This window comes from Manis pentadactyla, chromosome 1 (genome assembly GCF_030020395.1).
Source record: "Manis pentadactyla isolate mManPen7 chromosome 1, mManPen7.hap1, whole genome shotgun sequence".
Taxonomy (NCBI): domain Eukaryota; kingdom Metazoa; phylum Chordata; class Mammalia; order Pholidota; family Manidae; genus Manis; species Manis pentadactyla.
The window spans coordinates 154425247-155472546 of record NC_080019.1 but is presented as its reverse complement, the minus strand read 5'-3'; the positions used below and the strand labels follow the sequence as shown (position 1 = coordinate 155472546).

Here is a 1047300-nt window from a genome sequence, read left to right as displayed (position 1 = left end):
CCCCCAAATTGTATCTTCAGATACCTCATAATCTGGATCTGTCCCTGAGTGCCAACTATGTGTTAGGTGCATGCTCATTCTTAGAGCTACAATGATGAGCAAGACCAGGTACTTTCCCTCAGTGAGTAAATGGGGCAAATAGATGAGCAAAAAGAGTTTGACAGGGGAAATCTTTCTATAGGTATGTGTGTGTGTGTGTGTGTGTGTGTATAAATATATATGTATATAAATATAAATATATATATATATATATATATAAATACATATATATATATAGTACCCCTATTTTAGTAAAGAAGGTTCCAAGACGGCTCACAGAGGAGGTAACTGTCAGTATGTTCTTTTGTCTGCCTCCTGTGACCACTTTGACTTCCACAAAAAGACTGCAATTCAACAGCTTATTTGATACATGAGAAAAGTTCTAGTTCACCTTACTCTAACTCCCAAAGCATAAGCCCTCTTCCAAAGTATGAGAATAACCCGACAGTGCTGATTCTGGAAGCATTTAAAGAAGGATGCAAGCGTATCAATGCTAAACTTTTTGTTTATAGAAGTTCACCAGAGGCAGAAACTTGTTTGTATTTTAGAGCAGATTATCTACTATGTGGCAGGTGGCCCAGGAATATTAAGACAGCTGTCAACATCAAGGAAAGCATCAGCCCATGAAAAGCAAGCAGATGGATTGGGATGTTTCACTAGCTGCCTCCCAGAATAATAGCTGTGCCTGGCCAAATGAGGCAAGGCCATGCCCAGGGCAGCAAAAAGCTATTACTGATGCAAGTGCTCAGTGAGTTGCTGGCGGGGGGCGAATACAGTCTCCTCCCCTCTCCTTTGTTTGTACAGCTCAAGTTTTCATTAAGAACCATCACAGCAAATAAGAAAGGGAGAAACATGGTGATAGCATTTCTCATTCTGTTACATTTTGAATATCATGGGTTGTAACATGGAAAAATGCCTCAGTCTTGCCACTTCAATGAGAGCAGATGGTGAAATTTTTAAGTAATTGGTTATTCAGATTTCTATGGGATGAATGAAGTTTCATTGTATTTTTTGCCTGGTTTTTATTTCCAGAATATGCAAATATTGAGATCTTTTAAACATGTCTTTTAATGCTTAAATTAAGGTGTGCTAGTCTGACCTAAATTACATTTACTTTTTTTCCCTTGATAATTACAAAGAGAAATGAATTCTCTATAAAAATACAAAATTAACAATATTTATTTCTCAAGCAGTGTAAAATGTGTTAATATTAAACCACTGTATTCTAAAAAGTGCATAGATAGAAGGATTTCTTTGGCAAATACAGATTATATGATATAATATTAACAACAGTTCAGTTTAATGTATCTTTTGCTTGAATCAAATGCTATCTAAAACAAAGTCATATGTAAGACTTTTTTTATTAAGGTATCATTGATATACAATCTTATGAAGGTTTTTACATGTACCCATATTATCAAATGCCCCCCACCACTCCATTGCAGTCACTGTCCATCAGTGTAGTAAGATGCTGCAGAGTCACTACTTGTCTTCTCTGGGCTATACTGCCTTCTCCATGACCCCCCTACATTATGTGTACTAATCATAATGCCCTTTAATCCCCTTCTCCCTCCATCCCCACCCACCCTTCCCACCTCATTCCCTTTAGTAACCGCTAGTCTCTTCTTGGAGTCTGTGAGTCTGCTGCTGTTTTGTTCCGTCAGTTTTGCTTTGTTATACTCCACAAATGAGTGAAATCATTTGGTACTTGTCTTTCTCTGCCTGGCTTATTTCACTAAGCATAACACTCTCTAGCTCCATCCATGTTGTTGCAAATGGCAGGATTTGTTTTCTTCTTATGGCTGAATAATATTCCATTATGTATATTTACCACATCTTTATCCATTTACTGATGGACACTGGGGTTGCTTACATATCTTGGCTATTGTAAATAATGCTGTGATAAACAGGGGTTCATATGTCTTTTGAATCAGGGATCTTGTTATCTTCAGGTAAATTGTAGGACATTAACTAATGCAGCTTCATAAGCATTACACACATAACTCAGAATAATAATTTACTATTGTATGGAAAATGCAGTTCCTATATTCTGTTTTCCCAAAATATTTCTTCTGAGTACATAGGCTATTCACTGTATTGTGTATATCTGACATACGATTTAAGTGGATCTCTTCTGTAAAGAACACTTATTTATAAATTTCTGGACTGCATTACATTATATTAGTGGTCATGGTGAATTAATTTTATTAGGGCTTCATGAAACAAAGCTTTAAAGTAAAAAGATAATGGCTTTTGATTGGCTTGCCTTTTTTTTAAATTTTGAAGTTTTAGCACAATCATGTCCCAGAATCCTGAGTTCTCTTACTATGAACACATTGTTCCCAGTTTGACTTGTTGCAAACAGTTTAAAAACAAGGCATAGAAGCAGCTGTTATTGTAAGCCAATGTTTTGATTAGAGAGGGAAAGCAGCTGGAGTGACACATACTGGTCATATAGGATGAACGATTGTTTTCACATGGGGACTTTACCTAACCTAAAATTGAGATTAGCCTTATTCTCTTACATTTATTTTCTTTGTATGGGATGGAATAGAAATCTATTCACTTTGCTTATAATCTGTGATGAAGTACTAAACACAGTACTGAATATAATCTTCAGTATTAAGTTTATCCATTATGAAACAATATCATTAAAAGACTTCCAAAAATTTCATTAAAAAATATTGCTAAGTGTGGTAACAAAATTTTCACATGGAGCTTATAAAACCAAGTGTTACCTTAGAGGATTAATTTTGATTTTTTAGAAATATAGCAAGTACCTTTCTTAATGACCCCACTTTCATTCTGAAGGATTTGTAAAAATTCACTAAACTGTGGATTACCTGGTTTTGCAAATAATGAACAAAAGCACCCTATATCAAATATTTTCATCAGTCTGTTCTAGCAACTGAACTGCTCCCTCACTTCAACTTTTCATAGGTAAAAAGAAAAAGGAGTAACTTATGAAAAGAGATAAGACAGAAGTTACAATAGCAATATTTTGACTCAAATATCAAAATGAAAGGATCATTCTCATAACTGGTTTCATATTAACAACCCTTAAGTTTCATTCACTTCTGTATTTCTTATATTTTATTTTTCTTTCTTTCACCTCCCCAGATAAGCACTTTTAGGTAGGCCACTATAAGTCATTGGTTTTCTTCTGATACAGGTAAATATATTAACATTACTACTTTGAATTATCAAGTCTAAGAAGACAATAAGTAAATTGTTTTTATGAACCTCACAGTTGATATTAAGTAACTAAAAAAATAATTCTACTTCCATCTAGTTCAGTAAGAATTCCACTTCAAATGAACAACCAGGTACACGATTAAGTGAAGGAGCTGGCCATGCCGCAGAATAGAATTCATCTCTATGAAAACTATCGACTACATGCAGCCTGAGGGAAACGGAAATTAACTTAATTGTTTAAAATTCTGCCATTTCATTCCAGTTCTTCCTACCTCTAAAGGACAGTCTATATGTATACTTGGTCTCTGTAGCTAAAAACACAATCTAAGTTAGAAAAAATATTGTATCTTTAAGTAAAATTTAGCAGGTGGCTATGGACAAAACTCTAACAGGTCAGGAAGGTAGTCAGAAAACTTAAAATTTTTTTACATATTTAATGAAAAGTGCATTCAGTATACATTTCAGAAATACCAAACAAGACAAGAAAATGAAACATTCTGAAATAAAAATATAGATAGAATCTAAAGCTCACGGCCTAGTAGTATTCATCCTCTAGTGTTAGCTACTTCAAACTTTTAATAAAGTTGGTGGGAGAGATATATATTAAATAAAACCACACACACATAAAACAAACCAATATCTCATCTACAGAGTTATTTTATAGCCTTCCATCACTCAATAACCACTTCAAATACTTCCAGGCCCTGTGTTCAGTGACTGGAATACATATACTGATCTACCCTCAAGAAGCTCAGTCTCAGAATGAAACAGAGCTAAGGAACACTTACAGGACACACACAAATTACAGGACTCTATGATAAATATGACCAGTGCAAAATAGGTACCAAAGGAAAGTGCCTCACTATCACTTGGGCAGCTGTACTTGAGGTCACGGATAGATTTCACAAATCACAGCTCCAGAAGCATGGATCAGAAAGTCCTGCAACCACAACCAGTTAAAATACCTATTGAAATGGATTTATATTAGAAATATCACACTAATCAAAAAGCAGTATCAAGACCCAGTAGGAACACAAACAATACTGAGCCAACAATAGACACATCATTAATATCTGTTGCCTGGCTTGGTAAATATATTGCATAAATGGGTACTACTACATTGTGAATCACCAAATCCTATGTGTGACATAAGGATATGCAATGGCTTTGGTATGTTAATATGAAACTACCTTTCAGTGAACTTACAAACCTCTAAGTGAACTCTTTGCTACATTCTTTAAAGTAATTGCATAATTAAAAAGTAAATGACAATGATAAAGTATGAGAAATATTCAGGTGGAGAAACTGCTGCACTGGTCCTAATTCGACCTACATAATCTGAGTTGACAGCTGCCAGTTACTGACCAAGACAGGTTAGACCAGTAAATCATGCTGGAGAAGTCTTACTACTGACCAAATATCTAATTTAGGACCAATATCAAGTCTATACAAGAATCAGATATTTTGACATCTGTTTGACATTCTTATATAAATTGCCATTTTCACTGCTATTACCTTGAATTCATTCAATTTAAAGTTGGCAGGTTGATATCATTATTATGATGAAATCTGGAAAGTCACCTGGTTCATCTTTGTGATTAGTGGGTAGTGTTACTTTCCCCTAAAAATTGGAAGTATTGTATTTCCTAATATTATATTTACAAATTTCAAGAACTCTGTAACTCATGTAAGTACATTCACATTTTCATATAATTGTTGCAATTATAACATATTCAGGCAGTTTATTTTTATATGAGTGATACAATTTCAGACTTTTGAAAAAAATAGATTACTCATCTAGTATATTCCATTCTGGTTATTCTTATGTAAAATGCCATTTTTTTATATTACAATTTCATATAAAATTATTTTTACCTAAAGATAATTTTTATTTCTCATTATTTCATAATGAGAAATAGCAAGAATAGTACAAAGACCTTCTTCCATTTGCTGAACTATTTAAGTGTTGTCAAAATGATGTCTTATCAACCCTAATTTGATGTAACTTATAAACATGACCATTCTCCTAAAATCCTAGCCATAATATAACCCAGAAAAATCAATAAATTAATGTAAATGTATCCTATCAACTTATCCTCAGACCCAATTCACTTTTCGCCAGTTGTCTCATTAATGTCTTTCATAGCAAAGTGATCCACTGTAGAATCATGTAGCACATTTGGTTGGCACGGCTCTTTAGTTTCCTTCATTCTGGAAAAGTTCCTCAGTCTTACCTTTCATGACTGTGACACCTTTGAATGTTACAGGACAGTTTCTGTGGGTTTCTTTTTCGGGGGTGTGTTGGGGGAATGGGATGGGAACACATCCCTCCATTTGGGTATGTCTGGCTTTTCCTTATGGTTAGATTCAGGCTATGCATGTTTGGCAAAAACACCAAAAAAGTAATGTTATGTTCTTGTGACTGGTGGTACATTTCAATGTCTCATTATGGATGTTTACTTGGATCACTTTTAACCATTTTAATTTATTAAATATAAATTAAGCATATCTAACATTTTTAAAGTTTTAAGGAGACATTTTAACATATCTCTGCATTTTTAAACAGATGCTCTAGGGATTACAATATACATCCTTAATTAACAGCGTTTACTAGAATTAATATTGTATCACTTCATGTGAATGTAGAAGTTTTGCAGTTGTTTGGGTTCTTTATGATTCTCCCCATCAGTTTTACTGTAGTTCCATATGTCATTTGTATTACATCTACATATATTATAAACCCCATAAGTTATATTTTTGCTTTAAAAAAGCCCATGTACTTTAAGGGTATTAAGGAAAGAATATTATATTGACCCAAATATTTACCTTTCATTGGTTTTTCACTGTTTCCTGAAAATTAGTTTCTCTTTAATACTATTTACGTTCAGCCTGAAGCACATTTCTTTTTTTTTCTTTTTTTTTTGGTAGATAATTATTTTTTATTGAAGGGTAGTTGACACACAGTATTACATTACATTAGTTTCAGGTGTACAACATAGTGATTCAACATTTATATACATGATACTTCCAGGTACCAGCTATCAACATACCAAGCTGTTACAATATCTTGACTATATTCCTTATGCTATACATTACATCCTGGTTACTTATTTATTTTACCATTGGAAGTGTGTACTTTTTTTTTTTTTTTGTGAGGGCATCTCTCATATTTATTGATCAAATGGTTGTTAACCACAATAAAATTCTGTATAGGGGAGTCAATGCTCAAAGCACAATCATTAATCCACCCCAAGCCTAATCTTGGTCAGTCTCCAATCTTCTGAGGCATAACAAACAAGTTCTTACATGGAGAACAAATTCTTACATAGTGAATAAGTTACATAGTGAACAGTACAAGGGCAGTCATCACAGAAACTTTCGGTTTTGCTCATGCATTATGAACTATAAACAGTCAGTTCAAATATGAATACTCATTTGATTTTTATACTTGATTTATATGTGGATACCACATTTCTCTCTTTATTATTATTATTTTTAATAAAATGCTGAAGTGGTAGGTAGATACAAGATAAAGGTAGAAAACATAGTTTAGTGTTGTAAGAGAGCAAATGTAGATGATCAGGTGTGTGCCTGTAGACTATGTGTTAATCCAAGCTAGACCAGGGCAATAAAACATCCATGTATGCAGAAGATTTCTCTCAGAACAGTGGGGGTGAGGTTCTAAGCCTCACCTCTGTTGATCCCCAATTTCTCACCTGATGACACCCCTGCGACTGTGCCTGTCTTAGGTTGTTCCTCCCTTGAGGAATCTTACCCGTCTCTGGCTAACCAGTCATCTTCCGGGGCCATACAGGGAAATGTAAAGTTGGTAAGTGAGAGAGAAGCCTTATTGTTTAAAATGGTTAGCTTTTTATTTCTTTGCATATTTATGCCCTGTAGCTTCTATGCCAGGCATTTGTCTTGAGGTATCTTTACCACTTGGAAGAAATATGATACTCGATAAATTTGATATGAGGCACGAATTTTATTTAAGGGTTGTAATTAGGAAGGAAGAAGAAAAGCTATAGAAGTAGCAGATGGAAGAAAACATGGGAAGATTGATTATTTCTTTGACATATCTTCTTGTAGAGTAACTTCAGCATGTATAGGTTTTAAGCTACTACTTAAATTGCGCACACACATTAACATAATAGGAGTATAGTTACATAACCAAAGCATATCTGTAATTACCAGCCATCTCCAGTGAAACCAAGAAAACCAGTTAGGCACCTTAGGCATTTGTGAAAACTTATCTATGATATGGTGGATATTGTCCAACTGAACTTGAACAGTCTGAGAGAAATCAGACAAATTAAAACAACCCATTCCTGGGGAATGTTCACATCCCTTATGTTCTTTTAACAGTAAATAGTCTGTAGTTGTAAGATTTTGGAGCGCTACAATTTGCACTTCTCCTAATTCTTGGTTGAGTTCCGAGAGTATAGATCCAGTCAAATTTGTTGTTTTACTGTATGCACAGGCCAGCTTAGATATCTCCTTCCTCATTCCCATGGCAAGTCCAGGAACTGGTGGGATGAGTGCATCTACAGCTGTAGCTGCGCATGGATCCTTGTTGGGGTTTTTTGATGATCATCTTCTGGCATGAGTCTTCCAGAGAGTGCTGATGTTGGAAGTTCTTTTTCATATCGTATCTTAGTTCATTTTTGGGTTAACACAATTAGGCTTTGATCCTCTGTATAAACACAAACAGACCCTTTGCCTACACTTTTATATGTCCTTTATACCCTTGTGTAGAACTCATTGGAGGTTACCACACAGGAACTGCCCTTTTTTTTTTTTGGTACCACTAATCTACACTTACATGATGAATATTATGTTTACTAGGCTCTCCCCTATACCAGGTCCCCCCTATAAACCCCTTTACAGTCACTGTCCATCAGCATAGCAAAATGTTGTAGAATCACTACTTGCCTTCTCTATGTTGTACAGCCCTCCCTTTTCTCCTAAACCCCATGCATGCTAATCTTAATACTCCCCTACTTCTCACCCCCCTTATCCCTCCCTAATCACCCATCCTCCCCAGTCCCTTTCCCTTTGGTACCTGTTAGTCCATTCTTGAGTTCTGTGATTCTGCTGCTGCTTTGTTCCTTCAGTTTTTCCTTTGTTCTTATATTCCACAGATAAGTGAAATCATTTGGTATTTCTCTTACTCCGCTTGGCTTGTTCACTGAGCATAATGCCCTACAGCTCCATCCATGTTGCTGCAAATGGTAGGATTTGCCATTTTCTTATGGCTGAGTAGTATTCCACTGTGCATATGTACCACATCTTCTTTATCCATTCATCTATCGATGGACATTTAGGTTTCTTCCAATTCTTGGCTATGTAAATAGTGCTGCGATAAACATAGGGGTGCACTGATCTTTCTCATACTTGATTGCTGCATTCTTAGGGTAAATTTCTAGGAGTGCAATTCCTGGGTCAAATGGTAAGTCTGTTTGGAGCATTTTGATGTACCTCCATACTGCTTTCCACAATGGCTGAACTAATTTACATTCCCACCAGCAGTGTAGGAGGGTTCCCCTTTCTCCACAGCCTTGCCAACATTTGTTGTTGTTTGTCTTTTGGATGGCAGCCATCCTTACTGGTGTGAGGTGATACCTCATTGTAGTTTTAATTTGCATTTCTCTGATAATTAGCGATGTGGAGCATCTTTTCATGTGTCTGTTGGCCATCTGTATTTCTTTTTTGGAGAACTGTCTGTTCAGTTCCTCTGCCCATTTTTTAATTGAGTTATTTGTTTTTTGCTTGTTGAGGCATGTGAGCTCTTTATATATTCTGGACATCAAGCCTTTATCAGATGTGTCATTTTCAAATATATTCTCCCATACTGTTGGGTTCCTTTTTGTTCTATTGATGGTGTCTTTTGCTGTACAGAAGCTTTTCAGCTTAATATAGTCCCACTTACTCATTTTTGCTGTTGTTTTCCTTGCCCGGGGAGATATGTTCAAGAAGAGGTCACTCATGTTTATGTCTAAGAGGTTTTTGCCTATGTTTTCTTCCAAGAGTTTAATGGTTTCATGACTTATATTCAGGTCTTTGATCCATTTTGAGTTTACTTTTGTATATGGGGTTAGACAATGGTCCAGTTTCATTCTCCTACATGTAACTGTCCAGTTTTGCCAGCACCATCTGTTGAAGAGACTGTCATTTTGCCATTGTATGTCCATGGCTACTTTATCAAATATTAATTGACCATATATGTCTGGGTTAATGTCTGGATTCTCTAGTCTGTTCCATTGTTCTGTGCCTCTGCTCTTGTGCCAGTACCAAATTGTCTTGATTACTATGGCTTTATAGTAGAGCTTGAAGTTGGGGAGTGAGATCCCCCCTACTTTATTCTTCTTTCTCAGGATTGCTTTGGCTATTCGGGGTCTTTGGTGTTTCCATATGAATTTTTGAATTATTTGTTCCAGTTCATTGAAGAATGTTGCTGGTAGTTTCATAGGGATTGCATCAAATCTGTATATTGCTTTGGGCAGGATGGCCATTTTGACGATATTAATTCTTCCTAGCCACGAGCATGGGATGCGTTTCCATCTGTTAGTGTCCCCTTTAATTTCTCTTAAGAGTGACTTGTAGTTTTCACAGTATAAGTCTTTCACTTCTTTGGTTAGGTTTATTCCTAGGTATTTTATTTTGTTTGATGCAATTGTGAATGGAGTTGTTTTCCTGATTTCTCTTTCTGTTGGTTCATTGTTAGTGTGTAGGAAAGCCACAGATTTCTGTGTGTTGATTTTGTATCCTGCAACTGTGCTGTATTCCGATATCAGTTCTAGTAGTTTTGGGGTGGAGTCTTTAGGGTTTTTTATGTACAGTATCATGTCATCTGCAAATAGTGACAGTTTAACTTCTTCTTTACCAATCTGGATTCCTTGTATTTCTTTGTTTTGTCTGATTGCCGTGGCTAGGACCTCCAGTACTATGTTAAATAACAGTGGAGAGAGTGGGCATCCCTGTCTAGTTCCCAATCTCAGAGGAAATGCATTCAGCTTCTCGCTGTTCAATACAATGTTGGCTGTGAGTTTATCATAGATGGCCTTTATTATGTTGAGGTACTTGCCCTCTATTCTCATTTTGCTGAGAGGTTTTATCATGAATGGATATTGAACTTTGTCAAATGCTTTTTCAGCATCTATGGAGATGATCATGTGGTTTTTGTCTTTCTTTTTGTTGATGTGGTGGATGATGTTGATGGACTTTCAAATGTTGTACCATCCTTGCATCCCTGGGATGAATCCCACTTGGTCATGGTGTATGATTCTTTTGATGTATTTTTGAATTCGGTTTGGTAATATTTTGTTGAGCAATTTTGCATCTACGTTCATCAGGGATATTGGTCTGTAGTTTTCTTTTTTGGTGGGGTCTTTGCCTGGTTTTTGTATTAGGGTGATGTTAGCTTCATAGAATGAGTTTGGGAGTAGCCCCTCCTCCTCTATTTTTTGGAAAACTTTAAGGAGAATGGGTATTATTTCTTCCCTGTATGTCTGATAAAATTCCGAGATAAATCCATCTGGCCCGGGGGTTTTGTTCTTTGGTAGTTTTTTGATTACCGCTTCGATTTCATTGCTGGTAATTGGTCTGTTTAGATTTTCTGTTTCTTTCTGGGTCAGTCTTGGAAGGTTGTATTCTTCTAGGAAGTTGTCCATTTCTCCTAGGTTTCCCAGCTTGTTAGCATATAGGTTTTCATAGTATTCTCCAATAATTCTTTGCATTTCCGTGGGGTCCGTCGTGATTTTTCCTTTCTCGTTTCTGATACTGTTGATTTGTGTTGACTCTCTTTTCTTCTTAATAAGTCTGGCTAGAGGCTTATCTATTTTGTTTATTTTCTCGAAGAACCAGCTCTTGGTTTCATTGATTTTTGCTATTGTTTTATTCTTCTCAATTTTATTTATTTCTTCTCTGATCTTTATTATGTCCCTCCTTCTGCTGACCTTAGGCCTCATTTGTTCTTCTTTTTCCTATTTCGATAATTGTGACATTAGACCATTCATTTGGGATTGCTCTTCCTTTTTTAAATATGCTTGGATTGCTATATACTTTCCTCTTAAGACTGCTTTTGCTGTGTCCCACAGAAGTTGGGGCTTAATGTTGTTGTTGTCATTTGTTTCCATATATTGCTGGATCTCCATTTTGATTTGGTCATTGATCCATTGATTATTTAGGAGCATGTTGTTTTGCCTCCATGTGATTGTGAGCCTTTTTGCTTTCTTTGAACAGTTTATTTCTAGTTTAATGCCTTTGTGGTCTGAAAAGTTGGTTGGTAGGGTTTCAATCTTTTGGAATTTACTGAGGGTCTTTTTGTGTCCTAGTATGTGGTCTATTCTGGAGAATGTTCCATGTGCACTTGAGAAGAATGTGTATCCTGTTGCTTTTGGATGTAGAGTTCTGGAGATGTCTATTAGGTCCATCTGTTCTAGTGTGTTGTTCAGTGCCTCTGTGTCCTTACTTATTTTCTGTCTGGTGGATCTGTCCTCTGGAGTGAGTGGTGTGTTGAAGTCTCCTAGAATGAATGCATTGCATTCTATTTCCTCCTTTAGTTCTGTTAATATTTGTTTCAAATATGTTGGTGTTCCTGTGTTGGGTGCATATAGATTTATAATGGTTATATCCTCTTGATGGACTGAGCCCTTTATCATTATGTAATGTCCTTCTTTGTCTTTTGTTACTTTCTTTATTTTGAAGTCTGTTTTGTCTGATACCAGAAGTGCAACACCTGCTTTCTTCTCTCTGTTGTTTGCTTGAAATATCTTTTTCCATCCCTTGACTTTAAGTCTGTGCATGTCTTTGGGTTTGAGGTGAGTCTCTTGTAAGCAGCATATGGATGGATCTTGCTTTTTTATCCATTCTATTACTCTGTGTCTTTTGATTGGTGCATTCAGCCCATTAACATTTAGGGTGATTATTGAAAGATATGTACTTATTCCCATTGCAGGCTTTAAGTTCTTGGTAACCAAAGGTTCAAGGTTAGCCTCTTAGTATCTTACTGCCTAACTTAGCTCGCTTATTGAGCTGTTATATACACTGTCTGGAGATTCTTTTCTTCTCTCTCTTCTTATTCCTCCTCCTCGATTCTTCATATGTTGGGTGTTTTCTGCTGTGCTCTTTCTAGGAGTGCTCCCATCTAGAGCAGTCCCTGTAAGATGTCCTGTAGAGGTGTTTTGTGGATAGCAAATTCCCTCAGCTTTTGTTTGTCTGGGAATTGTTTAATCCCACCGTCATATCTGAATGATAGTCGTACTGGATACAGTATCCTTGGTTCAAGGCCCTTCTGTTTCATTGTATTAAATATATCATGCCATTCTCTTCTGGCCTGTAGGGTTTCTGTCGAGAAGTCTGATGTTATCCTGATGGGTTTTCCTTTATAGGTGACCTTTTTCTCTCTAGCTGCCTTTAAAACTCTTTCCTTGTCCTTGATCTTTGCCATTTTAATTATTATGTGTGTTCGTGTTGTCCTCCTTGGATCCTTTCTGTTGGGGGTTCTGTGTATTTCCGTGGTCTGTTCGATTATTTCCTCCCCCAGTTTGGGGAAGTTTTCAGCAATTATTTCTTCTAAGATACTTTCCATCTTTTTTCCTCTCTCTTCTTCTTCTGGAACTCCTATAATATGGATATTGTTCCTTTTGGATTGGTCACACAGTTCTCTTAATATTGTTTCATTCCTGGAGATCCTTTTGTCTCTCTCTATGTCAGCTTCTATGCGTTCCTGTTCTCTGGCTTCAATTCCATCAATGGCCTCTTGCATCTTATCCATTCTGCTTATAAACCCTTCCAGAGTTTGTTTCATTTCTGTGATCTCCTTTCTGGCATCTGTGATCTCCCTCCGGACTTCATTCCATTTCTCTTGCCTATTTCTCTGCATCTCTGTCAGCATGTTTATGATTCTTATTTTGAATTCTTTTTCAGGAAGACTGGTTAGGTCTGTCTCCTTCTCTGGTGTCTCTGTGATCTTTGTCTGCCTGTAGCTTTGCCTTTTCATGGTGATAGGAATAGTTTGCAGAGCTGGGACGAGTGACAGCTGGAAGAACTTCCCTTCTTGTTGGCTTGTGGCTCTCCTCTCCTGGGAGAACAGTGACCTCTAGTGGCTTGTGCTGCGCAGCTGCGTGCAGGCAGGGTTTCTGCTTCCTGCCTGGCTGCTATGGAGTTTATCTCTGCTGTTGCTGTGGGTGTGGCTTAGCTCGGGCAGCTACTCCAAAATGGTGGAGTCGCATTGGAGCAGGAGCGGCTGGGAGGCTATGTATCTCCGTAAGGGGCCTCCCTGCTCCTTGCAGCCCAGGGGTTAGGGTGCCCAGAGATCCCCAGATTCCTTACCTCTGGATTAAGTGTCCCGCCCTGCCCCTTTAAGACTTCCAAAAAGCACCCGCCAAAACAAAACAACGACCACCAAAAAAAAAAAAAAATTTTAATTAAAAAAAAATTTTTTTAATTAAAAAAAAAAAAAAAAAGGTGGCTGCTCCTTTTTCTTTATTCTCCTGCGCCAGCCTCAGGCATCTGCTTACTGGTCTTGCTGCCCTGTTTCCCTAGTATTGGTGTCCCTATCCCTTTAAGACTTCCAAAAAGTGCTCGCCAAAACAAAACAGCAAAAAAAAAAAAAAAAAGTGGTCACTCGCTTTTCTGGTGTTCTCCGGCGCCAGGCCTCCGGTGCCTGCTCACTGTTCTTGCTGCCCCTGTTTACCTAGTATTGGGGTCCCTATCCCTTTAAGTCTTCCAAAAAGCGCTCGCCAAAACAAAACAGCAAAAAAAAAAAAAAAAAAATTGGTCGCTCGCTTTTCTTTTGTCCTCCAGCACCCGGCCTCCAGTGCCCGCTCACTGTTCTTGCTGCCCTGTTTTCCTAGTATCGAGCGCCCTGCACTCTGGCCCGGATGGCTGGGGCTGGGTGTTCGGCAGCCCTGGGCTCCGTCTCCCTCCCGCTCTGCCTGCTCTTCTCCCGCCGGGAGCTGGGGGGATGGGCGCTCGGCTCCCGCGGGGCCGGGGCTTGTATCTTACCCCCTTCGCGAGGCGCTGGGTTCTCTCAGGTGCGGATGTGGTCTGGATATTGTCCTGTGTCCTCTGGTCTTTATTCTAGGAAGGGTTGTCTTTGTTATATTTTCATAGATATATGTGCTTTTGGGAGGAGATTTCCACTGCTCTACTCATGCCGCCATCTTCCACCCCCTCTGAAGCACATTTCTTATAGGAGTACTGATTTGCTGCTGAAAATTTTTTATTAGTGTTCTATCTTAGAATTCTGATCAGTATTTGTTTTTCTTTCAACACTTTAAAGATGTTGTACTACGGTTTTCTGGCATGTTATTTCTGATAAGAAGTCCACAATGGTTTGTATTATTGTTACTCTGTGTATAAAATTGATCTTCACACCCCTGGATATTTCCAACATCTTTGGGAGAGTTTCTTTGGTTTCCAGCAATTTTCTATGATAAACCTAGGGTGTTTTTTTTTTTCTGTTTGTTTGGTTCTATCAATTTTATTGGGGTTTGCCAAGCTTTTTGAAAACTGTAAATTTTTTCTTTCATTCAATTTGAGAATATTCAGCCATTTCTTCAAAAATTTATTCTGCCTATTCTCTTTCTTCTCTTTGTGGGATCCCAATTACATTTATGAAAAATTTTTTAATATTATCCCACAGGATTCTATATCTTCAAGTTCAGTGTTTATTTCCTCTTTCATTTTCATTCTACTATTACATCTATGCAGTGATTTAACATCAGACATTGTATTTTTCAGTTGTAGAATTTAATTTCTTTTAATATTTTCATTTTTCTTCTGAAGATTCTTATCTTTTAATTTATTGTAAGCATGTTTTCCTTTACTCCACTGAGCTAAGTTATACCTGCCTTAAAGTCCTTATCTGATCACTGCATTGTGTCATCTCATTGTTGGCCTCAGTTATGTTTCCTTGAAAATGGCTCACAGTTTTCTGGTTCTTCATATGTCAAGTAATTTTGGGTTGTCTCTTAGATATTTTTAATGTTATAGTCTGGAGACTGTGTATTCTATTACATAATTACAAAGAGTGTTGCCATTTTTGTCTTACAGGCATATTAAATTGGTTAAACTCACAAACAGCAAACTTGGCTTTGCCCATTGTGGGCATCAGATCAAATCTCAGTTAATTATTTTAGCCTTAGCTAAAAGCTTCTTTGAATATGCCCTGTTTGTTTATGGTTTGGGGCTCAGCCAGAGACTTGGAAAAGTTTATATTTATAATTTTAGCCTCCCATTCTCTGGATCTTCCCTTTATCGCATGTTCCTCCTTTCACTTTACAATGTCTTTGGTTGTCCCATGCTTGGTACTTTTATTCTTCAGGCCAAAATTATGGCAGGTTTTCTGTCAGAGTTGTTATAAAGTCTTTGTCTGATAACTCCAACATCTGTGTTACATTGACATTGGCATCAGCTGCTTTCCTTCTCCCACCTGAGTTTTTCCTGTTTTTTGTATACTTAGTAATTTTGGACTATATGCTGAGCATTTTGAATATTGTTATGAGAGTCTGAGTCTTATTTAAATTATACAGAGATTGTTGATAATTTTATTTCAGCAGGCATTCAATATGGTTGGGTTCTGGACAGAAGTTCCAACTAGCTGTGTGGGAGTTATAGTTTGATGTTATTTGTGTTTTCAAACACCTTTCCAGTCGTATTCAGATCTAGCCTATGTGTGTGTCACCCATTGGTCAGTTTTGGATTTGGGCTATACTCCATCTATAGTTCACTCCTCAAAGTATGTACACAACTTAGACTGAGACCCACACTGAGGGTAATGCTAAAAGTCTATGAACAAATAACTTCAAGGGGTGGTTTGCCAATCTCCTCCCTTTCCTTATCTCCCCCAGGATATAGCTTGGGCTCCTCATAAAGCATTGCCGAGGTCAGGAGGTTTTGTGATATTACTATATTAGGTAATAAAGTTACAGAAAAGGAGAATGAAGCAGGTAAGGAGAGAAAGGCACTACAAGGTCTTGCTGAGCTGGCCTCTGCTATGTATGACTAATTGTTAGACTCAGAGGAATCATCCTGGAAGCTATATATAGTGTCTCAAGACTGTTCATGATTGATGGGAAACACAGAAAGAGGGAAGAATTCATTCACTGGTTCTTGTCTCCTACTGGTCAAGGGTTCCCCTTCTTATATATGTATTAGAATGGTAGTGGTGGGAACATGGGAGCAAAATCAGTAAGCTCCAAAACAGGAATGAAAGATGTAGAGAACTGTCAAGTTGCTCCTACACAGAGTTGGCCAGACCCTTCAAGCAATGGTTGCTGAAACAAGAGGTGGTAAGCCCGAGAAAATCTGAAATTGCTCATTCAGTAATACAAAATAACACTAAAGAAAGTCATCAATCACAAGTGAAAACAGCAAGAGAAGGGACAGAGAAGAACTACAAAAGCAAACAGAAAAAACAATATGGCAATAAGTACATACCTATCAGTAAATGTAAATGGACTAAATACTCCAATCAAAAGACATAGGGTGACTGATTAAAAAAGACCCATCTCTATGCTGCCTTAAAAGCTTACTTCAGACCTAAAGACTGAAACTAAAGACAAAAAAAGATATTCCACACAAATGGAAATGAAAAAGAAATGGGGTAGCATTACTTACATCAGACAAAATAGACTTGAAGACAAAGACTGTAGCAAGAGACAAATAAGAACATAATGTAATGATAAAGGGGTAAATCCAGCAAGAAGATAAAACAACTGCAAATATCTATGCATCCAACAAAGAACTTACATATATACATCAAATATTAACAGACATAAATGGATAAATTGACAGTAATGAAATAATAGAAGGGAACAATAACACCCCACTTATGGATAGAATATCTAGACAGAAAATCAGTAAGCAAGCAATGGCTTTGAATGACACATTAGACCAGATGGACTTAACATATATATAAAACATTCCATCCCAAGACAGCAGAATACACATTCTTTTCAAGTGCACATGGAATATTCTCCAGGATAGATCACATATAAGGTCATAAAACAAGTCTCAATAAATGTAAGAGGACTGAAATATCAAGCAACAGTATGAAACTGGAAATCAATTAAAAGAAAAAAAATTTGCAAAAACACCAACATATGGAGGCTAAAGAACATGTTATTAGGCAACCAATGGGAAACTGAAGAAATAATACTTGGAAACTAATAAAAATAGAAACACACTGGTTCAAAATCTGTAGGATGCAACAAAAGGAGTTCTAAGAGAGAACTTAATTATAATACAGGCCTACTTGAAGAAATAAGAAAAATCTGAAACAATCTAATCTTACCTAAAGGAATTAGAAAAAGAACAAAGAAAACCCAAAGATAGTAGAAGGAAAGAGATAATAAAGATCCAAATGGAAATAAATGAACTAGAGACAAAAAACAAACAAACAAACCAAAAAGCAATAGATAAATTGAACTAAGAGATGGTTCTTTGAAAAGATAAAATTGACAAACCTTTAACTAGACTCATCAAGAAAAATACAGAGAAGGCTCAAATAAAATCAGAAATGAAAGTTACAAACAACACCACAGAAATATAAATGTTTACAAGGAATTACCATGAAAAATTATATGCCAATAATTGGACAACTTAGAAGAAATGGATAAATTCCTAGAAACATGCAATCTTCCAAGACTAAGCCAGGAGGAAATAGAAAATCTCAACAGACCAATTGCTAGTAATGAAATTTCATCAGTAGTCAAAAAACTCCCAGCAAAGTCTAAAACCAGACGGCTTCACAGGAGAATGCTACAAAACATTTAAAGAAGAGTTACTACCTATCCTACTCAAACAATTCCAAAAACTTGAAGAGGAAGGAAAGCTTCTAAATTCACTCTAGGAGGTCAGCATCACCCTGGTACCAAAAACAGACAAAGATACTAAAAGCAAAAAGAAAATTACGGACCAATATTCCTGAGGAACATGGATGCAAAATCCTCAACCAAGTATTAGCAAACTGAATTGAAAAATACAAGATCATTCATCACAATCAAGTAGGATTTATTCCAGGGATGCAAAGATGTCTCAATATCCATAAATCAATCAATGTTATATATACCACATTAACAAAAGTTATTAAAAACCATATTATCATCATCCATAAATGCAGAAAAAGTATTTGACAAAAATCTACATCCACTCATGATACTATCAAAAAGGTATAGAAGGAACACACCTCTTTTAGGTCTCAGTTGTCTTGTCTATAAAACAAACAATAGAAACTACCATGTAAGGTTATTGTGAGGATTAAATGATACAAAATCCTGTATATTAATTACACTGAGTGTAAGATAGAGCGTGAATGTGAAATTGGCTTTAACTCCAGCATTAATGATTATATTTAATAGATGGAAGCATAAACCTATTTCAGTAATATTTTACTATAACATGGTATTTCATAAAATACTTGTTTTTTAAATTCTCTGGGAGAAAATGGGGGGTGGGCAAAGAAAGAAAAGGAGAGATACAGATAGATACTGATTTCTGGGCCTAGTTCTTTATAGATATATGTGATTTCACCAATCACATGGACAAGTTTAGAACAGAGGTATAACCATGAAATGTTTGTAATTAAGAAAATATTTTAAGCTATAGTTGCTACTTGTGGTCACTTAAAATGCATATCCTCAAATTGATTATAAATGTTTCCATATTTTATTATATTTCATGACTATCAATGCTAGTTATCATTTACCTCAAAATATGAATTTTTCCAAAAGTCTCTGGGTAATCTGGAATTCTAAGCCAGCTGCTTGGGGATAATCTGTGTGTGTGTGAATATACTTTAAAATATTAAAATGTCTGATGTTTCAGAAGCTGCCACATCTGTTGCCACCCATTTGAAGAAAAGGAAGGAGAAAGACTTCAGAAGGCCAAGACATCAATCTTACAGAGGATTCAATCTCAAAGAACATCTCTTTTGAGGCATTTGTATCTAATTTTTCAAAATTATTTTATTTGGTTATCATTAATCTACAATTACATGAAGAACATTATGTTTACTAGGCTCTCCCCTACCCCAAGTCCCCACCACAAACCCCAGTACAGTCACTGTCCATCAGCATAGTAAGATGTAGAATCACTACTTGTCTTCTCTGTGTTGCAAAGCTCACCCCTTCCCCCCCATTATACATGCTAACCATAATACCCCCTTTCTTCTTCCCCACCCTTATCCCTTCCTACCCTCCCATTCTCTCCAGTCTCTTTCCCTTTGGTAACTGTTAGTCCATTCTTGGGTTCTGTGATTCTGTTGCTGTTTGGTCCTTCAGTTTTTCTTTTGTTCTTATACTCCATAGATGAGTGAAATCATTTGGTATTTGTCTTTCTCCGCTTGGCTTATTTCACTGAGCATAATACCCTCTAACTCCATCCATGTTGTTGCAAATGGTAGGATTTGTTTTCTTCTTATGGCTGAATAATATTCCATTGTGTATATGTAACACATCTTCTTTATCCATTCATCTACTGATGGACATTTAGGTTGCTTCCATTTCTTGGCTATTGTAAATAGTGCTGCGATAAACATACGGGTGCATCTGTCTTTTTCAAACTGGAGTGCTGCATCCTTAGGGTAAATTCCTAGAAGTGGAATTCCTGGGTCAAATGGTATTTCTATTTTGAGCATTTTGAGGAACCTCCCTATTGCTTTCCACAATGGTTGAACTAATTTACATTCCCACCAGCAGTGTAGGAGGGTTCCCCTTTCTCCACAACCTCACCAACATTTGTTGTTGTTTGACTTTTGGATGGTAGCCATCCTTACTGGTGTGAGGTGATATCTCATTGTGGTTTTAATTTGCATTTCTCTGATAACTAGCGATGTGGAGCATCTTTTCATGTGTCTGTTGGCCATCTGAATTTCTTCTTTGGAGAACTGTCTGTTCAGCTCCTCTGCCCATTTTTTAATTGGATTATTTGCTTTTTGTTTGTTGAGGTGCATGAGCTCTTTATATATTTTGTATGTCAAGCCTTTATTGGATCTGTCATTTACGAATATATTCTCCCACACTGTAGGGTACCTTTGTGTTCTATTGATGGTGTCCTTTGCTGTACAGAAGCTTTTCAGCTTGATATAGTCCCACTGGTTCATTTTTGCTGTTGTTTTCCTTGCCCAGGGAGATATGATCATGAAGAAGTCACTCATGTTTATGTCCAAGAGATTTTTACCTATGTTTTTTTCTAAGAGTTTTATGGTTTCATGACTTACATTCAGGTCTTTAGTCCATTTTGAATTTACTTTTGTGTATGGGGTTAGACAGTGATCCAGTTTCATTCTCTTACATGTAGCTGTCCAGTTTTGCCAGCACCATCTGTTGAAGAGACTGTCATTTCCCCATTGTATGTCCATGGCCCCTTTATCGAATATTAGTTGACCATATATGTTTGGGTTAATGTCTGGAGTCTCTAATCTGTTCCACTGGTCTGTGGCTCTGTTCTTGTGCCAGTACCAAATTGTCTTGATTACTATACTTTGTAGTAGAGCTTGAAGTTGGGGAGTGAGATCTTCCCCCCCAGTTTATTATTCTTTCTCAGGATTGCTTTGGCTATTTGGGGTCTTTGGTGTTTCCATTTTAATTTTTGAACTATTTGTTCCAGTTTGTTGAAGAATGTTGTTGGTAATTTGATAGGGATTGCATCAAATCTGTATATTGCTTTGGGCAGGATGGCCATTTTGACGATATTAATTCTTCCTAGCCAAGAGCATGGGATGAGTTTCCATTTGTTAGTGTCCTCTTTAACTTCTCTTAAGAGTGTCTTATGGTTTTCAGGGTGTAGGTCTTTCACTTCTTTGGTTAGGTTTATTCCTAGGTGTTTTATTCTTTTTGATGCAATTGTGAATGGAATTGTTTTCCTGATTTCTCTTTCTATTGGCTCATTGTTAGGGTATAGGAAAGCCACAGATTTCTGTGTGTTAATTTTGTATCCTGCAACTTTGCTGTATTCCGATATCAGTTCTAGTAGTTTTGAAGTGGAGTCTTTAGGGTTTTTTATGTACAATATCATGTCATCTGTAAATAGTGAGAGTTTAACTTCTGCTTTATGAATCTGGATTCCTTGTATTTCTTTGTTTTGTCGAATTGCTGTGGCTAGGACCTCCAGTACTGTGTTAAATAACAGTGGGGAGAGTGGGCTTCTCTGTCTTGTTCCTGATCTCAGAGGAAGAGCTTTAAGCTTCTCACTGTTCAGTATGATGTTGGCTGTGGGTTTATCGTATATGGTCTTTATTATGTTGAGGTACTTGCCCTGAATACCCATTTTGCTGAGAGTTTTGATCATGAATGGATGTTGAATTTTGTCAAATGCTTTTTCAGCATCTATGGAGATGATCATGTGGTTTTTGTCTTTTTTTTGTTTATGTGGTAGATGATGTTGATGGATTTTTGAATGTTGTACCATCCTTGCATCCCTGGGATGAATCCTACTTGGTCATGGTGTATGTTCCTTTTGATATATTTTTGAATTCGGTTTGCTAATATTTTATTGAGTATTTTTGCATCTACGTTCATCAGGGATATTGGTCTGTAATTTTCTTTTTTGGTGGGGTCTTTGCCTGGTTTTGGTATTCGGGTGATGTTGGCTTCATAGAATGAGTTTGGGAGTATTCCCTCCTCTTCTATTTTTTGGAAAACTCTAAGGAGAATGGGTATTATATCTTTTCTGTATGTCTGATAAAATTCCGAGGTAAATCCATCTGGCCCGGATGTTTTTTTCTTGGGTAGTTTTTTGATTACCGCTTCAATTTCTTTGCTGGGAATTGGTTTGTTTAGATTTTGTGTTTCTTCCTTGGTCAGTTTTGGAAGGTTGTATTTTTCTAGGAAGTTGTCCATTTCTTCTAGGTTTTCCAGCTTGTTAGCATATAGGTTTTCATAGTAGTATCTAATAATTCTTTGTATTTCTGTTGGGTCCGTTGTGATGTTTCCTTTCTCATTTCTGATTCTGTTGATGTGTGTTGATTCTCTTTTTCTCTTAATAAGTCTGGCTAGAGGCTTATCTATTTTGTTTATTTTCCTAAAGAACCAGCTCTTGGTTTCATTGATTTTTTTCTATTGTTTTATTCTTCTCAACTTTGTTTATTTCTTCTCTGATCTTTATTATGTCCCTCCTTCTGCTGACTTTAGGCCTCATTTGTTCTTCTTTTTCCAATTTTGATAATTGTGACATTAGACTATTCATTTGGGTTTGTTCTTCCTTCTTTAAATATGCCTGGATTGCTATATACTTTCCTCTTAAGACTGCTTTCGCTGCATCCCACAGAAGTTGGGGGTTTGTGTTGTTGTTGTCGTTTGTTTCCATATATTGCTGGATCTCCATTTTAATTTGGTCATTGATCCATTGACTATTTAGAAGCGTGTTGTTAAGCCTTCATGTGTTTGTGAGACTTTTTGGTTTCTTGGTACAATTTATTTCTAGTTTTATAGCTTTGTGGTCTGAAAAGTTGGTTGGTAGGATTTCAATCTTTTTGAATTTACTAAGGCTCTTTTTGTGGCCTAGTATGTGGTCTATTCTGGAGAATGTTCCTTGTGCACTTGAGAAGAATGTGTATCCTGTTGCTTTTGGGTGTAGAGTTCTATAGATGTCTATTAGGTCCATCTGTTCTAGTGTGTTGTTCAATGCCTCTGTGTCCTTACTTATTTCCTGTCTGGTAGATCTGTCCTTTGGAGTGAGTGGTGTGTTGAAGTCTCCTAAAATGAATGCATTGCAGTCTATTTCCTCCTTTAGTTCTGTTAGTATTTGTTTCACAAATTCTGGTGCTCCTGTGTTGAGTGCAAATATATTCATAATGGTTATATCCTCTTGTTGGACTGACCCCTTTATCATTATGTTATGTCCTTCTTTATCTCTTGTTACTTTCTTTATTTTGAAGTCTATTTTGTCTGATACTAGTATTGCAACACCTGCTTTTCTCTCCCTATTGTTTGCATGAAATATCTTTTTCCATCCCTTGTCTTTTAGTCTGTGCATGTCTTTGGGTTTGAGGTGAGTCTCTTGTAAGCAGCATATAGATGGGTCTTGTTTTTTTATCCATTCAGTGACTCTATGTATTTTGATTGGTGCATTCAGTCCATTTATATTTAGGGTGATTATTGATAGGTATGTACTTATTGCCATTTCAGGCTTTAGATTCGTGGTTACCAAAGGTTCCAGATTACTTTCCTTACTGTCTAAGAGTCTAACTTAACTCACTTAGTATGCTGTTACAAACTCAATCTAAAGGTTCTTTTCTATTTCTCCTCCTTTTTATTCCTCCTTCATTCATTATATATTAGGTATCAAATTCTGTACTTTTTGTCTATCCCTTGATTGACTTTGGGGATACTCAATTTAATTTTGCATTTGCCTCACAATCAGCTGCTCCACCCTCCCTAGAGTGATTTTACTATCTCTGGTGACAGCTATCCAACCCTAGGAACACTTCCATCTATAGCAGTCTCTCCAAAACAGACTGCAGAGATGGTTTGTGGTAGGTAAACTCTCTCAGCTTTTGCTTATCTGGAAATTGTTTAATCCCTCCTTCAAATTTAAATGATAATCTCACCGGATAAAGTAATCTTGGTTCCAGGCCCTTCTGCTTCATGGCATTTAATACACCATGGCACTCCCTTCTGGCCTGTAAGGTTTCTGCTGAGAAGTCTGATGTTAGTCTGATGGGGTTTCCTTTGTATGTGACCTTATTTCTGCCTCTGGCTGCTTTTAACTGTCTGTCCTTATCCTTGATCTTTCCCATTTTAATTACTATGTGCCTTGGTGTTGTCTTCCTTGGATCCCTTGTGTAGTGGGATCTGTGGATCTCCATAGCCTGACAGACTATTTATGTCCTTCCCCAGATTGGGGAAGTTTTTGGCAACTACCTCCTCAAAGACACTTTCCATCCCTTGCTCTCTCTCTTCTTCTTCCGGTATCCCTATAATGCAAATATTGTTCCACTTGGATTGGTCACACAGTTCTCTCAATATTCTTTCATTTTTAGAGATCTTTTTTTCTCTCTGTGCCTCAGCTTCTTTGTATTCCTCTTCTCTGGTTTCTATTTCATTTATTGTCTCCTCCACCGTATCCAACCTGCTTTTAATACCCTCCATCGTGTTCCTTAATGATTGGATCTCTGACCTGAATTCATTCCTGAGTTCTTGGATGTCTTTCCGTACCTCCATTAGGATGTTGATGATTTTTATTTTGGACTCCCTTTCAGGAAGAGTCACGAGGTCCATATCATTTAAATCTTTCTCGGGAGTTGTATTAACAATTTTACTCTGGACAAGGTTCCTTTGGTGTTTCATAATTGTATATGGCGCCCTCTAGTGTCCAGAGCTCTATTCTGGAGCTGCTGAGCCCCTGAACCAATGTCGGGGGTCACAGGGGAGTGGTACTGGGGGTAGGAAAGAGCTGTTCCCCTCCTCCTGGCTGCTGTGCCTGTCTCCACTGCCTGAGCCAGTGGGCCGGTCACACAGGTATAAGTTTTTGTCCCAGAGCAGCTATATATGGATCCCTGCTTTCCACAAGCAGCCAGAATCCCAGTCTCCCCAGGAACTCTGCCGGTATTAACTTTCCAACCCAGTAGTTATGCGAGTCTCCATGAAAGCACCATGAAATGTAGGTTTGTGATCCCAGAGCAGATCTCTGGAGCTAGGTATTCAGCAGTCCCAAGCCTTCCACTCCCTCCCTGCTCTGTTTGTCTTCCTCCTACCAGTGAGCTGGGGTGGGGGAGGGGCTTGGGTCCCACGGAGCCACAGGTCTGGTAGTTACCCCGTTTGCTGAGGTCTGCTGTTTTCTCCAGGTGTGTGCAGTCTGATGCCATCCTCTTTCCTGTTGCTCTTTCAGGATTAGTTGCGCCAATTAAATTTTCTAATTGTATCCAGTTTTAGGAGGAAGCCTCTGTCTCTCCTCATGCCACCATCTTTAATCCCATCTCTGTATTTAATTTTTTTATCTTTAATATAATTATTTAAGCAAGAATTAATTTCTAATAGTTCTATTCCATTTTAGAATAATCTTTAGGTTTTGGAGGAGTGTTATAGAGGTAAGGAACAATTCTGGAGTATGACTGCCTAGATTCAATGTTCAGGGTCCTCTGCTTATCAGCCGTACGAACATAGGCAAATTAACTAACTCTAAGGCTTCACTCTCATCATCTACACAGGGGTCGGCAAAACTTTTAAAGCCCAGAGATTAAATAATTTTTCTCATTACAGGCCACATACATTATCTATTGTTTCTCACTCTTTAAAAGAAAATAACAAAATGTACTCATTTTTAGCTCAAGGGCCATACAAAAGCAGATTGGTAGTTTGCCTACCCCTGATCTATGTAATAGAGATAAGAGCATCTACTTCACAGGGCTATTATAAGGAGTCAATGAATTAATATACATAATGTGCTTTGAAAGTGCCTGGCACATAGTAAAAACTGTAAAATATTTATTATCATCACTATATTTCTAACCAATCTTTTAAAAAAGTAGCTACTCTTCTTGTATGACCTTAAGCATTACTTGGGGACTTGCAATTTGTAAAAGATTTAATTTGTCCTTGGTTTATTCAAAATCCCCCCCAAAAGTTTAACACTATATGTTGATGAAGCCTCCAAGTGTGGCATTAAAATCAAATTGTTGGAAGAGTCAGTAATGGTCTTGGGGCAGCCCCTTGCAATCTCCAGGAGTGTCCATAATAAGAGTCACTCTGAAATGTAATAACTAAGTTACCCAAAACATTCAATCAAACACAGTAAGCATTTCTCAATCATTATAGTATTTCTGTCCAGCGACAGAAATGGACAAACCTTTTTTAGCATCCACTTAAATGAACTTTTAATACTGGTTTATTTTTTACACCAAAAAAAGGGTATAATCAGAAGGCAGAAAATAAGCACAAAGTTAAAATGCTACAGTATTTTAAAGTACCAGAGTTACATGCAGGATGTATTTGTCTTAAGTATTCTCAATATTAACTACATTATTTTTGGAAATCCCACCACAGTATGCAAAAAATTCCAAAGGAAAAAGATAACTTAAGCAAACAGGAAATAATTCATAATTTTTAGCAGACAACCTATAAATGAAAAACAAATACATAAAACTCAGTTCTTTTGTTATTATAAAGCACAGGCTGAATAGGGCCACACATAAATATTTAAATGCAAAACATACAGTAGTATACATTTTGAATATTTTATGAGGTGTTTATATTGCAATGTAGAGCTTAATGAATTAAAGTTTGTAATACAGAGTTGTCTAAATATGAAAAAATACTTGTTTGAGCTTTAAGGCAATAAATTTTAATTGCATAATGTTAAATGAGTGTGTTAAATAATAATAAATGAAATAACCTCAGCTTACACATATTTATATGGCGTCCTGTAACTACTACTATACCCAGCTTGCTTCTACATAATCTTTACATGGGAATGTATAGTGGGAACGGATGTTTGTAGACTATAAAGTAGACTGGGAGATCAGGGAAAAAAGGAAAAAGTCAGTACTTCTCTTCCTTCTAATTATTTGCATAGGTGTCAGTTACTACAGTTTGTGGAATACTAATTAACTTAGTATCAATGTAGTTTTTATGAATTATTTTGATCATAGTCATTTCTGCCCAGAGTTTAAAAATAAGAAGTATTAACTAACTTAAACAAAAAGAAAAAACAGCAGTCCCTTGTCTCTGACATCCTTATACCCCCATCCTATTCTCCTGACCCAAGGGAATAGAGGGAACATACCACTTTTAGGTCCCAGTTTCTTGTTTATAAGACAAAACAAACAATAGAACCTAACATGTAATGTTACTGTGAGGATTAAATTATGTAAAATCATGTATGTGTTAAAAATACAGTGACAGCTGTTGTTACTGCTACCTAATGGTAGATGAGGATTTAAAAATAGAATTAATTAGTTTTTATTTTTTATTTTGGAATCATTAATGTACAATTAGATGAACAACATTATGGTTACTAGACTCCCCCTTTCATCAAGTCCCCCTCACATACCCCATTACAGTCACTGTCCATCAGCGTAGTAAGATGCTGTAGAATCATTGTCTTCTCTGTTATACTGCCTTCCCCATGCCCCCCCACCACTACATTATGTGTGCTAATCATAATGCCCCTTTTCCCCCCTTATCTCTCCCTTCCCACCCATCCTCCCCAGTCCCTTTCCCTTTGGTAACTGTTAGTCCATTCTTCGGTTCTGTGAGTCCGCTGCTGTTTTGTTCCTTTGGTTTTTTCTTTGTTCTTATACTCCACAGAGAAGTGAAATCATTTGATACTTGTCTTTCTCCACCTGCTTATTTCACTGAGCATAATACCCTCTGCCTCCATCCATGTTGTTGCAAATGGTAGGGTTTGTTTTCTTCTTATGGCTGAATAATATTCCATTGTGTATATGTACCACCTCTTCTTTATCCATTCATCTACTGACGGACACATAGGTTGCTTCCATTTCTTGGCTATTGTAAATAGTGCTGCAATAAACAAAGGGGTGCATCTGTCTTTTTCAAATTGGGCTGCTATATTCTTAGGGTAAATTCCTAGAGTGGAATTCCTGGGTAAAATGGTACTTCTATTTTTAGTTTTTTGAGGAACCTCCATGCTGCTTTCCACAATGGTTGAACCAATTTACAATCCCACCAGCAGTGTAGTAGGGTTCCCCTTTCTCCACATCCTTGCCAACATTTGTTGTTGTCTTTTGGATATTGGCTACCCTAACTGGTGTGAGGTGATATCTCATTGTGCTTTTAATTTGCATTTCTCTGATGATTAGTGCTGTGGAGCATCTTTTCATGTGCCTGTTGGCCATATGAATTTCTTCTTTGAAGAAGTGTCTGTTCAGTTCCTCTGCCCATTTTTTAATTGGATTACTTGCTTTTTGTTTGTTGAGGTGTGTGACCTCTTTATATAATTTGGATGTCAACCCCTTATCGGATATGTTATTTATGAATATATTCTCCCCTACTGTAGGATATCTTTTTGTTCTACTGATGGTGTTCTTTGCTGTACAGAAGCTTTTTAGTTTGATATAGTCCCACTTGTTCATTTTTGCTTTTGTTTCCCTTACCCGGGGAGATATGTTCATGAAGAAGTTGCTCATGTTTATGTCTAGGAGTTTTTGTCTATGTTTTTTCTAAGAGTTTTATGGTTTCATGACTTACATTCAGGTCTTTGATCCATTTTGAGTTTACTTTGTGTATGGGGTTAGACAATAATCCAGTTTTATTCTCTTATATGTAGCTGTTCAGTTTTGCCAACACCAGCTGTTGAAGAGGCTGTCATTTCGCCATTGTATATCCATGGCTCCTTTATCATATATTAATTGACCGTATATGGTTGGTTTTGTATCTGGGCTCTCTAGTCTGTTCCATTGGTCTATGGGTCTGTTCTTGTGCCAGTACCAAATTGTCTTGATTACTGCTGCTTTGTAGTAGAGCTTGAAGTCAGGAAGTGTAATTCCTCCTGGTTTATTCTTCCTTCTCATGATTGCTTTAGCTATTTGGTGTCTTTTGTAGTTCCATATGAATTTTAGAACTATTTGCTCTAGTTCATTGAAGAATGCTGTAGGTATTTTGATAGGCATTGCATTGAATCTGTAGATTGCTTTAGGCTGGATGGCCATTTTGACAATATTAATTCTTCCTATCCATGAGCACGGGATGTGTTTCCATTTATTGGTTTCTTCTTTAATTTCTCTCATGAGTGTCTTGTATTTTTCAGAGTATAAGCCTTTTCCTTCCTTGGTTAGTTTTATTCCTCGGTATTTTATTCTTTTTGATGTAATTGTGAATGGAATTATTTTCTTGATTTCTTTTTCTGCTAGTTCATCATTAGCGTATAGGAATAGAACAGATTTCTGTGTATTAATTTTGTATCCCATGACTTCACTGAATTCAGATAATAGATCTAGTAGTTTTGGAGTGGATTCTTTAGGGTTTTTTATGTACAATATTATTTCATCTGCAAACAGGGACAGTTTGACTTCTTCCTTACCAATCTGGATGCCTTTTATTTCTTTGTGTTGTCTGATTGCTGTGGCTAGGACCTCCAGAACTATATTTTATACTAGCCTGAATAAAAGTGGGGAGAGTGGAATCCTCGTCTTGTTCCCAATGTTAAAGGAAAAGCTTTCAGCTTCTCACTGTTAAATATAATGTTGGCTGTGGGTTTGTCATACATGATCTTTATGATGTTGAGGTACTTGCCCTCTGTATCCATTTTGTTGAGAGTTTTTATCATGAATGGATGTTCAACATTGTAGAATTCTTTTTCAGCATCTATGGAGATGATCATGTGGTTTTTGTCCTTCTTTTTGTTGATGTGGTGGATGATGTTGATGGATTTTCGAATGTTGTATCATCCTTGCATCCCTGGGATGAACCCCACTTGATCATGATGGATGATCTTTTTGATGTATTTTTGAGTTTGGTTTGCTAATATTTTGTTGAGTATTTTTGCATCTATTTTCATCAAGGATATTGGTCTTTAATTTTCTTTTTTTGTGGTGTCTTTTCCTGGTTTTGGTATTAGAGTGATGTTGGCCTCATAGAATGAATTTGGGAGTATTCCCTCCTCTTCTACTTATGAAAACTTTAAGGAGGATTGGTATTAGGTCATCACTAAATGTTTGATAAAATTCAGTAGTGAAACCATCTGGTCCAGGTGTTTTGTTCTTAGGTAGTTTTTTGATTACCAGTTCAATTTCTTTGCTGGTAATTGGTCTATTCAGATTTGTTTCTTCCTAGGTCAGCCTTGGAAGGTTGTATATTTCTAGAAAGTTGTCTATTTCTTCTAGGTTATCCAGTTTTTTACCATATAATTTTTCATAGTATCCTCTCATAATTCTTTGTATTTCTTTGGTGTCCATAGTGATTTTTCCTTTCTCATTTCTGATTCTGTTTATGTGTGTAGACTCTCTTTTTTTCTAGATAAGTCTCAAAAGGGGTATATCTATTCTGTTGATTTTCTCAAAGAACCAGCTCCTGCTTTGATTCTTTCTATTGTTTTATTCTTCTCAATTTTATTTATTTCTGCTTTAATCTTTATTGTGTCCCTCCTTCCACTGACTTTGGGTCTCATTTGTTCTTCCTTTTCTAGTTTTATTAATTGTGAGTTTAGACTGTTCATTTCAGATTGTTCTTCTTTCCTGAGGTATGCCTGTATTGCAATATATTTCCCTCTTAGCACTGCCTCCCCTGCGTCCCACAGATTTTGCGGTGTTGATTATTGTTGTCATTTGTCTTCATATATTGCTTGATCTCTGTTTTTGTATGGTCATTGATCCATTGATTATTTAGGAGCATGTTATTAAGCCTCCATGTGTTTGTGGGATTTTTCATTTTCTTTGCATGATTTATTTCTAAATTCATACCTTTTTGATCTGAGAAGCTGGTTGGTACAATTTCAATCTTTTTGAATTTACTGAGGTACTTTTTGTGGCCTAGTATATAACCTATTCTTGAAAATGTTCCATGTGTCCTTGAAAAGAATGTGTATCCTGTTCTTTTGGATGGAGGGTTCTGTAGATGTCCGTTAGGTCCATCTGTTCTAATACGTTGTTCAGTGCCTCTGTCTCTTCACTTGTTTTCTGTCTGGTTCATCTGTCCTTTGGAGTGGGTGGTGTGTTGAAGTCTCCTAGAATGAATTCATTGCATTCTATTTCCCCCTTTAATTCTGTTAGTATTTGCTTCACATATGTAGGCGATCCTGTGTTGGGTGCATAGATATTTATAATAGTTACATCCTCTTGTTCGACTGACCCATTCATCATTCTGTAATGTCCTTCCCTTCTTTGTCTCTTGTTACTTTCTTTGTTTTGAAGTCTATTTTGTCTGATACAAGTACTGCAACTCTTGCTTTTTTCTCCCTATTAGTTGCATGAAATATCTTTTTCCTTCTGTTTACTTCCAGTCTGTGAATGTCTTTGGGTTTGAAGTGAGTCTCTTGTAGGCAGCATATAGATGGGTCTTGTATTTTTATCCATTCAGTGACTCTATGTCTTTTGATTGGTGCATTCAGACTATTTACATTTATGGTGATTATTGATAGGTATGTACTCATTGCCATTACAGGCTTTAGATTTGTGGTTACCAAAAGTTCAAGGGTAATTCCCTTACTATCTAACAGTCTAATTTAACTCACTTCATATGCTATTACAAACTCAACATAAAGATTCTTTTTTTTCCTCCTTTTTCTTCCTCCTCCATTCTTTGTATGTTATGAATCACATTCTGTACTCTTTGTCTATCCCTTGGGTGACATCTAATTAGCCTTAGGAATACTTCCATCTATAGAAGTACCTCCAAAGTGCACTGTAGAGGTGGTTTGTGGGAGGTAAATTCTCTCAGCTTTTGCTCATCTGAAAATTGGTTAATCCCTCCCTCAAATTTAAATGGTAATGTTGCCGGGTAGAGTATTCTTGTTTTCTGGTCCTTCTGCTTCATTGTGTTAAATATATCATGCCACTCCCTTCTGGCCTGTAAGGTTTCTGTTGAGAAATGTGATGATAGCCTGATGGGTTTTCCTTTGTATGTGATCTTTTTTCTCTCTCTAGCTGTGTTTAAAAGTTTGTCTTTATCCTTGATCTTCGCCATTTTAGTTATTATATGTCTTGATGTTGTCTTCCTTGAGTCCCTTGTGTTGGGAGATCTGTGTACCTCCATGGCATGAGAGACTATCTCCTTCCCCAGATTGGGGAAGTTTTCAGCAATTACCTCCTCAGTGACACTTTTTATCCCTTTTTCTCTCTTCTTCTGGTACCTCTATAATGCAAATATTGTTCCATTTGGATTGGTCACAGTTCTCTCAATATTTTTTCATTCTTAGAGATTCTTTTTTCTCTCTGTGCCTCAGCTTTTGTTTTCCTCTTCTCTAATTTCTATTCCATTTACCATCTCTTCTGCTACATCTAATCTGCTTTTAAATCCCTCCATTGTATGTTTCATTTCAGATATCAAATTTCTTAATGAATGAATCTCCTTTTTAAATTTGTTCCTGAGTTCTTGAATATTTTTCTGTACCTCCATGAGCATGTTTATGATTTTTACTTTGAACTCTCAGGAAGACTGGTGAGTTGAGTTCCATTTTCATTTGGCCCTTTTCTGGGGTAAGATTTTGGTCTGAACCATGTTCTTTTGACATTTCATATTTCTGTGTGGTGCCCTCTAGTGCCCAGCAGCTCCAGCCTGCTCAGCCCCTAGAGTGAGGTTGGGGATCGTAGAGGAGCAGTGCTGGTGCTTGCAGGGAGGAAAAAGCTGTTTCCTCATTCTCGGCTATAGTGACTGTCTCCAGTATCAGAGCCAGTGGGCCAAGAACACACATGTAAGTCTCTGTGCTTTGTGTCTCTAGCTGTTGTAGGCAGGGCCTCCCTCTGGCTGGCCTGATGCCAGCCCAATGACTGCGGGTTTGCAAGCTGGTGCCAGTAGGCCAGGAGGAAGGCTCAACAGACTGCACGTCCCAGTGGTAGGCCTCAGAGCTGAGTAGGCAGGCAGGGGTATGGAGCGCTTGAAGCTCCTCAAAGTTCCCAACCTGCTGGGCAGAGCATGCCTAGACAACCTTGTCCAGCTATCCCATCTCCCACGCTGCACAATCCATGAAAATATCGCCCCTTCAGCAGCTCTCTCACTGCCAGGAAGCCTTTCACACTGCCTGCCTTTCCTTTATCTCAATATCTCAAGCATTCCACCCATCCCAGCTCTCCAACCCCACCAATCTCCAGAGCACCACACAATGCAGGCTTGTGCTCCAAAGCAGACCTCCAGGGCTGGAAGTACAGAAGTTCCAGGCTTCCACCCACTCCCCGCTCCATTTCTCTTCCTCCTGTCAGTGAGCTGGGGTGCGGGGAAGGGTCCGGGTCTCGCTGGATCAAGGCTTTCATATGTTACCCTACTTCGTGAGGTCCGCTCTGTTTGTGAGGTCTGTATCCAGTCTGGTGCAGCCTTTTTTCCTGTTGCTGTTTTAGGGTTAGTTGTATTAAGTATATTTTCTTACTATATGTGGTTTTGGGAGAAGTTCTCTGTCACACCTCTCATGCTGCCATCTTGAATCCACCTTGGTAGGTGAGGATTTTAATTCTTTTAAAACACCCTTTCTCCATCCTCTTAAAGTAGTTACAGTGTATCGTTTTTTTGTTAAATTATATTCAGTGTTTTTATCATCACATACTTTTTATATTTGAGGCAACTCTACATTAATGAGAATCTCATTTTGTATTCTCATCAAAACATTTAATGAGAGGCTGGCAAGCTAGCTAAAATGCTGGACCACTGAAATATTCTCAGTTGGCCAAATTCCAAATCACTGGGATTTCTGAACTAAGAGAAATAGGATTAAAGAACTTCTACTGTTATTTCAAAATTATTTATCCAAATCTCTGTGAAGCAAACCACTACTGCAGTTACTATAACACATCTTTATTACTCACTTATCTTTTGCCTTCTGTTTTTTAAAATCATTTTCACAACTAAGGATCTTTAAGATATTACACACTGTATGTTACCAGTTTTCCTTTATATGGAATGTTTTTCAGCACTGACATCATTGCTCTACATACCATTTCTGAGAGGTTAATTTAAAATTAAAGTTACTCTCTAGAGTTCAATTTTAAGTTTTCTCTAAGTTGTGAGAAAGAACACCATCTGCATAGAGTAGATGCCTAAGAAATGTCTAAAGTTCTAAAGAACATTTTTGTAGTAGTTTATGCTCAGGAAAAACAGTTTGGTGAGTCATAATCTATTTTAATAAAGTACTATAGTAACTTGGAGGTATTCTACAGGAAGAAACATGAAGTCAGTTATAATAATTATTAAAGAACCACATTAACTCATTTTTATACCTCTTAACCTTAAAATACAACATTTTCACTCACCCAATGAAATAAAATTAGATATGTATGAAAAGGTTCTCAAATTCTCCCTCATTAAATTTTAAGGAATATGTCTTATTTACCTTGTATCATCATTGTCTAGAACAATGTCAGACTACTGTAGGTATGAAGATGTTCAATACATATTCATTGGATAAATAAACTCAGTTTAATTTCATCTCAGAAAATTAACAATTGCTTGACAGAAAATACCAAATACCATATTAACACAGCATTACCAAGTATACATTTTATACTTTATTGATGGTGACATACACTAAAAATTTAATACATATTAATTACCCATGGTCCCTTACAGATATTTAAAGTTCTTTTTTATAAGCACAATCATACTGCAAAGTCATATCACACAAAATATTTAGAAGATAATTTAAAAAATAAAATGCACTGAAGATATTGTGAATGGTGATGAGATATTGAGATGGCTTATAACTTTGACTCTAAACATTCTAATTACATCCAAATAATAGACCTTTTCCAAGAAGCTGATAATTCTAGGGGGGGAGCCCTTCTGAGGAAAGATTGAGTTTTCTTCTTATTAATGGCCAGATTGGCATATCTGAAGTCCTGTGTTCTTTAAAAGCTCATTCAGAGTCCACAAATGGAAGCAGAAGATTACGAAGTATTCTTAGGTGCACAAATGCCATCTTTTAAAAAATTTAAAGTATTTAGTTTGCCTTAAGATACATTTCTTGAACTGAAAACTGTTGAGATATCCAAATACTATCTTTTCATGTCTTCACAGCCTGGATCTGATCTGGTAACAAAAACCAAACAAAATTATCAGTCTCCACAGGGCAAAATCTATTTTCTAAAGTAATCCAAGGTAAATCTATAAGAATATGGTAGAGATATATGCATACATCTGTTTTAAAGTACAAACTGTTTTAAAGTACAAAGATACTATAGTTTTGATGTTGTTGTAGATGCACATAGAGTCAACTACTTCTACAAGGCTTGTATGAAAAATAGCAGAACTTTGTCTTATCTCCTCTTTCTCCTTTCATAGGCAACTACTTCCAAGTCCGTCCCTATTTTAATAATGATGTGCCCTGCTGTGGGAATTATTTTCATCCACTGCACTGGGCTCTCAAGAGGACTTTCAACAAAATGCATCTTTCAGTTCTGGAAAACACAGCTTGATGATTTATTTGATAATTTCTCCCCTCTATTTTCTTTGTTCCCTCATTCTGAAATTCTTCTTTCTTGGATATTGGGCCTCCTAAACATGACACATTTTAAAAAAATATTTTCTTTCCAGTTTTCATTCCTTACCTTTTTCCTACTTTCTGACAGACTGCCTCTATTTTATCTTTTTATTGAGTTTTCCATTTCTACTATTCTATTATTATTTTCCAAGAACTCATTTTTTTTTTTTTAATCTTTTGAATGTTCCTTTTCTAGTAGTTTTATCCTGGTCATATTCATGGAAGTAATATTGTCTCTTATTTCTTTAAGATATTATAATAGGTTTTTGAAATGTTCTAAATAAATTCTACTTCCTCTAATGTGCTTCTTTATGTTCTGTATTTTATGTTTTGATCCTCAAATGCCTCGTGATCCATTGCCATTGAGACAGGGACCATGGATGTAGGCAGAGTAGGGTGAGGGCCTCCGGAGGGGGCAGGGTGGGATATTTGCAGTCAGAGCAGTATAAGTACATGCAAAGAAACCCCCCTGCTAAAGCTCTATGTTAAACATTGAGCTCTAGAATCATTCTTCAGTGAAATCAGTTAATGTTCCCCAGATAAAGAAGAGTAGCACATGTTTTGTTATGCTAATCATTTATAACCATGTGTAAGATTCACTTTAACATGCTAAAAGGCCCAGTCCTATGTGCTGTCTTCTTTCCTCCTTCAGATCTGACAAGGTGATTTTGCAAACTGAGCAACGAACTTAGCATGCAGACTCAGCTGTAGACGGCATGGTAAAAGGCAGGAAGAATTCCATCTTAAAGATAAAATTGTATTTTAACACCCAGGAAGTTCAAGAGGCAAAATTCTTTAGTAAGTAGACAATACCTCAGCCCACCTTGGGGGCTGGGCAGGCAGCCTTTTGATGGGCTCCTGGACCAAGGCGCTGGTGTCCCAGAGAGAAATCAAGGCAGGAAATTCCTTACAGTTCAGTTCAGTTTTAATATTCAGGGACCACTTAACAAGTCCCCACCCCTAAGTTTTTTCATGTTCTTGAAAAATCTTCAACTGCCTATAAAACCCCCTAGACAACACATCACCATGGGCTGTCTTGTCCCCTCCTGGCATGAGTGAGGAGCTCTATTCTCTCACTTTATTTCTAAATAAAAGCCTGTACCTTGCTTTCCTACCTTGACTGTTTGTGAAGCTCATTCTTCGGCTCCGCAAACAAGAACCCCGGCATCACCACCTTCTCGTAAGTATGAATGAACACTATAAAGCTGGTTGGAATTTTGATATGTGTATGAGGCTGGTCAAATGTGACCTTCATTCTAGTGTATCTAGCTAACCATCTCCTTTGGCATCTCTGATATTAATACCTTTGGGTCTGTTTTCTGAGGCTGGTCTGATTTCTCAAAGGTGACTTTCTACCTCTTGCCTATGGCAGTGTCTCCTGGGGGGCAGTAGAAGGCAGAAGAGCATTATGGTTTCAAGTATGAAAACACTCAAGTTACTTCTCAGTTTAGCACTACCACACACAGCTGGGCTTGTTGCTCTCCAGTCCAGAGATACTCTGACTCTGCAGAGAATGAACCTTCAATCTTCTTTTGCAGCAAGGAAATAACTGTGCCTTCTCTTTTCAGCCCCACTGCACCCTTATTTCCAATTTCCATCAATATCTGAGCCTCTGAGGGGATCCGCAATGTTAATTAGAATGCTTTCCAGCTTTCCAGTGCTAACTTACAGAATTCAGTTTTCTCAGGTCTGTTCACTCATTCAACATTCACCAGATATCCAGCTCCCAAATGTGGTTGCCCTTTTTGTCATTCCCATTCTTTTTGCCCTTGTGAAAACTTTTGTCTTTACTGTTAGTGAGATTTGAGGAGAGGGTGAAACTAAGTGTATGTTAAACCCTCTATTTTTCATTGAAACAACCATATGCAAATTTACAAAAGTCTTATTTTAAGAAGAAGCATTACTAACTTTCTCGTACAGATTAAGTGATAAAATGAATAAACTTCATTAGTAATGCGGGAGTATTTCGTTTTATAAATATGTTGAAAAATGCAGTGTCAGAGCTAGAAAACAAAATTCTGCAATGGTTTCTACATATATTCTCTGGTGGTTTTAAAAAATACTTCATCTACTCGGGGGTTCTTGTATTTGGGTTGTAATACCTAGGTAATTTTTGGGAATCTTTCCAAAAGAGAATGGACTCATGGTACAAAATGTGTCATGTAATATTTTACCTTCAAATTTTCAACCTTAAGCTTAAAATAATAAGATTAAATTGGTCCAAAATGAACCAAATGCTTTCTTGTTTATTATGCTGTGAAATTTCAGAATTCTGGAAACAAAATGAACAGATGTAAGTTCAGAACATCTTTTAGTTAGATTTACATAAAAACCTTTAGCTAATGAGTTAACAGTTACATGCACAGATTGGTCTTTTATGCTTCTGCTACCTATTTTGAAAAATAGGTTTTTATCTCTTTTCAAATCCAGAGAGACAGGGGTATCAATATATAAACTATTTTCCATTACATAGGAAATGTAAACAAAGGGTGTCCTATTCAAAGCCAAATTATTCACTTTTTAATTTGTACCGTTTCCTCTCTAAATAGAGAAGTTAGGTAAAAGGGTAAATTTAACATTTATTGAGTATTTTCTTATGTTAGGTACTTTAAAACAAACAGTGCTTCATTTAATCTGTATAACAACTTTCGACATTGTTAAAATGCTATAGGTGAAGAAAATTATTATCTTCATAAGATGATGTTTGTTAATAATAATTAGTGGAATAAATAAAACTAGACTTAAAAACCTAATTCCTTTTTCTACTATTCCATGCTGCCTACATAAAATGGAGATACTGCGACTTACTTTGTAGAGAACTGCTATACGATTAGATATGGCAAAAAAAAAAAAAAAAAAGGGCACAAAAATATTTCCAATAATTCACCTCCCTTACAAAGATTTGGGAGGTAAGATGCAAAGATAGTGGACAGAAAAAGCAGATTCATAAATTAGGTTAAGACCAGAGGTGGCAGGTGGCACTGTGATATTGGACTGTTACTGACACCTAGTGGCCTAATTATTAGACAAAAAAAAAAGACCTAAAATTTAAAATCCAGACGACTGCCAGCCTACTTTCAGTAAGTGCTGTGCTTTTATTAGCGTTGGCAGGGTTTCCATCATCCTCTATATTCACTGTGAGCGATAAGCACTGGTAAAGTGAAAAATCAAGGCTGAATATACTTTTGGTGTCTTCTCTGGAATGTTCCTTCATCTGTTTTAGATCAGGTCCCGAAACGTTGACCACTTCCTTACCACAGACTAAGAAACTAAGTTGGTGTGTTCACAGAAAAATTCCATTAGTTTTTCTGAGAACCACTGGAGGTCTCTTTACATTTCACTTAATTATAAAATGTGACTACATTTTTCTTCTCAGTTTAATGGAAAATGTCATGATGACTATATAAATACAAATCACAAAGAAATACAGTAGTATATGCAGTTAACTAAGATACCGTATTTTACTAATAACACAAAAATATTTATCAGATGAACATTTAGTACTCTGAACCAAAGAAATATGTCTCTCTATGGGACAAGCAGGCTACTCTTAGATTTGCTATGACATGCAGAAGAGATAAAAGAATCACACATTACTTGGATTAATTGGTTAGTGCACAATAAATTAAATTTATAGCCAGAAGACTCTGAGAAGATTTTATAATATCTTATTATGTACCCTTGTTCAGGGCAGGGAGATTCCTAATAGGAATGATCCTCAGTTGTTTAGCTCACAAATGTTCATTTTTTTACCTGATCCGCACAGTCCTGTAATAAAGAGGACCTATAGAACTTTATTTCCTTCACATCTATTGCTCATTGTGCTCCAAGCCATTCCTGTTGCTTCTGGAGTGTGTCACCTTAGGGAAAATGATGTACCTTAATTTACTCCCTGATATAGTAAGGATGTAACAACCTATTTGAGACAGGGACCATGGATGCAGTCAGAGTAGGGTGAGGGCCTCCAGAGGGGGCAGGGCAGGATATTTGCAGTCAGAGCAATGTAACTACATGCAAGGAAACCCCCTTACTAAAACTCTATGTTAAACATTGAGCTCTAAAATCATTCTTCAGTGAGATCAGTTAAAGTTCTCCAGATAAAGAAGAGTAGCACATGTTTTATTATGCTAATCATTTGTAACCATGTATAAGATTCACTTTAGCATACTAAAAGGCCCAGGCCTATGTGCTGTCTCCTCCTTCAGATCTGACAAAGTGATTTGGCAAACTGAGCAACTAACTTAGCATGCAGACCCAGCTGTAGATGGTATGGTAAAAGGCAGGAAGAATTCCATCTTCAAGATAAGATTGCATTTTAACACCCAGGAAGTTCCAGAGGCAGGATTCTTTAGCAAGTAGACAATACCTCAGCCCACCTTGGGGGCTGGGCAGGCAGCCTTTTGATGTGCTCCTGGACCAAGGTGCTGGTGTCCCAGAGAGAAATCAAGGCAGGAAATTCCTTGTGTTAAGTTAATTTTTAATATTCAGGGACCACTTAACAAGTCTACACCCCTAAGTTTTTTCATGTTCTCAAAAAATCCTCAATTGCCTAGAAAACCCCCTAGACAACGCACCACTATGGACTCTCTTGTCCCCTCCTGGCGTGAGCCGGGAGCTCTGTCCTTTCACTGTATCTCTAAATAAAGGCCTGTACCTCACTCTCCTACCTTGACTGTTGGTGAAGCTCATTCTTCGGCTCCGCAAACAAGAACCCCGGCATCACTACGATAGCTACTTCCATGAATAACAAATTGCAATATACACAACATCAATAGAATACCAGTATTTATAATACTAATTATGAAGGGTTAAAAGTTATATAAATATGCTTTTGGAGCTATACAAAGGTACAGCATGATTCTTAAGATACATGCCATTCAGACTTATTTTTAGTTACTGACAATAAGGCCTAAGATTTGTCCCAAAGTTCAAATGTGCTTCTATTACTAGATCTGACAGAAATCTCTTGCCATAAATTAAATTGGTCATGTATATTGATTGTAAAGATGAAAACACTTTATTTAAATATTTCCTTTAGAAAAATGTAATATGAGTAAATGGAGCAAGTATTAGATACTTACTGTATTGTTTTTTCTGACAGCAGAAATAAATGGAAACAAGAGGAAAAGGCAATGATATAATAAAAATAAAATGTAAAAAATGAAGGAAAAATGTGAATGGAAAGGAAATAAGGACTGAAGATGCATAGTATTTGTGATGTACCTTGAAGCCAGTCTACACCTTCTTGCAATCCTTCTCCTTTTATGGCATCACTAGCACTGAAATAGAATACATAAGAAACATACTCATTTCATCATAAAACTATATGAATAAATAATTACGATCTTGTTATATGGCAAATTAAAATAGTCTAGTAACACACATCTGAAAAACTGGTTAAGCACTGAACTGAATATCCATAGGAAAATAAAAGTCTGAGTGCTCAGGAGTAAGATGTGAGAAAATTATTCATAATTTGTATAGACATTTGGAAAACTATCACTGAGAAGTTACATATTTATTGTCTTCAGGAATATGGGTAGGTTATTTAATGCTATGTCTTTGTCTTCAGTTTCAGCATCTAGAAAATGGGGAAATAGTACCATTGACCCCACGGTTATTGCGAAAATTAAATATTTGAGATATGTATATAAAACACCTAAAATAGGGTCTTTTCATTGTCTTTCCATTCTCACAAGAGTAAACTTAAATCCTCTTTGTAACACTGTTTTCTAAATAATCACAATTAAGCTATATAAGCTAAAATTATAAAATGCAGAGGGTTTTTAGAGTATCAAATGATCTTATTCAAAGAGGTAGACAGACAATTTCTTGTAACATGTTACTGATAAAGTCATTTCCTTTCAAGATGTAATCATACACTAGCAATTAGTATATGTAATTAGATTTTCTGAATGATTAGGGTTCCTTTTAGTGTACTGAAGCATGATTGTAAAATGTACTAGATCCCCTAAAAAAGTTAATTTAATTCTAATCAAACCAGAAATTACCTCCAGGGAATTACTTATTAGACTAAGAGTATGACTTATCATAGAATTATTTTAAAATAGGAAGACAGAAACAAACAGCATGATTCAAATACATTCAAATAATACAATTATTCAAAGCAAAATATGGATTATTAATAGTGAAACATGAGTGACTGAAACACTCAAATCAGTAAAGATCAAAGTATTGATTTTATTACACACCTAGAGTTTCAAAAAGAATACAGTCCCAAACAAGTAATACAATGAAGAAACCCTTCTCCTTTGGTGGAGGTGTCACTATCCTACTAAAAACCTTGCATCTTTTCCTAATAATCCCCAAATGTCTGAAATCTACCTTTCCTTTCAAATAAGCAGTAAGATCTGCAACTAGAATAAAAGCCCAAGTCTTCACCATGTCTTACCAAGCTACATGTGGTATGGCCCCCGGTTATTTGTCAGTGGCTTCATCTACAAGAAACCTCTGCTCTAGCCAACCTGGAGTTCTTGTGATGCCTAGAACACACCAGGCACATTCTCATCCAAGAGCCTGTTCACTTTCTGGCCCCTCTATTTGGAAAGCAAGTTCTCCAAACCTTTGTGTGAATTGCTCCCTAACTTCAATTAAATTTCAGAGAGAATTAGATTGTTATTCTTTCTCTTATTATCTTAATTTATTTATTTTTTCATCCTTCCAGCTAACATTGTGTAAATCTACTTACCCACCTCTCTCACAAGATAGTAAATAAGCAAATACATATACATATCATACCAGGGACTGAGTCAAAGAATGCACAGGAAGAACAATAATGCAATCACACCCTAAAAACCAGTTGACTATATGTTTACCATAATGGTTTAAGAAAAAACAAAAAACAAAAAAATTTCTTTTAATTTTCCAGACTTTACTTCTCCACTATCTTTTCTTTATTGCCCAGTAAATTTACTTGTACCTAAGGCAAGAGAGATACAATATTTTATCTCTGTAATACTAAGCACTACCTTTCTTTCTAAAACCGGAAAGGGATAAATGTATTTTCAATTTTATACCTGCTTTTAAAAATATTGCAAAAAATAAAAGAACAAACTTAACAAATGAAACATTAATTGGAACTTGGTGACTTGTCCAGTTTGAATTAAGGAGAAGTCAAATTATAGACAAATTTAAAATAAATATTATGCATTCTTCTGTAAGTTATACAGAAATACAGAAATTGGCAATATAATATTCCACATCCTTATAGTATCAGGATATCATTTTTTCTATCATTGAAAAATATTTAGATGTCACAATTGAATAAATCTGTAAAATCTGACTGGTAATTATTTAAGTAGAAAGAGATTTTTCCATTTGCAAAATTAATTTTTACTTCAAAATTAAAGACTGTATCTCTACTAATCAGAACTATGTTTTTGAATATACTTGCTATCAAAGCAGTCACAATACTTAATACAATGCAGAGTTTAAAAATTATTCTACTTTAGGTTTTGTCAGTTTAGGTATGATTTAGAGAAATACAAAAGTTCTACCACAAGATACTTCTCTTCCTAAAATCCCTACTTTCTTAAGCAACCAAATACCACAGAACCTCAAATTGCAACTCAAGAATCATTTAGTACACATTGACTCTTTCTCTACTTCCAAAGAAGAGAGGGTTTCACTCAAGATATGCAGCATTTCACTCCTAGGTATAGTTGCTGAAGGTCTTAATTACTGAAGTCTCAGGGCTTTCTCAAGCTCTTTTCTATACTATTATTTTTTTAGCACCAAGGTTAGATCTAAAGTTCTTTTCTGGCTCTACTATCCCCTTTCTTTACATCATAATTTTCCTTCTAGAGGGGTAGATTTCCCTGTCTCTGTGTTCAGCCTTTCTCCATAGATAACCTTTTTTAAAAAAGGGAAAACTGTCAAGAGAAGGACATCTTGCAGTAGGCGGAGGGAGGTAGGTGGGTGGTGAATAGAAGGGAGCTTAATATAAGGTAGTGGTAGGCACTAAAATACTAATATATATATAACTTCTGATTCTTTTTGTTATATTATTTTGGTAGAAAGGCACACTGGAATCAAATATATTAGTAAGAAACTGCTCTCCAAGTAAACAGTGTATACTAATTTCAGACATTAATTAAGAGTTCTACCTTATTAGTATGTCTAAATAAGATTAATATTCCCACTCATATTACTACTCCAAGGGTTACAGAGTTTTATTTTACAGAAGGAAACTGAGAAATCCCAGCTCTCATGGTGCTAATGCACTAGTGTAGGAAGACAGACTATAAAAAAACAAAACAAATAAAGAAGAGGTCACATGGCACTAGAAAAATAATGCAAAAACAAGAGATAGAGGCAAGATAGAGTGATATTTGAGAGAGTTATCAGGAGAGGTCTCTTTCCTGAAGGAAGTACAATAGCCAGCCATGAAAATTATTTGTAGAATGATTCAGACAAAGGGAGTAACAAGTGCAAATGCCCCGAGATGGGATTGTGGTTGGCTGGTTCAACGTGCAGGAGGAGATCAGTGTGGTTGAAACTGGGTGTTTAAGTGGGTTGTTTAAGTTATTCTTTTAAAGAGTTGTTTATATTTTCCTATCCCCGAAAAGATTTAAAAAGACTTTAACAGTAATACATTCATGAATATCTAAAATGCTATAATTCTATAAAACAAAATCCTGATCTTACATCCTACCATGTTAGGTCACTTATAAATGCCTGGAAAAGAAAAACTGAAGCTTAGAGACTTTTCAGAATGCTAGCATGACAAATATAAAACTTTACCAAATATGCCATGGTTTATCTTTGATGTTCTCTAAACACAGCAACTGAGACACTTTTACAGATGTCACTGCATCTCTAAGATCCATCTTGTTTGCAAAGAATAAGATTGGTATTCGGCGGTGCTTAATATCTAAAATAGAAAATAAGACCATCATCACACTTCCAGCTTTGGGTTATTTTCTCCTAAATCCTTAAAATTGAAATCCACTAAAATTGTTTTCCAACCATTTCTTTCTATATCACACATATATAAACATTTAAAGATGTATACCGTCAGTCATGAATTTGAAACAATCTGGGTATTTAAAAAATTTTTCTTCCAAAGACTATCTGCCCTCTTGGAGCTTTAAAACAAAGTGAGTTGGGAGTGCAGGCTCACTAAGCAGTTACTGAGCAGCACCTACAAAAGGGTCAGATATTTTGTTTCAATCTTACTGTCAGCACAAAGGAGGCAAACTTCAAACGGGAGTAGAAGGATGATAAACCAGATCCTGATTTTAGATTTTAGTATTATAAGTAATAAATCAGATATTTTAACAAGATACTTTTACCTTGTTATAATTTTGAAAACACTTTTTTGCTGTTTTGAACGGATAATACATTTAAATAGTTCAAAATTCAGAAGACATATAATGGTATATGGCAAAAGAACCTCCCTGCCACCTTTGTCCCAGGCCATCCACTTGTCCCCGCTAGAGCAGTTAACCTGTACCACCCATTTCTTGGGATCATTTTAGAAATATTTAACATATATACAAACAATTATATTATTCTTTACACAATAGTAACAGACTATTCTATTTTATGCCTTTTGCTTTTCACTCGTTTCATTACTTTGGAGACTGTCCCACATCAGCACTTGTAGTTTCTTTAGTATTTTAACAGTTGAGGGATATTCTGTCTTATTGTACTAACTTAACAAATACCTAAGTGAGATATATTTCTGCTGTCAATATTTACAACTATAAACAAAGCTGAAATGAATAAAACTGTATATATGTAGGGAATTTTGTCCATGGGCCAGTGTGTCTATAGGGTAAATTTGAGAAGTGGAATTGCTTGGTCAAAAGATATGTAAATTGCTATTCTGATAGTGATTAACAAACTGCCATCCTTTAAAAATCCTATCAGTTTATTTAAACAACAATGTGTAAGACTGAAAGTTTCCAGTGCCCTTGCCAAAGGAGTGTGGTCAAACTTTTTGACCTTTTCTGTATTATAGGTGACAGATAAAACTACTATGAGCATGTGTTCACTTATATTGTTTTGAGAAAGGTCAATAAATATTTATATTCAAAAGATGTTAATAGATTTTTTTTCTGTAAACTACGCTGTTATATCCTTTCCCCATTTTTCTCTTAAGTTTTCAATTTTATTGATTTGTAGAAAGATAAAGTAGTGAGGAAATAAATCTTGTAACTATGATATGAACTGCAAATATTTTTCTTGTTTGTCATTTGCCTTTGACAGCTCATGGTTCATTTTGTAATTTAAAACTTCTTATGTAGTCAGTCATATTCATCAATTTTATTTTCTTTTTTTAGGATTCTTGGTTTTGTGTTTTAGTTAGAAAGACCTCCTCTTGTGCCAAAATTACTTTAAAAATTGTCCCATAGTTTCTTGTACTCTTGTAATGGTATAATTTTTACATTTAAATATTTAGACCAACTGGAATTTATCCTGGAATAGAGAATGTCAGAGTGGATAATAAAGGAAGACACAACCATATCATATTCATCAGAAACTCATTTTGAACATAAAGACACAAACAAGTTGAAGTAAAAGGATGGAAAAACATTATGCATACATGTAAGTGTCAGAAACCTCACATGACTATATTACTATCAAACAAAGTAGTATTAAAGATGAAGGGTACTACCAAAATAAAAGAAAGGAATTTTAAAACTATAAAAGGGTCAATCACTCATGAGAACAAAACTATTTTAAATGTATATTTACCTAATAAACCAGCTTCCAAATACATAAAGCAAAATGTGACAGTACTAAAGTGACCTACAAAGAAATCCATTATCACAGGTGGATACGTCAATGCCCTTCTCTTAGAAATTGGTAGAACAAATCATCAGTAAGAATGTGGAAGATGTGAACAATACTGTCAACTGACATTTACAGAATTCTTTACCAAACAACAGTAAAATACATATTCTATTTAATTGCAGATGGAACATCCACAAAACTAGATCATATGTGATAGGCCATATATTTCAAAGGATTAAATTGTTCAGAGTATGTTCTTTGATCAAATGGAATTAAATCAGAAATTGTTAACAAAAGAAACCTAGAAAATTCCCAAATATTTGGGAAATTAAGTAACATACTACTAAATAATCCAAGGGTTAAAGAAGAATTCACAAAATAAGTTGGAAATTCCTTTGAAACAAATGAAGAAAACCAATGTCAAAATTTGTGAAATGCAGCTAAATTCTTAGAGAATATACATTGCTTTAATTGCTTGTATTAGAAAAGAGAGGTGTAGAGTCTACCATTTTCATTGCCATCTGAAAAGATAAGAGACAATGAAATACAGTGTAAGTACAGAAAGTTCATAATGAAAATGAGCAGAAGTTAATAAAACTTTTAAGAAGACAAACCAATGGAAGAAATGAGAACAGCTAGAAGTTCTTGAAAAGTTAATAAAGCCAATAAGAGCTTTAAAAAGTTGAGCAAGAAGAAAGGGAGGAAACATAATTACCAATAAGAGAAATGCAAGAAGATATATCATGCAGACCTTATAAACATCGAAAGGATAAGAGAGAATATTATAAACAATTTTATGCCAGTAAATTTGACAAGTTAAAGAAATTAACAAATTTGGTCACAGATTACCAAAAGTGACCCAAAAGAAATACAAAACTTTAATAGCCTTATATCATTTAAGGAAACTGAATTCATAGTTTGTATCCTTCCTTCCCCATACATACATGCACACACACACACAAACCTGACCTAGATGGCTTCACTGGAATAGTCTATCATATAAGGAAGAAATAATACCAATTCTATAAGAATCAAAATAAATAAATAAATAGATAGATAGATAGATAGATAAAGACTATATACTCTCCAACTCATTTTCTAAGGTCTCTATACCTTTGACAAAAAAATAAGCTGAGAACATTACAAGAAATAATTAAAAACTCAAAACTCTCGTGAGCACAAAAACACATCTTTAACAAGGCTTTAGCAAATCCAATTGAATAATATATGAAAAGGTTACTATTCCATGGCCAAATAAACTTTAACTCAGGAATATAAGGTTCATTTAATGTGTGAAAATCAGTAATATAATTCACATGTGAATTATCTGATAAAATAGAGTAGAAAATGCATTTAGCAAAATAGAAGATTAGTTTATGATGAAAGCTTTTGAAAAATTAATAATAAAAGGAAACTTTCTTAACCTAATAAAGATGTACAGGATAGTTAACATCATACTGAATGGTAATACTGAATATAAAGAATGAGAATATGATATGGAAACAACCATGATATGGATGGATGGATAAAGAAAATGTGATGTATGTATGTGTACATATGTATTATGTATACATACATAATACATACACACAGTGGAATATTATTCAGCCATAAAAAATGAAATTACGTCTTTTGCAACAACATGGATAGACCTTGAGGGCATTATGCTAAGTGGAATAAGACAGAGAAAGACAAATAATGAACTATCTCACTTACATGTCATATCTAAAAACAAAACAAACAAAAGAACAAGCTCACAGATAGGGAAAACAGATTGGTGGTTGTCAAAGGCAGGATTGAAGAGTGGGTGAAATGGGGAAGGGGGTCTACAGGTACAAACTTCCAGTTATAAAAATAATAAGTCATGGAGATATAATATAGAGCATGATGACTACAGTTAATAATATTGTACTGTATATTTCAAAATTGCTGAGAGATCTTAAAAGTTTTTATCACAAGCAAAAAAGAAATTTTGTAACTATGTATGGTGACAGATGTTAACTAGCATTATTATGGTGATCAGTTGGCAATATATACAATTGATACAGATAAATCATTATGTTTTATGCCTGCAACTTATATATTATAGGTCAATTTTACCTCAATAAAAAGAAAATGGGAATAAGCCTTATCACTTCTATTCAACATTGTATCGGAGGTCCTAGCCAGTGCAATAAGATAAGAAAAGAATAAAAGGCACAAAGACTGAAAAGGAAGCAGTAGAATATTTTGTTGTTGCTGAAGATTTTCCATGTAGAAAATTATAAGAAATCAACAGCAAAACTATTAGAATACATTAATTTAGCAATGTCCCAGAATACAAAGTTGGTATTTCCACATACTGGTAACGAACTATTAGACTATGAAATAAAATATACTATTAACAATATATTCAAAAATATTTTAAAAATAGGGGTAAGTTGAATGAAATATGTGTAAGACCTGTACATAGAAAACTGTGAAATGCTAACTTAAGAGAAATTTAGAAAAGCCTAAATAATGAAGTGACATACCATGTTCATGAGTTGGAATATTCAATATTAAGAACAATTTTAAGATATCAACTATCTCCACATGCAATCAGAATGAAGTCTCAGCAGTTTTTTTTTTAATTAACAAGCTAATTTAAAAATAATAATATGAAGGACCTTAAACTTGAAATAGCATACAAGAATTGGAAGATTTATTCTATCTGACTTTAAGATTTACCATAAATCTATACTAATCAATTGTATATCATAAATCTATATTAATCTATTATTTCCTTGTATGAAAGGATATAAAGGGATCAGTGGAACAGAACAGAGTCCAGAAATGACCCATACACAGATAAATAATATTTGATAAGGGTGAAAGTCAAGTGATTTTGACATGTAATTAAGTGGAAAGAATTTTTTCATCAAACATATTTTGGGACAATTGGTTATCATCTGTATGTAAGTAAGTGGAAAGAATTTTTTCATCAAACATATTTTGGGACAATTGGTTATCTGTATGGAAAAAACACAAAAATTAATTCAAGATGGACCCAGATTTAAACATAAAAACTAAAACTATAAAGCTACTAGGAGAAAACAAGATAATAGCTTGGCAATTTCAGGGTAAGTAGAGATTTCTTAGGAAGTACAGAGCTTATATGTAAAAGACAAAAACTGATAAATCAGACTACATCAAAATTAGAAATATCTGTTCATTAAAGGATATATATGTAAGAAAAAACCAGGCAGGGCACTGGAAAAAAATATTCCAAACACATATATTTGACAAAGGTCTTGTATCTATAATACATAAAGAAATCTTATATTTCAGTAATAAGAGTAGTAAGACAATCAAATTAAAATGGGCAAAAGATTTTAAAAGACATTTTCCAAGAGAATGGATAACATTGGCCAAGAGAACATGAAAGAGTGCTCAACACTATTAGTCATCAGGAAAATACAAATTAAAAGCACAGAGAGATCCTTATACAAACTCAGTAGAAAGGCTAAAATGGAAAAAACTAACATTAATCATTGGAGAGGATGTGGAGCAACTGACTCACATATGTTGCTTCTGAGAATGTGAACTAGTATACTACTTTCAAAAATTAACTAGCAGTTTCTTAAAATGTTATGTATATATCTACCCTCAGACCCAGCAATATCATTTCTAGGAGTCTATCAAAGAGAAATGAAAACATATGTCTACAAAAAAAGTCTTACAAGCATGTTCGTAGCAGATTTATTCATGATAGCCCTAAACTAGAAACAGTCCAAATGTCAACTTAACAGGAGACTAGATAACCAAATGTGGTATATTTGATAAGGAAAATAACATTTTTCAACATGGCCGATAGGGCAAACAGGAGAATGTCAGCCCCCTTCGACACCCTTCTGGTTTCTTCCACTCTGCTTGCCTCATGCACCAAAATGCAGCATATATGGAAGTAGAAAAGTATAAATTGTTCCCCTTGCCTGTGCTCGGGGCTGAGACTTTTGGAGATCACTTTCCTCTGAGCCCAATGGTGTGAAATAAACCTCCCACTCTCCAAGACCTCCGAGTGCCGCTTGGTTCTTCTGTCGAGTGATCCAGTCCAGGTTCCGTAACATTTGGTTCCTTGACTGGGAAACCCAACTGTGCTGGCCCACTCTTGCCACCGGTTTGGAGCAACAGTGGGATTATGATGGAACAGGTAACCATAATGGTGAAGGCGTACCCTGCCTAAGCTTTTGGCAGTCTCCCGCCTGATAGCCTCGGATCGGCCTGCTCCTCTCCTGCCGGACTCAAGGAGACTTGGTAGGTGAGGACCTGGTTCCAACGTCAGATTACGGTAAGGCCTGGGGCCCCTGACCAAGCCAGTTCCCACCCGTCAGGGTGGAAGGGGAGCCTGATCACCTCTCAGAGACCTCTTAGAGGTCTCACAGGTAGGGATTCCCAGGGAGGGAGTGTTCAGAATCTGGTCTGAGTGTGTGAGTGATCGTGCAGTGACTGAAACTATTCAGTTTGCACTGAATCTGTGGTTCCATGGCCTGTGCTATGGAATCTGAGTGGGCCCTTTGCCATATTCATGGTTGGCCACCATGACATAATGGTGACTCAGCTTTGGCTGACCTGGCCCAGGACTTATATGGGTGCACCTTAGTCAAGGCTGACCAAACTCTCCGAGAGGAGAGTGAATGGACAGGCAACTGATTGATCTCCTCTCTGAAGGAAGCATCCCCCTCCCTTGTCTGTCTTCATGGTACCATCTCACAGATATATCATGGGGTCAGAGCACAGCAAACCCACAGTTCTTCAAACAATGATCAAAAATTTCAGGAAGGGATTTCTGGGGGACTACAGAGTAAAATTAACTCTGAACAGGTTGAAAACCCCATATGAATCTGAATGGCCCACCTTTGGTGTAGGATGGCTTCCAGAAGGAACCTTAGATGTCCCAACAGTTTGCCGAGTCTGGGAGGTCATTACTGGAGATCCAGGTCACCCTGATCAGTTCCCATATACTGACTCCTGGTTAGGAGCTTCCCAGACCCTTCCCTCTTGGGAACAGGCAGAGACAAGGTAGGGTCTTAGCTGCCTCAACAAAGCGGCCTACAATACACCAACAGAAGCCTGAGCCTCACATATTCTTGCTGCTGATCCAGAGGAAGAACCAATATCACCCCCACCTTATGCACCCCCAAGGTCATCATCACCCAGCCCCCAGCCCTGACACTCCTCCACTGTTGGTCTCCCCACCGCCTCCAGGTCCGGAGGACTCACTCTCCCCTGGGCCAGCAGCCAGATTGTGCTCTTGATGGGGCAAACACTCTTCAGATGTTGGTACAAAAGACGCAAGAGCCCAAGAGGCATGATGAAGATGGGACCATCCAGTCCAGCCAGTCCATGCTTTACTATCAACCCTTCTCCATGACTGACCTCCTCAATTTGAAGCACAACACCCCGTTATACTTGGAGGAGCCACAAGCCCTGGTTGATCTCATGGTATCCTTCTTCCAAACCCATTGGCTGACCTGAGAAGACTGCCAACAGCTTCTCCTCACCCTAATCAACATGGAAGAAAGAAGGCGATTATCAGAGGGACCCACCAATACCTGGAAGAACATGCACCAGCCGTAGTCCTTGATCGGGATGCATGGGCTGAAATCGCTGTCCCCAAGGAGTGCCCTGGGTGGGATTTCACCATGACTGAGGGACAGCACCAGATTCGCCGATATCAGGACGCCCTCCTCCAAGGGATCAAAGCCGGGTCCAAAAGGCCCATGAACATGACTAAAATATCTTCAGTCACTCAACAATCAGGAGAGTCTCCTGGGGACTATTACGAGAGGCTGTGTGAAGCTTATCACATCTATACCCCCTTCGACCTTGAGTCACAAGAGAGCCAACAAATGGTCAACACCTCATTTGTGGCCCAAGGTGCCCTGGACATCAGACATAAGCTCCAGAAACTTGAAGGCTTCGCTGGAATGAACATCACCCAGTTGACTGAAATTGCCAACAAAGTATACATGAACAGAGAAGTTCAGGCCAACAGGGAGGCTGAAAAATGAATGAAAAGAAAGGTCAGCCTCCTGGAAGCCGCCCTAAAGGAAAGGGATGACCAAAAGGCAGAAAGAAACCGGCTGCTGAGTGGGGGAAAGCCTAGGACACCCCTAGCCAGGGACCAGTGCACTTACTGTAAAGGGAAGGGTCATTGGAAGAATGGATGCCCTGACCGAGGGAAAGCCCGGAGGCCCAGTCACTACCAGGAAGAACCTCACAGGGAGAAGCTCACTGGCCTGGCAGGAACAGGCTCAGACTGACAAGGACCGGGCTCTCTCACTCTCGGCCCCCATGAGCCCATGGTCAAAATGAAGGTGGGGAGCCAAAACATGACTTTTATGGTCAGCACAGGGGTGGAACACTCTGTGGTCACCCTGCCTTTAGCCTCCTTTAGTGGAAGGACTGTAACTATTTTCAGATCCACTGGGACAAAAGCAGTTCAGCAGCACTTCTGTCAAGCCCACTAATGTGAACTTGGGGGCCACAGGTCTGACATGAATTTCTCTACATACCCGAGTGCCTCATTCCCTCCTTGGCCGAGATACACTCTCGAAACTCGGAACCCAAAAAACTTTTGAATCAACTGGACACACCAGCCTCAAACTAAATCCAGGGCAGGAACAGCCAGGGTCCCTCATACTGGCAATAACCACACCCAGGGAAGAGGAATGGAGGCTATTCTGTGCCCAGGCCCCTGCAAGTAGCCCACCTGAACTCAGAGCTGCCTTCCCTCACTATGGGCTGAAGACAACCCACCTGGACTTTGCCCATAGCCAAGCCCTGTCATTGCAGAATTGACTCCGGGGGCCCAGCACAGAGACAGCAGCAATACCCCCTTTCACAAGAGGTGAAAGCAGGCATCCAAGAACACCTGACAAGACTCAAAGAAGCAGGCACTCTAGTCAAGTGCCAGTTGCCCTGGAACACACCATTCCTACCAGTCAAAAAGCCAGGAGGAGGGTACTGACAGGTTCCAGACCTGTGAGCGATGAACAAGGTGACTGTTTTTGTGCACCTGGAAGTCCCAAACCCGTATACCCTCCTCAGCCAGATCCTGGGGTCTGGCAAATGGTTCCCTTGCTTAGACTTAAAAGATGCCTTTTTCTGCCTCTGGTAGAGCCAGCCCTTGTTTGCCTTTGAAAGGACTGGACCGGATATGGGGCGGCAGATTCAGTTAACATGGACGCGGCTTCCACAAAGGTTCAAGAACTCACCCACTCTCTTTGGAGAGGCATTGGCAGCAGACCTTGCCAGCTTTCCGAGGGAAGCCACGTGCTGCGCCCTCCTGCAGTACGTAAATGACTTCCTCCTTGCCAGTGACATCCAAGAGAACTGTACAGAGAGCATGAAGGCCCTCCTGCAACTCCTGTTAGACTCAGGATACCGAGTCTCATGGAAAAAGGCACAAATCTGCCAGCAACAAGTCTGGTACTTAGGCTTCCTCCTCACCCAGGGGAAGAGAGCACTAGAGCTGGAGAGGGAAAGAGTGATTACCTCCTCACCCCAGCACCAGACAAAGAAGGGCCTACGAGAATTACTGGGGGCTGCAGGGTTCTGCAGAATCTGGATTCCCGGATTCTTGGCAATGGCAAGACCCCTCTACAGCCTCCTAGGGAGGCCAGACCGAGAGCTCCCTCTCTGCCCTTCGGGACAGAAGAGGCAAAAATCGCCTTCTTGGAAATAAAGGCTGCTTTAGGACAGGCACCAGCCCTAGGCCTGCCAGATATAGAAAAGCCCTTCAATCTCTTTGTACATGAAAAGGAAAAGGTGGCCCTCGGAGTACTCACACAGACTGTTGGGCCCTGGCAGCAGCCAGTCGCATACCTGTCAAAGAGACTGGACCCAGTTTTGGCAGGATGGTCACCATGCCTCAGGGCGCTGCCAGACACCATTCTACTCATTAAGGAGGCAGACAAACTTACCCTGGGAAAAGAACTGAATGTCAAGGTCCCCCATGCTGTAGTGTCCCTCATGAACACACAGGGACACTGCTTCCTCTCCAACTCTCGGCTAGTGCAATACCAAGGGCTCCTCTGTGAAAACCCACAGGTCACTCGAAACGGTACGGACACTGAATCCAGCAACTTTCCTCCCCACCGAAGAGGGGAAACTGGATCATGACTGTTCTGAGGTAACTGACGAAGTCTACACAAGTCGTCCATATCTGCAGGATCAAGCAATACACAATCCAGACCTCATGCTGTTCAGTGATGGCAGCAGTTACATACAAGAAGGTATCGGGAGAGCAGGTTATGCAGTAACCACTGCCATTGAGGTCTTAGAAGCTAAAGCCCCACTGGCTGGCTGGTCAGCACCACAGGCCGAATTACATGCCTTATCCGAGCCTTCACCATCAGTGAGAACAAGCAAGCCAATATCTACACTGACTCCCAATATGCCTTTGCCACTGTACACACACATGGGGAAATCCACAAGGAAAGAGGTCTCCTCACTACAGCAGGAAAAGCAATCAAGAACAATGAGATAATGAAACACCTTGAGGCTGTCTGGCTCCCAAAAGAAGTAGCAATTCTACATTGCAAAGGACACCAAAAGGGAAATGACCGTATAACACAGGGGAATCATGTGGCAGATGAAGCAGTTAAAGCAGCAGCCAGTAAGGAGAGAGATGAAGCTCCTTCCCTCACTATGGCTCTAATGCCCCCAGTGGAGGCCCCTCCACTCAAGTACGCTGAAAAGGAGAAAGACTGGGCCATGGCTGAAGGAGCCACCCTAACCAAGGAAGGGTGGTGGATGCTGCCTGATGGACGCATCTTTGTCCCAACTGCAACAGGAAGGCATCTAGTCGGCAAGTACCATCAGTTCACCCACCTCGGAAAGACTGCACTGGAATCTGTCCTCAAGAAACAATACTACATCAGCCAGTTGCCAGCACTGTGTCTGGTAACAAGTGAGCAGTGTGTGACTTATGCCAGGAATAACACTCAATCTGTCCCGTGACCCCCTCCAGGTGTCCAAAGGGCAGGAATTGCCCCCTTTGAAGACCTATAAATAGACTTCACAGATGTCCAGCCAAGCAGAGAACTCAGATACCTCCTAGTGATAGTGTGTACATACTCTGGGTGGGTTGAAGCCTTCACGACCAGAAGAGAATGAAGTTGAGAGGCAGCCAAAGTTCTCCTAAGGGAGACTGTACCCTGGTTTGGCCTACCGTCTACAATCCACAGTGACAGTGGACCTGCATTTGTAGCAGATGGAGTACAAATTTTAACCAAATCTCTCAATGTCTCCTGGAAGCTCCACACTGCCTACAGGCCCCAGAGTTCAGGGAAAGTGGAGGGAATGAATCATATCCTAAAGGGAACCCTAGCCAAGTTCTGTCAGGAAACCAGCCTCCTATGGCTGGACCTACTACCCCTGGCCCTTCTGTGTGCCCATTGCACACTCGGAGCACAAGGGTTTTCCCCTTTTGAAGTAGTATATGGACACCCCCCCACCTGGGCCTGGGAAGCCTTCCAGGGACCCTATACCAAATGGGATAAGGGGGTAAGGGAACAGGTCCAAGCCTTAGGAGCCACCCTAAATGAGCCACAACAATACACCATAGAAAGAGCCCAATCTCCTTGGGGACCCCAGTACATTCCTTCCAGGTAGGGGACGCAGTCTGGGTCAAAAATTGGAGAAAAGACCCCCTCAAGCCTCAGTGGACAGGACCCCACATTGTTGTTCTAACCACTCCCACTGCCCTCAAGGTTTCAGGCATCACTCCGTGGGTCCATCACTCCAGAGTGAAGAAGACCCATCACCCGATGAAGAAATACATCAGTGGAGAGCCCAGCCAGACAAGAATTCCCTCCATCTCCATGTCCGACGAGAACCCACTGATTGATGGACATCTGCATGCTGTGGTTCCTGGCCCTCATCGGTGTGGGATCCCTCATCCTGGGAACTGGACTCTCCACTGCCGCCCCTTCTGACTGGACCGTCCCCCACAGAGTTGCCATTGCCATTACTTATTGGGTGACTGTAGGATGCGTTGCTGCATTCGCTTGCTTATATAGCTTCTTTTCCTTCCCTTCCTCCACCTCCTCTTGGGGAACCTCTGTGCTTGCATAAAGCCAGACAAATGGGGGACCAGGTTCAGTGCCTATATGTACATGCCCACCAAATATTATAATAAGAACAGGGCCACCCTTTGCTTTAAAGATGGGAAAAAGTACTGGACTGGAACAATAAGTAAACAGGATTCAGACTGTGCAATTAGGGGAAGAAAGGGATCCACTGTCTTAAGGCCTACCTCACCCACAATGGAATGTCTGATGAGGTGGGAAGTCCAGGATCAGGCACGAAGGGACAGGGATGAAAAGGTCAAGCAGGCCCTAAAGACACTGACTGAAGGGTCAGCTTACCACATACTGACCTCTCAGGACTTCAACAACTAACTTACACCCTAGCCCCTACCGATCAGGTCAACCAGGTCATCACAGCAGCCTACGAGTTGATTTGAAACATCAGCAGCCAGATACAAGCCTGCTGGCTTTGCTTGCCCTTAACCTGCAGGGCCTGTATTGGAACCCCAGTGCCCTCATACTGGAGCTCTACTCAGACAACCGAAAATTATGCAGCCCAGAACCAGACCAAACTAATTGGTCCGGTAGTCTACAACAGCCAGCTCCAACCCACTGCAGACAACATAACATGCCTGACCAACTCAAAGGCAGGTAACATTAGCTATGGCTCCATAACAACCCAGTTGTGTTCCAAAAACTACACCACCAATCAGAAAACTTGTTGTGCACCCCCCACCCCAGGAAATTTTCTGCTGTGTGGAAGTACCGCCTTCTGATGCCTCCAGATAAAGTGGACAGGTTTATGCATGCTGGTTTTCCTCACGCCCAACATGTCTGTCAGGTCTGACCAAGAGGTGGAGCAAGCTCTCGGCCCCTTTCCGAGGATACAAAAGCCAGCAGCTTTAAGCATGGTTTTGTTGGGTGTGGGAACACTTGCAGGAATCAGAGCAGTGTTAGAATCTTTGCCCCACTTTTATCACAAACTTTCTCAAGAACTAAACAAGGACATGGAAAAGGTTGCAGACTCCCTCCTTTCCCTACAAGGTCAGATTAATTCACGTGCTGCAGCTGTACTCCAAAACCGAGGAGCCCTAGACCTGCTCGGGGCTGAAAAGGGAGGAACCTGTGTATTCCTAGGGGAGGAGTGCTGTTATTACGTGAATCAGTCAGGAATAATAGCCACAAAAATCAAAGAACTAAAAGAAAGAATATTAAAACGGAGAAAGGAATTAGAGACGGGGGATGTGGGGACTCAGCCAGTGGTCCTCCTGGTTGCTCCCAATGGCTGGGTCCCTCAGCTCCATCCTCCTCCTCGTCACTATTGGCCCGAGTACTAAATGCCCTCATAAAGCTCATAGAAAACACTGTTACAAATTGAGCCACCACTAGTATACTGGCTCTGCAAGGCTATCAGTCTGACATAGATCAGGATGATGCTCCCTAAAAACTAAAATATTTAAGAGGGGCATGAGAGGGAAGAGTGACAAGGAAAATATTTAACATGGCCCATAAGGCCTATAGGAGAATCTCAGCCTCCACCGCTTGGGGCCCTTTCAGATTCTTCTTCCGCCCTGCTTGCCGTGGACATCAAAATGCCACATATACAGAAGCAAAAAAGTATAAATTGCTCCCCTTGCCTGTGCTCGGGGCTCAGACCTTTGGAGATCACTCTCCTCTGAGCCCACCAGTGTGAAATAAACCTCCCACCCTCCAAGACCTCTGAGTGCCACTTGGTTTTCCGTTGGGCAAACCAGTACGGGTTCCGTAATATATTCATATAATAGAACATTACATAGCACTAAAAAGGAGTAAACAAGTGATACATACAACATCAGGGGTGATTCCCAAAAACATTATGCTGAATGAAGAAACTTAGGCACAAAAATTTATGTACTTTCCCTCCCCATTTATATGAAATTGTAGAATAGGCAAAATTAAGCTGGTGACAGAAATCAAATTAGTAGTTCCTCTGGCACAAGGTATGGAGTATGGGGGGTTGATTGCAGAGGGGCATGAAAGAACTTTCTGGGTGATGAAAACATTCTGTTTCTTGATAGGGAGTGTGATTACATGAGTATATGCATGTATTAAAATTTCTGAACTATATATATACTTAAGATCTGAGCATTCACTGTTTATAACTTAAACACGTTAATTTTAAGAAGTTCATACACACTTCAGCTGAGAAATCCCTCCTTTAGGAATTTATCCCATAAAATAAATACATCAGGCTGAGGGGCGGAAGATGGCGGCGTGAGTAGAGCAGCGGAAATCTCCTCCCAAAACAACATATATCTATGAAAATATAACAAAGACAACCCTTCCTAGAATAAAGACCAGAGGACACAGGACAATATCCAGACCACATCCACACCTGAGAGAACCCAGCGCCTCGCGAAGGGGGTAAGATACAAGCCCCGGCCCCGCAGGAGCCGAGTGCCCCTCCCCCCAGCTCCCGGCGGGAGAAGAGCAGGCAGAGCGGGAGGGAGACGGAGCCCAGGGCTGCCGAACACCCAGCCCCAGCCATCCGGGCCAGAGTGCAGGGCCCTCGATACTGGGAAAACAGGGCAGCAAGAACAGTGAGCAGGCACTGGAGGCTGGGCGACAGAGGACATAAGAAAAGCGCGCGACCATTTTTTTTTTTTGCTTTTTTGCTGCTTTGTTTTGGCGAGCGCTGTTTGGAAGTCTTAAAGGGACAGGGACCCCAATATTAGGGAAACAGGGCAGAAAGACCGGTGAGCAGAGGCCTGAGGCTGGCACCGGAGAATAAAGAAAAACGAACGACCACCTTTTTTTTTTTAATTAAAAAATTTTTTTTTTTTTAATTAAAAAAATTTTTTTTCTTGTTTTTTTTTGTGGTCATTGTTTTGTTTTGGCGGGTGCTTTTTGGAAGTCTTAAAGGGGCAGGGCGGGCCACTTAATCCAGAGGTAGGGAATCCGGGACCTCTGGGCACCCTAACCCCTGGGCTGCAGGGAGCAGGGAGGCCCCTTACGGAGATAAATAGCCTCCCAGCAGCTCCTGCTCCAACGCGACTCCACCATTTTGGAGTAGCTGCCCGAGCCAGGCCACGCCCACAGCAACAGCGGAGATTAACTCCATAGCAGCCGGGCAGGAAGCAGAAACCCTGTCTGCGCGCAGCTGCGCAGCACAAGCCACTAGAGGCCGCTGTTCTCCCAGGAGAGGAGGGCCACAAACCAACAAGAAAGGAAGTCCTTCCAGCCGTCACTCGTCCCAGTTCTGCAGACTATTCCTATCACCATGAAAAGGCAAAGCTACAGGCAGACAAAGATCACAGAGACAACACCAGAGAAGGAGACAGACCTAACCAGTCTTCCTGACAAAGAATTCAAAATAAGAATCATAAACATGCTGACAGAGATGCAGAGAAATACGCAAGAAAAATGGGATGAAGTCCGGAAAGAGATCACAGATGCCAGAAAGGAGATCGCAGAAATGAAACAAACTCTGGAAGGGTTTATAACCAGAATGGATAGAATGCAAGAGGCCATTGATGGAATTGAAATCAGAGAACAGGAACGCATGGAAGCTGACATAGAGAGAGACAAAAGGATCTCCAGGAATGAAACAATATTAAGAGAACTGTGTGACCAATCTAAAAGGAGCAATATCCGTATTATAGGGGTCCCAGAAGAAGAAGAGAGAGGAAAAGAGATGGAAAGTATCTTAGAAGAAATAATTGCTGAAAACTTCCCCACACTGGGGGAGGAAGTAATCAAACAGACCACGGAAATACACAGAACCCCCAACAGAAAGGATCCAAGAAGGGCAACACCAAGACACATAATAATTAAAATGGCAAAGATCAAGGACAAGGAAAGAGTGTTAAAGGCAGCTAGAGAGAAAAAGGTCACCTATAAAGGGAAACCCATCAGGCTAACGTCAGATTTCTCAACAGAAACCCTACAGGCCAGAAGAGAATGGCATGATATATTTAATACAATGAAACAGAAGGGCCTTGAACCAAGGATACTGTATCCAGCACGACTATCAGTCAAATATGACGGTGGGATTAAACAATTCCCAGACAAACAAAAGCTGAGGGAATTTGCTTTCCACAAACCACCTCTACAGAACATCTTACAGGGACTGCTCTAGATGGGAGCACTCCTAGAAAGAGCACAGCACAAAACACCCAACATATGAAGAATCGAGGAGGAGGAACAAGAAGGGAGAGAAGAAAAGAATCTCCAGACAGTGTATATAACAGCTCAATAAGCGAGCTAAGTTAGGCAGTAAGATACTAAAGAGGCTAACCTTGAACCTTTGGTAACCACGAATTTAAAGCCTGCAATGGCAATAAGTACATATCTTTCAATAGTCACCCTAAATGTTAATGGGTTGAATGCACCAATCAAAAGACACAGAGTAACAGAATGGATAAAAAAGCAAGACCCATCTATATGCTGCTTACAAGAAACTCACCTCAAACCCAAAGACATGTACAGACTAAAAGTCAAGGGATGGAAAAACATATTTCAAGCAAACAACAGTGAGAAGAAATCAGGGGTTGCAGTACTAATATCAGACAAAATAGACTTCAAAACAAAGAAAGTAACAAGAGATAAAGAAGGACACTACATAATGATAAAGGGCTCAGTCAAACAAGAGGATATAACCATTCTAAATATATATGCACCCAACACAGGAGCACCAGCATATGTGAAACAAATACTAACAGAACTAAAGGGGGATATAGACTGCAATGCATTCATTCTAGGAGACTTCAACACACCACTCACCCCAAAGGATAGATCCACTGGGCAGAAAATAAGTAAGGACACGGAAGCACTGAACAACACAGTAGAGCAGATGGACCTAATAGACATCTATAGAACTCTACATCCAAAAGCAGCGGGATATACATTCTTCTCAAGGGCACATGGAACATTCTCCAGAATAGACCACATACTAGGCCACAAAAAGAGCCTCAGAAAATTCCAAAAGATTGAAATCCTACCAACCAACTTTTCAGACCACAAAGGCATAAAACTAGAAATAAACTGTACAAAGAAAGCAAAGAGGCTCATGAACACATGGAGGCTTAACAACACGCTCCTAAATAATCAATGGATCAATGACCAAATCAAAATGGAGATCCAGCAATATATGGAAACAAATGACAACAACAACACTAAGCCCCAACTTCTGTGGGACACAGCAAAAGCAGTCTTAAGAGGAAAGTATATAGCAATCCAAGCATATTTAAAAAAGGAAGAGCAATCCCAAATAAATGGTCTAATGTCACAATTATCGAAATTGGAAAAAGAAGAACAGATGAGGCCTAAGGTCAGCAGAAGGAGGGACATAATAAAGATCAGAGAAGAAATAAATAAAATTGAGAAGAATAAAACAATAGCAAAAATCAATGAAACCAAGAGCTGGTTCTTCGAGAAAATAAACAAAATAGATAAGCCTCTAGCCAGACTTATTAAGAAGAAAAGAGAGTCAACACAAATCAACAGTATCAGAAACGAGAAAGGAAAAATCACGACGGACCCCATGGAAATGCAAAGAATTATTGGAGAATACTATGAAAACCTATATGCTAACAAGCTGGGAAACCTAGGAGAAATGGACAACTTCCTAGAAAAATATAACCTTCCAAGATTGACCCAGGAAGAAACAGAAAATCTAAACAGACCAATTACCAGCAACGAAATTGAAGAGGTAATCAAAAAACTACCAAAGAACAAAACCCCCGGGCCAGATGGATTTACCTCGGAATTTTATCAGACATACAGGGAAGACATAATACCCATTCTCCTTAAAGTCTTCCAAAAAATAGAGGAGGAGGGGATACTCCCAAACTCATTCTATGAAGCTAACATCACCCTAATACCAAAACCAGGCAAAGACCCCACCAAAAAAGAAAACTACAGACCAATATCCCTGATGAACGTAGATGCAAAAATACTCAACAAAATATTAGCAAACCGAATTCAAAAATACATCAAAAGGATCATACACCATGACCAAGTGGGATTCATTCCAGGGATGCAAGGATGGTACAACATTCGAAAGTCCATCAACATCATCCACCACATCAACAAAAAGAAAGACAAAAACCACATGATCATCTCCATAGATGCTGAAAAAGCATTTGACAAAGTTCAACATCCATTCATGTTAAAAACTCTCAGCAAAATGGGAATAGAGGGCAAGTACCTCAACATAATAAAGGCCATCTATGATAAACCCACAGCCAACATTATATTGAACAGCGAGAAGCTGAAAGCATTTCCTCTGAGATCGGGAACTAGACAGGGATGCCCACTCTCTCCACTGTTATTTAACATAGTACTGGAGGTCCTAGCCATGGCAATCAGACAAAATAAAGAAATACAAGGAATCCAGATTGGTAAAGAAGAAGTTAAACTGTCACTATTTGCAGATGACATGATACTGTACATAAAAAACCCTAAAGACTCCACCCCAAAACTACTAGAACTGATATCGGAATACAGCAAAGTTGCAGGATACAAAATCAACACACAGAAATCTGTGGCTTTCCTATATACTAACAATGAACCAACAGAAAGAGAAATCAGGAAAACAACTCCATTCACAATTGCATCAAAAAAAATAAAATACCTAGGAATAAACCTAACCAAAGAAGTGAAAGACTTATACTCTGAAAACTACAAGTCACTCTTAAGAGAAATTAAAGGGGACACTAACAGATGGAAACTCATCCCATGCTCGTGGCTAGGAAGAATTAATATCGTTAAAATGGCCATCCTGCCCAAAGCAATATACAGATTTGATGCAATCCCTATGAAACTACCAGCAACATTCTTCAATGAACTGGAACAAATAATTCAAAAATTCATATGGAAACACCAAAGACCCCGAATAGCCAAAGCAATCCTGAGAAAGAAGAATAAAGTAGGGGGGATCTCACTCCCCAACTTCAAGCTCTACTATAAAGCCATAGTAATCAAGACAATTTGGTACTGGCACAAGAACAGAGCCACAGACCAATGGAACAGACTAGAGAATCCAGACATTAACCCAGACATATATGGTCAATTAATATTTGATAAAGGAGCCATGGACATACAATGGCGAAATGACAGTCTCTTCAACAGGTGGTGCTGGCAAAACTGGACAGCTACATGTAGGAGAATGAAACTGGACCATCGTCTAACCCCATATACAAAAGTAAACTCAAAATGGATCAAAGACCTGAATGTAAGCCATGAAACCATTAAACTCCTGGAAGAAAACATAGGCGAAAACCTCTTAGACATAAACATGAGTGACCTCTTCTTGAACATATCTCCCCGGGCAAGGAAAACAACAGCAAAAATGAGTAAGTGGGACTATATTAAGCTGAAAAGCTTCTGTACAGCAAAAGACACCATCAATAGAACAAGAAGGATCCCTACAGTATGGGAGAATATATTTGAAAATGACACATCCGATAAAGGCTTGACGTCCAGAATATATAAGGAGCTCTCACGCCTCAACAAACAAAAAACAAATAACCCAATTAAAAAATGGGCAGAGGAACTGAACAGACAGTTCTCCAAAAAAGAAATACAGATGGCCAACAGACACATGAAAAGATGCTCCACATCGCTAATTATCAGAGAAATGCAAATTAAAACTACAATGAGGTATCACCTCACACCAGTAAGGATGGCTGCCATCCAAAAGACAAACAACAACAAATGTTGGCGAGGCTGTGGAGAAAGGGGAACCCTCCTACACTGCTGGTGGGAATGTAAGTTAGTTCAACCATTGTGGAAAGCAGTATGGAGGTACATCAAAATGCTCAAAACAGACTTACCATTTGACCCAGGAATTCCACTCCTAGGAATTTACCCTAAGAATGCAGCAATCAAGTTTGAGAAAGACAGATGCACCCCTATGTTTATTGCAGCACTATTTACAATAGTCAAGAATTGGAAGCAACCTAAATGTCCATCAATAGATGAATGGATAAAGAAGATGTGGTACATATACACAATGGAATACTACTCAGCTATAAGAAAAGGGCAAATCCAATCATTTGCAGCAACATGGATGGAGCTGGAGGGTATTATGCTCAGTGAAACAAGCCAAGCGGAGAAAGAGAAATACCAAATGATTTCACTTATCTGTGGAATATAAGAACAAAGGAAAAACTGAAGGAACAAAACAGCAGCAGAATCACAGAACTCAAGAATGGACTAACAGGTACCAAAGGGAAAGGGACTGGGGAGGATGGGTGGGTAGGGAGGGATAAGGGGGGGAGAAGTAGGGGGGTATTAAGATTAACATGCATGGGGGGTAGGAGAAAAGGGAGGGCTGTACAACACAGAGAAGGCAAGTAGTGATTCTACAACATTTTGCTATGCTGATGGACAGTGACTGTAAAGGGGTTTATAGGGGAGACCTGGTATAGGGGAGAGCCTAGTAAACATAATATTCGTCATGTAAGTGTAGATTAGTGAAAGCAAAAAAAAAAAAAAAAAAAAAAGGGCAGTTCCTGTGTGGTAACCTCCAACGAGTTCTACACAAGGGTATAAAGGGCATATAAAAGTGTAGGCAAAGGGTCTGTTTGTGTTTATACAGAGGATCAAAGCCTAATTGGGCTACCCCGAAAATGAACTAAGATACGATATGAAAAAGAACTTCCAACATCTGCACCCTCTGGAAGACTCATGCCAGAAGATGATCATCAAAAAACCCCAACAAAGATCCACGCACTGCTACAGCTGTAGATGCACTCATCCCACCAGTTCCTGGACCTGCCATGGGAATGAGGAAGGAGATATCTAAGCTGGCCTGTGCATACAGTAAAACAACAAAATTGGACTGGATCTATACTGTTGGAACTCAACCAAGAATTTGGAGAAGTGCAAATTGTAGCGCTCCAAAGTCTTACAACTACAAACTATTTATTGTTAAAAGAACATATGGCATGTGAACAGTCCCCAGGAATGGGTTGTTTTAATTTGTCTGATTTCTCTCAGACTGTTCAAGTTCATTTGGACAATATCCACCATATCATAGATAAGTTTTCACAAATGCCTAAGGTGCCTAACTGGTTTTCTTGGTTTCACTGCAGATGGCTGGTAATTACAGATATGCTTTGGTTATGTAACTATACTCCTATTATGTTAATGTGTGTGTGCAATTTAAGTAGTAGCTTAAAACCTATACATGCTGAAGTTACTCTACAAGAAGATATATCAAAGAAATAATCAATCTTCCCATGTTTTCTTCCGCCTGCTACTTCTATAGCTTTTCTTCTTCCTTCCTAATTACAACCCTTAAATAGAATTCGTGCCTCATATCAAATTTACCGAGTATCATAATTCTTCCAAGTGGTAAAGATACCTCAAGACAAATGCTGGGCATAGAAGCCACAGGGCATAAATATGCAAAGAAGTAAAAAGCTAACTTTTTCAAACAATAAGGCTTCTCTCTCACTTACCAACTTCACATTTCCCTGTATGGCCCCGGAAGATGACTGGTTAGCCAGAGACGGGTAAGATTCCTCAAGGGAGGAACAACCTAAGACAGGCACAGTCGCAGGGGGGCCATCAGGTGAGAAATTGGGGATCAACAGAGGTGAGGCTTAGAACCTCACCCCCCCGTTCTGAGAGAAATCTTCTGCATACGTGGATGTTTTATTGCCCTTGTCTAGCTTGGATTAACACATAGTCTACAGGCACACACCTGATCATCTACATGTGCTCTCTTACAACACTAAACTATGTTTTCTACCTTTATCTTGTATCTACCTACCACTTCAGCATTTTATTAAAAATAATAATAATAAAGAGAGAAATGTGGTATCCACATATAAATCAAGTATAAAAACCAAATGAGTATTCATATTTGAACTGACTGTTTATAGTTCATAATGCATGAGCAAAACCGAAAGTTTCTGTGATGACTGCCCTTGTACTGTTCACTATGTAACTTATTCATTATGTAAGAATTTGTTCTACATGTAAAAACTTGTTTGTTATGCCTCAGAAGATTGGAGACTGACAAAAATTAGGCTTGGGGTGGAATAATGATTGTGCATTGAGCATTGACTCCCCTATACAGAATTTTATTGTCGTTAACAACCATTTGATCAATAAATATGAGAGATGCCCTCACAAAAAAAAAAAAAAAAAAGGACAGACTTCCAATGGTAAAATAAATTAGTAACCGGGATGTAATGTATAGCATAAGGAATATAGTCAAGATATTGTAACAGCCTGGTAGGGTGATAGCTGGAACCTAGAATTATGTATATAAATGTTCTACCACTGTGTTGTACACTTGAAACTCATGTAATGTAATACTGTGTGTCAACTACCCTTCAATAAAAAATAATTATTTAAAAAAATAAAAAATAAAAAAAATAAATAAATAAATACATCAGTGCATAAAGATACTGACAAGGCTTCAGTTAATGAAACCAAGGTTCCCACTGTGTTTAGCAGATTTTGGAGGAACTATTTCATTTTATTGGTCAAAATTACCATGCTTTTTGAGGAGAAAGTAGAAAGATTAACACAAAGGGAATACATAATCAAAAATACATTCTTAACCCAGATAAAAGACAGATAAGTTTTTAAAAGTGAAAAACTGAAAAAGGCTGGTAATTTTCCATCCAAATATCTGAGTAAGCTTGAGGCTATCTAACAAAAATACCAAAGTTACTGTGGTTAAGCAGGAAGATTTGTTAGAAAGCCCCACACTACTTCCATTCCATTTCAAACAAATCTACATTTCTTTTAAACCAGAATCTTTTTCTGAAAGTCCAAGCACAAAGACCATTTTAAATCTTTTGCATGAGTAAGGCTAGAAATAGAGTCCACTATACTTACTGGAGCATTGTTTATACTGTGGGGGAAAAAAAGACTATCAACTGAATAACCAGTGGTACACTCATAGTATGGCATATTAGGCACCATTAAACAGAATAATTACACTTACACAATTTGACTTTTAAGGATGTCCATCATGTAGTATTATTTGAGAATAGATAGATACAGAAGAGTGTACAGAATATGATGCCATTTTAGTATATAACAATGACAGTCCTCATAGCCCCTGACACTATGTATCTTTGGGATCTGTGTGTGTGTGTGTGTGTGTGTGTGTGTGTGTGTGTGTGTGTGTTTGTGTGTGAGAGAGAGAGAGACATATGGTATATATAAAGGTATGAGAGAAAGAATGCCAAATTGTTAATACTGGTATCTTGAAAGAGGGGTAGGGTTTAAAAATAGAAAATATCTGTTTTAAAAGAATTCCCACAAAAAATATGTAAGGCATGCTGTGATTACACATATATTCATACAGAAAAGATGGTAACCAAAATAATTTTAATGAGTGTTGTTGAAATATATGGATTTTCACTTTCTTCCTTTTCATTTTTCTCTCTGCATTTTTTGCTAGTAACACATATTATCTGTGCAATCAGAAAAAAAAGGGCATTTTCATTCAGGGGGGAATAAAGGTCAGCGACCTAGAAAACACCGCAAAAAACTTTGAAATTAAAAAAATATCTGGTGCTATAGGTAAAGACATTATGAATTCTGCATAATTAGTATGCTTTAACATTTTTTAATTTAAATAAAAGATAATTACAGCGTAAAGGACACATTTTGCCAGCACCAAAGAACAAAACATACATAAACAGACCCCAAAGCACAGATATCACAGACTGAAAGGCACAAAAATACCTGGATGATTCAGAAGAGTATCAAGTTCTTCTTTGGCCACAACCATTCTTAATCTATCACTACTATCAATGACAAAAATAATGGCTTGTCCATCTCTGTATAAAATGAAGAATGAAAAAAATTAAAGACAAACTTATACATTTTTCCACGTTTACTTTCTATTTAAATTTCCTAACCTGTGTTAACCTCTTACTGTCCTATGTCCATTTATCTTTACAGGCTTTGGTAAGGTTTCTTATTAGTTTATTTGAGTGATTAATATATTAATTATTAAACATGTTTCATGTAAAATAATTTCATTTGGAGATATGGTAAACTTAATTACCTGTTATTTCATAATTTAAAAAGTAAAACCATAATCCTATTATACAGATACAATCACCATTAATATTCTCATGTAATTTGACTCCTACATTTATATTCACATATGAATACCTAGATCTGTATTTAAATGGAATCCTGTTTCATACCCTGCCTTTTGGATATATATACATACAATTTCATTAATTTTTTTCTCTTGCTGATTTATGCTTATTATGGAATGTTAACTGAAAATGCAGGATAAAAAATTATACATGGTACATAATTTAGAAGGCTCCTTTCTCAATTACGTAAAGTGGTATATATTTTGAAAAACAAGCACCCTCCAAAAAGATTAATAATGATAAGTTTATTAATAGTGAAATTTAACTATATAATAACTAACATTACAGAATCATGTGACAATAAACTTCCTTTATAATCCAAAAATAAATGCTATTAATTGGTTTGGTGCATATTCCACTAACAGTTTTCTTCTCTTTATATATACTAGGCACATATTTTTATTAAGAATGATATTTTCCTTTATATAATTGAGATATGAAAAAAAGTCTTTACAAACAATGCTAAACACACATTCTTTTATGTACCTCTTTGCCCACTAGTCCTAGTCATAAGATACTTTTCAATATGCAAAAATGATGGCTGGAGGGCATGAATATTTTTCATTTTAAGAGATACTGATAAATTACCCCAAAAAAAGATGTTGCTTTCCTGCTGTAAAAGTAGCTTGTTTTGCCAATAGTAGATTAATCTTTTAACCTCTTTCAGTCTAATCAATTAAAATGCACTTGTTCTTTCATAATTAGAGAATTACAAAGATACAAGATATAAATTTACTATTATTGTAGATGTCTCAATAGTAATCATATTCAATTTTCTACCATTTATCTGTAATATTCCTGAATTCATTAACTTCTTCCAAAAAGATTTTGAAGGAAAGAAAATTAAAAATCAGAAAAAAGAATCCTTTTTCTGAAATACTATTGTCTGTGTATTTTGTTCCCAATAAAGTAATTAAAATAAATGTTATTTTAAAAAATAGCTAAAGTAAATATATTTTTTTAAAAATGAATTATTTACCAATGAATTGGAGGAATAAAAAAATCATATACTAAAAACTCAGGTTTCCTAAAAACAACAAAAAAAACCCCCAAAAATCAAAACTCACATTTCCCTAGGGCATTTATTGCAGGATAACAAAAACATGGCACTTTTTCCTTTCCAAACTCAAATCTCAAGCACTATTTTCTCTCTACTCTAGAGGTCTCCTGGGTCTATACAATTTAAATAGGCCTTCAATCTATTCAAGTACTCATTGCAAAGAATATCTGGAATAAATTTTCTTTGGTTCCTATCTGAGGAATACCATGTTTGTTCCCCCATTAGCAGGAAAGATTAATCAGTCAAAACTAAAATCTGGTCTGGCAGTCATCAATGCTAATCCAAAGAAAGAGTTCATAATGCCAACGGGCATTTAGTCAAGGGATACTGTTTATAAATTTCACTTTTGTAAATTTCATATTCCAAAAGTGAGTTATGTTGCTTTTAAATGAAGGAGTCCTAGCAATACTGGAAATAAATGAATTTATTTCAACACCACATACACATCATGAGAGGGTATAACACATAGGATGCTAGTAAATGGAGAGTTGTTAATCTGAAGAAATTAGTGAGCACCTGATTTGAATATGCTGAGAAGTATCTGCAAAGACTTGCTTGTAGGACAAATCAATCAACTGTCAGGTAGTACTGTTATAATAACTAAATTTATTTACTGATCTACATGCCCAGCAATATTCTTGGCCTTGAAGAAATAATCTGAATAAAAAATAATCCCTGCCCTTGAGGAGCACAGTCCCATTAGGGAAGCAGCTATGATACATAACTTTAAGACATAGTAATCACAATGACAGAGATGTGAATGGACTAAGTAGAGGGCGAACACTGGAGACAGAATCACTGGGTGAAACAGTGCAACTTTACAGAGGAGGTGACTTTTGAGTTAGTCCTTAAAGCATAAATATGTTAACTTTAAGTTGCAGAGAAGTAGGGTAGAAAAAGAGCATTAAAAATAAGAGAACAAACAGCACATGCAAAGGTCCATGGTCATGAAGGATCTGAAGCATTTGGGAAATAATGTCAAGTATGACTGTACTTTTTCTAAAATTAGTAAATGTGCTTAAATTATATGAAAACTAAACATTGCAACTCAGCCTATGTGGTCATTTGGATTTCTAATCATTATTTGTTATTAAAATGTAACCATCCAGTTAACCAACATTCACAAACATACTTACTTATAATAGTGTTCCCAGAGATTTCTGTACCTTCCTTGACCGGACATGTCAAATACTGTAAAAGACAAACTACAAAACAAAGCAAAACAAAACCTATCATTACATCATAATCTACTAATTTAAGGTGCAACATTTATTTAAAATTTTACATTATCTGCAAAGAAGCCACCCTTGAATATGCAATGTTTAATTTGGGTCAGTTTTCAAGTACAAGTACCATAAAATGAATTTAGTGAATATAAATAAGATTTTACAAGGAATGACACATAAAAAAAGATATTTTCTTTGCTAGTGAGGTTATCAGAGTTTGTCTAAATTGTAAATACTGAAAACTAATCCAGAGTTAATGGTACAAATATTTTAACACTTGAGGGCTTCTGAAGCAACAAATTACCTTTTCTGAGAGTAGAAGGAATGACTTAGGTAGACCTAATCTCATTTTTTACCTACATCTTAGTCACAAGTATTATAAAATGAATTACCTGGATGATTTGAATTTCTCTATGCTGAATCCTATTGTTGGAACTATATCTTGTGATTGAGCCTTTAAGAGAAAAGACAAAGTTTATAAATTTGCATTACCAAAGATGAATTTTTCTTCAGGTTAAAAATAGCATCTAGATTTTCTAATTCTAAAATTTGTTACTAAGGAGATGATAGGATTAAACAAAATTCATAATTTTTGCAATGAGATCACTGTGTATGAATCCTTTGCAGAAGTTTAAGGTTTACTACTTGCGAATCTGCATAACATGTATTTCCACATTTTGTGGCTTGCTTCAAGTTACCATGGACTTAAAGTGGTTTGATAAGTCACCCCGAGTTCATATATAGAACTTTCAATACATATTTATTAACTTGATTTATGCTACAAGGGAGGGACTCTTCTCATGTGTAGATGGTGAATACACATGGTCCTGCTTTCATGAAGCTTATAAACTAGAGGAGGTAAACACCAATAAACAACTAAGTTACAAATGCATACAATTTTGGCAGCGGTAAGTGCAGTGCAAGGTGACTGGGGGTTGGGGGCAACAGGCAGTGGGGTGGGTATGGGGCATGCAATAAGGGTGCTCTGGAAAAGCCTCTCTGAGGAGGTGATATGTGACCCAGGTGTAAGCATCAAGAAAGGGAGAAGCTCTGACAGGATCTTGGCAAAGAACAACCCCAGTCAAAGGAATTAGCCAACATAAAGACCCCAAGGTAGGAAGGAACCTGCTCCTCAGGAAGCCCCTCAGGAAAAGCAGGTGGCCTATACTGCTGAAGAGTAAGGAGTAAGACAAAGAGTTGTATTCAACAAAGTAGAAGAGGGTAGGTCCTTGAAGGCCATAGCGGGGAGTTCTATGTGGAGAAGAGATTGCAAGGGGGCAAGGGTAGCAGGGACACCTGCTGCCACAGCCCACAGGAAGTAAATGCCTTCCACTAACAACTTAACTCATCTGACGTCTCCTTACATTTCCACCATAAAAACTGTTTCTCCTTTTTGAAAAAGATTCACCCACTTTCTGATCCAGATGCCTCCAGCTACTCTTGACTCCTCCATTTTTTACATTCTCTATATAACCATTCTCTAAGCTTTACTGGCTCTCTCTAGCTAACTTAATTCAGGCCTTTGTCATTTCTTCCTTTGAATTACTACAATAGCCTTCTAATTACTCCTAATTGCTAATATGCTACCTTAAATAAGTTACTCAACTTTTCTAAGTCTTAATTTTCTCAAATGTGAAATGTATTATTAATTTAACTCATGAAGTTATCATAAGAATTAAATGAGTTAATAGATGAAAAATACTCAGTATAGTGTCTGGTCCACAGAAAATTCTCATGGAATGTTTGCTGCTATTATAGTTATAATCTCACTGATTTTAGTTTCATCCCCAATGTTCTCCATACAGCCACAAGCAGAACTTCAAAAAAACCCCTTTGATTTATCTCATTGCTTTTATGTGAAAGCAGTAGAGGGGAAATTGTTGCTTCATATCATGATGCTCATTTAAACTCAAATGGAGAGGCAGTTGCAGGAGCTTGGTCCCCTTAATACGCAAGTGAAAAGGCCTCCCCAGAGCTGCCCTGGTTTTGCTTTTCTGAAGTTTGTTTATTCAGCTTTTCCTTCCATCCTATGAGCTCCCAGTATTCTTCCAAAATATCTTTTCTTTTTGTTTATGTTAGACAGAATATATTTCCTGCTATTCATATTTCTGCCTCATACCTTAGGATTCCTTCATAAGACAACAAACCTTGGAATAAAGAGCTTCCTAATTTTTGTTGTTCCAAACCTCACTGTTTTGATTTTAAGTGTTCTCATGTGCCAATCATGTGATAAAATCATCAGCTATTATTATTAGGAAAAACACACCAATAATAAGGAGGAATAAAAAACAAGTGAGGAAGTTAAAAGTTTAAAGAAATCTCAGAAAATATACCTCAAAATAGTAGCCTTGCCTTCACTGAATCCTAATTAGAACATTGGTTTAGCCTCTCCACAATCACTCAGCTTCTTCACAAACTTGTTTTGCTTACAGAGAAGTTCCCCTTTACTTGCTATTTTACTGAATAGGGATAAAATTAATCAACTTTCTTTTCCTTACTTTTAAACTTCTCTTCCCCTTACTTTTAAAGTTCCAATGAAAGATAACTAGAATGAAGAAATTCTACAAATTAATCAGGATAGAGCAAGATATGTGAGCTGGTGCTTCCAGATACAAGTAGGGTTAATTTTTCTTCAAATATTTCCAAAATTTTTTTCCACATTTCCTGATACAGCATTGAAGATTTTTACTATTCATTTAATTAATTAAAAATAATGTTTCTAAGAGAAGATGTAAGCTCACAAGAGATTCTCCTTGGGTTCAAAGGTAGGGAAGAAACAAGTGTTATATCTGTAACTGCATAACAGGTTTTGGGGCCTTTAAGAAGTCCCATTTCAAGTGACATCCGGGCTATTATCACCAAAAAAACAAAAATGAAAACAAGACGAAAAAACCCACAAGTACTTAACTCTGCTCTCAGGATCTGATTTAATTGTCCTGAGGAAGTAGGATAGCTGCCTAAAGATTCAGACTCATGAAGTAGTATCAGAAATGTTCCACTTAAAACAGCCCTGGAGCTAGTCTAGGCTAGTTCCGTATTAGGGATGTTGGAAAGCAATGAAAGATTAATTAAAAAGGCTTAGTTATCTGCTGTGCACCCAGGTTTTCCTGGGTGCTCGCCCTGACTAACGCAGTTAGGAAGGGTCAGAAGATCTTTCGATCTTTCACAAGACCAGGATGAAATGGGAATATTAAAATATTTCAAGATGACAGACTGAGTACATGCTGTCTCCTTCCCCTTCTGCCCTAAATCCCTAGAAATGACTGAAGCATGAAAAATTATATAACTAGGTTAAAATATAAGAGCAAGTGTCTTCAGAAGACCAACACTCTTTAGGGAATAAAACTGTTCCCACCCGTATCAAAGAAGCTTATTCCTATGGTGTTAAAAAGAAAGACACAGGCTCAACATGGTGTCACTTCTGCTAGGTCAAGTCACCAAATTAGGTCCTGATACTTAAATCAATTACAACTTTAACATCCCCCAGAAACTAGCCAGTCAGGAATTTTCTGGTCAGCATCATCAATAAAGATAATCTGTCACATGAACCTCCTCCATCTTCCCTAAAAGAGGATGGGATCACCTGCATTCTAAGTGTAGATATAATAAGGGGAGGGAGTGTGTTCCTGGAGCTGGGTGAATAAACCGGTGTGACCAAAATCAGCCTAAGGAAAGGCTAGACTGGGAGAAACCCGTTTACTGCTCACGATGAGGCCCGGCTCTGTTCTTCCCCTCTGGTTGCTGCTGATTCACCTCCCAAGCCAGGAGTGGGCCTACTTTCCCACCAGCCCCTTCCAGGAGGAACTCCAGGGGCGCATGCTTAGTGACTGACAGGCACCAGACCAATTACATACCAGGAACAGAGGGGAGGAGAGAACAACTGTCCTCTCCCCACCCGTTGGTCCCAGAGGCTGTGGGGAGAAATACCTCTTGATATATAAATGGACTAGGACAGGTGGGGGATTCTGGAAATACTGCAATTTAACCCTATCTAAGACCTTCTGCTCTTACTCCTAAGAGAAAGTGACCTTGCCTGAAACAATCCCTTCTTTTCTTTTGGCTAATAACTTTCCCCCCACCTTTCTGTCTATAAAATCCTTCCATTTTGTACAGTTCCTTGGAGCATCTCTCTACTAGCTAGAGGGGATGCTGCTCCATTCATGAGTTATTTAATGAAGCCAATTAGATTGTCAAATTTACTTAGATGAATTTTGTTTATTAACAGATAATAATCATGTCTTGGGATAGAAGATCATTATATTTTTGGGGATGATGGAAAAAGAGATTGTTATATCTATTTTGTTCTTTGAGTATTATTTCTACCAATTTCAGTATAGTAGTCACTGGGGGGCTGGTCCATTTGGGGCTATTATCTGTGGCTCTGGTTTCAATCAATTTGTACTTGAGACAAAATAAACAAAACTTTTAAGCATATTCCTTGATGTGGAGAAAAATGGAAAAAAAGAAACATCTCCTATAGGCTAGTTCCTTACTTAAAGACACTCCCTTATAATCTTGCTCATATTGCTTTACTTTCAAGAGTGCAGGACACCAGTCAGAATCTCTTAAGCATCAGCCCAAGCTGATTTGCTGATAACTGATCCACAGTATTGCTTACAGATTGTGATATAATGATTTATAATTATATATTTGGTTACTCAGATGACCAAAATGTATTTCTCAGATATATTTGATCTTCACCTGATGTTCCATAAAGGTGTTTCAGAGCCAAAAAGGTGAAATGGGTGTCTTGTTATGCTAATGCAGACTTTTGGATCCCATGGTGGACAAGTACCAGTTGCCAGAGGGACCAACCATGGCATTAGAGGGTGGAAACTTTCAGCCCCAGCCCCCAACCCCAGGAGGTGGGAGGGCACAGGGGCTGGGCTGAATCAGCCAATGGCCAATGCCTTAGTCGATCATGACTATGCAATGTGCAATGAAGCCCTCAAAAAAACTGGAAGAACAGTGTTTTTCCCCCTTCTTTTTACATTCTGCTTCTCTGTCAGAGATATACTGCTTCCACATGCCACCCAGCCAGGCCCCAAGCTCCACAAGGACAGAAGCTCCTTTATTTGGGACCTTGCCCTGTATATCTCTTGATCTGGCTGTTACTCTTTATTAAACTGGTAAACATGTTTTCCTGAATTCTGTGAGCCTCTCTAGCAAATTAATTGAACCTAATGGGGAGGTAGTGGGAACCACCAATCTGTAGCTGGTTAGTTAGAAGTACAAGGAATAGCCTGAGACTTGCAACTGGCATCTGGAGTCAGGTATGTGGTTTGGAGAGTGTGGGGGGTGTGGAGGGGCAGTCTTGTAGGACAGAACCCTTAACCTGGGGAACCTGGTGCTGTCTCCCAGGCAGATAGTATCAGAATTGAGCTGAATTCTCAGACACCTACTGGTGTGCAAGAATTGCTTGGTCTTATGTAACTGGGAAACTTGCTCCCCCACCTCCACACACTGGAAATGGGTCTGGGAATCCTCAAGGCACAGACCAGGCAGTGGTCTTTTACCACAGATCCACTCTCTAAATTCAATTCTGGACCCTATCCAACTGGGTAAGATACAAGGACTGATAGAGAAATTTCTTACAATCTAGGTCAGGAGACAGACTCCAGTGTATGTGGGCTTTTTAACTTGTTCGTTTCCTTATTGGGAAGATTCTGTTTTTCTATGTTTCCATATAAAGAAAACTCCATTATTAAAATGACACTCCTAGTTTCTCTTATCTCCCCTCTCCCAATCTATTTCTCTCCATGGGAACAAATGACTTCTTTGACTGCTCAGTTTGTGAAATGAAACTGAGCACCCTTGGTTCTGCCTCTCTTGTTCTCACTTGGGAGCCACAGGCTTACCACAAGCGCACATTCTCATCTGTCTCCGATGTTCAGTAATCTAGAAGAGTGCCATCTCTCCCTGAGGAGGAGAGCTTAAAATTTTGGGAGGCTAATCTCAATTCAAGAGTGTTAGCATGTCCTCTGGCCAGTCTAAACCTTACCCTCCAAAAATCAACCTTTTAATGAAGCTGATATATATATATATATATTTTCTCTCTGCCTCACTTCAGCACGTATACCTCAGCTGATTTCCAGCCCCTCAAAACACCTGGATTACCTTTCAAATCCATTTTCAGCTTCTTATGAAGGCTGCGTCAAACGAACTTCTGCCTGAAACTACACCAGCAGTTTGTTGTTTTTACATGGAAAACTCATCCATGTAGAAGGGACTAATGACAGGACGAAAAGAAACAACGGCATTTTTATAATTCCAAAGGAATCTCCGACTAAGTACAAGTAAAGCTGAAGCTGTTGCAAAAGAAAATGGAGCAGTAGGGCTTCTCACTGAAGCCCTAAACCTGAAACAGCCTGAAACAGTTTGGAGGCAATAAAATCCACCTTTAATTACCATTTACAGGAGCAAAGTTTCCCATTCTCCAGCCATTACGTCATTGAAGTACCAGTTTCCTAATTCTTGCCCTATCTATATGCAATCTGTATTTTTTACTCAAATTTTTCTTTAACTGATTAAGGTTTTTACTTTAAGAAATCTATTTACAACTGTAAATGTTAGTTTTCTACCCAGTATTTATTCTCCCCTTCTTCCATACTTACAGAGCCTCTATTATTTTTGGAAGCAGGAATATGCTCCACTTAAAAAAAAAATCCAGCCTCACTTGCAGATAGAGAGGTAGCCAATAGTGTATAAATATATGTTATTAGTTGAAGCTTCTGTAAGCTCTTTAAAAAGGGATTATTTAGCAAGAAGACTTATTCCTTTTCCCTGTTATTTTCTTCTCCCTGTGCCTTAGACTATATAGTTCACCAAGGTCACCTCGTAAAGACCCTGGGGATGAAATGAGGCACCAAGGGCAGCATTGCGGATGGGAGATGCCTAGATCTCTCACCACCACGGAGTCGCCATACTAGCCCTGAACTACCTCCTCGGGATTTCTTTAGGTGACAGAAAAAGAAGGCTCTGTCTTATTTAACTACACCGTTTTGTTGGTTTTCTTTATATATAATTTACCATGTGTTGAATGTGTTAGCTTTATATATTTTTCAGTTATTAAAATAGTATGCTCATATACTTGTTATTTAAATGACTTAAAGCCATCTTGCTTATTACTACTGATATGTACACCACACTCTTGGAGAACTAATTAGCCACAGAACCTATAGAAATGATCCATCTTTCCCTTCCTTTTGCTCCTCATATATAAAGAGGGAGCCAAAAAGAGGGCAATGCTACCTGAAAGTACACTTGACATATCTGTGAAGATCTTTTGAAAAAGAAAAATGCATTTAGGAAAGATTCCAGCTTAAATAATGATCTGCCTGTATATACCTGTATAAAATACCCTGCAAAAGATGGTAAATGATACTTACCACTTTCAGGTACTACGTTAACTAGATTTCATAACGTGATTCAATGAAGTTATAATGGCAAACAAAATAATTCTGCATGTTAACTTTCTCTAGCACAAAAAATACATCTAAGAGGTACTTACATTTGAGGGTTTAAGTTTGTTAATGATTGTTGTTTTGCCACTATTATCCAGGCCAAGGCACAAAACATGAACTTCCTTCTTCTTCAAGCCAAGCAAGCCTGAAAGTCTGTCTAGCAATCCCATAATGTGACTCAAGTATTTACAAACCAGCTGCAAGTCAGGGAAAGAAAAAAAAAAAAAAAGATATACCTACAGGCACCTCAAGTATGGAAAATATGAGCGTGCAGATAAAACAATCGAGTAATTTAAAGACACAATGAAGAAGACCATGTCAATGTAGCTTTGTATTAGTAAACAAACTTTAAGCTGATTACCAGAAAGGAGCCTTAACTGAAATGCAGATTGGCAGCTTATAAACCCCAGCAGTGTGGAATAATGCCCTTGAAGTAAGCGTACATTTCTCATTGTAATTTATAATATTTAAGAAAAAGTGGCTAAATTCAGTATCATATGGAGTCTGCCATTTGTGATACTTGAAAACACCTGCAGCCTTTTCTGGAAACTGGAACAATAAATGGGCAATGACGCTGAAGCTTACAAAGTAGAAGGCAGACCAGAAAAGCAGAAAACTGAGCTACATCATTTGAGCTACTGGCTAACTCTTTTTCTGAAGCCAGCCCTACTGTTGTATTTTGCAATTATATGAAGTAATAAACATAAAATTTACTTTTTTTTTGTTTCCTTGATTACATCCAGTTTAGGCTGCATTTTCTATTAGCAGAAACATAGAATCCTAACTGATATCTTAATTTTCCCTTAGTCTTTACATATTTCTTTGTTAAGGGATTTGGGATTTCTTCCCAAATCCATTTTGAAAGAAAGTTATGTATAAGACACACACATACACAATTTGAATGAATCTTAATATCTGTTTTCTTAAAGTGTAACTTGTTTGAAGTATCCTGTTAGGTATTCCTTTGAAAGAACTTTAGCTAGTATAGAATAAGGAAATAAATATTGATCTTTGATTTTAATCTAGTTTTCTCAAATACTCTGAAAATTCCTTAACCTGTGCCTGAAGTGCTCATTATTTGTTTACCAAATATTTCTTTGGAAAAATAAGCATTCCAAAGAAAACTTAAAAGAACCATCAGCGATCCAAATATAGAAGTATTCTGAAGTAAAAATTGGTGAAATATTGCTTGCTGTGAGGTAACTTTATGGCTATTCAATGTCCTTCTAAGGTATTGTTAAATTTAGATTTCAGGTTCCCAAATGAAGCTTTCAAAAACAGTTCCTTTGGGTCTACAGCCCCCCAAAACATTATTAGTGGTGGGAGAAGAGAGATATTTTTTGCCAGCTCCCAAGTTCTGTGGAGACTGCTCCACCATTAGCAGTAATACACCTGTGTTCTAAATAGTCCCTGTTACTCTCCAAGCCCTCATTTTCAAACTTCTCTAAATACTCACTTCATTTCATTGATTTACTCTCATCTCCACCCAACATTCCAGAAGCCTGTCATCTTACAGCTCTTTCAGTATTTTTCATCCCACACCATCCCAGCCAAGGCCAGACCTTGAAGGCTGCAGCAACTTAAACAGTAGGAGGCCTCCAAGACAACTACATCTGAAAGGATGCTGCAAGGTTGATTTTGCAAAGGCCCTTTGGGAAATCATTATGCATATAAATTTCAAAGCTGAATTCAGTCATGTGCATAAAAGATGCAGTGCCCTACCCAAGCATGATTCCTATAACAGCCACAGTTGTTTTACTCAAGGGATGGCTGGATCTCAGGTATGCCATTTGTGCTACTTGAAAGGACTTTTCTCCTTGTGTCAGAGAGCCACATCCCACTCAATATACTCCTTTAAATATCAGCTTAAAAGTGGGAATCTACTTTAAGTGAGCCTTCTGATACCATGAAACAATTCAGACAAACCATTTTAATTCACAGTACTTTTATATTGTATTAAACAGACTGATATAAAGGCTTATATCTTGTTTTCCATTTTCCATACAATTTTGAACAGAATTTTAAAAATATGACCACTTGTCATATCCTCCTCTGGGCACCTACTATAAAGCATCAGGTGTCAAGAGCTTGATACTTGTTCATTTTTCATAAACCTTGGATTGTGATTTCCTGTCCTTTTTTCATGTCCTTTATCAAATACCTAATGATTGTTATCAAAGACCTACTATTTAAAAGAGAAGTTAGTTGTCTCAAAAGATGTAATTACATTTATTGAAGTTGCTTTATAAATGACTCATATGGTCTAACATATACTTCTACTTATGAGTAATTAATACACTTCTGTAAGTTTACTTTTTTCATGCATGAAAGAAGGAAACAGAAAATAACAATTCATGCCACTCAACATTTATTTAACACATCTTAAATGTACAGTGAAGCACAATTAAAATTTTCTGTAGCTCCCTACTCCTATAAACCATGATATTCTACCCTGGCTGCACACTGGAATTAGCTATTGGATTAATATATCTGAAGATGAGATCAGGGCATCTGTGTTTTAAAAAGCTACATAGTGTTTCTAACGTACAGTAACTATTGAGAATTACTGGCATTCAGAATAAAGTCCAGACTGTCATGTGTGTAGCTTTTAAAGTTGTTCACAATCTGGCACCAATCTACCTTTGCAGTTTCTTGTCTTATTGTTTTCCTCTCTGCACACTAGCCAATCAAATTCTCTCAGCCGTTATCTGAGAAACTGCTTTCTAAATTATTATTTGTAGCCAGAAAAGTCCTGAAGAATTAGAATGTTGGCCCTAAGTTAAGTGCTTGGAGGTAAGCTGCAGAGAGGTAGTGGTAGGGCAAGAATACACCATAAATGGTAATTCGTCAATTTAAAAGTGTTTCTAGAGTGAATTATAGCAAACTTTAAATGGCTTTCAGCTTTTGATGATGAAATTTCAATTTTAATTCCCACACACCAAATAAAAACGCCCAAATTAGGCAGCGTTAAAATCAACCAATCAAAAATTCACCCAAACCGGTTCAATTAGTTTTCTCGGGTTCCTAGTAATCAGCGCATAAGCCAACTCCTACTTTTCCACCTCTCACACATAAGAAACAACTCTACGAAGTGCAAACATGGGAAACAACAATTCTAACACGCGGCGGGGTGGTGATTGGGGCCGCCGGCCACAAAAATTAGCGTTAGGAGATACCTAGTCTTTGAGGTTAGTTCTGCAGGCCTAGGAGCTGGTGAGGAAGAGCAACGGACGCACTCGCTCGCGTTCGTCTCTGGGATGGGAATCTGGTGCTGGCGTCTCTCAGCCTTCCTCTCTATGCATCCATAGGAAGGATCCCTGGTCCGGAGTAAAGCCGCCTCTACAAGTTGGGTGAACTGGTAGCCTGGGTGTCAGCCGGAGCATCAGTGGCTGGGCACTCTCCTTGCGCGTGGCGTTCCCCTGGCAACCGGACGTTCTTCCGTTCCCGAAGCCACGCCTCCTCCAAGTCGACCGCTTTGCTCAAGATACTGAAGCGCTCCCGAAACTGCCGTAGATACAGCGATGCATTTCAAAGGTGTGAACACGATGGCAGTTGAACTGACGCCTTCCAGCGAGGAGCCGAGCAGTCCCCGCTGGAGCATGCTGGGAGCTATACACGCGCACAGCCTGCTGGGAAGCGTTTGGCGTCCGCGTTTCCTGCCGGGGTTTCTTTCCGCCCTGGTGACCCCCGCCTTTCGGGAATGTCAGCTCCCAAGGGTGGGTGCTGAAGTGTGGCGCCTAGCGCACTGAGGATTGTCTGCGTCTTTACCTGTCACGGGCGCGGCGTGGTAACAACGACTGCAGGCCCCGCTGTGCCTCTGGGCAAGATGTGCGCCGGCGTTGCCCTGCTGCCCCTCGCGCCGATCCTCTTCCGGGGTCTGACAGGTCTTAGACCCTGAGTCCTGGAGGAGGAAAGCTGTTGATGTAGGTTGAGAGGAGATAGACTAGCGTAAAAAGTCGGAAGCATCATTCAGCAAAGGAAGTATGCTTGTACCCTGGTTTCTTAGCTGTCTGATCTGAAGAGATTTCCAGGAACCATAATCTGTGATGAGATTACTGTCCCCAGATCAGATTGGCAGGTGGCCAGGAAATTAATTAATAGTCTGAATGCTTACTTTTAGCCACCTTAAATTGAACTGGAATTTATAGTAACAAATTGATATACCAATTGAAATTGTTTAAATATACACATTTCTCCACATTTTTATTACTATGCTTTACAGAGGACAGAATACACAGTGATTTTAAACATCTAGGAATTTTTTGTCAACCTTTCAATTTGCCTGGCTCCACCAACCATACACACACACATCCATGATGGCTTTCATAGTTTAAATGTTCTTCGAAGAGATTTCATCTCTCATTTTCTTGTTGGTCCTGAGCATGAGATCAGCCCTGTTAAATGCACTAGGAGGGTGAAAAAAGAAACTAGAAAATTATATAAAAGTCATGGGGGTGGGGGAGTCTACGTGAATGATTACGGATTGCTTTTTCTTTTGCTATTTTTACAAATTTTTAAATGTGGTTTTTATAATGAAAAACGTGTGGTTCTGGGCTAGTGGCTGTTGAAAAGCAAAAACTAACAAAACAAAAAACAGAAGCCTTATAGTTGCATATCCGAAAGTACTGAGTCACTAAGGTCCTGTAAAAATGGAGTATGAATATATATTCTTCCTTATTAGGGGGCCTTCAGCCAATTAATCCTTCTCTATGCTTCAGCTTCCTTACCTTCAAATAGATACTATTTATCTCATTTGGTGGTTTTGAGGATTAAACAGATAACAGAATATGTTTGGCACATAATAGGTGTTCAGTAAATTTCATGTCTTTGTCCTGAAATTTTTATGGTATGGATAAGATTTGACCCAATTCCTAATTGTGGTGGTTAACTTCTGACTCTAAATGCATTTTCAGGGAGGTAATGATTACTTTTTTGTGTGTCTGGGTGTTGTGATTCATTTTGATGAGGTGGAAGACATTTTTTTAAACTTAGAAATAAGCAGAATCTTGTTTCAGAAAACTCTAGTGGACAGATTTAATGTTTCCAGTTTGGTGTTATTTTCTGCCCCTAGGTTGAGTTTTATTTTTGTTTAATACAAAACATCTGGTAAAAATAAAATATAATGGGGAGCTAAGATGTCCAACTTTTCAGTAAATTTAAGCAGATACATATTGTTTTTACAAAAAAAAGTTAGGTATGTAGTTATTTTAGATAAGTATAGTTAATACGATCGCTAATTATTACATATGGAATAGTGCTCATGAAACACATAATCTACTCAGTCATCCAGAAAATGCCAGTTTTGAGAATATCAACCTTAAAAATATGTAAATATTTCATGAGGTGAATCTGCTGTTTTGGTGCTTTGCCAGCTGAAACTCTTCTGCAGAGTACACTCAGGCTCATTGCAGAAAATTATACCACTTGATTTAAGAAGTTAGTTTGGCTCTCTTCATTTTATTATAAGAAGGTATAAACGTGGTATGTGATTTTCTGCATGTTACTTAAGGTACTTGCATAAGGGAAGAAATTTTCAAATACTTTATTACCAGTTTAATTTCATACTGGCTTTTGGAACTGTAGTAGAACAATTATAAAAGAGATAAGAAGGAGATATGGTGAATACAGCACTATTCTGATTATTCAAACATTCAGGATACTTTCTATATATTTCTTGCCAGCAAGTTTTAAAACAATATAGAAAATCCCCGATTCATAAATTATAGCAAGTTTTTGGAATGAATGTTGATAGTGTACAGGTGTTGGGTAATTGGATATTATATGTATGTTTTGGTCTTCTGCAATTTGTGTACCGTATTACCTCTGCAATGAATGATTTACTTGGACTTACAAAATATTTTGCTGAAATAAAATCACTGCAAAAATGTGTATCAATTATTTGTAGTGATTTATGTGAGTTCATGTCTTGATCTTACTGACATTAATTATTTTGAAAAATTAGCTATAATTTTGCATCCAGAATTACTTTATCTAAACAGCATCTATATTTAAAAGACTAATAAATAAATTATATTAAATATGCATCAATACAACAATACAAAAAGTCACAAATTCAGCCACCAGAACTGTAACTTTTATTTGCTAATAGATATTTTAATAATCAGGCTTACTCCATCCATAAGACCCTGGTAATGCTTCTTAGGAAATCATAGAAAAATAAAATACAATAATTAGTAATTTGTACTTTGTACAAAAATCCTATTATGTTGCTCAGCAGGTATTTTTGCTAAACACCATATTCTTTCAGCAAATAGCTGACAAATGTAATGCAATTCACCACAAACAATCCCTCATTGAGAGCTGAGCATTCTATAACACTATTATATAAACTTGTAAGCATGCCAGCACATGAAAATTTACATAGAACATCATAATATTACAGTAGATTTTTATAAGATGAAAACAATACCACCTTCAAGTAAGTCTGGACTGCTTCACTGTTACAGTAAAGCAGATAATAGGTAGGATTGCAGTTCAATTGTTAACACCCCTTTACTGTGTTTATCTCTCTACCATCTTGTTACACAACCAGAAAAGAGAACATAGTCTATGTGAGGGAGGAACCTGAGTGGAAGGCATATATTGAAGCTCCAAATAGTGATACCAAAGAGAAATAGTAACACCAAAGACAAAAAAATAATATGGTGCTACATTTCCTTATTCTCACCAACAAATCTTTTTCCCCTTTTGTAAGAGTGGATGGGTGCAGTGCTTAATCCATAATTAAGGATAAATAACTTTGACAGATTACAAAGAGATACATTTAAAAAATCACATTCATACTTTTAGGAAGGAAAATGTTTTCAGCTGCAGTTTTTCATTTAGTCAAATATTGCTCTGTGAGGGATTAAATGTCTGAATCTAGACAAAAGTCATCTAGGTATTTTATATTAATGTACTATTTAGTATTAAATTAATAAACTGTTTAGGATTTGTGCTAAAAAGATTTTTATAACTATTATTTTGAATATACCGCAACTGCTGACATCTACCATTTAATATTTGACATGGCCATTAAGTGTTTAATCAAATACATATTTACATGTACACATATATCTTTATATTTTTGGCTATGCTACAACAGCAAAAAAAGTGGAGAGCAATCTTACTCCATTATTCACAATCTAATTTTACATCAAATCCAAATAAATATGCACCTATAAATTCAAACACTGAATTACATATAGCCTATCCAGAAAAAAAGACCCAAGCACAATGAAAAGATCACATCCTTCCAATAGAATAGGGAGGGCACAATAAACAAAACAACCATATTGCCCATGTGTCCTCCTAAATGACAGGTGGTACTGATGGTTTTCATATGAAAACAAAAGTATCGTTTTACTAAATGATTAGAGCCTATCTTTAAAAAAAAAAAATCAGACAGGGGCACAAAAACCTCCAAAATAGTTTTTTGAGAAAACTGAGAACTTGCATTTACAGTGCACATCTTTCAGGGTTAAACTAATTTTAATTTTCACAGGTTTTGAATTAGGATAGCTACAAAGTGTTTCTGCCTTCTACTGTATAATGGACAAAAATAAAATAACAAAACATGAGAATATCTATGGTACTGAGAAGTCTTCACTTAATCTCTACAATATGGAAATAAGGATTCTGTTATCAGAGTCCTTGGAAAGCACAGAATACAGTTTCAGATCTTTCAAATAAGATATCTCAAAAATGTTTAGTAAAAATGGCTTTAAAATGTTTTATACAGTAGGTCTTTTTCCTATAGTGTATTACTTACACATAAATACCCATTGACTATGCATTTATGTACATGTACATATATGTGCATATACATATATATATTTTTTCACTTTCCTACTTATACCTCTGTCCTTCAACATATATTTCCTTCCTACTCCCCATATTAATTTTTATCTCATCTTGGTAAAATAAAATTACTCACATTGTAACATCCTTACCTTTCTACCACAAATCTATGGCTTTATCTGCATATTACACTCTGCCTTCCCTCCCATTACAGTTTTATGTGTCTCCTATAAAAAATTAACCTCCCTACTTACACTATGAATCCTAACCCTTCTACCTCTTAAGGCGTTTTCTATAATTATATTCTCTTGCATAATCAGTTTTCCCCTTTATACCTCATCATTCTCATTAGTATGTAAATAGCTGTAGCATCCTTTTTCCACACACATACACACACAACCAAAAACCTCTCTTAACCCTTCGTCTTCCTCTAGATACTGCCCTATTTCTCTTGCTGTCTTTATAGTAAAACTTCCTGAAAGAGCTGTTTATAAATTCTGACTCCACCTTCTTTCCTAAAATATCTTCTTGATCCACTTCAATCAGGCTTTCACTTCATTATTTCATAGAGACTGTTCATATCAAGGTCACCAGTAACTTCCAGACTGTCAAATCCAGTGGCCATTTCTTTGTTCTAATCGTGACTTCTTAAAAGCACTTAATCCAGATGACCAATTGAATTTTTTCTTCCTCTGCTTTACTTTACACTCCTCAGTGTCCTCTGTTGGCTTTTAATTCTTTGTGGAATGTCTAAATGTTGGAATGCCCTGGACCTCATTTGAGGCCTACTTCTCATACCACCTTTTCCTTGGTGATTTCAAAATTTTAAACACTACTGATATACTGACGACTTCCAAATCTTGATGTCTAGGCCTGATTGCTTCTCGGAACTCTCACATAAAACTACATGTTATCTGCATTTGAGTATCTAACAGGCATCTCAGGCATTATGTGGCTAAAACCAAACTCCTGATTTTTCCTTCCAAACTTGCTTCTTCTTCACCACTATGGACTCAGTTTCTCATTCCCAAAGTGCAGAATTTATCTTTTATTTTATCTCTTCTTTAACCCTCATATCCAACACATTAGCAAGCCCTATCCTTAAACATACTCCAACCATCTACTCCTCTCCATTGTCACTACTACCATTTTAACAAAAGCTACCATTTTTTTTTTTGCTTCAACTAATACATGAGCTTCATAAATGTCTCTCTTTGGCTCACCTACTGTGTACCAGTCACATGGTTCTGTCTACCCTCACATACTCCAAACTCCCTCACATTAAACTGTTCTCTCTGCCTGGAATGTTCTTCCCCCAGATCTTCTCATGACTGGTTCCTACATGCATTTCAGATATCAGTTTAAATGTCACATCTTCAGAAAAGATTTTCCTTACCACTTAATGTAAAGAACTCATAGTCATGCTATGTAACATTATTAATTATCAGCATAACATTTATCACTACTTCTTTATTATGTGTCTTTACCAAGTAAGAGACAGGGGCTATTGCTTGTCTTGGTCATTCTGTATCCTCAGTGCTTAGAATAGGACAATGGCACATGATAGTGTCCAATAAACATTAGTTAGTGGAATTAATGGACTTATGAATAAATACATTAAAATTAAAAATATTTAAAGTAAGTATATTTAAAATAATAATTTCAAAATTTAGGGATTATATAATTTGGACCAGCAAACAGACATGACTTTATTTTGTTTAATTTTATTTGTTATACCTGTTAATAGTGTACAGTTTTACTGGACAACTCATTTCTTGTTACTATTGCTCTTTGTGTTATACTGTAGGTAGGTAACTGATTTAATGGTAGAGTGATCAAGGTTGCAAGCTGGGAAAAGGAAGGTTTTGCTTCCTCAAGGGAATTTTTGGAGACTGAAGAAAATAAGCAGTTTATACAAAATGGAATGGTTTTACTTTTGTTTGGAGAATCCCATTGGGTGAAATTTTAAAAATTGAATGAACAGTAAGCAATGAAAAATAACTATAAAAATATATGTTCACTATTTTGAATACACAAAGTCCAACAGAGGATTTTTTTTATTTCCTTTCATGAGGAAGTAAATGTTTGCTTTCTCCAGACAACTTTATGAGATATCTAATGAACATCAGATAAAAGAAGAGTAACTTCAGAAATAACTTCTAGCCACTATATTATGGCATTTGGCTCCAACTTCTTTGAGAACTAGCAAGTTACAAGCATTATGAGACTGAATGGAAATATAAAACATAAAGTGGTTCTTTTTTTTGAATACTTAAAACAACTGAAAAGAGAAGAGAATCTTCTTGAAAGAACATAGCATTTAGAGGTCATAAAACATAAAATTAATATGTAGGTACCATATTTTTTAAACATTGAAGACTACATTTAGAATGTATATAACTGCATAAAAGCATGTTTATTCTAAAAGACTACCCCTTCAATTGTTTTTATCTGCACTTTTTATACACTATTTTTACATTTAATATTAGAAGAAAAAGTTATTAATGAGAGTGATTCATTCATATGTATAAAGTGCTCTAACTGTCCAATATTCAATGTATTTCTTTTGGCAAATTCTTTGATCATATATGCTTAGAAATCAAAAGAATTAGTAGTATGGAAATGTTAATAATTTTGATCATCTGGTCTATTAATAAAATTTTTAAAAATTCTATTTTTGATATTTTGGAAATATTTCTTTCTAATTTTATAAATATATCACTATATATTTCAACAAATATTAGTGTACTTCTTTATAGTAGAGATTCTCATCCTCAAAATGCATTTTAGTTTCAAATTTACCAACAAGAATAACATGACAATTTTCAACTACTCTTTCTAATAGTCTTTTTTAAATGAAGTAATTAATAGTCTTGACATACTCAAAATCCTCTTTCATATCATTTTGTATGTTCTTCTTTGTTTCGCCTTTTTGTCTTACCCTCAGTTGTAATGGAACTTGGTCTCTTTCCGTGTTCTACATTTTTGCTCTGCCTCTGAGTTTTAAACAATAAGGTTATTATAGAAGGTATAGCATAAGTAACATTTTAAGAAACAGATTGTTAATAATTATTGCTTTAAAATTCAAAATTAAACTGACAAAGTTTGCACCATATACAAAATTAAACAGAAGTATAGTTTGTGAAAAATGTCAGAAGACATTTATATCCTGTAGTTATTACAATTTTCAGTGCCACAATCCAAGACAGAGTGTGATTAACAAAATAATAATGTTTCAGAAATAAAGCACATATAATAATCTTTGAAATCAAGTGTTACTTACTTATATATGTTAAGATTACTCAGGTATTGTGCCCCCCCCAAAGAAAATGTTTCCATTTCACATTTTTATTTTTTCCTCTTGGAGGCCTAAAAAACCTAAAGTTATATCAAAACTCCATATTTGTAAGAAGATGAAATTTTTGCATAGTATAGATATATTAATACAATTTTCTTTATATATATATGCCATATATATATATATATATATATATATATATATATGACATGGTAGGAAACATCACATTAAAGCAAATTAAAAACTTCATTGACAAACATTTACACACATTAAACCTTATTTTCCAAGCAGTGCAGAATTTTTAAAAAGCCTTAACCATTGTTTATTACCATATTGTCCATGAAATTCGGTATTGTTTAAAAAATACTTTTGAAGATATTGCAATAATAGCTATAGATAAAATACCAATGGATATTCAAACAAGTTAGATTTAACAGTGTTCACATCAATCACATCGACAGAAAAAATAGCTTATTCAGTTACAAGTCTGTTCACCAATGAGTGGTCATTGATTTTGTCATAGAACTTCTAACAATTTGAAGCAAATTTATTTTAAAGACAAAAATAATAGTGACAATAAATAAAGCATGTACAGTCAAAGAAAACATAATTACAACTTTAATAATGGTATTACTGAATAAATCTAAAGAGAGCAAAAGTTACTACTTTGTATGAAAAATGAACTAATAAAATTAATTACATTCTGGCTTCTCTCTAAGTGATTGAAGATGTGTTTAAATGAAAATTTAACACAGGCAATTTCTATCTAAATGCATACATTTCATTCTACAAATTACTAAATGTAGAAGAGAGACTTAATTTGTTATAAAGGCAATAAAAGGACATTTTAAATTAGGTAAAAATTTTGGAAGTGTATTGTTTATGATTTAGCACTATGTACCACATCTGTCATGATTTCAAAAAGGTAAATGATATTTGGTCTTTCTAGAACAGAGGCAAATTAAGACCATCCTAAGGATGATAAACTGTAAATATGGAAAAACTTGTATAGAAATGTTCACATCAATATTGCTTGTCTCCTAGGCTCATATTTAACTCATGAAAACAGGTTATCTATCTTTAATGCCTAAATATGACATTTGAATTAGCTATATGAAAAAAATGAAGGTTCTCATGTCCTTGGGGTTTTCTTTGTAATAACATAATATTGTGGAATAAAGGCAGTTCTCCCTTCAGTGAGGGTTAGGGATGCTTAACTAAGCATCAATCCTGAAGTAGGTAGGCTCATCCTCCTCTTATCATTTTGTAGAACACTTCAAAGCCATATCTCAGTTGTTCTGGTTTATATTTGAGTTGATAACTTATTATTAACCCAAAGTGAGTTTATTTTATGACAAAAACAGCCAGAGGTTACAAATAATGAAGTTAAAGTACAGAATTTTGAGATATATATTTTTTTACTAATTCTGGTATTTTTCTGATTTACAACTCCCAGGAAATTGTGTTGTTATTCTGTATTTTATTTTCTAAAAGTAGAAGCTACATCTTTATATTACATTAAAGAGCTGTCTTTCATCCTCATGTCTGGTAATTTTTCTTTAACACCTTTGTTATTCTCAAGGATGAATAGGTATGTTTAAAGTTAGAGGGAGTCGTCTTCAAGATTTTTCCCTTTAAATGAAACAAATCAAAAGTTCTCTTAATGATATAGAGGTTTGGTACTGTGATTAACCAGTGTGGAAATTCAAACAAGAATCTTCCTTTGTTTTGTTCAGAAAGAAACTTGACTTTCAATGGCAAATCACAACAATTTAATAAAATGGGGATGACTTGGTTTCATCAAGAGATACACAAAACTTTATATTTTCCAGATTCTTTTTAACAGATTAAGTTTATTCTTTTATTAGTGCTTTTTTACCCTTAGTAACTGAAAAGTTTCCTTTTAGCTTTTTGTTTCATTTTTGTATACAATAATTGTGAATCAACACTGATAAGTTAAGGTAGACTTTCAGAACTATTCTAAAATCCTAAAAAAGCCAATGCCAACCAAAATCTCTTTTGAATTAGAAGAGCCGAAGGTTTTCAATTAAGATGTAAATATCTTAATATTTTGTACATTTTATAGAAATCCATTATTAATTTGAAGTTCAAATCTAATTATTGGTCAGAAGAAAGATGCTTAGATAAAACTAAATTTGGATGACCTGTATCCTATCTGCTTCTAGATCCTCTGACCTTTTTTCAAAGACATGTGTATCATGTCATATCTCCTTAGTATCATAAAAAAATACATTTTTGTCCTAAGGAATGTTTGAAATACCTGCCTAATAATTGTTCTTTCTAAGGGAACAGTAAGAGAAAGGAGAGGTATTTCTGCAAAATAAAATTTTTCCTTTCCTTTATTTTACCTTGTAATCATCTATTTTTCTTGTTGAATAAATCATGTTTGAAAGAATTTTATGAACCACTGGAGGTTCATACTTACTATTACATTAACTAAGAACAGTGAATTGGCTTGGGCAAGAGATTACTCCAGAATTGTTTTGAAAATGGCTGATATTTTCTAATTGGAGGCCCCTTTGAGGTAGTGAGTCTACGCATCAAGTAGAAAGTGTGCCACTGGGCAGTAAAAATCTGTGACTCAACTGTTAACAAGGGAGATAGTTTAGAGAATCCAGTGAGTGTGCAACCCTCTGCCAGAGGAAGTGTGGAGCGTGCTGTGAGACTCTGAGGTCCAAAATACTTCTTTCCATAGGGATTGCAAATCCAGTCCACACTGGACAAGGTTTTATTTACTAAATGTGTTTTTGTTAGAGTGACAATGCAATGTTACTAAGCAACATGGCAATCACAGCAAAAATTGCAAATAAACTCTAACTTTTAAGCTTTAGAGTAGGTAAGGATAGTACAGCCAAAATCATGTTTGCCATAAAATTTATGCATAGGTGATACCTCATAGATATTTGTTAAGTTGAACCAAATGAAGTTTACACTGACTTTATTGAATATTATAAAGATTGAAAATTTGTTGAAAGTGTTGATCATAGAAACCAAATTTAGGTGGCTTCAGTGCTTGGTGTCCTAATGGAAGAGTAACATCAATTTTACCTGGTTTACTCCCCTACCTTTGGAGTCTTAATATAAAAAGATTAAAATATTTTGGATTGAACATGAGTCTCTTCTACATAGTGGAATTTATGTAGCAGAATTTGAGCTCAGAAAAATTAAGGTGATCATATTAAAGGATGTGATACATCTGCTTCTAATCTCCTTGTTATAGAGAGATGTATACCACCTGTGAGTTGATTCTTAAAACACAATTTTTTATATTAAACTTAAAATAACAGTTTTTGATTCTTAAAATACAAATTTCTTTCAATAGTAAATTTCCTTAGCTAAGGCTATATAAAAGGATTACCATCATCATCCATTTTGAAATTACTTTCCAAAGCACTTAACTTCCAGGTAATGCAAGCCAGAACTTATACCTTCTGTGAATGCAAATGCTCTCATTTATGTGGTAGGACCCAAAGTATTAACGGAATGACTTTTGCAACATTCTCTTCTTGCCTCCACCCTCAGCCTCTCATACAGAAATCTGCAAGATCTTTTTAGATTTTTGCTGCACTACCTTTCTTTTGCTGATAGAGATAAATAGTGGGATGGTAGAAGCTGAGAAAGGAAAAGAGATGAGATGGTGGAGTAGAGAGAAAAACGGGGCTGAGAAGGGAAGTTTTCAAAGGAATAGAAAAAGACCTAGTATTGATGAAAATTTTGAGGTAAGAGACTTAACTGCCTTACAGAATAGAACTTGGTAAGGAAAGTTATAAAAATGGATTTTTTAGGAAGAGGTTGGGAGATAGATAATATAATTCATTTTTCTCCATTTCTTTAGAAGATCTGTAAAGGCTTTGCTGTTCAAGGATTGGATTCCAGTTTGTTTTGCATTCATGGACTGAGATAGGCCTTAAACCTGTAGCTGGAAGGTTTTATTCAGGTGATAATTGGATAGATTTTAAAGAGTAATACAGTGTTAAATAAAATAAATCTTTTTTTATTACAACATGCATAATTTATTTATCAACAGTTATAAGACAACTCAGTGCAAAAGTGCTGTATTTATTCTTCTTCTTAAGCCAAGAGCTTTGCAGTTTATGATTGCTTTTCTATGATTTACATACCTAATCTCTTTGATTGTGCATTGTTTTTACATTTTTCCCAAATCTGGCTTATACTATGATATAATGAGTTGACTATAGGCTGGAAGCTGACCACCCAGAAAATAAAATGAAAATGGTTTCTTCAACTGTCTGATTTTCAAAATCCAAAAGCCCCTCAGTAGTATAGATTAGGACATTTAAAATAATGCAGGTACATGAATGAATATGCATATTTTAGTTATCGAAGATTATTCCTGAAGGCTTGTGATTTATAGAAGTTACTTTCTTTCTATAAATTCTTATGTATGATTATTAAAGTTTTAATTACTGAATATATGCACTAGTAAATATCAAAGTATTTCATGTAAAATTTCAATGATTTTGGCAATTTAACTGTTAATATTACTGGATATTTTAATACCCTTGGGATCAGAGGGTCTGTGATTGGTAAGCAGTAGAGAAATAGATACCCTTATTTTGTTATGTTTCTGTTTAATCTTGTACACATATTTCAACCTTGCTCTGACCATGATGAGGTTCAAACCTACACTTAAGGTTATCATGCTTAGGATAAATATAGTTTTAAAGAAATCTTAAAGAGGCTTTGTGGTATGCGACAAAGTGAAACGCAGCTTTATAATACTAGATAAATATGTTAGGGAAGTAAAAAAGAAGTACAATTAACCAGATAAAGAAAAGGATCGTTGGACTCTTTAAGAAAAAAATTCTTAACAGAGAACTTTAATCTTGTAAGCACTGAATGCCCATCCCATAGAAGTTTAAATACCTTATAGAATTGATTTCTTGAAAGTATACAGATGTTGCTGACAGAGTCCTATGGAAGACCATAATTATTCTATTCCTTATTTTTCTAAATACCTTTTTTGTTGTATTATAAAAATAAATCTATATGATTAGTAAATTTAATCTGTTTTACATCAGTTCTTATTTAACATATATTTGAGGACAAGTAAATATGGAAAATTTATATTTCCTCTAAATGTATTCAGATTTTTGTAAATGTATCAAGCAAACTGCAGATAGTGTAGGAGTGATGCATGGCCATGCAGGTGATGGCTGGAAAATGTTGCTAGCTATTTCTGACACACTTACTTAAAAATAATGGATTTCCCATTTTTAGTATATTTTAAGGAATACTCTAAAGACTCTTTCTTCTATCTCCATAGATTTTCTTTTTCGGAATGAGAAAAAATAAGCTGTGCTGGCAGAAATTCAGGAGATAAATCAACAACAAAAAATATGTGGACAGTTCTTTTCTAATGGGACAATCAACAAATCTTAAAATAAGAAAAAAAGAAAAAGTGAAGCTCCTTTAATAGCAAGAAAGCTATTATTACCAAAGAATGCAATTTAGGTAGGTATTTGAGAATGTGCGTAGGGCACTTTTATCTCTTAGATCAAATAAAAACCGGTTTATTAAATAGGCATCTTTAGACAACCTGCTCTTTTTTTCTCTTAACACAGTCTCCCTACTCGTCCAGTTAGAACAGTAGTCATTTTTTTTATTTCATGAGGAACAACTGATTTTATAATTGAATGGGCTTGTACGAAAGCATAAACTTCTGTTAAGCTTACTTAGCTTAATTCACGGAAAAATATATTTGCCTTTTTTTGTCAGCCTCTGGAAAGATTATGACAACACCATGCTTTTACTGTGTTCACATTTTTATGTCACTGTATTATGGACCCAGGTTGATACACAAGTTATATATGCTCCTGTGTTAGATCTTTTATATCCTCTTTGGAGAATGCAATGGCATACTTGTCCCTTGGAAGATTTGGAAAACAGCTCATTATGTTTATGTAACTTATTTTTATGAACAGAACATAAAAATTTCTTTAACTTGTAAAGTACACAAATATCAGTCAGCTAGATGTGTTTATTTCTTTGGGCTACCATATAGCTATCATAAAATTGTTTAAGTTAATTAATCTTTTTACATTGAAATCTAAGGCTAGATTCTTAGATCTTTTATTCAAAGCAATTCTACTTAGACAAACTAATTTTCTCAGTGCTTTGATAATTACTTTTGCAACTTGTGAAGATAAACCAAGGGAATAGCCATAATTTTATCCCATGCTTCACTCCACGAAAGCCTTTAGAGCAATGGGCTCACTCTTGGTCTTTTCAGGGGTCATCTTCATAAGGCAGTAGACAAATATACTATAGTCAGTAAAAATTTAGAGAGGAAAGCAGGTGGTAACCTGCTATGAAGTATGTAGGAAACTATAAAGTTAATTAAAAAACAAACAAACCCAACCATAGGAAACTTAAAAGTCGCAAACGTTTCTTCCTCTTCCTCTCTGATAACTCTCTTCTCACCACAGTCACCCCTGGCAAGAATTTGCTACATAAAATCATTGGTTATTTCTGTAAATAATTCTAATATCAGGCATCAACAGTTAAACTTTTTAAAGATAAAGTAACAATACAACCCATTGAGTTGAGTATAATTCTCTAAAAAATAAATATTCATGTCAATTTGGAAGCTACCCCATCACAAAACATGAAAGATCAATTATCTTCCTTTTCATCTGCCATCAAACTCTAAATACATCATCAGTGAAGCTGGACCTGGGTAAATTCCTTTGGGTTAAGTCAGTGAACACTTCCTAAGTACTGTAATACAAAGTTACACATCCATGCTGAGTTATTTACCATTGTGTAGTGATAATCTGCAGTGGGCAAGGGTTTTATTTGCAGGTTATCCAGAAAGGAGCTATGAAGCATGATTTTAAAATCCAGGTTGGAAGCATAAACAAAAGGCATGTGCCCGCAGTCTGCTCGGGAGACTGCAGTTTGTGAAGTGGTGGGAGAATCAGAAGAGAGGGTAGTGGAGAGAGGATATCATTCTTTTTAGAAATGCTGAGGCACAAAACACCAGTTCTTGTAATACTTTCATACATGAAATCCTTTCTCCTGTATGTGCATCATATGTAAACGTAAAGTCTGTATACTGCTGACTATCCGTCTCTGGTGTCCAATGAGTATGACTCCAATTCTTCTAATATCACTGTGGGGGGGAGGAGAGAGAGAGAATATGAACATTTAGATTTGATAAGTACGAAAGAGAGGAAATGAACATCTAAATATAGCAAATGTCAGATTTGCTTTTGAATTTGCCAAATGTTGTATAGCAGGTAAAATGAGGGTTTAAGCATAGATATAAATGAACATCAAGAGTTAGTTACTCTTTTCTTCTTGGTGTCAGAGAATACATCAAATCAACCTCAAATTTAAGGATACGAAGAAAAATTTCAAATTCAGGTACCAATGTAATGATCAGACATTTCATGGCCTAAAGGTTATAATTTAGTAATTATATACATTTACCATGGATTAGCAAAATAGTATGTAGGATAGAAGATATAAGGTCTCCATTTAAATTCTCATAGTCTTTCAATAATCTGAAAAAATGCCATTGTATAATGTTGAACCATATGAAACTGACATTACTAATTTAGAACAACAGCAATTTCATACAACTCAACCTACCAGTTTTAGTATCTATCTTTTAAGCAGATGTTGAGCATTTTTATTGCACCCAGGCAAAGGAAAATCTTTGAGACAGTGGAAAAATGCCTGACTGTTACAATACGGAGAAGGATCTCTAAAATGATGTGATAATATTGAATTACTACAATAATTATTTTGATGAACGTTATAGGAATTGATTGTGCAAGATTAGTGTAGTGGGTCATAAATAGCAAACCAAGGTAAAACTGTTGACATAAAATCTAAGATGTGAACCAGAGTAATATGCATTTTAGAAAGCATTAAAATTTTTTTAAGTAGCTATTTGAGTTAACTATATTCTTTTAAAGGAAAATAGTTAATGGTGTAATGTCCAATTTCCACTAGGATGATAGAAATGGTGAGGAAAGATGTGGAAATGCCATTCTAGCTTTAGGAAAGGTAGTTTAACCATGGTACACTTAATATAGTGTTTAACTTCACAATTTCCTGAGATACAGTAGTAATAAAAATACATTAATAAACCTGGTACCACTTACTCGATGCTCATTCTTGAAATCAGGTCAAAAGTTGTAAACCCTGCTGCCATAAAGTTATTCGTATACTGCCCCATCTTTATGGAATCCAGCCAGTCACCAACTGTGACAAACAAAGGATACTCAGGAACCTCCCCTGGGGACTCAGGCATTCTACAAGGAAAAACAAAAACAACCCTTCGAGACCATTTAAAACCAGACAAAGTAAAAAATACCCAGATTTCTTTTCTTCCTTTTACAATTTTCTTACTTCTAATGTTTTTAATCCTCCATTTAAAAAAATACCTACTTTTCCATAGTAGTCTAATCAACCTTTTTTATCTGGTCAGTTATGTTTGCCAGTTTCTTTTGCCTTTTTCTGCTCTTTGTCACTACCGGGTCTCATTCTTGACATATCTTAAGAAAACCCATATCTTGCTAACTTCTCTTTACTTTTTTCCCTTGCATAAAACTATGTTTTAAAACTTGAGAAACAGCCCTCTCCTTATATCCAAAGGAGGGCAAATAGGCTATTCACTCTTATACTTCCTGACCTACCACTGAATCCACGCTTTTTGCCTTTTTCACATTTGCTATGAGAGTCCCTTCTCTTTCATACGGTGAATTCATTGATCAAGCTTCCATTTATTTGTTCTCAAACATTCAATAGAAATTTTTTATTAAAAAGTAATTTCTGCTGCCACAGAGCTCAGCTGCATGAATAAGATTTACATACATTCAACCACAGGTTCATATAGCCCAAAGTGTAATATTAGCAAATTACCAAACAAAGCAAAACCAATGCAAAACTGTGTTAACAAGAAAAAGGAATCCAGTGCCAGTGGGTCTTAAAGTAAGTGATGCAGAAATCTGTATTTTTGTTCCTAAAATCTTATGCAAAGGGAATTCCAGTTGGGGGTATTTTTGTAGTTTTAATATAAAAATAATATAATGGTATTATTTTGGGAAGGCTAGCAGATGAGTGTGTCTACACACATAAATACATATATACATATATTATATATATAATTATACACAAAATAGTTTTATATAAGCTACAGACAGGATAAAAATTGAATTAATTTTAGAAATTATAGAAAAGTAACTCAAAATTATTTATGTAAGTCCTTCTGGCAATAAACTATCTTATTCTCCTTACAGAAATACATGAAAATTAATGTTGAAAATGTTTTGTATGGTTTTAAAAAATAATTGGTATTAAAAGTGTTTTTATATACCTTTATATAAAGTGTTTTTTACACTTTGTAAGTGTAAATGTGTTATTAGCCCTTTAGGATAATAAACATATCATTTAAAAAGTTATTAGATCTAGAGTTTACATTTAATAGTATAGTAAACCAGTAACATTTTTTTTTATGTTTGGTGTTTGACTCAAATCAGTATTTTCTAAGTAATGCAAAACTTCCCCATTAGATGTGAACCACAAAATTATTTTCATTAGAATATTGAGGTTTAAATCAATTTTCATTTACTTTGCTCCTGATTTTTCATAAAGTTAAAGAATGAAACAATCCATAGAAACAACTAGATCCATTGTTTATAACATTCATATTTGGGATATTTCATAATAGTTTTATCATTTATGATTGAATTATTTCAATTGAAATCAGAAACTGATAATATATGAGACATGTGATTGAACCACATAAAATAAGAATTCCCCCATTGTGAAGCAGAATGGCATATGCATGCTATATAACCTTGGCATTGTTCCATCAAAAATATATGAGAATGGAGTTAGGTTCTAAGGTCAGTGCAAAAAGTGACGATTGAAAATCTCTAATGATCAAAATTACCCTTAAAAATCCTTTAAATTATCCTTAAATCACCAGGACCTGGGTCTTTAGGAACACAAAACCCAGAGACTTTCTGCATGGCCATACAAGTCGTTCACTATAGGGCTCCTGAAGACTCTAGAACGTGCCTCTTGGAATTGTTCAGGCCAGGGTCCCTATTGAAGGCCAGGAATTCATTTATTTGTTTTTTCTTTTATTGCCACATTGACTTCCCTTTTCCGAAACTGGGTTCTAGTTGCAGGTGGGGATGGGGGTGGGGAGAGATGACAGGAATATCCAGGGGGTTTTGCATTTTGTATATAATTGAAATTTCCATAAGTAAAGTGTGCATATCTGGTGACTACACTGTAGTCCATACTGAGTCTGATGACCCTTAACAGTGACTTGTGTCCTCTCTATTATTATTCAATTCCGTTACCACATTTCTGATTTGGGAGGCTGTTGAGCCACATTCTCTTCTCCTGTATTATAAATTGCAATGCTGTTTGATTGTGGGCTGTTTAATTTTAACGAATATCTGAGTGACTCCTGATTTGACCCTAAACAAAGATTAGTCATGTCCAAAGTTTGAAAGTGATCACAGCATTTACCAAAAAATACTTCAATAATTGTTATATTTCTTTGTTTCCTAGGGGTATTTATATTAGTAAGTGTTACCAAATAAATAAAATTTCATGTAAAATACAAAATAATAAAGTTCTCCATGGCAAATAGAGTTAAACAGGGTTTTTAACTATGATTTCTCAGAGTCTTCACTATTGTAAAATGCAGTGTGACTATGTAAGGGGATCCAGAATAGCTTCTGAATTATTTTACTGAACTATCTGACCAGTTTCTATGGAACATACTTTAGAAAATACTGCTGTAACAGGTCTATTGATTATGTTTAAATATCAAAATGGCCAAAGCACCCTTATAGTTTATTAATATAAGTAAAGCCACACGTTAGACAACTGAATGTCGTTATGTTAAAATAAAATAATGTGGCTCCAATGTCTTTTAGTTACTTCTTAAAAAAGTTTGTTTAAGAACAAAATTAAAATAATGTATTTAAGTGACTTCCCCTTCATATTCCTATTCCTTTCTTGATACACACACGTAGTCAGGTGATTGCACTTCTCTCTCCCGAGATAGCTCTGGAATAACTCTTGAGCTTTCACAATTGCATATAATTGGTGAGTGGAAATGTAACCTGATTATTTTATGTCCTTAGTTTAGAAAGGTCATGGAGGACATTCTGTATACTAAATGACTTAAACGGCCTATTTCTCTGTTGAAAAGCATTCACTATTTGCTCCCAGAATGTTTCAACACCATAGTTCCCTTTCTCTGCACACATCTTTAGTAACCTGGTTACTCTTTGGCCTTTATACAACTGCCTTGGCAGTTGATTTAGTAAGGTCAGGGTCCCCTCGTTGTTCACAGCCTCTGTGCAATAACTTTTCTTTCACCTTATCTTATAATGAAGTTGAAAAATGTTACTGTTTTCTGGCTTTGAGGGCTGGGTACCATCGTCCTCACATGAATTTGCTGGAATGTTACCTAATAAACAATAAATGCCCTTTCTTATCAACTGCCTACAATGATAAATTCAGTCTTCTATTTTCTGAGTATGTAGAAATTTCTGCTATTTGGTGATTAGTGGGAGCTGCCCACTTGAGAAATATCTTTACAACAAAACCTGCAGCTCACATTTTAAAATGTACATATTATAGAACAGAAGATCAAGGGTCTATTACTTTCCTCAGAAAAATGTGGAAGAGGTAGAACTAGGAAATTTTTAAAGTATAAATTATGCTGAGTTTAGATTAGAGAAAAGGCTGGAGTATAGCTGGATAGGTAATGATTCAGTGGAAGGTACAATAAATATGTACTCCCAATATATTTAAATGTGTAAAAAATGAATAGCATTGGTAAAGCTGAGAAATTTTTATTCTAATGTGACCTCTGAGTTCACAATAACACTAGTCTTTTAATTTATAAAGTTCTCAGATAGGTTATTAATAGGTATCAAAACTTTCATTAGAAAGCAATGAGATTTTTATCCTCAGACGTTTTCCATGTTTTATATTAATCATGTAAATACAATAGTAAGAGATCTATTAAAATGATTTATGTAAGGCTATACTTTGAGAAACAGTATTGCAAGGGAAGATACTGTTTTAACATGAAACCATTACACACTTAAAGGCTTTCTCCCCTTACTACTAGTACAACATTTTTTAGCTCTTATATTTATATATGGTTAGCAGAACTGGAGAGATAGGGTCCATTCTATTTTAAATTGCCTTTATTTCACATGTTTATGAATATTTTCCATGTTTCAGCAGTCTTCATAACTACTATTCCGATGTGTGTATAACATTGCATATATTGATGCTTAAACTTTGTTAATTCCTCCAGGCTAGATTCTTAGATTGCTAGCAACATTCTTTTATTATAGATGATTTTGCAGCCTTAGAGCAGGTAGCTTTTTATTTTGGTTGAATTATTTCCTTGGGAAAAATCCACAAGACAAGAATTTTTTTCAAAAGATAAAGGTAAAGCTCCCTGATGGCAGGAACTATATCTCACATATCTTCCTATTTTCCATAGGCCTTGGCACAAGGCTGAAAGCATTACAGGAATTCATTCAGTAAGTGATGACTTAGATTTGAATATTCTCTATGGAAAAGTTTGGTCCATGACATAATGACAGACTCATAATGAATGATCTATTTTTACTTAATTCCATTAAATGGAAGTGCAAGTGCTTATTGATGTAATCATCAGTCTATTAAGGAATGTGCAGTTTATTTAACTTATTCCTCGTATTGCAAAATGGTTTGCTTATCTCTGTCTTTATAGGTTTCGGAGAGAAGGAAGAGGCAGTTTTAGGGGGGGTGAGGTTGTGCAGGGTTAAGGGACTTGGAACTAGAATAGTGCATTCACCTTATTCAGTATCACTGCTCTTACGTAAGTTGCTCGTATCATGACTCAGGGACAACACTTCACACTAGTTAATCCATAAAATAATCTCTTGATGCAGACATTACCCACCTAACTTTTGAAGGAAGAATTTATTTAATCAGATAAAAAAGAAAACACTGCCCTCTAAACAATGTGGTGTATAGTCAGCTTGAACACAGTTAAGTTAGTGAAAGAATTTTGCTATTCTTTAAAAAATTTAAGGTGTAACTTTATTCAATATTATATAAATTTCCAGATGCACAGAATCGTGCCATACATTCTGCGACAATTTCATGCTTATAGAAAATATTTCTGTGTTCCAAACAACCTGACTCTCCACAATGTTGAACTGGGAGCATGAATTATTTTTTTGTCAGCCTTTTATTTTCAACAAGTCATCAGGTTTTTAAAAAATTGATATGATTACTTAGTTCTTATAATAAGGCTGTTAACTGGTGGAAAGTATGAAGGAATGAAATGAAATGAAATGTAATGCAAATTTAAAAATTATAGATGTGTCTGAATATTTAGATGCAAAGTAGGAGTAATACTGTTTAAAATAATCTCCCATCATTTTGAGTAGAGAACCCAGCACTTGGTCCCTAGAGCCAGAGTAATAGTTCACTAAGCCTCGAGGAAAGCCTATTTTTGTGAGGAAATAATACAGGAACAAAAACAGATTTCGTACCGCATGTTAACTACAATTCATTGGCAGTAGTTGACAAAATGCGGTCTTGGAAAGAATACGGCGGAAGCATCGGGCTCCGTGGGAAAGAGCGCCGTGGTGAGTCATATCTGCCGTAATGAGGAAAAGAAGCAACGCGTGTATTTGCCAAGACTGGAAAACTTCTCTACAGAAATGCCTGAGGATGTAATTCTGGAACTACGTTGTCATGATTTCCTCATTTCTCTGCTTCGCTATTCTTATTCCTTTCTTCCTTCAAGTGGCTGAGCATTGTAGGAGAATGTTGGGGAGGCTGGACGGACTATGTGTTTGCTACTTATTCCCATGAATGAGGACATGTACTCTATGTCCTCATGTTTGCTTAGTGGGACATAAAATGACAAGCTGTGCCTCACTACAAATTCTTCTGGGGACTTTAATATACTCCATATATGAAATCTGATTAGTCCAGAGAAAATCAATGTGGAAATGTAAAACTATACTCTCTTTTCTTATAATCATTCTGGAACAGTGCTGTTTGGGAAAAATCTTGTCATTTTGTGTGATTGTATCTGTGTAGTGGAAAGGATAAGGGCTTTGCAGCCGGTGGACCTTACTCAAATTCCTGATGTACTAATCACTTGCTGTGTGCCCTTGGGAAAATTCTCTTTGAGTTTCCATTTCCTTATCTGAAGGATGGAGCTAATAAGACTGAGGATTAAATGATTTAAGAGGTTAAAGTGCCAAGTACAAGAGTGACACATAGCAGGCTCTTAACAAACGGCAGTAAGTTATTATGAATGTAAATTAGAGTTTGTATCAGTATTAGTATTGATATTAATATTAGTATTATCATTTTGTGTCAACAGTTCATGCGAACAGAATTTAAATTTTCTAATAGTTAGAAGTTTCATACGTTCTGATTAATATTTAATTTCTGTCTTCCACATAGCTTTGCTTATCATTTGATTACAACACTGGTTTTGGCAGCCAGTTATTTCTCTGTCATGAAAAACATCATTAGAAGTGCTACTTACAAAAATCAAACAAAACAAGCCCATGACTTGGTGTGCAGAGACAAACAATTCTGTACTGTAATTATGTATAGCCTAGGCAGACTGAGCAAGATCTTTTCAAACTGAGTGAAAGAATTTATATCAAATTGTTGAAAGTTGTTGCCCTCAAAAGACAGCATTACAGGTGCTTTATTACCTGAATGGAGGGAGGTGTTACCATTTAGTCCTTAATGTTTCCTTGTGGTTTTCTAAAGCAGAGGTTCTTAATTATGATTCTGATTTGAGCTTTTCCCTACCTTCCTCACTCAATACTACTGGAAGTCAAGTGCTTGAAAGTTCAACAATAGATGTATATGTACTTAGGAAAGTCACAGTTCCAGTTCCTAAGAACTAAAACATTATAAGTCCTCTAACTATGGCCCCATGGGTGGGAAGAATATCCTAAGTGCCTTGGCCAGGGCAGAACATGATTTCTGAGGCAGGTGACCATGGATGGTCCATCTTGGTCAACTGCTGCCCATCCCTGAATACCACCTTTTAGCGGATGCTGTCAAGGAGCCCATAATTTGTAAAATTCTTTGTTAGTGACATGCTGAGGATCTGGAGCAGGGACTGGAGGGAAGAGTTATTCTCCCATTTTGCTGAAGCACTGTCTAAATGGGGAATTAGCCAGGTGACTTCAACCTAGTGCACCCAGTAGGCTGCAGTGTACGGAGGGTCAGGAGTGGAGTTAAAGAGTTGGAGAATGACTGTTTAGGTAATGTGGGCAGGGGTGGGAAGTAGGGCTGGGTGAAGGGACACCCATATAGGCATCAATCCACTTAAACTATCAGGCCTGAGATGTAACCCTGGACTCCATGGGAGTATGCTTGACTTGGGGTTGAGAGGAGTTACAAGATTGATCCTGAGGGCAGGGGAGAGAGAGAAGGGGTGTTTCGAAGGCCACAGCCAGGCTCTGCTCCTGAGGCTGTTCTCCATGTAGCCTTGGCCTCAAGCTGGGCCTTTTCTCCTGGGGGCTGTGCACCATCTGATAGCTACAAACATTTCTATGAAAAGTTATAAGGCATCATTGTAGAATGAAGGAAAGTGAAAGTAGTTTGAGATTCCTGTTTATGGAAGAATGACTGCCTATATTAATAAGATAATTTTTCAAGTTATTTCTTACAATCTATTGGATTGAGGGTTGTATTTATAATACCACTAAGTTCACTTATACATCCATATGCTTCCTTGAGCTGGGGAGAGAGTGAGAAGGTGAGGAACACATTGGAGTTCTGAATACTCCCTTGGGAGTGTGTCAGGCACAAGAATACAAGCATTATTTGGAGTGGCTGCCTTCTCTCACCAGCATTTTTTCTTTGGGTGTTCACTGTATTTTGAAAGGAAAGATGACAGATAAAAGGTTTATGTATTTCCAATACGTTAGTATCAAATTACTAAGCTGTGGGGTTCACAGCTCCTTATCCTCCATTATTGCCTTAATTTCTTCCCTCTTACTGCTCTGTCAAGAGAAAGGATAAAAGTCTCTTGGGTGAGTTCTTGAGGAAAAAGTAATTAGAGTAAAATTAAAACCATGGGGTCATCAGGGATGAGAGACGATTTCAGCAGAGAAGTGAGAGAGAACTCTGGGAGTCAGATATGCTAGAGCGTGCGGGGAAGTTTAACAAGAGTTGCTGTAGATTTTACAATTAGACTCCTTTACCTGTTGGAGGGATACATGGTAGGAAAGCTTGGAATGTGACACCCTGTCACGTTTCCTTAGTTCCATGTCATGCTGGGACAGATGACTGGGCTTTGGGACTTGGGGGATGAAAGGGCAGTGTCACAGCTGGGTAAGCATAAGACCAACCCACTATTCTTTAGCTAACATTGCTATCCTTCACTGGACCATGTCTCCTTGCCCTAAGCAGACTCAGGTCTCTGGGATCAGGGACAGGCTGGGTGGGTGGCACTGAGGTGAGGGGGTGGACAAGGGGAGCCCACTCAGGTTGTCATGAAAATGAGAGCACTGATAAAGGTTCAGCCAGGATACCTTATAACAAACAAACAGAAACTTTTCCCAAACAAAAGTATACTGAGGGCACATAGCTTTGTCAGAAACAAGGATAGCAAATCAGTCAAAAAAACTTCTATTGGGTCTTCCAGAGATTAGACTTTAGAATTGACTCAAACTGCCAACTTGGTATAAAGTACCCAGCGCTGGGTATAAAGCACCACAGCACTTGCCATTTCCTGGCCTGTCCCCAGGATTACTGCACACCCCACTCTACTGTAAGCCTCTGGCCTGCAGACACGAGCCCTCATCTTGACCTTACCTCTGAGTCATTTTGACTTTTTGGTATTGTCTCATTTGGATTCTTCATCAGTATTTTCCTAATATGACCAATGTTCATAATTTTGAAAAATCAGGGAAGACATACTTACCTAATTTTCTTTAAAAAATAGGCTCTTACCTGCCTGCTTCTACAGCCACAGAACAGTCAGAGAGCTCTGCTGATGGGCTCTGGTTGTGAGGCCCGTTCACCCTATACCACAACAAGAGGCCCAGATTAAACGATTTCAGTTTATAGATGTGAATGTTCTCTCTCATTAATGCAGACTCCCTCCATGATCCCTTTCTACTAGCTCTTTCTCCTCGATGTTTAAGCATGCCCATCTCTTCAATAAACCATATACAAAACCCAAGGGAGATGCTCTCTACTTCTCTTTCCCTTCAGATACAGGTTTCTTGGAAGAACAAACCAGTACTTTGCATTGCTCTTCTCTCTGACCTCATATTCACTCCTGCTCCATTGCAATCTATCGTATGGAACTTTATTGAAAATGCTCTTGCACAGGCTGCCTGTGAATATTTGAACAACACCTTGCTAAATTCAATGGACACACTTCACTATTTATCTTACTGAAATTTTGTGGAGCCTTGGATATTATACTCCTTAAGATTCTCTCCCTTTTTGGCTTCTATGACATTGTTCCTTCCTTGCCCTCCTCATCACCTGTCTGCCTCCTCCTTCTCATTCTCCTTTGGGCACTCTTTTGCAGTTCATTTCTTAAATCTTGATGTTCTAGAGGGTTGCATTTTTTTCTCTGTTAATTTGCATTCTTCATGGGTTATCCTAAGTATGCTTAAAGCTTTAGCTACAATCTATATGTTGATGATCTTCAAATATACATCTCTAGCCCAGATCTTTTCACCGAGGTTCAATCTATAGATATAGCTGCCTATTGGACATCTCCACTTAGATGCTCTGCAGGTGTCTTCAATTCAGCATGCTTCAAATGGTCTCATTTCTCTTGCAAAAACTTGTCTTACTTCCATTCTTTCTCCGAGTTGTAATACCATCAACCAGCTTATCTAAGAGTCTTGATGAAATCTTTGATTCTTTTATCTCCTCCTCCTTCCACATTAAGTCAATGACCAAGACACATTTGTCTGCCTTGTCCCAAGCTTATTCCAGTGTCACAAGTCAGGCCCTGATCTTTTCTAGCGCAGATTGTTGTAAACATGTAACTGTCTCTGTTTCCAGTCTTCTCCCTTGTTTTGTACTCTCAGTCTAAATCAGCCCTGGAGTGATTTTTTGGAAATGCAAATGTGATCATGCTATTCTCTTACTTAAGATGCTTCCATGGCTGTCCATTGCTTGTATGATGAAATCCAAGTGTCTCCCCTTTTCCCCCTCCTTTACTGCTTCCTGTGTTGGACAGCTTTAGGGAAGATGGGCTAGAGTAATAGTTTAATCTTTACCTATTTCATGCTTGGCTTCACTTTACTGAGGCTGCCAATTAGTGATTTAGAGATGAACTCCTGTGTGCTCTGCTCTGAACTGAGGCCTTTTTCAAGTAGTCCTTGAAGAGCCTTTGGCCTTATTATCACTAAAAACCTGCACTGACTTGAACTAGTGACCTAAAGTTAAACATCTGGATAGCCTGTTGGCCACTCCCTGGGTCAGGAAAATGAGGTATGGAAATGCTTTGGTTATTTCTAAGTCCAATTTGGCCTAAATAAAGAAATATATTTTCAACTTAGTAATATTTTAAATGTAATATTTTTAGATTTAGATGATCTTATTTTTTTTCTTCTACTCTTCCCCTTCTTATAATTGCTCTGCAGGGAGAGGTGAGTAGATTTCAATTCTACTGACTTTTATAAAATGCTATATGAGTGCCTTCATTTCTTGTCTTGTCATCTGATTTTTTTCTGGTTTTAGGAATGGAAAATAACAACAGCTGGGTGTGATCACATCAGCAGGAAACATCCTGATTCACAAATTGCCCCTGTCTTGCTTGCCATTTCAAATAGAGGAACAGAACACAGAAAGTTCAAGAAAATTAAAGGGGTGGCACACACACACACAAATTCTACTTACAAAGGTAAGGATGGATCAGTAAATAAAGGAAGGATATATAAATACCAAACACCCACACAGGAAAAAGTATAATTTAGAAAGATTAGAGATGGAAGAAAAAAATCCATTTAAAAAATGTTAACCAATTGCTTTTTCAGATGATAAGTAAAATATGGTTTATACAAACTATTCTAAAGGGTTGGCAAATAGACAGTTATCAAGGCAAACTTTCTCATCTCTTCCTGTTAGTCTTGCCTACAGCCTGAAAGAAATTACGATTGTCAAGGGGGAAAAATCAACATTATGCATCTTACACAAGAATGTCCTCCACTAGCGTGTGAAGGGCACTGGGATTGCGGATCAGTTTGTCAAGGAAGCTGACAATGTCAGTAAATTTTGGCCTGTGATTTCTCTCCTTCTGCCAGCAATGGAGCATCAGCTGGTGTAGAGATGCCGGACAGCCCATGGGAGCCGGAAGTCTGTAACCTTCTTCAATGGACAGAATGACCTAAATGCAAACATACACAGATTATTTTCTTACTTTTTAGGACAACTAATACATATGCTAAGTTATAATTCCTTTTTACCCAGGAAATAGAAGCAAAAATATTGGTATGAATGACAACTACTTGTAAATACAAGCTGTCCAAACAAGGATAAACATAAATGTTGTGAATAACAATTACTAGAATCTCCATAGCACCTGCTGACCCTTCTGAGGGGAAAATATGTTTTTAAAGATGTGGTTTACAGAGTGAGGTTAAGTTTCATCACAACATGGAGAAACAGTTTTGTGTGACTGAGCTGGAATGTCTTAAAACCTAATTAGGACATCAGAAAGTCAGCATAAGATTGATGTGTTTAGTGTAAACCAGGTGTGACACATGTTTTAAGTAAAATTGCACTTCTGTTGAAGCACTGAATTCCTGAATCATTTTTTTATCCTTTTAAAATAATGTCAGTGTGTATTCTTTTTCTAGCCATCAGTCCTTTGTTCTTCCTTACTGCCTATTTAATTTCCCTCCACCTATTCTGGCATTCCCTTAGTCTGACACCGACATGATTAGGAAGTCCTCTCATAACTTCTAAGGTCATTTAATCTTTGAAATGCTATCAGTGGCTAGCTTAAGGCCACAGGGCAACAGCATCAGTCAGCCGGAGTCTCCTCTGGGCTGGTATTCTCCAACAGAACTTTGATGATGAAAACGTTCTCTCTGTCCATTGTGGTAGCAGGAAATCACGTGTGGCTATTGGGCACTTGAAATGTGTATAGTCAGACTGAGGAATGGAATTTTTCATTTTATTTCGTTTTAATCAATTACAATTAAATTTTAAGTAGTCACATGTGGCTAGTGGCTACTCTGTGGGATGCTGCAGCTCTGGGGAAAGGAATCTCTATGAGAAGCCAAAGCTAAAAGTAACAACAAGATGAGAATAAGGTTTTTTTGTTTGTTTTTGTTTTGGTACTTAAGAAATCACATACAAGACAGGATATTTACCTGTTTAATATATGACTCTCTTGGGAATTTCCTAATAATGTGATACAATTGACCCTGAACTTATGTAGCTTAATTTTTTTATGAGTGTTCAAATGTATTCATTGACCCTTTATTCTTCTATCATCTCTGGAAGAAAGACAAAGGAAAGGGTTTATTTTTCCCATTTTTGAGGTGGGAAAACTGAGGAACAGACTAAATATTTAAAAGCAGGCACAATTTAACCTTGGCCCTGCCGTCCATCAACAGAAATACAGAAATGCAAGGGTTAATATTTTTGACAGAAGCACTCCCATCTACATGCTTTCTTTAATTTTTGGAAACACATTTTATGTTAATTTAGTTTTTAATTGACACCATTTGACATGACTCAAAAATATGTATAATTTATGTGAGAGGCAGTTCGTGTGAAGGGGCAATAATATGTCTCAGGAAACTCTTAATTGCCAAGTTTTAGCTTTTTTGTAAGAGGTAATTTCTCATAATTCTATCAGTGTCTTTGTGACCAGAACAATTTAACGTGTCAGGACACTAGCATTTTTCTATTTATTTTATATATCTTTATCGAACAGGATCCTATCTGTTTTCTGACTACTTTTGTTACCAACAAGGCTTGGATTTTAAGATATTTTGCAACACATTTTAGAAAAGCAGAATGTGTGTAAAAATATTTGTGATGCATCAAAACTACTGTGGATAGTTTTGAAAAGTAAGAAAAATAGAGTAAAAAAAATTACCTCTTCCATTATAGAAAGACTTTTAAATTCCATCCTAGGAGAGCTCTGTAGTCCATTTACAATAGCTACCTAGTTATAAGTGCATAGAATAAAGCAGATGACAAGTGAGGTTATATTCTGAGAAAATTAATTAGCTGCCTTTATTGAGTATCTATTGTGTGCTGGGTCATTTGCATATTTTTCTTCATTTCATGCTTAAAATAACTAAGTATGGTAATTATTATTATCACCATTCTTAAATGAGAAAATTTAGATGCAGAGAGGTTAGGAAATTTGCCTAAATTTCCTCTATGGCAGAGATGGAATTTGAATTTAGTTTCTTTACTCCTAAACTTTTCCTCTGCCCATTCCCCAGAAAGGTTTTTCAGTTGTCGTAACATCTTCCTTCCAACTTTATATCAACTAACACAATTTTAGGGATGATTACCATATTATCTTTTGTCATACCATCTGCTATTGGACTTCAGTATTTTTGTTTGGATCCTAAACTTTATATTCTGGGTTAATCAAACATACACTTGCTTCACAGTTTGCAAAACACATTCTCTGGCTGAACAAAGTAATTTCTGAATGCTTCTTGTTCTTATACACATGCCCACTATTGCATCTATTACACTGTATTGTAATTTTTCATCTGCCTTTCCTCTAAGGCTATCCAGACTTGAAAGCATACTTTTGACTCTGCATTCTCATCATTTAGTACGATGCCCAACACATTAATAAATGTTACTGACTAAAACAAAAGCTATTAGAAGAAATTTTTGGATTTGTCTTGATAGAGGAACAGATTTTTAGAAAACCTTGAGTCTCAACCTACCCAAGAAGGATTCAAGTATAAGCACAACAGCATTGGAAGTCTCCTCTGAATAATTTTAAAAGCTAGTGCATCAAGCAGCATTGTCCAAAAATGATCTCATGATCTCCCACTGGCTTGCTCAGACAATGAATGAGTCAGGGAGTCCTTGAGTCAATGAGAAGATGGGTTTGCTCTTCTCTAAAAAAGAAGGACTGGGTCCAGAGGGTTACTATTTCCCACTGGCTCCAAGGTCTGTAGCTGCTGGAGACCTGACTTTCCTATGGAACTCCTGTAAGCAGCTGACCCTCAAAGCTAAACTGCTTGGTGCTAAGCATGCTGTTTATACTCTTCAGACAAGTTCTCTAATTGCTCTTAGGAATTAAAGGACAGAGTGTCAGAGGGTGTGGTCCCTTGCCTGGAATCTCTATCTATAATGTGGTCAGTGGAATGTCTGATCCCAGCATGACTTTCTGTGGGAACAGTGGGAGGACCATGGATTCATGACCTCTGGCTCTTTAGTTTCCTCATGTTTTATTTATGACCTTGTGAAATTTGTATCGAGCCCTACTTCATGACAGGTGTCAAATATGAAGGATTCTACCTTATAGGACAATAGTAATGACAACAAAAACAACAGTGACAATAATAATAACAGCTAACAATTATTGAGCTTCCAGGTGACAGTTCTAAATGATTTACATGTATCAACTCTTTTAATCCTCACAATAACCCTAAGAGGTAGGTAAAATTATTGCCCCCATTTCATAGACAGGGAATATAAACAAGATCCCACACCTAAAAATTCTGGCTTTAAAGGTAGCCAGAGAAGAGATTTAAACAATATGATTCACAAGAATGGTTAAAAGACATATCTTTCTAATGGGTTTTATATTTATTCACACAAACATATATAATAATCACTTATTCTGTTGAGCATATTATGTATAAAGGATAACATGATGACTAAGAAATACATCTGTATTTAGGAAATACATAATTTAGTGAAAGAAACTGAGGAGTTTGAATATATTAAGTGCCACATAGGAGCTATGGGAGCATGTACCTAACCCAGCCTCAGGGAGGCTTCTCAGAAGAGGTGAGCTGACTCTTAAAGGATATGTAGAAAGTAGCAGGGCCAACTAGATGAGTGGAAGCGAGGAGATATGACCTGACCAGGGAATGAATGACAAGGTTTGTGTGGTGAGAATAATCTTCAAACAAGAGAAGTGAGATTTGAGACTGGAAGGTTAAGTAAAAATTGTAGTTCTTGGGATCATGAATGATTTTGCATACTACAAACAGACTTTTTGCAAAGATGAAAAGGGTTTTAGCAAGTAAATAGCATCACGTTTGCCTTTTGGAAGCTCACTCTGGCTGCAGTGCGGAGAATGCACTGGAGAAGGCGGGAGGCCAGGAAGGAGGCTTGCCGTGATCCGGGCAAGAGACCGGGTTGGCTTACTGGAGGCAGTGGTGGTGTTGTCCAAGAAGTGGACTGATTTGACAGAAGTACAGAACTGGGGTGAGATCAGATGTGGCAGGATGTGGAGGAAACAGGAATACCTTACAGGTTTTTGGCTTGGTCAAATGGCAAAGACAGGAGACACAGGAGGAGAAGCAATTTGGGGCTGGAGTGATGATAAGTTTTCTATGAACTTTCTGGTTTCACATTCAAATAACACATACTACTTTGAGAGCTCGTGATGTGCCATGTTCTTGGCTAGATGTTTTCACATAGCTTACTTTATTTAGGTCTTAAAATACCTTTATTATGTGAGTATGGTTATACATATTTTATAGGTTGGAAAATGGAAGCGCTCTAACTGATGAATAGATTGGGTATCACATAGCTAATAGTGCCTTAAAACTGGACTGATACTGTCTTCTTGGCAGCTCTATATCATGGTAGTGGTAGGGAAAATCCTGAGTCTGAGCCACCTCCCTGACTCGCTCCCCCAGAATTAGGTGTGGAGCCCTCTTTGCCCTCATACATTCTGTTTTCATCCTCACCTCTCTGCTTACAACTGCCCTAGCTGCAGCTCCTGCTCAATTTCCCCTCCAGATTTCTGTATCTATCACCTATAGGACATACCACTCTGTAACACTGTCATGCAGATGCCTTAGATTTATTTTGTTCAAAACTTACCCTGCACCTCCTTTGGGATTTCTGTCCTCTGCTAAGGGTGCTATTATTCTTCCAGTGCCTCAAGTCAGAGGTCAGGGAGTCATTTGGATCTCTGCTTCCCCTGATACTCAAAATTAACTAATCACATAGTTGAAATATCTCCATTTCATCTTTGCAACAGCCCCCAGACTAGTCTCCTGTCTCTTCTTTTCCTCCTCCAATCATCTCCCACAGAGCACCCAAAGCAACGTCACAAAAGTGGGACTGTGCTCATGCTTCTCTCCCAACTGCAGGTCCGCAGTGGCTACCATGAGCCTGGCCCTCAGTCCTCACCTCTGGCCATGTCCCACCTGACCCTTGGCTCTGGTCACAACAAAACACTTGCAGTCTCTCAAGAGCAGCAACAGTTTCTTTTTTTACATATGTTCCCAGCATCTAAGCACAATGCCTTGTCAAGTCACATAATGGAGCTCCAGTTGTCATATATGTGACCTACGAAAGCTGTACTTTAAAGGGCAGCCTGAGAAAAATCTGCATTAACCTTTATCTTCATAAACATGTCTTTTGTGAGAAGTTTTGTTTTATGGATTTTTTTGTAAGACCTTAGTTAAGGACTGACAGGGAGCCAGGAGCATATGGGTTGCTTTGTCTAAAAGACTAATTGAAGTTTGTTGTTTTAGGATATGAAGGTGTGATAATTAACTGGAGAGAATTTTCTAACAGTTTGGTTTTATGATAGTTGTAGACTGTCATCTTTTGGAGAATAGTTATACAAGGTTATACCCTTATTAAAAAATGTAAGAAGAAAATTAAAGTGAAAAAATATGAAAATGACTGCAGTGATAATTTTCAGGCAGAAGTAGAAGGAATTAGATTCTGTCATAAATTATTATCTAAAACCTCGCTGGTTATTCTAAATAGACTGTATTAGATCTTTGTCCTCAACACTGCAATTTTTAGCAGCCCAGAATCAACACAAGGCTCAGTTGAGGCATGTAGCAGGCTCTGTCCTGCTCTTGCTGAACCTGATGAGTTTCCCAATTGTGTTGACGGTTTCTGAATCAAAGCAGGCAATGTGCACCTTATATTAAACCAGGCAAACAAGGAGTAGACAGTCAACATGAAAGCACTGAGACATCCCCAAACGATACCATTAAACAAGGAATGCCTGGGCTGTGCAGGGAAATCATGTTTTTTAATGGTATAAGACTGCTGAATGTCTCCAAGAGAGTGCATGTAATTTAGCTATTCATATTTTCTTTTAAAGGAAACTGTCTCAGAATTTTAGCAAGGACTGAAATGTACACTAGTAAATGGAATGTGAAATGATTTTATTTTTATTTTCTCTCTAAATGTTCATCAAGGCTTGATGGAAAACATGTAATTTCAGGAGAAGGGGAATGGTGAAGCAAAGGGTCCCAGTATAGACTTATTTTTTGTGATAATGATTACTTATACTTATTAAGATATTTGGATTCATAATATAATAATACTGAAGATGCTGGTAATGCATTTTCCTGACATGTAATATAAAGGTTGTGTCTACATGGGGAAAAGAAAAAAGGAAGGAAGGAAGTGGTTATAAGTAAATGACATTTAAAATTTTATACTTATTTCCTTATTCAGTATATTTCAACATCCAGGATTTAAAGTTCAGCAATAGGCAATCAAGACCCCAGTGAAATTCAATGTACATTAAGAAAAAAAGAGATAGAGTGATGAAAATATGATACAGACAGAAAACACCTTTTCAGGGGCTAATTTGTAATTTTTAAATCATTAGGCCACAGAAAGTTAATGTTGCCTTTTTAACATAAAGAATTTCTTAAAACTCCATCCTTAAGACAGTTCTCAAATCTCATTTTTTGGGACTCAAAATAGAATGTCAAGAACATACATGAAATGGAGAGTGCTAGTCCTTAGCAGGTAGCCACCATGCAGATTATTGCATGAGTAGTCAAAACAAGGCACACTATGAAGAGTAGGACTCTCAGAGGTTAAAGGGTTGTTGATGACAATATTTATCATTTGGAAAATATTTATCCCTAACAGTTGAAAGCCACAGTTCTTGAGACTGAGATGACTGACAGTTTCTATGTACCTATGCTTCAGTTTGTACGCACTGAAAAGCGCATCAGTGAAGGAGTCACGTGAACGGCGTCAGAGTCCTCACCTGTGGCTAACAAGCTCTGTCGTCGGCCAAGTCCCTGCCTCCTCATGAGTAAAGAAAAGAGAACTAGATTCAGTGACTGCAATAGTACCTTAGCTCAAAAAGCTGTATTTCTAGAGTCATTGAAACTGAAGGCTTAATCCCCAGGGACTTCGGTAACAGATCTGTGTCTCCAGACTCTGTAACCTCCATGATATCTGGCCTCCATTGAAAGGGCTGTTTCTCCCAGAGCTCCAAGCGCAGGGAGACGAAAATCCAGGAGGGGACAGAGGACTTCTGGGCAAACTAAGATGAGGAGGATTTTGGGAACCATGATACTCCTTACCATGCCAGTTCCCCTCCAACAAAATATACTTTTTGGAAATATAAAGACACATCCCCAATCGATTTTGTTGAAACCATTTTTCCTTAAAGAAAGCAATGTTTTTACTAAGCCATTTTACCAAGCACTCCCTGGGAAAAAACCTAAATAGTTTTTCCCTGTTGCATCATTTTGATTTCAGAAAGATATTAGACAACTCTAAATAATATGTTTCCTGGCCCTACTCAAAATATGTAAAAGCTATGGAAAAATAGTCTGAATACAAAGGAAAAGGGGATTTTAAAATGCCCTCTTTGTAAATGCTCCAGAGAGAACAAAAGGTGGAATAAACTTTATCAGAGATAAAGTGTGCAAATATATTTCAATATATAAGTATATTGAAGGTATAAGTAATTTTTTATGAAAGCGTTGCTAGCATGTATACATTTTCTAGCTTTGTTGTCATTAAGTAAAAGAAAAATCCCTTAAAAATTACATTGTGGTAGTACTATATTGGTTATTGCTTTCTTCTACTTGGAACTTTACTATTTGAATTATTTACAATGGTGATTGATTGCTCATCATAGTATCTCCTATTACTCTTGCCTTTGGGGCAGCCATATATCATGTTAGTGTCGTTAGTATGTATTTAATTAAAATGCTGCTATTGCCTATGTAACACTAGTAGGAATTATTGAAAAACTTAGAAAAGAAAGGCCATTTTGAAAATTGCTTTGGTAGAGTACATATTCAAATAAATGCAAAAATTCTCTCTGTAATATAGAAGGGTAAAGTAATGGGAATGAGCCTTTAGCAATTTACTGTATCTTACACAGATCATTACACAAGGACCATTACATAATAAAGTAGAGTTTGAAAATCTAATCAGAGACAAAAATTGGAAATGACTGGACTCTCTGAGTCATAAAATCATACTGCATTTCTAGGTAAGTGATTCTACACATCCACCACTCTTGTTTGAAGTACTAGTTGATAATTGATAAAGATCATAGTATTATGAGGGTAAACAAGGAATATGGTAAAATATTACTTTCTTCCTTTGTGAATTTTGAGGAAAGGAATCAATTCCGATAAGGTCAAAAGGTTCTTTACGACATCATCTAAAGAAAGAAAACCCTGAAGATGAACTCCATCTTTTTCTTCAGGTAAGCTTCAGAAAGCAATCTAAAGCAAAACTTGTGATATAAAAGCTTTAGAAAAGTAAGGAGAAAAAAAAAACCTTCACGAACACTGGGGCAGCATTATGTTTCCTAGTAAACTTCAAATGAGATGGTCCCTGATACTGATTCTCTTTGTGGGAGGCTGAACTAGCTAAGTAGCATACACTTAAATGATGCCAATCCCAGGAGGCATTTGGGATTCATGTTGCTTCAAGGCGATTTTTTTTTTTTAAACACCATCATGTTGGGGAACAAAACAAAATAAAACCCCAAACTCCAGTCTTGCGTTTAGATCATTAGTTTGAGCCAAGTCTCCTCTCATTTACATGGTGCTAGTTTCCTCCCTACATATTAACTCTGGGTGGATTTGGTTATTTAATGTTGCCTGCTGCTCAGGTTTTGCTTCTGTTTGCTTCTGTTAAGCACATTCCACACAGTAAGCACTGCAGGAGCTTGTGTGGTTTCGTGCATTCCGATGTGCTCCCATTATGTAGTAAACAACAATTATTTTTTGGACTTGGATGAAAATAACATAAAACATTAACCTACAGTACCTTACAAAAAAAGAAAAAACATGCTAGGAAATGGCAAGGAGCTGCATACCTTTGATGTGCCTGTGAGACTTGTAATAAACTAGATATGTTGATCATTACAACTTTGATTTCAAGCCACTGACTTGTGTATTTCTAAGAAACACAATAAATATGGTATATTTTATAAATTTTTAATATCAAGATACAAAACGACTTATAACTCCAGACAAGAGTGAGTCAATCCACATTTTTTTGCTAATAGGAAACTGAAAACACTTCTAGTGTGACAGAGTGGCATACATAATTAAAGATGCTTTGATCTCATTATTTAGAATTATTGTATGGAGAGTCTTTTGAAAAGCAGAATTCTACAGTATGGTTTAAAGGGTAAAAGCATGTACTTTGGAATAAGTAGGGGGCTTGAACTTCAGTTCCACCATTAACCAGCTAGTAACCTTGGGTAAGTTATCTAGAAATGGAAGTAATAATAGTATCTAAGATAATTATTTTGAAGACTAAATGAGCTAATAATCTAAAATACTTGGCTCATAATAAGTTAAGAAAATTCAAGCTATGATTATTACTGTTTATTAATAAACCCCTTTTACATATGAGGTATTTTACATATATTAGCCCTAATTCTTGCAATCCTGCTGCTGAGTATTTTGAATCCCATTACAGACAGTAGCTCAGAAAGCTTAAACCACCTGCCTAAGATCCCCTGATCAGTGAACTGGGGAGGTGGAATTTGAATCCAGATCTTTCTAGCTCTAAAGCAGTGGCTCTTACACTGGGAGTGATTTTGTACCCCTCCTCTGACTGGGTAATGTCTGGGGACATTTTTGGTTGTCAAGACTGGGAGGGTGCTGCTGGCATCTAGTGCATAAGACAGGCCCAAAACAAAGAATTATTCAGTGCAACCTGTCAGTAGGTCAGTCATTCTGAGATTGAGAAACCCTGCTCTACAGCTCTCAGAATCTTTCCAATATGCTCCCTATCTCCCTAGAATATGGTGATGCACAATTTAGTATTTTGGTGCCATTTGATTTTGCAGTAAATAAAGCTGCTCTTGAAGACAACATGTAACAGAGGAAGCTTGGCATCTCTGCCTCCATGCTGTATTTGTCTCCTTTGCTGCCTTAACCTTTGGGCCAAAAGGAAGAAAAAGCAAAGGGGCTTCTGCTCAGCCCTGGAGCCCTCCACTTGTTAATCATAAAAAGCAATTTTGTTTACAGTTTGAAATTTCTGCAAATAACTCCTTACCCAAAGCTTGCCTCTTCCAGGAGATAGGGAAATATGTATAAAAATAATGATGGCCCTGTCAAAGAGTTTTGGGAACACTGTGACTAAATCAAGGTCAATGAGGGTAAACCAACCTAGGACACAGAGTTTCTCAGCTCTCTTTAGATCTTGCTGGTGCCCAGATGTCTGCAGCCTTCAGTCACCCACTAACCTGCTCCCTCCCCTTTTCTGCCTTTCCTAGCATAAATGCAGCTTGCAATGAACCCTGAGTTAAGCTGGTGCTTTAGGACATCAGTCCATCATCTTCTGGGTCTGTGGCTTTCTGAATAAAGCTGTTTTCCTTGCCCCAACACCTTGTCTCTTGACTTACTGACATGTTGTGTGGTGACTGGCATGAGCTTGGACTGCATAACAAATGTATCACAAAAAAGGACAATACAGTATATCTCTGGTAGCACAACTGCTTTCCTTTGGGAACTTCCTCCCTTCTTCCTTCCCTCCACAGGATTATGGGAAACTGTCAATCACAGGCTCTCCGCCCCCTGCCTGCAAATGCAAGGCCACTCCCCAAACCAGGTGGGCCAGTCATAGTACCCACTTCCCTGGCATGGTTTTGGTTCAGAGTGGCACTGGGCCCTAACAGAACCAACCAGAGTCTTCTCTGGGATTGGTATATGAATTTTCACAGAGAAAAAGTCTCATTCTCTGAAGTTGCCAAGCTGGCATGCTGAGACCTGGAGCATAAAAGAGAATAGAGCAAAGAAGAACACTTTTGCCGTAGGAGAAAATGTGGTCAATGGCCCCACCATAGTGCTAACGAACAGGCATGACCTCCTGGGCCCAACCCTGCTGAACTACCTTCTTAGTCCTATGAATGAAAAAAAGTATTCTTATTTGAGTTAATTTGCATTTCTGTCACTTTATAGTCAAAAGAAGCCTAAATAATAGAGTATGAATGCTATTTTGGCATATATTTTAAAAATATGCTGCATGTAAGCAATGATGTTTCTGTTAAAAAAAAAAAAGGAAGGCATGAGGTTACACTTGAGGAGTGGACATTTTACTTAGGGGCAGGGGTAAGATGTAACAAAGGCCAGAATTTACCTCCTCACCTACACAGTGGGCTCCCCAAGAGTGAGGACTGGGTGTCCTAATTCTCCATCCTCACCCCACATGCACACCTGGCCCACTGACTGACATGCATTTAAGAAGTAACTGCTGAATGGCTAAGCAGATGGCGCCTGCTGTTAGCTACATCTTTTATGGACTGGTCCTGTGCACTCTGTATTTTCTCATTTTCTTTCCCTAATGTACAATATCACTGACCTTTGGGAAACTTACTAAATTATTCACTAAAACAGATCCTGCAAACCCAGAATTATTCATTATAATAAAATATGCCTTCATCTACAGTATTGAGGGACTATCTCATAAAAACTATCTGAAAATTCCTAAACTCATTTAAAATCTTAAAGCATTTTAACATTCCATATTTAAGCCTAGAGCTTAGTTAAACTCACTAAAATGTAAAAACCTAAAATACTCAAACAGAACATGGTTGAATTTTTTTGGTCTGAAACATTACTTTCCTTATGTAAAATGCACCTTGGCTAACACAACACTATACTTTCTTTGACAAAACAAATGAGAAATGCAGAGCAAACAGGAAATAACTAGTATTTGGAGAGGAACAGCTGGGAAAGTTTTGATTAAGCTATATCTGCTTCCAAACAGAAATTCTGGTTAAAGGATCTGTCACAGATATGTTGACTTCCAATATGTTAAGCTAAACAGAATTTCAACGTTCTTTACTGCAGCAGCAAAAAAAAAATATTCACAAGGTACATAAAAGATTTTAGCTCATACTGCTTTCCTCTAGAATTGTATTGATCTGAGGACTTCAAGGATTTGGCTTTTTTTTTTTCTATAGAACTTTTTGTCCTCCTGTTTTCAGATTCTGGCTTTGGTAACCACTTTCAGAGCATGAAAATATCTTCTTAGTTCCTACTTGGTCCTTGAAAAACAACTAAGCTTTGAGTGGAGAGAGCATTGAAGTTCAGCCTTGTGTCATGGGCACTGGCAACCTCAAATGAATGAGAATGGGCTTAATAATGTTGGGAGTCTATTACTGGCTGCATCGACTTTTCCTGGTTCCAGATATAGTCTTTGTGGCCAAATGAGGTTTAACAGACAGAATCACTCTCTAAATGGTCATCCTGGACACAGATTTTCAATATCCATGGCCAGAATGGCTGGGTAAACTGCTGGGCAAGATACCTGAAGGGAGGGGTTGACAACAGGGCTTGGATTTCTCTAGGCAATGATTAAGAACAATTTACATGGTGGTCTACATCGACAACTATACATTTGGGCATTTTCCTCAGAAGTTGCTCTTCTAAAAAATGTGTTCTAGTGGCCTGATATTTTCACTTATACCTGCTGTGCTCTGTGGAGGTTCTATGTAATTCTTGGCACCTCCACAAATATTCAGGAATGTCTTAAACTTCCCCAAAGAACAATTTGAATCATTCCTTTGCTGAGATAAATATGATAACTATTTCTCCAGAGATTATGAAATCATAGCATGCTACTGTTAAAAGGGATATTGAAAACCATCTAACCCAGTCCTTTTACTATCTTTATCAGTCATGAAACCAAGACACTTAGAGAAGTGAAGTGACTTTCATGGCTGAATTATAGTCTATGTAACGATGCCATGGTTACTAAATTGGGGGTATGGGGTACCCCAGGAAGTAAGATGATAATCTAGGGAACAGGAAATATTTGGGACTTTTCTTTATGTTTATTTATCTCATCCTACATATAGAAAGACTATTTATGAATGTCCAGTAAGAGTGACTACTTATGACTTTTAAGACCATAATATAATGACTTATATAAATTAATTTGGTAATATATCTATTTAAAATCAAACTTGTAGCATTTCTTATCCTCATCTTTTGCTTTTCTCCCCCCAAAGTAGTGGTTACTATGCTGTATATCATATCTTTTACTTATTTACTTTGTTTACAGTCTGTCTCCCTCCTGCTGGATTGCAAACTCCACGAGGACAAGAAATCACTGGCCCTACCTGGGGGGCCATGCGAATTGTCAATCAAGCCACTGTGAATGAAGCAGCTATTGTCTCTTGTCTTCTCCTTGTCTGTGACTTATTGTAGAAGTTTATTAGCATTGTCTCCTAAAATCACTATCAAATTAGGTATGTGACTTCAGGGGAATTGTGTCCCTTCTCTACGCCTCAGTTTCATAACCAAGTTGGACTTGGGTTGGAAGAGATAGTCTTTATGGTCCCTTCCAGGTGTATCATTTGTTTTCTGTTGTATCTCTAGGTCCTGAAACAGGGAAGGCACCCAATACATATTTTTAAACAAATATATTAGTACATTAGTTTTTGTGTATAATATGCAAATAAATACACATACATCAGCTGTGAATGCTCAGAAAATCTTTACTGGTCAGGATATATTATTAGTAAAGCTTGGAGCCCTATGAGTTAGGCAATTTTTTATCTCAAGTTTGTCAGGTAACTGGTTAAAACAAGGACTAAATAGGGTACCAGTTAAGGAGGGTACCTGAAGCAAAGTCACTTTTCTGCAGCTGAGATTTAACTCATCTGGAAGAGGCTTTTTATTCTGGAGATTTGCTTGAATAGCCTATTTTAGTCTTATCAAAGTGGAATGAGTAGGCAGCACTGTCTTGGGGTTAGAGTAGAACAGGAAATATAGTGACCGAATTCAGGGCTTCCACTACCTTGGATAATTGGCTCTAAAAAAAAAAGATGAATTCCTCTGGGGACAGAAGAGATGCATTTCTGCCTCTGAGATTCGATTTTAAGAAGAGATGGAGAGACAGTCACAAATTATCCCCCAAAAAAGCCCAGTGTCAGGGAAGAGCAATGACGTCCTTCAAATGAAAGTCCCTGAAGAATAGCAGACTCTCTGCAACTTTCTGGATCCAGAAGTCTGTGGGGAGCAGGGCAGAAGTTGCTAGTTACACCACGCTCTGTACTTCAGGGCAGCTGCTGTGCAGGACCTCGCCACATTGGCTTTGTGTTGTAATGCTGCGCTTTGGAGAGCGATGGTTGAGCAGCATGTATGACCTCAAACCTGTGCCAGGTAGGTTTCTGGACCCGACATTCTCCACAGCCAGGAGGCACCCACAGGACTGAGCAAGACTCCACTTAGAAAGTAATGCCATACGGCAGGGAGAGACAACAGCCATGGTGAGCTCACTCAGACCCAGTCTTTCTGTGCCTGGCAGTAGGAAAGGACACACATTCTCTGTCACTGATAGGTTCTAAGATACTTGGACAACTTGAGGTTAGATGGAGGAATGAGGTGTGAGGTGTGGAGTCAAGCAGTTGACTGGCAAAAAGGAAAGACTTGACAATAGTTGCACTCTGAGTGTTTTTAGGGATTTTCTATAGTTACATAGTCTTTGTTTACACCTATGAAATTCAGAATCACATTAGAGGTGATTTCCCACTGTCAGTGTCTCAGAAGCCATTAGATACTTTGGGGAAGGCAAGTGAGTGGACAAAGTCTGAGTCCTGCACTGAGAAAGCGGGACAGAAAAATGCATTTCCTGCTCTGACAGCACACTTATTTGCCTTGCCAGGGCAAGGCATTTTCTGACTACTGTCTCTGTTGCTTTGGACAGGACTTTGGGGTCAGATTTGTTAACTATCCTGTTCTCTAATATTACTCACCACCAACGTACTTTTTATAGATGAAACAGAAACAAAACAGATTGAATAAAGGGTCATCCGTCTCCAAAGAACCACACTAGATGACACGTATTGATAATACATTGCCTGAAAGCATTCAATCTTTTTCTACTAAGTGATATCTATTCTGAATTAATTTGTTCTTTACAGTGATACATTAAATTGCCCTAAAAGGTAAACATTACTCTTTGGTTTTTTGTTACTTGAAAGTCCAGGCTCCTGCATAAGCACAATGTGTGTGGAAGTCTCACTTGTAAGACGTGCAACCAGTACACTCTTGTAGCAAAGCCCATCCGCCTCTGTGACACCAAACACAGCTCAGAGTGAAAGTTTACTTAGTATCTCAAACTTAGCCAAAGACCCTGAACAACTCTCAGGAAGATAATGCTAATCTGAGCATGGGCACAAGGTGCATTTTCCCCTCAGTGCTAACATGTTTATACTCACAAAATAGCAGTTTCAATATTGGTAGCACTTACATCTTGGTTAGACATTTCCCAATAAGGTCTCTCTCCATAGGACATGACCTCCCACATGACAATGCCATAGCTCCATGCATCACTTGCTGGAGAGAATTTCCTGTAGGCAATAGCTTCTGGGGCTGTCCATCTTATGGGGATTTTCCCACCCTGCAAAACAAATTGGAGATTTCTCAGCTGGCTCACAGTGTACTAAAATCTGAAGTGGCATTCCAATTAAACTGTTTTTTGTTGGAAAGATCTAAATATTTCTTGATAGTGTTGGCATTTCACATATGAACAAAAGGAAAACCAGAGAGTTAAGATGTCAAATATTTTTCCTACAATAGCTATTCAGTGAAAACCACTTTAATGGGAAATAAGTCACACTTCAGAAATATTTTATTTCATTCATTAGAGAAATTTATTTTCACTTTAGATTCACACAATTAAACTCACCATTTGAAGAAAATTCCAGATTATAGGACATTAAAACTAAATATCATCCAACATTCATTAACCATTGTATTGCATGTATAACTAATAATGATAATAAGTTCTAACTTAAGTGGAGACAAATGGTTAAATACAGAACTGAAACATCTCTACCAACTCAATGTTTGTCAGAACTTCATTTCCTTTCCCTTTTTTCCCTTTCATCTATATTACATTTACTTAAAAAACAAACCCTTGAACATTATACAAGATTATACGAAGGATAATCTTTCCTTAGAGTACTTTAGGCTGGTTTATATTTTTGTTCTTCAGCATTCAAATTAACATTTGAACATATTAAAGAGATTAAATTGCAGAAATTTAATCTGTACTGTTCAGGTATTAAAGTCGGATATTGTGTTATACTTCCTTTTTATCAACATTTATTACATTTTATCTATTGAAATACTCTGTAAATTCCATTTTTACTGTAATGACAAGACTTAAAACAATTCAATCTGAAACCGTTGCAGCTCTGACCAGAGAATTGAGAGCCATCCTGCTGCCGCTAGATGGCGGGAGAGAACAATGAGCCGCTCCCAGTCGGGTCTCAGGCACCGCGGAGATGGCTTCTGATCGCAGAAAATGATGCTCTCTGTTCCACAGTCGGAACCCACTGCAGTGGAATTGTTTCATCACGATCAGCACTTTCATGATCACAACATCTGATCACCCACTGCGTTCAAAGTCTGGCGTTAGGGTGAGTGGGAGTGGAAGGAAATAAACGGTTCATTCTTTGTCCCTTGAAATTTAGGTTTAACATCTTTAAAGGTGAAGCCATTAATTGAGTAATCCAAACACTAGTTATTTAGTAATCTAAACACTATGTACTTGAAAAAAGATTCATTCGAAATAGGCATCATTAGCTTTCTGAACGCAAATGAGATTATTAACGGAACCCTTATTTGTAGTCTTGTAGAAAGGAATGGTTAGAAGGAACCTTGGGAAAAGTACCTTGAATTCAACCCCCAGTTTTTACAGGTGAGCTGACTGAGCCCAGGGTTTAGAGATTTCGATGTTCCTTCCCACATTATTAAGCACATAATATCTACTGATGTTATCATAATTATGTTATGGGTCCCTGAATAAAAAGATGTAAATACTTCAGCATGGGGAAAAGTCGGGCCAAACTAACTTTAATGTCTTAACACTAAGTATCTATGATCATATATCACAGTATGAAGGGAGCCTGAAACCTGGGGTTTTCATGCTTTGGAGCAGCACCAAAATAAGAGCAGGAAATTAAATTCACAAAGTTGGCAATAGCAGTTTAAGAGTTGAGCTGGAGAAAGAAGTGGAAAGAGGGGTATTAATTCTAGTGTGGTCTTTTACTTCACGGGGGCACAGGAGGCTCCGTTTGCAGCCTTTGCTTTACGGCATGTTTGTGACTTAAGTGCTTCAGTCCTGTGGCTCTGTGTTTTGAAGTCACATGACTCAAGCTCAAGCTTGTTTCAACTATAGAAGCCACAGTTCCAGAGAATAAAGGCCATTCTGTAGATTTGACCTCAGAACAGATGCAAGAGCAGCAATCACATCTGGCACTTCAGATTCTGGATCTTTGTCTTTTCTGGTAAACAATTTGTGGAAGTGTGAATTTCTAGTCTGCTGGGCTGTTCCTTTGCTAAATCTTCGAGTTTCGTTAAGACAGGCTAAAAAACGGAGTTAAGTGTTATTTTATGTACATTTGCTTATAAATGACATCTCATATAAATGATTCACACATAACTTTATATTTCAGATAACTTGATATTGCATATAAATGATAACTTTATCACTTTCCTTCCTAAGATTTTATTTTCTTCCTCAAGGGTAAGATATTTCAGAATGTCTGATTAATAGTACCACTACCTGTTATGGTATGAATTGCATTCCCTCAAAATTCACATGTTAAAGGCCTAATCCCCAATGTGACTGTATTTGAAGTCAGGGCTTTAATGAGGAAATTAATGTTAAATGAGGTCGTAAGGGTGGACCCTGTCCAGTATGGTCAGTGTCCTTATAAGAAGGCAGACAGATGCCACACGGGTGCAAGCATAGGAAAAGGCCACGTGAGGATGTAGCAACAGGATGGTCGTCCGCAGGCTGAGGGAGAGGACTCAGGAGAAGCCAAAGCCAAACATGCAGACCTGATTTTTGAGGTCCAGTCTCCAGGACTGCAGAAAATAGATTTTTATTATTTGAGCCACCCAGTCTGTGGTATTTTGTTATCACAGACCTAGCAGACTAATAAACTGCCCATATAACAAAAAATATTTTTTCCTAAGATGAGCAACATGGCAAAATGGACAGTACATCTTTATTTCAAATTTTATTCCAAGTGTCATCTTGAAATGAGAAGTGTGAGCTAGAATAAATCTTCAAGTATGAAAAACTGAGACAGTAGTTTTAATGTAGAAGATAATTCTAATTAACCAAAATGCATGGTAACATGAACCTGACAGAGTGCACAAAGTGGAATAATTCTGAGCATAAATGGGATGGAGATAAGGAAGCATTCAAATTATTTTTTCTACTGGGAGGATACATACTAGATATAGTTTTATTCTAAGTGCAAGAAGAGACAGAAAGGGGAGGTCCCTGAAGATTACCATATGGTTTCTACCCTACTTTAGAGGATACACAGAAATCTCATTCTTTTTTACTTTTCCTTTTTTTTAAAAATTGAATGTACCAACAGAATTTTGTGGCTTAATCTCATCTACTCATTTTTGCCCATGATCCTGCATCATAGATGAGGTAATGCACTAAGGTATTTTTTCTCAAAGCATTAACCATCAGATGCTTGTTTCAGGTTTCAGGAATGAATAAATAGTACTTTAGATTTGAAATAACAATCATTGGAACATTACATGTTGTTGCTTTACCATATGTTTGTGAGAAAAAAAGTTACCAAAGATGCTAATCAAATGACTGAGTATAACTGAGACACCTCATTTACTAGTACCCCCTTTATGCAGCAAGCTCAATCACTTAGGGAATAAAGGAGAACCAGAAGCAAGCAACCACATTGCTACTGCAAAGGTTGTTAGCAAAACCTTTTTTTTGTTTTTCAAGTCATAGTCAGAGCTTGTTGTCTAATAAATGGGTAGTGGGTTTGTAGCAGAAAAAGTGCTGAAGAGGCAACCAGAAGCCCTGTACACCATAACCCTATGGCCCCTGAGTGGAGTTTTAGTATAGTTGTATTTAACTAACATCTGAGTTTTAGAACCTAATCCTCTAATCTTCAGCAGAGGGTACAATCAATTGAGCATAGTAAGGTTATAGAAGCTTACTACTGAAACCAAATGGAAAACTACCGTTGAGAAACAAGAACACTTCTCTCTCCATTTCTCATTCACTGGATTTGATGGTTTTCTTAAAGGCAAATGGTTTGAATAAGACAACAATCTGCTTGCAGACTTGTTATTTCCTCTTAAATTCTTTTACTTTAAATTTTTAAAATTTTTTACTTTAAATTTTTAAAATTTTAAAATTTTTAAAATTTAAAAAATCTTTAAATTCTCTGTAGTACCCAAATTTCACTGAGTATGAGAGTTACCATGCAGAAAACATATATACTATGATTAAAGAGTAAGGAATTCCTAAAGGCAATTTTGACTCAATTATTTTTCTTTATAAGCTGCAGATTCAAACTCTAGAGAGATGCAACTCTACTCTAATCCATTGTGTGACCTTGGGCAAGTCCTAATTCTGAGTCTTATATTTCAGATTTGTACAATGAGGGGATTTAAATTAATGACCACAAGATGGTAAACTATAATGGGTTTTAATATTTGCCTATAGTTTCTCATCTCCCATTAAACTGTCAGGAGAGGGGCCATGTGAGTTGGTTCCAAGATCAGGTGAACAGACAGTCTGAGGACAGATGGTAAAGGAGATAAGCACACTCGTGTTTTACGTCCATGACACTAACTAATGGTCATAGTGATCATCCCATGTGGGTAAAGAAGAGTTAAATAATTTAATCATTTTTTGCCTAAGAAAGTAATGGAATGAATAATACATCTTAGAAAAGTATGGAATCGGGACATTGACTTTTACTCCTCTTCTGATTTTTGACTCTTGATGAATTAAAATACTCTCAGTGGGTAACTCATTTAGAGTTTAGAAAACTCATTATATGGAGACTTACTGATATCAGATTGAAGAGTGATTAGTGTATGTCCTGAAAGAGTACATTAGAATTTCTTGTCAGTGGGATTATCTGCGGCAGAGGTGGTTTGGTTTTGGAAGCACTGGTGGAGGAAGAAGCAGCATTATGGAGCTTCTGCCTTAGTCACTATGGTGTCCTGAGAGGTCACAGCAAAGCACGGGAAGATCTCCCACACAAGGGTTATACAGACGTCCCTCACTAGGGGGATAATTCTTCTTTCTCCTGGGAATACTGATCTTAAGAAATAAGTTCATATCTGAGCATCTCTTTCTAGTTTGTATTCCCAGACCAACAATTACATTATTACAGTTCTCAGCTACGTTACAGCATGTAAGCCTTTTAAGACTCTGAGAGACATGTGCTTCCCTCCTTCATTGAGGCAACTTCACCAATCTAGGGCAACTTCAATGCTGCGTGGACTTTTATCGTTTTATGAAATATGGGGATAATATCTGTCCTTCCTTGAAGAAAAACTGAGGAATATGAAGAAATCAATTCTTTTGCAGTCACAAAAGAGATAGCTTATCATATTTTAGCTTCTAGGTCACATTTACCACATGGATTAAATGAGAGAGTACACATGAAGCACTCTTAGCTGACAACACACACACACACACACACACACACACAGCAGATGCTCAGGAAATGTTATTTGTTTCCTTAATGTATGTATTTAAAATATGTCTTTTATTTTTGGACCTTCTTGGCTTCCAGCCCAGACCAGCATCCCAGTCCCTTCACCTGGAGTCACAGATCCACCCACTACATTGCCTGGGCTTTAGGGTGATTTTCTCAAACAAGGGGTGTGAGGAGCCAGAGGTACCAAATCAGTTCTGCTGACGGACAAGCTCTGACTCAGTGGCCTTGTCCAGTTGGAGAAAGTCTGGGTATCTTGGTCCAGCAAGTTTGGTCCCAGGCCTGCACTCCTGCCGCTGCCCCACCAGTGCCCTTCCAGGACTGAAGACATACCTAATTCACCATATTCTTTCATAGGGAGAATTCTGTCATCAAAGGACAATATCTATGGTTGAATGTTTGCAGCTAGATGTCTGCCTACAATTGGACCTGCCTGATAATGATTCTTGCCTTTTCCTGAGTATTTCTCTTCACTTTCTGAGGCTGTGAAACACTGGATAAGTTACAGACCTTCTCGCCTCAAAAATACATGTATGGACTCTCTCACATATGCACACATACCACACGGTTTTGCATCAGTATTGTGGGATTCACAGATACCAGATTTAGACAGTCTTGCTATAAGCAAGGGACCCTTTCATAAGAACCAATTTTTATAGGATGATAAGCTCAATAGAAATTGATGGTAAACAGCTTTTTTTTAGGCCACAAACATGAAATAAGCTGGTATTATACTTTTATATGAGGCAAAGACTTCCTGACAGTTGTTTCTTATCCTAGGCTTTCACTCCCTGTGCCGAGGACCTTTGTGAGGTCCCAGGGTCCTGGGTTTTAATGAAGCCAGAGCTCACCAACTGTTTGGCCTCAGGCTGCAGTTAGGTCTTTTTTTTTTTTTAAGTGAATCTAAATGCCTTCAGACAGGACGTGTGCCTCCCGGAGCACCACCACTCCACTCTATTTCACTGAGTCTTTCATCGATACACTTGACCTACTTCCATTATCCTCCTGGCTCCTGTAGGCATTGCTGTCCCCGCACTGCCACTCTAACTTTAACCCACCCTCCCTGTTCTGATTATGAAACAGACAATTATCTACTTTTGAAATTTATTTAGACCATATTTTTCATAAAGAATAGGGACAGATGAGAAGTGATATCAAATAAACATGAATAGCTGATTTACCAGTTTTGTTTTCCTCTCTCTAAAAATACATGTTTACCATGGAAAGACTTTCTCATTGTGCTGTCCTCACACTATCTACCTGGAACCACACTTCATTTTTATTCATTGTCTAAATGTATAAACAGCTCAGTGAATACTAATTTTTTTTTGTTTCTGTAATAAAAGTGCTTAGCGTGCTATTCAAAGCCTCAAGAATTAGAATCCTTTTCAACTGCGTCCTCCTAAATTGCTCCTGAAAATAATTAATTGCCATCTATTTCTCAGTACTCTCTTTCAATGAGAACATAGGTGCTACATCATTTTGTGAATACCACTATTCTGGGGGACATCTGTTAAATTATATTTTCTATTCCATCCTTAAGGTAGATAAAGACACAATGTTACTGTAATGTGCAATAATTAAACATATACATTATTATGAGCATTACCAGTGCATCTAAGTGTAGGCAACTTAAACACCACTGACAGTATAGGCAGTTTTTTCAAAACCTATCATTCATTATGGTTTTACAAATATGCTGTATGATAAGGTCCCAAGGGGATAGCTGATACTGATAGAGTTAAACCACTATTCCACTCTTCTCTGGACAGTAGCACTCTGCTTCTATCATCTCTGTCCAGTTTCTCTCCATTTTTTCCTTTTTAATCTGGTTCTGCAGAAGACTATCTACCCCTCTTTTCCCTCCCAGTGTATTTCAAAAAGGTTTTCTTAAGCTTCTCATCTATAATTTTTGTGGAAAAGGCATGTGGAAATTAGCACAGAAGTAATCATTTAAAAAAATGTACCACATAAATCATAAAGGGAAGAAAAGGATTAATTATTTGGGGCCACTAATATTGAGACATTTAATACATTAAATGCTAATTTAATATATACAACAATATAATTCTTTCTCTATACAGCACTCGAGTGTTTACAATGTGTTTTTACCCAAATGGCCTCAAATTGCTGCATACCACTAATGAGTGAGTCCTTCGGTTTTCTTATCAGGTTGCCCCATGAGAATAATACTAATAGAAAGCAGTGATTAATACTCACTCCATCTATCTCCATCCACATTTGGATGCTATAATTTTGGGGAAAAATTCAGATCCTTTCCTTAGGAAAAGAGACTCCATAAAATGAGGTATGAATAAAATGAATAAAATAAGGTATACTAATATTATTTGCAATCCTGTTTGAAAACAAATATTCCAAATGGATGGGGGAAGTGTATAGAACTCCGGGGCATACACAGTGATGATTCTCCTAAACCCAGGGGTGCTTACTTTAGGGGGAGTGTGCAATGTGGAGAGAGAAAGTGACTGTGGAGCCAAGTGCCTGGCTTCTAATTCTTTTTCACTAATCTGTTGTGTGATTTTGTTTAAGTTATAGATTCTCTGTAAATTGAGGGAGTTGGATTGTGTAACCTTGTGGTTCATGTGATGGTTTAATATTCTGTTATTTGTTAATATGCCTAATAGCCCAGTGAATTAAGCAAGAAGGAACAACCTCCACTTCTAAGGAATGTAGACAGAAAGGGTTCGTGCTGAGCTCAAATGCTTTCTGCATCATTGTTATGCCTGCAGGCACTTTATACAATAAGTCAGACTCTTTCTGACAGACCCACAATGCTGTGACTGAACACAGATATTTGAGAACCAGGTCTTCCCTTTCAGCTGTTGCACGAAGTGTTGTGATACATCAGTTTGGAGTGGAATTGCGACCTCAAATTACCCACTGTCAGAAAGGCTAATTCTGAGTGTAACCTGAGGAGAAGAAACTAGGTGACATAATGATATCTTTACAGCCAGCCTGTTTGGTACCAGTCCTCAGAAGAAAGGGATGGTTTTCCGAAAGACCAGGGAAGCATTACTCTATGGGAAGGGCAGGACTGGGGGGCGCACACTGAATGGTGGATGGGAACTTGAGAAACATCTGGAAGTACATGCAGCTGGAATTACCAAAACAATGTTTAATAGAAATAAATCTATTTTAACAGCAGACTTGGGTGAGAGAATTACTAAAATGCTAGTGTAAGTTTTGAAGTTGGAATAAATTGTTATACAGAAGCAGTTTTCTTATATCCTCAGCGTCTCAGCTGAGAAAAGTCACACAGTCAAACCTTTGTTTATTCCATTGCTCCAACACAGAAGGCTCTTACAAACTTTTCCTTTAGCTCCTAGTCTGTCCATGACTAAAGTGAATGCTCATCTTGTTCTTGCTTGCCTGTAACACCCACTACCTGCCTTACTCATTTGGCACTTAGCATCACGTACCTTCTATGAACTACCACCTGTCTTTTTAAAAGGTGGATGCACTGTCTTCCCAGAAAGGCTATAAAAATCTTGGAGGGTCTTTTATTCTTCTTTGTAATCTACCATATTTAGCATGGTGCTGTGATTATAATAGGAATTTAATGATTATTTGCTGAGGGGATGACAGGATGGAATGAATTAGGCAAATAATACAAAATGAAAAACACAATCTCAGGACCATATTATGTAAGTGGAATTTAAATTTTGCTTTTTAGTTCCTTCTTAGTCATCATTATGAACTTAGTTAATGATAAGGAAAAGAAGAAAGAAATTTCCTGATCTGAATTTTCAGTTTATAAAGGGCATTACCCAGACAGGCACTGTAGGTCACTAGTGACCTCTCTCTTTCCCTCCTTTCCTCCTTCCTTCCTTCCTTCCTTCCGTTCTACCTTTCTTATTCTTTTTCTGATAAAATACTTTTTAGAACACATCTCACATGCCAGGTGCTTGAGTCACAAAGGCATCCGCCTTGTCCTCAGGGAAATTATGTTGCCCTAGGAGACACACTGATGTAAACAAATAAAGGCAGCACAGAGGGTAAGGGTTCTAACTGAAGTCTGTACAAGACCCTTTTGGTGGCAAAAAAGGAGGATTGGCTTTTTGGGTAGTTATGAGGAGAAGCAGAAAGATGTCACAATGGAAGTAACATTTTAGGTAGAGTTTAAAAGAAAAGCAGGAGCTCGGCTAGTAAGATAAAGAGGCCAGGGTGGAGAGAATGGTGAGTTCAAAAGCACAGCATTTTACAACTTGGGATGTGTCTGCCACTATTTCTGTACGCAACATTATACACAGTTTGGTTTGATTTCTTATTGTTGTTTATTTGTTTTCACCCTATTTTTTTGTGGCTTAAATATCTTCATCACATGGTAAAAGTGAGATAAGTAAGTTCTTTTTGAGTATAAGAGGATGACAGGGATCCTAGACCTCTCTTTTGACCTTTTGCACTAAATGTCTGATACAAAAATAAAATTACTTTTAATTCTGGTGGAATTACCTGCAATAAGTGTGTACAATCATGCATCATACCAAGCAGGTTGTAAGGTCTAATTTTAGTTGCATAACATATTCATTGTTTTATAGCAGAGTTTCCCAGTGAATAAATTTTGGAAAAGCAATGCTTTAAAATAGGCTACCAGCTTGTTTTGCTCAGGCTTAAGTATATCATCTGAGTTCTGAAGCCTTGGTCATTGTAGACAGCAGATGGCTCTGGCGGACATCGCTGGAACAACATGACAGAACCTGGATGTTCTTGGCTGAGGGTAGAATGAAGCAAGGACTGATTTCTCTCATCTTCAAATGATATCACAAGCCAATGGAAAAGTTTTTTTAAAAAGATGTCTATCTAGTAAACAGGGTGGGGTCTTCAAAGAGATCAAATGGATTTCTATGAACCCTGTCCATTTCTACCTCAAATGTCCCCTGGTTCTTTCTTATTTCACTCTGTACACATTTCTATTTCTGTTCCTTTTCTTTTGTTCTCTACTGTCCCGTTTTCTTTCACTAAGCTCTTCTTGCCAACAAATATCCATTGTATGTACAAAATACAAGTTCCCTGAGGCAAGGACTTTGCCCAGTTCTCTGCTGTTTTCTCAAAGCTTAGAAATGAGTCTGAGTCTAATAGGTACCCAATTATTGTTAGTTAAAGAAATGTTGGAGATGTAGCATAAGATCATGACAGGGCTTCTCATTTACTGGGTGATAATGACACATAATAAACGATGCTATGAAGGCGAGAGTAAGAGAAGGCCTCCAAGAGAAAAATGATGCCCATGCTTGGACCTTATGGAAGATTGGTGTTAGATGAATAAAAGGGGTGGAAGAAAGGAAAAGATCAAGGATCGGGGAGGGAAGACTGGTCTACGTCAAGAGAAGAGCAGGTACGAAAGAGAGGACATGGCAGATGTAGAGGTACTGGGAGACGTTGAGTGCAGTTGGAGAGTAGAGTGTGAGGTGGGGAGGGGCAGGGAGAGACAGAGGCCGGAGTAAGCAGGGTACAGATTATGAAGGGCTTCTTCCATTTAAAGAATTTGGACCTTTTCTTATGGCAATGGAAACCACTGAAGGCTTCCAGCAATAGGGTGGTAACAGCAGGGGTTTTGATATTTATTAGATTATTTTGGCTACATTGGTATTGCTGATGGGGGAAGGGAATGAGCAGAGGGAAGCAGGAGCAGAAAACCTTGCCATGTCTAGGAAGTTAGCAGCATTATTTAATAATTCTATAGTCATGACACATGACACCAATTTTTTATACACTGAAGACATCTATTTCATTCCTCTCATATTTGCCATATTCCAGAGAAGAATGGGATGACATTTATTTTGCTTAACAGATATAAATGGAGAGTCCAAATCAATCATGTAAACATTGAGGGAGGAATATTTGAAAACCAATTTTGGAAAATTCTCTTCTCAAAGACCATCATATACTATAGAAGCATGTTTATATACACTTCAAATTTATGTATTAAAGCAAATCCTCTAGGAATCTGTTAATTAGCCTGGAAAATTTATTATAATATTTAAAATTAATAATGCCATGTTTAAAAAACAATCTACCTTTTATTTTCTCCCACTTAATCCATAATGATTTTTGTGTGATTTATTTGGTATTAAGTTTGTTGTCTAGGTAGTTTGCCTGAAGGGGAGAAGAACAAGTGTCCAACTCTCTGTTACATTTTGTTTCATGTTGCTTTCTTGCATACAATGTGTCCTGGGTAGAAGAAAGAAAATTCCCCCAGTAACGTTTTTGATTGTTGTCACTTATGAAATTCTATAGGATCAATTTTTAGTTGTTTTCTCCCCTCTGACAACAGATTTGCCCAGGGGAAAGGACTTCACATGGACTCAATCTTGTGCTCCAGAAAAATAAACCCAAAGTCAAGTTGCTGAAGCAGTTCAAGGCATCAAAAACTGCAGCTATGGTTACTATAAGCTTGATCCATTATTTAAACACAAAAGAATATGATTTATTTAATTCTGTTTTTGACATGGTGGTTTTAATCTATACCTTCAGTCTAATTTTTGTATTTTGTTTTGTTTTTTAGTTCACTGATGATTTTAAAGCCAGTGTTGGCTGGAAAGTTTTATGTGATATTCAAGTTCCTGTGTATTCTGTTCTGCTTGTCATATTATTGCTTAAGTAAAACATCTTTCACAGCATTAAACTTGTTCTCACATCTTTCTGGTAAACAAAACTGAACTTAAAGTAAAGCCCTGAGGATTCAGGAAGAAAAAAGTATTTACTTTGTAGAAAAATCCCTGAGATGTTAAACTCAGTATGCTATTTAGAAAATAATATCCTAATTTGCAGAAAAGTTCCTTTCATTTGAGGATGCTATGCTCATATTTTTCATCCAAAATAGGAGCCTGCTCATCTCCAATTAGTCTTGAGTAGACATTTTCCAGCAGTCCACAACCAGAAACATTTGGCCCAGTTTTACATTACTGACAGTCTCTTCCCAAATGGTTTCTTTCTAGAATCTAGAGGAAGCTTCACGTCAGTGTTGTAGTGCATTAGCGTGGCTGTCAGCAATGCTTCCCCAGGGCTAACAGCTTTCTGCCTGACTTCATCCAAGGCTGTCAATCTCACTTTCATGAGCCTTAAAATGATCCCACCCTCCCTCTCCCAAGTATCTCTTAAAAAAGAAAGATTAACTTTTATAATTTAAGGAAAAAGTGACATCTTACATTAAGTACAATGAGTGCTCATGTTGTTGATGATGAGAAATCAGGGATGGTAGCCTAGCTGAATTAAACTTGGATTTCTTTATTTAGGATTTCTCTTTCATTTGTAGAGAAAGTACTAGACATTTTAATAGCTGACTCATTTAAATGACGGAGTTCATAATCTAACCTGTAAAAAAAAGTGATTCAATCAACCCATGGGACCTGAACGCAGAATGACTAGGATGCCACCTCCTAAAAGTATAACTATTAGGATGACAATGATAAGGAAAGAGTGATTAACTTGTTGTACCAAATATGGCAGAAAAATGCTAAAAATTCATCATTATTAGGCATTATAAGACTATCTTACATTTAAAATGAATGGAAAAACCTACTTCTAAAGTTTCTCTCTGCTTAAATTTACAAGTCAGGGTTCTTATGGTTTAAATTTTTGCTGAAACATGCTGCAACTTTTGGAAACATCATGTTTCTAAGAAAACTAAGAACTCGACACTTTTAAAATCTCCTTTCTACATGCTCATCTATTTTGATCAGATGCTTAGTTTCCAGAAATATTATGGAATTTAAACATTGCATCCATCTTCTTAATAATCTATTTTCTCATTTTGTCTAATGGGGACGTTCAATAAGTAATAAAATATCCTCATTAGTATTTCCCTGTGCCAAATCACTTCAGCAATAAAGGAGAAAAAGTTCTTCTATTCTAATGCATTGATCTTCACAAAGGTTGAGAGATAATAAAATATCTGATAAAAATGCATAGCTTTGACCCTCAAAATCTATGTAAGTGAAAGAGGAGTGAATATTTCTGAATGCTAAAATCTGTACTACAATCATATTTTCTTGGCGGGCTGATTTAAAGAGCTCTATATGACAGTCAAGTTATGGTATTCTTGACAGTACAACTGGGTGAAAAGCATTCAGATCTGTATTTATGTTTAATTGGAGTGTAAGGGTTAGACTATCAGAGAAGGATGCTCTTGCCAGTTGTCAGGAAGGGCTCTCCTTAAGAACACTGAATTAGGGATGCAGATACCTGACGTTATTTTAAACTTGGCAATCAATTTATAAATCTGGGGAAATGGCTAGGTATCTATACAATATTTCTCTGTATGATTTAAAGAATTGATTGTGTTGCACTTGATGAGAATGGAAAGGAAGGGATAATAGGTGAATGTTAATGTCCATTAAGTATAAATTACACTGTATAACATTCAGGAGGGTAGGTAATCATAATTAGACAAACTCAAATAGTAATATTACATTTTAGTATTTAAAATGAAAAAATGCATATGTATTCCATGATCACGAGACATAGGCTAAAGAAGACTATCAAAATATATAACAAACTATAGAATTTTTGTATTTGTTGCTAGCCTGAAATATGTATTAAATATTGAATATTATAAGTGCTTAATAATTTTTTGCTGAAATAATATAGTTAACTGTCAATGTATTCTAAGTCAGGAAAGTTAGTAATTAAATGACATGTCTGGCCCTTTAATCTGACTCTCTGACTCCATAACCCTCTGATCTCCCCAAGAAGGAATATTCAGCCATCACTGGCATCCTAAACATTTCTTTAGGTCTTGGGTCTGTCTCCCCTAGACATAGAGACCCCAAAGCTGTAAGACTCAAAACTCAATCAGTCTCATGGGTGTCCTCTGGCCCATTAGTCCCTGCTTGGTTCTCTGAGATCACTCCCTGTCCAGTTCTCACACCTGGATACTTGTCCTGACCACACCTAGTGTGTAGGTGTCATCAGAATAAAGTGATACTCACATTTTTTACCCTAAAATCCATGAACTATGTTTAGCATGCATGATTTGCCTTGGACTACTACTCAGTACCTGCTGCTAGATGCCAGCAACAGGGAAGCCCTTCTCTTCAGCCTCTTACACAACCCATTGCTTCCTGGCCCTTGGCCTGTGATGTGGTTTATGTGAGGTCTCCTAACATTCTACTCATTCCTAATGGCTTTTGTTTTCTTCTCTCTGCTATGTCAGGACAAGTCTACCACCAGTGGTATGCTTGCTCTGAAAACTCACATCTTTTCAGAATTATATTTCTGAAAATCCATTGATTGTGGTTGGATTATAATATGAAGACTGAATATTTTGTGACATGAAAGGAAAGAAATATGTACATATGCATATATTAGATATGTGTGTGTAGTGTGTGTGTATTTCTTTTTCTTCTATACCCCATACTCTAGATGTTGTTATGCCTTACAGGACATAATTCTTTCTTAGTGATCTTGAATTTTGATATTCTGTACAGCTGAGCTGAAATTTATTTCCTAAATATTACCCAAATACTGGGGAATGTGTCAGCTTCCATCAGCCCATCTGCCTCTTGGACCATGCCGCCGCCCCGAGGGCTGACCGGGCACTTGCCTTGGAAATGCCAAGTGCACGTCCACTCACTGATGTCCATCAGCTCAAAGCTCAGAATTTGTGACCTCCACCACTTCTGGACTTGGATGATGCACCACACCAAAGGAGGTGAAACCTGGCATCTTGAGGTGGTTGAAGCTGCCAGTTCACTTGGAAGAACGGAGGAATTAACTCACCATGCGGCAAGCAACGGCCCATGGGACCCAGGAAAAAGGACGTTATGGCATAGACAAATCCCTCTTTCTTCCTTCTAACCATGACTTTTTGCAAAGCATGGTTTCTCCCTACATCCCAGATGGAGAAGTTCTGCATGGTCAGTAGAAACTCTCTCAGTTCTGTGTCTTCTGACAGTCCATGGAAAGAAGCAGGAAGCATAGCAATTCACTGTGGCCTTGCTTCACTTGCCTCCTTGCCCCCCCTTTGTCTGGATGCCCTGGTTTTGTACCTCCCAAACAAAGCCTCATCATTTAAATGTTTTTTTTCTAAGGCTCTGTTTTCTAGGGGACCCAGGCTAAGACATTGCCACAGAATCAACGTTTCGGCTACTCATGAAAATTCATGCTATTTATTCTAGACACATGCAAGTGCCGACAAAATATATTTAGTTCTATACTCATCTGAACATGTGTTACAGAAAATTGTAGCATAAGGGAACTAGTGGCAAAAAGAAATTAATTTTCACATGTTTTCTAGACATTTCTTGGTCATTCTGTGAGGCACAGTTTATTCTTCCAGGACTTATGTTCTTGCTGAGTTAAATTTTAACTTCTATGTTGGACTTGGGAGTTACACAAGGGGAGCTGTTGTCCTCTATTTCTCTATTTATTATCTGGGCCAGTAAAATTTAGAGGTTAAAAGCTCATGCTCTCAGGTCCCACTGCTTAGATCCAAATCCTGTCTCTGCTACATAGGAGCTCTGTGCCTATTGGCAAATTTCCTTACCACTCCACACCTTAATTTTCTCATCTCTAAAGTGAAGATAATGATGGTTTCTTTTTTTTTTTTTAGTTTTTTTAAAATTTTGGTATCATTAACCTACAATTACATGAAGAACATTATTTTTACTAGGCTCCCCCCTTCACCAAGTACCCCCCGATACCCCTTCACAGTCACTGTCCATCAGCGTAGTAAGATGCTGTAAAATCACTACTTGTCTTCTCTGTGTTGTAGAGCCCGCTCCATACCCCCTCCACATTATACATGCTAATTGTAATGCCCCCTTTCTTTTTCTCGCCCTTATCCCTCCCTACCCACCCATCCTCCCCAGTCCCTTTCCCTTTGGTAACTGTTAGTCCATTCTTGGGTTCTGTGATTCTGCTTCTGTTTTGTTCCTTCAGTTTTTCTTTGCTCTTATACTCCACATATGAGTGAAATCATTCGGTACTTGTCTTTCTCCACCTGGCTTATTTCACTGAGCATAATACCCTCTAGCTCCATCCATGTTGTTGCAAATGGTAGGATTTGTTTTCTTCTTATGGCTGAATAATATTCCATTGTGTATATGTACCACATCTTCTTTATCCAGATAATGATGGTTTCTTATAGGGCTGTTTTGTGGATTAAAGAAAAGAATGTATCTAAAATGCTTTCAACAGTGCTTTGCTCATTTAAGAGTAATTATTATTATTATTTCTTTTCATATTTAGGCTCTGTGCAAAACATGGTGCAGAATACACAAATACACATGTAAAAAATATGTCTGTCACTTATAAAAGGGAAACAGTATGTCATGCCTCTTACATATTCTTTATCTCCACCAAGATGGACTGGCATCATAGTAATTTTTGCTAATTTTAACTATTTGCAGGAGTGAGGGGGAATAAACTAGTTATCTAATGGAACACCCTGAAGTATATGCTTCTGGAATTCACTCTTCTACATACACCTGGGTATTCTCTTTTATAGTGACTAATGTTTTTCTGGGGGAGGGGGAGATTCCACATATATCAGATTCCCAGGATTTGATCCTATTCTCAGAACCTACCATACCATTTTTTTTATTGGCCTTGTAACATTAGGTCTCTGAAACTTTTTGAGTCTCCCTCTGCTCATCTGTACATGGAAGATGATAATTCCTCATGGGCTTATTTACTTACTTACGTTAACTTATTTACAAGAAGCATTTATTGTCAGGCACTGGGCTAGGACCTGGGGATGCAAAGATAAATAAGGAACATACCCTGTACTAAGGTTTCTTCTGCTAATAAAAAACAGCTGCCAACATTTTTAGACAAAGAAGATGAAGGTCAGAAAATACAGGAAAACTGCCCAGGGCAACATGGGCAGCAAAGGTATCAGATTGGAGTCGGGTGCAGTTCTCTCAAATCAATGCTCTTTCCATTATTTAATATTGCTCTTTGTCAAAATTCAAAAAAATATTAGGAATAAAATATTCCATAAATGTAAAGGGTTTTACACATTAATTTTATTGTGTTGTTATCCTGAAATTTATTGCTTTACTTTGCAATTTATTATTGCACTAGAACTTCCTCTTTCTTCTTTTAGAGGCGAAAGACAAGTGAAAGTAAATTTCACGCACAGAAGAGAAATTTGAAGGTGGCAAAAAAAACAGTTTTACAAAAAAGCTTCATGCCAGGAATTAAATTGTGAACCAGCTTGCTTGTCACTAATTTTTTTTCCTCTTAAGACTATGACTCTTTATTAGTAAACAGATGAATAAAATGAATATACACTGGCTATTTTTAATGCTTTCTTTTATCTTAAAATGGTATTAATAATTTACCTTAATTAACATGTCTATAAAACTAAACCAGGCACACTGTGTAGAAAAGGTACAAATACTCATTCTACCTATTTTGGGGTGCTCTTGGGGAGTGTTAAAGGGAGGCCATTTAGGGGTGAGGGCTAGCAGCACCCCTCTGTGTGGGATAGACTGACATAATGATTGCTGGGATGCCGAGTGTTCCCCCATCTTGTCAGTTCAGTCGAGTCTATTAGATGCTCTGGAAATTGATAGCACACCTCCAAGCCATATTGCACACTGACAGGTTGATACCAGCTTCATCATGATCTAACCAGTGGATCCCTGGAAGCACGCTAGAACTGGCTGCCCTATTGAAATTGTGCAAATAAATCAGCCAAAGTAAAAACTCTGTTCATGACCCAGGAACATTTCTTGAGGTCTGGAATACATTCATCTTTTAAAGTTTTTAGTACCAATGAGGAGACATACCCACTCAATCCTAGAAGCTGTACACTCTTGCATCCTTGTCTTTCAGGTTATAGAAAATGGTCTTTATTTTTGTAAAAGGATGTTAAAGTAGGGCTCTTTCTGATTCAATTTTAGCTGAGGTTCAAAAAGGCCAAGGAGAAAAAAATGATACATATTAAGTACTTACATCACAGACCTCTCCTACATTATTACAATGTTGGAAAGGGAGATTTAAAAACAAAGGAACAAAATCTGGTTTTGTGACCTGTTGTTCAGTACGCAGATCACTGTGGAAGAGGCTGGGATGGAAATAATTGTTTTTGGAGAATGTAATTGGAGTACTGTGGCATCCTCATCTTAAATCTATGAGGGGCTTTGATAGGATCACTGGGAGAATTTTTATTTGCCATTGGTATTTGGAGGAATACGAATTGCTTTAAATTCACACCTCGAAAAGCTTAAAGGTGAGACACTGGTTGACTGGTACTTATTCTAAGGAGAACACTTGTATGTAGTTCTAAAACTGAGTCTAGAAAGTTGTAAGAAAATCATTAATTCAATTTAGTAAGTATCTTTTGAGTACCTAATTGTATGCAAAGTTCTGTGCAAAAGAAGATGCTGTAACAAAAGTGATTGGCTTATATCCTGAATAAATTAGCTGTCACTGAACAATGGTTTCATGATGTGTCCGGCTGGTTCAGATGCTTGGGGCATAATGCAAATATAACAGTCATAGACTGTAGATACATAAGATAACTACAATGGCCTTACAACAGATAGCTTTTTATAGGAAGTTCTCAGGTTTCTTAAAGATGAGTAGAACTAAATCTCTGTCATATGTTTGAATAAAAGACAAAGGATGACTTTTATACTTAACTATACACACTGTCTACAGTAATAGCATTTAAATTGACAGTGCTTTTACAACCTCACCTCGTGGACACATCTTTCTTTAACTTGTTTTCAGTTTCAAAGGACATTTTAATATACCGTTATACATGAGTTCTGGCACTAGAATATCACCAACCCTATTAATCAACTGAATCTGCTTGTGGTTTTCCATGATGGTGTCATTTTTTTGAGAAATATGAAATCAGATAATCTATCACTGATGATGTATCCCACTAAATCACTCTCTGAGTGCTGATAACATAATGACAATAACATATTAGCATAATTCATCATCACATGTACCTTTGCTCTGGGGATGTTTTATTGGAATGTATAATACACTGGCTGTCACTCTGATGATGTATTGCAGCAAGACTTCCTCAGGAAAAAAACGCATTTTGATGGAATACTATTCATATCAGATGGTACTGCCCAGGGATAAACAGTTGAAAAAAGTTTGACTTCATTTGCTATAGAATTCGCATGAAGGTCAAAGGCACAACAAATTGTAAAAAATAGTTTGAAGACACCAGGTCTGTTTCTCTTATGGAATAGTTTCTAAAAGTTCAACTGTGGATTCCAAGTAGGTTAAGGCAAGTTTTGGTCTCCAGTAAATTTTTAATATCCACAGCACTGACACTATACAAGGGGAGTGTGTGCAGCCTAAGTACTACTCAGTGAAATGATGCTCTTAAACAAGATGTGGGGCTTGCCTGGGGGCAGAAGTGAGGTGACTTCCAAGGACAGATTAAAAGTGAATGAATGGATGATCATACTTTGCCTGCACTTGTGCCCCTTGAGCTGCCCCACAAAATAATAGATATGAAGGAGACTCATGAATATCATCTATTTTCACTGCAGCATAGAGGGAGTGAGACTTATGCGAGGTCACACAGTAGTGAGGGTAGAGTGGGACTAGAAACTAAGGTTTTGAAGACTGTTTTAATGTTTGATACAAAATAATCAGTTAATTGTGGACCATTTGCAATTTAAATAGCTAAAATAGTGTATAGGTATGGGTATAATAGGTGGAGTATAAAGGATTCTTTATTTCTGTTATCTTTGATGAAGAATTGAATGCAAATCAATGTCTACTTGATGGAGCACAAGTATGACCACCTGCTAGAAGGAGGCAATGATGATGATGGTGGTGGTAACAGCAAACACCTATTGGGTGCTTACGGGACACTTTGATGGACGTTTTGCAAATATCACTTTATTTTGCCTTTTCAGTTTGCTTAAACACTTGCTCTGAGGCATAGATTCCAGAAAACAATGGTCTTAAAGCAGCAACACAATCTTACCAATATCATTTCTTCTTCCATACAAAACCTTTATTCAACAGTGAAAGACACAAGGTTCATATGTCCTTGACAAAATTGCTTTTGCTGATAGTTACATCCATGAAATCATCCTAGTTATATTCCCTTAATAGTAGGAACAGTTGTTCCTCAGAAGAAATCTTGGCATGATTTTGTTTTACTTATTCCAGGGTTCTGATAAGAAAATGGTTTTATTTAAACATATACTGGTGCTGCTGGTCCAGACATTTGAATTTCTCTGCCAACAATTTATGTGCCTCTTCATGTTTGGTTGATGCTCTTCAGCATGTTCCCTGGATGCCTAATTTAAATGATAAGGTACCTACACTGGCAAGTACTCTGCATCTCCTTATGTTCTATGTAGGGCAGAGCACGTCATATGTGCTCAGTCTTCTTTACAAATGCCTATCTCACTGAAGCAGACAGTATTTTTCTCATTTACCTTCTTTATTATTATCAGGCCATCATGAAGTCTTGACAAGGGCCACTTTCCAACCACATGTCACCCTCTGAGTCACCATGATTGTTCCAATGTCAACGTTCCACCGACTCCAAGAAACATTAATAATATTATGGCTTTTAATATCTCAGTAGATACTTAAAATGCTCCCCTTATTTCTAAAGGTCAGATAACCATTGGTAATGGCAGAGTGCACACAGGATAATGATCTATTGGGTAATGCTACTTAACGTGTGACTTTGTAAAGAGACTGCCCACATGTATTTTTTTAATTTGAAAAACAACAGGGCAGAAAATTGAGGTCACTGATAACTGAGACACAGTAATCTGAGTATGAATGGAAAAGTGTAATGTTTCAGAAAAGTTTTTCAGCAAGTTTTCACTATTATGAAAAGATGTCACTGTAAATCAAAAGCAAACAAGTCACATACAGAGATGTTTCAGTGCTTTTTACAAGGCATTGTAAATCACATAAATTATTCATAAAATGCAGTGAGGTCCAGTAGAACGCCTGAGCTAACTGAGGATTCAGCACTGAAGGGTCAATAGGTTTAGGAGAAGAATAACCTTTTTTGAGATTTATGGCATTTCTGGTGACTGTATCATAGAAAGACTTGAGTCAGAAAACAACAGAACTTTGTTTCTGAAATGCCCTCCGAGCACGTTCTTTAAAAATTCTGATCAAATACAGATTTGTGAAAGATTTAATATATATGCCAGAAGTACTTCTTAATAATCTATCATTGAAAAACACTTACGTAAGGAACAGGATTTAATTATATTCAGGCAGAAAAATTGTGCATAACTATTAAGAAGAAAGAAAGACGAAAACAACTTAAGACACAATCTAGATAAAAAAGCAAGTCCCATACAATAAAAAAAAGTGCCGGCAGTGGGTTCCATGTGTTACATAGTACAGTTCTCGGCTTTGGGAATGGGGAGGTGAGTCCACTAACAGTTCAGGGCCATGCCCACTATGGAAACCTCTCCATTATACCTCTGCTACCAGAACAAACTCAGATCCAAGGAAAGACCGTGACTGTTGGGCAAAGCATGAAATCAGCAGCCCTTTGCCCAGCTCTCAGAGCCATTCCTATGACTGTTCTTCTGGTCTTAGTGAGATGGTCACATTTTTTCCCATAAAACAAGTTTTTATAGTTAAAAGCTCAGATAAAGAATATCAGAAGGGACTAGAAGTAGACTTTCTCTTTTTTTTCTGCTCAAGATGTCAGATGGTTTGTGCCCTTCCAAACCTAATCATGTTCACATCAATGTTAATTTAGAACTATTGCTTCAGTGGATAGTTTAGTGCAAGTAGATAAGAACATTTCTATAAGAATTGGGTGTTAGGTTTATTAGAGTATGAAATTCAAATAAAAACTTTTCCTTAAGCAATGATTTTATGACAATATCTAAAGCTTGGAGATATTTTAATATATAATATATGTATATTTATAAAAGTCAACAACCTTTCCATTAATCACAACCATATAATTCATTTTATGATGTAATTTACTGGAGTTTCCATGTGTAATTCAGGCAAAAAACAAATGAACAAAAAAAAAGATGGGCTAAAAAAGAGCTTTACATTTTGGCTTTAAAAACCAAGCTGAGTTACAAGGGACCCACAACAGCCAAAACAATCTTGAACAAGTAGTTCACAGTTAGCAGAGTCACATTACTGGATTGTAAAACTTACCATAATGCTACAATAATCAAGATAGTGCAGTGTGGTATTGTCTTTAAAATAGACATACAGGTCAATGGAATAGAATTGAGAGTCCAAAAATAAATGATCAATAAATAAATATTATTGTTAATTGATTTTAGACAAAGGGGTCAAGAAACTCTAATGGGGGTAAAAAAAAATCTTTCAACAAATGGTGTGGGCCAACTAAATATCCACATTAAAAGAGTGAAATCAGACACCTACTTCATACCACACACATAATTGACTCAAAGTGGATCACAGATCTAAATATAAGAGTCCAAAGTATAACAAATCTTAAGAAAATCACACAATAGCAAATCTTTGATACCTTGGGTTAAGGAATAATTTCTTAAACATGACAACAGAAGCAAAACTGACCAAAATAAAAATAGATAACTTTGAGTTAATAGTAATTAAAGCTTTAGTGTTTCAAAGGACACCATTAGGAAATTGATAAGACAACAAATAGAATATAAGATAATGTCTGAAAATCTTATATCTAGAATATATATCTAGAATCTTATATCTAGAATATATAAAGAACTACAACTCAATAATAATAAGACCACTTAATTTAAAAAATGGGCAAATGATCTGAGCAGACATTGTTCTAAAGAAGATACATGAATAGCTAATTAGCACATGAAAAGATACTAGTAATTAGGAAATGCAAGCAAAGTCATAATGGTATGTCACTTCTTCATATCAATAGAATGGTTATAATAAAAAAAAAACAATGTTGGTGAAGATGGATTGAAATTTGAACCCCCATTCACTGCTCGTGGAATTGTAAAACAGTGCAGCTACTTTGGAAAACAAATTGACAGCTCCTCAAAAAGTTAAATATGGAGTTACCATATTTAAGTCTATCATAATCCAATAATTTTACCTCTAGGTATGTATTTGAAAGAAATGAAAACATATGTTCACTAAAGTTCATAATAACATTATTCAAATAGCCAAAAAGTAGATACAACTCAAATGTCCATCATTGATGAATAAACTAAATGTGCTACATCCATACAATGGAATATTATTCAGCAAAAAAAGGAATGACATATTGATACATGTTGCAACAGAGATCAACTTTGAAAACATTATGCTTAGTATAAAAGATACCATGTTGCATGATTTCATTTCTGTGAAATGCCCAGAATTGGAAAATATTTTTTCGAGATAAAAAGTAGATTTGTGGCTTCCTAGGGCTGTAGGGGAGTAGGAAAGGGTGAGGTGTGACTGCTATAGGAAGTGGGGGCATCTTTTGGAGATGATTAAAATGTTCTAAAATTAGAGTAGCTGATAGTGCACAACTCTGTAAATGTACAAAAAATAACTGGATTGTACACTTTAAGTGAGCGAGCTTTGTGGTATATAAATTATATGTCAATGAAGTTGTAAAAAACAAAATGCACAATATGAGGACTGACTCACTTAGCTCCTGGAACTAAGTTCTGAGTTTTCAGCTGTTCAGTCGCAGCCCAGAGTAGGCTGCCAAGAAGGACAACAGAGGCTTCACCTTGCCTGGAGTCGGAGCTAGGGAGATTTCTATATTGCAGGTTCAAAAGAAACCAAAACTAAAACAAAAAACCCCTAGCCTCCAGAAGAAAATTATTTTTTGTATACCCAAAATCAAACATGCTTTTCAGTTCATCATTGATTCTGATGAAACTGAACATACATTTTACTGTGATACTGGGAGGACAAATTGTTGGCTGTACCACGTTTCCTAGGACTAGTGAATAAGTTGAACATCACAGATATTTGAATGAACACAAACCATTTGGCCAATCTCTGATACAAACATTACAGCTTACTATTGATTCTGTGAACTTTCTCATGACTTCATAAGACCCTATTTTCTGCAGATGGTATTATATGGCAAAATGTTCTTACTTAAAATGATATTTCTTTTTAAGAGTTTAATGTGTATAAAACTATACTAAATGATTTTGAATCTGTTATTTTAGGTCATGAAATATTACAACAAATATAAGACATGTCACAGGAAAGAACTTGGAAGAAACAAAGGTGAAACTATATAGAGCATTTAAAACAGTATAATCTATACATTTTGTTTACATGATGAATAATGACAAATTTAAACATAATGATAATATTGTGACATCTTCATTTAGGATAGAAGGTATGTCTGTACTAGGGATAAAGGAGCTTTATTCTTTTAATGAAATAATTATTCATTATATTTCAAAGTGAGCCAAAGCACAAGTTAGTTAACAAGAGTTATAACCTCATTTATAAAAGAAGTAGATAGAAGCACATGTTAAATTAAAAAAAAGTGATAATCTCATTGAAAATAACCATATTTCTAGGTGGTTTATATAAATTCTAATAAGTCATGGTAGAAACACATATTGTTTTTTGAAGGCATCAGAGGCAAATAGAAGTAGGAAACTACTTATCAAATAACAGAAGAAGCATACTCCAAGAAATAAAGGTGGTTTGCTTGAAGTACATCGAAATATATCATTAGAAATTTCCATTAGCAATTACCATATTCTGTGCGGGAAAGACAAGAGTCGGAACGGGTAGGATAGATTGTGTTATTTGGTCTCAAGTCTTCTTCTCCTCCCTGTCCTGCCATCAGTCATGGTGGGGGCAGCAAAGTCCCCTGCTTCACTGGTTTTGATCTTGGCAGGAGACTTGCTTGGCCAAAGTAATGTGAGGTGACATATATCACATCCAACCTGGGCTTTAGTGTGCCTGCACTGCTTGCCCATCACTCTGTGCATGAGAAGGGCATGCTCTGGACAGCTGCTGCTCCGTCAGCATGAGTCCCAGCATGAGAAGTGTGGAGAAAACCTGAACCGACTGACATTGGAAGGACAGCTGCCACAGCTGACTGGAGGACTCATCATGAGAAATAAAGGCTCATGTGAGCCACTGAGACTTTTTTGGGGAGGGAGATAGATCTTATTATGTAGCATTACTGCGGAAATATCTTTTTTTATTTGTCTATTTTGTCTCCCTAAACTTTCTATAGTACTAAAAACATTAATGATTTTAACAGAATTATACAGCTACTGCCATAAAAAAAAAGCTGTATGTAGAAAGGTATACATCATGCCCAGAAAACAACATGTAGTACAAAATAACTTAATTCAGGATACTCCCTCACAATTTCTCCATCTCATTCTGAAATAGGGACTATTCTTATGACATTGCATTATATTATATTCTCTGACAACTTGAAATAAAATCCTTCTTAAAAACTTCCTATGAGGATCAAAGCCTAATTTGGCTACCCAGAAAATGAACTAAGATACGATATGAAGAAGAACTTCCAACATCAGCACTCTTTGGAAGAGTCATACCAGAAGATGATCATCAAAAAACCTCAACAAAGATCCAGGCGATGCTGCAATTGTAGCTGCACTCATCCCACCGGTTCCTGTACTTGCCATTGGAATGAAGAAGGAGTTACCTAAGCTGGCCTATGCATACAGTAAAACAACAAATTTGACTGGCTCTATACTGTTGGAACTCAACCAAGAATTAGGAGAAGTGCAAGTTGTAGTGCTCCAAAATCTTATGACTACAGACTATCTACTGTTAAAAGAACATATGGGATGTGAACAGTCCACAGGAATGGGTTGTTTTAATTTGTCTATTTTCTCTCAGACTGTTCAAGTTCAGTTGGACAATATCCACCATATCATAGATAAGTTTTCACAAATGCCTAGGGTGCCTAACTGGTTTTCTTGGTTTCACTGGAGATGGCTGGTAATTATAGGTCTGCTTTGGTTATGTAACTGTATTCCTATTATGTTAATGTGTTTATGCAATTTAATTAGTAGTTTAAAACCTATACATGCTTAAGTTACTCTACAAGAAGATATGTCAAAGAAATAATCAATCTCACCATGTTTTCTTCTGTCTGCTACTCCTATAGCTTTTCTTCTTCCTTCCTAATTACAACCCTTAAATAGAATTCGTGCCTCAAATCGAATTTACCGAGTATCATAATTCTTCCAAGTGGTAAAGATACCTCAAGACAAATACTGGGCATAAAAGCCACAGGCCATAAATCTGCAAAGAAGTAAAAAGCTAACCTTTTCAAACAATATTGCCTCTCTCTCACTTACCAACTTTACATTTCCCTGTATGGCCCAGAAGATGACTGGTTAGCCAGAGACGGGTAAGATTCCTCAAGGGAGGAACAACCTAAGACAGGCACAGTTGCAGGGGGGCCAACAGGTGAGAAATTGGGGATCAACAGAGGTGAGGCTTAGAACCTCACCCCCCCTGTTTTGAGAAAATTTTCTGCATCCGTGGATGTTTTATTGCCCTTGTCTAGCTTAGATTAACACTTAGTCTACAGGCACACACCTGATCATCCACATTTGCTCTCTTACAGCACTAAACTATGTTTTCTACCTTTATCTTGCATCTACCTACCACTTCAGCATTTTATTAAAAATAATAATAATAATAATAAGGGAGAAATGTAGGACTCACATATAAATCAAGTATAAAAATCAAACGAATATTCATATTTAACCTGATTGTTTATAGTTCATAATGCGTGATCAAAACCAAAAGTTTCTGTGATGACTGCCCTTGTACTGTTCACCATGTAAGAACTTATTCACTATGTAAGAATTTGTTCACCATGTAAGAACTTGTTCGTTATGCTTCAGAAGATTGGAGACTGATGAGAATTAGGCTTTGGGTGGATTAATGATTGTGCATTGAGCATTGAGTCCCCTATACAGAATTTTATTGTTGTTAACAACCATTTGATCAATAAATATGAGAGATGCCCTCTCAAAAAAAAAACACAACTTTCTAAATACCTCATTATGGCTACTGTATCCAACAGTGTTTTAACAAGAGTACAACCACCTGCAGAACTGAAAACAGAGGTTGAGATAAGACACTGGCCAGTTGTAAGACAACACAAATGTTATCTGTGTTCTTTATAGTGAAGAATCTATGGCAGGATAAACATATATAAAGCACTTGAAAGAGATGTAAAAGGAAAGCAAAATAAGACCTCTGACACTAAGAATGGAGACAGCATATCATGCCAGTAATTAAAGTTTGGAAAAGCAACTTGTATGAGCAGGAGAGAGACTGCAGGGGAAAGGACTTTCATTTGTCCTCTTCATTCACCATAAGAGACAAAAAGCCTGACACACAAATCATGGCAGGCGAGTACAAGTAAGTCTTTCTGCCAGATGGCTGTAAACAACTCTCAGAATCATGAGAGTCAGACACAGAATTTTCTCCACAATATATGGGATATATTTTTTGCTGTGCTACAGGTAAACAACGTATACCCTAAAGCCAGTGAAGGTAGTGAGATGTTTACTAACAGATGCCAAGAGAACACAGAATCCAAGATCCAGTGTTCCCTGATGGTTATAAATGCACCTCTTTACTATAAGATTGCAGTGAAACCACTTGAAATCTTATCTAGGCATAAAGCTATAGCATCCTGTGACAGTATAAACAAATGTGGATACAAAAGCCAGGAAAGATAGTGCATGTCAGCTGTAAACACATCACTGAATGAAACCAAAGGTCTTCTGCATTAGAGAGTATGTTAATAAATCTAAAGGTATAGTCTGGTCCTGCCCCTATAAAATCAGGCATATGTGTGGAGTTTGAATTTCAGAAGACTTCCAGTATGTCTCATTGGATATTGTAGTGTGTTTATACATCTCAGTTATGGCTGTGATTGTGAGTTCCCTGGGGATAGAAGACAGATTTTATTCCTGTTTATCTCTCTGAATCCTAATACCTGTCATCTACCAGGAATGCAATACATTTTTGTAAAAGAGAAGGTGGAAGGAAGTGTGAGAAGAGGAAAGAAGCAAGGAAGGAGAGGCAGGTATGAAGGGCAGACTTTTGATCATTGACAACGAATCATTATAGCTGTTAGATGCCCAATAGAGGGCCCTCTAATCTCCAGATAATTTATCTCTCAGTCAGTATTAGAGGAGTTTCCTCCTCTTATCTTTCTCCATGAATCTGAATGAAAATGAATGAAATGAATCATAATGAAAAACTATATAATAAAAAACTATATTCATAAATGAACAATTAAATTCATTTGTAACTTCTGAATAGGATTTAGAAATATTTGCTGAATTAATGTAATGATTGAGAGCTTAAGTTCATTAAACTCTAAAATGTGTATATTTTGGTTGCATTACTTGTCATAATTTTTTGACAATAATGTTATAGTTTGGTTCATGCTATTTGATGTTACAGGGCTTAGGAATTTACCAAAGAATGAACATCAAAGAAAGTAGAAGCATAGTGGTTAAGCTTGTGGACTCTGGGGCTTGTATTTGAATATTAGCCTTGCATTTTATTATTTGTATAATCTTTGGCTAGGTACTTAATTTTATCCATGCTTTAGTTTTCTTGTATGTCAACCAGTGATAATAGTACCTGTAGCAACCATTATTGGCTGTTCTTCTTCCAGGTAAGTGGAGAAATTGTTTTTGCCCACTTCTTTGAAGTTAGGCATGGATGTGTCACTTGGTTTGGTCAACAAAATATAAATAGAAATAATGTGACACTTCCAGTCAAAGCTGTTAAGAGTCAATGTGCTATTTGTCATTCCTTTTCTCCTTGTTACAGTGACTAGAGACAGTCAAGATTGTGGAGGTGCTGTCATACTAAGTCTCTATGTGACAGCCATATAGTAGAACACAATTTCTAGCTACAGGATATGAAGAATGAGCAATAAATAAACCTTTATTGTATTAGGACACTGAGGTTTGGGGGCTTATATGTTACTGCTGTGTAATAGCCCAGCCTGCTAATAGGATAACTTCACTGAGCTGTAAATACATTTAAAGAAGTAAACACATGCAACATCCTTTATAAAGCCTTCAATCATTAGGAATTAGCTCTCATTCTTAGTTTAAACTGTTGCTACATTGGAACAGCCTACCCATTGGCTCTATCTTTGCTGCATATCTGCTTGCCTTTCATTGACGACAGTTTCATAATAGAATTTTCTATAAAGAAAATAGAAAGGGAATTAGTTAAAATTTGCTTGTATTATAAGTAGTTCAGAAGAATTTTTTGTAGCTTTTTAACTTTTTATGGGTGATACCATGTAAATTTTATGATGATTGCAATATTTAGGAAAACCTATCAAGTTTCTTTACTATATTAGCTCTTATAGGCAAATTTGCTGTTTGTAGTACTGCTACAGATTTGTGTCCTACAATCAGGAATTCTGATAAATTGCTTCATGCAATACCCATTAAACGTGAGAAAGGGGTATGATGCTTTTAAATTGTATACACAGCATTATCAAATATATTTTGACAGGAGAGATCTTCTGTTTCTCTGTTTGACTGAGCCTTGATAAGAACCAAATCCTCTATTATTTTATATATCTGTTGACTGAAGAAATTTTGAACAGACTAGTTTCCGGTTCCTTCCCTTTCAATACTTGTTTCTCCTTTGCTACTATTAATATTTCAAGGTTAAGTACTATAAGGCATGTTCAATCACCATACTGTTTCTGGCACTGCAGTTTTGTATCATCTTGCAGTGATTTAGCATGGTGCATGGAGGGGTATTTATGGAAAGCATTCCTATACCAGGAATGACATTACTATGCATGGAAATTGAAGGGCCCCCACCAGTAAGATGGCGAACTTCCGGCTTCTCTTCCGGGTCCTCAGTTCCTGACGACACCACCTAAAGGCCAATCACCCCTCTCCCCACTCCCACTCCCAGCACCTAGCCAATAGCCACCAGCCCCGTAGAAGTAACACCACAATCACCCCATCCCCCTTCCTATATAACCCAGCACCTTTCCCCAATAAAGCGGATTTCTCCGGTGAATTGCTGCTGTGTGTCGCTCCTTTCCTTTCAGAAATGATGGAGAAACACATGAATATATCTCAATGAACTAAAAATAAATGTATCTTCAACTCAGCTTTCTGATAACTAATTCCGAAAATGCTCATGATCCCTTTAGCCCTAGGAGAAATGTGGTGGAGGGTAAGCCAGTCAGAGTGGACTCAGTGATTTTAACCAGTTGCAGTTATAATATCTTACTTTTGCAAGTTTTATAACAATAGATGATTATAAGAACACATTTCTATAGCCCTTCTTATGTTCTTAGAATTGACCTCTAAAACTTAAGCTTTGCTAACTTCACAGCACATTTTTTCCTGTTCTTATGGATTGAATATTTGTTTTTATATTCATTTATTCATCCATTTATTAATTGAAAAGTATTTACTGAGTATGCAACATACATTGAACATACAGATGTGCATATAAACTAGCACCCATTCTCAGTGAGTATATATTTTTATGGAGAGGTGACATACGCACAACAAGCAGTAGACCTAGGGAGTAGCAGGGACTGTTTAATGTCTATCCAATAAACATTCACCGAACTATTTCTTTTTGAGCAGTACTAGGATTTTGTTGGGTAATCTAACCTATTCCACATAATCAGGGTCCCAAAACCATTGGTGGTAATCCTGTTCTCTTTGCCCATGATTGACTTAAGGATGGGCGTCGGCCAATGCGGAGAAGTCAGCTGAGGGGCTTCCTGGAATGCTTAGTAAATAATACTTCTTCTTCCTCTGGATATAGGTGTGGAGGGGATGACTAGAGCTGAAGGAACAATTTCACAATGAAAAAGAGAGCTGAGCTGAACACAATGGGGCAGAGCAGTATATACAAAGAACTAGAGGGCCTTTTGTTGGGGTGGTGAGCAGCTGAATTAATCAACCCTTGGGCTACCCTGCCCCTGGACTTTAAATGCTTCAGGGAGTTTAGGCTCAAGAAGAAAATTTTTAATAAGCCAGAAAACTTCAAATTAAACTGTGACCAGCTATTTTTACCAGCTACTCTCCTCCCTATAAAATTATAAAGTTTCATTTTTCATTACTTTAATTCTGGTCCAAATATGAAAAGCAACTGAATACCTCAGAGGGTGATTTGATTATCCTTTTTATAGTTACTACATCTGCACTAATGTTTTGGGGTTATTATGCTGTTTATTTTCTATAATTTTTCCCAATTAACAGTCATTACTAGGAGCTATCTTTGTTGAATGAATGTTGCTGCATACATTAGTGAACGGGTAGTGCTACAATGCAGGCAGCTACACAAAAGGCATCTTTTTCTGTAGTGGTCAGGAACTAAAATATCACCTTGATGTAATTAAAATTGTATATATTCAGAAGAGCATAGTGTCAATAAAGGCTAAGTATCTGATAGTAGGAGAAGTTAGCTTAATTAAAAATTTTAATTTGAAAGTATTCTGAGACCTCTTTTTTTCTTAAAGGGGAAATTGATTTTCTCAAGGTTTCTGAATGAAAAATACAGGTATATCCAATGAAAATGATATGTGGGACAGCATTATAGTTTCCCTAAACCTTCTAAGAATGCACTCAAAATGGAAAGGAAGATTTTGCGGTTTGTTATTAAGATGTAGTAAGGTTATAGTCAGTTGCTGACATTTGTTTCACTTTAGCTGTAACTAGGTGAGTCATCTCTGTGTTTATAAATTCTTACAGTCCATTATGGGAGAAAGCATTTTGTTTTGAACAATTGAGTAGTGACAGACAAGCTGTCCAAAGAGTATACAGATGACAGATCAAGAGGAAAATGAGCTCTTAGATAGTTTTTCAGTGTCCTTCTCTGGAAAAACAGCCATGTGACATGTGGGCCATGCACAGTGGGCTTCTATGTTAGTGCTCATGCTGCTGGAAAATGTATTGTTTGAACTAGACCCTCTATTGAAACAAATGATTCAACCACAATTTAATAGTAGATCATTACTTCTGCAAAAGATTTCATATGAGCAGTGAGAAGTCATCGTCTATGGAGGAAACTGAGACATTACTTGCTCAGCATTGTAAAATTGTGTGGCAATATAGGTAGATATAGACTGTTCTTTATGTCAATATGTAGAAAAAGCCAATAAAAAGAAGGCACGCTGCAGGTTGGTTGTAAATACTAACACTTGTACATATCTTTGTTAATCCCTGGGGATTATTTACTTTCCTTAATGCATTTTTTTTTAGCTACCAATGGTGTTTGGTGGTCTAAAAAATGATCTATTGAGGTATTAGAGTTGAGACATTGCACCCTCATCTCCATTCCTTTGACCTGTTTAAAGTCATGATGGTTTTCATCATGTCATTCACCTTCCTCTGATCGATCAGAGTTGTATGTGAGCATTGGCTACATCCCATAGCCTACCAGGAGATCTGAAAAGCAGTCAACATAAGAGGGAGAGGACTAGACTTAATTAATTTAAATTAGTGAAGTAGATGGGCTGACTATTATTAAGAAACAGTTTGGCTGAGTATTGCTGTTAAGAGTCAGTGTGTGATGCTGCTCACATCTCCATAATTATAAATTTGCAAGTGCTAGGCATGTATTAAGCAGGGTAGGCTTCCTATGATGGTTATAACAAACCTTACAGTTATTAGGGGGCAAATATATTTTAAAAATTACATGTAGGATACATTTTGTTACAAATGATTTAAATTATTCAGAACTGTATAGAATAAAACATAGTATTATTATAATACTGATTACATAATATAATTATATAAAACTGATTATTATAATACTGATTCCTCTAAGTCACAAGGGCTACAACACTAACAGAAACCAGCAGAAGCTGGTCCTGTCTTGAAAAATTTGTTTCCATCCTCTTTAGGTTGAAAATACAAAACATGGGTCTATTAGTTAATAAAATGATTAGGGAAATTATCTTATTGACTTAATAGGAAAATTATTTTGTATATACCCAAGATAAGACATGGATCAATAAGATGAAAGCAAATAGCCAAATAGAAAAAATTGGGAAAAGAAAGATCAATTCACCAAAGATGAAACATAAATGACAGTAAACATGAAAAGCTGTTCAAACCACATTAATAATCAGAAAAATGCAAACTAAAACAAGATTGTATTGCCAACTGTTGGACTAGCAGAAATTTAAAAGATTTATAATATCCAGAGCTGGCAGTAATAAATAGAAATAAGCACTTTCATACATTGTTGGTGGGAGCTTAAATTGATAAATCTGTTTTGAAGAGCATTTGGCAGTATCTCAAAAGTTCAATTTGCAGCTTTTAGCCAACTAGGGCTTTCTTCTACAGAAATACTTTTACATGAGAACAAAGTTATGTACAGGGTATTGATAGTAGCATTGCTTATGATAGAGAAAAACTGAAAGCAAATTAAATATCCTCCAATACAGGAATTTTAAATTAATAAGTATACATTCACACTATGAAATACTATTCAGACATTAAGAATAATGAAGAAGATCTTCATGGGTTGACTTGGAAAGATCTCTAAAACATACTGTTAATAAGTGAAAAAATTAAAAACATCGGAAATTCAAAAGTTGAGCATAACACTACTCATATAAATTTGTGTAAGTTTATTGAATGAATGGATCTGTAAGCTACTCAACTATCTGACACACTGATTTGTTTTGAGTGAAATGCTACATTACATTCAAATGAAGAAGAAAAATATGCTGCAATAGAGTTGGCATGATAATCACCAACCTCAAGAGTTGTTACTGATTAGAAGAGGGACAAAGGGGAGTTACCATGTTTTATCTACTTACGTTTGCCTTTTGTTAATCTTGATGCTGATTCTGTATATTTTCATATGCATGTGTGTGGTAGAGCTATTATAAACATGCTTATTAGATTTTCATTACAAAAGCAAAAATACAAAGACTTTTGAGTCCTTCATTTTTTTAAAAAGTTCTTTTAATTTTACATCTCTTTTTATTTAAACCACTTCAGCATGCCAAATATTTGGACATTGATATGTAAATAAACCATGAATACATTTAAAGTCGTATCTTGGCATTTTTTAGGTTGAATGCCTATATCTGAGATTACCTAGAAGTTGGGGAACCCAACCATTCTTCACTTTTCACATTTGTTGTGTGATTCATTCACTCAGCTACAGTCAAGTACTTATTGCAAACAGTAGAGATATAAAAAAATTATTAGATGCCTCCCTCAAGGAACTGAGAGTCTAACCAGAGAGATAGGTATGTACATACACCCTTGTAAAGAGATTCCAGAGTACGTGGGTCGTGGCTGGGTGTACCTGCATGGTATACTTGTGGGCCTGGCCTGCCAGAAGTCTGTTTTCCATACAGGAACTCTCTCAGAGAAAGTGCAGTAAGGGAGGAAGAAGTGAGCATCCTGAGCTCAACATGTTGCCAAATCCTCAGACATGCGAGAATAGGTGTGAGTTGAGTATGTGTGCCTGCAGCCATAAGTTTTTGGTCCTTTCCCACCATTGAGTTTATATTTCATTTGTTGGCAGACCTGAGCAAGGAAAGAGGAAGGGGAGCTAAAAGTTAAAATTGATAGAAATATTTCAATAAAATTCTAAAGATTCAAAGATGCAAGTATTTTGGGAGCTCTGTAATCAAGTGTAACACTAAAGAAGAGGAAGTACTCCTCTAACCATTTCAGAATGTCATGAAGCAGCATTTCCCAAAACAGGTGCCACTGAAAATAAATTGCCAATGGAAGGTAAGCCAAAGATCATATGGTCAAAAAACTTTGGCTTACAAAGGTTTAAACAAATGTCAGTGTTGAGCCTCCTGAGAACCTTTAATAAGTAAGGTACTTTGGTGAGTCAGCAATAAGGAAACAAGGAATTCAATTTAAAAAGAGACCCTCTGTAGGGTGTTCTGGGAAGCATTGCTCAAGAAAGATGCTTTGGCATATTGAGGGGCCTGGTACCTCTATGTGCATGCCACAGATTCCCTGCTGTTCACATTCAGATGCGATGAAGGTAAAAACCAAAATAGCTGAGGTTATTTACTCTTAGGTGTATTTAAAAGCAAATGATTGACTAGGGATTGAATTACACATCTAATTATATTCCAGATAATGATTATTTCATTAAGCATGTGCCATATTATAGTACATTAATCAGGCATGAGATACTTCGTGTTACTTTTAAACAGCTTCCTGCAACCTTGTTTATCATGCCCACCAGTACCGCAGAATGCATTTCACATATATCAAGTAATTTTTTCCCCTCTGTAACTGCTCCTCAGTGGATTCTTCCCTTGCAGTTTGCTGAAGAAGCCTTGGAATTTCCTTTACACCTTTATTCTACAGGAATGCTGTTGGCTTTTACCTTAAGAATACATGCAGAATTGGATCACTTTACCCAACTCCAATTTTTTTCCCTGTGTACATTTTAGGGTTTGGAGAAGGCAGTCATTCTTTTTGCCTTTCAAGTTAAAAGACTATAGGCTGACATCCATTATTATAAGCAGCTATTTTTGATGTGAGATTCAATTTATCTACATAAGTATTCCTGACATTCAATGAAAAAATCTGATGGAATGAATCAGCTTTTGTTCTTATAAAGAATATAAATATAGTCAGAGATTATAGATAACAAGTGTTTCAGACACAGCTATTATGCTAATATCATAGAAGGAATTCCAAAGTAATGTTGATGAAGTTAACTTTTGGTTTTCTGGGGTCCAAAACAAGAGTTATGCTAGTAGATTCTTTGGGATGTCACTTTCTATTGGGTCTTTGTTGCTCTTTAAACTTCCCATCCAAGGCCTGCAGATTTTGTTTAACTATAGAGCCAGAATTGAAGTAGGTCTCTGATTGCTTTCTGCTGTTCTTGTTGTGAATTAAATTCATAACATTGGACTGCTACTTCTTAGTTTGTCTCCTGCAATGCGTAGGTCCCAGAGATGTGATTTTCATCTGATTGGGAACAAGAATCTCTGTGGCTGTGTGTCTTGGTATATTAGAATCTTTTGAGGTTCTAATTGCATGTGTAATCTCACCCCAAATTCCAATGCACGCCCTACCTTCTGGTTGAGGATTGATGAAATGTGTAAAAAACGGTTATGCCATAGCCTTCAAATGGACTGGGAGTGGAAAAGATGGAGAACTGCTAGCTTACCAGATGGTGGTTTCTGAGATGTGCTTTAGATGACAGCACTGAATAACAAACACAGGGCTTCCTTCAGCAAATAGTTCTCCTCTCTCCTTTTAACTGAATCGGTCAGTTATTAGAGTCAAATAAACTATTTCCTAAAGTGGTTGCAATGAGCAGAAGCGATTGTTCTGTACTTTTCAAGGACTTGATTCAAATTCAGTAATTGCATTTTCCTGATTCCTATAAGTCACAAGGGCTACAACACTAACGGAAACCAGCAGAAGCTGGTCCTGTCTAGAAAAATTTGTTTCCATCCTCTTTAGGCTGAAAATGCAGAACATGGTTCCATTAATTAATAAAATGATTAGGGAAATTATCTTATTGCCTTAATAGGAAAATTATTTTGTATATACCCAAATGTTCTTAAAAACTACATGCTCAAATGGATGAAACTGAATTGCTGAAAGGAAGTACATCGCAACTGTTCTTGCATGAGTGTGTTATGAAGCATTATGAGTAAGTGAGCCAGTGTGGATCAATGCAGTCTTATTAAAATCCTTAGGCCAGTAGTGGAATTGAGACAATATGTGCACTTGGTTGGAATGCAGTTCTTAGAAAAGAAAGTACTTAGAAAAGAAACACAGCCCTGTTAATATGCTTCCATTACTATTCACATAGACATTATTTCCTGGGCAATGAATCACTACCTCATCAGGTAGGTTTTCATTTTTCCTGGTATAGTGTTGTGCTTAGCTTGTAGGTTTCTTTCTGTTTTTCTGAATACACATCATTTTAAGCAAAGCTCTTTCTTACAAAATGCAGTTTTTTCCCTTTTGAATATTTTTTATTGAAATAGAGTTGACATACAATATTATATTAGTTTCAGATACACAACTTAGTGATTCAACATTAATATACATTGCTAAGTGCTCACTATAAGTGTAATTACCATCTGTCACCATAAAAAGTTGTTAAAATATTATTAACTACATTTTTTATGCTGTACATTACATCCCTGTGTCTTATTTATTTTATAACTGGAAGTTTGTGGCCTTTTAATCCCCTTCCTCTATTTTGTCCATTCTCCCCAACCCCTCTGGCAACCACCAGATTGTTCTCTCTATGAGTCTGTTTCAGTTTTGTTTTTAAATTCCACGTATAAGTGAAATCATACATTACTTATCTTTCTTTGTCTGACTTATTTCATTTAGCATAATGCCCTCAAGGTTCATCCACATGTCACAGATAGCAAGATTACATTTTTTATGGCTGAGTAATATTGTATTGTAATGTAAATATGTATTGTAAATATATACATATATATATATATTTGTACATATTTGTACATATTTGTACATATTTGTACATATGACCAAGAGTGGACCTAATAGCTTCAACCTGATCCTAACCTATCTTCCACCAGAATAGCTTAGACTGCTGGCAAGACAGCCAAACACTCAGCCGGATAATCACAGAGGAAGGTCATGGTCCCACAAATGATAATTCAGCTCATCTTCTACCAGTGGGAAGTGGGTGTGGGGCAATGGTTTCATATTTATATCTCACATCTTCTTTATCCACTCATGTATTGATGGACACTTAAGTTGCTTCTACTTCTTGGTGATTGTAAGTACTGCTGTAATAAACATAGGAGTACATCTATCTTTTTGAGTTGATGGTCTTGTTTTCTTCAGGTGAATACCCAGAAGTGGAATTACTAGGTTGTATGGTATTTTTATTTTTAGTTTTTTGAGAAACTGCCATACTGCTTTCTGTAGTGGCTGCACCAGTCTACATTCCCACCAACACTTGTTATTTCTTGTCTTTAATAGTAGCCATGCTGACTGGTGTGAGGTGGTGCCTCATTGTAGCTTTGATTTGCATTTCCTTGGTGATTAATGATGTTGAGCAATTTTTCATGTGCCTGTTCACCAGCAGTATACCTTCTTTGGAGAAATGTCTATTCATGTCCTCTGCCTATTTTGCAGTTGAATTATTATTTTTTTATATTGAGTTGTGTGATTTCTTTATATATTTTAGATATTAATCCCTGATCAGTTTTATCATTTGCAATTATCTTTTATCAAGCAGTACATTGCTTTTTTATTTTGTGGATGGCTTCCTTTGCTGTGCAAAAGCTTTTTAGTTTGATATAGTGTCATTTGCTTATTTTCCTTTGGAATATTTTAAGAAGGCTTTTCTGGAAAAGCTTTTACACCTAGTACTATGTATGTTTTCATTTAAATCAAGGGTAAAATATGTCCTTGTTAATAGTTGACAAATTCAAAATTAACAATTATTGTAGGAAGCTAGAGGCATTTATTTTAGACCAGTCAGATAAAGTCAGGCTGAAGTTACTTAGGGTGACCTTGGCCTATCATACTGAGGCATGAGTCCTTTGTTCCTCATCGTACTCAGAAGTCCAAGTCCTGAGCAAACAGATTTTGAAAGAAATGGACTTGGTCAATGGGCCCAGTCTACAGAGGCCCATGAAACAAGGTTCACTCTGGTTTGGGGGGACTGCTCTTGGGAAAGCTTGTTTTGAGTTCCTCAAATTACAATAAGCCTGTACTTACATATGACCAAGAGTGGACCTAATAGCTTCAACCTGATCCTAACCTATCTTCCACCAGAATAGCTTAGACTGCTGGCAAGACAGCCAAACACTCAGCCGGATAATCACAGAGGAAAGTCATGGTCCCACAGTTGATAATTCAGCTCATCTTCTACCAGTGGGAAGTGGGTGTGTGGCAATGGTTTCATCTCCTCTCCTGCCCTGCCCAGTGTCTGAAATGTGCAGGTTTATTCATGCCATGACCCTTCCTGAGTAACACCAGTTGTTTCCCCCTCTTCCTTCTCTTTCTCCTTCTTTCTGTCCCTATACGTCCCTTCTCCCCTTAAGCTTTTTCACACTGAAGTTATTGAAATGATATCTCAGAAATGGTTTTTTTCACCCAAATACATGCATGTCTGCTGTTAGAGAAACAGAAACTAGTGACGAGAAAGTGCTGTGAGCATAACTCATCTTTAAAGCAATTTCTTCACTTAAGAGAATTCTCCACAGTTTTCTGTTAATAGCCCATCTCCCTAGAAACTTGATTCATGCTCAGATGTACACCCATTTGATTTGCAGAGACACAGTTCTGCATGCCTCCACTGTGAGGTATGGGGACGTTTTACTGGTGAAGTTTCCACTTTGCTCTCACTACCCAGACCCTCTTCTCTTTGGAATGCAAATACATCAAAGATGAGGTTTCACTATGAAAAATCTATTCAGCAAAATCAATCTTCAGGAAAAATATATAGTTTTTCAGAGTAAACAATAAGTTTCTGCTCTCACATGACCCTGAAAGTAGTCATTTATATAAAATGGTAATAAAATCATCTTACCAGGATTTAAGGAGGACTTATTCTGACATGTGTGAAGGTATATTTTGCCCTCCCTCCCTTCCTCCTTCTCACTTTCTCTTTCTTCTTTCCCTCTTTCTCTTTTTCTTTCTTTCTTTCTTCTTCCTTTCTTTCTGTTTTTCTTTTAAAACTAAGAACAGTAGGCTGGGAATGCAGCTGTGTACTTCCACTCTCTACCACGTGTTGGGCATTTTCTTCCATGTGATCTTCACAGTTGTTTTCACTACTAGTGCAGTTCTGCATTTCTACCTAAACTTCCCCTAACTGACCCTCCTCCACAAAATAAAGTGTTAAAAGAATACAGTAAATAAACCCTTTGTTTTGAAAGCCAACAAAACATCAAAATTTGCAGAAATAAGAACAGTGTTTGGAAAAATGGCTGGTCAGAATGAAACACTCAGAGAGGAGATGCACGGAGAAAGCCATGGGGTTATAAGAGAAAGCTGCATGCACGGAGAGAAGCATGCAGCAGAAAGCATCCTTTAGAGTGGGGAGATGGAGTCTTATTTGGTAGATCTGTAAAAGCACTTTGGGTGATTTAATAGGTAAGAACCAGAACCTGAAATAAGAATTGAAAAAGAAATTATAAAATTTAGTCTCTTTGGTCAGGTAAGGAACAATACAATTCTGGATCTAAATTTAATTGGGATTCAACTAGATTCTTTGAAACTTTTCCATTTTTCATCTGAAAAACATGTGTGCTCAGCCTTTCAGGAACAGTGATGGACTGCGTAACCCAATTGGTGAACAGTTTATTCTAAATCAAGTTTTGAGCAGCCACAGTAGGGCAGTCAAAGGTATCCTAACTGAAATGAGAATCTAAACAGCTTTGAGGTGTGTACAGGGAAGGAGGTTAAGGCTTTTTGGATAGAAAGTGATCAGAATCATAGCTTCTATTCCTACTTTGTGTTTTCTTTTCAATATTGAAAATCTGTGCTAAGTTTTGCCATAAGGACTCCTACAGCAGTTTCTTAACAATTCCTGCTTACACAGGACACTAAAAAAAAGAATGAAATCATTTTGGCCTGAGTCTATGCAAAGTCAAAGGTATTTTAAAGTACTATCTGCCATACAAACAATACCAAGATTACAGAAAGGAGACTTGATATTAAATAATAATAAGGCTAGGTGAATTAAGCATATTGGAGTTGATTCTATTAAGGACTGTACTACTTCATAATCCAACTGAATACGCTTTCATAAACCCATACTTTCTAACACATAGCTCCCATATACTGCTTTACAATCAAGCAACAACAGACTGAACCAGACTTTTATATGAACTATTATAGTGACAGGATAAGAATTTATCTCACCTGCTGCCTTACAAACGTATTACAGAAATCCACATGTCTTGTCATCTGTTTGTATTCCCTTCCTCCCTGCTACCCAACTTTGTGCCAGCCTTCTGGGATAATGGAATTGAGAGGGAGAGGTTATGATTGCATAGAGAGGATATTTGTAAATGTGTTAAACCCCATGTCTCCCAGTCTCAGCTGGCTTAAAGTTCACAGGAAGACATCTGTGATATAGACAGGCGAAGTTCAGAATGAACCACAAAGGTGGTATCATTTACATTTTTCCAGATGGAAAAACTGAGACTCTGGGTAATATAGTAAAAAAATGTATGGTCAGTGACTGAGTTGACACTACATAGGGGACACCAAGGATTCTGAAAGAAACTAATACAGACCCTTTAGAAGATCCTCTATTATAAATTAAGCTTAGATGTTCTTAGAGGTCCTTTACCATCCCACAACTCCCAGATTGGATGAGTGAAACCCTCATTTGTGGAAGATCTAGTAATCCTGAAGAGATAAATGACAGTACTCTCATGAAAAAATTAGAGAAGTCTTCACAATAAGTGTTGTGAAGAAAGAAATAGAAGTGTGTTGTGCTAGTGGTAGTTATTTGAAAAGGACCTCTGTAGATAGCGAATATAGAGAAGGGGGTGAGTATGTCGTGTACTAAAAATCTAGAAAGGTATTAGACACTGTTTAAATCAAAAAGAATTTTTTCTTCTGTTTGAAGGCATTATGAATCCCCATGCTGAGTTGTACATAAAGAACTTGAATGTGAGCGATCCAGGTCCTGTTATCTGACCAGACAGTTGCAGATATACAAGAATCTGCCACTGAGTAAGAAAGGCCCTAAAACTGGACATACCTATAATCCACAGCCTGGGTTGACAATAATGTCCCAGAAGACCTGAGAAACCCTATGGAAAGAAAGATGGCATAGAGATGGAAAAAATTGTGAAGTAGGTAAGTCTTTTTGACCTAGGTACTGGAGTTGGCCGAATATTTAGTTTTCTACTGTATTTACTTGAATATATCTGAGAAGAAGGGTTGCTTTAGTCCCTTTTGTGTAATTTCTTCCCAATTTTGGGTAAGGTTACCAATCAGTGGCATGTTCAAACCTTTGTGGGAAACATTTTTTTAATAATGTGCTTAATTACACAATAATCTAGCTGTATTTATGGTGTTCAACATGGAATTTAGTAATATGTATTGTAACTTGTAAAGCTAATTACAAAGTATTTTATTTCTCAGTAAATAGGTAAGGTCAGTCTTCTCTGCTCTTTTTTGACAGGGGGCTCTTACAGCTAGCTCTTCATTAGGAAGGACGATCCTTTTGGGTAGGGTATTTATTGCCCAAAAAAATTCCCCAATTACATTTCAATATGCCTAGAAACTGGGATTTTCATCAAACTTGCTAAAAAGTTGCAACAGATGAGTGATTTGTTTCCCCAGAGAAATAGCCAAAACACATTAAGGAGCAGGCGGAAGAAGCTGAGAGCCTGGATAATCCATCAGCTAGTTAATTCACACCTGAATAATTGAGAGTTTGCTTTACAGTTATTGAATATTTATGAAGGCTTCACAATGTGCTGAAAAAGTAGGTGCACCAAGTAAAAATACCAAATAAAACCAACTTGCACATAAGGTATGTTTAATGTGGGTCTTACTACTTGACTGAAACACACAAAATGGAATATGTTTTCAAGCTTCAGTGTCTATAAGAGTCATGAAGAGGAATGTTTCTGTTAAAATTGCAGATTTCTAGATGAACCTCAGAGGTGCTCCTCAGGAATCTACATTTTTATCCCTTTACCCCACGTGATTTTGAAGCAGGTGGTCTAGAGATTTCTCTTGGAGAAATTACCAATGGCAGGTAGTGACAGGAAAAGTTTGTATCTTAGGAGGCACAAAATGAGAAATCACTGACTTATGAATTGAAGGAAGAGAAGAAGACAAAAGAGAATGCTTGTTGACATAAAGGAGAGCATGGGCATAAAGAAACAGGAAAAGAAGAGGATAGATAATAGAATAATGGTACCATAAAAGATCTTAGTATCTTGAAGACTTGCTATAATACTATGGTGCTTGTAACTTATTACAAATCACTTACAGCTGGCATAAGTTACACTTCATATTTGAGCAGTTATTGGGATCTCATAGCTCAGTGATGGCTCACTAGCATTTTAAAAGGGAGCCCAGATTCCAGAAGGGGTTGATACAACTGAGTCAGCTATTTACACGGATCAATACTGAAGCTTTAATAATTAGCATAAGAATATCAGAAAAGGAATTCCATTGGTTAAATTGGTGGATTGTTAACTAGCAAAATGGGTGTTAGAAGTAGGCCCTCATTGGTGAAATTTGTGGCATTCAAGGTAGTTGTATTGGCTAAAATATTTTAGCGATAAATTCCTCTTCTTATATAATTAGGGAACAGGTATGCAGAGAGGCCTATAGCTGGCCTGTTACCTGAGGGGTGAATTCTAATCTCCTAATAATCCCTAAATGGGATAGTGAGTCTGAAGATATCTGATTGCCTGGTTTATGTAAGGTTACAGAATCTTGGCCCTGGGATATTGTTTAAAGGGCTTCCTTGAATGATATTTTTTCATGTGAGATATTTAGGGATCTCCATAAGAATGGAGAGTTGGGACTTCACTGACCTTACAAAACAAACTGTATGAATGTCTTGTACCTATTCATAACGTTTGTATGATAAATATTGATACATGAGGCAGAATTGTTCTAACTTGTTCCAATTTTAACTTGAATCAAGCTCATGAGGGTGGTTGCTCGTTCTATCACCTCATGTATTTTGGTTGGTACAGCTCTGCTAAAAAGATTTTATGAATTCGTTGTCATGACCCAACTAGCAGAGACCAGTTCTCAATACAAATGTAAAAAGACAAAACTTCGATTGGGAGAGAAATTTAGTGAATCTGGATGATCTTTGTTTTGTGAGAGAAACTGATAAAGCAACCTTCAGTTTTCATGCTTTCTCTGTAAGGTAAGTGTATTCACTGCCCTGCTCTTTTGGTCCCAAGAAGATATGAAAGGGTCAACAGAGCCTTGAATAGAAGTAGTTTCCAAAGGCATACAGCTTCAGCTGGGTCATTCTCTTCTCTAATTTTCTCCATGAAAAAGAGCAAATATGAGAAATGGAGATAGAATTTTCACCTTCAGGATACTGGTCCACTATGCTCTCCAATGAACCATGATCTCCACATTATTGAAGATCTTGCCCAGGCTATTTTCTACAAAGGATATCTTTTTAATTATTTTGACTGTCTCAATGCCCTCCCCTCCTCAAGCAATTGCTGGTTAAAGCAAAAATTAAAAGCTAATAAAAAATCTCTAGTTCTATGTTCCTCAATTTTCCCTGCTTAAATATTTTGAAGCAATCAGATGCTTTCAGCATATCTGCTTAGAAAGTAAGTTATATCAGTTAATACCTCTTACATTTATTTATATATAGGTATTCAGATATGAAAATGTTCTAATGTGTTGCATGATAATTTGTTTTTCTACAGTGTAAGCCAAACTGTAAATGGAAAAATGGAAATGTATATATCTATAGCAACATCTTCTCTGTGATGATTTGTGTAAAATAAATTCAGAACATGTAACCCAACACCCTTCCATATCAAATCGTAAAAACATCTATGAGGTCATTTCAAAATATTAAAGAGTCAAATTATGGAGCAGCAGATTAATCCACAGACATTGTGAATGTTTAAGAATGTTACTCTAGAATGACATACTTTCAATAAAAGTAGAAGATTCAGTATGGGTATTCTTTACTTTTAATAGTTATATGATTTATTAGATAATGTTAACATGTAGAAAGAAAATGGGAGATATCTATAAATAACTTTGCATATGTTTGCCACAACTTGCCAGCTAATTATCATTTTGAGATATGATATGATAGCTCTGATTAATAAATCAAAAGGGAAACTCAATTATGAATGCATGCAATCAAATTTCTTGATCAAGCCAAAATAAACTAGGCATTTGTAAGTCAGAAGAACCCATTAGGGAAACTAATATGATAGTGTTCCAAGGCTACGTTGTAAGGAAAATAATGCTCTCCAGTATAAGGAAAGAGGTAGGTAAGAGAATACTGAAAAGACAAACTAGTTGGAATATTGTTTACGACAACAGGACACTAACTGAAGTAAAGGACTCAAGTCAAAAGATAAATTAAAATGTCTTCAATTCTTTCCAGGTGAGTTCAAGCAATATTTATTGGGTAACAAACTAAAGCCTCTTCCCCAGAGAGCTGTTTTTAGTTCAAGGAGAGACAACCTCTTATTGCTTCTGATCTCAGACTTGGGGATTGTTATGGGTTGAACTATGTCTCTCCCCAGAATATCTGTGCTGAAGTTCTAACCCCCAGTACCTCAGAATATGAACTTCCTTGGAATTAGGGTCATTGTAGATGTAAACGGTTAAGTTAAGATGAGTTCATACTAGTACATAGTGGGCCCCTAACCCCAAATAGCTGATGTCCATATAAAAAGAGGAAACTGATTACAGAGATAGGCACACATGGAGAATGCCATGTGAACATGAAGGCAGAGATAGGGATAATACTCCTACAAGCCAAGAAACATCAACAATTTCTAGCAACCCACCAGAAACTAAGAGAAAGGAATGAACCAGATTCTCTTTCTCAGGTCTGAGAAGGAACCAACACTGCAGAGTCCTTGATCTCAGAGGACTTCTAGCCTCCTCTCTATTACTATGAGGCAATAAATTCTATTGTTAAAAACAGCTACCCACTTTGTGCTAATTTGTTATGGCAGCCCTAGCTAACTAATTCAGGGCTAGAAATAACAATGAAGACCCATCTGTATCCTCAAAGTGCCTACAAACGGTTGTTCTATTGTAAAAGGAAATATCTTATTGGCAGAGTTTTGTCCCCTAACTAGCAATATCCAGGAGCCTGGAAACATAAGTAGGTAAAAGGGAAAATGTATGTTAGCCAGGGATGAATTTTGACAAGGTTAAAGATAAGGAAACAGATGATTCTAGGCATTAGTGTGCATTCTTGAAGTGACTGACCATGAGAATAAAGGCTGGGAAGACAAGATGGAAAGCAATGTGGAAAGGTGTGTGTGTTGCTGGGCTACCTCAAGAACAGGAAAAGTGGGATTAGTGGGAGAAGTGGAAGGTTAGGTGGTTAGAGAATCGTGTTCTAAGGACTTCTACTCTTTTAGCTCTTGATTTGGGTAGATGTGCCCTCTTTGAAAGACAAATATGAGGACACCGGATCTTTTTAACATTTTTAACATGCCAATATATCTTAATTCTAATGAAAAGCATGTAGTCATTATCTTGTCAATTTTTCTAAAAATTCTTTAAAAATATTACAAAATATTTCAGACACATAAACATCACATGAAAAATATAATGATTATCCATATATCTACCACTTGCCTTTAAAATACAGTATTTCTAATTTAGTTGAAGCCCTAGGGGTTCCTCTTCCAGATCTCATTCATCCTACTAACCCCTTGTACCTCATATTATCAAATTGATGTGCATCATTCTTATAAATTCCTTTTTGTATTTCCCTTAGAGTCATCCAGATCAGAGGCAAGAGGGCTGTAGTCTTTATATGCCTCTGCCAGTTGTCCAAGGCTGTCTCTGGTGAGATGTAAATTCCAAGATGCTTCCCAACTCTTTTTGCCTCCAGGCAGAGTGGGTGCCAACAGTTTCTAGGGCAGTTTTCTGATAAAGCCTCAGTGCTGACTGTTGGAGGAAATGTATTTTGGGAGTCTGTGTACATAAAGATGGTAAAAGGAGATGAAAAATATGGGAAACACACTGTCAGTGTTGGTTACATGCTCCATCACATGGATGCACCGCCCATGATCTATTTTCTTGGTGGACATTTAATTCAAGTGAACATTTATTTATTTCAGTTTTTAACAATAGATGCTAAGAGTATGTTATAAAAATAAAGGCATTTTAAACACTCCCAAAAGATTTATTTTATTTAACAGTTTAAGAAATAATACAAATCTCCCATAAAGATTTTCCTGATAAAAAATCATCTGAAGGGCAATTTAATACTCAAGTATAGAGTATCCAAGCATTAGAATTTCCCTTCTAAGGGCCTGGCTTAACAGTAACTAACTGACATACAATCACCACCACAGAAAACACAAACTGACCTCCTTTCAAGGGAAAATTTTACACTTCTCCCAGTTTTCAGCTTTCAAAGAGCTGATTAGTGTGATGGACTGAATGCCTGTGCCTCCAAAAAACTTACGTTGAATCCTAATCCCTGTGTGATGGTATTCAGAGGTAGAGCTTCTGGGAGATAATTAGATTTAGATTGAGGTCATGAAGGCGGGATCTCTTGATGGGATTAGTGTCCCTGTATGAAGAAGATGAGGGACTAAAGGACACCACGTGAGGACACAGTAAGAGGTTGACTGTCTGCAACCCAGGAAGAGAGCCCCCACCAGGGAACTGAAGAAGCCAGAGGCTGATGTTGGACTTCCAACTTCCAGAACTGAGAGAAATAACTCTCTATTGTTTAAATCACCCAGTCCATGGTATTTTGTTATGGTAGCTGATTCAAGGAGTTAGGCTGAGAGAATTTCTACTATGTGTTTTAGTCAAGATGTCAGCAAATCTGAGTTTACTTCTTTAAAACTGTAGAATCTGCAGATTGAAAACCAAAGTTTTATGAACTATAAAGTGTCCCAGTAATAGTGCCCTATACATCACAGACTCAAAAGTTCTATAACGTTTCTTGTCTGAAGCCAGTGGAGAGGTCCTTTAACTATGTTAACATCTTTTTAAAAGATGAATGAACATAGTGGCTTGAGACACTGCCCAGGAAGGTGACCAACATTAGGGAGCCCAGTCTTAAGCATAATTCTTTTCATTTTGAAGTTCTTTTGAAATTGTTATACCAAAAAAACCTCTTTATCAACATTTTCCATTTATATGAAAAGTGCAGTGCATAGTATGAGGACTCAGAAAGAGACTGGCAGTGCTATGGTACCACACAAAGAAGTGTTATTTTTGAATATATAAAGACAGCAGGGAACTAGTATTTTGCACTTTATCATAGGAAATAACTGCCTTTAGAAATACAGCGAAAGAGACTGCACCTAAAGTGAACTTTGAGCAAACGTATTCCTAGAAATGACAAGATATAGAGAGGAATCACTGAAAAATGGAAGATTCAGATTACACCAAAGAAGAACTATTGTTTTAGACATGTTTTTACCAATTTTTACAGAAAAGAAATTGAGATTTAATGTTAGGATGTCATTTTCTTGTATGTTGAGGAGACCTATGGATAATTTAACATATAGTAAAGTGTATCTTGTTTTATTTTCCTAACATGGGTTCAGGTTATTTTAAGCCATCTTTTTGTCATCCCAGTGAATCCAGAACTGAAAACTACTCCCTAGACATGACATCTATTCATATCTTTACTGACAGACTACCTCTGAGTATGACAGCTAAGATTCTGGACCAGTGTAGGCAAAATCAGTCAAGGAGTACACCTTGCAGAATGCTGTTTTAATGGGGCATATTTCTGTCACACTGTACTTCATATTCCACTTTTGTTTTCTATTCTTGTTTCTCTATTTCTTATAAATTGTGGCCTGCTTCACTTATCCTCTCTTCTATATTGTATTGTTCTATGCAAGCTAAATTTGAGCTATGTACAGTGAAGGACAAAAGACTTTCAGTCTATTCCAACACCTTTCAAATTCTAAAGTTCACATTCCTTTGTACTGAGTTTTGCCAAAATGCATGGCAGGATGGCTATAATTTAGAAAGCAGAGGAACATGAGGAGTTTTTTTTAAATTGGACTATACTTGATATATAATTCTATATTCATTTCATATGTACAATATAGTGACTTGGTAATTATGTACATTATTAATGCTCACCATGGTAACTATAGTTACCCCTTGTTACCATAACAACATACTGCAATATTATTGGTTGTATTCTCTATGTTGTATTTCCATTCCTATGACCAATTTATTTTATAATTTGTAGTTTGTACCTCTTCAACCCCTTCACCTATTTCATTCTTCCTCCCATCTCCCTCCTCTAGTGACCAATAGTCTTTTGTCAGTATCTATGGGTCTATTTCTATTTTGTTGTTGTTTATTGTTTTGTTTTGTTTTTGTTTCAGATTCCACATACAAGTGAAATCATATGGCATTTGCCTTTCTCTTTCTGATTTATTTTGCTTAGCATGTTACCTTGTACATCCATCCAAGTTGCAAATGGCAAGATTTCCTTCTTTATGGCTAAGTAATATTCCATTGTGTATATCTACCATCTCTTCTTGATCCATTCCTCTACTGATGGACACTTAGGCTGCTTCCATATCTTGGCTATTGCAAACAGTGCAGTGATAAGCATAGGGGTGCATATGTATTTTAGAATCAGGGATTTTATTTTTTTGGGTAAATTCTCAGGAGAGGAATAACTGGGTAAAATGGTACTTCTAGTTTTAGTTTTTGAGGAACCTCCATACAGCTTTCCACAGCAGTTGCACCATTTTTCAGTCCCACCAACAGTGTAGGAGGGTCCCCCTTTCTCCACATCAACAGCATTTGTTATTTTTTGTCTTTTGGATAGTGGCCATTATAACTGGTGTGAGGTGACACCTCATTGTGGTTTTAATTTGCATTTTCCTGATGATTAGTGATGTGGAGCATCTTTCATGTGCCTGTTGGTGATCTGTATTTCTTCTTTGGACAAGAATCTGTTCAGATCCTCTGCCCTATTTTTAATCAGTTTATTTGTTTTTTGGGTGTTGAGGCATGTGAGCTCTTTATATATTTTGGATGTTCACTCCTTATCAGATGAGTCATTTACAAATATATTACCCCATTCTGTAGGTTGCCTTTGTGTTCAGCCTTTTGTCCTTTGATGTATGGAAACTTTTCGTTTGATGTAGTCACATTTATTCACTTTTGCTTTTGTTTCCCTTGCCTAAAGAGATGTGTTCATGAAAAAGTTGTTCATGTTTACACTCAAGAGATTTTTGCTTATGTTTTCCTTTAAGAGTTTTATGGTTTCATGACTTCATTCAGGTCTTTGATCCATTTTGAGTTTACTTTTGTGTATGGAGTTAGACAATAATCCAGTTTCTTTCTTACATGTAACTGTCCAGTTTGGCCAACATCAGTTGTTGAAGAGGCTATCATTTCCCCACTGTATATCCATGGCTCCTTTATCATATATTAATTGGTCATATATGATTTGTTTAAGGTTTATATCTGGGCTCTCTATTCTGTTCCATTGATCTTATGGGTCTGTTCTTATGCCAGTACCAAATTGTTTTGATTACTGTGGCTTTGTAGTAGAGCTTAAAGTCAGGGAACGTAATTCCCCAGCTTTGTTCTTCCTTCTCAGGATTGCTTTGGCTATTCGAGGTCTTTCATGGTTCTATGAAATTTCAGAACTATTTGTTCTAGTTCATTGAAAAATGCTGTTGGTATTTTGATAGGGATTATACTAAATCTCTAGATTGCTTTAAGCAGGATGGCCATTGTGACAATATTATTTCTTCCTATCCATGAGCATGGGATGTATTTCCATTTATTGGTGTCTTCTTTAATTTCTCTCATGAATGTCTTGTAGTTTTCAGGGTATAGGTCTTTCACCTTCTTGGTTAGGTTTATTTCTAGTTATTTTATTCTTTTTTATGTAATTATAAATGGAGTTGTTTTCCTGATTTCTCTTTCTGCTGCATCAATGTTAGCATATAGGAATGCATTAGATTTCTGGGTATTAATTTTGTACACTGAAACTTTGCTGAATTCAGTTATTAGTTCTAGTGTTTTTTTTTTGGTGGATTCTTTAGAGTTTTTTATGTATAACATGTCATCTGCAAATAGTGATAGTTTAACTGCTGCTTATCAGTTTGTATGCCTTTTATTTCTTTGTATGTCTGGTAGTCATGGCTAGGACCTACAGAACTATTTTGAATAAAAGTGGTGAGAGTGGACACTCTTGTCTTGGTCCCTATTTTATAGGAAAAACATTTAGCTTTTCGCTATTATGTATGATGTTGTCTGTGGGATTGTCGTATATGGCTCTTATTATACTGATGTACTTTCCCATTTTGTTGAGAGTTTTTATCATGAATGGATGTTGAATTCTGTCAAATGCTTTTTCAGCATCTACTGAGATGATCATGTGCTTTTATCCTTTTTGTTAATGAGGTGTATGATATTGTTGGATTTATGAATATTGTACCATCCTTGCATCCCTGGAAGAAATCTAACTTGGTCACGGTGGATGATCCTTTTGATGTATTTTGGATTTGGTTTGCTAATACTGTGTTGAGGATTTTGCCTCTTTGTTCATTGGGGATATTGGTCTATAATTTTCTTTTTTTTTGTGGTGTCTGTCTGTTTTTGGTATTAGAACCATGCTGGCCATATAGAATGAGTTTAGAAGTAGTCCCTGCTCATCTACTTTTTGGAATGCACTAAGAAGGATGGGTACTAGCTCTTTAGATTTTGGTAGAATTAAGCTGTGAAGCCATCTGGACCTGGAATTTTGTTTTTATGGAGTTTTTTGATTACCAATTCAATTTCATTGCTGGTAATTGGTCTGTTCAGATTTTTATTTCTTCCTGGGTTAGTCTTGGAAGGTTGTATTTTTTTTTAGAAAGTTGTCCATTTCTTCTAAGTTGTTCAATTTTTTGGTATATAATTTGTTTTAGTATTCTCTAATAACTTTTTATTTTTCTGAAGTATACATTACGATTATTCCTTCTTCATTGCTCATTCTGTTTGTGTGTGTAGACTCTTTTTCTTGATAAGTCTGGCTAAGTGTTTATCTATTTTGTTAATTTTCTCAAAGAACCAACTGCTGCTTTCATTGATTCTTTCTATTGTTTTTTTCCTCTCAATTTTATTGATTTCTCCTTTGATCTTTATTATGTCCCTCCTTCTACTGATTTTGGTTTCATTTGTTCTTCTTTTTCTATTTTCTTTAATTGTGAGTTTAGACTGTTTATGTGGGATTGATCTTGTTTTTTGAGGTAAGCCTATATTGCTATGTACTTTCCTTTCGGAACTGCCTTTGCTGTGTCCCACAGATTTTGGGTTGTTGTGTTTTTGTTTAATTTATGTCCATGTATTCCTTGATTTCTGTTTTAATTTTTTCATTCACCCATTGATTATTTAAAAGCATGTTGTTTAGCCTCTATGTGTTTTTAAGTCTTTTTTGTTTTGTGTGTTTTTTTTCTAGTCTTATCCCATTGTGTTCTGAGAAGCTGCTTGATCCAATCTCAATTTCTGAATTTATTGAGGTTCTTCTTGTGGCCTAGTATTAATCTATTGTGAGGAATGTTCCACCTACCCTTGAGAAAAATTCTATCCTGCTGCTTTTGGGTGGAATGCTCTGTAGATGTCTGTTAGCTCCATCTGTTCTAATGTGTTGTTAAGTACCTCTTTCTCCTTACTTATTTTCTGTCTGGTTCATCTGTCTGTTGCTGTGAGTGGTGTGTTCACGTCTCCTAAAATGAATGTGTTGCAATCTATTTCCTTCATTAATTCTGTTAGTATTTGCTTTACATACTTAGGTGCTCCTATGTTGGTTGATTATTTATAATGGCTATATCCTCTTTTTGGACTGATCCCTTTATCACTATGTAATGTCTTTTTTGTTTCTTGTTACCTTATTTTGAAATTGATTTTGTCTGACAGTACGGCTGCTACTCCTGCCCTTTTCTCCCTCTTATTTGTATGGAATATCTTTTTTCATCCCTTCACTGTTAGTCTGTGTATGTCTTTGCGTCTGAAATGAATGTCTTGTAGGAAGCATATAGATGGGTCTTCTTTCCTTGTACATTCTACCACTCAAAGTCTTTGATTGGTACATTCAGTCCATTTACATTTAAGGTGATTATTGATAGATATGTACTTACTGTTGTTTCATTATTTGTTTTCTGCTGTTTTTTATATCCCTCTGTTCCTTTCTTCCTCTGTTATATTCTTCTCTTGTTATTGATGATTTTTTAAGTGTTGTAATTGTATTTCTCTTTTTAAAATTTATTGATTTTTATGTGTATGTTTATTGCAGGCTTTAGTTTTGTGTAAACAAAACATTCAAGGATAGCTTCTTTACTATATAATAGTCTATATTAAATTGCTGATTGCTCTCCTTCAAACACAATCTAAAGGTGCTTGTCCCCCTTCTTACTCTTCCTCCTCCACATTTTGCATATTGGATGTCATAATCTACACTTTTTGTGTATCTCTTGACTGATTTTGCTTCTTTTTTTTGGTTTCAATTTTGTATTTGCTTGGTAATTAGTTGGTCTAATACCTTTACTGTGGGTTTATTTTCACTGGTGAAAACTATTTAGCCTTAGGGTCATTTCCATCTACAGAAATTCCTTTAAAATATAATTTAAGACTGACTTAGTGGTGGTGAATTCCTTCAACTTTTGTTTATCTGGAAATTGTTTAATCCCTGCTTCAAATTTAAATGATAATCTTGCTGGGTAGAGTGACATTAAATATGTCATGCCACTCCTTTCTGGCCTGAAGAGTTTCTGCTGGGAAGTCTGCTGATAGAACCCACATTACATTGGGTTCTGGTGATTATTGGGGCTGAACACCAGGGGCAGGGAGGCTGAGACTCCAGCCAGTGTGGAAGGCAGGCATGCTTTACTAGTCCTGAGGCCCAAAGCAGAGTTGACAGTTTGAAAGACTTGCCAGAAATGGGAGGGGTAACAGAGGTGATGAGGGTTGGATGCAGCTCTTTCCTAAGGAGAAGAGGCAGGTGGAGGACACCTCCCCAGCTCTTCCTTGGCTCAATGATTGGGAACTCCTGGGAGCTCCAGACACTATAATCCCCTTGCTGGCAATGCAGCACTGAGGCACCTCTCTGCACACATCTGGGAACTAACTCATTTGGCCCAGCAGCAGCATCAGACTTTACTACCTGGGAGGTAAAAGGAGACCCTTCTGGCTTGCTTGGCTCCATTTCAGCACAACCAGAGAGGTGCCTGGAGGAGCCAGCAATACAGTTCTTCCCTCCCTGTGGGTATCCAAACCCAGTGCTGGTGTACATCAGTCCACCCACCCCATTAACCTTGCAGCCCTGCCATTGCTACAGGCCAGGCAGAGAGCAGCCCCACCCACAGTTAGCTCAGCAGAGATTCCTGAGCTGATCACAAAGGCAGAAACTCAAGCAAACTGCCTGCCCAGACTTAGACCACTACAGAAGCCAGACAGAAAGGCACCCCACCCACACAACACATGAACAACTGGGCCCTCATGTAATAGAACAAGGCACTACAGAGTAAAGAGTCTTGAGCTTCCGGTCACCACAGCTCACCTTATTCATAAAGCCATTACTCTTTAGACCAGAAGGCATAGCAGGGATATCTACTACAAAGGAAGAAACACAGAATCCTGGACAAAATGAGCAGGCAGAGGAATCTGTCTAATCAAACTATAAGACAGACTCCAGAAAGAGGGTTTAATGAAACACAGATCACTAGTCTTCCTGATAAAGATTTCAAAATAAAAGTCAGAAACATTCTCATGGATTAACAGAAAAGTATTCAAGATCTCAGGTAGGACTTCAAGAAAGAGATAGAAGACCTAAAAATGAGCTACGTAGAGCTGAAGAATACAGTATCTGAAATAAAACATACAATGAAGGGATTTAAAATCAGAGCAGATCATGTAAGGAGATGGTAAATGAAATGGAAATTAGGGAAGAGGAAAACAAAGAAGCTGAGAAACAGAGAGAAAAAAGGACCTCTAGGAATGAAAGAATAATAAGAGAACTGCTTGACCAATCTAAACAGAACAATATTGGCTTTATAGGGGTACCAGAAGAAGAAGAGAAAAAAAGGGTTAGAAAGTCTCTTGAAGAAAATAATTGCTGATACCTTCCCCAATCTGGGGAAGGAAATAGTCTCTCAGGCCATGGAAATGCACAGATCTCCCAACACAAGGGACCCACGGAGGACAACACCAAGACATATAATTAAAATGGCAAATATCAAGGACAAGGAGAGTATTAAAAGGAGCCAGAGAGAAAGAGAGAAAAAAGCACATATAAAGGAAAGATCATCAAGCTATCAGCAGACTTCTCAGCAGAAACCTTACAGGCCAGAAGGGAGTTGCATGATAAATTTAATGCAATGAAACAGAAGGGCCTCCAACCAAGAATCCTCTCCCCAGCAATATTTTCATTTAAATTTGAAGCAGGGATTAAACAATTTCCAGAGAAGCAAAAGCTGAGGGAATTTACCTTCCACAAACCATCTCTACAGTGTATTTTAAAGGGACTGCTATAGACGGAAGTGCTCCTAAGGCAAAATAGCTGTCACCAGAGAAAAAGAAACCACAGTGAAGGAAGTAGACTAATTACTAAGCAAATGAAAAATTACATCAACTACCATAAAGTCAGTCAAGAGTAGATAAAGAGTACAGAACATGACACCTAAAACATAAAGAGTGGAGGAGGATTAAGAAGGGAGAAAAAAAAGAACATTTAGATTGTATTTGAAATAGCATAATAAGTGAGTTAAATTAAACTGTTAGATAGTGAGGAAGCTTTCCTTGTACCTTTGGTAAGCACTAATGTAAAGTCTGCTATGGCAGTAAGTATATATGTATCGATAATCACCCTAAATGTAAATGGACTGAATGCACCAATCAAAAGACAAAGAGTCACAAAATGATAAAAAAAAGAAAGACCCATCTACAGGCTGCCTACAAGAGACTCACTTCAAAAGAAAAGACATACTCAGACTAAAAGTGAACGGATGGAAAAAGATATTTCATGCAAATAATAGGGAGAAAAAAGAAGGAATTGTAGTACTTATATCAGATAAAATAGATTTCAAAACAAAGAAAGCAACAAGAGACAGAGATGGACATTACATAATGACAAAGGGGTCAGTCCAACAAGTGGATATAACCATTAAAAATATCTATGTACCCAACACTGGAGCACCTAAATATGTGAAAAAAAATACTAACAAAATTAAAGAGGGATATAGAATGCAATGCATTCATTTTAGGAGATTTTAACACATGACTCACTCCAAAGGACAGATCAACCAGACATAAAATAAGTAAGGAGACAGAGGCACTTAACAATGCACTAGAACAGATGGACCTAACAGACATCTACAGAACACTCCACCCAAAAGCAGCAGAATACATATTCTTCTCAAGTGTACATGGAATGTCTAGCAGAATAGAACACACACAAGGCCACAAAACAACCTCCAGTAAATTAAAAAAGATTGAAATTGTGACAACCAACTTCTCAGACCACAAAGGTATGAAACTAGAAATAAATTATGGAAAGAAAACAAAAGATCCCACAAACACATGGTAGCTTAACAACATACTCCTAAATAATCAATGAATTAATCACCAAATAAGAATAGATCAAGCAATAAGGAGAAAAATGAATACAACAACTCAACACTCAAAATCTGTGGGATACAGTGAAGGCATTTCTAAGAGGATAAACACTGCAATACAGGCTTACCTCAAGAAAGAAGAGCAATCTCAAATGAAGAATCTAAACTCACAATTAAAGAAACTAAAAAAAAATTAAAAATGAGGCCCAAAGTCAGTAGGAGGGACATAATAAAGATCAGAGCAGAAATAAATAAAATTGAGAATAAAACAATAAAGAATCTATGAAACCAGAAGCTGGTTCTTTGGACAATAAACAAAATAGATAAACCCCTAACCAGACTTATCAAGAAAAAAAAGAGAGTGTACACACATACACAGAATCAGAAATGAGAAAGGGAAAATCACTTCAGATATCACACAAATACAAGAATTATTAGAGAATACTATGAAAAATTATATTCTAACAAATTGGAAAACTTAGAAGCAATGGACAACTTTCTAGAAAAAATGCAACCTCCAGGAAGAACCAGAAAACTTGAACAGAACAATTACCAGCAATAAAATTGAATTGAAGACCTAATACCCATCCTCCTAAAATTTTCCAAAATGTAGAAGAGGAGGGAATACTTCCAAACTCATTCTATGAGGTCAGCATCATTCTAATACCAAAAACAGGCAAAGACACCAAATAAAAAAAAAAAGAAAAAAATTACAGACCAATATCCCTGATGAACATAGATGCAAAAATACTCAACAAAATATTAGCAAACTGAATTCAAAAATACATCAAGAGGATCATACACCATGATCAAGTAGGATTTATTCCAGGGATGCAAGAATGGTACACTTTTCAAAAATCCATCAACATCATGCACCACATCAACAAAAAGAAGGACAAAAATCACATGATCATCTCAATAGATGCTGAAAAAGCATTTGACAAAATTCAAAATCCATTCATGATAAAAACTCTTAATAAAATGGGTATAGAAGGCAAGTACCTCGATATAATAAGGGTCATATACGACAAACCCACAGCCAACATCATACTTAACAGCAAAAAGCTGAAAGCTTTTTCTCAAAGATCAGGAACAAGACAAGGATGCCCACTCTCCCCACTTTTATTCAACATAGTAGTGGAGGTCCTAGCCACGGCAATCAGACAACACAAAGAAATAAAAGGCATCCAGATTGGTAAGGAAGCAGTTAAACTATCACTATTTGCAGTTGGCATGATATTATACACTGAAAACCCTAAAGTATCCACCAAAAAAACTACTAGAACTAACAATTGAATTCAGCAAAGTTGCAGGGTACAAAATTAAAACCCAGAAATTTGATGCATTCCTATATACTAACAATGACTTAGCAGAAAGAGAAATCAGGAAAACAACTCCATTTACAATTGCATCAAAAAGAATAAAATACCTAGGAATAAACCTAACCAAGAAGGTGAAAGACCTATACCCTGAAAACTACAAGATGCTCATGTGAGAAATTAAAGAGGACACTAATAAATGGAATTTCATCCCATGCTCTTGGGTAGGAAGAATTATTATTGTCACGATAGCCATCCTGCCTAGCAATCTAGAGATTTAGTGCAATCCCTATCAAAATGCCAACAGCATTCTTCAATAAACTAGAACAAGTAGTTCTGAAATTCACATGGAACCACAAAAGACCCTGAATAGCCAAAGCAATCCTGAGAAGGAAGAACAAAGCTGGGGGGATTATGCTCCCAGACTTAAAGCTCTACTACAAAGCCACAGTAATCAAAACAATTTGGTATTGGCACAAGAACAGACCCATAGATCAATGGAGCAGAATAGAGAGTCCAGATATAAACCTACACACATATGGCCAATTAATATATAATAAAGGAGCCATGGATATACAATGGGGAAATGACAGCCTCTTCAACAACTGGTGACAGCAAAACTGGAAAGTTAACATGTAAGAGAATGAAACTGGATTATTGTCTAACTCCATACACAAAAGTAAACTCAAAATGGATCAAAGACCTGAATGTAAGTCATGAAACCATAAAACTCATAGAGGAAAACATAAGCAAAAATCTCTTGAGTATAAACATGAGCAACTTTTTCCTGAACATATCTCCTCAAGCAAGGAAATAAAAGCAAAAATGAATAAATGTGACTATGTCAAAAGAAATGCTTCTGTATAGCAAAGGACAAAAAGGCAGAACAAAAAGGCATCCTACAGAATGGGGTAATATATTCACAAATGACTTATCTGATAAGGGGTTAACATTCCAAAATATATAATGAGCTTACATGGCTCAACACCCAAAAAACAAATAACCCAATTAATAAATGGGTGGAGGATTTGAACAGGCACTTCTCCAAGAAGAGATTCAGTTGGCCAACAGGCACATGAAAAGATGCTCGACATTGCTAATCATCAGGAAAATGCAAATTAAAACCACAATGAGATAATCACCTCCCACCAGTTAGGAAGGACAACATCAAAAAGAACAGAACAGCAAATGCTGGCAAGGATGTGGAGAAAGGGGAACCCTCCTACACTGCTGGTGGGAATGTAAATTGGTACAGTCACTATGGAAAGCAGTATGGAGGTTGCTCAAAAAACTAATAATAGAAACACCATTTGACCTAGGAATACCACTCCTAGGAATTTACCGTAAGAAAACAAGATCCGTGGTTCCAAAAGACATATGCACCCCTATGTTTATCACAGCACTATTTACAATAGCCAAGATATGGAAGCAACCTATGTGTCAGTAGATGAATGGTAAAGAAGAGGTGGTACATATATACAATGGAATATTATTCAGCCATAAAAAGAAAACAAATCCTACACTTGCAACAACATGGATAGAGCTATTGGGTATTATGCTCAGTGAAATAAGGCAGGCTGAGAAAGACAATTACCAAATGATTTCACTCATTTGTAGAATAAAACAACAAAGCAAAACTGATGGAGCAAAACAGGAGCTGACTCACAGTCTCCAAGAAGGGACTAGTGGTTACCAAGGGGAAGGGAGGGAGAAGGGGATTAAGGGACATTATAATTAGCACACTATATACATAATTAGCACAATATATACATAGGTCACAGGGAAGGCGGTATAACATGGCGAAGACAAGTAAATACTCAATAGCATCTTACTACACCGATAGACAGTAACTGCAATGGGGCAGGCAGGGGTGGACTTGTTATATGGGTGAATGTTGAAACCACAGTGATGCTCATGTGCAACCTTCGTAAGATTGTATACCAATGATACCTTTATTAAAAAATGTACATGTCTATCTCAGACAATATTAAACTAAGGAAAACAAATTTGTTCCTTGATTTCTAGAAACATTTTCAAATGTCCTGTGCCCCATTCGTTCACCACAAGGGGGCATACAGATTCATCATGACATTTTGGTAGCATTATTTGAAGATTTCAGGAAGGTTTTGTTTTGTTTTGTTTAATCATGCTTTTATGTCTCTTTTTTCGTCTTCAGCATGTGTACTTTTTATAAAGTGATCCCAATTCTATTGTGGTTTCTAGTTTTGAGTGTGGTGAATGAATTTCATTTTAGAACCAGAAGAGATAATCTAGGTCAAAACTCTAGAAATTGCAATTTCAGCAGTGTCTTCTATTTCCCACAAAGCATACTGGAGTTTAAGCATAACTTTATCATTTCCATGAACCCTTAAAGCCCATCAATTTAGAGATATTAAACATTCAATGGCACAATTTGAAATACAGTTAATTGTTTTATGACTGAGAAAAAAATCCAGCACCTGGGGCAACTAAATGACCTTGCTCTCTGAGAAAAGTTGTTCATATTTTGGCCACAGGTTACCATATATCACAGTTTAAAGTATTGTCACAAAATTTTACAGGTCTTTAAGTGCCCAGAGAGGAGCCCTTCAACCATTTGTATATCAGTCAATATTGTAGAAAAATAATCACCACAAATAATTGAAAGAGAAAACACTGCAGGAAGGTAGCAAAGTGGAAAATACTGAATCCATCAAAATAAGTGTAATACCAGAAAAAAAAATTCACATCAGAGCTAACAATTTCACTATTACCAACCATGTGCTACACTGAAAACTATTTTATCTGAGAAACTGAAATCAAAATACTGGGGCTACATCGAATACATATTTGAAGAATAATGTCATAGAAGTTATTAATTTTTGTTGCATGGGATGTTCGCTTATTAGTGTAACCACAACAACTCCAACTTCCTGTCACCCACACCCCTTCTCTTCCCTACTCTCCTTTCAGCTTCCCTGCTGTATTGACAAATTTTTGTCCTGCTTGTGACTTCTGTTTCATTTAATGATGGTTAAGGCTGGAGGAGGAAATTATTGGATATGTGTCTAGTTTGCATTAGAGAAGTTAATCAAGATAGGGTCCTGAGATAACTTGTTTCACAATCACCTGGGTGTTCATTAAATTCCAGATTTGCAGGTCATATGTTGCTACTCCTCCCCCAGACCTATTAATGAAAATGAATCTCTGGGCTGCAAAGTGGGACTCCGCATTTTAAATAAGTGTCTTAGGTAATCCTTATGCTGTTGTTTCAAAAGTGACTGCGATCCATATTTTAGCTTATTTATTATTTTATTGGTTATTATAACATTTCTGTAAAGTAGAGAGTGGACAGTTTTATTAATTTCATTCAAGATGTGGAAATTGAGGCCCAAGGATTTTAAATTAATGATCCATGTTTGTTCACTGAATTATAGCTAAAGTGAGGTTAAAATCAGAACTTCAAGTTTATAACCCATTGATTTTTCTACCATATTATGTCTATTTTGTGTTCTCCATTACTTAATGATTCCATATACATACAGGGCTATTGGAATGCCTTGATTATGAAACTCTATGGAGGTTAAAGTGAAGATAAAGATATAACAGTTTATCCCTTGACTTTGTTAGTTTTTATCTTATATAAGAGTACAACTTGGTTCTACTGAATTTATACATTTATTTTAATAGCAATTATTTTTAAAAGCAAATGTATTTGTAACTTAACTAAGAATCACTGCCAGAAAACTTTTCTAAAAGGAAAAAATAAGTCTCATCCTTTATAAAAATATATGCTATAAACACTTAGAATGTTGTCTTCCCTTAAAGAGATTTTACTTTTATAGCATACATGAAAGACAAACTTTTGAACCACTAAAAAGAAGAATGTAATGATTCTGTTTCTATAAAAGGAAGAAAATTAAGGACCAGAATGTGTTAGGACCTAAATTATGCAGTATATACAGGCAAGAGTAATCTGGAAAACATTATCTCTATGTATAATTCATTTAGCAGCTGCCTATTTGTGACAAATGTTATACACTGATTAAGAGCATGGTTAAACAACTGAATAATGTGCATGCTTCATGTAGCACCCTGCTCTTATTGCAAGTTTAAAGAAGCAAAAGTAGTTTCAGTGAAACTTTGTGTGTTTATGTTAATTTGAACAGGTCGTGATCTGAATATATAAAAATATTGATAGATCATGGACGCATTTAGAGTTGTTCCTTGCACAGAAGAGAGAAGCTCTAGGGAGAGTTTGGGGAAACTCTTTGTAGCCACCTTTTCAGTTTTCTTGTTTTGCTTTCTCACAATGAATCATGGCTGCAAATATTTGCCCTATGAAAATCTGCATGGTATGTAGCAAGATCAAGCCAACCAAGGGAGGGCTAGGTGAGAAAACAAAGTAAGAAGGGTAAAAAGTATTTATTTCTTAACAAGGATGCTGATACATTTTTATATGTTTAGAATTTAATAATATGTCTTTTAAAACACACTTCATGATTTTGTAGCTTTTGATCTCCTAGTGATAGTTTATAGGGTTAAAAAATCTGACGATTCAGGAATTTAATGAGAGGCTCTGAAGTGACGATGAGGAATAGGAATTGAATTTAAAACTGTTGAAGAATCTAAGGTTTCTTGGAATATTGCCCAGAATTCCATTTGAAAAATCAGTAATGATAATGTTCATTTCCTTAATCTCCTTATCTTTCACTTAAAAATAACTGTCGCCCAGTGAAATGACCTCCAGCCATCTTTTTGATTAGAGAAATGCATTAAAAAATCAAACAGACATGTTGTTTAGTCACTGATTAATACCAGGGAGAAGAAATTTTAAATAAACTGGTCAGAAAGATATCTTGGAACTCTGCCAGGAGCTGTGTCTATTTTAGTAACATACATTGTTTTCTTTCTCTTAACGTAAGAGTAAAATATTCATTGCAGAATAATTTAAAATGTTTGAAAAGCAAACAAAACATTTTGAGATAAGTTTGCATTTGTGATATATATCACTAAAAACACAGAGATCATTCTCTTTATATCTCATTCTTTTTTTTTGTTATCATTAATCTACAATTACATGAAGAACATTATGTTTACTAGGCTCCCCACTTCACCAAGTCCCCCCCACAAACCCCATCACAGTCCCTGTCCATCAGCATAGTAAAATGCTGTAGAATCACTACTTGTCTTCTCTGTGTTGTACAGCCCTCCCCATGCCCCACCCCACGATACATGCTAATCGTAATACCCCCTTTTTTTTTCCCCACCCTTATCCCTCCCTTCCCACCCATCCTCCCCAGTCCCTTTCCCTTTGGTAACTGTTAGTCCATTGTTGGATTCTGTGATTCTGCTGCTGGTTTGTTCCTTCAGTTTTTCTTTGTTCTTATACTCCACATATGAGTGAAATCATTTGGTACTTGTCTTTCTCTGCCTGGCTTATTTCACTCTTTAAGGACTTCCAATTACTGATATCCATTGCCTTTTGCATGGGTCTCAGGTGAGAGACAGCAGGGAGTTTGCGTATTATAGAGGAGAATTTGCAGTGGAAAGCATTGGAAGAGGAGAATTCAACTGTGTGACAGAGTATTTTCCAATAACATTGTTATTATTGCAACAGGTCATTGACAGTGTTTCTGATATAATAGTCAGGAGCACATTACTTATAGAACATATCCCCAGTCCCTCTATCACTCTTCATTTTTTGTATTACCAGCTTACACTAAGCTACCATAATTTCCTATTTAGGGTGGTGCAAATGAGTCTCTTAGCTATCTCCTTGACCCTCTGCAATTCATTCTCAACTTATCAGTCAGAGCTAACTCTTAAATTAAAGCACTTGTGTTATGTCATTATCTGCTTAAAATCTTCCAATTGTAGTTTGTAGTTAGAATAAATATCTTCTACTTTCCATGATTTTTTCTATAGGATCTGGCCCCTCTGTCCTCATTCCTACCATTCTCCCCTATATCTCAATGTGTCAACCATCCTGGCCTTATTCCTAGTCCTAAAATATGCCAAGCTGGTCCCTACCTTAGGATTTATATTTGCTTTTCCCTTAGTTTAGACGTTCTGGCTTCAGATCTTTCTTATAATTTCAGGTCTCATTTCAAATGCTACCTCATTAAAGAGTGATTTTGTCTGAAAAGTTGGTTGGTAGGGTTTCAATCTTTTTGGAATTTACTGAGGATCTTTTTGTGTCCTAGTATGTGGTCTATTCTGGAGAATGTTCCATGTGCACTTGAGAAGAATGTGTATTCTGTTGCTTTTGGATGTAGAGTTCTGTAGATGTCTATTAGGTCCATCTGTTCTAGTGTGTTGTTCAGTGCCTCTGTGTCCTTACTTATTTTCTGTCTGGTGGATCTGTCCTTTGGAGTGAGTGGTGTGTTGAAGTCTCCTAGAATGAATGCATTGCATTCTATTTCCTCCTTTAGTTCTATTAATATTTGTTTCAGGTATGTTGGTGCTCCTGTATTGGGTGCATATATATTTATAATGGTTATATCCTCTTGATGGACTGAGCCCTTTATCATTATGTAATGTCCTTCTTTGTCTTTTGTTACTTTCTTTATTTTGAAGTCTGTTTTGTCTGATACCAGAATTGCAACACCTGCTTTTTTCTCTCTGTTGTTTGCTTGAAATATCTTTTTCCATCCCTTGACTTTAAGTCTGTGCGCGTCTTTGGGTTTGAGGTGAGTCTCTTGTAAGCAGCATATGGATGGATCTTGCTTTTTTATCCATTCTATTACTCTGTGTCTTTTGATTGGTGCATTCAGTCCATTTACATTTAGGGTGATTATTGAAAGGTATGAATTTATTGCCATTGCAGGCTTTAAGTTTGTGGTTACCAAAGGTTTAGGGTTAGCTTCTTTACTATCTTACTGTCTAACTTAACTCGCTTGTTGAGCTATTATAAACACAGTCTGATGATTCTTTATTTCTCTCCCTTCTTATTCCTCCTCCTCCCTTCTTCATATGTTGGGTGTTTTGTTGTGTGCTCTTTTTAGGAGTGCTCCCATCTAGAGCAGTCCCTGTAGGATGCCCTGTAGAGGTGGTTTGTGGGAGGCAAATTCCCTCAACTTTTGCTTGTCTGGGAATTGTTTAATCCCTCCTTCATATTTAAATGATATTCGTGCTGGATACAGTAGTCTTGGTTCGAGGCCCTTCTGTTTCATTGCATTAAGTATATCATGCCATTCTCTTCTGGCCTGTAGGGTTTCTGTTGAGAAGTCTGATGATAGCCTGATGGGTTTTCCTTTGTAGGTAACCTTTTTTTTCTCTCTGGCTGCCTGTAATACTTTGTCCTTGTCTTTGATCTTTGCCATTTTAATTATTATGTGTCTTGGTGTTGCCCTCCTTGGATCCCTTGTCATGGGAGTTCTGTGTACCTCTGTGGTCTGAGAGGCCATTTCTTCCCCTAGTTTGGGGAAATTTTCAGCAATTATTTCTTCAAAGACATTTTCTATCCCCTTTTCTCTCTCTACTTCTTCTGAAATACCTATAATTCTTATGTTGTTTCTTTTCGATTGGTCACTCAGCTCTAAAGAGTGATTTTGTGATCATTCCTTTCAAGGTAGCTACTCAGTTTTAAATTTTTAATGTTTTAAATTATATATCCAGTATCTGTCACTATCAGAGATTGAGATTCCTTTTTTTAACTTTGTTTATTAGATCTTTATTCCTACCATATTCAAGACTGTAAGCTCAGTGAGAAAAGCTTGTTTACTGGAATGTCTCCATTGTCCAGAACAGTGTCTGGTACATAGTAGGGCCTTCATACACATGTCATATAAAATCTCAGATTATAATTGTAAGATAAATTTTAGCCAAAATAAGCAGGTGATGAGAGGCAACAAAGGGCCAGGCAGTTTATTTGAGTGCAATTCTCGGGTGATGTTCTTCAGTCTGAAACACAGGCCAGGGAAGTCACACCTGGTTAGGGAGGTGGGGGCTTATAAGGGGTTAGGAGGGGGAGGAGTGGGCAAGCTATCCTAGGTGGCGTGGAGAGGTATGATTGGCTAAAGGTGACATAATAGACAGCTAGAAACTTTTTTCCTTCCAAGAGGGAGGAGGCTGACATCTGGGTCTTAGTTGGCACATCAGAAGGATGGAATTCAGGAAGAGCTGTCCCCTTTCCATATAAGGCACGGACTTTGGGGTCTGGACTGTTCTCCTTTTATGGTATCTCTCTGTTCTGTTTGCATGTCCTTGTTTTTCCTTCCTCCAGCCTAACAATAATTACACATTTAATAGCATGATGATTTAATGTTGGCCTTATCCCCAGGTTCTAAGCACTTTTATCTATATTATCTGACTTGTAGCCTAATACTACTACTAAATATAGGTTAAATGAATAAATTATGATTATTGCATCATCAAAATAACATATTTACAGTCTGCTTAGAAATCTAGCCAGTTTGTATGACTGAGGTGATATTTTACTTAAACTCTTCACTTTGTCATTTTTCTATTTACATTGTCTATTAATATGTTTATTTTCTATGTTGAATACTGCATCAGAAAGTCTTCATATACAAGTCATAAAGACATAGATGCCCACTTCTCAGGTGTTCAAGTAATTAAATTTTAAACAAGTCACTGGAGAAAGTAGTTTCTGTACTGATGCAGAAGCTCAACAATTTCATCAGAGAAGCAGGCTGTTTTGATCTTCCTACTTGGCCATCCTCAGCATTGGGTTTGTCTCCTTAAGCTGGTGGCCTCATGACTGAAAGATGGCTGTCACAGCTGCAAGTGCTATGTCCTTCCAATACTACATGCAAGGCAATAAAGAAAAGAAATGGCCAGTAGTAGAAAGCTGTCTTTTCAAGTCTATTTCTGGTAGACCTCAAATAGAAATTTTTCCAAAATTGCCAGTCTAACTCCCCTTTACTTTTAAGTGACCAAAATGTAAAAATTTAATTGTCAAAGGAGAATGGCATAAATACAACTGGCTTATCTAAATAGTGATTTATTTCTTGGACTTGAGCTCATGACAACATCTGAATTTAAATATTTTATTAGCAAGGAAGAGATGACAGGAGGATTGGGAAGGCAGCTAACAGGGTCTGCCACAAGTAGCATAAATAACTGATAACCTTTTTTAATTTATCCGTCACTGATGTGAAGCTCTTTACTCTGGAAATAAGCAAGCTTTCCTTTGGAGCTTTCAGGCGATTTATCCTGCATATATAATGCTTTTCTTTCCAGTTTTTTATTGTCAACAGAACAAAAGGATCTTTCAACATTAGAGATGAAACTTGCAATCAAGCATTGGTAATGACCTAATTTCTTCAGGTGGCATCTCTGAAAGTCTAGGTCTAAATTCAGCAGCTTTGTGTTCATCATCTCACTTTGTCTCTTTTCTACACAAGCAAGATGGGCCAGTGAGCATTGCGCTTTCTGCTTGCTGCACATCCACTGATTTATCTTTTCCAGTAAATCAGTTCAGCTGGGTTTGTTCTAAAGTCAATGGGAGCAGGGCGAGTAAGTCTGCATTAGACAGCATTTCATTGGATGCTGCTAACACAAAAACAACAGCACTTGGTATTTTCTGTGGTTCTTGGATAATCATCAAGGTGTCTGCCGACTATGTTGAAAAATGACTGGCATTTGATTATTCCTCGTTAATTAGCATTTAGGTTACAAGAACTGGATATATTTCAAATGTTTGAAGGTACTAAAAAATTACATATTATGTGATTTTATGAACCATTTGGTTTGGGTCTTATCTATGCTGTAAGCATCCTTTTGTGCTCAAAGCATTTGGTAGGATGTTTCACAAAGAGCTTAAAACAGAATTATTTCTGTTTGTGAATGTCCTGATTGTTAAAAGTGCTTCAATGTCTGTTGCATTTGCTGCTTTTTATTGCAATTTTTTCATCTTTTTATGATGCATTACAGATTGTTTTGGATTTACTCATTGGGTGGGTTGCAACTAATACTGATATCAAACAAGAAATAAATGTTCTTTTATTGGAAATAATGTTCTTACAGTTTCAATCACTTCTTTCCACCTTCTTATTGGTGTAATTATCAGCAATTGATTAAGCAGCTATTAAGTAGTGTATTACTTAGGTGCTGGAAAGTTTCCAAAGTGTAAAAGGTAAATCACCTGTTCTCCAGGGTTTTAACAAATCTAAAGGGATTCATTACTTCAGAAAAAATTCGTTGTAGGTCACACATCAAACCTTGAGTGCTGAACAGAAAGTCAGAGTTTCTCAGTAGGTCTCTCATCTCCAGTAATGCCCTCCCTGATCTAAAGACTCAGGGTCCTTTCTTTAAAACGCATATGAAAAAACACAGGACTTGTACCAACAAAGGGCTTGTTTTTATACATGTTTTGCACAAATGACTAATGTTAAGTTTTTCTGAAGTATGGTTTGGCTTCTTAATAGTATGTGTGACTGAGCTAGATGGCTCTGTCTTTCTTCATATTTCTGATAGCACTGTTTGTTCAGTCCTTGTCTTCTCTGTATATGACAACCTTCAAATCTTTTTCATTTGTTTTACTACAAAGAGCTCTGTAATGATCATAAACTACTGTTATCTAAGATTTTTTTCAGTGATGAGGCTTTTTCAGGAAATGATCCCTTAGATATTAATTTCCTCTGGTATTGTTGATTCCTACTCCCATCTTATGTTCAAGATATGTCATTGACCATTCACCCAGGTAGTACATTTCAAAGACGTTTTGTGCCCTTCTGATACCACCATCCCAGACAACTCCCACTGGGGCTTGGGTCTCAGCCTGTGATCCAAGCTGGTGTATGCGGCATTAATTGCTTGGACAGTAATTGAATATTCTCCCTTTGCATTTGACATTTTCTTCCTGGTTAGCATAAAGTTTTTTGCCCATTCATAGCCATTGTTTGGATTTTCTTCCTGGCATTTGGCTCAAAGTGTGCAGATACTCATTTCTGACAATATAACCTTTATACGTTAGAACATTAGAATTTCCTTTACAAAACATTTATATTGACAAAGGTAAATAAAAAACTGTCAGATTTTCTTCTCATGAATCAGTTCACCAAAACTTGCTGGTTCGACGGTACTTTTTTCCTTTGAAATTAGGAAGTCTAATTTTGGCCCACTGATTTCTTCATCTTCAGCTAATTATAATGATTTATATATTTGATTGATTTTGATCGACTGCTATCATACAAACACACTCAAGTGAGAACTGTGGTTTTAAAAGAGTCATTTGTTGTTTTTCCCAAATGGCATAGCTCCTTTCTTAGTGATAAATTTGGTTCTTCCCACCAGGATTTTATTATTTTTCATTCTCCCAAGCTTTATTTGTTCTCCACCTTTTCACTGAAAATGAGGTTATTTAAATCTTCACATTACAGTATTCTAGTAAGATTGCTATTTTTTTCACTTTTTTTCATTTATACTCAGGCTGCTGAATTTACATTTGCCTAGAATAAACTGTCATTTTCCTTAATTTTCAGTGAATTCTGTGCAGGAGCCTGTTCCTATATTCAATTTATGTCGCTATATAACTTCTCTGGGGCTTGCGGGTTTCATGGTCCTCTACTGTAGGGTCTGCCTTTGTGCTTGAAGCTGTCAAGCCCCTTCATTTTTAGCTTGGCTAAATTCTTAAGAAACAATTGTAGTAAAAGTCACTCTTCATGTTCTGCCTGGTTTACCTAGGGTAGACTGAGTTAATGATGCATTTTACCAAATGTATCTTCGCACAGGAGCCCTCCACCATCAGCAACTTGATAGAAAATACTGTGGTAGGATCTCAAAGAATGGTTTTATTTTTCAAAATCCAAGAAATCAGAAATATTTCTCAGTGGAATTCCTTTTATTCAGTATCCCTTATTATATATTAAATGATTTTAAATGAAGCATTTAAAAATTTCTTTCTACTTGACTTTTTATAGTAACTTTTATTCCACAGAGACAAAAATGAGTTCTGAGTATGTTCTACTAGCAGGCTAAGCATGATCTATGCAAATCTCAGTTACTCATGTTAAAATCAAATACTTAAGGGCAGAATAGTGATTGATCCAATAGTTGACTGATCAAAAATAAGTTAAGCTTACTTTTATAAAAAATATTTATTCTTAAAGCTGGACATGCCTCAAGATTTAAAAATTCATGTCAAAAAGTCAAGTCAATTTATAATTAGGGAAAGGAGGAAGGCTGCTCTGATCTCCTCCCAGTATTAGAACACATGCAGATATGTCCCCATCATGTTGCTCCGTCATGGGCTAGAAGTGCTCCATGTTGGGTACAAACCAGGCCTTCTTAGATTGGTAGGAGATTTGACTTTTCCCTGTCTTTTGTATGGGATAGGTTAAGAGTTGGAGCTTGGAAGAGGTCTTATGAATGCAAAGTAAACAGAATTAAGATGTTAACATGATTGTGACTGTGTATGTGATGTCAATAATGAGGCTCTGTATTTCAACTAAGAATATGCTTCTATGGACTTGCTGTCAAAAAAACAAAAATTTGCCTTGGTTAATACAAAATGAACACAACTGAAAGTTAAAATCAAGGAATCTTAGAATTTTTAGCAGATGTGATAAAATGACGATTTTGTTTTGATCTTTAAAGTACGAAAGGCGTTACTCATTATAATTAAAATAAGTTCTGAACAGTAGCTGTCACTATATTTTAAATAAAACTTATCCCTTAAAACAGGTAAGTATGAGTCATAGTATATCCTTTAATGTTTTTTTTTTCAGGTACATAGGACCTATTTTCATAACAGAGAGCAAACAGTCTTAACATTTTCAATGTAAGTTTGAGACTAATTGCTTAGCAATATTTAAATGAGTGTCCCTCCTCTGTAATTGGATGTAAAAGAGTTGTCCACATGGACATGTGTGAAGATTCTGAAAAGGAAGAGTTTTCTAAGCACCTAAACTACAAGCAGACAGGAGATCAGGTAAGCAAATGAGAACAATCCAAACTTAGTAGATTTCATGACATTAAGTTAGCCACATATTACTAACTGTTCACATATCACTACATATAGTCATAATCATTCACCAACGTCTCCTCACTAAGTGCCTGGTAAACGCTTCACAGAATTTGCACGTGAAAGCAAAGCCTCAGTCCTTGGCTAGATCCTCTTTTTGAGCATTTTTTCCCCTTTCTGGCTCTCATACATAATGTACATTTATTGGTTTTCATGCAGTTACCAGTTTCTAAGGTCCCTTGGCAAAAGGTTGCAGTGTTAGTACAGCGCTTATCCGAAAAGTGCCTTACTGTTTCTGCTGTTCACACCGCATTGCCCACTCCTGGAGTCTGCTTATCTGCTGGCGTATCATGCTTTACTCTGTTTGGTTCCTTATGGTGCTCCCTCTGTATAGCCATTTATATGCTCTCAAGCATCCCTTTTTCTTTCTTTCTTTCTCTCTCTCTCTTTTCTTTGGGGGAAGGGAGGTTATTGACCTTCCAAGGAATAGAGCCTTAAGTATGGTAGCTTCATAATAAGCTGTATCAAGTACATGTTAAATGAATAAGTCTTAGACTTGAAGCAGGACAGCCAAAATACTCTTAAATTGTAAGAAGAAATGCTAGAATTTCTACTTATGTTTAGTTATAAATCTCACCCTTTCATTATTTTAATGTATTTCATAATGTAGATAATGTGTCCTTATATATTAAATGTTATTGTGTCTTCTAACTAAGGTGTTAAAGGACTCACTGTTGGCAGAATAATCTGTCTTGTCACATCTCTTTCTGATCCGGCCACTCTGGCTCCAGTTGCCGTTCTGCTCATCTGCTTCATGCTGATCCGTTCAGTACTACAGCCAGTACTGGGTCACACTGGCCACTCTACCTTTCCAACTTATCTTTTAAATCAGTTCTCACTGCTCTTTGCTATGATTTGTAGCTCTCTAAATTAGCAGTCATCATGAAAAATGTCTGCCCCCGTTTTGAATAGGAAGGGATAGTTTCCATGTAGCATAGCATTCTGAGAATTTTTTCTTGAAGATTCCAAAAAAAAGAAATCTTTGTCAATGATGTCTTCCTATTTTAAAAACCCTTCACAAGCCCCCTTTCCCTCCAACTCCTTCCTAATGCAGATTATGAAACCATTTATATATAATGAAGAAATAGCAATTATACAGCGAAAGAAAAAAATAAAAATCATTTAAAATAAAAGATACATTCTATAAGGGTTATATACAGATAAAACTTTAAAAAATGGAATCATGTTAAAATAATACATTAAGGGACCTTGCTTTTTAAAGTTATTTTCATGTAATTGTTTTTATAAAAACAAGAATCATTTTCATATAAATGAAATTTATTCTTCTGTATTATACCAGGCTTACTTGAATTGAAGTTATATCTTCACTAAGCAGTAAAGTTTTCTAAACAACTCATTCTTTTTAATAGGAAATACAAAAAGTATTTGTGGCCTAATGTATTTATATAAAGTCCTAAAAAAAATTTCAAAAAAATGTCAATGCTCAATCTAGCATTATCTTGATGGCTTTGAGACAGAGTACCTGAGACCTTTTGTTATAATTTTGCTTTGGAATCTAATAATATTAGTCAGGCCATCTCTAACAGGGATTCTACGGTTTGATTAATAACATCTCCATTCAACTAGTTGTTCAATCTAGAAATATTGTTGTCATTTTAAATCCTTCTTCTTTCTTATAATTCATATCTAGTTACTGAGTCTCATAAACTGTACATTCATAACAATTTTCAGTTCTCTCCTCTTCTCTTTATTCCAGCTGCCACTGCCCTAATTAAAGCCACGTGGCCTTTCTGGTCTATAGCAAAAATACCCTAACTGGTCTCCCAGTTACCAGTACTCCTGTACTTCAGTCCTTTCTTCATACTGTTGACAATAATATCTTCCAAGACTTGCATATAATTTGTTATGCCCCTATTTTAATTTAATCAGTATTATTCCCTTAAACCAATCCCTTACTTGCTACAGAAATACCTTCAAATTTCTTGAAGTGCCACCCAACTACCTTCACAATTAAGGGCCCTTCCACTGCTCCTCATCCCCATTCCAAACTGTCTACATTTCTATGAACATGCCGTTCACTTCGCTAAATTTCCACATCTTTTTCTCTTCTGTTTGTTTCCTCTGTCTAGACATTTTCCCCTCAACAGTGTGCCTAATGAAAAAATTTTAATATTTAGTTCAAATATAACCTTTTTGTGAAGCTTTCTCCAAACCTCTGGTATTTGGTACATTCATATTTCTTCTTCAGACCTTTATGACAGTGCTAATGCACTGAATAGCAAGAAAGCATAGGTGTGCCTACCGCTACCTTGTAAAAGGGTAAGCTCTTTGAAAGCAAGAGTTCTGCTATTTCAATGAATGTCCATGGTCATTATAAAGTCAAATAATCAGTGTATGATATTTTGCACCCTGGGATCCTCTAAGAAGCTAGGTGTTTCAGAGATTTTTGTTTTTAAAAGTGCTTTATATCATTTAATTGATACCTCTTAAATTCTGAGACTTATTTCTTAATTGACATACTCTATAGCCTTGAAGAGGTACTTTTTGAGTTTCAATATTCTAGTTACATAATTTGATGTTAATTCCGTAGTCACATTGAAATTAAAATAGCACTGTGCCAGGCCTCTCAGTCTCTATAATCATATATAATAGAAAAACATGCCTGGAATTTGGATGTCAAATCTGATCCAACAAAACCTATATTGGCTTCAAAATTTGTGTCACCCTACCAATTTTATTTTATTAATGTCTTAAATTTAGTTATGAGCTTTCTGTTTTAAAAAGGAGTTAAAATATTATTTAATAAGGGATTTCAATTTTATCTATATAGGCATATAAAGAGTCTAGTAGTTATTTCCTATTTTACTCTTTATATCTGTTGTTTTATTTTTTTAGTAGATCATATTTGTTGCAATTTTTATAAATATTATGCTGCATACTATTTATGTAGTCATTTTAAACACTCTTCTCCAAGGCTGGAAATAGTATGCATAATAAAAAATCTTATATGCATTATTCTATAACTTGAAAAGTTGCTTCAGTATACATTTATGAAAACAAAATAGATGATAATTAAGGCCTTGAAAAAGGAATTGTGATATTTTCCAATTAGAAAATGTAGTTGAAAATATTGCTTTTTCTAAAATGAACAATTTATTTTCAGACTTGATAGACTTACTCTTATGAAGCTTTTTCATAAAATTAAAAGATTAATAGATACTGGTACCTTATATATGAGACTCAGAGATATTAATTTATTTTTCCTTAGAATTGTATTTGTTTGTTGAAGAAATTAGTGAAAATATGATCAATAAATTAATACAAAGCATTTCTACAAATCAAACAGAGTAAGGGTGTAACATGTTTCATTCATATTATTAGATTTGCATCCATTCTAGAATCATTGGATACAGTGAAATTTCCAAGGAAATCTCATAGAAAATGAAATAAAAGCAGGCTAAATAATGGATGTGACTCTTAAAATAATGTGAAAAAAAGAAGAGAATAAAAACATCTTGAATTATAGTTTTCCAGATTTATTTTTCATTGAAGCTGACTGTCAAATAGTTAATGGTGAAGATTTTGTTTAAAAAATAACTGAATATATATAATTTTATAAATTATTAGCTTTAAGATCACTGAAGAGAGACTTTGAGACTGAACCTCTTGAAATAATGACCAAATTGATGAGTGGGATGAATAGATTTGGGTCATTCATAAATGCTTAAACTATTTGTGAGTTGAGATCATGTAATTTAAAGATGATAGTTTGGTTCTTAACATCTTAGCTTTTTATTTTTGCTCATATTTTCCCCAAGTATCATTCAGAAAAAGATTGAGAGTGTACTTATACATCTTCAGAGAACCTATATTGTTCATTTTTAAGTGTGACCAGATCATTTCATAACATTTCCTGCAAGGAAAAGGAAAAGGTCATTTCATAACCACTGGTTCTTCACTATGACTTAACTGATTGCACTGTTGCCCTACACAGAACTCCATTTAAAGGAGGTAAGCAGTGACACATCAAAAATACCTCAGGCAAAGGCAGAATTGTTGTGAGGGGAGTCATGATATGGACCTCAAGCATGATGTTAAAGTCCCAGTTCAATGGAAGAAAGTCAAATACAAGGATTTTTGTATTTTTTAACTAGGCACTCAGATAAGGCAAATACTTCTCAATTAAATAATGATGTTAAATTTGAAAAACAACAAATAAGAGCAGAACAATTAGGAAAACAAAAACAGAATTACTCAAACAAGATTGAAAACAGTAAGAGTAAATAAACTAAATTGGAAAAGAACATGAAAACTTACAGTTGTTGTATAAGCAGCTTCTGGATCATCTTCCAGCACCCGGGAGAGACCAAAATCAGAAACTTTGCAAACTAAGTTGCTGTTGACCAATATATTTCTTGCTGCTAGATCCCGATGAACATAACCCATATCGGAAAGATACTTCATTCCTGATGCAATGCCTCGGAGCATACCGACCAACTGGATGACTGTGAAGTGGCCATCATGTTTCTGAAAGAGAATCGTAATCGTTTACGTTGATTTTAATGTCACGTGTATGCATATATGCTGCATGTGTACACTAAATAAAATCCTTGAGTTACTTTTATTTGATCCAATGAATATAAGCATCAATTCTGCTGACTGTTGACTATGCTCATAATGAAATGTAAGAATTTGTTTGACATTCAAAGGAAAGGAAAATCTATCTGGAAACAATGAAGGAAAACAAAGGACTGAAGGGGACCAACCCAAAACTTCTGGAAAAAAGATTACAAAAACTTTAAGTAACAAGAGGGAACAGAGGTAAAAAATGATAATAGCAATGGCTACCAAGAATATAGAATTCACTTTGCGTAGCTGTGAGCTCTGAACCAGCTGTTCAGGTGGCACAAGGACAACAAAACCTAGAATTGGGTAAAAGCTGTGTGATAGTTGGACATGCAGTAAAAAATTATCACTCAGGAAAAAGAAAAATTGATTGCATAGGCAAGAAACAAGTTTAGGGAAGCTGCAGGAGAAGGATAAAAACACAGGCAAACTATTAAATAACTATATTTTCCCATTCTTTTATTGTACAGCAAATAGAAAGGAGGCTGTTGGCAAGTAACTGCAAACAGTTAATGTAGCTCCCAGTTGTGAAGATCAAATGAAATAATATTAGTAACAAGCTAGGACCAATACTGGTATGTAATTGTCAATCCCTTGACTACTAATTCCTTTCACTTTGATTTAAAAATGATATGCTTTTTTAAAAACGGTAAAAAAAACAATTATGATCCATGCAAAATGTGTGCACCAACAAAACCAGATACAAATAGTACCTTAGAAATGGAGAGAAAATAAAAATAAAAATACTCTAAGTTTGAAAAATATGTGTATTTCTCTGTTTAGTTATTTGGAGATTATTGTCTTTAGTGGAGTTTTAGAGAAACAAAATATTCTCAAATTGGTTTTATATATCAGGTAACATTTATGTATGAATGATGTTAAAATGAATATCTAGTAAGGGACTATAGGGCTATAATACCTTATGTTTTTGTGGTTATTATACAGAAGCATAAATAATAGTATCTTAAAACTTGCAAAGGTGAAAAATTTTCATGTATATCTGATTTAAAACTATACAGTAGTTTAACACAGGGATGATATGAGCATATCACAGTGACACAGTCTCCTACACAATGATTCATTGGTCAGTTAGATGAAAAAGTTTATACTACAAATAAAATAAACTTTGTCTTACTATATCAACTTATCTTCCTGAGAGCTCTCTGACAATATCTCCCAACTCAAGTGCAGGGTAAGGAAAAGAACTCTCTTTTAAAAGAAACATTCTATAGCAAGAGTATCTATTTAAGCAGACTCTTCTGTATAATTAATGTATAAAAGACAATCTAGCAAAGAAAATGTTTGGTGTTATTAGCTCTTCATGTTTCTAATCCATCTTCTTAGACAGTGAACAATTAGTTGAAACCTGCCTCTTCTATCATGTACCCTACTACTGCTCCTCTATCAAGAATCTCAAAGCCTTGGAGTAGAATTGAAAGCGCAAATTCTTTTGGCCTAGAAATGACTACACTGAATTTAAAGATTTGGTTCTTTTACCTATTATAAAATGAAATTGCCTGGTATCATAGCTCTTGTCAATGTAGAAATGTTAATGGATCAACTGAAAACCAAGGAATGCCTCAGTTTTCTTATCTGTTCAAAGAGAATAGAATAATCTAACTCGAGTTGTAGTGACAATTTCATATGAAACACATAGTACAGCCTCTGATTTATTTTAATTAAAGCTACTATTTAATAAAACTTGTTTTTATTATATGTAGTTTTTGTAATTTTAATGAGTCAGAAAATTCCTCTCTCCCTTTCCTGAAAAATCAGTCAGTAACATAAACTCTTACATCATGAAGAGAAATAATTGCTTAACACCAGGTTGAAATTTAATTATCCTATCTATTTCAAGGGTGGCACAAAATACCATGTCATGCCTTTTTTTAGAAAAGCCTTTATTTTCTTTGAGACATTTTAGGTTCACAGAAAAATTAAAAGGAAAGTACAGAAATTTCCCATACATCCTCTGCCCCCACAAATGCGTAACTTCCCCCATTAAGAACATCCCTCACTAGAGTCATATATTTGTTATAACTGATGATCCTATACTGACACACATTATTACCACCCAAAGCCCATAATTTACATTAGGGTTCATTCTTGGTGTGTATTCTTCAGGTTTAGGCAAATTTATAACGACATTATACTATCCTGTAGTGTATTTTCACTGCCCTAAAAATTCCCAGGGCTCCACCTATTGATACCCTCTATCTCCAACCCTGGCAGCCACTGATCTTTTCACTTCCTTCATAGTTTTGTCTTTTCCATAATGTCATATAGTAGAATCATACAATATGTAATCTTTTCAGATTGGCTTCTTAGACTTAGTGATACGACTTTAAGTTTCCTCCATGTCTTTTCATGGCTTGATAGCTCATTTCTTTTTAGTGCTAAATAATGTCCCATTGTCTGGATATACCAGAGTTCATTTATCCATTCACCTACTGAAGAATATCTTGTTTCCAAGTTTTGACAATTATAAATGAAGCTACTATAAACATTTGTGTTTATAGCAGTTTATAGCTGTAGGCTTTTATGTGGACACGTTTTCAACTCCTCTGGGTAAATACCAAGGAGGGTGATAGCTGTAACATCTAGTAAAAGTATGTTTAGTTTTGTAAGAAATTGCCTAATGATCTTCCAAAGTGACTGTACCATTCTGTATTCCCACAAGCAATGAAGGAGCATTCCTGATGCTCCACATTCTCATCAGCATTTGGTATTGTCAGTATTACTGAGTTTGGCCATTCTAATAGGTGCATATTGAATGTTTCTTGTTTCAATTTGCATTTCCCTGATGACACATGATCTTTCCATGTGCTTATTAGGCAACTGTATAACATCTTTGGTGAGGTATCTGTTAAGGCCTTTAGTCCATTTTTTAATTGGGTTATTTTCTTATTGCTGAGTTTTAACAGTTCTTTTTATATTTTAGATAATATTCCTTTTTTGGATGTGTCTTTGGCAAATATTTCCCCCCAGTCTGTGGCTTGTCTTCTCATTCTCTTGACATTGCCTTTTGAAGAGCAGAAGTTCTAAATTTTAATGAAGTCCAGCTTATCAAATATTTCTTTCTTGGATTGTGCCTTTAATGTTGTATCTAAAAAATCATTGCCATACCCAATATCACCTAGGCTTTCACATCTGTTATCTTCTAGGAATTTCATGATTTTGCATTTTACATTTAGATCTGCTATCCATTTTGAGGTTTTTTTTTCTTTTGGTGAAGGGTGTAAGGATCTGTGTTTATATTCATTTTTTTCTTTGCATTTGTACATGTGGATATCCAGTCGTTCTAACACCATTTGCTGAAAAGACTGCTTCATGGAATTGCCTTCGTTTCTTTGTCAAAGACCAGCTGACCATGTTTAGTATAGGCTATTTATTCTGTTCCTTTGATCTCTTTGTCTATTCTTTCACCATACCACACTCTCAAGATTGCTGTAACTTTAGAATAAATCTTGATGTCAAGTAATATCAATCCGCTAACTTTGTTCTGTTCCTTCAATTCTGTATTAGCCACTCTGAGTCTTTTGCCTCTACATATAACTTTAGAATCAGATTGTTGATATTTGCAAAATAATTTACTGGGATTTTGATTGGGATTACACTGAAATTACAGATAAAGTTAGGAAGTAGTGACATCTTAACAATATTGTGTTTCCCTACCCATGAACATGGAGTATTTCATCTCCCCATTTATTTAGTTCTTCTTTGATTTCATTTATCAGGTTTTGTAGTTTTCCTCATATATATCTTATACATATAAGATTTATACCTAAGTATTTCATTTTTTGGGTGCTATTGTAAATGATATTGTGTTTTATATTTCTAATTCAACTTTTTCATTGCTGGTATACAGGAAAGCAATTGATTTTTGTATATTAAACTTGTGTCCTGAAGGCTTACTATAATTGCTTATTAGTCAATTTTTTGTCAGTTTTTAAGATTTTCTACATAGATGATCATGTCATCTGTGAAGAAAGTTTTATTTCTTCCTTTCTGGTGTCACTTTTTATTTCCTTTTCTTGTGTTATTACATTATCTAGGAATTCCAGTATAATGTTAAAAAAGACATGAGAGGCAACATCTTTGACTTGTTCCTGATCTTAGTGAGACAGCTTCAAGTTTTTCACCACTAAGTATGATGTTAGCTTTAGGTTTTCTTGTACACAGCCTTTCTCAAGGTTAGGAACTGCCTACAACCCTCAATTCCTAGTTTACTGAGAATTTTTGTCATGAATTGGTGTGAGATTTTGTCCAGTGCTTTTCTTCATCTATTGATATGATCATGTGAGTTTTCATTTTTGGTCATTTGATGTGATAGATGACATTAATTGATTTTCAAAATCTGAACCAGTCTTGCATACCTGAGATCAATTTCAGTTGGTTGGTATATAATCCTTTTATACAGTGTTAGCTTCAATTTGCTAATATTTCATTCCAAGTTATGTTTTAACAGCTTTATTGAGATATAATCACATACTATACAATTTTTACTGTTAAAGTATACAGCTTTATAGTGCATTCACAGAACTGTGTAATCATCATAATCATTTTAGAATATTTTCATCATTCCCCCAAAAACTTTTTGCAATATAAAAGTAGTTATTATCTCTGTTTTATAGATGGTCAAACTGAAGGACAAAGGGATTTAATAACTTAGGAACTGGTGGAGTCATGATTTGAATCAAGCAGTCTAATTTCAGAGCCTGTATTCACTTAACAGAATTTTCTGAAAAAGAGTTAGCCCAAACTCTGCCGTAAAAACATGGTCTGGAATAGTTTGTGTGGCATAATTTGGCTTAATAAAGCAAGGTATAAAGGAACTCTGAGACCATTAGCCAAAAACAAATAAACATTCTAGATGAATCAACAAATGAGGATCTACTTATCTATGTCTGGCTGAGAGGAACAGTTTCATTTATTCATACATGACATTTGTTACAAATATTTTTCTCTGCAAATGATGTAATGCTTTCCTTCAAACAAAGTTTATATTTCTTTTTCTAGTTCTTGTCAACACTGCTTCCTCAAGTGTGGTTTAGCACATACTGGTTTTCTTAAATATGGTGAATGATAAATAATGGTTACTGAATTAAATAACGTTTGATACTATCTTGTGGTACAGTGGTTGCTACTGCAATATTATTCCTATTGTCTTGTATTAAAAAGACTGTTTTCTTAAGGTAGGACACAGGTTTTCTCCATTTTATGTGACACTCTATCACAGCATCCACTATCCTGCCATGCCTTATGTCACTCAATAAATATTAATTCAGATTGAATTGAATTGTTTAAGAGGGGAGGAGAAAAATGTGAGAGCACTGAGATTTAATACCTTTGGGCTTCCTACCAGAGATTAATCAAAAAGAAACTGTGAATTTTTTTTTTTACGACACATGGTTTTTCCCAGGAAGGCAGATTCAAATGAAAGAGTAAACGTGGCATATTTATACACTGCATCTCAGAGTTTAGTAGCTAGAATTCAGTTCGTCTTCATTCTTCTTTTTCTTTGCTCTCTCAACCTGACTGCTGAGAAGCATGAAGCTTAACCTGTAAGTGACAGAGAGGGTGGGCCTTACTGGAAGGTGGTTTCTGAATGCTATACATGATAATATCCCCTACTTCTAAAAACTGCAGAACTCCACCAAACCCTCTCAGACCTTAGAGCACAACATCCACCAGATCTGAGTAGCCACTGGCATGCCACATAGTCTACAGTAATGAGAGCTCTTGGCAACAGTGTTCAAGGCTCTGTCTCATGGGTTGTGCCCCATTAACACTTTAAGCCTCTCAATGTCCATTCATCTTAACTTGAACTCAAGTATTTGGCCTGTGATTAATAGAAACGCAAGATTTTAGTGCTATGTTGTCCTGAAGTCATCACATTATTTTGTAAAACATTTCTTAATAAGTATATTCAGATTCTATGGAAACACAGGTATTGTCCTATCACACATTTGTTTAAAACCCTTTAGTGAACTTCAATAACAGAATAAAGTGTAGCATTCAACACAAAGACACGATTCTTTCTTCCTTCTCTAGTTTCATATACTTATTGAGATTTATTTTTTTTGTGAAACTCTGTGGGGAGCGGGCTGATGCCCCTTCCCCCACTTGCTGATGTGGCAGGAATGGAGAACAAAGAGCATCCTGTTGATTTCTTAGGATCAGCCCAGTAAGCGGAGGTGGTGTTTTCGCACAACCCCAGGGTCTCCCTGTTTACAGCGTGGAGCGTCTTGGCTCATCTTAGAGGACTGGACATGCTCCTGTGGGCGGGTGACTTCCGGGGACTGCACCGGTTGTTCTCAAGTAAAGAACATCCTGTTTACGCATTCCATGAGGAACTGAAGGAGCCCTATTGTTCTTATCTTTGCCCGGCTGCCGCTGACGTCAATATTGTGCTCGACTATTTATTAGATAAGGCTATTTTCTGGAATCATGTATGTCTTTGCTGTATAAATACCCTGGACCTTCAATAAAGCTTTGCTGGGATGCACAGGAGCGTCAGCCCTCTCAGGTCTGTCTGTCCTCTCTTTTTTCTCCAGTCTCACCCACCTCTCGCCAGGTCCGGTTCGACTCGGCGCGGCTGGACCGCGTCAAGTGGCGCTGGGGAGCGGGCTGATGCCCCTTCCCCCAAAACTCACCCCTACCAAATGTCATTTCATATCTAATGTGCTTTGCTCATATGATTCCTCCTTTCAGGAATGCCCTTGAGTCATTGTCACCTGAGTTTTTCATAATACGTGCTATCTCTTCTAGGAGGTCCTTACTGAATCTCCAAGTTTATTCTGTTGAACAATATTCATTAAGCATCTACTATAGGTCAGTCATTGCTCTAATTTCTGGAGTTAAGTGGGCAGCAAAAGAGAAAGGTGCCTCCTCCAATTGTACCTACATTTAATTGAAGGCAGGGAGAGAGAAAATAAATAGGTAAAAAATAAATGAGATACTTTTAAATAATGAGGAACTATAAAATAAATAAAAAGGAGTGACATGAAAGCAAAGATACGGTGAAGCCTGTGAATAATTTCCAGCATCTTCAAATGCCTTAGGTCAGTAATTTGGCGTGCTTGAGGAAGGAAAGCCAATGAGGCTGGAGCTTGTTGAGTAAGAGGGAGATGAAGAGGGAGACTGGAGGGGTAGGCCAAGGCAAAATCAGGTGGGGCCTTGCAAGTCATGCTGAAGAGTTTGAAATCTATTCTAAAAGTAATGAGAACTTAGAGAAGAAGTTTAACTGGGGAGACTCTGACTTGTGTGTGAAGAATGGAAGTAGAGAGATAAACTTGGAAGCTATTAAGAGTAACACACAAAAGAGCAATTGGTGGCTTGAATTAGGCTTGAGATCTATTTTAGAAGCAGAGCCAGCAGGACCTACAGAAGATTGTAAGCGTGGGTGACTAGTTAGGAAAGTGGAGGAATAAAGTTGGACCAAGTTTCTCCCTTTCTTGATCTCAAAGCATCCCATCTGCACCATCGGCTAAAACCATATGTGTATGTGTCTTTCTCTCCCATTGGCTTAAATATATGTTATCTATGGCAATGGGCATACCTTGTCTTGTTTCATCTTTGAAATCTTAGGGCCTAATACCATGCCTGGCACATAGTGGGTATTCAACAGATATTCACTAGATTGAAATGAACTGAATTTATTTTTCTTTTAATGGAATGAAGTACTACAAGTTTTCAGTCAGTAGCAGGATATTTCCTTGAGATATTTTTCATGGAAACTTAGATTTACTGTAAGAGATTCTCTGAGAAAATCACAATAACTAAGAAGTATTGACTACACTTACACCCATCTTTACTTCTCAGGAAAAGACTCTGGATCCACTCTGGTTATGACCAGTAGATTTTTATGTTTTTTCTGTAGATTGAGGGCTAAATATGTTATACAGATTTCTGCTATATTTCTTCCTAGGCCTTCACTGGGGAATCATAGTGATGTTAAACATACTAACAGAATAGCCTTACAAACTATGAAAGGTCTGTAGACACCAATATAAAATCACTGTCCTCAAACTTTCTTGTTGAAACATGTGCAATATTCCTATATGTACAGTAAATAATTATAGTGATTCAGTGACTAATGTTAAATATGAGTGATAAACAATACTATCTGAGTAAATGAGAAGCTGCTATTCTACAATAGAATTAATAAAAGTTACATGTTATAATTCAACAAACATTTACAGAGAATCTGATTCCTCTTGTGTCTAGTTTACTTACAATAAATAAATTAACTTCCAAAGATTCCTGATAATTTGGTGGAATAAACATTATTGGATAATGAGAATTTATGTTCTAAAATGAAGTAATGAAATTTTGCTTCATATGTATGTCAAAAGATGTATTTTTGGTTCACTAACTACAAGTTTTAAGAAATAGCATCATCCTTTCAAAACAGAATGGCAGAAATAGAAGGATTAGCCAAAGCCTTGTAAAATTATTACTTCCAAAATGTTGAGTTGAGGTATAAAATGGCTACACAGGATATGTAACTTACTGAGTGGTTTACAAAAGATTGAGATACATGAACAGTGGATGCTCTGTGAGCTCCTTGTTTCCCTGCTTCTTTGTTGCTGGAGGCCATTCTCAGAAAACTAGATGTTGGAAATGCATGGGTTCATAGCAGACAAAAGATGAGAATCTATTAAGAGTTGTGACAACAGAGAGGAACTGACCACTGTGTTTCTCATTGTCCAAAAATATCCTCACCCATACTGTCCGCACATTCTCACTTTGTTTGTTTTGCTACCTGAAATTCTATTTGGGCCAAATTCATAGAATCAAAGGGTTGTATGGGTGGAGGTGGATATGGACAGTTATAATCAATGGGCATAAAATTTCAGTTAGGTAAGATGAATAAACTCTAGAAATCAAGATCTCCTGTTCAACATTGTACCTATACTAATAATGCTGTATTGTACACTTAAAAAGTTGTCATGAGAGTAGATCTCATGTTAATTGTTATTAACAGAATAAAATAAAATAAATTCTATTGGGTTTAATAAGTTAACGTAAAAGATGCAAAACCATCTGGAGGAATTAAATAGTTTTCTGAATCATATATTAGGATGTATTAGTCTAAACTTCTATCCTGCTAAACTCTATGGCAATGAGAGAATGGGAGCTTAGATTACGGTGAGGTGAAAGTCCAGGTTACAGGTGATTCTGAGGTGGAAAAAGGACCAGCCTGGGGATGAGGACGGTGCGCACCACATGGGATTTAATGTAGTAAATGTAGAATATTTGAGGACCTGGGACAAGGATGTGAAGAAATGTGTGGATGTCACAGAAAAATGCCCTTTGAAAAAAGTTTTGCCCAAGGCAAATCATGTATAGGAGGGAAAGACACACACTTTTTATTTTTTGAAGAAAACTCCTTGTCCTCTTCCATATTGGAAGTTACATCCTTTAGCTGTAGTCTGCCTTAAAGAGGCTTTTATGGATCTGCCTAGGGACTTATGCAATATATTTAAAAGAAATATTTATGGGAAAATGCATTCTGAGTTCTCAACAATTGATTTATAAGTGACTTTGCAGAAAACAGTCCTTGGAGGATTACTTCTATAACTTAAGTTTAAAGTTAAAATTCAGTTTTTATATGTTCTTAAATCAGAAAGTTGACCATGCTATGACTTTTTAAAATGCTCTTGAATTTCCAAAACAAGTGGCTAAGGTTATTTATGGATTTGAAAAGACCAAGTCATCCTTGTTTTAAAATAACCATTGAAAAAATAAGAGTCAGTATCTCCTTTTTACTAAAGTCTTGGTTCTTGTGGCCTCCCCAGTAGAAAATCTTATTATAATTTCCTGTATAGCATTTACTAAAGCCTTCAAGGTTTTCTCCTTTTTGGTCATCATGGATTTGGACTTAACATAGGCAGAGTTATATTTTTAGTTATAGAAGGGACAGGCCACCAATAGTGAGATCAGAAATTTCAATCATAAACTAAAAATGTCATTTTCTAATATACCTAAAAAATCTAGGAAGAAAAGTGGATATGGATTTGTGAAACATGGCAGTTGGGTTTCAGAATTACATTTTAAGAACTTAAAGTGAATCTGAATATAATATAGCTTTAGCTTACAAGCTTACTACTGAATTTGATTTTTTTTGTGTGCTTAGGTTTATGTGAAGGTAATCTACACTATCTACTGTGTGCTGTACTTAAATAAAGCTAAGAAAATAAAAAAATTTTTTTTTGTTTGGCACCTAAGGCAGATGAAACATCATTGGGGTGCATCAGAATTACCCTGGGGAAGATTTTGCAAAATGTATCTCCGTGGGTCTGCATATGTATTTAGCAAAATCTCTCTGGGATGATGATTCTGATTCACAGACGTGATTGTGAACTGCACATTTTGAGTCTAATATTTAGTTCTGCAAATCTAATCTGAGGAATGACCAGAGGGGTGTTCAGGAAAATGCATGGAATTTCTTCTTTTATATCTGTAATTACAAACTACACATCAACTTAAAAAACCATGTAAAGTCCTGTATGCAAAAGCATATTGATATAGATCGATTAGTTTAATGGCTATATAGTAGGCTACTATATTGATATGCTATAATTCATCTATTCTCCTAAGTTGTTCTCAATTTTTCACAATAGCCACAATAAAAATCTTTGTGCTTGTAAAAAAAAATGGAGAATTAATAAGGAAAATTATAAAATACAATTTTATGGTACCAGATACTACAAATGACATAACACATTTATAGCATTAAGATGTTTAAAGAAATAAATGCCAGCTTTTGGAAGTTGATGTTCTAAAGCTTAATTTAAAAATAAAAAAGTTCAGCCAGACATATGCTTGATTCCAAGTACACCAAGCTTTCATATATTTGGATATTTACTGTTGCATTATTTTTAGAATGGTGTTTGGCATTAAAAGCTGGCACAGCAGTGATAAATAATGACATTTGTCTACATGAAATTTCACATATTTTTTCCTGAAAAAAACGTACTTAAGGGGAGATGATTCAACTACAACTTTTTTGGTTTAAGAACAGGTATTGGTGGATAAATGCAACTTAGCTTTTTTTCATTGTTGAATATAAATGAATGTGATGTAAATTAATTTTGTTCTCATACCCCAGTACAAATATAATTCTACACAACACAATTTACAAGAAAAGTGTGCTAATAAAATACAGCTCTCATTATTAATATATAACTAGCATAAGGTAAAATGCCATCTTTACTAGATTTATAATTTGAGTACATAAATATTTAAAAGAGCCCTTTAATTTTTTAAATTAATATTTGCTTTGCATTTGTTCAAGGAAACTCTTCAAATGACTCACATTGCTTTTGAAATGCTGATATGTACTTATATGTATTATTTAAATACTCATATTCGTGAGCTATATCTAGATTTTTTTAAATGGTGAAAATTAAAACTATTTTTAAACACTAGAAAAAGCCAACCAAGAAGTAAAAGAAAAGCAATTAAAAAATTTTTAATGGCACCTTCTGAAATATATAGTAATAATAATGGATAACATTGTGGAGACCTTAATATGTGCCAGACATTACTCTAGGAGTTTTAGGTCTAATAGCCATTTAATATTGTAATACAGTAATGGTAGGAAGTAGTTACTGCCCATTATTGATGCTATTTTGTGGATGACAGTTGTCTCAGAGTCTTCTCTTCGCTTATACACTTTATCCAAACTACCAGCAAATCCTACTGGCTCTATTTTTAAAGTTCATTACAGAATCTACCATTTTCTATTGCTCAAGCACAACTATCCTCATCTAAGCCACCGTCATCTCCCTATGTGGATTATCACAAAAGTCTCCAGTTGCCCTTTATCCTTACTGTAGTCTCTTTTCAATACAGCCACCAAAGCAATCCTTTAAATATAGATTAGGCTCTGCCTCTACTCCAAACCCTACAATAGCTTCCTATCTTACCTGGGGAAAACTGAGTCATTCCAAAGGCCTGCAAGGCCCCACTTCCCTAGTTTTGCAACTTGGTTGCATATTAGATTCACCTCGGGGAACTCTGAACAAATATTGATGCATGTGTTACACCCCAAGAGATTCTGAATTAATTCTTCTGGAGTGCAACCTAGAATGTGGTATTGTTAAAAGCTAAATTAAGTTATTATAATGTGCAGTCAAGGTTGAGAAGCATTTTCCTCCAAGATTTGAGCCCTTTTCTACCTCTCTCTACTTTCTGACTTCATCTTCTACCACTCTTCCCATTACATACTCTGGCCACAAGAATATGGTGGTTATATATCTTATTATCCTAACTGCAGTATTAAAGAGTCCCTATTAATAATTATGAAGAGAAAATAGGTATGAATCAGCACTGTCCTAGCCAAAACAGGCATACAGTCATAGAGCATAAAGACTTAATGTGCAGTTCTATGGGTACAAAATGCTGCCATCTCAGAGCATTGTTGGTCTTACTCTGGAATATTTTCCCCCAGGTATCCACTTGGTTAGCTCCCTCCCCTTCTTTTATCTTTACTCATATGTTACTTTTCAGTGAGAGCTTCCCTGTTCACTAAATTATTATTTGAAACCCACCCTTACTCCCACCTCCACTTCCCCTGCTTTTTCTCACCTCTCTGATGTACCATACATTTTATCAAATTCCTCATTTCTCCTCCAGTAGATTTTTATTTGTTTTGTTTACTTCTATATTCCAAGCTCCAGCATGGTACAAGGCCTACTATGGTCTGTGAACCCATATATGTGCAAAAAAATGAATAAATGATTTATGAACTGTTTGACGTTGGGCAAGTTACCAATTTTGCTTTGTCTCAGTTTCCTCATTTGGTAAGATGAGGATAAAAGTAACATCTACCTCATAATGCTGTTGTAAGCAGTAGGTGAGTTAACACATGGGATTGGAATAATATCCGACTCAGAAAACACACACAAATGTTGTCTCCATTAGTTATTAGTTAATTTAATGAATAAAGATACTCATTTTTATTTTTACTTAGCCACTGATTCCTAGGCCCACACTTGGAAGTTGACATTCCTGAAACTTCCTCACTTTAAAACCTTAAATATCAATGTAGCATGTTGGTGAACTGGCTCTCTGGAGAAAAACAAAACAAGCAATCCCTGATTTGGAGCATTTGCTAATTTCTGTGGTGTAAAAACCTTCATCATTGCCAATTTCAAGCTACTAAGAGTTTAACAACCAGCTCCCCAAATTCCTATTTCATAATCATCTCTTACAAGCTGGTAGGATCTAGCTCTAACAACCCACTGCCTATATCCGTTCTGGCCACATGACACTGTGACTTGCAGACCATAACATTTCTATTTATTTCTGGCCAAGCAGCCTCTTTGTTTCCTTCTTTATCTAGCCTAGATTCATTGGTTGCTTACCTGAAAGATTCTTTCCCCACCACCCAGTTCTGCATTAATCCTGGTGTTTTCTGTTTTACCTGCTCTACAAACAGTGGCTAGCCTCTGTTACCTCCAGTATTCCACCATGCGGGTTGAATGTTCTTGCAGGAGATCATGGGTGCATGCACACCCTGCTGGAACACAGGCATGCTCTCCAGCATCAGCGGGATGTCAGCATGATGAGCTAATGATTTAATTTTTTCCAAGAGATGGGGTCTGGCAGGAGTGGAGGAATAATGTATGTAACTAATAAAATTGATTGGGCCATCAGTCCAGAAGATCCTCTCTCTGGCTACTTATTCTTCATATCATTAAAAACCTTGGTAAAAATTTTTAGCCAGTTGCCCTTGCTGGGGCCCAGGAAAAGATAATGTTCCTGGAGTAGAACCTGTTCCTGATGGTCCTGCTTTTTTTTTTTTTTCTGATCAGCTATCTTTCTTTTTAACTTAAGCAATTATTCTAAACAGCCAACTTAAATGAAGGTTTGTCCTCAAGCTCCCTCATAAACTCTCCTCCTACTTCACATAGAAATGCAACATCAGGTATCATTTCCTTCAATTTAACACCTGTTCCCCATAAATCTCTCTAGATCCACAACACACAGTCATTTCCGTCTTGGAAAATGTGGGGCTTCGGCTATTCAAAGTCATTCCTCCAGCAGGGCCTTTGATTTTGCACTTTTCCATCTTCTGAGATGTTATATCTTACCAATGTTTGTTCTTTAATTCCCTGTCCCTCCATGTATAAGTTGTCTAATATTTTTTCTAAAAAAATTCCTTTCATTTTTCTTTTTTCACCTAGTATCTGATTTGTCTGTTGCCTTTTTATCTCAGACACTTTTTTATTAACAAATGGTTTCCATCTACTAATTTCTATTTATCTTTCATTCTCAATTTGCTTTCTGCAGTCTGGCTTCTGACTGGGACCAACCCATTAAAAGTGCTCTTGTTGAGATTACTAAAACCTCTCAAGGGTAAATCCCATAGATGCCTTTCAGTCTCTGTCTTCCAGAATTTTTCTGCTGCACTTGATACAATTGCTCACTTGCTCCTGGATGAAACGTGCTGTTCTCCTAGGTTTGGGGCTCTATGTCCTCCTCTCCCTCTTGCTCTTCATTTTTAGTTACCTTTAGAGATGCCTCCTCAGGGTGGCATGCCACAGAGTTCCAAACTTGTTCAACTCCTTTCCTTCCCCTAAAGGTTCTTTCTAGGAAATATGATTTGGTTTAATAACCACTTTTTGCTACCAACTCTCAGATCTTCAACATTTGTCAAGATTTTTCCACTGAGCTTCAGATTTAAATTTCTAATTGCTGTCTGGACATTCTCACTACATGTCCTACAGGCATCCTGAATGTAACATGACCCAAATTAAAGTCATCATCTTCTCCCAACTTCCAGCAGGAAGTTCCTCCTCAGGATTTTCATTTCAGCTGGCAACACCATCTCCTAATATTATCCTTCTTCCAGGCATCATTTCTTGAGCATATTTTGGACTGTGATTTCCTTACTTAATCTGATCCTGTTTGTTTTTTCTTTATTAATTCCTCCCTTTTGTTGTTGTTGTTCATGTATGACACTTCTTCTTATCTGCCCATGTAATTGCATTTTGCAAATAATGTATATCTATTTTTTCTCTCATGTCTAAGGATTTGAGGTGGGAGTATCATGAACACAATATACCATCTTGAAACCAGTGGATTATATTTTTGTATAGTGAATTGTGTTATAAGATACATAAATCTACATTCAACAAATGTTTTAAAATAAAGGAATAATTTTGGGGGTTGACATATGACATCTCAAAGTTTTAAAACTTTTTATAACTATTTTTACTTGGATCACTAGTTAATATTGTTATACAAAAGAGGTCCAAAGAATTAGGGAAAAATAATTGTCAGGTAAATGCCACAAAAAGTATGAAATTCATGTGCAGGGTGGGTAAAATAGGTGAAGGGGATAAAGTGCAAAGTCTCAATCATATATAATTTCTATTATATATAAATTATAATATATATATTTATATTATATGATTTATAATTATAATTTTTATATATGATTTATATATGTTATATTTATATGTATTTATATATGTTGCATAATTGAAACCAATGTAATGTTGTATATCAACTATACTTCAATTAAAAAAAGAAAAATGTCCAAAAACTGGATTGTGATGATGGCTACCTGACTTTGTAAATATAATAATAATCATTGAGTTGTACACTTAAAACAGGTTAATATATGGTGTACAAATAAAAACTGTTCAATGTAAAAAAGAAAACAAGCGAGCAGTATTATAGGAAAGACTTAGCATCGAATAAGGTAAAATCCATGAGAAAAAAAAAAGAAATCCATATGTATAGTTGTCAAGAGACTATATAGAGGTGATGGGCAAGATTACACTTATTCACATTAGTGTATTTCCTTGTTAAAGTTAGGAAAATCTGCACATCAGTGAGGTCATACCTTCTGGGCAGTCAGGCTGCTGCTCTGCTTGCTAAGTCAGAATGCATTTCATTTTAAAATTAAAAACACATAGTTATACATAGTTACATGCCCACCCACACTCCTTCTGCATAGATATGTACACACACACACACAACCACACCACCCCCTGCCAGTATCTGGAGGAACATGCACAAGGATCCCAAACAGTAGGTTTATGAATCCAGTGCAGTATCATAGCCAGCCAGCTACGACTACTGGCTTTAGATTGTGATCCTATACTTAGCTTTGCTACCGCTCCTTCATATAAAACAGTAAGTTGAAATGATTTTCAAATAGTGTGGGAAACCAAAGGGACATCTTTTCTGCCTCCAGTAAGCACAGAATGCTATTAATGAGCCATGGATGGCTTCCCTACTATGAATGCACTTAGCTGCTTCCCCTTTCTGTGCTCATAGAAGCTTTGATTATCAAATTCTAAAGCAGTAGTTTGAAAAATGACTTTGCTTTGGAGAATTTATGGGATATAGATGTTTATATATTTCATTTCTGCCTGCCATGGAGAGTTCTGCTATTGACATAAAGCTTATAAAACACTTTGACTTGTGAGATAAAATAGATAGGATTAGAAAGAAAGGGAAGAATATTAAAGATAAAAACAAAGTATTTGGCCCTGTGTTTATTTCCCCAGTCATATAATTTTATTTTTAATATAAATTCTATGTGCAAAGGGAACACAAGACTGCAAGGGGAGATGACAGTGGACTTATATGAAGCAATTAGTAATTTAATGAAAAGAATTCATACTGTATGAGAACATGGCCTTTTGAGTCAGAGACTTGAGTTTGAATTCCTGTTCTACCTCTTACAATGTGTCAGGCATTATTCTTTAAGCGTTACAATAATCAACTCAATGAATCCTTATAACAATTGTATGAGGTAGATACTGTTAATATATCATTTTTATAGATGAGTAAACCGAGGTACAGAAAACTTGTCACTTGCCCAAGTCACAAGATCACACACTAAGTGACAGAGCCAAGATAAGCTGATAATATAGGTTTCTCATAGGTGTAGCAATGGTAATTACCATCAACTGAACATTTATTCTTTCCCAGACTCTGGTATCTTACCTACATGGTGCATAAAAGCTGAAAAATAATAGTTTAAAAATTTTAAATCCTGACGTGTAAGACTTATAAACATGTAGCAGGATGCTTTTAAGTAAATATTTTATTTATAACATATTTAATTAATTTATGGTTTAGCAAGTTAAAAGTATATCTCAAGCTAACATTTTTCCCTTAATTTGCTTGTGGAAGTCATTTGATCTAATTTTGAGCAGCAATTTAGATTGAGTATGTGCTACATTATTTGCCATTATATTCAGCTCTAGCATACAGTTGATACCAAAAAGAAACACCTATTCCAAGCATCATTTAGAGAATAAATCATTTTGATATGTAACTGATAAAGGTGAGTTTTTGAATAAACATAATGGAAGAGGATAAGTACATATGCATTGCAAGTACTATGGGTGGTCCTGACAAATTATTCTAAAACAATTTAGCATATTTACAGAGGAAATGAATGTAAGCTATAAAATGGCATTCTGAAAATGGCTACAGAAAAAAACAAATAGTTCACGTCCCTAAACACCTATGAATTTCATTTTGTCTTAAAGAGCGTACTTGGTTGAGAGTATGCACTGTGTGAGGAGCACTGCTCTATGGTAATGATGATGATTTTGCTGAATTCAGCTTCTGGCATTGAATCTGGACATCAAGTGCAGTCACAGTGTAAATATATCATTACTGCTAATAGTGAAAGTAGTTGGAAGAAGCCAGCATGGAATAAAGGAAAATAAATGAAAATGAGATCAAGAGAGAAAGGTGAGTTGCACACAGAACTTGTTCAAATAACATGGAGCAAAAAATGAAATGAAGAAAGAATGCTTGAGTCTGTTCGTTCACATAAAAGTGAAGAAAAGTAATATAACACATTCTAGATAGCAGAAGTCCAGTCATGTTATAAGTAAGAAAAATGGCCATGTCTCTGTAAATGTATATTAAAGAATACAGTGACATTCAAACATGTGACCTTTTATATATAAAAAAATAATATTTACTTGAGTGATTATTTTTTGTATTTCTGCTTTTTTCACTGTCAATAAATATTCTGTGGCATATGATGGCTTTTTAAATGTTAATGACATTATAAATATATTTTGAAGGATAACTTCATATGCATTCTCAGCCCTGTTATTCTGTACCACTGTATAAAACAATTTTTATATACACCATACTCTCAAGGATAAGTCACTTTAAGAGTACCTTAAAACTTTTTTCTATAAAATAAATCTCTGCTAGTGTTTTATTCTTTCTCCTTTTGTTTTCTGAATAGTCAGCCAGATGAACTTAAGAGGCACAAAGTTGATAAAGCCAGTTTTTTTATATGAACTGGAGTAATTATTGGTAAATATGCATCAATTTAAGAGGTTTAGCATTATAGATAAAACGTAAAATACCATACTAAATAGTAATGTGATAAAGCAAAATGAATGGCTATGTGAGGCAACTGAGTTTCATTTAATCTTTCTTTATAATGTCATTTGCAATATATATGTATATATACTAATATTGCAAGTGAATTTATAGGAGAAATCAATTTTATTATTATGTGTATATCCTACCCCCTTAGTAACACTCTAATGTATCACAGTATCAGAGAAATGCACCTTAGAGAAAATGCTGCTATTCTTCATGGAAAAATCCATGAATAACATTATGCAAAAATTAATTTATGAAAAATGTTTTAAATCTAGATCTCAGAATAGCTTATTTAAATGCCATCGGAAAAGAACACCTCACCCGCAGAAAGGAGTCTAGGGATCCATTCTCCATATATTCCACCACAATCATTACTGGCCTGCCTGCAAAAAGAGCAAGAGAACACACAAGGATTAGAGCAATTACAGAAATATGTGCTGCAGTTAGAGACTTCCAGCTGTGGCAGCTAAATTATTTGTATTTTATTAATAGGAACTTCATTTTCCAACATGCTTCTATAAAAGTACTCATACATAGGCATTTCTCCATTTCTTTATAACATTATTTCCTTTGGTTTCACAAAAAGAACATGAATTAAAATATGAATTACAAAGGAATTAAGCATTTCCTTTAGTAAAGCGCTTTAAATCTAGCCCTTTAAATTTGTCTAGATTATATACTTTTTGTCCTGAGCTTTTCCTTAAAAGACAGTCATCAACAAGCTAAAGTCAGGATTTAAGCAGCTACTGAAGCAGCTTGGATAGAACTTCTACAGTGGTGCACTAATTACGCCTGCATTACATTAGACTGGGCAATTCTGAAATATTCCTAAGGCAAAGCAGAAAGGAGAAATTCATAAATTCTCTATAAGAAATTATAAACCATTTGCTTTTAAGGGCTTTTAAGTAGAAAAAAGTAGATTGATGAATGATACAAAGTTGTTGGGATTTGTAACAGTTCTTGATTTTCTTTTTATTGAATGTAAATTAGATCAACAGAACAATGCCAACAGTACAAGAAAAGTAAGTAACAGATTTTGTAGTCTAGTGCAGAAGCTAAAATCAGAAACTGAGCCTTATTTATTTATTTTTTATCATATCTATTTGCAATTGTTACAGTTCCCAATATACCTCTTAGGTAGAATATTCAACATAAATAACTTTGATTTGTTTCAAAGAAGAGAATCTATTTGTTCTGCCAGATTGCCCAAGTTTAAAAGATAAACACATTTCAAGTGATGGGAAAATTATATTTACCTGAAATAAACATATATGACATATTTACTTTTTACTTCTATATTTCTTGCTTTTCATTGAAATTTTTAGCAAATCAATCTAATCTGTGCACAGTTTTTCCTCATGAGTAAAAAGATCTGAAAAGAAATGATGTGTACCAGTGATGGAAATATTAGATCTCATATTATAATTCATGTCCCTTTTATGAACTCAAAGCCTCACAGGTTAGAAAGGATGACCGTAACAAATTACAATGCCTGCAAATGCTATATTTTACATTTGAATCTGTATTTTAAAGAAAGATGTGCTAAAGCTTAAATGTAGTAATAAAGTTTTCAATTTATCATGAATAGAATTAGAACCCAAAGAAGTTTTCCATTTTGATGGATTTTTATAATGTTTCTCAAAGTCATTAATTTCACCCAAATATAGATAAAGAACTTTTACCAGAAACTATTGAGGTCAAATGAACTGTTCAGCATTACTGAAGGCAGGGATCTAGAAGATCCTGGTTTTAAATCTGAAAGTTTGTCATGAAATCATTTATTTTGCTGTTGATTTTAGAAGAACCTGGCCATAGGGGCCTGATGCAAAAAACCTGATTAGCAAAGTAGGGAAAATAAAAGGTCATTTTTATACTTAAATATAAAAATTCTGAGACCAATATTTCAGTTTGAATTATAATGGATTATATCTGTTAAGGGGAAAAGTGGGGTTATTGCAGTGACTGCCTTGTTACTCTCCTGCCTGTAGTCATACCTGCCCAGTCTACCTTGACTACTGCTGCCAAACAGTTTCTAAAAAATATGTTGCAAATATGTTCATCCTCTCCCTAAGAACTCAGTCTTATAAATAAAAAAAGCTTGCAATCATTTCACTTGTATTGATACATACTATTAGCTAATACTTGTATTGACACACACATACTATTAGGTCCATTACATAGGTAAGGAAATTGAGGGATAGAAAATTAAACTACTTGCCCAAAGTCAAACAGCCGTTAAGTGTCAATGTCAGGCAGTCTGTCTCAGAATGTAAGTCTTAACCTTTATGCCACAGATGCCTCTCTGACATGTTTTATAGATCAAAGCTGTGAGGCTCATTCTGCTAGTCAGTCCTGTCCAGTGATGCACTTCATCGGTCCCAACTAGCCTCATCATCTCCTGCTCCATTAGTTGTCATGATCACCTATACTTGTTTAATCTTGTCTCCTCCTACCTTTCTTTTTTTGGTATTCTCCTGACAGGATTATTTCTCAGCTTGCTTCCCTTCCTAGCCCAACCCCATACCTCTCCAGAATTTATACATTGCATCTTTTCCTTGAAAGTTCCCCAAAGTGATGTTTCCAAAGTTGCATTCCCATCACATCTACTGTCTGCAGTAGGAAATGTTGTGCCTGGTTTTATTAGGTTGTTTTTCTTTCTTATCTTCTGATAGATGTTTGTAACGCCATTCATTGGGCTTTTCGAAGCCAGATCCCACAGAGCTGAGCAGAGTAGGTGCTTCACAGAAACAAAAAATTGATACTTCTTGTGGATTTCACAATTCTTAAGAGAGTAACACTGAAATTTTTCAGCCAGATTCTGATCTATGTAAATGCAAAGTACTTTGAAATTAGTTCTATCTATAACTCGTTGGGAGATACTTTATGCAATCTTAAAATCCATCAGTGACAAGTTTCATCTTCTCATTAAAGATAACAAAGTCAAATGAAGACTCCCCCACTTTCTTGTGAATTAGAAGTTTCACATCTGAGCTTTGTATCTTTTGTATTTTGTGCAGTAGCATCAATTGTCAGCAGCTGTTATTAAACTAGAGTTGCTTTAAAAAATATTGTTGGCATCTATCCTGTAATTTGTTTCTTAATGCGTTTCTATAGGGAAGTTGGTTACGCTGTGGAGATTATAAGCAACTCTAGAGTCATGATTACATTTTATAGTCGAGATAAAAGATAAATTTAAGGGAAATTATGAAAGTTAGGATGGCAGTCTTCAAATATGTGGTAGGCTGAGAGAAGTCTATTGGTACGAGTGTCTGTCTTATTTTTAAATATGTAAAAATTATATATTGCATTACTGGTCTTTTGGAGGTAATTGTCTTGTTATATTTTCAAAATATTTCAGCTTATTTCCTTTTCAAAATACTAGCTGCTACCTCTTGTGACTTATGCCACAGAATCAATCTAGTATTTGTATTGTACTGAAATCAATGGACAAAATCCAGGATTCTTGAGTGTTAGTCAAGTCTCAGAATTCTTAGATTTTTTTAGAAGCTTCATCAGTTTGATAAGAGATCTTCAAAATCACTTCAAGTCACACAAAAAGTGAACTTCTTTGGTTTTCTCTCATTAATAGACCAGAAATGGTTACAGATTTTTAAACTGTAGTAGAAGCAAGATTCTGTAAGAAATAACATTTATATTATGAACACAATGAATCACAAAACCCCATATCATCCTTTTCTTTTAGAACAATTCTTTTCTTTAATCAGGACTTTTATGGACTACTAATTAGTGAATCTTTTTCAAATTCTCAGCTTCCCACTACTCAGATGATTTTGACATAGGTAGTGTTGAGAAACTACGTGATGATAAAACTATATACTTTTCTTGTGCTATTGTTAGAGAAAACAAAAGAAAGGTATTGTCTAAATATTCCAGGGAAATCTTGGGTGAAATATTTTGCAAGGGAAGCTGTGGACTTATTTTTTTGGCCTCAGAGAAGATTTGTGAAATAAGGGGATTATAGAGATTTAACATTTTCATATATATAATGAGTTTGTGCTAAATGTAGTATTTTGTATCAGTTTGGCAATTTCTAATGTATAGTCAGTAATATCAATAATATAAATAAATCTCAACAACCCCATCTAGCAGATTTAGATCAATTATAGTTTAATTTATATTATGTCTATATTTTGTCTACCAAGTAATAAATTTTGTGGCCGTGACTTGGATTAACAGTCAGGTTGCTTGTATTTTTTCCCCCACAGTTGCAATTTAGGACGTTTTGAGCCAGTTATTTAATTTAATTTATTTCTACCTCCCCCGTTTCTGCTGTAGAGATAATAAATCATTATTATAGTCTCAAATGGGTTTGATAATAAATGAAATAATTTCCTTATCCTTCTAAAGCATTCAAAAGCTGTAGATGACATAAATTTGAACAAGGTTTTAAATAATAATTTTTCTTCACGATATAAGTACTAAAATTGGGAATTGTTTTCCTCTTAAAGTCTTGCCTGGTGATTGTCAGATCTTGTCCCAAATGAATCCTTTCCTCAGTGAGTTTGAACCCAAAGTTTTAACATTTCCCCTGAACTTTCTTTTCCTCCCATGTTCCTGAAATGGTTAGAACTTCACCATTTATCTAGTTACCCGGTTTGAAAGCTTACTGTAATACTGGTCCTCTCATTTTATCAAACCCCTATTGGCCCATAAGTTAGTAAGTTGTGCTGATTCTATCCAACATCTGTTATCACTGCTCACATTGCACCTTTGTTTTCTCTTCTTGGACTTACTAGTTGTTTACAAGTTGTACTTACTAATGCTTGTATAACCATTATTTTGAACATTCAGTAATACATCAAATACATATTTTTAAAGTCCTACTATGTATCAAGTACTCTTCCAGTTTCTGGAGAAACATCCTCAATCAATACAAGATTCCTGCTCTTATGGAGTGTACAATGAAAAGGGGGTGGGGCTATAGGAATAAGCAAACAGTAAATTATTATCAAGGGCTAATATTTCATTCCCTCCTTTAAAGACTATTTTACTTATTGTATTATTTGGTGCAGGTTTAAAGTCTAAACTGCTTGGTAAGTAAGTTCCTTCACAATTTTTCCTTTACTTTTGTTTCTAATGTCACCTTTTACCTCCCCCTATTCCCCTACCTTCTGTTTTTCAAATTCTCTAGGGGACTCAGAATTCCCTAAGTATGACTTTACTTGTACCTTCCTCTCTTCTTTGGTAGATTGCCTTCTCTCTATCTCCACTTGATAAAAATCATATACTTAAAAAAAAAAAAAGGCACAGCTTAAATACTATCCCCATTGTTAATTCTCCCATGAATAACTTTCCCTTCTAGAAAGTCTTGATTGTTTACTTTCTCTTTCCTTTACATCTTAATTTTATAACACTTATATAGCATGGTACTGATGTTAACTATATAGGTATCTCGGGTTTTTTGTTTGTTTTTGTTTTTTACCATAGGTAAAAACCCTTGTGGTCGGGACCTGTGTTTAATTTTCTGCAAGTTCACTATCAAGCACCAAGTTGGCACACAGTAGGTACTCAAATTAATTTTTTTGAATGGAAATGCCAAAAGGAACACACACATATAATGTTCTTTAAGAATAATTTGGAACCAAGAAATGAGTTCTTAAGATAATGGAATGGCAAATCAATAAATCCTAAGTTATTTGCATTGTAAAATATGTGGTTTTGAAGAAAAAGTAGAATTCAAATCTCAGCTCTGCTACCTATTAGCTGCATGATATTGGGCATATTATTTTAGCTCTCTCAGTTTTGCATTTATAAGATGAGGATAATAATACATCCTGCATATGATTTTTCAAAGGATTAGATGAGAAAACATAATTAGCACAGTGTCTGGCAATAGGTGGCACTCAAAACAGTGTACATTTACTTTCCTCCCATTTTGTGCACAATTACATGCTTCCTTTTTCTTATTATATTTGTTCACTATGTAGCAAATAGTTTTATAAAAGTGGATAGTTGCCATATTTTATAGTAGTTTGGTGAATTCTTTTATATCCTATGGCAAAGGAAAAATGACTGCTAGTTACATGTTTGATATCACATTGTAAAATCCCAGTTTTAGCACTGAATTTCTTGTGTCCCTGACCAGTTGGGACGATTGGTTACCTTGTACCTTGTATGCTAAGCACAGTGCAGTTACAAGTCATGAGGTTAGAGTCAGAGAGCATGATATTGAGGATATTTTCCACTTTGGGCCTTTTATAATTTCCTTATCTTCCTGCCTTACTTCCCTCACTTGTATACTATATATTTGGTATAGAGAGAATATACACTACACATTCCTCATTTGTCAATTATATATTATTACATAATAACACCTCCTCCATCACATGAGATGGGAGACAAAATGAGATAATGTGTTTAAAACACAGAGAATAGTACTAATACTAAATATTGAATTGCCCAATAACAACTTAAAGAATGAATGGATCAATGTAAGTATTACATTTTATCTTACTGACTAAATGTTGAATCCTAAGCTAAGAAGTGGTTTTCAGAGTTAAGAAGCTTCATTACTGAAAATGACTAAGGTCAATACGTTTAGGAGCTCTCTTGATGGTCTCAGAGGTCCATTTAAATCCTCTATATCTGAAATTGATAGGTTTTAAGTTGCTTGAAAGAACAAGACGGTTTCTCTAGAGTAGAATAAGATAATCAGAATTTTCTTATTTGAAATAATATACTATATAATATATAGTTCCTTAGGAATAGCTTAGGTAGATTCTTATAACAAACTTCGTGTCTTCTGTACACTATTTATAAATTTGTACCTGTAACAATATGTCTTATGGTTAACCTGGAATTGATTTTAACCTTAGAGCTATTTGAAACCGTACAACTATATAATAACGATGTTAATTGGGTTTTATGCTTTTAATTTCTTTGTTTTGTCTTTTAAATTTATAAGTGATCAAAATGGATAAATGCTGAAGAATATATCATTTTATCCTGTGATAAAACAATTGAGCAGAAATTAGGAGGGGTTATGCATTTATGGAAATAGTAGCATTTCTTAGTTTAGATTTGTTTTAGTAAATGAAAGGTGTGAGGCTAAAGTAACAAAACATAATTTTCCTGCCAGTTCCAGAGAGCAGTGGCATAGTATCTGCGTCAATTAACTTCAGTAATACTCAGTGCTGTCCTTTCTACTGGAAATTCCCACATGGGCTAAAAGATTTCTTAACTACAAGTATCTTGTTGACAAGGAAAGTTACTGCCAAAGATGCCTGATGCTAGACTGTGTTTTGACTATAAGACACTAACCATATTGTAAAATTTTAATAACATATGAGTTTCTAAGAATGGCCTTCTTGATTTTATTTTACATCCATATTTATAAAATATAATGATAATGATAAAAGTAAAAGCACATTTTGAAATTATTTGATTTACAACTTTTTGCTTTCCAACTATTATGAAAAAAATAATTAATTATATAATAATCAAGAGTTTAATTACCAGTAGGTAGCAATGAACAAAACACATAAGAGAATTCATGACTTGAAATGAATTCATGACTGTGTAATGTCTAAATTAAAAACCAAATTAAATTGCATGTCAAATACATAATTTTATGCTGCCTTTGTTCTTGGTTTCTTTCTGTGAAAGTCTTTTGTGTAGATAATTCTAAAATAGATACTACATCTAAATCAGCATGCATGTGACAATAACTGAATTAAAAAAAATAAGTTCTTTAATTGCCAAGCACTGTTCTAAGGACTTTACACGTGTTAACACATTTAATCTTCATACTAACCCCTATGTTGAGTACAATTACTGGTTCAGTTTAACAGATAAGATTGCTGATGCACTGAGAGTTCAGGTAACTTGTCCAAGGATACACAGTGAACAAGTGGCAGAGCCGGAGTGCTTGACGGTCTTGTTATACCTTAAATAATACTTGGGACTTCAGTGGTAATTTCGAGAACATAAAACATTACCCTAAATCTCTGTGCCTTATCTTAGAAACACATCCTGCAAAGGCGTTATGGACTGGGCCCTGGGTTGCTCCCAAACATGTTTTGTCCTTGATAAGTTCTAGGATTTAAAGACCCAGAAGGTCCTATAATACTCTATATAAAGAGGAAATGCATGTTAATCAAAGTTGCTGGAAGAGCCTTTAGATTTTACTTTTACCAATCTCGCAAACATTAGTTTACAATAATGATTTTAAGGTTCCTTTACAAAGGAATGTTTTAAGAAAGAGTCCCAAAGATTTTGGGAGAAGGTATCACATTTTCCAGTAGTGTTTCAAACGCTATACTTTACTTCTGGCTTCATAAGTAATCAAATGTTCAGTTTTTCTCTTTTATATTACTCACTACTCAAAAGATAATCAACAGAGAATTCAAAAATGGAACAAACCTTTAGACAGGATATATTTGATCCTAACTACATGGTGAGATTGTAATTATAATGGAGAAAACATTTGTGATATGAATCATGTATATTATATAAATTAGTCTACCAACTACTAATTTTTTCCTCACAGGAAAGTTCACACTTATTTTTGAATCTTTTCTGAAATTCTTACAAGGGGCTTAATTTTTTTTTTAAGTTCTATTTTATTAAACACACTTTCTGTAAATACCTCTGTGAATAGAACTATGAAAAGCCAACATTGTGCCACAGGGCAATTTCCACCATACTTTGTTCTACAAAGCAAAATAATGAAGACTGAGATGAGACATGTTTTATAACAGGGCTGGACTATCCCCACGTAGTTATGCTCATAAATGAGGGCATGCGTGCTGCCCTGTGGGAGAAAGCAGCATTTGAGCAGCTCAGTTTCTTATCATGTTTCCAATTAAGGTGAAAACTTTGACACAACGATCCCAACTAACACAAAGATTAGACACTGATTCACATGGAGACTGAGCTAATTTAAGCAAACAGTATGAAGTTTTTCAGAATTTTTTCTTTGTGAGGAGAAATTGATTCTTGGTTGAATCTTTTGAAAGTGTTGATAGTTTCTTTAAATAAGACCAAAATAGATGGCATAATAATAAAACATGAAAGTTGCTAAGGGTTAGTTACATGCACTCAAATGAGAATTTAAACAGTCATATGTATAAGGTGCAGATTTTAAAAATTCAAACTTATTCAAATGATATTAAGATAAAAGAAACATTTATGCTGTAAGAAGAAGGCACAGCTAAGGTTAAAGGCTAAACCTATTGAAATAATTGAAAATAGAGAAGTAAAAAAGATCTGGTAAAAAAACTTTAAAACTTAAAGGTTCTTTTAAGATTTTTTATGACTTTCTGGCAGGAAAAAAATAGAAATTTTCTTTGTAAATGTTCAAGGATTTGATATCAAATACATCCTGCAGCTGCTTTTTTTCCTTCTTTTAAATGCACTGTCATTCTTACATTAAGATGATGATACTTATGTCAGTTAAACTAACTTTATATATAGAACACTGAGTTTTTAAGAACCTGGGATTCTTTATTTATGGACTTTAGGGTGTCCAGAAACTCCCTGAAATTGTATCCATACATTTATATACATGATCATCTGTCCATTTTCTTGGGGAAAAGAGTCTATGTTATTTTTGGCTAAGAAACAAAGAACAATCCACAGGAATCCTGGTCTAAGACCTGTACTACAACATCAGGGCCATCTGTCCACAGGAGTCCTTAAACTCATACACTGCCAGAGATCCTAAAGGTTTTATAAACTGAATGTTTTGTGAAGTTCAAATTATACCTTCAATTTTGTATGTTCCCATCCTGACTTTTCTTATTCTGAGTATTTAAGTTATTTTCCCTAAGTTTTAAACCATTTTATGATTTAAAGCTTATCATGAAGTTTAATTTATTTTCATAAACTTCTGTGTATTTTTCCTCAACCTCAAGACCCTTTGAGATGATGTACATGCTCTTTGGAACCCACTGACCTTAAGCAATAGAAGAATCAGATTGAAAACAACCTCAACATTATCTGGCTAGTCCCTCTTGCATTGGTTTTGGAAGCTGTAAGTGTATCCCAAATGGTGCATTTAAACAACACTCTAAGCTAGCAATAACAGTCTTGCAAATTTTTAGAAGGGTTGTTTATTTGTGTATGACTAGAAACACAATCACTCATATCACCTTTGTGTTTTTGTTGTCTGTGCTCTTTGTCCTTTTACTAGTGACCTTTTCTCCACACTTTTCTTCAGTCCTGAAATAGAGTAATTTTGGTCTCTTGCCCAGCCCTGCCCCAGAGTCTCCATCTTCATTTTTTAATAGTTGCAGTTCTTCAGGGTTTCGTTCTGAAGGCTGCAGCTGCACAAATTTAGAAGGAGAGTTCTCTAGAAAGAACTGTGCAGGAAGTATTGACTAGGGCTTATCCAGGCTTGAAATCACACAGACAGCAAGAAACAAAGAAGCCAGGAGTTAGGAATCCAGATGAAAGTTTTTCTTTTTACCACAGTTTACATTTTGAGTCAATTACTCAGGATTTAAGTCTGAAAATTTATGCAGTTTTTCTAGTCCTTTTATAAGTAGCTTTTGGTTTAAGTAGGTACACTTGAATACTCATTCACACATACCTCATTCAGAGTAACTGGCAATATTCTCAACTGCAGAAATGTATAAAATACATACCATTCAATTGAAGAAGAGGTTTTTTTTTTTTTTTTCCGGAAGACCTCTTACTTAAAAAGTAAAATACCATCTGTTACTTTTTGTTTGCATATTTATCATAACAATCTTGGTTAAAGATCAAGTAAGGCAAATTGTTATATATACTACAGAAAAAATATAAAAAGAAAAATCATCCTCAGAATAACTATATCCAATAGAAATTGTTTTGTCAAAATTGATTAATTTTGAGATGTCAAATTGTGGATCTAAAACAAAGTTACTGACATTTTTAGAATGCCCAAACATATAGAGAAATGAAATGATTTGCCTTGATTTTTCTGAACTGATTGTATTTAAAAGGTATAAACTTTTTCACTGTTGATTTCTCTTGGCATATTGAGTTCATGAGTAATTTCCCTAAATCGTTGTATATTCTTTCAAAATCTGCACCTTGTCATATATATTTGCATTACTGATTTTCTGCAGTGCTCTATATACATCAAAACCGAGTAATATTATTCACTAGATCCTAGATTCTCTGCAGCTTCAACCTCATTTATCATACCTGGTTTATTTCTAACATCTAAGCTATATGCCTTCTGAATAAAAAAAATTTTTGACTGGATAACAGTGCATGCAATATTTATCCTGACTCCATATCACATAGGATTTCACATGAAATATGGAAAAGAAAATATTGATAATCATTGTAAATGGACTTTGAAGACATTTTAATATCAGCTCAGTACAGTAAATCCTTTGCTATAGAAGTGGTCTAGTTTGATCTGTTATGGGTTTATAGAAAAGTGTATTATGAATTCATTTCTTAACATTGTTAGGCAGGGGCCAGTAAAAGGGATAGGAAAAGATCTGGCTATTTGAGTACAAGGTTCATCCAAATCTCTTTCCAAAGGGTAAAAGAATAAATAATAGTAAACATTATTATTAATTATGTACTTGGTAATTGCATATCTGGTTTTGAGCCCCTATGTGTTCATATTTCTGTTTTTTGATTCAGAGTGAGCAGAGAGGGAGTCTCATGGGACTGACAAAGCAAGAAGGTGAAGACAGCTATTCACTCCATCTTTGCATTTACTTTGAGTCTAACAATGAAGAGAAGCTCAGGTAAAAATGTCAAAAAACTTGTTATATATATGACACTGTATTTAAATCAGAAGTAGATAAAATGAGATGGTGTTTCAGAAGATCAATCCTTCAACAACTAAAGAGCTTCCAAGATTGACCACAAAGGAAGTATTAGGGAGATCTCCAACACTGATATTTTTCAGAATTTATCTGTTTCTAAATCCCACATGCTGCCTGTTTCCTATGTTTTCCTCTTTCATAAACTTTGCTTATAATTAACAAAGTCTGTTAGTTTAAGGCATACATCTGATTGGGTCTAGAATGTGTGTGTGTGTAACTTCAATAGTGAAAAATATTATCAAATTTCCCTTAACGGAAAGAAAATGTCAGAAAAATGTAGCTAGAATTTTGCTGACCTAGTTATATTTAACCTAAGATATTTTCTGAGTAATTATCAGATGATTAATGTGTCCTCATATTTTATAATTAAGTCTAATTTTTAAGATACATTGTAATATTTGGATTTTGGGCAAGTTTAAGATACTACATAATAGTAATGCTGTGAAGTGACAGAGAAGACTGAATTAGTGAAACTTCCATATACTACTCCATCATTATCATTGCCTAATTTTATTTATCAGTGACTTTACTTCCCTGTTTTTATTTGTGTAAGGTAAGCTTATGAAATTGCCAAAAATATAAAGGATTTGAGTAGAGGCAGAGTCTGTCATAAGAGTCTGTCATTGTCAGAGTCTGACTAATAATCTAAGACCTTATGTATAATCAATGCTCTATGTCATATAAGAATGTTATATCTATACTGTTTGACTACAGAATTAAATCAAAGAAATAACTAGATGGTGCAAAGAGGGAAAGCTTATTATAATTTTAGAGTATATACGTGATGACATATTTAGAAGAAGGACACTAATTCTTTTCGAGGAGGCAGAATTTGATTTTAAAAGGGAGAAAGATTTTAGTTTAAAAAATATAACTTCATTTATATCATTCTTTTTTCTCCTCTACCCACCCTTTTCTCTTCTCTCAGCAGCTCTCCCCTCTCTTCTTTCCTTCTATCTCTTCTCACCTGCGATTTTCTGACTTAATCAAGTGATTACTATATGACAGGCACTGCATTAAATGTATGAATACACCCACTATTCAACTTTCAGCCAATTGCTTCTTGGTGTTTTTCTTTATTTGAAAGTAAGAATAATAAGCTTTTACTATGACCTTTCTAGAAATGAAAAGGTCATGTAAACAATATAAACAATTGACAACTGTTGCACAAATACTTATTTCAGACTTGTCTCCTTTCTGGGTCTCATAATTCAGTGATTCTCTCATTATTGCAGTTAGTGTAAAAATAAGTAGTGTAAAAATATTGCTCCTTGATAGCACAGTGTGACATGAATGCAAAGAAGCTATTTTATGCAAGACAGCATCACATATTTCATTTATATTTAAGATAAGTGACTGGAAACTAAATTATTGAGATCATTAGAATAAGTTGTGTGATTCCTTGAGTGACGCAGCAAATGTCCTATGAGACCCTCAAAGTACTGTGACATATTATCAATAGGTAGACTGCAAATGAATTGCTGTCTAGTCGGCATACACCTTAGGCCAACTATTTGAAGTGCCTTTGTACAGGTAAAGAGATGAACTGCTTCCTGCCTTCAAATTGATGTTCTAAGGCTGAAGGGTCATCAGTTCAGCTATTCAATGGCACAGAAATACTTTAAGTTTCTAAAAAAATTAATTTATGATTATTGTTTCATTCCTTTTTACATAAAATTATAAAGGAATTCTTGGGAAATAAGCTATAGTTGAATGGAAGAGGATAAAAATAACTTTTGAATTTGAATCAGTCATTACTGAAAAATACCAGAGAAAGTGTACAGGGATCACTTATCAAAGTGATATAAGCCAGGGAAAGTGAGTTGAGTTAATTTCACTTGGAGGGAACAGAAACAAGTTTAAGTCTATACATTTTTTATGAAGCAATTTTGTTACACCTTATTTGTATGTAAGTCATGACAGCTGAACTGAGTATTTTCTCCTATGAAAGCTAGAGGCAAATTTGGCTTAACGCCTAGAAGAATAGAGTGCTTGGGTGCTCTTTCAGGTCCCTCTCTGGAAAGTTGTTTCTATGTATGCGCTGTAGAAACATCATTTTTCTTCTATCATTCTCGGTGGCTAAATGACAAGGGTTATTTTTTCACCAGTGATGTTGAATAATTCAATTTGCTACTGAACTTCATAATATCATTTCTGCCAAACATACCAAAATCCACCAAGATTTTTTATTAAGAGTTAAGGATTAAAGCCACTAAACTACAAATCATCTGTTTACTTCCTCGATTCCAGTCACTGAGATAATAATATATATGAAAGGTACTTTTTTATATTTGCAATTAATCTGAGAGCATAGTTTATACAGGTTTTTATTTCCAGTCTTTCGTAACATGACCACCACCACCACCAACTACAAAAGTTCTGTGCAGTTGATATCATTTTTGTCCCCAGGGAGAAAAAAGTTGGTAAACACTCAGAATTAAAATCGCTAAGTTTTAATTCCCATCATTTTGGTTCCTACTCTATCAGTTGCGTTGTTGGTGACAAAGCCTCCAATCATATCAATAATTTTCCTATGATAAAATTAAATGACATCAAAGCATATTAATAGTTTATTACTTTTTGTATGTTTTAGTTAAGTTGGTAAAGGTAATTGAAAGGCTAAAGAAAAATATCAGTGTAATAAACTTAGGCTTTGTTGGTATAATTTTACAAAGAAAAGCAAGAAGTGGGCATGTTGGGATTTTGTTTTCATTGGATTTCCCCATCTTTTCAAATGTTCCCAGAATACTGCTGGCTTGGCCAGGCCTCCTCCAGAATACATTGATACTGTCACCATAATTTGCAGCATAATTAATAATTAAGATAAAAAGCACAGGTATTATGATTAAAAATTCCAAGACTCAATATCCTAATTCTATTTTCCTAAGACACATATATAAAGTATAAGTGGGCTTATATCCTTCAGGTACAAGAGAGGAAGGCAGCTGAATATTTTACAAAATTACAGGGACAAAACAATTTGTGATTTTAATAATACCATGGATAGCCCACAAAGTGATTTAGGTAAACTTTGAAATGGCATTTTATATGCTCAGTATCCTGTATTTTGTTTCTCTCAATGAAAAAATATAGCTTTGGTTAGATTGGAATTTTTAGGGAGACTGTGCATTAATTTTAATTTTCAAAATGTTCCTCTAAATTTGCTACTTTCTGGCTTCGCTTCAAGTAATTTTATTTTAGTGAACTGGGACTTTAGTTAATCTCTATAAACTCACCCAGAAATGGAATTGCTCTTTCTGTTATTACTGCTTTTAAATTCTCTTATCTACCCAATTCTGTTTCACAAGTCACTTAAGTTCATCCTTGCTTTATTCTTGAGTTACGCATGAATTTGGGATCTGAAGTACTAATTCTTATCTATGTAAAAATTCTCCTAGAAGAAAAGGAAGCACTATGCTGAGTGCTCAGACAGCCCTTTTTCTGCTTCCTCTATACTGTTTTCATAGCATTAGTTACCATATCATGTGGTTGCTGCATTAAAAAATACCACTTGCATTACTTTTCAGCAATGAATTTTAGAAATATTTATTTTTGTATTGTGTGTCTATCAACTGTGAGCATAGTCCTACAGCTGTACAGGGTGGCAGAAAAGTTTACTTGAAATACCTACCAGCAGGAATCCTGGGGGGTAAAGTTCCTGCCCCTGGCACTGGATGAGGAGCCTGGATGCTATTTAAAAACCCCGCCCTCAGGAAGCTGGGGCAAAACGCCTCCACCCCAATGGCCGGGAAGGTTCCTTTTAAGAGATAAAAATTGACATCAATCAAAATCTTCTTTGTGGAAAACCTATAATCAACAAAGACATCAAACCTCACAAGGAAGCTATAAAATTCAAAGACATGAAATGCATTTTTATTCATAAGTTTAAGAAAATCAACCCTGTGTTTGAGAAGAAAGCTACTCTTAACAAATTATAATCAAAAAGGATTTAAAAGTATCAGAATGCTAAGAATAATTTTCTAAACTTAAATTTGAGAAAGTGGATATAAATGCAAATCATTGAGTTTGTCTATTTGCAGAACTCATGTCCACATGAGTTACAAATATGCAGAAGATCACTACATTTGTATCTGAGACCTGTGCGGCACTGGGAGGAGCAGTGCTTTAATTACGTTAATCAGTATTAGCACTTAAAATGAGAAAAACGTTGATACCATACATTAATTATATATGTTTTTTGAAATAGTGGTAAGAAAATCAATATACACTATTTCTAATTTGTTCCACTTTTAGGGACAAGACTTAAGAGTTTGCAAAGGTAGAACCACATGCTTTTTTATTTTTAAGAAGGCTATGTTGAAGCAAAAAAAAAGTATACTTGGAAGTTTATCCATAAAATTCTATTATGAATTATAGAATAAAAGAATATCAGGGCTGGGAAGGACATCAGAGATCATTATAGACCAGCAAACTGAGGTGTGGAGAGAGAAAGTGATGTCACATAGCTGGCAGACTACTAGGACAAAATCTTTCCACTGTAGATTAAAAACAAATGAGCCATTTCTTATTTGGGAGACTGCTAACCTCTGAATATGAATTAGAAACCCTGTACTCTGGAATTATAGCATTACAATTTGGTTTCTCAATGACCTGAAAGACACCTAAATAACTGTGCAGAGAGTTTAATATACATGCAATATTAGTGCATGGGCAGCACTGGTAATTGATGGTATATCTAAGTTTAAATCACAGTAATATTCTAAAAGCAAGTTACACTGTTGGCTGTAAGGAAGGCATCTCATTTCGGCCTCTGAAACCCCATCAGGCCCAGAAGTTATGACATACAAAGATCTGGGATCAATCATCCCATGTTCAGATTTAACAAGTCTTGTAGTTTTAAAGAGACTTCCCTATTTTCTGACACAAATTTTGCACTTAAAATTAAAATTTTAAACTTCTTTGAACTTTGACCAAGATTAAAGGGACCTGGTATATCATACTCTATATATCTTTCTTCTATGGAGGAAGTTGTTGCTAAAGAAAGGCCAACATTTCTTTAGATCTTCAGAGATGTTTTTATGGGAGAGCAAAGTTACAATGTATGTTTTCATGGGTGAGGCCTATACATTGTGCACTGGATTAAAGCAAGCATAGGAAGAAAATCGTATGCTGTGAATAAACTGGTTTTGTTGTTGATTTTATGAGGATTTAGCAAAATGCTCCAGCAGAGTTGGAATCCCTTAAAAATTAAGTTGCCTGACAAAAATGACAAATAGTAAGCCAGAAAGTGCTCTGGGTTAACTTGTTGAAAAGTGAAACAAATTTCTCCTTTGTTACTAAATACATGGTATATTTATCATTGAGCACAAAGGTAATATATGCCCATGTACAATGGTCTCACACAGGACATTTTCCACATTGCAATGTTCCATTCCTTCTTGACATTATACACACAGAAAAGGAGCTTCACCAGGCAGAGATAATTATATATTTATGTGGCATTGTTATTTAAAGTTACAAAAGAAATGGTGATTTAACAACAGGAAAAATAATTACAAGAAATTTAGATTTTATTATATGCTGTGAAAGACAAAAATAATCCAATTTTAGCTGATTATGGATTTACTGAAGCAAAGTAATAGGAAGCCTGGTTCAAGTATACTAGGCATACTAGGATGTAAAGAAAAAGATAATAATCTTGCACAGGAAAAAAAAAAGGGGGGATATAAATGTAATTATCTTAAAGGAAATTTGAAGGAAAACAAAAGCATGTACAGCAGACTTTAAATAATGTTAATATGCTTCACTTTTAGAGATTTTTATTTGAGTTTTTGCTGTTTTTTACCACATTACTCAAAACTGTCAACTTGGAAAAGATGTCCATTATTTTTACTCCTTAAATGAAACAACATAGAAATATTATACTTTATTGCTACTGATTACAATGATTATTATTTTTGTAGTTGTGACTGCTTGTCATACTAATAGCAGTTTCCATTTTCCTAAACTTGCTGCATTATTCATAAGGGCTTTGTTGTGTTTCTTTACCATTGGTTAAAAGGTCTTTTCATTTATTGTGGCATCTCTTCCTTAAGGAACTATTTCTTTTTTTTATATCTGAAACACACAAACAGGAAAGCTGGTGTATATGAATATATATTCAGTTAAAATAGCACATTATATGATAATAATACCTTATCATTTTTCTCTTTAAGGTCAGTCATGTCAACAGAAATTGCATGAAACACTACAGCTCTAAATTTTCAAAATTCAATCAGGAAAACTGAATTTATTCTTTATTATAATTACCTTAAGTATTAATCCACAAGAAATTAAGTTCATGAATCTTTTGGGGTTTGATGTGAAATAATTATAGTCTAGTTTGCCCTATTGCTTGAGTTGCTTGAGTTGCTGGCTTTTTTTTTCTTGTTAGGTAATTGTGGAATTTATTAATCAATTATATGACAGCTGAAGAACATATTCTAATATCCATAGTAGGAGAAATGTAAATTTCCATGAAATTTGTTTTTAGTTACATTCAGTAGACGAAGTACTTGTTAATAACAAGTGAGATTTTTAGGTGATGAGAGGATTCCTCTAGCCATTACAAGTTTGAAATATAAGATATATTACTTCAGACATGCTTTTCCAAGTCTCAAATACTTGAATTTCCAGTTTGTTAGTGATCTTGGGTTGATGGATTAAAGAGAGACCTGTATGTGGCATTAGCATATATTGTCTATAATACAGAGTTGCACATAACTGGGCATCCTGTATTTTTATTTGCTAAATTGGCAATTCTAATTTCAAACACTTATGGATACCAGACGGAACAAGACACTATTAACTACTGGTGTAATGTAAGTCAACAAAAGCCACTGGCTGTAAGAATCAGTGATTTATGTATCTTTCATTAGTTTGGTGGTTTTCAATATCCCTTAGGGAGAACTGTAAATTATAACTGTGGAAAGACATTACTGATGGCAGATTTTGAATTTCATTGGCTTCGTCTACCTACTTACCCATCTGTCTAATTTCACTCGTCCTTTGTCAGGCTGTTTCCCTCTGCTCCTTGTGTATTTCATGTTTTATCTCCTACATACTTCTCTCTTTGTTACAATAATTTATAGTATTTTACATTCTCTCCTCCATCTTAGATAAGTACAAGAAAACTATAAGCCCACTATATTTTTTCAGGCATATACTTCCTACTTTCCTGTGATAGTGGATGAAACCTCGGACTTAACAGTTACATCACCATTGAAGGCAAACCAGCAACACTAAGAAGAGCCATTTTCATACAAGGATTGGAAGAGTACATCTTTTACTCCATGAAGACCTTTTAGGTCTCTTTTACCTAACAACACACTATCTAGGAAAGGCTAAGCTGCTCTGTCTCATTTGTTAGAGAAGATTCCTACCTCATTGTGATGCAATGAGGCAGGCTAGCAGGGAGACCAACAGTCCTTTTCTAACTTGATCAGAAGATGCACAGTGTAGGGTTTCAATGACTGCAAATTGAATAAGTGGATAAATAAATGATCAGATGAAAAGTGACAAACTGCTCCTTGGGCATATATATCGCTAGGATCTAAGGAAGTATTCTTCCTGTTCAATTGCTTCTTAGGCCAATAGCAACTTTCTAATGATTAGATGAGAGAGAGCTAATTTTGAATTACACTTAGAAGATGAAAGAGATCCGTTCCATTCATGATCAAGTCATTCATTTCTCTTTTTATCACTCATGGACTTTTTTCATTTATTCAGTAAATATTTATTGAGGTACCTATTTTTTTTTAACCAGGCCTTATGGCATACATCTTTAGCACAAAAAGAGGAAATCAAGTATTTTTATATGTGACATTATTACTTTCAGGAAATGATTCTAAGCTATGTCAAAGATACAATTACAGAATTTTATCCATTTCCTAAATTCTTATAAATGGAAATATTACCATAATTAAGTTAGTATTTTCTTCTTCAGTTACCTGCCTAGCTAATCTCCATGTAGATTCATTAGTACCAAATAAAATTAAAGATCATGCAACCATTACTGTTTTATTTTTGACTTCTTTTTATCCTCAGGTCACTGCAAAATGAATTTTATAGATTTCTCATCCTGTTGTTCAATAGGTCACAATAAAAGTATTGAACCAAAAGAGGCAGTTTCATGGTTAGATTTTTATGAGTTAATTCTTCAGTGCTTTTAAAAAGAATTTTTTAGCTTTCCTTGAGTTATTTTTAAACTTGTAGGTTATATATGATAAGATGATGGTTGCTATAGGTTATTATTAAAACTATAGCAGTAGCAAGGAGAATTAAAATATTTTGAAGCTGATTAAGAGTAAGACATTTTTTGAAAAATGCATTTTAATTTACATTTAAAATAGAAGTTCTCTTGACTTTTTAAAACAAATGTTTTGAGTAGCCTCATCTGTAAAGTGATGACCTTGGACCAGAACATCCCTAAATTTCCTTTACAAAATTTTTATTCCATTTGCTACAGTGAATTAAAGCTATATTTTCCCCAAATGTAGATGATGTCCAGTGGTCTTACCTATGTTTATATTTGGTGGGACTTAGAATTTTAACTGCCAAAAAAATGTCCCGATTAAATTTGCAATCTGCTAATACACCATCATGTTTAATAATGACAATGCTAGGCTTGAACCAAGTAGAACTCTGACTCTACCATTCACTAGCTGATTAAACCTGAATGAGTTATTTACCTTCTCTTATACTCCCTTTCTCCATTTGAAAAATAGAGTTAATAATAAACACATCACGTTATTTTTTTGCAGACCGTATGAGAAGCACAATATTAGTGGCTGACACTAACTAGTGTTTAGGAAATGAGGGATCAATAATTCTCCTCCTTAAATCCCTAAATTTAACTTACTATTTCATGTCTCCATGCCTCCATGATATTTCCTCCTCTTGGAAGGCCTTCTGGCCTCTGTCGAAACATACTGACACAGCTGTGGAGAACTCACTGTTCCCTTGCCTCCTATAATCTTAGCTTCTCTAATAGAGATAGAACACAATCATAGGTTCAGTATTTATTCATTTACAAACTCAAATGCTTTTAGGGACCCATCAGGTGCAATAAATATCAGGTTGGTGACAAACGAATTTAAATGTTTTAAAGAACACCATAGAAACCAAACACACCTCGTAGACAGCTCGAGTTGTGGGCTGCCCTCAGGTGACTACTGGCTCACAGGTTTATAAGTTGTGATCCCTTAAGAACAGTTACGGGTCATGCACATTTTATTTTCTTATCCATGTCCAGTTCCAGAGCTCGCACTCAAAAGGAGCTCAATGTGATACTTATTGAGATGAATTAAAATCATCTTTACATGAATAGTTCAAGGTTGTTTGACTTTATCTGGATGAATAAGAGACTGAGTTTTGTCAATGTTTGAGCTGTTAAAAACCATGTATACTCTAATAATATAAATGTCTTCAAAACTGCATAATTATTAAAGTTCAATGAGGTTTATGAATTTCCATTTTAAATGCTTATTAAGAGTAAGTGTTCAGGAATTAGGGACAGACTAAAATTCTTTTAAAAGTCTACAATTCTAAGTCCTTTAAGAAGTGGTGATGGGTGAAACGAACTTTAAAAGCACATCCTCCTGACTGAGCCACCATGAAGGGTGTGATTGGCTGATACCTACCCACCCTGTTCTTTCTGGGGCCAGACATTTAAATTATATGTTTTTCAGAAAATGCTTTTATATCTCAGGTGCCAAGGAGTCAGCTAAGGAGCTGTTAAATAGCATTTATCAATGTGTATGAAAACTAGATTTATTTAGCTTCACAGCTAGAGTGTGCTATGTATTTAATATTTATGAACTATGGGTATATTTGTCACACTATTAAAGGGAGGTTTGCACCTTTAGCACACTTGAAAAAGAAGTCATGAGGCTGCATCTGCCTCTTTGAAAGTTTCCTCAGCTGCCTATGAATGAGACTGGCCACGTATCCTGCTTCAAGTATATCACATTGTTGTTCTCTCATATATAAAGTATGAAAAAGAATATCTGGAGTTAGTTCCACTTCCAGGTATTGATGCTAACACCATGGGCAGTGTTAAAAAATATAACAGGCACTTCTTATTTAAGGCTAAGGTATTTAAATTCCTTTCAAAGATTTGTTAGCTTTTTTTAGGTCATGATGGTACTCATTTGGTATCTATATGGTGTGGATTAGATGGTAGGATAATTTGGTTTAGTAATTAACATTTTGAACATTTGGTCTTGAAATAATCAGGGAACACAATTAGTCTTGAAAATAATTGAGAGCAGCCAACAGAGAACAAAACTAATCAAGACTCTAATGACTTTATATCAATTCTGATACCATAAATGTATGACTGGGTAGAGGTGGTGGCGAAGGCACACCCACTTTTCCAGGTAGCCACTATTTTCTTGAAGTAAGCATGTGGGATTTCCTTCCATACCCCTGCCTACAGATGTGCATGATGAACACACTTAGGTAGACACCTGCCTGAGTCCTTCCAGTTCAGATTACATCACTCCCCAGTTTAAAAATTTCAAAATCTCCCTACTGCTGAGCACAAACCAAAGACATAAGAATGGTTTCAGAGGTTGGTGGTTCAGGTCATGGCTGTCTCAGGTCCCTGGCCTTGCCTCCCTCTCCCATTGGCCCACAGTGCCCACATACTGGACCTGGGAGGAGTTCAGACACATGGCCAAAAACTCAACCTCCCTGAGTCTACAAAGGGACATGCTGTTCTCAAATGTAGGCATTCTGTTGGGAGTTTGTGTATTAAAATAACAGATGACTATGTTTGGTGTGTACAGACAAGCTCAAGATGCAAAGAAGATTGGGAAATTCCAGTCAACTAACGTGACTTAAGGTAGCCAATGAATCCTGCGGTGTTGCCATGGAAAAGGACCTGATGGTTTGAAAAAGACCATCCTGTTCTTTGGAAGTTAATATCTTTTGAATATGAGAAAGTATTGGGACAGAAAATACTTTACGAAACTAAGTGGGCTCTTCAGAAGCCAGGATATCATTTTTTTGTACTTTGTTTCTTAACATTTACTTTGCAGAGCTACAAATGTAAATGCTTTCAGTTAGAAAGCCTTTATTTTATTTTTGGAAATGGAAAAGAAATAAAATACATCTATCTTGGAAACTTTTTGCAGACTATTTTATTTGAGGCAAAATATATAGTCATTTATATAATTATCTAATATATAGTTATTCTAAATTTCTATCAGTAATTTAAAAATCAAATATCAAGAAAAGCCAATGCTTCCTTAAACCTAGTTAAGGTCTTTAAAGCATTAAAAGAAAATTAAATGTCACTATCTTTCTGGATTGATATATTTCTTTTGGAGCATAAGATTTGTGCTGTTGATGACCAACTATAAAAAATATGGTAACTGGAATTAACTGTGCACAGCAGTATACCTGATTCTATATAGTAGTGTGGTCTTGATATATTTAAAAGTAACACAAAAACAAATATGCTTACATTAAACTTCCCAAATTTAGACTATATTTTTTAGTATAAGGAATTCATAGTATCATTAACTTGTTGAACACAGGCTTACTCTGAATCTAGTTTTCAGCACTCAAAAACAACTGCAGCTACTTTAAATGCATGAACACAATGATCATGAGAGGACTGAAACCACCATCGTACAGAAATATTTGCCACATATTTCCAACCCATATTTTCTTAGAAGGGCTAAATATTATTTGAACTGTTGAATGTTTGCATACCTCTACAACATCCCTGCCCATTTCTTTCTTTATTTAACCAAAGTGTTAAGCAAGACTATCACAATTGTTTTATGTTTTCCATTAAACTGAAAGTATGATATCTGATAGTCACCTTACATTTGTAATTTAAATTTTACCACCTAATTATAATATTCACACATTGATTTGTATTAAAGTGTTTTTGCTTTTGTTGGAAGAAAAAGAATGGTTTCAAAATCCTTCATATTTTACTCCAAACATATTAAAATATTCATTGTTATTTGAATGTGCTCCTCACACCTTCTAGCACAGGGTGAGAATGCCCTGTCTTAGCCTGACCCATTCTAAATATCCTGATCAAGTGCCCCCTCTTTAAAGAGGCTTTTCATTTTGCCACTGCTAGAATAATCCTGCTCTCAACTGTGCTCCTTCAGGAAGCAGCAAGACTGCCATGGGAAGCGCACACGTGCTGGAGTCCGAGGGATCCACGTTTAAGGACTTGCTGTGCCATAGCTTGCTGTCAGGTGCTCTGAAGGAGGAAAAGGCCATTAAGGAAAAAGATGAACTCCTGAGGGAAGGACAGGCACAGGTGGCAGGAGAATGCCAGCTGCAAAACATTGAGGTGAAGGTAAGAGAGCTGCTGAGGACTGAGCTAGCATTGCTGTAAGGCATTGTAGAAAAGGTAAAGGATGTAGCAGAGGAGGCACTCAGGGGAGGGGAGAGAAAGGTGCCATCAGCCCCAGAAATGGAGGAGCTGGGCAGGATGAAGGGGTGGTGCTGGAGGCGCTGGCCCCTTCTCTATTGAAAGCATGCCTAGTGGTTGTAAAGAAAATAAAGACCCAGCAGCCGAGAGTTCCCCAAGGAGAGGAGCAGCCCCCTCCCCAGGTCGTGGAGCACTCTATGGTCCACCCCTATACTCAGGCTGAGTTGGTGGATTTGGGCTCCCGGTTTAGGCAGAAGCCCTTGGAGTCAATATCAGCTTGGCACCTGCATCTGTGGCACTTGGGGTAGATGGAATTGTTCTGTTGGGATCATAGATGGGAAAGCTGGCTTCCCTGATGGTTCAGCTCACCTTGAGGCAGCAGTTACAAAGTGCACATCAGACCCCAGGGAGTCACTCCCTCCTTGACTGGCTTATGGCTGCACTTCGTGCTGTGTGGCCCAATCAGGGTGATCTACCATCCTCTCCTGCTACATGGCAGACATGTACTGAGCTCCAACTGGTGTTATGAGAGCTAGGTATAAGAAATGCCATATATAGTCCAGAGAATCATGGCCTATATGAAGAGACTTTCACTACTGGGATGAGAAATATTGTGCTTCAAACAGCTCCCTCATCCCTCTTTGGGTCTCTAGTGGCCATTCTTGCCCCTCACTTAGGGTAGCTCTTAAGTGAGGTGACATGTACAGTAGCAGACATAGGAGAGGCTGAAGCAATGAGAACATAGAAAGAAATAAGGTCTGCTACTCACAAGAATTTAAAGGGCTCCATGAATGTTATGAGGACATAGATGTGCATTGATTTAGTATGGGCAGGAGTAGACAGAAGGAAATTATATGGGAAGTCAAATAGGATCTTAGTAGAGTTATAGCAACCACTGAAACCGAAGCAGCAGTTTCAGACATTAAGACCAAAGAAGCAGAGGTCAGAGATAGAGCCACAATTCCGGCCTGTGTTTTTGCAATACTTCCTGCTGGAGAGCGAGCCAACCTCACTCGAACCCACACAGGAAGATGACTGGGGCACATGGTTTGACTGAGGGGAAGGTCAAGGTACCTGCCCCGAGGGACTGGGGGCGCCTGGAGGCCATATGTTGAAATAGCTATCTACTGGTCCCCAGTGAACATACAACGTGTCCTGGCTGCAGTGGACACTGGGGCTGAATGTTCACTGATTCATGGTAACCCTGAGCGGTTCCCCGGGACCCCCACTATCATAGATGGATATGCGGGTAAGGTTATCAGAGTGAAATAAGCCCAAATCCTTTTGGGAATAGGGCGTCTACCCCCCAAAAGAGTATACTTTGTATATATCTCCTATCCCTGAGTATATTATGGGGATTGATATCCTGCAGGATCTATGTTTGCCGACCACTGCAGGTGAGTTCAGACTGAGAGTATGTGTGGTGAAGGTAGTTCTGAGAGGACATGCTAGGAGCCCGCCCATAGCTTTGCCTGTGCCTTGGCAGTTGACTAATATCAAACAATACAAACTACCTGGCGGGCATAAAGAGATTGGAGAAACTCTCCAGGAGCTGGAAAAGGTGGATATTATAAAGCCCACCCATAGTCCTTTCAATTCCCCAGTGTGGCCAGTAAAAAAGCCAGATGGCTCCTGGTCTATGAATGTGGATTACAGAGAACTGAATAAAGTCATACCCCCTATGCATGCTGCTGTCCGCTCTATTGCAGGCATGATAGATACCCTCAGCCACGAACTAGGAACATACCATTATGTGGTAGATCTTGCTAATGCCTTTTTTCCATTGATAATGAGCAGGAAAGTCAGTAACAGTTTGCCTTCACATGGGAAGGCCGGCAGTGGACTTTCACTGTCCTCCCACAGGGAAACCTCTACAGCTTCACCATCTGTCATGGACTTGTAGCCCAGGACTTGGCTACATGGGAGAAACCACCAAAAGTGCAGCTGTACCATTATATTGATGATGTCATGCTCATGTCTGATTCTCTTTCAGATCTAGAAGGTGCTGCACCTAGACTGCTGCAATATCTACAGGAGAAAGGATGGGCTGTGAACAGCACCAAGGTTCAGGGACCTGGTTTGTCAGTCAAATTCTTAGGGGTCGTCTGGTCTGGTAAGACCAAAGTTATACCAGAAGCAGTTATAGATAAAGTCCAGCCCTTTCCTACCCCTACACCTGTAGCATTGCTACAGGAGTTTTTGGGTCATCTAGGTTCCTGGAGAGTGTTTATCCTGCACTTGGCACAAATTCTGAAACCCTTATACTGGTTGACATGAAAGAGTGTCAGGTGGGACTGGGATGAGACATGTGCATCTGCCTTTACTACAGCAAAATGGGCAGTCAAGGTTGTGCAGGCCTTGAGTGTGATAAATCCATCAAGGCCCTGTGAGCTGGATGTTCATGTTACTGAAGATGGTTATGGTGGGGTCTCTGGCATAGGCTTGAATGAACTTGCCAACCTATTGGATTCTGGTCACAACTCTGGAAAGGAGCAGAGGTATGAAACACTTTGATAGAAAAACAACTGGCTGCCATGTATCACACCTTGCTGGCTACAGAATGTATCATTGGAACGGCCCTGATAAAGGTAATAACCACATATCCCATCTTGAGGTGGGTATGAGACTGGACCCAAAAGCCCAGGAGTGGTGTGGCATAAATGCCCACACTGGCCTAGTGGGGTGCTTACCTACAGCAGCATAGTGCCCTCTCTTAGTAGCCCCTAGAGTGAAGAACTCCAATGCTTACTGGGGTCGGTGACATATACTCGTGAAAAGCAGGAAGAACTTGCTTTTGAACCATTAGTAGCAGAGAGTCCCTATAAGGGAGGAAGAGTCCCTATACCCGAAGATGCATGGTACACAGATGGCTCCAGCTGTGGGCAGCCCCCAAAATGGAGGGCCATAACTTTCATTTTAAAACTGAGATAATAGGATGAAAGATGGTGAGGGGAAGAGCAGCCAGTGGGCAGAGTTGCGGGCTTTGTGGCTTGTGATCAGCCAGGAGCCCTCCCCTATAGTTGTCTGCACTGACAACTGGGCTGTCTATCAGGGCTTGATCCTGTGGCTACCATCCTGGTACCATGCCAACTGGCTGGTTGGTCACCGACCCCTTTGGGAGCAAGAATTGTGGCAAGACTTATGGGCCTGTGGTCAGACTAAAATAATTACAGTATATCATGTGATAGGTCATTTGCCACTGGCAATCCCAGGAAATGATGAAGCAGATAAATTGGCCCAGATACGTTTCTTAGAAGGAAAGCCTGATTCCATGTAGCCCAATGGTTACATCAGCATTTGTTGCATGTGGAGCAAAAGACAATGTGGGCTGTAGCCCGTTCGTGGGGCTTTCCTTTGATGAAGTTAGTAGAGCCTGGCAGGAGTGTGTTGTATACTCTCAGAGGGACTTACACTGAGTTCCACAGCAACATGGGACAATAGCTAAGGGGCCTATACCCCTTGTCAGGTGGCAGATAGACTATATTGGGCCTCTATCTGTGTCAGAAGGATATCAGTATGTCATAATTTGTGTGAACACAGCTACTGGACTTCTGGTTGCTTTCCCTACCTGTTGTGCAGACCAGCAGATAACCAAAAGAGGCCTGGAGCATCTCTTTGCTGTCTATGGCTGACCATAGGTAATTGAGAGTGATCAGAGCACCTATCCTGCAAGAATGGGTGTGACAGCTGAAATCAAATGGAAGTTTCATGTGCCATACTATCCTACTGCAGCAGGCATGATAGAGAAGCACGATGGCTTGTTAAAATCCAGGCTAAAGTCAGATAACAATGGTCTGTAGGGTTGGACAGTCCACTTATGGACTGTGCTACAGCGTTTCAACAAGAGACCCTGAAAGGGAGCCCTGAGCCCTGTAGACATATTAACACATATACCTGCCTTCCCTATACAGCTGCAAATACAAACCAAAGAAGAATCACTGAAGCTGAGGTTTTGCCACCAGAATAATATCTTGCTGCCAGCACCAACTGCACTGAACCCTGTAGACTCCATTGAGTGGACATGGCCTTGGACCTTCTGACACATGAACCAATGATGGCTGGCTCTCCTGGAACCTTGGGGACAAGGCCTGGAAGCTGGCCTCCTTTGTAGCCCTGGAATAACAGCAGAGTGGGTGCAACGATCACAGCAGTATATCCTGAATGGCCAGAAGGTAGGGGCATCTTACTGGGAGTTTTGTTTTATCATTATGGCCAGTGCCTGCACCTCCCATAGCACTATACATAGACCCTTCAGTAACTCCCCTGGGGAGAGGAGTAAAAGTATGATATACTAGTCCTGGACGGGACCCCTTTCCTGCTACAGTCCTATCATAGGACCACTCTCTTGCATGCATCCTACTTGATGGACAAGATTTGCCTATTTGGTATCATTAAAATATGTGTCTTATCACCCCTAAAGTCTTTGTGGATTGGGAATCTCCTCTGGCTTGAGGATTATTATAGTTTTTGTTACCTGTATCAAAATCTTGTTGTATCTTAATTTTTGTTATTATCTCTAAATTATTGTTAGCCTCTGTTGCCGGTGTGGAATCTGATAACAGTGCTCCAGCTTTCTTGCACAGGGACCACTGTGGAAGACTGAGAGCATGTAGATTGTAAGGAGAGAATCCTGGAGGGTTCGAGTGTGGGGAAGTTGGGGTTCCTATGGCCAGGATCCTCACTGAACTTAAACCACTTGATGTAACTGTCCTGTTGCTAGGCTACCGCTTCTACACCCAAAGGTAATAAGCTATTATTGCACTATATAGAGAGTTCGGCCCAGTGCTCTGGGTGGAGGCAGAGACTCTAGTGCTCGACCTACTGCTGGGAGAAAAAGCCGGGTAATAAACCCTTTCACCCCAAAGAAATGTTCTACTGTCATTTCTTTGGTCACACTGAATCCATAGCAAACTTGTTGGGGGCTGAAACCCACTGGCAAAACATCAAGACACCTTTAGGCTGAGTTTCAAATGAGGATCCAAGTATATCCTATTTTGTGAGATTGTTGAAGGAAACTCATGGCTTTCATAAAAAGAAAAAGGGAGCCTGCAGGTGTAGTTTATTGTTGAAAACATCCCTAGTAATGTACTCTTCAGAGCTTCTTCTAAGACAATTTCAGACTCTTGTATTGTTAGATTACTGGTTCACTTAATATACATGCTTTTTATTATATTTTAAATATTGGCTTGGATATAAATTTGGGTAGTTTGCTAAAACACTCTGCTAGTGGTAGTGAATGATTATAGCTTTTTGGATATAGTGACAGTGTGAGAGAAACAGTAGTGTCTGACATGATATATGTGGCACGGAAAACATTTGGAAGCAGTTTGAGTGCATTTTATTTCTGAATGGACTCATAGGGCATCCATCCACTTCCAAAGCATTATTTAAAAAATTATGGCACCACAATAAGTATTTTATTCTCTGGATATTAGTTTTCAAAAAAGGAACCAATAAATGTCTTGAGTTATGATCTAAATAAAGAACAGGACTGAGTTACAATTAAAAGAACATTTATATTTGCAAGTGAAAAATAAAAACTTACTGCTTTAAAAGTATTAGATTCAATTTATTGCTATTTAAATAGACTAATTTTGTGTACACGTTGTGTGAATAAAGAAAAAGATGCTTGCTGTTTTGCATATTTTCAAGGGGCCAAATTATTTTACTATTCAGTGGTAAATTAATCCTCAAATTTTACAGTTTCAGAGTTTAGGGAACAATGATGCATTTTTGTTTGTATTTGAGTTATAAAAAATCCAAACAAAACAGCTCTCTCATTTACCCTTTAAACACTGTCACATGTGCTCTTAAATGGAGCAGATCATTGTATAGTCTTATTGTCTGAGGCTGTGGGTAAATGTTGTGTAATATGAATAACACTTTAGCATCAGTAAGTTTGGACCAGTAGAGAACTGGGGTGAGGAAACTACTCCCTGGAAGAAAGCTGGTCACCCATGTGAGGCAAATTCAGTGTGTTGTATGAGGTGATTTACTAAATGGCACCCTGGAGCCCTAGAAGATTTAATTCACTTCAGCTGAATGAGCAGTTGGAACAAACTCAATCATTGAGAGTTACCCATTCATACTCAAAGGCATATAGATCTCAAATTGAATGTTCTTTAATTGGGTGCATATAATTCCAGGGTAACCTGGGTACAGGATTGGAAAATATAAATGAGTGCGGCCTTATAAAAAGCCCCATTTAAACTTGATTTTCAAATCACATTTGCACAGCACTGAATGGCAGTGACCTAAGGAGATGAAGTATTTTCAGAAAATAAAAAAACAAGTGACAATATCATTGCTTAAACTGTAATCACAAACTCTGAGTTTGGAGAGAGTCCCAGAAAGTTTGTATTTAAATATAGATTTAGCTATAATCTAGCAATATATATTTATAGAAAAGAAGTGGTGGCATAGATAAATATTGGATAGTGGAATAGTCTTGTCAAGAAATAAACAATGAAGAGGAGATAAATTTTGGGGTAAATGACATATTTGGATCAGAGAAAAATGGCTATGTAAAGATACAGTTATACATTTGTAAGCACTATCTCACACAATGAACAAACAAATGTGTAAGACTTTTTCATACATTTGGTCTTAAAAAGTTTCATTTTCTTGTGATTTTCTTTTTGATTTATAAGGTGTATATCATGATAACACTTAAAAATAATCTCCACTGTGTGAATGTATCCCATCTGAAACACCTTTTAAAGGCTAGATCAGTCCCTTACAGCACATGCTGGGCATTCCACAAAAGGAACCACCTGAAGCTCATACTTGATGACTGAGGAAGGTCCTGCATCTTTGATCATGATCTGACCTCATGGTGGAGGAGATTGACATAGCTCATCAACATGTGTTCCTTCTTCTTCCTACCTTTAGATCCCCTGATTTTGAGCTGGCATGTGACTGGCCAGAATAAGGACCACATTTTTCCAGCTTCCTCATGCATCCAGATGAGGCTATGTGATTAAGTTTGACCAATGAGTGTAAGCGTATGTGTCCCTAAAGGAAGAACTATGACCCTGTCTATCCTTTCTTCCCTCTTGAAGCAGGGAGCTTAAGTAGCCATTCTGGGAAGTGTGCTAAAGTACAGTCACTCGAGGCAGGAGTGTGGATCTCGGAGACCAGCCATAGGCTGGTTATCTCTGGATGTTGCTTATGTCTGAAAGAAATTATTTTTATTTTTTAATTGACTGTCTTTTGGGAATTTATGTCATTTCCAACAGAATCTAACCCTAAAGTGATAGTCTGATTTGCTTGTCTTAACATGCCTGGTCCCTGAGTTAACTGCATCAATATCCTATAATAACTTTATCTCATACTTCCAATTTGAAACAGCTTTCTTAATTATCATTTGCTATTCTACACTATTATACATCCTTACTGCTAGACTACTCCAGGGTAACCTGGGTACAGGATTGGGAAAATATAAATGAGGTCAATATTATCTGATCTTGTTCACTGTTTCCCTAACACTTAAAAATTGATGAATGACTGAATGAATCTTTCTTACCATGTATTTTCTACCATTATTTAGATGTAAACCTTTTACTTTTGGCAAGGATGAATCTTAATAAATGCAAACATCCCATGGGTCATTGCTAATGTAATTTTAATGTCACAGTTTTACACACAAATGAGTTTTTATTTTTATCTTTCAACAGTAAAACAAAGTGTGTAGGTTAAGTAAAGATGGTATGCTTTGAATTTAGAAAAACAGTAGTCTGCCTAGTTGAATTCTTCTTCCACTTAAGTTCTGTTATTTTGAGATCAACCTGAAGGCTAAAAATACAGACCAAAAAATCCAAGCTTGTCAATAAATGTCATTATAAACTTAGATCATTCTGACAAAGAACATTTCTCAAAGTTTGGGTTGGGCTTCCAGTTAAATTTTAGCCAGTCAGGCTGGTTGGTGAATGGGATGGAGGGAGGGATACATCTCTTTAGGGGATGAGATTGATATATTTTTTTCCACAATACTACTATTACTACATCACAGAGTATATGTAGCTGTTCTCTGGATTACTCAAGAGAAAAATTCACTGAAAAATGCTTTGTGAAATGGAAGAAATCTGGAAACTTCTTGAAGCTTTATGGAAATCAGATATATTTAAGGGGAACTTATTTGCTATTGACTCCTATAGATGATGGGTACAGTCTTCTCTTGGAAAAAAAATATTTGACAGAAATTGAGATAGCTTTCCTATTTCAAAACCTCCAATTCCTCAGGATAGCAAGGATCTAAGAATCAGATTTCCTATAATTCATCCCCAACACAGATACACACACAACCCCCAAAACAAAAACAAACCACACCCGTCTTTATTCCTTAACTCAATGAATGGACTTAACCACTCAGCTAATTGTTAAATTGGAAATTTGAAGGTCATTTAGAGTCCTTGCTTGCATCTGCCTTTCACTAAGGGGTAATGTCCTATAGATTCTATGTAGTAAATATTTTTCTTAGTCATTCCTCCTTTCCATCTTCTTTATATCTTCACTGCAACTGCACAAGCTTTATTTAAGCACATCACTATTTTTTACACTAGATTACTGCCATTATTTTTTAACTGACTTCCCTATCCTCAGTTTCACTTCCCTCCTATCCCTCTTATTTTCAGCTGGCAGAAAGATCTTACTAAGATGTACATGTGTTATGTGATTTGCCTGCTTAAAAACCTTTTAAAGGTAACCCACAGATTTTAGAATAATGCTTAAAAATTATATTGTAATGCACAAAAATATTCTTATGGAAATTTAAACACTTCAGAACAACAAAAATTCCCTTTCATCAGTCATGTAATCTTTGCCCCCTACTGTTACCATTTTGATAGGTACCCTCTTGGATATTTTTGTATGTTTATACACATAGACATAAAAATTGATAGTTTTGTGAATTTTTTAAGTAAATAAGATTATACAATATATCTTGTATTTAATTTGCTTTTTATGTTTGAACTTAGATACATATTTTGGAGACACTTAATGATATCAAATATGAAATGCCAAAGGAACCTGGTCCAGAGTAAAATTAATACAACTCCAGAAAAAGATTTAAATGACATGGACCTTATGACTCTTCCTGAAAGGGAGTTCAAAATAAAAATCATGAACATGCTAATTGATGTATGGAAAGATATCCAAGAACTCAGGAATGAATTCAGGTCAGAGATCCAATCGCTGAAGAGCACGATGGAGGGTATTAAAAGCAGATTGGATACAGTGGAGGAGATGATAAATGTAATAGAAACTAGAGAAGAGGAATACAAAGAAGCAGAGGCACAGAGAGAAAAAAGGATCTCTAAGAATGAAAGAATATTGAGAGAACTGTGTGACTAATCCAAACGGAACAATATTCACATTATAGGGATACCAGAAGAAGAAGAGAAAGAGAAAGGGATAGAAAGTGTCTTTGAGGAGGTAGTTGTTGAAAACTTCCCTAGTCTGGGGAAGGACATAGTCTCTCAGGTCATGGAGACGCACAGATCTTCCAACACAAGGGACCCAAGGAAGACAACACCAAGACATATAGTAATAAAATTGGCAAAGATCAAGGATAAGGACAGACTATTAAAGCAGCCAGAGAGAGAAATAAGATCACATACAAAGTAAAGCCCATCAGGCTAACATCAGACTTCTCAGCAGAAACCTGAGAGGCCAGAAGGGAGTGGCATGATGTATTTAATGCAATGAAGCAGAAGATCCTGGAACCAGGATTACTTTATCTGGCAAGATTATCATTTAAATTTGAAGGAGGAATTAAACAATGTCCAGATAAGCAAAAGCTGAGAGAATTTACCTCCCACAAACCATCTCTACAGTCTATTTTTGAGGGACTGCTATAGATGGAAGTGTTTCTAAGGTTGAATAGCTGTCACCAGAAGTAATAAAACCACAGTAAAGAAAGTAGAACAGCTAATTACTAAGCAAATGCAAAATTAAATCAACTATCCCCAAAGTCAATCAAGGGATAGACAAAGAATAAAGAATATGATACCTAATATATAAACAATGGAGGAGGAAGAAAAAGGAGGAGAAAAAGGAAAGAACCTTTAGAATGTGTTTGCACAGCATATTAAGTGAGTTAAGTTAGACTCTTAGACAGTAAGGAAGTTAACTGTGAATCTTTGGTAACCACTAATCTAAAGCCTGCAATGGCAATAAGTACATACCTATCGATAATCACCCTAAATGTAAATGGGCTGAATTCACCAATCAAAGGACATAGAGTCACTGAATGGATAAAAAAACAAGACCAATCTATATGCTGCCTGCAAGAGAACTCAAAGACATACACAGACTAAAAGTGAAGGGATGGAAAAAGATATTTCATGCAACTAACAGAGAGAAAAAAGCAGGAGTTGCAATACTTGTATCAGACAAAATAGACTTCAAAACACAGAAAGTAACAAGAGAAAAATAAGGACACTACATGATGAAAAAGGGGTTAATCCAACAAGAAAATATAACCATTATAAATATCTATGCTCCCAACACAGGAGCACCCACATATGTGAAACAAATACTAACAGAATTAAAAGGGGAAATAGAATGTAATGCATTCATTCTAGGAGATTTCAACACTCCACTCACTCTGAAGGACAGATCCACCAGACAGAAAATAAGTAAGAACACAGAGGCACTGAACAAGACAATAGAACAGATGGACCTAACAGACATCTACAGAACTCTACACCCAAAAGCAACAGAATACACATTCTTCTAAAGTGAACATGGAACATTTTCAAGAATAGATCATATACTAGGCCACAAAAAGAGCCTCAGTAAATTCAAAAATATTGAAATTGTACCAACCAGTTTCTCAGATCACAAAGCTATGAAACTAGAAATAAATTATGCAAAGAAAATGAAAAATCCCACAAACATATGGAGGCTCCACAACATGCTCCTAAATAATCAATGGATCAATGACCAAATAAAAACAGAGATCAAGCAATATATGGAGACAAATGACAACAATAATTCAACCCCACAAAATCTGTGGGACGCAGCCAAGGCTGTGCTAGGAGGAAAGTATATTGCAATACAGGCCTACCTCAAGAAAAGAAGGACAATCCCATATAAGCAGTCTAATCTCACAATTAATGAAACTAGAAAAAGAACAACAAAAGAGGCCCAAAGTCAGTAGAAGGAGGGACATAATTAAGATTAGAGCAGAAATAACTAAAATTGAGAAGAATAAAACAATAGAAAGAATTAATGAAAGCAAGAGCTGGTTCTCTGAGAAAATAAACAAAATAGATAAACCCCTAGCCAGACTTATCAAGAAAAAAAGGAAGTCTACTCACATAAACAGAATCAGAAATGAGAAAGGAAAAATCACTACAGACACCACAGACATACAAAGAATTATTAGAGAATACTATGAAAAATTATATGCTAACAAACTGGACAACCTAGAAGAAATGGACAACTTTCCAGAAAAATACAACCTTCCAAGGCTGACCAGGGAAGAAACAGAAAATCTGAAGAGACCAATTACCAGCAATGAAATTGAACTGGTAATCAAAAACCTACCTAAGAACAAAACTCCTGGACCAGATGGCTTCACCGCTGAATTTTATCAAACATTTAGTGAAGACCAAATACCCATTCTCCTTAAAGTTTTCCAAAAAATAGAAGAGGAGGGAATACTTCCAAACTCATTCTATGAGGACAGCAACTCTCTAATACCAAAATCAGGCAAAGACACCACAAAAAAAGAAAATTACAGACCAATATCCCTGATGAACATAGATGCAAAAATACTCAACAAAATATAAGCTAACTGAATTCAAAAATACATCAAAAAGATCATCCATCATGATCAAGTTGAATTTATGCCAGGCATGCAAGGATGGTACAACATTCAAAAATCCATCAACATCATCCACCAAATCAACAAAAAGAAGGACAAAAACCACATAATCATCTCCATAGATGCTGAAAAAGCATTTGACAAAATTCAACATCCATTCATGATAAAAACTCTCAACAAAATGGGTATAGAGGGCAAGTACATCAACATAATAAAGGCCATATATGACAAACCCACAGCCAACATTATACTTAACAGGGAGAATCTGAAAGCTTTTCCTTTAAGATCGGAAACAAGACAAGGATGCCCACTCTCCCCACTTCTATTCAACATAGTAGTGGAGGTCCTAGCCACGGCAATCAGACAACACAAAGAAATAAAAGGCATCCAGATTGGCAAGGAAGAATTTAAACTGTCCCTGTTTGCAGATGACATGATATTGTACATAAAAAACCTTAAAGAATCCACTCCAAAACTACTGGATCTAATATCTGAATTCAGCAAAGTTGCAGGATACAAAATTAATACACAGAAATCTGTGACATTCCTATACACTAACAATGAACTAGCAGAAAGAGAAATCAGGAAAACAATTCCATTCACAATTGCATCAAAAATAATAAAATACCTAGGAATAAACCTAACCAAGTAAGTGAAAGACCTATACTCTGAAAACTACAAGACACTCATGAGAGAAATTAAAGAAGATATCAATAAATGGAAACACATTCCATGCTCATGGATAGGAAGAATTAATATTGTCAAAATGGCCATCCTGCCTAAAGCAATCTGTAGATTCAATGCAATTTCTATCAAAATACCAACAGCATTCTTCAATGAACTAGAGAAAATTGTCCTAAAATTCATATGGGACCACAAAAGGCCTCAAATAGCCAAAGCAATCCTGAGAAGGAAGAATAAGCAGGGGGAATTATGCTCCCCACTTCAAACTCTACTACAAAGCCAGAGTAATCAAGACAATTTGGTACTGGCACAAGAACAGACCCATAGACTGATGGAACAGACTAGAGAGCCCTGACATAAACCAAACCATATATGGTCAATTAATATATGATAAAGGAGTCATGGACATACAATCTGGAAATCACAGCCTCTTCAACAGCTGGTGTTGGCAAAATTGGACAGCTACATGCAAGAGAATGAAACTGGATTATTGTTTAACCCCATACACAAACGTAAACTTGAAATGGATTAAAGACTTGAATGTAAGTCATGAAATCATAAAACTCTTAGAAGACAACATAGGCAAACATCTTCTGAATATAAATAAGCATGAGCAACTTCTTCCTGAACCCATCTACTTGAGAAAGGGAAAGAAAAGCAAAAATGAACTCATGAGACTACATCAAACAGAAGTTTTTGTACAGCAAAGGACATCATCAGCAAAACAAAAAGGCATCCTACAGTATGGGAGAATATATTTGTAAATGACATATCTGACAAGGGGTTAACATCCAAAATATATAAAGAACTTACACACCTCAACACCCAAAAAGCAAATAACCCAATTAACAAATGGGCAGAGGATATGAAGAGACGACGATTCTCCAAAGAAGAAATTCAGATGGCCAACAGACACATCAAAAGATGCTCCATATCACTAATCATCAGGGAAATGCAAATTAAAACCACAATGAGATATCACCTCACACCAGTAAGGATGGCCAGCATTGAAAAGAAGAACAACAAATGTTGGCGAGGATGTGGAGATAGGGGAACCCTCCTACACTGCTGGTGGGAATGTAAGCTAGTTCAACCATTGTGGAAAGCAATATGGAGGTTCCTCAAAAAACTAAAAATAGAAATACCATTTGACCCCGAAATCCCACTTCTTGGAATATACCCAAAGAATACAACTTCTCAGTTTCAAAAAGATATATGCACCTCTATGTTCATCACAGCACTTTTCACAATAGCCAAGATATGGAAGCAACCTAAGTGTCCATCACTAGATGAATGGATAAAGAAGATGTGGTACATATATACAATGGAATACTATTCAGCCATAAGAAAGAAACAAATCCTACCATTTGCAACAACATGGATGGAGCTGGAGGACATTATGCTCAGTGAAATAAGCCAGGCAGAGAAAGACAAAATGCCAAATGATTTTCCTTATTCGTGGAGTATAACAATGAAGCAAAACTGAAGGAACAAAATGGCAGCAGACTCAGAGACTCCAAGAATGAACTAGTGGTTACCAAAGGGGAGGGGTGTGGGAGGGCAGGTGGGGAAGAGGGGAGAAGGGGACTGAGGGGTATTATGTTTAGTACACATGGTGTGGGGGATCACGGGGAGAACAGTGTATCACAGAGAAGGGACATAGTCGATCTCTGGCAACTTGCTGCACTGATGTACAGTGACTGCATTGGTGTATGGGTGGGGACTTGATAATGTGGGTGAATGTAGTAACCACATTTTTTTTCATGTGAAACCTTCATAAGAGTGTATATCAATCATGCCTTAATAAAAAATTAAAAAACAAAACAAAACAAAACAAAAAAGGTCAATGTTATCTTAAAAATGTTACCTGGAACTGATCACAGTACATCAGATGTAGACTTTGAAAGGACTCTTTTATTCCTTAAAATTGATCCCTTTCTTGCATCAATGGAACCTAAAATGTAGTTAACTTTTTTTCAACAGCCATGTCACACATTTGCTACTGAATTTGTTGTCAACCAAAATCCACTGGGTGTTCTTCAGTTGATCCACATGAAAGCCTTATTCTATTTAATATAATCTGAAAGCACACTGCTCTATATTTATTCTTTTAAGTACTTCTTGCTTGTTTTGATCCTTGTCAGGCATACTGAATTTCTTGTACTCAATTAAGAAGATTAAATACCTTATCAGTACACTCTACCTTTTAAATAGTCCAACAATTTCCAAACCAAGTTATCGGGAGGCACAATAATTCAGAAGAGACATAGTTGTTACTAAAAAGCTATAGTAAGAGTTTGGTATTATTTTTTACTAGGAAACATTGCTGTTTTCTTGCCTTATACTTAACTCAGAAGTGTCATACATATAATGGTACAATATAACCTGTATGGATTTTGTTATGAAGATGTGGGCGGAAAGCAGATTTAACCTAACATAATTAGAGAGCATGAGCTTTAGAATCACACAGACATGGATCACCTCTTGACTTTGCCACCTAAAAGCTATGTGATATCAGACAAATTACTTAACATCTCTGAATTAAGCTCCATATTTGTGAAATGGGGAAAATAATTATTCTGTTGTATTCGCGAGGATTGGTAAAACAACATATGGCACATAGCTGGCATACAACAGGCAAATGAGAAGGAAATCACATTAGAAAAGTTGTTTTCTCCTCAGCTAGCTATACAACAACACAGAGGAATCCTAAAATTAAAAGAAACCACATTTTAAAAAAATCTCATACATTTATACTTTCTGAAGGATAATCTAGGAACCGGAAGATCAAGAACCCCATGTAGGGTATCATTTACTCTGATTATACTCCATTGCCTGGCTAAGGCCTTATAGTACCATGAATACCTTATAACCCAAAAAGCATGTTACCGTATCAGCATAAAACAAAATCAGAAAACAGGAAAAGGAAGCAACTAATGGATTAGTGTTTAAGGTAACACAGGCATTCATCAGAACCATATAGATTTTTGGTCCAAGAAAGCTTCTACCTTGAATAAATTGCCGAGATTAAAAGGATAATTTGCATATATACATAAAATGCTGACCAAAAGGAAAAAAGTAAAACTGAATCAAAATAACCTTATGGTTTTATGAACAGAAAGTGGCAGCAGAGGTAGCCTGAAAACATGCTAGTATGCTTTATGCTGCAATGGTAGTTCTGAGTCCAGAGCTCTTTGCAAGCAAGTTTCACTGACCTACATTTCACACTGACCTTGATGCTTATAAATACTGCAGGGCCTGGCACTTAGTCTTTTGTGAACTGAGAATTCAATTCTTTGTAGGTTCTTAATGTTCAATCTCAATTAAAATCTATTTAAAATAAATTCATGGGGAGCCAAAGTAACAGAAAAATTGGGGTCTAATGTGTGTCTGTTGTGAGTGTGAAATAGAGGAAGGTGTTTTATTATGAATTTCAAGGTGGACTTTCTTTCAGTCTTAGGGAAATAAGATTTATGACTTACATGTAATATTTGTCCTTTGAAGGTTATATCACGATGAAATAAGAAAAAACGACATTTGAAATGATCATGCAGTAGCCAGGTCACTGAGAAAATGACTTTTCTAAAAGCACAAGAATTTAGCTTTCAAGTCAGCTTCAGAGTCTATCAATTAGCATTTAAATTTTGGAGATATTGCCTGACATATACAATTGCTTCAAAAGAAGATTTGTGAACTTTAGAACTTTTAAAAAGGGACTGTTGTTCTCTTGAATCCTCTTTGTGTCAACCCTTACAATTCCTTTTCTACTACCTTACCTATGATCTCACTACACTTAATTTTGACTACTGCCTATAGGGTTCTAATTGGTCCCTTGGCTTCTACTCTTTCCCTAACTAAGGGTTTATAGACTTTCTGGGCCACCCTGGCCTCAGTATTTTGTAACAGGTGAGATTATTGCCCCAGATGACAACTCCCTACTGTGACATATGTGGTACATTTATATGTAATAACATAATCTGACTAGGCTCTGCCCTCTGTGGGCCAGTTCTGTCCATCCCAGATTCTACTTGTGAATTTAGGCTCTCAGCTTCAAACTCTTTTTCTCTGACTCCATATGTGGACTATTTTAGTCTAATTTTTGTCTTGCTGCCTCTTCAGCTCTTAACAGAATCTGAAGATGACTTTTCTGTTGCCACATTCTGGCTTCCGGATGCTACAATTGCTGGTGGAAGAAGATTATTTCCTGGAATCTGGTCTGAATTTATCTGAGCAATTTTGTACACCATCCCCTTTAGGAAGGATTATCATCTTCCTATTCTTCAAAGCTTTCTAATATTCAAAAACTCTTTCTAAAATTAAAATATTCTAATATTAAAATTAATCTAATATTATGGTTTAGCATTTAAGGTTTTCCACACCGTGGTCTTACATACTTTTCCAATTTATATCCGAATTCCTCTCCATTATAAGCTTAATGCTTAGAGCAAATTGAGGTGCTTCCCAGCTTCAAAATGCAGGAATGCTCTTGCCCTTGAACCTTTGCTTGCACTGCTTCCCTCACCTGGAACACCTTCCCTACCATCTCTGCTTTTTCATCCTAAGCACTTTCAACTCCCAGTTCATGGTTTTTTCCCCATAAAGTTTTCCTGACTACTCACTCTACTCACTTCTATGAATCTATATTTGTATCACCAATTTAATTTATTTTATTCTACTTACTGTGAACTTAAACCGTAAAATTGCTGGTGGCAGCCATAATGCAACCTAGTAACAGTATCAGTGGATTCTGCACACTAAAATAATTTTTTTTTCATGTAGAATTCAGCAGGGTTTGACTCAACAAAAGCCATGGTGACTCACTTAATCCCTTTCTGGTCCTACATCCTAGAACAGAGAAAAGCCACTAGGGGGAAACACCAATCACAGCAAGCATTTGCTTAACATGCAACAGAAAATAAAAAAGGTTTGTTATTTTCAACATATGGGTATATATTTACATGTACATTGGAAAATACCAGTAGCTATAGAAATACTGTTTATAATGATTTAAGTTCAGAAATTTCAATATACACAGACAGAAAGAATAAGAATTCTTTCCAAATAAGATTTTTTTGCCTCTGATCTTTTATAACTAGAAGTATTTTTAACTATATGAACATTAACTATTTTCTCATATAATATCCATAAATACATTCTTAATAATATAAATATATATTTGGTTAATTTTCCTAACAACTTAATGAAGAAAGAACTATTACATCCATTTTTTTTTGCAGAGAAATGACTTGCCCAAAGCCACCTAAATAAGTGGACAGAACAGGGACCCCACACAGCCTGACTTTAGAGCCTGTGCTTTTAACTACTTACCAATGCATACAAAATCAAGCATTTATTTACGCTTATGTGAAATATTTCATTGGAGGTCTGGTGGGCTCATTCTGTATTTACTCTTGTATTTTGTTCTTCCATTTATTACTTTACTTTTTCACTTCATTCACTAATTGAGCAGACAGTTATTAAGCACTCATTATGTGCCATGTGTGGAGATATATCATGGAAAATCCCTGCATCATAAGGTACCTGGGGAGACAAATGTGTATAAAATAAGGGAAGTCTTGATTTGTCCCTAAAAAGTAGAAGTGCTACTGAATTAGACAGGGGCATTCTAGGCAGAAAGAGCTGGCAGCTCCCCATGGTGCCCCCTGGGAGCTTTGAGTGGTTGGGTAGAGCTGGAAGACGCACAGCCATTGGCAAGGATGATCCTAGCGAAGAGGCAAGTGCCAGATCAATGTGGGTCTTAAATCCTCCGCTAAAGAACTTGGATTCTTTCCATCAATTTGTAGGAAACTTGAGATTTTTAAGAAGGGGAGAAATTTTATCTGTTTTGCATTTTATACAGATCTCTCCAGCAGCAGCAGGTAGGATGAATCAGAAGGTAGCAAAAATGGGGCAGGGATACAAGTTATGTGATTCTCAATAATTCAGGAAGGAAATGATGAGAGATTTAAATACATTAGTAATGGAGATGAAAAGGAGGAGATTGATATGAGAGTGATGAAGGTAGAAGCAAGAAGAGCAAGAGCAAGATTTGATGTCAAGAGTAACGGAAAGGGACAATTTGTAATAACTTTTGAATTTACGATGAGGGGGAAGCACACATTCCAAAAATGACTTCAGTTTTGGAAATACTCTGAGCTACACATGTGACATCTAGATGGATAAGGACAACTAGCCATTGCACATTTGGAGCTCAGGAGATGCTGGCTGTGACTGAATTTGAAAACTTATGAATAGTCAGTGATGACCACAGTAAAAAGAGAAGAGGGTTGAAGGCCAGTTCTTATACACTACCAACAATGAAGGGAAGAGGAAAAGGAAGACATGATAAAGAGTGAAAATAGCTAGTCAGAGGAATAAGAGGAGAGCTGGGAGAGAAGGGTATCAAGTAACATAAGAGAGGCTTCCTAGAAAGAAAAAGGCAAAAGCGGCAAGTGTTGTAAAGAGATGATATAATTAAATGACCAATACTGATCCAATAATTGTTTAGTATTCTTTTTTTTAATGTCAATAGACTTAAAATATGTAATACTATATTTTGAAAACACATAAAATAAAATGGTTTCAAATTTAAGTAGCCATGACTGACTGCAATGTGTCTGTATTAGCTTCTTACAGATGCTAAATAAGGTACCACAGCTGGCTGGCTTAAATCAACAGATTTAAATCAACAGTTCTGGAGGCTGGAATCCTGGACTCAGGGCATTGGCATTGGATTGGCACTGATTACTCCTGAGACCTCAAGGGAGAGCCTGTTCTCTGCCTTTCTCGTAGCTTCTGTAGGCAGTTGCAATCCTTACTTCTCCTTGGCTTATTAATACATCACTCCAATCTTTGCTTCCATCTTCTTACGGCTTTCTTCTCCCTATGTGTCTCTGTGCCTTGACATTCATTCTCCTCCCCATGTATCTCTCTCCTATTTTTATAAGGGCACCAGGTATATTAGATTAAGGGCCCAATCTACTTCAATAGGACCTTACTTTAACTAATTACATTTGCAATTATTATATTTCCAAATAAAGTCACATTCAGAAGTACTGGTGGAAGGATATCAACATATCCTTTTCTGGAACACAATTCAATCCATAACAGTAGCCAACACTATCCTAAACACTTTTACACATTATCATATTAAATCTTCATAGCCCTCTATAAAGAAGGTATTATTAACTCCACTTTACAGATAACACTGCTGGATTTCTTCTATTGCATCCTGTGTGAATGATGGCCTCTAAAGTTATACAATATAGCACACCTGGATTTATTTTTGGCATGGGAGCCTTTATTTACCAAGTTCTTTGTTCTTCATCAAATTATTTATAGAATTGCCATGATGAATGAATTTTTAAAATGATTTACATATGAAGAAAGTGAACTCAGAAAGGCTTGTTAACTTACTCAGGGTCACACAGTTAGGTCTTCTTGCCTCTATTTCCAATGTTCCTCTTACAACACTACAATTTTAAGTGTGCCAGATGTTATCATCTTAAGAATAAAAAATGAATCCTGTTGAATATAGTGGGCACTCCTGCTTTTGCTTGTCTGCATTTTCCTTCAGTCATGGAAGAGCACATTGATTTTTCTTAAAAACCACCCTTCTCATTTCATGTGGTCTCTATTTGGTAGAAGTAGAGCATAAATCTACCTCCTCCATCCTTATTGAGCTCCAGAGGTGAGACTATTGCATGTCAAGCCAATGAAGCTCAATTCCAGGACTTTGTTATAACTCTTAGGGAATAAAGACTATTATTTACTGGAGTTGAAGTAGGTAGAGGGTTAACCTCAATATATGGGGGCTGCCACATAGCAACACCTCACCCTGAGAGAAAAGCCATTATAGAATAAAGTAAAGCCAAGAGACTGAAAGCAATTAAGAAAAAATCCTAGATCCAGCCATACTTGAGGTTTAATGATCCTGGATTTCTAGTTATAAGAGTCAATACATTCTGTTTGGACTAATACAATGTGACTTGTATTTCTGTGACTTCTCATGAAAAGTGCCCTGATAAATATATTTTGCAACTAAACTTGTTGAATCAATGCATAAAGTAGACTTCTAGTCATCATTGTCTAAAATTGGATTTCAAATCAACACTATTTAAATAATACCAGCTTTAATGACAATTAAGTGTACAATTCTTAGCAGAATCATTGTTTAGAGTTTCAGATTTCTCATTGAAATTGAGAGGCTAAATAGATTTAGTACTGAGATTCTCTTCCAATATTTACTTGATAAGTTCTATAAAGGCTCTTCCTTTCTTCATAAGGTCTTCTAGCAGCAAGAACTTGGAAATTTAAAAATCTTTTAAAAAATGTAGGAAATATATATTTGCAATATAATATTTAAATTCTTATATTTTATTATATAGTCTAATCTATTCAAGTTACATTCTGATATTTAGTTATCACCAGAGCTTATTCACCTCAAGTGACAAGTCAAAGTTAGAATTATTTAGAAAATAGAATTAAAAAACTCTTCAGAATTTTTAAATCATACAAATAATTATTCCAACACATATTCCTTTCCTTTGAAGGCTAAAATTATAGATTACAATGGTCATCTGTAATAATAAGACTGCTAATATCACCACAATGCATAATTACTTGTTTTAGAGCTAAGTTTCCTTGAATATAGCATGCTTTAAAAATCCTGGCATCTGGTAAATGTAGGGGCTTCAAGGAGCTGTTCTTGATCAGATTCTTTTTGATATTTATTCAACTGATTTCTTTATATGTTTGTGAAATAAAATTGTGGTTTTTTTAAATGAATTTTGGCAGAAGACTCCCTAGGCTTGCTTCTGGTCTTTATTACTCTCTGTAAATACTTTTCACCTGGTGTTTAAATTGGATATCATGGATATCACTTCCATGCAGATGAGAGTCACCTCTATCCTTCATTTTCTAGTCTCTTTTTTGACATTGGAAATAGTAATTTTTTCTGCTGTAAGGTGCTGTTTTTGCCAGACATTTACTTGTACCATGCCTAAGCTTTCGTTCTCTTATGACCTCTGATTATGCAGCCATTGGTTGTAAAGAGTAGAATAGCTGCCAACAACATTTTTAGATTTGACATTAGCTTCTGAGACCTTTGCACATATAATAGTAAATCTCTGTATTGATTAAATCTAAGAAAATGTTACTATTCTCTTCCATTCTTTTTTTCTTGTACATGATCCACTATGTATGTATTATTTACCTTTTGGTAAAATAAAACAATGTTAGATGGCAATTTCTATCATAACTTACATATCACAGTTTTTAATACTCAATATGACTTGTAATTTTTTTCTATGTTTTCTTCCTTTAAATGCCAATGATGCACCTTGAACCAAAGCCCTGGGCCTGGAAGTACTGAGAACAATTTGAAAAATTTACCTTTATTGTAGCTGAATGGGCTTCATGGCCCATTTTTGTGAATGTGCTATTTTTAATGTTTGTTGTAGTTACTAACAGTAAACAAAATGCACATAAAAAAGTACACTATTTACCCAGTATTTAAAATGTGTAATTTTGCCAATCTATTTAAATTTTATTGTGAAAAAATTAAGTGTAATATTTTATAATTCAGTATCAGTAATATATGTTTTAAAGCTTGTGTAATAGAATTACCATTATATTATAAAGCACGGCAAACACATAGTTAATAATGTAAATACTTCAAAAGGGTATTAAACAACAACAACGAGAGGCGGAGCCAACATGGCGGCGTGAGTAGGACAGTGGGAATCTCCTCCCAAAAACATATATACTTTTGAAAATACAACAAACACAACTAGCCCTAAAAGAGAGACCAGAAGACGCAGGACAGTGGCCAGACTGCAGCTACAGCAGCGAGAACCCAGCGACTGGTGAAAGGGGTAAGATACAAGCCCCGGCCCGGCGGGACCCGAGCGCCCCTCCCCCCAGCTCCCGGCGGGAGAACAATAGGCAGAGCGGGAGGGAGACGGAGCCCAGGACTGCCGAACACCCAGCCCCAGCCATCCGGGCCAGAGCGCAGACACAGTATATGCCCAGGGGGCCCTGGATACTGGGAGAACAGGGGGTAGACCTCAGAGCGGGTGCTGAAGCTGATGCCCCTGTGACAAAGAAAAGCGGGGGCTTTTTTGAAAGTCTTAAAGGGACAGGGACTTAACAGCTTGACGGAAACAACCCAGGTCACAGTACAGCAGCTGGAAATTACGGGGAAAACCGGGTGCACTAACCCCCTGGGCAACAGCTCTGAGACCCCTCACGGAGGCAAACAGTCAAGCAGCCCCCCCATCCATCACCCCACCGGGCGCTGCGAAAGCAGAGAAGCAGCCTGAGACAAATTCCGCCCACAGAAAGGGAAATTTCTCCCTTCCGGCCAGGCAAGACACAAAGACCCACTCTACACGCAATTACCCAACACAAGCCACTAGGGGTCGCAGTTGCCCCAGTAAAGAAAGGCCAGTAGTAAGTGAAAATTTTGGCCCTCCCAGCTGACAGTCAATAGCACCTGTCAACATGAAAAGGCAAAAAAATATGATTCAGACAAGACTAACCCAGACAGCTTCGGCATCTGCTACATCTTCCCCTGAGAAGGAATCTGGGGAGATAGATTTAGCCAGTCTACCTGAAAAAGAATTCAAAACAAAAGTCATAACCATGCTGATGGACTTGCAGAGAAATATGCAAGAACTAAGGAAGGAGAATTCAGAAATAAAACAAGCTCTGGAAGGACTTCAAAACAGAATGGACGAGATGCAAGAGACCATTAATGGACTAGAAAACAGAGAACAGGAACGCAGAGAAGCTGATGCAGAGAGAGATAAAAGGATCTCCAGGAATGAAAGAATTTTAAGAGAGCTGAGTGATCAATATAAAAGAAATAATTTAAGAATCATAGGCATTCCAGAAGAAGTAGAGAGAGAAAAGGGGATAGAAAATGTCTTTGAAGAAATAATTGCTGAAAATTTCCCCAAACTAGGGGAAGAAATGGCCTCTCAGACCACAGAGGTACACAGAACTCCCATGACAAGGGATCCAAGGAGGGCAACACCAAGACACATAATAATTAAAATGGCAAAGATCAAAGACAAGGACAAAGTATTACAAGCAGCCAGAGAGAAAAAAAAGGTTACCTACAAAGGAAAACCCATCAGGCTATCATCAGACTTCTCAACAGAAACCCTACAGGCCAGAAGAGAATGGCATGATATACTTAATGCAATGAAACAGAAGGGCCTCGAACCAAGACTACTGTATCCAGCACGAATATCATTTAAATATGAAGGAGGGATTAAACAATTCCCAGACAAGCAAAAGTTGAGGGAATTTGCCTCCCACAAACCACCTCTACAGGGCATCCTACAGGGACTGCTCTAGATGGGAGCACTCCTAAAAAGAGCACACAACAAAACACCCAACATATGAAGAAGGGAGGAGGAGGAATAAGAAGGGAGAGAAATAAAGAATCATCAGATTGTGTTTATAATAGCTCAACAAGCGAGTTAAGTTAGACAGTAAGACAGTAAAGAAGCTAACCCTAAACCTTTGGTAACCACAAACTTAAAGCCTGCAATGGCAATAAATTCATACCTTTCAATAATCACCCTAAATGTAAATGGACTGAATGCACCAATCAAAAGACACAGAGTAATAGAATGGATAAAAAAGCAAGATCCATCCATATGCTGCTTACAAGAGACTCACCTCAAACCCAAAGACGCGCACAGACTTAAAGTCAAGGGATGGAAAAAGATATTTCAAGCAAACAACAGAGAGAAGAAAGCAGGTGTTGCAATTCTGGTATCAGACAAAACAGACTTCAAAATAAAGAAAGTAAAAAAAGACAAAGAAGGACATTACATAATGATAAAGGGCTCAGTCCATCAAGAGGATATAACCATTATAAATATATATGCACCCAATACAGGAGCACCAACATACCTGAAACAAATATTAACAGAACTAAAGGAGGAAATAGAATGCAATGCATTCATTCTAGGAGACTTCAACACACCACTCACTCCAAAGGACAGATCCACCAGACAGAAAATAAGTAAGGACACAGAGGCACTGAACAACACACTAGAACAGATGGACCTAATAGACATCTACAGAACTCTACATCCAAAAGCAACAGGATACACGTTCTTCTCAAGTGCACATGGAACATTCTCCAGAATAGACCACATACTAGGACACAAAAAGAGCCTCAGTAAATTCCAAAAGATTGAAATCCTACCAACCAACTTTTCAGACCACAAAGGCATTAAACTAGAAATAAACTGTTCAAAGAAAGCAAAAAGGCTCACAAACACATGGAGGCTAAACAACACGCTCCTAAATAATCAATGGATCAATGACCAAATCAAAATGGAGATCCAGCAATATATGGAAACAAATGACAACAACAACACTAAGCCCCAACTTCTGTGGGACGCAGCAAAAGCAGTCTTAAGAGGAAAGTATATAGCAATCCAAGCATATTTAAAAAAGGAAGAGCAATCCCAAATGAACGGTCTAATGTCACAACTATCAAAATTGGAAAAAGAAGAACAAATGAGGCCTAAGGTCAGCAGAAGGAGGGACATAATAAAGATCAGAGAAGAAATAAATAAAATTGAGAAGAATAAAACAATAGCAAAAATCAATGAAACCAAGAGCTGGTTCTTCGAGAAAATAAACAAAATAGATAAGCCTCTAGCCAGACTTATTAAGAGGAAAAGAGAGTCAACACAAATCAACAGTATCAGAAATGAGAAAGGAAAAATCACAACAGATCCCGCAGAAATACAAAGAATTATTAGAGACTACTATGAAAACCTATACGCTAACAAGCTGGGAAACCTAGGAGAAATGGACAACTTCCTAGAAAAATACAACCTTCCAAGACTGACCCAAAAAGAAACAGAAAATCTAAACAGACCAATTACCAGCAACGAAATTGAAGCGGTAATCAAAAAACTACCAAAGAACAAAACCCCCGGGCCAGATGGATTTACCTCGGAATTTTATCAGACATACAGGGAAGACATAATACCCATTCTCCTTAAAGTTTTCCAAGAAATAGAAGAGGAGGGGATACTCCCAAACTCATTCTATGAAGCTAACATCACCCTAATACCAAAACCAGGCAAAGACACCACCAAAAAAGAAAACTATAGACCAATATCCCTGATGAACGTAGACGCAAAAATACTCAACAAAATTTTAGCAAACCGAATTCAAAAATACATCAAAACCATCGTACACCATGACCAAGTGGGATTCATCCCAGGGATGCAAGGATGGCACAACATTCGAAAGTCCATCAATATCATCCACCACATCAACAAAAAGAAAGACAAAAACCACATGATCATCTCCATAGATGCTGAAAAAGCATTTGACAAAGTTCAACATCCATTCATGTTAAAAACTCTCAGCAAAATGGGAATAGAGGGCAAGTACCTCAACATAATAAAGGCCATCTATGATAAACCCACAGCCAACATTATACTGAACAGCGAGAAGCTGAAAACATTTCCGCTGAGATCGGGAACTAGACAGGGATGCCCACTCTCTCCACTGTTATTTAACATAGTACTGGAGGTCCTAGCCACGGCAATCAGACAAAACAAAAAAATACAAGGAATCCAGATTGGCAAAGAAGAAGTCAAACTGTCACTATTTGCAGATGACATGATACTGTACATAAAAAACCCTAAAGACTCCACCCCAGAAGTACTAGAACTGATATCGGAATACAGCAAAGTTGCAGGATACAAAATCAACACACAGAAATCTGTGGCTTTCCTATATACCAACAATGAACCAACAGAAAGAGAAATCAGGAAAACAACTCCATTCACAATTGCATCAAAAAAAATAAAATACCTAGGAATAAACCTAACCAAAGAAGTGAAAGACTTATATTCTGAAAACTACAAGTCACTCTTAAAAGAAATTAAAGGGGACACTAACAGATGGAAACGCATCCCATGCTCATGGCTAGGAAGAATTAATATCGTCAAAATGGCCATCCTGCCCAAAGCAATATACAGATTTGATGCAATCCCTATGAAACTTCCAGCAACATTCTTCAATGAACTGGATCAAATAATTCAAAAATTCATATGGAACCACCAAAGACCCCGAATAGCCAAAGCAATCCTGAGAAAGAAGAATAAAGTAGGGGGGATCTCACTCCCCAACTTCAAGCTCTATTATAAAGCCATAGTAATCAAGACAATTTGGTACTGGCACAAGAACAGAGCCACAGACCAATGGAACAGACTAGAGAATCCAGACATTAACTCAGACATATATGGTCAATTAATATTTGATAAAGGAGCCATGGACATACAATGGCGAAATGACAGTCTCTTCAACAGATGGTGCTGGCAAAACTGGACAGCTACATGTAGGAGAATGAAACTGGACCATCGTCTAACCCCATATACAAAAGTAAACTCAAAATGGATCAAAGACCTGAATGTAAGTCATGAAACCATTAAACTCTTGGAAGAAAACATAGGCACAAACCTCTTAGACATAAACATGAGTGACCTCTTCTTGAACATATCTCCCCGGGCAAGGAAAACAACAGCAAAAATGAACAAGTGGGACTATATTAAGCTGAAAAGCTTCTGTACAGCAAAAGACACCATCAATAGAACAAAAAGAAACCCTACAGTATGGGAGAATATCTTTGAAAATGACACATCCGATAAAGGCTTGACGTCCAGAATATATAAAGAGCTCACACGCCTCAACAAACAAAAAACAAATAACCCAATTAAAAAATGGGCAAAGGAACTGAACAGACGGTTCTCCAAAAAAGAAATACAGATGGCCAACAGACACATGAAAAGATGCTCCACATCGCTAATTATCAGAGAAATGCAAATTAAAACTACAATGAGGTATCACCTCACACCAGTAAGGATGGCTGCCATCCAAAAGACAAACAACAACAAATGTTGGCGAGGCTGTGGAGAAAGGGGAACCCTCCTACACTGCTGGTGGGAATGTAAACTTGTTCAACCATTGTGGAAAGCAGTATGGAGGTACATCAAAATGCTCAAAACAGACTTACCATTTGACCCAGGAATTGCACTCCTAGGAATTTACCCTAAGAATGCAGCAATCAAGTATGAGAAAGATCAGTGCACCCCTATGTTTATCGCAGCACTATTTACAATAGCCAAGAATTGGAAGCAACCTAAATGTCCATCGATAGATGAATGGATAAAGAAGATGTGGTACATATACACAATGGAATACTACTCAGCCATAAGAAAAGGGCAAATCCAACCATTTGCAGCAACATGGATGGAGCTGGAGGGTATTTTGCTCAGTGAAACAAGCCAAGCAGAGAAAGAGAAATACCAAATGATTTCACTCATCTGTGGAATATAAGAACAAAGGAAAAACTGAAGGAACAAAACAGCAGCAGAATCACAGAACTCAAGAATGGACTAACAGGTACCAAAGGGAAAGGGACTGGGGAGGATGGGTGGGTAGGGAGGGATAAGGGGGGGAGAAGTAGGGGGGTATTAAGATTAGCATCCATAGCGGGGTGGGAGAAAGGGGAGGGCTGTACAACACAGAGAAGACAAGTAGTGATTCTACAACAGGTTGCTACGCTGATGGACAGTGACTGTAAAGGAGTATATAGGGGGGACCTGGTATAGGGGAGAGCCTAGTAAACAAAGTATTCGTAAGTATTCGTCATGTAAGTGTAGATTAATGATTAAAAAAAAAAATGCAGTTCCTATGTGGTGACCTCTAATGAGTTCTACACAATAATATAAAGGACATATAAAAGTGTAGGCAAAGGGTCTGTTTGTGTTTATACAGAGGATCAAAGCCTAATTTGGCTACCCCGAAAATGAACTAAGAAACGATATGAAAGAGAACTTCCAACATCAGCACTCTCGGGAAGACTCATGCCAGAAGATGATCATCAAAAAACCCCAACAAAGATCCACGCACTGCTACAGCTGTAGATGCACTCATCCCACCAGCTCCTGGACTTGCCATGGGAATGAAGGAGATATCTAAGCTGGCCTGTGCATACAGTAAAACAACAAATTTGACTGGATCTATACTGTTGGAACTCAACCAAGAATTAGGAGAAGTGCAAATTGTAGCGCTCCAAAATCTTACAACTACAGACTATTTACTGTTAAAAGAACATATGGGATGTGAACAGTCCCCAGGAATGGGTTGTTTTAATTTGTCTGATTTTTCTCAAACTATTCAAATTCAGTTAGATAATAACCATCATATCATTGATAAGTTTTCACAAATGCCTAGGGTGCCTAACTGGTTTTCTTGGTTTCACTGGAGATGGCTGGTAATTACAGGTATGCTTTGGTTATGTAACTATACTCCTATTATGTTAATGTGTGTGCGCAATTTAAGTAGTAGCTTAAAATATATACATGCTGAAGTTACTCTACAAGAAGATATGTCAAAGAAATAATCAATCTTCCCATGTTTTCTCCCGCCTGCTACTTCTATAGCTTTTCTTCTTCCTTCCTAATTACAACGAATTCTTAAATAGAATTCGTGCCTCATATCAAATTTACCGAGTATCATAACTCCTCCAAGTGGTAAAGATACCTCAAGACAAATGCTGGGCATAGAAGCCACAGGGCATAAATATGCAAAGAAATAAAAAGCTAACCATTTCAAACAATAAGGCTTCTCTCTCACTTACCAACTTAACATTTCCCTGTGTGGCCCCGGAAGATGACTGGTTAGCCAGAGACGGGTAAGATTCCTCAAGGGAGGAACAACCTAAGACAGGCACAGTCGCTGGGGGGTCATCAGGTGAGAAATTGGGGATCAACAGAGGTGAGGCTTAGAACCTCACCCCCCCTGTTCTGAGAGAAATCTTCTGCATATGTGGATGTTTTATTGCCCTTGTCTAGCTTGGATTAACACATAGTCTACAGGCACACACCTGATCATATACATTTGCTCTCTTACAACACTAAACTATGTTTTCTACCTTTATGTTGTATCTACCTACCACTTCAGCATCTTATTAAAAATAATAAAGAGAGAAATGTGGTATCCACATATAAATCAAGTATAAAAATCAAATGTGTATTCATATTTGAACTGACTGTTTATAGTTCATAATGCATGAGCAAAACCAAAAGTTTCTGTGATGACTGCCCTTGTACTGTTCACCATGTAACTTATTCACTATGTAAGAATTTGTTCTCCATGTAAGAACTTGTTCGTTATGCTTCAGAAGATTGGAGACTGACGAAAATTAGGCTTGGGGTGGATTAATGATTGTGCATTGAGCATTGACTCCCCTATACAGAATTTTATTGTTGTTAACAACCATTTGATCAATAAAAATGAGAGATGCCCTAACAACAACAACCAAGAAAAAGTACACACTTCCAATTGTAAAATAAATAAGCAACCGGGATGTAATGTATAGCATAAGGAATATAGTCAAAATATTGTAACAACTTGGTATGGTGATAGCTGGTACTTAGAATTATCATGTATATAAATGTTGAATCACTGTGTTGTACACCTGAAACTAATGTAATGTAATACTGTGTGTCAACTACCCTTCAATAAAAAATAATTATCTAAAAAAAAAAAAAAAAAAAAAAAAAAATAAACAACAACAACAAAATCTACCAGCCTTCAGAGGAACTATTTTTTAAATACATTTCTGATATGTTTTTCTAGGGGTTATAATAATTACAAGTAATATGTCTTTACTGGTATTCTTGATTATCTGATTTAAGAAAAATCAATTGACTCCTTACTAAAATATTGACTTTTTCTTGAGTTTTGCTACTGTTGTTAGTTTTTAGGTTTTTCTCTACTAATTATACCAATCCCTTTAAATAACATTTAAACTTCTATTAATTTTTTCACCAACATTTTACTATGTGAGATGAAAAAATTTCATGTCCTTTCATTAGCCTCCACCTTCTGAACTGTCAGTTATATAATTACTTTTAAATTTATATAACTTCGAATCTGTAGCTACTAATATGATTTTGTTTCATTCTTTGCTTGTAGATTGATTCTAAGCATTTGATTCTAATAAGTGGGACTTATAATACTTTGCTTACATAAACATTATTATCTGCAAAACACACTAATGTTATTAATTTGTGGAGAAGGATGTACATGTAGTTCTATCACTAAACCTGCCCATTGAAGGAGAATGTTTCAGACCTCAGGATTGAAAGCTTAGTTTTTATACTCTGTTGATTAGATAGATCATTCCACATTTCAGTTTGCTTCATATTTGGATCAGGAACTTTCCTATAAATATATTTACTTTTTCTGAAATTTTTTGATACATTTTCCTTTCACTCTTACATTTCTACAATTATATGGACATTAAAACAACTAAAGTGAAGGCTTTAAAATATAAATTTAATCATGTCACCTTTGCTTAAAGTTTTCCTATTATTCCTAGAATAAAACTTAAACCCTGACTGACTCTTGCCTTTTTCCTCTTTGATCTGCCACCTGCTTACTTCTCTGACCTTATCTCCTGCTACCACCCTCCTTATTTGCTGATTTAGTCACAGCAGCCTTCTTGCTGTTCTGTGCAATTCAATTTTTTTACCTCCAGTCTTTTCACTTGGTTCTGTTTACCTGGAACATGCTTCCTACAGATTTTTATGTGACTTTTTAACCTCATTTTTCTCAAACATCACATTCTCAGAGAAGCCTTCATTTACACCCAACTTGCAGCAGTCCCTTCCCCTCAACTTTCTCTGTCCCTTTACACTGTTTTAGTTTGTCTTTTAGCAGCTGTCAACCCCTTATATTCTGCATTATCTGGCTGGTAGGCTCTAAAGCCCCATGAGGACAAGGCCTTTGCTGTCTCAATATGGATGCTATATTCTCAGCCTGTTCTGTGCTTCAGAAAGAAGCTGCTCAATGGATATTTTCTGGAGAATGAATGAAAGAAATATGCTAACCAGATCACCACGATCAAAGCTATTCAACAGAATTTTCAGTGATGATGAAAATGCTCTGTATCTGTGCTGTCCAGTATAGCAGCCGTTAACCGCACATGGCTACTGAGTAGTGGAAATGTGGCTAATAACTAAAGAAAAATTGTAATTTTGTAAATTAAAAACAAATAGATGCATGTGTCCGAGGGAGGAGCCAAAATGGTGGCATGAGTAGGCAGTGGAAATCTCCTCCCAAAACCATATATATTTTTGAAAATACAACAAATACAACTATTCCTAAAAGAAAGACCGGAAGATACAGTACAACAGTCAGGCTACATCTACACCTGTGAGAACCCAGTGCTTCACGAAGGGGGTAAGATACAAGCCGCAGAACGGCGGGACCTGAGTGCACCCCCACCCCAACTCCCCAGCCGGAGGAGAGGAGTTGGAAAGGGGAGGGAGTAGGAGCCCTGGACTGCTAAATACCCAGCTCTAGTCATCTGCACTGGGAGATGCAGACACCCAATGCGTGGTGTGCTGGATACTAGGGAAATGGAACAGTAAAACAGGCGAGTGGGTTTCCACAGCTGGCGCCCCTGGGACAAAAGAAAAGTGAGTGCTTTTTGGAAGTCTTAAAGGGACAAGAGCCTCACAGCTGGACGGAAGCGTACCGGTGCACTCAGCCCAGCAGCTGGGAACCTGGGGAACTCCGGGCAGCCTAACCCTCTGGGCGGCAGCGCAGCTCTGAGGCCCCTCATGGTGATAAACAACCTCCTGCTCATTCCCCTCTGGCGCGGCCCGCCGTAACGGAGCAGCAGTCTGAGACCAGGCACGCCCACAGCAGCCACGCAGAGCCTCCTCCGCAGCTGCCCAGGCCCCATTGGTGCACAGCTACTCAGAGGCCCCATCGGTGTGCAGCTGCCCAACACAAGCCGCTAGGGGTCGCCATTCTCACAGGAAGGGAAGGCGACAGGCAAGCAGGAAGGGACTTTTTTCTCCCAGCTGACACAGGCACCAACTGCCTACAACTACCTCTATCATCATGAAAAGGTAGAAGAATTTGATACAGACAAGACTAACCCAGACATCCCCTGAAAGGGAACCTGGGGAGATAGATTTAACCAATCTTCCTGAAAAAGAATTAAAAATAAAGGTCATAACCATGCTGATGGAGCTGCAGAGAAAAATGCAAGAGCTAACGGATAAAGTTGGGAGGGAGAATACAGAAATAAAACAATCTTTGTAAGGACTTAAAAGCAGAATGGATGAGGTGCAAGAGGCTGTTAATGGAACAGAAACCAGAGAACAGGAATGTGGAGAAGCTGATGCAGAGAGAGATAAAAAGATCTCCAGGAATGAAAGAATATTAAGAAAATTGTGTCACCAATCCAAACGGAAAAATATCCACATTATAGGGGTACCAGAAGACAAAGAGAGAGAAAAAGGGATAGAAGTGTCTTTGAAGAAATTATTGCTGAAAACTTCCCCAAACTGGGGGAGGAAATTATTGCTCAGACCACGGAAGCACACAGAACTCCCAACAGAAGTGACCCAAGGAGGACAACACTAAGACACATAATAATTAAAATGGCAAAGAACAAGGACAAGGACAGAGTATTAAAGACAGCCAGCATCATACTGAACAGCAAGAAGATGAAAGCTTTTCCTGTAAGTTCAGAAATAAGACAGGGATGCCCACTTTCCCCGCTTTTATTCAAAATAATACTAGAGGTCCTAGCCATGGCAATTAGACAAAACAAAGAAATACAAGGAATCCAGATTGGTAAAGTAGAAGTCAAACTGTCACTATTTGCAGATGACATGATATTGTACATAAAAAACCCTAAAGACTCCACTCCAAAACTACTAGAACTAATATCAGAATTCAGCAAAGCTGCAGGATACAAAATTAATACACAGAAATCTGTGGCTTTCCTATACACTAACAATGAACTAATGGAAAGAGAAATCAGGAAAACAATTCCATTCACAATTGCATCAAAAATAATAAAATACCTAGGAATAAACCTAACCAAGGAAGTGAAAAACCTATACCCTGAAAACTACTAGACACTGAAAAAGCATTCGACAAAATTCAAAGTCAATTCATGATAAAAACTCTCAACAAAATAGGTATAGAAGGTAGGTACCTCAACATAATAAAGGCCATATATGAAAAACCCATCATGAAAGGACTGAAAACTACTAGACACTCTTTTAAGAGAAATTAAAGAGGACACTAACAAATGGAAACTCATCCCATGCTCTTGGCTAGAAAGAATTAATATTGTCAAAATGGCCATCCTGCCCAAAGCAATCTAAAGATTCAATGCAATCCCTATCAAATTACCAACAGCATTCTCCAATGAACTGGAACAAATAGTTCAAAAATTCATATGGAACTACCTAAGACCCCGAATAGCCAAAGCAATCCTGAGAAGGAAAAATAAAGTGGGGGGATCTCACTCCACAACTTCAAGCTCTATTACAAAGTCACAGTAATCAAGACAATTTGGTGCTGGCACAAGAACAGACCCACAGACCAGTGGAACAGAATAGAGACTCCAGACCTTAACCCAAACATATATGGTCAGTTAATATATGATAAAGGAGCCACAGACATACAATGGGGAAATGACAGCCTCTTCAACAGCTGGTGTTGGCAAAACTGGACAGCTACATGTAAGAGAATGAAACTGGATCATTGTCTAACCCCATACATGAAAGTAAATTTGAAATGGATCAAAGACCTGAATGTAAGTCATGAAACCATAAAACTCTTAGAAAGAAACATTGGCAAAAATCTCTTGGACATAAACATGAGTGACTACTTCATGAACATATCTCCAAGGGCAAGGGAAACAAAAGCAAAAGAACAAGTGGGACTATATCAAGCTGAAAAGCTTCTGTGCAGCAAAGGAAACCGTCAATAGAACAAAAAGGTACTCTACAGTATGGGAGAATAAATTCATAAATGACAGATCCGATAAAGGGTTGACATCCAAAATATATAAAGAGCTCATGTACCTCAACAAACAAAAAGCAAATAATCCAATTAAGAAATGGGCAGAGGAGCTGAACACAGACAGTTCTCCTAAGAGGAAATTCAGATGGCCAACAGACACATGAAAGGATGCTCCACATCGCTAGCCATCAGAGAAACACAAATTAAAACCACAATGAGATATAACTTCACACCAGTAAGGATCACCACCATCCAAAAGACAAACAACATCAAATGTTGGTGAGGTTGTGGAGAAAGGGGAACCCTCCTACATTGCTGGTAGGATTGTAAATTAATTCAACCATTGTGGAAAGCAGTATGGAGGTTCCTCAAAAAGCTCAAAATAGAAATACCATTTGACCCAGGAATTCCACTCCTAGGAATTTACCCTAAGAATGCAGCAGCCCAGTTTGAAAAAGACAGATGCACCCCTATGTTTATCACAGAACTGTTTACAATAGCCAAGAAATGGAAGCAACCTAAGTGTCCATCAGTAGATTTATGGATAAAGAAGATGTGGTACATGTACACAATGGAATATTATTCAGCCATAAGAAGAAAACAAATCCTATCATTTGCAACAACATGGATGGAGCTAGAGGGTCTTATGCTCAGTGAAATAAGCCAGGTGGAGAAAGACATGTACCAAATGATTTCACTCATATGTGGAGTATAAGAACAAAGAAAAAAAACTAGAGGAACAAAACAGCAGCAGACTCACAGAACCCAAGAATGGACTAACAGTTACCAAAGGGAAAGAGACTGGGGAGGATGGAAGGGAGGGATAAAGTGGGGGGAAAAGAAAGGAAGCCTTATGATTAGCATGTATAATGTGGGGGGAGGCATGGGGAGCACTGTGCAACACAGAGAAGACAAGTAGTGACTCTATGGCATCTTACTACGCTGATGGACAGTGACTGTAATGGGGTTTGTGGGGGGGACTTGGTGAAGGGGGCAGCGTAGTAAACATAATCTTCCTCATGTAACTGTAGATTAATGATTCCAAAATTAAAAAAAAGGTATGACTAAAATAAAAGTAGACACATGTAAGTACTAGTTACTACTGACTAGATGCTCTAGCTTCACCTTCACACTATCTGTTGAAGGAAACCCGTACCATTTTTTTTATTTAAAGACATTCTTTTAGGGACTTAGGACTACTCTTCTGATTTTGTCCAATTGTTCTCAAAGTATTTTACATGGCTGTCCCCTTGTCTTTTTTTTTCTTTGTTCTTATGAGCCACTTTTTTTGGAATCCAAGTCTTTTTATTTCATATATCTTTTAAAAAAATGTCAATAATCTCAAAAAGTGCTTCTTATCCTTTTACATCATAAGGAATATGTATTCTTTGTATATCTAAACCATTCTTTGTTTTTGACCCTCACTCTAGATAGTTTGGCTGGAATTTTTTTTCAGTGACTTCTTATTCTTGTTTAATGGATGCAATAGCTTCTCTACTTTCTAAGAACATCAGATAGACTTAAAGTTTTATTATACTTTCTGAATAATTTTTATGGTCATTAGTCTCATTTTTTACTTCTTGTTGCTTCTGTTTGTGCTCTTGAATTTTCTCAAAATCGGGTAAACTTTGCTGTCCATTCTTCTCCATTTTGAGAGCTGTTCCCCCGACTGGGAGCGGACTAACAGCTGTGGACTAGCAGATTTCTAGGATGCACTAACGGATGAGAGCACACAAGTCTGCCCATGCCTGGTCTTATACAGAAAATAAGGAAGCTTCACTCTGGGGTGGCAGCACATACGTTAGAAGTTTTACTGCTTTTCAGAAGTTTTGCCTTACTTCCTCGGAAAGCCTGCTTCCTCCTTTAGCCTAGGGGTTTATGCCACCATTTCCAGTGGCTCTGCATACAAGCAAGTGGGGAAAGGAAGTGAGTAAGGAGGGCATCAGTGGTTTGGCAGAAATTTCTTCAATTTGTCATTCTGATTTCTAAGTGCCTTTCTACCTCCATTCTCTCTGCTGACACGAAACATCTTTGTTACTCAAGGAAGAGCCCCTAACAGTTTTTCTCGTGGATTTTTTGGAGCTGTATGCCCTGGCTTTTTCATTCATCTATTTATTATTGTTTATTTATTCAAAAACTGTTTTCTAATAGTGCATACTCATAAACAACTCTCCCAGTGCCGACTCACATTTATCCCCTCTTGTGCATTGTCACTGTCATTTCAGTGGAATTTGGGTAGTTAATTCAAGTTTTCATCTTGCTCTTATTAACATGTATTGTGTAATACTGGTGATAGTGGTATGCGTACTGTGAAATATTGCTAATACTGGTAGTTTGTTTTCATTTTACCTGTTCTGGAATAATCTCTTTTGTCAACTTTCTGAATAATTTACTCTGAAGCTTCAAAGTCTACTATTCATCTTTATGCACTCCATGTACTATTTAAAGACAAATCCTAGTATATCCAAAATTTTTAAGATTGTGACATATTCTTTGTCCCTAAATTAAGTCTGTGAATGTCTAAGACATATTGGTTAATTCACTACCAATTTCTACAAGTTATCATTAAGTACCATAGTAAGTAATTCTATAAACAAATGTTTTTTAGTGTATGTTATTATATTTTATCTCATTGTTAGCATGTGTAGAAAAAATATCTAACAACAATATTCATATTCTAACTACTGATATTCCTTGTAAGTTCAAGGACAAAGTAGATCATTATACTTAATTTAACATGTGTCAAATGTTACATGCATATTGCCCACAAATATCAAAAAACTTGTACTGCTTCCTAAATGGATTTAGTATTAAAGGCTTATACTTATTTTATCAAAGGCTTTTATTTTTCTTTTCTAAGATACATTAATATTGTCTTACATGTGTGTATGCTTGCAGATATATACTTATGTATGTAGAAGATAGAAGTTCAGCAAAAACACAAGAAAGAGGAGAAAGAGGTCCAACATCACATAGTCAAATCAAGGCATTGGGGGAAACAGGAAATAAGCAAATGCAAGGGGTAAATACTCGGCGATGCCTAGGATTTATTCATTAACTGAACACAAAGTAGTCAGAGGCCTAGTAAAAGGCTCACCTTTCTGTAAAACCTGAGGTAAAGGCTGCCAATTCTGAAGCTATCTTTGGGAACCCAGCAACTGGGTGGATGCTCTTATCACGAGAGGAAGTTCTGCTGCAAAGCTGCCTGTGGCTATGGGAAAGCCAACCATTCCTGTTTGAGATGAATATGCTTTTAATAAGCAGAAAAAGACCTCCCATCCAAGCTGTAGAACCCTGGGCATCCCGTGGTCTCTCTTCCTCCATTCCCTCCTATCCTTCAGTAGGTAAGTTCTATGCTGGAATAGAGAAGCTGATAAATATCTTACTGATTGCCAAGTCTAGTATTACTTGCCCTGAACCTGTGATGAGGGAACCAATCTTCTGACATGAATCAGTAAAAAATAGTTAAGTGGAGTTGAACAAAGGAGAGAAAGAAGAACCACTAGAGGAGATGGCTCCTCCAAAGAAGATATAGTTGATGAAATAGAAGAGTAATTAAAAATATGTGATGAGAATTCTTAAGGTGATGCAATAAGATGCTGTGAATGAAAAAGGGAAATGCACCAAAGAAATTTTTTAAAAAATGAGAAGGATACTACTGAGAGCAACACTCATTTTTTAAAATATGGAAAAACTGTCTTAATATCACATGAGAATAGAAAATATTGAGTGAAGATATTAAATATAAAGGAGGATATATTCAGGACAGGTTATATTCAGGACAGTGAATATACCCTAGTGTGCATATCTGTGAGTTCCAGAAGGAGCAAAAACGTGAGAAGCAATTTTCAAAGAAATAACTGAAGAAAACTACTCTTAAGTGGAGAAAAAAGTGAATTTTCAGTTCTCAAGGATACACTGAGAGGTAGTCAGGATTAATGTAAAGAAGACATGTTCTTGGATATATCTTAGGGTCATGAAGAGACTATCTTACACATTTCCTGACAGAGATAGCAGGTTAATATTAATGTCCCTCGTTAATAATGAGCTACATACTTCAGGTTAATGAAGAGTTAGGGACACGAATAGGCTACTCTCAGAAAAGGAGATGAAAATGGCCATTAAACATAGCAAACAAAGCTAAAAAGCACATAAAATCAAATATATGCAAATTAAAACACAATAATGAGGCACTTTTACACCCAGTTGGATGGGTAAAAATTGAAAAGATGAATAGCAGGTAGAATTAAGTAAAGATCAAGGGACACTCAATTAGGATCCAATTTAAGAGGATCCTAAATTGGTACAATATTTTGGAAAGTAATTTGCAGTATTTTTTATAAAAGAATATCATACACCATTTGACTTAAGAATTACATTTCTTGGAAAGTATCCTATGATAATAAAAGCATGATTTGGATATAAATTACAGCATAGTTCATAACAGGAAAAAGAGTAAAAAAATCTAAATGTCTATTGTTAAGTGAATGGTTGATTAGAACATAATATCCATATACTATAAGGTAGACATGAAAAGAAAGGATATTTGTATGTACTAATATGGAACATGATACTGTTGTAGCATGACTACCATCTTCCAATGCCCATTATTTTGACTATAACAAAACCATCAGTTTATTTTCATTTAACTTTTTTACTGAGATATAACTCACACATCATAAAATTCACCCTTTTAAAAGGTTTGAATTTTGTGATTTTAGTATATTCAGAAAGTGCTGTGCAATATTGACCACTATATGGTACCCAAATAATTAAAATTAAAATATAACCAGGATTTGTTCTTATCAAATGTGGTAAGATACGCAGACTGGAACTGATGGTCATGAGGAAGACAGTTCTATACTCAAAGATCCCTAGGAGTAGGAGGCACAGAACACCACACAGGACCATATGGGGAAGTGTCAGCACTGGGCAGGAAGAACGGGGAGTGGGGAAAATGTGGACAAGACCCTTTTGTTGGGTTTTCAGCAAAACTTTCATGGAATATTCTTATGTGACCAGTAAGCTGCATTCTCCCTCCTGTTGGCTAGGAGGTGGACAGGATTAGCAGGACTAGGGCAGCATCTTGGACTATGAGGTTGAAGTCCTACATTGAGGAGAGTGGAGAAATGAGATAGAAGGAACCTGGCTCCTTTAATGATCATGGAATTATCAAAAAGCTCTTACTGTTTATCTAAACTTTTATATGAGGAAGAAATAAATTTCAATCTTATTTTAAGGCACCAGTATTCAAGTTGTTCAGTTACTCATAGTCAAACCTAAACTAAATAATATAATTGTTACATTAAAAAAATTGAAACTAACTTGTATCACAGGATTCCAGTTCTGTACATAAAATAATATTTAGAAAGGTATAAATAGACATGCCCCTATAAACATTTATAGAAAATTAAGAACCCCATCTCTGGAAACTAATAGAGTTAAATTAAATCTAAAGGTTGAGACTGGATGGCAGAATGATAATCACATTTTACATTTAACAAACATTTTTTTTAAATGCAGGCTTATGATTTATTTTCACTCTATTTTTTATGTTGTTCAGATGTACTAAATAGAAAAAAGTCCCTTTTTTCTTATGTTTTTATAAGCAGCTTTTGAAAGAAAACATAAATTATAGTTAATGAACAACTCAATCATCCTTCCACTAAGTTATTACTGTTAAAAACCGATTTGTTTTCCTAAAATATTTGACTTTCTTCCCAGTCTGCTATTTCATGAATCACCCTGCAAATCTAATAGTGCATATTAACTGCTATACATAGATTATACATACAAACATAGAGTTATGCTCTTAACTATCAAAACCAAACAAATTACTTGTCTCAAGATTTTAAAAAAACTCATATGGTGGGCATCATTTACTTCTTATTGTCTTTACTTTTGGAAAAATACCTCTTGCTCATCCAAGCTGTTCTTGTCAGTCTCTCCTTCCAAGGAGGAGGTATGTGACACAGTCTGGACAGATCATCCCATCCACCTGGATACAATTACACCAAAGATGGGCAAGTGGCACAATGAGGGACACCTTACTCACTAGATCTGCAGGGAACCAGCTTTCCCAACAAGTGACAAGAATATGCCTAAAAACAAAGCCAAAATGAGCATGATGGGGAAATGTGGCAGCCTTCTTTTTTTTTTTTTAGTGATGTCACTGTCATTTAAGACCCTGAGCTAGCTGTTCTTGAATTACTTTTCAACATATGTGATCCAATAAATTACTTGTTTTTCCTGAATTAGAATGAGTTAGGTGTATATCACTGATTTACTATTTTATTTGGTAAGATGTTTCCCTCAATTGTTTAGAAGGTTCACTTATTAAAAAAATGAGGCATACACATAACATTCCATTTGTAAGCTGGCTAACTCATTTGAAAATTGAGTTTATTAGAAATGAAAGCCAACTCCTGTGGGGAGGATTTTGGGAAGATGGCAGAATCGGAGGTCACTATGATAATCTCTTCCCATGTATCCACTGAGGCAGCAAGTACATAGAATACAACTATGAAAATGACCTGAATCCTGGCAGAACAGACCTTCCACAGCTAATGAAAAAGAGGCCATATTGAGCAGGGTAAAGGCACAGAATTGCAGTTGACTAGGATAAAGGCAGAGCTATAGTTTATCAGGATTCAAACCCTTCCCCTATCCCAACCCATAAGTGGGAGTGAGGAGCAGAGGGGTGGGAGGGGATAAACTCCCCAAAACCTGGCACACCTGGCCCTGGGATCTGCACTGGGAAGACAAGCCACACACAACTAGCTTTGGAAATCAGTGGGGCTTAATGCCTGAAAACTGGAAGGCTGTGGGAGGTAGAATCTTTGCTTTATGAGGACCAGTATACTGTGTCAGTCAGGCTGAGACCCAACACAGATGCAGCAGTTTGAAAAGAGATTTACTAACTAACTTTGGAAAATGTGCTGGAGGGGCAGGGATCTGTGGGCGCTCTCTCTGGTGCAGGAGAGGCTAGAAGATGGCATTTTTTTAAGCCCTCCATCAGCCTAGCTGGACAAAAGTTTGTGGGAACTGTTTTGACAGTCTCTGTCTATTGTGCCAGCACTGCTCATTCTGCTCATGTATCCCCTGTGAATTTGTGCTGCCCAATATGCCCAGCCCAGCAAACACCCCCAAAGTGACTATCACCCTGGGAAAAGGAGAGGTAGTCTTACACAGCAGCACACTGGCAAGTCACAGTAGCCATTGTAAATCCAGGCTAAGGCCTGCCCCCACCCCCCATGAGTGCATCAGAAGTGGCCCTGTTGAATCTTTCTACCAGTTGCACATGGAGTGAGCCTTACAAGCTAGCCCAATCACAGTAGCTCTACCAGCCACTGTTGGCCATCAGGCTGAGAGCTGGTCCCACCCACCACAGCACCAGCAACCACTTTGATTTGCCAGCCATTGCTGACAGACAAGTGGAAGGCCAATCTAGCCCACCAGCCTGTCCATGGCAGTTGTGGCTCAGCCACAACTAGAGGGGACATACAGTCAACACTGGAGTGCCTGGTTCTGGTAAGCAGGGGGTTTTATGCTCTGGGTACCCAGGATGCCTAAAATATAAAGCCACTGCTTTCAAGACCAGGAGACATAACTAACTTATATAATATAAAGATTCGAACACAGAAAACCAGACAAAATGGGGAGGTAGAGGTATATGTTACAAAGTGAAGAACAAGGCAAAAATACCAGAAAAGTTACTAAATGAAACAAAATTAAGCGTCTATCTGAGGGTCATAAAGATGCTCATCATACTGGAGTAAATGGATGAACTCAGGGAGAACTTCAATGAAAAGATAGAAAATACAAAAAATAACTAGTAAGAGCTGAAGAATACAATAACTGAAATGAAAAATACCATAGTGGGACACAACGCAGATTACAGAATGTGGAAGAATGGATTACCATTCTGGAAGACAGAGTAGTGGGAAGCAACCAAGCTGGACAACAAAAGGATAAAAGAATTTAAAAAAATGAGAAGATGCTAAGAGGTTTCTGCAACAACTTCAAATGAAACAACATTTGCATAATAGGGGTCCCAGATGGAAAAGATAGTGAGAAATGGGCAGAAAACTTACTTGAAGAAATAACAGCTGAAAACTTCCCTAACCTGGGGAAGGAAATAGACATTTAGTCCCAAGAAGCAGAGAGAGGTCCTAACAAGATAAACCCAAGGAGGTCCACACCAATACAAATCATAATAAAAGTGCCAAAGATCAGAGACAAAGAGAGAAACTTAAAGTCAGCAAGAGAAAAGCAACAAGTTACCTACAAGGGAAACCCCAGAGACTATCAGCTGATTTTTCAGCAGAAATTTTACAGGCCTGAAGGGAGTGGAACTATACATTCAAAGTGCTGAAAAGAAAAAATCTACAACCAAGAATATTCTACTCAGCAAGGTTATTATTATTCAGAATTGAAGGAGAGAGAGTTTCGCAGATAAACAAATGTCAAAAGAATTTGAATCCACTAAGAAATGTTAAAGGAACTTCTCTAAGTGCAAAAGAGAAGGTCATAACTACAAATAAGAAGATTAGGAAAGGGAAAAAAAAGTCACAGGTAAAAACAAACACAGAGTAAAGGTAGCAGACCAATCACTCACAAAGCCAGAATGAAGCTCAAAAGACAAAAATGGCAAACTGAATAACAACAAAAATCAGTACAACACACACAAAATAAAAAGATGTAAATTATGATACCATATACATAAAATGTGGATGGGGGAATAATAAAACTGTAGTGCTTTTAAAATGTGATCAAACTTAAGGGCCCTTCAACCTAATATAGACCCTATGTATAGGATGTTATATATGAACCTCAAGGTAACCATAAACCAGATAATACATACACAAAAAAATAAAGAGAAAGGAGTCTAAACATAACACTAATGAAAGTTACAAATTGCAAGAGAAGAAAGGAACAGAGAATGACTATTAAAACAACTAAATAATAAAATGGCACAAGTACATAACTATCAATGATTACTTTAAATGTAAATGACTGTAAAAAGAAATAGGGTGACTGAATGAATAAAAAATAAGACCTGACTATATGTTGTCCATGGGAGAATCACTTCAGACCTAAGATACATATAGAATGAAAGTGAAGGGATGGAAAAAAGATATTTCACAAACAGAAGTGAACAAAAAGCTGGAGTAGCAATATCAGACAAAATACACTTCATAACAAAAGACAAGGCATTACATAATGGTAAAGGGATCAGTCCAACAAGAGGCTATAACAATTGTAAATATCTATGCATTTAACATAGGAGCACCTAAATATAGAAAGCAAATACTAACAGACATAAAGAGAGAAATTGGCAGTAACAGAAATAATAGGAACTTTAACATTTCACTTAAATCAGTGGATAGATCACAGAGATAGAAAATCAATAAGGAACGAGTGGTGTAAACAGTGTATTAGACCAGATGGACTTAACAGATATATATATATAGAACATTCCATCCAAAATTAGCAGAGTACGCATTCTTCTCAAGTGCACATTAAACATTCTCCAGGATAGATCACATTAGGCCACAACTCAAGTCTCAATACATTTAAGAAGACTGAAATCATATCAAGCATTTTTTCCAACCATGATAAAATGAAACCAGAGATCATTTGTGAGAAAAAACTGGAAAAATCACAAATACATGGAGGTTAAAAAACAAGTTTCTAAACAACAAATGGGTCAACAAACAAATCAAAGGAGAAATAAAAAAATACACCAAGACAATGAAAACAGACTCAGAATGGTTCAATATCTGTGGGAAGCAGCCTATCTCAGGAAACAAGAAGAATCTTAAATAAACAGTTTAAGTTTATAACTAAAGAGCTAAGAGAAAAAAAACAAAGCCCAAAGTTAGTAGTAAGAGCATAATAAAGAGCAGAAATAAATGAAGTAGAGACTAAGAAAATAATAGAAAAAAGTCAATAAAACTAAGAATTGATTCTTTGAAAACATACTTTTGAACCTTTAACCAGACTCATCAAGAAAAAAACAGAAATCAAATATACAAAATGAGATATGAAAGAGAAGTTATAATCACCACAGAAATTTGAAGAATTATAAGAGAATTCCATAAATAATTACTATAAAAAAATTGGACAACCTAGAAAAAATGGGCAAATTCCTAGAAACGTACAATCTAAGAATGCACCAGGAAAAAGTAAATAGACCAGTTACCAGTGACAAGATTGAATCCCCTAAAAAAAAAAAAAAACCCTCCCAGTAAAGAAAGTCCAGAACCAGATGGCTCATGAGTGAATTCTACCAAGCATGGAGAGCTAATACCCATCCTTAAACCTCTTCAAAAAATAGATGAGGAAGGAATGCTTCCAATCCCATACTATGTGGATAGAATTACCCTGAAACCCAAATCAGAAAGACACTAAAAAAAGAAAATTACAGACCAATATCCCTAATGAACATAGATGCAAAAATACTCAACAGAACATTAGCAAACTAATTAAAGAATACATCAAAAGAGTCATTCACCATGATCAGGTGGGATTTATTCCAGGGATGCAAGGGTGATTCAACATCCAAAAATCAGTCAAAGTGATGCACCACATTAACCAAAGGAAGGATACAAAACATATGATCATCTCAATAGATACTGAGAAGGAACTTGACAAAATTCAACATCCATTAATGATAAAAACTCTCAGCAAAGTGAGTATAGAGGAAATATACCTCACTGTAATAAGGCCATATATGACAAACCCATGGGTAACATCATACTCAATGGCAAAAAGCTGACAGCTTTTCCTCAAAGATCAGGAATAAGACAAGGATGCCCACTCTCATCACTTTTATTCAATATAGTACTGGATATCCTAGCCATGGCAATCAGACAAGATAAAGAGATAAAAGGCATCCAAACTGGTAAGAAAGAAGTAAAACTGTCACTATTTGCAGATAACATGATACCATATTTAGAAAACTCCAGAAGCTCCAGTAAAAAACTATTAGAACTAATAAATGAATTCGGTAAAGTTGCAGGATACAAATCAATGTACAGAAATCTTTTGCATTTATATATACACAAATAATAAAGCAGCAGAAAGAAAAGTTAAGAAAACAATCCTATTTGCAATTGCCTCAAAAATAATGAAATATTTAGAAATAATATAACCAAGTGGTGAAAAACCTGTATTCTGAAAACTATGACACTGATGAAAGAAATTGGAGATGACACAAATAAATGGAACGATATTTCATGCTCATGAACAGGAAGAATTAATTTTGTTAAAATGGCCATACTACCCAAAGCAATCTACAGATTCAGTGCAATCCCTACCAAAATACCAATGACATTTTTCACAGAACTAGGGCATATAATCCTAAAATTTGTATGAAACCACAAAAAAACTATAGCCAAAGCAACTTTGAGAAAGAACGAAGCCAGAGTTATCATGCTTCTTGATTTCAAACTATACCACAAAGCTACAATAATCAAAACAGTATGGTACTGGCACAAAAACAGACATAAATCAATGTAATAGAATAGAGAGCCCAGAAATATACAACACTTACATGGTCAATTAATATATGACAAAGGAGGCTAGGATATAAAATGGGGAAAAGACATTTTCTTTAATAAATAGTGCCGGTAAAACTGGACAGCTATATACAAAAGAATGAAACTGGATCACTGTCTTCCACTACACACAAAATAAATTCCAAATGAATTAAAGACCTAATATAAGAACTAAAACCGTAAAACTCCTAGAAAAAATCATAGGCAGTAAACTCTTGAAAATCAGCATTAGTATTTTTTTCTAGATATTTATCCCCAGGCAAGGGAAACAAAAGCAGAAATAAAAAAAGTGGGACTCCAATAAACTAAAAAGGTTCTGCACAGCAAAGGACACCATAAACAAAATGAAAAGCAACCTACTGCATGGGAAAATATATTTGCAAATGATATATCTGACTAGAGGTTAATATCCAAAATTCATAAAGAACTTGTACAATTTGACAACAGAAAACCAAATAATCGAATTAAAAATGAGTAGAGGACCTGAACATTTTTCCAGAGAAGACATACAGATGGCAGACATATGAAAAGTTGTTCAACCATGACTAATTATTAGAAAAATGCAAATCAAAATCACAAGTTATAATCTTACACCAGTCAAAATGTCTACTATTCAAGACAATAAATAACAAGTATTGGTAAGGATGTGGAAGAAAAGGGAACCCTCATTCACTGTTGGTGAGAATGTAATTTGCTGCAGCCACTAGGGAAAACAATATCAACGTTTCTAAGAAAATTAAAAATAGAAATGTCACATGACACACTAATTCTACTTCTGGGAATTTACACAAAGCAAACAAAATCATCAATACAAAAAGATATATGCACCTTTATGTTTATTTTGGCATTACTTACAGTAGCCAAGATACGGAAGCTACCTAAATATCTGTCAACAGATGAATGGATAAAGAAGATACGGCACATATATACAATGGAATATTACTCAGCCATAAAATAGAAAGAAATCTTGCCATTTGTGACAACATGGATGGACCTAGTGTGTATTATGCTACCTAAAATAAGCCAGACATAGAAAGAAACATACCATATGATTTCACTTATATGTGGTAACTATGCTTACCATGGTGAGCAATTCATAATGTATATAATTGCTGAATCACTGTGTTGTACATCTGAAATTAATATAATTTGGTATATCAACTATACTTCAATAAAAAAGAAAAAAGAATAAAAACCAATTACAAGAAAAACCACCTAACTCTTAGGTAAAACAAATAAATAAGTTCATTGAGCCAAAAATCAAGTAATAGACAAATTTGTTATTTTGGGAATCCATTCAGTTAAAACAAAATTCACCCTACTTTCCAATAAACATGTCTTGTAAAATTAAGTTAAAAAAAATGTCCTTCTTTAAACTTTTTTTAAAGGGTCATTTTATTAACTAATTTGCAAATAGGCCAATCCATCTAAACTGGAAAGACCTCTCTATAGTTCTCAACATATGCAGTGTCTGATAATTCCATTACTTACTACATAATCCCAATTTCAGGGTATTTATATTAATTATAGGCCTGATTTATAAATAATTACAAAAAGGTAAGAATTCTATTATATCCAATTTGATATACAATAAAAATATTTTACAGAAGCACACATAATTCTAGTCTACATTTTAAGTTTACACTGAATAATTTATTTAGTTTTAACAATTTGTACTTGGTAATGTGTCAAAGGCATGCGAAGAACTGGGAATTCCAGAAATACTAGTATGGTATTATTTTAATGATATCATTGCTTAAAATGGTCCATCCCTTTTTAAAGTAACTGTTGAGTGTTCACTTCTGTATAGGCTAGAACATTCCTTGGTGCAGAATATTTGGCACACATCAGAACAAAGCCTATATGATTTCATAGAATCATACAAGGGAATAAAATGGAACAAAGATATAGGATAAAGAATGGGGGTGAGGAGGAGAGCTACATTAGATTTAGACAGAGTTTTCAGGTTTCAGAAGCCATTCTTATGATGATCTTAGGAAGGTCATAGCAGTCAATAAGGACTCCCGGAAGTCCTGGGGCAATGGTGAGGGTGGTGTGGCCAGGCACACAGCTGGTGCATTACAAGGGCAAAGAAGCAGGAGACAACATCTGAGAAGAAAGCAGGGTCCAGATCGCTACAGGACTTATAGGCCAAAGTAAAGATTGGATTTTTTCCCCCTAAGTTCAGTTTGCAAAATTTCTGTACAAAAATCATTGTGGCTTAGTATAAAGGAAGAGTTGTGGTGAGGACAAGAGTGCAAGCAGGAAGAACAGTTATGAGGCAGTGAGGCAAGCTCACTCGTCTAGGAGAGGTTGTTTAATTCAAGGTAGCAGAGAGTCACAAAGCAACTTTTGAACAGGTTCTCCAATGAGTTCATTTACCTTATCTAACCTGACCATTGTGAGCAATGTCAAGACAGGGTTCAATTTAGGGAAGAATAAAAGGTTATGAGACATTTTAAAAAGCTAAAGGAGTTCAGCTTTTACAAAGCAGAATACAGGTTTCCCCTGCTATGGGAAAGTAGGGCATTCCTGTAAAACCTATGGTAAGGGAAATGGCTTAAAGCAAAAACTATCCCCTGCTTTCTGAAAATTCACCATATGCCATTTCACTTTTTTGAAAAACCTACAGTAGTATGGTCATGGCATACAGTATTTACAACTAGATAGTCATTGGTTTATTATTTCTGCATCAATGAAGAGGTGCATTTTAGACAAAAGTGTAGAAACTACAAAGCTAGCATTTACTGCAGTACCTACCTCTAATGTCACTCATTAAGGTTAATGTTTGAAGTAGGTTTGTCTTTCCAGGATTGACTTCTCAAGATTCAAAATTGTAGTGTGGATTTTCCCATAATGTACTTGAATGACACATTTTTTTTAAGAGAGCATTTTTTTTTTCCTATTGTAAAGAGATATCTTTAAGAAAAGCAAAATATGCCCTTCATTACATTAAATTTACAGTTAGGTTCTTTGTAAGCTGTTGAAGGGGTTCAAATTTGATTTTTATAGGGGTTTACTCCATTCATACTAGCTTCTCTACTAATCTTTTTATCTTTCAGTTTTCCAGTCAGCTCTCAATTCTTAATTAGTAAGAAAAGTAGGACCCTGTAATTAGGCTGAAGGGTAGGTCTCCTTAGCAATTAAGAATTTCCTTGTAGCTAAAATCTGGGGAATATACCAAAGGACTGGTAACATTATTTTAGTTATAGGAACTGTTTCATTTGTTCTACTTTATAAAAAATAGTAATTTTAAGTTTCATATGGCATATAATTAAAATTGTAATCATTTGTGAGTGTAGTTTTCCAAATTTTGTACTTGGAGATAGTGTGAAGTATTTTCTCAGTCTGCTACCAATCAACTCTATGATCTGGAACATTGTTTCATTCAGACAGAAACATTTGGAACAATAAAGTTGGTGTAAGGGAAGCTTTTGTTTTTGCTGTAGTTAAAACTACATGACTACATGTAGAAAAATAATGTAAGAAATAATTATATTATTTCTAAATTCTCTACTAGGAAAATAACTAGTTTCTCTGTTTTTTGGAACAACTAAGAAAACCCCCTCAACTGACCCTTGAATCTTCCTCTCAGCAGCTCTTTGAGTTCCCCCAGCAGCCCATATCTAGCCTTATTTTCCCCAGGGCATATCCCAGAGTTTCTTGCAATGAGATGTAATCTATAGTAAAGAAATCATTAAATCCTGGAAATTCTAGCTAATGGAAAGCATTTTGTATACTTTCATTTCAGTGTAATGGAATACTTCTGTGATTAGATATATGAAATAATGACAAAGACACAGAGGTGCTATAGAGCTTTTTGTATTTATGGATTGCTGTACCAAATACAATAGCATGTCCCATATAATATATGGCTATGCCAAAATGAAAACCGAACTTATTTCAACAGAATCATGCCATTAATGTCTAGGGGAAAGGTCAATGCATTATTTTCAGGGCTAAGAATCCTGAAATAGCCATTGCCTCTGACTGAAAAGGAGAAAAAAAAAATCACTGATGTCTTTGGTTGACATTTGTCATGAGTAGAAAATGAATAAATTCACTCATAGTGATTGATGTAAACTAATAAAAATGTCAATAAATTCACTTCATTCTGTTTCTGTATCTCAATCACAAGTAGACTAAGTTGTGCCTACTTCTATTTTTCAGGTGTAGGAAACAGTTTTACATTTCTTCATTTTGAAGTTGGGATTGAGTGCTATAACATATAAGGTAGAGACTGGCTAATGTGGGAATATGGAAAGATGGATTGGTTGTGGTCTTTCAAGTTGATTCTGTTCTATCGTAGAAAAACACATGTACCTATATAATTACAGTGTAATATAGTAGTTAACATTTCAGAGGAGAAAAAAAGCTAAAATGTGATTGCTGTTCAGAGGAAGGAGAAATTACAAAAGCACAGAGAAGCACAATTAGGAGAAAAGCTGTAGATGTGACTGACATTAGAGTGTTTAAATTTAGAACTGGACTTAAAGTCCTTGAAAAATTAGGTTCCTTCTTTCCTTTCCTTTCTTTTGTCTTTCTATTGCTTTTATTCTACCACTATCTTTTCTTTCCCTTTTCCTTCATCCACATGTATTTAGTGCTCATTATATACTCAACACCATGCTAGGCATCACAAAATATAAAGTAAAGACTGTTCTCAACAGACCATGGCCTCCCCAGATACCTATTCCAATATAACATAGGATTTCCCCCTCTAGTCCAAAGCAAGTAAGTGTAAAATATATTAGGGGGTATATACTGGAGATTTGGGAGGAGATTGAGGGGAGAGTGAGGTAGAGCTGGAATAGAAAATTAAGATTAAGTGGATCAAATGGGGTGGCCAGTACACTGAGTTTAACTCTTTATTATTAGGAAATTCAGGGTCATCATAAACCAAATGAAACTGTTCCAGAGAGATTTTGGCTGCTCAGAGTATCTTGGTATCAAATGAAAAATTGAGACACCAAGTGGATAGAGGAAGCGTATCTCCTTGCTTTACTCAGCACAGGGCCCAGCAAAATTCTGGTGTTTTGAAGACCCCAGATAAATATCCCTGAAAATATAGAAGACAGTATAGATGTTAAACTGCTGCAGCCAACAGACTGGGTAGAGCTGCTCTAGAAAAAACTCAGGGGCATCAGAATTATGATAAGGTCCTAATATAAAAGGGTAAGGGCTATGAAAACAGCAACCTTTGGGCCATGCATATAAATGGTATTCTAGTACATGTTAAGTGCAATATAGGTATCTAACGTAGTACAGATATTAGGAAAGGATGTTTCTTATAAGCTGAGTCATCCCTCATAAGTAAAATTTGCTGACTGAGTTAAGAGTGATAGAGATGAAGAGAGAGAGAGGGTTTTCCAAGAAGAAGGACAGGTATGATCAAATATGTGATAAAAGAAACAGTACAGTATGTTTGGGAGATTTACTAATGATTTACTGATAACAGAATATAGACTGAGAGGTACAAAAGGCAGGAGATAAAGGTACATTGTGAGTGGAGGCCAGTTATATAGAACCTTGAATTTCTATGTTCAGTGTGAATTCTGTCCTGTGGGTGAAGGAACCCATTAAAGGATTTTAAGTAAAAAAGGGAATTTTAAAATGAGGGAAAAGTTTTATATTAAAAGAAGACTCAAAAGTCTACATATTTCCATTTATAGAGCATTCTGAAAGATAGCTCTTCCTTAAATAAGTATTCTGATTATTAAATACAGAAGTAATGAGATAAACAGAATAATCACCATTAGAATGTAACCTAAAATGTTACAGGCAAGATCTACTATGAATGATAAAATCAGTGGGGAAAGGTTTGAGGAGAAACAGGATATATGCATAGTCTATATTGTCTTCCCCAGAATATATGTCAATTACAAAAGGGGAAAAGTAACTTTATAATGGAGTGATCTAGAAGACACCACCTTAACCAAGTGTTCCATGTTAACATCCCTGAATAAAGCATGTGGGCACCATGTTACCCACCAAGAAGGGTATATAACTTTTGTGATAGTCCTGCCAAAACTGCACAGTTACAAATCAAATCATGAAAAAACAACAGATGTACCCAACTTGAGGGATATTCTAAAAAATAACTAACTAGTAATCTTGAAAAGTGTTAAGATCATGAAAGACAAGAAATTGCTGAGGAATTGTTATAGATTGAAAGATATTAAGTAGATGAGAAAACCAAATGCAATGTGGGATCCTGGGTGGGATACTGGAACAGAAAAAAGACATTAGAGGAAAAGCTGATAACATCAGAATGAATCTATATAGTTTAGTACATTGTAATACTGATGTTTATTTCTTGGCTTTGATAATAGTCCTATGTTTATGGAAAATTACCAACATCAGGGGAAACTGAGTGAAGTTTTATGGAAACTATATTATATAGTCTGAAATTATATCAAAATGAAGATTTAGGAAAAATCAGAGTAACATTCCAACAACAAAATAAGCATTAAAATATTTATCATGAGATTATAAGGAGATTGCTAGATTTCCATTCATTAATTTTAGGGATTTTTAAAATTAGAAATCACATATATAGGGGGCTCATAATCATTTTCCATGATTAAGACTTCTATTGGTCTTTCTCCAGTTTTACATTAAGACTATCAGGAACCTGGTGAAAGTTCCCAAGTAATGACTGATAGCCTTTACTTACAGCCTTAGCAGAATGGTTCTCATTCTGAGTTCATGGATGCAAATTCATGTCCATAATACAGGATTATCTATAGCCCTTTTCATATTTGGAGCCATCAAACTCTTTATCTGAACAAATTGCAACATGAATGATTTAGAAGAAATTTTTATTTTTTGCAACAAGATTTCACCCTCTAGATGGCTCTATTCAATTTTATTTAGAGGACTTAAAGGGCAACATTATGTATGCATAATTGTATTTATATTCCCTTTTCTTTCCTACTTCTTAGAGTTTACAATGTTATCTTCCTAATGAGCAACTTGGTACTAAAATTTTTTAACCTGTTACTTTTTATTACAGTCTACCCAATAATTAGCAGGCTGGTTTAGGAAAGGGAGAGAACCACAGGAGGTTGTTAAGTGGATCTAGGAAGGTGATTAGAGTGAATGACCTTGAGAAAACCCAGATATTCAAACACTGAAAGGACAAGAATACATTCCTCCTGAATACAAAAGAAGTTTGTTCTTTCTTGTAAAAAGGGAAGTACTCTCCTGCAGAAAGAAAATAAACTGGTGATCCCAATTAGCCCCAGTGTTGCTTGAACAGAGTGTAATATACAGGGTCACCAGACTATGTCGTTTTGTTGCTATTTGTTACAGCCACACTTAGTTTATTTTTTTGTTGTTTATGAATATATACATACATTATAATTCCAAATGGTAAATACTTTGCAGTAAACATCCTGAGAATACACTGAGATTCCAAAAACTGCATAAGAATTTTCAGTAACAGCAAATAGTTGATATTTAAGGATGTTAAAAGTAGAGAAAAAATACAGAAAATCATGATTTCTTTTCTTTTGCTGCCTCCCATTGTTTCTTTTCCCTTGAGTTGCATCTCCTAACTTTTGTTCTATCATACTTTGCCTTATTATCAACAGCTCTCTATGGCAAGCAGCTTCTGTTCTGATCTCCAGGTTTTCGTGTGTCCTCAGTGATACCCACAATCTTTCTGACCTTTACTAATCAGTTTCCTTTCACACTTTGCAGGAGCTACTTCAAACATTCACCAACACCCCAAACCCTCTACCCATCCTTCAGCAAGTGATCTTGCCTCTTATGTGATTGGAAAAAAGGAAAGTTTGGTAACTGCAGAGGTAGCTGGGCCTTGTAGGTACCAACACCATTTTCATAGCATTGTTATCTGTGTACCCGATTAGAGTCAGCTTTGTACATTTTCATCCATCTCCTTAGGGATTTATAAAAGAAAGAGACACAGAGTAAGTTTTGAAATGCTTTTTCTCATTTTGCATGCATGCAATCTAGGATTCAAGAGAATAGTGAAGAATGACACCCAAGCAGGTAGACCCATGATCTGGCCCAGAAGGGCAGGCATTGGCTTTTTTATTCATTGATACCGAATGCTTTGAAAGTGCCTGGCACACAGCAGTTAGGCAGATAATAAATATTATTTGAATGAATGAGTGACTTAATGAATGCTAAGTATTTAGAATTTAAGAAACCAACACAAAAAGTTTGCATTTTAAAACCTATCAACCTGATGCAGTGTACAAACGCTTCACTTACTCTAGTCTATTGGATCTGACCTCCATTTCACAGTACACTCTAATGGGCTGTGCACTCCTAAGTGCTCCATCCCATAGGTGCTTCTCAATTATTTCCTCCCTTGGACTTTCCAGGTCATTTTATTCTATTGCTGTCTTTTAGAAATCTGCCCTTACTCTTTTGGGTTGTTTCTTCTGTTCTTCCATAAGCTTTTCTTTTATAGTCTGTTAAGGATGGGTAATCTCATCCTCCCTATACCTTTAACTACCAATGACCACCCACGTGGTGAGTACTCCTTAATATGTACCTGCAGCAGACGCTCACCCAGGTTCCAGAGGCTTCCTGGAAGTCTTTCAAGGTCTCAGGCTCCTCAAACACAACATATTCCAATCAGAATTCATTATTTTCTCTCCAAATCTGTTATTTCTCCATAATTTCCTCTCTATCTCCCTACATGTAAACCAGAAAATTGGAAATCATTTGAAACTATTCCCATTCACCACATACAATCAGTCACTAATGTTTCTCAATTTAGCCTGGGAAATAGCTCTTGAATCTATTCCCTTCCACATATCTTTAACTTACTTAATGTATTTTCTCATTATTTTTCACTTGGCTTACTACACTAGCCTCCTTTCTGTTCTGGCTGCCTGTAGTTTTTCCTTTCAATATGTCGTCTGTATTGTTTTTACTTGGCTTCTGCTGTTTTTGATACTCTTCCAATGTGGCAAATTTTTTCTCAGCACCAAGGATTTAGAACTTCATTTCCTCTACCAGGAATATGCTGGAAACCTTGGCATGGTTTTGCTCTTGTCACTTCATTCAGGTTTTTCTCTACTTACATTATACTCATACATTTAAATTTGTTGTTCTTGTTTCTTCCAGTACATAGCAGCTCTGCCTTTTCACTACCATATTATCAGTGACTAGAGGACTGGGCACCCAGTAAACATTTGGTAAATGAATGAATGAAACATTTTTTTGTTTGTTGGGTTGGTTATTTTTATTCAAATATAGTTGATACACAATCTTTCTCTTTTAATTTTAATAGTTTTTTCGATATTATTAATATACACTTACATGAACAATATTGTGGTTACTAGATTCCCCCAATTATCAAGTCCCCACCATATACCCCATTACAGTCACTGCCCATCAGCATAGTAAGATGCTATAAAATCACTACTTGTCTTCTCTGTGCTATACTACCTTCCCCATGCCGACCCCCGATAAATTATGTGTGCTAATCATAATGCCCATTTTTCCCCTTATCCCTCCATTCCTACCCATCCTCCCCAGACCCTTTCCCTTTGGTAACTGTGAGTCCATTGTTGGGTTCTGTGAGTCTGCTGCTGTTTTGTTCCTTCAGTTTTTGCTTTGTTCTTATACTCCACAGATGAGTGAAATCATTTGATAGTTGTCTTTCTCCACCTGGCTTATTTCACTGAGCATAAGACCCTCTAGCTCCATCCATGTTGTTGCAAATGGTAGGATTTGTTTTCTTCTTATGGCTGAATAATATTCCATTGTGTACATATACCACCTCTTCTTTATCCATTTGTCTACTGATGGACACTTAGGTTGCTTCCATTTCTTAGCTATTGTAAATAGTGCTGCTATAAACATAGGGGAGCATATGTCTTTTTCAAACTGGGATGCTGCATTCTTAGGGTAAATTCCTAGGAGTGGAATTCCTGGGTCAAATGGTATTTCTATTTTGAGTTTTTTGAGGAACCTCCATACTGCTTTCCACATGGTTGAACTAATTTACATTCCCACCAGCAGTGTAGTAGGATTCTCCTTTCTCCACATCCTTGACAACATTTGTTGTTGTTTGTGTTTTGGATGTTGGCCATCCGAACTGGTGTGAGGTGATATCTCATTGTGATTTTAATTTGCATTTCTCTTATGATTAGAGATGTGGAGCATCCTGTTGGAAATCTGAATTTCTTCTTTGGAGAACTGTCTGTTCAGAAACACTGCCCATTTTTTAATTGGATTATTTGCTTTTTGTTTGTTGAGGTGCATGAGCTCTTTGTATATTTTGGATGTCAGCCCCTTATCAGATATATCATTTATGAATATAATCTCCCATACTGTAGGATGCTTTTTTGTTCTACTGATGGTGTCCTTTGCTGAACAGAAGGTTTTTAGTTTGATATAGTCCCATTTGCTCATTTTTGCTTTTGTTTCCCTTGCCCTTGGAGAAGAATATGTTCACGAAGAAGTTGCTCATGTTTATATTCAAGAGAGTTTTGCCTGTATTTTATTCTAAGAGTTTATTGTTTCATGACTTACATTCAGGTCTTTGATCCATTTTGAGTTTACTTTTGTGTATGAGTTAGACAGTAATCCAGTTTCATTCTCTTACATGTAGCTTTCCAGTTTTGCTAACACCAGCTGTTGAAGAGGCTGTCATTTCCCCATTGTATATCCATGGCTCCTTTATTATACATTAATTGACCACATATGCTTGGTTTAATATCTGGGCTCTCTATTCTGTTCCACTGGTCTATGGGTCTGTTCTTTTTCCAGTATCAAATTGTCTTAATTACTGTGGGTTTGTAGTAGAGCTTGAAGTTGGGAAGCGAGATCCCCCCTGCTTTATACTTCCTTCCCAGGATTGCTTTGGCTATTCGGGGTCTTTTGTGGTTCCACATGAATTTTAGAATGATTTGTTCCAGTTCGTTGAAGAATGCTGTCAGTATTTTGATAGGGATTGCATTGATTCTATAGATTGCTTTAGGCTGATGGCCATTTTAATGATATTAATTCTTCATACCCAAGAGCGTCGAATTAATTTCCATGTATTTGCAATCTTCTTTAATTTCTCTTAGGACTATCTTGTAGTTTTCAGGGTATAGGGCTTTCATTTCCTTGGTTAGGTGTATTCCTAGGTATTTTATTCTTTTTGATGTGATTGTGAATGGAATTGTTTTCCTGATTTCTCTTTCTGCTAGTTCATTGTTAGTGAACAGGAATGCAACATATTTCTGTGTATTAATTTTTTATGCTGCAACTTTGCTGAATTCAGATATTAGTTCTAGTCATTTTAGAGTGGATTCTTTAGGGTATTTTATGTACAATATCATGTTATCTGAGAACAGTGACAGTTTGACTTCTTCCTTATCAATCCGGATGCCTTTTATTTCTTTGTGTTGTCTGATTGCCGTGGCTAGGACCTCCAGTAATATGTTGAATAAAAGCGGGGAGAGTGGGCAGACCTCTCTTGTTCCAGATCTTAGAGGAAATGCTTTCAGCTTCTCACTGTTAAGTATGATTTTGGCTGTGGGTTTGTCATATATGGCCTTTATTATGTTGAGGGACTTTCCCTCTATACCCATTTTGTTGAGAGTTTTTATCATGAATGGATGTTGAATTTTGTTGAATGCTTTTTCAGCATCTATGGAAATGATCATGTGGTTTTTGTCCTTCTTTCTGTTGGTGTGGTGGATGATGTTGATGGATTTTCAAATGTTGTACCATCCTTGTATCCCTGGGATGAATACCACTTGATCGTGGTATATGATCCTCTTGATGTATTTTTGAATTTGGTTTGCTCATATTTTGTTGAGTATTTTTGCATCTATATCCATCAGGGATATTGGTCTGTAGTTTTCTTTTTTTTGTGGTGTCTTTGCCTGGTTTTGGTATTAGAGTGATGCTGCCTTCATAGAAAGAGTTTGGAAGTATTCCCTCCTACTTTTTGGAAAACTTGAAGGAGGATCATTATTATGTCTTCTCTAAACATTGGATAAAATTCAGCAGTGAATCCATCTGGTATGGGGGTTTTGTTCTTGGGTAGTTTTTTGATTATTAATTCAATTTCATTGCTGGTTATTGGTCTGTTTAGATTTCCTGTTTCTTCCTTGGTCAGTCTTGGAAGGTTGTATTTTTCTAGAAAGTTGTCCATTTCTTTTAGGTTTTCCAGTTTGTTAGCATATAGATTTTCATAGTATTCTTGAATAATTCTTTGTATTTCTGTGGTGTGTGTAGTGATTTTTCCTTTCTTATTTCTGATTCTGTTTTTATGTGTGTGGATTCTCTTTTTTTCCTAATAAGTCTGGCTAAGGGTTTATCTATTTTGTTTATTTTCTCAAAGAACCAGCTCTTGGTTTCATTGATTTTTTTCTATTGTTTTATTCTTCTCAATTTTATTTATTTCTTCTCTGACCTTTATTATGCCCCTCCTGCTAACTTTGGGCTTCATTTGTTCTTCTTTTTCCAGTTTCAATAATTGTGACTTTAGACAATTCATTTGGGATTGTTCTTCCTTCTTTAAATAGGTCTGGATTGCTCTATACTTCCCTCTTAGAACTGCCTCTGCTGTGTCCCATAGAAGTTCAGGCTTTGTGCTGTTGTTCTCATTTGTCTCTCTATATTGCTTGATCTCTGTTTTAATTTGGTCATTGATCCACTGATTATTTAGGAGCATGTTGTTAAGCCTCCATGTGTTTGTGAGCGTTTGTGTTTTCTTTGTACTTTTATACCCTTGTGATCTGAAAAGTTGGTTGGTACAATTGCAATCTTGTTTAATTTATGGAGGCTCTTTTTGTGGCCTAGTATGTAGTCTATTCTGGAAAATGTTCCATGTGCACTTGAAAGGAATGTGCATTCCACTTCTTTTGGGTGGAGAGTTCTGTAGATGTCTGTTAGTGCCATCTGTTCTAATGTGTTGTTCAATGCCTCTGTGTTCTTACTTATTTACTGTCTGGTGGATCTGTCCTCTGGAGTGAGTGGTGGGTTGAAGTCTCCTAAAATGAATGCATTACATTCTTTTTCCCCTTTTAATTCTGTTAGTATTTGTTTCACATATGTAGGTGCTCCTGTGTTCAGTGCATAGATATTTATAATGGTTATATCCTCTTGTTGGATTGACCCCTTTATCATTAAATAATGTCCTTCTTGGTCTCTTGTGATTTTCTTTGTTTTGAAGTCTGTTTTGTCTGATACAAGTAATGCAACACCTGCTTTTTTCTCCCTATCAGTTGCATGAAATATATTTTTTCCATCCCTTCACTTTTAGTTTGTATATGTGTTTGGGTTTGAAGTGAGTCTCTTGTAGGCAACATACAGATGGGTCTTGTTTTTAATCCATTCAGTGACTCTATGTCTTTGCTTGGTGCATTCAGACCATTTACATTTAGGGTGATTATTGATAGGTATGTACTTACTGCCATTGCAGGCTTTAGATTTTTGGTTACCAAAGGTTCAAGGGTAACTTCCTTACTATCTAAGAGTCTAACTTAACTCACTTAGTATGCTATTACAAACACAATCTAAAGGTTCTTTTTATTTTTTCCCCTCCTTTTCTTCATCCTCCATTCTTTATATATTAGGTATCATATTCTGTACTTTCTGTTCATCCCTCTATATTACCTCTGGTGACAGCTATTCATCCTTAGGAACACTTCCATCTATAGCAGTCCTTCCAAAATACACTGTAGAGATGGTTCGTGCGAACTAAATTCTCTCAGCTTTTGCTTATCTGGAAATTGTTTAATCCCTCCTTCGAATTTAAATGATAATCTTGCTGCATAAGTATTCTTGGTTCAAGGCCCTTCTGCTTCATTGCATTAAACATATCATGCCACTCCCTTCTGGCCTTTAAGGTTTCTGCTGAGAAGTCTGATGATAGCCTGATGGGCTTTCCTTTGTATGTGATCTTATTTCTCTCTCTGGCTGCTTTTAATAGTCTGTCCTTATCCTTGACCTTTGCCATTTTAATTATTACATTAAATAATATGGTTTTGGCATTGTCCTCCTTGGGTCCCTTGTGTTGGGAGATCTGTGCACGTTCATGGCCTGAGAGACTATCTCTTTCCCCAGATTGGGGAAGTTTCCAGCAATTACTTCCTCAAAGACACTTTCTATCTCTTTTTCTTTCTCTTCTTCTTCTGGTACCCCTATAATACAAATATTTTTCTGTTTGGATTGGTCACGCAGTTCTCTCAGTATTCTTTCATTCTTAGAGATCCTTTTTTCTCTCTGTACTTCAGCTTCTTTGTGTTCCTCTTCCCTAATTTCTATTTCATTTATTGTCTCCTCCACCATATCTAATCTGCTTTTAATACCCTCCTTTATGTTCTTCAATGATTGGGTCTCCATCCTAATTTCATTCCTGTATTCTTGAATATTTTTCTGTACCTTCATGAGCATTTTAATTATTTTTATTTTGCAGTCTCTTTGAGGAAGAATCATGAGGTTGATTTCATTTGAATCTTTCTCAGGTGTATTCATAATTTTGCTTTGAACCAGGTTCCTTTGATGGTTCATAATTTGTCTGTGGTGTCCTCTAGTGCCCAGAAGCTCTACTCTCTGGAGCTGCTCAGCCTCTGGAGCAATGTCATGTGTCACAGGGGAGCAGTGTTGGTGCTTGGGGGGAGGAAAGAGCTGTTTCCTGCTTCCCAGCTTCTATGCCTGTTTCCACTGCCAGAACCAGTGGGCTGACCACACAGGTGTAAGCCTCTATGCTTTGTGTTTGTAGCTGCTGTAGGTGGGGCTTCCCTCTGGCTGGCCTGATGCCAGGGCAGGGGTTGCCGGTTGCAAGCCTGAGCCAGGTGCAGGCTACCCGGGAGGAAGACACACAGACTGCATATCATGGTGGGGGGCCTTGAGGCTGCATAGCCAGCCAGGAGGATGGAGCACCTGAAGATCGTTTAAGCTCCCAATGTGATGGGCAGAGTGCAACTGGACAATTTTGTCTTCCTGTCCTTTCACTTGAGCAGTAAGCTCTGTGCAATCCTTGCCCCTTTAGCAGCCCTCTCTCTTTTAGGAAGTCTCTCAAACTGCCCACCCAGATAAGCAGGATATGAATCCCTATTTTTTACAAGCAGTTGGAATCTCTGTCTCTCCAGATATTCTGCCTGTCTTAGTTTTCCAACTGCACCAAATCACCAGAGCACCATGCAATGTAGGTTCATGCTCCCAGAGCAGATGTCCAGGGCTAGGTGTTCAGCAGTCCCAGGCCTCCACTCCCTCCCTGCTGTTTCTCCTCCTCCCCCTGGTGAGCTGGGGTGGGGGAAGGGCTTGGGCCCTGCTGGGTCACAGCTTTGGTACGTTACCGTGTTCCATGAGTTCTGCTCTTTTCTCCAGGTGTATGCAGTTTGGAGCAGTCCTCTTTCCTGTTACTCTTTCAGGATTACTTGTATTAAATTATATTTTCGTATTATATGTGGTTTTAGGAGGAGGTCTTTGTCTCACCTCTCATGCTGCCATCTCTTTAAATCTGATAAACAGTCTTATATTAATTTCAAGTATATAACACAGTGGTTCAATAGTTACCCATATTGTTAAATCTTCAACCCCTCTAGTGCAGTTACTATCAGTCAACATAGACAGATGTTTTAGGATCACTGGCTATATTCTCCATGTTATACAACAATCCCAGTGACCAACTTATATTATGATTGAGAATTTTTGTGCCACTTCATCCCCTCACCCTCCCCACCCACCCTTCTTAACCCCTCTCCATAGTAACCACTAGTCACTTTTCAGTGTCTGTGAGTCTACTGCTATTTTGTTCATTTTTAAAATTTGTTTTTATAGTCCACAAATAAGTGCAATCATATGGCATTTGTTTTTCTCTGCATGGCTTATTCACTTAGCATAACACTCTCTAGGTCCATCCATATCATCACAAATGGTAGGGGTTCTTTCTTTTTTATGGCTAAATAATATTCCATTGCATATATGTAATGACACCTTCTTTATCCATTCATTTATTGATGAACACTTAGTTTGCTTTCATATCTTGGCTATTGTAAACAATGTGGCAATAAACATAGAGGGACAGATAACTTTTTGATTCAGGGATTTTGTTTTCTTCACGTAAATTCCTGGGTCATATGGTATTTCTACTTTTTAGTTTTTTGAGGAACCTCCATACTGCTCTCCATAGTGGCTGCACCAATTTTCATTCCCACCAACAGTGCTGGAGGGTTCTCTTTTCTCCACATTCTTGCCAACACTTGTTATTTCTTCTCTTTTGGATAGTGGCCATTCTAACTGATGTGAGGTGGTGTCTCACTATGTTTTTGATGTGCATTTCCATGATGATTAGCCATGTGGAGCATCTCTTCATGCTGTTCACCATCTGTATTTCTTCTTGGGAAAGATATCTATTCAGGTCTTCTGCTCATTTTTTAATCAGGTTATTTGTTTTTATGGTGTTGAGTCATATGAGTTCCTTATATATTTTAGATGTTACCTGCTTATCAGATAAGTTGTTTACAGATACATTATCCCATACTGTAGGTTGCCTTTTTGTTTTGTTGATGGTATCCTTTGCTACACAGAAGATTTTTAGCTTGATGTAGTCACACTTACTCATTTTTAATTTTTTTTCTCTTGTCTGAGGAGATGTGTCCAGTAAAAATTGCTCATGCTTATTTTCAAGAGATTTTTGTCTATGTTTTCTCCTGACTTCTATGGTTTCATGTCTAATGTTTAGGTATTTGATCCATTTCAAGTTTACTTTTGTGTTTGGAGTCAGACATAATCTAGTTTCATTCTCTTGCATGTAGCTGTCCCATGCTCCCAATACCAGTTATTGAAGAGACTGTCATTTCCCCATTTTGTATTCATGGCTACTTTATCACTTATTAATTAATACTATGTGGGTGGGATTATATCTGGGTTCCATTGATCTATGGTTCTGTTTTTGTGCCAGTACCATACTGTTTTGATTACTGTAGCTTTGTAGTAGAGCTTGAAGTCAGGTAGTATAATACTCCCAGTTTTGTTCTTTCTCAATATGGCTTTACCTAATTTGTGTCTTTGGTGGTTCTTTATGAATTTTAGGATTATTTGTTCTAGCTAATTGAAAAATGCCATCAGTATTTTCATAGGGATTGCACTAAATCTGTAAATTACTTTGGGCAGGATGGTTACTTGGACAATATTAATTCTTCCTATCCATAAGCATGGGATAGCTTTCCATAACTTTGTGTCTTCTTTAATTCTCTCATCAGTGTCTTATAGTTTTCAGAGTAAAGGTCTTTCATCTCTTTGGTTAGGTTTATTCCTAGGTATTTCATTCTTTTGGAAATGTAAATGGGTAATTTCTCTGATTCCTCTTTCTGCTATACATTGTTAGATATAGGAATGCAACAGTTTTCTGTGTATTAATTTGGTATCCTTCAGCTTTGTTGAATCTAGTTATTAGTTCTAATAATTTTTGGTGGAGTCTTTAGGGTTTTCTATATACAATATCATGTCATCTGCAAACAGTGACAGATTTACTTCTTCCTTACCAATCTGGATAGCTTTTATCTCTTTATTTTGTCTGATTGCTATAACAGGAACTCCAGTACTATGTTGAATAAAAGCGGTTAGAATGGGCATCCTTGTTCCTAATCTTAGAGGAAAAGCTTTCAGCTTTTTGCTATTGAGTATATCAGCTGTCGTTTTGTTGTATATGGCCTTTATTATGTTGAGGTACATTCTCATTTTGTTTAGAGTTGTTATCATGAATGGATGTTGAATTTTGTCAAATGCTTTTCCAGCATCCATTGGGAAGATTATATGGCTTTTATCCTTCTTTTTGCTAATGTGGTTTATGACATTGATTTATAAATATTGTACCTTCCTTGCATACCTGGTCTAATCCCACTTGTTCATGATGGATGACCTTTTTGATGTATTTTTAAATTCTGTTTGCTTATAATTTGTTGAGGATTTTTACATTTATGCTCATCAGGAATATTGGTCTACACTTTTCTTTTTTTGTAGTGTCTGTCTGGTTTTGGTATTAGAGTCATGCTGGCCTCAAAGAATGAGTTTGGAAATATTCTCTCCTACTTTTTGAAATACTTAAAAAGGATGGGTATTAGCTTTTCTTTAAATGTTTGGTAGATTCAACTGTGAAGCCATCTGATTCTGGATGTTTGTTTTTTGGGAGCTTTTTGATTACCAGTTCAAATTTGTTACTGGTGATTTGTTTGTTCAGATTTTTTGTTTATTCCTGGGTCAATCTTGGGAGGCTGCACTTTTCTAGGAATTTGTCCATTTCTTCTAGGTTGTCCAAATTTTTGGCATGTAATTTTTCATAGAATTCTCTAATAATTCTTTGTATTTCGGTGGTATCATTGTGACTATTCCTTTTTCATTTCTGACTTTAATTTGTCTTCTCATTTTTTTCTTGATAAATCTGGCTAGGGGTTTGTCTATTTTGTTTACCTTCTTGAATAACCTGCTTTTGGTATCAGTAATGTTTTTATATTGTGTTATTCTCTATTTTATTTATTTCTGCTCTGGTCTTTATTATGGTCCTCCTTCTCCTAGCTTTGGGTTTCATTTGTCCTTTTTCTTGTTTCTTTAAAAATAATTGTGAGTTTAGGCTGTTTATTTGGGATTGCATTTGTTTCTTGAGGTAGTTTGTATTGCCGTGTACTTCCTTTTTAGAACTGCTTTTGCAGTATCCCACAAATTTTGAACTGTTGCATTTTTGTTTTAATTTGTTGCCATCTATTGCTTGATTTGTTCATTGATCTATTTATTATTCAGAAGCATATTGTTTAGCCTCCATGTGTTTGTTGCTGTTTTGTTTTCCTTATGTAACTTATTTCTAGTTTCTTACCACTGTGGTCTGAGAAATTGCTGAATTTATTGAGGATCTCTTAGTGGCACAGTATGTGATTTATTTTGGAGCACATTCCATGTGCATTTGAGAAAAATGTGTATCCTGCTGCTTTTGGGTGGAATGTTCTATAGATATCTGTTAAGTCCATCTGACCTGTGTTGTTCTTCTGAATGTGTTGTTCAATACTTCTGTTTCCTTATTTATTTTCCTGTCTGGATGATGTAAGTGGGGGTGTTAAAACCCCCTAATATATTGCATTGCAATCTATTTCTCCCTTTAAGTCTGTTAGTGTTTGCTTATATATTTAGGTGATCCTATGTTGGGTGCATAGATATTTACAATTGTAATGCTCTCTTGTTGGACTGATTCCTTCATCACTATGCACTTCTTTGTCTCTGTTACTTTCTTTGTTTTGAAGTCTATTTTGTCTGGTATAAGTACTACTACTCTTGCTTTTCTCTCCCTTTTATTTGCATGAAGTATCTTTTCCATCCCTTCACTTTCAATCTTTGTATGTTTTTAGGTCTGACATGAGACTCTTGTAGGCAGCATATAGATGGGTCTTGTTTCATCATCTATTCTGCCACTCTACATCTTTTGATTGGTGCATTTAGTCCATTTGCATTTAAGGTAGTTATTGATAGGTATTTACTTATTGCCATTTTATTAATTGATTTTTGGTCATTTTTGTAGTTCCTCTTTGTTCCTTTTTCCTCTTATCTTGCTATTTGATGGTTTTCTTTAGTGTTATGCTTGGATTGCTTGTTTTAATTTTTTGTGTACATTTTGTAGGCTTTAGATTTTTGGCTATCATAAGGTTCATAGACAGTTTCCTAAATATATAACCCTCTCTACTAAGTTGATGGTTTCTCAATTTTTAACACATTCTAAAAGTACTACTGTTTTATTCTTCTTCCTCCTCCACATTTTATATATGTCATAACCTACATCTTTTGTGCATCTTTTAACTAATTTGGTGTATAATTGATTTTACTACTTTTTTTAAACATCATATTTACTTTGTAAGCAATTGGTCTACTAACTTTACTGTAGGTTTATTTTCAGTGTTGAAAAATATTTAGGCTTTAGAACATTTCAATCTGCAGAAATCCCTTTAACATATCCTGTAAGGCTAGTTTGATGGTGGTAAATTATTTTAGCCTTTGTTTATCTGGGAACTTTTTAATTTCTTCTTCAAATGTGAAAGAAAGTCTTGCTGGGTAGAGGATTCTTGTTTGAAGGTCTTTCTGTTTCAATACATTAAATATTTTAAGCTACTCCCTTCTGGCCTGTAAAGTTTCTGCTGAGAAATCTGCTGATAGTCTAATGTGGTTTCTCTTATAATTATGTCTTGTTGTCTTCCTGGGTTTCCTTTTGTTAGGGGCTCTCTGAGCTTCCAGGATCTGGGTGTCGATTGAGAAAATTTTCAGCAATTATTTCTTCAAAGAGACTTTCTAACCATTTGTCTTTCTCTTCTTCTGGCACCCCTATTATGTGAATATTGTTTCATTTGGTGTTTTCACATAGCTTTCTTAACATCCTCTCATTTCTAGAGATTATTCTATCTGTTCCTTAGCTTTGTTGTGTTCCTGTTCTCTAATTTCCATCTCATTGATTGTCTCCTCTATTTGCAGCAATCTATTATTCATTCCCTCTGTTGTTTAATTTCAGTTACTGTATTCTTCAGCTTTTTGAACTCTTCTATCTCTTTGTTGAAGTCTTCCCTGAGATAATTAATACTTTTCTGTAGATTAGTAAGCATATTTATGACTGTTACTTTGAAATTTTTATCAAGAAGATTGGTGATCTCCATTTCACTTAGCTTTCTTTCTGGTGTCTTATCCAGTAGTTTTGTTTGGACCATATTCCTCTGCTTCCTCATTTTTTTCAGGGTTTCTGTGTTCCTTCCTTTTTATTAGATAGATCTGGTGTGCTTCCTGGTTTGGAGAGTAATGGACTTATGAAGAGGGTGTCTTGTGGTGCCCAGAAGCTCAAGACTCTTTATTCTGCATGCCTGGTTCTTTGCAGTGGAGCCCCATTTCTGTCTTTCTGCCCCAGTGGTCTTTCTCAGTATGCTATGGATGGAAGCTGGCCTCAGCCAGCCCTTTATGAGCAGAACAATAGAGTTTCTGCTTGGATTGCTTTGGCTGGGGATGCCCTCTGCCTGCCCTGCAGCTATGGTGTTACTGCTGGATTAATGGGGTGGACAGGGTGGGCAGTGGCTCTGGGGAGGCCTGTGGGGCATAGTGCTGGGCTGGGCCAGGAGGAAGGAGCACTCAAAGCTTGCTTCCATAGGCACCTCCCAATTTGGCCTGAGGGATGGCTGGGAAAGCTGGGAAGGCCTCCCTTTTCCTGCCAGGCAGGAAAGTCTCTCTCTCTGCCTGCCAGGCAACAAAGTCTGATGTTGCTGGTTAGAGAGAGCAGGGTGGGTGTGTACATAGGGAAGTGCTTTGGGGCTGAGCCACCGGTGATGGGGATGGAGCATCTGGGGCTCCTACGAGCACCTGAGCAGCTAGGCTGTGGGAGGGCTGGGTAAGTGTCATCCACCTGCCCTTTCCCAGCTGAGAAAACTCTACCCAACAGTCCCCCCTCCAGCACCCTTACTACTTCTGGTAAATCTTTCAAACTGCAGCCTCTGTGTTGGGTCATGGCAGAACTGATGGAGTATGCCTGTCCTCCACAAATGACAAGAGTCTTAGCCTCCCAGAGTGCTCCAACTCTCCCTGGTGTCCAGCCCTGTTAATCATCAAAACCTGTTGCAATGTGGACTCAGGTTCCCAGAGCAGATCTCCAGGGCCAAGTGTACAGAATTCCTGAATGCTTATCCCCTCCCTGTTACATTCCTCTTCCTCCTCGTTGTGGGCAGGATGGAGGAAGGGCTAGGGTCCCTCTCAATCATGGCTTTGTCACTTTACCCTTCTCTTCCTCACCAGGTGTAGATGGTTTGTTCTGCAGTCTTCAAGTCATTTTCAGTGTTAGTTTTATTTGCTGTAGTTGCTTCTTTGGTGTATATGTAGGAAGAGGTTTCAACCTTGCCTCCCTATTTCACTATCTTCTTTTCTTTCCTCCATCTCTATGTTTTAATCAGCAATATCTGACAAATGGTGGTGCTCAGTAATTGTTTCTTGAGAAAAAAAACTCAACCTATCTTAGCTAGTAGAGTAGATGAACGCCAGAGAAAAACTGTCTGATTTATTTAGTTTTGCAGAATATTTAACTCCCTATAATGTATATACCATATATGCAAACCTTGATTTTGCTTACAGGAAAATTTTACCTATACTTTTCAGGTTCACAAATTGTTAAGATACAACTGTATTTAAGGCACCTTTTGTTTCTTCCTGAACCTATCTTCTACTTGGATTAGTGATAGGCACCTGGAATTATAAATAAGTTGGAAGTGGGGTAATAAGTTATCATTGGCACAAATTTTCCTCACCATCTTCTGATTTTCTTCCTTGGAATGAATACAAAGTATAGGACTAGATGAGACCTTTATTGTTTTCCAGTACAATCTGCACTTTTCAGTCTTTTGTACACAGGGAAAAAGTGAGGCCTAAAAATGTTGAGTGACTTGAACAAGCTTGTGGCTAACAGCAGGATATACAAACTGGTGGAGAGGCAGATATCATATTTGTAACAACAGTAATAGTCAAAATCTTCAGGAATCTATCACTTGACAAGTAGGATGCAATTCTGAGACTGGCGGTGCAGTTCTTGCACATTTACTGTACAATTATTTGTCTGCCTTGAATCTAGCCTCTGACCCTTCAAAACTGTCTGGAAGGAACCCAAAATATTCTGGTGTATTTACCAAGGATTCGAGCAGGGCCAGTGCTTTCTGTTATAGCTTCTGTGCTGTCCTACAGATTCTTTATTAACGTCTCTCACAATGAAATGAAGTTATGTTGGAGAGTTTGTTTACTGTTCTGATTGGCTTCTATGACTTTTTACTGGATTTATGACTTATTTGAGATATAGTCTGTTATCTAAATTTAGTTGCTACCTAATAAACTGGGAGATAGGCACTTCATTATTTCTCCTTTTGGTTCTTCCACCATCACAACTTCAAACTTCATGGTCTAGTCTTCTGGAGTATGGTTACTGCACTAAATTTCTTCATCATTTAAACATAATTCTTATCTTCTTATAGAAGGGTAGTACCTTCTATTTTGGTTATGTAGTTAATGACACTGGTGTATATATTAACTGTTACAAATTGCTACTCTTCATGCTGCTTATGGCTACAAGGCTATTCTCTAACTGACGGCTTCTATTTGCCTCTTGGAGAAAAAGTATGTGCTAAGCATGTGGTTTAGCTTTATTTCTTTTCATACCATTGTATCTTATCAGGTTAATGAAATTGAGATGTGTATCCAATAAATAGGTTCAGTTTTTATCAAATACATTTTTATATGATGCAGCTTTTAATAGTTTAACTTTCAAGTTTAAAATTAAAGTAGTTATGTGCCCAAATATGAAAGAGCAAAAAAAAGTGTTCCCAAGAACATTGTAATATGTATCTCAGAGATGAAACCTATACAGTAAGATAAAAAAGTCTGCATATTAAAAATTTATAAAAGGCTCTCATGAAGATTTTGATCTATAATTCTGTATTACTTTCAACTGAGAGTCTGTACATTTATTTCTCAGAAGCCCAGGATACCCTCCAAATGTAACTGTATAAACCTATACTGCATCTTTGACAGTACTATCTTTTATGCAATATGGCAGTCCTTAGGGAACATTAATTGCTAGCTATCTTTTAGCTACTTAAGCGCAATTACCATGTACTTATGGAATGAAGCATTCATTTATTTATTGGCTTTCTCTTACAAAATCCCATAGCACCTGAGTCAGGGAGATAACAGTGTAAATATGCCTACTTATTTTTGTGGGGATTATTCTTTTCTCCATCTCTACCATCCACCTCAGCAGCACTACAAAAACCCTTTTATGGGGCTTACTCATATTAGTTTAAACTAAAAGTTTATTTCTACTCCCAAGCATATTGAATCTATCTTATTTTAAAATTATATTTTCTCTTTTCAGCTCTCCTTTCTCTTCTCTGCTTGTCTTTCTTTTTCTTGAAATGGAACAAGAACCTTAACTTAGGGATCATACAAATTTGGCTATGTAGAGGTCACTGGTCTCATTTTTAGATAAGATTGTTAGAGATGTAAAGCAATCACTGTGGCTGTTTGGGTGTTCATGAAAAAGAAACTGAATATTTCAAACAGGCAAACAAATATTAAAGACTATCTTATTAAATCTGTTCAATTGATTTAGGATAAATCATTCCTACTACTTCATAGGGCTATAAATCTTTTTTCCTTCTCACATACTTTTGTGTGTGTGTGTGTGTGTGTGTGTGTACATTTATATGTGTATATATAGATAATATGTGACTAAAACACATAGGAATACATGAAAAAATTACATGATTGTGATTTAGTGAATGGAGAAAATAAAAATATGTTATTTTCAACCTTTTAATTTATTGCTGCACACTTATTTCCAGATATTTCATGGATAAATACACATAAGAGGAATTTGACATTTTCCTGAAATTGTTTAAATGCTTGGCAAAGATTCATAACCCAACATTAAAATTATCTTTTTCTTTCCAGAGAGATGCAAAAAAGAAGGACTAACTTGAAATGTTCATGTTAAATTAATGACAAGGAAGTCAGAAGATATAAAAGAAATAATTAACATGTTATAACTTCTCTCTCTCTTTTTTAGATTGTAATCTTTACTAGCTGAATCTCTCCAAATTTTACATTTTAGAGGGAATTTATTTCACTAACCTAAATATCTGCCATATTTTACAGAGTAATATTATGTTATTTTATTCAGATTGTCATTCATTTAATGTTACTCAATTCAGATAAAGTATAAAACTCTGACTCATTCACTGTGATATAGCAAAAGTAAAATAAAAAAGAAAGAAAAGAAGAGGAAAGAACACTATGAGTTTTAGAGTCAGACCTCAGTTTGAATACAAGTTATGTCATTTACTATGGATTAGAGGTCCTTACATAGGTTAATTAACCTGTCTGAGCTTCAGTGGATAATGATACTCATAACAATTGATATGAGGATGAATGGTAAGTTATATGCACAAAGTTCCTGGCACACAGTACCAAAAATGATTACCATTTAATATGGCTTACTCTGAACCACATACTATGCTAAATGCTTTACACACTTACAAATTTAATCCATACAACATTCCTATGGCATAGGAGTTATTTTGGCCCTGTTTTATAGATGTGGAAGTAAAGGACAGAGATACTAAATAGTTAACCCAAAGCTGCACAAGTCTTATGTGTCAGGAGCAGAATTCTACCTGGGGTTCATCTGTTTAATTATCTATTGCTGAATAATAAACCAGTCAAAATTTAGTGGCTTAAAACAACAGTCATTTTATCTTTTCTCACGATTTTATGGGTTGACTGGACTAAGCTGGTGACTCCTTTGCTCCACAAGAAGACTGCTGGTGAGTGTGGTAGAGGGGAGGGGTTGCAGTAGCTGAGATGGTTCCTCATGAGGGGGCATTCACAGCTGACCACGCTGCGAGGTCAGATAGAGCTGCTGCCAGAGATGGGACTTCATCTCCACTTTGCAGGACTGCGTGCAGCCTCAGCACTGGAGGCCAGTTATAGGAAGGAGAGGTGCGAGAGGATAAGCTCCAAAGTACAAATGTGTAAGATGCCACTCCTTGCACCACACTTGCTGATGTTCTTTTGGCCAAGGCTAGTCACATGGAAAAGCCCAGAATCAATGTGGGAGACAGCGATACAAGGGCATGAAAAATTGGAAGGCCCCATTAAGGCCACTAAAGTAACAGCCCACCACAACAGCTGTCATCAAAAGCGCTCTTTTGCGTCCTCCAAACTATAATAGCTGTCAGTAATCTGCTCCCCGCAGGCAGCATGCTGGCCAGTGCCTTGCTGGAAGGACTTGAGTTTCAGACATAGTCAATTACATGTTTTCAATAAGTTTTTACACTTTCCTGCTTCCAAATATGACATAAAATTTCACTTTCATATAAATAATTTTTTTAAAGATTTCAGTTTTTATGAGAAAAAAATGCTTTCACAGATTTAAATTATTTTTATGAGTTTTTAAAGGCCATTTTGCATTGGGTTTTATGTGTTGTAATTTATTAGTGAATGAAATAAAGAGAATATAGTTAAGCTTTATGTCCTATCATTATTCAAATAAAAGTATCTATACAGCAATCTATTTCTTAGAGTATATGACTAATTTTGCATTTTTAAGAAATTCTCTTTAAAGGAATGGCTTAAATTACACTATCTCTGCAGAAACAGGATTTTTCTCAGAAATTATAATTTTTTTTCATTTTATATAAATTAAAATAATTTAATTGCAATGACATTTATGTAGAGTGGTTCCATAGAAAACTTCTTGTTTAAAAGTTGTACTTCAGATATGGCGTTCTATATTTGTATATGAAAGTAACTTTTAAACAGAAGTATTTTCCCTTAATGATCCAAAATATGTTTCTTCAATTAATATTGAAATTTAGGTAGCTTTAGAAGAAGTGAATAGCTCATAGAAATTAGAAAAAAAAATGTGACCATTTATTCTTGATTCATTACTTTAAATTGAATTAGCAAATGACTTACAAGTAGTAAGTACCATTTTAAAGCTGTTTGGTGACCAATGCAAACTCTGATAGTGTCATAGCCTGATACCAAGACTCTAAAGGGTGAATCAGAAAATGATATCTGAAGTAATTGCCTATCCCCTTAAGGCTGTGCTATTGCTGTTAATTTTTGTTTTGTTTTGTTTTGTTTCAGGAACTGAGATAGATATGTAAAAGAAGTAATGAAGAAAATCAGTACTTACTTTTTGTGACAACACCTTCTAGGCGAATGATATTTGGGTGGTCAAATTGACCCATGATACTAGCTTCTCTTAGAAAATCTCTTCTTTGCCGATCCATGTGGCCACCTTTCAAAGTTTTGATTGCAACTGGGATTTCTCTTTTTCCAGGAGTCTTCAAGCGCCCACTACAGACCTCTCCAAATTCTCCTTAAAATATGAACAAAAGTAGTTGTTCATTTAAACAGAATTGTATTTCAGAAGAACTGAATTGTCATATAGTACCATCTTTTTGTTTTTTAACATGACTGTCAAATGTGTCATTTTCACATTCTTAAAAATTACATTTTTAATGGCCATATTCTTTTTTTTTTTTTTGAGAGGGCATCTCTCATATTTATTGATCAAATGGTTGTTAACAACAATAAAATTCTGTATAGGGGACTCAATGCACAATCATTAACCAACCCCAAGCCTAATTCTCAACAGTCTCCAATATTCTGAAGCATAACGAACAAGTTCTTACATGGTGAATAAGTTCTTACATAGTGAATAAGTTCTTACATGGTGAACAGTGCAAGGGCAGTCATATCACAGAAACTTTCGGTTTTGATCACGCATCATGAACTCTAAACAATCAAGTCAGATATGATTATTCATTTGATTTTTATACTTGATTTATATGTGAATCCCACATTTCTCCCTTATTTTTTTTTTATTTTTATTTTTTAATAAAATGCTGAAGTGGTAGGGAGATGCAAGATAAAGGTAGAAAACTTAATTTAGTGCTGTAAGAGGGCAAATGTAGATGAGCAGGTCTGTGCCTATAGACTAAGTATTAATCCAAGCTAGACAAGGGCAACAAAACATCCACGGATGCAGAAGATTTCTCTCAAAACTCCGGGAGGGGGGTGAGGTTCTAAGCCTCACCTCTGTTGATCCCCAATTTCTCACCTGATGGGCCCCCTGCAACTGTGCCTGTCTTAGGTTGTTCCTCCCTTGAGGAATCTTACCCGTCTCTGGCTAACCAACTGTCATCCGGGGCCATACAGGGAAATGTAAAGTTGGTAAGTGAGAGAGAAGCAATATTCTTTGAAAGGTTAGCTTTTTACTTCTTTGCAGATGTATGCCCTGTGGCTTCTATGCCCAGCATTTGTCTTGAGGTATCTTTACCACTTGGAAGAATTATGATACTTGGTAATTTTTTATATGAGGCACGAATTCTACTAAAGGGCTATAATTAGGAAGGAAGAAGAAAAGCTATAGAAGTAGCAGGCGGGAGAAAACATGGGAAGATTGATTATTTCTTTGACATAACTTCTTGTAGAGTAACATAAGCATGTATAGGTTTTAACAAACTACTAATTAAATTGCATACACACATTAACAGAATAGGAATACAGATACATAACAAAAGCAGACCTACAATTACCAGCCATCTCCAGTGAAACCAAGAAAACCAGTTAGGTACCCTAGGCATTTGTGAAAACTTATCAATAATATGATGGATATTGTCTAACCCCTTCCCGAGGCGCTGGGTTCTCGCAGGTGTGGATGTAGTCTGGCTCTTGTCCTGTGTCTTCTGGTCTCTCTTTTAGGAAGAGTTGTCTTTGTTGTATTTTCAAAAATGTGGTTTTGGGAGAAGATTTCCTCTGCTCTACTCATGCCACCATCTTGGCTCCATCTCTTAATGGCGATATTCTTGATCAGCATCATTTATAATGAATGACAGAATGCATTTCATTGTTGTAGCACAGGAACTACCATTGACAGACATCCCTGATCTGCTGAGAAATTATGACTAGTAGAATGGGAGATGCTAATGTAATTCTACAGAAAAGCAATCACTGCATAATGTTTCCTGTTCCTGTTCTCAATACTGTTATATGGGCCAAATGTCTGTTTTATTCAGGGAATGTATTAGGCATGAGTAGTTGATTTGATCCCATGGGCCATATGCTTGAGCTTTACTGCTATTAGAAATCAATGCTAGGGTCAACTGGTGTACAAACATATTGAAAAGACCACACCAAACTCAACTATAATAAGCGAATATGCAGACTAAATTGCAAGTCATGTGGTTGGAATACAAATTCAATAATATGATCTATGGTTCAGCAGGAGGCAGATTAAATAATAACCAAATATTTATCATGGATTTACTAGCTATTTATCCAGTGAATGTCAAAAAAAGTATAAGACTTCGTCTCTGTTCTCAGAAGTATTAGTCTAATAGGAAAATTTAGATGAACATAAATATAAGACTTAAGAACATAAGAACTAATACTGGCAAATGCTGTATTAGTTAAGTAACAATAGTGGGAGCTGCAAGACTTCTTGAAGGAGGTAGAGATTTTGCTGGTTCTTGAATAATGGGTATGATAGGATATTCAAGTGAAGAAGCAGCATTTCATTTCAGACAGAGGTACATGGAGGGAGGGAGGGAAGTGAAGACAGAGTCAAAGGTCAGAAACAGTAAAGAGACAAGGCTGAGTACAAGGGTTCCAGTGGGAAGGAAGGTCAGAAGCTTTCTTGGTACAATGCAATAAATTAAATAAAGCTTCAATTTCCAGATTTACATTTTCTAGGGCCAATTACCTTCATTTACTTAAGAGCATGGTGCTTGATCCCCAACTTATTCATCTATAAAGTGAAGATAATGACGACACCTTCCACAGTTCTATAATGTTCCTTCCTCATAAGGATATTGGGAAGCTCAAAAGAATACTATATGTGAAAGTGCTTTATAAACTGCAAAGTGCTGTTCATGTGTTTAAAGTCATATAAATCATTGGAAGGGTGAAAGGAATGAAAATTAAAATATGTTCAGCTGGTTTATGAGCTAGCATATCTGGTCAGTAGTTTGATGCAATGTAAGTTTAAGTGTAGAGAATCATATTAAATTTTTCCAGTACCATCGACTTCCATTAACCATATTTTATTTGGACCAATTCATTATGGCCAAGTAAATGTTGACTATACATGAATATTAACTACCTTTGGAGTAGTTGTGAAGAATTTTTTTTTTAATGAAGAAAAAAAAAATTGAGAAGGAAACCACCCAAAACTTTGTTTCTCACATTATGTGTAACATGTCCATTAGAAATAGAAAGAAGTCAGAGAATAGTTTATTCTACATATGTTAAACAAACAAATGAGCAAACAAAATGCACTGACTAGAAGGTGGTCCCTAAGTTCAGTGCATATGATATTGGAGTTTTACAAATGTTGCATAATTTGACTTTAATCAAAGCAAGAATATCCTTTTTTTACTTAATGATGCTTTCAACCTATTGGGGTTAAATGTTCTTATGTCCACAGGAAAAAAAAGGCCATAGTTTTTCAGTCTTGTTTATAGTAATTTTTTTGAGTTTTTAAAGATTTTCCCTTAGATCTAAACAATGACAATTGATAGAAATGTTCAACATTTTTCTGTTGAGGTTTTGAACCTTGAGAGAAAAGGTATGTGCATGTGTATAAGTTAATGTACAAAACATCTAGACCTACTAAGATACTTGAAATTCCTCAATTCACTGTTTTGTTGTAATGAAATCTAAAACAAAACAAATATTTCCTTTTTTCTTCTTTACCTTAATAAATACACTAATACATGATTCAGCAATATTTTAAAACCCTTCACCTGCTGTAAACTGATAATCCAAGTGATTTTCTGTTAACATTTCTTAGTAAGTCAAAGCTTTGAATATAGTTAAATGATTAGAAAACTCTGTTGTTATTTGTTCAAGATGAGCATAGTGGTAATTTTCTTTGGTTTTCTGTTGTCTGAAATTCACACATCTTATCACCAGGCAGGTGTTTTCTTCACTTCAAACTTTGCATGACTAAGCTGTTATCACACTTATTTCAGTGACACTAAATGCAGTTCCCTCAATTAAAGATCTGAGACTCCTGGTGCATTCTTTAGGCAAAAATTTAATCACAGAATGTATTAAAATCCTTATCCACAGTAGGCCTGGATGTATCAGACATTATCAGGCAGAGAGGAAAAAGTATTTCAAATTAAATGCATTTTTCAGATATTGCCAAAGACTGATCCATTATATGATTTCCCTTGTGGCAAAAGTAGAGGCCCTGTATATAACCATAAGTAAGAGAAATCATTCCTCAATAAGATCTGCGAAAGTTTATACATACTGGTTAGTCTATTATTAACTCATTAACTATAGGAATATGGTGTTAACTACTTCATTTTTCTTTTCCAACACATTGTCACCATCATTATTAAAGAGATAGCACTTACATAGTGCTTATCATGAGCCAAGTCTAAAAATCAAATTTATTTTTTAGTCTTGACAATAAGCCTTTTAGGTGGGGGCCATTATTATCCCTATTTTACAGAGGAAACCGAGGCACACAAACTAAGTAACTTGTCCACAGACACATAACTAGAAAGTGGTAGAGCTGTAATTTGAACCCATGCAGTTTGACTCTACAGTCCATGCTTTTAACCATTATTCTCTGATGTCTGGGATGCTTATGATTGTTCATATTTTCTTGTATTAGTATGGTAAATTCCTAATTGGTAACAATGATGTCTTCAAATCAACTATTGTTTAGTGTTCAAACAAGTCTACTGGATATGCACAGGTGGATTGAATGATAAAATCACATACTAGAAATCCTTCACTATAAAATATAAATGGACACCTCGCTCAGATATTCTGTATGTTAGATGGTCTGGAAAAAATCACTATAGTCTTTCTAGTTTCAAGAGAGCAAAGAAAATTATATCTAGGATAATTGATCTTCGGCCACTGACAGCCCATTCACTGGCTAACAACCCCATTTATCTCCTTGAATAGTGGGAAAACCTTTCTGGATAAGCAATTTTGTTGTGTAACATATAGAGTCTTAAAATACCAATTAGCATTGGATTTTCTTTATAAGCCTAAATAATCAAACTAAAACAGTACACAGGATGGTGGAAATGGTAAGGGACAATCCATCTTGGAAGACTTTCATATCACCATCCCCTGGAGCTTTCCAAAATTTTTCTCCCCTTGTTCCAAGATTTTGGTTTTCTCCTATCACCAACTCCTTTTATATTTGCTCAAGCAAAGAGCCACGCTCCTGATGGTTTTCTATAACATACTTCTCAGGTGAAATGAGGTATTTCTTCCCTCACACTTACTGCTTCTCTCCGATGGGAATGCTGCGCACAGGTCGTCCTCCTCCCTCGTCTCCACCCTCTCAGCCCTTCTTTATGTGGATGGCTCCTTATTAGCAGAGAAGGCCAAGATTTGAGGTCCTTCCTTCAGAAACCTTTCTTTGATCACCCATCTAATTTAGTTCCTCACTATCACCAGTTCCTTACAAATGAGAAGGAAACTATAAGCAGCTCTACAATCAGAAGCCGGCCTTGTTTTCGGAGCTGAGCTATGTTATTCTTCTATCACGCATTATACCAGCCTTGACAAGGTTATTCTGAAACCACGATAAAATAAGACAGAGGAAGGCCACTGCATTATTTTTCCTAAGCACAGACAAAAGCAGGGTCACTGCCAAAAATACTTAACACCCCCTTCTCCCTTGGCTAGAATGAGTAACTGCTACTTCTTTGCCAATTATCCTTGTTCTAGTCTCCCCTCCCTGTGTGAGATTCAATAAGAATACTGTGGTGTACATCCTAAAATTAAGACCCAGTACTATATGCTCCATTGACATCTGCAGTGGGGAACTGGAGGGCCTCAAATGGCTTTACCACAGGTTCTCCTCCCAACTCTGCTCCCACAGATAAGGTCTCATAGTCAAACAAGCCTCCTTATAAATGGACCAGATAAAGCTCTTCATTATCATTTTGTCCTTTCCTGCCAACCTGTGAAATGATTCAAACAAGTCAATTGCATCTTCCTAGGGGAACCAGGGGGGCACCTCACCCTCTTGGTACTACAGAGCTTGTCTTCCATAGCCCCTGATTGTTCATTTGGTTCTCAAGTGTCACCCTCATATGGTCTTGGGTGGTGTGTGGTGTCCTCCACTTGGCTGTGAGCATATGTAATTAATAAGTAGGTGTCAAGCTCATCTGTCCAATACAGGGCATTGTGTGTTTGGCCATCCCATAACCCTAGGATGGGAATCTGCACCTTACCACAGAAAGATAGGAGGCAGTTAAAACAGATAATCAGTCACAGATTTGCCTCTGCTTTCTGATAGCTTCTAACCTAGTGCAAACTCATTCCTGGTTCCTTAGACCTCCCAAGTCACTCATCCAAAGCCCAAATCCTATAATAGGCTTCTTTAAACACCCTCTTATTGACACATACTATAGTTCCCCTTGCTGAAATGAGCAATAAACCCAAGTTTTTCAACTAAAGTGTGTTGCTGGGGTCTTTAGGTTGAACAAAACATATTTATTGTATAACACCTTTGATTACTTGAAATTACCTTTGAAATTCATTTTTAACTAGTTTACTTATATATTAACTATTGCTCCCTTTCAACAATTCCCCTTGACCCTGTCCTGTCAAATATAATCTAAATCATGAAGGAATGGGCCTTGATAATCTTTATTTTCTATTGCATCCATAGTGTCAGGTACATGATAAACAACTCTTTTATATTTGTTGCATGAATGAAATGAATGAGTTAGGGGAAAAAAACAACTCTAGACCCAAAGTTGGGATATCTTAGAGTAGAGGTAGAGAACAGGGAATTTTCCAATATGATGTTTTGTTTTATATTGTTTTGCATAGTCTCTTTTGCTTTCCTTTCATTATGTACAGTTAAAACATGCCTCAGTATCTTTTGTATTCAGTTTTTCTTAAAAAAATTTAACAGTTTACAGTCCACTTTTCTTCCTGCATGTAAAGGCAACAGGAAGATTATTTCTGAGTGTTGTATAAAGGAAGAGTTAAAAAAGAAGAGGGAAAATTTATAACTGTGATACGTAGCATATTATCTACATATGAAAGAGAGCAACACTTTTTTAGGAATTTTTAAATCTTCCACCAGTTAAAATGATATTTGTATACCTCTTAGTCTCTCAGAAAGATTCAACATGATGTGAGATTTCACATCTCAAGGCTTATCAATAGGAGGAGTTAACTAAGACATGGGAGAGGGCTGTTCTTATAAGTTAGGGCTTCTATTTCTGACTTCATCACTAATTTGTTTTGTGGCATTAGAGGAAGTATATTACTTTTTTTTGCTTTCATATCATTGTGGGTGGGTTAAATACATACTACCTATCTCCTTCTTAAGGAACAAATATTAATATGTAAATATTTGCAAAGCTTTTTGAGTCTTAAAAAGGTTCCATGTAACCACTACATCTTTTTAAATTAAACTAATACCATAGAGGATATGTTAAATACGTCACTCTTAGTATCCTTCCTAGGTTCTTAAAGTCTAGATCAGGAAACAGAATTTCTTTATGACCTGAGAATGAGGTTTTCAATGTTCTTATCAAACAATAGGTAAGGATTTCTTTAGTGAGTGATTTAAGTAGCACATTATACCACATTATCCACTTTTTTCCATACCACATTCCAACATTAGACAGCTTATCTTTTTTTAGTTGGGGGGCAAAGTTTTTATTCTCTTCTGCTAAAACATGCTCCCAAATACAACAATGTCCTCAAAGACATTAAAACTTTATTTACCTCTGATAGTATGATAGAGTCCAGTATACTACTTCCTTATTGAACACTTTTTTCAAAATTTGACTTTTTAAACTCACTGACACCTCTACCTCTAGAATACCTTTTAATTTGGTGTACCAGCCTCTACCACATGGCCTCTCATACCACTTGCTTTCTTGTCTCAAGGTACCTGAAAGAGCTCCTCTTTAGACTAAAAATTATTTACATTTCAAAACTCTGTTTGATGTGCTATTAAAATTGATTCTCCATTCTGCCATCAAAATAATCCTGTTAGAAATAAAATCTAAATTTAAAAATCTTTGTGACCCAGAGAAAGTTACTAAATGTCTTCAAATCTCATTTTCCTTATCTATAAATTGTTACTGTTTTGTGGAGTTATAGGAAGTAAAGGTACAAAGCATTGACTTCAGTAGCTCCTGTTACTGTACTAAACACACACTTCCACTTGCCCTTAGGCCACTCCCACTCTGAAGTGAAACTTAGGACCAATCCAAACATCTGCCAGTTTCTCCTCCCACAACCAGGCTACTGAGCACACTACACTGGATAACAGTGTTACAGAAATGTATGGTCCTTTTCTTAGCTATATTCCTTTTTAAGTATACATATTATCTCAGAGTAATGTCTGTCACCACTAACAAATACTGTGTTTAGGCTGTTAAGTTCCAGATCTACACTGGTAGCTCAGACTTCTCTCTTGAACTACAAACTTGTATAAACACCTGGAAGTCTCCTAGAGGCCACCTTCTCACCATCTTCTGCATTAGTCTGCTTGGGATGCCACAAACAAAATGGTATTTACTGGGTGGCTTAAACAACAGAAATCAATTTTCTCACAGTTCAAAAGAGTGGGAAGTCCAAGATCAAGGTATGAACTGATTTGGTTCCTGGAGAGAGCCCTCTTCTTGGCTTGCAGACAGCTACCTCTACACGGTGTCCCCACATGGTCATTCCTCTTTTAAAGCTACCAAACCTATCAGATTGAGACTTTAACCTAATGACCTCATTTATCCTTACTTGAAATCTAGAAACCCTATTTTAAAATATAGTTCCATTATGGGTTAGGGCTTCAACACATGAATTTTTGAGGGACACAATTCAGTCCATAGCATCTCTTAAAACCACTTTCCCATTTCCCCTTCCTTCATTTAGTAGCTATGGTTGGCTGAATTGCTCCCCCAAAATGTCCACTTTCCCACCTTCATCCCTAAATTCATTTAGTAGCTGTGGTTGGCTTACTAATTGCTCCCCAGAAATGTTCACATTTTAATCCACAGAATTTGTGAATATGTTACATTATATAGGAAAAGGAACTTCACAAATATATTAAGTAAATGATCTTGAGATATGATTATCCTGGATAATCCAGGTTGGCCCCATGTAATTACAGGGATTATAAGAGGGAGGCAAGACGGACAGACAGAGAGGACAGAATGATGGATATAGGTAAGAGAGTCAGAGACAGATCTGAAGATTCAATGTTACTGCTTTGAAGATGGACACAAGCCAAGGAATGCAGGAGAATTTATAGAAGCTGGATGTCAAGGAAACAGATTCTTCTCTGAAGTGCCCAGAATGAATCAGTACTATCAACGCCCTGACTGTAACCCCAGTGAGACTGATTTTGGACTTCTGACTTCCAGAACTATAAAAAAATGTGTGTGTGTGTGTGTGTGTGTGTGTGTGTGTGTGTGTGTTTAAGCTCTTAATTTATGATAAAACATGAACAGCTCTTAGCACAGGGTTTGGCACAGAGTGAATTTTCAAAAACTAGTTTCCATTTCAGCTGGAAAATACCCTCCCTTTAGATATGATTTCTTACTGTGTTCCAATGTGTCTGCTTTTATAGTCTTTTATTAATAGGATATATTAGTTTTAAATTTCTCTCCATTTGTATCTCCCACCACACTGAAAATTTTCATCACAGGGATTATGTCTTTGTTTTAATCATACTGAACACCATGGGTAACTAACATTTACTAAATGCATGATTGGACAGACATCCTCATGATAAACACCTATATCAGTATTTAACTCTGAAAATATGGACTAAATATTTTCAAGAGTTATTTAAGAGGGCAACCACAAGAGAATATCATTTACCCTGGTATATGTGAATTCCTGCAGTAACACAAATAAGACATTTTAGAATTCAGTCAGGCAGTAAAAATGATCAGTATTCACAATGGAGGACTTGTGTTTAGACAAGCATGACTATGAGAAGCTAGCAGACTGTCAACTGTAGTGGTCAAAATATATGGGAGAAAAAGCATCATTCCAAATATACACAGATAATTATTTTGATTTAAAAAAGCCAAGGAGTGTACTGAACTACTATTAAAAGTTATATTATATAAGTTTTTAATGGAAATAAAGACTTTGTGTGGCTTTAATATACTGATGTTTATAAATAAAACTATAATAGTAGATCACTTTATCTTAAAGTAAATATGCATAGATAATCACTACCACCTCTGTAAATTAAACCATGATTCAGAATTGGAGACATTTTAATGTGATTTTATTTACTCTCAAAGGCTAAACAGGCAGATGTATTAATAAAATAATAAGTATTAAAAAGTATGTTTTCATGTTAAAGCATTGCTTTCATAAATGTAAACCTTACTGTTTTAGGTAAAAATTTTATTCATTTTTTATCTTTCTGAAGACATTTACCATATTTATCTTTTAAAAATGTTTCTGCTTCATTATTTTATTTAAAAGATTTTTTTTCACCAAGTCCTACACTGTAATATATGCCATTGTTACATGGAACTTCTAGGAAGGAAATACTGCTGCCAATTAAGTCATGAAAGCTATCAGTTACAGAAGGAACTTAGATTCAGTGATAATAAAAAGAGAAAATTTACTATAGCAAAAACTTGAAAGAAAAAATGAAATCATCCATAGGCCAATAACTAGAATACAATCTCATTTTGCTATATAACCTTATAATCTATTTTCTAAGCATAATGTTTGTTTTCTTTTCATAATGTTGTAGTCATAATTCAGGGTGTTTTTCTGTATATACTTAATACCCCTTTATATTCACTTACTATTAGAGTATATGCAGTTTCCATTGTATTATATATCATAATTTATTTAAACAATCCCTTTTTAAAGAGCTTTTCAGTCACATTTTTTTCTATTTTATTAAAATCAGATTTTGCCATCAAACATGAGTCATTATTATAAGAAATATAGAGCAATATGTATGGAGTTTAAAATTTGTTATAATTCCACTCCATTACACTAACAGAACAGTAAGCATTTACAACAACCTTACTGAAACAAAGCTAAACCAAGTAATGAGGTAATTTTTGTTCAGTCATATGTTGAAACATAAGAAAATGCCCAGCACATACTTCATTAATTAGAGAATACAAATCAAACGTTTTTCAGCTCATAGTTTTGTTTGGGAAGTAAAACTTTAATATTCTTTGAAAGAGTTTGTGTAAAGTTGGATTTATCTGTTTTTTGGACTTAGGTGTTTGGTAAAATAACAAAAAATTTCAAAATTTGTTTTTAATTTCCTTTGTGGGAAAAAATTGTTAAATACTAATACAGCTTAAATAATAGATATAGAACATGTAGGCTCCTGTTCCTCTTGAATTTTTGAAACTTCTCTTTCAACCAATTCTTGCTTTTATTGTCTATATATTATATTTATAATATTTTCCAATTGGCTTGTAAATATTTATTTTATAAGTAATTTTATGTTTCTCTTTTTCTTTTTTTTGTTGATATATTTTGTTTATTGAAATATATTTAATATACAATCTTATATATTGGTTTCAAGTATACAACATAGTGATTTAACAGTTACATACATTATTAAATCCTCACCCCAGCTAGTGTAGTTAACATAGAAAGATATTAAAGTTATTTTGACTATATTCTCTATTCTATGCTTTCATCTCTGTGACTGATTTCTATTATGACTAAGGTTTTGTGCCCTTTTTGTACTCCTCACCTTTTTGACCCACACACTCCAACCCCTCCCTACGGTAACCACTAGTCACTTCTCAGTGTTTATGAGACTATTGTTATTTTGTTCATTTTGTTTGGTTTTGTTTTTAGATTCCATGAACAAGTGAAATCATGATATTTATCATTCTTCCTGGTTTATTTTACTTAACACAAAACTCTCTAAGACCATGTTGTCACAAATGGCAGGATTTCTTTCTTTTTTATGGCTGAATAATATTTCATTATGTTTATGTTCTATATCTTTAATCCACTCATCTATTGATGGACACTTAGTTTGCTTCCATATCTTGGCTATTGTAAATAATGCAACAATAAACATAGGGGGGGGCATATATCTTTTTTGAATCAGATATTTTGTTTTCTTTGGGTATTCCCTAGAAGTGGAATTACTGGATCATATGGTATTTCTATGTTAAGTTTTAGAGGAACCTCCATACTGCTCTCCATAGTGGCTGCACCAATTTACATTCCCACCAATAGGGTAAGAGGGTTCCTATTTCTCCACAACCTTGCTAACACTTGTCATTTCTTGTCTTTTGGGTAATGGTCATTCTGACTGGTGTGAGGTGATATCTCACTGTGGTCTTGATTTTTTTTCCTGATGATTAGTGATGTGGAACATCCTTTCAAATGCCTGTTGGCCATCTGAATGTCTTCTTTGGAAAAATGTCTGTTCAGGTCTATTCTGATCATTTATAATTGGGTTATTTGTTTTCTTTGTCTTGAGGCATATGAGTTCTTTATATATTTTGGATGTTAACGTCTTACCAAAAAAATTGTTATGGATATATTCTCCCATACTATCCATATCCTTTTTGTTTTGTTCATACTGTCCTTTGTGATAAAGTAGCTTTTTAGTTTCATGTAGTCCTACTTTTTTTGTTTGTTTGTTTTGTTTCCCTTGCCCAGGAAGTCATGTTCAGAAAAAAATTACTCATGCGTATATTCATGAGATTTTTCCCTATGTTTTTTTCCTAAGAGTTTCATGTCTTATATTTGGTCTTAAGTACATTTCAAGTTTACTTTTGTGTATGGTGTTAGGGAGTAATCCAGTTTCATTCTTTTCTATGTAGTAGTCCAGTTTTTCCAAAGGCATTTATGGAGAGACTATCTTTTCTCCACTGTATACTCATGGATCCTTCATCATATATTAATTGAATCATACGTGTGTGGGTTTATTTCTGAGCTCCCTATTCTGTTCCATTGATCTGATCTATGGGTCTCTTTCATGCCCATACCATGTTTTGATTACCATTGCTTTGTAGTATATAGCTTGATGTCAGGGAGCATGATACCCCCAGTTTTTTTCTTTCTCAAGACTGATTTAGCTATGTGGGGTATTTTGTGGTTGCATATGAATTTTAAGATTATTTGCCCTAGTTCATTGAAAAATGCTTTTGGGTTTTTGGTAGGGAATCTGTAAATTCTTTAGGGCAGGACAGACACTTTGACAATAGTAATTCTTCCTATCCATGAGCATGGGGTAGCTCTGCATTTCTTTGTGTCTTCTTTACTTTGTCTCATCAGAGTCTTAGAGTTTTTAGAGTACAGGTCTTTCACGTCTATGGTTAGGTGTATTCCTAGGTATTTTTTTCTTTTGGATGCAATCATAAATGGAATTATTTTCATGATTTCTCTTTCTGCTAGTTCATTGTTAGTATATAGGAATGCAAGAGATTTCTGCATACTGATTTTGTATGCTGTATTTGCTGGATCCAGTTACTAGTTCTAGTAGATTTTTGGTGGAGTCTTAAGGGTTTCTGTATATAATAGAATGTCTTCTGCAAATAGTGACCAACTTACTTCCTCCTTACCAATCTGGATGACTTTTACCTCTTTATCTCATCTGATTGCTTGTGATCACAAGGTCCTTGTGACAGGACCTCCAGTAGTATGCTGAATAAAAGTGGTGAGAGTGGGCATCTTGTCTTGTTCCTGATCTTAAGAGGAAAAGCTTTCAGCTTTTTGCCATCGTGTATGATGTTAGATGTAGGTTTGTCACAGATGGCCTTTATTATGTTAAATTATGTTCCCATTTTGTTGAGAGTTTTTATCATGAACAGATTTTGAATTTTGTCAAATGGTTTCTCAGCATCTATTGAAATGATCATATGATTTTTATCCTTTTTGTTAATATGGTGTATCACACTGATTGATTTATGAATATTGTACCATCCTGTATCCCTGGAATAAATTCTGCTCTATTGGGATGGATGATTCTTGTGAGGTATTTTTCAATTTGGTTTGCTAATATTTTGAAGATTTTTGCATCTATATTCATCAGGGATATTGGTCTATACTTTTCTTTTTCTTAGTGTCTTTGTCTGGTTTTGGTATTAGAGTGATGCTGGCCTCATGGAATGAGTTTGGAAGTATTCTCTCCTCTTACTAGTTTTTGGAATATTTAAGAAGGATGAGTATTTACCTGTGAAGCCATCTGTGTCCAGATTTTGTTTGTTTGGAGTTCTTTGGTTGCCAACTCAATTTCATTCCTGGTAATTGGTCTGTTTGGATTTTCTGTTTCTTTCTGGGTCAATCTTGGAAGTTTGCACCTTTCTAAGAATTTGTCTTTCCTTTTAGGTTGTCTAGTTCATTGGCATATAATTTTTCATAGAATTTTCTAATAATTGTTTGTATTTCTCTGGTATCCATTGTGACTATTCCTGTTTTATTTCTGATTTTGTTTATTTGTCTACTTTCTCTCTTTTTCTTGATAAATCTGGCTAGGGGTTTGTCTATTTTGTTTATTTTCTTAGAGAGCCAGCTCTTGGTTTTGTTGATTTTTTAAAAATTGTTTTAGTCTTTTCTATTTCATTTATTTCTGCACTGATCTTTATTATGTTCCTCCTTCTCCTAACTTTGGGCTTCATTTGTTCTTCCTTTTCTAGTTTCATTAATTGTGAGTTTAGACTATTTATTTGGGATTGTACTTGTTTCTTAAGGTAGGCTTGTATTGCTATGCACTTCCCTCTTAGAACTACTTTTGTGCCATCTCACATACTTTGAATTGCTGTATTTTTCTTTCATTTGTCTCCATGTATTGTTTGATTTCTTGTTTGATTTATTCATTGATCCATTTATTTAGAAGAATGTTGTTTAGCCTCCATATGTTTGTGGGCTTTTTAAATTTCCTTTGGGTAATTTATTTCTAGTGTCATACCATTGTGATCTGAAAAGATGTTTGATACAATTTCAGTATTTTTTAATTTATTGAGGGTCTTTTTGTGGACTAGTATGTGATCTATTCTGGAGAACATTCCATGTGTACTTGAGAGAAATTTGTACTTGCTACTTTTTCGTGGAATGTTCAATATATATTTGTTAAGTGCATCTAGTCTAATATGTTGTTCAATGCCTCTGTTTATTTATTTATTTTCTATCTGGATGACTATTGATTAGCAGGGTATTAAAATACCCTAATATAATTGTTGTGATTTCTCTTTTGGGCCCGTATGTGTTTTAAAAATTTAGGTGTTCATATGTTGGGTGCATAAATATTTACAATTGTTATATCCTCTTGTTGGATTGATCCATTTATCACTATGTAATGTCCTTTTTGTCTCTTGTTACTGTCTTAGTTTTGATGTCTATTTTGTCTGATATAAGTACTGCTATTCCAGCTTTTTCTCTCCCCTTTATTTGCATGAAATAACTTTTTTCATCCCTTTACTTTCAATCTATGTATGTCTTTAGGTCTGAAATGAGTCTCTTGCAGGCAGGTCTTGTTTCTTCATCCGTTCTGCTACCTTGTGTCTTTTGACTGGTACATTCAGTCCATTTACAATTAAGGTAATTATTGCCAAGTATGTACTTATTGCCATTTTATTAATTTCTGATTGTTTTTGTAGTTCCTCTCTTTTTCATTCATCCTCTCATACTGTTTGCTATTTGATAGCTTTCTTTAGTGTTATGTTTGGATTCTTTTTTAAAAACTTTTTGTGTATATGTTGTAGGCTTTAGTTTTGTGGTTGCCATAAGGTCACAGATCATTTCCTAAATATGTAACAGAGTACATTAGGTTGATGGCCAATCAATTTCAAACACATTTCAAGTGTACTATTTTTCTGTTCTTCTTCCTTCTCCACATGTTATGTATGTCATAATTGATGTTTTATGTATCCTTTGACTGATTTTGTGTATAGTTGATTTTACTACTTTTGTTATTTTAACTTCCTGTTTGCTTAAGGTCTACTACCTTAACTGCAGGTTTATTTTCACTAATAAAAAAATATTTAAACTTAAGAACATTTTCATCTAAAAAAGTCACTTTAACATATCCTGAAAGGCTGGTTTAGTGAGGGTCAACTCTTTTAACCTTTTATGTGAGGAACTTTTAATCTCTCCTTTAATTCTGAAAGATAAACTTGCTGGGTAGAGAATTCTTGGTTGTAGGTTCTGCCCTTTCAGTACTTTAAATATTTCAGGTCACTCCCTTCTGATCTTTAAAGTTCCTGCAGAGAAATCTGCTGATAGCCTTATGGAGTTTCCTTTATAGGTAACTGTCTGCCTCTCTCTTGCTGCTTTTAAGATTCTATGTTTATCTTTAATCTTTGCCATTTTAATTTTTATGTATCTTGGTGTTGTCTTCAACTTGTTAGGGGCTCTCTGTAGTCCTAGGACTAGGGTGTCTATTTACTTCGCCAGATTGGGGAAGTTTTCAGCAATTATTTCCTCAAAGGCACTTTATATCCCCTTTACTCTCTGCTCTTTTCCTGGTACCCCTATAATGTGAATATTGTTCCATTTGGATAAGTCAGACAGTTCTTTTAATATTCTTTCATTCCTAGCGATCCTTTATTTCTCTCTGTGCCTCAGCATCTTTGTATTACTGTTCTCTAATTTCTATTTCATTTTCCATCTCCTCTACCTCCTCTAATCTGCTTTAAATTCCCTCTAGTGTATGTTTCATTTTGGATACTGTATTTTTCAAAGTTTCTGTCTCTTTGTTGAAGTCCTCCCTGAGGTCTTGAATATTTTTCTGTAGCTCCATGAGCATGTTTACGATTTTTATTTTGAAATCTTTATAAGTAAGACTGGTGATTCAGTTTCACTTAGCCCTCTTTCTGGTGTTTGTGGGATTTTGGTTTATACCAGGTTCTTTGGCCATTTCATATTTGTAATGATTACTATTGAATGATAACTTTGTGTAGGCAGCACCCTCCAGTGCCCATAAGCTGTATTCTCTGGAGCTGCCCAGTATCAGGAATGATGGCTGGGGTTGCAGGTGAGCAGCCTGGAGGAAAGAGCTCTTTCCTGATTCTTGGCTGCAGTGCCTGTCTCCACTGCCAGGGCCTGTGTGCTGAGCATGCAGGGAAGAGTCTTTATGTTATGCCCCTTTAGCTGCCATATGTGGGGTGGCCCACTGACTGTCCTCTTGCAATGGCAGGGGCAGCAGGATTGCAAACTGATGCTGGCCAGGTGGAAGGAGCGGCAGGCTGCATATCACAGCAGGGGGCCTCGGTGCACATCACCAGTCGGGGGATGGATCACATGCAGTTCCTGACAGTTTTCAACCTTCTAGGCTGAGTGTGTGGGATGATTTTTTCCACCTATCCTTTCTCCTGAGCAGCAAGCTCTGTGTAATACTTTTGCCCTTTTAGCAGCTCTCTTGCTGTTGGGAAGTCCTTCAAAGTGCCAACCTTTCTTTTGCCATGAAGTGGCTGGTTGTGGATACCTGTTCTCCACAAGCAGCTGGACTCTCAGTCTCTCCAAGTATTCTGCCTGTCTTTGCTTTCCAACCCCACTAACCTCCAGAGCACCATGTACTGTGGGTTCTTGCTCTCAGAGCAGATCTGTAGGGCTGGGTGTTTAGCAGTCCTGGGCTTCTACTCCCTCCCCACCCCATTTTTCATCCACCCACAGGTGAGCTGGGGTGCAGGGAGGACTTGGGTCCTGTCGTATCTCAGCTTTGCTACTTTACACTTTTCCGTGAGGTCATCTCTTTTCCTAGATGTAAGCAGTCTGTTGCAGTCTTCTTTCTGTTTGCTGTTTTAGGATTAGTTGTATTTGCTTTATTTTTGTGTTATATGTGGTTTGGGGAGGATGTTTCTGTCTCACTTCTCATGCCACCATCTTTAATCCTCTCTCCTCGGTGAGTAAATGTCTTTAGGATGTTTACTTTGAATTCATTATCAAGAATATTGATAATCTCCATTTCATTTAGCCCTTTTTCTCATGTTTTATCTTGTTATTTTATTTGGAACATATTCCTCTGCCTTCTCATTTTGTCAGGGTATTTTTGATTCTTTCTATTAGATAGATGCACTATGCCTCTGGTCTTGAAAGTAATGGCTTTATGATGCAGATGTCCCGTGGTGGCCATAAGTTTAAACTGTGTGTTCACCTGTCTTGTTCTTTTTTGTGGTAGAGCTGCAGCTGCTGTTGGTGGTCTGGGGGCAGGGCAGGCTTTCTGCCTGTCTTCTGGCAGTGGCTGATCCCACAGCTTGCCTCCACATGCCCTTTATGTAACATGAGGCATTTCTGCTAGGATTTGTTGTGGACAGTGCCATCCTCTGCCTGATGGTCAGAAATGGCAGATTGTTGGTGGGCCAAGCATGCAGGGCAGTGTGCACATGCAAGAGAGTGCCACCATAGAGCTGAGACAGTAGTGAGCAAGCTGGAGTTTCAGAACTGGCTCTTGAATGTGCCTGGCCAGTTGGGCTGAGAGAGGGCTGGGGAAGCATTGTCCTACTGCCTTTTCTCCTTTGTAGTGAGCTCCTTCCAACACCCACTTCTCTGTGTCTGTGTTGGATCTCAGTGGGACAGATGAAGTATGCCTATCCTCCATAAGCAACTAGAATCTCAGCTTCCCAGACTGCTTCTGCTCTCTCTGTTGTTCAGCTTGTTAATCCCCAAAGCCAGATGCAATGTAGACCTATGCTCCCAGAGAAGATTTCCAGGGCTAGGTGTGCAGAGTTTTTGAGCACTTATTCCCTCCCAGCTCCATTGCTCCTCCTTATGCTTATGGGCTAGGATGGGGGAAGGGCTTGGTCCTATTTGATTGTGGCTTTGTCATTTTACCCTTCTCTGTGTGGTCTTCTCTTCTCCACCAGGTGTACATGGTCTCTTTTGCAGTCTTCACATAGTGTTCAGGATTAGTTGCATTTGTGACAGTTGCTTCTTTGGTGTGTATGTGGAAGGAGGTTTTGGCCTCGCCTTCCTACTCCATCATCTTTTCCACCACTCTCCTGCTTTCCATTTTTGGAATATGTTTTTATATACCTCATTGTTGAGAGATGTAAGGTGCTAACATCCAGAACTGTTATCCCTAATACAAAATGTCACCTTAGAAATTAAGAAAATATTGCTCACAAAGTGTTAGGTTACCCTTCAAGCCTGAGCCTCGCTATTTTAAAACTATTTTAAAATAATGCTATATTTAACTGTATTCATTACCTACAATCACATGACATGTGAAACTAATAATATACCTAAGCAAGTACTAGGCACACCATTTTAAGTATTTTATGTAAAATAATTAATTTTAAAAAGCAAATGACTATATTAACTAATTATGTAATTTTAAAAAGCACTAGAGCCTTCAAGCTTATTTAGATGAGCCCCTGATACTAACAGAATTAGTTAACTCAGTGCTATCCAGGAGATATCCATACATTTTGGAATTTTAGTGGGAGACAAACACATTCTTTTCCATAATGTCCACTAGTGCATTCTCATTGTTGGGGTGGATTCGTGGCTTAAGAATATTAATAGTACATAGTATTTGAAAGTTCTTATCAATCTGATAATCTAGAAACATGTTTCTTAAGCAGATCCTTAGATTTTTAACCCATTTGAAATTTATAATTTTGTTATGGTACTTACAACTCCCAATTTAATACTGTGTTATTTTCAGCATCCTGAAATTAGTCAACAATATCAGTAGTCACCCAAGATTAGATAGCACCATTTATCATGTCTGAAGGTGAAAAAATGGTTTCAACTCTACTCCTGAGTTTTGCAAGAGTATATGCTAAAACCACATAAATGAGTGTTATTAGATTAAAAGCTTAATAAATGGCTGACAGCTATAAATTATCATAAGTTCTGATTATTTTTAACCACATTGTATTTTTAAATCAAAAGAGTTAAAGAAAAAGTGAAGAATTTAAAAAGTCAATAGGCCAATGGAAGACAGAAGAGAAATGCACTTGTAATAATGTGAATATATAACCATATAACTCCTTGAAATTGAATTTTAGAATTTTTGGAAATTTTAAAAAGCATTTGTGTAGGCATAGAAGACTGAAAGCAGAGTAGAGAAATATGCTAATTAATGTTTTCTTATTGTTTCTTTTTTTTTTTTAATAATGGTACATCAAATGATTGCTATGGATTTCACTTCACAGAAAATCATGGATTAGGGAAAATATGAGTGTTCATTTCATGTTAATGGAATAAATGAAAACTGCATGTTGCTTGTCATGGATGCTCTGTTTCTTTTTAATTAGATAAGAACAACAATCAGAAAAAATATCACAGCCAAAGAGTAAAATATATTGCATTTAGTTTGCATATGCAGAGAAACTTTTGAGATGTTTTAAAACTGGTATTTCATACACTAGCTGCTATCTTGAGATGAAAACAGATTCTCCTATTTCTTAATTCATTATTTGATTTTATGTTTAATCAAAAGTAAGCATAAAATGTTCTTTAAACAAAATATTTTGAATAAAATAGATTAATAACCAATTTTTTATGTTAAGTATTTCAAGTTTATCTAGAAAAATACCTAAAAAGCAATTTAGTAGTCATACATCATATTGTGAAAAATGACATTGGAAGGGTTTAGGGTTAAAAATAAAAGAGAAAGTCAGAAATCAATTAATAGAAGACACTATAAGAATGTATTTATTTTTGAGGTATCTCCAGTGCTTGTCTCATTTTGTAGACTATTGAAAACACAGTTTCTGGTTAAAGATAGTAATGTAAACATGTTTGTCTCCTTTTCCTCTCTGAACCCATGCTAATAATGGACAAGGAAAACACCAGGTGTAAACCCTGGAGGACACAGGACAAGAGATGGGATGCCAGTGGATGAGAGTCGGCAAATTCTTGAAGATGGGAAGTGATTGGGGAGTATTACTGGGTGAGTAGGGCACAAAAAATGGAGACACAAGGTTGCTTTTTTGAGAGGAGAGAAATTCACCTGGCAGAACCACACATGGACTTCTGGCCCAGGTGCACCCATTATGGCAAAGGACAGGAGTGAGACATGGGCCCAACACAGGGCAAGGGTCTAGTTTGAAAGTTTTGCAAGGGAGAGTTAACCACTAATTCCCACAAAATATCACTAGATTCTTTTCTAGAAAAAAGTGAGTATTCCCAAGGAAAATACAAATCACTTACTGGCATTTTACTGCTTCCAATAAAAGTCTCCTAACCACCCAAAGTGATGCCCACTGTAGACATGCACTCAGGCCTCACTCAGGAATCTGAATGGAAAGCCAAGAATCACTGGACATCTGAGGAGAATCCCCGGTATGGAAACAGAGGCAATAATAATAATAATAATAATAATAATAAAACACAGCGACTAAAAGAAACAGTGATAATATATTTCATCTCTCAAGAAAGATATGGATGCTGAAAGAAAATAAGAAAATTAGAGGGATATCTGGAGATTAACATAATAGCAGAAGAAATGCTCAATAGAAGTTATGGAAGATATGTAGATATAGTTGGGAAGTCTGTTAGAAAATGAAACAAATCTGCACTGACAAAGAACAAACCCAAAAATCAAATATGAGTTTTGTGCTGACAAAGATAAAAACTCAGTCTAGGGGTTCCATAAATGACTATTAGTAATTCTAGAAAGAATAAAGAGTACTCAGGTGAAGAAAAATTGGACAGAAATAATAGGAAGATTTTTAAAGAGCTAATGTCTCCACATTGAAAGAGCCTGTATTGTGCCAGCACATTAATATGTAATTCCAAGGTAGAAGCTTCCAGTCATGCAACTGGTCAGCAGCAGTGCTGCCTGCCAAAGACAGTAGAGCTGTGCCTTTAAAATTCAGAGGGAAAAGTATTTTAACTTACAACTCTATGCCCAGACTTATTATTTATTATACTTATTGAAAAAACAGTATCAGATATAAAAGAATTCAGAAAGTGTAATTCCTCTGGAAACTTTCCACTCTTGATTAGGATGCCAATGGAGGATTTGTTCTGGCAAAATGAAGATAGCAATTTGAGAGAAAGAAAGATCATGGGATACAGGAAATAATGGCTTCAACCTAGTCAACTGACCAGAAAAAAGGATGAGACCCATCCATCAGTCCAAATGAAGCAGGAGAGCAGGCTGTAAGAATGCAGTCACTCATACGGCAGTGTGGCTATACTAAATCACACTGCAGTCCAGAGCAGCAGTTGGCAAACTCTTTCTATCATTGGCCAGATAATAAATATCTTAGGCTTGTGGAAATATCCCTGCTGCAATGAACTACTTAATCCTGCAGTTGTACCACAAGAGTAGCTATAGGCAATAAGTAAACAGATGAGTGTGTCTGTGTCTCAATAAAATAGGCAATTTCGCCTGTGGGCCATAGTTTGCCATGCCCTGCTCTAGAAAAGCTCAGCCATGAATTATCAGCAGCATTGCCAATAGGATAGAGAAGAGAAAACCTATTATGGAGAAGGTGGCATCATTTAAAAGGACCTACACCATTCAGCAATCAGGTTAAGAAAGGCTAAACCTTTCTCTGTCAACTTAGCAAAAGATGACATCTGACTAGCAGGAGCTCGCATAACAGAAATCTCAGCAGAAAAGTCCAAAACATTTTACAAACATTAGTATAGCACATTGAAAATAAGCTGTTTTTACGTTTCCATTTTGATTATAGGTAAGAAATTACTGTAAGTATAAAATATAGTGTCTATATTTGTTGAAAAATCCACAAAGACTTAATGTTTAAAGTTATAAAGGTAACATCAGTTACAAGGGTAACAACTAAATTCAAAGGAATGTGTTACAAGGAAGCTAAATTTTTATTTTTGATAATAGTAAGTCAATAGATAATGTCTAACATCAGGATGGATATGGAAGTAACCATCAGAATTAAAAAAGAGGATCAATTAAAAAGCAATGTCAAAAATGAATACAACTTGGGGTCAGATGGGAGTTAAGGGAAGGAGTGATATGCTTGTGGTTTTTATTGTATGACATTCTATTTTCTTTATATTTTTCATATATGTACAAGTTACATTTGTTTTTAAAAATTAACATTTGTGACTATTGCTTTTGTGGAGAGTATTGTCACACTTCATGGAGCAAAGTCAAAGGTGCCACTCTTCTCCAGTACTTATGGACATTTGTTCCATCAATCAACAAGTGAACTTTAATGGGCTAATATATTATATGTAAGATAATTCACATTTATTGTTTTTTCAAATTTACCTTCTAAGAAAATGAAATTTAACTTTCTTCCCTCAACCTATTCATTCTTCTATCCTTAGCCAGGTACTGGCTTCTGCATAACTGGGCCAACTACCCAACTAAAAGCTGAGCAAAGCTTTCTGAACTTTACTTAGAACTTTATCAAACAAGACAGTCCTGCCCACTCTTGGGAAGAACTCACTGTTCACATTCTATCACTGATCTAGTCACAAGCATTCAGAAAATGGGCACTGTATTTTGCAGATTTGCTTTCCATGGGGCAGGGCTCTTACATTGCAGCTAATGTCTTTATAATACCTCAGTTATTTTATCTTCATAGAAAGTATAGTTAAGGGAGTAAATAAGTATTATATCAAGAGCATAGTGATATTTACTTCTTATAGAACTTATTGCCATAATATCTAAACATAATGCACACACTTAGAACTGAATACTCTCTAAAATTGAGGATTCAAATTTTATTCACAAACAAAAGACAAACAAAAGCGACAATGAAATAGTTCAAACTTTCATTTTTGGCTTGGAAGCTTCTAGATTGTTTCTCATATATGTCAACATGTCAAATCTTCTAAATATCCTTGTGTTCTTTATCTTACTCATTCAGGTCAGAAAACTCAGACTTGTTCAGTGTCTCTTGCTCTCATGAACTCCTGCATTCTTACTGGTTTCTGTACTCCTAATTATTGTGCATTGAAATCCTTCTTCCACAAGACATGAGTTATCACTTTGATTGTAAATCTGTGTAATTCTCCTAACATTCCTCAGTTGCTCTCCAATCTCTGCAGGATGAAGTCATCATTTGGGTCAGCCTTCCTTTGTTCTTACTTGCATGCCTCTTCTCTGAGAGGCTGATCCATCTATCATGCCTCCATCATAACACTTAGCCTTGGGAATGTTTAAGGTAAATTACTATCTCATTCCCTTGACTCCAATCCTACACTAGGCTATTACCCTTTTGAGGATAAAAGTCATTTAATGGATGAATAAATAGTTCAATCATTCTTGTAAATTATAAATTCTATATCTATTCATTTAAGTTTATGTAGCACCTACCACATGCCAAGTATTGTATAAAGGACTGAGGGTACAGTGGTAAGAGAGACAAAGAAGAAGACAGGCGATAGAAAAAAAATAAAAAATATATATATCAGTTGGTAATAATTGCTGTAGAGAAAAGGCAGGGAAAGAGAGAAAGAGATTGTGGGAGGAAGACTGCTACTTTTTAAACACCCTTACAGGTAGGTCTCTGATAAAGCAACACTGTTCCAGGGTTGGATGAAGTGGGGCAGTAAGGAAGGAGTCCAGGTGTTCCTGAAGATAAGAGTGTTGCAGTCAGATGGAACATCACGCACAAAGGTCTTGAGATGTGAGTGCACAGGGCATGTTTGAATAAGAGCAAGGAAGGGATTCATTGTTCTCAAAGAGAAAGGGAGAGTTTGTGGGAGATGAAGCTGAAGAGGTAGCTAGGTAGTAAAAAAAACAGGTTTTTACTTGGAATGAGACAAGAAGTGACTAGAGGGTTTTGAGCAAAGTGACATAATCTGGTTTACATTTCAAGGAATCCACAGAGTGGCAAAGGTGGGTGAAGGAGAACAGGAGAGATTTTGGTGAGTTGGGCAGTGTTGGAGCTGTCAAGTAGTAAAAACTGGGTGAATTCTGGGATATATTTTGAAGGCAAAAGCTGAGAGGGTTTGCTGATGGATTGATATACATATAACTATGTGAACTATGTAGCATATGATGTAACATATAACATGTGAACTATGCTTTATATGAGGGAAATTTGTGATCTCATTCTAAAGAATGACCTGATAACAACAGTCAAATCCACATTAATGTTGTTCTGCTAAGGCCCTTGTTTTTTCAGTGGATTGGTGCCCTCAGTGTAAGGTAGTGGTAATGACAATCCACACTACTCCAACACATCACAGAAACACATCAGCAACCACGATGCGGTCTTCACATCATGGAGCTGGGAAGTGACTGCTGATAGACAGATTGACAGATGTCTGGAATGAAAGCAAGGAACACAGCCAAATTCACCTACAATAGGTGGAGACTGGTAATCAAGAATGGTTTAACAAATAGCAATTACATAAGTACCAGAAGAAGATATACTTACACATGAAGTATAGATCCACAAATACAAAAAGGTTATTTGTAAGAAAGTAGTGGTTAATAAAAGCACGGGCTCTAATCTAGACTACTCTGATGTTGAATTTGGTTTTACTATTTATAAACTCGTTCACTTTTACCAAGTAATTTAATCTCTCTAGTCTAATGGACATATATGATTCTTGTGATTATTTGTTGTGAGGACTGAGGGAGATGATAATATATGTAAGGCTTGCTTCAAGCATGTAAACATTTAATAATTCTTGAATATTACTAATATCAAAGAGAGATTACCTTTCCTGATAGGATGAAGCAAAGTGGGGAACCACCGGGAAGATTCTGTCAGGAATAGAATATCAAGTTTGCATTTAAACAAGAAACTGCATGAGACCACATGGAAAGCCCGTGTGCTTCAAGCTCTAAACAATACTTGCATAAAACACTTTTCCATCTGTAAATTTATTTAATCTACCATGAAAGCAATAAATGAGAGTCTATAAAAAATCACAAATATCTGCTTTGCTTCTATTTCCAACTTTCAAAAAGTCAGTAGGAACTGTACTTGCACTTAGTTCTGAATAAAGATCTATGAAGTATAAGAGGTGGGAATTTAGGAAAAACTGACCATTTTCATTTTAAGATACCTAACAATCTAGGAAAAAAAGTTCTGGTTATAATAGTAGATACTACATTTCAGGGTTGTAGTTTAAAAACATATGCATAGATTAGGTGAAGTTTCATGATTAGAGATTCTATAAAACGTGAGGAATAGTTGTCTATAAAATACAGAATTTCAGCAATGCAAACTATCCTAATGAAGAAGAAAATTAGAGAGTGTACTAATACTGATGCATAGGGAGCTCTGAGCTCAATTATGATAAAGACACACAGCTAACTTGCAAGGTAGAACAACTCATGGATGATACGGTGAAGGATAATAATTGTACAAGCTAATCTAACTGACATGCAGAAGTGATCTGGACAGTTTGGGAAAATTCACCTATAGAAACATGATTAAATTTAATTGGAATATTCATAAAATGGGAATATGAGAAAATATGTTTGGATAGGTAGAGAATATATACTTTACATAGATAGATAATGTGGGTGTATAAATAAAATATAGTCTTGTACTCAGCATCCTGAAATCAATTGGACAACTATAGAAACAGGCCTAGCTTAATAGCAACTCATTTGAGAAAGACCCTTGGGGCTAAGCTGGTAGTAAGCTCCCCCTCTGCCAACAGTGTATAGCAGCTGTTCAAAAAGCAAATGCAAACTCAGGCTGCATTCACTGAAGCACAGCAGGAAAGGTGCTAGCCCTGGATTTTCTGCATTGATGAGAAAATATTTGGAACATTGTGTTCAATTCTGAAAAGACTTAGACAAAAATTCTAGTTCTCCAGAGGAATGTTGTCAGAATTATGAATAAACAGAAATCATGTCAGATGGAAATGGTTGAAATGTTTAGACAATTTGTCCTGGAAAGAAAGATTTATGAGGTTCATATGTGGTCTTCAAGCATTTGAAGGGTCATGAAGTAGTGCAGAAGTATTAGTCTTACTTTGTGTAAATTCAGTTTTTCAGAACAAGTACCAGTGGGTAGTGTTATAAGATTATATACAGTGTTATAAGGATATACTTGATTACTCACAAAGATTCTCAATTTATTGGAACTGCTTCCAAGGGAATGGGCTGCCTGGGGAGGCAGTGAACACCTTCAATGGCAGTATTTTGATAAAGGTGAGATGGTCAGTTAGAATCTACATTATCTCATGTGCTTCTCCCAACAATCATGAGGTAGCAAAGGCTTTTTATTTCTATATTTATTACTTTCCCAGTGAAATAAAAAAAATCATTCTTTTCTTTATCATTTTAAACTTCATATGTCACTGGAAACCAAAAAGTCACCAAACTAAAAGGCATTATTACAAGTAGCCAAGAAGCAGGGCTAGAATTACATTTGTATAAAGAAAAGGAAAAAACCGAGGCTTTAATGATATAATGAAGAGACAGTGTCACCGAACTTTAAAATCTCTTGAAATTGTCCAAAATTCCTCTTCACAATCTTCACACCTCTTATTCTACCACTTTTCTCTTTTCTTGCCTGCTTTTTCCTGGTCTTGGCATTCCTTCTTTCAATTGCCATCTCCCTAATGAAATCTGATCACCTAATCTGCAATGATTGCATAGATTCTTTGAATTTTGATGGTGATTTTTGTCCATTTGTGATGCTTCTTCTTTCTGTCTTGTCCTTTCTGACTCCTTTTTCTTTCTACCTCCTATATTATACTTTCCTTACCTTTCCTTTTGAGGCTGAGCTCCTTTATTCATTTTTGTAAACCTCATAGTACCTAAACTAAGACAGATTACTTAATTGTCTCTAAATAAGGAAAACATGAATACCATTCACTATGAGTGTGAATGGTCCTAGAGAGAAAATAGCAAATAAATTCATAATCTGTTACCCATTCTAGGCTTGAAAAATAGTGATTTGCTTTTTTTTTTTTTTGATCAGCTATGTGGTAGATTATAAAACACAACCACAAATTCTTCCCAACCCTGTATGCATGTCCCTTGCAATGTGACTTTGCTGTTCCTTTCAAGAGGTAGAATCTATTTCTCCACCGTGTTAAATTTGGGCTGGCATTGTGACTTGCTTTGACCAAGGCAAAGTATCAGAATTAAGCTGTAGGAGTTCAGAGCTAAGGCCTGAATAGGCTTTACAACTCTTTCTATCATCTGCTTAGAACACAGCCTTAAGCCTGTGGGTAGAGAAGCTTAGCCTGTGGGTACAGAAGAAGCCATATGGAGCAGATATGAACCATCCCTGCTCAGACCCTATAGACCAACCACTTGACTGCAACAACATCCAGTTGAGCCATCATTCACAGGAGTGACCCCAGGTGAGACTGGAAGGCAAGACCCCTAGCTCCAGCTGAGCCCAGACTAAACTGTTGATCCACAGAATAATGAGTAAATGAAATGAATATTACTTGAAGCCATTTAGTTTTGGGATGGTTTGTTACATAGCAATAGATAACTTGGACAGGCTACAAAGACAAAAGTCATTAGTTAAATACATAGGCAATTAGATTGAGAACACAAGTGTCACTATGGGAACAATCAACTAATTGCCTCATGCTAGACAAACTACAGTATGACATAAGCAAGTATATAATCTGATTTATGGTCTCAATTCACATCTCACTGTTCACCAATATAGAATGCACATGGTCTCTCAGGCAGCATTACTGAATGTGTAGCATTATTATGTAATCATAGAGCATAAACAACATGTTATTTCTTTAAAAGAGAAATTCAGAACTGTTTTCAATTTTTATCTAAACTCATTCCTCAAATCATATTTCTAAGAACCTTTCATCATTAATATATTCATAATAAACCTAAACCTTCAAATCAACTTCAAATTTGAAAAATTACTATATGTGGTAGGTGGATTTCTAAGATGGCCTGCATCCCAGTATCCACGTTTTTGTGTGATTCCCCTCCCCTTCAGTACGGGCCGGACCTAGTAGCATACTTATAACTGATAATATGACAAAGGTGATGTGATGTCATTTCCATGATTCGGTTATAATAGACTGTGATTGCTATCTTGCTAGCAGACTCCTTGCTGGTTATAATGAAATAAGCTCCAGTTGGAGATGCCTACATGGCAGGAATCTGAGAGTATTCACCAGCTAACAGATAGTGAGGAATTAAGGGTTCAGTACAACACCTTAACAGCAGCCACATAAATGAGTTTGCAAATACATTCTTGCCCATTTGAGGCATTAGATGAGATCATAGCCCTTGCTCACATCTTGAGTGCAACCTTGTGAGCCATCCTGAAGGAGTAATGCCCTGCCTCAATTCCTGACCCATAGAAACCATGAGATAGTAAATGTTCTTGTTTTAAGTTGTAGAGTAATTTGTTATGTAGCAAGAGAAAACTGATAAACTATAGTAATATAAAGGGTAAAAGTTGCTGCTGCTGATGTGTAGGTCTCCTTTTCACTCTTAAGAGGGTGTATCATTATTTTTAACAATTTCTATATAAGATACACTCAGTCTTCCCCTATCTTCTTGGAGTACTCTCTTTGAAAATTGATGTCAAATTTCCTTCATTTTGCCAAATATTTTAGTAATACAAAGATTAGAAGAAAATGCCAAAGGGGAAAAAAATTTGGAAAATGAATAAGTTTTTGTACTTATAAAAACACTTTTCAAAATTACCTTTTCTGCTACATAAACTCAATACAAAATAAAATCTCAATGTCATCTTTTCTGTAAGATTCTCTGTTTCACTGTATATGCAAATGCATATAATAAATTCTATAATTTTGCTCTAGTTTATCAAGTGAATTAATATAAAGAATTTTAACTACTGCAATTCAGAACTGTCCTCTGTAAGTTTGTTCTTGTCTTATTTTTATGTTGTATGTATTAGACATTTGTTTCTGTATAATTTGTTGGTAACCAGACAAGCATAGTCATTCAAAATAATTACTTAGAAAGAATTCTATATTCTTTCAGTCATTCATTTACTTACTCATTTGTTTATATATTTAACAAGTTTGTTTATATATTTCTCATACAACTTCTATGAGGCAACTTGCAAAATTGGAAAATGTATATGTGAGATAACAAATGTGTACTAAAAGCCCCCAAAATAAGATGCAGAGTGCTAAAATGTAAGTAAATAAAATTAGGGGAGTCTATTAAATTGATTTATAGTTCTATTTCTGATAAATTAACCTACTGATTTGTTAGATATGCCAGGAATAAATTGGTAAGACTAGTTAATAATGGTTTCACATTAAGATATTGAAATAAATTTTCTTTTGCTAAACTTATTATATGGCTTAAGTTTAAAGCCAAAATACATATGTAAATATAACCTCACCAGATACAAGGAAAATTAAGTTTCGAGTTTGTTTAATTAAAAAGAAAAATAAAAAAGAAAAGAATTTGTGGATAAGGGTGTAGCTCTTAATGTACCGACAAAAAATGAAACTTAATTTTTCATTACTAATATTCAACTAACACTGAAAATCATAGATATCATTCCAGTTACCTAATGCATTGAAATTCTTCATGGGTTGCTACTTATATCATAAAGTATTTTGAAAGTTGGCCATGAAATATCATTTTTCTTAGCCATCTCAACTAAATATAAAAACTCTATTTTTAACCTAATTGTCATGTTTCTACCTTTCTTTGAGTGTCTCTTGAATGACAGACCCTCAATATATGTCATCTTTAATCCTTACATAAATCCTGCAAGGCAGCATTTATTATACTTATGAATCCATTTTATTGATGAGCAAACCAAATTTCTCAAAGATTACTAAACTACTGAAGGTCACTGAGTGAACTAATTAATAGCAAGGTGTGATACAAGCTGAGTCTGTCTGCCTTCAGTCTGTTTTTTTTTTGTTCATTTCAAAATGTCCAAGGGGAATGGATAAAGCCCATCTTTCAATACACCATTTGATTTAGAAAGTATGAAATTCTTGAGTAAAGGCAGTCTTGCTAGAATCTGTTGTTGATCCTATTTTCAGTCTGTAGGTTGGACAAAGGAGTTTTCAAAAATAGAAGAGAAAATTAATCTGACCTGTACCACAAATCATTTAAAGTAATGGACAAGAACAAAACTTACATCTGATAAGATCATCTCATCTAAATATAGAGGTAAATGGGACATAAATAGAAGATACAAGTTTCTTCTCATAAAAAGTGAACTATGAAACCATAGTTGGGATACTGACTACATATCTCATTGTCATATTGCAAGAAAATATAATACAGCTTTAGAAGAGCAACAAAAAAAAGGGACAAGAGAGTGTCTTTAATATAACTAAAATACAATAAATTCTAGAGTAGAGAGGAGAAGTTCGCCGGGGGATGGTAGGAGTATTTGCAGAGGCACATTAAGTAGGCATTTTGCCTTGCCCATCATCACATGCAACTCTGATCTCAAACAAGATAGCAATAACAGAACCAAATAAATCACTGGTTTGACATTCACTTTCCATATCCTTTTTGTTGTCCTTTTGACTTTCTTTTACCTTCAGATGATTGCTGAGAGACCAACAGTTAAAACTTCCTGCACTGTTCTAGGAAGAGAAAAAATACGGTGACACTAAGCCAAGAGAAGAGAAGTGGAGGCAATAATGAGTTTTGTATAGATAAAAGGATAGAATATGAATGACAGGGAGATATGCATTTCCACTGAGACTAGGGAAAGAGGGAAGGTCAAACATAAGGAGGGTGCCCTATGGGCTTAGACGCACAAGAATGATTTTTCAATGGAATAATGTTTTAAAATTACAGATACTTTGTTAGGTAAGTTTTTTCTTATAATGGTTTTAGGTTCAGCATGCCCTGAAAAGGGTAGCCTTTCAATGACCTTTTCCAGCCCATGAGTAAAATTCAGTTTACCAGTTTTCTCATGATCTCTCAAGATATATGTAATATAATGATTCTACCCTAATATGACTTGGCTCTTTTAGCCTAGGAATTTCAGTTTTACAGGCCTCTGGCCCCAGCATTTCATTTTATGATGCAATAAGTCAAAGGAGATAGATTTTGATAGTCTCCTATGCAACAGAGCTCCTCACTTCATTTAAATGGAAATGTGCATTTTTATGGAAATTCAGGCCTGTATTGATGAACAAAGATAAGCTGTCACCATTATATAGAATGGTGATAAAATGATAAAAGAAAGGTATCCTAGAAAACTGTTTTTTTTAAAAAAAGTAAAGTTTACAGTACGAGGATTTTTAAGAATATGTATGTGTGTATGTGTGTGTGTGTGTGTGTGTGTGTGTGTGTGTGTCTGTGTGTCTGTGTGTATGTATGTTCTTAGCCTACACACTGGATAAATTTAATTTTCTATGGATTTTTCACACTATATTTGGATGGTTATAAAGTTGAAAATCCCAGGACAAAGGCTGTGGAAGACAGACTGAAGACATATGTCTCTGATGAGCTTTAAGACTTAATATGAAAAAATTAATTAGCACAGTGCCTTTTATAAGTAGATATTAACCATCTTAATAAACACTTTTCAGTGTATGTGTTAAGAAATATCATGGATTAGGTGTGATATCATTTTCCATTCTTTTTCTTTCTTCACATTTTAATGTGGCCCTTTTGGAGTCATTTTTTAAAAACTAATTTAAGAAATAGTTGAAGGTTATATATTATGTCTTCCCAATAGAAACATGGAAATAATTCATTTTTAACAGAAAATATGCTACTTAGTGTACTAACATCACATTTACTAATTTCCTCTGAGACAGTTAATGTGAATTACATTGATAAATTATTGCTCAAAGATACTACTTACTGTGAATAATACCATTAGTTAAATTAGGGTTTTTAATATTCTAGCAAGATATACTTTTATTTAAGAAGGAGGGGGAAAATTTTAGAAAAGTGAATTCAAACAATAAGTGGCATTTGACAGTATTGGCATTAGAATGATATCTGTTCTTTGGAGCAAAACTCAGGGAAAAAAATTCTAATAGAACTCTCTGGGCAGCAGCAAATAACAGCTTTGCATGGTGTCAAGTGGACAAATGAAAGTCCTCCCCTAACCCCAACCCTCCTATCCTGTCATGAAAAATTCTCAACTGTTTGCTCTTTTTATTTATTTGAAGCATTATCTCTTTGGTCTCAGAAATAGCTTTGTCCATTTTAATTTCAGAATTAAAAAAATTTTTTTCATATTTGCAAATTTCTCATATTTAGCCAATATTCTTACATTTTATGATTTGGGAGTTTGTGGGCTTTATATAATTTTTGAGCTCATCATATACAAAACAAATGTAACATTTGGAATCCTAAAAGAATATAAATGGACTTACATGTCTACAAACTCTCAAACATTTTCATGAATAATAAAACATTAATAAAACTGTATTTACTACAGTTATTTCTAAATTGTGTATCTCTCTGTAATTTGTTCTTTAGACTTTGGTTTTCTTTTCTCCATAGAATACATTTATTTTCTAAATTTCCATCAGAATAAGATATTCAATATTCTTTCATCAAAATGATTTCCTGATTGTCTTTCAATTAAAATTTTTGTTTCAATAAAATATTTAATGTCTTTAAACAATAAGATATTTAAAATTGGGAATTGTTCATTTTTAAAGCACATTTTGATACCTTTTATGGACACAGAAAATCTTCTGGTTTGAGGAAAAATAAGATGAATAATAGCATAGATACAATATAACAGTGGTTAAGAATGACAGTGTGGGGAGTCAGTCACAACTGAGTTTAAATTCTAGGTCTCCTACCTAGTTTCATGACCTTGAGCAAGCCACTTAATCTTTCTTAACCTCATTCTTCATCTATAAATGGGGATAATACCCACAACATGGGGTTATTATGATGATTTTATGAGATAATCTACGGTAAGTACTTAACATTGAGCCAAGCCAAGTAGGTGCTGAATAAAAAATAAGTATTCACCATCATCATCAACAGAATTGAATAATCTCCAAAAGGAAGAAGTAAAAAAAAGAAGAGGGTAAGCATTATCATTATTAAAGGTTGGAATTTGGTTTCACAAGCGTAATATCTATTTATATTAAGGCTTAACAATAAAACATACTAAAGGGGAAAGGTCAAGATGCTTCATTTCATTCCTTGTACAGGATGCCAGGGATTTTTTTACACATAAATATCAGTTAAGCCTAACAAAAACTCCAGAAGGGAGGTGGTATACGCCAATTTTGCAGATGAGGAAATTGAAGCTCAGAGGGATGTAGTTTGGCTAAGATCATACACGTGAAAACATGCAGAATCACTCCTGAACTCCAATTCGCTTGACTCCAAAGCACCGTTTCAACCAAACTCCCAAATTAGAGTCATTCTGGGGACTATTCAGACTGGACTGTTCACCCTGAAGTAGATTTGAATCAAAAGCATGAGCTTGTAGGTAAATCCAGGCTTTAAATCCTCAGCTTTTATTCTTTCATCCAAAATCTAATCACACCAAAGGAACCCCAGAATTCAGAAGGCTAGTAATCACACCTGCTGTCTTCATATAACCTGACTCTGCTGGCCATTCTGTGCATGGAGTTAGAGATCTCACTACCATGGACAGTGCCCAGGACAGCTCTTTATTAATTCCTTGCCAAAAACCATTTAGAGCTTGTAGATTTATCCTGAGCAATGAACTATGACTCTAGGTATTCCTCTCTGCTGCTACTCTTAATGCTCTAATCAAACTTACATATCTTTTACCTGACAATTTTTTTAAATTTTGGTATCATTAATCTACAATTACATGAAGAACATTATGCTTACTAGGTTCCCCTCTTCACCAAGTCCCCCCAACAAACCCCATTACAGTCACTGTCCAACAGCATAGTAAGATGCTATAGAATCACTACTTGTCTTCTCTGTGTTGCACAGCGCTCCCCATGCCCCCCCACATTATTCATGCAAATCGTAATGCACCCTTTCTTCGTCCCCACCCTTATCCCTCCCTTCACACCCATCCTCCCCAGTCCCTTTCCCTTTGGTAACTGTTAGTCCATTCTTGGGTTCTGTGATTCTGCTGCTGTTTTGTTCCTTCAGTTTTTCTTTGTTCTTATACTCCACATATGAGTGAAATCATTTGGTACTTGTCTTTCTTTGCCTGGCTTATTTAATTGAGCATAATACCCTCTAGCTCCATCCATGTTGTTGCAAATGGTAGGATTTGTTTTCTTCTTATGGCTGAATAATATTCCATTGTGTATATGTACCACATCTTCTTTATCCATTCATCTACTGATGGACACTTAGGTTGCTTCCATTTCTTGGTTATTGTAAATAGTGCTGCGATAAACATAGGGGTGCATCGGTCTTTTTCAAACTGGGCTGCTGCATTCTTAGGGTAAATTTCTAGAAGTGGAATTCCTGGGTCAAATGGTATTTCTATTTTGAGCTTTTTGAGAAACCTCCAGATTGCTTTTCACAATGGTTGAACTAATCTACAATCCCACCAGCAGTGTAGGAGGGTTCCCCTTTTTCTACAACCTCGCCAACATTTGTTGTTGATTATCTTTTGGATGGTGGTGATCCTTCCTTGTGTGAGGTGATATCTCATTGTGGTTTTAATTTGCATTTCTCTGATGAAAAGCGATGTGGAGCATCTTTTCATGTGTCTTTTGGCCATCTGAATTTCTTCTTTGGAGAACTGTCTGTTCAGCAACTCTGCCCATTTTTTAATTGGATTATTTGCTTTTTGTTTGTTGAGGTACATGAGCTCTTTATATATTTTGGATGTCAACCCTTTATCGGATCTGTCATTTATGAATATATCCTCCCATACTGTAGGATGCCTTTTTGTTCTATTGATGGTGTCCTTTGCTGTACAGAAGCTTTTCAGCTTGATATAGTCCCACTTGTTTATTTTTGCTTTTGTTTTCCTTGCCTGGGGAGATATGTTCATGAAGAAGTCACTCATGTTTATGTCCAAGAGATTTTTGCCTATGTTTTTTCTAAAAGTTTTATGGTTCCATGACTTACATTCAGGTCTTCGATCCATTTCAAATTTACTTTTGTGTATGGTGTTAGACAATGGTCCAGTTTCATTCTCTTACATGTAGTTGTCCAGTTTTGCCAGCACCACCTGTTAAAGAGGCTGTCATTTCCCCATTGTATGTCTATGGCTCCTTTATCATATATTAATTGACCATATATGTTTGGGTCTATATCTGGAGTCTCTATTCTATTCCATTTGTCTGTGGATCTGTTCTTGTGCCAGTACCAAATTGTCTTGATTACTGTGGCTTTGTAGTAGATCTTGAAGTTGGGGAGTGAGATCCCCCTCCACTTTATTCTTCCTTCTCAGGATTGCTTTGGCCATTCGGGGTCTTTGGTGTTTCCATATGAATTTTTGAACTATTTGTTCAGTTCATTGAAGATTGCTGTTAGTAATTTGATAGGGATTGCATTGAATCTGTATATTGATTTGGTCAGGATGAACATTTTGATGATATTAATTCTTCCTAGCCAAGAGCATGGGATGAGTTTCCATTTGTTCGTGTCTTCTTTAATTTCTCTTAAGAGTGTGTTGTAGTTTTCAGGTTATAGGTCTTTCACTTCCTTGGTTAGGTTTATTCCTAGGTATTTTGTTCTTTTTGATGCCATTGTGAATGTAATTGTTTTCCTGATTTTCACCTGACAATTTTAGGACCCACTATCTTGCCACTCTCTCATCTCCCACACTCCACCCTACCTCTGTCTAGCATCTACACTGGCACCTAATTCATTTACTTTACACTTCTAAGGGGAATGCCTAATGCACAGAGATGATGAGGAGGTGGAGTCTGAGAAGAAACAATCAAGCACGTGGGGAAAAAATAAAGGTTATGAGGTAACCTAAGGAAATTATAGTTAAAAGTAGGGCCAGTAACCAGGTGTGCATTTATGTTATCGATGTTATACAACTCTATAATTTTTCTGTAGTTTGACCTAGCAATGCTTTTTCCACACTGCTGCTAGTGGAAATATCCATACTTCTACTTCATGATAAAAAAATCTCTATTTTTCCACACACTAATAAGAGTCTTGGGAACATGACCTATCAGGGTTCATTAACAGAGTAGTACTGGCCAGGGACACAAAGAGTTAAGTTATGTTACCACAGTTTTGTCTCACAGAGCATTTTTGTTTTTATGATTTTTCTCAAGAAAGACAGTAAAAGGACACTTAGCATATTATGCCAAAGTTGAAATAGTCAAAGAAGAAAAAATATAAGAAACAAACACAGATGTACAGCATTGACTACATGATTTAGATATTCTGTCTATGCCAAATGAGAGGAATTCAATTATGACTTATTAGGGGGAATATGATATTAAAATAGTTGATTTAATGGTTAGTGTTTGCTTTGTCAGTATCTCTTATACTTCTAGGGTAAAATTTGTATTTTGGTTGAAAAAAAACCCCAAAATTAAAGAAAAAAATTAATTTTTTTATACTTCAGATATTTGATTTTATCTTTCAACATTGTGATTTCAGACTCTTGCATTTAATTTATGCCCAAAAGGCTACAACAGAAAATGTTTCCACTATATCTACTTGCATATTGAACACTGAAGTGTAAAAGGGGAGACCACTTTTTCTTGGGGCCAGCGGAAGAAAGCCAAATATAGTGTGCAATGGTATTATTCAACCTCTTCTCCTCTCTGTCTCCTGTCTTAAGTAAATGAACCCCCAAACTAAATGAATATAATGCTCACTTTTTAGAATTATGCTCTTAATGCCATTGATGTGCTTTATGTTCAGCAGAAGAGGATAGATAATCTGGTTTCATTCCAGGTTCTCAATCTTTCAGGTAAAACAGCTTGAGCGTGTCTTGGCTGTGAGCATTAGGATTAAGTGTATAGGGTCCTTGAGTCGGTTTTTAGAGGGAGTCCTGGCTTTTTAGGAGATGAAATGGTACACTGTGTATAAGGCATGAAGTCAAATAAAGAATGATTCTCTTGAAATGTCCCTGGAATTCATGAGTTAGTTTTCATTCTCTGTGTACCTGGGGAACAGGGTTAGCTTAATGGGCCTGGACTTGCACTGCCTTGAGTTTATAAGGCCCTGCCATTTGTTTAATGCCCTGTTGTCATGGTCTTGCCATTCTTAATAACTTTTTACTAAGGTACTCTACATTTCATTTTGCACTGGTCCCTGCAAATTGTGTAGCTGGACCTTCTGGTGATGAAGAGCTTTAGAAGGGAGAAAGGATAATCAGTTGCTTTCTCTTAGCCTTTGCAAAGACATACCTGGAATGGTCATGCTTTGGTATGTTCTGCTCTCTCCAAAGGATTACACAATAGCCAGAATCTGGAGAAGGTGCATACCAGCCTTCATGACACAGTTTCCAGTCTCTGTTTAGCAATACTTTCCCTTTCCCCTTTTTAGCTGCCTATGTAGCTTCCCAGTGAGAGATCCTATTTCCAAACTCTCTTGCATGTAAGTGTGCTCACGTGGTTGTATTTGGACCATTGAAATATGAATAGACATGTTTGCAATTTCCAGATTACTGCTTTAGAGACAAAGACAAGGAGATGGAACCTATTCCTTGTTATTTCCACAGGCTGGAAGATGTGCTGGTGTCCCAGCTGTGACCATTCAGAGGAGGATGACACACTAGGGGAAGGCAGAGCACAAAGTAGAAGGAACTTGAGTTCTTTCAAGACCTCCTGAATTAGAGCTCCTCTCAGCATGGTCTACTCACCTTTTATCAGGACTGGAGAGGGAAATGAATATTCTGCAGTTTCTTTGTTACACTGCCTAGTGCCTGCATACAGAGTGATATACAGTACAAATTCTTGGGAGTTGATTCACAGTAGACTTGTATTTATCCAGAATAGGTGAATAAAATAGTGTTCTTAGTGTTTGAACACTGTACATAGGGAAAATTACTAATTTGCATTAAAGTGATATAAAACTGTTTTGAACCTAATTTTATCCTCACTGATTCTCAGAATATTTCTGGATCATGCAAAGCCTCAACATCATCAATATGAATACTAATTATCATGTATGTCTACAGATATTGGGGCTTGAGTAAATCTGTATTAACCTGACAAACTCCTGAAGTTGCATTTGCAAAATAAATTCCAGAATTACTTTAATTTCATTGTAATTTATCTCTGTATTGAAAGAAGGCTACAGAATGTTAAAAAAAACTTCTGTGAATTTTCTCCATGTTTGAAAAATGAATTTAGGCACTTACAATATTTTTAAGAACAACATTTATATATATAAGATAATTTTACTTTTCATTTCTTAAATTCTTTCAGTGATTAAAACTGCTAAGATTTAAAATATATTAATAAACCAGTTATAAAACCATTAAGGAATCCTATCTTCAAAAGTGTATTATACGTTTACCTGCCCCAATGACTCTCTCGATGCGAATTCTTGAGGGATCAATCTCCTTTGCAAATTCATGGACTGCTAGTGATGGGTCTTCATATGTATCTGGATCTATGTAAGTTTTAATTCCTGGGAAGCGTACTGCAACAAAATGAAAGACTGATTTAATTTAAAGGTATTGTAGTAATTCCACATCTTGTGAATATTTAAAATGGGAAATGACATACTGAAGTGGTCATTCTTATTAATTACTTAAATTCACTCTTTTCTCTTCCTGTCCTCTTCCTCTCCCCCACCTCCCAAACCCACTTCCACCACTAAAGTGTTGAGTACGTGGAATTATTTACTTGTTAATGTAAAATGACCTGGTAGTTTTAATAGAGAGTGAGCGGACAGGTTCCAGAAAACACAAGATTATTATATTTCTGTAAAAAGTTGAATCTGTTCACTTACCAACTAACAACCCATACACTTCACATCTGATCCAGCTCTGGGCATGGAGAAAACAACAGATAAACCACTCCCACAACAAGCAAGCCCTTCAGGGTTCCTCCTGGACCCTTTGTACTAAGGCCCGAGGTTTTCCTGAACTCATGCCTCAGTCCTGTGGTCTCTCCCTTTCCAGAAACTCTCAGGCAGTAAAGAACAGATCCCACAGCACAGTTACAGAGAATGACAATGGATGATAGCCCTTTCCGGTGTTTTTTTTAGTTGCTCCATGGCCAGACTGTATACAAGGTCCTGGTGAGGACTCCCTGTCTGCTCTGGAGGGAAGGATGGGAATCAAAGACCCAAATCTGGTCACTGGCTGTATAGCTGCTACTACTTCTCTGATGGGGCTGGATTGCTCACATTCCATAGGCAGTTAGGATGATGAATAGGATGGCTGGAAGTCTTGAATATGTGACTGCATATTCATTTGTAACTTCTTCAATATCCAAAGAAGTTGCATACTGTCTGTGGATATTCCTTTGTCTCGTTCATTCTTTGTCTTGTTCATTGGTTTCTGTTTTTCATGTTGAGAGTGGCTAACTCCTGGAGGACAGGGGATCATTTCTTACACATCTGTCTTTTAAAATACCTTATCTTTACTGAGTGTGAATTAGTAGAGTGTGATTAAAAGATCAATGAAAATTTGTGGCATAGTGGAGGGGTATTGGGTTTTGCTGCTTCTTAGATTTTGGAAGCCATACAATACCCTGAGTTAAGTGTTGTCCCGGTCTCCTCAGAAACATGCTTTTACAAGGAAACTCAAACGCAAACAAACAGAAGGTAATAAAGTGAGTTTAGAGGATGTGATGAAAAGCCCATTAACAGCAGTAATTTGCTTCCTGCGTTCTCAGCCTATTGGCTTCTCTTATTACTTTTTTTGCCTCCTGCCTCCTAGTACTGGATATGTACCTAGAAAAGATTAATATTTCTCAAAGTAGCACCAGGAAAGCATATTTCTGGGTAAACTTAGATGTGACAATGATTCTGAAATGTTAGGCATTTCTTCACTTCCCCAAGTTTAGATTGGAGGAAAGGAGAACAGATAACCTGTAATTCTAGTTCATATTCTATATGATATTTTTATAACTTAGTTGAAGTTGAAATTGTGATTTCAGACTGAATACTAAAGCTAAATCCAGTGCCTATTATTAGCTTATTAGGGGTATCTAACTGGATATATGGTCATGTTAATAACATTACTTTAGGCACAGACAAAATATATAATTAATTAACTCATTACATGATTTGAACAATTCAACCTTTCAATTATTTAAGGTGAAACACATTTCTACAGAATAAATTGATTAGTTAATATCATTTTTTTCTTTAAACACAATATATGTAGTTTAGGGGAAAATAAATTAAGTTCCTATTTTGACTATCTGGTTACTTATTTAACTTATCCATGTCTTCTTGAACATCACTTTGTTATCTTCGATCTCCTTGGGTGCCTCAGGTTATTTTCATTGCTTCTTGCTGGGCCCATCTGGTTTAAGTTTATGCTAAACTCTAGCTAGAAACAGATAATAAATACCTCAGGAACATCTCCCCCACCCCCACCGCATTTCAGGACTAAATGCCCTGCAGTGAATCTTAAGGTTGCTTAGCATAAGTCATCTGTCCAGGTGTCTGGATCCCAGTCTCCACATCTGTTTACAGTGTTTACAGCTCATTCTATACCTGGTAGTGGCTGTTTCGGTTTTCTCTTCCTTCAGTGTAGTGAGCCTCAAATTTACTGTACCGAATAACAACCTGGGAGAGCTTACTAATAATGTGTATGTCTTGGCCCTACCCTGGACATTCTGAGTCAGAACTTTGGTGAGTGAGGGTGGAACATTCTAATGCAGATGGTCTCATACTTTGAGAAGTCATGTAAGCCTTAGAAAAAGCCCTAAGCCATCTGTCTAATGTATAATTTCCTCGCTTAAATTCTTTCCCTCCCCCAGAAGGTGATATAGATTGAAAAGTCTCTCATCATTCCTTTTGCTCAGTTAGAAGCAGAAGATGAATTTAAATAGTTAAACAATTTGTCTCACATATTATCTCTATACTGCGGTTAATTAGAGAACATCCTTTTTTGTTAATTCAGCGTCTCACGACAAAGAAACTGTCTTGACAAAGTAGTTTGCCATTTGGAGGTGGAGGTGGAGGTGGGCGTTGGGGAGGAGAGGGTGGCAATTATCAAACCAACTATAGTGGTAATTATAGCTTGCTTGGGAAGAGATCCTTCAAATGAATATAACCTTGTAGTCAGCTGAAGGATTTCATACATATTCTAAGAGTTAAAGAGCTAATTTTCTTTTTTAGCATTAATGAATTGTAAATTGATTTGTTATATGTTTAAATGACAGTTCCTACAAGAAGGAATAAGGATTCCTTAATATTTCTATGGCTAATGCTCCACTAAATAAAACCAACTCACATTCTGGAACCATTGTGAGAGGTAAATAGCTAGATGTAATCAGTCATCTTTTGTTTTTAGCGTATTCAGTCTGTCGTGTTTTCCAGCAAGCAGCATTAGGGAAAAGGTAATATCATTTAATGAGAAGCAGGTGCAATTTCCACCAGCAAACCTGGAAACCAGAAAAAAAGTCATAATGCTGAAAGGTTGGAAGTGAATTGTGTTTGGGTTTTTCAATTCAATGGATACAAGTTCAGAATGAACTCTTTAAGTGCTGGAACAGATAAAATAATGGAAGAGACAATGCATTACTTACAATGCCCATTCTGTAAGTGGTTTCTTCTCTTCTCTTCTGATTTCATTTTGGCCTTTATGTACCATTGGCACCTTTTAAAAAGGGAAACAGAATAATATTTTTACAATTATGCTGGATGAGAACGAGAACCAATTAAGAACATTTCACCCATGGACAAAGTTCTTATCATAAAGACCACTTTGAAGAACTTCTTTATAACATGTGAAAATACCCCATAGCAAGTTTTTTGTATACACCAAAATTAACCCCAGATAAGAATAAAACTCTTAAGTGGATTGGTTGATCCAAATGTTAGGAATCTTAGAAAATATTTTACAATCAGCAACAACCATCATGTCCTTCCTTACATGACTTCTAATAGCTACAGTTGGTGAAAAACATTAAAAGTCAAAATGAAAACTTTTTTGTCAGAATCGGAGGCATTTAGACAACTGTCTTCTAGTTTCAGTGCTAAACAGAATGGTTTTTTAATGTCAAATTTGGTGGAGGTATGTGTGTTTTTTTCTCAGGATAATCACGTTCTTCAGAGAGGCAGGTGCTTCTCTCCCAGGACTCCTTCAACACAAATAAATCCATCAACATCCATGTGCTGGAACAGCTCATCAAACTGCTAATTATAAATGGCTAAACAGAATACATCTGTGGTACATAATCCATCTTTCAATGTCAATTTTTCCTCAAATCCTATAGCAAATTGAGTATTCAGAAATGTTTACAGTTTTAATAAAATAATTTCCCATGAATCCTCCCATGCTAGAGTGCTTGCGAGATACTTCAAAATGATTATTTTAATGTTATATAATTGAAATTGTCTTTACTAGGATGTCAAATGTTAAAGCAATTTCTGATGTCATATAAATTCATAAACATGGAAATTGAAAGCTGAAAATAATTTAGTACAAATTTTTCTTCATCACTAAATTCTCTTTTTCAGTGGTATTCAAAGTCAGCTTCAGGAATCCTAAATAAAGATAACCTTTAACCCTCTCACATTTGAACACATGCCTCAAGTTTATTAGGTCAAAATTAGCCTGAAATGACTGTAATATCTTCTTTTGTTTGTACCATTTATGTATCAAGATGATATTTTCTGATATTTTAGTGAAATGCTTTTCCATATATGTATGTTCTACTTAAAATCATTTTGCTGAAATATTCTGAGGAAATAAGGCCTTAATTCATGTTCTACAAACTTAAGAATTATACCTAATTTTGCCATAAATTGATTCACTATCAAATAAAGCACCATTTAATCAACTTACATTACAAAGTTAGAGGCATTTTTAAAAATTGGGGATAAATATGACACTGCTGTTGAAATAAAGCCATACTTAAAGCACCCCAAACTTTTTCAAAAGAACTTTCAATTTAGAAAATGAGAATATTTCTCAATCAAATTATCATCATATCACAATTACCACAGTCTAATTGACATGATACAATTTGTATCTTTGGAGTTACTATCACCTTACAGGATATTATTATACTTTAATAACTGAATAATCTTTCTAGGCTCCAAACTGATTGTCTTTAAATTATGTGCCCCAGGATAGAGTATTATCAAGATATCAATGCCCCCAAATTCACAATATAGCACTTATGTTACAAATGGCAATGAAAATAAAATATTATTCTTCTACTTAACATTTTTCTAATAAGGTTTGCCAAACATGTAGCAACCCATGCAGTTGTTGGCATTTTGAGTTTTTAAATTTAACCAAATTATCATTGTGACTTGTTATGTACCAAATGCTTTTGCTCTCTTCTTTCCTTTTACCAGACTTCACCTTTAACCCTCTCACACTGATATTTTTCTTTTTCTTTTTTTCCCTTTCTTCGCCATCACTCTTGTTTTAATCCCTCTTCTTGCAAGAAAGTCTTAGGATCAATCAGAACTCTAACCTTTTTTTTTAACAAACAAGCTTAGACCTCTACCAGGATATACAGGGTTTTGTTTTTATTTTATAAACAGTTGTGTCCTGCTAGTGATTAAGGATTTGTAGGCCGTGTTTGGTATTTGTAGGCTTTGGTACTGAGTATTTTGTTTTTGACCTAACTGATTAGTTGATATAAAGAATCCAAAATTTGTCTTCTGTTCACTCTAAAAGTTGCATGTATCAAAGCCGTGATAGTGGCACTGAGTTGTCAGAGGTTAGCTCCAAGCGCAAAGGGAGAGAGAAATAGGAGAGGGTTGGGCAATAGTAGCTGCTGGTGGTGCCATGGTACACCTAATCTAATACTTGTTATTAGGATGAATTTATCATTATTTCTTGCATTTTTCTCTTATCTTTTTTTTATTACTATAGCTAGCAGTCTCCAATCAGCTAATCAGCTGCTCGAAGCAGGAGACTCTGAGACACTATTATATGACGATACCATGTCATTTTATACACATGAATATTTTAAGTTAAAACAGATATAAATGTGCCTTTTATGCAACTAATTTCATAAAGAAATCACCATTTCAACTGAACCATGCTAGAATATTCATGTGTTTCTTTGTTCCCTAATAAGTTCTGTAAAAGTGGGTTTGTTACAACTAAATCTGATATACCGTTAACAGGTAGCAGTTACATTTTGTTAGGGACACACCCTAGGTAATTGTCTTGTAAGTACTTGTCAACTTACTGACCTATACCTTTAGTTTGCTGTCAAAATTATAGATTATAATTTTTCATACATGTATATCCTCCATAATTTTTTAATGAATTTTATAAAATATTGGAATGTAGGTAGAGATTTAAAAATGAATAAAACAAAGGTGCTCACTGAACGATTGCCCCTGGAAGTAGCTATTTGCTATCTCTGAACATTCTCAGACATTGAGGCTTTCCAGTAGAGAAGGCATACATTAGCTGGTGTAGCCTGGATGTGTACTATTTGGCCGGCATTCTTACTACAGTTTCAAATCATGACATTGCTTATTTTGCAGTATGTATGTGCTTCCGATTATCCAGAAAATTCTCAAGGTATACTTTTGTGTGCCTATTGATAATCTAGAAGGAATATTTTCCCCCTTGGAATGAAAATATGATCTGAAGAATATTCGTGATTTCTGACAAAAGTTGTGGCCTAATGTTAAATGCTAAATAAGAAATAACACTTGCTCTTTTAATAATGTCATACATGTTATCTTCAATCACTTCTCTGTATTGTTAGTTACCTGGTCCCTGGTAACAATCCAATATATCTAAAAATCAATACATGGTTTTAATGCATTATCACACTAAATCTGTGTAAAAAGATAAATATAAGGTTTTGATGGGTGAAACATTTTGGTCAGCTAGACAGGATTCATATCTAGATCTTTTGCTATGTTAAACTTCTTGTTACTTAAAATTTTTCACCCATACTACTCTAAAGTGGAGAAATATTAGATTTATAAACCATGTTATATCATTCTAATATAGATACTTTCAATATTTAATGGATAAAAATGACACATATCTATAACACTAAGTTTATAAAGAACTTCTATACAAATTGTTCAATATCTGTGTTGAATTAATTTTTCCCAGGAAAAATTTCTTTCATGGTGTAATTTAATTGTAGTAAGGATAAACTCAGGAACAGTTTGTTGAGTAAGAATTTATCATTTGTAAGTTTCAAAGTGTTTTTATCAAGTGTTTGGCTGCCTCCATACTCAGGGACCTGTTGATACAGAGAACTAGCCATCATGGTCCTGCTGTCACATAAAGTTCATTGTCAGAGCAGAACCTGCCCTGATTCTGTTTGCTCTCAGGTGTGCTTTGTTACATTTAAAAGCATTTGTATACACAGTCTATAAAAAGAAATGTTTACTCATAATCTTGGAGAGAATGGGGCATGCTTCAGTTACCTCCCAGTGATTAAGAAGAACAAAGTAAGAATAACGAGGAGAGTGAATCCCCCAACAGCTGCAGTGGCTATCACGAGAATCTGCCCCTGTTCCGCCGCCATGTCAGAAGCTGAAACACAGATACAATATTAAAATTTATCTGGGTGACATTTCACTACCGAAGTTTTTTTACATCCTAGTACATGCTTGAAAGTGCAGTAATGGTTATCAAAAAAACCAACCACATTTGCCTTTTGTTTGGCATCTAGGATGCAAACCCAAAATAAGGGCTAACAATCCCGATCACAACAAAACCCTCTTTTTTTTTCACAAAAATACCAATAAAGTAGGTGGGTCTTGCTAACTAATTTCCTTAAACATGCTGGCCAACAGACTTTATAGACTGTTTTGTCTGTTTCTGCAAAGTGGGAGAAGATTGTTGTATAATTAGTTTTAGGAATGACCTTCTTTATATTTCACAGAGCTTAAATCAAACATTAAAGTTATGAATCCCCCCCTTTATAGCACAAGGGGATACGGAATAGGTGCACAGATGTTTGACAGTTATTTTTCAAATGACATTAAAGATCCCTTTTTTGAATAAAAGAAAAGAACACATTGCTTCTTTCATTGACAGAACTGTACTGAAACTACATGGGCTGCATGCTTCACTAATTTTTTCCGGAATCTTTTAAAATATATTAGTTCAATTAATTCATTAGCACTTCTCATTCTCTGTATTCTGAAGTTTTGATCTAATACAATTTTTACTGGATGGAATATGGGCAACTGCGTAATAACAGAGGTAAGGAAACTGAGACCCAGAGAAGTTAAACTATCCAAATTCACACATGAATATTGCCAGAATTTAGGTTTTAGATTTTTGTCTCATTTTTTCTTTCTATGCTGTTACTTGAAGTAATAATTCAGTCAATTACCAATATTGTAAAACATCAAATCAATCAGTCCCTTATAATATCCCTTATCCTGAATAAACCTTGTTTTTATTTTGATTACTATAAAAACATCTGTTAATCTAACTGTTATAAGCAGAAAACTGAATCAAAGAATTTAACTGCAAAGCAAACCACCTAATTTTCATAATTTATTGGACTTGAGTTCTTTAAGACTTCCACAGAAGTACATCTTTTTCTGGGAATCAAGTATATACACTGCATATAAATCAAGCAATACACTGTATATAAATTTATATCCACAGTAATAACTTCCTCATAAAAATCACATATTTAATAGAGAATATCAGAACCTTAAATGCTATTGTTGAGTCAGTAAGAAAGTAGTTACAGCATTTAAGAGGCTTTTAAGAAATCCAAATGTAAATAAAAACAAAAGTCATTTATGCTCAGTTTTCAGTAAGAAATTTATTAAATCTTGGTGATTAGATTCTAATCACCATGATTTAATACAGGTTATTTCACCCATCTATTTCAATGTTGAGTTTTAGCTCAGAACCATGCAGAGTCAAGTTAAATACTAGCATCTTATCCAAAAAACAGCGCTGAAGATTTTTTATTAGGTCCTCACTGAATTTCTTAATCTTCAAAATAGCACTGATATCATGGGAATTAATACATACTCTAAAATGTCACATTTTCACATTGAAAATTATTGAATAACAAATTGCAAAGGATAGATGTTACAGAAAACAACATTAACTTTTTAAAGATAAAGAAGATGGCATTTAAAAATAAAATATTTACTTAGCAACTTCTGTATTTGTAAAATATGTAAAATACAACTCAAGAGTTTTAAACCTGGAACATATATTTTCAGAGTAGCCAGATAGCAAGTAATTTATTGAGTTCATGTATTCAAGTTTGGATAGAGGGAAATATTATGTAATTATGTGCCTTTTGAAAATCAGATTACCTTGTAATAAAAAACTGTGTTAAGTTAAATAATTGCTTAGTAAACTTCCAGTTTTACTAATATGTCTTTATTCACACTGTGATCACATATTTATGAACTTTGCTTCAAATAAAGTTTTAACTGGATAATAGACTGTTAAGTTGTTACATTTTGAAAAATACATATTGTAAAATTGTTTTTAAACCTCTATACTAGTGATCCTAAACAGTTCTCCAGAGAATAATATATATATGAATATATAAGTCTTTTGAAAGTAAGAGTGTATAGGGTGATGCACTCTTATAGTGGGAATAAAATTGCCATGGATGATGAGGCTGAGATGATAATGAAAACATTATGAACATCATCATCATCATCAACACCGGCTATTTAGTAGTAAATGATCCTCTAGTACTATGCTTGTTGCTTCAATTCATTACCAAAGTTATCTGCACAGTAGTCTTAATATTGGTAGGTACTTTTACTACTCCTAACTTAAGGGTTATAATACCTGTCTAAGGTCATAATTCTTGTGTATAAGAAAGCTGGCAATCCAACCTTGATTTGTCAGATGTCAAGTCCAGACTGTCATCAGCATTTTATACCACCGTTTTCACTAACAGAAAAACTGGCCAGACTCAGCTCTTCTGTGTGTCCTAAAACAATAGCCTGGTTTGACCTTGGTTTCATCTCTGCAAAATGAGAATGTTGAGCTAAGTGTCCTTGCCACAGTCTTTCAGAGCAGTTGTACTGCGGGTATTGTCTTACCCTTAAAGGCTACAATCAAATTGGGGAGAACAAGACTTGCTGTACAGAAATAAGAGGAACAGCCAGCACCTGTTCTGTAGTTACTGGTCCTGAGAGGGATAATTTCTTCTCATATTAGTGTTGGTCAATCACAGAGCTCTGATGCTATCTCCAGATAAAACTCAAAGCCCTTAACTTGTTAACAAGACTCTCTACAAAGGCTCTAACATGTATCTCCAGACTTATCTCTTATTGTTCTCTAACCATGCTCAATTTCTTCCAGTTCTTCAAATGTACCAAACTCTCTCTCACAGTCAATTCCTATTCAATCCTCCTGCATGAACGTCACAACATTTGGGACATTTTAATCTAATTGTTTAGATTTGGTTAGGTTCCCAGACATATGTTTGCACAGACCCTTGCACTATTTTTATCAATAAATTTCTACCATGTCTATTGAAATTACTACTGTATAATCTATCTTTTTTGATTAGACTGAAAAATTCCATGAGGGTAGGAACTTTATACACTATAGTATCCATATTGAGTTGAATGATGACCTCCCTTCTACCCTTACCCCTGCCTCTCCCCGACCACAAAAAAGGAATTTGCCAGTGTAACTGGGTAGGCCCAAATCCAATGACAAGTGTCCTTACATAGAGAAGAAAAGACAAACAGGAGCAGTCCATGTGAAGACAGAAGCAGAGACTGGAGTTAGGCAGTTACAAGCTAAGAAATTCCTGGAGCCACCAGAAGAGGAAGAGGTAAGGAAGGATTCTTTCCTATCTTCTGGCCTCCATAACTGTGAGATAATAAATTTCTGTTGTTTTACATGTGTGGTCATTTGTTTTATAGCCCTAGAAAATGAACACAGTATTCAACCTATAGGGCTTGATACATAGTATTAGCTCAATAAGTATCTGTTTGAGTGAATAGATTAAATTATTACTTTGCATTGGAGGATTCTGGCAATAAAATGGCATTTTAATCTAGGAATAATCCACATCCTCACTTTCTACTTGATATGTAAAAAAGATTTACCCTGAAGGTAACTATTCTATGTATGTGAAGTAACAACATGATTTTAATAAAAATAATCCAATTATTCTGTATGCTTGGAGATAATGCTTTTTGGAAGGCAGGTGCTACTAGTACAGACTTCTACATTTAATCAAATTAAGCAGATGAAGCTTAGAAATGTGAATCCAATGTTAGGAACTTATCAGTTCATTCAACAGAGGTTTATTGAGCACCTATTACATGGGGGACACTAAGAAAGACACTGGAGATTCAGTGATGAACAAAAAAGACAGTTACTGCCCTCCTAGATTTACAATTCAGTGAGTAAGATAGACAATGAAAATAATTCCATGTGCAAGAATTGTTACTAAGGGGAATCTTCAGAGTGCTCTGGAAGAGAATAAGCTGCCCTGGGCACTCAGTCAGCAGAGTGAGAGTCTGGAAATATAATGTATTAGACGGAGTAGAAGGAGGAGTTGTTCCTTGGGTAGAGGTTCCAAAGAATTGATTAATTTAAACAGATACACAAACAAACCATAAAATCTACCAAATGGATTCCATAAAAATACAATATAGCTGCAAATTTCTCTGTTGTGAAAACTTGTCTGTTAGCACCATCTATTCATTTTTCAATCCTGAGATTATTTTTAATCAGTTTTGTAGAAGAAAATGTATATAATTTACACTCATAAGTAACACCAAAGAACAAACCTGTCTTTAGAAAAGAATAAAAATAAAATCCATGGTAAGAAATAAAATGGTAAGAAAGAAATAAAATTTGTGGTTAGTTCATTTGGAATGTCTCTTTGCTTAATGGAATGAGGTTGTAGTCTTAGGAAAATAAAAATATATTAAAATGATTATTTCATTGCATGATTTGGAAAGAGGCACTTCTTTAAGAGGAAGCAATTATCCAAAAAGGGTTGCACAGTTGTTACTGAACAGGAACTTAGCACCTAGCCAGTGCTTGGCATAAGTCAGGATGATATTAAGTGAGATTTGCTTTAGTTGTTTCTGTTTTTCTTAAAATTAAGTTCTTTACATGGCATCCAAATATTTTTTTAAAATAGATTTTTTGTCTTTAGAAAAGTATGAGAGAAAAGTAGTTTAACTATTTTTTAACCAAAGAATTTTCTTCTGTAGACATGAATTTTTTCTCTTTGTAATCAAGAGTATTCTAGTTTATATTTACATTTCAGAATAAAAACTTTTATTTTCTGTGTCACTAGCAGTGGAATAACTTTTTAAAATGAACTCTGTGTCATTTTCTGTGGAATAACTTTTTAACGTTAACTCTTTTTTACTAAGAACATTTTTTTTAAAGTTACTAAGGCAGCAGTTACATTAATTTTTTTTTTAGAATAAAATTTTCTCAAAATGCTATCCAGGAAAAGAACTGGAATATATATTTGTTTCATATTAACATGTTTTATTTATGAATCCTAATCTTTGTGAAATGTCAAAATTTCAAATGATATATCTCATTTGACTGATGCAATTTTTTAAAGCATAGCAGAAATCTAAACAAGGCAAAGGATTGACAGTAACCGGTAAATTAATCTTAAGGTTTACTGACAACCAATACAGGAAATCCTTAGCATATTTCCTGTTGACAGATGGCATCAAATATAGAGTGAATGTAAAAGAAACATGTTAATACCATGTCAATACCTTTTCCTCTAAATATCTACTTCATCAAAGCCTAGGCAGAGATATTTGAATAAAAGAATTTAACTGACACCATTTCTATTAATCTATCTCAGAATATATTAAATATCAAAATATAAATATGTAACTAGAACATTTTTGAGCCTGAGCACTGCAAATACATCATATATACATTTCAGGAAAAAAGCATTCAGGAAAAATAATTCCCTTCTCATATCATATATTAAAATCAAGATTGATTTAACTATGAAATGTGGGACATATATAAAGATGTAGTAATATATAATAGAGACTTGACAGTCTGTGAAATCTCAATACATATGGTCATGTAGACAGAATAGTGTGTGTTAGACATGAATGAAAGCTGAGGAAATAATTCTCCTAGATGAACACAATTCTGTGATTTTGTATATAAGGTTGTCTCTTGACTACCTGGACTTGAAATGTGAGGTCACCTTTGGTTTACTTTTCCCTATAACTCTACGTCCACAGTGACATCTTTGTCATGTCTGATATCTTGTCATTATTATCACTGGCTGGCCTCACTTAACTAGGCCAGCTTATGATTTTCTATTAGATGGCCTTTCCAGTCCATCCCCCATTATGTGGCCAGACAGCTATTCTTCAAAATAATATTTAAAAATATTCAGTCTTCCCCATTGCCTAGAGGGTAAAATCCTCCCATCACAGTGGATGCGCCATCGTCAGAGATGTCCAGACCTGAAACTTAGACTCAGTACTCACTCATTCCCTCCTTTGCCTTATGGTTGATCGTCAATCCCAACATGCTTATGTTTTAAATATTTCTTAGATTAATTGTCATTCTTTCCTGTCTCCACAGCTGTGTTCTAGTTCAGACACCCATCTTACCACATGCATTTGGATTCAGCTAGATGGCAACTTCAGTTGTGTGTCCATCCTGTTTGCTGTGCTTGGTACCATGGCAAAGAGGATGGACAAGAAGAGCCTCTGAAGAGACATCTGACAGCTGTTCACACTCTAAAGAATGTATAGTTTACTCCATACAAAACAGCTTCCATGCCTCATATTCTTACTTCAGACATGTTTATTAATTTACAAGTTCTCAAAATAATATAGTAGAAGGAAATTAAGTAAATTAAGTCTCGGGGGTAAATACCTAAAGAGAAGGAGTTGAATGGCTGAGAATACTGTTAGGCTGACTGACACAAGAACTGGGAAAACTGAAAATATGACATAAGATTCCAAAATATTCACTACTCGGGAGCCAGGAATTTAAGATTAAACAGTTCTATGAAATTCAAAGAGTATGGAAAAACTCACTAAGTTATAACTTGAAATAGTAACATGATTATCCAGCAATGAAAAAGTGCTGCGACAAGTCCAAGGTATTTTATTAAAAATGACTGGAGTTTGTGGATGCATGATTAGAAAAATATTTCTCTTCAAAATATTTAAAAATTAAAACAATTAATATTTGAAGTCTAAACCTCTGAAAACGTCAACTATTAAAAATGACTCATTTTCTGAGGATTTCAGTATTTTGGCACATGTCAACTATAACTATCAGCTTTTTGAGGGCAGAAATAGTAGCCCTTTCTTTATTTCAATATCACATTCAATATCACATCAGATTAATATAGTGCCTTACACTTTATAAGGATAAATAAATACATATTTTCATGAAGAAGAGATAAAGAATACATTCTAGATATAAGGATTAAGTGCCCCTGGATAAAGAAGAGTTTTCATATGTGATGTCTTGATAATGCTAATGTTTAAACATGTTCCAGTTACATAGTTACATATAATTCCATACACATTTGTATTTCCATATTTAATCTGTTCAGAGATAAACTAATAGAAAATAGTGTGAGTTACACTTTTTATTCAAATGCCCTTGCTTAGATTTTGAATGAAGTAGGTATTTAGAGGAAGATATATTGGCATAGTATTGTATTAACAAGTTTCTTTTACATTAACTCAATATTTAATGCCATCTACCAACAGGAAAAACACCTCTATAATTAAAGAAAGAGAGATATTGCCATGAGATTCTCTGTTTCACTCAAGTTAGCCAGTTAGTGATTTCTCAGCTGGATGGAAACAAACCTCATGGATCATTTCTGCTGAAGTAGAGATCCTTAGCTGGGATTATACCTTTTTAGAAAGCGATTTCACAGTTTCGCTTTCCTGCACTGGTCTGCTTCTTCTCCAGAAACAATGCAATTCAGTACATCAAACTGTGGCTACACTGGGACACAGGAGATTTCAAGATTCACTCTTCTTGATGATGTTAATTTACTTGTCAGATAAATATACCAAATGACACAGGGATAATAGGAAACTGTGAGTTTGGAACAACTTGATAGAAAGGAAGAAGCAGAAGCAGGTAGTACAGCATGATGAAACACTTTTTATCTTTATTTTAAAAAGAGATTCTTGTGTCTATTAATAAATGGATAAATGGTCAAGATACTCTGACAGGTAGGCTTCATGTGACAAATATCAAAGAACAAAGAAAACAGATTGAGGCATTTAAACACCTGGAACTACTGTTAACATTCTAAATGTCAAGGATTTAATTTGTAATTGTCTTTATTTCATATTGTTACTGGCAGCTGAGATAGGTCTTTGATAACATTTTTTTTTGTAGTTGAAATACTTTTGTCTTCATAAATACATTTTATCTTTTTTTTAGATCCAATATAAGATAGAATTTCCTTACACATTTCACAGATTCTCTGGATCATTGACCTACCATCAATAATGTTCAGTTTCAAACACTACTCAACATGTACCACAATATTAAAATAGTAGGTATTTGCATATTGGGAGGCATATATATGCACTTGAGGTTATAGCTTATAATATAATTGTTAGTGTGATTTGAGGTAAATAGCTTTGTAACTAAATGTATAGCCATTAGAGATCAAAAAATTTCATAAGGCTGGTAAATTTAAAGATTTATTTAGAATCTATTTTTCATAGAAAATATATTTAAATAAAATCATTCTGATTAAATAAAAACATAAATTGATTTTTTTTAATTCTGAAAAATTCTTGGGGAAATTCTCATTCATTGACCCATTATTCATTCTGAAACAACAAAAATATGAATCATTTAGAATGTGTGGAACACTGATGTAGGGATTGGGAGACAAAGAAAAGTAAAGCATGGTTTCTTGTCCTTACAGTTGTTTTTCTTTAGCGAGGGAGATTGATATGCAAACCTTAACTGTAATATAGTAAAATTTTTGTTAAAATGGTGGTTTGTGTGTGGGCCATGAAGGAAGAGAAGGAGGGTGATAAGCTTAATGGGAAGAAGTGAAGGAAGGTTTATAAGGGAGGGTAGCCTTAAACTAAATCTGGGATGATTAGTGTAAATTTGCAAGTCACCAAGGTGATGAGTAGATATTGGAACATTGTAGTTTGAAAAAATGACATAAAAAAGATGGAGGCACAAAACAGCACATCTTCTGGAGTTGTTATGTATATTTTGAGATGTCTGAGACATAGATTAAGAGGCCGAACAGAAAGTTGGAGAGAGACAAGGGATGGATCATGCTGAAAGTGACATCAGTCAGCCTGCTTTTATTTTTCTCAAGTTACCATCCATACTCAGAATCAGGAGTAGAGTAACTGGTGATGTGAGTTCACTCAGAATTTTGATTTTTTACTGGATATATAAACTCTTACAAATTTTGGGGAAGAAACTGCCTGAAGATAAATCCAACAGAGAAGAAAGCAGAACTGAGACTGAGGAAGTATTGCAAGACATGGTTTGGAGAGCCTGGATTTGGCCCAAATCTCGTGCTATTCCTTGACTTTTCAATTACATATGGCAATAATGTCCCATTTTTCATTAAGTCAGTTGGGCTTTTGTCACTTGAAATTGAGAGGCTTATTTAATTTAAGGAGCCAAAGAGCACATCCTAATGTGAGGGGAAAGAAAGATAAATGGGAATTTCTATTTCCAAACTAGCTATGAATAACTTCTCTTTGTTTACTATGTTTCTTGAGTGGGATGTTTTCTATCTCCATTTACTATTTAGAAGAAATATTTTTGATGCTGAACACAATCTTAGTCTGTTGCCCCATAAATGAATGGATGGGATGGGAAGGATAAAGTGACATGTGGTAGAAGGGGTTTACCTTTATAAAACAACCCTTTGTTATATAAAGAATATCAAATGCTCTGCCTGGAGAGATTCCATTTTTTTTTTCAGTCTAACTGATAGGTTCAGAGGGAAATCAGTCTTGTCTATCCTATATTGAACAGACCTCATTTATTGATTTATAAATGGAAGTAAAAACACACAAACCAAAAATAAAGACAAATGAATAGACGTTTCTGACAAGTTTAGGAAGACAGCATCTTAAAATCAGATTGTGGAAGAATCTGCCCAATTTATACCCATGTAATTATAAATTCAATAACCACCAAATCTGGAGCTAAACAAATTCCAGTGGAAGACCTTTAATTTTTAGTCAATGATAAAACAGATTTGAGGCTACAGCTGTCCCTTTTATGGCTTCAATAGAAATATTTTTGGGAGCACAGAAATCAACAGTGTTGAGGGAGGCACCTCTCTTAGTTTTATGGACCCAAGAACAGTGTCCAGGTAATCTAGATCCGAGGCACCAAACTGGGTCCCGTTACTCCTTATGACTCATTTGATCATCTCCTGAAAATGAATAAGTTCTAAGGGAAGTTTTTGGATCATTGAAAATGGTTGATCTGTTCTAATACCAAATTATTTATCTCAACTTCTGATTGATCACTAAAATTAATTTTGGAGAGATTCAAAGAGAGCTTACATTATTTCTAAAAAGTGGGATCAGCCTTATGGTCCCACAAAATAATGGCTTCATCAATTTTCTCAATGTCCCTTTAATTATTTATGTTACTCTTTCCCTTAAACCACTTCTGAGGTCTCCAAGTTAAATATTTTGCATCAGAAGCACGATTTCATGGACAGAATTACCCTACGATTTACTACTGGTACTTTCAAGAAAATAAGATTGTTTGCTTTGCATATTGATCTTTCACTACATTTTGACTTTATTGTCTAGGGAATCAACTAAAAAGTAAGGCTTAGCATTATGATTATGAAATTGTGGGAGTAAATATTCTTCTAAAAATGAGCTAAAGGCAGAGAATTTCCTGATATACCCATTCACAATTTAATGTTATATAAAACAATATTGTGGGTTTTTAAAATTCATCTTTTAAACTAATATGTTCATGATATGATACTGTTTATAGATAAACTGGGCATATTCCATCTTGGTAGGTAGAAAGAGAAGCCTCTTCCTATATGCTGATGATATGGGTTTAATTTTCAACAACCAAAGCTGATTTCCGCATACAAATAATTCTGCCATCCTACTGCTGCCAGAAAGAACTGAGCATCATCAACTTTATCAAAACTGAAATAATTTTCTTTGGCAGACAAAAGACAATTGATCAAAAGTCTACAAAACAAGACAGCCCATTCCATTTTGTACAAGCATACTTTTTCCATAGTTTATTCTGGAAAGCAGGTTGCAGAACTATGCAGCTCAATGTAACTTTTTCCATGGGAGCATTACTCCTCGGGTTTCTTCTTGATGACTTGGAACACCTGCTTTGAAAATTTTCCAGGCCAGAATCATCTTTTTTTAACAGTACCCTGTGGTGTGGAACGCTGGGTTTTCAATCTGGAGTATGCCTAATTGTTGCAGCAGATTCAAATCTGTTTCCTAAAGACAATCTTTGCTTTGCCTCCAGCCTATATCAGTGCAAATGTGGGAAAGTTTTATTTTTGCATAGGCAAAAATATTAGTTGGCTGTGTCAGCTTTAACAGTAGAAAAATTTCTGTATCTCTTCACCATATTTTTAAAGCATTTGCACCATCTATTAAAATGAAAATTGAGAATTCACATTCTAAGCCCTCATTAAAGACTAATCCAAAAATATTTAGCAAGCATCTTCAGGGATCTCTGCTGATCATCTCTGAAAACTCTTTCTACCCCTAGAGTAGGCCCTTCGAAGACTGCTCTCTTTCTGGCTCTGTCATATGGACTGGATTAAGAATGGAGACCTGATTCAAACTGGACCAGACATATTCTCTCTTTCAGGAATCTGGGATTAAGATTCACAATCAGTTGGGAAGTCTTGTGCATGGGTTGAAGGGGAAATGTGAATTTGCAAGCCATGGGGATGACAGATTTCTTTTCTTAAATGAACATAAACATAGGTAAAACTATGTTTAAGAGAGAGAAACAGAGATGAGCACCTGTGTGGACCAAGAGAAAGATTGGTCTTCTTTCTTATCAAGAGCTTTTTCAGTTTGCTTGTCCGTTTTGAAGCCTAGGCGTACTCTCTGTATTTCCACTGCAGTCCTGTCTGGGACATTTGTGTATCTCTTCGCTTAATCGAGTTTCTGATATATACTTGCACTCAAAGGGTCTTAGTGTATTCCAATTTGTAGTTCCTGACCAAGTAACAAAATATTTAGAAAAGAAATTTAAAGGGTGATTATTTTCATTCACTTTCCGGGTATATTTTCTCTTTTGAAGTCTGTGTGCATGGAATGTACTAAGGAACCTTTCTTTCTCTTCTGACTGTGGTCAGAAAGTACCATATTAAAAAAATAAACTTTTGCATTTGTTGAAAAAATTCTACTTGAGGTCATTATTTTCAAATCTTTCTGCATTCATGCGTCTTCTCAGAACTTGGAATTTTGGCTATACTTGTAATTCTGTCCCATCTCTTGTAAGAGATATTAATGATTAGGATTGGAATATATGTTTGGGCATATTATATAAAACAAAATTCTTGATTAAATAATTCTGGATGATTAACAAAAGGTGTAATAGAGGTCATTTCTATCCTCTTTAAAAACACATGAGAAGAATTTCTAAATTCCATATGTTAATATTTAGCTTGACTAATTCATGTGTTATGTTTCTTTTTTTTTTTCTTTTTCTGGCAATGGAGGTGCATACATCTAGCTTCAAGTGACTTTTTCTATACTGTTTCTCCTTTGAGGATTGACAAAGTATTTTTCCAATTGTTTTTTATTTTTCCAGACAGGGCTTTACCCTTGTTTACATGTCCTGATCCCCCAATTTCCATGCAATTAACTACTTAACTCTTAAGCTAAGGGTGCATATGAGACTCCTTCAACTACCTTCCCAGTCATGGAGCAAATGGAAATGCTCCATCTCTCCTAACGTCTTTAGGTCCTTGGGACACAAAGGCCTGTAGAGGTCACTGATCAATGTGAAGGTAGAACACCCTATAATCATCTTATTTACTTGCTTTTTGCCTTCCTTTCCAGGACAGTATTTCTCCCTCCATTTTAAGCGGTAAGAATCTTGGAGAAAAGGTGACAGAGACACAGTTTCATACACAGAAGTTATTTTTTTAATGAAAATTAATTTATCTTATCTGCTTCTATTAATAATGTCAAGGACAGGGTAGAATCTAATCATGAATGATATACCTTTATAATCCTTAAAAAATATTGCTGAAATCAAGCAAACAGCAACTGTAAAGGTATTTAACTTAAAAGAAATCACTGTGGATGTTAATTGAGTATCTTAACTGCATGTTTTTAATTCAGTTTGAAATATATTATCCCAGTGGACATTTAAGCAGGATGAAAGGGAAAAAATGACAAAAATACAGGTAGCTAGTTAGAAATAGGTGCAGCTTCTAAGCTTGATAAATACAAACAATGAGAAGTGGGTCTCTAATGGGCAAGAATCAAATGTCAATGATTTAGAAGGATTTAAAAGGCATTTTGAGCTGCAGTACAGAACATGAAAGAAAAAGAATGTGCTAAAGGCAATTAGATACCTCAAGTCTAGGTATATTTCCATTTGATGTTCTGTTTGTATGCCAGGCAACTTGGATTAATTTGGAAAAGAACAAAGTAGCTCTCTTTCCAGTCATTACGCAAAGTAAAAAAGTGATTTTATAAAAAGTCAAATGTTCTCAAACCTGTATCTAGTCCATAATTTGAAAAAGTAAAACACTTTCTCAAACAAGATATTCTGTGTTTATTACTTATAGAAGGAATAATACAATTAATACTGTGAGCCAAAATATAGTTTTCAATATATAGGTAATTTTGATTTTCTTTGGATTGCTTATTCCTGTGAAAGAAAATCAGATAGTTAATTACTTAATTAAAAAATATTATAGTGAGGTAGGTGGCTATAGGTCCATAAGTCTTGTCCTTTCTATTTGATAACTGAAGAGGATCCACAGAGGGTACCCCTAAGGGAGGTTTCTTCCCAGAATTACATTATTTTTCTTCCTTTTTACTTTTTTTTCTTTCTTTATGAGTGGCCATTGATTCAAAGCAAAGGCTATTCAAAGGATCACATTGGACTCAGTCAATAAGTTTCCCTCAGAAGAAGGGTAGTAATTATTATAACAAACACTTTTAGAGTGCTTAAATGTGTCATTTGCTGCTGTAAACACTTCACATATGTTAACCTATCTAATATTCACAACAATCAAGTGAGATAGCAGTATTATTATCTCTATTTTATAGGTGGAGAAACTGAGGCACAGAAAGGCTAACTAACTTGCCATGGTTACACAGAAGTGGCAGAACCAGAATTTAAGTACCTATAGTCTAGCTACAGAGTTTGAGTTTCTACCCACTATGTATATTGTCTGTTGGCACTGAGACCTTTGATGATTTAACTATTTAAAAGGAAAGTGGTTCAACCCATAAGTAATTTGGCTGCCACAGAAATGGGAGGGACAGTGGTTCTGAGTCCACGAGGTGATGTTACTGGAATGGGGCTGATGGTGGTCTTCTGGCCTGTCTACTGGGTGTTAAAATCACTGTGGATGTTTCTTGAGTATCTTAACTGTATGTTTTTGTTTAATTCAATTTGAAATATATTATCCCAGAGGACATTTAAGCAGGATGAAAGGGAAAAAATGACAAAGAAGTTAAGATTTGGTATCTCAGAAGTTCAAGTAGGGGGCTTCCTAGGTGACTCCAGTTCTCTAGTCCTCAAGCCCTAGGAGGTTAATGCACCTTATATGTCACCTATGACTTTTAACAAAAACTAACACCAACACTAGTCAACTAATCTCATGGGTAAGCTAATGGGCATGAAAAATAAATGTTCAAGGGGAAGAATAAGAGAATGATTTGATTGCTCTAGTAGTGTGTCCACATGCAAGAAGATAAATAATACTGTTTTGTTTTACTTTTTAAATACAATTTTGAAGTTGTTAGAATGGAATTTTAGTGTTGGAGATTAATACCAGTAACATCAGTATTAATAATTAACATTCATTGTGCTCTAATCATGTGAGCACTGGATACAAGCATTAAATCACTGCATACTCATGAGAATACTAGAAAGTCAGTGGTACTCTTATCCCCTTTTTCCCAAATGTAGAAACTGAGGCATAGAGTGGTTAATTGAGTTGCCCAAAGTCTGATACATAGGAAGAGCCAAAATCTAAACCCATAGTTGAGACCAAAGCTTTACCTTTTAACCAAAATTCTTCTTCACTAGTTCTCTGTAGCTGTCTATTTATCTGTGATGTATAAGCCAAGTTGAATTGCATGAATCAGTGGTTATCATGAAAAATATCCTTGTTCTTTCTGCTTATATTTATCTTTCCTTCTCTTCTAGGCCAAGGTTAAGGCCTTCCTCCAGCATTAGGAGGTAGGACCTCCCTATCCTCCTTTTCAGCTTTACTCTCCTCTGGAGCAGCTGTCATTACTGGTCTTAGGCAGAGTTTCCTGGGACATAGACTCTGCAGGGAGCTTTGCATGCAGCAGGTTGATTGAGGAGCAGCCTCAGCATGGAGAGGTGGAGGAAGGAGGGGAGCAGAAGTGGAAGAATGGAGCAGTTCAACTGCGATATGGTCACTACAAAAACCTCAGCAGACCTCATGGAGTTCTGAACTGAGATGGCCATTCAGAGTTGCCCCGAATTTAACAATGGGACTCACACTGTACCTCACATTGACCAGTCGTGGATTCTGTCTGCCTCTGGGGCCAGGCAATGACTCTGGAGTATGCAGCTTCTTCTGGACAGAGCCAATGTCTGGATAGGAATTCAGCCATGAACCATCAGCAGGCATCACTCACACTAGCTAAGAGAAAAGCGACTGGGTCCTGAAGAGGTGGTCTAAGCAACACACCAGAGCTCTGCATCACCTGACATTCTAAATCTTTTACTTATTGTTTGTTTTTTGTCTCTCTTCTCTTTAGAATGTAAGTTCTAGGACAAGAATCTTTGTCTATTTCTGCTGTATCCACAGCATATAGAGAGTGGGTTCTCATAAATATTGCTGAATGAATCAGTCTACAAACAAAGGTATACATTTCTAGTTTTCTTATGTGGAAACCAAAGCTTAAACATACTAAATTGCTTTCCTTAGGTCCTAATATGTAAGGAGTGGCAGAGTTTGGTCTGTCCAAGTCTTTAATCACTTCACTAGGAAGTTTCCCATTCTTAGAGCAAGGGAACATAATTTAACACATACCCTTTATTTCATTGATGAGGAATTAATGTCCAAAGTAGAGAATCCTCATGAGCCAAGATACCAAGTCCTATGTTGCCTAATTGAATGTATCTTTTTGCCTTTACCAATTAGCACATGCCACCGAATAACCCAGCTTGACAAGTCAGTGACATCTGTGTGTGGCATATGAGTCTTGGTGTCTAACTTTGCTTTACTAACAACACCTTTACCTCTATGATATCTAGATTCATGAAGTTTCCCAGATAATTTAATTTCCAAGACATCTGCAACTGACCAATTTTCGTTGGAGGTTTGGCATGGGATGGCTCAGCTCCAGTTTTCTCAGGAAGCTTGTAAGCAGGTCATAATTTACTGTGTCTTGAAAGTTCAGAGACCAAATATGAACTGTCAAGGAGCAATATGCAGGCTTACATGCTGGCAGAGAGCAAGCATGTGTTCGAATTTAAATGATAATTCCCAAGGTTCCACAACCTTCAGTAGGTGAATTCTTAAGGCTAAAATAGTCTCTAGGGAATTTGGAAGTTATGACAGCTATAGGTGTGACAATGAAAAAGACATTTGGAAGGTTTTATTTTTAGTGTAGATAAAATGAAGGTAAGGAAATAATCAGATGTGTAAGCAATGGTTCCAGAATGTCAGTTACTGGAAGTTCATTCTGATTGGCTGACTGTCTCCAAACTACAGATAACTGGAATAAAAATTAAATTTCAGGAAAATTTTAGCCTCAGGAGAAAGATAAGGGACAGCTCAGTATGGCCCCTACCTGTGACATGAGCTGCATGTCATGTATTTCCTATACCGAGATAATCACCCTCTTCACTCCTTACCTCTTCCCGTGTGCTTTCTGCTGTTTCTCTGACTAGGCTGTGCTTCACAATCCCTTGGAGGGCTTGTAAAAACAACTCTGGGTCTCAACCCCCGAGTTTCTGGTTCAGTAGTTACAGGGTAGGGCCTGAAAATTTGCATTTCTGATGTGTTTCCAGGTGTTGCTGATATTTCTAGTGCAGGACCCAGACTTTTAAAATAATGGTTCTAGTCATACTGAAATTCTTTCGCTTACTAGAAGGTTCAATATTTTCTTTCATCTCTACACATGCACATATGTATGCGGGAGAGACCCGAAGCTCCCCATCTTATTATCCCAACCCCACCTTATTCTCCCTCCCCATCATCTTCATGGCCAAATTTGTTTAATGTCTCCTTTAAGACATTACTTCTCTTTGGAAGCTTCCTCGACACAAGTTTGTTTGGATTTTTCTCATTGCACATCCCCCAAACATGACACATAACGCTGTATTGTAATCTTGTTTAATTTTCTGAACCTCTCAGTAGCTTTTGTGAAAGCAGGGAACAAGTTCATTCTTTTCATCTTTGAATCCCCAGTGCCTACTTCTATATCTGGCCCATCCATTAATATTTTTTGACTGAATGAGGAGCGAATGAATAAACTGAACAAACATTCTTCTGCTTGCTTTAGCTTTCGCCGTTTCCCTCAGTGCCCTTTGCTTTCTCTCTCATTACATCAAATTTAGGAACGAGCTTTATATCAAATTTAGAAATAAACTCCATTACTTCCAAAGGATAACAGCTGCAACAATATTGAAAACACTGCCAATTTCATTCCGTCATCTCAGAATGAGAATAGGAAGTGCATATGAATGCAGAATATATGTATTATGTTCATATATGTATACATACATAGGTATGCTAACTTCAGTAAGTACTATTGCAATGTTTATTGCTTACAGAAATGACAAAATTGTTGAAAAAATAATTTAGTCTGCTATTTGGTTTTGTACCAGCAAATATACCTATTTAATTTAAAAATAACTACATTGCAAGAGCAGTTTTTAAAGGATGCTCAGTTTTCCAAACGTGTTAAGAGAATATGAAATTCAGTTTGGTGTGAATCAGCTATTTTATATCTAGCAGTAAGGTTGCCATATTCTGCTATTTTGCCTATCTTTATAGTATAGTAATATGCTCAGGCATGTTATGCTCAGGTTTGTGCACACACAGCTAAATCTTTTAAAGGGCTCCTGCTATGTCAATAATTCTTGTTATTCAATTTAAATTCCCCGAACTACTGATTCCCCTGTAAAAACAAGGTTTAACACAAATACTTAAGCTGCTTCTTAATTCTTCAAACAGGATTTGGGAAAACTCGCTGGGTTTTTTAATAAACATTTGACCATTCAGTATTGTGACTTCACATATAGCTTAAAAACAGATGTCTTGCACTGGGTTAACATAAATTTAAAAGATGTTACATTAGATAATTTAAAATTATTTTTAATTGCACACATACTGTGCAAGTAAAAAAAATTCAAACTATACCTTTATGTTTTGATATAAGCAAATAAAATTTAGTATTTATATATGTTACAGAAAATATTTTCACCCGACTTGGACATTTTGACAACTTTTTCATTCAACTCTCAAATTTTTTTCAGCTCTGAGAATGATGGATTACCATGTGGGTAGAATTTTAATGGGAAGTGGCAATAAAGCTTAAAAAAGGAACCAAAGCCCTGTGCTGTGTTATCCTTCTAGTCTATGATTTCCTAAAGAGCAATTTCATCCCAGTGTCATGTGTTTCCACTTTTCCTGTAAGAACCACACTATGTTACACCTCTATCCATGAATCACTCCATAGCTAGCTAGAACACCCATAATGCTTTAAAGCATCTTTCTAGAAGTAACTACTGAACAACACAATACTCCTAATCCCATCTTAAGCAATAGCACATGATCACACAACAGATTGTGGGTGAGACGTCAACCATAATTTAGAATCATCCTAGCAGTTACATGCAGTTCTATTAAGAGATTGGGTTTTCTTCATGTTGCCCTTGATGCTTTTTGAATAACTAAATATGACATTAAAAAAAGCCACTTCAAAAATATGTAACAATAAAGCTGATTTGTGTAGCCTGAAGAATGGCTCTAAAACTTCCAGTATTACATAGGGAATATGTTTTCCACTTAAATTTGGAGCAATTTAAAATGTCTAAGGAACATTTTTGCTCTCTAGAAGAATTCAAGGTTGTAAAGTCAAATAGCTTGACAGAAAAATTCAGGCACTTTGTATGATTTTTAGATCCATACATATGTGTGGATGTATGTATGTTGGAAACATTTAAGATTTACTCTTAGCAAATTTCAAATTTACTATGTGGTATTATTAATTATGGTCACCATGCTGTACATTGGATCTCCAGAACTAATTCACTCTACTTAACTGTAACTTTGTACCCTCTGACCAGTATTCAGCATCCTACCTGTTTACACAAATAAAAGATACTGAAAATATATAGGTAGAATAACTAAATACATGTAATTTGTTGAAAACAATAGATATATGGTCATTGAGTATTTACTAGATAATATCACTTTATCTGATATCCATTGAACACCTTCTATTTGTCAGGCACATGCAAAGCAATATAGAAGGTATAAACATGGATAAGAAATAGTTCCTCATCTGAGAAAATTTCTAGTCAAAGGATGATGGTTTATATTCCAAAGAAATCATATTTTTGCATATGTTGCTATAGGTTATTGGCTTAAAATAAATCTATATTCTGTTTTAAGAAATAGATCCACTTCTGATTGTTAGTTCTGTTTGAGATATGAACCAAATTGTAACACTGCATGCTAATATGCACATTTTACCACTTCTAAGTACCTGTTAATAATTAATGATTTTTTTCCAGTCCATTCAGCAAAGTTATGATTTTTAATATTTTCATATTAGGACCTTCAATTTGTCTCACAGTACATAAGCCTGGCTCCCATAATTTAAAATCTTTATTTGGTCTAGGCAAAACTGAAGCAAAATACCTTTTTTTTTTTTTTTATCAATGCGGGCTTCTTTAAAGAGGACTTCCATTTTCTATGCAAATAATTGCTCTTCAAGTCCCTGCACATTTAAGGTAATCAGACTAACTAGATTATTTTGTCCCTTTAGAGTGTTATAGTTGGTCTGCTATGTGGGCATTAGTCCAGAAATCTTGATTAAAATACACATAGGTCTCTGATCTTGATGCAAGATGATTTTTAGATAATTACGGTTGTTTGAAAATCTGTGTTTATATTCAAGCGTGTTATTTTGAGAAGGAATATAATTAGTTAAGGGAAGGTGAAGAATGGAGATAAGAATTAAAAAAAAATCATGTAGAAGATTAGAAGTAATGTCCAAGCTGAATAAGAAAAGTAAAAACACTGAATGGGTAGAAAGGGAGCTAGCTCAGTCATGGTTCTGAGCCTTAGTGAGAAAAGGGCCTGATGCCATAATGTCCCCATTCCAACACTTACTAGCTATGGGTACCTGGTAAGTTAATAAGCTTCTTTGTGCATCAGTTTTCTGATCCATAAAATTAATACAATAGTACCCACTTCAAAGGTTTTAAGTGCATTAGCAGTCAAAAAGAATAGAGTAATACTTGGAGCATAATTGGAACCCAATAAATATTACCTGATAGAATCTCAATGTTAGAAGTTACATAAGATGTCTATCACAGCCTCCTAAATAAAGCAGGGATTTCCTTTATGACATGCTAAATATGTATCTAGCTAGCTTTAGCACAAATTCTTATTATGAGGTGCCTTCATTATCCCATAAGGTAGGTCAATTTATATTTGGGCAACCTAACTGGTGGAAAATAGCTATGGCTGCCAACACTGAAAGTGTGCTATTGATTGGAAATTATTTGAAATTAAAATCTTATATACTAGAATTTGTCCTCCTCTGTGTAGGCTCATAAATATGAAAGCTGCCTCCTGTTTGATTAATTAACTTTTTTAATACTCTACCAGGATCAGCTGGTCCTCTTTCTGCTTCATGCTTCACCATTAATAATTATCCCCAAATTTCTGGTTGCAGTTAATAATGATGTAACTAATTTCATCCTATGTAACTGAAGCATTACAGATTGTGTTTCAACAACAGACTGGATCAAACATAACAGAAAGTTTTAAAAAAGGAATTTAAGGAGGAAAATATATTAAATAAAAACAAAAATGTCATTTAACTCTACATAAAATGCCCCAAATTTTAGAGTTAACAATTTGTAATTAAAATTGCATATATCTTGTTTCTACACAATTCAAGCCAGTTACAATATATCTGAAATAACGCAAGCAATATTGTTTATCTGTGGCATAAAAATATTTGATTTTTCTCTGTTTATATTAGTAGGCAAAATGCTATTCCATATTTTAGCCTTTTGAAAATAATATGTTCTTCATTTATTTGATCAAATATATATTAGAAGATAACTTTGTGCAAGACATTTTCGGAGACACAAAGATACATAGGCTATCATTCTTGACTTCAAGGAGCTAACAACTTAATTAAGTCCTTGACCAATAAGATATTACAGGAAATTCAGAGTGATGATTCCGCACTGGACTGGTCAAGAACATTTCAGGAGGACTAGCATGTGAGCTGGACTGACCATTTATAATGTGTTAGAGTTCTGATTCTCCCAGTTGGAAGTCATACAAGAAGCTTAAGATGAAGATTCAGAAAATTTCACATAGGGAGCTTCCATACATTTTCTCAGAGTACATATTAACTAGAGGGAGATAGGGCAGGAACAATGTCAATTTAGATTAGGTTGGAGGGAGACTGGAATATTTGAGAAATAAACATTTTATTCAGTAGAAAATACCTAGTGATTTGGGGTTTTTAACTGTACACAGTAGAGTACAGAAAAATTAGTCTAATGAGACATAAGGACAGATTGGGGAAAAAGGAACTAAAGACATAATTTTGAACTTTCATTTTCAGGATAATTTCCCATTTGTAAACTGTTAAAATTAATCAAATTGCTTAAATATGAAACTATACTAAAATTAGCTAAATCTTATGGATGTTTAAAAATACATAAGTGGTTAATTTGATTCATTTGTATCTACCTAACACTTTTTGTGTAACTATGCAGACATGAGATAAGATTCTGATTTGAAATACCCACTGTGATTCAGCAATTTGTTTGTTTAGTTAATGTTGAACATGATGTTTTTGTATGGTTATTTATTTAATGTGATAAAAATCTAGTCCATTGTTACTACTTTTGATAAATAATAATTTTATTACTTATTTGATAAAAAAATTCTTTGATAAAAAATTTATTTGATAAAAAATTTTTTAAATGTTGACAGATGTAGCATTTGTGCTACAAAAGTGCTTTATGTAGCTAACAGATGAAAAAGCAAATTTATGTGTTAAAATTTAAGGTATAATTAATTATTTCAGGGAAAGGAATGTATTGCTTGTATTCTCTTGGGTCATTTGGGTAACCATTAAGGTAATGGAAGAGGTAAATTGCTAATTATCACATGTAAAATTCCAGTTTTCTTTCAAAAGTTGGCTTTAAGCTGTGGATTCTGCTCTCTTTTGAGAGCTTCACAAGATCTTTTCCAGTATCTGTGTAAAAGGTTCTAGCAAGATATATTTTATTATGATTTTGAAAATGCACACATAAAAATTTTCTGTTACTTCAAAATATATTTGAATATTAAATAAATCTTGGTGTTTTAAATAAAATGTTTGACTTCCTTGTATATTACTTTAAATTGTTTTATTCCTTTTTAAAAATGTAGGTAAAATTTTAACAGATTTTTATTAAAACGAATCAAAACATTTTTTAAAGCAGTTTGTAAGGATATGGATATATTATTGGTTATGTAGATAACTTTAGTTTTAATTCTTATCTCTTTCTCCATTGAAAAGAAGCCTATTTCATTCAGAAAATACAGAAGTAATAACAAATGTGAGGTGGCTAAAAGTTCCTGTTGTTTAATCCATAAAGGCCAAAGGCCTATATATAAAATGTGTGTGTGTGTGTGCATGCATGTTTGTGATATTTTGGGGCATAATATGAATTTTAATATTGAGAAAATTCTTACATTAGGCAGCTCCTAAGCAACACCCATCTATTTTCCATCTATATTTCAAGAAGGTCCACATGGAATATTTCTATATTCTTTCTTACTACTAATTCTGTAGTTCATTGCAATTTTGTTAAATCTAATTGAAAAAGGTGGGGGAATCAACTTCCACACCTAATAAAAAGGCCAGTACACAAAAGGTACTCAATAAATGCTGTTAGTGGACATAATATTTAGCTATATACTTTTTGTCCACTTAAAGATTAGTGCCCATATGAAATGATAGCATTAAAACACAAAAGGTGCATCTTTTATGACTATATATTATTATATATCTACCTATTTGTTTATATATCTATCAGTTATCTATTTTTATCTGTCCATATATTCATCTCCCTCTCTCTCCATATGCACATATGTAATGAGGTTGTTCTATAGTCTTAGGGAGAGAAGAAACTAATAGCTATAGTTCAGCTAGGCTCTTTTCATAGTGCTAGCAGGTATAAGTAGTAATCTTTACATGTGTTAGCCAGTTTACACCAGCATATTCTGACTGTGGAAAAACATCCAACCTCTGGTGTAGAAGGTAAGCAGGTTCACTGAGTGTTCTTTTTTTTTTTTAATGGAAGCATTGTTTTTCTTTTAATTGAAGTATCATTGATATACAATCTTATATTGGTTTCAAATATACAACACAGTGGTTCAATAGTTACCCTTATTATTAAATCCTCACCCCCTGTAGTGTGGTTACTCTGTCAATACAGAAACATGTTACAGCATCATTGACTATATTCTCCACGATGAACTATTATCCCCCTGAAAAACTTATATTATGACTGAGAATTTTTGTGCCCTGTATCACCCTCACCTTCCCCACTCCCCCACCCTAACCTCTCCCTCATGGTCATTGTTCTTTAGATGCCATGTTTGTAGAACACAAATAGGTGGTTAAGAACATTATGATTTTGAAAAGGAATTTTTCATACTTTCTGTTATTGCCTTGTTAGTTGTCAGCAAACTAAAAGTTGAACCAAATAAAATTAGATATGGCTCAAAAGAATTAAATTGTAAATGACTTCATTTTGCTTACTTTCAAAAATTTGAGCCAGACCATCAAATGAGAGAGCACCTATTCTCTCTTCACATCTCTATGCATGTATTTGAAACTTAGTTAATTAAACAGAATACACAAAAGAGAATCTCATAATAAAGCTGAAATTACAGTAGTTCAGGTACTACTTGAGAAACAAAAGCTATAAAAGTTAATAGATGAGCTAGGAGGGTATGAAAAGAAAAGGACTAATGCTGTAGATTGGGAACCATATCATTACATTCTTGAATTGGAGTAAACCTACCCATATCTTACTATGATATGATTCATTGAAATCCTCTTCTGGATATAAACAGCATGCTTTGAAAATGCAATTTAAAGCTAACCACATAAAAAAACGATGCTTTATGTGATTCCCCTTAGGCTGTAAATTGACTTGGGAGCCTTTCTATGTAACCAAACCCCAGGTTTAGAAAAACACATTTTTCAGATTCTTCCAGACATTTTGTTTTTTCAGGGGTCTAATATAAGTCATTTTCATGGCATTTGCAAATCAGTAATTTAGAATATGATTTTGCTGTCAGCAGCTGTCAATGTCAGATGGTTCTAGGGTTCTAATCCTGTACCTCTACTCATTGGTTACCAGATTTTGGTAAAGCCACATGATTTTCTAGAAGGAGATATAATCTTGTCAGGATTAAAAAGAGAATCTGTGACTCAACATAGAGTCTTCCACATATTACTGGCCATGCTACCCTCTCATGGATTCTTCATTTCCTCCGAAGGCCCAATACTCTGAACATGGCCAGGAGAGTGCCTTCGTTTTGCCCCTTTGTATGACTCTACCTCTAACACCCATCACTTTACCTTTCATATGTTCTCACTGCAGCGACACCAAATTATTTGCTCTTTAAATTTTCATGCCATCTCAGGCCTCATACTTTTGCTGTTGCTTTAATACTCCTCTTTCAAGAATGACCCTCACTTCTGCTCCAGAAGCCTGCATTCATGCCTCTTTTCCATGCTTTTTGAGAACCCTTTACATATCTTATTTACAGTATATGCCATATAATCTTGTACTTTTTATTTAAATTTTCATTTTACTTCCACAAATCTAGACTATAAATTATGTGAAGGCAAAGGCTGCAGGTCTTATTATTACTTTTTTATCCTCAGAGCCTCACAGAAAGCATGACACATATTAAGTGTCCTATACATTTTTGTTGAATGAATAAATGTTGCACTGAGTCATTGATGAATATGGGAAATTTCTGCTAAGGAATTTCAAAGTATTTTCTTTAATAAAAATCTGAAAGAAATCTAATCCTAAAAGTGCAATGAGTTGAAATTTAGAATTAAAACAAATTAAGTTTTCATTATTTAGATCAGAATTTTTTTTACTAGACTGCTTTCCCTAGAAGTCCCAGGAGAACACAAATGACTTATCTAGATTTAGCCCTATCAACTTGTCTGAGAGCGTATCTTTCACTTAGTGATGGAATGCTCAAACACGCCATACTTAAAGAAAGTTAGATGAACTTCTTCATCTGTGAAAAAAGTAAGAGACCTGAGATGCAGGGATGCAATAAGCACAGCCTGATCAGATGACGACATGACTATTCCTATTCCCATGCATTCCTTGAAGAGTAAGCATCCTTTGGCTTTGTGCCTAGGCTAAATCTTGACGTGTGGGTGGGGAAAACAATAGCAAACAGAACAATGCAGTGACACTCCTTTGGATATTTTTATATTGTTTCCGATTATGGAGTTACTTTTTGTGATAATTACACACTACTTCCCAATAATTTAATGTCTTGCTTGAGAAGTCCATAGTCTCCAGCAGGATTATAAATGACTATCACTGTTATTAAACATCCAGGTTATAAGCATTCTTTTTATTCATTACTTTACTCTCTCCCTAAGCTATTGTCCTTTTTACTTATGTGTCAGTGCTTTTCCCTTTTTTAGATTGATCTAATTGTAAAAGAAGTTATACATCTATATTGTTCAGCAATGTAAAAATAACAACAAACATTCCTTCTTTCATAGAATTTGAACCCCAGTGGCTTCACTTTGAGGAAGTGATTAACTGGAAGAATTGCAGTGTATTTAGTGGCCTTACCACTAGCACTTTATAATAATTCAAATGAAAGAACTTGACACGATGGTGGAGTAGTGAAGAGCAAGAGGCCTTGGAAGAAGATGGCCCTTAGTTTCAATTTTAGCTCAGCTTTTTATCAGCTGTATGAATCTGGACAAATGGTTCAACTTCTCTAGGTTTCTGTTTTCTCATAAGTAAGATTAGAAGCATAATACTGTCTCATTGAATGTTGAAAGGTCTACACGAGATAATACATCTAAAATACTTCACATCATTTCTGGCACTTAGTAGAGACTCAATGAATGGTAGCTATTTTAACATTATTCATAAACATTTTAGTAATAAATTTTCTGTTCTTGAATTCCTATATGAATACATGTATTTTAGCAATGATGGGAAGAGATTTTTATTACAATTAAGATATTTGGACATTTTTCCATTGAGGATTATTGCAAAAGCTACCCATATATAAGCCTTACAAAGACAGCAGTAAGATGAATTTCTAAAAGCAAAAAAGAATTCAGTGGGAGAGCAGGATTTATATTAAGACGTTTCAAAGCCTACGTTACATAATGTTGGAATACCTTACTATATTCATCTCCCACTTTGGCTTTTAATACACTGAAGCTATGGAATTAATTTGAGTTTCTAAGTAAGCCCATGCATCTATATCTAAATTCATAATGAGCATTTCAATGGAGTCTGTCTCCTGATCACTGTTTTAATTGATCTGAGATAATAAGCCAAAGCTGTACAATTATGAACTAGCTGCTATGGATTTTTGCTCATGGCTTTATTCTCTTCCAAGTTTTCATAGTATCATATTATGATGCCAAGACTGGTGAACAATTAGACTAACACCACCCATTGAGACTCTCTATGTTATAATGTAAGTGATGAATTTTTCATAAAGAGACATATTTGGGCCACATTATAATTGTGATAGAGTAAGGCATTTCATAAAGATATTTCATGATAGCACCAAAACATTAACTGAAATGACTATGAGTATTTACATTAACAGAACCCTGTTTGATGAGACCATTCACAATTTGGGAATGTTTAATTAACATCTTACTTTATATCCCTGTGTGAAACTTACTTTCATCTCCAGTTTCAAATTCAAACTTCTGACTGTAGCTGCTGTATCCTGTTGCTGTCCTCACTCGGATATGAAATATGTACTTGGTGGCCGGCTTGAGACCTGTGATGATGACACTGGGGGCCTTGGACCTCGTGGAAGAATAGGTGAGCTGCTCATGCTCCTGGAGAAAGAAAGAGGTAAAAGGAAATGAGCAGAGTTATTTGACTTTTTCCTAGAGACATTCCAAAGTTAAGTTGAGGAATTATGCTCTGAATATCAAAATCATTGATTAAAAAGAAGTGTAAGCATGATTTTCCATAATTTAGCATTCAGTTATTTATCATCATGATGCGTATGACATGGTCTTGACTGAAAATTTATTAAGGGAGATGATTTATCTTACATGAACTGCACTTGCATTTTCAGTAATTTGGATTTTTGGTTTAACTCTAAGGAACAGTGGTGGTGTGAGAGCACATTACACAGAATGGCAGTTGCACCTTGAGCAAATGGACACATTAGGTCGGACACACCAGCAGACTGCAAGGAACAAGGGTGAGAGAATTCAAATACCCGCTACTCACTTCTACCCGCAGGTAGTGCCAAAATGCCGGCGCTATCCGTGGGTAGACCTGTGGGTGAAAGGAAAAAGACATTAATTGGTTTTTAAAGCTTGAAATCTTTTAACCTGAATCAATTGTTTTGTTCTGAAACTCAGTAATTCCCCAGTAGTTACAATTGAAGTTGAGTCAACTTAAGACATAAAATGATGAAAATTTTCCCTTGAGGGAGAATTGACCTCTCCCCTGGATACCACAGTTTATTTTTTAAAGATGTACAAGTTACAAAGTCGTTTGTGAGGTAGATTTTAAAATAGTCTGTGAAGCAGCAGCAAAGACACAGAGATATATGAAAGACTTACCACACCTGTGGGATCAGTGGTGGAACTGGAGGCCTGGATCCCAGTCGCCAGTAGTTAACTGCCAAAATACCTCTACTCACTAACTGGAAATGAGTTTACCACAGATAAGTGAATGACCTAGTCAGTCAGGGCCTTTTAGGTGGGCTCTCTTGCCCACCACCTCAGAACAGGACAGTTCATTTTACCTGTGCATATATAGGACTGTCATAATATGCTGGTTGTGGGGACAAATTAATGTTGTTTTCGTAGTGTTATTGTTCAGTAACTTCATAATGATATTTTACAAGGGTACCTGAAAAAAATTATTTGTATGAACAACTCTTCTAAATTCATAGGTCAAATTAGGCCACCATGTCCTTAAGATAAATTCTCCACTATTTTAATATAAACATAGGGATTCTCAGGGACGTAAGTGACTTTCAAGATTAATTGAATCACTCATTTGATACTTAAATTCTATTTTTAATATTTCCATCAAGATTTCATTTAGTGTTTGCCTGAAAATCTGTGTTGTTCAGTAGACCTTTCAGACTAATAAACTATACATAAATATACATATGTAGAATGTGTCAAACTGCATTTATTTGCTGGTGATACTTTAAGATTTAGAACGATAAAAATCATTTATTTTTATAAAAAAATTAAAAAATCCTTATTTTAGAGATCATTTTTTAAACTTTATGGCCTTATTTGTCAGAACTTTATATGCTACACAGTTATTCTGTGTCTAGCTGAGAAATTGAATTTGCCATTTATATCCCAAATAGAACTGTTTATTACACACCAAGTACAAAAGGAAGAAATGAGTTAACAACAGCAATACTTAAAAAAGAAAAGAACAAATTTCAACTTATATTTATCTCTAAGTAAATTTGAGATTAGAAAGTAAATATCAATCTAGCATAAAATTCAAGGAAAGAAAAGTCTATTAAATAATTGATGGCATTAATCATCTGTTGAGGGCTGAAAGAAGGAACTTTCTAAGATCAAGGCCTTTATAAGTAGGATCTCCACATCTGCACTGAGGAAGAAAAGAAAATGTTTGTGTACTTTTAGAAAAGTACAAAACCTTCTGGATTGTTCAATCTTAAGATTCAAGAGGGGAATATTCCACCTTCCACAGAATGTTCCGCAACATAAGAGTTATGATGTATTTTGAGTGGTGTTTCACAATATGAAATGATGACTGAGAGAAGAATTTTAAAGCCTTGAAAAAAATAATTTAGTCTTATCCTGAGAGAGAAGACACAGATTCAAATATTTACTCCTAGAATGATCCCATAATAATTACACAGTAGAACTTTGTTGCTTCACCGAAACATAGCTAAACAGTAATTTCTTTCTCAAGTTAAGTTACAGGTTGCAAAAGACACTTTTAGCAAACAGCTTTTAACATTTCTGCTGTTATATAAAAATTGCCCCTGTAGCTACATGTCTGGAATAAAAACCTCAAGTAGAAAGTGTGCTTATATGGTTCCTCAGCCTAAATCTCAGCACTGTGGAGGCTGCTGCCTTGGGTTACAGGTTATCACCTTGGAGCACGCCAGAGATGAAGGCTCAGAAAGCAGCAGTCATGAGAGTCCCTCTTTCCAGTGTATGGCAGTCCTCTCTCCTCCTGGTGTTTCCAAGCTCTTGGTAAACCAAGTTAGCACTTATCTATGACAAGCACAGGGTACTATTGTCACAGAAGTTTGGCTAATTGCCTTTTTGCAGATCCATTGACTCCAGGTCTAAGTAGCTGTCACCTAGGTAGAGCCCATGCTTTGCCAGGAGCCATCTAGACCTCTTTATTCATCTTGGCAGGCTGAATTCTGAGCACACTTGAATACGGTATGTGTGAAAGTTTATCTGGAGTTTGTACCCTGATGGAATTGCTGGTTGTAGGACATGTACATCATTAACTTTTTTGCTAATACATTCCATGGTTCATAAAACTTATGTTTTTCATATTTACTAAATCCATAGTAAAGGCCTCTTCTCATTCTTAATGTTATTTATTTTTATATTTCTTTTTTCTTTAATCAAGCTTTCAGAGGTTAGAACCAACTTTTGGCTTTGTCTCTAATTGTATTTTTGTTGTCTTAGATTTAATAACTTCTTTTAACATAAATTATTTTCTTTTTACATGTGTTAATCATGTCTTTTAACATATTGTTTCATGCTTAACTCATTAATTGTCAATATGTCTTTTAAAATACATAAGTATTTCAAACTTCACTCTAAATACTGCACTGCTTATACTTCACGAGTTTTCATGTTATATATTACCAATCAGCTCTAAGTACTACTAATTTCTAAAAACATATGATTTTTATGTTCTTTGTAGCAGACTCAGGATTATTACCTGTACACTTTCATGGGTTAAAACAGGTTGTCAGGCAGTAAATAAATGGCATAAAGTGAAGCTCAAAGGCATAACCCATGGGTTGTAAGGCACACTGGGCTGTGGATAATAGATCTAAGGTAACCCCACTGCCACTGCGAGCACTGGCAGTCTTCTGCTCTAATGCCTGTTGCTGAAAGCGAAACTGTTTACACTGCCTCTCCTTGGAGGAGCTCATATAACAGCACCAATTGTGGGGAAAAAACAGGAACAATGCACTTTAATATATTGTTATGTATATTTTCTAAAATAAATATATAATTTCTATTTCACACTTTTATATTCACATATATTAAAATAATAGTTCAGAGCCAAACTGTGAATACAGGACATTGTCAAAATATGCATGTATTAGTCTCTTGAGATACTGACCTTTGCTTGTGGTTCCTTTCCCATGTGCAAATCCTGCAGCTTAGACTCAGGCATTGCTCCTTTCTGCTGCTAAGAATCAAAGCTTCCCTGGGAGTCTAATCTTATTGTCACATTGAACTTTTCATTTACTTAAAATACTGAATCTAGCATTATCTCTACAGATGTCAACTCTTTATGATAACTAGAAAGGATGTTCTTACTAACTGGAACCTGTTAGCCCTCAATCTGAACACTGTAACTTGGTGAAGAGAAACAGGCTCAGGTGCCCAGTCCCCATGGCTACATTTTTCTAAATCAGAGGTAACATGACCTTATCAAAAGAAGGCAGTATGTAGAGAATTTTGGGTTGGAATTCTGCCTTGGACTTGATCTTGGTTCTATTTGTTATGCACCTTGTTAAGTCACCTCAAGACTCTGATTTACTCATACAGAAAATTCATTCATTCCACAGACATTCACTAAAAACTCAGGATGTGCAAGTTCTGGGCACTGTAATAGATTTAGCTTACATAGCTAAAAAGTTCTACCTAAGCAACTAAATTCCATAATTATTTTTATGTCAGAAATACAAGTCCCCTCTTTTCTGCTGTGACTCATTCTCATCACATCTCAACTCACTCTCTTGGGTTTAACATTCCCACAAATGGAAGTCAATCAAATAGGCCCACAAAGCGGTCATCTTTTAGCTAGTTTGTTTCCTCTTAAAATCTTTGGGTCTAGTGAGACTTTTGTAAGACTTAACTCTTTTCTTTAATTTTAAATTAATTGTATTACATGCATGATTAAAAATTATGTTTTAGACTTTATTTTCTATAGACATATAGATCTAAAGATATATCAGCAATCATAACATAGTGTATGCAATGCTTTAAATTTCAAGGTGTTTTCACAGACATTCTTTATGTAATGCTCATTATAACCTTCTGAAACAAGATAAAATGAGCAACATTTTATTCTCATTTAGCATGTGATGAAACTGGCCAAGAAAGAGTAAGTTACTTACTGAAGAAATGAATTTAACTAGTTAGTGGCTTCCACTCAGTTGTGATTTTTTCACTATACTCAATTTAGGCAGATTATGTCTAGGGAAAATATGCTTATAGATTAGACTTTGAGCCAAGGTAATTTCTTTCATACTTTGTTCTTGATCATCTAATCACTATAAATAACTTTAAATTTAAAACAGCTTGTGAACTAGATAGTAATGATTTGATAGTATTAGAAAACTTTTTTGTATAAGTAGTTCCTCACTTGCAGAAACAATTCTTAATATCAAAGATTTTAACTAGTTATTTCAAAGATAAAATTATTTTTTACTATGGTTAACACATCCATGCATTCTGCTTTTATTTTTATTCCCTTTTGAAGTTATGTCATACAGACAGATTCCAGGAAATACAGGGAGCTTATAACTCATCCAATCTTACATTAAATATAAAATATTCTTGTTTGGGGCTGGGAATAGAATTTGTTTGATAAGGCCTAGGAGATTCTTCCAAAATTTGTAATGTATGAAGTTTCCCAGAATGTTTTTATTCATAGAACAGTATTAAGAGGACAGATCAAAGAATCTTGTTGCCTAAACAATGGTATTAGCAAATCTGAAAATTAATGAAAGGAAGTTACTTCACATGACTTTAGGAAAAAGAAAGATTGAGGGCTTAACAATTGCTTCCCAAAGGAGGAAGGCCCTGAATCTGGTGTATTTCATTTTATTGGTCATTTACAAGGGAGCCCTCCTTGGGACAAGTACTTATCATACCCTGGCTGGAAGAGTCTTAAGATTTTTCATAGCTTTACTTTGATGATGTGATCTTCTGATTACATGTATTCCCAAGTACTATAAAAGCAGACATAAATACATTTGTTCCTGGGGAGAACAGGCTTCCATAAAATTAGTATATAGACATTTTGAATGGTTTCAGTTTCTTTCTGGATTTAATTAGAATAAATCAATTTCTGAGAGAGTTATCAACTCCTAGGGCACTCCAGTTGCAGGATTTGCAAAATAGAGTTCCAGAATTAACTGTGTGAGCCCAGGAACTGAAGTTAAGCATGTCTGTAGAGTAGGAATAATCATAAAAAGAGCTAATAGTATTAAAATGTCATCCATTTCCATTCTTGTATCAATTACCTTGATTCATTCCATCAAAGTGTTTTAAGTATTCCTTTTTTTAGAGCTCTTTAGGGAGAGAGAGAATCTTATTCTATTTTAGCTAACCATAAGGTATACAGAAAGGTTCTTCCTACAGCATAACTTAATTATCTTGCTGAAATTCTAAAACAATAGTTTTTTTTAATATGTGGAAAATGTTTCTCCTAATGACTTATCTGTAATAAACTATCATTTTTCTCTCTGCTACTTACCAGAAACTATTTAGAACTAATGAGAGAAGACAGTTATGTAGCCAAGATGCAATTATTACTGGCTTTCTTATACAGTAGCAATGAACACTTAAAATTATCTTTAAAATATTCCATTTATCATAGCAACAGAAAGCTTTTAATAATTATATGACAAAAAATGTCCAAGACCAGTATGCATAAATCTATAACATTTTACTGTAGAAACCAAAATAAAAATCTTATTTTTCTTGTTTTACTGCAATACTAAGACCTTTGGTATAATATTACACAGTAGCGGTAAAAGCAGTAATCTTATTTTTGCTTTGCTCTTTAATGGAATGGCTATTGATGTGCAGTCGTTAAATATAATCCTATTTAACTTAGGTTTCTGGTAGATACCCAGTTGAGGACTTTTATCACTTTTTCTTACACTGTAATTTTGTTTGTATTTTGTTTTTAAAATGTGAAATGGGTTCTGAATGTTATAAAACAATTTATCTGTATTTTACCAAATTAGTTCCATGTTTTTCACCTTTATGTAGTACATACTTATGAAGAACTATCTTTGCATTCCTAAGATAAATGCTACTTGGTAATTCTTGTTCATAATATAGTATTATAATTTTATTGCAATTTTGGATTTAATTTGATAATATTTTAAATAGAATTTTTAACCTTATGTTTATAAGTCATCTTGGCTTAAGTTTTATTTTTCTCTTTTATTATCAATCTCTGGTTATAATATTTGGGTGAGGTTATATTCAGAGGATGCATTGTGAAACTTTCCTTCTTTAAATGTTCTGAAATAATTTATGTAACATGGGAGTTAACTGTTCTTTGAAAACCTAATTGAAATGGACCATTCTCAGGGTAGATAACTAAACAGCTTTTAAAATTATTTCATCCTATAGCCAGATCTTCTTATTCAGTTTTTGTAGTTAACAGAACATTATCCTTTAAATTTATGTTTTACATTTATTGACATCTAGTCTTGTTCTATTATTGAAAATCTCTTCCATAAATAACATTTCCACCTTTTGGGCAAGTTTATTTATCACTCTTTCATAAACATCATCTTTTACAAATCAATATTCTTAATTTTTTATTTTATACTTACTCATTCCTTCTTTCTACCTCTTTTCCCTGTATTGGTTATATTACACAGGTTTGGATATATGTGTATTTCAATGTCTTTCATTTTAAAATAGTTTAATTTAAGTCTATCAACTTTTAATATGTATTAAGATAATTAAAAATTTCAAATAAACAGCTTTTGGGGTGATTTGGGGGTGTTATTTTTTTTAATTCTCTGATTTTATTGCATGATTTACAAAGAATGATGGAATAATTTCACACTATCTGGTCCCTTCCTCTAGTTATTTTACTGTATGTTAATATGTATCTCCATATAGACTGTAATTTCCTAAAAAATGTGGTCTATATTTCTGTCAGTAAACAAAACAAAACAAACAAAAAAGCAAAGGAGTGCTAGATGTGTAGCTAGTGTTTAATAAAGGTCTTATGACTGACATCTACAAAGGAATACCTAAATCATTTAACACAGAGGATGCCTGGTGCAGCTCTGGTTACCTATAACGGGGAAATGGACTACTGAAACTGCTGCTTCCAAGGAGCCCTCCAGCTCATGCTGATTTTCCTGTGACCAGATCAAAGGTAACTACCAGGTGTGACACAGGGGCCTGGTCCCCCCAGAGATAAAGCAAGCTACAATGATTACAGATTTATTCTCCTACAAGACTGAATCCATGATGGGAGATACAGAGAGAGAAACTGCACTGAAATTGAATAACCTCAGTTTTCCTGGTTGCTGCCTTCCTGAGGCTTGGATGTTCTGCTTTGTCTTATAGCTAATGTTTTACCATCCTTAAATAATTCTCAGACTTGGGTTCTGTTGCTGATAACCAAGAGAATAGCTCTGTTTTCTCATATTTAACTAAGCAAGACACTTTCTGATTTGGCGAGAAATGGGGTTGAGAAACTAGTTAGTAGGGTGTTCTAAGCTAGTGGGCAAGGTGTTCTGAAATTTCTCTATAGATAAAAATAGGCTATTGCTATAACAAAATTACAAATTATGCATAAGTAAGAAAAATGTAGATGTAGATATTCTAAATACACAACTACTTTCTGACTGGAGAAGTACCATTTAATATACTATGGCTATAATTTACTACAATCAACTGGTGATTATCCCCAGTAATCCAAAATAGAAGATAACCCCAAATCACTTTGAAATGCATTCACAATTTTTTTCCTTTTATTCCTTCCAATGAATATTACATGCATTCCGTGAACACTAAATGTTGAGCAGTAGTAGGAAATGGCACAGAAGTACACCTGATAGAAGAATATTGATCTGAAATTAAGCACTCGTAATTGACCTTCAGAGAACAGATAACTTACATGTAGATAATTAACTGTTTTGATATTGTTAAATTTACTGTTGGGAGACATGGCTAAATTATTATAGTGTGACCTTAAGAAAATATTGGTACTGGGAAGAGACCAATGGAGTCCTAGTTGCAGTCAGTCCATCTATGAAAACTGGGAAGGTTATAACACCTCAAGGGTCAGGCTTGTTGTAAGGATAAAGCAAAACAATGTGTAAAGTCCTGTTAGAGGTTCCAGAAAAAGTTTAATATAGCATTCTTTCTTTCTTTTAGGAGCTATTATTAATAAGTGGTACTTTTAATCCAGAGCAATTACAGGCTTGTGTACTGAGATAATTCTGAAGATGGTGTGAGAGGTCATTGTAAAATTTTTGTATTTGCTTTACTTGCCTTTTAAGCTCTACATGCTCACAGCTTCACACAGTGTGTCTAGCACATTGTAGGCTCTCTTGATATATAAGCCAAATGATTGACTAATAAATTAATTAGTTGCTCTATAAGTTTAGTTTTTAAGTTCTATATATTACTATAGAAATTTAAAATTAGTTTACATAAATTAATGACAGTTCAAATGGGAGCTGAAAAAAATTGCTTTGCTGGCTAATAGTACTTTCATAATCAAAATGCAGTAATTTTATATCAGCATAGCTGGTTTGTTTATTTAGGAACATTATGGAGAACATCCAACATTTTACTTGCCAAAAAATATTTTACAAAACATTATACTTTAAAAAAAACTAAGATTTGTGATGAAATATCTTTCAATACATATTTTTTAACATTTATTCAGTTTTAACTTTCCCATATGTCTTTGTGTAACCTACCTTCATATAGATAGGCTATAGATTTTTCTTCTGTGCTCTTTTACTCTAAAAATATTTATAATGGTGTTCAAGTAGATATTAACTGTTTAAAGCTTGATACCTGTCCCTAAAGAAATGCCTCTGTCCCAAAATTGCTTAATGATTTTCTTAAAAGTGTATCAATACTACTTTAAATTTGTCACTCATTCTTAAATTTTTGAAAATTTGTAAGTTTTAAAACTATGTATAAAATTGGTAATAAGGATAACATGAAGATAGAAAACAGGAAATATACATAGCAGATAACAAAACATTTAAAGAATTCATCTTTATTGGACTCTTAAGGATGAATAAAATTATTATACCTAAAGGGGAAAATGGAGAGGAAATATAATTATCATTATAAGAATATTTGAGGATTACATTTGACTTAAACATTTATAGACAATTTTACAAATTCCTGTTGATGTAATTGTTTAGGTTAAGTATTAAAATAGCTACAAAAAACTAGATAAAAACTTCGATGATAAAATTAGCTAAGTTATGAATAAAAGCCACCAAAAGAAAAAAAATCAATGAAGTATTTTTAGAAAAATTAATACACATATGTTGTCTTCTTCAAATGTCAATGGAATTTCAAATGTCAATGTTAAATCATTAGAAAGATGGCTGAATGGAGTGTCATAAAATAGAAAGGTAACTCATGCGTGTTGCTGTGATTAATTCTACTTAATTGTGGAATATGGATTAAAAAAATAAAGCTAGATGAAACAATATGTCTTTTAAAAAAGAAAAATATAGAGCAGTTAAATTTTTTCACAGAACTGCTAACTGAATTATATGATAGGTATAAAAAATAAAGGATAGCAGAGACTTTTTTTGAAAATGAAATAACTAGAGAGTAAATGCAGGTAACTGGCCTCCAAAACTCTCTCTTGGTTGCTAGATTTTCCTACAGAATTAAAGTGAATAATAAGGGAGCTAAGATGGGTAGAATGAGAGTGAGAATGCCAGTAGAATAAGAAAAAAAAAGTTCTGTATAAAAGCCTCCAATGAAAAACAGTATTATTCGTGAATAGCAGGCAAAGCCTCACATTTGTACAAACAGCAAAAATATGGTGATATGAGAGCTGCTTCTTGAATTGGAAAGGAAGCAGAAATTCATTTAAATATACAGGCTTGAAAATTCCTTAGCCTCATTTAGGATAGGATAAAAAACACTTTCTGAAGATTTATTTTTCATTTCTGTATTTCCTATTTAAACATAATTTGTTGCCATGGTGAACTTCAACTTTTCTAGTATCTGTTTATGGATCTTAATTGTGATCTGATGAGAGCTATATTTGTTTTGTTCAAAATGAAACAAAGATCTGTTAAAACTGATCTACAAAGCTACAAAGCATAATTTAAGCTTCAATGAATGCAACCTCACCTCCCCAAAAGAGAGATTTTAAAGTTTCTTTATAAGTGGTATCATCTTGACTTGAAAAGTATCCCATTACACTCTAAAATAACTGAATTTTCAGTTAATGACCTAACATAGTCACTGGTTTTGAATTTTCTTAGAAGATTGATAATATTAAAATGTGTATTAAATGAATACCTCAAGATTTATAATAACATACAATAATATATAGGTTTATCAAGATACTGTGACTGTAAACCAAGTCATATCTCATCACTGAGAGAAAAAAGTACAATAGTAATAAACAGATCATAGTAATTTACAGCTTCCTTCAGATCATGTAAACACACATTCTTCTAGCTCCAGTGTTTGATACCAAAGGAATTTTTGAAATAGATGAATGCTACAGACAGTGTTATAGGAAAGTAGAGGAATTAAAGGCAAAGCAAGCTCATTTCCCAGAAGTATTATTTTAATCTGTGTCATTAGCAGTGGACATATATTTCTTATTTACTAATATACATAAACTAGTTTTGAAATCAAATTAGAATGAGAGAATTACCTATAATGAAGCAATACATTAAATTTAGGGTAAAAGGAACGGTAATCCCAACAACCATGAAGAGATCTTTGTTCTTTGGCCACAATCACAAATGTTGCCTGTTTTAAACATTCATGTTTGTATTTGGAGAGTTGATGGCGCTGTAATGTTTACTTTTTCTTGGACATGCAGAAATCTCCTTATTTTCAAGTTTGGATAATTTGATCTGTATAATACTATTTTATTTGTAATGAATACATTGGCACAACCCAATGCATAGTCCAGATTCAAAGAACTGAAGAAACATTTTTGAGGAATTTTTTTCTTTCCTTATCCTCTTTCTCTCTTTTTTTATTTATTTTTATGAATTAACTATTTTTTACCCACAATATTTCCAAATATAATTATTTAAATAGACTTTGAACTTTTAGAATTTCAGACATATTCAAAATTAATAAATTTGCTTTGGTGTACTACTGAAGAATACTTATTTTTAAATTAGTACAAATTAGAAGAAAGACACATGATATTATTCAAGCCCTAAAATCTTGTTGTATGGCAAATTGATGGCTTCAAATTCTTTTTAAACTCTTCTCATTGGAAAGTTGGGTCTGTGCCTCCTCCCACTGAGTCTGGTCAAGCCTGTGATTGGTCTGACCAATGAAATAAGTGAGCAGTGATGAGCTACAGTCACTGGCCTAACCCCTAAGAAAACTGGAAGTTTACACTTTTGTCTTGGGGCTCTGTGTTGCAGTCTGAGAAGTATGACTAGCCAGAGATGGTCATGTTATGTGGAAGCCCAAGACAACCTTGGACAGAAGTGATGCACTGGGGGAGGGAGGAGGAAGAGGATGAGGGAGGGAAGAGACATGATGGAAGGTGAGGGGATGATGATGAGATGATGATTGTAGCCAGTCCCCAGGTGTGCCAGCCTTTAGCCTATTTTCTGTCATCCCAATTGAGGGCCCTGAAATTGTGGAGTATAGATGACCTGCCCCTGCTGTGTCTGGTGCAAATACAAGACCCACAGATTCATGAAATATAATACTTAAAGTTGTTATTTTTAAGCCACTATGTTTTGGGACTAGTTTATTATGCAGCAATAGGTAACTGCAACAAGTGGACTGAACATTAATATGCATCTAATATGAAATAGTTGATCCTATGTTTTGGTCACTAGATTTGTTAGTGGTAGTTTGAAGGTTCTGTCTTAATACATAAAACTTTATCAACTTAGATATTCTAATTATCTGATTCTTTGGAAGGATTCATGACTTTTTTATCTGAAATGACAAGTTAAACTAGTCAAGACAAATCATTGAAAGTATAAATAGAATATTATGAAGTTAAATTTTTTTTTGTTAATGTTAACATTTTGATAGTACTTATTATATTTCAGGTACTCCCAATACCCAGAAAACCCTCAAAACTACTCCATGAAATGGGTTTTACAAATGACAAGACTGAGGTACAGAGAGGTTATAAGGGCTCTTAGTAAGTTAGTGGTACAACTGGGATTTGAATTGAGGTGTCTAGCTCTACATTCTGAGCTGTTATTTATTATACACAGCATAGCTTCCAATATCAAGTACTGTAATACAGCCATGTATTACTAAGAACTTCATATGTTCAGTATGTTAAATAACATATTCTTTTTATTAATATATTGATGAACACAGATGTAAAAAAAAGCTAACCTAGATTCTATACATCATAAATAATCCACAGTCCTAATCATGATATAAGAACCTCTGAAATTCAAAGTACTTAGTCTAACAAAGGTTGAAAGATTATATTTTGCTACTATTTCATGGGATTTTGAGGCCTCTTCAAATGCCACCAATGGGCTTAAAACATGTATTCATCTACTCTTTTTACAATGAAAATCAACAGGCTTATTGGGAAGAATGAAACTGTTATTTCTTCCAGCACAAAATTAAATTATGTATCTAAGATCATCTATGAAGAACTAGGAAGAATTAGTCAAAACAGTTTCCTTTATTTTCACTTTCATTTCAATTTTTCTATCTCTGTTAGCTTAAGAGGCTATCTATGCTGCAAATCAGAAGAGTAAGAGGATTTCAAAGTTTAAACTGGGATTTTTAATTCAATTATAGTTTTAACAGGATCTTCTATATTTACTGATAAACTGAGTGATCTTCCTAATTAAAGCACTGGACTGGAATTCAGAGAAACAAGACTGTCTTTATCTGATTCACAAGACAGATGAATTTAATCATGTCATAATATTACTGAGCCACAGCATAATCAGATAAAAATGAACATAAAAACCTCAGCTCCATCCATCTCACAGTGTTATTGTTGTGGATCAAATGAGAATGTGTATGAAAGTGATTCCTAACTGAAACGTCCTTTCCAAATATAAGATAGAATGATCATTGTTGCTGCTGCTTGTTATCAAAATGATGTCCATGTAGTTGCTGAAAACATTTGTCCTTTAGAATAAGACATAATATTTTAACAATGAACTATATTCTGAGTTACTGGAATGGGAATTGCATTGGTCATTTAATAAATTCATCTCCTAGGACCAGAGAAACTTTCATCTTTCAATTCCATGTCATGATAAAATTAGTAGGTAAATCAGCCAAATGCCCTGGTGTCTGATGCCTTAGGTGATCAGGTGTGCATTGGAGACCTATATGTGAGAATAACTAATGTCTAGAGATTTCTTCAGATGGAAGATATTCTTTTAGAGGAAGTTACTTGGGCCTCGAGTCACTCATATGTACCTCTGAGCATGACCAATTGAACAGTTGTGATTGTAGCCTTCATTGGTACAATAGCATTGTTCTGACATTAAAAATAGTGATTTTTAATAATCCTTGAATGTGACATGTTTCAGGAGTTAAAAGGAATTATACTTCTGCCAGCTACCTCCATCTTTTTGCCATGTTTTAGCTGGACAGCAATAAAGTGCCTTCACTACTGTGCTAAACAAAATTGAACTAAGTCTTCAGAAGGACTACACTTTTTAAAAAAATATAAAGTTGTTAAATGTTCTAAGATAAAAATGTCATGATGCATAATTCACTAGATAAGAATAAAATTACCAAGGAGTTGTTGATAACAGCAGTTGTAATAGCTACACATATTTGGACATAACTAAATTAGGTAGGGCAGAAAGATTTCATCCTTCCACCTGCTGTGATTTACCCACAAAATCACAAGAATCAAGGGACATATGGAAATAATCATTGCATTGATTGCCTGCTTTAAATGTCCTTGTGTGAAATAAAAGGTTCAAACACAGGTTCTGGCAGCAATTTGCCTTTGCCAACTGAAACTCAGCCAAATACAATTAATTTATAGTACAGTCAACCACGAAGAACTGCAGAATACTTCTTCAGCTAAAACTGCATTTTCTCATTATAGACTTATCATTTTTGTATTACTAAAGATGTAAGGAGGATCTAAATTAATTCTAATAGTCTTACTTTTTCAATCATCCTTTGGAAGTGTTGATATTTCAAGTAGTATTTAAACCATAAGGTTCAAATTAAAATATACAAATATATATAGGATTATAAACCTGTCTTTTCCAACATATATAGAGACAACAAAATTTCATGATAATAACCTAAACAAATCCAAATAGCATATAAAAATTACCAAGAAAGTTAAAACCACTAAAGAAAACAACTTTTCAAGTATTAGGACCCTTATAACCATCAAGTTATTTTCTAATTTTCCACTTATACTACTCAAGTAAAGGACAGATGTCTATTCCTGTTTTTTCCCCTAAAAAATCAGATCAGTATGGATTCTACAAGGTCACTGCAAATACATGATATTAAAACACAGCCAAATTCTGTAGCAACATAAATGTTTTTATGAGCAGCAGGTGTATTCTTTGAAAGATTGTGAAGCTATTAACAGCTCAGGCAGAAGTAAGGAGTACATAATAATAGGCTGTTAACTCAGCCTCCCTTACAAGAGTGCAGCGAAAGGACATTTTGAAACCATTAAGACAAATGCATTTTTAAAAGTATTCAATATGAATGCTTTATGAAGAGGGGTTCATTTAAACTTCATCTCATTGAAGTAATGAATTTAATCTTCTTGATTTGAATATGTCCATCCCAAAGAATTAATTACTGTGAATAAAACAAATCATAATTTTGAAACCAAGTATGTTCTCACTGTAAGTACTTGAAAGTGAATTTTAAGTTTTTTTTTTTAAGCTCCATGATTTAAGGTTTGTTTCAACAAAAATCTACACTGCCTTAGCACAGGTATCTGCCACCTAAGAGTTTAATACACTTCTTTTAAGAAATGAATGAATGATTTCATAAAATATTTATGTATGATTGACATTTTAGTTGCTCATCTTGGAAAATTATTTGTGTTTTGACTCCTATGCTAAGATCACTTCTAGGTATTTGGTTCAAAGTCAGGGACACTTTTGTTTTATTAATTATTGGAGCTGTTTTTCCATAGTTATTCTACTCTTTAAACCATTTAAAATTTTCTTTAAATTTAAAAAGAATGAGGCTGTCTTTAATGTCTCTAATTATAGGTTATTTGTGAGGCACAGGAAAATGTGTGATGCCCAATGAGCTATAACTACTTTGTTGAGTTTTTCATCAGTTTGCATAGGAATTTTATAATTATTTATTCAACTTTATTAAGATATAAAACTATGTAGTATTTTTAAATTAACAAAAATAGAACAAAAATATTTACTTTTATTTTTTCTTCCTTAGAGCTCTTGCTTCAAATAAATGATCCAGTGAAATAAACAAACTATACATGAGAATAACAGTTATTTAATAAAGATATTGGAGTGATTTACTTGGGCACTGAGTATTATTTTTCCAAAGCCCTCCATCTGAAAGTAAAGAACAACAAATTCAGAGGGGAAAAAAAAGACACATATATCATTTAAAAGTAGTATTTTCCTACTATAAAAGTATGAATGAGCTAAATAAAACATTTATTTTTATAATTCCCTCACTTAGCAGCAGTAAAGTTTGGCTTAAAACAGCATTTTCCAGAGTTTAATATGTTTTTTTTCCCAAAGAGTATATGCTGTATAGTAGGACAAAAAAGTATTTTTTCCAAAGAATATGTGCTGTATAGTAGAAAAAAAGTGTAGTCTGGATCTTTTGGATAGTAGATTCCAAAAAAGGTGCTGAAAGTGAAGGTATTTATGGAGGAAAATGCTTTTGCAGGTAAAATGGGAAAGGAAACCAGTAGGCAAGAACTTTCACACCACTATGCACAATGCAGGTCTGATTTCTCTGAAAAGAGGGAGGTGAAGAAACAGGATTGGGTAGAAAATGCCTCAGATGGCAGCGCAGTTCCAAAAGTCTTGCTCAGGCGTCAGGAATCACAGAGACAATGGTGTCCCTGGAAGGGCTCTCCGTTTATCAGCAGAGGCCTGGCAGGCCCAGGGTCTCTGGAGGAACAGGCTTCGATGTGAACACTGTGGTGGGTCCTAAAGGTGAAGCCCCTGGAGACCCTCCTCGCTGCAGGTTCTCTCTTGAAGAGACATCTACGTAGTGTGCTCTCATGACTGCCTTGGCAGACCCTAGGCTAAATAAAGCTAAGTAGGTTAGTTTACTGTAGGTTTTTCCCTGAGCATTTAATATGCCCATGTGATCTGTTAAACTCCAGAGATGGACTATACATACTACATTTTCCAAATTGATTTGACTAAGCAACCCTAAGGTGATAAAAACATTATTTTAAGATACACTAAATTAATGTAAATTCTGATATGAGCAGTACTGTACAAAGTATTTTCTGTGAAAATTGTACCTTAGTTTATTTCTGTGTTCCTTCTTTATCTAATCCCCTCTTTCCCAGAGGTTTTTACTATCCAGAATTTTGTTTATAATTTTAATTATAAAACTGTTGCTTAAGAAATAAGTGTTATCACATCTGTATGAGTGGATAAATAATATACAGTTTAGTTTTGTATGTCTTTGAGGTTTCTACAAATATTGTTATACTGTATGCCCAAGAGAACAGAATATAACATGGGGAAACAAGCATGGCCACAAAATGGTCTGTAGCAACTTGCAATTTCCTTCTGTCCTTGCAAAATCTTTACTTAGTAATTGGAATATATGTTTAAAATGAAAACTATAACAAAAGAAATATAAGAACTATAATTGTTTTAAGATATATATCTATCATATTTGAACTGACTGTTCATAGTTCATAATGCATGAGCAAAACCGAAAGCTTCTGTGATGACTGCCCTTGTAATGTTCACCATGTAACTTATTCACTATGTAAGAATTTGTTCTCCATGTAAGAACTTGTTCGTTATGCTTCAGAAGATTGGAGACTGACGAAAATTAGGCTTGGGGTGGATTAATGATTGTGCATTGAGCATTGACCCCCCTATACAGAATTTTATTGTTGTTAATAACCATTCGATCAATAAATATGAGAGATGCCCTCACAAAAAAAAAAAAATATATATATATATACACACACACACACTTCCAATTGTAAAATAAATTAGTAACCGGGATGTAATGTATAGCATAAGGAATATAGTCAAAATATTGTAACAACTTGGTATGGTGATAGCTGGTACCAAGAATTATCATGTATATGAATGTTGAATCACTGTGTTGTACACCTGAAACTAATGTAATACTGTGTGTCAACTACCCTTCAATAAAAAATAATTATCTAAAAAAAAAAAAAAGATATATATCTAATCATGGATATACACTCATTTCCTGTTTTGAAATAATGTAACATTATTCTTGGATTCCAAGCTAAATTTTATGGGAAATAAAATTTATAAATCAAATGGACTAGTATTATGATTGCAAACATTTTAAAGAAAGATATTTATAAACAAATATCTTTATTTGAACATTTAAAAAAGAAAATAAGTGAATGGGAGGTATAAAACTGATTAGTTTCCTGAATGATGGATTGAGTAAAAATAATTGTAAGTTTAAATGGTATTAATGAAAGACATGAAGATATTCTATAATCATGAAAGGCAAGAAATTTTTCATGAGAGTTAATTGTATCTCAAGCATATTTAACCAGATATTATAAATACTCTTTAAAAATTTTAGTACCATCCTTAATATGAATCTGCAGTACTAAAGAGTGTACATGTTGATATTTAACAGATATTTGTTGGATGAGAGAAAGAAGATAAGGAAGGAAGAGTGTAATTGGATTTTGTCTGCACAGTTTCAGCCTCATCTCCTCTTCCTCCTTTAGTATTGTGAAAATTAGCTAAAATTAATAAACCTTACTGACATGGCACTGGGAGGCCTACAAGACAAACTCTCATGCCCATCATTCCTTGTAAATATCAGATACCATCAGAAGAGATGGATGCCATACTGTTTTAGCTACTTTATCACTTAGCAGGAAGAAGAAGGCTTCTACCTTCCACCTCTCCACTATAGCCCAGTCAATGAGAGACTGTCACAACTCAGTCAATGAGATACCACAATATATGGGACTCCTAGTTTACTGTAATAGGCTTTTTGCTTAGATACAGCCTTTCTTACTTGGCTCCTTCCTCTATAAAAGAGTATTCCTCTCCTTTGTTCTCTGGACATGCTTATGGTTCTGCTAGAGCTTGCATATCCCAGATTGCAATTCTCTGTTATTCCTGAATAAACCTGTTTTTGCTGGTAAAATAACTTTTATTTTTAAGGTTAACACTACATATAATCAAGCCATAGTTAACTGTCTCTTCCTCGAACTTGCCAACTTTGAATTTCCTTTCTTTTGGGTTTTCACATCCTTTGCCCAGGATGCTCTTATCTTCCTGCTTAGCCACAGCTGTTAATATTAAGTATCTCCCATTGGTGGGTTAGTGCCTAAGCCAAAAATGAAAATGTTTCATCTCTTTAATTATTTAAAGTTGTATCTATAAAGGATTTTTATTATAGAAATCCAGTTAACTCTAAATTGGAATTTTAAATTTGCAACTTTAGATTGCAAAAGATTCTTGGATCTAATTTTCAGGGTACAGCATGGCATGAAGGAAAGAATTCTGGATTTGCTGTCAGACAGGTAGCAAAAATGTGTAGCTCAAGAGCATTTAATGTATTTTAGCTTCCTCTATCTTTGTCTTCCTATCTTTGTTCTTCACTATTTCCTGTATTAAAACAAAATATCAGTACAAGGTAAAATGTTCATTTGTAAGAATAAAAAGGATTAAGTATTTTAGACTTTTGTATTCTACAGATTATATCATTTGAACCCAAAACTGGGTTCAAAAGTCCTGGCAATTAAGTGAAATCAAGAAATATATTTTATTTTTGGCAGCAAACTATATACCAGTAAAGTTAGAAAATTAGACTTTTCCTCAAACAATGCTCAAGTAGAAAATACAAGTTCTTTTTAAAATATAGGTTATTGAATAAATCAGCAAATAATCACTTCAACCAATGTTTTTGAAGGTAAAATACTGACATATTGTCAAATTTCAATTGATTTGGGATAATTTTTTCAAGGACCTTATATAATGTGTTATAGACACTTTGTTTCTGATCACCTAGTTTAACAAAGGGATAAAAAACAGAGACTATACATGAATGTGTTTTAAAATGTCCATTTTGTGGTCTGCTACAAATAAACACCTTAAATTAATTTAACTATAAGTCCTAGATCTCATTCAATTCAAAGACCACTTCCTTAATAAGTTTCTCTATTAAAACCAAGAAAAATACTTCCTGTCTACAGACTTTGTCAAAAACCTAGTAATATTATTTTAATCAAAGGATGCACATGATCATGTTGGTGACCATTACACAGGACCAGTTCTAGTTTGTTTTGGTCCTTTCATAAATTCTTATTTTAACCTCCACATGTATAGTGCCTGGGATATTTTATACAATTTTATACAATTTGTCTTCATTTCAAATTTTTCCTTCAGCTGAATTTTCCTCTAGAAAATGTTATGAGCTTCAAGGTATCAAAGGAATAGATAAGACAGAATTATAAAACACCACACACATTGGGAGACTGATAAATATTAGATGATTATAATGGGACACTCATGGACTAATGAGAAGTAGAATATGACAAGTTAAGAACAACAGAGTTGATAAATGTAGATGCTCAAACCAGATTCACCTTAGATTAGATATAACTACTAATGGCTATTTTAACTATTTTTTTTTGGTAACATTTCAGTGACGGCAGCATTATAATACATTGTTTGCTTCATTTTAAGACAATCAACATTTGCATGACAAATGGTGCTAACTGGAGAGGATTCTGAGTTACCTTTTTAGAGCAAAGTCACCTGGAGTATTCTGTTTTCCGCAGAGTAACCTTTCTCTTCTGCAAGAAAGACAATCAGGAAATGCTCTCCAGACCATTTTAATATGAAATACAAAAGCTTAGAAATCCCCTGTAAATAATTGAAGGCGACCATTAGGAATATAGCCAACCAGTCTCTTAATGGAGAGGTCATGAGGGAAAATGGGCATAGAACGTCTCTGAAAAGTCCAAGGAACATTTGGTGGTTTGTAATTGATTTTTCTGGGCAGATTTCCTTTTTTCAAATTGTAATTATATGAGTGTCATTAATAATGACTGTTACATGGGGCCTTGCTTTATTCTCCAAGGCAAAAATTATATCTGTTCAGAGAAGCCTCATAATTATTTCTACTTATTTGAAGCAGATAACAGACTTAGGTTTTTTCCCCCTCATTTGAGAATCTAAGACACTTAAGTCTTCCCCTGAGGAATAGGATAATAATAGCAGAGCCGGGAAATGAAGCTGCTTTCTACACATCGCTTACTATGCGGGAATACGCTAAAGAGTTTTGCTGTAATAGTTTAACTCCCAGAGCACTTTTGTAGTAATTATTTTTTTTTCCTAAACTTTAAAGGTCTGATGCATTTCTTGAGGATGTTAAGTATCTTTGTAAATTACGAAAATAAGGCATTTTCTCAAAGAAATTTCTTTTTAAAGAGATGTACTGATTAACAATCAGAAAAGATGAGAAAAATATCAGTTCAGTGAATTGGCTGAAGCAGGGAAATGCCTCAGCTTGTAGACATGCCTTTATTAAGGCAATTATTTCAATATATTCGGTAATGCAAATCTGTTAGGAAGGAAAGGACTTGGCTTGGTGTCACAGGGAAGTCAGATATAGTGAGACAGGAGACCAAAGTCAAGAAAGCAACGTAAGTTTTAATACACTCTGCATAGAGTAGCAGAGCGGGCCTGCCTAAAATAAGACAGGCAGGTGTGGACGCTCATTCTGAGGCTTCTTTTATGTGTTTTTTGGCAGGGCAGAGAGGTCCTTGATTGACAGCTGTCAGCTCTCTAGGCTTGTTCTGATTGGTGAAATGGGGAAAGGGGCTGTGCTGTGCCTGTGCCTCTGATGTTTCTTATGTGGGGGACCCTGGACATTTCCTGAGTCATTCTTGGACCCTGTGGCTTCATCTGATTAACTCTTTGAGTCATTTCTGGCTTTTTGGTTCTATTTAATCAACTCCCTGAGTCATCTTTGGGGGGCCCTTTCTTCTTTCCATCCCGCTTATTTCTGTCTTTCTTCCTAACAAATCCAGATACACATTTCTTGGGAAACAGCCTTGATTTAATTTTCTATTTACACACACACACACACACACACACACACACACACACACACACACACACACACAAACACAGATTCCTTCAACTTTTTTGGTTAAATCCTCCATACTATAAATTCATTTATTAAACTTCCCTTTGCTCCTAATATAACTGTGCAGAGTAACACTTACTTGTTTTTGATACTTTAATAATTATTGATTTGGAAAAAGTTCAAGTATTTTATTTTGTAATGACCTGAGAAGGCACTGCTTGTTCAGATAATCAAGTTTAAAAATTTCTTTCATGAATTAAAATTTAAATTATTCACACAATAGTAACTACTTTCCCACGTATCTTTTCTATCTAAGAGAGATTATAAAGGGAGAGAAGACTTCTGTTGTTTCCAAGGGTGGCTTTATAGTTTTGGAAAAGTCAGGAAATTGTGCTTTCATGAGATCTAGTCAACTTTATCAAAAACTGTTAAGACTGCAAGAGTCAAAGAAACATAAATCTTTAGTTATAGCTGAACACAAGGCCAAACGTATAAGTTTTTCTGTTTAACCTTCAAAATGAGGGGTTGCATGGGATTCTTTACCTGGAAATGTAGCTAGGATGTTCATTTTTTTATTTTAGAGAGAAAAATAACTACATGGGCTATTTAAATCACATGACTGAGTTATCTGAAGAAAAAGAGATTTGCTATGTGTATGAAATTAAGTTATATATGTTGAATTATGGAGAGCATATAATCCAGTCTTCCATGAAATGGCCATAATACTGAACTACCTAGAATATGTTTTAAAACCAGGGACATTTCAGAATAGTTGCACAGCATTTCTTCATAGAAAATTTTTCTGCTGAAGCCAAACTGAAGCACCACAGATTCTTCCAAGAAACCTGATATTGTGACCAGCTTCCAAGATTGACCCTGTTGATCACCTGGCTTCTAGATTTATACCATTATGCAGTCCCTTCCAGTATTACACCAGGGTTGGCCAGTGTGACCAACAGAATATGACAGAAGTGAGAGTAACTTCTCAGATTCGATTATAAAAGATACTGCCTCTTTGGTTTTGTTTTGTTTTTTTCGATATGAGGCACGAATTCTATTTAAGGGTTGTAATTAGGAAGGAAGAAGAAAAGCTATAGAAGTAGCAGACGGAAGAAAACATGGGAAGATTGGTTATTTCTTTGCCATATCTTCTTGTAGAGTAACTTAAGCATGTATAGGTTTTAAACTACTAATTAAATTGCGCACACACGTTAACATAATAGGAATAGAGTTACATAATCAAAGCAGACCTACAATTACCAGCCATCTCCAGTGAAACCAAGAAAACCAGTTAGGCACCCTAAGCATTTGTGAAAACTTATCTATGATATGATGGATATTGTCTAAGTGAATTTGAATAGTTTGAGAAAAATCAGACAATTTAAAACAACATCCTGGGAATTGTTCACATCCCGTATGTTCTTTTAACAGTAGATAGTCTGTAGTCTCAAGATTTTGGAGAGCTGCAACTTGTACTTCTCCTAATTCTTGGTTGAGTGCCAACAGTATAGATCCAGTCAAATTTGTTATTTTACTGTATGCACAGGCCAGCTTATATATCTCCCCCTTCATTCCAGTGGCAATTCCAGGAACCAGTGGGATAAATGCAGCTATAACTGCAACAGCGCCAGGATCTTTGTTGACATTTTTTGATGATCATCTTCTGGAATGACACTTCCAGAGTATGTTGATGTTGGAACTTCTTCTTCATATCATATCTTATTTCGTTTTCTGGGAAGCCAAATTAGGCTTTAATCCTCTGTATAAACACAAACTGACCCTTTGCCCACACTTTGATATGCCCTTTATACCATTGTGAAGAACTTATTGGAGGTCACCACACAGGAATTGCTTTTTTGTAAGAGAAAGGAATATTATCAGAAAAATGTACTTCCATAGCTGATCATCTGACACCCTTTAAATGATCAAAACTAAGGATATTTAAAGCATGCATTAATCGTTGATTTACAGTTAGTTTTATCCTATCAGGAAGTAATACCGCTTTCTTTTTTTTTTTTTTGTTATCATTAATCTACAATTACATGAAGAATATTATGTTTACTAGGCTCTCCCCTATACCAGGTACCCCCCATAAACCCCTTTACAGTCACTGTCCATCAGCATAGCAAAATGCTGTAGAATCACTTCTTGTATTCTGTGTTGTACAGCCCTCCCCTTTCTCCCACCGCCCCCTATGTATGCTAATCTTAATACACCCCTTCTTCTTCCCCCCCCTTATCCCTCCCTACCCACCCATCCTCCCCAGTCCCTTTCCCTTTGGTACCTGTTAGTCCATTCTTGGGTTCTGTGACTCTGCTGCTGTTTTCTTCTTTCAGTTTTTCCTTCGTTCTTATACTCCACAGATGAGTGAAATCATTTGGTATTTCTCTTTCTCCACTTGGCTTATTTCAGTGAGCATAATACCCTCTAGCTCCATCCATGTTGCTGCAAATGGTAGGATTTGTTTTCTTCTTATGGCTGAGTAATATTCCATTGTGTATATGTACCACATCTTCTTTATCCAATCATATACTGATGGACACTTGGGTTGCTTCCAATTCTTGGCTATTGTAAATAGTGCTGTGATAAACATAGGGGTGCATCTGTCTTTTTCAAACTTGAATGCTGCATTCTTAGGGTAAATTCCTAGGAGTGGAATTCCTGGGTCAAATGGTAAGTTTATTTTGAGCATTTTGAGGAACCTCCATACTGCTTTCCACAATGGTTGAACTAACTTACATTCCCACCAGCAGTGTAGGAGTGTTCCCCGTTCTCCACAGCCTCGCCAACATTTGTTGTTGTTTCTCTTTTGGATGGTAGCCATCCTTCCTGGTGTGAGGTGATATCTCATTGTAGTTTTAATTTGCATTTCTCTGATAATTAGTGATGTGGAACATCTTTTCATGTGACTGTTGGCCATCTGTATTTCTTTTTTGGAAAACTGTCTGTTCAGTTCCTCTGCCCATTTTTTAAGTGGATTGTTTGTTTTTTGTTTGTTGAGGTGGGTGAGCTCTTTATATATTTTGGACGTCAAGCCTTTATCGGATCTGTCATTTTCAAAGATATTCTCCCATACTGTAGGGCTCCATTTTGTTCTATTGATGGTGTCTTTTGCTGTACAGAAGCTTTTCAGCTTAATATAGTCCCACTTGTTCATTTTTCCTGTTGTTTTCCTTGACCAGGGAGATATGTTCAAGAAGAGGTAACTCATGTTTATGTCTAAAAGGTTTTTGCCTATGTTTTTTTTTAAGAGTTTTATGGTTTCATTACTTACATTCAGGTCTTTGATCCATTTTGAGTTTACTTTTGTATATGGGGTTAGACAATGGTCCAGTTACATTCTCCTACATGTAGCTGTCCAGTTTTGCCAGCACCATCTGTTGAAGAGACTGTCAATTCACCATTGTATGTCCATGGCTCCTTTATCAAATATTAATTGACCATATATGTTTGGGTTAATGTCTGGAGTCTCTAGTCTGTTCCACTGGTCTGTGGCTCTGTTCTTGTACCAGTACCAAATTGTCTTCATTACTATGGCTTTGTAGTAGAGCTTGAAGTTGGGGAGTGAGATTCCCCCTACTTTTTCTTCTTTCTCAGGATTGCTTTGGCTATTTGGGGTCTTTGGTTTTCCATATGAATTTTTTAATTATTTGTTACAGTTCATTGAAGAATGTTGCTGGTAATTTGATAGGGATTGCATCAAATCTGTATATTGCTTTGGGCAGGATGGCCATTTTGACGATATTAATTCTTCCTAGCCATGAGCATGGGATGAGTTTCCATTGTTAGTGTCCCCTATAATTTCTCTTAAGAGTGACTTGTAGTTTTCAGGGTATAGGTCTTTCACTTCTTTGATTAGATTTATTTCTAGGTATTTTATTCTTTTTGATGCAATTGTGAATGGAATTGTCTTCCTGATTTCTCTTTCTATTAGTTTATTGTTAGTGTATAGGAAAGTTACAGATTTCTGTGTGTTAATTTTGTATCCTGCAAATTTGCTGTAATCCAATATCAGTTCTAGTAGTTTTGGAGTGGCGTATTTAGGGTTTTTTATGTACAATATCATATCATCTGCAAATAGTGACAGTTTAACTTCTTCTTTACCAATCTGGATTCCTTGTATTTTTTTGTTTTGTCTGATTGCCGTGGCTAGGACCTCCAGTATTATGTTAAATAACAGTGGGGATAGTGGGCATCCCTGTCTATTTCCCCATCTCAGAGGAAAAGCTTTCAGCTTCTCGCTGTTCAGTATAATGTTGGCTGTGGGTTTATCATAGATGGCCTTTATTATGTTGAGGTACTTGCCCTCTATTCCCATTTTGCTGAGAGTTTTTATCATGAATGGATGTTGAATTTTGTCAAATGCTTTTTTAGCATCTATGGAGATGATCATGTGGTTTTTGTCTTTCTTTTTGTTGATGGGGTGGATGATGTTGATGGATTTTTTAATGTTGTACCATCCTTGCATCCCTGGGATGAATCCCACTTGGTCATGGTGTATGATCCTTTTGATATACTGTTAAATTTGGTTTGCTAATATTTTATTGAGTATTTTTGCATCTACATTCATCAGGGATATTGGTCTGTAATTTTCTTTTTTGGTGGGGTCTTTGCCTGGTTTTGGAATTAGGGTGATGTTAGCTTCATAGAATGAGTTTGGGAGTATTCTCTCCTCTTCTATTTTTTGGAAAACTTTAAGGAGAATGGGTATTATGTCTTCTCTGTGTGTCTGATAAAATTCCGAGGTAAATCCGTCCGGCCAGGGGGTTTTGTTCTTGGGTAATTTTTTGATTACCATTTCAATTTCTTTGCTCGTAATTGGTTTGTTTAACTTTTGTGTTTCTTCCTTGGTCAGTCTTGGAAGGTTGTATTTTTCTAGGAAGTTGTCCATTTCTTCTAGGTTTTCCAGCTTGTTGGCATATAGATTTTCATAGTAGTCTTTAATAATTCTTTGTATTTCTGTGGAGTCTGTCATGATTTTTCCGTTCTCATTTCTGATTATGTTGATTTGTGTTGATTCTCTTTTTCTCTTAATCAGTTTGGCTAGAGGCTTACCTATTTTGTTTATTTTCTCGAAGAACCAGCTCTTGGTTTCGTTGATTTTTGCTATTGTTTTATTCTTCTCAATTTTGTTTATTTCTTCTCTGATCTTTATTATGTCCCTCCTTCTGTTGACTTTAGGCCTCATTTGTTCTTCTTTTTCCAGTTTCGATAATCGTGATGTTAGACTATTCATTTGGGATTGATCTTCCTTCTTCAAGTGTGCCTGGATCGCTATATCCTTCCCTCTTAAGACTGCTTTCGCTGCATCCAACAGAAGTTGGGGCTTTGTGTTGTTGTTGTCATTTGTTTCTATATATTCCTTGATCTCTATTTTGATTTGTTCATTGATTCATTGATTATTTAGAAGCATGTTGTTAAGCCTCCATGTGTTTGTGAGCCTTTTTGTTTTCTTTGTAGAATTTATTTCTAGTTTTATACCTTTGTAGTCTGAAAAATTGGTTGGTAGAATTTCAATATTTTGGAGTTTACTGAGGCTCTTTTTGTGGGCTAGTATGTAGTTTATTCTGGAGAATGTTACATGTGCACTTGAGAGGAATGTGTATCCTATTGCTTTTGGATGTAGAGTTCTATAGATGTCTATTAGGTCCATCTGTTCTACTGTGTTGTTCAGTGCCTCTGTGTCCTTACTTATTTTCTGCCCAGTGGATCTATCCTTTGGGGTGAGTGGTGTGTTGAAGTCTCCCAAAATGAATGAATTGCTGTCTATTTCCTCCTTTAGTTCTGTTAGTATTTGTTTCACATATGCTGGTGCTCCTGTGTTGGGTGCATATATATTTAGAATGGTTATATCCTCTTGTTGGACTGAGCCATTTATCATTATGTAGTATCCTTCTTTATCTCTTGTTACTTTCTTTGTTTTGAAGTCTATTTTGTCTGATATTAGTACTGCAACTCCTGCTTTCTTCTTGCTGTTGTTTGCCTGAAATATGTTTTTCCATCCCTTAACTTTTAGTCTGTGCATGTCTTTGGGTTTGAGGTGAGTTTCTTGTAAGCATCATATAGATGGTTCTTGCTTTTTTATCCATTCTATTACTCTGTGTCTTTTGATTGGTGCATTAAGTCCATTTACATTTAGGGTGACTATTGAGAGATATGTACTTATTGCCATTGCAGGCTTTAAATTCGTGGTTACCAAAGGTTCAAGGTTAGCCTCTTTTGTATCTTACTGCCTAACTTAGCTCGCTTATTGAGCTTTTATATACACTGTCTGGAGATTCTTTTCTTCTCTCCCTTCTTATGCCTCCTCTTCCTTTCTTCATATGTTGGGTGGTTTGTTTTGTGCTCTTTTTAGGAGTGCTCCCATCTAGAGCAGTCCTTGTAAGATGCCCTGCAGAGGTGGTTTGTGGGAAGCAAATTCCCTCAGCTTTTGCTTGTCTGGGAATTGTTTAATCCCGCCATCATATTTAAATGATAGTCGTGCTGGATACAGTATCCTTGGTTCAAGGCCCTTCTGTTTCATTGTATTAAATATATCATGCCATTCTCTTCTGGCCTGTAGGGTTTCTGTCGAGCAGTCTGATTATAGCCTGATGCGTTTTCCTTTATAGGTGACCTTTTTCTCTCTAGCTGCCTTTAAAACTCCTTCCTTGTCCTTGATCCTTGCCATTTTAATTATTATGTGTCTTGGTGTTTTCCTCCTTGGATCTTTTCTGTTGGGGGTTCTGTGTATTTCCGTGGTCTGTTCGATTATTTCCTCCCCCAGTTTGGGGAAGTTTTCAGCAATTATTTCTTCAAAGACACTCTCTATCCCTTTTTCTCTCTCTTCTTCTTCTTCTGGTACCCCTATAATATGGATATTGTTCCTTTTGGATTGGTCACACAGTTCTCTTAGTATTGTTTCGTTCCTGGAGATCCTTTTATCTCTCTCTATGTCAGCTTCTATGCATTCCTGTTCTCTGGTTTCTATTCCTTCAATGGCCTCTTGCATCTTATCCATTCTGCTTATAAATCCTTCCAGGGTTTGTTTCACTTCATTAATCTCTTTCCTGGCATCTGTGATCTCCCTCCGGACTTCATCCCATTGCTCTTGCATATTTCTCTGCATCTCCGTCAGCATGTTCATGATTTTTATTTTGAATTCTTTTTCAGGAAGACTGGTTAGGTCTGTCTCCTTCTCAGGTGTTGACTCTGTGATCTTTGTCTGCCTGTAGTTTTGCCTTTTCATGGTGATAGAGATAGTCTGCAGAGCTGGTATGAGTGAGGGTTGGAAGAGCTTTCCTTCTTGTTGGTTTGTGGCCTTCCTCTCCTGGGAGAACAGCGATCTCTAGTGGCTTGTGCTGGGCAGCTGCGCGCAGACAGGGTTTCTGCCTCCTGCCCGGCTGCTATGGAGTTTATCTCCGCTGTTGCTGTGGGCATGGCCTGGCTCGGGCCCCTGCTCCAAAATGGTGGAGCCCCATTGGAGGGGGAGCGGCTGGGAGGCTATTTATCTCCGTAAGAGGCCTCCCTGCTCCCTGCTGCCCAGGGGGTTAGAGTGCCCAGAGATCCCCAGATTCCCTGCCTCTGGACTAAGTGTCCCGCCCTGCCCCTTTAAGACTTCCAAAAAGCACCCGCCAAACCAAAACAATAACAACAACAACAACAAAAAAAAAAACCAGTCGATTTTCTTTGTCCTCAGGCGCCAGCCTCAGGCACCCGCTCACCGGTTTTGCTGCCCTGTTTCCCTAGTATTGGGGTCCCTGTCCCTTTAAGACTTCCAAAAAGCACTCGCCAAAAAAATAGGGAAAAAAAAAAAGAAAAAAAATGGCCGCTCCTGTTTCTTTGTTCTCCGGCGTCGGCCTCAGGCACCCGCTCACCGGTCCTGCTGCCCTGTTTCTCTAGTATCTAGGGCCCCGCGCATGCACTGTGTCTGCGCTCTGTTCTGGATGGCTGGGGCTGGGTGTTTAGCATTCCTGGGCTCCGTCTCCCTTCCCACTCCAACTCCTCTCCTCCTGCCGGGTGTTGGGGGTAGGGGCGCTCAGGTCCCGCTGGGCCAGGGCTTGTATCTTTCCCCCTTTGCCAGGCGCTGGGTTCTCGCAGGTGTGGATGTGGTCTGGATGTTGTCCTGTGTCCTCTGGTCTCTATTTTAGGAAGAGTTGTCTTTGTTATATTTTCATAGATATATGTGGTTTTGGGAGGAGATTTCCCCTGCTCTACTCATGCCGCCATCTTGGCTCCACCTCCTCTTTGGTTTTAAACACTATCTTTTAGATGTGATCAGGCCCACATAATGAGTAGCTGAAAGTTCTTGCAACAGTCACATGAGTGACCTTTAAAAAGTTTTGACAGCCTCAGATGAGCTTTCTGCTGACTGCAGCCCACAACAGCTTGACTGCAACCCAGTGGGAGACTTTGAGCCAGAACCACCCAGCTGGGCCACTTCTAGAGTCCTGACTATCAGATGCTTTGAGAAATAATACATATTCATTGCTTTAAATAGCTAAGTTTTCAGGCAATTTGTTATGCAGTAATAGAAGACTTATATAGTTGATCTACAGATGAGGTTAATTTCAGTATCTTTTCATGCAAGGTAGAAAATTAAACAACATTTGTTAAATGACATCTTCTAAGTGGTGATTCTTTCTACGAAGAGACAATGTAGAATGTTAGAAGATGACTGGCCTGGCATTCAGGACACCTGTATTGTGGTTTTGGCCAATATCACCCAAGCCATAATTATTCTAGGTCTAGCTTCCTTATACATAAACGTCAGAGTTTAAATTTGCTCTAATGGCTATTCATATTTTTAAATTATGCTATCTAAGAGGGTTCTCATGCTTTCAGTTTGTGAATTTCTTTGTACATGAAATCATTAATTATTTACCACAATATTGCCTACTTTTTGATATTGCTTTATTTTCATGAATGATTAATAATTAGAGAAGACTGTTACTGCAAAGATGGTAAATGAAGGAAAGAGAATGTTTGACCATCGTGTATCCTCTGTATAATCTACTTTGGCCTCTAAGGAATATGAAGAAAGACAAAGAAAATATAGAAACTGTGAGGGAAGACATGAAAAAGTAGACATGTTAGAGTAATTTATCCCAACTACAGACTAATGAAATATTAAAATCCATGAAAATAAGTAGAACAATCATGTCTCCTGAATTGTTCTCATATTAAAAAAATTTGTCATAAGTAGGAGCGTAAGAATCTTATATAAAATAAAAATATAGCCTGTGTTGTCAATATATCTGATATGTACTTGGAAAGTACAACACTAAATTGTTTTTGCATGTTTATGGCCATACTACTGTATATTTATATCTAATTTATAAGAAAAATTTATCTGTTATTTAATGTCCAATGTTTTATAGTTCATAAACTATGTAAATTCATATTTTAAGAAATCAATTTTGTAACTTCCAAATTAGAATCTATTACATGAAATATTATAATCCACAAAAATAAGTAGAACAATCATGTCTCCTTACTTATACTAAAACTTCTTTGGTGACAATAAAAGGATAAGTATGGTACCAATTGGTTAACATTGCTGTGGATGTCAGTTTTTAAATGTAGAAACTGGTTCTTACTTGTTAGTTACTGTTTTTACACTATTTTGACTTGTTACTATGTCTTTATAGAGTAGAATACTCCTTTTGAAGATCATGCTTACAGTTTGAGTAAGATGCCATTCTATTTGGGTAACAAAAATATTAAAGCACCTTCTGTGCAGGGACTGGAACCATATTAAAACCAAACTGACACCAATATTGAAACTAATACCAACTTTAGCAGGTTTTTTGATATTGAATACTTACTCTTCCCATGTAGTAAGTGAAATGATTTACATGTGAAAGTTTTATTTAATCTATTCCTTATACAGTTTTTATGGTTGTTAACATTTCTCTCCTAAAAAATAAGGAAATTTAGGCTTAGGGAAATAAAACTAGTTGCCTGTGGTCACACAGCTAAATAGCAGCAAAGCCTGAATTCTAAACCAGGTTTGTCAAAGTCACTATGACCAGATAGAACACTACTTCTTGATTCTCAAAGAGCTGAAAAAGAGTTTAAAAATGGTATAATATGCCATTTTCAATTTGGTTGATGGAAACTAAAGTAAAAGGAAGTTTAAGGGCTTGTCCAAGGCAACTAGAGGCAGAGCTGATAGTAGAAATATCTGGTTCAGCTTTATTTCAAATGCTTTATGATTTTAAATTATAGTATATTTTTGTTCTTATGGGACAAATATTTTATTTCATAAATATCAATGTAAATTGACTAAAGAGCCACTAAAATTAAGAAACAGAAGAAAAATGAAATAAGCAATAGTCTAGTCACTTTTAATGATCCATCAATATCTAGATAGATTTTTATTACACTTTCTTATTAAGTTGTCAGTTGGAGGTTAAAATCTAAGCGGTAATCATGAAGTAGGTATATGTTGCTCATTAACCAGTATCTCATTAACTTGTCTTGAAATGAGTTAATACACTCAATAGATGTTAGTATTATTTTTGTTTTTTTCATAATCCAATTTAGATAGTAATACCAACAGTGTATTCTCTATGTTCATTCAAGATTGGAAAAGTAATTTTAAGGATCAGAAATAAGCAAACATTTTAGCTTCCAAGTCATTTCTATTTTTCTAATTTATCCAACCAAACAAAATCTTGGTTTGGAAGTAAATAAGGATTCCCTTGCTCCAAAAGGGCAGGTTTCCTAACTCTGGATGTGCTATAAATCTTGGATTCTTGGATGTTAGATCGTCCTTGGTAAAAAAATTTGAAAATCAAGTCAGGCACAGAGCAGCTCACATATTTCTTAAGGGAAATTTTTATAAAAAAGGTTGAATTTTTAAAATAGTATTATAATACTTTGAAATCTACAAAGCCTAATAAAAACAGAGCCCAAAAAATGCACAATTTAAAAACACATACATATTATTCACAAAAGAATTTACTGGAGTGAACTATTACCAGGGAGGAAGCCTCACCGAAGTGTTGATTGGCTACCAAGAAAGGCTGCTACTCTGCCTTACCCTGTGGAGGGTCCATATTTCCTCTATGAGCATTTCCTAATAAATCTCTGAAGGCAAATGGAACAAAACAATGAAGTCTGTAAAGAGCCTCCTCATCTTTTATAGGAAATCTCTCAAGATAACTTCACATGATATTTCTTATAATTATAGGCTTCAAAGTCCTCAGAAGAATTAAATGAATCTTTGTTCAATTAGAGATTTTTTCTTATTAAGTGCTGGATGGAAAAGAGTTGCAGTAGTCTACTAGAAGGCTAAAAGTAAATTTATGAGTTGGTAATTATGCTGATACTTCTATCCCCAAACTGTAATCGTTTAAGGAATAGGAAAAAATATGGTGTTATTTTTAACTGCATTTGAAATGAGCAAATCTTACATTTCTTCCTAGGGAGTATAACTGAGTCTATACTTTAGTAATATCAGTGATCGAGTGGAAATTCGCTAAGGGTCTGATAGTATAACCTAGTTGCAGCGTTAGCTTAAAATTTATATTGGAAAATCTGACAAGATTTAATGACAGGCATTATATGTTAGTATTCACTCTTGTATCACTTTAGAAAGTTAGATATCTGACTTTTATATCTGGCTTTCTAAAAAAGTAACACTATATTTACATTTTTTGTTAATGGAAGAGTAGTTCTTTGGAAGATGACTGAATGCAGTCTGAACTCAAGGCAATGTTACATTTGAATACTTGGTGCCTGTCTGTGATACTTTTGTCTGATTTTCACCAGACTAGGTCAAAGATTTAGAGGAAGTTTAAATTTGTGTCCTCGTTACTCCCCAGAAGGAATATTCTGAAAGAATTAAAGTTTAATAGAAAAATACTAATTTGCATACTTCAGAACTACACTAATTCTTGATGGGCATTAGCTCAAACACTTTACCTAGAATAGTTTCTAGTATTCCTCCCCACTATCTTCTAACCCCCCACTTAGTGAGATGCTTGTGATCCTCTGATAATTTGATACTGTGGGTTCTATAGCCTTTACTCCAAGCCATGTTACATTGCATTACTTCTTCCCTCAAACAAAAAGGTGGAAATTTATGTAATTAATAATTTTTAAATGGCCTTATATTTTTCTCCTTTCTTAGAAATGCAAAACTTGGTTGTATTACATATAGATTTACAGATTGTTTAAGAAACTGAATTACTCCTTCATCCTTAATGTTTTTATGTATTTTTTTGTAATTTTTTTATATTTCATATTGTCATTGGAAACATCAAATTTCTCATTCTTTCATTACTCTTCTTGATTATCACTTTGGGTAGCAAAGCCAAGGCCCAACAAAAATAATAAGCTTAGGTAATCATGGAACTCTGGAACTGGAATACAACTTAGCTTACTCTAATCTCATCAAAAAATAGATAAAAACATGGAATTCAGGAAAGTGATGCAGAAACAATTTAAGAAAAGTATGACCAGGAATATCAAAGCAACTGATTATGACTTTAGGATGTGAAATTGAATTAAAATGTTGTGGAATTTAAAGCTGATTGAAATACAGCAAATTGGCAGAAGTGTGATGAATGTTCGGCCTTACCTAGCATTCCCAAGAACTCCAGGGCTAGGATAGCTCTTCTGGAGACTACATACCACCCAAAGAATCCTAGGCCCTTTGAGCATGGTGGAAAGGGTATTGTTTTATTGTTCTTGGAAACCAGAAAATAAACTTTTGATACTCATTATACTTATAGCCTTCATTTCACTCTATAAATTTAAGTATTTTATAAAGCTTTAAATGAAGTATATTTAAAGTACTTAGTTCTATCAACTTAATTTTTTCCTGTTTTGGATGTACCAAATCTTTTACATACTAAATCCAGCTTCTGTAATTGTAAACAAATGCGTTTTCCAAATAAAACAAAAGAGAGTATAACTCTTACAAAAAGAGGAGAAAATTTAAAGCTAGAATATTTAGCAGACATTTGTAATTTTCATGTGTGTGCAGATTCTATGCTTGATGAAATGGTGTAAATGTTTGTTAATTTCTTTCTGTTCTGATATGTTCCACCATACAGATGCTGCTGTTGATGCAGTCCTGGCACCAGTCCCAGCCTTGCTATCCTGAGAATCTCTGCTCCAGGCACCACAGGGCCTCCCAGGCCTCAGTAAACCAGACAGGCTTCTATACAGTGTGGTATTCGCTGTACAGCATGGAAGTTGGCTGTGAAATCTCCATAATGAGAGTTTGTATCAATAAATTCCCTTGCTGTCCATGTTCTATCAGGTAATGTTGTTTTAATTAGTATCAAATGCTCATATCCAATTTATTTGTAGTGGACATTGCAACAAATAAGAATCATGAAAAGGAAAGAAAAAAAAAAGCAACACAAAACTTTATCAGCTCAGCAATTTGCTGACTTCACTAGAAACACTCAATTGTATTTGAAACTGATTTGGTTCTTTATTTGCTGCATTTTTCTCCCAATTAATATATTAATTCTACAATCATATAAATCACTGAGCACATACAGAAGACCTAGCCAGTTATAAAGATCGTATAATATTTAAGTTCATCAGTATGTTTACAGGGTTGTGATTATTTTTCCTCTATGCACACTTGATAAAGTGAGATAATGGAAGTAGGGCCTATACAGACATACAATTTAAAGTGTAGTACTTGGAGCAGCAGTGCTAGCATTCCTGGGAGCTTATCCCAAATGTAAATCTTCACCCACACTCCCTCTCCTCCTTATTCCACCTCCAATCAACTTAATCATAACTTGCACCTTCAATGAGCTCCTCATGGATCCAGTTGATCCATATGCCCTTTCCTCAATAACAGTTTTCTTAGTTCCTGTATAGTAACTACATTGAGATTTACATACAAGTTCACATTTAGGTTGCAAAATGTAAAAGTTAGATGGTCATAGGACAAAAAGGATGCAAAGGTGGTATGTTTCTGTACCTAAAAGTGGTAAGAAAATTCTCTTCTTCCCTTGGGCAAACACCTAAGTGAAGGAGGTACAACAAATGGAAGTGAGGAATGCATACTGACCGTTTTATAAGGAAGGAAGGAAGGACATAGTTTTTTCTTTTTTCAGTTGATTATTTCTATAATAATTGCTTCACATATTTTTAATCAAATAAAGATGCAGATGTACTGATTATATAGTTTTAGAAAAGTGAGCAATATTTATTACCTGGGGGAAAGCTATCTTGAAAAAGTAGAATAAGAGAGGAGGAAAGAAAGACTTAGTGTGCAAAATTTGATATTGAGATATGTGACTTTCATAAAGGACACCATAAATTTAATCTTCTCTCATAAGAGGCAACTTTAAATTATACTGAGTGATTAAAATATTTCCCATAATGAAAAGCTTCCCACAAATCCCCTCACCTGTTTTAACAATACACTACTTTCATGACATGAAATTAAATATTTTTATATTAATTAATAGGTACATTATACTATATTTGGTGGACTAAGTGAAACAATGGCAAGTTATATTAATTCAGTATTTTATATAAATAATTACTGACCATCTTGACATAAGAAATACTTCCTTTCTCACAATGAGTTTTCTTGAATAAAATCTAAAAACTGCTGACACTGGTAAAAATCAACAAGAGAACTTGAAAGAAGAAACTTTACCAGCCGCAGTGTCTTTAAATACTGGATATAAGAATAATGAACTGTTATGGGAGATTCATGCTTGCAGAATGAGATACCAGTTGGTAATTAGTGGAACCGAACAACACCCTGGTGAGATAGTTATGCTTTACTGCTGCCATTTTACAGATGCAAAAATGGGCATCAGAGAGTAATGAAGTATTTGACCTCAGGGAACCTAAAAAATCAACATCAGCAGAAAGCAGTGACTTTTCTGAGACATCCAGTTGTGACACAAGCACCAGGGCCAATGTTAACAGCCTCTTACTGGCTGTGTGATTGTGGTGAAGTGACTTAGCTTCCTTGTGCCTTAGTTCCCTTACTTGTAAAATGGGAAGAGTAATAGTATTTCTCTCAAAGAGCTGTTATTGGGATTGAATTATTTAATCCATGCAAAATACCTTAAGAAGTACCTGGTATATAATTGGCCAACTATTCTTATATATGATTATTAGCTATGTGCCTTAATAAGTGCTGGGTGTATGAAAGTAGACAAAATAAATTCCTTCCCTCATGAGCTTGCATTCTAGTTATTAACAGAACCTTCTCTCAGCTGATGGACAAGGCTGTGAGTTTTCATATGAACGGGTAGATACAGGAAGTCCCAGAGGCTTTCTTTATTTTTAATTGCTAGGGGTAATTTCACAGTGGCTGGGTGACTTTTCTCAATTTCCTGTAACTGAATTATGAACAAAAAGATTTTACTAATTTCTCTAGAATTTGACTGAAAGCAAACAGCTGTGTTAAGCATTGATTGAAGGCTAGAGGACAAAGACAAACAAGGATTGATCTCCTTTCTCCAAGGGCTCACTGACCAGTGATAGTGTCAGACAGACACATAAATGACTTTAATCAAGACTAACTGATGCACATAATATAATAAAAGAATATAATGTAATAAAAGAATGAAGAAGTAAGAGAAAGAAATGTATTATGTATGGGTAGAAGAAAAAGAAGGAAAATTAAGAATATGAACAAAAATGGAAAAGTAGAGATAAGGAAAGCGTATGTTTGATGTTCAATGGAATTTCTGATATTTTGTGACTGCAACAGGGTCTGCAATATTTTGGAGACAGATGCTGGGGTTGGGAGCAGATTATGTCTGAGTTCTGTTGAAATAACTTTCTGACCCAAGATGGAGCTGCTGATCCCGTGTTGCCATGTCAGTAAAGCAGAACTTAGATGGCTTTTATGGGCCTGAAAATTCTCTGATCAAAAATGTTGTGTAGGTATCCCTCACTTTCCAAAAGTTTGATTCTGGCACTTCATGATGGTCTTTCTTTTATGAAAGACCTATATATTAGCACTGTAATGTTTTGGTTTGGTTTTGCAAAAGTGAAAATCCTCTCTGGATTTATTTTGGTTAGCAAAAGCAGGTACTAACATATGTCTTTTGTACAGGAGAGTGGCATAATGTGAACTTTTGGGAAGTGGGAAATACTCTTCACTTTACACCATTGTAGCTTACAAAAGATGTCATAGGATTACTCTGCATTTGGATAGCAGAGAAAACTTGTATATATAGTTAGTAAATCCCAGATGCCATCCCAACTCTGGACTCTATACTTCTTTCCTTGCTCTTTCTGACCCCAAACAAGGTAGACCATGTGGCCCCAGGCAATCAGATATTTTCTGTTTGTCTTTTCCTTGTTCTTTCTTCTTTATCCTATAAGAGTTTCTTGCCTTCTGCCCCATTTTGTAGTTCTCTGAAAGGAGACTGTCCATTTTAGGAAGTGTTAAATCAAGTTTGTTTGTGTCACCTACAATGTCTTCATTTGTCTCATTTTGGAGAAAAGCATTGTTGGTGCCAAACCTCTCATCTCACACACACACACACGCACACACACACACACACACACACACAATGATAGCAGGGTCAACTTTTATATACAGTTATGAGGTAAAAAGTACTATTCCATGTTGTGAAGTAGTTTTTAAAAATGTGTGTGTGTGTGTGTGTGCATTTAATTTCAGCATACATATTAGGCAGAAAAATAGATATGAGTGGGATGGACAGAAAGAATAAATGCAGTAGAGCCCATTAAAAGGGACTCAAAATGTTAACTAGGTAAAAAAAACAGAGATCCAGAAAAGACTCACAGAGTTAATGAGTTACTTAGTCAATGTTCCAAAGGCCAGCAGCAACTTAGAATATTTGGATATTCCCCAGCTAATGAAAAGTATCTGAGCACAGCCCATGTCTTCACTGTACTAATTAGATCATGCCACTATAAAATCTACTTAGCCTGCAAAAAGGTCCAACTTATTCTTCAACTTTATCTATATGCTACTTTTTTCCTCTTCTTCCAGCCCCTTAATCAAGTAACTTTGTAACCAGTGCAGAAGACAGACCTTGGTACTGTAAATAAACCTATGTGGACAAAGAACCTGGGGTGGTAGGGACGTAGTTCCCATACGGTGAGGATTCAAGTGGATACTGCATACCAGGTGACCCTGGCTTTAGGAGTTGGCAAAGGATATGCTCAAGGCTGAGCAGGAGTTCAATAAGCTTCTCTTTCCTCCTTCTGTTTTTCCTTCTTCTCTGCTTTATTCAAGTAAACTTGCCTTTGTCTACCTTGACTCTGGCCCACTCCTCCCTTGGAGTGCATTCAAATAAAACCTTGACTCTGCTTCACTACTACTGCATCTCTGAGTTTCAATTCTTTATTGAAGCAGGGACAAGAACCAAGAACCAACTCAACCCCCAACAGACATAAAATAAAAACCACAGTTATTTGAGGAGTAGGATAACATATCTGCAAACTGTTAAGACATAAACATACTAGCATTTGGAAATAGCTAGAACTTTAAGAGATTATCTTTCTAGACCCTTATCTAAAAGCTGAGAAAACAGGACTAGGAAAATTAAGGTCTGAGCCAAACTCAAACTTTGAACACCCCGGCCAGAGCCTTTTTTTAGTATTACACATTCCCTGAGCAAAAGGTCACTGGTAACAATAGTATGTACGTTGACATCAGAGATCTGTAAACATTTCACATTCTAAGCAGCTTAACTTCTTTCCTGATTTATAAAATAATGCTCTTAAAAAATGAAAGCAATAAAACACAAATTCCTCAGAGAATAGTATAAATATGGATTGTGGATTATGGATTAGCAATAAAGAGTAACTTTGATTAAAAGGAAAGGTAAAGTTTAAGGCATAAAGACTGAGGCACCAATATTAAAGGCTGAGAAGAATATGAGTATTATAATGAGTAGAGGATTAAAATTCTTTCATAGCTCTCTGAACATTGAGGTACCTTAGTAAGTAGTTAAAGCACCACCAGATTCCATTGGAGATCTTTACCTGTTCCTGATCCCATCCCCAGCTTCTATATTTTGCTTTTTAAGGCTCATTATCTGCCACTTTCTTTAGAGATCGAAATTTGGGCTACCAAAGTCCCTACAGAGAACCAGGAGTGCATATGATTTTTTTCTATACATCACATATGTACTTCCAGTAAAGCCTGTAGCCAATGATTGACTGGAGCCAGAGACAGATTAGCTTCTTTGTCTCCATGGGATGAACTTTGATATATAATTTAGATTAAGAGATCACTTGGTCACTCTGAGTTTCATATTCCTTCTTTTTTCATAATCTTTCTTCCTCCATTTACTTTACCAATTCTCCTGGGAGCTTTCTTTAGTAATCACTTGCACACAAATTCTTGTCTCAGGGTCAGCTTTAGGGTGACTTAATCTAAGACAGTTACCAAAGCTATTTAGGGCCCATCCATTCATCCATATTTATCTATACTTGCTATCTCCCTTACTCTTCCTTGCCTCCAAATGATGTACCTTCATCCCCCAATCCCACTCCAACCTAATAGGCAACACTTGAAACAGCATGATGTGCATTCTAGAACACTCTATTTTTCTGTATTTGTATAATCTCACACAAATACACACATATGGGGAAATATTTGTGTTACAAAGAGAACCATTTACATATATACTTCTCTGTATCTTTCTTTTCTTACTGCACAATATTGAGGTTCCTAATAAAGAAGGCAATCAGCACTTTTAACTAAGGGTACTATTACAAGTTGCCCTATGTACAAGTCTCATAAAATTATTTGCTTGGGAGGAGAAACCACATTATAGATGCAGATATATAAAATGTACAGTTAGAATTTGACATCATACTTGGGAAAAGTTTTAATGTGGTCTGAAGGGTTTGATATTCTAACATCTTTGGTTGTCTATATATTGTATATTTATGTACGGGAAGATACAGATTATTTAGTTTGTAGACAATCCCATGCTATTTTGTTCTGATTCTATGTGGTATTATAATATATGGAAATATTTCCCTAAAGCTTTCTACATTGATATTTAATAATGATTTAGGGTGTTTTATTTTTTAGATCTGTTTATAATTAATCTTTATAACCCACTAGAAGGGCAAATATCTTTATCTACATTTTTATAAATGTGGAGACTGAGAGACAAGGAGATTAATTGACTTTTTCCTGGCCATAAGCATGAGAATCAGAGTCAGAACATGAATTAGGAATCCTTGGCTTCTAACTCCATATTTAATCATTAGCACTGGATCATCGCCATTTTCTTACAAAACAAACTCCTTCATGACATTATTTATTCCTTCATTAAAACATAGGATTTATGTCAATTATCAACTTTGAGAATCACTGATTTCTAAAATTCTGATTGGATGGATGTGGTTCTCTTTTTATGGAATCTGTATGGTTTGTCCATAAATGTAAATATTTTAAGTTTTCTTCATCTTCAAACATAGGAATTATAAATGACTATAAAATGAGAGATTTTCTGTAAATACTTCTATAAAACAGAGAAATATTTCCATACTGAAAAGTTGCTTGTGTATGTGCAGTTTTCTAAATAATTAGAATTTTTGAATACACGAAGATTTATTTGATTTAGTGAATAGAAAATATATATGTTCTTATAACCACACGTTATAGGTTATAACATTTGAAAGGATAGCCCAACAGGGCTCCTGAGTACATGACGGCCTGGCTAATGCACAGAATCTGTTATCCAATTAAAACTCAGTAAACTTCTCCTTTCTTAAGACTATGGATTTATCCGTGTTAGTTAATGATAATGACAGTTTTCATTGACTGCATAATACTGAAATTACTAGAGTATCAAAAATGGATACAGCCATGCTAATGAGTCACCTCTCCCCTTTCCAAATTTATATTTGCTCAGAAGCAGGAGAACAGAAAAAGGTGAACTTCTCTTCTTGTTCTATATTTCTTCAGAGGAAACCTAAATTTATTTGTGATATACCTTTGCTTCCAGTAAGTTTCAAAAATGCAAGAAGTTCTTTCTTATTTTAATATACTATTAGAAATTATATATAATTTTTACACTAAAAATGTTTTTGTTTAATACTCCCTTTATCAATATTCCAGAATAGTATTAGCACAATAACACATATCAGAATTATCTATGTGGTCTGTGTAATAGCTGTAATTGTACAGCAACAATACTATGATGGTGAGGAAAGGGAAAATTTTTAAAAGAGTGTGAATAACAATAGAGGTAAGGAAGCATATCATTCAAGAAAATACATTAATTGAGAACATTTATAAATGGCAAAAATGGAAATTAAGGTTAGCAGTTGATTTATTATCCAGATTTACATTGCCAGCTTCTTATAAATAAAAGAACTGACCTGAATGTAGAGAAAATTTTTAATTCATCAGCTATTTCCATTTATCCTTATATCATGCTTTCCAACTCATAAGGTGTACTGTAACTTTGGCAAAGGATATGGGCTACACCAACCCCTTTTAGGTTATAGTAATTTTATTTTACCATTTTTTCCCAAGTGAATTTTAGAAATAATGTTATATCAACTAAACTAGGAGTTGAAGGAGATACCACTTCCTACTACTGTAAAACTAGAGTAAGTCATGACAAAGATGAACATCATATGGCTTCTACTTTAATCTGACATAAAAAAAGACAAATTAATTAAGAAAATACAAGAAATAGTAAATTAGAGAGTCTTCAAAGACATAGTAGGTATGAGGTTAGGCTGAAAAAAATAGGTTTTAAAGTAAAATAATAATATAACAACATGCTGAATATATACATATATAAAAATATATATATACATATACACATATATGTATGTATGTATATGTAGTTTTTTAGAAAACTCCAAATTAGACCTACTTTCTCATAGTACTTGATCTCGTAGTCCAGAATGGCTCCACTGGAAAAAGCAGGTGCTTGCCATGAGAGGGCAATGCTATTTTGGGATGCCCAGTCCTTCCTTACCATACCTATCAGGGAAGGTGCTGAAAGGAAAGAAAATAACTAAGAATTAATTGGCAGGAATCATTTTCCATAATCCTTTAATATTTTGTCTTCAAAGGAAAATATAATTCTTACTGGAGAGGACATTAATTATTGAAGTCAGATTAATAGGATAGTCTTAGGATCTATTCAATCCAAATAAAGCATTACAATATATTTAGAAACACTACTAAGGAAACAGGGAAAACTCAAACAGTCCAAGAATAAGGGACAGAACTCATCATCTTTGTTTTTGTCTGGGAAGGACATTTTTCTTGAAACTTGCTTTGGTTTTGAGCTATGACATGAAATACAATATACTTGGCTCCTTTAGGTTATAAATTTAAGTCTGATTACAAAAATTCTTCTGCAATTACAAGACCATTTATAGGATTTTCTTTCTTTTCCGACTTAGTGCTTTATAAAGTCTTAGTACTCTATAGACCTGAGTATCACAAACTTAATTACATTAAATTATTGCATAACAAAACAAGCATTATTTCTTTTGCATGATTTGTGACATGTTAAAGAAATTGAACTGTTAAACTTCTAAAGTCTATTTTCAGAATAATGTATTTTTTTCCTATATAACATTATTTTAATAACCTAATCCTAAACTAAAGTAAATTTACATTAAACTTCCAAACTTTTCCTAGAATGTATATACAGTAGATTCTTTTCTTTAACAAAATACTTTCCATTTTTAAGTATTTTGATATTAAAAAACTAATTTTTTACATGGAAGTTGAAACTCATAAAAATAGAATTACAAATTAAAAATGCTGAGATACCATTTCTAACATATCAGATTGGCAAAAAATTTAAAAAATTGATGCCAGGCTCTGTTGGCTAGACTATACAGAAAAGTACATTTTGGTGGAAATGCAAAATGGTACCACTCTTATGAAGGGAAATTCGACCATTTAAGGCAAATTGTATGTTCATTTGCACTTCAGCTTTTTGGGATCTTTCCTAAAGATACACTGCACAAATACAAAGTGACATGTTTACAAGACTACTCACTGAGATTCACTTGCAAAGACTGGAAGCAATTTGAATGTCCATCAATAAGGGACTGGATGAAAAGAATATGCTACAACCACTGGAGAATTATGAAGTTGTAAAAAGGAGTTGTGACTACCTATAAATACTACCATGGAGTTATTTGAGTTATTTGGGGATTTTTTAAGTGAAAAAACTTAAGGTAGAGAGAAATGTATAGAAAGCAATTTAAGGATGATCCTAAGAATAAAAAATAACAATGGTTACCCTTCTGGGATAGGTACAGGGTTAGAAGATAGATGTCTCAGAATATACCTTCCCTTGAAGATTTACTTTGGAACCCTGTAAATAGTTTAAATTATTCGAAAATAAATAAATATTTTAAAGAGCATTCTCAAAGAATTAAAATAAAAATGAAAGAAATCTGTGTTTTGAGTCAGAGGCTTAGCCTCCTAAAGGAACTACTTAAGGTGATTTTAAAACATAATAACAGCATGCATCTGAATGTGGTATATTTCATGGACTTTTAAAAAAGCTACAAATATTATTAAACTGTTTTTAGTGATGATATTTTATTGGTAGCACTGGTATTGTAATTGTAAACCTGTGTGTGTATTTTGAGGAAGAAGTAATTATATTGGTATTATTGAGAACTAGGACTTTTCCCCACTAGGGGGAAAGGTGATGCAGATGTCAGATTAATAAGGCAAATAAAAACCTTACAGTAGTAAATTCAAATTAGAAATATCCTTATGGAATCAGTGTATCTTTTGAATTCATTTTCAGAAATCTATTCCAATATATCAATTGCAGTAAGAATAGAATTTGAAAAAAAATGATTCTCTGTGATTAGGAAAATATACTTAAAACAGTTAAGAAAGACTCAGATTTAAGTTTGGTATTTTATTTCTGAATGTTACCTTTGTACTAGAGATAAAGTATTTTCTTAACCTTGTGAGAATGACAAGGATATAAATAGTTTAGAAATTGTATTTAAAACTCCACCTGTTCAATGAAAGTATTATTCTTAGACTAAAATACATTTTTTTAATGAATGATAATTACAGCAATTGCTAAGTAATAATAAATAGAAGATTTTGTACTGTAAGTTAAAACAGGAATGGATAATGTTGTAAATAAGAAAAAGTGCTCAGAAAATTCACTATTTAAATTGAGTCACATTCACTACTAATAAACTACCATTAATAACTTATCCTGGTTGGTAATTGCACTCATTTAATGTCTGTTAAATGATACTTTATGGAAAAATTATAACTTTAAAGTGAATCATACAAATTGGAAGTTGATTTAAGTATATCAGTTTGTTACAATTTTTTAAAATGCCTTTTTCATGTACACAATCATGGTTAATTTTCAGTAATGTACAGTGTCATAAAGCATATTACCAGTGTACTATATTTTGCCTAATATGTTTTTAGCACTCAAGGTCAAATGACATAATCTTTGCAAAACTTAAAATAAATTCAATTATGGCAGCATGTTATAATGACTACTGATTAAAATATAGGTACTGTCTTTTCCATTTTCAGTTCTCCAGTGGTTAATTGTACATCACCTAAATTTTATGAGTCCTTTCCTATACTTCTATAAAATAGAAATAAAGAAAATCTGTTCTCTAACTACTCTGAGAACTACTATTAGCCTCTATTCCTTACCTAACTAATCTAGTTACAGATTCTTCACCTGTACATGGACTTCAGGGTCCAAGGACAATCTAAACACTAAAATGACTTTCACTTGTGCACATTCTTTTCATATGTAAATGTCCACTTTTTACATAGTTGTGAAATATATATGATTTTAGATAATTATATTTTTAAGCAGATATTCTAACCCTATTCCATATTTTCATAGTCTCCATACTTACGATTTTAATGGCTAAAATATTCAATTATGTTGATATTGTCATGTAATACCTCTAAAACTGAATGGTAAAGTTTCCAATATTGTCCTGTTAGAGTTCTCACATTCTATGCACACCTTTTTTATTTTGTTAAATTATTTTACATAGAAAATTGCTTCTTATCTTGGATTTTCTGAGGCATACCATATTTTAGCCTACTGCTTTGAAAAGAGTTGTATCAATGTACAATAGATACACACTTTTAAACAGTTAAAGCCGAGGATGTGGGCAACAATTTATACTCCATATGCTGAATTTTCTATTTTCCAAGAAGGCCAACACTACATGGAATTCCATTTTAAAATATGGCTTCAGTACATGAAACCTCTGTTTTAGATATATTTAATAGATTTGTTTTCTTATTAACACAAGTTTCTACAACATCTGAATTTGGCATATTATGGCAACACTGTAGTATCAACAAATGTAAAGTGGAAAACCATTTATCCTCAACATGAGAAAAATTGATTTTAGTAGACAGAAGGGCAACTACTGATTTTACTTCTGGTGTAAAAGGTCAGAGAAGGAAAGAAAAAGGTCGGAAATAGCTTCTGGAGTTTGTCCGATCAGAGACTAAATGAAAGACTTGAGAGACTTGGAGACTCAACATTTCCTGAGTAAAGGATAATGTATTCAGTATAGTTTTCAGTAGCATTTTATTTCTGATATTCATCCTTTTTTAGCCTTCAAAATCTTAGCTTTGACCTTCAAAATAAATGATTATTGAAGATTGCTACATTCTTGAAAATGGTTTTAATACAAACCTTTCTGATTACTACATTTTCTGAATCTCAAATAGTTTACCAAAAACTATGTAACAACAACAATAAATTGAAAAGTATACAGAGAGGTAGAGTAGGGACTTGGACAAGCATCATGATTAACTTTTCCTGCCTATGATGAAAAAATGCCAAGATATAAGCAGTATAATAAGAACAGGAGGGGCTCCATCTGAAGGCTAAAGAATAAGATTCCATTTTAAGAACTGAGGAGTTAGGAGGTAAGATTCCTAACATATTTTATGGTAATCAGCCAATAACCTACACTATCTTAAGGCAGTGCAAACAGTCCTAAATGATATGTTCCGACTGCTTGAGGGTGACCACTAGGGAAGAAAAGGATTAAGAAATTTCTTGTGTTAAGTTTATCTACAGAATACATAGAGGACTGACTATGGATAATGACAAAATGCCTCTCACTGGAGATAGACATTATGAGACCACATGTCAAACCAATGCCTCTTGGCCCTTTGCCCCATTCTTGAAATCCTGAAAAGGCAGAATCCTAAGCCTTTAAGTGCACCTCCTCTCTAAGGTTGCCCACTCTCCCCTTTCTTCAAGTGTGTACTTTGCCTCATAAAGACTTCTTGCTGCTCAACTTACTGTGTTTTGTCTCTGTACTTTTCCAAGCCTCTTGGGAGGTTAATAACAAACCCCTTTTACCTGTGGTAAGCGTTTTTGTAACTTCACTATTTCATTCAATTTACTAGACTTAAGCACAAGTCTTCTCTCTGTTCTACTTCAAACAAGTAGGGAAGATTTACTAAGATCTCTGATTTGGGCTTCCAAGTTCCTGTTGCCTGGGTGACCTGGACAGGACTGTAGCTGTAGGATCATTTTCTTTAGTAGCCTGCCCTAAAATCTCCTTTCTTTGACTTTGGGAAGTTCTCAGAACATAATCTCACTCCAGCCAGTGCTCTGAGGCTCCCGGAGATGCTGAGGTGGTAGGGGCTTAGTTCCCATGAAGTGCAGATTCAAGCAGACACTGTATGCCAGGCGACCCTGGCTTCAGGAGTTGGCGAGGGATCTGCCCTGTGCCGAGCAGGAGTTCAATTAGCTTCCCTTTCCTGCCTCTGTTCTCCCTTGCTCTCTACTGCCTGCATGGCTGCTGCCATTCACTACTACTCTCAGTGTAATGAATTCCTTCCTTATCTAAACTCCTCTGACCTGTTCGAAAATTCTTTCTCACCCAGAGTCAAGAACACCCCCATGTCCAGGTTGAGGTTTCTCCTTGTGCTTTACCTAGTGTGCAGGGAGAGGCCTCCCCAGACACAGCTTCCTGACAATAATAGCAGAGATTAACCAAAGAAATATTATTTGCATTTAGATGAGCATTATTTTTTTATGATTATGCAGATACCTGAAGAACCAATTAATTATTCTAGTGAATTATTTTCCTAATTAAGTATTAATCAATTTTTATTGAATATTTATTTTATACTATGTATATTATCTTATTTCATACTCATAAATCTATGGGATGTAAGTTGGTTCTATTCTGAAAATGAGAAAGCTGAAGCTCTGAGGAGTGAACAATTGTTTAATGACAAGATAAGAAGGTGAATTTTGATATTACCTCAAAATGTCAAGAAATAAGTGGAAAATTAACATTTTTGCTGCATTCAGCTTAAAATTAATTCTACTTTAGTGTTGAATATGTTCAATATTAAAATCTGTGCTAAAAACTAGAAGCAAGGAATGAAACATCACAAATATCCTGTCACTTTCAAATCTGTTATTTTGTGAATTTTTCAAAAATTAAACACTAACACTGCTATTCAAAGTAACAGTGGATTATTAGAAATATGTCTTTGAGTATGTAATAAAGATTTATTATACAGGCCATGAGGTGATGTATTTTTCTGACAGTCTATCAAATATTGCTAATTCACAGTCATCTGTTGAGCATAAAGTTTAAACATTAAGATATGCTTGTATCTTACAAGTGTGTGAGTGTGCGATTAGGTAAGATAGAGAGGGAGAGAAATCAAGAGCACACTCCTATGCACATGTGTTTGTAACAGAATCCTGACAGTGAATGCTAAATAACAGAATTTTAATATTAGGATAGTCCTCAAAGTCATTTAATACATTTTTTCAACAAAGCAGAAAATTCTTCAACACACCCCTGAGAGCTAATTACCCACTTCTTCCTTCAGCAGTTGTACTAAAGAGGACAGTATACTACTTCATAAGGCATTCCATTCCTTTTTGAAGATCTCTGTTCAAAAGTTATCATATGGAGACATTGTTTTCTTCATGTAATTTTCACTTAGGTCTTAGTTCTGACCTTTAGCATAAACAAAATTAACTCTTCCACCTTTGCTCATCTATCATCCTTTTTCTTGTATTTCTTACCTCTTCCTTCCTTCTCTTCTTTATTAATTTCCTTGTATGTATGTGTGTGTGTGTGTGTGTGTATGTGGCTTAGGGGAAATACAATCAATCATACAATGGAGTGTAAATAAGGCACAATAATATAATTTAAAAAAAATCTAGACCAGAAAGTGAAACAGAACAGACTTTTAAGACTATATGAGTCACCCCTTTGCTTTGCTAATGAACCAATGGGTATAACAGCAATGCAAGACTATATAATAGTATTTCATTCTATAGATGTTCAGGAAGAGACATGTTAATCAATATCATGATTTTACTTGTGAAATTTTTTAAATGTGGTATTTATCATCTGAATTGACATTTTTGAGACCTGAGAGCATGTTTCAAACTATTTCTGAATGTTTTGTCTTGGAAATGTTTATTAAATACATTGTTCTTTGGATAGCATAATATATCCTAACAATATCTGCCTCATCTGTTTTTCTTTTGATGTTTTCCCCGGTAAATCAGACTTTAATGGTAATATATATCATCTACTTTCCCTATGTGATTGAAATCTAGTATGAGTTTGAAATATACTTCTGTACAGCAGGACTGATGCTTTATTTTCTCTCTAGTTTCTCTTTTCTGTACTGAAAATAACATTGTGGTATGTTAAACCATATATATGATGGCTGGGATTGGATGAGTAATGGCTGCCAAAAATGTTCACACTGTAGTTCTGAGAACTTGTGAATGTTCCTCTGTGCTGAAAAGGACTTTACAGTTTTGATTAAATTAAGGATTTTGAGATGAGGGATTATCCTGGATTATTCAGGTTGGCCCAGTGTAATCACAAGTGTCTTTATTAGAGAGAGCCAGGAGGAGACTTGTCTACAGACAAGAAGGCTGTGAGCCCAGGAATGCAGGCGGCCTGCAGAAGCTGGAAGAGGGAAGGAATGGATTTACCCTGGAGGCTACGAAAGGAACCAGTCCTCCTGACACCTTTATTTTAGCCCTGTAATACTGATATTAGACTTCTGACACCCAGAACTATAAGATAGTAAGTATATGTTGTTTTTGAGAAAAAAAGTTTTTGGTGATTTGTTACAGTAGCAAAAGGAAACTTAACAATAGTTCAACTGATTTATCTTTAAATACCTTTATTTCAGATATATTTATGGTTCAGTAGGGAAGGTGGGTAAGTTTTAAATTTCAGTTTCTAAAGCAGTGATAAAATACTTGTACTTAACTACCTTACTCATTTGATATATTTATTACTTTTAGAAATTAACTTTAAAAAAGTATTCTGTTTCTTTTAAAAATATTTTGGATACTCTGATCCTACAGATTTTTCCTTTTCTAATCTACAATCTGTCAAGTTTGTCTTTTCTCTGCCTTTCTTATTAGAAAAGGGAGAGGTTTTTCTTCTTTCTGATTACATCACCTTAATTTATAGGTGATATAGGACTAATTTTTTTCCAGCTTATCCAGAGTTAATGTTTTGTTTTTAAAAAGCCATTAGCTTTTAATTTCAAAGGTCTTTCACAGGAAATATTAACATTGTATAACAAATCTTGCTCACTCTTTCTACTTTTTCCTGTCATGCTAACTTGATGCTGGCAGGTGCTTGACAAAACATTAGTGAAAAATATGTGGAAATATTTACACAGAAAACTCTCACTACCTGTGGCAGCCACAGGGAAAAATCACTTTATTAATGATCAGTCAAAATGACACAGTACTTCCAGGACTTAATTACACACAGTAAGACCTGAAGCATTATCTTTAAAGTTTTTAATTCCTACTTTATTAGACTTAGGAGTGGTTGATTTAATGTGCTACTGTTAAGCTTGTCTTTAGGCTGCTGTTTCAGTAATTTATACCATACATCTCTTATGACTATTATATCATTCCAGAGGCATTCAAGAAACTGTTTATATGACAGATGCTATAAAATGCAGTTTCTTTGAAATAGGAAAGAAAAAAAAAACTATCCTCAAATTAGACCGGTCTGAGATTCTGCTGACCTTACTATTACGTACCAAGTTTCAACAAAAAGATAAATGTTGTACCAGTATTTTCTAGGACATATTCTATTCACCAAAATCTCAGAAAGTTGGCCTAGTCCTAGTGACAAATCAAGAATGTGTCCCTTCTCAACTTCAAACAATTTCCTTATTTATAATTAGGCAGCAGACACATGGGATAAGCATCATGGTTAATTTTTCCCTCTATAATTAAAAATGCTGAGATATAAACAGATAGGAAGACCAGGAGGGACCCCATCTTAAGGCTAAGATTCCGTTTTAAAATGAAGAGAGTTGAAAAGGATGATTCCTAACATATTCTCTGCTAATCAGACAATAACCAAACAGCCTACCTTAAGGCAGTGCTGGCAGTCTTAACTGATACATCCCCACTGCCTGAGAGTAAACACTATCTTGGAGAAGAACAGGATAAGTAAATCCCCTGTGTTGGGTTTATTTGGCAAAATTGGCTGGAGGACTGACAATAAAGGAAAGGAAGCATAATGTCTCACCAGAGATAAGCATCTTGAGACCACATGTCAAGCCTATGCCCAACAACCCCTCCATTTGCCTTTTGCCCCAATCTTGAAAGCCTTAAAAGACAGAATCCCCAAACTCTCAGTGCACCTCCTCTCTGAGGACACCCACACTTTCAAATAAAGCTTTGTCAGTACTCACATGATTGCATTTTGTCTCTTTGCTATTTAATTTTATTTCCAAGTTTTCACTTTGTCTCTGCTTTACTCCATTTAAGTAGGAAGGGGCCGTTAACAGCTCAGATTTGGTCCTGCATGTTTTTGTCACCTGGGTGACCCAGATGAAACTGCAGCCGTGCCATCTGCTCTTAGCAGCCTGCGTGAAAATCTCATTTCTTTGAGAAGTTCTCAGAACATGATCTCACTGCATCCTGTGCTCCATGGCTGCCCCAAATCCTGGAGTGGTAGGGGCTAGTCCCCATGCGGTGCAGATCCAAGCGGACACAGGATGCCAGATGACCCTGGCTTCAGGAGTTGGCAAGGGTATCTGCCCTAGGCCAAGAACTTCCCATTACATTATAAAATCAAGAGTATTGGTTTTTAGATATTCTTCTAGCTAAAAGTACTAACTGACTGGTACAATTATATAAATTACATATGAAAATTTTATAAATAGATTTTAAATATAGTATCAGCTGTATTTGAATACGTTTTGTAACTTCTGGGCTTCATCTGAGTCATTAAAAAATTTGCCTCATGTTCCACATATAGGAAAAAATGAGACAACTTAAGTTCTATTAAAATGACCAGGAAAATCACTTATAAGTAAATGACTAAAATCAACATAACTAATATGTGTCAAGGAAATACTCAGTGATAAAGCTTGCAAAAATATAAATCTTTAAAATAATATACTAATGAATAGATACTGTTTTACACACAAATTTCATTACTGAATTAAAAAAAGTTTAGACTCTTAAAAGAAATCCACACAATAGATTTAATGACACTGTTTTAAAAATGTTGTAAATATGTGCAGGCATGGAAAAATAAGTGTAATATTTAAAGTGAAAAAAAAACAAGTTGCAAAACATGCATTACATGATTTAAATTTTTTTGGTAAACTTCAAATACCCTTAAATTGTATAAGTAAATTGCACAGCTATTGTATAAAAACATTGTATAATGATCAGGACCATGATTTGAGGATAGATGATGAAGGAGATGATGACCCATTTCTCCACCAAATGTTAATTCAACACTATTAAAAAAGGTCATTCAGTGGTGCAGTTACCAAGAAGATTGACCTTCCTCCTGATTGACTATGAGAACAAAGAATAGTGAACAGATAACATGACAATTTGGGGCTAAGAATTCCTGAACATTGACCAAGGAACACTTTTTGAACTTATTCCAGCTCTACACTACTTAGACATCAAAAGTTTGCTTGGTGTTATGTGTAAGACTATTGCCAATACGATTAAGGGGAAAACCAGTGAGGAGATCTACAAGACCTTCATCTAAAATGACTTTATTGAAGAAAAGGAAGCCCATGTATGCTAAGAGAACCAGTGGTATGAACAAAAGTGAAAAGTTGTGCTTGACATTGAAACACTGTAAGGATTGTCCCAAATACTATTTGCACTGCTCTGTTTACAACTATTAATATTAGACAAACAGTAGACACATGTAGCAGTGAATGAACTGGATTATCAGAATATTGTCCTCATAGCATATGTACTTTGATTACATATTCTAAACCTATGGCTGAGTCTCTTTTAGTGTGATCAAAATCTTCTTTGTACTTTGCTCTGAATAAAACTGAACTGTGGGTTGTCTATTTTAAAAATATATAATGAATATATGTCTATGTATAATATGACTATTCTTAAAATACATAACAAATATATGTATATGTATAATAACACTATATATATTCATACATACATATACATATATATATATATGAACAGAATAAAATGAAACTATTAATAGTGGCTTACCATGGTATTAGCCTAGTAAAAGTAGATGTAATAAGAGCAAAACAAATATAAATCTAACAATTGACCAAAAAATACTAAGTTTTAAATTACATGAACAAATGGTATTGTTCATATATTTTAAAACATTTAAAAAGAAATGATTTTATTTCAAAGAGCCCAACTAATATTTGTTTTAGTTCATACAATATCCTCAAGACTGCTTTCAAAAATACAGTGCAAAATGTTAATAAATTTCAGAAGTTAAACCTAAATATGATATAAGCTCTGACCATAAAGTAATATCTGTGATTATGGAGGAATCATTAAATTTTATTTTTGACCTGTATTTTTGTCATCCTTTCATTTATATGATGATACAAAATTGCAGAAAAAGCTATCTGAGAAACCACTGGTTGGCTTCAAAAGTATTTTAAATAAAGAAGATTTATGAAAATTAGTCTTCTAAGTATTATGGATTTCTATATTGGATGTCTCAACAAGGAAATAAAAAAGATTTTCTGTGCTGTTGGACCCCCAAGGTGCATAAACAGACAAGAAAATGTCAATCACATTTTGGAGCTGTGAAACAACCTGTGATAACCTTGGCAATTTTAGAAGAGATATTAACATTTAAGGAGTTCCATCCATAATGTAAGATGAAATAGCAGCAATCACCTTTTTCCCATTAAGATAGAGCCTGGACAAGCTTAAGACTACTTTGATCCATTTCAGATGGAATTGATTCTGATGTCTGAACTCCTAAAACATTTATTGTCTATTCTTCAGGACATTTCCAATTGACTGCATTTATTTATCTAAGCTCTTGCTCTTCCTCTCTATAGAATATAGAATAATATATTGTCCTTCACTTTTCAACTTCCCATGCTCTTTCACACACATTAAATCACTTAATATACACTGTAATTTTGTAGGTACAGTTATTCCCATTAAAGATGAGGAAATGGGACATGATCTGAAACAATTTACTCACAGGTACCTAAGAGGTAAGGAGCAGACTCCAGACTAAGTCTTGCACTTACGGACTCTACTCAAGTGATTGTGACATTTCAAGATCTCAGCCTCCCAAAGGACCTAATACAGTGCCCCTTCCCCACCGACACACACATATTAAGTACCTTACATGTGAGTATCTCTTTTATTCCAAACTTGTTTAAATCTTGTTTAAAGGCTTATCAGACAATTGTCCTACCTTCTGGTTTTGTTCTATAAATCTTCTATGGCACCATATTAGCACTGTCCAATTGATTCATGTACTCCACATATATATTTGTCATTTTATGAGAGTAGAATTAATATAAGAAAATAATAATCTGTAGTTTACTATAATAACAATACGAGTAAATAAGGAAAGATTACCGCAAAGTGATGAGCTTGAACATATGGTGTTGATGAAAATAGAACTATAATTTATTTGTATAACATTAATATGCATCTTGGGTTAGTTTCTTGAATTGTCAATATTTTCCATTTTTTAACTATCTAATTTGAAAAAAAATATTTGTATTGAGAATTAAAAGCAAAACGCCAAATATTCTGAGTTATTTGACTATTGATTGAGAGTGATATCACTTGACTTTTCACTAATTCTAAGCCCATTTTATCATTCCCACACCTGCTCCACTCCATAAGCTGTGCTCTCACTTTCCTTAGCTACAGTTTAACACCTCTTAATCAGTAAAATTCTGCTGGATTCCATAGATTTTTTTTTTATTTTGGTATCATTAATCTACAATTACATGAAGGACATTATGTTTACTAGGCTCCCCCCTTCACCAAGTCCCCCGCACATCCCCGTTCATAGTCACTGTCCATCAAAATAGTAAGATGCTGTAAAATCACTACTTGTCACCAAGTTCACAGTCACTGTCCTTCAACATAGTAAAATGCTGTAAAATCACTACTTGTCTTCTCTGTGTTGCACAGCCCTTCCCATGCTCCCCCAACAATATACATGCTAAACGTAATGCCCCCTTTCATTTTTCCCGCCCTTATCCCTCCCTTCCCACCCGTCCTCCCCAGTCCCTTTCCCTTTGATAACTATTAGTACATTCTTGGGTTCTGTGCTTCTGCTGCTGTTTTGTTCCTTCAGTTTTTCCTTTGTTCTTATACTCCACATATGAGTGAAATCATTTGGTACTTGTCTTTCTCCGCCTGACTTATTTCACTGAGCATAATACCCTCTAGCTCCATCCATGTTGTTGCGAATGATAGGGTTTGTTTTTTTCTTATGGCTGAGTAATACTCCATTCTGTATATGTACCACATCTTCTTTATCCATTCATCTACTGATGGACATTTAGGTTGCTTCCATATCTTCGCTATTGTAAATAGTGCAGCGATAAACATAGGGGTGCATCTGTCTTTTTCAAACTGGAGTGCTGCATTCTTAGGGTAAATTCCTAGAAGTGGAATTCCTGGGTCAAATGGTATTTCTATTTTGAGCAATTTGAGGAACCTCCATACTGCTTTCCATAATGGTTGAACTAATTTACATTCCCACCAGCAGTGTAGGAGGGTTCCCCTTTCTCCACAACCTCGCCAACATTTGTTGTTGTTTGTCTTTTGGATGGTAGCCATCCTTACTGGTGTGAGATATCTCATTGTGGTTTTAATTTGCATTTCTCTTATGACAAGCAATGTGGAGCATCTTTTCATGTGTCTGTTGGCCATCTGAATTTCTTCTGTAGAGAACTGTCTATTCAGCTCCTCTGCCCACTTTTTAATTGGATTACTTGCTTTTTGTTTGTTGAGGTGTGTGAGCTCTTTATACATTTTGGATGTCAACCCTTTATCGGATCTGTCATTTTCGAATATATTCTCCCATACTGTAGAATACCTTTTCATTCTATTGATGGTGTCCTTTGCTGTACAGAAGCTTTTCAGCTGCATATAGTCCCATTTGTTCATTTTTGCGTTTGTTTCCCTTGCCCGGGGAGATATGTTCAAGAAGAGGTCACTCATGTTTATGTCTAAGAGATTTTTGCCTATGTTTTTTTCTAAGAGTTTTATGGTTTCATGACTTACATTCAAGTCTTTGATCCATTTTGAATTTAATTTTGTGTATGGGGTTAGACAGTGATCCAGTTTCATTCTCTTACATGTAGCTGTCCAGTTTTGCCAGCACCACCTGCTGAAGAGACTGTCATTTCCCCATTGTATGTCTATGACACTTTAACGAATATTAGTTGACCATATATGTTTGGGTTAATGTTTGGAGTCTCTATTCTGTTCCATTGGTCTGTGGTTCTGTTCTTGTGCCAGTACCAAATTGTCTTGATTACTGTGGCTTTGTAGTAGAGCTTGAAGTTGGGGAGTGAGATCCCCCTACTTTATTCTTCCTTCTCAGGATTGCTTTAGCTATTCGGGGTCTTTGGTGTTTCCATATGAATTTTTGAACTATTTGTTCCAGTTCATTGAAGAAAGCTGTTGGTAATTTGATAGGGATTGCATCGAATCTGTATATTGCTTTGGGCAGGATGGCCATTTTGACGATATTAATTCTTCCTAGCCAAGAGCACGGGATGAGTTCCCATTTGTTTGAGACTTCTTTAATTTCTCTTAAGAGTGTCTTATAGTTTTCAGGGGTATAGGTCTTTCAGTTCCTTGGTTAGGTTTATTCCTAGGTATTTTATTCTTTTGATGCTATTGTGAATGGAATTGTCTTCCTGACTTCTCTTTCTATTAGTTTATTGTTAGTGTATAGGAAAGCTACAGATTTCTGTGTGTTAATTTTGTATCCTGCAACTTTGCTGAATTCCGACATTAGCTCTAGTAGTTTTGGAGTGGAGTCTTTAGGGTTTTTTATGAACAATATTATGTCATCTGTAAATAGTGAGAGTTTATCTTCTTCTTTATGAATCTGGATTCCTTGTATTTCTTTGTTTTGTCTAATTTCTGTGGCTAGGACCTCCAGTACTATGATGAATAACAGTGGGGATAGTGGGCATCCCTGTCTTGTTCCCGATTGCAGAGGAAAAGCTTTCAGCTTCTCACTGTTCAGTATGATGTTGGCTGTGGGTTTATCATATATGGCCTTTATTATGTTGAGGTACTTGCCCTCTATACCCATTTTGTTGAGAGTTTTTATCATGAATGGATGTTGAATTTTATCGAATGCTTTTTCAGCATCTATGGAGATGATCATGTGGTTTTCGTCTTTCTTTTTGTTGATGTGGTGGATGATGTTGATGGTTTTTCGAATGTTGTACCATCCTTGCATCCCTGGGATGAATCCCACTTGGTCATGGTGTACGATCCTTTTGATGTCTTTTTGAATTTGGTTTGCTAATATTTTGTTGAGTATTTTTGCATTTACGTTCATCAGGGATATTGGTCTGTTGTTTTCTTTTTTGCTGGGGTCTTTGCCTGGTTTTGGTATTAGGGTGATATTGGCTTCATAGAATGAGTTTGGGAGTATTCCCTCCTCTTCTATTTTTTGGAAAACTTTAAGGAGAATGGGTATTATGTCTTCTCTGTATGTCTGATAAAATTCCGAGGTAAATCCATCTGGCCCGGGGATTTTGTTCTTTGGTAGTTTTTTGATTACCGCTTTGATTTTGTTGCTGGTAATTGGTCTGTTTAGATTTTGTGTTTCTTTCTGGGTCAGTCTTGGAAGGTTGTATTCTTCTAGGAAGTTGTCCATTTCTCCTAGGTTTCCCAGCTTGTTAGCATATAGGTTTTCATAGTACTCTCTAATAATTCTTTGTATTTCTGTGGGGTCCATCGTGATTTTTCCTTTCTCGTTTCTGATTCTGTTGATTTGTGTTGACTCTCTTTTCCTCTTAATAAGTCTGGCTAGAGGCTGATCTATTTTGTTTATTTTCTCGAAGAACCAGCTCTTGGTTTCATTGATTTTTGCTATTGTTTTATTCTTCTCAATTTTATGTATTTCTTCTCTGATCTTTATTATGTCCCTCCTTCTGCTGACCTTAGGCCTCATTTGTTCTTCTTTTTCCAATTTCGATAATTGTGACATTAGACCATTCATTTGGGATTGTTCTTCCTTCTTTAAATATGCCTGGATTGCTATATACTTGCCTCTTAAGACTGCTTTTGCTGTATCCCACAGTAGTTGGGGCTTTGTGTTGTTGTTGTCGTTTGTTTCCATATATTGCTGGATCTCCATTTTGATTTGGTCATTGATCCATTGATTATTTAGGAGCGTGTTGTTAAGCCTCCATGTGTTTGTGAGCCTTTTTGCTTTCTTTGTACAGTTTATTTCTAGTTTCATGCCTTTGTGGTCTGAAAAGTTGGTTGGTAGGATTTCCATTTTTTGGAATTTACTGAGGCTCTTTTTCTGGCCTAGTATGCGGTCTATTCTGGAGAATGTTCCATGTGCACTTGAGAAGATTGTGTATCCTGTTGCTTTTGGATGTAGAGTTCTGTAGATGTCTATTAGGTCCATCTGTTCTAGTGTGTTGTTCAGTGCCTCTGTGTCCTTACTTATTTTCTGTCTGGTGGATCTGTCCTTTGGAGTGAGTGGTGTGTTGAAGTCTCCCAGAATGAATGCATTGCATTCTATTTCCTCCTTTAATTCTGTTAGTATTTGTTTCACATATGTTGGTGCTCCTGTATTGGGTGCATATACATTTATAATGGTTATATTCTCTTGTTGGACTGAGCCCTTTATCATTATGGAATGTCCTTCTTTATCTTTTGTTACTTTCTTTATTTTGAAGTCTATTTTGTCTGATACTAGTATTGCAACACCTGCTTTTTTCTCTCTCATGTTGTTTGCATGAAATATCTTTTCCATCCCTTGACTTTATTCTGTGCATGTTTTTGGGTTTGATGTGAGTCTCTTGTAAGCAGCAAATGAATGGGTCTTGCTTTTTTATCCATTCTATAACTCTGTGTCTTTTGATTGGTGCATTCAGTCCATTTACATTTAGGGTGATTATTGAAAGGTATGTACTTATTGCCATTGCAGGCTTTAAGTTTGTGGTTACCAAAGGTTCAAGGTTAGCTTCTTCACTATCTTACTGTCTAATTTAACTCTCTTATTGAGCTATTATAAACACGGTCTGATGATTCTTTATTTTCTCTCCCTTCTTATTCCTCCTCCTCCCTTCTTCATATGTTGGGTGTTTTGTTCTGTGCTCTTTTTAGGAGTGCTCCCATCTAGAGCAGTCCCTGTAAGATGCCCTGTAGAGGTGGTTTATAGGAGGCAGTTTCCCTCAACTTTTGCTTCTCTGGGAATTGTTTAATTCCTCCTTCATATTTAAATGATAATCGCGGTGGATAAAGAAGTCTTGGTTCGAGGCCCTTCTGTTTCATTGCATTAAGTATATCATGCCATTCTCTTCTAGCCTGTAGGTTTCTGTTGAGAAGTCTGATGATAGCCTGATGGGTTTTCCTTTGTAGGTGACCTTTTTTTTCTCTCTGGCTGCCTTTAGTACTCTGTCCTTGTCTTTGATCTTTGCCGTTTTAATTATTATGTGTCTTGGTGTTGCCCTATTTGGATCCCTGTCATGGGAGTTCTGTGTACCTCTGTGGTCCGAGAGGCCATTTCCTCCCCTAGTTTGGGGAAGTTTTCAGCAATTATTTCTTCAGAGACACTTTCTATCCCTTTTTTCTCTCTCTTCTTCTTCTGGTGCCCCTATAATGCGGATATTGTTCTGTTTTGATTGGTCACTCAGCTCTCTTAGAATTCTTTCTTTCCTGAAGATCCTTTTATCTCTCTCTGCATCCGCTTCTCTGCATTCCTGTTCTCTGTTTTCTAGTCCATTAATGGTCTCTTGCATCTCATCCATTCTGTTTTGAAGTCCTTCCAGAGCTTGTTTTATTTCTGTATTCTCCTTCCTTAGTTCTTACATATTTCTCTGCAAGTCCATCAGCATGGTTATGACTTTTGTTTTGAATTCTTTTTCAGAAAGACTGGTTAAATCTATCTCCCCAGGTTCCTTCTCAGGAGAAGATGTAGCAGATGCCAAAGCTCTCTGGGTTAGTCTTGTGTGGATCAAATTTTTTTGCCTTTTCATGTTGATAGGTGCAGTGGAGTACTTTTGAAGCGTCTATCAGCTTTTCACTTGGCTCCTGGCCTTTCTTTACTGGGACAACTGCGACCTCTAGTGGTTTGTGTTGGGCAATTGCGTGTAGACTGGGTCTTTGCATCTTGCCCGGCTGGTATGGAGGAAGCTCCCTTGCTGAGGGCGTGGCCAGCCTCAGGCTGCTGCTCTGCTATGGCGGGGTCCCAGAGGGGTAATAGACAGGGGGCTGTTTATCTGTTTACCTCCGTGAGGGGTCTCAGAGCTGTTGCCCAGGGGCTTAGCGCTCCCAGAGTTCCCTGAAATTTCCAGCTGCTGGACTGTGACCTGGGATATTTCTGTCTAGCTGTGGTGTCCCTGTCCCTTTAAGACTTTCAAAAACCACTCTCTTTTCTTTGTCACAGGGGCATCGGCTTCGGTACCCACTCAGTGGTCTTGCTGTCCTCTTTCCTTTGTTTCCAGCCGTCCACGCATGCACTGTGTCTGTGTTCTGGTGCGGATGGCTGGGTCTGGGTGTTTAGCAGTCCTGGGATCCCTCTCCCTCCCTGCTTCGACTCCTGTCCTTCTGCCGGGAACTGGGTGAGAGGTGCTCGGGTCCTGCCTGGCTGGGGCTTGTATCTTACCCCTTTCACTAGGCACTGGGCTCTCGCAGGTGTGGATGTAGTCTGGCTGTTGTCCTGTGTCTGCTGGTCTCTCTTTTAGGATTTGTTGTATTTGTTGTATTTTCAAAAATATATATGTTTTTGGGAGGAGATTCCCACTGTCCTACTCATGCTGCCATCTTGGCTCCGCCTCTTGGATTCTATAGATTTTTTAGGATATAAACCTGAAATTCTACATGTACTCTATATAATCTAGCTATGAAATATTTTAAAAGCTTTGTTTTGGTTTCATTTTTCTATTATTTTTTGGGGAGTTAAAGCTGTATTACAATATATATATATGTGTGTGTGTGTGTGTACATGCATGTTTTTCCAGAAGATGCAGAAAGAGAGAAAGTACTCATACTGCTGGCCACCGGAGGGAATGTTGAATGATCCTGTCACACTGATTCAGGATGATGCGTGTATATCACTACCAATTCACCAGAAATGGAACTGTAAAATGGCTTTTGTTCTCTCATTAAAGAAATAATGCAATGCAACAGCAGATTCATTGGCATTGTTTCTGGTTCAAGCTTGGAGGAATAAATCTTGATTCTTCCTTGATGGAAGTAGTCTTTGCCAGGTGTCCCACAGCTGCCTTCAAACATTCATGGCTTCTTGAGGATATGGGTGATTTTGTTCTCATCATTAATCAATCAACAGAGTAAATCACTGATGTGAAATAACACCTGGCTGAAAACTGTGTTATCCTCTCATTTTCTCTAGTTAGTAATTGTTGTTTACAAATCATTGACTACACATGGAAGAAAAAACTTGTGTTTTCTCATATCGACTGCTAGCTTGTAATTTCTACTTCATATTCTCACAGTAGCTTCAAAGGCATTCAGTGTATATGTTACACTTTTCCCCCTGATTTTTGTGACTACTTGGTTGACAAGCCAAATGGCATTGTCCCATATCTGTTGCAGAAATTAATAGGACTGCAAAGATTTTAAAATTAAAATAAGATAACTATTATTCATAATGAATAATGCAAATCTTTGCTGCATTCTTATGCTTCATTTAAAATGTAATACAATGTGCTAAAGAATCTTGTTTATTTTTTCCTAAATTCTATTTTTAGGGAAAAAGTATGTGAATAAATATCAATTTTTTTTTGTCTAAACATTTGCAAGATGAGTTTATGCAACCAAGTAGTATTTGTTTTCTTAGCATAACTTCTAATTAATTGTACAGCACACATTAAAAATAATAAAATGTAATATTAATTTTGTGGGTAAAATTGTAGTATTTCCAGAATATCTCTCCTGGCTTTAGTGCATCTACATATCAACAGGCGTTCCTAAGAGGTGGAAAGTAGTTCATCTCCACATCAATGGGTAATTACCTGGGTAACTGAGGGCTTATCTGAACCTGAGAGGTTGATGGGAGGTCTTGCTTGCTTCTGTCAGAGCAGGAAAGAGAAATGACCCCCGACCGCAGTTTGTAAGCAATAAATGGGTTTTAAACTTTATTTCTCCTTTTGACTGACTCTGGTTTTAGCGGTATTTTGCCCTGGAATATCCTTTCCCCAGAGTTACATCTGGCGGTAGTCAGCAAGACGTCTGAACCCAAAATATGCCATAATGAGTGTGACCTTTGGGAGGGCTGCTCCTAGAGATAGTGGTGAGATGCCCAGAACCCCCACCCCATGGATGGTGTGGAGGCCCCAGTGGAAGTGGCAGCAGAGGGTACTGCTTCACCTTTGTCCCCCGGTCTGTTGGACTTCCAGTTTGGGAGTCCCTAGTGGGGAATTGGTTTAGGGTAAAGTACCTCCTAGAGGGGTGGGGCCTTCTCTAGAACTGGGGAAGGGTGGAGACACCAGAAGGTGCAGAATTAGCCCTCCATGATATAGAAGGCTGCTTAGAGTGACTGTGTAGTGGCTGGCATTGTAGGGTCTCTTTTCATTGAGATAGTGGAAAATGTTATCCAGGAGAAAGAGAGGATTATTGAGAGGGTTAGTGAGGAGAGAAAGTGACTTAGGCAGGAGAGAAATGCACTTCAGCATCACTTCCAAGTGCTGGGCATAACCTACAGGCCTCTGGTCAGACTAAAACTGCTACTGTATAACATGTGACTGGCTATTAGCTTTTGGCATCCCCAGGGAATGATGAAGCAGATACATTGGTCCAGGTGTGCTGGCTAGAAGGAAAGCCTGCCTCTGAGGTTGCCCAATGGTTACATCAGTGTTTGTTGCACATGGGGCAAAAAATGTGGGCCGTAGCTCGTCTTTGGGGTTTGCCATTGACCTTTGAAGAAGTCAGTTGAGCCCAGGAGTGCCTTGTGTACTCTAAAAGGGACTTAAACTGAGTCCTGCAGCAACATGGGACAATAGTAAGGGGGCAGATACCCCTTGCAGGTGGCAGATAGACTATATTGGGCCTCTGCCCTTATCAGAAGTATATCAGTATGCCACAACTTGTGTGGAAATGGCTACTGACCATTTCACATCGTGCAGATCATCAAACCATCAAGAGGGGCCTAGAGTGTCTCTTTGCAGTCTGTGGCCGGCTGCAGGTGATTGGGAGTGATCAAGGCACCCACTATACTGGACATTCATTACAAGGATGGGTGCAGCAACTAGGAATAAAGTGAAAGTTTCATGTATCATATAACTCTACTGGGGCAGGCATGATAAGAGGTACAATGGTTTGTTGAAATCTGGCCTAAAGTCGGACACCAGTAGTCTACAGGGTTGGTCAGTTTGCTTATGGACAGTGCAACAGCATTTGAATGAAAAGCCCTGAAAAGGAGAAAAAGGTCTGGAAGCTGGCCTCATGTGTAGTCCTGGAGTAACAGCAGAGTGGCCCCCAAACATCATGGTAGTATACCCAAAACATCCAGAAGGTAAGAGCATCCTACAGGGAAGCTTTGTTTTGTCTTTATGGCCAGTGCATGTACCTCCTGTAGCCCTATATTGACCCATCTGTAACTCCCACAGGGAGGGGTGTGAAAGTCTGGTATACTAGACCAGGACAAAATCCCATTCCTGCCACTGTTCTATCACAGGACCACTCTCTTGCATGTGTCCTACCTGATGGACAAGATTAGCTTATGTTGGTATCATTAAGACATGTATCTTATTGCCCTTAAGGTTATTTTCTTCTACAGTCCTTGTGGCCTGGATGTGCCCCCAAGCTGTAGTCACTGTGTGATGATTGCTTTGAACTCTCTACCTCTTCAGCTACTGTGTGCTGGAATGAATGAGTTTTGGACTAAATCTGCATAGGGCTTTGAATCTAACTGAATCCTCCATCTTGAGGATTATCATGACTTTATTGCTATTGCTACTCTTATGTCAGTAGTCTGGTCACAATGCTCCAGTTCTCTCACCCAGGGGCCATTGTAGAAAAAGGGGAATGAGTAGATTGCAAGGTGAAACTTTTGGAGGGGTGGCCTGTTGGTAAAACTGTAGTATTTCCAGAATATTTTGTCTGGCTTTAGTGCATCTACATATCAACAGGCATTCATAGTGGGTGGAGAGAAATCCATATCAGTGGGTAATTACCTGGGAACCAAGGGTTCATCTGGACCTGAGAGGCTGGGGGGAGGTCTTTCTTGCTTCTGCTAACACAGGAAAGAGAAATGGCCCTGGATTGCAGTTTGTAAGCAATAAATGGGTTTTAAACTTTATTTCTCCTTTTGACTGATTTCAGTTTTAGAGGTATTTTGCCCTGGGATTTCCTTTCCAAAGCTAAATACCAGAATTCAGCAACACATAATTTTGGAATATTCAGATTACATTAGATCAGTGACAGGAAAGTGAAGAAAGAGATGTTATGTTGCAAAGCTGACAGTTAGCTGGTATGCACTATTGTGGCCATCATCAATGGCTTACAGCCAGCACTCCTGTCTCTGGGTAATACCTATGCCATAGAAGTTTTAAGTATTTTGAGTGTCACCCTGTATGTATTACCATCCTTAATAATTTTAGAATTATGTCATTTACTCTAATTTTTATCATGGTCTTCGGCTTTGATTTAAGAGATCAATTTTAACTGATGGGGAGGTTTATTTTACTACATATAAATTAATTGTATAGATTCACCTTTGATTTGTATTTCATAGCTTTTAGTTGCATAGTTTTGCCTGCTTCTTAGAGAAGCCAAATCTTTCTTCAAAGAGAGATTGTTAGGAAGGAAGGAACTCAGCTCAATGCCGCAGAAAAGTCATATATAGTGGGACAAGAAACCAAAGTCAAGAAAGCAAAATAAGTTTTAATATACTCTGCATAGAGTAACAGATTGGGCCTGCCTAAAATAAGACAGGCCCGGATGCTCATTCTGAGGCTTCTTTTATGTGGTTTTGGCAGGGTAGAGAGGGCCTTGATTGACAGAGGTCAGCTCTCCAGGCTTGTCCTGACTGGTGAAATGAGGACAGGGGCTGTGCTGTGCCTGTGCTTCTGGTGTTTCTTATCTGGGGAGACCCTGCACTTTTCCTGAGTCACTCTTGGACCCTGCAGCTTCATCTGATTAACTCTCTGAGTCATTTCTGGTTCTCTGGCTCTATCTGATCAACTCCCTGAGTCATCTTTGGGGGTCCCTCTCTCCTCTTTATCCCATTCATTTCTGCCTTTCTGCCTAACAAAATGGTCTATCAGGCTAAAATTTGGCCCACAACATAAATACAACAAAAAAACAACCTTTGCTTTCTGAACATTTTGCTTCCCAGATACCCTCACTGATGTTTCTTTGCCTGAAACTGTGCTTCATTGAGAATAATTTGTTCAGATGAGCTTCCTTACTTCAGTCACTGTCTTCTCACATTTTGGGTTATTATACTGTCCTCTATATTTTATATAGTAGTCATCCTTATCCAGTTTCACTTTCCATAGTTTCACTCCCCATAGCCAGCTGTGGGCTAGAAGCAAATAATCCTCCTTCTGACATATGGCCAGAAGGTCAGCAGTAGCCTAACGCTATGGCATAGTGCCTATGTCATTCACTTCGGTTTATCTCATCATGTAGGCATTTTATGATCTCTCATTATCACAAAAAGAAAGGTGGATATAGTACATAAGTTAGATTGACAGACAGAGAGAAAGAGACCACATTCACATAACTTATATTAGTCTATTGTAATAATTGTTCTTTTTTATTAATAGTTATTGTTGTTAATCTCTTACTGTGCCTACCTTAAAATTAAACTTTATCATAGGTATGTATAGGAAAAAACATGGTATATATAGGGTTCAGGAAAATCCAGGTCACAGGCATCCAATGGGGGTCTTGGAACATATCCCCAGGGATAAGGGGGGACTACCACTTATGTCACTGTCTACTTGAGTTTTGAAGGGATTCAGAATTTACCACTGGAGTGTTTTTTTTTTCTATTTCTTCTAAAATTCCACTCACCTGTCTATAAGCACAGTCTCCCCCCAAGATTCGACTGTTATAAATTCCTTCCCCATGAGTTTTGTAAAAAGGATGGTGTCGGTAAAATTTCAATATTTCCAGAATCTCTCTCCTGGCCTTAGTGCATCTCCATATCAATAGGTGTTTCCAAGGGGTGGAGAGAAGTAGTCCATCTCCATATCAATAGGTAATCACAAGGGTGAGTGAGGGCTTATCTGGACTGGAGAGGTTGGGTGGGTTCCTTTAACAGTAGCTGGGTCATGAGTGACATGGGAGAGCAAAAGTGGACAACTGCTTGCAAGCAATAAACAGTTTCTCACACTTTATTTCTCTCTTTGACTGATTTCAGTTTCAAAGGTATTTTGCCCTGGGATTTTCCCCCCAGAGTTACAATTGGCTTCTATCATCAGACAGAAGTTAGCACCAGTATGAGAAATAACTAAAACAGACATTTTCACAAAACTATCATATCTCCCGTATATTCTCCCAAGGGCCTATTTGTCTTTCCTGAAAGTCATTTATTTTCCTATAAGTACCCAAACCTCCTCCCTTTCCCTGTGTAGATGTGTTAAAAGTCCCAAATTCTAACCATCTCTAAGTCATTTTTTATGTAAGCTCTTACGTATGTGCATGAATAAAAATCTGACCTTTCTCTTGTTAATCTGTTTTTGTCATTTAATTTGCAAACTCTCAAACAATAAATAAAAGAGAGTATAGGACAGGTTTTTCCTCTCTCTTGAGAGTTTCAGTGAAGTGGGCCTGGTTTCCATGTTAGTAGTATAGTTGTGGATGGTATTGTTGGCTTGGACGCTTTCATGGGAAAGCTTGACTTAAATGCTTATATGCATCAATGTGCCGTTTTACGGGAGGTTTAGATAAAAAGATATCTGCAATGAATTAGAGGCAAATCCATACAGCACAAAGCATAGCGGCAAAGATCTGTAGATAGTGGATCTTGGAAATAAACCTGGGTCTAACTTCTTCTCTTTTCTTTCCTATGGTCAGTCCCTTTGGGTTTTTTCTCAACTAACTGAGTATTATATCTTTTATTACAGCTTCTTTTATAATGCCTTTTTGTGTCAGGAGTACATTTAAATAGTTATAGTTAAATTATTAGGATGTAGGCAATCTTGATATGCATCTAATATTAGAATTTTAGAAGACAGCCTGATGAGGTAGGGCAAGAACATGGGACAAGCCTTGTGATTAACGTTTTCTGCCTATGAGGAAAATGCTGAGAAACAAACAGTATAGTAAGAACAGGAGAGACCCCATCTTAAGGCTAAGATTCCATTTTAAAAGGTAGAGAGTTGAGGACAGAGGGGCAGAGCCAAGATGGTGACGTGAGTAGGACAGTGGGAATCTCCTCCCAAAAACATATATTTTTGAAAATACAACAAATACAACTAATCCTAAAAGAGAGACCAGAAGACACAGGACAACAGACAGACTACATCCACACCTGCGAGAACCCAGCACCTGTGAAAGGGGTAAGATACAAGCCCCGGCCCGACGGGACCCGAGCACACCTCCCCCCAGCTCCCGGCAGGAAGGAGAGGGAGCCCAGGACTGCTAAACACCCAGCCAGAGCCACCTGCATCAAAGCTCAGACACAGTGCATGCGTGCAGTGCTGGAAACTAGGGAAACAGGACAGCAAGACCTTTGAGTGGGTCCTGAAACTGGCACCCCTGTGACAAAGAAAAGCGAGTGCTTTTTGAAAGTCTTAAAGGGACAGGGATGCCACAGCTGGATGGAAGCTTCCCGGGTCAAAGTCCATCAGCTAGAAATTCCAGGGAACCAAGGGCGCACTAAACCCTTGGGCAACAGCTCTGAGACCCCTCACGGAGGTAAACAACAAAACAGCCCCCGGTCCATTACCCCTCCGGGGCCCCGCCAAAGCAGAGCAGGAGCCAGAGGCTGGCCATGCCCACAGCAAGGGAGGTTCATCCATACCGGCCGGGCAAGATACAGAGACCCAGTCTACAAGCAATTGCCCAACACAAGCCACTAGGGGTCTCAGTTGTCCCTGTAAAAAAAGGCCAGGAGCTAGTGGAAAGCCTTGGCCCTCCCAGCTGACAGAAAGTTAAAGTTCACCATTGCACCTGTCAACATGAAAAGGCAAAAAAATTTGATCCAGACAAGACTAACCCAGACAGCTTCGACATCTGCTACATCTTCCCCTGAGAAGGAACCTGGGGAGATAGATTTAATCAGTCTTCCTGAAAAAGAATTCAAAACAAAAGTCATAACCATGCTGATGGACTTGCAGAGAAATATGCAAGAACTAAGGAAGGAGAATACAGAAATAAAACAAGCTCTGGAAGGACTTCAAAACAGAATGGATGAGATGCAAGAGACCATTAATGGACTAGAAAACAGAGAACAGGAACGCAGAGAAGCTGATGCAGAGAGAGATAAAAGGATCTCCAGGAATGAAAGAATTCTAAGAGAGCTGAGTGACCAATTAAAACGGAACAATATTCGCATTATAGGGGCACCAGAAGAAGAAGAGAGAGAAAAAAGGGATAGAAAGTGTCTCTGAAGAAATAATTGCTGAAAACTTCCCCAAACTAGGGGAGGAAATGGCCTCTCGGACCACAGAGGTACACAGAACTCCCATGACAGGGATCCAAATAGGGCAACACCAAGACACATAATAATTAAAACGGCAAAGATCAAAGACAAGGACAGAGTACTAAAGGCAGCCAGAGAGAAAAAAAAAGGTCACCTACAAAGGAAAACCCATCAGGCTATCATCAGACTTCTCAACAGAAACCTACAGGCTAGAAGAGAATGGCATGATATACTTAATGCAATGAAACAGAAGGGCCTCGAACCAAGACTTCTTTATCCACCGCGATTATCATTTAAATATGAAGGAGGAATTAAACAATTCCCAGAGAAGCAAAAGTTGAGGGAAACTGCCTCCTATAAACCACCTCTACAGGGCATCTTACAGGGACTGCTCTAGATGGGAGCACTCCTAAAAAGAGCACAGAACAAAACACCCAACATATGAAGAAGGGAGGAGGAGGAATAAGAAGGGAGAGAAAATAAAGAATCATCAGACCGTGTTTATAATAGCTCAATAAGAGAGTTAAATTAGACAGTAAGATAGTGAAGAAGCTAACCTTGAACCTTTGGTAACCACAAACTTAAAGCCTGCAATGGCAATAAGTACATACCTTTCAATAATCACCCTAAATGTAAATGGACTGAATGCACCAATCAAAAGACACAGAGTTATAGAATGGATAAAAAAGCAAGACCCATTCATTTGCTGCTTACAAGAGACTCACATCAAACCCAAAAACATGCACAGAATAAAGTCAAGGGATGGAAAAGATATTTCATGCAAACAACATGAGAGAGAAAAAAGCAGGTGTTGCAATACTAGTATCAGACAAAATAGACTTCAAAATAAAGAAAGTAACAAAAGATAAAGAAGGACATTCCATAATGATAAAGGGCTCAGTCCAACAAGAGAATATAACCATTATAAATGTATATGCACCCAATACAGGAGCACCAACATATGTGAAACAAATACTAACAGAATTAAAGGAGGAAATAGAATGCAATGCATTCATTCTGGGAGACTTCAACACACCACTCACTCCAAAGGACAGATCCACCAGACAGAAAATAAGTAAGGACACAGAGGCACTGAACAACACACTAGAACAGATGGACCTAATAGACATCTACAGAACTCTACATCCAAAAGCAACAGGATACACAATCTTCTCAAGTGCACATGGAACATTCTCCAGAATAGACCGCATACTAGGCCAGAAAAAGAGCCTCAGTAAATTCCAAAAAATGGAAATCCTACCAACCAACTTTTCAGACCACAAAGGCATGAAACTAGAAATAAACTGTACAAAGAAAGCAAAAAGGCTCACAAACACATGGAGGCTTAACAACACGCTCCTAAATAATCAATGGATCAATGACCAAATCAAAATGGAGATCCAGCAATATATGGAAACAAACGACAACAACAACACAAAGCCCCAACTACTGTGGGATACAGCAAAAGCAGTCTTAAGAGGCAAGTATATAGCAATCCAGGCATATTTAAAGAAGGAAGAACAATCCCAAATGAATGGTCTAATGTCACAATTATCGAAATTGGAAAAAGAAGAACAAATGAGGCCTAAGGTCAGCAGAAGGAGGGACATAATAAAGATCAGAGAAGAAATACATAAAATTGAGAAGAATAAAACAATAGCAAAAATCAATGAAACCAAGAGCTGGTTCTTCGAGAAAATAAACAAAATAGATCAGCCTCTAGCCAGACTTATTAAGAGGAAAAGAGAGTCAACACAAATCAACAGAATCAGAAACGAGAAAGGAAAAATCACGATGGACCCCACAGAAATACAAAGAATTATTAGAGAGTACTATGAAAACCTATATGCTAACAAGCTGGGAAACCTAGGAGAAATGGACAACTTCCTAGAAGAATACAACCTTCCAAGACTGACCCAGAAAGAAACACAAAATCTAAACAGACCAATTACCAGCAACAAAATCAAAGCGGTAATCAAAAAACTACCAAAGAACAAAATCCCCGGGCCAGATGGATTTACCTCGGAATTTTATCAGACATACAGAGAAGACATAATACCCATTCTCCTTAAAGTTTTCCAAAAAATAGAAGAGGAGGGAATACTCCCAAACTCATTCTATGAAGCCAACATCACCCTAATACCAAAACCAGGCAAAGACCCCAGCAAAAAAGAAAACAACAGACCAATATCCCTGATGAACGTAAATGCAAAAATACTCAACAAAATATTAGCAAACCAAATTCAAAAAGACATCAAAAGGATCGTACACCATGACCAAGTGGGATTCATCCCAGGGATGCAAGGATGGTACAACATTCGAAAAACCATCAACATCATCCACCACATCAACAAAAAGAAAGACGAAAACCACATGATCATCTCCATAGATGCTGAAAAAGCATTCGATAAAATTCAACATCCATTCATGATAAAAACTCTCAACAAAATGGGTATAGAGGGCAAGTACCTCAACATAATAAAGGCCATATATGATAAACCCACAGCCAACATCATACTGAACAGTGAGAAGCTGAAAGCTTTTCCTCTGCAATCGGGAACAAGACAGGGATGCCCACTATCCCCACTGTTATTCATCATAGTACTGGAGGTCCTAGCCACAGAAATTAGACAAAACAAAGAAATACAAGGAATCCAGATTCATAAAGAAGAAGATAAACTCTCACTATTTACAGATGACATAATATTGTTCATAAAAAACCCTAAAGACTCCACTCCAAAACTACTAGAGCTAATGTCGGAATTCAGCAAAGTTGCAGGATACAAAATTAACACACAGAAATCTGTAGCTTTCCTATACACTAACAATAAACTAATAGAAAGAGAAGTCAGGAAGACAATTCCATTCACAATAGCATCAAAAGAATAAAATACCTAGGAATAAACCTAACCAAGGAACTGAAAGACCTATACCCCTGAAAACTATAAGACACTCTTAAGAGAAATTAAAGAAGTCTCAAACAAATGGGAACTCATCCCGTGCTCTTGGCTAGGAAGAATTAATATCGTCAAAATGGCCATCCTGCCCAAAGCAATATACAGATTCGATGCAATCCCTATCAAATTACCAACAGCTTTCTTCAATGAACTGGAACAAATAGTTCAAAAATTCATATGGAAACACCAAAGACCCCGAATAGCTAAAGCAATCCTGAGAAGGAAGAATAAAGTAGGGGGATCTCACTCCCCAACTTCAAGCTCTACTACAAAGCCACAGTAATCAAGACAATTTGGTACTGGCACAAGAACAGAACCACAGACCAATGGAACAGAATAGAGACTCCAAACATTAACCCAAACATATATGGTCAACTAATATTCGTTAAAGTGTCATAGACATACAATGGGGAAATGACAGTCTCTTCAGCAGGTGGTGCTGGCAAAACTGGACAGCTACATGTAAGAGAATGAAACTGGATCACTGTCTAACCCCATACACAAAATTAAATTCAAAATGGATCAAAGACTTGAATGTAAGTCATGAAACCATAAAACTCTTAGAAAAAAACATAGGCAAAAATCTCTTAGACATAAACATGAGTGACCTCTTCTTGAACATATCTCCCCGGGCAAGGGAAACAAACGCAAAAATGAACAAATGGGACTATATGCAGCTGAAAAGCTTCTGTACAGCAAAGGACACCATCAATAGAATGAAAAGGTATTCTACAGTATGGGAGAATATATTCGAAAATGACAGATCCGATAAAGGGTTGACATCCAAAATGTATAAAGAGCTCACACACCTCAACAAACAAAAAGCATGTAATCCAATTAAAAAGTGGGCAGAGGAGCTGAATAGACAGTTCTCTACAGAAGAAATTCAGATGGCCAACAGACACATGAAAAGATGCTCCACATCGCTTGTCATAAGAGAAATGCAAATTAAAACCACAATGAGATATCTCACACCAGTAAGGATGGCTACCATCCAAAAGACAAACAACAACAAATGTTGGCGAGGTTGTGGAGAAAGGGGAACCCTCCTACACTGCTGGTGGGAATGTAAATTAGTTCAACCATTATGGAAAGCAGTATGGAGGTTCCTCAAATTGCTCAAAATAGAAATACCATTTGACCCAGGAATTCCACTTCTAGGAATTTACCCTAAGAATGCAGCACTCCAGTTTGAAAAAGACAGATGCACCCCTATGTTTATCGCTGCACTATTTACAATAGCGAAGATATGGAAGCAACCTAAATGTCCATCAGTAGATGAATGGATAAAGAAGATGTGGTACATATACAGAATGGAGTATTACTCAGCCATAAGAAAAAAACAAACCCTATCATTCGCAACAACATGGATGGAGCTAGAGGGTATTATGCTCAGTGAAATAAGTCAGGCGGAGAAAGACAAGTACCAAATGATTTCACTCATATGTGGAGTATAAGAACAAAGGAAAAACTGAAGGAACAAAACAGCAGCAGAAGCACAGAACCCAAGAATGTACTAATAGTTATCAAAGGGAAAGGGACTGGGGAGGACGGGTGGGAAGGGAGGGATAAGGGCGGAAAAAATGAAAGGGGGCATTACGTTTAGCATGTATATTGTTGGGGGAGCATGGGAAGGGCTGTGCAACACAGAGAAGACAAGTAGTGATTTTACAGCATCTTACTATGTTGAAGGACAGTGACTGTGAACTTGGTGACAAGTAGTGATTTTACAGCATCTTACTATTTTGATGGACAGTGACTATGAACGGGGATGTGCGGGGGACTTGGTGAAGGGGGGAGCCTAGTAAACATAATGTCCTTCATGTAATTGTAGATTAATGATACCAAAATAAAAATAAATAAATAAAAGGATATTGTTATAGAAATTCCAAAAAAAAAAAAAGGTAGATAGTTGAGAAGTATGATTCTTAACATATTCTCTGGTAATCAGACAATAACCTAACAGCCTATCTTAAGGAAGGGCAGGCAATCTTAACTGATATGTCCCCACTGCTTGAGAGTTTTTAAGAACAGGATAAGCAAATCTCTAATCTCTTGTGTTGCATTTATTTAGCAAAATTGGCTGGAGGACTGATAATAAAGGAAAGAAGGCATAGTGTCTCACCAGAGATAAGCATCTTGAGACCACATGTCAAGCCTATGCCCAACAACGTCCCTTTTGTCCTTTGCCCCAATCTTAAAAGCCTTAAAAGACAGAATCCCCAAACTCTCAGTGTGCCTCCTGTCTGAGGTTGCCCTCACTTTCCTTTCTTTACGTGCATACCTTCAAATAAAGCTTTTTCACTGCTCAGATTATTGCAGTTTGTCTCTTTGCTGTTTCATTTTATTTCCAAGTCTTCACTCAGTGTCTGCTTTACTCCTAATAAGCAGGAAGGGGCTGCTAAGAGCTCAGATTTGGGCCTGCATGTTTCAGTCACCTGGGTGACCTGGACAAAACTGCCGCCATGCCATCTGCTCTTAGTAGCCTACCTGAAAATCTCCTTTCTTTGGGAAGTTGTCAGAACATGATCTCACTCCATCCTGTGCTCTGTGGCTGCCTCAAATCCTTGAGTGGTAGGGGCTAGTCCCCATGTGGTGCAGATCCAAGTGGACACAGGATGCCAGATGACCGTGGCTTCTGAAGTTGATAAGGGAATCTGCCCAAGGTCAAGAACTTTCCCTCTTTTCCTCTGCACTTATCTGTTCTCTGCTGCCTGCAAGGCAGCTGCCATTCCCTGCTACTCTCGCTCTAATGAATTCCTTCTTTACCTACACTCCTCTGACCTGCTCAAGAATTCTTTCTCATTCAGGGTCAAGAACCCTCCCCTGTCCAGTCTGAGGTTTCTCCTAGTGCTTCCCCTAGTGCACAGAGAGAGACCCTCCCAGACACGGCTGCCGGGTAACACTATGGTCTCACAACCATATTGATAGTGACTTAGTCAAATTATGACTTTTCAAGTGCTTATGTCAAAAGTCCAGATAAAGTAAAGCTATTCAGATAAGAGCCTTAAATATAATCCTTAAAAAGCCCTCTTGACCTCTTCTGTATAATTGTCTCCATCAAGAGATGCCAATTTTGATGATGATGCAAAAGGAAATGTTAGATTTTGAAAAGATTGAGAAATATACAGTGTGAATCAGCTCTAATCAGCTTGCCAGAACCTATTGTGCCTAACCTAATGTGACTTAGTCAAAGTCAATGAATGTTGAATAGCAAAACACTATAAATTAGTCTTTTTTTTTTTTTCTTTTTCTGGAAGCCAGTTTTTAAACACCAGCATATTATTGGTCATAACTCAGCATTTACTAAACTTAGAATAGTTGTAACACTATTCTTCAAGATGTTGATAGGTAAACATCTATCACCTATCTATCCTCTAGGAAGGAGGTATTCTATTTTCAAGTACATTTGCAAAATGATAGATTAAATAAAGTTACTGTAAATGATTAAACAGGAAGAAATACTATGATATTTCTCTTATTTCATGGTATCTAAAATGAAAAACTTCTACTGATCCCATGTTCTAAACTATCCGAATGCTAGAGTGTTACTTTTGGAAATAATGTAAGCCTACTCTTTGAAAAGTTCATTCTGTTGACTCTGGCTCAAGAGTTTATATTGACTAGTGCCATGTTGCTGGCATGTAAATATCAGAAGAACTTTAAAGTGTTTTAAGCTTCTGAAACAAGACTAGGTTTCCTCTTCACTGACATATCCCTGTAACCACTGAAAGGTTAAAGCTGCAGGTGAGTGGGGATGATGGGAGGATCAGGAGGGTCTCAGCACAGGCTCTCATGAGAAGTACAGCATAGTACCGTGATTAAGCATAGGCTTTGGAGCCAGGTTGAATCACTGGTCATGTGACTGTGATCAATTTACTTAACCTCTCTCTTTCCCCCTTTTTTTCCTTCTAACAAGTGGAAATAATAATATCCACCACTGAAGGTTGTTGTGATGAGTTAGTGTATTATTTCATTTAAAGCACTTAATTCCTGACACACTGCAATCACTCAAAATTGTTGGCTATTGTTGTTGTTGTGGACAAAGACAACATTGAACAAACATTGTTATGGTCATAAAGGGCCATTCATTAATAAATCTTCTAGAAGATTTTGCAATAGCTAACATCAAAAATCTAAAAAAACTTTACATATCCCTCATGCTAAAAAGCTATAGAGAACACAACTTGTTTCTTCATATATGAGAGTTTTGGCAAATATTTCCTAAAGGATATCTGTTAAATTGAAATGTTTTTGGTATTTGGTAAATGCTACCTTGGGAATCATTTTCCAGAAGATTATATGATTAAGATTTTAGTATGTATTGTTTAGGAAAAGGATTTTGTAGTTAACTACATTTTGGGGAACACTAGATTGAAAGAAAGACAAGTGTTTTCTCACTGAGGGAATTATCAGAGCTTCTAATGTGTTACTCTACTTTGTAAATAGTGAAGAAGGTCATATAGTATGCACATTTCCTTAACTCAATTGACCAAAGAACCACTTTTGAAAAGCATGTTACAGGACTAGTCCTTTGTGGAAATATTCTGGGGACTGTTTGATCTAGAAGAAAAGTCCAGGAAATTCAAATATTTATTCAAACTAATATACGTTCTTGAAATTCTCCACATCATGTTAATTGAACATCAGTGAACATACATAAACATCATGTCATCCATTGATTCTTGACTAATTGAAAATACTAGCCTACAAATCATGCCAATATGCTAGAATCCAATTTTCAGGACATGTGTTTTCAATGAACAATTGCAATAATATGAATTTGTCATTGTACTTGTTTTAACTCTGCAGGTACTTGTTAACCAAATACGGGTAATGCTCATCCAATGTTTCTGAGTGTTGTCCAGTATTGTCAGTTGTGGCAGAAGATAGATATAATTCTGTTAAGTGGCACAATCACTCCTTGTCCAGGGACATGTGGACTTCATTAAAATATCTCTATTAAAATAACATTTCACATGACTTTACATGAGAGGGCATTATAAAAAGTAATAATGAATCCACGCTTTATTCCCTCTACCTATGTAATGAGATTCTAATTAATCTTTCAAGACCATAGAATAAAATCTTACCTTTGGGTAAGGCCAGTAAGTACATTACTGATTAAACACATCAGTGACGTGCTATGACCACAAAAACCAACATGGCACCTTCCCTTAGACCAGATGATGCCTTAATGGCTAAAAGGGTGTGGTGGACTAGATGTTTTTTCTTTTTTGTCAAATTTTTAAATCTTTAGGATATAAGTAGGTGACTTCTTGTTCACCTTAACTACTACTATTTTTTGAATATATATCAGTAGAAAATAAAACTGTCTTTCTTCTCAAGGAATACAATAAAACAAAAGCTAGAAGGACAAATAGCAAAACTGCATCTAAATTGACCCATAGGTCATCTGGTTGCAGATTATCCAATTCATGTTTTCCTGATATTAAAAACTGTATTATATTTGATTGATTTTATCCTGGTAAAGTTTTTTGTATGTAACTGAGTTGTTGATCCATTTTTGTAAGAACCATCAGGTATCAGGTGGTTGACTGTATGACCATTGCTGATCAGTAAAGTTAAAAATGCTTTAGTTATTTGAAAGAACACATCAATTGAGCACTACTGTGTTTGACAAGTCAGGGTAGATCCTAATTGCTTTGACAAATTTCCTGCTGGGAAATTGATCTTCAAAGATTTCTTAATGCCTTTTTTTAACCCATTTACTTTACTTCATTTTAAAACTTCAAAGTCTTCCTTTCTATTAATTATCACATACTAGTAAACACAAAGAACAAAATGCTATGTTTTATTCATCTAAGCAGGGCATCTAAACACTAAGTTACAGCAAAGATGGGAACTTACTGAAGGCAAAGGTCACCCTCTGTCAAACAAGCCCAGAAGAGGCTTTTCTTTTAGTAGAGAATTCATGAATATTTTATCTAAGCATTTTCATGAACTTGCTTTAAAAGCTATGTTTCTTGGCATTTACTTAGGATGTCAAAAGTCAGTTACTGTAATTTAAATCTCTTGCTAATATGCTTATCAGACTTTCATCACCCATATGATAGTTCATCTAAAACACACATTTCTAAATAGTTAACTTTACAGACACATATGTTAGGTAAAATCAAATTGTGCTTTCTTTAGCTTATATTATTTATGTTTTATGTTATTTTTGTTTTAATATAAACCTGACAGTCTACTGGAAAAATAATAATAAAACAATGAGTGACTTAATTCACTTTATCTCAGTGAGATAGGATAAGATAAGAATTATTTTTATAATGCTTCTAACATTTAGGCTACGTGCTAAGCAGTCTCTACCAATTTAAGTAAGGACCTTAAATTGGCCAACGAAAAAACAGTTCACAACCTACTAAATCTTACAAAATTTAATTAGGAATGTTTATTTGATGTTCCAGAATACTTTTAATATTTCTAAGTCTTAACAAAATGTTGCATTTGCATCTCATATACACATAAGCAAAATTTCTAAAATTGCTAGTTTTCTCACTTGCTGAGAAACAGAAAATGTTTTTTGAGTATTCATATGATTTTTCTCATGAAGAAGACATGGGTCTCAAGTGAAAGTAGGATTTTATCTATTAACTTGACTATTCTATAAGTGTGATGTGGACTATTTAATAGAAGTATATAATGTAGGATTTTTAAAAGTCAAATCTAGAGTTCAATTTCCTTGAGTTTGAATTCTGGCTGAGCAGCTTAACATTTGGCAATTCACTTATTTCTCTACCGTTTCTTTTTCATCTATTTACTGAGAATACTATTAGCATCTACCTAATAAAACTGTTGTAGTGAATTGAAGGAAATAATCTGTACAAAGTGACTGGCTCAGTACTTGGAATATAACAGGCATCAATAATAAAAATCAGCCATTACTCTCATTATTATGTTAACAAATATTTTCAGAAACTTTATGTTAAATAGCTATACTTTGAGAAAAAATTTTATCTTATGTATTTTATTTATCTCAAATGCTTTCAAGTATATTTTCCTCAGAAAATTTGTTTGGTTTTAACTGTTTATTTTGATTTGGCAAACATAAGCTAACTAAAATACCTATATTAGAGGAGAATTGGAAACTGTTGAAAATTATTAGAATTCCTATATTGTATTAAAGCCAACATAGCTTAAAATTAATAATAATAAAGGTCAGGAAGAAAATGCCATAGTCCTGCAAGAACAGTTGACTAGACTGAAGAGAAAAGCATCTGTATGAAGAGGAAGTTGCCTTTATGGTCATGAATAACACTATGTTAAAATAAACCTAACACATCTTAGGTAGTAATCGCTGAAACTTCAATAAGTTATGAAGCAGATGCTGCTTTAAAGATGGGAGTTTCCAGACAGTACATATAAAAAGGTAACTGAAATTTTTTCACTAGCACAGTATTACCGAAATGGACATTTTACTACTTAAATTAACTGGAATTATTTCCTTATAGTGGATTCTTAGACAAGTTACACTTTTAAATATTCTGTGACTAGCCCACTTGAGGTTTTATATTCACATCATAGTTGATTCACCTCATAGTTGAAATGTGTCAGTAAGCATTATTTTCCTATAAGAGCATATGTGTAGGTGTTGAATATCTCAGGTTCTTTTCATTTTCTCCATATAAAAAATGTAACTTGTCTATATAAAAGTCTTTGTCACAGTATTTTTCCCTCAACACTTAGCATACTTTGAGGGCTAAGAAGTTCCATGGGTGCGCTTCAGGCAGACTGAGTTGTGAGCACAATTTTGTGCACATACATACATGCATATATGAATTTCTCAAAGTGGCAAGTAAGGTAAAGTCCATATGTAGGGAGCAACTTCTAAGACTTTGTGGATAGGTTTTACTATCTTTTGTCAACATTATTTTCTATCACAAAGCTTGAAAGATAATTTTTTAAAGTTATTGTGTTGAAGAAAGAAATACATAACCGAACATGTTTCCAGATCATGTCTAGGCAATATAAATGCAGAAATTCTTTTCACTCAGCAGATCAGGTATTAAATTTTAGGATGAGTCTTTCAGGTGTGTCTTCAATTACAGCTTCTTCTCTCATCTTTTGGCTACATCCAACATGACAGAGTTGGTTTCTATCCTCCCCTGAATGTCTTTCTCACTTTTTAATCATTTTTCCATTCTTAAAAAATGTTGAATGAGCTTTGTAAATCTGTGTGTCACATTTTTTATTGTTTGTCATTTCTACATTTTACTTCCTCTTATGTCAGTTTTTATTGGTTATCATATATTACTTTTCCAACATCTTTAATTAGTACATCTATCTCTCATTTAATATCCAAATTTTTTTTCACCTTATGCTTCTTTCCCCCATGAGATCAAAACACATGATTTTGAAAACCATAAATATTTTTCTATGTTTCTGGTTTCTATACTAAAAAAGATTATCAGAGGTCCAAATACCCTTCTAATCATCTTTATTAATGTTCTCTTTCTTGGTACTGAAATATTTTAAATTGGTCATATAATCGCTTTTGTTGCTGTTGTTAATTATCTTTCAAATGAAAGAAAGCCCTCCAATGTGAGCTTTGGCAACACATAGTACCAGAGAATCATTTTTGTTCCACTTTTGTCCATGTGGAGGCTGGTGTTAGCTACTTAGAGCAAGAGGTGGACAACAAGTGGGTGTGCCTGGATTTTCAGATTTTAGACAGTTTTTATCAAATGTAATTCTACTAAATATTCTCTTACCTTCATCATCTAGGTATGTGGCAGCCTAATAATATGGAATCCATATGATGAGCTGTTATATTCTTCTTGTCTCCTCTAACCTGCTTCCAACATAGCTCATCATTTCTTGGCCATTATTCTCTTTACTTCCTGATTTCCTGATGAGCATAAATCCCTCAATGAATGTAGAAAGTAATAGCACTGACAAGCAGTCTCATTGTCTCAAACAAAACGAGTATATCCACCAGTGCAGAAATCATTCTTCAACATTCTGGTCAGACCTTGCATTTCTGAATCAAAATAAAGAGAGTAGGCCTGGTTTCACATGTAAGAAGCTTGGAAGTCACCACACAATCCTAATAACAAGTAAAAATATTAACAGACTGAAACATCAACTCTTCGTGGATCCCCTTCTGGGAGGTGCAGTCACGGAGCAAATCTTTGCCAAGAAAACCTACATCTAGGCATATCATTTCCAAACTACAGAAAATCAAAGGTAAAGAAAAAATCACAAAAGAAGACAGAGATAAAAAAACCACACCTTACTTATATAGGAACAAAGATAAAAATTACATTTAATTTTTCCTCAAAAACCCTGCAAGCAAGAGGAGAGTGGATTGAAATATTTGAGTGTTTAGGAAAAAAATCCCCACCAGCCTAGAATTCTGTACTCTATGAAGTTATCCCTCAAAAGTGAAAAAGAATTAATAATTGCCTCAGACAACAAAAACTGGTGTTTCTTGCCAGTAAACCTGCCTTGCAAGGAATGTCAAAAAAAGTTTAGAGAGAAAGAAAATAATATAGGTCAGAAACTCAGAGCTACATAAGGAAAGGAAGACCATCAAAGAAGGAATAAATGAAGGTAAAATAAAAACTTGTATTTTTCTTATTCTTAACTGATATAACAAAAAAAGTTTTTAAAAATAATAATAGTAAGAAAGTATTCAATTCTGTATGCTTATGTATATATGCTGTGTATATATCACATATATATGTGCTTATATATGCTTATATACAAGTGAAATGAATGGCAACAATGATACAGGGATTGAAGGGATAAATTAGGATTATTTTGTTATTATATAGTACTCACACTACCTTGAAGTGATATTGTGTTATTTGAAAGATCTGGATTAGCTATAAATGTATATTTCAAACTTAGGACAAACACTAAAAAAAGCAAAGAAATAAGTATAATGAATATGCTAGGAATGGGGAAAAAAAAAAGGAATTGTATAAAATGCTTAATTGGAAACAACAAAAGGCCAGAAAATAGTGGAAGACAAAAATTGGAACAAAGATCAGAAGAACAACAAGTATAAAACAGTAACAAACATAGTAGATATTAATCCAACTATACTACTGAATAACAACAGTCTTAATGTACCAATTGAAAGACAGAGATTGTTAGGGTAGATGAAATACAGTCTCTACTTTTAGAAAGGTGAACCAATGATAAGCTTATGCAATTGAGTTATTTCTGACTTAGAGATTTAGAGACTTCTTCCAGATTTTTCCTATTTTTCTTAGTCCTAATTGACTGTACACCTGTGAATATTCCTTATTTTTATATGTGTTCTATAGGCATTTTAAAGAGATATTTGTAATATGTGATCAGCCAGTTCTACTAAACACATGATCTTTTAATCAAAAGCCTGATAATTTCAATTTACCTCTTGAAAGGAATTCTATACCTTTGTTTTACTAAAATTAGTATCTTTTTGGAAAAAAGTCTGGGTATTTATATTGGTATCTCTCTCCATTATTAAAATTTTGCCCTCTTACTTCATTGAAACACACCTTATGTATAATTAACTGCATATTTTTAAATTATACATTTTGACGAGTTTGATATGTATACACCTGTGAAACCATCACTACAATGGAGATACTGGATATTGTTATTACCAGCAAGTGTCCTTTTGCATTATTTGCAATCCATTCCCCCACTACTATCTCCAGATAACTACTGGTCTGCTAAGTAAATCATACAGTATGAGTTTTTTTTGGATGGTGTCTTTCTTTTAACATAATAAATTGGGAATCATCCATTTTGGTGCATACATTAATAGTTTGTTCCTTTTAGTTCCATTATTAATTTTTTAAGTATTAGTTCTGTATATATAGTAAGGGTTCAAATATTTAAAAAGAATTTTATTTATTAACATGACTTAAATTTTCTCAGGAAGTTAAACAGAGAAATATTACTGAGGTGATACACATCTGATCATTTTTTTTCATAGACTATGTATTTAATTCCCTATAACAGTAGAAAAAACTGATTAATTTGCTTTGTGCTTAAGTAGAGAAGAAAATGCATATTCAGTAAATTTTACTCAATAGTTTTTGTCACCTCACCCTCCCTCCTTCTCACCCTGACCCTGGAGTCAGTGGGAATAGAATGTGTTGAATTTACTATTTAGCTATACAGTTAAACACACTAATAATTATGGAATTCATCAAATTCTTCTCTCATATTTTCTCGGTGATGTGAAATACACTAATCTTAAATTAGAAATAGCAGAAGTTGGAGTAGTTTAATGATTAAGGTAACTTTTTAAAAAACCCTCCTTTTTTTTTATGCAAGAAGAAAAATCAAGGCCTATGTAACAAGATGGCCAGTGTGTGCAGAAAGCACAGTACTGTTCCCAAGCTTCATTAGCTGTCAGGGTTTGTTAGCTGGGGAATGAGAAATACCTTTTAGTTGGTGGAGAAACAGAAAAAAATGGAGACTAACAACAGTGGTATAGAATGAACCATTTTTGCCTTGTTCACTGTTCTGAAACCAGTGCCTGCAGGGGTTTAACACATAGTAGGTGCTTAATAAATATTTGTCCTATAAAAGCACCAGATTTAATAAGAAGTGTTGTCCAAGACCATGCAAAGTCTCAAAAGCCAGAAAACAAGAAGTTGTAAAATCTTTAGAGAACAGGGCAAATATTTAAGTCCAATAGTGAAAAGTATGGAAAAAAGAGGGTGAATTATCAAGGAGAGAGAAGGCATTAAGGAGAACAGTAGAAGACTACTGCAGCCATTCCAGCTTGAGGCAATGCCTGAGAAGGAAGGAGTGTTAATAAGATATATACCAAGAAGGATGGTTAATCAGATTCCTGATTGGTAGGTAACAGAGAAGGATGTTAAAGGTAAGGGGACAAAAGGGTTAAGGCTTGAGTGTGGGTGGCTGGGAGAAGGATGAGACCTCCTCCAACCTGAGAAAACAGACAGGAGTGGGGGAAGTACCTGACGTTTGGAACTTTGCCTTAAACTTTTACTTTAGTTCTTAATGTAATGAAGTACTGAGAGAAACGGGAGTTCAAATAGCTATTATTTCCCTAAGTAAAGGACAATGAAATTAGAGAACATATTTTGTTTCTGGAAAAGCTTTGAAAAAGTTTACCTCTAATGAAAAATTAAAGCCATGGATTTAACAGTGAAACAATTTTAAAAAAATTGTTTTTCTTTTGTTTTAAGAATTCTATATCCAACAGATGCTTCATATAAATTATTTTCAACAATTTTACACAGCAAACACAACTGATTTATTTTTTTTTAAAAGGCAAATAATTTTTTGTAAAGAAAAGTGTTTATGTTATACAAGTGTAGAGAATGAGAAGGTTGTACAGCTTTTTAACATGACGACAATGTATGAAGCCCTAATGATAAATAAAACAAGAGAGTACTAAAAAATAAGTTCAGAATCAAATGGTATTTTCTTTTTAAAATGATCATCTCTATCTTTCAAATCACATTATAATATCTCAAAAGTAATGTTTCTTATTACTGTTACTACTTCCTAAAAGACTGAATAGTTCCTGAATTTGTGGCTGATGAATGCAAATAATAAACCATTCTTGGATCAATTTTGACTTCAAAAGTAAATGACTTGTGAAATAATATTCTAATTTTACCTTATCTTTTAAAATGACTTATTTTCCTTATTAACAAAGAAATAGATGTGATCACAGTAACTGGAAACTTAAAAAATTTCATCTACTTGACTCATCAGAAAAGAGGAATGTCACAGCTTATTTCCGGTCTGTTGTTGTGATTGATATTTTATGACTAAGCTGCCATCAGAAAGGCTGAATTTAAGGAATGTGAGATCATAGACATAGTGAATTTTTTAAATTGCAAAAAGGATGAATGACTGTATGTCATTCAAAATGTTCTTAATTTTGTTACAACCATTTAATATAAAAACATATATTTCAAAGAGTGATTGGAAATAAACTTTTCACTCCAAAATTATATTTCATAAATAGAAATTACTAACAAAAAATGGAGGGACAAATCTCTTTTATAATGTAAATCACAAAATTGTTTCAAGGAGAGAATCTCAAATGCAAGCTTTGTGTTTATTATGAAATTTCTTATAAACAGAAAAGTAGAATAGTGTAACATATCCATATATTACCACTTAATTTTACAAATGGGAATGTTTGAAGGATTCAGCTTCCATCAGTTTTATGTATTTAAAAAAAATTTTTCCTGATAAATAAAAATCCCTTTTGTAAACTCCTTAATCAAATTATTTTGTTTTTATCTCAAAATTTAGCATTAACCTGGAGTTGGTATGTATCTTTTTCATCAATGTTTTCATAGCTTACTATAAGTATACATAAATTTAAAATGTATAATATATTATGTGATATGTAAACAACTCAATGCATATTGTGTAATATATAGTGTAAGATGAAATGTAGTATAAGGTAATATATTATTGTTTGGAATTTTTTTAAATCTTCACTTAAAATGAATTATTTTCTGTGTATTATGCCTTTAATTCAATCTTTCACTTTCCACATTTTAAAATTTATCTATGTTAACACATGCACATGTGGTTCATTCACTTTAACTGCTGCATAATATTTCATTTTATGGCTATACCAAAAATTATTTACTTATTCATTTACTGATGAAAATGTAGGTCCTTTTCAAATTATTATTATTGAAGCCAACACTGCATTGAATATCTCTGTCCATTCTCTTTGGGCATATGTGAGAATTTGTTTAAAGTGTGAATCTAAAATAGAACTGTTGTATTGTAGGATATACATATCTTTACACTATCTTGCTCTCCAAACTGATTGCACTAATTGATGTTCTCCCTAACAATGTAAAGAGTTTCCTTTTCCTTACATCTTTGTCTATATGCTTACTTTTAAGAAGTGAGTTTAAAAATTGGCATAAAGTTTGAACTTATTGTTCCTTTAACATAAAATGTATTAACTACATTAACCAAATGAGTTTGCTACCATACAAGCTGCAAATGCCCCTGGGCTGAAAATGAGAGTTGGGTGGGGGTGGGGGGTGCTGGGGTGGGGAAGGGGAGGCTGAAGGGAATCACTCCAATGCTTTGCTTTCAATTTCACATCAATAGAGAGTTATCAGTTTCTTATTCTGTCAGGCACTATGGGGACTAGAACATTATACATGGTGCCTGCCTCCATAAAGCTACTGTCTTATAGAGAGAACAGAAGATTGAAAAATTTGATTTTTTCACCTGGTTGCTTTGTTGTTATATATTTGCAGCCTGAAAATAAAAGTAACATACTCCAAATATGGTAAATAAGTGGAGCTGTTACTCTAGGTATTATTTATAGCTTAAAAATATGAGAGACTAATATTGATTATTAGTATATAAATGTTATAAAGAGGATAGAGAAATTAAATTGCAGCCATAAAATGTATCACTGCATCCATCAGGAGAACTCATGGATCACATAAAACATGGAAGTCCAAGGAGCAAAGACTGGAAGCCAAACAAGAACCATATAAGACTTCAGGCAAGAAGCTGATGCTAGTCACCTCTGTCAGGCTGGTCATTATCTGATGGTCCCCTGGTCTTGCCTATATCAATAACTGGAGCCACCCTTTACACAGCTGCTAAAGCCAGGAACTTGGGAGTCAACCATGATTCCTCCAATTTCCTTGACTCCACATTTCCAAACCATTGTCAGCAAGTCCTGTCAGCTCTTTCATAATATATCTTGACTCCATTTCACTTCTGTCCATCTCCATTGCCACACTACTTCAAGCCACCTTTATCTCTTTAAGGTGCTAATGAAAAAGTCTCATTTATTTCCTTTCACACTTAACCCTGTCCAACCCCTTCCCCACACTGCAGCCAGACTCATCTTTTAAAGGCATAACTCCATTAATGTCATTCCCAGTTAAAAACTTCAATGTCTTCCAAAATAACTGAAAATATAATCTAAACTTTCCATTTGCATGCTCTGGCTCCTAGGAGCTACAAATTCTATTATGACACTTTTTTCCCTCATTCACTGTAGTCTAGCTATGATTGTCCTCTGTTAAGACATGGAAAATTATTTTTCATCCCGGGGTCATTTGATTTTTCTTGTTTCTGGAATGCTGTTGGCACAGCTGGCTTATATTCATTATTCAGATCTTAGTTTAAATATCAATTTCTTAAGGAGACTTAATATGACTTGTGATTCCAAAATAATAGGTCAACCTATCTTTTTTTTTTTTAGATAATTATTTTTTATTGAAGGGTAGTTGACACACAGTATTACATTACATTAGTTTCAGGTGTACAACACAGTGATTCAACATTTATATACATGATAATTCTAAGTACCAGCTATCACCATACCAAGTTGTTACAATATTTTGACTATATTCCTTATGCTATACATTACATCCCGGTTGCTTATTTATTTTACAATTGGAAGTGTGTACTTTTTCTTGGTTGTTGTTGTTAGGGCATCTCTCATATTTATTGATCAAATGGTTGTTAACAACAATAAAATTCTGTATAGGGGAGTCAATGCTCAATGCAGAATCATTAATCCACCCCAAGCCTAATTTTCATCAGTCTCCAATCTTCTGAAGCATAACGAACAAGTTCTTACATGGAGAACAAATTCTTACATAGTGACTAAGTTACATGGTGAACAGTACAAGGGCAGTCATCACAGAAACTTTTAGTTTTGCTCATGCATTATGAACTATAAACAGTCAGTTCAAATATGAATACACATTTGATTTTTATACTTGATTTATATGTGGATACCACATTTCTCTCTTTATTATTTTTAATAAAATGCTGAAGTGGTAGGTAGATACAACATAAAGGTAGAAAACATAGTTTAGTGTTGTAAGAGAGCAAATGTAGATGATCAGGTGTGTGCCCGTAGACTATGTGTTAATCCAAGCTAGACAAGGGCAATAAAACATCCACATATGCAGAAGATTTCTCTCAGAACAGGGAGGGTGAGGTTCTAAGCCTCACCTCTGTTGATCCCCAATTTCTCACCTGATGGCCCCCCTGCGACTGTGCCTGTCTTAGGTTGTTCCTCCCTTGAGGAATCTTACCCGTCTCTGGCTAACCAGTCATCTTCCGGGGCCATACAGGGAAATGTTAAGTTGGTAAGTGAGAGAGAAGCCTTATTGTTTGAAATGGTTAGCTTTTTATTTCTTTGCATATTTATGCCCTGTGGCTTCTATGCCCAGCATTTGTCTTGAGGTATCTTTACCACTTGGAGGAGTTATGATACTCGGTAAATTTGATATGAGGCACGAATTCTATTTAAGAATTCGTTGTAATTAGGAAGGAAGAAGAAAAGCTATAGAAGTAGCAGGCGGGAGAAAACATGGGAAGATTGATTATTTCTTTGACATATCTTCTTGTAGAGTAACTTCAGCATGTATATATTTTAAGCTACTACTTAAATTGCGCACACACATTAACATAATAGGAGTATAGTTACATAACCAAAGCATACCTGTAATTACCAGCCATCTCCAGTGAAACCAAGAAAACCAGTTAGGCACCCTAGGCATTTGTGAAAACTTATCAATGATATGATGGTTATTATCTAACTGAATTTGAATAGTTTGAGAAAAATCAGACAAATTAAAACAACCCATTCCTGGGCACTGTTCACATCCCATATGTTCTTTTAACAGTAAATAGTCTGTAGTTGTAAGATTTTGGAGCGCTACAATTTGCACTTCTCCTAATTCTTGGTTGAGTTCCAACAGTATAGATCCAGTCAAATTTGTTGTTTTACTGTATGCACAGGCCAGCTTAGATATCTCCTTCATTCCCATGGCAAGTCCAGGAGCTGGTGGGATGAGTGCATCTACAGCTGTAGCAGTGCGTGGATCTTTGTTGGGGTTTTTTGATGATCATCTTCTGGCATGAGTCTTCCCGAGAGTGCTGATGTTGGAAGTTCTCTTTCATATCGTTTCTTAGTTCATTTTCGGGGTAGCCAAATTAGGCTTTGATCCTCTGTATAAACACAAACAGACCCTTTGCCTACACTTTTATATGTCCTTTATATCATTGTGTAGAACTCATTAGAGGTCACCACATAGGAACTGCATTTTTTTTTTTTAATCATTAATCTACACTTACATGACGAATACTTACGAATACTTTGTTTACTAGGCTCTCCCCTATACCAGGTCCCCCCTATATACTCCTTTACAGTCACTGTCCATCAGCGTAGCAACCTGTTGTAGAATCACTACTTGTTTCTCTGTGTTGTACAGCCCTCCCCTTTCTCCCACCCCGCTATGGATGCTAATCTTAATAAACGCCTACTTCTCCCCCCCTTATCCCTCCCTACCCACCCATCCTCCCCAGTCCCTTTCCCTTTGGTACCTGTTAGTCCATTCTTGAGTTCTGTGATTCTGCTGCTGTTTTGTTCCTTCAGTTTTTCCTTTGTTCTTATATTCCACAGATGAGTGAAATCATTTGGTATTTCTCTTTCTCTGCTTGGCTTGTTTCACTGAGCAAAATACCCTCCAGCTCCATCCATGTTGCTGCAAATGGTTGGATTTGCCCTTTTCTTATGGCTGAGTAGTATTCCATTGTGTATATGTACCACATCTTCTTTATCCATTCATCTATCGATGGACATTTAGGTTGCTTCCAATTCTTGGCTATTGTAAATAGCGCTGCGATAAACATAGGGGTGCACTGATCTTTCTCATACTTGATTGCTGCATTCTTAGGGTAAATTCCTAGGAGTGCAATTCCTGGGTCAAATGGTAAGTCTTTTTTGAGCATTTTGATGTACCTCCATACTGCTTTCCACAATGGTTGAACAAGTTTACATTCCCACCAGCAGTGTAGGAGGGTTCCCCTTTCTCCACAGCCTCGCCAACATTTGTTGTTGTTTGTCTTTTGGATGGCAGCCATCCTTACTGGTGTGAGGTGATACCTCATTGTAGTTTTAATTTGCATTTCTCTGATAATTAGCGATGTGGAGCATCTTTTCATGTGTCTGTTGGCCATCTGTATTTCTTTTTTGGAGAACCGTCTGTTCAGTTCCTTTGCCCATTTTTTAATTGGGTTATTTGTTTTTTGTTTGTTGAGGCGTGTGAGCTCTTTATATATTCTGGACGTCAAGCCTTTATCGGATGTGTCATTTTCAAAGATATTCTCCCATACTGTAGGGTTTCTTTTTGTTCTATTGATGGTGTCTTTTGCTGTACAGAAGCTTTTCAGCTTAATATAGTCCCACTTGTTCATTTTTGCTGTTGTTTTCCTTGCCCGGGGAGATATGTTCAAGAAGAGGTCACTCATGTTTATGTCTAAGAGGTTTGTGCCTATGTTTTCTTCCAAGAGTTTAATGGTTTCATGACTTACATTCAGGTCTTTGATCCATTTTGAGTTTACTTTTGTATATGGGGTTAGACGATGGTCCAGTTTCATTCTCCTACATGTAGCTGTCCAGTTTTGCCAGCACCATCTGTTGAAGAGACTGTCATTTCGCCATTGTATGTCCATGGCTCCTTTATCAAATATTAATTGACCATATATGTCTGAGTTAATGTCTGGATTCTCTAGTCTGTTCCATTGGTCTGTGGCTCTGTTCTTGTGCCAGTACCAAATTGTCTTGATTACTATGGCTTTATAATAGAGCTTGAAGTTGGGGAGTGAGATCCCCCCTACTTTATTCTTCTTTCTCAGGATTGCTTTGGCTATTCGGGGTCTTTGGTGGTTCCATATGAATTTTTGAATTATTTGATCCAGTTCATTGAAGAATGTTGCTGGTAGTTTCATAGGGATTGCATCAAATCTGTATATTGCTTTGGGCAGGATGGCCATTTTGACGATATTAATTCTTCCTAGCCATGAGCATGGGATGCGTTTCCATCTGTTAGTGTCCCCTTTAATTTCTTTTAAGAGTGACTTGTAGTTTTCAGAATATAAGTCTTTCACTTCTTTGGTTAGGTTTATTCCTAGGTATTTTATTTTTTTTGATGCAATTGTGAATGGTGTTGTTTTCCTGATTTCTCTTTCTGTTGGTTCATTGTTGGTATATAGGAAAGCCACAGATTTCTGTGTGTTGATTTTGTATCCTGCAACTTTGCTGTATTCTGATATCAGTTCTAGTAGTTCTGGGGTGGAGTCTTTAGGGTTTTTTATGTACAGTATCATGTCATCTGCAAATAGTGACAGTTTGACTTCTTCTTTGCCAATCTGGATTCCTTGTATTTTTTTGTTTTGTCTGATTGCCGTGGCTAGGACCTCTAGTACAATGTTAAATAACAGTGGGGAGAGTGGGCATCCCTGTCTAGTTCCCGATCTCAGCGGAAATGCTTTCAGCTTCTCGCTATTCAATATAATGTTGGCTGTGGGTTTTTCATAGATGGCCTTTATTATGTTGAGGTACTTGCCCTCTATTCCCATTTTGCTGAGAGTTTTTATCATGAATGGATGTTGAACTTTGTCAAATGCTTTTTCAGCATCTATGGAGATGATCATGTGGTTTTTGTCTTTCTTTTTGTTGATGTGGTGGATGATATTGATGGACTTTCGAATGTTGTGCCATCCTTGCATCCCTGGGATGAATCCCACTTGGTCATGGTGTACGATGGTTTTGATGTATTTTTGAATTCGGTTTGCTAAAATTTTGTTGAGTATTTTTGCGTTTACGTTCTTCAGGGATATTGGTCTATAGTTTTCTTTTTTGGTGGTGTCTTTGCCTGGTTTTGGTATTAGGGTGATGTTAGCTTCATAGAATGAGTTTGGGAGTATCCCCTCCTCTTCTATTTCTTGGAAAACTTTAAGGAGAATGGGTATTATGTCTTCCCTGTATGTCTGATAAAATTCCGAGGTAAATCCATCTGGCCCAGGGGTTTTGTTCTTTGGTAGTTTTTTGATTACCGCTTCAATTTCGTTGCTGGTAATTGGTCTGTTTAGATTTTCTGTTTCTTTTTGGGTCAGTCTTGGAAGGTTGTATTTTTCTAGGAAGTTGTCCATTTCTCCTAGGTTTCCCAGCTTGTTAGCATATAGGTTTTCATAGTAGTCTCTAATAATTCTTTGTATTTCTGCGGGATCTGTTGTGATTTTTCCTTTCTCATTTCTGATACTGTTGATTTGTGTTGACTCTCTTTTCCTCTTAATAAGTCTGGCTAGAGGCTTATCTATTTTGTTTATTTTCTCGAAGAACCAGCTCTTGGTTTCATTGATTTTTGCTATTGTTTTATTCTTCTCAATTTTATTTATTTCTTCTCTGATCTTTATTATGTCCCTCCTTCTGCTGACCTTAGGCCTCATTTGTTCTTCTTTTTCCAATTTTGATAGTTGTGACATTAGACCGTTCATTTGGGATTGCTCTTCCTTTTTTAAATATGCTTGGAGTGCTATATACTTTCCTCTTAAGACTGCTTTTGCTGCGTCCCACAGAAGTTGGGGCTTAGTGTTGTTGTTGTCATTTGTTTCCATATATTGCTGGATCTCCATTTTGATTTGGTCATTGATCCATTGATTATTTAGGAGCGTGTTGTTTAGCCTCCATGTGTTTGTGAGCCTTTTTGCTTTCTTTGAACAGTTTATTTCTAGTTTCATGCCTTTGTGGTCTGAAAAGTTGGTTGGTAGGATTTCAATCTTTTGGAATTTACTGAGGCTCTTTTTGTGTCCTAGTATGTGGTCTATTCTGGAAAATGTTCCATGTGCACTTGAGAAGAACGTGTATCCTGTTGCTTTTGGATGTAGAGTTCTGTAGATGTCTATTAGGTCCATCTGTTCTAGTGTGTTGTTCAGTGCCTCTGTGTCCTTACTTATTTTCTGTCTGGTGGATCTGTCCTTTGGAGTGAGTGGTGTGTTGAAGTCTCCTAGAATGAATGCATTGCATTCTATTTCCTCCTTTAGTTCTGTTAATATTTGTTTCAGGTATGTTGGTGCTCCTGTATTGGGTGCATATATATTTATAATGGTTATATCCTCTTGATGGACTGAGCCCTTTATCATTATGTAATGTCCTTCTTTGTCTTTTGTTACTTTCTTTATTTTGAAGTCTGTTTTGTCTGATACCAGAATTGCAACACCTGCTTTCTTCTCTCTGTTGTTTGCTTGAAATATCTTTTTCCATCCCTTGACTTTAAGTCTGTGCGCGTCTTTGGGTTTGAGATGAGTCTCTTGTAAGCAGCATATGGATGGATCTTGCTTTTTTATCCATTCTATTACTCTGTGTCTTTTGATTGGTGCATTCAGTCCATTTACATTTAGGGTGATTATTGAAAGGTATGAATTTATTGCCATTGCAGGCTTTAAGTTTGTGGTTACCAAAGGTTTAGGGTTAGCTTCTTTACTGTCTTACTGTCTAACTTAACTCGCTTGTTGAGCTATTATAAACACAATCTGATGATTCTTTATTTCTCTCCCTTCTTATTCCTCCTCCTACCTTCTTCATATGTTGGGTGTTTTGTTGTGTGCTCTTTTTAGGAGTGCTCCCATCTAGAGCAGTCCCTGTAGGATGCCCTGTAGAGGTGGTTTGTGGGAGGCAAATTCCCTCAACTTTTGCTTGTCTGGGAATTGTTTAATCCCTCCTTCATATTTAAATGATATTCGTGCTGGATACAGTAGTCTTGGTTCGAGGCCCTTCTGTTTCATTGCATTAAGTATATCATGCCATTCTCTTCTGGCCTGTAGGGTTTCTGTTGAGAAGTCTGATGATAGCCTGATGGGTTTTCCTTTGTAGGTAACCTTTTTTTTCTCTCTGGCTGCTTGTAATACTTTGTCCTTGTCTTTGATCTTTGCCATTTTAATTATTATGTGTCTTGGTGTTGCCCTCCTTGGATCCCTTGTCATGGGAGTTCTGTGTACCTCTGTGGTCTGAGAGGCCATTTCTTCCCCTAGTTTGGGGAAATTTTCAGCAATTATTTCTTCAAAGACATTTTCTATCCCCTTTTCTCTCTCTACTTCTTCTGGAATGCCTATGATTCTTATATTATTTCTTTTATATTGATCACTCAGCTCTCTTAAAATTCTTTCATTCCTGGAGATCCTTTTATCTCTCTCTGCATCAGCTTCTCTGCGTTCCTGTTCTCTGTTTTCTAGTCCATTAATGGTCTCTTGCATCTCGTCCATTCTGTTTTGAAGTCCTTCCAGAGCTTGTTTTATTTCTGAATTCTCCTTCCTTAGTTCTTGCATATTTCTCTGCAAGTCCATCAGCATGGTTATGACTTTTGTTTTGAATTCTTTTTCAGGTAGACTGGCTAAATCTATCTCCCCAGATTCCTTCTCAGGGGAAGATGTAGCAGATGCCGAAGCTGTCTGGGTTAGTCTTGTCTGAATCATATTTTTTTGCCTTTTCATGTTGACAGGTGCTATTGACTGTCAGCTGGGATGGCCAAAATTTTCACTTACTACTGGCCTTTCTTTACTGGGGCAACTGCGACCCCTAGTGGCTTGTGTTGGGTAATTGCGTGTAGACTGGGTCTTTGTGTCTTGCCTGGCCGGGAGGGAGAAATTTCCCTTTCTGTGGGCGGAATTTGTCTCAGGCTGCTTCTCTGCTTTCGCAGCGCCCGGTGCGGTGATGGATGGGGGGGCTGCTTGACTGTTTGCCTCCGTGAGGGGTCTCAGAGCTGTTGCCCAGGGGGTTAGTGCACCCGGTTTTCCCTGTAATTTCCAGCTGCTGTACTGTGACCTGGGTTGTTTCCGTCAAGCTGTTAAGTCCCTGTCCCTTTAAGACTTTCAAAAAGCCCCCGCTTTTCTTTGTCACAGGGGCATCAGCTTCAGCACCCGCTCTGAGGTCTTACCCCCTGTTCTCCCAGTATCCAGGGCCCCCTGGGCATATACTGTGTCTGCGCTCTGGCCCGGATGGCTGGGGCTGGGTGTTCGGCAGTCCTGGGCTCCGTCTCCCTCCCGCTCTGCCTATTGTTCTCCCGCCGGGAGCTGGGGGGAGGGGCGCTCGGGTCCCGCCGGGCCGGGGCTTGTATCTTACCCCTTTCACCAGTCGCTGGGTTCTCGCTGGTGTAGCTGCAGTCTGGCCACTGTCCTGCGTCTTCTGGTCTCTCTTTTAGGGCTAGTTGTGTTTGTTGTATTTTCAAAAGTATATATGTTTTTGGGAGGAGATTCCCACTGTCCTACTCACGCCGCCATGTTGGCTCCGCCTCCTCAACCTATCTTTTATAGAAACCAGGTTATTTCCCTGACAGTAGTAATCACAGTGAGTGAATACTTTATTTATTCATTTAATTACTTGTTTATCATGTGTTGTCCTCATCTGAATATACTGTTGATTATTATCCCAAGCTCATGGGATTGTGCCTGGCATATACTAAGCACCCAGTACATGAATGTTCTACAATGAATGAATGAATGCTTATCTGCATGCCTTTCTAGAGATATTTTAAAATGTTAATAGACAGATAGAGCTGAGATTTGGAAAAGATAATTTTTTTAATGCATCTCTATATTTCATTTCATTAATTCATTCATTCTAAAAACAAACCACCACTGAAGTGGGCTGAATTCTTCAATAAATAAAATGTAGGAAATATAAAACCATAAACTTATTTTATTAGCTTTGACTAGTATACATAATTCACAGAATTCAAAAAGGATATTCAGTAGATATGCAATATGGTTCATGAAAATAAAAATGCTCCTTATCTTTGCATAGGCATTTATATTTTTGAATATATATAAATATATTTACTGAATATATATATATTATATATATATATATATATATATACAGAAGCAAATGCATTTCAAAATTATCCACACACTATATTTTAGAAACAGAAATGATAGTCTTCACTATAATCTGTCAATGTATACTAGCCTGTTTTCCTTTTTCAAATAATAAAATGAAAACAGACAAAAATTAAAATGTCAGGTTGAGATTAACTGGCATTTGTCTCAGAAAAACTGTTTTTGACATTTGGCTCTTTACAATGTTATTAGGGACAGGCTGAAAATATCCCAGATGGGTTCACTGTTTACCAACATATGGTAATGTTGTCAAACAAAGAACATGTAAATTTTGAGTTCTGAAGTCAGTCTATTGAACTTGTGAAAGTGTATATGAGTTATTTAAGAAGTGTGAAAGTAATGCTATGTTACATAAAAATGTAAGTTATAAAAGTCACAGTCAGGCTTTGGTTATGCTTGAGCATATTATATTGCTTTTTGATTTTGGTCTTGGATATTTTAAATGGGCTAATTATTTAAGAGACTATATCTAAAGTGAAAATAGACTTTTCACTAGAATATTTTGCTGTTCTTCTTCTTTAACATAAGTGTGTTACCTAATAGTTGTATGGTACCTGAAGTCCCCCAAAACACCTCCCAAGAACAAAAGGTGTGAGCAGGGTGTAGGGGAACCACAGGGATAACGCAGAGCTACAAACAGAAAAAACACCCCAAACCAAAAATAAACTGTTTTTGTCTTTGGGTCTAATAGAAGGTTTTCTGGGTCTAACCAGAAAACCAAAGGAAAGAATCAGACAGAGAAGCCGCCTGGATAGGAGCAGTGTCCTTTCATCCAGGGACACAGCCAGCCAGAAATAACACTGTAGGAAAGGAGCCAGGGAAGTTAAGCCCTGGGACCTCACTGCTCTCCCATAGAGCTCTTAATAGCCAAGTCTGGGCACGCGTGACCTGGTTTTAGCTGTTCACACTTTAAATAATAATATTATACTTTAGTGTATGTGATGCAAAGGTTACAAAGCTTTTTCATTTTTATTATCTCATGTAGCCTCATAAAGGCATTCAAAGTTTAGGAGCAAGGGCTCTGGAGTAAGACATCCTGGGCTTAAACCTCAATCCTCAATATTTGGATGAGTGATTTTTGACAAGTTTCCAATCTAGGTTATCACCATTTCTTCACCTGTAAAAAGGGAATGGTAGTAATATCTTCTCCAGGGCTGTTGTGGGATTCAATGAATCACTATGCTCAAAGGGCTGAGAATGGTTCCTACCATGCAATATGTGCTTGTAAATGCTAGCTCTTCTTATTCTCATTTTACAGGGACAGAAATGAAGTTTAATCAGTTTAAGGGATTTAAGGCCATACAGTTTTCAAACAATGGTGAGAGGTAGACAGGACCCAAATTTTCTGACTTACAATACAATGCTTTTTATATCTACATAATTATAAAATCATAGTCTATTTTTTGTTCAGTTTTTCTAAGCACACTCTTTCTGTTGACTTTGCTCACTGTGATGTCCAGTTATTGCTTATCCCCACTCTTTTTTTACACAGGGTAGTGAGAAAGTCAGTGGCATATTTCATGGTAGCATGCTGTTAATTCCAGTCTGAGATTACTCTATTAACAATGAATCTATTAAAAAATATCATTTCCATACATGTACATATTATTCCAGTGTCATCGCCATTAGTTATCTAAAACAATCTAATTATTAATTTTAAAAGAGTGCTTTAACAGTTTAAAATATTCCATAACTGAAAAATTTTAAACTGTTGTTTACTAGATTTATTCAGAGCATTGATGTCAGCACTACGAATACTGCCTGGTACACAGTAGGTGCTGAATAAATATTTGCTGAGGTTAATTAATTAATACAAGTGCTATTCACTATGCTTAAAGTGACCTAAAGATAATTAAAGACTAACTGGAGAAAACAATACCTAACACATTGCTTTTATTAATACACAAGAGTTTAACTGCCTAGAATATTAAAAGATCAGGAAAACAGGAATGCCTAGATTCAGATGGAGATGCAGAGGATCAATAAACCACAATGTAGAGTTACAGAGTTAGAAAGGCCTTCTATCAATGTGGCCTTTCAATACAAGCCAAAACAATGAACATACTGAATTTTGTCAGGCTGATTTAGAGATAGTCTCTTGAATTCTCAGTATCTTTGCATAACTATTGTAAGAGAGATGTTGATGTTACAATGCTAGGTTTGGAATTCAGATTGTAGCAAGAATTTTATTTCATTGAGCAAATGGATCTTACACCCCACAAAGATTTTCTTTTTTATCTTACAAAACATAGTTGTTGAAAAACAAAACCAAAAACCTCATCTAAAGATAATTTAAGACCAACTGGAGAAAACAAAACCAAACAAAAAACACTGCAAACAAAACTAAACTTAAAACTCTTTTATTTAAATACAGCCATGGATTCTTTATATGAAAACCATAGGAGTATAAGAGGGAGCTTGTGTCAACTCCTAGAACTAGAGGAGTGAAAAATACAGTCCACTGAAATATCTTCATATTTTTTTCTATCATAATATGTAAAATGTTTTGCTAATGATGGCAAGGGTAGTGTTAGAAGTAAAACAGAACATTATAGAACCTGAGGCTCAACCTATTGCTGAAACTTCGTTTGCTTTATTCCAAGTAAAGGAATGTCTTTGCAATGTCTAAGTAAAGTCAATATGATACCAGTTCTAAATAAATACTAAGAAAGTTTTGGTTATATATCTATATATATATACAACTTAGATTATGGATTTGAAAGCAGTTGTCCTTCTTCTGTTCCATTACACCTTTACTATCTCCCTACCTTTTTATAGCTTTTGTAGTTGAAACCTTATTATTCTTTGTATGATCTTTGTTAGAACTTACCTTCTGGGTAAATCTGTGGACCTCATTAGACTAGATTAAGTTTCCCTTCTATTTGTTCCCACAGAATCTTGAATGGCTCGAAACATATTACACTTGTGAACAACTTATATCCTTTACTGGTGTCTAAGACAGTGTCTAGCATATGAAGATTTGCATCCCTAGAATTAGGTAATTGCTTGTTAAATAATAAGTGCTCAAGTATTTGGTAACATAAAGTACCGATCTTATTTTATGATTTTTAACACAATATCTAAGAAATAGTTATTTGCCTTTTGAGTCATTATAAAATAAATATATCTACATCTTTGATTTTCCTTGAATGCATTCTCTATTTCAAGGTTGCAGTAAAGTAGATATACTTCCCAAGATATTGACAATATTTTGTTTTGTTAACATATAATTTTCCTTTCTTTGTATCCAGTGGAGTCCTCTGAATCCTAAATATGTTAATTTTGCCTTCTGTTTAAAGCCTACATCAACCTGAGTGAAGGTATTTTCTGGGAATGGAAAAGTTCATGATAGTTTAGTTTAAGATGAACATACCAAATTCAGATCTTTAATTTATGCTTCTTTGGTATTTTGAAGTGATTTCCAAGAAAATCAGGCCTGTTTACTTTCAAATGTAAACATCAAATTCCAAAATACATTATACATTATTTAAAACGGAATTTTTTTTTTAAGGAATCAGTACCTTTTGATTCTGCTAAGGGCAAATACTGATCAGTTTCTGGGGTAAATTAATATTCATATAAATTTAAGGCACCAGAGTTGCATAGAAATTATGTTTTTATATGTAGCTGTTTTGCATATTTTTTAAAAATGTTATCCCAATCCCAAAGATTAGTTTCTTTCTCTGAAATTTTGCTAACTGTGGTATGATTCTAAGGAACTCCTACAACGTGAAAAATAGTTCTGTACCCTATTTTTTCCCACATCTCAAATTCACCTTACCTTCTTGATACCTTCTGACATACTCATAACAGAGTGGGGAGAAAAACTACTGTTTAAGTCAACTGTGAAAGAAAAGAGACTAAAACTTGAAAAATTTGGTACAGGTAACACTAAAAGGGTCCATCATATTAAAATACAATCCCTTCAAAGATACTAGATCCTTTCATAATTGTCCTAATATTTTTTCTCAAAAATTTTCCATTAAATCAGGACTTATTTTTAATGTGGTAAAATATATAGAACATAAAATTCACAGTTTTAACCATTTAAAAATATACAGTTCAACGACATTACATACATTCAGACTGTTGTGCAACCATCACCACTGTCCACCTCCAGAACCTTTCATCCTTTCATCTGAAACTATGCATCCCCTAAATAATAATTCCCCATTCTTCCTTCTCCGGTCCTGGCAACTGCCATTGTACTTTCTTTCTCTACAAAGTCAACTACTCTAGCTACCTCATATAAGTGGAATCATGCAATATTTGTCCTCTTATGACTGGCTTATTTTACTTAGCATAATGGTCTCAAGGTTCATCTATGTTGTATCATGTTTCAGAATTTCCTTCCTTTTTAAGGGCGAATAATAGTCTATTGAATGTTTCAGCATATTTTGTTCATCCATTCATCTGTTGATGGACACTTTAGTTGCTTCCACCTTTTGGCTACTGGGAATAATGCTGCTATGAACACTGGTGTACAAATACCTGTTCGAGTCCCAGCTTTCAATTCTTTTGGGTATATACCTGTTCGAATTGCTGGCTCATATGGTAACTATATTTTTATTTTATTTTTTTAAGTAAACTGTTCAAAAAAAGAAAAAAATAAGTTTGTATACCCACTGTGGATTGTAGAATTTCATGCTAAAAGAGCCTTGATGTTAATTATTAACCTACTCCAGGTGAAATACAAACCCTGGTATCCAGATTCCAGGAAATTTGTGAGATGTATAAACCCTGGCATCTGCTTGTTCAACAAGCCCACACTTCAATTTGGTGCTTAAAACTTTGTTATAATTTTAGAAAAAAAATATAAGCTTGGGCAACCTATAGAAATTATTATTTTATGTCTTTGTAGCACCTAAGACTTTTCAGATGTGTATTGCAGGGGCAATGTGAGATATTTTTGGCTTTTAATATCTTTTACTACTAAATATCTGGCACCAGATTAAGGACTGCTGTTGTCTGTAGAGAATTCTTAACTGTAGGATGGATCAACACCTCTAAATTACTTCCTTTACTAAATAAATTACATGTATACAAAAAACAAAATCTATTAAGTGTAACCACAGTGAATTCTCCTTGAATGCTCTAAATAAGTAATTAAATTACTTCCATTTCAAAAACAGGTTTTGTTCTTTTTTTTTGAAGCATTGCAGCAACGCTAATGAACTTGCACACATCCCTCTACTAACTAGGGCTACAAGCACCTTCACATATTGGAAGATCTGATTAAAATGAAAATGAAATTGACACCTTGACTCTGTGGTTTGCATACTTCAATAGACTCTCCTTCAAGTTAATTAATGTGTGAATACTTGACTGTGGATTCAATTAACCATAAGATTCTTCTTGCTATATTTTTCACAAAATAACATGAAACAAGGTACACTCATATTCTTAAAATACCCAGATATAACTTCTTTAAATGAAATTAACATATACTAAGGTTGCAAAATTAAAAAAATAGAAATGGTAAAAATGCAATCTTTTTTTTAGCCTGCAAGCATAATATACAAATTACATTCTTAAATTACTATTTTGATCAAATTTGTGTAAATGAATGTGAAATGATAATTAGATCTTATGAAAACCTTAACTTTCTCATTTTCTAAATTTTAATTAAAATACTGCATGTGAAGGGTTTTATTTGTAATAACAACATCTTGGCTGCACTGTATTGTGATTTTATCATAGATATATGGCTAAAAGGAATTCTTGTAAAAATATATGTGGGCATGCTCAAAAATAGACAGGTTGGCAATACTGAATAATAAAATTATGTACAGCAGTCTCTATCAAACTCAATCATAACTTTTTCAGAATCATTAATTTCTGTGAAAATGAAACACATCTAAATCTCCAAGTTAATTGGTCTCACTGAACATTGAAATATGCTTTAGCATCAGAGTTCCTATCAAATTATAATAATTATTTTTGCACGTATTTATCTCTCTTCTTTACCAAAATGTATACTCTAGGCAAACAATGACCATGTCAACTTTACTTATTGCTTTATCTTCAGTGTCTAGCACAGCCTGGCACCTCCTAGACATTGAAGATATATTTTCTGAATGAATAAAAACATATTTTTAGATCAACTGCCTGATTTCCTTTAGTCCCACTGCCTCATTTCCTTCAGAAATGGCGTAATGACTTAAAAAAAATCTGTTAGTAGTTACCCATGCTAAATTGCATGACTCATTAAATTTCTGCTGCTATTCACGGCAACTGTTCCTTCACCTGGCATTCTATACAGCATTGAAGTTTACCTCTCAATGTTAAAAAGAATTGATCATTTGATCGCTTTTGCAAAAGACTCAAGCTGTTAGGCCAAGATTACTTTGGGGATGCTGTTAGAGCTTGCAGGTAAAAAAACAAAGCCATTTATTTAACACAGTTTCTTACTGATAGTTACAGCAGTTCTAGATGTGCACATTGTATACCTATGAAATTTTTGTGCTGTTCACACAAAAAGGAATGAAGCTTCTGCTAGGTGTATGACAACAAAGTATTTCTTTCTCTCCATTGGATGGAAGACTCAGTATGGTGCATCACAATTACAGTACTGGGAAAAACAACTCAAAAGGTCACATCTTATTGATGGGAGGGAGCAATGTCTCCTACAGAGACATTTGCCTTAGCTTCATTGAGCTAATAGGGCCAACATAAGCATACACAGAAGCATTTTAGTGTAGACATTAGCTAAGTAGATAGAACATGCATAAAGGGAGATAGTAAAGATTGACAGGCAAATGAAATGTTATTGTTTGCTTAATTAATTAAATTTTTCCTTACACTATAAATTATACTGAGATTTTATGTCCTTCATAGCTGATTCCTCTGATATCATTTAATTACATATGTTATATTGCAAACAAATTTTCTCAAGTTACAACAACCAAATGCAATTTGAATTAAATAATGCAGAGCAAAATTCATGTGGTCATAATCTTGCTATATTCACAATGTGAAACAAACACATGTGACCTTATCCCTTCTTCCAACTGCACACAAACACAAAACTTTTTTATGAAAATGTTGCAAAATGTCTGACCACCTTAATTTACAATATTTGAAAAAAATGAAAATTAATGTTCAAAGTCTAATTTCAGCAAATCTCTAAAAAGATATTAAAAATTATTAATATTTTCCAGGGTATTATTTAATAACATGTGTGCAAATATAGTCGATGAACATCATACAAATTTGTGAAAGTCTTAGTTTAGAAAATTTTTTTTCACTTAAACATTTTTTCCACTTAAAATCTCTAAATTGAAAGACAAGTCTAATATATGACAACTAGTCAATATGGGAAATTTACAAAACTCACTTTAGTACTTTGAAAATGGACTATTGTAGTCTGAAAATAATCTAAAATCATTTCATACAAATATATATATATATCATACTCTTAAAAGTATTGACCTTTACTCTTTAAATATTATAATATCATGTTTTAAGAGCTGGAAGGACAAATTCTGCAATGATCTCAGTGATTCACAACCTTCTTATAATCCCCATACCTTCAGATGTAGGCAGAACCTGAGACGTGCCTCCAGTTATAAAGTATGGCAGACATGAGGAGATGTCACTCTTCTAATCACTCTGAGTTATGTAAGACAGATCTTATATTCAGAAATAAATGCAGAACTTTTTAGACTTGTTATTATATGTAACAATGTACTATTTACACAGCATCTTAATAGTAAGAAACAGACCCTAGTTATTTTGAGGAAGTTTTATTTCTGATTGTTTTCATTTTTAATTTAATGGAATTTCAGTCAAATCAGATCAGAGTCATATAACCAAGATTCCTATTTAACTAAATGACAGTCACACACTTGGAGGTGACAAGAACTTTCTACTTTCCAAGAGGGTTTATCTCAAGACAGCTCCCTTTTCTATTTATACTTCTAAATTCTATCAGCAAGAATTAAAAACTAATTCTTCTGCATATAGAAAACAGCTAAAACAGTTTAATTTTTCTCGTGTACTCGGTTCAGTGGTTTTCTGTGCTGGTCATTTGGCCACCTGTTTTGTCCTCATTCTTTCATATTTACATATTTGGTCCTCTTTGTTTAATTTTTCACATATTTCTCTATTTCACCCAAGTTGCTGAATGTTGTTGGCATAACATTGATTATATGTTCTCTTGCTATTACCTCCTTAGTCTTACAAGATCAGTAGTGACAATATCTTTTCCATTCATAACAGAAATTTGTATTTTCACTCTCTCACTCTCTTTCTAGCTAGTGGTATATCAATTTTGCTGACCTTTTTAAAGAACTAGATTTTGTTTTCTTTATTTTCTGTATTGTCTGTTTTCTATTTCATTGATTTCTGCTCTTATTTTATTGTTCCTTCTCTGTATTTGCATTGGTTTTATTTTGATCATCTTTTTCTATCTTTAGTTATTAATTCAGATATTTCTTCTTTTATACTATAAGCATTTAAAACTCCACTTTTCTCTGTAAGCACTGCGACAGTTGTATCTCAGATTTTGATTTGATGTGTTTTAATTATTCACTGCCAAGTATTTTGTAATTGCCTTGGTATTTCTGTGGATTTTTTAAAGTGTGCTGTATACCTTCCACATAATTGTTTTTTTTCTGGGTATCTTATTGCAATTGATTTCTATTTTAGTTCCATTTTAGTCAGAGACTATCTGCTACATTACTTCAAACTAAAATGTATTGTTACTTGTTGTGTAGCCCAGCACACATGAACTATGTGCCAGTGCACCAAGGTTTGACTTTCCGTATTTTTTTATTTATTCTGCTTGGGGTTTGTGAATGAATCATCTTGAACTATAAATTTATGTTTTTCACTGAATTTGGGGATTTTTTTTTTGTCTTTATGTTTTCACTTATTTTATTTCACCTCTCCTCCTGAGATTCAAATATATTTTTGATATTGTCCAATGAGTCCTGAGGCTCTAGTTTTTTTTCTATCCCCCTGTTTTTCACATTCAAATAACAGCTACTGATCTATTTTGAAGCTCACTACTCTGCTGTCTTTTACAATCTACTATTAAACCCATCCAGTGAATTTTTAAACTCATGTATTTTACTTTTATGTCTTATAATTTCTATTGGGATCTTTTTACATTCTTGAACATACTTAGAATAATAGCTTTAAAATGTTTATGTGTTAAAAATTTCAAAATCTGAGCCATTTTGGGATAAGTCTCCATGAATTGTATTTTCTCTTGAGTTTGAGCTATGCTGAACTACTTCTTCTTATGTTAAGTAGTTTTGGATTGTATCTTAGACATTGTGAAGGATATGTTGTAAAGCTCTATGTTCTGTTATGCTCCTCTGAACATAATTTTCTTTTTTTGCTTTTATTTGAAATAGATAACTAGGCTGAATTCAAACAGCAAAGTCTCTCCTTTGTGATGGGTGTCATCTGAAATCCCAGAACAGTTCTTTTAGCCTAAGTATGTTGAAGTCTGCCCCACATATATGTACTTCAGGGATCAGCCAGAGATTAGGATGGTGTTTATACAAGGAAGTAAGGGCTTCCCCTCTGTGGCTCTCTCTTCTGGTATTTCTCACCCCTCACTTTCTAGTTGTTGTGGTTCCTCCAAACTCTGCTGGTTCTGGATGCTAGTAAGACTGAAGGTTTTCTCTTCCAATTTAGGTGACCGGCATAGCATAGACTAAGGACTGACCTCAAGCAAAAACTGTAAAAATGGGAACTTGTCCAGTACAGTTCTCTCTTGATAGGTATCAACCCTCCCCAGTATCTGTCCCCGCTTAGTAGAGCTCCAGAGCCTTCAGGTAATGGTTTATTACATACTTTATACGCAGTTTATGGCTATTTGTAGCCCAACTGGTCAAAAAAGGAGCTATTCAGCTATTGTAGAGGCAGATGTTATTATTGGTAACTTAAAAGTCCAATTAATGTGCATTATTTCTCGAATGATGATTGATTAATTCATTCCTTCACTTCTTTCTTCATTCATAAACACAGAATGTTGTTAGAAAAAAATAACCATTTTTGTAAATGTGCTTAATATTGAGTAAGATAGCTACTATCTGCACAGACATATAGTGTATTAGAAAATTTAGAGCAATTAAATTGACTTGCTTAGTATCTGACTGATGGATTTCTGATCATTGTCTTCATTGTCTACCACAGAATTCCAGACCTTTGTATTATTCTATATAAGTTTTTCTTGTCAATCTTATTTTTATAACCTATTCTATACACAATTCCAGTAATACTGGGGTCATGTTTATTACTAAATATTTCTTTCAAACATGGTGATCTGTTTTTAGTTGTAATTGTAAACTAATGTAAGAGATAACAGTTACACTATATTGGTAATGGATAATATTTACTCCTATATTCCTTCCCCTTGTTCCCTATAACCCCAACTCACAGATATCATGAACAAAAAAAGTTTTCTTCAACTACTTACAGGTTAACATTCTTTTTAAGAAAAACTAAGCCAAATTGTATCATATATAATCATCTTCTAAAAATTTTGAGTTAATTTCTAATCCCAGAATAGCCACTTCAATTACTTCAAGTTAAAGATTCACCTCTGTTTTTAATTTTAAACTCATCAGAGTAAGTTGACCTTATTTGTCATTGAAAGCTATGAATCATTTCAGGAATGGAAGAAATGATTTTAAATCAACTTGTTTTTTTTATTAATAAGTTCCTTCAATTTACATCTCTCCAAAAATTGAAACATGATAAAACTTAAGAACTCAATTTTTTTCCAAAATTGACAAGTGTTACAATAGATCTCACTGGGATTGCTAATAAATTTCTATTGTAAGAAATAAAAGAAAGCATAACAAAAATAATGGAATTCCTTTTATTTGTAAACCAAATGGACATTGCTCAGAATTTAGGAATTGTTTGATGGTATGTTGAGTTGCTATTTTATGAGTTAAACAATCTGCTCTAGGTCACCTCTGAGTTGAAAGTTAGCCACAGTCTATTTTTAAAATTTGAAATCATTGTATAAGAGCTATGTTGGCATGCCAGATAAGTTTTTCCAGCTCATTCCCACTGTTTCAACTAACATCTTTTAATCGACAAATTGCATTTTGGCATGAACAGAAGGGTGGACTTCTGCCACTTTTTTGGTCCCCACTAAAATAGCTATGAACATATGTAGTGTGTTGTTCATTTTTAAAGCTTGAGGAAGGTAGGTTTAATGGTACTAAAAGGGCAGTGAAAGGATGGTGAGCTGAAGACCAAATAGGCTTAGCTGGAGATGGATGTACGAGGTCATTTAGGAGGACCTCTTTATGCCAGGTTGGAATTCTCTGGCATGTCATATTTCAGTTTCATCCCACGCAGGTTATCATTGTTTTCCTATGGTTAATCTTGCCTAATTATAACATATTAGCAGGAAAGAAGAGATTAGATTTTTTTCCCATAGGGCTTTAAATATGGAACCAATGTAGGGGAAACATCAGAGAGCCTGATTTGGAATGTACTGAGGCACATTTTCTAATGATGACAGCTGTTCAAAAATGCAATGGAATGCCTTAGAGGTTATTAACCTCTATGCTATTCTGAAGCTGTACATTTGAAGAGTCTGTTACAATAAAAAAATGAAGCAAATTATGGAGATTACACTAGATTAGATGTGTGCAGATGAGGTGTCCTTTAGGATATACCTGTGCATACAGTAATATTTTCATAAAACATTAAACAGTTTTAATTTACTCCCTTTTTTGTAGCATTTCTACAATACTTTTTTGGAATCACTATAATTGTAAAATAATATAAAAAATTAAGTAAGAAAAGATTCAATATAACAAGTGTGCTAGATCTTTTAGGACATTCTGCAGTAACTGATTACTTGGCTAATTAAACAGGGATTTTTTGATCTTTCTGTTCCACTATTCTCAGTGTGAAGACTTTTTTATGGTCAGTCTTTTTGCTTTGGAGTAGTAAGACTGCTACTAACTTTCATGATAGCCCATCCTCTATCAACAGTATCCAAAGTTGGAATCGTGGAAGGGAGAAAGCAAACTCTTCCCTCAGTGCTCATGCCTTTTGTCACAAAGTAAAAAATTTATCAGAAGAATTTCCCTTAAGAATTACCTTTGTTAGGCAGAAAAACAGACATGAGTGAGGTGGAGAGAGAATAAAGCAAGTAAAGCCCACTACTGGGGACCCAAAGAGTTAACCAGATAAAACCAAAGAGTCAGAAAGAACTCAGAGTTAATTAGTTGAAGTTTCAAGGGCCAGAAGTGACTTGGAATGTTTAGACACTCACCAGATGAAAAACAACTTCCCAAATGAGAAGCTTCCACACATAGACACTCACCAGATAAAGAAAACATAAGAGAACAGGCACAGAAAACATCAGAGCACAACGCACATCTCCATTTCACCAACCAGACAAGGCCACCAAGGCCAAAGATTGTCAATCAAGGACTTCTCTGCCCTGCCAAAAACCCAATAAAAATAAGCCTCACAGTAAACAAGCTTTGTCTACCTCGACTCTGGCCCACTCCTTACTTGGAGTGTATTCAAAGAAACCTGCCTTTGTCTACCTTGACTCTGATTTCATTTTATTTTAGTACTATGTCTCTGCCTTTCAATTCTTTATTGAACTGGGGACAAGAACTGAGGAGAATGAACTCAACCCGTAACACCTTGACATAGTATCAGTGTGATATTAGGTCATGTGGCTCCTCTTAGATCAAAAACTGTCAAAGGAGGACAGGATTCTGTGGGGTAAATAGCAGAATTCCGAGAATCTCCCACCTGGTCTTAGTCCATTTACATATCAATTGGTGTTTACTGGCTGCAGCCACTGGTGGATCCAGGGAAAGGGGTGGAGAGAAAACAGCTATTCTCTTCTCCCCTCTGTTCCTGGTACATAATTAGTCTGACATCTGCCAGTTACGAAGGATCCACCAAAGGAGTTCCCCCTAGATGGGGCAGCAGGAGAGAGCTCACAAAGGCTGCAGAGAAACAGAGCATGGGATGGGTTTTGCTAGTGGGTCTGGGGAAAAAGGACTTGGGGAGAGTGTGAGCTGTGGCCAAGGGGAATGGACAGAACTGGACCTAGGTAGCAGATTCAAGCAAGCTGTGAGCAATAAAAATGTTTTTTTCCCTGCCTTACTTTGGTTCCACTGGATTCATAGGGGAATTTGTTACTGAGAAGGGACCACTTCCCCCTGGGAGCTATAGAATACAGTGATTAATTTTGACTATGGTGACTCAACACAGAGTGATACTATTCCCCAAAGGATGTTTGGACAAATTTGACAGCATTTCTTTTTAAATTGTCACCCTGCCTGAGACATAAAGCTGAGCTTGAATTGTTAGGAGTAAGAATAAGAATCAAGATTCTAATGCCAGAAAGTTGTTCTCAATAAAATCTTTCTGCTTCAAAAGTCTCACTGAAAGCACTAATTTAGGCAAAAATGATACCTTCCCATGGGCCTGGGCACATTACTGCCTAACAAAATTGCACTTGTGACAGTAAGAAAAAAGTTTGTTTTGTGTTAAGCAAGCAGTTGTGTCTGCCATAAAACAGAGCAGAATTTGTCACCCCAAATTATGCCTCTTTGGCATAAGGATTATTTTAGGGTGATTATTTTTAAGAAACAGCAGACATATGAAAAGCTCCCAAAACCCAGTAAAAGTGAGACTTTAGTAAGATACATTTACATTTATAAGGGAAGTCTTTATTTGTAAGAGTGTCTCAACATCTTGTACCAGGAAGAAGAGGAGGATGGCCAAATCTCCAGAAACTCTTATCAACAGAGAAAAATTTAGACTTAAATCTGCATACAACCATATCTTTGTTTACTATGCTATCTCTGATAACCTCCATTAGCTAGCTCCACCACCACCAAATCTTTTGTCTTTAACAAAAGATGATATTTAAGGTGTTATCTTGGGCCATTTAGGGGAGCTTTCTTGGGAATTCTCCCCTGAACAGAGGAGGTTTTTCTCCTGGGAATTTGTCTTTTATTACAGGAGGGTCTCAGACAACAACCTAGAATGAGAAAGGGAAAATTATTTTTGTCTCCTATAGGATAATTTTTATGCTTTTTCTCCATGACTCACTCCTTTATTTTTAAAAAACTCTGAAACTACAGAGGGAATGCATATATAAAACTGTAAGTACCTTATGGAAGGTATTATATATCACTTTGAATAGCTATTGTTTTGCACAGAGCTCTACATTTCTGCCTCAAAAAATATTAGTTGATGTTGTTGACAATGGCATGTGTGAGGGGATGTAGAGTAGCCTGAAGAGAGAAGTAAGTATATCTACTGATTATGATTGTCAAAGCATTACTCATATTTGAAGTTAACTTTACCCAAAAGGTTTATCATGAACCTGAACTTTAATTTTTTTTCACTTCCTGTAGTAGACATTTGATGTTTTTCAAAACTAAAATCCTGATCAAATATATGTCTAAAGGCAATATTTCTCACTTTTATTAAAACCTTTTATAAGAGTAAAATGGAATTTTGATAAAAAACAAATTGAAAGGGGATTTTAATAATGCACACAGACTTATACCAAGATGAATTTTAAGGCTATATGAAACAGTGATAGGAAATATGCTTCAGTATTCAGATAAGTACTAAGTAAATGTTAGGATATAAAAACTATTTTTATAGGCAGTATAAAAGCACAATTGTTACAAAGTACCAAAAAATCTTCTAAAATGCTTAATTCATTTGTTAAGGGATTTTAATTATTTCTGATAATTGTCCATTTGGTAAAATTGTATTACTACTATAACTAAAGATAAAAAGGACTGACAGGTTCACTCCATCACTTGCATAAATACCATTCTTTTAACCATCAAAGAAAAAATACATATAACTACTGCTCTGTAGGGACAAGCACTGCCCACTTGTAACCTTTTGTCCCAGAATAACCATGTGTCCACATGGTCCCCTCTTTGTGTAGTATGCTGAGTATATGTTATAGTGATGGCCTGGGACTGGCCAAATCCAGGTGTACTTTATCTATGGAAACATCTTATTGGGAGGCAGAACCCTCTGACAAAGGTTTTGTTCTTTGGGGCACTGGTCACAGAAGAATGATCCCTTCAAGGAAAGCACATAGTCTGTGACCCCTTGCCCCTAGCACAAATGTGGTCTTTGTTTCCTCACCCCACATAAGCAGTGTAACTCGGGGGGGAAAATCCCTTTGAAACCAAAATCAGTCAAAGGGAGAAATAAAGTAGGAGAAACCGTTTATTTCTTCCATGGTCTGAGAGGCTATTTCCTCCCCCAGTTTGGGGAAGTTTTTAGCAATTATTTCTACAAAAACACTTTCTATCCTTTTTCTCTGTCTTCTTCCTCTGGTAGCCCTATAATGCGAATATTGTTCTGTTTGGATTGGTCACACAGTTCTCTTAATATTCTTTCATTCACGGAGATCCTTTTATCTCTCTCTGCCTCACCTTCTCTGTATTCCTGTCTCTAATTTCTATTCCATTAATGATCTCTTGCACCTCATCCAGGCTGCTCTTAAGTCCTTCCAGAGATTGTTTTATTTCTATATTCTTCCTCCTGATTTGATCCCTTAGCTCTTGCATATTTCTCTGCAAGTCCATTAGCATGGTTATGACCTTTATTCTGATTTCTTTTTCAGGAAGATTGGTTATATATATCTCCCCAGGCCCTCTCTTGGGGGTTGCCTGGGTAATTCTGGACTGGACCAAATTCTTCTGCCTTTTTATACCAAAAGAGGTAGTCACAGGCAGGTGGCGCATGTATCAGTTGGGAGAACAAAGTCCCTTCCTGCTTGCTGATTGCCTTGTCTTTCTTCGCTGCCTGTGTCTGTTACCTGCACACCGGGAGCAGCTTCCTGGTTAATTCCCTGAGCCGCCATGGGCAGGGCAGCCCAGTACACTGCGGGAAGTGACAGGCACCCTGGGTGTGCTCTCCTGCAAGAATGGCACCCCTCTATGTCTTGCCCCAGCTTCCTCCGTCTGCGCCGGGCAGCTGCATACCGGCAGCAGCCTCTGGGTAAGGCCCAGGTGGCTGAGCCCTGGGGAGGAGACTCTGGGAAGTTGCTGCAGGCAGGGCTGCTCTCCAGCTGCGTGGCTGCTGTGGCAGGGCTGTGCCGGCGGGGAGAACGAATAGCAAGCTGTTTATCACCGTGAGGGCCTTCAGGGCTGCACTGTCACCCAGGGGGCTGGGGTGCCTGAAATTACTTAGGATTCCCAGCTTGCTGGGTTGAGTGTGCTGGGATAATTCCATCCAGCTGTGAAGCCCCTGTCCCTTCAAGACTTTCAAAAAGCATTCGCTTTTTTTTTTTGTCCAAGGGGGACCGCTCAAAGATTTTACTTTTCCATTTCCCTAATATCCAGCACACCATGCAATGTGTGTCTGCTCTCCTGGTGCCAATTACTAGGGCTGATTATTTAGCAGTCCTGCACTTCCACTCCCTCCCCACTCCGACTCCTTTCCTCCCGCCTGTGAGCTGGGGTTGGGGGAGTGCTCGGGTCCCCTTTCGTGAGATGCTGGGTTCTTGCAGATGTAGATGTAGCCTGGCTGTTGTACTGTATCATCTGGTCTCTCTTTTAGGAATAGTTGTATTTGTTGTATTTTCAAAAATATATATGGTTTTGGGAGGAGATTTCTGATGCCCTACTCATGCTGTCATCATTGCTCCTACCACCTGTTTATTTCTTAAAAGCAGGCATCTGGCATCATTCACGGCCCAGCTGCAGAAGAAGAGGCCCCACCCAACTTCTCCAGTCCAGATAAGCCATCACTCACCCTTATAATTACCTATTGATGTGGAGATGCACTACTTCTCTCCACCCTTGGAATCCTATTAATATAGAGATGAACTAAGGCCAGGTGAGAGATTATGGAAATACTGCAGTTTTACTCACAAGAAGTTTCCTCTTTGTCTATGATAGAGGTCATCCAGCTGGATGCAACCTCATCCAGCTGGCCACTCCTGGACTCCCTGTATGTAAGTCTCAATAAACCCTCATGTCTCCTATACCATCTCCAGGTCTTTCCTTCAGTCTCTTGAGCACTTACCCACTGTGACTTGCCCACTTGGGCATGTAGTAGGTTTTGTGGATTACCTATCATCTGAGTCCCATCTCACCTCTGCATGCTTCCAGGCTCTCCTGCACTATGACCCACCTTATGATTAATTTATGGATGCATCTTTGATTCAGTGCATGTTGAATACCATCTTGATATTAATACATTTACTTTTTTATCTAACTCAGGTTCCTGTATTAATGAAATTTCACAAATTATATATAGGTAACTATCTTTGTGCTCACTTGCCCAGTTATGCACAATTACTTGCTTAATAAATGCTTTCTGAGTATTATACTGATAAATTACCTTTCCAAGTATCATAATGATTCTCCAATGACCTGAAAAGGTTACCACATAATAAAAAATAATCCATTTTACTTCATATGTGGAATCAAGACTGTTTTTAAATAACTTGGAAGAAAATAAGATTAAATCTAGAAAGATGTGATATTTATCTCTGCCAAGTTTTAATATTCATACACATTCACTTGGACTTAAACTTTAAAGTTAGATAAGAAAAAGTAATTTATAAACCAAATAGACCTGAATCAATATATGTATATCACAGTGTTAATAAAGAAACGCTCCTCAAATAGAGTCATTTGCCCCCCATGAGAGAAAACCAAGCCTTAATTACAGCTTAAACCTACCCCAGGAATGTGATCTTTTAACAGTCAATCTGAAATTTCCTGATCAGCACTAGTGAGGGAATCTGCATAACAGAAACACTGCCCTTCCCCTCCTCAACAAAAGAAGGTGTCCTGACTGGAAACAATCCCTTCTTTCCTTTTGCTAATAATTCATTGTTCCACGCTCCTTCATCTAAAAACATTCCATTTTGTTCAGCTTCCTCAGAGTTTCTCTCTACTTGCTAGGTGGGATGCTATCAGATTCATAAATCACTGAATACAATCAATTAGACTTTCAAATTTACTCAGTTGAATTTTTGTTCTTAACAACAGTTAACTAAATTTGCAATACAATATGGAGTGATTTTTATTATCAGAATTACAATTTTTTCATTTTGGTATCATTAATCTACAATTACATGAGGAACATTATGTTTACTAGGCTCCCCCCTTCATCAAGTCCCCCCACAAACCTCATTTCAGTCACACTCCATCAGCATAGTAAGATGTTGTAGAATCACTACTAGTTTTCTCTGTGTTGCACAGCCCTCCCCGTGCCTCCCCCACAGTATACATGCTAATCATCATTCCACTTTCTTTTTCCCCCTCCTTATATCTCCCTTTGTCACTACCTAGTCACTTTTCCTTTGGTAACTGTTAGTCCATTCTCAGGTTCAGTGATTCTGCTGCTGTTTTGTTCTTCAGTTTTGTCTTTGTTCTTATACACCACATATGAGTGAAATCAATTGGTACTTGTCTTTCTCCACTGGCTAATTTCACTGAGTATAATACCCTCTAGCTCCATCCATGTTGTTGCAAATGGTAGGATTTGTTTCCTTCTTATGGCTTAATAATATTCCATCGGGTATATGTACCACATCTTCTTTATCCATTCATCTAGTGATGGACACTGAGGTTGCTTCCATTTCTTGGCTATTGTAAATAGTGCTGTGATAAACACAGGGACACACCTGTCTTTTTCAAACTGGGCTGCTGTATACTTAGGATGAATTACTAGAAGTGGAATTTCTGGGTCAAATGGTATTTATATTTTGAGTTATTTGAGGAACCTCCATACTGCTTTCCACAATGGCTGAACTAATTTACATTCCCACCAACAATGTAGGAGGGTTCCCATTTCTCCACAACCTCACCAACATTTGTTGTTGTTTGTCTTTTGGATGGTGGTGACCCTTACTGGTGTGAGGTGATATCTCATTGTGGTTTTAATTTGCATTTCTCTGATGACTAATGATGTGGTGCATGTGTCTCTTGGCCATCTGAATTTCTTCTTTGGAGAACTGTCTGTTCAGCTCCTCTGCCCATTTTTTAATTGGATTACTTACTTTTTGTTTGTTGAGGTGCATGAGCTCTTTATATATTTTGGATGTTAACCCTTTATCAGATCTGTCATTTATGAATATATTATCCCATACTGTAGGATGCCTTTTTATTCAACTGATGGTGTCCTTTGCTGTACAGAAGCTTTTCAGCTTGATATAGTCCCACTTGCTCACTTTTGCTTTTGTTTTCCTTGCCCAGGGAGATATGTTCATGAAGAAGTCGCTCATGTTTATGTCCAAGAGATTTTTGCCTATGTTTTTTACTAAGAGTTTTACGGTTTCATGACTTACATTCAGGTCTTTCATCCATTTCAAATTTACTTTTGTGTATTGGGCTATACAATGATCCAGTTTCATTATCTTACAAGTAACTGTCCAGTTTTGCCAACACCAGCTGTTGAAGAGGTTGTCATTTCCCCACTGTATGTCCATGGCTCATTTATCATATATTAATTGACCATATATGTTTGGGTTAGTGTCTGGAGTCTCTATTCTGTTTCACTGGACTGTGGGTCTGCTCTTATGTCAGTACCAAATTGTCTAGATTACTGTGGCTTTGTAGTAGAGTTTGAAGTTGGGGAGCGAGATCCCCCCCACTTCATTCCTCCTTCTCAGGATTGCTTTGGCTATTCGGGGTCTTAGGTGGTTCCATATGAATTTTTGAACTATTTGTTCCAGTTCGTTGAAGAATGCTGTTGGTAATTTGATAGGGATTGCATTGAATCTGTAGATTGCTTTGGGCAGGATGGCCATTTTGACGATATTAATTCTTCCTATCCAAGAGAATGGGATGAGTTTCCATTTGTTATGTCCTCTTTAATTTCTCTTAAGAGTGTCTCGTAGTTTTCAGGGTATAGGTTTTTCACTTCCTTGGTTAGGTTTATTCCTAGGTATTTCATTCTTTTTGATGCTATTGTGAATGGAATTGTTTTCCTGATTTCTCTTTCTATTAGTTCACTGTTAGTGTATAGGAAAGCCACAGATTCCTGTGTATTAATTTTGTATCCTGCAACTTTGCTTAATTCTGATATTAGTCCTAGTAGTTTTGGAGTGGAGTCTTTAGGGTTTTTCATGTACAATATCATGTCATCTGCAAATAGTGACAGTTTGACTTCTACTTTACCAATCTGGATTCCTTGTATTTCTTTGTTTTGTCTAATTACCATGGCTAGGACCTCCAGTATAATGTTGAATAACAGTGGGAGAGTGGGCATCCCTGTCTTGTTCCCGATCTCAGAGGAAAAGCTTTCAGCTTCTCGCTGTTCAGTATGATGTTGGCTGTGGGTTTATCATATATGGCCTTTATTATGTTGAGGTACTTGCCCTCTGTACTCATTTTGTTGAGAGTTTTTATTATGAATGGATATTGAATTTTGTCGAATGCTTTTTCAGCATCTATGGAGATGATCATGTGGTTTCTGTCCTTTTTGGTGATGTGGTAGATGATATTAATGGATTTTCAAATGTTGTAACATCCTCGCATTTCAAATGTTGTAACATCCTCGCATCCCTGAGATGAATCCCACTTGGTCATGGTGTATGATCCTCTTGATTTATTTTTTATTCATTTTGCTAATATTTTGTTGAGTATTTTTGCATTTACATTCAATGGGAATATTGGTCTGTAATTTTCTTTTCTTGTGGTGTTTTTGCCTAGTTTTGGTATTGGGGTGATGGTAGCTGGCTTCATAGAATGAATTTGGGAGTATTCCCTCCTCTTCTATTTTTTTTGGAAAACTTTAAGGAGAATGGGTATTATGTCTTCTGTGTATGTTTGATAAAATTCTGAGGTAAATCCATCTGGCCCGGGGTTTTGTTCTTGGGTAGTTTTTTAAATTACTGCTTGAATTTCTTTACTGTTAATTGGTATGTTTAGATTTTCTGTTTCTTCCTTGGTCAGTCTTGGAAGATTGTATTTTTCTAGGAAGTTGTCCATTTCTTCTAGGTCTTCCAGCTTCTTAGCATATAGGTTTTCATAGTATTCTGTAATAATTCTTTGCATTTCTGTGGGGTCCACCATGATTTTTCCTTTCTCGTTTCTGATTCTGTTGATGTGTGTTGATTCTCTGGTTCTCTTAATAAGTCTGGCTAGAGGCTTATCTGTTTATTTTCTCAAAGAACCAGCTCTTGGTTTCATTGATTTTTTTCTATTGTTTTATTCTTCTCAATTTTATTTATTTCTTCTCTGATCTTTATTATGTCCCTCCTGCAGACTTTAGGCCTTATTTGGTTTTTTTCTAATTTTGACAATTGTAACTTTAGACTATTCATTTGGGATTGTTCTTCCTTCTTTAAATATGCTTGGATTGCTATATACTTTCCTCTTAAGACTGCTTTTGCTGTGTCCCACAGAAGTTGGGGCTTTGTGCTGTTGTTGTCATTTGATTCCATATATTGCTTCATCTCTATTTTAATTTGGTCATTGATCCATTGATTATTAAGAGCATGTTGTTAAGCCTCCATGTGTTTGTGAGCCTTTTTGCTTTGTTTGTAAGATTTATTTGTAGTTTTATACCTTTGTGGTCTGAGAGGTTGGTTGGTAGAATTTCAATTTTTTTGAATTTACTGAGGCTCTTTTTGTGGCCTAGTATGTGGTCTATTCTAGAAAATGTTCCATGTGCACTTGAGAAGAATGTGTATCCTCTTGCTTTTGGGTGTAGAGTTCTATAGATGTCTATTAGTTCCATCTGTTCTAGTGTGTTGTTCAGTGCCTCTGTGTCCTTACTTATTTTCTGTCTGGTGGATCTGTCCTTTGGGTGAGTGGTGTGTTGAAGTCTGCTAGAATGAAAGCATTGCATTCTATTTCCTCTTTTAATTCTGTTAGTATTTGTTTTACGTATGTTGCTACTCCTGTTTTGGGTGCATATATATTTATAATGGTTATATCCTCTTGTTGGACTGAGCCCTTTATTATTATGTAATGTCCTTCTTAATCTCTTGTTACATTCTTTGTTTTGAAGTCTATTTTGTCTGATATTAGTACTGCCACACCTGCTTTTTTCTCCCTATTGTTTGCATGAAATACCTTTTTCCATCCCTTGGTTTTTATTCTGTGCATGTTTTTGGGTTTGAGGTGAGTCTCTTATAAGTAGCATATGGATGGGTCTTGCTTTTTTATCCATTCTATTACTCTGTGTCTTTTGATTGGTGCATTCAGTCCATTTACATTTAGGGTGATTATGGAAAAATATGTACTTATTGCCATTGCAGACTTTAGATTCGTGGTTACCAAAGTTTCAAAGTTAGCTTGTTTACTATCTTACTGTCTAACTTAACTCACTTGTTGAGCTATTATAAACACAGTCTGATGATTCTTTATTTCTCTCCCTTCTTATTCCTCCTCCTCCATTCTTTATATGTTAGGTGTTTTTTTTCTCTGGTCTTTTGTGTTTCCTTTGACTGCTTTTGTGGGTAGTTGATTTTATTTTTTGCCTTTAGTTAGTATTTGGTTGGTCTGCTTTCTTTACTGTGATTTTATTTTCTCTGGTGACATCTATTTAGCCTTAGGAGTGCTTCCATCTAGAGCAGTCCCTCTAAAATACCCTGTATAGTTGGTTTGTGGGAGGCAAATTCCCTGAACTTTTGCTTGTCAGAATTGTTTAATCCCTCCTTCATATTTAAACGATAATTGTGCTGGATACAGTATCCTTGGTTCAAGACCCTTCTGTTTCATTGCATTAAGTATATCATGCCATTCTGTTCTGGCCTGTAAGGTTTCTGCTGAGAAGTCTGATGATAGCCTGGTGGGTTTTATTTTGTAGGTGACCTTTTTTCTCTCTCTGGCTGACTTTAATATTCTGTCCTTGTCCTTGATTTTTGCCATTTTTATTATTACGTATCTTGTTGTTGTCCTCCTTGGGTCCCTTCTGTTGGTAGTTCTGTGTGCTTCCCTGGTCTGATTGAGTATTTCCTCCCCCAGTTTGGGAAAGTTTTCAGCAATTATTTCTTCAAATACACTTTCTATCCCTTTTTCTCTCTCTTCTTCTGGTACCCTTATAATGCGGATATTGTTCCATTTGGGTTTTTCACAGAGTTCTCTTAATATTCTTTCATTACTGGAGTTCCTTTTCTCTCTTTCTGCACCAGCTTCTCTGCTTTCCTGTTCTCTCATTTCTATTCCATTAATGGCCTCTTGAATCTCATCCATTCTGCTTTTACGTCCTTCCAGAGATTGTTTTATTTCTGTATTCTCCCTCCCAACTTTATCTGTTAGCTCTTGCATTTTTCTCTGCAGTTCCGTCTGCATGGTTATGACGTTTATTTTGAATTCTTTTTAGGAATATTGGTTAAGTCTATCTCCCCAGGCTCCTTCTCAGGGGTTTTCTCTGTGATTTTGGTCTGGTTCAAATCCTTCTGCCTTTCCATGGTGATAGTGGTAGTCATGGGCTGTTGGTGCGTATGTTAGCTGGGAGAACAAAGCCCATTCCTGCTTACCAGTTGCCTTCTTCTCCTGTGAGAACGGCGACCTCTAGCAGCTTGTGCGGGGCAGTGTGCGCCAAAGCGTCGTCTAAGTCTGGCCCAGGCAGCTGCATAGGCAGCTCTGCAAGACTGCTGTGGGTGCGGCCTGCCTCAGGCTGCTGTTCCAATATGGTGGGGCAGTGCTGGAGGGGGAACGGGCAGGTGGCTGTTTGTCACCATGAGGGGCCTCAGAGTTGCACTGTCACCCAGGGGGTTAGGACGCCTGGAGTTCCCCTGGATTCCCAGCCGCTGGGCTGTGTGTGCCAGGACACTTCCGTCCAGCTGTGAGACTCCTGTCCCTTTAAGACTTTCAAAGCACTTGCTTTTCTTTTGTCCCAGGGGCACCAGCTGTGGGGACCTGCTTGCAGGTTTTACTGTTCCGTTTCCCTAATATCCAGCACATCATGCACTGTGTGTCTGTGCTCCCAGTGCGGATCTCTAGGGCTGGGCATTTAGCAGTCCTGGGTGCCCTCTCCCTCCCTGCTCCGACTCCTCCCCTCTTGCTGGGAGCTGTTGTGTGGGGTGTGCTTGGGTCCCACCGAGCTGTGGCTTGTATCTTACCCCCTTCGTGAGGTGCTGGGTTCTCACAGGTGTAGATGTAGCCTGGCTGTTTTACTGTATTGTCTGGTCTCTCTTTTAGGAATAGTTTTATTTGTTGTATTTTCAAAAATATAAATGGTTTTGGGAGGAGATTTCCACTGCCATACTCATGCTGCCATCTTGCTGACCCCTCCTCCCAGATTTACATTTTTCAAGTATAAATATGAAATTGTAGAAACATTATTTGGAAAAAGCATTACATTCTCATTCTTTATAAGGAATCATACTTATTCTATGTTGTCATTTTCATACTGTTTTACTCCTTAATTTTAGCATAGAAAAATGTAAATGAAATAGTTGTCTCATATACAAACACAAAAATATGATTGTTCAAAATTAAGTTGAAATGTTTATCAGTGTATTAAACAAATGGCAGAAGTTTAGTAGTAATGTAAAATTTTAGAAAAATCAGATAAGACCATAGTGATTAACTGTAGATGATTATAACTTGATGTTTCTTTAATTAAAGATGTCTTGATATCTGGCTCTCAAAAAGATTCAATTTTTATTTCAGTTCTCAAGTGTAAAAAATGTACTTGCCATAAAAATTCATTTCTGAAATACTGATATTAATAGAAAAGTCTTTGTAATTGATAAGATACCTCAAGCATGTATACAAAGTTTTACCAAGGAGGTATCACATCACTGAAACATGATCAAGGCCATGACTAATAACTACTTTCTCTAGGAATTACTTCTCTGGTTGTAGAGAAAATGGGAATTTATAACCAAGGTCCTTGCTTACATCCCCACTGTGCACATAAAGAGCCTGCTTTGCTTATATAAGGACAGCAGGATGTTTATCAGCAACAGAGCCTCCAGTCAGTCACAGGAGTAACCCCCCCAGGGAAGTAGTCGAGAGGAAACACACCAGCACCTGGATGTAATTGGTTGGGTGTTTCTAGTCACCATAGAGGCCCGCCCCCAGAGCTCCTCTCAGTGCTAGAGGCAGGAAGGAAGTGGAAAGCAGAGAAGGGAAGGCTGAAAGGAAGAAGGAGAGATCAGAGGCTGGAAGAGGGAAGCTGCAGTGTCCTGGTGCCAGGAACCAGGAAAGTTAGTGAGACTGAACTGTCTTTGCCTCTTGTACATAGCCGGGAGGTTAGGAAGCTAGGGTTCCACCTACTGTTGTGTGAATAAACATGGTATGAGCCCCTTTTAGCCCCCAACTTGCTCTTCTTTATTCAGTCTCACAGAATTCATAGTGAACATGCCTGGAGCAGGGAAGCCCCTCCTCCCAAAGCAACACTGGTCTATAAACATAACTCATTTAACCACAACCCTTTCTGCTCCATTTATTTGCTTCTGCAATGCAACCTTAGTAGAGGAAGCCTTAATTTCATTTTCATTGGTACCTTTGAGTCAGTTTCATATACTATATTACCCTTCCCAGAGTTATGTGGATACATTGCTCTTCCCTGCACCAAAAGTAAAATATCCAAATATTCATGGAATGATTTTGTTTATTAAATTCATTTAGTAAATACCTGTTGTAAATTTACTCTATAGTGGGCAGTGGAGATGCAACAATGAGCAAAACATGGTTCTTACACTAAGAGATCTTAAATAGCTTATATATTTTATCTTATTTAAGAAAAAAACTAGTTTTCAATTGATAGCAATTGATAATGAACATATCCAAATTTAGAAAAGATAATTCTCTCTAAAAATAGAGAATTGATTGTAGAGAGGCCAAAATAAACATAAGGAAATAAATTATAAGGTCTTTTATGGGTCCAGGCATGTAGATTAGGCTATAACAGGTACTAAAGATGAAGAGATAAGAAAGTAAAGTTAAAGAGGTAAAACCAACAAGATTTTGTGATGGTTTGAATCCAAGGAAGGGAATGGGGGCTATTAAAAAAAACAGTCTAAGTATTTTATTTATAAAACTGGGTGGTACAGTGCAGAGACTACTAGTTATCCCTCCAGTTACCATTCTTTCTCTTTTCAATAGTTAAAATATGTAAGATAGATATTTGGTATTTCAGCTAAAGAAGGCATTTTCCAGCTTCTTTTGAGGCTGTATATAGCTCTGCATGTAGGTTTTGGCCAAAAAAATGCAAATGATTCTCATGTACTCAAGTTGAATCATGTTTGTAAACAAAAAGAGTATGTCCTGTGGACTTCCTTCCTTTACTCTCTAATGGAATGTGGATGTGATGGCAGGTAGATAGATGCTGAAGCAGTCATATTGGACACAGAGACAAGTTAGGAGGATGGGAGAGTTACCAGAAAAAGAGTCTGTGTCCTTGACACTCTGAAACCACCATATCATATACCTGGACTGTTCGAGGGATATAAACTACCTCAAAGACACTTATATCTGATTTTCTTTTCAATAACTTTGTGTAATTAGTTTTCAAATATCTACTTTTAAAATTATTAACTTGACACATTCATGGGGATATTGAGGTGCTATTTAGTTAATATCTTACCAGTCACCACTAGTACAGCATATTTGAGATCAATACCTGTCAGTGAACTCACTGGAATCCCGTATTTCTGGATACACTTTAACCCAACTAGAGTTGTCCTCAGTCTCTCATTCATTTATTTATGGAGTTGTTATATGTGTCAAGCCTTATATCAAGGCACAGGAGGGGAACAACTGTGACAGTTCCAATGAGAACCAAATACAGTCAAAACTCTCTCTGCCCAAAGTGAGAGTGAGCAAGCCTAAACTCAGACAAAAAAAAAAAAAGCAAATTTGTTTCCTTAGGCACCTAATCCTACTCAGTGACTATTCATCTTCCTTTACATAAAAAAGGCTCCCTATTGCTTCCTTGGCATGACTTCCTCTGGGTCTATATATGTCTACTTGCAGGCATGTACTTTTTGCCTTTCTCTAAACTTTTATTCTCCAAATAAATTCTCAATCCTCAACTGCTTTTTGCATCTGTTATTGAAACGACACCAAGAACCGTCTCTGGTAACAACTGTACTCATGATGTGATTTCGGAGCAGTTTGCTGTGACCCTATTTCTAAGTGACACACTGTCAAAATGTATGTTAATTATATTCAGTACATACCTCTATTTGCATCACTTTATTTTGACATATCCTTAATATTATGTATAAGTGAATTATTTTACTAGTAGTATTCAAGTTCCAACTTTTTTCCTCCTTGAGCGTTCCTCCTTGCTTTTCCTCACTTTTATGTTCGACTTTCCTGAAGTAAACAACTCAGAATTTATATTCTTGCTTAGGCTTCAAAAATTCACTCCAAACTTACAAGGTGACTTGAGCACAAAAATCCAGTCTTCTTCTTTTCTTCCTTCCTTTTCCTCCTCTTTATCTTATAGAAACCATAATATTCTTTACAACAAATAAATTTTTCAAAAGGTCCATACAACATCATTAGCCAAAAGGGAATGGAAATTAAAACCATAAGAAGATGCCATATAGTTACCAGAATAGTTAAAATGAATAGAGAAACTGGAATTCTCATGGACTATTAGTGAGACTATAAAAGGATAAAGCCATTCTGCAAAACAATTTGGCAATTTCATAAAAATACACACTTATCATATGATCCAGTAATTCCGTTTCTAGGTACTTACCTAAGTGAACTGAGACTGAATAAAAAAAACACTGTACTTGAGTGTTTGAATAATAAAACACTGTGTTTGAGTGTTTTATTATTCATATTATTTTTTATATTATGAATAGTATTATTCATAGTAGCTCAATATTGGGGAGAAAACCCTAATATCCATTAACTGTTGAATGAATAACAAAATGTAGGAAATCTATGTAATAGAATACTACTCAGCAATAAAAAGAAATAAACTACTGATACACGCAATAACAAATATGAATTTCTAAAGCATTATTGCCAGACCTAAGAGGCCATGCATTATATGACTCCATAGACCATTCTGGAAAAGGAAAAACTTTTAAATTAAAAGTTTTAATTTAATTAAAACATAAAATCAATTAAAACATTGGTTGCCAAAGCTGTGGTTAGGTGTAGGAGGCTGACAGCAAAGGGACATGAGGGAACTTGCCTAAGATGAGAGAAGAATTCTGTAACTTGATTGCGGTAGTATTTATACAAATGTACACATTTGTTGAGACTCACTAAAATTGTAAAATTAAAAAGGATGAATTTTACTGTATATAAATTATGCCTTAATTTTAAAAAATGGGGATCAGAGCTAAGACTCATCAAAAAAACACATATAAACTACATTTACTCTGAGTGAATGACTTAATTGAGGAACAGTCGACTTGAGGCTTTTGGGAAATATTTTCACACTTTAAAAAGGACATGAGTAAGTTGTTATGGACTGAATTGTGGTTCCCTAAATTCCTATGTTGAAGCCCTGATCCCGATGTGACTGAATTTGGAGATAGGGTCTATAAGGAAGTCATAAAAGTTAACTCAGACAAGGATGGGGCCTTAATCAAATAGGTCCCATATCCTTGTAAAAAGAGGAAGAACCACCAGAGCTCTATCTCCATGCCAGCACAGAGGAATGCCGTGCAAGGAGGCACTGGCAAGGTGCATGTCTGCAAGCCAGGAAGAGAACTCTCACTAAAAAACACATTTACCAGCATTTTGATAATGGACTTTTAGCCTCCAAAACTGTGAGAAAGTAATGTTTATTGTTTAAGCCACCTCGTCTTAAACATTTTATTATGGTAGCCTGAGCAGACTAATACTTAAGGGAAACATCCACTTCTTGGCTTTGGACACAGCTTGTGTGACAATGTGATGACTGGAAAGTCTGCAGATACCTTGAGTTCATGAAGGGAAAAGCCGGAGGGCAAAAGTTGACAGGCTGTGAATATTAGCTGTAGAGAAAGAATTTGGGTCCTTCATGATTTCAATGAACTTCCACAAAACAAGCCTGCCTCTCCCAAGCAACCCTGCTTGTCACTTAGTTGGATTCCTACCTGCTCATTTCCCACCTGACAGAGAGCTCCAGTGGTGGTGATGGGGATGACTCCAACTACAGGTGGCTGTGGGAGTATAGGAGCCACAGGGACTCTATATATACAAGGAGCCTTTGGTCAGGAACTGACTGAAAAACAATTTTTACCATTGGAAACTCCTAAAAATTTAACCTAGATCTTTCATGCTACCTTGTTTGGAATAAGAGTCTTATCTTTTGTAGCATTTGTCCTTCACAGACTATACATTTCATAAATTCTTTATCTATTTTGAACTTTCCTTTGGAAAAACATTTAGTGTATTGTTGTTTCACATAGACCCTAAGCCCTGTGATAAGCTAAATGCTCTGGCCCAGCCTGTAACTTCTCTGGGCACAAAGGAGATTTGGTTCTTAAACAGTTCAATGCAAGCTAAGCTACCAGGGCTCTGCTCTGTTGTAGGCCCTTCTGGGACATTAGTGAAGGCAACCTGTCACTTATTCAGGATTACGGGCAGGGTCATGAGCTCTGGTGTGCAGGACCTAGATGTGAGCTGCTATTTGTTTCTGCAATATGTGTGATCATGGGAGGACTGTGTATCACATTATTCTACTCCCTTGATAAAGTGAATGGTCTAGGAATGGATATTTTGCCCAAGTCAGGGCAATCACAGACAGTAAATTCACTGAAGATAGTGAGAGGCCAGTAGATAGCCATGTTTACAACTTCTTGAAAAGAGCATGTAAACAGTAGTAGAGGATGGGTGGAAAAGATGAGAAAGCCAAACATTGAGAGACAATCATAGTAGCAACTGAGTTCCAACCCTTAAGATCTCTACAGAAGACCTGTTCCCTGTGGCAAGCCTTTTGATTACGTGAGATGCCCCAGTATCTTTCACTAAGTCTTGCCTTCTGTTTTATGCATTTCTGTCACTTGTAACCAAAATTAATACTGACTACAGTAGGCTTCAAGGGCTGAGTAATACAGCTAACCCTCAGACTTCAAATCACAATTTCCAAAGTGATATGATAAAAGATGTAACCTGGGCAAATAACAAAATCTAAGGTATTTGATATAATGTGTGTTTAAAAAGCTTCTGTACTTTCTAGGTTGTGGTGATACTTAGAGTCAGCTATAAAGGAGTTGACAGCATTAGTTTCTGAGATTCAGAGAATGATTTACTTGAATTGAAACAGAAGTCTAGTGACCTCAGGGCTAGGCCTTGGCTGAACATTAGTGTTCAAGTAAGAGTTGTAGTGGTGCACAGTACAAAATAACAAAAATGTAATTGTGTGATCTGGGTAGATATTCAAAGAGAGGTTAGGATAAGGATGCTATTCAGAAACCTAACAGGTGCCAAACAGTCAGTCTATCTTAGATAGATATGAGATTTGTGACAGACAGGATACATTTCATGGCTTCATTCAACAACCTTTAATTACTTGTCTACCAAAATGAGATTATGTGCGTATAACCAGGTTTGGTTCTGCTTGATATAAGTGAATAAGTAGAATTGTATAATGTGGCAGAACTATGTGGGCAGAGGATCCAAGAGGATAGGCTTTCAAAGGCTAATAGGTTTTACTTGTTTGTGGGAAAAATAAACTCAATAACTATCTCAGATTTCTTCATATTTTCCAGCTCTGATCTCTCCACTGGGCTTCAAACTCATATATTCATCTTAACTTGGAAATCTGAAAGTTATTTCAAATTAGCATAACCAAAATAAAACCATTGCTCTGTCAGTCTTCTCTATCTCAGCAAATGGCTATACCACCCACTTACTGAATTGCTCCAGTCAAATATCTGTGTCATCTCTGATTCCTCTTTCAATCTGACCCCATTTTCCTTTATCTAATTCATCATCAAGTCCTCCTGGGTCTTAAGCAGCTAAGTTATCCCAAGCAGAGGAGTCCATTCATACATAAGAAATCAAACCCTCCTCAAAAGAATTGAGTGATGTGACAAATTCTTAGTCATAAACATGATTACTGTGATACCTATTGGTTTGTTAACTAAATCTTGCCATTTTATTTTATTTGTATAAAACTTACCTCTTTGGACATTGTCCTCATGTTTATTAGAGTAGACATAATATAGTTTTCTGGGCTGACTTATTTTCTTAATTATAATTCAAGAGTATTAAATATACAGCATTCCTGAAAGTAAGTTTCACCCCTTTCTACCATAGGTAGGAAAAGTTATGGCACAAATGTTGAATGAATGGCAATTAAATGTCTGTGGCAATAAATGTTACTTTGTCATAAATCATTTGTGCTATATTACTTGAAAATATCACCTGGATAAACCCTGGCATGGCAAAATAAAATTCACTTTATTTCTTTTTACTCTTTTAGCCTCCTGAAATGGAGAAGGAAGGGGAAAAGTGAGAATGATTATGAAAAGAAATAGACTGACTTAGTGAGTCAGGTCAATTAAAGTTTAGTGCTCCTCAAAATAATGAGTATCTGGGACTAATGAAAAGAATTTTAAGGTCACTTAGGTCTTTAAACATGTAATTTACCATTTGAAAATTTTCCTTTGAAATAAGCAATGATTTTGAAGTTGAAAATTTGCTTTATGAGTCAGAGATCAGGTTCATGACCTGCAGGTAAAAGTAGACCATCACAATGTGCTTACTTCATCTTCAGCAATGCTGATAAAATCCATCAATCCACAACTCCAAAACTCATGCCATGGTCATGATATGGCTTTCTTTCTTCATGTTTTACAAACTTTTTTTAAAATATTGAGGGTCTGGCATTTTTAATGTACGTGAGATGAGGAGGAAACAGTATGTAATAAGAAATCCTGTTAAATATCTATTTTTACTACTTACCTTCATCCTATAGTCCTAGTGGCTTAGTAGAATAGCTGTTAAGCTCAGTTGCATCCTAGATAATCTGGTCAAAAGAGCACATTTCCCAGACCTGAGTTCAATATGTGGCCTTGCCTCTTGAACATGTGACAATGAGGAATGAGGTCATCTTTTGTGTATTAATTTATCTGCCTACAGATAACTATTATCCCATGTAGATCATATGTTAACAGATCTCTGCGACATTAAGCTTCCTTAGACAAGAGAGTTGTAAAATACAATAAAACTACAATTCCTGGATCACTTTCTTTCTCTCTAAAAATCAAAACTTTTGTAAGCACTCTAGGAAGAATAGGTAGGAGAAATAAACCCTTCAAACAAGGAAATGGAATAGCCTGTTTGATATCTATTAGAATAAAATGATTTATATAGGCATATGTAAGTACTATGTAATAGGACTAAAGTCCAACAAGGATAAAACATAAGACACAGTTCTTGTTTAGTTTGTTCATAGTAATCAATGATTAAAAACAAACTTGGGTGTTCGCTAAGGCAGCACATATACTAAAAAATCAGAACGATACAGAGAAGATTAGCATAGCCCCTGTGCAAGGATGACATGCAAATTCGTGAAGCGTTCCATATAAAACAAACAAACAAAAACTTGGACACATATAAAGAATACTCCACCTAATAACAGCAAAATATTCTTTATTCGAATACCCTTCTTTTGGACTGAATTATGTTCCCCCCAATATGTTGAAGTTGCCTAACCAACAGTGTCATGGTGTTTGGAAATATGGCCTTTAGGAGATAATTAGTTTTAGTTGAGATCATGAGGGTGAGGTCCTCATGATCTGATTAGTGTCCTTATGAGAAGAGATCAGAGAGCTTTCTAGCTCCCTCTGCCATGTTTGGCTTCATTGAGAAGGTGGCCACCTGTGAGTCAGGAGGAGGGCCCTACCAAGACCCAAATCTGTTGGCACCTTGATCTTGGACTTCCCACTTTTCAGAACTGTGGGAAATAAATGTCTGCTGCTTAAGCCTTCTGGTTTATGGTATTCTGTTAAGGCAGTCTAAGCTCAGTAATACAAAACCCACAGACCATTCACAAACATACACTATTATCATAACAGATCCCCACAGATTTAAAAGAAATGAAATCATATAGGGTATGTTCTCTAACCATACTGGAATCAAATGAGAAATCAATAAGAGAACAACAACAAAATATCTCAAAACACAAGGAAATATAACACACATTTCTACATCATCTATTAAAGAGGCAGTCTCAAAGGAAATTAAAGTATACACAGAATTGAATGGAAACAAAAACACAAGTCAAAATATATGGAATGAAGCTATAGCAGTGATGAGAAGAAATTTTATGGCACTAAAATATTTATATTATAAGTGAGTAAAAGTTATTAACCAATAATCTAAATTCCAACCTCAAAAAACTACAAAAGAAGAGTAAAATAAACCCAAAGCAAGCAGAAGTAAATGAGAAAGATGAGAGCAGAAATCAATTAACTTGAAAACAGAAAAACAGAGAAAATCACTTAAGAAAAATCTGGCTCTTTGAAAAAAAGAAAGTAAAATTATAAATTCAATAACTTGGAAGAAATGGACTAATTCCTCAAAGTCCACAATTTACCAAAACTCAACCAAGATGAAATAGATAACTGGATAGCCCTTTAAACATCAAAAGAGTGAATTCATGACTTAAATCTTCTTAAAAGAACTGTTCAGGCACAGATGTCTTCACTGGGGAATGTATAAAAAATTAAAGAACTAACAACAATTTTACACAATCTCTTTCAAAAATTTTTACCTTTTAGAACAGGAGGAAACACTTCTCAACTCATCTTATGAGGTCAGTATTACCCTAATACCAAACAAGACAAATACAGTACAAAAGAGAAAAACCACCCAATATTTCCCATGAATGTAAATGCAAAAATCCTTAACAAAGTATTATATCAGCAAAATGAGTTCAGCAATGCACAAAAAGATGTATACACAATGACCAAGTGGGATTTGTTCCATGTATATAAGACAGGTTCAACATTTGAAAATCAGTCAGTGTCATCTACTATATCAACAAGTTAACAAATTAAAATCACATGGTCAATCAGCATAGAAAAAGCAATGGACAACATCCAACAAGCACACATTACAAAAACTCTCAGAAAGACATGAACAGAGGGGAGTTACCTCAATTTAATAAAAAGCATCTATGAAAACATACAGATAACATCATACTTAATGGTGAAAAACTGAATGTGCTCCCCCTACTATCAGGAGCAGGGCAAGGATGTCTACTCTCACCATTCTTATACAAACATAATATACTGGAAGTTATAGCCATTGCAATAAGGTAACAAAAAGAGAAGAAGGAATACAAAACAGAAAGGGAATTACAATTATTTCTGGTTGATGATGACATAACGAACTACATGAAGAATCTTAAGGAACATACAAAAAAGAAAACCTGCTATAACTAATAAGTGAGATCATCAAGAGTTCAGTATATAGGATCAACACATAAATATCAAGTGCATACTAACAATGAAAATATGGAAATTGAAATGAAAAACTCAGTGCCATTTATAGTTCCAAATAAAACAAAATACTTGCACATACACTTAACAATACATGTAAAGGATCTGTATGTTGAAAATTACAGAATGTCAGAAAAAGAAATCAAAGAAGACCTAAATAAATGGTGATATATATTCTATTCTGGGTAGGAAGACAATATGGCAAAGATGTCAACTGTCCCCTTATTGATCTATAGAATTAATGCAATTCTTATAAAAATCCCAGTAAACTTTTTTGTAGGCATAGACAAACATCAACAATTTATATGAAAAGGTACAGGTGTTAGAATATTTAAAACAGTTTTGATACGGAATAAAGAGGGAGGAAATAGCCTACTTGATAGTAAGACTACTCTGTAGCTACAGTAATCAAGATGGTACAGTATTGGAGCAAATACAGACATATAAATCAATGAAATAGAGTAGAGAATCAAGAAATAGAGCACATAAAAGTGCTCAAATGATTTTTTTCAAGGGTTCTATAGCAAACCAATGGAGGAAGTATATATTATTTTTTAAAAAATGACGCTGGAACAAGTGGACATTCATATGTCAAAAAAATGAATCTCCAGTTAAGCCTAATACAATTCAGTGTGATTACATACAAGTGCTCATGTAAATTTACTTAAGTGTAAAACATACAACTTCTAGGGAAAAAAACATGGGAAAAAATATTTAGGATCCGCTTTGCAATGAATTCTCAGACTTGACATAAAGCAAAGCATGATCCAGAAGAGGAAAACTGATAAATTAGACCTCAACACAGTTAAAATCTTTTGCTCTGTGAAAGCCCATGTCCTGAGGAAGAAGACAAGCTACAGATGGGAGAAGATATTTGTAAACTACATATCTGACAAAGAAATAGTATTTAGAATATATAAAGAACTCTGAAAATCCAACAGCAAAAAACAATCAAATTAGAAAAATGGGAAGAGGACATCAGAAGACATCTCACCAAATAGGATGTACAAGTGGTAAATAGTTACATGAAATGATGTGCAACATCATTAGCATTAGGAGAACATAAATTAAAACCAAAATGAGATGCAACTACACACTTAATGTAATAGCTAAATAAAAAACATGGTAACATCAAATGCAAGGATGCAGACAACTGAATCACTCATATTTTACCTGTGAGAATGTAAAATGCACTCTGAAAATCAGTTTGGCAGTTTCTTATATTCCTAAACATGCAATTGGTATAGGGTCTAGTAGTTCCACTCTGTGTACTTATCCCAGAGAAATGAAAATTTATGTTCACAAAAACCTGTACGTGAATGTACACTGCAGTGTTAATGTGTAACAGCTAAGAAAATGGAATCAGCCAAGATGTTCTTCAACAAAACAATGGTTCAGCAGATACATACACCATGAAATATTACTCGGCAGTAAAAAGGAACATAATATTGCTAGAATTTGGATGAATCTCCAGGAGAAAATATGCTGAGTGAAATAAACAAGTCCCCAAAAGTTACATATTGTATGATTCTTTTTACATAATATTTTTGAATGACAAAATTTTGGAACTGGAAGAGAGATTAATATTTGTCAGAGGAAAGGGGATAGAGAGAGGTGAGTGTAATTACAAAAGGGCAACACAAAGAAGTGATCTTGGTGGTGTTAATATTATTTAGTACCTTGACACTCTAAACACAGGTGATAAAATATTATAGAACTTGACACCTAACCTCAAGCAGACATCCACACACATTCTCCCAATGAGGACAAGTAAAGGTGGGGAATGCTGAATAAAATTGGTGGGTTATATCAATGTCAATATCTTAATTGTGATATTATACTATAGTTTTGAAAATGTTTCTGTTTAGTAGAAAGCTAGACAAAGTATTTAAGGAATATACAATATCTTTCTATCATTTCTTAAAGCTGCATATGAATATACAATCATTTCAATAAAAATACCAATTAAAATTGTAAACCAAGACTACTCTTCTTAGTAAATCTTTTTTGGGGAGAGTTGGAAAATACAGTTATGCTTTTGTAAATATGTTATTTATGTTATCATGTAATGAGCTTACTTATTAAATGAACTCATAAATGTTTGAAACACAAACTTGGAAATTCTCTTAGTCATCATTTACTTCCTCTCCTGTTTATACTAAGGCATACTGTATATAAATTGTAAAGTAATTCTTAGTTAGGTATTTTTATTCTCACTTCATGTTTGCAAAATAATTCTGTTATTAAAAACAGAATCTTTTCTTAAATACATACAAAGTGAAGCTGGAAATGCTTTTCAAAGAAGGCAATTGTTGAATTATTTTTCTAGAAAGTATAGGAATTGCACTTAAGAAGACCACATACAAACTTACATGTGGTAAATACAAAATAGAGAAGGGTTAGTTACATTAAAAAGTAATTTTTTACATTTTATAATGTAACTTACTGCTTATTACTTTTAGCAGTGAACTTTCCTGGTTCATTCAAAATGGAGCTGAATTTAAAAGTGACAGTAAGAAATATTCTGTGCTCAACTTGCCTCATAAAACTAAGTCTGATAGCCTCAATGGCAAGAGTTGTATTCACAGTACTTGGAAGATTGAATTCTCCACTTGCCACTAAGAAGCTACTCTAAAATAGGAAAATTACTAACATAGCTCCTTTTTGAATTCATAAAACTTTGATATACAACGTTGTGCTAAGGAGCATCAGTGGGTTGATTAGGCAGTTATAATGCAAATTAAGACATTTCTAGCATTTAATTTCAGAGGATCTGCAATAAGGCAAATCATATTTCTTAAAAACCTTATCAGATTTCCAGTTCTTTCTTCTACAATTACAGCAGTTCAACAGTTTGTTTAAAATAATTTTGCCCTTTGCTCTGGGAAAGGTTTCTGCTCTTTCATGATGTGTGCTTTCAATTTCTACCAATACCATTTGCTTGACTGAAGACTGCAAAACTGAAACTCCCGTAAAGAGCACACATTTTTGCTTCAAGTTGTAAAAGTTTAAGCTTCTTAAGTTCTAAGTGGTTTCTAAGGGAGTATCCTTACTTCACTTTTCTTCACAAATGGGCTGTGGGCAGTTAAATCCCTGTAGATGGGGTAATTTTCACATCTTGGCCAGATTATTTTCCTGATTAATTCTTTTTTCCCCTTGCTTTATCACTACTAAGCTGGCTAAAACCATTTATTCAGAATAAAAATGTAAGATTTATATTGTTTAATGTGATATGCTGAAAATAAGAAAGCAGGGTGGCTGATTTACAGTGTCAAACTCAGATCACTCTAAATATTGTATACAATTCTGCAAAAAGCTACTAGCAACAGTTGCCTTTCTCTGTCTGTACATTCAATAAAACTCAGTCACTGGACATAATTATAACTGAAGGAAATTCCATGTGAGTATTTCTAGATTGCAATGTCTGTGAATTAATTTTTTTCATTTTTTGTGCCATCTGGAATTCTCTGAGAGTGACAAAATATTCTGAATATAGTGACTGTTGGGGGTAAAATAACTTTTAGTATTTCACTATTAGCTCAAATCAGTAAGTCTTCTTGTACGATATAATGTACATGCAATATATAGGATATCTTATACATATTCTTATCAAACTACTTGACTTTCTTATATTTAAGTTATTTTCTCCTGAATCATTCTGTGGTGATGGAAAATCCTTTGCAACTTAACATGCAGTACATGCAGTAACGTTTTTAATAAGCAGAGTTGCGAAAATAGATTATTGGAAGCTTAATTTTTCAGTAAATATGATAGAAATAATGAAATATTTACAGTTAGATTAGCAGACAACAAGTAAATTGTTTCTAAGGAAAATAGGCATAGGGAAGGTGGACACAGAAATCCAAATTTGAAATCATCTCTAAATTATAAAAAAAAGAAAATATTCACTTGCAGAATAAGACAAAGATACCAAAAATGATCAGAAGCTAAAGGGAACAAGGATGAAGTGAGAGATGCGAACTACCCCCACTACTAAGCTCACTTAGTATTAGGGGCCAGGTACTGTCCTACACGCTTTACATGGATGCTGCAGAGTAAATCGCACCTCTCTAACCCCCACTCATGTATTGAAGCCCTAAGTCCCAGTACCTCAGAATGTGACTGCATTTGTGCCCTAAGTCAATCTGGTGCCCTTGTAGGAAGAAGAAATCATTGAGAATGAAGGAGGGAGAGACACCAAGGCACAGAAAGGAAAGACTGCTTAGAGACATCTACAGGAGGCAGCAACTGATGTAAGCCAAGGGGGGCCTCCACACCTGCGGACACTTCCTTCTTGGACTCCTAGCATACAGAACCCTGAGAAATAAATTTCTGTTAATAAAGCCACCCAGCAGTTCCTTTGTTATGACAGCACTAGCAAACTAATACAATGGATTAATCAGTTTACTCCTGACATGGTCCTTATATTATTAGGTTCATTTTACAGGCAAAGATATCAAAGCAAAGAGATGTTAAGTCATTTGTCTCGAATCACACATCAATGAGTATAAAAGCCTGGAATTCTACCTATCCAGTCCGCTTCTAGAGAAACATGGTTAAACATGATCAATACCATTTGCAATGGGGTGGCTGAGATTAGAAACCAATGAAATGTTAAAACTCATTTGTTTATATTTATTAAATGATTCCTGAATATTACTGAATCCACCCTATATTTTCCCTTCAAAAAACTTAGAATCTTGTAGCTGAGAAAAAAGAAATCAGTTAGAAGAAAGAATTAAACATGTCTCTAAACTGAAAAATGACTATGGACGTTTAAAGGACGAGAGAGCTCTCTGCTCTTGGAGATTCAGGAAAGTCTTGACAGTGGGGGTGGTATTTGAGTGGTCCTTCATAATATCCATAGAGTCAGAATCTGTGAAGATGGGAGAACTGGCAGTCTATATGAGCACAGAGGGAGAAAGCAGTAAAGGGGAAAGGGGAAAGGTCTGTGAGAGGACAGATTGGAAAATAAGGGTGCAGGTATGCAGTGGAACTGGATTAAAAATTCTTAGAAATTCCTGAAGCTTTCTGCTTGCTATGAAGGATAACTCAACCAACAGAAGCTGCATTTTCTCTTTTCAGTCTAAGAGGAAAAACTGCTTTCAGTTCATAGATAAAGTAAATGAGAAGTGACTACATATTTACATTTCCATCAGTATCTTTCTCAATCTGATATTTTTAAGAAGTAATTTTCAGTTGCTAAATTCTTTTTCAGTTCTATTTGTCTTTATATTTCCACTAAAATACTGTTGTCTGTAATTTCTCTTGTGCGTTGAAACTGTATTTCTTTCTCCCTGTGGTACTACTGGGGGAAAGATTTTATTTTCTTTCTAGGTTTATTCTGCATAAAGCAATAGATACCATTTACATTTTGCAATTTTATCAGACCTTTTCTTAAAGTATTTTTTAATGTGTGGATTTGAATATAGAATTAAATACATGCCTTGGAGGACAGATTTCTAGAGCTTTCTCTTACACAAAGTACAAAATATTTTAAATTTCATGGAGAGTGGTTTTTTTTTTGTCCCATGATTTAGAAACATCTGCATACTGATTTATATAAACATGACTATTTGACACACAAACTAAACCAATGAGGATTTTCCTCCTGATATTCCTCCATCCGTCTTAAAAATATATGCTTATTCCAAACTCAACTCACATCAGTTCATTAATGTGTTTTTATTCATATACTTAATTTTTTCTTTTGTACATATATATACCTTTCCTACCTTGTATTTTCTTTTGTTTCAATGAAATTAACTTATTAAAATGTTTTTCTTGTTATTTTAGAGCCAAAATTACATTTCAGAGTTTATGTGTAATTTCTTTTCCTAAACCCATTTCATAATTTGAACTTTTTTAATGAGATAGGTATCTTGTCAGAGACATTCGCAAATGCATGGCAAATGCTTAGAAAATCTAGTGGCAAGTGGAGTAGAGTATTTTGTTCAAATATGCGTAGTTCTCCAAAGCTTTTTTTTAAACTACAAGGGAAGATGATACCCTGAGGGGTCTAATTTTCTTTGTCATCCACCTGAATAACTTCAATTAACATTAATACACTTGCTAGCATAAGAGCATCTGCTTTGAATATGTAAAAGAAAGTAGTAAGTGCTTGGACTGAAGGAAAAAATCTGGTTAAATAATATACTGAACAATGTCATTATGTAGGCCAGCTGTCATTAGGAGAATTGTTCTTCACTGAATCAAATACCATAATTAAAATATTAAAGATTAAAAAAATCCCACTTTTTCCATTCAATTAAAAGAGAAAAAAACATGCTACTAAAAATGCAATTCTATTTTAGTACAGTTATTTGGTTTTACATCATTGCAAACACTTAGAATTCACGAATCATATGAATAAATATCCTATGTTTTGTTTGTTTTCTTCAAGAAACATTTTTTTTTTCTGGCCAATAGAAAATGGTTTCATTAAGAAATGAGATATAGTCATATTGTAATGCTTTCTTTCCTCTTAACTCAGCTATTACTGCTTTCATAGTCAGCGGTTGAGAACATGAAACCCAAATAGTTTCTTATATGCCACGGAAACCAATGTCATTTTGAGAATAATGGATAACTTTTAAAGGTCATCTTGTGTATACTGTCATTTTCATTAACACTACTTTACTCTGCAAATCTGCTGACAGATGGAGAGATACTTGAAGCTTCTGGTTTTGCTTTCAATAAACAGGAAATGTTAGCATAAGAATGATTAAGTGGAATTTACTTTTATTTCATTTTTATTTTGTTTTTATTTTAGCTAGTAATACAAAATAAAAAAAGTCTCTAGTTCAGAGACTTAAAAAAATAGTCAAGCAAAATGAAATTTTGCATACTTTAACATTAGAATTAAAAAAAAAACTTTAGTTAGCTAATTGTATTTTAGTGAATTTGTGCATGGATTACCCCATTCAAGATTGATTTCTTAGAAAGGAAAACCCGAGTATAAGGAGGTCAAGTTCTTCTTCATGAGCTAATGGAATTAGAAAGGTAAATTTTCATGGATAGAACCTGGAAACAGTGACAACTTCATGGACATGTTACCTATGCAGTCACATGAGTCCAGTACTACAAGGGCTTTGTACTTCATGTTTTTGCTGCTGTTGTTGAAATTCTCAAAACTTTTGAACAAAGGGCTCCACATTTTCATTTTGCACCGACCCTTGCAAATTATATAGCTGCATCTGCCTGGGAATAACATTCTTACATGCTGTTGGCTGGTTTGAAGCCAGTCTATAGTAACAAATAATTTGTTGACTCTTCTTCCCATTTTTATACTAATAAAAGTCAGTCTATTTACACATAAATTATTCATTGTTCAATTGAAGCCCTCAGTAAATTTTTTAACATACTGCAAATGTCATTTAAAAAGAAAGCTAGCAAGAGAGACGTATTTTCAGATGATATTTTGATCACAGACCCCATTCAGTGTCTTTAAAACTTCATCTAGATTCTGTAACATCTTGCTGTGTTGACAGATAGTACTGCACTAATGAGGGTGAGGATTTAACAATATGGGGAATTGGTGAACCACTGGGTTGTATGCTTGAAACTAATGTAAGATTGTTTATCAACAATACCTCAATGAAAACATTAATAAATAAGCATGAGCAGTAGAAAAAAGCCCCAAAACAAAACACTTCATCTATCACCCATGATGTTAGGGGAAAGAAAACATGAACAGTCTAGTTTAAATATTTGGACAAGGCAAAACATTTATATGATAAAATTGCATTAAAAAAACTGATTACTGACTATGTCTAGAGTAACTGGTATTTGGAAATGTAGGGCCCTCATCACCTTCCCAAAAAACAGAAACTGCCCTGAATTTATGAATGTATTCATGCCCCACAGATTCCTTAAATTAAAAGTATTCATGGGTTTAGTGTTTTAAAGCCCAGTTACGAATTATTGACATCTAACACCCAAAATGACCACCCAATTCACTTCTCAGGAGGAAATCTGGAAACTTCTGGAAAAATAAGTATGATAACTTGATGCTGAATCATTTCAACATTGATGAATCCAGCCTACCGCCTCTAATAGATAAGTAGTAAACTATTTCTAAAATTGCTCTTCCCAACAATAAAAGCACACCCTTAAACCTGACATTTCCACAGTGATGAATCTTAGATGAAATCATATGAAATGTCAAAATAAAGACAGAGAAAAATCAATAGTTGTGCAGATGAAGCTATGTAAGGTCAATAGTTTCATAATGTTTGTGACAGGCCACCCATGTTTTTTGTGTGACAGTATTTTTTAGTGTGCAGTAACTCAAAAGCACTTAAAATTAATTTTTGAGATGGATTTACCTCTTGACAACGATATAATTAAATTCATGCTTTTTCCCCCCTGTGAACACAGAATGATGTGGTAAATAAGGTGCCCCTTCAAGGTCAGAATTATGTTAGGTTTCTAAAACCAGAATAAGAGAAGCATCTCTTGGGTCTAAAGGAGTGCCATTTCTCTCTCTTTTTCCTGTACATTCTCAGCTATATATCTCAGCTATACATCGGCAGGAACACAGACTGCGCTGGATCTTCTTCCAAACCTCCCATAAACATATGTACTTGGGTGCCTATTCAGTTGAAAGAGAATACAAATTTTTGGGTGTGGAGACCTTTTTTCCTCCCTTTGTTTCTGAAAGAGGAAGAGGGATGGGTGATAATATGTTTCTCTCTAGATAAAGTTTTGCTCATTGTCTCTCTAAAGGAAAAGATTCAAACCTTACTCCATTATAGAGAATACTGAATACACCAACCAGCAGGTTAGTAATTTAGTTTATTTCAGATGTCACATTATATTTCTTCATGATTTGCCTTCTATTTTGTAAAAATAAATTAAGGTTTTATGAGAGAGAAAGGAAAGATAATTACAAGTATAACTTATTTATTACTTAAAATGCATCTGTTATCATAGTGGGATGTCAAGGAGAATAGAAATCACTAAAAATGCCCCATTCTTAGTTAACCTTGAGATTTAGTTTACTAATGAAATTTGTATTACACTAAATATTTCTGTGTTCTCTGGTCTGGAATAAGATAAAAGTTTATTTCCTGAGAGTGTATGGTTAATCTTATAAATCCATGCTGAGAGGGAAAAATTTACAAGGACAGCAGTCTAGTCCAGGTGGCTCCCTTCTGTTTCTCTTAGCAAAGACAACAGAAACTCCCTTCACTTCCCGCTCTGCCAAGTGCTCACTCCCTAAATTCACTCTCTAACCTCACTCCCTAAATTTACTCCCCACTGCTTGCTTGTTTGCTGTGCACGTAGAAATGTTGAGATAGGGACACAGAAAGATACATATTGCTCCGCTTGCCTTTGTTCAGAGCTCAGACCTTGGGAGATTACTTCCCTCTGAGCCCGCCAGGGTAAAAATAAAACCTCAACACTCCAAGACCTCCAAGTGACGCTTGGTTCTTCTGTCAGCAATCCAGTCCAGGTTTTTCAGGTTTTTCCATAACAGTGCCAATTTTGAATCAAAATGTTGATGGTAGAGAAGTAGAATAGGAAAGGGGCGGAGATGGAACTAAGAAGACATTTTAATCTTGATTTTAGAGGATTTGGGGAAAATAGTTTGATAACGCATAGGTATCAGAAGTTTTCAAATAATTAACTGCTTTTTGAATATTTAAATAGCCCCTAAAATCATGACAGAACTAATGATGTAAAATTACTCTTTGTACTTGCTGTTTAAAAGTTTTGTATCATTAATTTTACCAAATAAAATGTAGCTTGTCTTTAGGCTGGCTCAGGATATGAAAATATTTTAAGTAATATTAGGAAAAAAATACAGACTTTATATATAAAATACATTATTTTCCGGTTTTATAAAACTGAAGCAGTAAGCTCATGTTTTCATTCCACATTTAAAAGGAAAACACTGAAAGTGTCTAGAATACTAAAATGATTAAATAATGAAAATTAGAAGTTATTTTAAAAAAATTTATAATATAAAAAATAGAATTTTGTTTAAATTTTAAATTGTCTTTTACCTTGCTTTATCATGAGGAAAGAATCAAAAGTCATTCTCCTTTTTCACAGAGGATGTAACTAGAACATAAGTCAAGCTTGAGTTGGGTTTTGAAAAAAGATAAATAGGAGTTAATAAAAGGATAAGATGGTGAAATAGATTCTGTGAAAAAAAGAATAGATATGTGAAATAGCAAGAGAATTGTGTTTGAAGTAACATCAAATTTACTCTGCATTACTTGTTTGTCAGGTACAAGGGATGAAAGAGCGGTAGGATTTGACGAGAGAGGCAAATAGGAAATAGATTCTGGAGTGCCTTGTTTGCTATGCCAAGTACTCCAACCTTTCTTTTATAGATGGTGGTTTCTACTGAACAGTTTTAAGGAACATAGTTTGAGGGCTAGAATTTCACGTTGGCAGTTGTGTAAGGGATAAGTTTGAGAGGCATAAGAATGGAAAAAGGGATTATAGTTGATTCTTAGAATCATACAGATGTGAACTGACCTAAGATATGAGTAGCTTTTGAAAGGGAGAAGGCAGGGAAAGATTTGAGGAGCATAGTTTTTAAAATTATCAAGAGGGGGAGACTGACGGGTTGATGGTAGCAAGTATAGTGGAGAAAGCAATAAAGAAAGGGGTATCAAAAGAGATAAAAAGATCAGTCCAAGTGGAGAGAAGACTGTATAGTGAGTCATATTTTGGATATGCTGAGTTTATGTTGTCTATGAGAAATGCAAATTAATTTGAATAGTTGAATGTTTGGGTTTGTAGCTCAGTGAAGAGAAACGGGCTGAGATACAGATTAGGTAATTAGCAGATTCTCTGAGAGAGCCACAGACATACTGATTTTTAGTTACTTTACTCTGCAGAATCACATTTGGTATGGTGCTTATAATTTTTCAAAGCATTATCTTATTTTACTTCACTTCCTCAGACAATCATTCTTTGAGGCAATCCAGGAGAGTATTAGTATTTTCATTTATGACTTATAAAGTTAACTGAACTGCAGAAGACCATGAGCGAGTAACGGTGACCCAAGATAATTACTTGGATATGAGTCTGGTGCTATTTAGATTATAGCACCAGGAACTCTGTGAGGGTAATTAGGCTGCCATCTCACTCCAGAAAAATGGAACATTTCAGTACTTATTTATTATTAACTGATTTCATTGAACATTAAAAGGTAATTCATTTTTTGCCTTTTCAGCAAAATGTAAGCTCCTTGATTGCAGGAATTTTGCTTCATTTTCTGTGAAACCCCCATGATGCTTGTCATACAGTAAGCATTCAATTAATGTTAATTAAATATACAAATTAATTATGCTATATTTTATTATAGAATTACTATTACCTTACCTAATTAGAATTGGAGAAATGATCAAAATATAATCTTCATGTTCATATATGGCTTTCAGCACGAATTTGTTTCAGTGAATGCTTTAAGAAATAGTTGAACTGCTTTAAGCAAAAATTTTGCCTTCCAAAGTAAAAGACTAGTAAATAGGTACATATTAAATATATTTCAAATATTTAGGTCACATTTAATTAAAATAATATTGAAAATATATTTTTAAATTTATAATTGCCAATAATGTCAATTTAGTCAATAAATATTTATAAATAAAATATGTGATACAGAATTGCAGTAATAATGCTTTAACAATGTTAGACTTGGGCAATTTCTGTATGTTTTGTTCTGAAATACTGTACCAAATACATGCATATCCCAAGGAGAAATTACATGTCATGGTTAAAAACTGAAACTTTGGAACTTAGCACAAATTTGAAAAATCTGTTTATAACTTCTTGTTTGATTAGTATGGGCTACCATAACAAAAATACAACAGACTGGCAGCTTAAACAATATAAATTTGTTTTCTCACAATTCTAGATATTAGAAGTTTAAGATGAAGGTGCTGATAGTTGGTTTCTTTTGAAGCCTCTTTTCTTGGCTTGCAAACACCACCGGCTTGCTCTGTGTCCTCTGTGTACATACACTCTTGGTATCTCATTCTCTTCTAATAAGGATACCAGTGCTACTGGATTAGGGCCCCACCCTTATGACATAATTTAATTTTAATTATCTTCTCAAAGGTCCTGTCTCCAAATATAATCATATTGGGTGTTAGGGCTTCATTCTATGAATTTTTGGAGGACACATTCAGTCCATAGAATTTTGTACATGTTAGTTTTTATTTCTGCAAAGTAAATATACTTCCTACAGAGGTAAAAAGGTCTGATACCACCAAGATAAGGCAATCCATTACTAGATAATGGCAAATTCACCTGAGAGAAATCTATGAGTAAACTATGTCAGGCAGTCAAGGTTGAGGGCAATACTTGGCTCTGCTAGCAAAATCTCTTAAAGGACCATTTATATGTATCTTGCCATTAAATTTTGCAGATATAATAAAATCCCAGGAAGTTAATGTGGTGAATGTCTGTATATCAGCACTCATCACAAACCAAAACCAAACTTATGACATTGATTGTAATGTTGGTAATGTGTAGTTAAATTAAGACAGGATTTAGTTTATTTGGAAGAGGACTAAGATTGTGATGTCAGGAACAGAGTGGGTTTTCAGAGCTTTGAGAATTTCAGTTATGTGACAAGTTTGCTTAAACAAAAGTTTTATACAATATTTCTCTTAAGTCTCTGGCTCTAAAGCCCATGGTAGGAACCTAAATGAAGTATATTCAAATAGCCCAATGACAATATTCAGACATATGCATAGACTTTTCAGAAATAAGTTATGTCATGTCATTCATGTTTAGTAGCAAAGCAGCATCATTGGACTGGTCTAGAAAGTATGGGAAGCTAAAAACAAAACAAAGCAGAACAAAAATCCTGGCTTTAAATGGGCCTTAATCTGTAGAAGAGTGAGAAGGTCCAAAGAAAATATCATCAAAACTGAGAGTGTACAAAAGGTATTCTGAAGCCATAGATCCTAAAATCTTGGATATAAGAAGATGTTTGTGAAATAAAATGCACAGCTAATAATATGCTGGGAAAGAGTTAAATGGATGAGTGCTGACCCTAGAATCTCCTCCCAAATCCATATATATTTTAGAAAACACAACAAATAAAACTATTCCTAAAAGAGAGACCAGACAATACAGTACAACAGCCAGGCTACATCTACACCTGTGAGAACCCAGTGCCTCACGAAGGGGGTAAGATACAAGACGCAGCTCGGTGGGACCCAAACACCCCTCACCCCAGCTCCCGGTGGGAGAAGAGTTAGAGCGGGGAGGGAGAGGGCACCCAGGATTGCTAAATACCCAGACCTAGAGATCTGCACCAGGAGCACAGACACACAGTGTGTGGTGTGCTGGATACTAGGGAAACGGAACAGTAAAACCTGCAAGCAGGTCCCTGCAGCTGGTGCTCTAGGGACAAAAGAAAAGCAAGTACTTTTTGAAAGTCTTAAAGGGACAGGAGCCTCACATCTGGATGGAAGTGTCCTGGCACACTCAGCCCAGCAGCTGGGAATCCAGGGGAACTCCAGGCGTCCTAACCCCTGGGCAGCAGCGCAGCTCTGAGGCCCCTCATGGTGACAAACAGCCACCCGCCCGTTCCCCCTCTGGCACAGCCCCGCCATAGTGGAACAGCAGCCTGAGGCCGGCCACAACCACAGCAGCCGTGCAGAGTCGCCTACTCAGCTGCTTGGGCCAGACTTAGAGGACCCTTTGGCACACAGATGCCCAGTACAAGCTGCTAGGGGTCGCTGTTCTCACAGGAGAAGAAGGCAACCAGAAAGTTGGAACAGGCTTTGTTCTCCCAGCGGACACACGCACCAACTGCCCATGACTACCACTATCGCCACGGAAAGGCAGAAGAATGTGAACCAGACCAAAATCACAGAGAAAACCACTGAGAAGGAGCTTGGGGAGATAGACTTAACCAATCTTCCTGAAAAAGAATTAAAAATAAAGGTCATAACCATGCTGATGGAGCTGCAGAGAAAAATGTAAGAGCTAACGGATAAAGTTGGGAGGGAGAATACAGAAATAAAATAATCTCTGGAAGGACTTAAAAGCAGAATGGATGAGATTCAAGAGGCCATTAATGGAATAGAAATCAGAGAACAGGGAAGCAGAGAAGCTGATGCAGAGAGAGAGAGATAAAAGGATCTCCAGTAATGAAAGAATATTAAGAGAACTGTGTGAAAAACACAAACGGAACAATATCCGCATTATAGGGGTACCAGAAGAAGAGAGAGAAAAAGGGATAGAAAGTATATTTGAAGAAATAATTGCTGAAAACTTCCCCAAACTGGGGGAGGAAATACTCAATCAGACCACTGAAGCATACAGGACTACCAATAGAAGGGACCCAAAGAGGACAACAACAAGACGCATAATAATTAAAATGGCAAAGATCAAGGACAAGGACAGAATATTAAAGTCAACCAGAGAAAGAAAAAAGGTCACATACAAAAGAAAACCTGTCAGGCTATCATCAGACTTCTCAGCAGAAACTTTACAGGCTAGAACAGAATGGCATGATATATTTAATGCAATGAAACAGAAGGGCCTTGAACCAAGAACACTATATCCAGCACGATTATCATTTAAATACGAAGGAGGGATTAAACAATTCCCAGACAAGCAAAAGTTCAGGGAATTTAACTCCCACAAACCACCTCTACAGGGTATTTTAGAGGGACTGCTCTAGATGGAAGCACTCTTAAGGCTAAATAGATGTCACCAGAGAAAACAAAATCACAGCAAAGAAAGCAGACCAACCAAATACTAACTAAAGACAAAAAATAAAATCAACTACCCACAAGAGCAGTCAAAGGAAACACAAAAGAACAGAGAAAAAACACCTAACATATAAAGAATGGAGGAAGAGTAATAAGAAGGGAGAGAAATAAAGAAACATCAGACAGTATTTATAAAAGCTCAATAAGCGAGTTAAGGTAGACAGTAAGACAGTAAAGAAGCTAATCTTGAACCTTTGGTAACCACAAATCTAAAGCCTGCAACGGCAATAAGTACATATCTTTCAATGATCACCCTAAATGTAAATGGACTGAATGCACCAATCAAAAGACACAGAGTAAAAGAATGGATAAAACAGCAAGACCCATCTATATGCTGCTTATAAAAGACTCACCTCAAACCCAAAGACATGTACAGACTAAAAGTCAAGGGATGGAAAAAGATTTTTCATGCATACAAGGAGAAAATAGCAGGTGTTGCAGTACTAGTATCAGACAAAATAGACTTCAAAACAAGGTCCAACAAGAGGATATAACCATTATTAATATATATGCTCCCAATACAGGAGCACCAACATATGTGAAACAAATACTAACAGAATTAAAGGAGGAAATAAAATGCAATGCATTCATTTTAGGAGACTTCAACACACCACTCACACCAAAGGACAGATCCACCAGACCGAAAATAAGTAAGGACAAAGAGGCACTGAGCAACACACTAGAACAGATGGACCTAACAGACATCTACAGAACTCTATATCCAAAAGCAACAGGATACATATTCTTCTAAAGTGCACATGAAACATTCTCCAGAATAGACCACAAAAAGAGCCTCAGTAAATTCAAAAAGATTGAAATTCTACCAACCAACTTTTCAGACCACAAAGGTATAAAACTAGAAATAAATTGCACAAAGAAAGCAAAAAGGCTCACAAACACATGGAGGCTTAACAACATGCTCCTAAATAGTCAATGGATAAACGACCAAATTAAAATGGAGATCCAGCAATATATGGAAACAAATGACAACAACAACACAAAGCTCCAACATCTGTGGGATGCAGTGAAAGCAGTCTTAAGAGGAAATTATATAGCAATCCAGGCATATTTAAAGAAGGAAGAACAATCCCAAATGAATAGTCTAAAGTCATAATTATTGAAATTGGAAAAACAAGAACAAATGAGACCTAATGTCAGCAGAAGGAGGGACATAATAAAGATCAGAGATGAAATAAATAAAATTGAGAAGAATAAAATGATAGCAAAAATCAATGAAACCAAGAGCTGGTTCTTCGAGAAAATAAACAAAATAGATAATCCTCTAGCCAGACTTATTAAGAGGAAAAGAGTGTCAACACAAATCAACAGAATCAGAAACGAGAAAGGAAAAATCACGACGGACCCCACAGAAATACAAAGAATTATTAGAGAATATTATGAAAACCTATATGCTAACAAGCTGGAAAACCTAGAAGAAATGGACAACTTCCTAGAAAAATACAACCTTCCAAGACTGACCAAGGAAGAAACAGAAAATCTAAACAAACCAATTACCAGTAATGAAATTGAGTTGGTGATCAAAAAACTACCCAAGAGCAAAACCCCTGGGCCAAATGGATTTACCTTGGAATTTTATCAGACATACAGAGAAGACATAATACCCATTCTTCTCCTTAAAGTTTTCCAAAAAGTAGAAGAGGAGGGAATACTCCCAAACTCATTCTATGAAGCCAACATCACCCTAATACCAAAACCAGGCAAAGACCCCACCAAAAAAGAAAATTACAGACCAATATCCCTGATGAACGTAGATGCAAAAATACTCAACAAAATATTAGCAAACCGAATTAAAAAATACATCAAAAGGATCGTACACCATGACCAAGTGGGATTCATCTCAGGGATGCAAGTTTGGTACAACATTTGAAAATCCATCAACATCATCCACCACATCAACAAAAAGAAGGCAAAAACGACATGATCATCTCCATAGATGCTGAAAAAGCATCCGACAAAATTCAAAATCCATTCATGATAAAAACTCTCAACAAAATGGGTATAGAGGGCAAGTACCTCAACATAATAAAGGCCATATATGATAAACCCACAGCCAACATCATACTGAACAGCGAGAAGCTGAATGCTTTTCCTCTGAAATCGGGAAAAATACAGGGATGCCCACTCTCCCCACAAAAAAATAAAAATAAAAATAAAAAGCTATTATGAAAAACATATAAATAAATTAAAAGCTATTATGATAAAGAGAATAACACAGGAAAATATTAAAGATTGAATTTATATCTAGTCTTGTCAAAAGTTATGAATGTTTGTTATTCTGAATTTCAACTCTTGAGGTTTTATTTTATTTAAAATATTCTTTGGAACATTCAGAGTTTAAAATGTTGCACATGTAGTGATGGAATTCTAATTTTTCTATTATACTGTAAGAATGAAACAGGTGGCTAATTACCAAGGTATGCAATCTGTTATTGATTAGATTCAGTTAAACCATGCTGTTCCCAAAAGGCCATGTTCTTCTTGAAATATGCTGAATAAAAGACTTCTTTTCTAACCTAGGCACAACCACTGAAAAGTCAAGATGGTAATTGCTTTTTATGGTTTCAAGGAAGCTATATGTGATTTGGTAAGTTATTAAGAAGAGAAAACAATTCCACAAATTTCTTTTTTAAGCAAAAACAATATAAAACCATATACATAGTTTGGTAACAAAATTATCAAATCATACAAATATATTGTATGCCCTTGGCTTCATCTTCTTGATCTCTCTACAATGTCTCTACTGCTGATGGACACTTGGTGCTCTTAAAAATTCCATTTCAGATAAAACAAAAAAAATACTCATCTACTCTTCTCAAAGGGCTGCTTCAGACCTTCTAGAAAGTTCTGTAATGTGAAAAGGTTCTTCCAACTTAAAAGTAAACAAAGTTTCCCTGCTTTATTTCCCTTTTGTGTTTGTTTTAGGCGAAGCAGTGTTTTCCTATCTATGGGGTTTCTGGCTCCAACTTAAACAATTGTTGCCGCTGTTATTTCATGAGATTTGAAATTTAGGAAAGCTTACCTAAATAATAAGTGGATTTGCTTGCACATGAAAACATAATCCTAGAATAGGAGAACTATGGGTTCTAAAATACAAACATTCATAGTCACACATGCACACACACTCTGATCAGTAGTGAAAAACTATCAAGCCAAAGGATGGTTATTAGGATTTCAAGAGAATCTGAAGTTTGCTAGATGATAGAATAACTTTCTGTGTTGATAATAACACCAAATTCTGTAATTTTTGTTCCAACAAACATCCTATTCTGCAAGCATTGAGAAAAATTTTGTAAGATCATCAATTGGTAAAGTTTTAAAATTTCATGTTAAATAAATGAAAATAATCACTTCTAAATTAGAAAGCTGAGTAGAAAAAAATGCATTGACTTTCCTGTCAATCTGGTAACTACAATAAAGTTTGAATTCAGATTTCAAATTCCTAATCAGATTCTATATATTTATTATGAATACATGAATTATTTTCCTGACATTCATAAAAAATTTTTTATGGTTGCACTTGTATTTATTGAGGTCTGGTGGAAAGTAGAATGATTTAGAAGCAAGTCAATCCAAATATTGAAATATATATATATGGGTTATTATAAATAATGGTTACATTGATTCCTAAATAATAAGGACTAACTAAATAATCTTTATGATTAAAAGAGAATTTGCTTCTTTTACTTATTGAATCATGTATTCATAGAACATTATAGGGAATTTAGATGTGTGTCAAGGTTAAGAAAACTATTTAAAGATGGACCCAAGAGTACAGTTCAATTTTAAAAGAATTGTCAAGTGAGCTAGTAGCCTTCACAGTGTGATCAATTATTTAGTAAGTTCATCCCATATCCTAGAAGCAAGCAACTAAGAGGGAAACAAAATGCTTAGATTCCTTTGGCATGGTGATGATTGGTATCTAACACTTGCTTGTGCTCATGAAAAAGTGCAGTCATAGCCACACTAAGATTGATTTGTGAGTTTTAACCTTGTCATTTCTTATAGAATTAGCCATAAAACTTGGTCAAAATCCATCTCTGGGTTTGAAGTTCCCATTACTAGGGCAAATTCAGGAAATAATGATAGGAAATTTCCATTAATGGAAATATAATGCTTTGGTAAAACCGAACTATCAAATATGGCAAATCTGGTATTACATTTGACACAAAATCTTTAAAGAGATTTGGGAAAGGAATAAAAATAGAATATAGCAGTCTTTAAAAATGCCTTCAAAATAATTACTCAAATCGTTTATTAAGATTTCAAAAAGGATACAGTAATGTTGATATGTAAATACAGGAAGATGCTGTCATGGTAAGACATGGTGGGCTAAATACAGTGCTCTCTTATAGTTGAAAGATATGGACATGGAAAACAAACTTTACTGCTGTTTGCTATATTTTCTTGGTGGCTTCACATTAGTATTATGTGGAACCCCTGAGAGTGTAACACTAAAAAAGCTTGACTTTTTTGCCTTTATATTGTACCTGTCTCCTTTGTAGACTTAATTTTTGGGTCAAAAAGCTCCCGCGCCTGCTTGCAGCCCTGCGCATAGGCTTGTTAATCATCAAACAGAATTCTGCTCATGACTTAAGATTGATACAATCACCCCTTGCCTGAAAATCACCTCCTCAGAAGAGATAAAGAAGTATGTACAACAGTGACAACTGGGTTGCTAAAGACTTTTGGGAACATCAAGGACATGTCAATGAAATGGCTGAAGTCAACCAACCAAGGACAAGAAGTCTCACAACCCTGCTCAGATCCCTGCCGACATCCAGATGTCTGAGGTTGATCATCACCTCTTGACCTCAGCATCCTCTTGCTCCATCCCCATCTCCACTAATATAAAAGAAGCTTAAAATCAAGTTAAGATGGTGCTTTAGTACATCAGTCTGTCATCTTACTGGTCTGCTAGCTTTCTGAATAAGTTGCTTTCCTTGTCCCATCTTATCTTTGTGACTTACTGGCTTATCATGTGGTCAGCGGAATGAATTTGGACTCAGTAGTAGGAGTAAATGGGATACTTTTCTGTGTAAACTGTCATAATGGTCCTAATGGGAGGGGTGCTATGGCAGTTTGTCAGAACACAAACTTAATCCTAGCTTCCACACTCACCAGCTACATGATCCAGGTCAAGTAACTAAGATGTGCTGGTTCGGTTGATTTCTCTTTGTCCTTTCCTCAGTCATTTATGCCCTGTTATATGCCCCAGAAAGCTGACCCATATGAGCTACAACACCTGAGTCACCTTGCACTCTGGATTCTTGGTCGGTTTCACCTATGGGAGGCATAGGTAGGGAGCAAGGGGAAGGTCATTTAGAGCTATCTGTTCCCTTTTCCTCCATTCCTGCCCCTCCAGCGACTTTCAGAGGCTGCATTTCTCTTCAGGTAGAGCTCTAATGTAGCTGCAGTCTGCAGAAGCATGATTCCTTCCCCTTTCTCCTTCAGGCTCCTGAAGGCAACAGGTCCTTCTTATGCTAGTGCCGCAGACCTCACCATTTCTGTCCATTCTTTTAACCTTGCCTACTTGTCTATATTATACATAAACAGTTCTTTTGTGAAATTCTTTTTAGCTAACCCCTTTGAGTGTGTTGTTTGGTCCTTGCCAGAACTCTTATTTTAACAACTTCTTTGTGCCTCAATTTGTTCAACTATGAAATCAAGATAATGACTATTACTACACTGCACCAGGTTGCAAGGATTAAATGTGTTAACATAACTAAGGCCTTTACAACAGCATTTGGTCCATAGAAAGCTCTGAGTAAATCTAACTCATAATAATGATGATGTTAATAATGTTATTATAATCTCAGTTTATTTCACAATCTCAGTTTATTTCATTTGTCTTATAATTTGAATCCCTTCAGTGTTTTTTTGAGGGTATTCCATGCTATTTTCTATAGTATGGAATGAAAAGATTGGAATCAGAGTGAGAGACAGGGGCAATAAGCACACTTGATTGGGGAGATGGAAAGTTTGCTCTCCCTTAGCAATATGAAAAAATGTGTAAATTTACTCATACAAAGAGAAATGCAAATAAAAATATAAATAAAATCAATGTAAATTAAAATGGGATTCATACCTCTCTTTGGCATATATGTGCTTCCTTTTCCCCAAGAGAAATTGTAAGTTAATTGTATTTAAATGGATAATTCTAATAAAGCAGTTAACTTAAAAGACACACTCACATACACACACTTAGAATGATTGCAATTTAGATAATATTTTTACAAACTGAATATACAACTCTTCTTTTTTTATAACATGTCTCGAATGTCACTGATGACACCTAACTCAGAGACCTTTTTCTGCTACTGTGTGTGGTGTCCTCAGGTTTGCCTTCATGCCCGCTGCCAAATAGAAGTATGGGGCATGTTCTAGGAATATCAGAGTCTTCATTTTGTTTATTTGAACTCTGATAGGACTTAATGAAAAACAGAAGTGGTTTGGTTTGACCTTAGTCCTCTCAACAATAATGCTCTGAAAGACCTAGTGTCTTTCCTAGATACTGGATTGCTTTAATTTGTATCCTTTCCTAGATCCATAGTTCAGTTTTTTCTTAATTTCTGTGAAATCCCTTATGCAGTTCAAGATAGTAAAAATCAACTTCTCTTGTTTACTACAACCCTGATAAAAATGTTTACTTAATTTTAAAATAGTGCAGAAATTGTAAAGTGACTAAATTATGTAATTAAAAATATACTGATAAAAGACAAAATTTCTATCATTTTCATGGACGTCATTGCCAAATCTGGACTATATCATGTTAAATTTATTCTTTGAGGTCAGGAAATGTACTCAAATTACTTTTCTTATGAGATATGCTTAATATGCTTATAGTTACATATCTGAGGGCCACAAATTTAACTCAAGACTCTGCCTTTGCAAGTGACTCCCACAATGTTTTTGGTATTGGAACATGCCCTCATGTTTGTGCAATGTATGAAATTCACAACCTTATGAAGCGATACATTTGGAAAGAAGAAAAACTACAATATTTTAAGAATTTGTATATATGATAGATCTCAACTCTATAAAAATAATAAGACTACTGATGTCTAAGATCACAAAAATTATAAACATGGTAGAAGAGATCATAGAGATAATCTAATTCAATCTCTTGATTTTATAAATAAAGAATAAAAGCCCAGAAAAATGAGATGCTTTGAGAAAGGTCATCCAGATGGAAGACTAAAGGCTGTAATTCTGATAATAGTCTGATCATGTTTGTTGTGTTGCAACCCTTGTTTGCTAGCTAATTCCATATAAATAAGATTCTACTGCTTTGCTAAATAATAAAAATAATGATGCTATTTGAGCACTTACTATAGGCCAGGCACTGTCCTGAGAATTTTATTTATATCACTGCATTTAATATTCAAAATAATCCTTCAAGGGGGCACTATTATCAACTCTTATTTTACAGAAAAAGAAGTCCAGCAGTTAAGCTAATTTTCTCAATATTTAGAAACAATACTTTCACAATTTCATCTTTAAATTATTTCAAAATGCTTGGGAGCACATAATTTATTCATGGTTATTTCTACTCCTTAACATGATTAACATCACCTATGAATTGGATACTGTTTGATCTAACATCTCTGACCTTTTCTTCTTCTAAAGAAAATTTGGCAGTGAAAATGTCACTCATGTCTCCAGTAAAAATCAACGTCAAACATTTACTCTTTGCTATATTCTTACATTCTTGAATCCACCTTGATCATAACCAGTTTTCATTGATTCTCTGCTTGGCTTCCTGCCTATGATGTATTATGTGACTAGATTTGGACTTTGCTGAAAAGTGTTCTTTTGTTTTGCTTAAGCCTTACCTGATTCTAATTCTCACTTCCCCTTCTCTGACCTGTTTTGCTTTATAGATTTCCCTATTCTCTTCACTTGAGCAATCTGACAGCACTCAAAAGATGGTTATGATGGCTTTTTTTCTCTTTAGTCACACTTGTTAGAGTGATATTTTCTTTCAAAAATATTTTTCTAACTTCACAGTAAAAAAATGCTAAGAAATTATAAACAGTATCAATTGATTAAAAGCAGCGTATTTCTTCTTCTAAATAAATATTTTAAGAATATATTGAAGGTAATAGTTAAATCAAGATAGACATTCTGGCACTTTTTTATTTTGTGATTTGTGTGTTTTCATTTTGTGACTTAACTATGTAAGAGACAATCCCTGACAAAGGTCCACTGAGAACTTGTGTAGATATAAATTATCAGAGTAGTGCTTTAAAACTCAACCAGTTTAGAATCATTCAAATTTCCCTATCAAGGAACAGAAAACATTATTGGTAATACATTCATGGAGAATGAACAACTAGCAAATTTTGCTTACCTTAATATTTTTGTTTCCAAACTTTAATTAGTGAGTAGAATCTTTTCTAGGGTTAGAATGAAACATATTTAACCTGGTAGTGACTCCTATTTTCTATTTCTTAGGATAATACCTAATTAGCATTGGAAAAAAAGCATGGCTGAATTAAATTTGTCTTCCTCTGATATCTGATATCTAACTCCTAATTTCTATGGTTGCTGCTAGGACCAAAGACTGGGTGATCACCAAGGTAGAGGAGAGTATTTTTAGGCCTGACTACATGAGTTAATGGCTATTGATAATGTGTAGTAAAACCCTTGACCATAAGCAAGCTAGGGATTCTCTGCTGCTTTTACCAACTCTCCAGCCTGACCTACATTCTTCCCCATCAGGAGTCTGGCAGTTGGGCCCTGGAAAATCTATAATTTGAAGACTTCTACAGAGTGCCTGTTCCTCCCATTCTTTTGCTTCCTTCCCCAACTGCCCATCATCATTCAGCATTTTCAGAGTGTCCAAGTATCCTCAGTTGCTGATAGGCTATGTTAGAATACTCTGAAAATCATGGGGAAGCCCTTCTGGTGGCAGAAAGGATACAATCCTTTCTCTATCCCTACCCCATGAATGTAATGAATCCTGGAGCCCTCTATTTGAAGACTAGGATCTGGCTGCTTGACTATCCATTTGGCCATAGTAATAGGCCACTAAAAAGTGGAGGTGCCTGAATTGGTAGGTATTTGAGCAATTCTTGGGTCTGAATAGTGGCTATCTCCTGTCTTTTTCTGGTAACTTGTGAAGACTTTTCATCTACCTGTTTAGATTTGGCTGGACTCAAAGAAACCATATCTGTAGGGAAACAGTTCAAAATTGTATGATATATGTAATTCTCAGAGAATCTGAGACTGGTAAGGAACTGTTCAATTTTAAACTTTAAAACACATTTTCAGGCATCTTTTATGTAAAGATTAAATAACTGTCTATAAATATTTAATTGTCAATTAAAGGGTCACCTGATGTCTTGGACACATCTCTATGTATAATGTTGGAGCATAAAATTAGTTGTCCTAAATTCAAAGTAGTGTTATTCTTTCATACAAAAAGACTTACAAAATGTAATAGGATATAGGAAACTAGAAGCCATTGGGTCTAAACTCTGATTTTCTCATGATACCTTCTTTAAATAAACTTATGAGAAATAAAAATAAGAGAGGGAGTGAAATGAATGCTTAATGAACATCCATTAAAAAGAGGCCAGTAATAATCTGGTACTTGTGAGAAACTGAAAGTATACATGACATTAATTGACTTAATTAAAATTATATAAAAACTTAAATATTATATAAATTATATGAGAAATTCTGGAGGACTTTTTTACCTTTAAAAACCTTTAAAGGAACTTAAAGACAGAAGGCACACAAAAAAGACAGTAAAATATTTATTATGTAATAGTATTTATTGACTTGAATAAACTCAGGAGAAAAGTCACAGATTTCGTGAGTAAGGCTGCACATTCAGAGATATATCAATACAGATGCTTAATAACTCCAATAGTATATCAAACTGTTTATATCTAGGTTTGCCTGGGATGCTCCATGTTAATTTCTGGTGTACTGGTATGATTATAAATAGCTGCCTCTTTCTTTGCAGAAATGTCCCATTTTGGACTTAAATTATATTGGCCAATTGAATTCTTCATCACCCACCATCTGGCCATTACTCTCTAATTTTCACAAATGAGGGACTTAATAAATTCCCAGACTCACAAATATGAGAAATGCTCTGAAAGGGCTGTGTATGTCTTTTGAGTCCTCAATGGCCCCTGTACTTAAGCACCCATAGAGTTTGGGCAGATTAAACCATTAGCCACAGACTACTTTTTGACTCGGGGAATTCAGGAAATAATCTATAGGCTCTCCCTTACACAATGATATTTACTATAAATATTTGTAATATTGTTCACTTGTCTATGAGTGAAGAAGTTAAAAAAAGAAAAAATATTCTGAATCTGCACGGGAGACATTTTTCATAGGACTGCACTGGAGAGTATCATGAAGACTCTCTAAAGTTGGCAACCCTGCTACTGAGTCTAAATGGTTAGGAAAACTAAACAAAAGTAGTCAGTCTTCATTCATTTCCACCTTGCTTTGGCTGTAGTTAGATGACCTAATTCAGTTATGCTATGAAGCTTTGAAAGCATATTTGTCAAAAAGGCAGAATGAAATTGTTCAGAGAACTGTGTTGTCTATGGCAACTTGCTTAGTAAGAAGAACTATATTCTCTTTCAGCATGAAAAATTACAAATGCAATAATATACCCTATAGCAATCCAAGTGTACATATATCATTAATTTTTGGCAAGACTGCTAACACATGTTAAGCACAGGAAGAGGTCTTGGGAGGATAAAAATATTTCTTAGCCTGCAGGGGAAGAAATGATGAAAGTGATTCCCTGAAGAAGGTTCTTTACCAACAACTTGGGCCCCTGTTTCACAGTCTAGGAAAGTAGAATATAATATAGAATATATATACTGGAGAAGTAGAAACAGTATTGGTAGTATCTGTATACAAGTCAATAGAAATAAAGATTTTATCAAAATGTTTTCATTATGTTTCAAGTTACTGTTAGAGTAATTTTGATTTCTCTGTGAAGCCAGTCTTAAATATTGATACTTTTTAATCCTATCATTATTTATGGTCCTTTCTGAAAATTACACTCCTGTTGACAATGCATAGGCAACCAAAACTCAAACTATGTATTCATAAATTCTATGTCCACATAACAGCTGGTTTGCTAAATTAACAGTGAATTTCAATCTACAAATTTTAGTAGCCAAGTATTTTAATAAAAGACAATTACACAAATAATAAAAATCTAAAATTATATATCATAAAAATATGTTAGTTGTCAGCTAAAGGTGTGAATTATCAGTTTAGGGGTTTTTGAGCCACATAGATAAGTTTATCTGGTATTTCTTTTTTATATGTTATGCTTCCTTCATCCAGCAGGGCATGTGAAGAATACAATGACATAAAGTACATTGTTTATACCCTTGGCAAACTTGGCATTTGCTATGAAGGGGAATAGAACATGCCACTCCAAAATATGCCACTTTGGCATATTGATTGTTTTGAACTACAGGTGCCTGAGACTCAACAGCCAGGGCAGGAAGGGCCTTCTGGCCCACCCCCTTCACCCTCCCTGAAGACAGGATATAAATTTCCAATGTGAAAGGTACCCTTGCTGCACCAGAGGGTAGAAGGAATTTTTATTACCAGAGATAGGGAATTAGGACCTAGAAAGTTACATAAACAAACTTTGTTACTTCACCAGTTTACCATCCCAAGCCCAAACCCCTTTGTCTTGTCATTCTTCATATATTTATTGTACTTTGTCTAAAAGGTATAAAAGTTTCCCATTTCTACCACTTCTTTTAATCTATTCTAATTGGGATCCTTTATGTATAAAATTAAATTGGTTTTTCTCCTGTTAATCTGTCTTATGTCAATTTAATTATTAGACCAGTCAAAGAACCTAAGTTCTTTGGTTCATCCAGCAGGGATGAAGGGGAGAAGGAAAAATTTTCCTCCCAAACAAAACAACAATTTATTTCAAAGGTGTTAATAATTTATTAAACCATCCTTTTTGTTAAATACTTGTTTTTAATTTATCTACCTTTCTGTGATTTTTTTATTAGCAGCAAAATTATTGGGTCAAAGGATAGAATCACTTACAGTATCCCTAAAATATTACTAATACTTTTTTTAAATGGTGTAAACATGTTTAAATTCCCATATTTAAATTCTGCTTTTCTTTTCAGGCAAATTAAATTAATTTTAATTTGTCAGATATTGTTGATTTTCTAGATTGTAGCAATTATTTATGATGGCTGCTCTAATTAGAATTATAAGACCCTAAGATGTTGTATACAGTTTACATAAATTGGACCAAAAAGGACTGTTTTAAAGCAAGCTTCTTCATGTAGATGCTGTACAACAGTTTCTTTCTGTACCTTTTTCCTTCATAACTCCTGAAGCCTTCATTTACACCGAACAAGTTATCCTGAGCAGCCAGAAGGAAGAGAGTTTTATTTGGCAATACCCTTACCAATATCAAATACTATGTACTTTTAAATCACTATTAATTTGATAGGTAAAAATTCCCCTATACAATTTTTGCATTTCTTTGCTTACTGATGAATGCAATTGTTTCAATAACTTGTAAGTAATTTTTATTTCTTCTTTTAAAACTGGATTAAATATATTTTAGACCATTAAAATAATGATTTTAGTGGTTTTCATATTGATTGAATTATATTTACATATTAGGAAAAATTCATTTTCATGTTACAAAAAAATCTACCTCTCAAATCATTTTATATTATTTTAGATATACTGAAATCTTAAAATCTGTGTGTGTAGGGGACAGCTAACATCTGTTCCTTTGCTTTTAGAATTTTTCTATTGCCTTTTGGATTACTAAAACCTCACTACCTTTACGTTAGACAAAACATGACTACATGTTCTTCAAAATTACTTAATGGTTTCATAAGAACATTTATGTTTAACATCTAAGATATGAAGTACAAACATACAGAGAGACAGTGAGAAAGAGAGAATACTTTTAATTCCATGGACCATAGGTTAAAACATGATTATGAAGAGGGAATAGCTACAAGACTAACATACAAAAATAATAAGTATGATTGCCCGATGTGATGGAGAAGTAAATTCCTGAATTGCTATCTAAAAATAAACCAAATTCAAATTGTCATTTATGAATTTGAAAAAGTTTTTTTATGACCAGGTCTAATAATATATGGATTTAACTTAGCTATGTATTGCAAATTCTAAAAATGTAAAGCTCTTCCCAATCAGAGTAATGTCTTTGAAGTAGCCCACTGTACTTACTCTTCCCTTACCTAAACTGTTTGATGGATGTAGTACTAATCATATTGTATAGTTTAGTAAATTTTCAATATTTTATAAAGTAGAACTATTTACTCAGTCAACATAAAAGTATAAAGTACTTACTAATTTCTCTATCATCATTTTCCTAGAAAATCTGTTTTTTAACAAAATATCTGATTGTAAAGTATTTTTAAAATATAGAGTCAAAATTTTTAAAAAGCTGTCATTTTACATCCTAAAAATAACCACGCATAAACTTTTAGTATTTAGCATCCTAGCTGCTTTCTCCAAAGAAATAGAACTATGATCTAAATATTGTTTTTAACTCATTTAGATATTCATATTAGTTAATTTTCTCAGAATCTATTATATAGTTCAATTAACAAACTTGCTAAAGATTATTGTGACAGACACTATAGGTTAGTCTATTCAATGCCCATTTTCAAGTGTTCTTTAATGTCCTTTTCTCTCATAGGGATTGAAATACACCAAACTTGATAATTCAAGCCTCCTCTACAGTTGGCCATGGGACCAACTTCTGACTAATGAAATCTAGCAAAAAGGAATCTGTTAGTTATGGTTTGCTAAAAGCTTTTTCTTTTCTAATGAAAAGAGACAGAGAGGACTATTATTGCATTTTGTTGTATATCCTTTCTCTGTCTTGAAAACAGATATGTGGTCTGGATGTGCAGCCAGCATCTCTGCAATGAGGGGGAAAGAAACCAACATTTTTTCTATGACAAAGCAAAAATAGAGAAAGATCTTAAAGCAATGAATTATTGATGAATAGTGTAACCACCTCCAGCAGGACCACCTGTTTTTGCTGCATAAGAAATATAAACTCTTTTCTGTTGAAGGAACTCAATCAAATTTTCTGTTACTTTAGTTAAAAGCATTCTTAATTGGTAGAGTTATTTACTCATCTTTATTCTTTCCATTTTCAGACATAATTCCCTAGGAACCTCTCTACTGCTCAGGAAAGAGAGATAATGATTCAATATGTGTCTTTGTAAAGAGTAAAGAGGGATACTTCCACTAGTCTTTCATGAGCCTAGAATACCTAATTTAACCTTACCTCATGGTTTTCACATGTTTGGTGATTTTTAGTTTTCCATTTGGGTCAGAGAGAAAACAAAAACAAAACTTCCTAAGCTAAAATATGTAAAATTCAAATGTAAAATATGAAATACAAAGAGCCAATAAATATAAACACAAGTTTTTTCATTTACTCATTTACTCATTTAGTCAGTCAACCAACATTTATTTGAAGGTTTATTACATGACATTTACCGTATCTCAGGGAAGCTGTGGTGAATAATATTTTTGTGTTATTTCCTCCCTTCTGTTCTTTCTATTGATTTTAAACTATTATTCTAACATGAGCTGAACACTGATAGGCATTACGAAAGCATATTTAAATTGGATTATAGTTCTCTATTTCAGTGGGTACCAAAAAGTATCTCAGACCACAAAGAACAAATGATTTGTGTTTGGAAAAAACATTAAATGACTTCCTACCAATATAGAGCTCATAGAATAATAATAATAATAATGAGGAAAAAGAGAGAGAATATACTACACTTGTTTAAACTGACTTGATAAATTGTTTGTTACTTAGCTTCCTTGTGAAATCAAGAGAATATTCACAAGAATAGCAACCTATATTCACAATCTGAATAAGCAAACAAATGCAACAAAAATATAGTCAACTAATTTTCACATAACTAGCAATTTAAACTCACATTTCAACATGAAATTATAAATTGCCATGGTACAAAACATTAATTACAGTCTCAATAGTTCTGCTTCTCGTTCTATTTCATGATAACACTTCTTTATTACTATTGATTTCTAATGGTGAATGGAGTGTAAATTGACCTTATACATAAATGACTTTGTATGCAAATCATCTCATGGATATCTCTGATAAAATACCTGTGTAAAGATCTATCTTCAAAAAAAATAAAGCCAAATACTAAATTTTTAATTCTTACTTTTTTGTAGTATATCTGTCCACACTTTTAGCTCTTTCTTACTAGTTTTTCAGGAGTTTGTGCAGTTCATCAAGACTAGGTTAAGAAAAATGTTATGTGGATGAGGGTCAGTCTTTTTGATGACTCAAATCAGTTCAGTGTTACATTCCTCTCATATTATACCAATCAATGATCAATCAGGGCTTTTGGCCAACAGCTCTTGCATTGGATTTATGAAGTTTTTAAGCAACACTTACATAAAGTGAAAGTTAAACAGCCAGAATAAGTTGTATTTGTTAGTAGTAATTCTTTTGTGAAATCTCCACAAAACTCCAGTTTTATTTTTTAATATAGAACCTCTGAAAATAATATTTGGGTGGAATAATTCCTGTTACCTTGAAATATTAGCACTTTACCTTCTCTCCATTAAATTAAATTAAATTTTATATTGTTCATCTTTAAATGCAGCCTGGAATTGGAAGAACTGAAGAAATATAAAATTTGATCATTCTAGTTGAGAGGATATTGTTTTGGTAATAATGACATTTCTTTAACTCACATTAATTTAACTATGTGTATGCATTATATAAAAATTGCTCATAATTTCATTTTTCATTAGTTAAGATTAACAATACCTCTCAACATTTTATGAAGACTTAAAAGCTTTATATCCTTTTTCAAGTCCCTTTAAAATTTAAAAAGTAAAATTACAATTATTTACTTCAAAATGTCTTTTTAAATGAGAAATCATACTAAATCTTTGGAGAATCTTTCCTTATCTTTTTTTAATATTTTAAATTATAGGCATATTAATCAAAACCATCCTATTACTTTATATAAGAACAGAAATCTCTATTATCTAGGGCAGGGGTTGGTAAACTACTGCCCCTGGACTGAATTCAGCACAATGCCTGTTTTTTGTAAATAAAGTTTTATTAGCACACAGATATACCCTTTCATTTAGGTATTGCCTAGGGCTGCTTCTGTGTTAGAAGAGGAGAGGTATCTGACAGAGATTATATGGTCTGCACAGATGAAAATATTTACTACCTCATATTTTACAGAAAAAAGTTAGATGTATGGGGATACATGAGCAGATCTGAAATCTACCTACATAGAATCCTCACATTTTTAAAATTTGGAATATGTACTGGAAACAGTCCTATTTATGACATGAAAAAACTTTGGTAGAGAAAACTACAATGATGTTCCAATTTCACTCAAACTTGTGGCCGAATGAGAATGAGAACCAGGAGCTCTGGATCCTCAGTCTAAAGTCTATTTACCACATTAAACTCTCCTCTCTAGCAACACACACTTCATTTTATAATTTTTCATCTTTTAACTTTGCATGTCACAATTATACCAAAAAATGATATAACTTAGAAAACAGCTTTGATATAATCATACAGAATTCTGTAACTTGTAGTTTTTTATTCTACATATTTTGCAAACATATTAATAAATATAAATTGTTAAATTCCTTATTGAAATCATTTCCTAAGTATAATATTTTATATCTTTATATATTTTAGTAAATTATTATGAATAAAGAAGAGTACTACTGTGAATGTTTGTTAGTTGTACTGTGAAGACTTCTTTGCAGACCTTATTTGTCTAGGTACATATATTTCCTTTAAGTAGAAGGCATTTAGGAAAACATCTGAAAATTTAATTTAAAAGTAGATTCTTTTATTTAATCATGTATTCCATTATTTAGCAATTTATGAATACTTCCTAGCTGCAAAGCACTGTACTAGGCCCAGAGGGTACAGTAATGAACTCATTTTATTTCAAATTACAAAGCCATTTAGATTGGCTGTGGCAACACCTTTAAACATTTTCTTTAAAATAACTTTGACATGTTTTATAGTTCTCCAGAAACATATATATATAAGTCATGGTCATTAATGAATATAAATTGATTCAGCTTAGCAGCTAACATTGCCTTTTAAAACAAAATGCTGATTTTACAGAGTATTTTAATAATTGACTAGAGTTAAAATTTCAAAATAAAAGTAGTTTGCACTATAAATATTAGCTGTTTTAGCTGTAGGATTTTATATCAATTCTAATTCATAGTCTGATCAGAAAATGCTAAAATGAACAATTGCATAAAATGAATAAACAAACATGAAAATGTAAATTTTTGTTTGTTTATTCAGTTATTTGTCCACTCACCCATTCAATAAACATGTTCTGGGTGCCTACTATGAGCAAGGTGCTATTCTTAAGACTGGAAATATAGCAAAGACACATAACATAAAAGAAGTCCTGGTCTCCATGCAGTTCACATTAAAGTTATTAGGAGACAGAAAGTAAACATTTGAGTAAAGTGGGAAATAGTGGTAAGTGTTATGGAAAAAGGGAAGGCAGAAAATGGAGTTAGGAATCGTGGACATAAAAAATTATAATTTTAAACAGAGTGACAATGGGAAGATCCTGAGACAAAGTGTCATTTGAGCAAAGACCTGAAGGAGATAACAGAAAGTGGCTGTGAGTCAGGAATGTGCCTGTAGCACTAGGACAACAGCAAGCAGTGGAATGAGTGGAGTTTTATCAAATGTGTTCTTTGGAACTGACAGAATACATGTATAAACTGATGTAATACCAGAAAATACATGCATATAAAATATTTTTATTCTTTCATTAAATGTATCTATTGTCTTTTTTCTAAAATTTATAAAATGTGTTGTATTACAAATATGGATATTAATGAACAGTAAAATACTTGTTTCAGGATCAAGATCAAATATTTTGAAAGACCTAAGAACATTTTCTTTTTTAAGGAAAGAAAGATAATTTTAATTATCAGTATTCTCCTTTAATTATCGTCTCTTTCAATTTAAGGAAGACTTAGTGAGAGGCTGGCAAAGTTCACACGATCCAAGGACAGCTCATAAGCCATTGGGAGTTTATATATTTACTTTGGTGGCTCACCATATTCATATTTTCTGCAGAATCTGATAAAAAGCTATTTTAATATCTGTGTTTAATCTTTATTTTCTGACTAAGATACATTTCTGATATGTAATATGTAGAGAAGAAAAAAGACTGGTGTAAGTTGTGACTAATTAGAGTTTGGTAACTACTGCCATTCCCTCTAGGTCCAGGTTTCAAATGACAGAACATCCCAATGGTTAACTGGTAAAAAAATTTTGGTTTATCATTGTCTTAAGTGGGTGATATTGACATTTACGTAGTCCCTGTGTGTGTCAGTTTTCTCATCTGTAAAACAACCATAATAATACCTTATTGAAGTGCTAGGAACAGTGTCTGACACAGTAAGCAATTTGTAACTTTGTCACTTTAAATGAAAGTTGAATTATATCTTTCCTAAGGTCCACCTAAACTTCAAAGAACAGACTCTTTCTTGAAAAATTTACTGTTAATTGTTTAACAGTAAATCACTGTTAAAAATCATTAAGTCCAGTAGGGGGTTACTTAAAGAAGAAGCTATTGTCCAATAAATGTCTAAAGAAAATAAGGGCCATGGAGTGCAGGTAAAGAAAAATAAATGAGGAAGTAGGTGAGAATTCTGTGATAATTTCTCCAGGTTTTTCAAGTCATGTTCACTTCAAGTGCAGTTGTTCATTTTAGCATTTCTGCCATGAGAAGAGTTGACAGGCATTCTAATTATCTGATCAGTAGTGGTAGAGATATACATACCTGTGACTTCCCCTCCCTCATCCACCATGTAGGTAAAAGATTCTGATGTATCTGTGAACTCACTTCCTGTTTTAGCCTGGTAAAGCGATTCTTAGAGGAAGTCACCGTTTCATATACCTGGACTCAGCTAACTGGATACACCCACCCCCTCCTATATTTTACCTGAACTAATCATTATTTGTATATCTCTATTTTCTAATATTTCCTCTGGGTATGCTGTTAAGGTAAAACACAGCTTTATGATGCCCTTTCCAATCAGCATCAGGCTATTTGTTTCAAGAGAGTAATTAACTTCCTGCTCAATTTGTCACACTTAATTTGAAATTAAGCATGCAAGGCTATTAAAAACTGCGATTGTGGTGTTTGCATCTGGCTGAGGCAGTAGCCCTGGCAGCCTTGATTTATCACTCTTCATTTAAATTCCTGTGCCAATGATTTTAGTTCCTAAATTCTATGACTGGCATTTATGGATTTCAAAATCAAAGTGAAAATAAGCTACAGTTAAGAACTCAACAGCTCAGATCAATGAAAAACGGTTTTATAACGTAACACTCTGCAGTTAGATCCTAGGGGCTTGACCAAAAATGCTCAGTGCTCAGAGATGTTGCTGCAGGAAGACAACAAGTATCCTACTCTAATGGCTGTTTATAAATCACTATCATAACTGTGTCTTGTAACAGTGCCATGTAAATTTGCTCCCAGATGGAAACTATTTCTTGCTAAGCCTGCTTCCCTAAAAGAACAACCCCCCAAAAGTAAGCTTTTCCCTCTGGCAAATCTCATCTTTGATATTCAAATCTTTTTATCCAGAATTGCTCATTTTGAGGAAACAGAATATAATACTGTTACTTAGACCATAATATTGTGGGCAAAATTGTTTCCTAAATTGAATGAGCATTACTGAAACTTTCTTATCAAAGACTAACTGTGGAATAAGTCTTGATTCAATGAAGGCTTCAGATATGTATCTTAAGAATTAGACTTTTTTATAACCCTGCTAAGAAACAAATTGTGAAAGTCTGTTCTTCCTACACAGACTCATAATCTCAAGGCTCAACTTTCCTTGTATGGTCAATCTAAATGCTATTTTACCTTTAGGGTAAAGCTCTTCTGGGATGAAGTCCAACTCAATTAAGCTTTCCTCCTTTGAACCAAAGTATTTGTAATTTGCATTTTATAAATTAAGCACTTAAAAATATTCTTCCTTTTATTCTTTGCTAGCCCTTTTCAGTCTGCTAATATTGTTTCCCATTAGAGTAAATAAGGCACTAGCTTCTTCCTTTTTTACCTACACTATATGATGGAGTGAGGTACTGATAATGTATTATGGTTTAATAAATGTGTGATCACTCACTTACTGAACAAATATTTACTGATCATCCACTTAATATCTAGTACTATTTAAGGTTCCAGGAATACAGCAAACCAACCAATAAAATTCACTGAAAAAGTCCAACCATCATGGAGCATAAATTCAATTATTGAAAGATCATAATATTTGGAATTTATTACATTATGGAGCTGAGTGGATAAACAACACAGGCAAGTCACTTTAAAAGAATTTACTTAAGTATGATCTTGGGAAATAACCATATTTTCAAAACAAGTGGTATGCCAGAAAGAAAAAAAAGGAAGAAAAAGCTTAAGGTTAAAAATGACAGAGAGCAGAGTATGAAAAAAAAATGGAAAGAAGATGGAAAGAAAAAGTGGAGATATTTTTATTTTGCTTAAACCATAAAAATTATTTTTAAATTTACATAGTCAGGTTTCTAATGTGATATCTATTTCTATATTCCAAAATGCATAAGGATTTTTGCTTCTTCTCACTGAGAATAAAGTGATATGGACTAGAACATGAGAGGAAATATAATTGAGATACTTTTTCCTTACTTTCTGAAAACAACTGCACAACTTTAAGTCACCTTGGCAAACTTTGAGAATACTGAAAATATAACAGTGTAAGACCTATAGCAAGAGCTGTATGCCTGGAAAGTTACAATAAGATTTTCAGGAGGCAGTGTCCTTTTATTTTAGTGAAAGTGTCAAAAAGAATTTTGCATATTTATAAACTTGTTTTCTTATTTTTATTATATCAAGTCTGTGGAATTGTGTAGAAAATGGATAATAAGTATGCAAAGACTATGTGCATAGAATGCTCATCATGTTATCCAACTCAATACTCACTTTGCAGATAAAGAATTTGAGGTGCAGTAAGATTAAATAATATGCCTGAATTCACAGCTGAACAGGAGCAGTTTAGGGACTAGAACTTAAGAGTTGGTCAGGTTCTGACCAACTGTTTCCTGTCTCTATATGTCTAAATTACTGGACATTTCAAGAGGAGAAAAAAAGAAAAGAATGACATTGTGAGCTATAAATTCATGAGTATGCAGATGGTAAATAGCAGACTAAACTATGTACACAGGATATGAAATTATGGGCCCTAGAGATCTATAAAACCAAATAGACAATAATCTCTTCTACATATTTTCAGGACATTCCTGCTTAGAGATTACACAACTGAACATTATGCCTTCTGTAGGTCTGTCCCAGGACAATGAGCCTATGAATAGAATGCTTATTGTCGATGTCTCTATGCCTAGCAAAAGTATTCTGGTAGTAAAGCTTTAAAAGGTTCACTTTGAGTACAGTAGAAATTCATGTGTACATACATACATATACATATATCCATACACACACATCTAACGCATTTACTTATTTAGTAAACATTTAATGCATGGATTTTATGTAAAAGCTGCTATGTTAGACTTTGGATATATAAACATTTATCAACCATCTAACAGAAAAAATTGACATGCAATTTAACACAGAGAATGGTAAGTATTGTGAAAAGATAAACATAGGAACTATGAAAGGATAATTAGGGTCAGATTATGAAGTACCTCACAAGTCAATTCAAATAAATCATCAACCATAATCCCACCTCACAGAGAGAAACTGTGCCACATTTGAAAATTTTGCTATTCATCTGCCTATGACTATATGCATAATCGGGTAATGATACATAAAATTTCCAACTGCAGCACTTAACAATATTGCTAGCATTATTCTTTTTCATTAAACTTCACATTGTTTTATTAGATACAATAAATAGCAAGGGTAATTCATGTTCATACATGCATATAGTTTTATCCACATGTCTTATGTTTCCTAGGTATTAATATATAATAGTGGATTTAAAAAGGATAATAATTTTAAGGTTCTAGAAACACAATGACATATAATTCTGAAGTTACTGCTGTAGTGGTATGAAAGTTTTGATGAAATCACACTGAAAACAGATACAACTATTAGCATTTACCAAAGATAATTCCACAGAAAAACAAAAAGCACATTTAATCTGATGAGAAGAAAATTACCTATTATTGTTTTAATTCTCATTTCCTTGATTTTTTTCAAGAATTATTTTTAAAACATATATTAGGCATTGCATTTCTTCTGAGAATTGATAGCTCTTGTCCTTTGCCCACTTTTACCATGGTCTGTTTATCACAAGTATTTTACCCAGCATATAATAATTTTCACTTTATTTATGGCTTTGATGTATGAAATTTCTTTTAAACTCATCTGTCTTTCGCTTTGTAATTAATTTTTTCTATGCTTCTCCACTCACTAGTCATACATTTACCTGTACTTACTTTTTCTTAAGATTTTATCTTTAATATCTGTCTGTTAAATCCTTTGGAGTTTGTTTCAGGGTATTTTCTTAGTTAAGGATTAACTTGAAATATTTTAAGTAATAATTTCCCTCAATAAATTTTATTCAATGAGGTATACTTATCCCACTGACTTTTTTTTATGTATTCTTTATCTTATATTACATCTCTTTGTATATTAACAACTTTCTCCAAAGCTATCTTTTTCTGTTCCTTTGATCAGAAACTGTTTTTATCATCTCCTTGGAAAAATAAATTAATTCCTGAAGTGCAAGTTAATTATTTATAAGTGATTTTGATTAAGCATACTTTTCATGTTTTAAGAGGATACTCTTAGATGAGAATATGTTTTAAAAATGCCATACCCAAATGGAGTAGCACTACATTTTGCATATATGTAACACATTTTTCATCAAAGCAACAGATGACATTTTCAATATATAAACACAATGGACTGAGTTTTTATAAGTAGTATGGAGATCCACCGCGTATTCCCTAAGAAAACTTTTACACAGAAATGTAAGCAAAATTTCAATGAAGAAATGGAATCTTGAGAAAAGCAATTATTTCTTGAAAAGTAAGAATTTGAAAATAAAATGAAAGGGCTTTTATTGTGAAATTAAAATACTATCTGTTTGCCATGTTTATGCATTAAGTCTAGACACCGTAGAATGAGTTTTTGCTTGGTTGTTTTAAATTACAAACATCATTCATCTTAGCTATCTAAGATTTGTTTTAAATCCCAACCATCACTTATCTTGGCTATCATACCATCTTATAAATCTAATAGATAAATAGGCAACAGTGATTTTAGCATCTTTTGACTCTCAAATTTTAGTTTTTCCTACAAAATCAAGTTTCTATTGGCTAATTTATATCAAATAATGAATAATACTTCCCATATTTTGCCCAAGGTGCTTTTACCACACTGACAAATTATAGAGGGTTTAAAAGTCAAAGGAAGACAGGAATATGAGTTCATTCCCGAGACTGTGAGCCATCACAGGGGAAAAGAAAAATATACGGAAGTAGAACATGAAATTTAACTTAATATATTGAACATTTGTTAGAAAAATGTTTAGAGAAAGATTATCTCTATTTCTTTCATTTATAATTCACAAGTGTATCATCCATAGACCAACTTCTTCCACTGTTCTCCAGTTGTGCATTTCTAATAGACTGGAGAATTATTATGCATGAAGGCTCACAAATCTTAAAGGAGCCAAGTGAAAATTTCTGCTTTGAAAGGTCAATAAAACATGTCAAATTCTTCATGAGTGAAGAAAGAGAATATAATTTCTGTTTTAAGGATCTGAGTTGCCTCAGCTATAAAAGTGAATTCAAACTCAATATTTGCTTATCATCAGTAACTGAACTCTATTTAGAGTAGGTAATTTTTTTTTCTTGAATGAATGTTCCTTGGAGGCACCATTACTGTACCAGAATGAGATGGTAGAATCACTCAAAATTTGAAAATGCATTTTTGATAATTCCATGACTCATGCTCCTTTTGGAGATGAGTCTTCTCCTCTGGAGCCTCATGTTGCCACAGCACTCATTTAAGAGAATGAGAAGCTCTCGATTACCTTGGAAATGCACAGAGGAGGTACCTCTACAAGAATCCTTAAGTCTGATATACTGTCACCACTCCTGTGGCTCCTTTAAGATTTGTGAGCATTCATGCATAATAATTCTCCAGTCTATTAGAAATGCACAACTAGAGAACAGTGGAAGAAGTTGGTCTGTGGATTATACACTTGTGAATTATAAATGAAAGAAGTAGAGATGATCTAACTGGAATGTTTTACTGATGTTCTTTCTGTTGACAAAAAGTGATGATACAGAGAATGGTAACCTGCAATCTCCTCAAGTACAATTTATTTTTTCTATTTTCTTCTTAAATAGGGTAATAGGCAGACATATTTGTGAAATATATGGAGGTCCACCCCAAATTATTCAGTTAAAAGATACAAGAGGACTGGAAATCTTTCTTAGAGATCTTTGAAATCAGATAAAAATAACATTTATTTATAATATAAAATATATTGATTTATATAACATTATTTATAACATTTACATGTGCATCTTGCCTGCTGCCTTGTAGCTCAATCTCATTTTCTTGAGAGTCTTTAAGGCTTATGAAATTGTGGCCTTGCAAGATAAAAGTAAAAGTAATTTGAGCTGGCAGTAGTTAGGTTAATAAAATTCAGATGGTGGACAATAGTTTATTTTAGGAAATAATTCTGCATGTCATAGTTTAAATTTAAATATATAATTAAGTAGAATTTAAATAGAATTTAATTGTCCTCTTAATACAAGTACTCACATTTTATAAAACAGCCAAATAAAAATAGCAGTTGAATCTTTTAAATACTCAAAACTGTTCAACATATTAAACATTTATTCTCATAAAAATTGACTGAGGATCCTATTGCAAATTTCTAGGAATCTGAATGTGCAGTTCATATCTACAACTAACAAATTTATCTTTATGAAAAGTAATAAAAAAGTTAAAAATATAAAATTATGAAACAGGACATAACTATCAAATAAACTTATCAAAATATAATTTAAACTCATAGGTAGAAAATAGTCACTCACTCACTATTTATATAAAGAAGTCTTCAAATAAGAAGTCAAAAAGAGAGGGCATCAATTCATATGAGCATTATAAAGTAAAAGGTAATACATATCTTAGAGCAGAAGAGTAAAATAAGTTTTTTAAAGACAAAATGAAGTGGGATGAAAAGTACATTTCTATCCACATATTGATATATTTATCATACTTGAAATATTATTTGCCTACATTAATGAAAGATTACTTAAGAAATATGTAAAGTGTATTACAATTTAAAAGGATGAATACACATAATTCAATGAGTCATGTCATAATTGTTTTGAATAAAAAAGCCACTTTTCTATCTCAGAGTACACTCTGGAAGTGACACAGTTTAATAATATTCAGCAGCACACAAATGTATCATATATATGAAATCTACCCCTAGATCTATTAGATGTCAAATAATTAGGATGAAAGGCAAATTATGGAACTACCTTTCAGGCATTTTTTTAACTCTTTCATTAAAAGCTTTGCTCACTGCCTAACAGAATAAATGTGAAGTCAAACAACCAGGCTCTCTCTCATAAAAATAGGTAAGTGAAATGTCAACATTCACTGCCTGTCATATCACTATTTAATCATTTATTACTTTATATATATTTTAAGGACTCATGTACTAAGTAATATTTCTGGCACTCAGTTCTTGAAAATATATATTGAATCAGATATGATATGTTTAATTTAGTTATTTTTACTTAGGCAAGCTCTCACTTCCAAATTATAGAGAATGAAAGATTGACCACTGGCTGCTCCACAGTAGGCACCACATTTCAAACTCTAAGGCAAGCATCTTTTCTCACTGCATGGCATACAGCATAGGACTTTGCCCATCATAGCCACTGACCATATTTGTTTGCTGACTAACAATGATGAATAGGAAAAGCAACAACATTGCTATTATGTAAAATATTTTCAGGATCAGCTATGTGAGTGCCTGCCTTAGCTGCACAGTCCTGGACCCTGCTTAGGGTTTAGTGCTCAGATATTGCCATCTTGAAATTCTTAATAATTTTATCTCTAATCTTGTTTTTTAAGTGAAGTGCGATAGGACAATGGAGTATGCGTGGGAGCTTGAAGCCCTGGCTCTAGGCAAGATCCAACCCCTGGCCATGTCCCCACACCTCTGGGATGTGTTTTCTCCAGCACACTATGCTGCTCCCTGCCATGTAGTCTTCTAGTCCCTGCCCAGCCCCTTCACTACTGCCGACTCTCCACCTGGGTTAGGTGACTGCATTGACTTCTGAGGGAGAACCACATTTGTGCATTGTTCACTGTCTCCAGCAAGGTTTGGACATGTGCCCAAGAAGGGATTGTGTTAGGCCCACTGGCCCTAAAAAAGGGTTGTGTGTGTATGTGTGTGTATGTGTGTGTGTGTGTGTGTGTTTGTGTGCGTGTTTTGCAGAGGCCGTGTCTTAGGAACAAGCATTTTACCCATCCCATGTAGGGAGCCAATAGTTTCCAGGGAGGGGGTTTAAAGACCCTCAGGGTTCTCCTTCCACTGTAGGTTGCAGGCCCTGGCAACCTGGTGGTGGTGGTGGGGTATCTCCATTCTCCCTCCAAGGATCCCTTGCAGAGGGAGTGCCCTGTGGCCTGCATCAGTGCCTGAGGAGATCCTCTGTGGAGACTTTTCCAACCTTTCTGAGTCTGGCTTACATTTGTCTGTTTTGGTCTACTTGAGACACCCTTGGAGATTGTGGATGGGGGAGGAACTATAGGAGAAGAATTGTTTGATTTTGATGGTTCTGCAGACTAGTTTAATGCTCTTAGATTACATTAAAAAATGGTATTGAGCAATAAAAAGGTAAATGGTAAAGTTTATGCTAATAACACAAATTGAATTTTTTTCTTTACTTAGAAGGACATTAGATGGCAAATAAGCACCATGACAAGTTCAGAGAGAGAAACTGTGAAAGGAAAAAGCTTTATATTTTAGTACCTTTTATGACCCTTTTTTCTTGCTTTTTGAACAAAGGGTCCTGCAGTTGCATTTTTCACTGGGCATCACAAATTATGTAGCTGGAACTGACTTTCTTAGAATCCAAACCAAACAGAAAAGTGCCGAGAAAAAAAAGAAAAGTGGAAGAAAAAAATGCTATGTAATCTAAAAATGCTATATGGTATTTCAGTCTGATTAAAAGATCAGCAATTAGTTTTCAATCTTTACAAATGAAAGTTCTAAGTATAAAGACATTTCACATTTTTAATAGTGGTCAGAATAATGTTAACCTTGAAAATCTTTTATTTTAATTCCTATACATTAATGTTTTTTCTATCTCTTATCAGCAAAATAAAAGATACATTTGGAAAATATTTTTAAAAACCTAGTGTTTAATGGTAGGCACATATGAATTAATTACCCAAATCAGTAAATCTGTTTTGTAGGCAGAGTTTAGTTAATGAGATTAAATTGGCTTCTATTTTCAAAATGAAAGGTTACATTGAAAATGGGCAAACAATTGGCGATACACATACCTAACTATTAAAGTAGAGCCTTATGTCTTATGATAGATACACAGATTATTCATAATACCATACATACTTTTCATTACTGGTAACCAGGTTTATTTTTTTACAGGATTTAAAATATTTTACTAAATAATCTCTGTGACTAGTTTTTAATTTGTATTGACAAATACCATCGAAAGTACTAACATGGTAGTAGAGACATCATAATAACAGTAAGATTTTATTTTTATACTAAGAAAGTCACCTTCCCTGCAAAATATGCAAATGAGAATTCCTCAGAGAAACAGCTGATGACTCTAAAAGCCAACTGCTCAAAGTCAAGTTTAAGATTAAACACATTTTTCTAGCAATGTACGATCACCAAGAAAAAACTTAATTGCTATTAAAGGATGGGTTAGTATTGATTAAAACCTTTTGTTAAAAATCCTGTAAGTGCAGTACCAGAAGACTTAGTAATCATGAAATTTAGTATATGATAGAGAGTATATATGTGATAATATTATCTTGTTACTTTCTAGACAGAGTCCTGCTTAAATTTAAGGCTTTGCCCTTTTTATTCCCACTGCCTGGAATAGCCTTATATATTCTCAGGTTTTCTCTTCAACTCATGATCTGCTCAAGTTATCAAGAGAGGTGAATTTGGTGTCCCTATTTAAAATGTCCCTCTCCCCATTATTTCCAAATCTCACTCTGCTTTGTTCTTCATGGCACATATCGCTACTTAACACTAAAATATATTGTCCATGAAAACAGGAATGCTGGTAACTGTTTTTTGTTTGTTTTCTCCTTTATTTGCTACATCTCTAGTACCTAGAACAGCTACTGGCTGATAGCAAATATGCAATAAATATTTTTGAATTAATGAATGAGTAAATTAATGAATGAAAGATTAACTCAAACCATCCCTGATTTCTGTTAATTCAGTCAAAGGAGATTATTAAGTTACAGAAAATGAAGACCCAGGATATTCTTGGAGAAATAACACATCTTTGCTTTCAAGAAGCTAACATGTTGATTGGGAAAGCAAAATATTTTTAAAAATATGATTATGGTCCATTGAGAGAGAAACGTGTGCTATTAGACATAACTGACTGGGAGCAGTCTAGTTTCTGTACTTATTGACTCAGAGCTGAGCCACTGACTGACCTCAGCAAATCAATTGCTAAGGCCTAAGGGCCTTTTCTTTATCATTCATTTGCTCAAAAGATACATGCCACAAAAAGACACTAGACTTGGAAGAAATTTGATATCTCTCAGGAGTAAAAATAAAATTTATAATCATTGAGACACCACTGTAATTTAGTATTTGACTGGAACAAAAAGTTATTTAGTTATGATTAACCAGACTGACATTTAAATTATCTTCCATAAATAAAATATTCCATGCACTTTTCAGAAGACAAATGCTTTACCTTAGGAGATAGGAAATTTTATCCTTCAATATAAGGTGTCTGTAGCTTTTTAATGTGTAATTTTCTATTGTTGAAGAAATACAAAAAATACAAGTGGTACAGCATTTCTGTTGGTTTAAACTATGTTTACTTCCTTTAAAAAAGTATTTGTTATGCCACTGGTTGTGCTTAAGTGTATTTTTAGTAAGCATTTAAAACTTTTATGCTGATTTTTTTTACTTTGAATAGACTTGCAAAGATTTTAGAAGAAAAAGATACTTGCTGTCAAGAATTTTGAGAACACAATGAGGATTGTGAGAGACATAAATACATAAATATATTAAAATACAGATATAAAGACAAATGAATGTTTAGAGTGTCCCTAATTACCTACTCCAGCAATGTATAAATGGTTGACATTTGAAACAAACTGTATTTCCAAAACAGTGAACTGTAAATCAAGCAGACATCTCAAGCTTATAAGTAAATGGAGACTTTTGTTGAATTAAATCTATTTCAGTTCAATTAATTACTGCTGTTTGGGCAAGACATGAAATCTCCAATCAAAATGTCAGTCTAAGGCAAGACCTATACAGAATAGTTATCCAATGGCAAAGACAGGAGTATACAATATGTATTTTAAGAAGCTAATGAATTGGAGGGAGGGGCGGAAGATGGCGGCATGAGTAGAGCAGCGGAAATCTCCTCCCAAAACAACATATATCTATGAAAATATAACAAAGACAACCCATCCTAGAATAAAGACCAGAGGACACAGGACAATATCCAGACCACATCCGCACCTGAGAGAACCCAGCGCCTTGTGAAGGGGGTAAGATACAAGCCCTGGCCCCGCGGGAGCCGAGCGCCCCTCCCCCCAGCTCCCAGCGGGAGAAGAGCAGGCAGAACGGGAGGGAGACGGAGCCCAGGACTGCCGAGCACCCAGCCCCCGACATCCGGGCCAGAGTGCAGGGCGCTCGATACTAGGAAAACAGGGCAGCAAGAACAGTGAGCGGGCACTGGAGGCTGGGTGACAGAGGACATAAGAAAAGCGCGCGACCATTTTTTTTTTTTTTTGCTTTTTTGCTGTTTTGTTTTGGCGAGCGCTTTTTGGAAGTCTTAAAGGGATAGGGACCCCAATACTAGGAAACAGGGCAGAAAGACCGGTGAGCAGAGGCCTGAGGCTGGCACCGGAGAATAAAGAAAAACGAATGACCACTTTTTTTTTTTTTTTTAATTAAAAACTGTTTTTTTTAATTCAAAAATTTTTTTTTCTTTCTTTCTTTTTTTTTTTTTGTGGGCGTTGTTTTGTTTTGGCGGGTGCTTTTTGGAAGTCTTAAAGGGGCAGGGTGGGTCACTTAATCCAGAGGTAGGGAATCCGGGATCTCTGGGCACCCTAACCCCTGGGCTGCAGGGAGCAGGGAGGCCCCTTATGGAGATAAATAGCCTCCCAGCAGCTCCTGCTCAAACGCGACTCCACCATTTTGGAGTAGCTGCCCGAGCCAGGCCACTCCCACAGCAACAGCGGAGATTAACTCCATAGCAGCCTGGAAGGAAGCAGAAACCCTGTCTGCGCGCAGCTGCGCAGCACAAGCCACTAGAGGTCGCTGTTCTCCCAGGAGAGGAGGGCCACAAACCAACAAGAAAGGAAGTCCTTCCAGCTGTCACTCGTCCCAGTTCTGCAGACTATTCCTATCAACATGAAAAGGCAAAGCTACAGGCAGACAAAGATCACAGAGACAACACCAGAGAAGGAGACAGACCTAACCAGTCTCCCTGAAAAAGAATTCAAAATAAGAATCATAAACATGCTGACAGAGATGCAGAGAAATACGCAAGAGAAATGGGATGAAGTTCGGAAGGAGATCACAGATGCCAGAAAGGAGATCGCAGAAATGAAACAAACTCTGGAAGGGTTTATAAGCAGAATGGATAGAATGCAAGAGGCCATTGATGGAATTGAAATCAGAGAACAGGAACGCATAGAAGCTGACATAGAGAGAGACAAAAGGATCTCCAGGAATGAAACAATATTAAGAGAACTGTGTGACCAATCCAAAAGGAACAATATCCGTATTATAGGGGTCCCAGAAGAAGAAGAGAGAGGAAAAGAGATGGAAAGTATCTTAGAAGAAATAATTGCTGAAAATTTCCCCACACTGGGGGAGGAAGTAATCGAACAGACCACGGAAATACACAGAACCCCCAACAGAAAGGATCCAAGAAGGGCAACACCAAGACACATAATAATTAAAATGGCAAAGATCAAGGACAAGGAAAGAGTGTTAAAGGCAGCTAGAGAGAAAAAGGTCACCTATAAAGGGAAACTCATCAGGCTAACGTCAGATTTCTCAACAGAAACCCTACAGGCCAGAAGAGAATGGCATGATATATTTAATATAATGAAACAGAAGGGCCTTGAACCAAGGATACTGTATCCAGCACGACTATCATTCAAATATGACGGTGGGATTAAACAATTCCCAGACAAACAAAAGCTGAGGGAATTTGCTTTCCACAAACCACCTCTACAGAACATCTTACAAGGACTGCTCTAGATGGGAGCACTCCTAGAAAGAGCACAGCACAAAACACCCAACATATGAAGAATCGAGGAGGAGGAACAAGAAGGGAGAGAAGAAAAGAATCTCCAGATAGTGTATATAACAGCTCAATAAGCGAGCTAAGTTAGGCAGTAAGACACTAAAGAGGCTAACCTTGAACCTTTGGTAACCACGAATTTAAAGCCTGCAATGGCAATAAGTACATATTTTCAATAGTCACCCTAAATGTTAATGGGTTGAATGCACCAATCAAAAGACACAGAGTAACAGAATGGATAAAAAAGCAAGACCCAACTATATGCTGCTTACAAGAAACTCACCTCAAACCCAAAGACATGTACAGACTAAAAGTCAAGGGATGGAAAAACATATTTCAAGCAAACAACAGTGAGAAGAAAGCAGGGGTTGCAGTACTAATATCAGACAAAATAGACTTCAAAACAAAGAAAGTAACAAGAGATAAAGAAGGACACTACATAATGATAAAGGGCTCAGTCAAACAAGAGGATATAACCATTCTAAATATATATGGACCCAACACAGGAGCACCAGCATATGTGAAACAAATACTAACAGAACTAAAGGGGGATATAGACTGCAATGCATTCATTCTAGGAGACTTCAACACACCACTCACCCCAAAGGATAGATCCACTGGGCAGAAAATAACTAAGGACACGGAAGCACTGAACAACACAGTAGAGCAGATGGACCTAATAGACATCTATAGAACTCTACATCCAAGAGCAGCGGGATATACATTCTTCTCAAGTGCACATGGAACATTCTCCAGAATAGACCACATACTAGGCCACAAAAAGGGCCTCAGAAAATTCCAAAAGATTGAAATCCTACCAACCAACTTTTCAGACCACAAAGGCATAAAACTAGAAATAAACTGTACAAAGAAAGCAAAGAGGCTCACAAACACATGGAGGCTTAACAACACGCTCCTAAATAATCAATGGATCAATGACCAAATCAAAATGGAGATCCAGCAATATATGGAAACAAATGACAACAACAACACTAAGCCCCAACTTCTGTGGGACACAGCAAAAGCAGTCTTAAGAGGAAAGTATATAGCAATCCAAGCATATTTAAAAAAGGAAGAGCAATCCCAAATGAATGGTCTAATGTCACAATTATCGAAATTGGAAAAAGAAGAACAGATGAGGCCTAAGGTCAGCAGAAGGAGGGACATAATAAAGATCAGAGAAGAAATAAATAAAATTGAGAAGAATAAAACAATAGCAAAAATCAATGAAACCAAGAGCTGGTTCTTCGAGAAAATAAACAAAATAGATAAGCCTCTAGCCAGACTTATTAAGAAGAAAAGAGAGTCAACACAAATCAACAGTATCAGAAACGAGAAAGGAAAAATCACGACGGACCCCACGGAAATGCAAAGAATTATTGGAGAATACTATGAAAACCTATATGCTAACAAGCTGGGAAACCTAGGAGAAATGGACAACTTCCTAGAAAAATATAACCTTCCAAGATTGACCCAGGAAGAAACAGAAAATCTAAACAGACCAATTACCAGCAATGAAATTGAAGCGGTAATCAAAAAACTACCAAAGAACAAAACCCCCGGGCCAGATGGATTTACCTCGGAATTTTATCAAACATACAGGGAAGACATAATACCCATTCTCCTTAAAGTTTTCCAAAAAATAGAGGAGGAGGGGATACTCCCAAACTCATTCTATGAAGCTAACATCACCCTAATACCAAAACCAGGCAAAGACCCCACCAAAAAAGAAAACTACAGACCAATATCCCTGATGAACGTAGATGCAAAAATACTCAACAAAATATTAGCAAACCGAATTCAAAAATACATCAAAAGGATCATACACTATGACCAAGTGGGATTCATCCCAGGGATGCAAGGATGGTACAACATTCGAAAGTCCATCAACATCATCCACCACATCAACAAAAAGAAAGAGAAAAACCACATGATCATCTCCATAGATGCTGAAAAAGCATTTGACAAAGTTCAACATCCATTCATGTTAAAAACTCTCAGCAAAATGGGAATAGAGGGCAAGTACCTCAACATAATAAAGGCCATCTATGATAAACCCACAGCCAACATTATATTGAACAGCGAGAAGCTGAAAGCATTTCCTCTGAGATCGGGAACTAGACAGGGATGCCCACTCTCTCCACTGTTATTTAACATAGTACTGGAGGTCCTAGCCACGGCAACCAGACAAAATAAAGAAATACAAGGAATCCAGATTGGTAAAGAAGAAGTTAAACTGTCACTATTTGCAGATGACATGATACTGTACATAAAAAACCCTAAAGACTCCACCCCAAAACTATTAGAACTGATATCGGAATACAGCAAAGTTGCAGGATACAAAATCAACACACAGAAATCTGTGGCTTTCCTATATACTAACAATGAACCAACAGAAAGAGAAATAAGGAAAACAACTCCATTCACAATTGCATCAAAAAAAATAAAATACCTAGGAATAAACCTAATCAAAGAAGTGAAAGACTTATACTCTGAAAACTACAAGTCACTCTTAAGAGAAATTAAAGGGGACACTAACAGATGGAAACTCATCCCATGCTCGTGGCTAGGAAGAATTAATATCGTCAAAATGGCCATCCTGCCCAAAGCAATATACAGATTTGATGCAATCCCTATGAAACTACCAGCAACATTCTTCAATGAACTGGAACAAATAATTCAAAAATTCATATGGAAACACCAAAGACCCTGAATAGCCAAAGCAATCCTGAGAAAGAAGAATAAAGTAGGGGGGATCTCACTCCCCAACTTCAAGCTCTACTATAAAGCCATAGTAATCAAGACAATTTGGTACTGGCACAAGAGCAGAGCCACAGACCAATGGAACAGACTAGAGAATCCAGACAGACATTAACCCAGACATATATGGTCAATTAATATTTGATAAAGGAGCCATGGACATACAATGGCGAAATGACAGTCTCTTCAACAGGTGGTGCTGGCAAAACTGGACAGCTACATGTAGGAGAATGAAACTGGACCATTGTCTAACCCCATATACAAAAGTAAACTCAAAATGGATCAAAGACCTGAATGTAAGCCATGAAACCATTAAACTCTTGGAAGAAAACATAGGCGAAAACCTCTTAGACATAAACATGAGTGACCTCTTCTTGAACATATCTCCCCGGGCAAGGACAACAAAAGCAAAAATGAACAAGTGGGACTATATTAAGCTGAAAAGCTTCTGTACAGCAAAAGACACCATCAATAGAACAAGAAGGATCCCTACAGTATGGGAGAATATATTTGAAAATGACACATCCGATAAAGGCTTGACGTCCAGAATATATAAGGAGCTCACACGCCTCAACAAACAAAAAACAAATAACCCAATTAAAAAATGGGCAGAGGAACTGAACAGACAGTTCTCCAAAAAAGAAATACAGATGGCCAACAGACACATGAAAAGATGCTCCACATCGCTAATTATCAGAGAAATGCAAATTAAAACTACAATGAGGTATCACCTCACACCAGTAAGGATGGCTGCCATCCAAAAGAGAAACAACAACAAATGTTGGCGAGGCTGTGGAGAAAGGGGAACCCTCCTACACTGCTGGTGGGAATGTAAGTTAGTTCAACCATTGTGGAAAGCAGTATGGAGGTACATCAAAATGCTCAAAACAGACTTACCATTTGACCCAGGAATTCCACTCCTAGGAATTTACCCTAAGAACGCAGCAATCAAGTTTGAGAAAGACAGATGCACCCCTATGTTTATTGCAGCACTATTTACAATAGCCAAGAATTGGAAGCAACCTAAATGTCCATTGATAGATGAATGGATAAAGAAGATGTGGTACATATACACAATGGAATACTACTCAGCCATAAGAAAAGAGCAAATCCAATCATTTGCAGCAACATGGATGGAGCTGGAGGGTATTATGCTCAGTGAAACAAGCCAAGCGGAGAAAGAGAAATACCAAATGATTTCACTTATCTGTGGAATATAAGAACAAAGGAAAAACTGAAGGAACAAAACAGCAGCAGAATCACAGAACTCAAGAATGGACTAACAGGTACCAAAGGGAAAGGGACTGGGGAGGATGGGTTGGTAGGGAGGGATAAGGGGGGGAGAAGTAGGGGGGTATTAAGATTAATATGCATGGGGGGGTAGGAGAAAAGGGAGGGCTGTACAACACAGAGAAGGCAAGTAGTGATTCTACAACATTTTGCTATGCTGATGGACAGTGACTGTAAAGGGGTTTATAGGGGAGACCTGGTATAGGGGAGAGCCTAGTAAACATAATATTCGTCATGTAAGTGTAGATTAGTGATACCAAAAACAAAGCAAAAAAAAAAAAAAAAGGGCAGTTCCTGTGTGGTAACCTCCAACGAGTTCTACAAAAGGGTATAAAGGGCATATAAAAGTGTAGGCAAAGGGTCTGTTTGTGTTTATACAGAGGATCAAAGCCTAATTGGGCTACCCCGAAAATGAACTAAGATACGATATGAAAAAGAACTTCCAACATCTGCACTCTCTGGAAGACTCATGCCAGAAGATGATCATCAAAAAACCCCAACAAAGATCCACGCACTGCTACAGCTGTAGATGCACTCATCCCACCAGTTCCTGGACTTGCCATGGGAATGAGGAAGGAGATATCTAAGCTGGCCTGTGCATACAGTAAAACAACAAATTTGACTGGATCTATACTGTTGGAACTCAACCAAGAATTTGGAGAAGTGCAAATTGTAGTGCTCCAAAGTCTTACAACTACAGACTATTTACTGTTAAAAGAACATATGGCATGTGAACAGTCCCCAGGAATGGGTTGTTTTAATTTGTCTGATTTCTCTCAGACTGTTCAAGTTCAGTTGGACAATATCCACCATATCATAGATAAGTTTTCACAAATGCCTAAGGTGCCTAACTGGTTTTCTTGGTTTCACTGGAGATGGCTGGTAATTACAGATATGCTTTGGTTATGTAACTATACTCCTATTATGTTAATGTGTGTGCGCAATTTAAGTAGTAGCTTAAAACCTATACATGCTGAAGTTACTCTACAAGAAGATATGTCAAAGAAATAATCAATCTTCCCATGTTTTCTTCCGCCTGCTACTTCTATAGCTTTTCTTCTTCCTTCCTAATTACAACCCTTAAATAGAATTCGTGCCTCATATCAAATTTACCGAATATCACAATTCTTCCAAGTGGTAAAGATACCTCAAGACAAATGCTGGGCATAGAAGCCACAGGGCATAAATATGCAAAGAAGTAAAAAACTAACCTTTTCAAACAATAAGGCTTCCCTCTCACTTACCAACTTCACATTTCCCTTTATGGCCCCGGAAGATGACTGGTTAGCCAGAGATGGGTAAGATTCCTCAAGGGAGGAACAACCTAAGACAGGCACAGTCGCAGGGGGGCCATCAGGTGAGAAATTGGGGATCAACAGAGGTGAGGCTTAGAACCTCACCCCCTCTGTTCTGAGAGAAATCTTCTGCATACGTGGATGCTTTATTGCCCTGGTCTAGTTTGGATGAACACATAGTCTACAGGCACACACCTGATCATCTACATTCGCTCTCTTACAACACTAAACTATGTTTTCTACCTTTATCTTGTATCTACCTACCACTTCAGCATTTTATTAAAAATAATAATAATAAAGAGAGAAATGTGGTATCCACATATAAATCAAGTATAAAAATCAAATGAGTATTCATATTTGAACTGACTGTTTAGAGTTCATAATGCATGAGCAAAACCGAAAGTTTCTGTGATGACTGCCCTTGTACTGTTCACTATGTAACTTATTCATTATGTAAGAATTTGTTCTCCATGTAAGAACTTGTTTGTTATGCCTCAGAAGATTGGAGACTGACGAAAATTAGGCTTGGGGTGGATTAATGATTGTTCATTGAGCATTGACTCCCCTATACAGAATTTTATTGTCGTTAACAACCATTTGATAAATAAATATGAGAGATGCCCTCACAAAAAAAAAAAAGGACTTCCAATGGTAAAATAAATAAGTAACCGGGATGTAATGTATAGCATAAGGAATATAGTCAAGATATAGTAACATCTTGGTAGGGTGATAGCTGGAACCTAGAATTATGTATATAAATGTTCTACCACTGTGTTGTACACTTGAAACTAATGTAATGTAATACTGTGCGTCAACTACCCTTCAATAAAAAATAATTATTAAAAAAAAAAATTTAATTAAAAAATAAAGGACCAAAGACTTTTTAAATTAAAAAAAAAAAAAAAAGAAGCTAATGAATTGGACAACCTGCTTCTGACAATAATTGCTTTAGAGACCCATTAGCAAATATCAGCAGAATTGGTTTGTAATTTAGCATGCTTTCACTTTGAACATGTCCCCTAAAAGTTTTTGTGCATGTCAAGATATCTACAAAGTTTGTTTCTGGTTGACTATCCATGGTTAACGTTTTCCTTTACTGTCTATGACCTGAATAACTCCTCTTATTGAACTACACATCTTAGTTTTCCTACCTTGCACTGAAGATTAAAATAAAATGTTTTACAAATATTGCTTTCTTGTTTTACTCTCTAAATGATATACTTTAAAAGGCCATTTAAATAAACTATGAAAATAGAAGGTTGCAAATATAGCTTTCTGGGATTATACAAGTCAGTTAATTAAGCTTTATCGCAAAGATTCCTGATTATGAGAGTCATAGTCTTAAGTCTATATTCTTATTTATCCAACTAGAATCAGAATAATCAAGGAATGTTTTTGCTAACTACAGCTAAGTGGTTCTAAATAATTTGGAAAGTTTTTTTCTTATTTAATTGTAAACAGATAACAAACAATTAAGTCAGGATTGCTTAATATGGTTTCCTTCATATTTCTTAAATATGAGGAAAGATATACACATATAGTCAACTACATGAGAAAAAGCAATTCAATGCAAACATCCTCTTTATTCTTATAATCCACACTGTACATAGGGAGTAGCAGAAACATAACACAACTGTTTATATTTTTTAATCTCTAATATTTTTTTCCCTTACTTATACAAGTATTGCCTCATAAACAGTTTTATTATTTTCTTACTGTGCTTGATTTGTTAGTCATCAGTACTTAATCCTTCATTTGTTCAACCTTTGATTACTTCTATTCAGAATTCTTTCCCTTCTCCCTCATTTTGCTGAGGCACATTCTACTCATCTTTCAGAACAGAACTTAATTTAAATTCCGCTTCCTCAGGAACACCTCTCAGAGCAACCTGTACTTCCCTTGTGGTGACTTACCACATAGTAATTACATATGTGTCAGATTGTTTATTTTTTGACACCCCTCAAAAGTATAAGGTTCATAGGGCTCACTCATTATTGTACATATGTTGAATAAATTAAAGGTTTATGATTAGCACATTATCACTTTTCCATTTTAGTATAAAAACAATGATACATAACCTACAGATAATGAAACAAATAATTTACTGCGATCCACTGGGTCCAGTTAAATTGTACTGTGTTATCAGGTAACTCTGGAAATTGCTTTCAAGTTGCTTCAAACAGAATTTCCAATGATAACCAAGTAAGATGATGGGAAATCCCTTCTTCCATTTGTAATAGGGAAACAATTACATCATTAAGGATGGCACAAAATGTTAACAGCTGAAGTTTGATTCTGGCACACTTGGTTTCTCTAAGCTCTTTTTTTACCCAATGCTAGGTTCTGACCACTTTTGATGTGAAAGAGTAATGGATGCATCCATAGACTGACTTATTTCATAATGTGACACTTGACAGAAGTATTTGCATTTTTAAATGTGATTCTCTGAGATCAGAATTTCAGGTACAAGGAGAAAGGGTCTTCTTGGTGTCTTTCTAAGTTATGACATGGAGACTTTCACTCATTAAGGTTGCTTACAATATTGTACTAAGCATTCTATAGCAATATTTTAGTTTAGTTTAGGACCTTTATGTACTTTTCAATAAAATTTAAATATATTTTTATTTTTATTATTATTTATATCTAAAACAAAGTTGAATTACATTAAAATTAATTATTTCTTAAGATTCTTCAATAAAGACAAATTTATTGGGGGGATTATTTAATGGTATAATCTTTCCAGGAAGTATAGTCTTACTGTATGGATACTATATCTCATTTTGTGCTTAATATACCTTTTGTCCTTAGAGCAATACAGTTTTAATTATTTCTCTTACTTTAAAAGTGAGAAATAATTTATATTCTATCCTTCCGCTAAATAGAAAAGTAGACAAAATGAACTCTCTTCTAATCCTAGAATGGAAGGCTGCTGTATGTATTATGCATGAAATTATGCAAATATATTTACATATATATATATATTAAAGTGATACATTATTGTTATCCTTAAATTTAATTATTTCTATCCTCAAATTTAATTACTTCTACAACTAAAGGTTGTAGTACTCATTTGTATTTTTTGATTAGGTGGCAGCAAAACAGTCTTAGAAATAATCTGCCAAAGCAGAGTGGAAGAGAAGATACTATTCTGTTTTATCCTGCAGTTACACTGGACAAGATTTTGTTGATACTATGGGAAAGAAGAAACAGGAATTCCATTTTGAACAACCATAAAGCAAATTCTATGATGTGGAGCTGTTTGCTAAATGAAGGGGAAAACTGCATAGTAAATACAAAGATAGTGGTTATACAGTACTATCTGGCTTTGCTTTATTTATTTGATGTATTTCTGAAAATTATCAGCAAAGTGAACTAATATATAGTATTTTGAATGAAATAGCTACATGCATTTCAAATATATTTTCAGTAGAATATTGAAGTTTTCTTCCTGTATATTTGTATAGGTTTAGCAATGCAAATAAAATTTTTATTTTGCAATAGAGAAGCACAGAAATTTGCCAAAAAAATGTATACTGAGGTCCCATACAGTCTTTATCCAGCCTCCCCAAACATTAACCAGTTGCAAACCTATAGTACAACATTAAAGCCTGGAAACTGACATTGTTAAAAATCCATGCAGCTCCAGTGTATGTGTTTATGTGTATGTGCATGTGTATAGCTCTATGTAATTTATCACACATGTAGCTTCATGTAACTACCACCATGATCAAGATATATAATTGTATCATCAACACAAGGCGCCTTCCAACTACCCCTTCATAACCACATCCCTTTTGCCCTTATCTCTAACACCTGGTCTCCAGTAATCTATTATCTGTGTCTATAATTATGTTATTTCAAGAATGTTATGTAAATGAATAATACAGTATGCATCCTTTTGAGAATGCTTATTCACTCAACACAGTGAGCTTAAAGTTAATCCAAGTTATATGTATCAATAGTGTGTTTCTTTTTATTGCTGAATAGTATTCCAACATTTGCAATATACTTTTATTTTAAATATCACCCTATGCTACCCTAGTGTATGATATGAGCCGAATTGCACTCCCCACACCAATTCATATGTTGAAGCCCTGAGCTCAGTACGTCAGATTGAAGACAGAGCCTTCAAAGAGGTAATTAAAGTAAAATGAGATCATATGGGTGGGCTTTAATCCAGTATAATGGTGTCCTTATAACAAGAAGAGATTAGGACATGAACACACAGAGGAATGACTTTCTACAAGCCAAGAAGAGAGGCTTCAGAATGAAATCAAACCTGCTGACACCTTAATCTTGACTTCTAAGCCTCCAGAATGTGGGAAAATAAATTGTTGTTTAAGCCACCTAGTCTATGGCATTTGTTATAGTAGAACTAGCAAACAAATATAGTGTATAAGAATGGTTTTATCTTTATAAATCTGTTTTATATGTATATGTTCATATACAACAATACTTTCTGCTATAATACATGTGTTGGTGTAGCCATGTAATTTATGAATGCTCCTCAAAAGGAGTTTTAAAAATCTCTGAACCTTTCCTGTATAGAGCTCTACAATAAATTATGTCATGGGGAATTAAAAAGAATATACACTTATAAAAATCATAGGGGTATTCATGACTAACTGTGTTGCAGTAAAAGTCTACACTGTTTTAGAGAGCATTTAACTGAATTGGACTTTTTAAAGAAGAGTTTCACTACTTTTTACAAACTGCACTTAAAAAAAAATATTGGATACATGCCTGGATATTTTTGCTATTTCTTCTCAGAGTGGAACATGGTTAAACATTTTAGCTGCAATGTTTTTATAATATAGATATGAGTTATAATTAATATAAATAATAGTTTATCTCTTTGATATGGAAAAGATATGGCAGCATAAGTGGGGCAACTAAATTTCAATTCATTCAGCAACACTTTTTATGTCTGCTATTAAGTAATAAAGACTTGCTTATCAAGATATGTTGGTATAGGATTGTATCAAAAACATAAATGCATAAACATTAGAGATAAGCACTATATCTAACCATACTACTAAGAAGTAATATCAAAAGTATCTTTCTGCACCTTGGGAAACAAAAGTAGCAACCAAAAATCACTTCTGTAGTGGAGAGTAAACAACTACACCCTAGCAAATATAGGTCCACCAAAATGGAATTATGGTTCTGCTCTGAGAGACAGCAGTGGAACTTACCATCTTGATCCGTGGTCACTGTAACAGCTGTGAATGGCTTGGGAGAAAAACTCAACTCAGAAACTCCATTCATGGCTTCTATTTCAAAGGTGTAATTCACGTGAGACACAAAGTCAAGAACTATCACGGAATTGTTGATCAGGCCAGTATGTCTTGGGATGAAGCGGAGTCCTCCACCACAGTCCTCACACTGGCTGGTGTCTAAGCCACATTTCTTACAGATTACACTGTATGTGAGATCTTTTCTCCCTCCTGTGTCACTTGGTGGGCTCCATTCCAATATAAGGGCTGTTTCATTGATGTTAAAAACCACATTCCTAGGAGCTGAAGGTGGCCCTAGAGAAAAGCAATTAAAAGACAAATGTACATGTATAGGACAATGAATTATGGTGCTAACTTGAAAACTTCATCAACAAACATTTGTTGGTCTTTTATATTAGTCTGAGCTCTCTCTTCTGACAGGAACCAAGAAGAAATATGATTAAAAACATCTTATTAAACCTAGTATAAAAGATGTCTTAGAGGTGAAATGGTCTATATCTTAATTTTTTGGTATATGAATTTTGATATTTAATATCAAAAGCTGCAGATCTCTAAAAGATATGGCAATTATATTTTAAAAATTTGACTGAAATATATATAATAACCAAACATTATATTAAATATGTGATGGTTTTAAATACATTATTAACAATTATATCACCATTTTTAGAATTTGAATAAAAATAGTAATATACATATACAAAACATATCATGTTCAGTCTTCCAGTCTTTACTATATACTTCATATGTAGATGAAACTCCCATTCATCATCTTTGACAATCTCTAAGGATCCATTTCTTACAGGCTGAGAATAAATGACAATAAATTTGGATGGATCAAAAGTTTGGGAGAAGAGGAAGAGAAAGAGAAGTTGGAAGTGGCATTTTACTAGAGCTTTGCCAATTCCATAGCATAAAAGCATCATAGGGAAGGGATAAAAGGGGTGATACATAAGATATGGTGACTAGAGTTTCATTTGGAGTAACTTTACTAAACACAAGTAAATGTGTTTTTTAGAAGCTTATAATCCTTATTTGTCATCAAGACTGCATTAACAAAGTTGGTCCCAAGAGTGCATGAGCATCTTTCCTTGGCATTTTTTCTCACTATTTTTTCATAGGGATAACAATACATAGAGTATTTAATATCCTTCAACTATTCTAGCCTTTTCTTAAAATTGTATCATAATCTTTTATACTTATTTGAGTCCTTCAAACCTCAGTTTCCTATCATTCATTGAACAAGTATTAACTGAACAGTATCTCTACCAGGTGGAGATACTATGCTAAGTTTTATATGTGAAATACTACAGAATCCCTTTTTAGACTTTGTTTAAGATAGATATTTTGAAAAATAATCCATTGCATAAAAAACAATATAGCATTCCTTTGGTATTTTGGAAGTGTCAGTTTTAAGAAATCTAAATCAATTATTTAAATTTCTGCCATCAAGATAATTTGCTTAGAAGGTGGGAAGGAATACTCTGACATTCTATTGATAGAAAGAAATTCGAGTTTTGATATAGTCTCCATCTGGATTTCAAGATACAGTCATTCATTCATTAAATATATACATATATATATATATATATATGTATATATTTAGTGATGACTAATTGTGCCAGATACTTCATAGATCTGGATTTACAGAGTGAACATAATATATGTTATTCCTGCTTTCTTATTTACATTTTAATCAAAGGTATTGATAACATACACACAGATGAATAAAATTCAAATTATAATAAGTGCAAGTATGGAAATCAAAAGGAATGGAGCTGAGATAAAAAACTATCAGGTGGTCCAATCTGAGGAATTCTGAGAAAGTCCCATGGAGGTGGTAAAGAGAATGTGTACAGGAGTGGCAAGAATATTAGGGGCAGAGGTTCTTCAGTCAAGAAAGATTTTAAAATTGTCATGGAACTGGCAGAAAATCACTTTGGCTAAATGCAAAAGGTAAAAGCAAGAAATGAGTTTTAAGGAACAAGAAGAGATGAGAAAATGCAAAATTGCTAGGCTCACTGGTTATTTTTCTGAGTCTGGTTATTTTTCTGTGATCAGCAGGAAGAAACATATTTTATGTATGGAAGTAATATGTTTTAAGAAAAACATTCTGACTGCAGTGTAGGGAATGAGCTTAGTAAGTACCTAGTACACAGTAGTGAGATCTATTATATGGTGTTAAGAGTAGCATAACATTAGTCATAAATCTATATGACTGTGCATAAGGTTTGAGATATTAAGAAGTGTTATTAAATATTTCCTTCTTCTTTTTGCTGTGTCCTGATACCAGCAATCTGATGGGTAGGGGCCTCAGCCACTTGTGTGTATATCACCTAAAGCTAGACTTAGAACAGGATGGTTTTTCTAAAAGGCTTCTACATAACTCGCTTTATGACATTTTGTGTCCTAGAGTTACAGAAACATCTGCCTTCAGAAAGGACAATATGGAAGGGATTATAAACTAGAGCAAGGGACAAGTGTAGCTTTTTACCTCCAACCTAGACTTATGACTGGGAAATAAAGATTCATTATCATTATCATAATAATATCATCCTACAGAATGACATATTCATATTGTTGCCATTTTCTCTTATTTATAATGGGAAACATGAATTATTATTCATTTATATTCTCATGAATAGGAAGAATGTTATCAATTATGCTATGGGTGTCTGCAAGTATATTACTGTCCGCCTGGAGATACTTTCAAAAGAAGGCAGACACCCTTCTTACTCAAGGGCCCTCATACCAATTTGCATGACGATTAAATAGCTTTTTAATTGCTGTTAAATTATGCCAGCTAAACTGTGATTTCATGCCAATATTAAGCTGTAATGACATGCAGTGAATCATTTACTAAGATTTAGAACTTGGAACAAAGAGAGACAATTAATTCTAATCCTCAGATTCAACTAAATTATATGTCACTGGGCTTTTATGAATGTGGCCTGATTGCTTTGTTATCATTTATAAATTACACAAAGATTATGTAATACACTGGGGAAAAAAACTGGCAGCTATAACCCTTTTGGAGACATTTGTATTGAAAACTCTAAGGGATAGCCTTATGTTGATATATTTTTTTCTTTAAAAGAAATAAGTAATTCACATAGAAGAAAAGCAATCTCTGCACTTCACTCTCCAGACTGACTTCATAAGAAAAGGGCAATTATTCTGATTTTCAACTAGCTGCTATTCAAGCCCATCATATAATAAACCTTACATAACAACTACAATTTTATTTTCACTAGTTTATCTAGAAAATACATTTTCAAGTTTTCTTTTTTTTTTGCTTCAATTTGTATTTTCCCTTCATACTTTTAAATAATAAAGGAAGAGTGCTCTAAGAGTAAAAGTGGGGGAGACTTGTGGCAGTGCCAGCTCTTGCCTTCCCAGAAACACATCTGGTCCTTCAGCCCCCATCTTCCTCTCAGGGCAGCAGAGGCCAGGTGGGCTATGATTCTTAGTCTGTTTTAATTTTTTTTTATGAAAAACGTTTTTAAGCAGAATTGTATTTACCAAAATATATCCTGTGCAATAGCCCTAGTCCCATATCACATAAAAAATGAGTTCAGTGCCCAAATTAAGAATTCTCTGACCAAGTGATGCTGAAACAAAAGTAATGCAATTTGTTTCAGTTTGTAGAATCTAACATTTCCCCAACATTTGTTCATAAAACCTTATTTTCCAAGAAGCATCTGGAGGAATACCATCCATTCTTTGTCAGAACACCCTTAAATAAGGGCTGACACAGAAGGACAGCAAACTTAAGGGTCAGATTTTAGTTACTGTTAGTTACTACATTAACTGCTGTAGATTTATATTTTATGTTAATAATTGTAGAAATATATTAACTCACAAGCAGGGGTCTTTTTCATATTGACTGTAAAATGATTATTTACCTATTAATTCTATAGCTAATTGTGATTAGAAGATGTATTTTTAAATTTAAGAACAATGAAAATTTGATTCAAATAACTGAGGATACCAAGTCATGAAAGACTATTGTCCATTAAACTATATTTTACCAATTCTTAAGTTATTACCTGGCAATAATTTAAATGTGTTTGTTAATTTAACAACTACCAAAAATGTAGTAGTACAGTTTCCTAATGAAAAGTAAATTTCTTTATGAGCTTACAAATGAGAGAAAAATAGTTCTGTGTTAATCTATGTCAAAAAGAACCATAAAAAAATATACTGAACCATCAAGAGATGTTTAGGTAAATGCTTTTGCAAATAAATAAATTGTAAAATTTACTAAAGAAAAATACATAGGAACAAATGAAAACATGTATCTCTAGACTTTAATAATATACAAAAATTATGTTGTCAGACCTGCATACAGACGTAATTTAAAACTCTAAGTCATCTCATTCTTTACATTACCCTTATTAATTTTAAGTTTTATCTATATCCACATTGTTAATCTGATGTTCTTCCTATATAAAACTTGAAAAGTATATTAATGAGAACATCTATAAACAGAATGTTGTATTCTCCTCTAAACCACTTTGTGCTATATCTATGTTTCATAAAATGCTTGTATATTTGGAAATTGATGATGACTAATCATAAAACTGGTACCTCACCCTCACCATTAGGAAGGGACTAAATAATTTTATTCAGACAAAGAAATGAGGCCCAGGAAAACATTATAATTATGTTGGGGTCATGCAGTGAATTAATGGTAAGATAATACCTAGGTATTTTATGTTTAGATTTCTTTTAACTCTACTACATTATAGTTTGCCTACAGGTAGAAAAAAATCTTGTAAATAGATATTAGAGATATTTTATAGTGTTTTGCTTAAAGGGAGTATTGTCAAATGCACATTATCAAAACATACGTAATAGCAAGCAATGTATATAGTCTTCTTACAACAGATTCTTTTTAATAATGCTATCTTGGAGCATTTAAAACACAGTTTTATATACAGAAGAACAACTGAAAATTAAATCTTCAAGAAAAATATTGCTAAAAATACAGTAGCATATGCATTTCAAATCCTTTGCAGCTCACAAATCTCATTTTCTTTAATGTTATTGCACCTACTTCAGTAGCTAAATTGATGTCTAAAATGAAGACTTGTTAGGCATTGTTTTCATAGTACTATGAATGAGGATTCAGGTAATTCCTTTTAGATTTTCCCATTATTTCTAAAATTCATAGTTAAAGAAAATTAAAAAAAGGAATCTAATAAAGCAAATATTATTCACTTCCAGAATAAGATCTGAAACTCTAAACCTTGACTTCATAGCCCCACCAACACCTCAGCCTCTTGCTCCCTTTTGCTGCATCTCAAGGCCTTGGCACATGCTGTTGTTCTTTACCTCTTTTTGATCTGTGAAAAATTCTTATTCGCCTTTCATATTTAGGTGTTACCTCCTTTGTGACACCTCCTTATTGTCCTCAGGCAAATATGTAGACTTTTATACCTTGTGAGCATGTATTCAAAAATATAACCAACATTTTTAAGCACTCTATTCTTAAATATTTTGTAAGGAGTGTACTTAATATTTATCATGATTTATTTCATTCAATTATCACAATAAACCTATAAAGGATGTTCTTAATATCCCCATTTTATAGAAGAGGGGACTCACATTTAGCGAATATACATATTATACTGAAATATTTGTGTTCATATATACAAGTCTATCCTGGTCCAGCTTGATCCAAAGGCAACGTGTGCTTTAACTAAGGGAATGAATAGATTGCACAGTTTTGTGCAATCCTCCAGTAATTACTTTTCACATAATACAAATTTTGACAAATATTGGAAGGCCAGGAGTTCAAGGTTATTATCTTTATCAGAGCCTGGTGTTATTGATTAAGGATAGATCCACATGATTTGAAAATCACTTGAGAAGTGGAAGGGGATGTTTATATTATGACAACTGAGATTACTAATAAAGACCCATAGCAAAATGGGCAGCCACCCAAGCCACCCATCTCTTTACCCACTGGGAAGAAAAATAAAAGCTCCTCAAAATACAGTGCTGTGGACATTTGAAAACCTGAAAAGAAAACATGTGCAGCCCCAAATTTCTATGGTATAGATCACAGATATAATTTTACTTTCAGAAAATCCAAAGAGTAGTCATCAACCATCCTCATCAATGCAGAAAAACATATATAAGTGCATAGATTAAACTAACTGTAAAAATGACAGAAACGTGTTATAGCTGAGCAGGTCAAGAGTTAAAGGACAAAACCATATGTATGATAAAAAGCACTTTAAAATAAAAATGAAATAATGAGAAGGCTGTCTTTAGGTTTTCAGAGTTAAATATCATCCAGTGTCCCTAATATAATGAAAAACAAAATTATGCACACCTACATATGGCTGTTTCTTTATTTAGTCAATTATTTTTAATTAAACACTTAGAAATAGAAAAAGTAAATATGGAGACACTAAGCACTGCCATGATTTGGGAGTAAAAAACAAAGCAATAAACAAACAGATTAAAGCTAACAAACCTTTCTCAAAATGCATAACATTGTGAGAATAACTATGAACACTCTTTCCATTTATGAATGCTTCTTGATAACTGTTCTATTGTGTACAAGTAGATGATTCTAAGTGGGACAACAGTAGGGGCCAGGTATAGATTTGCTCTGGCAGCAAGCAGTGACATAATTCTCCAAAAGCATCAGAATGCACTATTTAGTATCTCTTCCTATAGAGAAATGTCTCCCATGTTAGTTGGTAAAAGAACTTCTGTTTGAATAAAAATAAAGTATTTGTGTTTAAGAAGCTGCATGAAGGTCATGTGACATCTTACATCAGTGATCTGTATTTAGGAAACTGGGATTCATTACATACAGGTATCTATTCTATAATGTAAGGGTCATTTTAATTTTAAAAATACATCATTGCAATATACAGAGTGAATATTTAGAGTTATTTTCTATTATATGACAAATCCAGAATATAATACAGCCTTCTAGAAGTAATAAAATCCATCTTTGCAACTTCTCCCTTGATGGCCTCCTCCAAATTGTGGCTGCTACACTATGCTTACAATGAGCCACCTAGCTAATCAGTTACGCTTTTGTATTTCAATTGTGAGACAGAAAAGCAAGGAACTGGATGGTTTTCTCCATTGAAAATGTGCTTAGAGAAGAGATGGAGAAAAGAGAGAGATAGCAAGCAAAACAGGGTACCTGAATGAGAGCATTCTGTACTCACCCCAAAGTGGAAGACCTGAGTAGGACAGCAGAAATGAAATAAAATGCCTCTTTGGCTACATCTCAACACACTGTTCTACTCAAAGTAAGGATGAAAGAATAATGAATTTATCAGGTGGCCAATTATTGCAACAATAAATAAGCTGTGTTTTACAATATTATTGGCCTTAGAGCAAAAGTAAATTCAACTTTTACACTTTCATTCAATCCCTGTCACTGTATGATAAATACAAAGACACTAAGACATGAAATTTGCCTTGTATTAAGAATAAAGTTGGAAAAAAATGACTTTACTTCTAAGATACTTATATACTTAGATGACCTGAAAAAGTGAAACTTTTAATGATGTGCATTAGGATTATCCACATACATGATTTAAATTTTACATTTTGAATTTTTCTAACTAGAAAAATACAAATGTTCATAGAATGTGTTATCTCCCAACTCCTGTTCAGTGGCTTTTAAAAAATCCTGTTAATTTAAGCACATGAGCTGTGAATTATGTTTTGTCTAACTTTTCATGCATCTGTACACTAGATCCTCACTTCATTTATCTTTATCCTGTCACTGTCTCTGTCTTTCCTGCTGACAAGTACTTTCTTAGTAACTCTTATTTTCCTTTGTTTCTTCAACTTCAGTGAGTGTTGTTCTCCTCTGGCTTGGAAAAGCCTTAGACAGTTATTTTGATAACTGACTCCTTGGCAGGCAGCAGGGTCTTGTATGCTCTGAACTGCTCTCAGAGGTGGCCCTAACTGAGCAAGACATGTTAGACATGTTATTGTGGAGTGTCCTCCACAGCTCACCCTTAATAACACAGAACATACATAATAAGTTAGCTGAAAAATAAAGTTAAGAATTTATGAAGTAGATTAAGAAACTAGAAAAAACATCTCAGTATTTCATTTTAAATTTCTTATTTATAATTTATTTTATATATTTTGCAGTTCATATAAAAAGGACACAATGAATTTTAAGAAATCAAGAATCCTTAGTCTTGGAAGAATGTGGCTGATGTAACTGGAATTAGGACTGTCTGAGAGATCCTTAATATAGTTAAAACTGGAGAAGGAGAGACAAATCAGGGATGGACTTCGAAAGTCCTTGGATTAACTTTTACAATTTTGCCTAACAGGGGTTGGGCTTTGAAAGATGTTAGGCAGAAGTGTGAATATGATCAAGGTTTTATTTTTGGTTAGATAATATTTTCTAATAGTTTGGAATATTTGGAGGGGTAGAAGACTGAAAGAAGGAGACTAGCCAGGATATTATTAAATTAGTCTAAAGGGAAGTTGGAGGCCTTAAATTAGAAGGATAGGTCCAGGAATTGACAGGAAGAAATGGACAGAATAAATGCCAAGAAGTAGAACTGATAGGACTTGTGACTACTTGGACACATCAAGGTCGGAGTGAGGGTTATGATTTCAAGCTTTCTGGCTTGGATTTCTGGGTAGATGAGTATACACTGAGAGAAGAAAATGAGGTAGGTGGATGAGCAGGCTGAGGGAGACAGCAATGAAACTGTCTTTTACAAGTTGAGCTTCAAATTATTAGTTTATTTATTCATCAAATATTTAGGGCCTAATATCTGCCAGCTACTATTATGCTAGAGATACAGTAAAGAAAGAATATCCATGATCCCATGGCTTTTGTAGTTTAGCATGGCTAGAATAACAATAAACTAAAAAGTGAGTGTACAAACCAGATATTTTCAGAGTGATATAATCCATAGAAAAAAACATGATCTAAAAAAAGAATAATGAGGGGTGGGGGGTGGGAAGATTCTGTTTTGAATGGATGATCAGGAAGTGTCTGTCCTAAGAGATGACATTTGATTCTAAATGGCAATAGGAGAACAGCCATAAGAAGATCTAGAGGGAAAACACTGCAAGTAGAAGAAGGGCTGGCACCAAGGATGTGAACAAGTACAGCATATTGGAAGTCCAAGGCAAATATGGTGTGATTTAGTTCAGAGATATGGGCAGGTTTCCAAAGGACATACATGTTATATATACTATTATTAGCTGGCTAGAAGACTTTGGACCTCAGAACAGAAGACCAGGATATGGATAAAAATATAGGCATCATCTATTTACAGGTGATATCTGAAGTCATAAAAATGAGAATGTGTGGAAAGACAATAAGGCAAAGAAAGGAACATGAGGAAAATTGACATTTAACAGCTGAACAACAGAAGAGAAACCACAATGCCAACAAGCACAATGTTCAAAAAGTTAAAGAGGGTGAAGAGGAGAATTCAATGTTTTAGAATAAGGGGGAACTAATAGTTCTGAGATAAAAGGAGTGATCAATAGAGTTAAAAATAATAAAAGCAGGACCAAAATGTTTCTAACACAAAATGGTAAAGACCATTGGTGAAATTTTTCTTATTTAGTTTACTTGAAATGGTAGAAGAAAAATCTGATTGAAGTAGAGTGAAGAGCAAAAATCTGAATGCAGTAGAGTAAGAAGTAAATTAAAAGTAAAGTAGTAGCCACAGCCAATGAAGACTGCTTTTCCAAGTTGTTTTGGAAGAGAGAAACTACTGAACTGGGAGCATTGTTTTTTAATAAAAGAAATCTGAATATACTTACAGGTTATAAGGAAGGAAGTAGTGGAAACAAAATGTCAGAAAAGGAAATTAACAATAATAACCAGGACCAACAGAAGATTGAAGGATCATATCATACCTATTACCCTGACTACTGGAGGGATTATCTTTGAATATGAAGCACTTTTTAAAAGTTGCAGCCATTTGAAACAACTAAAAATCTTTATGTAGACACCTCACTGAGGAAAATATACAGATGGAAAATAAGCCTATGAAAAGATGCTTCACATCACATATCATCAAGGAAAAGCAAATTAAAACAACGAGATACCACACACATCTATTAGAAATAGTCAAAATCCAGAACACGGATAACTTAATCCAGAACACTGGTAACACTGATAACACCAAATGCTGGCAAGGATATGAAGCAACAGGAACTCTTATGCAGTACTGGTGAGACTGCAAAGTGGTATAGTTTTGTTTTCTTACAAAATTAAACTTCCTCTTACCATGTGATACAGCAATTATGCTTCTTGGTATTTACCCTAAACAAGCTGAAAACTTATGTCCACACAAAAACCTGCACAGGCATGTTTATGGCACCTTATTCATAATTGCCAAAACTGGGAAGCACCAAAATGTCCTTCAGTAGGTGAATGGATACATAAACTGTGGTATATCTAGACATCTAGAAATAAGCTATCTAACCATGAAAAGACATGGAGGAATCTCAAATGCATATTACTTAGTAAAAGAAGCCAATCTGAAAGACTACATATTATATGATTCCAACTATAAGATATTCTGGAGAAGAAAAAGTATGGAGACAGTAAAAAGATAAGTGGTAGTTGGAGGTTGGTGGGAGGCAGGTGGGCACAGAGGATTTTTAGGGCAGTGAAAATGGTCGGTATGATACTGTAATGGTGGGTACATGTCACTTTGTCTAAACCCATAGAATGTGCAGCACTTACAGTGAATCCTAATGTAAACTATGAGGACTTCAGGTGATTATGGTGTGTCAGTATAAGTTCATCAACTGTAACAGATGCATCACTCTGATGAGAATGCTGATCATGGGGGAGGCTATGCATTTTTGGGAACAGGGAGATATATGGGAAATTTCTATACTGTCTCTTAATTTTGTTGTGAATTGTGAATCTAAAACTGCTCTAGAAAAAGAAAGTCTTAAAAAAATCTTTATGTGAATGAATCATATGGTATTATTTCTCAGAATCATAAAATAAAAAAGACACTATTTCCATAGTGAAAGCCCCCAAAAAGTATAAAACTCTTAACAGTGAAAACATATTTTTTAAGGGTGGTTGTTACTATGTGATAGTGGCACTAAGGAGCAGGGAAAACTTCTTGCGGTCCTTAAAATCATATCAATTATATGATCACATACCAGACCCATCTGTGAAATCTTTCCCAGGTAGGTGAATGTCCTGGTCTGTCTTTTCTAATATTTTAGTCTTTCATTTTCTTTCTCATACATTCAAAATCTCACTGCCCATGACACTAAAAAGGGGGCTCTCCTTTTAAATCCCTGGAAGATTCCCTGAATGCATAGTTCCAAATGCTAAGACTAAGAACAACAAAGAACAAAGAATGATTGGTTTACTTGACTCAAATCCTGACCTTTAGATTATATATTATTGGAATATAGGTGATCAAGAATGGTTAATTCCCAGATATATGAAGGAGCTTGTATCTGTTAAAATTTGTCTATTGTTTGTGGTTAATCAAAGACAGGTAAGGTTGACTGCTTGTTTGATTGTTGGCCTCTAAAAAAATTCTATCTTGGTGAAATTACCCTTGTCCTCTTAGGTCTGATTTGTTCAGTCACATCCTGACTTGTCATTTCCCTGATTTTTCTTCCCCAACAATCTAATCTTTTAAAAAATACATGATACTTTGAAGTTTAGGTGTCTTACATCACATATATATATGTGTGTGTGTATATAAATCATAGTAGCTTCGGACTCTCACCTAGTTAGATACAACTCAGAATGCTTGACTGATATTGGATGGACCTAGATCATGGGACTTAATATATTTTGTGAAAAGGTCTTAAAAATTCAGTGTTTTTTTTTTTCAGTTTGTGAAAATGCAGATGATAGAGCTTATAAGTCCTGTATAATAGTATCAACATAAAGTAATAGTTTGAATACTAGCTTTTCAGAAACTACTTCAAATACATTTTAAGAAACAGCTTTCTATATTAAATATGTGGCACATCTTATGTGCTAGGTATTGCTGTGGCCACTTTAAAAATATTAATGTATTCAATCATTATAACAACAGAATGAGACAACTCCTGTCATCACCACCATGAATGGTACAAATGAGGATAAGAGAGGTTAAATAATCTGCCCAAGGTTACATCACACATAAGCACCAAAACCAAAATTAAAGCTCAGATAATTTGATTCTAAAAGAAGATGAACTTACTAATACACTATACTATGTCTTTGCTAAAACAAGGAAAAGAAGTTCTCAAGAAGTAGCAGAGGGGAGGCTCCTGGGGCTAGACTAGGGAGACCAGCTTAAAGTTGTCATTTTATTGTGGGTTTCTCTCTTTACATCTTTGATGGCAACATGATGTACTATTCCTTGTCTGTCTAAAGCTCTGCCTAACAATGACCAGAAGCAAACCTTTCTCTGCTTTCACTTAGCATAGCTAAGTCAGGCTAGCATTTAAAAAGCATTATTAACAATACCAAGTGCAAAAAAAGGAAATTTTTTGACAAAGGAAGAAAATCCAAGACACATAAAACATTAAGCTGGTAAGCAGACATATCTGATTCAACAATGATTCACACTAGTTTACCAGATTACAGTTTCTGTTGCATCCCCATACTTATATCCTTAACTAGTCTCTCACTCCAAAGAAATGCAAACTTTCTCTATTACCTACTCTGCTACCTCAGTAAAGGGTTAGATTAATGGGAACCAATTTGTTCCTTCAATTTGTTAAATTGTCTATTTAAAGTCTCCTAAGAAAATAAAAAGAAGAGGTTCTCCTCTATCACTCACCTAGAAAGCTCCATTCGGTTTCTGATATAGGTTTTGAGGGATACCCTCCTGGAAGAACTGTAGCCATCTAAAACACCACCGCTTACCTAAGCTGGAGTATCCTGTCCACAATATAATAATACATAGTAACTATGCAAAAGGATTACATATACATAGAATAGCAAGCTTTTCCAGTTCAAAACTACTTCCATACTTGTGAGAAATTATATTTAGAATTTTCCTTTTATATAAACTTAAAATATGTTCCTAGGGGGGGAAATGTTGAGATAGTAATTTCAAGGTTAGTTTTCTAAAAAAGTGGTCACTCAACATTTACAATTAGAAAGCAAAAATTACATCTACTAATTAATGTGTTGCATTTTTATTAAATGTTTTATAAAAATATTTTATATTAAATTCTGTGGAAATGCAGTCAAATCTACAAACTGCATCAGTTAGGTTTAAAAAAAATGGACATCTCCACTGTCTCTAAGGAATATGTAGCATTACATAATTCAATTCTCAAACTATTTTTGCCTGTATAGAGTTATACAAGATAAACAATAGTTTGGCACCAATTCATCAAAAAGAAGGCAAATTTTCATTATAATATCTTATTTTTGTATTTAACAAGACTCTTATAATTGTCTAAAAGGTGACATTTTACTTTTGCATAGCTTAGCAATGTATTAATATATTCACTTTCATTTTTAAACCATACAGATATGCATAATATTTTATAACATAATATAAATAGTCTAAAATGCTGGACACATGCATTAAAATGACCTTCATATATAGATTTAATACTGTATTGGTTCCAACCCCAAAATTGGAGAGAAAGTGAGAGGTGAAATGTGGACAAACTCAAAAATCCCTTTCTTTAAAGACAAAATGTCAAGGAAAACTTGAACATTTTTGCCTAACCATAGCACAGTGACTTCTAAAGTTTCATCTGGAAGCTCCCCCACACGGTACACTTAATGGCCCTAAGTTATCTGCCTTAAAATGGTCAACAGTGAAGCAAAGAATAGAAGTTTTTATAAATTCTCAGGTAGTCTTAAATTGCTTTCACTTCCTAAGGACAGATTACGGTTAGGGAAAATTTGCAGGGCCTCATACCAAGGCTGGAATTTACATGTCAAGGATCAATGTGTATTTTAAGGAATAAACACATTCTTTGCAAGCAGTTGAAAAGCAACTATGGGGAGAAGAAAGAGAGAAACTCTTTCCTTGACTTACCAAAGACAAAGCATTGATGATACAGGATTTTGTGTACCTCCTTTTTAAAATAATTTAGAATAAAGTGACAAAAAGGGTTGAAAACAGGATTTCCAAATGCAAAATGTATACACTTACTAGTACATGCCATGGAAGGCGGGTCTTTTTCAGCTCGGAAATAGCCCTTTTCACATTGACAGATAGATGTTGCTTCTGTGTAGGTTAAACTGTGTGGAGGGCATTTGGAACACTTCGTGTTCCCAGCAAATGCTTTATAGAATCCTGGTCTGCAAGCTGTAAAAACAGGAAAAACAGTATTTTTGTTGTTACTGCTAGTGGTATTTCATTTGTACATGTACTACATATTTTAGTACATACACACTTTGAATCACAGCTTTCAGTGTCATGTAAGCACAGAAAAGTCAATATATGTTAATGAAAGAAATTAGTTTTTCAAAATTAGTAACACAATAGTGACTTCACATTTTAGCTGAGATTGCTATTTTAAAAAGTGTACCTGATACACACAGAAGCAAAATTACTGTTTACCAAAGTGAGAGGATGCCTATAATTGGCAGTATGGGAGATGATTTTGTGTAGTTCTTGGAGATGGTATTAAATAACATTGAATCACACTATTTAAAATGTATTTACACTCCATTTCTCCCTCAGTCTTTCTGAGCACTCAAGGAGAAAGTCCTTGTCTGGTGTTGTTATACCTTAACACCTTTCTTACTAGCAAATTTTTTTTAGGGAGGAACAAAATAAGAAGTATCCTTAGGCTTAGAGAGAATTCAGCAAGATCTAGCTATAACCCTGATTTATTTTTATCATGTTTACTGTTACTTTTATGGAAAACAATTTTTCTGTTTATTACAATGTAAATTCATTTACAATTTTTGAGATAAAGGGTAGGTAGACAAAATATTAACTATATAGGACATCTATGCTATGCATATATGGCAAAAATCATGAAAATTGTATGCAAATAACTAAATTTTCACAAAAAAATCATGAAAATGAAATGCAAATGACTAAAGTTATATGAGCAAATGTTTTATTGAACCTCATTTTCTCTTTGCTTAAATCCATGTTGTCATTTTCAGTGTATATTTTTACAGGAATGGAAGACCTAGGAAAAAGGATCCTATGTTAGGTATGTGTCCATGGTCCTGAATGGTGAGGGGCTTAGCTGTTTCTGGTCTCAAAGAAAACAATACTGGCCACTTTCTAAATTAACAATGTATACAAAAAATAAATGAAAAGTAATTTTTCAGTGACATTTATTATGTTAGAAAATATTTTAACAAACTATTTATTTTAATCCAATATATTTTCACACAATGCTCCATTTAAAAATATACAAGAATCCTAATTTAACAATAATTTATCTGTTGGAAAGGCTGCTGCTTATATATTCAGGAAGGAAAGGAAAAAAAATTCCATTCAGTTTCTTTAAGTAAATTTTCTTCCTACCTAAATGAGTCCAAAAACAACTATTTATCTTTCCTTAGGTAGATATGTTGATGAATCTTCCTACAGATCTAAATGACTACATTTCTACTGATTCTAGTATTATACTGTACACCACTGACTGTTATCCTCTCATAGTCTAAACCATGAAAGCTGATAAACACAAACATGTATGCTATAATTATTATTTTTGATAATTTATGTTTTCTTTTATAATAATACTTTTTAGCAATGATCAAGCAATTCAAGGGAAGGAAAATCATCAATTAAGTAAAGTAAAATAAACATTAAAAAGTTGGTTATTCAATATCAATGAGGTTGCGAGTGATGAGACATAAATAACAATAATATCTTCTCTAACTGGCTGATAAATTGATTTACACTATCTAGCTAATCAGTAATAGAACTGTGTCATCAAAATATTTCTCTTAGCCTATTAAAATTTAGCTTGTAAATAATACATAATTAACCCATTAGCATCTTTAGAAATAAAATATTCTTTAAAAAATATTTAATTTCTAAATTTAACTTTCAGAATAGTAGTTATAAGACAGTGTATTATAGAATATTCTATAAATCTATCTTGTATATATTTTGTCAATAAATTATTTTCTACTTGATGCAGTTTAAAATAACTGAATATATTCTACAGAATACATTTGTAATACTTTGCCAAAAATTTTTAAATGTTGAACCCAGCTAGAAATTTAAATAATATCTTTAATCTATTAAACTATTTTTCAATCTAATAAACTAGTGAACTGAAAATCTAAATGGGGACCTTGCATTCTGTGCATTCCACTGTTATTTTGAATAAAATCAAAATATTATTATAAACCTTTTAAGTCACCTTTTAAAATAAGTTTGAAACAATTATGAACGTGTATGCTATAGAACTACAATAAAAGATTATTACATGCACAGATATAAAACTTATATACAACATAGACAAGAGCTCTAAACATTTTGTTTTCTTCCTGTTATCGGCCATTCAAATCTCAGCCATAAATATTGTTAAGCATATAAAGCAGCTCACTTATAATTTAAATTTGTGCAACAAACCGTTTTTATCTTTTATTTTCTTTGGTAAATAAAAAACAAGAATATAAATAATTCTTTTCTGCCTGTTTTCAGTTAATTTGTCACCTTCTTATAGAATATTCTTAGAATGCTTGGAATATCTCTTAAAATATTTAGAATAGTTTAGTGATACTTAAATTGTTGAATATCTGTTTCCTAACTGGTCTGTCAGCATCTGTTCTTGCCCACTTTAATCTGCTCTGTCCAAAAGTAATATTAAGCCATATATACATAAGCCATATATATACAATTTAAAAGTTTATAGTAGCTACACTAAAAAACTAAAATGTAACATAAATTAACTTGATAACATATATTATTTAACCCAACATATCCAAAATATTATCATTTCAACATGCAATCTAGCTATTGAAATATTTTACATTATTTGGGTTTGTTTGTACGAAGTATTTGAAATCAGATATGTATTTTACACTTACATCACAGCTCAATTCAAGCTAGCCACCTTTCAAGTGTTTCATCACTTCATGTGCCCTGTGGTCACCACGTTAGATAGTGCAGCTTTGAACACAAAAATCTGTTCATTATATACCCATGTTTAAAAAACTTTGATGACTTCCTACCATCTTATGCCACTCACATAAGATATACTACCCATCAAGTATTCTTGGCTTCTTTGACAAATATTAGTTGAATGTATTTGCAGGAGTTTATTTCTGGGTTCTCTTTACCATTGTTCTGTGTATTATTTTTATATCATACCATACTGCTTTGGTTACTACAGTTTTGTTATATAGCTGGAAATCAGAAAGTATGATATCTCCAGGTTTGTCCTTCTTTTCTTAGAATTGCTTTGGCTTTTCAGGATCATTTGTGGTTCTACACAATTTTTTTTTCTATTTCTGTGAAAAATGCCTTTGGCATTTTAATAATATTCTATTGAATGTATAGATAGCTTTAGGTAGTATGGACATTTTAACAATTCTCTTGATTCATGAACATAAAAAATCTTTTCATTTGTATCTTCCTCAGTTTCTTTCAGCAAAGCTTTTGGGTTTTCAATGTACAGGTCTTTCACCTCCTTGAGTAAATTTATGTTTGTATATCTTATACCATTCACAAAAGTTAACATGAAATGAATTAGCAACTTGAACAGTAAAACTCCTAAAAGAAATCATAGGGAAAAAGCTCTTTAAAGCTGGTCTTAGCAATGACTATCTGGATATGACACCAAAAGCAAAAATCAACCAGTGGGACTATTTCAAACTTAAAATCCTCTGAACAGTAAAAGAAGCAATCAATAAAATGAAAACGCAAACCACTGAATGGATTTGCAAATCATGTATCTGCTAATAGGCTAATATCCAAAATTTATAAAGAATTTATCCAACTCAATAACAAAAAAAGCAATCACATTTTTTTAAATGGGCAGAGGAACTGAATAGACATTTCTCTAAAGAAGACATAGGCTGGGCAACAGGTATATGAAAAGATGCTCAACATCATTAATCATGAAAATGCAGATTAAAACCAAAATGAGATAACACTTTGCTCCTGTTAGAATGCCTATCATCAAGGAGACAAGAGGTAAGTATTGGCAGAGATTTGGAAAAAAGGGAGACCTTGTGTTCTACTGGTGGGAATTTAAATTGGTGCAGCCACTGTGAAAACAGTAAGAAGGTTCCTCAAAAAATTAAAAATAGAAATACCATATGATCAAGCAATCCCACTTCTAGGTAAATATCAAAAGAAACTGAAGACAGGATATCAAAATGGTATTTGGACTCCCATGTTTATTGCAGCATTATTCACAATAGTCAAGATATGGAAACAACTTAATGGTTGTCAACAGATGAATGGATAAAGAAGTTCTATAGTGATTATATCTTTTAGTTCTCATCCATAATACTATAGGATTTTTATGTAAATCCACATTTCTTAAGACTACTGCATTCTTCTCAGGTCTTCCCACCTCTGATTTCTTCCTACTCAAATCTACTCCACAGTTACTGCCAGTTATATTTCTAAACCATACAGATGACCATGCTACTCTGTATTGTCTATATTAGAAGTTGGTAAACTATTGCCCTTTGGCCAAATTTGGCCCACTGCTTGGTTTTGTAAAGCTTATGAACTAAAAAACAGTTCTTATGTTTTTAAATGATTATATAGGTATGTGATATCTTTGGTTTTTACTCTTGGCCTACAAAGCATAAAATATGTACTATTTGGCTCTTTACAAAGAAAAAGTTTGCTAACACCTGGTCTCTAACATAAGTCCAAACTTATTTTACCATTTAAATACCTTCATGGTTGAGCTCATACCTATTTTTCCAAACTCACCATCTGCTGCTACAGAAATGTTAGACTACTTACCTCTCCCTGTGTATACCATTATTATTTTTAAATAGCTTTTTTGAAGTATAATTGGCATGCAAAATTCTGCACATAAAGTGTACAATATGATGTTTTGGCATATGTATACAACTGTGAAAACTTTACCACAATCAAAATAGTGAACCTATCTATTAACTCCAGAAGTTTCCTCGTGCCCCTTTATTTTCACCTATTTGCATTTTTATACTTTAAGCACATTTCCTGCAGGTGGCACACATCTGGTTCTTTTTTTTTTTTTAATCCATTCTGATGATCTCTGTCTCTTAGTTGGATTGTTTAGACTATTTAAATTTAATGTGGTTGATGATATAGTTAGGTTTAAGTCTACTCTACTATTTGTTTTCCATTTGTCCTATCTTTTTTTTTGTTCCATTTTATTAATTTATTTTTTTAAATTTTTGAGTAATTGTATGCTTTCTATGATCTCATGTAATCTCCTTTGTTGGTTTATTTGCTTATTAGCAAAACACAGGTGAATACTCATAGAAAACTTCTGCAGCTCTCTGGAAGTAACTTTAGAGAAGCACTTTCCACTTACTCCTCTGTCTTGTGAAATTTAGCTATCATGGTATATGGGGACTCTCTTATCAGTCTTCACAATCTATGGAGGGGGTCTACTGGCTTCTATCAGGGTCCTTCCTTCCTATACCATGATCTGGCAACTCTCTCAAGACACTAAGTGGGGACAGTTGTAGAGTTCTCCTTCTTTATTTACCATCTCTCAGGAACCAGTCTTTCTTTACCTGATATTTTAGGTCTTAGAATTTTTTCTCATAGATTTTGCATGGGTTTTCTAGGTTATATTGCAGGCAGCAGATATTACTACATCTTGGCTACAAGTAAAAATCAGAACTTTTAGTCATCTTGAATTCTTATTTTTTTTAAGTAGCCTTCATATTTCACTCCCTTTTATACTGTCCTTCTCCTAACTACTACACCTAGTTTCCCAAGGACATACTTTAAAAACTTATTTCAAAGTACAATGCAATATTATTATCACTTACCAGGATGCTTAAGGTGAAAAACACATACAATATTAAGTGTTGGTAAGGATATGGAGCAATATGAGGGCTCATGCATTGCTGGAGCAGTTTAAATTGGTACTCCCACTTTGGTGAACTGTTTGGCAATGTTTACCATGGATAAACATAAACATCTCTTCTGACATAACAATTCCACCCCTTGGTATATACCCAATAGAAAAAAACAAAGTGAAAGGCACATCTCACCCTGCAGGCATTTATGCCAGATTCCATTGTAAGAGAGTTATCTATCCCTCCTCCATTTGATTTTCATTTTCTGCAATTTTGCTGACATGTTGCCCTTTTCACCTTATGTATTTTCTCCTTTCACTCCTTGCTTTGTCTTTATTAGTGTAAATCTTCTATATTCTGTTAACCATTTTGATAAAATGTCTTGAGGGAATGGAGGTAAATTGATAGAATCAACTATGTTTAATAAAAAGTTTACACCTTGTTGTATTTTTAATCATAAAATCGGAGTAAATTTATTTAAGAATAATCAAATTACAGTTAAACCATTATTTATTAAATAATTGTGAAATGATTTCTTGATTTTCTGTTGTCATATACCTACTTATAAAAGTATCAAGAATGCTACAGGAGTATATACAATGTAATTGGACAATGGTGTATCTATCTATTAAATGTAAGATACAAAAATATTCTCATAAAATAACATAATAACCTAAGTTAAAAAATAATTTTCTACTTCAAAAATACAGGATTTTGTGTATCTGCTTTTTAAAATAATTTAGAATATATTTTAAGGAATTTTAAATCATTGTTTGAAATAACAATAAAAGATGTGATATATATTATGAAGGTCAAAGTAATTTTTATAGAAAAGCATGTATTAAAGGCACATCAATATGAGTATAGTTTTTCAAATACCACTAATACTAATGAAATACATACCATGCAATACAATTTCTTTCATAAATATTTGAAATTTCATTGTCCTCTGAAAACTGAAGTCTCTGGGTATTGATTGGAATATAGTTGGAAAATACTTTTAGACACATACATATACACACGGACACGCTGCTAAAACAAAATTTAAAAATGTATGACCTGTTCTACACATACCTTACTTTAACATTAAGTAGTTAGGCTAGATATTGTTAGCAATGTTTTTTATGTTTATCTTTATTATCAGAAAACTCTAAGACAACGGATCATGAGAAATTCTACTAGGCATGCCATACTGTTTAGTTCTCATCATTTGATTAAATACTGAATTGTGACTTGTGTGACAGGAGCTGATATTAATACAACTGACTGCCTTTTCCTCATCAGTGTTCAATAGTCTATAAGTAGATAAACCTGAATGACTTATCAGTGAAATAGGTAATCTGCATCATTTCTCAAAACTTTACAATTCATGAAACTTAAGAAACTGGGATAGGCAGTATTATTACTTTTTCCTAGATACTGTTTCACAGTTATGAATATTAAATTTTGCTGACATGTAAGCAGAAAAGGCAGGAGAATTACATAATTGGAAAATAAAGAGAAAAGGAGAACAAAACTAAAACTTAAGGGTAAATAAGCATAAATATTTTGTTTCTTCAGAATAATCTACTAGTAAGAATCCAGGAAGAATCTCAAAACCAAACACAAATCTATTAGTAATAAACTTGTGGACTGTGCTTCAAAATAACCTCATCTTCCTTACAGGGGGCTCCTATAAAGACCACATAAGATAATGTAGGTAAAAATATGTTACTAATTCTAATTTCCATTGCCACCAAATAAACGTTGAAAGCAGACTTTCTTTTGAATATGCAAACAGAAAAACCACCAGACCTACAAAAATATATCATAGGCCACATGATTTTTATGCTAAAGAATCGGAGGAAGGGAGTCTGGATCTGAAAAGGAGGAATAGCACCCTGCGTTCTTTTTCTACTTAGTTACAAAATTAGAGCACAATATACACAGCAGACATCTGAGGACTCTGAACAGTAAGTAGAAGCAGGTATACTGGAGAAGACCAAAATATGAAGTACTACCAAGCTGGTGATGATTTACTTTCCTTTTCTCCCTTTCCCTCCTCCATCTCCCCAATGATTGAGCTGGAGCCCAGACTAAATGAACTAGAAGTGGGCACCAGGTCACAGAAAGAGCTCTAGAACAAGCCGGCTCATCTTGGCTCGGAGTGGGAAATGAAACTCCTAATGCTCAGGAGGAAATGTGAAAAGCCCATCCTCTTTTGTTTCTCCTTTCTTTTCTCTGTTCTCTCCTATGTAGCCCTCAAGCAACTGTGTCAGTGGTGGTAGTGGTGGCCAGTAATGGGCACCCATAGGAGCCAAAATTCTTAAGAAAGGAAACTTCCTCTCTGTTCACTGAAGCTATGGTTCTGAGAGGGCAGAGTCAATCCCACTGCATTTCTATTTCTCTCTGTCCTCCTCCCACTTGGTCTTGAATGTAGATTTAGTAGAAGTACACAGCAGGGTGGAGTAAGTAAAGCCCTCGCCAGCCTTCCAGCAAACAGACTTTAAAGGGGAGACATAGGAAACTGGAAAGTACTGGGAAAAAACATGGAGAGAGAGAAGCTTTAGAAATCAATCCCATACACTTGTTTATGAATTCCTAGACTTATTTCTAAACTACACATATATGGATCTCATTCTATTTAACATCCAAAGACTTCCACCCTGGTCTCAGACTAGCAGTGAGGTTTTAAACCTTTGGTTACATAAAGAAGAGGATAACAACCTAGAAACCATATGTTTTTTTTTTTTTTTATAATTATATGACACACTAACGTAAAAAGTAAGCAGGGATATATACTGGGAAACCCATGTAAGTTGCCATTAGCAAGCATAAAGTAGATATATTAGATCTTATTTTTATCTTTCACCACTTTTTCTCATTCATGTTCATAATTATGTCAAAGAGGATTTGAAATAAGCAAATTCATTGAAGAGACGGGCAATTGTCAAGAATAGAGCATTACTTGGAATGTAAAGTAGGTAATACTGAGGTTGGTGACATGCAAAGTTAAAATTCTAAAGCTGGTAAGTGAGAGAGAAGCAATATTGTTTGAAAAGGTTAGCTTTTTACTTCTTTGCAGATTTATGCCCTGTGGCTTCTATGGCCAGCATTTGTCTTGAGGTGTCTTTACCACTTGGAAGAATTATGAGACTCGGTAATTTCGATATGAGGCACGAATTCTACTTAAGGGTTCTAATTAGGAAGGAAGAAGAAAAGCTATAGGAGTAGCAGACGGAAGAAAACATGGCCGGAAGATGACTGGTTAGCCAGAGACGGGTAAGATTCCTCAAGGGAGGAACAACCTAAGACAGACAGTCACAGGGGGGCCATCAGGTGAGAAACTGGGGATCAACAGAGGTGAGGCTTAGAACCTTACCCCCCCTGTTTTGAGAGAAATCTTCTGCATTCGTGGATGTTTTGTTGCCCTTGTCTAGCTCAGATTAATACTTAGTCTATAGGCACACACCTGATCATCTACATTTGCCCTCTTACAGCACTAAACTATGTTTTCTACCTTTATCTTGCATCTACCTACCACTTCAGCATTTTATTAAAAAAAAATAATAATAATAATAATAAGGGAGAAATGTGGGATTCACATATAAATCAAGTATAAAAATCAAACAATCATGTTTGACCTTATTGTTTATAGTTCATGATGCGTGATCAAAACCGAAAATTTCTGTGATATGACTGCCCTTGCACTGTTCACCATGTAAGAACTTATTCATTATGTAAGAACTTGTTCACCATGTAAGAACTTGTTTGTTATGCTTTAGAAGATTGGAGACTGTTGAGAATTAGGCTTGGGGTTGATTAATGATTGTGCATTGAGTCCCCTATACAGAATTTTATTGTTGTTAACAACCATCTGATCAATAAATATGAGAGATGTCCTCTCAAAAAAAAAAAATTCTAAAGTTGCTTCTAATGTGAGGGTAAGGTGTTTGTATTCTAGAAGTTAATAGTAGGTATGGAAACAAAAAAGTTAATAGCAGTTTTTAGGTATAGACCTATTTTTATTTTTATTACCCATCTGAATGCTATCTGGTGATAATACTGGCACAACATTAAAAGCTAACCATATTTTTTCTAGAAACACAGATCACCTTTCCAGTGTTCCAACATTAATATTCTAATGTGATTTTTAATTAATTTCATATTACCTGTTATATTTTAGTCAACCAAACCTAAGTCTACATTAATACTACTTCCTTGACTTTAGTACTGCCTTTAAAAAATGTGCTTATTGGATCCATGACTATATTTCCAGGTGCGCTGAAGAGAGATGCTGTTTTTTATCCCCTAATCAGAGATTCTCATTCTCATTTCACAATTTTTTTCTAGATATACAGTAATGACAGTTTCTAACTTTTTCTTTCAATATTCCTTTCTTACATACTCCTTAAACTGGACTAAATTTACTTTTATGAATAAGTAAATCCATCCCTAAAGAGAAAACACCCAGTGATTCCCTGTAAGATATATTAGTAATAATGTAAGATATCATTAGTAATAATAGCTTACAGAAAAACCATTTATAATTATTGAACATTCAGAATGAGCCAGACATTGTGCAAAGATCTTTGTATATAATTTTTTAGTTATTGTTATAAAAATCAGTTACAAAGAGTAATAAAAAATATGTACTTGGAACTAGATTTTATGTCTATGAGTTTTGTTTCTGTATTTTACAAACTCTGTCACTTCAGGCAACTTATTATCCTGCACATCATTATTTTTTACTATAAAAGGGGGATAAATGATAGCAGCTAACTCAGAGATCGTTATGAGGAGTTAGTGAATTAATATGTGTAAAGTGATCATAAGGGTGCCTAGCATATTATTACTTAGATGAGGAAACTGAAGTTAAGTGATACTAAGTAACTTACTATGGCAGACTGTGCTTTCCAAAAGTGTCCTGGACAGTGTCTCCCACCCTGCATACTATTCTGACAATATACTCTTTCAGCTGAGTTCCAGATTGTGTGATTTCCTAGATTAGGCCATAACATTTCTGTCTCTTTTGGGATGCTTACTTTTAGAAACTAGTCCCATGCCCAGAAGGCCAGGCCAAACAGCCACGGAGAGGTCACGTGGAGAACTTAAGCCCTTAGCCCATAGCTCTGACTGAGCTCCCAAATGACAGTAGGAAATAGCTTGCCAGCCAGGTGAGGGAGCTACCTGGAAACTAGATCTAGGCTCCACCATTGCCACCTCAGCTAATGATGCATAAAGCAGAGATGAGCTGTCCTTGTTGAACCTTGCTCAAACTATGGATTTATAAGTAAAAAAAGATAACTACATAAAACCAGTAGTGAAAACCGTATCTGTCAATGTTTTAAGTCACTAAACTTGGGGGATATTTTCTGATGCAGTACTAAGTAACTGGAACACCTGTTCAAGGTCATATGGTAGGAGAGAAAAAGTTAAGGCCTAGGCCCCTTCAAATCCATAGTTGGAATTCTTATCACAGAGTACATTGGTTAGCCATGATATGTGGAACAGCATACCTAATTTGTAATCTAGATCAGTGCAAGAATGAACTGTAACTGTTAAAGGACAATTGGTGATGTTCTTTGGATTATAAATAACAGTTGCAATAAAACATGCTCTTTTGCATGATTTAATTGACAGATATGGTTTTAACTACTGGTTTTATGTTCTCTTAGACACATTTCTTTTTTTAAGAAGCAACACAAATATAGCTTTGTTTAGATAATCAGAAATAAAAATGTATTCTACAACTTTTATTCCATAAAAAATACTTACTGTGACTACCTCATTTTATAGAAAGAGTGTGCAAAAAATTTTATCTTTTAACCTAGAAGTAAAGAACAGACTCGTCATAAAGAGGCTTATATGTATGATTTGAGCATTTTGACCAAACTTACTTATCACTGCTTAAAGTCTCACATACTCTGACACCTCAGTAAAGTCTGACAAATATCTTCTGCTGGTTTAGCAACAAACTTATAACCCATTCTTCAATTTGACAATTGTGAATGTCCTACTGTCATGTATTGCTGGGATTCTGTAGCTGAATAGTACAGAAAGCTAATGTAAAAATCATTAAATAATACACAAAATTTTTACCAAGAAGACCATACCTTTTTTCTAGAGTTACTAAGCATATTGATAATACACATAATAATCACAATTTATTGGCCACTATAAATTGGTGTTATACCAACATTATTCTACTTAAGTCTTACAAATACCCAATGGTGTGGGTATTAATATCTTCATTTCACAAATAAGGAGACAAAGGCTTTAACAGTTACTCAAGATCATATAAGCAAGGTAGGATTTGAAGCAAGGTCTCTCTGATTCTTTAGCCCAAACTTTGAGGCATCTTGTCATTACATAAATACACATGTATATACAAAAGTATGCAGATACACATATATATGTACATAGGTACATTATATAAATATGTTTAATATATTATCATATTCCTGGCAATACTTATGTACATTCTCTCTTCCTTTGTAACCTACCATCTCAGTTATAATCTGCATCCCACAATTTGACATGTATTATACCTTATTTCATATAAAGAGGTTTATCTTTTCATTTACATGGTAAACTACTTAAAAATAAGGTTTTGTACATGTAATTACACTGGGACAATATTGAAGACATAGCAAAGGCTCAAATATAATCTGTACTTATTACTGTATATATAATCAATATACTTGTTAGTAAAAATTAGGTGAGAATATTATAGAATGAAGCTTAGCAGAGCCAATATTCAAAATATTCATCATCTTTTCTTAAAAAAAGAAAATACTGTAATATGATTTAAAATTTCTAAGCTTTTTTGTAGAATCCATTGTCCTCATTAGTATTTAGATGTTTGTTCCTGTTTTCCGTAAAAGCTTGAAGTGATTACTTATATCATTGGCTGAAATATGAATGGATGTTTCCAATGTATGTCCACCATAAGTAGCCCTCTACTTTACAGTAACACTGTAGTGTCTGAATTCATAATGATACTTTCTTATGTTCTGTAGCCAATATCACAATTAATCTTTGTATGCTGAATAACTAATGGTTTTACTAAACAGCAGGTTATATATCACACTTTCATTATGATTTTAAAATAGTCTATCAAAACCTTCGTTTACATTTCAATGGAATGTTCTGTACATACTGAATTGAGGTAAAGTGGAGTAGCATCTTTGATCCAGTACAAATAGAGTAGCTATAGTGATCCAGCATGGTTAGGGTATGACAGGTTATCATGGATCACAAGGATACATTCTAGGATGAAATGCTGTATACAGCAATAGCAGACACTCAAAATTCATAACTCTCAATGCATTGCTTGCAATAATTCTATGTGGCCATGTGATAGCAGAAATGTGATGCAGGTTTGTGCAGGTTTTACAGATGTGATGTGTCTGATCATAATATGGTCTCTTGATTTGGCTTCTATCTAGTTCCACACATGTATAGCCATTCCATAAATTAATATGGTTGGCCTGAGACTCAATTTCCCAAAGACTATTTTACGCCCAGGCAGATCATCTGTAAGCTGGTGCTTAAATAATCCAATTTTCATGGTAAGCTGGAGCTCTTCTGAAAAACCAGTTGTAGCATTTCATGAACTCAGTAAGTGTTTATATTGGAAAACCTGAAACCTTAGAGGCAGTTTTCTATTACAGAGTTATAAATCCCATGAATCAGAAGCTGAGTATCTACAAAATTTTGTGTGAACTTTTTATATATTTACATGTATAAATATTTTAAACACAGTGGGGCAATTCTTAGCAGACCTTTCTTTATATAACTCCATACTGTCTAATTAATTTCTTTTATACATTTACAAAACATATCTGTAAGTTGGGACATACTCTAGATAGTTAAGGTGAAATAAACTATTGGATCAAAAAATTCATTATCATCATAGACCAATTTGTCTCTCATCTCTGTACCAACCGCATATTGCATGTGCCTCCACTGTATCAGGCATTTGATTGTTTTGCAGTATTTTGTTTCCATGGCCACTTCAACATCATTGTGTGAATACTTGTGAGAAGAAATATCTTTATGTTAAAATTCTCATTTTCTAATTTAGTGTTTAATATACATTGTGTTCAATAAATGCTTGCTCAATGAATAACTATATAAATTAGTGGTCTTTGATACTCTTTGTTTCACAAAAACAATTTTTAAATATCCATTAAATAATACTGAAATACAAATATTCTGATATGGATCCTTTAAGGGGGCAGGAACAATTGCAAATGCACCCAGAACTAACACAATATTTTACAATATTTGTATTATATTTAAGCACTGTTTAGAAAATTAATACATGCTTTTATTTTTGAAGCCTGCAATTTTAGAACTTTTGTCACAAATTACTATATTGATTAATATATTCAGCCAAATATGTTTGACTCATATTTTAATATGAATGCATATGTAATTTTCCTTTTCTGCACCTTTATAAGCTAGAGAATTAATATAAAAATACCAGTGCTACTGGAAAAACCATTTAGCTGATACTGCATTTTCAAATACAATCTCCTTTGATTACTCTCAAGTGGAACAACTTTAGTAAACATGTATAATTGACTGCAGTTACTACTCATTTGACATATAATAGAGAAGTCAGGGGATATAGTTGTATAAAACCCAGTCCCTGAAGAAGTAAATGAATATACACCTCAAATTATATGACAATATTAGATACTACATAGTTAAATACTTCATGGATGGCACAGATTATAAATGTCTGCAGTTTCAAGGAGTAATGTGTGAATATGGGGTGGAGTAGCTAAAATCAACCTAGAGATGTGGCATTTTAACTGGATTTTTTCTATGGAAAGGTGGGAAGAGAAATGAGAAACACAAGACATGGAAATAAAAAAGAATGTTAAGAGCTCCTAAACACAGAGAGGAAACCAGCTGGGATAAAATAAAGAGTTGACAGTGGAAAGAGAGAAATATAAAGTAGTTAATGGGGAACGGTTATCAAGAGTCTTATAAGACAGCTTAAGGAATTTTATATTTACACTAAAGGACACAGCAGTGTCTGAAACAAGGGAACACAAGTTCATTTAAATGGTGTCTGCTGACAGTGCACCAAATTTACTAAAGAGGTATAAGACAAGAAGCAAGGAGACCAGGTGGGAGAGTAAGGCATTGATCCTGAGAAGAAATATTTAACAGCTAAACAATGACGTGGTGGTGAAGAGAGGAAAAGGTGACATTGTGAAGAGAAATGACCTTAAAAATAGTGTAGACAAAGAACAAGGTAGAAAGTAAGTGCAGGTTAGACATACCTATTACATATATTTAATATACAGTACTTAATGGTGTTGTCTGTATCATTGTGGATAGAATCTGGGGCTTTTGACATGGAAATCTTATATTAAAATCCAATTGGTTGAAATATATTGCCTTAGGTAAGTTATTGTATCCCAGCAAGTCTGAATCTACTCATCTGTAAAACAGAGATGAGAACAGACCTACCTGTTGGGATGATGCACAATATAATTATATAATGAATTTAGTTGGTGCCTAGCTCATTATAAGCAATGGATAAATGCTAGACCAAAAAGTTTTAAAGTCAATCAGCCCACAAAAATTCACCATGCCAAGAAAGAAACACCTGTACCCAAAATAGTCAGGAAAACAGCTGTAATGGTTAACCAAATATCCCAGTTAAGTATATCAGGAATGAATTGCCATTATCCAATAAACAGAATTTAAAATTCATAGCATAATACTATACCTATACTTAATAAAATATATTTTATTGTACATAATAAAAAAAGTGTTTAAGGATTTAACAATCTTATGTTTAAGTTTTGCAATATCAGATTTTATCCAAATATTCATACTCAATACTTTTAACTTTTATATTCCTTCATAGTAAATCATACCAAGTGAAACCAAATAAAAAACAGTGGATTAGGTTTGCTATGTAGCCTCCTAACTGCCTCTAGCAGGCAAATTACTTATCAGTTCCTGTGGCTCCAACTCCAAAATGATGCTAAATCTCTCTTATCTCTATCTCTACTGCTATAGTCAAGTCCACATCACCATCATATTTTGCCTGAATTACTGGAAACATCATTCTTGTTTATGACTTATCCCATGTGCCTAGAACAGAACTTGGCAATAGAAATTTACTCACTAAGTATTTGTTGAATGGGTGAATATGACTCCTATAGTCAATATAGGTTCAACTATCTTCCAGCTTAATTATCAGCAAATTGTTGCCACTATTCACTAGAGAAGATATATTCTTTAATATTCTTTCTCCAACATATCCTCAGGAAGCCCCTGCCAGAGAGCTTGGACCTCAAATTTCTTGCATGTTCTCAATCAATCTCAATAGTTCTCTCTTAGTTCTACAATAACCATGATCTCTGTTACAGAAAGAACCTATTTTGAGTATCATAAAGAAATTTCTTGCATGAAGCATATAATCAAGAGTTCTATCTGAGGGGCAATATTCATTTATGTCTCTATCCTTTCAGTAATTTTCCTTACTTCATAAAACATAATTTTCTCTATTACTCTGTCATCTCCATGAGGATTCTTCTTTTGCTCACATGGAACCCTCAGATCTAAAAGCAACATCGTCAGCATGTTTGGTTATGTGTGTACCCATTAGAGTGTCTAGTTAGAGTACCTTGCCAATGATTAGCAATCAAAAATTATGAGTTAGTGATGAAGATTCTGGTCCTTATGTGCCTGTGTGGCAGCATTAGTACAGGCAGTGAGAAATTTATGTCTTCACTGGGTATTGGGAATCAGGAAATGTAAGGGCTATGTGTTGCTGCATGTAACAGCACTTTCTTAATTAAGATTGGAAGCCAGATTTAGCTTTACTCAATAAGTATTATTGCCTTACAGATGAGAATACTGAGGCAGTGCGATGTGATGAAAGATGCAAATAGTTTAATTACAATATCCCAGTGTTAAATAAAAAAAAATTCTGTTCCTTTAACTTGAAAAAAGGTTATTAAATTATTGAAAATAACTTAATATTTACTTTCTGGGAATTTTCATTTCAAGCATATTTCCCAACTAAATAATAATATTTTTCAGACATGTTTACTTTTAATAATAAATAATGCACCAATGATTGTATGTTTTATTTTCTCCAGGAGATAATCTAATTAAGAATAGGATGGTTTGCATAAATGCTACAGAAGAGTACCCCAATTAAGAATTCAAATTTTTGTAAAAACTACTGAGATTTAAGGCTTCAGGTAACTTTCAATTTCCTATATTGACTATAACTATGAAAAAACTCTAATTATTTGATAAAATATTTAAGACTGAATAAGCAAACAAAACAGTGTTAATCAAAAGACTCCCTGTGATAATTTTTTAGTGTCATTTTTATAGATGTGTTTCATAAGTAAACTACTTCAGTGATTAAAAGATGTTAGAAAAACTGACAAGGATTACTGCTTGATAATTTATTGGAGGAAATGAAATTTTCATTTACTGAATTCCATAAAACATATCTTGATATCTTGGACATACTCATGTTGAAATGAAGTACAGTTATCTAACTGATAAATTAGCTTTTGTTCACTTGGTTATTGAAAATAGATAAATTTCATAAACTGAGCAATTAGATATGTCTTCCTCTATTTCTTAAGATGCAGTTTGATTACAATGCGTGTGTAGTTTCTGAATCAAAGTACCTTAGGTTTCCAACTTAAACCAGCCATTATACTTCGGCCTACTTAAAAAATAAGCTTCACAGGATTATCAGATTTTTACATCTGCCTTATCTCTGCCTTCACCAGGCAATCAATACTTTGTTCACTAGTACTCGATATTTATGAATATATCTGTTTCAACCACTGAACTGTAGGCTCCTGGAGTGGAGAGTATGCTATGTTCATCTTTATATAGTCTTTACACCTAACATAGGGCTTCCTAAATGGTCTACTGACCATTAGTAAGCTTTCAGTAAATATCAATTGAATTGAATTGAATTGAATGAGAGGACTGAGAAATTATACTAAGAATCTGGGTAATGGAGATTGTTAGTCAGTGTGTAACTAAGCAGGACAGGTAAAAATGCTGAGTGTGCATGCTTGCACTGCTGTAGGGAACACAGGCACAGAGACTTGCTAGAATGAAAGCACCACAGACAGAAGTGTATGCCTAAGCACTTAATATGTATTAGGCATGCAGTGAAATGTCATACACACACTATCTCATTCAATCGGTCAAAGCCAATTTATAAGGTAGGAAGAATTTATCTCATCACAGTACACATGAGAAGCCTGAGGCAAATATGGTGTGAGTTAAGAACTCATGGATTTACCCATTCTTACATTTATGAGTGAAATCAAGAAAAATAATAACCAGATCATTGCCTTAATTTCACACTTACCCTAATCCCCCACCATGTCCCATTAAATGAAAAAACGGTCATAGCTAGAAGCCATGCCTCACTGAGGGTTTAACAATAATCAACATCAAATTCATTATTACATTATTTTTTTCAGACAAGATGCTTTCCACTGGCTAATGTGGAAGAGAATTGGGAGAAATCTCTCCTCTTTCTCCCTTCTTGTATTTGCCTTTACCAACAACGCCAGTGCCTCAGGACTCTGGGTGTTCTGCTTGGCCGGTGAACTCTGGCCTACTATAATTCAGCATACTCCTTTAGGAAACAAGGGCACTAGACTTGCTTGGTCTAAAGTTCCTGAACTAAGGAGAGACTACACAATGACTTAAATTTGAAATGGAAAAAGGTAAACCTATGATACTTCTAAGCTTCTTTTTGATCAAATCCTAATAAATTCCCATGTCCAAAGTGGAGAGGATATAAAGGCTAAAATTAAAGGACTTTGTGGTGAAAATTGTGAGGAGCAATACAGGACATTTCTAAGGTTACATTTATCTTTTCGAAGAGATATAACTAGAATCATATTATATTTCACTGCACCTATTTCTAGCCTAAATTGTGACATGAAAATGTCCAAAACACTTTAAAGGCATTGTAATTTTGTTTAGAGAAAATGGTAAAAATTAATTACAGTAGGATTTTTTATAGTTTCCACACTGTCCTACATGAGTAACAATAACATTATTTTAGGCAACAACCCTCACCTAACCTGACTTTCCCAGCACCTGCAATTCTGCATTCTGAAAACATTCTTGTGTTTTACAAAGTATATTTCTTAGATAATTAAAAAAATGTATTTAAAGAGCATTTTGTGATATTGATGATCTTTCCTCATACTTGACACATCTCATACCATTGTGTCCATAAAGTCTGAAAACATAAATAATATTATTTATTTTTTACAGAAAGAAATTATCCTTGACAGTATTATATTTATGTTTCCAGACTTTACTGGCATCTTGTAGCAGAGTTTCCAGCATCATTCTTAGCAAAATAAATGTAATAATGTCATGGTGGCAGTTAACTTACACCACTGACATTTTTTTCCCCCACAATAATGTTCTTAAAGAGTTATCCATGCTGATTTATGTGCAAATGTAGTTTATTCATTACAAGTGATGTTTAGCATACTATTACATGAAAATACTACTATAATTTGTCCATTTCATTTGGCTGATCATTTAAGTTGTTTAAAACCATTTACTTTTCAAACAAATGCTATGATAAATGCTTGCACAGTTATCAAGTATACATGTAGGAAAATTTTACTGGAAGAAATATGTAATTTCTGGATCACAGACCATATACTCTCTAGCTTTATTAGATGGTACCAAATTTTTCTCAAAAGTGATTAAACGAATTTAAAGTTTCAACAGCAGTAATTAGTTCCTATTTCCCCACATCTGCAAACACTTGGCATAATCAACATTTTGGATTTTTGGGAATCATATATGTGTGAAATATATCTCACTCTTGAAATATATCTTATTCTTGTTTTAATTTGCATTATCTTGATTTCTAGGGAGAGTGTAGATGATTGTACAATTATTTCTAATCATTTGCTGCCCTAACCATACATAAAAGAGGACTGCACCTCCCCACCTGATTTTACCACTGAAGGTCATTTGTTATCACAACACAACCTAGTCAAGAAAGACTTATTACATAAATTGGCAAAGAAAACACAGTGTTCTTTTAACAACAATAATAACAAAAAAAAACCCTAAAATTATCTCCTAGGCCAGGTAAGAGAACAGTTATTGATGTGGAAAGATGGCAAGCCATATTATACAGTGGTGAAACATTTGATAAATTGATAACACACTAAAGCAGCCTGTAGTTTTAGATGAAAAGATTGTGAAACTGCATGTTACTAGGGTGTCTTAAGTGCTATTGGCTGTATTTGAAAAAAGGTACAAGAAGAGATGAACTCACAAAAAAACTGGCTGTTTTGCAATAAGTAATAGAAGAGAGAGGGATCCTTTTCAAGATTCATGACCTGTAGCACTGAAAGAATCAACCATTTCTCATCTCCTTCCATTGAGGAATGTTTTGAAAAGCAAAGGCTGAAAAACCAATGTAAGAGCTAAATTACCCAACACTTTATTAAAACTCCTGAATTTAGTTGGATAAAATTGTTCAGGGAAAAGATACTGAAGGAATAACTCTTCTAAGTAGTCTGATAAGAGCTAGATACTAGTGGCTAAGTTGAGAGAGATTCATTATCTCAACAAGATTTATGAATTTAGCACATGGAACACATTAGAGTTAATAGATAAAAAAAGCAAGTTTTTGAGAGTTGAACTATACTGCCATGAAAGCTACTAGTCTGGATTAGAAGAGTTAAAAACTTACAAATAACCATTGGATCCCAAATTCTGAAGATAGAAAATGGGTGGACATGTCTGTGTTGTTCTTGAGGAAGGTGTATTTTCAAACACCTGCTTTCAGTTATGGGCAAGGAATATCCCATAGGGTGAAACCAAGGGCCCTGGAAGCTGTAGATTGGCAAGTTATTTCCAGGGTGCAGAACCGAAGAAGCAAAGACAATCCCCTACTTTTAAAAACATAGTGCATTGTATTAATTGCCATTGCTTTAAAGTAAACCTCAATAACATCCTTTTTATTTTTTTCTAAGGATGATAATCTTAAGATGTTAAAAGAAAAAGTGTTTAAGGGCTAGTTTGTAAAATAAAATATCATGGCAAAGGTACAGTTCTACTATTTCAAAATAAATATACAGGAAAGTATTATTTCATGTATTTATCTTTGTAATTCTCAATATGAAACATATTTTTCATTGACACTTTTAAAATCTTCAAATATTGAGGCCATTATATTATTTTGAGGTAAAACAAATGATTGAATTTAAACTGTAAAACAGAACTGAGCAAATCCTGCTACTGAACTGCTGCCACAGGCATGTGAGCTGCAGCAGAACCCATCGATTGCCTTAGGCATGGATTGGTTAATTTAATGAAAAAGGAAGGTTTGAAGTCTGAACAAATTTACGATGCTGACTGACAGATCTTATCTGAAATTATGGCCAGGAAAACACACACATCCATATGTGCACACACAGACACACCATACAATCACCACTGCCAATAATGACTAACATCCTTAGTATTATAAAATGAGGCCATTACTTTTAATTTAATTAATGAAGATAAATATTTTGACAGAGTAAAATCCTATCTAGAATTATCTTCTTGTTTTTACATGAATTAGTTGAGAATGTAAGAATTTTTATGAGAGACTCCTTTGCTTTTAACCTCAAAATAAACACCTAGAAAATTTGAATTTAACAAAAACATAAGCAATTTTTTTTAGAATATAGGCAATGCTCATTCAGGATTATTTTCCTAGGATAAATTCTTAATGTGACTTAATGGCAAGCAATTACAGTCTTCAATATATTGCTAACTTGCTAAGAAAAAGCGCTACCAGCTCTATAGTTTTGTATGAATGATTTTTCTGCCACTTACTATCCCTACTAAATTTTTCAAATCACTTAATAATTCATAATGTAAAGTTGTATATCATTTTTTTAACTTGTATTTCTTTGATTTATTGTGATAGTCCATATTTTCCTGAGGTTATGGAATTGTATTTAATTTTTACTTAAACTTGAGTCAGAGAATGCAATGATAATTGGAAAATTACATTGCTTGGCTACACTTCCTCTGAAAATGGGGTAACAGACTACTCAGGTCAAACATGGAAGTTAAAGAGATATATATGTAAAGTGATTTTCTAATCCAAAGTGATATTAAACAAAATTAAGCTAAACAAATAAGATGAACACTATCACTTTCATTTAACCTTTAAAAACAAGATAGGCCTTTTCAAACAATGTTGAAAACAATGTTAACCCCAAGTGAAGAAAAAGTTTAATATGTATGTTCTTCCTCCATAAGAAACTAGGGGGAAAAGTATATGGGTTCAAACATTTCATTATAAATTTTTGTCTTTATTTCCTCTGGCTATGGGGTCCCAGGCAGCTACTCACTTTTCAGCAAAACAAAGGCTGTATGTAGTCTTATGTTGATCACTCATATAATTCAAGCTTTCTTATTTAAAACAGACTGAATTAGATCTATAGTCGTTTCTTATATGAAGCTATGTGGGAAGTTAAATTGTTTGAAAATATCAGTGAAGAAAATACCAACTCTCTTAAAAGGTTCTTTATTCTGAAACAGTCTTCCTGGAGCTACTTTTTTCTGCACTAAATCATCAGGGATGGTTGAAATTATTGTGATTTCTTGATGTTTCTGACAAGATTAAGATGCAGTTATTTAGACTTCATTAATTCCCCATAATGCAAAATGCTGCTTACGTACCAGCAGAGTATCCACGACATGCTAATAATAAGAAATGTAGTTTCTGAAGAGCCAATTGGTAACAACCAGTTTATAAAAATTGTAAAGCAAAATGGACAATTCTGTGTATTTCTTACATTTATTTTCAATATTCTTCCCATTTAGATAAGTAAATCTAAAATGTAGCATTATAGTAATAAATTTGTTGAGGTAGATGTCACTATATGAGAGAATTTCAGTGGGAAACAATTATTTGTCTCAGAAAATTTTAAATTGCGTTTTATGAGAATATATTAGAAACATATCTCAATGTTATTTAGTTGTAGGCAATATATCCAAACAAGCAAAATGAAATAAACGTGAGGTGCAATTTTTGAAAAATCACTGGGACGTCCTATCCATGTTCTGGAAGGGCATGGGCTAAGGCACCTCCTGGGGACCTCTAGCAGAGGTTTGTGGTTCTTTTCTCTGGGATATGTCCATCACCATGACTCATCTTCCACACTTTTGGCTGTCAAATTTCTCCATTTTAAGTTTCAGTTTAAAAAAGAGGGTTTCTGTTGGTCTAGCTATGCCTTCTTGATGAATCACTATGTTCAGTGGTCAGTGTTAAAAGCACAGCTGCAGCCTCGGGTAGCCACTCTGCCTTGGAACCATACAAACAGAGGAGACTGAAGACAAAAAGCTTCAGTTTGCTTAAATAGATTTGGTGTCCCTTCCATAAATCTAGCTCTCCCGTTTTTCTTTTTAGGAAGTAATCAACCATTGAGTCTACTACTGATAGTTCAAAATCAGTTTATCAGGTATTCTAATGATTATAAATAAGACTACTTTAGATAACTTCAAATCTATTAAAAAGAACTTAAAAACAGTAATTATTGTGCATGGTACTTGCATGATTTCTTTTGCATACCAGGAAGTGTCTATAAACCGAAAAGTAAAAGGCTTAGAAAAGATACATATATTACATGTTTGTATTTACATGCATCACATGTGACTTTGGCAGGATAGTTAATAATTACAAATTTACACATTTAGTTCAGTGAACTTCTATTTTCACATCCTGTTTGAACTATAGACTATATTTTCCCAAATAAGAAGAGACTGATTATTTCATAATAAAAAGTATAAGAGGAAACCTGCTGGGAATGCTTGTAGAACTGTGACTCTAGTCAATGTTCTGTTTCCTGATATAATTCAACAGTAATTTAATTTTCCAAAAATCTTCCCACTCTGATTTTCTGGCATATTTGGGGACTAAAATCCAAATGATCTGATTACAAGATCATTAATTTTAATCCTTTAATCATGACAAGGCAGTGGCCTCTTTGTCCACAATGGATTTACTAGGTTCGTATTTCATAATATTTTTTACACACTTGGCTGAGCCTTGGACAATTTTTTTGATGAACAGAAATTTCTACCAATTTAGTTCATTGTTATGGACTAAATTGTTTCCCCAAAATTTGTATGTTGAAACTCTAAACCCCAGTATCTTAGAATACAAATATATTTGGAAATAGGGCCTTTAAAGAAATCATTAAGTTAAAAGGAGGCCCTTACTTGGTGGGCCCTTATCCAATCTGACTGATGTCTTTATAGAAGAGGAGATTAGAACATACAGAGACACCAGGGATGCACACAGAGGAAAGGTTAGCATGTCACTTTTGACATTTAAGTTGTAATACACTTTAAAAGTAGTTTATGGCATTTTACATTTACATTTATTAACATTAGTGGATAATTTAACTTCTGAAAATTTCATTCTAGGTTTCTAGAATTAAAAACCTCTAAGATATTCTAAGCATGCTCAGTATACGGCATGAGAAGTAATAGAAAATGATAAAATCCAACAAGTTAGACTACTCAAATACCAAATCATATTCTATGGAAATCTTAAGGTTTTGAAATACAAATTTCAAATACAACATCAGTTGTTAACCACGAATCACTTTCCAGATCATCAGTTACCCAAGGTCAAAGCCATAATTAGCTTGCCCTTTGCTCAATAAAAATGTAAATATTCCTGATTCCCTGAAACTACAATAGTTTGTTTGTGCTATGTAATTGGGCATTTGAGCAATAGGGCAGGCAATTGTTGCTATTATTCAAAAGAACATAAGTTATTGATAGAGAATATAACATCTAAGTTTAGTACCTCTAAGTTTTACAGCAATTCCTTTAATTTAGGATATGACACTTTTGGAATGCTATGATCAAAGCAGGTATAAACAAACCTACAGTGATAAATATTCATGGTTCAACATTCAAAAATGAATCTAATTCAGTTCAATAAAAAAAACTATACAGTATTGTACTAGTCAAGGATTTTAGAGAAAGTATCACAGTGCAATTAGTTATGCTTAAACTATCTTTCCTTTAGTAGTTGCACGTATAAGAGTTTTAGGATTCTGGATAGGAATAAATAGCTTTCCAGCTGGTCTTCTTTCCAGGTCATTTATTTATTAATTAAACAATTACTTACTAAGAGACTGTGCAAGCTCCACAGGAGATATAAAGTAGCCAAGATATAGTTCTTACTCCTGCAGTATTTCACATTTCTTCAATCTTATATCTCATTCAGCTTGCTACATACTCTCTCAAACCATTGTCTCAACAAAGTTTTTATATGGTATGTTCATGCCACCACCCACCATCTCCTTAGCCTATGACAATCTGGACTACACTTCTACCATTTCAGAAAAACCACATTCTTAAAGATTGCCAGTAAACAAGTTACCAATTGCCTTTCCCAATTATCCACCTCAATAATGCATTGGGCAATATTTTCTGCACTGAATTGTATGATAGAACAGACTTTTTTTTTTGTATTTGAAATTTTTCTTTATTAAAATATCATTGATATACAATCTCATGTTGGTTTCAATTATACAACACAGTGGTTCAATAGTTACCCATACTATTAAATCCTCACCCCTTCTAGTGCAGTCACTATCTATCAATATAGTAAGATGTTACAGAATTATTAACTGTATTCTCCATGCTGTACTACCATCTTCTTGACCAACTTACAATGTGATTGTGACTTATTGAACAATCCTTTAATTTTAATCTGTAGCTCTCGAAGCTTTCTTCTTGTCTCAAAATTCTTTGTCTTCCGGAGTTGCTTCTTGGTGATTTCCATGTTTCAGCTTTTCACAGATTATATAGCCTTATTATAAATTGTCTTCTGGCTATCTTAATAGATGGATATTTAAATCCATTATGTCCTGAACTGAACTGATCTTTTTCTTTCTCACGAACCACATGCTTGTCTAACTAAATCCATTCTCTAGTTTACTGTAATCCTGGTAAAGGAGTTATTCTCATAGTCACTAATGTTTGGATCTTGGAGTTAGCTATGGCTCCAAATTCACTGGGACACTGTATCAAAACAGTTCAAAGATCCACTGGCTCTATCTTTATAATATTCTTTGCATGCCTGTCTTCCTCTCCATGTCTGTTTTTTTCCTATCTCCATTATTTCTTACTTCTTATAAACATAGCTGACTGGCTTCCTGGCCATCATTTCCTCTCCTAGATTCTACCCACTGATAACAATTTCTTGCACATTAATCTTTTTTACTTATACCATGACTGAAAAACAGTTGAGCTTTATCTTCATTTATTAAATGGTAAATAATTTCTTTCTAAGCCTTTGGAATAAATATATGCATTTAATTTTTTGATATTCATTCATTTATTCAGCAAATACTGATTTATAAACCTGCAACTGGTACTAACCTTTTGTGTTCTAATACTCTTTAGCTAAGACAGAATTGTTCCCTGGTTAGTTCATACACCTAATAGAGAGTTTATTACTCTTTTTTTTGCACTATTCTCAAGGAAGAAAAAAAGGGCTCTCAGGTCCTCTAATCAGTAATATGCAGAATCCCTACACTCCTGTCTCACCCACTCTCAGACCTAGCCCCATTTCTCCTACTCTCTTTTCAGCACAAGCCTTTATGTTAGCAAATTTATACATGATTATAGCTTCATTCAGGGCTCACTGAAGTGCTAAACGGAGTTTTGTTAAGTGGCCTCTAAGTCTATATGATGTCGATTTCTTGACTTAATTGTGAGTACAAAAGAAGTTGCAATAATGGTAATAAGTTTATCTAACTCATCACTTTCAGCTATAAAACTGTTCCCTTTTTCAGCTCCATCGCAGGTAGGGCTCTCTCACTTACTCTTGAAGTCCCTGATAGAAGTATTTAGCAGTACTTATAAATACCACCTGCATATTCTTCTACTTTGGCCCTTTTCGAGCCCTCTTTTCACATGTACGTTCTGCATTGCATACTAAATTTACTTTAGGCAAATACATAAGGGTTAAAATCTCTATAACTTCACTTTTAGTAAGGTCAATTCATTTATTTAAATTAAGGTTCTAAGGCTAGGTGAGGGAAAGAGGGAAGATAAGAAGAGAATTAATATATACATATTAATATATAATATATAAAAAGTGTTTCATTTTATGAAGCACCAGTGTTTGAACATGTATCTCTGCACTTACATTAATTTGATGGTAATTCTACACCCCTGCAAATTAAATGGGAAAATGTGTCAGACAACGATTCTGTCAAAGAGAAGCCACAATAAGCATCTAAAGAAGTATACAATGGAACCACATTATACATACAAGATATTAGTGATATTTAAAGTAGATGGGGAAAGGAAGAGAGATAGGGGGAGAGAGGGAAGGGGAAGAGAAGACAGATCACTTAAACACTGAAGGTAATCTACTAGCCACTGCCCTGAATGCATGTGTATTCTAGAATGAACATGAAGCAGCAGCAGATAGCCTGCTATTTCAGCTGCGTGTTTTATTAACTAAGCTACTAAATGCCTCTCACACATCTAGCCTCACCAAATGTAGTTCCATGCTGAATGTGATCTGAGCACTTGAAGATACACATATTTCACTCCATAGTCTCTAAACACTGGCATACAACTTCATCTGGAGCTCAAATGAAGAAGTAACAACCTGTTTCAGTATTGGAGGAAAATGCAACTGTGTTGGACATTTTTAGAGAGTATAAGGCAGTGCTGAATATATCACATAAATGTTGCTATATGTAAGAAGCTGACACCAATGTAAGATGCTACTCCATGTATACTAGAAAAAGACTGTGCTTTAGAATAAGGAAGAACAGAATTAAAATATTTGATGGAATTGAAAAGGTAGGTGTCAGATTATACAAACAATATTTTGAGTCATGGTAAAACAAATAGGATAATTATTTTATGACTTTATACCAATTTACATTTCCAATTCTGCCAAAAATGCTATGAACAGAATTATTTTGAGGGTATATGCCATGATGTAAAAAAAGACTTTATTTACTTTAAAAGAGAAATCTAATGTGGATTTTCATGATTAAATCCATGCAAAATGTAATTCTATTAAAAACTCCAAATGTTACTTAATATTGCTATTCCTGAAATCAAGGAAAGTCTAAAATCTTAATTTGCATATTAATGAAATATTATTAAAGATTTATAGTATTAAATTTGATGCCTTGTAACTAATAATGGAAGCTGTGAACTCTTTCTTTTTTAAGGAAATTCTGTTCTCAATATCTGATAGATTTCACAACTTATTATCCACTAAAATAAATTATTAATAAAAATGTTATTGATTTTAAGCAGATTACATACTAACATAAGTTGGATAAACTAGGCTGCTCTTCGTGAAAAGCATCTTGATGAACACTATTCTTAAAAATATGATAATAAAAAAAGAACAAAAGTAATCATTTATGATACCTTATAACTTAAAGCAAAAAAAGTTATCAGCTGGCTAGCTTCATTATTAATATTCAGGGTTTTGAACTTCAAAGTTAATGAATATGTCCAAGTCAGCTTTCTGGTTAACTTGGAAAGAGATTGTTTTTAAATGATAAAAATCTGAATATTCATAACTTCATAACTCAACATATAGTAAGGTTTTTAAATAAATTATACTAAAATGAATGGATAGGGAAACTCCAAACATAAAAGTCCAGAGACTAAGTGAAATGTAAAACATACAGTTCTCCTTCTTTCCTATGAATGGTGCCTCTGATAAATTATATTATTGTTCTCCAAAATCATCTGTTTTATCTTGTAGAGGATTATATATCCATGCCTTGGTGAATTGAGGTTAGTTAAATAATTGTGTCCAATAAAATATAAGCAGAAGTTCATCTATTACATTTTTCTGAGTGGAAGCTTTAGGAGCCTGGATGAGCTTTACTATGCTTCCTTTCTCCCCTTTCATCATAAACAGAAATTCACAATAAAACATATGTATCTACAGCGCAGGACCTGCTTAAAGTGACATGTAGTGGAGAAGAAGCTGATTGGCAGTGGTCATACAGCATGAGCAAGAAAAAAGCTTTGTTGATATTCTACTCATAGAGACCATTTGTTTTTGCAAAATTACATAGCCTGTTCTAAGGTGTATGAGGCCCACGGAGTTAATGGAGTTCTGCAGTCCGCAGCATGAACACCTATGCATGGCAGCCCTGCCACTGCATTCTAATTCAATATTTTTCCAAAGATTATTTAAAAACAATGATGTAAAAATATCTGCCATATCTGAACAAGTATGAATTTTCTTTTAATCATGAGAAAACACTTCTCATTTCTATTCTAATTTGACTTTCCAACCTAACATGATAACAATCTACTCAGAATACATAGGATCAAAGGCAGGGTTTTTTTCTCCCTAAGAAGCCAATATCCACAAGATTGTTGCTTTGATTTAAAAAAAAAGTATGTGGTTCCAGCTTTTCTACCCTAACTACCAAGAGTGAAAGCATAGATGTTGGCTAATTATTATGAACCTTTTAAAAATTATATAGGTTTTTTTTTAAAGTAAAGCTAATTGTGTAGAGTATATAAGTATTCAGGACTAAGAGCTATATCTAGTGTCCTTCATAGAAGCACTTTTATTTGCACATAACAACAGATGGTCTTACCAAATGCTTATTCCATTAAAATTTAAAACTTCCTTTGGGAGAGTAATTGCTTTCTACAATAAAAAAAATCACCCAAATTCAATATTAAAGAAACACAGAGGTCCCTTACAAGACAAGACTAATTTTAAAAGAAAAGGATAATTCCTCCTATTTTCACAGGTGCAAAGAAACCTTGTCTTTCAAATAGGAACGAAAAGTATCTGTATTTGTCAGACTGCACTGCAAACTTGCTTTGTACAGACAAAAACACAACTGCAATTTGTATTGAATATTTAAAAATATACTTTCAAATAAATAATTAATCATCAAAAGATAATGTCATTTCAACTTCCAATATAAAGCTCTTTACCTACTACTTCCTAGATAATTTGTGCCACACGCACTCAATGATTCTACAGAAAATTTCATTCCCTTCTACAGGAAACTTAATTGGCAGAGTCATAATGATCCCAGGCTAAAACAATCACTTCTAGTCTTTTTCACTTCAGTCCACCTCCCCTGACTCTTCGCTTCTCATTAGCAGCCTCAGACACTTTTGCATTCCATCTTAAAGTCAGACATTTCAAATTTATTTGCTCTGATTTCCATTGTTCATAATCATTATGTAACCTGCAACTCACCAAACACCTATATCAATGAATAAAATTTAAGAAGTACTCATTAAATGGCTTGTAAGTTAAAAATAATATATACACTGCATAAGATATAATATTGAAGATAATTTGTTAAAAATATATGTAATCTAAAAAATAAAAACAAACAAAACACAAATAGATTCATAAACACTGAGAACAAACTGGTGGTGGTTATAGGGGAGGAAGGTGGGGAATGGGAAAAATAGGTGGAGATAAAGAGGGACAAACTCCCAATTATAAAATAAGCAAGTCATAGGAATGAAATGTACAGCATAAGGAATATAGTCAATAATATTGTAATATCTTTGTATGGTGATAGCTGGCCACAACACTTATCTTGGTGAGCATTTCATAACATATCACTGTTGTATACCTGAATCTAATATTGTACATCAACTATATCCAATTGAAAAAAAATATTTTAACACACACACATACTTGTAATCTGATGTTAGAAATGTGATACAATATATATCCTGAAGTAGAATTAGGCAAACACTTGAGAGATTTCAGAGAACAGGAACGTTATACTTTGTTGGGGAATTGGGAGACATCTGAGGAGATCTTGCTGCATGGATGGTATCTCAAACAAAGAGATTATAGGTCAAGAATAAGGAAACAACAGCCAATGATAAAGCCTAAAAGGGATAAATGTGAAAAATAAGGGGATTGTTTAATTAATAATCAAATGACCCATTGTGCTCTAGCTCTGTATATATAGGAGAGCAGTAACAAATATGAGAAGGTGGTCTAAGGCCATAGTGTGGAGGGTGTTACATGTTAAGCTGTGGATTTCATATTCAGCTTAGCTGGCTGTGGTAAGAAATAAAGAGTACTGCTAAGAGTTCTTCTTTGCAAGATTAAATTGGCCTCAGAGAGTACTGGAAGAGGAAATGATTGCAGAAAGGAAAATTCATTAAACAGAAGTTCCAGAAAGAGTTAATAGAGCTGTCAAATAGGATGGTGGTGGTAGGAATAAAAATATGTGAATGGCATCATGAAAGTGGAGCCAATAGGAGCTGAGTACTCATTGGTTTGTGAAAGGAGAGAAAGTTAAGGATAAAACTTAACATACTTAATCAAGAAGAAAAGACTGTCTTCTAAAATAGCATTTTGACCTCCAGGAACCATAAATGCCAATATTGATTAATATTTCCAATTCTCAATTTTAAATATTATTTAAACCAAGATTGTACTTCTTTTGTAATTTTAAAGGAAAAAAAATGACATTAAAAAGAAAAGAGGTTGGGGAAATGACAGCTTCTTCAACAACTGGTGTTGGCAAAACTGGACAGCTACATGCAAAAGAATGAAACTGGATTACTGTCTATCCCCATACACAAAAGTAAACTCAAAATGGATCAAAGACCTGAATGTAGTCATGAAACCATAAAACTCTTAGAAGAAACATAGGCAAAAATCTCTTGAATATAAACATGAGCAACTTTTTCCTGAAAGCATATCCTTGGGCAAGGGTAACAAAGTAAAAAATGAACAAAATGGACTACATCATGCTAAAAAGCTTCTGTACAGCAAAGGACACCATCAGCAGAGCAAAAAGGCATCCTACAGTATGGGAGAATATATTTGTAAATGATGTATCTGACAAGGGATTAACATCCAAAATATATAAAGAACTCACATGCCTCAACACACAAAAAGAAAATAACTCAATTAAAAAATAGGGGGAGGATACAGACACTTCTCCAAAGAAGAAATTCAGATGGCCAACAGGCACATGAAAAGATGCTCCACATTGCTAATTATCAGGGATATGCAAATAACTACAATGAGATATCACATTATACCAGTTAGGATGGTCAACATAGAAAACCCTAGGAACAACAAATGCTGGTGAGGATGTGGAGAAAGGAGAACCCTCCTACACTGCTGGTGGGAATGTAAACTAGTTCAACCATTGTGGGAAGTAGTATGGAGGTTCCTCAAGAAACTAAAAATAGAAGTACCATTTGACCCAGGAATTCCACTTCTAGGAATTTAAGAATGTAGGATCCCAGTTTGAAAAAGACATATGCACTGCTATGTTTATTGCAGCACTATTTACAATAGCCAAGAAATGGAAGCAACCTAAGTGTCCATCAGTAGATGAATGGATAAAGAAGATGTGGTACATATACACAATGGAATATTATTCAGCCATAAGAAGAAAACAAATCCTACCATTTGCAACAACATGGATGGAGCTAGAGGATATTATGCTCAGTGAAATAAGCCAGGTGGAGAAAGACAAGTACCAAATAATTTCACTCATCTGTAGAGCATAAGAACAAAGCAAAACTGAAGGAACAAAACAGCAGCAGACTCACAGAACGCAAGAATGGGCTAACAGTTACCAAAGAGAAAGGAACTGGGGAGGATGGGTTGGAAGGGAAGGATAAGGGGAATAAGGGCATTAGGTTAGCACAGATAACATGGGGTGGAGGCACAGGGAAGGCAGTATAGCACAGAGAAGACAAGTAGTGACTCTATAGCACCTTACTACACTGATGGACAGTGACTGTAATGGTGTATGTGGTGTAAATTTGAAAATTGGGGGAATCTAGTAACCACAATGTTGCTCATGTGATTTTATATTAATGATCCCCCCAAAAAAAAGTAACAGAGGAGAAAGAAAGCAAGACAAGAAAAGTAGTTTAAACTTAAGAGAAATCTAACAGTCTGTATAAAACACATAATAAATAAAATCATCCAAAATAATAGATCAACAATAATATTTATACAAATGTTTTTGCACAACTTTTATGAATGTGTGTAGAATGGCCTTAGACAGTGCTATGACAGAATTTGGTTGATATAGGAAGGATATTATTTTATTCAAAGACTATAAATGTTGGGTAGCTCATGGAATCTCTGGGAGAGAGAATTGGATTCTGAAGATACATCCAAAGCCGTGGCTCAGAACCTCTTCCAACCTTCCAGCTAGATCTGGACACTAGATGCCACAGTGTGAACCACGGTACCACCACAGTGCTAATGAATTGCTGCTTTTGCAATCTCTGAAAATCAAAAGTAGTTGTCAGAGTCTGAAATGTTTGGTCAACAAAGATATTCTATTTGATATGTATCAGTGCCAGATCAGAGCTGCCATGGAACTAAGGCATATGTAGGTGAATACATTTTAACAGTAATATATTAAATTCAGAAATAGAATAGGTATCTGTTATTATATTGCATTCCAAATTTGGATTAAACTGTATGGCGTATTGTTTGTACAGAAAAAGATACAATGACAAATTCAGATTACTGTAAAATGTACAATTCCTGGGATGAGATCCACAAGAGGTCCTAGTTATTTGAACCACTTTAAAATGCCTGAATTATGTCCAAAATGGCCATCTGTGGGTACACCAGCACCGAAGAGGATATGGTTACATTTAAATATGCTAATGACTCTATTTCCAATAGGAAAGAGAGCAGTGATTATGGCATGATCTAGAAATGAAAATATGCAAAAATATCTTCATTGGATACTCACAATCAATCACTTATAAGAGGCAAGTACCTGGGTGGCTATGTATATGATACTTTGAACATTTTTAACAAACTAACAAATTTAATGTGGTTGGTTAGTTACTCCTATTGTCATGGACAAATTGGGGAATGAAAAGGATGAGCTGAGCTGAGGGATTCAAACTTCCTTCTCAAGTGCCACATAAAGCTTCAATGTGTGCCGTCAGAGGCCTTCTCTGAGATCACTAAAAATCAAATGCAGAATCTCATTCTGTAAATGGTTGAATTACAATACAAGTTGAACTACCAGCCTTTATGAATGTCTACTGTTAAAGTGAGGGCACTTTTCTTGGGAAAATAACGGTGTGCTTTAGTTGGAATAGGGATATGTAGGTAGACCCTGATGAAGCTGGGGATACTGAGTCTCTAAATTCTAATGAGTCTTCTTTGCCAGTGGAAGAGGCCTCCCACTCTCACTGGGAGTATCCTCTCCACCCACATCAGGAGGGATTAACCCAGTGCGTAATGGCCTTCCTTGAGGCAGTGGCTGTTCAAGACAATGCTGAGTCTCCTCAGGACTCACCCTCAGCGACCCTCTTTGCTTCTAGACCTTAACTTCGCTCAAGTCTCAGCAGGACCCTAAAGGCGAGGTGCAAAGTGTGACCCATGAGGAATTGCATTATACTCCAAAAAACTACTTGAGTGTTCTAATTTATACAGACAGTAATCTGGGGAACATGTATAGGAATGAATATTAAGACTATTGGAAAAAAGTGGAAAATAGAGTTGGATCAGGCTAACTTTACTGCTATGGGCTTACCGAGCAGAAATTCTGAATGTAATTTTCAGCTCAGGAAGTTACAAAGTGCTCTGTTTGTTTGTTTGGTAAAACATAGAACAACAGGTGGCCCATCTGGAAATCCCAGATCTGCTTTGGTTTAACATAGAGAATGGGACTCAAAGGCACAGGGAGACTGGAATGTTAGAATGAACTTTTCACTTAAGACCAGTAGGGACCCACGCTAGAAAGGTCTAGAAAATGTACCTTTCACCACGACTAAGAAAATAAATTTGTGAGAGGAGCCCCAACATCCCTTCAAATGTTCTGTGATTGATCTGCTCAGTGGGCCAAACCTTAGAGTGGGAATTGCATCACTGAATGGGGAAAGAGAAATGCAATGGAAGTAATTGGATCCTGTAGTCAGGGGCCAAGTGGTAGCACTCAACTGCTAAGGCATGGTGGGAGTAGTTACTCTAAAGGACAGCAGAGTCAAAGCAGCAAGCAGAATACACCAGAAAGGTATTTATGCACTGAATCAGCACCCACTCTAGGGTGCTCTTTCTACCATAGTCAGAATTGCTGAGTCCAGGAATCAAAGGGTAGAAAAGGGTGAAATAACTCACTATTGCCCTTAGTGACCCATGCAAAAATACCTGTTTCCTTTTTCCACAACCTGATGCTTTGCTAGCCTAGACAGCTTAGTTTCAAAAGAGCAAATACTTCTACCAGGAGACAGAGCAATGATTCCATTAAACTGGAAGTTAAAACAGTGGCCCAGGCACTTTGTGTTCCTCATGCCTCTGCATCAACAGGCAGAGAAGGGATTTCCTGTGCTGACTAAGGTGACTTATTCTGACTACCAAGGGGAAATTGGACTACTACTCCACAATGGAAGTAAACAAGAGTGTGTTTGAAATACAAAAGATCCTTTAGGTATCTTTTAGTATTAGCATGCCCTGTGATTAAGGTCAATAGAAAACTAAAACAATCCAATATAAGCAGGACTATTAATGGCCCAGACCCTTCAAGAATAAAGGTTGAGCCACTCTGCCAGGTAAAGAAGCATGCCCAGTAGAGGTGCTTGCTGAAGGCAAAGGGAATACAGAATGGGTAGTGGAGGAAGGCAGCTATAAATACCAGATATGACCATTTCAGCAATTATAGAAATAAGGATTGTAATTGTCATAAGTACTTCCTTATTATTTTGTTATGAATACATGTATAACAAATACCTTTGTTTTCTTTAATGTCTTATTACCTTATCATGTAACATAAGATATGGTGTCTTTTTATCATAGTATTTAAGTTACAGGTTATAAAGGAGAAGAACAAATATCACTAAAGGACTTTACCTCCTGTTCTAAGTTAAGTGGTTAGTGTATTTTGGGTAGTATGCAGGGTGTTAGGTGGAATTACGACCTCTTTATGGTCTGTATTTGGAGATTAAGTATAGTTTAAGAAAGTACACATGGGTACCAAGCTGACAATGGTTAATTTTATGTTTCAACTTGCCTGGATCATGAGGTGCCCAGTCATTCGGCCAAACAGTATTCTCTCTCTCTACATACACACACACACATATGTATTTATATATACACACACATACATCCTATTGTTTTTATTTCTCTGGAGAATGCTTACTAAAACAAAGGTATATTAAATATGGACTTAGGAAACTCAAGGATTGAAATATATGGTTAAATATTTATTTACACTGTTTAACAGAAAAGGTATTTGAGGTGTACATTGACAATTTTAGGAAATTATACCAAAAGAAAAGAAAATAACAAAATAGAAACTACCTCTGGAGATTCACTCTATACCAAATGCTTAAAATAGATATTATCTGTAAGCAATAAAATTTATAACTTCCTAATATTTGAAAACTTCAGTAAGAATGTATGTTATTTCATAAAGACTAATGATCACTGTGATAATAAGGCAAAGTTTCTTATCCTCATGGTGATTATGTCAGTAACAATACTGTTTGAAAAGATTTCAGGACTTAATGAAGACCGTAAAACTTAGAGTTTTTTCTATAAATTGTAAGGTTACATAATGGATGCTGAAATATTCAAATTCATTGCAACCGAGATATGATTTTTATACTTCAAAAATAAGCTCTACTCTTTCTCAATAGGAAACTGTACTTCTAAGAAAAGTGATTAACTCTAAAAGCTGTGTTAAATATTAAGCAGCACAAATTTAGTAATTTCATTACTAATTTTTTTATTTAGTATAAGTCCTTCACTTTTAACAAAAAAAGTACATCTCAAATGTGTGTGGAATAGGGCTATATTTTGAAACATTGGAATACGTAAAGGAAATGGCCCTAGTTAAGTCTCTTCCTCAAATAGAAAAGAATTAAACTGACATTAAAAACAACAAAAAGTAAAGCAAACAAAGTTATTTAATAAGAAGTGCAGATGACCTTTTCCCTATCCCATAACTTAACATATTAAGAATAATGCATCCATATTAGTGCCAGAGTAGCTACAAACTGTATAGAAGCAAATTTGCCTGCATGTAAGTACATATATTAAGTTTCAACTATGACATATATTTGCTAATAAAGTTTATTAACATGTTCATTTCATTATACCTCTGCTACTCAATTCTAACATCTTTAGCCTTACATTAATCAGGTTGCTTTAAATTAGGATTAACAGCCCTATTAAAGTAAATCATTGCAGGTAATAGATATGTTCATATTCATCTGTTTAATTAGGATTAATTTTATTAAATTACATTTTGGGGTAAATTTTTGTTAAGTATATATATTTGTATCTAGAATATTAAGAATTACTCTCCAATATGGAATCTGCTTCATCTGTGGCCATTTATTCCACAAGTCCTCTTTCCTCTCAGCATTCTGATCAGATTTTTATAGAACTCATGTCCGATTAAAAGACATTTAGTCACTCTAATATTAACATTAATACCACCCTCTGATTAATATTATTAAAATTCCCCAAACTTACTATCCTATTTCCATTCACAAACTAATAAAACAGCTTCACATTTTTTTGTATTACAGTATGTGGTAGACAGAATAATGGGATCCCAAAGATGTTGATGCCCTAATCCTTGGAACCTGCAAATATGTTACCTTACATGGTATAAGGAACTTTGCAGATAAAATTAAGTCTACAGACATGAAAATAAGGAGATTGTATTGTATTATCAATCCATCTGGGTGGGCCTAATCTAATCACACGAACCCTTAAAAGTAGAGAAGTTTCTCTAGCTGGAAGCATAAGAGAGATGGAGTGGAAAAGGAGCAAGAGAATGGTGCCAGAAGGGCCAGTCAAGACAGCTTCCAAGCATAAGGATTTGACATGCTGTTGCTGGCTGTGAGATGCAGGACCTACATGCAAGGACCTGAGGGTTCTCTAGGAACTAATGGCAGACCCCACCTGTCAGAAGGCAGATTAATGAAACTTCAGTCTTACAACCACAAGGAATAGGATTCTGCTACAACTGGAATGAGTCTAGAAGCATTCTAGCCTTCCCAGAGCTTTACAACAAGACCTAAGCTAGTCAAAACCTTGGTTTCAGCCTTATGAAAACACAAAGATGAGAATCTGCTTAAATCAATTGGACTGCTGATGTAAAGACTATGGAATAAAAACTGCTGTTTTAAGTTGCTAAATTCGTGATAGTTTGTCATGCCAGCAATAGAAAATGAATACACAGTATTACAGTACTTTTGTACTGAGCAATTTTCATATTTATTATGAAGTTTATTTCCAATTATCCAGAAATTTGGGAAGGGCATTACTGTGTCTCATTTTCAGTGAGTAACATGGATCTCAGAGAAACTGAATGACTTCTGGAAGATTGAGTATAGTGCACAGGAACAAAGCTCACCCAGGGCTTTAGGTTTTGGTTTACAGTCTTCTACTACAAGAGAAGAGGCCCAGACAGTATTGTAAATGAAGAACATTAGAAGTTGGAATTTTCTTTCTTAATAGTCTTTCTTGACATTTTAAAGGAAACTTTACTTATTCTATTTTTAAGATAAGAAAAAAATTTAATCTTTAATTTGCCTTCAGCTATCATAAAAAGTTACCATAATATTAAATCCCCAAAGTATTGAAATTTTCAAGAAAACATATAGAACAGGGTAATTCAGTAAAATCCCTATTTCACTGACATTATGTAAAAATTAGGTTGATTTCCTTGTATTCAAATGGGTTCAAGTATGTGAATAAATTATGTATATTTTAGTTCAATTGCCTGAACTAATTAGAATGCTGTAGCATCATTCATCCCATGGGATATCAGGACTATGTTTTTTGAATGCCAATCTCGAGGACACCCAATATAGAATGCTCTTAAAGGTGTAGACAGCCTTTTCAAAAATAAAATGAGAAAAAATAGAATGAGTTAAATGTTTATAAAAGTTGATCAAGTAGATGTATACCAGTAGTCAATGTATTACTATAACTGTTACAGATTTATTTTACAAGAAACAAGAAATTCTAAAAAGTATATAGAAATATAACTACAAGACGAAAATGAATACAGAAACTTCATTTGTTATTTTGTAGGGAAAAGGACTAAACATATTTTTCCAACATGTGATCATTTACATGCATCTATGTCCTGAGAGTTTCCATCGAAGCATGAATAATTTTTATGATATATTGGTACATTTCATTTTAGCAGGCTGATCGATTTAATTAAATAATGGATATGATAAACTAAAAAAATACTTTATTCATTGAAATACTTTAATGAAATAATGAATATCATAAACTTAAAAATATATATCAATATTCTAAAAAGAAACTGAATTATGTAGGAGAATATAGTCAATATATTTTTAATATGTTCACAGTAAGACACTCCAATTACATTTTGGTCTTTCATGTATTGGATATCTGAAGTAAATAAGCTTAAATCATGGTTTTACATAATTTTTTATTCTGTGTTTTAATTAAATTTCTAAGTTCTATTAGAAGAAATATCAGTGGTATATAACTTTCTGAGACACCATACTAAAATTCACTAGGTTAAATTTGCAAACAGTTTTAGGAACTATCAGTGTTCCCCCAAATTGACCATATTGGAATTTATGATGTGCCCCAAAGTAGAAATTTAATGTTGATCATGTGCAGCATGACTTCCAGAAACACAGTTTTTCCCATAGTTGCAAGAGTCCACATAATCTAATGAAATTCAACTTGGCACAATTAATCAAACTTTTGGTATAAATAAATATCAGTAGCATTTTATTAGCTATCACTTCCTTCAAGAAATGTTAAGGAAAATCTTTCTTTTCCCTTTTGAATTCTATTACTAAGATTTGTATTCAACAGACATTCATCAAATAGCAATTATGCTTGAAAATTGGGTCTTATCCAGGTTACTTGTTTAAAACATGCGTTTTACAAAAGTGATTCATGTTCTGTTCACCAAACTTTTCAAAGGCACTACTTGGCTTTTGTATTAATAATAACCATTTTGAATATACAAGGTTGAATGACGACAAGGAGTAATTTCATTACATTGAGTGAAATGGAAGGAATGTGTTGTTTTTATTTTTGTGGTTAAACTAACCATTTAGTCATAATTTAATTGCCCAGGGTTGTGTTTCTGATCAGTTATTTAATGCCTGTCAAGTATTTAAAATAAAAACTATGATATATGAAAGCTCCATGTTGATTATGATCTTATCAGAAATTACATGCATTGACTCTTTATGGAGAAGAGTGTAAATAATGGATTTTTAAAATAACTATCCAATTGGCAGGCTCAATATTTCACTTTGTATCCTAGAGTTCATTAGTTCAAAATTTACTAGGTACATAACAGAGGTGAATCTTTGATACTTGTGCCTACTGAGACTCTTAGAATGATCATTAGGTGCTAATGACTCCTTTTGCCTGTACAGTCCCTAAACATCTTGTAGCATCATGAAATACAAGGCAGGTAAAGCAATAATAGAAGAGAATTCATAGGAGACACTGAAGAAAACACTACCGAAGCATGATTTTGGATCTCAATCCCAGTATGTCCTCCTTTTATCTCAAATAAGGAGAAAAGGGCATTAAGACAGCTTCCCTTCTTACTGCCCTCTTATTTGAGAGGGACAGAAATGGGCTACAAAGTAATTATAGAGGTAGAAAAGAACTAAACCTTAAAATCACTTCTCATTGTTAGCTTTAAGAAGCCATTAGTTAGTTGTGCAGTCAAACTGAAATAAAGCAAAACAAGTATTGAGTAGACATCAAATCACTGGGTCAAGGCAGTATGAAAAGTCTAATTTTACATACTGTTTTACATATAGTCTTTAACATATACAGTCTTCCTTTAGCCAAAACCAGAGACAACAAAATTTTAATTTTGCTCCTTTATACATTTCAATGTTAGTTCTGTATTATTTTTACCTTTCTGTTCAGGTATTCATAATGACTCATTTTATATATATATATTTGTTCTTCAAGAATTAATTAACTAAAACTCTTAAGATTTGGTGAAATAGTTTTACTATAATCAACTTTTTTACATATTTAATTTTTATTATAAATGCTAAAGAGATAAAACTGTTCCAATATTAAATTTTGTCAATCCACATTCTGTTAATCCAAACTCTATTATTATTTTTCTTCCCTGACTTTAAAAACCTTACAAGAAACACCCCTAAACAACCTATGAGTATGACTCTTCTCCATTTCTCTTATCAAGGATTACACTTAATGAAACACAGCCTTTATAAGGGCACATAAGCCCCAAATAAAGCATGATTCTTATATCTTATTTCTCAGTCATTACGTACATTGATCTTCAAGGTTACTTATGCCCCCAGGCAAGTTACTTAATGTCTTTAGACTTGAATTTCTCTTCCCCATTACATATGAATCAAAAATTTTTAATGCAAATATACTAAACATGATTATATAAAATCAATCATGCTGAAAACAATGCTGGTTAAGCATGATATAATTAATAAAGAATGTTATTAATATAAGCTATAGTAATTTTAATAATGATGCCACATGTTTATGATACTGATTAAAATGGAAATAGATTATTTTGTTTTTAGAAGGAAACTCCATGCAATGATTAGATAAATTTATGTTTCAGATTATTTATTACTTGTCAGGAGCTCTGAAGCTCCTTACACAGTAAAGCACAAAATCTAATCACAATCTTTATTTAGTTCTAAAATATGAGGTCAATAAGGCCCAGATAGTGCTAAGCTCAGACCAGTGGGCCTATGATTTGTATTGCTGGTGCTCAAATGGCCAGGTATGAAGAAAGAAAGTGAATCTAACATTTGCATTTCGCTGGTAGATGATAATAATTCAATTATATTTTTGACTTGATGTGCAAGACTTTGAATGTTTCTCATATTTTTATTTAGTTTCTTACCCATTCCAATTTTACTGAGCACCTACGAAGCATAAGGGAATGTAAAACATAAAATATACACAAGATATTTTATTTCCTCAAGTAGCTATCATCTGGTATAAAATAAAGGAGTAGATTTAATGATTACAATATAAGTGAGTATCATATGAATGGAGACAAATGAAAAGATCCTCTAAGTGGAGTTAAAACACATTTGTAAAGAAATTGTTAATAAAGGGCTGCAGAGCATGGACTGGTTTTTAACAGGTAGAGATCTAGGAGTACAGTATTTTAGGTATAAGGATGAACAAAAACATTGGGTTGGAAAATCATAGGGCCTATTTTGAGACTCAATACAGGTTGTTGAAACATAGGTTCTTTGAAGAGAATAATGTAAAATAAGACGGGGAAGATACATTAAGCCAGTATTGGAGAGTTCCAGCTTAAAGCATTGTACTTGTCCTCAAGCTTCTAGGGACCATTTGTACAAGGAGCTTGTTCATTGTTTATTTCAGCTGCCTAAAAAGTAAGCAGTAAATACTTTAATTTTTAATAAATAAATAAATGCTTTAGTGAATTATTAAAGTTTGCATTTGATTAATCAATAAGAAATAGATAGCCATGAGATTTTGGTCAGATGTGGACATTAGAAAGAATCATCAGACAGTGGCATACTATGGTGAATTAAAGAGATTAGAAATTAAAACAGGAGAGACAAAAAGGACACACTTTTATGACTGAAGAAAGGAGACTGTGAAGAATTGTGAATGTTTATCCTATTTGCAAGCTTACATATTAGTCTGCCGTAGTTTCATGGATGCTAGCTGAAGATAAGAGACACTTGGATCAGAGACAAAGAACTTTAATACTCCCAGCAACAGGAGTAACCAAATATTAGCATTTGTGTCAGTTCCCCAAGCCCCAATTCTCACAGAGATAGATGAGTGACATATGTATACTCAGTGGGCTGCATTATAGAAGAGGAAACTAAACCTTTAATTTAACACAGTAGGGCTGCCAAAAGTTTGCCTAGAGTTAGATATTAACTTTATTATACTGGACAGTAAACAAACTACGTTTTGCTTCAGAGTTAGACACCATCTCTTTTTATCCAAGCTGTTAACTATACAAATTTTCTTGAAAAAGTAGACTAAAACAATAAATATGAGAGACCCATAGAGAACTGTTACTCAGTTAGAGGTTGTAGTGAAAATCTCATTCAAATAATCACTATATGCATTAAGGTTTCTGTGCTTTTATTTAGTCTACAAATCAAATTTTTTAACTAGAGCAGGGGACAATTTCTTATTAAATTGCTTTTCCTCAACACTAGAGGAAAGATAATTACTTTATTGTTGCTATATCAAAGTTCATCATAATAACCTAGGAGGGAAATGCTAAGTTCTTATAAAAATAAATTATAAGTCAGAATTGAACACTCCTGTACTTTGAAGATGGGAGTTAAATTAACAGAACTCAGCATGACTAGTCAAAATTTCTCTAAGAAGAGTTTTTATCATATTAAAAAATCTATATAATCTTTATAAAACATATATACATAATCAAAATATTATATATCTCTATATATCTTTATCCGTCTACTCCATGGGCTGGAATTAAAAACAGTCAGAGTCAATATGCTTTGCTCTGAGCTATTGATATGGCAGTGGCTTTAAAAAAAGTGAGGTAGAACAACATAGCCACACACTTATTAGGTCCTGTGGTAAAGAATTTAACCTTACTCAAAATGAGATTTGGCCTTTCCCCTTGGCTTCTGTGAGGTAAATACCTAAGTCTTTGTACTGTCATGCTTGTCAGTAGTATCTTTGCTTGGGGGCCCTGGGCTAACCAGATAGTTAAAATGTGACTTAGGGTGTGGACTTTGAGCAATAATAAAAAATGTAATGTAGGATAGGCTTTGGGGCAACAGCTATCAGTTGATGCCTGGAGGGGGTGAAGACAGATCAGTGACATGCATGGGAAATCAATCATAACTATGTGGTACAGGCTCAGTTAAAATTCTGGACATAAAAACTTGGGTGAGCATCCATGGTTGGCAATTGATATTGGGTCAGTCATACTGTCTTGACTCCACAGGGAAAGGTAAGTAGAATCCATATATTTGGAACTCTCCTACACTCTACTATGCCTTTCTTCTCTTGTCTGATTTGAGTCTGTATCCTTTGACTCTGATGAACTGACCATGAGTATGGCAACCTTCAGAAATTTCTGTGAATCATTCTAGCAAATTTTTTATTCTGAGAGTAGTTTTTGGAATCTCTGAACTCAAAACTGGTATCAGAAATGAGGGTGATCTTGTGAGGGTTACGTTCTCTCTAACTTCACAGGTGCCAACTCTTTAAAAAGAATTATATTCAAGAGGTATTATTTCATTTCTTTGAGGAACACATTTTACATTTTTGCAATTTCAAAATTTCTACTTGCATATTTTAATATGTAAAGAATAACATTCCATTTTATTTTTTATAACAAAATAAATAGGTGAGTGTGCATATATAATTTCATGAAAATCTAGAATCCATTTAACAAAAACATTATTAAACAGTTCTAAAAAAGTTAACAAGAGTGCCTACAATGCAGCTTAAAAAGGCATATTAGTCTTTAAAACATGTCATTCTGATGGACTATGCACTTTAAAAATTAGGCCTATCATCCATGAATAACACATTGGACCAGATGGACTTCACAGACATCTAGAAGACTCCACCAAAAAGCAGCAAGATACACATTTTTCTCAAGTGTACATAGAATGTTCTCCAAAATAGATCACATACTAGGCCACAAAAAGAGCTTCAGTAAATTCAAAAAGATTTAAATTGCATCAAGCAACTTCTCAGACCATAACTGTATTACACTAGAAGTAAATTACACAAATAATAAAAAAAGCCCACAACACATGGAGGACACACAAATGCTTCTAAATTATCAGTGGATAAATGAACAAACCAAAACAGAAATCAAGCAATACACGGAGACAAGTTAAAACAAAAATACAACATTTCCCTCATTTGTGGAGTATAACAATGAAGTAAAAGTGAAGGAACAAAACAGCAGAGGCTCACAAACTCCAAGAAGGGAACAGCAGTTATGAAAGGGGAGGGGTGGGGGAGGGTGGGTGGGGAGGGAGGGAGAAGTTCCTAGCCATAGCAATCACAGCAGATAAGACCAATTGAGGGATATTATGATTAGTACACATGGTCTGGGGGAGATAATGGGGAAGACAGTGCAGCACAGAGAAGGCAAGTAGTGACTCTGTGGCATCTTCCTACATTGATGGAGAGTGACTGCAATAGGGTAGCTGGGTGGGACTCGATAATATGGGTGAATGTAGTAACAACATTGTTTTTCATGTGAAACCTTCATAAGAGTGTATATCAATAATAACTTAATTAAAAAAACTGTAAAAACAAAATACAACAGCCCAAAATTTGTGGGATGTCACAAAAGTGGTTCTAAGAGAGAAGTACATAGCAATACAGGCTTACCTCAAGAAATAAACACAATCCCAAAAAGCAGTCTAAACTCTCAATTAATAAAAACAAGAAAAAGAAGAACAAATGAAACCCAAAGTTAGAAGGCGGTAGATAATAAAGATATGAGCAGAAATAAATAAAATAGAGAAGACTAAAACAATAGCAAAAGAAGCAATTGAACCAAGAGTGGTTTCTTGAGAAAATAAATAAAATAGACAAAGCACTAGCCAGATTTATCAAGAAAAGAAATAGTACACAAATAAACAAAGTAAAAATGAAAAAGGAATAGTCACAACTGATAGAGAAATACAAAGTATTACCAGAAAATTCTTAGAAAAATTATATGCCAATAAACTGGACAACCTAGAAGAAATGGAAATTCCTAGAAAAATACAACCTTCCAATATGGACCCAGGAAGAAAAAGAAAATCTGAATCGACCAATTGACAGAAATGAAATTGAACTGGTATCAAAAAAAAACTCTCCAGAAACAAAAATCCAGACCAGATGGCTTCAAAGCTGAATCTATCAAACATTTAAAGAAGAGCTAATACTCATCCTTCTTAAAGTATTCCAAAAAGTAGAAGAGGAGGGAATACTTCCAAACTCATTCTGTAAGGCTAGCATCACTCTAATACCAAAACCAAAGACACTACAAAAAAAAAAGAAAATTGTTGTAGACCAATAACACTGATGAACATAGATACAAAAATATTTAACAAAAATTAGCAAACCAAATTAAAAAATACTTCAAAAGGATCATCCATCACCAACAAATGTGATTTATCCCAGGGATGCAAGGATGGTACAATATTCATAGATCAATCAACATTATACTCCACATTCACAAAAATGATAAAACCACATGATCATCTCAACAGATGCTGAAAAAGCATTTGACAAAATTCAACATTCATTTATGATAAAAACTCTCAGCAAAATGGAATATACCTCAACAAAATAAAGGCCATATATGATCAATGCACAGCTAACATCACACTGAATGGCAAAATGCTGAAAGCTTGTCTAAAATAGGAAACAAGACAAGGATGTCCACTCTCATCATTTTTATTCTACATAGTCCTGGAGTTCCTAGCCATAGCAATCACAGCAGATAAGAGATAAAAAGCATCTAAACTGGTAGGGAAGAAGTTTAACTGTCACTGTTTGCAGATGAAATGACATTATATATAGAAAACCCTAAAGACTCCATGAAAAAAACAATTAGAACTTATATCTGTATTCAGCAAAGTTGCAGGATACAAAATTAATACACAGAAATTCTGTTGAGTTTCTATATACTAACAATAAACTAGCAAAAAGAGAAATCAGGAAAACAATCCTATTTACGATTGCATCCAAAAGAATAAGATACCTAGGAATAAACCTAACCAAGGTGGTGAAAGACCTGTACACTGAAAACTGTAAGACACTAGTGAGGGCAATTAAAAAAGACACAAAGAAATGGAAATATATCCTGTGGCTCCTGAGTAGGAAGAACTAGTATTGTCAAAATAGCCATCCAGTCCAAAGCAATTTACAGATTCAATGAAATCTCTATGAAAATATCAATGGCATTTTTCAAAGAATTAGGCAAATAATTGTGAAATTCACATTTAATTTGACCCCAAAAAACAAAAGCAATCCTGAGAAAGAACAAAATTTGTGGCATATTATTCCTTGACTTCACTCTCTACTAAAAGCAACAAAAATCAAAACAGTATGGTACTGACACAAGAACAGACCCATAAATCAATGGAACAGAATAGAAAGTCCAGAAATCAACCCATGCATATGTGGTCAGTTAATATATGATAAAGGAGCTTTGAATATACAATGGTGAAAAGACAGTCTCTTCAATAACTGGTGTTGGTTGGCAAAACTGGGCAGCTACATGCGAGAGAATGGAACTGGATTACTGTCTAACTCCATATACAAAAGTAAACTCAAAACAGGTCAAAGATTTCAATGTAAGGCATGAAACCATAAAACTCTTAGAAGAAAACATAGGCAAAAATCTCTTGAACATAAGAATGAGCATTTTTTCCTAGACAAGGAACAAGTGTTGGTTAGGATGTGGAGAAAAGGGAACCCTCCTACATTGTTGGTGGGATTGTAAATTGATGCAGCCATTGTGGAAAGCAATATGGAGGTTCTTCAAAAAAATAAAAACAGAAATACCATATGAACCAGTAATCCCACTTCTAGGAAGTTAACTGAAGAAAACAAAATCCTTGATTTGAAAATATACATGCACCCCTGTTTACTGCTGCATTATTTACAATAACCAAGATACAGAAGCAACCAAAGTGTTCATCAATAAATGAATGGATAAAAAAGATGTGGTATATATATACGATGGAATATTAATCAGTCATAAAAAGAAAGAAATTCTGCCATTTGTGATATGGATGGACCTAGAGTGTATTATGCTAAGTGAAATACATCAGTCAGAGAAAGACAGATACCATCTGATTTCACTATTTGTGGAATATAAAAACAAAACAAAACAAAGTGAACAAAGTAGCAGTAGACTCATAGACATTGAGAAGTGACTGGTGGTAACCAAGGGAGAGGGACTGGAGTGGATGGGTGAGGAGAGTGAGGGGGATAGAAGGGCACTGAAATTCTCAATCATAATATAAGTGGGTCACAGAGATGACAGTACAACATGGAGAATATGGACAATGATTCTGTAATATCTTCCTATGCTGACAGATAGTAACTATAGAAGTAGGGTGAAGATTAATAATATGGGTAACTGGTAAACTACTGTATTTTATACTGAAAACCAATATAAGATGGTATATTAATAATACTTCAAAAAATCATACCATATGAAAAAAATAGGCCTATCTTACCTAAAAATAAGTATGTATTTAAAAATTATCAAATTTAACCATTTTATAACCACCAGAAGCTAATTCTTCCTTATTTCTAGTTTATAAGATTTTACTCTTACATACTTCCCAAGAACTATTAATTTGAGGAATTCAGAATTTTGAAGTCTTTTCACAGGCAATTCTTGAGTCTCCCACTGAGAAATATTATTAGCTATTGCATAGCCCTAAGGATCCTCATTAGTGGGCATGTAATTTCTTTTTGGCTGATGGAAGAGTTGGAGACAGCTTTCTACAGAAAAAAGAGAAGATCAAATCTACCACACTGATTTTATCATTTCTTGTTAAGAATATATTAGCTACAGGAGAGACAAACTGACCAATAGACTCTTGCTGGCACAGTGTCCAGAAAGGCAACTTTTCATGCCATTATCATTAATAAACACTTATTATATGCCTACTGTGTGAAACTTGTACATAGAGCTTTGCCAACTCTCTTTCCCAGTAATATGGTTTGGATTATAAAACAAAAATTTTTAGCCTCAGAGTTTCAGATTGACTTGGGCGGGCCATAAGCATCAAAGTCCTCTATGTAGCCTGCATGAGAAAATATGTTCTCAGTACTTCCTTAGCATCGTGACCTGATGACAGTTCTTCTTTTAGTCATGGGCCAGAGGAAGCAAGCCAAAAAATCCTGTCATCTTCTAAATTCACAGCATGAGGCTCATTCCTTAAGGCTTCTTTTATTTCTGTCTCTTACTGCAAGCCTGACTGTCAAAGTCACAGCAGGAAATAAAAATGAAAAGAACCATCAAAAAAAAACCTTGTGTAGAATTTCTTTACAGGAGTTTTCAGCAAGAGGAGTTAAAAAAAAAAAGTGGCTGCATTAAAATTTGCCCTCCAGCAAAACATTAATAGGAGGGTAAAACAAATGTATGCTTGCCCACTGCTTAAATATGTTCTCTGATATCAGAAAATGGATGTCTTACTTTCGTAATAGAAGAAAAGACCAATTGCTGAAACATATTTTGCTGTAAGAGATTTTAAAAGTACAAAAATTAAAAATGGTCTATAATATTTGAGTAGAAAAAAGCCAATATAAATTTTTATTGATTTCAGCGTCAGAGTTTTAAACAAAAATTTTGACAAAAACATGTAAAAGTAATGTCTTCAAATGCTAACATAAAACAGATCACTAACACTGTAGTATGTGATCATGAAAGCATTTAGATCTCCTTAATTTAAAATCAATCTTATGGCAAGTAGCATATAACAAAAGAAAATTTACATTTTTAACAATTATAAATTTCCATCAATTCTTTTTTAAAGATATGCATTTTTAATATTTGAAGTATACATTTATTGCAAGCATTCTTTAAGTGGACATACTATTTAGATAATTTGCATATTATATTATGTTAACAATTAAGTTACTTGGTGAGTTATAATTGTTTTTGAAGGTAAACTTTTTATTTTGGAATAAATTTAGTTTTACAGAAAAGTTTCAAAGAGACTACAGAGAGCTGTTCTCATATACCCCTCACCCAGTTTCCTTCACCAGAGTACATCTGTCAAACTAAGAAACTGACTTTAACATGTTACTATTAAGTAAATTCCAGACTTTATTGGGATTCTATTAGTTCTTCAACTTCTTTTCCCAGATTCAATTTCAGGTGCCACAGTTCATTTGGTTTTCATGTCACTCCTGGTCTATAACAGTTTCCCAGACTTTTCTTAATTTTCATGACCTTGACAGTCTCAGGGAGTAATGACCATCTATTCTGTAGAATGTCCCCAGTCACAGCTTTCACAATCACTTTTTAATCCAATCAATTTAATCCATTTTGTATAGCTTTGCCTATGTGTAATTGTTGTATAACTCATCTTATTGAATGAATAAACAAACAAATACAACATTTCATTACTAAAAGGAATTTTTTTCTACTAGTCAAATAGCTTTACAATAAGAAATGTAATCAGGATGATATTAATTCATTAAATTGATAAACATTTACCGAATGTCTACTTTGTGTGTGGCATTGTGCTCTTTAGAAAGAACATAAAAGATGCAATTTATTTCCTCAGAGAGAACATAGTTGAGAAATGGGAAAACAAAATAAACATAAAATTTTCATAGATAGCATGGGGACTAGGTGGGAGTTGATGTCAGAGACACACTTAGACTATGATACTCATAAAGGCAGATATCCATGACTGTAAAATAATTGAATATGTTCAAATACATCTCATTACCTTTATGATATCATCTGTACTTCACTCTTTTGGAAAGAGATTTAAAAATATGTGCTCAGTCAGAAGTAACAATTAAGGTAAGTTTTGTAGACTGAGTTGGATATTTTAGTGTGGCTGGAGCCTCTGATACTGAGACGATGTCTTTTGGATTTTACTGAAATATGGATGGGAAGTTACTTTCCTATTAAGTATGAATCATGACAAACAAGATTTGGATCTTTAAATTTATTGAGTTATTTTTATTAAAAGAGCAACTTACATCACTCTACATATTGCAAATGTTTTTCTTCTCATTTTCTTTTTGAATTTCTTTGCATTTTAGAAAGAATATTCTGGCAGCAGTGGAAAGGTACAGAGTAAACTGGGGATGGGAAGAACTAGAAGCATGAAATAATCAGAAAACTGTTAGTATAATCAAGACAAAATAATGAGGTTATGAACTAAGGTTGGAGAAAGGGTTTTTAAACAGAGGTAGAATATATAGGACATGCATAAAATTGAATACAGAAAATAAGAGAATCAGAGGAGAGCAGGTATCATTTTTGAATTTTTACTTAGTTGATAAGTTGATTAGTGGTATGAGTTGCTTAAGATAGGAAATACAAGAGAGAAGGAGTGAGGGGATAGACGGATATGAAAAATATTTCTGTTTTGAACAGATTGGGTTTAAATGCCTGAGTTTGAGGACAAAATGTAGAGATGCCTGGTGATTACTGGAAATGGAGATGAGAAGAGAGATGGGCTGGGGATACAGCTCTGGAAACATTACCATATAGACAGTATTGGAAATAATAGAACTAGGTGATGTGTTCCAGCAGCACATAGAATGAGAAAAGGTTGTTGCTGGAACTCTCAGAAAACACCCACATTTTATGTATGAGTGGAAGTAGACTAGCTAGCAAACAATACTAAAAAAAGAATGGCAAGCAAAAGTAGAGTAAAGGCAAGAAAACTATCACAGAAACCAGGATGCTGGCCTAATACTCAAGGACTGAGATTCAAAAACAGAAAAAGGTAAACAGTGCCAAAGCCACAGATAGGTCAATTAATACAGATACATATTCTAAAATTTTTCACAGGATATCTTTACTAGTTAATATTAAAGGAGCAAGGAATATACCAAACATTTAAAATTAAATGTTTGGGGATGAATTTGTAAATATATGATAATGAAACAATTTAAAAACTTTTGACAAGCATACAACTGCGGGAAAAACTAATACTAGGTAATTTTTTGAGATGTCACCATTTTAATACTATGTCCCATTATGTACTCCACAGCAACTCTTCAAATAACCAAAGCAAAATGGAGTTTCCATTAAGGATTTCTAGCATTAGGACACAATGCTAGAAAATTCACTGAAGCTTAATGGAAATCTTCCCACTTGGTAAAAGCAGTTAAAATTTTTATAATTAACACACTCCTGGAATTGCTGATAAGTGCTAAATTCTTTACATGATACATTTTGCTATTCTCTTTTAAACTCGTTTGCATCTAGAACACTGCCCTAAAAAATTAAAGAAAAATCATTCTGTTGGATTTTTTTTTAGCTATCAGAAAATAATCTTTGCATTTAATAAAACTTTTAATAAATGTGGTTTGGCACTAAATAAAATACCTATGTAGTAGAGTCCCATGATTGATTAGGAGTTGCCAAATTCTTCCAATTACAACTGGTATTTAAAAAGTGCCCTTTGTACAAATTTGAACAAGTGGCAATGCAACCATAAAACAGGATGTCAGCACAGTTCATTTAAATGCTTTCTTAATGTCATTTCCTAAAGGTAAATATGCTATCTTAAAATTAAAATTAGGAAATCAAAAGAAATAAAAATAGGAGAGCCAAGATGGCAGCATGAGTAGAGAAGCAGAAATCTCCTCCCAAAACCATGCATATTTTTGAAAATACAACAAATATAACTATCCATAAAATAGAGACCAGAAGATACAGGACAACAGCCAGGCTACATCTACACCTGCGAGAACACAGCACCTCACGAAGGAGGTAAGATACAAGCAGCAGCCCGGTGGGACACAAGCACCCTTCACTCCAGCTCCTGGAGGGAGAGAGGAGTCAGAGCAGGGAGGGAGAGGGAGCCCAGCACTGATAAACACCCAGCCCTAGCCATCTGCACCCAGAGCGCAGACACACACCATGTGGGGTGCTGGATAACAGGGAAACAGAAAAACCTGCGAGCGGGACCCTGCAGCCGGCACCCCTGGGACAAAGAAAAGCAAGTGCTTTTTGAAAGTCTTAAAGGGACAGGGACCCCACAGCTGGACGGAAGCATCCCGGGACCTCAGCCCAGCAGCTGGGAATCCTGGGGAACTCTGGGTGCCCTAAAACCCCTGGGCAGCAGCACAGCTCTGAGACCCCTCACGGTGATAAACAGCCTCCCACCCATTCCACCTCCAACATGGCTCCACCATAGCGGAGCACCAGCCTGAGAGTGGACAAACCCACAGCAACGGCGGAGCTTACTCCACAGAGGCTGGACAAGAATCAGAGACCCATATGCACGCAGCTGCCCAGCACAAGCCGCTAGGGGTCGCCATTTCTCCCAGGAGAGAAAGGCCACAAACCATCAAGAAGGGACATTCTCCCAACCGACACACGCACCAGATTCCCACAACTACCTCTATCACCATGAAAAGGCAGAAGAATTTGATCCAGTCCAAAATTACAGAGACAACCTCAGAGAAGGAGCTTGGAGAGACAGACTTAACCAATCTCCCTGAAAAAGAATTCAAAATAAAGGTTGTAACCATGCAGATGGAGCTACAGAGAAAAATGCAAGAGCTAATGGACAAGGTAGGGAGGGAGACTACAGAAATAAAACAGTCTCTGGAAGAATTTAAAAGCAGGATGGATGAGATGCAAGAGGCCATTGATGGAAAAGAAACCAGAGAACAGGAATGCATAGAAGCTGATGCAGAGAGAGATAAAAGGATCTCCAGAACTGAAACAATATTAAGAGAACTGTGTGACCAATCCAAAAGGAACAATATCCGCATTATAGGGGTACCAGAAGAAGAAGAGAGACTAAAAGGGATAGAAAGTGTATTTGAAGAAATAATTGCTGAAAACGTCCCCAAACTGGGTGAGGAAATAGTTGCTCAGACAACAGAAGTACACACAACACCCAACAGAAGGGACTCAAGGAAAGGACAACACCAAGACACATAATAATTAAAATGGCAAAGATCAAGGACAAGGACAGAGTTTAAAGGCAGCTAGAGAGAGGAAAAAGGTCACCTACAAAGGAAAAACCATCAGGCTATCATCAGACTTCTCAACAGAAACATTACAGGCCAGAAGAGAATGGCATGATATATTTAATGCAATGAAACAGAAGGGCTTTGAACCAAGTATACTATATCCAGCACGATTATCATTTAAATATGAAGGAGGGATTAAACAATTCCCAGACGAGTAAAAGTTCACGGAATTTGCCACCCTCAAAACAACTTTACAGAGTATTTTAGAAGGACTGCTCTAGAAGGGAGCACTCCTAAGGCTAAATAGATGTCACCAGAGAAAATAAAATCACAGCAAAGAAAGCAGATCAACCAAATACTAACTAAAGGCAAAAAATAAAATCAACCCACAAAAGCAGTTAAAGAAAACACAAAAGAGCACAGAACAAAACAACGAACATATGAAGAATGGAGGAAGATAAATATGAAGCGAGAGAAATGAAGAATAATCAGACAGTGTTTATAATAGCTCAATAACTGAGTTAAGTTTGACAGTCAGATACTAAAGAAGCTAACTTTGAACCTTAGGTAACCACGAACCTAAGGCCTGCAATGGCAATAAGTACATATCTTTCAATAATCACCCTAAACGTAAATGGACTGAATGCACCAATCAAAATACAAAGAGTAATATAGAATGGATAAAAAAGCAAGACCGATTTATATGCTACTTACAGGAGACTCACCTCAGACCCAAAGACATGCACAGAAACTAAAAGTCAAGGGATGGAAAAAGCTATTTCATGCAAACAACAAGGAGAAAAAAGCAGGTTTTGCATATTAATGTCATAAAAAATAGACTTCAAAACAAAGAAAGTAACAAGAGAAAAAGAAGGACATTACATAATGATAAAGGGCTCAGTCCAACAAGAGGATGTAACCATTATAAATATATATGCACCCAACACAGGAGCATCAGCATATGTGGAACAAATACTGACAGAATTAAAGGAGGAAAAAGAAGGCAATGCACTCATTTTAGGAGACTCCAACATACTACTCACTCCAAAGTATAGATCCATGAGACAGAAAATAAGTAAGGACACAGAGGCACTGAACAACATACTAGAGCAGATGGACCTAATAGATATCTATAGAAATCTACATCCAAAAGCAACAGGATACACATTCTTCTCAAGTGCACATGGAACATTCTCCAGAAGAGACCATATATGAGGCCACAAAAAGAGCCTCAGTAAATTCAAAAATATTAAAATCCTACCAACAAACTTTTCAGACCACAAAGGTATAAAATTAGAAATAAATTATACAAAGAAAGTAAAAAGGCTCACAAACACATGGAGGCTTAACAACATGCTCCTAAATAACCAATGGATCAGTGACCAAATTAAAATAGAGATCAAGCAATATATGGAAACAAATGACAACAAAACAAAGCCCCAACTTCTGTGGGATGCAGCGAAAGCAGTCTTAAGAGGAAAGTATATAGCAATCCAGGCATATTTAAAGAAGGAAGAACAAACCCAAATGAATAGTCTAACATCACAATTATGGAAATTGGAAAAAGAAGAACAAATGAGGCCTAAAGTCAGCAGAAGGAGGTATGTAATAAAGATCAGAGAAGAAATAAATAAAATTGAGAAAAATAAAACAATAGAAAAAACTCAATGAAACCAAGAGCTGGTTCTTTGAGAAAATAAACAAAATAGATAAGCCTCTAGCCAGACTTATTAAAAGAAACAGAGAATCAACACACAACAACAGAATCTGAAACAAGAAAGGAAACATCACAACGGACCCCACAGAAATACAAATAATTATTAGGGAATACTATAAAAACCTATATGTTAACAAGCTGGAAAACCTAGAAGAAATGGACAACTTCCGAGAAAAATACAACCTTTCAAGACTGAACAAGGAAGAATCACAAAATCTAAACAAACCAAATAACAGCAGAGAAATTAAAGCAGAAATCAGAAAACTACCCAAGAACAAGACCCCCGGTTCAGAAGGATTTACCTCAGAATTTTATCAGACATACAGAGAAGATATAATACCCATCCTCCTTAAAGTTTTCCAAAAAATAGAAGAGGAGGGAATACTCCCAAACTCATTCTATAAAGCCAACATCACCCTAATATCAAAACCAGGCAAAGACCCCACCAAAAAAGAAAATTACAGACCAATATCCCTGATGAACGTAGATGCAAAAATACTCAACAAAATATTGGCAAACGGAATTCAAAAGTACATCAAAAAGATCATACACCATGACCAAGTGGGATTCATCCCTGGGATGCAAGGATGGTACAACATTAAAAAATCCATGAACATCATCCACCACATCAATAAAAAGGACAAAAACCACATGATTATCTCCATAGATGTGGAAAAAGCATTTGACAAAATTCAAAATCCATTCATGAGAAAAACACTCAACAAAATGGGCATAGAGGGCAAGTACCTCAACATAATGAAGGCCATATATGATAAAACCACAGCTAACATCATACTGAACAGTGAGATGCTGAAAGCTTTTCCTCTGAGATCGGGAACAAGACAGGGATGCCCACTATCCCCACTGTTATTCAACATAGTACTGGAGGTCCTAGTCACGGCAATTAGATGAAACAAAGAAACACAAGGAATCCAGATTGGTAAAGAAAAAGTTAAACTGTCACTATTGCGGATGACATGATATTGTACATAAAAAACCCTAAAGACTCCACTCTAAAACTACTAGAACTAACACTGGAATTCAGCAAAGTTGCAGGATACAAAATTAACACACAGAAATATGTGGCTTTCCTATACACTAACAATGAACTAATAGAGAGAAAAATAAGGAAAACAATTCCATTCACAATTGCGTCAAAAAGAATAAAATACTTAGGAATAAACCTAATGAAGGAAGTGAAAGACCTATACCCTGAAAACTGTAAGACACTCTTAAGAGAAATTAAAGAGGACACTAATAAATGGAAACTCATCCCATGCTCTTGGCTATGAAAATTTAATATCATCAAAATGGACATCCTATGCAAAGCAATATACAGATTTGATCCAATCCCTATGAAATGACCAACAGCATTCTTCAACGAACTGGACCAATTGGTTCAAAAATTCATTGGAAACACCAAAGACCCCGAATAGCCAAAGCAATCCTGAGAAGGAAGAATAAAGTGGGGGAGATCTCACTCCCCAACTTCAAGCTGTACTACAAAGCCACAGTAATCAAGACAATTTGGTAATGGCACAAGAACAGAGCCACAGACCAGTGGAGAAAATAGAGAGTCCAGACATTAACCCAAACATACATGGTCAATTTATATATGGTAAAGGAGCCATGGACATACAATGGGGAAATGACAGTCTCTTCAAGAGGTGGTGCTGGCAAAACTGAACAGCTACATTTAAGAGAATGAAACTGGATCACTGTCTAACCCCATACACAAAAGTAAATTCAAAATGGATCAAAGACCTGAATGTAAGTCATGAAACCATAAAACTCTTAGAAAAAAACATAGGCAAAAATCTCTTGGACATAAACATGAGTGACTTCTTCATGAATATATATCCCCAGGCAAGGGAAACAAAAGCAAAAATGAACAAGTGGAACTATATCAAGCTAAAAAGCTTCTGTACAGCAAAGGACAACATCAATAGAACAAAAAGGTACCCTACAGTATGGGAGAATATATTAATAAATGACAGATCCGATAAAGGCTTGACATCGTAAATATATAAAGAACTCACACAACTCAACAAACAAAAAGCAAATAATCCAATTAAAAGATGGGTAGAGGAGCTGAACAGATAGTTCTCCACAGAAGAAATCCATGTGGCCAACAGATACATGAAAAGATTCACCACATTGCTAGTCATCAGAGAAATGCAAATTAAAACCACAATGAAATATCACCTCAAACCAGTAAGGATCACCACCATCCAAAAGACAAACAACAACAAATGTTGGCGATGTTGTGGAGAAAGGGAAACCCCCTAACAATGCTGGTGGGAATGTAAATTAGTTCAACCATTGTGGAAAGCAGTATGAAGGTCCCTCAAAAAGCTCAAAATAGAAATGCTATTTGACCCAGGTATTCCACTTCTAGGAATTTACCCTAAGAATGCAGCAGCCCAGTATGAGAAAGACAGATGCACCCCTATTTTTATCACAGCACTATTTATAATAGCTAAGAAATGGAAGCAACCTAAGTGTCCATCAGTAGATCAATGGATAAAGATGATGTGGTACATACACACAAAGGAATATTATTCAGCCATAAGAAGAAAACAAATCCTAGCATATGCAACAACATGGAGGGAACTAGGGGGTATTATGCTCAGTGAAATAAGCCAGGCAGAGAAAGACAAGTACCAATGATTTCACTCATATGTGGAGTATAAGAACAAAGAAAAACTGAAGGAACAAAACAGCAGGAGAATCACAGAACCCAAGAGTGGACTAATAGTTACCAAAGGGAAAGTGACTGGGGAGGATGGGTGGGAAGGGAGGGATAAGAGTGGGGAGAAAGAAAGGGGGCATTATGATTAGCATGTATAATGTGTGTGGGGGGGCATGGGGAGGGCTATATAACACAGAGAAGACAAGTATTGGTTCCATAGCATCTTACTACGCTGATGGACAGTGACTGTAATGGAGTTTGTGGGGGGAACTTGGTGAATGGGGGAGTCTAGTAAACATACTGTTCTTCATGTAATTGTAGATTAATGATAACAAAATAAATAAATAGATAGGAAAAAGACATATGCAAGAAAAACAGGGAACCAAAAACTGTAAGTAAACATTCTGAATACTAAAACGTCTCAATTTAGAGAGCTGAAAATAAAACCCATTTGGATCAAGCAGAAAATCAAACCTGAAATTACAGAATATCTAGAAGGTATTGATCAACTTAATTTTGTGTGACAATGTCTAGCATGAAGATGTATTGAAATGATGTTTATATCTTGAATACTGGTAAAGAGTAGAATACTGATAAATATACATTAAGCTGGGATAACAAATGCAAAAAAATTAGAGGAAACTCCCTCATGTATTAAAAATTTAGATTGGGAAATTATATTTCATTGTATATCTGTCTATATTGATTTTATTCACCATGAACAATTAGTATATTTTCAACATAAAATAAAAAATTTAAGAAAGAAAATATTAAAACATTAAGTTAAAAGTGTATTTTTATTCTCTTGTACAGTCTTCTATGTATACACACTGACAGATATGCAAATACTCTAAACATTTGTGTTTCATGCCATTTTTCTCAAGAGCTCAAGAAGCTTTGAGAAATACAGTCCATAAAAACAGAAGAGCATTAACACAGAAAGATTAAGAGTTACATACTGAACACAGGGAATTCAGCAGATGAACAAGGCCAAAAAATCCAAGTTTGTGCAAAATGAGGTTTCAGGACAGCTTTGTAGCAGACATTAAAACAAAAACAAAAGCAAAATGAGACCCTCTGAAGAAAAGTTTACAGGGACAAAAAGGAAGTGAATTATGATATATGAGTTATTCAATTGCATGAAAAATTTTATTAAAAAATAGAACATAGGATATGTCTGCAAACTTACTTTCATGTTAAAGAAAACCAAGCACACTAAAAGAGATATGAGGATAAAAGAGTTTTGGAAGAAAGGAAAATTTTATATTGTGTATGTTATTTGGCCTAGCAGTGAACAATATTTATAGGGTTATAACCACAGAAACATTGAACAGGGATTTAGCAACATTTGAGAAAGGGAAAGCAACTTAGCTAAACCTGTTAATCTACTATACAGATAACATCTAAGACTGAGATTGTAGTGTTTTATTTAGATATATGTAGATAAAAAGCTGGAAAAAATAGCTAAAAAAGAGAAAACAAATAGACCCTGGGTAGAGTGATAAGAAACTAGGGTGTTTATATGGACTAGTTTCTTTTTGTTATAATCCTTACCTATCTATATGATATTAACGGTGCATATACATAATTTTAGATATATAAAGCATATTAATGGAAAATATAGAGGTAAAACAATTCCAAAAATATATTACTTGAACTCACCGTTGACCAGAGAAATATCAATTAAAGCAAAATTATCACCTATATCCACCCTGCTGACAAAAATTGGTAGTTCTCTATCACTTACTGTTGGCATGGATACTTGAAATGGATATTCTGGAATCACATATAAAAAAATCATTGACTTATTTGCGGAGGACAATCATACTATGTTTATAAGACTACAATACTTCTAAATTATACTCCACTTTGGTGATTTTGCATTGTTCAAATAATTACTTTGCTCTCTAATATTTAGTGGGCTTTTATTTATTTATTTATTTATTATTTATTTATTTTTTACTTTTCTTATTTTGGTATCATTAATCTATAATTTACATGAGGAACATTATGTTTACTAGACTCCCCCGTCACAAAGTCCCCCCACATACCCCATTACAGTCTCTGTCCATCAGCGTAGTAAGATGCTATAGAGTCACTACTTGTCTTCTCTGTGTTATACAGCCTTCCCCATGCCCCCCCTCATTATACATGCTAATCATAATGCCCCCTTTCTTTTCTCTCTCCCCTTATCCCTCCCTTCCCATCCATCCTCCCCAGTCCCTTTCTGTTTGGTAACTGTTAGTCCATTCTTGGGTTCTGTGTGTCTGCTGCTGTTTTGCTCCTTCAATTTTTTCTTTGTTCTTATACTCCACAGATTAGTGAAATCATTTGATACTTGTCTTTCTCCATCTGGCTTATTTCACTGAGCATAATACCCTCTAGCTCCATCCATGTTATTGCAAATGGTAGGATTTGTTTTCTTCTTATGGCTCAGTAATATTCCATTGTGTATATGTACCACATCTTCTTTATCCATTCATTTACTGATGGACACTTAGGTTGCTTCCATTTCTTGGCTATTGTAAATAGTGCTGTGATAAACATAGGGCTGTGTATGCTTTTTGAAACTGGGCTACAGCATTCTTAGGGTAAATTCCTAGGAATGGAATTCTTGGGTCAAATGGTATTTCTATTTGAATAACCTCCATATTGCTTTCCACAATGGTTGAACTAATTTATATTCCCACCAGCAGTGTAGGAGGGTTCCCCTTTTTCCAGAACCTCCCCAACACTTGTTGTTGTTTATCTTTTGTAAGGTGCTGATCCTTACTGGTGTGAGGTGATATCTTATTGTGCTTTTAATTTGCATTTCTCTGATGACTAGCGATGTGGAGCATCTTTTCATGTGTCTGCTGGCCATCTGAATTTCTTTGGAGAACTGTCTGTTCAGCTCCTCTCACCATTTCTTTATTGGATTATGTGATTTTTGTTTGTTGAGGTGCATGAGCTCTTTATATATTTTGGATGTCAACCTTTATCAGATCTGTCTTTTATGAATATATTCTCCCATAGTTTAGGATGCCTTTTTGTTCTATTGGTGGTGTTATTTGCTGTACAGAAGTTTTTCAGCTTGATATAGTCCCACTTGTTCTTCTTTACTTTTGTTTCCCTTGCCCGGGGAGATATGTTCGTGAAGAAGTTGCTCGTGTTTATGTTTAAGAGATTTTTGCCTTTTTTTTTCTAAGAGTTTTATGGTTTCATGACTTATATTCATTTTGATCCATTTTGAATTTATGTTTGTGTATGGGGTTAGACAATGATCCAGTTTCATCCTTTTACATGTAGCTGTCCAGTTTTGCCAGCACTGTCTGTTGAAGAGGCTGTCATTTCCATATTATATGTCCATGGCTCCTTTATCGTATATTAATTGACCATATATGTTTGGGTTAATATCTGGACTCTCTATCCTGTTCCACTGGTCTGTGGGTCTGTTCTTGTGCCAGTACCAAATTATCTTGATTACTGTGGCTTTGAAGTAGAGTTTGAAGTTGGGAAACGAGAGGCCCTGGTTTATTCTTCCTTCTCAGGATTGCTTTGGCTATTCATGGTCTTTTGTGTTTCCATATGAATTTTAAAACTATTTTCTCTAGTTCATTGAAGAATGGTGTAAGTATTTTGATAGGGATTGCATTGAATCTGTTGAGTGCTTTAGGCAGGATGGTCATTTTGACCATATTAACTCTTCCTAGCTAAGAGCATGGGATGAATTTCCATTTATTAGTGTCCTCTTTAATTTCTCTTAAGAGTGTCTTGTAGTTTCCAGGGTATAGTTCTTTCACTTCCTTGGTTAAGTTTATTCCTATGTATTTCATTCTTTTTGATGCAATTGTGATGGAATTGTTTCTGATTTCTGTTTCTGTTAGTTCATCATTAGTGTATAGGAATGCAACAGATTTCTGTGTATTAATTTTGTATCCTGCAAGTTTGCTGAATTCAGCTATTAGATTCAGTAGTTTTGGAGCGGATTCTTTAGGGTTTTTTTTATGTAGAATATCATTTCATTTGCAAACAGGGACAGTCTCACTTCTTCATTGAGAATCTGCATGCCTTTTCTTTGTGTTGTCTGATTGCTGTGGCTAGGACCTTCAGAACTATGTTGAATAAAAGTGGGGGAGTGGGCATTCTTGTCTTGTTCCTGATCTTAAAGGAATAGCTTTCAGCTTCTCATTGTTAAGTATAATGTTGGCTGTGGGTCTGTCATATATGGTCTTTTTTATGTTGAGGTACTTGCCTTCTATACCCATTTTGTTGAGAGTTTTTATCATGAATGGATGTTGAATTTTGTCAAATGCTTTTTCAGCATCTATGGAGATGATCATGTAGTTTTTGTCTTTCTTTTTGTTGATGTGGTGGATGGTGTTGATGTATTTTTGAATGTTGTACCATCCTTGCATCCCTGAGAAGAATCCCCTTGATCATGATGGATGATCTTTTTGATGTATTTTTGAATTCACTTTGCTAATATTTTGTTAAGTATTTTTGCATCTATGTTCATCAGGGACATTGGTCTTTAATTTTCTTTTTTGGTGGTGTCTTTGCCTGGTTTTGATATTAGAGTGATGTTGGCCTCGTAGAATGAGTTTGGGAGTATTCCCTCCTCTTCTGCTCTTTGGAAAACTTTAAGGAGGATTGGTATTAGGTCTTAACTAAATGTTTGATAAAGTACAGCAGTGATACCATCTGGTCCAAGAGTTTTGTTCTTAGGTACTTTATTGATTACCTATTCAATTTCTTTTATTGTAATTGGTGTGTTCATATTTTCTGTTTCTTTCTGGATCAGCCTTGGAAGGTTTGTTTTTCTAGAAAGTTGTCCATTTCTCCTAGGTTTTCCAGTTTGTTAGCATATAATTTTTCATAGTATTCTCTTCTAATTCTTTGTCTTTCTGTGGTGTCTGTAGTGATTCTTCCTTTCTCATTTCTGATTCTGTTTATGTGTGTAGACTCTCTTTTTTTCTTGATAAGTTTGGCTAGGGGTTTTTCTATTTTGTTTATTTTCTCAAAGAACCAGGTTCTGCTTTCATTTATTCTTTCTATTGTTTTATTCTTCTCAATTTTATTTATTTCTGATTTAATCTTTATTATGTCCCTCCTTCTACTGACTTTTGGCCTCATTTGTTCTTCCTTTTCTAGTTTCATTATTTGTGAAATTAGACTGTTCATTTGTGGTTGTTCTTTCCCAAGGTAGTCCTGCATTGCAATATATTTCCCTCTTAGCATGGCCTTCAATGCATCCCACAGATTTTGTGTTGTTGAATCATTGCTGTCATTTATCTCCATATGTTGCTTGATCTCTGCTTTTATTTGGTCATTGATCCATTGATTATTTAGGAGCATGTTATTAAGCCTCCACGTGTTTGTGGGTTTTTCATTTTCTTTGTGTAATTTATTTCTAGTTTCATACCTCTGTGATCTGAGAAGCTGGTTGGCACTATTTCAATCTTTTTGAATTTACTGTGATTCTTTTTGTGGCCTAGTGTATGATCTATTCTTGAAAATGTTCCATGTGCACTTGAGAAGAATGTGTATCTTGTTACTTTGGATGGAGTGTTCCGTAGATGTCTGTTAGGTCCATCTGTTCTAATACGTTGTTCAGTGCCTGTCTCTTTACTTATTTTCTGTCTGGTTGATCTGTTCTTTGGAGTGAGTGGTGTGTTGAAGTCTCCTAAAATGAATGCAGTGCATTCTATTTCCCCCTTTAATTCTGTTAGTAGTTGTTTCACATATGTAGGTGATCCTGTGTTGGGTGCAGATATTTATAACAATTATATCCTCTTGTTGGCCTGACCTGTTTATCATTCTGTAAAGTCCTTCTTTGTCTCTTGTTACTTTCTTTGTTTTGAAGTCTATTTTGTGTGATACAAGTACTGCAACTCCTGCTTTTTTCTCCCTATTAGTTGCATGAAATATCTTTTTCCATCCCTTTACTTTCAGTCTGTGTATGTCTGGGTTTGAAGTGAGTCCCTTGTAGGCAGAATACAGATGGGTCTTGTGTTTTAATCAATTCAGTGACTCTGTGTCTTTTGATTGGTGCATTCAGACCATTTACACTTAGGGTGATTATCGATAGTTATGTACTTATTGCCATTGCAGGCTTTTGATTCATGGTTACCAAAGGTTCAAGGGTAACAATTTACATTTTTAACTGGATTCCTGGGTGACTTGAATGCACTTGAAACTTTGATACACATGCTCTAAGATAGCCTTAAAATAGTTGGGAAATACTTTAAGAAGGAACAAAAATTAGTTTGGGTGGACTACTTCCCACATATTTTTAGTAATTAGTGTCTACTTTCTATATCTTATTTGTGTGTCAGCAAAAATTTTTGAAGCAGAAATGATTTTTCAAATTTTAAGGTGGAGATGCTTCAAAGAAAAATTACTGGGGTTGGGTGCTGGAATACAATCTATAAAGTTTGGGGTTTTAGGACTAGAAAGTTCAAAGTTAAACTCAATCTGAAATCTTAGATTTACATAGATTGTGATTTTTCTTAACTTCATGCATCTCATTAATGAAGAAGTCAAGTTTTGACTATAGGTGCCCTCTTAAATCCAACATTGTGCCATAATGCCATACCTTTGTAAGTGTTGGGCATAAGCCAAATAGATTGTGATGCTAGACTCCAGGAGAGGTGGAGTGTGGGAAAATGGGTGGAGGCAGAGATGCAGGTAGATCATGGACCTGCAAACTACTGGATGCAGATGGGGTTCTACTGCTCAACCTACCACCGGGAGAATAAACCAAGTATAGTTCCTTTTACCCCAAGAACGTTATGTTGTCACTTTTCAGTCTCATTGAATCTGCAGTGAATTTGCCCATGGCTGAAACCTTCAAGCAAGACAACTGGCATAGTTAGAAGGATTCATTGTAGACAGAAGAACATATCAGGCTGCCCTCATGGATGGGTGCTTCAGTGTGCTGCCCCTGTGGATGGGGAGTCATTGGAATGTTCCCCAGTGGGCATGTGGTCTAAGGTGGCTTGCTTTCTAGAGGACTGGGCCCTGCCTCAGGACTGGTGGGAGATGGAGGTGAAGTTTGAGGCAGCAGAGGTGGCCCTTGGCAAAATAAGGAAGTTCTTTGTGAAAGAGAGGGCCCACAATGTGGCAGGAACCGTGTGTTGGCTGTTTCTCCTGGTATTAAAGAAAGTCATGGATGAGAAAGAAGAACGTGCTTCTGCAAGAGACATGAGAAATGGCAGCAAGACAATGCAAGCTTCAAAGTGTTGTGGATTTTTTGAAGAATGAAATGGTGTTGATAAGAGAGAAGGTAGTATGACAATGTGAGCTGTGAGCTCTGGAGGAAGTAAGATTTGTTAAAAAATGAAATGGCACTGCTGCAAGGCACTGTGGAAGAAGTAAAGGTCATAAAGGAGAAGGCCATACCTCTGATAAAAAGCACAAGAAGAGGCAGTGTAAAAACCCAAGCTATGAGGTGCTGTGGAAGAAGTAAAAGATTCTTTGCAGAATGAGATAGTGGTGCTGCTATGCTCTGTGGAAGATGCAAAGACCATGAAGGAGACGGATGTACTCCTGTAAGAAGCACAAGAAGAGGCAGCATGAGAATGCCAGCTGCAAGGTATTGAGGTGAAGCTAAGAGAGTTGTTGAAGACTGAGCTAGTGTTGCTTTGAGGCACTGTAAAATAGGTAAAGGGTGTAGCAGGGAGGCACCTGGGGGAGTAGCAAGAAAGGTGCTTTCAGCCCCAGAAATGGAGGAGGAACCAGTAAGAATGAAGGGGTGATATCAGAGGCATTGACCCCTCCTCTGTTGAAAGCCTGCCTGGTTATAAAGAAAATTAAGATTTAGTAACTGTGGGTTCCTCTGGGAGAGATGCAGTTCCCTCTCCAGGCTGTGGAACACTCTATGCTTCACCCCTATACTCAGGCTGAGCTGATGGATTCAGGCTCTGGTTTTCATGGAAGTCCTTGGAGTCAATATCAGCTTGGCTCTTGTGTCTTTGGGATGTGGGGGGCAATGGAATTGTTCTGTCTGGATCACAGATGGTAAAGCTGGCTTCCCTGACAGTTCATCCTGCCTTGAGACAGCAATTATAAAACACACTGCAAGAATGGATTCAACAATTAGGGATCAAATGGAAGTTTCATGTACTATATAATCCTAGTGTGGCAGGCACAATAGAGAGTTACAGTGGTTTGTTAAAATTGGCCTGAAGTCAGACACCAACAATCTAGAGGAGTGGTTAGTCCACTTATGGACAGCAGTCTAGCATTTGAACGAGAAGCCCCAGAAGGGGTTTTGAGCTCTGTAGACATGCTAACACATATTGCTGCCTCTCCTATACAAGTACAAGTACAAATCAAAGAGGAATCACTGAAGCCGAGGTTTGGCCACCAGATTATTATCTTGCTGCCAGCACCAACTGCACTAAATCCTGGAAACTCTGTTTAGTTTATGTGGCCCTAGACATATCTACACATGGATTAGCATTGGCTCACCCTCCTGGAACCTTGAGGACAAAGCCTGGAAGGTGGCCTCCTGTGTATTCCTGGAGTAACAGCAGAGTGGCCCCCAAAGCTCATGGTAGTAAAACCTAAACAGCTGGAAGGTAGGAGCATCTCACCGTGGAGTTTTGTTTTATCATTATGGCCAGTGCATGTGCCTCTAGTAGCACTAGATATAGATCCCTCAGTAACCCCCACAGGGATAGGGGTAAAGGTATACAAGACCTGGATGGGACCCCCCCCACCCTTTCTTACAACAGTCCTATCACAGGACCACTCTCTTGCATGCATCCTACCTGATGGACAAGATTTGCCTATGTTCTGGGTCCATTAAAACATGTGTCTTATCACCCTTAAGGTTAGTCTCTAATTTCTTTGTGGACTGGGCAGACACCCTAGCAAAAAACTGCTACTCACTAGGCAGCATGGAGCTCCCTATCAATACCACAGTATGAATTATGAACTGGGACTGATTTGAATACAGCTGGGATGACTGGTGGCAATCATTCTGCTTGGACTTGAGGACAACTATTATTATTATCATTTGTTGTTACAAGGTTCCAGCTTTCTAGCGCAAGGGCCATTGTAGATGGTTTCTCCCATAGAAAGTGCAAGTCATGAACTCATCTGAGTAGAACTGGTTTGAATACAGCTGGGATAACCTCCTCAGGCTTGAGGATTATTATCATTTTTGTTACATGTATCATAATTTTTGTTGTGTAATAATTTTTGTTATATCTGTATGTTATTGTTACCCTCTGTTGCTATTGAATTTGGTTACAATGCTCCAGCTTTCTCACACAGGGACCATGGCAGAATAATGAGGGAGTGTAGATTGTGATGTGAGAATCCTGGAAAGGTGGAGTGTGGGGAAAATGGAAGTTCCTATGGCCAGGATCCTCACCTGACCCTAAACTACTTGATGATGTAATTGGCCTACTGCTAAGCTAATGCTTCCACTCCCATAGGCAATAGGCTATTAATGACTGAGTCACTATATAAAGAGCTGTAGCCAGTGATCCAGGCAGAGGCAGAGATGGAGGTGGACCATGGGACCTGCAGACTGCTGGATGCAGACGTGATTCTAGTGCTCAACCTACCACTGGGAGAATAAAGCTTTATATAAACCCTTTACCCCAAGAATATTCCATTGTAATTTCTGGGTCTGAGTCCATAGCAAACTTGCCCAGGGCTGAAACTTTCAGGAAAAACACCAGTGAGAGGCCTTCATTTGGATAAGTAAATACAGTGCATATGAAAAATAAACCTTACATCAAATCACTCATTTGTTTCTAACTGACACCTGACCACAGTCATTTTCTACAGTGTATTATATTTGTTTTTTCTTAACAGTTAAATTTTCTTTAGTTCAAACATTAGGTTACTTTTCTAAAATCACCCTCTGAGCTGCTAATAGAATTCTACATAACATATTCAGTACCATTAATCTATTATGCAATTAATAGTTTGAGTTATGCTGATAAGCTAAAAAGGATAAATTTAGAACTCCCTCGTGGGAACAAATTAAACTTACTAGGGAAGACACTTTTGACTTCTTTGATCCCCTAGGTGGTATAGGCATGCATATTGTATTTTCATCACTTTTGTAATGTTAAAATAACAATTATTAATGTTAAAATTTTAATACAAGTTCCAAAAGGAAACACCATTATATCATTCCAAGAATAGAAAACCATCAATAATATAACATCTGATTTCTTAGTCTATATATTTAGACATATTTTACAAAATCCACATGATTTCTATGTTGCATATAGCATTAGAAGTAGGAGTATTTCTTGATAATTATAACTCTATCTCCTTGCACTTTAATGTAAGCATTTGAAATCTTCAGAGTAATTCTGAATGTTTTTGTTAACTGTACTTTTTAAAAAAATAAATACTTGAGGATTCTGATAAATTAGTTTTTTTCAAGGAAAATAAGACAAAGTATATATGGACAGATGATATATGAAAAATCTACTACTTCATACTAATTTATTCATTCAAATTGAATATCTGATATCAATATCAAATAAATATCTGAAAGGAACTTATCCCTAAAGATATGAGCAACTTTATCAAAAGTTGAAAGCACCAAATATGTAAGACTTAACCCAGTATTCCAGGCCCAGCATAAATCACCTCCCTACTTTATTCACCTCTTTATTTTAGCTACAGTAAGCTGGCTGCTCACTCCCACTGGATGTCATGCTTCTACAATCTATGTCTACTATCTTACTATCTTTTAAGAGAAATACCAACCTTTACTGCTCACTCGAAGTCTTTAAGAACATCTGTTCTCTCCTATGGTCCATTCTATCAGTATTTATGGTCTTATTATACAATATTCTTTCAAAACTGTATATATGTGGCATTTTATAATGCTATTATGCTATAACAAGAGGGAAAACTGTTGCCTTGAGTGGCTAGCATATAATATCCTCAAGTACAAATAATATTTTCTGTTTAATTAATTTCTATCTATTGAATTTAGTAGCAAATATATCCCTGGGAGAAAGTACACATTGATTACTTTTGGTGAATTTACTTTGTCCATTTACCTACTTCTCTACATGAAAATGTCCTACTCAGACCCACACTCTCCAGGTGATGTTTCATAATCTATAACTGTCTCTTTGCTCAGCTTTGTTTTCCTAATTGGCTAACAGTAATCTGATTAACTAATATCTTAAGAGACTGAAGAATACAATTGGCAATAGATTGATATGTTAAACCTGCAAGATATGCTGTAATTTTAGAGGGAACTTATCCATTATGCCATTTAAGGCAGGGAAATTAGTTGGAAAATAGTTTTTGGGAATAAAACATATCAGCAACTCCTTACATTTCATCATGAAAGGAGCCATCTACCTTGCCAAATACAGGGGCAGATTAAGATATTAAAAAAGACAATAGGTTGAGTGGATGATATAACAGTTTTCCACCTCCCATAATTTGGGATTTCCCCAGAATATAATGATCAAAATATAAAAAGAACTTTAAAGATAGCATTAGATATGCAACACTTTAATAAATCTTGGCTTCCTATTTTGGAAAGTACCATGTATATATCTCAAAAACATTGAAACAGTTCTCAACACATGGCAAATGCTCATCAGTTGTTTTTTTATGAATGAAAAAATATATGCACTGATTTCAAAATGGATAATGAGTGTTCTGTAAAGCAAACCCTTGATTAGTATGTGAACTCTGTAACTAATTAAAAATATATATATATATTGCTTTCATAATTATCAAATTCAAGGACTAACTTGTTTGAATGAATGATTCAAAAAACAGATTATTCAGATTATTGATATATAGGTAATTTTACATTTTTTCTAGTACCATGTAATTTATGGGTTTCAAACACTTTAAATATGCCTAACTTTTTTTTTTAATCTTTACTGGAAAACATCCAGTTAGTATTAACCTGGCAGGTCATTTACACTATGACTGAAACCACCAGAGGCTGTTTCCCTCCAGAGGCTGGTTTGCTGACAAACAGCTGTATAAAATGTGTAAGTAAACAGCTATAAACTTTGATCAAGATATTATCTTTATTTATTATTTTTAGCAATAACAGTACAATAAAAGGAGAATATTCATTACTCCACATGTCTTGACTGAAATGAGAACTTTTCTGATCCATCATCTGTTTGCTGTCAATATCCTGGCAGATTTCCTATATAATATATCAGGTATCAAGTTGGGTCATTTTTAGCTTTCATTTGCAAATAAGGTCATGTATTCATGATTTTCCTCTCTTGGAGTAAGGAAAGAACTGAGTTTCTGTGACAAATATTGTGCAAAAAATAAATATTATAAAAATTCATAGGTTTGTCCTATTTTATCTTTGACTATCATTTTACTATGGAATCTGGCACCAAAAATTTAGCACTATAATATTTTATATTTAATATTGCTATATTCAATATAATCATTATTATATTATGGCTAAGGAAAACTCTTAAGTAGGCTTAATCTATTCCTATTCTTATTCAGTTCTCTGGAGATATGTGTGTATCTACTTTTTCTCATTCATCTACCTATTCATCAATTTCTATATAAACCTATGTATATATTACTACATTCATTTATATTTTTAGAATCCTCACACATACTACTATTGTATTCATATAGTATCTGGTTTTCACAATGTAGATCAAATACATTACTGACTATTCCCCATGGAATGACAGAAGAATTAACTACTGAATGATTAAAGACCACTTTGTGCAAACTAAGTGGCACATGAATAGTTGCAATAAAATAATCATAGTAACAATAAATGTCTGCAGCAACATATCCTCTCAGAAACAAATTTAGCTCTTTTCACTGGAAAAAAAATTTGCCTTGGCTAAAACCAGGGCAAATCACAAAAAGGTAACTTAAGTACTTTTCACTTTTAATGGCTAAATATAGGAAAGTAGACACTCCCGAAAATAGTTTTATTAGAAGCTTTACATAGCCATAGTGTTATTCATGTCTGTACTCCTTAATGTTACCATAAAATCAGATGAATTAATGTACACATATTGTCATGATAATAGTTAAAAATTTGTCAAATGGGAATGAAACATGAAATACAAGGAAATGGATAAATTAATGGAAATTCTGTAAGTTTTTAGTACAGTCTGATTAAGATAGGAGGCATATTTTACTAGGTATAGAAAAATGACAAAACTAACATTCAAGACAAAAATCAGAATATCTGAATCAGAAATACCTGTATAATCAAAAAGGGCATGGATGTCAGCAAAACAAAAAAGTCAACAAGAGTCTATAAATATTATATCTGAATTACAGCAAATTGAATTTACAATAAAAGCAAATTGGATATAACTATCCATATGTAGAAGAGTTGTGAATCTGGCTTGACAGATGGAAACTATGAAGGAAAAGACAAAAACTTGAGATATTAAGAGAATGTAAGAAGGGTACACAGAATGTGGCAGATATATGCACAACCTGAGAGAAAAATAATAAGGGCTGGTTTAAGAAATTAGTGATAGTTTTCATGCACCACTACTAAAGAAAACAATAAATAATTTAATTAACAAAATCCACTTTGACAACCACCAAATATTTATTTTGATCGAATGACAGACTTTGAAGTTCCATTATAGTTTTACTGTACATGATTAGCACATACTTTAGCACTGTACCTTTGCACACAAGACCTTAGGAAAAGATTTCTAATTGATTTTAGCTGGTGATTCTAATAAGAACATAGAAATTCAGGCAGTAGAAAGAAGGACAATGTAAATAAAAATAAATATTTTTCAGTGTTTGGATTCAGACTGTTGCTATATCCAATGAGGTAATCATCAAGTAGTACAATGTAACAGAGTAGCATAGAGGCAAATTAAAATTATAGAACATCATATCCCTTTTGTTAAGATTATTATGGAATGGTACTTTTCATTATTAGATTGTGCTTGTCATTATTTTAGTTGTATTTTTAATCAATTACATCTAAGTATTTTGTTCCTTTAGCCTGTGCCTCCTCCCACTGGCGCATAACTAATATTGATCATTTAAACATCAGCATAACTGAATTTATAAATCAGTTTCAGTTCTGATGGATTTAATTTGGTTATTGTGTATTACTTAAAATATTTTTTTGACACACGTGAAGGTCCTGAATTTCCATCATTTCTTAGCACGGTGAAACAGACATGCAACATTTAAAAAAAACCCAATAGCATTTATTTGAGTATAACGGAAAGTAATATGTCATCTTTTGGTGTGGCATATTGAGAAAGATTCTCTACTTCACCAAACTCTATTCTGGTGAAGGCTTCTCTAAACTCTCTTCTCAACTTGTCCCTGACTTTGGGCTTCAGTGATCATCTCTGTATTATCAATTAACAAGAATCCTGCCAAGTTGGTTTAACCAGAATCCCCCACCCTCGATATCTGATCATCTTCTATATCTGACCTTGTTCTTTATCATCCACCTCTATCACCTTCACTATCTGATCACCTTGGCCAGCCTTCATAAGAATCCTATATAAGAAGAATAGAAGATCACTTGCCAGGATGCTCACCTGACCCTAATCTACTTGCCCACTGCACATGTACAATGATGTAATAATTGGCCTACTGTATAGGTGCATGCTTACACATATATTGGCAATGAGCCAGTATTGTTTGTGTTGTTATATAAAAACCTCTGCCCAGTGTTCTGGCAGAGAGGCTGAGGCAGAGACAGAGGTTCACTGCAGACTTGCCAGATGTGGACGTGATTCTAGCACTCCACCTGCCATCATGAGAATAAATCTTGGTGTAAGACCTTTTACCCACAATGTTCCATTATTGTTATTTGGTATCAGCCAATCCACAGTGAACTTATGTGGAGGTGAAACTCTCTGGCACTACCAGAATTTTCTGTCCACTGAATCCCTGCCCCTGCCCCTGGACTATTGTGGAGAAAGTGAAGGTTCCAATGGCCAGGATTCTCACCTGGCCTTCGTCAGCTTGCTCACTACACATGTGTGGGCAATATGTTGCTATTGACTCTATATAAGTTCTTCCCAGTGCTCTGGGCTGTACAGCTGCAGGAGACAGAGACTAGAGTGGTGGCATGCTGAGGACATACTGAGATGGCTGTGGGGGCAGAGGCCCAGAGGCAGAAACTGGCTTGCTGCCTGCAGAATTTCTCTGAGTGGATGGTATTCTACTGATTGAACTGCCACAATGGGAATAAAGTTGGGAATATACACCCTGTAGGGAAGCCTTCCCCACCAAGTTTCCCTACTGTTTTATGAGGACAGCTGTCTGCTGCTTCAACACAAATATGTCTGGCCTTGTATGGAGCCAGATATGTCTGGCCTTGAGAAACGTGAAAACACAGAGTGTTGTACCCATGGGAAAGAAACTAGATAAGGTCCTTGAAGGCCAGACACCTGGCCATGAAGGCTACACACATGCATGTCTTCAACACTTATGTAACCATGAATTAGCACTGTAGCAATATAAGAAGTGCAGCTTCATGCAGAATAAAGTGCCCTCTTTTGAGCACCCTCCATGACAATTCCTACTGCCTTCTTTGCTCTTTGCATTGCCCCAAAACCTCAAAGGCAACCCCCAGACCCTGACACACCCTTTCACCCCAAGAATGTTCCTTAGTCATTTTTTCGATCTTAATAAATCCATAGTGAACTTCCCTGGGGCTGAAACCCATTGGCAAGATACCTATAAAGTTCTACTTTTCCTTTTGTTTGGAGGTGAGCCCAATTTCTCTTCTCTATCACAAAACCCCACTGTAGTAACCACCCCTCAGTATTCTTGTCATGACAGTTCTGCTTGAATAAAGTCTTACCATATTTAACAAGTACCATGAATTTTCTGCTTTCTCAAATATTTCTTAACATCTTTCTTATAGTATCTAAATTTCCAGGAGAAAGTAATTTAGCACTGATGCATTACTTATTTATTTTTTACCAATGTCTTTTTATGAAATTAGTTAAAGGTAGTTTTGTGAAGTTGTATTATCATTTGTGCTGAATGCCAAAGACAAAGCAATCTTTGATGAATTTTATATTTTTATTTTGTTTGTTTTCAGAGTGAAACTACTGTTCAGAAATGCAGGAAAATTACTGTTTTCTTCTGCACTTAGGAAATGCAAGCCGAATCCTCAGACCTGGAGTTAGCATTCTTGAACTATGTATGCTTCAAGCAAGCCAGGGCTGCTGAGAATTCAGAGAACAGAACTGCAATCCCCTGGCCATTAGAATCAGGTGGGCATAATAACTTGTTAATGTGGCCACCAGGTCTAAATCAATAAATCTCAAGACAGGGTCAAGGAAAGAAACTGCAGAGCTTTTCAAAAGTTTAAGAGACCAGCAACACTGTGAAGGCTAAAAAAAGGTGTCTTCTAAAGTAGCAGGAAATCACATACCTCTACCAACACAGGCTTTTGTCATATAATCCCACCCTGAGGATGCAAGCTTGCTTGCATTTGATCTTGAATAAGTCTCATTTTTGTAATCCATTCACTAAACCAAAGCACAGTGGGATGTGTGACTGATTGAAGTCATTTCTCAGACATCTATAAAGATGATCTCTACATCAATAGCCTTTACTTATGTCCTTATTACAACTGAAATGAATACTTTAAAACAATCTGAAAGCATTTATAACTGGGTTTGAAATTCAGTGAAAGAGATATGTGAGTGTGTGTGTGTGTGTGTGTATGTGACTATCTGCTATCTGTGATTCCATTAATAAGGAAAACTTAAGCATCTATGTATTTAATATTGTCTGAAAATGTTTATTCCATTTTAATCATTTACTTATCCACATAATTATAAGGAATTTTGAGTTCATTTTTCTATTTCCCTTGGGAGAAGGAAATAATAATCTGGTACCTATTTTAAATTTAGAATAATTAAGATATCAAAAAGTAATCTGCCTTAAATTCTTACAAACCCAAAGACAAATTATACAGGTTCATGTCATCTTTTAATGAATACCTGCCTATATTATTGCATTAATGGGTAAAAGGAACCCAAATAAATATAGTCATAATAGATGTGATCTTAAAATTTCTAGTTATTTATATGGTAGTAAAGCATTTCAATTTCATACTAGAATAATTGAAAAAAAAAAAGCCGCCTTGTTGAACAAGGTTAGCTACTTCTATAGGAATCCTCCCACGTTCTATGCAGTATTCCAGAAGTAATCAACAGAAACATGTTTCAATATATATCTAAGCTAAATATTTTCCCAGCAAAAGGCTAATACCTGCCCTAAAACATCGTTAGACTTTGAGCCCAAAGAGGAAAGTAATGGTATCCTCTGGTTGTGTTTTTCTAACTAAATACACAACAAGCAGGACATTGGTTTCCTCTGTCTTTAAATCTGAACACTCAAAGGCTTGTACTGTTTTTTTTTCTTTTTGAGAAGGCATCTCTCATATTTATTGATCAACTGGTTGTTAACAACAATAAAATTCTGTATAGGGGACTCAATGCTCAATGCACAATCATTAAACCACCCCAAGCCTAATTAGAACCTCACCCCCCCATGTTTTGAGAGAAATCTTCTGCATCCGTGGATGTTTTATTGCCCTTGTCTAGCTTGGATTAAAGGCTTGTACTTTTACAAGAATCCTTTATGACATCCTGAATTTCTAAGCAATACAGCTAGACTCCTTCTAATGAGATAAAATCCTTTCTTTGGCACTTGGGGTGGGGGTAATGTCAAGCCATTCCCAATTAAGATTTGTAAAGCCCTAAAAAAGTGGGTCACTGTATTTTAGTAAAGATGTTTCTAGCAAGAGAAAAGATACATCTGGAACTGCTTATTCCCTTGCTGTCATTTGATACCTACCTTTAAAATTTCTGAGGTCAATAAAGACAGAACCTACAGTGGTTACTGGGTTTTAGTAACTCCTAGGACTAAGCACATAATTTTGGATATGTCTTGCCAAGATCAATAGGATTGTCTCAGTATCACTGAATTTTACATTTTAACTGAAATAGAAGCTCAGGTAGGGTAGGATGGAACACGGAGAAGGGGGAGTGGTGGCCTTTCCTCAAAATACTGACCAAGAATAAGTCACAATATTTATTAACCTAACTTTGAAAGACAATAGAAGATGTGGTATGAAAGAAAGACTGGGCAAGATAAAAAAAAACAATCTAAGTTAGCATCATTCTTTTTTACTTTTTAAAATAAGGCTGACTCTAAATTACAAATCCAACTTTTCCTTATGCCTCTGATGGTAGAAATTTGCCACAGCCCTGTATTAAAAAAAACAAAGTCCCTAATAAAATACTCAAATATCTTTTAAAATACTTCATTTATTCTCTTTATTCCTTCTTTCCTAAATTTCTTCTTGGTAATGTTCACATTAACAATGAAATGCATATGAAAAAAGGTCTCAGCATGGTGCCAACACAGCTGTCATTTAATTTTAGTAGGGACTGAATCTAAACTGTATGGGGTCAATAAAGAGGCATAGACACTTAAAGAGGTGTATGTATGAGATATTTCATATGAACATGATAAATTATAACCCTCACTTTCCTTATCTTCCAGTTAATATTGATTAGAACTGTGTCAATTAGTTAATTATTTGGGGGTGTTCTTTTTCTAAGGCTATCTTGGTCAAGATGTATCTTTGTGTATGTGGTGGGAACTAAGTAAACTCGGCATAACATAAATGTAGGGTTTATTAGAGTCTACGAAAGCACTTCACAAAAATAAAGCAAGGATTTAGACTTGGAAACTGGGAACCTGTTAGTGATCTGGGGACTACTTTCCTGCTCTTTCTGTCAATGCATGCAGCTAAATGGACAACCAGCAGCTCTCAGAGATAGGGAAGCTCTGAGGTGGAGTGTTTCATGACATAAATGTACGACCATGGCACATTTCAAATTATCAACTGAAGTCAACCCTCCTGCAAAAATTGCCAAAATTTAGAAATCAGTTCCTGCAAAATGGAAGCTGATGCAGTACATTATTGCTCAAGGCCACCTTGGTCTGCTCACCCTTTCTCTATACTTGTTCAATTTATCCTTCTGATTCTCTATGAGGACTGCTTTTTATACTGATTTACCATTATGCATATGCCGTAAAATGGCTGTCTCAGCCCATCTCTACATGGGTTAACATTTCAGTGACTATGATCCTAACTCCAATTTTCCAGGGGTTAGCTTATTGGCTTAGCCTATACCTCATCATGTGTTGGTAAATTTAAAGGAAGGAGATGTTGATGACAATAAACCTGGGGATTACAGAGCCAAGACCTGAACTCCTTTTTTTTTTAGGAACACAAGGAGAAAAAAAGAAGATGAGAAGCCAGAGTATCATATACATGAATAATTAGCCATGGAAATACATTATAGTGGTACATATGAAATTTTAAATGACTGAATGTTTAGAGAGAATAATGCTTCCAAAGCAATCTGAGGAGTAGCACAACTTATAGTACCAGCTACATGTGTTATTATTTTATATTTTTAAATGACCATAAATATTGTGATTTTGTCCCTAATTATGGTTTTAATTTGTCCTTGGATAAATGATGAAATGATAATCACATACATTGTTTTTTATATCAAACACAAAAATACACAGGTTATTATTATTATTTCTAATAAGGTTAAAAAATATTCAGGGAGAGAGGATTAAAGATGGTTGTGTGAGAGAGACAGAGGCTTCCTCCTAAAACTGGATACAATTAGAAAATATAGTTGGCGCAAGTAATCCTCAGATAGGAACAGGAAAGAGGATGGCGCCAGACTGCATGCACCTGGAGAAAAGAGCAGACCTCACCGAACGGGGAAACATACCAAAGCTGTGGCTCGGCAGGACCTGAGCCCTTCCCTCACCCCAGCTCACCGGCGGGAGGAAGAGAAACTGAGCAGGGAGGGAGGGAGTGGAAGGCTTGGGACTGCTGAATACCTAGCTCTGGAGATCTGCTCTGGGAGCACAAACCTACATTTCATGGTGCTTTCATCACACTCTTTAGATTACGGGTTTGGAAAGCTGGGGCAGGCCGAGTTCCTGGGGAGACTGGGATTCTGGCCGCTTGTGGAAAGCAGGGGACCATATCCAGCTGCTCTGGGACAAAAGCTTATACCTGTGTGCTCCACCCACTGGTTTAGGCAGTGGAGACAGGCACAGCAGCCGGGAAGTGAGGAACAGCTCTTTCCAGCCCCTAAGGCACCAATACCGCTCCCCTGCATCACCCCACATTGCTTCAGAGGCTGAGCAGCTCCAGAAGAGAGCTTCTGGACACTAGAGGGCGCCATACAAATATGAAACACCAAAGGAACATGGTCCAGAGTAAAATTAATATAACTCTGGAGAAAGATTTAAATGACCTTGACATTACGACTCTTCCTGAAAGGGAGTTCAAAATAAAAATCATCAACATGCTAATGGAGGTATGGAAAGATATCCAAGAACTCAGGAATGAATTCAGGTTGGAGATCCAATCACTGAAGAGCATGATGGAGGGTATTAAAAGCAGGTTGGATACAGTGGAGGAGACCATAAATGAAATAGAAACTAGAGAAGAGGAATACAAAGAAGCTGAGGCACAGAGAGAAAAAAGGATCTCTAAGAATGAAAGAATATTGAAAGAACTGTTGACCAATCCAAACGGAACAATATTCGCATTATAGGGGTACCAGAAGAAGAAGAAGAGAGAGAAAGGGATAGAAAGTGTCTTTGAGGAGGTAGTTGCTGAAAACTTCCCCAGTCTGGGGAAGGAGACAGTCTCTGAGGCCATGGAGATCCACAAATCTCCCAACACAAGGGACCCAAGGAAGACAACACCAGGACATATAGCAATAAAATTGGCAAAGATCAAGGATAAGGCCAGACTATTAAAAGCAGCCAGAGAGAGAAATAAGATCACATATAAAGGGAAGCCCATCAGGCTAACATCAGACTTCTCAGCAGAAACCTCACAGGCCAGAAGGGAGTGGCATGATGTATTTAATGCTATAAAGCAAAAGGGCCTGGAACCAAGATTGCTTTATTCGGCAAGATTATCATTTAAATTTGAAGGAGGGATTAAACAATTTCCAGATAAGCAAAAGCTGAGAGAATTTACCTCCCACAAACCATCTCTACAGTCTATTTTGGAAGAACTGCTATAGATGGAAGGGTTCCTAAGGTTGAATAGCTGTCACCAGAGGTAATAAAACCACAGTAAAGAAAGTACAACAGCTAATTACTAAGCAAATGCAAAATTAAATTAACTATCCCCAAAGTCAATCAAGGGATAGACAAAAAGTACAGAATATGATACCTAATATATAAAGAATGGAGGAAGAAGAAAAAGGAGGAGAAATAGAAAAGAACCTTTAGATTGTGTTTGTAACAGCATACTAAGTGAGTTAAGTTAGACTCTTAGATAGTAAAGAAACTAACCTAGAACCTTTGGTAACCATGAATCTAAAGACTGCAATGACAATAAGTACATACCTATCGATAATAACCCTAAATGTAAATGGACCGAATGCACCAATCAAAAGACACAGAGTCATAGAATGGATAAAAAAGCAAGACCCATCTATATGCTACTTACAAGAGACCTCAAACCCAAAGACATGCACAGACTAAAAGTCAAGGGATGGAAAAAGATATTTCATGCAAACACCAAGGAGAAAAAAGCAGGTGTGGCAGTACGAGTATCGGACAAAATAGACTTCAAAACAAAGAGAGTAACAAGAGATAAAGAAGGAGATTAAATAATGATAAAGGGCTCAGTCTAACAAAAGGATATAACCATTATAAATATATACGCACCCAACACAGGAGCACCAGCACATGTGAAACAAATACTAACAGAACTAAAGGAGGAAATAGAATGTAATGCATTCATTTTGAGAAAATTCAACACATCATTCAATCCAAAGGACAGATCCACCAGACAGAAAATAAGTAAGGACACAGAGAACTGAACACACTAGAACAGATGGACCTAATAGACATCTATAGAACTCTACATCAAAAAGCAACAGGATACACATTCTTCTCAAGTGCACATGGAACATTCTCCAGAATAGATCACATACGAGGCCACAAAAAGAGTCGCAGTAAATTCCAAAAGACTGAAATTCTACCAACCAAGTTTTCAGACCACAAAGGTATAAAACTAGAAATAAATAGTACAACGAAAGCAAAAAGGCCCACAAACACATGGAGGCTTAACAACATGCTCCTAAATAATCAATGGATCAATGACCAAATTAAAATAGAGATTAAGCAATATATGGAAACACATGACAACAACAAAACAAAGCCCCAACTTCTGCAGGACACAGCGAAAGCAGTCTTAAGAGGAAAGTATATAGCAATCCAGGAATATTTAAAGAAGGAAGAACAAACCCAAATGAATAGTCTAATGTCACAATTATGGAAATTGGAAAAAGAAGAACAAATGAGGCCTAAAGTCAGCAGAAGGAGGGACATAATAAAAATCAGAGAAGAAATAAGTAAAATTGAGAAGAATAAAACAATAGAAAAAATCAATGAAACCAAGAGCTAGTTCTTTGAGAAAATAAACAAAACAGATAAGACTCTAGCCAGACTTATTAAGAGAAAAAGAGAATCAACACACATCAACAGAATCAGAAATGAGAAAGGAGACATCACAACGGACCCCACAGAAATACAAATAATTATTAGAGAATACTATCAAAACCTATATGCTAAGAAGCTGGTAAACCTAGAAGAAATGGACAACTTCCTAGAAAAATACAACCTTCCAAGACTGACCAACGAAGAAATACAAAATCTAAACAAACCAATTACCAGCAAAGAAATTGAAATGGTAATCAAAACCCCCAGGCCAGATGGATTTACCTCAGAATTTTATCAGACATACAGAGAAGATATAATACCCACTCTCCTTAAAATTTTCCAACAAATAGAAGAGGAGGGAATACTCCCAAACTCATTCTATGAAGCCAACATCACCCTAATACCAAAACCAGGCAAAGACCCCACCAAAAAAGAAAATTACAGACCAATATCCCTGATGAACATAGATGCAAAAAAAAGAGATAACAAATATATTGACAAAAAATATATTTGAATTCCAAATGGGTAAAAGATCTTAAGCAGATAGAAGGTTAAAGTTTTTTTACACAGACTAATTACATTCCAGTGTTAGAGGGAGACTTACATGTGAGTCAATGATTGTATCAGACTTTTGGGAAAACAGTGGGACTAGGACAACAAGGCTGTAACACAGGAAGTGAGCAAATGAGTCTCAGCCTTCAAAAGGGAGGAAAGGGTCTATTTATTAAACCAGCTTTATATTGATTCTGAATGAAATTACATACTATAAATGGAGTTGTTAAAATCTTCTGCAGAGGAAGGGTGGCAAACAAGAAACCAACATGGTCTGATCAAAAGCTACTTGACAGATTGAACACTTTCTCCAGCTTAAATGTAGAATTCATAATTAAAATAATACAAAAAATGTGGGAAACAATATATACATGTTCATTCTGTTTATTTCCTTTTCACAATTTCTGGGAACACCATTTACATAGGCAAAGCAAAACTACTTCGTTTTCTCCATTACAATCACTTGTAACCCTTCTGTTTTTCTCTCCATCTTCTCCCATTCATTTATTTCTTTGTAGCTACTGGATTACCCTCTGGATTGTAGCCCTGATTTTGCAGTTAGTACACTGTTTCTGTGGTTTTGACTTTTGATACCTCATAAAGGATCTGTTCTGGGCTCAGTTTTTGTTGTGCTTCTCCTAGTCTTCTTGGAGACACTGTCACCTATCACTAGCCTATTAGTTGATGGCCCTGACTGATCTGTGTCCAGAAGAATGAAAATGTATAATAAATTTATGTATTTAAGCAGTACATTTGGTAGTTTTTCCTCATAATACTTCCATAGAAAACATGTAGCTAGAGAAATGTGATGGATGGTAGTAGGGTAAGATGGGTTGGAAGTGGATGCAAGAATGAAAGATGCAGATTAATCAATCAGTGCATAGTTTCTTAGAAAGTTGGCTTGTGTGTGCTCCCCTCTTAGTTTTAGTATTTTATCATTAATTCAGAGGCAACAATTATCGATTTCAGAAAAGACAAATTTGGGACTCTAGCCAACACATTGGCTAACTGAATAAAGTTCCAAAAAATAAAAATTGTTAACAAGATGGAGCTACAGGCAAGTTCTAATGTGAAACATTATACCATTGATAATGTAAAAGAGAAAAGTGTGTGTGTGTGTGTGTGTGTGTGTGTGTGTGTGTGTGTGTATATATACACATAGATATACATGATGTGAAGGTTAGCAACTCTTACACAAAAATGACTTAGAATTTTACTTTGTGGCTCTTTGTAAGTAAACAGCACAATGAAACTGTCAAAAAGTTAACACAATCTTTGTATTATTTAGTCATATCAAAAATACTTAAAGTGATAGTATTGATCTACTAGTAACCATAGGAAGCCAGTAAAGGAAATGAAAATGTATTAAACTATAGGGTATTTTATGGGAATATTTTACACACTTTTTAATTTAATTGTCACAACCACCTCTATGGAATACTTGTTGCTAGTACATTTTATAGATGAGAAAATTGAATATTAGAGAAGTTAACCAATTTTTCAAAGATTGCAAATACTATTTTTTAAATATTTTAAGCTGTGTTTCTGTGATTGTAAAAACATAAGGGTTTTACACTACACAAATTGTATTCAAACTGAAATGAACATGGTAAAGAAACCTAAAGTCACTTCTTACAAAAAAAACAGAAAAGAAACTAATGTGTGAAGACTAGACAATAAAAGATTTATACCCGACAAGATCATTTTAGTGAGATGCTTCAAAAAAAGGGAACTACCAGTCTCTGGGAAGTTAGCACAGCCTGAATGAACATTTGTCAAATGTAGTATACACTAATGTTAGGCAGGTGATTGGACTAGGTAGTTTTGAAGGTATTTTTTAACTAAAAGAATCTCTTATTCTAGAATATACATGACTGAAAAGGTTGCAAAACTTAAGTACGATTGGGCTCAAGAAGGCAGAGTAAGAAGGAAAGACAGAAACCTCCTCCCACATACACACAAGGGAAGCAACTAGAGCTTCACTGCCATCACTGTAGAGGAGGCAGAGGACAGCCTGGCGCACAACAATCCCAGCAGAAACAACTGCTCTGATCACAAAGGGCTGGCTGGAGCAAATTGCCAGCCTCAGCGAACTGAGATTAAACACTGCTGGCAGACAGACAGAAAGGGGACCCTGCCCATTGCCCACCAACAGCAATTGGGGCTCCACAGCAAAGGAAAACCAGGTACTGGAAAGGAAAGAATCATGAGTTTCTGAGCACCACAGGAAGACTTCTTCATAAAGCCATTACTCTCTAGACCAGGAAGCATAGCAGATATATCTAATACAAAGGAAGAAACACAGAAACCCAGACAAAATGAGGAGGCAAATGAATATGTGTTGTCTCTAAATACAGCTAGCTACAGGATAAGCCACCACAAAGCGGGCTAAATAAAATGGAGATCATCAATATTTTTTTAAAAAAAGATTTCAAAGTAAAAGTCATAAAACTTCTCACTGATGTGCAGAAATGTACTAAAGATCCCAGGAAGACTTTAACAAAGAGAAATAAGAGCTGAAAAATATGTAACTGAAATCAAACTTACAATGGAGGCAAGGAATAATAGATTGCTGCACATAGAGGAGAAAATCAGTGAGGTGGAATTTAGAAAACATCTATAGGAATGAAAGTATGATAAGATAGCTGTGTGAACAATCCAAACAAAATAAAATTTCCATAATAGGGGTACCAGAAATAAAAGACAGAAACAAAGGGATAGAAAGTCTCTTTTAGGAAATAATTGCTTGAAAACTTCCCCAATCTGGGGAAGGAAATAAACATGCAGGTCACGGAAAATCAGAGAACCATTAACAAAAGGAGCCTCAGGAAGATAACACTGAGAACTAAAGTAATTAAAATGGCAAAGATTAAGGATAAAGAGAGAATATTGAAAGCAGCCAGATAAAAAAAAGATTACTTATAAGGAAAACCCTATCAGGCTATCAGCAGACTTCTCAACATAAACTCTGCAGGCCAGAAGGGAGGTACATGAAATATTTAAGGTACTGACAGAGAAGGACCTTCAAACAAGAATTCTCTACACAGCAATATTATCATTCAAATTTGAAGCAGGGATTAAATAATTTCCAGATAAATGAAGGCTCAAATAATTTATAACAATTTATCCAGCATTACAGGATATGTTAAAGAGACTGCTGTAGATGGAAATTTTCCTAAGGCTAAATAATTTTCACTAGTGAAATTAAACCCACAGTAAAGGTAGTAGACAAATTAATTATAAAACAAGTATGAAATTAAAACAAAACAAAAGCAGCAAAACCATCTATACACAAAATCAATCAAAGGATATACAGATAGTGCAGATTATAACATTTACTACATAAAGTGTGGAGGAGGAAGAAGAAAAAAAGTAATTTTAGACTGTGCTTGAAATAGAGCAATCATAGACTTAATAGACTGTTATATACTCAAGAAGCTATCCTTAAACTTTTGGTAACCACAAACCAAAAGTCTATAATTGACAAACAAAAAATTAAAAAAGAGAAATTCAACCACAACACTGAAGAAAAACATGAAATAACAAGAGAAAATCAGAAAGAAAGAAAGGAATAGAGGGCAGCTATAAAAAGAAAACAGAAGACAAATTAATAAAATGCCAGTAAGTATAAATGTATCAATATAATCACCTTAAATGTAAATGGACTGAACACATGAATCAGAAGACATAGAGATGTAGAATAGATAAGGAAAAAAGACCCGTCTATATGCTGCCTACAGGAGACTCATTTCAGACCGTAAGACAAGCACACATTAAAAGTGAAGGGATGGGAGAATATATTTCATGGAAATAATAGGGAGGAAAAAGCAGGAAAGCAGTACTTATATCAGACAAAATAGATTTTAAAATAAAGACAATAACAGGAGACAAAGAAGGACATGGCATAATGATAAAGTGGTGAGTCCAACAAGAGGATATAACCATTATAAGTATCTACACACTCAACACAGGAGCACCTAAATATGTAAAAAAAATACTTTCGGAATTAAAGGGGAAAAATAGATTACAAAATGCTTATTGTAGGAAACTTTAACACACCACCCACATCAATAGATCAACCAAACAGAAAATAAATAAGGAAACAGAGGCACTGAACAATACATTAGAATAGACGGACTTAACAGGCATCTACAGAACACTCCACCAAAAGCAGCAGGATACACATTTTTCTCAAGTGTACATGGAGCATTCTCCAGAATAAATCATATACTAGACCACAAAAACAGACTCAACAGATTCAAAAGATTGAAATTGTATCAAGTAACTTCTCAGACCACAATGGTATGAAATTAGAAATAAATTGCACAAAGAAAAAAAAATCCTACAAATACATTGAGGCTAACCAACATGCTTCTGAATAATCAATGGATCAATGAACAAATCAAAAAGAAATCAAGAGATACATGGAGACAAATTAGAACAGAAATACATCCATCCAGTATTTGTGGGATGCCACAAGGGCCATTCTAAGAGGGAAGTACATGGCAATACAGGCCTACCTCAAGAAATAAGAACAATCCCAAATAAACAGTCTAAATTCATAATTTAAAAATCTAGAGAAATAACAAACGAAACCCTAAGTTAGTACGAGGGACATAATAAAAATCAGACTGGAAATAAATAATATAGAGAAGAAAAACAAACAAAAAAATGAAACTAAGAACTAATTATTTGAGAAAATAAAATAACTTTGTAAGTGTAGCCACACTTACAAAGAAGAAAAGAGAGACTACACAAATGAACAAAATCAGAAAAGAAGAAAGAATAGTCACAACAGATACCACAGAAATACAAAGAATTATTAGAGAATACTATGAAAAATTTTATGCCAATGAACTGGACAACCTAGAAGAAATGGACAAATTCCTAGGAAAATACAACCTTCCAAGACTGACACAGGAAGAAACAGAAAATCTAAACCGACCAATTGATGGTAACAAAATTGAACTGGTAATCAAAAAACTCCCAACAAACAAAATACCAGTTACCAATGTCTTCAAAACCAAATTCTACCAAACCTTCAAAGAAGAGCTAATACCCATCCTTCTTAAGGTATTCCAAAAAGTAGAAGAGAAGGGAATACTTCCAAACTCATTCTATGAGGCCAACATCACTCTAATACCAAAGCCAGAGAAAGACACCAAAAACTAAAAAGAAAAAAAGAAACCATAGACCAGTATCCCTACTGAACATAGATGCAAAAATCCTCAACAAAATAGTAGCAAACTAAATTCAAAAATACATCGGAAAGATAATTAATCTTAACTAAGTGGGATCTAACCAAGGATGCAAGGATGATCTAACCAGGGATCTAACCAGGGAACCAAGTGGGATCTATCCAGGGATGCAAGGATGGTACAATATTCATAAATTAATCAACATCATATACCATATTAACAAGAAGAATAAAAACCATATGATCATTTCAATAAATGGTGAAAAAATCAACATCTTTTCATGATAAAAACTCTCAACAAAATGGGTATAGAGGGCAAATACTTCAACATAATAAACACCATATATGACAAGCCCACAGCTAACATACCAATGGCAAAAGATGAAAGTTTTTCCTCTAAGATCGGGAACAAGACAAGGATGCCCACTCTCCCCACTTTTATTCAACATAGTACTGGAGGTCCTGGCCACAGCAATCAGACAACACAGAGATAAAAGGCACCCAAATTGGTAAGGAGAAGTTACACCATCACTATTTGCAGATGACATGATACTGTACATAAAAAACCCTAAAGACTCCACCAAAAAATTATTAGAACTAACAACTATATTCAGCAAAGTTACAGGATACAAAATTAATACACAGATATCTATTGTGTTTCTATATACTAACAATAAAATAGCAGAAATAGAAATCAGAAAAATAATTCCATTTACAACTGCATCATAAAGCATAATATACCTAGGAATAAACCTAACCAAAAAGGTGAAAGACATATAGATACTCTGAAAACTATAAGACACACATGAGAGAAATAAAGAAGACACAAGTAAGTGGAAATCTATCCCATGCTCATGGGTAGGAAGAACTAATATTGTCAAAATGACCATCCTCTGAAAGTAATTTACATTCAGCACAATCCTATCAAAATTCCAACAGCATTTTTCAAAACTATAACAAATAGTTCTAAAATTCATATGGAACCATAAGAGACTTCAAATAGCCAAAGCAATCCTAAGAAAGAACAAAGTTAGAGCTACTGTAATAAAAACACAAAATACTACAAAACTACAGTAATCAAAACAATATAGTACTAGCACAAGAACAGACCCACAGATCAATGAAACAGAATAGAGCCCAGACATAAACCCACACATATATGGTCAATTAATCTGTGGTAAAGAAGCCATGAATTTACAATGGGGAAAAGAGCCTCTTCAATAACTGGTGTTGGGAAAAGTGCACTGCTATATGCAAGAGAATGAAACTGGATTAATGCCTAACTCCATACACAAAGGTAAACTCAAAATGGATCAAAGACCTGAATGGAAGACATGGAATCATAAAACTCTCAAAAGAAAACATAGGCATAATCTCTTGAACATAAGTATGAGCAATTTTTTTCCCTAAGCACATCTCCTCGGGCAAGGAAACAAAATAAAAATGAACAAGTGGGAACACATCATACTAAAAAACTTCTGTGCAGCAGAACAAAAAGGCAACTTACAGTATGGGAGAATATATTTGTAAAAGATTCATCTGATAAGGGGTTAACATCCAAAATATAAAAGAGCTCTTATGCTTCACACCAAAAGAAAACCAAATAACCTGAATAAAAAAATGGGCAGAGGACCCAAACAGACATTTCTCCAAGGAAGAAATTCAGATGGCCAACAGGCACGTGAAAACATGATCCACATTGCTAATAATCAGAGGAATGCAAGTCAAAACCACAATGAGGTCTCACTTCATACCAGACAGAATGGCCACTATCCAAAGACAAGAAATAACAGTTATTGGTAAGGATGTGGAGAAATGGGAACCTTTCTACACTGCTGGTGAGAATGTCCATGGGTATAGCCACTGTGGAAAGCACTATGGAGGTTCCTAAAGAAACTAAAAATAGACTTACCATTTGACCCAGTATTTCCACTTCTAGGAATTTACCTGAAGAAAACAAAATCCCTGATTTAAAAAATATATGCACCCCTATGTTTATTGCTGCATTATTTATTTACAATAGCCAAGAAATGGAAGCAACCTAAGTGTCCATCAATAGAGAATGGATAAAGAAGGTGTGGTACATATACACAATGGAATATTATTCAGCCATTAAAAGAAAAGAAATCCTGCCATTTGCAACAACATGGATGGATCTAGAGAGTATTATGCTCACTAAAATTAGCCAGGAGGAGAAAGACAAATACCATATAATTTCACTTATTTTTGGAATATAAAAACAAAGCAAAGCAGAACAGCAATGGACTCCTAGACATTGAGAAGTGACTGGTGGTTATCATGGGAGAGATGCTGATGTGGGCAGGTGGAGAGGTTGACGGGGGATAAAGGAGCATAAAAATTCTTAATCATAATGTAGGATGGTCAAGAGGATAATAGTACAGCATGGAGAATATAGTCCATGATTATGTAACATCTTCCTATGTTGACTAATAGTAGCTGTACTAGTGGGGGGGTCAGGATTTAATTATATGGATAACTGTTGAACCACTGTATTGTATATTTGAAACGAATATAAGATTGTATATCAATTATACTTCAATTAAAAAAAGTATTATATGGAGGTTTGACAGGTAAATAATTCATAAAAATAAACTGAAGCAGATAACTTAAGTGTGAGAAGATTAGTGATATTCCAGTACATTTCTTAGTATTATCCAGACTCAGGCCATATATAGTCTTGTGAATCAGAATTTAACAATCATTCTGAAATATGCTCAAATAAAACAGACTTTGAAATAATCCTTCGTATGTAAAATTCTCTGGACCAGTAACTTAAACCTTAATCCAATAAATCATTTACTGGTTTTATTCAAATTAATGAATTTGAATTCTTAGCTTAATTATTTGATACAATATTTGAAGAACAAAATGAAGTTTAAAAATATGTAATACTCCTTCCACTGGAAATTTTAAACAGACATTCATTATATTTTAACACTGCGCCCAACTCTAAAGGAAATGAACATAACATTAAATAATATGTAGTTCTTTTTATACGAAGTAACTACCAAATGTAGGGAATATACTTTGATGTCTTTTTTAAGAATAAAATAAATATGCTGTACCATTTTTCTTAACACTTGGTTTCTCCTTGTGACCAAGTTAATTTCTGGCATAAGAACTGTGTAGTTAATTGCAAATGAACATAGCCAGGTTTGCAACCTTGATTTAAAGAGCATGAATCTCTAATCTAAAATAAAATATTTAAAATTAGCTATCAGTTTTAAATTGGATACATGCAAATAATTTGCCTCCTAGTGTTTGCCCTTTCTCTTTATATGCTCCCAAGGCAGAAGAAATCTTCTTAGGTATGAAAGGAAATTAAGAAAATTTACAGTGCTGACTTACCTGTTTGCTTTTGGTTCAAAACTCAAAAACTCTTTATATAATTGAACATCTTTTGAAACTAGACCATTATGTACTGTCATTCTTTTTCAGGAGATGAAGTAATAGTGTGAGTCTGTTTAAAAGTGTCTTTTATAAGCAGTTATCTGATATGTTTAGATAAAATATAATGGCGGTTCCTCTAAAATATAGTTAAATACAGCATCCTAAAAGGCCTTTCATTCTATAACAAAATAAGAAAGTACTTAAGATAGTATGTTAAAATAGTGTGTACAATAATTGCAACTACATAAAGGTCCCACAAAGAATCTGATATAAGTCCTGAACTCTTTTTTTCTCTGTTATCTCATTCCCTCTTTCAATTCTCTCTTATTATCTCTTTTTCTCCAACCACTGCCAATACTGTCTTCATTTCAATAATTTCAGCTGCTACATACATATTCATGTGCTGAGTTACATATGCAAATTTCCAACTTTCTATAGAAAAAATAGATCTGGTTGTGCCAAAGTCAGGCACGTGGAAGATGCCATTTTATTTATTTATTAAATTTTACCGAAGTACAGTTGACAAAAATGAAAACATTTTAGAAGTGACTTAATATTTCCTACCACTCTCTGTTCTTTCTCCCACATACTATATTTTAATTATGCTATCACCATTTACTCATTCAAGTTAGAAACTCCATTAATTCTCCACTTCTGTTCTACATTTTCTTCATCTACCTGGCACTAAATATCTGAAAATATTCCCTGCCCTCATTCATAGTTCAACAATTTCATCCCTGAATTATTTAAATTGCCTCTCATTTAGATTTCTACTGATAGTCTGTCCTATGTATACAACAAAAACTTGTTTTCTGAAATAAAGATATGATTAAGCCATTCTGTTCCTCAAAAAGCAATATAAAACAGAAAAAGTGCTTAAATACCTATCCATTAAATACAAGAGAAAATTAGTTTAAGGCACTTTAATACCTCACTTTAACTTTGGTACTTGTCACAATCTACTACCCATCATATAGCCTGTTTTCCAGTTCTTGGAAGTATTTTTCATGTATACTCATGGTACAGATCAGATATCAGGCTTATCTGTCAATGATCAGCTCAAATATGACCTCCTTCATTCACTTTATTTTTCAGTAAATGTCCTATCAAGAATTAGTTCTGTTTTCAGTGCTTCCAAAAGCATTTTTAAAATAGTAACAGAGCATTTATACAATTATATCAAATCAGCTTATATATAAGTATCTTCCACCTACTTGTGAGGAAAAACAAAATGTATCTTTTCCATTTTTGAATCCCCTACATACACGAAAGGAGCTCCCCTAATGGTTTTTGAATGAGTGAGGGCAGTGTGACTGGGCAGAAGAGAAGTTGAACTGAGATGCGTTTGCGAAAGAGGTTTCACTCAACCCCACAGATTATTTCAGAGCTAAAACGGCTATTCAGAGTGTCCCTAATTGAGACAAGGGGATCTTCTTGATCCGTCTCATCAATAAGTCAATGGTATGAGCCGCACAACACCCCTTTTGTGAGCAGCTCTCCCTCATTTCCTCGCAAGTTTCATTCCCACAGGACTCCCCATAAAATGTCTGAATGAGAGAGAGAGAAGCAATGATTGTCATGTGAATCATTAAGAATATATGGAGGCTATCCTGTCAGTTACTGCTGATGATAGGGGGAAGACAGTGGTTAGCTCTATGGTGCGAACTTCAAGAGAAGAAAATAACAAATAAATATTTCCTATTTGACTTTGAAGCTGAGTTAAAGCAAACTGAAAGGTCATGCATTAAGAAAGCAGACACAGATCCACTGTGAATCTTATGAACAAAGTCCTATGAAATATTGCTTGAGCAAACAAAGCTCCAAAATACTTATTAAAGCATCAGACTAGACCAGAAGAAACTCCATCATGGTGTATACTGTTTCAGCCAGAAAATTAGACTTTGTTGATTAAGCTTCACAAAGTCAACTTCTTCATGTACTTAGAGGACAACAGAAACTATTATTACCTTTGAACCAATAAATTTCCCAAATCTTAAATAAACCCTGGAGAAAGAGCACTTAGCTTTTCTACTCCTGTCTAATGTCCCCACATCTGATTAGTGTCCCAAATGTGATTAGTCTGATAGGCCTAAATACTGGAGAAATGCTTACCAGGGGAGACCGACTTATTTTGCTAATACTCTTTTTGCAAATGACATTTTTCAAGTTCAAAGTGGAAATAAATTTACTCAGAATATGAAAGGATTCATGAATAGGTGTGCTGTTTTAGGAAGAAACAGCTTTGTCATAAATTATTATCCCAGGCTAACCTTTTGAAAGTTTCAAAATAAAGACATATCAGCACTTGAAATACCAAAATACCACTTATGCACAGCAAACTGAGAGTAGGAAAAGACAGAGATTAAAATTTCTTCTTGGTTTGCTATTCATGCAAATCATCAAATGAATATTGTATCTTTACAAACCACATACTGTAAAATTAAATATTACTGAAGGAATTTTAAACTTCAGACACTAACACTAAAACATAAGCTGGAAATATGCATAATTAGAGCACTCATGCCTTCAAGTGTATTACAGTTGGTGATAAAATATAAAATTATAAAATGGAAAAAAAACAAATAAATATTTCCTATTTGACTTTGAAACTGAGTTAAAATAAAGCATATTTAAAATACTGAGCCTTTCCTGAAAGCATGAGATCCTTCCTTACACGGCAGTCTACTACTTAGAGCCTCAATTCCCTTGCTTGCCAATCAGATGAATGTGGAAGAGCAAGATGTCACTTACAATGCTATGTATGTGCATAACAATTCTGTCCTTCAGGGATAAATTTTCACAAATATCATGGAGCTTTACTAAGAAATAGGTGCATATTGCTTGAATGGAGAAGAGTAACAAAAATGAAAAAAAGCCAAAGGATCTTGGGAAAGTTGTAAATTGAGGGAAAATATGTTACAATAATATAAATAAGGCCTTTCTGTGTGCATCCAACTAGAAAAGCAATTAGATTTTTGTTTCTAGGGAAAAATATCATTTTAATGATTCATTTAAATGATGGTGACCTGCCCACCCAGAAGCTGTTTTCCCTTCCTTCCAATTTATCTGTAGATGAAAATATGCATTACATATTGCCACACAGCTGTCACTCTCTACTTGGCAGGAAAATTGAAGCTATGATAGCACATATTGCTTATTATGCTAAAAACTGAAAACAAGTACTTAACTAGGTACATGTCAAATACAATTTTAAAAATTCATTCACAATAAATGAACACTAATAATGTATCTTAAAAAGTTAATTCAAAGGATATATCATATAATATGCAAAGAAGAAACTCATGAATATAAACTAATTTTTTTTCACATGAAAATCCCACATTTGTTGATGGATTATTGTTGTTGCTTAACATAACCTCTAAGTCTGTACATGATGAAAAACCTCTAGGTGTAAAACTCAGAGTTTTCAATCTCTGGCAGAGTTTGGAGGAGTTTCCACTAAAAGTTGCAGAAGCCCACTAAGTGGTATCATTTTCATATGTAAAACTTTCTCCAAACCTTCTTCTAAGGATTTCCAATAATAAAATTTCAAGGAAAAATATGGCCTCTTCACTAGCATACAAATTATTAGTTTAAATGTAAATATATATAATATCATATACTTTGCAGTGTTTCCTCTAAGTTATAACAAGTCTGGTCTAATCTTAGTAAGACTTTGAGCAAGTCACATTATCTCTCTGAATTCCAGTTTCCTCTTCTATAAAATGAAGAGCTTATATTGGTGAGATAACATTTCTGGATTTCTAAATTAAATCAACAACATCAGTAATGACAAATGAAATCTAGAATAATGTGGTTTAATATGGAAATAATTTTTGAAAAAAAAGTGAATCAGGTACAACAAATAGAGTTGAGTTTGATCTCTGGCTGCCATTTAGCTGTGTAACTGCAGACAATTACCTGACATTTTTGCTAAAAGAGAGTTTGCACTAAGTGGCAAATTACCAACATGTAAGTATTATCATTACCATGTCTAAGTAATTTGTGCCCATTTTTCACCCCCACCCACAAATATTTTAATCACTTTAATCCATATACATTAACATAATTTCACTCTTTCCACTGGATGTCAACTTAAAATGCAATGACTATGTGAAGGGTCTATCCCATACAGGTAAAGTTTAAATAAAAAGTTAGTTTACCCTTTCATTTTCCCAAGAAGTAAGAGATATAGTAAGTACTTCTATGTTCTCTATTATTGCCTAGAATTTCATTTTCCATTGATCTAAAATACATTTCTCAACATGTTGCCTCCCCGACACTACAGACCTTCCAGTGCCAAAGATTATTTTGGTTGAAATTGTTAGCTTAGAAGTATTTATCAAAACTGTCAGTGACAATTTGAGTAATTATAATTTTTTGTCTGTCCTCCACTAGACCATATGATTCAAAAGGTCAGGAGCATTTGTCCATCCCATTTACTGCTGCGTCACCTGTCACAGCACCTTGCCCTTGCTCAATAAATATTCTGCAGTTAATGAATAAATGACTGCTATCCACCTTCTTGACAACCCTTTCTTTAAGATCTCTGCTTCTCACTATGTTGCTCCTAGCCTCTTTCTCTGGGCTCAAAAAATTTCTGTACTTTATAAAAGATGAAAAAATAGCAGCTTTTAGCATCTTCACTTTTTCACTACAAGTAGTGGAGTTATTGACAGCTTTTTTTCTGAGTCTCTAAAATGTAACTTGAAACTATTCATGAAGCTGTATATTTGAGACCCTGATAATGCTCTCCTTTCCGTGGGAGGGGGAAAATTTTATTCTGTTTAGCTCCAATGGACTGAAATAAGCCCATGGGAGATAGTTTTTGTTTTACACCAAAACTAACTTTATAAATCTAGTCCCTATTCTATCTTAAGCCTATTAGAGCCTTCACCCTAAATTTGAGCCATGTGGGTCTACTAGGTGCTAGACTGCAAGAAGTGCACTTATACATTTGATCAGGCAGCCTTCCATGAGAGAACTCACCCAAAGTGAATACTGCATAATTATGGTTGAGAACAGAAGCTTAGTATTGGTCATTCAACAAAAATTTGCAATCTAAATTAAAAAAATCACAGTTTGCTCTTAATCATCATATATTCTTAGTAGGAAAAGCATGACAATAAATCAATAGTTCCTCCTTTGCAACTATTGTACCAAGTGTAATAGGACAAAGAAGAGGTTATGAAAATGGCCTATCATCTGTTTGCCCTATGCTCAGTCCAGGAATGTTATAATTACCACTGGAATAACTCCTGCACTTGGTGTCCACCAGCACCTTGGACATCAACATTGGAAACCAGAACAAGAAAGGAGAATGTTGACTGAAATATTGCAGATAGAAAAAGAATCCTCAGAGCACATTCATGTGAACCCTTCGAGATTTCCAGGAATAACTAGAGGCATATGGAGAACAAATTAAATTACGAAGAGGATAAGAGCAGCACCAAAAATTCACTAGCTTGTTAACGTTTACCATGTCCACTCATTCTTAGGATAGATTGGGAAACACATATTTTAGAAGAAAATTATTTAAAATGGGATAGGTTACCTTATAAGATTGTTAATTACCTGCATGTATCCTCTCAAGCAATGACTTCTGCCTGAAGTATATGGTTTGGGAGGTAGACAGTGAAAAACACTCTCTTTACCTTTTAAATCTCATGGGTTTATAATGTCATATAGTATTACTCCTATGTACTGTCTTTCTTCCTTGTCAATGTGGTCATATTTTGAAAAAATAGAATATAGAATCTATAAATGCAATAAAGGTTGTGCCATTTCTTGAAGCCCCTTCAGTGTTGTTTCCCTTCCAGTCCTATGCCACAGTTAGAATGCACACAATCTGCAAATATCAATGGTTCATGCTGATTAAGCTATTCAGCATCTATTGATTGATTTTAAATGGGCATACTTGCTATCCACTTGGTTTTAACTATTGATAATAACCAGCATACTGTTTTCATGTGTTCCTTTTCCTACTGAGCTCTCCACTAACTTTCCACGAACTCTCCATTCTCACTACTTCCTGTGGTAGATAACACCATGGCAGCTTTAAGCTAGCATGCAATTTGCCTAGGTTTGCACCACACGATATGGGAAGTACCAGCTAGAGTTTTAAAGGTTTCAGAGACAAGAAAAGCTATCCTGCTATGTTTTAAATGAGGCCAAACTTATTGAGAGAAACTTAAGTCTCATATGTACAATAACAGTTCTGGCACTTAGAAAGTATCACGTAGTTTTATTTGAAAACCCTAGAATATAAACTTTAAAATAAAAATGTTTAAAATATACAACACATAATTTCACTTTAAAAGGAATGGCCTGCTAGCAACTAAAATGAGATCCGTAGGCTGAAAGAACTTACAATAACTATTTGAGGGTATAAAATAGGCAAAAACAATAAGGAATACCAAAAGATAACATACATTAAATGATAAATGATGTAGTATGTACTCTATTTACTGTCTAGAAATTCAGCCTTCCTAATCTGTCAGATCAAGGAAATCCTCATGGAAGACATAGGCATAAAATGGACTGTTAGTAGGATGGGTGGTGTACATTTCAGAACAGAAACAGCAAGATCAAAGGTACTTCAAGGGTTTAGGACATATGTAAATGGAATAGACATGATGTTCAGCCAATTTCAAAGAACTATCTTTGTGGAAGCTGGAGAGAAAATAGGCTTAGTTTATGAAAGGACTTTTAGTTAAAGAAGACAAATATAGACTTGATTCAGTAGGTAGCAGGAAAAAACATGGCCTTAAACAAAGGAATCAAATGAAGAAAGTGGTGTATAACAAACATAAACATCTTGTCCAAGATGACTTTCAATGGTAGGGAACAGGAAGCAGGGAACCCAGGTGCAAACCTAGTTTGAAATGATCAGATGAAACTGTGCATACATTTTCTCTTCTCATTACTGTTAACTTCCTGGATCTTTAGGCAGATCCACATCCCCCAACTTCCACCCAATATAAAACACATCTCAATGACAGTGTCACTTAATTGTCAATATTCACTTACATAAAATATAGCATTAATTTATACAGATCCCTGAAAAGTAGTATGGTATGAGACTAGTGCCTTCATTCAACCATTCCTTCAACCTTTGAGTGCATAGGATGAGCAAGACATTTGGAAAATTTGGAGATAGAAGGATGGTGAACTTTCTATACCAATTTCTTATAGTTTTATTTGATAACCCCAAAGGTTTATTTCTCACTCACTTAACAGTTCAAAAGAGACAGTAGATGGCTTCTGCTCCATATCATCATTCAAGGATCTAGGCTAGTTCCATCTTATGCTTCTCCATATCATAGGGACTTTGGAGCTCTTCACTGGATTTTCATAATCCAGGTGTGAGAAGAAATGTGGGAGAGAACTTGGCAAAGAAAATGGGAGACCCTTTAATGGGCCAGGCATGGAAGTGACATATATCACTTTAATCTACATTCTTGGTGGCCAGAACTAAGTTACATGTTCCCCACCTAGCTGGGAGACTTGATACAAATGGGTGACAAAGAGAAAGAAGGGGGGATTAGATGCTTATGCAGTATTGTTTCTGCCATAATGTACTATCTAATTAGTAAGATATATTTATTAAGAAATAACTAAGCTTTAATAAATGAACATGCTTACAGAAAAAAATTGTGAAAATATTTGCAAATACCAAAACACAAATTATATGAATATTAAACAGATTTTGGCAAAAATCAGTTCTCAATTTTAAACACAAACAAGTGCTTAACAATTTAAATTATCAGAGAAACATTTCTTAGCTAGAAATTAGGAAGTTGGCAGAAAGAGTGTTTGAATTTTATGGTTGGCAAAGCATGATGGGAAAGCTGTGGATCAGCTTGATGAAAATAGATACCCCAACTGTGATTAACAATAAGGAAGCTTAAACTAAATTAATGAATATACATGTCGACTTTTAGCTTCAATTCACCAGAATAATTATTTGACATTAACATATCAACAAGCCAGTCATCAACAGTCTAAAGTCTCAGGTCACTGGCTACTTCTACAAATATATTTAAAAATTTTTTATTATTATACAGCCTCCTGCAAAATTTCTGTCCATATTGTTACATGCTTAATTGCACAGAATCTCATAAATTCTTACTGAAGGCATTTTCTTAATGTTAATTTTATCATTATGTTAATGAGAATATAATAGAACTTCACTCTGATAGTAATGCTAACAGCAGAAGCTACCAATTTGTTAGCAATCATCAAACAGCAGCAAACACATTTATCAATGGTGGACAGAAAAGCATAACAATTATATCTCTATTTTCCTGACAGTAGATTGTGCCGACATAAATTATAATGCAGCCTTCAGAGTATTCCACACACGCCCTTTCTTTTGTTGATATATAACAAAATTATTATTTTTCCAACCTTATAGATTTCTTTATCATAAGGTCCTAGAAACAGACTTAGAGGACCAACTTCTTTTTTGTCATAACTTAGGCAAAGATATTTCAGATAATATACCATAATCACATGACAACATCTGATTCACATTTCATATCTACTCAGAGCCCTCTGTTTTAATCAGTCTTGCCATACTTTGCTGGAATTGTTTTGTTTCTTCCATAAATTGTGTTGCCTACCCAGCTCTAATGCACAAGCAAGGTTATGCAAACAATCAGAAAGTCTGATGTAATGCTACAAATGAAAAGTTAAGCCAATAATTTAAGTCTGTTGCTCCCAACAGTCTTAGAAATTGAATAATATCCAAATAACTTGAAATAATCAAATACAAAAAATAAAATGAATTGTTCAGTTGTTCTGGATATCTGGAATAAAGTCCTGATTAGAGCACATACCCAGAAATCAGGGTTGATTGAGACCTTGGCTCCTTCAGTTACTAGTTGTGTAACCTTGATCTCCCTGTGCTTCAGTGGCTGTATCCACAAAATGAGGACAGTAATTGTGCCATCCCTAAAGGTTTTTGTGAGTATGTTAGTGCCTACATATGAAGCACTTAGAAAAGTGCTTGATATACTGTAAATAAATACGTGATTGTTATTATTATTGCCCCCTAATTTCATGACTTGAATTACCTAAATTCAAATTCCTCAATTTAAGATTTATTTTACACTGTTTTTGAAAAATTTTAATTTGACAGGAGAGGAAATATGGCATTTTTAGCATTATTCATACCCACTTCATTATTTTCATCCATAAATATGATTTAATAACCACTGCTTACTTTGTATTCTCTGTTTAGATATATTAGCTAAATGTACTCCTCTGATTTTTCAGCTATGTGATTAAAATATTGGGAATTTATAGCATAAACTTTGATAATTCATCAATTACTAAAGAGCAGTTATTTTAGTTATTCTATATATAGGTTTGACATATGACATTCATGAACAAAATATGGGACATTTTTGGTACTCAGGATCTTCTAGTCTGGCAGTGAAGATATAAATTTTTATCAAATAACCATGATATAAAGTAATATATTAAAAGTGTCACATGATAATTTCATTATAAAAAAGGGACCCATATGATTTTATCTTCACTGAGATGGTCGTTCAGCTATAATATTTTAACAGCCACAACATTTTTTTTTCTGTTTTTCAATTTTAATGTTTTTAATTCAAAAGCTTTTTTTTTGGTTGTTTTTTAAAGAGCCAGTATATCTCCTTCACTCAGATAAAGGTAATAATAATTATGCAACTGGTTATCACTTTGCTTTGTCTGCTAGGGAAACAAAATATAGCAATGATGTCACACTTAATAGTTCAATCATTTAAATTATTTCCTTACACCATTTTTTAAAGTTTGTGCTTTTCCTTATATTTTTCCTTTTACATATTTTTATTTCTCTTCTATTTGTTATTTCTATAAATTGCCTAATAATCTTTAGAGAACACAATTTTAAATACTTGATATTTATATTTAAAAAATTCTTTTAGCTTCTTAAACTATATTTAATGTTTGTTCCCACAATATCAAAATATAACTGCTTTAATGAGAAACATTAGTAAAATGTCTGAAAACTGGATTTTTTCTATTGGAATCTGAATTTTCATTTAAATGATTATTTATGACTGTACATATTCTCAGGGAACTACAGTAAAGAAAAACATTAGATGTGGGAATTTAACCTTCAGTTACTTATGATTTAAAAAGTTGCTTAACAGATGATAAAGGTTTTATTTGACTTGTGTATTTTTCACAATATAGGTCTAAATTTGAATACAACAGCAAAAGCTTATCCTATATCCCTTATAAAGAATTAAGTACTAACTTTCAGTATTCAATTTGCAATTAAAATGCACATTTTATCATTAAAACCACTTCTGATTATTCAAACTATAAAAGACTGTAAGAATTGTATAAGAAAGGCCAGAGTTTACCAATGATTTTAGCTTTAAGTATAAAATACCTATATATATTGACTGTTCTTATATGTCTAACTGAGAATATAAATGCCTTGGTCAGCATAACTGATGACAGATTATGTTGTCCTTTTGAGTTATATTCAGTGGTTTAGAAAAATCATAAGGCATGAGGTGGAAGGCTAAGTACTCTCAACACTTATGAAGTAAGTAAATACCATTATTAATCATTACCCTTGAACATGTTTATGTACTGATATGAAATGCACATAGACTTAAAGTATATGTACACAATTACACACTTTTAAAACACTCTAAAAAGAGCTTTGCTATAAAGACTCAGTACTCAAGAATAGGATATATTTGTGTCTCCTTAGGTTAAATATATACACACAAACACACATTTCACAAATATATTCTCCTCCATATAGTCAGACACATAGCAAATCACTTTGTTAGACCACAGTTAGAAATAACAGGAATTAAAGCAAAACCCATTCCTCCAGCTCAAAAATATTTTAGTAACTATATATTGAATTACATATTAGGGCCTCAGTTTCTGACCAGCTAGAAGGCTTAAAATTCCCTGATGCACATAGGTGTTCGGTTAAAAGACTACTATAGGCCACTGTCAGAACTAGGTGTGGGGAATTGAGGCAAGTGGTGCTCCAATTTTATCTAATACATTTGATCATTAAGAATTAGGTTTGAAAAGATGAAAATTAGGCTTGGGGTGGATTAATGATTGTGCATTGAGCATTGACTCTCCTATACAGAATTTTAATGTTGTTAACAACCATTTGATCAATAAATATGAGATACCCTCTCAAAAAAAAAAAAAAAAGTACAGACTTCCAATTGTAAAATAAATAAGTAACCGGGATGTAATGTATAGCATAAGGGATATAGTCAAAATATTGTAACAACTTTGTATGGTGATAGCTGGTAGCTAGAATTATCATGTATATAAATGTTGAATCACTGTGTTGCACACCTGAAACTAATGTAATACTGTGTGTCAACTACCCTTCAATAAAAATAAAAATAAATAAAAAAAAAAGAATTAGGTTTGAGGAAGGATTCTTGATGGCAGCATGAGAGAAAAGATACAGAATTCATCCCCAAACCACATATAATATGAAAATATAGTTAATACAACTAATCCTAAAAGAGCAACAGAAAGGAAGGCTGCACCAGATGGCATACACCTGGAGAAGAGAGCAGACCTCAAGAAACAGGGTAACATACCAAAGCCTAGATACAGAGGGACCCAAGCCCTTCCCCACCCCAGCTCACCAGTGGGAGGAAGAGAAATGGAATAGGGAGAGGGTGGAAGCCTAGTAATGGTGAACACCCAGCCCTGGAGATCTGCTTTGGGAGCACAAACATACATTGCATGGGGCTCTGGAGATTAGTGGGGTTGGAAAGCTAAGACAGGCTGAATACTTGAAGAGACTGAGATTTGAGTTATTTGTGGAGGACAGGAATCCACATCCAGATGCTTTGGGACAAAGGAAAGGCGGGCGGTCTGAGAGGATTCCTAGCAGCGAGAGGGCTGCTAATGGGGTGGGGTTTGCACAGAGCTTGCAGTACAGAAGAAGGGATATGTGAAAAAGGTTGTCTGGGCACGCTCTGCCCAGCAGGTTGGGAACATTCAGGAGCTTCAGGTGCTCTATCCCCCTGGCTGGCTACTCAGCTCTGAGGCCCCCCACTGTGATATGCAGCCTGCTGCATATTTCTACTGGCCTGCTGGAACTGTCTTGCAAACCAGCAGTCCCTGCCCTGGCATCAGGCCAGCCAGAGGGAGGCCCCAACTACAGCAGCTACAGATGCAAAGCACAGAGGTTACACCTGTGTGCTTGGTCCACTGGTTCTGACACTGGAGACGGGCATAACAGCCGGGAAGAAGGAAAGAGCTCTTTCCTCCATCCAGGCACCAGTGCTAATCCACTGTGAACCCCAACATCACTTCAGGGGTTGACAAGCTCCATAGACTACAGTGTCTTGGCACTAGTGGGTGCCACATACAAATATGAAACGTCAAAGAAACCTGGTTCAAACAAAAATCTCACAAACACCAGAAAAGGGGCAAAATGAAACTGAACTAACCAACCTTCCTGAGATTTCAAAATAAATATCATGGAGATACAGAAAAATATTCAAGAACTCAGGTATGACATTTGGTTGGAGATTCAATCATGAAGAAATACCATATCTGAAATGAAACATACAACTGAGGGATTTAAAAGCAGATTAGATATAGTAGATATAGATGTAGTAGAAGAGACGGTAAATGAAACAGAAATTAGACAAGAGGAATAGAAAGAAGGTGAAGCACAGAGAGAAAAAAGGATCTCTAGGAATAAAAGAATATTGATATAACTGTGTGACCAATCCAAATGGAAGAATATTCACATCATAGGGGTACCAAAAGAAAAACAGAGAGGAAAAGGGACACAAATGTCTTTGAGGAGGTAATTGCTGAAAACTTCCCCAATCTCGGGAAGGAGAGTCTCTCAGGCCATGGAGGCTCACAGATCTCCCAACACAAGGGACCCAACAAAGATAACACGAAGACATATAATAATTAAAATGGTAAAGATCAAGGATAAGGACAGACTTTTAAAGGCAGTTAGAGAGAGAAAAAATATCACTTACAAAGGAAAACCCATCAGGCTATCATCAGACTTCTCAACAGAAACCATACAGGCCAGAAGGGAGTGGCACAATATATTTAATGAAATGAAACAGAAGGGCCTCAAACCAAGAATACTCTACCTGGCAAGATTATCATTTCAATTTGGAGGGGTTAAAAATTTTTCAGATTAGCAAAAGCTGAGAGAATTTACCTCCCACAAACCACCTCTACAATGTATTCTAGAGAGACTGCTATAGATGGAAGTATTCCTAAGGCTAAATAGCTGTCACAAGGATAAATAACCCAAAGAAAAGAAAGTAGAAAAATTAATTACTAAGCAGATGCAAAATCCAATGAACTACCCCCAAATTCAGTCAAGGGATAGACAAAGAGTACAAAATATGATACCTAATACATAAAGAATAGAGGAGGAAGAAAAAGGAGGAAAAAAAAAAGAACCTTCAGGTTGTATTTGTAACAGCACACTAAGTGAGTTAAATTAGTTGTTAGATAGTAAGGAAATTACCCTTGAAATTTGGTAACCATGAATCTAAAGCCAGCATGGCTGTAAGTACATACATATTGATAATCACACTAAATGTAAATGGTCTGAATGCACTAATCAAAAGACATAGAGTCACTGAAAAGAAAAAAAAAACAAAACCCCTCTATATGCTGCCTACAAGAGACTCACTTCAAACCCAGAGACATACACAGACTGAAAGTTAAGGAAAAGGAAAAGATATTTCATGCAACTAATAGGGAGGAAAAAGCAGGAGTTGCAGTACTTTTATCAGACAAAAGAGACTTCAAAACAAGGAAAGCAACAAGAGACAAAGAAGGACATTACAGAATGATAAAGAGAATGTAATTATCATAAATATCTATGCACCCAACACAGGAGCACCTACATATGTGAAACAAATAGTAACAGAATTATAAGTGGAAATAGAATGTAATGTATTCATTCTAGGAGACTTCAACACTCCACTCACTCCAAAGGACAGATCAACCAGACAGAAAATAAGTAAGGAGACAGAGGCACTGAATAATGTATTAGAACAGTTGGACTTAACAGACATCTACAGAACTCTTCACCCAAAAGAAAGCCCAATAAACATTCTTTTCAAGTGCATACAGAACATTTTCCAGAATCGACCACATAGTAGGGCACAAAAAGAGCCACAAAGGCAGGCAGAGAAAGAAAAATGCCAAACAATTTCCCTCATTTGTGGAGTATAACAATGAAGCAAAACTGAAGGAACAAAACAGCAGCAGACTCACAGACTCCAAGAATGAACTAGTGGTTACCAAAGGGGAGGGGTGTGGGAGGGTGGGTGGGGAACAAGGGAGAAGGTGATTGAGGGGTATTATGTTTAGTACACATGGTGTGGGGGATCATGGGGAGAACAGTGTAGCACAGAGAAGGCACATTGTGGTTCTGTGACATCTTGCTGCACTGATGGATGGTGACTGCATTGGGGTATGGGTGGGGACTTGATAACATGGGTAAATGTAGTAACCACATTGTTTTTTCATGTGAAACCTTCATTCAATCATACCTTAATAAAAAGAAAAGCACCTATGTAATCAATTGCTCTTCTTGCTGCATTTATGCAAATAATCAAGTCAAGTGATAATTATTTTCTTAATCTGGTTACTTCTAATAAAAATGAGGGTGGTTTTAGAGAAAAGTATTGTTACAATAATGCAGCCTTATCTATATTGAGTCCTAATACTAGTCATTGGGACATAGACTAGATCCAGAATTCTAATTTCCCCAAGATATCTAGCTATGATTCTCAATTAGAGTTATACTATTTCTAATCCTCATATTCAGCCATGCATTCTTTAATCTCCTTGTCAAGTCTGTTCTTCCAGAATAGAAAATCCAACTCCAGATGTTGCTACTTAACATAATAACATGATTTGTTCTATCTTGCCTAGAAACCATAAAACTACCAATAGTAGTAGAAATAGAACCCGGAATAGAAGCGCCAATCTTCCAAGGCCCTCTCAACTGACCAGTGATGGAGACCTAGCTGCAGCCCTCACTGCACCCCCTCTCAGCATGAAGCAGCCAGAGCGGTCATTGCCCCCTTTCCCTAGCAGCAGCTAGGCTCTCCATATGTAGAGGGGGGGAATGAGACAGGGACCATGGGCTTAGACAGAGTGGGGTGAAGGCCTCTGGAAAAAGCGGGGCAGGATATTTACAGTCAGAGAACTGTAACTACATGTAATGAAAACCCCCTGCTAAAAATCTGTGTTAAACATTCAGCTCTAGAGTCCTTCAGTGAGATAACTTGGTGTACCGCAGATAAATAAAAATAGCACATGTTTATTTCATGTGTTTATAATCATGTGTAAGATTCACTTTAACATGCTAAAAGGCCCAGGCCTATGTGCTCTCTTTCCTCCTTCAGATCTGATGAAGTGATTTTACAAACTGGGCAAACTAATTTAGCATGCAAGCCCAGCCATAACTTAGTAAAAGGCAAGAAGGATTCCACCTTAAAGATAAGATTGCACTTAACTTACTCTTTAGCAAACAATACCTCAGCCCACCTTGGGGGTTGAGTGGGTGGCCTTGTTTCATATGCCCCCAGACCAAGATGCTGGTATCTCAAGGAGAAATCAACAGAGCAGGAGGGTAACTGTATCAAGTTAATTGTAAATATCCTGGGATCATGTAATAAGTCCACACTCCTAAGCTTTCTTCATGTTCTCAAAAGATCCTCAACTACCTACAAAACCCCCTAGACAATGCACCACTATGGACTCTCTTGTCCCCTCCTGGTGTGAGCCTCTGTACAGCAAAGGCACCATCAGTAGAACAAAAAGACATCCTACAGTATGGGAGAAAATATTCATAAATGACTTATTCAATAAGGGGTTAACATCCAAAATATACAAAGAGCTCATGCACCTCAACAAACAAAAAGCAAAATTCCCAATTAAAAAATGGATGGAATATCTGAACGGGCACTTCTCCAAAGAAGAAATTCAGATGGCCAACAAGCACATGAAAAAGTGTTCCACATCGCTAATCATGAGAGAAATGCAAATTCAAACCACAATTAGATATCACCTCACACCAGTTAGGATGGCCACCATCCAATAGACAAACAACAACAAATGTTGGCGAGGTTGTGGAGAAAGGGGAACCCTCCTACCCTGCTGGTGGGAATGTAAACTAGTACAACCATTGTGCAAAGCAGTATGCAGGTTCCTCAGAAAACTAAAAATAGAAATACCATTTGACCCAGGAATTTCACTTCTAGGAATTTACCCTAAGAATGCAGCAGCCCAGTTTGAAAAAGATATATGCACCCCTATGTTTATCACAGCACTATTTACAATAGCCAAGAAATGGAAGCAACTTAAGTGTCCATCAGTAGATGAATGGATAAAGAAGAATTGGTACATATACACAATGGAATATTATTCAGCCATAAGAAGAAAACAAATCCTACCATTTGCAACAACATGGATGGAGTTAGAGGGTATTATTCTCAGTGAAATAAGCCAGGCCGAGAAAGACAAGTATCAAATGATTTCACTTGTTTGTGCAGCATAAGAACAAAGCAAAAACCGAAGGAACAAAACAGCAGCAGACTCACAGAACCCAAGAATGGATTAACAGTTACTGAAGGGAAAGGGATGGGGAAGGATGGGTGAGAAGGGGAGGGATAAGGGGAAAAAGTGGCATTATGATTAGCACACACAATGTAGGGGGCGGCATGGGGAAGGCAGTATAGCACAGAGAAGGCAAGTAGTGATTCGATAGCATCTTACTGTGCTGATGGACAGTGACTGTAATGGCATATGTGGTGGGGCTTGGTAATTGGGGGAATCTAGTAACCACACTGTTGTTCATGTAAGTGTATATTAATGATACCAAAAAAAATAAAAAAATAAGTATAAAATCACACTGAAGGTTAAAAAAAAAAGAATCAGTGTGGTAAGGATTTGTAAAAATCAAAGCTATGCCTTTCCAGGGAAAAAGCTCTACTTATTTATTTAGTTACATGTTGTAGTGATGACATATTAAAAAACAAAAGCAAAATAAGAAAAATCTTGTTAACTAAATTATACACTAAAAAGAAAAAAACCTTTTAATTGAGAATATTCCTGAGCACCAAATTACCTATCATACTGATTCTTAATCCATCAGAATCAAGTGGACCTTTTTAATCCCCCAAGCACATGACATGACACTGTTAACTCAGAAGCTGCAGAGATGAGACCTGGGCATTTCCTTTTTTAAACTTCTACATTTCCTTTTCTTGAAGTACTACAAAGACCAGCAGACTGAGAGCCATCTTTACAGAAACAATAACATACAGCTCATTCAGTTAAAATATTGATACAATAACAAGTAGCTAACATTCAATGAGTGTGTAGTGGGCCCACTCTAAGCAGAATGGCCATTCTTTTCCTTTAATCTTTATAATAATCTTTTAACATAGATATTAGCCTAATTTTACAAGATGAAAAACTTCAGGTTAGAGAGACTGAGTATATTTCCCAAGGACACAATCTTTAACTGTGTGACTGTGTGGAATGTGACTCATATATTCATCTTTTTTCTCTTGGATACAGAGTATATGCTTTTAAATCTCTGCATGGCCTTCCTATGCAACAGAACACACATAGTTACACTGTTGCTCTGCATAGTCTAATTTGCTTAGATTCTTAGGGCAATACTGGTTTTGATTGGGCACATCCTAAAAAAAATGGTCCAGTGTACATAGATTTCCATAGAATTTTGTCTGTTTTTATGGTTACCAATGCTCTGATTGATAGTAGAAAATGTCTTAACATTATTGGTTTCCATTATTTTGAATGGCTCCTTTTGAAAACAATATACAGAGAGGAAAATGACAAAAACTTTTGAGACTATTTTCCACATTTTGTAGTCAACATCAAGGGGAATTGTATTTTGCAAATCACTCTACTGACTGAAAACTGGTCAGGATAGGAAACCATATAGCTCAGTTTTCTTAGGACAGTGTTGTTTGTGCTTGTCATCCCAGTAAAATGGGAGAATAATTATATTTTAATCACAGGGCTGTTGTGAAGATTAAATATAATAAAACACACAAAGTTTTTGGAACATGGCTGCAAATACTAAGTACACTATAAATGTTAGATATTATTACAATTATTAGTGGCTTTTCACAATTATTACAATTATTAGTAGTCAGGCATTATGAGCAACTAGCTCTTTTATTCTCCACAACATATAATTTTACATTACCCTTGGTTCTAAAAGTACAATCTTTACAATTTGTCTCAGTTATATTCCCCATACTATCTAAGAAAACAATTTAAAAAAGTAAATCTCAAGTCCCTAACTTTCTAGAAATTGTTTATACTTTTGGTAATTTTATTTAGCCTATGAGTCCATCATGAATCCAATATCAGGTACAGAATATTTAAAATTGAGATAATGACACCATTATCCAAGCTGAAAAACAGTATTTCAGCTTTATATATACTATATCAAAAAGAACATGGTAAATAGGTGTTTCCCTTGTGAAATGTAAACATATTAAACTTCGGTCATATGAGGCAATAAATTAAAATTTGATTTTTAGTTACTGTAGATGGCCTTTTCCCTTCCATTTCTTGAATTTTCAAATCTTACATATGCTATAATTTACATATTTACTGAACTGAATATATTGCCACATTATAAATTGAGAGTAAAAAAAAAATCACAATGTCTAACCACCTCTTTATACTGTAATGCTTACTCAACAGGAGGAAAAAAGATATGAATTTATTGTGTGATCTACAAGTAAATGCATACAATGTTCAAAGCCATAATTCACATGCAAAGAAACCACACTATTTCTATTTTTTTCAAAGGCTTGCATAGTATTTGTTATAAAATAGCCTGGTCAAAAAAAACCTAACCAAAAAGGAAAAAGAAGTAGTAACGTTTCACTTTGAAATCAATGAAGTAGCAAATAACTTGTTTCAACTAAACTAAGATACATTCCCTATTCTGTTTTCTAGCATGAGGGGACTATAATAATTGTATGAAAAAGGCCCTTGTTGTCTATTAGGACATACGATATGAATAGCAATTATAATAATTAAATATAATTACATTAAAGTAATAAGTACTTAAACTATCAATTGTGGTGCTCTACTCAGCAATTAAACACACAAAATTTCAATATAATTTATATTGCTCTGTTCCTTACTCAGGAAGTGAAAATAATGAAAATAATCTTCCTGTGTTTTTTAAATTAAACCAGCATTGCATCATTTTACATCAGTTTTTGAAGCTAGAGAGCTCATAAGACCTATAAATCACTGAATTTTCTAAGTGGTTTTAGTTTGAGTGTTTACCAAATACTCTGGAAAAGTCACTTTCCCACTTTCCTAAGGTGGAAGCTGGCCCTGTTGTGGAGTCTATGAATAGTGACAAAAGATTTAATTAACATTTACTACATATTACAGGGCTCAAGGCTACTGATACCCAGATCCATGAATAGGTTTGCATAGATTTGATTTCAATTTTTTTTATTTCAATTTGATGGAGCTGATAGTCCATAATTAGAAACATCACTAGAATAAAAATCATTACAGAAAAATAAGCCTATAGACCAGTGACTCAGGTACTATTATAATTCATAAAAATTAAATTATGATTTCAATAATTAGAAAAATGGCCTGTGAAAAGATGTAATACTAAGCATCTCATTATCAGGGTTGATATTTATTAATTATTTTTAATAATTTTGAAATAGTTTGTTTTTCAGACAGTCAAGAGTAGGAGCTTATGTTCAGCCAGTACTCACTAGTTCAACACCACAGGTTGTTAAAATATGAAAATACTTCTCTACCAATTGGTAAATGCCTGGTATCCAAACTTGCAGTTGCCACTCTGCCATACTGTCTCTATCCTGGTTTCCCTCTTCCAATCCTCTCCAAGATCCAATAAATAACCTTGGCATATAAAAAGGTGTTAAGGACTCTGCTTTTGTCCAAACCAGCAAACCCTTTCCCAAACTTTCTTGGCATCTGGAGTGTCTCAGGTAGATGCTGCTTTTAGCTAGAAACTTTTCCACATGCAATGCTGACCAGAATAAGCTTTGGCTGAATGAGCTGTTGTTCAGCATCTGCGGGAAACCAGGAACATCTCTGCGGGCAGATGATAGGGACTGACAATCAAAGCAAAAAGGGATGGGGAAAACCCACGGGCTTCCCAAGCAAGCAAGCACTGAGATATATGGTAGAGAATAATCCAGAAGAGGAGGAGTTGCACAGGAAGTTAAAAGTGAAGTAAGTGGCAGAGAGAACATCAAACCCAAAGCATATTCCAGGAAATCTGTGTCATCACATCAAACGGAAATGTAAGAAACAGGACTGACAAATGAAGCATGAAAGCATATGCTAGTCATACAGCTGGAGTTTAGGCATGCTTCACAGAGACCTAACAGACCTGGTGGACAGAATAGCTTGAGGTATCGAAGAACAAAGAGTGAGCCCCAGGAAGGATGAATCACATTCTCCTATGGGTACTCCTTGCTCAATATTTGCCAAAAAAGCTGATAAGATCAATTGTCCAGGAAGTTATCATGACTAAAATTTAAGTATGGACTTTAAGGTCATAAACTACAACTCAAATCCTGGGACTTTCACTCACTAATTCTGTAACCTTGGCAAGAGACTTAACATCTTTGAACTTGTTTCCTCAAGTGAAAAATGTTCTAATGGGAAATGGAAGCACAAATATTTTTAAATTGCTTTGGACTAGCAGCACCCAATCAATAAAAGCTATGTGGATCATTATCATATTGAATAATAAGGTGACTTCATCAGCAGTTTCTGATATCTTGCCAATTAAAACTCCTCTTCTGTCTGAGAGAATAAATAAAGGTGAGTGGCTACTCACTACTGTTATCTGAGATGAAGGCTAACTGAAGAAGCAGTTAGCACATGCCACTTTATGCAGACCTTTGTAATGAGTATAAATTCACTTCACATTACTCAGGTGAAAAATAACTTAACAACTTGTAGTTTTCCATTTTCCAAATCACTAAATCTAGCTCTAAATACCCATGTGTCTAGCTGGCAGGTCCTTTCTCCATTGTTAACATCATAGTGTCTCTAGCTTTTTATTTATATAGTCTAGAAATCTTAGGAAAAGAGATTAGTTTTCAGTTGAGTTTCAGTTTCAGTTTTCAGTTTTTACTAAGTCTGCTCCATCTGATCATTATGCCCACTTTCCCATGCTAAATTTAGTCAATGAGACCTTTGCTGTTATTCCCAAGCTACTGAACCTGAAGCTTAGTCTTCAGGAAAACACCCCCATGAGAAATGCCTCCATCAAGCTGCATCTGTGCACCGAAGCTACTGCACCACAATCGTCAATTTATAAGAATCCACCTTATCAAGGGCTACCACAATTCTTGTGCTTTTAAGACATCCAGGTATTTTTCTCCCCACAGGTTAGGCATTCCTAAAAATAGCCATTTAACTTTCCCTGGCAAAATTCCATAATATTTAATTGCTCTTAAAATAATTTTAATAATATGCAACGTGGTGACAGGTTAAATTGAAACTTTTAAAAAACCTACAAATTATACACTAGTATAAAGTTGTCCATTGAACATGGACTTCAACTGCAGAAGTTCACTTATATGTGGATTTTTTTCAATAAATACATTTAAAAATTTTTTGAGATTTGTGACAGTTTGAAAAAACTTTTCTTTTCCCAAGCTTACTTTATTGCAAGACTACAGAAATATGATACATATAACCTAAAAAACATGTTGATCAACTGCATTAAAAACTTGGTATACTAAACATAAAACTATAACAAAACTTGATATACTACAGATATTTAATATTTGAAATATAATATTCATTACCTTTTAAAATCAATGAATACCAAAATCATTTTTTAGTAAATACAATACAGATAAATTGTAATTTGAGGAATGCATGCTTGGTACATATCTAAATTATAGTTGAATATAAATACTGAAGAAGATGAAGTCTTTGTTACAAAAGTATTAAATGCAGCATGAATTTAATAATGGTTTTTTTTTTTCAGCCATATATGTATGATCTGACATTTATTTATAAGGGGAGTTAGAGGCAATATTCTTGGCCTCTGAGGCATTTTCTCCAGCTCCCTCAGGAGGCCTGTAGATATTATAGTTTAAGATTTAAAAATAGTTACTATGTATTGATTTTGCACTAATCCAATAGTTTCCAGAGAATGCTAAAGTAATGTTAATTTATGCCATCATATAAATAAATAGCTCTCGACTGGAAATTTTAAATTTTATCCCATCAATTTCAAAGACAGGACTTCTAGATTTATTTAATTGATATAAGAGGGAAATATTCAGTCTGGATAACTAAAAAGAGATGAAAAATATTTTTAAAAGTAAAAACAAAAATAAAATCAAAGCTCAGTTTGTTTCTGAGGTATACAATAAATAGTAAAGTGTAAATGAAACAAACAACAAATCCAATCATATGGTAACATTTAACTCATATTACCACTCTATTTTATCTGAGTGTTTAGTAAAATCTTTTTGATAACATTCTGATAGTCTATAAATGAAATGTAAATCTGTGAAGTGTATTACATTAGACTATAAATAAGCTACTGTAGTATCTGACTCATATAAAGTATATATCACACATACTCCAGTACTCTCAAAGCAACTTGCTTAATTAAGGTCATATGCAGCCATTACATCAAAGAATCACTCTGCATGAACATGCTGCAATGTGCTCTGTCACTTTATGTTTATAGCAGCAGTACTTCAAGTTTGATATAAATTTTAAGATTCAGTTTGTCAAAGTTCTTTAACTCCATAACTCCATCAGTCAAACTGTGCTTTTCTGAGAGCAAAAATGAGAGTTGGCAAAGAGAGGACATACATTTCCTAAGGTTGAATCTGCAAATGATGTTAAAAAACAGAATTCAGCTTTCATATTCTGGCCATACATATAACTTGTATAAGATGTTTTCTGGTGAAAGATATTTCTTTGTAAAGCTTTAATTTACTCGGTAATACTATGCTAAGTAAAGGAGCCAGTTATTGGAAGTCATTTCAAAGGCAATATTTTGAAGCAATCGTATCTTTTGTGATTTTAAAATATTTTAATGGTAAACTGATACTATTCGTAGAACTTTGAAGTGTTAAAAGTATTTCTATATAATTACTCAAACCATGAAATGTAATTTGATAGTGATTCTGAAGACCTTTTTAAAATATTATCAAGTGGTCTTTTTGTTGAAGGAACAGTTTATGAATAGAAAGAAGACCTGGTAATTATGCACATAAATACAGCTTAATAAAAGCACTGAAGAGAAAGATTAGGTAGAAATAGGTAAGAAGCTATGTATCAATTTTGTCTTGCCATATATCATAAGTTTTGTAGAAGTAGTGTAAATGATAAGCATAATAAGCATGTGACATGAAAAAGAGATAATTGCCCAGGAAGCAAATTTCCAAGTAAAGACAAAACTCACTGGTTAACAATCTTCAATTTTAAAAGTTAATAATAGTGAATTACTATAAGTCAATAATCTTTATTCTTCACAAAAAGGTAGAGGGATACTGAATCAGCCACGAGACCACTGTCACACTAAGGAATGGTGTTTTGTAAAAGACACAGAGAAACGTATAAGGAATGGCCAGGCAAAGATAGAGAAGTGTAAGTAGTAGTATGTTTCCAAAAGAGTGTGGTAATGGTAGGGGAAAGTGGATTTGAGACAGCAACAATCTTCACAAAAGACACTTGTTGAAATAAACTGAAGGAAGTTGAGCACAAAGTAATTATTAATTCTTATGACAATTTAGCTGGGGTTGAAATGGTTTGCTCTCACATGGCACATCTGAGTTATAGAATGAACTGATTATATTAGAATGGGCAAAATTGGGATTTGGAGATATTTTATTGTTTATCATAAAGCCAAAGCATTTTCTAATACAAATGTTGTCACATAAGAAGAAAAGTGGGGCTATAGGAAGTATTGAGGGTTGTTAGATTTTATCAGACTGCTGTCAACATGCAGTTAGAGGCATCTACGAACTGTAATGCTTATTATATTTAGAAAAGTGTAAAAAAAAGCTGTTGATCAATACTGAATAAATTTAATGGTATGTAATGGCAATTTTGACAGAAGATAAAAGAAAAAATATGTATACTTATGTATTGTGCCACAGGCCAAAGATGAGAGCAAGTATTTATATTTTTATTTTTACAGATGGTTGCATGCCAACCATACTTTCAGGCTACTGGCAGATTCTGGACAAAGTTAACAGCATAAATAGTAGAATTTTATACTAATAGGAAAGCTAATAAATTCATAGAGTGAAAATTGAATACAGATTTTCTAAATTGAAGTTTTAAAAGGATGACCAATATGTATGAATGGCCAAAAGTCTAACAACATATGATACTGATGAATGAAAGAAAAAATTGGACATAGCTGACACATTGATGTTGGAAACAGTTTAAAATGGTAAAAAAAAATACTTCACATTCTAGTGAAGATTTTTATTTTAGTACTAGATATTTATTTATGAAAAAAGTATATGATTATATACAACACATAAATGATATTAAAAATAACTTAGGTTATTTAGCACATCTTTCTGCTTTCTATGTGTAAATTCCATGTCTAATTCCTATATTTTTTTGTAATAGAGTTTTTGTATTTTTCAAATATTAAAAGTATGTGCTTATTTTTGAAAATTGGAAATAATATCTAAAATGTGAAACAAACCACATGACATCCCAATACCTAAAGAGAAATGTAATATTGTGATTAAATTTTCTTTTGGTATTGTTATGCAAGATTTTACATATTGTCCTGAGTTGCTAAATTTTGTTCCCGAAAATTTTCTTTCACAAATACGTAGTCAGCATTTTCTCATATCATTGCTTTTAAAAGATGATTTTAATGGATGTGTGAAAATTTCATTGTCATAGTGGTATAACATAATGTTGATAAACAATCTCTATATTTGGACATCCAGATAACTTCTTTTCCTTTTTAAATAGTATTAAAGTAAACATAAGTTCTAATCTCTATGTGTGCATATATCCTTAGAACAAAATGGAATCATACAAAGTGTATAAACTATTGAATATCTCTTGCTATTCTGGCAAGACAAAACTATACTGCCTGAAGTGGTTATTTTAATGTATACTCATATTAAGTATATCAGAAGTATGAACGTATGTTAGTATCAATTCACCCTGGCCAGAAAAAAAAGTAAAGTCATTTAAAAAATATGCACTGATTTAATACAGATGAGTTACTCACTGAATTTAATTTATATTTCATTGGAGTGAGTTTGAACGGTTTTACTAGACATACTAAGCTATTTGTATTTTTTAATGTTTGCTTTAGCTGCCAGTTTTGTCCTTTGTTTTTCAATTGGGAGAATAGTATTTTAAAATGTTAAAGGTTTTAAACCTTTATCTGTAAAGTTAAAATTTATTTTTATTTTTTCTTATGATTTTTAGAATGTATTTTTTAAAAATTTTGTATTTGTGTCTTATTTCAACAGATCCATTCATTCTATGTTAATATCTGTTAAACCCCTGATTAGACCAAGAGTATTTATTTCTGCTTCTTATACCATCTCTTTATTTCCAATCTGACAGAAACATTGTCTTTCTATGTATGATAATGGCATTTTATTGAGGAAAATATAACTACAGCAAAACAACCCCTGTTTTTTAAAAAATGCAGGTCATTATTTTTTAAAGTCTGTTTCTCATCTTACAGCGTGAATATAACTATGAAAGTATATAATACATATGTCTATGTTTTTTATCACAAAAAAACAAATTAAAAAAAATTAAGCCTGTAAATACACCATGTATGCTTTACACATACACACTATATATTCTTTAATTGACAGCTTGGAAGACCATTCATTTCTCACTGCAAGCAGCTTTTGTTGTTCAGTTTTTGAAATGTCAAAATTGTATTTCTAAACACCCAGTAATTTCTATTCTTATTACAATTGCATGTTTTCACATAATCCTGACTTTAGATTCATTATACATTCTTAGAATATTCTCTTTTGGATGCCTCTTGCAAAAATAGTGATGAAAGCAATTTTAGAGAGTTCTCAAGCTTTAGATGAGGAAAACTATCTTCTGAGGTAAATTTTCTTTGGAAAAATGGCTCATTACAAAAGAAAACAACATATGAAATGGCTTCCATATCCTGCCATTGATCTTTGCTCCCTCACCCTCAGCACACACATACAGAGTTGTCCCAGCTTGAGTTATACACTTATCACTTCCGGTATCATAGAGATACACAATCCACTTTATGACCATGTCAGAAGGTCACATTATTTTATTAATTGTCATTGTTATCACGGGTATAGATGGAAGACTGTATTACCTTTAAAATAAGGCAGATAATCAGGACTGCTAAATCAATTAATTTACCTATTGTAATAAAAGGGAGAAACACAATTTGCCATCCACCGTAAAGCTGTCATGTAGTGTGTTTTTCATGATAATATTATTATATCAAAAAATTTTATTAGTCATTCAGGAATAGGAAATTAGTTAAAATGCTACAAATTTTCTAAAAAGGTAAACATATCATTATTGCCTTTAAAAGTATGGCACAATACCTAGAAACCCCATAAAAATTCAAATTATTGGAGTAATAAAAACATAATCCACAAAAATCAAACTTTAAGTGAAAAATTGGAAAAAATATATTTGAAACATATAACATCTAATTACTCAGTTTTTCTAACATATATATCAATATGAATATTATCTTTGTTTTTAAATGTACAAAAAATTCAAACAGACACAAACAACATAGATGTAAAATTTGTGTCATACTCCACTTTAAATTTCTTTCTGCCCTTTCAAATTTGTATAATTTAAGTGTCTCAGAATTGCTTATATTTCCCCCCTTATAGTTATATAATATCAGGTTCTGCCTTGAAGCTGCAGGCTTTCCTAGTTATAGAAAGAAATACTAGAAAAACAAGAGAAAAAGTTCCTTTTGTTCCCCAGATAGCTGTAGAAAGGCAGACACCATTCTACATCACAAAACACATTCTGATAATATGGTATATTGAAATGATTCCCATAGGTGTCAACTGTACTCTCCAGTCCATTACTGAGATGTGTATGAGAATGTATAACCCTGTCTACCAATCATTAAACAGTACTTGGACATTTTATTTCAACTGAGGAAATTTCTATGTAGCGAGAGTTCAGAGAATGCTACTCTAAGTTGTAAAATGCAAAGAACAATTTCATAATGTTTGCAACCCTGCTTTATCTTCCATGTTTGTTAATCCCAGTAATCATATCTATTTGTGTCCTTAAAGATATAAGAAAGAAATAAAAGTTTTGAGATTTTCTTTTCCTTCTTTTATGCATAAAATTAAAACAAATCCTGTGACTCCCTACTGGATTTGTTACTGGCAGAATGAATCATTATACCTTAATCAAATGAGACATGGTATATATTATACATATTTGGAAGGGAGACCAAGTTTTAAATGTTTATGTATGTATATTATTCTCCATGTGAATAAAAAATCATGTATTTTTCACATCTCAATGAAAAAAACTTCAATCAATAGCAGGCAGATGAATAAAGTGCATGAACAGGTCACTCAAAACGAAAAAAAACATATGGCCAATAAACATGTTGAAAATATGCAACTTTGCTAGGATGTATTTAAATGTAAATGAATACAATAGGGATATACTGATTTTCCTTTTTTGAATCTGAAATATATTTTGCTTTAAAACAATAATTTATACTTCTAACAAAGGGGAAGCAAATGTACATACTCAAATATGGGTTATAAATAGCAAAAATCTTTCATATACACTTAACATGTGGATAGACTATTTTCCACAGGATATTCAAGGAAATCTTAATGATTTTTATCTCTGTGAGAGTGTCACATGAAGTTAGAAAACTTTTTGTTTTATAATATACCCTTCTGAATTGTTTGGATTTTGTTTTATAAAGGAGGCAATACTAATTTTTTAAATTTACTTTTGAAAAACTTAACTGATTGCCAAGATAGTAACAGAAATTATTAGACATAACTTCCCCTGTGCAGTCATTCTAACATAGTAAGACCAACTGTATAAATGTTCTTAAAGCAAACTCTAACTCCAGAAATCTCTGAAGTTTCTTTTCAGGATTAAGAAGGGAATATTGTCCTTCTTAGTTCTCTTGCTGTCTTAATCATTTCCAGCTGTTATAACAGAATGCCATAGATTTGGTGGCTCAAACAATGAACATTTATTTCTCATAGTTCTGAAGGATGAAATTATGAGATCAAGTCAGAATATGGTCAGATTCTTTGTGAGGGCCCTCTTACTGGTTTATAGAAAGCCACTTTCTTGCTGTATCTTAACTTGGCAGAAAAAGAGAGAGAGATAATCTCTCTCCTATCTCTTCTGAAGGCACTAATCTCATTCATCCTAAGGACCTAATTACTTCTCAAAGGCCCCATCTCTAAATGCCATCACATTGGGTGGGGATTAGGCTTCAACATTTGAATTTTGAAGAGAAACAAACATCCATTCCGTAGTGATTGCCTTAAAAGATATTAATTCCTGGTTCTAATCTAAATATATAGTGAATTTAGGAAGTTGAATGGAACGGAATAATTTTTCTCCTTTCTGATATCACCTATTCATGGGTCTCTCTCAAGCAATATTTGCCTTCAAGTGAAGAAATCATTCTAATGGTTAGAAATTCAGGATGACTGAAAGAGATGTTTGGGTTAGTACTGATTTGAAAAAATAATTACATATTCTTTTCTTTAAATCTCTTTTGTTTAACAATCATTTAAAAAGTTCAGTGGGAAAAAAAGAATAGGCAATATTCAAAAGAAACAGGATTATGGAAAAATTAGAGGAGAGGGTATAGCATTGCTTCAATATAGAAATTATTTTCATTTCAGAGGGCATTGGTCAAAAAGAAACACCAACTAGGGAGAAGGAATGAGTTTGATGAAAGACATACATTTTGTTGGCAAGAATTCCCTGTCCTGATTTACTAAAAATTTTAAAAAGCAATCTCATAGAGCAGATGTAATATAAAACATCTAGTTTCTTATTTTGACTGTAAATCTAAGTCACATGTGGTGTGGAATGCCATATGTAAGAAAGAAAGAAGTCATTCCTCATAAAAAAGATAATAGAAGATAGAAAAAAACAGAAGAAAGCACTTTGCTCTACCATGCTGCAAGCGGTTGCAGAATTTTGATGTTAAAGGTAATACTGAAGCCTGGAATGGAACACCCAGATGCTGTGAGCAAAACACATACTGCAGTAAGCTCCTGAACCCAAGAAAAAAATTCATGGTTAATTTAAGTGCCAACTGGTACTGTGCCCAATGGGAAATCTAAGGTTAGACTAAGAAGCATTTGATAATAGTTCACCTTCAGGCAGTAAGTTGCACTCACAGTGGGCAAATTATATTTCCTTGAATTCTTTTCAAATTGTCTATAGTAATTTATATAAAAATTAAGTACTTACAAATTACTTAAATCATTAATTAAGATTTACTTTTCTATGTACAGCCCTAGTAACTAATTCAATATTTTAAAATTATTCCAATCAGCTCTTACTCTTTAACCCATGATTGTCATTTAGTTTTCTGTCCCTTTATTAAGGCTGCTGTAACAGAGTACCACAAACTGGGTAGCTTAAACAAAGGAAATATGTTGTTCCACATCTCTGGACACTAGAAGTCCAAAATCAAGGCATCTCTAGGAGTGGTTCCTTCTAAGGTCTGTGAGAGGGAATCTCTCCCACGCCTCCTTCCTAGTTCTTTGGCTTATAGATGGTGTTTTCCCTGTGTTATTCACATTGTCTTCCATCTGGGTGCCTATTTCTGTGTCCACATTCTTTTTCATAAGAACTTAGATTTTATTGGATTAGGCCCCACCCTAATGTCCTCATCTTAATTTGATCATTTGCAAAGACTTTGTTTCCAAATAAGGACACATTCAGGGATACTGGGAATTAGGACTTCATGATCTTTATAGAGGACACAGTTCAACATGAAACAGTCCCTAAAGGCTAGAGGGAAAAGACAACTCTTATAAATTACATTGCTTACTTCAATTATTCTTATCATCGGAGTAGAGAATGAAAGTAGAGGGAAGGGTAACAAGCTAAAGAAGATACAATGGCATGTAGGGATTAAAGAAGGTGGCATAAAAGTTGAGACTGAGGCCTCCACCCAAAACCACATATAATACAAAAATGTAGTAAATACAACTAATCCTGAAAGAGCAACAGGAAAGAAGGCTGCACCAGACTGCATACACTTGGAGGAAAGAACAGATTTCACAGAATAGGGTAACGACCCAAAGCCATAATCTGGTGGGACCAAAGAGATTTCCTCACCCAAGCTCACCAGCAGAAGGAAGAGAAACTGAACTGGGAGAGAGGGGGTGGAGGCCTAGGACTGCTGAATATTCAGCCCTGGAGATCTGCTCCGGGAGCAAGAACTTACATTGCATGGTGCTCTGGAGATCAGAGGGTTGGAAAGCTAAGATAGGCAGAGTACTTGGAGAGACTGAAATTCCAGCTGCTCTTAGAAAACAGGGATCCACAACCAGCTGCTCTGGGACAAAAGAAAGGCAGGCAGTCTGAGAGACCTCCTAACAGCAAGTGGCTGCTAAAGGGGCAAAGACTGCACCGAGAATTCTGCTCAGGAGAAAGGGCAGATGGACAAAATTTTTGGGGTGCACTCTGCTCAGCACATTGGGAACTTTCAGGAGTTTCAGGGCTCCATCCCCCCGGCTGGGTAGGCAGCTCCAAGCACCCCCCCACTGTGATATGCAGCCTGCTGCACTTTCCTACTGGCCAGCCAGCACTGGCCCACAAACCAGAAGCCCTTACCCTGGCATCAGGCCAGCCAGAGGGAGACCCTGTCTACAGCTGCTATAAGCTCAAATCACAGAGGCTTACCCCTGTGCACTCGGCCAACTAGTTCTGCCAGTGGAGACAGGCACAGGAGACAGGACGCAGGAAAAAGCTCTTTCCTTCCCGCAGCAACCCGTGCTGCTCCCCTGCAACCACCAACATAGCCCAAAGCAGGTCTGAGCAGCTCCAGACAGTAGAGCTTCTGGAAACTAGAGGGCGCCAACTATAAATATGAAATGTCAAAGTAACCTGGGTCAACCCAAAATCCCACAGACACCAGAAAAGTGACAAGTGAAACTGAACTCATCAATTTTCCTGAAAGAGATTTCAAAATAAAAATCATAAACATGCTCATGGAAGTACATAAAAATATTCGGGAACTCAGAGAAGAATTCAGGAGTGATACTCAATCATTAAGGAATACAATATCTGAAAGGAAACATACAATGGAGAGACTTAAAAACAGATTAGATGCAGTAGAGGAAATGATAAATGGAATAGAAATTGGAGAGAGGAATCCAAAGAGTCATAGAGAGAAAAAAGGATCTCTAGGAATGAAAGAAACTTGAGAGAACTGTGTGACCAATCCAAATGGAACAATATTTGCATTATAGGGATACCAGAAGAAGAAGAGAGAGAAAGGGGGATAGAAAGTGTCTTTGAGGAGGTAATTGCTGAAAACTTCCCCAATCTGGGGAAGGAGAGTCTCTCAGGCCATGGAGGTGTACAGATCTCCCAACACAAGGGAACCAAGGAGGACAACACCAAGACATATAATAATTAAAATAGCAAATATCAAGGGTAAGGACAGAGTATTAAAAGCAGCCAGACAGAGAAAAAAGATCACATACAAAGGAAAACACATCAGGCTATCATCAGACTTCTCAACAGAAACCTTACAGGCCCCAAGGGAATGGCATGACATATTTAATGCAAGGAAGCAGAGGGGCCTCGAACCAAGAATACTCTACCCAGCAAGACTGTCATTTAAATTTGAAGGAGGGATTAAACAATTTCCAGGTAAGTCAAAGCTGAGAGAATTTACCTCCCACAAAACATGTCCACAGTGTCTTTTGGAGGGACTGCTATAGATGAAAGTCTTTCTAACACTAAATAACTGTCACTAGAGAAAATAAAACCAAAGCAAAGAAAGTAGAATAAATAATAACTAAGCAGATGCAAAATCAAATCAACTACCTCCAAAGACAATCAAGGGATAGAAAAAGAGTACAGAATATGATACCTAATAAATAAAGAATGGAGTAGGAAGAAAAGGAGGAAACAAAAAAGAACCTTTAGGTTGTGTATGTAATAGCATACTAAGTGAGTTAAAATTGACTGTTAGATAGAAAGGGAATTGTCCTTCAACCTTTGATAACCACAAATCTAATGCCTGCAATGGCCATAAGCAAGGAGACAGAGGCACTGAACAGGATATTAGAACAGATTGACCTAATGGACATCTACAGAACACTCCATCCAAAAGTAACAGGATACACATTCTTCTCAAGTGCACATGGAACATTTTCAAGAACAGATGATATACTAGACCACAAAAAGAGCCTCAGTGAATTCAAAAACACTGAAATTTTGCCAACCAGCTTCTCACACCACAATGGTATATATGAAACTAGAAATAAATTATGCAAAGAAAACAAAAAAGCCCACAAACACATGGAGGCTTAACAACATGGTCCTAAATAATCAATGGATCAATGACCAAATAGAAACAGAGATCAAGCAGAATATGGAGAAAATGACAACAGTAATTCAACACCACAAAATCTGTGGGACACAGCAAAGGTGGTGCTAAGAGGGAAGTATAATGCAATACAGGCCTTCCCCAGGAAAGAAGAACATCCTTTATGAACATTCTTAGAAACTCACAATCAATGGAACTACAAAAAGAAGAACAAATGAGGCCCAAAGTCAGTAGAAGGAGAGACATAATAAAGATTAGAGCAGAAATAAATAAAATTGATAATAGTAAAATGATAGAAAGAATCAATGAAGCAGTAGCTGGTTCTTTGAGAAAATAAACAAAATAGATAAAACCATAGACAGACTTATCAAGAAAAAAGTGTCTACACAGATAAACAGAATCACAAGCGAGAAGGAAAAATCACTACAAACACCACAGAAATACAAAGAATTATTAGAGAATACTATGAAAAATTATGTGCTAACAAACTGGATAACCTAGAAGATGTGGACAACTTTCTAGAAAAATACAACCTTCCAAGGCTGACCCAGGAAGAAAGAGAAAATCTGAATACACCAATAACGAGTAATGACATTGAATTGGTACACAAAAAACTACCTAAGAACAAAAACTCCTGAACCAGATGGCTTCACTGCTGATTTTTATCAAACATTTAGTGAGACCTAATACCTATCCTTCTTAAAGTTTTCCAAAAAGTAGAAGAGGAGGGAATACACCCAAACTCATTCTATGAGGCCAGCATCACTCTAATACCAAAATCAGACAAAGACACCACAAATGAAGATAATTGCAGACCAATATCCCTGATGAACAAAGATGCAAAAATACTCAACAAAATATTAGCAAACTGAATTAAAAAATACTTCAAAAAGATCATCCATCCTGATCAACTAGGATTTATTACAGGCCAGGAATGCAAGGATGGTACAATATTTGAAAACCCATCAACATCATCCACTACATCGACAAAAAGACAAAAACCACATGATCATCTTCATAGATGCTGAAAAAGTATTCAAGAAAATTCAACATCCATTCATAATAAAAACTATTAATAAAAAGGGTATAGAGGGCAAGTACCTCAACATAATAAAGGCCATATATGACAAACCCACAGCCAACATCATAACAGCGAAAAGCTAAAAGCTTTTCCTTTAAGACTGGGAACAAGACCAGGATGCCCACACTCCCCAGTTTTATTCAACATAGTGCTGGAGGTCCTAGCCATGGCAATCACAAAACACAAAGAAATAAAAGGCATCCAGATTGGCAAGGAAGAAGTTAAACTGTCCCTGTTTGTTTTATGAATTCATATATATAAAAGACCCTAAAGAATTCACTCTAAAATTACTGAATCTATTATCTAAATTCAGAAAAGTTTTGGGATACAAAATTAATACACAGAAATCTGTTGCATTCCTATACACTAACAATGAACTAGCAGAAAGAGAAATCAGGAAAACAATTCCATTCACAATTGCATCAAAAAGAATAAAATACCTTGGCATAAACCTAACCAAGGAAGTGAAAGACCTATACTCTGAAAACTGCAAGACACTCCTGAGAGAAATTAAAGAAGATACCAATAAATGGAAACACATCCCGTGCTCATGGATAGGAAGAATTAATATTGTCAAAATGGCCATCCTGCTTAAAGCAATCTACAATGTAATTCCTATCAAAATACCAACAGCATTCTTCATCGAACTAGAACAAATAGTTCTAAAAATCATGTGGAATCACAAAAGACCCTGAATATCCAAAGCAATCCTGAGAAGGAATAAGGCTGGGGGGATTATGCTCCCAGACTTCAAGCTCTACTACAAAGCCACAGTAATCAAGACAATTTGGTACTGGCACAAGAACAGACTCCTAGAACAATGGAACAGACTAGAAAGCCCAGATATAAACCCAAGAACATATGGTCATTAAAGTATGATAAAGGAGCCATGGATATACAATGGGGAAATGACAGCCTCTTCAACAACTGGTGTTGGCAAAACTTCACAGCTACATGCAAGAGAATGAAGGTGGATTATTGTCTAACCTCATACATGAAAGTAAAGTTGAAATGGATCAAAGACCTGAACATAATTCATGAAACCATAAAATTCTTAGAGAAAAACATAGGCAAAAATCTCTTGAACATAAACATGAGCAACTTTTTCCTACCACATCTTCTCAGGCTAGGGAAATAAAAGCAAATGTGGGACTACATCAAGCTAAAAAGCTTCTGTACAGCAGCAGACACTATGAACAGAACAAAAAGGCATCCTACAGTATGAGAGAATATATTTGTAAATGACATATGGAAGTGGGGTTAACATCCAAAATACATAAAGAACTCACATGTCTCAACACCCAAAAAGCAAATAACACAATTAAAAAATGGGCAGAGGAGCTTAATAGACACTTTTCCAAAGAAGAAATTCAGAAAGTCACAGGCACATGAAAATATGATCCACATTGCTAATTATCAGGGAAATGCAAATTAAAACCACAATGAGATGTCACCTCACACCAGTTAGGATGGCCAACATCAAAAAGCCTAGGAACAATAAATACTGGCAAGGATGTGGAGAAAGTGGAACTCTCTTACACTGTTGGTGGGAATGTAAACTAGCTCAACCACTGTGGAAAGCAATATGGAGTTTCCTCAAAAAACTAAAAATAGAAATACCATTTGACCCAGAAATTACAGTCCTAGGAATTTACCTTAAGAAAGCAAGATCTCAGATTCAAAATACATGTGTGTATCTGTGTTTATTGCAGCACTCTTTACAATAGCCAAAATATGGATGCAACCTAAGTGTCCATCAGTAGCTGAATGGATAAAGAAGAGGTGGTACATATACACAATGGAATATTATTCAGCCATAAGAAAGAAACAAATCCTACCATTTGCAACAAAATGGATGGAACTAGAAAGTATTTTGCTTAGTGAAATAAGTCAGGCAGAGAAAGACAAATACCAAATGATTTCCCTCATTTGTGAAGTAAAACAATGAAGTAAAACTGAAGGAAGAAAATATCAGCAGACTCACAGACTCTAAGAAGGGACTAGAGGTTACCAAAGGGTTGGGGTGGGAGATGGTGCGTGGGGGAGAGGGGGATTGATGGATATTATGATTAGTATGCATGGTGTAGCAGAGTTTACAGGGAAGACAGTATAGTACAGAGAAAACAAGTAGCGACTCTGTGGCATCTTTCAATATTGATGGGCAGTGACTGCAATGGGGTATGGAAGAGGACTCGATAATATGGATCAGTGTAGTAAACACATTGTTTTTCTTGTGAAATCTTCGTAATAGTGTATATCAATGATTACTTAATGAAAAAAGAAGAAAAGAAATAGTGCCATGTATGTGAAGTTTGAAAGAATGGCCTAGGTTACTACCAAGGACAATACCCACTCAGGAAAGTCTCCCCACCTTGTTGGAATCACTGCCGAATAGTGGATCTAATCTCATTTTTCTATGGGAAATGCCTAAATTAATAATGGGTACTTTGGGGGAAATAATCACAATTATCATTCCTAAAAAGTCTAGACTACTAAAGTTAATTCTATAAATTGATAGCATGTATCTCTTATGGTCTTGTTATGTAACTTAAATCATATTGCTTATCTATTTTATAATCACTTCTATTATTTGACAGACAATTTTGAGATCACAGTGTTTCAGGCATTGTGGATACAAAGTCACATTTGTCATCTCTCCTCTCAACAAAATTATAATTTATGTTATTCAGACTACTTGGAATATCTGTTTTCCTACAAAGTTAACTTTGAGCAGTAGTTCTCAAACTACTTTCTATTTTGATACACATGCAAGATAGTCCTCGCATGTACAAAACACTCCCAGGTACATAAACAGATCATCTTCAAAATGTTAAAAAAAATTTTATGATAAAAACACTACAGTAATTCAAAATCATCACCATATTAACATGTCCTGAGATATAGTCACTGATACTATAACAATTATTTGTAATGCCTCTTCTCCCACACAGGAATATGTGAGTTACATTGCAGAGATAATGTTAGCTCTACAGTATTTGATAAGAAAATAATTCATAAACCTCAATCATTTATTATTAGTATCGCATTTTCAATGTGCCTCACAATTAAAGTAGATAAATTAGTATATTAAGATGTCAAAGTTGAGTCCCTCTGGTTCAGGGAATGCAACTTCTATTGGTAACTCCCATGGCCTCCCTCCTCCAATTCCCCAAATCCCAAGTCCCCTTTCCAGACACAAGCAGCCCTTTTTTAGGAAAATGCTGTATGTCATGGGTGAATTCAGGCATTTGATTGCCCATGATGAATTACAGAATACATGTGTGATTTGTTTTTTCTCATTCATTAATTATTAGGCAGTATTTATTTAATGCTAAATTCCAGGCAGTCAGTATCTGTGCCCCTCAAATTACATGGTAGTCAAAGGATACACATAATAAACAGGCAAATGAATGACAAAATATTTCAAAGACAAAAGTTGTGAGGAAAATAAAGAGCTAAAATAGAGTAAGTAGTGAGGTGGAGAGAAGCTCTTTTAGATCAGACAGTCATGGAAGGTTTTCCTGAAATATGGTCTGAGGCAAGAATGATGACAGTCAACCATGCCACATCCATGGCAAAGCATTCCAGGAAAAGACAAGAGCAAGAACAAGACCACAAGGCCTGAAAGAGCTAGGGATGCTTGAGAAAGAGAAAAATGTTGCATTCCTTAGAAATGTGGTTATTATTACTATACATAGAAAATACATTTTATGTACTTTCTTTTCTCTGTCTTTCCTATTTTTTTTATTATGTTGGATTATAATATTTAATACCAATGAAGCATACCCTATTAGTAACAGCTTTAAAATGTTCAAACTCTAAGAATGAGCAATTTAAAAAAGCATATTCAGATCCATTTTTTATATTGTAATATATTTATTCTAAATAGATGTTTACTTTGCCAGAAATACTTTAATGTGTTTACAGCTGTTACATGGTACATCATTAGACTGCTAAATAAATATTATATGGGATAATCTTTAAATAGATTGTTTTGTTGTGAATAGCTACAGCTTTTTCCTATGAAATTAGCAGTTTCCAAAGTAAATGTCTCTTAACTTTAGAAAAGCTCTCATTTTCATCTTTCAATGACATCTAAAAAATTACATGGAAATACCTGTTTTAGAGTTGCAGTAAAAAAATACTTCCTCTCCTCTCCTTTTATCTCTCTCTATATAAACATATACATATATGTGTGTATATATGTGCATATATATAGATGTGTGTGCATATATATATATATACATACTTACATGCATATGTGCATATATGTATGCACACACAGTCCTGAAAACTGATTATCCTCAGGCAGGGAGTATTTATTTTTACATGCAAACTATTAATAGTGGGAAGGCATCTACCTATGTCCTAAGTAAATGCCTTTATTCATTTCTAGCTGGCTGACTATTCCGGTCTTACATCTGTGTTCCAAATCTTAAGCTCCTTTTTGTAAGCCTTTATTATCATTGTCCTACTGCCTGGCATGTCACAGACCTCCGTTAGTTTCTCTCCTTTTACCTCCACAGTTATGCACAACATCATACCTTTGAAGCTTCCTCTTGTCTCAGAAATAGTTGCTCAAATTTCCCTTCACATCTCTGCTTATACTCTAGATCCTGTTCCAACGCCACCCTGCATCTTGTTCTGTCCTTTTATGGTTTAATTTTCTTTCTACATTGGCTTTCACTCATTGCTCATAAAAATACTTGATTACAATTTTTCCATTAAATGAAGTTTCTTTTATCCATGACTCTTTATTGAGCTAATGTCACTTAACTTTCTTACTGAAACATTTCAGAAATCAGCCTTCTTGACTCCCACAGCCCATTCCCATTGCTAGAGAAATGGTTTTCTCAAAGAATAATTTAATTGGCCTAAATTGCCAATGGCTTATTCTCAATCCTCAGAGTACTTTATCTCTCAGCAACAATTAAGAATGTTGCATCCTCTCTGCTTCATAAAAATATCTTCCCTTTTTAATAGTGTATCCTACTACATACTATCATCTCTTGGTTTGTTTATGTCACTTGGCTTGGGTTCTTTTATACTATTTCTTTCTGTATATATTTCTTGAGCAATTTCAGTCTTCATCATTTCTTTAAGAATTACCCAGATCTTACTAAATTCAAACTTTATCTTTGTTTACAAGCTTACCTTTTTAGCAGCAAATTTAACTGTCCAGAATTCATATACTAATTACAATCTTTATCACTTTGAAATTAAAATGTGTAAGATTGACAACTATTTTCAGGCTACTGAATTTGAAGCTCCTTAGATCATGAACTATGAGTTGTGTCTAATTCGTGTCTGTCTTTCTGATGCAACATAATATCACCTTGTGCATGGCAACTAAACACTGGAAAAATATTTGAACAAATTTAATATTTAAGAGATTATATGATATAAAGTATGTTATTTAGATTTTTGCTTAAGTCAGATGGACACTGGTAGTCAGCATACACTAAATAATAGTTTTGAAATGTACTATTATTTACTGAAAGTAACTGAGGAAAAAGGAAAAGAATTCCAAAGGAAAAAGTTTTCAGTCTGGAGAACTATATACTGTTAAATACCATTCTGGGAGGCCCTGGTACAAAATAACAAAGGCAAACTTTCCCTCTTGCCTAATAAATTGCTTAAGTAGGTCTCTGCTCCATGTTCTTTCTGACTTTTCCAATCAATTTGCATTCTCTGGTGATAACTCTTTACTTTTTAATTCCTGGATGAGTTCTATCTGCTCTTGCATTGATTTGCATGTACTTTGGGAAACATCAGAGCTCAGACATGTAAAAACTTCATTTTTGAATTAGTTTCATTAAAGCAAAAATAAAAACACATACTTGTAAATAATCTGTATCCTAAGATCTCTACAGTCCTTAAATACCTAACAGATATTTGATGTGCTGTGAAGGCCCCAATGAGGCAGTTTACTGCAAAATACAAGAAAAGGCAGTAGCCACAGACATCTGTTTAGATAAGATAAAGCTATCTCCATCTCTTGTGTCTTATCAACAGAAACTCATCTCATTTGGAATACTAGTATGTCTTCTGTAGGACTTGTCTGGAAATATTTTGTGGATCATCTATTCCTTAAGATTCCTAAAGCCTAGATATCCTAGGCATATAGTCTGTTTTATAACTGAAGTCAACAGTATAAGTAACTTTTTGATATAAAAATATATTAAAAAGTACATTTAATTCATATGCTAAATAATCTCTACATCTAGTTTTCATTATAGAAATTTGAACTGCTGGGATTACTTTGCAAACTCTGTGTTTTCTTAAGTCTTTCTTCTGTGTAGGTTCTGTAACGGATATCCTGTCTGTAAACAACAAGTGTAGAAATTCCTGGAAAATGAGGCATTTTGACAATAGTAGATGGAGAAACACTCCTGATTAGAAACAAATTACAAAGAATTAACTAGAAAAACTAGATATAATCCCTCCTGGATTCTAGTTATTAGAAAAATAAAGTTCTAAAAAGACATATTACTCTTTCATTTATTATTTCATTCAACAATTATTGACTGTTTATCATGAGAATTTTTAGAATTGTTGCTCATACATCAGTCCTTGAAAATCATTTCATAGTTGTTAACATCTGTGTTCTATATGTGTTACTATAGCAAAAAATAAACAACTAATATCATATTCTCTGAATAGAGTACAAGGCAGGCATACAAAATTAAAAATGGAACAAAATTATAAATTTTCATTCATGTACCACATAAACACATTTAATGTGATAGCAAAGACACAAACAACACTTTGAGAAATTGGGTCTTGGGAAACGTTATGGATATATACTTTTGGGAAACACTGCCTTGAAATAGTCTCCTTTCCCCAATATTAACCATCAGATCTAAGTATCTTGACATCAGAAACTGAGTTTTATAAATTTTAAAATTACTTCTTCACAAACAGTGGATACACAATGTGCTAACACTGAGTAAACACTGAATAAACACACTTGAATCTTCTTTGAAAAGTGCATCTCACTCTTAAGGGATGATTTGATTTCTAAATAAAAACCATCTAACATTTTATCTAAATAAAAATCATATATTCAGAAGAAAGTAGCTTTGCCTTGATTTGGTAACATGCATATTTCATGGCTCTATTTTGAAAATGTAACCAAGAGATTCAATGTGATTATTTCAGTAACAAATCAATTTGAAATGTCAACTATGTTCAGCATTTAAAAATTAATAGCTAAATCCCTTTAAGGATCAGAGAAATTTTGTTGAGGCTCAGAATAATTTTATAGCTTTATGAATCTCCTTGTATTGTTTGCATATTTTAAACTATTCTGAATAATGCACTCCCTGCAAAGGCCCATTAGTTCAAAGAATTTTGACAGTCACAGCTCAAGGTATTAATTTTCATACCTGATATATATTTTCAATTGGCAGTAAATTTTTCAAACTCAAATATACTTTACCTAAATTGTGAGTATGTACATTTTGAATAGGTTATTGTAGTAAACAACCATGAAAAAAATTGAGAATTTAATCAAGCCTTTTCTCCTTCCCCTTTATTTGCTCTCTTTTCCTGAAGCAGCAGTCATCGTGAAACAACTGGAGGAAGGGGAGTTATGCAGTGCAAAAGCTTCCCTGAAAGTGGAGATTACAACTCTGAGAATGAGAGGGAAAGATACTAATATGTAATTTTAAAAACATAATTAGGAGAACCTTTGACCAGCATCACTTGTTGGTTGGTATCAGAAGCACTTCACACTTAAATGAGATTAATGAATCTATTATTATTTTCAAATGGCATTGAGAAGGATAGATAGAATCTTTACAAGACCATCTTAGTAAAATCTAACATGATTTGTTTAGCTATCCATTCAAGAAATATTTATTGTTGACATCTTACTATGTGCCGGGTGTGTGCAAGGTACTCAGAAAGCAGGAACAGTCTCTGTCCTCTTGAAGAGTTTAATGGGGAATACAGGTTTAATCAAAGATTGTGAATTAATATATAATTCCAAATTATGACAAAAGTTAGGAAGGAAAGGGAGTTGACTCATCATTTTGCAAGAAAAGAATCTGTTTAGGACTGTTGGTTAAGGGTGAGCTTCTCTGAAAATTTTTCAGGAGCACATCTTTAATCATTGCTCATTTTATTTATACTATTTGGCTCAAGTGATGGTAAAATCTGATATTCATATTATGCCACACATGGTTCTCAGAAATTGAAGCTTCTATATGAATTGACAGTTAAAGAAAAATAGAGTTAACTCCATGGCAAATTTAGTATACAAGTTTTCTTCTTTATCTCCTTCCATAAACATATAGTGGTAGAGCTATTTCAATTTAAACTGATCACATACTATTCCTTGGGCATGTTTTTGAATTCTGTGAGCATCCAGAAACATATAGCCCTTCCTTGAAGCTTGTTGAGCTGTTTGGGACTTCTTGGTGGTAAAGAATAAGAGGAAGGAGCCTCTAGGCCTAAGTCCAGCTGGTGTTTTGTATGCCTGGATACAATCACTTACAGTGGCAGAGGCACCTTTTTTTGGCTCTCCACGTCAGTGTTGTTGCTTTTTCCCCACAGCAAATCTTTCTCAACTACACTATGACCTCAGTCCTACTGCTGAAAAGGGAACTTAGATGGTTTCCATTCTTGTCCGTTTCCTGCTTCACATCTAATTCCTAGCCACCTTCAGGTCTACCTCCATCTGTTCTGGAATCCACATTCCACATCCAATTATTATCACCTCATTTCTTGGTATTTGGGTACTAGAAGAAAACCTTTAGATACTTCTTTTTCATATAATTTTATAATGTCTGTTACCAAGATTCTGTAAGTCTTCATTCTATTGGAATACCTAATCCACTCAAGCCATCATTATCTGCTTTTCTACTCCAGGGTTTCTATTCTTGGGTTTATTGGCTAGGTTCTGGAAAGGAGTGTGAGCCGACTCTGAATAATGCAGAACACTAATCATTTTAAATAGGTAATCCTTTGTTAAAAGAAAATTAGTGAACGAATGAAGAAATTTCTTAGACATTTTTCACTAGATATCTAGGTCATTCAAATCATTCACAAAAAAGCTTTACTTAATTCTAGAATTAATTTATTTTCTAGAATTATTAATTAAACATAATTTCTTATACATTCATTTGATGAAATTATTTTCTGTAACTACACTTTTTAATACATTTCCTAAATTACAAAGCCACAGAACATAAAAATGTGCTTAAGATGATTAATTTAGGTATTATTAATTCTATATTGATTATTTCACCTCACTTTTCTCATCTATAATAAGAGGATAGTATTTAATAGAGGATCAGATGACATGATGAAAGTACTGGACTTAATGCGTTGAACACAGAAAGTATTCAATAAATATTAGCTCTTATTTTACTATGGATATATTCACCACATTTGTCTATTTTATGTAACTTGAGAAATTAATTTTAATAATTATTAATATTTATTACAATGTAATTAATCTATTATGTTTAGTTACATCTATAACAAATCTTGTGCTAAATTCTCGATCAGTAGTAAAACTCCCAACAATCATATTGTTAGGATGAAAATATGAGCGAATTTAATGATCTAATTTGTTCTATAGTTTTAAGAAATGCATGTAGATGAAAAGTGAGACTATCCTATATCACCATATAACACTCTTAAAGAGCATATTTCTGAAATAGCTTATTCATTTTAGTGACTAAATTCTCTATGCTAGAGAAACATCTTGTAGGAATTCCAATGGATATTGCACTTTATCAAATTCCAAAATAATTATCTTCCCCAGGAGAGAGGATTTCCCTATGGTGGCTGAGGTTTTCTTTCCAATAAAGGTATTTGAAATGCAAGAAAAAGAAATGTGTTTTCCTCTGAGACAGCTGGTATTATTTTGCATAGACTGTTATTAAAAGAATACTAATTTGAGAGGGAAAAGGTTATTCTCAGATATCAGGTTCAATGACTGAAAATCAGATATTTAAGGATGTTTATTTGCTTGCCTCTCTTCTGGGGTCTCTCTCGGTGCTCCTGCAATCAGAAAACAATAGTTTTCTTAGTCCCCACTGGCCTCACTTTGGTGTATTTTATTTAAGGCTTGTCTTTTTCTTTATCTACTATTCTTAGTGTTTGATCTAAAGACTCCATTACTCAGGCAGAGATAATCTCCCCAATCCCACTCCAACCCTCCACTTCTGCCATTATAGAATGAAAAGCCCAAACTCCAGAGGTTAGACTTCAGTTAAGATCAGAAAGATATTTTCTTTACAACATTATTTGGAGACTTTTCCTTTTTTTGAGAAATCATTTCAAACATGCAAATATAAAACCATCTTACTGATGTATGTCACTAAGAATACTTGCTCAAGCTACTGCTATTCACTCTTTAAGGAAGTAGAACTGATTCACAGATCTTTAAATGATTTTTACAAGTCCAGTTGGAGGCTAAAAATGATTAAGGAGAAATTCACTTCATATAAGAAAAGTTAAGCTATGAATTAAAAGCTTCAAATATTATTCCTTAATCGCCTTAATTTTCCTTGAATAATTACATTAAAAACAATGATAAAAGGACTTGGTAAAACTTCCCTACTCTTAAATCAAATTATACTAGATACATAGTGTTCCAAGTACAAGGCATATGTGAATTTGTATTGTTACATACTATTTATACATATATGCCTTCTTACATATAGATGTATATGGTAATGTTTTTGAGAACAGATTATTGAATTTTAGAATGAGTTAAAATATTACCAATTTTTCTTCCACAATGCATTTGAATACTATACATTACTCCAATTTTATTACAACTAAAACATGTGGTAAAATATTGTTTAAACCAAAACAGGAAATCTATGTAAAAGTCATTATTATTTAGGACAAAATAGATTACAAAATGTAATAAGCACAAGAACAGAATAAAACTAGATAATTCATCTTGGTTTTTGTACACAGATAGAAACATTAGTGTTTACCAATAACAAAGGATCAGGGTCTAAATTAAGGCTGCATTATAAGAGTGCTCAATTCTTCCTTCCATTTTAAGAAATAAGAAGTTATTTCATGCCTGAAGTAGAGAAGATAATTAATATTTGGCTCAGTTATAAAGCTTACCCCACTCATATATATTAGTGGTATTTCCTTTTATCAAAAAAAATGACAATGTGATAGTTGGGATAAGTGCTTATCTTAATGAATTTCAATGTATTAAACCTCCTGATACTTTTACCTTTTGTATTCGCATCACATGACTCTGGGTTTGGTCATGTGATTTGTCTTGAACAATGAAACATCATCAAATGTGACCTAAGTAGAGGCTTAAAATGTCCTTTCACATTGGGGCTTGACCTCTTGCAAAGCTGCCATTGCCATATAAAGCCTTCTTGAGAAGGAAAAACCACAGGAAGAGGAAGACCCAGCTATCTTAGCCTCTTCAGCTGAGTCCAGACCCCCAGTGACCCATCTGTTGTATGCAGCTCAATGAGTGAGCCTAGGTGGGACCAGCAATATATAACTGATATAACTGAACTACCTAATACCCCTCCACTAGGCAGGATGAGAAAAGATGCAGCTATTGAAGTTTTCTATTTTAATATTGATATATATGGGGAAAGAAAAAGGTGAGAGGATAGTTAAAAATAATTATGATAAAGTATCCTAGGCATCCACTTGAAAGGTAGGATGTTTAAAGTAAAATCATACTTAGGCCACTATTCTTTTCCTTTTCATTTTTTCTAAGCTCATACCAATATGTATTTGCTGACTGAATGCAAGAATGGGTTTAACTTTCTACAATTTCTTATTTTTGAACAAAGCAATGACAGTGATAGTAATCACATATACCTTGTGGGGAAGTTGGGGTTCCTGTGGCCAGGATCCTCACTGAACTTAAACCACTTGATGATATAACTGGCCTGTTGCTAGGCTACTGCTTCCACACCCATAGGCAATAAGCTGTTACTGCACTATATAGAGAACTCGGCTCAGTGCTCTGGGCAGAGGCAGAGACACTAATGCTGAACTACTGCCAGAAGAACAAGCATGGTAATAAACCCTTTTACCCCATGAACATTTTACTGTCATTTCCTTGGTCACACTGAATCCATAGCAGACTTGCACGGGGCTAAACTCATTGGCAAGACAATTGGCATAGTGGGCAGGATTTATCGCTGACCGAGGAAAAAGACAGGCTGCTCTTATGGAAGGGTGCTTCCGCAGGCTGCCCCTATGAATGGGGAGATAGTGAATTGTCCCTGAATGGGTATCTGGTCTGAGGTGGCTTGCCTCCTAATGTGCTGGGCCCCACTTCAGGAATGGAGAAAAGAGGAGTTGATACCTGAGGCAGTAGGGGTAGTCTTTGGTATAGTAAGTAGGTCTTTTGAGAGACAGAGTGCCTGGGAGGCAGCGGGGACTGTTGGTTGGCTGCTTCTCACAGTATTAAAAAAGTCTACAGAAGAGAAGGACATGCTCCTGAAAAAGATCCAAGAAATGGTGTCATGAGAACACAAGCTGCAAACATCTATGGATTCCCTGAAGAAGGAAATGCATTGCTGTGAGAGGAGGGAGCACGAGAATGCCGGCAGCAAGGTGCCATTGAAGAGGTAAAAGATTCTTTACAGAATGAGTCAGCATTGCTGCCAGGTGCTCTGAAGGAGGAAAAGGCCATCAAAGAAAAAGATGAACTCCTGAGGGAAGCAAAGGCAGAGGTGGCATGAGAACACCAGCTGCAAAGCATTGAGGTGAAACTAAGAGAGCTGCTGAAGACTGAGCTAGTATTGCTGTGAGGCACAGTAGAAAAGGTAAAGGTTGTTGCAGAGGAGGCATTTGGGGGAGGGAAGAGAAAGGTGCCATCAGCCCTGGAAATGGAGGAACTGGGAAGGATGAAGGGGTGGTGCTGGAGGCACTGACCCTTCCTGTACTGAAAGCACGTGTGGATAAAATGAGAGTTTCTGTGGCCAGGATTCTCACCAGGCCATGGTTGAATAGCTCACTGCACACCTGTGGGCAATACATGGCTGTTGACTATAAAAAGAGCTACACCCAGTGCTCTGGGTGCAAAATGGTGGCAGGGCTGAAAGGCTGCAGGAGAGTAGAGCAAAGGCTGGAGTGGTGGCAGCACCGAGGACAGAGACCCAGAGGATGGCTGCGTGGGATGACTGTGCAGAGAGGCCCAGAGGATGGCTGTGCAGACAGAGGGGCCCAGAGGCAGAGACCGGCTTGCTGCATGCAGACTCGCTCTGAGTGAATGGGATTCTAGTGACTAACCTGCCACCTAGAAATAAGCTTGGTTATAACCCTTTCATCCAAAAAAAATTTTGCTGTCAATTTCTTTGGTCACACTGAATCCATAGTAAACTTGCCTGGGGATGAAATCCATTGGCAAGACAGCACACCCAGTGGTTGTAAAGAAAATAAAGACCCAGCAGCTGAAATTTCCCCAAGGAGAGGAGCAGCCCCCTCTCCAGCTCGTGGAGCACGCTATGCTCTGCCCCTATACACAGGCTGAGCTGGTGGATTTGGGCTCCTGGTTTAGGCAGAAGCCCTCCAAGTCAATATCAGCTTGGCTCCTGTGTCTGGTAGACTTAGGGGTGGATGGAATTGTTCTGCTGGGATCAGAGATGGGAAAGCTGGCTTTCCTGACAGTGCAGCCCACCTTGAGGCAGCGATTACAAAATGCACATCAGACCCCAGGGAGTCACTCCCTCTTGGATTGGCTTATATGTCTGCACTTCGTGCTGTGTGGCCCAATTGCAGTGATGTACCATCCTCTTCTGTTAGATGGCATATGTATGCTGAACTCCAATAGGTGCTATGAGAGCTAGGCATAAGGAATGCCATCTATAGTCCAGCTAACTATGGCCCAGATGAAGAGATTTTCACTACTGGGATGAGAAATATTGTGCTTCTAATGCTCCCACATCCCTCTTTGGTTCTTTAGTGGCCATTGTTTCCCCTCACTTAGGGCATCCCATAAGCGAGGTGACACATATAGTAGCAGACTTAGGAGAGGCTGAAGCAATGAGAACACAGAAAGAAATAAGGTCTGCTACTCCCAGGAAGAATTTACAGGGCCCCATGGAGGTTATGAGGACCCAGATGTGGATTGATTTAATAAGGGCATGAGGAGACAGGAGGACATTAGATGGGAAGTCAAATAGGATCTTACTGGAGATATGGCAACAAGTGAAACCAGAGCAGCAGTTCTAGCCATTAAGACCAAAGAGGAAGAGGTCCAAAACAGAGCCACAAGTCCTGTCTGTGTGTTTGCAAGACTTTCTGCTGGAGAATGAGCCAAACTCACTCGAGCCCACAAAGGAAGATATTTGGGAAACATGGTTCAACTTGTTGGGAAAGAGGTACCTTCCCTGAGGGACCTGGAGGGACCAGAGGCCACCTGTTGAAACAGCTATTCATTGGTCCCCAGTGAAGATACAACGTGTCCTGGCTCTGGTGGACACAGAGGCTGAATGTTCACTGATTCATGGTAACGCTGAATGGTTTCCAGGGACCCCCACTATCACAGATGGATATGGGCTTAAGGCTATCAGAGTGAAAAAAGCTGAAATCCCTTTGGGAATAGGGCATCTACCCACAAAAGTGTATACTGTTTATGTGTCTCCCATCCCTGAGTATATTTTGTGGATTGATATCCTGCAAGGTCTATGGTTGCAGACCACTGCAGGTGAGTTCAGACTGAGAGTACATGTGGTGAAGGCAGTTCTGATGGGACATGCTAGGCACCCACCCATAGCTTTGCCTGTGCCTCTGCAGGTGACTAATACCAAACAATACAAACTACCTGGAGGGCATAAAGAAATTGGAGAAACCCTCCAGGAACTGGAAAAGGTGGGTATTGAAAAGCCCACCCATAGTCCTTTCAATTCTCCAGTGTAGTCAGTAAAAGAGACAGATGGCTCTTGGTATATGACAGAGGATTACAGAGATTTGAATAAAGTCTTACCCCCTATGCATGCTGCTGTCCCCTCTATTATAGACATGATGGATACACTCAGCCATGAACTAGGAACATACCATTATGTGGGAGATATTGCTAATACCTTCTTTCCCATTGACATTGAGCAGGAAAGTCAGGAACACTTTGCCTTCACATGGGAAGGACAACAATGGACTTTCACCATCATTCCACAGAGACACCTCCACAGCCCCACCATTTGTCATGGACTTATAGCCCAAGACTTTGCTACATGGGAGACACCACCAACAAACAGTGCAGCTGTACCATTATATTGATGATGTCATGCTTGCATATGATTATCTTTCAGATCCAGAAGGTGCAGCGACTGCTGCAATATCTACAGGAGAAAGGATGGGTTGTGAACAGTAACAAGGTTCAGGGACGTGGTTTTTCAGTCAAATTCTTGGGGGTTTCCTGGTAGGGCAGTCAAGACCATGCAGGCCTTGAATATGATAGACCCTTGAAAGCCCTGTGAGCAGGATGTTCATGTGACTGAAGACAGTTATGGCTGGGGTCTCTGGCTGAGACTTGAATGAACTCACCAACCCATTGGATTCAGGTCACAGCTCTGAAAAGGGGCAGAGGTACGATACACTTTGATAGAAAAACAACTGGCTGCCATGTATCACACCTTGCGGCTACAGAACCCATAGCTGGAATGGCCCTGATAAAGGTAATAACCGCCTATCCCATCTTGAGGTGGGTACGAGACTGGACCCAAAAGCCAAGGAGTGCTGTGGCACAAACACCCAAACTACCCAACTGGGGTGCTTACCTACAGCAGCATAGTGCCCTCTCTAATAGACCCTTGAGTGAAGAACTCCAACACTTATTGGGGCCAGTGACATACACTAGTGAAAAGCAGGAAGAACTTGCTTTTGAACCTTTAATAGCAGAGACTCCCTATTGGAAGGGAAGAGCCTCTATACCCGAAGATGCATGGTACACAGATGGCTCCAGCCGTGGGCAGCCCCCAAAATGAAGGGCCATAGCTTTCCATCCTAAGACTGAGACAATATGGATGGAAGATTGTGAGGGGAAGAGCAGCCAATGGGCAGAGTTGCAGGCTGTGTGGCTTGTGATCAGCCAGGAGCCCTCCCCTATAGTTTTCTGCACTGACAGCTGGGCTGTCTATCGGTGCTTGACCCTGTGGCTACCAACCTGGTAAGATACCAACTGGCTGGTTGGTCACCAACCCCTTTGGGGGCAAGAATTGTGGCAAGACTAATGGGCCTGTGGTCAGACTAAAATAATTATAGTATACCATGTGACAGGTCATTTGCCACTTCTTTGGCATCCCCAGGAAATGATGAAGCAGATAAATTGGCCCAGACACATTGGTTAGAAAGAAAGCCTGCATCTGATGTAGCTCAATGGTTACATCAGTGTTTGTTGCATGCAGGGCAAAAGACAATGTGGGTTGTAGCCCAACAGTGGGGCTTGCCTTTGACCTTTGAAGAAGTTAGTACAGCCTGGCAGGAGTATGTTGTGTGCTCCAAAAGGGTCTTACACTGAGTTCCACAGCAACATAGGACAATAGCTAAGGGGTCCTCATTAGGTGGCAGATAGACTATATTGGGCCTCTACCTGTGTCAGAAGGATATTGGTATGCTATGACTTGTGTAGACACAGCTACTGGACTTCAGGTTGCTTTTCCTACCCATTGTGCATACTAGCAGATGACCAAAAGAGGCCTGGAGTGTCTCTTTGCTGCCTCTGGCTGACCACAGGTAATTGAGAGTGATCAGGGCACCTATTATACTGGACATACACTGCAAGAATGGGTACAACAGCTGGGAATCCAATGGAAGTTTCATGTGCCATACAATCCTACCACAGCAGGCATGACAGAGAGGCACAATGGCTTGTTAAAATACAGACTAAAGTCAGATACCAATAGTCTGTGGGGATGATCAGTCTGCTTATGGACCATGCTACAGCGCTTGAACGAGAGACCTCTAAAGGTAGCCCTGAGCCTCGTAGATAGGTTAACACATATGGCTACCTCTCCTATATAAATGCAAGTACAAACCAAAGAACAATAACTGAAGCTGAGGTTTGGCCACCAGAATAACATCTTGCTGCCAGAACCAAATGCACAGAACCCTGGAGACTCTAGTGAGTGGACATGGCCTTGGACCTTTCGTCACATGGACCTATGAGGCTGGCTCTCCTGGCACCCTGGGGACAAAGCCTGGAAGCTCGCCTCCTCTGTATTCCTGGAATAACAGCAGAGTGGCACCAAAGGTCACAGTAGTATATCCTGAACAGCCAGAAGGTAGGAGCATCTTATCAGGGAGTTTTGTTTTATCATTATGGCCAGTGCATTCACCTCCAATAGCACTATATATAGGCCCTTCAGTAACCCCCATGGGGAAAGGAGTAAAAGTATGGTATAGTAGACCTGGAAGGGACCCCCTTCCTGCTACAGTCCTATCACAGGACCACTCTCTTGCATGAATCCTACCTGATGGACAAGATTTGCCTATGTTGGTGGCATTAAAACATGTGTCTTATTTCCCCTTTGTGGATTGGGAACTTCCTCTGGCTTGAGGATTATTATAATTTTTGTTACCTGTATCAAAATCTTGCTTTATCTTAATTTTTATTATCTCTAAGTTGTTGTTATCCTTTGTTGCTATTGTGGAATCTGGTTACAGTGCTCCAGCTTTCTTGCACAAGGACCATTGTGGAAGATTGAAAACATGTATATTGTAAGGAGAGAATTCTGGAGGGGTGGAGTGTGGGAAGTTGGGGTTCTTATGGCCAGGATCCTCACTGAACTTAAACCACCTGATGATGTAACTGGCCTGTTGCTAGGCTACCGCTTCCACACCTTTAGGCAGTAAGCTATTATTGTGTTATATAGAGAGCTCGGCTCAGTGTTCTGGGCAGAGGCAGAGACCCTAGTGCTTGACTTACCACCGGGAGAACAAGCCGGGTAATAAACCCTTTCACCCCAAAGAACGTTTTGCTGTCAATTTCTTTGGTCACATTGAATCCATAGCGAACTTGCCCGGGGCTGAAACCCATTGGCAAGACAAGTACCAATCGATTTTCTCTAAATAACTGAGATACTAGAAATGTGGTATTCTGCTTACAGTTATACCAACTGTCTTTTGTAGAAGGTTGCTAATAATCTAGGAAAATCATATTGTAAGCATAAAATATGTTTTATGTTGCACAGGAAATTACATTTGCAAATTAAAATACCATATTTTATTGTCATTTTAAAACTTTCCCAAGTTGAAAGGGCAAAACTGACTTTTCTAGAGTGCTCTATTCTTATACTTTACTATATTTTTACATATCACACTTTTCATTATTCTCATCCCTTAGGAAAAACATTGTTTTTATTTAAAAATAGAGAAATCAAAAGAGCACTAAAGGAAAAATATGAGAGTGGTATTTATATAATTAGAGTCTTCAAAAAAACCACATATATGATTTGTTATTAGTAAAAATCATTGTGAAGTGTTTTATAAGGAAATAGATGCCTGGAGGACAGTTTTTCCCCAACATTACATTTTTTTTTTTTTATTAGATAATTATTTTTTATTGAAGGGTAGTTGACACACAGTATTACATTACCTTAGTTTCAGGTGTACAACACAGTGATTCAACATTTATATACATGATAATTCTAGGTACCAGCTCTCACCATACCAAGTTGTTACAATATTTTGACTATATTCCTTATGCTATACATTACATCCCGGTTACTTATTTATTTTACAATTGGAAGTGTGTACTTTTTTTTGGTTGTTGTTGTTAGGGCATCTCTCATATTTATTGATCAAATGGTTGTTAACAACAATAAAATTCTGTATAGGGGAGTCAATGCTCAATGCACAATCATTAATCCACCCCAAGCCTAATTTTCGTCAGTCTCCAATCTTCTGAAGCATAACGAACAAGTTCTTACATGGAGAACAAATTCTTACATAGTGAATAAGTTACATGGTGAACAGTTCAAGGGCAGTCATCACAGAAACTTTTGGTTTTGCTCATGCATTATGAACTATAAACAGTCAGTTCAAATATGAATACACATTTGATTTTTATACTTGATTTATATGTGGATACCACATTTCTCTCTTTATTATTTTTAATAAGATGCTGAAGTGGTAGGTAGATACAACATAAAGGTAGAAAACATAGTTTAGTGTTGTAAGAGAGCAAATGTAGATGATCAGGTGTGTGCCTGTAGACTATGTGTTAATCCAAGCTAGACAAGGGCAATAAAACATCCACATATGCAGAAGATTTCTCTCAGAACAGGGAGGGTGAGGTTCTAAGCCTCACCTCTGTTGATCCCCAATTTCTCACCTGATGACCCCCCTGCGACTGTGCCTGTCTTAGGTTGTTCCTCCCTTGAGGAATCTTACCCGTCTCTGGCTAACCAGTCATCTTCCGGGGCCATACAGGGAAATGTTAAGTTGGTAAGTGAGAGAGAAGCCTTATTGTTTGAAATGGTTAGCTTTTTATTTCTTTGCATATTTATGCCCTGTGGCTTCTATGCCCAGCATTTGTCTTGAGGTATCTTTACCACTTGGAGGAGTTATGATACTCAGTAAATTTGATATGAGGCACGAATTCTATTTAAGAATTCGTTGTAATTAGGAAGGAAGAAGAAAAGCTATAGAAGTAGCAGGCGGAAGAAAACATGGGAAGATTGATTATTTCTTTGACATAACTTCTTGTAGAGTAACTTCAGCATGTATAGACTTTAAGCTACTACTTAAATTGTGCACACACATTAACATAATAGGAGTATAGTTACATAACCAAAGCATACCTGTAATTACCAGCCATCTCCAGTGAAACCAAGAAAACCAGTTAGGCACCCTAGGCATTTGTGAAAACTTATCAATGATATGATGGTTATTATCTAACTGAATTTGAATAGTTTGAGAAAAATCAGACAAATTAAAACAACCCATTCCTGGGCACTGTTCACATCCCATATGTTCTTTTAACAGTAAATAGTCTGTAGTTGTAAGATTTTGGAGCGCTACAATTTGCACTTCTCCTAATTCTTGGTTGAGTTCCAACAGTATAGATCCAGTCAAATTTGTTGTTTTACTGTATGCACAGGCCAGCTTAGATATCTCCTTCATTCCCATGGCAAGTCCAGGAGCTGGTGGGATGAGTGCATCTACAGCTGTAGCAGTGCGTGGATCTTTGTTGGGGTTTTTTGATGATCATCTTCAGGCATGAGTCTTCCCGAGAGTGCTGATGTTGGAAGTTCTCTTTCATATCGTATCTTAGTTCATTTTCGGGGTAGCCAAATTAGGCTTTGATCCTCTGTATAAACACAAACAGACCCTTTGCCTACACTTTTATATGTCCTTTATATCATTGTGTAGAACTCATTAGAGGTCACCACATAGGAACTGCATTTTTTTTTTTTAATCATTAATCTACACATACATGACGAATACTTTGTTTACTAGGCTCTCCCCTATACCAGGTCCCCCCTATATACTCCTTTACAGTCACTGTCCATCAGCGTAGCAACCTGTTGTAGAAACACTACTTGTCTTCTCTGTGTTGTACAGCCCTCCCCTTTCTCCCACCCCGCTATGGATGCTAATCTTAATACCCCCCTACTTCTCCCCCCCTTATCCCTCCCTACCCACCCATCCTCCCCAGTCCCTTTCCCTTTGGTACCTGTTAGTCCATTCTTGAGTTCTGTGATTCTGCTGCTGTTTTGTTCCTTCAGTTTTTCCTTTGTTCTTATATTCCACAGATGAGTGAAATCATTTGGTATTTCTCTTTCTCTGCTTGGCTTGTTTCACTGAGCAAAATACCCTCCAGCTCCATCCATGTTGCTGCAAATGGTTGGATTTGCCCTTTTCTTATGGCTGAGTAGTATTCCATTGTGTATATGTACCACATCTTCTTTATCCATTCATCTATCGATGGACATTTAGGTTGCTTCCAATTCTTGGCTATTGTAAATAGTGCTGCGATAAACATAGGGGTGCACTGATCTTTCTCATACTTGATTGCTGCATTCTGAGGGTAAATTCCTAGGAGTGCACTTCCTGGGTCAAATGGTAAGTCTGTTTTGAGCATTTTGATGTACCTCCATACTGCTTTCCACAATGGTTGAACAAGTTTACATTCCCACCAGCAGTGTAGGAGGGTTCCCCTTTCTCCACAGCCTCGCCAACATTTGTTGTTGTTTGTCTTTTGGATGGCAGCCATCCTTACTGGTGTGAGGTGATACCTCATTGTAGTTTTAATTTGCATTTCTCTGATAATTAGCGATGTGGAGCATCTTTTCATGTGTCTGTTGGCCATCTGTATTTCTTTTTTGGAGAACCGTCTGTTCAGTTCCTTTGCCCATTTTTTAATTGGGTTATTTGTTTTTTGTTTGTTGAGGCGTGTGAGCTCTTTATATATTCTGGACGTCAAGCCTTTATCGGATGTGTCATTTTCAAAGATATTCTTCCATACTGTAGGGTTTCTTTTTGTTCTATTGATGGTGTCTTTTGCTGTACAGAAGCTTTTCAGCTTAATATAGTCCCACTTGTTCATTTTTGCTGTTGTTTTCCTTGCCCGGGAAGATATGTTCAAGAAGAGGTCACTCATGTTTATGTCTAAGAGGTTTGTGCCTATGTTTTCTTCCAAGAGTTTAATGGTTTCATGACTTACATTCAGGTCTTTGATCCATTTTGAGTTTACTTTTGTATATGGGGTTAGACGATGGTCCAGTTTCATTCTCCTACATGTAGCTGTCCAGTTTTGCCAGCACCATCTGTTGAAGAGACTGTCATTTCGCCATTGTATGTCCATGGCTCCTTTATCAAATATTAATTGACCATATGTGTCTGAGTTGATGTCTGGATTGTCTAGTCTGTTCCACTGGTCTGTGGCTCTGTTCTTGTGCCAGTACCAAATTGTCTTGATTACTATGGCTTTATAATAGAGCTTGAAGTTGGGGAGTGAGATCCCCCCTACTTTATTCTTCTTTCTCAGGATTGCTTTGGCTATTCGGGGTCTTTGGTGGTTCCTTATGAATTTTTGAATTATTTGTTCCAGTTCATTGAAGAATGTTGCTGGTAGTTTCATAGGGATTGCATCAAATCTGTATATTGCTTTGGGCAGGATGGCCATTTTGACGATATTAATTCTTCCTAGCCATGAGCATGGGATGCGTTTCCATCTGTTAGTGTCCCCTTTAATTTCTTTTAAGAGTGACTTGTAGTTTTCAGAATATAAGTCTTTCACTTCTTTGGTTAGGTTTATTCCTAGGTATTTTATTTTTTTTGATGCAATTGTGAATGGAGTTGTTTTCCTGATTTCTCTTTCTGTTGGTTCATTGTTGGTATATAGGAAAGCCACAGATTTCTGTGTGTTGATTTTGTATCCTGCAACTTTGCTGTATTCCGATATCAGTTCTAGTAGTTCTGGGGTGGAGTCTTTAGGGTTTTTTATGTACAGTATCATGTCATCTGCAAATAGTGACAGTTTGACTTCTTCTTTGCCAATCTGGATTCCTTGTATTTTTTTGTTTTGTCTGATTGCCGTGGCTAGGACCTCTAGTACAATGTTAAATAACAGTGGGGAGAGTGGGCATCCCTGTCTAGTTCCCGATCTCAGCGGAAATGCTTTCAGCTTCTCGCTATTCAATATAATGTTGGCTGTGGGTTTTTCATAGATGGCCTTTATTATGTTGAGGTACTTGCCCTCTATTCCCATTTTGCTGAGAGTTTTTATCATGAATGGATGTTGAACTTTGTCAAATGCTTTTTCAGCATCTATGGAGATGATCATGTGGTTTTTGTCTTTCTTTTTGTTGATGTGGTGGATGATATTGATGGACTTTCGAATGTTGTGCCATCCTTGCATCCCTGGGATGAATCCCACTTGGTCATGGTGTACGATGGTTTTGATGTATTTTTGAATTCGGTTTGCTAATATTTTGTTGAGTATTTTTGTGTCTACGTTCATCAGGGATATTGGTCTGTAGTTTTCTTTTTTGGTGGTGTCTTTGCCTGCTTTTGGTATTAGGGTGATGTTAGCTTCATGGAATGAGTTTGGGAGTATCCCCTCCTCTTCTATTTCTTGGAAAACTTTAAGGAGAATGGGTATTATGTCTTCCCTGTATGTCTGATAAAATTCCAAGGTATATCCTTCTGGCCCGGGGGTTTTGTTCTTTGGTAGTTTTTTGATTACCGCTTCAATTTCGTTGCTGGTAATTGGTCTGTTTAGATTTTCTGTTTCTTTTTGGGTCAGTCTTGGAAGGTTGTATTTTTCTAGGAAGTTGTCCATTTCTCCTAGGTTTCCCAGCTTGTTAGCATATAGGTTTTCATAGTAGTCTCTAATAATTCTTTGTATTTCTGCGGGATCTGTTGTGATTTTTCCTTTCTCATTTCTGATACTGTTGATTTGTGTTGACTCTCTTTTCCTCTTAATAAGTCTGGCTAGAGGCTTATCTATTTTGTTTATTTTCTCGAAGAACCAGCTCTTGGTTTCATTGATTTTTGCTATTGTTTTATTCTTCTCAATTTTATTTATTTCTTCTCTGATCTTTATTATGTCCCTCCTTCTGCTGACCTTAGGCCTCATTTGTTCTTCTTTTTCCAATTTTGATAGTTGTGACATTAGACCGTTCATTTGGGATTGCTCTTCCTTTTTTAAATATGCTTGGAGTGCTATATACTTTCCTCTTAAGAGTGCTTTTGCTGTGTCCCACAGAAGTTGGGGCTTAGTGTTGTTGTTGTCATTTGTTTCCATATATTGCTGGATCTCCATTTTGATTTGGTCATTGATCCATTGATTATTTAGGAGCGTGTTGTTTAGCCTCCATGTGTTTGTGAGCCTTTTTGCTTTCTTTGAACAGTTTATTTCTAGTTTAATGCCTTTGTGGTCTGAAAAGTTGGTTGGTAGGATTTCAATCATTTGGAATTTACTGAGGCTCTTTTTGTGTCCTAGTATGTGGTCTATTCTGGAGAAGGTTCCATGTGCACTTGAGAAGAACGTGTATCCTGTTGCTTTTGGATGTAGAGTTCTGTAGATGTCTATTAGGTCCATCTGTTCTAGTGTGTTGTTCAGTGCCTCTGTGTCCTTACTTATTTTCTGTCTGGTGGATCTGTCCTTTGGAGTGAGTGGTGTGTTGAAGTCTCCTAGAATGAATGCATTGCATTCTATTTCCTCCTTTAGTTCTGTTAATATTTGTTTCAGGTATGTTGGTGCTCCTGTATTGGGTGCATATATATTTATAATGGTTATATCCTCTTGATGGACTGAGCCCTTTATCATTATGTAATGTCCTTCTTTGTCTTTTGTTACTTTCTTTATTTTGAAGTCTGTTTTGTCTGATACCAGAATTGCAACACCTGCTTTCTTCTCTCTGTTGTTTGCTTGAAATATCTTTTTCCATCCCTTGACTTTAAGTCTGTGCGCGTCGTTGGGTTTGAGGTGAGTCTCTTGTAAGCAGCATATGGGTGGATCTTGCTTTTTTATCCATTCTATTACTCTGTGTCTTTTGATTGGTGTATTCAGTCCATTTACATTTAGGGTGATTATTGAAAGGTATGAATTTATTGCCATTGCAGGCTTTAAGTTTGTGGTTACCAAAGGTTTAGGGTTAGCTTCTTTACTGTCTTACTGTCTAACTTAACTCGCTTGTTGAGCTATTATAAACACAATCTGATGATTCTTTATTTCTCTCCCTTCTTATTCCTCCTCCTCCCTTCTTCATATGTTGGGTGTTTTGTTGTGTGCTCTTTTTAGGAGTGCTCCCATTTAGAGCAGTCCCTCTAGGATGCCCTGTAGAGGTGGTTTGTGGGAGGCAAATTCCCTCAACTTTTGCTTGTCTGGGAATTGTTTAATCCCTCCTTCATATTTAAATGATATTCGTGCTGGATACAGTAGTCTTGGTTCGAGGCCCTTCTGTTTCATTGCATTAAGTATATCATGCCATTCTCTTCTGGCCTGTAGGGTTTCTGTTGAGAAGTCTGATGATAGCCTGATGGGTTTTCCTTTGTAGGTAACCTTTTTTTCTCTCTGGCTGCTTGTAATACTTTGTCCTTGTCTTTGATCTTTGCCATTTTAATTATTATGTGTCTTGGTGTTGCCCTCCTTGGATCCCTTGTCATGGGAGTTCTGTGTATCTCTGTGTTCTGAGAGGCCATTTCTTCCCCTAGTTTGGGGAAATTTTCAGCAATTATTTCTTCAAAGACATTTTCTATCCCCTTTTCTCTCTCTACTTCTTCTGGAATGCCTATGATTCTTATATTATTCCTTTTAGACTGGTCACTCATCTCTCTTAAAATTCTTTCATTCCTGGAGATCCTTTTATCTCTCTCTGCATCAGCTTCTCTGCATTCCTGTTCTCTGTTTTCTAGTCCATTAATGGTCTCTTGCATCTCGTCCATTCTGTTTTGAAGTCCTTCCAGAGCTTGTTTTATTTCTGAATTCTCCTTCCTTAGTTCTTGCATATTTCTCTGCAAATCCATCAGCATGGTTATGACTTTTGTTTTGAATTCTTTTTCAGGTAGACTGGCTAAATCTATCTCCCCAGATTCCTTCTCAGGGGAAGATGTAGCAGATGCTGAAGCTGTCTGGGTTAGTCTTGTCTGGATCATATTTTTTTGCCTTTTCATGTTGACAGGTGCTATTGACTGTCAGCTGGGAGGGCCAAAATTTTCACTTACTACTGGTCTTTCTTTACTGGGGCAACTGCGACCCCTAGTGGCTTGTGTTGGGTAATTGCGTGTAGAGTGGGTCTTTGTGTCTTGCCTGGCCGGGAGGGAGAAATTTCCCTTTCTGTGGGCGGAATTTGTCTCAGGCTGCTTCTCTGCTTTCGCAGCGCCCGGAGGGGTAATGGATGGGGGGGGCTGTTTGGCTGTTTACCTCCGTGAGGGGTCTCAGAGCTGTTGCCCAGGGGGTTAGTGCACCCGGTTTTCCCTGTAACTTCCAGCTGCTGTACTGTGACCTGGGTTGTTTCCGTCAAGCTGTTAAGTCCCTGTCCCTTTAAGACTTTCAAAAAGCCCCCGCTTTTCTTTGTCACAGGGGCATCAGCTTCAGCACCCGCTCAGAGGTCTTACTCCCTGTACCCCCAGTATCCAGGGCCCCCTGGGCATGTACTGTGTCTGCGCTCTGGCCCGGATGGCTGGGGCTGGGTGTTCGGCAGTCCTGGGCTCCGTCTCCCTCCCGCTCTGCCTATTGTTCTCCCGCCGGGAGCTGGGGGGAGGGGCGCTCGGGTCCCGCCGGGCCGGGGCTTGTATCTTACCCCTTTCACCAGTCGCTGGGTTCTCGCTGGTGTAGCTGCAGTCTGGCCACTGTCCTGCGTCTTCTGGTCTCTCTTTTAGGGCTAGTTGTGTTTGTTGTATTTTCAAAAGTATATATGTTTTTGGGAGGAGATTCCCACTGTCCTACTCACGCCGACATGTTGGCTCCGCCTCCCCAACATTACATTTTATCTAACAACTCATTCTGTATTCTTAATGTCTCTTACGACACACAAGTACTTAGCTGTTCATTTTAGTGTCAGTCAGCAAACCTGTATTTCCAGATGAATCTAATTTCTGTAAGATTAAGCCTTTCTAAAAATTAATGACCCAGGAAAAAATGTGTCTATAAACGAACCATTTCTACTCATGAATCTTAATTAGCAGAGGTTTTTAAACTAATATTCCCCAAGTTCCCTCTATGGGTGAAGAGGGATCACAGCTTTCTATTGTTAGCAACTACATCATAATACATTTGCAATACTTCCAGGATTTAAAGAAGGTAGGCTATATATAAGCCCATGTTCCCAAACTTCAATGTGAATGAGAATCATGTGGAAAGTTTGTTAAAAACGTATATGTACATTCTCAGAGGCTCAGCTTCAGTAGGTTTGGCTGGGACACAGGAACTTGTATTTTTAATAAACAATCCAGGTCATTCTGCCCTAGAGTGTATCTCTGATTTGGTACTTTTTAAGAGTTAGTCTGCAACACTTTACAGGAAGAAAGTAAATTAAATGTGTTGGCCCAGTTCCCATTCAACTACTGAGAATCATGTAAGTGTATGCTTTATAGATTCAGTTTTTCAAAAGCATAGCTAAGCAGAATCCTCATTATTTCCCAAAGAGGAAAACTCTTTTAAAGTAACAAAAATTTAAAATGGTGGAGAGGTCTATGGAAGGAGGAGGTAAAGTCTCATTATCCTTGGAAAGGTTTATGTAGAAAGAAGAAAAAGTAACTACAGTAACCATTCAGTTACCTTGCATGCTGGAAACTAAGTACACACATGGACACACAAGGACATACATAGCGAACATATTTTTTCAGAGACTGAAATATCCTTCTTGAACAAATCTGTAGAAAAAATGAAAACTCCTGTGGCCAGGATTCTCACCTGGCCCTGGCTGGCTTGCTCGCTACACATGTGTGGGCAATACATTGTTATTAACTCTATATAAAGAGCTCTGCCCAGTGCTCTGAGCTGCATGGCTGCAGGAGAGGAGAGACTGGAGTGGTGGCAGCACCGAGGACAGAGACAGATGGCTGCAGAGGTAGAGAGACCTAGAAGCAGAGACTGGCTTGCTGCATGCACTCATTCTGAGTGGACAGGATTCTACTGATTGACCTGCCACTGTGGGAATAAAGTTGGGTATAAACCCTTTCACCCCAAGGACGTTCCATTGTAATTTTTCAGTCTCACTGAATCCATACTGAACTTGCCCGGGGCTGAAACCCTCAGGCAAAACAAATCATTAAGAAACTAAAATTAAATTTGTCAAATAAAGTTAGCTGATCAAGATAAACATCAGGTAAAAGTCAGGGAAGTCTTTCTTCTAAGAATAATACCTTTTTGAAGTAATAGAAGAAATACTTCTTTCACATTGTTGATAATTGTTACATTCAGATGTTTTTCAAAATAAAATGCAAACATTTTACTCTCTCTTTGGTGCATAATGATATAACTACTTGTAAAGTGAACATTTATTCCTCCCCTTATTTAAACAGTTACTTAAATCAGTTTTGTCATATTTTATACCACTCTGTAATGTTGCACTTATTAAATTGCTTTTAAGGGAAAGCAAGTGAAAGTGGAAAAGGAATACCACTTTTTGTAAGCTATACATTCTTTTTTCCATACTTATATTTATTTTCATTAGTATCATAACCATTATGTGTTTGTGAGTAACAGAGGACATCTGGAAACTTAGTTTTAGCCATCATGTAACAAATCATTCTAAACAAATATTAAATTTGCAGGCCTTGATGCAGTGTCTCTATTTTTAGTGATTCAGGGAGCTTTCTTGTTGTTTTTGGTCATCAAATAGTTATGTCAGAAACTGCTGCTTTCCCTGTCTACATGCTTTTTACCATATGCTGGTTGCTTAGTATTTTCTTATGTCATCTGTAGGGTGAGTACCACAGGAACTGGTTACCACCTAACCATGAAAGACACAAAAGGCAGGCACTGGAAGCAAAGTGTTCTGGGAAGAACCCTGGATTTGAAGTTCCAGCCCCAAACAATTCCATCTAGGTTAGGTGAAGGGGAAACATAGAGGAAGATCAAGGTTTACTGGCCCTGAAACTATGTAATTTAATGTTTCCTTTAAGGTGAAGAAGGCAGGGCCTGGGAAGGGACCCATGAAATGAGAGACTCTAAAGCTAAAGGTTTGCTAGCTACATGGTAAATCAGCCTCTGGACAGATACTCATGATTCTCCACTGTGATAAAGAATGACATGATGTCTGCCTAACCTACATTACCAGATTAGTGTAAGGACTCCAAATAAATTAAGATATGTGGAAATACATTGAGTGTCTTGCAAATACAGGTTGCATGGGAAATATTAGCTCAGTATTAAGGCTGACTTCTGCTTGGGTTTTGCTACCCTGAACCCTGGCTCACTGGGATGCACCCACTCTTGCAAAACTTTTCTGGGTTCTTAGTTCCTTACTGTCCATAGTCTCTCTGGATTTCAACGTCACTTGACTGCTCTATCAGTTCTAGTTTAATGAATTTATAAACCATTTATTAAGTGCCTACTATAATCAATTAACTAATTCCTATCTTCTAAGTTCAATTCTGGCTCACTTATTAGTTCTACCTTAGAACTACACATGTTCCCCTTTCAAAGCATTCACTACTTCCTGGTCTTACAGCTGTTTCCAAATTTGGCTTCCTAATCCTTCTCTGGTAAGCCAGACTTACCAACATGTCAAGTCTATACAAAATTCCTGCCCTTATCATAAAACTCCACTCCTAACTCTTCTCTTATGCTATCCACCCTTGCCATTTATTCCCTGATATGACATTACTTTCAACGAATTCAACTTAAAAAGGCTGCATGAAAATGTATTTATTATTTCATTCAGAGGCTATTGTAATACCTTATGTAAAGTTCCTAACTGATCTCTGCTTTTAACTTTTCCAGTCTCATAACACTTTTTCTGTAAAGGGCTAGGTAATATTTTATGTTTGTGGGTCATATATGTCTCTGCTGCAACTCTCATTTCTCCACTGTAGCACAAACAAAAGAGCCATAAACAATTCTTACTGGTTATGAGTCTATCCCAACAGAACAGTGTTTATAGTCACTTAAATTTGAATTTTGCATGATTTTCGCATGTCATGAATTATTGTTAAAATTTTTTTCAACCATTAGAAATGTAAAAATATTTTTTAGTTCTCCAAGTTACCAACCATTGCTCTAGACTATCTTGCTGTCAGGTTCACCTTCAGAAAATACTCTTTTCATTGTTAGCATTCACTCAGCATCAGCTAAAAGTAGTCCTTTTTCCTGGAAAGTTTCCTGGCTTCTGTTGTGACTTACTGTTATTTCACTTGCAAGACATGCCCTACCCTCCTGACCACTGTACTTGGAATTCCTTTTACACTTTATGGCTTTCTATTATCTTTTGGATATGGGCTTAGCTCTGTTCCTTAATTTCTCACATTTTCCTCACTTCTATTGCCCACCACAAGTCAGTGTGTCTTTGGCCTACCTGGATAGAGGTAAAATTGTATCCAGGATGGTTTGGAATGTTAAGACTTGTTTACACAATTTATCAGGGGGTCCTCCCACTTAAATCTCCTTGGTAGAAATGGGATGTGTCATGTGACTTCCTTACCTAAAATCTTCAATAATCCCCCACCATCTTCAAATAAAATCCAAATTCCACAGTCAGGAATTCAAACAGCTTTATAGTAGCATCTTACCCATTTTTGGCTTTGCTACATAATTCGATTAACCTATTTGCTTATGTGACCCAAAGTGTACTTTTGCTTTCTATACATTCAGTGATACATTCTTCCATTTAATTATTCACTTAGTCAGCAAGTACTGAATAGTATTGCAGGGATTATTAAGACAACTACAAAAGCATAGCCCACCCTTCCCTCAAGGAGCTCGCACACTAATGTGGACAGACCAAAATTCTTTTTAAAAACTTAAAATACTTTGACTACTATATAAAATATCAGTTCTCAGGGTGGGGAAGTATGGAAAATATCCTGTAGGAGGGGACACTTGAACTTTGAAATGAAAATGGTAAAAATTTACCATGTAAGAGATTAGAGGAAGGTAGCTCAAAACAGTGTAAACACATATGACATAGTTCAAGGATCCAAGGCAGGTGTTGGTGGGTTTATAACATGTGGGTGACATGGTATTGAGTATACACTCTAGAGCCAGACTGCTGAGTTCAAAACCCAACTTTGTTTACCAACTGTGTGGCTTTAGGCAAGTCACTTTAACTCTGTTTCTCATCTGTAAAATGGGAGTAACAGCATTTTACCTCCTAGGGTTTTCATGAGGATTAAACAAATTAATATTCAGCACATAATAACAAAATAAATGTTTACTGTCACTATTATTTTGATCATCATCATCATCATTTTGGAGTCTGCAAGTAGTTCACTATGGTTAGTAAATAAAGCATGAGATATATAGTATCATGAATAGCCTCATAAACAGGCTATAACATTTGGAATATACCAACTGCTGTTGGGCTGTGTATAATCCCAACGTACAAGCTGCAATATGGAACAATATCAGACTCTCTGGAGGGGAGACCTAAGCACCAGCAAAGCTTTCCAACTAACTCCACTATGAAGCCAAGATTGAGAAACACTAACTGGTGAATTTTACTGGATTGAGGATAACCAACTGGACGTGGTCTTTCTCTGACAAACTACTATAGCACTTAACAAATAAATTGGGGTATCCTATCTAACATCTAATATCCAGTGACCTTTAAAAATACAGATTTATGGAGGCGGAGCCAACATGGCGGCGTGAGTAGGACAGTGGGAATCTCCTCCCAAAAACATATATACTTTTGAAAATACAACAAACACAACTAGCCCTAAAAGAGAGACCAGAAGACGCAGGACAGTGGCCAGACTGCAGCTACACCAGCGAGAACCCAGCGACTGGTGAAAGGGGTAAGATACAAGCCCCGGCCCGGCGGGACCCGAGTGCCCCTCCCCCCAGCTCCCGGCGGGAGAACAATAGGCAGAGCGGGAGGGAGACGGAGCCCAGGACTGCTGAACACCCAGCCCCAGCGACCCCCACCAGAGCACAGACACAGTGCGTGGGCGGAGCGTCGTGGACACTGGGTGAACAGGGCAGTAAGGCCTCTGAGCGGGTGCCGAAGCTGATGGCCCTGTGACAAAGAAAAGCGGGGGCTTTTTGAAAGTCTTAAAGGGACAGGGACTTAACAGCTTGACGGAAACAACACAGGTCATAGTCCAGCAGCTGGAAATTACAGGGAAAATCGGGCGCACTAATCCCCTGGGCAACAGAACTGAGACCCCTCACGGAGGTAAACAGCCAAACAGCCCCCCCCATCCATTACCCCTCCGGGCGCTGTGAAAGCAGAGAAGCAGCCTGAGACAAATTCCGCCCACAGAAAGGGAAATTCCTCCCTTCCGGCCAGGCAAGACACAAAGACCCAGTCTACACGCAATTACCCAACACAAGCCACTAGGGGTCGCAGTTGCCCCAGTAAAGAAAGGCCAGTAGCAAGTGAAAATTTTGGCCCTCCCAGCTGACAGTCAATAACACCTGTCAACGTGAAGAGGCAAAAAAATATGATCCAGACAAGACTAACCCAGACAGCTTCGGCATCTGCTACATCTTCCCCTGAGAAGGAATCTGGGGAGATAGATTTAGCCAGTCTTCCTGAAAAAGAATTCAAAACAAAAGTCATAACCATGCTGATGGACTTGCAGAGAAATATGCAAGAACTAAGGAAGGAGAATTCAGAAATAAAACAAGCTCTGGAAGGACTTCAAAACAGAATGGACGAGATGCAAGAGACCATTAATGGACTAGAAAAGAGAGAACAGGAACACAGAGAAGCTGATGCAGAGAGAGATAAAAGGATCTCCAGGAATGAAAGAATTTTAAGAGAGCTGAGTGACCAATCTAAAAGGAACAATATACGAATTATAGGTATACCAGAAGAAATAGAGAGAGAAAAGGGGATAGAAAATGTCTTTGAAGAAATAATTGCCGAAAACTTCCCCAAACTAGGGGAAGAAATGGCCTCTCAGAACACAGAGGTACACAGAACTCCCATGACAAGGGATCCAAGGAGGACAACACCAAGACACATAATAATTAAAATGGCAAAGATCAAAGACAAGGACAAAGTATTAAAGGCAGCCAGAGAGAAAAAGAAGGTTACCTACAAAGGAAAACCCATCAGGCTATCATCAGACTTCTCAACAGAAACCCTACAGGCCAGAAGAGAATGGCATGATATACTTAGTGCAATGAAACAGATGGGCCTCAAACCAAGACTACTGTATCCAGCACGAATATCATTTAAATATGAAGGAGGGATTAAACAATTCCCAGACAAGCAAAAGTTGAGGGAATTTGCCTCCCACAAACCACCTCTACAGGGCATCCTAGAGGGACTGCTCTAGATGGGAGCACTCCTAAAAAGAGCACAGAACAAAACACCCACACCCAACATATGAAGAAGGGAGGAGGAGGAATAAGAAGGGAGAGAAATTAAGAATCATCAGATTGTGTTTATAATAGCTCAACAAGCGAGTTAAGTTAGACAGTAAGATAGTAAAGAAGCTAACGCTAAACCTTTGGTAACCACAAACTTAAAGCCTGCAAGGCAATAAATTCATACCTTTCAATAATCACCCTAAATGTAAATGGACTGAATGCACCAATCAAAAGACACAGAGTAATAGAATGGATAAAAAAGCAAGATCCACCCATATGCTGCTTACAAGAGACTCACCTCAAACCCAAAGACGCGCACAGACTTAAAGTCAAGGGATGGAAAAAGATATTTCAAGCAAACAACAGAGAGAAGAAAGCATGTGTTGCAATTCTGGTATCAGACAAAACAGACATCAAAATAAAGAAAGTAACAAAAGACAAAGAAGGACATTACATAATGATAAAGGGCTCAGTCCATCAAGAGGATATAACCGTTATAAATATATATGCACCTAATACAGTAGCACCAACATAACTGAAAAAAATATTAACAGAAGTAAAGGAGGAAATAGAATGCAATGCATTCATTCTAGAAGACTCAACACACCACTCACTCCAAAGGACAGATCCAGGAGACAGAAAATAAGTAAGGACACAGAGGCACTGAACAACACACTAGAACAGATGGACCTAATAGACATCTACAGAACTCTACATCCAAAAGCAACAGGATACACGTTCTTCTCAAGTGCACATGGAACATTCTCCAGAATAGACCACATACTAGGACACAAAAAGATCCTCAGTAAATTCCAAAAGATTGAAATCCTACCAACCAACTTTTCAGACCACAAAGGCATTAAACTAGAAATAAACTGTTCAAAGAAAGCAAAAAGGCTCACAAACACATGGAGGCTAAACAACACGCTCCTAAATAATCAAAGGATCAATGACCAAATCAAAATGGAGATCCAGCAATATATGGAAACAAATGACAACAACAACACTAAGCCCCAACTTCTATGGGACACAGCAAAAGCAGGAAAGTATATAGCAATCCAAGCATATTTAAAAAAGGAAGAACAAGCCCAAATGAACAGTCTAATGTCACAATTTTCGAAATTGGAAAAAGAAGAACAAATGAGGCCTAAGGTCAGCAGAAGGAGGGACATAATAAAGATCAGAGAAGAAATAAATAAAATTGAGAAGAATAAAACAATAGCAAAAATCAATGAAACCAAGAGCTGGTTCTTCGAGAAAATAAACAAAATAGGTAAGCCTCTAGCCAGACTTATTAAGAGGAAAAGAGAGTCAACACAAATCAACAGTATGAGAAACGAGAAAGGAAAAATCACGACGGACCCAGCAGAAATACAAAGAATTATTAGAGAATACTATGAAAACCTATATGCTAACAAGCTGGGAAACCTAGGACAAATGGACAACTTTCTAGAAAAATACAACCTTCCAAGACTGACCCAGAAAGAAACAGAAAACCTAAACAGACAAATTACCAGCAACGAAATTGAAGCGGTAATCAAAAAACTACCAAAGAACAAAACCCCCGGGCCAGAAGGATATACCTTGGAATTTTATCAGAAATACAGGGAAGACATAATACCCATTCTCCTTAAAGTTTTCCAAGAAATAGAAGAGGAGGGGATACTCCCAAACTCATTCCATGAAGCTAACATCACGCTAATACCAAAACCAGGCAAAGATACCACCAAAAAAGAAAACTACAGACCAATATCCCTGATGAACGTCGACACAAAAATACTCAACAAAATATTAGCAAACCGAATTCAAAAATACATCGAAACGAACGTACACCATAACCAAGTGGGATTCATCCCAGGGATGCAAGGAAGGCACAATATTCGAAAGTCCATCAACATCATCCGTCACATCAACAAAAAGAAAGACAAAAACCACATGATCATCTCCATAGATGCTGAAAAAGCATTTAACAAAGTTCAACATCCATTCATGATAAAAACTCTCAGCAAAATGGGAATAGAGGGCAAGTACCTCAACATAATAAAGGCCATCTATGAAAAATCCACAGCCAACATTATATTGAAAAGCGAGAAGCTGAAAGCATTTCCGCTGAGATCGGGAACTAGACAGGGATGCCCACTCTCTCCACTGTTATTTAACATAGTACTGGAAGTCCTAGCCACAGCAATCAGACAAAACAAAAAAATACAAGGAATCCAGATTGGCAAAGAAGAAGTTAAACTGTCACTATTTGCAGATGACATGATACGGTACATAAAAAACCCTAAAGACTCCACCCCAGAACTACTAGAACTGATATCAGAATACAGCAAAGTTGCAGGACACAAAATCAACACACAGAATTCTGTGGCTTTCCTATACACCAACAATGAACCAACAGAAAGAGAAATCAGGAAAACAACTCCATTCACAATTGCATCAAAAAAAATAAAGTACCTAGGAATAAACCTAACCAAAGAAGTGAAAGACTTATATTCTGAAAACTACAAGTCACTCTTAAAAGAAATTAAAGGGGACATTTACAGATGGAAACGCATCCCATGCTCATGGCTAGGAAGAATTAATATCATCAAAATGGCCATCCTGTCCAAAGCAATATACAGATTTGATGCAATCCCTATGAAACTACCAGCAACATTCTTCAATGAACTGGAACAAATAATTCAAAAATTCATAAGGAACCACCAAAGACCCCGAATAGCCAAAGCAATCCTGAGAAAGAAGAAAAAAGTAGGGGGGATCTCACTCCCCAACTTCAAGTTCTATTATAAAGCCATAGTAATCAAGACAATTTGGTACTGGCACAAGAACAGAGCCACAGACCAATGGAACAGACTAGACAGTCCAGACATTAACCCAGACATATATGGTCAATTAATATTTGATAAAGAAGCCATGGACATACAATGGCGAAATGACAGTCTCTTCAACAGATGGTGCTGGCAAAACTGGACAGCTACATGTAGGAGAATGAAACTGGACCATTGTCTAACCCCATATACAAAAGTAAACTCAAAATGGATCAAAGACCTGAATGTAAGTCACGAAACCATTAAACTCTTGGAAGAAAACATACGCAAAAACCTCTTAGACATAAACATGAGTGACCTCTTCTTGAACATATCTCCCCGGGCAAGGAAAACAACAGCAAAAATGAACAAGTGGGACTATATTAAACTGAAAAGCTTCTGTACAGCAAAAGACACAATCAATAGAACAAAAAGGAACCCTACAGTATGGGAGAATATATTTGTAAATGACACATCCGATAAAGGCTTGACGTCCAGAACATATAAAGAGCTCACACACCTCAACAAACAAAAAACAAATAACCCAATTAAAAATGGGCAGAGGAACTGAACATACGGTTCTCCAGAAAACAAATACAGATGGCCAACAGACACATGAAAAGATGCTCCACATCGCTAATTATCAGAGAAATGCAAATTAAAACTACAATGAGGTATCACCTCACACCAGTAAGGATGGCTGCCATCTAAAAGACAAACAACAACAAATGTTGGCGAGGCTGTGGAGAAAGGGGAACCCTCCTACACTGTTGGTGGGAATGTAAATTAGTTCAACCATTGTGGAAAGCAGTATGGAGGTACATCAAAATGCTCAAAACAGACATACCATTTGACCCAGGAAGTGCACTCCTAGGAATTTACCCTAAGAATGCAGCAATTAAGTATGAGAAAGAACAATGTACCCCTATGTTTATCGCAGCACTATTTACAATAGCCAAGAATTGGAAGCAACCTAAATGTCCATCGATAGATGAATGGATAAAGAAGATGTGGTACATATACACAATGGAATACTACTCAGGCATAAGAAAAGGGAAAATCCTACCATTTGCAGCAACATGGATGGAGCTGGAGGGTATTATGCTCAGTGAAACAAGCCAAGCAGAGAAAGAGAAATACCAAATGATTTCACTCATCTGTGGAGTATAAGAACAACGGAAAAACTGAAGGAACAATACAGCAGCAGAATCACAGAACTCAAGAATGGACTAACAGGTACCAAAGGGAAAGGGACTGGGGAGGATGGGTTGGTAGGGAGGGATAAGGGGGGGAGAAGTAGGGGGGTATTAAGATTAGCATCCATAGCGGGGTGGGAGAAAGGGGAGGGCTGTACAACACAGAGAAGACAAGTAGTGATTCTACAACAGGTTGCTACGCTGATGGACAGTGACTGTAAAGGAGTATATAGGGGGGACCTGGTATAGGGGAGAGCCTAGTAAACAAAGTATTCGTCATGTATGTGTAGATTAATGATTAAACAGAAAAAAAAAAAAAGCAGTTCCTGTGTATTGACCTCCAATGAGTTCTACAAAATGATATAAAGGGCATATAAAAGTGTAGGCAAAGGGTCTGTTTGTGTTTATACAGAGGAGCAAAGCGTAATTTGGCTACCCCGAAAATGGACTAAGATACGATATGAAAAAGAACTTCCAACATCAGAACTCTCGGGAAGACTCATGACAGAAGATGATCAGCAAAAAAAAAAATACCCAACAAATATCCACGCACTGCCACAGGTGTAGATGCACTCATCCCACCAGTTCCTGGACTTGCCATGGGAATGATGAAGGAGATATCTAAGCTGGCCTGTGCATACAGCAAAACAACAAATTTGACTGGATCTATACTGTTGGAACTCAACCAAGAATTAGAAGTGCAAATTGTAGCACTCCAAAATCTTACAACCACAGACTATTTACTGTTAAAAGAACATATGGGATGTGAACAGTCCCCAGGAATGGGTTGTTTTAATTTATCTGAATTCTCTCAGACTGTTCAAGTTCAGTTGGACAATATCCACCATATCATAGATAAGTTTTCACAAATGCCTAAGGTGCCTAACCGGTTTTCTTGGTTTCACTGGAGATGGCTGGTAATTACAGGTATGCTTTGGTTATGTAACTATACTCCTATTATGTCAATGTGTGCGCACAATTTAATTAGTAGTTTAAAACCTATCCAGGCTGAAGTTACTCTACAAGAAGATATGTCAAAGAAATAATCAATCTTCCCAGGCTTTCTTCTGCCTGCTACTTCTATAGCTTTTCTTCTTCCTACCTAATTACAACGTTTAAATAGAACTCGTGCCACATGTCGAATTTACCGAGTATCATAATTCTTCCAAGTGGTAAAGACACCTCAAGACAAATGCTGGGCATAGAAGCCACAGGGCATAAATATGCAAAGAAGTAAAAAGCTAACCTTTTCAAACAATAAGGCTTCTCTCTCACTTACCAACTTAACATTTCCCTGTATGGCCCCGGAAGATGACTGGTTAGCCAGAGACGGGTAAGATTCCTCAAGGGAGGAACAACCTAAGACAGGCACAGTCGCTGGGGGGTCATCAGGTGAGAAATTGGGGATCAACAGAGGTGAGGCTTAGAACCTCACCCCCCCTGTTTTGAGAGAAATCTTCTGCATACGTGGATGTTTTATTGCCCTTGTCCAGCTTGGATTAACACATAGTCTACAGGCACACACCTGATCATCTACATTTGCTCTCTTACAACACTAAACTCTGTTTTCTACCTTTATCTCGTATCTACCTACCACTTCAGCATTTTATTAAAAATAATAATAATAAAGAGAGAAATGTGGTATCCACATAGAAATCAAGTTTAAAAATCAAATGAATATTCATATTTGAACTGACTGTTTATAGTTCATAATGCATGAACAAAACCGAAAGCTTCTGTGATGACTGCCCTTGTACTGTTCACCATGTAACTTATTCACTATGTAAGAATTTGTTCTCCATGTAAGAACTTGTTCGTTATGCCTCAGAAGACTGGAGACTGACGAAAATTAGGCTTGGGGTGGATTAATGATTGTGCATTGAGTATTGACCCCCCTATACAGAATTTTATTGTTGTTAACAACCATTTGATCAATAAATATGAGAGATGCCCTCAAAAAAAAAAAATACAGATTTCTAAGCTCCGTCCTAGAGTTTTTGTTTTAAGTCTTTAGATTGGATAGGGTAAAGGGATTTCCATTTTTAAAAAGTATTCTAGGTTATTCTGATGTAGGTGACATGCATATCAGATTTCCTATAACACTGTATGTCACTCATGACACATAGCATATACTGCCTTGAATTTCAATTACAATTTACATTTTTACCACTGCTACAAAATAACTGAGGGCAGGGGCTAAGCTTTAAGTCCCAGAAACCCTGGGTTACACATAAATATACATACCACAGTTCTTTAAAGTGGAGATTTAACAAGTATTTTTCTGTTCAATTTCTTAGACAAAAGGAAAACTCTCTAGTGACACTTTCCAAACTCTACATGTTCCAGTGGTCGTTTCTAAGATATTCTGTTAGCAGAAAAAAGATTATTCAGGCTATTTAGTGATAAACGAATGAGTGATACTTAGCTTATTAATTGTTTCACAGATTGCCTCCAGCAGGGAGGCAATTCTCAACTTCCACAATTCTCAGTAGGTCCTGAAAAGCCTGCCTGAACTGGTATCATAGGACATGTTTCCTGGATAAATTTAGTCTTTCTGACAAGATCCATATTTTCAATCAATAGAACCTCATTCAAAAGGATTCTCTATACCAGAACTAAGTAAATTATTCTGTATTAGTACATAAATTTATTGAGTGAATTCCAAGGTTATGCTGGGCATCACATTTTTAAGTCTACTTTATTCTTAAAAAATCAGGCTGAAATATAGAATGCTGATGCCTTCATGGTAAACTTCTCTGCATGAGTAGTACCCAACAGAAAAGCAACAGTCTTTTAGTGGTTCCTAAGGCTGTGCACAGTTATAAACAGACAAATCAATAAAGGGAAAATCATAAAAAGCAACAGCTATCACAATTTTTGTGCTCAAAATAATAAGTATCAGTCTCACAGTCATATAATTTTAGAATTGGGGAATAATAGAGAGACATTAACACTATTCCCTAAACCCTGCCTGAATTTCCACTAAAAGAAAAAAATTCTCTCTGATATGGGGACCTCCCTTTCAGCTAAATAGCAATTTTTAATGTTTCTCAAACAATATACTCCATTTTGGAGAAACATATCCTTCCTGGTATGAAACTGAAATTTTATAATAACCCACATATTTTGGCTTTTACACTCTCCTCTAGGCTTACTAGTGGCTGTGCCTTTTAACCTTCTGACACACATCCCAGCCTGAGTCACATATAGCCCAAGAGCAGATAAGAAAAGGTCCACTGAGTCTGTCTGCTAGTTGATGGGTGAATTACTTCTGGCATGTGTTAAGTCTCACCTTTTGTTTCAAATCTCACTAATCAATATCTATTGGAAATGATACTTGCTTTTGCAACCTGAGTCTCTCTCTCCTTGGTCTCACTTGGATTTAACACTTACTTGAACAGTTCTCATGCAAGTCTAGTGATGCTGTGGCTCAAACATGACCTAGACTGAGTCCAGTGCCCTAGATCACTTGTCAAGGAGCAGAGGATTAGCAGGAGAAAGTATCTGATTTGTCTTCTGACACCTTTAAAATGACATAAAGATAGTTAATCTTAATGTTCTTCTTCTAATTCCCTTGAAATTTCAAAGTTTTTTTACTAAGCACATTTTCCAAATAATTTCTATACTGACCAATAAACTTTGGTCACAATGACTCCTAAATCTATTTATACACTTTAAAGCACTGTCTTCACTTAAAATTCAACCTAACCCAACATCAGCATTATTTTTACCACAAATCTTCTTAATTTATTTTCTTGATTTACCCATTAACACCCATACTTTTCCTCACCTTCTTCATATCTTCACTCAAATATCACCTATATAGTGAGGCTTTTTCTGATCACTTTCTATAAGACTGCACACTCCCCTGGCCCAACAACACTTCCTAGTCCCTCTTCACTGCTTTGTGTCTCTCTATGGAATGTATTTTGTAATTCTTTATAATAATATTTGTGGTTTTTGTTCATTACCTATCTCTTCAGAACAGAAAAAAGCTCTTTGAGAGTAGGGATTTTTGCATTATTTTTTTCACTGTTTTATTTTTAATACCAATAGATAAATATTTGTCAAATGAATGAATTTCCCATGCACAAATATTAGAGTTCCATGATTTGACCCCTACAGTTTGTCTCCAATCATTCCCATCCATCACTGATGTCACAGCTTGTCTCCATATTACATTCTACTAATCCAATACATCCTACAATCTACTACAAGAATAATCTATATGTTCCATTACCTTCAGTACCATTATTTGACAAAAAAAGTTTCAACTCTATAACGTGGCATTTAAGATTCTTTTAATATGATCCCTACATGTCATATTGAAGCCATTTGTGAATATGTCTCCCAATTTACCACCTCTATACTTTGCTCAGTTTCATCTACCTGCAACAGCCCTCACTCCAGTCCATTTATGAAATCCTACATTTCTGTCAAGTCACTACTCATTTGTTAGATTTTCAGTGTTTTAGTTTCCCAGCCAAAAATAATTTTCTCCTTTCAACAGATTCAGCCAATACACAACTAAATCTGCTTGTCTTAGCTTTCCTATTAATTTATAAGCTCTTGACCTAGACAGTCAAAATAAATCCTTATCTTAGGCAGTCATTATGTTTGTTTTATTAAATCATTTATATGTTCCATATTTGCCTTCTTTCTGATTTTAACAAAAACACATTTAAATCTTTTCAACTGTATTGATCAAGCTAAAATAAAATAGTTCTATGAGTGGAGCTGTGTAACTAAGTTATTTAAATTATATTTCAGTTTAATGACATTCATGAAAAACATTTACATACTTTGAGCACTGAAGGTTCTCATCAATGAATATATTTATTTACTTAGGTTTTTGATCTCCAATAAGTTTTATAAGGATTTTATCAAATTTTTGTCTGACTTTTATCTTTTTCCTAGGACCCCTATGGATTTTGATGATATTACAAATGGAATCTTCCTTTCAATGATAATTTCTAATTGTTTCTTGTTGGTAGGAAGGAACACTACTGAGTTTTGCAGATTGATGTGTGCAGTGATAACTGTGGGGCAAACACTGATTCATATAGAATAATGTGCAATTATCTTGGATTTTCTATACAGATAATAATATTTCTTAATAATAGCAACCTTATTTCTTCCTTTCCATTCTTAAATGTTTTTAATTCCTTTGAATGAGAGCATCTAGCAAAATCTGGCTGAACAAAATAAAGACAGTGGGTATACTGTCCAGTCCTTCATTTCATCCAGAGTTTCACAATAAAGTATGTTTTCAATTCAAAATTCCTTTTTATTGAGAAGAACTAATTCTAATTATTAAGAACATTCCATTTTATTCCTTCTATACCAAAAGTCATTATCATGAATAGGTGTTGAATCTTTTCAAATAATTTCCTGCATCTATTGAGATGATCATATTTCCCCTTTAACCTGCTAAGGCAGTGAATCACATTAAAATATTTTATGTTAAAATATCCTTGAACCCCTGAGATAAAACCAATTCCACTATGCTGTATGGCTTTCTACACATTGTTGTACTCAGTCTTCTGTTTTAAGACTGTGATGTCTTTGTTCAAATATGAAAATGGCTTGATTTCTTGTTTTTTTTTATACTACCCTTGTGTAGACATGGTATTAAGGTTAAATTAGCTTTATAAATTAGGAATAGTACCTCTTTTTTTAATCAATGGGGGGATTTGTGTTAACTAGAATTTACTGGGTTTTTTTTGAAGACTTCAAAGATTCCCAGAAATCATACTATGCTTCCCATGTCCATTTGTTTCCAGATCCCTAAATATCTTTTTCACACTGTCTGTTTTCAAATCCCCAACATTTCTGCCTCCCATCACTCACTCACCTTGCTTCCTATTTTACTGTGAAAATGAGATCAATCAAAGGAGACTATTCTCAAACTTCCAGCACTACAAGCATGCACTTATCTACATTTGTACCCATTTTGTTTCAAGAGAGGAAATAGTCAAAGACTGCAGGAAAGCACATGGCAGTTTTACCATTAAACCAATAAATATATCAACAAAACCTACTGTCTTTACGTAATGGGACAATGCTTAATTTTTTGTACTATTCTTTATTCATAAAATTTATATAAAGCTTATATATTCCTTTTTAAACCTTGAACAATAAAACTGAGCATTTAAAAATTTCATGCTAGATTTATCTCTACTTTTCTATGTTACTTGTGATAATATTGAGTATTTTACTACCTTATTGAGAAGAAAAATCAAGAAAGGCAAAGAAAAATGAGATGGATAAAGCATATTAGTGATCCACACCCTTCACAAAATGACTATGTCATATAAATGTTGACTAGATGATTTCTGCTCTATCATACTTATGGTAATTTATCATTTTGTGACATTTCAACCCTCCTTAATCATATTGTAATTAGCTTTGCATGTAGCCATCTGCCAGGGAAATAATCTTGATTGAATTCTACAAGGGTATTAAATGTGAGTATCTGATATTTTCTTTAAAATGAGAAACACTTGAAAAAGAGATTCTATATTTTTTAAATATACATTACTGAATTTCATCTTCAGTACATTATATTTTATGTCACTTTAGATATAATATTAAATCTTAAAGATACTATAATTTATTAAAATATTTATATCCAAATTAAGCTACAGAATAAATTAAATTAAATTAAGCTACAGAATAAATAAATTCATACAATATTAGATATTCAAATATATCCATAACTACCTAAACATCCACATATTCAGATTGGATAAAATTCTTCAAAATGAAATATTCTTCTATAAGTTTATCCATACAAGGAAATTTCTTAAGAATTTTAACTGACTTATGAATTTTATTTGAGTTAGACAAAATTCTTGGTGTTCAGCTTAATACATACATTTTGATTTTTTAGTTGAGCCATGAAACTTTTGTAGTATACTCCACTTTTTCTTTATATTTACTGTGTCCCTAAACTCTAAGGTATAGTCCAATAGTTATTTGAAAGTCAAAAGTTAATTTGGTCTGTGTATCACATATAAGCCTAGAGATCTTTTGTTTGGTAATTTGTAGTGTGTTTGGTTTATTGACCCCTTTCTTTTTTCCTTCTTTTCTTCATTTCTTCCTCCCTCCTCCCTTTATTCTCTTTATTCATTTATTCATTAAGCATTTTAATAGGCATCTTCATGGTAGTTTGTATTTTAAAGAACTGTGCTTATAAGGAGGTCATTGCCAGTTAAGTCTAAAAACATCCAAAGAAATCCATTCTTTATCACTTATCAGATTTTTCACCTTAGGAAAATGGTAGCATGATTTTTAATATATGCTTTCTCATGCAAAAATGGTTTTAAGATAGCCAACCTTAGACAATTTAGAGAATTAAATTCAATCACTTCTGTAAAAGCACCGTACTTGGAATACAGAAGTTGATAATTGGAGGTTAAGTTCATTTTCTTGCTAAGTGGTTGATTAATGAAGAAATAATTACATTCAGTATGAAATATTCTAAGACTGCGGTCTGAGCAAAATGCTAAAGAAACACAGAAGAAGAAATGACTATATATTTCTGTAAAGAATAGGTTATGAATATTTGGCTGAATCCTAAAGGATAAGTAGGACTTTGCCAGATGAAGAAAGGTTGGGTGGATATTCCATACATCTGCAACTGTATGGAGTTTAAAACTATATTGAATAAATGGCAACTGCATGTGGCTGGAGGGTATGATGCCTTGGATAATTATGGACAGATGATATATAGGGAAATAGTCTGGAAAAAGGCAAGAATGTTATGCTAAGGAACTGAGTTTTGTACCTAGACCAACCAGCATGGGCTCTGATCCCTTCAGCCATCAGGTCTTTCATCAGGACCTGAGACAGCCCTTTGGGTCAATCACCTCTAGAAAGTGAGGTATGTTGACCCCAGTGTGCTAAACACATATATTTCTTCATGTTACAGGATATTAAAAAGGCTTGGAAGTGTCTATATAGACCTTAGAATAAAGATTTGGATTTTTATACTTGCTAATTTTTAGATACTTCTTATATTGATTGGACATTGGAAAAAGCAATAGACACTGGGGAATCAGACAAGTCAAACAGTCATAACCAAAGAGTAAGCAGCTCACTCAGGGAGAAGGGTAGAAGTGAAGTGATCCAGTTGAAGAGTCTGCTTTGAAAAGAGGCATTACACTGTAGCCCCTGAAGTTTGGTCCAAGGTCATATATTAGTGTTTGCTGAAGAGTATCAGTACAGGAAATGCCTCTATTCTTGGAAAGGTGTTCCAGGGTTCCTGATACAAAATGACCACCTACATTTTACAGTATCTCTAATACTTCTGGTCAGAGGATTAGGGTCTCTTTTTGACACATATGACTGAACAAATGGGTCTGATTTGGGTATACATAGATAACTGACTTGTCCCTGCCAAGAGATAGTTGGACTATCTACGGAGCAGCTGCTGAGATATTATCATCTTCTCTCTGGTTCTAACACAGGACTGAGGCCTGAGCTATCTGCCTTTGGCCTATGATTTCTAGAAGGTAAGACTCTTGGGTCAATTCTACATACATAGGAATTTCAAAAACAAAGAATAAAAGTCCAACCTGCTTTACCTAAAAAAAAAAGAAAGTGTTACAGGATGAGACAAAAAAGGATGAAATACAAAATCAAAAGAGTATTCAAGTGAGTCAGGGATTGCAGCAGAGAGTTGCTGCTCTTTGCCACTCTGCTATTACAGCTACCTTTCTGTTACCTACTGTCTGCTCAGAGGGTTCACCTGCTGAGATCAAGCTGGTGGGTAGCTATACTGCTAGGCCAAGTCATCACACCAGGCACTCTGCTTGCCTGCTATGGGGAACATGAGCAGTAAAGGGATTGTCAGGATCTTAGTTTGATCTGACTGTGCCCAGGGAAGTATGTCTGATCTCACTGCTCATCGTATTTGGATGTAGACAAATGCTGCTTTTCTACTCAGAGCCTAGTGCAAGATTAAAAATATCCATAGTCCTTCCTGCTGAGAAACCCTGACTGCATGAAAGTAGGAAAGTTTCTTAATGGTTGGACCCAAGAACAGATCTATGGAGGAGCAAACACCTAGCATTGCTTTTCCAGTCCTACTGAGTTCTGAGACACGGAGATATGCAACAAATGCTGGTCACAGACATATTACTCTTCAATGGTGGGACTGGGGTGGTATGAAACATCAAGAATTCAGAGAAAGAAGATAAGAGATAGACCAGTTCAGGAGAGGGACCCAGATCTTTGATATTATACCCTGGATAACTCAGACTTTTCTTATAGGTCCAAAGCCATTAAAGCTTGTGCTTCCTGAGGTGTAATATACCAATTCATACAGTAAATACAAATGCAAATATCAGGACTGAATTGGAGTCAGATAAAATGTAGAGGTTTGGCAACAGGCAATCACAAAAAAGGACATTTTTGTAGATCTGTATCTGGGTTATGAATGGCAAAATTCTCCCAAATGATGTAATTTACATTGTACCATTACACATACACCATTACAAGGGAGCAGCCAAGGTTTCCAGGAGCAGTGTCTAATAGATTTAAAATTCTGAGTTCCATCTGGAACTCCCAGGCATTAAACTAGAGGAACAAGGATTGGCAAAAACCAGGGAGGGTATCTGATTTCAAGGAAATTATGGTAAAGTGGCAATTATAACAACAAAAAAAAACCATGAAATAAATGCTCTAAAATAAATGTGAATTTAATACTGTAAGAATGCCGAGGAGCAATGAGAGTCAGCTCAGTAGTGGTGGGATAATCTATTTGGATGCTTTTGCCCAAGAATTCTTGGTACAAAGAAAAAAGAAGAAACTAAGGACAGAATGCTAATTCATCTCCACTTTGTATAAACAAGCAAAAAGAGAAGTAAGAATTAGAGTATGAGGAAAAGAAAATGAGAAGGTTATCTAAAAAAGTTATCAGAATTCTTGAGTTAACATCCTCTGGTGTTACATTCCTTTCAACCATCATAGGTACAATATACTTAACAAATATATAAAATTTATAATCCATGGTGATACATAAAATGCAGGTTAAGACTCAGAGAAAAAATGGTTTATTTAATTTCCCCACTTCATGGTAAACAACTGTATCACTTTCCTGGTGTTACTGATTATAAAATAATCTCTGAAGGATTTGACATAGCCAAAGAATTAAATTATTTTATTACAGGAATCATCTCCAGGGAGAATAAGAATCCTTGGATCATTATAGCTACGTTAAAATCAATTAATATTGATCAGAGAAGGAAAGTTGAAATAATAATAATATAGAAAACACTCCAAGGAGTTCAAGTTCGCATAACACGAAAAATTCATAATAAGTTTTTCTATCCTTAAGAGCAAAGGCCATGATAAATTGAAAACAGCTTGCACACCTTAATCAAGATCTATTGTTTGTTTCTTTCTTTTACAACCATTTTTATGAAACCTCAGACATAATAAAGTTATTTTGTTATGAAATATGATCAATATTTAGGAGATAAATTGAAAGTCCTTATCAAAATTCCCATTGTGTAATATTAGCTTATTTGTATGATGATTATGTCTTAATTAGTATCTCCCTATATTTATTTGAGACTTGAGACCCAAATGGATAGTATATGAAAATTATTAAAAATACAGTCAATAACATTTCAGAATGCCTAAATTCCCTATTTCCAAGTGGACATCAAGAATTAAGTGTTTACAAACATGTATATTTGTAATAAAACATTGCTGTCATAATTCTCACTAGCAGATGTGGTTCTCATTTTAACTACCAGTCCTTCCCACTGGAGTCTATACTATGTCTCAAACAGCAGACTGATAGATCAAGTTCTGGGTTGTACTTTTCTTTCTCTTTCCTGAATCACATTTCCTCTTCATTGTCATGTGCAGTTCTATTGAATTGAGTAGTATAAACGTTACAAGGGCACACTCTGAGGCTGCAATTTGCTCAGTATCCAATTATATTACAAGGACTTACAGCCTAACAGCTTACTTCAGAATGTCCCCTGGCTGCAACAAAACAGCCAGGATCAAAAGCTATAAACTAGTAGCAAATAGCCGCTACTTTTTTTCTTACCCCTTTACTCTGTTACATGTAAATTTTACATAAACATAATTTTAAAACTATCTCATTTTCTTCAGGATATTTGAAACTAAAAACAATAAAATGCTCAAAACTAATAAATTTTCAGAATAAAAAAAATGCATGCACCCATAATATCCTATTTCCAAGTTCTAAGAAAAAAAATTCTCATGACTCTCAGAATCCATTCCAACTAATTATTTCTCTTCTCCATTTTTTTCTATTAATATTATCTTTACTTCCTCAAATGCCATTCATTCTTCAATCTGTTTCAAGCTGGTTATGTGTCTACCACTCCCAAAATTTTATTTTAAGGTCACATGATCAAATCCTGTAAGTTGCAAATTCATTCATCCCCAAATTTCATTTTAATTGACCTTTAGCAGCATTCAACAGGTTGAACATATTTGAATTATTTTCTCCCTTCCCACTTTAGTGGCACCGTACTCTGTTTTCTCTCCTTCACTCTCTTCCTTTACAGTCTTCTTCCTAAATTCTTCTAATTGCCAACTTAACTACTGAGTCTTAGACCATCTTCTCTTCTCTATACTCGTTACCTAACTGAACACAACTATTTCCAAGTTTTAAAGAATATCTCTATGTTGTTGACATTTAGATAAATATTTCCAGTGTATCTAGGGTGCTACATACAACTCAGCATCGCCATTTTAATGCCTCACTACATTTCACACTTAACATGCCCATATTTAAGCTCTTTTCTCCTAAAATCAGTTTTTTTCACCACCTTATTGCCCTATCATTGATTTCTCCAATTTTCTTCTTTTACCTAATATTCAATCCACCCACAAATGCTACTTTTCACCCCCAGAACTACCACATTTACTTATCTGCAAATACTATCTCAGCTACATATCCTTTTCCTTTTCTGTCACCACCCTTATCCTGTCCAATATGATCTCTCACCCAGTCTTTCTGGCTTCTCTGCTTCCTTTTTTGCCTTTTTAAATCACCATCAGTTTATCAGATCACATCACTCCACACCACCAACCACTTATACAATCCCACAATGATTTCCTATTGTATGCAGAGCAAAGTCCAAACTCCCTAGAATGGCATATAATCCTGTGTGATCTCATATTTTTTTTCAGTTTTATCTCTTCTCAATCTTGCCATTACTACCATACTCCTGGCACATTGGCATTTTCTTAAAAAAGTAAAATATGTGTTACCCGGAGACTTCTGCACATGATGATATTCTCTCTGCTAATGGACTCTGTTAGCAGCCCCTTTATATTCTTCAGATTTCAGGCAAACTAGCACCTGCTCAGAGAAATCTCTCCTGACTACCCTAAATTTAGACCTCTCATTATTCTCTATTTCATGTTTTTATCCTTCATAGAAACTTTCATGAGCTATTATGTTTTTCCTGTGTGTGTGTGTGTGTGTGTGTGTGTGTAACTCCCCCACAGAAATACAAGGTCCTTGATAGTACGGACCACATCTGTCTCCTTTATCATTTTTTTTCTTATTAACAAGCACAGATCTGGCACATCGTGGGTGCTTTAATAAATTTGGTTACGAAATATACCATTTCGTTTGTTTAAAAACAGTTTTTATTCCATTGTAGTTTAAAGATTTTAATGACCAAAATATTTCGCATATTTAAGAAATCTCAATATTGAGGTGTTCTTAAAAACCTCCTGTTGATTCATTATATTATCTTACAAATAACTGTTTACCTTGACATTAATGGCACATCATTTCAGATATATTTGTTTAGATCTATTTTCCAGAAACAAAGCCTAAGAAAATGATTCAGACATATGTGATGCGCTGTGACTGTGTTTTCAAGAGAAAGAATCAGGAGAGGATAGAGGAAAGAGCTATGCAAAGATGTGATCTCAGTTACAGTCTTGCTGAATCTCACAAGGAGCTATAAAATGTGAATCATACAACAGTTTTTCTTATTTTAAGAGATGAGGCGTGGCCTTATGAAATTCCATATCAATCCATCAATGGGCTTGGACTTCTCCAGAGGCTGGCTAGTGACATAACTTCCTCGGCCAGGCAGCTCTCAGTCAAGGGCAAGTCTTGGAGAAGGTGCAGCTATTGAGCCATCAGCAGCCATACTCAGCAGTTAAGGGATGGCTATGCTTGCTCAGTAAATGGGATTTGGACAGGATATCTAGAGTGTCATTACACATACTTTTTCATTTTAACAGTCATCTAACAAGATTATTATCCCTACTTGATGATGATGATATTAAATGTAAAAGATTAAATGGTTAGTTCAAGAGAAACTCCAGCGCAGGGTCTGTCCCACAGCTGAACACAGGACTTTCACTCTAAAAATCAAGCCTTTTATCCTGTCAGTTCTGCTTTGCATATGTAAAGGAGATCATGTGGAAGTGAAAAGCTTCCAAGATGGAGGTCAGAAACAGTGAGTTCATTGCCACTGACATATTTTTAAGGTAAAGAAATTACAAGAAAAAGTAAAAGTAAAAAACACTCAACTCAATTTTTAATAATGATTTGTTCTGCTCATCCTGAAGAGGATTAGAATCACCATATTCATAATGGTAACAATACTAGCTAGCATCTATCTGGGGTTTACTATATGCTTATAATTATGCTGAAATCTTTGAAATCTTTGAAGATATTTTCAAATTTAATACTTGCTATAGCCTGACTGAACAAATACTGTTATTCCTATCAAATACATGAAAAAGTAAGTCATAGAATCTTTCTATTGGTCAAAGTCATAAACTAGATAGTGGTATATTTAGCCTTGAATCCAGGTCAGCCTGGTACTAGTTCTGTGTTACTAATCAACATCACTAACAAAATGAATTGATGCATCAAATTCTGCACATAACAAAATGATTCTATTTCTAGGACAAAAGACTTATGAGAAAAATAGAGCAAAAATATCTCAGAAAGTGATAAAAAATAATGACATATTTCATTCACACTGTATTTTTAAAATCACCCTAATTACAGAAATACAGTAAAGGTTAAAACAAACCACCATCACATATTTTTGTCATAACAAATGAAGAAAAATTCAGAGAACAAGTGACTACAGAGGAGAAAAGCAGATACAATTCTAGAAGTAGAAATCACTCTGACAACAAATGAAGAAACATCAATTTTCATAGACAGGAAATAGAAAATATAAAGAAAATTATTTTGGAATATGGGTATTGCTACAAAAATCCTATAATTTTGAAGGCTAAATTTTTAAAAGTAGAATTATAAATAGAGAAGATTTTTATCATTAAAGTGCAATTTATTCTTTTAAATAAGTCCATTCCTTTTTAAAAATGAAATTAATGGCTGTTATCACAAGATTTCTAGATACTTGAACCAAATATTAAATACCGAAGAGACAAGGAGCAAGTAATACAACACTAGAAGAGACATAACACTTTCAAAATATACTTGGGGAAATAGTAAGAAAGAGGATGATAAAAGGGCAACATGTAAAAAGTCTTAGTGGCTAGAAAAATTATGTACCATTAGAGCTTACTTCTCAACTGTGCATTCTACACAAGAGAAATTTTATCTGCAAAGCATCTTGCTGAGGGATTTGAACGGCTGAAACGGTAAGGTGCTTGCGCTAGTGTAAGAAAGAAGAGAGGATAAAGGCAGGGAAAAAGCAACCTAGGAGGGATAAGCCAAAACAATAGTGAAAACTGTTGGAGTGCTTGCACTGTTCTTTGAGAAACTGAGGTGCATTTCATCTGCAGGAATTCTACACAAAGAATTCTTTCACTTATTTTTACAGGGATTTTGTAGGCACTCTAAAACTTAATTGAGAGCAAAACAAGGAACAGGGTATGAAAAAGAAAGAACAGGACTTACATTACTTTTTAAAGGTTTATTAGAAGTCACATTATATTCTGGAAATATAATTGCATGTGAAAACATGGCTGTAGTTTTCTTTCCTTTGAAAGGGTTTCTAACACTCATGTAGTTCAACAATGGCCAAGAACATTTTCCAACTGCATTTTGAGGAACCTTAGTTGCTCTGAGGTCCCAGAAAAGTTCAAAGTGAAGTACAAGAGGACCTCTGAAATGACTTTATATATTGTAATTCTCATCATGAACAATTCAATTTAGTGGTACTCTGTGTGTGTCCATTATTTTTAAGACCTATACCAGATAATGACTGGTATAGGTAATATACTAAAAATAAGAGCCACTGGAAGATTTTAAGCAATAAGGTAAAGAAAAAGATCTGCTTTGACACAACTGAATGTTTTAAACCACACTTTATGGCTGAAGGTGACTTCAAGTAAGGGATAATACCTTTAAAATAACATATCTATTGACAGAAATTAGAAAGATTCTAACAGAAACAAACTTCTATTAAAAAAGTGAACATAGTAAAGATTAAATTGTTCTTTCCTAAAGTCAAATCATAGCATCCTTTCCGAAAATAATCAAATCTCCAGCAGCCTTCTCACACAACTGCTTGCTCAGGATTTTCCATATTCTTTGGTGGAGGCATTGCCATACTCATAAGAACTCCTTAACTTTTTTTCAGTTTCTCAGTCCCTCCTTTTTCCCTGTATGATTTTTATAGTAGGGATAACCTAGTAATCATAGTTCATCAGTATTCTCTAGCTCTTTGAATTTTAACTGACCACATCAAACATTTTTACATTAAATAACACACATGTGCTTAATAAATTACACACACAATTCCATAATTTAAAAAGATTGGAAAACTCCCATTATGCTCTCATAACAAATGACATATATGATTCTTATGAAGTTATATTGATAGTTTATACAATTTTATATTATGCTTCTATTTCTTAAAGTTTAGCATAACAGTAATATTTCATATAGTAGATACTTTTCTAACTCATATCTTCACCATTAGATATATAGTTTGTCACTTATATTTTATCACTAAATCTATCATGGTAATTTATGATATAATACTTGGGCACTATAAACATCTCCACACTCAAGATCTAAGTAGCCCAACTCTGAAAAGGTTATACTAGATACTCAAGAAAGAGCATTGAGGTTAGGAGAATTCTTAAGGGGTAAAGAAAGGGAAGAAAAAATATTAGAAGACTGGAAGGGATTATACAAGTAGTGGGAATATAAGCCCTGTTCCATGGAACTAAATATGGATGAAAGAAAGATGTCAAAAGGGTGGCTATATAGGGTGCCAAATAGGCTAGTTTCCAAGAAGAGGGTGTCTCATTCTCTCCAACTGTGTCCTTAGGCAGAGAGTAGAAGGGAAGTAGCAGACCCTTGAATAGTACAGACGGGGTTACAGGCTAATGGCAGATTATTTGAGGGGTGCCCATGATTCACATGGATTGACTTAGGTTCCAGCACCTGGCATAATTCAGTGGAGTCAGTAACAATTACTCAGGTTGAATTCCTGCCTCTTCGGTAGTTTAAGATTAACTAGGAATTAGGTTGATTGGAGAAAAAGAAAAGACGAGGTATTTCTTGCACGGCTGAATATTTGGATTAAGATTAAAAACTATTAAATTAATATACTCTGAAAAGGTTTTCTTTATGTCACTTTATTTTTCTGGATTATCTCATTAACAACTTCTTGGTAGTAGAATTGATATGTCAAAGGCAAGGGACATTTTTAATGACATGGAAATGTATTACTAAATTGCTTATCCAAAATTTGGCCAATTAATATGGCCACAATCATCACATCCTCACTAGATCGAAATAGCATTATTGTTTTTTGACTTTTTCCATTTGTTTCTTTTAATCCAGTGGTTTAAAAAAATAGTGCCTCCACATTTTCTTACATTTACTTCAAAACTAGTGAACTATTATTCTTGTTCTTTTTATAAAAATCAACTTTAATGAGATATGATTTCTGTAAAATGAACTACATCCAATTAAAGTGTGCAGTTTGGTGAATTCTACTGAAACTGCCACCATAACAGAAGTACAAACATGACCATCACCTCTGCCAGGTTCTGTGCTACTTCACAATTCATTCCTCCCTGCCCCAGTTAGCCACTGTTCTGCTCATTAAGAATAAAATAGTTTATTCTTTCTAAAAATTTTTGAGAATTTAGTATCAATATTTCTCTTACAGAAATTATTTTGAGCCTTTTCTTCATTTATTTCATTTATCTCATTTTAAGTACCATTATTAAAATAAATTATTTAAGATAGTATATGGAATTTTAATTTCTTTTAAATAACAACTAAGATGCCATTATTTTATCCTTTCATAAAAACTAAATCCTAACTTAGAAGCCATAAGAATAGAATTTGGAAAACTTTATAAAACTTACTCTATAATATTTATGTTTAGATAATTCAATATTCACAGAAGTAAATTTTCATAACATCTCCATTGAGTAAAAAGTGGAGTAGTATGCTCTATTCATAGTGGAGTTTTATTGCTGTTATTTCACAAGAAGTGTAATAAAGCTGCAGTGATGATGTATGGGAATTTGAATAAATTTTCTAAGCATTATTTTTGTTTTTACTTTATAAAAAACTATTTCATTTACTTATTTTTAAATACTTGGGACTACAATAACTTAAATGGGGAAAAAGACATACTGATCTAATGCTCAAGACTTGAAAAAGCTTTCGTTAGTTCAAGAATTAAATGAAATTATCAAATGAAAAATTTTATATCAAATTGTTATTCACTAGAATGAAAATATTTTATTAATTGGTTGCATTTACATATATGAGAAATTATATTTGACTTACATTGTTTCCAATTACACCACCTTTTTCAGGAACTTCAAGAAACATCTATAAACAACACATTAAAAATGATATTCTGGTTTTAATAAACTGAAAAATCATCATCACTTTTGAAGCTCTTTTAGAAATAACTTTTAATTGTAAAGAGCACTGTATTTGTTCCAGAAAAAAAAAATCAATTCTTCACTTTTTTCTTTGAAGACATAGAATATTCCAGTTAACCACTGTAGCACAAATACATGTTTTAAGTAATCACACCTATAATTTCCTATTGTGACATTCATAGTGATGTATAAAGAAGATGAAAGAAAGGTATTTTTGTTGAGCTAATAATATTACCAAATATTATATTCAACATTAAATCTATACTGTCTTATTTAAGCTTCCAACAGTCATAAGGGAGAAACATTACCTTCATCTTGTACACTAAGAAACTGTTGTTTAAAGTGAAGTAAGGTCCACAAATCCACCCAGAGAATACAAGTTACAATTTAGTTCTGTCCCCTTTCCTCCCATACAAAATACACCAGTTCATCCAGTCATTCCTGGATGGGCCAATCAAACATCATCACTCCTATCCTATGTATCCTCTCTAAATTCTTTTTTTTTTATTTTAATTTTTTAAATACATTGGTTCAACAGTTACCCACATTATTAAATACTCTCCCTGACTAGTACATCTACTGTCTGTAAACATAGGAAGATTTTACAGAATCATTGGCTGTATTCTCCATGCTGTACTACCATCCCAATGAACAACCTTCATTATGATTGAGAATTTTTGGCCCCTTTATCACCATTAACTTCCCCACCCACCCAACGCTTCCCCCTGGTAACCACCAGTCACTTCTCATGTGTCTACTGATGTTTTGTTCAACAAATAAGAGATATTATGTCATATTTGTCTTTCTCCACCTGGCTTATTTCACTGAGCATAATACCCTCTAGATTCATCTATGTTGTTGCAAATGGCATGATTTCTGTTTCTTTGTGGCTGAATAATATTCCACTGTGTATATGTACCACATTTTCTTTATCCATTCATCTATTGATGGACACTTAGGCTGTTTCCATATCTTGGCTATTGTAAACAATGCAGTAATGAACATAGGAGAGCATATATCTTTTCAAATCAGGGATTTTGTTTTGTTCAGGTAAATTCCTAGAAATGGAATTACTGGGTTGAATGTATTTCTATTTTTAGTTTTCTGAGAAACCTCCATACTGCATTCCATAGTGGCTACACATTCCCACCTACAGTGCAGGAGGGTTCCCATTTCCCAAAATGTTTGCCAACACTTGTTATTTCTTGTCTTTTGGATAATGGCTGTTCTTACTAGTGTGAGGTAATATCTCCTTGCGGTTTTGATTTGCATTTCCATGACAATGAGTGATGTGGAGTATCTTTTCATATGCTGCTGGACATCTGTATTTATTCTTTGGAAAAATGTCTGTTCATATCCTCTGCCCATTTTTTAATCAGGTTATTTCTTTTTTGGGTGTTGAAGTGTATGAGTTCTTTATATATTTTGGATGCTAACCCCCTATCAGATAAATCATTTAAAAATATATTCTTCCATACTGTAGGCTGTCTTTTTATTCTGCTGATGGTGTCATTTCTGTACAGAAGCTTTTTAGTTTGATGTAGTTGCATTTGTTAATTTTTTATTTTGTTCCCCTTGCCCAAGGAGATGTATCCAGAAAAAAACTGCTAATGCTTTTGTTCAAGAAATTTTTGCCTATGTTTTCTTCTAAAGGAGTTTTATGGTTTCATGTCTTACATTCAGGTCTTCAATCCATTTTGAGCTTACCTTTGTGTACGGAGTTAGGCAGTAATCCAGTTTCATTTTCTTGCATGTAGCTGCCTCGTTTCCCAACACTAGTTATTGAAGAGACTGTCTTTTCCCCATTGTATATTCATGGCTCCTTCATCATATATTAATTGACCATATGTGTGGATTTTATTTCTGGGCTCTCTATTCTGTTCCATTGATCTATGGGTCTGTTCTTGTGCCAGTACCATACTGTTTTGATTACTGTAACATTGTAGTATAGCTCGAAGTCAGGCAATGTAATATCCCCAGCTTTGTTCCTTTTAAGATTGCATTGGCTATTCAGGGTCTTTTGTGGTTCTATATGAATTTTAGAATTCTTAGCTCTTGTTCATAAAAAAAGTGCTGTTCGAATTTTGATAGGGTTTGCATTCAATCTGTAAATTGCTTTTGGCATGATGATCACTTTGACAATGTTAATTCTTCCTATCCATGAGCACAGGAGAGATTTCCATTTATTTGTGTATTCCTTAATTTCTTTCATGAGTGTGTTATAATTTTCAGAGTATACCTCTTTCACTTCCTTTGCTTAGGTTTAATTCCTAGGTATTTTATTCTTTTTAATGCAATTGTGAATGGATTGTTTCCTTGATTTCTCTTTCTGCTCATTCATCATTAGTATACAGGAATGCAAGAGATTTCTGTGTACTAATTTTGTACCCTGAAACTTTGCTGAATCCCATTATTAGTTCTTATAGATTTTGGTGAAGTCTTTAGGGTTTTCTACATATAGTATCATGACATCTGCAAATAGCAACAGTTCAATTTCCTGCTTACCAATTTGGATGCCTTTTATCTCTTTGTGTTGTCTAATTGCTAGGACATCCAGGACTATGTTGAATAAAAGTGGTGAGACTGGCTGGCCATCCTTGTTTTGTTCCTGATCTTAGAGTAAAGGCTTTCAGCTTTTAACCATTAAGTATACTGTTACTGTGGATTTTTCATATATGGCCTTTATAATGTTGAGGTATGTAACCTTTATGCCCATTTTGTTGAGAGTTTTTATCATGAATGGATGTTGAATTTTTTAAAATGCTTTCTCAGTATCTATTGAGATGATCATGTGGTTTTTATCCTTCTTTTTGTTAATGTCATATATGGTATTGATTGATTTGCAAGTATTATACCATCCTTGCATCCCTTAAATAAATCCCACTTGGTAGTTATGGATGGTCTTTCCGATATATTTTTGAATTCATTTTGCTAATATTTTGTTGAACATTTTTTCATTTGTATTCTTCAGTTATATTGGTCTATAATTTTATTTTTTCTAATACCTTTGCCTGGTTTTGAAATTAGTGATCCTGGCCTCCTAGAATGAATCTGGAAGTATGCTGTCCTCTTCCACTTTTTGGAATACTTTAAGAAGTATGGATATTAGCTCTTCTTTAAATGTTTCATAGAATTCAGCTGTGAAGCCCTCTGGTCCTGAGTTTTTGTTTGTTGGGAGTTTTTTGATTACCAATTCAATGTCATTGCTGGTGATTGATCTGTTCCTAAATTCTTTTTCTATTTTCCATTTCTGGAATATCAAAATAAAACCTGGCTACTGACAGTTTTAATGGGAATTATGGACATGCAATTTCACTTTGGAGGCTGGGAGATGGAAAGTAGGAGTAACTACAAAGGAAAAAAAATTGTGTCTGCATTGCATATCATTCTTGATTAAGAACTAGTTGAAACAGAAATAGGTCATCAGGAAGATATTTTACTCTAACAACATAATAGTACTTATGGCCATAAAGGGATGTTAATAAAAATAGACTTTCTTTAAAGGCCACATACCGTTGGGACTGAAGCTACTTCCTCACAGTTTTAAGAGGCACTAAGACCATTATAAAGCATTAGAAGTTTGGGTTTTGATACATTAAACAAACAACTGGATTCACTTATTTTTAAACAGAGGTTTCCTAGGTTTCATTAACCTCTTAATGTTTATTCATGCCAATTCTTAGAGAATAAAAATAGCTAAAATTCTATTGAGACCAGTACTGTTTAGGTGGAGTAAACACCTTTACTTGTGAGAAGTAGTTAAAAAGTTTTTCAGCCCAGTTTCAAACCACTAATGTCAGAGCTTCTTTTAACTCACTATTTAGTCTCAACTCAGTCAGTTGAGATCTCTCCCTTTCTTTCTCAGCCTGTCACTAGTATTTTAAATGTTTATCAATTTTTTTGTAGTTTTTCCATGGTAATAAAAGCACAGGGAATGCTTATAAGGTCAGAGGTGCTGTGCTAAATCCTTTATATACATCTTCTCTATCAATACTCTCAAAAACCTCATGTCACAGTGTACTGCATTCACCCCTGTTTTATAGAGGTTGAGCAGCTTACTCTGTGAGTGACAGAATTGGGCTTTGAACTCAGCCAATCTGACTTCAGAAGGGTGCATGCCTCATCACGAAACTATATTGCTTCCTCTTAAAATTGAACCTATAGAGGCAACATTTCCAATTCAACCATAACCAACTCCTTAGAAAGGCTGTTTATTATACAAAAAAAAAAGTCCATTTGCAGTGATTTCAGAAGCCAGAAAGCTTATTATCAAATAGTAGTTTTTTTTTTGGTTTTTAATTATTTGTATAATTCTCAAATAAAATCAAAGTCAACAGTCACTTATAATAACCTATCACTAAAATCGAAAAAAGAAAGCAATTAGTGAAAGGCTTTGTAAATGTTAACTCCATTAGTGGTAGACTGTCTCATTCAATGTGGTATCTCTGAGTGCATCATGGCTCATAGAAGAAGAGAGTTAAATGAAATATGTATTTCTTGAATTCACAAAATTTGGACTAGATTCTGTTTTTGATTCTCAACAAAAAAATAACACATAGTCCTGTATTCATTTCATGCTTGTTCAAATTCTTTATGTTTGAGGATATAAAATGTTTATTTTTAGAATTTCTTTCAGATTAATTAGAAATAAACTACATGGGATATGTGTGCTAATCCTAAGGCTTAAAAACTGATTTATTAATAATGCTTACAGTTTATATCTATATAAATGACAATGAATGTTCTTTATATGAAATCATAGCAAGCTGTAACAGAGACCTGCTAATCATGCCTTACCACTCCATCCCATGACTGGGATCAATATTTTGGCTCTAACAGTTTCAAAGTAAAATCTAAACATATGGTAAATACTTGTGTATTTTGATATTTGAAAACTAGTACATAATAGAGTAATTAGGCTGTATTCTACAATCTACTGCCTTTTTCCTAAAGTAGGTCTCAGTAGAATGAGACTAGAAGATTGGATGATCATAGCATATGTTTATTTGCACCAAGTCTTTGATATGCGAAATTTCTGTTCCAAAGTAATGATAAATGAACTGACCACTAGATATTCTCAAAGAGAATTGTTCTAACTATAAGAGAGAGGTAGAGAAAGAGAAAGAGAGACTATAAACTCTGAGAATAAGCTTTGACATTTTACTTTCCTATGTAATGCACTCAAATGCAAAATATTGCCTCCATTAAAATGCATAAGAATTCAATTACAAGATTTAAAGGGTAAATGTTGCAATAGATTCATTCTTTTGATCTTACAGATGATTCTTTAATCAGTTTGATATTTGTCTTTATGAATAATTAAATTTCATAACTCTTCAGCAGAGAAAATGAGATATTCTATATGAGAAATTTTATCCAAATGAATATAAACAGAAAATAATTTTAAAAGAAATACTTGCAAACCATTAAAGGAAAGAAAAACTGAAGAGTTTACTTCTGAAAGTTATGTAATACAAAATTGAAAAATGTATTTTCCCAACAATTGTTTTAGGTATCTTTAATTATATCTAATGTATTACCAAGTTAATGTATAGTCATAAAATCAAAACATGAAAAACAGATTTTAGAAGGCAAATTTTTAAACCAATGGTAAGTAATATAAGAATAAAGGCCTTGGATTAAAATGTTTAAGAGAGGAATAAAGATGGCAGCATGAGAGATGAGAAAGAGACCTCCTCCTAAAACCACATATAATACAAAAATATAATTAATACAATTAATACTGAAAGAGCAACAGGAAAGAAGGCTATACCAGACTGGATACACCTGGAGAAAAGAACAGACCTCACAGAAGAGTGACAGACCTCACAGAATAGTTTAACATACCAAAGTCATGATGCAGCAGGACCCAAGCACTTCCCCCACCCCAGCTCACCGGCAGGATGAAAAGAAACACAGCAGGGAGGGAGTGGAGGCCTGGGACTGTTGAACACCTACCTCTGGAGATCTCTTCTGGGAGCACAAACCTACATTACATGGTACTCTGGTGATTAGTGGAGTTGGAAAGCTAAGACAGGTGGAATACCTGGAAAGACTGAGATTTTACCTGCTTGTGGAAAACAGGGATCCATATCTGGCTGCTCTGGGTGGGCAGTGTCAGAGACAACCTAACAGTGAGAGGGCTGCTAAGGGGGCAAGGACTGACAAAAGTGTCCGGGTGCACTCTGCCCAGCAGGTTGGGAACTTTCAGGATCTTCAGGCACTCCACCCCCTGGCTAGCTATGCAGCTCCAAGGACCCCCACTGACATACGCAGCCTGCCTGCAGGACCTTATTCCCAGCCAGTCCGCACCAAGATCACAAAATGGAAACCCCTGCCCAGGCATCAGGACAGCCAGAGGAAAGCCACGCCTACAGCAGCTACAAACAGAAAGCATAGAGGGTTACACCTGTGTGTTCGACCCACAGGTTCTTGCAGTGAAGACAGGCATAGCATCTGAGAGGAAAGAAACAGCACTTTCCACAACCCAGGCATCAGCACCACTCCCCTGAGATGCCCAACATTGCTCCAGGGACTAAGCAGTTCCAGAGAGTACAGCTTCTGGGACCTAGAGGGTGCAACATACACATATGAAAGGGAAAAGGAAACTGGTTGGAACAAAAATCTCTCAAACATCCAGAGAAGGATCAAGGCAGACTGAACTAATCAATCTTCCTGAAAGATACTTCAAAATACAAACCATAAACTGGCTCATAGAGGTATAGAAAAATATTCAAGAACTCAGGAAAGAATTTAGGGCAGAGATTCAACTCTCTTGTTAAGGAACACAACTGAGGGTTTAAAAAGCAGATTAGATATGGTAGAGGAAATAATAAATGAAATAGAAATTCAAAAAGAGGAATACAAAAAATGCTGAGGCACAGAAAGAAAAAAGGATCTCTAGGAATGAAAGAATATAGAGAGAACTGTGTGACAAAACCAAATGGAAAAATATTCATATTATACAGGTACCAGAAGGAGAAGAGAGATAAAAAGGGATAGAAAGTGTCTTTCAGGAGGTAATTGCTGAAAACTTCCCCAGTCTGGGGAAGGAGATACACTCTCAGGCCAAGGAGGTGCACAGATGCCCCAAAACAAGGAAACCAAGAAAGATGACACCAAGACATATAATAATGAAAATGGCAAAGCATTAACGATAAGGACAGACTATTAAAAGAAGCCAGAGAGAGAAATAAGATCACGTACAAAGGAAAACCCATCACACTATCATCAGACTTCTCAACAGAAACCTTACAGGCCAGAAGGGAATGGCATGATATATGTAATGCAATGAAGTAGAAGGGCCTCAAACCAAAAATACTTTACCCTGCAAGGTTATCATTTCAATTTGAGGGAGGGATTAAACAATTTACAGATAAGCAAAAGCTGAGAGAATTTAAATCCCACAAACCACCTCTACAGTGCATTTTTGAGGGACTCATGTAGATGGAAGTATTCTTAAAGCTAAAAAGAAGTCACCCAAGGGATAGAAAGAGTGTACAGAATATGATTCATAACATACAAAGGAAGGAGGAGGAAGGAAAAGGAGGAAAAAGAAAAACCCTTTAGGTTGTGATTGTAATAGCATACGAAGTGAGTTATATTAGACTGTTAGATTCTAAGGGAATTACCCTTGAACCTTTCATAACCACTAATCTAAACCCTACAATGGCAGTAAGTACATACCTATCAATAATCACCCTAAATGTAAATGATCTGAATGCACCAATCAAAAGACAGAGTCACTGAATGGATAAAAAAACAAGACACATCTATGTGTTGCCTACAAGACACTCACTTCAAACCCAAAGACATACACAGACTGAAAGCAAAGGGAAAGAAAAAGATATTTCATGCAACTAATAGGGAGGAAAAAGCAGGAGTTACTGTACTTGTATCAGACAAAATAGACTTCAAAAAAAGAAAGTAAAAAGGGACAAAGAAGGACATACATAATGATAAAGGGGTCAGTCCAACAACAGGATATAACTATTATAAGTATCTATGCACCCAACACAGGATCACCTGCATATGTGAAACAAATACTAACAGAATTAAAAGGGGAAATAGAATGCAATGCATTCATTTTAGCAGACTTCAATACACCAGTCACTCCAAAGGACAGATCAACCAGACAGAAAATAAGAGACAGAGGGACTAAACAACACATTAGAACAGATGGACCTGATGGATATCTAGAGAACACTCCATCCAAGAGAAACAGGATACATATTCTTCTCAAGTGCACATGGAACATTTTCAAGAACAGATAATATACTAAGCCACAAAAAGAACCTCAGTAAATTCAAAAAGATTGAAATTGTACCAAACAGCTTCTCAGATTACAAAGGTATGAAACTAGAAAAAAATTACACAAAGAAAATGAAAAAGCCCACAAACACATGGAGGCTCAGTAACATGCTCCTAAAGAATCAATGGATTATTAATAAATAATTAATAAATAATAAAGCAATATGTGGAGACAAATGACCACAATAATTCAATACCGCAAAATCTGTGGGATGAAGGGAAGGCCGTGATAAGAGGGAAATACACTGCAATACAGGCCATAATCAGGAAAGAACAATCCCAAATGAACAGGCTAAATTAGCAGTTAAGGACACTAGAAAAGGAAGAACAAATGAGGCCCAAAGTCAGTAGAAGGAGGGACATAATAAAGATTAAAGGAGAAATAAATAAAATTGAGAAGAATAAAACAACAGAAAGAATCAATGAAAGCAGGAGCTGGTTCTTTGAGAAAATAAACAAAATAGATAAACCCCTAGACAGACTTATCAAGAAAAAAAGAGACTCTACACCATAAAGAGAATCAGAAATGAGAAGGGAGAAATCACTATGGACACCAAAGAAATACAAAGAATTATGAGAGAATAATATGAAAAATTATATGGTAACAAACTGGATAAGATAGAAGAAATAGACAACTTCTGAAAAATACAACCTTCCAAGGCTGACCCAGGAAGAAACAGAAAATCTGAATAGACCAATTAACAGCAAAGACATTGAATTGGTAATCAAAAAACTACCTAAAAACAAAACGCCTGAACCAGAAGGTTACACTGCTGAATTTTATCAAACATTTAGTGAAGACCTAATATCCATGCTCCTTAAAGTTTTCCAAAAAGTAGAAGAGGAGGGAATACTCCCAAACTCATAGACCAATAGAACAGACTAGAGAGCCCAGATATAAATCCAAGCATATATGGTCAATTAATATATGATAAAGGAGCCATGGATATATAATGGGGAAATGACAGCCACTTCAACAGCTGGTGTTGGCAAAACTGGACAGCTACATGTAAGAGAATGAAACTGGATTACATTCTAAACACACAGGTAAACTTGAAATGGATCAAAGACCTGAATGTAAGTCATGAAACCATAAAACTCTTAGAAAAAACATAGGCAAAAATCTCTTGCACATAAACATGAGCAATTTCTTCATGAACATATCTCCCCGGGCAAGGGAAACAAAAGCAAAACTGAACAAGTGGGACTATATTAAACTAAAAAGATTCTGTACAGCAAAGGACACCATAAGCAGGACAAAAAGTCATCCTATATGGGAGAATATATTAATAAATGACATATCCGATAAGGGGTTGACATCCAAATTACATAAAGAGCTCACTCACCTAAGAAACAAAGAGCAAATAAACCAATTAAAAAATGGGCACAGGAGCTGATCAGACATGTCTCCAAAGAACAAATTCAGATGGCCAACAGGCACATGAAAAGATGCTCCACATCGCTAATCATCAGAGAAATGGAAATTAAAAACACAATGAGATATCACCTCACACCAGTTAGGATGGCCAACATCCAAAAGACAAACAATAACAAATGTTGGTGAGGATGTGGAGAAAGGGGAACCCTCCTACACTGCTGGTGGGAATGTAAATTAGTTCAACCATTGCTAAGCAGTATGGAGGTTCCTCAAAAAACTAAAAATAGAAATACCATTTGACCCAGGAATTCCACTCTTTGGAATTTACCCTAAGAATGCAGCAGCCCAGTTTGAAAAAGACATATGCACCTCTATGTTTATTGCAGCACTATTTACAATAGCCAAGAAATGGAAGCAACCTAAGTGTCCATCAGTAGATGAATGAGATGAATGGATAAAGAAGATGTGGTACATATACACAATGGAATATTATTCAGCCATAAGAAGAAAACCAATAGTAACATTTGCAACAATATGGATGGTGCTAGAGGGTATCATGCTCAGTGAAATAAGCCGAGCTGAGAAAGACAAGTATCAAATGATTTCACTTATCTGTGGAGTACAAGAACAAAGAAAAAACTGAAGGAACAAAACAGCAGCAGACTCACAGAACCCAAGAATGGACTAACAGTTACCGAAGGGAAAGGGACTGGGGAGGATGCGTGGGAAGGGAGGGATAAGAGGAAAAAGGGGCATTACGATTAGCACACATAATGTTGCAGGGGGGGTGACATGGGAAAGGCAGTATAACACAGAGAAGATAAATAATGATTCAATAGCATCTTACTACGCTGATGAACAGTGACTGTAATGGGGTATGTGGTAGGGGCTTGATAATAGGGGGAGTCTAGTAATCATAATATTGTTCAAGTATTTGTACGGTAATGATATTAAAATAAAATTTAAAAAACTACCTACAAAAAATGCCTTGGCCAGATGGCTCCACTGCTGAATTTTATGAAACATTTTGTAAAGACATAATATCCGTCCTCCTTAAAGTTTTCCAAAAAGTACAAGAGGAGGGAATACTTCCAAATTCATTCCATGAGGCCAGCATCACTCTAATTCCAAAACTAGGCATAGGCACCACAAAAAAAAGAAAATTAGAGACCAAAATCCTGATTAACATCAATGCAAAAATGCTCAACAAATACTAGCAAACCAAATTCAAAAATAAATCAAAAAGGTCATACATCATGATCAAGTAGGATGTTTTCCAGGGATGCAAGGATGGTACAATGTTAGAAAATCCATCAACATCCTCCACCGCATCAACAAAAAGATGGACAAAAACCACATGATTATCTCCATAGATGCAAAAAAAGTATTATACAAAATTTAACATCCATTCATGATAAAAACTCTCAACAAAATGGGTATAGAGGGCAAGTACCTCAACATAATTAAGGCTGTATATGACAAACCCATAGACAGCATCATTCTTAACAGCGAGATGCTGAAAGCCTTTCCTTTAAAATTGGGAAAAAGATAAGGATGCCCACTCTCTCTGCTTTTATTCAACAAACTACTGGAAGTCCTAACCATGGCAATCAGACAACACAAATAAGTAAAGGCATCCAGATTGGTACAGAATAAGTTAAACTGTCACTGTTTTCAGATGACATATTGTACATTAAAAACCCTAAAGAATCCACTGCAAAACTACTAGATCTAATATCTGAATTAAGCAAAGTTGCAGGATACAAAATTAATACACAGAAACCTGTTGCATTCCTATGCACTAACAATGAACTAGCAGAGAGAGAATTCAGGAAAAAAATTCCATTCACAATTGCATCAAAAAGAATAAAATACCTAGGAATAAACTTAACAAAGGAAATTAAAGACCTATACTCTGAAAACTACAAGACACTCATGAAAGAAATTAAAGAAGACACCAATAAATGGAAACATATCCCATGCTCATGAATAGGAACAGTTAATACTGTCAAAATGGCCATCCTGCCTAAAGTACTCTACAGATTCAATGCAATCCTTATCAAAATACCAACAGCATTCTTCAACGAACTAGAGAAAATAGTTCTAAAATTCATATGGAACCATAAAAGACCCCAAATAGCCAAAGCAATCCTCAGAAGGAACAATAAAGCTGGGAGGGATTATGCTCTCCGACTTCAAGCTCCACTACAAAGCCACAGTAAACAAGACAATTTGGTACTGGCACAAGAGCAGACCCATAGACCAATGGAACAGACTAGAGAGCCCAGATATAAACCCAAGCATATATGGTCAATTAATACACAATACAGGAGCCATGGACATACAATGGGGAAATGACAGCTCTTCAACAACTGGTGTTGGCAAAACTGGACAGCTACATGTAAAAGAATGAATTGGATTATTGTCTATCCCCATACACAAGAGTAAAGAAGAAGTGGATCAAAGATCTGAATGTAAGTCATGAAAGCATAAAACTCTTAGAAGACAACACAGGGAAAATCTCCTGAATATAAACATGAGCAACTTTTTCCTGAACGCATCTCCTCGACTAAGGGAAAAAGCAAAAATGAACACATGGGACTACATCAAACTAAAAAGCTTCTCTACAGCAAAGGACACCATGAACAGAACAAAAAGGCATCCTACAGTATGGGGGAATGTATTTGTAAACCACATATCCAACAAGGGGTTAACAACCAAAATATATAAAGAACTTACATGCCTCAACACCCAAAAAGCAAATAATCCTATTAAAAAATGGGCAGAGGATATGAACAGACAATACTCCAAAGAAGAAATTCAGATGGCCAACAGGCACATGAAAAGATGCTCCACATCACTAATTATCAGGGAAATGCAATATAAACCACAATGAGATATCACCTCACACCATTTAGGATGGCAAACATCCAAAAGACCAAGAACAACAAATGCTGGTGAGGATGTGGAGAAGGGGAACCCTCTTACACTGCTGGTGGGAATGTAAGCTTGTTGAACCATTGTGGAAAGCAATACGGAGGTTCCTCAAAAAAGTAAAAATAGAAATACCATTTGATCCAGGATTTCCACTCCTACACAAAGAATATAATTTCTCAGATTCAAAAAGACATATGCACCTTATGTTTATTCCAGCACTATTTACAATAGCCAAGATATGGAAGCAAACTAAGTGTCCATCAGTAGATGAATGGATAAAGAAGATGTGGTACATATACACAATGGAATACTATTCAGCCATAAGAAAGAAACAAATCCTACCATTTGCAACAACATGGATGGAGCTGAAGGATATTATGCTCAGTGAAATAAGCGAGGCGGAGAAAGACAAGTACCAAATGATTTCACTCATTTGTGGAGTATAAGAACAAAAGAAAACTGAAGGAACAAAACAGCAGCAGAAGCACAGAACCCAAGAATGGACTAATAGTTACCAAAGGGAAAGGGACTGGGGAGGACGGGTGGGAAGGGAGGGATAAGGGCGGGAAGAAAAGAAAGGGGGCATTACGTTTAGCATGTATAGTGTTGGGGGCGCACGGGGAGGGCTGTTCAACACAGAGAAGACAAGTAGTGATTCTACAGCATCTTATTATGTTGAAGGACAGTGACTGTGAACTTGGTGACAAGTAGTGATTTTACAGCATCTTACTATGTTGATGGACAGTGACTGTGAACGGGGATGTGGGGGGGATTTGGTGAAGGGGGGAGGCTAGTAAACATAATGTCCTTCATGTAATTGTAGATTAATGATACCAAAATTAAAAAAAATTAATCATTGTTAGGAATCTATACTCCTAATTCGCAAACTTTAACAGATGGGGACAGCTAGCTCAAGGAATGGTTTATCATGTTCACCATTTAAATGCCTCAGTTATCACAACAGAGTGATGACAGAGAATGCTGTCTTTTGGGATAAGGTGTAGGTTAAGCAGTCTAAGAGTCACTCATAAATTTAAAGTTGCTTAAAACGTCCCCTCAAATTTACTAAATCAGATCTACTTTCTCTTCCAATAAGTTGGTAAGCCATTGGGTCCACAGATAGTTTAATGCTCATCAGGCATGAAAATAGTGATGAAAGTAGAGAGTTGGTAGAAGAGATGAAATAAGAAGCCTTCGTGGGTAACCAGTCCTCCAGTTATTTGATGAAGCAAGGGTGTGAAATTTTCATGGGTGAGGTGTGTATGGTAAGACTCCTAGACTAAAGCTGACTTACTAATAATTGCTCAAGTAGATTACTGGAAGGGAAAGGCACCCTAAAAGTATGCTTTGGGGGTTTTAATGAAGAATAAAGACATGGAAGACAGAAAGCTGAATCTTAACCTGCCTCTTCAGTGATCCACAAAATGGGATACTAATTAGCTAACTCTCAGAGGAAAGCACACAGATAACACACAGAAGGAGCAAAGGCATTGGGAGTCAGCTCCACAGAGGATATCTGGAGTGAATGTCAACCTAAGGAGCAACAATGAACAAAAAGAAGATAGCAATCTCATTGAGTTTTGTAAGAAGAAGTTTGTCTGCTCTTGTCATATCACAGATGGAGCTGGCATCTAGAAGTTGGAAAGAGAAGGGGTGTCTGGAAGCCCACCCACACCTCAGCACTCTCAAAGTACAAGAGGTATCAGCACAGATGGTACATACAGAAAACCTTTGAATGGAATTTGAGATTGACATTTTAAAATGGATAAGTAATAGAATAGTCTAATAACCCAAGTTTCTGAAAAGTTATGGCATCTGTCCAAGAAAAAAGTCAAGAAAGAGCCCCAAGTGAGAAAAAAGGGGAGAAAATTTCCATTATAACATTGCTGGGGGCAATTATTGGAAAAAGTTTTAAAGATATTTTATTTAAAGAATAATGGCTTGTAATTCCTCAGTAAACCACACTATTCAGTAGTATACTTAGAAAACATTATTGTATTCTATTTTTCTTGAAATCAGTATGGATCATGAAGCTCAGGTATGTATCTCTGAGAATGGCACAACAATGTATTGTAAAAGTCTGTAGCACACGCAGAAATATCTATGCTGCCCCATAAACTAGACCATTGGAATAGTTCATTCATTCAACAAATGCTTTTCAATGCCTTATATATGCCAAGCACAATTCTAGGTATAATAATCTTGGTAACAAATGAACAGAATCAAACATGTCCCTGGTCCAATAGAGTAACTTTACACTGGGGATAAACTATAGTTAAGAAAGAACTCTCTGAAGAAGTGATATTGGAAATAAGACCTAAGTAATGAAGAGTCAACAGCCATGTGATGATCAAAATGGTAGGGAAGAGAGAGGAGGCTGAATTGTATATGCCAAAATTCATAGGTTGAAGCCTTAACCCCCAAGAGACTGTATTTGGAAATAGGGCCTTTAAGAACATTATTAATGTTACATGAAACCACAAGGGCAGAGCCCTAATACAGTAATACCAGTGTACTTATAAGAAGAGGAGAAAACGCCAGCAGGGGGCATGCACAGAGGAAAGGCCATGGTGAGGACACAGCAAGAAGGTGGACATCTGCAAACCAGGAAGAGAGTCCTCACCAGAAACCAACTTTTCTGGTACCTTGATCTTAGGCTTCCAACCTCTAGAAATGTGAGAAAGTAAATTTCTGTGGTTTCAGCTACAGTCTGTGGTATTTTGCCCTAGCAAACTATTACAGAAGGAGAAATATTTAAGAGGAAACAACTAATAAAAAAGTCTTAAGGAAGGAGGAAGCTTGGGAAAGGAAGTTCTATAAACTGAAATGGTATGAGTAGGAATGTAGTTACATGAAGTGTGGGAGTATAGGAGATGAGTTGCAGAGGAAGGCAAGGGCTAGATCATAGGGGGCAGAGGAGGGCTACTGGACCAGAAACGAGTTGAGATTTTGTTTTAAAATAACATGAAGCCAATAAAAGATAAAAGACAAGACCAGCCACTCTTAGAATGGATTGTTTGAGTTCAAATGTGGAAACATTAGGCTATTCTAGTGCAGATTTCACATATGAAGATATCAGGGATCAAGAGGAGGGAACAGATTTGGGGTAAGTTTTGAAGGTAGAGGCTATGGAACTTGCTGATGAACTAATGAGCAAAACATGTCAGCTACTTGGCTTTGCCGATTCTGGCTACAAGTCTCTTCATTCTCATATTCAGGGAACCCAAGATTTTAGGTATCTATGCTACAGGTTTTTTATAATATGTGATTCATTAAAATGAAGAAAAGTTTTCTTGATAATTATTTAGCATAAACTTATATGGAGATTATATTCAAATTACATAAAAATAATTTTTCAAAACCCCTAAAGATAGGTCTTTATAATACTTTAATCAGATCCCCTTCAGCAAGTAACTTCTTACCCATGAAACTAGAACTTACTGTTTTAGAACAATGTTATCTCTTGTAAAATCTCTCCTCTACATACTGAATAGAGCTTTTACTCCATTAGCCTACATATCAGAATAAGTATTTCTCAAGTTACAACCCTAATGGCTGATCATAATAGTATAATTTTAAGTTTTCATCCTTGTTATCATTGGTTGTTATAGCTTCCATTCCCTATTTTCTTGAACCTTCATCCATGTTCCAACAGACCTAAGTACTATGAAGGCCTATTTCATTCAGGTTTTTGTAAACTGCCCTAGAAGTGATATATCTCTCTAGCCTGACTAGTGTTATATGATGTTATCCTGCCATTTTGATATAATGACCCAGATCTGTTAGTTTTTGAATGCATTATTCATATCTAATTATTGTCAGGAGAATCAGTTATATTTGTCATCTCCTAGTATATGTTCTGTAGATGAGCTGGGGTCATCTTATCCAGCCTGGACTTGGCAGGGTGACTCTGACTCAATCTGTGGATCTGGCTGGGCTAGGCTTTCCATTATAGACTGGGCTCAGTTTGCTGCAACAAATACTAGTAAAGCCGTCTTATGATGTTGGCAAACAAAAACTATACTAGGCCTCTTGACATGCAGGCTCAGAACCAGCAATTCTAATTTAGGCTCTTATTCTGTTGGCCAAAGTAAATCATATAGCTAAAGCCAAAGTCAGAAAGTCTATAAAACAGTTGCCCTTTAGTGGGAAGAAATGAAAAACTGTGAGGGAATTTGAATACAAGAGGTAACGAGCTGGGTCAGTAATTCAATTTGTCAAATGTATATTCAAATATAATACATGTATTCATTTTTCTCTAATCACAGATTAAAACAAGTATAAAATAATCATGACAAATAGATACAAACTTATTAGAAAAAATTAAATGTAATAACTATGTATATGTCTATATACATATATGTAATATATACATATACATTATGAATACAATACATATTACTGGAGAAGAAATTGATAAACAAAAGAAAACTCAGTTATGCAGAGGGCCCCCTAGAGTACTTAATTGAGTGCTGATCAGAATATGAATGCAACAAAACATTTAAAAAATAAAAAATATATTTTTTGAACAAAAACTTCCAAAATATTGAAAAGAATTAAACACCACCCAGTGCATTCTATGAGATCAGTATTACTATGATACCACCACAGAAAGAAGTGTTAAGGAAATGCAAATGAAGGTCAATACCCCACATCGATGGAAAAAATCACTTAAAACTTTTTTAGGAAATGAAATGCAACCACATTTATGAAGAATATTAAATCATGATAAATAGGGAATTTATTTCATGATTCAACTAACAAAATATATCTTATTTTAAGATGGTAAATCTTTTTGAAGTATAATTAAAACATAACATTATATTAGTTTCAAGTGTACAACATAATGATTCTACATTTGTATACAATGAGAAATGACTACAATGAATCTAGTTACTACTTCTAATCAAAGTTGCAAGAATTTTTTGGGATGGGAACTTTAAAGATTTAATTTGTTAGCATCTTTGACATTTCTAATGCAATATTACTGACAATAGTCACCATGCTGTACATCACATCCCCATGATTTATTCTGGACCAGAACTTTTGTTTGTTGGGAGGTTTTTGATTAGTGATTTAATCCTTACCAGTATCAGTCTCTTCAGATTTTCTTTTTCTTCATGATTCAGTTATGGAAGATTGTACGTTTCTATGAATTTATAATTTCTCCTAGGTTGTCAAATTTGTTGGCATATAACTGTTCACAGTAGTGTCTTATGATGCTTTGTATTTCTTTGGAATCAGATGTAACTTGTCCTCCTCATTTTTGATTTTATTTATTTGAATCCTTTTTTTTTCGTTAGTGAGTCTAGCTAAAGGTTTGTCATTTTTTTCTTTTCAAAAAACTCTCCTCTAGTTTCTTTGATCTTTTCTACCATCCTTTTAGTTTCTATTTCATTTATTTTTGCTCTGATCTTTGTTATTTCCTTCCTTCTACAAACTTTGGATTTTGTTTGTTCTTCTATTTCTAGTTCCTTTAGGTATGGAATTAAATTGTTTGAGATTTTTTGTGTTTGTTCACATAGGCCATTATTGCTATAAAATTCCCCTTAGAACTGCTTTTGTTAAATCATATAGATTTGAATCCTTGTATTGCCATTTACATTTGTCTCAAGACATATTTTGATTTCTTTTTTGACCTAATGATTGTTCAGTAGCATGTTAATGTCTGCACATTTGGGTTTTTTTCCAGTTTTCTTTTTGTAATTGATTTCTTATTTTATAGTCCTTTAGTCAGGATGATGCTTGATATGATTTCAGTCTTCTTAGGCTTATTGAGACCTCTTTTGTGGCCTAACTTATGATCTATTCTGGAGAATGTTCCATGTGCACTTGAGAAGAAAATGTATTCTGTTTTTGGGTAGGATGTTCTATATATTTATCTATTAACATCATCTGGTATAATTTGTCATTTAGGGTCAATGTTTTCTTGTTGATTTTCTGCCTGGATGATCTATCCATTATTGTAACTAAGGAAATTAAAGTCCCTTACTATTATTGTATTGTCAATTTCTCCCTGTATCTCTATTAATATTTTCTTTATATATTTAGCTTCTCCTATGTTGGATGCATATACATATACAAATGTTTGTCTTGCTGGATTGACCACTTTATCACTATAAAATGCCCATCTCTATCTTTTATTACAGTCTTTGTTTTAACAAAGTATATTTTGTCTGATAGTTACCTCAGCTTACTTTTGGTTTCCATCTTTTTATTGCTTCACTTTCAGTCTGTGTGTGTTCTTACCTATGAAGTGAGCCTGTCTTGGGCAGCATATAAATGGGTCTTGTCTTACCCATTCAGCCACTCTGGAAGTCTTTTGTATGGAGAACTGAGTCCATTTGCATTTAAAGTAATTATTGATAGCTATGTATTTATACCATTTTGTTAATTATTATCTGGCTTTTTTGTAGTTCCTCTCTGTTCCTTTCTTCTCTTCTTGCTCTCTTACCTTTGGTTTGAAGGCTTTCTATAGTGTTATGCTTAGATTCTTTTCTCATTATCTTTTGTGTATTTACTATAGGCTTTTGCTTTGTGTTACCACAAGGCTCACATATAACAAACAGCCTGTAAATATTAAGTTGTCTATTTTAAGTTGATAGCAAGTTAAACTGAATACATCCTAAGACTACATTTATATTTCCTAACTCCAGTTTGGTTTTGATGTCACATTTTACATATTTTTCTTTTATTTATCCCTTAACTATTTGTTATACTTTTTGCCTTTGTGTACTATTTTTGCCTTTTAACCTTCACATTAGCTTTTTAAGTTATTCCTCCACTACTTTGCTAAAATATATTTAACTTTACCACTGAGATTTTTACTCTCAGTTTTCTTCTTCCTAATTAGTGTTCTTTCTTTTCAGCTTAAAGAATTCTCTTTAACAATTCTTGTAGGGCCAGTTAAGTGGTGGTGAACTACCTTAGCTTTTGTTTGTCTGAAAAGTTCTTTATCTCTTCTTCAATTCTGAATGATAATCTTGCCAGGAGTATTCACAGTTGGAAGGTTTTCCTTTTAAACACTTTGAATAGATATATGCATGCATTCCCTTGTGGCCTGCAAAGTTTCTGCTGAGAAATATGCTGACAGTCTTATGGGGGTGAAGGGGTCATCCCTTGTACATAAAGCTTGTTTTTTCTCTTGCTGCTCTTAACAGTGTCTCTTAATCTTTAACTCTTGAGATTTTATTTACAATGTATCTTGGTGTGGGTTTCTTTGAGTTTAACATTTTTAGAACTGTCTGAGCATCCTGGATCTGAAATCTGTTCTCTTCCCCAGGTTGGGAAGTTTTTAGACATTATTTCTTTAAATAAATTTTCTTCCCCTTTTGCTGTCTTCTCCTTCTAGGACCCCTATAATGTAAATGTTAGTCTACTTGATGTTCTGTAGGACCCTTTAAGCTACACTTTGTATAATTACTTTTTCTCTTTGCTGTACTCTTTGAGTGAATAGAGGACTCAGTTCTCCATACAAAAGACTTCCAGAGTGGCTGAATGGGTAAGACAAGACCCATTTATATGCTGCCCAAGACGGGCTCACTTCAGAGGTAAGAACACAATCTGCTGTACTCTTTGAGTGAATGCACTTACAAAAGTGCATGAGGACATATTTGGGATGATGGATATGTTCATTATCTTGATTGTTCTGATGGTTTTATCTAATTTGTTGTTGAAACTGCTAGTGTATTTTTTAGTTCAGTTATTCTTCAGCTCTGTGACTTCTGGTAGCACTTTCTTATATTTTATATCTTTTTGTTGAAGTTCTCACTGTGTTCATCTATTCTTCTACCACCTCAACAAACAAACAGCAAATAATCCAATTAAAAAATGGGCAGAGGAACTGAACAGACAGTTCTCCAAAAAAGAAATTTGGATGGCCAACAGGCACATGAAAAGATGCTCCACATCGCTAGTTATCAGAGAAATGCAAATTAAAACTACAATGAGATACCACCGCACACCAGTAAGGATGGCTACCATCCAAAAGACAAACAACAATTTTCTTTAAAATTAAGTATGCATTCATCATATAACCTACACATTCCACTGAAAGGATTTATCTGAGAGAAATAAAAGTACATGTCTAATTAAAGACTGCAAACAAATGTTCTCAGAAACTTTATCTGTAACAGACAAAAGCAGTAAATGGTCAAAATGTCTATCAATAAATGAATGGATAAGTGATTTGTGGTATATTATTCTATGACTCAGCAACAAAATAAGAATCATTGGTACATGCAAGTAATGGACAAATGTCAAAATAATTACACTCAATTAAAGAAGTTAGGCCAAAGAGTGTATACTATATGATCCCCGTGATATAAAATTCTAGAAATAATGAACTAAAGTATAGAGACTGATGTATTGAGCTACAGTGATTGGCTGCAGGAAGAACAAGGAGTGAAGAATTACAAAAGTGCATGAGGACATATTTGGGATGATGGATATGTTCATTATCTTGATTGTTCTGATGGTTTCATAGTCATATACATTCATCAAAATCTAGCAAACTGCACATTTTAAACTACAGGTTATTATGTATGTCATTATACTTCATAAAGCTGTTATAAGTAATATACTTATCTCTTAATTTTTAATGATTTTACAGTAAACAAACTTTTATAATGTAAATAACTCTTCTGTGTTAAAATTTTTTATATCCAGTTTACTTCTTTTGTGAAGTTAGGATATTCATATCATTAGGCAATAATATCTACAGCAAAGAGTTTATCTTTGTAATTCTTGATAACAATATGCTTTTTACGCCTCTAAAAAAAATGGAAAGCCAAACAGGAAAAATAACTTCAAATGATCAAAACAAAGGAAATCCTAATAATAAAATGTTTCACAGTTTAACATATTATTATTATATGTTAAAAGTTTTGAAGTACAGATTCTGTTGAAAATACTGAGATTCAGAGAAATGACTTTGTACCAAAACTGTCAAAAATTCAGATGTTCTCAATTAATTAAAATTGAAAGCACTGATTTTATTGTTAGAAGATATATTAATTATTTAAAATCATAAAGAGCAGCTTGTATAATTTTTATTTAAATGATTATTTGTATATGAAAAGTACCAAATATAAATAGAAAGAAAATAAATGACACAAATATCCAATAAGTAATAAGTAATATATAAATAAAAAGTAATAAGTAAGTAATAAGTAAATAATAAACAATAAGTAAGACCACCACTTAAAAGATCTCCTATACACAAATAATGAGAAAATACTGTTATAGAATTTTACAGCACAGAATTGCATTTAATCCTAATTCATTACTATTATATTCTTTTTTCTTCAGTGTTACTGAAATACATTATTTCCTATCAAATCATGTGTTTCTTATGTGACCATCACAGGAAGGAAACTTCTTTGAAAAGACTATTTACAATAAGGTGCTTTAGTAAGAGAATTCTTCAGTGTTTATTTCATTCACCACTTTGGGATTTCCCTTTTGTATTTTAAGATTAATCAAGCTGTTGGTTTTTAGGGGGGAAACAATAGACAAATTGCAAGATAGCCAAGTAGTGCAAATAACAGAGAAAAAAGAATAAACAAAGTCATTCTGAAATTGAAGGGTTGGATTTCTTTAAATTTTTCCCTTAATTAAAAATGTCACTTTCAATAGATCTTTTTCTAATAGTGAAAATTTTCAGTTTCTAATTTAAAAACAATCACCTGTTTCTGTTAGCAAGGGAAATCCCGCAATACTCTCAGCAATTGGGAGTCAGTTAAGAGCTGCTAGATTTGGGACCACACTCTCTAGGACCATCCTTGCCAGCAGTGTCCACTTCTCTCTCTAGACCCTTCCTTTCTACACATTTTATTTTAACTTATCCCGTTTGATTATCATGATTATCATCATGAACTCACAACCTTTCACAAATATTTTTTTTTTTTAGATAATTATTTTTTAATGAAGGGTAGTTGACACACAGTATTACATTAATTTCAGGTGTACAACACAGTGACTCAACATTTATATAACTGATAATTCTAGGTACCAGCTATCACCATACCAAGTTGTTACAATATTTTGACTATATTCCTTATCCTATACATTACATCCTGGTTACTTATTTATTTTACAATTGGAAGTGTGTGTATATATATATATATATTTTTTTTGTGTGTGTGTGTGAGGGCATCTCTCATATTTATTGATCAAATGGTTGTTAACAACAATAAAATTCTGTATAGGGGGGGTCAATGCTCAATGCACAATCATTAATCCACCCCAAGCCTAATTTTCATCAGTCTCCAATCTTCTGAAGCATAACGAACAAGTTCTTACATGGAGAACAAATTCTTACATAGTGAATAAGTTACATGGTGAACAATACAAGGGCAGTCATCATAGAAGCTTTCAGTTTTGCTCATGCATTATGAAAAATAAATAGTTCAAATATGAATACCCATTTGATTTTTATACTTGATTTATATGTGGATACCACATTTCTCTCTTTCTTATTATTATTTTTAATAAAATGCTGAAGTGGTAGGTAGATACAAGATAAAGGTAGAAAACATAGTTTAGTGTTGTAAGAGAGCAAATGTAGATGATCAGGTGTGTGCCTGTAGACTGTTAATCCAAGCAACACAAGGGCAATAAAACATCCACATATGCAGAAGATATCTCACAGAACAGTGGGGGTGAGGTTCTAAGCCTCACCTCTGTTGATCCCCAACTTCTCACCTGATGGCCCCCCTGCGACTGTGCCTGTTTTAGGTTGTTCCTCCCATGAGGAATCTTACCCATCTCTGGCTAACCAGTCATCTTCCGGGGCCATACAGGGAAATGTTAAGTTGGTAAGTGAGAGAGAAGCCTTATTGTTTGAAAAGTTTAGCTTTTTACTTCTTTGCATATTTATGCCCTGTGGCTTCTATGCCCAGCATCTGTCCTGAGGTGTCTTTAGCACTTGGAAGAATTATGATAATCGGTAAATTCGATATGAGGCACGAATCCTACTTAAGGGTTGTAATTAGGAAGGAAAAAGAAAAGCTATAGAAGTAGCAGGCGGAAGAAAACATGGGAAGATTATTTCTTTGACATATCTTCTTGTAGAGTAACTTCAGCATGTATAGATTTTAAACTACTAATTAAATTGCGCACACACATTAACATAATAGGAGTACAGTTACGTAATAAAAGCATACCTGTAATTGCCAGCCATCTCCAGTGAAGCCAAGAAAACCAGTTAGGCACCTTAGGCATTTGTGAAAACTTATCTATGATATGGTAGATATTGTCCAACTGAACATGAACAGTCTGAGAAATCAGACAAATTAAAACAACCCACTCCTGGGGACTGTTCACATCCCATATGTTCCTTTAACAGTGAATAGTCTGTAGTTGTAAGATTTTGGAGCGCTACAATTTGCACTTCTCCTAATTCTTGGTTGAGTTCCAACAGTATAGATCCAGTCAAATTTGTTGTTTTACTGTACGCACAGGCCAGCTTAGATACCTCCTTCTTCATTCCCATGGCAAGTCCAGGAAATGGTGGGATGAGTGCATCTACACCTGTAGCAGTGCGTGGATCTTTGTTGGGGTTTTTTGATGATCTTCTGGCTTGAGTCTTCCCGAGAGTGCTGATGTTGGATGTTCTTTTTCATATCGTATCTTAGTTCATTTTTGGGGTAGCCAAATTAGGCTTTGATCCTCTGTATAAACACAAACAGACCCTTTGCCTACACTTTTATATGCCCTTTATATGATTGTGTAGAACTCATTGGAGGTTACCACACTGGAACTGCTTTTTTTTTTTTTTATCATTACTCTACACTTACATGATGAATATTTTGTTTACTGGGCTCTCCCCTATACCAGGTCCCCCTATATGTCACTTTACAGTCACTGTCCATCAGCGTAGCAAAATGATGTAGAATCACTATTTGTCCTCTCTGTGTTGTACAGCCCTCCCCTTTCTCCCACCGCCCCCAAGCATGCTAATCTTAATACCCCCCTTTTCCTCCCCCTCCTTATCCCTCCCTATCCTCCAATCCACCCCAGTCCCTTTCCCTTTGGTACCTGTTAGTACATTCTTGAGTTCTGTGATTCTGCTGCTGTTTTGTTCCTTCAGTTTTTCCTTTGTTCTTATACTCCACAGATGAGTGAAATCATTTGGTATTTCTCCTTCTCCACTTGGCTTGTATCACTGAGCATAATACCCTCCGGCTCCATCCATGTTGCTGCAAATGGTAGGATTTTCCCTTTTCTTATGGCTGAGTAGTATTCCATTGTGTATATGTACCACATCTTCTTTATCCATTCATCTATCGATGGACATTTAGGTTGCTTCCAATTCTTGGCTATTGTAAATAGTGCTGCAATAAACATTGGGGTGCATCTGTCTTTCTCAAACTTGATTGCTGCATCCTTAGGGTAAATTCCTAGGAGTGGAATTCCTGGGTCAAATGGTAAGTCTGTTTTGAGCATTCTGATGTACCTCCATACTGCTTTCCACAATGGTTGAACTAATTTACATTCCCACCAGCAGTGTAGGAGGGTTCCCCTTTCCCACAGCCTCACCAACATTTGTTGTTGTTTGTCTTTTGGATGGCAGCCATCCTTACTGGTGTGAGGTGATACCTCATTGTAGTTTTAATTTGCATTTCTCTGATAATTAGCGATGTGGAGCATCTTTTCATGTGTCTGTTGGCCATCTGTATTTCTTTTTTGGAGAACCGTCTGTTCAGTTCCTCTGCCCATTTTTTAATTGGGTTATTTGTTTTTTGTTTGTTGAGGCATGCGCGCTCTTTATATATTCTGGGCGTCAAGCCTTTATCGGATGTGTCATTTTCAAATATATTCTCCCATACCGTAGGGTTTCTTTTTGTTCTATTGATGGTGTCTTTTGCTGTACAGAAGCTTTTCAGCTTAATATAGTCCCACTTGTTCATTTTTGCTGTTGTTTTCCTTGCCCAGGGCGATATGTTCAAGAAGAGGTCACTCATGTTTATGTCTAAGAGGTTTGTGCCTATGTTTTTTTCCAAAAGTTTAATGGTTTCGTGACTTACATTCAGGTCTTTGATCCATTTTGAGTTTACTTTTGTATATGGGGTTAGACAATGGTCCAGTTTCATTCTCCTATATGTAGCTGTCCAGTTTTGCCAGCACCATCTATTGAAGAGACTGTCATTTCGTCATTGTATGTCCATGGCTCCTTTATCAAATATTAATTGACCATATATTTCTGGGTTAATGTCTGGATTCTCTAGTCTGTTCCATTGGTCTGTGGCTCTGTTCTTGTGCCAGTACCAAATTGTCTTGATTACTATGGCTTTATAGTAGAGCTTGACATTGGGGAGTGAGATCCCCCCTACTTTATTCTTCTTTCTCAGGATTGCTTTGGCTATACGGGGTCTTTGGTGGTTCCATATGAATTTTTGAATTACTTGTTCCAGTTCATTGAAGAATGTTGCTGGTAGTTTCATAGGGATTGCATCAAATCTGTATATTGCTTTGGGCAGGATGGCCATTTTGACGATATTAATTCTTCCTAGCCATGAGCATCGGATGCGTTTCCATCTGTTAGTGTCCCCTTTAATTTCTCTTAAGAGTGACTTGTAGTTTTCAGAGTATAAGTCTTTCACTTCTTTGGTTAGGTTTATTCCTAGGTATTTTATTTTTTTTGATTTTCTTGAAGAGCCAGCTCTTGGTTTCATTGATTTTTGCTATTGTTTTATTCTTCTCAATTTTATTTATTTCTTCTCTGATCTTTATTATGTCCCTCCTTCTGCTGACCTTAGGCCTCATTTGTTCTTCTTTTTCCAATTTTGATAATTGTGACATTAGACCATTCATTTGGTATTGTTCTTCCTTTTTTAAATATGCTTGGATTGCTATATACTTTCCTCTTAAGACTGCTTTTGCTGTGTCTCACAGAATTTGGGGCTTAGTGTTGTTGTTGTCATTTGTTTCCATATATTGCTGGATCTCCATTTTGATTTGGTCATTGATCCATTGATTATTTCGGAGCGTGTTGTTAAGCCTCCATGTGTTTGTGAGCCTTTTTGCTTTCTTTGAACAGGTTATTTCTAGTTTAATGCCTTTGTGGTCTGAAAAGTTGGTTGGTAGGATTTCAATCTTTTTGAATTTACTGAGGCTCTTTTTGTGGCCTAGTATGCGGTCTATTCTGGAGAATGTTCCATGTGCACTTGAGAAGAATGTGTATCCTGTTGCTTTTGGATGTAGAGTTCCGAAGATGTCTATTAGGTACATCTGCTCTACTGTGTTGTTCAGTGCTTCTGTGTCCTTATTTTCTGCCCGGTGGATCTATCCTTTGGGGTGAGTGGTGTGTTGACGTCTCCTAGAATGAATGCATTGCATTCTATTTCTCCCTTTAGTTCTGTTAGTATTTGTTTCACATATGCTGGTGCTCCTGTGTTGGGTGCATATATATTTAGAATGGTTATATCCTCTTGTTGGACTGAGCCCTTTATCGTTTTGTAATGTCCTTCTTTGTCTTTTGTTACTTTCTTTATTTTGAAGTCTGTTTTGTCTGATAACAGAATTGCAACACCTGCTTTCGTCTCTTTGTTGTTTGCATGAAATATCTTTTTCCATCTCTTGACTTTACGTCTGTGCATGTCTTTGGGTTTGAGGTGAGTCTCTTGTAAGCAGCATATAGATGGATCTTGCTTTTTCATCCATTCTATTACTCTGTGTCTTTTGATTAGTGCATTCAGTCCATTTACATTTAGGGTGATTATTGAAAGGTATAAACTTATTGACATTGCAGGCTTTAAGTTTGTGGTTACCAAAGGTTCAGGGTTAGCTTCTTTACTATATTACTGTCTAACTTAACTCACTTGTTGAGCTATTATAAACGTGGTCTGATGATTCTTTATTTCTCTCCCTTCTTATTCCTCCTCCTCCCTTCTTCATATGTTGGGTGTTTTGTTCTGTGCTCTTTTTAGGAGTGCTCCCATCTAGAGCAGTCCCTGTAGGATGCCCTGAAGAGGTAGTTTGTGGGAGGCAAATTCCCTCAACTTTTGCTCGTCTGGGAATTGTTTAATCCACTCTTCATATTTAAATGATATTCGTGCTGGATACAGTAGTCTTGGTTCGAGGCCCTTCTGTTTCATTGCATTATGTATATCATGCCATTCTCTTCTGGCCTGTAGGGTTTCTGTTGAGAAGTCTGATGATAGCCTGATGGGTTTTCCTTTGTAGGTAACCTTCTTTTTCTCTCTGGCTGCCTTTAATACTTTGTCCTTGTCTTTGATCTTTGCCATTTTAATTATTATGTGTCTTGGTGTTGTCCTCCTTGGATCCCTTGTCATGGGAGTTCTGTGTACCTCTGTGTTCTGAGAGGCCATTTCTTCCCCTAGTTTGGGGAAGTTTTCGGCAATTATTTCTTCAAAGACACTTTCTATCCCTTTTTCTCTCTCTTCTTCTTCTGGTATCCCTATAATGCGTATATTGTTCCTTTTCGATTGGTCACTGAGCTCTCTTAAAATTCTTTCATTCCTGGAGATCCTTTTATCTCTCTCTGCATCGGCTTCTCTGCGTTCCTGTTCTCTGTTTTCTAGTCCATTAATGGTCTCTTGCATCTCGTCCATTCTGTTTTGAAGTCCTTCCAGAGCTTGTTTTATTTCTGTATTCCCCTTCCTTAGTTCTTGCATATTTCTCTGCAAGTCCATCAGCATGGTTATGACTTATGACTTTTGTTTTGAATTCTTTTTCAGGAAGGCTGGCTAAATCTATCTCCCCAGGTTCCTTCTCAGGGGAAGATGTAGCAGATGCCGAAGCTGTCTGGGTTAGTCTTGTCTGGATCATATTTTTTTGCCTTTTCACGTTGACAGGTGCTATTGACTGTCAGCTGGGAGGGCCAAACTTTTCACTTGCTACTGGCCTTTCTTTACTGGGACAACTGTGACCCATAGTGGCTTCTGTTGGGTAATTGCGTGTAGGCTGGGTCTTTGTGTCTTGCCCGGCCGATATGGAGGCGTGGTTTGCTTTAGGCTGTTTCTCTGCTTTCGCAGCGCCCGGAGGGGTAATGGACGGGGGGGGGTGGCTGTTTGGCCATTTACCTCTGTGAGGGGTCTCAGAGCTATTTCCCAGGGGGTTAGTGCGCCTGGTTTTCCCTGTAATTTCCAGCCACTGGGCTGTGACCTGTGTTGTTTCCGTCTAGCTGTTAAGTCCCTGTCCCTTTAAGACTTTCAAAAAGCACTTGCTTTTCTTTGTCGCAGGGTCATCAGTTTCGGAACCTGCTCAGAGGTCTTGCTGCCCTATTTCCCTAGTTTCCAGCCCTCCACGCATGCACTGTGTCTGCGCTCTGGTGCGGGTGGCTGGGGCTGGATGTTTATCAGTCCTGGGCTCCCTCTCCCTCCCGCCGGGAGCTGGGGGGAGGTGTTCTCGGGTCCCGCCGGGCCGGGGCTTGTATCTTACCCCTTTCACCAGGTGCTGGGCTCTCGCATGTGTGAATGTAGTCAGGCTGTTGTCCTGTGTCTTCTGGTCTCTCTTTTAGGATTAGCTGTATTTGTTGTATTTTCAAAAATATATATGTTTTTGGGAGGAGAATCCCACTGTCCTACTCACGCTGCCATGTTGGCTCCACCCCCACAAATACGTCTTATTTTAATTAATTATATATTTCTTTCTTGTTGACATTATAATTGTTTTGGTAATGGATACAGCTTTAATGACTTTCTTTGTCTTTAAAACACACTTTTTTTCTAAAACCATCTTTATCTTGTCATGTAAGATTGTCCAGATAGATCCTGATGGTCCTCCTGTATTAGGACATGGAAGTAGCTGTAATTTAAATCCAAGCCCTCCCAGACCATTTGGGAAAGAAAGAATACAAATGTATGTAATGTTTTTTGGGGGGAATTTCCACCACTGTTTTATGCCCTGTTTAGTGATACAGCAGGAGAAAAATCATTTCACGTTTTTACCTTTGCCCCAACTTTTCCAATTTAACATATGTTATCCTTGCTTTTCTCATAACATGTGGTTTTGTTGACCAGTAAGCCTTTCTTCTACAATACCTCTAAAGTAAAATGTTATGATCTTTTTTAACTTCTAACATTAACTCATAATTTTCTATGAAAGGAAGTGAAAATATACACTAACAATAGTCAGTAATTGGCTTTTTCTCCAATAATGAAATTTTATTCAATAATCTTCAGTTTAATTTACTTATCCCTGGAATTTTCATTAGACCTACCAATGAATTAGCATCACTTCAATTAGAATTAACACTTTCATCCTGCTTATGAATATATATAAGACAATCTTTGAGCTGCTGGCCATCTGGAAAAATAGTCGAGCTGTCAAAGCAAAATTAAGTCATATCTCATGAAATACCTCTCTAAGGCAACCAGACAGTAAATAAACATTCATTGTTATCACACTGAGGGAAATTTCCTCAAAAAAGCATTGCTATCTCCTTCAGGAATTCTTACATACTTTGATCATCTCTTTGAAGTAATATTCATTTAAAGATGTATTTCATACACAGTGCTAGACTCTTTAAGTGTTTTGTTGGAAGATTTGAGACTTACATGGTAAGTTTTCCATCTAGAAGTCAGACTATTAAAATATGTAAGCATCACTACTATCTAAAGTTCAAAGATCATAGTCCTTTTCTAAAGATGCCAGGTATACACATAAAAAGAATCATAAGAGAAGAGGTATCTTAAGCAATTATTTCTCCATTTCCATTTTGTGTATTTATTCCAGGACATTAAAGGGAGGGAGGAAGAAAGGAAGTAAGAAAGGAGCTCTTCTATTTAAAGTACACGACTCTCTTCAAACAGTGAATGGAAGGAGGTACACTTCTTATGAAGGAGATGATAATGCTCATTGGGAAATACTGAAAATATAGTTTAAGATTAAATAAGTATCAAGTGATTTTTCTAAAACCTTAGTCTGCGACAAATTGCAATGATTGGCTTGAATATCACCTATCTAAAAGAGTAAGGATGGCATAATTAGAATACTACAGGAAAGTTTAATCAGATACATAATGTAAGAAACTTCAAATATAAATGAACATAATGTTATAATATTCACCATATCCTAAGGCTGTTTTCAAAGGGCATAAGTAAGAGAGATGGGGGTGGTAGGAGGGAAAATATCAAGAAACATAAATGACAAAATACAGTAATAATAAATTTGCAAGTGGCCTCTACTGAAGATATATATCCCAAAAAACTCCTATGCATAAAAAAGCATCATTCAAAACATGCTCTATAATTTGAAACTATCATTTTGGCTGAAAACAAGGGTTCCTATTTATATTTAAACATGAACAATATACTGGTTATTTTAGAAACACCTCTGTAAAAAGAGTCTTGTTCAAGATTATCAACAATTAGGGGAGAGTCTTTTTAAATGTCCATCTAAATATATTTTATAACATAACAAGCAAAAAGTATATAAAATTCTGGCCTCTATGTAGGTCTATGTCCCTTCATAAAAGCAACAGCACAATTATTTAAATTGTATTACATGGCAAGGTCTGCAATATGCTGGGGGGCAGGGATCCTGGTTATTCATACCAGTTCATAGTTTCCCAGGATGTGATAGGTAGGCAATAAATATTACGTTTACAGCATACATTAATAAAAACATCTAGCACTGCGGAAAGTTCAGTATACCTGAAAGTAGTGGGTGGGGGGGAGAACGGAACCAACTGGAAATTGTCTTACAGCTCACATAAAATGTTTTCTTGAAATTTCTAAGTAAAAAACAATCTGAATTTTACTTATAATTTTCTCCTGTATCCTTTTATATAAGGAATAGAAACTATTAACTCAATGGTTTTTAGGAAATACATTTTCAGCATTTAGTACGGCCACTAGTCAAGATGATGCTGAGTGAGAGAATTAATAAGCTTGTACCAGGCAGTCCTTGAGAAAGGTCTCAGGCAAATAGCCAGCACTGTACTAACACTTCTCTAATGAGAACACATATACGCATCCTACATTTTTTACTAATTGATCTTTTCTCTCAGATATTTCTGCATTTTAATAAAAGCCTATTTCTCAAAACAGATCAATATAAAATCTTCTATTGAATGCTTTTGAAATTATATTCTTTAGCACAGATGCATTAACAAATGACTGAATAAAATAATGACTAACTTCTGAGGAAAACTTGAGGTTTTATTCTTTAATTAATCGTAAAAATATTGTACATTAATAACTGGCTCAATATATATCACATTAACTTGCCCAGAGGGAGAGGTCTGCAAATATTATCTATAAAGAACCAGATAGAAAATATTTTAGGTTTATGAGCCATATGGTCTCTAAAGCAACTACTCAACTCTTCCATCGCAACTTGAAAACAGTGAAAGACACTAGGTAAATGAACAGACTTCTTTGTGCTTCTGAAAACTTTATTTACAAATACAGTCTGGGATGGCACACAGGCTACTGTTTGCCAACCCCTCTATAGGGTGGTATGTGACATGCACAAAGAGTCTTTTCTTGAACAAACTTATAAGCGAGCCTCTCTCAGTCCTCTGTTTCACTAGGCCCAAGCATGGACTTTTATTTCTGCTCCTGTAGAGTCCAGTTTAGGCAAGAATCTTACTAAGTCAGTTTAGAGAGAATCCCCTACCCTTAGTATCTGATCAACTCCTCATCTCCTACCATCTCCCAGGTGACACCTTATTACCTTGGTCTGCCATTAGCAAGAATCCTGTCAGGTTAGTTTAGCCAGATCAGCATCTTTTTGTTATAACTTTGTGTTAGGCTTCATTTCATTGAAACAGGAAATTCTCTGTGGAACTTCTCTTGCCCTCAAATAAATCTCTAAACTAAGGCACAATGGAGGCTAATTACCCACATTCTAAAGAAAGATGACTTTAATAGTGAAGGTAACTCCTCTGGGGCTTACTAAGAGGTGGCAGGGCTGACCCTGTACCTAAATCATTATTACACTCTCCTTCCCAATATCAATCTCTATAAAGAAAGAACGACTATATTAAATAATTCATCTATTTTCTCCATTTTACCATGAACTATTTCATGTAATTAAGCCTACTTTTTTCTTTCCTATTTGGTACCATGATACTTTTCTTTGCAAGCTTATGTTTTAAATACTTCCCTCTAATATATTTTAATATCTGCTAGGGCTCTTTCTCCTTTATTGTTCTTTTCAAATAATTAATATGCTATTCCATTTATTTTTCCAAGTCAAAGTGGAAAAAACAGTAAGAATTTTGAGTTGTTTATAATTCTAAATTAACATTTATATCTTCCAAATATTTATACTTATACTTCCAATATCTATATTTCTACCTCTCATCCAGGAACGCAGTGCTTATATCTACTCTTCTTTATATCATTCAAAACAAATCTGTAATTCACTTCATTAGGTGGAGTATTTTCTTGCCAATTTTGAACAAATTTAAGAAAAATATATAATTCAACATTGAAATAAAAATGCATCAAGATCAAATCACTTGACATTATTTAAAAAATGGGTCATCTAAAGAAATAATTAAAATATATCGATAGGTATATAGAGAAATTTTATGGTCCCCTCAATAAGGTGCTGGAGAACTTTTAGAAAATTTAGCAACCATAAAGAATAAAAATATCTACCTAATCAATGTATGCTATTTATTTCACAGGATAATCTTGAAAATTACATAATTCAGTATTAATACTTAATATGCATGGCAAATTAGTTCACATTCATTAATCTATAATTATATGTGACTATACACACATACAATTAGACTTTAAGAGTATGATCATAATATAGTTAGTAAATTAAGAGACTCTTTAGGAAACAGTCCATATTTATTGCCACTTCAAAGTTCTATCCATTAAAATTTATATAGTTAATTTCATTAAAAGATTTAATTGGTCAACATAGAGGTAAAGAATATAAGCTTTTTTAGTATGGTGGGGTAAAAACTAACTCTGAATAGTACTTAACTTTACAGCAAGAATACAAATAAAACAAAGACATGAAGATATTAGTCATTTTAAGAAATGACACAAAAAATACAGTCATCCTATTTAAAGAACTCTATCCAAGAAAAAGGCCGTTTATCTCTGTCCAAAGGAACAGGGTTTTCATCTTACAAAAGGTTTTCATGACTTTTTATAGATGTCACTTTTGATACTGTCCAATAACAGGAATAAGTCACACTTTTTCCTTGTCCATTGCTGAACATAAAGCAGAGCTTGTTTTTATAGTCCCACAGCTCCCTATTTCGGGACTGCTTGCTTCTTTATATGGTGATAATTCTCCTATAGAACAACTGACAACCGGAAATCTCTATCCCTTAAAATTTATCACCACCACTCTATAGTTTCCTGTAAAATTGAGACTACCATTTTCAGTAACACTATATTCTTTATTTATTGGAACTTACTCTAAAAACAGTTTGCCCTACCTCAGATTGAAAATAGTAACTGGTTATCAAAGTCTATTTTTTGTACAGAATCACGATGGGGAAATATTTCTAATGCAAAAATTGTCCATTATGTCATATTATATGAGAAGAAGGAAACCAAGTACAAAACAGAATTGCTTCTTTAAAAGGCTACATGAATAATTATGGACACCAATAATTTCTTTAGTTTCTATTATAAGTCTTTATTTCAAAAGACTAAAAATTATAATGAATGTCCCCCAATAGCGTCATTATGTGTATCTGAGTTATCACTACCTCCCAGGTAATCGTAGTAACTGTTACTATAAAACAAATCAAGAATGCTTTTCTCACAACTGATAACAAGATACCTTAAACCAAAGTAAACATTTTAAATGTATTATACCAGATAACCCATTCTTCAACGCACCCACCCATTCCTGATGCTTGTTTTCCTTAGAACTATGTTGTGCTTTGAAATATACTTCTTTAGAGTTTAGATATGTGAATATCCTAAAAATGCAAATTATTACATTTTTGTTCATTGGAGGATACATAATCATACTTCTGTTGTTCCAATGCTAGCCCATTATATGTAATAAAAAATTTACAGAATTATCCCCAAATTTAAAATGTGTGATATTATAATTTTAATATTTACAGTTGTTATGATGTTAAGGATATGATTTAATCTGAATTATGCACCAATTTATTGAATACAATATGTTTTTGTTATATTGTATTTCTATAAAAGTGAGATCCTCTTCTTCTCTGATAAAATTTTGCCATTGTATCTCCAATGTACTACCATAGTATTTCCAGAGGAAGGCTTATCCTGAACATTCTCTGTTGCTATCTGTGGGTGCTTCATATAAATAATCATCCCTTCTTCAAAATAGTTGAATACTACTTATTTTTATAAAAGGAGAATAATGTTTGAATTTATAGAAATAAGTTTTCTAACATTTAATTTAGCTAATTCAGTTTATATCAAATATGATAGAGCACTGATACATAACACTGCTTGTTTGTTGATCAAAAGAATCCTAATTATTTACACTGGTTATAGTTTAATATTAAAGCTTACACTAAATATCCCTATGGATTATGTAATTTTGACAAGAGTGGTAATTGAAAGTAAACTGTACATGTCACTTCTATGCGAAGTCTTATAAGAAGGTATGCACTCTATACACTCTCCTTCTTCCACTTATTTGATACAGATTACTAAAAGGCCATATATGATAATGGAGCTATAGATAGAAAATAACTCTCTTATTTTCTATATGAATATGAAAAAAGGCCCTCAACAACCAGGGAAATGTTGGACTGCAATGTAAATGAAAAATGAACGTCTACATGTGAAGGCTCTAGAATTTGGAATTTTATTTATCTTCTCAACTTTTATATATTACTCTAACTCAAATTTATATGTATATGTATATATGTATGGATATAGGTATTTACATGTATATGTATGTGTGTGTGCATATCTATCTATCTTTCCATCTCTCTATCTCTCTATCTATCTGAAATAAAGTCAGGAATGTCAAGGGGTCCTAAAGTGGAGCCAGAAGTCCTCTGGGTAAGTTAAGTTAGTTTATGCATGTCCACACCTAAATGTGGCATGGACTTTTCAGACTACTATAATCACAAATGGCTACATCCTGGTGCAGTTCTCAGAATCAGTTTTATTTTGCTGAACTGCAACCTGCTAACTAGCATAGCAACCTATCCTATATAGACCAATATTAGTTATTTTTGTTTACACCAATGACAAGTATTTCAAAACAACTTACATACACCTGTGGTTTTTGCATTCATAAAGTCTATCATTCTCCTTCCAACTCAGAGCACCTTTCAGGTTTCTCTTGAATCTGGGTCTGCTGGATTCAAATTCCTAAAGACCCCAAATAAAGTTTTAGCTTGCTTTGTAGCCTCAGTTCTTTCTTGTTCAGCAATATACTTCAATCGGTATATACCCAAAACAAAACCCTAAAATATGTGGCAATACCTTAGCAGTCAGGGGGCAGGTGATGTGTAAAACTGTAATAGGAGACTTGGCTGGTGGAAACCTGTATTATACAGTAGTAACAATCTTGGTAAAATTTTATCTTCAAAAATTTGGAAGGCATATCAAGTACTGCTTTCTTTGTGTTTACCACCACTTGATGCATTTAACAAGTTATTTCCAGAAACAGATGAGCTCAGCAATAATTGGCTGGGTTCAAAGTTGAATTGAGAACAGGAGGGTGCAGAACTTCAGTGCTTCCAGGATTGGAAAATATGATTTATTTCCCATCAAACACAGACAAAACTAGGAAAAAACATCTTTTTTACCAAAGATAAGACATTGTAGCTGGACTCAGACATATGTCTAAGATCTACTCAATAATATTGTTTAAAATGACCTGTTTAGTTGTCTTTATGTTGAGAGAGGCATGTGCATGAATAAAGAGGCAAGTAAATAAGTTAATAAATAAAACACACTCAAAAATTATATTAAAGAAAGAATTTTGTGTGTAGACTTTTGTGTGTAGTTTCTGGCACATAGAATTGACAAATATATTAAAAGCCCCTGGATTTTTTAAGAAATCTTATTGCCAAGAAATCATGAGTCTGGTCTAAAAGAGTCTGTAGCTTAGGTCTCAAAAGAGATGAACGTGAAACATGTATGAAAGCTGTTCAGACACCAAAAACACTTCATAAACTGTCAGAATATACAGGAGCTCACAGATAGTATACCCAAGGGCCATTGAGAACAATGGATAAGAGAGTCCAACTGAATCAGTGTCCAGATTTGGTGAGGTTCTTCACACGCTTACCCATCATCACTATGGAACACTCTTGAATCTGTGGTTCTTTTATTTTCCTTTCATAATGGGAGTTTTCTATTTATTTCAACCACTGCGTATTTTCTGCTAGAGGTAAACACCTTCTCATTCATTCAATTTGTGGAGGTCACCAGCTGACAAAAAGATAAATTTGAATATGATGGAGAAAACTTTGTATTATCAGATATTTGGGAATGAACATGTACATTTTGTGGGTGAAATGGTAGACTGTGATGTGCAGACTAAGTAACTACTAAAATTTGGGCTTCCTCTTCCATGATAGAGAATCATTTCTAGAAAGTGACTAAAAGAGCCGGGGACAACATTTAACAACATCCCACTCTTATCTGCAGCTAGGTGTGGGATGCATGTTAGTGCACCTAGTTAATGCAGCTAGTTCTCATTGCTGGTATGTGAAAGGTAATGATGTGTCTCTTTAGATATGAGTTGGTTAAAAAGCACAAGTGCTTTCTCCAGTCTCTGTTTATAATCTCTGAGCTGGACATAGAAATCTACAAGGCTCTAAGAGACAACTGGTCCACTAAATGCAAGAAGTCTGAATCCCTGAATCACTGCATGGAGTGGAGTTCCTGTCATCCAGGAATGCTAACATGAATTATTTGGTAAATTTATCAGGGCTCTTAAGTTTTCTCTATATAAGGCCTCAGGGAGCAAGATTAATATAACTACAAAATTTCCAAATTAAAAAAAAAAAGACACTGTAAATACAGATAAAATGGAGTTAACATTAACAATTATACTAAACTAAAACAGAGTCAGGGGACCATTAAAGAAATTGGGCTATGCTTTAACTCCTTTCTGAAACTCTTCTCAGAGGAACATTATACTTTTCATTCTGCTAAACCTGGACATCCTGGACAAACATCTGCTGCCTGCAACAAAGCAGACTTTTCATCTAAAGAATAACCTTAGAAACCAGTTATGTATATCTAAATGTGTGTTATAAAGCCTTCAGCCAATTCTTTCAAAGCAACTGATAAGCCCCTCAGAGGTCCCCTTTTTGCCTTTAAAAACCCTGAACCCTTTCCTCTCTTCAGAGCATACATTTGAGTTTCCTCCCAAATCTATGTTCCCAGATTATATATTCTCTAACACCCCAAATAAACACAACTAATTGTTTTATACCTTTACATTTTTTGGGTTGACAACACAGAAACAGAACACAAGTTAGCCTATGAATTACAATTCCAAAGTATGCCATTAGCAATAATGTTTACAAATAAAACCAATATATTAACATCAAGAGATTTAGACTCAATTTCCTTCTAAATTAATTTAAATATGACTTTAAGACCCCTAAAGAATAAAATAACATCCATAAAAAAGAAATCATGAAACAAAGTAGGAAGAAATGAAATAGTAAAAAATGAATAAAAAATGAATAACAAAAAAACTAGGGAAGATAAAAACAACTCAAGAGATGAGTAAACTCTTAACTAGATAAAGTCAGAGTGAAATTCATAACCTGGAAATTAGTGCTGAAGTTGATATATTTTTCAAAAATATCAGAGTAAAAGAGGATAATATTGATAGTCTCCAACAAATATTTAATAGATATTCTAGAAATAAAGAACATAAGAAAGTATCACACGCACACAGAAACATACAGGTTAAAAACACATAAGGTGAAAGAGGAAAAAATTAACGTACCAATTACATTGTAGTGCAATTGAAGACCAAAAATATGGTACCTATAGATAATCCCCCAAGTAATGACAACTAGACTATCAGAAGAACATTAGAAACAATATATTCTTATAGACAGGGAATCAATATTTTTAGTGTTGAGGAAAAATAATAAACACCTAATACTTTATACCCAAATAAACAATTATTGAAGAGGGACAGCAAAATAATGATACTTTTAGAAACCCACTAAATAACTTGTAGAACCTTGCCAAAAGATCTACCAAAAGATATACTGCAGCAAATAGAATATGGAACCTAGAAGACAGGAGCTGATAAAAAAAAAATAGGAAGTATAAAAACCATTAGCATATCTTGGTGTAACTAAGTATTGACTCTATCAACCTATTAATTTTATTTCCTGAAGAGGCAGAACTTTTAAACTTTTAAAATTCTAGACAATATTGACAAGAAAGGTAGGAATTTCAGTGGGTGGCATAGTGTGTCATTTGGAAAAAAGACTAGAGATACTGAATAATTTTATTCCCTCTTAGAAATATCAGTGTTAAGAAAGGATTGCCTTTTTAAATTTAGGATAGTCCCAATAGGAATTTGATTTATAGCTTTGAAGTCAGAGAGCAAAATGCGGAGTAAAATTAAAGTTAAAATTTAGTTAATTTACTAAAAAAATCATTTTTAGCCAGTTTGTTTTAACTTACTTTTAAAATTGTGACAAATTATAATACAATTATTTCACTTTACTCTGACTTGCTTGAAAATAATACCAAGATGCCTTTGAGCCTCTTGATATCATATGCTCAAGCTGGATGACAGTCTAGAATTGCTTCATGAAAAAGTAGTTTTATTTGGAACTGAAGGTTATATTGTAAGAGTTTATATTTAGTTTGTGAGAACTTTTAGAAAGTAAAAGTACTATTTGGGCCAATAAGTCTGCCCTTTGTTTCTGATCCCAAAATCTCACTTTTCAGCTTTTCATCATATCCTCAAACCCCCTTATTTAATGCCATCAAATCCTGGTGTCTCAAAATTTCTTTATGCTCTCTACTTCCACAGTCATCTCTGATAACATGATTAGTCAGAAGATCATACAGCAGAGGACAGAGCCATGAGGCCTTAAAAATAACACTCTTCAGGGGATCAAATCAATAGCTGTGTCACCAAAGACCCTGTATATCTCATTCACATCAATGAACAATAATGCAATGGTCCAAGAATTGCCACCATCATTTCCTCCTGAATTTTAAAGCAGCACTTAGAGGAAAAATAAAAAAATAAAAACATGTTTTTAAAAGGAGGAAAAGTTTTAAAAATCTCGATGTTTCAGAATTTCAATTTCCATAAGACAAATGTTATTTTGTTATATCATGTCATACTTACAGGCTTAAAGAAGATATCCTTGCAATATATGTATATATTCCCAGCAAGTATATAAATCTCAAGTCTTAACTAATATCTGTAAGTACAAGGACCACTACCTTAATGAGATTTATTCTAAATTAACATTCAAGAAATATTTATTGGGGATTCATGTAACTTCAAAACTCACACTTCAAAAATCTGTATTCAATTTTGTATGTTAATTGCTTCCAGTTATTTATTTCATAGTGTTAAAATATTCTTAGATATATAAGAGAAAAACTATTTGATATAAATGCTTTATGAATCAATGTTATTTTTTTTTATTTAAACCCTTAGTGGAATAAATTAAGACAAAAAATTAAATCTGTAAAATCAGAATGTCTAAATATGATAGTTATAATTATGAACCTATGCAATAAAAGTGAAAAATGAGTTGAGAGTTGAGCCAAGAATAAAATATTTCTTATTGTATATAATAAACTAAATTATTGTGTTTGGTCTTAAAATTCAGCATATCTGCTTAAAAAATGTCTATTTAAGCCTGATAGCAAGCACAAGAGTGCCTCTCACTTTTTGTTCTTCTAGAATTCAGATATAGATTAGATATTAATAATACTATAGAGAAATGAATCACATGTTCAAATATTCAGTAGTACAACTTTTAGGATAATACATAATAATTATTTAAATGCTAATAAATATAAGTAATTCATTAGGTATTGACAGTAGGTGTAAATACAGATTTATTCTATTCTAAACCAGCTTATTGTGTTTCTATAACATAGTTGACCAAGAGTTCTCAAATTCATTCAATTATGAAAATCCCTAAAACCTTATTATAATTTTACTTTTAATCATCTCTAATGGCAAGTTCCAGATATATCTGTATATTTTTCCATCATTCCTAATAGCCTGGATTTCAGAGTGGATATTAGACACTCTTCTAATAGTACCCATATCACACTCCAAAAAACAAATGTAGGTCATAAAGGGCCTGATTAATGATCAGTAACTTTAAGCTGCTCTGCACTATTTTGCAGCAGGAAAAGTTAAAGCATCAAGGTAAGTACACAGATGCCTGGAATGAAGGAGGAAATAAAGGAGAAAGGAAGGGAAGAAGTGAGGAGCGGAAGAAGGAAAATAAAGAAATACATGATTGAGAAACATCTAGGCTTTAGTTCTCAGTCTAGTATTAGTTACTGAGTGGTTCCAGGGAGCAAAATTCTCTATTCTCATAGCTTAGCATTCTGATTCACAAAATGAGGGACAAGAATATTTTCTAAGGCATTCCAGATCTAAAATACCATAACCCTCCCTGAAGAAGATTTTTTATTTCAAAACATGAGAAGAAACAGAGCATCCACTAGATATACCAAAAGTCTCTACCTTTTAACTACTCAGTAGAACCTAGTTCTAAGCAGCTAGATAAAATATGACAAAAAGCAAGAGAGATGAAAAATACATTAATTGTTCAAAAGTAATAAACATAGAACGGAGAGAATTTGTTAAAAGTTAGAAAGAAGAGGACAAGGCCAAATTGTGAAGTCCCTTGAATACTGTGGTTGAGACAGGGAAGGAGAGGGGTGCAGCCCCTAGACAGTTAGAGCAAGATAAGGGCCCTGGGAAGGTCAAATGAGATGCTTACTAAGGACCCTGGAAATGTGAAAAACAGGAACTTGCAGCTGAAATGATGCAACAATGTATAAGAAGGTTCTCACTGAACCTCTGTAATAAAGAGCCATTTTTTACTGACTATTAAGTCACCAAAGCTCAATAGCTTGACCGAGGCATACTAGTTAAAAATAGAAATGACCTTTAGTATGATTGGCTAAAATATAGTTGGTATTCTGACGGAAACCCATAGAAAACAAATGGCTTCGCTACCTAGTGGATGCAACAGGCATAAAACTCCTAAACCTGAGCCCATAAACAGCAGCCTTGCCCCTCCCAGTATACGCCTGGGAGTTCTGTATCTTCTATCAATAAAAAGCCTCTTTCTCACTTGCCTACCTTGAGCATTTGAGAAATTCATTCTTCCACTCTGTAAATAAGAATCCCAGTACCATCCTTTTGGGGGCTCGTCCGGGATCTCTCCCTGTACTCAGCAATCTAGAGGGTAGCTACCATTCCCTACTCCTCTTGTTTTAATGAATTCCCTCCTTACCTATACTCTTCTGATCTGTTGGAGGATTCTTTCTTGTCTAGAGTCAAGAACCCTCCCCCATCCAGGCTGAGGTTTCTCCTAGTGCTTCACTTAGTGCTCAGGGACAGACATCCCCAGATGCAGCTGTCCAGCAACATGGTGATTAACTACTTTCAGTGGATATACCAGAAAGAAAGATTAAAAACATAATAATAATACTTTCTTAAAACAACACACATAAAAAAAAAAAATTCTTATCAGGATTTACATAGTAAGCAACCTTAGGGCCCAAACATCCCAGATGAAGCATCATACATCTGTGTGAAGCCATCTTAGATGTCTAGCCTCGTTAAACCTCCAAATAACTGTAGTTGATGAGTGACCCCAGGTTAGAAGAGCAGAAGAACCACCCAGCTGAGCCCAGTCCACATTTCCAGACTGTAAGCAAATAATTTGTAAAAGACCAAGGATAGCAATAGATAACTGAAACATATGCCTATTTATAATCTCTACAACCTTCCAAAGTGATTAAGAGATAGTGCTAAAATATATTAATAGCATAAATGTTTTAGCAGAATACACTAGAAGAAAAGGAAATAATACATATTTTTCTTTTTCCATTATACACATAGTCAAATTACTGTATATTATATATGTATATAGTATAATTATAGTATAAATATGATATAGCTAATTATATATATAATATATAGTCACACTACTACTTTATAGTTTACTCATATAAGTTCCAATTTATTTGTCATTTAGGCAGTAAATAATTCAGATTTGGTTGTGAGATAAGTTGTTGATAGACAGCAATAGAATCAGTGGTAAAAATTATTATCAGAGCATAGAAAAGGGCAATATGAAGCATTAAGAACACACACTTAAATAATTGCTCTAAAATGGAGACTGGTGGTAGTGTGAGATAGCTAGCCGTAAAATTGAGATCTCCACATTCAATTTTACTTCCCTTGTATTTGTAAATAGATATCATATTCAATTGGAGCCAGGCACATATGCTTGATTTTAATAGCTTTCCATATACTTTATCAGTAGTTGGTTATGACTACTAGTTTACTTATGGATAAGGAAAACTGTGATTTCAAAGTTAGTAAGCCATGGATTTAGAATTCAAGCTTAATTACAATTTTTGCCACCCCACTGTAAGAATATGATGAACATTTGTACTATACCCACTCTCATATTTCTGAGATCAAATAAATTATAATAAAGATAATAAGTCATAAAAACAGATTAGTCTAGCAGTATCTCTAGATAAGCTAATATTGATTATCAATTTGTCCAAAATCATCCTTGCCCAACAAATGAAGGACTTTTAAATCCTATAATTAAGAGTGAAATTTCACAGAACAAACACATTAAGTAAAAAAAGAAAAGAAAAAATCTAGTTATCAATGATTGTCACTACCTCTAATTCTGTGGCCAAACCCACCATAGAAAATATAAATATTTAATAATAGCTAATCACAAAAATCCATAGGTAACTATTCTTTAAATATTTTAAAAATCTTATTAGTTCTATGAATTAATACCTAGCTTCTACCATATTTAAAATGTAGCAAAACTAGTTGGTTAGTATGTATATGTTTACCCTCAGTTCTCATTTCCTTAATCTCATTGAATAATTATTCATATATATGAATTTTTCTTTCATTTTCCAATTTAATATATTTCACAGAGCCCCCTCAAAGGGTCATTTATGACAATTTTGTTCCACTCTAAATCCTTGTTATGGGTGAATAAAAATTTTGAATTCAATCTCTATTAACAAACTTCAATGAAACCTTTTAATGAGCAAATAGTGGAGGAAAGCTGGCTCATGTTTATAAAAATACAGTATAGACTTCATGTAAATATTAACATTTTCAAATGACTAAAATAAACATCACTGGAGGCTCTAGTGAACTTACCAACATTCAAGAATCCAAGCATTTCATAAATAGATAAAATATTTAAAAATTCACATACATTACCCATGACCCTTCTGTATAAGTGTTTTTTCATACTTACATTCATTCTTTTTAGTGAATGTGAATATAGCACCAGTAAAGATGTAAAGAAACTTAGTATGTGCTACAGAAAACAACCCTATAAATAATTTACCTTTGAAAGGAGATCTCTCTACTATGTTACTATTTACCAAGCAATAATTTTGTTTCTATATTTGTGTTTTGATTATGAGTACTAAATTCAAACACAATTTATATAAATTATTTTTATCAGGGAATTTGTAAAAAAATTTTACTATATATACTTATTAGATTAATAATCTCTTAAAATGATTCACATTAAAGAAAAAAATGGTTTCATCTTTAAAATTATTGGTATTTCATTTTCATAACAATATAAAAGGTATGGTTCTAAACTTAATTAACATTGTGTTGTGCTGATATTTCCTGACAACTAGATTTTAGGAAAACACTGCTGTTAAAACAAAAAAGCAAATGTGTGAAATAGTGGGAAACAGTATTTAATAGTAGCAAAGGATAAATTAAGCTCTGATACAGTCAGTACTTGGTCACCAAACACATAATACACAGAATAAATGATCCTATATGTTTTTGAAACATATATATGATTGGTATGCAAATAGAATTTCTCACTTATTTAAATATAATTTCATCTTATTTAAGTACTATTCAATTATTAAAATTCAACATGAAAGAAATAATTATTTTCAAACTATTTTTAAATGTCAATCTCTGTAAACCATAAAAATATGAATGACAAACAAATGCTCAATTTGAACTCCTTTTACCTTCTTTTGCTGTTATTCATGTTGCTTTCCTTTATAATAAGTAGGTAAATACAGCACTTCATATTGCTTAACTATTTTACTGAAGGCAAACAGAGGAACACTTGTCATGGCATTGAATTTATTTTACATTTTCATATGCCATCCTCAGGAGGCAAAAATTTCAGGAATTATAGTTATTTTGACTCCATGCCTTACCCAATTAATTCTGCCAGTAATAGCATTAAAAAATTTATCTTTTGAAAATAAATGCACAATAAATTTACCGTAAAAATTATCATTTAAATGCTTAAGAAATTATGTGAGTATTTCCTTCTTACCATGGCAAGAACCTTCAATTTCTTCATATCCTGTACTGCAGATACACCTTCCAAGAGGAACCAGCCAATCTCCATCAGCTCCACAATATAGTTTAGGAGTGTCACGCTCTTCTGCACTCTTCACGCAAGAGCCCCTTACTTCAACCAAAGAAGAAGAATCAACCCTTGGGATGGTGTCAGGAAACATGGCCAAGTTACGAACAGTGAAGGGGCACTTTTTGTAGAAGACACGGACTGAGACCAATGCAATGCATGCCCCAATGTCTTGAAAAGCCAGATAAAATCCTTTCCTTTCTATAGGCCCCACCTCACGAATTTCCGTGTTGAGTTTGAGGATGCGATCACCTAAATCCATCTGAGTAAAACTTTCATCAGCAGCAATTGTGTCAATTTTTGTATACTGGTTTGGCTTGAATTTAATTCCATGGGATTCATCTGATTCCACATAATACAGATTAAATGTTTCTTTGCAAGTCCCCAAGACCCATGGAATGCTGTTACAATCTCTTAGTGTGAATTTCATTTCCACATAAATTTTCTGAGCTGCATCACGGGAGATCCAGTTTGTACGAAGCCAGTTGTTTTGGTTTGGTTCCATTACATTGCATACCTGGTAAGTGTGAATGGGCCTATTGTGCTCATCCATTTCGGTGATAGCATCCCACTGCAGAAAGAAAAGAAAAGTTTAAATGATAGAAACTACAGTGGTGAAACAAATATAATTCTTTTAAAAAATTTCTGTGTTAGCAAAAGAAAAATAAATAAGAATACAAATGAAGCTATTCAAAAGAACAATGCAGAAGGAATTTCACCATGAGTCTTTGGTTAAGAGTATGGGCTCTGGGCCTACCAATTGTCCTGGTATGAACTTTGACCTCCTACACTAGCTGCATGAATAAGGGCTACTAAAATTAACCTCTAGTTTCCTTAAGTATAAAGTGGAGTTGATAACAATACCTGTTTCATATGGTTGTTATAAGGTGTAATTAATTAATATATATAAAGCACTTTAAATAGTTCCTGGTACACTATAAGATCATAAAATAGCATCTATTATCCGACCAAAATAACTAGACTGATGGCAAATGAACTCTGGTTACTCACCTGTCTTCATGTCCAATTTACCACAAATTGAGGTAATTTACCAGAATTAAATTAAATATTTACATGTCTATTTTGATGGAAAATAGATGTAGATAGGGCATTAGGTTTACTCAAGAAATATATAGCAGGCACTATTCTGAAAACTGAAAATTCAGCAGTGAAGTAGCTGAGTAATCTCCCTTTATGGAGATTACTTAGAGTGAGAGATTAAAAAAAACATAAATGAGTAAACTGAGTGATATGGTTGAAAATACAAGGGAAAAAATATGGCATGGAGAAGGAGAAGAGAGTTGCAATTTTAAACAGGATGGCCAGAGAAGGCCATACTGAGGTAGTAACATTTAAGTAATAGTTTCAAAGTAAGATAGAGAACCTTGTGAAGAGGAAATAGGTAAATACAAATGACCTTAGGCAGGAGGGTTCTGCCATTTATTTGCATAGAAAAACTGGTAACTTCATAGCCTTTTTGGGAAAACATACTAGTCAACTGAGCTTTTTATTTCTATTAAAAGTATACTAGAAATGAACAAGTGTTTTTTAATAGTGGATAAGTGTCTTATTTCTTGATATCACACTTTAGTGATTTGTAATAAAATTATTTAATGCATTTTGTTTGCATTTTCTCATAATTGGCTACTTAATCAAGGCTGGTTGACTTTCAATTGTATACTTCAAATAGAATGGTTACTTTCTTCAGTTTACAAGACTGTTATGACACGAAGTACTTTCAATTATCTATTATAAATTTCCATAAATAAAAAATTTATATTACCCATCAAGCAAACTTAAAAACAATCTGTATTTAAATATTTCATTTGTAAGTTGCTTGCTTGAAATTCAGGGAGTATTTCTAGGAAAAATAATGAGTTCCCATGGAACTGTGGATATAATTTTGCAAAATGCACCCATTGTTTATCAGGGGTGACCCAATAATCTCATAGAGACATTAAATTACCCATCTAAATGTCTTTTATCCTGGCATATCATGGGTCTCATGTCACTCTTACATTTAAATTTAAAGGCAAACTAGCACTATCTAGCTCAGTTGAATGGCAAACCAACCATCTAGAATATAAGTAGTGAAACAAGTTGCAAATAATAAAATCTGAGAACTGTCAAAATTAGTGTCTAAAATTCTAAGCATTTTACCCAGTGGAGAACCTGTAAAGGTACTCATCCAATGATTATTTTAGATAAATTGCTAATGAGAATTAATTTTGTTTACAGGGAATGCATGTAAATATTATCTATACTATGTCCCTTATAGAGTTACACTCTTAAATTCCATTTGAATAATTACATTTTAACACCTTCAGACTGTATCCCTACATATTAATAACTATTAACCATGCTCATCCAATAATCAATTCTAAAATATGGGATAAATTTAACTAAAATATGAAAAACTGCCTTATAACAAAAAAAAATATCTGAAACTATTACATTATCTTTACTTAAAAAGATGTTAGGTTTGAGTAAAAAGTTAAGATGAAAAGGTCTGAATGAGAAGAATAAATAACATTCATTCATTGAGTCAGGACTGATTTGAACCAAATGATAAGGAAATGACAAAATATATTCAAATAATGAGAAATGCGGTCCTTCTCAAAGACATTGCAGAAGGATGCTTATCAAAATGGTACATCACTTTCTATGTTAAATTTGTGATGTTTGATTAACAACAGTGTTTCTTCTCACTTTGATTTTTTAAAAAGATGTCAGAATTAGATTCAGGTACCAAAATAGTCAAAACAGGTTTGATTGTTAAATTTCATCTTATACAAGAACACTGAAAGTAACCTATTTTTAAAATTTGAATCTGATTAACAAAACCAAGAATATAAATTCAAGATTAGATTAAAATTAAAAACACTATGAAATTTACTAAAAAATATTAACATCAATAGATATAGAAAATATATTTTAGGCATAACATATCATTTAGAAGTGTTACATTTACATATAGTTGTGTTTGTATTTACACAGTTATATAACCTCAGTTACAATTTTCAAGTATTAAAATAAATAAGGTCTCTAAAAATCATGGGGACCTAGGTAAGAAGGAGAGTAAGAGGACTCGCATAGTGTATGTCTAAATAATGGTAAATCATTCTTCAAATAAGATCATGCTCTAAGTATGTTGCATTTGTCTACTTTGCAAATATACCCTCATACCTTCATAACAACACATGGAAGGGTAGATTCAAATTTTAAATACTTGAACTTCCCTGAATGCAGTACCAGCATATGAAATCTATAGTTAGTTAGCCCTTAACTTTAATTAACCCCACCTCTATTCCTTCCCTGACTCTACCTCCATTTCCTATCATTAAGGCATCACAAACGAACATATCTGAGCATCTCAGCCCTCATACCCAGCTGTGCCCCTTCCCTGCTACAGAAAGCTTCCAACTTTGGCCCTCCATTCAACCTAGGTTGAGTATACCAGTGGCACAGTACACCCACTGGAGGATGAAACCCAACAAAGTCATGTAGTTCTTGAGAAAGTATTTAAAGCCATCTGAGCAAGGAATTCTGGGGTCTTACCTTCAGTGTGGTGCATAAAGAAAGCATAGAATCTAAGTGGCATATGTCCTTATCTTTCAAGGTCATTGTTTCACAAAAAAGAATTTAGCCAGAGAAGAGAATAGGCAAATCCATCTAAACTCTAGGGACAGAGTAGTTCATGTTTTCACAAGTCTAAAGATGATAATGATAAAAAAATTACAATTTGGAATGTAAGATACTGGAATTACTCTAGGAGCAAAGATAGTTAAATAGTTAAATATAATATCCAAAAGCCTTCTTTTTTCTACTTCATTATTAGGGGATTAGTATAAATAATTTACCTCAAAATCTTTTGCCTTGTGAAGTACTCTGAATCCTATGTATCATGTGTTAATAAACAACAATATTTAGTGAATTTATAGTATATGTTCTGTTTTATAACAGAAATGAAAAAAAAAGATATAAGGCTCACTTGTTCTTATTGGACTTACTGTAATGTATTTAAGGTAAATTATGAAAACATAATTGATAATACAGATATGAATGTAAGAAACAAATGGTATATATAATAAATATACTAAGTGTTCAAAGGATAGCAACACTCATTATGGGGGTGGGTGGGAGGGTTGGTGAAGTAGGAAGGACTTGACTTGAACATTAAAGAATTATAAATTTCAGTAGGCAGAGGGATAAGAGTGAATAGAAAGAACAGAAATTAATGGATAACACTAATCTATGGGCATACACTTGTGGAGCAACTTTAGCCCTGTACAATGTATGTTCTATGGGCAAAAGGGTTTTTTTTGCTCTTATTTAAGAGAAATACATAAGTTATTCTCCAGATATACATATACAGAAATATTTAGATACATATAAGCTTAGTAATTGTAGAAATTATAAGATGAAAATATGTATCAAACCTATCATTAATTCTGCTATTAAGTTGGTAAGTTATGCCAGCTACTTGCTTCTACATCATAGGCAGTGAACCCAAAATACTCTGACTCAATCTTATATTTTTAATTTTTTTTAATGTGAACTTCAAATTAAATTACCAATTTTAGGGTGAATTGCAGAATTTTCAGAGTCTCCTGCCTGGCCTTAGACATTTACATATCAATAGGTGTTTATTGCTGATGCCTCCCACAGTCTCCAGGGCAAGGGGTGGAGAGATAACAGCCATTCTCTCCTACCCTCTGTTCCTGGTACATAATTCATCCACTGTTTTCCAGTCACCAAGGACCTGCCAATGGAGTTCCTCCTGGAAGGGTCAGGTGGGAAGTAGAGAGCACCCTGTGGCAATTAGCGCAAGCTGCGGCCAGAGGAGACAAACAGGGCTGGGCTTAGCTAGCAAATTCAAGCAACAGAAATGGTTTCTCCCAACTTTTCCTTTTCCTTAACTTGTTTCAGTTTCACTGGTTTCATAGGGAATTTTCCCCAGGCCAGGAACAGCCTTCCCATGGAGTTACACTAATATATAAAACATTTTACCAATATATAATATATAAAAGAGCTCAATAAAGCAAAAATTAAGTGAATCATGAGGGAAATACCTGGGTTCAGAGAGGGATAGGTTTAGCCCAGTCCCCTAATGCCTTTACCCCCAGCTGTTGAGGTGTATAGTGGGCAAAAGCCAAGTAGCTTGGGTGAGACACAGCCCATGCCCATTCCAAGGTGTTGCTCCCTTCTCTTGTGTTGTAAGGAGCTCTCCTGCCTCAGAACGTATTCTTCAGAGGGTTCTGGGCCCAAAGTGGTCATAATCAAGTGCTTCTGCTCTACTGGTCTGGTTACTGGGTCCTCACATGGAAGAAGGGATCCATGCCCTGTTTCCTTTCCCATACCTCTGGATTTGTTACTATTTTGCACTCAACACTTGTCAATAAAGATTGCCTACAATGAGCCTAAAAAGAAAAAAAAAATACACGTTTCTGAAGAGTAAAATATTCTGCAAATTGTATCTGTTCTTATGGCCTGCATGAGTATAACAGAGAGATTCATCTATTACTTGGAGTGTTCTGCTCAGTGAAAGCTTCTCATTAAGCAAGAATGAGTTGCCCTCTAAGGGATTGCCAGGAAGAAGGTCTCATCACACAAAAGGCTATTTGTTCTAGAACATGAATGTTTAAACATGGTATGATAATGTCAGTGTAGCCACAAGAAGGAACAAGAACTATACTTGGAAAATGAATTTTATTATACTCACAGATCCCAGAAAGGGAGTCACCACATGCTCTGTAGGCACAGGGCAAACTACAGGTTTTGGTCAAGTGACAGAAGAGTGGGAGGAAAGCCTGAGCCAGAATCTTTATTGGTGTGTTCTGTGGGAAAGGCAAGACAGCACAGAATAAACAGTTTAGGACTGGCTAGTTTGAATAATTCCTATGGACTTTGGTCTATAGAGGTAGTTCCTAGTTGCCTGATACTTTGCTCTGGAGTGATTTAGGACTGGTGAAATATTGGCCATGTGTGTGAAAGTTAGATAAGGAGATGGTTGGGGCTGTAGACTCAGATTTGGGTTATTTCCATATAAAAGAATTGCTCCAGGCCATGTACTTCACTAACTCTAAGAATTGGCTAGCTCTGCGAGGGGCAGCCTCCCAGGCCAACGAATCTGTCAGCAAAACATCATAACATGTAGAAAGTAAACATCAGAAAAAGAAGTTAAGTTGTCCTGGTTCCAGTCAGTCCTTGGTTCATGTGACAGTGGGCAATTACTTTTAACTCCTAGGTACTGGATTTATTATCAGTAATGGGAAAATGAAAATAACTGTCTTGCTTTATTGGATTGAAGAAGAACAAATGAGTTAAAATTTCTGAAAAAACTTTGACAAGTATAAAGTTGGTATACAGTAATTGCCTTCAGGCATCATTATATCCAAAGTACCTGTCGAGGTCTGCGGGTTCCCTTTGGGGGTTGAGGGCAACACAGCAAAGAAGGCAGCGGGAGTCGTCATGGAGGGTGCTCAAATAGTCCACTTTATTCTGCACAAAGCTGTACTTCTTATACTGATATACTGCTAATTCATGGGTACATAAGTGTTTTAAGATGTGCATGTGTGTGGCCTTCATGGCCAGGCATCTGGCCTTCAATGCCCTTATCTAGCTCCTTTCCCATGGGTGCAGCAGGTTTTTCAAGGACAGACATATCTGGGGTGAAGCAGCAGACAGCTGTCCTCATAGAACAATAGGGGAAGTTGGGGGGCTTCCCTATAGTACCCTTGAAGTTTATGAAAGAAGGAACCCTTTGGTGTACAACTGATACTTGTTTAACCAAAACTTCTCATTGAGCAGGATACTTCAAGTTACAAAACTTTTGCATTCATCATTTTGTAATTCATTTATCCACTCTGTGATCCAAAGAAAGGGATTATAAAGCAACCATAGTGACAAAGCTTTTTCTATTCATCATGTGTAATTCATATATCTACTCCTTGATCTAAAGAAAAGGACTCATAAAATGACTATGAGACAGAAGAAGCTCTCTGTTTTACTCATCTAGGCCATAAGAGCAGATACAGTTTGAGGATAGTCTTCTCTGCAGAAGCATGTATTAGAGTAATTCAACAAGAAAGCCATCAGACTGAGGTTACTCTAAAGCCTTGGCAGACTATGTGAGTAAATTGAAACCAAACCTATAGCAAATTCCTGTAAACACCCCAATGTTAGGAAATCAAAACAAATAATAACCAATCAGAAACAGCCAACTAAGTTTTCCAATAAAAGACACCCACTTAAGCTATAGCCAATCAAATAACTTCCTTGCTTGGCTGCCATGTTTGCTTATAAAAGCCTTTCCCGTCGCTCCCATTGGCAGAGTGACTAAAAGACTTACGGTTTGATGATGCCTGATTCAAACTGATGTTTGCTCAGGTAAACTGTTAGGAATTTTAATATGCCTCAGTTTGCTTTTTAAAATATATATATTTTGAGTTTTGCTTTACTGAGTTTTTCTCTACATTGTATACAAGTAAATTATTTTATATATTAGTATTCTAAGTCTTATATAAAAACATAAGTGATTAAAATAAGCAGTATGAGATGGAGGATTTATAAATTTGGGTTTAGTTCCTATGATGTAAAAGTAAGTAAGCTAATAGAACTGACCAACTTAATAGCAGAAGTAATTACAGGTTTGATTATTAAATCATGCAATTTCTACAATTACGAGGTTTATGTACATCTAAATATTTCACACTGGAGAACGAACATTATGTGTGTGTTTGTTTTGAACAGAGGCGGGAACTCTTACTCACTGGAAAACGTTTGGTACAAAGCTAAAGTTGCCAAAAGTTTGTGCATACAGCTTAGTGCTTTACAGAACCTAAGAATATTTCTCCACTGATGGATCTCTTGGGCAGTCCCACTTACAGTGAATATTAGAAGTCATAGGAAGTATAAAGAGCTATGAATAGTACTTAATCCATTTGTGCCTGAGGAATCTTTAAAAACCTATCTATACCTACATGCAGTGAATTTTTGTTTCCATAGCAAGTGAAAAAAACTAGGCCAAAAAGCTGGATTCCTTCTGAGCACAGAAAGTTAAAACAAGGAAATTAATTCCTCAAGCAACTTGCAGCCATTGTGGAATCCGATTGCTTTTTTTTCTCAGAGAACAAAATAAAACAATCAAATCAGCTTTGTAGGCAAGAATATTCAGGTAATTTGCTGGAAAATTGAACCAAACATCCAAAGTTTTAATGTAAAGTTCTCAAATTCATACCTTCTTCCCTCTAAAAATGTTTAGAATTCAAGAGGCATATAAATGTGCATTTCGAAACTAAACTTTGAAATTTTAAAATAAAAGCAGTCTTTTTCTCAGCAGAAAAAGGGCTGTTGGAACACCAATTTTAATTTAAAATAGCTGTTTTAAGTCCTGATTTACTCAAGAAGTTTTAAGGCCTATTTTACTCAAGGCTATAGCTCAAGAAAACTTTAAGCAGAAGAAAAGAGAATTATTCTCATACTAACATGCTCACCTCTTTATCTTTGGACAGAAAGAAGAAGGAACAAAATCATACCCTAGATATTTTAGGACCCTGAACAACTTCAACTTCAGAGTTGATCTAAGGGAAAAAACAAAAACTAGTAAAAACCAATGTTAAATGCTAAAGTAGGGACTGGGGGAGGAAGCACTCTAGTAACAGTGAAGAACGAGACTGCTGTAGAAAAATACTTTGGTTTTCACATTTACCTGTGCTTCCCAAATGAATAATGTATACATTTCATTACATGTATGTGGACTTTTCTTCCTTTCTTCCCTTTTCTTTGTCTGCCTCTTAAGAAATCACATGCAATACTACTAGCTACACTATTAAAATCAGTAATCTTAAATTTATTTCTACCTCCATTTGTAATAGATTCCAGCTACAAGCTAAAAAGGAGATAAAAATGTGATGAAAACTATTTTTTCAAAATGTGTTTACAATAAATATGTAAAGGGGAGACATATAAAGTACTAAAATATAACAAAAGATCATTTCAAAGATACAGAATCCAAAAAACCAAACACCTTTTTAAATTAGCTGGCATCATATTGGTAGATGATTAAGTAATAATGAGATAGACTATTGTTATTTAGATATTCTTTGCTAAGAGTAAAAAAGATAATTTAAAGAAACAACAAAATCATGACAAATCTTTAATTCTTAGTTAGGCTACCTGTATAACTTGTTACCAAATGTTTTGTAGTATGCGGCTGTAACTAGTTACTTCTCAAGATTAAACTAAATTTAAGTGAGAAAGGAACTGAGGTAGGGGAAGAAAATCTTCAACTTCATTTGAAGAATGAAAAACAGAATAGCTGAGAATGATGAGAAGTCTTCATTTGTCAAAATGGCACATATCTGATATGTTCCAAACATTTTACTTCTTACCTTGCATAATCCAAGTAAACTAAAGTTGAATGCACATAGGTATCTCATTATATAACATTGTAGTGGCTTAATTTTTAAATCGTAAGCATCTCATATTCTTTACCAATGATAATCTTGTTAAAGCCTTCTTATTCTAATGTGATATTTTCCTCAGAACAACTTAAACATTCACTTTGAGTCAATATACTAGCATAAACTTAGAAAATTAGTGCCCTGAATTCTGCTGCTAGGCATGTAGTTAATAACATAAATCTTATTTTTGCAGCAGAAAAGTGAAGGCTCTGCATTTAAATGATAACTAGTTTCAGAGAATAAAGCAAGAGGCAAAATACATCATGTGCAGATACATTTCTATTTCACTTTGGGCAAACATAAAACTTTTTTATTAGCACTACAAAGATATTTAATAAAAAAGAGTATGAATTCAATGGCATGTCTGGAAGACAACTGCTGAGACTAAGTTTTATAAATAAATTTATTACTTTTGGTACATTTGTCCTATTAACAGGATCAAAATATTAGAGCAAAAAGGATAATTTTCATTAAGAAGGATGATTCTATCCATTTTAAAAATTGTCATATATTCATGCAGGTTAAAAAATTTTGTTAAGTCAATCTTCTGGATGTCTGAAAGCCTCAATTGGTATAAAAAAGTTGAGATTTCCCCTTAATCAATGAATAAGATCCTATAAATATCATCTTTGAATAGAATTTCTATAATAAAGATATGGTGTATTCATCTTAATTATCCTGTCTTATGCTCAACAAAACATGAATACCATGCTAGTTTATACAGTATTCATGAATACAGAAAAAATATAAAAACAATTAAAAAGCCAAACTTACATACTAAATTAAATATTTAAAGTATTTGTATTACTATAACATTTAATTTCATGCTTGTATGGTAGAGAGAATAAAGTATATTATCTTGGTTTTATGGATGAAGAAACTGACTTAAAGGAGGGAATTGATTCACTTGAGTTCACAAAGAAAACAGAAGAATCAACAGCACAAGTATCTGAAAAGTCCTATTGGCCCATATGAAGTCTTTGAACTAAAATAAATTTAAGTAGCATGTAATCTCTGTGATGGCAGAGACTTTTGCTTTGTTTATCATTATATTCCCAGTACCAGGGGATACAATGCCAGGATCATAGTCAGTTCTTATTACTTGTTGAATATACAAATGAATAATAGAAAGCTTTAATTTTAACTAAAATAATTCTGAATACTTTCACTGGTGGCTGACCTACAACTTCCTAAGTCAGAATTCTAAATATCACATATTATTGAGAGATATATAAACTTTGATCAATTCTAATCATCTTATTTTAAAGCTTTCATTATTTAGCTGAACAAAGAAATACCAGATGTCTTAAATGAAGCCTACAAATATCAGATGACTCAGCCAGCATTATGGTAGTGCACAAGATTTTAGGTTAGGATGAAAGCTCAGGTTTAGAACTGAGAGGTGTTCTGTGTGTGTGTGTGTATGTGTGTGTTTTCAAGATGGAGGGAGGAGGAGAGAAAAACAATATCAAGAAATGTGTCTGCATCTGGAGAGTGAACTAGGCAGGTATTAAATACCTAGGCTCCTTGGAAGGTACCCTTTAGTAGTGAAGGTAGTGAAGGACTTTAATACAAAAAGAACTTACTGATCCAATCAGATCATCTCTCTTTGCTCTTATTACTAATAAATTCTATAAGCCTTGACTCCAATTAACTTTCTACTTTAAAAAGTATAATATTTAAGTATATTAAATTATGAATTGGTAATTATTGAAAACATAAAGTATAAAATAAATGAATATTCAAACTATACATGCTAATGCCTATTGGAAGAAGAAAATATCCAAGAGTGTCATATCTATACACTTTACAGAAGAAAATGATTAATAAAGGATGAAGTACTTAAAACATATCAAATGCTGCTGAAAGGTCCCATAAAATATAGATGTTCCAATACCTACTGGATTTGTTAACAGAGAGGTTATGGCAACTATGACAAGGAAAGGGTTGGTGAAGTGCTTAAATGGGCAAAAGCACAATATTCATGCAAAATCTGGAAAAGAGTGCTGTCCTAATAAAGACATTCAATGTGTAAAATAAAGATTGTGTAGAGATTCTTTCAAGGTAAGATAATTCTGAACATATCTTACTTTATGTTTGACTCATTAATGTTGTTTACCACTTCACAAGGATATCTATCTTGACCCAGGCCTACAATTCCATGGGAATAGATCCTGGTAGATCAAAGCCTGACATCAGAATCCTATGTATGAAGCTATAGCTAATTATCATCAGCCACTCCAATGGCTTCAAGGTGAGATTTGCCTGCATTAATTGACTTAAAGCTATAAATTACATGTGCCATATATGAATGTTTGACTTGAATAAAATAGGATATCTTATATTAATTAACTTTGTGTGGCATATTTGCATTTAATAATACAAATTATTAAATTAATAATTTATACACAGCATGTTAAGTGAGAAAATTATAAAAGCACAGGCACTATCCTTTACAAATAATTCTGGTACTGATTTCCAATTATTAAAAAATCACCTTAGAATATCAAGTTAGTAATAATTAGAAGGGAAGTTTTATACTGATGACCCAAGCTGGGAATTTTTCTCTAAATTTCATTTTTAATCTCACAAATTATTACCTAGAGAATAGGTTAGGTACATTAGATTCTTTCTGTAAGATTGTTTAAGAGCACTGCATGTTTCTAAATAGGATGTGACACAATCATTACTGTTCAATAAGCCAGACAGTGCAATAAACTTACCCTGTTATTTCAAACAACCTTTAGAAAAAGTTTCATTAATCTTTTCTTAGACAAAAAAGCAAAATAATATTTGAAGCTAACTAAGTAACAGTGCTTAACAATCATTCACCTTGCAAACTTCAAGGGAAAAAAATTATTCCTGTATACTACATATTATATTCTACAGAATAATAAACTAAAATTGCTGTTGGCATAGTAATAAAACTTATGATACATCACACAGAGTTTTAAGGTCATGTTAGGAATATAAATCTTTCAGCTCTGAAATATATTACATGGAACCAATAAATATAGGTAACTATGTATTTAGGTACTTTGTAACAGACAAAAATGAATGGATGTCAATTATCAAGCATCATCTGATGAAGTCAATATTCTTAACAGAAAGAGGAACATGATGGCATTATCAATAAATATTTATAAAATATTTTACATGATTATGCTCTCAAATTACATGGAAAATATATGTCTCTGTGTATTTACTTGTATATTTTTTCTATGAAAGTTTATAATTCATATACCAAAAAGCAAAACATTGCACATTTCCTAAGTAGCTAATAATTAAAAAGACATGGAATTAAGCTAAGTGCTACATATGCTTAAATAAATATGGTTTCCACAAGTTAAGTTTATATTCAAAATCAGTATCACCTCTAACATACATTTAAAGGATCTAATATATCCCAAAAATAGTCAATATTTGGAGCAATAATTTATGCCAAAAAATTTAAGTTAAATGTGTAAGTTATAGGAAAAAAATCAATGAATAGAATAGATATGTCTGAGAAAGTAGCAAAAAATCCAGAAAAATAAATCAAAAGGGTGTGAGAAAAAAAATTACAAAAAAAACCTATAGTATTTATATAATAGCTCATGACAGAAAACAAAATATACATGTCGTTTATATAACAACAACTGTTAAAATATTCACTTTTAAATGGTAAAGACTCCCAGGTATTAAAATGAACAAAATCCACTACAACCCCCATATTAGCTACGGATCCACTCTCCATGTTTCAAATTTTCTTCAATCATATAAAATCTATCTCTTTTACTATTCAGTGTTCAGTCCCACTCTGTCTCCTCTGTTTCCAAACTTGAATACAAAAATCTATCAAAGTCCTTGGCAAAACAAAGGGCCTTCCAATAATTAAAGCACATACACCCATGCACAAAAGAACAACTGTTCACAATTTCATTTTGTTAATAAGTACTAAGCTAAATAACCCAGAAAAGTTAAGAATAAAAGAACTTCGTAGAAAAAATACTAGTATATGATGACTCCCAATCATGAGAAACTTGACAATATATTTAAGAATTCTAAGAAAGGATTTAAGCCACTGATCTAGTAAGTCCACTTCTAGAATTTTATCATAATAATTGTTAAATAGTGAAATGATAGAATGGAATTCAGTAATTAAAATTCATTTTGAAAAGGACGTTTAATAGCTTAGAAAAATATTCACATATTAGGTAGAAAAACTGAATTATAAAACAATGAGTTAACTATATTTCACATTTTGAAAATAATAAATGCACATATATTTGTGTATACATATACATACATACACATATTTTCACAGAAAAAGTATAGATGTATACAGAGTTGAGGGAAGTTCTCATAAAAAACTGAAACAGTGGTTATTTAAGAGAGATTATCAGTAAATTTTACCTTTATCAAGATTAATGAATTTTTAAATATTCCATAATTTGATGCTTATACAAGGAATGGAATCTATGTTCCGTGAGTAAGCATAAAATTTTTATTAAAAATAGTTTTGAAGCACAAAAACACTAAAGCACTGAAGACTTCCTAATTAATTCTAGGAAACACATGTACTTCCGATAATAAAAAATACAACAACCTTTTGTACTACAAAAAAATCAACAAACTGTTACCCTGAAAAATAGTAGCTACAGCAACAATGAAACGGATCAAACTAACTTAGCAGCAGAAATGTAAATATTCCAAATCTTTACTCCAGTGGATTTAAGTGAATTGAATCAAACTTTTGAGGGACGGTTATTTTTTATCTGAACCATTAAGTTATTGTCTCTCAGCTTCAGAGGTCTCTCTCTGTACACTGCTTTACTTTGCTAGAACCAGACCTGGGAACCACATTTTTGCTTTGCCAGCTGGCTCCCTGTAAGGGTCTCAAAAGAAGTTCTGAATAAATGGAAGCACACTTGATGCTTTTAGATGGGATACTGTAATGTGTAACAGTGATGAGATACTTTAATACTGTAAAGATGTCCATTTTCTGCACATTTAACTATAAATTAAATTCCACTATAAATACAAGCTCATTTTTTAAGTAACTCAGTTAACTTATTCTAAAATGTGTAAGAAAGGATAACATTTCAAGAATACCTAAGTCATTTTTTTAAAAATCCTGGAGTGATGACTTGCTCTATTGATATTACAATATACTATCATTCCACAGTAATAAAATCTTGTATACTAGCATAAAAACAGGCAAATGGATCAATAAACAGAATACAGAGTTCAAAGACAGATTAGTGTATATGGAAAATAAGTATAAAGTAATAGAAGTATATAAAATCACAGTGAAATTGATGGGTTATTCAGTAGAAAAAACTGTCTCACTATATGAAGAAAAATAAAAGTGGATCTCTATATAATCCCTTATAACTAGGTTGATCCACAAAGGCAACTGATCTAAATATAAAAGGTAAAACTACAAAGTTAATATATAGTATAAACAAATGTATTTGTGATCTAGGACTGGCAAAAGGCTTCTTAGTCAATCTGAAGTACAAAATATAAAGTGAAAATTTGGTGAATTTGAATAAAAAAATAAATATTTCTATTCAACAAAGGATAACATGGAAAAAATTGATAGGTAACAGATTTGGATATGGTTTTTCCAATGTTACTATCTAAAAAGGAAAAACATCTAGACTACATAAAATATTCTTGCAAATCAGTAACACAAAAACAGCAATATCAATTAAAAAGTATATCCAAGGAGATAGGATAATGCCAGTAAGTATATGAAAAGATCCATAAACTCATTAAAGCTTCAAGAAACTGAAACAGCAGTGGAATAAACATTTTAGACTCATTAAAATTGACAAAAATGAAAAAGCTTTATCTTTTCAAGTAGTGTCAGGTTGTAGGTAAATAAGAAGCTTCATATATTGTTGATGATGCAGCTTATATAGAAGGCAATCTTCTAGCACTTAAATTAAGCATTCATATACCCTATGACATGTATCCAGAGAAATATCCAGTAGGTCCATAACTGTAAATATGTATAAGTATGTTCATCATAGCATGATTTATGGTAAATGGAAGTTGGAGGTAATCACTAGAGATAGTAAAATGTAGTGGAACCAAACAGTGAAATATTACATTCACTGAATGACTAAGTAAATGTATAATCAGAACAAAAACAGCTCTTAAAACAGGGCAGATGAAAACATGGGATCACAATAAGATCTAAGGTACATCAGTTATGGAGACCAAATTTAACATATTCACAACAAAACAATTTACATTAGTTAAGAATATATACAATTAAAAGTTTTAATCTCAAACACAACAGAATAGTTGTCTATAGTGAAAGAAGAGGAATATGAGTAGGAATTAGGATTAAACCAAGAAAGAGAGAACCTGCAGATGCTAATGATAATGTAGAACTATACGAAGTAATAGGCGGCTAGGATTGGTTCTTTCAGCCTTAAGAGGCACCTGTCTTCCAGAAAGTGGAAAGACTAACTAGATCTCTATTCTTACACATGAGCAGACCATTTTAGAAATTTGGAGATGTGGGAGAGGGCTACAGGAGAGAGCCATTAAGAAGAGTCTGATTTCTTCTGATCTTGGTCAACTGGGGAACAGGGTTGTAACATCTTGGGGATATGATGGTATTATTTTACCCAGAGCTCGAAGTTTGTATATATTGATTACCATAGGCATTATTCACTTTATGTAGACAAGTGTAGGAGAGATACAGTTTAAACCATGGGGACTTAGTCCTACTACTTGATGTTTCAGCACAGCTCTTCACGTTTGTTTAACAAGACAACGGAAAACTCTATTGCATAACAGATTATGAGTTTTCTGGAAATGAACTTAAATTGTCTCCACTGTGGACACAGAAATACCCAAGCATGTCTGAAAATCTGCTGCACCTTACAGAAGTCTTCTGACCGATTTGTTGAAATTATCTGGAAATACTAGTAAATAATTCCTCCAAAAGAAAGAAGAAAGCCAACCTGCAATTGAAAAACTCAATATATATGAACCAGTAATAAAGTCCTCAATATTTAAAGGTTGGTAGAAGAGAGTTTTGAGTATAAATCCCAGAAATAATGGAAAGTGGCCAAGGGTTTGTAAGGGATTAAGGTTTATGTGAGTGGGCAGACACCTCAGTTAGCCTAATATGAATTTGCCTATTATGTTCTATTAATTTACTAATGCTATTACTAGATTAATGATTAAGGTATGAAAAGATTTTATTTTCTTAGTTTTTACTATTCTGTTGCTTAGTGGGTTTCAGATTATTCCGAAAAGTGTTCCTTAGTACTTCCTACTTTTTCATTTGTTTTTTTCTCCCTTACACATCTAATTTCTGTTCCTTGTCTTGGGCAAACCACTACTAGGAATGACAAATTATAAAATGAGATTCAAAGGGCACATGTAGGTGACTGAAGAAGTGTGGCAGACTAGCAAATGCAGGCATGGACCATTAAGGTTATCGTGCTTGAATGAGATTAATTTGATTTAGCTAAAACAAGGTATTTAAACTTAAAATTGAAGGTGAGTATTTTACATGAATCTTCACAATGGAATACAGAAAAGCAACCTGGCAAATACCAGCCTATATTCTAAGTTCCCAATTCTTTTGAGATTGGAATCTCTTTTTATCTGGAATATTATTGCTGAAGTATGCTCAGAATTCTACCTAGTGAAGACTTCCAAAAGTGGCTTAGTATTAGAACTGGGTACAGGTCTTAATAAGAACCAGAGATAAAAGAAAAATCATCATGTTACAATCCCTCTTAATTGTACTATCCAATTAGTTCTCTGTTCCCCAACCTATTCTATATACAAATTCAGTGTACTTTCTTGGCCAAGTGATAGTTAAGCTAAATACTTCCTTGAATAACATTCAATGTCCTCCCTGACATTAAGATATTCATTCATTCATTTTATTTATATTTATTTAAAACATTTCATATTTATATTTAATTATTTTTTGCATAATTGATATATACTATGGTATTAGTTGCAGGAGTACAACACAGTGATTTAGCATTTATAAACATTACAAAATGATTATCCTAAGTCATCTACCTACTACTTACAAAGGTAATACAATCTTATTGTTTATATTCCCTATAATGTGCATTACATACCCATGACTTAGTTATTTTTACACCTGGAAGTTTGTACCTTTTGATCCCCTCTTGCCCATTTCACCCAACCCCCAATCTTCCTCTCTGGCAATCATCAATTGATTCTTTGTATCTATGAGTCTGCTTTTGTTTATTTTTGTTTGTTTTGGTTTTTTTAGATGCTACATATAAGTGGAAACACATGGAATTTGTCTTTCTCTGCCTGATATATTTCACTTCACTTAATACCCTCAACGTCCATTCATATATCATAAAGAACAAACTTTCATTATTTTTTTTATACCTGAGTAATATTCTATTCTGTATAGATATCACAATTAATTTACCTTTTCATCTATCAATGGCCATTTAGGTTGTCTCTATAGGCTATTATAAATAATGCTGCAATGAACAGAGGGGTGCCTTTATCTTTCCAAATTAGTGTTTTCATTTTTGTTGGACAGATCCCCAGTAGTGGAACTGCTGGATCATATAATCTATTTTTAATTTTGTGAGGAATCTCCATACTGTTTTCCATAATGGCTGAACCAATTTAAATTCTCACCAACAGTGCATAAGATTCCTTTTTTTCCACATCCTTGTCAACACTTGTTATTTCCTTTCTTTTTGATAACAACCATTCTGGTAAGTATAAACTGATATCTTACTGAAATTTTGTCTTGCATTTCCCTGATGATTAGTGATGTTGAACATGTTTCCATGTGCCTCTTGGTCATCTGTGTTGATTCTTTTGAAAAATATGTATTCAGATATCCTGCCCAATTTTAAATTGGATTATTTTTTTTGCTATTAAGTTATATGTTATTTATATATTTTGAATATTAGACACTTTCAGATATATGATTGAAAAATATCTTCTCCAGTTCAGTAGGTTGCTTTTCATTTTACTGATAATGTGCTGTCATTTTCCTTCACTGTGCTAATTCTTTTTATTTTGAAGTTTATTTTTGCTTTCAATGACCTTGCATGTGGAGTTGCTACAGAATAAACATTATTAAGAGTGTAAAGGAGCTTATTGGCCTTTTTTTTTGAGAAATTTAAGGTTTCAAGTATTAACCCATTTTGAATTCAAGTATTTAACACATTTTGAATTATTTTTTCTGTATGGTGTAAGATATATTTCATTCTATATGGTGTAAGTCCAACGTCATTCTTTTGCATGTAGGTGTCTAGCTTTCTCAACATCACTCATTGAAAAGTGTCTTTTCCTCATTGTATACTTTTGCCTCCTTTCTTGTAGAATAACTGATCATATATTCATGGGTTTATTTCTGGCTTTCCATTTTGTTCCATTGACCTATATGTCTGTTTTTGTGCTAGTACCATATGTTTTGATTACTAGCATTTTACTATAGTTTGAAAGCAGGGAAATGTGTTAATTCCAGGTTTTTTCCCTCAGAATGCTTTGGCTATTCAGGGACTTTTGTGACTTCATACAACTTTTAAGAGCCCTTGTTCTAGTACTGAAAAAAATGCCATTGGAATTTTAACAGTGATGGGAAGGAATCTGTAGACTATTTGGGTAGTGAGCAATTTAACAATATTAATTCTTCCAATCTATGAGCACAAAGTATCTTTCCATTTATTTGTCAATTTCTTTCATCAATGTCAGTTTTAACAACACAGGTCTTTCATCACTTTCGTTAAATTTATTCCTAGGTATTTTATTCCTTTTGATGCAATTATGAATGGGATTGTTTTCTTAATTTCTCCTTTAGATAGCTCACTGTTAGTGTACAAAGACAAAACAGATTTCTACATGTTAATTTTCTGTCCTGCAACTTTACTGAATTCACTTACCTGATCTAACAATTTTTAGCTGGACTTCTTAGGGTGTTCTATATGTCATGCCATCAACAAGTGACAGATGTACTTCTTCCTTTCCAATTTAGATGCATTTTGTTTCATTTTCTTGCCTACTTGCAGCTAGAATTTCTAATACTACATTGAATAAAAGTGGTGAGAGGAGGCATCCTTGTCTTGTTCCTGAACTTAGAGGAAACTGAGTTTTCACTTTGGAAAATGTTATTAGTTGAGGGTGTGTCATATGTGGCCTTTATTATGTTGAGGTAGGTACTCTATACCCAGCTCTCTTCAGTTTTATCATAACTGGATGCTGAATTCTGTGAAATGCCCTTTCTGGACCTAATGAGGTGATAATATAATTTCTTACCCACTTTCTTGATGTAGTGTATCATATTGATTTATTTGTAGGTGTTGAAACATTCATGCATTACTAGAACAAATCCAATTTGACCAAAGTGTATGATTCTTTTAAAGTACTGGTGAATTCACTATGAAAATATATTTTCCTTTAAAATTAAAGTATCGTTGATATACAATCTTATGAAGCTTTCACATGAGAAACATCTTGGTTTCAACATTCACCCATATTATCAAGTACCCCCCATACCCCATTTCAATCACTGTCCATCAGCACATTAAAATGCTACAGAGTCATTACTTGTCTTCTCCATGCTATACTGCCTTCTCTATGACCTACCTATATGGTGTGTGCTAATTATAATAACACTTAATCCCCTTCTCCCTCCCTATTCACCCATCCTCCCCAGCCCCTTCCCTTTGGTAACAGCTAGTCCCTTCTTGGAGTCTTAGTCTGCTAAGAACCTGTTCTTTCAGTTTTGCTTTCTTGTTAGACTCCACAAATGAGTGAAATCATTTGGTATTTGTCTTTCTCTGCCTGGTTCATTTCACTGAGCATAATACCCTCTAGCTCCGACCACATTGTTGTAAAAGGTAGGACTCATTTTCTTCTTATGGCTGAAAAATATTCCATTGTGTATATGTACCACTTCTTTATCCGTTCACCTACTGATGGACACTTAGGTTGTTTCCATTTCTTGGCTACTGTAAATAATGCTGCAATAAACATAGGGGTATATCTCTTTTTGAAACTTTGATCTTGTTTTCTTTGGGAAAATTCCTAGGAGTGGAATTCTTGGATCAAATTCTATTTCTATTTAGTTTTTTCAGGCACCTCCACTAGTTCCACAATGGCTGAACTAATTTACATTCCCATCAACAGCATAGGACCATTCTCCAAACTTCGCATCACCACCATTTGTTGTTCCTTATCATTTGGATGTTGAACATCTTAATTGGTGTGAGGTGATATATCACAGGGATTTTAATTTGCATTTCCCTGTTAATTAGCCATGTGGAGCGTATTTTCACATGCCTGTTGGCCAACTGATTTTCTTCTTTGGATAAGTGTGTGTTCAGATCCTTGACCTCTTTTTGAATTGGTTATTTGCTTTTTGGGTATTGAGGCATTTGCATTCTTTATATATTTTGGATGTTAACCCCTTGTCGGATGTGTCATTTATTAATACATTCTCCAATATAATAGGATGCGTTTTTGTTCTGCTGGTGGTGTCCTTTATTGTACAGAAGCTTTTTAGTTTGATGTAGTCCCATTTATTCACTGTTGCTTTTGTTTCCCTTGCCCAAAGAAATGTGATCAGGAAAAAGTTGCTCATGTTTATATTAAAGAGATTTTTGCCTATGTTTTCTTACATTTTTATGATTTCATGACTTACATTCAGGTGTTTGATCCATTTCAAGTTTATTTTATGTATGGAGTTAGACAATAATCCAGTTTCATTATCTTACACGTAACTGTCCAGTTTTGCCAACACCAATTGTTGAAGAGGCTGTCATTTCCCCATTGTATATTCATGGCTCATTTATCATATATTTTTTGGACATATATGTATTGGTTTTATATCTGGGCTCTCTATTCTGTTCCATTGATCAATGGGTCTGTTCTTGTGCTAGTACCAAATTGTTTTGATTACTGTGGCTTTGCAATAGAGCTTGAAGTTGGGGAGTGTAATCCTCCCAACTTTATTCTTCCTTCTAAGGATTGGTTTGGCTATTTGGGGGTCTTTTGTGGTTTCATATGAATTTTAGAACTATTTGTTCTAGTTTGTTGAAGAATACTAGTGGTATTTTGATAGAGATTGCATTGAATCTGTAGACTGCTTTAGGCAGTATGGCCATTTTGACAATGTTAATTCTCTCTTTTTTTTTTGTAGATAATTATTTTTATTGAAGGATAGTTGACACACAGTATTACATTACATTAGTTTCAGGTGTACAACATAGTGATTCAACATTTATATACATGACAATTCTAGGTACCAGCTATCACCATAACAAGCTGTTACAATATCTTGACTATATTCCTTATGCTATACATTACATCCTGGTTACTTATTTATTTTACCATTGGAAGTGCGTACTATTTTTTTTGTGTGTGTGAGGGCATCTCTCATATTTATTGATCAAATGGTTGTTAACAACAATAAAATTCTGTATAGGGGAGTCAATGCTCAATGCACAATCATTAATCCACCCCAAGCCTAATTTTCATCAGTCTCCAATCTTCTGAGGCATAACAAACAAGTTCTTACATGGAGAACAAATTCTTACATAGTGAATAAGTTACACAGTGAACAGTAAAAGGGCAGTCATCACAGAAACTTTCGGTTTTGCTCATGCATTATGAACTTTAAACAGTCAGTTCAAATATGAATACTCATTTGGTTTTTATACTTGATTTATATGTGGATACCACATTTCTCTCTTTATTATTATTATTTTTAATAAAATGCTGAAGTGGTAGGTAGATACAAGATAAAGGTAGAAAACATAGTTTAGTGTTGTAAGGGAGCAAATGTAGAAGATCAGGTGTGTGACTGTAGACTATGTGTTAATCCAAGCTAGACAAGGGCAATAAAACATCCACGTATGCAGAAGATTTCTCTCAGAACAGGGGGGGTGAGGTTCTAAGCCTCACCTCTGTTGATCCCCAATTTCTCACCTGATGACCCCCCTGCGACTGTGCCTGTCTTAGGTTGTTCCTCACTTGAGGAATCTTACCCGTCTCTGGCTAACCAGTCATCTTCCGGAGGAATACAGCGAAAGGTAAAGTTGGTAAGTGAGAGAGAAGCCTTATTGTTTGAAATGGTTAGCTTTTTATTTCTTTGCATATTTATGCCCTGTAGCTTCTATGCCCAGCATTTGTCTTGAGGTATCTTTACCACTTGGAAGAATTATGATATTCGGTAAATTTGATATGAGGCACGAATTCTATTTAAGGGTTGTAATTAGGAAGGAAGAAGAAAAGCTATAGAAGTAGCAGGTGGAAGAAAACATGGGAAGATTGATTATTTCTTTGACATATCTTCTTGTAGAGTAACTTCAGCATGTATAGGTTTTAAGCTACTACTTAAATTGCGCACACACATTAACATAATAGGAGTATAGTTACATAACCAAAGCATACCTGTAATTACCAGCCATCTCCAGTGAAACCAAGAACACCAGTTAGGCACCTTAGGCATTTGTGAAAACTTATCTATGATATGGTGGATATTGTCCACCTGAACTTGAACAGTCTGAGAGAAATCAGACAAATTAAAACAACCCATTCCTGGGGAATGTTCACATCCCTTATGTTCTTTTAACAGTAAATAGTCTGTAGTTGTAAGATCTTGGAGCGCTACAATTTGCACTTCTCCTAATTCTTGGTTGAGTTACAACAGTATAGATCCAGTCAAATTTGTTGTTTTACTGTATGCACAGGCCAGCTTAGCTTAGATATCTCCTTCTTCATTCCCATGGCAAGTCCAGGAAATGGTGGGATGAGTGCATCTACAGCTGTAGCAGCGCGTGGATCTTTGTTGGGGTTTTTTGATGATCATCTTCTGTCATGAGTCTTCCAGACAGTGCTGATGTTGGAAGTTCTTTTTCATATCGTATCTTAGTTCATTTTCGGGGTAGCCAAATTAGGCTTTGATCCTCTGTATAAACACAAACAGACCCTTTGCCTACACTTTTATATGCCCTTTATACCCTTGTGTAGAACTCATTAGAGGTTACCACACAGGAACTGCCCTTTTTTGTTTTTGTTTTTTTATTTGTTTTGTTTTTGGTATCAATAATCTACACATACATGACGAATATTATGTTTACTAGGCTCTCCCCTATACCAGGTCTCCCCTATAAACCCCTTTACAGTCACTGTCCAACAGCATAGCAAAATGTTGTAGAATCACTACTTGCTTTCTCTGTGTTGTACAGCCCTCCCTTTTCTCCTATCCCCCCATGCATGCTAATCTTAATACCACCCTACTTCTCCCCGCCCCTTATCCCTCCCTAACCACCCATCGTCCCCAGTCCCTTTCCCTTTGGTACCTGTTAGTATATTCGTGAGTTCTGTGATTCTGCTGCTGTTTTGTTCCTTCAATTTTTCCTTTGTTCTTATATTCCACAGATAAGTGAAATCATTTGGTATTTCTCTGTCTCCGCTTGTCTTGTTTCACTGAGCATAATACCCTCCAGCTCAATCCCAGTTGCTGCAAATGGTTGGATTTGCCCTTTTCTTATGGCTGAGTAGTATTCCATTGTGTATATGTACCACATCTTCTTTATCCATTCATCTATCGATGGACATTTAGGTTGCTTCCAATTCTTGGCTATTGTAAATAGTGCTGCAATAAACATAGGGGTGCACTGATCTTTCTCATACTTGATTGCTGCATTCTAAGGGTAAATTCCTAGGAGTGCAATTCCTGGGTCAAATGGTAAGTCTCTTTTGAGCATTTTGATGTACCTCCATACTGCTTTCCACAATGGTTGAACTAACTTACACTCCCACCAGCAGTGTAGGAGGGATCCCCTTTCTCCACAGCCACGCCAACATTTGTTGTTGTTTGTCTTTTGGATGGCAGCCATCCTTACTGGTGTGAGGTGATACCTCATTGTAGTTTTAATTTGCATTTCTCTGATAATTAGTGATGTGGAGCATCTTTTCATGTGTCTGTTGGCCATCTGTATTTCTTTTTTGGAGAACTGTCTGTTCAGTTCCTCGGCCCATTTTTTAATTGGGTTATTTGTTTTTTGTTTGTTGAGGCGAGTGAGCTCTTTATATATTCTGGACGTCAAGCCTTTATCGGATGTGTCATTTTCAAATATATTTTCCCATACTGTAGGGTTTCTTTTTGTTCTATTGATGGTGTCTTTTGCTGTACAGAAGCTTTTCAGCTTAATATAGTCCCACTTACTCATTTTTTCTGTTGTTTTCCTTGCCCGGGGAGATTTGTTCAAGAAGAGGTCACTCATGTTTATGTCTAAGAAGTTTTTGCCTATGTTTTCTTCCAAGAGTTTAAAGGTTTCATGACTTATATTCAGGTCTTTGATCCATTTTGAGTTTACCTTTGTATATGGGGTTAGACAATGGTCCAGTTTCATTCTCCTACATGTAGTTGTCCAGTTTTGCCAGCACCGTCTGTTGAAGAGACTGTCATTTCGCCATTGCATGTACATGGCTCCTTTATCAAATTTTAATTGACCATATATGTCTCGGTTAATGTCTGGATTCTCTAGTCTGTTCCATTGGTCTGTGGCTCTGCTCTTCTGCCAGTACCAAATTGTCTTGATTACTATGGCTTTATAGTAGAGCTTGAAGTTGGGGAGTGAGATCCCCCCTACTTTATTCTTCTTTCTCAGGATTGCTTTGGCTATTCGGGGGTCTTTGGTGTTTCCATATGAATTTTTGAATTATTTGTTCCAGTTCGTTTAAGTATGTTGGTGGTAATTTGATAGGGATTGCATCAAATCTGTATATTGCTTTGGGCAGGATGGCCATTTTGACGATATTAATTCTTCCTAGCCACGATCATGGGATGAGTTTCCATCTGTTAATGTTACCTTTAATTTATCTTAAGAGTGACTTGTAGTTTTCAGAGTATAAGTCTTTCACTTCTTTGGTTAGGTTTATTCCTAGGTATTTTATTTTTTTTGATGCAACTGGGAATAGAGTTGTTCTCCTGATTTCTCTTTCTGTTGGTTCATTGTTAGTAAATAGGAAAGCCACAGTTTTCTGTGTGTTCATTTTGTATCCTGCAACTTTGCTGTATTCCGATATCAGTTCTAGTAGTTTTGGGGTGGAGTCTTGAGGGTTTTTTATGTACAGTATCCTGTCATCTGCAAATAGTGACAGTTTAACTTCTTCTTTACCAATCTGGATTCCTTGTATTTCTTTATTTTGTCTGATTGCCAAGGCTAGGACCTCCAGTACTATGTTAAATAACAGTGGAGAGAGTGGGCATCCCTGTCTAGTTCCCGATCTCAGAGGAAATGCTTTCAGCTTCTTGCTGTTCAATATAATGTTGGCTGTGGGTTTATAATAGATGGCCTTTATTATGTTCAGGTACTTGCCCTCTATTCCCATTTTGCTGAGAGTTTTTATCATGAATGGATTTTGAACTTTGTCAAATACTTTTTCAGCATCTATGGAGATGATCATGTGGTTTTTGTCTTTCTTTTTGTTGATGTGGTGGATGATGTTGATGGACTTTCGAATGTTGTACCATCCTTGCATCCCTGGGATGAATCCCACTTGGTCATGGTGTATGATCCTTTTGATGTATTTTTGAATTCGGTTTGCTAATATTTTGTTGAGTATTTTTGCATCTACGTTCATCAGGGATATTGGTCCGTAGTTTTCTTTTTTGGTGGGGTCTTTGCCTGGTTTTGGTATTAGGGTGATGTTAGCTTCATAGAATGAGTTTGGGAGTATCCCCTCCTCCTCTATTTTTTGAAAAACTTTAAGGAGAATGGGTATTATGTCTTCCCTGTATGTCTGATAAAATTCCGAGGTAAATCCATCTGGCCTAGGGATTTTGTCCTTTGGTAGTTTTTTGATTACCGCTTCAATTTCGTTGCTGGTAATTGGTCTGTTTAGATTTTCTGTTTCTTTCTGGGTCAATCTTGGAAGGTTGTATTTTTCTAGGAAGTTGTCCATTTCTCCTAGGTTTCCCAGCTTGTTAGCATATAGGTTTTCATAGTATTCTCTAGTAATTCTTTGTATTTCTGTGGGGTCTGTCGTGATTTTTCCTTTCTCGTTTCTGATACTGTTGACTTGTGTTGACTCTCTTTTCTTCTTAATAAGTCTGGCTAGAGGCTTATCTATTTTGTTTATTTTCTCGAAGAACCAGCTCTTGGTTTCATTGATTTTTGCTATTGTTTTATTCTTCTCAATTTTATTTATTTCTTCTCTGATCTTTATGATATCCCTCCTTCTGCTGACCTTAGGCCTCATTTGTTCTTCTTTTTCCAATTTCGATAATTGTGACATTAGACCATTCATTTGGGATTGTTCTTCCTTTTTTAAATATGCTTGGATTGCTATATACTTTCCTCTTAAGACTGCTTTTGCTGTGTCCCACAGAAGTTGGGGTTAGTGTTGTTGTTGTCATTTGTTTCCATATATTGCTGGATCTCCATTTTGATTTGTTCATTGATCCATTGATTATTTAGGAGAGTGTTATTAAGCCTTCATGTGTTTGTGAGCCTCTTTGCTTTCTTTGTACAGTTTATTTCTAGTTTTATGCCTTTGTGTTCTGAAAAGTTGGTTGGTAGGATTTCAATCTTTTGGAATTTTCTGAGGCTCTTTTTGTGGCCTAGTATGTGGTCTATTCTGAAGAATGTTCCATGTGCACTTGAGAAGAATGTATATCCCGCTGCTTTTGGGTGTAGAGTTCTATAGATGTCTATTAGGTCCGTCTGCTCTACTGTGTTGTTCAGTGCTTCCGTGTCCTTACTTATTTTCTTCCCAGTGGATCTATCCTTTGCGGTGAGTGGTGTGTTGAAGTCTCCTAGAATGAATGCATTGCAGTCTATTTCCCCCTTTAGTTCTGTTAGTATTTGTTTCACATATGCTGGTGCTCCTGTGTTGGGTGTATATATATTTAAAATGGTTATATCCGCTTGTTGGACTGAGCCCTTTATCATTATGTAGTGTCCTTCTTTATCTCTTGTTACTTTCTTTGTTTTGAAGTCCATTTTATCTGATATTAGTACTGCAACCCCTGCTTTCTTCTCGCTGTTGTTTGCTTGAAATATGTTTTTCCATCCCTTGACTTTTAGTCTGTACATGTCTTTGGGTTTGAGGTGAGTTTCTTGTAAGGAGCATATAGATGGGTCTTGCTTTTTTTATCCATTCTATTACTCTGTGTCTTTTGATTGGTGCATTCAGCCCATTAACATTTAGGGTGACTATTGAAAGATATGTACTTATTGTCATTGCAGGCTTTAAATTCGTGGTTACCAAAGGTTCAAGGTTAGCCTCTTCAGTATCTTACTGCCTAACTTAGCTCGCTTATTGAGCTGTTATATACACTGTCTGGAGATTCTTTTCTTCTCTCCCTTCTTATTCCTCCTCCTCGATTCTTCATATGTTGGGTGTTTTGTGCTGTGCTCTTTCTAGGAGTGCTCCCATCTAGAGCAGTCCCTGTAAAATGTTCTGTAGAGGTGGTTTGTGGAAAGCAAATTCCCTCAGCTTTTGTTTGTCTTGGAATTGTTTAATCCCACCATCATATTTGAATGATAGTCATGCTGGATACAGTATCCTTGGTTCAAGGCCCTTCTGTTTCATTGTATTAAATATATCATGCCATTCTCTTCTGGCCTGTAGGGTTTCTGTCGAGAAGTCTGATGTTAGCCTGATGGGTTTTCCTTTATAGGTGACCTTTTTCTCTCTAGCTGCCTTTAAAACTCTTTCTTTGTCCTTGATCTTTGCCATTTTAATTATTATGTGTCTTGGTGTTGTCCTCCTTGGATCCTTTCTATTGGGGGTTCTGTGTATTTCCGTGGTCTGTTCGATTATTTCCTTCCCCAGTTTGGGGAAGTTTTCGCAATTATTTCTTCTCAGACACTTTCCATCTCTTTTCCTCTCTCTTCTTCTTCTTCTGGAACCCCTATAATACAGATATTGTTCCTTTTAGATTGGTCACACAGTTCTCTTATTATTGTTTCGTTCCTGGAGATCCTTTTGTCTCTCTCTATGTCAGCTTCTATGTGTTCCTGTTCTCTGGTTTCAATTCCATCAATGGCCTCTTGCATCCTATCCATTCTGCTTATAAACCCTTCCAGAGTTTGTTTCATTTCTGTGATCTCCTTTCTGGCATCTGTGATCTCCCTCCGGACTTCATCCCATTTCTCTTGCGTATTTCTCTGCATCTCTGTCAGCATGTTTATGGTTCTTATTTTGAATTCTTTTTCAGGTAGACTGGTTAGGTCTGTCTCCTTCTCTGGTGTTGTCTCTGTGATCTTTGTCTGCCTGTAGCTTTGCCTTTTCATGATGATAGGAATAGTTTGCAGAGCTGGGACGAGTGACGGCTGGAAGATCTTCCTTTCTTGTTGATTTGTGGCCCTCCTCTCCCCCTTCGTGAGGCGCTGGGTTCTCTCAGGCGCAGATGTGGTCTGGATATTGTCCTGTGTCCTCTGGTCTTTATTCTAGGAAGGGTTGTCTTTGTTATATTTTCATAGATATATGTGGTTTTGGGAGATTTCCGCTGCTCTACTCACGCCGCCATCTTCCGCCCCTCTCCTGTTAATTCTTCTTATACATGAGCACAGAATGTATTTCCATTTATTGGGGTCTTTAATTTCTCTCGAGTGTCTTGTAGTTCTAAGGGTAAATGTCTTTCACTTCCTTCATAAGGTTTATTCATAGATATGTTATTCTTTTTGATGGAATTTTGAATGAAACTGTTTTCCTGATTTCTCATTCTGCTAGTTCATTGCTAGTATATAGGAATGCAACAGATTTCTGTGTACAAATTTTATATCTGCAAATCTGCTGAATTGCGCTATTAGTTCCAGTAGTTTGGGGTGAATTCTTTAGGGTTTTCTATGTCCAATATTATGTAATCTGCAAACAGTGACAGTTTAACTTCTTCCTTACCAATCTGGATGCCTTTTATTGCTTTGTGTTGTCTGATTGCCATGGCTAGGACCTCCAATACTACATTGAATAAAAGTGAGAGTAGGCATCCCTGTCTTGTTCTCAATGTCTGTGGAAAATTGAGCTTTTCATTTTTCACTGTTAAGCATGATGTTGGCTGTGGGTTTGTTGTATATGGCTTTTATTACGTTGAGATTACTGCCCTCTATACAACAAAATGTGTATATACCTAAAATGTTCCTTGTGCACTTGAGAAAAATGTGTATCCTGCTGCTTTTGGGTACAGAGTTCTGTAGATGTCTCTTAGGTCCATGTGTTCTAATGTGTTGTTCAGTCTGTCTCCCTAGTTATTTTCTGTCTGGTTGATCTGTCTTTTGTATTGAGTATTCTGTTAGTGTCTCCTAAAATGAATGCATTGCATTGTATTTCACCTTTAATTCTGTTAGTATTTGTTTCACAACAAAATGTTGAGTTTTCATCATGAATAGATGTTGAATTTTGTCAAATTCTTTTTCAGCATCTATTGAGATGACTATGTAATTTCTATTTTTTTTGTTGATGTGGTGTATAATGATGATGGATTTTCAAATATTGTAATATTGTTGCATCCATGATCCATGGCATAAATCCCACTTGATCTTGATGATATGATGTTTTTTTGTATTCAATTGGCTAATAATTCATTGTGTATTTTTGCATCTATGTTCATCAGGGACATTGGTTTAATTTTATTTTTGGGGGCTGTCTGACTGGTTTTGAAATTAGAGTGATGTTGGCCTCATAGAATGAGTTCGGAAGTATTTCTTCCTCTTCTACTCTTTGGAAAAGTTTGAGGATGGGTATTAGGTCATCACTAAATGTTTGATAGAATTTAGCAGTGAAGCCATCTTGCCTGGGGATTTTGTTCTTAGGTAGTTTTCTGATAACCAATTCAATTTCATTGCTGATTATTTGTCTGTTCAGATTTTCTGCTTCTTCCTGTGTTGGTATTGGAAGTGGAAGGTTACATTTTTCTAGAAAGTTGTCCATTTCTTATAGGTTATCCAAATTGTTAGCATATAATTTTTCATAGTATTCTCTAATAATTCTTTGTACTTCCAAGGTGATTGTAGTGATTTTTCCTTTATTATTCTGTTATGTGCATAGATTCTTTTTTTCTTTGGAAGTGTGTATGTCTAGGGGTTTATCTATTTTATTTATTTTCTTGAAGAACAAGCTCCTGGTTGCACTGATACTTTTTATTCTTTTCAATTTTACTTATTTCTGCTCTGAACTTTGTTATGTCCTTCCTTCTACTGATTTTGGGCCTCATTTGTTCTACTTTTTCTAGTTTCGTTAATTGTGAGTTTAGACTGTTCATTTGCAATTGTTCTTCTTTCTTGAGGTAAGCCTGTATTGCTATTGTTATGTACTTTCCTCTTATAACTGCCTTTGCTGCACCACACAGGTTTTGGGGTATTGAGTTGTTGTTTTCATGTCTCTATATATTGCTTGATCTCTGTTTTTATTTGGTCATTGAGCCCTTGATTATTTAGGAACATGTTGTTAAGCCTCCATGTGTTCGGGGGATTTTTGTTTTCTCTGCACTATTTATTTCTAGTTTCATACCTTTGTCGTCTGAGAAGCTGGTTGGCACAATTTCAATCTTTTTTGAATTTACTGAGGCTCTTTTTGGGGCTAGTATATGATCTACTCTTGAAAATGTTCCTTGTGCACTTGAGAAAAATGTGTATCCTGCTGCTTTTGGGTACAGAGTTCTGTAGATGTCTCTTAGGTTCATGTGTTCTAAGTGTTGTTCAGTCTGTCTCCCTAGTTATTTTCTGTCTGGTTGATCTGTCTTTTGTATTGAGTATTGTGTTAGTGTCTCCTAAGATGAATGCATTGCATTGTATTTCACCTTTAATTCTGTTAGTATTTGTTTCACATATTAGGTGTTCCTATGTTGGGTTCATAGATATTTATAATGGGTATATCCTCTTGTTGGACTGACCCTTTATCATTATGTAATGTTCTTGTTTCATACTACTTTCTTTTTTTGAAATCTATTTTGTCTGCTATAAGTGAGTCTCTTGTAGGCCCATATAGATGGGCCTTGTTTTTTAAACCATCTGTAACTCTGTCTTTTGATTGGTGCATTCAGTCCATTTACATTTAGGGTGATTATTGATAGATATTTAGTTACTATTGTTGCAGGTTTTAGATTCGTGTTTACCAAAGGTTCAAGGGAAGCTTCTTTACCATCTAACACTCTAACTTAACTCACTTATTATGCTATTTCAAACACAATCTAATGGTTCATTTTCCCCCCCTCCATTCTATATGTTAGGTGTCATATTCTGTACTTTCTTTGTATCCCTTGACTGACTGTGGTTAGTTGATTAAATTTTGTATTTGCTTAGTAATTAATTGGTCTGCTTCCTTCACTGGAGTGTTATTTTCTCTGGTGACAGCTATTTAGCCTTAAGAGTACTTCCATCTATAGCAGTTCCTCTAAAAATACACTGTAGACATGATTTGTGGAAAGTAATTTCCTTCAACTTTTGCTTATCTGGTAATTGTTTAATCCCTGCTTCAAATTTAAATGATAATCTTGCCAGGTAGAGTATTCTTGTTTGGAGGTCCTTCTGTTTTATTGCATTAAATATATCATGCCAATCCCTTCTGGCCTGTAAGGTTTCTGCTGTGAAGTCAGCTGATATTCTGATGGGATTTCCTTTGTACATGATCTGGGCACTAGAGAGTGCTGCATACACAGTTATTATTTTATAGTAATCACTAGAAATATGAAAAGACTGTATAAATATCTAAGAGACACCAGAAAGAGGGCTAAGTGAAACTGAAATAATGAATCTTCTTGAGAAAGATTTCAAAAGAAAAAGCATAAACATGCTCACAGAACTACAGAAAAATATTCAAGATCTCATGGATCCTTCAAGAAAGAGATAGAAACTTGAAAAATACAGTATCTGAAATGAAGCATAAAATAGAAAGATTTAAAATTGGATGAGAGGACACAGAGGAGACAATAAATGAAATAGAAATTAGAAAACAGGAAAACAAAGAACCTGAGGCACAGAGAAAAAAGAATTTCTAGGAATCAAAGAATAATAACAGAACAGTGTGACCAATCCAAATGGAGCAATGTTTGCATTATAGGGATACCATAAGAAGAAGAAAGTGAAAAATGGATAGATAGTGTTTTTGAGGAAATAACTGCTGAAAAGGTCCCTAATCTGAGGAAGGAAATAGTCTGTCAGGTCATGGAAGTGAAGAGATCTCCCAACACAAAATGGCCGTAAAAGTCAACATCAAGATATACAATAATTAAAATGGCAAAGATCAAGGACAAGGAGAGAGTGTTAAAAGCAACCAGAGAGAGGAAAAAGATGCTCTACTCTCTGCAGTTGCCCAGTACCTTTAACAATGGTGGGTGTCACAGGTGTGCAGTACTGGTACATGCTGGGACGAAAGAGCTCTTTCCTTCCTGGCTGCAGTACCTGTCTCCACTGCCAAGTTTAGTGGGCCAAGCACACAGGGAGGAGCATCTGCATTATGCTGCTGTAGCTGCCATAGGCAAGGCTACCCTCCAGCTGCCCTGGCACGATGGTGGGAGCAGTTGTGCAGACCAGTGCCTGCCTGGAGGCATCTTACAGTGGGGCACTTCAGCACTACATTGCCAGCAGGGTGATGGACCATCTGAAGCTCCTGGAAGTTCCCAACCTGCTAGGCTGAGTGTGCCTGGACAATTTTGTCCACCTGAACTTTCTCCTGAGCAGCAAGCTTCATGTAATTGTTCCCCCTTTAGCATCCCTTTTGCTGTTGGGAAGTCTTTCTAGAGTTTCCGGTTGTGGGTACATGTTCTCTTCAAGCACCTGGAATCTCATTGTCTCCAAGTAATCTGCCTGTCTTTGCTTTCTAACCCTTCTATTCTCCAGAGCACCATGTAAATGTGGGTTTGTGTTCCCAGAGCAGATCTCAAGGGCTGGGTGTTTAGAAGTGCTGGGCTTCTACTCCCTCCCCACTTTGTTTATCTTCCTCCCACCTATAAGATGGGGTGGCAGGAGGGCTTGGGTCCTGCTGGATCATGGCTTTGGTACTTTACCCTTTTCTGTGATGTCTTCTTTTTTCCCTAGATGTAGGCAGTCTGTTTTGTGGTCTTCAGGTCTTTCAGGATTTGTTGTATTTGCTGTATTTTCATGTTATGTGTGCTTCTGGGAGGAGGTTTCCACCTCACTTCTCATGCCGCTATCTTCTCCCTCAATCACCGAGTATCCATCTTACTAATACCTTACAGAGGATTTTTCCATCTATGGTCATCAAGGATATTGGCCTATAATTTCTTTGTGTTGTTTTTGTTTGGTTTTGGTATCAATGTAATGCTTGCTTCATTATATGATTTTGGAAGCATTTCCTCCTCTTCACCTTTTTGAAAAAAAAAGGTGTAAAACCTTTGAATGCTTGGTAGAATTCCTCAATGAAGCTTTCTGGTTCTGGAATTTTGTTTGTTCCAAACTTTTGCTCAATGATTCAATTTCATTAGTAGTATTCCATCTACTCAGACGATTTCTTCATGATTCTTAGAAGATTGCATGTTTCTAGATATTTATCCATTTCTTCTAGGTTTTCCAATGTGTTGGTGTAAATTATCCATAGTAGTCTTCTGATCCTTTGTAGTTTTGTGGTATTACTTATAACTTTTCTTTCATTTATGACTGAATATATTTGGGCCTTTTCTCCATGAATCTGGCTAAAATTCTGTCAATTTTATTTATTTAGAGAACCAGCTCCTAACTTCATTGGTTTTTTCTATTGCATTTTAGTCTCTATTTTATTTATTTCCACTATGATCACTATTGTTTCTTTCCTTGTAATAACTGGGTTTTGTTTGTTCTTTTTCTAGTTTCCTTAGGTGTAATATTTTCTTCTTGTTTTCTATATGGCTACAAGTTCCCTCTGAGAACAGCCTTTGTTGCATCCTAGATTTTAGAATATTGTGTTTCTATTTTCATTTGCCTTATTTTTTATCTTTGATATTTAGTAGCATGTTGTTTAGAGTCCAAGTGGGTTTTTTCCCTCAAAATTTCTTCTTGTAATTAATTCCCAGTTTCACACCAGATTGATATGATTTCAATCTTCTTAAACTTACTTAGATATTTTTTGTGTCCTAACATGTCATCTACCTGGACAATATTCCATGTGCACTTGAGTAAAATATGTACACTGCTGATTTTGGATGTAATGTTCTATATATATCTGTTAAATCCATCTGTTTTAATATGCCATTAAAGGCTGTGTTTCCTTATCGATTTTCTGTCTGCATGATCTATCCATTGATGTGAGGTCTCCTACTATTAAAGTCTCCTACTATTATTGTATTGCTGTCAATTTCTCCCTTTATGTCCATGAATTTTTTTATGTATTTAGGTGCTCCTATATTGGCACATAAATATTTACACATATTATATTCTCCTCTTCAATTGATCCATTATTAGTATGTAATGCCCTTTGTCATTTGTTACTTTGTTTTCAAGTCTATTTTGTGTGATATAAGTATTGCTATGTCAGCTTTCTGATTCCATTTGCATGGAATATCTTTTCCACCCTTTCACTTTTTCTGTGTGTGTTTAGACCTGAAAGGAGTTATTTGCATAGAGCATATGGAGTTTCTCTGTAATCTGTTCAGCCACCCTATATGTTTTGATTGGATAATGTAGTCCATTTACATAATTATTAATCCTTATGAACTTACTGCCATTTTTTAGTTATATTCTGAGTTTTTAGTTCTTTGTATCTTTTCTTGCTCTCTTACCTTGTGGCCTGATTAATTTCTTTAGTATTGTGTTTAGATTCCTTTTGAATTATTCTGTATCTATTGTAGGTTTCCGGTTTGTAGTTACCATGAAATTTATACATAACATATACATATTAATATATATTATGATATCACAGTCTATTTTAAGTTGATAGTTGATTAAGTTTGACTGCATTCTGAAAGGATATTCTTTTCCCATCACAAATTTTATGTTTTTAATGTCATATTTTATATTTTTTCATTTTGTATATTCCTTACAAAAAATTTTAGTTTTGGTTAATTTTACTACTTTCACAATTTAACCTTCATACTAGCTTTATAAGGGGTTCGGCCTCTTCCTTTACTACATATTTTCCTTTACCAGTGAAATTTTTTTCTTTCATATAATTTATTTCTAGATACGGTCTTTTCTTTTAAGCTTAGCAAAGTCACTTTAACAATTTTTGTAAGGCTGGCTTAGTGGTCAGCATTCCCTTAGCATTTGTTGGTCTGGCAAACTTTCTCTTTTTTTCAATTCTGAATGATAATTTTGTCAGGTAGGGTATTCTTGAAAATGTTTTTCCTTTCAGTATTTTTAATATATCATGCCACAACCTTCTCGCCTGCATATTTTCTACTGAAAAAAAATCAGCTGATAGTCTTATGGAATTTCTTATGTTTGTAACTATTTGTTTTTCTCTTGCTGCTTGTATTAAGATTCTCTCTTCAACTTTTGACATTTTAATTATCATGTGTCCTTCTGTGGATCTCTTTGCGTTCATCTTGGTTGGAACTCTCTATGCTTCCTAGACTTGGATGTCTGTTTCCTTCCCCAAGTTAGGGACATTTTCTGCCATTATTTCTTCAAATAAATGTTCTGCCCCTTTCCCTCTCTTTTCTCCTTCTGGGACCCTATAATTCAAATCCTAGTTTTTCTGATTTCCCTTGCTCTAGTTCTTGGTTGTCTCTTGAGATGTTTCTCCCCATTATCTCAGACCTGTTGGGTACAGTAATGTAATCCTCCCTAATGACATGAGTCTGGCACTCAAAGGGTGTTCCCTGTGTGGGTTGTATGCGCCTACTGTGTTTGGCAGGGTTGGATGAGTGGACAAAAGGAGGAGGGACTGGACTGCTCTTTCAATGCTATTAGGTTTTTAGAATACAGTTGCATATCATGCCCACCAGCACCAGTGCTAGCAAGGTAAATAGATCCCTTAAAGATGGCATTCACAAGCTTTCCGTCTCTGGAACGAGATTAAGAGATTTCTGCCCCTGTGGCAGATGCTTTCAGTTTTACAAGTGAAACTCCTTCGCTTATGGTCTAAGCCCTTTTCAAAATTCTGCTTTCTGTGGTAGGTCCAGGGCAAATAGAACTGCATGTGAACCCCTTAAGAGCAGAATCTTCATTCCCTATAGCCCTATGTTTCTCCTAAATGCAATCCCATGGTTTTAAAGGCCGGACATTTTGGGGTCATCTCTGTAGTGCAGAGTTGAATGTTTGGGCTGCCTAGTGTAGGGTGCAAACTACTTGCTCCTTAGGGAACAGATTCATTTACATTTGTTTCTTTTTTTTTGAGATCCCTCCTGATTGTGGGTCACTGCACCAGGTGTGGGGTTTTGGTGAAAGCATGTCTCTGATTCTCCCTACTGTTTTGGTATGGTCCTTTTTATCCTTTGTTGTAGAGCAGGTATTCAGTTAATTCTCAGATTATTTTCAGAGGGGATTTTTCCACATGTTGTTAAACATCTGTTGTGTCTGTGGGTGGAGGTGAATGAAGGATCTTCCTATGCTGACACCTTGACCCCTGACATTAACTAAACTTTAATTTTGATTCCTCCATTTAGCAGATACTGTCAGTGTTCTTTTCATTTCTTCCAACCTTTCAGGATGCGCTAACAGCAACATGGTGAATGAGGACTATTTTTTTATTCCCCCAAACTGCAGAAGTCTCTGTGCATACATGACTTCAGAAGAACTGAGGAATTAATATCTCTGGTGGAATGCCCTCAACAAATAACTCATGGAATTTAGTTTATGAGATGTGTTTTACACCATTTCCCTAAACAACCCAGTGGGATTAAGCTCCAGCTATCCATGGTAGTAATAAGCAAAATAAAGCATCCTTTATTGCAGCATCCCTTTTCTGTGACACTTTCCTCTTCAACCCATGGTACCTTAATCTCCAAAATAAACTATCCAAACTTTTATCTAATTATCAGCTTACAAGGGAGCTGTGCTTAATACAGTTGGTACAAAAAGACAATTCTAGGAAGCAAGTGCTCCAATAACTGGATCACTCTCTTGTCCAATGTCAACAGGACTCCAGTGCTGATAGTAAGTGGGATAATGACAAGGTCTTGCATTATGAAGTACCTCAATTACTAACATTCTTACCAGTAGTTAAGTGAGATATCATGTATTGGAGGGGCTGCACAGGTCTATATGGTATCTCTAGGATTTGAGAGAGTTACCCTGCTACAGCAAAGATAATTATAAGAACAGTGGTTACTGTTAAATGCCATCAACGCATTGAAAGAAAAAAAATGACATAGTTCAGTCAACACCCAACCCAGGGCCTGGTATAAAACAGAAGGCTTTTTTTTTTTTTAATAATAGCATTTATATAGATACTGATCTCCTGTAGTCAAAAGGTACTTAGGGATGAAAACAAGCCCAGGATATGACTGTGTAAGGAACCAAACTGCAGGGAAGGATGAATTCATAGCCCTGTTGCATATTTTACATAAAGTCAAGCCACATATAGGGAAGGATATAAAACCTAGAATGGAGTGAGAGGAATATATATGATAACTTGAATTCTCAGATTTCCCTAAAATCTGTGGACTTGCAGAAATGGCTCATTCATGCTTGCTAGAGGACAATGGTCTCCCTTTGCCTGGAGGTCATGCAGTGACCTTGCCTTAGACAGATACCTGACAAGACAAAGTCTGCCCTCTTTAATATCTCACCACCTCCTTCAAGGATTCTAGGCTAACAACTTTAGTCAATTCTCAGTGTAACCCAACTGTGTAAGTACTCTCCCTTTTTTAGGAAGGACAGGATTATTGATCAAAAGAATTGTAGGCCCTGGTTAACATGTACAGCAACTGTGAAGCAATGCTTAGAAATGGCTCCCAAAACTACCGGACATGGGAGGGCAGAACATAAGGCCAGATGAAAGAGAGTTGATTGATGTGGGACAACTTACCTATGATCCAGAATTTAATGATACTTGTAGTCATTATATACTATTAGGATGTTAGGATACTTCTTTGAAGTAGGGCTTGGGGGCTAAGGGGTGACAATATCCTAAAATAAAAGAGGTAAAAATGCCTAAGCAACGTTTTGATAAAGGGGTCACAACCTCAGATAGATGAAGTGCTACACTGGATTTATCAAATAATAGTAGAAAATCTATGAAATTAGTGCATTCTTGGGATGGCTCTGAAGATAACTCTTCCCTAAAACTGAAAGAAATGTGCTAATGAGAATAGCTCCATCTTGAGAAATTCAGCTGTGGTTGTCCTTGGTAGACTAGGTTTGAAGGTGGGGGTTGGGGATCTACTTATGAAACTGGTTGTCTAGTTTTAACAGCAATGATGGGATTTTGGAATAGCAAAGGCTGTATGACAACAGTTAACTGTAAGAGGGAAGGTGGATATAACTGGACAAAATGGGCAGCCAAGCTTGAAAGGCAACTAGGGGGACTGACACATAGATTTGTGGCATTGGCTAACAGATCATGTGTTGTTCCCAAAAATGAGATAAACAAGAAACCAATAAGGGTACTGTTGGACCTACAAAGCCAGAGAATTTTAAGACCAGGAAACATCAAAGCTAAAGTTACCACTGACAATTAACCCTACCACTGACATTATCCCTGACCACTTTCTGCACTGTACTAGTTCTTGTACCCCAGGCCCATCAACTGAAGAGCAGACAAAGTCCCTTTGAGGAAGATATCCATAATGCCAGAGGAGGCCATAAGTTCTGGGGAGTTAACATCCACTCCAAAGCAGGCCTTAACCAAAGAACTCTAGAGAATTGGCTTACAAACACAAGACCTCACTTGCTTCCATCAGGGTATAACTCTCAGGAACTTCCCGAAGATATTTTTCATACTTGAACCATTTTATCAGGGTCTGTCTATTTTAGTTTACAGGTTCTGTGCAACCCATGTCAGAGCCAAAATGAAATAATTATTTTAAATGTTTTGCTCCTCTTCTCCAACTATGTCTATCATTTTCTTCCCTAGTACTTCTCTATCTATCCAAATTCTATTCACACACTAGGAAACTCTCAAATGCTACATATTACATAATGCTTCCCTAATCTTCCCAAGTAGAGTTTTTTCATGAACACTGTATTTATTCCTGAATATAAAATAATATTCAGGACAACTGGATATTTACAAGCCAAAGAATGAAGTTAGATCTCTTTCTTACACTGTTCACAAAAATTAATGCAAGATAGTTCATAAACTTAAATGTAAAACCTAAAGCAATAAAAATCTTAAAACATAAAAGTATTTGTGACTGGATTAGCCAATCATTTCTTAGATATGGAACTGAAGGAAGAAGTTACAAAAGGAAAAAAACAGATTACTTGGACTTCCAAATTAAAAACATTTGTGCTGCAAATGGTATGAAGAAAATCAGAAACTACAGAATGGGAGAAACTATATGTAAAATCATATAGCTGATAAGGGATTTGTATCCAATATAAAGAATTCTTCCAACTAGATAGCAAAATGACAATGCAATTAAAAATGGGCAAAAGACTTGAATAAAAATTTACCCAAAGAAAATAGACAAATGGCTAATAAGGACAGGGAAAGTTTTCAAATCATTAAGTGTTAGGGAAGCAAAACCAGAACAAAACCAAATGTGAAACCTCTTCACACCCACTAGGATGGCTATAAACAAAACAGCAGACAATAATCAGTGTTGATGAAAATATGGAAAAGTTGGACCCCTCATAGATAGCTGATTGGAGAGTAAAGTGGCATAGCCACTTTAGAAAAGTGTTTGGCAGTAATTCAGAACATTAAACATACAATTACCATGTGACCCAGCAGTTCCATTCCTAGGTATATACTCAGGAAAAATGAAAACATACTTCCATATAAAAACTTGAAAATGAATGTTCATGGCATCATTGTTATACTAGCCAAAAATGGAAACAACCTAAGTTACCACTAACCAATGAGTGGGTAAATGAAGTTCATATACTTGAATAGTATGTGACAATAAAAAGGAATAAATCAATTAATGCTAAATGAATAAAAAGAAAGTCATGTTACAACATGGGTGAATCTTGAAAACATTATGCTAAGTGAAAGAAGGCAGTCACAAAACACCACATATATTGTATGATTCCATTAATGGAATGAATAGAATAGTCAAATCTATAGAGGCAGAAAATAGATTGTTTGCCTAGTGCTGGAAGATTGGGTGGGGTGAGGTGGGAGGGGTTTGTGGGGTATTGCTAATGGGTACATCATTTCCATTTGGGGTAATGAATAGTTCTAAACTTTGTAGTGATGGTTGCACAACTCTGTGGATAACCAAAGTCATTGAATAGTGCACTTCAAATGGGTGATTTTATAACATGTGAATTATATCCTTATTAAATAACATTTATTAATACATACAGTAAATAATAATATTCATCTCTTTTTCTGTTATACATTGTGACTGTATTATTTGAAACAGTCTAACTGCAAGTTGAATGACTGTAAGTAAAAAGGTGGAACTAACTGGTTTTTATAGTACCTAAGAAAAGGGGATGGAGCTAGTCTCGGGGAAATGATTGCAAAACTCAAATATTGTTAGAATTTTTAGTCCTGTTCCTTAATGTTCGGCTTATTGGATCTTCCACCGTAAAGTATATGGAATTTGTTCATTATGCAGGTTCAGCATGGTTATAAGCAACTGAAGGCTTAAATCCTTTTAAATTTTTCTTCTTAAATTTAGACTTTGAAATTATGTAGGCTTGTTTTCAAACACCAACTTCATAATTTACAAGGTGTGTGATTTGGGAGATTAATTTTGATCCTTAATTGTTAATCAATGAAACAAAGTTAAAAGGACCTATCTCATAGTTTATTTCAATCATTTAATAACACATGTACAATGGATAGCATACTATCTTATTGCAGTATATATTGAAAACACTGGTTCCTAATCTATGAAAAGTCATCCATATTAGTGAAGCAAAATTAGCCCCTAATTTAAGTGAGGAACTATTAGGTTGAGTAGGTCAATCAGACATTCCTTTCTAGATATTTGAACTAAAAAACATGGGATAGGGGTGGGATGAAAGTACCAGTTAGGATTTAAACTAAATCTGAAAGATTACATAGAGTGACTGTAAAGACCATGAGGTCAGTGTGAAAGTTCACCGTATGAAGGAATTAGATACCAGAAATAACTAAGAACATGAATTAATCTCACCACTTTTTTAAGTCTACATTCTCTCACTAGGTGATCTCAGTCTGATGATACTAAATAGCATCCTCATGAGATAATTTCTAAATTTATATCTAGAGCCCTGACCTCTCCCCTGAACTTCAAACTCATATATACAACTTTTTTGACATATTTACATAGAAGTCTAATTGCTATCACAAAACATGGATGAAACAGAACTCTTGATTCTATCCTTCCACCCTTCTGCTCTTCTACCAGTTTTCCCCATCTTAGTAAATACACCACAATCTACCAAGTAATCAAGGCAAAAGTCTAGGAGTGATCCTTCATTTGTTTTCTTCCCTCATATCTGACACATGCTTAAAAAAACATCATATTAACATTACTTAGCTAACATATCCAACATACTATCAATTTCCTCAATCTGTGTTGCCAACAACTTAGTTTAAACTATCATCATCTCTTACTGGTACTATTGCAATTGCCATTCAACTAGTCTCCCTACTTTCACTCTTGCCCCTCATGATCCATTTAGTAATCACAGTAGAGCAAAAGTGACCCTTTAAAAACATAAGTAAGACAGTTGGGAAACTCACCAATATAAATATGAAAGCTGTGAATTTTTGCAATAGAAATAACAAATGTGTGCTTATGTTACTGGTCCGTTATCATCCATCTGTGCCTCCAACAAACACACAGTAAGAATGTCATGCAAAAGCCAGTACAAGAAAATCTAAATCATTCAATAAACAACATCACCAATATTATTAAAAGTTGATCTGTATTATTAATAGTGTTTATTGAATGAGTACAACCAGTGTTGTTAAGACTTTATATGCAATATCACCATTAGACCTCATGAAAACTGTATGAAGTCCATAATATTATTATCCCTATTACATATAAGGAGTCTAAGTCTTATGGACGTTGAGTCACATATTCTAAAGTCAGAGAACTAGCAAATAGCAGAACTGAAAATCAAAATCATACAGTAAACATGATAGTAGAGCATGAAGAAACAAATATTCAATGAGTAGTTGAGTCATATTATTAGAGAACAACAGAGTACAGACCTTCACTGATGAAGCTTCAGCAACTCTCTTGAATTAGTGGCTATGAGGCGAAGCTTTACTACATTTTCTCTACTTCTTGTGGTCTTCAGTTTTGGGAGGAGAGCCCATGCAAGTATATCATTTAGAGGTCTCTTTAGTTTAAATGAAAATTAACATAACTAAATTGTTACTTTTCCATCTCCCTTACTTAACTGAGAATTCCAATATAACTTGGTTATTTGTTCAAAAGGATTCCTAATTATTTTCACACCTTTCGGTGCTACATTGACAGAAAATATCAAGTGATTAAACTTTAGTAACTTTTATTATTCTGTTCAGTCTCTGATTTATTCCAAATGAAATATTTTTCACATTGTGAAATAGGAAAGTTTCATTAAAAATGAGTAAATCATGCTTCTGCACATATGAGAAGATTTCCAGATGTTAGAGGCCTCATTTTGTATATTTATATGGTTCCAGTTTTGAAATTTAATTGAGAACCTTGGTGTTTAATATGGTACACTCCTTATCCATCCATCATTGTCAACACTTCTTTTTTCTCCTTTTTATATTCTCCAAATGCTCTGAAACTTCATAGATTTCTCTCCCTTTTTGGTCTTATGTTTTGATCCACTAATACCATTGCATTACTGTTATCCAAATTCCTTTCAGTAACTCCTTGCTACTTTCTAAATCACTCTGCACATTATTCCTGCTCTGTTCAGTATAGTTACAGTTAAGTCCCCTAAGCATTTTATTTCATTCAATTTTTATCTTACCATTGTGATTCAGATTTTCTTTACTTATTTTCTCACCTATACTGAGTTTACGGAATTATCTCAACTTTTTCTCTCTCTTAATTAAACTTTATTATAATGACTTCATGATCACAGGAGCTAATTAATTCACTCAGTCTTTGTAAAACATTTCTTCTATCTTGTCAGGAACCTGTCTTTATGTAATTCTAAGCTCTGAAACCCACTGTTTACTTCATGTATCTTTTTTTCATTCCAAAGTTGTAACATTCAACTACAAGGAATAAAAATACCAACAGAGTCCATCAGATTTCCTCCCAGAACCTCAAAAACCTGGTAGTTATTTTCCAAGTTTGGGATATGTGCTTTATTTGTCTTCATTTGTATTATGCTGGGTTAGCAGTAATGTACTTAGTTCTATGGATCATAGCTCTCTGGATATGCATAAACTTTCTGGTTTACTCATTTTGATTAGTTACTATCACCTATGTGCTTCTTATTAGCAGTTTCTCAACATCCTTCTGGGAGAAGGGAGAATGCTAAGGGAGAATTTTCTTCTAATTACCACTCTCTAAGCCACTTCTCTGTGTATGGATTGTTACTTCTTCTTCAGGCTAGGAATATACTTGTAAAGAGATTCCTATGTATTGAAAAATGTTCTAAAAAAATACATTTCATTTTCTTTTTACTCCGAACGTTTGTTCATTTAGCAACCTTCAGCTGGCCTGCTGGAACATTTGCTCAAGAATGCAGAAGGTATGTTTACTCCATTTCCTACTGAATCCTGATTCACATACCTATAAAAAAGGCATGTGTTTTAAACATTTTTATCCCCCAGAACTACCAGCAAATGATTTTTCAGTTGATTTCTTCAAAGCACTTTTCACATCACACAAACCACAGTTTATATTTTCTCCTACTTGTAAGACTTTCCAAGTAACTCTAATTTTTTCATTAAAATGCATTCATCTGAAAAAGTCATTAGCACAGTGTGTGAGAAGGTAGGAAATACTAGATTTACTGACATGGATAATACAATGAGGGTTGCTCATTATATATGTTTTAAAATCATTGAATTCTGTCTGTGAAGGTTAAAATAAAGATTATTCAATAAAAAGTACCAACCACGACCCTTTTTTTTTTCTTTTTTGGTATCTGCCTGCTTCTGTAGAGGCACCACTATCTTTTCTTTAGATCATAGACTTCTTTTTGTTACACTGTCTTGAAACTTACCAAAAATGAGTTAAGGAAAGACTGGGAGTACTGATAAAAATATTGAACAGAACCAACCCTAACTTCTAAAACTTTAGTGGATATTCTTCACACACCAAAAAATGTTTTCCTTCTGTCTCCTTGGAAAATATGTATTACTAAACACCTTAAATATTTCTTGTATAGACATTTAAAAACCATAAACAGTATGAATAAATATCAAGTTTGTTCACACATATGAATAAAACTCATTGAAATACATGGGAACCTGCATATATGTAAAAGATATAATACACCCATGGACAAAAACACTCAGTATTGTAAAGATACACATAATCCATCTTTTTGAAGATACTGTGTCAGTACATATCATATATAAATTTTTATACTGTTTGGTATAATATTTCTACTAGAAATATGTTCTACAGAAATATATCACAAGAAAGTTCACTGAACAGTACTTCCAGTAGTGAAAAATTAGAGGCAAATGAAGTATCTACAATACGTCAATGGATAAATTACAGTTGATCAATATTTTATCTATAGATGTAAATATAGGTCATTAATCATTCAAATCATTCAACAAATATTTTTTAAGAACCTGTTATATGCCAGAAAGTGTTCTACTTAGGGCACATATCAGTGAAAATATAAAACAAACTCTCTGCTTTCACAGAATGTTTATTAGGTGATTGTACAAAAGAAAATAAATAACAAGAAGCATAAAATATCAGTGGTGAAAAGGGCTAAAAGGAAAGAGTAACATATGGTAAAGGACCTGTGAGTGAATGAGGGAGGTGTTCTTTTATAGGAGATCAAGTGATATTTGCAATTTAACTGACGGGGCAAGACAAAAAGAAATCTGGGGGAAGAGCATGAAAGGAAGAGGAAATAGATCAAAGGGCATGAGTTAGGAGCAAGCACAGCTCATTTGAGGAACAGCAAGGGTCCAGTGCTACTACAGTTCAGTGTGCAAGGGTGGGAGTGGTAAGAAATGAATTCAGAGTGACTGCTGAAGAGAAAAGTTCACTAAAACTCAACTAGTCTATAGTGAGGATTTTGCTCTCAATAAGATTTCAAGTGACTGGAAGGTTTTGTCATGAGGACTGGAAAGATCTGGCTTACATTTTATAAAGTCATTCTGGTTGCTATCTGGATAAGTTGATATAATGCTGAAGAAGACAAGAGAGGAAGGGGCATAAGTTAAGATGCTACTGAAATAGTTTAGATGAGAGAAGAGAGAACCTAGATTAGGAAAGTGAATGCAATAACTCCGGATATATTTTAAGGTTGACCTGACAGGACTTGCTAATGATTTGGAGACAGGGTATAAAAGAGGGAATGGCAAGTATGAGATGGATCAGCATGTGCTTATATGGAAGGTTGCCCATGATATATTGTTAAGTGAGATAACATAAATCTGCATTAAAAAAATGTGTAGATTTGGACAACATTTAAAAAAAAAGGACTGGAAACATATTAAAACTTGGTTAGGTTCTAATAGTAGTTATCTCTAAGAATGGAAACAGGAGATAGAAACTTCCACATTTTACTTCACTTTTACACACATTTACTACAATGGCAACTATGAAATGTAATGCAATAAAGGTAAATAAAGTAATGAAAAGTGAATTAAGTTGAACTTGAACATACACACTAAAGCAAAACTGACTTCACAGAATCAGGAGGCTTGAGAGTTAACAAATAATTAGGTATTAAGGAGTAAAGGTGTCTTGAAAGGATATCTCTCATGAATAGTGATGACTGGTTGTTTCTGTTTAATTTCCATTGTTCAGTTGTTTCAATTTTAAAAATCAATTACCACAGTCATTTTTCCGTGAATATATTACAACTGATAAAAGACACAGCCTTTGACTTCACAGAGTTGCACCTCCAAGAGAGAGCCACAACACAGTACACCTCAGAAAAGCAGGGGTAATACAGGTTATACCTGCATTGTGCACAGGGTTTTTACTATAGGGTCCTGGGATCAAGTAACTAACTCTTGCAAAAGAGGTCCTAGGCGTCACAGACCAGGCATGGCATCAGTATTTCAATTAGGGAGTGAGCAGTTTTAGCCAAACCAAGCACTGGAATATAAGATAATTCTTTGTAGGTAGATGAAAGCACATTAAGAAACTATGCCTACAAGGGCATTAAGAAGACCACTGTGGTTGGAACATAAGGTTGATGGACAGAAGGGATATGGAGCTGGAAAGGAAGGTACACAAATAGGTATCCAAGAACCTATAAAACTTGTTAAACACACTAACTTTAGATAATGACAAGCAAGCCACTGAAGGTTTTAAAACTGAGGCTGGCATAAAAGGACATATTAGAAGACACTGTATGGAAAAGACATATTTTTGGAGAGATGAATGACAACAATAGTTTAATGTTAAACTGTTGAGCTAGTGGACATAAAATGTTCAATTTAAAGATCTGAATATCCAGTAGTCAATTTGGATTATGATTGTAGGTAAAAGTTCAATATTTCCAGAATCTCTCACCTGGCCTTAATCTATCTTCATATCAATAGGTGTTTACAAGGGGTAGAGAGAAGTTGTTCTCTTTAGACTGTCTCCATATCAATAGGTATTTACAAGGGGTGGGGAGAAGCTACTCTGCCCTGAGTTGAGCCAGGATAGAGGGACAAACAGGGAGGAATGAGAGAGGTGGCAGAGAACTAACGAAGCCAGGTTTCTTGTAAGCAATAAAAGGCCTTCTCCCCTTCTGTTTTTTCTTTTGACTGATTTCAGTTTCAGTGGTTTGTGATTTATTTGCCCTAGGCTGGGAACACATGTTCCCTCTTCAACCACCCTCGCCAGAGATCCAGTGATACTGGTGCTCAGATGAAAGATTTGGCCTATAGAAACTCTTTTGATTATCTAGCCCTCCATGGTTATGGTAGCCAGAGATAAGATGTCCCAGAGAGAATACGTTTAAACAACAGAGGGAAAATGTAGGAGAAAGTGGTATAAACACAATCATTTAAATAACAGAGAGAAAAAGGAAAAACTCCAATTTAAAATTGTATTTGCAGATTTGCAGATTCAAGATGGCGGCATGAGAGGTGAGATGGAGAACTCCGGCCAAAACCATAAATAGTACAAAAATATAGTTAATTAATACAACTAACTCTAAAACAGCAACAAGAAAGAAGGCTGAACCAGAATGCACACAGACCTTACGAAGAGAGCAGACCTCATGAAACAGGGTAACATACAAAAGCTTTAAACCAGTAGGACCCAAGCCCTTCCCCAACCCCAGCTCACCGGCGGAAGGAAGAGAAACGGAGCAGGGATAGGGTGGAAGCCTGGGACTGCTGAACACCCAGTCCTGGAGGTCTGCTTTGTGAACAGAAACCTATATTGTGTGGTGCTCTGGACATTGGGGAGCTGGGACAGGTGGAATGCTTGAGAGACTGAGATTCTGGCCATCTGTGGAGGAGGGAATCCACATTCCGCAACTCTGTGTCAGAGGAAAGGCAGGTGGTCTGAGAGGCTTCCTAGCAGTGAGAGGGCTGATGAAGGGGCACTGTTTGCACAGAACTTGCTGCGCGGAGGAGGGGAGAGCTAGACAAGGTTGTCTGGGTCGGCCCAGGTAATTGGTAAATTTGAGGAGCTTCAGTCACTCTATCCCCCTGGCTGCCTTCTCAGATCCGAGGCCCCCCACTGTGACACATAGGCTGCTGCGCCTCCCTCCTAGCCTGCCGGCACTGGTTTGCAAACCAGCAGTCACTGTGCTGGCATCAGGCCAGTCACAGTGAGACCCCACCTACAAATGCTAGAAAAGCAAAGCACAGAGGCTTATACCTGTGTGCTTGGCACACTGGCTCTGACACTGGAGACAGGCACTGCAGACAGGAATCAGGAAACAGATCTTTCCTCCCCCTAGGCACTAGCTCCACTCCCCTATGACTCTCAACCTCACTCTAGGGGCTGAGCAGCTCCAGAGACTAGTGCTTATGGCCACTAGTGGGCACCACACAGAAATATGAAACATCAAAAGAACATGGTTCAGACAAAAATCTCAAAAATCCCAGAAAAAGGGCCAACTGAAACTGAACTCACCAATCTTCCTGAAAGAGAGTTCAAAATAAAAATTATAAATACGTTTATGGAGGTACAGAAAAATATTCAAGAACTTAGGAAAGAATTTATATTGGAGATACAATCATTAAGAAATTCCATATCTGAAATGAAACATATAATGGAGGGATTTAAAAGCATATTAGATGTAGTAGAAGAGACAGAAAATGGAATAGAAATTAGAGAAGAGGAATACAAAGAAGGTGAGACACAGAGAGAAAAAAGAATCTCTAAGAATGAAAGAATTTTGTGAGAACTGTGTGACCAATCCAAACGGAACAACGTTCACATTATTGGGGTACCAGAAGAAGAAGAAGACAGAGAAAAAGGGATGGAAAGTGTCAGTGAGAAGGTAATTGCTGAAAACTTCCCCAATTTAGGGTAGGAGATAGTCTCCCAAGCCACTGAGGTGCACAAATTTCCGAACACAAGGGACCCCAGGAAGACCACATCAAGATATATAATAATTAAAATGGCAAAGATCAAGGATAAAGACAAACTTTTAAAAGCAGCTAGTGAGAGAAAAAGATCACATACAAAGGAAAACCCATCAGGCTATCATCAGAGTTCTCAACAGAAACCCAACAGGCCAGAAGGGAATGGCATGCTATATTTAATGCAATGAAGCAGAAGGGCCTTGAACCAAGAATACTCTACCCAGCAAGGTTATCATTTAAATTTGAAGGAGGGATTAAATAATTTTCAGATGAGAAAAAGCTGAGAGAATTTAACTCCCACAAATCATCTCTACAATGCATTTTGGACAGACTCCTATAGATGGAAGTATTCCTAAGGCTAAATAGATGTCACCCAAGGGATAGACAAAAAGTATCGAATATGGTTCATAACATACAAAGAATGGAGGAGGAAGAAAAAGAAGGAGAAAAATAAAGAACCTTTAGGTTGTGTTTGTCATAGCACACTAAGTGAGTTAAATTAAGACTGTTATATAGGAAGGGAATTACCCTTGAACCTTTGGTAACCACGCATCTAAAGCCTGCAATGGCAGTAAGTACATACCTATCAATAATCACCCTAAGTGTAAATGGTCTGAATGCACCAATCAAAAGACACACAGGTACTGAATGGATGAAAAAACAAGACCCATCTATATGCTGCCTACAAGAGACTCACTTCAAACCCAAAGAAATACACAGACTGAAAGTAAAGGGATGGAAAAAGATATTTCATGCAACTAATGAGAAAAAAGCAGGAGTTGCAGTACTTGGATGGAAAAAGATATTTCATGCAACTAATGAGAAAAAAGCAGTAGTTGCAGTACTTGTATCAGACAAAATAGGTTTCAAAACAAAGTCACAAGAGACAAAGAAGGACATTACATAGTGATAAAATGGTCAGTCCAACAAGAGGATATAACGATTATAAATACCTATGCACCCAACACAGGACCACCTACATATGTGAAACAAATACTAACAGAATTAAAGGAGGAAATAGAACACAATGCATTCATTTTAGAAGACTTCAATTACCACTCACTCCAAAGGACAGATCAAGCAGACAGAAAATAAGTAAAGAGACAGAGGCACTGAACAACATATTAGAACAGATGGACGTAACAGACATCTACAGAACACTCCATTCAAAAGCAACAGGATACACACTCTTCTCAAATGCACATGGAACATTTCAAGAATATATCATATACTAGGCCACAAAAAGAACCACAGTAAATTCAAAAAGATTGAAATTGTACCAACTAGCTTCTCAGATCACAAAGGTATGAAGCTAGAAAAAAATCACACAAAGAAAATGAAAAAGCCCACAAACACATGGAGGCTTAATAACATGCTCCTAAATAATCATGGATCAATGAACAAATAAAAACAGAGATCAAGCAATATATGGAGACAAATGAGACAATACAAATTCAACAAAACAAAATCTGTGGGATGCAGCAAAGGCCATGCTAAGAGGGAAATATATTGCAATACAGGTTTACCTCAAGAAAGAAGAACAATCCCAAATGAACAGTCTAAACTCATAACTAATGAAACTAGAAAAGGAAGAACAAATGAGGCCCAAAGTCAGTGGAAGGAGGGACATAATAAAGATTAAAGGAGAAATAAATAAAATTGATAATAAAACAATAGAAAGAATCAATGAAAGCAGGAGCTGGTTCCTCGAGAAAATAAACAAAATAGATAAACCCCTAGCCACACTTATCAAGAAAAAAAGAGAGTCTACACACATAAACAGAATCAGAAATGAGAAAGGAAAAATCACTACAGACACCACAGAAATACAAAGAATTATGAGAGAATACTATGAAAAAATTATATGCTAACAAACTGGATAAAGTAGAAAAATGGACAACTTTCTAGAAAAACACAACCTTCCAAGGCTGACCTAGGAAGAAACAGAAAATATGAATAGACCAATTACCAGCAAAGAAATTGAATTCATAATTTAAAAACTACCTAAGAACAAAATCCCTGAACAGATGGCTTCCCTGCTGAATTTTATGAAGCATTTAGTGAAGACTTAATACCCATCCTCCTTAAAGTTTTCCAAAGAGTAGATGAGGAGGGAATACTCCCAAAATCATTCTATGAGACCAACATCATTCTAATACCAAAACAGGGAAAAGACACCACAAAAAAAGAAAATTACAGACTAATATCCCTGATTAACCTAGATGCAAAAATACTCAACAAAATATTAGCAAACCGAATTTGAAAATACATCAAAAAGATCATCCATCATGATCAAGTGGGATTCATCCCAGGGATGCAAGGATGGTAAAACATTTGAAAATCCATGAACCTCATCCACTACATCAACAAAAAGGCAAAAGCCACATGATTATCTCCATAGATGCTGAAAAGCATTCGATAAAATTCAACATCTATTCATGATAAAAACTCTCAACAAAATGGGAATAGAGGACAAGTACCTCAACATAATAAAGGCCATATATGACAAACCCACAGCCAACATTATACTTAACAGTGAGAAGCTGAAAGCTTTTCCTTTTATATTGGGTACAAGACAAGGATGCCCACTCTCACCACTTTTATTCAACATATTTTTGGAGGTCTTAGCCACAGCAATCAGACAACACAAAGAATTAAAAGGCATCCAGATTGGCAAGGAAGAGGTCAAACTGTCCGTTTACAGATGAAATGATATTTACATAAAATATCCTAAAGAATTCACTCCAAAACTACTAGATCTAATATCTGAATTCAGCAAAGTTGTGGGATACAAAATTAATACACAGAAATCTGTTGCTTTCCTTTACGCTAACAATGACCTAGCGGAAAGACAAATCATGAAAACAATTCCATTCACAATTGTATCAAAAATAGTAAAACACCTAGAAATAAACCTAACCAAGGAAGTGAAAGACCTATACCCTGAAAACTACAAGACACCCTTAAGAGAAATTAAAGAGAACACTAACAAATGGAAACTCATCCCATGGTCTTGGCTAGGAAGAATTCTGGCCATCCTGCCTAAAGCAATACACAGATTCAATGCAATCCCTATCAAAATACTGACAGCATTCTTCAATGAACTAGAGCAAATGGTTTTAAAATTCATATGGAACCATGAAAGACACCGAATAGCCAAAGCAATCCTGAGAAGGACGAATAAAACAGGCGGAATTACGCTCCCTGACTTCAAGCTCTACTACAAAGCCACAGTAATCAATACAATTTGGTAATGGCACAAGAACATACCCATAGACCAGTGAAATAGAATAGAGAGCCCATATATAAACCTAAGCATATATGGTCAATTAATATATAATGAAGGAACAATAGATATACAATGGGTAAATGACAGTCTCTTCAACAGCTGGTGTTGGCAAAACTAGACAGCTACATGTAAGAGAATGTAACTGGATTACTGTTTAACCCCATACACAAATGTAAACTCAAAATGGATCAAAGACCTGATTGCAAGTCATGAAACCATAAAACTCTTAGAAAAAAATATAGGCAAAAATCTCTTGGACATAAACATGAGCAACTTATTCATGAACATATCTCTCTAGGCCAGGGAAACAAAAGCAAAAATGAACAAGTGGGACTATATCAAACTAAAAAAAGCTTCTGTACAGCAAAAGACACCATCAGTAGAACAAAAAGACATCCTACAGTATAGGAGAATATATTCATAAATGACATATCCGATAAGGGGTTGACATCCAAATTGTATAAAGAGCTCATGCACCTCGACAAACAGAAAGCAAGTAAGCCAATTAAAAAATGGGCAGAGTTGCTGAACAGACACATCTCCAAAGAAGAAATTCAGATGGCCAATAGGCACATGAAAAGATGCTCCACAGCACTAATCATCAGAGAAATGCAAATTCAAACCACAATGAGATATCACCTCACACCAGTTTGGATGGCCAACATCCAGAAGACAAACAACATCAAATGTTGGTGAGGATGTGGAGAAAGGGGAGCCCTCCTACACTGCTGGTGGGAATGTAAATTAGTTCAACCATTGAGCAAAGCAGTATAGAGGTTCCTCAAAGTACTAAAAATAGAAATACATTTGACCCAGGAATTCCACTTCTAGGACTATACACTAAGAATGCAGGAGCCCAGTTTGAAAAAGACAAATGCACCCCTATGTTTATCGCAGCACTATTTACAATAGCCAAGAAAGAGAAGCAACCTAAGTGTCCATCAGTAGATGAATGGAAAAAGAAGAGGTGGTACATATACACAATGGAATATTAATTCATCCATAAGAAGAAAACAAATCTTCCATTTGCAACAACATGGATGGAGCTAGAGGGTATTATGCTCAGTGAAATAAGCTAGGCAGAGAAAGACAAGTATCGAATGATTTCACTCATCTGTGGAGTATAAGAACAAAGGAGAAACTGAAGGAACAAAACAGTAGCAGACTCACAGAACCCAAGACTGGACTAACCATTACCAAAGGAAATGAACTGGGGAGGATGAGTGGGAAGGGAGGGATAAGGGGGAAAAAGGGGCATTACAATTAGCACACATAATGTAGCGGGGGGGAGGACACGGGAAAGGCAGTATATATAGAGAAGACAAGTAATGATTCTATAGCATGTTACTACGCTGATGGACAGTGACTGTAATGGGATATGTAGGGGGGGACTTGATAATAGGGGGAGTCTAGTAACCATAATGTTTAAGTAATTGTACATTAATGATACAAAAATATTGTATTTGCATTAAGTTAAACATTTCAGAAATGATATTAATCCCCCACATTCCTCATTCTTCCCTTTTTTTTGTCATTAAAAATGTTACCTATTTTAACACTACATATTTTTTTTGTAATCCCTTTAAGTGATTGAGATTTAATTTCAAGACTAATAACATCCTGCAGTATGTTACATGCACTTTTCATGAATTATGTCATTTAATTATCAAAACAATCCCATGAAGTCATTAACTATTATTAGCCTAACTTTACAAATAAAGAAACTGAGGCACAAGATGGGTAATGTGACCAAAGCTAAATAGCTAATAATGCAGCAGTTTCAACTTCATAGCCCACCTCCTCACAATTATACTTTTTTCTATTTACTTCATACCTTTTAATACCAGTAGTTACTTTTGTTTTATCATTTTCATTTTAATAACTTCATTTAAATTCTGTAGTATAGCTAAATTTAAAAGAAATGAAAAACAACTGACAACTCCTACTCTATCCATCAGTAACGTAGCCAGATTCTCATTTGTTTTGGACTTGGTATATGTCTATAAATAAGCAGCAGTGTTCTCACTTTTGAATTAACAATCAAGTGCAACTGACATAATAATTTCACACCAAAGCTTCATCTAGTACCACCTTTGTACAGTGTTATGAAAAGATATATGGAACACAACAAAATTCCACACACAGGAGTAGACAAAAGCACAACAGAAGACTCTAAGGCATGGTTTCCAAATGTCTCACTCAATCAGATTTTAGGATACAGAGGCAAAATAGGCAATGTACAGTGCATGAGCAAAACTTTGTTTCAGGAAACCCATCAGCCTTAGGGCTGCTTAACATTTAATACCTTGCTCCAATCCTCTGTTGTATCAATACTGGTTGATTACTACCCAGTAAGCCATCTTGGTAAGTAGGTGTAAGTGTTTGGTTCAAAAGAGTCAATTGGCCAGATTCTCATTTATTTTGGATATGGTATATACCTATAAATTCCTTGAATTTCTGATACAAGGAGGCATGTCCAGATATAGAGAAATATTCACTAAACCAGATATTAATACTTTCTCATCCACTATGAGTTTACATTATAATGTGAAATCACTCTATCTAATTTTCATTAAAATGTAATTACATTTTAAGTACTTGTTGACTTTTTTTACCCTAAAATTAATTTTTAAAATACCTAATATCTGTTTTCCTAACTTTCAGGAAAACAAAATTAACAGTAAGATTTGCAACAACTTCCTACAGCTTAAAGAATGCACTAACCATAAACTTTAAAATATATTTTAAATACACTTAAGTAATTAAAATATATTTAGAGGTATTCAAATATATCCAAAATTAAACCAAGGTCCAATATGACCTGCAACAGAATACAGATTGAGTACTCATAGAATTTTATCTTCTATGACAAGTAGTCATATAAAGTTTCCTTGATGCCTTAATAAGATGTACAAAGCATATAAAGTGTATAAGAAAACACCTGATCTATAAAATGGTATATCCAGTGTGCAAACAACTGATCTATCCAATAGTATATCCAATTCTGCTCTCAAACGTATTTTTAAATGGTTAGGAAAAATTATCTACCCAAAACATGTATAGATCTCTACTTTTTAAAATCACATGAAGGATTTTTATAGAGAAAATGTTTATTTATTACAATTTTACCATATTTCCTCTTCTTCACATAGGTTTTGGTATTATTTCCTGTGCACCAAACCATAATATTTTCTGTTTTTTTTTTTAATTAAGGTATCACTGATAATCTTACAAAGGTTCCACATGAGCCTTTTTTGGTTTATTGTGGTTACATTCACCTATATTATCAATTTCCCGCAACCCCATTGCAGTCATTGCAGTAAGATGGTATAGACCCACTACTTCTCTTCTCCGTGGTACTTGCTTCCCGGTGAGCCACGTACATTATACATGCTAATCACAGTGCACCTTAATCCCCTTCTCCCTGCCTCCCTCCCTCTTCACCTACCCTCCAAAATCCCTCCCCTTGGTAACAGCTAGTCCCTTCTTGGAATCTGAGAGTCAGCTGCTGTTTTGTTCCTTCAGTTTTGCTTTGCTGTTTTACTCCACTAATGAGTGAAATCATTTGGTAATTGTTTTTCTCCTCCTGGCTTATTTCACTGAGCATAATATCCTCTAGTTCCATCCATGCTGTGGCAAAAGGTAGGATTTGTTTACTTCTTATGGCTTAATAATACTGCATTCTGTATATGTATCACCTCTTCTTTATCCATTCATCTACTGATGGACACTTGCTTCCATATCTTGGCTATTGTAAATAATGCTGCGATAAACAGAGGGATTCTTCTGTCTTTTTGAATCAGGGATATTGTTTTCTTCAGGTAAATTCCTAGGAGTGGAATTGCTGGGTCAAATGGTATTTCTACTTCTAGTTTTTTGAGGTTCCTCCATATAGCTTTCTACAATGTTTGAACCAATTTAAATTCCCACCAACAGCACAGGAGGGTTCCTCCTTCTCCACATCCTCACCAGCATTTGTGGTTCCTTGTCTTTTTGATGTTGTCCATCCTACCTGGTGTGAAGTGGTATCTCATTGTGGTTTTAATTTGCATTTCCTTGATAATTAATGATGTGGAGCATCTTTTCATGTGCCTGTTGGCCATTGAATTTCTTCTTTGGAGAAGTGTCTGTTCAGATCCTCTGCCCATTTTTGAATTGGGTTATTTGCTTTTTGGGTGTTGAGTGAGGCATGTGAGTTCTTTATATATTTTAGATGTTAACTCCATATTGGATATGTTATTTATGAATACATTCTCCCATACTGTAGAATGCCTTTTTGTTCTGCTGATAGTGTCCTTTGCTGTACAGAATCTTTTTAATTTGATATAGTCCCATTTATTCATTTCTGATTTATTTTCCATTGCCCAAAGAGATGTGGTCAAGAAACAGTTTATGTTTATATTCAAGAGATTTTTGCATTAGTTTTCTTCTATGAGTTGTATGATTTCATGATTTACATTCCGGTGTTTGATCCATTTCGAGTTTACTTTTGTGTAGGGGGTTAGACAATAATCCAGTTTCATCCTCTTACATGTAGCTGTCCAGTTTTGCCAACACCAGTTGTTGAAGAGGCTGCCTCTTTACAATATATTAATTGGCCATATATGTGTGGGTTTATGTCTGGGGTCTCTATTCTGTTTAATTGATCTATGGACTGTTCTTAGACTGAGCTTGAATTTGGGAAGCATAATGCCCCCAGCTTTAACCTTCTTTACCAGTGTTGCTTTGGTTATTTGGGGTCTTCTGTGGTTCCATATGAATTTTAGACCTATTTGTTTTAGTTCCCTGAAGAATGCTGTTGGTATTTTGAAAGGGATTGCACTGAATCTCTAGATTGCTTTAGGCAGGATGGCTACTGTGAAAATATTAATTATTCCTATCCAGAGCATAGAAGAAGGTATTTCCATTTATTGGTGTCTTCTTTAATTTCTCTCAGGAGTGTCTTGTAGTTTTCATATGTAGGTCTTTCACCTCCTTGGTTAGATTTATTCCTAGGTATTTTATTCTTTTTGATGCAATTGTGAATGGAATTGTTTCCTGATTTCCCTTTCTGCCAGTTCATCATTAGTATATAGAAATGCAACATATTTCTGTGTATTAATTTTGTATCCTGCAAATTTTCTGAATTCAGTTATTAGTTCTAGTAGTATTTGGGTGGATTCTTTAGGGTTTTTTATGTTCAATATCATGTCATCTGCAAAGAGTGACAGTTTAACTTCTTTACCAATCTGGATGCCTTTCATTGCTTTATGTTGTCTGATTGCTGTGGCTATGACCTCCCCTACTATATTGAATAAAAGTGGGGAGAGTGGGCATCCTTGTCTTGTCCCCAGTCTTAGAGAAAAAGCTTTCAGCTTCTTGCTGTTAAGCATGATGTTGGCTGTGGTTTTGTCATAGATGGCCTTTATTATGTTGTGGTACTTTCCCTTTATGTTCATTTTGTTGACAGTTTTAATCATAAATAGATGTTGAATTCTGTCAGTGATTTTTTAGCATCTATGAAGATGATCATGTGATTTTGGCCTTTTGTTGATGTGGTACATGATGTTGATGGATTTTTGAATATTGTGCCATCCTTGCATCCTGGAATTAATACCACTTGATAATGATGGATGATCTTTTTGATGTATTTTTGAATTTGGTTTGCTAATATTCTGTTGAGTATTTTTACATCTATGTTCATCAAGGATACTTATCTGTAATTTTCTTTGTTTGTGGTGTCTTTGTCTGGTTTTGGTATTAGGATGATGCTGGCGTCCTCAAATAAGTTTGGAGGTATTCATTCCTCTTCTCCTTTTTGGAAAACTTTAAAGAGGATGGGCATTAAGTCTTCTCTAAATCTTTGATAAAATTCAGCAGTGAAGCCATCACGTCCAGGGATTTGTTCTTTGGTAGTTTTTTTTATTATTAATTCAATTTCATTGCTGATAATTGGCCTGTTCAGATTATCTGTTTCTTCCTGGGTCAGTCTTGGGAGGTTGTATTTTTATAGAAAGTTGTCTATTTCTTCTAGGATATCCAACTTGTTAGCATATAATTTTTCATAGTATTCTCTAATAATTCTTTGAATTTCAATGGTGTCCTTAGTGATTTTTCCTTTCTCATTTCTGATTCTGTTTATGCATATTCAGTCTCTTCCTTTATTGATAAGTCATGCTAGTGTTTTATCTGTTTCATTTATTTTCTCGAAGAATCAGCTCCTAGTTTCACTGATTCTTTCTACTGTTTCATACTTCTCAATTTATTTCTGCTCTATTAGTTACTATGTCCCTCCTTCTACTGATTTTGGGCCTTATTTGTTCTTCTTTTTCTAGTTTCATTAATTGTGAATTTAGACTGTTATCTGGGATTATTTTTGTTTCTTAAAGTAAGCCTGTATTGCAATAATATACTTTCCTCTTAGAACTGCCTTTGCTGCATCCTAAAGGTTTTTGAGTGTTGAGCTGTTTTCATTGGTCTCCATATAGTGCCTGATCTCTGTCTTTATTTGGTCGTTGATCCATTGATTATTTAGGAGTATGTTGTTGAGCCTTCATATGTCTGTGGGCTTTTTTGTTTTCTCCACATAATTTATCTCTAGTTTCCTGGATTTGTGGTCTGAGAAGCTGGTTGGCACAATTTCAATCTTTTGAATTTACTGAGGCTCTTTTTGTGGCCTAGTTAGTGATCTAGTCTGGAAAATGTTCCATGTGCACTTTGGAAGAATGTGTATCCTGCTGCTTGTGGGTGGAGTGTTCTGTACATGTCTGTTAGGTCCATCTGTTCTAATGTGTTGTTCGGTGCCTCTGCCTCCTTACTTATTTTCTATCTGGTTGGCCTGTCCTTTGGAGTGAGTGGAGTGTTGAAATCTCCTAAAATTAATTATTTGCTTTTTATTTATCCCTTTAATTCTGTTAGTATTTGTTTCACATATGTAGGTTCTCCTGTGTTGGGTTCATAGATATTTATAATCATTATATCTTCTTGTTGGACTGACCCCTTTATCATTACATAATGTCCTTCTTTGTCTTTTGTTAGTTTCTTTGTTTTGAAGTCTATTTTTTCTGATACAAGCACTGCAGCTCCTGCTCTTTTCTACCTATTAACTGCATGTAATATCTTTTCCATCCCTTAACTTTTAGTCTGTGTATATCTTTAGGTTTAAAGTGAGTCTCTTGTAGGTAGCATATAGATGGGTCTTTTTTTTAATCCAGTCTGTAACTCTATGTCTTTTGATTGGTATATTCAGTCCATTTACATTTAGGTTGATTATCAATGGATATGTACTTATGGCCATTGCAGGCTTTAGATCTGTGGTCACCAAAGGTTCAAGGGCAGCTTCTTTAAAATCTAACAGTCTAACTTAAATGATTAATTACGCTATTTCAAACAAAATCTAAAGGTTCTTTTTTTTTCTCCCTTCTTTTTCTTCCTCCTCCACTCTATATGTTAGGTGTCATATTCTGTACTCTTTTTATATCTCTTGACTGACTTTGTGAGTTGTTAATTTTGCATTTGCTTAGTAATTCATTGGTGTACTTCCTTTACTGTGGTTTTATTTTCTCTGGTGACAGCTCTTTCCTTCTTCCTGGTTGCAGTGCCTACCTCCACTGCCAGGTCCAGTGGGCCCAGTATGTGGGGGGAGCCTTTGCATTACAACTCTGTAACTATTGTAGGTGGGGCTGCCCTCTGGCTGGCCTGGCATAATGGCATGATGTGCAGACCAGTGCCTACCTGAAGAAAGGGGCAGCAATCTGCATACCACAGTTTGGGGGCCTTGGTGCTGCATTGCCAGCAGGGCAATGGATCATCTGAAACTCCTGAAAGTTCCCAACTGCTGGACTGAGTCTGCCAGGATGATTTTGTCCACCTGTCCTTTTTCCTGAGCTGCAAGCTCCATATAATCCTTACCCCTTTAGTACCTCTCTTGCTGTTGGGAAGTCTTTCAAAATGCCTGCCTGTCTTTTGTCCCAGAGCGGCTGGCTGTGGGTACCTTTTCTTCTCATGTGGCTGGAATCTCATTCTTTCTGAGTATTCTGCCTGTTTTTGTTTTTCAAACACTCTAATCTCCAGAGTACCAGAGCAGATATCCAGGGGTGAGTGTTTAGCAGTCCTGGCTTCTACTCCCTCCCTGCTTTCTTTTTCTTCCTCCTGCCTGTGAGCTGGGGTGGGGGACAGGCTTGGGTCCCACTGGATCGCAGCTTTGATATTTTACCCTTTTCTGTGAAGTCTTCTCTTTTCCCCAGATGTAAGCAGTCTGATTGGTAGTTTTCGGGTGACTCTCAGGATTAGCTGTTTTTGCTGTATTTTCATGTTTTATTTGGATTTTGGAGGTGGTTTCTGCCTCCCTTCTAATGCCATCATCTTTTTCCCCACCCCAAACCATAATGGTTTCAATTATTGCAAATTTGCTCTCCTTCACTTTTCTGTGGCTTTTAAGATATACTTAAAAGTTCTAAACTTCAACCTATCAACTTAATTGATAGAGATTTATGCTATTTTTCATCATTTAATTATACATATAAATCTATTACAATACTTGTACTTCACTAAATGACTAATTTTTAAAATTTAACACTCAAAAATCTATGAAGTAGGTAATGTTAGTTATTTTGCAGATGAGGAAACTAGATATGAAACTTAAGTATTCTGATCAAAGTCATACATGTCTATAATTTTGGGGAGCTAGGAATAGATAGAACTTTTTAGATTAAGTTGGAAACCTGTTATCCTCGGTTATTCCATTTGTGCAGATATACAATTCAGACAGTACAGAGTGAGTGAAGACTACTTCATATCAAGGAACTCTTCCACTTTGGCACTCCATACTATGGTCATCATGGGCTAAAATATTTCCAATAATGGTGTTAAAAGGCAACCAAATTCTGAATATATTTTTAAGGTAAAGCCACAGAAAATTGCTGTTGAATCTATTATAATGTTTTGGAAAAAGTGAAATCAAATATAATGCCGAGATTTTATCTATAGTTACCAGAATGCTGGATTTTCCCTTTTTTGTGTATGATAGTGGTGATTACAGAAGGATCAAGTTGAGGTGGGTGGATTAGGAGGTCAGTTTTGGATATATAAGACATCTGACAGACATCCAAGTTGAGCAGGTACAATTCTGGGTAAACAAGTCTGAGTTCAGAGGAGAACTCCAGGATGGAATATAAATTCAGGATTCATTAATATAAGGTCTTCTAAATTAGACCTATGGAAAGTAAATGGAATATAAGAATCAAATTATTGAGCCCTGTAGTAAAAACCAGACAAGAAAATGGAAAAGGTAACAGAACAAAATGTTACAGAAGCTAACCCATACAACTGTTTCAAAAAAGAGGTAGCTATTAAATCAGATAAATGCTGCTGATAAATCAAGTAAGAAAAGGCCAAAAAATGGACTTCTAAATTTGACAATGTGAGTATGAGAAGTAATCTTGAGTTGTTTCAGAGAACAGCTTGATAGAGGTCTAACTGAGATGGTTTTGTGAGAGAAGATAGGGAGCACACAGACCTCTTTCATGGAGAGGTAAAAGCAACATGATAAAAACAATTTGCAAGTAACTTTTTAGAAAAATGTGCAGTAGCTGAAGAAGGATGAATACACTACAGCATATTTATATGCTGATGCATATAATACAATTGATGATGCATTAGATAACACTGTTAATATCAGAGAATATATATCATGGATTACACAAGTTATCATTCTTACGTTTCAATGTTAATTTCCAAAATTTTAAATTCACTTTCTTTGTTATCTCCCTTATTTTCAATTCTTAGATAATTTTTATAATTTCTTTCTTAGGAAAATGTAGGCTGCTAGCCTTTCACCTACAATTTTTAAGATGATTGTATGTTCATATGTGCATATTCATATACACAGATATATATGTATATGTACACACACATTGATATAAATATAGTCTCTATTATAAGACAAAATGAGAGGGTTGAACTAAATTACCTTTTAGTTCCCAGATTGTTCCTATGGGACTATAACCCTTTTTATAGCCTCTCTGGATACTTGCTTCATTCATTAGGAGAAGGTGTTTGTAGACCTACTGTTTAAATTGGCCCACGGAACTCCTGAAACTAATCTATTATGACCTTTTCTTCTTCTCTAAAATCTGTGTGTTTAAGTCATTATATCAACAGGTTAATGCTGTTGGTTAGAATACTTTCTTTCTTGGTCCATTTTCCTCTTGTTAATTGTTGTCTGTCTTGTTTCAGTTTTGCTGATCCATACAATATGGAACTAAGAGCAGCCAATTTTGTCAATGATGCTCTCATTACAAAAAATACAGAACCCTACAATGTTTCTTATTTTATGTTTATTATAACTTACTTTATGTAAGCTGATAAGTGGCCACTTCAGTCTCATTGAGTGTTTACTCAATACAACATGAGAATGATAGAATTTTAAAATATCATTTCAACCACCATTCTAGTTCTGTCCAAATCAGCATTGTGTTAGGCCATTAAGAAAGAGAGTAGGCACATATATCAAAGTTGCTTTACAGGTTTCAGGCAGATACAGTCATAAATGCTTTTAAAATTAATAAATACAAAATGCTGGAAACTCATGGCCTATTTTTAAGCAAGTTAATAAAGCACATTTTCTGGCCAAATATTTATTTTTTTGCCTGACTTTTTACATTGAATTCTATCAACATACTTTCTTACTAATTACTACTTTAAAATCAATTTATTAGAACTCATAGAAGACAGAATCATAATGGTATATTGTGATATGACAACTTCTCTTGACAAGTTTACAATTTAATTGGTAGAGAAAGAAGAGGAAAAAATAAAACATACTCCCATGAAACAATATTATAATACAAGGCAAATGTGATAAAGGGTATAAATGAAATAAAGATTATTGTTTTTTGGGGTGAAAATGTTAGTGAGAGGATTCTAAGCAATTAGAAAAGATGTCCTAAACTTTAGAAGTACCATGCTTGGATGAAGAAGACATGTAGATACATGCTATTTTAACATTAGCATATATATACATATATGTATTAGATAGATGCAAAAATATATATATTCGCATATATCATATTATATATATATATATATATATATATATACACACACACAAAGATAATTCCTACTTTTATGCAATTATTATTTCAGAATTTAAATGTCAGGGATATCATTTACTGCTTTTCTTATATTTTACATTTAAAAATTAGCTTTATTTATTAGTTATTTTTGTTCCTATAAGTCAAACTCTTTTTTCATTCTCGTTTTTTTTTTTTTATTGCTAGGCAATTATATCTTTGAAGTCTTAACTATGATGTTTTTTAAATACATTATTTATATCGGTAATTGTTATGTGCACCTCTATTCATAGGATTACTATCATCCCTCCTTATTGCAAAACATTTCAGTATTCTGAGAGGATATACATTATATTTTTAAAATATATAAAATCTGAAATTTAGATTTTGAGATTAGTCTTAGAAAAAATGCCTTTTTAAGGTCATTTTGCTAATTCACTGATCTGTACCTCCAAAGTCATCCCAGGTACAGAGAATTATCAATACCACATAAATATTTATTATTTTTAAACTCTCACTTAAAATCAGGAGAAAAAATATACATCGAGCTGGAGATATAGAAAAAAAGAGCATTATATACACTACCTACTGCCATTTATGTAGTATACACAGAAGAGCTTGAAAAAGTTGATACAAATTTATATTATTTACCTTCATATGCTATTATTATAATGGATATATAGCTTGATTTTTTGGATAGTTTGTTTCTAAAAAACAGAAGCATGATGTTTTTTAGTTAGCTAAAGTTTCATGCTTAACAACCATCACATTTCAAATATATTTTTATGAAGCCAGATGTTTTCATTTATATTTTTAAAAATTAGCAATTAAGAAATAAATGTTCAAACTAAAAACATGGACTTTTTAATGAACTTAACTCTGGGGCCTAAAAAGACAAACTGCTATATAAAAAGAATCTTTCTACTTAAAATATATATATTATCAATGAATATATTGTTTTCCTAGAAACTTTTCCAACCTGGCTCCTATGGAGCTGCAGCATGTACATCCAGAGGAGAAGTAACATCAGGGTCTGGTGAGGTGGTCTCTTCAGTGCCTTCTTGAATTTTCCCCCCTTTTAGCAGTGTTGAAAATAGGTCTGGAAAAGCATAGGAGAGCTATATCAAATTTTCCTTAGGAGGTTTTTCTGTACTGTTTTAGCAACTTTGCATGGTGAAGGTGTTACATGATATGGCATTACATACTCATTTTCACTAATGAGTTCTCCTTATGTAAAATTAACAATATCCTCAACATAAATATAATTATATTGTGTTAACTCACAGCAGCCTATATTTGAAAATATGTATGTGTGAGTCAGATCAGAAGTATCCTTAGAACTACACATACTTAAAAATTATTTCTAAGGAGAACATAACTATTTAGGGTGGTATCCTTTATATAGACTCATTCTGTATAATCTAAGTCTTTTACTATGCTATCTTTATAAGTTAGAGTTTCAAAATATTTATATATTATATTCTCTTATACAGTCTACAAAACATGAAATACATTGTTTAATGGGTATAAATAAGAATTGTTTCCAAGCACACTACAGAGGATAGTTTATACACACACACACACATACACACATATATATATACATATATATATATGTCACATATATGTATATATATATGTTTACAAAAATTAAAATGTCACTACCTACATTTCTAACTTTGAATAAAAGAGATAAGACTGCATGTTGACAGATACATATTATTCTTAATTTGTTCAAATGATCAGTATAGTTAGTTACAACATAAAAAATATACTTTGATTTGATTTTCCCCAATATTGACTATCTGACAGATAGTAAAGTTATTTCTGTTTCAGTTACAATTGTTTTCTAAAATCCATAAAAATGTTGTTAATATGTGTATTATCTTCAGGTTTAGTGAAAACGAATATAGTAAGAATACTTAAAGAAGAGAGGTTGCTGAAACAGTAACCATTATCTAAATGCTTTTAGTGTTACTGTATCATTTAAATTTGTATAAGGATGGGATGGACATTAGAGAACCAATATTATTTGAATTCCTGTGTTAGATTTAAGTGGCTATAAACTGTAAATGGTATAACCATTCTTTATGGCAGAAATACAAGTAATAGAGAAGATTAATTTTTGTAATGCTATGGGCAAAGATGTTATTTAAATTTATCACACTTAAAGGACTTTTACCTAACCCACGTTTTAATATTTAAGATTGACAGCTTTTAAGAAAAAGACATTTCAATTATGTTATTCTATAACTTGAATTAATGTTAATTTCAATTTCACTTGCCTCCCTACTTGCCCACCCTTAAGTTTATAACATTATGCCAACCTAATATTTGAAAAAACTGTAAAATAATATAAATACTATAAATTAATTCTTACAAATATTCTTATACCCACTTACTATGTGACTATGACATAGTTTAATTTTAATACATAGAGTAAGGTTATAGTTACTTTGGTTAACAAAACACAAAATCAGTAGAAACATCTATTTCTGCTTCATACATTTTGTCTGATTATTCTAGAAATCTGTATTTGGTTATTTCAAAGCCACAGCTAACATATAATAAGGTATGCTGAAATAATTTTTAAAAAACAATGGTAATTTAGAACTAAGATTAGAAAACCCAAAAGTGTTGTATAATTTCCTTAAAAATAATGGCAGAATAAGATAAAACTAATCTTTAAGAATAAACTTGAGAGGTGGAGCCAAGATGGCGGTGTGAGTAGAGCAGCGGAAATCTCCCAAAACCACATATATTTTTGAAAATACAACAAATGCAACTCTTCCTAAAAGAGAGACCAGAAGACACAGGACAACAGCTAGACACATGTACACCTGCGAGAACCCAGCAACTCCCAAAGGGAGAAAGATACAAGCCCCAGCCCAGTGGGACCCGAGTGCCCCTCACCCCAGCTCCTGGCAGGAGGAGAGGAGTCCGAGCAGAGAGGGAGAGGGAGAGGGAGCCCAGGACTGCTAAACACCCAGCCCTAGCCATCCACATCATGCGTGCATGGGTTGCTGGAAACTAGGTAAACAGGACAGTAAGACCTGTGAGCAGGTCCCCACAGCCGGTGCCCTGGGGACAAAGAAAAGCAAGTGCTTATTGAAAGACTTAAAGGGACAAGGACCTCACAGCTGGATGGAAGTGTCCTGGGACACTTAGCCCAGCAGCTGGGAATCCCAAGGAACTCTGGGCACCCTAACGCCCTATGCAGGAGGGCGGCTCAGAGGCTCCTCACGGAGATAAACAGCCTCCCGGCTGTTTTCCCTCCTACGCGGCTCCGCCATATTGGAGAAGCAGCCCGAGGCAGGCCACGCCCACAGCAACTGCGGAGATAAACTCCATAGCAGCCCGGCAGGAAGCAGAAGCACTGTCTGTGCGCAGCTGCCCAGCAAAAGCCACGAGAGGTCGCTGTTCTCCCAGGAGAGGAAGGCCACAAACCAACAAGAAGGGATGTTCTCCCAGCTGCCACTCGCCCCAGCTCTGCAATCTATCTGTATCGTCATGAAAGGGCAGAATCTGAGACAGACAAAAATCACAGAGACAACACCTGAGGAGATAGACCTAACCAGTCTTCCTGAAAAATAATTCAAAATAAAAATCATAAACATGCTGACGGAGATGCAGAGAAATATATAAGAGCTAAGGGATGACATCCGGAGGGAGATTACAGAAGCGAAACAATCTCTGAAAGTATTTATAAGCAGAATGGATAAGATGCAAGAGGCCATTGATGGAATAGAAACCAGAGAACAGGAACACATAGAAGCTGACGCAGACAGAGATAACAGGATCCCCACGAATGAAACATTATTAAGAGAACTGTGTGACCAATCCAAAAGGAAAAATATCTCCATTATAGGGGTACCAGAAGAAGAAGAGAGTGAAAAAGGGATAGAAAGTGTCTTTGAAGAAATAATTGCTGAGAAATTCCCCAAACTGGGGGAGGAAATAGTTGCTCAGACTACGGAGGCACACAGAACTCCCAACAGAAAGGACCCAAAGAGGACACCAAGACACAAAATAATTGAAATGGCAAAGATCAAGGGTAGAGTATTAAAGGCAGCCAGTGAGAGAAAAAAGGTCACCTACAAAGGAAAACCCATCAGGCTATCATCAGACTTCTCAACAGAAACCTTACAGGCCAGAAGAGATTGGCATGAAATATTTAATGCAATGAAACAGAAGGGCCTTGAACCAAGGATACTGTATCCAGAAAGATTATCATTTAAATATGAAGGAGGGATTAAACAATTACCAGACAAGCAAAATTTGAGGGAATTTGCCTCCCACAAACCACCAGTACAGGGTATTTTAGAGGGACTTCTCTAGATGGGAGCACTCCTAAAAAGAGCACAGAACAAAACACCCAACATATGAAGAATGGATGAGGAGGAATAAAAAGGGAGAGAAATAATCATCAGGCTGAATTTATAACAGTTCAATAAGTGAGTTAAGGTAGACAGTGAGGTGTTAAAGAAGCTAACGTTGAACCTTTGCTAAACAAGAATCTGAAGCTTGCAATGGCAATAAATACATATCTTTCAATAATCACCTTAAATGTAAATGGACTGAATGCACCAATCGAAAGACACAAGAGTAATACAATGGATAAAAAAGCAAGACCCATCTATATGCTGCTTACAAGAGACTCACCTCAAACCCAAAGACATGAACAGACTAAAACTCAAGGGATGGAAAAAGATATTTCATGCAAAAAATAGGGAGAAAAAAGAAGGTGTTGCAATACCAGTATCAGACAAAATAGAATTCAAAACAAAGAAAGTAACAAGAAATAAAGAAGGACACTACATAATGATAAAGAGCTCAGTCCAACAAGAGGATATAACCATTATAAACATATATGGACCCAATACAGAAGCACCAATATATGTGAAACAAATACTAACAGAATTAAAGGAGGAAATAGAAGGCAATGCATTCATTTTGGGAGATGTTAACACACCACTCACTCCAAAGGACAGATCCACCAGACAGAAAATAAGTAAGGACACAGAGGCACTGAACAACACACTAGAACAGATGGACCTAATAGACATCTATAGAACTCTATACCCAAAAGCAACAGGATATACATTCTTCTCAAGTGCACATGGAACATTGTTCAGAATAGACTACATAGCAGGCCACAAAAAGAGCCACAGTAAATTCCAAAAGATTGAAATCCTACCAACCAACTTTTCAGACCACAAAGGTATAAAACTAGAAATAAATTGTACAAAGAAAGCAAAAAAGCTCGGAAACACATGGAGGCTTAACAATACGCTCCTAAATAATCAATGGATCAATGACCACATTAAAATGGAGATGCAGCAATATATGGAAACAAATTACAACAACAACACAAAGCACCAACTTCTGTGGGACGAAGCAAAAGCAGTCTTAAGAGGAAAGTAGATAGCAATCCAGGCATATTTAAAGAAGGAAGAACAATCCCAAATGAATAGGCTAATGTCACCATTATCAAAATTGGAAAAAGAAGAACAAATGAGGCCTAAGGTCAGCAGAAGGAGGGCTATCATAAAGATCAGAGAAGAAATAAACAAAATTGAGAAGAATAAAACAACAGAAAAAAATCAATGAAACCAAGAGCTGGTTCTTCGAGAAAATAAACAAAATAGATAAGCCTTAGCCAGACTTATTAAGAGAAAAAGAGAGTCAACACACATCAACAGAATCAGAAACGAGAAAGGAAAAATCACGACGGACCCCACAGAAATACAAAGAATTATTAGAGACTACTATGAATACTTATATGCTAACAAGCTGGAAAACCTAGGAGAAATGGACAACTTCCTAGAAAAATACAACCTTCCAAGACTGACCCAGAAAGAAACAGAAAATCTAAACAGACCAATTACCAGCAATGAAATCGAAGTGGTAATCAAAACACTACCCAAGAACAAAACCCCCAGGCCAGAAGAGTTTACTTCAGAATTTTATCAGACAGACAGAGAAGACATAAAACCCATTCTCCTTAAAGTTTTCCAAGAAACAGAAGGGCAGGGAATACTCCCAAACTCATTCTATGAAGCCAACATCACCCTAATACCAAAACAAGGCAAAGACCCCACCAAAAAAGAAAACTACAGACCAATATCCCTGATGAACGTAGATGCAAAAGTACTCAACAAAATATTAGCAAAACGAATTCAAAAATACATCAAAAGGATCATACACCATGAACAAGTGGGATTCATCCCAGGGATGCAAGGATGGTACAACATTCGAAAATCCATCAACATCATCCACCACATCAACAAAAAGAAGGACAAAAACCACATGATCATCTCCATAGATGCTGAAAAAGCATTCGACAATATTCAACATCCATTCATGATAAAAACTCTCAACAAAATGGGCATAGAGGGCAAGTACCTCAACATAATAAAGGCCATATATGATAAACCCACAGCTAACATCATACTGAACAGAGAGAGGCTGAAAGCTTTTCTTCTGAGATCGGGAACAAGACAGGGATGCCCACTCTCCCCACTGTTATTCCACATAGTACCGGAGGTCCTAGCCATGGCAATCAGACGAAACAAAGAAATACAAGGAATCCAGATTGGTAAAGAAGAAGTCAAACTGTCACTATTTGCAGATGACATGATATTGTACATATAAAACCCAAAAGACTCCATTGCAAAACTATTAGAACTAATATCGGAATACAGCAAACTTGCAGGATACAAAATTAACACACAGAAATCTGTGGCTTTCCTATACACTAACAACGAACCAATAGAAAGAGAAATCAGGAAAACAATTCCATTCACAATAGCATCAAAAAGAATAAAATACCTAGGAATAAACCTAACCAAGGAAGTGAAAGATCTATACCCTGAAAACTATAAGACACTCTTAAGAGAAATTAAAGAGGACACTAACAAATGGAAACTCATCCCATGCTCCTGGCTAGGAAGAATTAATGTAGTCAAATTGGCCATCCTGCCCAAAGCAATATACAGATTCGATGCAATCCCTATCAAATTACCAATAGCATTCTTCAATGAACTGGAACAAATAGTTCAAAAATTCATATGGAACCACCAAAGACTCTGAATAGCTAAAACAATCCTGAGAGGGAAGAATAAAGTGGGGGGGATCTCGCTCCCCAACTTCAAGCTCTACTATAAAGCCACAGTAATCAAGACAATTTGGTATTGGCACAAGAACAGAGCCACAGACCAGTGGAACAGAATAGAGACTCCAAACATTAACCCAAACATATATGGCCAATTAATATACAATAAAGGAGCCATGGACATACAATGGGGAAATGACAGTCTCTTCAACAGATAGTGCTGGCAAAACTGGACAGCTACATGTAAGAGAATGAAACTTGATCACTGTCTAACCCCATACACAAAAGTAAATTCAAAATGGATGAAAGACCTGAATGTAAGTCATGAAACCATAAAACTCTTAGAAAAAAACCTGGGCAAAAATCTCATGGACATAAACACGAGTGACTTCTTCATGAACATATCTCCCTGGGTAAGGGAAACAAAAGCAAAAATGAACAAGTTGGACTATATCAAGCTGAAAAGCTTCTGTACAGCAAAGGACACCATCAATAGAATGAATAGGTATCCTACAGTATGGGAGAATACATTCATAAATGACAGATCCGATAAACGGCTGACATCCAAAATATATAAAGAGCTCACCTCAACAAAGAAAAAGCAAATAATCCAATTAAAACCTGGGCAGAGGAGCTGAACAGACAGTTCTCCAAAGAAGAAATTCAGATGGCCAACAGACACATGAAAAGATGCTCCACATCACTTGTCATCAGAGAAATGCAAATTAAACCACAATGAGAAATCACCTCACACCAGTAAGGATCGCCATCATCGAAAAGACAATCAACAACAAATGTTGGTGAGGTTGTGGAGAAAGAAGAACCCTCCTACACTGCTGGTGGGGATGTAAATTAGTTCAACCATTGTGGAAAGCAGTATGGAGGTTCCTCAAAATGCTCAAAATAGAAATACCATTTGACCCAGGAATTCCACTTCTAGGAATTTACCCTAAGAATGCAGCACTCCAGTTTGAAAAAGACAGATGCACCCCTATGTTTATCGCTGCACTATTTACAATAGCCAAGATATGCAAGCAACCTAAATGTCCATCAGTAGATGAATGGATAAAGAAGATGTGGTACATATACACAATGGAATATTACTCAGCCATAAGAAAAAAACAGATACTACCATTTCAACAACATGGATGGAGCTAGAGGGTCTTATGCTCAGTGAAATAAGCCAGGCGGAGAAAGACAAGTACCAAAGGATTTCACTCATATGTGGAGTATAAGAACAAAGAAAAACTGAAGGAACAAAACAGCAGCAGAATCACAGAACCCAAGAATGGACTAATAGTTATCAAAGGGAAAGGGACTGGGAAGGATGGGTGGGAAGGGAGGGACAAGGGCGGGGAAAAAGAAAGGGGGTATTACGATTAGCATGAATAGTGTGTGTGGGGCCACGGGGAGGGCTGTGCAACACAGAGAAGACAAGTAGTGATTTTACAGCATCTTACTACGCTGATGAACAGTGACTGTGAAGGGTTATGTTGGGGGACTTGGTGATGGGGTGAGCCTAGTAAACATAATGTTCTTCATGTAATTGTAGATTAATGACACCAAAAAAAAAAAAGAATAAACTTGAAAAACAGAAATGAGAACCAAAGTTGGAAGGAAAAAAATTTCAAAGAAATTAATACTAATCTCCAGAACATTTAAGTTAAAACTAAAAAGAGTCTAGTCAGAACAAACTATTATATTTACAAACAACATTCTTTGCTGTTTAAATATGTGCAAATTCATTTCTGCCTGTGAAAAAAACTAGTAAAAAGAGGAAAATGTATTTCACATTTTGAAAGAGAAGCTCTATTAATAATTTATTTTAGATGAACAGTGCAATAACATAGAAAAAACCCATAATTTAATGATAGAAACTTCTGAGTGAGATGTGTTCCCAAAAATGGTATTTCAGAGATTTAAAGAAAATACTTTAACATAGAAAAGTCAGAAAACCTGCTGAATTGATAATGTGCTCAGAGACAGCTGGATGTGACAAAAAGTTTACAAAATAGGAGTTGGGATGTCTATAAGGGCAGTTTTAACAAGGAAATGAAATCCTTCTAGGTCACCTTGGAACAAAAAGAAGAGTTCACAAGAGGTCATAAGGATTCTTTGTTAAAGTATATCTTTTAATTTGAAGATTAAACATACAGTAATAGTAAAATTAGTTTGATTTTTTGTAATTGAGCCATAAATTTTCACTTTGCACAGGCAAGCAGAGTTCAAAAGACTGAAAAGAGCAGACTGTGAAATAAAGAAAAATAGAAACAGGGAAAATTCTGTTGCTGAACAGAAACACAAAAAGTTACGACAGATAAACCAGGCATATTGTAGAGGAGAAACAAGTGAAAACTTCATTTTCCATGATTTAGTAATAAATACAGGGTACACAAGCTACAGATGCTGTAACAGGAGGAAAACAACAAATGCCTTTTTCTCTTTGGAAGATTACATTAAACAGACATGGCACAAATGTACTAGTTGATATTTGCAAAAATTTTAAATATTATAAAATGTCAATTGTCTCAGGCTATTTAAGTCAGAATCATATATGAGATGGAATATAAGCTGCAGTTTAAAGGAAAGGTGATATTTGCTAAGCATATTGGATCCTCAAATATTAAGATGAGTAAACAAATGAAGGGAATGATAGCAAGTCCATGAACACTATTAAATTATAGACTTCATTAAATAATCTAATCAAGATTCATACAATTATCCAGTTATTAAAGTGTTTTCAAGTTCCCAGTGAGTGTCTGAGCTTAGAGGGAAATAAAGAATGAATAGAAGACAAAGGTTACATGGAAAAACTGAGACCAGCCTAACTTTAATAGTGACATACAAATAATTCTGCACAGCAGCAGGTAAAAATGAGAAAACTGCAATAACATAAAGGGATTCCTTGGTTAAATAAATTTTGGCAAACTTGACATAATCAGATTTAAATGTTGTGTGTGGGTTTGTGTTGGGTTATTTTTTAATTGAGAAACAGTTTCATTTTTAAAATGCTATTTTAACTTAGGAATATCTATCATGGTATATGCTATATGCTATATGCCTCCACTTTTGGTGGAATGCATTGTGGGACATCTATCTCCAATTTATACTTTAGATAACATTGGCCTGCAGTGAAAAATATAATATTTGATAATGAGAGAAGCTTATAGTAGAAAATGGTAAAATTTTCTGTTTAGTTGACATTGCAAATGGGAGTCTCTTGGTAAATTTCCAAATATAACTCAGTGCATATATTCTAAGTTTAGCAATGGATAGGGGTAAGAGACGATCAAAGTGCTTGCTAGTTTTTGAGATGCTTTCAGGTATACATAAGGTACTGAAGTCTAGGGCTTAAAGGGACATAAAATGCATTATCCTCCCTCTGTCCTCATCGGGAGAATGCTGAAAGGGTGCAACAATACACCTTAAGGTCTGAAATCTTCTACCCTAATTGTTCCATCCTAGAGTGATAACTCTGAGACACTCTTAGCTAACTGCTATTCTGACCTAAAAATGAAGCAAAACACGTCCTAAGATTAAATTTTGCTTGGTTGTATGGCACAATACTAAAGATAGTCAGAATTGCCATAAAAGAAGAAATCAAGGATATAAATAAGAGTATCTACATGTAATACTGGCAGAAGGTGAAGGTAACATGAAGCCATGATTAGGATGGCAACTGTGGAGTAGGGAACACCTCAAAATCAGAGCTAAATAAATCTTAATATTAAATAAAATTTCATAGTTCTGGTTTTAAAATTTACTATTAGTTATTAGTTATTTTAAAGGACTGTTGAGAAAATTAAACTGGGATATTTTTAGCTTCTGTATAAGTAGAATAGCTTATGATGGACTCCCATCTGCTAACGGATGAGGGAATTGGAACAGACTTAAAGGAGGCAGAAACTAAAGGAGATAAGACCCTTGAAAGGAAAGCAGCACACTTGTGGAGGTGCACATTTTAGACTCCCCATCAGACTGAGGACACTCCTCAGTCTAAACAGACGGTGGGGGGGGGGGGGGGCGGCTGGAAGGCACTAGAAAGAACTCAAGCAGAAAGCTGCAGCTTTACTGAGCCCCTACTGAGGAATCAGGTTGAACTCTTTGACTTTCAGAGAAGCTGGGAATTGGGGATGAAGGTTATAAAATAAGCAAGTCATTGGGATGTAATGTAGCTCTGAGAGCTGTATCATAGGGATAATATTTAATGTATAAAATATCTAAATTACTGTGATACACATAGGAAACTGATACTGCATATGTCAGTTATACTTCAATAAAAAAGTCCTGGAAAATATTAGAGATCTGAGTAATTTGAAAGTCTAGGACACTGAATTGAAATAATAATCTTAAAGCACTTGAAAACTTTAAATACTACAATTAACCAAGTGATGTTGTAAGGTGGCTTCTGCTTTTCTTTTGTACATTACACAACTATATTTTAAAAATATAATTGTTGGCACTACACTACTCCTCCTTCAGGGTTGATTGTAGATACTTTTTTTTATCCCCATGTGGCAGAGCAGGATAAAGATATGCAATGTGGTCATAGGATGAAATATTTAGCTAATGATCATTAAAATTGAAGTACTGGAGTTCAAAGACACACATGGGAAACATCTAAAATGTAAGGCCATGGAGAATTTCTGAGAGCTAGGAAAAGACATGATCAGATAATTTATCAGAAAGAAATAACATTGGTCAATTCCAAAGACCAACTGGCAAGCAAAGTATTGCAAATCAAAACTTCTTTAGCTCTTAAACTGTTTAACATAATAAAACCCAATATTAATACTATAAGTTCCAAAAAAAAGAAAACAACCAAGAAAAATGTGAGGTTGCAGCATTAACAAGTTTATAAAAGTTTGAGTGTGAGTTTGATGTATAAATGGTAACCATTTCCCCAATGTGTAATATCCATATTTGCATTATTTTGAGAATTCTTATCGCAGGATTTTAAGCTACTTTTTTTAAATTACTAACTTTGGCAAAGCAGACTCTCATATGTTGCTGATGGAAGTGTAATTATTAATTGCATGCTATTTGCCAAGGAATTTTTGGGTACTTTGTATAGTCATGAGCAAAACATAGAATAATCTCTGCTCTTATACAACTTAATTCTAGCAGTTATTGATATCAAAAGCTCTACATCTTGCAGATTATTTGGATGTGAATAAAATTTATTTTAAGTCTTATAGGGGAGAATATTTTAAATTATCTTGATCCTTAAAACAGTAGACCTTTATTTTGCAAAAGTTCTTTCCTTGAAAAAACCACTTGCGTAAGTTCTGCTAACTGATTCGAGAAAACCAAACTACCAGATGAGGTTAATGTGTGTAAATGTGTGTGTGTGGTGTGTATGTGTGTATGTGCTGGCGTGGAATGTATGGGAAAGGAAAAATGCAACAATATTCAGATATTTGAAAAAATAGTCAAAATATCATTTGTTCTCTATATTAAAATACTACATCATCTCACTTCAGAGCCTTTTTCAGTTGCTATAAAATTTTTATCTTAAAACACGCTAGTAATAAAGCCATTTCTTACAAATAATGACAACTGTTTTCTGATCATTTCCTGTTAAATGACAGAATGATGATCATAGTATTGTTTATCATAGCCCAAAATAGAAACAAATATATATATTCTCTCCCTTGTCTGACTTCTCAATCCACAAGTAGCTGTTTTACATATTTAACTTTCTAGTTTCAATTTGAAATTTATAATCATAAACTTACTCTGTATTCCTATAATTTTATACTAATTCTTCTCTTCCAAAAAACTTTCATATGCCCTAAATTACCTGGCCCTATCACAATGATCTGTGACATGATTATGAATCTTTCCTGTTTTCCCAGTTCTTGTAAGGTGCTAATGAAACTGTAGAATTATAAAATAACTCTCTTATAACTAATTTAAAGAGAATTTTCAAAATCAAAGTAGAGATCGGAGAATCCTAAGAAGCTGGACTATTTTCTTTCTAGATATTTGTGGCAGTGTGCACTCTAAAAGAATGAAATATTTAAACTAACGTTTCATAAACATTTTTAGCTAAAGAAACTTAACAATAGATGAATAACATAGGAAGGCTCTACAACTTTGGAAACTTGAAGACCTGATAATTAAATATACCATTAGTAGAAGGGAGATATACCAAGGCGATTTAATTTTCTTCTAAATACTGTAGATTAATCCTATTGAACATTCATCATTTTTTTCATTATTTCCAATTTGTGTGGTTTTAAGTAGTGTAAAATATGTCAAATACTAGGAAAAACGTTTTCTATTCATATCCTTTTGATAAAGTAATAAAATGCAAGGAGGTAGGCTGGATAATTAATGTTCATCCTATAATAGTTTTAAAAATATTTATTCAAAAATTGTTATAAAAAATAGAAAAGGATACAGAAGGGTATGAAGTTGGATGAGCTGCATCACTTAGATTTAATTACAAATATATATATTTTTAAATAATTTTTAAAGCAAATTTCAGACATCATAACCTTCTAATTTTAAGTACTTTAGCCAGCCTCTTTGAAAAATACAATGTATCATATTAGCATAATATCATTATCATACTTAATAAAATTGACACTGATTCTTTAATGTTATCTAAAAATGTAGTTTATTTTCAAATAAATTTCCAATGAAGGTATACATTTTACATTCTGTTTCTATTTTTTAATGCAATTTATTTCCCCAAATATTTTACTTAGTGATATCAATATCCTTCAACAATATTTACTGAATTAATTATTCCATGAAATTTTGAAAAATGGTGATTTTTTCTAACTCTAACATTCATTCCTCATTTAATAGGAGGCATTTTTCTGTAATGAAAGCTGTCCTTCATTAACTGAGACCATCTGGTTACCCAGAAATAGCGACGCTACTGGAAAATAATTATAAATGCTTAATTCTTTTCTTAAATTACAATTTTTCAGAGTGAGGATTTGATATCATTGTTATCAATGATAATAAGGCTTTTTTTTTTCTGTGCACACTCTTCCCCTCTCTAACACCAAGGTGGACCGATGGATTTTAACTTATGTTTCAATCAATTTCAGTCACTATTCTGTTTGATGTTTAAATTTTCACAATTTTAGCCAACAGAAGCTATATTAACCTGACTTCTATGTTATCACAATTATATACGCAGTGCATTAAAAATGATGACTTTTCAATGAATTTTAAAATCATTTCTGAAAATGTATTTATTTATGGTATTCTTTAGTTATTCTAATTGAAGAGATTTATAAGGTACTGAGAGATAAGCCATTGCCAATTCATGAAAATCATGAACATTTTAACAACATATGTAGGGGAAAAAACACTCATCATAAAATGCATGATTTTAAAAATTACACATTTAATCTTCTGGATATTTTTAAGTTTTAGAAAATTAATCAAACATATCTATTTGAAAAAATAGTATTATAATACAAAAAAGTAAACATGTAAAATGATTTGTGTAGTTAACTAAATTCTTCTAATTGTATCTGGAAAAGGAAAATAAGTGCTTACTGATTTTCAATTATTACATGATTTAATGACATTTCAAAAATAATACTTTCTCATTGTAGTGCTAATCATGAAGAAAATTAAAATCACATATAACACTATGACCACTGAATTTGATGTATAGTTTTCTACATAAGTTATATGTATAATCCTTAAAGTAAAGCATAATTACTCTGAACAAAGTATTGCTGATCTGTATTTGAATTAACTTATTATTCTTATACAGTTATCCTGGGTAGAAAAATGGCTGATGTTAATACTCTTTGGTAATCCTTAAAGTATTAAATAAAACTTTCCAAATATTATTTTATTAAATCCAAAATTTATTTGGATTAAATAAAACTTTCATATTCAAAGACTACATAAACTAGTATTTCAAATTCTACTCAAAACTGGAACAAATTATCTTTATTCTACAATATCCAAAAAGTTTAAACTATTTAAATTTTCACTGCAGAAAATAAATTTTATTTAAGTTGAAGCCATTTAATTGTAGGAAGATATGTCACTAATAAAGAAAATGATAATACAAAACTTTAATAAAAACTTAATAAAAATTTTTTCACATAATAAAAAACATTTTGGTAAATTTTAAAAATATTTTCCTTCGCTGTGTACCATAATGAAAAGCAAAAAATAATATCGACTTCTGTTGCCTCTTCCTTGTTCTCTTAATTTGAAATGCAAGAATTTTGGATTATATTTAAATCTTTGCCTACTTTTAGGCCATATTATGCTAGTTTTCTAGAATCTGTATGGTTTTAGTTTTTACAGCTTTTATATATGCTACTACTGAAAATATTATTTTGAAATGATTTTTCAATCAAATATCTGGGTAACTAGTCAAAGACAACTTTGCAAATTATCGATCTACATCTGGAAATGTACTATGATTTTTACACACTTTTTCTTCTTCTAGGATAATGCTTTGACAACACAGAATGGGAAATAAAGAAAAAAAATCTACACTGTACTTATTAGCACAAAGAGCTTGAAGCAAACTGATCTGTCAAATGAAAAAACATTAAGATAAGTATTATTAGAGATAGACACACATTTCTACTTTGGCCAAAGGCATAGGTTTTTACATCTAAGAAACTTTACATAGTATCCAATACCTAAAAGTTATTACAGTCAATTATAATCCCTGCCGCAGTACACTGAAGAAAGTTTCTCTTATTGAAATAGATATATTAAAAAAAAATTCCCTAAAGCTAAATTAAATGAAATGCTTAACTGAGTCATTTTTAAGCAAGAGATAACATTCCTTTGTAGATAATATTAACGTATTTTTATGAATTTCTATAAAATCAATTATCCTGTCACAAACTGTAATTGAATTCTTCCTAAAACTTCTTTTATTAGGTATTTTATGTATAGATGTGTAAATTTAATCTTTCCTCTCAAACCTGAGTCTGTGAGCTTTTATCATTCCCAAAAAGGATTCTCTAATTTTAAAGTTCATGATACTTCATATTTTCTCTGGTTTACAGAGTAGTATTCTAATGGGTTATCTAATTATTTGCTGTTGATATTAATGTTCAAAAATACAACATATCCTTAAAGCTTGCAAAAAATAGACAATTTTTTCAATTACATTTACTAAAAATGACTATATTCTATTGTTGCCCACATTTTATCTAGAAATAATTGAGTGAATGAGGGATAAGTTAGATTTGGTTTTATGCTAACTGTAAAATTTGCGTACTTATATTAAGAAATTGTGACATGGGTTTTTTAAGTAATATTTACTCACTTATGTATTTATTTTAAAAATTAATTGAAGAACATATCAAATTCATTGTGTAGTAATATAACTAAAGGAAATCCCCTTTCCCCCACAGAAACTTGTTTATTAGTTAGAAATTTAGGTATATAAGAATATGACATAAAATAATGAGTCCAGAGTCATACAATATGCTCTCAAATCACTACAATTGCTCTTGGTCATCCCTTATATACAAGCTGGAATCTAAACACTTTTTGAACAAATAAGTATTATTAAGTAACTGGTTATATAGTTAGAATACTGTTAAAATTGACTGAGTTAAACTATCTCTGAAAACGCTAATTCTGAAAACACCATTTCGTAAAATCAAAACATCTATGCTTAACTCTATAAAATACTCTATTTTCTAAGATTCCAAAATATTCAATTAACTTTCTACCTTCTCTACTACAGACTCATTAAAATACCATAGTATCAGTAATACAATAATAACTAATTTAAAAGTTTTACAGCCATAAACATTTTTTCCTAGTAGGGTAGAGCTGAATTCTCATGGTAGAATATTTTGGTCATTTGCTTTATAAGCTCAAACATTAACTTTGATGGGAACTTGTACAAAAATCTCTCTGTTCTTTAACTAAGTTATTTCTAGAAACCATAAATATACCTTAAACACCAGATTCAAAAAAAAATTAGAATGCTGATTGGATTAAAGATGGCAGTGTGAGAGGAGAGACAGAGGCTTCCTCCTAAAACTGGATACAATTAGAAAATTTAATTGGAGCAACTAATCCTGAGAGCAACAGGGAAGAGGACGTGTCAGACTGCACACACCTGGAGAAAAGAGCAGACCTCAGCAAACCTGGTAACGTAACAGAGCTGTGGTTCCACAGGACCCGAGCCCCTCCCCCACCCCAGCTGACAGGCAGGAGGAAGACAAATGGACCAGGGAAGGAGTGGAAGGCTTGGGACTACTGAATACCTAGCTCCGGTGATCTGCACTGGGAGCACAAACCTACATTTCATGGTGGTTTCATGAGACTTGCATGACTACCAGGTTGGAAAGTTAATACAGGCAGAGTTCCTGGAGAGACTGGGATTCCAGCTGCTTGTGCAAAGCAGGGATCCATATCTGGCTGCTCTGGGGCAAAAACTTATACCTGTGTGCCCGGCCCACTGGTTCAGGCAGTGGAGACAGGCACAGGAGCCAGGAGGCGGGAACAGCTCTTTTCTACCCCCAGTATCACTCCCCTGCGACCCCTGACATTGCTTCAGAGGGTCAGCAGCTCCAGAATAGAGCTTCTGGACACTAGAGGGTGCCATATACAAACATGAAACACCAAAGGAACCTTGTCCAGAGTAAAATGGTTAATACAACTCCCGAGAAAGATTTAAATGATATGGACCTATTGACTCTTCCTGAAAGGGAGTTCAAAATAAAAATAATCAACATCCTAATGGAGGTATGGAAAGACATCTAAGAACTCAGGAATGAATTCAGGTCAGAGATACAATTGTTAAAGAACACGATGGAGGGTAGGGTATTAAAAGCAGGTTGGATATGGTGGAGGAGACAATAAATGACATAGAAACTAGAGAAGAGGAATACAAAGAAGCTGAGGCACAGAGAGAAAAAAGGATCTCTAAAAATGAAAGAACATTGAGAGAACTGTGTGACCATTCCAAGCGGAACAATATTCGCATTATAGGGATACCAGAAGAAGAAGAGAGAGAGAAAGGGATAGAAAGTGTCTTTGAGGAGGTAGTTGCTGAAAACTTCCCCAATCTGGGGAAGGACATAGTCTGTCAGGCCATGGAGAGCCACAGATCCCCCTACACAAGGGACCCAAGGAAGACAACACCAAGACACATAGTAATTAAAATGGGAAAGATCAAGGATAAAGACAGACAGTTAAAAGCAGCCAGAGGCAGAAATAAGATCACATACAAAGGAAAGCCCTTCAGACTAACAACAGACTTCTCAGCAGAAACTTTACAGGCCAGAAGGGAGTGGCATGATGTACTTGATGCCATGAAGCAGAAGGGCCTGGAAACAAGATTACTTTATCCAGTGAGATTATCATTTAAATTTGAAGGAGGGATTAAACAATTTCCAGGTAAACAAAAGCTGAGAGAGTTTACCTCCCACAAAACATCTCTGCAGTCTATTTTGGAGGGACTGCTAAAGATGGAAGTGTTCCTAGGGTTGGATAGCTGTCACCAGAGGTAGTAAAATTATGGTAGGGAGGGTGGAGCAGCTGATTGTGGGGCAAATGCAAAACTAAACTGACTATCCCCAAAGCCAATCAAGGGATAGAGAAAAAGTATAGAATCTGATACCTAATATATAAAGAATGAAGGAGGAAGAAAAAGGAGGAGAAATAGAGAAGAACCTTTAGATTGTGTTTGTAACAGCATACTAAGTGAGTTAAGTTAGACTCTTAGATAGTAAGGAAAGTAAACTGGAACCTTTGGTAACCATGAGTCTAAAGCCTGAAATGGCAATAAGTATATACCTATCGATAATCACCCTAAATGTAAATGGACTGAATGCACTAATCAAAAGACATAGAGTCACTGAATGGATAAAAAAACAAGACCCATCTATATGCTGCTCACAAGAGACTGACCTCAAACCCAGACATGCACAGACTAAAAGTCAAGGGATGGAAAAAGATATTTCATGCAAACAATAGGGAGAAAAAAGCAGGAGTTGCAGTACTAGTATCAGACAAAATAGACATCAAAACAAAGAAAGTAACAAGAGATAAAGAAGGACATTACATAATGATAAAGAGCTCAGTCCAACAAGAGGATATAACCATTATAAATATATATGCACTCAACACAGGAGCACCAGCATATGTGAAACAAATACTAACAGAACTAAAGGAGGAAATAGACTGCAATGCATTCATTTTAGGAGACGTCAACACACCACTCATTCCAAAGGAGAGATCCACCAGACAGAAAATAAGGACACAGAGGCACTGAACAACACACTAGAACAGATGGACCTAATAGACATCTATAGAACTCTACACCCAAAAGCAACAGGATACACATTCTTCTCAATTGCACATGGAACATTCTCCAAAATAGACCACATATAGGCCACAAAAAGAGCCTCAGTAAATTCAAAAATATTGATATCCTCCCAACCAACTTTTCAGACCACAAAGGTATAAAACTAGAAATAACCTGTACAAAGAAAGCAAAAAGGCTCACCAACACATGGAGGCTTAAAAACACGCTTATAAATAGTCAATGGATCAAGGAACAAATTAAAATGGAGATCCAGCAATATATGGAAACAAATGACAACAACAACACAAAGCCCCAACTTGTGTGGGAGGCAGCGAAAGCAGTCTTAAGAGGAAAGAATATAATGATCCAGGCACACTTAAAGAAGGAAGAACAATCCCAAATGAATAGTCTAACATCACAATTATTGAAACTGGAAAAAAAACAACAAATGAGGCCTGAAGTCAGCAGAAGGAGGGACATACTAAAGATAAGAGAAGAAATAAACAAAATTGAGAAGAATAAAACAATAGAAAAAAATCAATGAAACCAAGAGCTGGTTCTTTGAGAAAATAAACAAAATAGATAAGCCTCTAGCCAGACTTATTAAGAGAAAAAGAGAATCAATACATATCAACAGAATCAGAAATGAGAAAGGGAACATCATGACGGACTCAACAGATATACAAAGAATTATTAGAGAGTACTATGAAAACCTATAAGCTAAGAAGCTGGAAAACATAGAAGAAATGGACAACTTCCTAGAAAAATACAACCTTCCAAGACTGACCAAGGAAGAAACATAAACCCTGAACAAACCAATTACCAGCAAAGAAATTGAAGCAGTAGTCAAAAAACTACCCAAGAAAAAAACCCCTGGGCCAGGTGGATTTACCTCAGAATTTTATCAGACATACAGAGAAGATATAATACACATTCTCCTTAAAGTTTTCCAAAAAATAGCATAGAAAGGAAAACTCCCAAACTCATTCTATAAAGCCAACATCACCCTAATACCAAAACCAGGCAAAGACCCTGCCAAAAAAGAAAATTACAGACCAATATCCCTGATGAACATAGGTGCAAAAATATTCTATAAAATATTAGCAAACTGAATTCAAAAATATGTCAAAAGGATTATACACCACGACCAAGTGGCATTCATCCCAGGGATGCAAGGATGGTACAACATTCGAAAATCCATCACATCATCCACCACATCAACAAAAAGACAAAAACCACATGATCATCTCCATAGATGCTGAAAAAGCATTTCACAAAATTCAACATCCATTCATGAAAAAAAACTCTCAGCAAAATGGGTACAGAGGGTAAGTACCTCAACATAATAAAGGCCATATACAATAAACTCACAGCCAACATCATACTTAATAGTGAGAAGCTGTAAGCTTTTCCTCTGAGATCGGGAACAAACAGGGATGCCCACTCTCCACACTGTTATTTAACATTTTACTGGAGGTCCTAGCCACGGGAATTAGACAAAACAAGGAAATACAAGGAATACAGATTGGTAAAGAAGAAGTTAAACTGTTACTATTTGCAGATGACATGATACTGTACATAAAAAACCCTAAAGACTCCATTCCAAAACTACTAGTACTAATATTGCAATACAGCAAACTTGCAGGATACAAAATTAACACACAGAAATCTGTGGCTTTCCTATACAATAACAATGCACCAATAGAAAGAGAAATCAGGAAAACATTCCATTCACAATTGCATGAAAAAGAATAAAATACTTAGGAATAAACCTAACCAAAGAAGTGAAAGACCTATACCCTGAAAACTGTAAGACACTCTTAAGAGAAGTTAAAGAGGACACTAACAAATGGAAACTCATTGCATGCTCTTGGCTAGGAGAATTAGTATCGCCAAATGGCCATCCTGCCCAAAGCAATATACAGATTTGATGCAATCCCTATCAAATTACCACCAACATACTTAAACGAACTGGAACAAATAGTTCAAAAATTCATATGGAAACACCAAAGACCCTGAATAGCCAAAGCAATCCTGAGAAAGAAGAATAAAGTGGCAGGGATCTCACTCCCCAACTTCAAGCTCTACTACAAAGCCATAGTGATCAAGACAATTTGGTACTGGCACAAGAATAGAGCCACAGACCAGTGGAACAGATTAGAGACTCCAGACATTAACCCAAACATATATGGTCTTTTAATATTCGAAAAGGAGCCATGGACATACAGTGGGGAAATGACAGTCTCTTCAACAGATGGTGCTGGCAGAACTGGACAGCTACATGTAAGAGAATGAAACTGGATCACTGTCTAACCCCATACACAAAAGTAAATTCAAAATGGATCAAAGATCTTAATGTAAGTCATGAAAACATAAAACTCTCAGAAAAAAACATAGGCAAAAATCTCATTGACATAAACATGAGTGACTTCTTCATGAACATATCTCCCCGGGCAAGGAAAACAAAAGCAAAAATGAACAAGTGGACTATATCAAGCTGAAAAGCTTCTGTGCAGCACAGGACACCATCAATAGAACAAAAAGGTACCCTACAGTATGGGAGAATATTTTCATAAATGACAAATCTGATAAAGGCTTGACATCCAAAATATATAAAGAGCTCACCCACCTCAGCAAACAAAAAGCAAATAATCCAATTAAAAACTGGGCAGAGGAGCTGAACAGACAGTTCTCCAAAGAAGAACTTCAGATGGCCAACAGACACATGAAAAGATGCTCCACATCGCTAGTTATCAGAGAAATGCAAATTAAAACCACAATGAGATATCACCTCACACCAGTAAGAATGGCCACCATCCAAAAGACAAACAACAACAAATGTTGGTGAGGTTGTGGAGAAAGGGGAACCCTCCTACACTGCTAGTGGGTATGTAAATTAGTTCAACCATTGTGGAAAGCAATGTGGAGGTTCCTCAAAATACTCAAAACAGAAATACCATTTGACCCAGGAATTCCACTTCTAGGAATTTACCCTAAGGATGCAGCACTCCAGTTTGAAAAAGACAGATGCACCCCTATGTTTATCACAGCACTATTTACAATAGCCAAGAATTGGAAGCAACCTAAGTGTCCATCAGTAGATGAATGGATAAAGAAGATGTGGTACATATACACAATGGAATATTATTCAGCCATAAGAAGAAAATAAATCCTACCATTTGCAACAACATGGATGGAGCTAGAGGGTATTATGCTCAGTGAAATAAGCCAAGCAGAGAAAAACAAATACCAAATGATTTCACTCATCTGTGGAGTATAATAACAAAAGAAAAACTGAAGGAACAGAACAGCAGCAGAATCACAGAACCCAAGAATGGACTAACAGTTACCAAAGGGAAAGAGACTGGGGAGAATGGGAGGGGAGGGAGGGATAAGGGCAGGGAAGAAGAAAGGGGGTATTATGATTAGCATGTATAATGTGGGGGGTTGGGGAAAGGGGAGGGCTTTGCAACACAGAGAAGACAAGTAGTGATTCTATAACATCTTACTATGCTGATGGACAGTGACTGTAATGGGGTTTGTGAGGGGGGACTTGGGGTAGGGGAGACCCTAGCAAACATAATGTTCTTCAAAAAAAAAAAAAATAGAATGCTATCTTCCTCTGTTTTATTCATACTTAAAAACTGTCCTGCAATGTGAAACACAAACTTTTTTTCACTAAAAGAACACTGAATCCCACTATGAATTAATTAATTCTAGTAAAATGGAATTTCAAAAACCTTATACAGTAATTCCAAAAGTATAAAGCTGTTCTATATGTAATTTTTTAGGCATTTCCTACTCATCATTCTTTGCTGCCTTGCTGTTGAGTTCCATCACTAAATGGGCAAAGAACTCTATAATATGAAGACATTCTAACCATCAGGCAATACCTTTATACATTAATTATCACTTATAGTGCAAATTCCCTTAATTTATTATAACACAACCCTTGAAATCTTAAAGCTAAATATTAAAAAGGATATTTTTTCCTGTTTTATTAGTATGCAACTATAAAAATTAATATGTAAATGTAAAATGTAATTTATCTAGTTGGAAAAGTATACCATAGTTGTTTTTCCTTTCAAAACCTATTTTAACTTCTAGCATAGGGTAAATTTAGTAATAATTACCTATAAATCATAATTTTTGTGTATATTCCTATCTCTATGCACTGTAAATCCCAACCATGATTGGATCATCAAAATAATGTAGTGTGTCATGCATTCCAAGATTGCCAGAAAGAAAAGAATAGAGTGAATGGATGATAGGGAGTGGAAGATGAGGAGGACAAGAAGAGACTAGGAAAAAATAAAATAGGAAATAACAGGGATGAGTATTATTTTCACGATTTTCTAAAATACTGCTTTGTAATGTAAAAATTATTCTCTGTCAAAAAAACTTTAAAAGGTACTATAGAAAATTAAGTTCTATTGAAAAAAAGTTTTTCAATTGTTATAAAACTAAAGACTATTAATGGAACTGTAGTGATACACAAATATTAAATCTTTTACACTTTTGGAGATTACTAAACATTAGGTTACACAAGTTGATTAATAAAATGTACTGATTTCTCATTTTACAAATTATATTAAGTTATTGGGTCTGCAATTTGGGAGGGACTTCTTGTATTTCCTCATTGCTCAGTATTTTGAACTCATTGATCCCTGTTCTAGAGACATATAGTAATAATAATGATCTCCTTGGGTAGTAATTGGCCATTTAATAAAAAAAGACAGTCTTCTGTGCATTCTGCCATATTAGACCAACTTACTTTCCTCCATGAGGACAGCTCTTTCAGTCTCCTTCTCTTACTCATTCTCCATTGGAGTCCCTATTTCTTCTATCCTTCTTCCTGTAGTTCATTGTTTTCTCTATAGTCCCTTCAAGACTACTACATTTTTTTTTCTCAGACCTTCAGTAACTACAGCAGAATCTTTACTAAACTATCAAGTAATGCCAGCAATACTATGTTATTCTTACCCAAAATGATAAAGATGATACAAAAAAAAAGGGAAAGACTAAAAGAGGATTCCAACTACTTCCTGCATTTACAATTATGAAAATTATCAATTATGCTTGTATTCCTTTTTCCTCTACACAGATCAAAATCACTATCTCCATTTCTATCTCCAGTGAGAACCTCATTACAGACAAGAGGTAAAGATCAGTTCCCTAAAGCCCTGTTCTCAAACTCACAAATAAAAAAAGTAAAATTAATTATGCTTTTTGGGTAACTCTGGAACCAAGAATTACAAATATGCCGACATTATTCCTTATACATCCACAAATATGGATAGGGTATTTTACAAATTTTATTAGGTCTTGAATACTTCATAACCTTCTTGAAACTCAATTAACAGCATTTTAAATTGTAAATTATTAAAGGATGGCTGGCATATATTTAAAACCATACTGAAATACAAAACTACCTATTATCACTAGAATCACACAAACTTATACACACCCATATAATCATAGTTTCTTCTATTTCCCAATTTCTTTTTCTTCCCTGTAAAACTAAGATAAAACAGTGTATGTTTCATAGGGCTCTTTTCCAAATTAAATGGAATTAATGTATATAAAGTGCTTGGGATAGTGTCTGGAAGACTAAGCACAATAAGTCTGTGCTCTCACCATTATTATTATTTCTCTTGCTGCAATTGTATCATTATCAATATCTGGTGAGACGCCCGTGGCAGTATAAAGGGAAGAACATTCGCTGACTTGAGATACATTTTTAATTAAATCTTGATTCCCTGAAAAAAAAAGGCTGGCATTAATGTAAAATATTTTCTTATACCTTATAAGCTTCAATTTCCTTACTATAAAATGAGAATAACACTAATGAAATAATTTTTGTAAGAATTAAATTTTTTTAAAATAGTAGAAATACATTAGGTGTTCCTGTAACTTATTCCCTTCATCACTGCCCATAATACCCAAATAATAATTCAACTACTTCTATGCATTAAGCTAGTAATTGCATAGCTTCCACTAGAGAACAATGGTTTTCTTCAGGTATAGAAGAATCAGAGTAGCCTAAATTACTTTACATACCACTTACAGAAAAGAAGCATCTTCTCATCATTGAAATATAAATAATTAATACATATGAATAAAGGAATGGACAATTTGAAAACAAGATAAACAAGTATTTGATTATATATGACATTTTCCTTAAATTTTAACTGTTGGCTGATATGCTTAGCTTAAATTCCCTCTTCCCTTATTTTCTTTTAAAGAAGACATATCTTATTTTTTACAATACTTTGTTTCTAAAAAGTCTGTGTCTTGATATGCTAGTAATTTTATAAACTTTAAGACTCAATCCAAAGTACCATATGAATATTTAAATATTGACAAGAGACTATTTAATTGAATTACCTATCAAAAGGTTTTGTTTTTTCTTAACACCGTTTTTCACTAACTTGCATACAAAATTGAAATATGATTATTTTAACTCACAATTTTCTCACAATCTTATGAAAGAATTTAGATGACCTTCTTCAACAGACTTTTAATTTTTATTTCACAACAATAGGAATGTAGAGGAGAAAAATCAAACTAAATAACGCTAGAATATGTATAAACCTTCATATTTTCCTGGCAAACAAGATTCTCCCAACTTTTTTCTCTGATTAATACTTTTATCCTTTAATAAACTGACATGTTGCCATCTAGCTCACTCAAAGATCATGACATATTTTCTTCATACACTGCATAAATTTAACTAAGTTGGGTGCTCAGGAACTACTGTTCTTTTCAAATCTCAAATGGTAACTTTAAGAGCTGAAAATAATTTTGGAAAATTTTTCAATGTAATAATTGCTTTGCAAGACCAAATCCTAAATAGACCCTTTTGAATTCAGGTACTTTTATCAGTACATTTGCAGCTACTTTTCATAACTAGAGTAGCTTTTTTAAAAAAATGATTACCAACAGTGTCTAAAATCATATTCACTTTTCCAGCTAAAAAATATTTTATTTTTACATAACTTAAAATTTTCCTAAATAGAGAAGCACCCACTTATCATTGATCAAGAAAATTATGTAAATTTTTAAGAAGAGCAAAAAGCTATCTCCAATTCATCAAGATCTCCTGATCTTTTAGGATAATATTTAACCTTTGTTAAATTACTAACAGCAAGTCAGTTAACATACTTTAAAAGAAGCTCTACCCAGGAGATTCTTTCTGTGTTAGCATAAAAAAATCATTTGAAAGTTGACATGAAGCTTCAGGAATACAAGAGATACATAAAAGATAAAACATTTTTTAAGTTGTAGTAAGAGGACAAAATCTATGTCTTTAGCAGCATAGTTAATATTGTTATTTATGCCTCTTCAATATATCTTACTTGAATTGTAGCCATTAACTTTTAGAATATTTTTCACATACCATATCACTTATCTTCCTTACTTTCTATTATAGTACTTGGCATAGGAAGGCCTTCAATAATTGCTTGTTAAATGCATTCAGGGAAGTAAGGATGAGAAAGAAAAGAGATCAAAAGCAATAGTAATTTTCTGTAATATTTACCTAAATTAGTTAATGTTCAAATATTTCATAGTACTTAGGTCCCTACAGATCATTCAATACTTAATTACAGAGCACCTACTATATAAAAGGCACTGAAGAGATGCTCAAGATACTGCAATAAACTAGACAGTTTGGTCTCTACAATCTCAGAGATTATGACCCAGGAGGAGAATCAGAACTGAACATCTAATCTCACAATTATTATTTTATTATAATTATGACATACACTCTGAAGGTGAAGTACAAAGTGCTAAAAGAACATATACAAGGGGGATATGGCCAGGTTTGGAAAGTTAGGAAATTGTTCCCTAATAGAAAATTTTAAATGAACAATACATAGTAAAATAAACACACATTCTGTAACTTGTGGCATACACAAGATCTTTCAGAACTCCTCTTGGATACTTCTCTAGTTCCAATTTACGTGCCTTTTCCTCTCTCAAAAACCATGCTGTCAGAATATTCAATTGTGTTTCTTTTATCTAAGTCACTGTGCACTCTCTTGTTTAAGAACTTGTGATTATGTCTAAAAAACTTTTGCTTTTCCACTTTGTCTGGCTAAATCCTACCCACCCTTCAGATCTCCAGTTAGATGCTACTTTTCCTAAGGAAATTTTCTTAGCCTCTATGATTGGGGTAGGTTCTTTCTCTAGTATTTCACAGAGTCCACTATTTTTTACATCAACACACTTTTCTCACAATATTGGAATCTCCTGTTTACTTTTCTGGTATATATGTTGTGAAATAGTGAAAGATACTTAACTGTTGATTGGCAATTTGTTCTGACTTACACATGGAGAAATTGATGATGTAGAGAGAATGGTATTTGCATAAACAAAATTGAGATAAAGAACCCTATGAATTTTTCTAATAACAAGTTTTATCTATATAAATTCCTTTGTTCCTTCCTTCCTCCTTTCCTTCCTTCTGCCCTTCTTTCTTTCCTTCCCTCCTTTCCTTCCTTCCTTGCTAGAAAATGCAGCCATCAAGATGGATCAGGACTTTGCAGGGCATAATTAAGTTTCTATGATGTCCTTGTGTGCATAATGGAGAAATGTTGACTGAACCACAAGTACAATTAATTGACTACCACACTTGGCACATTTATGAACAACACAAAACTTAGGAAGACATATTTTAGCTCAGTGTAAGAAAGAATACTGGCATTTAGGAATATCCAGAGGTGGATTGAACATCCTCAGTAATTAAAAGCTAACTATTTATGGGAATGTGCAAGCAGAAATAGGCTACTCGCAGACACCAGATGGAAGGGGGTGGAAGCTTAGATTATATCTAGACCAACTCCCACATTGTATAATTGAGGAAATATATGCCCAAAGCATATGTAGGACCTCGCGCAAGGTTAAGCATAAATTCTGTGACAGTGATCACTACTCCCGTCCCAACTTGCCTATTAAGAAAGTTGAAGTTTTAGGCCACAATATTCTAGTTACTCATATAACATAACTATTGAGTAATGCAATTCGCTGAGATTTTTCATGTCTTTTGACTTCATTCATTCATTAATACAAAAAGCATATATTGAGCACCTTCAACATGAAGGGCACTGTGAAGACTTCTTAAGATGTAGTATTTAGATTATACTAAAGTTAAACTATCTTTAGTTTCAAAGTAATATATTAATTAACAGAGAAAGTACAATGTTATGATCAGCTGCCTCATATTCTTTCTGGGAAAATTTTAAATATAAATAAACTTAGTAAAGGAAGCCACAGATACACTATTTTTATTACATACACTGTATAAGTTAGTTTAGTATCTCATATGTGGATATTAGCCATTCCCAAATGCCAAGAGGGAGATAGCAGAAAAGAATAAAAATTAATTCAAACAAATATTGAAAGATGTCTGTGAAGCAAAGTTCATATTATATTTGTCTGTCTTTATGCAATATTTTGTCACTGGTACTTATTTTTTAAAAATAAGTCAAAGATTATGAATCTAGTGGACTATCTTAATAAATTACAATAAATTATTATTTTTTCATTATTTAAGAGGTATGCCCAGAATAATTCTCATCTACACTAATTATATTAGCATCTTAATGTAAAAGGTACCACTAAGCTCTTTACTGATAAACCTCTCCAAGCTATTTTATTTAAGGACAGAACAAAAACAAACAGTTAAATGAACATGAAAAAATATATCTGTCATTAAAAGACCCATGTCTACACTTCTCTATATCTATTGCTGAAACCTTAAAGAGTATATTGATCACCAACTGAATCAATATAAAGTAAAGAAACTTTGGCTCCTGTTCTTTATCTGTTGCAGCTGCTTCAATCACTTTACAAACTTCTGAAAACTTTATTTTTGGCTCATAGTAGATTAACATCAACAAAGTCATCCCCTTAAAACCAGTTAAGATGATAAAAAATCAGTTAAGCTTTCAAAGTCATCAACAGTTTACAATAACAATACAGAAAATGTTTTCTTTATTTGTAAGTTTAAAAAGAATTTGTACTTATTTCTCTCTCTTTACAACAATCATCACATATCCAACCAGCTCTCCCATCCAGTTGCTCTTAGATTCCATTGCACTTCATTGACTCGCTCAGTTAATAATAGATACTATTATCTCAATATGAAGTGAAAATTGCTAAAATTTGAGTAGAAAAAAAGAAATATAATTTTCACCTTATTTACTGACCTCAGATAAGAATAATAAGCTATCCAAGTACACAAAATATGAGACATGCAACATAAAATTCAATCTTATAAAAAAAAAGCAACACAAGTCAGTATTTCATTTTGCTATATTTATCATTAGTAATAAGATATGGAAAATCTCTGGTGAAATATCTGAAACTTTTTGCAAAATTTTGTGGTTATTCAGTTTTACTCTTGTACTGATAAAAAAGCCAGGAGTTATTAAATAAATGAATAAATAAGATTAATTTGGCCTTTGGAATGGAATTATATATTGATATATACTATGGGTAACAGGAGAAAGCAACAAAAACACCAAAAACAAGAAACTTATCTTAACCAATTTGTTTGAATGTTATTGAACCTTAACACTTTTCCAATGTTGTATATCCCAGGATATACTGTAAATTAATTTGGTAAATTAACAACAAATATATGACTTTGAGGAAGGAATATCACATTTTTAAATCAATAATAAAGTGATCATTAATTGCAGAACATCATAAACAAGAACTGTCCCTGTATCTTCTCTAGAACCTGGTATCTTCCACTGAATATTAAAGATACTAGAGATGTATACAAAAGATGTAGTACCTATGCAAACAAAAGATGAAAAAAATAAGGCAACTGTAAAACAACAGGAAATATCAAAATTTTCCATTCTTATCAACAATAGGTAAAGATCTAGAAATAGCTGCAAGAACTCAGAAACTAAGAAATCTCATTTGTAACTTTTCCATTATCATAATGAATAATCAGAATAATCAAAAGAACTCAAACATTTTTTAATAAAATACATAATAAATAACACCTATAACATCCCTTGAACACACATACTTGGTGCACAATAAATATTAAAAGGAAATAATGTAAAATATTTAAGTAGTCAGTCTTAACATACTTGCATTCAAGTTATCTATAACAAAATGTTCCAGAAAGTGCTAAACTCAATTTAATGAATTTTATATATATATGGATATATACACATGGATATATATATATATATGGATATATATATATATATATATATATATAGTAGAAATTAAAGGCATACTTTATAATTTTCTTTTAAAAAAAATTTCTTCAGCGCCTTTAGTTATCACCTTTCATTATTTCATCAAGAGTAGGACAAGTGGCAGGAAGTCATCTTTTATAAATCCAAATGGACCTAGTTTTGTCCATTAATATATATATTTCCTTAGTATCCAATTCACTCCTCCTTTGCTGCCTATCACTCCTCACTAAGATTCCAGGCATTAGTTATCTAGAAACTTAATGTCTTACAAACCTAGACCTGATCATCTTATCCTTGCAGAGCCTTATGTCCTTTGTCATATATCTATCCTTCCCCATGTCCTGGTTCCTCCTAGTTATTTCCAGTAACCCAAATTCTGCACTACATTTCCTTACTCTCATCTAAACTTTCTAGAGAAAAGGTACCTTGGAAACTCTACCTCCTAACTCAATGGCTGTCCTAAGTTAACTATTGTGGGATTTTGCTACTGCTATGTAGTCTTGATGGACCACAAGAAGCAACATAGACAATTAAGACAAAAAACATAAGATGTAACTGGAAATTTCAGGCAAAGGTGCAGAGGCACAAAGATAAAAGGGTGTGACAGGTCAAAAGGGCACATGGCATGTCAGGATGTCTGAACAGAAACAGGTGTGATACAAGTTCCCTTGTTTGAAGAGTGTTCAAGATGCTCCACAGATAAGTAAGTGAGGAAAGAAGGTCTTATTAATACTTTGTGGAACAGGTGTTAGAGCATGAGGAATAGGGCTCTACGGGTAAAGTAACTAGGAACCAGGAAAGACAAAAACCTAGACTTAAATGAAACTTACCAAACATGGCTGACACTTGACCCACTTCACATACACAGTTGGTCTGAGAACAGAGTGGAAATCTGAGACTGCAGGATCTGCAGAAATAAAAAGTAAAAACGAGAGAGAGAGACAGAGAGAAAGTAGGGGAATTGGAAGTTATCTTGCCTGCCACCTCTCTCTTGCAGCTGTAATTAGCAATTTCTTGGTAAATGAATGAATCTGGAAAATTCATGTTTTTTTTAAGGAAAAAGAAAAAGAAAAATAACATTTTTGCAATTCATTGGGTTTCTCAATGATTGCTCAATATGATCTGAACTCAGCAGACCTATCACATTCAGATTTTGAACTACTAAACTATATACTGTGTGTGAGTGTGCATGTGCATGTGAACATTGTCATTCTAATAAAAAATCCTAAAATTTTTTTAGCTAATCTATGACAAAAGTCATTACTCTTATAGCCTAAAAATTTACTATATTTAAAAGATCCATATACAAATTAAAACCAATTTATTTTCTCCAACATCTATAGATTGTCACTCTTGGCGATTCCTACAATAGCAAGAAAAACCAGATGAAAACAATACTCTTCTTTCCTACATCCTACAACCTTTTTCTATAAGCCACAAGTTCTTCTACCAGTGATAAAACAAAGGAGGTATTTCAGTTCAGGCACATTTACCATTCTAAAATCCAGTGTCACAGAATCGTGAAACTTAGTTTGGCTTAGATAACATTACTGGCTTTTAATTTAATTTGCATTCATTTTCTTTTCAGAAAGACAATACTCCATATAATTTTTAAAATCTGTATTTTTACACAGAATTAGATTAATTCAGGAGGTTGATTAAACCAAATGCAATGGATTGAGTAGATGCAATCTCAGACTAATAACTCTAAACATTAAAATTACAGTAAAAAAGAGTCAAACACAGGAAGAATATTCTACATCCTATTTAAAATGATTTTTAAAGAATTTGGAAACAAAATATTCCTATAAAATTATTCACAGAACAGCAAAGATCTTAAGACCTTGGTGTTCTTAATAGACCGAAGTCACCATAAAACATCTATGACTTAGTGATACAAGTTGCAGTATCATAAATATTAATGAACTTTAAATTCTAAAGCCATTTTTCTTTGTTCTCTTAGAAATGTTAAATAACTCGGCAATTAACATCTTCAAGCACATGTCACATGTTCTTTTTGAATTCCCTAGGCAAGATTCTCATAAATGATAATAGTAGGAAAAATGTTGGTTTTATGGTTTGTGGTAAATATTTGCTTCCTGACATATACAGTGCTTCCAGTATGAACAAGAACACTAGTTCTTGCTCTAGTTTAATGCTCTTTTGTCAGTGTTATTGTCTGTTTACAATTTATGACAAGTAAAATATTATAGTTTTTATTTCTTTGAGAGCTAATTTTATTTGTCAGGAGCTTCATACATATCATCCTATACATCAAACTTAGTATTGCCGCTGCTGGAAGCCTGGCAAATCTCTAAAAATTTCTGTTGTAACTTTTGAACAGTCTCTCAAAGAAGGTGCCACAGAATATATGAGTCAAATGAGTTCATTGTTATTAACGCAAGACAGTGGCGAAAGTATCTCTTTTTCCTCACCTTCTACAACTCTTGTCTTTCTTCCCTTTGCACTAGCCATGCTAGTTACATTTTTCCTCATACCTGTCCATCATCCAAGCTTAAAAGGCTCTGCACTAGATATTTCTCGCAAGAAAACTCTTCTGATAACCAAGTCTCATTTTTTTTAGAGTTTTGCTCAAATATTACTTTATCAAGATCTCCCCCGAATTCCAGCACAATTTCACCATTATTTATTTCTTCTTAGCACTTATCACCACTTTACATTATAGTCATGTGCATAGGTGACTATTTTCTTTCTTTGCTAAAATGTCAGCATCATGGAGGCAAAAGTTTTGTCTGTTTTATTCACTTCTGAGCCCCAAGTGCTTAAAGTGTATCTGGCACACAGCAGATGTTAATACATACTTGTTGAAGTAATGAAGAAATTAGTACATGCAGTGGCAATTTCCCAGAATCCATTGCTGCCTAATTTTTCAATTAGGTCCTGTCAATGAGAGAAACTAGTGGGAGAGTAATAATAGCAGGAGGAGAAAAAGCATTTTTGTTTCCTTACTCTGCTCTGACTCTGGCAACAGAAGCAGGGCCAGCTCTGCAGTCTCTCAGCAGCACAGCCTTGCTGGCTCTGGCTCCAGGCTATGTAGCCTCAGAGACTGATGTGGATTCCAGCCCCTCAGAAATTTGTTGGAGAGTTCCCACTGGACTGGGGGCTCCAAGGCTCCTGTAGTGAGGTGTGTGACTCCTGGCTTGCTGACAAATGGAGGCTCAGTAGTTTCAGCAGCAGAAGTAGTACTACATCGTGGTGCTCTGAATAATCATTTCCTTTTGCCCCTCCAGCCCTAAGGGTAATAGTAGTTTCTTGCAGTTACTGATCTTTAGCTTATTTCCTTTTCCCTCTTACTTCTCCAGTACTTCTAACACATTTGTAAACAATTTCCTGGTTTAGTTCCTCTAGTTCAATTAACTACAGAAGTTGTTTCCAATTGGATGAAACGAACCCATTGCTTTAAAAGTAACTTTCTGTTAAATTATTAAATTATAAATCTGCTCAATCAATCTAATAGCAAGTATGGCCATCCTGCCATCCTTCCCAATGCAAAATCCCACAAGATGTTAAATGATGGCAAGAGGTCTCCACTGCCCTAGCCCCTCCCATGGTCTTTTTCCATCTTTTCATTGCCTTTCTTATTGACAATATACTACTCTGGTATTTTAAAATTAGCAGTATGTTTTGTGACATTGGCATAATCATCTCTCTGTATTAAATCATAGTGATGTCTTTAAGTCCTCACATTTTGTTTGTTAAATGCAATAGAGAATAAATACTTTCTAGGGCAATGCTCAACCTTTCTTTTGGTACTATGAAGCCAGAATATTTAATAGATGTTTGGCAGAATTACAAATTGATGCATAATTACTGAATACAACTGTATATCCAAATAGTTTATAATACCACTATTTCTATGACTTGTTGGAAGTTGATCAGTGGTCATTTGAAAAACTCTTAAAAGATCATAATTATGCTTGCAGACTTGTAGCCAGAAAATGAAGCCTGTATCTCCTTGTTCTTGGCAACAGGGATTTGTAACACATTCCCCTCCCTTATTTTCCCTAAGAAAGGGTCAAGATACCATCCATTTGGCAACACAGGGAATTGTTCCTTCAGTTTGAGTTTAAGTTATAAATCACAGAGTTTTATTTTAATTCTGTTATGACAGATAAAATTTTAATAATTTTGTCCCTTTTGAGAAGTACAAGCATTTTCCTTGCTCATTATAAAAGCATAAAAACATGAATATCATCAATAATTCTACTATTTTTTATAAAAGAATAAAAGGCAAAAAAAAAAAAGTCATCTTTTTTGAGTCTTCTCAATCTAATCCTGAACCCAGAAGGTAACTGGATTACTAATGCATAACCACTTAGAAGTCTCTCGCCAATATTTTTCTCTGTTTGCATATTGTACTAGTATATATATTAGTATAAATAAATGAATAAATAGTTCTAAATATATATTTTCATTTGACCACATGTATCATGGCTATCCTCAGGAACCTGCACATATATACTTTTTCTTCCTTGACAGCCAATATATGCACTGTTTCCTTCTTTAGCATATTCAAATATTTAGGTCTACTGCAAGTCCCATGAATACACTTGGATTAACCTAAAGTGACCATGGCAGAGGGTTTCAGAATCTTTTGGCTGATGGAAGTCTCATGAATTGATGAAAATTGTCTTGTCTTGATGAAGTCAAGACTTGTCTTGTCATTCTCCATGAGTTTTAGCCTCTCCTAACATGATGCCTTTAGGCATCAAATGTTACAATTTATGCAACAGAAATATTGATTCTTTCCTATTCCTAGCCAAATATATAGTTAGAAACAATACTGATCACTGCTTCCTATTTAGCCAGGCAGTCAAGTTTATCTTCAACCTGTAGCCTGTTATATTAATGCATTTTGGGTTAAAGATTCAGAATGTGGATATCCAAAGAAATTCTAGTTTTTCAATTTTGTTCACAAAAACACTGTAGGTTTTGCATAATAGCTACAGGACTCAGTAATGATGCCATAAATCACTTGTTCTTTCAAATGTTTCCATATGTCCTTCCTCTCCTAACAGGCAATTCTTTGAAATCAGTCTTTGAAGGGCCATGACTGACAGAGATGAATAGGTTGCTTAATCGCACTGGCACATGCCAGAGCCTATTCCTGTGGCAAAAACTTTCCATGCAAATCTTCTTGTTCAGTAACATTCCATAGATAATAAAGAATTTCCAAAACTAAACATCTCTTTCCAAGTTTGCTATCATAGACATATTCTGTGTTCCCCAAAATCCCCCTTCTTTCCACATTTCCTATATTCTTATACTTATTGTATTCACTATCTTCTTCCTTCCTCCTGTTTTTCTCTGCTTTTCCTTATAACTGAACACTGAAAAACATATCTTTAAAACATATATCTTTCCACATATCCTCTATTATAAATGAGCCTCAACAAATAAACTTTTATAACTGCATTGGCAGTTATTTAAAATTGAGGGCCCTAAAAAGGAAATTCTGATCTTTTTTTCCCTGAAAAGGTGTCACCAAGATTATTGGAGCTTTAAAAAAAAAATGAGTTTTCTTTCAGAAAAATTTTAATGGTATTCTGATGATATGCAATATCATTTAACTGCATTTTCAATAATCCAAGCATCTTGGATAAAAAAGACACAGGTACAAGAATATTTAATTTGTTACATGTGAAATTTTAGATTAGACAGTAGCTTTTACATTTTCCTCTAAATTACGTATGTTCCTGCCCTCTGTGGGATTATGTAAATCAGCTAACAGCAATTAACACAGTCATCTTATTGAATTAGTACCTTCCTCCTCCTTAGTTCAATGATTATGAAACCTTAAACATGACTGGGAGAAGCAATGTCTGATCATTAGGTTTTCCTTTGTTGAGGCATGTAAGAGATGTAACTATTCCAATTACCAATAAAAAAAAAATCAGTAAATTGGTAAATAGCTAGCACGGCTGAAAGCTCTTGCTGATACCTACTGTCCCAGAATAATTATCAATATTGTTCACTCCACATTCAAAAGAAGTAAGTGTGAATAGTAATCTACCTTAATTACCATTGATTCATAATACAGAACAGACCAAAGCCTGACCATGGCAAATACCATTAAACTACTAAAAGTTAACAGGAAATTATTACATGCTTCCATCATTTGAGAAATTTTTCATGATCTATATATGGGTTGTTGTATCTAAATATCTAAACTGAAATAATAATATTCTCCTAAAGTTAGAAAAAAATATAGAACTTGCCCAATCCCTTTGTTTCCATTATTCTCTATATTGTATGTAGCAGCATTTCTTCACCTTTCACTGAAGACATCTTTCCAAAAGACAAAAGAACAACTGTTTGACCAGCACACAACTATCAAATATTTTTAAACTATGAGATAATCTGATATAATCTGATAGTTTAAAAATATTAGTACTTATATGTTTAACTCCTTAGCTTTCCAACTGCTCCTTAGTAAAAATCATGTCAGATGCTAACCTTGAGGAGACAGACATTGAACAACAGTACACACTTCATGTTGAATCAGCCCACGTATTTGCCATATTGTTCTACTTTACATCATGAGTATACCTTTTATATCACAATAAAAATTAATATGCTGACATGTAGTGGGTTGAATAGTGTCTTCCCAAAATTCATTTCCATCTAGAACCTGTAAATGTGACCTTGTTTTGAAATAGGATCTATGCAGATGTCATCAAGTTAAAATAAGTTTATAATAAATTAGGGTAAAACCTAAATCCAGTGAATGGTATCTTTGAAAGAAAGCCAAATGAAAACACAGACATATGCAGAGGGAAAACAGTCATTTGAAGACTCAAGCAGAAAATGAAGTGATACAGCTACAAGGTAAGGGATGCGAAAGATTGCTGGCAAACATCAGATGCTTGGAAGATGCAAGGAAGGATTCTTTCCTAGTCTTCAGAGGGAGCTTGGTATCGTCAATACCTTGATTACAGACTTCTGGCCTCTGAAACATGAAAGAATGGATCCCTGATGTTTTAAGCCAAACAGCTTGTGGAAATTTTTCATGACAGCCCTAGCAAACTAATACATGATACAATGTATAAAGGTATATATAGTAAAAATCCCTAATTAGACTGTATTTTTAACTAGTCATAAGTGGTTACTGAAATTATCTAGAAATTACATCTCTTACGTGTATACATAAAAATTCACTGGTCACATATATTATTATTTTTTTATTAAGGTATCATTGATACACACTCTTATGAAGGTTTCACATGGAAAATATTGTGGTTACTACATTCACCCATATTATCAAGTCCCCCACATACCCCTTTGAAGTCACTATCCATCAGTGTACTAAGATGCCACAGAGTCATTATTTGTCTTCTCTGTGCTATACTGTCTTCCCTGTGACACCACACACACCATGTGTCCCCATCATAACACCCCTCAATCCCCTTTTCCCTCTCTCCCCACCTGCTGCCACTCACCCCTCCCCTTTGGTAATCACTAGTCCCTTCTTGGAGTCTGAGTCTGTTGTGTTTTGTTCTTTCAGTTTTGCTTTGCTCTTATACTCCACAAATGAGAGAAATCATTTGGTAACTGTTTTTCTCTGCCTGGTTTATTAAACTGAGGATAATATGCTCAAACTCCATTCATGTTGTTGCAAATGGTAGGATTTGTTTCTTTTAATGGCTAAATAATATTCCATTAATATATATGTCACATCTTCTTTATCCTTTCATCTACTGATGATGGACACTTAGGTGGCTTGCATATCGTCGCTATTGTAAATAGTGCTGCAATAAACAGTTGTGCATATGTCTTCTGAATCTGAGATCTTGCTTTCTTTGGGTAAATTCCTAATAGTGGAATTCCTGGGTCAAATGGTATTTCTATTTTTTTAGTTTTTTGAGGAACCTCCATATTGCTTTCCACTATGGTTGAACTAATTTACATTCCCACCAGTAATGTAGGAGGGTTACCCTTTCTCAGCATCCTTACCAACATATGTTGTTCCTGGTCTTTTTGATGTTGGCCATCCTAACTGGTGTGAGGTGATATCTCATTGTGGTTTTAATTTACATTTCCCTGATAATTAGTGATGTGGAGCATCTTTACATGTGCATGTTGGCCATCTAAATTTCCTCTTTGGATAATTGTCTGTTCATACTCTCAGCCCATTTTTAATTGAGTTATTTGCTTTTTGGGTGTTAAGGTGTGTGAGTTCTTTATATATTTTGGATGTTAATACCCCTTGTTGGATATGTTATCTACAAATGCATACTACAATACTTTAGGATGCCTTTTTGTTCTACTGATGGTGTTTTTGCTGTACAGAAGCATTTTAGTTTGATGTAGTCCCATTTGTACATTTTTTTTTGTTTCCCTTGCTTGAAGAGATGCACTCAGGAAAAAGTTGCTCATGTTTATACTCAAGAGATTTTGTCTATGTTTTCTTCTAAGAGTTTTATGGTTTCATGACTTACATTCAGGTCTTCGATCAATTTCAAGTTTACTTTTGTATATGGGGTTAGACAATAACCCAGTTTCATTCTCTTACATGTAGCTGTCCAGTTTTGCCAACACCAGTTGTTGAAGAAGCGGTCATTTCCCCATTTATATCCATGGCTTCTTTATCGTATATTAATTGACCATATATGCTTGGGTTTATGTCTGGAATCTCAAGTCTGTTCCATTGGTCTATGGGTCTGTTCTTGTGCATGTACCAAATTGTCTTTATTACTATGGCTTTGGAGTAGAGCATGAAGCTGGGGAGTGTAATCCCCCCAGCTTTATTCTTCCTTTTCAGGATTGCTTTCGCTATTCAGGGTGTTCTCTGGTTCCATATGAATTTTAGAACTATTTACTCTAGTTTGTTGCAGAATGCTGTTAGTATTTTCATAGGGATTGCATTGAGTCTGTAGATTGCTTTACATAGGATGGCTACTTTGACAATATTAATTCTTCCTATCCATGAACACGGGATGTATTTCCATTTATTAGTATCCTCTTTAATTTCTCTCATGAGTGTCTTGTACTTTTCAGGATATAGGTTATTGACTTCCTTGGTTAGGTTTATTTCTAAGGTATTTTATTCTTTTTGATGCAATTGTGAAAGGAACTGTTTTCCTGATTTCTCTTTTTGCTAGTTCATTAGTATACAGAATGCAACAGATTTCTGTGTATTGATTTTGTATTCTGCAACTTTGCTGAATTCAGTTATTAGTTCTAGTAGTTTTGGGGTGGATTCTCTAGGGTATTTTTTATGCACAATATCAACATCTGCAAAAAGTGACTGTATAACTTCTTCCTTACTAATCTGGATGCCTTTCATTTCTTTGTGTTGTCTGATTGATGTGGCTAGGACCTCCAGAACTATGTCAAATAAAGGTAGGGAGAGCGGGCATCCTTATTTTGTTCCTGATCTTAAAGGAAAAGCTTTCAGCTTCTTGCCGTTAAGTATGATGTTGGCATTGGGTTTGTCACGTATGGCCTTTATTATGTTGAGGCATCCGACATTTAATGCCCATTTTGTTGAGAGTTTTTTTCATGAATGGATTTTGAATTTTGTCAAATGATTTTTTAGCATCTATGGAGATGATCATGTGGTTTTTGTCCTACTTTTTGTTGATGCAGCATATTATGTTGATGGATTTTTTAATATTGTACCATTCTTGCAAATCTGGCATCAATCCTACTTGATGATGATGGATGATCTTTATGTATTTTTAAATTTTATTTACTTGTATTTTATTGAGCATTTTTGCATCTATGTTTGTCAGGGATGTTGGTCTGTAATTTTCTTTATTTGTGCTGTCCTTGTCTGGTTTTGGTATTAGAGTGATACTAGCCTCATAAAATGAGTTTGGAAGTATTACTTCCTCTTATACTTTTTAGAAAATTTAGGTCTTCACTAAATCATTGATAAAATTCAGCAGTGAGGCCATTTCGATATGGGTTTTTGTTCTTAGGTAGTTTTTTTATTACCAATTCAATCTAATTGCAGTTTATTGAACTGTTCAGATTTTCTGTTTCTTCCTTGGTCAGTCTTGGAAGGTTGTATTATTCTAGAAAGTTGTCCATTTATTCTAGGTTATCCAATTTGCTAGCATACAATTTTTCATAGTATTCTCTAATAATTCTAGGTATTTCTCTGTGTCTGTAGTGATTTTTCCTTTTTTATACCTGATTCTATTTATGTGTGTAGACTCTTTTTTTTTTTTTTGATAATTTTGGCTAGGGATTTAGCTATTTTGTTTATTTTCTGGAAGAACCAGCTCCTAGTTTCATGATGCTTTCTAGTTTTTTTATTCTTCTCCATTTTATTTATTTATGCTCGGACCTTTATTCTATCCCCCCTTCTACTGATTGAGGGCCTCATTTGTTCTTCTTTTTCTAGTTTTGTTAACTGTGAGTTTACACTATGTATATGGGATTGTTCTTCTTTCCTGAGGTAAGGCTTAGCACACTTAGCACAGCCTTTGCTGTGTTCCACAGATTTTGCAGTGTTGAGTTGTTTTCATTTGTCTCCATATATTGCTTGATCTCTGTTTTTATTTGGTCATTGATCCACTGATTATTTAGGAGCACGTTATTAAGCCTTCATGTGTTTGTGGATTTTTATTTTCTTTGCATAATTTATTTCTGGTTTCTTAGCTTTGTGGTCTGGGAAGCTGGTTGGTACAAATTCAACCTTTTTGAATTTACTGAGGCTACTTTTATGGCCTAATATATGATCTATTCTTGAAAAGCTTTCATGTGTACTTGAGAAGAAATATGTTTCCTGCTGCTTTTAGGTACAGAGTTCTCTAGATATCTGTTCGGTCCATCTGTTCTAATGTATTGTTCAGTGCCTCTGTCTCCTTACTTATTTTCTGTCCAGTTGGCATGTCCCTGGAGTGAGTTGTGTGCTGAAATCTAAAATGAATGTATTGCATTCTATTTCCCCCTTTAATTCTGTAAGTATTTGTTTTACATATGTAGGTTCTCCTGTGTTGGATGCATAGGTATTTATAATGGTTACATCCTCTTATTGGACTGAGCCCTTTATCATTATGTAATGTCCTTGTCTCTTGTTACTTTCTTTGCTTCAAAGTCTATTTTGTTTGACACAAGTACTGCAGTTCCTCCTTTTTTCTTCATATTAGTTGCATGAAATATCTTTTTCTATCATTTCCCTTTCAGTCTGTGTATGTCTTTGGATTGGAAGTGAGTCTCTTGTAGACACTATATAGATGGATCAATTTTTCTTTTTCCATTCCTTCTATGTCTTTTGATTGGTGCATTCATGCCATTTACATTTAGGGTGATTATCGGAAGGTATATACTTATTGCCACTGTAGGCTTTAGATTCATGGTTACCAAGGATTCAAGGGTAACTTCCTTACTATCTAACAGCCTAATTTAACTCAGTATGCTATTACAAACACAATCTATATGTTCATTTTTCTCTTTGCCCTCTGCCTTCTTTTTCTTCCTCCTCCATTCTTTATATATTAGGTATCATATTCTGTACTCTTGACTTACTTTAGGGGTAGTTGATTTGAATTTGCATCTGCTTAGTAATCGGTCTACTTTCTTTACTGTGGTTTTATTTCCTCTGGTGACAACTTAGGAACACTTCCATCTATAACTGTCCCTCCAAAATACACTGCAGAGATGGCTTGTGGGAGGTAAATTCTCACAGCTTTTGCTTATCTGGAAATTGTTTAATCCCTCCTTCAAATTTAAATGATAATCTTGCTGGGTAGAGTATGATTGGTTTGAGGCCCTTCTCCTTCATTGTATTAGATATATCATGCCACTCCCTTCTGGCCTGCTGGGTTTCTGTTGAGAAGTCTCATGACAGTCTGATGGGTTTTCCTTTGTATGTAATCTTTTTTCTCTCTGTGGCTGCTTTTAATAGTTTGTCCTTATCCTTGATCTTTGCCATTTTCATTACTGTATGTGTTAGTGTTGTCTTCCTTGGCTCTCTTGTGTTGGGAGATCTATGCACCTCTATGGCCTGAGAGATAACCTCCTTACCAAGATTGGGGAAGTTCTCAGCAATAACTGCCTCAAAGACACTTTCTATTCCTTTTTCCCTCTTCTTCTTCTTCAGGTTCCCCTAGATTGGTCACACAGTTCTCTCAAAATTCTTTCATTCCTAGAGACCCTTTTTTCTCTCTATGCCTCAGCTTGTGTTCCTCTTCTCTAATTTCTATTTCATTTACCCTCTCCTCTACTTCATCTAATCTGCTTTTAAATCCTTCCATTGTATGTTTCATTTCAGATACTGAATTCTTCAACATTCGTGTTTCATTCCTGAATTCCTCCCTGAGTTCTTGAATATTTTTCTGTAGCTTTATGAGCATGTCTATGATTTTTATTTTGAAATCTCTTTCAAGAAGATTGATGAGTTCAGTTTCACTTGGCCCTCTTTCTGGTGTTTGTGGGATTTTGGTTTGAACCAGGTTCCTTTGGTGTTCCATTTTGTAGGTGGTGCCCTCTAGTGCCCAGAAGTTCTACTCTCTGGAGCTGCTCAGCAACTGCAGCAATAGTGGGGGTTGCAGGTGAGCGGTGCTGGTGCTTGTCAAGAGGAAAGAGCTGTTTTCTGTTTCTGGTTGCAATGCCTCTCTCCACTGCCAGGGCAGGTGGGCTGAGAGCACAGGGATAAGCCTCTATGCTTTGCACTTGTACCTGCCATAGGCAGGGCTGTCCTCTGGCTGGCCTGGCAGAATGGCAGGGGCAGACTTTTTGTGAGCTTGTGCTGGTAGGAAGGCACAGCTGGCTTTGTATCATGGTGGGGGTCCTTATAGTTGCATAGCCAGCCATGGGGATAGAGTATCTGAAGCTCCTGAAAAGTTACCAACTTCCTCAGCAGAGTGCATGGACAATTTTGTCCACCTGTCCTTTTTCCTAAGCAAGCTTATGCAATCTTTGCCCCTTTTGCAGCCCTCTTGCTCTTAGGAAATCTCTCAGACTTCCTGCCTTTCTTTTGTCCTGGAATGGCCAGTTGTGGATATGTGTTTTCCATAAGTGGCTGAAATCTCAGTCTCTCCAAGTATTCTTCCTGTCTTAAGTGTCCAACCCCACTAATCTCCAGAGCACCATGTAATGTACCACCAAAACAGATCTCCATGGCTGGTTGTTCAGCAGTCCTAGGCCTCCACCCCCTCCCTGCTCCATTTCTCTTCCTCCTCCAGAGAGCTGGGGAGGGGAAAGACTTGGGTCCCTCTGGATCATGGTTTTGTTACTTTACCCTTTTCCTTGAGGTCTGGTATTTTCCCCAGGTGTAGGCAGTCTGTCGCAGCCTTCTTTCCCTGTTGCTCTTTCAGGATTAGATGTATTTGCTCTATTTCTATATTATATGTGGTTTTGGGAGGAGGTTTCTGTCTCACTTCTCATGCCACCATCTTTAATACAATCTCTCTTCAGTCACACATATTATTTATAAGTCATTTACAAATGGGAAAACACTAGGCATTGAAGGGTCCTTTGAAATTCGAATGATTACTCTAACTTCTCAGTGAGATAAGTTGTAGTGAGAGTGGGGGAATGAAAGCAGGAAGGTATTGCTAAAACTAGAAACTAATCCTTCTCAATTATTCATGCAATGACAGATGTCTTTGTTTGGCTGTTTTTCCTATTTCGATATGCCTACATCTATCCTTAGCATGGCTCCTATTAACAATATTTAAGTCACATTACAAATATTAAATAATTATGTAGGCAGAGTTCATTGCTTTACTATTTAAAATATTTTGGATAAGAATACAAAATGATAACACATGCTATGGTTGCATTTTGTTCTAGGCTCTCCTTAGTTAAGTGTCAAATTTTAATTATGTATCATTAGTTTTAATAGATATTTTCCTTCTTTAGCAATGTTTACTTCAAAAAAGTTAACTTGCAACACCATTGATTTCTTAAAGCCCAAGTAATGTAAAACATTATAAAATCAATAGTTTTCCTTTTCATTCATTTTTAGGTTTTAAAGTCTCAGTTTTTAGGAATAAAAAAATTATATATTGAGGAATAACATATTTTGTCTTGTGAATTATCTAGGACTAAGGGGCAGCACTGGCTAATTCACCAATGAAGTCTAGTTCATTCTTCCATACTATGATTCCCATGGGCAAAGTGAGGAATCACAAAATCATATATTCTGAGGTGCCCAAATTTGCTGTGATGATTCTGTCACATCATTCACATTGTCAATCAGTACACTCACTCACAAAGCATTTACGAATTTTGGAACCCATTTGAAAAGATTCTTACGTAAATAAAATGAACTACACTTTAATTTTAGTTAGCACCCCTCCACCTTTATTTTGCTGTTTTCTCTATATATGTAGCTACATTAGAATTTCTGATATATTTGTTAACATCTGCTCAGGGACAAATAACCCATTTCTTTTCTACAATAGGAATTGGCTATAGAAGATCATGTTTTGAAAATATTGGGTGTAAACTGCTTTCCTAAACATAGAATGTGTTTCTCAACAGAAGATCCAGTCCAAAACTAAGAATAAACTGTATTTGTGATTAATATCCTCTGCTTCCTAGGTGTAAACCTGAAGAACCAGAAGCAAAGGTAGCCTGTCCTCTGCCTTTATTTGCTGTTATCTGGTGCTATATCTACTGGGGAGCATTTTAGATAATGAGTAAATAGCTGCTGTAAGAAGAAATTTGGTCTGCTAATACACATAGCAAAATCACTAGTTGGCACTGAAAACCTTGACAGAGAGAAGCTGTGTGTGCTGTGTGTGTGTGTGTGTGTGTGTGTGTGTGTGTGTGTGTGTGTTTAAATTCTCTCTTTTCTATGAAGTTCCTTCTATATGAGATCATTGACTAAAGTTACTGAAACAAGAAACTTACCTAAGTGTTTTTAAGAAAACATTATTTTCAAATAAATGTTATATGTATCTGCAATGGGCAAATCTTTTCAGCTCTAAAGCAATCTGTGGGCCCCCAAAACTATACCAGTAGACTATGAAACCTGTACATATCACAAGAATAACTCTCACTCTAATACTCACCTCAGTTGTTGTTACAGATGAGAAAAAAACTTTCTCATAGGCAGAACTAGAGGTCACAGAACAAAATAAACGAGAGAGTTTCTCCCAAGGAAGAAAATCAAATTTACAGATCAAAAAGTTTTTCAAAAAGTATATAGTCAGTCCTATGTAGCCATTATCCAAATCAAAAATAAAACATTACCAGCATCTTAGATGCCCTTCCTCTACCTTCTTCCAGTCACTATCATCCTGACTTCTAATATAATGGATTAACTTTGTTTTGAAATCCATATGTATGGAATCACACAGTATTACTCCCTGGTTGTAATTTATTTCATTCAACATTGTAATGGTGAGGTTAATCTATACTGCTGCACGAAGACTACTAATTCTCATTGCTTTGAAGTATTGCCTTTTGTGCCTAGACCACCATATATTTATATATTTTACTGTTGATTAACATTCATGTTTATCTATGTTTCTTGGTGAACACGTTATAAAATTCTACTGTACACATATCTAGATGTAGAACTGCTGGGCTGTAGGAAATGCACATGTTAAAATTTAGAAAACAGTTCTTCAGGGCAGTTACCAACAATTTGCACACTTGCTAATAAATATAATATGAGAATTCCACTTGCTCCAAATCCTTTCCAAATCTTGACATTTTTCATTTTAGCCATTGTTATAACATATTTAAAAAACTGATTCTGTTACTATTATTATTCCAGTATTTCTATAATATTACATAAAAAAGCTCAAAGAATTTTACAATGAACATGAATATATATCAAACTTAGATGCTATAATTAACATTCTACTATACATTTTAAATCAAGTGTCTGTCAAACCTTCTATCCATCCCAAATTTTAGTTTTTGATTCATTTCAAAGAAATTAAACTTATTTTCATATGTCTATTGACGTTTTGGCTATCTTCTTTCTCTTATATCCATCTGCGTTTTTTGCCTATTTTTCTATTATGTCATCTGTTCATCTATCTTCCCCTCCTTGGTAGAGGAAGTTTTATAAATACATATTCTGGATATGTATGCTTTGTCAGACGACTGTATTATAAATTTCTTCTTCCAACCTCAGCATTGTCTTTTCCCAACTATGATTTTTTCAACAAACAAAAGTTCTTAATAGTAATATACTTCAATTTACATTTTTATGTTTGTGTGTTATATTTGTGGTCATGTCTAATAACTATTTGCCTACTGAAAGCTCATGAAGATTTTCTTTTGAAAGCTTTATCATTTTATCTTTCACACCCAGAGCTCCAATTCATGTTTTTGCATGCTGTGAGAGGTCAAGATAGATTTTTTTTATACAGATAACCAGTTGACTCCACAATCATTTATTGAAAAAATATTTTTCTCATATTGTTGCAATGTCACTTGTTATAAATCAAGTGATCTAATATATGCTGGGTCATTCTCTAGTCTTTCCTATTTGTCAATTTGTCTACCCTTGCACCAATATCATACTGTATGAATTACCATGTATCATAATAAGGTTTGGTATTTTGTGCTATAAAAGCCTCAATATTGTATTTTCCAGATTTCCTTGGTTATTCTTTGAATTTGTACAAGATGTTAGAATGGGCTTGTCAATTTCTACATACACACAAAAGAAAAACAAAATGATAAATAACAAGAGTTGGTGACGATGTGGAAGAACTGGAACCCTCATAAACTGCTGGTGAGAATGTGAAATGGTTCAGCCACTGTGGAAAACAGTTTGGCAGTTCCACAAAAAAGTAAGACAGAATTACCATATGATCTAGCCATACCACTGCTAAGTATATACCCAAAAAACTTGAAAACTAATACTTGAATAAATAAATGTACTTGCATAGTAGCACTATTAACAATTACAAAAAAGCGGAAACAATCCAAATGTCCATCAAAGAATGAATGGTTAAACAAATTGTGGTATATACTTTCAATGGAATATTATTCAGCCATGAAAAGCAATGAAGTACTGGTTACATGTTTCATGGATGAACTTCATGAATGAAACTCAGAAACATAATGCTAAGTGAAAGAATCCAGACACAAAAGGTCACAATATGGTATGATTACGTTTATATAAAATGTCCAGAATAAATCCATAGAGACAGAAAGCAGACTGCTCACTGCCAATGGCTGGAGGAAAGGGAGATTAACAAGGAAACCGTTTGATGGGTATGGGGTTTTCCTCTTGGGGTAATGAATGTTTCAAAACTAGATAGAAGTGGTGGTTGCAAAATACTGTAAATGTATTAAATGCCACTGAATCATTCATTTTAAAATGGTTAATTTTATGTTATGCCAATTTCACTTCATTTTTTTAAAGAAGGAAAAACAAAAGAACTAGATGAGATATTTATTTGGACTGAATTTATTAAATCTATAAGGTACTCTGAGAGAATTCACTACTATACAGTAGTGCTATTGGTTCAATCCATGAATATAGACACTTTTGATTTCTATAAGTCTTTATTTTCTCTACAACTACTTATAGTTTCCAATGCAAAGTGTTCTTGAATATATTTTCTTGCATTTATTTTTAAGTATAATGTTTTTTATGTTATTAAAAATACTTAAAAAAATTTTTTTGATAATATACATAAATAAAATTTATTTTTAGTATTTATTAAATTGGTTTATTTCATATTGACCCCACCATATCCAATATTATGTTAATTGATTTTTATCTCCATTTTTTCTATAAATGAAGGCAAAATGCTGAAAATTGATTTTTAATGAGATAAGGAAATATAAACTATCCTTTAAGTGCCATATTCATAGTTTCCATCTAAGGAAAGTTTTTAGGTTTTCAGTAAAGTAATAAAACATAGTCCTAAAGGATTTAAACCCAATGATAGATAATAAGTCAGGACTAAATTAAGCAAAATGCTGATGACATATGAAGTGCTCTGTAAGTGAAAATTTATGAAGTGTATTTTTCCATAATAATACTAATACTCTAAAATAATGAATCTGTTCATTCAGTTTTTCACTTAATTAACCAATATTCATTGACTGTTTACTCTGTGCTAGAAATTAATACTAGATACTGAGGATAAACTAGTAACAAGGTAGACAATATTCACAAACGTTCCCTTTACAGGTTTTTCATTTTTCAAATGTTATTCTGACTCTCTGGTAAAGGATTATAATTGAGTGCTTAGAGGGTTCAAATCTTAAAAAGCTACTGGAAACCATCATATAGTAATATTTTTAGGAGAGAAGCCATTGTTGCAATGCTATTATCTAAATACAAAAATTACAGCCAGGAGATGCATGATAGTATTTAATAGCATTAGATCATGCACAGTTATCACTGCTCTGAAACTAGTCTATTAGTCTCCAACCCTGGATTGAAACTAAATACTTTGCCTGAGTTATCTTTTCAAAATTCAAGTATAGGATAATGATAACATACCTTACCATGCCCTACAAGGCCTTGCTTGTTAATATGCTAATTTCCTCTTTCTTCATCTGTCTCATCTTGACCTCTGTTGCTTCTTTTTGCTTGACCACCCACCTTCACTCTAGCTCTCACTCTCACTCTCTTGCTCAAGTTCATTTGCTCTCTCTTCTCCAATTATAGAGAATTCTGTCCATTCATTTTGTTTCATGTGCCTTGCAAATTTTGTTTCCACTTTCTAAGAAGTGCTTTCTTTCTTTTTCTCCTGCCAGCACATATTTATTCTGTATCTCCCCTCTATAGTCACTATGGGAAGCTCTCTTTTTATTTTTCTGACCAGATTAAATCCCTTACTTTAAACACCAGTGGCATCTCTTCTCCATAAAATTTATACTTACCACATTTGCAATTTTACACTTACTATATTATATGATTATTTGATTAATGTCTATCTTCCATCACTGATTTTAAGGACATGGGCCATATCTTTGCTAATTATTTTAGTCTTACAGGCAAGAACAATTGGCTTTTAATAAATAATTGCTGGATGGATGGATAGATCAATAAAAGGACAAATTAATGACTGTTGAATATACACTGATAATTCCTTTCTCTCTGAATCACAATTACCATTTGAATTAAGACAGTCTTATTTTTTATAACAATTGTAAGTAATATCTTTTAAATATATAATAAAACCAGATTCTGCTTGTTCTTCTTTTAATATCAGGAAGCATGTAATAGATTTTTAAGGTATTTTTCTACATATATCTAACATATATTAACCTTATATATTAACTCCTGATTCCAAAGGTACCTTGAAGTCATTTTCTGGTAACATTTGTGACTGTTGGGAAAATATCAACAGTAAACCACTCTAAATGATTTTAAAATTACACAGTAATAGAGAAGTGATTGTGGTTACCAAGGGGGAGAGGAGTGGGCAGAGGACTGGGGACAGAGGGAGGGTAACTGTTAAACCACTGTGATGTACATTTGATAAAAAATTTTTTTAAATTACAAAGTAATTACAAACTAATGAAATATATGTGAAATACACATTTAGTAAATGTTTCTTTTTAAACAATAAATATATATCCATTGTGGAGAATTTGGGGAAAAAAAGAATATATGAGCAAAAACACAAATCACATTCTTAATACGTGGTTTTACTTCCTTTCATGCTTATTTGTTCTAGCACAAACATTAAAAAAATAAAGATTAGAAATGTTTTGCTATTTATTTCACTTAATATCATAAAGGGCAGTATTTCAATGCTTTTAGAGCCTATAGTATAATTACAATTTTAATAGTTGTATAATATGCAACTCTATCATCCTAGCATGATCTCATCCTCAAACTCACCTTAGGGTTCAAGGTGGCTGTTGATGTTCTAGATACCATATCTGCATTCTAGATAGTAAAAGGGGAATGTATCAGTCAAAAAGGTCAGGCCTCTAGTCCACAGAGTTCATTTTAAGCAGCCTTCCTGGAAATTCCACAAAACACCTCCATTTATATCTCATTGGTTAAAACATAGTGTTTTATCACAACACTATTAGAAATATACTAGAAACTGTAGGGGTTTTTTTGTTGGACACACTGCTGTATCAAAATCAAGGTTCTGTTAATGAGAGAAGAAAAGGAGAATGCATATTGGATAACGACTAGTAGTTTAGTTCATTCAGCTAAAATCCATTTCCTCCTCTTCCCAGGCTAACCTGCATTTCCTGTCTCCCTTGTAGTTGGGTGTAGTAATGTGAATGGGTTGTAGCCAGTGAAATATGGGAAGTAATATGTATCATTTCTGAACTTTCAAAAAGGAAGATTATCCTCTTTATGGAACCTAGAAGGAGGAACTTCTGACAACTAGGAATACTTACTTAGGACTATTACAAGAGTGAGAATAATATTCTTTAGTGTTTGAATTTTTATACATTTGGAGCTTATTAGTAATGCAGTTAACATTATGTGAACTAAGATCAGAGTGACCATACAATTTATTAGCCAAATGAAAATACTTTTAAAAATGAATAAGGCACAATTAATAACCATTCTAGGACTACAGCAATAAAACAGGACTGTTCTAGACAAAACAGGACTTACGGTCATCCAAACAATTAGCACTGTCTTTATAAATAGAATAAAAATAACTGTAATATGTTTGCTGTTATCTATTTATCTAGAACAATTCTCAATAGGAACCACAAAGAAATCCCTTCCAATGTGTATCAGAAAATATTGCATTGAAGATAATCATATAATCTGATGAGTAACATGATTAAATTGAGCTACCTAAAGCAACAATACAGATTTTATATATATATATACACACACTATATACATATACATACACACACTTTAAATATATACTTTTTATGTATATATATATATATATTTTTTTAATTCCTACTTTAATGATTTTATTTGAAAGACTTTTTAAAATTTCATTGAAATATTTTGGTATACACTGCTACCTAATTATTGGGGAGATGAAGACTAAGTTAAGCATTACATTTATGAGAACAACAGGTTTTGCTTTGCTAAAATAAAACAAAGCCAAACCATTTTAAGAACCTATTTTGTTTACTATGGTACATTAGTTCAAAATACTAATTGCATGGAATACAGATTACAAAAAACCCATTTAACATTTAACGCTGACCTATGCTTTTTGAAAGCTTGACTAGTTAGTATAAATTCTCTAAAATTTGCAGTCCATCTATCAACCATTAAAAATCCATATGTTCTTTATTTTTATCTTCATCTTAATAACAAGGTGCAGAATTAATAACCATCTGGAGTTAATATTTCTCAGATGTGACTCAGATCATCAACTGTTCTAAACCAGTCATTAATTCTTTGGAGGTGTATTATGTCTTGATTGGTGCTGCTTAGATGTTTTATAAGCTGTTTCATAGGCTTTATTTTGTAAGTAAATATCTCTCCCACCCACTTTTCAACTTCAATTTTAGTGAGAAAATGGACTGTACTGTCTAACATACAAAAATGAGAGTATATGTATGAACTTTTCTACCTGTACTCAAGAATGCTGTAAAAGTCCAGTTTTCACAACCAAATCATGTTTCACAGCTGATTCTACCCAAAGTTAATATCAAACTGCTCCATCTCCAATGAGAGTTGTAAAATACAGACTTTTATCAATATCTACCTAAAATAATTTCTTACTTGCACATCTATTTGGCTATTCAACCAACCTTTATTCAACACCTGTCAATAGCAATTACTATACTGCCTAACTCATATATAGATGACATACCCAATCCATTCTTCCAAGAGTTCACAATCCAGTAAGACACAAACATTCAAATATTGTGAGATAAATGCTGATATGTGCACAGAGTTCTAGTTGTCCCCCAAAAAGGAGTTTCCTAATTCAACTTTCAGCAGTATAAGTCTTCCCAGAAAGGAAGGAGAATCTTCTGTGCCTTAAAAGATAAACAGGAGAAAGCCAGAGAAGGTGAACTTCAGATAAACTCAGCATCATGGTCTTATATCCAGAGATAAGATAAAAGCAAGTAACATGGAAGAAATTACAAAAGTTTATTTAGAAAAAGCTGAAAGGTGGGAGTGTTTAAAGGTCAGAAAGTATCAGAAGATGAAAATGGAGAAGTAGCTGTGGTTAAATGGTAAGGGGAGCAGGGGTAAAGTAGGGTAGGGACAGGATTAGATCTTCAGATTAGGAGATCACTTCCTGCAACAGGATGAAGGATGAATTGGAAAGGCTGGTGGAAGGGGTTGGAGAAAGATGCAAAGCAAGTGGGAAATTGAAAACCACAACCATGGCAATTTGGAGAAAAAAATCATAAAAAGTCAAAATGATGCAGGGATAATAGAGACTTATTTGAAACAACTTTAACAGGTAGAATCAACAGGATTGGGTGAGTGGTTGTGGGACATAAGAGCAAGTCAATTACTTAAAATAACAATTTATAGAAATATTTGGCCTACTATAATTCACCTAGTCATTAAGCATTTTACTAATAATCTCTTAGTATTTCATAAGCAAATTTATTAGCATTTGTAGGTACATGCTTCGGATTTAGATGTAGACTCTTTCCTTTATAAGTAAAATGGTTTTTAAATATTTTGAATGACTCCAGTTAAAAAAATTAGAACTTTCTAATAAAACCAGAATCTTAGCTTACTTATACAATGCAAGCATTCATTTTTACAAAGAACAACTGGAAGCTTCTCTTGAAAGCAGGAGACAAAAGTTAAAGCTCTATAAGTAACAATGTAAAAAATAAAGAGAATAAAGACTATATTATGTAAATCAAGGGTAACTAGCTTAAAAAACACATACCTTTAAAAATATATATGCTTACAGAAAGACATCATCAAGACTATACATTAAATAACAGCAGAGATATTAGAAAAATGAATTGCATACTTATTTGTCAGATGCCCAAAGAACAAGAAACTAATCACATATTCACAGATATCAGTAAAATATTTCACATCTAATTTTCTAAATTATTTTCACTTGCTTCTCTTACTTTTTTCCTCACCATAGAATTCATATCATCATTATCCAATATTACATGTTCTTTCAACTGTTAAAAAACAAGGCAGCTATTCATTCATTTACTCATTCCTTCACTATTTTGCCAATGATCCTATACAGAAAGGAATATTCTGAGAAAATGCAGAGAGAAATGCCACAGATCATAGTTACTTAGGTATTAAATATATAAAAATTTATGGGCTCTAATAAGCTATGCATATCCATTTGCCTGTTTCCCTGCATTGCCTGCATAAAGGGAGGTCATTTTTTCATATATGAGTTGATAAAAGAAGGCCTGTAGCTCTGGATGATTCATATTCCCATGATCTCCTCCTCCAGGAAATTTTACTTTCTATGCCTTTTCATGTTTCCTGGTCTGCTTCAAATAGTGCCAGTATTTCACTGCCTTCTCTTATTTTTCTGTCATCTTCATCACCATCATCACTAACAGTTTTACCATCTGACTTTACAATCAGGTAGCTCACATACAGGGAATTAATTTTAGGAATGGCAAAGAACTAGTTCTAGAAATTTGGCAGCAACCTGGTCAGCTCTATGTGTGCTGATTACCTGGCTCTTTCCTTTTCTCATGGCTTTTTCTCTGCATGTATTATGTTCTTTTATTACTTACTAGTTGCCCTTTCACTACTGTTTTTCCTGCTCTTTTAGAACGTTTACTTGCACATGACTTTGGTTTACACAGTCTCTCTGCTCTAATCCTTTTCCATGTATCTTTCAGTGTATCTTTATGGCAGAAATTTCTGATTGCTTTTTTCCCTGGTCTCTGAACTTAGAAATTCTAAATTCCTAAAAAGTAATCTGTGAGAAGTGACAAATAGCCAATTCAGCAATTAATTAGATGTCTTTCAATCAGGTGTCCACCTTTGTCCCAATAAGATATGGTTGAGGTAATAGGGCATCTTGGCATTAAACATAATGGATATCCTTCAACCAACCTCTTAGTCAATTTACTTAGAAGATGATATGAGAATGACAAACTCAAAGATTTCTCTAATTTCTTCTGTAATTCCTCTAACATTTCTAATATGTTTATTTCTGAAGGGGTATTTTTTGGGGAGGAATCAGACTACTGATTTTACACTGAATTAGCTTATAGCCATTAACAGACATGTATAAAGACATAGTTATTAAAAATGAGAAAAAAAACAGAGGAAATACACTAAAGGAATTTATTTTAGTTCTTTTCTAAAAGAAAAAAACATCAAAACAATCCAAACATGCATAATATTTATTCTTATGGCATTAACTAAACAACTGTATTTAATAATTAACCATCATTAGGGATGGTTAATTATTAAATACAGTTGTTTAGTTAATAACTAGGCAATCTTTTTATACAAAATCTGTGTCATACTAACAACACTTTAACTAGGTTAAGACTGAACTTGAGCACCCTTTTAGGTTTTACTGAATCCTCCACAGAATAAATCACAATGTTGAAAATCAATCCATGGTTACAGGAACACAGAATAGCTGCCAATCCTGGCTTTATGATGGAGATGACCATGATTTTATACCAGCTCCCTTAATTACATCACCACTAACAGATTATGTAACTTTTCTCAGGTTCAGTTTTTTCATCTATAGAATGGTGCTCATAGTATTTACTTCCTATAAATAGTATTTTAAGATTAAATGGAAAAAACTATATAAAATGCTTAAGCAGAGTTCTTATTGCCAGACCCATAACATTAATAATTTGAATATCCTGAGGCAGAAATTTACATTGGGTGTTCTGCAAAGCCAAGACATGTGAAACTAAATTTCTAAGAGTTCCTGGGAGTGCCATGATCTACTACTCAACCTGCACATCACAGGAAAGCTCTGAATCTTCCTTTATTAATTTATAAAGAACAACAATGATGCCATGTAAATAAAAGCATACAAGTTCGATTATTTTTTTATTAAATGGGCTTGAAAATAAAGTAAGTTGCTATTAATATGACTGAAGTGAAAAGAAAGTAAGAAAATGAAAGAGAACAGTTTATTGTATAAAAACAGAAGGTAGGGATAGCTAAGTAAGTCATAATTTGTGAAACTGTTTAAGAAAAAGTTCCAGCCAGTTATGTAATGTCTCTGATAGTTGAAAATGTAAAGAAACCACTCTGAAATATGTCAGAGCTTTCAGGTTTTCTTAACAAGGCCTACTCTCGGAGAAACTATTTTACCAGAGTCTAGCCTGCTGAGTTTTTATTGAAGTTTAACCTATTTGAGGGAAGGAACAGCTCCAGGCTGCTCTAGCCTTCCAGGTAAGGGAAGGAAAATCCCGTTTCAGTTCTCTAGCCATCCTGCCCCACCTAATGTGGGAAAAGAAAACAGAAGTATTGGTGAAGTTCACAGTCCAGGGCCATAGACTTACCAAAAGACTGAGTCTTAATTACAAGACTGTAGAAGGATTTCCCTCCCACCCCACCTTACCACTCACTCTACATTATGTTAGTCTAAAGGCCTAATACCTCAGTTCCTTTTACCCAGACCTTAAGTCCATCTTTCAATAAAAAATTACAAGATGTACTAGAAGGCAAAAAAAAAAGAAAGAAAAACTGTTTGAAGAGATGAAAGCATCATCAGAACCAGAGTCAGGTATTGCAGGAATAATGGAGGTATGAGACCAGGAATTTTAAAAAACCATGACTAATAAGCTAAGGGCTTTAATTGATAAAGTAGACAACATGTAAGAACTAATGGATACTGTAAGTGCAGAGATGGAAATCCTAAGAATAAATCAAAAAGAAATGCTAGAGTTTAAGAAGAAGGTAACAGAAAAGAACAATGTCTCTGATGGGCTCATTAGTAGATTACATAACTGAGGAGAGAATCTGAGTTTGAGGAGGTAACAATTAGAAAATTCCAAAACTGAAAGTAATGTCTCTCAAATGTAAAACAGTATGACTGAAATTAATATAATGGATATTTAGAAAATGACCACATGTGTTGTGAGGTTTCTTAAAAGAAAAACTATTTAGATATTAATTTTGGAAACAATTTAACTAAAACAATCCATTTTTAACAGAAATTATCACTAAAGTTTATACTTTTGTAATTCAAACATATTTATTTATAGTTTTGGATAATTTTGATGTATTATAAATGAATCAAAATGCAGCACTAGTCTGCTACTATAATAAATTGGCTCTTTCTATATGAAATATAGAAATTGCAATGCAAAAACAGAAATTATTACTAGGTATTCTATTTTCCATTATAAATATATTCCATCTTTGATTCTTCAACTTTGCAACAATATTGGGAAATGATAGGCTCTGATCAATGGAATAAAATATCTTTCTATACAGTTTAATTGTAATAGAAGTCCCTTTTATTCGAAAAATCAATGTTTTATTATAAAAATCATTAGTAACTGAATTACTAGGTTTACTTATAGCTTTTATTTAGACTGGAATTACTTATATTCCTAGTTTCCTAATTATCTCAGGGTAAATTTCCTAATACCAATTCACTATATCTAACAGATAAAATCACATTATCTTGTATGATCTTGCATTATTCAAACCCTAATGATAATCTAAAGTCACAACATACAAAACATTCATACGTGATATTTGAAACCAATATCTGGCATCTGAGAAACACAAAGTTTTGTAATCTCTAATTGCAATTAATATAAAATAAAACTTAATATCCAATCAGACTTTTTTTGCTACTAACTTTCAGTTTTTTCTTCATATTTTTGTTAAGGTGTATTTCACTTTAAAAGAAAAGTTTAATTTTGAATATTGGAGTCCCTAAATCTATGTCCAACCACAGCTTTGTAACAAAGCTCTGACCTACTATTATACATTAGCAGCCAAACAAACCCTAATGATAATCTAAAGTCACAACATACAAAACATTCATACGTGATATTTGAAACCAATATCTGGTATCTGAGAAACACAAAGTTTTGTAATCTCTAATTGCAATTAATATAAAATAAAACTTAATATCCAATCACACTTTTTTTGCTACTAACTTTCAGTTTTTTCTTCATATTTTTGTTAAGGTGTATTTCACTTTAAAAGAAAAGTTTAATTTTGAATATTGGAGTCCCTAAATCTATGTCCAACCACAGCTTTGTAACAAAGCTCTGACCTACTATTATACATTAGCAGCCAAAAGAAAAGAGTGGGGGAAAAAAATATGTGGAACAAGCAAATCTTACACTTTCTTGCTAAAAATACAATTATGAATAAAAATAAGTTGTGAAAATCTCTCAGGTGACTTAATGCGAGTGCTTAAAAATCAATTCCTTTCCATCCTGTTAGATAGGTATAATTGTAGGCATAAATCAAATAATATCTTATGGAATTACTATTATTATAAAATGTTATGTTTTAACTATCAGGTTTTATTCATCTGTAAGTACCTTTGAAAACAAATATGTGACTACCCAAACAAATCACTTATCTTTTTCAAAATTACAGTATTGAAAGAAAAAAGTGACATGGATATTAAATTTTAAGAAATCTCAAATATAATTATTAAAGCTTAAAGGAAACACTATGTTTGTAATCATGAAATCCCTTTTTTGTATTATGAAAGTCTTTTATTTTTTCTGATTAGTAGCAGTTACTTAGTAACTGAAATCTTTTATTTTTTCTGGTTAGTAGCTCAATCAGAATTAATATGAACCACAATGCCCCAATATGACATATTCCCACTGCTCTGTAGCATTGAATCAGGCCCAATTTATATTAAGGATTTTGAATGTCACATTTAACTACAGTCCTTTTTACTGTATTTTTCTCTTTCATCTCCAATGTTATATATAGGCTAAAAATAAACTAAATAAATAAAAATATCAAAGGAAAGGAGTAAATATGAGTTAGGTTTCAAAAAATTTATATAGTTTTTTCACACAATTTCATATCATGAGAATAAATTCAGGACCTTTTTTTTATTGTTTTGTACAGTTATTGCAGTGTCTACTGTTTCTTTTTTTCTCATTAGCACTTAACAGCATGACTTCTTAAAAACTAGCTATCTCCTTCCCAGGAAATTTTCAATATTAAAATAGGTTCTCCAGTTTTGCAAAGTAAAATTTAGTATTAACCAGTTATTCATAGCAAATAGAAAATACAGGGCATATGCCTATACTTATGTTTGTGAACACTTCTTCAGTATTCATTTATAACTTCTACAGCATTATGCAAAACATTTTATTCATGTAGCATTCTTTCACTGATTATTATGTCACTGTTATCTACTCTGCTAGATCATCATAATTTTATTACCTTAATGTAGTATGTTGATAGATAAAGGGGAGAGGGGACACTTTTAGGATAAAGTTCTTAAGAGTTTTAAATTATGTAGTCATCAAATTCTGGACATCAGACAGTGACATCAAAGTGTTAAGAATTAGAACCACTGGCTCCAAAATTCTTGATGTATTCATTCTTTTCTAAACAAAGCTTCAACCGCTATACAAATATAATTATTCAATTTCACTCCATTCTCAGTATATCATATCACCTATATTTTGAAGACCCTTCCTAGCAATTTTCCAAGGTATCTTTCATTTCCAAGGGTCTATATTATTGTTCAAACAAAAGTAAGTTTCAATAACTTTTGTTTGCTTGTTTAAGTGAGTCCAGAAAGTTTTTACCTTTACTTTAATAAGTAGAAGTAAAGGGCTTAGATATATACCATCTAAATCAACTAAGACACTGAAATTCTGTATGTTCCACAATATGGCCTATGATCACAGTCTTATTTCCCACCATATCCTTTCACTCTAGCCACACAAATTTTTCTCAACATTCCTAAAACTTAATGCACAAATGAAGAATTCTGTCTTTCCTCAAGCCATTCTCTGCCTGCAAGTTACTTTGTAACCTCTCTACTAGTTCGTATGTTTCCTTCATAATTTATAAGGGTGAGCTGATATGTTACATGTTACTACAATTTCCCTAGCCAGAATTAATCCCTCCCTTGATTTTTTTCTGTCATAAGACATTACTCAAAGCTACGTGAAGACAATCTCTTTGGCCTTATGATTGTATCTCAAATGGCAAGGCTCCTTGAGAGTAGAAATACACTCTTGTAAGTACTTGAACAGGGTACTTGGCACCAAAAGTATAGAATTCTGGGCATCACTTAAAAGAAAGTATATTTTAGGTGTTCACACAAATGAGCTGACAAGAAAACACTTCAAAAATACATATTTTTTCTTTTCATTTTTCGAGCCTAAAAACACTTCAAAAATACATATTTTTTCTTTTCATTTTTCGAGCCTATTTTCTATATTTGTTATTCAGAGGTGCTTTCTCCCCCTACTCAAATAATTAGTAATTGTTTTGTTCATAGGAACATCATGAATGTCTGTTCCTATAACTAACCAGCAAACTCCTGGTGAAATGACTATTTTAAGTTTTAAAAATCTATAAATTTATTAAATCACTTATATTTTACATAGTGCATTATGATTTCAAAGATGTCTTAGTTCAATGCCTTATAGAAAGAGAACTATATCAAAGTTATTCCAGAAAGTAATCTATTCAGAGAAATACCAAATATACTTTACACTAGAAAATTGCCAAATGTATCATTCAGTTTTACTTTCCATCCATGAAATATTTGTAAAACCAACTGAATTAGTGTCACTGGAAAAAGGCAACTTCAGTCAAATGGCCATTCAATTAGCAAGGCTCTATAAACCTAGGAACCTGAAAATATATATAAAATTTCAAATAGATATAATTACAATTTTAATATTCAAATATAAATGGTGGTTTAAAAATTATAAACTAACAATTTCTATAGACTTAAAATTATTTAATCAATATTGATGTCTAGATGATTTTCACTGCCATTTTTAGCAGCCTTTATTTCAAGGTTTTTCATCCTTACTGATTATTTCTTACTTGTTTTAACCTATAAAATAGCATAAATAAAGCTTAATTCTTGTTAGTAATTATCTTCTCCATTAAAAGAGAAATTAAGTTGTATGTTTTCTTTAAAACTATGTCATCTATCCATTGTTTCCTTTGATTCACCTTTGTTTTATCTAATTCATGTAGCTTTATCCTTATCTTTTATAAAATATGTCCATATACTCCAGTTTTCAAGTATTCCTACTGGTGACACTTGCCATATACACATTATTACTCGAGGGTAATCTTAAAGTTAAACAGCCTATTCCACCAGTGATATTTTAAGGTAATGAGTATTCAATTTACTTTTTAATATCTGAATCTATTTGTTACTTTTTTTTCTCTCTGTAGTCTATCCATATTGTTCGTTAGCCTTTACATGGTAGAATCTTAAAAAAAATAAAAATCATCTAGCTGTGAAATGACCACTCACATGTGTTATGATTAGAATTTATTTAGTTTAGAATTTTTGCTGTACTACTTCCTAGCTTTGTGACCTTGTAGAAGTTACTTAATGTACCTGAACTTCAATTTTTACACCTTTCACTAGGGTAAAATTATACTTTATTTCTAGGACTCATGTGAGAAAATGCTTTGAACAAAACCTAGCATATGGTAAATCCTCAATAAATTTTAACCATCTTTTCCTGACCCACCTTATTATATCATATTTCTTTTCTACTTATTCTCCTTTCCCTCTTTCTCTCTTTCCTCTTGCTAATTTTTGGCTGGTGTCTAAAAAGTACATCTCAAGTTTACCAGTATATTTATTAAGGAAGAAAAGAAATCTGAATCAATTATGCAAATATCACACATAAGTAATTTCCAACTGAACTTTCCAATGCTTCTCTCTTTAGCAGTAACATGATAAGGATACAGGCTTTAGAGTCAGAAACAACTTAGTTTTTAATGCCCATCACTCACTATTTGGCTTATAATTAGTTGATATTTTTTGGTTCCTTACTCTCTTAAAGACTGGGTTTCTCAAAAGAACTAAGACATACCTCCTTGGGTCATTGTGAAAATAAGGTGTAAAATATTTTAGTGCAATGTCTGACAAATGGAAAACTTGAGGTATGCACCACTTTTCAGACAATTCTGCCTTCTCATTCTGTAACTAACAAACCAGAAGTGGTAGAAAAAATCCCCCTTTTAAAACAACCATGACAAAATCATCGCAAAAATGATAGCAGTAAGTTTATTTGTAACACTCCAAGTCCCAGTGTCTCCTGGTTAACAGTTTGCTTTGAAATGCAGCCTGATAAAGACAAACACAATCTCTGGGGCAGAGGCATAACTCCTTCTATTTCTCGCCTGGTTCTTTGACAATGACTACATGAAGTCAGTGGTAAAATAACTGCTGATATTTTGGGGTTTTTTTTTTCCAGAAAATGGAAGAAGTAGAGCTTATAAACTAATTATTTGTAAGTTCTTATAAGCCACTTTTAATACTGAGAAAGGAAATATCTATTTCTTGGAAGGGTATTCAAGAAAAAAAGGTTCATTTGCTTCTTGAAATTAACTGATAAATGTGACATAATACATTCAACAAATTGATATTTATTCATTTCACTAGAAATAAGATAATGACAGTAAAGTATAATCTCAGTTTAAAAGACTTATTCTGAGAAATGGCTGGATACGAGTCTAAGAATATAATGAAAATTTCAGAAGAAACAAAACCGCTGTCTATAAGACAAACAAATCTTAAGAAACAGCCTGTTAAACAAAGATAGGAAGATTTAACTCTTCACGGGAATTTTTAGTTGAAAACACACATTTAATGAATAACTTGATATACAAGGTCAATTTTATACGGCAGTATTTGAATGATCTAAAAAATAAAACATTTTTGGATCAACTTCTTTCAGATTTGAATTTATTAATGTAATAGAAAAAGCAATGAAAAAATGTCAACTAAGAATGTGCTGAATGAGAATAACACAACTTCTAAGAAAAGGAAGAAAAGCCAACTCAAGTATATCTGAAAACAGTTGACTATCTCCATTATTGAAAATTTTATTTAACTAGATAAAATGAAAAAACAGCTTCACAAACCATCCTTTTAGTTAAAATGAAAAGAGAACGAAAAATTGCAATATGAAAATGATGCAAAACATTTCAAAATATATAAAAAGCCAAGTATAACCATAGCCAACTGATGTCAGTACCTGAAAAACTACTTTGTAAATTATACATCTTTGTACGCCCTTCAAAAGCAACTATTCTCAGTTAACAAAGCATAGTCATAATATATCTTTCTGCGAAGTTCAAAAAGCACATACTGCTTTAGCAGACTCATATTTTTCTAATAAAACACAAATTGTTAGGATCTGTAAAATCCATTTATGTTAAGATAATCTTAAGTTTGTTTATGCACAAAAACTTTTTGAGGTTATCAAATTTAATAAAAATATATATAGAGAAAAAAGTGTCTTGAACTTACCCATGGACATTTATTTCTAAAGAAAATACTCATATGGGAGATATTCTAATATTACTATGTTTAAACATCATATTAAAGAACACCTACTAATTTAGAAGCAAGGATGTTTTACATGTAATTCCTATTGATTACCAGTTCTAGATATATTTTGATCTTTTCTATGGGATTTAAATTATATGTTAAAATTCATCTAACAAAATTGTTCCTTTAATTAAAACAGACCCTAAAACCTAGCGAGGATAACAATTTAAAAAGATATTTAAACTTACCCCATTTAATGGATATGTTTTCCATCCTAGCTCTCCCAGCACAGTTGTTGTATCAAGCAAAACAACTGAAATTAAATAAATAAGAAAATGAATGAATTTCTCAATTGATGCAGAAATATATGTTACTTAAGATCACTATGTCAACTAGCTTTACTATTATTCATTGCTTTAGCTTTAATAAGTTACATCATTTACTTTAAATTATTTGTATATACTAAGAAATGTATCATACTTAATATTAAGTGATAACACATATAAGGTGGTTATAGTTTTAAAACATGCAATTTGCATTTAACATTGCTAAATAAAATGCATAACTGAATGACAGAATTACCTAAGTCAGTTTCTAATAACTGCCTTTTAAAATTAACAAATGTTGGAGGAGGTAATCAAGAGGAATCAACCACTGGTTGACACTTGAGCTGAACATGGGCAACTGGAAGCTGCTTGACTCTCTCTCCTGTCCTTGCAATGTACAGTCTGCCTACCTTTCCCACAGTGGGAGATGTTACAAGAACATAGCCTTGAGAGAGTAAGGTGGTGTTGAGAACAGCGGAAGGTATTCATGACTGAACCCAGTTAAGGCATCTATATGAACTTTAAGATTCTGTCGGTCCAGTGTGGAGATCTACATATCTTACAGCCATACAAGACAAGCCTTGTAAGTTCCCTTGCTTAGTAAACCTGCCACCTGCCAATATAGAGTGGTCTGCCCCTTTCTTCAGTCTTTTTCTGCCTTGCATGAGTACAGGAGCTAGTTTGCAAATCAGTAATATAATAAACACCTTGCTTTTCTCCCTACTTCCATATATGCAGTCTTTTTACATGCATTAAAGTAAGAAAACCTGTATTAATGCAGGCTTCTGTGTTTTCTTTCTGTGTTATTAAATGTCCTAAGATTTACAAAGTATGAAAACAACTTATTCTGAATAAACTTACTATATTTGAAGCAAAGATTACATTATTATTATATATGCTAGTATATTTTCCCTGAACAAAAGCATCTCATAATCTGGACAAAAAGGCAGACATATAAACAAATAATTAGAACAGAGTCTCTTAAATTGTAAACTAGAAGATTATATAATCTCCTAGCAATTAAGTTAGGCTATGGCTTCAGAGGGTAAATCTGAGAGGATTTCAGAAAGGAGATGCAAGCTGAAGACGGTGTCTTGAATCAGATGTGATGAGAAACATTTTATTTTATAGTATCTTTTATAAAGTAACTGAACCCGTTCTTAATTGCTGGAGTCAGGACTAGGAGTGGGAATTATTTGAGTGAACTAGGAGATTAGAAATGAGATGGAAAGATATGGAGATACACGGATGATTTTTGTAGTGTTCTCAGCAGGTAAATGGTTAGAGTCCATGATTCAACAGAACTTTATTATTAATTACTACCCACAAGTTCCCCAGATAGCAGTAGGCCATGGACCACACACTGAAAAACAATCCTTTGTATCATGAGTTTTAGTTCTCCATTTACTTAAGAAAGTGAGTTTTTTATTTGTAATTTTTAAAAATACCATTAGGAGTATGTTATTGGACACCTGCTATATAGTGTTTGCCTAAAGATTCAATGTTTTTTTCTTATATGAATCACTGGTACATTTTATTGATTTTTAAGTATCAAACCATGCTTAAATTTCTGGGATAAATTTTACTTAGTCACTGCAGAATATTCTTTCAATAATGTTAAAAATCTATTCACTAAACAAACATCTGTAAAACTGAGCTATAATTCTTCAATTCATATTGTGGAAAATTCTAAAACACATTTTAAAATGTAGAGAAAACAGTAAAATAAACCTTCATGTACTCATCACCCAGCTTCAATAAGTACCAAATTACAGCCCATCTCATTCCATCTAACATTTTTACCTATTCTCCCCACTGCAAGATTTCTTTGAGGTAAATTCCAGTGATCATATCATTTAATCTATAAAAATTTCAGTACATATTTCTAAGATAAAGGCTCCTTTTAATATAGCCAGAATATCTTTATGCATTACTATAAGAGGTAATTCTTTAATGTCATCAAATATACATCCAGTGTTTAATATTTCTATTGTCTCAATTTCTTTTAACAAAAAAATTAAGATCCAACTAAGTGCTATACATTACAGTGAATTGACAGTCCTCTTCAAGTTTTTTTTAAATCTATAGCTTCCCCCATTCTTTTTCTTAGATGTATTGAAGTATGACTTATTTACAGCAAAATTCACACAAAAATTTTAAATGTACATTTCCATCAATTGTGACAACTCCCTGCATCAATGTAACCACTGTCACTATCAAGCCATAGAGTATTTCCATCTCCCACAAAATTTCCCTTATGATTCATATGGTGAATTCCTTCCACATCCCAGTCCCTGGCAGCTACTAATCTAATATCTGTCCCTATGGCTTTGCCTTTTCCAAAATGTCAGATGAACGTAATCATATAGCATGAAGCCTTTTGAGTCTGGTTCCTGTCACAAAGCATAATGCACTTAATATCCATCTATGTTGTTGTATGTATCGAGTTTCTTTTTGCTGAAAAGCATTCTATTGCATGGAATTCTCTAGTTGATGGAAATGTGGGCTATTTCTAGTTGGAGACATTATAAATAAAACCACTATAAATGCTCAAGTACAGATTTTTATATGAGTCCATCCTTTCACTTATCCATGGTAAATAGGGGTTACTGGGTTATATGGAGAATGCTTATTTTTAAAGAAACTATTAAACTGTATTTCAAAATGGCTATGAAATTTTATATTCCCATTAACAGAATGTATGGTTTTCCAATCACTCCACATGCTCACCAGGAATCAGTATTTTCAAGTTTCTTTTAAGACATTATAATAGTGTATCACAATTGTTTAAATATATATTTCCCTAATGTCAAGCCAGTTATCTTTTTCACTATTTGAAATCAAATTTACTGAAAAAAAAAAACGTTCTAGATTCTTCTGATTGTGACGTATCACTAAACATTTCCCCCATTCCCTGTATTTTCTTTAAATTGGTAGATATATTTAGTGGCTTGATCAGATTCAGGTTTTATTTTTTGTAAGATTATTTCATTGGTGGTGTGTACCAGTTCAGGGGAGATATCAATGTCTATTGGGGTCATGTCAAAAGGATTCGGGAAAAAACTTGCATAGACTTCTACTGGCCAAAAATGGCTAATTTGATCACACAGAAGGTTAATGACTGTAAGGAACTGAAACACTTCAAGTATGTTTAATTTATGTATTCATAATGATAAATATACCTACTGATAACTTTTTCAGAATATTAGGAAATCATTATTTTTAAAAATGGTAAATAATCTGAAAATAAGACATACATTTTAAAGCTTTTTTCTATATGAACTACTTAAGAATAAAGAAATAATGAAGGACCATTTCTCTTATTGAAATATTTCAGTTCATAAATGAATAAGTAATGACCAAATCAGGCTACACCATTTTCTACTCTTAATGAATTAATATATTTAGCTAATGGTTTCCAGTGGCTGCTAACATCACATAAAGAGATAAAAGGATACATTAAGGGCTAGAACTTTTTAAAAGGCTTTCTTTATAGTATCATTTACCTCATATTAACATACTATTCAGCAAGCCTGGAAGAAAAAGAAAGCACAATAAAGATAGTGTGTGTGTGTGTGTGTGTGTGTGTGTGTGTGTGTGATATATATATATATATATATATATATCAAACACACACATACAAATACACAAAATGATATTTGATAGTATTTGGGTTCATTCAGAATAACAAAAATTACCTCATACTGAAGTCTATCAACAGAGATTTCTTCTTTACAGATTTGGAAATTAATTAATTAGTCAACAAGATTATTTTTTCTGAAACATATTTAGGTTGCTTGGTTCTTATACTTATAACTTGTAAACTGTGAAGTATATTTATGTCAAAACAAACACAAAAAGAAGATATGTATATACCTACAATAGCATATATCCTTATGAAGAATTATTTTTTTCTCTGTAGCTTCAAAAAGCAAGATTTGCGTAATTATTTTATTTTCCTCATTAAACTGCAATGATACCTTTTAAAATACGTAAGTACAGCAAAATTTCAAATTTGTATTTCTGACAAGTGAATGATATGCTGATCTTAAAATAAAACAGACTTTTTGAGGTTTTTCTAATGCCATTATGTTTTAAGTATTTATATATAATCATTTGTTTCATATGTAAAACCCCCACAAATTCAGGTTTTTCAGGCACACTAATTGCATTGAACCCAGCAATGTGAGAGCTCCTCCTGCTGGCTTTAAAAAAAAGTTATCTAGCCTTTACCAAAGTGCAAAAATATTGGAAACTTAGAGGGAAAAAACATTATGTCAATGTCAACATCAGTGAAATGTCAATACCTTTTTACTTTTAATTTAGTGACAAGGTTTTATGTATAGCAAGATTAATACCTATAATTTATTTATGGAGTCCACGTGAAAATATAATTATTCATATTATAATAAATGAGAAATTGAATACACCAAAAAATAACAGAAGTAGTAGGTTGATGGTAACAAAGTTTTGAAAATATCTGTTTTGTTTACTAAGCAAAATAATGCATAGAATATGTTTGTTGAATTACATACAATCTTCTCTTAACTTTCAGAAATAAATTTACCACATATTATATTTCTCTCTGAAAATATCTCATTATTACTCCTTTTAATCATTCTTTTGGAAACTAAGAACATTTCCCTGTGTTCTAAAAGAAGACATCAAATAATAAAGACATGGTTGATATTTTTGGATTAAATATGAGAGTAATGAGTACCTTAAGAATAAAAAACTCAATGTTAATTTTTTGTCTAATTTATCAAGTCTTAATTCACATCCTTTTTAGTAAATTTAAGAGATATTAGCTTTAAAACAATTAACATGTAGATTTATAGTATAAAAAATTGAAGATCATCTATATTTCAACTCCACAATAAAAAAAGGATGAGATTTTACATATACATCATTTTGAAAAATTAAACAAGGAAGAGATCAATCAACCCACTAAGAAAGTACCTATTCTTTCAGGAGAGTTATGTTGTAAAAATGCAAGTTAATGGCACGTGAATGAGTTAAAAGATTTACCAATATTTTTTAAGGTTCATACAGGCAGTAAATACAGATCTGGGATTTTCTCCAATAGATTTCATGCAAAAAAGGACAAGGCATTTCTTCTTAGAATCATTGAATTTGGAGCCTTTATTTTACAAATAGGGCAGGAAAAGGTAAAGTAAGCTACTAAGTTACTTAGTAACAACACAGTAGTGGAAATGCTTGATAGTTCCATGTTCCACTGACTGTAACATATCCTACCCTACAAACTCCCATAGCTTGAAACAAAGGGAATACCTCTGACGAAACAATGAGATATAATTACAGAATACACCAAATAATAGATATATAAATAAAAATGCACATATATATATTAGCACACACACCCATAAAATATATTAAATATATGTAAAAGCCGTAGTCTACTGAAAGTCATCTTGTTTAGTTTCTGCTTTAAACTGACACTGAGGTGATGACATTAACTAATCTGATTTTTACATAATTTTATATTCTTGAATGATGAAAATCACAGCTTTAAATTCCAGATTTATATACTGTGGGTATCTTCCCTCAGATAGAGTCAGAATCAGTATGTAATTCCTCAAAAATAAAACAGAGATTGCTTTAAATAAACATGGGATTATTATGTTTACCCCTGATATGTGCCTCTGTACACTGATATTATTTCAAGACATTTTTCAGAGTATCACTTCTTATTAAAAAACAAACTACTTTTATCTACAAACAGATAAATATTTGTTTATTAGGTATACTTCCAGTAACAAAACAGCAGCAGACTCACAGACTCCAAGAAGGTACTAGTGGACATCAAGGGAGGGAGAAAGGGATTATGTGGTATCATGATTAGTGCATATGGTGTGTGTGGGGTCAAGGGGAAGACAGTGTAGCTCAGAGAAGACAAATAGGGACTCTGTAGCATCTTACTACACTGATGGACAGTGACTGCAATGAGGTATGGGGGGGCTTGATAATAAGGGTGAATGTAATAACCACATTGTTTTGCCTGTGAAACCTTCATAAGAGTATATATAAATGATACCTTAAAAAAACATCCTCAGGGGGAGCCAAGATGGTGGCATGAGTAGAGCAGCGGAAATCTCCTCCCAAGATCACATATATTTTTGAAAGTACAACAAAGACAACTCTTCCTAAAAGAGAGACCAGAAGACACAGGACAACATACAGACCACATCCACACCTGAGAGAACTCAGTGCCTCATGAAGGGGGTAAGATACAAGCCCCAGTCCGGCGGGAACTGAGCACCCCACACCCCAGCTCCGGGTGGGAAGAGAGGAGTTGGAGTGGGGAGGGAGAGGGAACCCAGGACTGCTAAATAGCCAGCCCTAGCCATCCGCACCAGGGCGCACACACAGTGCATGTGTGGGGTCCTGGATACTAGGGAAACAGGACAGTAAGACCTGTGAGCGGGACCCTGCAGCCGGCGCCCTGGGGACAAAGAAAAGCAAGGGCTTTTAGGAATTCTTAAAGGGACAGGGACCCCACAGCTGAACGGAAGCAGGGAATCTGGGGAACTCTGGGCACTCATACCCCCTGGGCAGCAGGAAGCACGGAGGACCCTCATGGAGATAAATAGCCTTCCTGCCGTTTCCCCTAAAACGCGGCTCCACCGATCGGAGCAGCAGCCCGAGGCAGGCCACGCCAATAGCAACAGCAGATAACAACTCCATAGTGGCCGGGCAAGAATCAGAAGCTACATCTGCATGCAACTGCCCAGCACAAGACACTAGAGGTCGCTGTTCTCACAGGAGAGGAGGGCCACAAACCAAAAAGAAGGGAAGTTCTTTCATCCGTCACTCGTGCCAGCTCAGCAAACTATCTTTATCACCATTAAAAGGAAAAATTTCAGGTAGACAAAGATAACAGAGACAACACCTGAGAAGGAGACAGGCCTAACCAGTCTTCCTGAAAAATAATTCAAAATAAAAATCATAAACATGCTGACGGAGATGCAGAGAAATAAACAACAGCTAAGGGATAAAGTCTGGAGGGAGATTACAGATGTCCAGAGGGAGATTACAGACATCCAGAAGGAGATTACAGAAGTGCAACAAACTCTGGAAGGATTAATAAGCAGAATGGATAAGATGCAAGAGGCCATTAATGGAATAGAAACCAGAGAACAGGAACGCATAGAAGCTGACACAGAGAGAGATAAAAGGATGTCCAGGAATGAAATAATATTAAGAGAATTGTGTGACCAATCCAAAAGGAACAATATCCATATTTTAGGGGTACCAGAAGAAGAAGACAGAGAAAAAGGGATAGAAAGTGTCTTTGAAGAAATAATTGCTGAAAACTTCCCCAAAATAAGGGAGGAAATAATCGAACAGACCACAGAAATACAAAGAACTCCCAAAAGAAAGGACCCAAGGAGGACAACACCAAGATGCATAATAATTAAAATAGCAAAGATCAAGGACAAGAAAATAGTTTTAAAGGCAGCTAGAGAGAAAAAGGTCACCTATAAAGGAAAACCCATCAGGTTATCATCAGACTTCTCAACAGAAACCTAACAGGACAGAAGAGAATGGCATGATATATTTAATGCAATGAAAGAGAAGGGCCTTGAACCAAGGATACTGCATCCAGCACGATTATCATTTAAATATGAAGGAGGGATTCAACAACTCCCAGACAAGCAAAAGTTGAGGGAATTTGCTTCCCACAAACCACCTCTACAGGGTATTTTAGAGGGACTGTTCTAGATGGGAGCCTTCCAAAGACTAAAAAGATGTCACCAGAGAAAATAAAATCACAGCAAAGAAAGTAGACCAACCAAATACTAACTAAAGGCAAAAAATAAAATCAACTAGCCACTAAAAGCAGTTAAAGGAAACACGAAAGAGCACAGAATAAAATAACCAACATGTAAAGAATGGAGGAGGAAGAATAAGAAGGGAGAGAAGAAAAGAATCTCCAGACACTGTATATAACAGCTAAAAAAGTGAGCTAAGTCAGGCAGTAAGATCCTAAACATGCTAACCTTGAACCTTTGGTAACCAAAAATCTAAAGCCTGCAATGGCAATAAGTACATATCTTTCAATAGTCACCCTAAATATAAATGGACTGAATGCACCAATCAAAAGACACAGAGTAATAGAATGGATAAAAAAGCAAGACCCATCTATACACTGCTTACAAGAAACTCACCTCAAACCCAAAGACATGCACAGACTAAAACTCAAGGGATGGAAAAACATATTTCAGGCAAATAACACAGAGAAGAAAGCAAGGATTGCAGTACTAATAACAGACAAAATAGACTTCAAAACAAAGAAAGTAACAAGAGATAAAGAAGGACACTACAAAATGATAAAGGGCTCAGTCCAACAAGAGGATATAACCATTCTAAATATATATGCACTCAACACAGGAGCACCACCATATTTGAAACAAATACTAACAGAACTAAAGGGGGAAATAGAATGCAATGCATTCATTTTAGGAGACTTCAACACGCCATTCACTCCAAAGGACAGATCCACCAGACAGAAAATAAGTAAGGACACAGAGGCACTGAACAACACACTAGAACAGATGGACCTAATACACATCTACAGAACTCTACACCCAAAAGCAACAGGATTCTTCTCAAGTGCACATGGAACATTTGCCAGAACAGACCACATACTAGCTCACAAAAAGAGCCTCAGTAAATTCCAAAATATTGAAATTCTACCAAACAACTTTTGAGACCACAAAGGTATAAAACTAGAAATAAATTCTACAAAGAAAACAAAATGGCTCACAAACACATGGAGGTTTAACAACATGCTCCTAAATAATCAATGGATCAACGAACAAATTAAAATAGAGATCAAAGAATATATGGAAACAAATGACAACAACAACACAAAGCCCCACCTTCTGTGGGACACAGCAAGAGCAGTCTTAAGAGGAAAGAATACAGCGATCCAGGCACACTTAAAGAAGGAAGAACAATCCCAAATGAATAGTCTAACATCACAATTATCGAAACTGGAAAAAGAAGAACAAATGAGGCCTAAAGTCAGCAGAAAGAGGGAAATAATAAAGATCACAGAAGAAATAAACAAAATTGAGATGAATAAAACAACAGAAAAAATCAATGAAACCAAGAGATGGTTCTTTGAGAAAATAAACAAAATAGATAAGCTCCTAGCCAAACATATTAAGAGAAATAGAGAATCAACACACATCAACAGAATCAGTAATGGGAATGGAAAAATCATGACAGACTCCACAGAAATACAAAGAATTATTAAAGACTAATATGAAAACCTATATGCTAACAAGCTGGAAAACCTAGAAGAAATGGACAACTTTCTAGAAAAATACAACCTTCCAAGACTGACCAAGGAAGAAACACAAAAGTTAAACAAACCAGTTACGAACTAAGAAATTGAAATGGTAATCAAAAACTACCCAAGAACAAAACCCCCGGGCCAGACGGATTTCCTCGAAATTTTATCAGACATACAGAGAAGACATAATACCTATTCTCCTTAAAGTTTTCCAAAAAAATAGAAGAGGCGGGAATACTCCCAAACTCATTCTATGAAGCGAACATAACCCTAACACCAAAACCAGGCAAAGACCCCACCAATATACCTGATGAACGTAGATGCAAAAATACTCAATAAAATATTAGCAAACCGAATTCAAAAATATATCAAAAGGATCATACAATACGACCAAGTGGGATTCATCCCACGGATGCAAGGATGGTACAACATTCGAAAATCCATCAACATGATCCACCACATCAACAAAAAGAAGGACAAAAACCACATGATCATCTCCATAGATGTTGAAATAGCATTTGACAAAATTCAACATCCATTCATGATTAAAAATATCAGCAAAATGGGTATAGAGAGCAAGTACCTCAACATAATAAAGGCCATATATGATAAACCCACAGCCAACATCATACTGAACAGCGAGAAGCTGAAAGCTTTTCCTCTGAGATTGGGAACAAGGCAGGGATGCCCACTCTCCCCACTGTTATTTAACATAGTACTGGAGGTCCTAGCCACGGCAATTAGACAAAACAAAAACATACAAGGAATCCAGATTGGTAAAGAAGTTAAACTGTCACTATTTGCAGATGACATATATTGTACATAAAAAACCCTAAAGACTCCATTCAAAAACTACTAGAACTGATATCGGAATACAGAAAAGTTGCAGGATACAAAATTAACACACAGAAATCTGTGGCTTTCCTATACACTAACAATGAACCAATAGAAAGAGAAATCAGGAAAACAACTCCATTCACAATTGCATCAAAAAGAATAAAATACCTAGGAATAAACCTAACCAAATAAGTGAAAGATGTATACCCAGAAAACTACAAGACACTCTTAAGAGAAATTAAAGGGGACACTAACAAATGGAAACTCATCCCATACTCTTGGCTAGGAAGAATTAATATCATCAAAATGGCCATCCTGCCCAAATCAATATACAGATTTGATGCAATCCCTATCAAATTACCAGTAACTTTCTTCAACGAACTGGGAAAAATAATTCAAAAATTAATATGAAACACCAAAGACCCTGAATAGGCAAAGCAATCCTGAGAAAGAAGAATAAAGTAGGGGGGAATCTCACTCCCCAACTTCAAGCTCTACTACAAAGCCATACCAATCAAGACAATTTGGTATTGGCACAAGAACAGAGCCACTGACCAGTGGAACAGATTAGAGACTCCAGACATTAACCCAAACATATAAGGTCAATTAATATTTGATTAGGGAGCGATGGACATATAATGGCGAAATGACAGTCTCTTCAACAGATTGTGCTGGCAAAACTGGACAACTACATGTAAGAGAGTGAAACTGGACCATTGTCTAACCCCATACACAAAAGTAAATTCGAAATGTATCAAAGACCTGAATGTAAGTCATGAAACCATAAAACTCTTTGAAAACAACATAGGCAAAAATCTCTTAGACATAAACATGAGTGACCTCTTCTTGAACATATCTCCCCGGGCAAGGACAACAAAAGCAAAAATGAACAAGTGGGACTATATTAAGCTGAAAAGCTTCTGTACAGCAAAAGACACCATCAATAGAAAAAAAAGGTACCCTACAGTATGGGAGAATATATTTGTAAATGACACATCCGATAAAGGCTTGACATCCAAAATATATAGAGCTCACCCACCTCAGCAAACAAAAAACAAATAATCCAATTAAAAAATGGGCAGAGGAACTGAACAGACAGTTCTCCAAAAAAGAAATTCAGATGGCCAACAGACACATGAAAAGATGCTCCACATCACTAATTATCAGAGAAATGCAAATTAAAACCACAATGAGATATCACCTCACACCAGTAAGGATGGCTATCATCCAAAAGACAAACAACAACAAATGTTGGCAAGGTTGTGGAGAAAGGGGAACCCTCCTACACTGCTGGTGGGAATGTAAATTAGTTCAATCATTGTGGAAAGCAGTATAGAAGTTCCTCAAAATGCTCAAAATAGACTTACCATTTGACCCAGGAATTCCACTCCTAGGAATTTACCCTAAGAATGCAGCACTCCAGTTTGAAAAAGACAGATGCACCCCTATGTTTATCGCTGCACTATTTACAATAGCCAAGAATTGGAAGCAACCTAAGTGTCCAACAGTAGATGAATGGATAAAGAAGATGTGGTACATATACACAATGGAATATTATTCAGCCATAAGAAGAAAACAAATCCTGCCATTTGCAACAACATGGATGGAGCTAGAGGGTATTATGCTCAGTGAAATAAGCCAAGCGGAGAAAGAGAAATACCAAATGATTTCACTCATCTGTGGATTATAAGAAAAAAGGAAAAACTGAAGGAACAAAACAGCAGCAGAATCACTTGGTATAGGAGGGAGTGTAGTAAACATAATATTCTTCATGTAATTGTAGATAAATGATAACAAAAAAAAAAGAGAAAGAAAAGGGGGATTACTCCCTGATAGGATAAAACTAACTGCAAATCAACGATTAATGCATGCTATACATATCCTTAATTTTGATCTTTTAAAGGGTGTCAGATGATCAGCTATGGAAGTTCTGATAATATTCCATTCTCTTAAAAAAAAAAAAGCAGTTACTGTGTGGTGATCTTCAATAGGATCTTCACAATCGTATAAAGGTCATGTCAAAGAAGTTCAAAGGGTTTGTTTGTGTTTATACAGAGGATCAAAGCCTAATTTGGCTACCCAGAAAATGAACTAAGATACGATATGAAGAAGGACTTCCAACATCAACATCCTCTGGAAGAGTCATTCCAGAAGATGATCATCAAAAAACCTCCACAAAGATCCTGGCGCTGTTGTAGTTGTAGCTGCACTCATCCCACAGGTTCCTGGACTTGCCATTGGAATGGAGAAGGAGATATCTAAGCTGACCTGTGCATACAGTAAAACAACAAATTTGACTGGATCTACACAGTGAGAACTCAACCAAGAATTGGGAGAAGTGCAAGTTGCAGTGCTCCAAAATCGTGCGACTATAGACTATCTACTGTTAAAAGAACATATGGGATGTGAACAGTTCCCAGTAATGTGTTGTTTTAATTTGTCTGATTTTTCTCAAACTATTCAAATTCAGTTAGACAATATCCATCATATCATTGATAAGTTTTCACAAATGCCTAGGGTACCTAAATGGTTTTCTTGGTTTCACTGGATATGGCTGGTAATTGTATGTCTGCTTTTGTTATGTAGTTGTATTCCTATTATGTTAATGTGTGTATGCAATTTAATTAGTACTTTAAAACCTATACATGCTTATGTTACTCTACAAGAAGATATGTCTATGTCAAAGACATAATCAATCTTCCCATGTTTTCTTCCGTCTGCTACTTCTATAGCTTTTCTTCTTCCTTCCTAATTACAACCCTTTAGTAGAATTCATGCCTCATATCGAAAATTACTGAGTATCATAATTCTTCCAAGTGATAAGGATACCTCAAGATAAATGCTGGGCATAGAAGCCACAGGGCATAAATCTGCAAAGAAGTAAAAAGCTAACCTTTTCAAAGAATATTGGTTCTCTCTCACTTACCAACTTTACATTTTCCTGTATGGCCCCAGAAGATGACTGGTTAGCCAGAGATGGGTAAGATTCCTCAAGGGAGGAAAAACCTAAGACAGGCACAGTTGCAGGGGGGCCATCAGGTGAGAAATTGGGGATCAACAGAGATGAGGCTTAGAACCTCACCCCCCCTGTTCTGAGAGAAATCTTCTGCATCCGTGGATGTTTTATTGCCCTTGTCTAGCTTGGATTAACACATAGTCTACAGGCACACACCTGATCATCTACATTTGCTCTCTTACAACACTAAACTATGTTTTCTACCTTTATCTTTTATCTACCTACCACTTCAGCATTAAAAATAATAATAATAAAGAGAGAAATGTGGTATCCACATATAAATCAAGTATAAAAATCAAATGAGTATTCATATTTGAACTGTTTATAGTTCATAATGCATGAGCAAAACTGAAAGTTTCTGTGATGAATGCCCTTGTACTGTTCACCATGTAACTTATTCAGTATGTAAGAATTTGTTCTCCATGTAAGAACTTGTTCATTATGCTTCAGAAGATTGGAGACTGACGAAAATTAGGCTTGGGGTGGATTAATGATTGTGCATTGAGCATTGACTCCCCTATACAGAATTTTATTGTTGTTAACAACCATTTGATCAATAAATATGAGAGATGCCCTCACAGAAAAAAAAAAAAAAAGAAAAAAAAGTGCACACTTCCAATTGTAAAATAAATAAATAACCGGGATGTAATGTATAGCATAAGGAATATAGTCAAAATATTGTAACAACTTGGTATGGTGATAGCTGGTACCTAGAATTATCATGTATATAAATGTTGAATCACTGTGTTGTACACCTGAAACTAATGTAATACTGTGTGTCAACTACCCTTCAATAAAAAATAATTATCTACAAAAAAAAAAAAAAAAGAATGAAAGCCCTACATAAAAACAATAGAAGAGTATACTTTAGGTAGTCATCTGTAAAGAAGCCAAGAGTCTGGCACCTAACTAATCTTTGCAAGATTTTCTGACCACAGTAACTAGGAACAAAGCCAAGTGATTTAATCTCATTTTCCAAACTCATGTAAGCATGCTATGTGTCAAATAAATGATCAATGCCTGTAAAAAAAATAATAATTATAATAATAAGGTAGAAATGTGGGATTCACATATAAATCAAGTATAAAAATCAAACGAATAATCATATCTGAATTGATTTATAGTTCATGATACGTTATCAAAACCGAAAGTTTCTGTGATATGACTGCCCTTGCACTGTTCACCACGTAAGAACTTGTTCACTATGTAAGAACTTGTTCACCATGTAAGAACTTGTTCGTTAAGCTTCAGAAGATTGGAGACTGTTGAGAATTAGGCTTGGGGTTGATTAATGATTGTGCATTGAGTCCCCTATACAGAATTTTATTGTTAACAACCATTTGATCAATAAATATGAGAGATGCCCTCTCAAAAAAAAAATCATCTTGTTTTTCTTGAAAATTGAAAGAGGAAGTTATGAATATTTTTCCTGCAATGTTTTTTGTCTTCATTATACTTACATGGACATAATGGGAATAGTTTTTAACTTCCTTCATTAGGACGGACATGTAAAGCCATAATATTACTTGATTTTACATTTGGACATTTTTACATCACTTGAACAAAATTTTATTGAGTTTGTTATAGTAAAGACTCTGTATTGGCTATTACCAGGTATGAAAGTTTATGATTCTGTGTTTACCCTCAAGGAGTACCTGGTGTCAGTTCTTTACTCCCATTCTTAGAATTTTCATGTCAACTCACATGCCATAGTTCATTCAAAAATGTAAATAGCAAAACAGTTTAAAATGCCCATATTCAGAAGGTGCAGAAAAAAGGCTACAGTTATTTAGCAGACTGTATATAGTCAAATTGCTATTCCAAAAAGTCAGACATCCAATAGAGTGCCAACATCACCATCGGAACTGTCAGTAATTGGACCACTTATCTCAGTTTCTATACAAGTGCCAAGGAATGAATAGACTGTACAAAATGCATCCTAGTAGTAAACAGGAAGGGAAAATAATTTTCTACTTGAACAATACTCTCCAAAATAATCCAAATACAAGAAATACTAACTCAGTTTGTCAAGAGAAACAGTGTTTTAGAGTTGGAGATTGAAAATGTTAAACATTACCAGAAGTAAACAGTTTTCTAATCCAAGCTTTAGTCATCAGAAATAAAAAATCAGGTAAAAATCTTCATTGCCAAAATTTTGAAAAATACATATATGCAACACTTTTGAAAGGACAAAAATTCTCCTTTTCTTCATTGAAATTACAGATAAATCAAAATCAATTATATTACTTTAACAATTAGTTCTGCCAACATGGTATGAGTTCTTCAAGGGCAGGGTCTGTGCATGCATGTGTGAGTGTTTCTGTTGAATAAAAAGAAAGAATGAATGAATGAATGAACTGAGTGGATGGGAACATGGGCAAGAAAGTCATTCTTGGGGAAAAAATTCTTATTGAAAAAGCAGTGCAGGATTAGCAGGAAGGCAGGTACTGGACAAAATTTACTTAGCCATTGTGCTTACCTTGTAATGAAGAACATCAAACGCTATTCACAAATGACCTCTTTAAGATGTGGTTATGGGAAAGATTGGTCTTTGGGAAAAATGAAATCAAAGTAGGCATTTGTTTTGAGCACAGAATGTATTGAGAGAAGACAAACATTTTCTGTACATACCTTTTAGAGGCTTCTCTGCTATACCCCCAGTCCCAACCTTTTCATCACAGAATGCCATTAGGCTGCTCACTCTCAGTACAAATGCTATGCATGTATCCCTCTCTCTGACCAGTGGTCAGTGTTCAAATTATCCCCCTTTTATCTGCTGACCCACTGAAAACATTCATCATATCAAGAACACATCTTAACTATAATAGCACACAAACATGCTTATGAACACTTATTTCCCCTTATCCCTTCCTGCTTGCTTCCTCTCTCTCTCTTTCATTCTTTCTTTAACCAAGTAAAATCTGAATGAATTACAGTGCCTTTTGGGTGACAGTGACTTGAGACTTTTTCATGGCACGCTTAAGATCACTCCATATAAGCAGTTCTTCAGAGGATTCCTAAAACTCTGACTTCAATCATGTCCAAAGAAATTACCTGCTGTTTAGATTACATCTTCCTCTATCTAATTTTTGGGTTCTACACTTGTATGTGAAGGTTCTATATATATATGTGCTTGTATAAACTGTGCAAGTCACAATCTGTATACTGTCAGTTGGGATTGCTCTGCTTTAAACCAAATAATTCTCTAAGTCAGTATCTACCCCAACCTGGTTCTCAACAGACTCTGATCTTGTTATCCATTCTTAAAGGGTAGCATGGCTTAGTATGTAAAAATAAGAACAGCAAACAAAAGTTCACTTAGTGTGTCATGGGTCGTGATTGTCTGTTGCTCTTTGAGTTTTTGCATTCAAAGAGTTTTCAAGAAAGATCTAAGGTCAATGCTGTCTTAGATTTCTCCATCCTGTGTTTACAGCTGATTTCAGAAATATTATCCATACTCTACTTCTTTAGCCTCTAAAATATGTGGAGCCATACTGACAGTATTGAAAACTCTTCTCTAAGACAGTTAACTAAACTGTTCTTAAACACTTAGATTTCACAGTCATCTGCTTATAAAACATGGTTGTCAACCTGTGAAACTGAATAATCTGTTGATACAATAAAACACATTCTGGAAAGATGCTACAAAAGAATGATTTAAATAAAAATGCAAATTTTTAACCCTTTTACCATAATTGCAACATCCTTGACTGCCTAAAGAGTGTCTACTGTCTTCTGAATCACTCAATTGAATTGTATCAAGCATTTTGTAAGTAATATTGTCTGTGGAACAGCATTGTCTATAACAAGAAAAATGGGCATCTATAACAACAGGAATGATGTAAAGACAAATAAAATATTAAAACAACCAGTTTTCATATCATTTACACATTTAACAGCTTTTAGAATAACTACTTGATAAAAAAAAAACCCATGGGAATTATGTAGGACAACTTCCCACTGAAAACTACTGAGGAAATGACAGAACAAATGTGATACCAGATTTAGAGGCGCATGAACTGCAAGACAGTTGATCTTTTGGAACATGTTTCTGTACTGCAGAGCAGTCAGGAGGAAGAATAGTTCATAAACGAAACATTTACAAACGTGACCTGTGCCAAGAGCAGTGTGGCTTCAGTATATACAATAGAATGTCAGATAGAAGCTTTACTGTTGGCAGAAAAAAAAAAGGCATTATCATCACTACCCTGTAGGGAAGGTAAGACATTAAGTGCTATTGTCAAAATGTTTATATTCAGCAATTTGTGCAATAAAGTAAATCCAATAGAAATGATAATGGCATTTGAACAATTAGACAAATGGATACTATTTTATCCAACAAGGGTTTCCCAAGTACTACTTACATAAGAAAGCAGGTGCAGACTTGCACAAGACATTCATCAGTTTTAATTTATTGATCACCAAAGACACAGATTATAGTAAGACATGTAAATTGTTGAGAAACTCTTTTGGTGAAGCTATCAGGATTCCAAGTCCATCCTCAGCTTTCATGGCTGAGAAGTTTAATTTTTATCCTTCCAGAGGGGAGTGATCATAGTTTAGAAGACTGATTCTTGCTAATTAGACATACAGGAAACTACTTTATAAATGAGGAGGAGGATTTATTCACTTATGGTTTGTGTCCCCAGGGAATCTCCTTCCCTGCAGGTAAACACATTCAAGGGACCACATAAAAGTTCAAAGATTTCTTAGAAAGTACTAAATTACTGAAAAGGAGTAACCCTGTTTTACTGTTTTTAATTCTCTGGTCTCTTTCTATTTAAGGAATAAAGAATTTTATTTACCCATCTTAAGCTCTTAACTTTGAATATTGCTGAAGAAACACTGAAGAAGTCCTCTACTTGAATTGTTTTTCAAATGTTTTGCCCACTACAACTTTGGCATTTCAAACATATATATAAGGCATATTATAGTTTCCATAGTCATAGCCTAACTATTATTGGGTAAACTTTAGAAAGCCTACTTTTTACGTTTTGAAAAGAAAATTGGTTCTATCTGTGGACTCTTTAATTACAAAACAGTATATATTTTTTTTCCATGTAAGTAAAACTAATCCCAATTGCTCAGTTGACTTTATACAGTTTCTATTTGGACCCAGAACAACATTTGCTGACCATACAACATGATTTTGGGAAGAATCTAAACTTTTAGGAGTAGAATCCATAATTAATTGACCAGACTGTTTCTGTATTAGGTTGCTTTAAATACACTATAGTTCTTTTTTTTTTTTGAGTAAAAATTAAAAAGTTTTTTTAAAAAACACTTAAAAACACTGATTTCTTAATGTAAATAGTTTATGAGCAATGCAATAATCAATAGGAGAAGACATGGAATAAGATATTGCTTAATTATTTTTAACTCATATTCACATCACATTTTTGACACTAAAACCTCTTTCCATTGAATAACATTTTATGATGAAATGGTCAAGAAAACACAGATAGCAACTGTTGCCTTACAAGAGATACTCTGAATTCCTTGCAACTATATGCAAAACACTTTATGACTTGGTCCTATCTACCTGCCCTATTTGTTCTTCTGCAGTACCCATTCCTGCCCTACATTACTCTAATATACTGGTAATCTTCAAACTCACCTTGTCCTCTTACCTCTTCACATGTCATGCTATTCCTTTCTGCTTGGAATACTCACTACTCACTTTGTTGCTCTTGCAAGAAGCTTCCTAGTCATCACTTATGGCTTAGCCTAATGTGATCCTAGAGAACCTTCCCAAATTTACCTCAAAAAGATGTATATGGACTTACTCTTATGCCCCATCTAACTTTATTCTACCACAATGTATGTATTTCTTTGTGTAACTCTTCCCATATACTCAAAATTCCTTGAAGCCCAGTAGAGTATATTTCAATCCCCAGTCTCTTTCCGAAGACTGAATATTTAAAAAATGAATAATTGAATGGAATTGCAAAATGAAAATGAACAGGTGAGGAATTTAGAATAACTACATACATTATACACCACAGTTAGTAAATGGCTCAAAATGTTGATCAAAATTGTTAACTCAAAGCACACAAGCAAATATATAGTGTACCTTCAGAAGCTTCAAAGTATTAAGAAGAGTACACTAGAAAGAAAGTGGTTAAGGTCTTGTGATTATAAATCCAGTGTTCCAAGAGCAATAAATAATAAAAGAACTTTGTGTTTTCCTATCAGATTGTGTCAAAAGAAGTTAGCAGAGTTAAAGCACAGGGAAAGCAATAATAATAATCCTGAAATTCAGATCATATGGGGAAGAAAAAAAACTATTGGAATGACATCATAATGATTCAGTAGCTCCAACTACTTAAGCAAAACTAAGTTTCAGTGGGAACCCAGTAGGAGAAATTTTATATATAAAAAGAACACTTGAAGTAGTCTTGGGTATTCTTTCAGATTATATATACACATATATATAAAGGAAAAATATGGAAATAAATACCTATGAACAAGAACCATCTATCCAGAAAAAAACAAATCACTTGGTACATTTTGCAAAGAATATAGCCCATGTATTATATCCACTAGAATTGGAGAAAAGCTAAGAAAAAGAACATCGATAATATTAAAAAGCATTTAAAAAGACCTATTGAAGTGGTTACATCTCTGAAGTTAAACACAGGGATCCTACTGATTTGACACTTTCATCTTGAAGTAACCAGAATACCCTTCATAGAGCCCATATTTGGTTTGTTTTTATATAAATTCAAACTTTTAGTAAAGCTATTTTTATAACAGACTAGATTACTGAAACCCTAGAAAATAAGATAGAATATTAATGTATCACCATACTTAGTACTGCTGTGGGACATATTTACAAATTTTGATGATATGCTTTTGTGCCTTAGTGGAACAAATCATGAATACAGGGAAGTATGGAAGCTTCTGCGGAGTCCAAATTTCACATTATTACTGGGGAAAATGTCCTCTCCTTTCCAAGCAGGGAAGGCAAACTGACAATAATCAGGAGGAAGTAGGTTACTCTGATGGTGGGGTCAGTGCTAATTATCTTGTATATACTCTATTTTAAGGACAATGATATCTTAGTCATCTTATTTATAGAGAAACAGATGATATATTAAAACAGCTTTAATGCGAAAGAATTCCATAAAGTAGCTGTAAGAGAAACCAGTCAAATGAATAGTTCCAGGTAAGGAAGCTGCAGATATAAGCAACACAGATGTAAGTGGTCACCTGAGTCTTCATTAGAACTTACAAACCATCGACTGCGTGCTTAGAAAACTCAGGAACTGTGTGAGGTGTTCAAGTAAATGTGGAAAAGAAGGAAACAGGCTGATGTGCAACAAACCATTTTGTATTAGGAAGTCCTTTTTGAGATGAATAGGAAACTTCAGAAACTACGTAATATACTATACCACGTAAAATCCTTAAATAGAGGGTGGCTAAGAACATTTAGTAAAGTGACCCAAACTTATGAAACTGAGTAACTTGAGAAAACAATCTTGAATTCTTCCTGTACATAAGATTAAACTTTGATGAATACTCTCTTGAGATAATATTGGATTCATGTTAGTAAGAATAAGAATTTCTGTTTTTTTCTAGAATAAAAACCAAGTAACTCCAGTTCTTCCAGCCAACTCCAAAATGTCACACATATAAAGAAATGTTCCTACTATAGCACCATAAATAATGATGAAAATAAGTTAAAACACTTGGTCAATTTAAAAAACAAAACACAATAGGCAAGTATATATTTATTCACTAAGCCCTTCTTTACTTATATTCCTCTTGAAAATGTTATTTTCCCTAGTATAACCTAAAGTGAACAAAAATTCTGACCAATTCTCAAGGGGCTGTTAGTATGTTTTATGCATCTCTTAACCTTTATTTCTCAGTACTTCATCCCTCAAACTCAGTGCTCCAGACCTCCCTGAATTCATTTCACATTCTCAAAAATATCGAACCCTTTGGGTCTTCTCACAAACTAGTATTCTCATCTTGGTGAAGACCTACTCAACCTTGGTCTCAGTTTACATGGCAGTCTTTGGAAATCTTTTCGGCTATCTTTTATCTAATGGCAAGGAAATATCATGTTTAGTGGGTCTTCCTAGACTAATGTATGTTCCATAGCCAAAAAGCGGGGATTTACTTTAACTATTCAATCATCAATCTCCCAGAAGACACTAATAAGTTTCATAAGTTTAGGAACCTTAGTCACTTTTTTAACCAACTTTTTTCTAGGACCTAACATAGTGGCCTATCAGAAGGTTATGATAAGAGTCCAGATGAGAAATGATGGCAGCCTTGGCTGAAAACATTCTCCCAACTGATCAAGGCCACAGCGGACTCTTTCTTAAATATACTTAGAATGTCCAGCTAATTTTTGCTTCTTAATGGAAAATTACCATATATCAGTTTATATTATTTATATATAACTTCACATTATATTTGAAAAACATGGGACCCAGAAATTTTAGAAAACAGTAAAGATCACTCAGCTGGTTAGCATTACAATAAGATTTAAATTTTTAGCTCAACTGAGGATCAAGATGGTGAATCAGAAGATCTTAAGCTCACCTTCTCCTACACCAAAACTACAACTCCATATACAACAAGTCTCTCTGAAAACAACCTGAAGACGAGCAGAACAGATCTTCCACAACTAAAGATAGAAAGAAAGAGACACATCAAGATGGACAGTAGGGGCAGAGACACAGCCCAATCAGGACCCACACTCCTCATGTGGTAACCCACAAGTGGGAGGGATATCACAGGTATGGAGGCATTCCCTGAGGAGTAAAGAATTTAAGCCTCACGTTGGACACCCCTGGCTCCAGGAACCACTACTGGGAAGCCCAGCCCCGACAAGGCTAGCTTTGAAAATCACTGGGGCTTAACTGGGACAGCTGGAGGGCCATAGGAAACAAACTCTACTCTTAAAGGGCTCACATTCAAACTCATTGACTCTAAGACCCAGCATAAACACAGACGTTTGAAAAGCACCTGGGCCATATGTGAAGATCTGCTGAATAATTCTGGAGTGTACACAGGGCAGGAATCTGTAAGCACTTTCTCCAAGAACAGAAATGCCAGCTGACACCATCTTTATTATTCTCCTTCTACATAAGCTGAACTAGCACTGTTTCAGAGAACTCATAAAATATCACAATTTCTGACAACCTTCAGCTACCCAGCTAGCACTGCTTGCCCCATCTCAGTGTTCCCCTGTGGACCGACCCTGCCTAACCCTCCTGCCCCCCCAATACCCAGTGGGCAGCCTCAGCCAAAATTGGCACTCCCCCAAAGCAGCTCTGTCCTGCTGCACTGTACCTGGCAGGCAGCCTCAACCAGGACCAATACCTGCCTAAAGCAGATCCCACCCTGAAGTAGGCATCCAGACCTAAAGACACATAGAGACAAAGTGGAGGGATGGAAAAAGATATTAAACTGGGGTGGCAATACTTACAATAGACAAAATAGACTCTAAAACAAGGACTGTAACTTGACATGAAGACAAGCATTATATAATGATAAAGAGATCAATCCAATAAGAAGCTATAATATTTGTAAGTATCTATGTACCCAAAACAGAAACACTTAAGTATGTAAAGCAAATGATAACAGACATTAAAGGAGAAACTGACAGTAATGCAATAATAGTATGGGAATTTAACATCCCATTTACATCAACGGATAGATCAGTCAGACAGAAAATCAATAAGGAAACAGTGGTCTTAAATGACACATTAGTTCAGATGGACTTAGTTGATATACACTGATCATTGCATCCAAAAACAGCAGAATGTACATTCTTCTTAACTATATGTGGAATATTTAGATCGTATGTTAAGCCACAGAACAAGTCTCAATAAATTTAAGAATATTGAATTTTTGTCAAACACCTTTTCTGAGCGCAACATTATGAAACTAGAAATCAATTACAAGAAGAAAAACTGGAAGAAATGCAACAAGTTGTGGATAAACAACATGCTATTAATCAACCAATCGATCAAAGAAATAAAAAAGGAAATTAAAAAAAAATCCTTAGGTGAGTGAATATGAAAACATAATGTTCAAATTTATGTGACAAAGAGAAGCCATTTTAAAAGGAGATTTAGTGTTCAGGACCACCTCAAGAACAAGAAAAATCTCAAATAAACAATCTAACCTTACACTTAAAGAAAGTAGAAAAGAAGAAAGCCCAAAACTAATAAGAGAAAGTAAATAATAAAGATTAGAGCAGAAATTAATGAAACAAAGACTAAAAATTTTAAAAAAACATAGAATGACCAATGAAACTAAGAGTTGGTTCTTTGAAAAGATAAACCAAACTGATAAACCTTTAGCCAAATTCAATAAGAACATAGAGGACCCAAATAATATCATAAATAAAAGACAAGTTTAAAGCAACACCACAGAAATGCAAAGAATTATAAGACATTACTACAAATGATTACATGCCAACAAATTAGACAACCTAGAAGAAACTAATAAATTCCTAGAAACATATAATCTTCCAAGACTAAATCAGGAAGTAATAGAAAATTTGAACAGATGGATTACTACTAAAAGAATTGAATCAGTAATCAAAAAACTTACAGCAAACAAATGTCTAAAACCAGACAGTTTATAGGTGAATTACATCAAATATTTAAAGAAAAATTAATACCTATGCTTCTCAAATTATTCCAAAAATTGAAGAGGAAGGAACACTCAAATTTATTCTATGAGACCAGAATTGCCCTGATATCAAATTCAGACAAATGCACTACAAAAAACGAAAATGTTGTCAATATCCACGACAAATATAGATACAAAAACCTACAATATAAGCAAACTGAATTCAACAATACATTAAAAGGATCACGGACAATGATCAACTGAGATTTATTGCAGGGATGCAAGGATGATTCAATGTTCACAAATGAAACAAAATGATATACCACATTAACAACATAAAGGATAAAAACTGTATGCTCATCTCAATAAATGCAAAAAGAACACTTGACAAAATTCAACACCCATTTATGGTAAGTGGACATAGAGGAAACATAAAATAATAAAGGCTATATATGACAAACCCACAGATAACATACTCAATGTGAAATGCTGAAAGCTTTTCAACTAAGATCAGGAACATTACAAGGAAGGCCACTCTCACCACTTTTATTTAACATAGCACTAGAAGTCCTACCCACAGCAGTCAGACAAGAAAGAAATAAAAAGCATCCAAAGTGGTAAGGAAGAAGTAATACTGTCACTGTTTGCATATGGTGAAACCAAATATAGAAAACCCTAAAGATTCCACCAAAAACCTGGTAGAACTAAGAAATTAATTTAGTGAAGTTTCAAGGCACAATACAAATATACAGAAATCTGTTGTATTCCTATATACTAATAACCAATTAACAGAAATAGAAACCAAGAAAAAATTCCATTTACAATTGCATCAAAAAGCACAGGATATGTATGAATCGTTTTAATCAAGGAGATGACAGATTTGTACTCTGAAAAATATAAAATATTGATGAAAAATTGAAGAGAAAACTAATAAATGGAAATATACCATGCTCATGGATAGAAGAATTAATATTTTTAAAATGCTCCTACCAAGCAATCTACAGATTCCATCCAATTCTTACTAAAATACCAATGGTATTTTTCACAGACCTAGAGAAAATAACCCTAAAATTTGTATGGAATCACAAAAGAACCTGAATAGCCAAAGCTATCTTGAAAAACACAAAGTTGGAGGTATAAAAGTGATATTACAAAGATATAAAAAAGTATGGGGTTGGCATAAAAACACACACATAGATCAGTGGAGCAGAACAGAGAGCCCAGACAAAAACCAACACTTATGTGGTTAATTAATATACAACAAATGAGTCAAAAATATACAATGGGGAAGAGACGATTCTGGAAAAACTGGACAGCTACATGCAAAAAATGAAAGCAGACCACTTTCTTACACCATATACAAAAGTAAACTCAAAATGGATTAAAGACTTAATTGTAAGACTTGGAACTAAAAACTTCTAAGGGAAAACATAGGTTATAAACTCACAGATATTAGTTTTAGCAATAATTTTTGGATCTGTCTCCTCAGGATGGGCAATAAAGCAAAAATAAATAAACAAAAATAATAAATAAATAAAATAAATAAACAAAAAAGCTTTTTTTGCATAGTAAAGGAAACTACCAATAAAACAAGAAAGCAACCTATTGAATGGGAGAAGACATTTTTAAATCATATATCTGATAAGTGATTAGTATCTACAATATATAAAGAACCATACAACAAAAAAAAATTCAAAAAATCCAACTTAAAAAATGGGCAGATGAACTGAATAGACATTTTTCAAAAAAAGGCATACAGATGGCCAACTAGAACATGTAAAGAGGCTCAACATCATTAATCATTAGGGAAATGCAAATCAAAACTACAATGTAATAATACCTCACACCTGTCAGAACAGGTATTATGAACAAGACAATAAATAATATGTTCGTGAGGATCTGGAGAAAAGAGAACACTTGTGTACTGTTAAGGAATGTGAACTGGTACAACCACTGTGGAAAACAGTATGGACTTTTCTCAAAAAATTAAAAACAGAACCACTATATAATCCAGCAATGCCACTTCTTGGTATTTACATGAAGAAAACAAAAATACTTACTTGAAAACATGTATGAATGCCTGGATTCATTGTGACATTATTTACAATAGTCAAGATACAAAAGCAACCTAAGTGTCCACTGATGTTTGGATAAAGAAGATGTGGGGTATGTGTGGAATATCACTCAGCCATGAAAAAGAATGAAATCGTGCCATTTATGATAACATGAATGGACCTGGAAGGTATTATGCTAAGTGAAATAAGTCAGAGAGAGACAAGCACCACATGATTTCCTTTACATGTGGAATCTAAAAAGTCAAATGAACAAATAAAACAGAAACAGACTCATAAATACAGAGAACAGACCAGTGATTGCCAGAGGGGAAGTGGGTGGGGGGATGGAAGAGACAGAAGAAGAGGATTAAGATGTACATATTTTTAGTTATAAAACAAACAAGTCATGGGGATATAAAAGTACAGTATAGGGAATATAATCGATAATATTTCAATAACTTTGCATGACAACTAGTTATGGTGATCATTTTGTAATGTATATAAATGTGGAATCACTATGTTGTACACCTGAAGGTATTATAATATTGTATGTCAACTATAATTCAAAAAATCCACTATCTCTCTCCAGATATATTGCTTCTCCTACTACACTATAAAATTTTATTTTCGTAACTTGCATTTATGCCTTCAGAGGGCAACAAGGTATGTATCTCCTGTAATTAGGTCACATTATTAAGGGCATATGTGATTTTATTAATTGATAATTTTATCAAAAGAACTGGACTTTAATTTTATTTATATTTTATGTATTCATTCACTTTGTTTTTATTTGATTTTAATTTTCTGCCATTCTCCATTCAAAAAATATCTCTGTAAGCTAGTATCCTCTAGTGAAATCTCGGGTAGGTATTATTATTTTGCCGTCCTTTTTAGTCATAACATGTTGTAATTCTATTTTTTAATATATTTAGTTCAAGAATATAACCCAAACTCAAAATTAACGCAACTTCACACTTCACCACCAATCTGATTTTTCTTAAGACCTGGAATCTTTCAGGGTGGAAGGATTGTTTATAGAGTCTCCTTCTATTTTGCCACTCAGTGGTAGCTATTTCTCACCCACCAGGGTTAAGCTGAGTAATTAAGTAAAGAGGAGTACAATTTTTCATGCCTGGTCAGCCTTGATCTGGTTTTGGTGCTCTCTAGGATTGAAAGATAGCCAAAGTTGACTTTATCTTATGTGACCATTTTAAGGAAATTCTCCTGCTGAGAAAAGCAAACATTTGACCCCTACACACTGTCTCATTTTTAAATGCTCTACTGTGAAATAATTTTTGTTAATATTTTCTTGAATGACTCCTATCAGTCAAGTACTTAGCTGACCATGTACATACATTACCTTATTTGCTATTTATTTCAAACTTTTCTTTAAAGTTCCTATTACTACCTCCACTTTGCCAGTTAAGAAAGCAAAGTCTTGAAGAGGTAATGAAACAAATGTACTAAAGGAAACAAAGCTAATAAGAGGAATAAGCATTTGAATTTAATGCCAGGAGATCTCTCACTAATACCCAATAACCTTTATGATAAGGCCTCTATGATATTGTGAAGGAAAAGAGAATATGAAAGTTTGAGAGGGAAATAGAGCATCCTGTAGTATAAGAAGAGTGAAAGGGAGAAAGTTATTTCTAATACATGAGATTTTTTTATTTTTAATAAACTATCATTGATACACAATCTTACATTAGTTTCAAATATAACAACACAGTGGTTTAACAGTTACCCAAATTATTAAATCCTCAACCCTCTAGTGCAGTTACTATCAACATAGTAAGATGTTAAATAATAAAATTGTATTGTCGATTCTGTACTACCGTCGCAGTGACCAACTTATACTGTGATTGAGAATTACTGTGCCCCTTTATCCCCTTCCTGCTTCCCCCTTCCTACCACAACTCCTCCCCCATGGTAACCACTAGTTCCTTCTTGGTGTCTATGAGTCTATTGCTATTTTGTTCCTTCTGTTTTGCTTTGTTTTTATACTCCACAAATAAGTGAAATCATACGGTATTTGTCTTTCTTCGCCTGACTTATTTCACTGTGCATAATACTCTCTAGAACCATTCAAATTGCTGCAAACGGAAGGATTTCTTTTCTTTTTATGGCTGAATAATATTCCACATGACATGAGATTATAAAGGTATCTTGCACTCTTGATTTTCTGATTAAAGAATTCTAATAAAGAGCTATAAAAAAATTAACACAGCAAAACATAAAAGTTTACATTATTTTATATGGATCTTTTCCTAACATAAAATCAACAAAATAATTACCTTAATATTTATTTACAATTTTAGAAATAAAATACCATGAAACTTGATGTTAATTTTAATTGATTTTATAAGAGGCCCCATTCTCTGTATAATCTCTCACAGTGTGAAATGAATACAAACCAGAATCATCCATATTTCTATTGAACAATAACATACTTAAGCTAGCACTTTTTAAAGCATTTACCTTTGAATTTTAGAATATTTCACACCTAATCTGAGCAACTGAACCAAGATAATAAACAAATCTTATGACAGAAGGCTACGGACACTTGTATTTGGTCAGTGGTTTCTGAATCGAAGCCTGCTAGGAAGCTAAACTTCATGTGCTATTTACTTCAGCTTTGATGGCTGCTCAAGGAGACAGCTCTAACTTTTGATAAGCATATATTTTCCCCTAGGAAACTGCCATTTTTTTTTTCAAATTGTTCTGGGAAAAGCAGTTACTCTGTGTTGTATAGGCCAGAAAGCAAAATTATAGTTATATCACTACAAAAGTCTGGATCCCAATATTTTCATATGTATACAAACAGGATTACTAATCTTGGAAAGTATTATAAGAAATATAAGCACAAAGCTATTCATACGATCTAAGAATAAGGAAAACAAATGCAATACAGTCTGGCTTAAAATCTTAATTTTTAAGGATATAAACATGGCAAATTTACCTAACAGTGTAGCACAGAGAAGGCAAATAGTGACTCTGTGGCATCTTACTACACTGATGAGCAGTGACTGCAATGGGATATGGGGGGGACACAATAATATGGGTAAATGTAATAACCACATTGTTTTTTCATGTGAAACCTTCAAAAGAATGTATATTAATAGCTTAATAAAAAAAAACCTCAAAAAAATTCTTGAACACTTTTTAAAAGCCATCAAGTATTATATGACACAATAAAGTATGTCAACTGGACTTTCAAATAAGACCTTTAAAATATGAAAGTTTAGATATTTTATAACAATGTAGACCCAATAGTCTTCATAAATCTCTTTTTATCATACATTTGTGGGTAGTCTTAGAAAAACAATTAGACTTGCCCGTATTTTTATTTAAGACAAAATATTAAAAAATAATTTATAACTCCATCTAGGACCATTATCACCTATTTAGAATTTTAATATATTAGCAAAATTTCATTATGGGAAAAAAGCATATGAAAAACTAACAGTAAAATCTGACTTGCAACATGAATTTAATGAATTAATTTAATATATATCCATGAGAATGTCAACCTATACCACACAAATATAAAACCATCTAGAAAGGTGATTTTTTTTATAAGCCTATGTGGAATAAATGAATACATTACCTAATGCTAATAGTAGTCCAAGTGACTTTTTTATTGCTATTACATTACAAAACATATCTCAACAAATTTTCCCATCTTCTAAACACTGGCATTGGTACAGTAACTAAAAAGCAGTCAATAATGTATACTGAATGAATAAATATGACTCTTTTTATTATACTTACCCCTAAATTATCTGACCAAATAAAACTGCAAGTGACTTGTGATGACTTTCTTGTGTATCTTTTCGATAAAATTGTACTTTGGCTTCCTGTTATATTACACAGTTCTTAACTGCCCAAAAATACATAAATATTTCACTTTTTCATATAATTCCCTAGCCCCTAATCTACTTAGCAAAAAGAATTTCTTGTACAATTATCTTCTTAAAGATGGCAGTCCTAGAATCTCAAGAATCTTTTGTTAAATGTTTCATCAGTTCATGCATTGTATTTCATACTCATATATTTATTTGAGTATGACATGTCCACTCAGTTCTAAGAGTGTTTCTTCTTAAGAAAAGCATTGCTCTATTTTGCAGAACAACAATTAAAACATTAAAATGTGCCTTGATTGTAGGGGATTCCTAGGAATTCTCTTTATTTCACCATCTCAAAAGAGAAAAGAACTAAAGTATCTATGTTTTGATAAATGTCCAATACTATTTTATAACTATCTCTCTACAAGAGCAGGGGTGTGAGGGATGAGTAAATATAAGAAATTGCTAGCCATTTAGTATTAGTTCTTGATTGTATTTTTTGGCTAATAATATATCAAGAATCAGATAAAAATTTTACTAATTAACAGCACCTAGCTATAACTATATTTTTTATTTACAAAAAGTATCAAACATTGTTTTCTAATACAATAAAAAGAGTTGAGGCAAAAATAAGGAAATTCACTCTACTGGTTGTGATTTTAGAGAAAAAGAATTGTTAAATCGGGCTTCTAAGAGGTGCCAGTTAGCAAATTCTGATGGACAGAAGCCACTGAGTAGGGTCCACCATAAAAGCTGCACCAGAATCAAGGAAAAGAGACTGTTATAATACATATGAAACATAAAACCCAACCTACTTCCAAGGATTCTCCCATAACTACAAGGCAAGCAACCAAACATGGGGCCTCCTGGGGGCAGTCTGGACATGGTCTAAAAACAGTCATTAAGATTGTGTTCTTTTCCAACTACAGCTATGGTAAAGAATAATAACTGCCTTGCAAACAGAGATATGGGATAGGGTAAGGAGTGCCTGAAATAAATTTAGAAAGAAATCTTGTTTCTTGCTTGCTTCTACACCACATCCAGTAAAACAGTCTTATCTTGGTTTAAGTTTGGTTTTGGTTGAACCAACTGGAAAATCTAAACTTAATTTCTCAAGCTACTAAAGGAATTATTATATATATCAATTCTACATATCAAGGCATAAAATTATTAATGATACAACTTCATTTTTTTCCAAATATGTTTGATGAAGTACAAAAATTAGAAAAATGAATATTTTCTTTAACATCCACAGAAGAAAGTTCTAGGTGCAGTCTCTTTCCTCTATTTCCAGGAGCACTGATTTTCATAATGGGACATGAGGACCACTGCATTAGAGTCTCTCTGTCTCTATCTTTTTCTCTCTCCCTGTTTGTTTTTAAACAAGCTTCTTCACAAAATTCTTCTGTGTACTACATTTTGAGAATCAGTGCTATGGGTCAATGGCTTTGAACCATAATGGCTACCCACAATCAAAACAGAGTTTCATTAGGAACAAGTAAATATAGAAACTAAGCAAACTTTCATAAAACAATACTTGCTTCTAATGTAATTCCCTATTTCTTTTTGTCTTATTATAAAATATATTTTATTTAGTAATCTACTGGGTCACAACACACAGTGAAAAACACTGTTTAACAGATATAATAAGCTTTGTGATTTTGTTTTCTTCAAGAACCCACAGGGCTTTAACTTTTAACTCTATAATACTACTCTCAAATATTAAGATCCATCACTCATATTTCATATAGACATTTGAATACATTGTCATTGCTTATGACAAGTTTAGTGAACCATCCTGGAATTCACAATATTTCTTAGAACTGGAACTGTAAAGTAGAGCCAGGTCTGCATCAGAACACAACAAATGCTACAGAACGTGACCAACAGAATGCTACCCTTTACACCAAAAAATTTCTTAACGTGTAACCTATTAAAGATAAATAGAAATGTGCCAAGTTCCCCTTTTCTAGTTACATAAATCAAGTAAGACCTGACAAAGTGATTACATAATTAATAAATTAGTTTTCATTGTGGGTAAAGATTAAAAATTCACTCTTTGAATTCATTAATGGTGCTTAGGAAGTTAGGGCAGTTAAAACGTAAGGAAGTTAGGGCAGGAAAAACAACAGGGAACTAAGACAGAAAATTCTTTAGTAATCTATTAAGATTAATCACAAAGACATTTGGAACAACACCAGCAAAGAGGCATCATCAGTATTAGAGATGTGAGGAGTTTATTTTCATTTCCAGCCAGATACTTTCTTTGTATTATAGCATATGAGCTACACTACTGAATGAAAGTTAACTGGGCACAGCATGAGACTAATCCCACATAACTGCTTACAAAATTCATTAGTCTCCTTTAAGCCCCCTCTTTGAATTCTTACAGACTGGGTATATTTGGAGAAATACAACATTTTTTATAGGCTGACATTTAATTATACTATCTAAAGAGAAATCCATTAAGATCTGGAAATTTTCTTCTTTGATCATAAAAGCTACTTTCTTAGTCATTCTGTCCTCATTTAAAAAATGTAACTCATTAATTGGAAAGTATTTGTCTTATCTTTGTAGTACTTTCTATGCTAAGTTCTGGAATACAGTAGAAAATATAACAAATGCACCTTCATTGAATGTACATTTTATTTATTTTACCTAAACATGTCCAAAGATGGCCTTAATTAACCTATGATTTATGTTTCATTTAATTATTTGGTCTCTTATAGACTGGATGAATTGGGGATCAGCATACCTTAAAATATAATTATGCATGCTAGAATTATCTTGGTTAACTTTTTATTTCAGCTGGTGTTCCACCTTTCTTACCACCTGTCTTTATATCTCCCATGCTCTCTACCTCTTTCCTCCAAGTACTCTTATATTTGTCTTTCACTCCCTCATAGGTCAAATTCTGTGGAAATACCATCAGATGTATCCCACAACTGCTTACCAATATTATTTATTTTTATTTATTCCTCATGGAAAGATCTGAGACTCTTACATTTCATCACAATTTTATTGTTCTCTGATGAAAAATGTGTCACACTTCTGAACTGGCTATTCATAGCTCTGATACTTCCTAAATTTAACCTTAAAAAAATAAACACAACAATAACAGCAAAATGATTTTTAGCATAGTAATAATTCAGGATTCATATAAAAAGATACTTTAGGGTCACTCATAATCCATAGACTTAAAAAAACATTAACCGTTTAAGTAAAAATTATTTTCCAAATAGCCCAATCTTCTAGACACATTTTTCATTAGTCCCATGTAAACTCAATTTGCATAATCTCAAATGCTTCATCATATTTGACATCTCTGTAAGATAAACCAGATAAAGCAAGATCTAAATCTTTGGGAGGTAAAAACAATGAATGTCAGACCATAATTAAAGAGAACAGCATATATCCAGAGGCTAGTCTCAATCTAAAGATGAGTAACTGAGAAGGGCAAAGGAATAATGTATGACATCCATTTTCATACCTAGTCAGTCAGTCAGGCTGTTTAACTCTAGGTATTCAGGGCAAACCACAAACACTGGTGGAAAATCAAGTTTATAGTAAAGAGTCAGGCAGAGAGCTTCCATTCCTAGACAAATCACAATTTGACCTCAGAGAAAAACAAAGAAACCTAGAGATTAGAATGATTATACCAGATTAGATTAACACCACATTCCTCACTGCGGTGTTAAAGAATGCTGAAACTTTATCTGTAAATCAAGACTTCTCTACTCTCCAGCCTGGATAGGAAGTGTGCCTGCCTATATGTGGGACTCAAATGGGTCGAGGTTCAAACAAAGAAGAGTGAATGGGTAAGAATGATGTGCACAACATACTTTGTACATTTTATGTAAGTACAAATATATTCAAATAAAGCATATCTATTGAAAATTACTGGTTTCTGCTTTTTAAAATGATGAAAAGTACAAGTTAGGGAAGTAGACAATAAAATAAAATTTCCTATTATGTTTAAGTATTGTTATGGTTAAAATGAAAACATTTTTATCAAAGTGTCATATAAACAAAGGCAGCTCCAGGCTATATTTAAAGTGAAAATTCATTGCCCTTAACACAGTCTGTTTTTGGCTGGTTGTCAATCCAAGTGATAATTGTGCTCATTAACATCCCTTGTTCCTTATGCCAATATAATTCCTTTATACTGAGTACTCAGAGCCAATTTTCCCTTGTTAGAAAAAGGAGTTCATGATTTCTGTAGGCTGAAACCCAACTTCATTACTACCCTTTCTACCTGTTCATTGACACCTCTCTGACAGAAGTGCATCACTAAATTAACAAACGTTCTTCTCTTCCTAACTAACCAAATTAAATCTTTGTTAGAGTTAACGTTCCCAAACTATAATTAGAGTATAAATTTGAGTTTTAAATGAGCATGTGTTTCAAACAATATACACCATACAGATATTTATGTTTTCACATACTCTTTCATCTATCAAGTCTCAAAATATTTTCATTTACAGTTATTTCCAGATCAAACTAAGCCCTAAGTCCTTATTTTTGCAAGATTTAAAAAGCCCTCAAGTTCAAAGGTAAAAAAATGGTAACAATTTGATCAATAGTATTTTGTCCAATTCAACCTCTCCACACTGTATTTTCATTAATAAAAAATATGACATCAGTGACAATCCTGGGTGCTGACAGCTCTACTATGACAAGTTGAAAATAAAAGGATATGTATCAACTTGCATGAAGGAAATCCTACACAAAGACAGAGGCACTTAGTAGAAGCTACATATGAATTCTGCTATGATGACAATACTTTCATCTGTTTTTTTAAGCTGGGGTTCTGAATGAACATCAATTTAAATTTTCTGATTGCACCAAAATTTAAAGACATTGTGCTGAAAAACTAGCTGGGAGAAAAGCTGACATAAATATTTTAAAATACATATCAAGAATAAACAGCCATCACATACAACCCATACTGCAACTCAAGATATTAAATAAATAAATAAACACGTTTGAGCTGTAATATCCAACCTTCACAAAGTGATGCTGATGATTTTATTTTCTGGGGAATTCTCTCTGCTTATATTGAGAGAGGGTAAGACATCAGGAAAGTACACCTTGAATAAAATTAAAGAGTTTGTAAGAGGGAAAGTAAAACAAATTAAGGTGCAATAAATCCTTAGAGGTCCTAACAATCAACATCATATGTAATGGATTAATTACTGAGAAAATGTTAGCATAAAGTTGAAATTTATTATGTGTCTTAAAGGAATAAGGTAACAATCTAAGCCTATTTATAAGATTAGAATTAAAATGTAGTGCTAAAGAAACAATTAGAAGTTAGGAAGAGATGCACTACTTTGCAGGAAGGCTAACCTCTCAGAGTCATCTGTAGAGAAGTTACATCACCGTTTTTATTTTTTCTAACTCTTGTCTTCCCACAGCAATTACCAAAATAAAGAAGACCACGGAGGAGGAGCCAAGATGGCGGCATGAGTAGGGCAGTGGAAACTCCTCCCAAAACCATATATATTTTTGAAAATACAACAAATACAACTATTCCTAAAAGAGAGACCAATGGATGCAGTACAACAGCCAGGCTACATCTACATCTGTGAGAACTTAGCACCTCACGAAGGAGGTAAGATACAAGCTGTGGCCTGGCAGGACCTGAGTGCTCCCCGGACCACAGCTCCCCAGCAGGAGGAAAGGAGTCGGAGCAAGGAGGGAGTGAAAGCCCACAACTGCTAAACAACCAGCTCTAGTAATCCACACCGGAGTGCAGACACACAGTGCACTGGATATTAGAGAAACGGAAAATCAAAATCTGAGAGCAGATCCCCCCAACCGGTTTACCTGGGACAAAAGAAAAGCGAGTGCTTTCTGAAAGTCTTAAAGGGACAGGGATCTCACAGCTGGATGGAATTATGCTGGCAAACAGCCCAGCAGCTGGGAAACCTGCGTAACTCCAGGCTTCCTAACCCCCTCGGCAGCAGTGCAGCTCTGAAGCCTCTGACTGCGATAAGCAGCCTGTATACAAGTCATTCCCCCGGCTGGTGCGGCCCCCGACACAGCAGCTGAGTAAGTAGCCTGGGAAAGGCAGCATGAGCTGGTGGTGGCGGCGGCAGAGTGGCGCAGGAGTGGCCATGCGCACCCGGGGAGTGGCCATGCATGCCCATGGCAGCAGCTGAGCAGCCTGGGTGCAGCTGTGCCCCCAGCAGCTGCCAGAATCTCCTCCCAGCTCACAGCCACTCAGGCCAGACCTAAAGGATGCCGCTAGTGCACAGCTGCCTGGCGCAGGCAGAGGGGTGCCACACTCACAGGAGAGCACACCCAGCTCGTCTGCCACTCCCTGCAGGGCTTTGAGCTACCCTGATGGTGACCCACCCATGGCAGCTTAGGGGATTAATCCAGAGGATACTGCAGGAGTGCAGGTAACTGACACAGGCAGCGGAAAAGGGGAAGGAGACCAGCAAACAGGAAAGGACTTTGTTCTCCCAGCTGACACATATGCTACATGCCTACAGCTACTTCAATTGCCATGAAAAGGCAGAAGAATTTGGTCCAGTCCAGAATTACCCAGACAACCCCTGAGAGAGGGCCTGTGGAGATAGATTTAACAAATCCTCCTGAAAAAGAATTCAAAATAAAGGTCATAACCATGCTGATGGACCTGCAGAGAAATATGCAAGAACTAAAGGACCAAGTAGGAAGGGAGAATAAAGAAATAAAACAATCTCTGGAAGGACTGAAGAGCAGACTGGAAGAGGTGCAAGAGGCCATTATGGAATAGAAATCAGAGAACAGGAATACACAGAAGCTGAGGCAGACAGAGATAAAAGGATCTCCAGGAATGAAACAATATTAAGAGAACTGTATGACCAATCCAAACGGAACAATATTTGCATTATAGGAGTACTAGAAGAAGAGGAGAGAGCAAAAGGAATAGAAAGAGTCTTTGAAGAAATAATTGCTGAAAACTTCCCCAAACTGAGGGAGGAAATAGTCTCTCAGACCATGGAGGCCCACAGAACTTCCAACACAAGGGACCCAAGGAGGACAACACCAAGACACATAATAATTAAAATGGCAAAGATCAAAGACAAGGACAGCATATTAAAGGCAGACAGAGAGAGAAAAAGGTCACCTACAAAGGAAAACCCATCAGGCTATCATCAGACTTCTCAACAGAAATCTTACAGGCCAGAAGAGAATGGCATGATATACTTAACACAATGAAACAGAAGGGCCTTGAACCAAGAATACTGTATCCAGTATGATTGTCATTTAAATATGAAGGAGGGATTAAACAATTCCCAGACAAACCAAAGTTGAGGGAATTTGCTTTCCACAAACCACCTCTACAGGACATTTTAAAGGAACTGCTCTAGATTGAAACACTCTTAAGGCCAAATAGGTGTCACCAGAGAAAATAATATCAGAGCAAAGAAAGCAGACCAACCAAATACTAACTAAAGGCAAAAAATAAAATCAAGTACTCACAAAAGCAGTCAAAGGAAACACAAAAGAGCACAGAATAAAACACCTAACATATAAAGAATGAAAGAGGAGGAATAAGAGGGGAGAGAAATAAAGAATCATCAGACTGTGTTTATAACAGCTTAATAAGAGAGTTAAGTTAGACAGCTAGATAGTAAAGAAGCTACCCTTGAACCTTTGATAACCATGAATCTAAAGCCTGCAATGGCAATAAGTACATATCTTTCAATAATCACCCTAAATGTAAATGGACTGAATGCACCAATCAAAACACATAGAGTCACTGAAGGGATAAAAAAACAAGACCCATCTATATGCTGCTTACAAGAGACTCACCTAAAACCCAAAGACACACACAGACTAAAAGTCAAGGGATGGAAAAAGATATCTCATGCAAACAATAGGGAGAAAAAAGCAGGTGTTGCAGTACTTGTATCAGACAAAATAGACTGCAAACAAAGAAAGTCACAAGAGATAAAGAAGGACATTACATAATGATAAAGGGGTCCGTCCAACAAGAGGATATAACCATTATAAATATATATGCACCCAATACAGGAGCACCAACATATGTGAAACAAATACTAACAGAATTAAATGGAGTGCAATGCATTCGTTCTAGGAGACTTCAACACACCGCTCACTTCAAAGGACAGATCCACCAGACAGAAAGTAAGTAAGGACACAGAGGCACTGAACAACACACTAGAACAGATGGACTTAACAGATATCTACAGAACTCTACACCCAAAAGCAACAAGATACACATTCTTCTCAAGTGCACATGGAACATTCTCCAGAATAGACCACATACGAGGCCACAAAAAGAGCCTCAGTAAATTCCAAAAGATTGAAATTCTGCCAACCAACTTCTCAGACCACAAAGGCATAAAACTAGAAATAAATTGTACAAAGAAAGCAAAAAGGCTCACAAACACATGGAGGCTTAACAACATGCTTCTAAATAATCAATGAATCAATGACCAAATTATAACAGAGATCAAACAATATATGGAGACAAATTACAATGACAGCATAAAGCCCCAAGTTCTGTGGCACGCAGTGAAAGCAGTTCTAAGAGGAAAGTATACGGCAATCCAGGCCTATTTAAAGAATGAAGAACAATCCCAAATGAATACACTAAAGTCATAATTATTGAAACTGGAAAAAGAAGAACAAATGAGGACCAAAAGTCAGCAGAAGGAGGGACATAATAAAGATCAGAGGAGAAATAAATAAAATTGAGAAGAATAAAACAATAGAAAAAATCAATGAAACCAAGAGCTAGTTCTTTGTGAAAATAAACAAAATAGATAAGCTCCTAGCCAGACTTATTAAGAGAAAAAGAGAATCTACACACATCAACAGAATCAGAAATGAGAAAGGAAAAACTACAACAGAACCCACCCACAGAAATACAAAAAATTATTAGAGTATACTATGAAAATCTATATGCTAACAAGCTGGAAAACCTAGAAGAAGTGGACAGCTTTCTAGAAAAATACAACATTCCAAGACTGACCAAGGAAGAAACAGAAAATCTAAACAGATCAATTACCAGCAATGAAATTGAATCGGTAATCAAAAAACTAACCAAGAACAAAACCCCCGGGCAAGATGGATTTACCGCTGAATTTTATGAGACATATAAAGAAGACATAATACCTAAAAGGCTTTCCCTGCGACCCCCTAGGTGGCGCACAGAAGAGACAGCAGGCACGGGGTTTATTAGCTGCAGAGACAAAAGTGGCTGCCTCAGAGAAAATGAGAGCAGCAGCTGGGTGAGGGGCTCTCTGGCTCATATACTCTCTTGCAGAGAGGAACTGGGTCAGGTGTTTTCTGAGAAACGTTGCCTTACAGGGAAATGGGAACATAAGTTTGTTGGAGCTGTTTTTCTTGGCAGGTGGCTCTTGGATGTGGGTTGTCTAACATTCCCACCTTTTTGGTTTTATTTACTGGGCAGGGGGCAATGGCATTTTCTCTCTCTGGCTACTTCCAGCAGGACTCAGGCAGAAGCTGTTGTTGGGATTGGGGTGCTGAGTGAAAGATAAGAATAAAAAGAAAAAAGGGTGTATCTGTGATGTATCTGTGATGCAGAGGCATCTGCACTCGAGGGGTCTTGTCAGCACTCAGAGGTGATGTCTGCATTCGGATTCAGGTGCTTTCGATTGTCCCTTGGGTTTCTCAACAGCTTGTAGTCTTGGACCAGCATCTGGTTGATGGTTTGATTGGTGATTCTGGAAATTTGGGTGTGGAGTAGAGTCTGGAAGCAGTTGAGAAAGCAGGGGGCTAGTAGGAATAGGGCACAGATAATCAACAAGGGTGAGAGAAGGGGCAGAAGGAGGTTCATGAGATGTTCAGAGAAGGGCCATCTCGGGCTACTATCGGAATTTCTTCTCTTATGAAGGAGTTCTTTTGAGAGGTTATTTAACTGCTGGAGATTGTATTCAATTTTACCCGATCAGTTGACATAGTAGCAACACTCTTCTTGTAAGAAGAGGCATATTCTGCCTTTTTCAGCAGTTAGGAGATGTAAGGCCCTCCTATTCTGTAGGGTAACTTCTGCTAGAGAGGAGAGTTGGAGTTGGAGAGGTTGAATGGATTAAGCAGTGACTTACTTCTACAGTAGTTGCTAGTTTGTCAGTGAGGTCTAGGTGGTCCTGAGTGAAACGGTAGGAGGATAATAATGAGTGGGCTAGACTCCCTGATGCTAGCTCAGCAGCTGCGATAGCTGTGATAAGGCTGGCCCTGACTAACACTGATAGAGAGGCAGCTCATCGCTGCCTGGGGGATGAGGACAGGATGCTGATATGGAAGTGGTCACTAAGTTCTCTTTTGGTGTATACTGTCATGCGGGGTATGAGGGTGACAGAGTAGCATGGATTTGTGTAGTTGTGTGGGAGGCAGGCATATAGGAAGGAATTGCAGAGGAAGAGGGCTCCAGGGGGAAGGTTGATGTTTGGGGTTAGGTTGTGATGTGTAGAAAAAGTGGGGCAGAGAGTAGCGTTATGTGCCCAGCAGTTAGTAATGTTGAAAAAGGATGGAATAGGGTGTATGGGAGAAGAGAGTAGTGGTTGGGGGCAACATGTGTTTGAAGTGGTATTACTAGGGAGAGGAATGGGGATGAGGAAGGAGACTTTTATTGGGCAGCATAGAAAACATGAGGAAGTGTTGAGAGCAGAGTAGTTTTGTAGTAGGGTGAGAAATGTAGAGAGGAGATTGGTGAGTGAAAAGTGGAGGGAGTAGTTTAAGTGCCACAGGGAAGTGAGAGTGTGCAGTCTGGTTCAGTTGAGGTTGGTTATGGCAGTGTCAGTACGTGACTGCTGCAGGGTTTCTGTGATGATGATTTTTTCTCTCCTGTCATGGGGGTTGATGTTGTGGAGGCCCATTGCTGCGATTCGGTCTGAGTGCTAGGATGTGGGGTTGTTAATGGTGAAGGTGATACTGGGTTGATTATTGGATGATAACAGGTGGGTGGGATTTATTCCCCAGGCTCTGGTTTGTTTTGCAATGGGGTAGGAGTAGTGGTATTTACAGCTCCATGAGGGGCACCCTACCCACTTGTTGGGATCACTTTTGCAGGAGGCTGAGTCTTGGTCTTCTGCAAAGCAGAGATATTTGGCAAAGACGTTATGGGCAGAAAGGACAGTTATGGTTTACGCAAGTTTCAAGGGCATTAAAAGTCAGGGAGATGGATGGACAGTTTGAAAGGGGACATGAGGAGGAATTCAGGAGTTTAAGTTTCTCTCCACTGTGAAGTTTCCAGACTTCAAAGATGTACTGGGGGGCGGGGATGTACAGTCTTTTGAGAGGGATATATGAATGAAAAGAGCGAGAAGGAGGGATGGGATTAGGCTAGAAAGCATTTTTAGGAGGGAGTACAGGAGTGTTTATTCTTCGGCGATGAGTGCAAGAGGTGCAGAGTGGATCTTCTTGAGCTTGAAGGGCAACAGTCTAGTAGAGGTAACTGAATACTGGTCTGTGGGATGAGAGTGGGGTGAAGAGCAGTGGTAAGGCTTGACGTGAGAGTTGTGGAGCTAGTATGGAAAGTTAGCTAATTTTACTGCTGTGGGGGTTGTGAGTATGACTCAGTAGGGGCCTTGCCATTTGGGGGTTAGGAGGTTATGTTTTTTATGAGGAGGGGAGATGAGAACTCTGTCACCTATGTGATAGGTGTTTGTGGAGTGCTGCGATGGGGCAGGAGTGAGGAGGTTGGCATGAGACTAAAGGAGGTTTCTTATAAGCTGGAGTAGAGGTGTCATGTAGGTGGGGGGTAGTTGGGGGGGCTGGAAGGATACCTGGAGGGATGATTGACTTTCTATATAGGAGTTTGAAGGGAGATAGAAGGGTTGGGCACTATTGGGTGTATGGGGATAACTGCGGAGTTAATCTGGCGGAGGTTTTGGACCAGCCGTTAAATTCCATTGGATTTTTTTACTGCTATGATAGGAGTATTGTAGGGTGAGTTAGAAGGTCTTAGAAGGTGTTTGCGAAGGTGATCTGTGATGATGGGTTGTAGACCTAGGAGGCTTCGGGTTAGGAGTGGGTACTGCAGTTGTGAAGGAAAGGAGGAGGGGTCTCTAAGTTTGATACATACAGGTGGACATTTTGCAAGGGATGGATGGGTTGTGTCCCAGATTATGGGGTCTACTACGTTGGCAGGTAGGGGATATGGGGGTTCTGGCAATGCTGGGGCAAGGGATAGGATGAGAGGAGCTGTAGGCGAGCTGGGGTGCAAGAGTGTGGACGGGTGGAAGGTAATTGAGGCGTGAAGTTTTCACAGCAGATCTCTCCCGATTAGAGGAGTGGGGCATCAGGGTAGTACGAGGAACTGGTGGGAGAAAGCATGTTGCTGGAGGGAGCAGTAGAGCACGGGGTCATAAGGGGGTGGCATGGAGAACTTGTGACTCCAATTATGTAAATGATGGCATGGTGAGTGGGACCCCTAAAACTGCATAGGACAGAATAAGTAGCTCCAGTATCTAGGAGGAAAGAGACGAGTTGCCCGGCCACAGTGATAGTCACCCTGGGCTCCTCTGTTGTGATGATGGTGGCCTGTGGTAGGAACTTTGGGCCCCGTCAATCTTTGGCTGCTAGGCTGAGGAGAGCTATGTCTGCAGTGTATAGGGAGGTTGGCTCTGTACCTCTTTGGGTGCTGGGACAATCTACTCCCCAGTGACCGTGCAGTTGACACTTGGGGGAGGGCCTGGGAGGTTTCCTCGGGTTAGGGCACACTCGAGCTCAATGGCCGATACTACCACACTTAAAGCAAGGTCTGGGTGGGCCTGGTTTGGCTGATGGGGTGACAGATTTTTTCACTGTGGTCGGGAAAGCTTTTGCTATCAGCTGATATTTCTGCTGATATTTCATTTTGAGGGCTTTCTCGTCTCTCCCATTATATATTTTGAAAGCTACTGCTAAAACTTCTGCCTGTGGAGTTAAAGGTCCCTGCTCAAGGTGTTTTAGTTTTGCTTTTATATTGGGGAAGCTCTGGGAAAAGAAGTAATTCATGAGGAGCTGTTTTCTATCGGGTGTTTTTGGGTCTAGATTGGGGTATTGGAGAAGGGCTTTAGTAAGCCGTTCTAAAAAGACTGATGGGTTTTCATGTTTGTCTTGAATAACCTCTTGGAGTTTCTCATAATTAATAGCTTTATGAGCACTCTTCTTCAGTCTGGCAATGAGACAGGTGGTGAGTTGATCTCGCTTGATTATATTGCGAGGATCGTTATAGTCTCAACTAGGGTCTCTGTCGAGAACAGCTTCAGTTCCCATAGGATGTGTGGGGGTGGTAAGATGTATGTCATCGACATGAGCCCTGGCCTGTTCCCAAACTTGCCTGCACTCCTCGGGGAGGAGGGTACTTGATAAGATTGCATGAAGGTCGTGGAGAGTTAGGTTGTAGGACTGGGTAAGATATTGGAACTCTTTAATGTAGGTGGAGGGGTTAGCAGTATATGACTCTAGTTTTTTCTCAATCTGTGAAAGGTTGGAAAGAGAAAAAGGGATATGGACTCTTATAACTCCTTCAGTTCTGGCAACTTCTCATAGGGGAGCTATAATATGATGTTTTGCTTTGCTTCAGGTGGCCGGAGGACTTGGAGGAAGCGGAATAGTGGAGGGGTTGGGAGGGGAAGAAGAAGGGGAGGTTGGGACGGGGACGGAAGAGATGGGTGGCTGTGGTTGGAGGGGTCTATATGGGGGAGGCTAGTCAGTGGGGTCATGGTCTGAAACAGAAGAAGGCGGGGGAGCTGAGGGGGTTTTGAGGATGGTGATGAGATGCTTTGGGGTGCACAAAACACAGAGAGGGGGTTTGTTGCTAAGGAAAGTGAAAGCTTGGATGTAGGGGATTTCTTTCCATTTGCCCGAATGGTCACAGAAGTTGTAGAGGTCTCTGATTACCTTAGGATCAAGTGAACTATTAAGGGACTAAATTGTTTGATTATCTAGGGGGTATTGAGGCCAGATGTCGTTACAGAAACGAGTGAATTTGAGAGGTTTGAGGTCGGGATGGAGGGGTAGGGTTTTAAAGTTATTGAGTAGGCACCCCAAGGGGGAGTCGGCGGGAATGGAAGACTGGTTCCCCATTGCAACTCAAGTGAGAGGCTGCGATCTGCAATCTAGGGTGTCCCAAAGAGGCAGGAGGCAGACTATGATGGCAGTCTCAGGCAGTCATAACCCGTGCATAGAGGCTGCCAGTGTAGAGCTGATCAGAGCGCGGTACCGGGACTTCATAGTAGAAAACGAGAGAGAGGGTCTGAGTCAGCAAGAGGAGTTGCAATGGGGAAGGGAACTAGGAGGAAAGGTAACATGTGGAACAGGGGGAAAGTAAAGGTAATGAGGTGCGGAAGAGTGGGCTAGTGAGAGGGGTATAGGTGTAAAATATGACTGTAGGGATCAGCCGTGACCATAAAGGTCGTGGCTGGGTGGTCCCTCGCTCTGGACGGTCTATGGGAGCGATGGAAAATTAATGGTCATCTCGAGAGTCTAGTCACAGAACGTTTTAGTCAGAAGAAGGGGTGACTCACCAATTGGCACATGGTGGATGCAGGTGGAGCATTCAGGGAAATGAAGAGGCGAGCCTGGCTGGGCAACCAATGAGGGGTCAGGGAGGAAGACCTCACTGCGGCTCAAATTCCCAGGGGGCAGGAAGAGCCAGAGCAGTGAGGGTCTTACATCCGAATCACAGCACCAATAAAAGGTTTTTCTCCGTGACCCCCGAGGTGGCGCACAGAAGAGACAGCAGGCACGGGGTTTATTATCTGCAGAGACAAAAGTGGCTGCCTCAGAGAAAATGAGAGCAGCAGTTGGGTGGGAGGCTCTCTGGCTCATATACTGTCTTGTGGAGAGGAAATGGGTCAGGTGTTTTCTGAGAAATGTTGCCTTACAGGGAAATGGAAACTTAAGTTCTTTGGGGCTGTTTTTCTTGGCAGGTAGCTCTCAGATGTGGGTTGTCTAACAATACCCATTCTCCTAAAGGTTTTCCAAAATATAGAAGAGGAGGGAATACTTCCCAACTCATTCTATGAAGCCAGCATCACTCTAATACCAAAATCAGGCAAAGACTCCACCAAAAAAGAAAATTACAGACCAATATCCCTGATGAACATAGATGCAAAAATACTCAACAAAATATTAGCAAACCGAATTCAAAAATACATCAAGAGGATCATACACCATGATCAAGTGGGATTCATCTCAGGGATGCAAGGATGGTACAACATTCAAAAATCCATCATCATCATCCACCACATTAACAAAAAGAAGGACAGAAACCACATGATCATTTCCATAGACGCTTAAAAAGCATTCGACAAAATTCAACATCCATTCATGATAAAAACTCTCAACAAAATGGGTATACAGGGCAAGTACCCTGACATAATAAAGGCCATATATGAAAAACCCACAGCTAACAGCATAACTAAGTGAGAAGCTGAAAGCTTTTCCTCCAAGATTGGGAACAAGACAGGGATGTCTACTCTCCCCAGTGTTATTCAACATAGTACTGCAATCAGGCAAAACAAAGAAATACAAGGCATCCAGATTGGTAAAGAAGCAGTGAAACTGTCACTATTTGTAGATGACATGATATTGTACATAAAAAACCCAAAAGACTCCATTCCAAAACTATTAGAACTAATATCTGAATTCAGAAAAGTTGCAGGATACAAAATTAATGTACAGAAATTTGTTGCTTTCCTATACACTAACAATGAACTAAGAGAAAGAGAAATCAGGAAAACAATTCCATTCACAATTGCATAAAAAAAAAATACTGAGGAATAAACCTAACCAAGGAAGTGAAAGACCTATACCCTGAAAACTACAAGACACTCTTAAGAGAAATTACAGAGGACACTAACAAATGGAAACTCATCCCATGCTCTTGGCTAGAAAGAATTAATATTGTCAAAATGACCATTCTGCCTAAAGCAATCTACAGATTCAATGCAACACCTGTCAAAGAATCTACAACGTTCTTCAAAGAACTGGAAACAAATAGTTTGAAAATTCATGTGGAACCACAAAAGACCTCAAATAGCCAAAGCAATTCTGAGAAGGAAGAATAAATCGGGGGGCATCTCGCTTCCCAACTTCAAGCTCTACTACAAAGCCACAGTAATGAAGACAATTTGGTACTGCCACAAATCAGAGCCACAGACCAGTGTCACAGAATAGAGACTCCAAACATTAACCCAAACATATATGGTCAATTAATATATGATAAAGGAGCCATGGACATACAATGGGGAAATGACAGCCTCTTTAACAGCTGTTGTTGGCAAAACTGAACAGCTACATGTAAGAGAATGAAACTGGATTATGGTCTAACCCCATATACAAAAGTAAATTCGAAATGCATCAAAGACCTGAATGTAAGTCATGAAACCATAAAACTCTTAGAAAAAAACATAGGCAAAAATCTCTTGGACATAAACATGAGTGACTTCTTCATGAACATATCTCCCCAGGCAAGGAAAACAAAAGCAAAAATGAACAAGTGGGACTATATCAAGCTGAAAAGCTTCTGTACAGCAAAGGACACCATCAATAGAACAAAAAGGCATCCTACAGTATGGGAGAATATATTCATAAATAACAGATCCGATAAAGGGTTGACATCCAAAATAGATAAAGATCTCAAACACCTCAACAAACAAAAAGCAAATAATCCAATTCAAAACTGGGCAGAGGAGCTGAACAGACAGTTCTCCAAAGAAGAAATTCAGATGGCCAACAGGCACATGAAAAGATGCTTCACATCGCTAGGCATCAGAGAAATGCAAATTAAAACCACAATGAGGTATCACCTCACACCAGTAAGGATTGCCACCATCCAAAAGACAAACAACAACAAATGTTGGAGAGGTTGTGGAGAAAGGGGAACCCTCCTACACTGCTGGTGGGAATGTAAACTAGTTCAACCATTGTGGAAAACAGTATAGAGTTTCCTCAAAGAGCTCCAAATAGAAATACCATTTGACCCAGGAATTCCACTTCTAGGAATTTACCCTAAGAATGCAGCAGCCCAGTTTGCAAAAGACATATGCACCCCTATGTTTATTGCAGCACTATTTACAATAGCCAAGAAATGGAAGCAACCTAAGTGTCCATCATTAAATGAATAGATAAAGAAGATATGGTACATATACACAATGGAATATTATTCAGCCATAAGAAGAAAACATATCCTACCACTTGCAACAACATGGATGGAGCTAGAGGGTATTACGCTCAGTGAAATAAGCCAGGCGGAGGAAGACAAGTACCAAATGATTTCACTCATATGTGGAGTATAAGAACAAAGAAACAACTGAAGGAACAAAACAGCAGCAGAATCACAGAACCCAAGAATGGACTAACAGTTACCAAGGAGAAAGGGAATGGGGAGGATGGGTGGGAAGGGAGGGATAAAGGGGGAGAAAGAAAGGGGGCATTACGATTAGCATGTATAATGTGGGGTGAGGCACATGAGGGCTGTGCAACACAGAGAAGACAAGTAGTGATTCTACAGCATCTTACTACACTGATGGACAATGACTGTAATGGGGTTTGTGGGGGGGAGTTGGTGATGTGGGGAGTCTAGTAAACATAATGTTCCTCATGTAATTGTAGATTAATGATTCAAAAAAAAAAAAAAGACCAGGGAAAGGGCAGGGAAACTTATTCTCGGTTTACTAGGCATAATCTTACTTCTTGCTGGTGTAAACATTAATTCATGCTAAGGCCTGGGAAGACATTCTCCATTTTCCTGTATGAGATTGATAGTATTTCTGGTTCTCTCATACTGGAATATTTTCAGATGATATTTTTGTTCCTATGATCTCAGACCTGAGTAATGTCCCTGCCTGAATCACATCTTTCTTTTAGGGAGTAATTGCACAAACCAAAGTACTCAATGGAATGTTCAGGCCCAGGACTTTTAACCTGGCGTGAATGATAAGAAGCACAGACAGAATTACTTTCAGTGTTGGTGGCAAAAACAGCAGATTCAGTGTTTCACAGTACTGCTGCCAGCATCTGCTATTAAACCTTCATCATAAATAAATAATATTTATGCATCATAAATAAATGCAAATTAATACACTGTGATACAAACTTTTACTCACATATTAGAAAGATCAAAAAGCCAACATATACTGTTAGGTATATCAAAACAGGTTATGTATGTTATAGGGAAACCACTCCAAAAGCTTAATGGGCTCCACTGTGGTCTTGGAGGGAGACTGTGCTCATGGTAATTACTCAGAAACCAAGCCTGAGTGAATGAGAAGCCACCAATCTGATTATTGCTGATCTCTACGGAAGAGAGAAAATGAGCCTCTAGAGAATGTTACACTGTCACTTAATGTAATATATCTATCACTTCTATCTAAACCCATTAGATATAACTAGCCACATGGCCTCACCCAACCCAAAGGTGGCTAAGAAATTCAATCCTATCACGTGCTTGGAAAACAGCCAGAAATATTGTGCAAATGATATTAATTACTATGATAATTTTTGTTTTTACTCATATAGCTCTGGTTTTCTTGAAACTTTGAAACAAAAATTAAATGATTTTATAAAATTCAGTATTGCTCATTCACCTGAATGCCACAGTGAGGCCATGGGAAGCACATCTACTCCCTTCTCTCCTGAATACTCCAATAATTCAACTTTAACAAATTCTAGTTTTGTCCCAACCAAGATGCTGTCCAGAAATCAGGGCTCAGTATCTCCTTTGCTTTGAATTGTTACTTTTCCTGCTCTTCCCATGATTCCACCTTTACCCATAATACCATCAAGTCTATTAGAAAAAGAAATCACACCAACATCCCACACACAGGCAGTAGTCAGCCAGCAAGCAATTCATGCCCCTAGTCATCTGTCTACCACCATTCTCTCCTCATCTTCTGCTCAGATGTGTAAAACACTATTGTGCAAAACAGTCGGTCAAATGTCCAAAATAACGAAAGCATTTAAAACTTCCTGCAAGAGTGGGACTATATCAAGCTGAAAAGCTTCTGTACAGCAAAGGACACCATCAATAGAACAAAAAAGTATCCTACAGTATGGGAAAATATATTCGAAAATGACAGCTCTGATAAAGGGTTGACATCCAAAATATATAAAGAGCTCACACACCTCAACAAACAAAAAGCAAATAATCCAATTAAAAAATGGGCAGAGGAGCTGAATAGACAGTTCTCTAAAGAAGAAATTCAGATGGCCAACAGACACATGAAAAGATACTCCACATCGCTTGTCATCAGAGAAATGCAAATTAAAACCACAATGAGATATCATCTCACACCAGTAAGGATGGCTACCATCCAAAAGACAAACAACAACAAATGTTGGAGAGGTTGTGGAGAAAGGGGAACCCTCCTACACTGCTGGTGGGAATGTAAATTAGTTCAACCATTATGGAAAGCAGCATGGAGGTTCCTCAAAATGCTCAAAATAGACTTACCATTTGACCCAGGAATTCCACTTCTAGGAATTTACCCTAAGAATGCAGCACTCCATTTTGAAAAAGACATATGCACCCCTATGTTTATCGCTGCACTATTTACAATAGCCAAGATATGGAAGCAACCTAAATGTCCATCAGTAGATGAATGGATAAAGAAGATGTGGTACATATACAGAATGGAGTATTACTCAGCCATAAGAAAAAAACAAACCCTATCATTCGCAACAACATGGATGGAGCTAGAGGGTATTATGCTCAGTGAAATAAGTCAGGCGGAGAAAGACAAGTACCAAATGATTTCACTCATATGTGGAGTATAGGAACAAAACAGCAGCAGAAGCACAGAACCCAAGAATGTACTAATAGTTATCAAAGGGAAAGGGACTGGGGAGGACGGGTGGGAAGGGAGGGATAAGGGCGGGAAAAATGAAAGGGGGCATTACGATTAGCATGTATATTGTTGGGGGAGCATGGGAAGGGCTGTGCAACACAGAGAAGACAAGTAGTGATTTTACAGCATCTTACTATGTTGAAGGACAGTGACTGTGAACGGGGATGTGGGGGGGACTTGGTGAAGGGGGGAGCCTAGTAAACATAATGTCCTTCATGTAATTATAGATTAATGATACCAAAATAAAAATAAAAATAAAAAAACTTCCTGCAAGAGCAGTCTGGACCACTGACACACTTTAATAAAAGTGAAAATAACAGCACCTTTGGGGAGTCTCCTTTGACTCCAATGGTCAAAAGATAAGGAATAAATCTGAATATATTAAGAGTAGTTAAATAACAAATTTCTCCACCACAAGGTAAGTGTGCATTTTGTCAATAACAGGTAGAATGAGTTGGGTATTTGGCTATCAGAAAGGCAAACTAAGGAAGTCAATATTGCTGCTCAGAGAACATAGATCTCCAACTTCCAGGCACATAGTACAGTTGCTTTTCTTAATCCCCTGTGGTTGGGTCCTAATATGTGATTAAGTCTAGCCAATTAGTTGTGAACTAAGTCACATATTACTTCTGAACTGGAGCTTTCAATGTCTACTATAGGATCCCCTCAACTCCACTGCCACTGCTGTAGTCCAAATCACCATCATTTTTTCCCTGAATAGTGATAATGGTGTTCTAAACTTGGTCCCCCATTATTGGTCATCCTGGGACCAGAAAAATCATTTATAAAAAGAAATTGGATTATTTAATCCTTCTCTCCTTTAACACCCGCCAATAGTTTCACCACTGTGCCAACAAAAGCTTAGTTAAGTGCCTCCATCAACAACAATTAAGATCAAGAAACATAACTTAAAGTTACAAGGTTCTTAGAAATCACTGCATCCTCTTCCCTACTCTACTGTAATCATTTTTTAACTGACATCCCTGACTCTATTATTCACATTTTACTCACATCCAGAAAGAACCTTCTAAAATATTAATTATATTATATACTTGTTTCTTAAAATCTGTTAATAGTTTCCAATTATAGTGTTTCCTAACTAGTATCATCTAAAACCCTGGGATCTCTGAATCTAAGTATTAAATGTAAAATGAAAACTTTATTTTAGCTTTACAGTTTCCTTTTTTTAATCAATAGATAAAAATATTCCAATATTTTCCCTTTAAAATTCCCTCAGAATCAAACTGTTTTGTAGAGACAAAGCAAGCACTCAATGTTTTTTAGTCAGGCTCCACTAGCTCCATGAAATTGTTTGTTCTCACTCATATAATATTATTTACCTATAAATGACCACCAATTAAAGTAGGAACAATGAAAAAAACTGATGTAGAGTTACATTAAAAAGACAAAATACAGTTAAGATTGTATGTAATTAACCATTTATTTTGGGGTGGCTTTCAACATACAAAATGTTATTTGCAGATAAGTACTTGAAACAGCAGTTTGATCTATTTCATCATGCAGAAATAGGATATGAACATTATAAAAATGAATGCCTCAGAATTTTAGTGCTAATTTGATAAACTTCAAATACCAAAATATTAAGAAATTTTTATCCCATTATCAAGTAAATAACATATTAATTGGTATATTAAAATATGCTTCTGAATTATAGGAAAATGATAATATTCCTTAATTTTAAAGTATGTGTTAATTGTGAAATTAAAAATTGCAATTCTGCCTTCTATTTCTACTTTAATTGTATTATAATTTAAATAATCAAAATAAAATACCTTACTCAAAGTTGTCATATTACACCAAAAATAATTAAATTAGTTATTATTTAAAGGTGTTAAAGACATATCATAGTGAAAAGGATACAAAAGTAAAATATTATTGAAGCATGCTGACCTGAAAAATAGTTCAGGATCACCTCATTTTTCAATCTCTCCTTTGTCTCCAATCCCTTCTGGCCCCTGCAGAAGCCAACATTTGTTCTTTCACAGAAATGCCAAGCTCTTTAGCTCTCTGTGTGTCTTGCAATGGCCTCTTCAATCTTTTAGAAAAGCCCTTCACTGCTGACTCTCCCTCATCATAAACAATGTCATTCAAGACTCTGCACATAAAAACAGACACATAAATCAGTGGAAGAGAATCAAGATCCTACAAAGAAACCCATGCATACACAGCCAACTGAATTTCCACACAGGTGCCAAGAATACAAAATAAGGAAAGGACAGTCTCTTCAATAAATAGCGTTGGGAAACCAATATACAAAAGAATGAAAGTGGACCCCTATCTTACACCATAAACAAATAGACTCAAAGATTAAAAACATAAATATATGACCAGAAGCTGTAAAACTCCTAGCAGAAAACACAGAGAAAAAGCTCCTTGACATTGGTCTTGGCAGTGATTTTCTGGGTATGACACCTAACACATAGGCAACAAAGCAAAAATGAACAAATGGGACTACATTAACTAAAAAGTATCTGCATAGCAAGGAAACCATCAAAAAATGAAAAGGCAAACTATGGAATGGTAGAAAACATCTGCAAACCATATATCCAAAAAGGAGTTAATATAAGGAATGCTTAGAACTCAATAGCCAAAAAAATCAAATTAGAGACAATTAAACATATAGGTAAGGGACCTGAATAGACGTTTTTCCAAAAAAGACACACAAATGGCCAACAGGCATATGAAAAGATACTCAACATCACTAATTATCAAGAAATGCAAATCAAAAGCACGAGATATCACTTCACACTTGTTAGGATGGCTTTTATCAAAAAGTCAGAAGATATTAAGTGATGGCAAGGATGTGGAGAAAAGGGAACCTCTGTAACACTACTAATGGGAATGTAAATTGGTACAGCCATTATGGAAAACAGTATGCAGGGAGTTTCCTTAAAAACTTAAAACCAGAACTACCATATGATCCAGCAATCACATTTCTGGATATATACCTCAAGGAAATAAAACCACTGTCTCAAAGAGATTTCAACACTCCTTTGTTCACTGCAGCATTACACACAATGGCCAAGATATGGAAACAAAACCTAGATGTCTTTTGATGGATGAATGAATAAAGATGATGTTGTGTGTGTGTGTGTGTGTGTGTGTGTGTGTATTATGTGTGTATAAATATATATATTATGTGTGTGTTAAATAGAATATATTACAGAAGTATATATTACATATATATGTATATAGTATACATAATGGAATAATATTTAGCCTTTAAAAAGAAGGAAAAGATCCTGCCATTTGCAACAACATAAATGAACTTAGAGAATACTACGCTAAGTAAAATAAGCCAAACAAAGGCAAATATTGCATGATCTCACTTACATGTGGGAAAAGAAAGTTGAACTCATAAAAGCAAAGTAAAATGGTGGTTACCAAAGGATGAAGCAAGGATGAAAAGAGATTTTAAAAAAAAAAAAAAAAGGTGGATAGTAGAATGACAGTTTTCAGAGACTGCTGGAAGGGGCCCTGGGGAGTTAGTTTAATGGGTACAGAGTTTCAGTTTTTCAAGGTGAAAAGTTCTGGAAATAAAGGGTGGTGATAGTTGTAAAATGTGAGTATCACTTAGTATCACTGAACTGTACACTTAAAAATAACTGACACAGTAAGTTTTATGTTGTATATTGTACCGCCAAAAAAAGGCTGAATAAGCATTACCTCCTATGAAAAGCTTCTGCTGATTCTTCCGTGCAGAGTAAGTCATACCACCCTTCCTAATCCTTCAGGAAATCCTATGCATATTTCTACTAGAGAATATCAACCACATTCAATTGTAATTAAGTTTAATATTTCTCTACTTTGTGCTCAACAAATTGAGGTGAGAGAATCTATTTCCATCTGTTTCTAGAATACAACTTGAGGATGCAGAGCACATTTCTATTTGCTGAACAGCAGTTGATATGAAATGTCAGTGCTATCTCTTATATCAGTGAATTCCTCTTGGCCTTCTCATCTTATATTGTCCAATCTAGATGCCTTCACACATTACTGTTCTCTTTCCCTGTTCTCAACCTATCTGAGTGGTTCTGGGTAAATCACTTGACCTCTCAATAACTGAGTTTCCTCATTTACAAAAAAGGGTGTAATAATGACACCTACTTCTTAAGAGTTGATAGGTAATTAAGTCTGTAAAATCTACATAGAATGGCAGATTTTCCTTCCCCTCCTTGCCCTATTTCAACTTGTTAACCCAGGCTATTTGCCTTGACAGCACAGACCAAGCCACACTGCCGTATGCTGCAGCTAGACTGAAGGGTGCACAGTCACAATCACAGTGATACCTGGACACAACTGGCTCACCTTTCCTTCTTCCCCTCGCCCACTCTTTTCCTCCTTCATCATTTGACAGGGAAGCAGGATAATTCATCTTTTTAATACCAATATGAATCACAGTTTCTGGAATTCAATTATTGTTTATTCAGTAAATGTGGAATGAATAATTAAATGACTTAATGTTTAAAAATATTCCAACATTGCTGAGAGACAGTAATGTAATAATACAACGAGCAGTACTTCACAATTTTCAAAACATTTTGACAATATTCTGTTGCAACAATCCTGTAAAATGAAACTTCAAAGACCTATCAGCACTTTACCAAGGATAAAATTGTGGCTCAAAAAAATTGAAATATTTGCCCAAGGCCACAAAAAGACTAGTATCACCTAGTTAACCTAATTAGTGTATGTGATGCCTGGGAAAAGGATTTTTACTTCCTTAAGCTTCTTCATATGTTTTCCCATGATTTCAATAAATTAGCAAAATTTGGTTTAAATATTAATTGCCTAAATGGTTTTGCCTTTTAGTTATTCATGCATCAGAACCATGGCTGAGAAAAGGAATTTTGTAACTTGAGGGAATGAGAGAGGGAATATATGACCATCCTGTTAATGAAAAAAGTCAGTGTTTAAAGCTACTTGTCAAGTGCTGCATAGCTCATATAGTACAAAACTTTAATTTATACAGCCTCTAGATTATAATTGACTTTCTCCCTATAGAATTTACCTGCATCACATAGAATGAGATACATTGTAGACAAGCAGTGTACAAAATAATCATTATTGACACTTACTGCCTCTTAATACTGTGAAATTCTTGGCATTATTTTCTGCATAATTATCATTTCCAAAGTTGTATAACAAATTTAGAAATGACAAGGTTTATCCCTTGTTAGGAAAATCAGTGAAAATCCATTTTCTATCTTACACAGAAGTTTCAGTGTTTTGCAGAGGTTCTAGTATTCATTTTGCCAATAACTGCTAAGTAACCATGGATAACTCATTTAATATTTTTTGCTCTCATTTCATTCAAATAAAAATTATAGTTTTGCTAGTACTCTCTACCTTTCTACCTACCTTTAAACTCTTAGTTTATATACCCAGTTTCCCAAATAAATCAATACAAATAGAAATAATACAAAGAAAGCACAGCATTACATTAGGAAATGAAAATATCAGTTACTTCCATCTTTCCATGATTAGAGTAACCAAAAAGTCTAATTTCAAAAATCTTCTCGTTGGAACTACATAGAAGGTTTTATATGTTAATATCAAAATGTAAAAATGAGTAAGAATACTTTGGCTCAGAGAGAAAGCTTTTTTAAAGTTTTTTTTTCTATAGAAGTATAACTGATATACAATATTATATTGGTTTCAAGTATACAAAACAGTGATTCAACAGTTACACACATTAATAAATCCTCACCCCAATTAGCACTGTTACTGTCGAGGTAGAAAGATGTTACAGAACCACTGACTATACTCTCCATGCTGCACTTCCATGCCCATGAACAAATTATAACTGAAGTTTTTGTGTCTCTCTTGTAACCACCAGTTCCTTCTCTATGAGTCTACTGCTATTTTGTACATTTTGTTTTTGGATTCCACGTATAAGTGAAATCATATGGTATCTGTCTTTCTCTACCTGGCTTATTTCACTAAGCCATTTCACTTAGGTGCATCCATGTAGTCACAAATAGCACGATTTCTATTTTATGGCTGAATAACATTCCTTTGTGTATATGAACCACACTTTCTTTATCCATTCATCTATTGATGTATACTTTGGTTGCTTCCATAATTTAGTTATTGTAAATAACGTGGCAATATTTTTTTTTAATCAGATTTGGTTCTCTATGGGTAGATTCCTAGAAGTTAAATGACTGGATTGTATGATATTTCTGTTTATAAATTTTTGAAGAACCTTCATACTGCTTTCCATAAGGGCTATACCTATTTACATTCTCACCAACAGTATAGGAGGGTTCCCTTTTCTCCACATCCTCAGCAACACTTACTATTTCTTGCCTTTTAGATAGCAGCCATTCCGACTGGTGTGAGATCATATCTTATTGTGGTTTTTATTTGCATTTCCCTGATGACTAGTGATATGGAGCATCTTTTCATGACAACTATTTGACTTCTTTTGGAAAATGTCTGTTCAGATGCTCTGGCCATTTTTAATTTGATTGTGTTTTTTTTTGGTGTTGAAGCATATGAATTCTTTACATATTTTGGATGTTAACCCCTTACCAGTAGATCATTTACAAATATATTACCCCATACTATAGGGTAGGCTATTTTTTTTGTTGATGGTGCCCTTTGCTCTAGTTTGATGTAGTCCTACATGTTCATTTTTGTTTTGTTTTGTTTGCCAGGGGGTAAGTGTCCAGAAAAAAGTTACTTATGCTTATGTTCAAGAGATTTTGCCTATGTCTTCTTCTAAGAGTTTTATGGTTTCATATCTTATACTTCGGGCTTTAAGCCATTCTGAGTTTATTATTGGATGTGGAATTAGACAGTAATCCAGTTTCATTCTCTTGTATGCAGCTGTCCAGTTTTCCCAACAACATTTATTGAAGAGACTGTCTTCTCTCCTTTGTATATTCATGGTTCCTGTATCATATATTAATTGACCATATATGCACGGGTTTAATTTCTGAGATTTCTATTCTGTTCCATTGATTTATGGGTTTGTTCTTGTACCGGTGCCAAACTGTTTTGATTACTGCACCATTGCAGTATAGCTTGAAGTCAGGCAACATAATACCTCCAGGTTTGTTCCTCTCTTTTTCATCTATGCAATTTTTTATTAAAGTACCATTGATATACAATCTTATGAAGCTTTCACATGAACAACATTGTGGTTTCAACATTCTCCCATATTATCAAGTCCTCACCACTATCCCCTACCATTGCAGTCACTGTCTATCAGTGTAGTAAGAAGCTATAGAGTCATTACTTGTCTTCTCCATGCTGTACTGCCTTCCCCATGACCTACCTACATTGGATTGCTAATTATAGTGCCCCTTATTCCCAGTCCTCCCAAGCATTCCCTTCAGTAACTGCTAGTCCCTTCTTGGAGTCTGTGAGTCTGCTGCTGTTTTGTTCCTTCAGTTTTGCTTCATTGCTATACTCCACAAATGAGTGAAATCATTTGGTACCTGTCTTTCTTTACCTGGCTTATTTCACTGAGCATAATATCCTCTAGCTGCATTCATGTTGTGGCAAATGGTAGGATTTGTTCCTTTCTTACAGCTAAATAATATTCCATTGTGTATATGTACCACATCTTCTTTATCCATTCATCTGTTGACAGACAGGTGGCTGTGATAAACATAGTGCTGTGATAAACATAGGGGTGCATAAGTCTTTTTGGATCTTGTTTTCTTTGGGTAAATTCCTAGGAGTGGAATTCCTGGATCAGATGGTATTTCTATTTTTAGTTTTTTGAGGAACCTCCATATGGCTGTCCACAAAGGTTGGAACAATTTACACTCCCACCAACAGCATATGAGAGTTCCCTTTTCTCCAAATCCTCACCAGCATTTGTTGTTTCTTGTCTTTTGAATGTTGGCCATCCTAACTGGTGTGAGATGATATCTCATTGCGATTTTAATTTGCATTTCCCTGATGATTAGCGATATGGAGCATCTTTTCATCTGCCTGTTGACCATTTGAATTTCCTCTTTGAGGAAGTTCTGTTCCGATTCTCTGCCCATTTTTTAATCAGGTTTATTTTTTGAGGGGGGTGTTGAGGCATTTGAGTTCATTATATATTTTGGATGTTAACTTCTCAGGGTAAGTCATTTATGAATATATTCTCCCATAGTGTAGAATGCCTTTTTGTTCTGTTGATAGTGTCCTTTGCTGAACAGAAGCTTTTTAGTTTCATGCAGTCCCAGTTGTTCATTTTTGCTTTTGTTTCCCTTTCCCATGATGTGTTTAGGAAAAAGTTGCTCATGTTTATTTTCAAAAGATTTTTGCCTAGGTTTTCTACTAAGAGCTATATGGTTTCATGACTTACATTTAGGTCTTTAATCCATTTTGAGTTTACTTTTATGTATGGGGTTAGACAATAATCCAGTTTCATCCTCTCACATATGGCTGTCCAGTTTTGCCAACACCAGTCGTTGAAGAGGCTCTCATTTCCCCACTGTATATCCATGGCTCCTTTATTGTATATTAATTGGCCATATATGTGTGTGTTTATATCTGGGCTCTCTATTCTGTTTCATTGATCTATGGGTCTGTTCTTGTGCCAGTACCAAATTTTGATTACTGTGGCTTTGTAGTAGAGCTTGAAGTTAGGGAGTGTAATCCTGCCAGTTTAGTTCTTTCTTCTCAGGATTGCTTTGGCTATTCAGGTTCTTTTATGGTTCCATATGAATTTTAGAACTATTTGCTCTGGTTCATTAAAAAATGCTGTTGGTATTTTGATAGGGATTGCATTGAATCTATAGATTGCTTTAGGCAGGATGGCCATTTTGACAATATTAATTCTTCTTATCCATGAGCATGGGATCAATTTCCATTATTTGTGCCTTCTTTCTCTCCTAGTGTTTTATAGTTTTCAGAGTACAGGTCTTTCACCTCCTTGGTTAGGTTTATTTCTAGGTATTTTATTCTTTTTGATGTAATTGTAAATGGAATTTTTATCCTGATTTCTCTTGCTGCTAGTTTATTAGTAAATAGGAATGTAACATATTTCTGTATATTGATTTTGTATCCTATGACATTGCTGAATCCAGTTATTAATTCTAACAGTTTTTTGGTGGTGTCTTTAGGGTTTTCTATATATAGTATCATGTCATCTGCAAATAGTGACTTTTATTTCTTCCTTACCACTTTGGATGACTTTATCTCTTTATCTTGTCTGACTGCCATGGCTAGGACCTCCAGTACTATGCTGAATAAAAGTGGTGAGAGTGGATATCCTTGTCTTATTTTTGATCTTAGAGGAAAAGCTGTCAGATTTTCAGCATTAAGTATGATGTTAGCTGCGGGATTGTCATATATGGACTTTATTATGTTGAAGTATGTTCCCTCTATACCCATTTTGTTAAGAGTTTTTTATCATGAATCGATGTTGATTTTTGTCACATGCTTTTTCAGCATCCATTGAGATAATCATATGGATTTTCTCCTTCATTTTGCTAATGTGGTGTATTATATTGCTTGATTTACAAATACTGTACCATCTTTGCATCCCTGGAATAAACCCCACTTGGTGTTGATGAATAATCCTTTGATGTGTATTTGAATAAGGTTTCCTAATAATCTGTTAAGGATTTTTACTTCTATGTTCATCAGGGATATTGATCTAAAATTTTCTTTCTGGTGTCTTTGTCTTGTTTTGCTATCAGAGTTATGCTGGCCTTATAGAATGATTTGGAAGTATTTCTTCCTCTTCTATTTTTTAGAACACTTTAAGAAGGATGGGTATTAACTCTTTAAATGTTTGGTAGAATTCAGCTTGAAGCCATCCGATTCTGGAATTGTTTTTTTGGTTTTTGATTATCAGTTCAATTTTGTTACTGTCAATTGGTCTGTTCAGATGTTGTTTCTTCCTGGATCAGTCTTGTAAGGTTGTAGTTTTTTTAAGAATTTGTCCATTTTTTCTAGATTGTCCAGTTTATTTGCATAATTTTTCATAGAATGCTCTAATAATTCTTTGTATTTCTGTTCTGTCAGTTGTGACTTCTCCTTTCTTGTTTCTGATTTCATTTGTCTCCTTCCTTCTTTTTCCTTGATAAATCTGGCGAGGGGTTTGTCTATGTAGTTTATCTTCTCAAAGAAGAGCTCTTTGTTTCCTTGTTTCTCTTCTATTGTTTTCTTATTCTCAAATGTATTTATTTCAGCTCTGATCTTCATTATATCCCATCTTTTACTAACTTAGGCTTTCATTTGTTCTTTTTCTAGTTTCATTAGTTATGAGTCTAGATTGTTTACTTGGAATTGTTCTAGTTTCTTGAGGTAGGTCTGTATTGCTATGTATGTCTCTTTTAGAACCACTTTTATGGCAATCCACATTATTTGGAACAATTTGTTTTATGTCTCTATGTATTGTTTGATTTCCTCTTTGATTTGTTCATTGATCTGTTGATCATACTGAAGGATGTTTAGCCTCCATGTATTTTTTGTTTTCTTCATGTAATTTATTTCTAGTTTCATACAGTTATGATCTGAAAACATGCTTCATGCCATTTCAATCTTTCTGAATTTATGAGGCTCTTTTCATGTCATAATATGTGATCTATTCGGGAAAATATTTCATGTACACTTCAGAAAAATGTGTATCCTGCTACCTTTGGGTGGAACATTATATATCTGTGAAGCGCATCTGTCTAATGTGTTGTTCAGTGTCTATATTTCCTTATTTATTTTTCTCTTTAGATCATCTGCCTATTGATGTAAGTGGGGTATTAAAGTCTCCTAATATGATTGTGTTTCTGTTTATTTCCCCTTTTAGGTCTGTTAGTGTTTGTCTTAAATATTTAGGTGTTCATATGTTGCGTGCATAAGTATTTATAATTGTTATATCCTTTGTTGGACTGATCCCTTTATCATTATGTAATGTCCTTGTCTCTTACTACTCTCTGTTTTGAAGTTTGTTTTGTCAAATATAAGTAGTGCTGCTACTGCTTTTTTATCCCCATTATTTATATGAGATATCTTTTTCCATACCTTCACTTTCAGTCTGTGTGTAAGTCTTTAGGTCTGAAATAAGTCTCTCTAGACAGCATATAGATTGGGCTTGTTTCTATATCCATTTTTCCACCCTATGTCTTTTGATTGGTGCATTTAGTCCATTTACATTTAAGGTAGTTACTGATAGGTATGTACTTATTGCTGTATTATTATTTTCTGGATGTTTTTGTAGTTCCTCTTTGTTCTTTTATTCATCTCATATTCTTCTTCTTATTTGATCATATTCTTTAGTATTATGCTTGGATTTTTTAAACATTTTTTATGTATCTATTATAGGCTTTAGTTTTGTAATTCTTATAAGGTTCAAAGTTTTCTAAATAATAACAGTCTGTATTAAGGTAATAGTTGCTCTATTTCAACATAATCTCAAAGTAAAATGTTTTGTTTTTCTTCTTCCTCCATACTTTATGTATGAGGTGTCATAACCTACATCCTTGATATAGCTATTTTGTAAACAGCTGATTTCACTATTTTGTTTTTTAACTTCATATTTGATTAGTAAGTAATTGGTCTTCTACCTTTACTATAGTTTATTTTCACTGATGAAAAACATTTAGACTTAAGAACATTTCCATCTACAGAAGTCCCTTTAACATATCCTGCAAAACCAGTTTGGTTGTGGTGTATTCTTTTAAGTTTATCTGGAAAACTTTAAATATATCCTTCAATTCTGAATAATAACCTTGCTGGGTAGAGGTTTATTGGTTGAAGGTTCTTCCATCTCAATACATTAAATACTTCATGCTACTCCCTTCTGGCCTGTAAAGTTTCTGCTGACAAGTCTGATAGCTTTATGGAGTTTCCGTTACAGTTAGATGTCTGTCTCTCTCTTGTTCCTTTTAAGATTCTCTATTTATCCTTAATCTTTGCCATTTTAATTATTATATGCCTTGGTGTCGTCTTCCTGGGGTTCCTTTTGTTTGGGCCTCTCAGCACCTCGAGGACCTGGATGCCTATTTCTTTCCCAGGTTAGGAAAGGAAACTTTTAAAATAAAAATATAAATTTTCCCAGTTAGTAATTTTATTTTATAAAGAAACCACATCTCAGAAATAACACATAAATATGCATTTGAGTATATAGAGGCAAAGACAAAATGCTTGAAACAAAGTAGTTTGTCATCAGGTCTATGTAATAATTTGTGCCATAGGTCAATTACTCTGATTTCAGTTTGTCTTTGTTTAGTGTTTTATCCTCAGTTTTAGTGAGTTAAAATGAAAAATTGCAAGGTATTTACATTTTGAGGATTTTACATATGTATACATTGTGAAAATATTCCTCTCTCATCCCATCTACGTAACACCATCCATCAACTCACATATTTCTTATTCTTTCTTTTTTTGGTGAGAACATCTTAAGTCCTCTCAGCAAATTACAATCATGAAATTCACTGTTATCCTCTACAGTCACCAGTTATACATTATATCCTCAGACCTAATTTATCCTATAGTTAACAGTCTGCATCCCTTTATCAACCTGCCCCTATTTCACCCACCTTCCCACTGTAGCAACCACTTTTCTTCAGTCTTTATTTCTATAAGTTTTGCTATTATTTAGATTATACATATAAGTGATACCATGTAACATTTGTCTTTGTCTGACTTATTTCATTAGGCATAATGTACACAAGGTCCATCCAAGCTTTAGCAAATGGTAGGATTTCCTTGTTTCATGAGAAACATTACATATAATAAATACCACATCTTCTTTGTCTATTCATCAGCTGATGGACATTCAGGTTGTTTCCATATTGTGGCTATTGTGAGTATCAGTGCAATGAACAAGGCAGTGAAAATATTTAATATCCTGTTTTCATTTCCTTTGGATATATTCCCACAAATGGGATTGCTGGATCACGTGGTACTTCGATTTTCAATTTTTTGAGGACTTTCTACACTGTCTTACAACGTACATTCCCAGAAACAGTACACAAGAGCTCCCTTTTCTTTATATTATTGCCAATACTTGTCATCTCTTCTCTTTTAGCTGATAGCCATTCTAACAGGTATAATGTGATATCTCATTGTGGTTTTGATTTTTTCTTATCCTGATAAGTAGTGAACAATTTCTCATTTATTTATTGACCATTTGCATATCTTATTTAGAAAGATGAATATTTAGTTCCCCTACCCATTTTTAAATTGGGTTGTTTGGATTTTTTTCCCTATAGAGTTGTGTGAATTGTTTATACATTTTGGATGTTAACTAATTATCAGATAAACGATTTGCAAATATTTTCTCCCATTTGACAGGTTACCTTTTCAAAACACCAATTTTGTTGATGGTTTCCCTTTGCTGTACAGCTTTGATGTAGTCCAACTTCTATATTTTTGCTTTTGTTGCCTGTGCTTTAGGTGTCATGCCCAAAAAATGATTGCCAAGACTAATGTCAAGGAGTTTTCCCCATTTTTTCTTCCAGTCAATCAGTTTCAGATCCTACATTAGGTCTTTAATCTTTGAGTTAATTTGTGTATGGTGTAAGATAGGGGTGTACTTTCATTCTTTTGCATGTGGTTATTAAATTTTCTCACCATTTACTGAAGAGCCTGTCCTTACTCCATGGTATATTGTTAGTTCTTTGTCATAAATTAATTGACCATATGAGTATGGGTTTATGTCTGTGCTTTCAATTCTGTTCCATTGATCTGTATGTCTATTTTTATACCAGTATACTACTTTGATTACTAAGCTTTCACAATACAGTTTGAAATTAGGAACTGTGATTCCTCCAGATTTGATCTGCTCTCTCAACCTTGGTTTGGCTATTCAGGGTCTTCCGTGGTTCCACACAAATTTTAGGATTTTTTTTCTGTTTCTGTGAAAAATGCTATTGGAATTTTTATAGGGATTACAATACTGAATCTATAGAGTGGTTTGGGTAGTATGGACATTTTAACATTAATTCTTCCAATCCATTCACATGGAATATCCTCCCATTTGTCTTCTTTAATTTTATTCATCAATGCCCTATAATATTCAGTGGTCAGATATATCACCTCCTTGGTTAAATTTATTTCTAGTTATTTAAAATTTTTGATGCAACTGTAAATAGGATTTTCTTAATTTCTCTGAGAGTTTGTTGTTAATGTATAGAAATGCAACTGATTTTGTATCCTGTAACTTCACTGAATTTGTTTATTAATCTCTAACAGTTTTTTGGTGAAGTCTTTAGAGTATTCTATATATAATATTATGCCATCTACCAACAGAGACACTTATTTATTTATTTCTTATTTGGATCTGTTATTTCTTTTTCTTGACTAACTGCTCTGGCTAGGACTTCCAGTAATATGCTAAGTAAAGATGGTAAGTGCAGCATCCTTGTCTTATTTCTGATCTTAAAGAAAAAGTTTTCAGCTTTTCTCCATTGAGTCTGATATTAGCTGTGGGCTTGTCATATATGGCCTTTAATGTGTTGAGATATGTTCCCTCTATAAATGATTTGTTGAAATTTTTATTATGTATGGATGTTGAATTGTCAAATGATTTTCCTGCATCTAGAGAGATGATCATATAATTTTTATCCTTTATTTTGTTAATGTGATACATCACAGTGATTTGTGCATATTGTACCTTCCTCACATCCCTGGAATAAATCCCACTCAATCACAGTGTATTATCCTTTAAAGGTACTGCTGAATTCAGTTCACTAATATTTTATTGAGGATTTTTGTATTATGTTCATCAGGGATACTGGCTTATACATTTCTTGCAGTGTCCTTGTCTGGTTTTTGTATCAGGGTAATACTTGCCTCGTAAACTGAGTTTGAAAGTATTCCTTCCTTTTTTATATTTAGAAGAATTTGAAAAGGATTGGTATTATCCTTTAAATTTTGGTAGAATTCATAATGAAGACATCTGGCTCTGGACTTTTCTTTGTTAAGAGATTTTTGATGACTGGTTCAATCACCTTAATAGTAACTGATCTGTTCAGATTTTCTATTTCTTCATGATTCAGTCTTAGTTATTAGTGTGTTCTTTATATTCACATATTTTGGGACTTTCAAGCTATCTTTCTATTATTGACTTCTAGTTTAATTCCATTATGGTCTAAGTATAGAGTTGGTATGGTTTCTATTAAGTTTGTTAAGGTATTTTAAGGCCCACAATTGGGCCTATCTTGGTCAAAGTTCCATATGAGCTTGAGAAGAATATGTATTCTGCTGTTTCTGGAGGATGAAGCCTACTGATGTCAATTATATACAGGTGATTGATGGTTCTGTTGAGCTCAACTGCATCCTTGGTGATTTTCTGCCTGCTAGATCAGTCCATTTCTTACAGAAGAGTGTTGATGTCTCCAACTATGGTAGTATATTCATCTATTTCTCTGGCAGTTTTATCAGTTTTTGCCTTACAAAGTTTAATGTCTGTTGTTAGGCACATGTTCATAAAGGATTATTGCATTTCTTGGAGAATTGATCCCTTTATCATTATGTAATGAACTTCTTCATCCCTAATAACTTGCACTGCTATGAAGATGTTCTGTCTCAAATTAATACAGCTACTCATTTTGTTCAGTGTTAGGATGATAGATTTCTCCATCCATTCACTTTTAATCCATGTTTCTTTATATTTAAAGTGGGTTTCTTGTAAACAACATATAGTTTTTTGATCCACTCCAGCAATCTCTTGTCTTTTAGATGGTCTATTTAAATCACTGATGTTCAATGTCAATATTAACTATATTAATATTAATAACTAGATTAATATCTAATATATTCATGTTATTAGATGTTAATATCTAATATATTCAATGTTAATAACTAGATTAATATCTAATATATTCATTATAGTTTTCTATTTGTTGCTCTTGCTCTTTCTTCATTTTGTCTTCACTCTATACCTGCCTTTGTGGTTTAAAAATTCAGCTTTTACATCATTCCATTTCTCTCCTTCATTAGTGTATCATTCAAACTTCTTTTTTTACTTTTGTGGTTGCTCTTAAGTTTTCAATACACATTTACAATAACTAATGCAAATCTACTTTCAAATTACACTCAACCTGTTGGTATGTATAACAAAATAATCCTACTTGCTCCCATGTCCCAGTATCAATGCTATCATTCATATCACTTATATGCAACCATGGAGAAATATATATATATGTGTGTGTGTGCCCATTTACATACACAGAATATACTGTTGCTGTAATTATTTTGAAAAAAAGCTGTTGCCTGTTAGATCAATTAAGTATAAAAGAAATATAAGTTTTTACTTTTACCTTTACTTATTACTCTTTGATGTTCTTCCTTAACTTTATGTAGATCGGCAAGTTTCTAACTTACAGTATTGTCCTTCTCTCTTAAGAACTTCTTTTAAAATTTCTTAAAAGGCAGGTCTACCAGCAACAAATTCCCTTAATTTTTGTTTGTCTAAGAATGTCTCTATTTTTCCTTCACTTTTGAAGTGTAAGTTCACAGGGTACAGGATTCTATGTTCGTAGTGTTTTTTTTTCCTCAACACTTTAAATATTTCACTCCCCTCTCTTGTTTGTATTGGTTCTGAAAAGAAGAGAAGACAGGTATAATTCTTATCTCTGTTCCACTATTGGTAAGGTGCTTTCTCTCTCTGGATTCTTCCAGGACTTTGTCTTCAACTTTGATATGCTATAGTTTGAAAATAATATACCTAAGTGCTATTTTTTTTTTTTGCATTTATCCCGCTTGATGTTGAGTATTTTGGGGAAGTTCTCATACATGATTGCTTCAAATATTCCATCTGTTTCTTTCTCTTTCTTCTCTTCTGGTATTCCCACTGCATGTATGTTACATTGTTTGTAGCTGTCCCATAGTCCTTGGATATTCTGTTCTTTTTTTCAGTCTTTATTACCTTTGCTTTATGTATGTGTGTATGTGTAGATTCTACTGATACATCCTCTGGCTCAGAGATTTCTTCCTCCTCTGTACCCAGTCTAACATATAAGCCCATCTACGCCATTGTTTATTTCTGTTACAGTGTTTTTACTTCTCACATTTCTTTTTGTTTCATTCTTAGGATTTCCAGCTCTCTGCTTACAATGCCCATCTTTTCTTGCATGCTAATTAATCCATTAGAGCCATTAGCATATTGATCATAGTTGTTTTAAATTCCCGATCGGATAATTCCAACATCCCTGCCATGTCTGGTTCTGATGCTTGCTCTGTCTCTTCAAATTGTATGTTGTTTTTTTCTTTGCCTTTTGGTATACTTTGTAATTTTTTTTTGATAACCAGACATAATATACCCAGCACTGGTTCCTGTGGATGTTTCTATTTGTGAGCCTCTGCTCTGAAAAGCAAGGAGTCCTGTATTCACCTCTCTGTCTTTCCAATATTTGAGGTAGCAGTTTGCTTTGTGTCCCCCTTCTCTCATGGATTCAAGAAAAGTTAATTTTTCAATCTGTTTAGTTTTTTATTTGTTCTTAGGACCAAGTGGTGACTTAAAAGCTCTTTATGTGAAGTCAAATGGTTTTTCTTTATATTCCCAGATAACATTTTTAGATTAGTTTCATTCATTTCTGCTTTGAAGCACTAATGAAAAACTTCAAATCTGCATGTAGTATTATTTTTTTTTAATTCACAGGTAATATATTCATTCCATATTAAAAACTGAAACAGAGAAATAGCTAGACTTCCAGTTTCAAGATCATGGGAAAATTGCAGTCCATGTGCCTTATACTAATGCTAATACAATATGAGAAGGAGAAGAATAGTGAATGTACTGCTCACCAAACAATACCCCCTTTAGCTATCAGTAAATCATCAATAAATATATCAGCATAATACATTTGTAGCTATTGGGTCATCATTAACTTAATATCTTTTGTTTATATTCCAGAACATTCTTATAAAAATGTAACTTTCAATAACGAAAAAAAATTTCCCTCACAACACTCACTGAAGTAACAAATAATTCTGAAGAACTAACAAAAGCTATCTACTAAGTTCAATCAACCAATATTTACTGAGGATCTACTACATTCTTAATAGTCTTAACAAGAGTAAGAAGAAAGTTGCTCAAAATTCATTACAAAAAAGCATATTTATAGAGGTAGATCTGGGTTGGACTCAAATACAAGTATTTTTTTTTTAAAAACCCAATATGATTTTGATGTACAACCAGAGCTAAGAATCTCTAGCTTCTTATGATAAAGCACAAACAACTTAGCAGAGCATTCAAGACTTTTCATTGTCCTGAATCTGTTTTTCTTCCTTCACCTCCTGCCTCACTCTCATAGTCACTATCTATTCTTATTTACCTGATCCCTACACCCAAAAAAAAAATGCTATCATATGTATTTTACATGCCCTTATATTTGTTACTCCATCTTTCTAGAATGATTTGTAATCACCAGTCACCTGATAAATAGACATATATTTCAACACTCAGGTCAGGCTTCATTTCCTATATTCCTTTATTTCCTATAAAGTCTTTTATGATACCTGAAAGTAGAAGTGACTACCTCTTCTTCCTTCAAAGCCATCGGTAACCTGTACATGTTTCCATCACTGTACCTACAAATTGTCTCCAACCCATTTAACAGCCTCTTCCCATTAGACAGTATGTTCATGAAGAACTAATTTTACTCATATTTGTATCTCTGATACAAGACCACTAGATATATATTTAATAAATCTTTGTGTTTTTTCAAAGGTAGTGATCTAGGTTTGATTTCAAAATCTGTAGTTAACTTAATAGCTTATGATCTTAAAAGCAAACTCCTCAAACTCTCTATAACTAAGTTTCTTCCCTTACTGAATGGAATAAATACAACCTACTTCCCAGTTCAAATGAGAAGACTGAATGAAATAATGCACTGTAGTCCATGAAACAGCAATAACTCAATTAATGTTAACATATTATTGTTGTCATTTGTTGTGGCCAGGCACTTCTACATATATTCCATCCATAAATTCTTAAAATAAAACAGAATAGGTATTATTTTTGCTATTTTATAGATGATTAAAGTAATGCCAAGGTATTAAGCCATTTTCTAAAAAACTCATCCTAACAAGACATAGAACTGGGATTCAGTCCCAGGTCTATTTGATTATGCAGCCCTGAGTGGAGTGAAAATGGAAGAAATATAAGAAGATACAACAAGCCCCTTACTGAACAAACTTTAATAGTAAGAGATCTCTACTTTATAAATTACCATATCCTCAAATGGAATCCATGAAGAAAATTCCCCAGAAAATTTCTCATCTTTAATCTCTTAGAGTTGGAAGGAAAAAAATTTAGGACTTCCAGACTTTTTACTCTCTATCCTCAGCAATTCAGAGCAATTCTGACATCTCAAACTTTTCATTACTGCTTCCAATATTTCAGAATTGAGGTATCAATATACCTTCCTACTTACTTCTTTCCTTTCTCATCTTGCCTTTCATTCCACTTGCTTTTGAACAGTTGAAACCTAGGTTATGCATGACTTTTCCTTTATTTCACAGCTGTCTTCTAATTAGAGAAAGCTGTGGGCAGAAGGCCATGCCGATTCTCTGGTATGGTCTTTGTGTAGTAAGATTCAGATTTTTCTTCTACATTTTCTCCTGTTTAATTCACTAGTATGCAAGGTCTGAGTTTATTCAAAGGTTATACCCTCTATAAACTGAGATATATTTAAATGGTCATCAATCACACAGGAGCCGCAGAGATATTCCTTAAGGTTTTTGTATCTTTCTCTACAGATTTACTAAGGGAGGTACTTTTGATACTTAAATAAACCTAATTTATATAAATTTATAACTTATGGTTAAATTGTCAGATCATAATTTTTTCCAACCACATTTAGTCCATTATTTTGTTATTTTCAGTTTTGGAGGAAAGTAATACTTTAGGCTCCTTTCTCATACAATGTCCTATCAAAAAAGCACTTCCAAGTTACAGAAAAATGTTATTAGCTCTCTCAGTCTAGATCTTTTTCAAATCCTAAGAGATTATGTATTTATTCAATTCTCTTACCTTTAGGGATAAAAGATAGTATGTTGGTTAACAACGTAGGCCACCTATATGCAGTCTTCCATACTGTAGGGATGAGTTTTATCATAACAAGGGATGTTTTGAATTGTACTTGGGTAAAAGCAAATATATGCTATACTTTTGGGAGACTGGTTTCATGGTTCTATTATAATATGCCTCCAAAATTGCTGATACTCCACTGAAAGTAGTTGCAAAATTATTCCTAACTCCCCTGGGCTGAACCAGGGAACACTATACATTCTAATTATAAAAAGTCATATTCACTTCATAATTGTTAGTGGTAGGTCTGAAATCCTAAAAGAAGTCATCTAGATGATTATATTATGTGATCACTTATTAGACATGCACTGGGTTTGGGTCATCTATTACCCATTCTATTTGTTTTAAGGACAGCATTTTTAAGGAATCACTTGTCCTACATAGTGTCCAGTCAAGGTAAGGTTGTCAAACAAGGGGTCTTACTCTTGCTATGACAAAGGGGCTCATGACCCAACCCAACCTAGGCCAATCAGGCTCATTTTTGCAGGACTGAGATTTTTACTTGAGTATTACAATTACAGGAAGGAAAGGGTGAAATCACTTCAGCCCAATGAAACTGATGATTAATTCCAGATGCTTAGATCTGTGCTGGTTCCCATCCTTTCTAAAGTTGGTTCTCTAGGATTCTCTTTGCTTGTGTGGATTATCTAACATCCTAAAATTTCTTTTCTGCTTATTTTAGCTAGCTTTAATTCCTACTGCTTGCAAACAAAAAACTAGAATTGATACAGATGGGGATCTCTAAGTCAGGGTTTCTCAAACCATCTGCACCTAATTTTGCAGAATGCTTATTAAAAATGAACAATCCTAACACTATCTCAAATATACTAAACCCAACTCATCAGTAGTGGAGCTCAGCAGTCTGTCATCTTAACAAGTTCTGCAGCAATTCTTAAAGACAATGTGACTTGATAGTAGCTATGTTAAATCTAAATAGAGGGAAAATCAAAAGTAGCCCACATGGAAGAGAGTCAGGGGCAGAAGACCCAAACTTATGGCCTCTCATGATGTACTGAATTTGTCATTATTGCTCATGAATCAAGACTGCTTGTACAGAGCCTAAGTTAAACATATCAGGACAAATTAGTAAATGAACAGGAGGTAAACAGAGAAGCAAAAGAATGTAGAAAAGGGTCTCACAGTCACAAAAAATAATATGTATAAAGAAAATGAGTAAAAATGGCAACATTGTTTAAAGTCATGCTGTTAACTGATAATAAATTAGCTGTATGATCCAAGGAAATAAATTTTTTTTTACAAAGCTTTTTTCCAAATAATTCTATTCTTTTGAAACAGATTATTATTATTTATAAGGGACATAGGTTCAGTATTTTTGAAGTTTTCAAGACACTAATATAAAGGAAAAATATTTAAATTCACTATCTTTATATTTTCAATATTCTAGAAGTTGCATGCATTTCTCCTTCCCATTTAGAAAGTACATTGATCTAAAAGACTTAAGAACTGGCTTGTTTTTCCTTTGTGGTTACTTATCTGTTCTATCATCTTTGCCAAGTAATGTAACATCTATATAAATTCTATTACTAAAATAAGTGCAGTAACTTATGCTGCTTACTTACCTTAAAGAGATGGAATAAAAAAGATAAAGTGGTAGAATTAAATTAATATATACAGTTGAAAAGCATTTAGTCTTTTTCCTTATTTTTCCTAATATGACAAATCCTCCCACAACTAGAGATACATTTTTTATATGTGCATTGATGGGAGTTTTTCAGAGAAATATCCTCTTTAAGCACAAAGATGCTATCCATTTATTTTGAACTTAAATTAGAACTGGTTTTCCTAATAACTATAGGCTCAAGCAAGTTATATTTGGAATACTTAACGTAATATGACCTGAAATACAGTAGGAAGAAAACACACACTCACTTCCAATTTATAGTTCTTTTATCGCACTAAAATGAGATACTTGGGATTATGTGAACCACGGCAAACTAGCAAAAAAAAAAACAGTTTACAGAGCAAACAGCGTAGTGTTTTCAGACTGTGCTTGTGTGTGTTTTTGTGTAGACAGTGAAGTATTAGGTCAGAGTGGAAATGTCTCCTAAAAGGTTCCAAGAGCTAGGTAAGCTATTTTAAAACTTTTGCACAAAATTCAGTAACTCAAGCTTAACATAGAATATTTATTTCAAATATATTCCATTTTCTATGTATGAGAGTCATAAGCATTTAATGCAGGATTCAATTATCAAATCAGAATGTTGTAAAGAACAAGAGAAGAGGAAGGAGCCACTACCTCTATTTCCCAAGAGATTGGAAGATAGCTCTTATGCTGCATTAGGTAGCTATATACTTAGTTTTATGAAGAAATAAACATTAATTGTTGAATACAAAAATATTTCAAAATTATCAGTTTTCAAGAATAGGAGAGCAAGGAAATGACCATATTTCTTTTCCTCTGAGTACTTCTAAAGAGCACAGACTCCTCCTAATCTATTTCTAGTACACTTTTATTGGAAAGGAAACATCACACAGTACTTGAGAGCTAAACTGCCCAGAGTAAAACATGATTGTTTTCCATTGTATTCCTTCCTCTTTGTACTATGTAGGCTTATTTTTTCCCCTTTATATATTTTCCAAAAGAGCAATGATCCCACCACCCCCATCAAATTTTTTTAAAAGAAACTTTCATATCTTTTAAGCAAAAGTATTCTTGATAAATGGATGACACTTATTAGTCTAAGATAAAGTGGTCTGAATACCACAGTATGCCCTCTTTTACAACCATTACACAGTTGAACTGGGGTAGCTTCCAACCTCCAAAACATGCAAGCAGTAAATATAATAGGAGTCTGAAGCTTTGCTTATGAGATAATGAATCTAGTTCCTGAACCTGATGACCCAATCAGTTTGTATGAACCAACAATTTATTTTCCAACAATTTCTTCAACTCTGGAAATGTTGCCAATCAAAATATACTCTTGGGAGAGATTCATCAGTGATAACATGTAACTGCTAAAAGTCAGGGATGATATAAAGTCTTGGATGGATATAAAGCAGCAAGGAGAGTCTAGGATTTCTTGCTGTTGCTGTCACTGCAAAATCTGTTACAAAACTCACCATGAAGGACCTATGGAGGTACTGGGGAATGAGATGCATTACTACCCAGGAGAACGGAGAGAGGCAGACAAAGCCCTGCTCCTTCACTTATACTAAGACTTTCACTCTGGCTGCAAACTGTGCTAAGTCCCTGACTTCAGGACTCACTTCCCTGAGCACAGGATAGGTGGCCACACTATTCTATACATTCATAAAAATGAAAATGAAGCTACTGTGTTTAAAGTACATGAAACAGGATTTCATATTATTAAAGTTACCACTTTCCCTTTTATATCTTTAAAATCTAACTCTTATACATTTGACCTGCGCTTCCTGTTTTTTGGTAAGAGAAACAGCACATGTAGTGTTCACATAATCTTTATTTCTTTCACTTTTTTTTTCAATTCCTTGCTGTCTGTAAATTTTGTATGGGAATGCTTTCATGTTAGATACATCCATGTTACCTCCTCTGAAAGGATTAGGAACTCATCATAGGACCAGATGAGAACATAATTCCTAACCCACCTGTATTAATGAACAGCTTACAAGGATAGAGCAAAGTTTCTGCAGAACCCCCACGTAGCTGAATAAACTCTGATATTTTCAGAAATATTTGATGGTGGGGTAATCTAACTGGGCTTCTCTCCTCAGAAAAATTTTACTCCTATTTTCTATCTCTATTTTTCTGGAGTATGATTGGCTTTGATAAAATTTTGGAGATGAAAACAGGAAGAATGGTTAACATCTCAGTCACGCAAACAACTTTAAGTAGAACAGTCACAATCATTTTTAAGTTGTCCTCTTGACTATTCTAAACTAATTCCATAATATGAATCAGACTTCTCATCTTTCAAGCCTTCCTTCCTGTTTTCCTATCATCCTTCTCATTTTCTTAGTAGCAAAACAAGTTTTTCCACTGTCTTCCACAGAGGAATTTGGGAAAACTCTTGATGCACATGCACTCATTCAAGGAATTTTTCCAACCAAAGGCAGTTATATATCTCTATGAAGACTTTCCTGTTTTGGTGTATTAACTTTAATTCAAATTCTTCAGTTTTATAAAAAAAATAAAATTGAAAATCCTTGTATATAAATATTGTCTGTATTTACCTATGCATTTTCCTATAAATCCATGAAAGTAAAATTAATGGATCTAAGTGTGTCAATATATTTCAACATTCTGCTTAACTGCTATCCAGAACACATCTTCAAAATAAATATTTATTGTCGTATCATTCTCTGAGGCATGATACATTAACTTCAAGCCATAAAATATCTAGAACATACAGTTAAGTAGGATATGCAAAGATTCTCTACACATTAGAACACACTCAGAAAATTAACCGAGAAAAAGATCAATAGACATGATCCCATAAAATTGTAAAGTCCTCCCAAAATATTAAGCATTGAGAAATGAAAGCTGGGGAAACTTCCTTGCTTTCAGCTAGAGATTCAGTTTCAGTTTTTACTCAAATTCTTAACCCCCTGTAACTCTTTCTAGCTTTTCCCACCCAAGGAGAAGTTTATCAGAGCCATACAATATTAGAAGACTGTGTATGTGTGTGTGCATTCAAGATAAAGTCATACTTCAGTAAAGCCAATTGTATCTGCTTTTGTGTTGGCCTTATTCTATGCAGCAAACACTTCTACACTTGAACTTCTTTTCCTCCCCCTCTTTTCCCCCTAAAATAGATAGGTATCAGTCATTCTTATCCTTAAGTGGATATTAAGTAAGTGCATTTGGGATGATTTAGATTTAAATTGGAAGGTAAGAAACTTCACTTCAGAATAAGTTACATTTTTTTGTAATTCTACAACTGACCTTTTGCCAGGGAGCTTATCATTGGAATACATTAGATTGGTAAATGGGCATTTTATTTCCCAATTGCCTATGGATCAGTGTGTGCATGTCTTCAGAAGCAAATCTTACATGGGAAAAAATTACAAGTGAGAAACTTTGGAGGCTGAAGCTAACCTTGATATCCAACATATTAAAAGACAACTTAGGGAAAGTTCTTGGAGTTAACATGATGTATGTAAGCAATATATAAAAATCTTACATACAACAAAAACAAAAATCATAATCACTCTGATTTAAGAATACCTAAAGGAGATAAAAATGACCAATTCACATGAAATAGTTCTTAATTTCACAATGAAATAGAAGTGAAAATTTTTAAATCAAAAGTTGAGTGTAACTGCAGTGAACAAGACACTCACTCTCTTGAACTTGGAAAATAAATACATTAGTGACAAATATACCAAAGAGGAAATTCATAGTTTTTTCCTTAGTTTTATAGGTACCATATAAGTTTCCTGAATTCTGGTGCAACATCAGGAGCAGAAATTTCAACCAAGCTTTTGGAGAATGGGATCCTTATCATACTAAGTGTGTGTGTCTCTGTGTGGGGGGCTTGTATATAAAATCATAATCCTTTACAATTAAAATATCAAATTTCAGAAAATATCAATCTAGTAAAGTTTGGCAAGAAGTCAGACTCTGACAGTCTAGGTAAATCACCTGCTTTGGGAGAAAATAATTTTAAAGACATGTGAAATACACTCTGGCATAGAATTAAAATAATTTTTATGACATAGCATTAAATAACCATATTCTAGGTATTGTATAATGATTAAAGAGAAACATTAATCCAATCATAATACATCTTATAAAAAGATTTATTTTTATAAATTAGGATTAATCCCTGAACCAGAGTGTTGTAATGATGATAATAATAACGTCAACAAACTCAGATGTATGCAAAGAGATAAGTAATCCATTAGATTTGTTGGCAGATCTTTAATTTTTTCAATTAATCAACTATTCAAAGTCCAGTTTGTCAAAAAATCTAATTATCTCAATTCATTTCTTAAAATTTACATCTTTATATTATAGGGAGGATGAGAACCATAGCTGGTTGGATTTGAAAATAAGAATATTGTAACTTAGAAACTAAACTGATACTTCTCAGTGCTTTTTAAAATGACATTCTAAATGTTCTAATCTAAATGTCAACAGCTAATCATGGGTAATCTGCTATTGATTTTTTGTTTAAAAATGCCAAGCTTGGCAGAAATTTCTCTCTCTCATGTTTCTACAGAGACATTTCTCAAATATAAAATATAGGATCTCTCAAACAGTAATTTACCAAATTTATCAAGATAGACAGTAAAGGATATCTGCAATTTCAAAGTTATGAAACTGCTAAAAACAAATCTTTAATAGATTTTAAAAAGGGTAGTACAATAACACAAGAAATTAACATGGTAGGAGATGGCAAGCAACTATAGAAACATTTTTAATCTTTAAGTTAAACATAATGTAAAGCATATGGGTACTGTCAATTTAACCTTCATCTAAAATAATCAGAAAATAAATATGTATAATGCAGCAAAATTTAGGTTTTTGTGGTGCTGTATTTTTAAAAGCAGCCAACAATATTAAGTATAATATTTCTTAAAGAACATGACAAAATGTTAATGAAAAAGCCAAGTCATACCACTTACTTAAAAGGTCTATTTTCAATCTAAGACTTTATTTGCTTGGATATTTATTTTTTATTTATATACATAATGATTAATCTTCAAGTGCAGAATAACAAATTCAAAGAAAGTTAAAAACTGAGGTCTCTGGAGGAGTCTTTATAATTCTCTTATTATTTTAATATATTCATGATGATCAATACTGATAAATGTTGATTTTCATTTCCCATGTGTAACTCAACCTTATTTGCTTGTAAAATTTTGTATTTATTTCCCTTCACTTTATCTTTGCTATATTGCTAGTATTTCACAGTCAGGTATATCTCCTGAATTTCATAACACTGTCCTTAAGGTCAAGGGAGGCAAGAGCAGATCTTATTTCATTCCTAGCAGTCATAGAAAGTAATGGCCAATTTATGATCCTGGGCAATATATTGAATGAATATTTATTTTTATTATCTGCATATATTAATTCATAGATCCCTGAGAACTGTACTTTTATTTTTCTATTTCTTTGAATGATAGTTCACAGATGTGAACTTCTTTATGGAACAGCTAAATCCATATAAGTCAAATATATAAATTAATTTTTTAATTAGTCACTGACATATAAATAGCCTCATTTATATCTTAGATTCGCAGAGGTTAAGGGCAGTGGCCTGTCTTTTTATTTCCTGTGCTAGCACAGTGTAAAACATAGTAAATATCAATATATTTCATTTAAAAATCAGATGAATATATACTTACTGCTGAACTACTTAGAATTTTCCTACTCTAGGAAAATATATATGAACAATATATTAAGAACTAAAGTGTTTATATATAAGTAATAAAAATAAAAATGAACAAAAAAACAAAGGTAACTATAGCTGTATTGGCTATATATTTCAATGAAAAAGTATTTGAGAACTTAATAGTAGAAACAGGCTAACAATTTTATCTGATTTTAAAGCCTTGGTAACATTTTTAGGAAAAAATTTCATTAGTTTTAACAAGCATATTAAAACTTTAGAATACTAACCATTAAAATAAATTCTTAAATTTTAAATATGCCTTAGTAGGTAATAGGGCCCTTGAAAAATCTAAAAACAACGTATATAGATAACAGAGTTCTGATAAGACTAGTGAATATTATAAAGGTTCTTACACATGTAACTTCTGCTAAACTACCACTGTTATTTTAATAATGGGTGAAAAATGAATATAGTTCATTTTTCAATCTATAAAATGAACTTATTATAACACTCTAACAGTATTGTACTGTAACTTTTTGTTCTAATTTAAAAATTACAAAAAAAGCATTTGGAACAAGTTTTAGCTATTTTAAACCATACTAAGCAATATGCTATACCAACAACATACACTTGTGAAATTTTGTGCTTCTTTTTCAAATAAAAATGAGGTCTCTTTCTGACAGCACCCTCATTAATATGAGCACATAAAATAGCCAAAGTAACAGTGAACTTGTCTGATTAAATGTTCTTGTATCCTAAAATTGTCCTGGCTATTACAATCCTGCCTTTTTGGTAAGGCATTATACTAATTGTTAACAAGTGGACCAATGTACAGATTTTCATTTTTGAATAGACAAAACTTACGATTTTGTGCAATGCCATCTGCTAGTCTGCTCAGCTGTTTCCTGTCATACTTAACAGCAACTACTAATTATTTTTAATGCAACTACTTGCATTCACAAGATAAATATTATCTAAGTAAACTTTAAATTTGGAGGGAGACAGGAAGGACATTTTCAATGTTTTTATATTAATTTTTAGCTAAGATTATTTGTCCTCAATAAACACTTCTATACTTGTAGAGATTAATGAATCCAACAGAGTATTGTTAGCTATTTATAACGAGACTCCATAAAAAGAGGTTCAGTTTTAAAGTAGCGTAATTCAGCTTTTCGGTCCTCTCCCTGTTTTTCTTTAATTTTGTTACAATGACAGCCACTTAGCAACTGCATTGTATTTAAAAATAAATCACAGTGTATTTAGAAAAAATTTATTTGTTGGCCTCCATTAGAGTTTAATTCTCTTTTTATACATTTAATTTCTATTATCTTTAGCAATATTAAAGTATCATAACAACATAAGGTACAAATTTCTGCCTTTAAAAGTAAAAACTAAGGTGATATTAAGATATGATTCAACTCAAATTTGGGAACCATCATTTCAATTAGTTTTAGATATTTCTTATTTGAAATACATACCAATTTAATGCCTTTATTTCCTAGAACACAAAATATTTCTATTAACTTGCTTAAAATATACCTATTTATAATCATCATAGGTAGGTAAATTTCTACACACTGATTTTTTTTTAATAATAGGCAAATGCTTTTCCTTATTCTAGATATTACACTTCACATACTTTCTAAATATTTCTCTTTGCAATGCTCATGTACCACATAAGTATAATACAGTACAAACCTGAAAGAATATATAATTATCTACTGTTATGTTATTAGTAAATTAACACAATAAATTTATAAATTATGTGTACAAATATTTACATACAAGGCTTACTTTTTATTGTTTCTAGATATCCACAAAAATACCTAGCATTACAAGAGAAAAATAATAGATTAACTGTTTCTATCTCCTGAACATCCAGTTTCTAAAGAGATGTTATCTTGTATCTCTTATGATCAAAGAATAGGTGTGACTTTTTACACCTCAAGTTACAAAATAAAAAGGAAGGAAGAGTGATGACTTCTCAATTATATCTACCAAATACAGGTAATCACACAGGCCAACAGCCAGAAGACTCAGCAATATCCTGGGAAAGCTGCTGAATGTATTTTTCAGGACATGAACTGAAAATACATACTTTCATCCCAATTCTTGCTCCAAAGTACAGTTAAAAGGTATACTTGCTGTTATTTGAAACTGGGAACTTGCATCTTCAACATGAATTACAGTTTATTTTAATAATAACCCACTGTAAATAAATATACCAGAATAAGTCAGTCTAATGTCCTCTGAACAAAAAAGGTCCCTCCATCTGTCTGTGGAAAGCCATTACATATGTGAAATATTTACTTTTTGCACACATGAACATGTTTTTTAAGTCAGATGTTTTCTTTTCATGTAATTAAACAGAACATATACCTATCCATAAAACATTAAAGATTCTTGTGAAGCACTTTTACAAGTGAAACACAGAAAAAGATTGGTAATTTTTTTACTCCTTTACCCCTCTCTTTCATAATTAATCTGCAATTACATGAAGAACATTATGTTTACTAGGGGAGTAAACATAATGTTCTTCATATAATTGCAGATTAATGATAAAAAATTCTATATTATGAGGGTTGATCATAAATACTGTTACATAATATATAAAATGTATTTTTCTAATTTATTGTGAATCTAATTTGAAGGAAACAGAAATTTTCTGCCAGACCTGAAAAGACACTGGAAACTCTTCATTAGATCATATATATTCTGAGAGGGAAATTTCTCTGGGAACCCTTACATATGGTAAGTACTACCAATCAAATAGTAGGCCTTCAGCAAATAACTGTCTAAAGAATGTATGTCTTCATTAAATTTTAGAATATTTATCATTGAAAACTGAAATTGTATATCCCATAAGTCATATGTTTATCTAAAGGGAGTAATTGTAAATATAGTATTTTCAAGAATATTCTAAGGCTTAAAATAAAATGTAAGATTTACTAAGTTTGGATATATGTTTTAAAATATTTGGAAATGTTTAAAGGAAGCATCTCCAGAGTATGGATTTTCTAAATACACCAAAGTATACAGAACTGCTGTTTACATTAGGACTTTTTAATACTTCTATGTATTTAATAATTGCATCCACATTAAATTACTAAAAGGCAGTTCAAAGTAATGGATAGTTAACTGGTCAGGGAAGGTTTTACAAATATATGCAATTTACTGTCATTTGGTAGTAAGCCTAAGAGTTTCTTCCCTCATCCCTGCCCCCAAGAATATCATATACCCTAAAACCTCATTTTCTGGGTTTCTTACAAGCTTTCTGAGCATTTGTTTCTCTTGATAAAGAAATGCAAAGAGAAAAGACTAATGGAAAATATCTGAAAACACCTGCCTTATAATCTAGTATCACTTAGATTTTTTTTTTCAGTAACAGTAATCTGATCATACCTAAGATGAATAAAACTGGCACATAAACCAAACTTCCAACTATTGCTCTTTATTTGCAAAGAATTAGACTCTGTTGGATTACTATACTGATTTGTGAACATATCCCCCACCCACTTGTGTCATTATCCATTCTAACGAAAATAACTATGTATAGAAACTTATGTCAGAAATGTATTAACAAATTTTATCTGTTGATCAAATGAGTATACATTATGTACAGTGGTTTGAAATAGCAAAATTGTACTTTTAAAGTATTTTAAATCATAGTTTGAGCTGAATAATGTAGAAAACTGGCATATCAGCCTCATCTCTCCTATCCTGTCAGTAATCAATCATTACATAGCAAGACCATTTTTATGAGGAATGGAAAATTTATCTGGGTCTCTTGGGAAAAATGATATAAATATTGAATATCTATGTTTATTTCTCTGTAAGGATAAGATGGTCCCATATGTTCTACCTCCAAAATATATCAAATCTATCTTCTCTCCATCTCCACTAACACCACTTCTGGCCAGGCCACCATAAACCCTATCCTAGACAATAGCAACAGACTCCTAATTTTATTCTTGCCACCCTCCAATCATCTATGCTCATTAGTCACAACACTATTAAGTGAAAACTGGTTAAAATTTTTTCAATAGCTTTCTATTTTCCCCTAGAATAATATTAAATCACAACTGTTTATCATGACTCCTTTTCTTTTCTGTGGGTTCTGGTTCTTATCTTTCAAACCTACTTCATGCTACTTTCTAGCTCAATAAGCTCCAATCACCCTGGACTCAGTTTTTCAAGCATGTCAAGCTCATTTTACTTCAAGGTCACTGTCTGGGCATTCTCTCTTCCTAGAATGCACTTCTCACTCTACAAATAGTTCTCCTTCTTCCACAAGAATCTGGCTTAAATGTCACCTTCCCAGACAGGCCTTCCTACCATCACATTTAAAACAGCAGGTCCCTCCTATTATTCTCTTGCAATGTTTTTATTGCTTCCTTCATAGAATTTCTAACAACTTTCATCACTTTATTTAATTACTTATTATTTTTTGGTCAGTTTCCCTTACTAGAAAATAAATTGCATGAGGGCATAGATGATAGCTGTATTACTTATCTTTTTTCTTCATCATCTAAATATTAAATTCTAGAAAACAGTAATAAAATAAGGCAAAAGCAGAATTTCCATTTTTTAAGGAAAAATGTCAGTTTAATAAAATTGCAAGGTAATCAGAATGTTGTAGATGCAGTATATCAATTTTTGTTGCACACCTTATATATACATTTTTTAAAAAGCACACCTGTAAATGCATAAACAATTTAATGCCTCTGCTTTAGTCTGATTATATGACTGACAACAAACATTGGACAAAGTAAACCTATTTTGATTACTTAACTGTATTGATCTCCACCATATATATATATACTCCCAAAAAATCCTGAGTTAAGAACTCAGTGAAGAAACTTCTATTACTGCTGGGTTTAGCTGGTATACAGTGTGAGTAGGATCTATTTTCTCACCATTTGGGACAAACGGAGTGTAGTTCAAAGTATTTGTATGTGTGAGGAAAGAGAGATTACGATATGGTTCCTATGATAGGGAAAGAGGACTGGTAGAGGGAAATACAGAAAAATCTATGATCCCTTTTGTATTTAAGTAGTTTATACTAGCAATGATTAGGGAAGAAATCAAAGGATTTATACTCTAATATTTTTCTTAATATTTAATTTTGTAACATAAAAGTAACACAAATTCCTTACAGAAAAGCTTGAAAATATTAAGTAAAAATATGTAACAATCATTAATTTTGGCTTGTGCCATTAGATACATATGACACCCTTTAGGAAAATCCAAATAAAACTGCTTTATTCATTTTGCTTGGAAGAAGAGAGCCTTTAAGAACACTGTATAATTTTGTGCAAGAGAGCGTTTTTACATATGGTCTTATCCGAAACTCAGAATAACACTTAATCAATGCATAATAATGACATTTTATCTCTCTACTTTGAATATTAATCATAATGATTGCACAATGCCTTAATTCAATGTGTAAATGTACAATAAAATTACCCTCTAGGTTGGTTTTATACTTACATTTTTAATACTTATGGCATGTGATTACAATCTCTTGCACCTTTACAACTATTAATAGTTTATCCAGGAAAATGAATTTTAGCTAAGTGAAAGGTCTTTTAGAAACATTGTAAATTATGCAGTTTTCTTTAACAAAATTTTTAATATCTTCAGTAAAGCTCACTCGAATTTTCTAAAAAAATTCAATTTATCCCCTTCTATAGATAAAAGGACAGTCAGATTTATAGTTTGTGAACAATACTTACAGCAGTCTCACTAATTTTAGGCTATGAATTTTATTAAGCAGGTATTTTTCTGCTCAGGTCTGTTCACTGTATTTACAAAAACTCAGTGGATTTTGCACTCAGTTCACTCAAAATCATAAGTTCACCTTAACTAACAAATCAGACTACTGTTTTACTTGTTTATTTCATTTGTCACTGAATTCCCTGGGGGGAAAAGACCAATTTATACAATCTTGGTAATAAAATTAACTCACTAGACTCTAGTATCCAAACCATATTTTCATTTAATGAATTATTTGAATATTTATTTTCAGAAACATGAGTCATACCTTAAGCAACTCTTTTAGACTATACAGTACTGTTTGCCAAAGAAGAGTAATCTTTGACTAAATGGACCACTGGTGGCTACTAAACACTGTAATTTATATACATAGAGTTACTTACATATGAAACAAGATTGTGTTTCCTATTTACCTAAGTGCCCAATACAGAAATATGAGTTTTTATATATTAAAAATTACTAAACTAGGTAATTTTTAAATAAAAATTACCAACACCTAATAAATACTATGGCTTTAGATAAAGGGAAAATTGATGGAATAAAAAAAATTTGAATATAAGTCATGTTTTCACTTAATCATATAAAGTGGTCTAGGAAGCAACTCTACTTTTTGATCAATTCAAGGAGGTTTGGGTAATAGGAAGAAAGAGTCAAATTGATTTATTTTGCCTTTATAGTGCAGAGCCTCAAAACAAGTTAAAAGACAAAAGTTGCTTCCTATAGTCAAGTTACTTATAGCACCATATTAAGCACCATGTTAAAAATGAGGTAGTTTACTTGCTGTCTGCCTAAGTATGGAAAACTAGGAATGGGGAGGAGGGTTAATCCATTCATTTTAACCTTGAAGGATTCCATGTTATTTGGTAAAAATATATAAATAACATTAAAAAATTACTTTGTGAATATCCTTAATCAGGAGGAAAGTTATATAAAAATGTATATATGACAAATTTTAAAAATAAAACATGAGTTCCAGTAGTTTTTAAGATGAAAAATTACTAGGAAAATGAACGCCATCTCTTTAAAATGCTAATTATTGCTGATATTTATTATGTGTATAAGAAATCTAGTTTACATTTTTACATTAATCTTTCTACATTGCATACTATAATAATTCTGTTATGCTCAATGTTTTTAATGTTTAAATATTGGTAAGATGTTTTGATTCATGTTCTCTATTTAAAAAATTACAAATTAATAAAATATTCCAAAATGTTCATAATTTTGAAATTTGATATTTTTATTAACCATTTAGTGTGATGATTTCGGTATTCAAAATTTATCCCAAGGTATTATAAAGCATGATTTCTAATTACTATAAATTTAGGCTGTAAAAAGCATTTTATAAGCACTCATTTGTGACTGATGAAAGAACCTGAGCATATTTTCTCTATAGTATTCTCTTGAAAAATACCTTTAAATTTGACCCTTTTTAGCCTTTAGGTACTATATTATTCAAGTGTAATTTCATGCATAGCTTGTGTTTTTAGTATAATAATACAAATTCAAATTCAGAGTTTCAGTAAACTATATTTAATGAGCCTATTTAACTTACGGGTAAAATGAACAATACTCATTCACTAATAGGAAGTTAATCTAATTGATAAGAACACACATAATTTACGTATATTTGGTAGTTTAGGTAAAATGTCTTTTAAAAGTATGAGAAAGTCATTAAAATAAAATTTGCTACAAAAAATTGCCAACTCCTCTATGCCCCCAAATAAGAATATCTGAAAGGTCATATTTTAACACTTCACACATTTTGATAGAATGGCCCTTTAGTCACTTGAAGATTCTGATACATTTTTATGTATGTTAGTGTCCCCAGGGCCTAGGATGGTATTGTTGTATTGTAGGCACTTAATGAAAAAAGAAATGTTGACTTAGGGAAATTATTACATGGAAAATAACTGTTAAAATATTTCTATAAACTTGACTGTGAAAGTACACATTTCTCTAGTATCCCTAGGTACTAACATACAGTACATTAAAAATGTCTGACTTTGCAATTACTAAAAATTGGTTTTCTCTCCTGAAATAAAAAAAAGCCAACTAAATAATCACATATGTTTTTAAAATCTCCTGTTTTCAATGAGATAGATAAACTACCGCTTCAACATTTAATGCCAATAGCCTTTAAAAACATGGAAGGGATGTGTGCAAAGGTGTGCACTGCCATGGGAGAGTGGCACCACAGGTGGCACTTATTCTTTGCTACATCTTCAAAGGCATGACTGTTAGAATTTCCAAAATTTATATGTGCATTTGTGATTGCAGTCTGTCAGGTAAAAAAACAGAAATAATTAGCAAAGCATGTCACAAGTACCAGTTGTATAAACAAAAACTGAATATTAATTCTGAATTATATTTCTAAATAAAATAAAAAGGTCCTGTGTGTTTATGACCAAAAAAAAGGCTGTTGTTTTATCTGCCTTCTCTCTTAACCTTCCCACACTCACAAAAATTGTGCACACTTTAATGTCACCTGGCCTTCACTTCTATATCTGCAAATTATTTCAAGGCCTTAAATGTTAAATGAGAACTGTAATTGAAGTTTTATATTTGAAATCTTAGAAAAAAGTGTGGCATAACAGGTCATACATTGGTGGTCATTGCAGCACCAGAAGAGTATCCAGCCCGGTACTTGCTAGAAAACTTTTATGTTTGTTCGCTGCTTAGTCTAAGAGAATTTAAATTATGCAGCCGATGTTTTTTTTTATAGATCCTTAAATGTGCATGCATAAAGACGGTGAGATATGTCTCGTAAAGATTGATGAAAAGAAGTAAAGGTTCAAAAATTCTCAGTGCCTTCTATTTGGCAAAACTGACGTTCACTTTTCACACACTATTCAGCTTCATTCTACCACTTTACCTACAGAAATGAAGTCTTCCTCTAAAAAACCTGCCAATGACTCGACTTTATGAATAGGATATTCACAACTTGGAAATCACACTTAGTGCTTATCTTCCCCACCTGCTTTCCAGTGTCCCTAAGAAAGAGAAATCACAAGAGATCTGTGGACATCTGGTCCAGGAATAATTTCGAAAGAGTCCATATTTTGTCTGGATGGGGTAAGGGGGCCGCGGATCGGCAAGGGCGACGTAGCTACGAGGCAAAAGGCATTTGGCCACAGGGTCGAGTAGAAGCGATCTGCTTTCATGAAGGCCTGTGGGAGAACCTACAAGGTACCGTGCTGTGAGCCACCACCAAAAGCCAGGGTCTCCATTAAGCCTTCGCCGTGGAGCCTGACCTCCTGCGGAGACAGCGCGACGGGGAGCGGCTCCGCGGCCGGCTGTGGGACCCAACCAACTGTGCCTGATGCTCACGCATCCGCTTAAAAGCATTTGGAAGCAGAAGGGACCGCAACTCATGATGCCGCCAGTCCCGGACGAAGTGGACAGGGCACCCTGATGAGCGGACATCCTCGACCCTCCCGTGTGGTGAGCCCAGAGAAGCTTACCCCAAGACAAAGTTACCTGCAGGAGGCGACCATGCTCTGGTCCTCGGAGCACCCGCCTTCTCCCGCCCCTCCCGTTTCTCCGCTCCGTCCCTTACCTTGGTTGTTGGAGACGTGACTGCAGTCGCCCGGCCAAGCTGTTAGCAGAGGCAGAAAGAAACCTAATGGCAGAAAAAATTCCCGGACTTCGCAGCCCCTCATGGCTCTCCGCGTCTCTCTCCGCCTTCCCCTCAAAGAGAAGAGGCAGCAGCGCAGCCAGGTGTTCTGCGTAGGGTAGGGGTTCAGGTCCACGTCTTCCTCCTCCTCCTCTTCCTCCTCCACCCGACCCGCAGGCGGTGTCCCGGGGCGACCCCCGCGCGAGGCCCCAGGGGCAGGGTACGAAGGTCCAGGCTGCCCAGGTGCCGGCGCAGCTGCTTCGGAGGAGGACGCTGCCTGCGGCGCCAGGGAGCTCCTAGCGGCTGAAGGCGAGCGGAATTGCATCCACCACCGTGTCCCGCTCGCGCGAGGACTATTCACTTGGGCCCGGGAGAGCGCGCGCGCAGGAGCGAGCTCGGGCTGTGCTTGGGGGAGGGGAGCACGGGGCGGGGGCGGGCGCCTCCCGGCGGGGGCTGGGGGAGGGACGACCAGGTGCGGCGGGCGGCTCCTGCGGCCCGAGCGCCTCTCCGGACCCAAGTGGGCACTTGCAGAGCCCAAGCAGCGGAGGCGCAGCAGCTGTGAAACGGCTCGGGTGCCGCGGGAACTTTCCTCGGGCCAGTGCGGCGAGAGCCAAGCGAATGAGGCCAGCTACCGAGCTGCGCCCCAGCCCCTCGCCTAGGTGGCGACGGCAGCGGCGGACAACGCTAACTCGGCCGCGTCTGCGCTACACCTCGGCCTTGGCAGCCGCTTTTCCGGGCATTGGTAAGGCCACACTTAGTTCCCCAAGCACTTTGCTCCCCATTCCTGGCAGCAGCGCCGAGCGTCTCTGGGCTAGTCACCTCCTGACAACCGCTTTCCCCGACTTCACATTTCCGCCGCTCGAAGGGGTGAGTTCTGCGGGCGGCGCCTAACGGCGGTCCGGGCGTGAGCTGGAAGGCGGAGGGCCAGTGTGACCCTCAGCGCAGGTCTCCCAAACTTGCCCACCAGGGCGAGCGCTTCAGCTTTGCGGCCGCCGCCTCCGCTGCTTGGAGTCCTAATAAAGCTGAGAGGGAGCGAGCGGCTGAGGAGTGTCACATCACGCTGGAGACCGGCGGGGACCTGACGCCGGGGTTCATTGAGGGCTTCGCGTCGGAGGTCACGAGCACTGTCGCAGTCGTGGGCGCTGGGATTCCTGGAGCCCAGAGCACCCGCGGCATGGTGGCGTCGGACCGCGCGCTCAGAGAGCCCAGCGGCTGAGCAGCGCGGGCCACCTCCGCCACGGCGCCGGGGACGCGGCGAGCGAACCGCTCTCCCGGCTCAAGTGCCCCTCTAGGTGCCCACTCCTTCCCAGCTCGGGTTGGTCAGAAGCAGCCGCTCTGGCTACTCGGTAGGACCAAGAGCCCTCGCCCCACGGCCCGGGCACCGCGCGGTGCTAGCAGGGAGGGGGGGCTCGGCGCCGCAACCCCCACGCTCTCGCTCCGCGGCTGGCGCGGGTGCGGAAGACCGGCCGGGCGCGCCAGTGCCGCTGAGCTCCGCGGGGCCCGGCGCTCGGCTGCTGCCAGTTGGGCACTAGGGGGGGTTAGTCGACAACAAAATGCCTCCTCTGCTCGTCGGTGGAAGCGGCTCCTCAAGCAGGAGCCAAAGGAAGGAGGAAGGTGCTCAGGCTAAAAGCATAGCGGGTTTGTTAAGGGAGCGCCGAGCACTCGTACATCGCTCTCGTGGGGGTTCTGTAATCCTTTATTCGCTTTATTATCCTCGTCGTTTTCTTTCTTGAAGGAACTTGGGCTATCCCAATCAAGTGAAGTTCAGAGTACCTCAAAACTCAGTGTTCTGAGGTAATATTTATGGCAATGGAGAAAAGTGAACCTAAAAGAGAAGACAGCGGTATATAAAGGGTTTGGGACATTTTCTAAGTGGGCAAAGGGCACGGGAGGGAAATGGCACAGTGGCAGGAGTTGGGAGAGTAGTAAATGAAGGAGCAAAGGGTCAGCGTTGAACGCTTTTGCAGAATTCTGGAAGAGAGAGGACCCTGCCATTCGATGCGTTTCGGCGCTGCATGTTTCTGTCACACACGATAGTTAAGGGGTTTCAGTTATTGCCTTATTATATAGACACTTGGAGACAGAAAAGGAGAGCTAAGGATGCCCACGTCCAATTCGGCTGAGTGGAGACAAATGCTAAATTCAAGTGATTTTGAGAATGTAAGAAAGGTTTCTGATTGGTGGCTGTACTTTCGCTCTTATTACTCAAACACTGCATCTATTTAAAGATGCCCACGCCAACTTAAATGTATGCAAACCACTTCAGAAAAAATAACCAAGTATTGGAGTTATATATTGGTACTCAAAGGAGTAAAATCTGACTTTGCTACTGATTTTAACATTTTACTGGTTTTGACTGGCTGCATGGGCATTTGCAAACTCAGTTTACAAATTACAAACTGTAAAAGCCTACATTTTGATATATAAATAGCTATGTCTAAATAAATGTTCTTCAAATATTCATTATACTGATGTTTTGATTCGAAATAATCTTTATTTGCCGTCAAAGAATATATTCCCATGATCGTATTGTAATTAAATTTGTATGTTTAAATATTTACTTACAGTGAATAATTTTATAGACTTCGTTAAAAACACACCAGAAGTTTTTCCAAAGAAGACACTCCTTATAAATGTCTAGAATGTACTATTTTATTCTGATAAACTGAAGAAATGTATAATACTATTAGAAATATAAACCAAGTTAATCCATTTCCAAACTTCTAGTTTATAAAATAACTAGACTTTCAAGGAGATGTTTTAAGTGGAACACCACTAAAAAGTAATTCCAAAAAAATCCCTAGAGTAAAAATACGTTAATATTAAAGTTTTAACGTAATTTTTTTTACTATTTTGCTTGAGTATTACATTTTTAGAAAGTACATTAAAAATAGAACACCAAGAACATCCCATTATAATTGACTGGAAGAGAACAGTTTTAATAGATGGAAGGAAGAAAGGAAGATAAGAAGGAAGATTGGAGAAGGAAAGGAATAAAGGGAGTGAAAAAAATGAAAAGCTAAGGTTCATTTCTAGGGCTCACAGTTATGAATAGTGGTTCAATATCCAAAACATAACTGTTACTTCACAGTAGCAATATCCGCTTAATTAAACTGAGTTTCTATCTCTGCCCCTACCTACAATTCACAATTTTTGTCTGTTTAAATAATTAATATCACTTATCTGGTAAGATAATAGTCATATTCTGGATTTAGTTTTTAAGAAAAAAATTACAAAATTTTCCTCTATTAAAATGAAACATTTCATATGTTTAGTACTGTCTGTTGAATGTCTAGAAGATACCTCTTAAGTAAAAAGTCAACTAGAAGAAAATGAATTGAAATGTAATTATCATGATCTTTGACTATAGTGAGATTCCATGGGTGTGACATGCTTATCAATTTGAAAACATGATTGTAAAAAGAGTTATCATAACCATTTAACCATTTGTTATATACTATATATGTGAATATATGTATATTTACATTCACACAGATATACACCCACAGTGTGTATATGCATATTCATTCTAAAATATCTGTTGAGCTCTTTTTATGTGCTCAGTTGTCTTCACTCAGAGAGGAGATGATGGTAATATGACTAAAATATAATTTGTTTTGTTTTTAAAAGCTAAACTTTTTAAAAAATATATAGTTGTGGTTATCTTACGTGAGCTAGGAGCAATTGCACTTAACAGAAATGTACTTCCTTTTTTATTTTCTAGCAGTGTAGATATGTGATAGTTTCAAAATTATAAGCCACTCAATGAACCAGATGCAATATTCATGTAGATTTATCTGTACTTGTCTGTTTGAATCATACCCTTATTCAAAAAAATTCATGTCTCATTTTTCAGTATAGTTCAGAATTCTTTTGTAAACTCTCAGACCATTGTTCTTCATGATATATGCGATCTGAATTCAGGTAAGAATGATTAATTTTTTATTAAATTAAGAGTAAAAGACCCTAAAAACTAGTCTAAGATTTAATTTGTAGTAGAAACATTAGTATTCACAAATACTATTTGCCTTTTAAAATGATTAGAAAAGGAAAGACTTAACCTGCAAATAATTCCTTTCTGGGAAAGAAAAGGCTTAAAATGTTTACTACTCAGCATGTTTGAAGGTTTGAGAAAGCCTTAAGTATTTTGTTCTGGTGGAAGAGTAAATTAATCCATTTATATCTGTAATTTGCTTTCTCTGAAGTCAAGGTAGAAGCAACATAAATAAAAAGTGTTGATCCTCAAGTATGTCAAAACATCAGAGCTTAAAATATTAGTTTATTATTTTGAATAGATACAATTATCCAAGGGTTTTGTTAATATGAAATTTAGAGACATGCCGCAAAGATTATTATCATGTTATCAACTTTAAAATATAAATTAATTAAAAGATTGAGTTGTATGTTTTAACATACAGACAGCAGAGGTAAAAAAATACACAAAGACAAATATAGTTATTTTAAGGTTCTTTCCTATAAGAAAATATGTAATCAGTAGGAAAGCACAAACCTTATTTATTTCAGAAACATTTTTTTTGTTAGCAGATAATATTTTTCTGAAAGAAGACATTCAAAACACTGCTGGGTATTTTAGTTTACTGTTAGCACAGCAAATCTTAACCTCACAGAAAAAAATGCTACACAAAACATACTATATAGTTTATTCTACTGTGATATTGCATTTTCTTGTATAACATTTTATAGTAAAAGAAAATACATAAATATGTCATATATATATAATATATACGTGTATTTATACTTAAATGAAAAAAATTCTATCTAGTAGTTTTCTATTCAGTACCACTTACCAAGCAAGATTTTCATATTCATTTGTGCTGAGCATTATAGGGAAACTACAAAGATTATTTGGATTTAGTTCCTAACCATCAGATGTTTATATTATATTGAAGGCACAGACATAGGAACTATTCCAATATAAATCAATCTATGTTATCTCATAATGGAGTTCCAAATTATAGTTATGTAAGAGGAAAGGAATCATACCCTCACCCTGTAAGGCATGGATCTCTGCAGGTACTACTTTTGCTTGAGTTAAACTTACTCTTGGTATGGATTGATTCAGCCTTTGAAAGCTCATTCATGAAATTTTACTGACATTTAATACAAGTAAGGTTATGTACAATGACCAAATAATTCAACTATATTCAACTAACTTGGATTGTTTAAATGAAATGTATTTCATTATCTGGTATCAAGTACCCACAAAAAGTAATTTTAACAAAGTTATGTAACTAATTTTTTTAATGATATATTTAAATTTATTTCAATTTTGCAAGTAACTTAGTATTCAGTTTATCATTCATGCCTCAGAATGACCAGTTATGTCAAAACATCCTTGTTTTCATTGAATTATAATTAATATCACTAAAGAGTATATTCTAAATGTCACACAGGGAACTAATGATAGAAGTAAAGCTACCTTTAAAAAAACCTCTGTATTTTGAAATATGCCTATTTTCATCATAGCAAATAAGAACAATTTCACAGGAATACTGCTGTTAAATTCTATTCAAGGAATAAAATCAGTCCTTCAAAATAGACTGAGTATTTATCTTGTATTATACCTGCATTAAAACACTTTATGGCCTGCTTCAGGAAAAGGCAAAGCTACATTTTGCAATAAAAATACTTGGGTATGTCAGATAGTTAAAGGTTATATTTATTAATAATATTATTCATGTTATTAACCATTGTCAACTAAACATTTTAATTATTTTGATATGAATAATGTAAAACATGTTCTTTTACTACAAATTGAGATAGATTAAAAGTATCAGATGAAGAGAAGTGATTACTTAATGCATCTCTTGAGCTGGATTTTGTGGGTACAGTTCTTTTTTATAAAAATGTTTCTTATAATATTTCAGTATAGTTTGAACTCAGGTACCATGTTTGCATTTTTGAAGTCTGGCACTTTTTGGTGCATATTAAATTTGATTAAAAAATAAAAGAACAAGTCTTGAGTGACATCCCATTATGTTTCCAGGTAAGCTGTTAGTATAACCCAATAAAAACTTAAATATGCCTAATGTTTACATTCTATGTCAGGGTTCTATATCATTTTAATCACTCAATGAGCTAGTGTGTTTCTTTACTATGACTGTTAAATGTTTGCATGGAATATAAACATTTCTCTTATAATTATTTATAAGAACATCATCTTATAATTATTAGATGATTAAATATTCTATATAACTCATTACACCAGTTATTTGACAATTAACATATTATGGTTAATATGCTTACCTACCTTTGATATAAATATCCAGTCTTCCCTTGGACCTTGAAAAATCTTTAAAGAACAGAGAATGTTTCTTTTCGTCCAAACAAAAAAAATATGCTTAATATTTATGTTACGTACTATTTTACCTTTTTGTTCAAATTTACCATCCTTATTAACTTTTTCATAAAAGATAATTTAATATTTACATATTTCAACTGGAAAAAAATACCTGCTTACTCTTTTTCTATTTGTTAAACATCTTTAAATACTTCAATATAACTTTATAAATTATTATATATAAATAATATGTATTTCATATATGTAATTAGGAGTTGTTATAAATGTGCTGTTTTGCAACTTGGGGAACTAAACCCTACTACAGAGCCTATGTGAGACTCTAGTATTTCAGTGTTAGATTCCATTCATGCTCTATAGTACTAAAAGCACACTGAAATTCATAGTATTTGGAATTTGGTTGTACTATCTTTGCTATTTGACTCGTAAAAATAAAATTTTCTGAATTAATGAAAACAAGCATGAACACTAGGCTGACTAGGTCAAAGGTTATTCTTGATTAATGTGCTCCTAATTTAGTTTGCGTCATAGTTTGAAATATGTAACAAATGGGAAAAATATTCATGCTTGTTTTTGAGTATTTTTATCCAATGATAAGAGTATAAGAAAATTTATCACTTACTAAAAGCATATACAAATTTCAAATAAAACATTAAGGTTATGTGTTATTAATCTAAAACAAATGCTGTACATTAATATTGTCCAATAGAACTTAACTGCAATGTTAAAGATGTTCTGTATTTGTGCTATCCAATATAGTAGCCACTAATTACATCCATTTATCTTGCATAATACAAGGTAAACACTAACTATTTTGATGGACTAATTTAAATACTTGAAAAGAATTTAACAGCAGTATTCCTGTGATATTGTTATCTTATTTGCTCTGAAGGCATATTTTAATATAGAGAAGTTTTTTAAAGGCAGTTTTACTTCTATCATTAATTGTTCCCTGTTTGATATTTAGACTATACTCTTCAGTTATACTAATGACAATTCAATGAAAAACAAAGTTTGACACAGTCATTCTGGGACATGAAAGATAAATAATGGTATGTTACTAGCAAAATTGAAATAGATTTAAGTATATCATTTAAAAATCAGCTACATAGACAAGAAACTGTTGAGTTTTTTATATTAGGCCTAACACAAGGCCTATTTTATAATAAAGAGTTAACTATCTCATGTAATTTATTGAATACTGTACTGAAAGTGAAAACCAGAATGGTTGTATGGGTACAGAATGATTTTAAATGTATCAGTTGTTTATCCCCATGCTTGGCTGATGGGGAGTGAGGCTCACTGCCTCTGTCCCACATCAAGAGAGAGCATCCTACTGGACATGCCTAGACAGGGAAAGATCAAAATTCAAAATTCAAAGTATGATGCTTACTGAATGTGTATTGCTTTTGCACCATTGTAAAGTCAGAAAACCCTAAGTCAAACCATTGTAAGTTCATAACCGTCTATTTTCATTTCAAAAACCAAAATGAAAAGGAATTTTTTTTGTGTGTGAAATGGAAGCAATAGGAGTCAAGCCATTCTAGACAGCACCTTTTCAGCAATCGCCTACAATTCAACAATAGACAGTGATAAGTGACTGGTAGTTACCATGGTGGAAGGGTTAGGGTGAGTGAGTGGGGTGGGTGACGGGAATAAAGAGGCACAAAAATCTCAATCATAATGTAAGTTTGTCACAGGGATGGAAGTGCAGCATGGAGAACATAGTCAATGGCTCTGTAACATCTTTTTATGCTGACAGATAGTAACTGCGCTAGTTGAGGTGAAGGTTTAATAATGTGTATAACTGTTGAACCATGATGTTGTATACTTGAAACCAATATAATATTGTACATCAAATATACTTCAATTTTAAAAAATGCACTTAAAAAATAATAAGAGATAGCATATAAAATAAGTAAATAAAACAATAACATTGCCGACAATATATATTTGCAAATGTAAAGCTTGGAGAATAAACTACCCAAAATTCCTCAGGTAATTAATTGCTAAGTATTTGCTCATACTCTTTGTGGTCAACCTGATTTCTGGCCGACCAAATGTTTTCTGGATAATTAAATCTATCATTACTAATTCATGTGGTGTTAAATGAAATGAATAAGCTCTAAAAATTAATAACTAACATTTTTGTGGGAAATTTAAATTCTGTTGATTATTAATTTTTGAATTATATTCATTTTTGTTATTTTAAAAGTCTAGTAGAAATACAAATCTAAACTCTCCAGTTGTGTATAAAATTTTAATGTGTTTAACAATTTTCAACTCCAAGACCCAGTCCTTGGAATAAACCCATCTTAAATATTTGCTTAGTTTTCTAGTTGTTATCATTATTTTAGATTGATGTTGTCCAATAGAACTTTCCAAGATGAGAAAATTGTTCTATTCTGCATTGCCTTAAAGAGTAGCCATTTAGCTAAAAAATACTTGAAATGTGGCTAGTGTAACCACAGAAATATATTTTGATTTTATTTAATTTTAACAAATGTGTACTTATAATTAAATATCCACATGTGGGCTAGTGGCTACTGTGTTCGATAATGCAGCTATAGATAAAATGTAGTTTTATTGATTTATCAAGTTTAGACTGTATCTTCTCACTCTGTTATGAAAATGTGGAATTAATCTTACCTACAATAATTTCTATTTTCCTCTGTCTCTATATGCTGTTAAATTATCTAATTTCACACTGATCTTTAATTCTTTATTGGCAGTATCTCTTGACTCCAAATTTTAAGGTTTCAAAGTAAGTGAACTACATTTACATTTCTCTCTCTCCTTGACATAACCTTGTTAAATATAACGTTATTCTTATCGTTATCATCGTTTTATAACATAAAGGCTTACTTAAAACATATATATTGTGTTCAGTAACTGTGATTAAGTCTTCCATATTTTGTCTATGATTTACACCATAAACTGTGTTCATTATATTTTACTTACGGAAACATTAGTGATTACATGTATGGAGAATGAAATTCTGTGCAAGCATAATGGTCTAATGGCTCAGATTAAACAAAACTTCTCTAGGACTTCATTAATTTACAGCATTATTCTATGTATTAACTTTGCCAAATGCATTTAATACACTTTTTTTTTTTACTATTTTTTTCAAATTCCTAGGTTATTTTCTCTTTTTAATAAAAATTGTCTTCTTTAAATTGTAAGCTTTATCTAGCACTGATTATTTCTGGTATAGATAAACAATTGTTAAATTGGACTTTCATAACCCTTTATTTTAATATTTAAATTTTCTGTAGCCCAACATCAACTTAGTTTATTTCTTTAAAAAGAGCATTTGGTATAAAACCCAGACTAGTTGTGTTTTAAAAAATTACTATAGTCTAACATGTCTGAAAATTTGTATTATTCTCTTACAGTAAATTAATAGTTTCAGTGTTTAATTCTAAATTGAAAATTATTTGCCAGCAAAATTTTGAAATCATGCTCCATTGTCATCTAACACTGATGAACATGTTTATGTTAGTGATTTTCATTTCATTTAAAATGTTTCATTTCATTCAAAATCATGTTATGTTTGATGTTAGTGATTTTCATTTCATTTAAAAGTGGATCTGGCCTCCACTTTTCTAGAAGCATAACTATTACACTATATAAAAACATCTCTGTTTTCCAAGGTTAGTTGTTTATTTAATTGACATACTGCTTTGGCGAGAGAGTGTGGAAGTGGGCATTTACTTTCCATAAAAGACTGATTATCTTTGCTTTTCATTCATTTTTCTAAATGAAGGACTGGACTAATTGAGAAAACAAGCTAGTGCATACCTTCTCTGTTATATCACATTTCTCTTTACAAATTAGGCTTCTCTTCTGCACTGAAGTGCTGACTGAAAGTTTACTTTGGACTGCCTAGGCTGGAAACAGTCGGGCTACTTAGGCTCCAATCCATCCTAATGCCAGAATAATGAATTCGTTACTCTTGAGGAAAACAAAAACCATTTCAGAACCTTTGTCCTCCAGAGAAATGCAGTCCTGTTTCTTTAGAGGTAGGCCCTTGAGTTTGTCCTGGATCATATATTGTTGTTGATTGCTCTGTGGTGCACAGCTTGTCTCTAGAGCCCCACAGGAAGGATAACCCTTATCTGTGCTCCATACTTCTATGGATGCTGATGTGTGTAACAAATGTTAAAATTTACGTTTTGATGGTGAGCAAATATCAAGATGTAGCAAAGCCAGATTACTGTGTGCATTTACAAAGGAACTTAACATGATCTATTGTGTGTGTCCCCTGAACACATCTTCTACAAAAGGATTATAATTTAGAGGGGAATGATTATTAAGAAACTTCCAATGAAACATCCGTTGTCTTGCTGTAAAGATTAAATGGCAGTTACATGTTGGAAGGGATCCATCAGACCACTTCAAGCTCAAAATGTATTTGCTTCATGTGGAAGACATAGAGGGCTGGCACATGATTCATTCTTGATAATCCAGTTTTTTATTGCCTTTAATTTAGAAACATAAAACAATAATTTTATTATACTCATGGACTCAATGGGGCAGGAATTAAGACGAGGCACAGCAAGGAACAGAACTCACCTCTATTTCAAAATGTCTCTGAGATTTCAGCTCAGAAGACTCAGTAGCTGTGAACAACTCAAGGCATCTTCTCTCACGTATCTGACAATTGATGTTCACTGGTACCTCAGCTCAGAAGGTCAATCAGAACTCCTATTTTTGGCCCCTTCTGTGGTCTAGGCCTCCTCAGAGAACACAGATCCCACATCTCAATGGGAGGAATATGAATATCACATGCCAAGAAGAGTATTGTGTTTTGTGTTTTGGAAGATCTTGTGCTTATTTTGGAAAATAAAATCTGTCTGAGAAAGCCTAAGTCGTTTGTGAAAATAAGTTAGGAATCACTGCAATGGGAGTAGCCTGAACATGAATTTGTTGAGCAAGGAATGAGTGGGACATAGATGAATATCCCATCAAGTCATTTTGAATTCTCATAGGGACAGTAAAAGACTGAGAAACTCCAGCAGTAAAAAACAGGAGGTATGACATCAGGGCAATGCAAATTAAACCAGCACTGAGATACCACCACGTATTGATCAGAATGGCCCAAATCCAGAACACTGACAACACCAAATGGTAATGAGGATGAGAGGCAACAGGGACTCTCATTCGCTGCTGGTAAAAATGCAAAACGGTACACTTTGGAAGATAGTTTGGGAATTTCTTACAAAACTGAACATACTGTTACCATATGATCTGGCGATCATGCTTCATGGTATTTATCCAAAGGAATTGAAAGCTTATGTCCACACAAAACCTGCACACATATTCTAACTGCTTTATTCATAATAGACAAAACTTAGAAGCAACCAAGATTTCCTTATGTAAATGAATGGATAAACTGTGATACATCCAGACAATGAAATATTATTCAGTGCTAAGAAGAAATAACTGTCAAGCCATGAAAAGACATGGATGAACCTTAAATGCATATTACTAAGTGAAAGAAGCCAAACTATAAAAACTACATATTATGTGATTTCAATTATATGACACCCTGGAAAAAGCAAAACTGTGGAAACAGTAAGTAGAACAGTGGTTGCCATGGATTAGGGGGCAGGGAGGGTTGAATAGATGGGGCACAGAGGATTTTTAGGGAACTGAAAATACTCTATATACTATAATAATGGATGCAAGCCATTATTGTACATTGGTCCAAACCAAAAGAATGTACACCAAGGGTGAACCACAGTGTAAACTGTAGACTTTGGGTGATAATGATTTGTCAATGTAGGTCCATCATTTGTAACAACAGTGGAGGGGGATGTTGATAATAAAGGAGGCTAAGAATGTGTGGAGGCAGGGGTATATGGAAATCTCTACCTTCCCCTCAGTTTTGTTGTGAACCTAAATCTGCTCTAAAAGATAGTCTTAAAAAAAAAACAACTAGGAGATAAACTTTAGGTTTATAGAGAATATAAAATGAGGCATAAGGGTTCAGTTGAAACAAAGATACATCTTCTCAGGTCAAAGGAACTGCATGAGAAATATTGCCTCAGCTGCAAATACCTGAAAAATTTACAATACCAGCTCATGAGACATGAAAAAATTAAGTGCCAGAATCAGAAGCAGAGAAGCCATCCAATCCAAGTAAGTTTTCTTATCCCTTTAAATCTCTTTTATAAGATTAAAAATATATATAATTAAAGAAGGGTTTTTTTACACCTACACCTACAGTGGAAAGCCTTGAATATGTATAGAGTAGATCAGCTATATCACTGAAACTAAAAGCAGTTAGCCTCCTTCAGAGTTAAACAGAGCTGGAGGAGGAAATGTTTTAAGAAATCATGTTCCTGAATTAATTAGTGTTTAGTTAATATTTTGATGGATATGCTGTATTCTAAATTGAGTCTGATTATCAGGTTGACTATCCATTGTCTAAAAGAGGATGCTCATGAGATAGGTCTAAATTTATATTCAGTGCTGGAGAAGATTTCCTACCCCTTTGGAAAAATTTTAAAGGGACAGGGAAAAAGCAAAACAGATTTTCACTTAAATGACATACCATAAGTCAGATATTTACTGCACCAGTTACATGTGGCTTACTTGTTCTGGTCTATCTATCAGTCTTCCAGAAATCCATCTATCTTTCCATCCAGCTAATGGCCTGCTAATAGCACTGCTGTCAAATTATACATTTTATACTTTACTATTGGCAAGGACAGAAAACATGCATCCTCAGATGAACTTCAATCCCAGAGAAATACCCAAAGTCAGACTACTAAAGAATATTGAGCACCAGACTTTCCAACAAATTTGGTTTTGAGTCATTGTAACTTCTTTTTCAGAAGTGTAACTTCTGCTCTCATCTTGCTGATTTTCAGTTGAAATCCTTTCCTCACCATCTAAAGCCTTGTAGACAGTAGTAACTAACTCCAGATGTAACTGGTCCACATACATTTGGGAGATCACTTTTTGCCAGTTGGTTTAGGAAATATGGAAGGACCTTGAGAAGTCCCTGACCAGGCACTGAGGTTATATATGATACATGTACCGTTGCTCAGAGTCACAGGAGCACAGGTGTGACGTAATCTTGTTGAACAGTATTTCTCAGGTGGTAACTTGACAACAAAAGCATCTGAAGACTATCCAAAGCAATCTAAAATTATCGCTTCTGGGAATTCACTCAACTGGTTTGCAAAATGAAACTTTCTGTCTGCTGAAGTGGGTCATTTGTAATTTATAGAAATGATTTGTATTTAATAGAAAACAACAACAATATTAATATGCCAATAAAATAATAAGATAAAATATTAACTAACTAGTTGCATAAATTAATAATAATGGTGGTGCTAATTTGCATTTTAAGGATAGATAAATTTGTAGATAATAAGAGGGAAAGTATGAGCATGAGCAAGTAATATTTGAAGATGTGTGAGAAGGTAAGCATGTTGAAAATATTCCTGGAGGAGGATTCTAATAAGATTACTTATCAAAAACATTTTCTTGTAGAGACTTATGCTGTTCTTAATAATAACACATAAGACCCTGAGCCCAAATAATGTGAACCATAAGATATTCTGATTTTCCATCAGTGTTTGGAAGATAAAAACATTAATATGGACAACAGATCTTCAAGATAACTAGGCAAAGTGTGTCTTGATATAACTGAAGGTATTATCTACCACTTGCTGGGAAGCTGTATAAAATATGGTGTTCTTAAAATACTAATGTAACAGACTTTCTGTCACATACAAAACTACTGTACTTCATATTATTTCTAGCTTTATACACAGAAAGCATTCAGATAAACTTAGTAGAATGTGATAAATAAAAACAATATGTGAAAAAAAGGATATTCCTCTATCTATTCATTTTTAATATCTGTGTGTGTAGAATATATGCCTAATATATCTTTTTCAATGATAGTTTTATGTCTACTAATAATTGTCTTGACAATATTCTTGTAATTTAAAATAATTGGTCAATAGTGAAAATGTAAAGGTAGTTCAAAAAAATGTATCAACAAAGAAAAGTTTTAACTATTAATTGATTTCTGCTTCATTTCCACCATATAGAATAATATTGAGGTTCTTCTCAAAAGTGAAAATAAATGTCATGTAAGCACATGTAAGTACATATTATTTTTAAAATATGCAGAGTAAATTTACATATTTACTCTGGGTTCCTTAGAGTGAAGCTCATCAGTGGTGGGTGCATCTAAATCATAAATTTACACGATCCAAAATGACTTACTGAAAAAATATTTTGATGTGTCCCCTGTTACCCATTCCCATGCAGCTGTGGTATGTTTTCATCTATGTGAGGATTATGGTAGGGCTTTTTTTGGCACATAATATCCAAAGATGGCTGCTCTCAATTCCTTCCTCCTGGAATACACATGTGCTTCCTCTCTTCAAAAGATGGGGCTTAATTCCCCATTCCCTTGAATCTAGACTGACCATAGTAACTTGTTTGAACTAGAATGAAGTAGGAGTGATATTCTGGAACATCTGAGGTTAGATTATAAGAAGCCTTTCCCTTTCTTTCTTGGCCTCTTGAAAGGCTTGGGGTTCTGCTTCTTGGAATGTGGCCTACCATGCTGTAAGAAACCCAGACCACACGGAGAGAACACTGTAGGTGTGCTCGTTGATAGCTCACAGCTAACAGCATCAACTGCCAGTCACGTGAGTGAGATAAGTTGGTTGTTCAGCTAGTCGATCTGTCAGAAGATTCCAGCCCCAGTTGCATAAGAGACCCTGAGAAAAAAATTACCCAGTTGAGCCTGGATAACCCATAGAACCCTTGATAATTATGGATAATGACCATAGATAAAATGACAATTTCAATACATTGAAAGCTGATAATAAATTGTATCAAATCAGTAAATTTTTTTACATATTATGCAGCGACAGGAAACTGAAACAATTCTCAGTGAGCATTGTTTGGTATCCAAACATACAACTCTTCCTTCAAACACAGATATAAAATTGAGAGTTATTGGTCAAACAAAACATGACATACATGACGGTTTTAGCCCTATTCAACTGTCAGCAGATTACTGCTGCTTACCTAACTTTACAGATCACAGGCAAAACACACTATGTTTTTCATTTGATAAGTATTTTAGGAAGAAATTAAAATTACATTAACTAATAACTTGTTTCTCCTAAATCCAGAACCCATACTAATTTAGGTCTTGAACCCATTTTGGGCATTTAGGTCTTGAAACACCAATCTATTTTAGGAAATGTAGCAAAAGAGGTAGGAGTGATTTTCTTTGTTTCTCTAAAGGTCTGGACAACTATACTTTGTCATTCTTACTACTTAAAATATACCTGTGCCAATAATCCTGAAGGAAGATACATGTTCTGCTTCATTTCAAAGGTTTTATTTGAATTTGGGGCTATGTTTATTTTTCCCAGGAAAGCTGCCAAGATAGTAATATTTTCACCTTATGGTGAATTTTTGACTGTTGCGTTCTTTAAAATTTTATGTTTAAATTTTGAGAAAACTAAATTTAAATATCCTTCCTAATTTCTTAACTTCTTTTTAACTCATTCCTTCATTTTCTTCTCTTCCTTCTTTCCTCTATTCCTGATTTTCTAGTTTGTTACCCTTTATTTATAATTCACTTTTTAGAAATATGACATAATTAAAGCAAAGTACTAGGATTCAGGTGACCTGGTTTCTAATTTAAATTCTACAAGTAACTAGACACATAATGTTGGTTAGATCACTTACAGTATGGAGGCCTAAATTAATCCCTTTGAAACTTTAGGGAATTAAAATGGATTATCTTTCTAACCCTTGCTGCTTTAAAATTACACAATTCAAAAACGTGTAAAACAAGGCAATTACAAGGTAAGCATCAAAAGCTAATTTAGAAAAGTTAAAAAAATGTATCACACACTTCATGTGAGTTACTGCAATGAACTAAAATCACTGAAAAGGTAAATTTCTTTAGGCTATCTAGTTCTCATAATACAGTAAAGAAAACATATAATTTCTCTATGGAAATAAACATTTTTTTATTGACTTCTAGGAGAAATAAATACAATTCCCATGTACAAGGGATATTGGATAACATAATTGAAACTGTATATATTTACATTATTAAGTGACCCATCTCTGTACTCCCATAGAACCACAGACATATCATGACCCATGCATATCCCAAGTTGTGTGTTTATTATATATTTTAATAATTTATGTGTCCATTCATCTAATTGAACTGAAGTTTCTTAGGGGCATGTGACTTTGACTTGTTCTATCTGTATTCGCAACCACTAAACAGTGTATAGGCATTCAATAAGCCCTCAATAAGTTTTTGTAGAATAAAGAGATACAAAATCAATCTTCAAATGCATATTTCTTGTATCACCACATAAAAGAAACCAAAGACATATAATTAAATTATAATTTAGGGCAGGTGTGTCTGTATAACTGATAATACAGTCAGGTAATCAGTTTTGTGTTGACCTAACAATATATTTATCAAGATCCTAGCACAATACAAGAAAAAATGGCCCTCAAAGAGTGTTTTCCCAACAGTGAGTATTTCATGTGAGTTTCATGACAAGTCTGTCAGTCCAGTGTTGTAATTGGTACTAATAATTTGAGTGCTGTGTTTCACATTGACTACAAATATGATTTAGGTAGTAAAATTAGTATCTTACCAATGTCAATTTAAGAGTCTAACATATATTATCTCAAGTGGGGACCTGTACTGTTCTTTATCAGGTTGGATCAGAAGAGTTCTTGAGGCAGGGTTTTTCCAAGAAAATGGTTTAAAACATTCCCAAGCATTTGAACAAATAAGTTAATTAAGATAGGTTTGGATCAAAAGCAGCAAACTGAGAGTAAATGTCATCAGTTGGCCACAACTTATTAAGCTGTGACTTCCATAGAGAACCTGTTTATGATAAGGCCTACAAAGTTATAAACTGCAGCCCTTCCTTTGTCTTTTTCATCTCTAGTCACTGAAGGAGCTGATACACAGGTGACAAAATTTAAAGATTAAACTATTAGAATTATTGGTAAAATTTAAAGATTTAGCTGATATTGATGATGCCATATGTATATTTCAGATTGTGCTTACCTAATCCTTTCCACAGCTTTTTAGGGAGAAATATGTATAGCAATGTGATCTTCGAATTCTAGATTTCTTATGGATGCAGCATTGGCAGAGTTCTGACATTTAAGTTTCTAAAAATTATTTTCAGCTAATGGATTCTTGGAATATGGATATAAAGTTTAGAAGCTGCCAAATTGGTTCTAGACATCTGCTCTCTGCTCATTAGTGGAGTAAACAACCCTTTTATAGATAATGGGTATAGAATATGTAACCAGGCAAACTTGTCAGAAAGTTTCTTGAGGCTTGAGAAGAATAGGTGCTTGTTATTTAAACCAAAATATTTCAGAATTTGGCTGTTAATAACTGAAATTATTGTAATTGTCTTTATCCTTGTCCAAAGCAATGTCACTTATTTATTTTAGACAGAGCTTGTAAAAGCATGAATGGAAGTTTAGAAGGTCATATTTTTTTAACTCTAGGTTCATCATTGTGCTGCATCCCAGGAAAGGAGCTAAAGTGTTGGTGAGTTTAGTAAAAAAATTGACTCTCAGGAATGTAAAATAGAATATTTTGCCATTGAATCTTAGGTTGTATGGTCCTACAATGTTAATATAACCAAGTTAGGATACTCTTAATTCACAAAGATAATGACAAAGTATTTGTTCCTAGAGTGGAGGAAAATATGGAGTCTTCATGGTACATTAAAAAAGGTTAATTGATGATGAAAGTGATATAACTCATCAATGATGAGATTGGAATCAAATGAGGTGTGCTTAAGTGTAACTCTGGGGTAAAAATAAGTTCCCAGCCAGGGACAAATTACCTTTGAAGCAGAAATCAGTCAAAGGGAGAAATACAGTGGGGGAAATCCATTTATTGCTTACAAGCAGTGGTCCACTTCTGCTCTCCTGTTCTCTCATGACCTGGCTGTAAAAAGGCTGTAAAAACCTCTCTGGTCCAGATATACCCTTGCTCTCCCCACCCTTGTAATCACCTATTGATATGGAGATGGCCTACTTCTCGCCAACCCTTGGAAACACCTATTGATATGGAGATGAACTAAGGCCAGACAAGAGATTCTGAAAATATTGCAGTTTTACCCATATTGAGCAAAAGACTGGGTTGCCATAGGGAGAAGGTTTTCGGGTAAATGCCAATGAATTAGGAAAGAGAATACTGTCAGTAATGTTTGTTTTTTAACTTTCATTAAAGTAAGCATCTACCATTGTCTGGGTTAATCAAATGAAAGTTGAGCAGAATGATCCTGTAAATGTGAAGTCCAGATGGTTGAAATGTCAGAAAGTTCAAAATGCTTAATAAAGTTTAGATCTGTCAAGTTATTCAGTATTTTTACCCAAAGTTTGTCCTAACCAATACTATTCTATCTTGTTTATCCTTACTGAGCTGTATAGAATAGTCTCAGATACCATGCTCAATTATTCCTCAGTATTTCAGATATACCCTTTTGGGGTGGTAGAAATGTAGTTAAGCAGAATAATTTCTTTATTAATAAATTCTTGTCAAGTCCTTGCTATTAAAGTTACCTATGATAGCTGCTGTTCTAAACTTAGCAGATGTGTATCTTATTCCATAAACTCAGAAATACAACATTTTCTTATAACTCAATTTCAATTTCAGGTTTTCATTTTATCAGAAAAATCATCTCATTTATTTCAGGGAGCCACACACTCCTTTCTCCAGGATTATGACTATTTGTGAAGAGATTTTGTTATTGTTGTAGTATTGGTGGTGTTATGGATATTGAATGTCAGTGTTGGGGTTAGGGTTATTACTCTCATTGTTATGTATTCACACCAGCTTCTGCTGAGAGACCCACCATCATATGTTCTCCTCATTTTTCCATTCTGGTTTCTGATCATCCATTCCTTATTGTCTTACTCAAGGTCCTATAGGTATGGTAGCTTTCTGAACTATGCTACTCTAGGTCCATTCTGGAACATGGAAAAACTATGAACATATTTAAGGCATTTCTGAATTAATGTTCCATAGCATGGAATGTATACCACACAAAGTACCTCCGTTGATTCAGTTGAATCCTTCCAGCATGTTTAGGTCTCTAACCCAGACTACAGGCATAATAGCTCTTTAGCTTTGTATAGCCTTTACACTGCCCAGAGGTGCCCAGCCAAGAAAGTAGGTGGAGGCTGAACCTGGGCAGTCTATATCTTAGGCTGAAATCATAGGCTTTTGCCTTGGCACAGGGGAAGAGGATAACTTTTACTATGAAGAGTACTTTTTGAATCATGAAATGGCATTGCATTTTGTCAAATGCTTTTTCTTTGTCTATTGAAATGATCTTGTGGTTTTTCTCCTCTATTAAAATGGTAGATTAGATTAACTGATTTTCAGATTTTTAAACCAACCTGCTATCTCTGGGATAAGTCCTACTACTCATGATGTTTAATTATATTTATATATTGCTGGATTTGATTTGTAAATATTTTGTCGAGGACTTTTGCGTCTGTATTCATAACAGATATTGGCTTGCAGTTTTCTTTTTTTGTGATGTCTTTGCTTTAGGGTTCAGGGAAATACTGGCCTCATAGTTTAAGTTAGGATGTATTCCCTCTTCTATTTATTGGAAGAATTTGTGAAGGATTGTTATTATTTCTTCTTTAAAAGTTTGGTAGAATTTACCAGTGAAGCCTTCTCTGCTTGGTTTTGTTTTGCAGGAACTTCCTTCTATAGTATCTTCACATGTTATTGGTCTATTCAGATTATTTATTTCTTCTTGAGTCAGGTTCTGTAATTTGGGTCTTCCTGAGAATTTGCCTATTTAATATTGTTATCTAATTTGTGGGCATACAGTAGTTATATTCTTCCCTTGTAATCCTTTTTATTTCTGTAAGGTTGGTGCTAATGTCCTCTATTCCATCCTGTTATTACTGATCTGAGTCTTTCCCTTTTTTTTCTTTGTCAGTCTAGCTAAATATTTGTCAATTTTATTAATCTTTTCGAAGAATGAATTTTTGGTTTTATTGTTTTTACCTACTGTTTTTATATTCTCTATTTCATTAATATCTGCTCCAGTCTTCACTATTTCCTCCCATCTGTTTGTTTTGGGTTTAGTTTGCTCCTCAGTTTTTATGTGTTTTCTTCATTTTCATTCATCTCTATACATTTTCTAAATTTCAATTTCTTCTTTGATGCATTTTTTCATTTAGGTATGTGTTGTTTGATTTCTGTGTATTTGGAATTTCCCCCATTTTTTTTACTGTTTTGAATTTGACCCTAGTGTGGTTGGGAAACATTTCATGTTTTTCAATTCTTTTAAATTTATTGAGGCTCATTTTATGGCCTAATATATGGTCTATCCTGGAAAATATTCCATGCTTACTTGAGAAGAATGTGTATTCTGCTACTGTGGTTACTAGATGTTTGTTAAGTCTAATTGGATTAAAAGGTTGTTCAAATATTCTATTTTCTTATTGATCTTCTGCATAGTTTTTCTGAACATTATATAAAAGGGGGGACTTTAATTATATTAAAGTCTCCAACTGTTAATGTTGAACTCTATTTCTTCCTACAATTCTGTCAGTTTTTCCTACTTGCTTAATGTATTTTGGAGCTCTGTTATTATGTGCATATATATCTTTTTCATTGTTATGTCTTCCCGATGGACTGATACTTTTATCATTATAAAAATCCCCTTATATCTTGATAACATTTTTTAACTTAAAGTTTACTTTCTGATATTAGTATAGCCATTCTAGCTTTGTTATAGTTATTATTTTTGCATGATACATATTTTTATAACTTTTTACATTAAACTATTTGTAGCTATGAATCTAAAGTATCTCTTGTAGACAACATACAGATGCATCTCTCTTTCATCCAGTTTGACAAGCTCTGACTTGATTGAATTGCTTAATCCATTCACATTTAATATTATAATTAACATAATTGTATTTACAGCCACTATTCTACATTTTGTTTTCTAAATGTCTCATATCTTTTTTCATTCCCCTATTGTTCTTCTTTTGCAATAAGTGAATATTTACTAGTGTAGCATTTTTATTCCTTTAATGATTATTAAAAAATTTTTTTGTTATTAGTGTTGCTCTAGGGCCTACCATGTACATCCTAACTTACTAGAATCTACTTCAGATTTATAGTAATTTAATTACAAAGAGATTCAGAATCATTATTTCCATATATTCCATTTCCTCTTCCTCTTTATTGTGTTATTATCTGTATACATATCTATATGTGTTATAAATCCAGTAAGACATAATCACTACGTTATATCATTCTGTCTTTAAATAATACAGGAAAATAAAGGAGAATAAATACATATTTTTAGAGCTGTTAATTTAATCTTCTCATTTAGTGTCTTAAAATCATTTGTTCCTCAAGGTTCAAATTATAATTGGATGTCATTTCCTTACTCTTATGAAGTTTTACTCACACCTGCTTCCTTTGTGCTGTTAATGTCAAATTTATTACATTTGTATGTATTATAGGATTAACAATACATGTTATTTTATACAATTGCTTTTTAAATCAGTTTAGAGAAGGAGAAGAAATACTTATTAATACTGTCTCTTCTAATTTTTTAATAACTTTTCATTTTTTTTTGTGTGTGCTTTTTATATTTTGCATGTGAATTTAAATTCTGTCCAGTGTCACTGTCTATTGGCCTATAGACCTTCCTTTAGTTTTTCTTATCAGGAAGGCTTGTTAGTAATGAATTGTCTATTTTTGCTTATGGAAATGTCTTTATTGACCTTCATTTTTTGAAAAGAAAGATAGTTTTACTGGATATGAGATTCTTGGTGGGTAGTTTTTTCTTTTAGCACTTTAAATATGTCATCCATTGACTTTGCTGTGGTTTGTTATAAGAAGACAACTGTTAATCCTATTGGGATTCTTTTTTATGTAACAAGTCATTTTTTCCCTTGCTCCTTTCAAGATTTTTCTCTATGTCTTTGTCTTTCAGCATTGTTAGTCTGATGTGTCTGAGTGTAGATCTCTTGTGCTTATTTTACAGGAAGTTTGTTGAACTTCCTAGATATGTAGATCAATGTTCATCAAATTTGAGGTGTGTCAGTCATTTCTTTGAAAATTTTTTCTGTTCTCTCCCCTTTTCTGATTTTCCCATTAGCTCTTTGTGCTTTACTTAATTGTCCCACATTTCTCTCTAGCTCTATTCATTTTTTCATTCTTTTTTCCTGTTCTTAGTCTTTTATCAGTCTCTATGTTTGGTGAATCTTTTTCAAGCAGTTCAATTCTATTATTGACCTTCCTAGTGAATTTTTCATTTAAATTATTTTACTCTTCAATTCCAGAATTTTCATTGGATTATTTTTTGATATGATTTCTATCTTTTTTATTGTTGGCCTCTATATAATGAGATAGTGTCATCATGTCCTCTTTTGCTTTTTATGAGTGGTTTCTTAGTTCTTTGAACATAATTTTAATAGCTTCTTTGAAGTCTTTGTTTTCTAACTCTAATGTCTCGTCCCTTTTCTAGGAAGTTCCTCTTGCCTGCTTTTTTCCATGATTATGGGTCACATTTTTCTGTGTCTTTG

The 1047300-nt window shown here is 35.4% G+C and overlaps 2 protein-coding genes and 1 non-coding gene across 9 annotated transcripts; 1 reads left to right on the top strand and 2 right to left on the bottom strand.

Moving 5' to 3' along the window:
* Positions 1-34778: 34778 nt before the first annotated feature.
* ARL6 (ADP ribosylation factor like GTPase 6) lies at positions 34779-82306 on the bottom strand. The gene is made up of 8 exons (XM_036916569.2): positions 81183-82306; positions 78054-78203; positions 70936-70997; positions 70454-70522; positions 67833-67927; positions 44083-44212; positions 40543-40598; positions 34779-34868 (listed from the first exon to the last, which is right to left on the bottom strand). Exons 2-8 carry the CDS (start codon positions 78174-78176, stop codon positions 34843-34845), a joined length of 561 nt encoding a protein of 186 aa, XP_036772464.1. The 5' UTR covers positions 78177-78203; positions 81183-82306; the 3' UTR covers positions 34779-34842.
* A 9932-nt stretch (positions 82307-92238) lies between these two features.
* Positions 92239-1024972, bottom strand: EPHA6 (EPH receptor A6). 7 transcript variants are annotated; one of them, XM_057501976.1, is made up of 22 exons: positions 1024299-1024332; positions 938106-938170; positions 906412-906488; positions 875945-876064; positions 811415-812078; positions 588218-588373; positions 574053-574388; positions 429916-430040; positions 387903-387950; positions 387337-387499; positions 360404-360512; positions 356566-356636; positions 353372-353497; positions 314369-314554; positions 232951-233076; positions 217849-217910; positions 198826-199035; positions 123833-123982; positions 108343-108536; positions 106136-106207; positions 97261-97410; positions 92239-96260 (listed from the first exon to the last, which is right to left on the bottom strand). In XM_057501976.1, the coding sequence occupies exons 4-22, from the start codon at positions 875990-875992 to the stop codon at positions 96146-96148; spliced, it is 3111 nt and encodes a 1036-aa protein (XP_057357959.1). In that variant the 5' UTR covers positions 875993-876064; positions 906412-906488; positions 938106-938170; positions 1024299-1024332; the 3' UTR covers positions 92239-96145. The 7 variants fall into 7 exon arrangements, 6 of the variants coding, with proteins under 6 accessions (XP_057357959.1, XP_036772468.1, XP_036772465.1 ...); XM_036916573.2 differs by lacking the exon at positions 906412-906488 and having other exon boundaries at positions 1024299-1024366; XM_036916570.2 differs by lacking the exons at positions 875945-876064; positions 906412-906488 and having other exon boundaries at positions 1024299-1024972.
* LOC118927898 (U6 spliceosomal RNA) lies at positions 515082-515190 on the top strand. Its single transcript, XR_005031006.1, has one exon. It is a non-coding gene; the product is annotated as a U6 spliceosomal RNA (small nuclear RNA).
* Positions 1024973-1047300: the final 22328 nt, after the last annotated feature.

Excerpts from the sequence above, each read along its gene's own strand:
- EPHA6 (XM_036916570.2), bottom strand. The coding sequence starts at position 1,024,680 with ATGCAATTCCGCTCGCCTTCAGCCGCTAGGAGCTCCCTGGCGCCGCAG. Across the intron at positions 588,374-811,414 it reads AATTGAAGGTTCTTGCCATG|CTTGCAGACCAGGATTCTAT; the intron begins GTAAGAAGGAAA and ends CTGTTTTTACAG. Across the intron at positions 430,041-574,052 it reads AGTGACCACGGATCAAGATG|CACCTTCCCTGATAGGTATG; the intron begins GTAAGTTCCACT and ends CTTTCCTTTCAG.
- ARL6 (XM_036916569.2), bottom strand. The coding sequence starts at position 78,176 with ATGGGATTGCTAGACAGACTTTCAGGCTTGCTTGGCTTGAAGAAGAAG. Across the intron at positions 70,998-78,053 it reads ACAAACTTAAACCCTCAAAT|GCTCAATCACAAGATATAGT; the intron begins GTAAGTACCTCT and ends TTTCTCTTAAAG. Across the intron at positions 34,869-40,542 it reads AGGTGTAGACTGGCTTCAAG|ATCAGATCCAGGCTGTGAAG; the intron begins GTACATCACAAA and ends TTTTGTTACCAG.